Raw genomic sequence first — 1,153,433 nt, forward strand, 5'->3', positions numbered from 1 at the left:
TACGTATTGCCAGACCACTCGGTGAAATAGCTGTGAACCAAATCAGTCACAATCATCTAATCCGTATGGAGTTATATATTTCTGAGCAATTGGAACCTTTTCCTTCTTTCAGATTTTTGGTGCCTCTGTTATTTTGCTTTTAGATTGATACATGGGTGTTGGGTTTGCAGAATGTCGCAGTGAAAGTGAGGCAAACTGAACATTGCAGAGTTTCTTGGGCCTGACATAATGAGGGCAAGGGCTCCTGGTGAAAAGAATTCCGAAAGTGATCGTGGAGACCAAATTTCAAAGTAGATTTTTTCCGTACGTATATGTTCCAAATACTACTCTGACATTCATTTTCTTACAGGCACTCACAGTACAGCAAAAGAAGTACAATAGAATCATGAAAAACTACACCAAAACAAAGACTTAGAAATTGTGCAAATACAAGAACAAACATATATATAGATGATAATAAAACTGGAATATGAGTTGTAGTGTCCTTGAAAGTCCATAAAGTCTAGAATCGCCATGGACCTTCTTTTCAAATATTTAGTACCAAAATAGTTTAGAACTAAAATAACTTAGAATGACATGCAGACTTGAGTTCAGGATAGTCAACTTAAGGCCGTGAGAACATGACGCATAGGAGCAGAATAGGGCCATTTGGCCCATTGAGTCTGCTCTGCCATTCCATCATGGGTGATTTATTATTCCCATTCTCCTGCCTTCTCCCCATAATCTTTGATGCCATGACTAATCAAGAACCAATCAACATCTACCTTAAATATACTCAATGACTTGGCCACCGTAGCTGTCTGTGGCAATGAATTCCACAGATTCACCAATCCCTGGCAAAATAAATTCCTCCTTATCTCCGTTCTAAATAATATCCCTCTATTCTGATCCTTTCCCCGCAGTCATAAAGTAACTTCTCGTCACTGACTTTTGAAAAATTTATCTGAATAAAACTGGGTTATAGTCTAGGCTGATCTGGGTTCGTTGCAACATAACAGAAGATCCTGTGATTGGCACCAGCTCAGTGGATCAAAGGGACTCACACAACCTTGAACACTGTATGAAATTATTTTGTATAAATGAAAGAGAAAAACTATATAAGCAATATACACTTAGTGTAATTGGGGTTCATTTTAAGAGGCTGGTTTGACGAGATGACATAATTATGTGAAGGTTTTTTTTGCTGCAGTTTATGTTCTATGTCTGTTGGACTATAAAGGATTTGTTACGGCTTTCCTTAAACTTAAAATGCCTCTACCATTTTATTTATAAAAACCTACACGACTGTAGCCCATCTCAAATGAGAAAATCTGCAGATGCCGGAAATCCACGCAACACACACAAAATCCTGGTAGAACTCAGCAGGTCAGGTAGCATCTACGGAAAAGAGCACAGTCAATGTTCAGGCAGGCACCCTTCATCGGGACTGGAGAAAAAAAGAAGTTGAAGAGTCAGAGTAGGAAGGTGAAGGGAGGAGAGGAAGAAACGCAAGGCGATAGGTGAAACTGGGGGGTGGTTGGTGAAGTAAAGAGCTGGGAAGTTGATTAATGAAAGAGATACAGGGCTGGAGCAGGGGGAATCTGATAGGAGAGGACAGAAGACCATGGAGAAAAAGAAAAGAGGGAGGAACACCAGAGGGAGGTGATGGGCAGGAAAGGAGATAAGATGAGAAAGGGAATTAGGAATGGGGAATGGTGAAGTGGGGGGCATTAAGGAAGTTCAAGAAATTGATGATCATGCCGTCAGGTTGGAGGCTACTCAGATGGAAAATAAGGTGTTGCTCCTCCAACCTGAGTGTGGCCTCATCATGACAGTAGAGGCCATGTACTGACGTCGGAATGGGAATGGGAAGTGGAGTTAAAATGGGTGGCCACTGGGAGATTCTGCTTTTTCTAGCAGATGGAGCGTAGATGTTGTTTTGGTTTCCTTTAAACCTAATTGCAGTCAGGAATGAAAGTCAGCATGAACAAAATTGCAGTGTCTAAACAGAAACAAGCCTGGCCATACAAATTGTATCACTGCTGTGGTAGGGGCTTACATAACCAAATAAATGCAGATTTGAAGGTGAAACTTGCAGAAAATGCAACAAAGTAGGACACGTACAAAGAGCATATCGGACAGACAAAAATAAATGGACTGCACAGGGAAGAGAAAAAGCTAAAAAGTCAAGTTGCAGTTTCAAAAAGAGCACTAATCTGCACATTGTTGATGAAAAGTCTGATAATGATGAAAGAGATGCAGGATCATGTAGCCTTGAGATTTAGCAGGAAAATTAACAATAGACAAGCAATATGGCTTACACCAGAAACGAATAGCAAATTAATTAAAATGGAATTGAACCCTGGTTTGGTTGTTTCAGTCATTCAACAAAATAAGTTTGAACAGCATTTCAAACATACTAAACTGAAGCCTGCAGATACCCAAAGAACTAATACTGGAGAAAAGGTAACTCTCGTGGGAATGACATTGTAATTGTGAAATATAGCAACCAACAAGCCACATTGATTTTGTGTGTGGTAAAAATAGGAGGACCAGCATTGTGGGGACATGATTGGCTGAGACAACTACAACTTGATTGGAGATCCATCCACCATTTGCACGCCACTTTCCCTGCAATGAAGGCTTGCAAAGTTAATTAAGAAGGATACTGGATGATGTCACAACTGTTGCCATGCTGAACACCATGAACCGTTGCCCAGCAGAGGACAAACAGGATGTTGGTGCCAACCTCTGTGCCTCCATTTGGAAAGCATAATGGACCAAGGAAGGACCATGCTGCTTACAGGAAGTGTGAAAGTTATGAAAGCAGTGGTCTGACAACAGCTATTTTTGTAGGTAAAGTATCTGAGAAAGCTTCTGGCACGTTAATCAGGCAGTTACTTGCAAAATGTGACTTGGTTTTTACCTGGCAGTGAGTTCAAGGAGCTTCAGGAAAGTTGCGCAAGCTTTCGGCTTTTTTGAGCTTAAAGAACCAGAATCTACTGTATCTTGAGTGCATTAAGGTTAGTGCATGAACTTAAGCAATTGGATTCAATTATTATACCCTTCATTTGGAATTATAAAGCCATTAGAATGACTAAAAAACACTTGCCAAAGCCCAAGGAAGTAGGTGGTTTTGCTCTACTGAACATTAAAATGTATTACTGGGCTGCCCACCTATCCATTCTTGCATGGTGGAAAAAAGGCCCACCCTCTACCTCAGACTCATGCCCAGCATGGTTACTCATAGAGCGAATGCTTTGTAAGAAGACTTCCTTACCAGCTCTCCTTAATAGCCCCACTGCAGTTAATAAGTCACATTTTAGTAACAGCTTCATGGTTGGCAGCGCAAGAAGAATTTGGAAGCAGATTCAACCACACATTAAGGCCCCAAAAACTTATACTGATACTCCGATTTGTGACAATCATTCCTTTTTGCCTGGCCTGAATGATACTGTTTTTTCTACCTGGAAACAGAGAGGCATCTATAGTGTTGGTGACCTATATATCAATGGAAACTTTGCCTCATTTGCACGGTTACAAGCAGTTTACAATATCCCTGCATCTAGTTTTTTTCAGATATTTACAAATTCAAGATTATGTTTGGAAATATCTACCTAACTTCGAAGTTTTAGACAAACATGAGTCCCTGGAGGCAATAAATACATTTGATCCTGTTACTGGTAGTGTGGGATCCTATTTTTATTAGATCCTACATAATGGAGCTCGGGTGAATACTGCAGGTTTTAAACAGGCATGGGTGGATGAATTGGGTACTGGCAGAACTGACAGAGGAGGTCTGTGATGAGTATTTAAAGAGTATACATGATTGTTTGGTTAACATCAGACACAGACTTATACAGTTTAAAACAATACATAGACTCCATTATTCCAAAGAAAAGTTGCACAGTTTCTACCCTGATGTTTCACCAGTTTGTAATATGTGAGGGGATCCAGGAGTGCCCCTATTAACTGTTTGAAGAGAGACAGAGAGAGAGAGTTATTTACCAGCGATATGTTGCTTTTGAAAAAAGAGAGAGAGACGAAGATTAACAGTTGGACTGTCACTTTAAGGCACTGGAAGTAACTTTGGATTTCTACTGATTGGGTTTGGAGGCAGCACCGAGCAGCTCCAAAGTTGCTATGGTGACCGACAGGACATTATTGATGTTAATTTCAAGGACTTGTTGCCTGCTTGCATTCCTTTGCAGACAAAGGAAGGAGGGACTCTTTGAATGACAGGTGATGCTCAGCCTGGAGAAATAAATAGGAGGTCAGATGATACAGACCTCAGACACATGATCTGGACACTGAACGAGCATTGTTGTGCCCGCAGAGAAAGTGGGTTTTTGGAGGATTGATCAAGCAGATCGATCCAAATTGCTATTCCAGCAGTGAAGAAGGGGTTGACTGGTGGGGAGTTGTCTATGTGTCCGCCCTTGCCAGGGTGATAGCTCCACCACAGCAAAACCGGTCCCCCGGTTAAAGTCGCGGTCGGTGACTTGTGAAGGATTTCGGAGGACAATGAGAAGATCGACGACAGCAGCTCACCTGAAGACTCAACTCACTCTCTCTCTCTCTCTCTCTCTCTCTCCATCACTACTCAACTAAATACCATGAACTGAACTGAACTGAACTTTACTCAACATTGTAAGACTGTATTTTTTTACCCCTAGACTTAAAGAAGCTTGGTTTTCATACATATATTTCCACACTTACTGATTTACGTACTTATATATATAATTATTGCTAACCTGTGTGATTTATCTTCATTTATATTACTGTATTGCGTAATTACTAATAAATATTATTAGTTTATAGCAATACTGGACTCCAAAGTGGTTTCCATTTCTGCTGGTTTCTTTACCCCCGTCACGGGGTACGTGACATAAATAGATGTAAATCTGTGAACAGTAACTTGTCACATTCATTCTGGTCATGTTGTAAGCTTTATGCATACTGGAAAAGTATTTTTCATTGTTTCTCTGAGGCTTTTGGGAGGCGGTGGGAACCAGACCCGCTCATAGCCATTCTTGGAGCAAAAAGCTCCCTATCTTCAGCCAATATGTATGAAAAAATTATTATTATGTATTGTTTGGAATGGTGATTGCTAAGAAGTTAATCCTGCAAATGTGGAAAATACTCTGTACGATCTGTGGCTGAGAGAACTGGCAAATACTTTACATTTGGAGAGACTGAGACTATATAATGAGGACAGAGGGGACATCTTTAAAAGGATATGGGGCCCTGTATTGGACTTTATCATGGGATGAGGTCTGAGGTTTTTTGGTGTGGTGCACCTCTGCTGTGTACGTTTACTTCTGCCTTTATATTTTCCTCCCTTTTGCTGCTCAATATTCAATTTGATTTTGTAATGGTTGCGGTTTTTGTGGATGTGCTGTATTTTTTTGTGTTTTTTTTCTTTTGTTTGTAATAAACAAAAATAAAAATAAATAATTAAAAAAAAGGTGAGTGCGTCAACTTCAAGTGGGAGACAAAAAGCTACTTGTAAAATTACACACAAAGACAAAATCCAGCTGGATGAATGGAGGGCCAAAAAGAAGAGAGCCAATGGAGATACAAAAACAGAGGATTCAGCAGATGATGTTGTGGATGAGGAAACCAAGAGGAGAGATCAGATCACAAAGGGAGCACTAGACAGAATAATAAGAGAATACTCTAGTGAATTAAGTACCCTCTTCCAAGATCAAGATGCACAACCTAGAAGAAGAAAAAGGAGGGAAAAGATAGAGAGGAAGAATGTGAACGAGAAAGAGAATGGTGTGAAAGACAGAAGGAATGTGAGAAAGAACAAATAAAGGGGTTGAAGTAGATCCTGAGAGAGAAAAGGAGAAGAAATGTGTCCAGAGCTGTCAGAACCACTTCCTACAATCTCATAACCGACTCCTACAATCACCACGGAGGGGATACCAGAAGCTGAGATTGTTTTCACAGCCACATGTCACATCTGCGAAGGAGAGATGTCCCTTGTCAGAAAAAAGGTTATCTCACAAGAGTAAGAAAGCCTCCTCAGCAATGAAATCATTCAGCCTGAATGGAACAATTTAGAATTTACTATACGGTGAATGTCTACATATCATAGTTGCATTATATAACAGACAGTGTATATAGTGAGATGCATTCTCTATTGCGTTGGAGTTTATAGCTAAGCAGGGAGGAGTACTGTTAATTGCTTACGTAATCACGCTACCACATGATAAGCGTGTGCCTCGCCTCACTATAGAAAGGATGTGGAAGCATTGGAAAGGGTACAGAGGAGATTTACCAGGATGCTGCCTGGTTTAGAAAGTATGCATTATGATCAGAGATTAAGGGAGCTAGGGCTTTACTCTTTGGAGAGAAGGAGGATGAGAGGAGACATGATAGAGGTGTACAAGATAATAAGAGGAATAGATAGAGTGGATAGCCAGCGTCTCTTCCCCAGGGCACCACTGCTCAATACAAGAGGACATGGCTTTAAGGTGAGGGGTGGGAAGTTCAAGAAGGATATTAGAGGAAGGTTTTTTACTCAGAGAGTGGTTGGTGCGTGGAATGCACTGCCTGAGTCAGTGGTGGAGGCAGATACACTAGTGAAGTTTAAGAGACTACTAGACAGGTATATGAAGGAATTTAAGGTGGAGGCTTATATGAGAGGCAGGGTTTGAGGGTCGGCACAACATTGTGGGCCGAAGGGCCTGTACTGTGCTGTACTTTTCTATGTTCTATGTTTTATGAAAGTAAACTCAAAGTTACACAGAATCCCGTGAGTTTCTTTGTATTAGTTTAATGTTCTGAAGTTACAAAACATAACACCGTCCACTTCAAGGTTTGGCGTATTGTACATTCAGCGATGCTTTTTTGCACACCACTGTTGTAACAGATGCTCGCTTGAGTTATTGTTGCCTTCCTCTCAGCTTCAACCCTATTCTCCTCTGACCTCTCTCTTTAACAGGGTATTTTTGCCCACAGACCTGCCACTCACTGGATGTTTTTGCACCATTCTGTGTAAACTCTAGAGACTGTTGTGCATGAAAATCCCTGGAGATCAGCAGTTTCTGGGATACTCCATATGACACCAATGATCATTCCATGGCTTAGGTCGCTTAGGATACGTTTCTTCCCCATTCTGATGTTGGTCTGAGCAATAATTGAACCTCTAGTCATGCCTGCATGTTTTTATGCATTGAATGGCTGCCTGGTGATTGGCTGATTAGCTATTTGCATTAACGAGCAGGTACACATGTGTATCTAATAAAGGGGTAACTGAGTGTATATTTTGAAAAAAAAAAATATATTACTTTAATAACTTAAAGTATATAATCTAAGTTGCCTATCCCTGAACAACATCGTAATCTTCAGTGGCTATGCTATTAAATTTTAAAGAAAACTTCAGGGACAGTGTTCCAGGTCATTTAGAAAATATACACAAAAGTTGAACTTGAATAATAACAAAAAGATTTGGTGTTCACAGCTTAACCAAATGCAAGTATTTCCAATTTAATTATCTAGAAGTTAACCATTCTTCCTCCTTGTTTGCCCTCCCTCCTGCATCTCCTCACAGCATTAGGTGTAACTGGGATTCCTTCAAATTCACATACTCGTGTCTTATTTCTAAAAAGAAAGGATATGGGATTTTATCGACTACACAAAAGCATTTGATAAAGTGAAGCACAATAAGTTATTTGAAATATTACAGAAAACTCTAGATCTAGATTTGAAAGACCTCCGCTAATCAGAAATCTGTACTGGGAACAAACTGCTGCTATAAGAATAGATGGAGAAGTGAGTCAGTTTATGAAAATCAAGAGAGGCATTAGACAAGAGTGTGTTTTCTCCCCTGATTTATTTAATGTGTACAGTGAAACAATATTACAAAAAACAAGAGACATCTTGGGAATCAAAGTTGGCGGTGAAAACATCAATAATTTCAGATGTGCAGATGACACTGTGTTAATTGCAAGTACAGAGGAAGAACTACAAAACTTAATTGATATAATTGTTGAAGAAAGTGCAAAAATGGGTCTATCTATCAATTACAAAAAGACAGAATGTATGGTGATATCCAAAAAGAAGGAGAATCCTATTTGCAGGCTGAGAATAAATGGGGAAGACATAAAACAAGTACAAAACTTTTGCTACTTAGGAAGCTGGGTGACATCAGATGGCAGGTGCGACATGGACATCAAAATAAGAATAAGGATGGCAAAAGGCACCTTTACGAGAATGAAGAGTATACTGACCAATACTAAACTAGGCATGACAACCCGCCTCAGAGTACTGAAATGTTACGTTTATCCAGTTATTTGATATGGCTCAGAATGTTGGACAATATCTAGTAACATGAGGAAACCAATTGTAGCAGCAGAGATGTGGTTTTTGAGGAGGATGCAAAGAATATTGTGGACGAAATGAATATCTAATGAAGGTGTCACGAACAGAGCAAACACAAAAAGAGAAGTAATGTATGAGATCATGAAAAGGCAACGTAACTTCATTGGACATATGATTAGGAAAGAGGAGTTGGAATGCACAGTAATTATGGGAAAGATTGAAGGGAAGAAAGCAAGAGGAAGACAAAGACAAATGATGATGGAGACAGCAGCCAGAGAACTGGAAATGAATACCAATGAATTGATCCACTTGACCCGAAACAGGAGTGTGTGGACCATGGCAGTCAAAGCTCAAACTGGGCATGGCACCTGATGATGATGGTGTTGGGATGTTGTGGGTATTCAGCTATGCTCAGCATTCATCAAATGAAACTGAAAATTCCTTGTTCGCTAGTTTATTTGAGCACATTCAAGGAAGACCTCCAGGTACAGACCAGAAATGATTTAAAATTAACGGACTGAATATTATACCCTAAAACATAAATACATGTGACATATGTCATACAAATCTAAGGTTAAACACCATGATCATTTTCTTGATCAACCTGAGGTGATTCCTCTGCACCAATCTTTATCTGAACATGACAACACAACCCTATGAATGTCATTTGTACTCAGTAGGCAGGAGAGAGAGATGGACACAACAAAGGGTGATGGAGTGAAAAATTATGGCGGTTAAGATCTGTTCTCCTCCACCTTCTTTGCCATCTTGACCTATGTTCTTTCTAATTTATAATCACCAGTGTGTGCAAAAATCTTGTGCTGTGCAATTTTTTGCACAGTGACAACATGTGCACACCGAATAATTTCTTCAGTAAAAACGGTATAAATAAGCCAGTTCTAAAACCTGCAGACAAAACTTCACAAACTCCACATTATCCACACTGTCCGCATCTGAAACCAGAAAAGGAAATGTGTTTGTGTACGATCATGAGATTTGCTTCACATGCCATTGAAGTTGAGGGTGATAACCTTTAGTGCACAGTTTAAATTCCTTTGTGCACTAGCAGCAAAAGATTTGTGTGTGTGCACACACGCACACTTTAGAGGGAACATTGATCTTGACTACCTTGTTCTAGTGCTTAGATCTGAAGAAGGATCCCAAGACTTAAAATATTACTTGTTTCTCTTTCCACAGATACTGCCTGATCTGTTTACTTTTTCACCATTTTCTGTTTCTATTTTAGAAATCCAACTTTTTTTTTGGCAATGTCAAAAGAAGTGAAAACATGCAGGCCTGGTAATTGATAGATACATGATCTTAGACTCATCTCTGTGTCAAATTTTGAAACAAAATAAGAAGTACAGTACTTCAAATTGGCATATGTTGGCAGCTTCTTTTCCTAGGTTTCATCCTTAGACCTCATATATGCAAGTGAAATTAGTACTTTATACTTTATACTTTGTTGTCTTCAAACAATTAGTACTAGAACGTATAATCATCACAGCGATATTTGAATCTGCGCTTCACACTCCCTGGATTACAAATATTAAATATTAACAATATTAAAAATACTTAAAATTAGTAAATATTAAAAATTTAAATTGTAAATCATAAATAGAAAATAGAAAAATGGGAAGTAAGGTAGTGCAAAAAAACCGAGAGGCAGGTCCGGTATTGGGAGATTATCAAAGTTTCCCAATTTGTCATATTGTGTGACAAAGGATACAGCTAATATCAATAACTGCATGTGAATAGAAACTGGCAATTAAAATTAAAATCAGCTCATGCGCACCACAAGGCAGTGTGGTTAGTCCTCTGCTCTAATCGCTTTACACTCATGACTGTGTGGCTAGGCACAACTCCAATGTCGTATTCAAGATTGCTGCCGACACCAGTTGTAGGCCAATCAAAGGTGGTGATGAATCAGCATATAGGAGGGAGATTGAATATCTGGCTGAGTAGTGCCACAACAACAACAAACTCTCACTCAGTGTCAGCAAGAGCAAGGAGCTGATTATTGAATTCAGGAGAAGGAAACCACAGGTCCACGAGCCAGTCCTCATCAGAGGATCAGAGGTGGTGAAGGTCAGCAACTTTAAATTCCTCAGTGTTATCATTTCAGAGGACCTGTCCAAGTGCAATTACCAAGAAAGCATGGCAATGCCTCTACTTCCTTAGGAGTTTCTGAAGATTCGACATGACATCTAAAACTTTGTCAAACTTCTATAGATGTGTGGTGGAGAGTATATTGACTGCCTGCATCACAGCCTGGTATGGAAACACCAAAGTCCTTGAATGGAAAATCCTACAAAAAGTAGTGGACATGGCCCAGTCCATCACAGATAAAGCTCTCATTACCACTGAGCACACTTACATGGAGTATTGTTGCAGGAAAGCAGCATCCATCTTCAAGGACCCCCACCATCCAGGTTATGCTGTCTTCTTGCTGTTGCCATCTGGAAGAAGGTACAGGAGCTTCAGGAGTCACACCACAAGGTTCAGGAACAGTTACTACCCTGCAACCACCAGTCTCTTTGAACCAAACTTCACTCAACTTCACCTGCCCTATCACTGAAATGTTCCCACAACCTCTGGACTTACTTTCACGGTGTCTTCATCTCATGTTATTATTTCTTTCTTCTTGTATTTGCAGTTTGTTGTCTTTTGCACATTGGGGTGAACACCCAATTCGGGCAGGCGGTCTTTCATTGATTCTATTACGGTTATTATTCTATTATGCATTTACTGAGTATGCCCGCAAGAAAAGGAATTTCAAGGTTGCATAGTGACATATAAGTACGTTTGTATTTTGATAATAAATTTACTTTGAAATTGTATCTTACTTTTCCAGCAATCTGTAGGAATTAAACAAGTTTAAAATGATAACCAAAATTAAAATAGATTTCCTTGAGATGTTCTCAGCTATACATTTTTAAAAATCAATATCATGGGCTGAAGGGCCCATACTGTGCTGTACTGTTCTATGCTAGAAAGAATAGTGCTTATCAAAATTATCATAGAGTTACAGATACACGTGGACTAAGATGTTAACTGTCCTGTGCTATCACTAGTGGGATCATCAGTTGATCTGCCACCTGTCTTCAGGAGTCTCGGCCCGCTTATGATCAAGACTCCTTCGAGGTGGTGGGCCAGCAGTGCTAAAGCACCACCTCCCACTGGTGAGCTTAAAAAAACTTGGCATCTGCCTCTATCAGAGTTGTTGGTCACTTCCATCCAACAGATAGTCTGCTCTTCAGGTGTCTATGCAACTACTGAAGGGTTTGCAAGATACGTATGCACTGTCTCACTATCTGCCCCTCTGGACATACTTGGTCCACATCCACGCTGATCCTTTCTCTGCTGCCTCAGCTACAGCCCTGCTGGTTGATTTGATCGCTCTTCTAGTGAAGCCAAGGTCACGCAGCCACTTCTGGAGAGTGAACGCAATAAACCCACGACAGCCTACTTCGAATGGATAGCATGAGACCTTCCACCCTCTGTCTCTGCACTCTGATCTTAATTTTGCATACTTGGTTAACTTGCACTCATGGGCTTCATCAACGTTGTCTTCCCAGGGGACTGTGAGTTCACCAATAACCGCTTCTCTACTGGTGTCAGACCATACGATTATATCTGGATGCAATGTTGTGAAAGCTATTTGCTCCGGGAAACTGCCTTTCCCGTCCAGGTCAGCCTTGACACATCAATCATTGGCTGAAGAAAGTATGCTTGATCGTGAGCCTATGCTGTACACCCTTGACTTGGAGCCTTCTTTCACAAATGATATGCGATGTTCTGTGCAGCATGGGGCATGAGATAAGTTGTGCTGCAGTACTCTCTGCTCAACCGCTTCTGTTACAACTTTGAGAACGTTGTTATGTCTCCAAGTGTACATGCCGCTGGAAAGATTGACTCTGTATGCACTCAAGATATGTTGAAGTGTTCCCTTCTCGCCACAAGCAACACACCTGTCTGTCTTAGCTTCATACCAGGTGCTGAGGTTGGCAGGTGTTGGGAGCAGATCGTACGCTGCTCTGCATAAAAAAGAAATGCGGAGCGGTTCCATCTGCCACAGAACATTCCAGGATAGATGTCGTTGTTCAACACTTTCCCACCGGGTCCAAGCCCCTTGTTTGGCCAGGCCAGCTGTTTTAGTTAACCTCTTCTCCTCTTCTACCTCTCGTATTTCTTGTGTTACAAGCTCATGGCGCTCCTTACCTGTAGAAGATGACCACCACCTGTGGGTTGTCCATCCAAGTCCGTGGGGGCCTAGCTGGATAGCCCCAACCATCTCCTTGTGCTTCAATCTGGACTCTGCCTCATCAACTGCTACATGGGCTGACCACTTCCTGCCTGATCTCACATCTGGCTGGGTGTTCTTGATGACAGGGTCTTTTGAGTCTGAAAGCATCAAGAATGATCTTACCTTGGCTACCTTGACCTCCTCAACAAGGGATTGCACTGGGATGGTAAGCTTTATCTGGCTACTGTGGATTGCAACATTGGTGAGGCTGCTCGGTACTCCAAGCCACTTCTTCACACACTTGTTGATCTTCTGTTCCATTGCCTCAACATGGGACATTGTCACTTCATAGACAGTTAGTGGCCACATTATCCGTGGCATCAGTCCGTACTGCAAGCACCACAACTTCAACTTGCAAGTGTGAACTTATTTGCTGAAAGGGACAAAAGCATGTATGTATTTGTTCTAAGTGGTGATGGGACTGATTCTTCAGCTCAGCCGGGGACATAATCTAAGGAGGGTTAGTTCAGACCCAGTTTGTGCTCAGCAGTTGGAGTGGAGTAGGAAATACTGAACTTATTCTCAGAGGCAACTGTCATGTTTTATAACTTATAATTTATGGAGTATGGGACTCTGTGCGATTTTGTTTCATGGTGAATATTCTGGTAGTAGTGGTTCTGTTTGATGGGATAGATTTGTTGTACAGAATGGGGGGACACATTTTGATCTTACCTAATGGAGAGAGGAGAGAGGAATAAGTTCAGTTGCACCAATTTCTACACTGATGTGAGAGGTATACTTTGTGACATAAGTTGACCCATCCAGGTCTTTCATCAATCATTGGGGATAATTCCCAATGCTGCTGAATTATCACCCTTCCTGAAGCTGGGCATCAGGTAAACACAATTGCAATGCTGATATCTCTCAGCAATTATATATGTAAATTATTTATCTAGTAATCCCAACTTCCAGCTATTCTTTTTTGAGGCATAATGACAGTTCAATTACTGACCATATTGACTAACTTACTGCATTGCCTTTACTCATTCTTGAAAAGTATTTGTTTTATTTATCATTCTACAAGAAACTTATGTCTAGATTATGTAAAATTATCCTTTCGATTTGCATTCCTTTGTTCTGATTTCAGTCCTTTGATTCTTTAATGATTTGAGCTCAGCTGTTATCATATGCCACTTGGACGGTTTGAAGACTGCACCTCCTCCACAGTAAAAGTGCTGCAATGTTTTGCACACTTATCTAAACCTTGTTTTCAAGTGTTGCCAACTCCCAGTGGAGTCCTTCACCAACTATACGGTGTTTAGTTCTTGAGGGAGAATCTACTTTAGCCTTTATATTTAACAATGTTGCTGATCACAAGAATTCTTGACTGAGAGTCTGAAGTTAGTTTTACAGTATGAATAGTTGAGAGCCTCGGGCGATGGTACACAGAGGAGCTGAGAGACACCAAGAGGGTTCAAGAGACAGGAGAACAGATCAGCAGAGGTCTGATGTCTGTTGACAAGTGTGGCTTGCCTGGCAAGTTGAAGTTGTGGTGCTTGCAGTACGGACTGATGCCACGGATAATGTGGCCATTAACTGTCTATGAAGTGACAATGTCCCACGTTGAGGCAATGGAACGGAAGATCAACAAGTATGTGAAGAAGTGGCTTGGAGTACCGAGCAGCCTCACCAATGTTGCAATCCACAGTAGCCAGATAAAGCTTACCATCCCAGTGCAATCCCTTGTTGAGGAGGTCAAGGTAGCCAAGGTAAGATCATTCTTGATGCTTTGAGACTCAAAAGACCCTGTCATCAAGAACACCCAGCCAGATGTGAGATCAGGCAGGAAGTGGTCAGTCCGTGTAGCAGTTGATGAGGCAGAGTCCAGATTGAAGCACAAGGAGATGGTTGGGGCTATCCAGCTAGGCCCCCACGGACTTGGATGGACAACCCACAGGTGGTGGTCATCTTCTACAGGTAAGGAGCGCCATGAGCTTGTAACACAAGAAATACGAGAGGTAGAAGAGGAGAAGAGGTTAACTAAAACAGCTGGCCTGGCCAAGCAAGGGGCTTGGACCCGGTGGGAAAGTGTTGAACAACGACATCTATCCTGGAATGTTCTGTGGTAGATGGAACCGCTCCGCATTTCTTTTTTATGCAGAGCAGCGTACGATCTGCTCCCAACACCTGCCAACCTCAGCACCTGGTATGAAGCTAAGACAGACAGGTGTGTTGCTTGTGGCGAGAAGGGAACACTTCAACATATCTTGAGTGCATACAGAGTCAATCTTTCCAGCGGCATGTACACTTGGAGACATAACAACGTTCTCAAAGTTGTACCAGAAGCGGTTGAGCAGAGAGTACTGCAGCACAACTTATCTCATGCCCCATGCTGCACAGAACATCGCATATCATTTGTGAAAGAAGGCTCCAAGTCAAGGGTGTACAGCATAGGCTCACGATCAAGCATACTTTCTTCAGCCAATGATTGATGTGTCAAGGCTGACCTGGACGGGAAAGGCAGTTTCCCGGAGCAAATAGCTTTCACAACATTGCATCCAGATATAATCGTATGGTCTGACACCAGTAGAGAAGCGGTTATTGGTGAACTCACAGTCCCCTGGGAAGACAACGTTGATGAAGCCCATGAGTGCAAGTTAACCAAGTATGCAAAATTAAGATCAGAGTGCAGAGACAGAGGGTGGAAGGTCTCATGCTATCCATTCGAAGTAGGCTGTCGTGGGTTTATTGCGTTCACTCTCCAGAAGTGGCTGCGTGACCTTGGCTTCACTAGAAGAGCGATCAAATCAACCAGCAGGGCTGTAGCTGAGGCAGCAGAGAAAGGATCAGCATGGGTGTGGACCAAGTATGTCCAGAGGGGCAGATAGTCAGACAGTGCATACGTATCTTGCAAACCCTTCAGTAGTTGCATAAACACCTGAAGAGCAGACTATCTGTAGGATGGAAGTGACCAACAACTCTGATAGAGGCAGATGCCAAGTTTTTTTAAGCTCACCAGTGGGAGGTGGTGCTTTAGCACTGCTGGCCCACCACCTCGAGGGAGTCTTGATCATAAGAAGTGGCTTGGAGTACCGAGCAGCCTCACCAATGTTGCAATCCACAGTAGCCAGATAAAGCTTACCATCCCAGTGCAATCCCTTGTTGAAGAGGTCAAGGTAGCCAAGGTAAGATCATTCTTGATGCCTCGCGACTCAAAAGACCCTGTCATCAAGAACACCCAGCCAGATGTGAGATCAGGCAGGAAGTGGCCAGCCAAGCCACACTTGTCAACAGACATCAGACCTCTGCTGATCTGTTCTCCTGTCTCTTGAACCCTCTTGGTGTCTCTCAGCTCCTCTGTGTACCATCGCCCGAGGCTCTTAACTATTCATACTGTAAAACTAACTTCAGACTCTAAGTTCAGACCCTAAAATGTACCCAGGCCATATGTAGGCCAAAGAAAAATGCTGGGGCTCAGAATAGTTTACCAAATCCTTGCTGGCCTGATGACTAGAGAACAGCAAATGTGATATCATTATTCAAAAACAGCATGGATAAGATGGGTAATTATAGGCCCGAAAGCCTACATCTGTAGTAGGGAAGTGGCTAGAAATTAACCTACACTTGAAAAGCAGGCATTGCTTAGGGATGGCCATCATAGCTTTGTTGGTGGGCCATCATGCTTGACCAATGTGATTGTTTTCTGAAGAAGTAACAAAATGTAGTGACAACGACAGTGTGGTTGATGTATCTTAAGTAAGGCCTTGACACGATCCAAAATAGAAGGCTGGTCCAAAAGAATAGAGGTCATGGAATCCAAGGCAAATTGGCAAAATGGATCCAAAATCCTATTCCCAAACTTACATCTGTCCATGGCCTCCTCCACTGCCAGGCCATAGCCAAACAAGAATTAGACGATCAACACCTCATGTTCTGCCTGGGTAATCTCCAACCAGGCAGCATGAACATTGACATCTCAGACTTATGGTAATCATTCCTCCAATATTTCCTTTTTTTCCTTCTCTCTCCTGATCCATCTAGCTCCCATCACCCTATGTCTTTCTCCTCCCCTATGCTCTCCCTCTCTATCTGCCCATCACCCAGATACTTCTTCCTCTAGTTTCTGTCTTCATCTCCCTCTTTTTAATTCCATGCTCCACTATCCTCCAATATCATATCCATCACCTTTGGCTACTACTCCCACTTATCACCTTCCAGCTTTTGATATAATTCCTGCCCTCATCTGCCTATTATCCCCCTCACCTGGATCTACCTATCACTTTGCGCTGTTGTAACGTACTGCTGCCACAAAACAACAAATTTCCCGATATATGTCAGTGATAATAAATCTAATTCCGATTGCTCCACCTCTTTATTCTAGCTATCTCCCCTTAATTTCCAGTGCAGATGGAGCCTCAATCAAAATGACAGCTATTAATTTCCCTACATAAATGCTGCCAGACCCACTGAATTCTCCCAACGCCTTTTGAATTGCTCTAGATTACAGCATCTGCAATTATTTGTGTCTCCAAAATTAGTTTGATAGTAGGAGTCAGACAGGAAGTGGTTGTGGAGGGTTGTTTTTGTGAATGATGCTATGTGCCTGAGATGCTGCAGATAAGTTTTTTTCATGCACCTGCGCACACATATACAGTACTTGGTCATATGACAATGAACTTGATATTGACCTTGATTTTTTTTTGCCTGTGACCAGTTGTATATCTACAGGGATCAGTGCTGAACCCTTATTGTTTGCCATGTACATTAGTAATTGGGTTATAAATGTAAGAGCTGTGATTAGGAAGTTCGAGACACAATCATATTAATATCCATTCAGAAACCGGGTGACGGAGGGTAAGAAGCTGTTCCAGAATCGTTGAATGTGTGCCTTCAAGTTTCTGTACCTCCTTCCTGATGGTAGCAATGAGAGGATACTACCATGATGGATCTGAATAAGTTTACAACTCCTTGCAGCAGCCAGCACCACCACCCCCCCCCACCCCCATACCAGAATCAGAATCAGGTTTGTCATCACCGGCATGTGTCGCAAAATTTGTTAACTTAGCAGAGGCAGTTCAATGCTATATATAATACAGAAGAAGAAAAATAATAATCAATCAATCAATTACAGTATAAGTATAATGAATAGATTAAAATTTGTGCAAAAACAGAAATACTGTATATTAAAAAAGTGAGGTAGTGTTCACGGGATCAATGTCCATTTAGGAATCAGATGGCAGAGGGGAAGAAGCCATTCCTGAATCGCCAAGTGTGTATCTTCTGGCTTCTGTACCTCCTACCTGATGGTAACAATAAGAAAAGGGCATGCGCAGGGTGCTGGGGGTCTTTAATAATGGACACTGCCTTTCTGAGACACCACTCCTTGGAGATGTCCTGGGTACATTGCAGGCTAGTACCCAAGATGGAGCTGACTAAATTTACAACCCTCCACAGCTTCTTTCGGTCCTGTGGAGTAGCCCCTCCACCGCCCCCCCTCCCATACCAGACAGTGATGCAGTCTGTCAGTATGCTGTCCACGGTACATCTATAGAAGGTTTTGAGTGTGATGCAGCCAGTCAGAATGCTTTCTGCAGTACATCTGTAGAAATTTTCAGGTGTTTTTGATGACATACCAAATCTCTTTAAACTCTTAATGAAATATAGCCACTTTCTTGCCTTCTTTATAGATGCATCAATATGTCGGGTCAAGGTTAGGTTCTCTGAGATATTGTCACACAGGAACTTGACTTTGCTCACTCTTTCCACTTCTGATCCCTCTATGAGTACTGGTGTGTGTTCCTTCGTCTTACCTTTTCTGAAGTCCACAATCAGTTCTTTGCCTTACTGACATTGACCACAAGGTTTTTGCTGTGACACCACACTGTGCTCACTCCTGTAGGCCCTCTCACCACCATCAGAGCAGAGCTAAAGATGGCAACAGAGGGCGGTTTCTCCCAGTCCATCAATGAAACAGTTTAAAAATTTTCTTCTTCTAAAGTCTCTATTCTCCTTCTCAATGTGGCTGGGGTCCTGTTGGAGTCCGTGATCTACAGATGCACTCAAACTGTGGTTCTTGATGGTGTGTTCCCCTTCTCGGACCTTGTTGATCGGCCGCATTTTCTAAATCTCCAGGAGCAGCCTGAAAATGGGCCCCTTTGGGTTGCAGCCTAGTACTGCCCTATGGACCCAGTTTTCTTGCTGGTGTCTCGAACTGAAACACTGTGGGGAGCCGGAACCGAGACAACGAATGCGGCTGTTGGAGGCCTCTGCACCCTGATGATCATTCTCATTCCTTCTCTCTCTCTCTCGATGGTGAGTGAGAGTTTGCTGCCCATTCACGAGTAGGGGGAACTCAAAATAAAAGCAGCACTGCAGACTGTAACATCAAAACAGCGACTGGTTGTCTCCCCTCTCACCGTGGAAGGAGTGATATCTCTCTCTCCCTGGTTAGTGAGAGAGAGATCCTGAGGGATGTCAAACTGCTGGGATGAACAATAGTTTTTGATGGCCTGTAGACCATGGTCTCTCTTTGAAGCCTTGCAGTTGCTTGCATGTTGGGTGATGGGAATGCTGATGCTTTCTACTCGAGTAAGTAGGGGCGGAGGAGGGGAGTGTTGATGCTGCTTGCTGCTGCTCGTGCATGGGGGGCGGGGGCAGGGGGCTTTGGGGTTTTATGTTTTATATTTGTATTTTTTCTGTCATTCATTCTTTGGGGTTTTTCTTCTATTTCAAGGATGTCTGCGGAGACTAAGAATTTCGGGCTGTATATTGTATACATTCTCTGGTATTAAATAGAAGCATTGAACCATTGAACCATGGTTTATCATCAGCAAATTTATAGATAGCATTTGAGCTGTGCTTAGCCACACAGTCATGGGTGTAGAGAGTGTACAGCAGTGGACTATGTACACGTTCCTGAGGTGTGCCAGTATTGATCCACACAGATTGTGGTCTTCTGGATAGGAAGCTAGGATCCAGTTGCAGAGGGAGGTACAGAGGCCCAGGCTCTAGAGCTTTTCAAATGGAACTGTAGGAATGATGGTGTTAACCGCCGAGCTGTAGTCAATAACCAGCATCCTTACATAGGTATTTGTATTGTCTGGGTGAGCAAGACTCGTGGACAGCCAATGAGACCGTGTCCATCATAGGCCTATTTGGCACAAGGAAAATTGCTGTGGGTCCACGTTTTTGCTGAGGCAAGAGTTGATTCTAGCCATAACCAACCTCTGAAAGCACTCCATCACTGTAGATGTCAGTGCTACTGGATGATGGGCTGTATGGGGTGTCAGGGAGGGGTAGCAGCTCTGGTGGGGGAACATGTTGCGTCCTTTTCAAGGTGGTTTGTCCACCTTTAGTCCCCACCTGGCACTCAGCTCTCACCTGTTGTTCCCCGTAGTTGTTTGCATGTGACAGTGGCCACACCCTGGGCAATGGCTTCGACAAGCCAGCTAAACCAGGCGAGGATAGCCGTTGGGTCTCAAACCTTCAGTGAGATAGGGAGTTGTCTATCCCAGCATGTGAAGACAGACTCCGACTGATTGAGCAGATGAGACCAATAGAAGGTCCAACGGTCAAGAAGGCGGTCTCTGCAAGTGTCATGGAATGCGTAGAGCATGACAAGACACAGAAGACGTCCTGGTCATCCACTGCGCCTTCCATCTCAGCCATCTCAACTCTGTCTTGCCACTGGATCCAGATGGGAATTGGGAAGAGAGAGTGAGGCTGACACTGCACAACTCTCCCTCACTTAAGTCCAAATCACGCGCTAGTCTCGACACCATCAAATGGTGGCCGAGGTCCCCATCAACGTCGACGATGGATGAACACACACACACACACTGGATGATAGTCATTAAAGCAGCTCATCCTGCTCTTCTTGGGCTCTGGTATAAATGTTGCCCTTTTGAAGCAGGTGGGAACTTCCGACTGTAGCAGTGAGAGATTGAAAATGTCTTTGAACACCCTGCCAGATGGTTGGCACAGGTTTTCAGAGCCTTACCAGACAGAGGTCGTGTGGTCACCAGATGCTGCAGGGATCCTCATAGCTGTAGTTTTATCTCCCTTTCAAAGCGAGCATAAAAGGCGTTGAGCTTGTCTGGGAGTGAAACATCTCTGCCATTCATAATGTTGGGTTTTGCTTTGTAGGAAGTGATGGCCTGCAAATCTTCCCTGAGTTGACATGCATCTGATATCACCTCCAACTTAGTTCGGAATTGTTCTTGAAATAGCCGTCTGCAAGTCGTACCTGGTTTTCTTGCACAGACCTGGATCACCAGACTTGAATGCCATAGATCTAACCCCAGCCGATTACGAACCTCCTGGTTCCTCCACGGCTTTTGAATTGGGTACGTACAGTAAGTTTTCGTAGACACACACTCATCCACGCTGGTTTTAATAAAGTCAGTGACAGCTATGACATACTCATTCAGACCCAAAGATGAATCTCTGTCCTCTGATTCAAAGCAGTTCTGATAACACTCCTGTGCCTCCCTTGTCCATACCTTCTTGGTCCTCAGTACTGGTGCTGCGGTTTTCAGTCTCTGCCTACACTCAGGGGGTAGAAGTGCGGCCAGGTGATCAGACTTTCCTAAGTGTGGGTGTGGAATAGCACTCATGATGGTGCTGTAACAGTGGTCCAGTGTGTTGTTTCCTCTGGTGTTACAAGTGGTTTGATGGTAATAATTATTCAGAGACCTTTTCAAGCTAGCCTGATTAAAATCCTCCAAAATTATGCAGAAGGCCGCAGGATGCGCTGTTTCATGTGTGTTGATTACATCGCCCAGTTCATCTAGAGCTTGCTTCTCACTAGCCTGAGATTACATGTACACCACTACCAAAATGATTGCTGAAACTTCCCACAGCAGGTAAAATGGACGACACTTGATTGCATGGAGTTCCAGTTCTGGTGAACAGGACTGGTACAACACCGCCACGTTTGTACACCATGAGGAGTTGATCATGAAGCATCTTCCCCATCCTCCCTGGCCTTTGAAAGACTCAGCAGTCCTATCTTGGCAGTGATCTTGAACACGGCCAGTGCACTAATTCAAGGCAATCGTGTAACCGTTCTCCTGCCTCCTGCGACTATCCCTTGGTTGTCTTGATCTCTGGAGCTTTACCTGTTAGGCTCTGTCTGTATGCAGGTAGTAGGAGTACAGCCAAATCATCCAACTTGCCAAAATGTGGTCTCGGGAAGGAATGATAGGCATTTGTTATTGAACTTGTCAATCTGAATCGCTCTGTCCAGAACGGAAGGGTTTAACCAAGATTCTGTGAAACAAATATGCAAATGGTCTAATGGCCCTCTGGTACAGCACCCTAGCTTTGAGATATTGAATTTTAGTTACCAGAGACTGTGCATTAGCCAGCAAGATGGTCGGTATTAGGAGTTGAAAGCCACACTTTCTTAAACCAACTTTTAGTCCCGCTCGGCATCCCCTCTTCTGCCGTTTCAAAGGGGAAGCCCACCATTGACCAGAGTTGCGTTGATCTTAAGTAGCAATGGAGTTTTTTAGATGCATTAAAACACATTAAGAAGACTAACGAGACAAAAATCACCTAGTGCTGAAGACTTGAAAGAAAACCGGAAAATGCAGATTTTAGCATCCATATCCTACCAGCAGTTTAATCAGCATTCACCTATATACTTGGTGGTCAAGAACGTAATCTGGAGTTTAGAGCATGAAGATCAGAAAGTAAGTGCACAGTAAGTAGTAAGCATTTGTAAAGAGAACAGATTTTGTGCATGTGCCCCTAATTTGAACTGTTTAGTACAGAAAGATCCAAGGTACTGGCGTTACTGTGAGGTAGGTGGAGTTTCATATTATGGATCGCCAAATGGAGACCACAGTAATGAAGGTTTACCTGATTTCAATACTTGCATTTTCTGAAAGCACAGAAAAGCTGGGAAGATTATAATCAAGAGATCTGCTCACAAAACATATTCCAGTCACAAGAAGAATTTCATTACCTGGCAAAACAGCTATAGCAAAAGCCTGGTTGTCTGGTTTGTACCAGACTTGACAGGTGCTAATTAATCAAATATGCTGGTTAATCAAGACAGGATTTCCTTAGTGAGGTCCCATTGTTGGTGTAGCAGTTCCCTCAATGTAACACATACAAAATGCTGGAGGAACTCAGCAGATCGGGCAGCAGCTATGGAAAGAAACAGTCGATATTTTGGGCTGAGACACGTCATCAGAATTAGAATGGAAGGGTGAAGATGTCAGAATAAAAAGGTGGGGTGGGGTGGAGGGGAAGAAGTACAAGCTAAAAGGAGATAATAAAGCCTGGTGGATGGGGGCAAGGCAGGATAAAGTGAGAAGCTGGAAGGTGATAGATAGGAAAGGTAAAGGGCTGAAGAAGAAGGAATCTGATGGGACAGAAGAGTGGACCATGGGAGAAAGGGAAGGAAAAGGGGCACCAGAGGGAGGAGATAGGCAGGTGAGGAGAAGAGAAGAGGTAAGAGTGGATCCAGAATGTGGAATGGGAGAAGAGAAAAGGGGAAGGGGATGGCTTCTCCAATCTGAGAGCGGCCTCATCATGGCAGGAGAGGATGCAATGGACTAACATGTCAGAATGGGAATGGGGCCACCAGGAAAGCCTGCTTGCCGTGGATGGAGCAAAGGTGCTCAACAAAACAGTCCCCCAATCTACATCTGGTCTCACTGGATACAGTAGACAACCTCAAAAGATTGCAGGTGAAGTATTGATTCATCTGGAAGGACAGTTTGGGGCCTTGAATTGAGGTGAGAGAGGAAGTGAATTGGCAGGTGTAGCACTGCTTCCAGGATAAGTGCCAGGAGGGAGATAAGTGGGGAGGGATGAATGGACAAGAGAATTACAGAAGATTGATCACTATAGAGATTCGGGGGTAGGAAGTGAAGAGGAGTTTGAAGATGGCGGAAGTTGTGTAGAATGATGTAGTGGATACAGAGGCTCATGGGATGGTAGATAAGTGGAACTCAATCCCTGCTAAGCTGGCATGAAGATGGGGTGATAGCGGATGTCCAGAAAATGGAGGAGATACGGGTGAAGTTAGCATCAATGGTAGAGGACAGAAACCCCCTTCTTTGAAGAAGGAGGACATCTCTTATGTTCTGGTAAGGAAAGACTCATCCTGGGAACAGATGTGGCGGAAACAAAAGAACTGAGAAAAGTGAATGGCATTTTTACAGGAGACAGGGTGATCAGAAGGATAGTTAAGATAGTTGTGAGAGTCAGTAAGTAGATCAATAAAAGATATCAGTAGAGAGTTTGTCTCCAGACATGGAGACAGAAAGATCAAGAAATCAAATCAAATCAAGTTTATTTATCATTGACACCACACATGGATACAGTTGAACGAGACAGTGTTCTCTGAGGCCGAGGTGCGTAACATACGTTCAAAATAGCGAGGGAGGAAAAAAAAACACACACACATTATTATGCAAGACAACACATGTACAGTCCAAGTCCTGAGTGACATGCAAATTGATAGTACAGTTCCTGGATATCCAGCCTGTCATTCTGCCAGTCGAACACAAGAGGACAGCACTGATGGGAGAGGCCAACTCCCAACTGAGCACAGACTCCACACTACACCACCGCCAGCATTGTCTCACCTGGACTGCAGCAGCAGACAAGCCCGCTTGGGGCCTGGTCTTCTCTACAACCAAGGCCGTGCTGCTGCCTCATCGCCTTTCTCACTACCAAACAAGGGAAACAAGCCGTTAGCATCTCACACTATCATTTCCTTGGTCTTATTAACATTGTGTGAGAGTTTGTTGTTATTATACCGCTCAGCCAAATTTCCAGTCTCCCTCCTGTATGCTGATTCATCACCACCTTTGATATGGCTCACAACAGTGATGTCATCAGCAAACTTGTACTTAGCCACACAGTCATAGGTGTAAAGCAAGTAGAGCAGGGGGCAAAGTACACATACCTGTGGTGCTCCTGTGCTGATGGAGATTGTGGAGGAGACATTTTTGCCAATCCAAACTGACTGGGCCTGTATGTGAGGAAATGCAGGATCCAATTGCACAAGGGAGTATTGAGGCTCAGGTCTTGGAGTTTACTGATTAGTTTTGAGGGGGTGATGGTGTTAAATACTGAGCTGAAATTGATAAAGAGCACCCTGATGTGTGCATCTTTGCAGTCCAGATGTTCCAGGGTTGTGTGAAGAGCCAACAAGATAGCATCTGCAAACAACAGGAATTCTGCAGATGCTGGAAATTCAAGCAACATACATCAAAGTTGCTGGTGAACGCAGCAGGCCAAGCAGCATCTACTGTAGAGCATCTGCTGTAGAGCTGTTACTTTGGTAGGTGAAATGGAGCACATCCAAATCGCTACTCAGATAGGAGCTGATATGCTTCAACACCAGCCTCTCAAACCACTTCATCACTGTGGACGTAAGTGCCACTGGGCGATAGTCATTTAGACAGGTTACCATGTTCTTCTTGGGCACTGGTACGATTGAAGCAGGTGGGTATCACACACTGCCAGTGAGAGAAGTTGAAGATATCTGTGAATACACCAGCTAGTTGGATGACACAGGTCTTCACTATTAGCCAGGTACTGTCCTGACCAGATGCTTTCCTTGGGTTAACTCTCTTTTAGGCAGACCGCAGGTCATCTTCAGATGCTCAGACCTAAGGATCAGCTGGAGATATGGGGGTGCGCAATGGTTCCACCCCGTTCTGGTGATCAAAGTGCTAATAGAAGTCATTGAGCTCATCTGGGAGTAAAGTTCTGCTGTCCCCTATTTTATAAAACTATAAGAGTGAAAAAAAGTCCGTAGTCCAAATCCATATTCAAAATGCAGAAAACCTCGGTAACATTCTCTAGGCACAGCAGCAGGCCACACAGTCTCCCCTCTCCAGCAGCGGAGCGATCCCACCAGCGATCAAAAGGCAAGCAGCCTGCGCTCACCGCCAACATTTCAGTTTCCCTCATTGCTTTAATCGGCAAAATGGAGTCAAACGTCAGCTCACGTGCCTTCTCACCTTGAGACCTGCATCTCGTACTGACCTGATAATGGCCTGGAAGTTCTCTAGGCGCTACGTCAATGTCTTTGCCACCCCCTCTGAAATTCTGATTTATAACGTGCTGGATAATTAAGATTTTACTATCTGAGTCACAGTACTAAAATCCAATAAATATTTCAGCAAGTGTCTTAAAGGTGATTATCTAAGTGAATGGAATACTTATCACTTAAGTAATAAGTGATAGTTATTCTATCCTTCATTCTTTCCGGAAATGTGCACTTATGAGAAAGTTAAAGCAGATTTAGACCAGATTGTTTCTTCTATTCTCCACAGCTAACATATTTAGCTGCTCTTCTGACATGACAAATCATTACTATCATCATATCATAAAGCACAGTTAGTGGCAATGGAAAAATAATAGAGCAAGTCAGCAAGAGAGAAATAGATGGAAGAAAAAATCCATTAAAAGTCAAAAGCATACCAATTCATTCAAAGAAATAATTAGATCTATATCTGCTTATAAAGATGCAGACAGATACGATAAAAGAAAAATAGTAAAGAAGGTCATTTGCATCTGTAATACGAACTAATGTTGGCTTGAACTATACAATTGAAATTGGGTCCTTTCTCCATTTAACCATGTTAACTAGAAATCTGCACCAATAGAAATATCTTTAATTGGTGATATTCCTCATCTGGATGTCAGCAAGGATTATCTTTGGAAATGAATCCAGGATTTGATCTCATAATCTCGGCTGACATTTATGTGTAACTGTGATGAAGTGCCGCAGTGAAGATTATTTTTCTAGGACGAGGTGTTAAGCTGATTTCCTGCCTTTTCAGATGTATGTTAAAGATCCTAGAGCATTATTTGAAGAATCATAATCAGGTTACTTATAACTGAATTCTCTGATGAGAAATTTGTTTTGCGGCTGTAGCACGTTCCAATGACAAAAATTACTACAAATTACAAAATAAATAAATAGTGCAAAAGAAAGAAATAATGAGGTAGTGTTCAAAGATCATTCAGAAATCTGATGGCGGAGGGGAAGAACCTGTCTCTGAGTTGTTGACTGCTCTGACAATCATATAGTACAACTTACTGTAACTTTGCAGCCAGGTAGATTTAACTTAGCCATTTCCACTATACCTCAGAGATACTGGCATTCCAATTAGTACGCTTTAACGGGTGATGGTCACCCTTTCTGAAATGCCATGCAGACCCTTGAGAGAGCTGAATTCTAAATTTCTCTCATATGAGTGAGCTATTTTTGTTGAAGAGCAATTCTCTAAATGATAGCAGCCATTGCCTTTCCTCAGCAATGCGGTAAGACGCAAAGTGTCATTTGCCCAGAAATATGAAGGGATATTGGCAGATTGGTGGGGGTGACAGTGACGTGTAGTGTAAATGAGAAAGTATGAGGTTATTCACTTTGGAATGAGGAAAAGAGAAACATACTATTTTCAAAACAATGAGAGATGAGTAATTGACTTTAAGAAGGTGTTCTCAAAATAAGGGATTGACCAACATAACAAAAATAAATTGAGTGCATAATGCAATTGAGTGTGGCTCTAAAGATTCTAGTAATGAAGCCCAACATCATCCAGAACAAACTATCGTGTTTGATTGGCACTTTATCCACAACTCTAAACATTAATTTTTCCACCACTGGTACACAATGGGTGTAGTATGTATTATCCAGTAACTGCTCTGCTGTTATTCACCAGACATCTCTGATGACACCTCCCAAACCTCCACCACCAAGGACAAAAGCAGCAGGTACATGGCAACACCACGAGCCACAGGTTCCCCTCCAAGCGCTCATTATCCTGATTTGTAAATATATTATTTGGTCCTTCACCCTTTTTGGGCCTAAATCCGGCAGTTCCCTATTCAACAGCACCTTGAGAGTACTCTCACCAGAATGCAGTGGTTGAAGACAGCAACTCTCCATCAAGGTCATTTATGGAATGGGCAATGAATGCTTGCCTTGCCTGTTATGTCCATATGACAGAAAATGAAAAAAGAAGAAAAAGAAACCTTTTTAAGTCAGAGTTGAAATCTTTTAGACTTATCTTCTCAAAAGGGCTAGGGATGTCCAGTCTTTGAGGAATAACTGATAGTTATTCTTCACACTAGGGAAATCCAGGTATCAGATTAGAAAGTGGATTTAATGCACAGGATCATCAATAGTATTAAATGGCAAGGCAGGTTTGAGGGGCTGTATGGCCTACTTTCGCTTGTACTGCTTATGTTTAGGAGGTGTTCAAGGCCTAGGCATAAAAAAATGTCAGTTGGCACGAGTAGAATGTCATGTTTGCCGAGGCAAGAATCCGGTTGTATTTTTTTCGTCCCGCTGCGTGCATGCGGGAAATGTTATAGGCGCACATTTGCAAATGCATATCTAGTATACACGGCTTGCAGCGGATAAATAACTTATTTCTATTACTGAATTCCTAGACATTCACAACAAACCAGGTGGCCACCCTGCTCCTCCCATTTTGCATGGAAATAGATTGTTACGGAGCTTAATGAAGTGTATTAGAAACGAGACATGAGGAGAAATTATATTACAGCTCTGAAGCAATATGGTTCATTATCCACAGTCAATGGAACCACCCCTCCCTTTCTACGCATCAGACTAACCTGGCATGATATCATACGATTGACACCCACATTCTCCAATCAGAACTTGGATTTGATGCACGTTAAACATCGGGAGCAAATCATAGACCGAAAAAGGTGGGACTTCTGGCAGCAGGTTAGGCTTTACCCTCCTCTCCCCCTCCCCCCTTAGGCGCTATACAGTATTCGAAACGCTGAGAATTGCGCTCTGTTACGGATCGAGTCCGTATCTATTTTTTAAATCGCTTAAAGGAGGCTAAGTCGATCGGAAAATGCCTCACAATTTCAAAGCAGGAGATTTGGTTTTCGCTAAAATGAAGGGTTATCCTCACTGGCCGGCCCGGGTGAGTATCGCGCTGTCTGATGTGCTTTGGCGGGAGGACAGTCTGACAGCCGTAGAAAAATAATAGCCGAATCAAAACTTTTAACTTTTAACTATGGCGCGCGTATCCATGTGAGGTAGATTAAAATGCTTCTTTCCCTTTTTAAATTTATTTCTCCTGCGATCAATTCTTTTGTTTATACTGAAGGGAGAAAAGTAGAAGGCCTGTGGTGTTTTTGTTATATTTACGGAAACTTTCTTCATGAAGCGGATATTAATGTTTAATCTTCATCACTGAGATTTCTGACTGAAAGTTTTTTTGTGTGGGGGCGGATGTGTGTTAGACAGTGTGGATTTTTCTGGACCACTGGTGTACGCATGTGTGACGGTCGCAGCGTTTTCTGGGAGTTGTAGTTTTTATAGTAACCAGCATTTGTAACGTGAACGGGTCAAAGTTTTGAGGAGACTATATTTCCCGTCATGCTCTGCGACGAGGGGGGTGCTTGTATACAAAAGCTTCCCTCAACCTATCCTATGCTAGTATATTACCTGATTAGTTACCTGGGGACAGTTCTGGTTATAGTGCCTACCGCTGGATTCTACAAAGACAATTTGTAAATATCATGCGAAATAATTCGGTAACTTTAATCACCCTTTAACGCCTTCAAGCGTTACTCTCACCTCTGTTGCGGATTCAATACTTTTATAGTAAAAAATTTGGAATATAGTTCAGACTGGTATTTCTTCGCAGTACCAAAGAAATTCACTGAGATATTATTAACTATTTAATTGACTTTTTATACTGATTCTGCAAAAGCTTGAGGTGCTTTGAAGTTCAGATCTGGCGCTGTTCTGTAAGGAGCTTGTATGTTCTCCCCGTGGAATTTCTAGGTTTTCCCCTGGTGCTCTGGTTTCCTTCCAGAGTTAAAAGATGTACCAGTTACTAGGTTAATTGGTCATTGTAAATTGTTTCATGATTAAGTTCGGGTTGATTGGGTTTGTCAGGGTTGCTGGGGAAGTGTGGCTCAAAGGGTTGGAAGGGCCTACTCTGCGTTATATCACTAAATAAATGAATAAAATTAAACAACAAATTTCGCAACATATGCTAGTGATATTAAACCTGATTGTGAGGTGTTGAACCAATGTAAAGAAAGTTGCTTTCCTCATTCTAGAAGTGGTGATTTGAAATTTGAAAAGGTGGATATTCACAGATTTAACCCAATTGATGACACTAATTTGTGTAGTGCTATCTCCATACTAAAGGAGTGTCATCCTAAATTATGTGATGTAGTACATTTATAGGATTTGAACCTTAAATGTTCTGTGAGCATGTATGAGACCTTGGAGTCCTCTTTGGTTTTTAAAATATCCTTCCTTTTATGACAGAAAATTTGGCGATGCTAATGCTTTTCTACAACACTACCATATAGTAATATTCTTTTTATGCTGTCAAATGGAAGGAGGTGTGTTCACGGTTTGTCTTAATCCACTTGAGAATATTGACTTCATTACAATTACTTCTGAGAAGTGTGTTTTTATCCCTATTCCATTCATTGCATCTTCTGTGTGCTAATAATCTTGTAAGGATCCTGACTGGGAAGCAGACAAATTAAATTAAGTTTATTCCAGAGTGCACATTTTATAACGTGTTTTTTTTAATGCTACCGAGCACATGTTTAAAAACAGAGTAGATGGGAGTCATTGTTTTTGGTTAATATCTCAACACAGTGTGTTTTTACTTTAGCCATTGAATTCTCCTTTTGCCATATCCAATGGGATGATTACTGTGGCATAATTTAATTATCCCTGGGCAGAATGAATAATTGTATTTTGGGCATTCTATGATGCATGAATGTTTCATGAACAGGTTGGACTATCTTGCTTGTTCTGTCAAATTTGAGTTTATTCTCGTGTGCAAATACAAATAAATATAAGAACACAATTGGAACAAAAATCAGTCCCTTGTAGTACAAAATGTTCATAGTGTTGCTGTACTGAGATAGTGACTGGGATTGCGTAGGTTGGTTCAAGAATGAAATGACTGAAGGGAAGTATCTGTCTTAACCTGGTGGTGTGAGACTTCAGGCTTCTGGACCAGTTGCCTGATTTGTAGCTGTGGTAAGGTGTATGGCCCAGATGGTGGAAATCTTGGATGATGTTGCCTTCTTGGGGGAGACTTCTACTAATGGGGGAGGGATATGCCTGTGATGTCTTGGGTGAGTCTTTCTGCAGCTTCTTGTGTTCCTATACATTTGAATTGCTGTACCAAACCATGATGCAATCAGTCAGAATACCCTAGCGTGTTTAATAATATGCTAAACCTCCTCAGCCTTCTAGGGAAGTAAAGATGCAACTGAATGAATCACATGCCTTTTGACTGCATCACAGTGCAGGGCCCAGGACAGGTCATATGTCTAATACCTTAGCACACTTGAATTTAAAGCTGCTAACTCTGCACCTTTTTTTCTTCTTCTCCCTCACCTGCATGTAGACTTGTGCATGTTTGTCCTCCTTCCTTTTCCTGATAATCAATTCTTTAGTTGCTGTGTGGTACTACTTAAGCAGTTGTCCTCGATATTCCAAATGATGAACTTCTGTCCCTTTGGCAATCGTAGATCGGGAAATATTCTATATATTTAAGAGCAACTATCTTTAAAACTTTTGCTCCTTTGGGTTTACTATTTCAGGCTAATACTCTACACTGGATATTGATATACAAGATGAGTTATTCTGTATCTCTCCTTAACCAGTCCCTCAGGATTGTGCATTACTTGCTGCTTCTTAGATTTTTGCAGCCTCTCTGTTTCCTCAACATGACTTGCCCCTCCACCTATCTTCATTTTGTCTGTAAACTTGGCCACAAAGCCATCTATTCTGTCATCCAAATCATTGACATCAACGTTTTTTTTTAAAAAAGTGGTCCAAACACTGACCCCTTTGGAACTCTACTAACCAACCAGAAAAGACTCTCATTATTCCCAGTCTTTTCCTCCTGTCAATCAGCTTATGCTCTATCCATGCTATTATCTTTACTGTAATACCACAGGTTCTTAACTTGTGAAGCAGCCTCGTGTGGCACCTTGTCAAAGGACTTCTGAAAATTCAAGTACACAACATCCACCAATTCTCCTTTGTACATCCTGCCTGTTATTTCTTCAAAGAGTTCCAACAGATTTGTCAGGCAAGGTTTTCCCTAAAGGAAACCATATTGACCTTGGCCTATTCTATCATGTGCCTCCAAGTGCCCTGAAACCACATCCTTAGCAATCCGCTTCAACATCTTCCCAACCACAGAGATCAGACTAACTGGCATCTAATTTCCTTTCCTTTGCATCTCCCCCTTCTTGAAGAGTGAAGTGACATTGGCAATTTTCCAGTATTCCAGAACCATGCCAGAATCTATTGATTCTTGAAAACTAATGCCTCCACAATGTCTTCAGCCACCCTTTTTAGAACCTTGGGGTGTAGTCCATCTAGTCTAGGTGATCTTTTGGCTTCCCAAGCATTTTCTCCCTAGTAATGGCAACTTCAGTCACTCCTGCCCCTTGACACTCTTAAACTTCTAGCATACTGCTATTGTCCTCCGCAGTAAAAACTGATGCAAAATCCTTATTCAGTTCATCTGCCATTTCTGTGTCCCCCATTACTACCTCTCCAGTGTCATTTTTCCAGTGGCCTGATATCTAATCTCTCTTCTCTTTTATTCTTTATATATCTGAAAAAAAAACTTTCATATCTTCTTTAATATTATTGGCTAGCTTACCTTCGAATTCCACCTTTTCTCTCTTTATAACCTGTTTACTTGTCGCCTTTTGGTTTTTAAAAGCTTCCCAATCCTCTAACTTACCACAAATTTTTGCTCTATTATATGCCCTCTTTTTGGCATTTATGTTGGCTTTGACTTCCCTTGCCAGCCACTGTTCGGAATGCTTTTTTGTATCTATCCTGTGCTTCCGAATTGCTTGCAGAAACTTCAGCCGTTGCTGCTTTGCTGTTATCCCTGCTAATGTCTCTTCCAATCAACTTTGCCCAGCTCCCCTCTCATGCCTCTGTAATTCCTTTTATGCCACTGTAATACTGATGCATCGGACTTTATCTGTGCAGGGGGAAATTCTGTTGTATTATGATCTCTGGCTCCTAAGGTTCCTTTACCTTAAGTTCTGTAATCAATTCCAGTTCACTGCACAACACCTAATCCAGAATAGCAGATTCCTTTGTGGGCTCAACCACGAGCTGCTCTAAAAGGTCATCTTGCAGCATTCTGTAAATACCCCTCCCCAATCTGATTTTCCCAATCTACCTGCATATTGAAATCCCCAATGACTATCGTAACATTGCCCTTTTGACATGCATTTTCTATTTCCTGTTGTAATTTCTACCTACATCTTTGCTACTATTCAGTGGTCTGTATATAACTCCCATCAATGTATTTTTACCCTTGTAGTTTTTTTTAACTCTACTCACAATGAGTCTGCACCTTCTGATCCTATGCCACCTCTTTGTAAGGATTTAATGTAATTACTTACCAACAGAGCCACCCAACCCCCCCACCCCTCCCCACCTACCTGCCTGTCCTTTTGATACAAAGTGTGTCCTTGGATGTTAAGGTCCCAGCTATAATCATCTTTCAGCCACAATTCAGTGATGCCCGCAATGTCATGCATACCAACCTCTAACTGTGCTACAAGTTCATCTAACTTATTCTGTATTCTATGTGCATTGTGTGAGAATTCCCACATCTCACACAAAGAATACACATAACGCCTTCAGTCCTGTATTCATCACCCTTTTTAATTTTTGTCACCCTTTTACTTTGCAGCTCAACTTGATTACTGCAATTTTGCCCTATCATCAGCTTGCCCTTGCTAGCAGTCTCACTACTCATTGTCTAACCTACTGCTCCATCCTCAGCCCTCACTCTGGTTCACTCCCTTCTGCCAAATTAGTTTCAATCCTCCCAAACAGCTCTAGCAAACCTGCCTGCAAGTATATCAAGGATTTTGCACCCCCCCCCCCGGGTGCAGATGTAACTTGTCCCTTTTGTATAGGTCATACCTTCCCTAGAAGTGATCCTAATGGTCCAGAAACCTGAATCCCCTGCCCCCTGCATGAATTCCTCAGTCACACATTTATCTGCCAAATTTGCTGTTCTTGCCCTCACTGACGCGTGGCACAGATAGCAATTCAGAGATTGATACCCTGGAGGTCCTGCATTTCAACTTTCTACCTAGTTCCCTGAAATCTCTCTTCAGGATCTTCTTGCCTTTCCTTCCTATGTCATAGTACCACTTTGTACCAAGACTCTGGCTGCTCGATACAGCCTTGGCATCTGGGAGGCAACTTATCATCCTGATGTCGCTCTCGCTCCCACAGAATCTCGTCTCTATTCCTCTAACTGTGGGATCTCCTATCACTGCTGCAGTTCTCTTTACCTTTCTTCTCTTCTGAGCCACAGTGTCAGCTGCAGCTGTGGCTACAGCTCCCCCTGGTAGGTTGTCCTCCTCAACAGTATCCAAAATGGTATATTTATTGAGGGGTATGGCTGCAAGGGTAACTTGCACTGGCTTCCCATTTCCCTTTCTTCTTCTGACAGTCACCCATTACCTGCCTCCTGCAACCTAAAGGTGACTACATCCCTGTAGCTCCTCAGTCTCCCATATGAGCTGAAAGTCATCGAGCTACAGCTCCAGTTCTCTGAGGAGCTGCAGCTCGGTGCACCTGGTGCAGATGTGGTTATCCAGGAGGCTGGAGGTCTCCTAGAATTCCCACATCTCACACAAAGAATACAACACAGCCCCGGAGCCATTCTCACTGCACTTGCTGTGCCCTAACAGACCAGGAATGAAGAATAAAGAAGATGAAGAAGATGCTTGCCTCGCCCAAGTCTAATTTTGCCTAAGCCTAATGAGCCAATGCCAAAATCTTCCCACTCTTAACACTGGCCCATTCACATAATGGCTGCTCCACTTGCCTCTGACTTATTTTTATTCACCCTTGCTAATGAATCCCATTCACTGATCGAGTGCAATTCAAACTCCGAAAACTGTCATGAAGTGCTGCCTTTTGAATCTTTAATCGCAAACCTGTGTGAAGTCAACTCTTCTTCTCGTGCTCTTGCTCACAGATTGGACACAATTCGAACAAGTTTAGAAAAAATGAGGGGGGATCTGATTGAAACCTATTGAATACAGAAAGGTCTAGACGGAGTGGATGTGGAGTGAAAGATTCCTATAGTGGGGGAGCCTAGGACCAGATGGCACAACCTTAGAGTACAGGGACATTCATTTAGAACAGAGATGAGGAGCTACAGATGGCTGTGGAGGCAGTCATTGGGTATACAGTGGATTCCAGTTAATTTGGACACATTGGGACCCGTACATTTTGGCCCAATTAAGCGGCTGCCCCAATTAGCTAAAGTTTAAAGAAATAGTTAAAAAGGCAAACTACAGTTTAACTGAGAAACAAATTATGCATTTAAATAAAGTACAGAATGAATTAGTACACTACCAACACCGCTACAATACTATAAAACTATTAGTTCCTAATAGCTTTCAACAGAGGAATTCATCCAGTGTACACTGCATGTTCTTTTGATTGACTTGAATAAACAAAATCAATGCAGACACCTAGTGCACTTATTGGACTGCCTTCATTGCCTTCCTGCATATCATCATCATCTTCATGTGCCTTGTGCGTTATACGCTTGGGCGATCATGGCTCTCCACATCGAACGATCCCTTGCAGCATCAAAGATATCTAGCACATTTAGATCTGTTATTTCTTTCACAGTGTCCATATATTTTCTTCTTTGCCTTCCTCTTCCGCGTTTCCCAGGCATACAGCCTTGTAATGTAAGGCATTCTATTTCTCCCTTTATGATGACATGGCCCAGGAATTTAAGTTTCCTCTCATTTAATGTTCTCATTAAAGATCTTTCTGTCTGGGCACGTTGGAGTACTGTCTCATTAGTTACCCTATATATGATATTTTCAGCGTTCTTCTGAGAAACCACATTTCTGTTGCTTCTAAGTTTCTTTGGAGCTCTGGTGTTATAGTCCATGTTTCGGAAGCATACAGCAAGATTGACCATTTTCGTAGCCTAAGCCTTGTTGTCATAGAAATGTGTCTGTTGGTAAAAATGGGTTTCAGTTTTTGGAAGTTGGTTTTGGCAATGGCAATTCTTCTTTTTATTTCTATTTTGCTTCTAGCATCTTGTGATATAAAGCTACCAAGGTAATTAAAGCTAGTCTTTTGTTCAATCACTTGGTTACCGATGTACAATTGGCAGTTGGGAGTATCCTGCTGTTTTGATATCACCATACATTTGTGTTTTTTTTTACAGTTGATGATTAGACCAGAATCTGCACTTGTTTGTACTACTTTGTCTAGGAGGATTTGTAGGTCTTCTGCAGCACGTGCTATTAGGGTGGTATCGTCTGCATATCTTATATTGTTGATATTAACACCAATTTTTATCCCATCTGGGTCTTCTATTTCTCTGAGAATCATTTCACTATAGATATTAAATAATTCTAGTGAGGCAACGCATCCCTGTCTAACTCCTCTTTGAATGTTAGTCCAACTGCTTATATTATCATGAATTTTTACTGCCGCTGTTTAATTCCAATATAAATTTTGAAGCAGTTGTTGGTCCCTTCCGTCAATGTTTAGTTTAGCGAGAATTTGAAATAATTTTTCATGTTGCACTTTGTCAAATGCTTTAGTGAAATCAATAAAACATAAAAAGACATCATTTTGATATTCAATTGCCCTTTCTGAAAGCATTCGTAGTATGAAAATTGCGTTCCTAGTTCCTCTATCCTCAATAAACCCATATTGTAGTTTAGAAGTTTCTGGCCTTAACTTGATTTTAATTCAACTCAGAACAATTCTCAACAAAACCTTTATTATGTGACTCGTAAGACTGATTGTTTTATAATTTTCGCAGTCAATAGTTCCAGGAATTTTTGGCAGAGTTACAAATACTGATTTCAAGAGATCGTCAGGCATACACCAGACTTGTATATGCCATTAAACAGTTCAAAAAGAACATCTATGCCCAGATCTTTTAGGGCTTGTATCATTTCCACTGAAATTTCATCAGGTCCAGTGGCTTTACAATGTTTCATGTTTTTCATTGCTTTAGTTATTTCTTCTTTGGTAATAGGTTGGCCAGAATTAGGTTGTTTATTATCTGGGGGTTCCCCTTTATTATCTTCAGAAATCTGCTCTATATACTGAATCCACCTCTCACCTACTTTATCTGGATCTGTTAGTATGGATCCGTCTGCTGATCTTATGCATCCTGTAGAGGAGATTTTCTTAATTCCAGTAATTTCCTTAATTTTCTTGTGCATTTCTTTGCTGTTGTTAATATGGCCTTCTACTTCATTGCATTTTTGTTTCAGCCGTTCTTCCTTTGCAATATTGCACAGTTGTCTGGTCTGTCTGTCTAGCTCTCTGTATTGCTCTTCATTATTCTTCACTAACCTTCTTTGTTCCATCAGATTTAGAATTTCTTGTTGGTGTGTTGGATTTCTTGTACTGGGATTGTCTCCTCTGCTGATTGCTGTATAGCATATTTAAATCTGTCCCAAATAGGTGTTGTTTCGTTTTCATTGAGGTGTTCTTCTACAGCTGCTTTGAATTGTTGCTTAAGTATGTTATCATTTTTAAGTTCTCCCAACATGTACTACTTTCTCTTTTTTCCACGTTTCATTTTCTTTAATTTTGTTTTGATGGTAGCTATTACTGGATGGTGATCTGAATCACGGTCTGCTCCTGGGTAGGCTTTAGAATTTGTGATATTTCTAAAGCGTTCATTGATGGTAATGAAATCTATTTGATTCCTTGTTCTATCTCCAGGGCTAATCCAAAATACACAATCTATGTGGATGGTTTTTATACCAAGTATTGGTGATCACTTGGTTGTTTCTGACACACCAATCAGTAAACCTTTCTCCATTTTCAATTTTTTCCCCTAATCCAGAAGGTCCTATGATGTTATCAACCCTTTCCTGTCCAATTTTGGAGTTATAATCTCCCATGACTAGTTTTATATCCTGAGATTTACATTGCTCATAAGCACTGTCGAGATCTTCATAAAACTTGTTGAAATCCTCTTCATCCGCATCATTTGTTGGCGCATAGGCTTGCATTATACTAATGTTAAAAGGGTTATCCCTTAACTTAACTAAAAGCAGCTAGTTGGATATCGCCCAATATCCCATAAGACATTTTGATACTTGTTGTTTAAAATAATTCTAACTCCATACATTTGCTGTTGACCTCCAGAATATGTTATTAGAGAACTATTCTTAGTGAATTTGCCACTGTCAGTCCATCTAATTACTGACAGGCCTAAGATATCAACTTCCAACCTTTTCATTTCTTTTAATGTGTTGTCCAATTTTCCTTTCTGGTAAAGTGTATGGATGTTCCATGTTGCTACCCTTAGCCTTTCCCTATTGGTCACAGTCTCTGGATGATGGTCTGGTGTCACCTGCAGCACATGACTACCCCTACCGAGCGAGGTGTTGTTCTGTGGATTAGAATTGACTCCATTCACGCTGTTGTCGGGTTTCCTTCTTTTGTTTCTTTCCATGATTGACTAGGCAGAAATTACAACAGTGGTTTGCCGTTGCCTTCTGCCACAGTGCTCATCTAACTAGAGCATTTGACCTCTACTGGTGTTCCCAATTGGGAATCATACACTTGACATCGCCCAACCTTTGCTGTTGTTGTACAAAGACAATCCTCCACCAAAGCTTGGAATCCATCTCCCTGCTGCCAAAGACTTCAGTGATTTTAGGTGACACCACCACCATTGGTCTGGTTATTTTTCTGGCACCAACCACTCGCCATAGACAGAGCTCCTTCAGCGAGACAGGGTGCACCCGGACCTAAGCCCTACATGAAGGCGGAGTTGTCTGGGTGGGAGAATCTATATAATCGCTATTGGCATTTCCTGATATTTAGTCAGGACCAAACCACCCCATACACCCCTCCTGCATATAGTCAAAATAGAAAAAACATAATTAAAAATCACTGCTTTTTGAATCCGCGTCCATTGGTCCAAATAGGTAACATAACATGAGCACAAACAGCTAATGGTGTTTAAAAACTGTTTGTTCCATCATGTCGAAAGACTGTTTCTGGTATTTCCAAGCTTGGATGCTTGAAAACACAGTGAGCAAAACAGTTCTGTATTATCATTCTGCTTATTTCTCGTCAACTATCAATGACAAAAATCAATGCTTTTGAACATAATTGCATGCAACTGGCGCTATTTAAAAACTGTGAGTCGGCTGAGGTGATATACTGCGTCCGGTGCTCCCGATGTGGTTCCCCCCGCCCCCTTTCCTTCTCCCTGGGCCTCCTGTCCCATGATCCTCTCATATCCCTTTTGCCAATCACCTCTCCAGCTCTTGGCTCCATCCCTCCCCCTCCCACTTTCAAATCTCTTGCTAGCTTTTCCTTCAGTTAGTCCTGGCGAAGGGTCTCGGCCTGAAACGTCGACTGTACCTCTTTCTAGAGATGCTGCCTGGCCTGCTGCGTTCACCAGCAACTTTGATGTGGGTTGCTTGAATTTCCAGCATCTGCAGAATTCCTCGTGTTTGCCTATTTAAAAACTGTCCGTTTTAAGCACAGTGTCGTATCCAACAGCCATATAAGTGCACATAACTGACGCTAATTAAAAACTGTTTGACAACTGTCTCCAGTTAAGCAGCATAGTTTCCCAGATAAATGAAAGGAATCCCGGTTATTTTCTCGATTAGGTTTTGCTCTATAAGAGTTGTCCCAAATAAGCTGCTACCTCGATTAACCAGTGACCTAATTAACTGGAATGCACTATATTTGCAACACGTTGATAGGTTCTTGATTAGTTACGGTGGCAAAGGTTACAGGGAGAAGGCAGGAGAATGAGGTCGAGAGGGATAATCAGCCATAATGGAATACTCGATGGGCCAAAATGTCTAATTCTGCTTCTGTGCCTTTATGGTCTTTTGATTCAGTTCTCAATGCTGTCCTGAGTGTTGCTTGTTCATTTTGCACCAGGATGTCTTGTGAGTTAGTGGAGATGTTGCACTTTTTCCAAGAGGGCTTTGAGGATATTGTGGGGTATTCTTTTGTCCATTGATTTTGTGACAAATTCAGAACATACTTCTGCTTTGGGAGCCCAGTGTTCATTCCGCAAATGATATACAGTAACCTAGCCATCGGAACTGACCAAGTGTAATTAGGGCCTTGCTCTCAGTGTAATGGCCTGGTAAAAGGTGCTGGCATTGGTTTTCTTATCATGATGGATAGAGGATTTTGCTGTGACAGAGATGGATAAAATTTTCAGTGTTTTGATGGGGTGATTGTCATAGATAGCCAATGTCTCAAAAGCAAAATGGAAGGCAATGATCTCTGCTATATATAGAGCAATAATTTAGCTCTTGGTTTTAGAATTTGAGCTTCAAACCCTCTTTGGATGACTTATGGCTGTGCTGATGCACCTGAAAATGATTGTGATTAACATTTACCTTTCTGACAGATGTAATCAAGGAAAAGGAAGAGGTTTGTTAATTACTCAAACTGTGGTCTGAACTTCATCCAGGTCACAATAATAGACAAATGCCATCTGACTAAACTACTAACACAGAAACAATTGTACTTTTCATGTCTTTATTAAACACCTTGTTTAATCATTCACAATTCAGACTAAAAAAAAGAATGTGAACCCTTGAATTTAATAACTGGTAGAACCTCCTGTAGTAGCAATAACCTCCACCAAGCATTTCCTGTAGCTGCTGATCGGACTTGCGCAATGGCAAGTAGGAATTTTAGACCATTCCTCCATACAAAACTGTTTCAGTTCATCTATAATTCTGGGATACCTTGCATGAACAGTCTCCTCAACTGGGTTAAGGTCTGGACTCTGACTTGGTCATTCCAAAACATGAATTTTCTTCTTTTTAAACCATTCTGTTGTTGATTTAATCTTGTATTTTGGTTCCTTGTCTTGTTGCATCATCCAACTTCTATTAAGCTTCAGTTGAAGGATTGTGACCCTGACATTCTCCTGTAAAATGTCTTGATGCAGTTTTGAATTCATTGTTCCCTCAATGATTGCAAGCTGTCGAGGCACTGAGGCAGCAAAGCAGCCCCAAACCATGATACTCCTTCCACCATGTTTCACAGTTGCGACAAGGTTTTGGTGTTGGTGTGCAGTGCCCTTTTTACTCCAAACATAGCAGTGTGCATTTCTGTGAAAAAGTTCAACTTCAGGCTCATCTGTCCACAGAACATTGCCCCACAAGTGTTGTGGGACACCTAGGTGGTCTTTTGCAAACTTGGGATGTGCAGCAATGCTTTTTTTCCTTATAGTGGACACAAGAACAGAGACTTTAGCGAGTTCTAGAGATTTCTGTAGGTCTTTTGCTGTTACCCTTGGTTTCTTTTTTCCCCCTCTTTCAGCATTGTATGTTGTGCTTTTGGTGTGATCTTTGCAGGACACCCACTCTTAGGGAGAGTAGCAACAGTACTGAGTTTCCTCCATTGTTGACAATTTTTCTAACTGTGGACTGATGCACACACACGTCTTTAGAAGTGCTGTTGTAGTCTTTTCCAGCTTAATTCATCTGTATAATTCTTCATCTAAGGTCCTCTGAAAGTTGTTGTGATTGAGGCATAGTGCACATAAACAAATCTTTCTTGAGAAGAGCAGGCTCTGTCAGTAACATGACTTTGTGTGTCTTTTTTATAGGCCAGGGCACCTCTACAACCTACACTTCCAATCTCATCTCAGTGATTGGAACACCAGACTCCAAATAGATTTTGTAGAAGGCATTACTCCAGAGCTTTATGTACTTTTTTGACCTAGACTGTGATTGTTTAAATGGTCTATTGAGTGTTGACCAGAAGAAGTACAATTGTTTGTGTGTTATTAGTTTAGGTAGGTTGTGTTTGTTTGTATTGTGACTTGGATGAGGATCAGACCATATTTCATGCGTAATTAATTAATGCAGAAAAACAAGTAATTGCAAAGGGTTCACAAACTTTTTCTTGCAGCTGAGTAGACCCACCCTGTCTTCTAATTCAGTGAATGGGTTGATAGTGACCTGGTGCTTAGCTTCCAATTATATACCAATGTAATACTATTAACTGTGTGATGTAGCTCATGATTGAAGTCAGGGTGATCTTCATTCTATAACGATATAACCATATAACAATTACAGCACAGAAACAGGCCATCTCGGCTCTTCTAGTCTGTGCTGAACACTTACTCTCACCTAGTCCCACTGACCTGCACTCAGCCCATAACTCTCCATTCCTTTCCTGTCCATATAGCTATCCAATTTAACTTTAAATGACAATATCGAACCTGCCTCAACCACTTCTGCTGGAAGCTCGTTCCACACAGCTACCACTCTCTGAGTAAAGAAGTTCCCCCTCATGTTACCCCTAAACTTTTGCCCTTTAACTCTCAACTCATATCCTCTTCTTTGAATCTCCCCTACTCTCAATGGAAAAAGCCTATCCACGTCAACTCTATCTATCCCCCTCATAATTTTAAGTACCTCTATCAAGTCCCCCCTCAACCTTCTACGCTCCAAAGAATAAAGACCCAACTTGTTCAACCTTTCTCTGTAACTTAGGTGATGAAACCCAGGTAACATTCTAGTAAATCTTCTCTGTACTCTCTCTATTTTGTTGATGTCTTTCCTATAATTCAGTGACCAGAACTGTACACAATACTCCAAATTTGGCCTTACCAATGCCTTGTACAATTTCAACATTATATCCCAACTCCTATACTCAATGCTCTGATTTATAAAGGCCAGCATACCAAAAGCTTTCTTCACCACCCCATCCATGAGATTCCACCTTCAGGGAACTATGCACCATTATTCCTAGATACCCGTGTTCTACTGCATTCAGGTAAATTCTGGCTCCCCATTTGGTGGTCTATAATATACCCCTATAAGTGTTACTACACCTTTCCCATTCCTCAATTCCACCCAAATAGCCTCCCTAGACGAGCCCTCTAATCTATCCTGCCAGAGCACCGCTGTAATATTTTCTCTGACAAGCAATGCAGCACCTCCCCCTCTTGTCTCTCTGATTCTATCACACCTGAAGCAACGAAATCCAGGAATATTTAGTTGCCAATCATACACCTTCTGCAACCATGTTTCACTAATAGCTACAACATCATACTTCCAGGTATCAATACATGCTCTAAGCTCATCCACTTTTCTTACAATGCTCCTCGCATTAAAATAAATGCATTTAAGATATTTTCCACCTCTTACTCTCTGTTTATCACTAACGGTGCAAACAACTTTACTATCTCCTTTTTCTTCCTTCTCCCCTACATCTGTTCCTACACTCTGGTTCCCCTCCCCCCTTGTATCTAGTTTCAATCCACTGGAGCCTCTATAACAAACCTACCTGCAAAAATATTTGTCCCCCTCCAGTTCAGATGTAAACCGTCCCGCTGGAACAGGTCCCATCTTCCCTGGAAAATTGCCCAATTATCTATAAATCTGAAGCCCTCCCTCCTGCACCATGTCTTCAGCCACGTGTTGATCTGCGCTGTCTTACTATTTCTAAACCCGCCTGCATGTGGCACTGGTACTAGCATTGAGGAGACATGGATTGAAGTGCAATTTGCTCATCAGAATTACTGTATTTTGCCTGTCAACTTAAAACTGGCAATAGCATCCCAGCCTGGTCTATTGATGAAGGAATGGCACTTGGATATAATACAGATATGTGGTGATCTTCTTGGGACTGGAAAGCAAAGGAGGGTATATGGAAGGTAATTGGGATGAGGTGGAGATCAGAGAGGAGAGAGAGGTGCCTGCCTCAGGAAAGGAAAGGGAGAACCAAGTTGTGGGGTGTGACCAGCTGCTTCTGGAAGGGTAAACTGGGCAAGGAATGCTGTTTTCATGGGTTAAGTGTCACTGCCAAAATTGAGTTAGTCTGGTGTCTGTCCCTTTCAGTTGAGTAAATACTTTGTGACCTACCTGCTCACTTAACATAGAACCAGGATGTTGAGAACATTGGTGTACAGACCCCAATCATGAAAGCATTATGAATGGCCAATGAGAACTTCTGCTCAGATCTTAGGATGCAAAAATGGTTGGAGGCAATAATTTTCTCAGCTAACTTCTATACCGCTGGGAAAGACAATATCCATGGATAAGTTTTGTTCACTAATCAAGGAGCAGGCAGAAGCCAGCTCCAGTGGAATCCTACTGACAAATACTTATCATAACCAACATTCCATATCACTAGAGAGTTGAGTATAAGACTCTTAGGAATATTGTTGATTTGGGCACTAGCATCTGTTCGTTTATTTCATCATTCAAATAAGAGACCTCAAAGATGCCTCCATTGCCTTCACAATAATGGGTACTGCTGACTGAGTTTAGGACTGATTAGTTAGTCATTGTTATTCCAGTATGGCGGAACAGCAGCATAAGAAACATTACTGTAAGATCATTGTCCAAAGATCTCAAGAACCTTGCAAAGGGAGCTCTTCTCAGAGAGTGCTTCACAGTCAACTTACTGACCTTCGACCAACGGGAAACATGAGTGTCTAGAGTTAGGACTGCTGTAGTCCACCATAATTGGCATTTGTTGATATTCTTGTTGTTTTTTTGGTACTAGAAAAGCACTGAAGAACTGCAGCGTGAATTGCAGTGTGGATTCCCTGTATGTACAAGTGCAATGGATGTAATCTTTCTGGCAACTCCAAGAGAAAGGGAGGAAGCAGTATCGACTATATATGATTACCTTATAACCTCACTTAAATGCCTTTGACGATGGAGGCGGACTGTAAAAGCACTGCTCTTGGATTTTGGGTGGCAAAATACACCTGTCTTGTGTTTTGCTGTGATGGCCTGCAAGGTGTTGGGCTCAAGTAGCTCTGATTTTTGTTTCCTGTGGGAATGGAGCCAGTCTGCAATGGTGCACCATTAACCTTTGTTTTGTGCACATTTTCTTGCACTGTGTATGTTGGCTCTAAAAGGAGATGAATTAATGATAATTGAACTGAATAGATATTTAAACTTTTAAAGGCATTAAGGCAATGTAATGAGAAATAGAAGAATTCTTCAACTTTGCTTTTCCTTCTCAAAACATTTGGCATCATTTTTGATGCAAGGACTTGTGGTCATCTATCCTATTCATTAATATTTTGGTTCAGTCAATTGAACATTGCCTAAATAAGTTTCAATTTGTCTTATGAAATGTACTCCCTTTACATAGGGCACTCTCTATTTTTGATGTAAAATTTCTGCTGAAGTTGGAGAATAAAGATTTGACATTTTTCATAAGAAAGATGTATTGAAGTAGAAGAGATGATTAAATTATACTCTGGCAAACAATTCTGTTGGAAAGGTTGTTTTACTGTGTGTAACAGTGTATCATAGGAACTTGAGATGTGGAAGTTTCCAAGTTAGTAAGCAGATCAAAGGTATTTTGAGTTACTTTGTATAAGAAGGGTAACACTTTTCTGTTGGTGAAGAACAACATGCAGTTCTGGATACTGTTTAAATTAGGAGTAAGGCATTTTCTTCACAAAACATAACATTAAACTAATTCAAAGGAAGGCACAGGAGTTGGAAATGTGAATCTTAGTTCTTTAAGTGAGGCATGCATGTGGTTGCATCATGATATATACAATTTCTGCAGTTATATATGTATAACTTGTAATGAATTATTTAAAAATATTTACACACACACACACACACACACACACACACACACTCAAATATTGCTTACATATTAAGTACGCAATACTCCTCCCTGCTTAACTATAAACTCCAACTCAGTATAGAATGCATCTCAACTATATACACAGTATACTACATAATACTACTACTTTACAGACAATCACAGCATAGTAAGTTTTAAATTGTTCCATTGAGGCCTAAAGATTTAATTATCTAATTGCTGTGGGGGGTTTGTTATTCTTGTGGGATAGTGTCTTTCCTGACAAGGGGGACCTCTCTGCTTGGCAGGTGAGACTTGTGGCTGTGAAACAATCTCAGGTTCTGGGGCCTCTTCCGTGGTGGTTGTAGGAGTTGACTTTGAAACTGCAGGAAGTGGTTCTGATAGTGGTAGCTAACTTTCTTCTCCAACATTTGACTCTGCTGTCCTCAACTGATCGATGTTTCGTCTCCAGACGATAGCAGATGCAATCTCCGCTGTGTAGGAGAGTAGTCCAGTTCTGTCCTTAATCTTTTTGAGTACCTGCTTGTGATCAGCTCTGCTTGTCCAGGCGTGAAACATTGAACCTCCTTGTTTGAGGAGCTCTCAATCTGTCGCAGCTGTTTGTACTGCATTCTCCTTCTAAGATTGGGTTTGAGGAGATCCAAGCATGAGCTGAAGGGATGACCTAGGAACAGCATGGCAGTTGAGTTGTTTGTTGGTTGTGGAATGTGTTGCATTATGATATGGAAGGAGGAATGGGCAAGCTTCTGGTTCAGTGTTAGTGTCGTGTGTTCTACTGATGTTGCTTGCAGTGGGTTCTTTAGACTCCGGACAAATCTTTCCACCAAGCCATTTGTAGCTGGGTGCTACAATGCTGATGTAATATGCCTTATTCCATTCATTTTTAGGAATGATTGAAACTGTTCTCCCCACAAACTGTGGACCATTGTCACTATGTGTTGTGGAACACCAGTCCTTGTGTAGAGGCTTCTCAATACATTAACAGTGTGCAAAGCGGTATTGGAGGCTATTGGGAATACTTCTGGCCACTTTGTTGCTGCGTCCACTGCTACCAAGAAATTTGTGGCCATGAATGGTCCAGCAAAATCCACATTAATCCTCTGCCAGGGCAATGCAAGCCATTCCCAAGGATGGAGAAGCACTGCTCTTGGCATCTTCTGGATATGTTATATCCTAAACAGAGCATGGCAAGCTGCTCGATCTGCTGATCTATCCAAGACCACTAGACAAAGCTTTGAGCCCACGCTTTCATTTTAACTATGCCTAATTGATCAGCGTGTAGCTCCTCTAACACTTTAGTTATGCATGGTACAACAACTATAATATGTGAAGAGGAGTGTCCTTTTAATACATTTTTTCTGGTACCTACTTTTCCAGGAGTAATTGTGTCCTCAAATAAACAGAACCCATCTCTGCATTCATGCTGCTGCTGTTAGTGGAACACCCTTCTTAGGATTGAAAATGGACACTAATGGTTAATGAGGAGCAACAAGAGTAAACTCACACCCATACAAGTACTGGTTGAAATGTTTTACACCCCAAACTAGATTCAAGGCCTTTGTCAATCTGTGCGTTATTTTTCTCTGCAGCGGTAAGTGAATGTGATGCAAAGGCTGTGGGGCATTCACTTCCATCATTCATAATGTGACCTATACCATAAGGCAAGGCGTCAAAGGCAAGCCTCACTGGACGACGTGAATCAAAATGTGTCAGTACAGTGTTTCACATCACCATTTCCTTTTACCTTTTTGAAAGTCATGTTGTATTGCTTTATCCGTTGCCATTTCTTCCTGATCTGCAGTAATGAGTTCAAGTGGAGCAGCACAGTAACCAGTTTTGGTAGGAACCTGTTAGTGCACTTGACAAATCCTAAAATGGACAGCAACCGTGACGCGTCCTTTGGCCTTGAGGCATCCACCACTACTTGAATTTTCTCAGCACACTTGAATAATTCTTGTGCATCAATCGTGTGACCACAGTAAGTGATGCTTGGTTTAAAGAATTCACACTTTTCGAATTGTGCTCTGAGCCAATAATCTTCTAATCTTTTTAACACTGTTTTGAGGTTTTGGAGATGTTCCTGGTCATCCTTACCAGTGACAATGATGTCATGCAGGTAACACTGAGTACCTGGGCAGTCATGCAACACATGATCCATAGATTTCTGCCAGAGTGCAGGTGCAAATGCTACTCAAAAAAATAAGCCTATTATAGCAATAAGGTCCTTTGTGGGTGTTTATGGTAAGAAACACTTTTGGACTTCTTCCATCGCCTTCTGTAGGTAGGCCTCAGCTAAATCCACTTTGCTGAAGTGTATTCCTCCAGAGAGGTTGCGAAGATGTCTTCTATGCTGGGCAGAGGTTATTAATCTACTTTCAGTACTGGGTTGATGGTAACCCTGAAATTGCCACAGATCCCAACAGACCCATTCTTCTTGGCTACTGGGACCACTGGCATTGCCCATGGGCTCCGCTCAACCTTAGAAAGAATTCCTTCAGCCTTTATGTGATCTAGCTCACTGGCTATTTTATCACGGATGGTATAGGAATGGGACCTGCTTAGCAAAACTTGGGTGCAGCATTTAACACTATTTTACCCTTTATGTTTGAGATTTACAGTGCAATGCAAAGCTATGGCATCAACCAGTATTTCTGTTAATTCACGTTCGTATGGCTACATTGCAGGGTATATGGAATGCAAATAGTGGATGGATCTCCGAACAAGTTGTAGTTGTCTCAGCCAGTCATGTCCCCACAATGCTGGTCCTCCTGTTTTTATGACATCTATATACAGGTTTCCCCCGCCATCCGAAGGTAGAACATTCCTATGAAACAGTTCGTAAGCCGGAATGTCGTAAAGCGAAGAAGCAATTACCATTAATTTGTATTGGAAAAATTTGTGAGCATTCGCAGACCCAAAAATAACCTACCAAATCATGCCAAATAACACATAAAACCTAAAATAACAGTAACATAGTAAAAGCAGGAATGATATGATGAATACACATCCTATATAAAGTAGAAATACTTTTCCACAATCATTGCCGCACTGTTCTCCGTAGCGAAAATCTCATGCAAGCACTCTCGGCAAAAACACGGCGCAAGCGCGCTCCAGTAACCTTTAAGCTATGAAGTTGCCAAATCATACCAAATAACACGTAAAAATACACAGCCGATATAAAGTAGAAATAATGTATGTACAGTGTAGTATCACTTACTGGAATTGAGAAGTCAGCGCCGAGCACACTGATGATGGTGTGGGAGGCTGAGTCGTCGGAGGTTGGGGTGGTGCTGTGGCCCCCACCCTCCGGGCAGCGAACCGATACCGATCCCGATCCGTGAAGCATGCAGGAGTACAGCGGTGGCCGGGATGTACCCAGCACATCTTTAAGAAAAAAACTGAAATAAACAAGCTAATTAATTAGGTGCCGCCTAATTTAGATTGCTGATTCATTGCCTCTGATCTGGGCTGACATTTACATGCCGGGCGGCACCTAATTAATTAATTGAGAACAAGTGTTACACATGCCCTTACACTTCCTCCCTTACCACCATTCAGGGCCCCAAACAGTCCTTCCAGGTGAGGCGACACTTCACCTGTGAGTCGGCTGGGGTGATATACTGCGTCTGGTGCTCCTGATGTGGCCTTCTATATATTGGTGAGACCCGACGCAGACTGGGAGACCGCTTTGCTGAACACCTACGCTCTGTCCGCCAGAGAAAGCAGGATCTCCCAGTGGCCACACATTTTAATTCCACATCCCATTCCCATTCTGACATGTCAATCCACGGCCTCCTCTAGTGTAAAGATGAAGCCACACTCAGGTTGGAGGAACAACACCTTATATTCCGTCTGGGTAGCCTCCAACCTGATGGCATGAACGTCGACTTCTCTAACTTCCGCTAATGCCCCACCTCCCCCTCGTACCCCATCTGTTATTTATTTTTATACACACTTTCTTTCTCTCACTCTCCTTTTTCTCCCTCTGTCCCTCCGACTATACCCCTTGCCCATCCTCTGGGTTCCCCCCCACCCCGTCTTTCTCCCTGGGCCTCCTGTCCCATGATCCTCTTGTATCCCCTTTGCCAATCACCTGTCCAGCTCTTGGCTCCATCCTTCCCCCTCCTGTCTTCTCCTATCATTTTGGATCTCCCCCTCCCCCTCCCACTTTCAAATCTCTTACTAACTCTTCCTTCAGTTAGTCCTGACGAAGGGTCTCGGCCTGAAACGTCGACTGTACCTCTTCCTAGAGATGCTGCCTGGCCTGCTGCGTTCACCAGCAACTTTGATGTGTGTTGCCTAATTAATTAGCTTGTTCATTTTGGCTTTTTTTCTTAAAGATGTGCTGGGTGCTTCCCGGCTACCGCTGCATTCTTTGCAAATTGGTATCTGTCTGCGGCCCGGGGGTTGGAGTGGTGGGACACTGGGGTGTCATCTGTTTCCATCAGGGCAGGCAGGTCATCTTCTTCTATGTCTGCCTGCTTCGATGTCGAAGGTCGAGGTTCATCGTCTGCTGTGGCTGATGTGGAAGGCTTGCTTGCCTGCTTAGCCTCGCGCATTTTTAGATCATACAGTTCTTTGTAAGCACTCAAATCATCCTGCAAATATGCCCTAAATCGACGTACCCTTTCAAAATTAAAGTCATACTTTATCATTGCAGCGAAAATCTCACGCAGTTGCTTCACATTCAGTTCCTGGATGACTTCACTTTTGGTCCGTTTGCTACTGCATTCCATTTTGATTGTTATCCTATCCTCTTCCAATTGCATCAGCTCTTCATCTATCAGTTCTTGGTCATGGGATGCCAAAACCTCTTCAACATCATTTTCGTCAACTTCCACAAGCCAAACTCACTTTGTCCTTACTTCATTCACCACGATCGTAACGCTTAGTTATATCTAGCTTTACGCTAAGTGTAACACCCTTAGCAAACTCTTTCAGGCTTTTCCGATACCTTAGAACTCATCTTGCTAACGGCTGCTCACAGGCACGTGTTTAAGCAATGCCGGCGAGAATGCCGTTCTGAATCTGGGGGAGAGCGGCTGCTCGGGGCGTGTGCTGCCTTTTATCACGCGCTGAATTTTTTTTTCGCGCGCTGCCTTTTTTCGGAATAGTGTAAACACCTTCTGTTAGCGAAAACAGGGAACTAATGTAGGTCTTTTGTAACAGTGAGGTTTTGTAAAGCGAACGTTCGAAAAGCGGGGGACACCTGTACTACTAAAACTCTCATGCTCTGTCTGTTTGTGACCTCCAATTAGCGCAAATGGTTCATTACAGCGGCACTATTTTTGGTTAAATGGACTTAAAATGCTCTAACACAGAATGCAGGCAAAGTTCAGGGGTTATATATTTGTATAAAATTGCTCACTTGCCAAAATCAACAGCCCTGCTTTCACCCAAGAGCCGATGTCAGCCAAGATGGAAACTGCGATGCGACACCATGACGCATGCGCCCGGCCAGCCTCAGAAGCGACTCATGATGCTCACAGCAGTGACACCAACCGGTGAAAAAGGGCAGGGCAGCTCTATTTCACGGGGTCACATTCTGCTAATCACCGTCAGCATGTGCAGGATTGGGACAGATCATACTGAGACCCATCAATGAGAGATAATGAAATCTTATTGTAATGACGTACTACGAGACACCCCTCAAACCCTTTGCTGCAGTCAAGGGGCAGTGGTGACTATATCACATCCATTTAGGAGAGCGCCAACCACATCATCAAGAATAATCAGCATCCTGGAGGCTTTGGTGTTTCTGCTTCGTAGCTTCTATCCAGCATTAGGGTTTAAAAAAAAATATGGTCAGCCTAATCATGCAGCATGGAAAGAGAAGGGGGACGTTATGGTCAAGAGATGAAGCCAAACATCGTCGGGAAGCAGCAAGGAGAGGAAGAGAGCAAGACTCGGATGAGGCCAGGGCCGCTTGACTCCAGAATCAAAGAGTCAAGACAAAAAAGATGAGAGAAGAATAGACAGAGGAGGAGAGGCATGCACATTTCCAAAAGGACAACAACTGGCATAGAAGGAGGAGAGACGAAGAGACAAAGGAGCTGAGAAATGCATGTCTCCGGGATCAGAGACAAACAACAAACAGCAGAAGAGATGAAGAGACGGGGGATGAAAGGGCTGCATGTCTCCAGAATGACAAAAACAGGCACAGGATGAGGAGAGAGGAAGAGACAAAGGAGCAGAGAAATGCATGTCTCCAAGATCAGAGAGAAAGAATAAACAGCAGAAGAGATGAAGAGACGGCGGATGAAAGGACTGCATGTCTCCAGAATGACAACGAGAGGCACAAGGGTGGCAGATCAACCAGAAATGATGCCATCAAAAGTGTCCTTCATTAAACGAGGAGGAGCTATATTTGCCTTGCTACGCATCGTCATTCTTTAATAAACTGAGGCTTTCTTCTTCAATTTCCAAAGCAAAGCGATACCAATAGCATTCAGGAAAATTTAATGTTCATTCTGGTCACATCAGACTGCACTACCCTCCTCTCAAAGGGTTCCCCAACGGGTCACCCCATTGTCTAGTATAAGCTCAATCTGGCTTGTTAGTTGTATTTCACTGTTACGGATGTCATTTCAACAGAAGTTACCTTTTCTCCAGTATGAGTTTGTTAGTCGGATATCTGCAGGCTTCAGTTTAGTATCTTTGAAATGCCTCTCAAGCTCATTTTGTGGAATGACAAACAGCTGAACCAATGTCTTAATTCCATTTTAGTTAATTTGCCATTCACTTCTGGTGTAAGCCATATTGCTTGTCTATTACTAGTTTTCACATTGTAAATCTCAAGCATACCCATTCCTGTATCACTCTCATCATTATCAGAATTTTCACCAACAGCATGCAGTTTAGTGTTCTTTCTGAAACTGCAATTCGCCTTTTTATCTTTTTTGCTTCCCTGTGCAATCCAATTATTTTTGTCTGCCTGACATGCCCTTTGTATGTGTCCTACTTTGTTGCATTTTTTTTTTGCAAGTTTCACCTTTAAACCTGGATTGGTTTGGTGTATGAGCCCCTGCACAGTGATAACACAATTTGTTCGATCAGGTTGGCCTCCATCTCGATGTTACAATTTTGTTTGATTCCTGGTTGCAACTCAGTTGCACCTGTCTGTAGTTTCCATTGAAACGGTAATTTCATTTGCTCTTTTAAATGTAAGTTGTGATTCAGTTAGGAGCTATTTTTGAATGCTTTCTTGTAAGAGTCCACAAACTAAATGATCTCTCACTGCATAATTCTAATCTAATCTAATCATTCAGCCCATTACCAAACTGGCAATGCTCAGACATTCTCTTCAATTCCGCCATGTATACTGAGACGGAATTCCCTTCTTTTTGATTCCACTTATGAAACCTAAGGCGTTCTGTAATCAACAACTGTTTCAGTTTTAAGTGTTCCTGCATTACTTTGACAATATCAGCAAAATTAATTTCTTTTGGTTTGGTTGGAGCAATCAGACTTCAAAGCTAAGTGTATGCCTTTAAACCCAATACACTCAGAAACCTTGGTACTGGTTTCTCATTGGCTATTTCATTTGCTTTAAAATATTGTTCAATTAGCTCAGTATACGTGAGACAGTTATCTGTTGTGTAATCAAACTCTTCAATCTTTCTGATGTAACCAGCCATTTTTTAAAAAATGATTATTATCACCTGGTGCTCACCCTTTATGAACCTGTAAATTCTTCCATTTTCTGAAAAAAAAACTTGCTTCTTTTCCCTTCCAAAGACCGTCCTGCACATGCTGGGCTGCTTTTTTTTTTGCTTGCCGTTCCTTGCTGCTTTTTTTTAAAGTAAAGATGTTTTGCTGTACTTCAGGTCAGTAGCCATCTCGGGTACATTTTAAAAATGCCTTGTTGCCATTGTTAAGTTTTGTAACTTCAAAACATTAAACTAATTCAAAGACTTGGGAGTCTGAAATGTGAGTCTTAGTTTGTTCTTTACTTTAAGCGAGGTACGCACATATCACTTGGTGGCATCATGACCTATGCAGTTCATGTATTTGTACATGCCTACAATTCGCAATGAATTATTTAAATAAGCAAGAATGCTTAATCTATATATATATACAAGATTACTTGTACAACAATAGTGTTTGAAGATAACTTTAAGGCACAATTTGGAAGATGGTGGTGTATGTTTCATTTTTGAGAGGGTCTGCAGTAATTTAAAACCTAGTACAGAACAAGAATACCCTTCAACTCAATGCCTCTGCTAATCATATGCCAAAGTAGTTGTATCTGTCTGAACATTATCTATATCCCTCCATTCTGCATATGTTCACATACTTGTTCAAATACAGTGGATTCTGTTTAATTGGGGCAGATGCTTATTCGGACAATTCTTAAAGAACAAAATCTTGTTGAGAAAATAGCTGGGATTCCCTTCATGAAAAAAATCTGCAGATGCTGGAAATCCAAGCAGCACACACAATACTGGAGGAACTCAGCAGGCCAGACAGCATTCCCTTCAATTATTTGGGACACTATGCTGCTTAATTGAGGCAAGAGAATGTTGCTGAACATTTTCTAACTAGTGTTAGGTACGTGCATTTGTATGCCATTAAGTACAATACTGCTTTAAGGGAACAGTTTTTAAATAACATTATGGACAAAAGTCATGAGAAATAAACAGCATGATAATTCGGAACTGCTTTGCTCACTGCAGTTTCAGGCATTCGGGCTTGGAGATGCCAGAAACGGTCGAGAGTGAAAATGAAATAATTTCACCACTTCAGGTTAGGAACTACGAAGAATGAAAATGAAGATTTGGAGGATGTAATCATCAACAGCATTGGTTGAATGCAGTCTATTATATGCACTAAGTGTCAGCGCTGATTTTGTTCATTTATAGTCAAATGATCGCTATGTGGATGAATTTCCTCTGTCAATAAGCATTAGGTACTAATACGTAGCTTTATAGCACTGTAGTAGTATTGGTAGTGTTCTAATTTGTTCTGTAATTCATTGAAATAATTAATTTGTTACTCAGTTTGATTTTTTTATACCGTTTTTAACTATTTACGTGAAACTTTGGCTAACTGGGGCAGCCGCTTGATGTAGCTGTGAGGGTTTGTATATAAAATAAACTTTATCCATCGATTCTTTCTTGGATCCCAAGGAGCAATTGCAATTCAGAGTTTTGCCAAGCAAAACTGTAGTTCATAACTTTTGGTAATACAGATTGGCTACATGTAGGAACTTAAGGCAGAACCTATGGGGGTCAAAGGTAAAAAGATGCACTCTAGTTGACAGAATCGTGGATGGTGAGGGAGGTAAACAGGACTAAGATTGGTAAGCTGATTGAGTAGTGTCATAGCAATAACATTGCATGCAACATCATCAAAACAAAGGACCTGATTGTAGACTCCAGGGAGGGGAAGCATTCTGACTGATTGCATCATGGCCTGGTATGGAAGCTGTGATGCACAGAGGCTACAGAGTGTGGTAACTTGAACAGTTCCATCATGTGTGCAACTCTCCCCACCAAGGATGTCTAGAAGAAGTGATGTATCTTAGGAATGCTACATCTGTGCCATGCCCTCTTATGCTGCCATCAGCTGGAGGTACAGGAGCTTTGAAGACCCACACTTAAAAGTATTAACCGTGGTATCTTTCTCACTGCCATCAGGTTCTTGAACTGACCTGAAAAACTCCAATTCTGTCTCTGACTATATTTCCCCCAACCTGTAGTGATGTCTTGTTTAGTTTTATTCTGTAAGTTATGAATAGTGTTATTTATGACATTTCTAATGTACTGTGCTGCATCTGCACAAAATAATTTTCCTGGTATTTATACCCTGGGTGTGCATACCGATGGCAATAAACTAACTTTATACACCTGTTGCCTCTATAGTTGCTGCTGATGCACTGAATTGTCCAGCATTGTTTTGTTTCAGATGCTAACACCTGCACTTTATTTTGTCTGTTGTTATTTCTTTGCTTTATGCTGTAAATCTCTATCTTTCTATTTATACTCTTAACAAGAGCACTTGCATACAGTTAGATATGTTTCCATATTTAAATATATTTTAAAGTATGCTGTGTTTGTGTACTGCTTTGCAGAGTGTGCAACAAGCTTTGGTTTAACAGTTCCTGCAGTTGCAGCTTCAGGCAACATCTGTGGTCAAACCTGAAACCTGCACTTTTTAAAAAAAAAACTTTGCCTTTTGATTTATACTTTTCCTGTTTCCTCCTGTTATTGTTGTAGCTCACTGTTTAAATGCAGAGACAAAGCAATCCACAGTAAACCACTAGCATTGGCAATTTCCAGTCACAGATGCAAAATTTTGGAAGTTGGTCGCCAATTATAATTTCAGGATGCAGGCATGTTTGTATATTTATTGAAACATGTCAACATATGTAGGTGCCAAAATATTTCTAATTTGTATTTTGTTTTTGCAACTGGGACTTCTGCTGAAGTATATGTATGCAAACTGAATGAATGTTGTTCTTGTGCTAAATATCGTGGGTGCTGGTGTTCTTTAGAACTGATAGATTTGCCTACATGCAGAGAATGAGGTCTCTACCTTATCAGTTAAACCCATGTGAAGAATACATAACTATACCTGATCTAATGAAATGTTGGATTGTAGGCTCCCAGGTGGAATATGGGGAATAAAACAACAGTAATTCTGTCATCCACATCTTTTCTTTTCTGCCCCCATCTATTCTGTTTGTCTATCCCATGCACATTCTTCCCATTGTTTCCATCTGCCCACCATGCCTCCCTTTATTTGGTTCAATTTTTCATCTTCCTATTTCATAATCTGCAGCTCTTTCTTGTCTCCACTTATCACTTCTTTGGCTATCTCCACCCTTCTCTCCTCCACCTGACTCAATCAGCCAATCAACTGCTCCCCGCCTGGATCTGCCAGGCACTTGCCAGCTTTCTCCCTTCTCCTCCCCCTTACCTCTGTTTATAGTTATCTCCCTCGTTCAGTCTAGATGAAGGATCTTGACTGACTGTTTCCCTCCATAGATGCTACCTGAATTATTGAGTTTCTCTATCATATCACTTTTGTTTGCTCCAGATTTCACCTCTATAGTTTATTGTCTCTTCATTTTAGAAAATTGTTGAAAATGTACTTGGTTGAAGCTCACTCTGAGTCTTTTTATGTATAAATAAATCCCATGTAGAGTGACTTTACTTAAAAAAAACAGTTTAACCTATTAGTCTTTTGACAGCTCGACTGAAGATTGCCAGTTATTCTATTTTTCTATCCTGTTTTCACAGCTGTAATGTTTTTCTTTCCAGATTCCAACAACTATTGAAATACAGATGACCCCGAGGTTATGTCTATTTGGGTATTGGAAATTTTGGCCTATAAGAATTCACAAATGACTACCTTAAAACTTTGAGATGTGGAATAAAATTCATTCTGATTGAATTTATGTAGGTGCAAGAATGAAAACTTTTTTTCATCTCTCATTTTCTGATACTTGCACAGATGATGCTGCTTCATATGATGGAAGATTGTAGTATGGGCTGTTGTCTAGGAGAACACCAGCGCCCTCCATTCTTGTAATACAAGCCAATGTCTTGAGCTGAAATAAGCCTGTGATCTTGAGAGGAGACCTACTTGCATGAGGTTGTTGTGATTCTAAAGGCTGATTTATACTTGGCGTCAAATGTACGCCACAGGTACAGCGTAGCTGCGTACCCTATGCCGTACTCTACGCTGAACCCTACGCCATAGCCTAACGCGCACCTCTCCCAAAATGTAACTGCGCATCACGGCGATGCAGCCACAACTGTGATTGGTCCGCTTGGTAGCATTGCATTTCCTCCTACACTGCAATAGCTTCCCATTAGGCGACTGAAGGGCAGGGAAGGAACTCTGGCTGCAATGCTTTCCATAAAGCTTTACAGACCTCCGAAATTATGGAGGACCCTGTGCTTGACGCCATTTTGTAGCTAGCTGCTACAGCCTGTTGACTTCCAGCTGAAGCTAAAACTCGAATGGTGATTGCCAGTGTCTGAGTATACTGTGCGTACACTGATGTGAAATAAATGGTTGGAGATGATGAACCAAATCGTCAAATCTACCTGCTGACATCGGAAAATATTTGAAATGCACTTCCTCGTCCATGTCTCTCAGTGGCTGGACAAGCACAGAAAATTCACCCTCCTTCAGTTTCAGTCACCATTGTTTGAAGTTCGAGTTTCTTCGTGTTGAGTTTCAACACGAAGAAACTCAACACAGTGGCATAGAAACCCTACCGTCAACTAGCGTTTGGCGGTGAATTGCAGAGAGACGCAGACACACCAACACACAAGTATAAATGCTCACAACGGTGTAGCCCATTTGCGTAGACTAGGGTGTAAGCTAGTACGCACAAGTATAAATCAGCCTTTAGGCTGTCACTGTTTTTGTGCTTATGACATCTAGTTAGGAAGTGAGGCAGTTCTAGTCCAGTAGTAGCTCTGCAAGGTAAAAGCCCATGCATTTCTTTTTGCTGTAAGCTAATTTACTGAAGGGTTACTTGGGCAAGGCCAACATTGAATTCAACATTTGGTCACTAGGATTGATTTGAGCAATTTTTCACTTTTTTTGTCAGGTGTGTGGCAATGTTATGCCTTCGGAGCTGGAGAACAAATCTATAATGTCACACTTGGGATGTTGTTGGGTTCCATGGCTTTTGTGTATCACACATAATCAATCATGTTGACTGCGGACTGGCTTTTGTGAGGGTAGGGATTTCTAGAGACTGAGGTACATAAACAGTGTGGTATTTTTGGCTGAAATTGGCTGTATTTGTTTCACTCTCCTTTGCCTTTTCCTATTTTTCAGCAACATGAATTATCCATGGGGCCTCTTATTAGATTTTTTAATTCACAGTTTGATATACCAGGATTATAGATCAGGGGTCCCCAACCTTTTTTTGCAACGCGGACCGGTTTATTATCGATAATGTTCTTGCAGACCGGCCGACCCCGCGGGGGAGGGTGGGGTAGGGTTGCCAACGGTCAAGAGTAGCAGTCAAATATGTTGTTTACCCCAGGAGAAACTACAATGACCATGAAGCCTTGCGCGGGCACCAGTGCGCATGCGTGTACGTGCTGATTTTTTCTACAAATTGTTTTTGGCGATTCTGTTCGGGGGGGTGTTAATCGTGACCCAAATATAGGTGATAAGTGGCTAATACACTCAATTTCGTTTCTAAAAGGGTTTATCTAACGAGTTTAATAGTAAATACACAGCGCATATTTTCCTCGCATGAATATAGTGATAAGTCAATTATCAGGGGAGGACAGGGGAGCTTGAATTAAGTGTTGAACGAACTTCCATTAGAAGTGATAGAGGCAGGTTCGATATTATCATTTAAAGAAAAATTGGATAGGTATGTGGACAGGAAAGGAATGGAGGGTTGTGGGCTGAGTGCAGGTCGGTGGGACTAGGTGAGAGTAGTGTTCGGCACAGACTAGAAGGGCAGAGATGGTCTGTTTCCGTGCTGTAATTGTTATATAAGTCACTTATAAGTCAATAGCATCATAACATTTTAAGTAACATTTGGATATTAAACACACAGGACATATTTTCCCCGTATGAACATATAAAATCATTGCAACACACCAATATCGCTGAATCAGTGGGAGCCCTGGGCTTGTTTCCCTGCAACAAGACGGTCCTATCGAAGGGTGATGGGAGACAGCGATACTCGAGTGGGTTCCTTATGTCCAGTCTATTCTGCAATTTAGTTTTCGTTGCATTCATTGCAGAGATATGTTGGAAATGGAAGCAACGTTTTCAGTGCTTTCGTGGCTATCTCAGGATATTCAGCCTTGACTTTGATCCAGAGTGCCGGCAGAAATGTTATGTCAAACATGCTTTTCAGCCTGCCGTCATTTGCAAGCTCGAGGAGTTGATCTCCTTCCCGTGCTGACATGGATGACGCGCGGGTAATGACCTCGCATGCGTTCAAGTTCAACAGTGGCCGTGACAGGGAATGAGGAAAGGTGCAGCTTACTCATATCGCCAAATCATATCGTTTCCTCGCGGCCCGGTAGCACATGCTTTGCGGCCTGGTACCGGTCCGCGGCCCAGTGGTTGGGGACCGCTGTTATAGATCATTGATTTGGTCCCTTCAGTAGTGCGTTATTTGCTCTATCTAAAAATGCTATTGTTTGTTTAGCATGCATATAGTTTTCTGTTGGAGCTGCACCAAGTTTTTTTTTTAAACTTAATGTTTCTCCTTGCCTGCTTCTTAATATTGAAACTGTTTCCCCTACTTGGCTTGATCATCTTCGTAAGAGTGTAGGATATATCAGGGTACACAGTGCAGATTTTAATGCTAATGATGGTCACTTTTGAATTGCTAATCTATTACAAATTTTATCTGGTTTTAGACTGGTGGTAACTATATAATATGAAGGGTGAAAATAAGATTGTTTTTCATGGGCATAGTAACCTGTGCTCTGTACTGCTTACAAAGCTTTTGATTATCAATTGTAATTTTCACTTAAACAGCTTTTAAAAGCTTTAAAACTTTTTTTTTGACAAATCGCTGAAGGATGACCTATAGCTAATAATCCTGAAGTGTTTTATGCCAATACTGTTGTAGAAGGCTGCTTTACAAGCTCAGAATGTGAAGGACAAAACTCAGCAGTTTCTTTTTGTGTTGGTACCACTTTTTTGTTTATCCTTTTTATTGCATGGGTTGTGCTACTAAACCACTCCTGCATGGCAAATGTTGCAGTTTCTGACCCAAAGTATATTTTGTCCTTTCATCTCCAGCAGTGACTGGTGACGAGGAACGTTGACTAATCGCCAAGATAGGAAGATGCGGAGTAGTATATTTGGAATTGAAACTGAGATATTTGGATACTAAAGGAAAAAGAAGTTAAAGTCTGATGAAGGACTCTCTGTAGAGTCAAACCTGGTAGGGTAGCCTGGCCACACAATATCCCAAGCTGTGAACTCATGGAATGCGTGCACACGAGTTCACTGATGTCTTCACGGACATATTCGACTCTTCACTCATGCAGGCTGCTGTCCCCACATATTTCAAATCAACCACCATCCCTGTACCAAAGAACTCTGCACCTATAGAACAATATGAGTACCACCTGATGGCATTGATTCCAATCACCATGAAGTGCTTTGAACAGCTGATAATGGCACATATCACAAACTCTGTTCCTGGATACTCACCAATATGCTTACCAACAGAACTGCTCTGCAACAGATGCCGTAGAACCTGTTATGCATCTGGTGTTGACATATCTAGAAAACGAAGACACTCTCGTCGGACTGCTGTTTCTGGATTTCAGTTGAGCATTCAGCACTACTGTCCCACAGACTTTGCTGAACAAATTCCTACTCCTTGGTCTAAATATATCACTGTGCAACGAACAGACCTCAGGTCGTCAGGAGCACAACCACTGCTCCCTCCATATCATCCTCAACATGGGTCTCTTTCCCCCCAGGGCTGTCCGCCGAGCTCATTCTGTACAGTCTGCTCACACGCAACAGCAGGGTCAAACAGCCGAGCAATTTCAACTTCAAGTTCGCCCATGACACGTCTACATGTCCTTGCATATATTTAAGGCGGAAGTTGATCATTTCCTAATTGGTCAGGGCATCAACGTATATGGTGAGAAGGCAGGTGTATGGGATTAAGTGGGAGCCAGGATCAGCAATGATGGAATGGTGGAGTGTACTCGATTGGCTGAATGGCCTAATTCTGCTCCTGTGTCTTGTGGTCTAACAACAATGAGTCAGGCTACAGAGAGGAGGTGGAAGAGCTCAAGGCCTGACGCCAGGCAAATAACCTCTTCCTTATTGTCAACAAGAAAAAGGAGTTGTTTATTGACTTGAGGAGCACTCTCACCACTCACACCCACCTTTCCATTGGTAGCACAGCTGTGGAACTTGCAAGCTCTTTCAAACTCCTGGGAGTGCACAGCATACAATAACCTCCCATGGTCCCAGAACACATCATACACAATTAAGAAAGCTCATCAATGCTGATAATCTACTTTCTAGGAAGTTGATGAGAGCTGGATTTTGCACATCCATACTCACACTGTTCTACAGATGCGCAGTGGAGAGCATCCTGACAAGCTGCATCACTATTTGGTGTGGAAATTGCACTGTGGTGGATAGGAAGGCAAAACTCAGTGCATCAGTGATCCCGGCCTACCTGTCATTGAGGACATATATACGGAAAGGTGCTGGAAAAGGGCCCGTAACATCATGAAGAATCCCACCCACCCTGCTCATGGACTATTTGTCCCTTTCCCACCAGGGAGAAGGCTACATTGCATTCACACCAGGACCGCTGGATTGGAAAAAAAATAGCTACTTTCCCCAAGCAGTGAGACTAATCAACACCACCCACTGACCTGCCTCTCGACACCCTCAACCCCCATTACTATATCATTTCCTGTCGGTCACCTGATGTACAGACATTCCTGTGCCTAGTGTCACTTTGATTGTCTGCCCTTAAATCTATGTATATAAAATAACTTGTGTAGTTATATTCATTGTTTTTTTTCTGTTATTGTGTTCTTTGTCTTCTGTGTTTATATTTGTGATCAACCAGATTCAGATTAACAATTATTTTGTTTGTCTTTGTGTACAGAAAATGACATGAAATAATCTTGACTCTTCGATTTCTTGAAATGTGCTTGAGTACATGATTGGCAAAGAATTTATTAAATTAAAATAGATTAGAGGGACCATAAAATCTGATCCTACTACAGGGGATTCAGGTTAATTGTGACACATCAGGACAAGTACATTTTGGCCCAATTAAACAGCTGCCCAATTAGATGAAGTTTCAACGAAATAGTTAAAAAGGTATTTTAAAAAAAAAGGCTAACTACTGTTTAACTGAGTAACAAATTATGTATTTAAATGAAATACAGACCAAACCAGAACACTACCAATGCTACTATAAAACTGTATATTAGTTCCTAATAGTTATCCACAGAGGAATTTATCCAGTGTATGCTGCGGTGTATGGAGCCTTGTCTTCATTCTGGGGCAGCTCATTCACATTTGGTCCTCATGGGACACTCAGTGCCCACCTGTGGCTCCAGGCATGTGACAGTGGTCACGCCCTCGTACACTGCTTCGACAGGTGAGGGTAGCCAGTGGGTCACATGTTCCAGTGAGACGGGGACATGTTTGTCCTAGCATGTGAAGTCAGAATTGGCCGACTGGGCAGATGAGATCAAGACTGAGATCCAAAAGCCAAGAAGATGGTTCTGCAATGTTTCGAAGAGTCAAGGGCTTGATGAGGCACAGAAGAAGTCAGGGTCATCCACTGCAACCAGGGAAGGCCCCAGCTTGTGATGACTACTCGTGCCACTGGACCTAAACTTTGAGGTCAAAAGAGTAGAACTGCCTCAGTGCAACAACTTTTCCACTTTAAAATAAATTCTGCTGCGCAGGTGTCACTGTCATTGTTGAATACGATGGACAACCAACATGCTGCTGTGTTCTTTTGATTGATTGTAAATGAATAAAATTAAAAAGTTCAAAAAATTCAAAATAAAATTTATTTTTGGAGTACATGCATGTCACCCTGAGATTCTTATTCTATGGGCATACTCAGCAAATCTATAGAAGAGTAATGGTAAACAGGATCGGCAAACATTAGGAATTGTAAACTGTAAACGAGCTGTGCAAATGCAGATAATAAATAGCAATAAATAACAAACATGAAGTAACAAGATAAAATTAGCACAGGCACCTAGTGCAGATTACGGACTGCCATCATACAATGCTATCGATAATTACATCCTCCAAATTTTAATTTTCATTGTAATGTTCAAGATGATTATTGATACCTTTTAAATTCTTCATAATCCCTAACTAGTTGAAATAGTGAAATCGGTTCGTTTTTACTCCCCACCATTTCTGACATCTCCAAATCTGAATCCTTGAAACTGCGGTGAACAGAATAATTCTAAATGATCTTACTGCTTATTATTCGCCAACTATCAGTGATAAAAATCAATGCTTTTTGAATAAAAACACATGCATTGATGCTATTTTAAAAATTGTTTGCTCTAAGCACAGTGTAGTGTCTAATGCCACATAGATTCATGCAACTGACGCTAGTTAGAAACTGCTTGGCAACAGTATCTTGTCCCGATTAAGCAGTGTAGCGTCCCACATAAATGAAGGGAATCACACCCATTTTCTTGATTATTTTTTGTTCTTAAAGAGTTGTTCCAAATAAGCGGCTGCCGTGATTAACTGATGTTCCAATTAACTGGAATCCACAGTATTTCTCATGACTTTAGGAGGTTTCCTTGTCCTTAATCTCATGGAACCTACTTTATGTTGAGCATTCCTCAAGGTCACCTCCTATTGTCCATCTAAATTTGGATTTGCCTCCTTTCCCTTCCTGTATCTTCTTTTGACTAGGTTTGGACTCAGTTCCTTGGGATAGAACCTCATGAATGAATAGTGGTGAATCTTGTAACCTGCACTTTCTAGAGTTGCTGCAGGCCTGAGCAAATTACCTATCTGTGTTTATGGATCAAGGGTAAATAATGATAAAATGGGGGTTCAAAGAAGAATATTGTATAGAAGTTAGTATTGAAAACGGAGTAAGTTCAGCCATATGCTTAGTCAACTTAAACAATGATGATTGGCAGATTCAGAAAGGTTTGTTTCCTGATTATTGATATCTATACAATTTGCAAGTTGCAATACCCATTGAAAAAATCATTGAGCATGTATATTTGACACATTCTTTTAAGAAGAAAGAAAGATCTGTTGGAAAATTATTACATTTTGTGTTTGTGACTGAATCATAACCATGAAGTATGTTAATTCTATATTGTTTCAGATCGATGACGTTGCTGAGGGAGCAGTGAAACCACCATCAAATAAATACCCGATTTTCTTCTATGGTACTCATGAAACGTATGTAATTCTGCCTTTTCTTTACGACAATTGATTTATGATCAGTTAGGATATTTTGTTGGTGAAGCTGGATTTGTTAGCCAGTATATTCCTCCATTTCCCACCATCCATCCATGAAAGTTTTTCACTATTGTGTTGCTCTGTATATGGGAATGAGTAATTGTATTGCCATATTTTAGCAGGAGTTCATCTAGTCAGTATTAGTGTAGATTCTAAAAAGGTGATATTTTGTGTTTAAAGAAATAATTGTAAAATATTTCATAATAAGTATACATTCATTGGCCACTTTATTAGGTACACTTGTGCACTTGCTTGATAAATGCAAATATCTAATCAGACAATTGTGTGGTAGCCTAAATGCATGCAGACATGGTCAAGAGGTTCAGTTGTTGTTCAGACCAAACATCAGAATGGGGAAGGAATGTGACCTAAGTGACTCTGACTGTGGAATGATTGTTGGTGCCAGACGGTGTGATTTGAATATCTCAAACTGCTGATCTCCTGGGATTTTCATGCACAACAGTTTTTAGAGTTTACATAGAAAGAACAAAAAAAAAATTCTGGTGAATGGCAGTTCTGTGGGAGAAAACATATTGTTAATTAACGAGATCAGAGGAGAATGGCCAGACCTGTTCAAGCTGGCAGGAATAAGACAATATCTTAAATAACAACGTGATACAGTAGTGGTGTGCAGAAGAGCACTTCTGAACACAACATGTTGATCCTTGTAGTGGACGGACTATAGCAGCAGAAGGCCACACCAGCTTCCACTCCTGTGCCTAATAAAGTGGCCAGTGAGTCCATATCCCCATTTATTATGATTATCCAAATTCAAGTTCTTAATGCACATTAATAAAACTTAACTTCTTAAAGCTACTGTACACTTGCCCCCATTCTGAAGAGGACTTTCACTACTAATTAGTGTTTCGTCTTGTTTAGTCAGTTTTCTAGCCACACTGCATCAGCTTTTTCATTCAATAGCCTTCAATCTCAATGGCAAGCCCATGATGTGTCACTTTATAAAATACTTTTTAAAAGTGTATGTACATCGTAAGGATTGCATTTCTCTCATTAGAAAAGTTCCATATTGTTGGTAGGCTCATTTTTGTAATGTATTATCCAAAAAAAACAGTAATGGTGATTAAAGCAACATACATCAAAGTTGCTGGTGAACGCAGCAGGCCAAGCAGCATCTATAGGAAGAGGCGCAGTCGACGTTTCAGGCCGAGACCCTTCGTCAGGACTAACTGAAGGAAGAGTGAGTAAGGGATTTGAAAGCTGGGGGGGGAGGGGAGATGCTTTCAAATCCCTTACTCACTCTTCCTTCAGTTAGTCCTGACGAAGGGTCTCGGCCTGAAATGTCGACTGCGCCTCTTCCTATAGATGCTGCTTGGCCTGCGTTCACCAGCAACTTTGATGTATGTTGCTTGAATTTCCAGCATCTGCAGAATTCCTGTTGTTTGAGTAATGGTGATTATGATGTTTTGAGAATATTCATCGTTGCACCCTTTTTTTAAATAAAAGAAAGCAAGGGTGTATTATTTCCACATTCTAGTCCTTCCGTCAACACCGTTGAACCTATAGTTGTTGAGAAGATTATGACCTTGCATCTTCCCTTTCATCATCAATCTGGAATATATCTTTCTTCGACTAGGTGACTTATCCACCTTAAGTACAGATAATCTTTCTAATGCCACCAATTAATCAAGTTTCACACTAATCAGAGCCTCAATTGCTTTCATTTTGCTCGTATTCTAGAAGCATCTTCTATCTTTTTACTTCTCCCTCACTACACTGTATTTGGGCCAAAGTGAAACTTTTGATTCCAATTTATTCAAGCATGATGTGTTCCTATTCCATTTGAAATGGCCCTTCTTTTTATCTTGGAATTTTCAATATCTTATTTCAATCCTATTGTAAACCTTTGATTATGATTGCTGTTTCAAAGCTAGAAAGGTTACCTGTGAGAAAACACTCCCTGACGTGTAGTTAAGATTGTATTCTCTCATCTTTTTTAAAAATCCTTAATAATCAAGGTCCCATGTATAATGTTGAAAGTTCACATGTTATATTTAGTAATTGTATAATCGACATTTCTTTTATTTTGGTTGCCTAGAGCATTTTTGGGTCCAAAAGATATTTTCCTTTTTGAAAAATACAAAGACAAATACGGAAAGCCAAACAAAAGGAAAGGATTCAATGAAGGATTGTGGGAAATACAAAACAACCCAAACGTCAGTTTTACTGCACCACTGGTGAGTTGAGCATTTGTCATATTTGGTATTTAATTGCAGAGTGTCAAACTATATTTATGGTAATACTCTGTCTGATACTGAGTGATATTAAACTAATGTGTATTTCAGTGATGGTCAGCAATTTTCTTCTGAGGAGAAATGTATGATTTAAGTCTTGGGAGGCTTTTACTTGTATAACAATGATAATTGTGAATATAGATAGATGACTTGCGCAAACTAAATATTTTGGTTTGTGATAAGAAATACTGCAGTGCTTATGCAGGCAGTTGAAATAATTTTAGAATTAGTTTTTTTAATATTTTCTTTAAAATGTATACTCTACTTTTAATGTATAGAAGATCAGAAACAAGTCAAAACTTTTGTTCCTCTAGAACACCAGTTGGCAAGGAGACTTTGGGTGTAACAAGAACTTCATGGGTAAAGCGTAAATTTGGTCTCCTGAGTCAGGTGCTGTAAGAGTTAATTGGAGTCTTGTCATTTGACAAGGAATGAAGTAGTCATTATTTTGGATTGAAAACTGGATAAGGTTTTTTTTAAAATAATGTTGCTCTTTTGGTCAAGACCATGTATACGAGTTCAAGTAGATATCTACAAATACTAAGATCTTTTACAGAATTTAAAAAAAATTAGAATGTGGTTTGATTGAGCATATGGGTTTGACCTTCTGGACTGAAGAGTGAATATGTAAAATATTTTTGTCAATGAATCGTAGATCCAGTTGAGTACAATAATTCCTTGTGCTTACTTAAAAAGACCCTGAACTAAATGTTGAAATAGTTTCCTTATAAAAAGGAGAATGTACTATCTGCCCTCTGTTAATTTCATGCTCACCTTGGGGAGTAATCTTTACAGATTTAAGAAAGGAATAAAACGGGTAAGTACTCGATGCTCAGGTGGGCAGCATCTGTAGAAAGAGATTGTCCTGTTCTCTGATCTTTGAGCTCTGTGACCATTCCCTCACTTCAAAGCTTAGTCTTGTATTTTGGTGGTGTTCCAATGTGTTCCCAGGAAGGAGAACTCAAATGGAATTGAAATCAACTCTAAAAGGAATAATCATTGCATTTTATACAAGATGCGTTGCTGTGCTGAGAACGTGTTGCAGACCCCTGTATTTTCCACTGCTATGATGAGAACCTGGTATTATGCTCAGTATTCTGCTGGTACTCCCACAACAATGAAATGGTGAAAGTGATCTTGTGCTGTGTGGAGTGAGCCACAGAGGCATCATTCATCAACAGCCTTTTGGGGGCTGGTGTTCGATATGATGGAGTTGAGTGGGCTGGAGTGATCCACTCTGGCTGACACAATGACTGTAATCCTTGGGACTGCCCCTGCTGTTCCACATATTTGACCCCCAGATTCTGTGTTTTGCTCATCTCCTGTTTATGATGATGAAACCTGCTGTCTTCGCCACTCTTCTCTGTGCGAGCAAGCTCATGTTCAGTGAGATGTACCAAGATAGTAATTAATCCTTGCTTCCTCCAGAGATCCTTACCATGGCAAATGCTGATCTTTAGCCAATTTAATTTGCTTTACATAATATCAAGAAATGGCTGGGAGCACAGACCACAGCATAATTTGTAGGACCAGTATCCATTCTAACTAAAATCCTAAAAGTTTTGTGCTCCAGAAGTTGAAACCTCATTGTCATTCAACCATACAAAGGAATACAGCCAAAAAGCAGCATTCCTCTGGGGCCAGGGTGCAAAGCAGAGTACCAACAGTCGCACACAGCACGTGTAGCATATATAATTATGATAACAGAAAAACATAGTTACAGAAAATATCATATTAATATAGCCCAAATCCCTGAGTGCCATGGTCTGTAGATTGATGGTGCATTGATATTGTCTTGGAGTGACATTTCTGCAAGAATCCAACCCAGCACCATTGAGAGGGGCCAGCCCCCAACCCAATACGGAATCCAGTGGCACACAGCTAACTCTAATGTCTCCTTCGCTGGCGACTGCAACAGGCAACTTCGAGGCATTAGGGCCTTAGCCACGTAACAACTCACTGTTAGTCTTTCCGATGAACTAGTGAATCGTACTCGTAGTACTCTACGTTACCAGTGTTCAACAGGGTCTTGCGACCATTTCTACCATTTGTTGGATTGTGCACCACCTGGGTGGCTGAATCAGGCAGGTTACAACACGGTGCACAGTGAGTTCAGCTACAACACTATCCAGGAATCAGCTGCACCTCTATTCCAATAAAGCTAAAACTCTGTCCTGTGGTATGTCCTGTGCATGACAAGGCAGGACAAATCCAAGCTGCAAATTACTGCACAATCAATCTAAATTCAATCATCAGCTAAATAAGCATAAGCAGTCCTTACTTTCCATTACCCACCTTGTCAGTACCCAGGGTCGTCTTTGCTCCAGAGCTTACCAGTTTTGGTCCAAACATGGGTCAGAGCCTGATTTCAAAGAAAGCTGCCCATAACATTAAGGCAGTATTTGACTGAGCATGGTAGCAAGGACCCTGGTAAAACTGTCCACGATCATCAAGGAGAAAGCAGTCCAGTGGTAGATAAATGCCTCACAAGAAGGAAGTTGATGGAGTAAGGAGGCACATTATGCTTTGCTACATTTTAAAGAACTATATTAAAACAAGCTGTTTGCTTATGCTAGATTTTGGATTTTTCCTTGGAAAAGAAATAAATAACATTGGCTTTAATTTCCTTTGTGCAAAAGTTCAGAAGCTGATTTGACATCTGCTTTACCACGTTTAGCCATCAAGCTCATCTGACAGTGAAGTTCCAGAAAATGAAGCACTCCCAGGGAGTGGTGTAGAAGAGGACAAACAAGTGAGTGATGAGGAATCTGACAAAGACAGCATTGAACAGAGTGGCATCAAGAGGAAACCTGTCCTTCCAAAGGTAAAGCCTTAGTAATTTACTGGTGTGTCAGATTTGTTTTTATTCCCTCTTCCAAATATCTGTCATCATTATCTTAGCTGGTTTTGCTGCTATCCACCATTTTGTTATTCCCTTCTTTCCTGTGAGTGGTGATTCATGCTACTATTCATACACATGAATACAAATAGGATTTGTTAAACTCAAAAGATAACTAACTGTCATATTTATAAACCCCTCAACACATCTGACCTTGAGGGTACACTCTGAAAAATGGATTCTCACTATCCATATCTTGGTCAGTTTCCGTGTCATCTTTGTAACTCTTCTGTCATTATAGTCCTGCCAATCTTCTTTCTAATATGTGTATACAATGTCTTGTGATTCTCTCTCATTCTACTTGCCAAGGATATTTCACAAATTCTTTTAGCCCTCTTGATCCCCTGTTTAAGTTTTTTTCTTGCTGCTTTTTACATTCCTCAAAGACCGATCCAGTTTCAGCCTCCTAAGCTTTATATTTGCTGCTTGATTCTTTTTGACTAAATTTGTAATCTCATCTTGTCATCCAAGATTCCCAAATCTTGCCATTCTTGTCTTTCTTCCTTATAGAAATATTTTGGTCCTGAGTTCTGACCAACTTGTTTTTAAATAATTTTCACATGTCAGATGTGGATTTACCCAATAGCAGCTGCTCCCAATTTGCTCTCCTGCATAATATAATTGTCATTAGCCTTTCTCCAATTTACCACTTTTCTCCATGGTTCAGTCTCATCCTTCTCCACAACCATCTGAAAATTTATAGAGTTCTGATCACTGTTCCCAAAATTATGTTCCTATTGAAACACTGATCACCTGGCCAGATTCATTTTCCTATACAAGGTCAAATATGACCCCTTCCCTGTTTGAACAATAAACACACTGTCGCGAAAGCCTTTTGAATGCACCTAACAACAAATTTTATCTTGTCTTAAGCATCCCAATCATGAGAAATGGCATCTGTACATCTGCCCTATCAAGTTGCTTTGAAATTTTATGTTTCAATGAAATCACACCTAAATCATCACTTCCCTCTGGTGTTCCTCCCCCTTTTTATTTCTTCCATGACCTTCTGTCTTTTTTTTATCAGTTTACTTCCTAGCTCTTTACTTCATCCCCACCCTATTCAGGTTTCACCTTTCACCTTGTGTTTCTCTCTTCCCCCCCCCATTTTGAATCTACTCCTCAGCCCCCCCTCCCCCCCCACCATCCTTCTGAAGGGTTTTGGCCCAAAATGCCAACTGTACTCTTTTCCTAGATATTGCCTGGCCTGCTGAATTCCTTCAGCATTTTGTGTGTAGTGTTCTCTCCCTCTTTTCCTTTTGTTAAAGCCAGTAAGAGTGCTTTGGGGGCAGGGCTACTGCACTCCTGCTAGTTATGGCTCAGTTGTCTCTCAGACCTCTCCACCAAACCCGAGGGTGCAGAGAGCCAGCAAATCGACACCCTCTGTCTGACTCAGTTAAATACGTGCAGCGTTATACCTGGTCTTGCAAAATCCCGTCAGTATTTCAAAGGCCTGAATAATAAAGCCAGAGTGACCATTGACATTTTAAGATTATAAATCATTACTTTGAAGTTCTAAATGTAAAAGTTTGAGTACAGCCACTTTCATGTAGAACAGTATATGCAGGACCATTCTATTTCCCTTGGTGTTGAATATAAATGTTTTTGACTGATGTATTGCTTAAGGATTTTGGCATAATAGTGGGGCTGTAGAATAAAGGCAGTCGTGTTCCTTAGAATCGTTTACAACAAGAAATAGACCCAGGAAAATGCGGGAAATGGCCTGTCTGATAAAGGTTGGCATTTTTTTTAATACAGTTTACTTTATCAGAAAATGGAAGACCAACTGGTTAACGGAACCAAAAGAGTACAGTGTGTGAGAATGCCTTGTATACCAAATAAATTTACAAGAAAAATATAGCAGAATTTTACAAAACACTTTTTTAAAGAAAAGAACCTGAAAAACAGTGAAAAATTGCTTGCTGCATAGCACCTTCTAAGTGGCGCTGTGGGATAAGCAAGGTTAAACAAGGAAGATATCTAAGATCCACTTGGAAGTGGCGGTGTCAGTAGGAAAGTAAAGAGACTTTGAAGTCCAGAGCTTTTGAGACCAATAGTGTAGTGACTAATTTTGTGAATACTCCAGAATTGGAATAGTGCTGAAATCTCTTTAAATCTTCAGAATGAAAGTGGCTTCAGAGATGTGAACTTTATTAACATTTGAGTTTTCGCTGAACTGGGAATCAACATGGGTCACTAAACTTGAAAGAGTAGGTGAATCCCCATAATTTTAGATATTATCATTAAAGTTTGAATGAGCTTGATTTTACAGAGAGTGGTCAAGTAGATGGACATTTAGAATAAACATGATATCATGCTTCAAAGGTAAAGATTAGAATTTCAACAGCAGTTCATTAAAGCAGCATGATAAATAAAAGTTAGATGGAGATGATTTAAATAGTGAAGCTGGTATTGCATTTGAAGATTTTAATTAGTAAAACAAGTTTGAAGAGAATTTGAAAATTCAGTGGGAAGAGGAAAATATGATAATGAGTTTAACTGTATGTTTAAGTTTATGATCTGATTTTAGATCGAGAGCAATTAAGATGTACATCTTGAAGGCAAAGTCTATATATAAATGGTACAAGTTGTATGGACTTTAACGATAGCTGAATAATTATTATTAAATTTTAAATTTAAAATGTGCCATCACCACTCAAATTTTGTGAATCTTCTATTGATCTTCTAATAGTATTGCATGCTATGCTGTATTAAGATCCAATGAACTCCATGCAAAAGGAAAAGAGCAGTGTTAGTAATTGTTAGAAGAATTATGTTGGTAGAATGGTTGGTGGTATAGTGGCATTGGTACTGGACTTTGATGTGGATGGTCCTGAGTTCAATTCTGGCTGGGTCCCAACCTGGGCAGAAGAAGGGCCTGGCAATCTGCTTGTGTATCTTGCCATGAAAGCCCTGTGGACAACGACTCTATCCACACGGTTGCCATGAGTCGGCAACGACTCAATAGCACTCAGCAACAGCATAATATACTTGTGACTCTTTCCAGCTTTTTGTCAATCAAAGTTATTTTTTTATAGATGTTACATTCCAACAATCTACAAACATTCTGATCAGAGGAAGAAAAAACTTACTTTTGCCACATTCTAACTTTGTAGCGACCTGCTCCAAAACGTGCTCGCAAATCGAGTGATGAAGAGGAAGAGGAAAGTGGTTCCAACTCGCTTGAGGAGAATTCTGAAGCAAGTTCCTCAGAATCTGAGAAAAACAGTGACCAAGTAAGTATAAATACAGTAAACACCAATTCTTTGGAGAAAAAAAGTTACTCTACTGTTTCCATTCGTGTTCCTTTGGTAATTTTGTGATCTTCTTGCCAAGCAACAACCATCCCATCTCACGTGTAAGGCTCTTGTGCTAACTCGTTTGAATTTATCTGCTGTGTAGCCAATCCAGATGAATTTGAAAAAACGCAGGGAAAAAAAATAGTTCATCTTTGACCTCTTCTGGGGTAATACTTGATTACCTTTGGCTGAATCTGGCATTTCTGAATTACCAATTTTAACTGCTATCCTACGGTTCAGGAAATTGTCAAAGTAGTACAAAAGCCAGTACTGATGAACTATTCATTTATAAATGCATATATTATTATTGTGATGAATGGACACTTGATATTGTCAGCAAAGCAGCTGCGAAAAATATTTAGATAGTTGGCATTATAAATTTTTCTTTCTCATTTTTTAAATTAGGAATTCACACTAGAAAAGAAAGTTACTTCTAGAACACCTCGGCGCGGTCCTGCAGCTGGAAGAAAGAAAAAGGTAAATGAGCCTTAGAAATTTGGGATGTTACTGTCTATGTGAAAGAATAACTGTCTTAATATCAGATAGGGAAAATGACAAATTTAATAATGATCTAAAGGTTATTATTTCTCTTCACCTGCTTTGGTTCTGAAATCTAAGGTGAAATCTATGATGAGAAATTTCACATCTTGTGTGGAATGTGCTTATTTGCCCATTTACCAGTGCATTTACGAAAGTCTGTATTTCTGCATATACGTAGGCAAAGCAGCAGGGAAATTTCTACTGACCTTGCACTAGTTACACCAACAGTCTGGCGACTCTTTCCTGAAAGTAATAAGTTTTAACTTCAATCATCTTGATTCATTAGCCACTTTTTTCAATATGTAAACTAAATTTACTGTGTAACTGAATACACTAAAGTAGTCTGAATGGCCTTGAGTTCCCATAATTCCTATACAAGCATAATAAATAACTTGTGAAGAATACCAGCATTTATTTTGTTCTACTGTATATCTGCCACTTGAAAATCTAATAGCACCTAAAACTTATAGCACTTTGCTGTTTGCTGCTGCACGTTGTAAAAGAAACTTGTTAACTTTAGGGCATTTGAATATGGGGTTTGTATTGCTGAAGGTTGGAGAGGCTAAAAAGTAAGTCTGTGGATTAAAATTGGGCATTGGGATAAGAATTGACTGTAGTGGTGATGGAAGAAGGACCACAATTGGGACGGAGTCCTATGATCAGTTGATGGAAAGTGGGACTAAGACTCAAGATTCAAGACTAAAGACTCAAGACAGAAAAAGCCAGCAGCTTCAAGGAGACTTGACATTTTTTGTAGGGTAGGTTAGAATTTTTGGAAAAGGGAAACCATATTCTTTACTTCCCATCAAAAGTATAACACTCTAGTCCATGCAGCATATTGATTTTGTGTATGGTGTTGGTGTCATTTTTTTTTACCTTGATCTGAATTTCTAATCCCGTGTCCAATATAGAGCTAAAACTTTACATCTGCCAAAATGCAAACTGTTTCCATATGTTGTCCTTGCCTTGTTATCCTGACTTGGCCAGTGCCCTTTGTGACTCGCCATCTTGATCTTGTCTATGTACAAACCCCATTTCCAGAAAAGTTGGGATATTTTCCAAAATGCAATAAAAACAAAAACCTGTGATATGTTAATTCACGTGAACCTTTATTTAACTGACAAAAGTACAAAGAAAAGATTTTCAATAGTCTTACTGACCAACTTAATTGTATTTTGTAAACATACACAAATTTAGAATTTGATGGCTTTGCAACACACTCAACAAAAGTTGGGACAGAGGCATGTTTACCATTGTGTTACATCACCTTTCCTTTTAATAACACTTTTTAATCGTTTTGGAACTGAGGATACTAATTGTAGTAGATTTGCAATTGGAAATTTTGTCCATTCTTGCTTGATATAAGACTTCAGCTGCTGAACAGTCCGTGGTCTCCGTTGACTGATCCTCCTCTTCATGATGCGCCATACATTTTCAATAGGAGATAGATCTGGACTGGCAGCAGGCCAGTCAAGCACATGCACTCTGTGTCTACAAAGCCACGCTGTTGTAGCCCGTGCAGAATGTGGTCTGGCATTGTCCTGCTGAAATAAGCATGGACGTCCCGGGAAGAGACGTCGCCTTGATAGCAACGTATGTCTCTCTAAAATCCTAATATATGCCTTAGAGTCAATGGTACCTTCACACATATGCAACTCACCCATGCCGTGGGCACTGATGCACCCCCATACCATCACAGATGCTGGCTTTTGCACCTTGCGCTGATAACAATCTGGATGGTCGTTTTCATCTTTGGCACGGAGAACTCGACGCCTGTTTTTTCTGAAAACTAGCTGAAATGTGAACTCATCTGACCACAGCACACGGTTCCACAGTCTTTTGGTCCATCTGAGATGAGCTCAGGCCCAGAGAACTCGCCAGTGTTTCTGCATAGAGTTGATGTATGGCTTCCTCCTTGAGTAATACAGTTTCAAGTTGCATTTCTGGATGCAGCGATCGACTGAGTTGAGTGACAATGGTTTTCTGAAGTACTCCCAAGTCTAGGTGGCTATAATTGTCACAGTAGCATGATGGTTTCTCAGGCAGTGCCGCCTGAGGGCTCGTAGATCACGCGCATTCAACAGTGGTTTCTGACCTTGCCCTTTACTCACTGAGATGTCTCTGAATTCTCTGAATCTTTTCACAATATTATGTACTGTAGATGTTGAAAGACCTAAATTCTCTGCAATCTTGCATTGCGAAATGTTCCTTTTGAACTGACTAACAATTCTCTCACGAATTTTGGCACAAAGGGGTGAGCCACGACCCATCCTTGCTTGCAAAGACTGAGCCTTTGATGGATTCTACTTTTATCCCCAGTCATGATACCTCACCTGCTACCAATTAGCCTGCTTAATGTGGAGTCTTCCAAACCGGTGTTACTTGAATATCTTGTGCACTTTGCAATCTTATTTTAACTCTGTCCCAACTTTTGTTGAGTGTGTTGTAGCCATCAAATCCTAAATTTGTGTATGTTTACAAAATACAATTAAGTTAGTCAGTGGAACTATTGAAAATCTTTTCTTTGTACTTTTGTCAGTTAAATAAAGGTTCACATGAATTAACACATCACAGATTTTTGTTTTTATTGCATTTTGGAAAACATCCCAACTTTTCTGGAAATGGGGTTTGTAATACCCTATTTTTCAGAATTGTTTGTTTCCCTTAAATCTGTCATTCCTGTAGGTTGCCGATTACTATCAAACACATTCAAAATCTTTAGTTAGTAATTCATGTGCATTCCTGCTCTAACCTTTTTCTGTAACTACCTCATATATGTCCTCATTCTTTCCCTTTCTTGTTGTTTGTTTTCTCCTATGCACATCCCATCAATCTGTCCCTCAATTTCATCATCAGTGACTGAGCCTTATTGGAGTTGAACTCTCTTTATATTGCATTCCTCTACACTCGTTAGGATTTTCTTAAAGCTGTTTGATTTCTCTCTGAAGTGCCTTGGGATATTTATTAGTTAAAGTAAATATCAGTTATTTATGAGTGATTTGTAAGAGTTCCTGTTTTTAAAATATATTAAAAGGCTAGGTATCTTTAATTTTCTTTTGTAATTTTTTTTCTAGAAGTATGATTCTGAGGAGGAACAGGAGAATAACGAGGATGAAGAGAAAGAGAAGAAGCATATAGAAATGAAGGAAGATGATGACGATGATGACTACAAGAAAGAATCTGACTCTGACGACTCCATAAAGAAACCTGTTAGAGGTAGAAAACCAGGTACCACAATGAATGTTAATATGTTTTACATTCACTGCCATTGTGTTAACTTAATATTGATGAGGTGGACCATCTATCAGGTTTAGTTGTTCCATAATGGTTGGTTGGAGTGTGCTAGGAAATGCCAGCCATTTTATGCTGAGCCACCCTGTTAGAGGAAGTTTACCCTGTTGTGTAAAAGCAAGAGTAATGAATTCTCTGAAATTATTACCTTAATAATATCCTGGTAGTTCTCCAAAGTTGGATTCCTTGTGAAGCCTGGCAACAGAGCACAAATTGCTGAAATTCTTCAGCAGAACCAGAATTTGGTTTAATATCACTGGCATTTGTCATGAAATGTGTTGTTTTCTGGTAGCAGTACATTGCAATGCATAATAAGAATTTATATTAAAAAAAAGCTACAATTGGAAATGTATTTTACAAATTAGTAGTGTAAAAAGGGATTTTTTAAAAAGAAGAGAAATTACTGGGGTAGATTACATAGGTTCATTGTCCATTCAGAAATCTGATGCTAGAGGGCAAGAAACTGTTCCTTAGAAAGTGTCTTCAGGCTTCTGCATCTCCTCCAATGAGATGAGTACTGTAACTGCTGAATTTGTGCCAGACTAGACCTTCTGTGGGAACAGTGAGACAATTGTTTCAAATAAACAAACTGCTGCAAGGGAGGAAGCAAGTATAAGATCATTTTTGCAGTTTTTGATTTATCAAGTTTGTAATGTTTTTGTGTTCTTAATTAACTTTAAAAGCTATTGCTTGATTGATTTCTAATGACTTTAGAATGTCTCTGCAGGTCTTTACATATAGAAATACTAAAAATTCTAACAGTTGGCAAAGCATTGCACTACAATTTATCCAGCTGTCAACTTTCCTATCCATCAACATTAGGGGATCCTCAAAAGCTAAATCTCCATCCAGTTCATCCATGTCTCAGTAGAGACAGTGAGTGATTCGTTGCTGTCAGAAGTTCTGGCACATTAGTGTAACTGCTTTTGAATTCCGTCATAAATATCAGAATTCATATCCTATCTATATTACAGAAGTTAAATAAAACAAAGCTCATTAATGGATTATGTACGGCTGTACTTAGTTTGGAAATATCTGCAACATTTTAAAGATTCTAATGTCAGTATATGAAGTAAATATTTAATGCTTAATCTAGATAACAATATGCACAAGTCTAATTACTTCAGACATTATCTTTTCCTTCTCTTTAGCAGCTCAAAAGAAGACTCCTAAACCAAGAGGAAGGAAGCCGAAAGTTGAGAGGTTACCCTCTGTCTCCAGCAGCCTCAGGTTAGTATAATGACCAAGAACACACAGGATAGTGTGCAAACCTAACATATTTATTAATTCTTACTAACCTATGTGCAAAATGACATAATACATATATAATAAGATGGAACTATATTTTGTATAATATAAAATTTAACTATAAATACATATTAGGTTTGGTAGAGCAAAACAGCAGGATACTGGCCCTTTGGCCTAATGAGGTTGCTAAGGTGTCCACCCAGTCAGTCCCAATATCCTGCATTTGACTCCTATCCCACTAAGCCCCAGCTATCCAAGTGCTGCTTAAATGATACTATTTTACCTGCCTCAACCACTTTTTGTAGCACATTTCATATACTCACTATCCTCTGTGGAAAAGTTGCCCCTTGGGTCCTTTTTAAATCTTTCCCCTCTCATTTTAAATCTCTGCTCCCTAGTTCTGGTATCTCCTATCCTGGGGCAAAAAGACTTCTCCATTCCCCTTATCAATGCCTCAACTAATTTTAAAGATTCCTATAAGGTCACCCTCATTCTACGTTACAAGAAGTAATAACCTAGCCTAGCCAACTAATTCAGGCTCTTTAGTCCTGGCAACATTCTCTTGCGTCTTTCTGAACTCTTTCCAGTTTAGCATCCCTTTCCTATAAAAGGGTGACTAGAACTGTACACAGTATTCCAAGTGCAGTTTCACCAATGACTTGTACAACTGCAGCATAATGTCCCAATTCCCATACTTTGACCGATGAAGGCCAGCGTGCTAAACTTGCAACAAAGCTTGCGCATGTAGCCTTAGGTCCCTCTGTTCCATCGCAGTCTAGTGCCCTAAGTTGGTTTGACTAACCAAAGTGCATCATCTTACACTTAATTTGCATTACGTGGCCCACTTCCTTAACTGATCAAGATCCCCTTATAATCTACAGTAACTTTCTTCACTATCAACAGCACCACCTAATATAGTGTCATCTGCAAGCCTTGTGTATTTGCAGCCAAGTCATTCATATAAATGATGAATAACAAAGGTCCCACCAATAGTTACTGGCCTCCATTCCAAGCAACAACTGTCACCACCACAGTCTCTTTCACACCTCCAAGTCAATTTAGAATCTACATAACTAGCTCTCTCTGGATTTCATGGGACCCAACCTTCCAGACTAGGCAGTGCCTTGTTGAAGGCCTTGTTGAAGTTCAAATAGACTATGTCTGCTGCCCTACTCTCATCTATCTTTTTAGTTACTTCTTCAAAAATAAATTATTTTAAGAAGTTGGTCAAGCACGATTCCCATGCACAAAGCTATGCTGACTCCTCCTAATTGGACTCTGTAAATCCATGGTAGATCCTGGCCCTCAGAATTCCCTCCAGTAACTTCCCCACTACTCATCTCAGGTTGACTGGTCTGTAGTTTCCTTGCTTGTCCTTGATACCCTTTTTAAACAATGGAACAGTATTATCAACCTTTGGGAGCTTCACTACTGGCTAACGATGAAGCAAACATATCCCTGGAGGGTCTTCACAATTTCATTAGCCTTCCACAGAGTCTGAGGATGCACTTTGTCAGAACTTAGGGATTTATCCACCTTAATGTGCTGTAAGGCTTCAAATACCTCCTCCCTGATAACGTGAATGTCCTCCAAAGTGTCTTCACTTGTTTCTCTTAACTTTTGAGTGACCATGATTTTTCTCTTCAGCAAATAGTGAGGAGAAATATTTGTTAAAAGTTCTACCAATCTCCTGCAGCTCAAGACATCGACAACCCTTCTGATCTCTAAAAGGACCCAGTCTCTCCCTAGCCACCCTTTTACTTCTAATGTAGTTATAGGATGTCTTGGGATTTTCCTCTAATGTTTCACAAGATATTCTTGACCAGCAGTCATCTATCCTATTTAAACCTTACCCCTCTAAATGCACTGCACACCACTCTCTGCACCAATCCCAACTTCACCATCAACCCCACAGGCTGGGCGGGGGGGGGGGGTGGGGTGTGGTGACGGTGGCAGGACAGTGCTATTGTAATCTGGTTAACTGACCTCTACCTTGCTGAGGCCAGGTGGCAAGTCTCAGACATCTGCTTCTACTTACCCCTTGAACAGGATCCCACTCAGGACCATCAGGACATTGTATCCCACACCATCACCAACCTCATCAAATATGGAAATCTTCTATCTACTGCCACCAACCTCCATTCCCTTCTCACACTGCTCATTTACCTCCTACTCAAGATCCACAAACCAGGCTGTCCAGATACGGCCTTTGTTTCTGTCTATCTGCTGCTGCCCCACTGAACTTTTGTCAGCATGCCTTGACTCCATTTTGTCCCCGTTTGTGCAGTCCCTTCCGACCTACATCTGTGACACTTCACATGCTCCCGGTCTCCTCAATAATATTCAATTCCCTGACCCTGATCACCATTGGATGTCCAGTTCGTATACATGTGGGTTCATCATCAAAAAGGTTTCTTTCTGAACAACAGACCCGACCAGTTCCCCTCCTCCCCCCACCCTCCTCCATCTGGTAGAACTAGTCCTTACACTCAACAATTTTTCATTCGGCTCTTCCCACTTTCTCCAAACTCAAGGTGTTGCTATGGACACCCGCATGGGCCCCAGTTATACATGCCTTTTCGTTGGCTATGTGCTACAGTCCAAGGTGTCCCTCCTTCCTTCCTTTTCTCCCATGGTCCATTCTCATCTCCTGTTTGATTCCTCCCTCTCTTGCCTTTTCCCTTTTCCATGTATCACCTCCCAGCTTACTTCATTACTTCATCCCACCCACCTAGCTTCACTTATCACCACCTGGCTTGTACTCCTCCTTCTTTCCGCACCCCCCCCCCCCATTCTAGCGTCTTTCCCCTTCCTATCCAGTCCTGATGAAGGCTCTTGGCCAGAAACTTGGACTGTTTATTTCTTTTCATAGATGCTGCCAGACCTGCTGAGTTCCTCCCATCATTTTGTGTGTGTTGCACATTCAGAACAGGTCTAATGAACTTGTAGAACAAATATAGATTAATGGATTTGATGTAATACAATAGTGATGCAGTTGTGTGGCAACCAAATTTGATAGTTAAATATTCCAAAGAATTTAGTAATTCAAAAGGAGGGAGAAATTGGATAAGGGTATGACTTATGATCTTGGTTGAGAAATAGAATCAAAGACAAGGACAAAAGAAAAGCACTAGTGGAAATATTTTATGCAGCAGCAGCAACAGTGTTAGGAAAAATAATCAAGAATTACGAAGTTGTAGCAAAAGTAACACATATTTCCTGGGACATCTTAATATTCATATAAAATGAGTAAATTAAATTTGTAAAAGTAGATTGAAGGATGAGTTGGAATATGTTCAGGACAGTTTCTTGGTCCATTATCTTTGTGGAATCAATTTGAGAACAAGATTCCTTAAAAGTGGTATAAAGAATCAGGGTTAATTTGTAACATCATAGCAAGGGGTTTTCCAGTTGTAAATTAACATGGTACACTTGTGATTTCCGTTCAAAACTCTCTAGTTTAATCGTTGAGTAAAGGATTGCATACAGTTTTGAGCTGTAATCCTGAGTTTAAAGTTAATTACCTGTCGGGATGAGGAAACTAAGGCAGATTGGGAAGTGAGACTTAACAGTTTGCCTGGAGATTAATAAAAGCGGATGAATGTATATTCCATTGAGAAGTAAACTTTCCATGGAAAAAGTAAGCCATTCATAACTTCACTCATGGATGGTGTAGCAGTTACTTAAAAACAAACCAAAACCGCTGAGAGGCTAAGCAAGGAGTATGACACGTATGACGCGTTTCCACATAACAAAGTTCCAAAGTCAAAGAAAGGTACTTTTGATTCTTTATTACGAAACCAGTAAAGACGAGCGATCTTATAGCAATTAAAAAAAAAATTAATAAAACTGAATTAGCAACATTGCAATCTTATTATTCAAATTAGTGTAGCTAAGCATTCTAATTAATGATATCAGAATTAGAGTTCTATATGTATTTAAGCTTTCCAATTAGCATTCCAATAACTTCCCAATTAGTGGTCAATAAAAAAATATCATTCTCTGCTTCCTCTCACTCTCAACTAAACTAAGCAACTAAGAAAATGAGAATATGTAATATGTTGCTTCTACCATGCCCCAACCCACGTGAGATTACTGAAATAAATGCATTAAAGACAGAAAATTGATAACGTGGCTCCCAGGGACAGGAAATAGATACATGGCTCCTACATCCCAGCTCCTTAATTATTATACTAAAATAATTGTAACTACATAGTACTAACATAGAAGACATGAAATCTTCAAGGATAAACAACATTTATTTAAATGTCCTCTTTCTTCGTTCTTCCATTCAAATCTTGTAACAGTCATCTAGGCTAGAGGTTACCAGCACTTAGCCCAGTACGGAGTGACCTTTACCACCACTCTGTCAAGTCAGTAAGTCAAGTCAAAGCACGAAGCTTCTAGAGTTGTAGCTCCTAAAACCTCTGCCCCCTGTAGAATACAAGTCTTGGTTAGAGGGCCTGTCTAGACCCTGGACAGGTTTTGGTCTTGATGCGCACCTGCCCACAAATCCTCTTCTGTCTGGAAAGGCTTGAATGACTGTTCCCATGATCCATGAGTTTTGACCCACCACTGTTTCCAAAACAAATTTGACGTATATTGGACCTGCTTCCACCTAAGATGAGCATAAATAGCTTCCATTTGAAACTCTCCTGGTGGTAAGGATGGTGAGGTCTTCAGAAGCAACAGATAGTTAGCTGTTAGTGCTTCCAAATCATTGGGATCAGATGATGCTTTATTAATTGGGCGACTATTGATAATATCCCCTACTTCACAAAGAACTGTGTGGAGATCCTCTTGGTCAAGATTCTGTACCTTCACGCTGGAATTGAAGACCTTTTGCACAGACCTGATTGATCTCTCTCATGTTCTCCATGATACGAACCACCTCTGGTGGTGGGGGGGGGGTGTTAAAAATCGGCTTAATTCTTTTTTGAAGAAGGACATCACTAATCCCATGAATTATTCCACTTTTCAATCGCTCTTTGCTGTACAGAGGTAGATCTGCCATATGCTGGCATCTTGGAGCTGCACATAACAGTCGAGAAACAACAATTTAGACAGGATTCATCTTAATAGCTGTACAGCACCAGGAATCCAGTAGCTTTGATGCATCCCGGATAACATGGTTACGGCCATTGTGTCCCACCTCTTGATGTACATGAGGTCTGAGATATGAAGATCCTTTGCCAGTATAACAGAATGCTTAGACTGTCCAGGCATGACTGCCTACTAAGTTGTTCACCAACTCTCAAGAGACCATCTTCAAGACCTGGATTGAGCTTGAAAATATGTCTGTTCCTTTTCACACTTTCTCCACTTTGCAAACTTGAGAATTCATCTGGAAATCTTTCTTTGGCAAAACCCATTGACCTCCATTGCAGCCTTTCTGAGCTCTTTCACCGAGAGACAACCTTGGCCAATCTGACCTTTGGCCTTCTCAGTTTTTCTCTCCAAAGAATACCCTTGTTCTTCAAGTCAGACTGAGCAAGAGCAATGTTCACTTGCTTCCTCTTTCAACTAAGAAATAAGAGCAGGTGCTTAGATCTAAGAATCCAGGCCAATATTTTCTTCAAAGGGGTCCAAGATGAGAAGTGATGGATTATACATGTTACCACATCTACCTCCTCTTCAGTCTGAATGGCATTCATTGTAACACTTCTCTTGACATCCAAATCATGTAGCAGAAGTTCTGTAGAATAGTTGGGATTCACAGACCATTTGCTTTCAGGCTGAAGAAGATACTGATGCCCTGACACCCATATCTCATTATTCAGGAATACTTTCACCTTCAACCCTTTGAGGCCAAATCTGCTGGGGTGCTTGAAGTGTTTTACAAACCTCTATTCAGATGCTTGTGAAACCTTAAAAATTTCTGAAACTCTGTTTGCAATGAAGGTTCAGAACCTGGAAGTTTCATTCAGCACAGAAGTACTATTGGTCCAAAACACTGAGTCATGAAGCTGCACGTGCAACTGCTTTCTGCACAACTTATCCATATAGCTTGCCTCCGTGGCAGCTGTGAGCTCCATTTGAGGGATGGAAACTGATTTCAGTGAAGCTACTGTAAATTTTCCCCTGATAAGAGCATGTTTTGTGCGTCAATAGGTAGGTCACTGTTCTATAGCCATATTTGCTTGCGTCTGTAAACTGGTGTAACTGCAGTAGTAACTACTTCAAAATCCGCAGGCTTCAAACATCTAACAACCTTGAAGTCTTCCAACTAGCTTGTCCACTCATGACTAACTAAAGTTGGTTTAGTGTCATCCCAGCCAATCCCTTCTTAACAAAGATCTTATAAAACCATCTTAGCAGATAGCACCACCGGACTCAAGATTCCTAAAACGTCATTGATGGAACTAACTGGAGAGGAAACCCCTTCTGATGAGTGGTCTATTTTGGATCATGATCTTAAACTTGAAAGTATCAGACTGAATGCACCATTGCATACCTAGTATTCTCTCCAACAAAGGAATATCTTGATCTAGATTCTTTGTCTTTCGCTCTTTGCTCTTCTAGTATCACAATTAGCACACTATGTCTATTGCTTATCCACGTTGTGAGTTGAAAGCTGTCTTTTGTACTAATAGATAAAAGGTCATGATAGAGAGAATAGAGAACACAAGGCATTCAAGACGAAAAAAGCGACAAAATGGACTTTTAACATTGTAAACCAGCGGGTTGTTGTTATGTCTCCCGCTCACTGTGAAAATGGGGGACACCTCCCTCTCCCTTACCAGGGAGAAAGAGAATCTGTGGGTTGTCAAATGTTGGATGAAATGTGAAGCCTTTGGGGTAACTTTGGTCTGTGAGTTTGCTATCGCTTAACTTATGCTTATGCTCGGTAGCAGGTGTGCTTTCTTTTTGCCAGTGAGGGGAGGAGGGGATTGTTGCTCGCCACCACTTACGCACGGGGAGGGAGCTGGAGGGAGGACTTTGGGGTTCTCACGTTTAACTCATTCATTCTTTGGGGCACTTCTCTGTTTTCATGGATGTTTGCGAAGAAAAAGCATTTCAGGAGGTATACATTTTTCTGACATTAAATTTGATCTTTGAACCTTCATCAACATAGAAGCATTGCAAAACTTTATCCACCGTCTCTCAGCTGAACTGTTCTTAATTGCCTTCTGTGCATTTCTAAAGAGTGAAGTTGGCACAGCTCGGTGATGAAGTTGCTCCAATAAGATGTACCACCATTTCAAAAGCTGTCATATTTTGGTTGAGGTCGCCACCAGAGAAACCTCAGCAGATCTGCATCTTCCACTGGTACTTTTTTAACCTGATGAAACATTAATTCAATATTTACTGTGATCACCACTAGTTCTTTTCTGAATCTGGTTATGACTTCAGTCAGTGAGCTAGCAAGATCTGGACCCTGTAAAAGCTGAGCATTAAATAATATTCCTTGAAAGGTCGCTCCACAGTCAAACACAACACAAAGTTTCCCTTTTCTGAGCTGATAAATACCCTGATGTAGATCTTCTGCTGGCACTCTTTCAGCTAACCTTTGGAGATGACATCCTTCATGAAACCTCTGTGGTCAGTGTAAAATGACAAATCCTCCATAAACATCTCTCTTCGATTTAGAGCACACTGTTTAGCAACCTTCCTATTATTTGGCATGTTAACCTTTCTTTCTGAAGGTAAGCTCTGTGAACTTGTGATCTTCTCTTGACAAACCGGGTTGTTCATTCTGATTGCATACAGGGAAGTCTGCCTTGAACTGCTGCTGTCAGAGCTCATCCAGGTTTTAAAAACTGAAATCCTTTTAACTGTCAGCTCTGGCTGTGCTCAGTTTCTTTTGTCATTATGGTCTCCTTTCAATGGTCCATTCACTGTGCAACCCAATATTGTTCTAATTGCGTAGGGTCCATCACTAACAATGCAAAATCTCTTGCAGCAACTCCAATGCTTTAGGTACATTTGTCTCTATCAGCAACTCAATTTCTGAATCAAGTTCTGGCAAATGAACATGTTTCAGTTGAAACTAATCCCTGGGAAATTTACAATCATGATCACTACCCCTGTAGGGCCACAGATACCAGGGCGTTGTTCACTGCTCTGTCTATTCTTTCACAGCCTATTTTGATTCTGCACCCTTTTCGCTGGAGTGAATATGAAGTATGCTGAGATGCATTGCACTACACTCTTGCATGAAAGGAGCATCCTACAATCTTTGCTGATGTGTCCTGTACACAAACAACCGAAGCAGACACCATTTTCTTTTAGAAAGATGATCGGCTCACTGTGAGCTGAGCTTTTCTCCAGCTGAGGGCATGTATCCAATGTATGTTCACCCTCGTAGAACTGACAAACCCTTTTGGCTGACGAGACCATTTCCCTTCATTAGTCCCAGGTTCAGCTTTAGCTTTGCTTCTAACAGTTGCCACAGTAGTGGCAAAGCTGCTTCCTTTAGCCTTAGAATGAAATTGTGACTTAGTTTACACCTTTGCTTATTGCAGGCAATCTAGCGTCCTTTATATTCCCAAACACTGAGTATGTAGCAATCTTTACTTGCCTTTCTATAAAATCAGCAGTGTCAGTGAACGTAATCTTATGGTTGTGCCTTTCTTGCAGTTTACAAACCACTGTTTTCCATTTATCCCTAAGAAATAGGACAATTTCTTTACAACAATCGACATATTGGCAGGTATAACCAGCTCACTTCTTCCATGGCATTGCAACAGCCTCTAAGGAAAAAGACTGTAGTCTTGAAGAGCTTTCACACCTTCAGATTTGATAGGTATCCAAGAAAGAGCCTTTTGCATGTGGGCAGATGCAATTTTCTGTTCATTTGCCAAAATGTTCCTGTAATAAAGCATTAGCTTTTACATATCCTTTCTTGGGGTCAACATGCTGAGAAGTTCTCTAGGGTGACCTCTAGTGTACTGTTCAAGGAAATAAAGGTAGTCGCTATAGCTGCCATTCTTGCCTTCAACACTTTATAAAAGTCCTCATGAATGCATGATATAACAATAGATCACTATCAAAAACTTGAATCTTTTTTTAGGCAAAGATGAAATATGTTGTTGTACCAATAAGGCTGTTATTTCATTCTGGTTCAATAGCACTATTTTGACCTCTTGTCATCTAAAACAAGTGTTTTCATGCTGTAAGGTAATGTCCCCATGAGCACTTTGAGCTGTTGCATATGACGTAGTTTCAGAGTGCCTTATTAGAGGACCCTGAACAACCTCTTGGGGGTCTTGTTCATGTTTCAGGGAAACTTGAGGAACGAATAAATCAGCATTGACATTGGGTGTTTTTGTTTTCCTTTGTGCCTTTTTATTGTAGGAACTCACACCATAGGACTGTCCTGCTGGAGCACTTATAGCACTCACTACACTTGAAGGCCTTAACACATTAACTTTAGCCATATGCATAGCAATTTCTTCCTCCAATTTAAGCTGTTCCTTCCTTTTCCATAGATGATCCACTTCTTCCATCTGCACCTCTTGCTCTTCCAGTGCATGGTTGTAGTTCGGTAATTGTTGAAATACAATTAATGCAGCTAATCGGTCTTTGTTTTAGTGCTGGCAGAAGAGGTAGAAGATACAAAAGGTTTTCTTCCTGCAAGAGAACTTTGAGCACAAACGTTACACACACCGTGGTTCAGTTTCACAATATCCTGTGGGTCACCTGCTCTTTGCATAATCAAAACATGCCTTGGAATTTAAGAAGCATTGTCTGATGGAAGGTGAGACATATTCACCTGTTGCAGCAACATGACTAATAGAACATATTTTGGTCAACTATTGTTTCACATCCCCTATGAATACATTATAATAGCCATCAATGCTTGAAAAATGTCTATTTTGTCTTTCTTGCACGAGCTGGGGAAGTAATGAGTTTATTATGTGATGTTGCTTAGCAGCAGCTTCACAAAAGTAAGTCAAATTGAGATTGCACTTGTAAGACACTTTCTTTATTTTTCATAAGGTTATTAATTGATGGTATTAAACCTTTAATTTTGTTTACATTTACTTCAAACCCTTTTGAAGACTTCGATTCAATTAGTCTTAGCTTTAGCTTCAATTTCCTGTTTTGTTTGCAAGCCCTGACTCCAGAATCATTGGTGCCAATTCCATGCTTCGATACACTTGTGTTGCTTTCTCTAGTTGCGTGTCTCGCAATTAACTCTTTGTTCACCGGCAGCACCATCGATTTTTGATTCAATAAACGTAGTCAACAAAAAACTGTCCATGCATCCACAGCGCTTAAACCAGACCGAACAAACAGACTTCAATTTAAATGTTGGCAACCGGAATATTTCAGCACTTCAATAAAACAAAGTGACAAACTCCTCAGGCAAACACCGTACGATTAAGCAACGGTCCCCAATGGACAGGCAGTGCTGACCATTCAAAACTGGTTTAAACCACAAATACACAGCACGAATCAACAAAGGGTCGTTTACTTGCTGCAAACTGCTACAGTTTCGCCGAGAGGTCCGAAGCAATCCATTGCCATAGACTGGTGTTCGTCTGCTATAACAATTTTTTGTTGACAAAATGTAGCAGTTACTTTAAAACAAACCAAAACCGCTGAGAGACTAAGCGAGGAGATCGACTCTGTATGACGCACTTCCAAATAACAAAGTTCCAAAGTCGAAAAGGGTACTTTTGATACTTTATTCTGAATCCAGCAAAGACAAATGATTTTATAGTGATTTAAAAAAAATTAACAAAACTAAATTAGTGATATATCAATTTTTGTGTTCAAATCACAGTAACTAAGCATTCTAATTAGCGATATCAGAATTGGCGTTCTTACATATTTAAGTGTTCCAATTAGTATTCTAATAACATCCCAATTAGCGATCAACAAAAAATGTAATTCCCAGTTGCCTCTAACTCTCAACTAGACTAAACTAAACTCACAAAACGAGAATACGTAGCTATCCTCATTTGCTTCTACCATGCCCCACCCTGGTCACTATGGTCAGATTACCATAATAACCGTGCCACAAAATACAATACAGTCAGAAAATTGATATGTGGCTCCTACTCTTGGAATTGGACTGAACTAAGAGTAGTACAATATTATCAAGCTGTCTTTCAACATTAGAAACCAGCAAAGAATGGACAAAAATATGATAAAGTTAGAATGAGAGTAACATAACAAATATAAAAACAAATGTAATAAGGGATTCTTGAACTGTTTAGAAAAGAAATAACGGAAATTAGTGGGATCTCTGTGATTACAGAAGAAATTATAAGGAGATAAGTGACTAAAGCAAATGACAAAATAAATATAGCAAAATTGGGAGACGGCCAAGAGTCTAATTTCAGAAGGGAGCTTAAAAAAACTTAATTGAAAAGAGAATTTATTGGAAACATTAGGAGGACTGATTAAATTCCTTGGACCCTGGCACTCTCATCATTGCTTATCAGATTTGCAGTCAGAGGCCTTTAACTTCTGAGTATTTGGAAAGGAGCTCTGATGCAGATGAGGAAGACCTCAAACCAGTAGTAATATCAAGACATTTTAAAACGTCACCTGAAATTATAACAACTAATCAGTGAAAAGAAGAGTACAGAGCATAACCATTTAGCCCTTTGCACCTGTGCTGGTTCCTTTAGAAATCTCCTGCAAACCTATGTATGTACCTTATTCATTGTTTAATTTTAGCAGTGACAGCGATTCTGAAGATAAGATCAGTGACTGGAAAAAGCGAGATGAAGAACGAAAGAGAGAGATAGAGGAAAGGAGAAGGAAACAGCAGGAGGAAGAGCTACGAAAATTAAGAGAAAAGGAAAGGGAAGAGGAAGAAGAAGAGAAGAGGAAACGGAAAGAAGAAAAAGAAAAAGAGGATGATCAGGACAAGTTAGTTGATGAAATAGATGAAGTAAAGAAAGAACCATCAAAGAAAGTCAAGAAAGTTCGGGCTAAGTCAAAATACTCCTCTGATTCGGACTCTGCAGTGGAAAAGGAGGTGATTTTAGTTTATATTGATTCAGTTCATTTTGACGATTTTAATTTTGTTCAGATCTTCATCAACATTCTTTGAAGATGTAGTGTTATTGTGGTTATGGTTTTAGTGGTCATTCATTTTTATTATTTTTGCATGCTATTTTTAACTACCTGGATCTATCCTGTAAGTAATAGTAGATTATGTAACTGTGGGTAGTCATAAAATATCTGTGGTTAATACAAAAAGTTTATTAAAACGTATTGACCTTTTACCTCTTTCCTATACATAAATTTTTATGTTGTTCCTTGAACTTTAATGTAATTTTTATTGGGTGACCATATAGAGACCAAACTGGTGATAAAATCAGGCTCAGGGATGTGTCAACTAATACAATTTTTAAAGTTCATTTTTGTTCCCTAGGGCTAATTTGCAAGGTAACTATTTATTGCCCTTCCATAATTGCTCTTAATAAGGTGGTGGGGAGCAGTCTACTGGTGAAGGTACTCTGACAATGCTATTGGAGAGGGAGTTTCAAGATTTGGATATCACAACATGCTGTGTTTCACGGTTCAAGGCATCATCTGATGTTCCTGTCCTTCATGATGGCAGAGTGAGAGCTGCTGTTGGAATGTATTGGAATAACTGTAGTGGTACAGTTTGCCGCCACTATGAGCTGGTAGTAGTCATAGTCATAGTTATAGTTGTTCAGAGTGGTTGATGGGGTGATTAACTAGAGGATCATTTATACTCATGATTGACCAAAACAATAAACTCAGTGGCTGCTAATACTATCAAGTCAGTCAAGTGGGTGGTTTGCCTTGAATGCTGCTTTGAATTGTGGGCACTGCAGTCATCCAGGGAGGTGGAGAGTATTGTCACTTCTCTGATGTGCCTTGTAGATGACTGAAAGACCTTAGGGTAATGGCTGCAGATTAGAAGTCTCTGCGCAGTTGAGTTTCTAGTCAGTGACACTCCAATATTTTGATGTTGGGAGACTTGCCAGTGGTAATGTCATTGAATGGGAAGAGTAGATGGTCAGGCTCTCACTTTGGTGAGTGTTGTTAACTGGCATTTCTGTGGTTTGCCACTTATCAGCTAATGCCTGATGTGTTGTCCCAGTTACGTTGCAAGAAGGGCTGAATTACTTAATTTGCTAAGGACTCCTGACTGAAACTGAATGTTGTGCAATTATTTTCTTCCTTGTGATGGAGAAAGGTCCTTGAAGCTGCTAAAAATGGTTTGGCCCAGGAAATTGCCCTGAGAAGCTCCTATGGTGAAATTGAGTTGTTGAGTATTGAACTCTGTCAACCATAGCTGTCCTCCTTTGTGCAGTGTATAACTCTCGGCACTCAAATACTTTCACCTTCAGGACCACTGACCTTCAATTTTACCAGTGCATCTTGATGCCGGTTGATCAAACACAACCTTGATGTCAAGGGCTGTCACTTCCTCTTGCTATCTGGAACTCAGCTCTCCAGGTCTGCATTTAATAAGTTCTGAAAAGAGCGATGCTGGCAAAACCAAAATAGCTTTGAATGAGTAAGTGGTGTTTAATGATGGAGAGTAGATTGATATGGGTGGCAATTAGGCTGATTTGGATTTGTCCTGCTTTTACAAGCAAGATTGCAAGATAATATCATACCTGTATTGTAGCTGTACTGGAATAGCTAGCTGGTCTTTTATACTACAACTGAGATGTCTGGTCCTGTAGCCTTTGCAATTTCCAGTACACTCAGTATTCTAACAACTGATAAGATAATTACAGCAATTGAAGATAATTTCAAACTTAAGAATGAGAGTCATAATAGATATGTATATGCTAATAATTGTATGTGGGGGTTACATTTAAATCATTCAAAACTAGGATCATAAGATGGCCACTAATATATCCAATACAGTATATGCAAGTAGCCACTAGAGGGCAGTAGAACACGGAACACTGTAGGGATGCAAGATTTTCTGTTTTATTACTAATGTCCAGTGTTTATTATTAATTTTGTTTTGGTCAGATTTCAGATAACTGTGGCATCTTTTGCTCTAACACTGTCACTAAATGTTCAGAAAACCTTCTTTCTCTGTGTGATTCTTCGTAAAGTCTGATGCAGCAGCAGTACTGACTCTGATTTTGGATTTGCATTGGAGATATTTATATACTAATGCTAAGGTTATAATTTAAAAGTACTCTGCAATATTTTACAAAAAAAAGTTTCAGAAAATGCAAAAGGGCAATATATACTTTTACAGCATCAGGTTTTTATTTATATTTAATCATATTGGCCAACAAGGCATTCCTTTATACTGGAAGAAACTAATTTATTCTGGGAAGTGTTGACATTCATAAAAATTAGCAAAGTGTAGGAAAACCAGAATGACATCTAGAAAATCACTGGGAATTTGGTATAACAAGAGAAGTCAAAGCCAACATAAAAGCCAGAGAGAGGGCATATAATAGAGCAAAAATTAGTGGGAAGTTAGAGGATTGGGAAGTTTTCAGATAGCAACAGAAGCCAACTAAAAAATTTAATAAGAAGGGTAAAGATAAGATATGAAAATAAGCTAGCCAATAACATTAAAGGGTATACCAAAATTTTCTTCAGATACAGTGTAAAAGAGAGGCAAGAATGGATATCGGACCGCTGGAAAATGATGTTTAAGAGGTAGTGATGGGGGACAAGGTAATGGCAGACGAACTGAATAAGTATTTTGCATCACTCTTCACCAGATTCTATTGGTTCCGAAAGACTAGAAAACTGCAAATGTCTTTCCACTCTTCAAGAAGGGAGAGAGGCAGAAGAAAGGAAATTATGGGCCAGTTAGTCTGGCTTCGGTGGTTGGGAAGATGTTGGAGCCGATTGATAAGGGTTTGGTTTTCGAGTACTTGGAGGCACATGATAAAATAGGTGGTAGTCAGCATGGTTTCCTCAAGGGAAGATCCTCCCTGAAAAATCTGTTGGTGTTCTTTGAAGGAATAACAACAGGACAAACAAGAATTGGTTGATCCTGTATATTTGTATTTTCTGAAGGCATTTGACAAGGTGCCATGCATGAGGCTGCTTAATAAACTATGAGCCTGTGGTATTAAAGAGAAGATTCTAGCATGAATAAGCAGTGGCTGACTGGCAAGAGGCAGAGTGGGAATAAAGGGAGCCTTTTCTGGTTGGTTGCTGGTCAGTAGTGGTGTTCCTCAGGAGTCTGTGTTGGGACAGATTCTCCTTACATTATTTGTTAATGATTTGGATGACGGCTCTGTTGCCACGTTTGTAGATGATATAAAGGTAGGAGGAGGGGCAGGTAGTTTCGAAGTAGAGAGGCTACAGAAGGACCTAGACAGATTAGGAGAATGGGCAAAGAAGTAGCAGATAGAATCCAGTGTTGGGAAGTGTATGGTCATGCATTGGTAGAAGAACTGAAAGGGTTGATTTTTTCTAAATGGAGAGAAAATTCAATAAACTGAGGTGCAAAGGGATTTGGGAGTCCTCGTTCAGGATTTCCTAAAGGTTAACTTGTAGGTTGAGTCTGCGGTGAGGATGGCAAATGCAATGTTAACGACACATGCAAAGTGCTGGAGGAACTCAGCAGGCCAGGCAGTGTCTACGGAAAAGACTAGCGTCGGCATTTTGAGCTGAGACCCTTCAGCAAGACAGTCCTGTTGAAGGGTCTCAGCCCAAAATGTCGACTATACTCTTTTCTATAGACGCTGCCTGGCCTTCTGAGGACCTCCAGCATTTTGTGTGTTGCTTGGATTACAAGCATCTGCAGATTTTCTCTTGTTTGCAGTGTTAGCACTTACTTAAAGAGGGCTAGAATATAAAAACAAGGATGTAACGTTGAGGCTTTATAAAGCACTGTTGAGGCCTCACATGGAGTATTGTGAGCAGTTTGGGCCCCTTATCTGAGAAAGGATGTGCTGAAACTGGAGAGGGTTCAAAGGAGGTTCACAAAAATGATTCTAGGATTGAATGGCTTGTTATATGAAGAATGTTTGATGGCTCTGGGCCTGTAGTCACTGATATTCAGAAGAATGAGCGGTGACCTAATTGAAACCTATCAAATGGAAGGCCTTAATAGAGTGGATGTGAAGAGGATGCCTCTTATGGTGGAGAGCCTAAGAATAGAAGGGTGTCATTTTAGAACAGAGATGAGGAATTTCTTTAGCCAGAGAGTGGTGAATCTGTGGAATTTGTTGCGACAGGCAGCTAAGGAGGCCAACTCTTTATGTATATTAAAGCAGAGGTTGATAGATCCTTGATTGGTCAGGGCATGAAGGGATACAGGAAGAAAGCACAGGAAATTGGGGCTGAGAGGAGAAATGGATCAGCCATGATGAAATGGTGGAGGAAACTCGACGGGCTGAGAGGCCTAGCTCTGCTCCTATGTCTTATGGTCTTGTATCTCATTTTTGCTGCACAACTAACAATTCAATGTATTTAAGTGTTTTTTTTGTTAAATATAGTTTAAAAGGTGAAATAGAACACGTCATTATTATTTGCAGGTGAAAAAAAAGCCAAAGAAACCACATTCTGAACCCACAAATAAACAGAAAAAAGAAAGAGAGCCTAAAGAAAGAAAACGTAAGCAGGAAGATCGACACAAAGAAAGGTGAGTTATATTTCATTGTCCAGCAGCTGTAACAGTTCAGATTTCAGCATCCTATGCTATTTCATGGGATATACCACTGGACAAACATCTGTTGTTACAAACATCTCTTCAGACACAAAGTGCTAGAGGATCTCAGGAGGTCAGGCGGTAAATGTGGAGAGAAGTAAACAGTTGCCATTTTGGTCCAAGACCATTTAGCTAGTCCTGATGAATGGTTTTGGCCTGAAATATCAATTGTTTATTCCTCTCCATGGATGCTGCCTGAACTGCTGAGTTACTCCAGACTTGTTGTGTATTCCTCGATTTCCAGCATCTGCAGAATGTCTTATATTTAAACATCAGCTCAAAGTTTGGTCATCCAGTAAAATATTACCTTATTTCTGGGCTATGTTCTGTCTTCTCCCTACACGTGTGGATATGTAGAACCTATATATAGGATGCCAAGATTAGGCAACTAGTCCTCATTAGCAGTCTTGCATTGGTGTAGCTCAAATTTGGTTGGGTTTTCACTATGATGCTCCCAAGTTGGTAGCTAATGCATGAAAAATGCCCAGTCTGTCTATTGAGATTCTGGAGCTATCAATACCATGGAGCAAATGCGGTAAGAGAGCTGGGATGGATTAATGAATCCCATGATTCTAAAGAATCACAAGATAATTTTGCCCAGGGTCATAATTAAAATTTAATCCTCAATCAACGCTTGTAAAGTTATTTGGCCACTATCATAGTTTTGCTTGCCTTGTGCAGATTGGCTGCCAAAATTCTATGTTATAATAACTTGTACATTTTTAAAAAATGCATGTCTAATTAGTTCTAAAGTGTTCTCTAGTGGCCTAAGGTGCTTGTATAAATCTTTTTTTCATTTTCCTTTTTATTGTTTAGGATATGAGAAATGTTGGTCTGAAACTAACAGAAATTACTAATTAGATTTTTTTCTCTCTCTGTTTTAATTATTAATTTCTGTGCAGGGCAGCCAAAGCAGAAAAAGAAAAAAAGAAAGAAGAGAAACTGCAAGTTAAAAAAATAGAAAAGAAAAAAGGTACTTTCCATTATTGTTTTAAGTTCTTGCTGAAAGTGGTTAATTTAAACTAGCAGTTGCATCCACAGTGTTGAAGTGTTTTGAGAGGTTGATGATAAAACATGCCGCCTTCTGCCTGAGAAGCGACTTGGATCCACTCCAATTTGTCTACCAGCACAACAGGACCATGGCAGATGCCATCTCATTTGCTCTTCGTTCAACCGTGGAACATCTGGACAGCAAAGGTGCATACATCAGGATGCTCTTTATCAACTTCAGCTCAGTATTTAGTACTATCATCCCCTCAACGCGATCAATAAGCTTCAAGACCTTGGTCTCAAAACCTCCTTGTGCTATTGGATCCTCATTTTCCTCATTTGCAGATCTCATTTCAGATTGGCCACAACATCTCCACAATCTACATCAGTACAGGTGCACCACAAGGCTGTGGGAATATCTGCCTGAGAATGGTGCCACAAATCAACCTCTTAATGTCAACAAGGCCAAGGAACTGATTATTGACTTCAGGAGGAGAAAACCAGTTCTTATTGAAGGATCAGAGGAGGAGAACATCAGCAACTTTAAATTCCTTAGTGTTATCATTTCAGTGCTTCTGTCCTGGGCCCAGCATATAAATGCAATTACAAAGAAAGTACACAACGTCTCTGCTTCCTTTATAATTTTGCACCTCATTATGGCCTAGTATGGAAATACCAATGCCCTTGAACAGAAAATACTACAAAAAGTGGTGGATATGGCCAAGTCCATCATAAGTAAAGCCCTCCCCACGATTGAGCACATCTACACAGAGTGTTGTCGCAGGAAATGGCATCCATCATCAAGGACCCCCACCACCCAAGTCATTCTCTTTTCTTGCTGCTGCCATTAGGAAGAAGCCTCAAGAGCCCCAGGACTCACTCTCAGCTCCATGAACAGTTATTACCCCTGAGCCATCAAGCTCATGAACCAAAGGGGGTAACGTTACTTACCCCATCATTGAAATGTTTTCACAACTTATGGACTCACTTTCAAGAGCTCTTCATCTTGTGTTCTTGAAATGGGCCCTTCAGCCCATCTCGTCCATGCTGAACTATTTAAACTGCATTGACTTTCACCAGGACCATAGCTGTCCATACCCCTATCGTCCATGTACTCTTTAAGCATTGAAATTGAACTTGCATGCACCACTTGTGCTGTCAGCTCGTTCCACACTTTCATGACCCTTCAGTGAAGAGGTTTCCCCTCATGTTCCCCTTAAACTTTTCACTTTTCACTCTTAACCTATGATCTCCAGTTGTAGCCCCACACAACCTCAGTGGAAAAAGCCTGCTTGCAGTTACCCTATCTATTCCCCTCACGATTTTGTATACCTCTATCAAATCTTCTCTCATTCAAGGAATAAATCCTAACCTATTCAAACTTTCCTTATAACTCAGGTTTCCCAGACACAGCAATGTCCTTCTCTGTACTCTTTCAACCTTATGTACATCTTTCTTGTAGGTAGGTGACCAAAACTGCACACAATACTCCACATTAGGCCTCACCAATGCTTGTACAACTTCAACATGACATCACATCTCCTTTGCTCAGTACTTTGATTTATGAAGGCCAGTGTGCTAAAAGCTTTCTTTACAAACTTATCTACCTGTGAAGCCACTTCCAATGAATTATCGCCCTGTATTCCCAGATCCCTTTGTTCTACCACACTCCTTAGTGCCCTACCGTTCACTATATAAGACCTACCCTGGTTGATCCTACTGAAAGTGCCAGTTGCTGCATTATCTGCATTAACTTCTATCTGCCATTTTTTTAGCCCATTTTTTCCAGATGGTCCAGATCCGTCTGTAAGCCATGATGGCCTTTCTCGTTGTTCACCACACCCCTAATCTTGGCGTCAATTGCAAATTTGCTGATCCAGTTAACACATTGTCATCTATATCAACTATCTGTATGAAAAACAACAATGGACCCAGCAGCGATCTTTGCGTCACTCCACCAGTTACAGGCTTCTAGTCAAAGAGGCAGCTTTCTGGCTTTTCCCACCAAACCAGTGTCTAATCCAATCTACCTCATCTTGAATGCCGAGCGATTGAATCTTTTTTGATCAACCTCCCACGCAGGACCTTGTCAAATGCTTAACTATAGTCTATGTAGACAACATCCATTGCCCTGCCTTCATCAACTTTCCTGGCAACTCTCTTGAATAACTTTATAGGTTGGTGCAGTCTTTGATTGATTCTAGTAAGGGTATTAGATTTGTTGAGTATGCCTGCAAGAAAATGAATCTAAGGATTTTAAATGGTGATTATATATGTACTTGGATAATAAATATACTTTTGAACTTCTTTAGTAGCTAGCATTTTTTAAAAAACTTTTAATCATCGTAGCCTCTACAGGGAGTTAGGGGAATGCATGATTGTGCAGTTAAAAGGATCCCTGATCTATCTTTCTCTTTTTGTATCATCTGTATCAGTTAAACAGATGATGAAAAGGGAGCTGAACTTTCAGCTGACTTTCAGTACTTTATGCTGCTCCATCTTGCAATTTGTTAAGGCTTACTGCAATAGTGACAATAAATTTCTGCTGAAATTTTGTTTCATTTGATAGAATTGACCGCAGAACAGAAGCTTCAGAAAATACATACTGACATTAAGCATGCTCTAAAGGTTGACAGTCCTGTAAGTATGAATAAAAATTTACATTGGAAAGCAAGTTTTTTGCTACATATGTGGAATATTTAAGAATAATTTCTAAGATTGCAGAAAATATCCAAAGGTGACAATCAACCTGCACTGCAAAGTTAAAGTTAACTTCTAGAAAGTAATTCATTCTTGTAGTTACATGTTAATGTTCTGCAACTTTTCCCAGCTTGGAGAATTCACATTATACTTATCCATTTGCTTATATCATTTCTGGTTAACAAAATAATTCCTACTTTTAAGATCTTTTAGAGTTGGGGTCAGACATAAATGATCCCAAGAATGTGCACAAAATGATAGGAACCTTATTCCCAAAGGACTTCCAGTGTATTTTAATAATTTAATTAGAGGAACTTTGGGTAACCAGTATTAAAATACTAATTTGATGATTACATTGTGGCCAGGCTGTGGAATATCCAGTCGATCAAGCTTGCTGACTACACACAGTGAGTGAGTGAATTTGAGATTACATAATTAATGTGTCATTAACTTTCTTCATTTGCAGTTTTATGAAGGAATTCCAATAAATACTCATTGTTGAAATCTGATAGGTGGATTCAAGTTCGTAACATGCAGTTTCTGTGAAAGTTAATTAGAAATCATTTTATAATGAATTTGACTCAATCAAGTAGCTATCAGGAAGACTATTTCTAATATACACACCAAATTTTTTTAAATTGAGATATAGCGCGGAATCGGCCCTTCTAGCTTTGCCGCCATGCAGTTCCCCGATTTGACCCTAGTCTAATCATGGGACAATTTCCAATCACCAGCTAACCTACCGACCAGTACATCTTTGGACTGTTTGGGGAAACCCACGCGATCATGGGGAGCACATGTGAACTCCTTACAGGCAGCATGATTAAGCCTATTAGATTCTTCAACCTATCAAGGGGAAATATATATAATATTTCCCTTGCTTAATAAGGATGCAGCCAGCAAGAGTAGGACAAGCAATGAAGATGCAGATGGGATGGGACCAGCAGGTGTCAAGAGTTAAGTTATTTTTGATTTCAGAAAAATCTAACTCCCACACAAAAAATTATATTCTGATGCACATAAAAGATCTATAGTATCACCAAACTAATTATGCCAAGAAGTAACATTGCTGTATCAGTGAAATGTGGAATAAAATGCTTAGTTTATAAATTGTCACAAGGTGGCACCAGTGTTCTCTTCTTCTTGCATAATAGTCACAAGCCATTCATTGCAGACTTTCTTGGGAACCAGTGATGTTACTTCAGTTTGGTATTGCTTTGTACAGTTACACGACAGGAGCCAAATTAGAAGCAAGTACAAATGTTGAAGCTGGCAGCGGAGAGTGGTTTGTAATGGCTGGCATGTGGCCCAAAACAGAACAAAAAGCAATGTGGAGAGAGGGTTTACTGAAAGGAACTAAGAGGTTATGCGTTAACACTTTAATTCTTGGTCTGTTGAAGGACGTAAAGAAGTGCGTGGAGGCACTCGAAGAACTACGAACATTACAAGTCACAACACAGCTCTTGCAGAAGCATAGTGATTTGGTTGCAACACTAAAAAAGGTATGTTTATTGTGCTTTTTTAATTGTTTTTTATATAACATCTGATTTTAATCAGCTTCTATCCATTCTTGTGGTATATTAGGTTTTGGTGAAGTAGATGTATTTGGTGTTCATCCTGAGGTATTTTAATTGTTTCCACATAAAGAGCTGACCATCCACTACTGCTAGTTTATTGGTAAACCAAGCAGTAGTCACCATCTGCAGACCTAATTCCAGCAAAAGTAAGTTCCTTGAGGAGGATGGACAGTTTTGTTAGTCTGACTTTAAAGTGACTAAGCATTATTTGTTCTTGTTATCTCTTGTAATCTTTTTTTTTGTCTCTATTTTTCTTGCTCTGGATTTTTAATGGCATTTGTATCTTATTTCACTGTTATAAGTGTGTCCCAACTCCCCATTCTTAAGAGATTAATTTCTAAGTATGTTTTTTGTAAAATGCTCAGGATAGCAAACAGAAGAGCTATTTTTAATTAGTTCAACTAATCGAACTATCCTAGTCCACCTCAAGTTCTCTCTTGTGTCTTTTGTGAACATAGGGCATCACGTCAATGGATTCTTTTATGGGTACAAGTCCAACATTTGACTGAGTAATTAACAACAGTATTATGGTATCATAATTCAAGTCTTCTCCCAAACCTCGAGCCCAATTATCATCTAGAAACCAAAACTATGCTATCTGTATGCACTAATCTATGTATCTGCTGAGCAAAGCAGCAATGTGAAGAGATTTGATGTATTGATGGATTCCTCCCACTAGCACTGTGCAGTTAATGCACAGTGGATTTATAAAAACCCATGAATTATATTCTAGCTGCAGGTGCACAGAAGACAGAATTTGTACTGCATTGTTGGTGGTATAATTCAGAAGTTAGGAATGAAGTTGTGGATGTTAGTATTCCGATATATTTTGCATCCCAGCTAAATATAAATCTCTTTGTGCAGATTTTGAATTAGGTAATATGTTCTAATACTTGGATTAAGGTGGGAACCTGGCTTTGAATTGTGAGTTCACACTTAATTCTTGTGTTTAAGTACTAATCTTTGTTGACATTCTGTGATGTTGAAAACTTGCTTCCTTTTTTGGGGGGAGGGAACAAGGTGCTACCCGTCAGTTGAAAATAGTTTATTTTTTGAGGTGGATTAAGTAGGTATAGAAAAACACTTGCCATTATGGGGAAAAAGTGGAGGGTGATTTTCCAGACTCCTGGCCAATAGAGTTGTCTAAGAAGTGTAATGGCTACACTTCAGATGTGATGTCTCACAAAACAAGAGAATTGTGATGAGAAATCATGGTTTTACTCTATTTCTGTCTTACAACAAAGGGTGCTATAGTATTATTGTTCAAATGTAACAAAGATTTTTTCTATGAACTACTTTCCTGAGAATTATACAGATCTACTGCAGCAAAGAAATAGTCAACAATCTAGTCAATTATAAATGTAACAACTTACCATATATTCTGGAGTATAAGCCGACCCCCATTTCCAAGGTTAAAAAAGTGACTTTTTCATGTTACCTTTGTAGAAGCCGACCCCTTTTGTAGAGGTTTTTGATTTAACCAGAAAAGATTGCAAGAACTCACATGCCAGTACTCAGCTTTGCCGGATCCAGAACCTGGAAATTTGTGAACCAGTACCTGCTAAGAAAACAGGCCTACACATTGTAGAGCGTTATAAGCGAATTTTTAATAAATAAATCAAGGAGGGAAATTTTGGATTAGGTCTTCAATGTTAAAGAATCTTCTGAAATGTAACCCCCGTGAAACCATTTAGCGCCCATTGTAATCTCGTTAAAACATAACACGGGGTGGTGGGATCAGTGCGTGTACTCACTATTGAGTTTGCGACCACCATGTACAAAAGATTAAAACGAATGCGATATGATGCTGGCTTCAAGCTGAAGGTTGTTGACTTTGCTAAAGGAACGAATAATTCTGCAGCTGCTAAGAAGTTTATTGTAAACGAGAAACAAGTGAGAGAGTGGAGTAAGGCAGAGGATATGCTGAGGGAAAATGCCAAAGATGAAATGTGCAAACCGCGGGAAAATATGCCAGTGGCCAGAACTGGAAGAAAAAGTTTGAGTGGGCGAATCACCAGCGATCGTCTGGATGCATTGTTACCGGAGAAATGATTCGAGTTCAAGCATTGAAGTGGGACGAAAAACACCGTAAGGTCAGCGAAAATTTCAAAACCGTGCAAAGTTGGTGCACCCGATTTATGAATAGACGTGATCTTGTGTTGAGACGAAAAACAAAGGTTGCTCTGAAAATTCCAGCGGGGTGTTGTTGTTTACGTCCAAAAACGCTGCTGGATGGACGAAGCTGGTTGCTTGAAGTGGGTTAAAGAGGTGTGGCGTCAACGTCCCGAAGATTTCGGGGAAGAAAAAGTCGCTACTTGTCTGGGACATGTTCAAAGTGCACTTGTCAGGTGAGACAAAAGCAGCATTGAAAGATGAAAATACAGATATTGCAGTCATCCCCGGTGGTTTGACGTCTGTGCTCCAGCCACTAGATGTGAGTTTAAACAAACCATTCAAAGAATTTATGCATCGACAGTGGAACGAATTTGACTCAAAAACAGCCAATAAATAGGCCCTGTCTTCTGTGTGTTCGTTTTTCCAAAGTTGGAACCCTCTGTATAAGCCGACCCCCTAATTTTAGGGCCAAATTCTCGGCTTATGCACCTGAATTAACGGTAACGTATTTTCTTTCATTTCAATAGAAATAAAATTAAGTAAAGAACTTGGAAATGTATTTTGGCATTAGCATAAGAACATCCCAAGTATAAAGAAACCAATGACAAGCCAGAAAGGAAAACTTGTGTGATTGAAATATTGGTAAGCTCCAGTTTTAAAAGTAACAAAGATCCAGAGAGATTTAGGAGACAGGTAATTGAATATGCTTCCAACAGTGAGGCAATTCCCAACTGAATTAAGTATCTGTAAAGAATGCCAAGATGGAAGGGATTGAAAGTATAGGATAGTACAAAGCTAGAGATTTAAAGATATGGGAAAGGAATTTAAATGTGATGCTTTTTGAGGACTGGAGTCAGAATATGTCTCTGGTCCATTCTGCCTTGCCCTAATATTCAGTTTTGAGCTATTTAATTGTGGAGGGTGATAATCCAACAAGGTAACCACTGAAATGACCAAAATTGTAGATAACATAACGGCTTCAGTGTTGATTCAAGCATTGTTGGTTACAAAATTATGTTATAGTTGTGGGTGTAAAGGTTAGCAAGGTCCAGTAAGATAGTTGAGGTCATACATACTTTCCTTGAGTAGAAACCATAGAAAAACTGCAGCACAGAAACAGGCCTTTTGGCGCTTCTTGGCTGTGCTGAACCATTTTCTGCCTAGTCCCACTGACCTGCAATAGAAACCATGGAAAAACTGCAGAATAAATTAACTTCTAAATTAGATAATTTTTAAATTTTTATATATTTTGAAAGTAACTTGTATCTTCCCTTGGGAGTTGGAAATGAATAAAGCAAGTAACATTTACACCGAGATTCTGCAAATACTGGAAGTCCAGAGGACAAACACAAAATGCTGGATGAGCTCAGCAGGTCAAGCAGCGTCTATGGAGGAGAATGAACAGTTGATGTTTTGGGCCAAGACCCTTCATCGAGACTGAAAGGAAGGAGGAAGCCAAAATAAGAAGGCGGGGGAGGGAAAGGAGCACAAGGCAGGAGGGTATGAAATGAGAAACTGGAAGGTGATGGTGGAAGAGGTAAAGGGTGATAGAAGAGCATGGACCATTGGAGAAAGGGAAGGAGGAGGGGCATTAGAGTGAGGTGACGGGCATGTGAGGAGAAGAGAAGTGGAAAGAGGGGAGCCAAAATGGGAAATTAAAAAAGGGGGAGGGTTTACTTTAAAAGTAACATTTTGTATTTGATCCAGCACAACATCCCACCCACCATCGATCTTCAGGCCATGCCACTTGGGACTTGTGTTAATATTATTTTGTGACTGTATGCGCTATCGTGATTCTATGTGCTGTGTGTGACTGTATGTACTGTGTTTCCGACATTAGCCCCAGAGGAGTGCTGTTTTGTTTAGCTGTATACATGTGTATAGTTGTGTAACAATTAAATTTAAACTTATTAGAGTTGGCCTTGGGGCAAGTTTCTAATTAATTTAAGGCATTATATTTTATGACTTGGTGAATTAAGGAAAATGTGTTTTTTGTATTTGTTAACTATATTTCTTTAATTTTCCTTCCTTAATTACCTTGGCTCTTGGAAGTGTCAGGCACTGACGCTGAGGTATCTCCCCAAAGAGTTGCAAGCTGCACCATTCCTCATTAGTGTTTTTGGGCTTGCAAAGCCTGTTTTGAGACCATGCTGAATAGAATGCAAAATTGTGCTTTATTTGATAGGACCTGGTCTTGCTCCTCATGTTGACATATTATTGGCATTGTTTTCCAGATACGTCGCTATAAAGCCAGCCAGGAAGTCATGACAAAAGCTGGGGAGATCTACAGTCATTTAAAGTCCATGTTTATGGGAGGAGATGATTCTAGCAACAATACATTGAAAAAGAATCCCTCTGAACTAGAGCAGCAGAAAGATAAAACCAAAGAAGAGGAGAAAGAAGCTGAAAATAACACAGCAAAGAAGCAAGACTCGGGTAAGATTCTGTTAGGTAGGATCCTGTAATATAGGTTGTAGCTCGGTGCTATAATATCTGATATTCTTCCCAGTCTCCCTTCTGTGAGTTGGAGGCTATTTCTTTTGTACCTGTGTAATGCCTTCAGAGCTCTATTATTAGTATCAGCCTCCTTTGTCCCATTCCTGAAACATATCAGTATAACTACGTTCTTTCTGATTACGATCTTAATTGATGAGTTTTCACTCTGTCTTTGATAAGTTCATATTTCTATATTTATTGTAAAATTATATTCCTTGATAGGAGGTCACTTGCAGGAATGATCCCCATGTTTGAGAGTTAGCAGGTCTGTGGCAATTGTGTCAGTGTAATTTATATATAAGATTTGAGAGTAAAGAGGGAGAAATTTATCATTGTCTGAGCAGTTGTGCTTGAAAATGAGTGTAATTGTGCAGTAGGATTCAGCTTGACATCACTTCTGTTTGTGGTCAAATATACTAGAAGAAAATTAAAATGAAAGGAAAATATTTATGTAATTTTTCTGGTTTATTTCTGAGTTAGATTATTTTTTATTTTAAAAAAATCTGCATTTGATCCATTTCTCCAACAAACTTTCAACAGATTTTGCAGTAAATGGAGAGACGGTGTCTGTGAAGAATGAGACTCTCCCGGAAAATCAAGAACAAGATCGACCACAGACAGAAGAAGGGAATGATACTGAGGACATGTTGATTGGCAAAAAAAATAGGTAATGGTGACATAAACAAAAGAATTTGATCTGTACCTTTGACATGGTGTCACATGTGGATTTTGTTCAGTTGCTGTATTTTGAGATATATGTTTGTAGATTCAAACAAGCCTTATTATAGACTTCAGAAAATAATTTGGATTGATTATTGTTGTACTGACGGAATATGGCTATTTTGAAGCTCACAGAATTGCAGTATTCCCTCAGTACAGCAATGGTCAACCCAAATTCGGTAGTTTAAAAAAAAAATACCACCTGTTGCTTTATGAGAGAGGATTCCCCTAATGGCTGACGTTTTGTTGTGAAATCCAGATCTACGGAACTACAGCATAAAGATTTGATCTGGAGTTTTATGATGGAGTAAAAAGATAGATGCTTTGGCACCACACGCAAAATGCTGCATGGCCTGCTGAGTTCTTCCAGCATTTTTTTATGTGTTGCTTGGATTTCCAGCATCTGCAGATTTCCTGCTGTTTGTGATGCTTTGGCATCTGTCACTTGACATGTTCCATCTTGTATGGGCTTGATATGTTGACTGTTTATTCCCCTCCAAAAATGCTACCTGACTTGCTGAGTTCCTCCAGCATTTTATGTGCGTTGCTCAAGAATTCCAGCATCTGTAGAATCTCTTCTATGGGCCTGTGTTAGTTCAAGGCTTATTTATGTGGGAACTATTGGCCATGGTCAGTTGTCTTCATTCCATTACAGGAGTTATGTCAATTATCAGGATGTTAAAATGTAGTAAATACACACATTAATGTAGTTTTATTTCCAACAGAAATCCAGGATATATATCCAAACAACTTGGCAGATGGAAGTTATTTTTGAAGATCAAAAACTTTGCAGTTGCTGAAAATCTGAAATAATATTTGAAGAAGGCTCAGTGATCTGAACTTTTAACTGTTTTTCTCTCCACAGATCTGTTGACTGCTTCTAGCATTTTCTATTTCTGTTTTTCACTTCTTAAGTTATTGTTCAAGTAGCAGTTCAGATAAATGTAGCTGCAGTTTTGGGCAAAGCCCAGGAGATGATTACTAGGTAAATGATTGTTTTTCATTGCTTTTCTGGGAGTAACCAATAGGAGAGCAGATTCTTGGTGTATTATTTCATTTAGAAATTATCATCTCTTCAGCATGCTTTTAGAAATATAACCCTAGATTTTGTATTCAAATCCTCAAGACTCTCACTCACTACCAAGTTGATATTTTAGATTTGTGGGGTAGAGCCCAATGTGCACCAATCCTCCAAATCTCCATCTGGTTCATAATACAGGTTTCCCCCACCATCCGAAGGTAGAGCGTTCCTATGAAACTGTTCGTAAGCCGAAATGTCGTTAAGTGAAGAAGCAATTACCATTTATTTATATGGGAAAATTTTGTGAGCGTTCGCAGACCCAAAAATAACCTACCAAATCATGCCAAATAGCACACAAAACCTAAAATAAGAGTAACATATAGTAAAAGCAGGAATGATATGATAAATACACAGCCTATATAAAGTAGAAATACTTTTCCACAATCATTACTGAACTGTTCTCCGTAGCGAAAATCTCACGCAAACGCCGTCGACAGAAAATATCATGCAAGCACTGTTGGCAAGAACACTCTGTCCAGTAATCTTTAAGCTATGAAGCTGCCAAATCATACCAAATAACACGTAAAAATACACAGCCTATATAAAGTAGAAATAATGTATGTACAGTGTCGTATCACTTATGGGAATCGGGAAGATAGCTTGCCGAGCACACTGATGATGGTGTATTAGACTGAGTCGTCGCAGGTTCGGATGGTGCCGTGGTCCCCACCCTCCGGGCCGCTGAACGATACATTGCAGTGAAGCATGCAGGGGTCCAGCGGTAGCCGGGAGGTACACAGCACATCTTTAAGAAAAAAGCCGAAATAAACAAGCTAATTAATTAGGTGCCGCCCGGCACATAATTGTCGGCCCAGATCAGTGCCAATTTCTGATTGTGTCGTCTCTGATCTGGGCCGACAATTACGTGTCGGTGGCACCTAATTAATTAGCATGTTTATTTCGGCTTTTTTCTTAAAGATGTGCTGTGTGCGTCCCGGCTACCGTTGCATTCTCCGCGAATGGGTATCTGTCCGTGGCCTGGGGGTTGGGGTGGTGGGACGTTGTTGTGTCATCTCGTTGTCTCTTTCCATTAGAGCAGGCAGCTCATCTTCTATCTCTGCCCGCCTCGATGTCGAAGGTCGAGGTTCGTCGTCTGCTGTGGCTGATGTGGAAGGCTTGCTTGACTGCTGAGCCTTGCGTATTTTTCTATCACACAGTTCTTTAATAAGGACTCAAACCATCCTGCAAATATCTCCTAAACCAACGTACCCTTTCAAAATTAAAGTCGTACTTTATCATTACTCATTCGATTTCGATTGTTATCCTTTTTTCCAATTGCATCAGCTCTTCATCTGTCAGTTCTTGGTGATGGGATGCCAAAACCTCTTCAACATCATGTTCGTCAGCTTCCACAAGCCAAACTCACGTTGTCCTTACTTTGTTCACCACGATCAAAATGCTTAATTATGTCTAGTTTTACTGTAAGTGTAACACCCTTACGAGCTCTTTCAGGCTTTTCCGATACCATAGAACTCATCTTGCAAACGGCTGCTCACAGGCACGTGTTAAAGCAAAGCAGTTCCCAATCCAGGGGAGAGCGGCTGCTTGGGGCGCGCTTTGCCTTTTATCGCGCACTGATTTTTTTGCGCGCTGAATTTTTTTCGTAACAGTGAAAACACCTTCTGAAAGCAAAAACAGGGTACTAATGTAGGTCTTTCCTAACAGTGAAGTTTCGTAAAGCGAACGTTGGAAAAATGGGGAACACCTGTACTAAGGCCAGAGGTGTTTGATGACAGTGTCCTGTTAAATGATTAAACTTCTGCAGTATCAAACTTGGTAATTAGAACCAAACTTTTCAAAATTTTCAGTCAAAACAAAGGGCTGAAAGTAGTTAGCAGCTCCAACAGTATCTGTGAAATGGAATGACATTCTAAGTTACTGACCCTTTATCAGATGTGATGTAAGGAAGCAGTTGTGAAAAATTTGGTATGAATGTAGAACTTTAATAATAGTAATTGATGCTAACTTATTTTTAAACATGAAACTAATCAACTTTTGTTAAACAAGGTAAAAGAGGGAGAAGTTGGCTGGAGTTGGATCATGTCAATCTTGCTTTTACTGAAGGATAGAACAGTTTTCAGGGGCTTAAATGATCTTGTTTCCACATTCCTGAATGGTTATAGTTTGTTTAAACCAGCAAACCATCAGTGCTTGTTGACCGGATAAGGCTTCACTGTTCACTTCTCATTTATTTCAAAGTGCGGTACATATGTTCTTGTCATTGTTGATGCTGGATTTGTGAACAAATGGGGTTGTGTTAAAAAAGTTATGGGAAAAGTAGAAATGACAGTGTTTATTATTTCCTCCTTTAGTGCTCCAGATTTATTAGAAGTGCTTCCGTCAGATGGTAAACACACCAGTGGCACAGAACCAGTCACAATGGAGATGGAGTCAGCCATCAAGAGTTGAACCTTTGAATCCAAATCAACTGTGGGACACGTTTCAAGATCTGGGTTACTTTCAAATAAGAACATTTTGTCACTTGAATTGTCCTAGAATCTAGTAAAGACTGTTTGGTTTTGTTGTCTGCCCATACAAAGAAGCTGAAAGAGGTTACTTGTTGCGCAGAGCTCTGTTTTTCTTCATTTTGTTGAAAAGAGAACAAAGATATTTGTCAGCACAATTAAGATCTTTTTTTCATAACCTTAAGAAGGAGGAAGTGAATGTGATGCAAGTACAAAAATGGCTGCTTTTAATGGATGAAAGGTATTGATGGGAAATTCCTTGGATGTTCTTCTGATCAGCAGAAATCCTGGATAAATGTGTAAGCAGGGTTCCTGCTGAAGTTCTGGCAGCCAATCTGGAAAACACCTGAGGAAATCATGATGCACGCTTTACTTAATTCTATAGACTTGAACGTATTTGTTCTCTGACTTCACTTGAAATTATTTGTTTGAACATTTTGTCAGTTGAAGTATGTTCTTCATGATGGCTTGGCTCACAGAGTTGGTCATTTTTTTTTCAAAACCTCTTCCAGCTACAATGGACCATTACACATTTCCCCCAAAATGACTAATTTCTCAGTCCATATATAACTTAAAGGAAAAAAAAAACCTATGTAGACCTTTCAGTTTTATGTCATTGTAAAATACAGCTTTGTAACCAATTATTAAAGTTTGACCTTGTGGGAGTTTGTACGTGATGTTGACACTGATGTAGTGAAGTTTTTTTAAAGCTGCTTTGTATGGAGAGTAGGGTAGAAGAGAGTGACATTGCAGGGGAGACCCATACATGGGTATTAACCCCTTGAATTTGTTCCTCTCATGCCTTCCAAACCCCAAAAATGCCATTCTATTTGTTCTTCCTTTTATTCTTAATAAAGTGAAGTCTTGCCAACTCTTATAATTTCATAAGACCTCAAAACTGTGGAACAACTTATTTCTTTGTCTTCCGTTTCTCCCGTAGCTTGGAAAGCCAGTAGGTTGAGTTCTGGGTTCACCTAATGTCTTCTGTTTCTTCATTAACCTAAACATTTTTTCATCTTAACTGTGGTGGTCTGCACTGTAAGACATGATCTTTGGCTTTTGTTTATTAATTTAAAGGAAAATAAATCCTATTGTAAAAGACCACCAAGGATAAATGGCCTTTAGCAGGTTAATTCAAAAAGTTTTAAAATGCAAACTTTTATATAAAAAAATTGTGTGGTGTTTTCTTTTCTAGTCAAATTTATTGAAATGGGAAACTAATCAGCCCACCATCAAAATATGGATACTTAAACTGAATACTATTTAACAATTCTGGTCATGGATTCAGTTGACAAAAGCAGTCCTGAAGAAGGGTGTTGGCACAAAATGTTGATTGTTTATTCATTTCCCTGGGTGCTGCCTAACATGCAGAATTCTTCTAGTATTTTGTGTGTGTTGCTTTGGATTTCTAGCATCTGCGGACTTTCTCATGTTTATTTTTTAAATATTTGATGAAGAAGATCCAACTTCAGATACTGCGTAATTACTGTTCAATAACCTCCATTCTTTCCCTGCAGACTGGAACATCGGAACCAGAACAATTCAAGTACTAATGTAAGACAAGCATTGTGTAAGTAGTTGTAGTTTAGTACACTCTGGTCAAGTTTATTTGTATAATACTCCTACTGTATTGTGGTATTAGTTTGTGGATGGTCTCCCTTCTGGCAAAAGTAAAAACAAGATAGTATTTGTATTGAAGTGACATGTGTGATGCCAAGATCTGCAAGGAAAGGATAAGCAAATTTAGTAAGCCAAAGTCAAAAAGCTTAAAGGCCCAATTTCAATAAATATCATTGTAATAGAAATTTGCTGCTGAGAATATTGTTCCTAAGCTGCATCTTTCATGAACTTCAGGTACACCACCATACAGGTACACACTTCCCCGCTGCATAAAACTGCAACTCATTACACACTTTTACCTACATCATTCAAGCTCTATTGTTTTTCATTTAGGATCTTCAAAAATGAAATTCTTCCTCTCATTCACATTTTCTTCATTTAAGACTTATGCTTCTGATGCCTGATGCTCTTTCCCACAGATACACTGGCCTGATCATCAACTACTAGCCTGTTTTTGTTCAAGCATTTTGTTCCTTTGAAAATATTGCAATAGTTGATGCCAGAATGTTTTCTTTTCATCATTTTGTCTGCTACCTTAGTTCCAACATTGAATAAAATTTTAAATTTCCATTGTAGCTGAGCATGGATTAGAGAACAGCCTGTGGTATTTGACTGTAATAGGAGTGCCTTGTTGGTTTTCAGGTACTTATTTAACGTAATTATTCGAAGGTAGTTAGTTCACTATCTATAGCTGAAGCTGAGAATTGGTCATTCTTAAAGGACTGCTAGAATCCATAATTTAGGAATTGTAGAAACTGGCATTTTTAGTTCTACAATAATTTCTTGTTCCTGCATCTCTGTCCCTAGGCTGCTTGAGCTCTTTGGTGGCATAAAGCTCATGCAATCTATTCAACACTACATAAACACCAATCTGCTGCCTGTTCTTCATCCCAACTATTGAATCCCTTTTTTCTATAACCATCTGAGTTATCCATATAATGTTGTGGGAGTAGGACTCCAAGGCACGGGTGAGTTAGATTGTCCACGTGGTACTTCTGGCTGAAGATATTTGCAGATCTTCAGCCTTGTCTTTTGCACAATCATGGCCATCATGCTCTTGGATCTTTCAGCTGTTTAATTCCCTGCCACAATGCATTACTAGTTGTGACAAGGGTATTTATTTAAAAATAACTGATATAGTTGGTAGATTAGAAAGACAAACAGGGGTTAGACTATACCCAGAATGTTACTTTAATACCTCTAAGCATAGGAGAGTACCGTCCTAGTCATTTAATGAGGGATACTGATCTATGTGATTGTTCATATTCACATAGTGGAACATTTCCTCCATTCTTATTAAAATCATACTAATTCTTATAGATTTATGATATTAGCAAGTTGGGAGCAAGTTTGCCATAATTTCTAATGGGACTATAAATAGAGGAGCTTAAACACATTCTACATTTAGCGGATCCAGTAGCAACGTCACAGTAAATACCATGATTAATAAACATATACAGTTGCAAGAAAAAGTTTGTGAACCCTTTGCAATTATCTGATTTTCTACATTAATTGCTCATAAAATGTGGTCTGATCTTCATCTAAGTCGCAATAATAGACAAACACGCAAACAATTGTACTTCTCGTCAATGCTGAGTACACCATTTAAACAATCACAGTCTGGGTTCAAAAAGTATGGGAGCCTCTGCGGTAATGCCTTCTACAAAAGCTATTTGGAGTCAGGTGTTCCAATCAATGAGCTGAGATCGGAGGTGTGGGTTGTTGAGGTGCCCTGTCCTATATATTAAAATAGATGCACAAAGTCAGGGTTACTGACAGCCTGCTCTTTTAAGAAAGGTTTGTTTATTTGCCCCATGCCTCAATCAAAACAACTTTCAAAAGAGCTTAGAAGAAGAATTGTAAAGATGCATGAAGCTGGAAAAGGCGACAGAAGCACTACTAAAGACCTGAGTGTTCCTCAGTTCACAGTAAGAGAAACTGCATACAAAGGGAGGAAATTCAGTACTGTTGCTGCCCTCCCTAGGAGTGTGGATCCTGCAAAGATTACAAGAGCACAATGTAGAGTACTGAAGGAAGTGAAAAAGAACCCAATGGTAACTCTCTAGAACTTGCTGAAGTCTCTGTTCCTGTGTCCTCCATAAGAAAAACACTGAACAAGAATGGTGCCCTTGGAAGGACAGCATAGTGGAAGCCACTGTTCTTCAAAAATAAACATTACTGCATGTCTTAAGTTTGCAAAAGACCACCTAGATCATCCACGATGCTTCTGGGACAATGTTCTGTGGACAGATGAGACAAAAGTTGAACCTCTTTTACAGAAATGGACAGTGCTATGTTTGGAGGAAACAGAGCACTGCACACTAACTGTAAAACTTCATCCCAACTGTGAAGCATGGTGAAAGGAGCAGCATGGTTTGGTTCTGCTTTGCCGCTTCAAGGCCTGACCAGCTTGCAGTTGTTGAGAGAACGATGAATTCAACATTGTATCAAGACATTTTACAGGAGAATGTCAGGGTCGAGGTCTGTCACCTCAAGCTTAATAGTTGGATGATGCAATAAGACAATGATCCGAAACACAAGAATAAATCAACAACAGAATGAAATTTAAAAAAAAATAGAATTTGTGTTTTTGAATGGCCAAGTCAGATTCCAGACCTTAACCCATTTGAGATGTTGATGTAAGGTATCCCAGAAATATTGATGAACTGAAACAGATTTGTATGGAGGAATGGTTTAAAATTCCTCCTCGCCATTGTGCAAGTCTGATCAGCAGCTACAGGAAATGTTTGATGGAGGTTATTGCTGCTAAAGGAGGTACCAGTTATTAAATTCAAGGGTTCACATTCTTTTTTCAGCGTGGACTGTGAATGATTAAACGAGGTGTCCAGTAAAGACATGAAAAGTACAATTGTTTGTTAGTAGTTTAGGTAGATTGTGTTTGTCTGTTATTGTGACTTGGATGAAGATCAGACTACATTTTGTGAGTATTTAATGCAGAAAAGCAAGTAATTGCGAAGGGTTCACAAACTTTTTCTTGCAACGTTAATTTTGTCATTCTTGCAGCTCTCATCTTCAAGCAATCATAGATGCAGCTTAGGAAAACCAATCAACAATTAATGTAGAAAGAAATTTTGGAATTATTTAATGAAGAAATAAATATATTGACATATAAAATGGCAAACTAGAAGAATGATTAATGGATGAGGCGAGGCTATTGGAAAGTTAAGCCTGTTCAAAATTACAAGTGCTTCCAGGAAACTGATGATTCCTTGGTGGTTTTGGCAACTTATTTTCTACAGTTAAGCTGAAGCAACAAAATCCAATATGTTAAGTAAATTTCAAGTGACAGATGCATAATTCTGCATTTTAATTTTTTATTACTCACTGATGCCAGGCAGATGGTCTCTGAAGAGTATTGATAATGGCTGCAGTCCCCCATCTTGTAAAGACACTGCCCAGAAGGCGGCAATGGTAAGCCACGCAAGAAAAAAAAAATTGCCAATAACAATCATATGACATGGCACGTAACAAACAATTATTCACTAACGTCAGATATTGGTAATGAAAGTGCAGCTGGTTATACGAATAAAATTTAAGCACAATGTTTCTGTTGCAGTGGTAGTGCTGGATCACTTTATTTCTGAAAACATCCTGCCAGTGCAGTGGTTCTTTTATTGTTCAACAAGCCAGGGAGAAAAGGAGTGTATACAAGTGCAGAACTGCTCTTGCACATTTAACACATTAGGATTACTTTAGGAAATATTTTGTCACACTGGAGAACACAAACTCTGTAGTTCCCTCTTCTCATTGGCTGTAGAATCAATCAAGGCTCAGAAGTAGTACTGTGACCAACTGCAATCAATCTTCATGCAACAGGCTTCATTAATGTTTCCAGTGCTTGCTTCAAAGTAAAATTTATTGTCAAAGTATATATATGTTACCATATACTATCTTGAGATTCATTTTCTTGCAGGGATTTGCAGGAAAATGAAGAAATATAATAACATTTCCAAAAAAGCTATTCATAACGAAGACTGACAAAGTACCGATGAGCAAAAGAAAACAAATTCTGTATATAAAAATACTGAGGATATGAGTTGAAAAGAGCTCTTCAAAGTGAGACTGTAGCTGGTAAAATCGGTTCAGAGTTGAGGTGAGTGAAGCTGTCCATACTGGTTCAGGAACCTGATGCTTGTAGGGTAGCAACTGTTCCTGAATCTAGTGGGATGGGACCTAAGGCTTCTGTACCTCCTGCACATGGTATCAGCAAGAAGAGAGCATAGCTTGGAAGGTGGGAGTCTTTGATGGATGCTGCTTTCTAATGACAGGTTCCACGTAATTGGCCTCAATGGTGAGGAGGGTATTGCCTGTGATGGACTCGGCTGTAGCCACCACTTTCTGTGGTTTTTTCCATTCCTGGGTATTGGTGTTTCCATACCAGGCCTGATGCGACCAGCAAGGATTCTCTCCGGTGCATCTGTTGGGCATGTGGCCAAGTGATTAAGACGTTCGTCTAGTTACCTCAAGGTCGCTAGCTTGAGCCTCAGCTGTTGCAGTGTGTTTGTGCCCTTGAGCAAGGCACATTGCTCTAGTCTGTGCGAGGAGGAGTGGCGCCCCCACACAGACTTCCAATCTGCGCCTTGTAAGGCATGAAAATGCCCGATGCAGGCCTCTCATGGTCTGAGTTGACATTCCCCCAGTGCATCTGTGGAAGTTTGTCAAAATTTTTTTTGGTGACATGCTGAATCTTAGCAAACTTCTAAGAAGATAGAGGTACTGTTATGCCTTTGTGACGGCACTTACCTGCTGGTCCCAGGACAGAACTCCTAATATAATAACACCAAGGAATTTAATAAAATGTACCCCCTCCCTTTCCCATTACAACCATAAAATAATCACTGGTATCCAAAACAAAAAAAAAAGTAGATGCTAGAAAACAAACAGAAAATACTCAGCATATCAAGCAATATCTCCGAAGAAAGAAAAAGAGTGAATGTTTAAAACAATGCAGTGAGAGATCATCAACTCAAGACATTCATTCAGTTTCACTCTTAGATGTTGCCTAATCTGCTGTGCTGTTCAGTTATTGGAATTATGGACACTGGCAGAAGAGCTACCTAGTCCAGGTGTGGGGACAAAAAAAGTAATGGCATTTTTCAAGGACCCAAGTGTGTTTGTCATGGATACAGATTAATTATTTAAGCACCCTCAGAAGAATGCACTGGTAAGTCATACTGTACTACAGCATCGAAGCAGGCTGTTTGGCTCATCTAGTTTGCGCCAAACTGTATATCTGCCTACTGCTATCAATCTGCACCCATCCATGTACTTATCCAAATTTCTCTTAAATGCTGAAATCAAATCCACATGCACCACTTCTGGCAGCTCATCCCACACTCTCACCACCTTCTGAGTGAAGGAGTTCTCTTTCATGTTCCTCTTAAACATTTCACCCTTAACCCATAACTTCTAGCTCATCTCAGCCAACCTCAGTTTAAAAAGCCTGCTTGCATTTGTCCTATTTATACCCTTCATAATTTTCTATACCTCTATCAAATCTCCCCTCACTCTCTTATGTGCTAGGGAATAAATTTCTAGGCTATTCAACCCTTCCTTATAACTCTGATCCTCAAATTCCAATAACATCATTGTAAATTTTCTCTACTCTCTTTCAATCCTGTAGGTAGGTGACCAGAACTGCACACAATACTCCAAATTAGGTCTCGTCAATGTCTTACACAACTTCAACATAACATTCAGGTCCTGTCTCAATACTTTCATTTATACCAAAGCTCTGTACAATGATCTGTCATGTCACTTTCAAAAAATTATGCATCTGTATCCCCATATCCTCTTTTGCACATCTCAGTGTTAGTCTTATCCTGGTTTGTCCTCCCAAAGTGCACCACCTCACACTTGTCTGTGTTGAATTCTATCTTCCATTTTTCCAGATGGCCCAAATCCTGCTGTAAGTTTTGATAGCCTTCCTTGCTGCTCACTATATCCCCAACCTTGATGATGTCTGCAAATCTGGTAATCCATTGCACCACATTATCCAGATCATTGATATAGATGACAAACAACAATGGGCCCAGCACCAATTGGATGGCACACCACTAATCACAGATCTCTACTCGGGTAACCACCTACTACCAACCTGGCTTCTCCTGCCAATGTTGAATCCAATTTACTATCTCAGTCTGAATGCCAAACGACTGAAACTTCCTGACCAGCCTTCCATGTGGGCCCTTGTCAAAGGCCTTGCTAAAGTCATGCTGAAAGATCTCGGCCCGAAACATCGACTGCACTCTTTTCCATAGATGCTGCCTGGCCTGTTGAGTTCCTCTAGCATTTTGTGTGTGTTGCTTAGATTTCCAGCATCTGCAGGTTTTCTCTTGTTTGTGATTGATTTACTACCCTGCAAAGTCTCTTCTAGGGATACCTACCCTGAATAAGTTTAAATCTTCCCTTTGACGGGAGTTCAGTGACACCCTCTCTCACTGCTCCTCCTCTGTGATCTCTGCGTCCAGTCCTGCTGAAGGGTTCTGGCTCGAAACATTGACTGTGTCTGTTGTTTGGATTTCCAGCATCTGCACTGTCATTCTATCATCAGCATTCCTCATGTATTTTTGAAAAAACACAAGATTGGTAAGACAGGACCTACTATGCTCAAAGCCACGATGACTATCCTTAATCAGATCCTGTCTCTTCATGTACTTATATGGCTGGTCTCTTAGAACATCTTCCAGGCTCACCTGGAATTTCTCATCTTATTCTTGGAGCCCCCTTAAACAATGGAACAACGTTAGCTATCCTCCAATCCTACAGCAGCGAATCTATGGCTAAGAACATTTTAATTTCCTCTGGTAGGGTCCCTGTAATTTTTACACTAGTCTCCCACAAAGTCCGAGGGACATTAAGATTTATTTGCCCTAATTTGCCTCGACAGCAAGCACTACCTCCTCTGTAATCTGTGTACAGTCCATGTTCTCACTGCTGTTTTGCCTCACTTCTATAGACTTGGTGTTTTGTCTCCCAAATAAATATACCTGCAGATACAAAACATTCATTTAATATCTTCCCCTATCCCTTTTGGCCCCATGCACAGATGACCACCCTGATCATAAAGAGGACCAATTTTGTCCCATACTACCTTTTTGATCTTAATATACTGTATGTGTAGAAACCTTAGGATCATTCACCTTTCCTGTTTGAACAATCTCATGCAGTCTTTTAAACCCTCCTGATTTCCTTCTTTAGCATTCTCTTGCATTTCTCAAGTACCTCATTTGTTCCTTGCTGCCTGTGCCTGCTATGCACCTCCCCTTTCTCTACCAGAGCCTTAATATCTCTTGAAAACCGATGTACCCCAAACCAATTATCCTTGCCTTTTGTTATGACAGGGCATACAAACTCTGTTCTCTAAACATTCCTCTTTTAAGTGCTTTCTACTTAACAAGTACACCTTTGCCAAAAAACAACCTGTCCCATCCACACTTACCAGATCCTTTCTGTTACCATCAAAGTTGGCCTTTCTGCAATTTAGAATCTCAACCCGAGGATCAGACCTATCCTTCTCCATAATTATCGTGAAGCTAAAGGCATTATGATCATTAGATACAAAGTGTTCATAAACACTTAGAGCCTCTCTTAAACAAACACTTCTGTCACCTGCCTTGTCTCATTCCCTAATATGAGATGCGGTATCACAGTCTCTCGTTGGGTTAAGGAAACTTTCCTGAACACATTTGACAAACTTTATCCCATCCAGCCTCTTTTTTTTTACTGAATGGGAGTGCCAATCAATATGTGGGAAGGTAAAATGACCTACCACGACCTTGTGTTTCTTGCAATTGTACGATCTCTAAAAATCTGCTCCTTTAAACCCCACTGACTAATGGATAGTCTATAATATAATCACATTAATGTGATCTTCCCTTTCATATTCTTCAATTCCTCCCATATAACCTCAGAAGACGAGCTCTCCAGTCTGTCCTGGCTGAGCTCTGCTGTGACATTTTCCCTTACCTGTAATGCCCTCCCTCCCACTCAATTTTTACAACAGAAACCCAGAACATTGAGCTGTGAGTCCTGCCCCTCTTGCAACCAGGTCTCACTAACAGCTACAATTCCACACGCCGATCCCTGCTCTAAGCTCACCCCCTTTTCCTTGCATTTTTATAGACACAACTCAGAACATTATTCCCACTATGCTCAACCTTTTGATTCCTGACTTTGTATGTAGACTTAACATATTTGACCATGACCACTTCACTACTTGCCCTGGCAGAGAGTACCACAGAGTGTTTCTCTTCCTTTCGATGAAACCCATTTTTTAAAAAAAAGTATTGAGACCCTTTTTTTAAAAAAAAATGGTAAGACTAGGATGCCAAGGAAGAAAGATTAGTACTTTGCATTTGAGGCAATGTCAAACAAAATTAGTTGCAGAATGGTGTTGTTTTGCACATCAGTTAATTAAAAGATGACACTCCTGGATCAAAAGTGAAAAATAGATTAGTAATCCAAGCTGAAATACGCAGAGATATCACCACACCATGTGTCTATATATTTTTAAAAAATCAATCATTTGCTGTAGTTCAAACATGAGGTCCTAATTCTGGTCAACTCAAAACTAAGCCAAGAGGACTGAGAAATGCAGCTAATCATGGAAATGGATGGGAGAAAGTAGAGCAGAAACAAGGAGATTCTGTAGTCAAAGTAAAACTAAGCCTAAGTAAGTGTTAAGGCTCAGCTTGCATGTTTGTGGAACAGGAATGGGAAATCTGTAGGTCTACAGATTTATTTCTTGAATTCTACAGTGCCAATATTTCTCCTGAACAATTTGGTTGAATCGAAATGAAGCAGATTTATTACATCAGTATACACTTTCAACTAAAATTCCAAAAATTGTAAACACTTAGCAATCTCTTTTTGAAAGTAGGAAGTTCCAGTGGTTTCAGCCTGAGCTTAGTGGATGGCACTCTTGCCCAAATCTGGGTGGAAGTTTCTGTTGAGCCTCATGCACCAGTGCAATAAATGGGGTGGGGTGGGGGGGGGGGAACCAAGGAGGTTCTATCATTTGGATGAAGGGCAGGTCCACAAAGAGTTCCATGGCACTATTAAAATAATATCTAATTCAATATTTATGCTTCAATGGACATTAAAATCCAAATGTATTTATTATTGCCACTTATAGAACCTGTGTGTGGAAACTGGTGTGAGGACTCCCAGTTTTTCACCAGGTTGACTGAGGTTGAGAAAGTTCTCATTAAAAGGAAAGTCTTACAGTAAGGAATAACTTTTATTTTATTTTTATGTTTTGCTTAAATATCTTATTTTAATATCTTAAATTTTCCAATTTACAGATATACTTACATTTACATTTCTTCCCCTCACAGATATCAGCTATCAGAACACTTCCATCAAAATATAGACATCACCCCAACATCCTATACAAAAGCCCATATTAGTATAGCAGACAGGTTTACATCTACATACTGCAGAAAAGGTTGCCATGTTTTATGAAAACTATTTGTTTTTGAGTGTACCATACATATTAAAAAGTTCAAAGGAATTTATTCCATGATTAATTTATGCCAACCAAAAAGTCCGGAGGCCTTATTGGATATTCAACAAAGTAAAGTGTTCTTCCACGTACAAAAAGTCAGGATGTTAAAAAGTTTTTTCTGATGTGCATTAATAATACGACTGCTGGGTAAGCCTAAGAGAAAAGACACTGGGTCCAGTTCAAACTCCATCTTCAGAATCTTTTCCATTTCACCCAGACTATCACTCCAGTATGCCTGAAGCTTGGGACAAGTCCAAAAACAGTGGGTGAAAATTCCAGTATTTACTTTACATTTAGAACACATTGGAGAAACCTCCGTCTTAAATTTCAAGCCACGATCTGGAGTCAGATGGGCTCTATGCAGAATTTTGAATTGCAGTGCTTTAGTCCTATTACAAACTGAAATTTTCTTTGCATTATCACAGATGTCTTCCCATGTTTCAGCTGTAATTTCTACTCCCAGCTCTTCCTCCCAGACCTTCCCAGCCGCTCAGCCTCTCTACAAGAACACTCCCTCAGGATGCTGTAAAAAGTACTGATGGAGACTTCACCTTCACCCTTAGAACAAAACACCCTCTTTTCTATGTCAGAACTATAGAAATCAGTTAACAATGATGTTTTTTTCTGTATATAATCTCTTATCTGAAAGAAACAAAAAAGATCCTTGTTGGGTATGTTAAATTTCTGTACTATTTGACTAAAAGACATCATCGTTCCTTCATCAAACAAATCTCCTAGATGGAAAATACCCTTAGAAATCCAAAGTTTAAATCCAGAATCCATTATTCCAGGCTGAAAATCTGGACTGCCAGTTGTTGGAGTGAAGGGTGATATTTTCGCTGCGTTGCCCTCAATTTGTCGCACTGCCCTCCAAGCCCTGACTGTATTAATTGTTATTGGATTGCGACAATATTCCTTAACTACTCTGATCTTATTGAGGAAAAGCAAATTAATAAGAGGGCATTTTGCTTGTGAAGCTTCAATGTCTAGCCAAATTGAGAGAGGAGTCCCTGCAAACCCAGTCAACCACATAAGATAAAAAGGAACTTAATTGATATTTTTTGATGTCTGGAAAATCCAGACCCCCCCCCCCCCCCAGACTACTGGGAAACTGTAACAGACATTTTAATACAAGGTCTTTTTTTTTGTTCCAAATGAAAGAAACAAACCAGCCATTTTTTTTTTAAAGTATTTGTTGGGTAAAATTGACTGGAATCATTCATATTGGGTAGAGCAGACGGGGAAGAATGTTCACTTTAAGCAAGGATATTCGGCCAAGCCAAGAAATGGGAATAGTGCTCCGTCGCTCAAGATCCTGTTTGATTTTGTCAAAGAATTGTGTAAAGTTAGCTTTGAACAATTGATCAAATGTAGGTGTGATAAATAAGCCTGAGTAAACAAAACCTGTCTACGACCATTTAAAGGGGAAAACACCTTGAGTGTCAGGTACCTGCTGCAGATTCCCCAGAGGCATAGCCTCTGATTTAGTAAAGTTTATTTTATAACTTGAAAAGGTGCTAAATGAATTGATGTATTGCATAAGGTGGTTCACTGATATAGCAGGGTTTGATAAGAAAATTAGAACGTCATCTGCATACAATGTAATTTTATGTGACTTTAGTCCTATGTCTGGAGCAGATATTTTGGGGTCTCACCAAATAGCAGGTGTAACTATTTTAAAAAAAATTCTTTAACAACAATCTTAAAAGCACAGTTACATGCATTATACCACAGTGCAATGACTTGCAAACATTATGTTGACCTCATTAACAAATGCTAATAAGTGTTCTTTTAGAAGTACAATATAGTTAACTTGACAAATTAGAACAATGTACAAGATACAGAAATCCCCTTTTATGCTGAAGTTCTGATTCTTAATCAGTTTAAATGCAACACGTTATAAATTAGGCCCACCGATTAATTTACTATTAAATTGTGATGTGGATCCCATGATATCAGGCTTCTACCGTAATAGGGTTTGAAGCCCTTTGGCCCTGTGTTTCTGAAGATCTCCAGCAATCCTGCTGCTGAGATCTCTGGTTCTGTCTCAGTTGTTCCCCAGACAGCCATTGGTTGGCACCCTATCTAAACAATCCCAAACCCAACATTTCCCGTGTCAAACTTTTGCAAATTACCATTATAATAAAGTTCTGCCTGTCTTGTGCACAACTTAGCAGCAATAATTTGGAATCACAATCAGAAAGCAATTAAAAAATACATGAGATATATATCGGATCGGGTCCAGAATATTCTGAAGGGAGGGGGTGAGCAAGTTGTCTTGGTACCTATAACCATAACCATATAACCATTACAGCATGGAAACAGGCCATCTCAGCCCTTCTAGTCCGTGCTGAGCTCTTACTCTCACCTAGTCCCACCGACCTGCACTCAGCCCATAACCCTCCATTCCTTCCCTATCCATATATCCATCCAATTTAACTTTAAATGACAACATCGAACCTGCCTCAACCACTTCTGCTGGAAGCTCATTCCACACAGCTACCACTCTCTGAGTAAAGAAGTTCCCCCTCATGTTACCCTAAAAAGAATAAAGACCTAACTTGTTCAACTTTTCTCTGTAACTTAGGAGATGAAACCCAGGCAACTTTTTTGTAAACCTCCTCTGTACTCTCTCAATTTTATTGACATCTTTCCTATAATTTGGTGACCAGAACTGTTTTCTTATAGGCCAAATTTGGAGTATTGTGTACAGTTCTGGATTTTCTCTGCATTTTCTACATTTGTCATCTAGAATTTGTTGTTTTTTATTATTCATTTTTGATAATTTTTTGTGTTAACCACCTGGTCTTCTATTGCCACAAAAAACCTTTATGCTCCTGGTAAATTTACCAGATCGGTTTCAGAACAAGATATAATGCCAAAAGAGTACATTAATATAAGTGTAGTGAAAACAACAGGAATTCTGCAGATGCTGGAAATTCAAGCAACATACATCAAAGTTGCTGGTGAACGCAGCAGGCCAAGCAGCATCTATAGGAAGAGGCGCAGTCGACGTTTCAGGCCGAGACCCTTCGTCAGTACTAACTGAAGGAAGAGTGAGTAAGGGATTTGAAAGCGGGAGGGGGAGATGCAAAATGATAGGAGAAGACAGGAGGGGGAGGGATAGAGCCGAGAGACTCGGCTCTATCCCTCCCCCTCCTGTCTTCTCCTATCATTTTGCATCTCCCCCTCCCCCTCCAGCTTTCAAATCCCTTACTCACTCCTCCTTCAGTTAGTCCTGACGAAGGGTCTCGGCCTGAAACGTCGACTGCGCCTCTTCCTATAGATGCTGCTTGGCCTGCTGCGTTCACCAGCAACTTTGATGTATGTTAAGTGTAGTGAAAGTGTTTATTGCCTTTTCTATATTTTTACTGTTGAGCTCGGTTTGGCAGGTTTTCTTAAGTCTTGAAGTCGATTCTGTTAGAACTTTTCCCTTTATCGCACTATGCTCTATTTTCATTCCTTGTTGATATGTTTCATATTCATCGTCGATTGTATTGTATCCTGCTGCTCTGTTTTGTATTCTATTAGCTCTATTGCATCTTTCTTTATGTTTAATGTTCTGCATTTATCCAATCCAAAATTCATATTTATATCTTTGAAAGACAGTTCTATTTGAATTAATTGCTTTGGCTTAACTGATGAAGGAGCATATAATTTCAAATCATCCATGGCTGTTTCTGATGTTGGTACCAATGACATAGATAGGAAAAGGGAGGAGGTCCTGAAGAGAGATTTCCAGGAGTTAGGAAGGAAGCTGAGAAGCAGGACCTCCAGGGTAGTAATCTCAGGATTGCTACCTGTGACACATGCTCGTCAGGGCAAGAATAGTAGGATCAGGCAGATGATCTCCATCCTCCCCGCTTTCCGCAGGGATCGGTCCCTCCATGACTCCCTTATCCGCGCGTCCATTCCCACTGATCTCCCACCCGGCACTTATCCCTGTAAGCATAAGTGCTACACCTGTCCCTACACCTCAACTCTTGCAACCACTCAAGGCCCCAAACAGTCCTTCCAGGTGAAACAACACTTCACTTGTGAGTCTAGTTGGGGTCACCTATTGCATCTGGTGCTCCTGGTGCGGCCTCCTCTACATCGGTGAAACCCGACGCAGATTGGGGGACCGCTTCGTTGAGCACCTCCACTCCATCTGCCACAACAGACAGGATCTTCCGGTAGCCATCCACTTCAACTCTGCTTCCCATTCCCATTCAGATATGTCCATACATGGCCCCCTCTACTGCCATGATGAGGCTAAACTCGGGTCGGAGGAGCAACACCTCATATACCGTCTAGGTAGTCTCCAGCCCCTTGGTATGAACATAGAATTCTCCAACTTCCGGTAATTCCCTCCCCCTCCCTTCCCCTACCCTATTTCACTCTATCCCCTCCCCCAGCTCCCTCATGGTTCCGCCTCCTTCTACTACCCATTGTTTTCAAGGGCTATGACGTCAATGCTTCCGCTCCCCTATCGCTTTGTCTTTCAACTGAAGCTGCAAGCATTCTTCAAATCCTTCCCCATCTTTCATTCTTCAGTACTGATGAAGGGTTCCGGCCTGAAATGTCGACTCATCGTTTCTAACTGATGCTGCCCGACCTGCTGAGTTCATCCAGCGTACTGAAAGTGTTGCTTTGATCACAGCACCTGCAGATTATTTTGTGTTTAAGATGAATGCGTGGCTGAGAGACCGGTGCAGGGGGCAGGGCTTCAGATTCTTGGATCACTGGGATCTCTTCTGGGGAAAGTATGACTTGTTCAAAAAGCAGGGGTTACACCTGAACCCGAAGGGGACCAATATCCTGGCTGGAAGGTTTAATAGAGCTGTTAGGGAGGGTTTAAACTAATTTGGCAGGGGGATGGGAACTGGAATGCTAGAGTGGAGGAGGGGGAAAACAGAAATAAATCTAAAATAGCAGTAAAGATGTCAGGAAGGACAGGCAGGTGATGGGGTAAACTTGCAGCCATTGGGATGAGGTGCAGTGTAATCAAAGCAAAACATACCAAATACTGGACTTAGGTGTTATACTTAAATGCACACAGCATAAGAAATAAAGTGGATGATCTTGTCATACAGCTACAGATTGGCAGGTCTGATATTGTGGCCATCACTGAGACGTGGCTAAAGGATGCAGGTTTCTGGGAGCTGAACATCCAAGCATACACGGTGTATCGGAAGGATAGGCAGGTAGGCAGAGGGGGTGGTGTGGCTTTATTGGTAAGAAATGATATTAAATCGTTAGAAAGAGGTGACATAGGATCGGAAGGTGCAAAATCTTTATGGGTTGAGCTAAGAAATCGCAGGGGTAAAAGGACCCTGATGGCAGTTATATACAGTCCTCCTAACAGCTGCAGTGATGTGGACTACAAATTACAACTTGAAATAGAAAAGGCTTGTCAGAAGGGCAGTGTTATGATAATTTTGGGGGATTTTAACATGTGAGTGGATTGGGAAAATCAGGTCGGCACTGAATCTCAAGAGAGAGAATTTGTAGAATGTCTACGAGATGGCTTTTTAGAACAGCTTGTTGTTGAGCCCACTAGGGGATTGGCTGTACTGGATTGGGTATTGTGTAATGAACCAGAGGTGATTAGAGAGATTGAGGTGAAGGAACCCTTAGGAGGCAGTGATCATAACATGATTGAGTTCACTGTGAAATTTGAGAAAGAGAAGCCAAAATCTGATGTGTCGGTACTTCAGTGGAGTAAAGGAAATTATAGTGGCATGAGAGAGGAACTGGCCAAAGTTGACTGGAAAGGGACACTAACGGGAAGGACGGCAGAGCAGCAGTGGCTGGAGTTTATGTGAGAAGTGAGGAAGGTGCAAGACAGATATATTCCAAAAAAGAAGAAATTTTTGAATGGAAAAAGGATGCAAATATGGCTGACAAGAGAAGTCAAAGCCAAAGTTAAAGCAAAGGAGAGGGCATACAAGGAAGCAAAAATTATTGGGAAGACAGGATTGGGAAGTTTTTAAAAGCTTACAAAAGGAAACTAAGAAGGTCATTAAGAAGGAAAAGATGAACTATGAAAGGAAGCTAGCAAATAATATCAAAGAGGATACTAAAAGCTTTTTCAAGTATATAAGGAGAAAAAGACAGGTGAGAGTAGATATAGGACTGATAGAAAATGTTGCTGGAGAAATTGTAATGGGAGATAAGGAGATGGCGGAGGAATTGAACGAGTATTTTGCATCAGTCTTCATTGAGGAAGACATCAGCAGTGTGCTGGATACTCAAGGGTGGCAGGGAAGAGAAGTGTGTGCAGTCACAATTACGACAGAGAAAGTACTCAGGAAGCTGAATAGCCTAAGGGTAGATAAATCTCTTGGACCAGATGGAATGCACCCTCGTGTTCTGAAGGAAGTAGCTGTGGAGACTGGAGGCATTAGCAATGATCTTTCAAAAGTCAATAGATTCTGGCATGGTTCCGGAGGACTGGAAGATTGCAAATGTCACTCCGCTATTTAAGAAGGGGGCAAGAAAGCAAAAAGGAAATTATAGACCTGTCAGCTTGACATCAGTGGTTGGGAAGTTGTTGGAGTTGATTGTCAAGGATGAGGTTAGGGAATACCCGGAGGCATATGACAAGATAGGCAGAACTCAGCATGGTTTCTGCGTTGGGGCCGCTTCTTTTTACGTTGTACATCAACGATTTGGATTATGGAATAGATGGCTTTGTGGCTAAGTTTGCTGATGATACAAAGATAGGTGGAGGGGCCAGTAGTGCTGAGGAAACAGAGGGTCTGCAGAGAGACTTGGATAGATTGGGAGACTGGGCAAAGAAGTCGTAAGTGAAATACAATGTTGGAAAGTGTATGGTTATGCAATATGGTAGAAGAAATAAATGGGCAGACTATTATTTAAATAGGGAGAGAATTTGAAGTTCTAGAGGAATAGAGTATAGGAGCAGGGATGTGATGTTGAGGCTCTATAAGGCACTGGTAAGACTTCACTTGGAGTACTGTGTGCAGTTTTGGGCTCCTTATTTAAGAAAGGGTGTGCTGACGTTGGAGAGGGTTCAGAGAAGATTCGCTAGAATGATTCCGGGAATGAGAGGGTTAACATATGAGGAACGTTTGTCCGCTCTTGGACTGTACTCCTTGAAGTTTAGAAGAATGAGGGGGGACCTCATAGAAACATTTCAAACGTTGAAAGGCATGGACAGAGTGGATGTGGCAAAGTTGTTTCCCATGGTGGGGGGAGTCTAGTACGTTAGGGCATGACTTAAGGATTGAAGGGCGCCCATTCAGAACAGAGATGCAAAGAAATTTTTTTAGCCAGAGAGTGGTGAATCTGTGGAATTTGTTGCCATGGGCGGCAGTGGAGGTCAAGTCATTGAGTGTATTTAAGGCAGAGATTGATAGGTATCTGAGTAGCCAAAGCATCAAGGATTATGGTAGAAGGTGGGGGAGTGGGACTAAATGGGAGAATGGATCAGCTCATGATAAAATGGAGGAACAGACTCGATGGACTGAATGGCCAACTTCTACTCCTTTGTCTTATGGTCTATATCACGGCATGTGATACAAGCTATGTAGAGTGACAAAAACCAGATGGAACCTTAGAATACTTTAACAGAAACATTGATTTAGAATGCTTTGCTCGAAGTGGTTAGAGTGGATTCAAGTAAAGCTTAGTAAATTAGAGGAGAAATGAATTCAATTGGGAAAGAGTAAGGGAGAAGTATTTTATCAAGGAGCTTACAGTGATGCAATGGGTTGAATTGCCAGCATCATCCCGACATTTTTCATTTTATGAAGTGCCGGTTGAGTTTGTGCTTGAATGGCAAGTTTTTTGATTTTTAATACAGCTTGCGTTTTACAGTGGAGATAGGGTGACATAACAGTTTTCATTACTAAATTGTCAGGAACAGGATTTTCGTGGTTTGTGTAATTCAGCAGCATGAACAACACTGTTTTGTTTGGCTCTATTCATCGGTATTCATGACAATTAAACTTGACCCTGACTCAATTCTTCTGATAAGTGCTCTTGTCCAGAGTACACAGAGGAATCTAATACCATACTGAAAGTGGCAGCTGAAGACTTGTGTTTCTTGCAACTGAAGAGATTGGGAGAAGTATATTAGCAATATTTAAAAAGTACTTGGAAGGGTACCTAGACAGAAAGTTTTAGATGGACATGGGCCAAATGCCAGCAAATTGGACTAGCATAGATGGAAATGTGGGTCTGCATGGGCCAGTTGGGTGAAGGGTTTATTATAAAGGTATATGACTGTAAATGCTGGCACAGGGAATAAGATTATGCTTCAGCAATGATTGACATCTTGGGCAGCCAATTCAAACTAGATGGACAACTACATCAAATCCATGTCGCTATGACAGTATTTATAAAAGTCTCAAAGGGCTAACCTTGCAGGAGGACGATAAAGAATCTCTTCTCTTTCCCCACACATCAGAAGAGAGAAAATATAAATGAGCCACAAGAAAGCTTCTTGAACATAGAACATGATGTTGGCCTATGATGTTGTGCTGGCCTTTTAACCTACCCTAAGATCAATCTATCCATTCTCTCCCTCATAACCATCAATTTTTCTATTATCCATGTGCCTATCTGAGTTTCTTAGATGCTCCTAACATATCTGCCACTACCACCAGCCCTGGCAAACCAAATTAAACAACTAATCAAGATAGTCCATGGATACAATACATAAGTAAAATATTCTTATTCATTTCATTTGAAATTCACAGACTGTAGATTTCAGATTCCACTATTGTATTGAAGCAAGCAAAGGAAATGCCAGGAGAAATGAGGAAAGATGCACAGTTTTGAAAGTCCAAGTCCTTGGTTCGTGTCTTCAAATGGAGTTTTCAAGATTGTTTCATGCAATTTCTAGTACACAAGCTTAAAGAAGAATGAAATAATTGTTACTCTGGATCCAATGCTACACAAAAAGACACCAGTTTGATAAGGAACACAATAGTAGTAAAAACACAATAAATCTAAATACGTAAGATATCTTATATACATAGATTGATTGTATGCCCATAAAGTGATGCTAGGCACAGAAGTGTCTATACATAAGATGACTGCCATAAAATGATAAAAGTCGTTGTGGTTGGGGGTGTGGAAGGGTGGGTTAGTAGATGGAGGTGTGTTGAGCAGCCTTACTGCTTGGGGAAAGTAGCTTTTTTTTTTCTAGAGGTCCTGGCGTAGATGCTATATAGCCTCCTCCCCGATGGGAGTGGGACAAGTGCTCCATGAGTAGGGTGGGTGGGATCCTTAATGATATTACTAGTCTTTTTCTGTATATATGGCACTTTTCTGCTTTGATGGCAGGTAGGCTTGTGCCAGTGATGCACTGAGCAGTTTAGACTATCCGTTGCTGACCCCTCCTCTCCGCTGTAGTGCAGTATCCTACCCATGCAGTGATGCAGCTTCTTAACATGTTCTCTACTGTGCATCTGTAGAACGATGTGAATATAGACGCACACAGTCCAGCTCTGTTCAGACTCCATAAGTAGAAGCAAGAGTGAGCTTTCCTGATTGTGTAGGATGTGTTCTGCGACCATGAGAGGCTGCACTCCCAGGAGTTTGAAACTGCCGTGCTGCCGATGTAAAGAGGGGTGTAATGCGAGTTCTTCTGAAGTCAAAAACCATCTCCTTTGTCTTGTTGACAATGAGGAAAATGGTACATGCCTGGAACCAGGCCCTGAGCTCTTCCACCTCCTCTTTGTAGGCCATCTACAAAACAAGGTTTACCATATCTTCATCACAGCAAAATGCAGAAGACTAGCACAAGGTAGGAGCAATAGATGTCTCAAACCACCCACTGTATCTAGCACCCTCAATTTTTCTGTAGTAGTAGGCTGCAAGTCTCACACTGGCCTCATTCACTTAAATTAAAGAAATTATCCTTCCTCAGTTCCAAGAATCTGTGTTATAGATGGTTAGTAGAGTGTAGAAAGGGATTGACCCTAGGTGGTCAGTCTCAAATACTCATTTCAATGCATTTTTGTTTTTCTCCCCTATTTATTTTTGGCATTTCAATACTAAATGAACCCAATCATTTTGTATCAGACTAGAATCAGGTAGGACTATTGTTCTAGAATATCAAACACAAACTATTAAGAATAGTAAACACTTTAAAAGCTGTTTCTGGTTCAGTCCTGCAACTTCATCATTTAGCTTACTGTCCCCCTTCTATTTGGCTGAGGGATAGCAAGGCTTGGTGTCAGAGACTTAGTAATCATCTAGCTGGAAGAGCAGCCATTTCTCTTTCCAATGAAGAGCAACTTCTGTGCAAGAAAATCTTTTGCAAACTAATATTTCCAGCTTACTGCTCCACTGCTATTAGAAATTAATGTGAAAAACCCTAGCTAGCAAAAGATTAGCGGAATCAATTTCATATGCAAGAATGTTACAAGCCATATAAGTAGTATTCTTGAAAGAGAACTTGAGTTATACATTGGTATTTTAACTACACGAGTCAGATTATGTTGTTTTTGTTCAAATTTAAGGAAAAAGTAATGATTGCCTGCACTTCTTGCAGATCAATTTATGTGGCTTCAGTAGCAAGGCATAATGCACAATCAGATATTTACATGAAATTGTTTTGGATACAATGCATTACACAATTTTATACCAATGTAGACCATTATAATTACAAAGTGCTTCACTAGAATTAATTGCTCAAATCACTGTATTAACATTTAAGTGCAAGATACAAGCCTATTATCAATCTTGGCATTGAATTCCTACACATTTCAATTAGGACCAGTTATTCTAAGAACACTGATGGCTTGTGTGCACCAGAAGTGTTGTTCAAATGAATGTTTGATTCAAAATAAACATGTTGTCTATTGAGGTTTAAGTCCAGCTTGCACCACTTCCATTGGCTCCCAACCTTTAGTTAACTGTAGGATGAAAGGTCAGGATGATTGGTTTGTGGGACACATCGTCCATTGCTCCATCCATTCCTTCATTCATCATTAGTTGCACTTTACTGTGCCAGGAATTGTTCTAAAAGACCTTGGTAGATGGCTGCTGAGGACAGAGTGCAGAGTGCCGGAGATCTCTGCTGCCCACTTACTGATGTGCTCTGGCAGCCCATGAACATTTAAGCCGAAGTCTGACAGAAGGTTTGTAGTTGGTCTGAAAGATTGAGTAATGGCCAGTAAGCAGCACTCAAACTGAACAGTAGATTTGATACTGTTACATACCTCAAGGGGATCTTGTGACTTTCTTGTGAGAACGATGTAATGGTCTTTTGGAGGTCACCTGACATAATTTTCCCGCCGATGTGAGATCACATGATGACCTGTTCTCAACAGGTATAAAAAAGGAAAACCCCTGGTGACGCAGTTAGTTTTCCAGCTAGAACGTTAGGCTCTGCTCCATTGCGTGTTTTTTTTATGACGCAGTTTCATTTTTAAAATGAAGTTTTACGTTTATGCTCCTGCCCCACCGAACTCATTTCTGCATACCTCGACACTGTTTTATCACCCCTTGTTCAATCCCTTCCGACCTATGTTCGTGACACTTCTCACGCTCTTAAACTTTTCAATGATTTTAAGTTCCCTGGCCCCCACCGCTTTATTTTCACCATGGATGTCCAGTCCTTATATACTTCCATCCCCCATCAGGAAGGTCTCAAAGCTCTACGCTTCTTTTTGGATTCCAGACCTAATCAGTTCCCCTCTACCACCACTCTGCTCCGTCTAGCGGAATTAGTCCTTACTCTTAATAATTTCTCCTTTTGCTCCTCCCACTTCCTCCAAACTAAAGGTGTAGCTATGGGCACCCGTATGGGTCCCAGCTATGCCTGCCTTTTTGTTGGGTTTGTGGAACAATCCATGTTCCGTGCCTATTCTGGTATCTGTCCCCCACTTTTCCTTCGCTACATCGACGACTGCATTGGTGCTGCTTCCTGCACGCATGCAGAACTCGTTGACTTTATTAACTTTGCCTCCAACTTTCACCCTGCCCTCAAGTTTACCTGGTCCATTTCCGACACCTCCCTCCCCTTTCTAGATCTTTCTGTCTCTGTCTCTGGAGACAGCTTATCCACTGATGTCTACTATAAGCCTACTGACTCTCACAGCTATCTGGACTATTCCTCTTCTCACCCTGTCTCTTGCAAAAACGCCATCCTCTTCTCGCAATTCCTCCGTCTCTGCTGCATCTGCTCTCAGGATGAGGCTTTTCATTCTAGGACGAGGGAGATGTCTTCCTTTTTTAAAGAAAGGGGCTTCCCTTCCTCCACTATCGACTCTGCTCTTAAACGCATCTCCCCCATTTCACGTACATCTGCTCTCACTCCATCCTCCCACCACCCCACTAGGAATAGGGTTCCCCTGGTCCTCACCTACCACCCCACCAGCCTCCGGGTCCAAGATATTATTCTCCGTAACTTCCGCCACCTCCAATGGGATCCCACCACTAAGCACATCTTTCCCTCCCCCCTCTCTCTGCATTCCACAGGGATCGCTCCCTACACAACTCCCTTGTCCATTCGTCCCCCCCATCCCACCCCACTGATCTCCCTCCTGGCACTTATCTGTGTAAGCGGAACAAGTGCTACACATGCCCTTACACTTCCTCCCTTACCACCATTCAGGGCCCCAAACAGTCCTTCCAGGTGAGGCATCACTTCACCTGTGAGTCGACTGGGGTGATATACTGCGTCCGGTGCTCCCGATGTGGCCTTTTATATATTGGCGAGACCCGACGCAGACTGGGAGACCGCTTTGCTGAACATCTACGCTCTGTCCGCCAGAGAAAGCAGGATCTCCTAGTGCCCACACATTTTAATTCCACATCCCATTCCCATTCTGACATGTCTATCCACGGCCTCCTCTACTGTAAAGATGAAGCCACACTCAGGTTGGAGGAACAACACCTTATATTCCGTCTGGGTAGCCTCCAACCTGATGGCATGAACATCGACTTCTCTAACTTCCGCTAAGGCCCCACCTCCCCCTCGTACCCCATCTGTTACTCATTTTTATGCACACATTCTTTCTCTCACTCTCCTTTTTCTCCCTCTGTCCCTCTGAATATACCTCTTGCCCATCCTCTGGGTCACCCCCTCCTTGTCTTTCTTCCCGGACCTCCTGTCCCATGATCCTCTCGTATCCCCTTTTGCCTATCACCTGTCCAGCTCTCGGCTCTATCCGTCCCCCTCCTGTCTTCTCCTATCATTTTGGATCTCCCCCTCCCCCTCCAACTTTCAAATCCCTTACTCACTCTTCCTTCAGTTAGTCCTGACGAAGGGTCTCGGCCTGAAACGTCGACTGCACCTCTTCCTACAGATGCTGCTTGGCCTGCTGCGTTCACCAGCAACTTTGATGTATGTTGCTTGAATTTCCAGCATCTGCAGAATTCCTGTTGTTTACGTTATATTGTAAGGTACGATAGTGCTGGACTGGCAGTTTACCAATTTCTGCCAGATTTGTTGATGTACCTTTTCAGTAGTATTGGAGAGTGAAGACTTTATCGAAGTACAGGACCTGAAGGATTAAGAGAAGTTGGTATCATTCAGCAGTTTAATAAAGGATTGACCTTATTGAGTGTTCGTCAAAGAAGTAGTGACCTGCATCGAAGATAACTCCTGCCAAGAGAGCAAGGTAGTTTATGTAGGATTTGCTCGCCAGAAGAAAGATCAGTTGTTTTAAGCCGCTTATTTCCTTCATCGTGAATCCTTTGGACAGAGCCAGCAGGAAAGTCGCATCTCCGGAGAAGTCTCTCCCAATTGAATGTATAAATCTGTTGGACTTTCGAATTTACCATTTTAAGAACTGTATTTGACTTTACCGCTTTAAGAACTGTTTTCGCATTTATCGCTTTAAGAACCAGTACTGAGTGACGATTCATTGAATGGCCGCATAGCGGTTAACTTCCGGTTATGGTTTGTGTTTTTTTATTGTTTATCCGTGTTTAATAAATGTTTGGTTGTTTTTATATAACCTGAGTCGATTGATATTCATTGTGGCCAGTTATGTAACAGAAATTGTGGGGGTTCATCCATATCTTGTTCCAAATTTTTGAATTTAAGTGCTTGTTTAATTGCCATTCTGATTTGGAAAAGGGAAATACCCAATTTTTTTTTAGTTTGATTCGTGTGTGAGTGGTATTTGGCTGCAATGAATATTGACGACTTTATGGATTCGCTTGACCCGGAGTTTTTAGCGAATGCGAGAAAACCTGTTGTATCGGAGATTGCTAGGAGGTTGGATATTAAAGGAATTACGAAGGGTACAACAAAGGACTTAATTCAAAGAAAAATTGCTGAGCATTATATAAGTTTGGAAAAGTTTGATGATTAGGTGTTAGATAGGCTTCCAATGAATAATCTGGAAATGCAGTTACATCTTGAACAGATAAAGTTTGAACGATTTAAAGCGGAAATGGCCGAAAGAGAGGCAAATAAAAAAGGGAATTTGATGAAAGAGAGACAAATAAAATAGGGAATTTGAAGAAAGAGAGAAAAGTAAATTAAGGGAATTTAAAGAAAGAGAAGATGAAAACCAGAGGAAATTTGAGCCAGGGATGGAGAAGTTAAGGATGGGAAATCAGTCTTCTGGTTTTAAGGAACAGTTTATCGCTAGTTGTGAGGTTATTTTGGCTCCTCCATTTAATGAAGCTGAAGTGGACAAATATTTCCAGCATTTCGAAATTGTTGCTCTGAGCTTAAAGTGGCTGAAGGACCAATGGTCAGCGATGTTACAAAGTGTAACTAAAGGCAAGGCACAACAAGTTTATACAGCTTTAAATGCTGAGCAAGCACTGGATTATGATATTGTTAAACAGCATATATTAAAGGCATATGAGCTGGTTCTGGAAGCGTATAGAGAAAGATTTAGAACTTTGAAGAAATCTGTGGAAAAAAACTTATGTGGAATTTGCCTATGAGAAATCTGTGTGTTTTGAGAGATGGGTTTCCTCTAAAAATGTGAATGGGGAGTATAATAAATTAAAAGAGTTGATTTTACTGGAGGAATTTAAAAGAAGCATTCCTGTTGAAGTGAGAACATACTTAAATGAAAGGGACACTGCTACATTGCAGGAGACTGCTAATTTAGATGATGAGTATGCTTTAATTCACAAGAATAAATTTTCTCCAGGTAGAACTTTTAAAAGGAACAGTAGCACAGAGTGTCAAGGTAAACCAGAAATTAAATCTGAAGGTAGTGAGAAAGGTAAGGATGAAGGGAGATGTGTGAAGGAAAGACATTCTGGTATTACTTGTAATTATTGTAAGAAACCTGGACATGTAATAGCTAACTATTTTTGATTGAAAAAGAAGGAAGCAGTCCTAGATGCTTGTGTGCAGCATTTTGAAACATCTGTAAATCCACAGAGTTTGGTAAATACTAATGAAGTTTTGTCAGATTCTGACCAAGTTAAGAGGGGATATGAATCTTTTGTAACAGAAGGATTTGTATCCTTGAACGAAGGATCCAATTCAGTACCAATAAGAATACTTGGAGATACTGGAGCTTCTCAATCACTAATATTAGACAGTGTGCTAAAGTTTAGTGATGAGTCTGACATTGAGGAGGTAAATTATATAAGAGGAGTAGGGAGTGCCCTTATGCCAGCACATTTACATAGAGTAAATTTAATGTCAGGATTAGTTACAGGGGTTGTTAAAGTAGGACTACAATCCAGTTTACTTGTGAATGATGTTTCTCTTTTGTTAGGGAATGACTTAGTAGGTGGACAACTTTTTCCTGAAGTGCATTTGACAATAAATCCTAATTCTGAGGAACCACAGGCGGATTCTAACACAGATTCTTCCTGTGTTGTAACAAGAGCTATGGCTAAAAAGATTGATGTACAGGATGAGGTTGTTACCCATGACTGTTCAACTCAAGATTCAAATTTTGAGGATGTGTCAGAAACTTTCTTACCTACATTATTTGATCAGGATTTTGGTAGTAAGACTGACCATGAAGATTTGTCTTTATCTCAGAAAGAGATGATAGCAGAGCAGGGTAGGGATCCTGAGATAGTTAAATTAAAGGAACACGCTCTTCCAGATAGTGAAATTGAAAAAGTGCCAGTAGGATATTATTTTGAAAAGGAAGTATTAATGAGAAAGTGGCGATTGCCTATAATTCCTGCTAGTGAGGAATGGGAAGTTAATCACCAGGTAGTAGTTCCTAAAGTTTATCAAAATGAAATTTTAACTATGGCTCACAGTATACATGTGGGTGGCCATTTAGGTGTAAAGAGAACTATGAACAAGGTTTTTAAACATTTTTATTGGCCTAGTTTAAGAAAGGATGTGGTGACATTTTGCAGAACGTGTCATACATTCAAATTGTGGGTAAACCTAATCAGGTTACTCCAGTGGCCCCACTGCAACCGATTCCAGCATTTAGTGAGCTGTTCTCAAAAATCATTGTAGACTGTGTAGGACTTTTGCCAAAAATTAAAACTGGACATCAATATTTGCTGACCATTATGTGCACAGCGTCTAGGTTTCCAGAGGCAGTACCTCTTAGGAATATAACAACCAAAACTGTGACAAAAGCTCTTATAAAATTCTTTACTTATTTTGGGTTGCCTGAGGAAATACAATCAGATCAAGGTAGTAATTTTATGTCTGGATTGTTTCAGCAGATAGTTTATAAACTGGGAGCAAAACAGATTACCTCATCTGCATATCATCCAGAATCAAAGGAGCCTTGGAGAGATTCCATTCTACATTAAAAACTATGATTAGGACGTATTGTGTGGAAAATGAAAAGGACTGGGATGAAGGTGTACATTTACTACTTTTTGCTGTAAGGGAGGCAGTACAGGAATCATTAGGTTTTAGTCCTTTTGAACTTGTGTTTGGGCATAGAGTTCAAGGACCTTTGGCCTTGTTGAAGGAACAGTGGATTAATAAAGAGGTACACACTAATTTGCTAGATTGTATTTTAAAATTTAAAGAAAGATTATATAAAGCTTGTAGTTTGGCAAAGGAAAATTTAAAATTGGCTCAAGAGAAAATGAAGACTTGGTATGATAAGGAAGCTAGAATGAGGTTATTTAAGCCTGGAGATAAGGTGTTGGTTCTTTTCCAGGTGCAAATGAACCCTTTACAAGCTAAATTTCATGGTCCTTATGAGATTAAATCTAAGGTAAATGATGTGGATTACATGATAAAAACCCCAGATCGAAGAAAGCCAACACAGCTGTGTCATATAAATATGATAAAACCGTATTATGAGAGAGAAGCTGCTACTATGACTGTTGTGATCAATAATGTGTCTGATCTTTCTAAAAACTTAATGGATGATTCATCTGAAACTCACTTCGGACCCAACATTATTTCTGCTAGGATACCAAATTCAAAAATTCTAAAAAAATATTGATGAAAAATTAGCTCATTTACAGCCAGAGCAGAAAGAGCAGATGAAACAGTTAATTTTTAAATATAGAGATTTATTTCCAGACTTTCCTAGAAGAACCACCATAGCTACGCATGATGCAGATGTTGGAGATGCAAAACCCCTAAAACAACATCCGTATCGAATGAACAGGGAAAAATGTGAACTTGCTGAACAAGAAATTAAGTATATGTTAGAGAGTGGTATTATTAGACATTCTAATTCGAATTGGAGTTCATCGTGTGTTATGGTGCCTAAGCCAGACAATAGTATTAGGTTTTGTACAGATTACAGGAAAGTGAATGCTGTGACAAAAACTGATGCATATCCAATCGCTAGGGTAGATGATTGTGTGGATAAAGTTGGACAAGCCAAATTCCTTACAAAGATTGATTTATTAAAAGGGTATTGGTGTGTTCCATTGACAGATAGAGGTAGAGAGATTTCTGCATTTGTAACCCCATCTGGGTTATATGAATATAATGTTCTTCCATTTGGGATGAAGAATGCACCAGGTACTTTTCAGAGGATGGTTAATAGTGTGATTCATGATACAGATACAGATGCCTATGTTGATGATTTAGTTACGGGAAGTAATACGTGGAAAGCATATATTACTGCGCTGGAGAAACTATTTGAGAGACTTTCAAAAGCTAACTTAACTATTAACTTAGCTAAAAGTGAATTTGGTCATGCCACAGTGACTTACCTTGGTTATGTTGTGGGTCAAGGAAAACTAGCTCCTGTTCAAGCAAAAGTTCAGGCAATTTTAGAAGTACCCACTCCAGCTGGTAAGAAAACTCTCAGAAGATTCTTGGGTATGGTAGGATATTACAGAAAATTTTGTAAGAATTTTGCGAGTATTGCTCTTCCATTAACTAATCTCTTGAAGAAAAATGAAAAGTTTGTTTGGACAGAGTCTTGTCAGGAAGCACTTCATAAATTGAAAGCTATAATATGTGGTCAACCTGTACTCAAATCTCCTGACTTTGAAAAACCATTTTTGTTAGCTCTAGATGCTAGTGATGAAGCTGCAGGAGCTTCATCACCATCATCTTCAAAGAGATGATGGTGATGAAGTTGATCGTCCGGTAGCTTATTTTTCTAAGAAATTTAATGCCCATTAAAGAAATTATTCAACAATAGAAAAGGAATTATTATCTCTTGTTTTGGCTTTACAACATTTTGAAGTGCATGTTAGTACTACTCATAAACCACTCACAGTTTATACCGATCATAATCCGTTAGTGTTTTTGAGTAAGATGAAAAACAAAAATAGGAGATTATTAAATTGGAGTTTAATGTTACAGGAGTATAATATTTTGATCACTCATATTAAAGGTAAAGATAATGTGATCGCTGATTGTCTATCTGGATGTTAAATGTACAATGTAAATTTTTTATGGAGTGGTATTTTAACATTTGTAACACTCCTACTGTATATTAGTTTGTAAAGTGCTGAAAGATAATACTGTGAATATTGTGTATGTTGTAAATTTTATACCTTTGTATTTTTTTGTGTAAATTGTTAATCGTTAAAACTTTGTTCCTTAAGGGGCCAAAATTTTTTTTTTTGGAGGGAGGTGTTGCATAACTCAAGGAGTTCTTGTGACTTTATTGTGACAATGATGTAATGGTCTTTTGGAGGTCACCTGATGTAATTTTCCCGCTGATGTGAGGTCACACGATGACCTGTTCTCAACAGGTATATAAAAGGAAGACCCCAGGTGATGCGGTTAGTTTTCCAGCTAGAAAGTTAGGCTCCGCTCCATTGCGTGTTTTTTTAATGACACAGTTTCATTTTTAAAGTGGAGTTTAATGTTCTATTGTAAGGTACAATAGTGCTGGACTGGCAGTTTACCCATTTCTGCCAGATTTGCTGATGTACCTTTTCAGTAGTATTGGAGAGTGAAGACTTTATCAAAGTACAGGACCTGAAAGATTAAGAGAAGTTGGTATCATTCAGCAGTTTAATAAAGGATCGACCCTATTGAGTTTTCGTCAAAGAAGTAGCGACCTGCATCGAAGATAACTCCTGCTAAAAGAGCAAGGTAGTTCATACAGTATTTGCTCGCCAGAAGAAAGATCAGTTGTTTTAAGCCGTTTATTTCCTTCATCGTGAATCCTTTGGACAGAACCAGCAGGAAAGTTGCGTCTATGAAGAAATCCTTCTCCAGAGAAGTCTCTCCCAATTGAATGTATAAATCTGTTGGACTTTCGAATTTACCATTTTAAGAACTGTATTTGACTTTACAGCTTTAAGAACTGTTTTTGCATTTATCGCTTTAAGAACCAGTACCGAGTGACGATTCGTTGAATGGCCGCATAGCGATTAACTTCCGGTTATGGTTTTCGTTTGTTTTTTTATTGTTTATCCGTGTTTAATAAATGTTTGGTTGTTTTTATATAACCTGAGTCGATTGATATTCATTGTTGCCAGTTACATGACAGTACCAATGTGATCCTTGAGCTTGATGGTTTTTAAGCAAGGGTTGAAATACCTGGATCAAGTTGTGACACCAAGAACCTTAAGTCCCCAGGCATAACAATGTCCAAGCGGTTTCTATTTTTTGTGAGTATGTGGTTTTTCTGCACTGAAGCCTCTTTCAGCAAGGTAGGAGAATGGAAATGCAATGAAGAGCATTTTGGCTCTTCTCCAAAAACCAGGAAGCTTTGTATGACAGTGTAGCTGCACACCACAAAAGACGACATTCTTGAAAAGCAGCTTTGCTTCTTCATCATTCTGAATTTTGATATTTTTTTCTTAAAAGCTCTCTTCTTGTTCTTTCACCTTGCAAAGAAATATGTTAATTGCCCAATCCAGGATTTCCAGATTATTTAAATCCTGGGATCAATTCTGAAAATCCTTCATCAGTGATTGCAGGTGTAAGCAGTGTTTTTGCAAATGACTGTCTGTGAAAGAGATGCCATACTTTCCATGCAGGGAAACTGTGAGAACATTCTTCTCCCAATATTTTGCTTATGTATTTCTAAATTTTTGATATAAGTGTACACTGCACTTTTAGCCTGGATTAAATTGAAAATCTCACCCTGCAGTTTCATATTTATAATGTTAATTTTGTTATACAGATTGGCTAGGTATGCCACATCTCCCCGTAGAAGTTCAATCTTGTTTCTCAAGCTCTTGTTGACTTTGAGCAAAAATTGAACCAGTGTCAAAAAGATCAAAGAAACATTTTAAGCAGCAGCCTTTTGACAGCCAATGCATTTAAATGTGAAGAAGCAAGCATTCAAACTCCTTATCATTATCTTGGCATAACTTGTGAAATATTCTGCTATTTAATGGATGAACTTTAATTTTGTTGATAGCAGATAGTACAAGAGTCATGCTTGAAAAATGTTCCTAGCTGAACTTTTGGCTGCAAAATGCTGTTGATGAATTAAACAATGGTTTGCAAACAGACTTGGAATTTCTTTTTCATAAATGCCACTGAACCAGCATGGTGACTTGTCATATACAGTATCCCATCTGTAGCACAAGAAATCATGTTCCTGATTGGAAAACTTTAAACCTCAATATGCAATATGAGTTTGTTGCAGATTAATTTTCTGTTGATATTTGGTTTTAACATTTTACAAAAGAGAATCTCTTCTTAAACTTTTCCATTTTTGATAAACTGTACATATGCCGTTAGCAATGCCTCATTGTTTTGCACAGTTGACTCATCCAGTTGTATCCCAAATTCTGTTTTTTGTTGCTCTGTGCATGGTTGATACGAATATCTTCACTCATTTCATCAATACGACGAGCTACAGAGTTATTACTCAGAGGAATTGATTTTAAAATACTGGTATCCATTTCGAAAACAGTGGTGAGCACTTCTGATACAGGAGGCATTATTAATCTTTCACCAGTTGTACGAGATTTTCCACACTTTGCCATCATTTTGGAAAAGCTATAAGAAGCAATGAGACCACTACCAAGGTAATTTTTTAGCTCTCTTGGCAAATGACTCAAGTATGCAGTGCTTTTCAAATGCTTCTTTCATCTTCTGGAACTGAGTAATAGAATGAATAGCCTTTTCAGGGTGTCTTTTACAGAAGTGTTCTTGCAATCTTGATGGTTTCATGGCTTCATTAGACAGCACAGTATTACCAATAAGAAACATGGAGCTTTGCTGATCTGAAAGGTATGGAATAAAACCATACTCCAGGTATGTAACATTGTTTTGACACACTTTCTGCAGTTTCTATTTCTTAGCAGGGTTAGAATCCAATGCTTCACCGCCTTCAGACTCATTCAGAGAGCATGCTGTGTGTATTTATCCATCATTAACGGGGTTAAATTAAAATAAAAAAGTAACACAAGCTGGGAATGCCTATCAGATATTGTCGATGGCAGTGAGTTGACACAATCAAGTCTTGTGCATCAAGTCAGGGTAGTGATTACTACCACCCCCCCCCCGGATGACCTCTTAGGACCCCTAGTACCCCCTTAGGGCACGTAACCACCTCCACTGGGAATCACTGCTTTATATCTATGAGACCAAATGAAAATTGGGCATCAACTTTGCTCCATCATCTGTGGCCATCCCAGTTGCCAGCTGTTTTAATTATTCTTCCCACTCCACACTGACATATCTGTTCAAGGCCTCCTCCATTTTCAGACTGAAGCTAAATTCAAATCAGAGAAAAAAAACACATCATATTCTGCTTGGGTAATCTACAACCTGGTGGAATGAACACTGATTTCTCCAACTTCAGGTAGCTGCTCCCCCTGTGTCCCTCAGAGGCAGTGCTAATCTTTGTATATAAGAAGACAAAGATCTGGAAGCCCAGCATGAGGTTGAGTGGTGTCCAATAAATGGATGCAATTAACTCAAAATGGTGCCCAGGTTGTGAGGAGAGCAGGTGGCATTGGCGACAAAAGATGAGAGGTTGTGGTAAGGGCTGAAGACAACAGCTTCACCTTCCAATGTATAATGTGGAGAAAATTCTGCCTTTTCTAAATTAGGATTTGTTGTCCAATTGTAAATGCCTCTGAACTGAGGAAGCAGTTCAGAGTCAACTGCGTTGGCTGGGTGCATCTGAGTTCATTGACTGAATGTAGATTTGATCTCATGACACAATGCACAAAGTGCTGGAGAAACTTAGCAGATCAGGCAGCATCTGTGGAGGGAAATGGACAGTTGACATTTCAGGTCAAGACCCTTTTGTTGTGACATAATTCTGTAAATACTCACAAACCCAAAGGTATATCACATTTTTATACTCTTAAGATCAAAGGTGATTCATACAATTTCAATAGTCACATTGATATTGTTTACCTCAATAGCTTTAGTTGACAAATGAGAGACTTAGTACACCTCAAAGCTCTAAACCTTTCGGAGTAACTAATTAACACAAGTATTCTAAAACCTTTTGATGACAGAAAGCCAGACACCCAAAATTAATGTTTTTTGGGCTGTCTCCGAGTACACAACTATGGTAAATACACAAAACCTATTGATTGCTATACCTGTAACCATCTTTGATAAACACAAAGTAATCCGCAGATGCTGGGATCAAAGCAACACTCACAACACGCTGGAGGAACTCAGCAGGTCGGGCAGCATCTGTGGAAACGATCAGTCAACGTTTCGGGCCGGAACCCTTCGTCAGGTTCCGGCCTGAAACGTTGACTGATCATTTCCATGCATGCTGCCCGATCTGCTGAATTCCTCCAGCGTGTTGTGAGTGCCACCATCTTTGATAAGCTAAGTGACAACATTGTCTGGTCTGCCAATTTTCATTCAAGTCACAATGGTGCACATAACTTAACCACGTTGCCTGGTTAGTTGCAAGCCAATTAACGCAACCCCATTGTCTGAACATTTGGCTCTTTCATATGCAATTTCTTTGTCTGTGGAGCAGTCTGTGCTTTTAGCTTCAATTTACCGCTTGCAATTTACAAAAAAAACTGAAGGCTAATTGCAAGCTTCCTGAAGTTATTGACATTTAAAATAAAAACTGAAGCCTGGTTCTTGTTTGAATTAATATCTGCTATATTCACATAACTGTAGAATACTCCCTAATATATCACAAACCCGATATTCTTGAATGTAGAAGCAAATCCATGCTGTTTGATGCATTCTATATTTTATACAAATGTGCACCATTGAGTTTCCTTTTTATGTCAAACATTACATTACATATAAAATTGAGCCAAACAGCTATCACAAAACAACAAATCAAAACCAAAGGATTTATCAAGAATAAATGTCCTGGATGACGGATCTGAAACGTTAATTCAGAGTCAGTGATTCTGCAGATGTTGGAAATCTCGAACAACACAGACAAAATGCTAGAGGAACTCAGAAAGTCAGACAGCATTTAAGCAGGGAAATAAAATCAAGGTTTTAGGCTGAGACCCTTCTTCAGGACTGGCTGAAGGGTCTAGGCTCCAAACATTGACTGTTTATTCCCCTTCATATGAGACGCTGCCTGACTTGCTGAGTTCCTCCAACATTTTGTATGTGTTGCTCTGAAATGTTTATGCTGTTTTTATTTCTACAGATGCTTCGTGACCTCCTGAGTATTTTCAGCATTTTCTGCTTTTATTCAATTGTGATGAAGCACGAAGAGTGTGCAAAAATAGCACTCTGAAGAATCCACAAAGCCTAAATCTCTTAAATGTAGAATCTACTAAAACAAATATTTTTGAAAATATTGCTCTAGTTTCTTCATTATTGAAAACTAAGACATGTAGAATCATATACTGTAAATCTGTAATTTTTGATTTTATTTTATCGTGGTTTTTTTGTTCATGCAGATTCTCAGAGTAAACTATTGTCACTGTCATAGATTTATGCAGCATAGAAGCAGGTCTTCCAGCCCAGCTGGTCCTTGCCGATTGTGTTGCCCAGTGAGCTCGTCCCATCTGCCTACGTTTGGCCCAAAACCTCACCAATTAATGTACTTACATAGATAACTTCTAAATGTTGCTAATGCACGTACTTAAATACAACCCAGAAGCTGTTTTGATTTATTTTTTAGTGGAGATACAACAACTTTCCATGCCAACCAGCATTTAGCCTAGCAGCTACCACCTGGGCAGCCAGCACTTAACAGGGAGATTGCACAGTATAACCAGCATTCTTCCTGCTCCAAAGGATTGTTGCTGCCTAAACAGTAGATGCTGCAGCTATGGAAAATGGATGATGGAGATAGTTCTAGGAGTAGGAAGAAGCCAGTTAGGCTGGTGATGAACTTTACTCGGAGGAAAAAGGTGGCAACTCACGTTCTCTGGAAGTGACACAATACTGCATGTAAAGTTTCTGAAAACCTGCACATTGAGGAAGCCTTTAACGCAGGCAGGTGTTAATCTCCTCTTTGCCTGCTGCTTTATGTAGGACAATGGAAAAGTAAATGAAGCCACCTTCAATACGAAGTTTGTACATCCTCGAACTGCAACAGTGAGGAGCAAACCGTGTGATGTGTCAGGGTCAACAACAGCATCCTAGAGGCCAGAAAGGTGAGAATAACAGTGGTCTTGACCATGTAAAAACCAACCCAGGTACATATGTGGGCCAATGCATGAGACATAGTAAGTTTAAGATATCAATGAGAGCTGACAATACAGCTTGAGTGTTGGTTCAGAGGGACTGGAGTAAAAGATGGTTCTTCCATGTACAAATAGGAGCTGTCACTTTGCAACACATGGCATTAAAACTCATGAAAGATTTTTCTGATTTTTTGATGTGTATTATTAATCTTGGGAGATCCATGCACCAAAAAGGCAAAAAAGAGCCAAGAAAATCCTAATGAAATTTGGGACTGAATTTCCTGACTCCAAAAAGTGAGCAGTATATTATTCTGTGTCAAGATAACTTACAACTACATAACACCAAGTATTCAGATAGCTGGGCCAAGAATCCCAAGTTACTGGAGATTTACAGAACTTGATAAGATCTGCTGTTGTGAGACCTACCACTACAATTAAAAGTTACAGAGAATTAAATGCTTCAGAAGGAACTAGTTCAGGAAGAGAAGCATATTTTAAAATTAAATACCTTGGATATATTATGCAAGCTCATAGTCCATGAAGTTCGAGCTGACCATCAAATCAATTCCACTATAATCTTATTTTTATTCACTTTACCTTCCCCCAGATTCTGCCGTTCACCCACACACGAGGGTGATCTGGCCAGCTATGCCTTAGGATTTGGGAGGAAACTAGATTGCCCAACGGAAACCCACGCAGTCACTGTGAGAAAGTGCAAACTCCACATCCACAGCGCTGGAGATCAGAATTGATCTTGCGACAGACAAAGCTGTGAGGGCAGCGACTCTGCAAGCTAAGTCACTGTGTTACTGGTCGAGCTGCATCAGTTTCATGTTAAGAAACACGTTTACCACAGGAAATGTTGCATTAAAGTTCCACAGAGGAAGGGAATCAAATGCAAGTACAGATAAGAGAAGAAGTGCCTGCAGCAGATATTTATAATTTGTCGTATTCTAATACAGAGTCAGGATCCTGTCAGTCCTACCTGTGAACCAGAAGGTGAAAATGAGGCACCGAATAACCAGAACCTAGGGAATGAGGAAGACCCTGCAGATGGAGGACCCATCTTTCAGATATAAAATTAAACTAAATGCTCATAGATTTGCTTGGGTGAATATAAAATAACGCTCAGCTTGGTTTAAAAGAAAACACAAATCCGCTCAGTTTCTTGACTAAAATTATCACTATAGAGCAGGGTTTCCCAACCTGGGGTGCTTGGTTAATGGTAAGGGTCCATGGCATAAAAAAGGTTGGGAACCCCTACTCCAGAGACATACTGTAAACTGCCTAATTATTTTTCACAGTGTTTGTGTGTGGCAGAGCTGTATAATCTTCCTACATTGCCATTGCAGCTACACTTCTTTGAACTTTGAACATTCCACGGACTTTGAAGCATTTTGCAATACATTAAGAGTGGAGACCTAGTCATATAAATGCAGATTTATAACTATTTTAAGTTCTCAAGGCAGCTGCATCTATTTTCTATTGCAATAAATAAAATCTTTGAACTCTGAATATACAGATAGTATTGTATCTTCTCCATATCCAGAGCAAGATTTGGAATGTAACTCATAAATTTAAATGTATGTTTAATCTTGCTTTTACATTATTAAATACTATTTGGTAAAGAAAATAATTGCAAATCTGTTATCTTTTTAATATTATATAAGTTTTGGCTGTTATAAATAATGCAATCTACTGGACATTCACAACAAAGACAAAGGAATAATTTATTCTTCAGCTTGTAATGCTGAAGATAAATCTATTTTCCAAGACTTAATAAATTAAACAATTATTTTATTGCCTTGGGTGGGAAATCTTACCAGTTTATTTCCTACTTTCATTCAGTGGGTGGGCAACAGTTCTTTCTCCCCCTCCTCACTGCAAAGAGAGTTGTGCTAATTTTAACCTCTATGTCATCTGGGAACTTTTACCCACACACACTGAATAGTGCACAATAGGTGTATAGAATTTGCCAATTTGACAAGCTCAAGGTTTAACTGAGCTCTATATATTCTGCGTATTCTGACCCAGCCAACTAAAGCCATATTCTAGATATATCAGAAACAATTGATTTAAAGATCTTATTGAACAGCAACGTTTTTCAAGTCGGATTAATTATTTCTTTGGCAGAAACTCTTTTGGCCAAGTTTAAGGATTAAAAAGAATAAACGCAGCACTAAGTAGCAGGCTATTGAAATTGCAATGGACCCAGAATTTCAAATAGACTCAGGCCTTTGCCAACTTTCCTGTGTTCCAGATAGATCATTTTTATCCTGCATTATGGTGAAAGTTCCTACTCTCAAGCAAGGAAGCAAAAATGATTGTTACTGTGTTGATTCAAATGTAGATCAACATTTGCAGAATTGCAAAATGTAGGATATTTTGCAAAGGACTGTTGAAGATATCTATTAAGTTGTTCTGATGCAGAGAATATTGACGAAGTAAAGTGCTGCCCGAGTCAGTTGCACTCGAGTTACATATTGATGCAACTGTGAAGAAGGCACACTAGTACCAATGTTTCTTTAGCAGTTTGAGGAGATTTGGTATGTCACTAAAGATTTCAGCCAGCTCCATTATGGGCACCAGCTCCCCACCATCGAGGACATGCCCTCTTCCCAGTATTACCATTGGGGAGGAGGTATAGGAACCGGAAGACACACATTCACATTTTGAGGATTAGCTTATTCCCCTCCACCACCAGATTTATGAAAGTTTCATGAGCCCATGAACACTATCTCACTATTCTGCGCTCTTTTCCCACTATATAGTTACTTTCTATTTATTCTTATTGTCATTTATTGTATTTTATATATTGCTCTGTACTGCCATAAAATAACAAATTTCATGACATATGTCAGTGATAACAAACCTGACTGAGAGTTTGACTCTTCCAATGGGAATCTGAACCTAGTGGTGGGCAATAAGACTTGGCCTACAAGCAGATTTTCCCATTGGCAAAACTCTCCACAGCTTCCATGTGTGGGCAGGTGACTCCCATGACTTTGCAGCATTTCTTCTGCAATTCTGTGCTGTCATCCACCAACAGAATCATGGACCAACAAACAATATTCCGGAAGAAACCAGTGGGTCAAGCAGCATCTGGGGCAAAAAGGAATTGTTTTTATTTTGGACCAAAACCTTGCATCAGGACCAGTTGACCCTAAACTGTCAACAATTCCTTCAGCTCCACGAACTCTGCTCAACCCAGTGAGTTCCTTCAGCCAATTGTTTGTAGTTCAAGATTTCAGCAACTGCAGACTCTCAAATACACAGCCGTGGACTCAGAGTGCATAGAAAAGGGCCCTTCGGCCACCATGTATGCGCAGAACAACAAACACCCATCTACACTAACACTAGTTACCTGCACTTAGCCATGCATTGATAATTCAAATACTTGTCTAGATATTTTATAAAAGAGTATCTGCCTCCACCGTCCACTCAAGTAATGCCTTCCAGATTCTAATCACTCTCTGGGTGAAGCAATTCTTCCTTAGACCCCCTTTAAACTGCTCCCACTTACCTAAATCTACGCTCTCCGGTTTTAATCAGGTAAAGAGTTTGTATCAATTATGGTGACTAGAGCACCACCACATCCAGATAAATGTATTGTGACTGTATGAAAGTTACTAGAGAGATGCTGAAGCTAGTGACATGTAGTCAGCACTGGTGATCTACAGATGTACACAACAACATTGTTAGGGGGCTGGCAATGTGATATGTTAGTGGACACAGGAGTATTGGTATCGATTACGGACCCACCCTTGCCCACGACTGGAGAGACTATTTACATTTAGGGCGTAGGGTGGGAGAACAGCGAAGGGTGGAAAGAAGTGAGTCACTGATACCCGAAATCGATGGAGTGCAGCTTCCAGTGTATTTCTGGGCCTGTCCAAATAATGAGAGGACCATCACTGGAAAAGACATGTTGAGGGAGGCTGGGTTATAGACTCCAGAAGTGAAAAATAGCATGGACAAGTCAGGGGCAGAAAACAGGTACAACCAATAGAGCACACAACGTAGCCAGCTGCTGCCACTCCAGTCATCAGGGAATGGAATCCAGGGTGGAATTTATGGCTTACGTTGTCAGCAGTTCCCAGAGGTATGGCTAGACGCAAGCAAGATTGATGTCGGGTGAAGATAACCCCAATTAAAATAGAGGGGTTCTGTATAAACCCCATAAGCAGTATCCAATAAAAGCTGTCCAGAGTAAAGTTCCGGAATTAGAATGTCAGTGCATACTAAGAGAGACTTCTTCAACCGGTAACTCATCTATATGGCTAGTAAAGAAACCAGATGTATTATAACAGTTCATTCATTCATTCAGGTGCCTTGTCGTTCGGCGTGGGCGATCATGTCTCTCCATCCATCACGGTCCCTGACCCTCCGAATTGTAGTTGTTGCCTCCCCTGTTTCTAACCATGATGTTATTCCATCTATCATTTTCATTCTCCGTCTGCCTCTGCTTCTTTTCCCTTCCAGCTTCCCAGTTGTAACTAAATGTTCTAATGTCTCTCTTCGCATGATGTGTCCAAAGAATTTTGATTGCCATTTTCTGATTTTTTAAAGTAATGTACGTTTTGTTTTCGTTCTCTGTAGAACTTCTTCATATAACAGTTAACAGTACACTATACTACCCTCAGTAAGACCACACTGGGATAGCATCACATTGTGTCCAGCACTGGCACAATACTGAATGGCCTGTCTCCACAACTTAAAAATTCCTCAGTCCTGGGCATTACTAATAGTTTTTGGGGGCTCCTATTAGCACCTGAATCCCAAGACCGATTTGCCTTCACCTTGGGTGGGCAGCAGTATATATGGACCAGCCTCCCCCAGGACTCCACAATCGGCCAGTCAGTTTTCATAGGGTCATGTCACAGACATTGGGAAATCTCAATTTCACACCTTACTGCTCAACCATTTTACAATTTGTAGATGAGCTACTAATTGCCTCAGAGGATGAAGCAGGTCACTTGGGGCTGTAGCCAGTCTTTCAGAGGTACTGCGGGACGAGAGGTTTATAACCTGTCCACACAAGCCTCAGATAGGGAAACAAACTGCACAGTGCCGAGGATTACAATTTCACAGGGCGGAAGGACATGTCAGATGGCAGGCGTTCTGCAATCAGCTCCATGCCCCACCCAGTCAACGTAAGAGGAGTGAGGAAGGTATTGGGTCCACCTCATTACATTCCAGGGTTCTCAGCACTAGTGGCCTTACCCAAAGGAGGGAAGCCCCCAATGGAGGAAGTAAAATGGAGACGGATGAAGAAAAGGCTTTTATAGATTCTCTCTGCACCTGAGTTAGGGTTACCCGAACTGGCTGACCTCTTTCACCTTTACGGCAGCAGCGAGGCAGGGTATTACGGCGCAGGCCCATGGAGACACAGGAAGACCAGTGGCGAATTATTCAACAAAGCAGGCACCTCTGTAGGACTTCCCTGCATTAGACTGCGCAGCCAGGGCAGGGTGAGTAAGCGAACCTGTTGTGATGATGGGACAGCTCACACTACACACTCCCCATGCCGTTGCGGAGCTCCTAAACAGGGAAGCTGAGCGCAGTCACCGACAGCAGAAGGGCAGCTTGGGAGGCAGTTCTCATCCCCAAAGACAAGTCAGTGACAATAGTAAGGGACACTGGAATGAAGCCTGCAGGCATCATCCCAAAAGAGGGGGAGGCACGTGAGTGTCAAATGGAGGAAGATATAGTGTGAAGGAAGGACCTCTGGAAGAGGAAGCAGAGAAAATAATTATTGATGTGTCTCAGAGGTACCTAGATGGGAAGCCACAGGCTAACTGGGCTGTGGTGAAGGAAATAGGCGAGGAATTAGCAGCAGGAGCTTTGCCAGGAGGTTGCTCAGCTTGGGTGGCGGAACTGGTGGCTTTGCCGCTGTGAGGACAGACGAGTATATGTATATATATACACACACACAGACAGCAGGTATGGTTTTGGTGGGTGCATGATTATCTGACGATGTGGGCACGACGGGGTTCTGTCACCTCATCAGGGCCAGGTATTCAGCACGGGCATCTAATACAAAAACTGCTGAAAGCAGTGAGGATGCCAGCAGTGAGTGCTCGGCAGAAAGGAGACAGTAAGGAGCAGTAAGGGGGTGAGTGGGCAGACGTCAAGGCAAAAAGGGCAACAAAAGGAGAAGAGGAAGCTGAAATTGCAGGTATGCAGGAAGAAATTATTGGAGCCAGTTTTGTAAAAAGATATGAACTAGTGGAGGGAGAGGAGAGGGAGAGGAGAAGGAGAGGTGGAGGGTTATTTCAAGAGCTAAACAACAAAAGGAGGAGGAGAAGATGATGGCGTGACGCAGCGTGCGCAGCCACTTCGGTGGTGATGTCTGTTATTTGTCAAGTAGGGGACCGCGCACAAGTCTGATTTGATGGAGACAGACGTGAGAGTACGGAGGAACATCTGGAGAAACTTCTGAAATTCCCGCTTCGCTGCCGCTGCTGCTGTGTGGTCCAGAATCTCCGGAGGAGAAGGCCCCGAATCCTCAGCTTTGCTTGTTTCGGCGGCCGGGCGAGGTCAAAGGCGCTCGGCAGAGGATGGCGCTCGGGGAGGCTGCATCGGAGGAGCTGGTCGGAGGCTCGAAGTTTTCGGATGGACTGACTCAGTGTCGGCTGTGGTCGGCTGCTTCCAATGCATCGGCAGTTGTTGGTGCCTGGAGGTTTATGGCAGGGAGTTTCTCCCTTTGCTGGCTGCTATCAGGGACTCAGGAGTTGATCGACTTGGGACTTTGAGACTTTTTTTTACCATGCCCGTAGTCCGTTCTTTTTCAAAATGTGGTATTGTTTTGCACTGCTGTAACTATATGTTATAATTATGTGGTTCTGTCAGTGTTAGGGTTTGGTTTGTCCTGTTTTCTGTGATATCACTCTGGAGGAACATTGTATCATTTCTTAATGCATGCATGAATTTCTAAATGACAATAAACGAGGACTGAGTGTTCTCATAATCTAAAATCAATGAAGGTTGGAGGTGAAATCGGATGCATGGCAACTCTGGCACTGTTGGCAGGCCATTACTTCCTACAAAGCAAATCCTAACATCATGAGTGGCTCTCATTCCTGCGACCCAATCAGCACAGAGAAGAGTAAATAAAAGTACAGAAGGGACAAGCAGAGCGGCCTTTGTTGGGCGTGAGCCAGTAGTGAGTGAAGTGTCAGGCTTTGGCTGAAGGGAGGCTTCGGCTCAAAAGAAGGGTTGGCTCTGGGCAAGTTTTCCAGGTAAGTTTCTGCTAAGTTTCTCTTTTGTCTTACTGTGTCAAGGGTATTTAGTGTAGCTTAAATGTCCATTGTGTGTTTTACATGCCAGATGTTGGAGTCCTGAGAGACCCAGAGTCTCCCAGAGAACTACATCTGTGTGAAATGCATCCAGCTGCAGCTCCTTGAAGACCATCTTGGGGATCTATAGCAACAGCTGGATGACCTTCGGCCTGTATGGGAGAGTGAGGAGATCACCGATCGGAGTTACGGGGAAGTAGTCACCCCTAAGTTGCAGGAGGCGATAACGGTCAGGAGAAGGAATGGAATAGTGAAGAGACAGATAGTGCAGAACACCCCTGTGGCCATCCCCTCAATAATAAATATACCAGTTTGGATAATGTTGTGGGAGATGACCTCCCAGGGGAATGCCACGGAGACCAGGTTACTGGCACTGAGCATGGGTCTGTGGTGTAGAAGGGGAAGAGGGAGAAGAGGGGAGTGGTAGTGATAGGGGATGCAATAGTTAGGGGAACAGACAGGAGATTATGTGGATGTGAATGTGACACCCAGATGGTATGTTGCCTCCCAGGTGCCAGGGCCAGGGATGTCTTGGGTCTCATCCACAGTAGTTTGGAAGGGGAGGAAGAGCAGCCAGATGGCTTGGTACATATCGTTATCAATGGCATAAGAAGGAAAAATAAAGAGGTCCTGAAGAGGGAATTTAGAGAACTAGGCAGAAAGCTGAGAAGCAGGGCCTCCAGGGTAGTGATGCCTGGATTGCTACCTGTGCCACGCGCCAGTGAGGGTAAAGACAGGATGATTTGGCAGATAAATACATGGCTGAGAAGCTGGTGAAAGGGGCAGGGTTTCAGGTTCTTGGATCATTGGGATCTCTTTTGGGGGAGGTATGACCTGTATAAAAGAGATGGGCTGCACCGGAACCCGAGGGGGACCAATATTCTCATGGGCAGGTTTGTTAGAGCTGTTGGGGAGGGTTCAAACTAATTTGGCAGGGGGTGGAAACTGGAGTGAAGGGACTCAGGATAGGACAGATGGTAAAAAAGCAAAGATGTCAGGAAGAGCAGCCAGATGACAGGACAAAAATGCAGCCAGCTGGGTGAATATCAGTGCATTAGGAATGCAGAATCAAAAAGGGTAGCAAGTACAGTACTGCAAGTGTGATATCTCATTGCCCAGAGTATAAGAAATAAGATGAATGACCTTGTTGCACTATTACAGGTTGTCAGGTATAATATTGTGGCCATCACTAGATTGTGGCTGAAGGATGGTTGGAGTTGAGTGCTGAATGTCAAAGGTTACACATTCTATTGGAGGGACAGGAAGGTAGGCAGAGGGGGTGGTGTGGCTCTGCTGGTGAAGAATGGCATCAAATCATTAGAAAGATATGACATAGGATCGGAAGATGGTGAATCCTTCTGGGTCGAGTTATGAAACTGCAAGGGTAAAAGGACCCTGATGGCAGTTATATACAGGCCTCCAAACAGTAGCTGGGATGTGGACTACAGATTACAATGGGAAATAGAAAAGGTGTGTCGAAAGAGCAATGTTATGATAGTCATGGGAGATTTTAACATGCAGGTAGATTGGGACAATCAGGTTGGTAATGGATCTCAAGAGAGTGAATTTCTTAGATGTCTACAAGATGGCTTTGAGAGCAGCTTGTTGCTGAGCCTACTAGGGGATCAGCTAATCTGGATTGGGTGTTATGTAATGAACCAGAGGCGATTAGGGAGCTTAAGGTAAAGGAACCCTTAGGAACTAGTGATCACAATATGATTGAGTTCAACTTGAAATTTGATAGGGAGAAAGTACAGTCTGACATAGCAGTATTTCAGTGGAGTAAAAAAATTACAGTGGTATGACAGGAGTTGGCCAACGTAAATTGGAAGGAGATGCTGGCAGGGATGACAGCAGAGCAGCAATGGCTTGAGTTTCTAGGAAAAATTCTAGGAAGGTGCAGGGCAGATGTATTCCAAAAACAAAGAAGTACTCAAATGGCAAAATATTACAACTGTGGCTGGGAAGGGAAGTCAAAGCTAATGTAAAAGCAAAAGAGAGAGCATACAACATAGCAAAATCTAGTGGGAAGATAGAGAATTGGAAAGCTTTTAAAGACCTTCAGAATCATTAGGAGGGAAAAGATGAAATATGAAAGCAAGCTAGTGAACATAATCATGGTGGATAGATAAAGCTTTTTTAAGTATATAAAAATGAAAGAGTGTTGAGAGTGTTGGACCATTAGAAAATGAGACCAGAGAAACAATAATGGGGACAAGGAAATAGCAGGTGAACTAAATGAGTATTTTGCATCAGTCTTCACTGTGGAAGACATTAGGAATGTGCCAGGTGCTGAAAGGTGTGAAGGAAGAGAGGTGAGTGCAATTACTATTACAAGGGAGAAGGCGCTCTGAAAGACCTAAAGGTGCATAAGTCAGCCGAATCAGATGACCTGTACCTTAGGGTTCTGAAAGAGGTAGTGGTAGAGATCGTGGAGGCATTAGCAATGATCTTTCAAGAATCGTTGGACTCAGGCATGGTTTCTGAGGACTGGAAAGTTGCAAATGTCGCACCACTCTTTAAGAAAGGAGGGAGGCAGCAGAAAGGAAGTTATAGACCTGTTACAACAGGAATTCTGCAGATGCTGGAAATTCAAGCAACACACATCAAAGTTGCTGGTGAACGCAGCAGGCCAAGCAGCATCTGTAGGAAGAGGTGCAGTCGACATTTCAGGCCGAGACCCTTCGTCAGGACTAACTGAAGGAAGAGTGAGTAAGGGATTTGAAAGTGGGAGGGGGAGGGGGAGATGCAAAATGATAGGAGAAGACAGGAGGGGGAGGGATAGAGCCAAGAGCTGGACAGGTGATAGGCAAAAGGGGATGCGAGAGGATCATGGGACAGGAGGTCCGGGAAGAAAGACAAGGTGGGGGGACCCAGAGGACGGGCAAGAGGGCAGATGTATTCCAAAAACAAAGAAGTACTCAAATGGCAAAATATTACAACCGTGGCTGGGAAGGGAAGTCAAAGTTAATGTAAAAGCAGAAGAGAGAGCCTACAACATAGCAAAATCTAGTGGGAAGATAGAGAATTGGAAAGCTTTTAAAGACCTTCAGAATCATTAGGAGGGAAAAGATGAAATATGAAAGCAAGCTTTATCTGTCCCTCTGAATATATTTTTCTCCCTCTGTCCCTCTGAATATAATTCCACATCCCATTCCCATTCTGACATGTCTATCTACGGCCTCCTCTACTGTAAAGATAAGCCACACTCAGGTTGGAGGAACAACACCTTATATCCTGTCTGGGTAGCCTCCAACCTGATGGCATGAACATCAACTTCTCTAACTTCCGCTAAGGCCCCACCTCCCCCTTGTACCCCATCTGTTACTTATTTTTATGCACACATTCTTTCTCTCACTCTCCTTTTTCTCCCTCTGTCCCTCTGAATATACCTCTTGCCCATCCTCTGGGTCCCCCCCCCTTTGTCTTTCTTCCCGGACCTCCTGTCCCATGATCCTCTCGTATCCCCTTTTTCCTATCACCTGTCCAGCTCTTGGCTCTATCCCGAAGGGTCTCGGCCTGAAACGTTGACTGCACCTCTTCCTACAGATGCTGCTTGGCCTGCTGCGTTCACCAGCAACTTTGATGTGTGTTGCTTATAGACCTGTTAGCCTGACCTCAGTGGTTGGGAAGATGTTGGAGTCAATTGTTAACAATGAGATTATGGAGTACCTGGTGACACAGGACTGTCCTGTTCCCCTCCCTGTCTTTTCCCTCCTTGCCTGACTCTCTGCCTGGATACCTCGCCTGCACCACTGTCCAGTTCAATCGCCAATGCAGAGATGGAACTGTCTGTTGTTCTTCGGTGTTTGTCTCTTCTTGTCCTCTTCTCCGTGGGGTAAGTCAGGCCATTCTGCCATTGCCCTGTGGGGGGATCTGCCTTGTCTTGTCCTTGCCTCTGTAGTGTAAATCAGGCCGTTCTACTGTTGCCCTGCAGTGGGATCTGTCTTGTCTTGTCCTTGCCTCCCTGGGGTAAGTCAGGCCGTTCTGCCGTTGCTCTGCGGGGGGGACCCGTCTTGTCTTGTCTTGTTTTTGTCTCTGTTGGATAAGTCCGGCCGTTCTGTCGTTACCCGATGGATGGTCCTGTCCCACCCTGGTGTGGAGATGAAATTGAGTCCCGGTTTGTCTAAGTATATGTCCTGGCTCTATGTCTATGTACTGTACTGTCTCATGTTGGTGTCGTGTTGAAGATGAGTCCCGGCTTTTCGAAGGATAAGTCCCGGCTCCATGTTGATGTGCAGTTCCCAGTTTGTCTCCGAGTTCCAGCCTCTGAGTTATCAGCCTCCACATTCCAAGACCCAAGACCCCAGCCTGCAGCCTCAAGACCCCAAGCCTGTCTCCAAGCCTCAAGCTTCAAGATCCCAGGCCTGTCTCCAAGCCTCAAGCCTCAAGACCCCAAGCCTCTCTCCAAGCCTCAAGCCTCAAGACCCCAAGCCAGTCTCCGAGCCTCAAGCCTCAAGACCCCAAGCCTCTCTCCAAGCCTCAAGACCCCAAGCCTCTCGCCAAGCCTCAAGACCCCAAGCCGGTCTCCAAGCCTCAAGCCTCAAGCCTCCTCAAGTCCCCAAGCCTCAAGCCTCAAGTCCCCAAGCCTGTCTCCAAGCCTCAAGCCTCAAGACCCCAGCCTCCAGTCCTGCAGTCATGTCATGTCCATGCCTGTTTCTGAGGCCCGAGCCTGAAGCAAGACCTAGGTTCTGGGTCCTTGTCCAGTCTCTGGCTCGGGGTCCAAGTCCAAATCTGCGTTCCTGTCCCAGCTCCCTGTCTGTATCCTGTCACGTCCCTACTCTAGTCAAGTCCTGTTCCTTGTGCTTCAGTGTCTGTGTCTTGTATTTGGCTCCATTCCCAATGCCTCCATTGTGACACACAGAGCTGTCAGAACCACCTCCTGCAGTCCCAGAGTCAGCTCCAACAACCACCATGGAGGAGGCTCCAGAACCTGAGTTTGTTTTCATCGCCACAAGTATCACCTGACAAACAAAGTGATCTCCCCTGTCAGGAAAAACTTTATCCCACAAGAGTAAGAAATCCTCTAAAGTCATTAAATCTTTAGGCCTGAACGCTGTAAATGTGTGTGATGTGGGAATTCTGAGACACCTGCAGCCTGCCTGATAACCACATCTGCACCAGGAGCACTGACCTGGGCTGCAGCTCCTCAAGGAATGTGTTAAAGAACTGGAGCTACAATTAATGATCTTTGGTTCATAAGGGAGACTGAGGAGTTGATAGATAGGATCTACAGGGAGGTTGCATGAGGAAGGTGAATGGGTGATTGTCAGGAGAGGGAAGGGAAGTAGGCAGCCAGAACAAAGTATCCCTGTGGCTGGTCTCCTCGGATACTGTTGTGGGGGGGGGGGTGTGGTTGATCTACTGGATGGTGGGGTGAGGGGACCCACTACTACTGGGTCTCTGGCACTGAGTCTGGAGCTGTGGCTCAGAAGCGAGGGGGGCAGAGGAGGAAAGCAGTAGTGATAGGAGATTCCATAGTTTGAGGAGTAGATAGGAGAGCTTGTGGATGCAATACAAAGACCCAGATGATATGTTGCCTCCCAGGTGCCAGGGTCAGAGACATCTCAGATCATGTCCACAACATTCTAAATGGGGAGGGCGAGCAGCCCTATATCTTGTACATATTGGTACCAATGACATAGGAAGGAAAAGAAAGGAGGTCCTGAAGAGAGAATTTAGAGAGCTAGGTAGAAAGCAGAAAAGCAGAACCTCTGGGGTAACTATGTTTGCGTTGCTGCTTGTGCAAAGTATCAGTGAAGGCAAGAATACGAATGCATGGTTTTATTTCGGATTTCAGATTTATGGATCATTGGAATTTCTTTTGATGTTTACAAAAGGAACGGGCCATATCTGAACCTGAAAGAGACGAATATCTTAGTGGGCAGGTTTGCTAGGGAGGATTTAAACTAATTTGGCAGAGGGATGGGAACCTAAGTGAGAAGGCTGAAGACAGGGATGTTGGTTTACAAGCAGAGGTAGTGACATTGTCAGAAAGGATAGACAGATGATAGGGCAAAATTGCCGTCACTGGAATGGGTTACAATGTAAAAAGGGTGACAAATACAGGTCTGTAGATGTTATATTTGAATGCACACAGTATACGAAATAAAGCAGATGGTCTTGTCGCATAGTTAGAGATTGGCATGTATGACGTTGTAGGTATTATGGAGTCATTGATGAAAGTCGATTGTGGGTGGCAGCTTAATATCCAACGCTACACAATCTATCGAAAGGACAGGCAGATAGGCAGAGGAGGAGGAATATCTCTGCTCGTAAAAAATGAAATCAAATCTTTAGAAAGAAGTGACATAGGATCAGAAGATGTAAAATACTTGTGGGTAGGGACCCTGATGGTAATTATATACAGGCCTCCAAATAGTAGCCAGGATGTAGTCTACAAATTACAGCATGAGACAGAAAAGGCATATTAAAAAGGCAATGTTATCTTAGTCTTGAGGAATTGCAGTTTGCAGAGGCATGAGAGAGATTTGATTGAAAGGGGGCACTAGCAGGGATGATGGCAGAGCAGCGACGCCTGGAGTTTCTGGGAGCAATTTGGAAGATGCAGGATAGATGCATCCCAAAGAAGAGCAAGTGTTCTAAAGGCAGGATGATGCAACCATGACTGATAAGGTAAGTCAAAGCCAGCATAAAAGCAAAAGAGAGAACAGATAATAGAGCGAAAAATAGTGGGAAGTTAGAGGATTGGGATTTTTTTTAAACCAACAGAAGGCAACTAAGAAAACCATAATGGGGGAGAAGATGAAATATGAAGGCAAGCTAGCCAATAATATCAAAATGACTCCAAAGTTTTTTTCAGATTTATTAAGAATAAAATAGAAGTAAAAATAGATATTAGGCCACTGAAAATGATGCTGGAGAGATAGTAATGGGGGACAAGGAAATGGCAGATGAACTGAAGAAGTATTTTGCATCAGCCTTCACTGTGAAAGACACTAGTAGTATGCCGGAAATTCAAGAGTGCCAAGTGGCAGAAATGAGTGCAGTTGCTGTTACTAGGGAGATGGTGCTTGGGATCTGAGAAAGTATGAAGATAGACAAGTCACGTGGACCTGGTGGACTACAGACCAAGGTTCTAAAAAATGGTACTGAAGAAATTGTGGAGGCATTAGTAATGATCTTACAAGGATCAATAGATTCTTGGTTCCAGAGGACTGGAACGTTGCAAATGTCACTCTATACTTCAAGAAAGGAGGGAGGCAGAAAAAAGAAAATTAGAGGCCAGTTAGCCTGACCTCAGTGGTTGGGGAGAGTTGGAACTGATTGTTAAGGATGATGTTTCAGGGTGCCTGGAGGCATATGGCAAAGTAGGACAAAGTCAGCATGGTTCCCTTAAGCGAAAATCTTGCCTGACAAGTCTGTTGGAATACTTTGAAGATTTGTATTTCCAGAAGGCCTTTGACAAGGAGCTGCACAGGAGGCTGTTAAACAATACGAGAGCCCAGGGTATTATGGGAAGAATACTTGTATGCTTAGAGCATTGGCTGATTTGTGGGAGGCAAAGAGTGGGAATAAAAAGATCCTTTTGGATTGGCTGCTGATGACCGGTGGTGTTCCGCTGGGATCTGTGTTGGGACCGCTTCTTTTTACATTTAATGTCAACGATTTAGGCGACAGAATTGTTGACTTTGTGGCCAAGTTTGCAGATGAAATGAAGATAGGTGGAGGGACAGGTAGCGTTGAGGAAGCAGAGTCTGGGACGGATTTACACAAATTAAGAGAATGGACAAAGATGTGGCGGATGAAATACAGTCAGGAAATGTAAGATCATGCACTTTGGGAGAAGGAATAAAAGCACGGACTATTTTCCAAATGGGGAGAAAATTCAAAAATCTAAGGTGCAAAAGAATTTGGGAGTCCTTGTGCAGGATTCCCTAAAGGTTTATTTGCAGGTTGAGTCAGTGGTGTGGAATACATAAGCAATGTTAGCATTCATTTCAAGAGGACTAGATTATAAAAGGAAAGATATAATACAGCGGTTTAATTAGGCATTGGTGAGGCCTGACTTGGAGTATTGTGAGCAGTTTAGGGTCCCTTATTTAAGAAAGGATGCTCTGGCATTGAAGAGGGTTCAGAGGAAGTTGACGAGAATGATTCCGGAATTGAAATAGTTATCATATGAACAGTGACTGAGGGTTCTGAGCCTGTTCTCACTGGAATTTAGAAGAATCGGGGGAGGGGTCTCATTGTAATCTCGATCGAATGCTGAAAGGCCTAGATAGAGTGGAAATGGAGGAGGTTTCCTTTGGTGGAGGAGGCTAGGATCAGAGAGCACAGTCTCAGAATAGAGGGACATCCATTTGGAACAGAGATGACCTTGAGTCACTTCAGCCTGAGGGTGGTGAATCTGTGGAACTCGTTGCCACAACTGGCTGTGGAGGCCAGGTCACTGGGTGCACTTAAGTCGGAGGCTGATAGGTTCTTGATTAGTCAGGACGTGAAAGGATATGGAGAAGGCAGCATAATGGGGTTGAGAGGGAAATGGCAGAGCACTCTCGATGGGTGAATGGCCTAATTCTACTCTTGTGTCTTATGTTCTTATGGATGTCTATATAGTAGTTGTATTATATAGTGTACTGTATGTTTAAAATTGAGATGCAATATGCAGTCAGTTGAAGTCTATCGCTAAGCAGCGTGGAGTGGGGTGTATTTAATATTTCAGTAATATTTGAGTGATTTTGTAAATATGTTGTTAATTAAACATTCTTCATTTGCTTAAATAATTCATTTTGGATTATATGTATAAGTACGTAAATGGCATATGTCATCGCGTCACCATGTCTTACAGGCACACCTCACTTAAAGTAAAAAACAAAGTTAGATTCTCCTTCTGGACTCTTCATGTTTTATGTTTTGGAGTTACAAACCATTAACAACTCTCCTGTCGCCTTCCCCTGTTAGGACACCGTGGCCTGGGAAACCACAGGGTGGCAGTCCCTCACTAAGTGTCCTGGTCTGTGGAAAACAAAGCAAGATCCCTGCATCTTCACAACAGTTACATCTGCTAGAGCCACCTTATGGTCCCTCTTACCTCTCTTTTGATCTATTTACCCGGCTCACAAAACTGTTGAGGAGTAGGTGGGTTACCCCCAAGTCTAAATCCTGGTTAGCTCAGCCATTCTTTCAGCATTTCCAGGAAGACTGGATCATCCCTCCCTGGATTTCCCAGCCTTGAGTATTGCTCACAGGCCTATATTTTCACTCTGCATAGTTTATGACAGATTCATCAGCCTTCTGAACAACTGACAATATCATTCCCCAGTTACTTTACTCCCCTCCAAGTTGCTGCCTCACTTTTTCCTTAAATTTCTGATATCTTTCCTCATTCCATTCGGCACTCCTGGAGTCATACTGTCCCAATATTTCCACGGGCACTTAACTTTATATGTGCATGTCTTTGAATTGAATTGACTTTATTATTTACATCCTTCATTTACATGAGGAGTAAAAATCTTTACGTTACTTCTCAGTCTAAATGTCGAATGTGCAATTTATAGTAATTTATAATATAGTATGTAGAACAGGATAGTCAATATAACATAGAAATATAGCTGCGTCAGCATGAGTTGATCAGTCTGATGGCCTGGTGGAAGAAGCTGTCCCGGAGCCTGTTGGTCCTGGCTTTTATGCTGCAGTGCCATTTCCCGGATGGTAGCAGCTGGAACGGTTTGTGGTGGGGTGACTCGGGTCCCCAATGATCCTTTGAGCCCTTTTTACACACCTGTCTTTGTAAATGTCCTGAAATGTAGGAAGTTCACATTTATAGATGCACTGGGCTGCCCACACCACTCTCTGCAGAGTCCTGCGATTAAGGGAGGTACAATTCCCATATCAGGCAGTGATGCAGCCAGTCAGGATGCTCTCAGTTGTGCACCTGTAGAAAGTTCTTAGGATCTGGGGGCCCTTAACAAACTTCTTCAACCATCTGAGGTGAAAGAGGCACTGTTGTGCCTTTTTCACCACACAGCCAGTATGTACAGACCACGTGAGATCCTTGGTGATGTTTATGCCGAGGAACTTAAAGCTGTTCGCCCTCTCAACCTGAGATCCATTGATGTCAATAGGGGTTAGCCTGTCTCCATTCCTCCTGTAGTCCACAACCAGCTCCTTTGTTCTTGTGGCATTGAGGGGGAGGTTGATTTCTTGACACCACCGTGTCAGGGTGATGACTTCTTCCCTGTAGGCTACCTCATTATTATTTGAGATTAGGCCAATCAGTGTAGTGTCGTCTGAATAATAACTTCAACATTTCATCAAAATTCTCCATTGCAATACATAATACAAAGTGAAGGCAGTTCAGATAGTATTCCCTGCTTTTCCCCTGGGGTGAAGGGCTTGTCGATGGTGGTGCTGAGTGTGAGTGGCTGGCTGGGATGTTCCAGGTTCTGAGCTTGTCATTGCCTGGTCTCTACAGGTGCCATTCTGACAGGTAGTAGTGGGTATAACCCCTCTTGTACTTTCCCACTTGTCAGCTCCCTGGTCCAGTGCTTCCCAATTAACCTCATCATCTTCCTCAGCAGTTGGGCCTGATGGGCCTTATCCTATTTACCTTTCAGCCTGCCCAGATCCCTGACTAATTCATTCTTGTGAAAATCTGTAGGTGCTGAAAGTAGATTGGGAGACTGCTTCGTTGGGTACCTTTGCCCTGTCCGCCATAAACAGCGGGATCTCCCAGAGGCCTCCAAATTCAATTCTACTTCCCACTTCCATTCTGACATGCCAGTCCATGATCTCCTCTACTGCCGTGATGAGGCCACGTGCAAATTGGAAGAGCAACACCTTATATTCATTCTGGATAGCCTCCAAAGTAATGCCATGAACATTAATTTCTCGAATTTCCGGTAATTGCACCCCCCTCACTAATCCCCATTCCTGTTTCCCTCTCTCACCTTATCTTTATACCTGCCCATCACCTCCCCCGGTGCTCCTCTCTTTTCCCTTTCTTCCATGGTCTTCCGTCCTCTCTTCTCAGGTTTCCCCTTTTCCTGCCCTGTATCTCTTCCACCAATTTCCCAACTCTTTACTCAACATCCCCTCTCCGTTTCACCTATCACCTACTACCTTGTACTTCTTCTTCTCCCCCCCCCACCTTCTTATTCTAACTCATCTATAGTTGGTCAATAGCTCCATTTAATAGCAGAGAATGTATACAATATACAACCTGAAATTCTTATTCTTCACAGAAATCCTCGAAACAGAAGAAAATCCCCAAATGAACGACAGAAAAAACATAAGAACCCCAAAGCCCCCTGCCCCCTCCTATGCAAAAGCAGTAGCAAGCAGCTTCAACACTTTCCCCCACCCCCCAGTTATTCTAGCATAAAGCATCAACATACCCACCACCCACCATGCATGCAAAAGCAAAGCCCTCATGAAGAGTCTCGGTGTGAAACATCAAATGTTTACTCTCATCCACTATTTATTATCTTAGACACCAATAGTCTAAAAGCTTCTGAAGATAGAAAACCAGACATCCAAAATAAATGTTGTCAGGGCTGTCTCTGAGTACGCAACTATGGTAAATACACAAAAACAGTTGATTGCTATACCTGTAACCATCTTTGATATGCTAAGTGATCATATTGTCTGGTCTGCCAATTTGCATTCAAGTCACAATGGTGCAAATAACAGCCATGCTACCTGGTTTGGTGCAAGCCAATTAACACAACCCCGTTGTTTTAATGTTTAGCTCAGATATATGCAATCCCTTAGTCTGTGGAGCAGCCTATGTCTTCAATTTACTGCTTGCAATTGACAAAAAAAAACTGAAGGCTAATTACAAGGTTCCTGAACTTATTTACATTTATGAGAACTGAAGCCTGGTTCATGTAAGAATTAATATCTGCTATATTTACATAACTCCAGAATTTGAAATTGAGGACCTACATTGATCAGGGCTGACCATGGATGCTGTGTCCCAGCTGTCTATGTGATAAGCACGCTTCGGCGTATGGAGAGCAAGCTGTTGCCCATGTAGCAAGCTCCCCCTCTCCTCATATCTGATGAATCCAATGGAATGGCAGAGACAGGTACAGTTTAATCCAGTGGTGTCACAGGATTTGTCAGTCAGTGTTGAACTCAATGTAGGACTGCCTTAGGGACTCGAGCTCTGGATTTTTCCTTGAGGCTTACTCCTGATGCCATCCCCATGAGTGGTTACAGATGCAAAGCTGCATTGGTTTGAGATTGGAGTTTTCCTTCCCCTAGATGAGCTGCCAACCCTGGCTGAAGAGCCCCATCTGCCTGAAGCGACTGGTTTTAAGGCAGCAGTAACCCTCCTTTGTCCCTTCTGTCAATAGGAATGGTTCTGCCAGGGTCAGTAGCTAAGCCACACATGGAGGCCAGGAGCTGGACTTGGTTGTTAGGGGCTATTTGAGATGGATGCCATTGGGAGCACTTAATAGGCAGTGGGAGCTTATCCTCACTACCACTCCCAGCTATAATAACTTTGTCACTAAATAATTACCAAAAACCAGAGGAAGCAACACACTCAACCACTGTTACACCACCATCAAGCATGCCTACCGTGCTATTCAATGCCCTCACTTCAGAAGGTCTGATCACTTGGCTGTACTTCTACTCCCTGAATATAGGCAGAAACTGAAGACTGCAGCACCTGTGGTGAGGACCAGGAAGGTTTGGACAAAGGAAGCACAGGAGCACCTACAGGACTGCTTTGAATTGGTGGTCTGGACCGTATTCAGGGATTCATCTTCAAATCTGGATGAGTGTGCTGCAGTTGTTACTGGCTTCATCAAAACCGCTGTGGATGAGTGTGTGCCTACAAAAACTTGCTGTACATTCCCAAACCAAAAGTCGTGGATGAACCAGGAGGTTCGTCATCTGCTGAGGACTAGACATTTGGCACTGAAGTCTGGTGACCCAGGTCTGTCCCAGAAAACCAGGTATAACTTGTGGAGTCCTGACAAAGGGCCTCAGCCCGAAATGTTGACTGTACTTCTTCCTATAGATGCTGCCTGGCCTGCTGCGTTCACCAGCATTTTGTGTGTGTTGCTATAACTTGTGGAGGGCTACTTCAAGAGTGAATGGACAATGCCGAGTGAAATTGGAAGAGACAATGGATGCACGTCAACTCTGGCTGGGTTTGCGGGTCATTACTTCCTATAAAGTGAAACCCAACATCATGAACAGCAGTCACACTTCACTACCAAACAAGCTCAATGCCTTTTGCTTGTCCCCGCTGCACTCAGTGACCTCTGTCTTGGACGCCAATTAGGTTGACTTTAAGGAGGGTGAACGCAGGCCCTTATGGAGTACGTGGTAAGGCTCTGAAAACTTGTGCCAACCAACTGGTGAAAGTATTCAAGGATATTTTCAACCTCTCACTGCTATGGTTGTAAGTTCCCACCTGCTTCAAAAAGGCAACAATTCTACCAGTGCCTAAGAAGTGACTATTGCCCAGTAGCACTCATGTCTACGGTGAAGAAATGGTTTGAGAGGTTGGTCATTACTTGACTGAACTCCTGCCTCAGCAAGGACCTGGACCCACCGTAATTTGCCTATCACCACAATAGATCTAAGGTAGATGCTACTCAATGCCTCTTCACACGGCCTTAGATCACCTAGACAATACAAACACTTATGCTAGGATGCTGTTCGTTGACTACAGCTCAGCATTTAACACCATCAATTCCACAATCCTGATGGATAAGCTAAAAACCTAGGCTTCTGTACCTCCCTCTACAACTGAATCTTCAACTTCCTAACTGGAAGACCACAATCTGTGTGGATTGGTGATAACATCCCTACCTCACTGATGATCAATACTGGTGCACCTCAGGGGTGTGTGCTTAGCCCACTGCTCTACCCACAACTGTGGCTAGGTATAGCTCAAATGCCATCTGTAAACTTGCTGATGATACAACCATTGTAGGTAAAATCTCAGATGGAGATGAGAGGGCGTACAGGACTGAGGTATACCAGCTGGCTGAGTGGTGTCGCAGAAATAACCTTGCACTCAGTGTCAATAAAACGAAAGAGCTGATTGTGGACTTCAAGAAGAGTAAGATGAGGGAACAGGAACTAATAATCAGAGGGGATCAGAAGTGGAGAGAGTGAGCAATTAAGTTCCTGGGAGTCAAGATCTCTGAGAGTCTAACCTGGTCCCAACATATAAATGCAGTTATAAAGAAGGCAAGACAGCAGCTGTATTTCATTAGGAGTTTGAAGAGATTTGTCTTGTTAACTAAAACACTGGAAAACTTCTACAGATATACTGTGGAGAGCAATCTGACAGACTACATCACTGCCTTGCATGGTTGGGGGGTGGGGAGAAGAAGGGTGGGGATGGCTACTACATAGGCTCCAAAAAAGCTACTGAAAGTTGTAAAATTAGACAGCTCCATCTTGGGTACTAGCAACTGTAGTATCCAAGACATCTTCAAGGAGCTCTGCCTCAGAAAGGTGATGCCCATTATTGAGGTCCCCCAACATGCAGGGCATGCCCTCTTTTAGTTGTTACCACCAGGGGGGGAGGTAAAGCCTGAAGGCACATGCTCAGTGATTCAGGGACAATTTCTCCTCTGCCATATGATTCCGAAATGGACATTGAGCCCATGAACACTACCTCATTTTTTAAATATATTATTTGTTTCTGCATTATTTTTAATCTACTCAATATACATATATTGTAATTGTTACTTTTTTCTTTCTATATTATTTATTGCTGCTGCTAAGTTAACAAATTTCACAATGCATGCCTGTGGCAATAAACCGGATTCTGATTCTTACAGAACCATAACTCTAGAATACTCTCTAACAAATCTATCATCTCGGAAGAAGTCACTGCGGGACTTTAAAGTAGATCCCGAGGATTATGAGCCCATTTCAAATATCCATTGCCTTGGCATTTAGTTTGCATTGTACAGTCAACACAGTATCAGCAGGGCTGATTTATAAAGGGAATTCATGTCAAAAAGCCCCAATTGTTATTATTTTGCATAGTGCATTACACAAGGTATATACACTTTCATAGAAACTTTGGATATTAGTAAAATCATGCAACTTATTTTAAAATTTTATCTTTTAGAAAACAAAATAGTGAACCTTGCATAGATCTTCCTCAAAGATTGTCTAGAAGACTAACACAGTAACTATTTCATGCAGATGATTGCAGTAACATAGACCCCATGGTTTCTGTTCTTGGATTTGGGAGGGAGAATTTTTCCATTAAGTATGGGATCACTTGCATACATTTCATGCTGGCTGAGCAGGTTTCAAGCTGCATGTTCAAATACAATAGCCCAATTGCAAGGGCACCAGCTTGTCCCACTGGGGTTAAGCTTTGCCACCATGCACCAATGCTAGCACAGGTTTTGCAAATTGGACAAGTGTCAAAAATGTGTTTGTGAAGAAAGATTTAATGCCATGGAGCACAGAAGTTCCATACACTGAGTGCAATAAACAGGCTGAGTAAATACAAATTTTGCTACCGCTGCAAGTTTTATCCAGATCATTGAACTCGGGGCTAGGTAATAAAACAGTCAATGCATTTTCAAGATAAAGCTACATTCTAGCAAAACAATTTTGATTATTAAATACATTCACTGAAGAGTTGCTTGGTACCTAATTTATACTGCTTAAAAATAGTATATTTGAGTAAATATACCTCATTGCAAAGACCAATACTTGCATTTTAGTTAACCAATAGTACTAGCTCCATTTACAGATCTCTGAACATTTGGCATGCCCACCCAATATAAAATTAAAAACAAACCAAATTCTGCTATACTGCAGGAGAACTGAAAAGTGACTGCAAGTGAAAGTGTGTAAAGTAATGCTGGTGAAATTCTTCAGTATTCAGGCATCCTGTTTATTTTATTTATTCCAAGTTAAACCTTTGCTCTATTTTGCACACCTTCGAAAAGGATCTCATCTTTAACAATAGTATTTCAAATGAAGAAATATGTGCATGCGAGTAGGACTAGGTTAAATTTTAGAACAAACACCTCCACCCATGCATTGTGCTCAAACATTTTAAGTGGTTCATGCTGCTGCCTCTCAAACATTTCAACATTTCTTTTAGATGGTAGGTAGAAAAACTGCAGCTGATCAAGGTCAGTGCACATTCTCCCTTATCTGGCTGCAAGGAAAAAATGCATTGCACAAATGATACCTATTGCAAGAGGAATTTCCCAAGTTGTATTGGCAAATTCAGCAGATCCATTCTGCAACATTGTTGCAATGAATTAAATGCTCGGAATACCCCAGCCAGATTATGTTGGAAGTTGATACATTTGTCTGAAATTACATTCCACCCAATTTCCAATTCAATCCTAATCTTCACAAGCTTTAGGGTGTCAGTTTTCCATGAGATTTGCCAGCACTTCTCATTTATTGAAAATTTCACACATCTGTAAAATTGTTTTATAATTAGTATAGCCAAAATATTTCACCTTGCATTGGGAGAATTAGAAGTTAAAATTCATGTTATTGACGATATTAATTGGATGAGGCCAAGTAGTTTGGAGGAATATTGTGCAAACCTAGAAATACAAATTTAGTCCAGTAGTAAGGTCAAAGTTTAAACACCAAAATTAACACAAGTTTAACACAGGTCAAGCTATTTATCCAACAAGTTGAACTCAAAGAGATTAAGTTACTCTTTAACTTCATCCATTGCAATCATCTCCTCAGATGGCGACTGAGGTTTCTCAGTCAACTGCGGGGCAAAAGGACCAACCATCCAGTTGAGAGGAGTGTTGTGAAGCACATATTCCATCACCCCATCCATGGATTCCCGAATTTTTGCCATCTGTTCCCGGCTTTGGGCCAACAGCTGCCCAGAGAGATCCCCCAAGGAATTAGCAGAGGAAAACGAGGTGTGGATGGTTTCAGCTGTTTTGCGGATCTGTTGCACTTTATCTTGAACGTGTTGAGGAAGACCGTGAACATTTGAAACCAAGGTCAGGCAGGTAGTTTGTAATTGCTGCGTGAGACCACGGGTCATGGTTAACATTCGAGATTCGAGGTGCTGCAAAGAAAGACACCAAGGAGTTTTTAAATTTCCAGAGTAAATCCTCAAACCAAATGCTACCAAAGCCGTGCTCTGGTGCCTAGTCAAGTTTTTTCTAAATATGAATCAATCACTCGGCCATGTTGGAAACAGACAGTAGATACACTGAGACATAGCAGCTGGGTGCTGTACCTGATATCTGTACTAAATATTCATGGCCATTATCAATAAACACAAGTAACAAAACTTCTACAAGAAACCACAACTTTACAACAGCAAATAGCTCCAAGTGTCCATCAACCAATTCGATGAAGTCAAGACTGATGGCATAATACAAATACACCATCAGAGCATGTGGTGTAAGGGAATAATCACTGAATTTATTTGGAATATTCCATGAGAATAGAAAAGTGCAAGTTACAAATCTGTGAAGTGATGGGATTTTCATCTGAACACTGCAATAACTCAGATGGTTTTCAGTTACGAGGGCTGGTTTCCCATGATTATTTTGATGGTTTAACCACAGAACAGGTACAGAGTCTACCCCTTTTGTTCTTTTATTGAAATCAGGGCTGTTCACATTTTCTTACCTCTGGTTTCTGAGCATTCTGTTCTGCTGCTTGAGCTTCTGGTTGATTTTTCACCCAATCATCCCAGGCCTGATGCAGTTTCTCCTGAACACCATGGAGCTTCTGATTTGCTGAATCCATCCCTTTTCTTGCCAATTCAATCTAATTGAAATAAACCTTGTTGTAAAATACTGAAAGAGTCACCCATCCTCTTCCCCTCCCCCCCACCAAAAAAAAAGAGCAAGGAGTTGTGGCATAGTTTTATTAGGTAGTTAGTTCTTTCGACTGAAGACCTACAGGTGCTTGTAGAATACTTGATGTTTTGCTACTTGAAGGGACAGAGCTGGAATATCAAATTTGCCATAAGTTATTTATAGAAGCCAAAACACATCAATTACTGGTTTTAAAACAAAGTTTGAAATCCTCATCATGAAACTTGAGCTCCCTTCACCTAGAATAGTGCACATCAGAAGTTAAAATGTTAGTGATCGCAACACTCCATTGCAAGGGATACCAAAAGAGTATTCAAAATAGCCAAATGCTTGGTAGAGGCAAAAGCATTAAAATGAGGCAAACTGAAGCAATTTAAGTTGTTGAGGAAGGCGATGGGGTTGGAAGTAACATGCTCAAGGACAGAATAATGGTTGCTTGACACGATGAGGAAATGGAACAGATTATTTTTCTTACCAGATCCATGGTGTTGTGAAGCTGAGAGATGATTTCTTGGCTGCTTTGCCTGACCTTCTGCATCTTAGCAGTCGAGTGCTGGTATGCTCTGTGACGAACTTTCGAAGACAAAGATCCCAAGCGCACATAGTAACTTTGCTCTTGTACTGGGGCCACTTCAAAACCTTCTGTAGATGTGGCCAACTTTGCTGAAATACAAAAGCTTTACATTTTACTTACACTCAAAAAAAAAAGTGCTAGAGGATCTCAGCCAGCCAGGCACAATCTATGGAAAAGCGCCCATTTCGGGCCAAGACCCTTCAACCGTCTTTTGTTCCTCCAGTCTTCCTGACAGGTCTTGGCCTGAACGTTGACTGTACTCTTTTCCATAGATGCTGCCTGGCCTGCTGAGTTCCTCCAGTATTTTGCGTGTGCTGCTTGGATTTCCAGCATCTGCAGATTTTCTCTTGTTTGTGATTAGACTTCAAGGTTTGTTTTCACTGAGTTCTACATGGGAAACTGGTTCAACAGGTTGGTGTCCACAGGATTTAAGCGATATTAGCAAAAATGGATCCAAAATTGGAAATATAAAGTTGTTTTTCCATTACAAGCTTTACTTTTCTTACCAGGTTGCCTGTGGTGTACCACAGAGATCAGTGGTAGGGCCCTTAAAATTTGGATGTGAATATAGCAGGCATATTAGTAATCTTGCAGATAAAAAAAATTGCTATTGTAATAGGAAGGTTCGTATACATATGGTACCTGATGGTCAATTTATTTTTCTTTTCCATCTGATTTAATCAGAATTAATTCAGATTATCATATCCAAGACTGATGCAGTGCACTGCGCACCAAAGGGCAACAAAATTCAGTCAGAGAATGACATTTGAGAACTTGAATTTAGAGGCTAATGCAAGCCAAAGACTGAAAATGGAGTGATTTTTCTGTGCAGGATCAAACTTTACTTCCCAATACACAGAAGGCAACCTAGACAATACAGCTAAGCTTCTTACCCAATTCTTCTTCAGTTAAAGGAAGATAATGATCAACCATCTCTTCCGATTTATTGAGTGCACTGTCCACACCAGTGGCCACCATCTGGCCAACTCTGGATGTCATGACAGTATTTACTCCTCCAGCTACCACATTCTTGGTCTTCTCGATGCTGCTATGCACAGCTCCCTTGGCCATGTCAACGACACCAGTCACTGTGTTGGAGACGGCATCCTTAGCTCCTGTAATAGTGGAGGAAACTAGCTCCTTGGTATCTGCAACAACCTGCAATGAGAGGACAATTCAGTATCCAACAAAGACTCCTGCATTTCTTTCAAAGAGTCAGAGTGGTGTACTGCCTGGAACTAAAATTTCTGCTTTTCACTGGGAAGTTAACCAATATATAGAACATTTTAAATTTGTGCTCAGTTACAACTGATGGAAAAATTATTTATGCCATTACTAAAATATATAATTAATCTTTAAAATTATGCCAGTTAGTTGGTCTGAATAATACTTGAATGGGAATAACTACCATTAAGGCAACAGTTAATGTAGCCTGGAGGAATTATGTTGAAAGACAATGCATTTAGCATACTGTATCACTAACAAGGAATCAAACTCTTCCCTCAAATTCAATTCTTGCAAGTTAAGACTTTGTTAGCTCGCACTTGGCTCCCAAAGCTATTGCATCTATCCTTCTGAAACCTCCACTGGGTAGTCTTTCCTTACCTGGGGTGTGGACTGCTGAAGGATTGGAAGCTTCTCTTCCAGCTTATCCAAGCCCATACAGGCATATTCATTAGCTGCTGCAACTAGAAAAAAAGAGCCAGTCCAGTTAGTTACTAACAAATGCAGTCAACCTAATTACAGCAACAACCCTGCTTTTTTCAGGTACAGTTGCCACGACGACAAGTAGTCAAATTTTCAAATTGGCAAGTGAACAGCATAACTGCTGATCTTACTGAAGGTCCACATCCAGTAGCGGTCTAAGGCAGGGGTCCCCAACCTTTTTTGCACCGCGGACCAGTTCAATATTGATAATATTCTTCTGGACCAGCCGATGGTGGGGGTGTTCAAGTTCAACAGAGCGTGACAGGGAATGAGGAAAGGTGCAGCTGACTCATATCGTTTCGTATCGCCAAATCATTTCATTTCCTCGCAGCCCAGTGGTTGGGGACCACTGGTCTAAGGAATGCATTTGAGTTACCAAAGTTTTATGTATCTAGGGCACAATGATTAACACAGTATTTATATAGCAATGAATAAAACTGTTATAAAACCAGAAAACATAACAGCCGAATTGGGCCACTTGGCCCATTGAGTCTGCTCTACCATTCTATCATGGCTGATTTATTACCCCTTTCAAAACCATTCTGACGCCTCCTCCTGTAACCTTTGACCTCCTTACTAATCAATAACCTATCGACTTCTCCTTTTCAATATGCCCAATGACTAGGCCTCCACAGCTGCCTGTGGCAATGAATTGCACAGATTCACCACCTACTGGTAAAGGAAATTTCTCCATGTCTGTTCTGAAGGGACATCCTTGTAGTCTGAGGCTGTGCCCTCTGGTTCTAGATTCCCCCACTATTGAAATCATCCTCTTCACATAGGCTTTTCAGTGAGACATCGCCCTCCTGTCGTTCTTCCAAACCCCAGTGAGTACAGGCCCAGAGTCAAACACTCATCAGGTTAACTCTTATAGCCTGCTCTTTGTACAGATGCCCAGTAACAAGTACTTCACTAAGACCAGACAGTGAAACTGAAGTTACTTCAGGCCCTTGTAACTTCCTCACTCAGTGGGGCCAAATGGTAGTCAAAAAGAGCTCGATCTCAATAACATCTTGATGTTCTGTCACCCAAGGGTCAGATAACACGGTGACAGCACATAAAAACCTGATTGTGACTGAGGTAACAAGACCACAAGACAGATGCAGAAGTTGGCCATTTGGCCCAACAAGGCTGCTGTACCACTTTATAACAATTAAGTCATATCGAAATACAATGACTTCCACGTTCCTGTTGGACATTAATCTTACTTTGTGGTTCCAGCTTGTTCATAATGGGCTTGGCACCACTGGCAGCCACAGCAGAGATGGCCTTCACTCCCTGTTCAGCAGCGTCACAGACCGTCTTGACGTATGGATGGTTCTCCTTGGTAGTGTTGTATACAGCCGACACCATATCATAGGCAGAGCTCACAAGCGGCAGGTTAGTGACCCTGTTCACCACATTCTGAAACACAAAAATCATGACACTTATTCCATTGACACACACCCAAGAGAAATTCTACAGAGGTCTGTCACCTCACAACTCATGTTACCAGCAAGTGAAATGAACAGCATAGTACTGGACAAAAGTCTTGGGCTCATGTAAAAAAAAAACATCTGTAACAAAAATGCTTTCGATAAGTTTCTAAATCTGCAAAAACAAAAGACTACTATAAAGAGCAGTAACCAGTAAAACACTGAATCAATATTTGGTGTGAGTACCCTTTGCCTTTAAAACTGCATCAATTCTCTTAGATACACTGTCATCCAGTTTTATAAGAAAACTTGACTGGTAGGTTGTTCCAAGCATCTGGGAGAACTTGCCACTGTTCTTCTGCATACTTTGGCTTGCTTCTTTCTCTCCAGGAAATCGCAGACAGCCTTGTTGATGTTGAGATCAGAGCTCTGTCGCGGTCTTACCATCTGCTGCAGAACTCCTTGTTCCTTTTACTGAAGATAGTTTATGACCTTGGCCATGTATTTGGGGTCATTGTGTTGCCGCAAAATGAAGTTCATTCTGATCAGAAAGCTCCTTGATGGTATTGCGTGATTGTTGAGAATCTGCTCGTACTTCTCAGCATTGAGGATTTCATAAATTCTGATCAGATTACCAACTCAATTTGCAGAAATGCAGCTACGCACTTGCAGGGAGCCTCTGCTGTGCTTCACTGTTTGCTGCAGGTGCTTACCCATGTAGCGATCTCCAGCTCTTCTGTGCACAAACTGCCTCTTGTTTGAGCCAAAAATGTCAAATTTTGACTCGTCAGTCCAGAGCACTTGCTGCCGTTGTTCAGCACCCCAGTCATTGTGTTTTTGAGCATAGGTGAGTCTCTTGGCTTTGTTTCCACTTCGCAGGAATGACTTTTTGGTGGCAACTCTTCCATGAAGGCCACTTCTGACAAGACTTCTCCAGACTGTAGTGGGGTGTACTTGGGTTCTGTAGTTTCTATGAGTTCAGAACTGATAGCAATGCTGGACTTCTTCCGATTTAGAAGGGAGTCTGTTTAATGTACCTCTCATCTGCTACATTCAGTTTCTGTGGCTGACCACTGCATTTCAGGTCCTTAGCCTTGTCCATTTCTCTGTGCTTCTTCAGAAGAGCTTGGACATGGTATCTTGAAACTCCTCTGCCATGAAATTTCTGCTTGGAAGAGACCTTGCTGATGCACATGACCACCTTGTGTCTTGCTGCTATGCTCACTTTTGCCACAGTGTAATAATTGATACTTTGTAGGTTAAACTGTCACATCCGCCACACCCTCACCTTTTAGTTTGGCTGCCCGTCACCCAGCTTGATTCCTTCTATACACCTTCCTGTTTCAGTTTAATTCATTCACTCATTATGTCACTGATCATTAGCATCCTATTATCTGTTTAGTCATGCACTGGGCTAGATACCTACAAAGTAATCAAGTTTTTAATTTGAAGAATGGTCCATTACTTAACATATTACTTTCTTTAATGAAATATAAAACAAAGTCACTAACATTTAATATTTTGGAAACTGAATGTTGGGAAATCTAAAATTTGCTCTTTTACACTGACATACTAATGCAGCAGAGAAATAACATTTTTAATACACATTTTGCTTTAGATAAGAGTGGCAAGACTTTTGCACAGTACTGTAGGCCATTCGGCTCTGTAACCTCATGCTAGCATTCACTGTGGTAGATCCTTTACTTCAGCACCATCCACATAGACATAGAACAGAACTGCGCCTTTGGCCCACGATGTTGAGCTGACCCTTTAATCTATTCCAAGATCAATCCTTCTCTTCCATATATCCCTCCATTCTCCTTTCAGCCACGTGCCCATCCTAGGGTTTCTTAAATGTCCCTCATGTCCAGACAGAAAGTAAAACAACATTTGAATATGCACAGAAAACAGAACACGACGCACTCAATAACCTACAGATAATTGAATGACCAAGCTCAGTCTCCTTTGGTTCTGGACAGCACAAAGGAATCACTGTGGATATACTGAAGTAACATCACCTCAATCTAAACTTCACAATATGGGCACAAGCTGTTACTTTGGGAGAACTTCCACATAAGGGATCAACATTTGTGGTTATCTCTCTGCTCAGTTATATCCTTGGATCAAAGGACCAGATCATATTCCAACTGCCAAGTCTTTGCCCATATCCTCAAAGATTCCACATGACATCCACAGTCACCTAGCTTGGTACCAGCGAACTTGTATGTCCTCTTAAGAACAGTTGGGTCCCCAGCACCATTTCCTACAGCAAGTGACTGTATCAAGTCCTATCATTTTGAAAGTCATTCTCATTCCATATTATGGCAAATATTACTTTTCCAACTTCACAAAACAAGAACATATGCAAATGACCATTTGCACCCAAAGTTTTTGGAAAATCCTAACATTGTACATTGTCTGGATTCCTTCTACTCTGCTAGTTACAATCTGAAAGCTATTACTTGCTATACAATGCATGCCAACATCAAAACCCACTATGTACCCTTTCTTTGGAAGTTAGGACCATCTCCACATGCATTGGGTTAACTAGTCTGAAGATACATTCTTCTCTTTTAACAAAAGATGGAGTTATGTATACACACCAGAATCCATCTCAATAGCAAGATCTTCCAAAGCACAAGTATACTGGCAGGTCCAACCCACAACTTCCATCAATTCCTCACTCTGAACCTGTTCCTATCCCTTATATATCCCTTCTTGTCTTTCATATGGAATGCAGATTTTTAATCAAATTTGCATTTCTATGAACCAGATTACATTAAAACTTACTAACTAGCACATTTACAATTTATGATGCTGGACTTGTAGATTTTCTGGACTCTTGGGTGTTATTAGGAAAATTAAATTCAGTTTAGATGTTACAGTTATGATAAATATCAAAAGATGTGCTCCTTTTTGAATTCAACAAACATTTCTTGGCAAGCCTGATCCCAAACCATGATTCCCAAAAGTGGATTATTGGAGTTTTACTGCACTTCCACTGAAACATCAAATTAATTTCACTCTACAGCTCTATGTAATAAAGTTACCCTCAAGCTAATGTTCCTAGTTACTGTTGCATTCGTTTCCACAGCAGTAAATCTTACATTGTTTCTGATCCTCAACCAAAACCCACACACTATTCTCCAAGACCTTAAAAACCATCAAGACTCAGCATCTGACATTAGCAGACACACAGTGGGATTTATTTCCAGGCAAAACGATTGCAGGACATGCAATTACTTCAACTACACTTCTGAACAGATGCAATGCAAACTACAAAGAGTAGTCTTAGAGAACAAGTTCCAAGGCCTGTTGGGTTTGAACCCAAGACAAAAGGGCTTTAGATTATCCACAAGATTTCATTCAGAATATAAATTTTATCCAGAAACAAGCTGTCTCAACAATTACTCACACAACTACAAATATACAATCATCTGCAAAAGAATGGCCCTCAAATCCTCATCAGTATGCTCTTTAGGTTGTGAACGAGCCTTCAGCTGGATTTTAGCCTCTATGTTCTCAAAAAGGAAAGTAGCCATTTTGAAGAATTGCAACACAGACTTGAACAACATTAAAATGCAATTTTAACAAAGTAGATCGAAATATAGACAGCAATAAGATTTTAAAAATCTCTACATAACAAAAAAAAATCCAAGTGATCAAATAATTGAATAAATAGAAAGATAAAAAAGTCAAATTAACAGCCAAGAAGTTTTTCCCCCAACAATTACACTGTAATCTAAGCAAACTTTGTAACGTTTATCAAGCAGTGCCAATTACAGCCAAACTGCAGAAGTAGGTCAAAAGTCGCAACACATGCAGGCTGAGTCAGAGAGTAACAATTTCCAGTAGAACCGAAAGCACTCTCAAGACTCTTGACCCGAATTCGTGCTGAAATCATCGTCGCCTTGCACAAGGGCGGGGTAAGATTGCCCGAGACGCTGCAGTGCTCACGTTTAGTCGGAGTTGAGGGACAATAACTAGTGAAGGGTACCTGCTGTTCCCCGTCGTCCTGGTGCTCGCCATTGTTGGCGAGTCCAACGTTTCTATCCGCTTCTGAGGCCATAGCGAAAATCTTCTGAATCTAATGAGCAGAAACCAGGATCGAATAAGGCAGTTAATGTCTTTCCCCCAGCTCAAAATCACAAACAACTCTCACAGGGAAAGGAAGTTTATAATCTCGAGAGTTAAGACTTCCACAAAAGTTTCTAACTATCGAGGGTAAAAAGATAAAATATTCGAAAAATTACGATTTGTGTTATCTTAAAAGTTACTTTTAACATTTTTGAACAAAGGCGAACGTGTAACCTACAAGAGAAGATACCTGGAATAAATAAACGGTGCTTACACTTACCAACTGTCTCAAAACTACGCACTCAGTTCTTTGTATGCTCCAGAATATAGTTCCTGGTCTGGGGGCAAGGGTTTTAAGAACCTTAGATGACGTTATCCGGGTGGGGCCCACTAAATAATTGACAGTGCCATTGACCAATGCGAATCCTCCGAGTCAGTCATTGAGTTAGGCTGAAAGAGTGGCGCAAGAAACTCGGCAAATACACTGTTCAGTCACAAGAAGCCATTTGACTCATTCAGCATGACTCTGAAGTCAGAAACTTGCAGCATTCGAGCTGTTCTGATATTATGGCAGCGTATTTGGCTGTGGTGAGAGGAAGTGTCAAAATCAGGTTTATTTTCGCTGACAAATGAAATTTGTTTTGTGGCAGCGGTACAGTGCAATACATAAATAGACTACGAAGTAAAATAAGACTATATACATATAAAGGTGTGTGTAATAAGTAGTGCAGAAAGAGTAAAAATAGTGAGGTAGTATTCATGAACTGCTCAGAAATCTGATGGTGGAGGGGGGAAAGCTGCTCTTAAAACGTCGAATGTCCCCCCCCCCAGGCTCCTGTATCTTCTCTGTGAGAAGAGGGCTTGTCCTGGGTGGCGGGACACTTCATGGTGGAGGCCGCCTTTTTGAGGCATCGCCTTTTGAAGACGTCTTCCTATGATATGGAGACTAGTGCCCGCGATGAGGCTGGCTGAGTTTATAACCGTCTACTACAGCTTGTTTTGATCCTGTGCCTTGGTCTTTCTCTCTCCATGTCAGACAGTGATGCAACCAGTTAGAATGCTCTCCGCGGTACATCTGAAGAAATTTGCTAGTCTTTGGCGAGAACAGAACTACAGTTGTGAGGATATCTGTAGCACCTGGTGACCCTGTGGTCTCTGTCCCGGAGGGCGGCGTCGGGCTGTTTTTCAAGAAGGTGAACCCTTGCAAGGCGATAGGTCCCAGTGGAGTACCTGGTTAAGACCATAGATCATAAGACAAAGGAGCAGAAGTAGGCCATTCGGCCCATCGAGTCTGCTCTGCCATTTTATCATGAGCTGATCCATTCTCCCATTTAGTCCCACTCCCCCGCCTTCTCACCATAACCTTTGATGCCGTAGCTACTGAGATACCTATCAATCTCTGCCTTAAATACACCCAATGACTTGGCCTCCACTGCTGCCCGTGGCAACAAATTCCATAGATTCACCACCCTCTGACTAAAAAAGATTTCTTTGCATTTCTGTTCTGAATGGGTGCCCTTCAATCCTTAAGTCATGCCCTCTCGTACTAGACTCCCCCATCATTGGAAACAACTTTGCCACATCCACTCTGCCCATGCCTTTTAACATTCGAAATGTTTCTATGAGGTCTCCCCTCATTCTTCTAAACTCCAAGGAATACAGTCCAAGAGCGGACAAACGTTCCTCATATGTTAACCCTCTGAAAACCTGTGCCAACTGATTGGGGAGTTCAAAGACATCTTCAATCTCTCATTGCTGCAGTCAGAAGTTTCCTTTGAAAGGATAACAATCGTACCAATGCCCAGGATGATCAGGGCCAGAATATTCCTGCTAAAGTGAAGGACCTGGCTGGTCAGATTAGGTATGCTTGCCTTCATTGTGTGGATAAAGATTGGGCTGTCACATCACAGTTGTGCAAGGTGTTGGTTAGATGGCACTTGGAGTATTGTGTGCATTTCAGATTTCCACACTGTACTTTGGATGTGATTAAGTTAGAGAGAGTGCAAAAAAGATTCACAGGAATGTTTCCTGAACTGGAGAGAATTGAGTTATATAAAGATCCTTGGATAGGCTGGAACTTATAGACATTCACACTTATTTTCCCAGGATAGGGAAGTCTAAAACTAGCGGGCATAGGTTTAGATGAGAGGGGAGAGATTTAAATGAAATCTAACAGGCAAGTATATAGTGAATATATTGAACAAGCTGCTAGGGGAGCTGGGTACAGTTACCACATCAAAAGACATTTGGGCATGTGCGTGGATGAGAAAGGTTTGGAGAGATGTAGACATCTTGGATGAGTTGGGCCAAAGAGCCTGTTTTGTGTTTTGCAACTCCATGAATCTATGGACATAAAATTACAAGCAGATCCAAAAAGGGAATGGCATGGTATTATAATACCATTACAATGCCAGAGACATGGGGTCAATCTCACAGCAGTTGGTCAGGAGTTTGCACTTTCTCCCATGACCACGTTTCTCTGGTTTCCTCCCACGTTCCAAAGACGCATGGGTCATTAAGTTATTTGGTCACATGGGTGTAATTGGGTAGCGTGGGCTCATTGGTTCTGTTACTGTGTTGCATGTCTAAAATAAACAAAAAAATGTGGAAATATCTGTGGATTTTTTTTAAAAAAGCGTGAGATGATTAAGAGGCCAAAGTTGGGGGTGAAAGGGGGTAGAATAACAGAATTAAGATTGCTTACAGCACCACTCTTTCTGGCCAAGTCAAAGGTGGTGATGAATTGGCACATATGAGGGAGCTTGAAAGTCAGGCTGAGTGGTGCCATAGTAACCTCTCACTCAACGTCAACAAAACCAAAGAGCTGATTATTGACCACAGGAGGCAGGAGCTGGAGCCAGTCCTCATTAGGGGATTGGAGGATGGGAGCGTCAATCGTATTAAATTCCTTGGCATTAACATATCACAGGATTTGTCCTGGGACCAGCATGTAAATGCCATCACAAAAAGGCACAACAACACCTCTAATTTCTTGAAGTTTGTGTAGACTCAGCATGTAATCTAAAACTTTGAACTGGTTGCATCATAGCTTGGTATGGAAACACCAATGCCCAGGAACCGGGGCGGAGTGGGGGAAATGACAGAAAGTGGTGGATACAGCTAAACCCATCACATGCAAGGCCCTCCCCACTATTGATTACACTTACATCGAGCACTGCCACAAGAAATCAATGCTCCCTTCTCGCTACTACCATCGAGTGGCATTATGGAAACCTTTGGTCCAAAGTGACCAGGTTCAGGAATAGTTACGCTCTGCAACCATCATTATCCTGAAGCAGAGTGGATAGCTTCACTCACCTCAACACTGAACTGACTTTATGACGTACAGACTCACTTTCAAGGACTCTGCAACTCATTCTCAGTATTATTTTCTTATTTGCAATTTGACTTTTTTTACATATTGGTTGTTAGTCAGAATTGTTTATGTATAGTTTTTTCATAAATTCTATTGTGTTTCTTTATTTTTCTTGTAAATGTCTGGAAGAAAATGAGTCTCAGTGTAGTATTTCATAATGTACATGCTTTGAACTTTGAGCATAGAGAGGGGAATAGAGTTGAGGCAGATGATTAGTCATATCCTTGCTTTATAGTAAAGTTGGGTACTTGTGAGTACAGGCCCAGAGCCATCAACATCCCTCATATGATAACCCTTTCATTCCTGGAATCATCCTTGCGCCAGCCTTTCCAATGCCAGCACATCTTTTCATATATAAGGAGCCCAAAACTGTTCACAATACTCAAGGCGAGGCCTCACCAGTATCTTGTAGAACCTCAGCATCACAACCCTGCTCTTATTGACCTCTTGAAATGAATGCTAACATTGCATTTAGCTTCCTCACCACTGACTCAACCTACAAGTTAACTTTTAGGGTGTTCTGCACAAGGACTCCCAAGTCCCTTTGCATCTCAGATTTTTGGATTTTCTCACCATGGCATCAAAGGTTATGGGGAGAAGGCCAGGGAGTGGGACTGAGGAGAGGAATAAAAGGATCAGCCATGATTGAATGGTGGAACAGGCTCAATGGGCCAAATGGCCTAATTCTACTTCTTTGTCTTATGGTCTTTAAACTGTATGTTTTACTAATTTGTATATTTTACTAATCTGGACCACCGAGTCTACATCAGCCATCAAACAACTATTAACCATCTTATGTTCCCACATTCCCATCAAATCTCCCCAGATTTTATCACTCAGCTACAGAAGTTAACCTACACACCTTTGGATGGGGAATTGGGGCCTCCGGAGGAACACACACACAGTCAAGGGAGAACTTGACAATTCCATAGGGACAGCACTGGAGGTCAGAAACGACCCCATCTCACTAGAGCTTTGAGGTAGTAGATTTAATAGGTTCATCGGTGTCTTGTTTTTGGTCCAGTCATAGCAGCAGAACAGACTCGAGCAGTCTATGCTAGCCATCCTGGGGAAGTGACAGAAGTTGACAGCAAAGACAGTTTAATAAGTCACAGAAACAAGGAGTCAGACTAGGAGTATAATGGATACAGGCTTGAGGTAAGTTAAGATGAGGATGTATTGGTATTCTATCATTTGATATCCAAAGATAGTAAGTACTTTTTATTTGATTTCTATATTAAAAAAAATCAAAACTTCCACATCAGTAAAACAAAGTGTGGAAGTTTAGTTTTCCATATTGGTTGGTTTAAATGCGAAGGAAGATGGAGTTTTAATGATATCACACTCATTTTCTAAAAGAATTCCATAGTTTTATGAAGATACTTGAATTTCAGATTTTATTTTGAGAGTTTTGGAGTCCATGAGAGCTCGACAGCCCAGAATATTTTCTTCTGTAATTCACTTGAAAGCAAAGAGAATTTTAGAAGTCTGAAGTATAACTGGATGCATTAATCTAAATAGATAGTTCTGCAACTCTTCCTGCGCTACATCAATGATTGCATTAGTGCTGCTTCCTGCACCCATGCTGAGTTCATCGACTTCATCAACTTTGCTCCAACTTCCACCCTACCCTTAAATTCATTTGGTCCATCTCCGACACCTCCTTCCTCTTTCTCGATCTTTCTGTATCCATCTCTGGAGACAGTCTATCTACTGATATCTTTCATAAACCCACTGATTCTCACAGCAACCTGGACTATACCTCTTTCCACCCTGTCATTTGAGGAAATTACCAGTAGGCTAGACAAGACTATTATTTAAATGGGGAAAGAATTCAAAGTTCTGAGATGCAACGGGACTTGGGAGTCCTCGTACAGGATACCCTTAAAGTTAACCTCCAGGTTGAGTCAGTAGTGAAGGCGGCGAATGCAATGTTGGCATTCATTTCTAGAGGAATAGAGTATAGGAGCAGGGTTGAGGCTCTATAAGATGCCGGTGAGACCTCACTTGGAGTACTGTGGGCAGCTTTGGTTTCCTTATTTAAAAGATGTGCTGACATTGGAGAGGGTACAGAGAAGATTCACTAGAATGATTCCGGGAAGGAGAAGGTTAACATACGAGGAACGTTTGTCCGCTCTTGGACTGTATTCCTTGGAGTTTAGAAGAATGAGGGGAGACCTCATAGAAACATTCCAAATGTTAAAAGGCATGGACAGAGTGGATGTGGCAAAGTTGTTTCCCATAATGGGGGAGTCTAGTACAAGAGGGCATAACTTAAGGATTGAAGGGCACCCATTCAGAACAGAAATGCGAAGAAATTTTTTTAGTCAGAGGGTGGTGAATCTATGAAATTTGTTGCCACGGGCAGCAGTGGAGGCCAAGTCATTGGGTGTATTTAAGGCAGAGATTGATAGGTATCTGAGTAGCCAGGGCATCAAAGGTTATAATGAGAAGGCGGGGGAGTGGGACTAGATGGGAGAATGGATGAGCTCATGATAAAATGGCGGAGCAGACTCGATGGGCCGAATGGCTGACTTCTGCTCCTTTGTCTTATGGTATCCACATCATTGAAGACCTCACGTGGTCTGTACACACCAGCTGTGTGGTGAAAAAGGCACAACAGTGCCTCTTTCGCCTCAGATGGTTGAAGTTTGGTATGGGCCCCCAAATCCTAAGAACTTTCTACAGGGGCACGATTGAGAGCATCCTGATTGACTGCATCATTGTCTGATATGGGAACTGTACCTCCCTTAATCACAGGACCCTGCAGAGAGTGGTGCGGACAGCCCAGTGCATCTGTAGTTGCGAATTTCCCATGATTCAGGACATTTACAAAGACAAGTGTGTAAAAAGGGCCCAAAGGATCATTGGGGACCCGAGTCACCCTAACCACAATCTATTCCAGCTACTACCATCCAGGAAGTGGTACCACAGCATAAAAGCCAGGACCAACAAGATCCAGGACAGCTTTTCCACTAGGCCAGCAGACTGATGAACTCACGCTGATTTGTGTATACTCTATATTATATTGACTGTTCTATTTATTATAAATTATAAATTACTATGACTGCACATTCAGATGGAGACGTAACAAAGATATTCACTCATGTATGTGAAGGATGTAAGAAATAAAGTCAATTCAATTGACTGGTTGCTCTTTTCCATAGCTATTACTTGGCCTGCTGAGTTCCTCCAGCATCTTGTATGTGTTGTTTTGGATTTCCAGCATCTACATATTTTTTGTTTGAGATAGCCATCACAATATGTGGATAATTTTGAACAATTGTGCATTTCTCTCAGACAATTTGTGCTTCAGTTCTAATCTTAGTGCAGCCCATTACTGTGATTACACATTCAGGGAAAAGCTTAAGTGGTTGCTTCAAATAACTAATGTTAATTTTTCAGCAGCTCTCTAGAGGGAGAAAAGACCAAATCCCACTGAACTTTATTGCAGGATTATACCCAAATTTAATCTGGTTTTAATTTGCCCCAGCACTGATCAATCTATTATGTATTTTAAATGCTTGATGCACTAGAGCTGGAGACAGAATTTAGCAGAGTAGTTAATACTTGTAAAAGAATGTAATTAATATAATTAAAACAAAGGAAGGCCAGTTACAGGTGTTCAAAACTAATCTTCTGTTATTGGTAATTTCTGGCCTAGTTATTAGAACATGAGACAAGCTTCTAATATTTATACATGGCTTTCTTGGACTAAGACCAAGGAGGTGGGAAATCAAATGAAATAATTGAGTAAAGCCAGGGTTTAAAATGTCAGCAATACAATTGCAGAAGTTAATTTTAACTCTGATGTTTGTCTTCTCCAAGCTGTACTGCAAGTACAGAGTGCACCTAATATTTCTTCACCCACTTCTGCAACTGATCTATATCCTGCTATTCTTTTGGCAAACTTCTACACTATCCACAATGCCACAAATCTTTATCGTCAGCTAGTTTCCCAAATCCATTCACATTTTAATCCAAGTCATACTGTATATATTCCAGAAGAGATCCTTGCAGAACACCACTAGTTACTTATCGACTACTACCCTCTTGCCTTCGATGGGCAAAGCAATTCTGAATCCAAACAACCAAGTCACCATGCGACTTTATCTTCTGGATTAACCGAGGAACCTTGAGTATCTTACTAAAATCCACATAGACAACATCTACTGCTTTATCATCTCCTTGGAAAAACTCAGATTAAAAAGACATGACCTGCCCTGCATAAAGCTATGCTGACAGTCACCAAATAGGATATGTTTTTCAAATGCTCCCCAAGAATCCTTCCTGGTAGCTTTCCTCTCAGTTATGAGACTCACCAGTATAATCTACAGGATTAGACTTGCTTCCTTCCTTGAACAGAGGTACACCAGCTATAGCAGTCCTCCATAATAGAGTGTAGGAGCAGGGATGTGATGTTGAGGCTCTATAAGGCACTGGTAAGACCTCACTTGGAGTACTGTGTGCAGTTTTGGACTCCTTATTTAAGAAAGGATGTGCTGACATTGGAGAGAGTTCAGAGAAGATTCACTAGAATGATTCCGGGAATGAGGGGGTTAACATGTGAGGAATGTTTGTCCGCTCCTGGCCTGTATTCTTTGGAGTTTAGAAGAATGAGGGGAGACCTCAGAAACATTTTGAATGTTGAAAGGCATGGACAGAGTGGATGTGGCAAAGTTGTTTCCCATGATGGGGGAATCTAGTACGAGAGGGCATGACTTAAGGATTGAAAGGCACCCATTCAGAACAGAAATGCAAAGAAATTTTTTTAGTCAGAGGGTGGTGAATCTATGGAATTTGTTGCCATGGGCAGCAGTGGAGGCCAAGTCATTGGGTGTATTTAAGGCAGAGATTGATAGGTATCTGAGTAGCCAGGGCATCAAAGGTTATGGTGAGAAGGTGGGGGGGTGGGACCAAATAGGAGAATGGATCAGCTCATGATAAAATGGCAGAGCAGACTCAATGGGCCAAATGGCCTACTTCTGCTCCTTTGTCTTATGGTCTAATCTTGCTTATAGCTCTAGAGGACACAGTTCACGGTTGAAGTCTTAGCAGTGTTCTCTTACCTCAATAACCTGGACTATATTCCATCAGACACTGGAGATTTATGTTCAGCAAACCTGTCTTTATCTCCAAGTGCCCTGACATATTAGCATATCCTACACTGCTTTCCCATCTCTTTAGTGAATATCTGTGCAAGTATTCTGCTATGATCTTGACTATGTCCTCCACCTCCAAGCACATTCTCTCCATTCATTCCTGATACATGAGCAATAATTTCTTTACCAAGTGTATGCAGTGACACAAAGGACAGAGCAGTTTAACAATAAATGCTGAAATATTCAGCAAGCTGGGCAGGAATTGGGGAGGGACATAATATATACACATTTTTATGTAAAACCATTAGGAAGAAATAAGTCTTGCATTTGGATGTAGGAATGGGATCAAAGTTCAAAGTAAATTATCCAAGAACAAATATCACCATATTCTACCTTGAGATTAATTTTCTATCAGGTATCTATAGAAAAGAAATGGAAATTCCAGGAAAAAAACTAGTCATAGTAAGACTAACAAGCAACCAATGAGCAAAAGGAGGCAACCTGTATAAAATAAAAAGTACTGAGAACTGGAGTTGTAAAGAATCCTGGAACACAAGCCTGTAAGTTATAGAATCAGTTCAGTGTGATTGACATTATCCACACTGGTTCAGGTGTCTGATGGTTGTATGTAATAACTGTTCCTGAACCTGGCTGTATGAAACTTAAGGCTTCTGTACCTACTTCCTAATGGCAGTTGTGAGGTGTCATTGATGGATGCTGATTTGTTTTGGCAGTACTCCTTGCAAGTGTATTCCACAGTGGGGATGTTTCTTGCAATGAACTGGGCTGTGCCCACCATTTTCTGTGGCTTCTCCCTTTAATTATTGAATATGTTGAGGATAAAATGCAAAGAAAAACTAATTTTGGTGATCTAACAAATACAGTGAATGCAATTTAGGTGACATTCAGGGAAGAGATAAAAGGCACAGAAAGCACAACTAATGCACTCTGAATGACCAAGGAAACAAGTTGAAATAAAACTGAACTAATGGCATGGCAAATGCCAGGATTGAGATTTAATTGACATCAGAAAAATTAACAAGATAATGAGAGGATTTCAAAAAGTTGAAGTGGAAGGCAAAGAAATATTAAATAAAATGTTGAGAAATAAGAGTCCACACCAAATTGAACCCAAAGGATGTTACAGTGAAATGTATATGTCTACCCCATTTAATGAGAAAGTTAGAGATAGAAGACATGTAGAAAACATTGTGGCTATTTTGTGCTACAGGAAAATAATGGGATAGTTGTGGAAGAAAATTCATGATGGGCAAGCCTTCATGCTCTACTGGGGCAGCACAGTGCAGGTGTAGTCAGAGGGGTTCTGGATGATTAAAAAAACATTTTTTTATAAACTAATATTCTATATGTGCCTGTATATTGAGGACTGGGCCTGAGACAGTTATCACATAGCAGGTGTCAGTGGCTCAGTGGAATGAGGGGGCCTGGATAGTCTGTTGCATTTTACTGATATTTTGCATTTGTTGACTTTTAGCGGGGGGGGGGGGCAGTGCATATGCATGGATATTGGGTCTTTTATTCTGTGTTTGTGTTCTTGTTTTAGCATCTTGACCCTGGCCCTGTAGTAACACTGTCTTGTTTGGTTGTATTTATGAATGACAATTACATTCAAATTTAAAATGCAAAAACATTGAGAGCTGCTAAATATTTAAATATGTAGCCCAGATGGAAGACTTCCCCTGTGGTCAAGGGTGGGGGGGGGGAAAAAAAGAGAAAGGAATCGATTCTCATGAAGAATTAGACAGGAGAATTAGTTAAAATTATAACTTTAGAATTTCCACATTTGCAGAATTTCATGTTCTGATGATTTTATAGTTTAGATAATCAGGATACACAACAGACCCTCTGCAGCAGCATCAGGGAAAGTTGGAAAACAATTTGGGAACACATTGGTTAGTGAGAAGTTAAACAAAACTCAATTATAATGTTAAAAGGCAGTGTGGACAGGAAACTGCCTCGATGATAGCAAAGGCTGGCATTTCCTATGGTTACTGATCACCAAGCAATCCAACATACAAAGCTCCCAAATTGTTTTGATTTGTTACTCAAATGTTCCAAGTGGCCTGGGCTCAAGTTGGAAGCAGGCTTTTAATTTGTGGTAAGGAAACCCTAAGTAATGGGGATTGCTTGTTTAGAAGGGGTGATAAACTAAGCTGAGGCTTGGAGTTGTAGCTCATTGGGAGGCATGAAGTCATTTACTTTGAGCTACCCTAACATGATGGATTAAAAACCAAGATGTCCCTTTAGGTAAATTGACAATATGGCTAAAAACTTAATCAAATTGCAAATAAAACATGCTCCAACCTTAAATTAGTGGAGGGGCTTCAACTGGATGATTGCACACAATTATGGAAGACTTTAGAGAGATGCATTTATCCAAATGCAGACATGAATTTTACCATGAAATTAAAAAATGTGGGCCTTCAGTATTGAGATGTTGGAAGTGAAGTCTCCATTGAAAGGTCTATAGAAGTAACAAGATTTAGAGTTGACAGTTATTCCCATTAGTTAGCTCTTACTAGAGAATATAAAGTTTAAGGATGACAACCGTCAAAGATACAGAAATCATAATATTATGCTATTATGCCAAGCAAGTGCAAATCAAATTGGATGTTGAATGGTGCATTCAATGAGCAGCTGGCTGGGCTGAATGGAGTCCAATGACAAGACAAGCCAAATGCAGACAGTACCAAAAACATTCAACTGAAGCCAATTCTAAATTTGATGTTAACTGTTTGACATTTGTCATCAATCATACCGAATCAAAATCATTTGCTTCTCAAAAGATCACACCTCACTCTAGGGCATATATTCTCCTACTACACCATAAATCACATGCAGCATTTGTTCAATTACTTTAGCAACTACATTCAAATTTGAAGATGTATCTGTAGTATCAGGGACCAAAAACAGGCTAGACAAATTGAGGTGCAATAGAGGACTAGAATTGCCTTGACTTCTTGGATTGGCTGGTCAGTGATTATAGCATTAAAATCCTCTCACCCCAGGCATTCTCTAGTCTTTCCTTCAGGCACAGAAGCTTGAAAACAGGCCCATAACAGCTTCTATTCCCACTATTAAACTCTTGAACACTACAGAAGTTCAATCTCACATACCGAGTACAAGATCCAGGTATCTTGTCTAACTTTTATGTAACTCAACACTTTGAAATTGTTTGCAAAACAGCTTCTGACCATCTCACTTCATGTGATAATAAACCAATCCCCAGATAGTAAATACTTCTGGTACACCACTGACAGCATGGGCCTGTTGGATACTTTGAATTCAAGGATGTAGGAGCAAATCAGAAATTGACAGTGAACAGTGAAGGCCAACCCATGGAAAAGTCTTGACAGGGAACAACATGGAAAAGTTCAAACTTCAAGCAAGCACCTGGTATACATGTACAACTGGTTAGAGTCAAATTAAAACCTCACACTAATTCTATTTGTATGCATTTTTATTACAAGCCCATTACAGGAGAGTTTAGTGATTACCAAATAAAAAATCCAAATCTAGTTAGACTGGACAAATTTAAACCTGAAACAAAGTAGCAATTCTTATCTGGACAGTCAAATCTTCATGAAGTTTGAAAATAGAAACAATTGAAATACTCAATTAAGCTCACATCCTTTTTCTAGGTTCCTTCTACATCAACACCAGTCTTCATTTAGTTGTGGGATTCCTGGGTTCCCAACCTTCATTTAGGTGTGGACTAATGGGCCCCATCAACCAGTCAACCTCTGCATCATTAAGCACATGGTCCATCACTTGATCCATTCCATCACCAATCTTCATCAGTTTCTCTCTTGTCTGTGCCAGGAATTGTGCAGACAGGTCCTGAAAAGAGGTGGCCAAGGACAGGGTGCTGGAGATCTCTGCTGTCCATTTGCAGAAGTGCTGTACTTGTCCTTCAATGTGCTGAGGCAACCCATGAACACTTGAAGCCAAGTTTTGACAGATGGCTTGTAGTTGGTTGGAAAGTTTCTGAGTCATGGCCAGTGATTGAGATTCAGCCTGCTGAAATATATAGGGGAAATGTTAACCCACTCTGTTCACATTGTTCTGAGACAATTTTGATTTGCTCCTTTGGAAATTGGCTTCAGGCATGCAATCATTCACCTTTACCCTGATTCACCCATTTCATCCTTGGCTCATACACCACTCCTAAACACCTAATGCACACGAGTGAAATTTAGTTTCATCAGGTAGGCAAATGTTTATTTTTTTTTAAACTGGTGCTATGCAAGAATATTGTCAAATTAGGCCTTTCCAAAATAGTTTGACTTCTGTTGCCAAGATTATAGAAACATATTGAGGAAGGAGACCATGTAATTATATGCACCTTTAAAGGTAGTAGGCCATTCTAGAGAGATAAATTAGCACCACTGTGTGCAGCATATTAAGTGGCTTAATTTAACACTTAGTTACAAGTGCCAAGAGATCAATTTCTTACTTCAGGTTTTTCCAATAGCAACTCTTCCTCTTGTTTCTTTGGTTGGTGCTCTCTCCAGTCAAGCAGGATCTGATTCAAATGCTCATGAACTTCAAGGCGTGTTGATTCAGTTCCCCTCTTTCCTACATTGATCTAAAATAAATAGAGTGGCTTAGCTCCAAAACCAAGTTATTAATTTGAAGTAGCCATGCATTGGTAGCATTTGGTTTGCTTTTGAAGACAAGAGTAGGTTAGAATTAGATTTACTTGGCTCAAGGTGAACAAACCAAGTTGGCTTTCTCCCATTAAAAATGTGGTGCAAGTAACTTCAGTGCAGCACGAGTGTAACATTTGTAAGTTGCAAAAGCTTACAAGTACAATGGAATTGTTTCCTTACCAGATCCAGAAGCTTATTCAAGGAGGAAAGAATCTCTTGACCATCCTGTGTGTCTTGTTGCATCTTAGCCACAGAATACCGAGGTCCATCATTGTGAGGCTTTGATGTCAAATATCCTGAGTGCACATAGAAACTCGGCTCTTGTCCCATTACAGACCCTCCAATGGGAACTGGCACTTTAGCTGTAAAGTCAAGTTTCAGAATTAACTGTTTAGAAGCACTTTCCCACTAGTCAGGAATACAGCAGGGAAATAGGCCCCTCATCCTACAAAATTTGAGCTATCAAACTCTTTACCTTTATCTTCCCATGTAGCACTCATACATTCTACCATTCCCTTAATAAGGGCAATGTATAGTAGATAATTTGTATCGCATGAAACTAAAGTACCCAGAGAAATCCAGTTGGAGATATGCAAATTACACCATTGGCCTGAAGAAATTAAAAATCTGCAAGATAAGCTAACTAGAACATGGACAGTGGACAAGTAGACAAAACAAGTGTCTTTGTTTATACCATGTGGTGGAAGTGGAGACTATTGTTTTGAGAGATTGTTCTTGTGACCATTTGTGGTGCAAATTTCTAAATACTTACTGGATTGAAGTATTTTAAAGTGAACATAAAAGGCCCTATAAAAATGCTAAAATCAGTCAATTCCAACAAGTTATTTGTGGGTACTTTAAAGTAGAATAAGCTTACAAATACCATGTCTATGAAGTAAGATAACTGAGCCATGTCCATCCTGATGAAGGGTCTCAGCCCAAAACATCAACTGTACCTCTTCCTATAGATGCTTCCTGGCCTGCTGCATTCCACCAGCATTTTGTATGTTGCTTGAGTTTCCAGCATCTGCAGATTTCCTCATGTTTGCATGTCTGACTTTAGACTGGTTTAGACCACAAGACATGAGCAGAATTAGGCCATACAGCCCATCAAATCTGCTCTGCCACTTCATCATGGCAGAGTCTCCTGCCTTCACTCTATAGCCAAACAAGAACTCAACCTCTGCTGTAGAAATATCCAGTGACTTGGCCTCCATGGCAGTCTGTAGCAATGAACTCCACAGATTTACCATACTCTGGCTAAAGAAATTCCTCATCTGTTGTAAAGGATATGCCCTTTGGCCTAAACTCACTATTAAAAACATCCTCTCCAGATCTACTACCCATATCCTTCTAAGCTACATTAGAGCACCCCCCCCCCCAAGCTATCAAATGCTCCTTGTACATTGATCCTGGGGGTTCTTAGATCTTCTCTGGACCCTCTCCAGCACATCCTTCCTTAGATCTGGGGCCCCAAACTGTCTGCAATACCACCTGAAGTCTCAGCGTTACATCCTTGCTCTTGTATTCCAGTTCTCACAAAAATGGATGTTAACATCATTGGAATAAGGTAGGCAAATGCAACCTGCAAGTTAACCTTCAGGGAATTTTACTCTAGGGCTCAAGTCCCTCTACATTTTGATTCCTGAATTCTCCCCTATTTAGAGAATAGTCTTCCACCAGTGCATAACCAAACACCTTTTATTCCATATGCCACTTCTAACCTGCCCAAGTCCTTCTGCAGACTCCATGGTTAATACTGCCTGCCCCTCCACCCATCTTTGTATAATCTGCAATCTTGGCTACAAAGCCAATTTCACCCCCCCCCCCAGTTCAATGATACATGAAAAGCAGCAGACACAGACCTCTATTCCACACAAGACACTGTCAGACAAGAAAGGGCCCTTTTATTCCTCCTCCTCCTCCTCCTCCTCCTCCTCCTCCTCATCTGCTAGTCAGCTATTTATCCATGCTACTACCATTCCTGTAATCCTAAAGGCTTCTATCTTGTTTGGTAGCCTTGTGCAGCACTTTTTAAAAGGCCTTCGGAAAAATCCAAGTGAACTTCCATTGACCATCCAGCCTGTTACTTAAATTCCAATGGATTTGTCAGGCAAGATCTTTGCCCAAGGGAACAATGCTGATTTTAGCCTATTTTAAAATTGTGTGCCTCCAAGTACCCAGATCTCATCCTTAATAATGGGCATGGGCTAACTGGCCCGTTATTTCCTGCCTTTTGCTTCCTACCTTCGATTTCAGGAGAATTTGTGATTTTCAGTCCTCCAGAGTAGTTTTCAACAAGTTCTGAAACATCACTATTAACACTTCTGAAATGGCCCAATTCAGTGAAAAGGAAAAGATAGGCATGTTTTACTAGGGATAAGAGCAGTGAGATGCTACTTGTAGCATTGGGCACAGAAACATTGAAAAATGAATAGAGGCCAGCTGGAAGCAATGGAATTAAGGTGTTATCAATCCTGAACTATAGGATATGTAGGATTTTGTATGTAATTAGAACTCTGGAGACAATAAGGAAGAACCAAGCCTGATGCTGCAAAGATCATTTGTTAGCCAATACAAGATTCCTTATTTTAGTGCCACAAATATAAAATAAATAACATGTCACTAACCTGGGATCAACATGCTTATATACATTGTTACAATAATGAATTAAGGTGTGGTCATTTACTTTTAGGTAACCATAGCGTAGGTTTCACCACCAGACAGCAATCAAGGTCAGAAATGAACCTAGTCTCTGGCGCTGTGAGGTAGTTGCTCTTTAAGAGATGCCATCCAGACTGTTAGTGTCCTGCCAAGATATAATAATCTAATGAATTTCTGGAAGGCACCACTGCTGCAACTGAGATTGCCTTTGAAGGGAGCTACACATAGCTTCTAGGTATAATGCTCCTGAATGAGCAAGAACTCAGGCTAGTAGAAAATGTTACTGCCAGGTGCATTTGTGCTGTATTCCACTGTTAATGCTAGGCCTTCTAGAAGACATTCCTGGGAAGTCATTAGGGGAGTCTCAAGGAGATACAGGGAGTACATGAAAGGCTTTAATGATATGTATTCTTTATGGCACATTGCCATAGGACACTTGACTACAAGTCTCAGAACAAAGCAACATGCACATCCCCAAATGTAGCAAGAAACTGAAAAGTGTAACAGCAGCAGACAGGAAGCAAGCTGACCTCAGCTCCTGTAAGCCAAGTATCCATTCCTTGCAGGTTACACGAGATCTCAGTCCAGGACAAGACTGAAGGTTGAGCAATACTCAAGCAGACAGGTATTTATGGACTCCGAGTCTGAAGGCCTTTGTACCTTCTCTATGGTCCTCATGACAATGTCCATAGGACAATTAGAATTCATTGCCACAGTCAGCATGGAGGCCAAGTCATTGGGAGATTAATCCATTTTCCTCTCAGCTCCAATCACGAAATGGCAGAGCAGACTCAATGGGCCAAATGCTCCAATTCTGCTCTTACATCTCTAGTAGGGAGTACTACACATGTACAATGTGCTTGAGCAGCTCAGCAGGTCAGGCAGCATCTATGGATAGGAATAAACTGTTGACCCTTCCTGATGCAGGGTCTGAGCCTGAAAGGTCAACTTTATTCCCATCCAGGGATGCTGCCCGACTTGCTGAGCTCCTCCAGCACTTTGTGTATTGCTCTCGGATTTCCAGCATCTGCAGCATCTCATCCTTACTTGATACAATGGGTAGATGCAGGACGTCAGTTTTAGAGTGCAGAAAAGCTTTTCAATGCCATGTTTCCAGAGCAAGCAGAAAGGCTGAAGCAGTTTGTCAGCCCTCTAAGTTAACAGAATACAGAGGTTAACATCCTTGATAAACTTCAACCTTTGCCATTTTGGAGAACTGAAAGCAGTAATGTTTCTAGTGGGGGGGGGGGTTTCCTCCCACTGGTGATTCAGCACTCAACTTCCTACCATGTGGGAATTTTGAGATGCTGCATCACACATTTTTACTACACAATGGATTCTCCTTCCTCCTAGAGTGTAGCAGGATGGAATTTAGAGGCCAATATTACAGTACCAGTACAAGCACATTAGCGTGTGCAAATGTGATTGTAATAGAAAGTTGAGAAAGATTTAGAAAAAATTTAAAGCACATCTGTGATTACCTGGTTTTATTTTGGTCATTGGAAGGCACAGATCTGCAGCTTTTAGCATTTTAATCTTGGAGCTGGTAGCCACTGGCTGGTCCGCAGTATTGGAACCTTCAGCTACAGTTTTAATTTGCTCCAGGTTGCCTTGAACAAAGGTTGCTGCCATTTTCACAATGCCAGCTGGTTTGTCTTTCACATCAGTCATCCAGGACACCAGCTTGCCTCCATGACCCTGGTCCTAGAACACATGGGACAGGGAGATTAACTACATCGATTCAGCCAATAGCAATTCTTGTACAGTTTGGCAAACAAGTTTATGATCAGACAGTAAAAGGTGGGAAGATTATAATTAAACAGGTTAGTTTTCAGTCAAGTTTTACAACTATGGCTCTAGGATTCAGGGTAAATCAAGGTGTGCGCAGGCTACTGTTTGACAATTTGTTACTCGGTATGCCAATTCAGCAGTGACTAGATTAGCCAAGCTTTAAAAATAATTGGTTATATTAACAGTTTTAATACTACTGATCTAGATTCCTCACTGCTTTGTTTTGGTAGGAAGCATACCCAACTGTCAGATGGCAGTGCAATTTCAGGGCTAGAGATATTATTAGCATCAGAAGCCTATAGTTTGTTTCATTGATATCCATTTAGCTTTTGGACCAGAAAATTCTTATCTTTGAGCAATTTGATATTTAATTTGCTTCATGTAATCAATCCTTGTGTCCATAAATACCACTTCTTCCTACACCAAGTTAAAGCAGCTGATTGATACATCTGCACGTGTTTAGGATGTAGGGAGAATCCAGAGCATCTGGGGAACATGGAGGAGTGTAGACTCCAGACAAATGTCTGGAATGAGGACAGCTGTACTACCTGCAACACACCAACACTCATGGCTAGAAAGTAGAATTGGGTAGAGAAGGATCTGGAGCATTGCTCCCTAGAGAATCATCTCTGTTCTCAAGGAAGAATCCATTAAAGTCCCACCAACCTGTTCAGTAGGATGAAGTACAGGGGCTTTGTCCACCCCTTCATCTTTAGTTTCTGCAACTAAATGCAAAACAAAATTAAGACCTCATCTGTTCATTGAGAGTCAATGAATCTAAATCACTGCAGAGAATCTTCATTTTGTAATATTTGAATTGTTTCAAATCCAAAGTTCCAAATGGGTAGTGCAAATACAAGAAAAAGTCTTTAAAGTGTGACAAGGATAGGATCAAATATGGTCCAAGTTGTTTTTTTGGTGGGGGGCAGGGAGAAAAAGAAAGGAAGAGCTTTAGTATGCACCCTTCACTAGCTTACACCCTTCAATCCATAGATGTTCACTCTGGTATATTCTGTGTAGACAGCAAAGGTGGAAATGCATGGTTATATGTCAAGATGGAATGCCATTAGAGTAAAGCCATTATAGTAAGTACATAGCATTAGACAAAGATTGCAGATGAAGCAGATTAGAAATGAAGCAGATTAGAAATTTAAACAGGGACAGTTCATTGGTTTGGGTACTTATCAATACCTCCACTGTGCTGCACTACATTTCTTCATCACCTTTTAAAACAGTTCAGTTAATAGAGATTCCAGTACAAAACTTCAGCTATTCAGCTTACGTTGAGGCCCTAGCTTCTCCTTGTTTGATTCAGCACTTTTGTTGACCATTGATGAAGGCGTTTCCTGTCCTTGCTCCATCACATTGCAAATACTTTTCTCAGGAATGTTCTCCTTAGCACTGGTCTGCTCAGCCAGTGCCTGGGCACAAGTAACATTTTCACAAGGGGGAGTAGCTCCCACAGGCACATCCTGAAATCAAGAGCCAGGTTTTTAATTACTGATCAGTGATTTGTAGCCACTCACACAAATATCAAAATTACTCAAGTTTAGCATGTTTTTGAAGTGCATTAGAAGCAAGGCTCCTTTTAGAGGACAAGGAGGGAAGAACAGTACTCAAGCATACATAATCAGTTACAGGATTCAAAATGTAGTATCTAGATTAAAGCCAATTCTTCATGCATAAATTTAAAAAGTCACATGAAGTAATTAGAGGCCAACAACATAGAATCAGGTCCTTTAGCCATTATGTTCACAAGAAAAAAATCAAGCATCCTTCTACACCAACAACCCCCCCTCCCCAACTGTTTTAATCCTAGAGCATTCTACCATTCATCTAAACTACAGGATATTCATTAAATTAACATACAGTACTAACTACCATGGCTTACATATGGGAGGTAAAACTAGGGCACCCAGAAGCCTATTCAGATACAAACCCTAAATTCAGGATTAAACTATTGCCAAAGCACAAAATCTTGCATCACCATTATTACAAGTCATCATACAAAAGGTCTGAAGTATTCTATTCTTAAAATAGTCCTGTGAAGGCAACAGAACTTCCATGAGTAGGAACCTTGAAAGATACACCAACTGGCATTTGTGTGTAACTTGTTATCCAAGAAATAAATTAACAGCAGTCAATTTGTATATACCAAACATTCAAGACAGTATTATGCAATGTTGAGTGAAAGAACTGTTAGTCAACTACTAGACAACATCCCCTAGTGTTTAGGGAATTTTTGTCAGTGGTACTCTTAACACTATTTTGTAGTTTTTAAAAAGTCTTTTACTACCTCAATGCACATTGTAACAAGATGATTTGTATGGACTGTATACAAGACAAATTTTTCCACTCAGTACCCATGACAATAATAAGTTAACTTCAGGCACTTCATTTCAATACCTCATCCCACAGTTCCTGCCAAAAGGCTAGATTAGAACACCAGTCAGGATTTATGTTGAAATGAAAAAACATTTTCAATTATGAGTATTAAAAACTTTAAATATGCATAGTAATATTTACAAGTTTTTGCTTTTATACACAATCACACTTCCACTTCAGCAAATTACTCTTTTCCCCTAGCCAAATGCTAATGTGGAGTTAATTTTCTTCAGCAAAAAGGAACATAGACACCATTAAGTACTATGGGATATTGATTAGAAGAAATCTACAGTTAGAGATTTTTAAGAGGCACATCAAATTTGTCAAGATTTAGAGAAAACACTAAAGAAATTACTTAAGTACAAGTTTCTTTAGTCTAAAAAGTTACCTTTTGGCTCCTATCTGGAGCTTCTGTAATATCAGATGCTTGGTTAACTGATGCCATGTTGAATTAAATACCCTATTCAACAGATCAGAAAATTAACTTAAACTGAAGATAATTAATCATTCCCAATAAAGAAAGTCTACACAATGGACACCAGAACTTTACCCATTAACTCAAACAAAATTGAATATTGAACTATGTGCACAATCTGCAATATAAATTAAAGTAAACAAAATCACTATACAATTGTGACCACACATAACTACCATTAATCCATTCCTTACCCTCTACAAGTCTATCAGTAGCATATGCAACACACTTATATACCAACAAAATAGCAGCACCTGTTTTAAATCAAACCAATAGAAACTAACAAAATCAACCAATCACTTTTATCAGCCAAGGTTGCAACAATTAGAGGTAGGATTCTAATCACACTTGAATTACTCAAGGACCATTCCAATCAGAACTAAGGGTAAATAAATGCAAAGGAGACAGTTATGATACTACAAAGTATTTTAAGCCTGTGATGAGGAATTTATAAAAAATGTAAGTTGTGGAAGTCTGTGAACAAACTGTGTATTTTTATTGATTCATGGATGATAGGCAAAATATTAGCTGCTCCTATTAAAATTTGAGCGAGTGGTGGTGAGTTGTCCTTATAAACCATTCCAGTATGTCTGTTGAAAGTATTGTTACAGGGCTAACAGCATAGACTTTAAGGGTTCTGACCCAGCAACAGTGAAGGAATGTTAAGTCTTCTAAACAGGTTGGTTTCTGAATTGAAGGGGTCTGTGGTTTTTGCAATCTTTTACTACCTTCATCCCTTCAGTTGAATTTGTTGAGTTACAAAGGGTTATTAAGTAATGTAGACTGCATCTGATCACATTATGCCTTTCCAAGTCCTGGAATAACAATATTTAAAAATGTCCCAGTATTTCCAGTATATTCCAGTGTTTTCCGGCTGCTTGACACTGGGTTATTAGTCTTCAGTTCCCTATTTCACCCTACTCTGTTGAAGAACAGAAGTACATTTGCTGCTTTCTGATCCAGTAGGATCTTTCCAGAATCTCACCAGTTTTTGAAAATGCTTGCCAATGCATCTACTGCTATTGTAGTCACTACAATTTAAATTTCAGGATGCAGGCAAGGAGACTGTTAACCCTCTGAATTATTAGTTTGATGATTCTTTTTAGAGAATTCAAAGAATTCAGAGAATTCATGATAGTTTAATGTTATTTCCAGGAGAAGTGTAAAGGAGAACAAAATAATTGTTACCCTGCATTTGATGCACAGTATAAAAATAACACTAATGTAAAGAGCACAATAATAAAAAACAATAAATATAAATACATTAAAATAGCTTCTGTACACAGATTAATTATATGTACATAAAGTGACACTAGGCCAGGAGTGTCTATACATCAGGTGTCTCTGACAGGAAATGATAAATTAGTGGTGGGGTGGGTTAGTGGGTGGAGGTGTTGATCAGCCTTACTGCTTTGGTAAGTAACTTTTTTGAGTCTGATGGTCCTGGCATAGCTGCTATGTAGCCGCCTCCCTGAGGGGAGTGGGATAAACAGTACATAAGCAAGGTGGATGGTATTCTTCACGATATTGCTGGCCTTTTTCTGACACCTTTCTCTATATATGTTCTTGATGGCATATACACTGGTGCTGGTGATGTACTGGGCAGTTTTGACTACCCATTGTAATGCCTTCAAGTCTGCCGCAGTGCAATTTTGGCACTATGCAGTGTGGCAGCAAGCTAGGATGCTCTCTACTGGCATCTGTAGAAGGTTGTGAGTATTGATATGCAGACTCCAGCTCGCTTCGGCTTCCTCAGAATGTAGAGGACTTGGTGAGGTTTCTGGATTGTGTTTTGGGACCATGAGAAGTTGTGTGAGATAGCACTCCCAAGAGTTTGAAACTGCTCATAGTTTCTATTACTGTGCCACTGATGTAAAGAAGGGTGTGAGTGGTACAAGTTTTGCAAAGTCTAAGATCATCTCTTTTGCCTTGTTGACACTGAGGAAGAGATTATTTGCCTGGCAGCAGGCCTTGAGCTCTTCCACCTCCTCTCTATAGGCCTTCTCAGTGTTGTTGGTGATGAGAACCACCAATGTCTGTTCATCAGTAAACTTGATAAAGTGATTATTTGGGTGTTTGGCTATACAGTCTTGTGTGAGCAGAGTGGACAACTCTGGCGGGGGGCTCCTGTGTTGGGGGAGATGGAGAGGGAGTAGCAGTTGTGCATCCTGAGGTCTGTTGGTTAGGAAGTTCAACACCTAGATGCACAGTGGTGTACTTAACCAAGGAGTAGGAGTGTGTTCACCAAGGTCTGTGGGACAATGATGTTGAATACTCAACAGAAATCCAGAAACAACTTTCTGACAGAAGTATCCTTGTTTTTTAGGTGTATCAGAGCCAAGTGCATGACGATGGTATTTGTCATAAAGTGTTTTTTCAATAGTCATCTTGGCGAGTGTCTGGTATTACAGGAGTGGAGTTTTTAATGTGTACAATTACCAGCCATTCAAAGCACTTCATGATGATTGGCATCAGTGCCACTGGTCAGGCGTAGAGCTCTTTGGTACAGGGATGACGGTGACTGATTTGAAGCATGTGGACACAGCAGTCTGGATGAGTGAAGTATTGAAGATGTTCATAAAGACGACAGTGAGCTGATGTGCACATTCTTCCTGAGTACTCGGCCTGGGATGTTGTTTAGCCCGGCAGCCTTACGGGGGTTGACTCTATGCAGAGTCCATTATTCCTTCAGTGAGAATTGCATTATGTTCTTCAGTCTCTTTTGTTTTATGATTATTTACTTTTTTGCTATAAATACAAACATTGATTTATTATATTTTCCATTTTCTTATTCCGTATCATTTATTTGCCTCCTTCAGTTTTTAAGAATTACCACTCTTGCTACTCTTTCCAAAGACTGCATTTTCATGTCTTGCTACTTTACGCTTATATTTTACTTCCTCTCTTTTTGCTCTTTTTTAGTCATCACCTGCTATTTTCCAGAATTCTTCATATTCTCTAATCTCCCGTTATGCTTCAGAACTTTGTGAGCCTTCTCTTTAATTTTACCACTCTCCCTAATTTCTTTGATTTGGTAACTTTTCTTTAAGTGTCTGCTAGTGTTTATTTATTGTCCAATATTTTAATCCAACTTCTCAACCTGCCACACATGGCAGTGCAATTTTGTCTTGGGTTAAAAACTTAAACTTTCACCCATTGGGGAAAATTGATCATAAAATTATAACTTTTCCCTTTTCAACTTTAGTTCTTTGTTGAAAGTTGAGCTCTCAAACCCGAAGAGTTCATTGCTGTAAGTTAATTCATAATGTCCTACAATGCTGGATATGCCCTCTTTTCATTGCTACCCTTGCAGAGGAGGTACAGGAGACTGAAGACACACTCCACATTTCAGGACCAGCTTCTTCCCCCTGCCATCAGATTTATGAATGGACAATGAATCCATGAACAATACTTCACCATTTTGTTTTTCTCTCTTTCTGCATTACTTGTGTAATTTATTTTTTTAATATATACTTATTGTAATTTATAGTTTTTTAGTTAATATATATTGCAATGTACTGCTCCCGAGATGTGGAAAGTGCCCCATGTATTCTAGAGTCTCATTGAGGAACTCTGCTGTCATGGGGGATGTTGTGTTCAATGGAAGCAAGTTGGTAGCAGACATCTGTTTTGTGAATGTTAATGATTAGACCCATCCTCAGGACTTTCTTCAGGGGTACTCTCGAGACTGTGTCGCCGTCTGGTATGGGAACCACCCTCAATCACCTGGCTCTGCAGAGAGTGATGTGGACAGCCCAGCGCATCTGTGGATGTGAACTTCCCACTGTTCAGGACATTTACAGCAGCAGGTACGTAAAAAGGGCCGGGAGGATCATCAGGGACTCCAGCTCCCCAACCACAAGCTGCTTCCATCTGGCAATTAGTACCGCAGCATTAAGGCCAGAACCAACAGGCTCCAGGACAGCTTCGTTCATCAGGCCGTCGGATTTATCAATATATTGTGATCTGATTGCATATCTGACTGTTTATTGTATCTGACTGTACATGTATACAAAACAATTACGTATACAATCTTAGTGTTTGGGCAATATCCTTCCAGGTTTCCCTTCCTTATTGCTTGTACATAGTGACAGACACAACATAAAGATTTTTACTCCCTCCTGCTGTAGGATGGAGGTAAGAAATAATATTCTAATTCTAATTCTCTCGTATGTTTCAGTGAATGAGTTGGTAAGGATTGAGAGCTCAACCTTCAACAAGCATACTACAGCTTAATGACTGAGGGAGGAGTGACCTTGGTTTTAGAACAAGGTACTATGCTTCCTGTGTTTTAGCTTCATTCCAAAGGGAAGCTTATTTGAGATGAGCAATATTCAATGAGGAAGATATAGATTGGAGTAATGACACAACCTTGCTTGACATTAGCTTGCACTCTGTAGTAGATCTATTGGTTTGAATGAAGGATTGTATGCTATCCTGTAGCAGACAAAGTTTGGAAATGAATTCCTGAGTGCAGTTAAACTGAAGAAGCTCCATTATTCCTCGATGGCAAAGAATTTGTAGGATGAAGAAGGTCAAGTTTAGTGCGAAATTTGCACCTTGCAACTTGAAGTTATATTTTATCACAAGAGGATGCAAGTACAAGAGTAAAGATAAGTTACTCTTGGGTAAGAGTGACCATAATATGGCAGAATTCTTCATTAAGATGGAGAGTGACATAGTTAATTCAGAAACAAAGGTTCTGAACTTAAAGAAGGGTAACTTTGAAGGTATGAGACGTGAATTAGCTAAGATAGACTGGCAAATGATACTTAAAGGGTTGACGGTGGATATGCAATGGCAAGCATTTAAAGATCGCATGGATGAACTACAACAATTGTTCATCCCAGTTTGGCAAAAGAATAAATCAAGGAAGGTAGTGCACCCGTGGCTGACAAGGGAAATTAGGGATACTACCAATTCCAAAGAAGAAACATACAAATTAGCCAGAAAAAGCGGCTCACCTGAGGACTGGGAGAAATTCAGAGTCCAGCAGAGGAGGACAAAGGGCCTAATTAGGAAAGGGAAAAGAGATTATGAGAGAAAACTGGCAGGGAACATAAAAACTGACTGTAAAAGCTTTCATAGATATGTGAAAAGAAAAAGATTGGTTAAGACAAATGTAGGTCCCTTACAGACAGAAACAGGTGAATTGATTATGGGGAACCAGGACATGGCAGACCAATTGAGTAACTACTTTGGTTCTGTCTTCACTAAGGAGGACATAAATAATCTTCTGGAAGTAGTAGGGGACAGAGGGTCTAGTGAGATGGAGGAACTGAGGGAAATACATGTTAGTAGGGAAGTGGTGTTAGGTAAATTGAAGGGATTAAAGGCAGATAAATCCCCAGGGCCAGATGGTCTGCATCCCAGAGTGCTTAAGGAAGTAGCCCAAGAAATAGTGGATGCATTAGTGATAATTTTTCAAAACTCTTTAGATTCTGGACTAGTTCCTGAGGATTGGAGGGTGGCTAATGTAACCTGGCTTTTTAAAAAAGGAGGGAGAAAGAAACCAGGGAATTATAGACTGGTTAGCCTGGCATCGGTGGTGGGGAAAATGGTGGAGTCAGTTATCAAAGATGTGATAACAGCACATTTGGAAAGCGGTGAAATCATCAGACAAAGTCAGCATGGATTTGTGAAAGGAAAATCATGTCTGAGTTATCTCACAGAATTTTTTGAGGATGTAACTAGTAGAGTGGATAGGGGAGAACTAGTGGATGTGGTATATTTGGATTTTCAAAAGGCTTTTGACAAGGTCCCACACAGGAGATTAGTGTGCAAACTTAAAGCACACGGTATTGGGGTTATGGTATTGATGTGGATAGAGAATTGGTTGGCAGACAGGAAGCAAAGAGTGGGAATAAACGGGACCTTTTCAGAATGGCAGGCAGTGACTAGTGGGGTACCGCAAGGCTCCGTGCTGGGACCCCAGTTGTTTACAATATATATTAATGACTTAGATGAGGGAATTAAATGCAGCATCTCCAAGTTTGCGGATGAAACGAAGCTGGGCGGCAGTGTTAGGTGTGAGGAGGATGCTAAGAGGATGCAGGGTGCCTTGGATAGGTTAGGTGAGTGGGCAAATTCATGGCAGATGCAATTTAATGTGGATAAATGTGAAGTTATCCACTTTGGTGGCAAAAACAGGAAAACAGATTATTATCTGAATGGTGGCCAATTAGGAAAAGGGGAGGTGCAACGAGACCTGGGTGTCATTATACACCAGTCATTGAAAGTGGGCATGCAGGTACAGCAGGCGGTGAAAAAGGCGAATGGTATGCTGGCATTCATAGCAAGAGGATTCGAGTACAGGAGCAAAGAGGTACTACTGCAGTTGTACAAGGCCTTGGTGAGACCACACCTGGAGTATTGTGTGCAGTTTTGGTCCCCTAATCTGAGGAAAGACATCCTTGCCATAGAGGGAGTACAAAGAAGGTTCACCAGATTGATTCTTGGGATGGCAGGACTTTCATATGATGAAAGACTGGATCAGCTCGGCTTATACTTGCTGGAATTTAGAAGATTGAGGGGGTTCTTATTGAAACGTATAAAATCCTAAAGGGATTGGACAGGCTAGATGCAGGAAGATTGTTCCCGATGTTGGGGAAGTCCAGAACGAGGGGTCACAGTTTGAGGATAAAGGGGAAGCCTTTTAGGACCGTGATTAGGAAAAACTTCTTCACACAGAGAGTGGTGAGTCTGTGGAATTCTCTGCCACAGGAAACAGTTGAGGCCAGTTCATTGGCTATATTTAAGAGGGAGTTAGATATGGCCCTTGTGGCTAAAGGGATCAAGGGGTATGGAGAGAAGGCAGGTACAGGGTTCTGAGTTGGATGATCAGCCATGATCATACTGAATGGCGGTGCAGGTTCGAAGGGCTGAATGGCCTACTCTTGCACCTAATTTCTATGTTTACTGAAATGAAATGGATTGTATCTGGTCTCTCTGGCAAAATAACTTGTATGAGCTACAAGTTACAGGCCAAGAATGGGAAGTGGAGTGCTCTGTTTTGCATGGCAGAACCATGAAGGCAGAACAAATACTTTCTTCTGCACCAGGATCCTTCCCCAAGGACCATCACCTTGTCATGGTGGAGAGGCTTGTGAGCTGCTGAGATCCCAAGAGCTCAATGGTGGGGAGGGCTTTACTCATGACGGACTGGGCCATATGCCCAACTTTTAATAAAGTAACTTCTAAATTACTTGAATTATATCCTTTATGTAGTTTTAAGCAGTAAAACCCAGAGCAATAGGTCACTGCCTCAATCTTGTGAGTGTGTGTGAACAAGTGCGGGCTTCTCTCTTTTCCCTTTTATGTTTGCCGCTCTCCAAATACAGATTGCCTACTGAGTATCCTGAAGCAATAATTTCATTTTTAGGTGAGGAGTCTCCTGATTACTAAGACCAGCTTTAAAAAAAACATTACTGTACTTACAGTTCAGAGGGGAAACATTAAACAGGACTCACAAGCACCTTAGGTAGCTATTGTCTCAGATCTTATTCCATTAGCCTTGAAAGTATTGGAACAGGACATTATTCCAGACAGTATCCTGTCCATAGGCTGAGGTAGGGACTGAAGTCCTGATGATGGAGCATTGTTACAGGAAAGCAGCATTCCTCACCAGGGATCCCTACCACCTTGATCATGCTGTCTTCTCGCTGCTGCCATTGGGGTGAAGTACAGGAGCTTCGGGACTCTCACCACCAGGCTCTGGAACAGTAATTACCCTGCAACCATCAGACTCTTGAATCAAACGGGATAACTTCAATCACTTAAAATCATTGAAATGTCTCACAATCCATGGACTCACTTTCAAGGACTCCTCATTTCATATTTGCGATATTTATTTATTATTTCTTGTATTTCTTTTGTATTTGCAAAGTTTGTCGTCTTTTGAATGGCCAAATTGATGTGTTTCATTGACTTTATTATTATTCTATATGGAGTTATTGATTATGCTCAAGAAAATGAATCTCATAATAAATTTACATTGAACTTTAGTTTATTTAAGTCAAAGGCCATAGCACTAATTTGATAAGACATAATGTGTGTTTATATTTTAATGTGAGTACAAGTTCTATCAACCGAACCAAGTAATCTCCTCATGATTGGATCTGTATTTTTGATTTTAGTTTCATAAAGCAAGTTAATGATTTGTACTATGCCCTTAAGTTTTTCTGTTGTGTTTACAGCCACACTAAGGACCAAATATAAAAGATACACTATTCAGTTCATATGACAATGGGAACCAGTGTTTAAAAATGCTTGGTCATGTAATTAGGCACGTAGATATAGGATAGTGTGAGCAAAGTTCTACATTATGTGCTGATGAAGTGGTCAGTCATATGGTTACAAATCAGGTAGCTGAGCTGCAATTGATAGTTGCACTTTTGTGTTGATAGTTGCACTTATTTGTCTTACACAATGTGATAGGTTGATCCATTCTGAAATAACTTGAAGCATCTTTTAAGCACCAAAAAACATAAAGTAAAATGAAAAGAAAGCAAACAACTCCTGTGCACTTAACTTCTGAATCAATGTTGGCATCCCTGTTCAAATCTGTAGGGTTTTTGGTATGCACCTGGTGAAGAGCCAGGTGCAAAGTGAATCCTTCTCCCCATAGCCCAGGATGTTTGTGCTGCGACCTTGGACATACAGTTGAGTTGAGCATTGGAGCACTAGGTAAATACAAAACACTATGCAGATGCATCTGGCCTGATGTACAAGCATCTGACCTCTAGCTCATTCCTGATTTTGCCTTGGAAAGCAAAATAATGGAGATCTAGAAATATTCTGATCTGTTCTTCCATGATCTGCCAGTTAAAGATCTTTAAATATTTGTGTGATTCTATTTAGTACGAGCCTTTCGGCCATGCACTCTTGTGTTTTCTCTTATGATGATCGGAGTAGGGAGCATAAGGGAATGTAATTCAGAATCAGATTTATTATCGCTGGCATGTGTTGTAAAATTTGTTAACTTAGCAGCAGCGGTTCAATACAATACATACTACAGAAGAAAAAAATAATAAATAAATCAATTATAGTGTATATTGAGTAGATTAAAATCGTGCAAAAAACAGAAATAATGTATATTTAAAAAAAGTGAGGTAGTGTCCAAAGCTTGAATGTCCATTTAGGAATTGGATGGCAGAGGAAAAGAAGCTGTTCCTGAATTGTTGAGTGTGTGCCTTCAGGCTTCTGCACCTCCTACCTGATGGTAACAGTGAGAAAAGGGCATGCACTGGGTGCTGGAGGTCCTTAATAATGGACGCTGCCTTTCAGAGACACCGCTCCTTGACGATGTCCTGGGTACTTTGTAGGCTAGTACCCAAGATGGAGCCGACTAAATTTATAACCCTCTGCAGCTTCTTTCAGTCCTGTGCAGTAGCTCCCCCCATACCAAACAGTGATGCAGCCTGATAGTAGTGGTCAGGGAATTTTTCGTTTCTTTAACTGATTTGACAGAACCTCATAGATTGATAAGGGGTATAAGAGGGAGGCATCCTGAGGAAAAAGTGAAGGTAAAAAACACAAGTGAAACCTGACAAGGTAGAAGCACATACTCAATAGTGCGGCTCTCCACCATTTGCTGTTCCTATACAGAGTATAATGAGGTAATACATCTCCCAATTGTAGAAGAACACTGGTTATGATGTTTGTAACTTAATTTTATTTGTACCAAATAAGGCTTAATCATTTTACAACATGCATAAGCAATGAATTACTGAGTATAAATATTAGTAATGAATATTAAAACTGCAACTTAGGAAATGCATTAGAATCAAGGATAATGAGCATTTCTAGGGTAATGGCTTAAATGAAACATTTTTGGTTAAAATTAAAGCACCGTAAATCGATTATTATGTTGTTGGATGGGTATTATAACCCCATAGATCGTGCAGGGGAGAAGCAATTCTTTTGACCTTTGCATCTGAGACAGAAAGTAGGATATCAAATCCCACTTCCGAGATTGACTATATAAGCCTGGATTGACCATGAAATTCTGAGGTTTGGAGGTTCTGTCTTTTGGGTATGGTCACTTTAGTGTTCTCATATTATCCCGTTGTCTTCTAAAATAACTTCCATCCTATCTGTTTCCTTGTCAATAAGTCTTCTATGTCAGCGGATTATCATGTACTGGAATCCTCTTGGTTTGAGACAGGTGGCATAATTTTAATTTAGGGAAAACTAATTTTGTTGTTTCTCTGTGTCTGATAGTGCTGACGCCTGACGAGCATTATTTCCATATGCGGATCTGCCGGCAGTGATGATATCCTGCATTGTTTACCACTGAAGCTGCTCGTTGTAAGAACTGATAGCACTGATTACAGAGGTTTATCTGTTTCTGTTTGACAAAACCATTCATTTACAGCCAGGCAAAATGCTTTAGCTGAGTTGAAATTAATCAGGTTTGAAGTGTAGTGTATGCTCAGCAGATTCTTAATAAAACACAGCACCTACAAGAAAGCATGCAAGTATTTCAATGAATCACTACTTACCAATGTGCTCCAATTGCTTTTATTAAAGACCGTTGCTATGGGAGGAAGAATAAGTAAATTAGTTTGAACAGGTCAGGATTATGCTGCTCTTTAGTCAGGCCCTGCTGATTGTCCTTCTCAGATCAGGCGTTTCCTAATTTCCCCAACCTGTCTGAAACTCTGCAGCGCTGTGAGATGGAAATGCAACTGAAATAAGTAAGAGCTATTTGTAATGAATGCATGGGTTTTTTTAATCTTAACTGCATATGGTACCAGGATTATAATGAATCACCAAATCAAGAATGGTTGCTTAAACAAATGCACCTTATTTATTCCACTCCACATACATAGTCAACTTCCATGTGCCCCATGCACAAACATTGCCTGATTACATTAACCACACTGATTCCCCGCAATATTTTCAGATTTAACCTCTCTACTATTTTCCCAAGTTTCTTTTAATCAATTAAGGGGACAGTCATTAGTACTATATTCAAAGTTCAAAGTAAATTTTTATCAATGTATGTACTGTTTATGTCACTGTATACTACCTTGAGATTGTTTATTACAGCCACTCACAGTAGAATCAATGAAAAACCACACATAATAAAGATAGACGAACAACCAATATGCAAAAGAAGGCAAACTGCAAATAAAAAAAGAGTAAATAAATAATACTAAGAACATTAGTTGTAGAGTCCTTGAAAGTGCTTGAAAATAGGTTGTCGAATCTGTTCATAGACTTCTGTACCTCCTTCCTGATGGCAGCAGCGGCGGGGTGGGTTGTGGAAAGTAGCAGGTCCTGGAACGTGGATGGGGGGTGGGGGGGCTGATTTTTTTGTGACACTGCTGCTTGTAGATGTGCTCCACGCGGGGAGGGCTTTACCTGTGGATCTACTGGGCTGTGTCCACCGATTTATTATTTCCCCCCCCCCCCCCACTGACTATTCCATTGTTGGGCATTGGTATTTCCGTACCAGCCTGTGATGCAAGCAAGGACACTCCTCACTGTGCATCTATACATGTTTGTCAAAGTTATGAATGACTTGCTGAATCTGCATAAACATCTAAGACAGTAGAAATGTTTTCATGCTTTCTTTACAATGGCATTTATGAGCTGGTGTTAGGATATGGTATAATGCCATGGAATTTAGTTATGAACCCTCTCCACTTCTGATCCTCTGAGGAGGCCTGGCTCATGGATCTCTGACTACTTCTTCCTGTCAATAATCAGCTTTTTGGGTTTGCTGACGTTGAGTGAGAGGCTCGTGTTTGGCACCATTCAAACAGATTTTCAATCTTCACTTCATAACCTGAAGAATTTGATACATCTTCACTCACCTGAGTGTAATTTGGTGTTACTTTTCCAAATCTTTTGTTGAAAAATTATCCTGTAACTAATTTTACTTGCAAATCTTTCTCAGGAATTAACTAGTTTATAGGTACACCTCTGATTCTATCTTTGCTCACATCCTTTTGTATTTCATACTTCAACAGTTGCTGAAATATAACGTTTCTCAACAGCACATTGGTCAGGAGTGTTAACACACAAATGTTTCTCCCTGAAGCTTGAGTCATTATTTTTTTTCTCAGCAACTTCCCTTCCACATGACTCTCAGGATTTGTCTGAACCAAGTTCAGTTCTCTTCTATGCAATAATAGCAAGATAATCAAATATAGTTGTTGTTATCCCTTTCCGTACCTTGTGCACATCGGGCACCAACTTTGCTGTTTCTTTAACACATTTGTCTGTTTTTTTATGAGGCCGAGTTGCTAACTCAACACTCAGCCCAGCACAGTTGGGAAGCGAGTAAGGAGCCAGCCACATTTGAACTCAAGATACCACTACACTACTGGCCAGTACATAATCTAATATAGAGTATGGGATTAATGTGGAGTTAAAGTGAATGGATTTTCAATGATTAGTATGAACACAATGGGCTGAAGGGCTTTTTTTCCTGCTGTATGACTCTAAACCTATTGCAAAGGAGGTCAGCTGTTTTGGTTCAGAGAGAATTCTAGTTCATAGTAACATTGATACTTAATCAGTCTACAGTCTTCATCAGCACTATAGACACATATAAACTGTTTACATTTTAGTAAAAGCAAGTTCCACATTTCAAAGTTTTCTAAAGCAGCACCATCAAATGATTTTATTTGACATGAGAGAGCTATCAATGGAATGAACAGCTGTCACATGAGTTGTTTCTCCACACAGAAGACTGACGTATTGTTATAGTTCCATGTGCATTTTCATGCAACAAATAGAACCAGTAACCTGACCTTTTGTTTGAGTTAAAAGATGCAGCATTAGCAATTTCCCTGATCAATTTCTAATCTTTCTATTTAGATAGATGGTACATTTCTCTCAAAATAAATAAATTTCTCCAGTAAGGTGGAATTTGAAAACAACATTGATAACACAGAACAGATGTGGGCTTTGTTACTCTGTTAGACATCTTGGCATTGATAAGTTGGACACATCATGATTAAGTGAATTAGAAAACTTGCAGATTAGGAGCTACACCAGCCTTTATTGTGAAGAAGGTTCTTTTTGCTCAAGGACAGTTCATTAGGTAGATAGATTCTTTACTTGTGGATTGGAAGTTTCTGCATCTATTTATTGAACTCTGTACAGGCACATTTTCTTGCTGATGTAGCACAGCAAAGTAGAAACTTAATCCACAGTCAATCGAGTTGAGAAAAAAAGAACAGGAAATGCTAGAATCACATGTTTCTGAAAATCTTACAAATTTTTTCTTTGACCTGTACCATTAACTTTATCGTTTTGCAGTTTTTCTTTGATTTTCATTGACTGCTAAGTTGGAGAATTTTGATTCATCAGAAAGTACCGTGTCAGTCACAGTGTTGAACGTCTGAGGAGCGAACTGAAGGATGCACAATTTTAAACTTTAGTTAAATGTTTGAAAGTACTATAAGCCTTTTGTACATGAAGTTCAGATCTTATTGCCTGTGCACTTTCCTAATGAATTGATGCTTGAAGTAATCAATATCTGGTCATGGCAATGATCCCTATGTTGTTTCCTTTATGTTGTAATTCTAGAAAAAGAATTAGTCAGAAAATTGGAAATGAAAATCTGATCTTCATGAACCTAAAAATAATTCCAAAACTGTAAACACATATATTCATCAGCAGACTCACAATTATCAGTTGCTGCTCAATATTCAGCGATCTTTCCTGCCAATGTACTACTTGTAATGAAAGTAAGTACAACATACTGAGACAATTTTTGTTACAATTAACAATGCAATCGACAGAGTAACTCATTAATAGGTTCATGAGTTGTAGAGCATGGAAACAAGCCCTTTGGTCCAACTCGTTCACAGCCAGCATGCCAGTCTGTGCTAATCCCATTTGCCTCTGTTTAGCCAATATCCCTCTAAACCTTTTCCTGTCCATGGACATGTTCAATGATCTTTTATAATAACTCTTAGTAGATTAAAGTAATTGAAAGTGGACATAATGAAGGCCCTACCGATAATCTGTTGAATTAGAGGTCATTTCCAAAAAGAAGTTATTTGTGGGTTGCTCTTTGAGAATGTAGAAGAATCAATGCAGGCTAATAGGAGTAATCTGTGTCTGCTAACTGAAATAAGCTGAGCCCAGTGTCTGATGTGAACTGGCTGTCCCTGGTTTGAAATGGCTTGATTCAGGAAAAAAGCAAACAAATGATATCAGAGGCAAATATTTACTTGGGCCAGAGCCAATGAAAAGTGGAAACAGCCTAACCAGAAGAACCAGAACCAACGAAATCTAAGTAGAATGGTATAATGTCAAGGCAATGCTCAGTCAGGACGGGAGAACTTGTCTAGTGAGGTGTTACGGGTGGAACTGAGAAATAAGAAAGAGATGACAGTTTGAATGGGGCTATATTATAGAACACCCAAAATCTGAGGGATTCTACACATTTGTAGAGAGATTGCAGACCGTTGGAAAAACCATAAGGTTATTACAGTAGGTGATTTTAACTTTACATATACTGACTGGGACTCTGATACTGTAAAAGCGGTAGATGGGATAGAATTTGTTGAATGTGTTCAGAAAAGATCCCTTAATCAGTATGTAGAAGTCCCAATGAGAGTGTGCAATACTTGAATTGCTATTAGGGAATGAGTCAGGGCAGGTGACAGAGGTTTGTGCAGTGGAACTCTTTGCATTTAGTGATTACAATGCCATTTGTTTCAAAGTAAATACGCAAAAAGTTTGGTCTGGTCTGGGGGTTGAGATTCTAAATTGGAGAAAGGCCAATTTTGATGGCACCAGTAAGGATCTGGTAGGTGTAGATTGGGACAGGCTGTTTTCTAGCAAAGCTGTACTTGATAAGTGGGAAGCCTTCAAAAGTGAAATTTTGAGAGAATAAAACCTTTATGTGCCTGTCAGAATAAAAGGTAAAGAAAACAGGTGTAGGGAACCTTGGTTTTCAAGAGATATTGAGGACGTGGGGGGGGGGGGGGGAAAGGAGGTACATAGTGGATATAGGCAAGGTAGAAAAAAAGGGGTATTTATGGAGTATAAGAATGCAAGAGAACACGTAAGAAAGAAATCAGAAGGACTGAAAGAAGGCATGATGTTGCCATAGCAGACAAGCTGAAAGAGAAGCCCGAGGGATTCTGTAGATTATCATAAGAGCAAAAGGATAACAAGGGACAAAATTGGTCCTCTGGAGGATCAGATGGTAATAAATGTGTGGAGCCAAAAGAGATGGGAGAGATCTTAAATGATTTTTTTTTTGTACTGAGACAAGGTGGCATCAACTTCAAGAACCCTATACTGATTACAGAGGAGGTGTTAGCTATCCTGAAGCAAATTAAGGTCAATAAGTCCCCAGGGCCTAACAAGGTGTGCCCTTGGACTCTGCGGGAGGCAAGTGAAAGATTACCGGGGCCCCAGCGGAGATATTTAAATCATCCTTAATGACTCGCGAGATATCAGGATTGGATGTTAGCCAATGTTTTTCCACTGTTTAAGAAAGGCTCTAAAAATAAACCAGGAAATTGTAGCTGGTGAAGCTGACATCAGTAGTGGGAAAGTTATTGGAAGGTGTTTTAGGGGACTGGATATATACTTATTTGGATAGACATGGATTGATTAAGGATAAGCAGCACGTCTCTGGTTAGATATGACCTATCACACACAATGTTATAGAGTTTTTGAGGAAGTTACCAAGGAAGTGGATGAAGGCAATGCAGTGGATGTTATCCACATGAACTTTAGTCTTTGACAAGGTCTTGCATGGGAGGTTGGTCAAAAAGGGTCAGTCACGTGGCATTCGAGATGAGGTAGTAAATTGGAGTAGACATTGGCTTTGCGGGAGAAGCCAGAGTGGTTGTCTCTTTGGCTGGAGGCCTGTGACTAGTGGAGTGCAGCAGGGATTGGTGCTGGGCCCATTGTTGTTTGTCATCTATATCAATGATCTGGATGATAATGTGATAAACATGATCAGCAAATTTGTGGATTACACCAAGACTGGGGTGTAGTGGAGAGGAGGAAGGCTATCATGGACCAGCGGGATCTGGACCAGCTTGAAAAATGGGTTGATTAATGGCAGATGGAATTTAAGGTGCTTTGAAATAGTACAGAGGAGATGTTAGGGGTAAGCTTTCTAGGCAGAGTGAGTGCGTGGAATGGGCTGCCGGCGATGGCGATGGAGGCGGCTATGATAGGGTCTTTTAAGAGATTTCTGGATAGGTATATGGAGGGTAGAAAAATAGAGGGCTATGGGTAAACCTAGGTAATTTCTAAAGTAAGTACATGTTTGGCGCAACATTGTGAGCCAAAGGGCCTGTATTGTGCTGTAGTTTTTCTATGTTTCTAATCCTCTTCTCACCTATCTTTTTCCTATTCGATTAACATGGTATTTCTTCTTTGTACAAGCATAGGAGAAGGAGCAGGCCACTCAGCCCCTCGGTTAAAGCTGAATTTCTAGTGCAGTACCAAAATGATTTTCTCTATCTAGGTAGTCTCCACCTAGTGGCATGAACATTGATTTCTCCTTTTGGCAATTTCCTCATCCCCCTTCCCTCCTCTTCTATTTCCCTCTTGGCCTCTTCCGCTTCTCATCACCTGCCAATAACCTTCCCCTGGTGCCTCTCCTTCTTCCCTTTCTCCCTTGGTCCACTCCCCAATCCTATCACATTCTGTCTTCTGCACTGTTTATCTTTCCCACACTCTGACCTCGCCTCCCCTGCCTTTTTATTCTGACATCTTTTTCTTTCCTTTCCAGAACTGAAGAAGCGTCTCAGCCCAAAGCGTCGACTGTTTATTCGTTTCCATAGTTGCTGCCTTCCCTGCTGAGTTTTTCCAACATTTTGAGTGTGTTGCTGACAGAGATGTTGCCTTTCACTGGCAAAGCCTGCAGGAGAGCCTAATTCTGGCTCTCACCCAACTCCAGGCAGAATATCTGATCATTTACTTCATTATCTGTGATACTTTGCTGTCAAATTCCCCATATGTCTAATAGTGTTTACACATCAAAAACACTGACTGACTGTGAAGCACTTGAGGCCTTCCCAGCATTTCATGAATGTGAAAAATATTACCCGTCCAATTTAGCTTGTAGAAGGCAGCAAAGGATGATCTGCTTGGCCTCAGTTTCTCCAGTCCACCCATTCTTGGTGCATTAACCCATGAGGACATTGATGAACATGACAAAACATTGTCAATATGGATACTAAGCCCAGTCTTCACACTGTGATCGATGACCCTAGTACAACAATACACGGCAAAGGATTTGAACAGCTACAGCAGTTTAGAATTGGCCCTGTGTAGGGAAAGGTGGGCAAACAGTAGATTGAATTCCACAGCAACATTATATATCTTCAAGTCACGGCATGACTTTCATTACAAAGCTGCAAAACCAACCCAAGAGCCAAGTGAGGAGTGGAGAAGAACAGACTCAAAATAAAACCAGGTGAAGCTGAAAGTAAGCTGCCAGATTGGTCAGTTGGTGCATGTTTGGCACAGCATTGTGGGCCGAAGGGCCTGTATTGTGCTGTGGGTTTTCTATGTATCTGTGAATACTGACAAACAACCACTGTGCAGAAGAAAACAAAGTGTGGAAATAATAAAGATAAATAAATAAGTGAATAAATATTACAGAGGACATTAGTTGTGGAGTCCTTGAAAGTGAGTCAACAGGATGCGGAATCCATTCAGAGTTGGAGTGAGTCAGGAGTCAGATGGTTGAAGGTAATAACTGTTCTTGAACCTGGTGGTGTAGAACCCAAGGCTCTATACTCCTTCGCAAAGGCAGCACTGAGAAGGGAGCATGTTCTGAATGGTGGGGGGCACTGGATCTTGTAGATGTGCTCTATAGTGGAGAGGACTTTACCTGTGGATGCACTGGGCTGTGCCCACCTCTTAGTGTAGGCATTTCCATTGATGGGCTTGGGTATTTCCATACCAGGCTGTAATGAGACAGGATACACTGTGCATCTATACAATTTTGTCAAAGTTTTAGATGACTTGCCAAATCTATGTAAAGATCTAAGACAGTAGAAACATTTGTATGCCTTCTTTTTGATGGCACTTACCTGCTGGCTCTAGGATATGAAATGATAACAACAAGGAATTCAGTTATGAAACCTCTCCACCTCTGATCCCCTAATGAGGCCTGGCTCATAGATCTCTGGTTTCTTCTTCCTGTCATCAATAATCAGCTCTTTGGGTTTTGCTGACGTTGAGTGAGGGGTTGTTGTTGTGGCACTGTTCAAACAGATTTTCAATCTGCACTTTGTAACCTGAAGAATTTGATACATGTTCACTCACTTGAATGTAACTTGGTGTTACTTTTCCAAATCTTTTTGTGAAAAATTATTCTGTAACTAATTTTATTTGCAAATATTTCTCAGGAATTAACTAGTTTATAGGTACACCTCTGATTCTATCTTTCCTCATATCCTTTTGTATTTCATACTTCAACAGTTGCTGAAATATAACATTTCTCAACAGATTCGTTAGGTGCGTTAACACACAAATGTTTCTCACTGAAGCTTGAGTTATTATTTTTTTTCTCAGCAGCTTCACTTCCACACGACTCTCAGGATTTGTCTGAACCAAGTTCAGTTCTCTTCTATGCAATAATAGCAAGATAATCAAATATAGTTGTTGTTATCCCTTTCTGTACCTTGTACACATCGGGCACCAACATTGCTGTTTCTTTAACACATTTGTCTGTTCTTTGAGGCCGAGTTGCTAACTGGACACTCAGCCCAGCATGGATGGAAAGCGAGCAAGGAGCCAGCCACATTCGAACTCAAGATACCACTACACTACTGGCCAGCACATAATCTAATACAGAGTATGGATGTTTGATGATTAGTACTGACACAATGGACTGAAGGGCTTTTTCCCCTGCTGTATGACTCTGTAAGCCCATTACAAAGGAGGTCAGTTGCATTGCTTCAGAGAGAATTCTGGTTCATATTAAGCAGTTTACAGTCTTCATCAGCACTTAGACACAAACTGTTTACGCTTTATTAAAAGCAAGTCTCTCAATTCAATATAGAGTAAAGCAGCACCATCAAATAATTTTATCTGACACAAGAGAGCTATCAATGGAATGAACAGTTGTCACGAGTTGTTTCTCCACACAGAAGACTGACGTATTGTTATCGTTTCATGTGCATTTTCATGCAACAAATAGAACCAATAACCTGAATTTTTTGTTTTGAGTTAAAAGCTGCAGCGTTAGCAATTACCCTGAGCAACTTCTCATCTTTACATTTCTCTCAAAATAAATAAATTTCTCTAGTAAGGTGGAATTTGAAAACAACATTGTTAACACAGAACAGATGTGGGCTTTGTTACTCTTAGACGTCTTAGCATCAATAAGTTGGACACATCATGATTAAATGAATTGGAAAGATTGCAAATTTGGAGCTACACCAGCCTTTATTGTAAAGAAGGTTCTTTTTTGGTCAAGGACAGTTTATTAGATAGTTTCTTTACTTGTGTATAGGAACGTTCTGTTTCAGTTTATTGAAATCTGTCCAGGCACTTTTACTTGCTGATGCAGCACAGCAAAGAGGAAGCTTAGTCCAAAGACAACAGAGTTGAGGAAAAAAAGAAAATAAAAATGTTGGAAACACATTTCTGACAATTTTACAAATTGTGCTTCTTTGACCTGTACTATTAACTTCCTTTATCTTTATGCAGTTTTTCTTTGATTTTCATTGACTTTGGAGTTGGAGCATTTTGATTCATCAGAAAGTACAGTGTCAGTCACAGCATTTGAACATCTGAGGAGCGAACTATAGGATGCACAATTTTGATCTTTATCTAATTTTATTTTCAATCTAAAATGTTTGAGAGTATCATAAAACTTTTGTGCATGAAGTTCAGATTTTATTAGCTGAACTTCATGTACAAAAGTTTACTAATGATCTAACACTTAAAGTAGTCAATATCCGGTCAAGACAACGATCCCTGTTTTTTTCCTTTATTTTGTGGTTCTGGAAAAAGGATTAGTCAGAAAATTGGGAATGAAAGTTTGACCTTCATGAACCTAAAAATAATCTCAAAACTGTAAACACATATATTCAGCAGCGGACTCTCAATTATCAGTTTCTGCTCAATATTCAGAAATCTTTTTTGCCAATGTAAAGTAATGAAAGTACAAACGTTTGTAAGTGCAACATTCTGAGCCAAATTTTGTTACAATTAACAATGCAATCGACAGAGTAACTCATTAATAGATTCATGAGTTGTAGAGCATGGAAACAAGCCCTTTGGCCCAACTTGTTCACAGCCAACATGCCAGTCTATGCTAATCCCATTTGCCTCTGTTTGGTCAATATCCCTCTAAACCCTTTCTTGTCCATGGACATGTTCAATGATCTTTTATAATAACGCTTGCTAGATTAAAGTCATTGAAAGTGGACATAATGATTGCTCTGCAGTTAATCTGCTAAATTAGAGATAATTTTCAAATATGTATTACTTTTGGGATGCTCTTTGATATGGTAAAAGGCTAATAAGAAGAGTAATCTGTGTCTGCAAACTGAAATAACTTGAGCCCAGTGTCTAATTTGAACTGGCTGTCACTGGTTTGAAGTGGCTTGATTCAGGGAAAAGCAAACAAGTGATATCATGGGCAGTTGTTTACTTCGGCCAGAGCCAGTGAAAAGTGGAGACAGCCTAGCAAGGAAAGCCAGAACCAACAAAATCAAAGTTTCATGGTTCAAAACGGATAGAAATAAAATAAAAATGAGCAGCGAGATCTCCAAAGACTAACTATAAGAAGGAAGATCCTTAAGCCAGGATCGATCCTAATAGAAACACCAATCATTTGGCCAGCAAGGAATTCCTGTTGGAGGAGATGGAGCAAGGGACTGGGTGTGTTTTAGTACAGAAGAATCAATAGCTTACAGGAAACGGAGTTATTGACCTAGGGTCAATTAAATACTTTCTTTAGTGATACAGCATGGAGTAGGGTTTCTGAGCCACACTCCTCAGCATCCCCACAGCCCCGGTTTACCTAATTAGAATCAGATTTAATATCACCAGCATATGTCGTGCTATTTGTTAACGTTATGGCAGCAGTACAATGAGATACCTGATAAATAAATGTAGAGAAACAAAATTACTGTGATGCATTAAGTGTGTGTGTGTATATATATATATATTAATAGTTAAGTTTAAACAAGTAGTGCAAAATAACAGAAATTAGAAAGTAGTGAGGTAGTGTTGATTAGTTTAATCTTCATTTAGAAATCAGATGGCAGGGAGGAAGAAGTTGTTCCTGATTTGCTGAGTGTGTTCTTTCAGGCTTCTGTTCCTCCTTCCTGACTGTAACAAAGAGAAGAGGGCATGGCCTGGGTGGTGGGGATCCTTAATGATGGACGCCACCATCCTAAGGCAGTTGTTCCTAATCATGGGACAATTTACAATGACCAATTAAACTACTTGTAAATGGAATATTTCTGTTGATAAATAAAGTCCGAGTTTTGAATGAATTAAGATTTGGGTGGTCATCTACCTAACATAAGTTGGTTGACTGAGGGAATGGTAAACACCACCATCTCAAAAATCTGAGAAACTTGATCTTCCACTAAGAAAACCATGCTGACTATCGTTAAACAGTTCTTGCTTTCCCACATAAAGATAAATCCTGGTTCTCAGTATCTCTTCCACTAACTTTCCCACCACTGATCTATGCTCGTGTATGTTGTTCCCTGGCTTCTCCTTGTAGTCCATTAAATTATATCATGCCCACATTCGGTATATCAATAATAAAAAAGTGGGTAGTTAGTACCTAACCAATTAAAATTATTCTACCAATTAAGACTATTCTAGACACTGGTACTCTACAAGGTTGTGTTGTCAGCCCCCTACTCTACTCTGTATACACTCATGACTGTGTGGCCAGAGTCACTAACTCCATCTAAAAGTTTGCAGGTGATACCACCATAGTGGCCCATATCACAAATAATGATGTTGGAGTACAGAAAGGAGATAATAGCATGGTGTCTTGACAACAACTTTTCCCTTATTTCAACCAAACAAAAAAGCTGCTTGTTTACTTCTGGAAGGCGGGGGGGGGGTGGGGGGGGAGTGATGTATGTGCTCCAGTCTACATCAATAGTGTTGAGGTTGAGACAGCTGAGAGCTTCAAGTTATTATGAGAGAACATCAGCAACAGCCTGCCCTGGTCCAACCACAGAGATACCACAGCCATGAACACTCGCCAATGCCTCTATTTCTTTGGAAGCAAAGAAATGTAGCATGCTCCTGTTGACCATTACGCATTTTAGCAACGCACCATAGACAGCAGCCTATCCGGATGCGGAAAGGTTGGTATGGCAACAGCTGTGCACATGACTATAAGAAACTGCAGGGATTTGTGGATTCAGCACAGCAAGTCACAGAAGCTAGCCTCCGCTCCATGGACTTGGTCTATATTTCTCATGACCTCACCCACCCCAGACATCCTCTTCCCTCTTCTTCCATTGGGCAGAAGATAAATAAAAGCTTGAAAGCACATACTACTGGGCTCAAGGATAGCTTCTATCCCACTGTTATAAGCTCATTGAATGGTTCTCTAATATATAAGATGGACTCCTGACTTCATAATTTCTCTGATTATGATTTTGTACCTTATTATTTGCCTGCCTTATTGTTCATCTTGTACAATGTCAAAATGCACAGTGTAAAGATTTGATCTGCTTGAACCATATGTAAGAGGGGCTTTTCACAGTATCTCGGTACATGTGACTATAATAAACCAAGTTCAACCAATTCTAATTCCAATTCAAAAAGTAAGGTGAGCTCTTTTTTATGAATAACTGTTAACTGATGAAACATAATTGTGTAGGTAGAAGGGACTAGTTTAGTTGGGCATTTAATTGCTAGCTTAATGAGATCTGCACAATATCTTGGGCCAACAGGCCTGTTCCTGTACTGTACTGTTCTGTATTGCTATGTTCTATGATGATAAACGTCGTCTGGTTTCATTGCAGTAATCTTGTTCAAGAGTTCCTGGCAACTCCTGCTACTCTTTTTCTTCATGATTATCCAATTATTATGTGATTAGTGACTTTGGGTCATTTAAATGCATTTATTAAAGCATAGTAACTCAGAATAATGTCTGGATACAAACAAGGCATTATAGTTTCAGCCTCGGATATATATTGAAGTCTTATTACTTCTCACGCCACCTTAAATCCATGGTGGCCAGGATCATTTACCTTCATCTGTCATAACCTTCATCTGTTTTGGAGATCTTAAAGTTCTCTTAGTGTTTGGCAAAGAATATCACTTGCATTGGTTTGGCAAAAAATTGGATTGCTACAAATTTTCTCCTCATCAGTCCAACAGACATGTTTAAATAAGCTCACCTTTTGTGAAAAGCTCAGAATTTCCAGATTTTCTTAAAGTGAGTATATTTATTGTAGACTTGGTGGTCACTTTATTAGGTACAGCTGCTCAGTAATGCAAATATCTGATCAGCCAATCATGTGGTAGCACATCAATGCATAAAAGCATGCAGACATGGTCAAGAGGTTCAGTTGTTGTTCAGACGAAACATCAGAATGGGGAAGAAATGTGATCTAAATGACTTTGACCATGGGATGATTGTTGATGCCAGACGGGGTTGTTTGAGTATTTCAGAAACTGCTGATCTCCTGGGATTTTCATGCAAAACAGTGTCTAGAGTTTACAGAGAATGGTGTGAAAAATTAAAGAAACATCCAGTGAGTGGCAGTTCTATGGGCAAACATGCCTTGGTAATGGGAAAGGTCAGAGGAGAATGGCCAGACTGGTTCAAGCTGACAGTAACTCAAATAACCAGTTATTACAGCAGTGGTGTGCGGAAAAGCATCTCTCGTTGAACATTGAAGTGGATGGGCTACAACAGCAGAAGACCTCATAGGGTTCTACTCCTGCACCTAATAAAATAGCCACTGAGTGTACCTTCAGCTCTATGGAAGCATTTAATTTATCCTTTAAATTCACATGCTACCAGAGTGTTGAAACATACTGTAGTATTACATTGACCTACAAACTGTTGATCATGGACTTGCTGTTGGTGGTTGCCACAAATGAGATGGTTGTCATATTTAACTGTGCATAGCTCCTTCCCGGCTGCAGGATTCAAGAGAAAGTGCTCTGTGACAGGAAGCAGAGGGCAAAGGTCATGATGTAGTTTGTGACTGGAAGGCAGTTTCCATGGGGATTTCCCTGACCTTTGTACTTGTTCATTGCTTTTCATCGTGCATTGTCCATGACTTAGACTGAAGTCTAGGAAACGTGGGTTGTATAGGGAGGGGTAGCACCTCTGGCGAAGGGGTTTGTCATTTCCATTGTGGGGAAGCTCTCTCACCTTTGGTCCCCACTGTACTCAGCTCTCACCTGTGACTTCAAGTAGCTGTTCGCATGCAATAGCAGCCACACCTGGTACACCGCTTCGCCAGGTGGGCCAGACCAGGTGAGGGTAGCCAGCTGCTTTACACCCAGTGAGTTGGGGACATGTCTATCCCAGCATGCAAAGTCAGCTCTGGCAAACTGGGCAGATGAGATCTACAGTGAGATCCAATGTCCAGGAGGCGGCACTGCAATGCTCTGTGGAGAGCAAAGGGCATGACTGGGCACAGAAGACTTCATGGTCATCCACTACAACCAAGGAAGACCCCAGTTTGTGTTGCTTGTTTGTACCACTGGACCTAGATTTCCCAGGTTGACAGAGGCAGCAGTGAATTCTAACCATAACCATCCTCTCGAAGCACTTCATTACAGTAGATGTAAGTGCTAAGGTTCAATAGTCATTGAGGCAGCTCACCTTGCTTGCACAGAAATGATGGGCTGATAAGACGCTGTGCATTATAATTCTGTGATTTCATGATAAGCAATTCATCAGGCCCCTATTAACATGCTGAGATGGCATTCGTTATATTGCTTTAGCAAACAGACAATTGTTTTGATTGTGTTTCAGTCTATGATGTAAAATTAATATAGAAGATTATAGACATTGTCCATACTAAGATACTAAATTCAATGTATTAACAAAGCTCAGAAACTAACTTACGTTTACCGTTATGTCTAGTTTTCACCTATGGTTTCTATGGGCTGTTACTTATTTCTCACCTGGAAAATGTTTTGACTTCTGCACACTTTCTGCTTGCTGAACTACACATCGAAGCAGGCATCTCAAAATGAAATCTCACACTGTACCTCCATAGATTGTTTCAGCAGACAGCCCTCGCAGAGTTAAATAATGGAAGTTGCTCTGACATATGAAGAATGATTGTCATTCCAGTCTTCATTGGCTTTTCTTACAGTTAAATAATTAGTGCAATATTATTCATATAACTCCAATCCTGAAAATGAGGAAATATCAAATAAGAATAGTTCCTGCTTTGTTGACTGAGATCTCCCATCCTTGTGATTCCCAGCAGTAGTGAAAAAGCTCTGGTTTTATACCATACCAACTTGTTTGATATTAAACCATTAGTGAGGGCTACTATAATGCTTTTTGTAAAAGTCTCAGTATTAGGGTTTACCTTGGTAACACTATGTTGAATCTCTACTCTGGATTAAACAAACTTTCAGTGGCATTATCTTTTCATTTTTGGAGAATAATCTTGAGCCCCTATTGTCTCTGTCTATATATATTGCTCATACTAATAATGTCCCAAGGGATTTTCACAGGAGTGATATCAAACAGAACCTGATGTGATTCACCTATGAAGTCATTAAGGCAAATGACAAACTATGGACCAAATATGGCTGTTCTAAGGCCAGCCTAGATGGAATGAATACTGAAGTCTATTTTATTAATAACAGGTTTATTTCCACACAGGCGTCAGTACAAGGAGAGAGATGGAAGAAGGTCCTATGAACTTTGATACAGCTGACTCACTAATGGCTTTATCTGTGAATGTGGCATGTGAGCTCATGGATTTCAGTACCTTTGTTACTTCTCCTGTTACCCTCCCATGGTGAGTTGATTAGCAGGGATGTTGGTGTTATATCAGCGAAGATGGAAGGTAGGTCAATGAGGTTTGCATCATAAATTATTGTGCAATGGTCCAATGTCCACCAACGATTCACGCTTTTGTAATCATTTATAATAGCATGCTAAAAGGTGTAATCTCTGTAGGACCCTTTCCATTCCACAACGTTTTAACTCTTGTTGCACCAACCTATTAAGAACATAGAATAGTACAGCACATTACAGGCCCCTCGGCCCACAATGTTGTGCTGACCCTCAAACCCTGCCTCCCATATAACCCCCCACCTTATATTCCTCCATATACCCGTCTAGTAGTCTCTTAAACTTCACTAGTGTATCTGCCTCCACCACTGACTCAGGCAGTGCATTCCACACATCAACCACTCGCTGAGTAAAAAAAAACTTCCTCTAATATCCCCCTTGAACTTCCCACCCCTTACCTTAAAGCCATGTCCTCTTGTATTGAGCAGTGGTGCCCTGGGGAAGAGGCGCTGGCTATCCACTCTATCTATTCCTCTTATTATCTTGTACACTTCTATCATGTCTCCTCTCATCCTCCTTCTCTCCAAAGAGTAAAGCTCTAGCTCCCTTAATCTCTGATTATAATGTATACTCTCTAAACCAGGCAGCATCCTGGTAAATCTCCTCTGTACCCTTTCCAATGCTTCCACATCCTTCCTATAGTGAGGTGACCAGAACTGGACACAGTACTCCAATTGTGGCCTAACCAGAGTTTTATTCAGTTGCATCATTACATCGCGACTCTTAAACTCTCTCTCTCAACTTATGAAAGCTAACACCCCATAAGCTTTCTTAACTACCCTATCTACCTGTGAGGCAACTTTCAGGGTCGGTGGACATGTAACCCCAGATCCCTTCTGCTCCTCCACACTACCACTGCCATCTACTTTGTACTCTGCCTTGGAGTTTGTCCTTCCAAAGTGTACCACCTCACACTTCTCCAGGTTGAACTCCATCTGCCACTTCTCAGCCCACTTCTGCATCCTATCAATGTGTCTCTGCAATCTTTGACAATCCTCCACACTATCTACAACACCACCAACCTTTGTGTCGTCTGCAAACTTGCCATCCCACCCCTCTACCCCCACATCCAGGTTGTTAATAAAAATCACGAAAAGTAGAGGTCCCAGAACAGATCCTTGTGGGACACCACTAGTCACAATCCTCCAATCAGAATGTACTCCCTCCACCACGACCCTCTGCCTTCTGCAGGCAAGCCAATTCTGAATCCACCTGGCCAAACTTTCCTGATCCCATGCCTTCTGACTTTCTGGATAAGCCTACCGTGTGGAACCTTGTCAAATGCCTTACTAAAATCCATATAGATCACATCCACTGCACTACCCTCATCTATATGCCTGGTCACCTCCTCAAAGAACTCTATCAGGCTTGTTAGACATGATCTGCCCTTCACAAAGCCATGCTGACTGTCCCTGATCAGACCATGATTCTCTAAATGCCCATAGATCCTATCTCTAAGAATCTTTTCCAACAGCTTTCCCACCACAGATAGAAGGCTCACTGGTCTATAATTACCCGGACTATCCCTACCACCTTTTTCGAACAAGGCGACAACATTCGCCTCCCTCCAAACCTCCGGTACCATTCCCGTAGACAACAAGGACATAAAGATCCTAGCCAGAAGCTCAGCAATCTCTTTCCTCACCTCATGGAGCAGCCTGGGGAATATTCTGTCAGGCCCCGGGGACTTATCTGTCCTAATGTATTTTAACAACTCCAACACCTCCTCTCCCTTAATATCAACATGCTCCAGAACATCAACCTCACTCATATTGTCCTCACCATCATCAAGTTCCCTCTTATTGGTGAATACCAAAGAGAAGTATTCATTGAGGACCTCGCTCACTTCCACAGCCTCCAGGCACATCTTCCCACCTTTATCTCTAATTGGTCCTACCTTCACTCCTGTCATCCTTTCGTTCTTCACATAATTGAAGAATGCCTCGGGGTTTTCCTTTACCCTACTCACCAAAGCCTTCTCATGCCCCCTTCTTGCTCTTCTCAGCCCCTTCTGAAGCTCCTTTCTTGGTTCCCTATATGCCTCAATAGACCCATCTGATCCTTGCTTCCTAAACCTCATGTGTGCTGCCTTCTTCCACCTGACTAGATTTTCCACCTCACTTGTCACCCATGGTTCCTTCACCCTACTATTTTTTATCTTCCTCACTGGGACAAATTTATCCCTAACCTCCTGCAAGAGATCTCTAAACATTGACCACATGTCCATAGTACATTTCCCTGTGTGACGAGAATACGCATAAAATTAAGATGTTTGCTGGCCTGGGTTAGCATCAGTGACATCAGCAAGTGGTCTGCCACCTGCCCTCAGGGGAAGGAGAGATAAGGAACAATGGAGCAGCGTCTGGAGATGTGTAATGAAGGGACGGGGAAGAGAGAGCTGTCTGGAGCGGCTCCCCTCTTTGAACCTTGAACTGTTTGAAGTGATGGACAGGCGATACCCCAGCAGGGGGATAAAAAGGGACTGGTTCGCTAAGGCAGGACACACACGCCACCCGAGGTAACGAGACCCTGGAAGCGGTGCGCCTCTCACGAGTGGGTGAGAAGTATCAGACAACGGCCAGGGTGGAAAGGTACGATCAGCGGGAACCCGGTGTGTGTCCGCCCTTGCCTGGGTGCCGGGTTCACTGCAGAGGATCGACCGCATCTGGAGGAGGGGTCACAGTCGGTGACCTCAGGTGACATCACCAAGGACCCGCCCAAAATCGCCGGTCTGTGAGTGAAGCCGTGCTGAATGATCAGTTGTTCCTGTTCTCTCTCTCTCTTCCCCCACATTGTCCATCGCCATGGCAACGATTACTGCGAACTGAACTACTAAACTGGACTGAACTTTGAGTCACTTTGAAATTTGGTCATTTACCCCTAGACAACGATAGAGCTTGATTGATGCTGTTATCTTAATTCTGTGCACATGTGTGGTTATCATTGCTGAACTGTTGCATTTATTATCCTTTCGATTACTGTGTTGCTTGTTTCTTTAATAAAACTTTCTTAGTTCTAGTAATCCAGACTCCAACTGAGTGATCCATTTCTGCTGGTTTGGCAACCCAGTTACGGGGTACGTAACATAAGTGGGGGCTCGTCCGGGATTTTGAACGCTAAATTTGGGACGGAGTAAATTGATTGGGTTAAAATTCCCGAAAGAAAGAAAAGACAAACAGCAGAAATGGAGGCTGAGGAATTTATAAAGGCGCCGACCTTGGAGGCATTAGAGGATGCCAGGAAATTGGAATTGATAGCTGTGACCAAACGGTTGAATCTTGCTAAGGTGAAGTCGACAATGAGGAGAGAGGAGATACACAGAGCTATTGTAGAGCACTATGTATCTAAAGGTGTGTTTCCCCAAGGTGAGCTGGGGGTGGTGTCTATTGAAAAACCTGCTGGAGACGCGGTACAGGTACAGCTTGAAAAACTGAGACTCGAGCACGAGTTCCGGGTACGACAGTTGGAAAGAGAAGAGAAAGAGAGAGAGAGACAGTTAGAGAGAGAGGAGAAAGAGAGGCAATGGGAGCGAGAAGAGAGAGGTAAACAGAGGGAAAGGGAATTTGAGCTGGAGAAGTTAAAGATAAGGGCCGAGCAGGGGCTCGTGCCGAACCAAGGTGGAGGGTCCTGGGCGACCCAGGAGGTTAGGCTGGTTCCCCCATTTGACGATACCGACGTGGATCGGTACTTCCTCCACTTCGAAAAAGTGGCTATAAGTCAGGACTGGCCGAGGGATAAGTGGGTTGTTTTACTTCAGAGTGTACTGAAAGGGAAGGCCCAAGAAGCTTACTCCGCTTTGTCTGCGGAAGATGCCCAGAGGTATGAGGTGGTGAAAGAGGCCATCCTCAGGATTTATGAGTTGGTCCCGGAGGCATACCGGCAGAGGTTCCGGAATGCGAGGAAGCAGTGGGACCGCACGTATTTGGAGTTTGCCCGGCAGATGCAGACATATTGTGAGCGTTGGTGCGCCTCGAAGGGGGTAGAAGGGGATTATGACAGACTGCTGCAGTTGATCCTGATTGAGCAGTTTAAAGGTTGTGTCCCTGAGGGTATGAGACCCTACCTCGATGAGAAAGAGGCAGCCACGTTAGCCGCAACTGCTAAGTTAGCGGATGAGTATGCGTTGACGCATAAAATGAAGTTTGCCCCGAGTAAAGGCTACCAGAAGGGTAGTCAGGACGGCGGGGAGAGTCCGCCGGAAAAGTCAGAAAGTAAGCCGGGGACTAGTGAAAAGGATAAGGTAGACCGGGAGCAGTCTGGTCGGAAGTCTCCTGGGGTCGTCTGTTATAATTGTGGGAAAGTCGGACACTTTGCGTCCAGGTGCTTTGCCCCAAGGAAGGAGACGGGGAAAGGAAAAGCGGAAATTTTGAATGGCTGTATCGAGCTGTTAAGCGAACCGCTAGGGAAGGACAGGTCTGAAAAAGTCCAGGAAGGGCGCAAGAGGTTTATCTCGGCCGGACTGGTATCAGTGAAGGAGAGGTTAAAACCAGTTCCAGTGCGGATCTGGAGAGACACGGGAGCGTGTCAGTCACTAATACTGAAGAGTGTATTAGAGTTTAGCTCAGAGACCCAGACTGGGGAGGTAGAGGTCAAAGGTGTTGGGGAAGGGACAGAGTCAGTCCCTTTGCACCAGATACACTTACAGAGCAACCTGGTCTCTGGACTAGTCACGGTCGGGGTGAGGTCTGAATTACCGATGAAAGACGTGGAAGTCTTGCTCGGTAATGACATCGCCGGAGGAATTGTGTTCCCCGCCGTGAGGCTGACAAGTCAGCCTGCCAGCATGGAGGCCCCGCCCGTGGACTCGCAGGTTTATCCCGTTCGCGCAGTAACTCGGCGGATGGCGAGGAAAGCTGCAGAGGCTGACATAAATTTAGCTGAAACGTTTCTGCCCACCCTGTACGGGGGGGAAATAAAAGTGAAAAGACGGAACGAAATGAAACAAGAGGCAGTGAGGGAGCTGGGACGGACGTAGCAGTAGCCAGGAAAGAATTTGTGCAGACGCAGGAGCGAGACGAGGGGCTGATGGTTTTGGCAGAGACAGCTCTCTCTGACACAGCCTTGACAAGGGAACTAGTAGGCTATTGTGCGGAGGAGGAAGTGCTAAGGAAGAAAGGGAGACCAAGTACCGTGCCCGCAGATGAGGAATGGGGGGTGGTGCAAAAGAGTTATGGGGATGAGGTTTTTAACATGGCCCACGAGATACCCCCCGGTGGACATTTTGCCGTGCTGGAGGAAACAGTGGTGGAATCATGAAAGAGATTTACTGGCTGCCCAGGGGGAAGAATGTTATTGATCATGACCGACGCGAACTGAGACGGTCACCGGCTTTTGATATGCTAACAAACCTAGTCGGTGTTAGCGTGGAAATCAATGAAGCTAGGGGCCCCCTGATAAGAGGAAAAAACCATTTTGAAAAGATTAGGATGGGATCGGTCAGATGGGAGAAGGCTATTGTTTTGGCCAGGTCTACTGATAAGGTCTCTCCCTTAATCCCCGAATAAAGCGAATCTTTAGAAGAAGTAATTAAACGACTCGCACCCGTGTGTTTGATTGTCCCGAGGAAATGCAAAGAACTGGGACGTTGGGTGATGTCTGTTACAATAGGGTAGCCTAGTAAAGAACACTCATATATAATGAGTAATTCAGTGACTAAAGGGCTGATGAACACAGAGGTGTGTATTGGCAATTTAATACGGCTGTCTGAAGCCAGCTTGAGAGTGAACCTTGAAAAAAATGAATTCGGCCACACGAGGGTCACTTACCTGGGAATTGTGGTGACACAGGGGCAGCTGGCAGCGATGCAAGCTACAGTGCAGGCTATTTCTGACCTCCCAACCCCGACAGACAAGAGGGCCCTCAGAAGGCTCTTGGAGATGGTGGGGTACTGCAGGAAGTTTTGCAATAACTCTGCGGTCAATACCCGTCCTCCTCCTACTTAGCCCTTGCGAGAGAAAACTGAGTCGGAATGGGACGACCCTTGTTATTGTGGTCCGGGACAAAACCAAATGAGAGGTTACATTGGTCGCAATTCATCAGTGTTTTTGGCCACTATGAAGTTTGCTGAGTTGGAGCCTGGTCTAAGGGATTATTAATAACACGTGTAAAAGGAACAGAAAATGTGATGACTGTCTGTCAAGGTGTTGACAGCTTCAAACTCGCTGTGTTAGCCAAATAGCTGTTAAAGATGTATATTTGTGTATGTATCAAATAATGTATTCATGTTTGTAATTTTTACCTCCCGGTAAAAATCCTTAAAGGGGGGAAGTGTGACGAGAATACACATAAAATTAAGATGTTTGCTGGCCTGGGTTAGCATCAGTGACATCAGCAAGTGGTCTGCCACCTGCCCTCAGGGGAAGGAGAGATAAGGAACAATGGAGCAGCGTCTGGAGATGTGTAATGAAGGGACGTGGGAGAGAGAGCTGTCTGGAGCGGCTCCCCCTTTTGAACCCTGAACTGTTTGAAGTGATGGACAGGCGATACCCCAGGAGGGGGATAAAAAGGGACCGGTTTGCTAAGGCAGGACACACACGACACCCGAGGTAACGAGACCCTGGAAGCGGTACGCCTCTCACGAGTCGGTGAGAAGTATCAGACAACGGCCAGGGTGGAAAGGTACGATCAGCGGGAACCTGGTGTGTGTCCGCCCTTGCCTGGGCGCCGGGTTCACTGCAGAGGATCGACCGCATCTGGAGGAGGGGTCACAGTCGGTGACCTCAGGTGACATCACCAAGGACCCGCCCAAAATCGCCGGTCTGTGAGTGAAGCCGTGCTGAATGATCAGTTGTTCCTGTTCTCTCTCTCTCTCTTCCCCCACATTGTCCATCGCCATGGCAACGATTACTGCGAACTGAACTACTAAACTGGACTGAACTTTGAGTCACTTTGAAATTTGGTCATTTACCCCTAGACAACGATAGAGCTTGATTGATGCTGTTATCTTAATTCTGTGCACATGTGTGGTTATCATTGCTGAACTGTTGCATTTATTATCCTTTCGATTACTGTGTTGCTTGTTTCTTTAATAAAACTTTCTTAGTTCTAGTAATCCAGACTCCAACTGAGTGATCCATTTCTGCTGGTTTGGCAACCCAGTTACGGGGTACGTAACACCTGCAAAAACATCATCCCAATTCACACCCGCAAGTTCTAGCTTTATGGCCTCATAATTTGCCCTTCCCCAATTAAATATTTTCCTGTCCTCTCTGATTCTATCCTTTTCTATGATAATGCTAAAGGCCAGGGAGTGGTAGTCACTGTCCCCCAGATGCTCATCCACTGAGAGATCTGTGGCCTGACCCGGTTCATTACCTAGTACTAGATCTAGTATGGCATTCCCCCTCGTCGGCCTGTCCACATACTGTGACAGGAATCCGTCCTGGACACACTTAACAAACTCTGCCCCAGCTAAACCCTTGGAACTAATCAGGTGCCAATCAATATTAGGGAAGTTAAAGTCTCCCATGATAACAACCCTGTTATTTTTGCACCTTTCCAAAATCTGCCTCCCAATCTGCTCCTCTGTATCTCTGCTGCTACCAGGGGGCCTATAGAATACCCCCAATAGAGTATACTGACTCAAAAGAGGATCCTGCTACATTACCCACCCTTTCTGTAGCTGTAATAGTATCCCTGACCAGTAATGCCACCCCTCCTCCTCTTTTTCCGCCCTCTCTATCCCTTTTAAAGCACTGAAATCCGGGAATATTGAGAATCCATTCCTGCCCTGGTACCAGCCAAGTCTCTGTAATGGCCACTACATCACAATTCCATGTATGTATCCAAGCTCTCAGTTCATCACCTTTGTTCCTGATGCTTCTTGCATTGAGGTACACACACTTTAGCCTTTCTGCCTTACTGTCTTTACACCGTTTATTCTGCTTCTCTTTCCTCAAAGCCTCTCTGTATGTTAGATCTGGCTTTATTCCATGCACTTCTTTCACTGCTCTATTGCTCTCAGTCCCATCCCCCTCGCAAATTAGTTTAAACCCTCCTGAACCATACTAGCAAACCTACCTGCAAGGATATTGCCATCTTGAATAATGTCTCCCATCCACTACATGATGTACTGGTTGGGCACAGGAGTACATTCAGCCAGAGACTCATTCCACCGAGATGCAACACAGAGCGTCATAGGAAGTCATTCCTGCCTGTGGCTATCAAACTTAACAACCCCACCCTTGGAGGCTCAGACACCCTGAGCCAATAGGCTGGTCCTGGACTTGTTTCATAATTTACTGGCATAATTTACATATTACTATTTAACTATTTATGGTTTTATTACTATTTAATTATTTATAGTGCAACTGTGATGAAAACCAATCTCCCCCGGGATCAGTAAGGTATGACTATGACTATGATTATTGCTCCCCCTCAAGTTCAGGTGCAACCCATCCAATCTGTACAGGTCCCACCTTCCCCAGAAGAGATCCCAATGGTCCAAAAATCTAAAACCCTGCTCCCTGCACCAACTCCTCAGCCATGCATTCAACTGCCATCTCCTCCAATTCTTACCATCACTGTCACGTAGCACTGGCAGCAATCCTGAGAACGCCACCCTTGAGGTCCTGTTCTTCAGCCTTCTGCCTAGTTCCTGAAACTCACACTTCAGGACCTCATCCCTCTTCCTTAAAAACCCCTATTTTTAATTGTTATGTCAGTTTAATATGGTGTTAGGCTGGGGGTATGATGGTAAGAGCCAGAATGGAGGTGTCAAGGCGTGGGGATATTGGGTAAGTACGAAACAAAAGGCCTGGAGCCATATTTTATGTTATATTTTACTAGTTTTAAAGATTTAGCTTTATTTGTGCATGGAAACATCAAAAGATACAGTGAAGTGTGTCAATTTGCATCAACGACCAACACAGTCCGAAGATTGCGCTGGTGGTAGCCCGTAAGAGTTGCCGTTCTTCCAGTGCTAGTGTAGCATTCCCACAACTCAGTAACTGTAACTGTACATCTTTGGAATGTGGGAGGAAACCGGATACCCTAGAGGAAACCCACATGGTTTTGGTGAGAATGTCCAAAGTCACTACTGATAGTGACAGGAATCGAACACCAATAGGTAATCACTGCAGTAAAGTGATTGTGTTAACCAGTATACTACCTTGTTGCCCAACTGCTTAATTCTGGGCAACAGAATTTAGAAGCAACACCTACAGAATGCTGGGGGAGCTCAGCAAGCCAGGCAACATCTGTAGAAAAGTGCAAACAGTCATCATTTTGGGCCGAGACCGTTCATCAGGATTAGAAAGGAAAAGGGAAGGGATCAGACTTCTGTCTTGTATTTATATCTCAGTTTAGGAGTTTTGACCCTTACCTTGGTCAGCTAACTTAAGTAAATGACTACATGAATCCTACAAGCTTTATAATTAATCCAAAAAACTTGCAACTTGATTGTGTTGTGGCGACCCACTTTCTGGCACACACGAACCGGCTCACAACAGCGCACGCAGGCAGAGGGCCAGCCCCAAAAAGGGCGCCAGGCCATCTTCACCAGCAGGGGGAAAATCCTGCGCGTGGAAAGGGTCTGGGAACATGCATTCCCCACAGCAGTCCCGCCCCAGGGAGGGCGGGAACGGGAAGGCTTTAAAGCAGGCCGCGAAATTTGAATAAATCTCTTTCATCGCAACTCCAACTCACCGACTCCGTGTGGTTATTCTAGCGCTGTGTGTAGCACACCGCTACATTTGGTGACCCCGACGGCCCAAACGATATTTGGACCAGAGATGACCGATGCTGCATCTGTTCACGCAGTTTCGTTAAAACTGCCAAGCTTCTGGACGCTGCGACCCCATTTATGGTTCGAACAAGCAGAAGCTCAATTCCACATTCGGCAGATAACCTCGGAGTCCACTCGCTACTACTACGTGCTGAGCTCACTCGACCAGCAGACAGCTGCACAAGTTGAGGAGTTTATACAGTCACCCCCGGAGGACGGCAAATACACAACATTCAAAGCCCTGCTCATAAGGACTTTCGGACTCTCACGGCACGAACGAGCACGCCGCTTAATGCACCTGGATGGTTTGGGAGACAGGCTGCCGTCAGCATTAATGAACGAGATGCTGGCCCTGGCTGAAGGACACAAACCCTGCCTCATGTTTGAGCAGGCATTCCTAGAGCAACTGCCCGAGGACATATGCCTGCTGCTGTCCGACGCAGATTTCAGCAACCCCCGGGAGGTGGCGGCTCGAGCAGGTGTGCTGTGGAATGCCAGGAAAGAGAGAGGAGCGCCCGTCGCACAGATCGCCAAGCCGCGTGCCCAACGACAGACCAGACCAGGCCCGGCAGCAGAGCCTACAAAACCCAGCGACGGAAATGAGGAGTCCAACGAACAATGGTGCTTCTACTACCAGCGGTGGGGCACAGAGGCCCGCCGATGCAGACCACCCTGCAAATTCCCGGGAAACGCCAGGGCAGCCTCCTGTACGTCTGGTACAAGCAGTCGGGACGCCGCTTTTTGGTCGACACCGGAGCGGAGATCAGCGTCTTACCTCCAACAAGTTATGACACCTGCAACAGAGAACCGGGACCCACCCTGAGGGCCGCAAATGGCAGCACAATATGAACCTACGGCACCCACACAGTGCGGCTACAGTTCAGCTCCAGCCGGTTCACGTGGGACTTCACACTGGCCGCTGTGGCCAACCACTCCTGGGGGCGGATTTTCTATGAGCCTACAGCCTGCTGGTCGACCTGCAAGGGAAGCGATTAGTCCACGCCAAGACTTTTCAAGCGTTCTCCCTGGGTGAAGCACAGTTGCCAGCCCCACACCTGGACTCCATCACGCTGTCCGACGACGAATTCACCAGGGTCCTGGCGGATTTCCCATCAGTACTGACACCGCAGTTCACGGCAGTCATGCCCAGACACGGAGTACAGCACCACATCCCGACCCAGGGACCACCCCTCCACGCCCGTGCTTGAAGGCTTCCCCTGGACAAACTCCGACTGGCGAAGGAGGAGTTCAAGAAGATGGAGGAATTGGGGATCATACGACGATCCGACAGCCCATGGGCCTCCCCCCTTCACATGGTGCCCAAGGCAACGGGGGGCTGGAGACCATGCAGTGACTACCGCAGGCTGAACGAGGCTACAACGCCAGACCACTACCCTGTGCTGCACATTCAAGACTTCTCAGCAAACCTACACGGCGCAAGGATCTTTTCCAAGGTAGACCTCGTCCGGGGATACCATCAAATCCCGGTACATCCGGACGACATCCCCAAAACAGCACTTATCACCCCGTTCGGACTTTTCGAATTCCTCCGAATGCCGTTTGGTCTAAAGAATGCCGCACAGACTTTCCAGCGGCTAATGGACGCGGTGGGACGCGACCTGGACTTTGCATTCATCTATTTGGACGACATCCTTATAGCCAGCAGTAGTTGGCAGGAGCATCTGTCCCACCTCCGCCAGCTCTACTCCCGCCTGAGCGAATTCGGCCTTACAATCAACCCAGCCAAATGCCAGTTCGGACTCGACACCATCGACTTCCTGGGCCACAGGATTACTAAAGACGGGGCCACCCCGCTGCCCGCCAAGTTAGACGCAGTCCGCAACTTCCCCCGACCCAACACAATCAAAGGCCTGCAGGAATTCGTGGGTATGGTGAATTTCTACCACCGTTTCCTCCCCTCAGCAGCCCGACCCATGCGCTCCCTCTTCACTCTAATGTCGGTTAAGGGCAAGGACATTACCTGGAACGAAGAGGCCGCAACCGCTTTTGTTAAAACCAAAGAAGCCTTGGCAAACGCCGCGATGCTAGTGCACCCCAGAACGGACGTTCCTACTGCCCTCACGGTGGACGCATCCAACACAGCGGTCGGTGGAGTGCTAGAACAACTCATCGAGGGTCGCTGGCAACCCCTGGCGTTCTTCAGCAAACACCTACGACCACCTGAACTCAAATACAGTGCTTTCGACCGGGAGCTATTGGCACTATACCTGGCAATCCGGCATTTCAGGTACTTCTTAGAAGGTAGGCCCTTCACCGCGTTCACAGACCACAAACCACTTACCTTTGCGTTCACTAAGGTGTCCGACCCCTGGTCGTCCCGCCAGCAGCGACATCTGTCCTACATCTCCGAGTACACGATGGACATCCGGCATGTCTCTGGAAAGGACAATGTCGTGGCGGACGCACTTTCCAGACCTACCATACAGGCCCTGTCCCAGGGGGTGGACTATGCAGCGCTGGCAGAGGCACAGCAGGCAGACGCTGAGATCCCCAGTTACAGGACTGCAGTCTCCGGTTTGCAGCTCCAAGACCTCCCCGTAGGCCCAGGTGAGAGGACCCTACTGTGTAACGTAGCTACCGGCCAACCTCGCCCCGTCGTCCCAGCAGCCTGGCGCTGGCGGGTTTTCGAGTCCATTCACAATTTAGCGCACCCCTCCTTCCGGACAACCGTCCGGCTGGTCGCCAACAGATTCGTGTGGCATGGGCTTCGTAAGCAGGTCAGTGAATGGGCCAAAACGTGCATGCAGTGCCAAACGGCCAAGGTGCAGCGGCACACCAAGGCTCCGCCGCAGTGGTTCGAACCCACCCGCCGGAGGTTCCACCATATTCATGTGGATATCGTGGGGCCCCTGCCAGTGTCACAAGGAGCGCGGTACCTCCTAACTATGATAGACCGGTTCACCAGATGGCCAGAGGCAGTCCCGCTCACCGACACCACCTCCGAATCCTGCGCCCGAGCACTGATCGCAACCTGGGTAGCCCGCTTTGGGGTACCGGCCCACATTACCTCCGACAGGGGCGCCCAGTTCACCTTCAGCCAGTGGTCAGCTATGGCCAACCTTTTAGGATCTCAGCTACACCACACAGCTGCCTACCACCCACAGTCGAACGGACTAGTGGAGTGCTTCCACCGTCACCTGAAATCGGCTCTCTTGGCCCGCCTGGAGGGGCCTAACTGGGTGGACGAACTTTCCTGGGTCCTGCTCGGAATCCGCACGGCACCCAAAGAGGATCTGCACACCTCGTCGGCCGAGTTGGTGTACGGCACAACCCTGGTCGTCCCAGGAGAGTTCATACCAGCCCCAAGGGGGCAAGAGGAAGAACCCACAGCAGTCCTGGACAGACTACGGGAGAGGCTCGGTAACCTGGCCCCCATCCCCACTTCACAGCACAGACAGAGCCCGACCTGCGTACCCAAAGACCTGCAGAACTGTAAGTTTCTTTTTGTACGACAGGGCGGACACCGGGCACCGCTACAGCGGCCCTAAGAGGGGCCGTTTGAGGTGATCAGGAACAACGGGTCCACGTTCGTGCTGGACATTGGGGGGAGAGAGGAGGTTTTCATGGTGGACCGACTCAAACCGGCCCATGTGGACTTGGCGCAGCCGGTCCAGGCTCAGGCACCGCGGCGCAGGGGCAGACCTCCCAAACAGAGGCCGATCCAGACTGTGGACATTGGGGGAGGTATCGCTGGTTCTTTGGGGGGGGCGGTATGTGGCGACCCACTTTCTGGCACCCACGAACCGGCTCACGAAACAGCGCGTGCAGGCAGAGGGCCGGCCCCAAAAAGGGCGCCAGGCCATCTTCACCAGCAGGGGGAAAATCCCGCGCGCGGAAAGGGTCTGGGAATATGCATTCCCCACAGCAGTCCCGCCCCAGGGAGGGCGGGAACAGGAAGGCTTTAAAGCAGGCCACGAAGTTTGAATAAATCTCTTTCATCGCAACTCTAACTCACCGACTCCGTGTGGTTATTCTAGCGCTGTGTGTAGCACACCGCTACAGTGTCAACTTTATGATAACAATGCAAATATCCATGTAAATCATGTTGACCCCAAGTCAACAATTTCTGAATGCTATTGCTCCTTCAGTACCAGTACTTACCTAGTCTATTTCTCACTTACCACTGAAATTGGGGATCTCCTATTGGCCAAAGATTAGCCATCTCCCTGCCACAGGCATGGCTGTCTTCCTTGAGATAATTAGTCTCCAGAGCTCTCCGTGCTCTACCTCTGAAATTCTTTATCTTTTTTTTGTTTCTCAGTTCTGAACCATTATCAGAATCAGAATTCAGAATCAGGTTTATGATTGCTGACATATATCATGACACTTGAGTTTTGTGGCAGCAGCCCAGTGCAAGGTGTAAAAATTACTACAAATTACAAAAATAAATCAATAATTCCAAAGACAAGTAATGAGGTAGTGTCTTAGATGAAGGGAAGGGTCTGATTCCATTAGTTCTAGTTTTATCTGGCTTGCCTGTGACCACTTTACATTGGCTCTAGCCCATAACTACAGTTACCATTATCCCATTGCTCTTCTACCAAATAAGGATATGTCTCTTGTGTCATTTCTTTGTTTTTTTTCTCCTGAATCAGCCTATTTCAAACCAGTTACAGCCAGTTCAAGTCAGACTCTGGGCTCAGGTTATTTCACTTTAGAAACAAAGTGCACTCTTCTTATAAACCTGCATTGATTCTTCTATCTTATCAAAGAGCACCCACAAATAACTTCTTATCTGGAAACGATCTCAGAGTTAGCTGTTATCACCAAGGCCTTAATTATATCCTCTGGCATTTACTTCCCTCCAGAAAGAGTTAATTCGGAGAATGAGTTCATAAGATGATGGTCATAAGAACAGTCATTTGTTGTGTCTATTCGTCCAGTGTCTTTGACTTGGTCCAGCCAGTTGTTTTGCAGATTTTTAATTTCTTCAGGCCTACAGGAGCTAAGTGAAGGCTTTGGAAAGGACACGTTCTGTAGGAGATTGATTATAATTGTTCCAGGCTTAAGGGATCCTGGAGATTGAGGTTATTCTTATTGATTTGGATACCTAGGGGGTCAATGGCCCTTGTGTCTCCAGCCTACACAGAACTCCAGCCCCGGAATCCACCTATGACTCACTGACCTGGGGGGGGGGGGCGTGCGTGGGCACCAGCCTTATCACCTCTGGTCTCCTTCATACTTTCCATTAGCACAGTTGCACCACAAGTCTGTGTGCTTAGCCCCTGCTCTACTCACTTTATACTTATGACTGAGGCTACGCACAGCTCCAATGCCATATTTAAGTTTGCTGATGACACCACTGTCATAGGCCAAATCAAAGGGGGTGATGAATCAGCGGATAAGAGGGAGATGGAAATTCTGGCTGAGTGGTGCCACAAGAACAACCTCTCACTCAATGTCAGCAAGACAGAGGAGCTGATTATTGGCTTCAGATGAAGGAAACCCATGAGCCAGTCCAGTTCGGGAAATGAGAGGTGGAGAGGATCAGCAACTTTAAATTCCTCAGTGTTATCATTTCAGAGGATCTGTCCTTGGTCCAGCACGTAAGTGCCATTATGAAGAAAGCCCTGCATTGCCTCTACTTTTTAAAAGTTTGCAAAGATTCAGCATGTTATCTAATTTCTATAGATCTGCGGGGGTTAGTATATTGACTGATTGCATCATGGTCTGGTATGGAAACACCAATGCCCTTGAACGGGAATGCTTACAATATGTAATGGATACAGCCCAGTCCATCAGAATCAGAATCAGGTTTATTATCACCGGCATGTGACGTGAAATTTGTTAACTTAACAGCAGCAGTTCAATGCAATACATAATATAGAAGAAAAAATATATAATAATAAAAAGTAAATCTTATTCAGTATACTTAATGCAGTATACATTTATTGAATCGATTAAAAATCGTGCAAAAAACAGAAATACTGTATGTTGAAAAAGGAGTGCCCAAGGGTTCAATGTCCACTACCCAGGCCTACTCTCTTCTTACTGCTGCCATCAGGAAGAAGGTACAGGAGCTCCTGGACCCACACCACCAAATTCAGGAACAGTTACTACCCCTCAACCATCAGGCTCTTAAACCAGAGAGGATAACTTCACTCGCACCATCACCGAACTGGTCACACAACCTATTGATTCACTTACAAGGACTCTTCATCTCATGTTCTTGACAGTTATTATTTATATATTATTATTTTTATTTTTTCTCAGCTCAAGCTGGTAAAACCTGAGGTGCAGGCATAGCCAAGCACACTCATTTCTCAATTGCTATGAACTTTTGAACTATTCTAGTGGTGTTTAGTATTGTGGCTTTCTGAACATCTACATAAATATTGCTGTGCAGGCCTAATTATTTAATGCAGTTGTGTAATGACTTTGGGATGATGCCAGTTGTAGATATTACTATTGCAACAAAGTATACCTTGTCCATGTTCCATAGTCTTTTATTTTCCTCTTTTATCTGTCTGTCTAGGTACCATATCCGATGTGGACATTGGTGACCATGGTTTTCCATGTAGATCTATCCTTCATTCTTTGGATGACTTCCATTTCCTCGATGTGTAGCCACCTGGCTAGGCTTTTGATGTACATAAGCTGAGGTCTTCCTCTAGGTTTGCTCCCCTCAATCTTTCCAGAGAGCATGAGTTTTTCTAGTTCAACTTTCCGCATGATGTGTCCTAGGAATCTGAGTTGTCTTTCTCTTATTGTTGGTATGAGTGATCTAACTGCTTGGGCTCTTCTGAGAACTTCTTCATTTGATGTGTGTGTGGTCCGTGATATTTTTAACTTTCTCCTGTAGAACCATAATTCAGCTGCTTCTAGTCTCTTTTCCATTGCTGGGGAAATGGTCCAGCATTCACTTCCGTAAGTCAGGATAGAATAAATGTAGCACTGCAGTATTCTGTTTTTAGTGTACGTGCTCATCTTTCTGTCTGTTAATATGGTCTTCATTTTTTTGGAATGCTTCTTTCGCCATTGCTATTCTGTATTTGATATCTGTGTCGCACCTGCTATTACTTGTTATTAGGCTGCCAAGTTATCTGAATTTGTTGACTTGTTTGATGTTTGCATTTGTATTTCCTCTTTTAATTCGGAATATTTCTAGTGTTTTTCACTTACTGATTTTGTATGCTATGTGTGTTTGGAATGGCTATGTCTATTAAGTAAGTTGTTCTTGCTTGTTTATCCTGTAATATAACATCTGGACAGATTTTATGGATTATCCTATCTGTAATAATGGATCAGTCATAATATAATTTGTAGAGCTAACTCTAAAACTGGGTCAGGCTTATATTTATAGTAAATTGTGATTTCATTTATGAGTTTGTATTTTAACTCAAACTTTTGATGAATGATGTTTGCCACTTGAATCAGCCTGTATAAGTAATCAGATTGAGTTAAATTGCTGCATATTCTGTAATTTGTTAGATTGTTTCTGGTGTCTCTTGGCATTTGCTGCATTTATCATCTTGAATTCATTGGTCTTTTATCATGTATTTTTGATATTTTTTTTGTGGTAACCACCTGGTCTTGTATTGCCACAAGGATCTCTGTTTCTGGAAAGAGGTCGCATCTCTGAGCCAGGCATTCAACACTTCGTTGCCAACATCTCGTCTGCTCAGATGCTGGCGATGTCTTCCATGGAGGGTCAGGCTCTTCCATTCGCTAACTTTTTCTTCTGTGGTGATAATTTCTTCATTTTTCTGGGTTGTGCTTTCATTTAAGTTTAGTGGTGTGTACTCCTTATCAGAATTGCATGCGCTCGCGTGGAGTGCTGAATCCTGTTTTCGCTGATGAAAATATATCCATAGAATTTTTGTCTGACTGTTGTGTACAATGTTTATGTCTGTTACTCCTCTTTCTCCTTCTGTCCTAGGTAGTGTTAATTTAAGTGTAAACATGGGGAAATCTGCAGATGCTGGAAATCCAAGCAACACACACAAAATGCTGGTGCAATGCAGCAGGCCAGACCGCATCTATAGGAAGAAGCACAGTCCACGTCCTGACGAAGGGTCTTGGCCCGAAACGTCGACTGTGCTTCTTCCTACGGATGCTGTCTGGCCTGCTGCGTTCCACCAGCATTTTGTGTGTGTTAATCTAATTGGGTTTGAGTCTACATAATGTTTTTTAAAATGTGAAATTTCGGTTCTTATTTTTCTTTGTAAATTTTCTGGATCAGTTTCAAAATAAAGATATAATGTCAAAAGAATATGTTAATATGGGTATAGTGAAAGTGTTTACTGTCTTTGTTATATTTTTACTATTGAGCTCTGTTTGGTAGATTTCCTTTAGCCTTGAAGTAAATTCTATTGGAAATTTTCCCTTTATCGCACTTGTTACATACCTCATGGATATCTTGTGACTGTCTTATAAGGATGATGTAATCGTCTTTTGGAGGTCACATGATGTAATTTACCCGCCGATGAGAGGTCACGTGATGACGTGTTCACGGGTATAAAAGGAGACCCCTGGAGTGATGCAGTAAGTTTTCCAGTTAGAACGTTAGCCAGAGACTCTGCTCTGTTGCGTGTTTGCCTTATGACGCAGTTTTGATTTAAAACTGAGTTTTACGTCCTATTGTAAGGCACAAAAGTGCTGGACCAGCAGTTTAACCAATTTCTGCCAGGTTTGTTGATGTATCTTTTTCAGTAATATTGGAGAGTGAAAACAGGAGCCTGAAGGAGTCGTTCGACGGTGGAAAAGGATCAACCATTATTGAATTTGTTCAAGAAAGAGTGATCTGCATGAGATAGCCTCTGCTAAAAGTGGCAGAAAAGGCTGTGCAGGATCTAGTATACAGAGGAAAAAGGTCAGTGCCTTTAAACTGTTTAATTTCCGTTGTCGTGAATCCTGCGGACAAGGCAGGATCCAGCTGGGATTGGCAGTGACGTCATGTTCGAGGAACTCTTGACTTCAGGAAAGTCTCTTCTAATTGACTGTATAAATCTCTTGGACTTTCGAATTTACCATTCTAAGAACTGTGTTTGAATTTACTGCTTTAAGAACTGTTTTTGCATTTATCGCTTTAAGAACTAGTACTGAGTGGCGGTTTGTTAAATGGCCGCATAGCAGTTTACTTCTGGTTAAGATTTTCATTTGTTTTTTTTTATATTGAGCAGAGTTTAATAAATATTTGATTGTTTTTATAAAACCAGACTCAATTCAATTCTATATTCATTGTTGCCGGTCACGTGAAACAGTATGATCCATTTTCTTTGCTCGTTGATATCCGAGATGCTTGTTTCATATTTATCATCGGTTGTATTGTATCCTGATGCTCTGTTTTATATTTTACTGGCTCTGTTGAACCCTTCTTCAAGTTTAATGTTCTGCACTTATCAAGTCCAAAGTTCATGTTTATATCTTTAGAAAATAGTTCTACTATTTGAATTAATTGCTTTGGTTTTGCTGATGAAGGAGCATATGATTTCACATTGTCCATGCATCAAGGTATAATTGGTTTGGTTATTTCTGATTTGATACCCAATTTTCATCCAATTCAGTAAATTAGAGAGTGTGTTTAAATCCAGACTAAAACATAGTGGGCTTGAAGAGTCATCCTGCAAAATGCCTTGGTTTATTTTAATAATAGTGGGTGGTCTTATTTGGTTGTTAATAGATAGGGTCATTATAGTATTCCAATGCTTCATCAGTTGTTGAAGCAATTTCACAAGTATTGGGTGTAGTTTATATATATATACTAAGAACTTTAATTAACCATGAGTGCGGGACAGAATCAAATGCTTTTTGGTAGTCAATATAACAACATCATATGTTTCTTGTATTTACTGTGAATGCCTGCAAGAAAATGAATCTCAGGGTTGTATATGGTGTCATATATGTACTTTGATAATAAATTTACTTTGACCGTTGAAGTTAATATCCATTGAGAAATAAAACCACCATATGTTAAGTTATTTATCTATGGTTAGCTGAGAAGCCTGAGGATATATCATTAGATTAGAAAAGAAGCTTATAATATTGCCAAGAAGATTAATAAGATTAAGGATTAATAGGATTTTTAGTAAGTGGGAATAAATGACCAAAAGAAAGCAATAAAATTATGAAATCATCAAACTGTGTGCAAGAGGAGCTGTCATTACAATGTTAAAAGAAAGAGAGCAGCAAAAAAGGCATCCTAGGAAAAATTACAGTGAAGAATGTCTGAAGTCTTCAATAAATACTCTGACAACAGGAATTCTGCAGATGCTGGAAATTCAAGCAACACACATAAAAGTTGCTGGTGAACGCAGCAGGCCAGGCAGCATCTCTAGGAAGAGGTGCAGTCGACGTTTCAGGCCGAGAACCCTTCGTCAGACGAAGGGTCTCGGCCTGAAACGTCGACTGCACCTCTTCCAATAAATACTCTGTTTCTGTTTCCACTAAAGAGGTATAGTTGTTGCTGGGATGTAAGGGAACCAAGGGTCTAATGACAATGAGGAACTTAAAACAATTAGCGTCACTAAAGACAAATCACTAGAGCAGCTAAGGGATCTAAAATTGGATCTGATAACTTGGATGCTAAGGTATAGCTTTAGAGCAACACAAACAAGGTGATGTTCTGCCGAAAGCTCTTGTATCTGGATAATCAAAACAGATTGGAAGGTAGCAAATGTAATCCAGTCACAGAGATACATGGGAGAAGGTCCTTTGGCCTGCTGAATCTATCCTGACTCTTGTTTACCCACTTTATACTCATCCTACAGTATACCTTTTTATTCTCTCCATATTTCCATTAGCCTCATTCCCTGGCCACCCCATAAGTTCAACCTCTCAGCTATACACTGAGGGCATTGTTACAATGGTCAATTAGCTTACCAATATAAATGCTTTTGGATATGAGAGGAGACTGGAGGAGCCAGAGGAAAGCCCGCACAGTCACAGGGGAAAATGCAAACCCCACACGCACGAAGCAACAATGATCAGGATTGTACCTGGATCACTGGAACTGTGAGACAGTAGGTCTATTAGCTGTGCCTTTGAGTTGCCATTTTGAGAAAGGAGGTGAGAAAAATGGGGAGCTATCTGATCTAGATGAAATCCTGCAATTCATTGATAAAGACTTTGTGACAGCCACTTGGAGAAATTACAATATAATAAGGCAGAATCAGCATGGTTTTGTGCAGGGAAGTCATGTTTTGACAAATTCAGAAGGATTTCTTTGAAACTATAATGAATGTAGTAGCTACTGGTAAATCGGTGGATGTAGCTTATCGGAACTTTTAAAAATGCTTTTGCAAAGGTACCACGTATAGGACAGCAGGATTGTCCTATGAGGAGAGTCCCTATGAGCAGACCACTTTGAAGACACAAGAGAAGGCAGATGCTGGAATATGGAGTATCAAACAAGATGCTAGAGGAACTCAGGGGGTCATGCAGCGTCCCTGGATGGAAATAAACAGTCCACATTTAGGGTTGAGATCTTATACTTGGACCCACTTGATGGGTCTTGACCCAAAGTATTGTCTGTCCATTTCCCTCCACAGATGTTGCCTGGCTTTTTAATTCCACCAGCATCTTGTTTGTTAGGCCTCCATATTCTTAGTTTCAAGGAAGGAGAAGTGATTGACTGGGAAAGTACAAAATTCTTATGCATCTTGCCAAAGTAAATGCAAGGATGATACTTATCCCGACTGAATGTCTATAAGCAGACTCAAAATAAAGGTTTGACCATATAGGACCGAGGTGAAATGTAATTTCTTCACACAGAGAATAATGAATACTCCATCTCTGAATATACCCAAGATGGGGATCAAGAGAATTTTGATTATTAATAGAATCAGGAGAATTACAAGTTTTAAAAAAAAAGACATTTGGACAGGTTTATGGATTGGGAAGGAATATAGGCCAAAAGTAGGCAAATGGAAATAGATCAGGAAGGCCACGTGGATTTGTTAGGCCCAAGGTCCTGTTTCTGTGTTAAGACTCCATGAAATAGAGTTAGTACAAAAAAATCGTGCTGAGGTGAATAGTCAGCCATAGTGGAGCAGGTGAAGGGCAATGAATGACATTGGGTAAGAAATGGTTAATGGACAAAAATCAAAGAGTAAATGGATTTTTTCTCAGTTTGACAGAAGTGGAAGTTGGGATAACAGAAGGATCATGTGCTGGGACACCAGATAATCACAGTCTGTTTGAATTATTTGGCTGAGAGCAATAAGTGTAGCACTTCCAAGTTTACTGAGGAGTATGAGGAAGGAGCAGGATGTAAACAGGCTTCAAGGGCATATAGACAATCTAACTGAATATTGCAGAGGGAATATAACGCTTTTGATTTTCAGTGAACCTAGGTACCTTACACAGAATACACCATAAGCTACAGGCGGTTGAATCAAGAAATTAGGAAATAAATGCTATATTGGCCTTATTTGTGAGGAATAAAAATGTCTTACTGCACTCTTTGTACCGTTTTGTTCTCCTTCGCTAAAACTGGATATACTTCCCACAGACTGAGTGTCATGGGTTTCACTATCCACAATTTGTACTAATAATGATTCAAAAGTCAGTGTGTCATAGTTGCTGAGATGACAACAAATGAGAAGGCCAAGAAAGTTATGAGGAAGATGCAAAAACTCGGGAAAAGGAAATGGATAAGTTAAGTTGATGGAGATTGGCCAACCAAGTGTTTACTCTGCAATTGCTCTGTAGCTTCAATTGGCATGAAAGGCTTTGAAAATGACAGTTTCACTAAACAGCTTCTGCATAAATGCACTGCGAACTTTAAATACTGGTGACCTCTGCTTCTGAACCACAGGGTAGCAACTCGTACAACAATCAAACAAAAATGACAAGCACCTGGGTTGTTAGTGAGAACCTGGATTTGTCAGTGAGCGATGGGCACACAAATTTATCTTTAATGTCCAGAGGGGCGACTTTTCATTTTTTTAATGATGAATGAGAGATTTGTGTTTATTACTATAATTAACTACTCATTTATAATAGACTATTCAGAAATTGCAAACTTCCATTCACAGAAAACCACTTATTCTTACATTACTCAATTATAAAAGGTGATCTCTGGCCCAGGAGCAGAATAATTCACCATCTGGAGTGGAGCTGAGCTGTGTATATCAATGTGATCCCCCAGGGTTTAGTTCGGAATCTGATCTGAAATATATTGATGATGCCCTGGCACTAAGTACAGAACAATGTACATCACTGGAAGAGGTTATTTGGCCGGTCAAATCAATGCTGTGGGAAGGAGTCAGTGGGCATTGGAACCACCAGTAGTTTGGAGGCTCAGGATTTCGCATCTAAGCCTTAACGTGGTAGTAAACCTGGGCAAGTGATGGGGATAGGAGCAGATCCAGCTGCAGAAAATAACCTTAACTTCTTCCCACATCAACGATTGCTTAGAAGGCTGCATTCTTGCCTTCTGCAGCATGGTTGAGGATCTAGTCTTGCTCTGGTGCAGGGGTTCCCAGCTTGGGGACCATGGACCCTTTACTTAATGGTATTGGTTGATGGCATAAACAAGGTTGGGAACCCCTGTTCTAGAGATACAAGTACATGGATATTGAAATACAGTAGAAAGGGATGTGAGCTCATGAACAGCCTGTTACATTTCAGTCCTTTCAAATTGATGTTAAATATCTCACAGTACTATTTCAAAGAGATTTATTTGTATCCCAGGCGTTTTGACCACTAGTTATTCCTCAATCAACACCATTGAAATAAATAACTGGGTTATTATCACTTGTTTGTAAGATGTTGACGATCATGTTTTTCATGGTACTGAAGTGATTACACCTACATTCTATAAACTCCTACAGGGAAATACAGCATAGAAGCAGGCCCTTCAGTCCATCAAGTTCACACTGACCATCAACCACCCATTTACACTAATTCTGTAATAATCCCATTTAAAACTCCTGCCACATTCTCGTCAACTTGCCCCAGGTTCTATCACTCACCAACACACTTGGGACAAATGATAGCAGCCAATTAACCTACCAGTCCTCAATCCTTTGAGATTTGGGAGGACTCTGGAGCACCCCACATGATCACGGGGAGAATGTGCAAATTTCACAGCGATAGCACCCACTTTCAGGATTGAACCGGGATTCCTGTTGCTATGTGGCAATGACCTGACTAGCTGCGTCACTGCGCTGCCAAAGATTCTAGTGGCTCCTCCTTGATCTTTGCTTGTTCCTTTTTTCTGAGTTCTTTTCTGCCTTACTCTCACCCTTGCAGTTAGAATTGCCACATTGTTATCAATTACGGGAGCCATCAATATTCTTCCACCCAGGAGACTGCGTCAGTTCTAATGTTCACAGCCCCGAGCTAATCTAAGACACGACTTAGGACTTGTCTGATCTGCATGTTTCGGAGACTTTACTCTGAGCCATCTGACCAAGTTGATTGATCTTCTACTTTGGAACCTGAATTGGCACTTGATTATCTGTGAAGTTACTTGTTGTATGGCACAAGAAGGTATTAGTCACAGCATTATGACAGTGCAATTGGCAACAAGTGATAGTATGAGGTAATAGAGAAGTTGCACAACTTCCTATCTGTCAATAAAAGTGGCAAAGTTGATACATGACTGAATAATGTTGCGTCACATAATCACAATGTCAACAGAATATGGCATTTTCCATCACCCCCTCAGACCTCAGATCATTGGCTCTTTGGTCACTACATTTGAAAATGACAATGAACCAACAGCAGTGAAGTCATTTTTTTTCTCAGTGTTACTCCAGGTCCATTACATTTTTAGTTATAAAAAATCAATTAAGTTCTGCTTTTCTCTTTCTGCAGAGGTAGCCTGCACTACTTTGCAGAAGTATAATTTTAATCACAAATTAGTCCATGATGTATTTTCTACGGCCCCAGACATCATTAAATGTTATTATAAAAATCTGTAATTTGTTCCTGCATTCCCAAGGCTAGTAATGGGTATTTATAGAATCAAATTTTTCTTCATTAAATCCAGTGAATGATGGAACCATTTCTAGAAGCGAGATCTGGTGTGTAGTCTCTCATTTCTGCAGTTAGTGCTGGAATTACCCTGCATGGCTTTGGCTGAGGAAGGAGGAAACAGCCATTTTCTAGGTTTGTGTAATATTTGCATCACAATCAGAATCAGTTTTATTATCCTGGCATATGAAGTGAAATTTGTTCATTGCTACTGGAAGTGAGGATACTGAGACTGGGATAGTTTATTCCATATACTTTAGTGGTGTCAGTGACTTAGATGCTAATATGACAAGTACTTGATGCTAATTGAACCACACCTCATGACATCAGGAGAAGTGATGGGATGTGGGGTGAGTTTAGCAAAATTGCATGGAGGAAAAAGATCAGTCAAGATCTATCAAATGTTGTAGCACCTGTGAGAGGCCAAATGGCCTACTCCTGTTCTGTTTCTTAAAGCAAGGTGTTCTGGTTACATGACTTTTGTTTTGGTGATCCTGATTTGACACTAAAACAAATTTAGCGCAGGAAACTTCTGCCAACATATAGACTCTCAATTTCATCACTGGAATCACAGGATAGAAGATATAGAAGGCTCTGGACCAAATGCTAGGTAGGTGGGATTAGCATAAATCAGTGCTTGATGATCAGCTTGGACTATGGGCTGAAGGACATGCTTCTGTGCAGTGTAAACTCTAAGGCCCTGTGACACAGGTTCCAGAACAATTTAAAGATAATGTTATCATTTAGTACACGAGTCCCAACCTTTTTTTATGTCATGGACCAATACCATTAAGCCAAGGGACTGTGGACCTCAGGTTGGGAACCCCTGGTTTAGAAGAATGAAAAGTGATTGCATAAGGATGTAATCAAATCACAAATAAGAGAAAATCTGCAGATGCTGGAAATCTGAGCAACACACACAAAATGCTGCAGGAACTCAGCAGGCCAGGCAGCATCTGCTAAGTTCCTCCCACATTTTGTGTGTGTTGCTCGCATAAGGATGTACATGATTCTGAAGTAGATGTCAATATTTTTCTCTTTCTGTTCTTATTTGTTCATTCCTCCTTTGTTAGAACATAGTTATTCAGTGAGAATAGCTCCAGGGGCAGTGTTCTGTACCGTGCGTGGTATGTGGGAAGTCTAGGAGACCTCCAGTCTCCCAGATAAACACATCTGCTCCAGGTGCACCAAGCTGCAGCTCCTGAGTGAATGTATTAAGGAACTGGAGTTGCAGCTCGATGACTTTCAACTCATATGGGAGAAATTGAGGAAGGTATAGATAGGAGCTATAGGGAGATGGTCACCCCCTAGATTGCAGGTAACTGGGTGACTGTCAGGAGAAGGAGGGGAAATGCATAGCTAGTGCAGAGGGCACCTGTGGCCATTCCCCTCAATAATAAGTATACAACTTAAGATACTATTTGGGGGGATGACCTACCAGGGGGTAGCAACAGTAACTGGGTCTGTGGCACTGAGTCTGGTACTGTGGTTCAGAAGAGCACTGCAATACTGACAGAAGATTCCACAGTCAGAGGAACAGAGACGAGATTCTGTGGGTGCCATATAGACACCAGCTAGTATGTTGCCTCCTTGGTGCCAGGGTCAGGAATGTCTTGGATTGGGTCCATGGCATTCTTAAGGGTGAGGGTGAACAGCCAAGACTTGGTACATATTGGCACCAATGACATTGGTAGACAAGGTGAGGAGGCCCTGAAGAGAGATTTTAGGGAGCTCGGTAGAAAGCTGAGAAACAGGACCTCCAGGGTAGTAATCTCTAGATTGCTGCCTGTGCCATGTGGTAGTGAGTGTAAGAATAGGATGATTTGGCAGGTGAATGCATGACTGAGGAACTGGTTCAGGGGGCAGGGGTTCAGACTTATGGATCATTGGACAAAATTATGGTCAACAGGATGAGTTGCAATGTAAAAGGCGGACAAAATCGAGAAGGATGAATATAGGACTGAAGGTGTTATATTTGAAAGTGTGCAGTATATGGAATAAGGTACAATGCCTATAAAAATTATTCAACATTCCCCCCTCCCCCCCGGGAATCACAGCGGAGTTATTTTGGCTTTTTTTGACACTGATCAACAGAAAAAGACTCTTCTGTGTCAAAGTGAAAACAGATCTCTACAAAGTGATCAAAATTAATTACAAATATAAAACACAATAATTGGTTGCATAATTTCTCACTCTCTTCAAGTCAGTATTTAGTAGATGCACCTTTGGCAGCAATTACAGCCTCGAGTCTGTGTGGATAGATCTCTATCAGCTTTGTATATCTGGACACTGTAATTTATCCCCAGACTTCTTCTCAAAACTGCTCAAACTCTGTCAGACTGCATGGGGATCATGAGTGAACAGCCCTTTTCAATTCTCAATTGGATTGAGGTCTGGACTCTGACTTGCCCACTCCAGGACATTAACTTTGTTGTTTTTAAGCCATTCCTGTGTAGCTTTGGCTTTATTCTTGGGGTCATTGTCTTGCTGGAAGACAAACCTTCTCCCAAGTTGCTGTTCTCTTGCAGACTGCATCAGATTTTCCTCCAGGATTTCCCTGTATTTTGCTGCATTCATTTTACCCTCTACCTTCACAAGCCTTCCAGGGCCTGTTGCAGTGAAGCATCCCCACAGCATGATGCAGCCAACACCATGCTTCATGGTAGATTTGGTGTGTTTTTGATGATGTACGTTGTTTGACTTAGGCCAAACATACCATTAAATCTGATGGCCAAACAGCTCAATTTTGGTTTCAGCAGGGTATAGAACTTTCTTCCAGCAGACTTCAGAGTCTCCCACATGCCATCTGGCAAACGCTAGCCGAGATATCACGTGAATTTTTTCCAATGGCTTTCTCTTTGCCACTCTTTTTACTATTATTAGGAAGAAGGTTCTTGGGAAACTGCAAAGTTTGAAGGTAGGTAAGTTGCATGGGCCAGATGATGTACACCCCCAGGGTACTGAAAGAGGTGGCTGAAGAGATTGTGGAGGCATTAGTAATGATCTTTCAAGAATCATTAGATCCTGGAATGGTTCCAGAAGACTGGAAAATTGCAAACGTTTCTCCACTCTTCAAGAAGGGAGACAGGCAGAAGAAAGGAAATTCTACGTCAGTTAATCTGATCTTAGTGGTTGGGAAGATGTTGGAGTTGATAAGGATGTGGTTTTGGGGTACTTGAAGGCACATGATAAAATAGGCTGTAGTCAGCATCGTTTCCTCAAGGGAACATCCTCCCTGAAAAATCTGATAGAATTCTTTGAAGGTTGCATGGATGAACTACAACAATTGTTCATCCCAGTTTGGCAAAAGAATAAATCAAGGAAGGTAGTGCACCCGTGGCTGACAAGAGAAATTAGGGATAGTATCAATTCCAAAGAAGTAGCATACAAATTAGCCAGAGAAAGTGGCTCACCTGAGGACTGGGAGAAATTCAGAGTTCAGCAGAGGAGGACAAAGGGCTTAATTAGGAAGGGGAAAAAAGATTATGAGAGAAAACTGGCAGAGAACATAAAAACGGACTGTAAAAGCTTTTATAGATATGTAAAAAGGAAAAGACTGGTAAAGACAAATGTAGGTCCCCTGCAGACAGAAACAGGTGAATTGATTATGGGGAGCAAGGACATGGCAGACCAATTGAATAATTACTTTGGTTCTGTCTTCACTAAGGAGGACATAAATAATCTTCCAGAAATAGTAAGGGACAGAGGGTCCAGTGAGATGGAGGAACTGAGTGAAATACATGTTAGTAGGGAAGTGGTGTTAGGTAAATTGAAGGGATTGAAGGCAGATAAATCCCTAGGGCCAGATGGTCTGCATCCTAGAGTGCTTAAGGAAGTAGCCCAAGAAATAGTGGATGCGTTAGTGATAATTTTTCAAAACTCGTTAGATTCTGGACTAGTTCCTGAGGATTGGAGGGTGGCTAATGTAACCCCAATTTTTAAAAAAGGAGGGAGAGAGAAACCGGGGAATTATAGACCGGTTAGCCTAACGTCGGTGGTGGGGAAACTGCTGGAGTCAGTTATCAAGGATGTGATAACAGCACATTTGGAAAGCGGAGAAATGATCGGACAAAGTCAGCATGGATTTGTGAAAGGAAAATCATGTCTGACGAATCTCATAGAATTTTTTGAGGATGTAACTAGTAGAGTGGATAGGGGAGAACCAGTGGATGTGGTATATTTGGATTTTCAAAAGGCTTTTGACAAGGTCCCACACAGGAGATTAGTGTGCAAACTTAAAGCACACGGTATTGGTGGGTGGAGAATTGGTTAACAGACAGGAAGCAAAGAGTGGGAATAAACGGGACCTTTTCAGAATGGCAGGCGGTGACTAGTGGGGTACTGCAAGGCTCAGTGCTGGGACCCCAGTTGTTTACAATATATATTAATAACTTGGATGAGGGAATTAAATGCAGCATCTCCAAGTTTGCGGATGACACGAAGCTGGGTGGCAGTGTTAGCAGTGAGGAGGATGCTAAGAGGATGCAGGGTGACTTGGATAGGTTGGGTGAGTGGGCAAATTCATGGCAGATGCAATTTAATGTGGATAAATGTGAAGTTATCCACTTTGGTGGCAAAAATAGGAAAACAGATTATTATCTGAATGGTGGCCGATTAGGAAAAGGGGAGGTGCAACGAGACCTGGGTGTCATTATACACCAGTCATTGAAAGTGGGCATGCAGGTACAGCAGGCGGTGAAAAAGGCGAATGGTATGCTGGCATTTATAGCGAGAGGATTCGAGTACAGGAGCAGGGAGGTACTACTGCAGTTGTACAAGGCCTTGGTGAGACCACACCTGGAGTATTGTGTGCAGTTTTGGTCCCCTAATCTGAGGAAAGACATCTTTGCCATAGAGGGAGTACAAAGAAGGTTCACCAGATTGATTCCTGGGATGGCAGGACTTTCATATGAAGAAAGACTGGATGAACTGGGCTTGTACTCGTTGGAATTTAGAAGATTGAGGGGGGATCTGATTGAAACGTATAAGATCCTAAAGGGATTGGACAGGCTAGATGCAGGAAGATTGTTCCCAATGTTGGGGAAGTCCAGAACGAGGGGTCACAGTTTGAGGATAGAGGGGAAGCCTTTTAGGACCGAGATTAGGAAAAACTTCTTCACACAGAGAGTGGTGAATCTGTGGAATTCTCTGCCACAGCAAACTGTTGAGGCTGGTTCATTGGCTATGTTTAAGAGGGAGTTAGATATGGCCCTTGTGGCTACGGGGGTCAGGGGGTATGGAGGGAAGGCTGGGGCGGGGTTCTGAGTTGGATGATCAGCCATGATCATAATAAATGGCGGTGCAGGCTCGAAGGGCCGAATGGCCTACTCCTGCACCTATTTTCTATGTTTCTATGTTTCTAAATAGCAAGCAGGGTAGACAAAAGAGAAACGATTGATTTTGTGTACTTGGATTTTCAGAAGGCCTTTGATAAGGTGCCATACATGAGGCTGCTTAACAAATTACAAACCCATGGTATTGCAGAGAAGTTTCTAGCATGGATAAAGCAGTAGCAGATTGGTAGGTGTAGCAATAAAGTGAACCTTTTCTGGTTGGCAGCCAATGACTAGTGGTGTTCCACAGGAGTCTGTGTTGGGGCCAATTCTTTTTACATTATATGGCAATAATTTGGATGACAGAATTGATGGCTTTGTTGCAAAATTTGCAGATCATACGAAGATAAGTGGAGGGGGAGGTAGTTTTGAGGAAGTAAAGAGGCTTCAGAAGGACTTAGACATATTAGGAGAATGGGCAAAGAAGAGGCAGGTGGAACACAGTGTCGGGAAGTGTATGGTCATGCATTTTGGTGGAAGAAATAAAAGGGTAGGCTGTTCTTCTAAATGGAGAGAAAATACTAAAAACTGAGATACAAAGGCACGTGAGAGTCACTGATGTCTACTATAAGCCTACTGACTCTCACAGCTATCTGGACTATTCCTCTTCTCACCCTGTCTCTTGCAAAAATGCCATCCCCTTCTCGCAATTCCTCCGTCTCCACCGCATCTGCTCTCAGGATGAGGCTTTTCATTCCAGGATGAGGCGTTTCATTCCAGGACGAGGGAGATGTCCTCCTTTTTTTAAAGAAAGGGGCTTCCCTTCATCCACTATCAACTCTGCTCTCAAACGCATCTCCCCCATTTCACGTACATCTGCTCTCACTCCATCCTCCCACCACCCCATGAGGAATAGGGTCCCCCGGTCCTCACCTACCACCCCACCAGCCTCCGGGTCCAACATATTATTCTCTGTAACTTCCGCCACCTCCAACGGGATCCCACCACTAAGCACATCTTTCCCTCCCCCACTCTCTCTGCTTTCCACAGGGATCGCTCCCTACGTGACTCCCTTGTCCATTCGTCCCCCCCATCCCTCCCCACTGATCTCCCTCCTGGCACTTATCCGTGTAAGCAGAACAAATGCTACACATGCCCTTACACTTCCTCCCTTACCACCATTCAGGGCCCCAGACAGTCCTTCCAGGTGAGGCGACACTTCACCTGTGAGTCGGCTGGGGTGATATACAGCGTCCGGTGCTCCCGATGTGGCCTGCTATATATTGGCGAGACCCGATGCAGACTGGGAGACCGCTTTACTGAACACCTATGCTCTGTCCGCCAGAGAAAGCAGGATCTCCCAGTGGCCACACATTTTAATTCCACGTCCCATTCCCATTCTGACGTCTATCCATGGCCTCCTCTCCTGTAAAGATAAAGCCACACTCAGGTTGGAGGAACAACATCTTATATTCCGTCTGGGTAGCCTCCAACCTGATGACATGAACATCGACTTCTCTAACTTCCGCTAATGCCCCACCTCCCCCTCGTACCCCATCCGTTATTTATTTTTATATACACATTCTTTCTGTCACTCTCCTTCTCCCTCTGTCCCTCTGACTATACTCCTTGCCCATCCTCTGGGTTCCCCCCCACCGTCTTTCTCCCTGGACCTCCTGTCCTATGATCCTCTCATATCCCTTTTGCCAATCACCTGTCCAGCTCTTGGCTCCATCCCTCCCCCTCCTGTCTTCTCCTATCATTTTGGATCTCCCCCTCCCCCTCCCACTTTCAAATCTCTTACCAACCCTTCCTTCAGTTAGTCCTGACGAAGGGTCTCGGCCTGAAACGTCGACTGTACCTCTTCCTAGAGATGCTTCCTGGCCTGCTGCGTTCACCAGCAACTTTGATGTGTGTTGCTTGAGAGTCCTTGTACAAGATTCCCTAATGGGCAATTTGCAGGTTGAGTCTGTGGTGAGGAAGGCAAATGCAATGTTAGCATTCATTTCAAGAGCACTAGAATGTAAAAACAAGGATGTAATATTGAGACTTTATAAAGTACCGGGAAGGACTCACTTGGAGTATTGTGAACAGTTTTGGGCCCCGTAGAAAGGATGTGCTGAAACTGGAGAGTGTTCAAAGGAGGTTCATGAAAATGATTCTAGGATTGAACAGCTTGTCAGAATCATGTATATTATCACTGGCATTTGTTGTGAAATTTGTTAACTTAGCAGCAGCAGTTTAATGCAATACATAATATAGAAGAAATAGTAATCAATTACAGTATATGTATATTAAATAGCTTTAAAATTGTGCAAAAAACAGAAATAATAATTTTCCCATGATGGGGGAGTCTAGTACAAGAGGGCATGACTTAAGGATTGAAGGGCGCCCATTCAGAAGAGATATGCGAAGAAATTTTTTTAGCCAGAGTGTGGTGAATCTATAGAATTTGTTGCCATGGGCGGCAGTAGAGGCCAAGTCATTGGGTGTTTTTAAGGCAGAGATTGATAGGTATCTGAGTAACCAGGGCATCAAAGGTTATGGTGAGAAGGCGGAGGAGTGGGACTAAATGGGAGAATGAATCAGCTCATGATAAAATGGCGGAGCAGACTCTATAGGCCAAATGGCCGACTTCTGCTCCTTTGTCTTATGGTCTAATATATATTAATTAGTGAGGTAGTGTTTACGGGTTCAACGTCCATTTAGGAATCGGATGGCAGAGGGCAAGAAGCTGTTCCTGAATCGCTGAGTGTGTGCCTTCAAGCTTCTGTACCTCCTACCTGATGGTAACAGTGAGAAAAGGGCATGCCCTGGATGCTGGAGGTCCTTAATAATGGACATTGCCTTTCTGAGACACCGCTCCTTTAAGATGTCCAGGGTACTTTGTAGGCTAGTACCCAAGAGGAGCCGACTAATTTTACAGCTTCTTCAGCTTCTTTTGGTCCTGTGCAGTAGCCCCTCCCCGCCGCCCCATACCAGACAGTGATGCAGCCTGTCAGAATGCTCTCCACGGTACATCTATAGAGGTTTTTCAGAGTATTTGTTGACATACCAAATCTCTTCAAACTCCTAATGAAGTATAGTCGCTGTCTTGCCTTCTTTAAAACTGCATCGATATGTTGGGACCAGGTTAGGTCCTCAGAGGTGTTGACACCCAGGAATTTGAAACTGCTCACTCTCTCCACTTCTGATCCCTCTATGTGGGTTGGTATGTGTTCCTTCGTCTTACCCTTCCCGAAGTCCACAATCAGCTCTTTTGTCTTACTGACATTGAGTGCCAGGTTGGCGGCTGTGACACCACTCCACTCGTTCATATGAAGAACATTTGACTGCTCAGGGCCCGAGTTCACTAGAATACAAAAGAATTAGGGGTGACTTAATTGAAACCTATCGAATGGTGAAAGGCCATGATAGGGTGGTGCGGAGAGGATGTTTCCTATTTTGGTAGAGTCTAAGATCAGAGGACACAGTCTCAGAATAGAGGGGCGTCCTTTTAGAAAGAAGATGAGCAGGAATGTCTTTAACCAGAAAATGTTGAATCTGTGAAGTTTGTTGCTACAGACAGTTGTGGAGGCCAAGTCTTTATGTATATTTAAGGTAGAGGTTGATAGATTCTTGATTGGTCAGGGCATGAAGGGATACAGGGAGAAGGCAGGAGATTTGGGCTGAGAGGGAAAATGGATCAGTAATGATGAAATGCAGGACCAGAGTTGATGGGCCAAATGGCTTAATTCTGCTCCTATACCTTATGGTCTTATTAACAGAGTAGATGTAGAGTCTCAACTATGGGCATTGTCTTTGGGAAAGTGGTTTCCTATTTTGTGTTGAGACGAGGAGACATTTCTTTATGCAAGGGTTGTAAATTTTCTTTCTAAGAGAGCCAAGGACATTTGATTCAGTATGTTTGCTGCTGAGTTTGATTAATTTTGTTCACACTTGGAATCAGACGACATACGGATGGGTAGGAAAATGAATGATGCACAGGGTAATCCTCAAAGTGACTGTCAGGTAGAGCTGACATGAGTCTTAATGACCTACTGCTGCTTCTATATCTTTTGTTCCTATATGCTTAATATTGAGTTATCTGAAAATATGTCTAAATTTTCTTTTTAATGTAGTATATAAATACTGAAAAGTAAAAGCTTTTCTCAATTGCTTTAATACAGGCATTTAATAATAGCTATTAATCCTCTGCTGGAATCCATGAGAAGTAACAGTAATGGATGCTATGCCCCCGTGTGGTCAGGTAAATTGTTTCTTCTCAAAGCTACTTCAAAATATGAGGGAAAATTTGGTGAACAAACAAGTCTTTGATATTGGTCATCTGTAAGGTAGAGTGAAGACAGAAGATACAGGCCTTGCGTTTCCATTTGGTTCAATTGCTTATTCAATAATATATTCTCCCTCCCCAAAAAAATCAGAGAAAGTTTGAAGCTCAGTAGATTAAGCAGAAATGGCAGAAAGAGAACGAGACACACAAGAGACTGTAGGTGCTGGAATCTGGAGCAACAACAGCAAAAAATAAATGCTAGAGGAGCTCAGCAGGCCAGGCAGCATCTGTGGAGAGAAATAGACAGTCAATGATTTGGGTTGAGACCGTTCATCTGCATCCCGATGATTCTCATTCCTGCAGCTTTGTTTGTTGCTGACAAAAGAGAACCTGGGTTAATGTTAATGTTTCAAGTCAAAGAGAAGTCTGTTGAACGAACTTGACCTGACACATTAACTTTGTTTCTCACCTCAACCTGCTGTGTGTTTCTAGCATTTGTTTTTTCAAATTTCACATTTAGACCACCACTGTTTTTATTTTGATTTTCATTTATTATTTGCTTATTTGTACACATCCCACTGGAAGATGGCTAAACCCACAAAACTGTCCACAATAGTTGACCAGTGTGAGTTTCTGCTAATTGTGCTCTAGTAGGCCTTCAAGGAGTCTGATAAAATCCAAATTTTTAGGTGCAAATGATGTTGTAGATGCCTTAGACCATTTTTCTTTTTACTGAAAAACAGTCTATAGTGGCAAATATAACTACATTCTGATAAAAAATTCTCAATCTGTAATATCATATCTGCTTTTTGTTCTTCAGTTATTGATGAATTTGAACTACTTCCAGTTTTATTTCAGATTTAGTGCATCTGCAGCACTTAGTTAGTAAATGGTTCTGTGCAGCTGTTATTAAAGATATTGCAGTTCATAAAAATCGGGTTAATCCAAACTGCTGGCTGGATTTAAAAGACAGTACTTTGTTATTGCAGTCACTCATTTTCAGCTACACAGGTATCACTGCACCGAGTTACTGCTCCTAAACTGAGATCATCTTTTAATGCAAAATTTAAAGTTCTGTCCAATTACATGGATGATCTGCAAATGACAGTCTGATTGAAACAAAGAAGGAGGCCATTTAAACCCACGAAACCATACTGCTTCTATGCATTTATCCAATTCCCTGTTGTCATGTTACAGTTGGATCTGGCTTTGTTACTTCCCTTGGTAGTCCATTCCAAACTTGAACCACAGGGAAACATTTTTCCTTGTTACACTTTTCTTTTTGCCAATCACTTTCCTTCTGTGTTCCACAGTTCTTCACCTTCCACCAATGAAAACAGTTTTTCTCTGTATATATGCCCTTTATGATCTTAAATGCTGCTATCAGATCTCTATGCAATCTTCTCTGTTCAAATGCGGACACCCCCAAATTCACCCATCTGTCTACATAACTGAAGTTTCTCATCCACAGAATAATCAGTGATTAATCTCTTCAGCCCTGGTGGGAGCATCCAAGGATATTTTCAACTTTTCATCTTAATGAGTGGAAATTCCCACTTGCTTCAAAAAGGCAACAATTATACCAGAAGAATAATGTGACCTGCCTTAACGACGATCTTTCAATGGAAACTATTCAGACGTGGATTCCTATCTACTTTGTGCTTTTCTAATCTATAAACAATGTATTTTGATTTAATTCCATCCAATACTATGCAGCTCAGTTCTGGAATGCGTGTGCCTTCTACAGGGGTGTAGTTCTTACAGAGACATCTGCATGATGCTAAGCTAGGGCACATCATCAGTGATGTTACCTGGGGTTGTCAGGTGTTTCAGATCTTTCAACATCATACACCCTTGCCCAGGCGACCCAACCGGGGTTGATCAGACCCCGGCCTGTGCCCTAGCAGTAACCCACGGATCTGCCCTCTTTATCCAGAGCCATCTTGATGCTTTCTCTGCTGCATCTGCGGTGGTAGAAATGGCTCTCCTTCTTCTCTCTCCCGTGATTCCAAGTGCAGTGTATACCTTGCAGGGTGACTGGCCTGCAAAGCCACGACACCCGACCTCCACGGGCCAACATTTTGCTCTCCAGCCTCTTCTTTGGCAGTTGTTCTTCAGATCTTCATACTTGGCTCTTTTCCGCTCGTAGGCCTCCTCCATGCGTTCTTCCCACAGCACGGTAAACTCAAGCATAAGAACGTGCTTCAATGAGTCGGACCACAACACAATGTCGGGCCGCAGTGTAGTCTCTGTGATGTGGGGAGGAAACTGCAGCTGTTTTCCCAGGTCTGCTTGTAGCTTCCAGTCCTGCGCAGTGAAGAGCAACCCGTTTGTTTTCTGGTGTTCTGTTGGTCTTTCCCCCTCTTTGACAAAGCAGGTGGTGTTCTTGACCGGATTTGTTTTCTGGCAGATGTTAAGGGTGCTGCAGATTGTCTCAGCAATTGTCCGGAGGACCTGGTCATGCCACCACCAATGACGGCCGTAGGCAAGAGCTCCGGGGCAGCAGCTCAGAATATGCTCTAGTGTACCGGTCTTCTGACAGAGGGGATAAGCTGGTCGTTCTGCAAGGCCCCAGCAGTGCAGGTTGGATGGGCTAGGAAGGACATCATAAACAGCCTGGATAAGGAACTTGATGCGGTGTGGATCCACCTTCCGGAGATCATTCCACGTGATCTTTCGCTCGATCACCTGCTCCCATTTGGTCCAGGCTCCTTGCTGTTTCATTGCCACTGCTCTGATGGTCCTCTCCTCCTCCACAGCTGCCCTTACTTCATTCTGGACCAGTTCTCGTCGCTCTTTCCCTTGTACTTTGTCAAAATGGGGGACTTCAAGGCTTCCAAGTCCAACTCTTCCCTTGTCGACTGCCCCCACCAGCACGTTGTGGAGCAGTCGTACCTCAGCTTCTGCTCTCCACTCTCTTCCAGTTCTCACTGCCACTCTTGCTCCGGCAACCCTTGGATCTGAAGATTCCCGGAATTGCAGCACCTCTCTTGCTCGCAAAACCTTGAACTCTTCCTCGATGGATTTCAGTGGGAGCCTCAGTTTTGCAGTTATTCCCATACAGAGCGATGCTGCTGATATTCCTTGGTAAACCCAGCCATCTTCGCAGGAACCGGCTGACTACCCTCTCTCATTCAGCAACAGTGGAACTTGGAAACTCATAGAGAAGAAGTGGCCAGAGGATTCTTGCTAGAATACCGTGCTGGTAGATCCATGCCTTAAACTGCCCTGGAAGGCCAGTCCTGTCAAACTTTTGCAACCATTGTTCAAACTCCCCACAGCTGTTTCTTATTGCCGCCTTATCTCTGAGTGTTGCATCAAACATCTCCCCAGACTTTTAACAGGGTTCTCTGAGATGGTAGGGATTGGAATGTCCTCAACAGAGAAATGAAATTTCTCCTGTACTCTCTCCTTCTTCAGCACTACAGATCTTGATTTTGCAGGCTTAAAGGGCATCCTTTCCCGCCTCATCAACCTTTCCAGCCCCTTAAGAATCCACCTAGCACCAGGCACTGACTCCGCAGTGATAGTCAGATCATCCGTGAAGGCTTGTATTGGTGGTTGGCGGATCCCAGATCTTGATTTCGGGCCTTGACACTATCGCAAAATAGCACTCACATCTACAGTGATGAAATTCTTTGAGAGGTTGGCCATGACTAGACTGAACTCCTGCCTCAGCAAAGACCTGGACCCATTGCAATTTGCCTATCGCCACAAAAGGTCAATGGCAAATGCAATCTCAATGGCTCTCCACACAGCCTTAGACAATACAAACACCTATGTTAGGATGTTGTTCATCAATTATAGCTCAGCATTTAATACCATCATTCCCACAATTCTGATTGATAAGTTACAGAACCTGGGCCTCTGTACCTCCCTCTGCAATTGAATCCTCAACTTCCTAACCGGAAGCCCACAATCTGTGTGGATTGGTGATAGTATCTTCTCCTCGCTGACTATCAACAGGGGTGTACCTCAGGGGTGTGAGCTTAGCCCACTGCTCTGCTCTCTCTATACCCACGACTGTGTGGCTAGGCATAGGTCAAATATCATCTATAAATTTGCTGATGATACAACCATTGTTGGCAGAATCTCAGATGCAGATGAGAGGGCATACAGGAGCGAGATATGCCAGCTAGTGGAGTGGTGTCGCAGCAACAACCTTGTACTCAATGTCAGTAAGACAAAAGAGTTGATTGTGAACTTCAGGAAGGGTAAGATGAAGAAACACTTTCCAACCCTCAGAGAGGGATCAGAAGTGGAGAGAGTGAGCAGTTTCAAGTTCCTGGGTGTCAAGATCTCGGAGGACCTAACCGGTCCCAACGTGTTGATGCAGTTATAAAGAAGGCAAGACAGTGACTATACTTCATTAGGCGTTTGAAGAGATTTGGTATGTCAACAAAAACATTCAAATCTTCTATAGATGTACTATGGAGAGCATTCAGACAGGCTGCATCACTCTCTGGTATGGGGGTGGGGGGGCTACTGCACAGGCCCAAAAGAAGCTGCAGAGGGTTGTAAATTTAGTTGGCTCCATCTTGTGTATTAGCCTACAAAGTACACAGGAAATCTTCAAGGAGCGGTGTCTCAGAAAGGCAGTGTCCATTATCAAGGACCTCCAGCACCCAGGGCATGGCCCTTTTCTCATTGTTACCATAGGAAGGAGGTACAGAAGCCTGAAGGTACACACTCAGCGATTCAGGAACAGCTTCTTCCCCTCTGCCATCCGATTCCTGAATGGATATTGAACCCATGAACGTGTGGAACTCAGCAGGTCAGGCAGCATCCGTGGAAACGATCAGTCAACGTTTCGGGCTGGAACCCTTCGTCAGGACTGAAGAGGGAAGGGGCAGAGGCCCTATAAAGAAGGTGAGGGTCGGTGGGGGGGGGGGGGAGGAGAAGGCTAGTAGGTTCCAGGTGAAAAACCAGTAAGGGGAAAGATAAGGGGATGGGGGAGGGGAAGCAGGGGGGTGATAGGCAGGAAAGGTGAATAGGGGAAAACACAATGGGTAGTAGAAGGAGGCAGAACCAAGAGGGAGGTGATAGGCAGCTGGGGGAGGGGGCAGAGTGACATAGGGATAGAGGAAGGGAGGGGGAGGGAATTACCGGAAGTTGGAGAATTCTATGTTCATACCAAGGGGTTAGAGACTACCTAGACGGTATATGAGGTGTTGCTCCTCCAACCTGAGTTTAGCCTCATCATGGCAGTAGAGGAGGCCATGTATGAACATATCCGAATGGGAATGGGAAGCAGAGTTGAAGTGGGTGGCAACCGGGAGATCCTGTCTGTTGTGGCGGACGGAGCGGAGGTGCTCAACGAAGTGGTCCCCCAATCTGCGTCGGGTTTCACCAATGTAAAGGAGGCCGCACCGGGAGCACCGAATGCAATAGATGACCCCAACAGACTCACAAGTGAAGCGTTGCCTCACCTGAAAGGACTGTTTGGGGCCCTGAATGGTGGCAAGAGAGGAGGTGTAGGGACAGGTGTAGCACTTACGCTTACAGGGATAAGTGCCGGGTGGGAGTTCCATGGGGAGGGACGTGTGGATCAGGGAGTTGGGGAGGGACCAATCCCTGTGGAAAGCGGAGAGGGGTGGAGAGGGAAAGATGTGCTTAGTGGTGGGGTCCTGTTGAAGGTGGCGGAAGTTGAGGAGGATAATGTGCTGGATCCGGAGGCTGGTGGGGTGGTAGGTAAGGACAAGGGGAAATCTGTCACTGTTGTAGTTGCGGGGAGGATGGAGTGAGGGCCGAAGTGCGGGAAATGGAGGAGATGCGGGTGAGGGCATCATTGATGACGGCAGAAGGGAAACCACGGTCCTTAAAGAAAGAGGATATTTGAGATGTCCTGGAATGGAAAGCCTCATCCTCGGAGCAGATGCGGCGGAGACGGAGGAACTGGGAATAGGGAATGGCATTTTTGCATGTCGTGGGGTGGGAAGAGGTATAGTTGAGGTAGTTATGAGAGTTTGTGGGCTTGTAGAAGATGTCAGTGGACAATCTGTCTCCAGAGATGGAGACTGAGAGATCGAGAAAGGGGAGAGAAGTGTCTGAGGTATACCAAGTGAATTTGAGGGCTGGGTGGAAGTTTGAAGTAAAATCGATGAAATTGACGAGCTTAACATGGGTGCAGGAAGCAGCACCAGTGTAGTTGTCAATGTAGCAAAGGAAATGTTGGGGAGCAGTACCAGAATAGGTTTGGAGCACAGACTGTTCCACATAACTAATGAAGAGGCAGGCATAGCTGGGGCCCATGCGAGTGCCCATAGCCTCACCCTTGGTCTGAAGAAAGTGGGAAGAGCCAAAAGAGAAGTTATTAAGTTCCGCCAACCGGAAGAGGGTAGTGGTGGTGGGGAACTGGTGAGGTCTATTGTCCAGAAAATAGCGGAGGGCTTTGAGGCCTTCTTGATGGGGAATGGAGGTGTATAAGGATTGGACATCCATAGTGAAAATGAAGCGGTTGGGACCGGGGAACTGGAAGTTATTGAAGAGGTGGAGGGCATGGGATGTATCCCAGATGTAGGTGGGGAGGGACTGAACTATGGGTGACAAATTGGAGTCCAGGTAGGCAGATACAAGTTCAGTGGGACAGGAGCAGTCAGAAACTATGGGTCTACTGGGACAGTCAGGCTTGTGGATCTTGGGGAGGAGGTAAAACTGAGCAGTGTGGGGTGTGGCTGAGGATGGAAGGTCTCCGGAGTTGATAAGGGCGGTGATGGTACAGGAGACAATGATTTGATATTTTTTGGTGGGGTCCTGTTCCAGGTGTAAGTAAGAGGAGGTGTCAGAGAGCTGCCGTTAGGCCTCAGTGAGGTAGAGATCCGTCCGCCAGACTACTACGGCACCACCTTTGTCAGCGAGTTTTATGGTGAGGTTGGTATTAGTGCGGAGAGAGTGGAGGGCAGTGCGTTCAGAGGGAGTGAGGTTGGAACAGGAGGGAGGAGTGGTGAAGTTGAGACGGTTGATGTCTCGGCGACAGTTGGAGATGAAGAGATCGACTGCAGGTAGAAGGCCCGGGCGGGGTGTCCAGGAGGAGGAGGAGGGTTGAAGACAGGAGAAGGGGTCATCAGTAGGGGGAGGGGAATCCTTGCCAAAGAAGTAGGCTCGGAGACGTAGGCGACGGAAGAAGAGTTCAACGTCATGGCGGGCACGGAACTCACTGAGGTGTGAACAGAGGGGGACAAAAGTGAGGCCCTTGCTAAGGACAGAACGTTCTGCCTCAGAGAGGGGAAGGTCAGAGGGGATGGTGAAAACACGGCAAGGGTTGGGGCTGGGGTCAGAGGAGGGTAAAGAGTGGGCGGTCTCAGGAGGGAGAGCGGGGTTAGGGGTGGATGACGGATCAGAGGAATGGAGGGGCGATGAGGGGTAGAGGGAAGGTTGGGAGTCACGGGGAGGAAAGAGGGTAGTGGGTGAATAAGATGGGCGGGAGGACCCAGTGGCAGTAAGAGCGGTCCCAGTCTGGAGAGGGTCGGGACCTCGGTCAGAGCTGGATATGACTTCACTTTTTAATATATATTATTTTTGCATGATTTTTAATCTATTCAATATACATATACTTTAATTGATTTTTCTTATTTATCATTATTATTTGTGTATTTATTTATTTTGTCTTTTATATTATGTATTGCATTGAACTGCTGCTGCTAAGTTAACAAATTTCATGACACATGCCAGTGATAATAAACCTGATTCTGATCTCTTGTGTGACGAGAATACACATAAATTAAGATGTTTGCTGGCCTGGGATAGCACTAGTGGCATCAGCAGTTGGTCTGCCACCTGTCCTCAGGGGAGGGAGAGATAAGGCACACAATGAAGCACCTGTTGGAGGTGTTAATGAAGGAGCCATCAGTCTGGGTATTGTCAAGATCGGCTCCCCCTTTGAACCCTGAACTGTTTGAAGCGATGGACAGACGATCTGGAGATGTGTAATGAAGGGACGGGAGAGACAGCTGTCTAGAGCGGCTCCCCCTTTGAACCCTGAACGGTTTGAAGTGATGGACAGGCGATACCCCAGCAGGGGAATAAAAAGGGACAGGTTCGCTAAGGCAGGACACACACGATATCCGAGGTAACGAGACCCTGGAAGCGGTGTGCCTCTCACGAGTCGGTGGGAAGTATCGAGCCATAAACGCACAGGGTGGAAAGGTACGATCAGCGGGAACCCGGTGTGTGCCCACCCTCGCTTGGGTGCCGGGTTCACAGCAGAGGGTCGACTGCATCTGGAGGAGGGGTCACAGTCGGTGACCTCAGGTGACATCACAAAGGACTCGCCCGAAAGCTGCTTGTGAGCAATATCGCAGGTCTGTGAGTGGAAGCCGTTCTGAATGATCAGTCGTTCTCGTTCTCTCTCTCCCTCCCCCCACATTGTCCATCGCCATGGCAACGATTACTGCGAACTGAACTAAATTGAACTGGACTTCGTGTCACTTTGAAATTGGTCATTTACCCCTAGACAACGATAGAGCTTGGTTGATCCTGTTATGTTAATTCTGTGCACATGTGTGTTTATCATTGCTGAACTGTTGCATTTATTATCCTTTCGATTACTGTGTTGCTTGTTTCTTTAATAAAACTTTCTTAGTTCTAGTAATCCAGACTCCAACTGAGTGATCCATTGTTCACCAGCAACTTTGATGTATGTTGCTTGAATTTCCAGCATCTGCAGAATTCCTGTTGTTTGATCCATTTCTGCTGGTTTGGCAACCCAGTTACGGGGTACGTAACACTTGAAAAAGCTGGAACCTGATAGGAGAGGACAGTGGACCACGGAATGAAGGGAAGGAAGTGGGGATTTTAAAACTCTTCTGCCTATCACCTCCCAAATGCTCACATCATTCTCACTCCCCACCCCCCATCTACCCATTTTACCCCCTCACCCAGACTTACTTCTCACCTTCCAGCTTATGCATCTACCCTACTTCCTACCCTTTAATTCTGGCTTCTGCCTTCTTTCTTTCTCGTCCTGATGAAGGGTCTCGGCTCAAAATGCTGACTCTTCATTTCCCTCCGAAGAGGCTGCCCGACCTGCTGAGTTGCTCCAGCTACATATATTCGTGCTGTTCAATTCTAGCATGTACAGTCAGATGAATGTATGGCGGAGGTGCTGGTGCAGGGGACAGGGATTCAAGTTCTTGGATCATTGAGTGCTTCTAAGGTAGGGGAGGCCTGTGGAAGAGACATGGGTTGCTGCTGAACTGAAAGGACCCAATATCCTGGCTAGGAGATTTGCCAGTGCATCATGGGAAAGCTAAAGCAAGAGTGGCAGGGGGCCTGAGCAGTGGAGTGGCCAATGAGACATTAGGGGAAAATACAGCAGCCAATGAGAACAAATTTAGTTGTTAGGATAAACCAGAACACAGTAAAAAGCGAGGAAACACCATTGGCTTAAACTGCATTTACTTCAATGCAAGAGGCTTGACACGTAAGGCAGGTAAAATTGAAGTGCTGTATTGCCTCCGGGGCTCGGGATGTTATAGTCATATTTGAAACGTGGCTAAGGGAAGGGCAGGACTGGCAGCTCAGTGTTCCAGGATGTAGATGGTACAGGCATGACTGAGGGTGGAGGTAGAGAGGAGGGAGAGTTGTCTTTTTGAAGAAGAAGAACAAAACAATGGTACTTGGAGATGATGTTCTTAGGGAATTATCCAGAGAGACCATATGGGTAGGATATAGATCTAAAAAGGGGGTAGTCACTGTATCATAGTCCTCTCCAATAGTCAGCAGGAACTAGAGGAACAGATATTAAAAAGATTGCAGAAAGTTTTAACATTATTTGGTTATATTAGTGGGAGATATTAAATTCCTTAATATTGAGTGGGCCAACAATAGTGTAGAAGCTTGGCTGGAGTGGAAGTTGTGAAATGTGTTCAAGAAAGCTTCCTTAATCAATATATAGAGGGATCAATGCTGCACCTCCTTTAGGGAATGAAGTAGGGCAAGTGGTGGAAGTATCTGTTTGTAAGTACATTGGGTCCAGTGACCATAATTCTATTTATTTCAAAACAGTTATGGATAAGGATATGATGTGTTCATAGGTTAGCTACTGAAATGAGGCAGGAAAAATTTTGCAGCTATTAGGTGGGATCTTGCAATGGTATATTGGACCAATTTGCAGGGAAAGAGGGTCTGCCAAATGGGAGGCCTTTAAAGGTGCGATGTCATGAGTTTAGGGCCTGCAGACTCCTGTTGGGGTGATGGGAAGTGCTGGTAGGTTTAGGGAACCCTACCAGACACTGAGGCTCTGATTAAGCAAATTGAGAGGATTACACTGTGCATAAGCAATTGGGATCTAGTGGATCTCCTGATGCTACAAGAAACATAGGAGTCTATTTAAGGGGGAAGGTTGGGAGAGTCAAAGAGGATATGAGAAGGATCTGGTATATAAGGTGAAGCAAATCCCAAAAGGCTCTATAGGTATATTAAGAGTAAAAGGATTTCAAGGGGGAGAGTATGTTCTGTTAAAGATGAGCATGATCATTTGTGTTTGGAACCAAAGGGAATGGGTGAGACTTTTAATGAATATTTCCTTCAGTTTATTTTTTGCTGCAGATAAACCAATGGAAGTTAGGGAAATGAGGGAATTAGTTTCGTTGTTTTGGACCATATGCAAATTATCAAGGAGAAGGCAATACATAAGAAATAGAAGCAAGAGTAGGCCATCCGGCCCATCAAGCCTGCCCTGCCATTCAATAAGATCATGGTTGATCTGTCCGTAATCTCAGCTTCACCTGCCTGCCTTTTCCCCATAACCCTTAATTCCCCTACTATGTAAAACCTATCTAACTGTTTCTTAACTAGATTTACATACAGGTCTTAAATGGGGAGATAGAGGACTGGATTCAAAATTGGCTTAGTGGTATGAAGCAGAGGGTGATAATCGAGGGTTGCGCTCAGACTGCAGGTCTGTATCTAGTAGTGTGCTGCAGGGGTCAGTGTTGGGACCTTTGTTGTTTGTAACTTGTATAAACTATTGGATGCTAAAGTACAGCTTGCAGATGATGCTAATGTAGGTGGTGCTGTAGACAGTGTAGAAGAATGTAAAATATTACAGAGGGACCTTGATCAAAGTTCAAAGTAAATTTATTATCAAAGTACATATATGTCACCATATACAACCCTGAGATTAATTTTCTTGTGGGGATAATCAATAAATCTATAATGGAATAATAACTATAATAGAATCTATGCAAGACTGCACTAATTTGGGCATTCAACCAGTATGCAGAAGACATGAATACAAAATACAAATAGAAAGAAATAATTACAATAAATAAGAGATAAATATTAAGAACATGAGCTGAAGAGTCTTTGAAAGTGAGTCCATAGGGTGAGGGAACATTTCAATTATGAAGTGAAGTTGAATGAATTTATCCCCTTTGGTTCAGGAACCTGAAGGTTGGAAATCCTTTAGACTGAGGATGGTGTATATGTGGAATTCATTGTCCCAGATAGTTCTGGAGGCCAAGTCATTGGGTGTATTTAAAGTGGAATTTAATAGGTTCTTGATTTAGTCATAATTGAATGATGGAGGAAACTCGATGGGTAGAATGGCCTAATTTTGCTTCTATGTCCTATTGTCCTACACTATCCTTCTGTCTGAAAGCACCCATTTACTGTTGATATCTTCTGGAAGTCTGTTTCTACCATATCAACCATTGATCCTCTCTCCTTTTCTTCACAAAATAACAGTGTGAACAAGAGTCAGCAATTTTCATTTTCCAGTCCTGTCGCACCATTCTAGAATCTAAAAACATTTTGGAGACTATGTACAGAGTTTCTGCACTTTCTTTCCATAGCTCTTTCAGCAAACTGGATAAATCCCAGCTGGAACAAACAATTCTTCTGCCTTAAGTGTAGATAACCTTTCTAGTACCTCCATTTTATTTTCTCCCCCTCCAGAGCTTGAACTATATCTTCTTCTTTAGTGAAGATAGATTTAATTTAGTTGGACCTTTACTTCCTTCTTGTCTCTGATCAGTCTCACCTTGCCTTCAGCCCTTTTCCTTGTCATTTGTCCAAGGAATATTTCTGGAGTTCAGCAAAATTCCCTTCCTTTTTGGGTCAAACAAACACAGATGAAGAAAGTTCTCTGGAACACAACTTTAGAAGCTCTTGCCCCTCTTTTTCTATTGTGACGGGGTCCTGAATTACCCCTATAAACTGTGTTCGATTACCCCTGTGAACTGTGCTTTGGAAGAGAGAGAGAGAGAGAGAGAGATGCTCAACAACAGACACCTTGTTAAAAAGAGAAAGAATTATGTAACACTGACATCTTGTTTTTAAGAGAGAGCGATGAAGACTGCTTGGCGATGGTGTTATGATTTTTCGGCAGGTTGTTTATACTTTCTCCAAGGACATTGCCTGCTTGTACATTCTTACACAGACAAAGAAGGGAGGAGTTATTTGAATGACAGTTGGTACTCAGTATGGTGAGATAAATAGGAGGTCAGAAGATAGACCTGCAACACATGTTTTTAGACACTAAATGAGCTTTGTTGTGCCCACAGAAAAAGTGGGTTTTTGGAGGATCGATCAGGTGGATCAATCAGTGGCTCTTACAGTGAGAATAGGGAGTGACCGGTGGTGAGTTATCCATGTTTCCAACCCCTGCCTGGGTTCATGATTCCAAACAGAAGAACGGTCCCCTTTGTTGAAGTCACAGTCGGTGATTTCTAAAGGATTTTGGAGGACAACGGGAAGATTGACGGTGTCAGCTCATCTGAAGACTCATCTCTCTCTCTCTCTCTCTATCTCTATCACTACTCAACTCAATACCACGAACTGAACTGAACTTTACTCATCATCGTAAGACTATCTTACTTGACTTGAAGAAGCTTGATTTTCATATATTTCCATATATATTCATTGATAACCAGTTTTATATACAGTATCTGATTTTATATTACTGTATTGTGTAGTTACTAATAAATAATATTAGTTAATAGTAATACAGGACTACAAAGTGTTTTCCATTTCTGCTGGTTCTTTAACCCGTCACGAGGTACGTGACAAAATGTTATTTGCTCTCCTGTATAGATGAAGTCCCCTGTTATCGCTTCTCTGAGTATTTCATATTTTCCTCAACATCCTTCCCATTAGTTGGCGACTATAGAATAGTCCCAGTGGTGTTGTCCTACCTCTGTTGTTTAATGTTTCTGAACAGATTCTTTTCTTTGTTTTTCCAGGACTCCCTCTGTCCCCAGCTCGGCATTAGCCTCATTATTCCCCATTTATCCCTGCCCACCTTTCCAGAAAGCTTTGGATTCAGTAATGCTTAGAACACACTATGGTCTTTCTCTTTAGCCAAATCTCTAATACTGCCATGATATTGTAATCCAATGAGGTTTATTAGCCCAGCAGTGTACCTATGTCTTTTAATACAGGGTGTCCCCGATAAAGAATGGGTTTCATTTTAACAGTTGACTATGTCAATTTGGCTGGAAAATACACAAAAATCACTCAGTATACTAAACCATACATTTATAGTATTGTAATGAAGGACATCTAAAGATCACTAGATTATTAAGAATATTAAAATGAAGATGGAGAGTGAGAGGGAGAGAGAACTAGATATGTTGTTCATAGGAATGAACGTGGGAATGTTTGTACTTACAGTTATGTCAAACTTTTAAATTTATAGAACGTAGAACATTTCAGCACAATAAGGGCCTTCAGCCCACGATGTTCTGTTAACATAGAAACATAGAAAAACATGGAAAACCTACAGCACAATACAGGCCCTTTGGCCCACAATGCTGTGCTGAACATGTACTTACTTTAGAAATTACCTAGGGTTACCCATAGCCCTCTATTTTTCTCACCTCCATATACCTATCCAAGAGTCTCTTAAAAGACCCTGTTGTACCTGTCTCCATCAGTCACTGGCGGCCCATTCCACACACTCACCACTCTCTGCATAAAACACTTACACCTGACATCCGCTCTGAACCTACTTCTAAGCACCTTTAAAACTGTGCCCTCTCGTGTGAGCCATTTCAGCCCTGGGAAAAAGCCTCTGACTATCCACATGATCAATGCCTCTCATCATCTTACACACCTCTATCATGTCACCTCTCATCCTCCTTCACTCCAAGGAGAAAAGGCCAAGTTCAGTCAACCTATTCTCATAAGGCATGCTCCCCCATCTAGGCAACATCCTTGTAAGTTTTCTCTGTAGCCTTTCTATAGTTTCTGCATCCTTCCTGTAGTGAGGTGACCAGAACTGAGCAAAGTTCTCCAAGTGGGGTTTGACCAGGGTCCTATATAGCTGTAACATTACCTCTTGGCTCTTGAACTCAATCCCATGGTTGATGAATGCTAATGAACCATATGCCGCCTTAACCACAGAGTCAACCTGCACAGCAGCTTTGAGTGTCCTATGGACACGGACCCCAGGATCCCTCTGAACTTCCACACTGCCAAGAGTCTTGCCATTAATACTATATTCTGCCATCATATTTGACTTACCAAAACGAACCAACACACATTTATCTGGATTGAACTCCATCTGCCACTTCTCAGCCCAGTTTTTCATCCTATCGATGTCCTGCTGTAACTTCTGACAGCCCTCTACACCATCCACAACACCCCCAACCTTTGTGTCATCAGCAAATTTACTAACCCATCCCTCCACTTCCTCATCCAGGTCATTTATAAAAATCACAAAGAGAAGGGGTCCCAGAACAGATCCCTGAGTCACACCACTGGTCACCAACCTCCATACAGAATATGACCCACTTACAACCACTCTTTGCATTCTGTGGGCAATCCAATTCTGGATCCATAAAGCAAGGTCCCCTTGGATCCCATACCTCCTTATTTTCTCAATAAGCATGGGGTACCTTATCAAATGCCTTGCTGAACTCCATATACACTACATCTACTGCTCTACCTTCGTCAATGTGTTTAATCACATCCTCAAAAAATTCAATCAGACTCGTAAGGCATGACGTGCATTTGACAAAACCATGCTGACTATTCCTGATCATATTATGTCTCTCCAAATGTTCATAAATCCTGCCCCTCAGGATCTTCTCCATCAACTTACCAATCACTGAAGTAAGACTTACTGGTCTATAATTTCCTGGGCTATCTCTACTCCCTTTCTTGAATAATGGAACATCATTTGCAACCCTCCAATCCTCTGGAACCTCTCCCATCCCTATTGACGATGCAAAGATCATCGCCAGGTGCTCACTAATCTCTTTCCTCACCTCCCACAGTAGCCTAGGGTATATTTCGTCTGGTCCTGGTGACTTATCAACTTGATGCTTTCCAAAAGCTCCAGCACATCCTCTTTCTTAATGTCTATATGCTCAAGCTTTTCAATTTGCTGTAAGTCATCCCTACAATCACCAAAGTCCTTTTCTGTAGTGAATACTGAAGCAAAGTATTCATTAAGTACCTGCACTATCTCCTCCGGTTCCATAAACACTTTTCCACTGTCACACTTGATTGGTCCTATTGTCTCACGTCTTATCCTCTTGCTCTTCACATACCTGTAGAATGCCTTGGGGTTTTCTTTAATCCTCTTTGCCAAGGCCTTCTCATGGCCCCTTCTGGCTCTCCTAATTTAATTCTTAAGCTACTTACTGTTAACCTTATAATTTTCTAGATCTCTATCATTACCTAATTTTTTTTACCCTTTCGTAAGCTTTTCTTTTCTTCTTGACTAGATTTTCAACAGACTTGGTACACCCTGGATCTTGTATCCTACCATCCTTTCCCTGTCTCATTGGAACATACATTATGCAGAACACCACGCAAATATCCCCTGAACATTTGCCACATTTCTGCTGTACATTTCCTGAGAACATCTGTTCCCAATTTATTCTTCCAAGTTTCTGCCTGATAGCTTCATATTTCACCTTATTCCAATAACTTGTCTGTTCCTATCCCTCTCCAATGCTATGGTAAAGGAGATAGAATTGTGATCACTATCTCCAAAATGCTCTCCCACTGAGAGACCTGACACCTCACCAGGTTCATTTCCCAATACCAGATCAAGTACAGCTTCTCCTCTTATAGGCCTATCTACATATTGTGTCAGGAAACCTTCCTGAACACACCTAACAAACTCTACCTTGTCTAAACACCTTGCTCTAGAGAGATTAAAATCAATATTGGAGAAATTAAAATCTCCCACCACGACAACCCAGTTATTATTGCATCTTTCCAGAATCTGTCTCCCTATCTGCTCCTTGACGTCGTTTTTACTATTGGATGGTCTATATAAAAAAAAACATCCAGTAGAGTTATTGACTCCTTCCTGTTCCTAACTTCCACCACAGCGACTCAGTAGACAATCCCTCCGTAACTTCCTCCTTTTCTGCAGCCATGACACTATCTCTAATCAGCAGTGCCATGCCCCCACGTCTTTTGCTTTCCTCCCTGTCCTTTCCGAAACATCTAAAGCCTGGCACTCTATGTAGCCATTCCTGCCCCTGAGCCATCCAAGTCTCTGTAATGGCAACAACGTCACAGCTCCAAGTATTGGTCCATGCTCTAAGCTTATCTGCTTTGTTCATGATGCTTTTTGAGTTAAAATAGTCACATCTGAGATTATCGGTCTGAGCGTATCCCTTCTCTATCACCTGCCTATCCTCCTTCCTACACTGTCTACAAGCTTTCTAGATTTGTGAGCCAACCGTCCCTTCTTTCTCTCAGCGATTCTAGTTTAAACTCTCCCCAGTAGCCTTAGCAAACCTTCCTGCCAGGATATTCGTCCCCCTCAGATTTAAGTGCAACCTGTCCTTTTTGTACAGGTCACTCCTGCCTCAAAAGAGGTCCCAATGATCCAGAAATCTGAATGCCTGCCCTCTGCTCCAATCCCTCAGCCACGCATTTATCCTCCACCTCACTCTATTCCATTACTCACTGTCGCATGGCACAGGCAGTAATTCTGAGATTACTACCTTTGAGGTCCTGCTGCCCAACTGCCTTCTTAACTCCCTGTAGTCTGTTTTCAGGACCTCCTCCCTTTTCTCACCTATGTCATTGGTTCCAATATGTACCACGACCTCTGGCTATTCACCTTCCCACTTCAGGATGTCTTGGACATGATCAGAAACATCCCGGACCCTGGCACCTGGGAAGCAAACTACCATCCACCTTTCTTTCCTGTGTCCACAGAATTACCTGTCTGACCCCCTGACTATAGAGTCCCCTGTTACTGCTGCCTTTTTCCTTTCCCTACCCTTTTGAGCTGCAGGGCCAGACTCTATGCCAGAGGCACGGCCACTGTTGCTTCCCCCGTTAGGTTGTTCCCCCCCCCCCAAACAGTACTCAAACAAGTGTACTTAATGTTAAGGGGGACAACCACAGGGGTACTCTCTAGTATCTGACTCTTGCCCTTCCCTCTCCTGACAGTTACCCACTTATCTGTCTCCCAAGTCCCCGGTGTGACTTCTTGGCCATAGCTCGTCTCTACTTTCCCTGGTCAGACGATGGTCATTGAGCCGCATCTCCAGTTCCCTAACCCAGTCCCTAAGGAGCTGCAGCTCGAGGCATCTGATGCAGAAATTGCCATCCAGGAGGCTGAGAGTCTCCCAGACATCCCACATCTGACACCCATTACAGAACACCAGCCTCACAGACATACTTCCTATTCCTATTTTTCACAAGTAACTTAATTCGCCTTGACCCGTTATCGCCGAAGCCTCATTGAGCCAAAGCCCTCCTACTCTGACTCCCTCTACTCTGTCACCTGCTCCTCTGATGCCCACTCTATATAGCTGTCTTCCTTTTAAACTCTTCCCACCTGTCTAAATCGCTGATGTCCATGCACCTGCACAGTCATTCCTTGATCAAACCGTCGAAGAAAAAATGATCTCCTTTTAACCTCTTCCCACCGGTCTAACCCAGTTTAACCTTTTAACCTATTCTAAAATCCATCTAACTCTTCCCTCTATTTTTCTTTAATCCAAGCTTTTCCACATCAAATTGGTGGGTACTTGGAAAGAATGCTGCAACTGTACTAAAGGCAATTAGAATGTCTTCCCTATATTTCCCTGGTTTCTGGAAGTTTCATCAGGATCCTGAAGAAATACTGGATTATTACCATTCCCAAACCTGCAAGGAAGCTCAAATCATAGTTTACGCAGGCCAAAGATCACCTGGGACTTAGGTTGGCTGGCGTTTACAGGATTCCCTGTGAATGCGGAACAGCGTATATCAGCCAGATGGGACGCACGCTGGAAACTCATATGAAGGAGCACAGGAGATGCATCTGTTTGAGTTACCTGGAGATATTGGTGGTATCAGAAAATTGCATTCGCAATGACCATAGGGTTGACTTTGACGGCACTAAACCACTGTGCCGCACCAATGGCGCTTGGGACCGCCTGGTGAAGGAAGCCATTGAAATAAAACTAGAGGAAAAGAATTTTTTCAAAGACAAAGATCTTGCTCCAAATGAGAACTGGAAATCAATTGTAAACAGGATGGGCCAGCAGAAACCTGATTGAATGAGGACTAACCAATGAGTAGAGGTGAACGATGGGGGTATAAATACTACTGGACTAGTCATGCCCAGGTATCATCCCTGATGAAGATGGCAGAGTTTGTCATTGAAACATTGGTTAAAATCGATACCTGTACCTGGGCTAGAAGTCTGAGAAGAGTTTATTCATAGAATTACATTGTTTACAAAACATCTAGGCAGGTATATGAATTGAAAAGGTTTAAAGAATTACAGGCCAAATGCAAGCAAGTGTGATTAGCTTAGATAGGCATCTTGGTTCGTATGGGGGAATTGGGCTGAAATCTGTGTTTCCATGCTGTACAACTCTATGAATCTAAATGGCAAAATGTAATTTAAAAAATTTGTATACAGCCTCCAACAACAAGGTTAACACTGTTTACATTGATAAAAAGGTCCCAAAATGCTTCACAGTAGTAATATGAAACAGCAATTGATTTCACGCCACTTCTGGAGATATTATGGCAAAAGTTTGCTTAAAAACCTGTGTATTTAAGAGTTTCTTAGAGGTGAAAGGAGAAGTAGAAAGTTTAGGGAGGGAACTGTAAAACACAGAACCTTAGGACCTAAAGCTAGGACAACTAAGTTTAGATGTGGAAGATTAGGAATTTCAGTGTTTTACCTGCTAATGTTTAACTAAATTTCCAAGTCTTCATTGCATTTGACTGAAAAGAACTCTGGAATCAACAATGTTCTCATTTTTTTTCTCTCTGCCTCTCGTTTTTTTTGCACTACCTTACTTTCCATTTTTCTATTTATGATTTATAATTTAAAATTTTAATATTTACTAATTTTAACTATTTTAAATATTTTTAATATTTAATCTTTGTAACCCAGGCAGTGAGAAGCGCAGAATCAAATATCGCTGTGATGATCGTACGTTCTAGTACCAATTGTTTGGCGACTATAAAGTATAAAGTTTTTTTTTGCCAGTCTCTTTATTTAGAAATTAGGATGGGATGTGCCATTAAAGAAAATGCACCTACAACATCGTGATGTGCTTTGATGCATCTGGAATCCCTTTTGCTCTTATCCTTTGGCCAGTTTTGGTCCTAATGCTTATCATTGAACTTGCTGATAAAAGATTTGAAGGGAGCAGTAGTCTGAATAGAAAAGTTGTGATGGATTTTACCAGTTTTCATGTTGATTTTGCTCTGTAACTGACACCTTTTAATGAAAATAATCAAATTTATTTCCTCATTTTTCTGCTGCTAATGTTCTCTGTTGTTTTTAGTTGTCATTTTTAAAAATAGAACATATTTGTTTGGCAGCAACAGCTATTTGAGTAAATCAGCGTTTTTTTTCTTGTCTTGCATAAACATGATATACTCTGGAGGTGCTACAACTTTGATCAGGGATATTTTCTTTGAAGTTTTCTTTGAAGGTGTTAGATCCAAAAAATTTAATTAATTAGGTCAATTATTGTTATAGACTTCTATTCTCAGCTTCCATACCTCTGTTACTCAAAGAAAGAAATTCAGACTGAATAATATTTAATCTGAGGCAATCTTAATCAGATTTTAATGCAGTTCCCTCCCATCCAAAACCATATAAATATTTGTCACAAAAAGACGTTTGACATTTTACATGCACGTCCCAGCAGAAAAAAAAGACTTTGCTACCTTAACTCTGAGTTGACATCTTCCTTGCTGAAAACTGCCATCTTTTTAATAGCAGTAATACAAGCAAGTGAAAACCACAGTAGGGTTGTCAGGATCTAAAAGATCCTGCTAATCCTCTTATTTCTTAACGAGCAACAGTCACTTCATTGGAGAACATGAATGTCTGACTTACGACATTTTCTAGACTCAGAATATGTTGTTCATTCATATTATGAAGAGTTGAATGAACTTTCCTCACACACGATTAACTTGAATTGCCATTTCATTCTGTTCTAAGCTTCACCAAGGCTTGCTGAACATTGTTATGGGCTTCTGTAGAGTGCAAAGTATGGTGTTGCCTTTCTTACTTTCTCAAATTAGGGAAGTGCAAAGTAAAATCAATTAGGTTTTCTGCTCCTGGTCACCATGAGGTCTTCCCTTTTTAGTAAGTGCCACCTGAGGACAGAATAGCATCAATCTATGACATTCCTCACCTCTGATCCAATAAGTTATTAAAAAAAATTGCTGGTCTCACCTATGGCAACTCACCTCATTATAAGATGGATGTAGAAGCTTTAGAGGAGTTGCAGAGGAGATTTACCAAGAGGCTGCCTGGATTAGAGAACATGTCTTACAAAGACACGTTGAGTGAGCTAAGATTTTTCTCTTTGGAGAGGAGGAGGATGAGATGTGACTTGATGGAGGTCCACAAGATGAGGAGACAATAATAGTGGATAGATGGAGAACATTATCCTAGGCTAGCACAAGGTGACATAATTTTAAGGTGATTTGAGGAGTGTATAGGAGGATATCAGTGGTACATTTTATACACAGAGAGTGGTGGGTGCATGGAACGTGCTCTCAGGGATTGTGGTAGAGGCAGATACATTAGGATCATTTAAACATTTTTTTGGATAAGCACATGGATGATAAAAAAAATGGAGGGTTATTTAGGAGGGAACCATTAGATTGATCTTTGAGTATGTTAAAGGGTCAAAGGCTGAAGGCTTTCTATCTTCTCCGCAGATCATCACCTTGTCATAGTGGAGAGGCTTGCGAGTTCCTGAGATCCCAAGAGTGATGCCACCTGGAGCTTAGCTCCTGGCAGGGTCACCCATGGATAAGGTCAAGATGGAGGTTCCAGGCAAAGTGTGATCCAAAAATGACCTCAACAGTGGAGCTGGCAGAAGATGATGACGCATCACAATGTCAGTGAAAGTGGAGGAAATTTGCAACAGTGAAGGGACCCCATACCATGCTACTGAATCCTGACCCCTATCTGTCAAGGATCATGGATCATGTGGTAGGTGTCCATGTATCAGCCTCCCTATGCTAAATGAAGTCACGTACATGCATTCTCCATTATGGGAATAATATCTTGGGAGAACATCATACTTGACTCGAGTGGTTGCACTACTACTTCTGTGCTATAATGTTCTATGTTCTATGACTGAGGTACATAGATGTGCAGAAAGGGAAAAACAAGGAAGATGTTTGAGAAGTCTTACTTGAAAGATTATTCTTGGGCAAAACGGTAAAATTTGTATCAAGGGACAAATGCTGTTTGTCCCTTTTCCTGTCTTTAGTTCATCTTCGCAAAAACACTACAGTGTACTTCCAACCAGAAAAGTTCTGATATAAATCTTTAGGTTACCATGTTCCATTCATTTGCAGATTACTTTAGACTCTTGCAAACACAAAGCAGGATAATAATGAATTGGAATTGAATTTATATTATTATTGTCACATGTACCAAAATACAGAGGAAAAGTTTGTCTTGCATACTGTTCATACACAGCAAATCATTACACAGTGCATTGAAGTAGAACAAGGTAAAATGACAAAAATGCAGAATAAAGTGTAACAGCTACAGAGAAAGTGCAGTGCAGGTAAACAATAAGGTGCAAAATCAGAACAAGGTAGATGGTGAGGTCAAGGGTCCATTTTATTCTATGAGGTCTTATAAGAATGGGGTAGATGCTGTCCTTGAAACTAGTGGTATGTTCTTTCAGGCTTTTTGTATCTTCTGCCCAGTGGAAGAGAAGAGAGAGAATGTTTGGGATGGATAGGTTCCTGGATTATGCTGGTTGCTCTAATGAGGCAATAGGAATGAGGGGAGGCTGGATTCTGTGATGTGCCAAGCTATGTCCACAACAATGCAGTTTTCTGCTGTCAGGTGCAGAGCAGTTGCTATACCAAGCTGTTATTCATCTAGATAGGATTCCCCCTATAATGCATCAATAAAAATTGCTAAGGGTCAACAGATTCTACACTGGACTACAATATTGGCTACAATAGACTTTTCATTACAAGAATAATTGCACCGCAACAGTATTTTGTTAGCTGAAAGTCATCTGAGACATCCTGTGGTTGTAACACAAGGCTTGATTTTACCTACCTCTTTATTATCTTTTAATTTTACAGTTGTTATTATATAATTACATATTATATTCCAAGTTTCCAGTCCTGTTGTGCATGCAGTTTTAAAGTTGTTCTCCACATTGGTGACATGAGAAAGGTCATGCATAATGCCATTCTACAGCTACTCTGAGAAAGTGTTTGAACTTCGTTAACAATTGTTTACATGAGTGCTAGGCCTCTCAGAGGCAATAAAGAATCTGCAGCAGTGTGTGGAAATGGGATCATGTGCAAACTAATTCAAGTGGTGGTGCCTTCCAGTAATGATGCTAGTGAACCTGTTGGATCCAATCACCTCATGTTTATTTTTCTTATACTTGATCTGACAGATTTATAACCTGCTGTTGTGTGACCTGAATTTGGGCTGTGATATTAGAATATTACTACGATCCGGTTTGAAGTAGAGGAACAAGTCTTCCTGGTGTTGTGCCTAACATACAAAACCTAAGTAGCTCTCTAGACCACTGTTTACTGTTTTAATGCCATACTTTGTGTGAATTAGATTTCTACCCTTATTTACATAAAGCAGCTACTTGAAAACAAATGCTTTGCCTGTTATGTAAAGTCATTGACCTGAAGCTATAAATCTGATCCTCTTTCCATTGATGTTACCAGACCATTAAGCATCTCCAGCACATTCTGTTTTTAAATGGCTATAAAGTGTTTTGGGGTAAAATATTCCTTTCTTCTCTCATACATTTTACACCTTAGTTCCTATCAGAGTCTTCAATAATAAAGAATATTCAAAGAAAAGTCTGCCAGAAGATTGCTTTTAATCTTAATAATTCCCAATCCTCTGCACTGTTGACAGAAATGAAATTCACTGTAACTAAGACTCTGATCGAAAGAAGTTCATTTGAAATATATGTTTGCAAATTTTAATATATGTTCTTTCTCAATGAATTTACCAGTCCAATATTATAATTGTTGCTGTTGCATCGAGCAGTATTTTATGACCACAAAGTAGGCAATTTGCAGAAACTTCACGTAAATATTTGGAGCCAATTTTCAGCTCAAATGCCCATACATAACCCTCTGTTATCTCACAGAGAAGCTAATTGTAGTTTCCACAGCTTGAGCTGCTAAGAGGTGCAAGCTATGTGATTGTGTTTTCGAAAGCTGGCCTGCTGTTGCAAGACTGTTCTGCTCTCGTGCATCTGGACCATAATTTCATAAGAAAATGAACTGACTCTTGACTAATCAGGATCACTTTTTTTTTCTAACTGACTCCAAATTGCAACCTTCTAATATTCTATCCCTGTAACTGAGTGCATACATGAATATTACACACATCAGAAGCAGTAATGTGGTGCGGCTTGTTGAGTGGCTGACTGGCACAACCTTCTGAGTGAAGAACATCCCTCTCGGGTTCCTCTTAAATAATTCACATTTCATTCTTAATCTATGGTTTCTAGTTCTAGTTTTACCCAATCTCAGTTTTAAAAAAAGCCTGCTTGCATTCACCCTGTCAATATCCCTCCTAAGTTTATATCTCAATCGTATCTCTTGTCAGTTTCCTACACTCTAGAGAAAAGATACCCTTACCTAGACGTCCTTTCCCAGTAACTCAGGCTCTCATCTCTTCTATTCTTAATATTTTTGGGTTGAGAATGCAGATTTAAAATACGACAGATATATTTCAGAGGAATAATGCCAGCAATTAATGAGACCTGGGTTTCTGTAAACAAACCTGAAATTGCATCATCAACACTAATGCTCCACCAGCACCTTCTTCTCTACAGGGAGTCCCCAGTTTTCTGTAATGGCCATCAGTTCTTACCATCAGCAATTCCAATTTTCTACCGTAGTTCAATTCTCCAGCTATCACCTCAATTCTTCATCAGAGAACAAGCTGCCCTGTTGATGCCAATTCCTTTGCAGGGATCTTCTCCTGTTAGATACTGCCAGGGACTGTGGTCCTGTACTTCTCTACCTCTACTTCTGACTCATGATCCTAATTACAACGAGCCTGCCAGTGTTCCCATGGCCTGTCTTCCAACTGGTGGCACCAACTCACTCAATTAAGTTGACTCCCATTCAATAGTTCTAACCTCTGGTGACCCTGAATACATCTTGGCTTTCCACCAATTTATTCTGTGGTTTGAACAAAGATCTTTTGATCATTGTTGTTTTTCACTTTTTCCCTTGTATTTCTCTCTGTTCCCAATATCCCTGATTCCCAATTAGGATGCAGTTCCTCAAATGCTGTCTCTCTTTCCACTCTCAATGTAGTCCCAGCTAAAGAATGCTAGAGGAAAATCAACATTGAGGAGCAATTTGGTTTAGCCCAATTTGGCTCTGGTCCATGGCATTGTGACAGAACCAAGAGCAATTACAAAAGAAAGCAAATTAATCTGACTCAGAACTGGACCCTAATAAATCCCTGAGTGGGCTGAGTCTGAGATTGGGCCCACTAATCAGAGGATAGATATCAAACATACAACACCATCCACAGCTTTTAGACAGAGTAAATAGAAACACCATTCCAGTCAGTTTTTCAGACAAATTTACTCTCATAAAATAGATCATTTAATAATTTATGATCTTGTAATATATTTCTAGATAAATAAATACTGCAGGAATTTTTGGCTTTGACAAAGGAAACTAAGCCCAAAAAATCATCCTCAGAGGATCAATGTGCAAATTTGGATTAAATTGGACACAAACTGTAACATTTGACCCAGCAGACACCCATGCAGAGTGTCTCCTGGCATATACACACACACAAACAATGGAGTCCAGTTAATTGAACTATCGGTTAATCAGGGCAGCCACTTATTTGGAACAACTCTAAACAAACAAAAACTAATTGAGTAAATAGTCAGGATTCAGTTCAATTGCAGTGATTGCTATGCTGTTTAATTGGGACAGGTGACTTGTCGAACAGTTTCTAACTAGCATCAGTCACGTGCACTAGCGTGACTGTTAGACACTGCACCGTGCTTTGAAAGAACAGTTTTTAAATAGCGTCAGTTCCGTGTGGTTGTGTTCAAAAAGCCGCAATTTTTGGCACTGACGGTTGGAGAGGAATAAGCAGTAGAACAATTCTGAACTGATTTGCTTGCTGTGGTTTCAAGCATTCAGGCTTGGAGATGCCAGAAATGGGTGGGAGTGCAAATGAAACAATTTCACTACTTCAAGTTAGGTACTATGAAGAATTTGAAACATATCAACAATCATCTTGAACGTTACAATTATCAATAAAACTATTGATCGCATTGTATGAAGGCTGTCCAATATCTGTTCTAGTTGTCTGCGCTGATTTTGTTCATTTACAGTCAAAAGGACACAACACAGATGAATCCTTCCATTGTTAAGTATCCTCTTTTCAGACACCACCGTGAGAGAGTCCAGTTCCATCCACACAACATCACTGGCCTTACGAGTGAGTTTGTTGACTCTGTTGGTGTCTGCTACCCTCAGCCTGCTTCCCCAGCACACAACAGCAAACATGACAGCACTGGCCACCACAGACTCATAGAACATCCTCAGCATCGTCCGGCAGATGTTAAAGGACCTCAGTCTCCTCAGGAAATAGAGACGGCTCTGACCCTTCTTGTAGACAGCCTCAGTGTTCTTAGACCAGTCTAGTTTATTGTCAATTCGTATCCCCAGGTATTTGTAATCCTCCACCATGTCTACACTGACACCCTGGATAGAAACAGGGGTCACCGGTACCTTAGCTCTCCTCAGGTCTACCACCAGCTCCTTAGTCTTTTTCACATTAAGCTGCAGATAATTCTGCTCACACCATGTGACAAAGTTTCCTACCATAGCCCTGTACTGAACCTCATCTCCCTTGCTGATGCATCCAACTATGGCAGAGTCATCTGAAAACTTCTGAAGATGACAAGACTCTGTGCAGTAGTTGAAGTCCGAGGTGTAAATGGTGAAGAGAAAAGGAGACATGACAGTCCCCTGTGGAGCCACAGTGCTACTGATCACTCTGTTGGACACACAGTGTTGCAAGCACACGTACGGTGGTCTGCCAGTCAGGTAATCAAGAATCCATGATACCAGGGAAGCATCCAACTGCATCGCTGTCAGCTTCTCCCCCAGCAGAGCAGGGCGGATGGTGTTGAACGCACTAGAGAAGTCAAAAAACATGACCCTCACAGTGCTCGCTGGCTTGTCCAGGTGGGCGTAGACACGGTTCAACAGGTAGACGATGGTATCCTCAACTCCTAGTCAGGGCTGGTAGGCGAACTGGAGGGGATCTAAGTGTGGCCTGACCATAGGCTGGAGCAGCTCCAGAACAAGTCTCTCCAGGGTCTTCATGATGTGGGAGGTCAATGCCACCGGTCTGTAGTCATTGAGGCCGCTGGGGCGCGGCGTCTTCGGCACAGGGACGAGGCAGGACGTCTTCCACAGCACAGGAACCCTCCGGAGCCTCAGGCTCAGGTTGAATACATAGCGAAGTACTCCACATAGCTGAGGGGCACAGGCTTTGAGCACCCTGGTACTGACACCATCCGGTCCTGCAGCCTTGCTTGGGTTGAGACGTTTCAGCTGTCTTCTCACCTGTTCAGCCGTGAAGCCCACCATGGTGGTTTCGTGTGGGGGAGGGGTATAGTCATGAGAGCAGGGTGGGGGACTGTGAGGAGGGGTAGGAGGGGAGAGTGGAATAATGTGTTGGTTGGGGGCCGAAAACAGATGGCTCATGTGGGGAATGGGCAGGGGCCACAATGTCAAATCTGATAAAGAACAGGTTAAGTTCGTTGGCCCTGTCCACACTGCCTTCTGCTCCTCTGTTGCTAGTTTGCCGAAACACAGTGATGGTCCTCATCCCCTTCAGGGTTTACTCCCAAACCCTTGGCCATGAGTAGGTATAGCTGCAAGGCAACAGAGGTTTGAGATTAGAATTTTCCTTCTAGATGAGCTGCCAACCACGGCTGATGAGCCTCATCTTTCCAAAGTAACTGGTTTCAAGGCACCAGTAACCCGCCTTTGCCCCTTCTCCTGTAAGTAGAAACTGTTCTACTGGGCTTAGCAGCTATGTCATGTGTACATATATATATCCTACACATTCTTTCTTCTCCCAGCCATCAGGTAGAAGTTACAAAAGCTTGGACAGCATCTACCACCAGGCCTCTTCTCATTGTTATGGTCAGAAAGGAGGTGCAGAAGTCTGCGGGCACACACTCAGCGATTCAGGAACAGCTTCTTCCCCTCTACCATCTGATTCCTAAATGGACACTGAACCCATGAACACTACCTCACTTTTATTATTTCTCTTTTTGCACTACTTTTAATATAACTATTTAATACATATATATACTTATTGTAATTTATTTATTTAAATCCCTATATTATCACATATTTCATTGTACTGCAGCGTAAAGTTAACAAATTTCACAACAAATGCTGGTGATATTAAATCTGATTCTGATTTTATCCCACTGTTATAAGACTATTGAACTGTTTCCTAGTAGGATAAGATGGACAGTTGACCTCACAATTTACCTCATTATGGCCTTGTACCTCATTGTCTACATGCTCTGCACTTTCTCTGTAACTATAACACTTTATTCTGTACTTTTTTGTTGTTTTCCTTTGTATTACCTCAATATACCGTTGTAATGAAATGATCTGTAAGAATAACATTCAGAACAATTTTTTTTTCTTGGCACATGTGACTACCCATTCATTCGTTCATTATGTGCTGTGTTGTATGGCATGGGTGATCATGGTCTATCGAATGGTGTAAGGCCTTGATAGAGTAGATGTGGAGAGGATATTTCCTGTGGTGGGAGAGTCCAGGACCAGAGGACACAGCCTCAGAACCGAGGGGTATCCATTCAGAATGGAAATGAGGAGGAATTTTTTTAGCCAGGGAGTGGTGAATCTGCAGAATTCATTGCCACGGGCAGCTGTGGAGGCCAAGTCTTTATGTATATTTAAAGCAGAGGTTGATAGATTCTTGATTGTTCAGGACATGAAGGGATATGGAGAGAAGTCAGGAGATTGGAGCTGAGAGGAAGATTGTATCAGCCAAGAGGAAATGGGGGAGTAGACTCAATGGACCAAATGGCCTAATTCTGCTCCTATATCTTATGATCCTATGATTATTCTTGGCAAATGAAGTGGTTTGCCATTGTATTCTTCTGGGCAGTGTCTTTACAAGACGGGTGACCCCAGCCATTATCAATACTCTGTAGACATCTTCTGCCTAGTGTCAGTGGTCACGTAACTAGAACTTGAGATATGTACCAGCTGCTGATACAACCATCTACCACCTGCTCCCATGGCTTCATGTGACCCTGACTGGGGCACTAAGCAGGTGCTACACCTTGCTGCTGGGTGACCTGCAGGCTAGCGGAGGGAAGGGGTGCCTTACACCTTCTTTGGTAGAGATGTATCTCCTGCCTGCCACCCCACAATTGTAAATTATTTTACCAATTTACCAGACTATATTTTCCATATAACACATATACTACATATGGTATGGTCGCTACTACATATAGTATACATGCTATATAGAAAGTATGATATATTTTCTATACTTTAAAAAGTATAATAGTATCTTTGATACTTTGTTATATGGAAAAATGAAGAAGATCCTTTGTTAATGTTTTGTAAAGTATAGAAGTAGCACATTAGCAATGGTACTTCCCATTAGTGGTTAAGAAGGTAAACGTGAACACCAAGTACTTTGGCATATTTCCCTGAGATTGATCCAGGTGTATAAATTATTACTGTGTTCTCACCTTGTTTTCTCTAATAAACGCTAGGAAGCTGTTAAATCTCCAGACACATTGCTATAATCAAAACTGTGCTTCAACGTTGCTTTAATAGAGTGATTAATATATATTAATTGGCAACCTTGCCATCCCCAGGGGCTTTACCTACACACAGCCTAACACACTACAGTGAAACATGGAAGTCGGAGGGTTGGAACAGGTTTTCCAACTCACCAGTTTTGACAATTCTAATCCCTCACCTGTTCCCAAACTCAGCAGATTAAAATTCAGCTCAGTGTGTTCCCATTAAGTTTGGCCTCACTCTGACAAGATTTGCTCCCATTGTGGTTCATCAATGATTAGATGCTCTTTAATTTTTCATAACACACCATCATCAGATATTCCCACAGATGCAGTTCAAGCAATAATGATAAAGTACTCTACTTACTGAAAATCATGAACATTACTGATGTAATGATGCATGAAGTTAAAATAGAGTTACATCTACTGCCCTGATGATGCCATATAACTGGTTGGTTAATGTTAAGTCTAGTAATTCTGGGTATGTCAAATTGGCTTCCATTTATAACTTGTTCATAGAATTTTTATGCATTAACTTTATATCTATTGCAAACATAAAATATCCACAACTGTTATCTCTTTTCTAACGAGAAAGCATCCTGCCAGGATAAGGGTGTTTTTGAAAATCTCTTTTGTGCTTCTCTTGTGGTGTAACTCATGAGTTGTTTGCCATTTGGAGGCAGGTCTTTAGTCATTCAGATAAACCTTGCCTAATCTGTGCTCAGCTAGGCTTATATTGCATAGGCCACTGCTGTAGGCACATGACCCGTGGAGAGAATCCGGATACTTGTTGCTGCTTGTGGATTCAGCTGTGGAAAACTCCACATGAGATGTCGAGCTTTGAAGCTTAGTTTGTCCTTGTATCAATGTACCGTATCTGTAGTATGACAGCTGAGTGTAATGAACATGAAACAAAAGTTTTATCCAATGCAACAGTCACAAAACACTGGAGGAACTCAGCAGGCCAGGCAGCATCTATGAGACCCCTTCATTGGGATTGGAGAAAGAGATGAGAAGTTAGATCATGAAGGTAGGGGGAGAGGAGGAAGAAGTGCAAGGTGGTAGGTGATAGGTGAAACCAGAAGAGGGGGAGGTGTGAAGTAAAGGGCTGGGAAGCTGATAGGTGAAAGAGATAAAGGGCTGGAGAAGGTAGAGTCTGATAGGAGAGGGTAGAAGACCATGGAAGGAAAGTGGAAAGTTGAGGGGGGAGAGAAAGATGGGATCCCAATGGAAAGGGGGGAAGTTACAGAGAATTATGTAACACACATCGAAGTTGCTGGTGAACGCAGCAGGCCAGGCAACATCTCTAGGAAGAGGTGCAGTCGACGTTTCAGGCCGAGACCCTTCATGGCCTGAAACGTCGACTGCACCTCTTCCTAGAGATGCTGCCTGGCCTGCTGCGTTCACCAGCAACTTTGATGTGTGTTGCTTGAATTTCCAGCATCTGCAGAATTCCTGTTGTTAGAGAATTATGTAAGTTCCCTAGCAGCGTCTACATCCAGCATAAACGACCAGCCCAGCAGCCTCCAAATTCAGCACATAATTCTCTGTAACTTCTGCCATCTCCAACGGGATCCCACAAGCAAGCACATCTTTCCCTCCCCCCCCCCCGCTACTTTCCACTTTCTGCTTTCCACCAGGATGGCTCTCTACGCGACTCCTATGTTGTCCGTTCATCCGTCCTGGTACTTATCTTTGCAAGTGGAACAGGGGCCATACCTGCCCCAACACCTTCTCTCTCATTACCATTTTGGGCCACAAATAGTCCTTCCAGGTGAGGCAACACTTCACCTGTGAGTCTGTTGGGGTCATCCACTGTATCTGGTTCTCCTCGTATGGTTTCCCGTATATTGGTGAGACCCAATGTAGATAGGGAGACCGCTTTGGCGAGCACCTACGCTCCATCTGCATGAAAGAGAGTGATCTCCTGGTGGCTACCCACTTCAATTCTACTTCCCATTCCCATTCCCATTCCAACATGTCAGTCCATGGCCTCCTCTACTGTCACAATGAGGCCACACTCAGGTTGGAGGAGCAACACCTTATATTCCGCCTGGGTAGCCTCCAACCTGATGGCATGAAAATCGATTTCTCAAAATTCTGGTAATTGCCCCCCACCCTCACCAATTCCATTCCCATTTCCTTCTTTCACCTCATCACCTTACATGCCCATCACCTCTCTCTGCTGCTCCTCCCCTTCCCTTTCTTCCATGGTCTTCTACCCTCTCCTACCAGATTCTCCCTTCTCCAACCCTTTATCTCTTTCACCTATCAGCTTCCCAGCCCTTTACTTCACACCTCCCCTTCTCCTGGTTTCACCTATCACCTACCACCTCGCCCCACCTTCATGAGCTAACATCTCATCTTTTTCTCCAGTCCTGATGAAGAGTCTCGGCATGAAATGTCGACTGTTTGCTCTTTTCCACAGATGCTGCCTGCATGCTGAGTTCCTCCAGCATTTTGTGTGTGTTGCTTGGATTTCCAGCAACTGCAGATTTTGTCATCTTTGGGGAATTTTAACTTGTTTTGCTGTCTTGGTAACTGATGTGATAATTTGGAGTTCCAGTTTAGAAACTAGACCCCCACTTATTTTGCTATGTAGGATTACCCACACTGAAAGTAGTACATGAATGAATTTATCCCTTCTCCAATGACCTTTCTAGCTTGTCCAACATTTCTGCGAATTTTGACAAGAGGCTCCTTGTTTAAACAATTCGGAACACATACAAAATATACATTTTTGTGTGCATCTCAACTCTCTGATTATAAGCAGTAATGAGCAAGCCATCGTGATACATCTTGTGAAGTGAAGAAATCTCTTTTTGTGTTACTCCTTTGTGCAAAGATCTGCACGCCTGGTGGACTGTTTTTTTAAAAATTCTGATGCACGTGATTCCTTTCTGCTGTATATCTTGAATAGCAAGACATAGCACGACCCTTTGAGTAAATATAGATGGTGCCTCGCTCTCCCCTTGTGGCCCCTGCCTCCTCCATGGTAACCAAAGTGTGTGTCGTTGCTACGTGGAGTGTTCTTTTAATGGGTAAATGTCTTTCTCTGGATGCTGTTAGCTAAATATTGGAAGCTGTGCTAAATTGGATGAAGCTTAATCAGGAAACAGACAAATCCTAATTTAACACTAGTTTCTGAATGAAAATCACCCTATGTCATTTCATACTGGATGTTGGCCAACTTTGCAATTTGCTTTTGGCAGGAAGACCTAGCTGGTCATTAGGACTCATAGCTGCTGTTTTAAAGCACAAAAATAGGTGCAATCCAATTTCAAGAAACAGAATTTATACCTCTTCTAACATTATATTCCATTAATCTTAGCAGCAAGTAAATTGAGTAGAATTTGAAACCAGGATCCAATTTACAAAAGTCAGATCATCTTAAAATCGTACCTTGATTTTCACCTACATTTGAGGATCATGTATTTATTGGATTTATTCTGTAACGATCAGAATCAGGTTTACTATCACCAGCATGTGTCGTGAAATTTGCTAATTTAATAGCAGCAGTTCAATGCAATACAAAAGTGCACATGCGCCGGTCGTGCATGCAGCCTGGTACAGCCGTTCCGATCTATTCTTCTTACTTTTTAATTTACGTTATTTTTGTATTTTTTTTCTCACGGTAACACGTCGAAGCTGCACCCTCTCTAACATGCTGGTAGAGAGTGTTTTATTTGGGTTTTCTTTAGTGCTGGAAATGGTTACATCCTGACACGCGGGACAGAAGCAAGGTCGCATTGTGTATTCCACGGACCAGCAAATCCCGGCCAGCTTAGCTAACAGAGCGGCGGACACACCTGCTGAAATCTGGAGGAAAACACACAGAGGGGGATCACAAAGCCGAGGAAAGAGGACAGGGACGAGACAACAGAGACTTTTGGAGAAGAGGAGTTTGGTGGGTAATACCGTTCCGGCTGACTGGAAGTGCACTGAGAGCGGTAAGCATAAAGGAGTTCGGTGCTTACTGATCTGGTTAACAACGGATGGTGCAATCCGCGGTATATTACCATCGAGGAACGTGTTTGCAGACTGGATATTGAACTTTTTACTGTTGGACTTCAGCCACATTCCATCGTGATACAACACTTGGTGGCACGTGAGGTCGTTCCTGCCTGTGGCCATCGAACATGCAGCTCCTTCCGTGGAGGGTCAGACACCCTGAGCCAATAGACTGGTCCTGGACTTATTTTCCATCTGGCGTAGTTTGCATTTTGTTGTTTGATTCTTGGGTTTTTTTTTGTATTGCTATATCTACGCTCTATTCTTAGTTGGTGCGGCTGTAACGCAACCATATTGCCCTCGGAATTAATAAAGTATATCTATCTATCTATCTAATACAGAAAAATAAATAAATAAAATGATTACAGTATATGTATATTGGAGATTAAAAATCATGCAAAAACAGAAATAATATGTATTGAAAAAGTGAGGTAGTGTTCAAGGGTTCAATGTTCATTTAGAACTCGGATGGCAGGAGAAGAAGCTGTCCTGAATCACTGAGTGTGTGGCTTCAGGCTTCTGTATCTCTACTTGTAGGTAACAGTGAGAAAGGGACATGCCTTGAGTGCTGGGGGTCCTTAATAATGGACGCTGCCTTTCTGAAACACCGCTCCTTGAAGATGTCCTGGGTACTTTGTAGGCTAGTACCCAAGATGGAGCTGACTAAATTTACAACCCACTGCAGCTTTTCTCGGCCCTGTGCAGTAGCCCCCCCCCCCATACCAGACAGTGATGCAGCCTGTCAGAATGCTCTCCATGGTGCATCTATAGAAGTTTTTGAACGTTTTTGTTGACATACCAAATCTCTTCAAACTCCTAATGAACTATAGCTGCTGTCTTGCCTTCTTTATAACTGCATTGATATGTTGGGACCAGGTTAGATCCTCAGTGATCTTGACACCCAGGAATTTGAAACTGCTCTTTCTCTCCGCTACTGATCCCTCTATGAGGATTGGTATGTGTTCCTTCGACTTACCCTTCCTGAAGTCCACAATCAGCTCTTTCGTCTTACTTTTGTTGAGTGCAAGGTTGTTTTTGCGACACCACTCCACTAGTTAGCATATCTTCCTCCTGTATGCCCTCTCATCACCACCTCAGATTCTACCAACAATGGTCGTATCATCAGCAAATTTATAGATGGTATTTGAGCTATGCCTAGCCGCATAGTCATGGGCACAGAGTAGAGTAGTGGGCTATCAACTGGGGTGCTCCAGTGTTGATCGTCAGCGAGGAAGAGATATTATCATCAATCCACACAGATCGTGGTCTTCTGGTTAGGAAGTCGAGGATCCAATTGCAGAGGGAGGTACAGAGGCCCAAGTTCTGTAACTTCTCAATCAGGATTGTGGGAATGATGGTATTAATTGCTGAGCTATGGTCTATGACCAGTGTCCTGACGTAGGTGTTTATTTTATTTTGTGAAGAGCCATTGAGATGGCATCTGCTGTTGACCTATTGTGGTGATACGCAAATTGCAATAGATCCAGGTCCTTGCTGAGGCAGGAGTTCAGCCTAGTGATTACCAAACTCTCAAAGCATTTCATCACTGTAGATGTGCATGCTACTGGGTGATAGTCATCTACGCTCCTGTAGAAGGCACACAAATTCCAAAATTGAGCTGCATAGTATTGGATGGGATTAATACAAAATACATGGTAAATAGATTAGAAAAGCACGAAGTAGATAGGGATCCATGTCTGGATAGTTTTCATTTAAAGATAATTAAAAATGGTTGAAGTTTTTTGGTGAATCCCTTGCCTGTACCTTACACTCTTTAACAGAGTCCAACATATTTCTGTTATACTGGAAACTAATTCATACAGAAAAAAATGGCAGCTAAGCAGAGGAGGGAGTCTCCAGCCTCATCATTATTGGGAAAATATAGAGGTATTGTCCTCTGGAAAGGGGAGAGGTCATTGAAGTGCATGATACAGGTTTCAGAAAACATTACTTGAAAAAGAGGGGTAACTTATCTTCAGGTAATTACTCAGCTGGTGAATGAATAAAATCCAATGGACCTCCGCTATCAGGACACTTAGAAAGCCTTTGGTAAGATTCCTCAGAGTAGGTTGCTTCACAGGATGGATTAGATAAAAACTTAAAATGCCAGGATCAGCAATTTGATGCTGGAGTTAGTGGATATAGTGAAGCAAATCTAGGGCATTTACGAGGAGACAGAGTTATCCTGGACTGCGGATGGTAAATTACTGGGCCTCCATAAAATTCAGGCATTATTTCTCTGTCAGTGTGAGGGGAAATGCCCTTCTTCAATGCCTTCAGTCCCCTTCAGCACTACCCACTCCTTAATCTCCACCCCATCCTAACAGTTTTTATCCACATCCTCCAAGAGGGATGATTGAATCATGAAGTTTAGTACATGGGAAGTCCTCCTACTCCAAGATGCAGTGTGCTGCAGCCTTTCTCAATCAAAGCTAGATATTAGCTTGGACTGCAGAACTTGGGGGAAAAATGTTATTGTGAGTTTTGAAATAGTGCAACTGCTGTAATGGAGAAAGCCTTTTGAAATTCACTGAACCATTTTGTGAGTCATGAACCTTTAACCTTGTCTGCCAGACTTTTATTGTTAACTGCTGCACAATTCATTGAGAATGGAGAATCAATACTTTATTATCTCTCATTTGATAATTGATGACTCCGCCAATAGTGGGTGGTGAAACACTAATATGATTTATTTATGCTAATGAAGCACGGTGGCAACGAGATATTTGGAGGCTGTTTTTAAATTGTGTGAGACCCGCTAATGAGTCTGCCTCAGATAAATGCATGATTTTCACATTAAGAATAGTCACTAATACTAGCACAGATTCTTCATAATGGAAAACAGGTTTAATCAAACTAATTCCATTAGCCTCCCTGCTCTGAATTCACTAACTATCCTGAGTGCAGGATTAAAAAAAATTCCTGATAATGGAATGAAGAAGCATACGTTGTCCAATGTATTATAGACACTAAGGTGGCTTCAAGGGATTGTAGGACTGAAAAAACAGGTTGAACTTCATTTTTGATCATGTGCACTAAGAATGTGCCAAAATGAGCACTACCCAATGTTTACTCTTCCCAGAATTTGGACCCATTAGCCACCCCAAGGTTCTACATTTGAGACACAGATATTGTTGTTAAACAAGGCAGGACCCACCATCAGCTCAAGGGCAATTATGGATGGCAAAAGGTGTTGGCCTTGCTCATTCTGTGGGGTTAAAAAAGGAAAGCAATTGGGGATTTTTGGATGGACTGGAAAGGTGTGAAAAGGGAAAAGAGATAGATCCTAGGCATAAAGGTTGCAGGTCTCAAAGAAATACAGAGAAGTTTATTTTCTCTTGATCTCCCTTATTCACCCTCAAGATACTAAAATAGTTATTAATTTAAACTATCAAGAAAGGTACTTTATTGATGAAACTGTTCCACTTGTCTCTTGAAACATTTTTCAACTAAACTTAAAGCAACACCAGAGACAGTTAACCCCATAAAAGATGTCAGTGCAAAAGGAAAATATATTGTCCAATATTACTTCTAGTTCATATAATTGAGTGCTCTGTTGTCCCTTCTTTAAATAATGAAACACAGTTGGAGAAACAATCTAAATAATTGACCAGACTCCATGTATCTTTATTCTGTACAACATTCTCAAGATGGGTAAGTTAATGGATTGTACTTTCCCATCTGGTCCTAATCGGTAGCACCATCCTTTCAAATTTGTTTTAACTTTGATTGTCATTTCATTGGTCACATTGTTAATGTTATCTGCCCTTCTACGATTCTGTTAAGGGTGAGGTTATGTATGATGTTTAAACTACCAATCATTTGAGAACATCACAGATTTGTTTGCTGTTATTTGAGGTCCATCACTGGTGTCTAGCATCTCAGGGATTCGATACCCGGCAAACTCTCCTTTGAGTTTTCAAAAGACCATTGATGACCATTATTGGCCACTTCATCTCTCATGTGGAAATCTGATCAAATAAGAGAATCAGTCCCTCACTGCTTCTCTTTCCATGCTGTTTGGATCATTCCCATCAGGCGCTACAGCATCTGCACCTGTCTTGCATCAATGGCTGACGGACTGGAATACATTTTGCCATGTTGACTCTTCATTCTCAGTTTCTTCCATATCCCTTTCTCTTTCAATATTTTTATTAATTTCTACATAAAGAATACAGAGTTCAAGTAGTATATATTATAAGTCAAAAAAGATAAAATAATACCAATACATACTGTATTTGAATCAGACTTGCAATCTCATTACTCTATACTCATGTAAACTAAATTAAATCATAATATTGAAATATGATAATTTTATTATTATACAGAAAAAAAATCTAAACCCACTGCCAAGATCGAAGCTGTTTGGTAAAGAAAGAAAGAAAGAAAAAAATCCTGATCATATAGTGAAATATGTTATTAGCCAACATTTGCACTTTAACAACAAATCAAAGATTTTGAAAATAATTAAAAAATGGTCCCCACAATGTGTGAAAGTCTTGGCTAGATTCATAAATTGAACAATGGATCTTTTCTAAATTTAAACATGACATAACATCAGGTAACTATTGAGCGTGAGTAGGCAGAACAGCATCCTTCCATTTAAGCAAGAGCGTCCTCCTAGCTGTAAGAGCCAAAATGTGCAAATCAGATGTCTCCAGAATAATATCTTTTTCTCCAACAATACCGAATAAAGCAGTCAAAGGGTTAGGCTTAAAAATTCACTTTGAAAGGTGCAGAGAAAGTTTGAAATACTTCCTTCCAGTATTTCCCAAGACTCGGACATGTCTAAAACATATGAATTAGTGAAGCTTCTCCATTATTACATCTATCACAAAAGGGAGATATATCCGAATAAAAATGAGATCGCTTATCCTTGGTCATGTGGGCCCTATGGACCACTTTAAATTGTAAGAGGGAGTGGTGGGCACATAACGATGAAGTGTTAACAAATTTAAAATTTTCATTCCAAGTTTCCTCAGAAATTGAAGTCTGTAAATTTTGTTCCCAAAGGTTTTTAATTTTGTCTAAAGGAACATTTCTCATTCCCAGCAACATACCATAAATATTAGATATTGAACCATTATGAAAAGGTTTCAAATTAAAAATTACATCTGATAAGTTCTCATTGGGATTTTTAGGAAATGTATATAATTGAGATCGCAGAAAGTCTCTATTTTGTAGATATCGAAAAAAGTGGGTTTTGGTAAGCAATTGTCAGCGAAATGTAAAAACCCACTTAGCCGACAATTGCTCAAACGAAAAGAGACTTCCTCCAACAAATAAATCCTGGAAGCATTTAATACCCAATCTATTCCATTCTTTAAAAACTAGTTTGGTCATAGAGGGTTTAAAAAATGATTAGAAAAAGTGGGACTAGAAAGAGAAAATCTCAATAAACCAAAATACTTTCTAAATTGTACCCAGATCGTCAAAGTATGTTTAACTACCAAATTGTCAGTTAGTTTACTTAACGATAAAGGAAGTGAGGATCCAAGAAGAGAAATGATAGAAAATTTATTAAAAGAGTTAGCTTCTAAAGAGACCCATACTGGACAGTTCTCAGTGTTGATATAATATGACCAAAACGTAGGGTTTCGTATATTGACTGCCCAGTAATAAAACCTAAAATTGGGTAAAGCTAAACCTCCATTTTTCTTAGCCTTTTGAAGATAAACTTTATTTAATCGAGAATGTTTGTTTTTCCATATATAAAAAGATAGAATAGAATCAAGAGAATCAAAAAAAGATTTAGGAATGAAAACAGGTAAGCCCTGGAAAAGGTATATAAATTTAGGTAAGATATTCATTTTAATAGAATTAATTCGGCCAACCAACGATAACGAAAGGGGCAACCAGTTTGATAGTGCCCTTTTAACATAATTCGGTAGGGTAAGAAAATTTTCTTTAAGTAGGAGCTTCTAATTCTTAGTAATTGTTACACCCAAATAGGTAAATTGATTTCTTACAATTTTAAAAGGAAGGTTAGTATTAATTGATACCAAATTATTCAAAGGAAAAAGTTCACGCTTATGTAAATTCAGTTTATATCCTGAAAATTGACTAAAACAGGAGAGCAAAGAAAGCACAGGTGGTAATGAAGTCTCGACATTAGAAATAAAAAGCAATAGGTCATCAGCATAGAGCGAAACTTTGTGGGTAGTACCTCTTCTTAAGATACCATTAATATCATTAGATTCTCGAAAAGCAATGGCTGAGGGTTCTAAAGCCAGATCAAAGAGCAAAGGGCTCAAGGGATAACCTTGTCTAGTTCCATGTTGAAGTTTATGTGGTTTGGAATTCTGAAAGTTAGTAAGAACCCAAGCAGAGGAAAAAGCCTTATAGAATTCTCCAGAAAATCCATCAGGACCCGGAGCCTCTCCCAAGTGCAATGAACATACAGCCTTGGCAATTTCCTCATAAGAAATAGGTTGATCCAACTGTTTTCGGTTATCAACAGAAAGTGTAGGAATGTTTAATTGGTCTAAAAAATTATTCATTGCAATAATATCTTCATGAGGGTCAAACTATAAAGGTTAGAATAAAATTCTCTAAAGGTATTATTAATTTCTAAATGGTCAGTTGTCCTATCACCATTAGCTTTGCAAATTTCTTTAACTTGTTGTTTAGCTATAAAGGTTTTTAATTGGTTAGCCAACATTTTACCTGTTTTATCTCCATGAATATAAAACCGACTTTTATCTTTTAAGAGATGAGTTTCAATTGGGTAAGTTAAAATAAGATCATATTTAGTTTTAATTTCAACACGCCTTTTATATAAAGCAGGATCTGGAGCCAAGGCGTATTTTTGGTCTAATTGTTTCAGCTGATTAGCTAATTCAATTCTCTCTTTATTAGCTTTTTTCTTAACACTTGCCGTATAAGAAGTAATTTGTCCTCTAATATAAGCCTTGAAGGCATCCCATATAATAAGACTAGAAGTCTCTTCCAGCATATTCTCTTCAAAAAAAAGAAAATTTGTCTCTCCAGAAATTTTTAAAAATCCTTATCTGATAGCAAAGTTAGATTAAAACGCCAAAACCTATTTATTTGAGGGAGACCAGGGAGACTTAAAGATAAAAGCACAGGAGCATGATTTGAGACAGCAATCTCTTTATATTCACAGGGTCAAACTAATGGAATCATCTGGCTAACAATAAAAAAAATCAATCCTGGAATACGTGTGATGGACATGAGAAAAAAACTAATACTCCCTGTCTACTGGATGTAAGAGACGCCAGACATCGACAATACCACATTTCATTAGGAAAGATTGAATAAACAAAGCTGGGGTTTATTAAGTGTTGCTGGTTTAGAAGATGATTGGTCTAAAGCTGGATTTAACCAGCAATTGAAGTCTCCTCCCATCACCAATGAATAAAGACTCAAATCTGGCAAAAATGAAAAAGAAAATGCTCAAAGAATCCTGGATCATCTATATTCGGAGCATACAGATTAACAAATACCAGTAATTTATTACCTAATTTTCCTGATACTATAACAAAATGGCCATTAGTATCGGACACTACTTTATGTTGGATGAAGGGTACTGTGTTATCCATAAAAAAATTGAAACTACCCTAGCCTTAGCCTGAAAAGAGGAATGAAAATGTGGTCCTCTCCATCGGCAAAAAAGGCATAAATTGTCACATTTACATACGTGAGTTTCTTGTAAAAAAAATAATTGGGACCTTAAGTTTTTTAATATAGGCAAAAATCTTATTCTGTTTCACAGAATGATTTAATCCTTTCACGTTAAGACTAAGTAAGTTAGTAGTTTGATCTATTTTTAATACTATTTAAAAGAAAGGTTAGAGTAATAACCACTGGAATGTATATTAAAACCAAACAATGAACATTGTGATAGGGTAACCAAGCAGCATATTTGGCTAAAGGTCCAAAACAGCTTCCAGAAAAAAAATCCGCCCTCGCCTCCCTCCTCCCAAAGTCAGAAGGCTGGCCAATAGACAGTTGGCAGCTAAAACTACAGCTAAATCCTCCCAAAAACCTACCGGTTGCGCTCCAAACAACATTCAAGGTTAGCTGCATTCCAACCTAGACAAAACAACAGAAAGAAAGAAAAAAACTTAACCCTCATAACAAAAACATATGTGTTAATTATTACAGTTTCAAAATGAAAAAAATGAAAAGTGCCTATATTCAGCCTTATTGATAGAGAAAAACCTCAAGAAAATAAGCATAATATAAAATAATAAAAAAACCTTTCAAAATTCAAAACACATGAATACACAAGGTGTTAACTTGTTAGAATCTTATTCTCTAAATGAAGCATTAAAAGACTCAAAAAGAGAGTTAGCTACAAAGGTTTACCAAAAGTAAAAGAAGCAATTATTTTGTGGAAAGATACTGAACAGTTAATCTTCTGATTTTAAAAATTACTGAGCCTCTTCACTCGAACAGAACCGTTCCTTAGAGCCATCCCTCAGTATAACTCTGAGCCAAGCAGGGTAATGAAGAGAAGGCTTGAAACCTTTGTTAAAAAGTTCTGACATAACCTTTTTGAACTTAGCACACTCATTCATGATCTTGAGTGAGAAATGCTCAATGATTCTAATCTTCTGGCCATTATAATCAATCATTCCTCTTCGAAGGGATTCATGAATTAAAAGTTCCTTTGTTTGAAATTCATGAAAACAGATTATTACTGATCTGGGTCTCGCTCCTGTAACTGGTCTAGGCACAGGCTCTCTACGAGCTTGATCAATCATAGGTAAAGACGTTAAAGTCTTAGGAAATAATTTTACCAAAAAGCTTGCAAAGAATTCCATAGGCTTATCACCTTCCGTTGACTCTTCAAGGCCCAGAATTCGTAGGTTATTTCTTCTGCTTTTATTTTCTAAATCGATAATCTTCTGTCTTAATTTTTCATTAGACTTGGATTGTTTTTCAGAAAGCTTTTTGCAGGTCATCAATTCTTGCATGCAAAATCGTCAGAGTTGCTTCATTCTCTTCTATTCGTTTATCATGTTCAATTAAGGTTTTTTGAATAGAATCCAATTTTGTATCTTTTTTTTATTTCAGAGCTGGGTCGCTGGAACTCCTCGGAAGATTCTTTTCTGTGTTTTTGAAGCAATTCCACAATAGATTCCGAAGTTGCGGGATGCTCTTCTTCTTTTTTAGTTCTTTTGGCACCCCTTGTAGCCATAGTAAAACAATATCACGTTTAGAAGTAAGGTTTCAAAGCAGGTTGAAACCAGTAAACAAAGTAAAATAGGAGCAACGTTAGTCCCGTGAGACCATAGATTTGCACCTTGGAAGGTTTCCAGGGCACAGGCCTGGGCAAGGTTGTATGGAAGACTGGCAATTGCCCATGTTGCAAATCTCTCCTCTCCACACCACCAATGTTGTCCAAGGGAAGGGCATTAGGGCCGATACAGCTTGGCACCGGTGTCATCGCAGAGCAATGTGTGGTTAAATGCCTTGCTCAAGGACACAACACGCTGCCTCAGCTGAGGCTCGAACTAGTGACCTTCAGATCACTAGACCGACGCCTTAAGCACTTGGCCATGCGACAACACATTGGACATGTCCTGATGATGAATTATGAAATCTGCCAATACAATTGGAATTCATCCTTCAACTAATCTTATTGAGAGATGATTGACCAAGCTAAGCCATAATTTCTTCAATAGCTCAAGATTATCTCTCTGGAGAGATGCCTTCAGTCTCGAAGGCAAACACATGTTTATTAGTTTATTCTGAAGCATCTGACTCAGAGACTGAGGAGATTGAGTCATAGAGCAATACAACATGGATGCAGTCCTTTTGGTCCAAGTCCACACCTGCCATGGTGTCTGCCCATCTAGTCCCAGTTTCCTGCATTCAGGCCATATCCCTCTATGCCCTGCCCATCCATGTACCTATTCAAGTGCTTCTTAAATGATACTAGTGTACATGCCTCAACCACTTCTTCTGGCAGCTTGTTCCATATAACCCACCGCTCTGCATGAGAAAGTTGCCCCTCAAGTAACTTTTAAATCATTTCCCTCTCACCCTAAATCTATGCCCACTAGCTTTGGACTCCCCTACCTTGAGGAAAAGACTGTGACTGCCCACCTTATCTATGCCTCTCGTATTTTTTAAACCTTCCTCTAAAGTTGCTTCTTATTCTCCTATGCTATAAAGACCTAGCCTGGGCAACCTCCATAACCCAGGCCATCTAGACATGACAACTTTCTCGTAAATCTTTCTACCCATGACTAGTACAAAAGGTGACCAATTCTGTATGCAGTACTCCAAGTATAGCCTCACCAATGACTTACACAACTGCAAAATAATACCCCAACTCCTATACTCAATGCCCTGACTGATGAAGGCCAACATGTTAATGTCTTTTTCACCACCCTGTCAACTTGTAAGATACTTTCAGAGAACAATGCACTTGTACTTCTCTGTCCTTCTGTTCATTACACTCCCTAGTGCTCTACCGTTCATAGCCCTACATTGGTTTGAATTTCCAAAATGTATCACCTCAAACTTATTTTTTTTGAAATCCATTTACCACTCCTCAGTCCATTTACCAAATTAATCTAGATCCCACTATAAACTACGATAACCTTCTTCTCTATCAACAATACCTCCTAATTTTGTATCATCTGCAAACTTACTGATCAAATCTTGTGCATTCGCATCCAGCTCATTTATATAAATAAAAGATAACAAGGGACATGATTCTAGTCACCAGCCTCCATTTGAGAAACAACCTTTAACTACTACCTCCCTATGCTTCCTAAATCCAAACCAATTTAGAATCCACCTAAATATACTGTAAGGCTAGAAATGCCTCCTCTCTGGTAATATGAATGTCTTCCAAATCATCTCCACTTACTTCCCTTATCTCTTGAGCAATCATGATTTTCTTCTCAGTAAACACCAAGGAAAAATATTTGTTAAAAATCCCACCATCTCCTGCAGCTAGAGACCTAGAGAGTAAGTACCCTGTAGATCTCTAAGGGGACATGCTCTCTCCCTAGCCACACTTTTTCTTTTAATATAGCTACATAACCTCTTAGGATTTCCCTTAACCTTACTTGAAAGATCCCTATCATACCTACTTTTTTGTCCTCCAGGTTTCCCTCTTAAGTGTATCCTTATTTTTTTTTTACAGACATCAAGGGAGGCACTTGCCCCTGACCTCTTAAATCCAATGTATGTTTCCTTCTTTCTCTTAAGCAGAGCCTCAATATCTCTCATCAGCCTAGTTCCCTAAACTTGTCAGGTTTACCCTTTACTCAACAGGAACAAGCTGTGCAGGGACTCTTGAGATATTTAGAACAAAGGGCTAAGTTTTTAACATGAGTCATGCCTATGTCAGAACTATACTTGACTTACAAATTAGGAAGTTTCATTCTTTGGAACTAATATCTCATATAAGCAAATGAATCCCCCGAGTCTGTACCAGGATATGCTTTGATAGAAATTGTTGTCTTTCATATATTTAATTTACTAAATCAACTTGAATAGTATAAACAAATGGACAATTCACCAAGAACTGATCCCTTGAAACTATACTTCAGTTTATTAAGAAAATCTCAATTGCCCTCTGGGGAATAAAGTTAGTGGATGCAATATTCAGATATTCATAATGGTCTCTTTATTGCTGATTTGATTAAGTACAATAGGAACTGTAACTGTTATGTTTTTCATTGTTATTCACTTCCTCTGTGGAAGGCTTGATGCTTGATTTTTTTGGCAATCTGAGTCTCCATTTATCAGCAGTTTCCATTATGATTTGCAATCTTAACACTGCAGTGTCTGTGAAAACTTGAATCACACACGTGTAGACAACCAGATGTAAACAAAGAGTCAGTCTTCCACCACACTAATATTAAGCCAAATTCAAGTCAAATTCAGCTATGAATATATGCCTTCTGCATGAATTACATGCAGTTTGTGGGCTCTAAAGACCAGCAAGACCTCCTGTACTTGTGTTGTACAAGTAGAAGCAAATTCATTGGGGATTGAGTTGGAGTAAAGCTCATTGTGCTCTACTGAAAAAAAAATTGACAAAAACTAACAAAAGATAGCCCGATCAACTGCTGAGGTCTGTGCTTCAGGCAAAATGGAAGATTTTTTTTATTAGAAAATAAGTTGCTTCAGAGGTGGAGCCAACATATAGGGGAGGAGGAGGAGAAGGAGTAAAGCTTCTTGTGAAGAGCTCTAGCCTGGAGATGCTGATACCTAAGTGGATTCCAGGAACCATTGCTTCTAACTCTATCTGCTGAAGATATAATACAACTAGAAATAGTGATTTTCAATGAAGTGGCTGTGAGGTCCATTGTCTGATGAAGTCAACAGCCATGCATCAGTTGTTTTGTTTGTCAAAGTGAAGCTCTCAGTACTCCTGCCCTGAATGTCTTGATTTCTAGAGGGATTCAGTTGGCAGCAGTTGATACTTGTCTTGTAGATTGCAGCTCATTACAGCATTTCTTCTTCAAAGAGAGTTGACGATGGTTTGCTTCCACTTCAGTTTTGTGGGTTCTGTTGTGGCAGTAGACTCGGCCATACTTGAAGTAGGAGGAAATTTACAGGGCAGGTGGGTCGGCAGTTGGTAATCTAGTGATACACCCCTTTGCCATTTTCATTGGAATTCATTTTCACTAAAGAGTCTCAAAAGTTCTCAGTGTATTCTTGGGAGCTCCTTCACCATTTTGATAGGTTGTGAGCCAGAGATTCCTATTTCAGTGAAGATCATACATCAAGGAGCCTTTCAGAATATCCTTGAAGCATCTTTTGCTATGACAGAAATCAGCACAGATTACCTACTTTGGGAACTAACTAGTGTAATCAGACTCTTAATGCTGGAAATTTAACTTGGCAGAGATTGCCAAGTTAATTAGTTCACTCATCCTACCAGTGCATGTGGAGTGTTTTTTAGGGACATTGTTGGTGCTCTCTTCAGTTCCTTGAGGTGACTATTATAGGTGGTCAATATCTCTGAGCTATACTGGAGAGCAAGGATTGATTTTGCTCACTAAGCTATGAGCATCGTGCTGGGTTTGATTTCTTGATCTTTAAACACTCCTTTCATCAGACAGCCAAAGTCTATGCTTTTCATCACTGATGGATTTTCATCACTGATAACTGCCTTATGATAGTCCCTGAGGTGCAGGAGATGGTCCATAGTTTGTATAGATCCACTGCAGACCTTTTTTTTTCTGGTTTATTGATTACTCTGCAAATTTCACATGAGCAAGGAATCTTATTACACCTTGGTGTGTATGACAGGAAACTAATCAAAGCACCTTGTCAGAGGGTGGCGCTGTGCATCTGAGATAAATTAATAATGGAATTTTGTATCTTGTATGTTTGGCAAAAGGCCCATTCTCTTATGTGCCTGGCTCAGTTTAAACCTGTCATCCTTTGTGAGATAGCTGCTCTTGGATTTCAGGTGAGTGGGACCCGGTCAAACTGGCACAAGAGTCTTTTGCATATAAAGGCCCCACAACCTGGTGCATGAGGTTGCCAAGGAAGTGTGCACACTTTACCCTCTCCAATGTGCTGAAGGAGAAGTAGATAAAGTCTCTTTGTCTTCTTTGTCTTCCCTCACACCGCAGTGGGCAATAACTGTGAATCCTGCCAGAAGGCAGCAGATCCTGGAATAAATCTGAAGCCAGGAAGCTGAGAATGGCTCTCAGCTTGACCTCAAAGGACAAAGCAGTCCAGGTGCAGATGGAAATCCGACCGGAGGCGGGGGTGGGGGGTGGTTCAAGTTCAACAGTGCGTGACAGGGAATGAGGAAAGGTGCAGCTGACTCATATCGTTTCATATCACCAAATCGTATTGTTTCCTCGCGGCCCGGTAGCACATGCTTTGCGGCCCGGTGATTGGGGACCACTGCTTAAGATCACATGAGGTCACAAGTCTTGATGAGTCTGAACGCTCACCTAAAATAAAACCTTTTCAGAAGAACTGGGGTTGGTAAAAGCTAGTTACCTTGTAGGTATATCAGGTCATCTTTTTGAGAAATGAGGATGAAGATCACACTGGAGATAAAATTTCTATATGCTGATGTAACTGTGGGTGAAGTGAGGGAAGGGGCAAATGACAGATTATATTGGAAAAAAACAGTGCTAAATCAATGAACTTGTTAATAAGCCAAAAGATGCATTTTCTAAGACATCCAGAAATCTGCACAATATTGAAATACTTCAAGCCAAGTATATTTTTAGAGTTGTGTGAAGGAATTTCAAGCTTGGTCTTTCCTTGTAGACCATTCTGCTTAGTCAAAAACAAAGGATAAAACCACCCAGGTAACTGGTTTTAAGTTCAAGTTCTAAGTTTATTGTCATGGGCATGCATGACCAGAGTATGAATGCCATGAAAATTAACTTTTTGCAAATACAGCACAATACATGATAAACAAAAATTGCATAAATTTAAATTATATAAATTATACATAATTTACTTGACAAAATACACAATAATGATATTAGTGCAAGTAGAGGGAAATATAGTCTGAGATAGATTTATAGTTCAGGTTAGTTAAAGAAACTGATGGCGGTGGGGAAGAAGCTGTTGTCGAACCTTGAGGCTTGGGTCTTCAGGCTCCTGTACCTCCTGCCTGATGGCAGCAATGAGGAGAGGACATGTCCTGGATGGTGGAGATTCTTTTAAAATGTAGCACTTCCTGGGATACTGCTTTTTGTTGATGTGCTTGATGGTAGGAAGAGATGTACCCATGATGGAACTGGCCAAATCCACCACCCTCCTATGTGTTGGATTTTGCATGTAATCATTCAGCAAGTGGATCTATCATAAGACCATAAGACAAAGGAGCAGAAGTCGGCCATTCAGCCCATCGAGTCTGCTCCGCCATTTTATCATGAGCTGATCCATTCTCCCATTTAGTCCCACTCCCCTGCCTCCTCACCATAACCTTTGATGCCCTGGCTACTCAGATACCTATCAATCTCTGCCTTAAATACACCTAATGACTTGGCCTCCACTGCTGCCCGGGGCAACAAATTCCATAGATTCACCACTCTCTGGCTAAAAAAATTTCTTCGCATTTCTGTTCTGAATGGGCGCCCTTCAATCCTTAAGTCATGCCCTCTCGTACTAGACTCCCCCATGATGGGAAACAACTTTGCCACATCCACTCTGTCCATGCCTTTCAACATTCGAAATGTTTCTATGAGGTCTCCCCTCATTCTTCTAAACTCTAAGGAATACAGTCCAAGAGCGGACAAATGTTCCTCATATGTTAACCCTCTCATTCCCGGAATCATTCTAGTGAATCTTCTCTGTACCCTCTCCAACGTCAGCACATCCTTTCTTAAATAAGGAGACTAAAACTGCCCACAGTACTCCAAGTGAGGTCTCACTAGGGCCTTATAGAGCCTCAACATCCCATCCCTGCTCCTATACTCTATTCGTCTAGAAATGAATGCCAACATTGCATTTGCCTTCTTCACCACTGACTCAACCTGGAGGTTAATCTTAAAGGTATCCTGCACGAGGACTCCCAAGTCCCGTTGCATCTCAGAACTTTGAATTCTTTCCCCATCTAAATAATAGTCTGCCTGTTTATTTCTTCTGCCAAAGTGCATAACCATATACTTTCCAACATTATATTTCATTTGCCACTTCTTTGCCCATTCTTCCAATCTATCCAAGTCTCTCTGCAGACTCTCTATTTCCTCAGCACTACCGGCCCCTCCACCTATCTTCGTATCGTCAGCAAACTTAGCCACAAAGCCATCTATTCCATAATCCAAATCGTTGATGTACAATGTAAAAAGAAGTGGCCCCAACACGGACCCCTGTGGAACACCACTGGTAAATGGCAGCCAACCAGAATAGGATCCCTTTATTCCCACTCTCTGCTTCCTGCCAATCAGTCAGCGCTCTATCCACGTATGTAACTTTCCTGTAATTCCATGGGCTCTTATCTTGTTAAGTAGCCTCATGTGTGGCACCTTGTCAAAGGCCTTCTGAAAATCCAATTATACAACATCCACTGCATCTCCCTTGTCTAGCCTACTTGTAATTTCCTCAAAAAATTGTAATAGGTTTGTCAGGCAGGATTTTCCTTTAAGGAATCCATGCTGAGTTCTGCCTATCTTGTCATATGCCTCCAGGTACTCTGTAACCTCATCCCTGACAATCGACTCCAACAACTTCCCAACCACTGATGACAAGCTAACAGGTCTATAATTTCCTTTTTGCTTCCTTTTCAAAAACTATTTATTAACTTTTCCTTGTTTAAATGGTACTTGGTTGATTTTTTTACAGGAGAGCTGGATCTACACGTCTCACTCCCACGTCATCACGTGACGTCCCCCTTTTTGCTTCCTTGCCCCCTTCTTAAATAGCGGAGTGACATTTGCAATCTTCCAGTCCTCCGGAACCATGCCAGAATCTATCGACTTTTGAAAGATCATCGCTAATGCCTCTGCAATCTCCACAGCTACTTCCTTAAGAACACGAGGGTGCATTCCATCTGGTCCAGGAGATTTATCTACCTTTAAACTATTCAGCTTCCTGAGTACTTTCTCTGTCGTAATTCCTGATAACTTTTGCTGAGTTCCCTGGATACCGCAGATACTGGCAACCCTCCTGGATTGCTGTTATTCACACGACATCCAAAAGAGTATCAGCTTGATTCGATTTGCAGTACACCACGTCATATTTAGCAGGTATCTGCTCCAGAGTCCAAGCTGGCCCAGCTGGACGTGATTATGTTTGCTGATTTGTCCAATGCTGAAAAATTTCTGTATTGTCAGAAGTGCTTTTTTTTAAATTGACTTGAAAGCTAAGAGAATAGCGGCCTCTAAAAGCTCTAATAGGATTAAGATTGGAGATTTGTCTGTGCCTTTAATCAACGTTTAAACTATGATTAATTCCACAGATACAGATTCATATTCTGTTTGTAAGATCCTACTCTACTGACATTTTCTGCTGTGATAAAACTGCATCCTATATTTATAAGGACATAACAAGAAGCTACTTGGCCCATTATATTCAATCTGGTGATTTGGAAGGCAACCCCATTAGTCCTATTTGCTCTTCTGAACTCCCCTTTGATCATTTTCTGACATTGAGCCCTATGAAGTAACCCCTATATTTTCTGTATAAGGGATGAGGAGGAAATATTGAGTACCCAGAGGAGACCCACATGTTGCCAAAAAAATGTGCACACTCTACACAGACAGTAACCTAGCTCAAGATCAAACCCAAGTCCCTGGGCTGAGAGGCAACAACACTCACTACTCCACCACTGTGCTGCTTGAACTGTATATCTGTATATAACAATAATATTTGCAAAAATAATTCTTTGGCAGTGAAATGCACCAATTGGGGACATGATAGGCTGCATTAAAGATGAATGTTCCTTCTCTATTCAACCATGGGCAATGTTGGGAAGGACACATGTGAGAAATATACCATATTATAATAGGAGGCAATCTTTTAGGTTTGGCCTGAGACACTCTAATGGGACCATTACTCTGTATTCCAGTGCAATATATCTGACATGGTAGAGCTTCATGCTGCTGCTGTTCCATTCATTAATGACGACCCTTGGCAATTATGTTTTACAAAGTAAATCTGTGGCAGAATTAATGGGGTAATTTTGGTTTTGGGTTAATAGTGCAAAATGAGTGATTATAGAACAGAATATTAAGCAAAATGTTTAACATATAGCTTTGTTATAACGTTTGTCCCCCTTCGCCCACACCTCAGCGAGTTCCGTGTTCGCCATGATGCGGAACTTTTCTTCCGCCGTCTCCGTCTTCGAGCCTACTTCTTCGGCAAGGACTCTTCCACCCCCACCGATGACCCCTTCTCCCGTCTTCATCCCTCCTCTTCTTCATGGACACCCCGCTCTGGTCTTCTGCCTACTCTGGATCTCTTTATTGCCAACTGCCGACGGGACATCAACCGTCTCGACTTCACCGCACCTTGTCCCCATTCCAACCTCACTCCTTCGGAACGCTCTGCTCTCCGCTCCCTCCGCACTAATCCTAACATTATTATTAAACCCGCTGATAAGGGGGGTGCTGTTGTAGTCTGGCGTACTGACCTCTACCTTGCCGAGGCACAGCGACAACTCACGGATACCTCCTCTTATTTACCCCTTGATCGTGACCCCACTAAGGAGCACCAGGCCATTGTCTCCCACACTATCAACGACTTTATCCGCTCAGGGGATCTCCCATCCACTGCTACCAACCTTATAGTTCCCACACCCCGCACTTCCCGTTTCTACCTCCTACCCAAGATCCACAAACCTGCCTGTCCTGGCCGACCTATTGTCTCAGCTTGCTCCTGCCCCACCGAACTCGTTTCTGCATACCTCGACACTGTTTTATCACCCCTTGTTCAATCCCTTCCGACCTATGTTCGTGACACTTCTCACGCTCTTAAACTTTTCGATGATTTTAAGTTCCCTGGCCCCCACCGCTTTATTTTCACCTTGGATGTCCAGTCCCTATATACTTCCATCCCCCATCAGGAAGGTCTCAAAGCTCTACGCTTCTTTTTGGATTCCAGACCTAATCAGTTCCCCTCTACCACCACTCTGCTCCGTCTAGCAGAATTAGTCCTTACTCTTAATAATTTCTCCTTTTGCTCCTCCCATTTCCTCCAAACTAAAGGTGTAGCTATGGGCACCCGTATGGGTCCTAGCTATGCCTGCCTTTTTGTTGGGTTTGTGGAACAAACTATGTTCCGTGCCTATTCTGGTATCTGTCCCCCACTTTTCCTTCGCTACATCGACGACTGCATTGGCGCTGCTTCCTGCACGCATGCAGAACTCGTTAACTTTATTAACTTTGCCTCCAACTTTCACCCTGCCCTCAAGTTTACCTGGTCCATTTCTGACACCTCCCTCCCCTTTCTAGATCTTTCTGTCTCTGTCTCTGGAGACAGCTTATCCACTGATGTCTACTATAAGCCTACTGACTCTCACAACTATCTGGACTATTCCTCTTCTCACCCTGTCTCTTGCAAAAACGCCATCCCCTTCTCGCAATTCCTCCGTCTCCGCCGCATCTGCTCTCAGGATGAGGCTTTTCATTCTAGGACGAGGGAGATGTCTTCATTTTTTAAAGAAAGGGGCTTCCCTTCCTCCACTATCAACTCTGCTCTTAAACGCATCTCCCCCATTTCACGTACATCTGCTCTCACTCCATCCTCCCACCACCCCACTAGGAATAGGGTTCCCCTGGTCCTCACCTACCACCCCACCAGCCTCCGGGTCCAACATATTATTCTCCGTAGCTTCTGCCACCTCCAACGGGATCCCACCACTAAGCATATCTTTCCCTCCCCGCCTCTCTCTGCATTCCGCAGGGATCGCTCCCTACACAACTCCCTTGTCCATTCGTCCCCCCCATCCCTCCCCACTGATCTCCCTCCTGGCACTTATCCGTGTAAGCGGAACAAGTGCTACACATGCCCTTACACTTCCTCCCTTACCACCATTCAGGGCCCCAAACAGTCCTTCCAGGTGAGGCATCACTTCACCTGTGAGTCGACTGGGGTGATATACTGTGTCCGGTGCTCCCGATGTGGCCTTTTATATATTGGTGAGACCCGACGCAGACTGGAAGACCGCTTTGCTGAACATCTATGCTCTGTCCGCCAGAGAAAGCAGGATCTCCCAGTGGCCACACATTTTAATTCCACATCCCATTCCCATTCTGACATGTCTATCCACGGCCTCCTCTACTGTAAAGATGAAGCCACACTCAGGTTGGAGGAACAACACCTTATATTCCGTCTGGGTAGCCTCCAACCTGATGGCATGAACATTGACGCTAACTTCCGCTAGGCCCCACCTCCCCCTCGTACCCCATCTGTTACTCTTTTTAATGCACACATTCTTTCTCTCACTCTCCTTTTTCTCCCTCTGTCCCTCTGAATATACCTCTTGCCCATCCTCTGGGTCACCCCCTCCCGTCTTTCTTCCCGGACCTCCTGTCCCATGATCCTCTCGTATCCCCTTCTGCCTATCACCTGTCCAGCTCTCGGCTCCATCCCTCCCCCTCCTGTCTTTTCCTATCATTTTGCATCTCCCCCTCCCCCTCCAGCTTTCAAATCCCTTACTCACTCTTCCTTCAGTTAGTCCTGACGAAGGGTCTCGGCCTGAAACGTCGACTGCGCCTCTTCCTATAGATGCTGCCTGGCCTGCTGCGTTCACCAGCAACTTTGATGTATGTTGCTTGAATTTCCAGCATCTGCAGAATTCCTGTTGTTAACATATAGCTTTTATTTTTTTGCCTGAAGCTGAAAGCTGATTATTGTTGGTGATTGACTCACCTCCTGACTCCTCATAATCAGAGTCATGGAATTATGCAGCAAAGAAGCAAGCCTTTTGGCTGAACTCATCAATGCCACTAAGCAGTCTACCTTGCAAGTCCCATTTACCTGTGTTTGGCACATTTTGTTCAAAACTGAGATTTCAACCTCAAAGGTCAAGGGCAGCAGCTGCAAGCAACATCAGTATCAACAGATTAATCTCTAAATCATTGATCATCCTGTTAATGTGGAAAAGACAAAGGAAATCACTGTGGACCTCAGGAAGGTGCAGACGATCCATCTCCCTCTGCAAATACATGGCTCCTCCACAGAGAGAGTTAAGTGCACCGGGTTCCTGGGAGTTCACATCACGGATGACCCTCACCTGCTCCCTTAATACCACATCACTGAACAAGAAGGAACAGCAGTGCCTCCACTTTCTCAGAAGATTGAGGCAAGCAAGGCTCCTCCCCCACTCCACATCTTAACTGCATTTTACAGGAGCACCATTGACAGAGTCCCGACAAATTGCATCTCCATCTGGTATGGGAGCAGTCGAGCATTAGAAGTCCCTACAAAGGACCGTGAGAACAGCTGAGAAGATCATAGGGGTCTCCCTACAATCCATCAGGGACACTTATCAGGAGCGCTGCATAATATTAAGGATCAAACCCACCCATCCAGCTTTGACTTTAGCTCTTTGACTTTCTACCATCAGTCAGGAGACTACAATGCATAAAAACAAGAACAGTCAGGATGGGAAACAGGCCATTTGAATTTTGAACTCGCTGCCGCATTGTATTCAAAATGTCACCGGTAATCTGATCTGTACCTTACAATATTTAATATTCATGCACTTCAGTTTGTTATTTATGTGAGATTCATCTGTAGATTTTATCCTTACCTTCATAAATTATCATGTGTTATGTGTACTACTGTGCTTTATGCCCTGGTTTGGAGAAACTTTGTCTCATTTCTATATACATTATATATGTGTAAATAATTAAATAACAATAAACTTGATTTGATATTGTTACTGTTCTTTCAACCTCACATGGATTCCCTACTGAAAAGCACTGCTCATTACCTTTTCAAGAATGTCTGTAGTGGACCAAGAATTATCAACACCTTCTGAAGGGAGGCAAAGCAAAGCACGGGAAAGAAATGCAAGTGTGGTAATTTATGTCTAACTGTTGTATACAATATATCTGTTGCAAGGACGTGGCTGGGGACAAACCCAAGTGCAGGACACAGATGCTGAGGCAGAGTCATTAGGGCGTAGCACCACCACAAACGGGGAGCCGATATCCAGGAGACGATGCGAAGCTTAGAACTAACAGTTCTCAGGCATAGGAAACAGGGTTTACTCTCACAAGAGTCGACCAACGAACTGGTGGCTTCTTGCCGTGGTCACGGGGTTTTTATCCTGCCGTTTCTGTTGGGAAGCAGTTCTGTTGCGTGTAGTTAGTGGAACCTGGGAATGATTGGAATCTAAATGAGGTGATTGAGGCCCAAATCTTGAGGCAAATGGCAAGGTGGGGGATTGCCAGAAGGGACCATGACAATATCTAATGGAATAGGTAACATGAGTGGGAACCTTAATCTCATGATCACTTCTCAGATTGTGGGAATATTAAAGGCAGTTGTACCTTTCCAGTTGTAACCTATTGTTGAAATTAGTTAATTTGCAATAAACCTAGGATTGTAACTGGGAGTTTATGATCAGTGTGGCAGAGAGTAGCATTGTATATAACTTAACCGAGGTAGGGGAGAGTTAAATGTTGATTTATTTTTCTTTTGCCAGATTTAAGTACATGCTGAGGGGTTTGATCATGTAGGGTTAGAGGAGGATCATGAGGTGCCAGTAAAACATCACCAGCTGTGTTAAAATAGATGCAAATGGAAATATTAGTTCTTTGCCTACTACAGAAGAATGGCAGCTGCTGCCATCCCCTGTCTAGCCACAGGTTGGGCTCTGTAGATTACTATTGATAATAAATAGTAAGAAAAGTTTGGATGCTGTGGGCTCATGGGCACAGGAATTTAATCCTGTCCAAATTCAATTCTGAAAGCCTCGCTGGAGCCCCTTGAACTTCAAGATTAAGCTTGGGATGAATTACCCTAATGTATCGAATATTTGCAATATCAGCTCTAGTTCTATCAGCTCATTATAGAACAGCACATATACAATCTGCCTTGTAAATGTTTAATAACTCAGTTTATTGAAAGACTTTAGTTTGAATTTAGCATAATTTTCTTGTGTTTATTTTATGGTAACAAGGAAGCAGTTTCAGGTTTTATTTCATCATTGTTCATACTTGAGAGACTCTAGGAAGATAAAAAAAAACATTTTTATTGTCATAAAATTCAATATACAGCTTCCAGCTGAATGAGTAGTCTATGAATAATTTTATAATAAGCTACAATTTCAGATTCATGCAAAACTTAACATTCAAATGCCATGCATTATATGTGAATGCAATCACATTCATATTGAACTTTTCTGCTTACAAATATTATTAAAACATAATGGCAGACAGTGAAAGATGATTTCACTAGCTGCTGAATTGCTAACAAGAATAGGGAGACTCAGGACAATCATTGGAAGAACGTATGGGGAACTACTAATATATGAAATAAGCTATTGCACAGATCTATCATTTATTGCAGATTGGGCAAAGTATCTGAACTGCAATCCTCTGGAGAAAGAATTAGACAATGGATACCATGAATGTCAGAGTAGGCAACACTAGTTGAAGAGCTAGCATTAGTACAGTCTTAGTGGGCTGAATGGCTCCTATCTATTTTAATTCAGGTGATTTCATGTGCTGAATCATTAAAATTCATAATATGATCTTGTAATTAACATGGTGCCTGCTCAATGTTATTCCAAATTCAGGAATTTATGCCTGGGGATTCTTCTGATTGCCAAGCAGTCCTTGATTTGGAGATCAGTGGAAGGCCCAGAGAGATCAAGTCCTGTTTGATGTTGTTTCCCTAAAGCCACTTTGGAGATTTTGTTATTGGCAAGATAACACTGGAATGTGAGCAGGTTTGTTGAGTGACAGATAACCAGGCTGACGAGACATAATCCCCGAGAAAATTCTTGGCAAAGAATTTAAATCTTGCAAAATGTTACTCTTTTGCTATCCTGATGTGAAAGTTCAACACTCCATATCAGTTCTTTTTATTGTGTTAATGAAGATGTTAAACCTTAAACACTCATAGGGCACAGCAATGATTCATACTGAGTATATAATGGTGAGGATATAGTAAAGTGTGGGATTATACCAAACTGGCAATGTGAGGTAGAAAGAAAAATATTGGAAGATATCAGAAACAAAAACTGAAATTGCCAGAAACTCTCAAGCAGTAATGCATGAAGAGAAATAACGTTAACAGTTTGGTCAAGAAACCTCTACCAGAGTTAGAAAAGTGAGATAAAAGGATATTGTAAATTGTAGAGGAGAGGAAGGGTGGAAGAGGACAGAAGAATTGTTGGCATTCAATGGAAATCAAATTTGTTAGTACTTTAAAAAGCAGCAGGGAAAGACAGAGGGTGAGAAAAATATCAGCTGAAGCAGAAAGATAAACCAAATTTGTGGAGAGCAAAGAAGTTTCCTTTACAAAGAATTTCTCCAATATACATTAAATAAAGACAAAAAAAAACAATTGTTGAACAGCAAGTGCAGCAAAGTATACAACAACATTGTGGAGAAGGACAACTTTGGGGCAGGATGAGCAATAGCTGTTGCAAAGCAGGGTCAAGATCACAAGATCAGGATGTGATGAGAGCAGCGATTAGGCAAACACTGAGCATACCTGTGAACTTGAGTGGCTCTGAACTACAAAGGTCAGAATTCCAGCTGGAATCCGTGTGGAATAAGTTGATGCTGGAGGCATTTGTTGGGGAGAAGTGAGCTTTGGCCATTGCCTGATCAAAGACAGCAAGGGAAAATAATACCATTGAATGCGAACAAGCTGGATGAGACAAATGTTGGAGAGAGAAGCAGAGTTTCTTCAGTATGGGCATTTCTGGAAAAGGCGAGACTGAGTTGAATAACAACTGGAACAGGATACTGCCATATTGAAGGATATCAATGAACTGGTCAGATAAATGACAAATTGAATTCAATCCAGAGACTGTGAGGTATTGTATTTCAAAGAAAAAAAGGCAAAACATACAGTATGTGAAATAAATAGAAGGGAAGTGGAACTTCTAGAGGAAAAGAGGTACCTTGAAGGGCTGTCTGCAGGTGGGGGAAGGTGGAAAATAGGCATTATGTGATATTTGCTATATGGCTTCCAAAAGCCTACTAAAATTTGCAGGTGAAATTATCCCTTTATTAGATAATAATGTAATAACATTAAATGAGGTTCATGAGAATGATCCTAGGAATGAAAGGGTTAACCTATGAGAAGTGCTGATGGCTTGGGGCCCTTACTTGCTGGAGTTTAGAAGAATGAAGGGGGATCTCATTGAAAACGTATTGAATATTGAAAAGCCAAATTAGCGTGGAGGTGGAAAGAATGTTTCCTACAGTGGGAGAGCAAGGAGCAGAGGGCACAGTCTCAGAAAAGAAGGACAGCCCTTTGGAACAGAGTTGAGGAGCGATTTCTTTAGCCAGGGTGTGGGGAATCTGTGGAATTGTTTGCTGCAGACAACTGTGGAGGCCAACTTCACTTAAAGAGGAGGTTGATAGTTTCTTGACTAGTAAAGGGTTCAAAGGTTATGGGGAGAAGGCAGTAGAATGGGATTGAGAGGGATGACAAGTCATCAATGATGGGACGGTGTACCAAAATCAATAGGCCAAATAGCCTCAAACACAAGGAAATCTGCAGATGCTGGAAATTCAAGCAACACACAAAGAAGTTGCTGGTGAACACAGCAGGCCAGGCAGCATCTATAGGAAGAGGTGCAATCAATGTTTTGGGCCGAGACCCTTCGTCAGGACTAACGGAAAGAAGAGTTAATAAGAGATTTGAAGTGGGAGGGGGAGGGGGAGATCCGAAATGATAGGAGAAGACGGGAGGGGGAGGAATGGAACTAAGAGCTGGACAGTTGATGGGCAAAAGGAATATGAGAGGACAATGGGACGGGAGGCCTAGGGAGAAAGAAAGGGGGAGGGGTGAAGCCCAGAGGATGGGCAAGGGGTATAGTGAGAGGGACAGAGGGAGAAAAAGGAGAGAGTGAAAAAGAAAATAAATAAACAAACAAATAAATAAATAAATAACAAATGGGGTACGAGGGGGAGAAGGGGCATTAACGGAAGTTAGAGAAGTCAATGTTCATGCCATCAGGTTGGAGGCTACCCAGACGGAATATAAGGTGTTGTTCCTCCAATCTCAGTGTGGCTTCATCTTGACAGTAGAGGAGGCCGTGGATAGACATGTCAGAATGGGAATGGGATGTGGAATTAAAATGTGTGGCCACTGGGAGATCCTGCTTTCTCTGGTGGACCGAGCATAGGTGTTCAGCGAAACGGACTCCCAGCTTGCGTCGGGTCTCGCCAATATATAGAAGGCCGCATCGGGAGCACCGGACGCAGTATATCACCCCAGTTGACTCACAGGTGAAGTGTCGCCTCACCTGGAAGGACTGTCTGGGGAATGGTAGTGAAAGAGGAAGTGTAAGGGCATGTGTAGCACTTGTTCTGCTTACAAGGATAAGTGCTGGGAGGGAGATCGGTGGGGAGGGATGGGGGACGACGACGAATGGACAAGGGAGTCACGTAGGGAGCAATCCCTGCGGAAATTGGGGGGGGGGGGAAGATGTGCTTCGTGGTGGGATCCCGTTGGAGGTGGCGGAAATAATGGAGAATTATATGTTGGACCCAGAGGCTGGTGGGGTGGTAGTTGAGGACAAGGGGAACCCTATTCCTAGTGGGGTGGTGGGAGGAGGGGGTGAGAGCAGATGTGCGTGAAATGGGAGAGATGCGTTTGAGAGCAGAGTTGATGGTGGAGGAAGGGTAGCCCCTTTCTTTAAAAAAGAACATCTCCTTTGTCCTGGAATGAAAAACCTCATCCTGAAAGCAGATGCGGCAGAGACGGAGGAATTGCGAGAAGGGGATGGCATTTTTGCAAGAGACAGGGTGAGAAGAGGAATAGTCCAGATAGCTGTGAGAGTCCGTAGGCTGATAGTAGACATCAGTAGATAAGCTGTCTCCAGAGATAGAGACAGAAAGATCTAGAAAGGGGAGGGAGGTGTCAGAAATGGACAAGGTAAACTTGAGGGCAGGGTGAAAATTGGAGGCAAAGTTAATGAAGTCAACGAGCTCAGCATGCATGCAGGAAGCAACGCCAATGCAGTCGTTGATGTAAAATTTTAATTTTAATTCCACGTCCCATTCCCATTCTGATATATCTATCCACGGCCTCCTCTACTGTTAAGATGAAGCCACACTCAGGTTGGAGGAACCATACCTTATAATCCGTCTGGGTAGCCTCCAACCTGATGGCTTGAACATTGACTTTTCTAACTTCCGTTAATGCCCCTCCTCCCCCTGGTACCTCATCCGTTATTTATTTATTTTATATATATATATTCCTTGCCCATCCTCTGGGCTTCACCCCTCTCCCTTTCTTTCTCCCTAAACCTCCTGGCCCATTATCCTCTCATATTCCTTTTGCCAATCAACTGTCCAGCTCTTGGCTCCATCCCTCCCCTCCTGTCTTCTCCTATCATTTTGGATCTCCCCCTGCCCCTCCCACTTTCAAATCTCTTACTAGCTCTTCCTTCAGTTAGTTCTGACGAAGTGTCTCAGCCCGAAACGTCGACTGCACCTCTTCCTATAGATGCTGCCTGGCCTGCTGTGTTCACCAGCAATTTTTATGTGTGAGGCCAAATAGCCTAATTCAGCTCCCATGTCTTATGTCTGATTATGGTATAACTAGTCAATAACCACGGGGTGTGCTTGATGGTAATTTCTTTAAGGATTAGAAGGGTCTGGGGATTTGTTTCTCTTCATGGATAATGAAACAGTTGAACTTACTTCTTGAATGTACATTGTGTTACAGGTAGGTGCCTTCATCACACACAGAAAGAAAAAAGATGAGAACTTCATGTACCATAACTATGCAACAAGAGTGAGACAGCATTAAAATGGACTTTTTCCCTTTTAGAATTATTAGAAGCCAACTAGCAGACCTGACCAACAATTTAGAATTGATTCAAGCTAGGACATTGACTGGAAAAAAAAGCTGTGGTAAATTATGCTTCCTCTCAAACGACCAAAGGTTCCCTTCCCTATGTTAGAATTTTTGCAATTCTGAAGCATATGAAAATTAAAATGACATATATGCCTGCTCACACTGTTTAATACCATGGCACTTCTAACATTACTACATAATGGAGCATTGCCCGTCACAATGAGAAACCTGTCAAACTTGACTCAATGATAGCTCTCTGCCCAGTGAAGTAGAAAGTAATGTTTCAAGCTTTATTTCAAGATGTGGATTTATAATACAGGCTGACTCTTTGATGAATTGTAGGAGATCCTGCATTTTTAAACCAAGGCTTCTCTGCCTGTTCAGACAGATGTAAAAGATCTCAAGGTAGTTCTTAGAGAAAAGGTGTATTCCTTGCATCCTTGCTTTGACATCCCTGACCCAACAGCAAATCCAAAAGCCTACAAAAAGCGATGGGCACAACCCAATCCATCATAGGAAAAGCCATGCCCAATATTAAGCACGGAGACATGCCCACAAGGAGACCTGCCACAAGAAAGCAGCTTCGATCAACAAGGACCCCACCATTCAGGCTATGAACTCTTCTTGCTGTGGCCATCGGGAAGGAGATACAGGAGCATTAGGTCTCACACCACCAGGTTCAGAAGCATTTCAACCATCGGGCTCCTAAACCAGTATGGATAACTTCACATGCTTCAACACTGAACTGATTCTGCAACCTATGGACTCACTTCAAAGGCGTCTACGACTAATGTTCTCAGTATTTATTTATTTATTTATTTATTATGATTGTTTGTACATAGGTGCACAGTTTGTCTTCTTCTGCACATTGATGATAAGTCTTCATGTGTAGGTTTTCTTTGATTCTATCGTATTAGTCTACTGTGAATGCCTGCAAGAAAATGAATCTCAGGGTGGTATATGGTGACATACTTCGATAATAAATTTACTTTGAACTTTAATGTTGCCAAAGAACAAACTAAGAGAACCTCTCACTTCTGCTTGTGCAATCTTGCACAAAATAAGGTTTGTTTATCTTTCACGTCATGAGAATCATAGAATCACGTAGCACAGAAAGCAGCCATTCAGTGCAACATGCCCAAGCCAGCCATCATTTATTTATCAATATGAATCCCATTTGCAGCATTTGGCCTGGAGCCTTCAATTCCTTGAGGCTTCAGGTACTCTTCTAAATACTTCTTAAACTTTGTGAGTGAACTTGTCTTCAATAAGCCCTCAGGCAGTGTGCTGAACTATTTGCAAGGTGAGAAAAATTCTAATTCATACTCCCAGCTGAATCTTCTATCTTTCAGTTTAAATCTATACCCTGAGGTCATTGACCCCTTTGCTCAAGGGAAGGTATCTCACTATCTATCCTACCCATGCCTTTCATAGTTCTGAATACCTCAATTGTTCTCCCTCAGCCTCTTCTGCTCAAAGGAAAGCAAACATAGCCTTTCCACTCTTGTCTCATGGATGATATAGTCCACCACAGGCAACATCCTGATCAATCTTCTGTGCATCCTCTCCAGTGAAATCATATCCTTCCTGTACTGTGGTGACTGGAAATGCGCACAATTCTCCAGCCACAGCCAAAGCAAAGTTTTTTATTGTTTTCCCAAAAGTGTCCTGCTCTAGTATTCCATACAGCAGGTATCCTGTTGGCCTTCTTAATCATTTTATCTATCTATACTGCTGTCATCAGTGATTATATGTACACCAAAACAGACAACAGAGATTCCTTATGGGAGACCACTGCTCAGAGACTTTAAACTGCAAATATAGCCACCAGCATCATCATCTGCCTCCTATCACCACCTGATTTGGGATCTAATTGACCAAATTGCCCTGGATCCTACGAGTTTTGCTTTTTATAGACATAGAACACAATAGCACAGTACAGACATGAGAAAATCTGCAGGTGATGGAAATCCAAGCAACTCACACAAAATGCTGGCGGAACTCAGCAGGCCAGGCAGGAACACCTTATATTCCATCTGGGTAGGAACACCTTATATTCCATCTGGGTAGCCTTCAACTTGATGGCAGGACTATGGATTTCTCAAACTTCAGATAATTCCCCCCTCCCCCACCTTCACCATTCTCCCCCCCCCCCCATTCCTGTTTCCCTCTCTCACTTTATCTCCTCACCCCTCTCTGGTGCACCTCTCCCTTCCCTTTCTTCTACGGTCTTCTACCCTCTCCTATCAGATTCCCCCTTCTCCGGCCCTTTATCTCTTTCACCCATCAACATCCCAGCTCTTTACTTCACCCCTCCCCCTCTCCTGGTCTCACCTACTGCCTACCACTTTGTACTTCTTCCTCCCCTTCCCCAGCCTTTTTGCTCTGACTTCTCATCTGTTTTTTTTTCAGTCCTGACGAAGGATCTTGGCCTCAAATGTTGACTGCTTACTCATTCTCATTGATGCAGCTTGGCTTGCTGAATTCTCCCAGCATTTTGTGAGTGTTGATGGCCATTCAGCTGACCTCTTAACATGCTCTAAGATCAATCTAACCCTTCCCACCTACCAACCTACATTGCCATCCAGATTTACTATCATTCATGTGCCTAACTGCGTGTTTCTTGGATGTCCCCAGTGCATCTGCCTTTACCATCAGCCCTGGCAGTGTGTTGCACACCTCCACCACTCTCTGTGTAAAAAATTTACCCCCAACATTCTCTCCTATTCTTTCTTTTCAAACTAATCTCCCGTGTAGGAGCCTGTCAAAGACCTTGTTGAAGTGGGCAGATGACATCAACTACACTACCCTTATTTATAGAACATAGAAACATAGCAGGGATCGCTCCCTACACAACTCCCTTGTCCATTTGTCCCGCCCCATCCCTCCCCACTGATCTCCCTCCTGGCACTTATCCGTGTAAGCGGAACAAGTGCTACACATGCCCTTACACTTCCTCCCTTACCACCATTCAGGGCCCCAAACAGTCCTTCCAGGTGAGGCATCACTTCACCTGTGAGTCGACTGGGGTGATATACTGCGTCCGGTGCTCCCGATGTGGCCTTTTATATATTGGTGAGACCCGACGCAGACTGGGAGACCACTTTGCTGAACATCTACGCTCTGTCCGCCAGAGAAAGCAGGATCTCCCAGTGACCACACATTTTAATTCCACATCCCATTCCCATTCTGACATGTCTGTCCACAGCCTCCTCTACTGTGGAGATGAAGCCACACTCAGGTTGGAGGAACAACACCTTATATTCCGTCTGGGTAGCCTCCAACCTGATGGCATGAACATTGACTTCTCTAACTTCCGCTAAGGCCCCACCTCCCCCTCGTACCCCATCTGTTACTCATTTTTATGCACACATTCTTTCTCTCACTCTCCTTTTTCTCCCTCTGTCCCTCTGAATATACCTCTTGCCCATCCTCTTGGGTCCCCCCCCCTTGTCTTTCTTCCCGGACCTCCTGTCCCATGATCCTCTCGTATCCCCTTTTGCCTATCACCTGTCCAGCTCTCGGCTCTATCCCTCCCCCTCCTGTCTTCTCCTATCATTTTGGATCTCCCCCTCCCCCTCCAACTTTCAAATCCCTTACTCACTCTTCCTTCAGTTAGTCCTGACGAAGGGTCTCGGCCTGAAACGTCGACTGCACCTCTTCCTATAGATGCTGCTTGGCCTGCTGCGTTCACCAGCAACTTTGATGTATGTCATTTCACACTTATCTGGGTTGACCTCCATCTGCCACTTCTCAGCCCAGTTTTGCATCCTATTGATGTCCCGCTGTAACCTCTGGCAGCCCTCCACACTATCCACAACACCTCCAACCTTTGTGTCATCAGGAACTTTACTAACCCATCCCTCCACTTCTTCATCCAGGTCATTTATAAAAATCACGAAGAGTAGGGGTCCCAGAACAGACCCTGAGGCACACCACTGGTGACCGACCTCCGTGCAGAATATGACCCGTCTACAACCACTCTTTGCCTTCTGTGGGCAAGCCAGTTCTGGATCCACAAAGCAATGTCCCCTTGGATCCCATACCTCCTTACTTTCTCAATAAGCCTTGCATGGGGTACCTTATCAAATGCCTTGCTGAAATCCATATACTGAACACTGCATCTACTGCTCTACCTTCATCAATGTGTTTAGTCACATCCTCAAAAAATTCAATCAGGCTCATAAGGCACAACCTGCCTTTGACAAAGCCATGCTGACTATTCCTAATCGTATTATGCCTCTCCAGATGTTCATAAACCCTGCCTCTCAGGATCTTCTCAGAATGCACATCATTACTTCCTGAAAATATTCAATCAATTACTCAAACAGGATCTCCATTTAACAAAACCATTCTAACCATCTGCAATTAATCTATTTCCCTTCACGAGCCTATTAATTCTATCCCACAAATCTTTTTTTAAAATTTATTTTCCTTCCACTAATGTCAGACTTGCTGGGTTGTACTGATTTTTCAGCATATCTACATTGCCACAGAGGATTTGGATAAAGACCAGAACAGGGATGTAGTCAGAACAATGAGATGGTGGAAATAGTGTCAGACCTGCCCCCTGATTGATTATTGATGAACTATGTCATATTCTGTAGGCCACACTTAGCTTTTTTGGGAAACTAGGCTTCTTATGAAAATTGTCTCTATTTCAGGGTAACCTTTATAACATGTATCTACACATCTGGGAATTGTCTTGCTCCTGTACTGGGAAAAGGACAGTGATTCCAATCAAAAAAGCCCAATCCAATTCTTTGATTGGTGTGGTTACACCTGGAAGTCATCGCTTTAACAGTCTACTCCAGATAACACAAAGGAACAGCATTATATGATCGGATTTCATGGCTGTATTACTTAGCTGTAAAATGACTTGGCTAACAATAAAAGATTTGCCATGTGGACTCAGGAGGTAACCTTATTGAAGATTCATGAAAGATCACATAATGCATAGACTTGACCCTGATCAAATTGTACCTTATGGTAAATAGCTCCAATATGAAAGATACACATGAAAGTCTTAAACAAGAAAGAAAGTCAGCGGGCCACTTGAAATGCCATGGGGTGTCAGGACTGAGCTATACAAATAGATTAAAGAGAAAGTGCTCTGTCAAGAAAAGGGATGGAAAAGTATGATAAGAAAGTGAAGGCGATAACAATTACAACAAAATGCTGTCCTTTGGGAGAATAATTCATTCCTATTCTTAAATTTATTTAGTCCTTCAGTGAACTGAGACAGGGTAATTGACCGTTGGTTGCACTATTGAGCAAAGAAGTTAAAATATAGAACAGGGACTTCAAAGATCAAAAGCTTCTAATCTTGTATCAACCAACTACCCAAGGAGTTGCTGTTGCCTGATAAAGCCTAGTGTTTACAACATATGAAAAAGATCCAACTGTTAAACTTACATTTCTTTTTGCTGTTGCTTAAGTACAAGATAGAAAAATACATAAGAGATAAAGGAATAGAGGGAATAATTGATAGGCTGAGCTGGTGTGAAAGCAGAGAAGTGTGAGGCACTGTATAGCCTGGTAACATTTGTGCTGAATAAACCATAAGCAATATCATCATCAAGGGAGAGTCCAATATCCACCCATAACCACCCATAACCTTCTGCTACATGACTCCCTTGTCCACTCGTCTCTTGCCACCGATCTCCCTCCTGGCATTTATCTCTGCAAGCATGGCATCTGCCACCCCTGCCCCTTCACCTCCTTCCTCACCACCATTCAGGACCCCAATAATCATTCCAAGTGCCTAAGACTGTTTTGAGATCATGTTGAGAACATCAAAACCATGAACTGGTGTAAATTGAGGTCCTCCATAAATGGTGGGAGAAATGGATCACCTTAGAAACCACTCACCTGGCTCTCAGGTAGTCATTGACCAAGTTTGCCCATCTTCCAATCAAAATAGTGCTGAGACATGATATCCGTTGAGGTTGTAGCTCAAATTTAGTTGTTTTTATGTTGATAGGGATGGGACCACATGGGGAGTTAGTTAGGGGTTAGGGACAAGGATGAGTGGGAGTTAGAGGTCACAGAAAATTAATGAGGAGTCAGGGACGGGATGGGTGTTTGGAGTCCAAATAGGAGCGCCCCGCGGTTGAAGGCCAGTATTCTCTCAGGTTGGCAGGTGCTGAGGAAAAAAGACTATTGATCCCCATGGCCAATGATTGAGGTTGGTGTGTCCATGGATGAGGACTGGTGAACCCCCAGGCTGGCAAGTCATGCCATATTGGTGAGTCCCAAGATTAGAGATCTATGTGGTCAGGAATCACGAGGACCAGTGATGCACGTGGGCCGGAAAATCCCAGGGTCAGAGGTCTGTGTGAGTCCATAGTTCGAGGCTTGGTGAGTCCTAGGGTTGCTACTGAAGGTTGAAGCTCAAAGGTCAAAGACCAAAGTCTGGAAGTTGAGACTTGATGGTCAAAGCCCTGGATTGGCACGTCTGGAAGTTGGATGCCCAGTGTCTGTGAGTCTGTGACTGTGAATTCACTACCATTGTCTGTGAGTCTAAGAGTCTGTGTGTGTGAGTGTGTGGGTGGCCTTCTACGTGTGTGAGCGGGTGGGAGGAAAGGAGGATGTTTTGCTGTTGTTGCTGTGGGTGCCAGAATGTGTGGTGACTCTTGCAGGCTACTCCCTGCATATTTTTAGGTTGAATTGGTTGTTAACACTAATGATAAAAATCTGCACCAAGAGAAGATCTGTAGATGCTGGAAATCCGAGCAATGCACACAAAATGCTGGATGGACTCAGGAGGCTAGGCAGCATCTATGGAAAAGAGTACAGTCGACTTTTCGGCCCCAGACAGTCCTGATGAAGGGTCTGAGCTCGAAATGTTGTCTGTACTCTTTTCCAAAGACACTGGATGGCCTGTTGAGCTCCTCCAGTATTTTAAGTGTGTTGATACATTTTATCATATGTTTTGATGTACACATGATAAATGAATAAATCCAAATCTGAATCACATCCTTCCCCATCTGTTCACCTCTTGCCCCATCAATGGTTCCCTCATTAGTCTCATTAGACACTGGATGGGGAATAACTCATCTTCAGTCCTGAGGTGCTGTCCAGGAAGAAGGTGAAGTCAGATGATAACACCAGGTCAAAGAACAAAACAGTATTATCTTGGAAGTGTAGGCTTAGTGTCATACCAGGATTTTTTAAAATTTTATTTTATTGCGATACACAGTGTGGAATGGGCCCTTTCGATCCTTCCAGCTGTGCCACCCAGCAACCCTCCAATTTAACCCTAGCCTAATCATGGGACAATTTATGAAGACCAATCAAACTACTAGCTAGAGCACCCAGAGGAAACTGGAGCACCCGGAGGAAATCTATGCAGTCACGGGGAGAACATATAAACTCCTGACAGACAGTGGCAAGAATTGAACCTGGGTCACTGGTGTTATGCTAATCACTGCACTACCATGCCACCTTTACCTTCTGATTAATGAGGTGCTCAGTGCCTTTCTGTGTGATTGACAAACCATGGCAGGCTGGCAAATAGAGAAATATCTTGGATGTAAACATTTATTTAAGATATGTTTGGTAACACTTGTGCATCCTTACTCCAACAACGACCACTTCAGTGAAAGGATGCACAGAAAGATGCTCTTACTGGTTCCACTGACTTGTGTCTGCCCTCTCTGCACTCCCTGCATTCATGCCGTGTGGATCTCAAGATTGAATTCACCTTCTACTCTAAGTCATCCCTTACCAACATTTCAAAATCCCTCTGTACACTAATTTTTTCCTTCCTTCCACAATTTCCCAGCAAACAATGTCTAAAGTTACCAGCCTTCAATTTGCTTTTGATAATTTTCTTGATGAGACTGTGTGTTTTGTTTCTTGGACCATCACCTCATTTTCTTAATAACAGATTTGAGAATATAATCTTGATTTTGTATAATAGCATGAAATATGAAATTATTAATCAGTAACACCTTTTACATCCCTTCCAATATATACTTTCATTTATTTCATTTAAGCAAATTCAACAGTAATTTTCCCATTCACGTCTCTGGAGAACTGGATCTCAAGAAGGCTATTTACCTTGTACCTAAAAGTGCTTCCTTCATGATTTCATGGATTTGCAAGAATATTTGCTCCATGATAAGATTTGTCAGCAGGGGATGTAGCTATACTTGTGTGGGGTCGTTTGTTCTTTTCCAACTTCAACTTCTGCAGATTGTGCTCTGTTTAACATATAGTTCCTTTACCTGGCATTTGAACTGTTTCTGATGTTTGACTGGCTAACCACCAGGAGATATCAATTGGAGTTGACAGATAAAAAACTGAAAGTTTTTCTGCTCATCAGAAAAAAAAACCTCTTCTATTGACAAGAGTTTGGGATTTGACATGTTTGGCTTAAAAGAGGTTCAAAGTAGAATTCAAAAGGAAATTACTTGAAAGAGGATAAATTGCAGAAGAGACCTAGCAACTAGATTAACTGAATCACTCTTCCAAAGCACTGGCACAGACAATTTGGTCTGTATGACCACCTTCTGTGCTATGCAATCCAATGTTTGATTCCATGAACATAGTTACTAATGCATTTAAATAGAGATGGCTTTTTTACTTGGTGTTTGTGAATGTTCTGACTTAGAGTTTTATTAGAAAAAAACAGAACTCATATTGGGACATTCGTCCATTTAATAGGGCTTATTTTAACCTAAGAGCTGCCCACTCTGTAGTTGTCTTTAAAATGAGTTGATATGAGCATGCTGTAATATAAAGGAAACCTATTTGGAAAGTGCAGCTTTCGTCCGTTGACAATAAGACAGTTTTAAAGTAGCTTTGGACGTGGCATTTACACTGGAAAAATCAAATGTATACAAAAGGTGAATAACTGTCAGATTAGCATTTTCCGTAATGAAGACTGGGGCCATGAATGTAGCAGAGAACATTTGAAAAGCAGAGCAAAAGTCTGTGTAAAGCAGTAGAAGAAATAGGAGCTTTTCAGTAAACAAAATGACTGTGCTTGGCTGAATTGAGATAAAGTTCGTTTCCAGAATTAATTTTTTCATTGGTTTCTTTTTTCAAAAATTGGATCTTCACAATAATAATAGTCTTTTGTGTTATTAACAGGCTGCCTATTACGTGCATTAGATGAAAGATGGAATTGCAATAGGGAACGGTATATTTACAGGTGTTCCAAGTATTTACTGGGCTGAAGTAAAGGTTCCTTAGGTACTTACCACCTAGCTTCTCTCCCAGAGACCCATGATCATCAGTAATATCAAGGCTATTTGACATTGACAGTCATAAAAGCTGATACCTTATGAGGTGATTACTGAAGTATTTTATATGTTGCAGTGCCTTGGAGATGTACTGAAGCTGTGTGTGCGCATTTTGTACAAGTATTTCTTGCGCATTTTGTAAAAGTATTTCCCACACCTCGCACTTCCCGTTTCTACCTCCTACCCAAGATCCACAAACCTGGCCGACCTATTGTCTCAGCTTGCTCCTGCCCCACCGAACTCGTTTCTGCATACCTCGACACGGTTTTATCCCCCTTTGTTCAATCCCTTCCAACCTATGTTCGTGACACTTCTCACGCTCTTAAACTTTTCGATGATTTTAAGTTCCCTGGCCCCCACCGCTTTATTTTCACCATGGATGTCCAGTCCCTATATACTTCCATCCCCCATCAGGAAGGTCTCAAAGCTCTACGCTTCTTTTTGGATTCCAGACCTAATCAGTTCCCCTCTACCACCACTCTGCTCCGTCTAGCGGAATTAGTCCTTACTCTTAATAATTTCTCCTTTGGCTCCTCCCACTTCCTCCAAACTAAAGGTGTAGCTATGGGCACCCATATGGGTCCTAGCTATGCCTGCCTTTTTGTTGGCTTTGTGGAACACTCTATGTTCCGTGCCTATTCTGGTATCTGTCCCCCACTTTTCCTCCGCTACATCGACGACTGCATTGGCGCTGCTTCCTGCACGCATGCAGAGCTCGTTGACTTTATAAACTTTGCCTCCAACTTTCACCCTGCCCTCAAGTTTACCTGGTCCATTTCCGACACCTCCCTCCCCTTTCTAGATCTTTCTGTCTCTGTCTCTGGAGACAGCTTATCCACTGATGTCTACTATAAGCCTACTGACTCTCACAGCTATCTGGACTATTCCTCTTCTCACCCTGTCTCTTGCAAAAATGCCATCCCCTTTTCGCAATTCCTCCGTCTCCGCCGCATCTGCTCTCAGGATGAGGCTTTTCATTCTAGGACGAGGGAGATGTCTTCCTTTTTTAAAGAAAGTATTCCCTTCCTTCCTCCACTATCAACTCTGCTCTTAAACGCATCTCCCCCATTTCACGTACATCTGCTCTCACTCCATCCTCCCGCCACCCCACTAGGAATAGGGTTCCCCTGGTCCTCACCTACCACCCCACCAGCCTCTGCGACCAACATATTATTCTTCGTAACTTCCGCCACCTCCAACGGGATCCCACCACTAAGCACATCTTTCTCTCCCCACCTCTCTCTGCATTCCGCAGGGATCGCTCCCTACGCGACTCCTTTGTCCATTCATCCTCCCCATCCCTCCCCACTGATCTCCCTCCTGGCACTTATCCGTGTAAGCGGAACAAGTGCTACACATGCCCTTACACTTCCTCCCTTACCACCATTCAGGGCCCCAAACAGTCCTTCCAGGTGAGGCAACACTTCACCTGTGAGTCGGCTGGGGTGATATACTGCATCCGGTTCTCCCGATGTGGCCTTTTATATATTGGTGAGACCCGATGCAGACTGGGAGACCGCTTTGCTGAACACCTACGCTGTGTCCGCCAGAGAAAGCAGGATCTCCCAGTGGCCACACATTTTAATTCCACATTCCATTCCCATTCTGACATGTCTATCCACGGCCTCCTCTACTGTAAAGATGAAGCCACACTCAGGTTGGAGGAACAACACCTTATATTCCGTCTGGGTAGCCTCCAACCTGATGGCATGAACATCGACTTCTCTAACTTCCGCTAATGCCCCACCTCCCCCTCGTACCCCATCTGTTACTTATTTTTATACACACAATCTTTCTCTCACTCTCCTTTTTCTCCCTCTGTAGTTCTGAATATACCCCTTGTCCATCCTCTGGGTCCCCCCCGCCCCCTTGTCTTTCTTCCCGAACCTCCTGTCCCATGATCCTCTCGTATCCCTTTTGCCTATCACCTGCCCAGCTCTTAGCTCCATCCCTCCCCCTCCTGTCTTCTCCTATCATTTTGGATCTCCCCCTCCCCCTCCACCTTTCAAATCCCTTACTCACTCTTCCTTCAGTTAGTCCTGACGAAGGGTCTCGGCCTGAAACGTCGACTGCACCTCTTCCTAGAGTTGCTGCCTGGCCTGCTGCGTTCACCAGCAACTTTTATGTGTGTTGCTTGAATTTCCAGCATCTGCAGAATTCCTGTTGTCTTGCTTTTTAAATTTTTGTTTTCCACTGTAAACAGACATGTATATTTCTTAAAGCCATACAGCATGGAAATAGGCCCTTTGGCCCAGCTGGCCTATTCTGACCAAGATGCCCATCCAAGCTAATCCCATTTGCTGGGATTTGTCCCATGATCTTCTAAACCTTTCCAATCCATATATCTATCCTATTGTCTTTTAAAAATTGTTAGGCTCATAGAGAAATACATTACAGATTCAGGCCCTTTGGTCCAACAAATCATGCCAACCACAGTCCCCATCCAGCTCGTCCCAATTTCCTGAATTCAGTCCATATTTGGCCAGGCCCCACCTCTGCAGGTTTCTACCCAGGTGCTTCTTAACTGATACTATTGCAGCTGCTTCAACCATTTCCTCTGGTAGCTCATTCCATGTTACAAGGGATAACGACCTAGTTTGGCCAATCTATCCCTATGACTCAGGCCCTCTAGTCCTGGCAACATCCTTGTAAATCTTTTCTGCACTCTTTCCAGTTGAACCACATCTTTCCTATAATAGGGTGACTGAAAGTGTCCACAGCTCTCCAAGTATGGCCTCACCATTGAGGTGCATAGCTGCAACATAATGACCCAAATCCTAACCTGAATATCCTGACTGATGAAGATCAGCATGCTAAATGCCTTTTTCACCACCTCTGCACCTGTGATGCACTTTCAATGAAGTATGCACTTGTACTACTCTGTCCCTGTGTGCCATTACACTCCCTCGTGCCCTATCATTCATAGTATTAGACCTACGTTGTGTATTTAATATTTCAGTAATATTTGAGTAATCTTGTGCCTGTGTGTACACACACACACACACACACACACACACACACATATTTATATAACAGTTTGGCTTTCCAAAATACATTGCCAAAATATCTTGAAATCCATTTTCACTCCTCAGCTCATTGCCCTAAATGATCAAGACCTCTCTGTAATCTACGATAATACTGGGAAAAAGACTGCAAGCATTAATCCTATCTATACCCTCGTGATTTTATACACCTCTTTAAGATCAGCTCTCAGTCTTCTACGCTTCAGTAAAATCTATCCATTCTTATCTTATAACTTCGAGTTCATCCAGGACTGGATAGTAATTCATACAAATCAGTGCATATTTCTTAATTGTTTATTCCATGGCTCGAAGACTAATTGCATCACACAGTTATTACCAAGTTGAAATTAATTTAATCAACTCAAGCTTTTACAGGTATATTAAGAGCAAAAGGATTGTAAGGGATAAAATTGGTCCTCTTGAAGATCAGAGTGGTCGGCTATGTGCCGAACCAAAGGAAATGGGGGAGATCTTAAATAGGTTTTTTGCGTCTGTGTTTACTAACAAAACTGGCATGAAGTCTATGGAATTAAGGGGAACAAGTAGTGAGATCATGGAAACTGTACAGATCGAAAAGGAGGAGGTCCTTGCTGTCTTGAGGAAAATTAAACTGGATAAATCCCCGGGACCTGACAGGGTGTTCCCTCGGACCTTGAAGGAGACTAGTGTTGAAATTGCAGGGCCCTGGCAGAAATATTTAAAATGTCGCTGTCTACAGGTGAGCTGCCGGAGGATTGGAGAGTGGCTCATGTTGTTCCGTTGTTTAAAAAAGGATCGAAAAGTAATCCGGGAAATTATAAGCCAGTAAATTTAACGTCGGTAGTAGGTAAGTTATTGGAGGGAGTACTAAGAGACAGAATCTACAAGCATTTGGATAGACTGGGACTTATTAGGGAGAGTCAACATGGCTTTGTGCATGGTAGGTCATGTTTGACCAATCCACTGGAGTTTTTCGAGAAGGTTACCAGGAAAGTGGATGAAGGGAAGGCAGTGGATATTGTCTACATGGACTTCAGTAAGGCCTTTGACAAAGGTCTCGCATGGAAAGTTAGTTAGGAAAATTCAGTCGCTAGGTATACATGGAGAGGTGGTAAATTGAATTAGACATTGGCTTGATGGAAGAAGCCAGAGAGTGGTGATAGAGAATTGCTTCTCTGAGTGGAGGCCTGTGACTAGTGGTGTGCCATAGGGATCAGTGCTGGGTCCATTGTTATTTGTCATCTATATCAATGATCTGGATGATAATGTGGTAAATTGGATCAGCAAGTTTGCTGATGATACACAGATTGGAGGTGTAGTAGACAGTGATGAAGGTTTTCAGAGCCTGCAGAAGGACTTGGACCAACTGGAAAAATGGGCTAAAAAATGGCAGATGGAGATAATACTGACAAGTGTGAGGTATTGCACATTGGAAGGACAAACCAAAGTAGAACATATAGGGTTAATGGTAAGGCACTGAGGAGTGCAGTGGAACAGAGGGATCTGGGAATACAGATACAAAATTCCCTAAAAGTGGCGTCACAGGTAGATAGGGTCGTAAAGAGAGCTTTTGGTACATTGGCCTTTATTAATCAAAGTATTGAGTATAAGAGCTGGAATGTTATGATGAGGTTGTATAAGGCATTGGTGAGGCCGAATCTGGAGTATTGTGTTCAGTTTTGGTCACCAAATTACAGGAAGGATATAAATAAGGTTGAAAGAGTGCGGAGAAGGTTTACAAGGATGTTGCCGGGACTTGAGAAACTCAGTTACAGAGAAAGGTTGAATAGGTTGGGACTTTATTCCCTGGACCGTAGAAGAATGAGGGGAGATTTGATAGAGGTATATAAAATTATGATGGGTATAGATAGTGTTACGTACCCCGTAACTGGGTTGCCAAACCAGCAGAAATGGATCACTCAGTTGGAGTCTGGATTACTAGAACTAAGAAAGTTTTATTAAAGAAACAAGCAACACAGTAATGGAAAGGATAATAAATGCAACAGTTCAGCAATGATAAACACACATGTGCACAGAATTAAGATAACAGCATCAATCAAGCTCTATCGTTGTCTAGGGGTAAATGACCAATTTCAAAGTGACACAAAGTTCAGTCCAATTTAGTTCAGTTCACAGTAATCGTTGCCATGGCGATGGACAATGTGGGGGGAAGGAGAGAGAGAACGAGAACGACTGATCATTCAGAACGGCTTCCACTCACAGACCGGCGATATTGCTCACAAGCAGCTTTCGGGCAGGTCCTTTGTGATGTCACCTGAGGTCACCGACTGTGACCCCTCCTCCAGATGTGGTCGATCCTCTGCAGTGAACCCGGCACCCAAGCGAGGGTGGACACACACCGGGTTCCCGCTGATCGTACCTTTCTACCCTGTGTGTTTATGGCCCGATACTTCTCACCGACCTGTGAGAGGCGCACCGCTTCCAGGGTCTCGTTACTTCGGGTGTCGTGTGTGTCCTGCCTTAGCGAACCTGTCCCTTTTTATCCCCCTGCTGGGGTATCACCTGTCCATCACTTCAAACAGTTCAGGGTTCAAAGGGGGAGCCGCTCTAGACAGCTCTCTCTCCCGTCCCTTCATTACACATCTCCAGATCGCCTGTCCATCACTTCAAACAGTTCAGGGTTCAAAGGGGGGGCCGCTCTTGACAATATCCAGACTGATGGCTCCTTCATTAACACCTCCAACAGGTGCTTCATTGTGTGCCTTATCTCTCCCTCCCCTGAGGACAGGTGGCAGACCACTGCTGATGCCACTGGTGCAAGCCCAGGCCAGCAAACATCTTAATTTATGTGTATTCTCGTCACAACAGAGTGAATGCAAGCAGGCTTTTTCCACTGAGGCAAGGGGAGAAAAAAACCAGAGGACATGGGTTTAGGGTGAGGGGGGAAAAGTTTAAAGGGAACATTAGGGGGGGCTTCTTCACACAGAGAGTGGTGGGAGTATGGAATGAGCTGCCAGACGAGGTGGTAAATGCGGGTTCTTTTTTAACATTTAAGAATAAATTGGACAGATACATGGATGGGAGGTGTATGGAGGGATATGGTCCGTGTGCAGGTCAGTGGGACTAGGCAGAAAATGGTTCGGCACAGCCAAGAAGGGCCAAAAGGCCTGTTTCTGTGCTGTAGTTTCTATGGTTTCTATGGTTTCAAGTCAAAAATCAAATGTGATGGCCTTTGATATTAAATGCTAATGCCACACAATGCATTTACTCATTAAGTTCTCGAAAGAAATGGAGCTGATTCCATCTGATGCAGAAAGTCACATAGCATAAGAACAAAATCTTCCTTGGATGAAATGTCTGCATCTGGGTTATTTGGATGCTAGATTTCACAGAATCGTTTGACGACAATAGAAATCCCTTTGCATTTACACCAGAAAGAATTTAACTGAATATTCATCTAATTGTTCTTTACAAGACTCTTTTATGCATGAGTTGTTTTCGACATAACAGAGATTTCACTTTAATTCATTATCCTCGAGGAGCTTTTCAACCTTCTTGAAAAGTATTGATGATGTTTGAAAAATTTATCTTACTTGCTGTTTTTTTCTATTTTCTTGTAAATGATCTGGCAGGTGTGGATTCCGACAGACTGTTTTCTGGCAAAGGTGTACTTGGAAAATGGGAGGCCTACAGAAACAACATTTTGAGAGAACAAAGCTTGTATGTGTCTGTCAGGATAAAAGGCAAAGATAACAAGTTTAGGGAACCTTGGTTTTCAAGGGATATTTTTGCCTTGGTTAAGAGAAAAAAGGAGGTCATAGTAGACATTGGCAAGTAGGAACAAATGAGATGCTATGGAGTATCAGAAATGCAAGAGAACACTTAAGAAAGAAATCAGGAAGGCTAAAAGAAGGCACAAAGTTTCTCTAGCAGACAAGGTGAAGGAGAATCCAAAGGCATTCTACAGATGAGTTAAAAGCAAAAAGATTGCAAGGGACAAAATTAGTCCTCTGGAAGACCAGAATCGTACTCCATGTGTGGAGCCAGAACAAACAGGGGAGATCTTAAATTCATTCTTTGCTCGGGAGATGGATGCAGAAACAAAAGGAGTGAGGCAAAGTGGCATCAACTTCATGGACTCTGTACAGATTACAGAGGAGGAAACGTTTGCTACCTTGAGGCAAATCAGGGTGGAAAAATCCCCAGGGCCTGAAAAGATGTTCCCTCAGACCCTACGGGAAGCAAGTGCAGAAATTGCCAGGGTCCTAACAGAGATATTTAAAACATCTTTAGCATCAGGAGAGGTATCAAAGGATGGGATAATAGCCATTGTTGTCCTACTGTTTAAAAAGGCCTAAAGAGAAACGAGGAAATTGCATGCTGGTGAGTCTGACATCAGTAGTGGGGAACACTACTACATTATTGGAAGGTACTCTGAGGGTCTAGATATTTAAGTACTTGGATAGATATAGACTGATCGTCAGCACGGTTTCGTGCATGGTAGGTTATACCTAGTGAATCTTATAGAGTTTTATGAGTAAGTTACCAGGAAAGTGGATGAAGGCAAGGCAGTGGATGTTGTCCATATGGACTTTCGTAAGGCATTTGACAAGGTTCTGCACAAGAGGCTGGTCAAGAAGGTTCAGTTGCTCTGCACTCAGGATGAGGTATTACATTGGGTTAGACATTGGCTTTGTGGAAGAAGCCAGGGAGTGGTAGTAGATGGTTGCCTCTTTGACTGGAGGTCTGTGACTAGTGGTGTTCTACAGGGATTGGTGATGGGTCCTTTGTTGCTTATAATCTATATCAATGATCTGGATGATAATGTGGTTAACTGGTTCAGCAAATTTGCAGATGACACCAAGATTGGAGGTGTAGTGGACAGTGAGGTGCAGAAGAATCTGCATCAACTGGAAAAAATGGGCTGAAAACGGCAAATGGAATTTAATGCAGAAAGTGTGAGGTTTTGCACTTCAGTAGGACCATCTAGAGTAGATCTTACACAGTGAACAGTAGGGCACTGAGGAGTGTAGTAGAACAAAGGGATCTGGGAATACAGGTCCACAATTCATTGAAAATGGTGTCACAGGTAGATACGGTAATAAAGAAAGCTTTTGGCATATTGGCCTTCATAAATCAATGCATTGAGTACAGAAGATGGAATTGTTATAGTGAATTTGTACTTACTTTGGACTTGAATTTCCCTTGAATTTGGACTTATTTCATAATTTACTGGCAAAATTTACATATTACTATTTAACTATTTATGTTTCTATTACTATTTATTATTTATGGTGCAACTGTAACGAGAACCAATTTCCCTCGAGATCAATAAAGTATGACTATGACTATGACTATGTATAAGACATCAGTGAGGCCTAATTTGGAGTATTATGTGCAGTTTTGGTCTCCTACCTACAAGAAAGATATAAATATGGTTGAAAGAGAGCAGAGAAAATTTACAAGGATGTTGCTGGGTCTGGAGGACCTCAGTTATAAGGAAAGATTGAAAAGGTTAAGATTGTATTCTTTAGAATGTAGAAGATTGAAGGAGATTTGATAGAGGTATACAAAATTATGAGGGGATTAGATATGGTAAATGCAAGCAGGTTTTTTCTACTGAGGTTGTGTGGGACTATGACCAGAGGTCATGGGTTAAAGGTGAAAGATGAGAAGTTCAAGGGGAACATGAGGGGAAATTTCTTCACTCAGAGGGTCATGAGGGTGTGGAATGAGCTGCCAGCACACGTGGCAGCACAGCATGCGAGCCCGATTTCGATGTTTAAGGCAAGTTTGGATAAGTACACGGATGGTAGGGGTATGAAGGGCTATCTTTAATGGGAGTAGGCAGTTAAAATAATTTTGGCATGGCTAGATGGGCCGAAGGGCCTGTTTCGGTGCTGTACTTCTCTCTGACTCTGTGACTCTAATAGGGTGCCTAGAATTCTACCCAGAATTTTACATTAGATAAAACCGGGACTGCCAAACAAATTTATGATTATTTTGTTCGTAGAGTTTATTCTTATTTAAAATGCCAGTATCATTTTATTATGCTTTATATACTTCTAATACAGAGAGTGGTAGGTTCCTGGAATGGACTGCCAAAGGTAGGGGCAAGAGGAGATGCAATAGTGGCACTTTAAAGGATTTTAGATACACATGAATATGCAGGTAGAAGTGATTTCTATGTTCAGGAAATGATACTATGGAATCATTCCATTTCCCAGCATATTCCTTGTTTTTCCTTCTAGAATATATTAACATACCCTCATTATTAGTAAATAACATTTGCCTTCTGTTACTTCAGTACAATAAGTCATTTATGCCTTTCTGAAATTTTCTTGCATGCTCTCTGCTACACGTCCATTATTTGGTTAGTCATAAATCTGAATAATCTTCAGCTCCGTAGAGGAAGAGCGGTTAAAAAAAAACAGCTTGATAACCAGATGGGCCAATATGAACAACTGGGGCATGCTGTTGACATCTGTCATCCTGCCTGCCACAGTCAATGTGCCCAAATGAGCAGCCAGCATTGGAAAGCCTGTTCCAATATCAGTAGCTCTTGGCTAAGTCTTAGGTCAGGTTTTTGAAGAAACAAGGGGAGGAGAACGGCGGCTGTAATATTTATGGAGTCATTGACGTATTCCATTGGAAGAGGCATCTTTTAAAAACAGCCTGCATTTGGCAAGGCCTGATGAAAAATCTGGATGTCTTCCCTACAAGCCATAACATTTTTTTTCAGGAGCATCTTACACACTGCATCAAACATAATCAATGGGCCCTGTGCTTCCTTGAGGTAACTGCTAGAATTTCTCACTGAATACAGTGAGTAAGTTCTGAGTAATCAGCTTTTTGTTATTTTTTTGAGTGCCTCTTTTACTTACATGACATAGTTTCAGGAATTGGCTCTCATAGTTGGTGATACAACATACGCATGGGTCAATAAAGTGTATAATTAAAGGAATAATTTTGCTCCACTGAACTTTGTTGTTCTCTGGTTCCAAATGTTAATTTTGTTGTTTTTGAAAAAGTCAATGACCACGGTCAGGAACATGTTAGGACCAGGTTTCTTGTGAACTCTCCAATGTAAGATGTATTTGATCATTTCTGCTGGATTTGAAGAAGTAGAAGAAAGTTGGTTTCTTTCTGGATCAGATCTGTATCAGAAAGACTTTCTTACTCTGACTCCTCATTTTTATTTTCCAGTCCTGCTGAAGGGTCTCGGCCTGAAACTTCGACTGTACACTTTACTATAGATGTTGCTTGGCCTGCTGAGTTCCTCCAGCATCTTGTATGTGTTGCTTGGATTTCCAGCATCTACAGATTTTCTCTTGTTCACCATTGTAGCTTTAGGTTCCAAGTGAACCCCACGCATCAACCACTGGGAACTGAAGTTCTTTATTATACATACATAATAACACAGCAGGCAGGTCTAATAGGTATTCAAGAAGGTAAAAGCTATCGAAGCCCCTATTTACCGGGCGTCACTGGGAATGCGGCTCAGTAGCCCCTCGCTAATAGCTGCTGGACTCCGCGGCGAGGAAACCACCTTTCTCAGGCTCTGTACGTTTAGGGCGTATACGTCTTTGGTCCTGCCAAACCCGTGAGGTTGGGATGTCTTGCGCACCCAAATCCCGGTTTGTGTGAATGCCGTGTGATTTACTGCCCCCCGCAATTGCCCGTCGGCAATAAATAACAGATCGTACACTGCAGACAATTATAAAGAAAGTATATTTAAGAATGTTAACTTAACCAATTGGTTATTAAAGAAAAGAAAGGGAAAAAACAAAAAGGGCCCATTATAATTAAACAGTCACATTCGAACAGGTGGAGCTCAAATCTTCTGGAAGCCGTTATTTTTGACGTACTCACTGTGTCAACTCTTATTCATTGCTCCCCAGTAAAAGATCCTCTCTTGAGCCCCATTGGATCGCATGTTCCCGCCGGATCGAATCCTACAGCCAGTTCTTTCGAGCTCCCCCTCTCTCCATCTCCCGCCGAGAAAGACCTTGACCCACTCCAGTGTCCATCACAAAAGTTGCTCCTCCCAACCTTCCCTAGAACATTCTCCCAGTTCCACTCCCTGATTGGATGACACACACATCCCTAAGCATCCCTTATCTTTAACAGTAACCCAAACACTGGCAGCAGAAGATGCTGCTTCTACAGAAAACCCATTACATGAAATGCCCTACAACATTAGCAGTAAAACCTTTACCAGGGTATTACATCATTTATCCTTCATCACAAGGGAGTTGGAGTTTAAAAATAGGGAGACTTTATTGCAATTGGTGATGATTTGAATATTCTGTATTCAGTCTCTGGGAGATTCACCAGTCTAATTCCTGGATGAGATGAGAAGGATGTCCACCAAGAGAAACTTAATAGTTTGGGGCTATATTCCTTGGAGTTTAGAAGAATGAGGAATGAACTTATAAGACATATAAAATCCTAAGAGGGCTTGACAGGGTAGAAGTTGTATGAGATTCTTCCATAGGTAGAAGGAATTGGTTGTTGACTTCAGAAGGAGTAGCGGACCACACGACCCAATTTACATCGGTGGTGCGCAAGTGGAACAGGGGTCAATATCACAAATTCCTCGGGGTCAATATTACAAATGACCTGACTTGGTCCAACCAAGCAGAGTTCACTGCCAAGAAGGCCCACCAGCGCCTTTACTTCCTGAGAAAACTAAATAAATTTGGCCTGTCCCGTAAAACTATCATTAATTTTTATAGATGCACCGTAGAAAGCATTCATATAGGGTGCATCACAACCTGGTATGGAAGTTGTTCTGTCCAAGACCAAAAGAAGCTGCAGAAGATCGTGAACACGGCGCAGCACATCACACAAACCAGTCTTCCGTCCATGGACTCACTTTACACCGCACGCTGTCGGAGCAGTTCTGCCAGGATAATCAAGAAGATGACCCACTCAGCCAACAGACTTTTTGTCCCTCTTCCCTCCGGGAGAAGGTTCAGGAGCTTGAAGACTCGTATGGCCAGATTTGGGAATAGCTTCTTTCCAACTGTGATAAGACTGCTGAACGGATCCTGACCCGGATCTGGGCCATACCCTCCAAATATCCAGACCTGCCTCTCGGTTTTTTTGCATTACCTTACTTCCCATTTATCTATTTAAGATTTATAATTTAAATGTTTAATATTTACTAATTGTAACTATTTTTAATATTTTTAATATTTAATATTTGTAATCCAGGGAGTGTGAAACGCAGAATCAAATATCGCTGTGAGGATTGTATGTTCTAGTACCAATTGTTTGGTGACAATAAAGTATAAAGTATAAAGTATAAAGGTATTCGCTAGTGGGAGAGTCTCAAAGAAGGGGAGGTAACTACAAGATAAGGAGTCAGTCATTTAAAATTGAGAAATTTCTTCTTGCAAGCTGTGGTGTATCTCTGGAATTCTTTGCCCTGGGAATGGTAGAAGATGGATCATTAGAAGTATTTAACTCGGAGGTGGATTAATATTTGATAGATGGGTATGGAGAAATGACTCATAAATGAGGTTGAGAACAGCATAGATCAGGCTTGATCATGTTAATTAATGGAGTGGGCTTGAAGTCCTGATGGCCAACTATTTTCCTGTGTCCTTGAGTTCATTGTTTCATGATAAAGATCCTTCATCTAAGCTAATACAGTGAGAAAACATGTTGAAGCAAAGGATAGGGGTAGGAAGGACAAGAGCAATATCTGTGATCGCCCAGGCACCAAACTTGTCAAGGTAATGATTATTTTAAAAAGTGGCAGTTAGAATAAAGAGTTAAAAAAAACGAATGAATTGAAACCAAAAGGTAAAGCCGAACCCAATGGGAGACAGGAAAAAGGTAGTAGTTGTCTGAAATAGTTCAATTCATTGTTAAAATCTAGGCGGTGCAATGTGCAAAGACGGAACTGTGATCACTTGGCTGTCCTCCTGCATACAGGCACAGACTAAAGAGCAAGGCTCCAGAGATCAGGACAACAAAGAGACGGTCATGGGAGGCAGAGGAGCAGCTATGGGATTGCTTTCAGTCAGAGGACTGGGCCTTGTTCAAGGAGTCATCAGAAGATCTAAACAAATACATCATGGTTACCAAGGATTTTGTAAAAACAGTTGTAAATGGTTATGTCCCCACAAGATCATTCAGAGTCTTTCCCAATCAGAAGCCCCGGAGGAACCATGAGATCTGCAGTCTGCTGAGGGCCAGGCCAATGGCGCTCAGTTCTGAAAACACACGACGTCTAGGTCTGATCTCTGGAAAGCAATGTCACATGCGAGGTGGCAATTCCACACCAAATTTGGATCATTGAAGGATGTTCATCAGCTGTGGCAGGACTTGACTGCTATCAGCTCCTTTTGAATGGCAACAAAGCTTTGCTCCCAGATGAGCCCAGATGAGCTCAATGCCTTTAATGTTCACTTTTACCATCAAAATATGGAGGAACCTTCATGAACTCACACAGCCCCTGATGGCCCTGTGATTTCAGATTCTGAGGCCAATGTGAGAGCATCTTTCAGGAGACAGAACCCACAGAAAGCATTTGGCCCAGACGGGATACCTGGCCAAGTACTAATGACCTGTGCTGATCAACTGGCCAGAGTGTTCACTGCGATCATTAACCTCTCACTTCGGTAGTTTGAGGTACCCACCTGCTTCAAGCAGGCTTCAATTATACCGGTGCCTGAGAAGAGTGTGGTAACTTGCCTCCGTGACTATCATCCAGTGGGACTTATGCCCACTGTTCTGAAGTGCTTTGAGAGATTGCTGAAGAAGCATATTCATTCCTACCTGAGAAGCAATTTGGATCTGCTCCAGTTTCCTGACCAACACATCAGGTCAACAGCAGATGATATTTTATTGACTTTTCACTCATCCCTGGAACATCTGGTCAGTGAAGATACAAACATCAGGATGCTCCTCATTAACTATAGCTCAGCATTCTATACTATCATCTCCTCAAAACTAATCAATAGGCTTGAAGACTAGGCCTCACTGCCTCCTTGTGCAAATATGTCCTTGATTTCCTCACTTGCAGACCCCAGTCATTTCAGACTGACGTCTCCTCCACAATCTCCATCAGCACAGTTGCACTACAAGGCTATGTGCTTAGCCCCTGTTCTGCTTACTTTATATTTATCACTATGAAGTTAAGCACAGCTCTGATGCCATATTTAAGTTTGCTGATTACACCACTGTTGGCCAAATCAAAGGTGGTGACAAATAAGCATTTAGGAGGAAGTCTGAAAATCTGGCTGAGTGGTGCCACAGTAACAACCTCTTACTCCATGTCAGCAAGATGAAGGAGCTGATTATTGATTTCAAGAAGGGGAAACTGGAGGTCCTTGAGCCAGTCCTCATCAGGATATCAGAGGTGGATAAGATCAGCAAATTAAAATTCCTTAGTGTTCTCATGTCCTCGGTCCAGCACTTATGTGCCATTACAAAGAAAGCATGGCAGCACCTCTATTTTCTTAGAAGTTTGCGAAGATTCAGCATGTCACCTAAATCATTGACAAACTTCTATAGATGTGTGGTGGACAGTATATTGACAGCATCATGGTCTGGTATGAAAGCACCAATACCCTTGAATGGAAAAGCCTACAAAAAGTAATGGATACTGCCCAGTACATCATGGGTAAAGCCCTCCCCAACATTGAGCACATCTACATGCAGCACTGTCACAGGAAAGCAGAGTTCATCATTAAAAAACCCCACCATTCAGGCCACACTCTCTTCTCACTGCTGCCATCAGGAAGAAGGTCCAGGAGCATCTTGACCCACACTACCAGGTTCAGGAACAGTTATTACCCCTCTACCATCAGGCTATTGAACCAAAGGGGATACTTCACTGGCCCCATCACTGCACTTTTCCCATAACCTTCTGCCTCACTTTTAAGAAGCGTTCATCTCATGTTCTCCATATTTATGCTTATTTATTTATTGTTAATAGTTTTATTTATCCTCAGCTCAAGCTGGTAAAAACTGAGGTATGGTCATAGCCAAACACATTCATTTCTCAATTGCTAGGAACTTGTGGACTATTCTTGTGGTTTTTAATATTGTGGCTTTATGAAGACTTACATAAATATTGCTGCGTAAGCCTTTTAGTTTAATGCTATTGTGTAGTCCTTCGGGACGATACCAGTTATAGATATTACTATTGGGACAATGTATACTCTGTTCATATTTCTTATCTTTCAATTTCAACTTTTAATTCAGCATATTTCTGGTGTTTTTTCCTTATTGATCTCTGTATGCTATGTGTGTTTGGAATGGCTATATCTATTAAGTAAGTTGTTCTTGCTTGTTTATCCTGTGATATTACATGTGCACAGTTATCATGGATTGTCCTCTCTGTAATAATGGATCAGTCGTAATATAATTTGTAGGACTCTGACACTAAAAGTGATTCCGACTTCTATTTACAGTAAGGTATGGTGTCTTTTATGAGTGTGTATTTTAAAGCAAGATTTTGGCGAATGATGTATTTGATTGTGCCTGTAGGTAATCAGTGAGTTAAACTGCTGCAGGATCCTTAATGTGTTGAATTATTACTGGTTTCTCTTGGCATTTTCTGCATTTGTCATCTTTTAATATTATGTATTTTTGATATTTTTTGTGTTAACCATCTGGTCATCTATTACCACAAGGAACCATTCTGTTTCTGGGAAGAGTCTTCAACTCTGAGCCAGGCATTCAATGCTTCCTTGTCAACATCTCGTCTGCTCAGATCATGGGGATGTCTCCCATGGAGGGCCAGGCTCTTCCTTTGGCTGACCTTTTTCTTCTGTAGTGATAGTTACTTTATTTTTCTGGGTTGTGCTTTCATTTAAGTTTGGTGGTGTATACTACCTATCAGAATTGCATATGCTTGCGTGGAGTGCTGAATCCTGCTTTCCTTGATGAAAATATTGTCCTTCTTCCTCCTTCTGGCCTAGGTAGTGTTAATCTAAGTGTGTTCGAACATTCATGATGTTTTCTAAAGTTTGTCATTTCAGTTCTTATTTTTCTTTGTTAAATTTTCCAGATTGGCTTTGGGTTAAGATATTATGCTAAAAGAATACACTAATATGGGTATAGTGAAAGTAGTTATTGCCTTTGATATATTTTTACTATTGAGTTCTGTTTGCAGATTTTCTTAAGCCTTGAAGTAAATTTGGTCAAAGGTTTTCTCTTTATCGCACTATGATCCATTTTCTTTGCTCGTTGATATCCCAGATACTTGTTTCATATTTATCATCGGTTGTATTGTATCCTGCTGCTCTGTTTTATATTCTACTGGCTCTATTGCACCTCTCTTAATGTTTAATGTTCTGCACTTACCTAGTACAAAGTTCATGTTTGTATCTTTAGAAAATAACTCTACTATTTGAATCAATTGGTTTAGCTTAATGATGAGGGAGCAACTAATTTCAAATCATCCATATGTAGAAGATGTATCAGGGTATAATTCGTTTGGTTGTTTCTGATTTGATACCCTATTTTCATTCAATTCAGTAAATCAGAGAGCAAGTTTAAAGCTAGACAAAGCCATAGTGGGCTTAGAGAGTTATTATTATTATTATTTCTTTTTTTCTTTCTTTTTGTATTTGCACAGTTAGTCATTTTTTGCACCCTGGTTGTTTGTCTGTCCTGTTGGGTGTGGGCTTTCATGGATTCCATTGTGTTCCTTAGATTTACTGTGTATGCCTGCAAGAAAATGAATCTTAGGGTTCTATATGCTGACATATATGTACTTTCATAATAAATTTACTTTGAACTTTGGAAACAAAGAGGTATTCCTTAAGCTTTCATTGGCCATTTTGGAGCACTGTAGGATATTGAAGATAGTAAGGTAAGAACAGCAGTGGATCAGGGAATAGAAGTGAAGTGGCGATTAAATTAACTTTGTTCATCTGTATTATCTGGGAAGCTGAGGTGATGTGAGAGGTCAACGTTTCCTCATTCAACACTAATTTCACTCTGTGATCCAGTAATGATAGATGTGCTCTCAAATGACAAAGATGAAATTTTTCTTCTTGCTGAAAGATGAGCACAAAGACCTCTTGTCAAGAATTGATAAAAATTTCTTTTAGCCTCCTCTCAATCATGTTCTCCTCCTATTTCTTTAATATTTACCACTCTTAACAAACTATTTGGATGCCTGACCTAATATTTACTTAGATGGCAATACGATCAATTTAACCCCATGATTGGAAGTGTTCGTCAAAGCATATACTTAGCTTACTCTAACTTCTGTTTCTTTCCTTATGTTAAAGTGACCTGAATATAAAATGTTCTCACCTTTGTCTTCGACCAAGCACTGCTTTGTCTTTGTATGGCTTTGCAATTCCTTGAAAACTCTGTGTGCCCCTCAGTTCTGGTCTCTCATGCATTCCTAATCTCCGCTGCCCCATGGGTGGGAGGGGCTTCAACTGCTGAGACCCTGATCTCTGCAGTTTCCCCTTTACTTCCACATATGCTTGAGAAAATCTCCCAAATTCACCTGTAGCCACTCTGCTCATGGTTGGGACTGCACCTTCATATGGGGAGCTCATGATTTTAGTTAAATGGTAAATCAAGATAGATGCTAAAGGAGTGAGAAGAATTAGCATTCCCAAATCCTTCCCAGCTGATAATTTTGGATTAGCAGGCTCTGTTATTTTGCAAGAGAAACTGTAGAATTGAAGCATATTTGTAGGGGAGTAGAGAAACTAGGACCCAGTTCTTTATATACAGTATAAAAAATAGCCTTAAAATTACAATACATTTATTAAGCAATCTAGCAAACACGGCTGTAATTGCAGAGATGAATAAATGTTGCAGCTACTGTGCAATAGCATTAAGCAAGACCATCTGTTTAGTGAGGCTTGAAGGAAGTGGCTATTAAATTAATTTTATTCTTCGGTACTATCTGGGAAGCTGAGTTGATCTGAGCAGTCAACGTTTCCTTACTCAACACTAATTTCACTCTGTGATCCACAGTGAAGGTGAACGATAGATGTGCTCTTGGATGACAGAGATGAAATTTTTGTTTGTGCTGAATGATGAGCAGAACCACCTCCTGATTTACCCACTTCTATCAACTCCTGTCTCCTCCTCTGAAGCCCTTTAATATTAACTCTTTGGCCAAACAATGTTGCACCTACTCTAGTGTTTACTTAGATGGTGTGGTAATAAAAATAATTTGGTGATGCTCCTGTGAAGCACCTTGGACATTTCACTGTGCTAAAATGTTATCTATATATAATGATGGGACTAGGATATTTATGTCTTAAAGTTCTTGAAGTCTTAATTTCCTTGTCAAATATGCTTCTTATTCTCTAACCTACCATGAACACTGATGAAGAGTATGCTTGCACAACTATATCATCCACTGTGAAACATTTCCTCCTTCACTATCTAACTAAATTGCAAATAAAAACATGCAGATGGTCGTAATTTTGAAATAAAAACAGAAAATTCCAGAAACAATCGGCAATTTGGGCAGCATCTATGGAAAAAGATTTAGCTGAAGTTCAGGTCAATGATCCTTTGTCAGACTGGGAAAGAGGAAAAAATAGGAGAGAAACTGGGGAACGAAACAAATAGTGCATGTCTAATAGGATAGGATATTCAACCATCCTCTGTTGAATATCTCATGAGATCTTCAAAAAGGATTTCTAAAAGACTGTTGCACTACCAAGCACCAATCATTCTCAACACCATTGAAACTTTTCGGCAAGGAAATTCTCTCCTTCAAATCCTTCCTTTGCCTGATTCATTATAAATCTGAAGTCCCTTTCATCCTGATATCACTCATCTCTCTCCAGCTACAGAACTAGCCTACATACTGATCTACTTCCCTTGCCCCTGTGATCCAACAAATGTATTCACCCCTTGTTGTCAAAGCTCAATTCTTCAACTCTATTTTTGTTTTATTTTACAGTTACAGCATGGAGCAGGCCCTTTTGGCCAAAAGAGCCACACTGCCCAGCACTTCACTTCTTTAACCCTAGCCTAGTCACAGGACAACTTACAAGGACCAAACTGACCTACTGACTATGACATCTTTGGACTGTGGGAGGAAACTGGAGCAGATGGAGGAAATCTATGCACGCACAGATGAACATACAAACTTTCTTACAGAAAAAGCCGGAACTGAACTCTGAACTCTGACGTCCCCGAGCTGTAATAGTGTCGTGCTAACTGCTACTCTACATTGGTGCCCCTGCTGTCTGAGAAACACATGAAGGTGCTGCATGATTGCAACCTTACTTTCATGGAAGGATTTAATACTAGTGCTTGACATACTTGGTCGAGAATTACTTAATAAAGCACACAGATTGCTAATACTTTATACTTTATAGTCGCCAAACAATTGATACCAGAACATACAATCATCATAGCGATATTTGATTCTGCGCTCCCCGTTCCCAGGATTACAAATTGATAGTAAATATTAAAATTTTAAATTATAAATCATAAATAGAAATTAGAAAAATGGAAAGTAAGGTAGTGCAAAGGAACCAAGAGGCAGGTCCGGATATTTGGAGGGTACGGCCCAGATCCGGGTCAGGATCCGTTCAGCAGTCTTATCACAGTTGGAAAGAAGCTGTTCCCAAATCTGGCCATACCGGTCTTCAAGCTCCTGAGCCTTCTCCTGGAGGGAAGAGGGACGATAAGTGTGTTGGCTGGGTGGGTCGTGTCCTTGATTATCCTGGCAGCACTGCTCCGACAGTGCGGTGTAAAGTGAGTCCAAGGACGGAAGATTGGTTTGTGTGATGTGCTGCGCCATGTTCATGATCTTCTGCAGCCTCTTCCGGTCTTGGACAGGACAACTTCCATACCAGGTTGTGATGCACTCTAGAAGTATGCTTTCTACAGTGCATCTATGAAAATTAGTGAGGGTTTTAGGGGACAGGCCAAATTTCTTTAGTTTTCTCAGGAAGTAAAGGCAATAATATGCAAGATGGCCTGCAGCATGTGATAAGATACTTTGTTTGAGTTATGAGTCATTATGATTTTATGAAAATTTTTTGCTCCTCCATTGTTAGCTTTATGAGAATGGTGTCAAAGTTTTCAGAAAGTTGCTGCTCCTGTGTACCCATGGTCCATTAAGCTCATCCAGAAAGTTAAATCCAGTCATTAGTAAAGTAAGTATTCTTTTAATTACATGATAATTGTAATGATCTCCAATCAACTTTTTTTGCCCTCTAAATGAGTAATTGAAGGTGTGGAGGCATGGAACAAATTGCTGTTGGAGATTTTAATGTTTGATTTAAAGATCTTATCTTTGCTTCATTTCACTTTTTGTCTCTTGCTCTCTTTTTATTCCATTTGATTCTTCTATTTCTTTAATTCTCTATATGTTCCAACTCTAATTTGCTTTTCAATCCTTCTGTTTATTTCTCAGATTTTAAATCTCACTGGTTCAGGAGCCATCATTTATCCAGGTCCCAGTTGCCTAATCTGTGCCATTGTTGGGCACACTTCCAGCAAACTTCTAAGAGAATTTGTTTTGATTTGTAGTTCACAGGTAGAAGGGTAATTAGCAGACGCATTTGCTACAGCCAAAATGCATCTAATCTGGGAAAATAAATTTGTTCCAGTGCCTTTTGCTTGAGGCTTGCTGCATATAAACTACAGTAACAGTTCAAGTTAATTAACTAAGTAAATTCCACAATCCCCTTGCCTGTCAACATTTTAAAAAGCAGGTTCACAATTGCTTTTAGTGCATCATTCTGCAACGGAGACTGAGGTGATTCTCCAAGCCTTGATGAAAGTATATAGCAGTTTCTCTGCTATGGAAATTGTGGGCATTTTCCTCCACCACTGCATGGGCATATGTGACTCCTGTGTAAAGGCTCAGTTGATAGCCAGAGGTTTCCTGATTGCACTCAAATGTTGGACTGTGACGAAGGGTCTCGGCCCAAAATGTCGACTGTACCTCTTCCTATAGATGCTGCCTGGCCTGCTGTGTTCACCAGTTACTTTGATGTGTGTTGCTTGAAATTCCAGCATCTGCAGATTTCCTCGTGTTTGCATGTTTATTTGGGTCTGCTTTATTTTTTATTTAGAGATACAACACGTTAACAGGCCCTTCTGGCCCAGCAAGTCCATGCTGTCCAGTTGTCCCCAATTAACCTGTGTGTTTTTGGAATGTGGGAGGGTGTGGGAGCAGCTGGAGGAAACGCACGTGGTCCCGAGGAGAATGTAGAAACTTACAGACAGTGGCGGGGCTTGAAACTGGGTCACTGGTGCTGTAATAGCTTTCACTAAACACTACCCTACCGTACTGCTGGAAGAAGGGCTGATTGGAATAAACTCAATTGCTCATCAGCATGAGCGTGGTGATCCAAAGGGCCAGTTCCCAAACTGTGTGGCTCTAAGACACACTCAAAATGAATCTATAAGTTCCAAGACCCTGGCCCGATACCTTCTTGTGCAATTGGATCCTCCATTTCCTCACTTGTAGACCCCAGTCAGTTCGGATTGGCCACAACATCTCCCCCACAATCTCCATCAGCACAGATGCACCAGAAGTCTATGAGTTTAGTCCCTTGCTCTTCTCACTTTATACTTATCTCCAATGCCATATTCAAGTTTGCTGATGACACCGCCGTCAGGGGCTGAATCGAAGGTTGTGATGAATCAGCATATAGGAAGGAGATTGAAAATCTGGCTGAGTGGTGCCACAACAACAGCCCATTGAGCTGATTACTGACTTCAGGAGAAGGAAACCAGAGGTCCGTTAGCCAGAACTCATTGGAGGATCAGAGATGGAGAGGATCAGCAACGTTAAATTCCTCAGTGTTTTTATTTTGGAGGATCTGTCCTGGGTCCAGCACATAAGTGCAATTATGAAGAAAGCACAGCGGTACCTTACTTCCTTAGGAGTATGTGAAGATTCAGCATGACTTCTTTCTTTCTTTTTCAATCTTTTTATTAGTTTCATAAAATAAAAACATAACATAGCAATAATACAAATAGTAGGAGATACATTGTTGTACTTAAAATGAGTAATTATAAGACCAAATATTATAAATTGACAAAACTCCCAATCGTGTAAGATAACAATGAATAATACAGGACAAAAAAAACTGAAGAAAAATCATGAAAAAGAAAAAAAAAAGAAAAAAAAACAAACCCCCATTCTCCAAACAACTAAACTAAACAGAATTAGTCAACTGAACTAAAAGACTTGGGCAATTCTAACATCTTAAAAATGGAAAAGAAGAAAACCTTAGTGTTGACGACTCCATTCCTCTCAACCAACAGTACGGAGAAATAAAATAAGTTTGGAAATGGTCAAATTACATCAAATGAAAATGCTGAATGAATGGCCTCCAAGTTTTTTCAAATTTAATGGAAGGGTCATAAACCACACTTCTAATTTTTTCCGAATTCAAACACATCATAGATTGTGAAAACCAATGTAATACAGTAGGAGGGTTAATCTCTTTCCAATTCAGCAAAATGGATCTTCTGGCCATTAAAGTAAGAAATGCAATCATCCGGCGTGCTGAAGAGGTTAAATAATTTGAGTCTATCATTGGTAATCCAAAGATAGCAGTAATTGGATGAGGTTGTAAGTCTATATTCAGAACCATTGAAATAATGTCAAAAATATCTTTCCAATATTTTTCCAACAAAGGACATGACCAAAACATGTGAATTAAAGAAGTTATCTCGAAATGACATCTATCACATATAGGATTAATATAAGAATAATAATGAGATAGTTTATCTTTGGACATATGAGCCCTATGCAGGCATGACTTCTAAAACTTTGACAAACTTCTATAGATGTGTAGAGGAGAATGTACTGACTGGGTACATCATAGCCTGGCATGGAAACATCAATGCACTTGAATGGAAAATCCTACAAAAAAATAGTGGATATGGCCCAATCCATCATGAGTATTGCCCTCCTTACCATTGTGCATGAAATGCTGTCACTGGAAAGCAGCATCCATCATCAGTGACCCCCACCACCCAGGACATGCTCTCTTCTCACTGCTGCCATCAGGAAGAAGGTACAGGAGCTTCAGGACTCACACCACCAGGTTCAGAAACAGTGAACCAAAGGGGATAATGTCACTCAACATCACTCGCCCCATCATTGAGATGTTCGCATAACCAATGGACTCACTTTCAAGGTCTCTTCATCTCATATTCTCGATATTTATTGCTTATTTATTTTTTATTATTATTTCCTTCTTTTTGTGCTCGCACAGTTTGTTGACTCTGGTTGAACACCCAAGTTGAGCATTCCTTTATTGATTCTGTTATGCATAGATGTATTTGGTCTGCTCACAAGGAAAATGAATCTCGGGGTTGTATATAGTGCCATAAATATGTATTTTGATAATCAATTTACTTTGAACAGAAACTTTCCAATTAATTGATTTAATTTTAAATATGTTTATATTTTAAATATTTTACTGTTTGTATTTTTAAGGATTAAAAGTGATAGTTTAATATTTAATGTTTTAGGCAAATTTATGCATATCAGACATAATGAGCCAGTGTGCCATTATTTTCTGCAATAAGATAAGCCCCCTCGTGCAAGGTAGAAGCATACGCGAAGCATGGAAGCGTGACTGAAAATTGGAAGGTTGACAATTTAAATCAAGAAGGAATATGATAGAAATTATCAACAGCTGGTAAGCTTAGTGGCATGGCTAAACCAGCTGTCAAGTGATGGTGCAAAGCAGGTCTTGCCCTATATTATTGGAAGGATCCCACACCACACAAAGCGTCAGCAATGAGGCAACTGTGCTGAGGAAAAGAAGGCACAAGAGACTGTGGATGCTGAACTCATGCACAAAAATAAAACAAGCAGGATCTCGGCAGGTTAAGCAGTAGCTTTGAAGGTAAAAGGTTGCCAGTGTTTTGAGTGGAGACCCTGAATCAAAATCAGAAAGGTTGACCATTCTTCTGCCTCCACAGATACTGCTTAACCCTCTGTGTTCCTCCAGCAACTTTCTTTTCACTTGCTAATGGAATTCAAGCCAGCTATTTAGAGGAGGTTTACTGTGGAGGGTAAATGCAGTCACCAAGCTGAGCCATTATGATCCTCGAGACCAAAAGTGCAAGGTACCAGTAATAATTGGTAGTAGCAGAAAACAGACTTAAAGAAACACAGCAACCTTGAATTTCAAAGGTCCATGGACTATAAGAGGAAGGGACAATTGAAAAAGGCAAGAAAATCCAGAATTCTGAGTTTCTGGTGCAAGTGACATTGAGATGGAGACAGTATGACAGTGTAGTGTGCACAAGGAGAATGTGAAGAGGAAAATAGAGCAATGTGAATGTTATCAACACACACAAAATGCTGGAGGAACTCAGCAGACAGGCAGCTTCTATGGAAAAATGAACAGTTGACGTTTCAGGCCAAAATTCTTCGGCAGAAGAAAGGTGAGTGGTAGATTTAAGAGGTGGGGGGAGGGGAGAGAGCAACACCAGGCAGTAGAGCAACACCAGGCGATAGGTGAAACCTGAAGGGGAAGGGATGAAGTAAAGAGCTGGGAAGTTGATTGGTGAAAGAGACAGAAGGCCATGGAAGAAAAAAAAGGGGAGGAGGAGCACTAGAGGGAGGCAATAGATGGGCAAGGAGATAAGGTGAGAGAGGGAAAAGGGGATGGGAAATGGTGAAGGGGGGTACATGGGGGGCATTACCTGAAGTTTGAGAAATCGATGTTCATGCCATCAGGTTGGAGGCTACCCAAATGGAATATAAGGTGTTGTTCCTCCAACCTAAGTTTGGCCTCACCAAGACAATGGAGGAGCCCATGGATGTGGCCTTCTGTCTCTTTCACCAATCAACTTCCCAGCTCTTTACTTCATCCATCCTTCTCCAGGTTTCACCCATCACCCTACTGAAGGGCTTCAGCCCAAAATGTCAACTGTACTTTTTTCCATAGATGCTGCCTGGCCTGCTGAGTTCCTCCGGCATTTTGTGCCTGTTGCTTGGATTTCCAGCATCTGCAGATTTTCTCTTGAATGTGAATGTTAGAATTCCAAAGGAAGAAAATATCAGATATTACCAGGTAAATCTCTAACTTAAAGTTATTCACAAGTAGATGATATACTCAACTAGTAATAGAGAAGTAATTTACATTTCATATAATTGGGACAATTAGGTGGGCAATTACTATATTGAAATGTACATAGTTTCTATTGTTTTATTTGGAAAAGCTGCCCAGAGAAGTGACAAAAACAGGTAATTACCAGTTTTCTTTTATACCTGATGTTACTTGAAAGGAATCAGGCATGACAGGGTAGGAAGTCTCAAAATGTATTACACCTGAACTTTGGTTGCCATATCCAAGTCAAGTAATCAGATTTTTCACACCAACTAAAAATACTGCTGATATTCTCTGTCTAATTTTCTTCCTTTGATCAAATACAGAATTGCACTTACATCTGCCTACTCTTAACTCAGGTGCAAATGCTCTATCTGACATGCATTTAGTGCCAAGAGAGATGAATAAACCCACCTGGTTCTATTGTCACTAGAGTAAATGCAGAAAATGCAGGAGATGTTATTTTTCACAACTGTTGGAGACATTACTCTCCTAAGAACGATACCCAGGTTAACACAACCGTATATGATGTTCCTGAGGCAAGTGTTAGATTGGGTCTCTGTCCATCTTTTCCGAAGGTCGTAAAATATCCTATAGCAATACAGGTTTCCCCCGCCATCCGAAGGAAGAGCGTTCCTATGAAACGGTTCGTAAGCCGGAATGTTGTAAAGTGAAGAAGCAATTACCATTTATTTATATAGGGAAAATTTGTGAGTGTTCGCAGACCCAAAAAATAACCTACCAAATCATTGCAAATAGCACATAAAACCTAAAATAACAGTAACATATAGTAAAAGCAGGAATGATATGATAAATACACAGCCTATATAAAGTTGAAATACTTTTCCACAGTCATTGCCACACTGTCCACCGTAGCGAAAATCTCACGCAAGCGCTCTTGGCAGAAACCTTTAAGCTATGAAGCTGCCAAATCATACCAAATAACACATAAAAATACACAGCCTATATAAAGTAGAAATAATGTATGTATAGTGTAGTTTAAAAACGTAAACACGAGGAATTCTGCAGATGCTGGAGATTCAAGCAACACACATCAAAGTTGCTGGTGAATGCAGCAGGCCAGGCAGCATCTCTAGGAAGAGGCACAGTTGATGTTTCAGGCCGAGACCCTTCGTCAGGACGGGGTGTACAGTGTAGTATCACTTACAGGAATCGGGAAGACATCGAGCACGCTTATGATGGTGTGTTAGGCTGAGTCGTCGGAGGTTGGGATGGTGCAGTGGTTCCCAACCTCCGGGCTGTGGACCGACACCGAACCACAAAGCATGCAGTGGTGCAGCAGTAGCCTGGACGCACCCAGCACATCTTCAAGAAAAAAGCCGAAATAAACAAGCTAATTCATTAGGTGCCACCCGGCACGTAAATGTTGGCCCAGATCAGAGGTGATGCAATCGGCAATATATTTTTCTATCATACAGTTCTTTGTAAGCACTCAAACCATCCTGCAAATATGCCCTAAACCTATGTATCCTTTCAAAATTAAGGTTGTACTTTTCTGCAATCATTGCAGCGAAAATCTCACGTAGTTGCTTCACGTTCAGTTCCTGGACGACTTCACTTTCAGTCCGTTCGCTACTGCATTCAGTTTTGATTGTTATCCTTTCCTCTTCCAATTGCATCAGCTCTTCATCTATCAGTTCTTGGTCATGGGATGCCAAAACCTCTTCAACATCATCTTCAAACAACAGGAATTCTGCAGATGCTGGAAATTCAAGCAACACACATCAAAGTTGCTGGTGAACGCAGCAGGCCAGGCAGCATCTGTAGGAAGAGGTGCAGTCGACGTTTCAGGCCGAGACCCTTCGTCAGGACTAACTGAAGGAAGAGTGATCCCTTACTCACTCTTCCTTCAGTTAGTCCTGACGAAGGGTCTCAACCTGAAACGTTGACTGCAACATCATCTTCGTCAACTTCCACAAGCCGAACTCACTTTGTGCTTACTTCGTTCACCATGATCGAAATGCTTAAGTTTGTCTAGTTTTACGTAAAGTGTAACACCCTTTCGAGCTCTTTTAGGCTTTTCCGATACCTTAGAACTCATCTTGCAAACGGATGTTCAGAATAAATCGACATAAAGCACAGATGCTCACAGGCACGTGTTTAAGCATTGCCGGCTAGAATGCAGTTCCGTGGGAGGAGCTTGGCTGCTCGGGGCGCGTGCTGCCTTTTATCGCGCGTTGCCTTTTTTTGTAAGAGTGAAAACACCTTCTGTTAGCGAAAACAGGTAACTAATGTAGGTCTTTCGTAACAGCGACGTGTCGTAAAGCAAACGTTCGAAAAGCGGGGGACACCTGTAATAGGAGGAGATTCTCCTTCCAACCCCAATGTGTCCTGCTTAATAGTTGTCCTTTAACAATTAGCAATAGAATGGCTGACCTGTTGTCATGGGAGTTTGTGAGACGATTTTGTGTGCAAATTGTCTGATGCATTTCTGATTAGTCAGAAACCCCAAAGATGACTGTCTAAGCTAGTCCCTTTTGCCCATGTTTGGCCCAAAGCCCTCTAAGTCTTTCCTAACCATGTACTTGTCCAAATGTCTTTTAAATATTGTTACTGTACTTGCCTTAACCACTTCCACTGGCAGTTTGTTTCATATACTCACCACCCTCTGCATGAAGAAGTTATTTCTTAGATACTTTTCAAATATGCCCCCTCTCACTAACACCACCCTCACCATATACTCACCACCCTCCGCATGAAGAAGTTAACCCCTCTCACCCTCAACCTAAACCTTCTAGTCTCTGATTCTCTTTCAATGAAGAAGCTATTTTACCCTTCTCGTTAAGGAGTTCTTTAAGATGATAAAAGGTCATGAAGGTGCCATGTTGATGTAAATCTTTCCTTCTTAATTTTAATTTCTGCAAAACAGTATTGTGTATCTTTCAATAGTAGTAGAGCAGCTGATACTTAGTGAGGTATTGAAGGGTGTCACAAAATAGCAGGGCCTAAACTCATTTCCATTGATACAATCCACTGGATTGAATAATGCTCCTTTGGCTCCAAACAATCCCTCCAATGCTATTCAATATACAGCAATAGAAATAAACCGCTCGTGTGTTACAAAGAACATTATTTCACACCTGCTAGAGATTTCAAAATCATTAGAAAACTTTTATTGTGCATTGAAGGGAAATATTAGGCTGGACAGTGCAATTGTAATTACCATCAGTTGCCTGGAAGGAAGTGCCACTGTTGCTTTAAAGGCCACAGATAGAACAATTGTTGTGACAGATGCCAAGTCCAAATGTTGCACGTCAGCTTTAATTTTTTCAGTGAACTAAAACTTCCCCATGTACAGCTTCTCAAATGAAGCAAGGAAATAATTAACGGGTCTCTTCAAACTACTCCTCTCAGCCTTATGTGATTGCCCATGTCTTTTAAAATATCCCAGCAATGGTTTCAAGCACCTCAACGATGTGAAAAATCAGTAAGGGAACTGAATTGAATACTCTTAAAGCTAATTACATGAATGCTAGATTGCAAAGAACAGATAAATCCAGGCTTTACTCTTTCATAATACAGGCAACTCTTTAATAAAACAGGCAATAGCGGTTTCAGTATGTGCTGTTCATCCACTATATCAGTGGAGATTTCCATTAATTTTTTCGCTTCTCCTGAATGCACTGATTCTACGCCAATACCTCCCTCAAGAGTTGGAGTTCAAGAGTTAAATTTTTTCAAGAGTTAAATAAATGCGTGAGAAAATTTCTTTGGAAAGGTAAAATGTCAAGAATATCATTGGAAAAATTGACATGGAAATTTGAGTTAGGAGGGTTACAACTTCCAAACTTTAAGAATTATTATAAAGCAAATCAACTTAGATTTATTGCATCTTTCTTCGATGATCGAAAACCAGCATGGATTAAAATAGAATTAGACAAGATAGGAGAAAATAGACCTGAAGATTTTATATATAAATGGGAATCTAAATGGATACGGGAAAAGAAAGAATCTCCTATATTAACACATTTGATTGATCTATGGAATAAGATAAACATTGATAATGAAATACAGAAATCTCTATTAGCAAGGAGACCTTTGTTCCAAAACAGACTTATTCCTTTTACAATGGACAATCAACTTTTATATAATTGGTACCAAAAAGGGATTAAATTTATAGGAGATTGTTATGAACGAGGTATATTGATGTCATTTGAACAACTAAAGGATAAATATAAAATATCAAATAATACTTTCTTTTGTTACCTTCAATTAAGGGCTTATTTAAAAGGCAAGCTGGGTCAAACAATGTTTTTGCCAAAACCTAATGAAATTGAAACTTTAATTCAAAAAGGGAAAATTAAAAAAATTATTTCTTGTATGTATAATTTGATTCAAAAACAGACAATTAAACAAGGAATCCATAAGTCAAAACAAAAATGGGAAACAGATCTGAATATTAATATTGATGAAACAAATTGGTCAAGACTCTGTCTTGATAGTATGACAAATACAATAAATGTTCGACTTAGATTAGTACAATATAATTTTTTACACCAATTATATATTACACCACAAAAAATAAATAGATTAAATTCAAATCTATCCGATAAATGCTTTCGGTGTAATCAAGAAATTGGTACTTTCTTACATTCTACTTGGTCTTGTTTTAAAATTCAACCCTTTTGGATAAATTTAAGAGTCTTATTGGAACAAATTACTGGAACTCAACTTCCACATAACCCTGTATTATTTCTACTAGGTGATATTGAAGGGATAAAGCCGAAACTTAAATTGAATAAATATCAGAAAAAATTTATAAAAATTGCATTGGCAGTAGCTAAGAAGACTATAGCAGTTACTTGGAAATCTGATTCGTATTTAAGTATGAATCGTTGGAACAATGAAATGGCTAGTTCTATTCCACTCGAAAAAATTACTTATAATTTAAGAGATAAATATGTAGTTTTTGAATATTTGGCGCCCTTATTTACAAAAGATAGGATGGCATATTTAAGTGCTCTGATAAAGATCTTGGTCCCTTGGGGAAAGTAACGAATAAGTATACCAAATTTATTTTGAATTCCATGGAGCATGTGGAAACCTTCCAATACCCAGGCGGTTCTTCTTTTTTTTCTTCTTTTCTTTTTTAGGTAGGACTTTATATGGGGGGTGGGAGGGTTAAGGGGAGGGGGGAGGGTAGATATTTTCTTTTCATGTATTCATTTTGAAAACTCAATAAAAATTATATTAAAAAAAAGAATTGGGGTTCATTTGTAAGCTCAGTCCATCAGTCCGATCTCATGCACTGTTCATAAACAGCAAACAAAAATCTGTAGTATGAACTCATATTTGTTCCTTGTGGCCTGTGAGAACCAAGGAAATGCTATTTTTCTCCTAGTTCTTCACTGTTATCTTCAGTGTTTCAAGGATCTATCCTTATCCTTCATTTATTTGCTCATCAATGTACAACTCTGTGGTTACATTGTCCAAAAGCACAGCATCATTTTCCTGAAGTAGTAGGCCAAAGCTTGTTTTCAAACATTTTCTAGTTCTGTTGAAGAGCTGTTAACCTACAATGTCAACTTTGTTTTCCCCTCCACAGACGTTGCCTGACCTGCTGCCTTCAGTTCAGATTTCCAAAATGTGGCTTTTCTATTCTCTGCAAGCTTTTCTATGGGCTTCATTCCCTAGCTGAACCTAATCATACAAAGCAATGAATTAGGAGCATGAGCCTTGATCCTCTGCTGCCAGTCCCTAAGATCTTGGCTGATCTGATTGTAACAATAACTCTGCATTGCTTCCTATTCTGATATCTTTCACTCCATGAAGATTTTATGTTCCTCTGCCTTAAAAATATGCAAAGTATATTGGATATGTACGTTAATAGGAAAGGTTTAGAAGGACATGACTAAGTGTTAGCAATTGGTCAGTATGGATGAGTTGGGCCAAAGACTGTGCTTCCACTGCACTTTGAAGAAGAGTGCTACAAAGATTCATAACCTTCTAAATGAAAAAAAAATCACCTCAACAGTCTTAAACTAGTGACCTGTTATTGGTAACTAGTGTTACCTAATTGTAGTTACTGCCACCATATAGGCATATGAATATGAAAGCAATGGGTTGTGGACATTGCGAAGGCAGGAAGGGATTAGTTTGGTTAGGTGGCTAGTATTAACTTATTTAGTTCAACACCACGTAGTGTGCCAAAGCAGTGGTCCCCAACCACCGGGTCATGGACAGGTACCGGGCCGCAAAGCATGTGCTACTGGGCTGCGAGGAAACGATATGATTTGGCGATATGAAACGATATGAGTCAGCTGCACCTTTCCTCATTCTCTGTCACGCCCACTGTTGGAACTTGAATGCACGCGAGGTCATTACGCACGTGAGGTCATTATGTGTGTGATGTCATTACCCATACGTCATCCATGTCAGCGCAGGAAGCAGATCAACTCCTGATGGTGGGCTGAAAAGTACGTTTGACATAACATCTCTGCCGGCATTCTGGATCAAAGTCAAGTCTGAGTATCCTGAGACAGCCATGAAAGCACTGAAAATGTTGCTTCCATTTCCAACATCATATCTCTGCGAAGCAGGCTTTTCTGAAATGAATGCAACGAAAACTAAATCATGGAATAGACTGGACACAAGGAACCCCCTTCGAGTATCGCTGTCTCCCATCACCCTTCGATGGGATCGTCTTGTTGCAGGGAAACAAGCCCAGGGCTCCCACTGATTCAGCGATATTGGTGTGTTGCAGTGATTTTATATGTTCATATGGGGAAAATATGTGCTGTGTGTTTAATATTAAATTTGTTAGATAAACCCTTTTAGAAATGAAATTGGGTGTATTAGCCACTTATAAGTGACTTATAGTTGACTTATCACCTATATTCCGGTCGTGATTAACCCCCCCCCCCACCCCCCGTCGGCCTGTCCGCAAAAATATTGTCAATATTAAACCGGTCCGCGGTGCAAAAAAGGTTGGGGACCCCGTGGCAAAAGACCTGTTCTATGTTCTATATGAGTAAATAACCTCTCCATATCCACTCTGTTGAGTTATCCTCAGAATCACTTTCAACATTGTTGTATTTAATCTCACAATGAAGTTCCATTCACATTTCTGAACCAAGATGATAAGATCCATGCACATAATTTAGCCTGGAATCTGCTGCTGACACCTACATCCATGCTTAAGTCATCTTAATGCAAGTTTACCTGATCTGTATTCTCACATGCACTGCACCCGACTGCTTTTTTCTAACTCACATCAGGTCTATCCAAACTTCTGTTCTTGTGGACCACTGGCTTCTGCTAAAGAAACATCTTGATTGCAGGATTCTTGTACCTTTCCTTCACCCCACTCAAACAATTGTCTGAAAAATCTGCACTTACCCATTTCTAATAAGCTCTGTGAGACCAATAAACAAATGCTTTTGTGCAATAGAACGCTTTATTTCACACCATAATGTTCTATGTACTGATGTAAACATCAGTTGGTCACAGATATATTTTAGTGACAGTGATCACTCAATACACTAGTGGCAACAATGCACAGTGAGACATTGAAGAGAAACGATTAACTCAGTGTTCAAAGTTCAAAGTAAATTGATTAGCCAAGTATGTATACGTCACCATATACTATCTTGAGATTCTTTTTCTTGCAGGTATTCGCAGTAGAACAAAAAATACTATTGAATCAATGAAAATACACACAATGACTGACAAAAGTAGAAACCTTTGTGGACAAAATGTTCAAATACAAAAAAAAAGTACCCTCCACTCTTTGTCGGCTTTTTCTTTCTTGGGCATTAGAGTTTCTATACCAAACCATCATGCAACCAGACAGGATCATCTCCACTGTGCATCTATAGAAGTTTGTCAAAGTTTAGACATTTTAGATAACTTGCTGAATCTGTGCCAACTTCCAAGAAAGCAGTAGCACAATTGTGCTTTCTTTGTAATGTCACTTATGTGCTGGTCACAGGAGAAATCCTCTGATATGATAATGTGTTAAGGAATTTAAAGTTACTGACCTTCTCTACCTCCAATCCCCTAAAGAGGACTGGCTCATGGCCCTCCAGTTACTTCCTCCTGGAGTCAATAATCACCTCTGGGTTTGCTGACATTAAAGAAGAGGTTGTTTTTATGGCAATAGTCTAGTTTGATGAAATATAGGCACTACAAGAAGGGTAAGTTAGTAATATATTGCAAAGATTATTAGGAACATTGAGGTACATGATGATATTTTTCAGTCACATATTTAAAAGAAGGAATTAGAACAATAATTATTGATCAAGCAAAAGTCAGAAGTGAGCTGGAATACTCTCTGCTTATCAAGATGAGTATTGCTTCTGGTCCAACAACACTCAAGAGTTTTAATACAATCTAGGACCAGAATTGAGAATTTAATTAGTGCCCAACCTGCCAGCCTCTTCACCACTAGATGCAATGTGTACCATCCGACGCTTCTCAAATCTGGGCTACTCTGGCAGCATCTCATAACCAACAACATCTCCCACTGGACAGCATAAGGATTGCAGATATATATGAATACAATTACCTGCACATTAAGATATGGGTATATGATTATTTTTGGATCTAATTCCTGAAACTCCCTACTCAACAGAATTGTACCTTCACTATTTCAAGGAAGTGGCTCACTATCATCTTCTCAGAGATGGGGAATAAATGATGCACTTGTCAGAGACACTGCCCTGTGGGGGAAGGGGTGTGGCTTATTCTGCCATTCAAAAGTTACTTTGTTGTGATTGGAGCAACACACATCAAAGTTGCTGGTGAACGCAGCAGGCCAGGCAGCATCTCTAGGAAGAGGTACAGTCGACGTTTCAGGCCGAGACCCTTCTTCAGGACTAACTGAAGGAAGAGTTAGTAAGAGATTTGAAAGTGGGAGGTGGAGGGAGAGATCCGAAATGACAGGAGAAGGCAGGAGGGGGAGGGATGGAGCCAAGAGCTGGACAGGTGACTGGCAAAGGGGATATGAGAGGATCATGGGACAGGAGGTTTGAACATTTCTTTAAAAGGTTATTTAAAAGACAGGACCCTACGTTTGAGAGATGCAGAGTCCCAGTGTGTCAGAGAATAGTGAGGGCTTTGAAAGTCTTGTTAACCTACCGATGGGTTATGGGATGCCATTAGATTGGTCAGACCAGTTAGATTTTGCCGGGGTGTAAGGCCACCACATTGTTTCCATACTTAAGTTGTTGGGTTTTCCCAAGAGGCCGACAGGATAGTTGTAAGACATCAATATAAAACGAGAGTGAGTCTTATAAGAATAAATTGGAAAATCTCAGTCTGCATTGTATTATGCTGAGAGAATCATTGTTGATGGCCCAGACTTGAGCTGCAAAGTTAGAAGATAAGAATACAGAGGTAGCTTGTCAGCTAATGAAACCACTGCACCTAGGTATTGCACACTAAGCTGGTTGGCAGCCCATACCTGTTGAGGTTCAAACCATGATGAGGCAGGGCAATGATCCTACTGTGGGGCTGGAGGGATTGGGATGTCTGCTGGATGATGAAAATGAGGAAGAGAGGGTAATGTGGATCCCTTGGTTTAATCCTTGAAATGATATATATATATAACCATATAACAATTACAGCACGGAAACAGGCCATCTCGGCCCTTCTGGTCCGTGCCAAACTCTTACCCCATCCTAGTCCCACCGACCTGCACTCAGCCCATAACCCTCCATTCCTTTCCTGTCCATATATCTATCCATTTTAACTTTAAATGACAACATAGAACCTGCCTCAACTACTTCTGCTGGAAGCTCATTCCACACTGCTACCACTCTCTGAGTAAAGAAGATCCCCCTCATGTTACCCCTAAACATTTGTCCTCTTGTTTGAATCTTCCCCATTCTCAATGGAAAAAGTCTAACCACGTCAACTCTATCAATCTCCCTCATAATTGTAAACACCTCTATCAAGTCCCCCCTCAACCTTCTACGCTCCAAAGAATACAGACCTAACTTGTTCAACCTTTCTCTGTAACTTAGGAGATGAAACCCAGGCAACATTTTAGTAAACCTCCTCTGTACTCCCTGAATTTTATTAACATCTTTTCTATAATTCGGTGACCAGAACTGTACACAATACTCCAGATTTGGCCTTACCAATGCCTTATACAAATTCAACATTAAATCCCGACTCCTATACTCAATGCTCTGATTAATAAAGGTCAGCAAACCAAAAGCTTTCTTCACCACCCTATCCACATGAGATTCCATCTTCAGGGAACTATGCACCATTATTCCTAGGTCCCTCTGTTCTAAGCATTCTTTAATGCCCTACCATTTACCATGTATGTCCTATTTTGATTAGTCCTACCAAAATGTAGCACCTCACATTTTTCAGCATTAAACTCCAACTGCCATCTTTCAGCCCACTCTTCTAACTGTCCTAAATCTCTCTGCAAGTTTTGAAAACCTATCTCATCATCTCCCTCTTCCACCCCCCCACCCCCCGTGTACCTGAAAGAGCACATGCCCGGCCAGTGATCACGCATTCCCTCACCCGCAGTGAGGGGCATTAGCCCACAGCTTCTTCCTTTCAGGAGGAAGGGGAGGAGGTGGGTCAAAATGTGTGGGAATGGTTTAATAGGCCTGTTTGAGACAACAGAGGTGAGAGAGTTCCCCACTAAGGAAGTGACAAATTTAGGGGATAGGTACAGACAGAAGGTTGTGGACTCTCTGGCCACGTGGTTATTGAAGATATGGGATGGGAGGGAGTTACTGGAGTGAGCCTATCTAATAGAGGAATCAGTTCCTTAGGGAGTTTATCCCCCCCAATACACAAACAATTATTCCCTGAGAGCACTGCTTGCTACCCTCTAAGCAGAATGCATCACTTTGGGATCGGGTAACGGCAGCGGTTAAACTTAAGTATCATTCGCTTACTGAGTGGAATTTAAAACCCCACGTGGAGTGGAAAACAGTAGAGACAAACACTAAAGTTATACGCCAGTGGGCTCTTATCACAGAGTTATACCCCAATGATGGTATCCCCCCCCCCAGAGAATGCTGAATTAACTTCCAAAATGATAGGACATGTGGCTTTTTGAATAAACAGGGTAGTGCTGTCTTTAATAGCACCAAGGGTTGGTCATCCTGTATGTACAGTGATTCAATTATTACAAGGTTTAGAATATGTGGAAGAGGGTGTATGTCACCAAGAATGGAAGTTAGATAGGTAGATGGGGAGTGGGGGATCCCACATATCCCATAAAGAAATATTTTTAGTGTTGCTCAAAACTGGGGTCCTGGAGAAGCAGGTAAATGGGGCTACCACCCCCCCCCATGGAATGTGGAGAAAGGTATGTCCGGGAAAGCAAGAAAGGGAGAATGTTGAGCAGGAAGGGTTATTCTTCATGTTTTCTCCCAATGAGGGCTCCTTTCATCCTCGACTAGATTCCTCACATTCCATTCAGGATTCCCTGAAAAAGACATTGGCTAATGTTTTCAGCATTGGTGGGAATTGGAGGATGGCTAGCACATTCGCACCTCATTGTTGTAGGGAAGGGATCATTCAACCTGCACCCCGCATCCCTGGAAGTAGAGTGTGAATGATTTGAATGTGGAAAAATGATAGGTGTGGCCACACTTGTCAGTTTGTTTTTGTGTGTGTGAAGACTTTGCCTTTAAGATACTTTGTGAATGTGCTGGGCTCTGTCCGGTTGCTTTTTCCTTTTCTGTTGTTCTCTGATAAGTGCATTATCTTTCTGTGGGATATTAACTGTTTTAAGTTTCTGCAATTTCATATGAGGCTTTAAGATGTGGAGTACAGCTTGGGTTTTGTGCCTTGTATTTCTAATCTGTTACTTTGTTGTGTTTGTTGTTTTAGTGTGTTTGTTTCTTGTTTTTTATGTTATGTGTTTATTATGTCTTAATTTGTTAATTGTTTCCCATACAGTTAACTGACACCTCATACTGGCCATATGAAATTTGAGTTGATGGGGAAGAAACTTAGGCAAGTGTATTCTGGATATGAGATGCTCACATTTCAGAGGGAACTGAGCATTTGGGGAACAACTCCAACAGTTCTGTTGTTTTTAGTGTTTTCTAAACATCCAGTGAGTAATCAGAAGCAAGTGGGTTTATATCTCACTGTGTAACAGAATGGATGCTGACTTGTGGTAAGAGATCCTGTGATACTTTCCTGGGGGTGGCGTTTGAATTTTCACACTGGACTGACAGGTCAGATTGCTGAACTACTACATCGCGGAAGGGATGTCACTGATATTGATCCCCTTAACAAGGAAAAGACTGTTGACTTATCTTACTTCTTGGGTTTTGACATTGTGTTTCGGGGGATCCGGGAGTGTATAGTCTATTCCAGCCAAACCTCAATCCAGAGTATGGTAACAGCTTCAAAGGACTTGAGCTTTAATAGCTTTGATGAAATAAGTGCTTTAGGGGCTGGTAGTTACCTACGTACCATTTGTTTAGTTGGAAGGTGCTGACTCTTAAGGTGATCTCCCCACCTGACAGAGAGTTGGTGCAGTTGGTACGTTGGGTACAAGTACAAGGTGCTAGGTGGATGGGAAGTTTGAGCAGGAACAGTTTCCTGGGATGGTTGTGCCTATGTCAAATGGTGTTGTGAAGCTGGGCACTTACTGGATATACAGTTCCTAGGCCTACCTGTGGTTCTCACAAGGTGGTGCAGTTGATATGTGGAGCTGTATGTATGTCACCTGAGTGCCCTGGATGAGCACCTTGCCCATGCTGGTCGGTAAGAAGACATTTCAAAACAAAGGAAGGTTTTCTCAGCCTGAAGGTTTTCTGAGCCTTTCTCGGCATGATATGGCAAGACTGTCCCGGGAACTGATCTTGATGGCCTTAAAATACCTGTTCACAAAGAAATGTGGCATTTGTACTGTTATTGGTCACTATATTTCTGACGAGTTGGGTGACATCTCTCACCTGATTGATCATATCTGGGTCAGTGTATGAATGGGGTACCAACTCATTAACTATTACACTCCAGGGTGGGGCTGGTGACCTTTTAGGGTGCAGGGAGGCTGGTGGACTACAATAATGTACCGGGGGCGGGGCGGTGACCATTGGGTTTACAGTACCGGGCATTGTACTTCTACGTTTTATATGCAACTTAGTTGGAAGTTCGTGAAGGTCATACTTGTCTGAGGGTTGAATCATCACTTACGCACCTTTCAAGGGCTGGAGTGTCTTGTGGAGGGTGTGGCTTATTTTGCCTGTGGAAAGTCACTTTGTCATGACTGGCTGGTTTAGAAACTGCAGCTGCTTTTCCCATTGGTTAGCTGCCTGGTGTCCAGTTTCAAACATTCTGGGTATAAATTAGCACGTGGAAGAGGCTTGCTCTCTCTTCCTTTGTTTAAGGCTAGCGGTACACGTGACCATTGGGAAGGTATGCTCTGTGCATGCTTTTAACTAAGTATGTTTGTTGAAAGTAGGTCTGTTGAATATTCCGCTTTGTAGTTTCTGTAACTTGGAATGCATGAATGTTTGGTTGAATTTTTATTGTCAAAATAAATGAGTAATATACTTATTTGTAGTCAGTGTTTTCCATCTCACTTGTCAGACCCATGAACCTGATTCAACATTACAGACGTCCCATCCAAAAAATATTAATTAAAACAAATCAGACTCCTCTAAGTAAATATACTCAAAAATATTTCTTTTATTTTTTTCTTGACATTTCAATTAACACCAGAAACAAAATGGACACATTAAAATGTTTTTGCTTTGCATAAGTTCTGAAAATATGTTTGGGCTTTAATTATCATTTATACAGTAAACAAGTTTGGTAATTACAGTAATACACTAACAGAATTATTATTGTCTTTGTGCTGTGTGCTGTTTTAGGTGATCATGATGTTCTGTGATCCTAATATTATGGCAGGGTACTTGCATGCAGGCTTTATTACAGAACTGTGCATTGTTTTTGTTAGAAGTGTTAACAGTTTTTGAAGAGTGAACCTGAGCAGAGATACTTAGGACTGGTTGTGAGCCAGAGTAAGCATTAAGTTTTCAGTCCCTGCACTGGAGGTCTTGCTTAAGATGCAGGGATAGAGATCTTTCTTCTAATAGATTTCATTCTTCTAATAGACTCTGGCATGCTTCAGAGATTTTCTCAGGAGGCAGCGGCAAACGTCAGGAGTGTTGTTCCAAGGACATGCAATGTATGAAGGAGTTACAATTGGACATTGGTTTTTGAGAGAGCTTAAGTAGCCCCTCCTGTCCATTACACCACTAGCCCTTAACCACCACTTAACTGTCCCACACACTTACAGCTCATGGGTGCTCTGGTTTCCTCTACAGTCCAGAGACGTACAGGGTAGGTTAATTGTTCATTGTAAATTGTCCCATGATTAATTAAGGGTTAATCTAGATTTGTCTGTGGTTGCTGGGGCAGCATGGCTTGAAGGGCTTGAAAGACCTACTCTGTGCTTTATCGCTAAATAAATACATCTCATCCTATATCCACCAACACCTTCTATCAATTGATACGCAATCCTTCAATTATTTCGCTTTACTCCTTTGTGCAGACATATCATTCCTGCACATCTTGCAGCCACAACTCAGAGCGTGCACTTACTGTCAATTATTTAACCATGCCACAATCCCCTCATTTTGGAAGGAGACTATCGTTCATGTGATATCGTGGGAAAGAAATAATGTTGGAAAATTTAAGCCTGTTTACGTTAACTTCTGTCAAGGTGACACTGTTAGCCATCATGGGAAAGATCATTACTGAGAACATGGCCAGAAGAATAGATGGTGACTGGGTCTATACAATTAGTCCTCTGTCCTTTATTGCTCGGTATCTTATGAGCGAGAAGCTACTCATGGTGTCACTTGCTTGAAACACTCAAATTCTCGCTCCTTGTTCATTTCAGAAGCACAAACACTGGGACCTTCCAATCTGAGAAGGGGGACTTGCCCCAGAGTCAGCATCTTGGAAGTGGCAAATTACGTAAGCTAGAGGCATTGGAAAAGAACTTGTAGGTAGTTAGGCACAAGTCACATCTACAGTGGCCAGAGTTGGTGCTCTAGACAAGCCTGCAAAAAGTAGCTGATGGACATACATAAACGTACGATTGATGCATTGGGAACGCTGGTGCAGAATTTGTGCCACTGTCAGGAAGCACGTCAGCAGCTTTACAGGTGGATTTGCACAGAGCCTGAAGTCTGCTCACCACAGACTGAGATGGTGCAGACCAAGGTGTTCCACTCGGACTCAGAGCTGCCCTGAGATCTCTTTCCAAGGCCATCTAATTAATGGCCAGCATCCAGAAAAAAAACTGCAGCCAAGCAATACTGCAGCAACTAGAAGCACTTCTTATCACTTCTATAAAAGTGGATTAGAGCAGTGGTCCCCAGCCACCGGGCCGCGGACCGGTACCGGGCTGCAAAGCATGTGCTACTGGGCCATGAGGAAACGATATGAGTCAGCTGCACCTTTCCTCATTCCCTGTCACACACTGTTGAACTTGAAATAACCTACCAAATCATACCAAATAACACATAAAACCCAAAATAACACTAACATATAGCAAAAGCAGGAATGATATGATAAATACACAGCCTATATAAAGTAGAAATAATGTATGTACAGTGTAGTTTCACTTAACAGAATTGGGAAGATTAAGCCAAAACCGATTTGTAGAAAAAAAAATCCGCATGTACACACATGTGTATGTCATGTATGCGCATGTCACGCATGCGCACACAAGTGCCCGCGCAAGGCTTCATGGTCATGTTAGTCTTCTCCGGGTAAACACAAGTGTCCCCTATTTGATTGCTACTTTTGTTCCTTATTTGGGAGTGAGAAAGTTGGCAAATCTACTTGAACACCCCCAACCCCCCATCAGCCCGTCCGCAAGAATATTATCAATATTAAACCAGTCCGCGGTGCAAAAAAGGTTGGGGACCCTTGGATTAGAATGTGTATTTAATTGCATTTTTAAAGATATTCTGTTCAATGAGAATGATATGATGATATGATATAAAGGAAAATATGGAGGTGGGAATGTGTAGTTCAAAGGTTCCAAGGTTCATTTTATTGTCAAAGTGTTCATGCACAATACAACTCTGATATTCGTCTTCTCCGGATAGCCATGAAATACAGAAAAACCATGGGACTTGATGAAAGAAAACAAGAAAACATCAACTCCCCCCACACAAAAAAGAAACAAAACTTGCAAATCCCAACCCCCCCCCTTTGCACAAAGGTTAACAGACTGCCTACATGGAAAATGGCAGCTGGAACATCAAAAGCCCCAAACACTCAACTCCCCTCCCTTGCAAAAAATCAGTGCTGATAACATCAAAATCCCAACCCCCTCACTCTCAAAAAAAGCAGTGATAATAACATCAAACTCCCAACCTACTCCCTTGCAGAAACGAACGGTGACAATAGTATCAAAACCCCCAATTCCTTCTTTCACACATCAAACATCTGACAGATCGTCCACACAGAAAAACACCACCAAGAATATCAGACCCCAAATCCCAACTCCGCCCTCTCATAAAAATTAACATATCGCCCACCTGCCAATTGGCAACAAGAAAGAAAAAGATTGAAAACTGAAGGAGACCAACATAACGTACAGTCCAATAATCACATAAATCTCAGAATATCAAAAACATCCTCCCATCAGCATTCGAGAAGAGCAGCTGCACAAACTCAGTCCTTCGGTGAAGAGTGACCACCGGCTACCGACCACCGTCAACCCTATGGCTTCTGTTGAGAACGACCACCGACCTGCTCCGCGTTTGCCTCGATGTTCCCATTTTCCTCGACAATTTGAAATGGAGTTGTTCATGGCCCCATCTCTGGTCTTCCCCACAAGGTGCTCGTGATCTCGGTCCTCTCCTGACACAGCAGAGTGTTAAATCATTTGATCAAATTCTAAACTGCACGTTACAGTCTCCAACAGTTTCCGTAACACAATCAAGACAAAAGGAACAAGTAGAAGACAAGGGTGCAATAGTTCAATCTAAAACCAGTGTATTATGCCTAAACAAGGGAGACTACAACGGGATGAGGGAGGAGTTGGATAGGGTAGACTAGGAACATAAGCTTACATGGTGGGACGGTTCAGGAACAGTGGAAGACTTTTGAAGAGATTTTTCACACTGCTCAACAAAAGTATATTCCAGTTAAATCAAGAACAGTAAGGGTAGGGACAGCCAGCCATGGATAACTAAGGAAATAAAGGAAGGCATCAAACTAAAGCCTGTGCATACAAAGTTGCCAAGAGTAGTGGGAAATGGGAAGACAGGGAAAACTTTAAAAAGCAATAAATAAAAACTAAGCAAGCAATAAAGAAAGGGATGTTAGATAATGCAAATAAACTAGCATAAAACATAACAATGGATAGTAAAAGTTTTTATAATTATATAAAGCAGAAAAGTGTGGCCAAAGTGAACGTATGTCCCTTGCAGGAGAAGGGGGAATTGATATTGGGTAATAACGTACATCTTTTATCACATTGGCCTTCATAAATCAAAGTACTGAGTACATAAATTGGAATGTTATATTGAAGTTGAATAGGACAGTGGTGAGGCCCAATTTGGACTATTGTATACAGTTCTGGTTTCCTAGCTACAGGAAAGTTATCAATAACATTGAAAGAGTACAGATAAAATTTATAAGGACGTTGCCTGGATTTGAAAGCCTGAGTTATAGGGAAAGGTTGAATAGGTTAGGACTTTATTCCTTGGAGTGTAGGAGAATGACGAGAGATTTGATAGAGGTATACAAAATTATAGGACTAATGTAAACAAACTTCTACCCCTGAGGTTGGGAGAGGTTGGAACTAGAAGTCATAGGTTAAGGGTAAAACTTAACCTACGTTAAAGTTGTACAGTAATTGTACCTTGTGCCAGTGGAATTCCTGTCAGTTCAGGAATTCCTGTTGGTTGACCACATCTGACGTCTGCTGGACTATGAGTCCAGTGGAATCCTGCAATGTGTGCATGCTTGCTTTTCAACAAATCCCTTGTTCTCTGCGGCAGTAATGGTATCAAATTAACATGGCACACTGATTTATGTTAGGAGATCCCCTACTGCATACACCAACCATTTGTCAGAGAGAAGCACATGAAGCTGCATTTGTTGTATTTCACTTTAAAAGGGTTTTCATGTAAATTACGTTATTTTTCAAACAACTTTGCTACATAATGCTTAAAATTAGCACAACAAGCACAAATTAGTCTCAAGGACACTTTGAGGTTCACCATACTTCATTGGCATACCTTGTTACCTTATTTCACAGGTTTAGAACCGAAGTGATTAAATTCACTTCGTCAGTCCTGATGAAGGGTCCCGGCCTGAAACGTCGGCTGTACCTCTTCCTAGAGATGCTGCCTGACCCGCTGCGTTCACCAGCAACATGGATGTGTGTTGCTTGAATTTCCAGCATCTGCAGAATTTCTCGTGTTTGCGTGATTAAATTCACTATCTTCTTATTCCTTATTTAAGGTCCACAATATAACCAACAAATTTCCAGAGATAATATGCTGCACAATCAGTGTCATTTCAGGGGGAGATCTGTGGTACCATCAATGGATTAAAATGGTAATTTGTACTCAGTGGTGTAAATCTTCACGCAGGATTTGAATCAGAATCAGATTTAATATGTCATATGTCATGAAATTTGTTAACTTTACGGCAGCAGTACAATGAAATACATGATAAATAAATATGAAAAAAAACTGACTGACAGTAAGTATACACCCTTCTATTAAATAGTTCAGCTAAAATAAGTAGTGCAAAAAAAAAACAGAAATGAAAAAATAGTGAGGTAGTGTTCATGGATTCAACGTCCATTTAGAAACTGGATGGCAAAGGGGAAGAAACTCTTCCTGTATCACTGGGTGTGAACCTTCAGGCTTAGATATCTCTTTCCCAATGGTAACAATAAAAAGAGGGCATTCCCTGGGTGGTGGGCTCTTTACTGATGTATGCCATCTTCCTAAGGCACCGCTCCTTGAAGAGGTCGTGGATACTATGGAGGCAAGCAGCCATGATGGAGCTGACTAATACTACAAACTTCTGCCACTTACTTCAACTCTGTGCAGTATCCCACCCCATACCAGATGGTGATGCAGCCTGTCAGAATGTTCTCCACATCACATTTGTAGAAGTTGTAAGAATTGTTTAGCATTCTGTGGGATTACAAGTATAAAATGCTGTGCAATTGGTGCAGGTTGAAAAACCAGAAACATGTTATACAATTGCTGGATTGATGCGGATAAAATGCTGGACAATCATGGGACAACATCAGTTGCAGAGATGAATTGAGGAATGGTGAATGGATTTCCATTTTTTGTAAGTGTGCATTGATACATTTTGAACATACGAGGGGTGATTGGTAAGTTCGTGGCCTAAGATAGAAGGAGTCAATTTTAGAAAACCTAGCACATTTATTTTTTCAACATAGTCCCCTCCTTCATTTACACACTTAGTCCAGCGGTCATGGAGCATACGGATCCCTTCTTTGTAGAAGTCGGTGTCTTGGACTTCCAGAAATTGGTCCACAGCAGGGGTGATTGATAAGTTTGTGGCCTAAGGTAGAAGGAGATGAGTTATTAACTTCAAACTTTCTGTATAATCACTCAAAGAGTTGAACCACACGTGCATGTAACAAGAGCTGTACAACTCAACTCCTTCTACCTTAGGCCACAAACTCATCAATCACCCCTGCTGTGGACCACTTTATGGAGGTCCAAGACGCCAACTTCTACAAAGAAGGGATCCATATGGTCCATGGCCACTGGACTAAGTGTATAAATGTAGGAGGGGCCTATGTTGAAAAATAAATGTGCTAGATTTTCTAAAATTGACTCCTTCCACCTTAGGCCACAAACTTATCAATCACCGCTCGTACAGCCCAGGGTAGGGGCTATACAATGATGGCAGAGTACTGATGGCGTTGTGACGTCTGCTGGACTATGGGTCCAGTGGAATCCTGCAATGTGTGCACGTTTGCTTTTCAACAGATCCCTTGTTCTCTCGCGGCAGTAATGGTATCAAATTGACATGGCACACTGATTAAAAGGGCACAGTTTCCAATTAGACAGGATGGTGAAGAATGCATTTAGCATGCTGGCCCTTATCAGTCAGGGCATCAGGTTTATGAATAGGAGCATTATGTCGTTGATGAGCCCACACTTGGAATATTCTGTACAGTTTTGGTATACCTGTTCGAGGAAAGACATTGTCAAGCTGGAGAGGGTGCATAAGAGATTTGGAAGCATGCTGCGTGGACCAGAGGGCCTGAGTTAGAGGAAGTGTTTGGCCATGCTAGATCTTTGTTCTTTGGACCGTAGCAGGGTGACTGCTTAGAAGTTTATAAAATCATGAGGGATATGCATGGAGGTTGGTGACCAGTGGTGTTCGGCAGGGATTTGTTCTGGCACCGCTCCTCTTTGTGATTTTTATAAATGACCTGGATGAAGAAGTAGAAGGCTGAGTTAGTAAGTTTGCTGATGACACAAAGGTTGAGTGGTGTTGTAGATAGTCTGGAGGGTTGTCAGAGTTTACAGCAGGGCATCGATAGGATACAGAACTGGGGGGAGAAGTGGCAGGTGGACTTCAACCCAGATAAGGGTGAAGTGGTTCATTTTGGTAGGTCCAATTTGAAGACAGAATATAATATAAGAGGTAATACTCTTGGCAGTGTGGAGGATCTGAGAGATCTTGGGGTCCATGTCGATTGTGTTGTTAAGAAGGTGTATGGTGTGCTGGCATTCATCAACCGTGGGATTGAGTTCAAGAGCTGTGAGGTACTGTTACAGCTGTATAAGAACTTGGTCAGACCCCACTTGGATGACTGTGTTCAGTTCTGGTCACCTCACTACAGGAAGGATGTGGATACTATACAGAGAGTGCAGAGGAGATTTACAAGGACATTGCCTGGATTGGAGGGCGTACCTTATGAGAATAAGTTGAGTGTACTTGGCCTGTTCTCCTTGAAGCAATGAAGGATGAGAGGTGACCTGATAGAGGTGGATAAGGTGATGAGGGGCATTGATCGTGTGGACAGCCAGAGGTTTTTTCCCAGGGCCGAAATTGCTATCACGAGGGGGCATGGTTTTAAGGTGCTTGGAAACAGGTACTGAGGAGATGTCAGGGGTAAGGTTTTCACACAGAGAGTGGTGGGTGCGTAGAATGCATTGCCCACAGTGGTGGTGGAGGCGGATACAATACGATCTTTTAAGAGACTCTTAGATAGGTACGTGGAGCTTAGAAAAATAGAGGGCTATGCGCTAGGAAAATTCTAGGCAGTTTCTTGAGTTACATGGTCAGCATTGTGGGCCGAAAAGCCTGTAATGTGCTGTAGATTTCTATGTTTTATATGTATGGAGAACGTGAGCGCTCATTGATGGGTGGTTTTCCCCAGGGTCAGAGAAACAGATACAAGACAAGAGTACCTGGAATGAGCTACCAGAGGAGGTGGTTGTGGCAGGTAAAACTGCAACATTGAAGAGACATTTAGGTCGGTACATGGAGTTAAGTGTCTTGGATGGTTATGGGCCAAAAGTAAGCAACCGAGACTAGCAGGGAGAATGCCGTGGTTGCATGGACCAGTTGAGCCAGAGACCCTGTTTCTGTCTTATATTACTGTATGACTCTATGACTATAGTATAACATGTGTAGTTGGGAAAATGAAGCTATCATTAAAGAAGAAATAGCGAGGCATCTGGAAAGAAATGGGTCCATCAGGCAGACGCAGCATGCATTGAGCAAACGCAGGTCCTGTTTGACAAACTTGCTGGAGTTCATTGAGGATATAATGAGCACAGTGGATAGAGGGGAATAGATGGACATTATTTACTTGGATTTCCAGAAGGCATTCAATAAGGTGTCACATAAAAGACTTATCCATAAGGATGCATAGAGTTGGGGGTGATGTGTTAGCATGGATAGAGGATTGGTTAACCAATGGAAAGCAGAGAGTTGGGGTACATGGGTGTTTCTCTGGTTGGCAATCAGTGGTGAGTAATGTGCCATGGGGGTCAGTGCTAGGCCCACAACTGTTCACGATATACATTAATGATCTGGAAGAGGGGACTGAGTGTAGTTGTATCTAAGTTTTCTGATGACACTAAATTGAGTGGAAAAGCAAATTGTGCAGAGGATACAGAGAGCATGCAGAGAGATATAGATAGGTTAAGTGAGTGGGCAAGGGGCTGGTAGATGGAGTGCAATGTTGGTTAAATATGAGGTCATCCATTTAGGAAGGAGAAATGGAAGATCAGATTATTATTTAAATGGTACAAAATTGCAGCATGCAGCTGTGCAGAAGGACTTGGGAGTGCTTGTGCATGAATCACAAAAGGTTGGTTTGCAGGTGCAGCAGGCTATCAAGAAGGCAAATGGAATGTTGGCCTTCATTGCTAGAGGGATTGAATTTAAGAGTGGGGAGGTTATGTTGCAAGTGTACAGGGGACTATTGCGGCTGTCCCTGGAGTACTGCAAGCAGTTCTGGTCTCCTTACTTGAGGAAGGATATACTGGCTTTGGAGGCAGTGCAGAAGAGGTTCACCAGGTTGATTCTGGAGATGAAGGGGTTAACCTATGAGGAGACATTGAGTTGTTTGGGACCATACTCACTGGAATTCAAAAGAATGAGAGGAGATCTTATAGAAATATATAGAATTGTGAAAAGGATAGATAAGATAGAGGCAGGAAAGTTGTTTTCCACTGGTAGGTGAGACTAGAACTAGGGGACATAGTCTCAAGATCTGGGGGAGTAAATTTAGGATGGAGATGAGGAGGAACTGCTTTTCCCAAAGGATGGTGAATCAGTGGAATTCTCTGCCCAATGAAGCAGTGGAGGCTACCACAGTAAATATATTTAACACAAGGTTGGATAGATTTTTGTATATTAGGGGAATTAAGGGTTATGGGGAAAGGCAGGTAGGTGGAGATGAGTCCATGGTCAGATCAGCAATGATGTTATTGAATGGTGGAGCAGGCTTGACAGGCCAGATGGCCTACTCCTGCACCTATTTCTTATGATCTTATGTTCTTAGGAAGTAGAATTGTAGAGCAGCAGTCTTCAGGAATCACACTAGGAAAACGGCAGTGTGTTAGTGTGCCTTTGTTACTTACAAATCTTAATTCTTATGTTCTTGTTCCAGAACACCCCAAAACATTTCCTACACAATAAAAAGTATTGTTTCCTATACTGCCACACACTGGAAGACCCCACTCACTGATCCCAACATTAGCTACTGGTTATTCTTAATACATTTTTTTTGATAGGACTGCTTGTTTTGCCAAGTGTCTGAAGATCTAAAACACATGATTGAACTACATTTATAGTAGAACAAGTTAATCTCCTGCAGCATTAAGAATGGCTGGCAATTTATTTTTTTTTAATGTCGAATAGAATTACATAGAATTTTCAGCACAGATAAAGGCCATTTGTCCAAATGATGCTTCTGGTACTTACACTGTCTCTAATTTTTTCAGCTTCCAATTCCACTATCCATTCTCTTTTGTGTGTTTATCTATCCTGCTGTAAAATGTATCTATGATAGTCACCATTGTATCTCCTTATGGTAGTAACTTTTATCCCAATAATTCTTTTGATAAAGAATTTTCTACTGAATATCCATTCCTACTTTAGATTTATGGTATTTACTTTTGGTGTCTCTCATAAAACCACAAAATGGAGATAAGAATACTTCACAGTACTTCCAAATACATTGCATGATGTGAAATCTTTAATGTTCATAAGTTACCTCTCAGTGCCACATAAAGGAATAACATTCAGTATAGGTGTTTAAAATGAATTATCAGCAAATTATGCATCAATAAGGAAATCATAAAAAAAAGATACATATTTTGTGTCGTGGCTTGATATAAAAATATATATGTCCAAAATGCTTTAGGGTAGTTTTGTTTTACAATCTTTTCTCATTAAACTGTGGAGTAAGTTTTCACAATGATATATTGCAGGTCTACAACACAGTTGTGCCTCAGCAACAGTGGGAAGAATAACACCTATGGTATCAGTAACACTTTTTTTTCTACTTCCCATAACAGCCAACTGATAAAACTACCAATCTAATATCACTTTTAAAGTTCGTGCTAATTCAAGTCAGTAGGATGACCTGACTCTGTTTCAAATAACAGCATGACTGATAAACAGACATAAATTTCAATACAAACCAGGGAAAGATTATGAATTCATGTCAGTGTTGTGAGATATCCATGTTGAACTCATTCTGCCACTCAATCTCAATATATTGTGCCCTCAGTTATAACATTATATGGAAAACGATGTCCAGTAACTAAAATACCACACTCGCACTGCACTTATTACTGAAGCTTCTGTATCACAACAATCCACAATGAAGTGATAAAAATCTTGTATATATATTCTACATATATTAAGCAAAATACAGACTGTACGGGAATAAAGCACAGGCTTTGATGGGCTTGTGCTGTTTTCAGTTATACAAGATTGAAAGCAAACTGTGAATTGCATAGGTACAGTATTTGTAATACACCCCAGAGTATCATACAGGGTAGTTCTGAAATACTCTATTAACATCATGTTGCACTTTTACTATATTGTAGCATCAGCGCAGAAACAAGTAAAAGAAAACTACAACATCAGATTTTTTTTATCATGTAGGACCTTTATAAGCATTTTAATTTTATATTTCATAAAGAGAACACAATATTTAGGAAAAATAAGCCAGTGCACATCTGGTTCAGAAATCAAGAGAGACTGGGAGAAATAGGGGAGAAACACAAGTGGACTTTTGTACAATACATTAGTTTGGAGATGAGACACTCTAAACTGTTGAGGTGGAGAAACAAATCACTGAGCATGCAAGATCTCTGTTACCTATTTTATAAATGGGTAATGGGGCATTTCTATTCTGTGGTCGGTCTGTTTAATTCTATTGTGCTAATATTTTTGCCCATCTCCTAAACAAGTACCTTATTAAAATAATTAACTCAGAATAAAATGCATAAGATTGGCAACCCTAATGAAAAGCAGTGTGTTACATTTTTGAAAGTATGATTAAGCTAAGCCTAGCACCACTGCAACTGAGAATGCCAGTTACTGGGAGTGTTAGTCACTGCCTCAAGGATTTAATTAGAGCTTTACCTGATTCTCAAGGCAGCGAGAGTTATTTTGATCAATTCAGTAAGATTGACTGCTTATTGATTATTCTCTCAGTAAACAGAGACAATAATGGAAAGCACGTTCCAGCTGTACCTATCTGACTCAATTAGATACTTTTTCACTGATGGTCTGTAATGTCCATTCCAGTTTTTAGTATGTTGGTCTCAAAGGTAGTTGTATTGTTATCTAATATATTCAACAAAAATGGACATTTTGAACTGGAATAAATTCAGCTCAAGGTTGCCTGTTTGGTGCCTGAAGAATGTTTACCTGCGATTAGTAAAATGGCAGATCTCACTTAATCCATTAATGCCTAAGGTTCATCTTGTAGTGTATTCAATACTTCAGTAATATATGAGTAATAGTGTAAATATTGTATAGTTTGATTAAGCATTCTTTGTTCACATAATTCATTTTGGGTTATATGTAAGAAGTACATGAATGGCATATATCGCTATGTCACCATGTTATATGTGAGTGCTTCACTAAAAGAAAAGGGAAAAGAAAAACCAAGTGGACTATCGTCCTGGGTCCTGTGTTTTTCTTTCAATTAGTTTCTGGAGTTACAAAACATAACAGTGTCAAGGAAGATTTAAAATCAACCTGCGACAACTACCTGCCCGTTCAAGTGCAGCACGTTTTTCTTCGGAAGGGGAGACAGATGTTCGAGCTTTTTTTTAAAAAAACAAGCAACGTGTACGGCCACAGGCTCATAAACAGGGAGTACTGGGTGATAGTAATAGCAATTTTTTTTTAAAAAAGCAGAAATAACTGGCCACATTGGAAAGATAGATGCATTAGATTGCTATATGGATAACTGGATGTTGTATACTGAGCTAATTGAGCAGTATTTTGAAGCAAATGAAGCAATGAAAAACAAATACCGGCTTTGCTGAGTGCAGTAGGCAGAAAAACATACAATTTGCTTAGGAGTTTGATTGTTCCAACCAAACCAGCTGAAATGAGCTTTGCTATATCATGAATGTAATTCCAAAACCATTGTAGATTGTAGGAAGCTTTAGGTTTTATAAGCAAATTCCAAAGGAACAGAGTCCATTTCAATTTGTACGGATGAATCAAAGAAACTGCCTGAGCATTGTCAGTAGAGTGATGGACTTAGTCATGCACAGGGAGATTGTTTCATTTGTGGAATCTTACAAGAAAACATTCAAAAATGGCTCCTAACTGAAGTACAACTAATATTTAAAAGAGCAGTTGAAATTGCTTTATCAATGGAAACGGCAGCCAGAGATGTATTTGAGTTGCAGTCAGGAATGAAAGTGAGAATCAACAGAATTGCAATGTCCGAACAGAAACCTGCCTGGCTGAACAGATTGTGCTACCATTGTGGCAGGGGCTCACATACACCAGATCAATGCAGGATTAAAAGAGAATTTTGCAGAAAATGCAATGAAATATGACACATACAAAGAGCATGTTGGACAGACAAAATTAAATGGACTGCACAGGAAGAGAAAAAGATAAACTGTTAAGTTGCAGTTTCATAAAGAGCACAAATCTGCATGTTGTTGATGAAAAATATGATAATGATGAGAGTGACACAGGACTGAGTGGCCTCGAGATTTGTGATGTGAAAATGAACAAGAGACAAACAATATGGCTTACTCCAGAAATGAACAGCAAATTAATTAAAATGGAATTGGACACTGGCTCAGCTATTCCACAAAATGAGTTTGAATGGCCTTCCAAAAATACTGAGCTGAAGCCAACAGATATCCAACTAAGAATTTATACTGGAGAAAAGGTAACTCCTGTAGGAATGACATTTAAACAGTGAAATACGGCAACTAACTAGCCACATTGGGCTTGTATGTATTAAAAACAGGAAGGCCAGCATTGTGAGAGCATGAGTGGCTGAGACAACTACAACTTGATTGGAGATCCATCCACTATTTGCATGCCACATTCCATGTAATAAAGTCAATTGAAAGCAAGGTAAGAAAGCTGCTGGATGTTGCTACCACAGTGTTCTAGGATGGCATTAGAAAATTCAAACATATCAAGGGTAAAATAATGAATGTTAAATGAAAATGCCACACCCAAATTTTGCAAAACCCACCTGGTTCTTTACACCATCTGTGATAAAGTAGCCAGTGAGCCAGATCACATGAAGGCTGAAGGAACTCTTTCCAAGGTTGACTGGAACTCATGGGCAATATCAGAGTTCCCAGTAGCCAAGAAGAATAGATCTGTCAGGATCTGTGATGATTTTAAGGGCACCATCAACCCAGATCAATTCCCTTTGCCTAACGTAGAGGGTATCTTCACAAACCTTTCTGGAGGGAAACACTTCTGCAAAGTGGACTTAGCTGAGACCTATCTACAGATGGAGATGGGTTAAGTATTCCTCACCATAAAGACTCACAAAGGGCTTTATCACTATAATTTGCTTATTTTTTGGAGTAGCATCTGTATCTGCACTCTGACCAGGTGCTGCAAGGCTGCCCAGACACTTAGTGTTACTTGGGCAACATCATTGTTACCAATGAGGATGAAAGTGAACATGATTAGAAGATAATAGGCTCAGAACATGATGTGACACATATGGATTCTTAAAAAACAAGCATCACTTACTGCAGTCACACCATTGACACATAAGTATTACACAAGTGTGCTGAGAAAATTCAAACAGTAGTGGTTGCCCCAGGGCCAAAGGACATGCCACAGTTGTGGTCCTTTTAGGATTTGTCAATTACTATTACAGGTTCCTGCCAAAGCTGGCTACTGGGCTCCACCCTTGAACTCTTTACTACAAAACAGGTAGAAATGATAATTAACAAAGTAGTGTGAGGTGGCTTTCCAAAGGTCAAAGGAAGTGGTGATGTCAGACACTGTACTCACACATTATAAACCACATCATCCAGTGAAGCTTGTCTGTGACACCTCGGCTTATGGTATAGGTGCAGTCATGTTGCATGAGTGATGGAAGAGAATGTTCATAGCCCAGGGGTTCCCAACCTGGGTCCACAGACCCCTCGCTTTGTCCATGGCATAAAAAAGGTTGGGAACTCCTCCCATAGCCTTTGCATCATGTTCACTTACCTCTGCAGAGAAAAATTACACACAGATTGACAGAGAGGCATTGAGTCTGATTTAGAGTGCAAAATGTTTAAAGCAATGCTTGTATAGCAGAGAGTTTACCCTTGTTACTGATAATCAACCTCTGGTGTCCATTTTCAATCCATGGAGGGGTGTTCTGCTAGCAGCAGCATGAATGCAGAGATGGGCTCTGTTTCTTGGAGGACACAAGTACAAGATTGAATTCAAGAGGACAGCTTATCATGGAAAGGCAGATGGATTGTCCCTTTTTCTCTTGGAAAAGGAAATACCCAAAAAATTTGCAGAAGAGTACACTCCTGTCAACGTATTCTCTCTGATGCAAATTGAAGTTCTCCCTATTATAGCAAAGGTGGTCCACAGATAAACCAGAAAGGACCACAGGTCTCAGGTCTACATGGCAACACAAAATGGTTGCAATGTGTAGCAGAAATTCCACTTCCTCCATTTTTACCAGTGTTGGAATGAACTTGCCCTTGATGGGCATTGCCTCATGTGGGAGTTGACAGTTGTTATATGATCTAAGCTGAGAACTAAAGTGTTGGAGGAGCTACATGCTGGTCATTTAGGCATGGTCGAAATGGAACTGTTGGCTCAAAGCCTTGTCTGGTGGCTTGGGATAGATCAGCAGATCAGGCAGCTTGCCATGCACTGTTCTGGATGCCAAGAGCAGCGCCTCTCCATCCCTGGCAATAGCCTGAATTGTTCTGGCAGAGGATTCATATGGATTTTGCCAAACCATTCATGGGCATAAATTTCTTGCTAGTAGTAGATGCAGCTACAAACTGAACAGAAGTGTTCCCAATAGCCTCCACTACAGCCTCGCACACTGTTGATGTGTTGAGAAGTCTCTTCTCAAGGATTGTTTTTCCAGATCACCTAGTCAGTAACAACGGACCACAGCTTGTAGCGGAACAACTTCAGCCATTACTGAAAATAAATGGATTAAGACATGCTTCAACTGCACTTTACTGCCCAGCTACAAATGGCTTGGCAGAAAGATTTTTCCAGAGTCTGAAGAATGTACTGCAAGCAATGTCAGCAGAACATATTACACTGAATCAGAAGCTTGCCAAATTCCTCCTTGCAAATCGCAATGCAACTAACAACTCCCCATCTATGCTGCTCCTGGGCCGTCCCTTGCGCTCACGCTTGGATCTCCTCAAACCCAATGTCAGAAAGAGTACGCAAGACAAATAGCTGAGACAAACTGAGGGTGCCTCAAGCAAGGAGGTTTGATATTTTACTCCTGGATAAGTACTGCTGGTGAGGGACTACAGAGGTGATCAAAAGTGGGTACTGGGAAAGATTACGGACGGAACTGGATCACTCTCCTACACAGTGCAGATTGGGTCTGATGTCATCTGGAGATGACACATCGATCAGTCGAGGAAAGCAGGATTAATTGTTAGAGCTGAAAGGTACCCAGAGCTGTCGAAACCACGTCCTGCAGTCTCAGAGCCAAATGCTACAAACCACCACGGAGGAGGCCCCAGAACCTGAAATAGGTTCACAATCACAAGTCTCCCCAGCCAAGCAGAGTGAACCTCCCTTGTCAGAAAAGACATTATCCCACAAGAGTAAGAAACCTCCCCAGCAAATAAATCTTTAGGCTTGAATGGGATAATTTGAATGCTGTGGATGTCAATATAGTAGTTGCATTGTATAGTATATTGTGTATATACTATGTAAGATGACTAGACAGCAATATGTTACATATATTGAGTTGGAATTTATAGTTAAGCAGGGAGGAGTGTAGTGTATTCAATATTTAATTGTAAATATGTTGTTTGATTAAGTATTCTTTGTTGTTTTCATCATTCATTATGAGTTATATGTAAGAAGTACACGAATGGCATACAACTTTATGCCACCATGGCGTATGAGAGTTTTATTAAACAAAAAGGAAAAGCAAAACTAAGTAGATCATCATCCCAGCTCCTATGTTTTTCTTTCAATTAGTTTCTGGAGTTACAAAAGATAACACATCTAATACTATTATCCAGCGGATTTGCAAAATGGGTTTCCTGAAATGGGTCAAAGGCTGCTTGATTATGGGTCCTGAAGAAGTGCCAAAACACTGACTTGGATGCTGCCTGACCTGCCGAGTTCCTACAGCCTTTTGTGTGATTTGCATGTGGTTTTTCCATATAATGTCACTTGTATTTTTCAACAGGCTGATTTGTGATGAGATTTTCACAGCCACCGAAAAGCATATGGAATCTCAGCCAGCATGGTTATATTGATGATGTAGACCCTTACGTTGTACAGGTCTTCTCCAGCTTATGAACGTACAGCTCGTGCAAATGAATGAGTATTTGGAAGACTGGCAGGGTGTATTTGCTGGCTGCTGTGGAGCTGTGGTCATCTTCTGCCACGTGGGAAACCAGTCTGGATGATAAACTGTTCATGGGAATGAAACCCTGCTGTAACCTTGGGGTGACCTGTGTCAGGAAATGGAGCTGAGTTCCATCCTACTCTCCACCTGAGGGCACTCTGACAGCATTACAAGACTGTGTACAAAGGACAAGAGTTGTTTTCATTGTTTAGGGTGCACTCAGAGAGACGGCAGCCTTCCAACTCGTGCCCTGGACAGGATCAGCAGGCACAGATTATATTAGGATCTTCATCTTCGAACTGAGGTTTGTTACTCCACTGACGTTAAAAATAATGAATCTACCGCTAAGCATCCTGAAGGGAGAATTGATCTGTTCATGTTTTTTGATATCTTAAAGCAAAATATTAGCTGCAAATTTAAAATCTAAACCAAGTCTCACCTGGAATTTTTTCTTCATCTCATCAACCAACTGAAAACATCATTATTTGAGAATCAGTTTCTTTCAAAATCTGAGCAATTTGAAAACCTTGACTTCATGAGTTGAGGGATGTTTAGCGTTGGGGTAAAGTCTATTTTTCTTCATAAACACGAGGCAGTCTGCAGATGCTGGAAATCCAAAGCAATCGTCACAGAATGCTGGAGGAACTCGGCAGGTCAGGCAGCGTCTATGGAAATGGGTAAGCAGTCGGCGTTTCGGATCGAGACCCTTTATTCAGGACTGGGAAGGGTCACAGCCCAAAACAGCAACTGTTTATTCATTTCCATAGATACTGCCTGAGTTCCTCTGGAATTTGTGTATACTTTTCTTCATTCATTTGCATCAAGGATTTCTGGTTAAAAGCAGTACAGGAGGTACAGAGCTGGATCTCTCATGTGCCTTAGATTCATCCTTAGAAGCGCAGCAGTGTGATTTCTCTGATTTCCAGCTCGTCTACTGGTGTGTTAAGCATTACACCTTGAGGTACCACATGACTGCTCTTACTCCAGATTCTTCAATCAGTTTCTTCTTCAATGGTTTATCTAAGTCCTTCTTTAAGGCAGGGATTGATTTGGTTTTGTAGCCTCCAGTAATATGGATAGCATTGATAGACTGCAAATTTAATGCCAGCTGTATTCTGATTCGAAGGTAGGTTATGTTGTGGGTACTTATCAATAAGAAACTAGATGATAATACAGCATCTCCTTTGTTAACAGAAGATAATAAAAGCCCCACGGTTTAGTTTATTCCCAGAAACTCAGTGAGGTGTGTTTTTAAATGCAGTGCATTTTCAATCAGCAAAACAAATTTAAATAAATATTTTCCAAAATAATAATATAACTATGAGAAACTCATGTGCAGAGCTATAACATGTTACATATTAATGTTAAATGTGTATATTTGCACAAAACTTAACACTTTTATAGCTCCTTGTGAATGACAACAAAATGCAAACAGATCAGGAGTAGATTTGACAACAAAGGTATTTCATTAAAAAGAAGTTTCTTTAACATGGGGTTTTACTCCATAAGCAAAAGTTGAATTACATATTGTTGTTCCAGTCTCTTTGTAAAACAAGAAAACACACTGACACACAAACACACTCACACAAACGCGCACACACAGAGCTTCCCATTAGAACTGGGAGATTTTGTTTTCCTTCAAAGATCTCAACACCATCCATCTTTCCTCCTTATTCTGAGCTGAGGGCATCTCTAAAACCACCACATTTACCACTCTGAGATCAACAGCAAAGAGAGCCATTTCGAAAGAAGTCGGCTTGATAGAGTATCCTCTGTGTTCCTTTCTGAACGGTAACATCTTGCTTTTGAGTGGCACTGCATGTAATGGCCATAGAAAGACACTCCTCGACAAGAAGCAAGCAAGTGACAGGCTATCCTGTACCTTACACCTGTGATCTATGGCTAGAAATCAAGTGCTAAACTACTATAGTCCCTTTATTCACCTTCCCTCCACAGTATTTTTAAGAGGGATTTGTAGTTATTATATCTTGTCAGCCCAAAATCATTCTAATAATGGGCTTTCCTTTCAAACTAGCAGCATTTTCATCTTTTGAAGACCAAACTAGTTCCCAAATCTTGCACCTCTCAGATTTGCGGGTAAAATTTCATTGCTTATGCCAATCTCATTGGGCATCAAACTGAATTTTCTTTTTAACAGGTCTGATGTACATCATGTGCTGACCAACCAATGAATAAAGTGTACGGTAGGTCTAAAATGGCCTGTAACAGTAATGGTGTGGATCCAATTGGTGCCCAAGAAAACTGATTTGGCAGCCTTAAGGCAAATTGTATTTATTCTTCTTTGCACATCATGCACTAACAATTATAATTAAGCAAATATGTTGAAGTAAGCTATGATTAATGACAGAATCAAGCTCCCAGTTGTTTAATTAGGACCATCAGAGTCTGTCATAGAATGTTAATCTTTGTCAAGTGCAACGGAGGTAAACGATATACTATTTACAAGAGAAAGGCTGGCCCTAAAGTCTAGCATCCAGAATTAGAGTCTTGGCCTAGCTCCGAAACAATGCCCAGAATGCCCTGCTTGGCAGGTTGGGACAGAGTGTTCAGTTTGGCTTGGGTATGTCTACATTCCATGCCTAAATCTAAGCCCATGTCAAAAGAATTTTGCACAGACCCACACAAGGCATGCACAACACCATGCAATGCAAGGAGTGGGTAAGCTGGCTAGGAAACAACACACACATTTTGTATAATTCTTAATGATCAATTGCATATGGGACCAGGCCTGGCCAGGATTCAAACATCCTTCAGTAAGCTCATCAGAGTTCAAGAATAACTTCTTTCTGGAAAGTTACCTGCAAAATGAATTTTGACCTAACAGATAAATATGTAAATAGAACTGTAAATACTTAAGTCACAGTATGATGAAAAAAATCTTCGTGATGTCACAAAACAGTTCAAATAGTTTAAATGACCACTATGATTGCCACTGGTTGTAAAACCCCAAGCCCGTTCATTGTTACTTAATTCCAAAATTAAGCTACTGGACATTTTTTTAGATTGAGTATAAAGCAGAAACACTAAGTCTGATGCAGACTGTTGCCATCAAGCTGGAAGCAATGCTGATTGAAATGAATGGAAAATAAACATTATGGAGCAGGAAGAATGACACATCTTTCACAGAACAGCCTTCTAGTGATATATATACATTCTGATGATACGCTCCTGCCTCTCATCCACAGTGATGAGTTTACCCATGGACAGATTCTGCACCACTATCACAACATCTTAGTTGTTCTACGGCCATTGAATTCAAACATATTACAAATTGGCATATTCGTTAGACATTTGTATCATTGTTCTAGTTTCCCTATGGAAAATTACCACATTGGGAGCCATGGAATTAACACTAGCCTTAGAATAAAGAGCAAGTCAATGTTGTCATTGATACCAAGGTGCTACAGGTATATTTGTACCTGAGCCAGTACATTTTAAGTTTGTGCCAATAGACTACATGTGTCAGATAATGTATTCATCAGCTTAAAATGCTTCCGTCACTGCTTCTGCCAGTGACTGAGCTGCACTACTAGTGTTGCACTGCTTAAAATCCTTCTTCAGACATAACTGAGTGCATTAGGACAGAATCTTAATTACATAGCTGGGTTTTTACATAGTTCATTTGGGCGTGGTACGAACATTTCTTGTGCCCTTCACTGTACTCTGTTGAATTTCAAATGAGAGTAAATGTCCTCAGTCCCCTAACATTTCTAGATATGCCCAACCTTACGCAATGTGCAGTCCATAAATACATGAATACTGAGAAAGTCTTTCACAGTCATTGCAAAATTCAACCATTACACCATCATCAAAATTATCAGTGCTTCTAAAATTTATCTAAAACTTTATAAAATAATATCTTCCCCGTGAAAAGTTTGTGCTTGCAATCTGCTACAGTAATTACATTGGAACGTGTACTGCTGCTTTCCAGGAGCTCCTCTTAATTATAAAAAGAAATGGAGATATGAGGATTGCAAAGCTTTCCGTTCCCACATTCAGTGTTTAAGAGGAGAGTTGTCTTTTGAACTTTCTGTTCTGATTTTTGTTCAAATCTGAACGGAACTAATTAAAAGGATTAACAAATAATGTTAACAGTCTTAGTGTGTTCTGTGTTTTAATCTTCTGTCGCAACATGGTTTTGCCAACATCAACATTGCTTTCCTTCAAATTTGGTAGCTCAGTTCAAGTTCTCTTTCATCTTGTTGGATGGAATTAAATAAATGCATTTAAATACCAAGTATTCCTGAAAAACATATTAGCTGAAACTATTCTGCTTCATGCCTATTTGCTGGAGCAAGGGAAGCAGACTGCAAAACCTTGGATAAAATCCAAGAGAAAGAAAAGTTTGTCTTGTATTCCTGTATACGTTCAGCACCACTTAAAAAGTACACCAATTTTTTTAAAGAGGTGTTGCCCCACTGTCTCTGTTCCAGAATGCAGTGGATATTTTCTAGACAGTTATACGGCCACAACTGCCAATAGATAGGGAAGCTGGTTCTGTGACATAATGTTTGCATTATAAATTCAACATCAACTTTCTTCCTTTGTATTTTTTGGTTGAATGACAAACAAATTTGGCTTGTCACAGCCTTTCTTCTCATGTTAAAGAATGACTGATGTTGTTTTCATTTTTGCAATTTAGATTTGTATTTTCTGGAAAGTAGTTGATGGAGTGTTATACCAAGTTTTAATCAATTATGTGGATTGAACATGTACAAGCTCAATGCTCATTTTCATGTGTTACTTGGTAAATGATATTGGCAATGCAATATGAAGCAACTTTTGGGACAGTGGTACAATTAACCTCAGTGCCCTGGGTTGAGGGAGGAGAACGGTCAATATTAGATCCTGTTTTGTTTTTTGCTTGTTGTTCAGTCACAGTTGCTTGAAATTTTATCTAATCCTGGTTGTGGATAAAACCCAATTCACCCTTAGCACCTTCTGGTTAATTTATAAGGTCTGCAGTTATATATGACGCAGTGTCATTTCTTTCATCAGAAAAGGGCATCAGAAGAAATTTGGATAAACTGTCTCTTATAAATATTTGGGGAAGGTGTCAGTGTTTTTGAATCCTGTCTAAGCCTGCTTACTAGACCACTACAGCAACACATTGAGATTTGGTGGTTGCTTAAGGATTTACTGTATATCCACAAATCTGCCACAAGGGTTTAGATTGACAAATCTCTGAAGATGGTTGGGAAAAATAAAGAAGGTTTTTTTTTGAAATGCTTTTAGGATCCTTAGCTTTGTAAATAGCACTGTAAAGAATGGAAATTATGATTAATTAGTTAGGCCCCAAACAAAGCTTGAGGCCATTTTTTGGTGCTGAAGTTTCTGAAGGGTGTCAAGGCCTTAAAATAGGTGCAGGGGAGTTTAGTGGGAATGGTACTAAAATTGTAGGACTTCAGTTACTAGAGACACAAAGAAATTGGAAGAGGAAAAGTTAAGAGATTTTCTCACAATCATGGTGGGTTTTCACAAGCAAAACGGAGAAATTGTCTCCTTTTGTTAGAAAGGTTGGTAGCCCAATAACCTGGACATTGGGTAATTGGCAAAAGAACAAGAAATGACTTGGGGAAGAAATCATTCATGTAGCAAGTTGCCAGGAACTGAAAGGGAAGTGAAGCAGACTGAAAATAAGTTCCAAAGGAAATTTGAAGAAGAACATTGAAGAGATAAAGGAAAAGCAAGAAAAAGCTAAACAAAAAATGTCTGCCAAAGAATTGGCATGTGTCTGTTTGTTCTCATAGCCTCTTTATGGGCTGTGTCAATCTATGATTCTGATAATGAACGAACGTATTGCTGTAAATCTAATCTGCATAAATCTGAAATTAAGCCCAATGCAGCTTGTCCAAACAAAGTATCGTGCTGAATTTATTTCAGCCAAGGTATGAAGTAAAAGTAAATTAACTTTAGAAACTTGTATAAGACAGTCTAATGATTTTTTTGAAGTGCACAGCCAGTATCTTCTGCATTTGGATATTGTTTTATTAGATTAGCAGTAATAAAAATCTTGCTGTGAAAAATTGTAAGAATAATTGCTAATTAAAATTCCAGGATAATTTTTTTCTGTTACTATGGCTCCTGAAAAGGCAGCAGTAAAGAGAAATCCAGTAAGATTCCTCAGTAATTTTCTCCCCTACATCCTTCTGAAGCTCATGTATTTTTTTGCAAAGGAAATAAATGCATAATTTTGAGGACAGGTCTTTGTTGTACAAGGAGCACTGTTGTCTCCATGCCCAGGTTTCCTCTAGTAGTTAACTTTTGCTTTTAAACATTAGTCACACATTTTCACAAAGATTAATGAAGAATTAGGAAAGCAGAATGCATTTCACTTTGCTGAAGTTGTCCTTTCAACGCCCGATTTTTTTGGTGCTTTGAAGCTTGCAAGGTCAGGTTGCCCGGTAACGGACTGGACTGACTGATGGAGATGAACGTGGTGCACAGTCACTGGGTCCTTTCTCTGCAGAGCTGTTGAACTTTCCCCTCTGCTAAATGTTTGACTCCTCACATGCTGTGAGGGTATGGATGCATTTGCTTTCTCATAATTCCACTGTGTGGAACAGGTTGGGTCGTCCCCAATATAGTCTTGTGGCAATACAGGTGTTGATGCGCCTCTTCTTCGCTTGGGGCTGTTATGAGGAGATACTGAATATTCCACAAAAGCATGGCTACCTCCGTTCCCACCCAACGATGACCTATAGTGAGAACTCGGTTTCTCAAGCTGTTCTCTCATACCATGCGAAAGATAATGGTTGTCCATAACATCTTTATTGTCACTCACCAGCTCCTGATCTCGATGGAAGGAATGGCGGGAAGTCGGGATGACCCGCACATTGCTAACATGGTGGGGCACTGTTTGGTGCGTGGAGTCAACCAGTATCATAGGTGATCCGGCACACGGCTGATCCCTTAGGCTTGCGTTAATCAGGTTCTGATCCCACTCACAGCTTCTAATCCGTGCACTGCGTTTCTGCTGCAGCGGCGTCTGCTCTGGCGTTGGGAGAACTGTGGAATCAAGGTGATGCTGGCTGGTTTTTATCAAGTTCTTCGACCAGCCATTCTGCATCAGGGGAGCGAGCAGAGTTTCTGACTGCCCCCTGGAGCGACGTTCCACCATGCCGCCGAGCTTGGTGACACTGACCACAGACTCGCTGTGAGAAAGGATGGTTTCCTTATCTTTCCTCCTCGCTGTGTCTTTTTTGTCCCGGTGGCCAATGAACCAACAGACGCTGAACCCCGAGATAACTGCTCCGATCACAAAGGCAGCAATGGCTGAGATCACCAGGAGGTTGACAGAAACCAGACCATTGGGCTCCTCGACAAAGCTCTCATGTATCAGGCCTAGGGTGGGAACAAACAAAACAGATAACAGGCTGGAATCATTGTTTATTTAACTCAAATGGAAGTTGGACATTGCTAATTATTGCATATTACTGCCATTCTTTTATATTACAGGGTCAAGTTTTCTATTTCATAATCTCGTCACTGCTCCGCATGTTCTGTATATTCAATTGCTGATTGTTGTAATATTTTAACTGTATTATGCTCACAAGGGAATTCAACTACAAATGCTCTTCCTCCTATGGTAATGTGTTGCCTCCACTTCAGCCTGCACAGACCATTGGAAACCACTGTACTTGTAATTCTTCTTAAAATCATTATGCCTTTTCTTACCTCACTGTTCCTCAGAACCGCTAAAGGATGAAAACTCTCAGTCCCCTTGAAATTTCTCTCTTTTTACTGTAGGATTTTAAATTCAATCTTGTTGACTCAGAACTCCAGGAAGTGGGGTTCGTTGATTTTGAACTGCTATTCTAAAGCTGCTCTTATGAACTTTGTCAGCCTCATGTGAAGCTCTGTCTGTGTTGGGCTTTTCCCTTGCCTGTTCACTGAAGTGTCATAGATCCATATTCATGGAGACAGGCCTTTCAGCCATCGAGTCCATACTGATCATCAATCACCCATTTACACTAATTCTAGGGTCTCGGCCCTGAAAAGTTGACTGTACTTTTTTTTCATAGGTACTGCCTGGCCTGCTGAGTTTCTCCAGTATTTTGTGTGTGTTGCTTGGATTTCCTGCATCTGCAGATTTTCTCTTGTTTTCTACATTAATCCAAATGCTTTCCCCCACATATTTTCTCCACAAGCGAAGCTACGCACTTCACTGTGATTTGAGGGGTTGGGAGTTCCAACTTAGGGTCAGAAATCTGTGGCGACTTTAATAAAGCCCTCCTAATGCCAGTGCTTGAGTTGCGGTGCCTGACGTTTTCTCGCAAGGAATTTAACAACTTTTCTTTTTAATTTCATTTTTTTGACTTTCTTGGAGTACCATACGACATAATAGCAAAAGTAGGCCATTTGGCCAATATTCTCTGCCATTTGATCACAGTTGAATTATTTTCTATCTCAACCCACTTTTCTTGCCCTGTCCCAGTAACAACTGATGCTCTTACTAATCAGAATTTATCACCCTATGTCTTTAATATACTCAATGGCCTCCACAGCTTTCTATGGCAACGAGTTCCACAGATTCACCACTCTTGGCTAAAGAAATTTCTCCTCATCTCCTATGCAAAGGGACTTCCTTGTATTATGAGGTTGAATCCTGTGCTCCTAGACTCTCTCACGAATGGTAAAATCCTCTCCACATCTACTCTATCTAGGCCTTTCAATATTTGCTTGGTTTCAATGAAGGACTCTCTCTTTCTTCTAAACTCCAATGAAAACAGACCCAGAGATCAGACAATCCTCACACCTTAACATTTTCATTCCTGGGATCATTCTTGTGGACCTGTTCTGGACCCTTTCCAATGCCATCACAACCTTTCTTAGATATGGGCCCAAAACTGTTTACAATATTCCAAATGTAGTCTGAGCAATGCCTTATAAAGCCTGAGGATCCTTGCTTTTATATTCTAATCCCCTCAAGATGAATGATAATATTGTATTTGCCTTCCTTACTACTGACTCAACCTGCAAGTTAAGCTTTAGGGAATCCTGCACTAGGACTCCCATATCACTTTGCACCTACGATTTTTAAATTCACTCCCGATTTCAAAAATGGCCTTTGTCTTTATTCCTTCTGCGAAAGCGCATGACGATGCACGTCCCTACTGTATATTCCATCTGCCGCTTCTTTGCCTATTCTCTTGATCTATCCAAGTCTTTCTGCAGATTTCCTGCTTCCTCAACACTATCAGCCCCTTCACCTGTCTTGGTATCATCCTCAAACTTGGCCACAAAGGCATCAGTTCCACCATCCAGATCATTACCATATAACCTGAAAAGTACATACCAATTTGAACCCTTATGGAACACCATTAGTCATAGGCACCAACCATAAAAAGCCCCCTTTATTCCCACTCTTCATCTTCTTCCAATTAACCAATCTTCTGTCTACGCTTGTATCTTTACTAAATAGTATATTCCCACTCTTCATCTTTCCATGGGTTCTTATCTAGTTTTGCAGCATCACGTGTGGCACCTTATCAAAGGCCATTGAAAATCAAAGAAAACATCTACTGACTTTCCTTTGTACATTGTGCCCATTATTTCCTCAAAGAATTCCAACAGATCTGTCAGGTAAGATTTTCCATAAGATCATAAGATATAGGAGCAAAAGTAGCCCATTCAGCCCATCGAGTCTGCTCCGCCATTCAATCATGGGCTGATACAATTCTTCCAGTCAACCCCACTCCCCTGCCTTCTCCCCATATCCTTTGATGCTCTGGATAATCAAGAACCTATCTATCTCTGCCTTAAATGCACCCAATGACTTGGCCTCCACAACCACCTATGGCAACAAATTCCACAGATTTACCATTTTCTGACTAAAGTAATTTCTTCGCATCTCTGTTCTAAATGGACGTCCTTCAATCTTGAAGTCGTGCCCTCTTGTCCTACACTCCCCTACCATGGGAAATAACTTTGCTATATCTAATCTGTTTAGGCCTTTTAACATTAGGAATGTTTCTATGAGGTCCCCCTCATTGTCCTGAGCTCCAGGGAATACAGCCCAACTGCTGCCAGATGTTCCTCATACGGTAACCCTTTCATTCCTGGAATTATTCTCATGAATCTTCTCTGAACCCTCTCCAATGTCAATATATCCTTTCTAAAATAAGGAGCCCAAAACTGCACACAATACTCCAAGTGTGGTCTCATGAGTGTCTTATAGAGCCTCAACATCACATCCCTGCTCTTATATTCTATACCTCTAGAAATGAATGCCAACATTGCATTCACCTTCTTCACCACAGACTCAACCTGAAGGTTAAACTTCAGGGTATCCTGCACAAGGACTCCCAAATCTTTCTGTATCTCTGCATTTTGAATTCTCTCCCTATCTAAATAATAGTCTGCCCGTTTATTTCTTCCACCAAAGTGCATGACCATACACTTTCCAACATTGTATTTCCTTTGCCACTTCCTTGTCCATTCCCCTAAACTATTTAAGTCTCTCTGCTTCCTCAACAGTATCTGCTCCTCCACCTATCTTTGTATCATTGACAAATCCATTAATCCCACAGTCCAAATCATTGACATACAACGTAAAAAGCAGTGGTCCCAACACTGACCCTTGTGGAACTCCACTGGTAACCGGCAGCCAGCCAGAATAGGATCCCTTTATTCCCACCCTCTGTTTTCTGCTGACCAGCCAATGCTCACCTGTGCTAGTAACTTCCCTGTAATTCCATGGGCTCTTATCTTGTCAAAGGCCTTATGAAAATCTAAGTACACCACATCAACTGCATATCCTTTGTCTACCCTGCTTGTAATTTCTTCAAAAAATGCAGTAGGTTAGGCAACCAGGATTTTCTTTTCAGGAAACCATACTGGCTTTGGCCTATCTTGTCATGTGCCTCCAACTACTCCATAATCTCAACCCTAACAATCGATTCCAACAACTTCCCAACTACTGTTGTCAGGCTAACAGGTCTATAGTTTCCTTTCTGTTGCCGCCCACCCTTCTTAAATAGCGGAGTAACATTTGCAATTTTCCAGTCATCTGGTACAATGCCAGAGTCTATCAATTCTTGAAAGATCATTGTTAATGCCTCAGCAATCTCCCCTGCTACTTCCTTCAGAACCCGAGGATGTATTCCATCAGGTCCAGGAGACTTATCCACCCTCAGACCATTAAGCTTCCTGATCAGCTTCTCAGTTGTAATTTTCACTGCAGATACTTCACTTCCCTGACACTCTTGAATATCCAGTATACTGCAGATGTCCTCCACTGTGAAGACTGATGCAAAATATGCATTTAGTTCCTCTGCCATCTCTCTTTCTCTCCTTATAACATCTGCAGTGTCATTTTGTATTGGTCCTATATCTACCCTCAACTCTCTTTTACCCTTTATATACCTAAAAAAAGCTTTCAGTATCTTCTTTGATATTAGTTGCCAGCATCCTTTCATAATTCATCTTTTCCTTCCTAATGATCTTCTTAGTGTCCTTCTGAAGGTTTTAAAAGCTTCCCAATCCTCTATCTTCCCACTAGCTCTGGCTTCCTTGTATACCCTCTCTTCTACTTTTACTTTGGCTCTGACTTCACTTGTCAGCCAAGGTAGTGTCCTTCTTCCATTTGAAAATTTATTTTTATTTGGAATATATCTGTCTTGCACTTTCCTCATTTTTCACAGAATCTCCAGCCATTGCTGCTCTGCCATTCTTCCTGCTAAGTGTCCCCTTCCAGTCAACTTTGGCCAGTTCCCCTCTCATGCCATTGTAATTTCCTTTATTCCACTGAAATAAGGAAACAATGCTAATTTCAGCCTGTTTAATCATGTGCCTCCAAATACCCCAAAACATTATCCTTGACAATGGATTCTATCACCTTGTCAAGCATTGAAGACAAAGTAATAGGCCTATAACTTACTGTCTTTTACCTCTTTCCTTTGCTAAAGAGAGTAGTGAATATTTGTGATTTTCCAATCCTCTGGAACCATTCAAAAATCTCATGATTCTTGAATAAGCTTTCTCATGCTTCAGAAGCAATTATGCATAAGGGTCAAGACAATGGATATCACAGAGGATATGTGCCTACCCTCAATCCACAACCATACTTATGTTCTTTGCCGTTTGATTGCCAGAGTGACATATGGGTGTGGGGTCACTAGCTGCTTGTTCTCCTTGAGTTCATATCCACTGTTAGTTGTTAGATGCCCAGCTGATAACAATGGAGACGAATTAGGAAATAAACACCACCCCTATTTGTCTTTATGCACAGTAATACTGATGCCCTTACTCATGAGACCTGTTTCCAATCAGGAAATTCTTAAGAGTTGTTTTTGAGGGAAATCTTAGAACACAGTCATCTGATTTGACAGCATCACAGGGTTGATAGTAAACTGAGAGTTTGCATCTTAAAATTGATGCCTGCAGTTTTCATCAGGAGGCCTGTTAGTGCTCTATTATAATTAACCATGGGAGGAGACCAAATCTGAAAGCACACACTGAGAACTTTTTAAACGCTTAAACAGGTTGCACCTGTTTTTAATTTAAAGTCTGTCACTTCCCTTGTATAATTATAAATCCATCTGTAACTCTGTATTCAATAAAATTAATTAATATTTTACGTTACACTCCATGAAGTGAACATTACTTAATGGGCCAGATACATTGTATTTCTCTGGCCCTTCTATGGATCAGATAAGAAGCAGGTTTTTTTATGATCGAAATTCCAAGCATGATATTGATTTGACTTAAAGTAAGCATCAATGCCTAACTTTTATGAACAGAACTTTAATTAGCTTCTTTCCCTTGGGCATAGTTAATTTTCTTTAATCACTTAAGTCAAATGAGGCAAATACACGAACTCTGTTGCAAAAGGATTGTTTTGTTTCCTTCTCCTTATCAACCCCAGGGAACCGAGATACTAAATCTTCCTGGAGATGTCTCTGACTGAGATTGATTAGCTCAACTCAAATGAGATAGGACTTCTGGTCATGGCCCATGAGCAACGTTAGCCTAACCTGCAGAGCTTCAGTAGTTAACCACCCCTCACCCCTATTCCCCTTATCCCCAACTTTACAATCCCTTGCATTCTCCCACGTAACCCCAAGTTCAATAAGAGCTATGACAACATGTAGTACCTTTGATTTCTTCAGACATCATTCTCTAGGCTGAATTTGATTGTAATTCTTGAATCCAGGTTTTTAGTTCTGAATTGCTGAGTTACAATCCCAGTTACTTAGGTCTGGTCATGCTTTATGACCCATTGCCTATTGTCTCCATATTCCCAGTGAAAAGGGAGATTTTTATCAAGAACGGGTGCTTCATCGCTGCTAATTTTGATGTGAAAGGGAACTATGCTGACGAATGGACATGTATGATATAACTGGCACTTATCAGTTTACAATAAACATATAGATGGGTGTTTAGTGTGTGTTTTAATGCACACCTTAAATGAATGGATCAATTTTTTTAAAAAACAATGCAAATTAATTTTAGTTTGAAAGTAGTATATTCAGAGCATGAATAAATTTGTGGGAATAAAGCAGCAAGCCAGATAGCTCCTAGTGAGAGAGAAACACAATGACTTGCCCAGAGTAATGTTGACACATCCCTGCAGAACAGCTGACATTTCACTGAGCCTGCACAACAACTTTGGGATTTCTGTGTGAGTGCCGGAGACCCAATGCACTTCTTTTGCTGAATTTTCTTCAGTATGATTCCTCACAGAGCCCAGCTTGTGAGCAGAAATTAACAGGCATTCCCTGCTATTTGCAGTTGGGAATCTGAACACAGATCTTCTATGAGGTTCTAAGGAGGGGGACAGTGGCAAGTAAATTGTGGCTAACTTAATTACATTTTTAAATACTTTTAGGTGTTCAAGAATTTTTAAAAATTGTTTTTGAATACCAGAAACATTCAGGGGTTAAAATTGTCAGTGCTGCAATAGGCTTACTTGGACAGGTAAATGGAGGGATTTGGGCCCAACATTGGAAAATGGGACTAGCTTAGGTTGATCACTATGGACTAGTTAGGCTGAAAGACCTGCTGCCAGGCTGTAACTCTATAAATGCTCAGTGTGGATGGGTTGAAGAACATTACAATACAGAATTGGCCACAGGAAATGAGGTACAAGACATTGGGAAGGGAACTAAGGAAACCCAATTTCTCATTTTCTTTTGGGAACTGTGAAAGAAGAAGATTGGGAGGCAGATCCTAGGGAAAAACCCAAGGATTTGAGGATTTCATCGAGCTGGAAATTGGTGCATTACTTCAACCTGAAATGTTACCTGTTTTGCTTTCCACTGATGCTGCCTGACCTACTGTGACTTTCTAGTACCTTCAGTTTTTAACGGAGAAGAGTGGCTTGTTTGGGGAGAGGATGTGTAGAAAGTGGGACATATCAGTTTGGGAGAAAGGGGCATCAAGGGGTTTTGAGGTGCTTTGGGAGGTTTGGCGGTGATGGGGAGTTTAAGGGTCAGCAAACATGCCAGAGTTGTGTGAAGGATGAGGGGTTGTCTCTGTCTTTTGTTTCTGGGGAATTCTCATAGACTAATGCAACACAGAGACAGCCCAATCAGTCCAGTGAGACTGTGCCAACCGTCAAATGACTGTGAACTCATTTTCTCTGATCCCATGATATTCTTCCCATAATTCCAATCAATATCCCCCAATACAACTACACTGGAGGTAATTCATAGTTAATTCGGTTAACTTTCCAATCTGCTCCCCTTTAGGACGTGGGAGGTGAATATGAAAACTTCACATAGATAGCACTGGAGGTCAGGATTGGACCTGGGTCACTGGAGTTGTGACGAAGCGGTTCTGCAAGCTATGACACTGCACTTGCTCTGATTTTTAAAAGTCTTTCTCAATATTCCACACATGGAGTCACACACTGCTTCCTCATTGGTTTAGATGTGGTTCTCTCAGCAGGTTGGAAAAAGGCTCTGATGACAAATCACTAACCTGAAATGTTAGCAATACACTCAAAATGCTGAAGGAATTCGAAAAAGAGTACCATTGATGCTTTAGGCTGAGACCCTTCATCAGGACTATCCTGATGAAGGGTCTCAGCCTAAAGCATCAATGGTATTCTTTTCCATAGATGCTGCCCGGCCTGCTGAGTTCCTCCAGTATTTTGTGTGTAATGCTTTGGATTTCCAGCATCTGCAGATTTTCTCTCGTTTGTGAACCTGAAATGTTAATTCTGTTTCTCTTTCCACAGATGCTGCCTCACTGGATGAAGTACTTTTAACACATTCAGCTTGCTTTTGTACATTTATAATGCATTAGGTCGACCTGGTTTTGAACTACAGAGTAAAAATTGAAGAAAACTTTAAAAAATAGTATTTAAATAAATTGAAACTTAAATTCAAAATCAAGTCTCAGTATTTTATGCTGGCAAACGGGAAGAATCAGAAAATAATATATGACAAAACCAAATTATTTATATATATATATAAACTTCAAAATTAATTGCTTTTTGAATTGGATGGTGTAAAAAGCCATAAAAACTACATAAATATTCATTAAAATTCTCCTTACATTTGCTCCCTTGAGCTGGCACAAGTTTGTATTACACAAATTTGTCATGTCTCACTTACACTGATTGAAGGTATCTCATCTTAGCTTATATAAAAAAAATTAGTCTGCTTCCATGGAAACAGTCAATTTCAATTATCAGTAAATCTGTTTGTCTTACCACTGGATTCACTTATCAGAAATTCATGAAAATGTGTTTTTTGTGTGTGTATTTTCTTTTGGCACAATGTGAGTTGGTGCAAAGTATTGAATCATTTTTCTTGGTGGTTGAAATTTGTCAAAATGAAGACTGTGTAACAGTGAAGGAATTTAGGACCCTCCTCTGTCAGGAACCTAGGCTCTGAAAGTCAGGGGTCCGTTCTGCTAATGGGCACCACGGTAGCATCGTGGTTACAACTCGGGGAGTCAGAGTTCAGAGTTCAGAGTTCAGTTCCGATACCGTCTGTAAGAAATCTGTACGTCCTTTCCATGACAGCATGGTTTACTCTGGGTGCTCCGGGTTCCTCTCACAGTCCAAAGTCTAGTAGGTTAATTGGTCATTGTAAATTGTCCTGTGATTAGACTAGGACTAAACAGGTGGGTTACTGGGGGGTGGGGCTCATTGGGCCGCAGGGGCTGTTCTGTGCTTTATCTCTAAATAAAATAAAAAATAAATAACCACTGGCTCCCCAAAATAACCTTAGGGATCATTTTACTTTATTTGTGGGATATGGGCATTGCCTTGGAAGGTCTTCATGTAATGCCAAAACTCAAAGGGATTAAGGACATTTCTGTGGCTGTGGCAAAAGTCCAGTCACTTTCCCATAGTCAGAGAATAATGGACTAAATTCTGCTAAGTGACCCTATTCTAAACACCTCATTGTCCTATACTCAGTCCAAGTCAATAGTCTGATTTTAGAGCTACATTTGTTTCAGTTGATGGTAACTCAACCCATACTGGGAGGTTAGTCTTCATTATTACATTGAATTGGGGATAATGGGATTCACTTTAAAGGCAGTGTCCATAGAAACTCACCTTCACAGTCACCCAGGTGTGTTGTATTTCCATGTTCAACATCTTGTTCAAATGAAATGCTGCAAGATCAACAAAGAAGAATACTTGGTAGTTCATAAACAATCTTTATGTAAACAAAAATTACATGCACTTTCTATGAACCTTTTCAAGTTGGATGCAATTTTGTTTGAAAGCATAAAGGCAAACAATACGAAAGATTGTTCAGTTCATTGCCACTGTTCAATGTTCTTTCCGGTATTGATTCAGTTCCTGAGCATCCTCTGATACCTTAAACTCCTTCAAGCTTTAGCCCAGTCAGCGAATGATTGGCTAACTTGTTAGCTGTTCATGATCATCCTATGTACATGACTCAATTCTGATCCAATGTCAATGTCAAGGCTCACCTGCAAACAATTCAATTTCTGTGAAGCCAGGAGCATGGGAAAAGGGATTTCATTCCAAATTGTTGAAAAATCCCTGAAATCCCATTGTGACAGTGACATAAACATAGAAAATAGGTGCAGGAGTAGACCATTCGGCCCATCACTAAGAATGTTTAACATAGTTTGAAATTCAGGCCTTTGCTACTTAGTTTAAACTGCGTGTCTGTTAGTGTAGAAACGATTTTTACTTGGCAATTTTAGGTACATGTACACAATAGTTCTACAAATCATGTTCTGTAGTCAGAAGCAAGCTGTTGCTGCAATATAGAAAGAAGGATATTATTTTCCAGAAAAGAAAGAGGTGATCTAATGGAAATACTGAGAGGAAGTTTCCGTTCGAAGTCCAAAGTACATTTATTATCAAACTATGTGCAACATATACAACCTTGAGATTCATCTTCTGGCAGGCAGCCACGAAACAAAGAAACATAATAGAATTCACAGAAAGTCCCACACCACAGAGAGAGCCAAACATCCAATGTGTGGGATAAAAAATAAAAGGAAGTAAACAAGTGACACACAGAACATGAGCCGCAGAGTCCTGAAAAGTGGATCCACAGCCACGGAGCCAGTTCAGTGCTACAGCTGAATGGCTGCAGGTCAAAGCTGCAATTAGTTCAGTGCAGAGGCGAGTAAAGTCTTACGGAGCAGTGAGTAGAACACGGTTCACCCTTCTCCTTAGGCCTCGATGCCTTAAATCTTTTTAGTCTGGCTCAGTACCTAAATATCGGCTCATTTTTGGGTAGGAGAAATCAAGGACAAAATCTCAGGACAGAGGATCAACCAATTAAGGGTCAGAGGAGGAGGAAGTTCTCCCATGGAAGAACTATGGGATTCTCTGTGTCAGAGAGCTATGGTTGCTAAGTCATTACATATATTCCAGGCTGGGATGGATAGACTTTTAGACTCCAGGGAAACCTCTAACTGGGGAGGACCAAGCGTGGAAAGCGGCCGGGGCCCCTATTTAGTTAAGTTCTTACGTACACTGCAATGCAGCAAGAGTAAGATAGCCAGCTAGAAATCTGTAGGATAGCATCAGTCTATTCTAATAGCCTGGGCTTGATTGCCAAACTTTAGCCATCGGATATCATCTTTGGTTGAGGAGGCAGTTAAAAGTCAATCACACAAGCAAGTGCTGGAGTAACTTGCACGACAGCTAGGATAAGGATAACAAATCTAACAAATCACCTCCCTTGCGTTTTGGGAGCCAGGTTGTGCAAAATGTGAAGCTTAAAAAGAACAGCCCCTTTAATACTCACTCAAGTATTTAAAAATTTCTTTGTAAAACTGGATGAATCCTTGTTTCCATTGCAGTTGACTTCCACCTGTGACCCTCCTAATAGTCACTTACACTATCCTCTCCTATTAAACTCTTCCTTCTTCAGACCCTTTTCTTTCCCATCTATCAGCTCCTAGCTTCTTACTTCATCTTCCCTCCTCCACTCACCCTCCTTCCTCTTCACTTGGTCTTACGTGTCACATGTCAGCTTGTACTCCTTCCCACCCACTCTCCCTCCTTCTCATTCTGTCTTCTGCCACCTTTACAGCTGTGATGAAGGGTTGCAGCTTGAAATATCAACTGTTTATTCCTCTCTGCAGATGCTGCCTGGCCTGCTGAGTTCCTCTAGCATATTGTGTCTGTGATGCTATTTATAGAATATACTCTGTGCCCTCTGGAAATATCTCACCAGTGAGGATCAATGATTTAATACTCCTGTAACTAACCTCTAAGCACGCTGCCCGTCCAGTAACTAACCATTGTTAGCATATCTCTTCTAACAGTTGACTGCTCCCATTTTGAAAAATAGGACTCAGATTATTTTATGGGATTAATATGATTCTACCTGGTTCCAGGTTCCAAATACGCACACTGTCCATCTCCAACCCAGCCACAGTAGGGATCGCGAGTACCAACACAGCTCCTTTAGAAACAATAGGTGAAAAATTCTATTGTTAGGCAATTTGTTACAAAAATATAATTTGACAATATTTATTTTCTCAGACTCATTATCCATACATCTCTTGACAGTGTTGACTTTCACTGGGATATGGTTCAACAGATACCCCAGTCGTTGTTCCTATTGTATAAGTCTCAATGGTAAGTATCAGCAAACTATTCAAATGCAGGGCTTTCCGGATGATACCAGGTGCATAAACATGATTTTCTTGTTACACCTTGTTAATCTCTTTAAGTCCATCCATATCATTCAATCAGCTACTCCAAGTTCTAACCACACTTTGGACAAAATCATTCTCAACTTCACTCATACACAGGCATTGGATTGGAGTCAGATGTCTAGGTACGTACAACAGAAATAGGCGTAACTGAAGAGATGGAATGGATCTTTGTTATTTATGGAATTCTTGCAGAATTAGTATCCAATAAGAGGACACAGTACACTTTACTTTTGGGAGTTCTATGTAATAGCATTAACCTCCAATGACAAATCCGTATTATCCCATTACCAATGGAATAGCAAACTTCTTAAGTGTTGAAAGAAGCCATGAACAAGCAAGCTTTTATAATGAAGTCTTCATATTGAATCCTCAATTGACCATCATGTTTAAATACAGTGCACCTCCACCTATGACTACAGGTGACAATGGCATCTCCCTCACCAAGCTGTGGCCTGTCCCAATGGGCTTCCATGCTGAAAGTGGTCTCATTTGACTGTAAGGACTGGGATCATCAAGATACTTTAGGCTGAGGTGCACAATGCAGAGAAGCTGAGATCTTTGTCATGACACAATTACCATTGAGTCAAGGTAAAATGAGTCTGCCACAAATCATCAATGTCCCAGTGAGGTAATTCCTGCCTCTGCCTCTTTGCTGATGTATGTGGGGCCTGATGCTTGTTTTTTACCATAAGTTATTCATGAAGATAGTATGTTGTACCTTTAACAGTAAATTTATGTTAGAGAGCATGGAAATGGCCTCAACCCTATTAAATATTGTCATTGGACGAATGCCTGACGCTGGACATTAATCAGACATACAGAAACATCCAGACCAAATTGCCCAATGATGTCTTGCCAACAAATGCAAGCACAATACAGGCTTCTTGCACAAACTGTGGATTAAAAAAAACAGTTCACTTCTGGGCACTCTACACTGGTGCATTATGAGAAACAAAGGCTTCCTCATATAAACCTGATTCACCAGTATCTTACATCTCAGCATCCACTGTTGAACTTCCTCAGGACAAGTGTGCAATCACAATGAACAAGTCAACTTGCTTTTTGCGGCACTGATGAACTTATACGAGGGGTGATTGATAAGTTCGCAGCCTATGGTAGAAAGAGTCAATTTTAGAAAACCTAGCATATTTATTTTTCCTACATTTACACACTTAGTCCAGCGGTCATGGAGCATACGGATCCCTTCTTTGTAGAAGTCGGCGTCTTGGACCTCCAGAAAGTGGTCCGCAGCCGGGGTGATTGATAAGTTTGTGGCCTATGGTAGAAAGAAATGAGTTATTAAATGCAAACTTTCTGCATTTTCACTCAAAGTGTTGAACTGCACGTGCATGTAACGACAGCTGTATAACTCATCTCCTTCTACCTAAGGCCACAAACTTATTAATCACACCTGCTGTGGACCACCTGGAGGTCCAAGATGCTCTCGTTACATGCACGTGCAGTTCAACTCTTTGAGTGATAATGCAGAAAGTTTGAAGTTAATAACTCATCTCCTTCTACCTTAGGCCACAAACTTATCAATCACCCCTGCTGTGGACCACTTCTACAAAGAAGGATCCGTATGCTCCACAACCGCTGGACTAAGTGTGTACATGTAGGAGGGGACTATGTTGAAAAATAAATGTGCTAGGTTTTCTAAAAATGACTCCTTCTACCTTAGGCCATGAACTTATCAATCACCCCTTGTAAGCAAGCATGTCCATATGGATCAACTTTAATTGATGTAACTTCTAATTTGTTCCTTAAAACAGCATAATTTCAGCTGGGAACTAACTTTATTAGAAGTTCTGTTTTACACATTTTAAATATGTGCGTATCAGATCTTCTGTAACTCTTTCTCTTTCAAGCTAACATTTCCTTTCATTTGGAAGTACTGCAGCCTCATTTTTCATTCTGGCTGCCTTCTGAAATCTCTTTGAGGTGGAGTTAGCCTTGACATGGTGCATCCAATTTTGCCTACTTGCCTTTTTCCCCCTTCATCTGAATGTAGTGTAAGAAAGGCATTAAAAATGTCAAGCTCCAATCGTTTAAATGAATTCTAATCTGGGCACTCTGTTCAGCATAAGAGTTTTCTCTCTGGTTTAGAGTGAATGATGTGCTTGCTTCTATTGACACTTGGTTTGGAGTAGTAGGCAGTAGTCAGCACTATGAAAGTTGGCAGAGTTATTTCTCTCAACAACTCTATAAATCATGAGAGTGTATTCAAAGTGCCAGGATCTGAAGAAGTGGTTTCAAATTTTGGTCTTATATTATCGTGTGAGTAATACTTTTCTATGTGTAGAAATCATTTAGCAAATGCCCATGTTCACAGGCCTTACTTATTGGCTGATTTTGGTAACAGCTTATTCTGGTGCTTTTGCATTTGATGAAAATCAGCCCAAAGTGATAACATTAGCCTCAATTTCTCTTAACACACATCAAAGTTGCTGGTGAACGCAGCAGGCCAGGCAGCATCTCTAGGAAGAGGTACAGTCGATGTTTCGGGCCGAGACCCTCCGTCCTGACGAAGGGTCTTGGCCCGAAACATCGACTGTACCTCTGCCTAGAAATGCTGCCTGGCCTGCTGCGTTCACCAGCAACTTTTATGTGTGTTGCCTGAATTTCCAGGATCTGCAGATTTCCTCGTGTTTGCTCAATTTCTCTTAATCACTTTGGAAAGGACTTTCATTTTTCCCTCCTGTCACTTGCACTCTTGGCCTTTTGCTGAGATTTTCCTTCAATGGTTCTGGGCACCTTCCATCTCATTAACCACTTGGCCAACTTTTCCTGTGAGCACAGTGATTGGCGGTGGGCCTCAATGACGGAGGGGGCGAGCAATACTTAAACCAGATCCTGCCCTTGCTGACATGCAGCTATCAGAAGAAGAAATGCTGATGGATTTCCTTCCCCTTATCTCAATGGCCACTTGGAAATATAAGGTGCCTTTAACATAGCATGATGTCCCAGTTGTTTTGCAGTTCTACAAAACTAAATGAGTCAAGTAATGAGAGATTCTATAGAGGGAGAGAGAAGACAGGCAGAAACATTCAAGTACGGAACTACAGAGCATGGGGCCTTTGCTGCTGAAATTACGACTGTCTATGGCAAAGCATTCATGGTCAGCGGTGAAGACAGAGAACTAGAGGAATGCAAGATGGTGAATGAGGGAAGTTGTAGAGTGAGAGAGGTGCAGCCATGTTTAAAGCTGATTGGAAAGATTATTTTAATATCAAAGGAATGCTCTGCCAGGAGCCGAAAGAGATTGGTGAAAAGTGAGCCAGTGGCTGAAGAGGAGCAGATGCAAGTGAGGACATGGACAATGGTATTGAATGAACTCACAGGAACAGAAAGTGGTGGGTAGAAATCTGACCATGTGAGCAGTGCAGTGGTCAATCAGAGAGGTTACAAAAATGTGGACTAGGATTTTAGAATAGATGAGGTGAAGCCACTGTGATTGATGTAACAGCAGTCAGTTTTGAGGACATTGTGGATATGTGACCTTAAGACCATCAATGGATGAGTCAGCCACACATGGTAGACAGGAAGAGACACGTGGAATTGGTGGCCAGAGACTGGAGTTTGGTTTGATTCTACAGGCATGATGTGCAGTCCTCCAAATACATAACTGCAGAAAATTTCACTAATCTCATTCTGAATGTCCAAGAATCAAAGCGACAAATCAGAGAGAACAGAAGGGTTGAGAGAATGATGGTGAGGCAGATCTGTGTGGTACTGCTGTGCACGTGGAACCTGACATTGCTGTAACACATGTTAATGAAGGGCAGTATCCAGATGGGAAATAAGATGGGGCTTGTGTACTGTAATACAGAATGGAAACAGCCCTTTAGTCCCAGCTGGCCCATGTCCACAACAGTATTCTCCCAGCTTCCCAGGTTCAGCCCATAAACCTCCATGTGCCTTTCTAAATCCCTCTCAAACGTTGCCTTTGTATCACCTCAGCTACTTCCTCAGGAGGTTCATTCCAGATGCTCACACCCTCTGTGCAAGGAAGTAAGACCAAAAAGCACAGGAGCAGATTTAGGCCATATGGCCGAGTCCGCTCCAGTATTCAATCAAGGCTGATTTATCATCCCACTCCTGCTTTCCCCTGTAACCTTTGATGCCCTTACTAATCAAAAAACTATCAACTTCTGTTTTACATATACCCAGTGAATTGATCTCCACAGCTGTCTGTGGCAATGAATTTCACAGATATACCACACTCTGGCTAAAGAGAATTCTCTTTTAAAGGGATGTCCTTTTATTCTGAGGCCCACTGGTCCTAGACACCCCCACAATTGGAAACATCCTCTCCACATCTTCTCCACCTAGGTCTTTTAATATTCAGTAGGTTTAAATGAGTCCCCCCCCCACCACCATTCTTCTAAACTCCAGCATGTACAGCCCCAGAGCCATCCAACGCTCCTTGTACATTAATCCTCTTCATTCGTGGGATCATTCTCGTGATCCTCCCCTGGACCCTATCCAATGCCAGCATATCCTTTCTTACAACTACTCACAATGCACCAAATGTGGTCTGACCAATGCCTTATAAAGCATCAGCATTACATCTGTTCTTTTATAATCTTGTTCTCTTGATATGAATGCTAACATTACATTTAAATTCCTTACTACTGACTCAACCTGGAATTTAAACTTTAGGGAATCGTCCACCAGGACTCACAAGCCCCTTTGTGCCCCCGATTTCTGAAGTCACTCCCCATTCAGAAAATAGTTTATGCTTTTATTCCTTCTGCCAAAGTACCTGAAGAAGTTGTAAAAGAATTTTAGGTACTTCAGCGGCTCGATGTGCGGAAGCTGGAAGAGAAGATATTACAGAACACTTTGGAGTGGAATGAGATTACGTCAGCCTATCCAGCTTGGCTGGAGGAGGATGGTATTATCATTGAAAAAAATGTACCCGCATTTTTCTTGAAAGCTTGAACTTATATAAAGGCTAGATTGAGGTTGTTCAACTGAAATTTGCATCCATCTATATATTGTTCACTGATTATTTTGACACAATTTAGACTATTCCCTGGGAATATTTTGACTTCGTGGATTATAACTATATTTGGTAGTGTATTGGCTGATGAAGTGTAGGGGAATGGTATTACCTCAATTCCTTTCACTCCAAACATCAATTCTCCCATCCAGATTTGGAATGTTTTTTTTGTGGAAGTTTGGAATATAGCTCAAAGGTCTTCCATTTATGCTACAGTATTATCTGGCCTCCTCCATTGTACTATAGTCTACACTGCCCTCCCTTTCTCTGCTATAGTCTTCCCTCCAAGCTAATCTCCTCTGCCTAGTGCTTATCCTAATCTCTCCTTGCACTGAAGTCCATTCTCTCCATCCCCTGTACTGTGGTTAATGAATGGGCTAATCCCAATAACATCGCTTTTTGAGATGAGTCCTAATGCATCTGTGACCTTCACTGTTCACAGAGATATTTGCAATTCACAGTTTGCATTTAGTTCACTGAGAAAAGGCAGACCTCATTCTTGAGCTGGGTGGAAAATGCCGCTGGATCTAGCTCGCAATTGTAATGTTGTGGCTCCTGGAGGCAAGTACGAAAGTGGATAGCATCAAGCCTAGAACAAAGCCTGCCACCATCAAACCTCCCAACCAAAACTCATGAACGACAGGGGTCTGATGGATGGATTGAGAACTTGGGCTGTGCTGGTGGAAGCAGAGTCATCATACCAAGATTTGATAATCCTGTTATCATACCCCAAAGTGCTTTACAACCAAAGAATCTCTTTTTGGAAATGTGGGCAACATTGTTATGCAGAGAACCATAAGAACTCATTATTCAAAAAAATGTATCAGATGAATAAATAATATCTAGTTTTTGGTGAAGTAGGATTACATATCATCTTTGATTTTGGTAGAATTTTCTTGTCTTCTTCATCTAACATCATGATTCTTTACATCTTTCCACAATCCTTAAAATGACATCACATGGAAGCCAACACCATTGACAATACTCTCACGGTGATATACAAGAGTGTTAGCCTAGATTGTGCAATCTAAGCTTCAGTGAGATTTGAACTCACAATCTCCCAAATTAAAGGCAAGGACCCTATGTGAACTAGGAAGGGAGATAATGGATGCTGAGCCTGAGGAATTACATGGTACAGTTCAAAAGTTGAAAGGTTACCCCATTGTTGGAGAAGTACTAATCTCTGAATGACTCACTTCATGCAGGTGGCATGCTGCTGACAATGGGCAAAAGCAACACGGACGACACAAGAGGAAAATGCCACAAGTAGTGTCCCACTGATCTTATCGAGCTCCATTCCCACGATTTTCCGGTGCTCACGTCCATTGCTATTGCACCTGGAATGAAGAGTAGGTTGCTTCAGTCACCATGAAGCAGGATTTTACCATGGCATAATTAAGAAGGAATTGTATTTGTATAATACTGCGCTGCACTTCTTAAGACATCGCAAACTGGGTCACACACAATGAATTAGTTCTGAAGTACACTCACTGCTGCAATGCAGGAAACTCAGCAGTTGGTCTATGTACAGCAAAGTCTCGAAGAGCACAATTAATATATTTTAAGTTAATAATTTGAGTATACGTGTTAGCAACCATATATTATATACTGTCAATAGTTATTAACATGACAAAATAATAACACTTCTTACAGCTCAACACCTTGTCTCCCTTCCCCTCCCTTGTTTTTGCCTTTCCTGGAAATACTGTCTCTTGCGGAGTTCTGTTTTACAAGTGATGAGATGTGACTGCAATTTAACCTAAATATTGACCCTCCCCAAAACAGATTGCTCCTAATTTCCTTGTTTAGACCTATTTTGCAAAGCTTGCTTCACATTCATTTCAAAGACTAATTTGTATTCAGTTAATTCCTATCACCCATTTAAAATACCTGGACCACTGGTCTTTTCTAATTCTTTGTGCTCCAGGGAGACGTTTCTAGCTGCCTTTACGGTTTTTGGAAGGGAGCCCAGAAATTTTGAATGATTTTTTTAACACTTTCTCTATATTATCTCTATCATTAAATATACAACTTCCCATGTACAGCCTATGTGGATGCTAATACTACTATGATTGTGTTTTGAAATTATCTGAAAATAATTCACAAATGTTATTCTTCTCTTTAAGTTGCTGTATTTTCAGTACCAGAGTTCTTTCTCTTATAATCTGTCTGCTTTTCTGAAGTGTCTGGGGATGCAACTGATTGTCAGTGAAGTTGCAACACAATTAACTTTGCACTAGTTGTCTATGTGAGTTATGCTTGATAGATTTCAACTGAATTGAAAATGGGCCAATTTTATAACAGTTAGCATTTACAATCCCACTTAACCTGTATAACCGACATACTGTATCTGACATCACCCCAATGACGACTGTTGGGGTATTGTTCCAAAATATAAGAATACCAAAGATTTGTGAATTCTTTTTTTCCTTATGGGAGCATTGAATATTGTCAGGATATTTGATGATAGAAAGATCATCCTCAAATCTCCAGCTTTCTGCTGGGCATCATGAATCTCACCTTCATGAATGAAGAGTCTTTTTCCTGACTCTGTTCAAACTTACACAACACACTCAAGCCCTTCTCCAAAACTTCACAAGTGTCTATAGTGTAAATTGTTCTTACACTTTTCAAAGAATACATTATTGCAGTGAGATAACAAGAAATTAATAGTTTTGTTTATTTGGACATAATCTACTAGAGCAGAAAAACCGCCTGTACACTGAAGGCATGTGGACTTAAAGGTGAGATGAAAAATTGAAGAGAAAAGTGGCCAAAAGTGGGCATAGTTGGAAAAAAAGTATCAGAACGCTCTGTGAACAATCTAAGTCCTAGCTAATCTTCACAGATAATTCAGTTGAAAGGGATCTTTTAATCAAGAGTTATGAAATCATAAAAAGATACAGCACAGAAAGAGGTCCATGCTTCCCAGCATTCAGTTATCCTACATTAATCCAATATTTTTGCTAATTCTCTCCACATTCTCACCAATTTCTGCATCTAAACCTTTGGTGAATGTTCACTGATCTTGGGCAAACTGATTGCAAGGCAGTATACTTGGGCTATGGACAGCGGAAGGACCTTGCATTTAATGGTTTTCATTAATCCTTGCAGGAAGATTTCAGTGCCAGGAAGTTTGGGTGCTCCAGTGTTTTATTTCACAAATAAACATAGATTTTTTTTTTCTTCTTACCTCACTGCATCAATATGTTCTTTGAAAAGTGAAAGAATGTAGTAATAGCATTTAGGCAGTCATAGTGTAGGTCAACAAGACTGAACATAGTCTGGAAGAAGTTAGGATCATTCCCAAAGGTGAGACAGATGATAGCCTGCAAAAAGCAGAAAGTATTGAAACCAAAGGCAGACTTTGACATCTTGGAAAGCAATGACTTGGAGGAGGAGGAAGTGCAATGAATTTGTCATCTATGTAGTGAATTCACAGGGAGCTGAAAGATCTTGGAAAATGGTATATTCATGTGTTCTGTACTGGGGCAGAAGAGAGGAAACAATCTGAGCAATGATTAAGCAATGGCTGGTGTTGACAAATACAGATGTCTATTTTGTACTATGTTGTGCGAGAGACATTGTATGTGCATGTGTGCAGCATGTATGAATGGATATATGAAGCAGTACATGAATGGAATGTGTGTGTGTGTGTGTGTGTGTGTCTGTCTGTCTGTCTGAAGGCTATAATGAGAAGACAAATGTTAGAATAATGTCCAATGCTCTGAAATAGATTTCTAGTCTGATTATCCCTCTTTGAAATTACTGACCAATGTCTTAACGTACATCAGAAGAAAATATACTTACTTCTCTGGACTGTACGCATCAAAATGTTCAAGGAACAGGCTTCGATTGACAAAGTTTGTACTTGTAGTTGGTCGAATGAGGAATTTGAGAATAACCCCAGTTTCAGAGCCTAGGAATACCACAGTGTAATTCTTAAAGGGGCCTGCCTCTGTATCCACTACAATCTTGTTCAGTCGATCCCTGGGTATCAAAGCAAGATATTAATTATACATTAGAAGAGAACAAAAACAAAGCTGCTTCCAGTAAAGCTTAATATAATGTGGCATATGATCTACTTGTTTCTGCAAAACCTGAAGCCATAGCTTGAAAAGTTTCAGGATCAAAGGATGGCCTATCATTAATCTCTCTTAAGTCTTCAGTCAACAGTATATGTTGAATTTCGCAACACTTACCAACCACAGCTAATTCCCAAGAGAAATATCTTTCATGTTGTTGGTCATAGGATACAATTAAATTCTACTTAGTATGCTTGATGGAGGGTCGGCAGAATTTAGTGAATATAGTATTTCTGAATTGGCACAATAGGGATCGAATGTTGTCATAAAGATAACTGCTGTAAAACTGCACTAACATTTCAGGCTTATTTAAAAAAAACAGGAATACAATTCAGGAGTTTGCCAGCTTCTGTTTTTTGCCAGGGTAATTGCTAGAGACATCAAGAAAGAAAAGTACTCCTGCATAGTTACCACTGACTGTTTACTATACCAGCATCCAGCACACTTATATAAGGATCCACAGATTGCTTCAGGGCACATGATGTTTGTTGGCACATCAGGTATTATTAAAATATTCTCCATTCTGAGAACATGAGAAACTTATGCCAAGCTAGCTGGCCGTGCAGTTTCCGATTGCTACTGAACTTTCAGCACAATTTAGCAATCCAAACACTGAGCCATGTGATAGTGAAGTGCTTCTACGCACCATTCATTTTTATTATTGGGATGTGCTAATATGACTATAAGACATAGGAGAAAAATTAAGCCATTTGACCCATTAAGTCTGCTTCCCCATTCTACCATGGGTGAGTTATTATCCCTCTCAACCCCATTCTCCTGCCTTCTCCCATAACCTTTGATGGTCTTACTGATCACTTGGACAATAGTAATACTTAATGTCAGACTGTTGTTCATTGACTACAGCTCCAAGTTCAACTCAATTGTACCCTCTGTTTTAATGAATAAGCTCAAAAACCTGGACCTCTGCACCTCCCTTAGCAACTGGATCCTTGACTTCCTCACAGGGAAACCACAGTCTGTGTGGATGGGAAATAACATCTTGCTGACAATCTATACTGGTGCACCTCAATGGTGAGTGCATAGCTCACAGCTCTAACCTCTTTACACTATGTGACTAGGCACAGCTCAAACACCATCCATAAGTTTGCCAATGACACAACTATTGTTGGCAGAATTTTAGAGGTTGGCAAGAAGGCATACAGGAGCAAGATAGATCAGCTAGTTGAGTGGTGTTGTAGCAACAACCTTGCACTCAATGTCAGTAAGACCAAAGAACTGACTGTAGATTTTAGGAAGGGTAAATTGAGGGAACACATACCAGTCCTCTACGAGGGATCAGAGCTGGAAAGGGTGAGCAAATTCAAGTTCCTGGAAGTCATTGTTTCCGAGGAACTATCCTGGGCCAAACATATTCATGCATATTCATGCAATTACAAAGAAGGTACGAGAGCAGCTGTATTTCATTAGGAGTTTGCGGAGAATTGGTATGTCACCGAAGACACTCACAAATTTTTACAGATGTACCGTAGAGAACATTCTAACTAGTTGCATCTCTGTCTGATAAGGAGGGGCTACTGTACAGGATTGGATAAAGCTGCAGAAATTATAAACTCAGCCAACTCCATCATATGCACTAGCCTTCCCAGCATCTCAGCCACTTTCAAAAGCTGATGCCTCAAAATGGCAGCATCTATCATTAAGGACATCCATCACCCACACCCTGCTCTCTTCTCATTGCTACCATCAAACAGGAGGTACAGGAGCCAGAAGACACACACACTCAATGTTTCAGGAACAGCTTCTTCCTTTCTGCCATCAGATTCCTGAATGGACAATGAACCCATGAACACTACCTCAGTAATTTTTTCTCTCTTTTTGCACTTCTTAATTTTTTTTACATATACTTCTTATAGGAATTAATAATTTTTATTATTATGTATCACAATGTAATGCTGCCACAAAACAACAAATTTCACAATGTGTGACAGTGATATTAAACCTAATTCTGATTCTGATCAAGAACCTATCAGTCTCTGCTTTAAGTATCCAATGACGGCCTCTACAGCCATCAATGACAATAAATTCAACAGGTTCTCCACACTCTGGATAAAAGAATTCCTTCTCATCTGTTCTATAGGGACATCCTTGTGTTCAGAGGGCACAGCCTAAACTCCCCACTATTGGAAACATCCTCTCCACGTCCATCTGTCTAAACCTTTCAATATTCAAAAGTTTCAATGAGATCCCCTCTCATTCTTCTAAACTCCAGCAAGTACAGCTCCAGAGTAATCAAAAGCTCCTCATACATTCACCCTTCAATCTCAGGGATCATTCTCGTGAATCTCCACTGGACCCTCTCCAAAGCTAGCATACCATTTCTTAGATAAGGAGCCCAAAGCTGCTCACAATACTTCAAGTGTGGTTGGCCAATGCCTCAGCATTACATCCTTGACCTTATATTCTAGTCCTCTTGAAATAAATACGAACATTACATTTGCCAACTTTACCACTGATTCAAGCTGCAAGTTAACTTTTAGGGAATCCTGCACAAGGATTTACAAGGCCTTTTCACCTCCAATTTCTGAATTCGCACCCCATTTAGAAAATAGTCTACACCTTTATTCCTTCTACCAAAAGTGCATGACTATATATTTCCCTACAGTGTGTTAAATCTGCCACTTCTTTGCCCATTCTCCTAATTTATCCAAGTCTTTCTGCAGCCTCCCTGCTTCCTCAGCACTATCTGCCCCTCCACCTATCCTTGTATCATTTGTAAACCTGGCCACAAAGCCACTAATGGGCGCCTCTAAGGCGAGATGTAAACACAGTTCGTCAAAGTGGCTAGGAACGTGTGATCAATGAAGAAGCCCTGTTTAAAACCTATGCACAGAAGGAGGACAGGAATTAAACATTCTTGAGTTAAGTAAACGGGGCTCTCATGGGCAAACCTTACTTTTAATGCTGCCAAGATTCAGTAAGATGGTAGTAAAGGATTATATCACCGAGCTTCAGAAAACAAGAGGGATAGGAAGAAACATTCATTATTTTCTAATTTACCAATGCACTTTAAGTGCCTGAAAATGGCTTAAAGTGTGACAAATACTAAGAAGGAACATTGTGGCCTTGTGGCTAAGTAACACAAGCAATCATTCGTAGACAAGTTTTCAAGCATAATCTGACAAGACAGAATTTTTAATAAAGCATTAAAGAGAAGGTACTTCTTCATCATCATCATTAAGTGCCGTGTTGTATGACATCATCATTATGTGTCATGTCGTATGATGTAGTCGATCATAGTCTCATGACCATGATTGTTCTTGGCAACTTTTTCTACAGAAATGGTTTGCCATTGCCTTCATCTGGGCAGTGTCTTTACAAGACCGGTGACCCCAGCCATTATCAGTACTCTTCAGAGACTGTCTATCTGGTGTCAGTGGTCACATAATCAGGACTTGTGATATACATCAGATGGTCATATGACCACCAACTACTCCAATGGCTTCACATGACCCTGATCACTGGGCAAAGCAGGTGCTACACCTTGCCCAAGGGTGACCTGCAGGCTAGCAAAGGGAAGCAGCACCTTCAGGAACTCTAATTTGAGGAAAGACAAATGTTGGACACTGCAATTGCAAGTTTGCATTTAGTTGAAGAAACAATAGTTGAAAAAGCTTATTGCTGGGTCAGCTTTTGCTAGCTTCTGCAACGGTTTCATTAATGGGGACCTCTGACTGGGATGATAGAGGAAATGGACAAAGATAGTCCAGTTTATATTTGGCATCTAAGAAGGGTGAGGAATGGGAAACCAGTAAAGAAAGCTTAGGTATACATGGAGATGATGAATGTGGGTGTAAATGTTTTTTTTTGTAAAAGAATGACTTAAATAAGAGTTTAAATGTCTGAATTCTGTTCAGGGAAATCTAAGGTGATGAGGCTACATTCAGGCCTGCAGGAAGTTCAGGCACCAGCAGTTGAAGGCACTGATGACCTGGAAGGACACTAGGGGTCAGTGTGACAGCTGTGTGAAAGTTCCTACAGACAAAATACAGCGTGACTCAAAGTTCTTCTATAATTCTGTGATGTTCTGAACATTGCCCTCCTGAAAAGCATATGACAAAACATTCCCTGCCCAGGGAAAGGATGAAGTCAATGATGGGTTTGACAATACAAAAGGTTGAGTGGAACAAGTTTAAACCATCCTCACCTCGGTGCAGAAAGATATCATGGACCGGTGAAGGAGGTGGCCAAGAAGCAGAAATGGATGTTCCAGCTAACTATATGGAAGCTGACCCAATGGCTGGGTACAGAATTGTCAAGTAGCAGCATACTGATGAGTTAAAGAGAAACATCAAAGATGAATCATTAAGCTAGTGAAGTGGTTACAGCGGGACAGTCGAAAGGAAAGAGAAACCACCGCTGGGAGTCCAGTTAAATGGGAAGGAGTTAAGCCATGAAAGGTGCAGGGCTGCAGAACTGGATCATGGGTTGTTAACTGTGAGGATGACTTTGTTGAAGGGACATCAACAAACTTAAGGAAGAGCTAAATAACAGATGGACACTTTTCATGGCTTGAATTAAGTGAAACTTGTAAGGAGGATAAAACTGCAAAGATTCAAGTAGAAAATTAAGGCAAAGATGATACCTGGGAGGCTTGATATGATCAAGGAGTTTAGAGAAAGAGGTGAAATGGGACTGGAATTGGTAAAATTGGTAGGTTTATTCAGTCTATATACAATTATGCATAGGATACTTGGACCTCTTAAAGAAATATTCCCTTTCTACCTGAATTCAGCTTAGTATCGCTGAATTCTGGAGAAGATAGAGCTTTGTGACTGGTAACAATCCGTCCCTGGCAACTAGTTCTTGGGCTTTTAGGTGATCCAATGAGAAGAATTGGAGTAGATTTGACTTCTACTCATTTCCGTTTAGTGGAATGATAGGTGATCTTCTTGAAATCTACAGGATTCTGAAAGGATTTGTTGTATCCTGTTAGAGTGAATTTTTTTGGGTAGATGATTCGCTTACACTTAAATGAGTTGGCCACCAGACTTCTATTTGACAAAGTACTGTGGATTGAGTCCACAACAATGCGCTTCCTAAAAAGATGTGAATACCAGATGCTTCTGGTGCCGTAGTTTGACCAGATGCTGTAGTTTCAAAGACAGTATTATCTATACTTTATAAATATTAATTGTCTTCTATGTTAGCACGTAAAATGCCAAATAAATGTATTGTGGATTTAACTTGCATTCCTAAAGGCTGTGGATACCAACCCAGGCAAGTTGGCGTCAGGAGGAAAGGATGAAGTCGGAAGGTGCGATGTTTTGTAGGTAGCTTCAAAAGGAAGCATTGTCTATGCATTGTCTATAACTTTTTAAGTAGCGATTGCCTTTGTGTTTAGCATATAAATATCGAGCCCACATTGGGCTAGCAGACCTTCCTACTGAAAGCTTCTCCGTCCGTATGATGCCTGCTGTACCTTGTTGTGTTGAATAAAGAAGCTGCTTTGTATCTACCAGTGACTCTGTCTCTCCAATGATTTTATCCACGCTACAACATATCCCCTATATACAGGAAACATGCTCACAGGTTAAAGGGTAGGTATTTTAGGAATATGATGTGAAAAAGTTTCCTTATTCACAAATTTCTTAGTTTTTTGTCTCAACACCGAGAATATACCCTCTTCTCATTACTATCATCAGGGAGAAGGTACAGGAGCCAGAATACTCAACTTAAACATGAGGAATTCTGCAGATGCTGGAAATTCAAGCAACAAACATCAAAGTTGCTGGTGAACGCAGCAGGCCAGGCAGCATCTCTAGGAGGAGGTACAGTCAAATTTTCAGGCCAAGACCATTCGTCAGGACGAAGGGTCTCGGCCCGAAACGTCGACTGTACCTCTTCCTAGAGATGCTGCCTGGCCTGCTGCGTTCACTAGAATACCCAACTGAACGTCTTAGGAACAACTTCTTTTACTCTGCCATAAGACTTCTGAATGGTTCATGAGCCCACGAACAATACTATTCTTCCTTCGGCCTCTTTATTTATTTATTTAATTAATTAATTTTATTTTAACTTATGGTGATTTATTATGCCTGCACTGTACTCCTGCCACTTATTTTGCGATTTATGTTAGTGTCAATAAACTTGATTCTGATTCTGAAATGAGGGGCCAGGCCCCAGCTTTACATCTAGCAACGTTCAATATCTTGGAGTCATCACTTCAGCCGAGGGACAATAGTACAAATGGCCTGTTATTTCTCTGCTTCAACGTTTACATAAAGATTGTGAACAGGAGCAGGAACAGTTCATTAAGGTGCTGCTTCAATTAAAGATTTCTGCGATATAGTTGTGGAATGAGACAAATGGACTGGTTCAGAAGACCTTACAGAAAAATTCCCTGCAGCAATAGGCATGTGGATGTGCTCAATTCTACAAAGTACTATAACAGTCACCAGTATATTTTCACATTTATACCAAGGGCACGTTGATGCACCTTAATGTTTCCTGTAAGTCCAAACAACATAGCTTCATGCATCACTTCTCGTGTTTCTTAAACTCTCCCCAGACATCATGCAACCACAAGCTCAAATGTGGAAGTTTAAACACAGAGCATCATCTGCTGAACTAGGATAGTGGAGCAGAAACTCAACACAAGAAAGATGTGTTCCTTTGGGATGCAGTGCTTGGATGCTCTCAGCAATCACTGGGTTCAATTTAGTGAGGCGTTTGTCTTGACAGCAGTAGCCTGTGCTGGCTTTGTTATTCTGAAAAGTGGCTCACTAAAATGAATGGAATATGCCCTGCTGCACCACACTGAATATATGGTAGGGTAAAATTCAGTTGATGCTCAACATTCATGAAAATCAAATGTAGCAAAAAAAAATCACCATTTGTAGTATCCAGTTGTCTGATGCACAGCCTACCATTTTGCACCTTGGTTACAGTTAAATTTTACTCTGCCTTTCCTGCTACAGCCAGAGAAGTGCTTCTTTAGATGGGTTTCAGGAGTGTAGAATCCTCTTTGTGGCATACTTCTGTGTTCATTTTACCGGGATCTCATTTCCTTACAAGCTAAATGGCTCTTTGAATCCTGCCATTTCTCAGAACCACACAGATGGTGCCAAACCTGTTCAAGCTTAAAGGCTGAGCCAAAGATTACCATTGTTTTGTTCACATTTGCCACTTCCTCTTTTGAAGGATAAGGAAAGTTACCCTGGAGTTACTGATGTGAGACAAATCTTTACCGGCCAACATGCAAGTTTGGTTACTTATACTTTCATATCAGGAGAATAATGACCTTAATATTGAATTCCATCTCAGGTTCTAAATTTACCAGGAGTATGTAAGATGATTTAGACAGAGACCTGCTTCAGGACTTGTAGTACAGCTGGTATGAAGGTTTTCCTGCCCATGGGGTTGTACACTGCTCAGCTTTGTAAAAGTTGTTTTACTGGGACCTGATAACTGAGTCAGATTAGTATTCTGCAAACTGAACCAAGTACGTGTCAACGCAAAGTTGCAGCATTCATATATTTATATTTATTTGCTGTTACTACCACAAGGTAAGCCAAATATTGGAAGAGAAGAGACAAGGGTTGGGGCTGAAAGCAGGATCATGCTCAGGTTCTTAAAATGAACTGAAAAATTTCCTAATTCTGCCTTGGAATATATTTTCCCCAACTTGTTCAATTGCAGTTATGTTTATTTTTGTTTATTTTTTGTGACAGTTATGTACAATTTACACTAATTTAAGTTAAGGTAATTTATATATTTATGATGTTTGTACTATATAGTGCTGCTGCTGTATAAAAGCTCATTTTCATGGCATTTATATCCAGGGTATGCATGCCCATGACCATAAACTTGAATTCGAATTTCAGCTACCTAGCTCATAATTATAACTGATTTGAAATTCCTGGTGTGTAATGACTCCATATCTGAAGTCATGAACAAAGGAGTCCCTCTTTGAAAATGCTCTGGAAGACCACGCCTTTGAATTCACCTGATGGTTGTCTTTATAATCCATGGCCCATGGTTTAGTGAGGGAACTGTATCATCCATCAATGGGTGAGTCTTTACGAAGTTTAACATCTCATCTGGAAATCCATTAGAGGAGTTGTATTTCGTTCCTGGTTCCGCACAGCAGCCAGGTCTGAAAGGGTAAGAAACAGAAGATTATGCATGACTCATTTGGAAGTACTGACATCTTAAGGAATTCAGACCACTAGAATAGTTAAGATAATTTTTGTTGGTCCATCAATTTTTCATCAGTCTCACTGGTTAATGGGAGCTTGCTGTGCACAAAATAGTTCTGATGTTTCTTCCATTACAACTTTTCAAAAACATAAAGTGGATGCTCTAAAATGTAAATCTTTCTTTTGTTCAGTTAGAAAAGGAACATCTTCCTTTTCCAGTACTGTACTATAGCTAGGTTTTACATATTCAAGACACGGCTGTGGCATTGAAAATGCATTACATGCAGACATGACAATCTCCTCACATGATTTTCACAGGCTCAACCACTCAGAGCTGTTCTTTGGTCACTGCAGTTGCTAGAATTGTAGTGAATGCAGGAAGGCAAGGATTAACACCATTCTGACCTCAGATAGTAGGTTCAGGGACTATTTCTTAAGTCTACCTATGTCTGTCTGTATATGGGCTTGGTGAGTGAACAGTGGTAGGGAAGGGATGGAAGAGATGTGGTTGAGTATGTAGCCACCCAGTTCACAGCATCCGTTTGACCGTGTGAAAAATTCAAAAAACAAATCCATTGTTTACCAGAGTTTCACTGTGGATTTTTTTCTTTATTTTAACTGCCGGGACTAAATTGCTCCATCTTGTTTCACCTTGCTGACACGTACATCTATTGATGGAATCTTTAGCACCATGAGCTTGTTCCATAATGACGTCAGTGCTGAAATCCTCCACTGCACCATGATCCTCTCCTTTGTATGCTGTGGGTGATGGCTTTATATTACCCAATTTTGAATTCTTGTTGACTGGATTGCAGAGCAAAAATGACAGAGCACAATCCAAACTTTCTAAATGGTAATTTAAAAGGACATCCTTGTTAGTCTTTAGTAATATTAACTGCTTTCTCTCTGGAATTATCTCCAAAAATAACTTTTCTAGTGTAAATTAACATTGTTTTTCAAACATTGTGAGAAGTCTAGTAAAGTCTGCCTTCTGGTGAAGCTGATAATAGAAGACAAATTGCAGTACTTCTCTTAAGTCGAGCTATTATATCCAGCTTCAAGTAATGTTTCAGTGTTGTGTTGGGATCTATCTGCAGTGAAATACTGCCTTGTTTTCAACTTACCAGTTTAATTTACCCAAGATATATTTGATAACAGCCATTTTACTTCACTCAATCTCTGAAGCACACATTCAATCTCACTTATCAAAACCTGTCAAAGCTCCTGTACCCTGCCTCATTTTTCCTTCTCTTGATTTTCTCCCTCCCACAGGGAAGAATAGTGTTTGATTTGATTTGTGAGGTGAATAATTGTGGATCATTTAAGATCTTCATCCTGAGTGTTAAATCTTGACAGAAAACATCTTCCCAGTGTCATGGGATCAGTATAACCAGAAACGAGTTTGTGGAAATATGGTACCGGGGAAGATAAGGGATATTTAAAAATTAAAATCTGGTAACAAACAATATTGCCCATGAGATTCCAGTAATTGTCATATTATAGGAATGATGTGATTGCACTGCAGAGAGCGTAGTGGAGATTCACCAGGATATTGTCTGAATCAAAGAACATACATTATGGGGGATACTGGACAGGTTGGGCTTGTCTTTTGTTCCCAGAACAAAGGAGGCTGACGGCTGACCTGGAAGAGGTATACAAGATACAAGAGACATAGATAAGGTAGCCTGAATCTTTCTCCCATGGCAGGTGTATCAAAACCAAAAGAGCTTAGAGGAAAGAGCTTTAAAGGGAAAATGGGAGCTTCAGGAAGGGCAAGTCAAAGGAATGCACACCAGTCCTCATCTAGGTGTCAGCAGTAGAAAGGGTGAGCAGTTTCAAGTTCCTGGGTATCAAAATCTCAGAGGATCTACCGTGGGCCCAGCATATTGACATGATTACAAAGAAGCGGCTATATTTTACTTGTAGTTTGAGGAAATTTGGTATGTCACCAAAGACTCCAGGAAGTTTCTATAGATGTGTCATGGAGAGCATTCTAACTGGTTGCATCACCATCCGGTATGAAGGGGCCACTATAAAGGATCAGAAAAAGCAAAAGAGGGTTGCAAACTCAGCCAGTTCCATCATAGGCCTCTCCAGCAGTGAGGGCATCTTCAAAAAGCAATGCCACAAAAAGACTTCATCCATCATCAAGGATCCCTATCACCCAGGCCACATTCTCTTCTTATTACAACCATTGAAGAGGAGGTACAGGAGCCTGAGACCACACACCCCATGTTTTAAGAACAGCTTCTTGCCCTCCACCAACAGATTTCGGAATGGACAATGAACCAACCTATGGACAGAACCTCATCATTTTTGCTCCCCTTTTTGCACCACTAATTTCATTTATTATATATATTATTATAATTTACAATATTTTTATGCATTGTACTGCACAGCTGCCATAAAACAACAAATATCATGCCATACTGATACAGATTCTGAAATTCTTTTTTAACATATAGAGTGATTGACATAAGACCATAAGATATAGGAGCCAATTAGGCCATTTGGCCATCGCGTCTGCTCCATCATTTCAACATGGCTGATTCAAATTTCCTCTCAGCCCCAATCTCCCGCCTTCTCCCCGTATACCTTCATGCCCTGGATAATCAAGAACCTATCATGTCTTAAATATACTTAAAGACTCCACAGATGCCATTGGCAAAGAATTCCACAGATGAATCGCTCTCTGGCTAAAGAAATTCCTCCTCATCTCCATTCTAAAGGACACCCTTCTATCCTGAGGTAGCGTCCTCTATTCTTAGACTCTCCCAACATAGACAATATTCTCTCCACATCCAGTCTATCAAGGCCTTTCACCATTCAATAGGTTTCAATGAGGCCACCAGTCATTCTTCTGAATTCTAGCCAATACAGGCCCAGAGCAATCAAAAGCTCTTCATATGCCAAGCCATTCAAACCAGGAATCATTTTCATGAACCTCCTTCGAATACACTCTTCAGTTGCAGCACATCTGTTCGAAGATAATGGGCCCAGATCTGCGCACAATACTTTGTGAGGCCTCACAAATTTTTTATAAAGTCACAACATTACATCCTTGCTTTTATATTCTGGTCCTCTTGAAATGAATACTAATATTGCATTTTGCTTCCTCACCACAGATTCAACTTGCAAATGAACCTTTAGGGAATCCTGCAAGAGGACTCCCAAGTCCCTTCGCACCTCAGTTTTTTGTATTTTCTCTCCATTTAGAAAATAACCTTTTCATTTCTTCTACCAAAGTGCATGACCATACACATCCAAACACTGTGTTCCATCTGTCAATTCTTTGCCCATTCTCCTAATCTGTCTGTCCTTCAGCATCCTCCCTACTTCCTCAGATTACCTGCCCCTCCACCAGTGTTCCCTCTAATTTTTAGTAGTCAGTGTGCGCAAAAATCTTATGTTGTGCAAATTTTTTCCTGTGACAAAAGTATGTGTGCACTGAATGCACACATGGCACAGTTTATGTAGGCTTACAAAATACTTGACATAAAACTGCACAGAATAACAACAAAATAACATACATATTTAAGAAATGCTGGTGAACACAGCAGGCCAGGTAGCATCTATAGGCAGAGGTACAGTTGACGTTACGGGCTGAGTCCCTTCATCAGGACTAACTGAAAGAAGAGATAGTAAGAGATTTGAAAGTGGGAGGGGGAGGGGGAAATCTGAAATGATAGGAGAAGACAGGAGGGGGAGTGGATGAAGCTAAGAGCTGGACAGGTGATTGGAAAAAGGGATACCAGGCTGGAGAAGGGAGAGGATCATGGGATGGGAGGCCTAGGGAGAAAGAAAGGAGGAGGGGAGCATCAGAGGAAGATATAGTGAGAGGGACAGAGGGAGAAAAAAGAGAGAGAAGGAAAGGGGGGGGGGAATATAATAAATAAATAAATAAATAAGGGATGGGGTAAGAAGGGAGGAGGGGCATTAACGGAAATTAGAGAAGTCAATATTCATGCCATCAGGTTGGAGGCTACCCAGTCGGAATATAAGGTGTTGTTCCTCCAACCTGAGTGTGGCTTCATCTTGACAGTAGAAGAGGCCATGGATAGACATATCAGTACGGGAATGGAACTTGGAATTAAAATGTGTGGCCACAGGGAGATTCTGCTTCCTCTGGCAGACAGAGCATAGGTGATCAGCGAAACGGTCTCCCAGTCTCCAATACTCCGTGGTATATTTCCATCACTTTGGAAAGGAGGGTTGTATAACAATTTTTAAAATAGGAGCAAAGGTTGGCCATTCAGCCTTCCAAACATTACTGGTCATCCAATAAGAACTTAACTTAATTTCTTCTTCTATTCCATTTTCTTTAACTGTCTCCATATCCTTTCTTAACTAGAAAGGTGACATTTGCCACCCACTGTTAAACCTGTGGAATTTTGGAAGATGTCAATCCAATGCACCCACTACCTCCACGGATGCGTCCGTGGGATTCAGTTTATCAGGTGCTGGGAATTTATCAGCTTTCAATCCTGTTAATTTCTCCAAAAACTATTTTTTACTTAACATGTTTTCATTGAGCACTTCACTTGCAATCGACTTTTAGTCCAGAATTACCTTCAAGATAATTACTGCATCTTTTTAACAAGATGGATATACTATATACCCACAGCTAAAATGCCAACTATTGTTGGCAGAATTTCAGCTGGTGACGAGGAGGCGTACAGGAGCAAGGTAGATCAGCTGGTGGAGTGGTGTTGCATAACAAACTCTCACTCAATGTCAGTAAGACCAGGCAACTGATCGTGGACTTCAGGAAGGGAGAGTCAAGGAAATAAACACCTATCTTCATTGAAGGATCTAAGGTGGAAAGAGTGAGCACAGGATTAGCAAAATCTGCAGGAAGTTGTAAACACAGCCGGCTCCATCAAGGGCACTAGCCTTCCCAGCAACCAAGAAACCTTCAAAGGGCGATGCCTCAGAAAGGCAGCATCCATCATTATGGACTCCCGTCAGCCAGGACATGCCCTATTCTCATTGCCCTCTCATTGGAGGAGGTATAGGAGCCTGAAGACACACACTCAATATTTCAGGAACAGTTTCCCTCTGCCATCAGATTTCTGAATGAACAACATATAGTCCATGAGCACCACCTCAGTATTTTTCACTCTCTTTTTGCTCAACTTATTTAATTCAATTTTCTTTTTTTTATATATGCTTTCCTCAATGAAGACAGGTGTTTATTTCCTTGACTCTCCCTTCCTGAAGTCCACGATCAGTTACCTGGTCTCACTGACATTGAGTGTGAGTTTGTTATGCAACACCACTCCACCAGCTGATCTAACTTGCTCCTGTACGCCTCCTCGTCACCAGCTGAAAATCTCCCAACAATAGTTGTGTTGTCACCAAATTTGTAAATGGCATTTGAGCTGTGGGCATATGGTATATCCATCTTCAGTGAAGAAGATGCATGAAATGTCTTGATGGTCTGGTCTATATACATACATATTTTGCATGGCTGTATTTTTATTAATATTCTATATGGGCCTGTATAGTTGAGGACTAGGCCCCAAGCCGCAGTGTCACTTGGCAGGTGTTGGGGCTGGTGCACTCCACCAGGGACAGCATCCCGGCTGGAGTCAGTGCTGTTCCCCACCGCCCACGTTTTCTCGGCTGAAGACAAACGCTATTGTGGTCGACTGATGATCTCAATGAGCTCGGGAGTCTAGACTATATACATGTGTATTCTATGTCATTGTTTTTTACTGAAATTCTATATGTGCTTGTTGTCTTGTATGTGTGAGGACTGGGCCTCAAGCTGTGAGTTGCCGGGGGGGCGGGGGGCGTTATCAGGGCCAGTGCGCTCCACTGATGACAGTGTGGCGCGGTGTCCAGGATGGAGTCAATGCTAGTCCCCAGTGCTCACTTGCTGGGAGATGGGCTCTATTGTAGTGGACTGCCGATCAATGGCATGAGTTTTGGGACTCTTTTATTGCATGATTGTGATGCCATTTGTACTTGCTATCTTGCGTATGCTTTGCGCTGTGTGTGACTGTTGGTACTATGTTTTGCAGCTTGACCCCGAAGTAATGCTGTCTCATTCGGCTGTATTCATGAGTGTTCGTATGTGGTTGAATGACAATTAAACTTGAATTGAACTGAATTATTGTGTAGGTTTTATTATTATGTATTGCAATGTACTGCTGCCTGAACAATAATTTTCATGACATACGCCAATATATTCACCTGATTCTGAAAACATTTGCTTAATTTCTCTGTCACTTCTTTTTCCCCTAGTGTAACCTATTCTGTCTCAGTCCATTAGATGTATTTTTCTTTTCAGCAATATGTAGTTGAGTTTACAGTCTTTTCTTGCCATTCCTCATTAGATTATACTCATGTTTTATGCTCAATGCCTTGGTTCCTTTTTGCTGAATTCAGAAATTTCTCCAATTCTCAGCTACTGATTTGGATGTTGGACTAAAGACTTTAGAAGTGGTTAAAGGGGAGAGAGAGAGAAAAAAAAAACTTACCACACCACGAGGGGTTGGAACATACAAAATTCTAACAGGCTTGACTGGTTAGATGTTAGGATGATTCTTCTCCAGACTGTGGGTCAATGGCTCATATTAGAGTGAAAGCCATTCAGGATCAAGAGAAGACAGTTCCAGAGGATAGTCAGCCTTTAGATTCCTCTACATGGAAGGGCAGTGAAAGATCAAAAGCCCAATACAGAGATGAATAAAGGTTTAGTTATTAATGGAATCAAGGAATATGGGGTTAGCAAAGGAAAGTGGTGCTGGGTTAAATCGTCTGCATAGCCTTACTGAGTGAGTGGTGGAGTAGGTGTGGAGGGCAAAATGCCTCTTCATGATTCTGCTTTTTAAGAAAGAATAAGTTGCCTCATAAAAATAAATATAAAATCAAGAGCTAAAAAGGTGGATAATGAGGTCTAGTAGAACAAAAAAAAAACACTCAAAGCAAATAAGTCTCATGATAGATTAAAGTTAAATAATGGAACACGATGAGTAATTATTATGGCACTGAGTAGTTGAAAATGGGTCACTGACAGTATTGCTGGAGAAACTTTTTTGGGATAAAATATATGAGCATTTGGAAACACGTGGCCTAAAATGAGGGAGAGCCAGCTTGACTTTGTATGTGGCAGGTCATGCTTCACCAATCTGATTGAGCATTTTAGCAAAGTGATGAGAGGGATTGATGAGGGTAGGGCAGTGGATGTTGTCTATATAAATTTTAGTAAGGTGTTTGACAAAGTCCCCCATGGGAGGCTAATCCAGAAGATTAAAATGTCTGTGGGGTCTGTGGGGGTTTGGCTGTTTGGACTCAGAACTGGCTTACGCATGGGAGACAAATAGTAGTGATTGAAGGGGCTTAATTGAGCTGGAGGTCTGTAATTAGTGGAGTTCTGCAGGGTTCTGTGCTGGGACTTTTGCTGTTTGTAATGGATATAAATGACCCTGATGAAAATGTAGATGTGTGGATTAGTATGTTTGTGGATGTTACCAAGATTGGTGGAGTTGTGAATAGTGTAGAAGACTGGCAAAGGATACAGCATGATATAGACCAGTTGCAGATATGGGCTGAGAAATGGCAGATGGAGGTTAACCCAGATAAATGTGAGGTGTTGCATGTCAGTAGGGCAAATGCAAAAAGATAGTACACTGTTAAGGGCAAAGTCCTGAGCAGAGAGATCTTGGGATCCAAGTTCATAGCTCCTTGAAAGTAGCTACACAGGTCCATAATGTTGTTAAGAAGGTTCATGGAATGCTTACTTTTAATAGTAGAGGCATTGAGTTCAAAAGTCTGAAGGTTATGTTGCAACTTTATAAAACTAAGGTTAGGCCACATCTGGAGTATTGCATACAGTTCTGGCCAGCCCATTATAGGAAGGATGTTGAGGCTTTGGAGAGGATGCAGAAGAGGTTTACAGGATGCTGCCTGTTTTAGAGGGCAAGTGCTATCATGGGAGACTGGATAAACTTGGGTTGTTTTCTCTGGACTGTCAGAGGCTGAGGGGAGATCTGATAGAGGTTTACAAGATTATGAGAGGCATAGATAGAGCGGACAGAGAGTATCTATTTCCCGGAGTTGAAACGTCTAATACCAGAGGTATGCATTGAAGGGGAGAGGGGGTAGGTTCAAGGAGGATGTGAGAGGTAAGTTCTTTACTCACAGAGTTGTGGATGCCTGGAATTCACTGCCTGGTATGGTGGTAGAGGCAAATACATCAGAGGCTTTTAAGAGACGTTTTGATATGCACATGAATGTAAGGAAGATGGAGGGACATGGACATGGTGTAGGTAGGAGGGATTAGGGTTTGGGTGTTTGTGATTTCCTTTTGAGCTGTTTCGGCCCAACATTATGGGCTGAATGGCCTGTTCCTGTGCTGTACTCTTCTGTTCCACATTCTATTTGAGAAATATCTAGATGGGCATTTAAATTGGCTTGACATTGAAGGCTACAGACCAGGTGGGGGGACATGGGATTAATACAAAAGAGTGCCCACTGGCTGGCATGGACAAGTTGGGCAAAATGGCCTGGCTGCATGCTGCACTATACTATGAGTCTATAAGAAAGGATTCAGAAACAACAGTAACTTGAAAACAGTAAACATACTATATGTATTTAGCGACAAAAACATATGGGACTACTGCCAGATAGGTTTTGAATTGCCATTGCGCATTTTACAGTTCCACATTTGTTTTCTCTTTTTCATTTTTTGTCTCTCTCCTCTTCTGTTTTATTTTAGTCTTCTCTAACTACATTTCCTCAAGGGAGATCATTTATGATTAGTAAGCCTTCACCGCCTCTCCCAGTCTTCACTACCACAACTGGTGTTATTATGTTTCATAGTTATTGCTATTATTTTCTTCCCTCCCACAAACTTGAAAACATCTGAGCCCCAGGTACATTCAGCTCTGTTTAAAGATCATAGATCTGAAAGTTTAACTCTGTTTCTTTCCCTATAGAAGCTGTCTGAGCTGCTGAGTGCTTTCTCCATTTTCTGTTTTCATTACAAACTAATTAGTCCTAATTCTATTCCAAGAGAAATAATGAAATGAATCAGTTAAGGATTCAAATTGGAGATTATCTGGACAATGGTTTAATAGATAGCTGTCAGTATTGCTTTAGACTGAAAAGTTTCAATGAGTTCAAGCCAAGCTCCCTGATTTTCTTTTTAGGAAGTGACAGACCATATATTCACTGATAAATGCAAAAATGTTTTGTATAAAGACTTCCAAATAGTTTCACTGGTGAGATTACTTAAAGAAGTTAAAATCTGTCAGGAGTCAAGGTCTAACATAACAGTTGAATCCAACTGTGAGACTGATGGAATAGTAAACAACACATGATCCTGAAACAATCTAGAAACAAAAAAGTGGACAAAATAGACTATGAGTGGACCAAACAGTGATAGATAAGAGTTTAGTATCATGAGTGTAAAGCAATGAATGCAAAAAGATTAACTAGGCAATGTATGGGTTCCAGCTATGCCTGCCTTTTTGTTGGCTATGTGGAACAGTCCATGTTCCAAGCCTATATTGGTATCTGTCCCCCACTTTTCCTTCGCTGCACCGATGACTGCATTGGCGCTGCTTCCTGCACGCATGCTGAGCTCGTTGACTTCATCAACTTTGCCTCCAACTTCCACCCTGCTCTCAAATTTACCTGGTCCATTTCTGACACCTCCCTCCCCTTTCTTGATCTCTCTGTCTCTACCTCTGGAGACAGCTTATCTACTGATGTCTACTATAAGCCCACGGGCTCTCACAGCTACCTAGACTATTCCTCTTCCCACCCTGTTACTTGTAAAAAAAGTATTTATTTATTTATTTATTCTCTTTTCTCTCTCTCTCTCTCTCTCTCTCTCTTTCCCTCTCACAAATACTCCTTGCCTGTTCTACATCTTCCTGTGGTGCTCCCCTCTCCTTTTCTTTCTTCCAAGGCTTTCCATCCCATGATTAGATTAGGTTAGATTAGATTAGATTCAACTTTATTGTCATTGTGCTGAGTACAGATACAAAGCCAACGAAATGCAGTTAGCATCTAACCAGAAATGCAAAATAACTGCGAATAAAAAGTAAGTGCTACAGCACACAAATATAAAAGTACTGAGACAGTGCAATACGGGTGCAATACTGCTTAGCGCTGTGATGTGAGGTTCAGCAGGGTCACAGCCTCACAGAGGAAGCTCTTCCTGTGCCTGCTGGTGCGGGAGCGGAGGCTCCTGTAGTGCCTGTAGGAGGGGAGGAGAGTAAAAAGTCCATGGTTAGGGTGAGATGCATCCTTGATAATGCTTTTTGTTCTGCCCAGACAGTGTTTATGGTAGATGTTCTCAATGGTGGGCAATTGGGTGTCGATAATCCGCTGGGCAGTTTTCACCACACGCTGGAGTGCTTTGCGGTCCGATACAGGACGATTACCATACCACACTGAGATGCAGTTGGTGAGTATGCTCTCAATGGTACAGAGGAAAACATCCATCAGCATCCTGGGACAGAGGTGAGCTTTCTTGATGCTCCGCAGGAAATAAAGGTGCTGTTGCACCTTTCTGATCAGGATGGAGGAGCTCAGGGACCAAGTGAGATCCTCAGAAATGTGGACACCAAGGAATCTGAAGTTTGATACACGCTCCACCACAGCTCCGTTGATGTAGATGGAGATGTGAGTGTGGCTCCTAGCATGATACTCCCCCTTCTCCAGCCTTGTATCCCTTTTGCCAATCAACTTCCCAGCTCTTGGCTTCATCCCTACCCCTCCTGTCTTCTCCTATCAATTTCAGGTCTCCCCCTCCCCCTCCCACTTTCAAATCTCTTACTATCTCTTCTTTCCGTTAGTCCTGACGAAAGGTCTCGACCCGAAACGTCAGCTGTACTTCTTCCCATAGATGCTGCCTGGCCTGCTGCATTCCACTAGCATTTTGTGTGTGTAACTAGGCAATATGCGCATTTGAGGAATGATACTGAAATTGCTTGAAGCTGAAAGGCACTTTGGGTTCTTAGCAGAATCAATACTCAACATCCAAAGATCACAGAGTAGCAATTAACAAAGGTAATAAAACGTTGAGTGATATATTCCAAACAATTGAATGGACGTCAAACTGCATGTTGAGTATTGTATCTAAATCTGGTCACTGTGGAACAGAGCCACGCAAGCTCTGTAACCACTGCAAAAAAAAGGCATAAAGCTGAACTTGAGTCTTTGAGAACTGACTTGTGACAAGCAATAGCAGAATTTGGTCTGTTCTTGCTATTTAAAAAGATATATGCACATGCAAAAGGTGAACCTAGAAAATTAATTTAAAATAAACTGAAAAAATAGTGTAAGAGGACTTGGGTTGTTTAGGATAACTTCAGCACTAATATTAAGAAATCCTCCTTCAGACAAAGAATAACTGGTCTAATGCAGGGCACACATGCATGGATCAAGGCAAAGATCCAGGGGATCATTCAGTGAACAGTGAATGGTGTTATACAATCTTGTGGTTGGATATACTTCATGGGCCATCTAGATCAGATGGACTACGTCCCAGGGTTCAAAAGGAGAAAGCTGAAGAGGTTGTGGAGTGATTTCAGAGGACTGGAAAATCTCAAATGTCACTCCACTCTTTTAAAAAGGAGGGAGGCAAAAGGCAGGAAATCATAGGCCACCTAGCCTGACTTCAGTGGATGGCAAGATGAAGTCCATTATTAAGGATGAGGTTTAGAGGTACTTGGCACACAAAGTTCAAAGGTCAATGTACAAAGTAAAATTTATTATCAGAGTACATACAGGTCACCCATACAACTCTGAGGTTCTTTTTCTGCAGGCAAACTTAGCAAATCTATAGGACAGTAACTGCAAACAAACTGTTCAAATGCAGATAAAAATAAATAGCATAAGTAATGAGTATGAAATAAGATAAAACCTTAAATGAGTGTATTTTTCCCCTTTTGTTCGAGAGCCTGATGATTCAGGGGTAGTAATTGTTCTTGAACCTGGTGGTGAGAGTCCTGAGGCACTTACCTGATGGCAGCAGCGAGAAAAGAGCATGGCCTGGGTGGTGAGGAACTTTGATAATGGATGCTGCTTTCCTAAGGCAATGTTTCATGTCGATATACTCAATGGTTGGGAAGGTTTTACCTGTGATGTACTGGGCCAAATTCACTACCTTTGAAGGACTTTCCGCTCAGATGCATTTGGTGTTCCCATCCCAGGCCGTAATGCAGCCAGCCAGCACACATTCCACCATGCCTGAATCAGCATGGATTCCTTAAGGGGAAATCCTGCCTGACAAATCTGTTGGAGTTCTTTGAGGAAATAATGGGTAGGAGTGACAAAGGTGGCCAAACAGTATAACAGCCCATGTTATTACAGGAAAAACATTAGCATGGGCTGACTGGTAGAAGGCAAAAAGCTGGGAATAAAGGAGTACTTTTCTGGTTGGCTGCCAGTACCTAGTGGTGTTGCACAGGGATAGGTGTTGGGTTCATTATTATCACATATTTTAACGACCTGGATGATGGATAAGTGAAGGTGTAGGTACTATTAAGGAAGCAGGGAGTCTGCAGAGAGACTTAGACAGATTAGGAGAATGAGCAAAGAAGTGTGAGATGGAATACGGTGTAGAGAAGTGTATGTTCAGGTACTCTGGTGGAAGGAATAAAGGTGTAGACTATTTACTGAATGAGGATTGAATTCAGAAATCCGAGGTGCGAAGGGATTTGGAAGCCCCAGTGCAGGATTCCCTAAAGGTTAACTTTCAGGTTGTGTAGGTAACAAGGAAGGCAAATGCAATGTTAGCATTCATTTCAAGAGAAAGCATGGATGTAATTCCAAACCTTTATAAGGCATTGGTCAGACCACATGTGGAGTATTGTGAGCAGTTTTGAGCTCCATATCTAAGAACGAATGGCATTGGAGAAGGTCCAGAGGAGGTTTGTGAGAACAATCCTGAGAATGGGAGTTAGCATATGAGGAATGTTTGATGGCTCTAGGCCTGTACTCACTGGAGTTTAGAAGAATAAGGTGGGATTTCATTGAAACATATCAAATATTGAAAGGCCTAGATAGAGTGGAAGTGCAGAGGATGTTTCCAACAACGGGAAACAGAGAACACAGAGAACACGGCCTCAGAATAGAAAGACATCCCTTCAGAACATAAGTGAGGAGGAATTTTTTTAGCCAGGGGGTGGAATCTGTGGAATTCATTGCCACAAACATCCATGGAAGACTAGTCATTGGGTATATTTAAAGCTCAGATTGATAGGTATTTGATATATAAGGTCATCAAAGTTTGAAGTGAGAAGGCAGCAGGATGAGAATGAGATGGAAAATAAATCTGCAACAATTGAATGGTGGAGCAGACTCAATGGACTGAATGGCTTAATTCTTCCCCTATGTTTCATGGTCTTTAATGGTTTCCCTTATCCAAAAATATTATTTGATAATATCTTTTTTTTCCAGCTTAGGGCTCAAGCGTGAATCTTGCTAAACATGCTGAAACACTTACAGTGTGACTTCTATCCCCTTTCTTTCCAGTTCTGATGAAGGGTCTCAGCCCACAATTCCACTGTTTATTTCCTTCCATAGATGCTGTCTGACTTGCTGAGTTCCTCCAGTATCTTGTGTGTGTGTGTGTGTTGCTCAAGTAAACAAGTTACTCTGTTTTTTTTTGAATGCCACATGAAATTGATTTACCACATGTAATTGGGTTCTACAGATGAGTAAGTCTTTTCTGCATAACTTTAGACAAAATTTAGTTCTGAATATTTATCATGCCAGTTTTTTTAAAGTCTAATATACCAATCTCCAAACAAAACTATTAAGGCTCCATTTATAAGCCAATCTGTTGGCATTTCAATCTATTGAAGTATTGCACAATTTTGTTTGATATTTTGAAATTAATTCCCAAGAATTTCTGTTTGAAAAATTCAATAAGTGATATTATTTTGGTAAAGCACAGGTTTCTCGTATCTTTACCTGTAGCAGAACATTCCTTCCATATCTACAGAAGAAGATGAAAGACACCAACAAGAATTACATAAATAAAATGCCTTATTTATTTTTTCAGAAACACAGTGCAGAAGAGGCCATTCCAGCCCATTGAGCCATACTGTCCAGCAACCCCTGGCATCCCCCACAACCCTGATTTAACCCTAACCTAATCACAGGACAATTTACAATGACCAGTTGGCCCTCTAACTGGTATATCTTTGGACTGTGGGAGGAAACCGGAGCACCTGGAGAAAATCCACACATTCCATGGGGTGAACATACCAACTCCCTACAGAGGATGCCGGGATTGAACTCCAAATTCCGACACTCCGAGCTGTAACAGTGTCGCGTTAACCACTACTCTACCTCGCCAATCTCTGCACAAAGCGGGCAAATGTGATCTCGACTTTTCACACAGCAGAGTCCCACAAATGTCAATGAAAAATCTGTTTTGTACAATTATTCAGATTCTGCTGTTTCCTACTGAGAGAAGAGCTAGAGGGAGACTCACACTATACTTTAGTCAGTGCCATACACTCCTAGACATACATTTGAATGGATCCTAGTTACTGCAATTCGTTGAATGAACCCATCAACAACTGGCACTTCATCGATATTCCACTGACGTGTTGGCACAGATTACATCATTATCTCCTGAAACTGGCTTATTCTTACAAGTTTCTGACTTTAGAAGTGGGGAACAAGCTGACAGTGATTACTTCTATTGTGTGGATTTTGCTTTCTACACATTTTTCTATCCAGTTGTTAAGCTTTAAATCATTTGGTTAGTCAGGAATTTGAACACCAGCCTTTTGGCTCCTAAATCTAGCCTTAAGAACAGTCTTCACTGAATATTGCACATAAAGTTTCCTCTGCTTTCTGAAGTCCTTGTGATAAAATGGTGATTGCTTCAACAGGGTGATGGCCCATAGCTTAAAACTTTCTGAAATCAGTTTAGGTCATTCTTACCTTTATGAAGCATACATATAGAACATAGAAAAACGGAAGCAAGAGTTGCTTATTTGCCCCATTGAGCACGTTCCATGATTCCATCTGATTACTAATCCCCCAACTCAATACCACATTCCCAGTCTTTCATTGTATCCCACATATCCCTTCGAGGAGCCTACCTATCTCCTTAAATATATTCGGTGTCTTTGCCTCCTGTGGTAGATAATTCCAAGGGCTCACCTTCTGAATGATGAAATATTTCCTAAATGTCAAGGACACCAACTCTTTGATGCTTCAAGGCTTCTTTGATACTGTTAGCCCGCTAATTGGGACCGCAGTCTTCAATATCTCCACCCCCAGGAGCCTACCTTCTCTGGTGACCCAATCTTGGGCCGTCCTTGATCCTGAATAGAAACTTACAGTAGAGTGCCAACTATAATTCCCATTTAGCACATCCATTTGGGAGATCCAGAATTTCCAAGTTAGGGCATTAAACTTACAGTTTTAACATTCTGTCTTCAAAAGATTTAAGAGATTTCATTTTTAAATTATTGTGTGACATGGTATCAAATGGTTTTCCTACCTTGGCTTTGGAACTAATTCTTCAGGAACTGGTGTCCAGATAGACTCTGGGGACTTTTGCTCCTTGAAACGTCCATCAAAAATGCTGGAAATCTGTTCCATGTCAAAGGCACAGATAGCAGATCCAGGAATGCTTCAGCAAACCAAAAAAAAAACACACAGTCAGTATTCCCAACAGCATCCTCTTACCTAAAGTCTCACTCATGACATACAGGTCAAACCAGGAAACAATGGCAAAATCTGAAGTCGCCTCATTGGCTTGCTTGTTCTTGACAGCAAAGCGGCACTTCACCATAATGTGCTCAAGCTGTACAGGAAGAAGGCTAGGGTTGCCTGCAGATGCTTGTCTATACGATCCTATGTGTTAAGGTCTTATAAGGCAGGAGAACGGGGTTGAGAGGGATAATAAATACGTCCATTTTGTAACGGTGGAGCAGACTCAATAGGCTGAATGGCTTAATTTTGCTCTTATGTCTAATGGTTTAAAACTCACAAAGTTGTTCCCCTAATAATTACCTTTCACAAGAATAAAATTCACTCAATGGGCTTGAAAAAAAATATTTTGGCCATTTTTCTGGGAATATGATAACAATATGAGTGTAATAGAGACAGGAATCGATGGTAATGGTATTGGGTGATAAGGAGTTGGAGGAAGCATGTCTGGTGCATAAACAGAAGCTGAGTTAGTTAACACACATAAAAGTTGCTGGTGAACGCAGCAGGCCAGGCAGCATCTCTAGGAAGAGGTACGGTCGACGTTTCGGGCTGAGACCCTTCGTCAGGACTAACTGAAGGAAGAGCTAGTAAGAGATTTGAAAGTGGGAGGGGGAGGGGGAGATCCAAAATGATAGGAGAAGACAGGAGGGGGAGGGATAGAGCCAAGAGCTGGAAAATTGATTGGCAAAAGGGATATGAGAGGATCATGGGACAGGAGGCCTAGGGAGAAAGAAAAGGGGGAGGGGGAAGCCCAGAGGATGGGCAAGGGGTATAGTCAGAGGGACAGAGGGAGAAAAAGGAGACAGAGAGAGAAAAAGAAAGTGTGTATATAAATAAATAAATAACAGATGGGGTACGAGGGGGAGGTGGGGCATTAGCGGAAGTTTAAGAAGTCAATATTCATGCCATCAGGTTGGAGGCTACCCAGACGGAATATAAGGTGTTGTTCCTCCAACCTGAGTGTGGCTTCATCTTGACAGTAGAGGAGGCTGTGGATAGACATATCAGAATGGGAATGGGACGTGGAATTAAAATGTGCTGAGTTAGTTGGCTGGATAACTTTGATGTCTACTAGGTGAGTGATAGGCTATTTAACTCATCAATTAATGATAATCTCTGGGTGCAAATAAACAGATTCTTTATCTTCTTAAGATGAAGAGGGTGGTACAGTGGCATAGCTACAAGTGCTGCTGCCTCAGAGCTCCAGTAACTTGGTTCATTCCCGACCTCTGGTGCTGTTTGTGTGGTGTTTCCAGGTCCTCTTTGTGATTGTGTGGGTTCTTTCTATGCAATTCCTTCCCTTCCACGTGCCTGTCAAGATTAAATGGCCAATCATCCTTAGTATGTAAGTGAATATCAGAATCAGGAATTGGGAGTGTGGGGAGAAAAAAATGGAATTAGTATTTTAATGGAATTAATATAAATGGGTGCTTGGTGGTTAATGCAGACTCAGTCGGATGAAGGGCCTGTCCTATCGGGATTGTTCTCCAATGAACTTAATCCATTACAAACCACAACCAACCATTCTGGGAATGTGATGTAATTCAAAATTATATTAAAGGCATTGAAATTTCTGAACATGGTGTGAACTGACAGTGAATCAACATTCAGAAGTATTGGTTTGGCTCGGATATAAAATATTTAACTTTGATCAAATTTAAATTAATCCTCATTATGCAAGCAATGTGCTCACAACAGGCAGTATATCTAGAGAGCAACCTAAATTATGAAGCTGGAACCCCCCTGGCAAAGAAACCTAAAACCAGAACAGAGCAGTTACAACAAAGTCACAGGTCTGTGGATTCAAGAAAACCACAAGATAGGGCAGCTCTGCCAGAATTCATCTCACATGGGGCTTTAGTAACTATCAAGAGAGGAATCTACATCTCATTCCTTTGGGCTAAAGCTGAAAAACTAAAGAAGTGACATACTTTTAAATGGTTTTCACTGGAAATGCTGGGATTGAACTAGTTTTGCTATTGAAGAGACGATGAAGCAAACTTTCCGTCAGGTCATAATGGGTCACCATGTGACACCATCCTACACCTGTAGATCCAGACTGTATAGAGAAGAGGAAGAGGTGTACGAGCGTAAGAATAGGATTGACCTTATTTATTACATGTTTCACACACATGAGGAGTAAAACTCTTTATGTTACGTCTCCATCTGAATGTGCAATGCGCAAATTATAGTAATTTGTAATAAATAGTAGTACAGTAAGACATACAACAGAATAGTCAATGTTTCATTGTTGACCAGTTCATTCTCACTGACCTTAATTGTTACTTGCCATCCTTAAACCATGCAAATTACCTGCATTACAACAAACAATGCAAGTCCTAGAAAATTGTTCTAAAGTACTTCCTCTTGCTGATCACATGCACATCAAGTTTTAAACTGAGGAGCACACCCTCTCACTGTAACGTGCTCATTCTCATTACTGCTTCTATCTCAATTACTGCCTTGATGCAGATATCAGCACAAAGGTAAAATAAACACACGGAAGCAAGACAACATTTCACTGATTTCTGCACCAAAGATTCCTAAGAAATCTTAGTCAACCGAGTGCCAGGAATCACAGCCATTACAGGAAGATAACCATGGTGGCAGGAAGTCAGTACTGTAGCCCTAGGACTTTACAGCAGGAGACCGAAGGTGTTCAGAAACACTAAGTAATCCCAGGGCAGATACAGAAACAGAAACCAACAGCATGAACCAGTGCCTATGCTCTGCACTAGCTTCCTTTCATTTCTCTTAAATTAGCACCATCAATAGGCCCTTCTATATTTTTTGGTGTCATTATATGGGTGATCCTAAAATGGTCATATTTATTGGCTTTCCTTAATTCAGAGCCAGATACATAAAATGCTGGAGGAAGTCAACAGGTTAATCAGCATCTATGGAAGGGAATAAACAGTTAACATTTCCTGCTGAAATCCTTCATCCAAAGCTTGTTTATTCCCCTCCTTGGATGCTGCCTAACCTGCCGAGTTCCTCCAGCATTTTGTGGGTGTTGCTAATATGTAATAAGATTGTTTAAACAAGTTGGTTCTTGGGTAACTGAGCAGAGACTGAGAGTCAGTTCCAGTGTGCCATGTGGAACTAGAGCAAAATGCAGGGTGACAACTGCTCTTACCTGGTTCATCGGTAAACTAACAGGATTTTTCCAATAATCCTTTTTTTTTGCAGAAATCTGGACTGTTTTATTGAATTCTTCAGATTTTACCATAATAGGGTTGCAGTTCATTCCCTCTTAAATTACTGAACATTGAAACAGCAGACACCCTATTCAGACTCCTTGACTTGATAAAATAATTACATTAGACCGTTACTTTAATATCTTTGATCCATATGTATCGCCATCATTACTGAATAATAATCTGTTGATTATAGTCCTAGATATTTCTTTAGACCCAGTGGCCAAAGGCATGATAAATTCAGAACCATTATCTCATGCAGAGTACCCCATGCCATATCATCTTCAACCCCATCTTCAACTGAATTATGCCTGAATTTCTCTTAACATAACATTCTTTCTGCTGTGTAGTTTTCCAGTGCTGAAGAACTGCAGGTTATCATGTTTTTTTTCTTGTAACTTATACCTTGATGATCCATCACTTCCTTCTCAGGTCAATTGGTATCAAGGAATAAATGTGAGTTTTCCAGCACCATCTACCGAGTCATCAGAATAAAAGAGGCTGTCTGACAGCTGCAGCATATGCAGCCCCAGACATGAGTGTAATGTGACAGATTGCTGGTGTTCAGGGCAATGATTTATGAAAAAGTACTTCAGCCCTTGAGAAGCCACATACCCAGAAAGGCCTTTTGAAACACATCAATACTTAATAGGATAAAGAAATAAATGCAGATTTATTCACCTATACTGAGGTCACATGTTAAGATGAAGTCATGCTTAAAATTAGGAATGGCAAGATCAGGACAGATTATGCACTGCAAATTATTTTGACAACAGGGTAAGTTGAGGCCAGGGCACAGCATTTATTTAAGATGCAACTAGATGCTAAAATAGGAAGATGTAGATTTGGTCCTCTGGAAGGAAGAGGTCAAATGGGCTGAAGGGCCTTCTTCAACATAAGCATTTCGATGTTTTGTAAATCCTCTACGGGCCAAAGTAATCAGCTTGACACTGAAGGTATAAAATACTTCTTATTTGCTTCTTTCAAGAAGTTAGCTGAAAGAAATACACAACTTGCATATATATTGTGCATCTATCCCTTTTACTTTAAAATCTTGCTTTGTTTGAAATAATGAATTATGTTTGATCAGCCTGTGCTTTAAGTATGCATGTCAGGCTCCTCCTGCAGCTGCTCCAAAAAGTAATACAGTCCAAGTGTGGACAACTAGGCCTATTGTGGTAGGTCTAGAGTCCCCATGCTTCGATCGCCTTATTAGCTTTTTGACAGCTTGTGCTGTTAAAGGAATTTATAGCTGATAACAAGTATTTCTGCTGAGCAGAGACATTTAGAGACAGTTGAAATATTTTAAATAATTTAAAGGAATAATAAATTATTAAAAAATTGAAAAATAACAAATTTAATTATTAACACAATATGTGGCATAAAACAATTTAAATATTAATATCTGATAATATAAAGGAAAATCTACATTTAAATTTTGCATACAAATCAGTGATCCCTCAAGTGATTGAAGCTAAGCTGATTTTAGCTGAGGGGTCAGATACGAAGTGTATCGAGCAATTAGCACGGGATGACCCCTGAACAATACCTGGACCCCAGAGGTGGGAGAGGAAGTCAAACATGCTGGTGTCTGACCTTCAGTGTGTTCTGTGCATCTCTGATGCACTGCACAGGCAGGGAAATATGGAATCTATTGATCCACGAGGAACACAAAATTGGTGGTTCTGAACAGCTGGCAAAAGAAAAGTATGTTTCAGGCCATTAACTGATATCAATATTAATAGAAATATGTTTGCACAACTTCAATTTAAATTCAATGATGATTTGATTAAGCAACTTTGAATAATAATTAGCAGACAATATATTTAAACACATCTGCCATGTGGTTGTCACAACAGGCATCTTATTTTGCTATGTATGTAAATTCCCATGTTATACTTTGGAAAAGAAAATAAAGGAAGCCAATTATTCACATCCATTATCTTGGAAATTCCCTGGTTAAAGAGGGTATCATTTAAGTGATCTGAAATGTACCTATCCCACCATTACAATAGAGTAGTCTATTTCCACTAACCAGTAAATTATATTGCTTTAAACTATGTTCTTCTTTCACCCATCATTTTCAATACTCTGAAAGAACTGCAAGTGTAATGTGGCATTTTTATAATGGAGTCAAATCAGTCATAGAAATGCTTTCCTAAGCATTGGACATTGCACATACATGAGAATTCACGCAACCAAAACCAGAAATTGGTGAGCTAACCTACACATGGTTGCATTGAAAGGCTAAATGCAGGATTTGCTCAACTTTGTTCTGCAGAGTTCTAATGACAAAATCTTGGGCTTTATGTTGAGCTTTCATGAAACAAAGGCAAACACATATCGAGGATTTTAGATTCAGTTTCCAATATGGGAATGCCAATACAGTTCCCACTCCTGAGTACTACTTAGGGAGCCTCGTCAGAAAATGGGATGCTAATTTACTAGGACTATACTGAAGTTTCCCATTTAGAAGAATTAACCTTGCTGATGCTACTATGAGAAACGTAGAAGAAAACCAAAACATATTGTTTCAAGATATCTACCAATCAACTTTCCAGCTCTTTACTTCACCCCTTCACCCTGTTCCAGTTTCACCTATTACCTGCCACCTTCCTGCCCCTCCCTCCACCTTCTTACACTGACTTCACCCCTTCCTTTCCAGTCCTGATGAAGGGTCTTGACCTGAAATGTTGACTGTTTACTCTCTTCCGCAGATGCTGCCTGGCCTGCTGAGATCCTCCAGTGTTTTATGTGCGATGTTTTCAATTTCCAGCATCTGCAGATCTTCTTGTGTCAGATTTACTGTTTATCTGTGCTGTGCATTACTACTATGCACTTTGCATGATATTTTATTAACTTATTTATAGTACAATTTTTTGGCTTACGTGCTGTGTGTGAAATATGTTGTGTGAGTGCACTATGGTCCGGAGGAATGTTGTTTCGTTTGGTTGTATATATGTATAGTCAGATGGCAATAAACTTGAACTTGAACTGGCAGTGACAAATGTGTTGGGATTCATTGAAAAAGGACTGCTTGACTGATTGGTTCAGTTGGAGATGAGAAATTTCATGAAGAAGTGTCAATATGACCATTAGCAGTGGACAAACTCAAACTGGGAAGATTATGTGCCCGTACGTACTTGTGGGGGGAATTGTGATGGTAAACTGGGGACTCAATACCAAATAAATACATGAGATTGAAGACCAAGCAGTTTTAATGGAACAGAATTCCAACAAGAACAAAATATTGTGGGATAGATAGGGCAGCGATATTTCTAAAAAAATGTGATTAAAATCAGTTTGCCTTCTTTTGCATGTTCATTAAGTAATGACAACGATTTTCACTGCCCTCTAGTATTTCAAGATAAAACTTTGGCTGCATGACACTCAAGTCTCTGTATTTTCCACTTTATTTTAATGAATTTGTCTCTGCCCTAATAATATTCAAGTGTGGCAGAAAATAGTCATTACAGCTGAATGCTTATTACTTCTGGATGCTCCTGTGTAGCCAGGTTGAAAAATGTAGCAGACAAGGTACAAAAAGAATTGCCTTGACAGTTAAGGGCATGCGGAGACTTAAATGAAACTTGGTGTCAATGCTGATTAATTTCCCCGCTGATACACATCTTTCGCGTATTGAAATCTGTTTCCCACTGTCACACTAATTGAAGTCTGTTAATTTTAATGACTTTGTCTCTCACCACACCTTGCTGCCGATAAACCAGGTTTGACAAGTAAATGTACTTAAACATGTCACTACTGTAATATGGAAAGATCAGTTGAAGATTCCATTATTTAGTTCAGCAGAAAGGAAGAAATATTGGGAGATGCAGCAGTAATTGAAGTGCTATAATTATACTGGTTGTTAGATGGGTGCAGATTGCAAAGAAACCTTTGAATTATTGCTAACGTAAAATGTACCTCCTTCAATTCAGACCTCTATGTCAACCTGTTTATCTTGTCTTACATGTTGGATTAAGATAATTCAATAAATTAAGACATTGCAATTTCTCTCACCAGCTGTAACTTTCGCTTACACTTTCATTAAGGCAAAGACCCACACTGGGCTATCAGTTAGCTCTTGTGCTACGTTTTACATGCAGGAAAGTCCTAGTTTGATTCACCAACCAGTGCTCAATTTGTAAAATATGACAAGAGCTAAAACCTTGTGAATGACCTGGTGATGCTACTCTCAGAAGAAAGGGAGAACAAATTGGCAGGAGATCTCAGAACATACCAGTCTTTCAGTTACAGCATTAATTACCTTCCTGCTATAGACAAAAACAGTGCTCAATATGATCCCAGGAAGTTCTGACAAACAGCCACTAATTAATGGGAGCTAATCTTTCATATACAGATCTAAAAGATAGCAGCAATGACAATACGATGGAATGTTCGCCTCTTGACTTGCCAAACAGATTCGTGGCTTCCAAGCCAAAATGGCGATTTTGATGGGCACCTTATTCATCACAGTTAGTCTCTCCACCTCTGTTGTAGTTGCTAGAGTGTAGCATGTGAAAATCTGTTGCAGAAACTCTTCAAGGTTTCTAGGAAAAACAGTATGTCCTAAGATCACATTCTAAATCAAAAGCAACATGGGGCAAGAGACATGCAAATTCACAAATACTATTTTGATTTGGAAATGCAGAGCTGGGCTGTTCATCCATTGTCGCTGGGCCAACTTTCTGGAACCTAACTCACTGCAATGTGGGAATACTTTCATCACAAGGATGGAAGTGGTTAATGAAGATGGCTGAGAGCCACCTTATAAAGAAAAATATTCCACGGTTAAGTTTTTTTTTAAATGTGGCACTTAAGAGACAGATCTCTCATCCTGGCTCAATGACAATACCTGTTTCACACACAAGACTACTACCAAGTACTGTAAATGCTAGTGAGACTATCACAATGCCAATGATCACTTAGGAAGACAGAAGGAGGCTGGTAATCTACTGTGGGTCTCTTGGTAGAATGCAGAAGAGGAAGGGGTAAAAGGACCCTGATGGCAGTTATTTATAGGCCTCCAAACAGCTGCAGGGATGTGGACTACAAAATACAACTGGAAATAGAAAAGGCTTGTCAGAAGGGCAGTGTTATGATAATTGTGGGGGATTTTAGCATGCGAGTAGATTGGAAAAATCAGGTCGGCACTGGATCTCAAGAGAGAGAATTTGTAGAATGTCTGCGAGATGGCTTTTTAGAACAGCTTGTTGTTGAGCCCACTAGGGGATCGGCTGTACTGGATTGGGTATTGTGTAATGAACCGGAGGTGATTGGAGAGATTGAGGTGAAAGAACCCTTAGGAGGCAGTGATCATAACATGATTGAGTTCACTGTGAAATTAGAAAAAGAGAAGCCGAAATCTGATGTGTCGGTGTTTCAGTGGAGTAAAGGAAACTACAGTGGCATGAGAGAGGAACTGGCGGGAAAGACAGCAGAGCAGCAGTGGCTGGAGTTTATGCGAGAAATGAGGAATGAGCAAGACAGGTATATTCCAAAAAATTTTCGAGTGGAAAAAGGATGCAACCATGGTTGACAAGAGAAGTCAAAGCCAAAGTTAAAGCTAAGGAGAGGGCATACAAGGAAGCAAAAATTAGTGGGAAGACAGAGGATTGGGAAGTCTTTAAAACCTTACAAAAGGAAACCAAGAAGGTCATTAAGAGAGAAAAGATTAACTATGAAAGGAAACTAGCAAATAATATCAAAGAGGATACTAAAAGCTTTTTCAAGTATATAAAGAGTAAAAGACAGGTGAGAGTAGATATAGGACCGATAGAAAATGATACTGGAGGAATTGTAATGGGAGATGAGGAGATGGCAGAGGAACTGAACAAGTATTTTGCATCAGTCTTCACTGAGGAAGACAGCAGGATACCGGACACTCAAGGGTGGCAGGGAAGAGAAGTGTGCGCAGTCACAATTACGACAGAGAAAGTACTCAGGAAGCTGAATAGGCTAAAGGTCGATAAATCTCCTGGACCAGATGGAATGCACCCTCGTGTTCTGAAGGAAGTAGCTGTGGAGATTGCGGAGGCATTAGCGATGATCTTTCAAAAGTCGATAGATTCTGGCATGATTCTGGAAAACTGGAAGATTGCAAACGTCACTCCGCTATTTAAGAAGGGGGCAAGGAAGCAAAAAGGAAATTATAGACCTATTAGCTTGACGTCGGTGGTTGGGAAGTTGTTGGAGTCGATTGTCAAGGATGAGGTTACAGAGTACCTGGAGGCATATGACAAGATAGGCAGAACTCAGCATGGATTCCTTAAAGGAAAATCCTGCCTGACAAACCTATTACAATTTTTTGAGGAAATTACCAGTAGGCTAGACAAGGGAGATGCAGTGGATGTTGTATGATTGGATTTTCAGAAGGCCTTTGACAAGGTGCCACACATGAGGCTACTTAACAAGATAAGAGCCCATGGAATTACAGGAAAGTTACATACGTGGATAGAGCGTTGGCTGATTGGCAGGAAACAGAGAGTGGGAATAAAGGGATCCTATTCTAGTTGGCTGCCGGTTACCAGTGGTGTTCCACAGGGATCAGTGTTGGGGCCGCTTCTTTTTACATTGTACATCAACGATTTGGATTATGGAATAGATGGCTTTGTGGCTAAGTTTGCTGACGATACGAAGATAGGTGGAGGGGCCGGTAGTGCTGAGGAAACGGAGAGTCTGCAGAGAGACTTGGATAGATTGGAAGAATGGGCAGAGAAGTGGCAAATGAAGTACAATGTTGGAAAGTGTATGGTTATGCACTTTAGCAGAAAAAATAAACGGGCAGACTATTATTTAGATGGGGAAAGAATTCAAAGTTCTGAGATGCAACGGGACTTGGGAGTCCTTGTACAGGATTCCCTTAAAGTTAACCTCCAGGTCGAGTCGGTAGTGAAGAAGGCGAATGCAATGTTGGCATTCATTTCTAGACGAATAGAGTATAGGAGCAGAGATGTGATGTTGAGGCTCTATAAGGTGCTGGTGAGACCTCACTTGGAGTACTGTGGGCAGTTTTGGTCTCCTTATTTAAGAAAGGATGTGCTGACGTTAGAGAGGGTACAGAGAAGATTCACTAGAATGATTCTGGGAATGAGAGGGTTAACATATGAGGAACGTTTGTCCGCTCTTGGACTGTATTCCTTGGAGTTCAGAAGAATGAGGGGAGACCTCATAGAAACATTTCGAATGTTAAAAGGCATGGACAGAGTGGATGTGGCAAAGTTGTTTCCCATGATGGGGGAGTCTAGTACGAGAGGGCATGACTTCAGGATTGAAGGGTGCCCTTTCAGAACAGAAATGCGAAAAAATTTTAGTCAGAGGGTGGTGAATCTATGGAATTTGTTGCCACGGGCGGCAGTGGAGGCCAAGTCACTGAGTGTATTTAAGGCAGAGATTGATAGGTATCTGAGTAGCCAGGGCATCAAAGGTTATGGTGAGAAGGCGGGGCAGTGGGACTAAATAGGATAAAATGGATCAGCTCATGATAAAATGGCGGAGCAGACTCGATGGGCCGAATGGCCGACTTCTGCTCCTTTGTCTTATGGTCTTATGGTCTAGGAATACAATCTGAAAAATTAAACCTCTGAGAGGTATAAACAAAAATAAAAGAACAATTCTGAATATCTAATTATACAATACATTAATTTTATGGCATGGTGTTAAAGCTTGCAATGAGAATTTTGAAAGGAAAGTCTGAAGAACATACTATTTTTCTGCTAGTAATATCAAATTGGTATACAATCCTGGCAACATATATTACTGAATACCATGGCAACTTGATTCAAAATCAGGTCAATAAGTTAGACAATTATCAACAGATCCCATTAGCAGTGTCCAGTATTATACTAAAACGTGACTAACATATTTGACTCATTATAATACTTATGACCAAGGAGAATATCTTGATTCTTACTAATCGATTAGGCAAGCACGTTGGCAATGTTAGAACATAATTAAGTAGAGGTTCCTTTTTTCTGTTTTAATTAAGCAATAGGAAACTGCACCATTTGCAGCAGATTCTTGATAGTTTTGAACAGGCAATAAATCAGAATGAAGGAAAATAAAATACAACGTGGAACTTTACTATATTTCTGGAGGTGAAGTTTACCAACTGATGCTTTCAGATTTAAATGATGAGTGCAAAGAGTCCACATTTGGAATCTAGAGAATGGATGTCTGCACATCTTCAGACACTCTTTCCTCAGATGCATTTTGGTTTCCATTATAGGTCTAAGTGAAGAAATACTAGTGTGCGAATGGATTTGAACATTGAATATTGAATGGTGAAAGGCAGCTCATCAACGAAGGAGCTGAAGATTGCTGGGCTCAGGCCACGGCCCTTCAGTAATATCCTGGTATAAAATGACCAGCCTAGAACAACTACGCCATGTTCCTTTGAGCAAGGGTTAGGGTTGTCCAATGCCCACTGACTTCAGCTTTACTTGCAGTACTGGAAGCTATGTTAAAAGACTAATCCATGACTTGGATCAATCACTTGTGGCTGAACATGACTGTATTCACTTCAGCCTTCTCTTGTGCAATTATCCCCTAGATATGGAAACTATTATTACCATTTTTCTTAACAACTAATTTCATTACTTAGCCTAATAGGTTAGATTTACCACAGTACATAATTATCTATTTAAATGTTTATTTTGCTTTTATATCATCTCAATGTGTACTTAAGAATGTATAAATAATTGTAGTTTTATACATATAAAAAAATGGAAAAGGTTATATGTGTGAAAAAAGTACATGATAATTGTGAACTCCTTATCCAAATAAAAATAAAATTAAAAAAAAAGAAAGGGGATATTTATGTTGCCTCTTCATTGCACAAGTTTTTTTTAAATTATCCACTATCTTCCTTGATTGGATGTGATTCATCTGCTACTTAGTGGGATAGGTTAGCTCTGTCTGAAGTTCACAGTCTGGATGTCCTTGCAGCAACACATACTGATGTTGTGGTGAAACATAACCATCATGGAGTATTATTGATGTTGGCCACTACTAAGTTCAGTACTAGAAAACAAGAACTGAGTTAGTCCTCAGAAAACACTATAGTAAGGTTTAGAAAGTTTACATGCACTAAATGACTGACCAAATAGAAACAGGAGCTACTGGAAATGGTCAGCAGATAAGCAGTTTCTGTGGAAAGAGAAATAGTTGATATTTTAGGACCCACACAAGATTATAAATGATGGAACCTGCAGGAAAAAAAGCAAACGGCGGGAGGAACTCAACAGAAGAACAGCTTCTGTGGAGGCAAGGGCTGGTCGATGCTTCAGGTCGAGTCCCTGCATCAGGACTGAGAGTGTGGAGGGGAGGGAGTCTGTTGAAAGGGGTGAGAGGGAGAGGCAGACAGTTGATAGGTGGAATCAGCTGAGGAGGACGATGATGGGCAGATGGAGCTTGATCAGGGAAAGGGAAGAGGTGGAGCTGCAAGACAGCAACTGGTTTGCCCACCTTTCCCTGCACAGGGCCAATTCTAAACTGCTGCAGCTGTTCAAATCCTTTGTCATGTATTGTCATACTAGGGTCATAGATCACAGTGTGAAGACTGAGCTCAGTATCCATGTATGGGCATCCGTTAGTCTTGTGAGACCATGGATTTGTGCCTTGGAAGGTTTCCAGGGCGCAGGCCTGGGCAAGGTTGAATGGAAGACCGGCAGTTGCCCATGCTGCAAGTCTCCCCTCTCCACGCCACCGATGTTGCCCAAGGGAAGGGCATTAGGACCCATACAGCTTGGCACCGGTGTCGTCGCAGAGCAATGTGTGGATAAGTACCTTGCTCAAGGGCACAACACGCTGCCTCGGCCAAGGCTCGAACTAGCGACCTTCAGATCACTAGGCGACGCCTTAACCACTTGACCACGCACCAACACATATTATCCAGTATCCATATTGACAATGTTTTGTCATGTTCATCAATATCCTCATGGGTTAATGCACCAAGAATGGGTGGAATGGAAAAGTTGAGGCCAAGCAGATAATCCTTTGCTGCCTTTTACAAGCTAAATTGGACGGGTAATATTTTTCACATTCATGAAATGCTGGGAAGGCCTCAAGTGCTTCACAGTCAGTCAGTGTTTTTGATGTGTAAACACTATTAGACATATGGGGAATTTGACAGCAAAGTATCACAGATAATGAAATAAATGATCAGATATTCTGCCTGGAGTTGGCTGAGAGCCAGAATTAGGCTCTCCTGCAGGCTTTGCCAGTGAAAGGCAACATCTCTGTCAGCAACACACTCAAAATGTTGGAAAAACTCAGCAGGGAAGGCAGCAACTATGGAAACAAATAAACAGTCGACGTTTAGGGACAAGACGCTTCTTCAGTTCTGGAAAGGAAAGAAAAAGATGTCAGAATAAAAAGGCAGGGGAGGCGAGGTCAGAGTGTGGGAAAGATAAACAGTGGAGAAGACAGAATGTGATAGGATTGGGGAGTGGACCAAGGGAGAAAGGGAAGAAGGAGAGGCACCAGGGGAAGGTTATTGGCAGGTGATGAGAAGTGGAAGAGGCCAAGAGGGGAATAGAAGAGGAGGGAAGGGGGATGAGGAAATTGCCAAAAGGAGAAATCAATGTTCATGCCATTAGGTTGGAGTCTACCTAGATAGAGAAAATCATTTTGTTACTGCACTAGAAATTCAGCTTTAACCGAGGGGCTGAGTGGCCTGCTCCTTCTCCTATGCTTGTACAAAGAAGAAATACCATGTTAATTGAATAGGAAAAAGATAGGTGAGAAGGGGATTAGAGACATAGAAAAACTACAGCACAATACAGGCCCTTTGGCTCACAATGTTGCGCCAAACATGTACTTAGTTTAGAAATTACCTAGGGTTACCCATAGCCCCCTATTTTTCAAAGCTCCATGTACCTGTCCAGGAGTCTCTTAAAAGATCCTATCGTAGCTGCCTCCACCACCATCACTGGCAGCCCATTTCATGCACTCATCACTCTCTGCGTAAAAAATTTACCCCTAACATTTCCTCTGTATCTACTTCCAAGCACCTCAAAACTGTGCCCTCTCATGTTAGCCATTTCAGCCCTGGGAAAAAGCCTCTTACTATCCATATGATCAATGCCTCTCATCATCTTATACACCTTTATCAGGTCACCTCTCATCCTCTACGGTTCCAAGGAGAAAAGGCCAAGTTCACTCAACCTATTCTCATACAGAATGCTCCCCAATCCAGGGAACATCTTTGTAAATCTCCTCTGCACCCTTTCTATAGTTTCCACATCCTTCCTGCAGCGAGGTGACCAGAACTGAGCAGGGTACTCCAAGTGGGGTCTGACTAGGGTCCTATTTAGCTGTAACATTACCTCTTGGCTCTTAAGCGCAATCCCATGTTTGATGAAGGCCAATGCACCGTATGCCTTCTTAACCACAGAGACAACCTGCGCAGCAGCTTTGAGTGTCCTATAGACTCGGACCCCAAGATCCCTCTGATCCTCCACACTGCCAAGAGTCTTACCATTAATACTATATCATCATTATCATCAGGTGCCATGCCCAGTTTGAGCTTTGACTACCATGGCCCACATACTCCTGTTTCGGGTCAAGTGGATCAATTCATTGGTATTTATTTCCAATTCACTGGCTGCTGTCTCCATCATCATTTGTCTTTGTCTTCCTCTTGCTTTCTTCCCTTCAATCTTTCCCATAATTACCATGCATTCTAACTCCTTTTTCCTAATCAAATGTCCAATGAGGTTACGTTGCCTTTTCATGATCTCATACATTATTTCTCCTTCTGTGTTTGCTCTGTTCATGATATCCTCGTTAGATATTCGTTTCGTCCATGACATTCTTTGCATCCTCCTCAAAAACCACATCTCTGCTGCTACAATTCGTTTCCTCATGTTACTGGATATTGTTCAACATTCTGAGCTATATAACATAACTGGATAAACATAACATTTCAGTACTCTGAGGTGGGTTGTCATGCCTTGTTTAGTATTGGTCAGTATACTCTTCATTCTCGTAAAGGTGTCTTTTGCCATCCCTATTCTTCTTTTGATGTCCAAGTCGCACCTGCCATCTGATGTCACCCAGCTTCCTAAGTAGCAAAAGTTCTGTACTTGTTTTATGTCTTCCCCGTTTATTCTCAGCCTGCAGATAGGATTCTCCTTCTTTTTGGATATCACCATACATTCTGTCTTTTTGCAATTGATAGATAGACCCATTTTTGCACTTTCTTCAACAATTATATCAATTAAGTTTTGTAGTTCTTCCTCCGTAATTGCAATTAATACAGTGTCATCTGCATATCTGAAATTATTGATGTTTTCACCGCCAACTTTGATTCCTCAGATGTCTCTTATTTTTTGTAATATTGTTTCACTGTACACATTAAATAAATCAGGGGAGAAAACACACCCTTGTCTAATGCCTCTCTTGATTTTTGTAAACTGGTTCACTTCTCCATCTATTCTTACAGCGGTAGTTTGTTCCCAGTACAGATTTCTGATAGGCAGAGGTCTTTTGAATCTAGATCTAGAGTTTTCTGTAATATTTCAAATAACTTATTGTGCTTCACTTTATCAAATATTTTTGTGTAGTTGATAAGACAAACAAACAAATCTTTTTGCACTTGAATAGCTCATTCTGATAGTATCCTTAACATCAAAATTGCATTTCTTGTACCTTTGTCTTTCGCATTGTGCGCATGCGCCGGTCGTGCATGCAGCCTGGTACAGCCGTTCCGATCTACTCTTTTACTTTCTTCTTCTTACTTTTAACTTACGTTATTTTTTGTATTTTTTTCGCACGGTAACATGTCGAAGCTGCACCTTCTCTAATATGCTGGTAGAGAGAGTTTCATTTGGGTTTTCTTTAGAGCTGGAAATGGTTACATCCCGACACGTGGGACAGAAGCAAGGTCGCATTGTGTATTCCACGGACCAGCAAATTCCGGCCGGCTTAGCGAACAGAGCAGTGGACACCCCTGCTGAAATCTGGAGGAAAACACACAGAGGATGCAGAGGGGGATCACAAAGCCGAGGAAAGAGGACCGGGTCGAGACAACAGAGACTTTTGGAGAAGAGGAGTTCGGTGGGTAATACCGTTCCGCCTGACCGGAAGTGCACTGAGAGTGGTAAGCGGCGTGAAGGAGTGGGGTGCTTACTGATCTGGATAACAACGGATGGTGCAATCCGGGGTATATTGCAATCAAGGAACGTGCTTGCAGACTGGATATTGAACTTTTTACTGTTGGACTTCGGCCACATTCCACCGTGATACAACACTTGGCAGCACGGGAGGTCGTTCCTGCCTGTGGCCATCGCACGTGCAGCTCCTCCCGTGGAGGGTCAGACACCCTGAGCCAATAGACTGGTCCTGGACTTATTTTCCATCTGGCATAGTTTTGCATTTTGTTGTTTGACTGTTGGGTTTTTTTTGTATTGCTATACTTACGCTCTATTCTTGGTTGGTGCGGCCGTAACGAAACCAAATTTCCCTCGGGATTAATAAAGTATATCTATCTATCTATCAATCAAAACCACACCGTTTTTTTGCCTATTTCAGCTTGTATCTTATTTTTAGCTCTTGTCATCAAAATTCTTTGAAGTATCTTGGTAATATGACTCATTAAACTTATTACTATATACTGTCATCATATTTGACCTACCAAAATGAACCACCTCACACTTATCTGGGTTGAACTGAATACGCCACTTCTCAGCCCAGTTCTGCATCCTATCAATGTCCTGCTGTAACCTCTGACAGCCCTCCACACTATCCAGAGCACCCCCAACCTTTGTGTCATCAGCACATTTACTAACCCATCCCTCCACTTCCTCATCCAGGTCATTTACAAAAATCACAAAGAGGAGGTCCCAGAACAGATCCCTGAGGCACACCACTGGTCACTGGCCTCCATGCAGGATATGATCTGTCTACAACCACTCTTTGCCTTCTGTGGCCAAGCCAGTTCTGGATCCACAAAGCAAGGTCCCCTTGGATCCCACGCCTCCTCAATTTTTCAATAAGTCTTGCATGGGGTACTTTATCAAATGCCTTGCTGAAATCCATATACACTACGTCTACTGCTCTACCTTCATCAATGTGTTTAGTCACATCCTCAAAAAATTCAATCAGGCTCGTAAGGCACGACCTGCCTTTGACAAAGCCATGCTGATTATTCCTAATCATATTATGCCTCTCCAAATGTTCATAATTCCTGGCTCTCGGGATCTTTTCCATCAACTCACCAACCACTGAAGTATGACTCACTGGTTTATAATTTCCTGGGCTATCTCTACTCCCTTTCTTGAATAAGGGAATAACATCTGCAACTCTGCAATCCTCCAGAACCTCCCCTGTCCCCATTGATGATGGAAAGATCATTGCCAGAACTCAGCAGTCTCCTCCCTCGCCCGGGTTACATCTCGTCCGAGCCTGGAGACTTATCCATATTGATGCTTTCCAAAAGCTCCAGCACAGCCTCTTTCTCAATGTCCACATGCTCAAGCTTTTCAATGCACTGTAAACCATCCCTACAATTGCCAATATCCTTTTCCTTAGTGAATACTGAAGCAAGGTATTCATTAAGTACCACAGCTATCTCCTCCAGTTCCATACACACTTTTCGACTGTCCCACTTGATTGGCCCTATTCTCTCACATCTTATCCTCTAGCTCTTCACATACTTGTAGAATGCCTTGGGGTTTTCTTTAATCCTGCTCGCCAAGGCCTTCTCATGGCCCCTTCTGGCTCTCCTAGTTTCATTCTTAAGCTCTTTCCTGCTAGCCTTATAATCTTCTAGATCTCTATCATTACCTAGTTTTTTGAACCTTTCGTAAGCTTTTCTTTTCTTCTTGACTAGATTTTCAACAGCCTTTCTACACCAGAATTTCTGTACTCTACCATCCTTTCCCTGTCTCAGTCCCTATGCAGGACATCACGTAAATACCCCCTGAACATTTGCCACATTTCTGCGGTACATTTCCCTGAGAACATCTGTTCCCAATTTATGCTACCAAGTTCCTATCTGATAGCTTCATATTTCCCCTTTCTCCAATTAAATGCTTTCCTAACTTCTCTTGTTCCTATCCCTCTCCAATGCTATGGTAAAGGAGATAGAATTATGATCACTATCTCCAAAATGCTTTCACTGAGAGACCTGACACCTGACCAGGTTCATTTTCCAATACCAGATCAAGTACAGCCTCTCTTTTTGTAGGCTGATCTACATATTGTGTCACGAAACCTTCCTGAACTCACCTAACAAACTCCACCCCATCTAAACCCTTTACTCTAGGGAGATGCCAATCAACTTTCGGGAAATTAAAATCTCCTATCACAACAACCTTGTTATTATTACACCCTTGCAGAATCTGTCTCCCTATCTGCTCCTCAATGTTCCTGTTATGATTAGGTGGTCTATAAAAAACACCCAGTAGAGTTACTGACCCCTTCCTGTTTCTAACTTCCACCCTTAGAGACTCGGTAGACAATCTCTCCATGACCTCCTCCTTTTCTGCAGCCGTGACACTATCTCTGATCAGCAGTGCCATGCCCCCACCTCTTTGGCCTCCCTCCCTGTCCTTTATGAAACATCTAATGCCTGGCACTCTAAGTAACCATTCCTGCCTCTGAGCCATCGAAGTCTCTCTAATGGCCACAACATCATAGCTCCAAGTACTGATCCATGCTCTAAGCTCATCCGCTTTGTTCATGATGCTTCTTGCATTAAAATAGACACATGTCAAACCATCAGTCTGAGCGTATCCTTTCTCTATCACCTGCTTATCCTCCCTCTTGCACTGTCTCCAAGCTGTTTCTATATGTGAGCAAACCTCCCCTTCCTCCGTCTCTTCAGTTCAGTTCCCACCCCCCAGCAATTCTAGTTTAAACTCTCCCCAGTAGCCTTGTCAAATTTCCCTGCCAGGATATTGGTCCCCCTCGGATTCAAGTGCAACCTGTCCTCTTTGTACATGTCATGCCTGCCCGAAGGGAGGTCCCAATGATCCAGAAATCTGAATCCCTGCCCCCTGCTCCAAACCCTCAGCCATGCATTCATCTTCCTCCTCACTCTATTCCTTTACTCACTGTCGCGTGGCACAGACAGTCATCCCGAGATTACTACCTTTGAGGTCCTGCATCTCTACTTCCTTCCTAACTCCCTGTAGTCTGTTTTCAGGAACTCCTCCCTTTTCCTACCTATGTCATTGGTACCACGACCTCTGGCTCTTCACCTTCCCATTTCAGGATATCGTGGACATGATCAAAAACATCCGGACCCTGGCACCTGGGAGGCAAACGACCATCCGCGTTTCTTTCCTGCATCCACAGAATCACCTGTCTGACCCCTATCCTATCAGACCTGAGTCCCCTATTACTGCTGCCTTCTCTCTTTCCCTACCCTTCTGAGCCACAGGGCCAGACTCTGTGCCAGAGGCTTTGCCACTATTGCTTCCCCCAGGTAGGCCGTTCCCCCCGCCCACAACAGTACTCAAACAGGAGTACTTATTGTTAAGGGGGACAGCCACAGGGGTACTCTCTAGTATCTGACTCCTGCCCTTCCCTCTCCTGACTGTTACCCACTTATCTGTCTCCCGATTATGTGAGACATAATCACTACCACAGACCAGTTGGACAAAATGACCTTTTTCAATGCTGTAGCTTCGAAGTAACATCCATAGCTCTAATGATTGGATGGACATGCCAAAACCCATTACTCTCATTGTTCCCTTTGATCTTCATTCTAATCGCAGTTGCTGTGCGTTGGGAGATCAGGACGTAATTAATACAGAACAGACTGTCTTCAGCAAGCTATGCATTTTCTGCAGATTAGGCAGCTGGGGTCAGAGGCCATATTTATCGAGCACACCACTTGCTTACAGGGAGAAATTTCAATTCAAATTACCTGCTGACACACCAGTCTGGTTAAATCACCTTTCGCTTGATAAAAAAATGTACTCAAAAGCTGAAGTTCATTGTACAATCAATGAAATACTTTGAAATCAACTAATTTGCTCATGGTCTCTATTTTAGATTTTAAGAACTTCATGAATGTTACATCAATTTTAGCCCTACTTTAATTTAAAGTTGTATTTGTCTAACACAAACCAAGGTTAAATTTTGTAAGTTAAAACTGAAAAACAGATGTGCCAGGAAAGTAACCAAATAAAACAGCTGTACAGATGAAATGGTTGTGCTGGGTGAGAAGTGACTTACAATATAATGCATCATTTTGTACGACATGCAGCAATTACGTCCATACGATTGTCATGGCTGAATACCCTATCACAATGACCTGGATGCAAAAGTATACTTCCCTCGTGTCTTTTTGCAACAACGGATGTTATTGTCTAAGGAAAGTTGAAACAACGATCAGTCAAAGAAACTCTTTTCAGATAGAATGGGTAAAATGTGCTGTTTGTCTTGTTCTTTGTGGACATATCAATATGTACTCATATCATGTGCTGTCAAGAGAAGCATATTATTTTGGATAATAAAACTTTTATACAAGGAGTTGCACCTACATCTATCTTGACTTTGAGTTTTCAGTCAGTGCCAAATGATGTCAGTGTTGGTTGCCCATCCACAAACTTTCTGCAACAATAATTAAAATGTGAAAGACATAGGCTCCAAGCTTACAAAGTTTGTTAATACAAAGCTTGTTGACCAAATTTTGGCATAAATTGGAGATTCACTTAATGGGTGAGACCTATTTTTATCTGAACTAATTCAGATAGTTCATTTGTTATGTGTCGTGTTGTATGACGTGGGCGGTGATGGTCTTTCCACGACCATGATTGTTCTGCCAATCAGAAGTGGTGTGCCATAACCTTCTTCTGGACAGTGTGCCTTTACAAGACGGGTGACCCCTGCCATTATATATACTCTTCAGAGACTGTCTGCCTGGCACCAGAGATCGCAAAACCGGGACTTGTGAGAGGTAGAGAAGATGGCGGCGCGATGCAGCGCGCAACGGCCACTCCGGAATAAATATCTGTTATTTCTTAAGTAGGATGTCGCGCACAATCCTGATTTGATGGAGATGGACGTGAGAAGCACGGAGAAACATCTGGTGAAACTTCTGAAATGCCTATTTTGTTGCCCCTGCTACTGTGCGATCCAGAATCTCTGGAGGGAAAGGCCCCGAATCCTTGGCTTTGCCTGTTGCTTGGCGGCCTGGGCTGGGGTCGAAGCGCTCGGCAGAGATGGTGCTCGGTGCTTGGTGTCGGAGGGCTGGTCGGAGGCTTAAAGTTTTCAGACGGACTCAGAGTTGGCTGTGGTCGGGTGCTTCCAGGGTGCTGCATTGGCAAGTTTGGGGCGCTGGAGCTTCATGGCAGGGAGAGTTTCTCTTCCTTCTACTGTCTGCGTGAGACGGTGGGGCTATTGGGACTTTGAGACTTTTTTTTAAACTGTGCCCATGGTCTGTTCTTTATCAAATTACGGCATTGTTTTGCACTGTTGTAACTATATGTTATAATTATGTGGTTTTTGTCAGTTTTAGTCTTGGTCTGTCTTGTGTTTCTGTGATATTGTAGCGGTGCGCTACACACAGCGCTAGAATAACCACACGGAGTCGGCGAGTTGGAGTTACGGTAAAGAGATTTATTCAAACTTCGTGGCCTGCTTTAAAGCCTTCCCGTTCCCGCCCTCCCTGGGTGGGACTGCTGTGGGGAATGCATATTCCCAGACCCTTTCCGTGCGCGGGATTTTCCCCCTGCTGGTGAAGATGGCCTGGCGCCCTTTTTGGGGCCGACCCTCTGCCTGCGTGCGCTGTTTCGTGAGCTGGATCATGTGCTCTGGAAAGTGGGTCGCCACATAACACTCCCCCCAGAACTGGCGATACCTCCCCCAATGTCCACAGTCTGGATCGGCCTCTGTATGGGAGGTCTGCCCCTGCGCCGCGGTGCCTGAGCCTGGACCGGCTGCGCCAAGTCCACATGGGCCGGTTTGAGTCAGTCCACCGTGAAAACCTCCTCTCTCCCCCCAATGTCCAGCACGGAGGTGGACCCGTTGTTCCTGATCACCTTAAACGGCCCCTCGTAGGGCCGCTGTAGCGGTGCCCGGTGTCCGCCCCGTCGTACAAAAGGAAACTCACAGTTCTGCAGGTCTTTGGGTACGCAGGTCGGGCTCTGTCCGTGCTATGAAGTGGGTATGGGAGCCAGGTTACCGAGCCTCTCCCATAGTCTGTCCAGGACTGCTGTGGGTTCTTCCTCTTGCCCCCTTGGGGCTGGTATGAACTCTCCTGGGATGACCAGGGGTGCCCGTACACCAACTCGGCCGACGAGGTGTGCAGATCCTCTTTGGGCACCGTGTGGATTCCGAGCAGGACCCAGGGAAGCTCGTCCACCCAGTTAGGCCCCTCCAGGTGGGCCATGAGAGCCGATTTCAGGTGACGGTGGAAACGCTCCACTAGTCCGTTCGACTGTGGGTGGTAGGCAGTTGTGTGGTGTAGCTGCGATCCTAAAAGGTTGGCCATAGCTGACCACTGGCTGAAGGTGAACTGGGCGCCCCTGTCGGAGGTAATGTGGGCCGGTACCCCGAAGTGGGTTACCCAGGTTGCGATCAGTGCTCGGGCGCAGGATTCAGAGGTGGTGTCGGTGAGCAGGACTGCCTCTGGCCATCTGGTGAACCGGTCTACGATAGTTAGGAGGTACCGCGCTCCTCGTGACACTGGCAGGGGCCCCACGATATCCACATGAATATGGTGGAACCTCCGGCGGGTGGGTTCGAACCGCTGTGGCGGAGCCTTGGTGTGCCGCTGCACCTTGGCCGTTTGGCACTGCATGCACGTTTTGGCCCATTCACTGACCTGCTTACGAAGTCCATGCCACACGAACCTGTTGGCGACCAGCCGGACGGTTGTCCTGATGGAGGGGTGCGCTAAGTTGTGAATGGATTCGAAAACCCGCCGGCGCCAGGCTGCTGGGACGACGGGGCGGGGTTGGCCGGTAGCTACGTCACACAGTAGGGTCCTCTCACCTGGGCCTACGGGGAGGTCTTGGAGCTGCAAACCGGAGACTGCAGTCCTGTAACTGGGGATCTCAGCGTCTGCCTGCTGTGCCTCTGCCAGCGCTGCATAGTCCACCCCCTGGGACAGGGCCTGTATGGTAGGTCTGGATAGTGCGTCCGCCACGATGTTGTCCTTTCCAGAGACGTGCCGGATGTCCGTCGTGTACTCGGAGATGTAGGACAGATGTCGCTGCTGGCAGGACAACCAGGGGTCGGACACCTTCATGAACGCAAAGGAAAGCGGTTTGTGGTCTGTGAATGCGGTGAAGGGCCTACCTTCTAAGAAGTACCTGAAATGCCGGATTGCCAGGTATAGTGCCAATAGCTCCTGGTCGAAAGCACTGTATTTGAGTTCAGGTGGTCGTAGGTATTTGCTGAAGAACGCCAGGGGTTGCCAGCGACCCTCGATGAGTTGTTCCAGCACTCCACCGACTGCTGTGTTGGATGCGTCCACCGTGAGGGCAGTAGGAACGTCCGTTCTGGGGTGCACTAGCATCGCGGCGTTTGCCAAGGCTTCTTTGGTTTTAACGAAAGCGGTTGCGGCCTCTTCGTCCCAGGTAATGTCCTTGCCCTTACCCGACATTAGAGTGAAGAGGGGGCGCATGGTTCGGGCTGCTGAGGGGAGGAAACGGTGGTAGAAATTCACCATACCCACGAATTCCTGCAAGCCTTTGATTGTGTTGGGTCGGGGGAAGTGGCAGACCACGTCTACCTTGGCGGGCAGCGGGGTTGCCCTGTCTTTAGTAATCCTGTGGCCCAGGAAGTCGATGGTATCGAGTCTAAACTGGCATTTGGCTGGGTTGATTGTAAGGCCGAATTCGCTCAGGCGGGAGTAGAGCTGGCGGAGGTGGGACAGATGCTCCTGCCGACTACTGCTGGCTATAAGGATGTCATCCAAATAGATGAATGCAAAGTCCAGGTCGCGTCCCACCGCGTCCATTAGCCGCTGGAAAGTCTGTGCGGCATTCTTTAGACCAAACGGCATTCGGAGGAATTCGAAAAGTCCGAACGGGGTGATAAGTGCTGTTTTGAGGATGTCGTCCGGATGTACCGGGATTTGATGGTATCCCCGGACAAGGTCTACCTTGGAAAAGATCCTTGCGCCGTGTAGGTTTGCTGTGAAGTCTTGAATGTTCGGCACAGGGTAGCGGTCTGGCATTGTAGCCTCGTTCAATCTGCGGTAGTCACCGCATGGTCTCCAGCCCCCTGTTGCCTTGGGCACCATGTGCAGTGGGGAGACCCATGGGCTGTCGGACCGTCGTATGATCCCCAATTCCTCCATCTTCTTGAACTCTTCCTTCGCCAGTCGGAGCTTGTCTGGGGGAAGCCTTCGAGCACGGGCGTGGAGGAGTGGTCCCTGGGTCGGGATGTGATGTTGTACTCCGTGTCTGGGCATGGCTGCCGTGAACTGCGGTGTCAGTACTGATGGGAAATCCGCCAGGACCCTGGTGAATTCATCGTTGGACAGCGTGATGGAGTCCAGGTGTGGGGCTGGCAGCTTAGCTTCACCCAGGGAGAACGTTTGAAAAGTCTTGGCGTGGACTAATCGCTTCCCTTGCAGGTCGACAAGAAGGCTGTGGGCTCGCAGAAAATCCGCCCCCAGGAGTGGTTGGGCCACGGCGGCCAGTGTGAAGTCCCACGTGAACCAGCTGGAGCTGAACTGTAGCCGCACCGTGCGGGTGCCGTAGGTTCGTATTGTGCTGCCATTTGCGGCCCTCAGGGTGGGTCCCGGTTCTCTGTTGTGGGTGTCATAACTCGTTGGAGGTAAGACGCTGATCTCCGCTCCGGTGTCGACCAAAAAGCGGCGTCCCGACTGCTTGTCCCAGACATACAGGAGGCTGTCCTGATGGCCAGCCGCCGTAGCCATCAGCGGCGGCTGGCCCTGGCATTTCCCGGGAATTTGCAGGGTGGTCTGCAGCGGCGGGCCTCCGTGCCCCACCGCTGGTGGTAGAAGCACCATTGTTCGTTGGGCTCTGCTGCCGGGCCTGGTCTGGTCTGTCGTTGGGCACGCGGCTTGGTGATCTGTGCGATGGACGCCCCTCTCTCCTTCTTGGCATTCCACAACACATCTGCTCGGGCCGCCACCTCCCGGGGGTTTCTGAAATCTGCGTCGGACAGCAGCAGGTGTATGTCCTCGGGCAGTTGCTCTAGGGACGCCTGCTCAAACATGAGACAGGGTTTGTGTCCTTCAGCCAGGGCCAGCATTTCGTTCATTAATGCTGACGGCGGCCTGTCTCCCAAACCAGCCAGGTGCATTAAGCGGCGTGCTCGTTCGCGCCGTGAGAGTCCAAAAGTCCTTATGAGCAGAGCTTTGAATGCTGTGTATTTGCTGTCCTCCGGGGGTGACTGTATAAACTCCTCAACTTGTGCAGCTGTCTCCTGGTCGAGTGAGCTCAGCACATAGTAGTAGCGAGTGGACGCCGAGGTTATCTGCCAAATGTGGAATTGTGCTTCTGCTTGTTCGAACCACAGACGGAGTCTCAGCAGCCAAAAGCTTGGCAGTTGTAACGAAACTGCGTGAACAGATGCAGCATCGGTCATCTCTGGTCCAAATATCGTTTGGGCCGTCGGGGTCACCAAATGTAGCGGTGCGCTACACACAGCGCTAGAATAACCACACAGAGTCGGTGAGTTGGAGTTGCGGTAAAGAGATTTATTCAAACTTCGCGGCCTGCTTTAAAGCCTTCCCGTTCCCGCCCTCCTGGGTGGGACTGCTGTGGGGAATGCATATTCCCAGACCCTTTCCGCGCGTGGGATTCTCCCCCCCGCTGGTGAAGACGGCCTGGTGCCCTTTTTGGGGCCGACCCTCTGCCTGCGCGCGCTGTTTCGTGAGCCGGTTCGTGGGTGCCAGAAAGTGGGTCGCCACAATATCATACTGGAGGAACATTGTATCATTTCTTAATGCATGCATTATTAAATGACAATAAGCGAGGACTGAGTGTCCTCATAATCTTAAAAAGAAATCTAATCTAATCTAAAAAGTACCAGATGCCCCTATGGCTTCTTGTGACCCCGACCAGGGTGGATAAACAGGTGCCACACATTGCTCGAGGGTGACCTGCAGGCTAGCGGAGGGAAGGAGCGTCCTATGGACATGTATCTCCACCCTGCTGCCCATAATTCAGATAGCACACAGCAAATTTTCAGTTCCTTGTATCTGAGCCACTATTTCTCACTGGGAACGTGGCTGAGCACAGCTTTTTAGAAGAACAGGACCTCTGAGGCTGCAGCTTACAGATTTATTGTGTTTAAGTCCACAATCTCTGGAAGTGACTCTCAGTTTACTGTTTGGTAACAATGGTCACTTATAGTCTCTGTTACTTCTATATTAAAATGCACACTGTTATGGTGAAAAGCAGAACCACTTTTTCTTAAGTTTTATTTTGGCTGAAGGGAGGTCTTAGGTGTCTTCACACTTTTACCACATACCAGCTGCTTTTGGAGACTGTATCGCTATCTTGGACTGAATTCCCTAAATTTTACACGATTTTTCAAATCACTGGGCTCAGCTGTCCACTGGCACTTCACCAGAATACATGAACTGCAACGACTATTCTGTGGACTGAACTGAAGCTGCATTCAACCTTGTTATCATCCGTGATTTATTAAACTGCACTTTCTAGCTGGACTCACAAGGCAGTGGCTGACTGCTGACTGCTGGGCTGATGTTTCTCTTCCTAGCCAATGGAAATCAAAGCTGCTTATTGACTTGTGTTCATGTGGTACAAAACACTCCCAAGTATTTTTCAGAATACTTGGACCAAACTGGCATTAGGCCGAGGGATTAGGAACAGTGGGGAAGATTTTCTCCTCGGTCATTGAGAAACCAGAAATCATCTGCAACATTTTGGCCCACTACCATAGAAAGGAGATCATTTACTCAGTGAAACACCTGGGCAAACAGATTTTATGCAAGAAATTAAACTTTGCATAACTATGCAATAGCAGTTGCCCTTTGTAGGGTCTGAAAACATTTCACTGGCTGGACAACTTCATGATAAACAAACTGCTGGATAAATTTTGTCTATTCTGTCATTTCTTCAGGGCACTTGTGGCAGTTTTGCATGCATAGTATTTTTTTATAACAAACTTCTTATACAGTATATTCAAATAAAAATGTAAGGAGCTGACTCTCAAAACGGAACTTGGAATTGTTTGCAACAGAAAGTTTGAATTATTCTCTTCACAACAGGAGGGGATTTCTCTTTGGGCGACACAATGCTGGTTTGAAATGTTATTAATCATCTGGAGGGCATTATTTACAATACAAGAGGATTGGTAGAGATTGTTTCATTTTTAGCATTAAATTTTACTTGTGACATCAAATTGTCTAAGACAGTGGTTGCCAACCTTTTTTAAATGCCACGGACAAATTCCATGGACCCCATGTTGGGGACCCTTGGTCTGAAAAGAGGATAGAAATAGCTCAGTTAATTGAGTTACTGAAGTGCTATTTTCAAATGAACTGTAGCCTCTAGATTTCCGCTTTCAATTTCCACTGTGAAACACAAAACCACCTGGCATCCACTGAGATCTTGGTGAATTGTAAAGATTCACAATGTGAAGATGTGAAGAAACAGTTCCAAATTCTATTTCTAAATGACTGACCTTAATCTTGAGAATGTGTGTTCTGCTACACTCTCCAGCCACAGGGATCAGCCCTTTAAAGTGCACTGAGAAACCTTAGAGCTATTTTCTATGCCTTAGATCTTGTTTTATTCAAGCAGTCCTTTGGAGCCCATAGTTGCACAGCGAAGGATAAAGAATCACCTTGCAAGAGTTGTAACTTGACTAATATTTCTCATACCAATGGTGAAAAGTAGAATCATTCACAGTGTTGTACTACACTGAAACAGAGCCCACAAAGTCTGTATTGACCATCAAGAACCCATGTTACACTAATCGCATACTGATGTCATTTCATTCTCCCCATGTCTCCCTCAACTGCCTCCCCAAAATCTACCACTCACCTACACACAATCGGCAATTTACAGTGGTCAGTTTATGTATCAGCCTGCACATCTTTGGGACGTGGGATGAAACGGAGCACCCAGAAGGAACCCACGTGGTCACAAGCAGAATGTTCAAACTCATTGCAGACAGCACGGGGCATCACTGAGCTAGTCAAAGCATTGAGAGATTCGCAGCTCAGTACAGAGAACCTTCATCTTATAAACTCATTGTATATGTACCTCAATGAAAGAGAGGATAATTGTACATAAAACGTAGAGGGGCATAGATAGAATATTTAGTGAGAAACCTTCCTCTATTGCAAGTGTCTAAACCTAGAGGACTGAGATTCAACGTAAGGTTCAGAAGATTTAGTGGGTATATTTTCACATGCTTGCAATCTACAGCACACTGTCTGAGGGAGTAATGGACGTAAAGACTTTCATAACATTGAGATAGTATCTAGATGATCATCTGAATCATAAAGGCATAGAAGGGTACAGACCAGTGGTTCTCAGACTTTTTTGAGTTACTGGTCTATTGGTGAGGAAAGGTGGATAATATTTGATAATCTTGAGTTGAATTGACTTTATTTCTTACATCCTTCACATAGATGAGGAGTAAAAATCTTTACATTACGTCTCCGTCTGAATGTGCAATGGGCAATTTATAGTAATTTGTAAATTTGTATCCATGTACATTTACTTATACTTGGTTGTAAATCTAGAGTATCGGTAATCTATGCCTTAGATTTTCGTGAGTAAGGTACTGGTGCTGAACGGCGTGGTCATGCAAGTTCCTTATTGGTCTAATAGGTTAGCCTTTCTAGTAATTTAACTACAAAGCAATATATTGTAAAAGTTTTTGTAAAGCTTTATTTTTGTCTTACTTTATCGTTTTATGACCTAACGTGAATGCAATGGAGTAATGTGAATGTGTTAGTATCTGTTTACGTAGTGTGAGTGAGGAGAAAGTTTGTTTCAGTGTCTAGCCTATACGTCTTTGGAAGTTATGCACGTGTGTGCCAAAACTGAGTATACATCTGAGTTAAGATGAGATGTATTTATTTAAATTTTTGATGTTGTGCAAGAGGTACAGGGTTGGTGGGATTCTAATTTTGTTTATATTGATTTTTTTAGAATTGCCACTACCATATTGATTTTGTATATTTTGTTTTATCTATTTTCATACTGCATTCATAACTAGTTGACATAAAAAATGTGCGGCCCAAAATTAAGCTGAGATTTTAACAGGAGGAATAGTTTTTTTTCCAAGCTCATTTTGTTGTTAATATCCTCTTTCTGCATTAAAACATCTAAAAGAGATAAAGGAATGAAAGACCAGAAAAAGTATTTGTTGTCCTGAGTGTGTATTTTTCCAAGGCTACAAAATATACAGTAAAAACTATGAAGTAATTCAATTTATGAGGTACAGTGAAAGAAAATAGGAACTGCAAGTTCGAAGTAGTGACAGATAATTTCAAAAATTATTCAAATCTATTTAAAGCTACAAGGAAATTATTTCTTTATTTAATTACAGTAAAAACAATTTCAATTATCCAACTATTCACTACTTCATTGCTATTTATACCTTTCAATGAGATGGATGGGCTTGGTGCAGTGACATCAGCTTCTGAACATCAGGCAGAATGAAACTCATAAAGTCTCAGATCCCCACGTTCGGTAAATTGCTATCAATTTCATTGTTTTGAAAGAATTGACAAACTGCACTGAAACTGCGCCCCACTAAATGTGATGTTGGAAAGGCAATAAAGAACATCTTGACCTTTTTCCATAGTGCAGAATAGTTTTCAGAGATTTCTTTCTGCAGCCAAAGTCTTGATATGATTTATTGAACCTCGACTTCAGCTCAAAGTAATTTTGTAGTGAGATCAGTTTTTCCTGCATCTTTTCTGTTAATTCCTCATTACAGGTGCTCAGGAATGGATTTATTAAACAATCTGGAATTTGGATCAAGAGAAGATCCTGAAATCACTCTGGCATGTCTTTATGCATGGTAAACTTGAAGATGATCACTTGGTATTCTTTATTTCTCTTCCTACTCAGAGAGGCTCGGAAGTTGCAAAAAGTCGTAATAACCTATGTTGCACTTAAATAGGGTTAAATGTGCAGATGACTGGTTTTGATAAAACTCGCTTGATTTTCTTGCAATTGAACATTGATTTCATTAAACTTTGTGAATAATTCTGAGAAATAAACAAAATCATGGCTAATACTCTGGAGTTGATTACTGAACACAACATTCAAGTTTTCAAAGAATTTTATCACGATTTCAGAAAGTGCATTAAAGCATCTCAGGCAGGTTTTGCTTTGAGAGCCATCTGAGTTCTGTGTGCAACAGCAAGCATTTAAACTATTCATCATTCTCAATATAAAGCTCTCAAAATAGTAGAGAATTGAGAATATGGGACTTGATTTTATTTACCACCATGATAACAGTATTTAATGATTTATGCGGCCGATCACTTGATTTTTATGCGACCAAATGTTGTCTGTGAATTACAGAGGGAATGGAAAATATGTTAGGTACAGCATTTTTTTAGTAAAGTAATAACACTGTGATAGCACTTTGTTATTGATGGTGCCCCAACATTTGCACAAACATATGTGTTAGTGAGCAGAATATCCTTCTCATTGAAAAATTACTCAGCAACCCGAACTATTGACTTCCCCTTTGTATCTGCTTCAAGTCTTGGTTATGAAGCGAACATCACCAAGAAGCAAAAAATATTTTGCCTGGCAAAGCTGACCAATCCAACTGCAGAGCAAATTCTGTTGTCCTAAGTATGGACACAATGCATCTTTCACATTCTCAGACATTTCATCTATTCGTGTTTGAACAGAACTGTTGCTGAGCATCATTTTCATTATTTGGTCTGCTGAATTACGCAAAAACTGTACTCAGAGTCTCCCTTACTGCTGGCAGAATCATTTCTTCTCAATTGTATGGGGAATTCCAGCTTCGGTAATGAACAATGAAATGTCGAATGAACATTGCAAACCGTCACTGTTTTATTGTGAAGTGTTAGCAAACATGTTTTGAAGCGTTTTCCATTTCTGAAAGTTTTCACAAAGTGAATGAAAATAAGCCAAATTCTTGCTTGCTTTATCAGAGTGCATTCTCTTCAAATATTCAAGGAGCCTGGAAGATTTCATTGCCTCCTTTGAAAAAAAAATGCGCACAACATATACACTGGCTGCTGTTGGTTGCTTGGTGCTGGTATAAACCCGTATTTCAGATACTCCACACTCTACTGTCTACATTTTTTCATTTGGTCTGCTTCTGCCATTTTTATTATAGATTAACAACCATGATCAAACACCTATTGTATAAGCCCAACCTCAGGTGCTGTGATCAGTAAAGGGGAAAGTTATGTTATCATAGTTCAGGCAAAACCTAACTACCTGAAGGTTAATAAAGTTAGGTGGCGATATTTCGGTTGGGTTGTGAGCTCGAGAAATGTGGCCCAGGGCAGATTCTGAACTTTACCCCATTAAACTTCATACCCTAATTCACAGGAATTGCGTCACTGTGTGATTAGAGTATAGGAATCGTACTAGTTAACACTGTACTACAGCAGTGATTAGCAATGATGTGCAGGCTGGGCTTTGAGATAACACAATTTCTTCAGTCCAGATTTCTCGTGATATGCGAAATACAGAAGTCTCACGTTGCTCTTCAACAACTATAACATGCTTCGAGCAAAGTCTAAGAAACGATGGGTGAGTAAGAGGTGCGGTTATTACGTGATCATTGTAATTAATTATGAGGTACTGAGGATCAAATGCTTATAATATGTAACTTATTTCTTGTCTTAGTATTCAATCCCTCAGCTGTCTCTCTTGCTACCGAGCACCCCCACCCCCCACCATCCCCTTAGAAACTCCCACCACCCCCAAAGTGGCGATATTGCTCACTTTATGAACTAGTGGTATAGACCAAGTGCTGGTAAATAACATTGGTAGGGATATTGGTATGCTGGCTGTCATAAACATGGTAGACTGCATGGCCTGAAGACTCTATAAAACAGGCAATCAAAGGAGGGCAGATCAAGATCGGAAGTAGTAAAGCATTCTGTTCCTGATGTTTGCTGGAATTCAGAAGGATGGGGTGGGGGGAATCTCATTGAACCCTTTCGAATGTTGAAAGGCCTAGACAGAGTAGATGGGGAAAGGATGTTTGCCATGGTGGGAGAGTCTAGGACAAGAGGGCACAGCCTCAGGATAGAGGGGCGCCCTTTCAAAACAGAGATGCGGAGGAATTTCTTTAGCCAAAGGGTGGTGAATTTGTGGAATTTGATGTCACAAGCAGCTGTGAAGGCCAGGCCGTTGGGTGCATTAAAGGCAGAGATTGATAGGTTCTTGGATGGACATGGCATCAAAGGTTACGGGGAGAAGGCCAGGAACTGGAGTTGAGGAGGAGAGAAAAAAAGGATCAGCCATGATTGAATGATGGAGCAGACTCGATGGGCCAGATGGCCTAATTCTGCTCCTATGTCTTATGGTCTTATAGAATTACAGAGATGCAAAATAGAAAAAAGCCCTTCAGTCCATCGAGTCTGTGTCAACAGTTAAGCCCTATATTTTTACACTAATCTTAGATTAATACATTTTACTTTCCGCATGACCCATCAACTACTCCCTAGATTCTACCAGTCATCCACATTCCAAGGGAAATTTACACTGGTGAAATAACCTGTCAATTTTGGGATGATGGGGAGAAATGGGAGCACCTGGAGGAAAGATTCAATTACAAGGAGAAAATGTAGTGCCACATAGCCAGCACCATTGACCGTGGGTATCTGAAGCTCTGAGTAGCAAATTACTAGATGAGCCACTGTGTTTCTCACAGTTCTGTGGAACTTGCTTAACATAAAACAGAGAGTTTGAATTTATAAAAGTAAGAGTAAGGTTAGAGATGTCAGTGACAAGTGAAGAGTCTGGTGCAGTTTGGGTGGGTAGTGGTCCAACTATTTCATGCAAATGAAAACACTGGCTGAGGCAAGATTCGCTTGGCAAGTGTTATTGGCAATTTACCTGCACTGGCAGCTATATCTGCACAGCTGAAGCTCACAAAGCAACAGATGCTGGGAATCTGAAATAAAATTAGAAAATGCTGGACACACTGAGCAGTATCTGTGGAAAGGAAAACCAGTGATTCAGGCTGAAAATTTACTTGATCCTTCTGTGTCTGGTGGAAAGTCACAAATGTTTTAGTGTCCTGAGTGTATTTGATCTAAGTATATTAAGCCAGAGCTAGCTATCAGCAGCGAGCTGCCCATGCTCACTGCGGACAAGCCCACTGCGGACAAGCCCACTGATTGCAGACTTATCTCTTTGAGTCCGCTAGATTTTAATTTGAAGTGAAGTGCCACTCGATTCAAGGGAATGGAGCCTGCTGCAGTGTCGGGAGTCTGTGTAGGCTTTTGCCAACACATGGGGTGAGAAGGAAAGAGCAGGGGGAGATTTAGCACCAACAAGCTGGAAGAAAATTATTTTTGCCAGCCAGCATTCTCATTGTCCCTAACAATTAAGTCCTGTTAAAAGTCAATTAAACCAAAATGTGAAAACAGTACTCAATTTGTTTTGAAAACAAGATGCTTAAGTCACATGAAAACACAATCAAAAACATTAAGTATCAACTATTTCAAATGGATATGAACAACCCTATAGTTTCCTTTGCAGCCCTTCCACTCCAGTCAAAGTAGAGGACTCGTAATTCCTGTGGTGGGTCTATCTTGGCATAAGTTCAATTGAACATCCTCCAGCATAACTGTGGACATTTCCACCAGCTCTGTGTTCTGCTGCAGAACAGCTGGCATTTTCCAGCAAGCTTCAGCTTAATGATGCGCATCCCATTCCATACTCCACTGGCAATGCCTGTCACACCGATTTCCTGTTTCAATATTTCATTCTATAACCTGATTGGGTGACAGATTAATGTCTCAAACTACTTTCTTACTTTCATCTCATTCATCATGAAATATAGATTTATTAGTCTATAAATTGCCCCTTACATTCAAAAGGTTCAAAGGGATTGTCTTTGATTTTCATCTTACAAGAGTATTGAAGGAAAACATATCAACCTGTGAAATTTATTTCTCTCATGCATATAAAACTATTGGTTCAAAAAGCCCTTTGATTTGTTCGTCTAAGTATCCAGTTTACTATCAATAAATAAGGTACTTAATACTGTGTCTTGAGATATTTCAGCCCAGGTGAGAGGGTAACCCTATGTTTTGTAACTTCAAAACATTAAATTAATTCAAAGAAAACACGGGAGTCCGGAAATGTGGGTCTGGCACCATCTTTACATTAGGTGAGGCGTGGACGTGTCACGTGGTAGTGTGATGATGTATGCAGTTGACGTATTTTTACAAATAACCTGTAATTATTTATTTAAATGAGCAAGAATGCTTAATCAAACAATATATTTACAAGATTACTTAAATACTAACCACACAACAATTAACAACTCTCCATTAAAGTTGTGACAGTGACTCTTCTACTGATGAAGAAGGGACTCTTTGAGTTTGAGAAACCTAAATTATAACACCCCTTTTAAATTCAAGAGTTGATTCTGACTTCAGCAAACACAGTAAGAAAGAACCATATAAAAGAAAACTGGAGCAAGACAGGGCCACAGACATAAGTAGCTCACTTCCATTGGATACAAGCAGCCTGGGTAGACATTTTGCTTTTGTCTGGCATCATGGAAAGTTCCCAGTTTTCTTAGAAATGCAGTGAACAAATACAGCCCTGAAGAATCGTCTCAGCCCAAAACATTGACTGTTTACTCTTTTCCATAGATGCTGCCTGACCTGCTGAGTTCCTCCAGCATTTTGTGCACGATGCTTTGGATTTCCAGCATCTGCAGACTTGTTTGTGTTTAAAACAGAGAGTGATTTTCTCAATCCATGCTGACAGTACAGTTACAAAGATGAATAATGAATGGCTGCATGCTTTGGAAGGGAATAATCAAGAGCTAATCTTAGGACAGCAAGCTGCCCTGTGGTGTGCTAAAAATAACATGGATCAGCGGTAGATTTAGATGTCAAGGTCTATGTTGACATACATGTCTTCTTTCTCTAATGCTGCTGAACAAACTGTGCAGTTGAGCTCCCAGTCAGATCCTTACAGGTATTTTGTGTGTGCATGTTCATTGCATTCTCTCATCCTTGGAATATAGAGGATGATTATAATGTGTGTTGGCATTGCCTAGTTTTGGTAGGAAGTTGCTCAGGGTTTTAGTGCATTATCTGCACTTGAAAATTATAAACAAAAAGAGATCAGAATTTACATATTTTAACAGTGACACTTATCAGAACCCCTTCAGTGCTTTTCATGAATTGTAGTCCTGTTTTTTTGTCATCAGTAAAACCTGTTGCAGCATAATGCAAGACCCTCCACAGAACAGATTACAAGCATGCAAAAATCTGCAGATGCTGGATATCCAAAGCAAAGCACACAAAACGCTGGAGGAACTCAGCAGGTCGAGCAGCATCTAGGGAAATGGCTGAACGGGTGAAGTTCTGATCCGAGACCCTTCATCAGGATTGGGGAAAAAAAAGATGGGAGGTCAGAGCAAGAAGGTGGGGGGGAGGGGAGGAAGAAGCTCATGGTGGCAGGTCATAGGTGAAATTGGGAGAGGGGGAGAGGTTGAAATAAGGGGCTGGGAAGTTGATTTGTGAAAGAGATAAAGGGCTGGAACCCTCATATCAGACTTCCCCCCCCCTTCAGCGCTCTATCACTTTCACCAGTTAACTTCCCAGCTCTTTACTTCACCCCCTCCCCTCTCCCAGTTTCACTTATCACCTACTACCTTGTACTTCTTCCTACCACCCCCTCCCAACTTTCTTGCTCTGGCTTCTCATCTCTTTTCTAATCCTGATGAAGGATCTAGGCCTGAAAGGTTAACTGTTTATCCACTTCCATAGATGCTGCATGGCCTGCCGAGTGCCTCCAGCATTTTGTGTGCTTTGCCAAACAGATTAGATGGATTGAAGTTATTAGGGAGGAATATTGGACACAGAACATGAGATTTTGCAGATTTGGAAATCCAGAGTACACACACAAAATGCTGGAGGAACGTGGCAGGTCAGTATGCACCCATCTATGGAGAGGGATAAAGAGCTGATGTCTTGGGCCGAGACCCTTCATCAGGACCTTGTTATGATTTAGTGTTTGGGATCACAGGTATTTGCTTCTGCACAGAACAAATAGCAACACATCCAGGTTAGGCTGTACAAGTGGAACTAAACTTAACTTAGTCCTTCCCATACTTTTGCAGTTCCCACACTTTTTTGAAGATTCCTGTTTAAATCCTTGCATTTTGGCCAACTTTTCCAAAAACTCAAATTATCTGCTCCTCGTCCTGCCATCCTTAAATGATGACTGATGTTTGGTTCATTGAGTTCCAATTACATGTTCTAGTCCTTTCTCCTTGTTTAAACAATAATATCACATTATCTAGACATGGGCATTTATCTACCTTATTGACATCTTAATTTGCCCGTACTCTCCTAAGTTTATCATTTCTAATAGTTACTGTTCTTCCTAAGTCATTGCAATGCTTCTCTACCTTATCTTTTTTTCAGAAATGCATTATTTTTAATAGACATTACTCCTCCTTAATATCAGCATCCTCTTCCATGCAGAAAGGCACAACGTATTATTTTAGAGCTATTCATAGCTATATACAGGCTACTATTTTGTCCTCTAGTGGAGCTTATTTTCTCCATCGTCCTCATTTCTTTCAAGAAAGTTTTTAAACTCAAAGTACTCTCCCTGCTGTTGTCAATGTTTTCATGCCTTCCTAATTTACTTTTCGACCTTATCCTTGCACCTTCTGCTACCTCACAGGCTTTCTATAGTCCCTCAGTACTTGTTATAAGCTCCTCTGAAGAAGGGTTTCAGCCTGAGACGTTCACTGTTTACTCTTTTCCATAGATGCTGCCTGGCCAGTTGAATTTCTTCAGCGTTGTGTGTGTGAAGCTTCTCTTTTTTTTTGCTTTATCTGGCAGTCCCTCAACATCCACAGGGAATTAGATTTGAGGGATCCCTCGTTTCTCCAATTGAGAACATAATACAGCATTGAAAGTCATCACTATCTTCTTCCTGAATGTGTCCCAATGTTCTGATACTGTTGTCGGATCTTGTGAATTTTTGCCAAAGCACTCTCCAACCCGGTAAAATTGGCTTTATCCCAACCTAGTTCTTTACTTCTGGTATGCTTAATGTTGACAAGTCATTACAAAGATGACAAGCCAAATCACTTTCCCCGGAATGTGTTTAAAGTGTTGACTGAACACTGTGCAAACATACTCCCATGTCCCTATATTGCCTGATTCCATAGTCTGGGCAATGTGAAAAAACTATAATCCCAATGCTTTCAGACCATCAACTGAGACTTCAATTCTCAATGGCACCATTACCGATGGATTGAACAATCAACTAGTTGGGCAGGCTGAGGTGAGAAACTGCCATTTTCCCTTGTTTCCAGCTCAGCCAGATTCATTAACACCCTGTCAATCACTGTAAAATTCATTCCTTCCACCAGCAACTCCTAGCAGTGCAGTGTGTATGTACCATGCACACAATGTGCTGCAGTTACTCACCAGAGGTTCTCTGGCTGTGCCTCCCAATCCTGTGAAGGACAAGGGCCACAGGCAACTGGCTCCTCAAGTTGCCTTCCAAATCAACACCCCACTCACTATTTGGAAAGTATATTGCTGTTCCTTTAACCTGTGGGTCTCAATCCTGAGATCCCTTACCCAACAACTTTGTGGGAGTACCTTCCCAGAAGGACTGAGCATACAGCTCTCATTACATGCACGTGCAGTTCAACTCTTAGAGTGATTATACAGAAAGTTTGAAGTTAATAACTCATCGCCTTAGGCCACAAACTTATCAATCACCCCTGCTGTGGACCGCTTCTGGAGGTCCAAGACGCCGACTTCTACAAAGAAGGGATCCGTATGCTTCACGACCACTGGACTAAGTGTGTAAATGTAGGAAGGGACTATGTTGAAAATAAATGTGCTAGGGTTTCTAAAATTGACTCCTTCTACCTTAGGCCACAAACTTATCAATCACCCTTCGTAAGTTGAGGTCTAGCCATCTATCAGTTCCAGTTTTGTAAAACATCTGCTAAGTTACAAACTGGACATTTCCTGTCACCTGAGTCACTTTAACATCCAAAAATAACAGAAATGGAAGAAATATCAACAAATGATTGGTATTTTGATGGCAATGTAGATTCAACTGCCTGTAGTGGTGACTGTTTAATTGTTACATTCAATCACTACTTAAAACAAATACTGTAGGTAAACAATAGATAGGGGCATGAGATATGTATTTACTTATGTGGAATCATTAAATATACACAATATGTTATTACAGATTTATTTACAGTAGAATGTGAAATGTTTTAGATTGTTCTTATGCAAGACTAACTATTTAGTTTCACATTTTCACCTGTCATGTTCTCAGAGTGTGTTATAATACCATGGCTAACGAGATTTAATTTAAACAAAAACTAGCTTTGGGTGTCAGTCCTGATTCATCTCAACCTGGCTGATCTCAGTCAAGATAAATGCTGTGGTATTAACCATTGGCTCCAGCCCCAGGACCAGCACAAAGAAACAAACTGCTGAGATTTCTACTCCTGATCACCACCTGGCAATCAATCTTGATCAACCTCTTGGATATTAGCTTCCCAGAAGAAGTATCTTCAGTAATTGAGCGAGGCTGTGTTTGATTTCATGCTCAGAATCTCTATCTAGATCCTGTCAGGGCTAAAAGGAGAAAGTACTCAGGGGGCTGTACCACAGAATAAGACATCATTTACTAAAGAAAAGAAATGTTAAAGGAAAATTTAAAAGGATTTTTATTTTCTCCCTCGGTGTTGGGCCAGCCCTGAACCCTAAAGTACTGATTTCTTTTCTCAGTGGATATCATGGGAATTAAGGAAGCAGGGATAAATTGTAATGCCAGTATTTCCCTGCAGTGAGCTGAACTGTGAAGGGAGCCCCCAAGACATATGGAGTAGCAATTTCATCCCAGCCAAAAATGAAGGTAAACTGCAAGTGGACTTTCGGCATACTCAGGTCTCAATAACAACCTTTCTCTCATTACTTGCAATGATAACATGAAAGGATATAAACAACAGGAATTCTGCAGATGCTGGAAATTCAAGCAACATACATCAAAGTTGCTGGTGAACGCAGCAGGCCAAGTAGCATCTCTAGAAAGAGGTGCAGTTGACGTTTCAGGCCGAGACCCTTCGTCAGGACTAACTGAAGGAAGAGTGAGTAAGGGATTTGAAAGTTGGAGGGGGAGGGGGAGATGCAAAATGATAGGAGAAGACAGGAGGGGGAGGGATAGAGCTGAGAGCTGGACAGGTGATAGGCAAAAGGGGATACGAGAGGATCATGGGACAGGAGGTCCGGGAAGAAAGACAAGGGGGGGGGTGACCCAGAGGATGGGCAAGAGGTATATTCAGCGGGACAGAGGGAGAAAAAGGAGAGTGAGAGAAAGAATGTGTGCATAAAAATGAGTAACAGATGGGGTACGAGGGGGAGGTGGGGCCTTAGCGGAAGTTAGAGAAGTCGATGTTCATGCCATCAGGTTGGAGGCTACCCAGACGGAATATAAGGTGTTGTTCCTCCAACCTGAGTGTGGCTTCATCTCCACAGTAGAGGAGGCCGTGGACAGACATGTCAGAATGGGAATGGGATGTGGAATTAAAATGTGTGGCCACTGGGAGATCCTGCTTTCTCTGGCGGACAGAGCGTAGATGTTCAGCAAAGCGGTCTCCCAGTCTGCGGCGGGTCTCACCAATATATAAAAGGCCACATCGGGAGCACCAGACGCAGTATATCACCCCAGTCGACTCACAGGTGAAGTGATGCCTCACCTGGAAGGACTGTTTGGGGCCCTGAATGGTGGTAAGGGAGGAAGTGTAAGGGCATGTGTAGCACTTGTTCCGCTTACACGGATAAGTGCCAGGAGGGAGATCAGTGGGGAGGGATGGGGGGGACGAATGGACAAGGGAGTTGTGTAGGGAGCGATCCCTGCGGAATGCAGAGAGAGTGGGGGAGGGAACGATGTGCTTAGTGGTGGGATCCCGTTGGACTATTCCTCTTCTCACCCTGTCTCTTGCAAAAACGCCATCCCCTTCTCGCAATTCCTCCGTCTCCGCCGCATCTGCTCTCAGGATGAGGCTTTTCATTCTAGGACGAGGGAGATGTCTTTCTTTTTTAAAGAAAGGGGCTTCCCTTCCTCCACTATCAACTCTGCTCTTAAACGTATCTCCCCCATTTCACGTACATCTGCTCTCACTCCATCCTCCCACCACCCCACTAGGAATACGGTTCCCCTGGTCCTCACCTACCACCCCACCAGCCTCCGGGTCCAACATATTATTCTCCGTAACTTCCGCCACCTCCAACGGGATCCCACCACTAAGCACATCTTTCCCTCCCCCCCCTCTCTGTATTCCACAGAGATCGCTCCCTACACAACTCCCTTGTCCATTCGTCGCCCCCATCCCTCCCCACTGATCTCCCTCCTGGCACTTATCCGTGTAAGCGGAACAAGTGCTACACATGCCCTTACACTTCCTCCCTTTCCACCATTCAGGGCCCCAAACAGTCCTTCCAGGTGAGGCATCACTTCACCTGTGAGTCGACTGGGGTGATATACTGCGCCCGGTGCTCCCGATGTGGCCTTTTATATATTGGTGAGACCCGCCGCAGACTGGGAGACCGCTTTGCTGAACATCTACGCTCTGTCCGCCAGAGAAAGCAGGATCTCCCAGTGGCCACACATTTTAATTCCACATCCCATTCCCATTCTGACATGTCTGTCCACGGCCTCCTCTACTGTGGAGATGAAGCCACACTCAGGTTGGAGGAACAACACCTTATATTCCGTCTGGGTAGCCTCCAACCTGATGGCATGAACATCGACTTCTCTAACTTCCGCTAAGGCCCCACCTCCCCCTCGTACCCCATCTGTTACTCATTTTTATGCACACATTCTTTCTCTCACTCTCCTTTTTCTCCCTCTGTCCCGCTGAATATACCTCTTGCCCATCCTCTGGGTCACCCCCCCCCTTGTCTTTCTTCCTGGACCTCCTGTCCCATGATCCTCTCGTATCCCCTTTTGCCTATCACCTGTCCAGCTCTCGGCTCTATCCCTCCCCCTCCTGTCTTCTCCTATCATTTTGCATCTCCCCCTCCCCCTCCAACTTTCAAATCCCTTACTCACTCTTCCTTCAGTTAGTCCTGACGAAGGGTCTCGGCCTGAAACGTTGACTGCACCTCTTTCTAGAGATGCTGCTTGGCCTGCTGCGTTCACCAGCAACTTTGATGAAAGGATATAAGATAGTTATAGAACTCTTTCATGATTTTCCTTTCTTGCTTTTGCCTGCTTTACATAATCATAATATATACAGACGTATCAAATGGTCTTTTGATCAAAAAGTTTAGAAAGGGATGACCTTCAGAGTCAGAATTGGGTTCATTATCACTGACATATGTCATGAAATTTGTAGTTTTCTGGTAGCAGTAGAGCGCAATTCATAAAATTACTTTAAAGTTGCAATATATAAAGATAAATAGTGCAAATGAGGAGTAGAGTGGTAGTGTTAATGAGAAATGAGATATATAAGATCCAAAGGGACAGGGCAGGATAGATGTTAAGATGCCCCCACTCATGGGAGAATCTCAATATAGGGTACATTTAAAAACAGAGGAATATGGGAATTTCTTCTTGTACAGGGCAGTGAATCTCTGCAATTCTCTACCCCAGAGAGTTGTGGAGATTAATTAATTCAAGGTAATTAAAATGGAAATGGATTCATTTTTAAAGGAATAGTGGATTACGAAGAATTGGCATAGAAGAGAAGTGGAGGTGGCTGGTAAAAAGACCCTTACCAGGAAATGGTTATCACAGGAGAGCCCAACTTTAAATGTATGGATGGAAATTACAATGGACATCTACAAAATGGAGAAGATAACAGCATCTGTTAATCATAAGTTGGAACAATTTTATTCATACTGGAAAAAATGGTTTAATTACATAGCACCTCATGGGCCTGATTTTATTCTCACAAGTCAATGAATAGGTTGTAAAAAAAGAGATCACTCCCTACTCTGTACATAGTTTTCTTCTTTCGATTGTTCTTTCTTTCCTCTCCTTTCTATCAGATAAATATTATGTGGAGATTTGTGACAAATATGATTATATGATATATATGTACAGTATCTGAAATACATCTTATGGAAAGGTTTGTTTGATGATGAAATTCAATAAAAAGTAAATTACAAAAAAAAAGATGTTGAGGCCTGGAGTAGATATTGAATAGCAGGACAAGTTTGAAGGGCCAAATGGCCTATTCCTGCTCCTGTGTTCTTGTGCTCTTGCAATACATTCAATGAAGCTCACTTATAGCCATATGAAGTTATGCTAGCATTGATATCAGTTTTGGCCAGCAGAGGAAAATGGGATCATGCACATTATTTTTGAGGTGGATTTTGGCTATAGAACATGACTAGTTAGTGTTATTTGAGGAGTACACAGTGACAGGAGAAAGTCAAATGGCTAACATCTCAACACGTTCGTAAAAGTTGATTTCCATCTCACTAATTCATCTCTTTACCATATTCTTACATTGATTTCTATAATAACATTGAAGGAACCTATAATTTGCATGTTTCAAACCCACATGCTTCCATTAATTTGTATAAGATATAAATTGATGAAAAATGTATAAGATTTACCTCCTTTTCTGTCAGCAGAATCCTCTATAGATTAATGCCACTAACAATTTCTCCTAAAATATTCCAAATCCCCCTGAAACTTGTGCAGCAAATCCTTCACCCTATTTCTTTTTTTATTTCTAATTTTCTAACCCTTTCTGATGTTAGAATTATTAAGAATTTGCTGGACTAATAAATGCCTCTCTAGTATAAAAACCTGAACAACTGGAAGTTCAGCAGCTTCTAACTCCCCATTTAGATCTCTGTGAAATTGAACAAGATCTACTTTATCTCATAGGCGCTAAATCAATTCTTGTTCTTTACTAATGAAATGCTAATGTTACTCGGAGTTGAGAAAATGTCTTGCAAACCAAATCAATTTTTATACTTCATGTGCTCAGATTCCCAGTAGTTAGTGCTCACGGCACAAGTGCTGACTGTAGATTTTCTACAATTGTTCAAAAATCTGCATTTTGAGGACCATAAAAAAAAAGACAAAACATGGCACACTGGTCAAATGAGAATTACCCAAACTAATTCCAGCACAAGGTCTGAGGTCAGGTCATTTCCTATACCTGAATCTGGATTTTGCCTCTACTGACCATTCAGGCAGTGAGTTCTAAACCCACACTAATCACTTGGCGTAAAAAAAAATTTTGCTATCTCTATTCTAATCTAACCAATTACTTTAGTCCATGTCTATTGGTTTTTGACCCCTCAGCTACAGGATTAGGCCACTCGGCCCCTTCAAGTCTGCTCCACCATTCAAGGAGATGAAAGCCGATCTTAAGTAACCTTTGCCGCCTACTTAAGATAAATTTTCACCCCTTGTTTATCAGAAATCTTTAAAACTATCTGCATTAGATCTCATAACTTTACATACTCCCCTCAGTCTACTCTGTTCCAAAGACAACTATCTTATCCAATCTTTCCTCAAAGCTACAAATTTGCAGTTCCAGAAGATCCTCGTAAATCTCCCCTGCACGATTGCCTGTGTGATTGCATCTAGTACGATCAGAAGGCCTTAATTAAAGTTAGTGATCTAAATTAATGACAAATATAAACAACAAAATAATTGATTACATAGGTATTCACCCCTTTTAATATGATACACCAAATTATCACTGCTGCAGCCAACTGTTTTGAGAAGACACATAATTAATTAAATGGAGATCACCGTGTGCAGTCAAGGTGTTTTAATTGACTGTAGTAAAAATACACCTGTATTTGGAAGTTCCAACTGCTTGTGAGTCAGTATCCCGGCAAAAACTACACCATGAAGACAAAAGAACACTCCAAGCAATTGCACGAAAAGGAAAATTTCCAAGTCACTGAATATCCCTTGGAGTACAATTACCTCAATCATCAAGAAATGGAAAGAATATGGCACAGCTGTAAATCTGCCTAGAGCAGGCCGTCCTCAAAAACTGCATGACAGTGCAAGACTAGTGATGGGGACCAACAAGAGACCTATGACAACTCTGGAGGAGTTACACACTTCAGTGGCTGAGGTTAGAGAGACTGCGCATACAACTGCTGCCCGGGTTCTTCACCAGTCACAGCTTTACGGGAAAGTGGCAAAGAGAAAGCCACTGTTGAAAAAATCTCAGCTAGAGTTTGCCAGAAGGCATGTGGGAGACTCTGAAGTCAGCTGAAAGAAAGTTCTATGGACTGATGAAACAAAAGTTGAACATGTTTGGAATAAGCCAAACACCGCACATGATCAAAAACACATCATCCCTACCATGAAGCATGGTGGTGGTTGCATCATGCTGTGGGCATGCTTCACTGCAGCAGGCCCTAGAAGGCTTGCAAGGGTAAAATGAATGCAGCAAAATACAGGGAAAACCTGATGAAATCTGCAAGAGAACTGCGACTTGGGAGAAGATTTGTTTTCCAACAAGAAAATGGCCTCAAGTATAAAGTCAAAGCTACACAAGAATACAAGAATGGCTTAAAAAAGAAAGAAAATTAATGTCCTGGAGTGGCCAAGTCAGAGTTCAGGCCTCAATCCAATTGAGATTTGTGGCTGGCCTTGAAAAGGGCTGTTCACTCACAATCCCCATGCAATCTGACAGAGCTTGAGCAGTTTTGTGAAGGAGAATGGGGAAAACATAAAGAGTTCAGATGTGCAAAGCTGAATGAGACCTACACACACTGACTCAAGGCTATAATTATTGCCAAAGGTGCACTACTAAATACTGACATGAAGGGGGTGAGTACTTAAGCAATGTTATTTAGTGTTTTATATTTGTAATTAATTTAGATCACTTTGTAGAGATTTGTTTTCACTTTGACATGAAACAGTCTTTTTCTGTTGATCAGTGTCAAAAATTCAAATTAAATCCACTGTGATTCAATGTTGTAAAACAATAAAACATGAAAACTTCCAGAAGGGGGTGAATACTTATTATAGGCACTGTATAGTGTTTGATTGAGCATTATTTGTTGTTCATTATGAATTATATGTAGAAGTATGTGAATGGCATGTGTCATTATACTACTGCATCATATGACCGTGCCTTACTTAAAGTAAAAACAAACTATGTACACAAGATAATGCTGGCTCTATGCTTTTCTTTTGATTACTTTTATGCTTTGAAGTTACAAAACATAACAGTGGCAATCAGTAGTTTTAATATGAACCTGAGACAACTACATACCTGTTGAAGCACAGCAAGAGACGCATGTTTAAAAAAAGCACAGTGTGTTGTGCAAATTTTAAAAAAACAGTGAGACGTTTGAGATTTTAAAAAAGGTCAGCAAGTTTTTTTTCTTCAGAAGGGGTGGTCAACTAAGAAAAATGGCAGAAAATGGACAAACTCATGAGTTCATAAACAGTGAATACGGGTGATAATAATCATAAATTTAAAAAGAGCAGTAATTGCCAGTTACACTGGAAAAAGATGCATTTGATTGCACAAAAGATAACTGGACTTTGTATTCTGAGCAAATTGAGCAGTAATTTGAAGCATATGAAATCACCAGTGAAAAATGAGAGTCAGTTTTGCTGAGTGCATTGGGTGGAAAAACTTACTGTTTGCTTTAAACTTTAACTGCTCCAACCAAACCAGCTGAAACTTGCTTTGCTGCTGTCGTGAAAGTAATGTGGGAACATTTAGAACCAAAACCATTGTTGATTACAGTTTGCTTTAGGTTCCATGAGTGAAATCAAAAGGAAGGGAACTCCATTTCAGCATATGTGGCTGTACTGAAGAAATTGCCTGAGCCTTGTACGTTCAGTGATATGCTCCAAGAGATTGCTTAGTTTGCAGAATCTTACATTGAAAAACAGCTCCTTACTGAAGCACAATCTACATTTAAAAGAGCAGTTGAAATGACTGTATCAATGGAAACAGCAGGCAGAGCAGACAGGTATATGGAGGAATTTAAGGTGAGGGGTTATATGGGAGGCAGGGTTTGAGGGTCGGCACAACATTGTGGATTGAAGGGCCTATACTGTGCTGTGCTATTCTATTCTATTCTATCTATATAGGTGCAATTGAGTTGTAGTCAGGAATGAAAGTGAGTGTGAACAAAATTGTAACATCTAAATGCAATGTCTGAGACAACCACAACTTAATTAGAAATCCATCCACAATTTGCATGCCACATCCCCTGGAATAGAATCAACTGAAAGTGAATTAGGAAAGGTACTAGATGCTGCCACAGCAGTGTTCAAGGGTGTGATTGGAAAACTCAATCATATCAAGGGTAAAATAGTGAATAAATTGCATGGAGGTTGAAGGATTTTTTTCCAAACTTGAGTGGAGCCCATGGTCTCAGTTGCCAAGAAGGACAGGTCTTGTCAGGACCTGTAGTGACTTTAAGCTCACAAGCAACCCAGTTCTGAAAGTAGATCAATACTTTTTGCCCAGATGAGATGATATCTTTGCAAACCTCTCAGGAGGAAAGCACTTCTGCACAGTGGACTTAGCTGACGCCTACCTAAAGATGGAAATGGAAGAAGAGTTAAAAGCGTTTCTCATCATAAACACTCACAAAGCAACGCAACGGACTTTTAACATCATAAACCAGCGAGTTGTTTCTAACGTCTCCCCTGGCGCTGTGAAATGGAGACACCTCTTTCTCCCTTATTAGGGAGAGAGAGAGAGAGCCTGCGGTATGTTGAATATTGGGTGAACGAGTAGTCTTTGGGGTACTGCAAGTCTGTGTCCTTGCTGTTGCTTTGCTGCACGCTTGAGTGCTCAGTGGTGGGTGCTGATGCTTTTACTTTGCTGGTAGAGGGAGGGAGATCGTTGCTTTGCTACTGCTTACATGCGGGAGGGGGAGGTGGAGGGGACTTTGGGGTTGTAACATTTAACTGTCATTCATTCTTTGGGGGCACTCCTCTGTTTTTGTGGATGGTTGCAAAGAAAATGCATTTCAAGACGTATATTGTATACATTTCTCTGACATTAAATGTACCTTTGAAACCTTTGATCACTAGAACAGGCTTATTTTTGGAGAAGCACCTGCACCTGCACTCCGGCAGAAAGCCATGGATCAGCTGTGACAAAGCTTCCTAGGCACTCAGCGTTACTCGGATGACAAGAAGCATCTCCAAAATCTTAAGACAGTGTCAAAAAGATTAGGAGATTATGGGCTCAGAGGATTAAACCAAGCATCGCTTACTGTGGTCACACCATTGATGCACAAGAACTACACTAGTGTGCTGAGAAATTTCAAGCAGAGTGGATCCCCAAGGCCAAAGGGCATGTCACAGCCACAGTCCTTTTTAGAATTTGTCAATTACTAAAACAGGCTTCTGCCAAACCTGGCTACTGTGCTCCACCCCTTGAACTCATTGCAACAGATCAGGAAGAAGTGGCAATGGATAAAGCCATGTGAGGAGGCTTTCAAAAAGGTAGAGGTAATGGTGACGTCAGACACTAATCGACCATTATGATCCACATTATCTGGTGAAGCTTGCCAGTGACGTCTTGTCTTATGGTAAAGGTGCAGTCATGTCATATATTACGAGTGATGGAAGTGAATGCCCCAGAGCCTTTGCATCACAATCCCTTCCCGCTGCAGAGAAAAATGATGCACAGATTGACAGACAGGCCTTGAGACTAACTGAGGACATAAAATGTTTCAATCAGTACTCATATGGGAGTGGGTTTAGCCTCATTATTGAATATCAACCACTAGTGTCCATTATTAATCTACAGAAAGGAGTTCCACTAACAGCAGCAGCACAAACGCAGAGATGGTCTCTGTTTCTTGGAGGGCACAATTACAAGATTGAATTTAAGAGGACAACTGATCATGGAAATACTGATAGATTGACTTGTATATCCTCGGAGAATGAAATACCTGAAAAATTTTACAAAAGAGGCCTCTTGAAGTATTCTCCGGAATGCAAATCAAAAGTCTGCCTATTACAGCAGGGATGATCCAAATGGAAACCAAAAAGACCCTCCACACTGTCTCAGATCTACATGGCAACTCAAAGTGGCTGGAATATGTGGCAGAAATTCCAGTCCCCCTACTTTTACCAGAGCTGGGATGAACTTGCTCTTGATGGAGGTTGCCTTATGTGGGGATTGAGAGTTGTACCATCCAAGCTGAGAGCTAAAGTGTTGGAGGAACTGCATGCCAGTCATTTAGGTATGGTTAAAATGAAAGTGTTGGCTTGAAGCTTTGTCTAGTGGACTGGGTTAGATCAACAGATCGAGCAGCTTGCCATAGACTGCACGGGATGCCATCATATCCAGAAGATGCCAAGAACATCTTAGGGAAGAAAGAAGAAAAGAGGTGTCCAGAGCTGTCACAACCACTTCCTGCAGTCCAGAGTCAACTCCTACAACGATCACGGAGGAGTCCCCAGAACCTGAGATAAGTTTCACAGCCACGTCTCACCTGCCAAGCAGACTGATTTCCCCGCCACTTTTGTCAGGAATGACATTATGCGACAAGAGTAAGAAATCCTTCACAGCGATTACATCTTGAGGGCTGAATGGAACATGTGCATGTCTATGTAGTAGTTGCATTATACAGTATACCCTTTATATAAGTTGAGATAAACTCTGTATTGAGTTGGAGCTTATAGCTAAGCAGAGCAGTATTGTGTATTTAATATTTCAGTCCATAGCCTCCTCCACTGCCATAATGAGGCCAATATCAGGTGGAGAAGCAACCCCTTATATTCCATCTGGATAACTTCACACCTGATGGCATGAATATCAATTTCTCAAATTCTGGTAGTTATTACCCCTTCCTCCTGCTCTCTATTTGCATTCCCAGTTCCTGTTACCTTCACACTTCTTCGCCTCTCCTCATCTGCCCATCACCTCCCTCTGGTTCCCCTCCTCATTCCCTTCCTTCTATGGACCACTGTCCTCTCCTATTAGATTTCTTATTCTTCAGCCCTTTACCTCTTTCATCCATCCTCTTCCAGCTTCTTACTTCATCCATTCTCCCCCACCCACCGACTTTCCCTCCTGCACAGTCTCAGGTATCACCTGACAGCTTGTACTCCTCCATTTCACCCCCCCTTCTTATTCTGGCTTCTACCCCCTTGTTGAGAGGTTTTAGCCTGTCGACTGCTTATCCCTCTGCATAATTAATCCTAGTCTACCTTTATAGGGAACCAACGCTGTGCCGGTGGACCCACATCATATATCACCCTACAAATTAGTACTGCTACGGCTGAAACTGTCATCACCTGCTGTTTTCAAACGCACACTTTCTGCAGTGAAAGTAGAAGCCTTGGCTGATCTCTCTGTCTGAAGCTCTGCAGCAATAAAACTAACTCGATTGTCCTAAATCAACGCTGGCTGAGATTACGTAACTAGGCAACAAAACTGGGATTGAACCTTTCAACCTATAGATGTCTGTGGTTCAGTCTTATTGCTTGCAGTGCCTCCGTCCATCGCATTATAATGCATATAATAAACCACTTTAGGTTTTAAGCCAGGATATGCTCCAGCAGGATCATATAGGTAGCTAAGCCAAAAGTCACAAATTGAGGCTTTGGTAAGTGTTTCAGTGTTTTATGCATGGAATGATGGGATGGGAGTGAAGTTTGGGTTTCCCTGTGAAAATTCTTTGATGTTGGCATGCTTAATTAAAATGGATAGCACTGCTTTGGGACATAAGCAGGTCATTCCAGCCACCGCCTCGGAATCAGTATCAGCTTTACTACCACTGATTTAAATGACATGGAATTTTTATTTTGCAGCAGCAGTACCGTGTAAAGAAATAAATTTATTATAAATTACAAATATAAATAAATAATGCAAAAATAAAGGAATGATAACATAGTGTTCTTGGATTTCTTGTATCATTCAAACATCTGAAGCCTCATCTCTGTATCATTGTCTAGCAAGCTTCCTTTCTTCCCAGGAGGGGAGATTTACAAGGATGTTCTGGGACTGGAAAACTGTGGCTTTGATGAAAGATTGCATAAGCTTGAAGTAGGTAACATTGTGTGTAAAATTAGGAGAAATCTAAAGAAGGTAAAGTAAGATTCCATTTAAGCAAGGGGTAAAAATTTATGTTAATTAGACCCACCTTTTGGCCTTTTCTGTTTCAAAGAAAACAACTTAAACCTTATGCAATCTTGCCACATGGTTACAAATTCTCCTCTACGCCTTCTCCAATGCCGTACAAGCCATCAATTCTTGTGGCATATTTTCTGGCACAACTAAAACTATTGAGTGCCTTCCCCCAAAATCTGGCAGTAAACGTGACCTCAAGTGCCATTGGAAAAGGATTACAGGTGTATATCTTAAAATCATTAAAAGTAATAATGTACAAAAGGCAAGTAATTTATTTTTTAGCTAGGCAGTAGAAGACTGCATTCAACAAGAAGTACTCTCCTTAGATTTCGCCATTGCTTGAGGATACACAGTCAGATTCTGTTAATTAAAGTTGAGTATTATTACAAGTGGAGCTTGTAGAGTTTTATTAAAACACAATGTTAATTGCCCTCACTAAATGAAGGACTGTGGACTATTTTCAAGGATTTAATTTTTCCCTTTGGACTATTACTATACAAGCACCAAATCAAGTCATTGGTGGATGATAGAAAGTGCAAACTTTAAAGAACCTAATTTTCCACTCACAAATATAAATGAGCTAATGGATTCCAAGTTATGGAAATACAGTCCCAATGGGAGCAAATAAATTCAGCCATCACATAGTAATGAGTCAGATTTGAGTGAGTGCCCTTGTACAACATGAGTAAAGAGTGGATGCGAGTTTTAAATTCTGAGTGAGGTCCAGCATCTGAGGTCCACTGATTTGAAATGCCAGGAGTGAAAACCAAAAGGAAGGAAAAGTAAATCGGAAATGTTTCCCTTGGCGTAGTGACATGGAGGTTGAACCTGCAGGCATTCAGATGCTCATGCTAGGAATTCATTCTCAACGTGTATCTGCATCAACGTTGCACCCTTTCAGTGTTGCATCTGAGATTGCAAAAATATTTGCTTTGTAGTGCAGAAGCTATGGAGTTATCATATAAGTGCAGCTGACTCGATAATAGTGGTAGGTACCTTAAAGCTAATACCACTCCGAATATCACTCGTCAAAACCTCTGGTTCTGTCAGCTCAGTTCAATAGCTCAGCCCTCTGGGATGTCGTCCACCATGCCAAGCTCTTCAGCAAACTCCACAATCCACATGACTGCCCCCACAAGAATTGTCTTTCAATCGTTATTATTAAGAAAGGCCAACTCCTTCACTACAGCGATCAAGTCATCCCAAGGTCCCTTGACAGACAGCACATCTCCTCTGGGATACATTGGAGACTTGAATTCAAATTGATTTCTGCTGCTTGCCTTAATGTTCTTCCAATATTCTGAAGGGATATTGCAGGGACTACACAGAAAAATATATAAAATTGTTCCTTTTAATGATGGGAACACTTTAGCCAATAGTAAGGCTGAGAAGGGTGAATCTTAAATGAAAGAGGATTCATGTGAGATTTGAACATGCCTTCGCCAGTGGTTAAACAGCCGATAGGTAGTACCGTTGTTTCCATGAATCATGGAAAATCATTCCTCTCTGTCTTGGAAAATTTGTTGCTGCTTTCAGTGGGACAGATCCACGAATCAAATGGGAACAGCTGATGCTGAGCTGTGTTGTCTGTCAGAGAAAACTAACCTTCGGACATCCAACACGCATCCTATTTATGTCTTTTTGACCCAAAGAAATCTAATCGTAATTGCTATTCTGTATGTTCAATTGAAGAAAAAGTGCGATGATTGTGCTGAGCCACGTCTGAATCACACAAATCAGAACTCTCAAACAGCCAACAGATATGTAATCATCACCCAGCTTCTTCCTATAAGTCGCACTTGAATGAACTCATACCTTTTTGATATTAGATTTCATTTATTTAATGTACTCTTTCTCTTCCTTTACCCTCTGTGTCTTTTCACTGTGCACAACTAAATCACTCTGTTTCCAGGACTCTGTCGGTTTTCCACGTATCACTCTGTAGTTAGGCTGAATTGAACAAATAGGATTACTTAGGTCGCTATTTCTGCATATTTTTCCTCACTTTCTGTGAATTGCATACGCCACAGTCCAATACTCAGCTTTGCCAATAACACAGCAGTGGTCCTCATACAAAATGTTTTAGAATATTATATTTAATGTGTTCCCCTCATAGACTAAATCTGAATTTTAGACTTCATTTGTGATGGTCAGAAACACAGAACTAAACCCCTTTAAATGCCACTTAAATAGTGTCATATTGAAAATCTTAACTATATGGAATTTGGAAATGAGCTGCTACTAGTTGTTGATGTGCTCTGGGCAAAAGGGTGCTGCCTTTTAAATAGAAAATCAAACAAAAATCTGCAATTGCTGGAAATCTAACATATAACAAAAATCTACTGGAAATACCATCTAGGTGGGTTTACATCTGTGGGAAGAGAAACAGAGTTAACGCTTCCGGTCAAAGATTCTTTGTCAGAACTGGGAAGGAGGAAAAAGAAGAATGTTCAAGCTGTAGGGAGAGGGGATGCTTCCGATGGATAAAACTCGGATGACCATGGAGGTAAACTGTAAACAGGGTTATGTGGTAAGTGAGAGGACAGACTGTTACAGACTGAGAACATGAGAAAAAGAAAGAAGGCAGGAACGGCAATATGCTGAGCAGGAAGATATGTTTAGCCTGACCTGTTTTTGCTTTCCTTCGATGCAATGTAAGTTTTAAATAATTAACTAATACTTTCAAGGAGCTGTGGACTTAACGTTTAAAAATTCAGCTTCCCACATTTTTAAAAAGTTAAATCCATACCTTGCTGAAAATACTGATGCAATGAACAGGGTAGTGAAGAAGACACAAGGCCGAGCAATACAATACGAGAGTTGGGATGCAATGTTGCATCTACGCTAAATATTGGTTATGCCTTACTTGGAGTATTGTGTGCAGTTCTGGTTACCACACTACAGGAAAAATGCTGTAGAAATGGAGAGAGTGCAGAAGAGATTTACAAAGATGTTTCCTGGAGGACAGCATTGTAAGAAGAGATTTTAGCCAGAATTATATATATAATTGTTCATTTGCGATCCCTTGCTTACTGCATTTTACAGGTGAGAACTTCACTCAGTGGCTACTTTATAAGGTACAGAAGTAGAGCCTGGAATGGTCTTCTGCTGCTGGAGCCCCTCCGTTTCAAGGTTCAATGTGTTATGTGTTTCAAGATGCTCTTCTGCACATCACTGCTGTGACAGTGTTTATTTGAGTTACTGTCACTTTCCTGTCAGCTTGAACCAGTCTGGCCATTCTCCTCTAACCTCTCTCATTAACAAGGTATTTTCACCCAAAATATCGCCACTCACAGGATGTCACACCACATCAAAAAATCTCATAAAATCAAGAGCAACAACTCTCATATCATCCAGATTAGCCTTTTGTCAAAATATGGGCCACAGCAGTAATGAATACTGGGGCTAAGTGATCCTCCTGAAACCCAAACTGAGCTTCAGTGAGCAGGTTATTGGTGAACAAATGCCACCTGGTAACAGAGTCAAAGAGTCAACAGCTCCCACCACCAGCTGTGATGGCAGATGTCAGTGTCGCAGCTGTACTGGAGCAGCTTGGCTGGAAGGATATCCAGTTCTAAAACTCAAGACTTCATCACCATAGCTGAGCTTTTGGTGGGACCCAAAGGCATTGCTACACCCAGAATTCTTGGCTGCTTCATAATACCCTGCGGCATGAATCAAATTGTACATGACATTGGTGAAGTTGTGTCTAGGGTATTGTATTCACTTTTGGTCACCTTACTGTAGCGAAGATACCAGTAAGCTGGAAAGAGTGCACAAAAGATTTACAAGATGTTGCCAGCACTTGATAAGCTAGGACTTCTTTCATTGCAGTGAAGGAGAATGAGGGGTAATCTTATAAGGTATAATATAAAATAAGAGGCATAGGTACGTTGAATATACAAAGTCGTTTTTCCAAGTTTGATGAAATAAGAGCCTGAGGACGTGTAATTAAACTGAGAGTAGAGAGACTTAATAAGAATTTGAGAGGCAGCTTTTTCACCTAGACAGTGGGCTGTATATGGAATGACCTGCCAGAGGAAGTGGTTGAGTCAGGTACATTAATCACATTAAACAGGTACGTAGATAGGAAAGGTTTAGAGGAATATGTTCCAAATGTTGGCAAATGAGGCCAACTTGGTCAGTGTGTATCGTTTGGACTGAAGAGCCTGTTCTGAGCTGCATGATTCTAAAATGCCCTCAAATGCAGAGACCGCAGAATGAAGCCCGGTGAAGCCATCATCTCAACACTAACAACCGATGGCAGTTCCAAATCCTTCATGACTTTAGTAGTTCAGTGGTCACCAATGTTAATAATTGCTCTTATTCACACTCTACATTATTTGATTTAATTAATGTAGACATTTGAATTTGGGTTTCCGAATCTAAGTGCTTTTTTATGGTCTATTGAATTCAAAAGCTGCAAATGGACACTACTAAATCCAGTGCACAGGTCTGATCCAGTTAAAGTGATGGAAAACGTCATTGACAATATTATCAGGATCGCTTAACTCTAGACAGCTTTGGTCTAAATTTTGCCAAAAGAAGCTGATATGAGAGATACTCCGTTGATGTCACAACATGGCATGAGTGTGGTAACACCCAGGAGCTCTATTAAATAAAAAAGTAGTGAGTATTTCATGATTTATTAGCATAACACATAAGCAAATATGTTACTAGAAAAGAGAAACTTCAACAATCAGGTGGGACTTTTTTCTTCAACGAAGTACGAAAATCCACATTTAAACAGATGAATGAGGATCATAAGACACCATTTTATCATGGCTGGTCTAATTCCCTTTCAGCCCCAATCTCCTGCCTTCCACCCACATCCCTTCATGCCCTGACCAATCAAGAATCTGTCAACATCTGTCTCTGCCCAAGTTGATGGCCACATATGGCATGTCTAGATCTTGCAAATGGATAATGAAATTATTTGAACCTGAAGTTATTTCTGTTTGTTCTTTATGCACATCCTTAGATCCCTTTGCTCTCTGTTTCCTTCTCATTTTATTTTTTTTATAATTTGTCTGATGGTTTTATTTTTCTTACCAAATGTATTTATCTTACAACATACATTATAGTTGCTGGTGAACGCAGCAGGCCAAGCAGCATCTATAGGATGAGGCGCAGTCGACGTTTCAGGCCGAGACACTTCGTCAGGACCTGACGAAGGGTCTCGGCCTGAAACGTCGACTGCGCCTCTTCCTATAGATGCTGCTTGGCCTGCTGCGTTCACCAGCAACTTTAATGTATGTTGCTTGAATTTCCAGCATCTGCAGAATTCCTGTTGTTTGTATTTATCTTACATTTATCTACATTACAGTAAATTTTGCACTTAACTCTCTGCATGCACTCTTTCTTAAATTACCTCTTGCATCATAATGCATTCTTCCTCAGTGTGGCTAAATAGATCCACACCCACCCACAGTTCCACGATTTTCAGATTTTGATATTGCATTACATATTCCTAACACAAATCGTCTACATAGCAATGACACTTGGGAGACCTACGCTGCTAAGCTGCAAGTGTCCTGGTTTTGTATTTTGACAGGATTCCATAGAGTTGTCTATTCAAATTCAAGGACCTGTTAACCCTGCATTCATTCTTGATTAAAACATGCTGCTTATTGCGTCTTTCAATTCAATTTTCAAACTGGGTTTCTATAGTAATAAAGACTTGTTTGGACTTAATGACTGGCTGGAACAATTTGGAGAGCTTGGCAATCATTATTTCTTGAATTTAACTCATCTACATTAGAATGTGATGCATTATGATTGTTGACATTCCATGACTTGGCCCAGAAATTTTATATTCTTGAGGGGAAAAATATTTTATTACAGAAACTAATGCCATGGTTGTAAAAGGTAGCTTAATCTGAGTCACTTGGTGATGATTGACAACAGATTTTCAGCATCTCTGTTTACTAAAGAACTGTGTCCTACAGCCCCTCTTCACCATTCCCCATTTGCATTTCCCTCTCTCACCTTATTTCCTGACTTGCCCATCACCTCGCTTTGATACTCCTCCCCCTTCCCTTTCGTCCATGTTCTTCTGTCCTCTTCTCTCAGACTTCCCCTTCTCCAGCCCTTTATCTCTTTCAGCAATCAACTTCCCACCTCTTTACTTCACCCCTTCCCCCTCTTCCAGTTTCACCTATCACCTACCATCTTGTAGTTCTTCCTCCCCTCCCCCCCCACCTTCTTACTCTGCCTTCTCCCCTTCTTTTCCCTTCCTGAAAAGGGTCTCGGCCCAAAATGTCAACTGCTAACTCTTCCCCATAGATGCTGCTCTGCTGCTGAGCTCCTCCAGCATTTTGTGTGTGTTGCTATGTTTTGTGCCTGTTTTGTTAAAACCAATGAGGCAAATGAACTGGGTGGGACAATGAGTTCAACATGAGTCATTCACATCTGAGATCTGGGTTAGAATGATTCCCATATTGTGGGATGATTTATTGCCTGTCAGTGCAACACAATGCTAAGTCAAATTTTCAGTGGGCAAGGACTTGCAGAAAAAGAGTGTTTTGAATCTATGGAAATGACTCTGGAAACCCACAGACTGGCCAGTGGAGGAAGCAGCATCTGCCTCTGAGATTAGTGGCCTTTCCGAGCAGAGATGTTTTACGTTGTACCTACCTGATCTCACAACGCTCAGCAGTGATCTGAATCATATTTCATTTTTATCAGCAGTTCAGCACCTGCATTTTGAAACGTGGAAGACAGAGACAAGTTGGAGGTCACATCTGTCCTCCCTCAGACTAGAGGCAGAGCTGATTTCCCAGGCTGGGGAACCAAGAACAAGACGGCATAAGTTTAATGTGAATTTTTCACCCAGGGGTTAGTCCATATATGGAATGGTAGTGGCTGAGGCAGGTTCATTAACAATAGTTCAGCAGATACAAGGATAGGTATGTTTTAGAGCAGGGGTTCCCAACCTGAGGTCCACAGACCCTTCAGTTAATGGTAGGAGTCCATGGCATAAAAAAAGGTTAAGAACCCCTGTTTTAGAGGGATATGAGCCAAATGCAGGCAAATGAGATGGGCATCTTGATTCGCAAGGACCAGACAGGCTGAATGGACTGTTTGTGTGCTGTATGACCCTGTGACTCAAATGTGCTAAGCTGAAGGGATGGCTGCATTTTGCCAGCCATGGCCGATACATGAATCACCTTGCTAGATTCAAAATATGTTCTTACAAAACATAGAACTTAGAAAGAACAGCATAGTACAGGCTCTTTTGCCCTCAGTGCTGTACTGATCTTTTAACCTACTCCAAGATCAATATAACCCTTCTCTCCTACATTGCCCTCCATTTTTCTGTCATCCACGAGCCTATTTAAAAGTCTTTTAAATGTCCTTAAAGTATCTGTCACTATCACAACCCTGGCAGTCCTGGCAGTGCGTTCTGTGCACTTACCACACTCTGTGTATAAAAATCCTACATTTGCATCCCCCCAATACTTTCCTCCAATCACCTTAAAAATATGTTCAAAGTACATTAACTATAAAAGCATGCGGACTATTTACAACCTTGAAATTCGTTTCCTTACAGGCAGTCACGAAACAAAGAAACCCAATGGAACCCATTAAAAAAAGATCATCACGCAATGTGCCCCCCCCCCAAAAAAATCACATAAACAATAAAAGTAAGCAAATAACATTCAGAACTGAAGCTCATGAAAGTGAGTCCACGGCCATGAAGCCAGTCATCACTGCAGCTGATTCAGGAGCCTAATAATTGCAGGCTACAGCCTCAGTTCAGTGCAGAGGCGAGTAAACCTTACGGAGTAGCGAGCTGAACCAATCTGTCTTTTTTCTCCGGCCTTGACACCCTGACCTTTTCAACCTAGCCTGCTGCTTAAATCGTCCAAACCATGGATTGCTCCTCACTCTCAGAGTATTGTCATATTAACCATTGCTACCCTGGGAGAATGGTGCTGGGTGTCCAATCAATGTATACCTCTAGTCAACTTACATACCTCTATAAAGTGACCTTAACCTCCCTCACTCAAAAGAGAAAAGCCCTAGCTTGCTCAAACTATCCTCATAACATGCTCTCTAATCCAGGCAACATGCTGGTGGGGTGGGGGGGGGGTTGTGGGGGGTAAATCTCCTCTGCACCAACTCCAAAGCTTCCACATTCTTTCTATAATGAGGTGACCAGAAGTGAACTCAATACTCCAAGTGTGGTCTAACCACAGTTTTATAAATCTGCAACATTACCTTGCAGTCCTTGAACACAAACACCCGACTGAGAAAGGCCAACACACCATAAACATCCTTAACTGCCCTATAGACTTGTGTGGAAACTGTGGGATCTGTGTACATGGACCCTAAGATCCCTCTGTTCCTCCACACTACTAAGAATCCTGCTATTAATCCTGTACTTTGCCTTTAAGTTTGATCTTCCAACAGTATGACTTCACACTTTTCAGGATTAAACTCCATTTTCAGCCCAGTTCTGCAGTGCCATTGTACTCTATGACAACCTTCTACATTAACCACAGTATCACCAACTTTTGTGTCATCTGCAAATTTACTAACACACCATTCCACTTCCTTATCCAAGTCATTTGTGAAAAAAAATCACGAAGAGCAGGGATCCCAAAACAGATCCTTGCAGAACACCAGTGGTCACCAACCTCCAGACAGAATACACTCCATCTACTACTACCCTCTGCCTTGTGTGAGCAAACCAATTCTGAATCTGCGCTGCCGGGTTTCCCTGGATCCCATGATTCCTGACTTTCTGGATGAGCCTATCTCTGGACACCTTGTCAAAAGGCTTACTACAATCCATATACATCACATCAGCCACCCTATCTTTATTAACTTGTTTGGTCACTTCTGCAAAAAAGTCATTCAGTTTCATGGGATCCTCACAAAGCCAAGATGACTATCCCTAAGAAGACCATGTTTCTCTAAATGCGTGCAAATCCTCCTCTCTAAGAACCCTCTCCAATAGTTTGCCCATCACTGACGTAAGACCCACTGGTCTATAATTCCCAGAGTTATCCATCCCTGTTACCTTTCTTCAACAAACAAGTAACATTTGCCATCCTCCATTCTTCTGTAGCTACTCTTGTAGCCAGTGAGATTGCAAAAGTCATCGCCAGAGGTGCAGCAATCAGTTCCCTCACTTCCCATAGTAACCTGGGGTTTATATCATCTGGCCACGGGGACTTATCAATCTTAATGTTTATCAGAAGTTTAAATAGATCCACTTTCTTAATGTCAACGTTTTCCAGCATATCAGCCTATTTTACATTGATCTCACATTTGTCAAGGTCCGTCTCACAGGTGAACAATAAAACAAAGTATTCATAAAGAACCTCCGCTACCCAGGCATGTTTTCTCATTTTTTCCTGACCGGTCCTACACTCACTCTAGTCATCCTCCTTTGCTTCAGAAACATGTAGTACACCTTGGGGTTTTCCTTAATCTTACTTGTCAACACATTCTCATGTCCCCTTCTAGCTTCCATTCTTAAGCTTCTTCCTGGCTACCTTGTAACTCTTCCGGTCTGATCCTTGCTTCCTAAACCTTAAATATGCTTCATTCTTCTTTTTGACTAGATGCTCCACGTCTCTTGTCAACCATGGTTCCTTCACCTTGTCTCAATGAGACTAACATATCCAGAACCCCCTTGCAAGTGCTCGCTAAACAACCTCCACATTTCCGTTGTGCATTTCCCTAAGTACATTTGTTCCCAATTTATGTTGCCAAGTTCCAGCCTAATAGTCACATAAATTCCCTTCCCACAATTAAATACTGACCTATACTGCCTGCTCCTATTCCTGTCCAAGGTAAAGGTCAGGGAGTTGTGGTCACTGTCACCAAAATACTCACCCACAGAGAGATCTGTCACCTGACCAGGTCCATTGCCTAGTACCAGATCCAGTATGGCCTCTCCTCGAATCAGTCTATCTACATATTGTGTCAGGAATCCTTCCTGGATACACCTAACAAATTCCGCCCCATTTAAACCTTTCACACTAAGGTGGTTCCAATAAGTTTTAGGGAAACTGAAGTCATCCATGACAACCCTGTTACTTTTGCATCCTTTCAAAATCTGCCTCTGATCTGCTTCTCAGTGTCTCTGTTGCTAACGGAAGGTGGGGTGGGGTGGTTGTCAATAGAATATTCCCAATAGAGTGATTGTACCCATCCTATTTCTCACTTCCTTCCACACTGACTCAATAGACAATCCCTCCATATTTTTCTGTATTTTTCTTGACCTTCATGACTTCTAATTATTGTTAATTTATAGTTTATAGTTTTTAAATGCTAGAAATATTTGAAAGCATTTCATTTCCTTTTGACAGCAGTGAGCAGTCCAGGTAAGTTGCATCCTGACCCCTTGCCATGACAATTTCTGCTCTTCCTATTTATTGAAAAAGTTATTCTGGTATTGTTCCTAATTCATCCTACAATCCAGTACAACAACCTGCTCTTCTAAGCAGGCCAAGACCTTTGGTTAGAAAGAAAGCGAATGATGTGTTATTAGGGTCCTTCACAAATTTAACTACAGCCTGAAGGGTGTACCTTGGGAGAGGGCTAGTTGTTCCAATCTAGGCACGAATGAAAGATCTGAGTCACTTTTGCCTCAGGTCTCTTCTTTTATCCTGACAGAACCTCCTAAAAAACCCTTTCAAACCCATTACCATGACCGATACTGTAAGTGCAGCTCAGTTCCTGCCCTGTGTCCAGCCACATTGATATCCATTGCTCCCTAGTCATTTTCCATATCCTACCTACTTTAGCAGCTGACCTGCAGCAGCTAGGTGAGACCTGTTAGTTAAAATTACCCAGACCTTGTTCTACCATGCTACAGAGGCCTTGTATTTGATCCTGTCCACACTCCTGCCCTCCAAAACATTTGGTGTCCACTCTTGGTTAAAGTGGGGATCAAGTGTCAAAAATAGGAAAGCAATTCTGATGCTCAAATTAATACCCCTTATCTCTAGAAGCACATTGATATATTTCCTGATAGCAAAACAAACTCCAATTAAATATAATTTTTTAAATAAATTTGTCAATTCTTAAATTATCATTGTTAAATGATTAATTGGAACAAGCCTATTTCTACATAATCTTCTACCCACAAATATGGCTTTAAACTCTATCTTTTCTCCAACTAAAAGCAAATATAAACTCAGTGGCCAGTTTGTCAGGTCTCTCCTGGTTTGTGGACTTCTGCCACTGTAGCCTATGCACTTTAAGGGTCGATGTGTTGCGCATTCAGAGATGGTCTTCTGCTCAAGTTGTTACAATGCAGATTTCAATGGTCTTTCTTGGGAACTTGCCCTGTAAATCTCTTCCATTTCTGTCCTGTCACCTTCTTCCTTAATTTCCCAATTTGTTACAGGTGGCCCTGTTATTTGTATTATAGATATCGGAGTGAACAATTTGCTTAGATCATTTCTGACAGTTGCCTTCAAAATCATGAAAAAGACAATTAAGTTTCCCCAAAGTCTCTTGTTAACAAAAAAAAAGTAGCCCAATTTCTTTAACCTTCTCCTTTTCCTTCCTTATACTGGTAATCATCTTGCTTGTTCTTTTCTGCACTTTTTCAAGGGCAGTAGGATCTTTTCAAAATTAGAAATGCACATAGATCTCCAGATGATCGGTACTTTGTACATTAAAATTGACTTGCTTTACATATAAACCGCATAACCACAGAATCTTAACGGGTGGAATATACACTTAATTTATTGGAAAGTTTATTACCTATTGGAGGGAGTGGAGAATATGGCGAGTACGATGGTATGCCCATTAATCCGGATGATGTCAGTAACTGCCTGGAGGACATTGAAGTAGAAATGTGAGTCTCCAGGCACCGAGCAGTTCAAGCGTGCTTTCAAGAAGGATGTCCACTGCTTCTCCAGCACTCGCTGGGAGCCTCCCATATCATTCTTGCAGACCCGAGCAACTCTGGAGAGAACCACCTGTAAGTGAGAGAGAGAAAGACAGAGCATTAGCAGACGTCCCATCACTTGGTCCAATTTCTCCCCTTCTCCCTTGAAGGTAGTTATTCACCTTGGGCTGGAATTCCACATGGCTTGGTGATGATATAGCGTTTTATCAAAGTGACAGTTCTTTAAGTAAAGCTAAGTAACGCATACTAATGACAGGTTGATCATTGAGGCTTCAGAAGTAATCCTGATTTTGTCCTGTACTGGTGCAAGAAGATATAAAACATTTCTTCCAACAGCACAGAGACAGAGGCCAGCTGTATACCCTACAGCCATTTCATATGAGAATGTTGGCAGACATCCTCACAATTTTCTTATCCAGCTGAATCAATTCCTACATTGTTAGTGGTTAATGTGATTATATGTAGAGTTAACTTATGAAACTGTTTGGATTTCACTACAATAATTAAGTTACCAGTTCTCTGATTACATTCAGAGGTAGAGTGTCTATATCCATTTGCTGTTCCCTACTTAATTGACCTTTCTTTTTGTAATGGTCTGGCTATCAAAGGAAAGGGAATTAAACATGTTCAGATCCTCACAGTTGTGCTTGTCCTCGCCCTAACTCAGAATCCGACACTGGTAGTTCCAGATTTCTCAACCTCGAAGCAGAAGTGGAAATGTGCCTCCATCAAAGCAAGTGGACAGAACCAATTGTATTCTCCTTTAAGCAGACACATTAACAATGGATATATTTGAGAATTGAACCAGCTAGGCATGACTGTTGAGGGAACTATACTTCATTAATCATTCAGTTGCTGAATGGAAGCTGAAATATACAACGTTTCAGTTGTCCACTGTTGGGTTACAAATAACTGTCCTATCAAACAAGCTAAGGTACACTAATCCACTAAAAATTCCTGGCACAAACAGCATAAGGTAATCATGGCATTTTTCATTCTTCATCCCACACATCATGATCGTAGATGAACTAAAGGGAGAGGAGAGAGAATCATTGAAAGGATTTGAAGAGTGAGGTGACTGAACCTTATACACATTGCATTTGATAGAATGGCACCTCCATAAAAAAAGTCAAAACTTCATTCTAGACAAGACTCTCATGTTGTTTTTCCTCCTTCACTGTTTGATCCGTGTGTGTAATAGCCCTTCTGTACATTTAGGTAACAAACTCAACTTGGATGATTAGATGTTATAGCTGGAAACGGGATGAGCACAATGGGATCAGATTACTGTTACTGAAAGCATTGCAATATTATTGGAGGAAGTCAGAGCGATGGATTCTAGAATGCATTTCTGGTGTTTGATTGGACTGAAGTAAACAAGGAGATCCTAAAAATGTTGGTTGTATGCAATATGATGCAGGAAAAGCAGTTGACATTCGAAATTCCTTTCTCATCGTGTATTTTCTTGAGCACCATATTCCATAATCAGGCTATATTTGATTATTGAATGAGAAGCCAAGGATGAAGATTCTCCAAAATATAAATAACAAAATATTTAATTTCTAAGATTGAGGGCACAAGTATTGCTTTTGTTTTCCCTTTAAGAATATTATTCACAAAACTCATTACACATATCCAGAATTCCCTATTACCTTTTCCAGGTAGTTAAATTCCATAGCAATTTCTCGGAAAAAGAAGAAAACATGACGACCATATTCCACTGCATGGATAAAGTATGGTTCTGAAAGAAAATCAGATACAACAGAGATGATCTTACTACCATCACCAGCATTAAGGACGACATTGTACTAATCACATATTAACCCATTACAGAAAAAAATGATGTAATTGTAAATTGGTTTAACACCTTTCAATGTAATGAACATTTTATTGCAAATGTATCGAATCAGTTTTCATTATAATCCACTTTAATCATCACAAATTGCACAAACATAATTAGGTGCAGTGAAGAGAAGCTACATTAATATATCAGTTTCTATTAATTATTATGACACAGCACAATTGATATCATTTTTTAATAAGTAGGAGACTATTAAGGGGAAAGTATAAGATGATGAAAACGGAAATTGATGACCAGCTGACAGGAGAGAAAGACTTCGAAGAGAAGCATCACCAATCTGACGAAGTTGCCATGGGAGCTATCAAAAAGTTGAAAGTTATCAAATGCACTAGCTGGCCATACTTATTTAGGAAGCTATCCATTTCAAGTCGAGTAAGTGGTGGAAACCCACACATAAAACTCATACTGTACATTGTTATAATCCTTGGTTTAATTAACACTGTGAAATTGTTCTCCAGTATATGAATTTTTAAAAATTAAATGTAAGAGCATGACCATCATGTTAGCAAGCTATCTGAATGTGGTGAGCATGCCATCTATCCAGGGAGGTCATGGTGCACTTTCAGCTGTGGATGAATTGTTCCATCCTCAGCCCTTAGGCACTGAGCACAACTCCAATGCTGACTAAAATGGCCGGATTCAGTGTAAAGCAGCAGTGAATCTAGAACTATTCTAGAATGGCTAAGATTATTCCAGTACTGCATGAAATAGACAAAACATAAATAAATATGAAGTTAATGAGAAGAGCAATAGATTAATTATGATATGACAAGATATAATTATACAACTTACTACAATATACAGTGAAACTTCATGATTCTATCATGATCATGACTTTCGTGGCAATGGACTGGCAGATTTTCCGGACCATTGGATTTTATTTCACTTACTACATTAACACTTTCCCTTTTAAAAGATATTACAATAAAAGAATTTGGCAAGTTAAAGGGGTGCAGGAAACAGGGCCCTGATGAGTTTAAAGAGAGTGATGGGATTTGGGTGGCAATACATTAATGGAAGCAGGGAACCAGGGATTCAGTGTATTAATGAGAGCACAGAAACTGCAAGCTCCTCTGTGTTAAGGGCCGTATGGGAATCAGCTCCTATTGAGACAGATGCCAAACCATCCAGATTTCCAAATAATTAGATAATAGACTATTAGACTTTTCCTATATTGTGACTTATTTTTTGCAGAAAGTATGAGCTGTTCATTTGTTCAAATACCCCTATGAGTGATTTTTGTACATCTCATATTTCCTATGGTCTGGAAAAAGCAATTGGCTCCATTTCAATCAGCTCAAGTCAGCAATTTTTTATTCAACTTTATGACGCATAATTCTCTCTGTTAATTTTTCTTGAGATATTTTTATATAGCCTCCTTTAAAGTGTCCAGGAACGTTAATGTGAAATTTAATAAGCTTCATGAATCTCAATGTTCTTTGATTCAAGAGACTTTAGGTTTAAATTTCCAGCAATACATGCTATATGGAGATTGATAGGTTCCTGGGAATGATTATAGCACAGGGATATAATTGGGTCATCCAGAAAATGTCATAAATATTTTAGTATGTTATATTCAACACCTGGGTACTTGATATACTTTGAACATTTGCTTTTCATCTCTTCATCTGAAGGTCTGGGCTGAGATTGAGAGCAATGCCATGGAAACAACATAGAATTCTTTTACCTAACTGTTCTGGTCAACTTTTATGTGTTATAGTCTATCCAAAGAGCCATAATTTCCTCTGGGAACAATTCACAGCGGGAAGTGGGCCCCAGAGGCACTGCTCTTCACTGTTCCAAGTCCATCAAATTTCCAGCCCAATTATCTGGATCAGACATCTTTGCAATATAGGCCGTCCCTCTTGAGCAGAATCTCTGCCGCACAAACATGAATCACATCTTGCAAGGCAAAGAAATGTGATGCTGCTTCCATGTATTACCTGCTCAGTAACAAAACATTAAGTGGCAGAGAAGGATTGTAAAGATATTCACTGACATTTAACTTCATGTCTTAGAACATAGAACACAGAAAGAGAAATCTACAGCACATTATAGGACCTACTGCCCATGTTGTGCCGAGCATGTAACCTACTCTAGAAACTGCCTAGGATTTCCCTACCACATAGCCCTCTGTTTTCTAAGCTCCCTGTCTCGAGTGGAATTGCATTCGACAGAGGATGGTTTAAAGTTAAACAGGTGATGAGGAGAGCTGCTACTACCACACTCTCCAATAACAGTCTGTATCAACATATGATGCCCTTATCATATTTAAGGCTGATTTATACTTCTGCGTCAAATGGACGCCGTAACCTACGCAAGTGGCCTATGCGCGTTGTGAGCATTTATACTTGTGCGTTGGTGTGTCTGTGTCGCTCTGCAATGTGGGCACGTCGCGCATGCGCACACACCTGCCCGTGCAAGGCTTCATGGTTATGGTAGTCTTTCTCGGGGTAAACAGGTTTAAGTGAGCGTCTTTTTTCGTAAAAGCAAAATGTGTCCTCCATAATTTCGGAGGTCTGTAAAGCTTTATGGAAAGCATTGCAGCCAGAGTTCCTTCCCTGCCCTTCAGTCGCCCAATGGGAAGCTATTGCAGCGTAGGAGGAAATGCGATGCTACCAAGCGGACCAATCACAGTTGTTGCGGTCTGTGTTGCTGCGACGCGTAGTTACATTTTGGGAGAGGTGCACGTTAGGCTACGGCGTAGGGTCCTACGTAGGCACTGCGTAGGGTTCGCGGCTACGCCGTACCTACGGCGTCAATTTGACACAGAAGTATAAATCAGCCTTTAACCTACACCTTGCGGAATTTATAATGTGTAAAATAATACTGGGTCCATTTAAGGACTGCTCAAAATGTGCCCTTGGACTGTTGTTGAGGTTAATAGGTTTCTCTGCATGCCTTGATTTGCCATATTCTGTTGTATTTATATAAATCAAACATATTGTTGGAAGGGGATTGTAGAGTCCACAAGTTGAAATGAATCAGAATCAGAATCAGGTTCATTATCACTATCTTACATGACGTGAAATTTATTGTTTTACATATTCTTGTTATTAACTGTTTTTGTAGCTGGGTTTTGACATGACATGACCTACCTTTGAACCACTTGGAGTCATGTTTGACTGTTCGGAGAGTTGGACTACCTCCCAAGCTTCGGTAGATAACGGCATCAATCGCTAGGAAATCAGTGACTGTTCCAGTAAATAGTTTATTATCTACAGGGAGAAATTAAATAATTCTTTACTTTTGTTCAAAAGCAGCTACTACATTGAAAAAGCTAAGTTCAATAGCCAATAACATTGGAAGTGTATTAGATTATCTAAGACTCAAAGGATGAGTAACAGACCAAGAGGAGATCACTTTCTCTTTCTGTCAGTTTAGAATAATATCCAAATTTGTCACTGGGCTAAATCGGGAGTGTAGATCAGTCACAGACCAGTCTGAGAATCATGTAAATTCCATCCCGTTGACAAACAGACTGGAAGCCTGAACACCGTTGTAATAAGCCGTATAATCTGAATGCAACCTTATCAGTTCATATGAATATTAATCTTTTGCTTCCTCCCCTCTTCTTCTGTCCTAATTTCTAAGTGATGCCCTTGAGGTACTGCCTCTTAAAGATATCCTTGATAGTGGGGAGGGCTGTGCTCGTGATGGAACTAGCTGGTTCTATAAGCCTCTGTAGCCTCTTGTGATCTTGCGCATTGAAGCCATCGTACCGGGCCATGATGCAATCAGTCAGAATGCTGTCCACCGTACAGCTATTAGAAATTTGCAAGAGTCTTTGTTGACATACCAAATGTCCTCGAAGTCCGAATGAAGTAGAGCCACTGGTATGCCTTCTTCATGACTCCCTCAGTGTATTGGGCGCAGGATAGATCCTCAGAGAAATTTGTGTCCAGGAACTTACATTTGTTCCTTTTCCACCACTGACCCCTCAATGAGGTCTGGTGTTTGTTCTCCCAGCTTCCGCTTTTTCAAACAGTTGCTTTGTAAAGCTGATGTTGAGTTCAAGGCCGTTGTGACCACTCAACCAGCTGATCTATCTCACTCCTGTATGCATCTTTGATGCCACCTGAGATTTTACCAACAACAGTGGTGTCATCGGTGAACTTATTTATGGCATTTGAGCTGTGCTTAAACACACAGTCATGAGTGTAGAGAGATTAGAGCAGTGATGATTGTCACCGGAGAGTTAATGTGAACACTGATGTACGCTGACTGTGGTCTTCTGATGAAGAAGTCAAGGGTCCAATTGCAGACGTCCTCGTTTAGAAGCTTGGTGATAAATACTATGGGGATGATAGTATTGAACATTGAGCTGTAATCAATAAACAGAACCTTGTATATATTTTGCTGTTCTTGAGGTGCTCCAAAGCAGAATGGAGTGCCAATGAGATTGCATCCACTGTTGAACATTTAAGGAGGTAAGTGAACTGCAGCTGGTCCAAGTCCTTGCTTAGGCAAGAGTTAATTCTACCATAACCAAACTCTTGAAACACTTCTTTACAGTAGATGTGAGTGTTACTGGGCAAATCACCCTGCTCTTCTTGAACACTTGAATGATTGCTGCCCTTTTGAAGCAGGATGAGAACTTTAGACCACAACAGTGAGAGTTTGAAAATGTCTTTGAAAGCTCTAGGCTTTCTGTAGCTGGCCAGGTACAATATCAGGGCCTTATCTCTTGCCAGGGTCTACCCTCTTGAAGATGTTCAGATATTGGCCTCCAAGACACCGGTTATAAACCCAAGGGATTCTGCAGATGATGGAAATCTAGAGCAACATGCATAAAATGCTGGTGGAACACAGGACCTGAAATGCCAACCATTTATTCTCCTCCAGCATTTTGTGCGTGAGATCACAGGGTTGCCAGATTCTGAATGGTTTCATACAGGTGTAGCATTATTCTCTCTTTTAAGGCATGCATAAAAGGTATTGTGCTCAGGCATCAGTTCCTGTCTCTAACTTCACGGAGTTGTCTTTTGATGGTGTTTCCTGCTATCCTTGTTCTTGTCCGACATCAAGGGTTTGGAAGTTATTGTCAGGATCGTCTAAGTGAGTAACTATGGCACAGCTTGTAGATAATACGTTTGTACATATTACAATTACTGTGTGCCAGTGGTGGATGGACGATGGGTACAAATCCAGTGGAGTGCTTCATCGTCACTGGTATCAGCCTCTTCAATGTTCTAATAGTTTCACTCAAGAGTACATACATTATCAAATTAAAGAGGCTCGGCGTGAGGAGGTTAGTTCACAATAGGGGGATGGGAACCAGTGCAGAGAGACAGAGGGGTGTAAAGTGAGGGTAGAAGCAAAAAGTACTAAGGAGAAAAGTGAAAGTGGCAGGCCGACAAATCCAGGGCAAGCATTAAAAAGGGCCACTTTTCAACATAATTGTATAAGGGCTAAGAGAGTTGTAAAAGAGCGCCTGAAGGCTTTGTGTGTCAATGCAAGGAGCATTCGTAATAAGGTGGATGAATTGAAAGTGCAGATTGTTATTAATGATTATGATATAGTTGGGATCACAGAGACATGGCTCCAGGGTGACCAAGGATGGGAGCTCAACGTTCAGGGATATTCAATATTCAGGAGGGATAGACATGAAGGAAGGGCAGGTGGGGTGGCGTTGCTGGTTAAAGAAGAGATTAACGCAATAGAAAGGAAAGACATAAGCCGGGAAGATGTGGAATCGATATGGGTAGAGCTGCGTAACACTAAGGGGCAGAAGACGCTGGTGGGAGTTGTGTACAGTCCACCTAACAGTAGTAGTGAAGTCGGAGATAGTATTAAACAGGAAATTAGAAATGTGTGCAATAAAGGAACAGCAGTTATAATGGGTGACTTCAATCTACATGTAGATTGGGTGAACCAAATTGGTAAAGGTGCTGAGGAAGAGGATTTCTTGGAATGTATGCGGGATGGTTTTTTTGAACCAACATGTCGAGGAATCAACTAGAGAGCAGGCTATTCTGGACTGGGTTTTGAGCAATGAGGAAGGGTTGATTAGCAATCTTGTTGTGAGAGGACCCTTGGGTAAGAGTGACCATAATATGGTGGAATTCTTCATTAAGATGGAGAGTGACATAGTTAATTCAGAAACAAAGGTTCTGAACTTAAAGAGGGGTAACTTTGAAGGTATGAGACGTGAATTAGCTAAGATAGACTGGCAAATGACACTTAAAGGATTGACGGTGGATATGCAATGGCAAGCATTTAAAGGTTGCATGGATGAACTACAACAATTGTTCATCCCAGTTTGGCAAAAGAATAAATCAAGGAAGGTAGTGCACCCGTGGCTGACAAGAGAAATTAGGGATAGTATCAATTCCAAAGAAGAAGCATACAAATTAGCCAGAGAAAGTGGCTCACCTGAGGACTGGGAGAAATTCAGAGTTCAGCAGAGGAGGACAAAGGGCTTAATTAGGAAGGGGAAAAAAGATTATGAGAGAAAACTGGCAGGGAACATAAAAACTGACTGTAAAAGCTTTTATAGATATGTAAAAAGGAAAAGACTGGTAAAGACAAATGTAGGTCCCCTACAGACAGAAACAGGTGAATTGATTATGGGGAGCAAGGACATGGCAGACCAATTGAATAATTACTTTGGTTCTGTCTTCACTAAGGAGGACATAAATAATCTTCCAGAAATAGTAGGGGACAGAGGGTCCAGTGAGATGGAGGAACTGAGCGAAATACATGTTAGTAGGGAAGTGGTGTTAGGTAAATTGAAGGGATTGAAGGCAGATAAATCCCCAGGGCCAGATGGTCTGCATCCCAGAGTGCTTAAGGAAGTAGCCCAAGAAATAGTGGATGCATTAGTGATAATTTTTCAAAACTTGTTGGATTCTGGACTAGTTCCTGAGGATTGGAGGGTGGCTAATGTAACCCCACTTTTTAAAAAAGGAGGGAGAGAGAAACCGGGGAATTATAGACTGGTTAGCCTAACGTTGGTGGTGGGGAAACTGCTGGAGTCAGTTATCAAAGATGTGATAACAGCACATTTGGAAAGCGGTGAAATCATCGGACAACGTCAGCATGGATTTGTGAAAGGAAAATCATGTCTGACGAATCTCACAGAATTTTTTGAGGATGTAACTAGTAGAGTGGATAGGGAAGAACCAGTGGATGTGGTATATTAGGATTTTCAAAAGGCTTTTGACAAGGTCCCACACAGGAGATTAGTGTGCAAACTTAAAGCACACGGTATTGGGGTAAGGTATTAATGTGGATGGAGAATTGGTTAGCAGACAGGAAGCAAAGAGTGGGAATAAACGGGACCTTTTCAGAATGGCAGGTGGTGACTAGTGGGGTACCGCAAGGCTCAGTGCTGGGACCCCAGTTGTTTACAATATATATTAATGACTTGGATGAGGGAATTAAATGCAGCATCTCCAAGTTTGCGGATGACACGAAGCTGGGTGGCAGTGTTAGCTGTGAGGAGGATGCTAAGAGGATGCAGAGTGACTTGGATAGGTTGGGTGAGTGGGCAAATTCATGGCAGATGCAATTTAATGTGGATAAATGTGAGGTTATCCACTTTGGTGGCAAAAACAGGAAAACAGATTATTATCTGAATGGTGGCCGATTAGGAAAAGGGGAGGTGCAACGAGACCTGGGTGTCATTATACACCAGTCATTGAAAGTGGGCATGCAGGTACAGAAGGCGGTGAAAAAGGCGAATGGTATGTTGGCATTTATAGCAAGAGGATTCGAGTACAGGAGCAGGGAGGTACTACTGCAGTTGTACAAGGCCTTGGTGAGACCACACCTGGAGTATTATGTGCAGTTTTGGTCCCCTAATCTGAGGAAAGACATCCTTGCCATAGAGGGAGTACAAAGAAGGTTCACCAGATTGATTCCTGGGATGGCAGGACTTTCATATGAAGAAAGACTGGATGAACTAGGCTTGTACTCGTTGGAATTTAGAAGATTGAGGGGGGATCTGATTGAAACGTATAAAATCCTAAAGGGATTGGACAGGCTAGATGCAGGAAGATTGTTCCCGATGTTGGGGAAGTCCAGAACAAGGGGCCACAGTTTGAGGATAAAGGGGAAGCCTTTTAGGACCGAGATTAGGAAAAACTTCTTCACACAGAGAGTGGTGAATCTGTGGAATTCTCTGCCACAGGAAACAGTTGAGGCCAGTTCATTGGCTATATTTAAGAGGGAGTTAGATATGGCCCCTGTGGCTACGGGGATCAGGGGGTATGGAGGGAAGGCTGGGGCGGGGTTCTGAGTTGGATGATCAGCCATGATAATAATAAATGATGGTGTAGGCTCGAAGGGCCGAATGGCCTACTCCTGGACCTATTTTCTATGTTTCTATGTTTCTATTATAGGCAATGTTCATTTGGTGCAAGCTACCCAGTCTAAGACTTCCTCTTTTAGTCAGAGTATTTACGTGGCTGGTTCAGTACTGTTTCTGTTCAATGGACCTTCCCAAGATAGTGAGAGAGGAGTGTTTGGTGATAATAATGCCAATGAATATCAAGGTGGCTGCCCTCTGTTTTGCTGGAGGTGGCCATTAGCTAGTACTTTAGTGGCATTAATGGTGCTCATCACCTAACACCCAATGTCTCTTGGCTTTCCAGGTCTTGCCACATTTACAGAAGAGTGGTAAATAGAATTGCACAATGTGCTATCACCAGCAAACTCCCCTATTTCTAACCTCGTAATGGAAGCTAGTTCATTGAAGAAATGGCTAAAGATGGATGGATGTGGGACATTGCCCTTAGTAAATCCTCAAATGATGTCGTGGGGCTGCAGTGATTTTGAGTCACAGAGTAATACAGTACAGACCCAGGCCTTTCAGCCCACTGTCTATCCCGACCAGGATGTCCATCTAAGCCAGCTCCATTTGCCTGTGTTTGAGTCGATTCTTTTAAAGCTTTTCTAAGCATATACTTATCTAAATATATACCCACCTATGACCCTTGTAATTTTATACACTTCTATAAGGTCACCCATCAATCCCTTATTTGCTTCTAATGACCAGAACTGTGCGAAGTATTCAACTATTAAAGCATTCCCACTTGTTGCACATTGGCAACAGGCCCTGCAAAGATAGTGATGGTGGAGGTTGGCTTATGGTATTGCCAAATGGTGGCTTGATGTCGAAGCCAGGCAACCTCAAATCATCTCTGGAACTCAGTTCTTTTGATTAATGGTTGGACCAAGAGTACTATGGGATTTCATGTCGTGGGGTCCTGGAGAAAGTCAAACTGTAGAGTAAGTAGTTGGAGAGTAAATGTTTCTGGTGTCTCTTCCTGCTATATACTGTATCAGGCAAGCAGATAATTCATTCAACAGTTAACAAAAGCCAAGTGACAGTGCAACAGTGTTTCATATCCTGTGCAATCTAGCCCAATAAATAACTTATTCAATATAGTTCTTTTCATTTGGCTATAAAATTGAAAGCAGGTAAAACAAGTTGAAGTCTATGTTATTATTCTTACCAGCAAAAAGTGCAACATTGGCCTGTTTGGGATCATAGGGGCATCTTGCCATTCCACTGATGCTAAGTCCGAGAGGCTCCAGGGTGTCCATCTGGAATAGATCAAGGCGTCAGTTCATGAGAGAATGAGAAATAGGTCATATTAGTGCTCAGGAAACTGGTCAGGGTTGAATGCCATTACCATATTTCTTTGGAAGTAAACAAAGAAAGTCAATTACACTGAAACTTTCTTGTAAGCAACTAATACTCTTTATATATATATTGCAATCATGCAACAAAGAAATCTGTTCTATGATGCAAAGTAAAGATCTATAAATAAGCTGTGGGTTTGCTGGCCCACAGCTATAGTTTTCATTTGAAGGTTGAAAATGTAAGGACTATGCAGTCTTTGCACCATCTCCTTACAATCAGAAAATTAATCTCAGTATGTAATACATTTATCATTCATTGTTCAAACAAATTCTTCAGCTCAGTATCTCATTGTTACATTAATACTGTATGTACACAGATATTTGTTGAAGTCTTTTGTAAAGTCTGTATTCTTTTGTGCCTTTTATTGGCGATTAGTCTTGTGACCTCCCACCCCAATGCACATTTAACAATGTCCTAATTGTTACAGAAAAAGACAAATTCATCATTTCAGTATAAGCAATGCAATGGGAGACCCGGTAGCATATTAAAAAAGTAATGAACACTGCAGTGTACAAAGACATGTAAGGTACTTTTAAAAACAAATCATATCAGTTGGTATGACTATTGACACTTTGTTGTACCCAAAACTGCTTTCTAATTTGAAGGTATGAATTAATGCTGTCAGCTGAAGAGAGTGGAAGTGGAGTGGATATATTCATGAGTAGGAAAGCCTAGAATCTCAGAACAAATGGACATTCCTTTAATACTGAGATCCAGAGGAATTTGTTTAGCCAGAGAAAGGTGAATCCGTGAAATTAGTTGCTACAGAGGGTTGTCAACATCAAGTCATTCGGTGTACTTAAGACAGGGATTGATAGGTTCTTGACTGGTAAGGGGGTTAAGAATTACAGGGAAAAGGTGGAACAATAAGAATTAACCATGACTGAATGGTGGAGCAGACTTAGTACTCCAAATGGCTTCATCCTACTCTTATACCTTATCTTCAGAGTAGTAATAGAAACAAAACCCACAGATGACAGGCAATAGGGTAAGGATGTTGAGAGAGTAGGAAGAGAGTGATCCACTCTGAAAAAAAAATGGAGAGAAGGATTTTTTATATAGGGAATTGATAATGACAGATGTTGGAATTATAATGGGTAATTCCAGGGATACAAATGGACCTGCCTTTCATCCCGCATATGGAAGTAATACCAAAAGCTAATTTGATATTATTATTTGTGTTGAAGGGTGCAGTTTTGTAATGATTATAGTATCATGCATGAAGGAGGTTCTGGAGCCACTCATGCACTGATCTCCCTTTGGCAGACCACTGGCTAATTGGTTTGAGAGGTGCAAGCAGACACTAGAGAATGTTGTGTGAATGGGATAGCGAGATAAAATAGTGATCTGACGGCTGCTGTTCAGGTACTTAATGCCAGTGAGAGAAAGTGCACCTGAAATAAGAGGCAGCAGATATTGGGAGAGAAGCTGCCGAGACAGAAACTCTGGCGGTGATCCACCAACTCAGGTGGAACTTGATGACAGCTTCTCCAACAAAGATTACAAAGCATGCTCTGAAATGAAAGCCTAGCAGTTAAACGTGAGACCTTCTTGAGTGATTTAGCTGAAGCATGAAAGTGCACAACTGAACGAAAACCAAAGAAAATTCATGTAATATAGAACCAAAGATTGTAGTGAAGCATAAGGTCAGCAGATAAAAATGTGATATTGGCTGATGTGGGTTTACAATGGGAATTGATGATAATAAAGGATTAGAGAACGTAAAGAACATTCTTAGAGAGTCATAGATTCACTCTATTCAGTTGGCAGAGGGTAAAGTCTGGCAAATGAAGTATGTATGATATCAAGATCACAGCAATATTCTACAACAGAAAATTACCAATTCACATAATAAGGGCAAGATGAGGCCATGTTGCACTTTAAGCCTGCTCCATCATTCATCTAGATAATGGCACACATTCCCAGCACTCTCACCACATGCCTTGATTCCCTAATGTGAAGAAATCTGTTTTGAATTCTTACAACTTAATTTCAACAGTCCACTGGGGATAAGAATTTCAAAGGTTCACTACATCTGAGTGAAGAAATTTCTGCCCATCTCAGTCATAAATGGCCTATCTCTTATCCTGTAACTTTGCCCATGGACGTAGCATGCTCATTTACAGGAGACATCCTGCCTGCATCTACTCAGTCATGTTCTTCAAGATTTCATTGTGTTTAAAAGAGAACTTTTCACTATCCTCTAAACACTAAAGGACACAAACGCAAGAGATTCTGCAGATGTTGCAAATCTTGAGCAACATGCAAGAGGAACTCAGCAAGTCAGGCAGCATCTTTGGAGGGGAATAAACAGTCAGCAGTTCAGACTGAGACCCTTCGTTAGGGCAGGAAAGGAAGGGGGCAGAAGGCAGAATAAGAAGGTGGGTGGAGAGGTAGGTAGTGTTGGCATGTGGCCAAGTGGTTAAGGCGTTCATCTAGTGATTTGAAGGTCACTAGTTCGAGCCTTGGCTGAGGCAGCGTGTGTGTCCTTGAGCAAGGCACTTAACCACACATTGCTCTGCCAAGCTGTATGGGTCCTAATGCCCTTCTCTTGGACAACATCGGTGGTGTGGAGAGGGGAGACTTGCAGCATGGGCAACTGCCAGTCTTCCATACAACCTTGCCCAGGCCTGTGCCCTGGAAACTTTCCAAGGCACAAATCCATGGTCTCATGAGACTAACGGATGCCTATATAATTAAAGGGGAGGTAGGTGTACAATCTGGCAGGTGATTAGTGAAACCAGATGAAGGGAAGGTGGGTGCATGGGAGAGGGAGGGTGAAGTAAGAAGCTGGGACCTGATAGGTGGAAGATGTGAGGGATTGAGGAAAAAGGAATCTAATAGGATTGGCAGTGGATCATGGAAGAAAAGGAAGAAGGAAGGGCAGCAGAGGAGGGTGATGGGCAGGTGAGGAGAAGAGAGGGGTGAGAGGGGAACCAGAAAGTATGCCTGGGATCCTCACTGGGGCCAAACTGGGAGGCCAGGGAATGGAGATGGAAGCTTTGTGGTACTAATCTGACTTTGGAAATAAAAGTCTATTTCTTGATAATTTACTTTTTAACTCAATTGTGTATCTTTTCAATTATCCCAAAGCTCTATTTTTTAAACACCTTCTCAATCATTCTGGTCACATGTTAAATTGCTTCTTTGAATCTAACTCAATCAACTTCTTTAGAGATATAGAGTCATACAGGCTTACAGCATAAAAACAGGTCCAACAAGACATCCACTGCAATCATTGCACCCATCTCTGCTAACCCCATCCTTCTTCATTAGGCTTCTTGGCCTCTGTGATTGAAGTGTTTGTCCAGATGCTTCTTATGTGTGAATTTCTGCTTCCACCTCCCCTTCAGGCAGCTCAGTTCAGATTCTATCTACACTCAGTGTGAAAAAAATTCCCTGCTATATCTCCTACCTCTCACCTTAAATATGTGATTGAAGTGTTTGTCCAGATGCTTCTTATGTGTGAATTTCTGCTTCCACCTCCCCTTCAGGCAGCTCAGTTCAGATTCTATCTACACTCTGTGTGAAAAAAATTCCCTGCTATATCTCCTACCTCTCACCTTAAATCTGTGCATTCTTGCCTTAGGCAGTGCTATGATAGGAAAAGATTCTTACTGTCTACGCTATCTATCCCTCTCTCAATAATCCTGTACACCTCGATCAGGCATTCTCAGTCTCTTCACTCCTGATAAACAAACACACTTTTTAATTGGCCGTTGTTGTACCACTTTTCAATTGGTTTTTAGTTCCTCAAGGAAATATATATTCATTAAATCGTTTAATTGCTTGCACTTGTTTACCATAATTTAAAACCTGCTATTTTACTATACTTCCATCAACTTGCTTGTCCTTGCGTATAGTTTTGTTTAAGTTTAAAGCTCTCGTTTTGGAGGTAACTGCATCACTTATGAACTTGATAAAAGAGCCTTTGATATTATGAGCACCTACCCTCTAAGAACCATTCACTATCACCCAGACTCTATTCAAACACTGTAAGAGCTTCTGGAAGACAAGATAACTTTTTATTTCCAAGGCTCATTACCCATATTGAGATTCAACCTCACTGCATGAGTATTAGCATAAGACAGGTCTATTAAGATCAAGGCTGTGCAAATACTGGCCTTCGAAGAAGAATCACAAAGGGAAGGGAGAACAAATAGTCTGCAGGCCACATTTACAAGTTCTTCTGACACCGAAAGACTGCAGAAGGCAAAATCTTCACAGTGTTCAATCAACAGACTAGTGCAATTTGAGCAGCTTTTTTAAATCATAAAAATTGGTCAAAATTGTAATTTTACCCTTCAAAGGGCATTCAGAAGAATTGCCAACTGCTTGAATATCAGTAATAGTTTGTATGAATAAAACATATTTCAGGCACATTATTACTATAATGGGCTGTCAGGATTCAGGAGATACTGAGCAGAGATTACAAACCAGGAAGAGTCTATTTCTTTTGATCTTCTTACACATTTGACTATCAAAATGGAACAGAGACCTCTTAGAACTGTTGACTTTATTAGAAGATTAAAATTGGCTATAGCAAAAAAAACAGCATTTTTTGAAAGTCCTGTCAGTTGTTACAGCAATTTTCTTGCTGACCTGTGTGAAAAAAGGAACTCACATTCCAATGCTACATAATTTCCCCTAAAAATTGGAGGTCACTCTGCACAAAGGGGACTATACACTTTTCTTGCAGAAATCTAAGATTATATTGAGTCACCTAAAAAGGATTTGTGCAACATGATGACATTTCAGCAGTGATAAAGCGCCAAGGTAAGTAAGTGGTTTCACATCTGCAGAATCTCTTCTATTCTCAATATTACCTCAACTCTTTCTCTTCTCTACCAAAACCTAGTCTTCAAGACAGAGGTTGATATTACATTTGTATGAGCACGGGCTCAACAGTATTGCCCCCACCACTACCTCACTAACCAAGTCCTAGAGTATTGTGAAATCAATTAGTTTGATTTCAGCTGGTATGCAAATAATTACAGGCCTTTGATGGTGGACCCTGTACCAGACTGAATAGAGAGCATATGCTAATAGAGTGGTAGGAGGATTATTAAGGGGGAAAAAAAGATTTTGATGCTTGATATATTCAAAGACTAGTGGAGCGGATAAAATATAAAGCAGGTGAAGAGAGGGCTGCTGGCCAACCTAATGTTTTCCAGAACGGGCCAATTTTCTTCAGTGAACCTTTGTTACTAATTAGACCTACAGTAGTATTACTGTCATCTTCAAACAGTCCAGGGATGTGTTGCTGCTTTAGCTCAGGTCACCTTTAGCTCACTGTAATATTTAAAACTATTTCCTTCATTAGAACACTGGGTCTGGTAAATTTAAGGACCTTTTAGATGAAGTGCTGCTGTTTGTAACCCAATGACAGATGATCCTGGTTTCAAAGGAAGGAAACACATGAAAGAAATAATCCAGACTTGTCCTTGATGCCAAAGGCTTCCTCTTTGACCCCTGGAATTTGCAATCGGTATATTACCTGTGGATAAGAGGCTGCACAATACCCTTCAAACTCCCTTCCTTCTCTAAATTGTCCTTTATTGATAGATGCACATGCAATGAACCAATAGAGGCATTACATGATAAGCATCCCATTCGAAGCTGCTGTTCTCACCTCATTAAGAAAACTCTTTGAAAATCTTGGCTGCTTTTCATAGATTCTTTTTGTCAGTCTCAAACTTATTGTAAAAATAAACAGCATCAAAGACTAAGAAGTAATTAGCTAGAAATTGGAACGTAAGTATTCTGCAAACTGATTTCTGTGAACTGCAAAGCATGAGGAAAATTGGGGAATTATTACAGTCTGTTGATAATTCCATTTTTATTTATTGCTAATAAACAATATAATTATTTATTGTTAATAAATACATTGGAAGGGAAGAAGGGAAATGCATGTGCTGGAGGTGTCAATAATTGCAAAAGACGAAATGCAAAAAATGCCAAGTTGTTGGTGTGGGAAAGAAGACCAGGATAAATTAAAAAGTATTATTGATAAAGAAATGTTGCAGTACTGAGAGGAAGTGTAAGTAAACTCTGTTAAAGAGGCTTTTTCTATGCAGTGACAATCAGTACAATCAGTAGCCTGTTATTTAGAAAATCTGGGAAATATGGCAAGCCAACCAAATCTGGATGGTCATTGAGCTGATGAAGGCAAGGTGGTTGTTCGTGAGATAAGACGCCCGCAGAAAAAATAGGGCAGGAATGGGTGAGAACAATCTGTGTGAGGGAGATAATAGTAAATTTTGGGCAAAATACCATGTGGAGCTGACTGATCTAAATGGGCCTTAAGTAACTGTGGTATTTTTGACTACCGGGGCCAATTAAATCAAGATTAATGAGCTGAGAGGAACATTGATTGGAGTTGACTTTTATCAGAGATTTGAAGGATGAAGTTAAACACTGGAATACAAATTCACATAAACACAGAATGGTAGGAAAGAAAACAGCAACTGAAGACAATGTTATCCGTGTCTAAGAGACTCCAGAGATCAAGTACTTGTCAATATTGCCCATTGTTAACCAAAGAATTTTGTACGTAAAACTTCTCAACAGTTTACACATTCTCTTGGTTTCTACTTTTTTGAGTTGTCCAAAAACATTTTCAGTGTTACACATGAACATGACCCCATGCGTTTATGCTATGTTGTTGGTCAACGAGTCATGGAGTGGAAATAAACCCTTTAACTCACTTAGTCAACAGCGACCCCCAAGCACGTTTACACTAACCCCATTCAAAAAAATTCTGCCCATGTTTCCTCAGATTCTAACACTCGCTTCTACATTAGGATATAAAATACTCAATTATTCTACCAACGGGCACGTCTTGAGGATGTAGGAGAATACTGAAGCACCTACAGGAAACCTTCATGATCAGAGGGAGAACATGCAAACTCCACACAGACAGCACTGAAACTGGGTCTCCACTGCTGTGAGGCAGCTGTTCCATTATGCTGCCCTGTTAGTTGTATTTTACTAAAGCTGCTTGCATGTTTTGTGACACCTTCCTGGTATAACTCACTCGACTAGCATGTACAAAGTAATTGATTGGTGTTGTGTTGGTACAGACATAGTGGGCCAAAGGGCCTGTTTCTGTGCTGTGCTATTCTATGTCCTATGGATAATCCTGAGGAATGTAGTCAGGGACTAGTTTTGGGTTTCATCTACCCTTCATTGATGTGCTAATGCACATAGTTGTATGATGAATGTGTTCGTCTGCGTTGATATAAAATCTTGATTGTGTACTGAGTAGAATTTTATTCCTTTTTTTGTTTTCAATACTTATGTTGATTTATTGGAAAGCATGTGACTGCTTTGTTTTTTTTTACACACCAAAGTCTTTACTCATTAAACCATAAATGCAAGGGATTCTGCAGATGCTGGAAATGCAGAGTAACACACACACACAAAATACTGGAGGAACACAGCAGGTCAGGCAGTTTCCATGGAAAGAAATAAACAATCAACGTTTTGGGACGAGACCATTCAACAGGACTAAGGAAACTTTTTGAGCCAGATAAGATATTACCTTTTCTTTACCCACTAAAGAAAAGGTTATATCTTATCTGGCTCCAAAAGTTTATGTGCCTGGCAGGGTTAAGACTATAATAATATATAATGAAAGTGAGACGAAATGAATGATAGGCAGGAATAACCGGTTCAGCTAATACCAATGTTATCAAATGCTATCAGCTCCTTGCTTTCCTTTGTTAATATACTTTCATCATGTTTAATATGCCACTGAAGTTCTTCAGGGATAAAAATATGAAAAATATACAGTGTACGCTATTTGAAAATAAATAATATTTTTGAAAAACTGTTCATTTCTATGACGAGCATTAACATTTTCTAGTTTGACCCATCTGACAAAATGTCATGCTCGTGGTATTTCGTCAGTCATAGGGCTTTGCTGTTGTGATTCACAGCAAATCATTGAAGATCCCACTATATGTATTTGTCCTCTTTTGTGAAGAACCAAGACAGATATAAACCCCAGATTTTCAGGAGGTCAATCAGCTGAGTGCCAGCTCACTCATCAGTTATGTTGGGACAAAACAAGGCTAAGAAGTTCTGGTCAATCTCAGAAAGAACATGCCCTGTATTTGGCTTAATAAGTTAACAATGTCAAAGGCTGGTACAGGGGGAGGGGGCTACTGCACAGGACTGAAAGAAGCAACAGAAAGTTGAAAAATTAGTCAGCTCCGTCATGGGTACTAGCCTCCATAGTATCCAAGACATCTTCAAGGAGCGGTGGCTCAGAAAGACGGCGTCCATTATTAAGGACACCCATCACCCAGGGCATACCCTCTTGTCATTGTTACCATCAGGAAGGAGGTACAGAAGCCTGAAGGCACACACTCAGTAATTCAGGAACAGCTTCTTCTCCTCGGCTATACAATTCCTAAATGGACACTGAATCCATGAATACTACTTCACTTTTTAAAAATATATATTACTTCTGTTTTTGCACTATTTTTAATCTAATTAATATACAGATATACTTACTGTAATTGATGATTGATTGATTTTTCTTTCTTTACAGTATTATTATGTATTACATTGAACTGCTGCTGCTAAATTAACAAATTTCATGACACGCACCGATGATAATAAATCTGATTTTGATTCTGAAGTATTAGAGGAAAGAGTTCGCACACTAGGAATTTCTCTTATATCACTGATGCTCAGTGAGCTGGACAGTTGGATTATCCAACAGCTTAAGTTCCACTGGGGCTGATGTGGGATGTACCACAGCACCCATTTGTGGACCAATGTTCCCTCTACTTTGTAATGACCAGTGCGCGCAAAAACCTTGTGCCGTGCAATTTTTCATCCAGTGACAACAACATGCGCACAAAGAAATTTAAATATAGAGGTATTAATTTTAACAACTAACAAAACACTGTCAATCAGTTAGTCCTGACGAAGGGTCTCGGCCTGAAACGTCGACTGCGCTTCTTCCTATAGATGCTGCCTGGCCTGCTGCGTTCACCAGCAACTTTGATGTATGTTGCTTGAATTTCCAGCATCTGCAGAATTCCTGTTGTTTACTGTCAATAAGAGTTTTGATCTCCTCTGGGTTTGATTACTTTGTTCTCATTCATCTGCACTCTCACAAAACAAATGTAGCAGGCCTGTAGTGGGTAATGACGGATTTTCTCACTGGAGCTTTTTCACATCGTCCTTTAAGAAAGGAGGAAGGCAGCAGAAAGGAAATTATAGAGCAGTTAGCCTGACCTTAGTGATTGAAAAGATGTTAGAGTCAATTGCTAAGGATGAGGTGATGGGGTACTTGGTGACACAGGACAAGATAGTACAAAGTCAGCATGGTTTCCTTCAGGGAAAACCCTGCCTGCTCAACCTGTTGGAATTCTTTGAGGAGATTACAAGTAGGATAGATAAAGAGGATGCAGTGGATGTTGTATATTTGGACTTTCAGAAGGCCTTTGACAAGGTGCCACTCATGAGGCTGCTTACTAAGTTAAGAGCCCATGGTATTACAGGAAAGTTACTAACAGCATTGGCTGATTGGTAGGAGGCAGTGAGTGGGAATAAAAGAATCCTTTTCTGGTTGGCTGCCAGTGACTAGTGGTGTTCTGCAGGGGTCAGTGTTAGGACCACTTCTTTTTATGCTGTACATAAATGATTTAGATGATGGAATAGATGGCTTTGTTGCCAAGTTTGCAGATGATATGATGATTGGTGGAGGAGCAGGTAGTGTTGAGGAAACAGGTAGGATACATAAGGATTTAGACAGATTAGGAGAATGGACAAGAAATTGGTAAATGAAGCACAATGTTGGAAAATGCATGATCATGCATTTTGGTGGTAGAAATTTTGTGGACTATTTACTAAATGGGGAGAAAATCCAGGAATATGAAATACAGGAGGACTTGGGAGTCCTTGTGCAGAACACCCTGAAGGTAAACTTACATGTTGAGTCGGTGGTGAAGAAGGCAAATGTCATGTTAGCATTAAGAAGTCTAGAATACAAGAACAAGGGTGTGATGCTGAGGCTTTATAAGGCACAGGTAGGCCTCACCTTGAGTACTGTGAAAGTTTTGGGCCCCTCATCTTAGAAAATATGTGCGAGCATCTGAAGAGGGTCCACAGGAGGTTCACAAGGATGATTCCAGGAATGAAAGGGTTATCATACGTGGAATGTTTGATGGCTCCGGGTCTGTACTCACTGAAATTCAGCAGGATGAGGAGGGATCTCATTGAAGGCCTAGACAGAGTAGATGTGGAAAGGACGTTTCCCATGGTGGGAGAGTCTAGGACAAGAGGGCACAGCCTCAAGATAGAGGGGCGTCCATTCAAAACAGAGATGCGGAGAAGTTTCTTTGCCAAAGGGTGGCGAATTTGTGGAATTTGTTGCCACATGCAGCTGTGGAGGCCAGGTTGTTGGGTGTATTTAAGGCAGAGGTTGATAGGACTTGGCATCAAAGGTTACAGGGAGAAGTCTGGGAACTGGGGTTGAGGAGGAGACAGGAAAAAAAAGATCAGCCATGATTAAATGGCAGAGCAGACTTGATGGGCCAGATGGCCTAATTCTGCTCTTATGTCTTATGGTCTTATATGTGATTTGCCTGCTAAATGACACTTTAAAAGGTCATCGCGACAATACATGCAGGTAACACCAGTTTCTGTCTTGTATAGGAATATTTCTCGTAGCTGCACATTCCTGACCTCATGAACTTTTGGTGTAGCAGTTTCTGCTGTTTCATTAAGCCATTTCACTTTAATGAACTAGCAGTTCTTTTGTGCTTCATGCCCTTTGCTTCTTTGGAATTCGACATAGTGAATCAACAGTTTCTTCAATAAAAAGTGTAAAAAAGCCAGTTCTAAAACATGCAGACAAATCTTCGCAATCTCCACGTTGTCAACACCGTCTGCATCAAAAACTGGAAAAGGAAATGTGATTGTGTACAATTGTGAAATATACTTAACATGCCAACTAGGGAGAGGGTGACAACCATTTTTGCGCAGTTTAAATTCCTTTGTACGCTAGTAGCAAAAGATGTATGCGTGTGAACATATGCACTCCTTAGAGGGACCATTAATGTGGACTCTCGTAATGCCATCCGAATTCCTTTTGGCTGATGAAGGTACATATTCTTCATGGTTGATGAGTAAGGTGAATAACCTTTCCACTGCCTGACTGCCATAAAATGGTGCTTCCTACTCCTCTTTTTTGGCAATTGCTCCTTACGTAATTGCAATTTTTCTGAGACCCACCACCCACATGTAAATCTAAATGCAGTCCAGACATCTGCCAGGGTTGGGCTGAAAGGTTCCAAAATCCTTTTAACGACCAGAGAGTAATAAAGATTTTCAGTCCCATGTCAGCAGAAGAAAGATTTTTGAACTTTATACAATTCAAAGTAAATTTATTATCAAAGTACATACACAGTATGTCACTATACACAACCCTGAGATTCCTTTCCTTGTGGGCATACTCAATAAATCCATAATAGAATAATAACCATAATAGAATCAATGAAAGACTGCACCGACTTGGGTTTTCAACCAGAGTGCAAAAGACAACAGACTGTGCAAATACAGAAAGAAGGAAATAATAAGAATAAATAAGTAAGCAATAAATACTGAGAACGTGAGATAAAAAGTCCCTGAAAGTGATTCCATAGGCTGTGGGGCAAGTGAAATTTGCGAAATTATCTGCTTAGATTCAAGAGCCTGATGGTTGAGGGGTAATATCAGTTCCTGAACCTGGTGGTGTGAGTCCTGAGGCTTCTGTACCTTCTTCCTGATGATGGCAGTCAGAAGAAAGCATCACTTGGATGGTGGGTGTCCCGGAGGATGGATACTGCTTTCCTGTGACAACACTTCATGGTCAATGGTGGAGACGGCTTTACCCTTGATGGATGGGCCATATCCACTACTTTTTGTAGGATTTTCCATTCAAGCACTTTTCAGATAATGAAGACTTCTTCATTTATATTCATTGTTGTAATGTTCTAGTGTGGTTACAACTATTGAACTTGTAAAGTATACATTCATTGCTCTGGAATTCCCAGTGTGCTATCCTACGCATTCCTTGTCTTTTTTATCTCTTTTAGGTAAGATTACACTCATTGCACTCTCTCCCACTCAAACATGCATTCTTAGGATTTCAGTGCAATACAGCATCTTATCTCTCCGACCGCCACTCTTACAAACATTTTTAAAACCAAGGCTTTCCTTTATCCAGTCTCAGACTACACAGCATTTGTCCATTTATTACTCCTTTCTGAACCTTCCCTTCCCAAAATAGTTGAATGGTTTTTTCTATCCAGCAAGATTTCTCGGTATTCTATTGGAATACATAGTATTGATTCATAGAAACATAGAAAATAGGTGCAGGAGTAGGCCATTCGGCCCTTTGAGCCTGCACCGCCATTTATTATGATCATGGCTGATCATCCAACTCAGAACCCCGCCCCAACCTTCCCTCCATACCCTCTGACCCCCGTAGCCACAGGGGCCATATCTAACTCCCTCTTAAATATAGCCAATGAACTGGCCTCAACTGTTTCCTGTGGCAGAGAATTCCACAGATTCACCACTCTCTGTGTGAAGAAGTTTTTCCTAATCTCAGTCATAAAAGGCTTCCCCTCTATCCTCAAACTGTGGCCCCTCGTTTTGGACTTCCCCAACATCGGGAACAATCTTCCTGCATCTAGCCTGTCCAATCCCTTTAGGATCTTATACGTTTCAATCAGATCCCCCCTCAATCTTCTAAATTCCAACGAGTACAAGCCAGTTCATCCAGTCTTTCTTCATATGAAAGTCCTGCCATCCCAGGAATCAATCTGGGGAACCTTCTTTGTACTCCCTCTATGGCAAGGATGTCTTTCCTCAGATTAGGGGACCAAAACTGCACACAATACTCCAGGTGTGGTCTCACCAAGGCCTTGTACAACTGCAGTAGTACCTCCCTGCTCCTGTACTCGAATCCTCTTGCTATAAATGCCAGCATACCATTCGCCTTTTTCACCGCCTGCTGTACCTGCATGCCCACTTTCAATGACTGGTGAATAATGACACCCAGGTCTCGTTGCACCTCCCCTTTTCCTAATCGGCCACCATTCAGATAATAATCTGTTTTCCTATTTTTGCCACCAAAGTGGATAACTTCACATTTATCCACATTAAATTGCATCTGCCATGAATTTGCCCACTCACCCAACCTATCCAAGTCACCCTGCATCCTCTTAGCATCCTCCTCACAGCTAACACTGCCACCCAGCTTCGTGTCATCCGCAAACTTGGAGATGCTGCATTTAATTCCCTCATCCAAGTCATTAATATATATTGTAAACAACTGGGGTCCCAGCACTGAGCCTTGCGGTACCCCACTAGTCACCACCTGCCATTCTGAAAAGGTCCCGTTTATTCCCACTCTTTGCTTCCTGTCTGCTAACCAATTCTCCACCCACACCAATACCTTACCCCCAATACTGTGTGCTTTAAGTTTGCACACTAATCTCCTGTGTGGGACCTTGTCAAAAGCCTTTTGAAAATCCAAATATACCACATCCACTGGTTCTTCCCTATCCACTCTACTAGTTACATCCTCAAAAAACTCTATGAGATTCGTCAGACATGATTTTCCTTTCACAAATCCATGCTGACTTTGTCTGATCATTTCACCGCTTTCCAAATGTGCTGTTATCACATCTTTGATAACTGACTCCAGCAGTTTCCCCACCACCGACGTTAGGCTAACCGGTCTATAATTCCCCGGTTTCTCTCTCCCTCCTTTTTTAAAAAGTGGAGTTACATTAGCCACCCTCCAATCCTCAGGAACTAGTCCAGAATCCAGAATCCAACGAGTTTTGAAAAATTATCACTAATGCATCCACTATTTCTTGGGCTACTTCCTTAAGCACTCTAGGATGCAGACCATCTGGCCCTGGGGATTTATCTGCCTTCAATCCCTTCAATTTACCTAACACCACTTCCCTACTAACATGTATTTCGCTCAGTTCCTCCATCTCACTGGACCCTCTGTCCCCTACTATTTCTGGAAGATTATTTATGTCCTCCTTAGTGAAGACAGAACCAAAGTAATTATTCAATTGGTCTGCCATGTCCTTGCTCCCCATAATCAATTCACCTGTTTCTGTCTGCAGGGGACCTACATTTGTCTTTACCAGTCTTTCCCTTTTTACATATCTATAAAAGCTTTTACAGTCCGTTTTTATGTTCCCTGCCAGTTTTCTCTCATAATCTTTTTTCCCCTTCCTAATTAAGCCCTTTGTCCTCCTCTGCTGAATTCTGAATTTCTCCCAGTCCTCAGGTGAGCCACTTTCTCTGGCTAATTAGTCTGCTTCTTATTTGGAATTGATACTATCCCTAATTTCTCTTGTCAGCCACGGGTGCACTACCTTCCTTGATTTATTCTTTTGCCAAACTGGGATGAACAATTGTTGTAGTTCATCCATGCAACCTTTAAATGCTTGCCATTGCATATCCACCGTCAATACTTTGTGTCATTTGCCAGTCTATCTTAGCCAGTTTATCAGTTCATTAAATTCCAGCAACAGGTTTGTGCCTTCCTGTCATCTTAAGTGTACACTCACTGGATAATAACCAGGACAGTAAAAATACTGGAAAACACGGCAAGTCAGGGAGTTAAAGAATTAGTGATAGAGGTTGATTATCTTTCATTGGAGGGTACTGAAACTTCTACAGATGTACTGTGGAGAACATTCTGACAGGCTGCATCACCGTCTGGTATGGGGGTGGGGGAGGCGTGTGGAGCTATTGCACAGGATCGAAAGAGTTCTAAATTCAGTCAGCTCCATTATGGTACTAACCTCCGTAGTATCCCAAGACACCTTTAAGGAGAGGTGCCTCCGAAAGGTGGCATCATTATTAAGGACTCCCCCACCACCCCCGCCCCCCATCCTCAGGACATGCTGTCTTCTCATTGTTACCATCAGGAAGGAGGTATAGACGCCTGAAGGCACACACTCAATGATTCAGGAACAGCTTCTTCCCCACTGTCATCCAACTTTAAATGGCCGTGAACACTAGCTCACTTTTTAAAAATTATCTCTGCTTTTGCACGACTATTTTTCATTTAACTATTTAATATGCATATTGTGGCACACTGGGGGCGTGGTCGACAGCTCACCCCAGCATTCCTAGCAGCCAGAGCTACAGTCAACCCTCTGTATCCGCGGATTCAAATTGGGATTAAAAAAAAAACCCGGAAGTTCTCTCTCCAGCACTCGTTGAGCACAGATCCTGACCTCCTCCAAAGCGTCCTTATTCCCTAAACAACTATTTACATAGCATTTCCATTGTATTAGGTATTATAAGTACTGTAATCTAGAGATGATTAAAAGTATTACTTGTTGTTTGAGCATTGTTCGCCTTGCGTCTCGTTCGTTCACTACTTGTGTTGTGAGCGAGAGGAAGCAGTTTAAGGCTAGTAAGGCATGGCTGGCTAGCTGTGTAAAGCACTACAGCCTCAATAACTTAAAGATCACGGGAGAATCAGCATCGGCGATGCCGAGGCAGCATCAGCGTTCCCAGAAGAGCTATGATGGTTGCGTCTGTACTGAACATGTACAGATTTTTTTTTCTTGTCATTATTCCCTAAACAATACAGTGCAACAACTATTTACATAGTATTTACATTGTATTAGGTATTATAAGTAATCTAGAGATGATTTAAAGTATACGGTAGGATGTGCGTAGGTTATATGCAAATATTACACCATTTTATATAAGGGACTTGAGCATCCACAGAATTTGGTAACCGCGGGGGGGGGGGTGTCCCTGGAAGCAAACCCCCGTGGATACGGAGGGCCGACTGTACTTATGGTTCTTGGTTTACAACGGGTTTGTGGTGTACGACTTATGGTGAGCTGTTCAAGTTCATTTATTTTAGCCCAGGTTACACCGTTGTTCACTTGTGTGGTTGTGGGTCACCCTGTCTGTAACCAGCGTGTGTAATAATCACTTTCCCTGTCCGTGTGTGACTGAGAGGGCTCTACCGAGCAGTGGGGCTCCATCTGTTATTATGCTTGTTGGAATAAAAACGGCATTTGAGATGAATGGGTTCTTCTTGTCTGTCATGATGTGCACCATAATATATATACTTCCTGAAAATCTTTTTTTTCTATATTTATCAGGAATGCATTGTACTGCTGCCACTAAGTTAACAAATTTCACGACATATGCCAGTGGTATTAAACCTGATTCTGATTCTGAACATTAATTTTTTTCCTCTCTCCACACTGAAAATTCTCCTTAAACTGGATGGCAATTCTTACTTTGCATCTACAGCATCTGGTATAATTTGCTTTGTAAACTCACTTCCAAGCCAAGAAGACTAATTGGGAATGTATGTGCACACCATATCGGGTAGACAAGCAATCTTTCAAATTCTCATCTTTCACTAACTCGGTTTGTCTGGAAGCTCTTAAAGGGACAGCGGGCTCTTTGTCGTCAGACACTTAACAGAACAAAAATAAATAAAATTATGTAATACCAATTTTTTTTTCTTTCAGAAGCTTGAATTGTACTTCAACTATATCCCAAAACATAATTTACATTTAATTATAAGTTCCCCACTTTATAAACCTTTTTATTAGATCTACAGTAAATTGCATACAGTTTCTAATTAATGAGAGTAGTTTTCCCTTCTTATGAGGTTCTACAGGCATTGGAGAATATCTGAGTGCTTTTCCAATTTGTAATCAGAAACATATGGCACAGATTTTCAAGAAATGAAACTAATCCCATTTTGCACAAAGAACTGAATGATTATTTTGTATAATGCAAAGAGTGACTAAATACAATTTGGAAAGGAGGGAAAGAGTAAAATGAGAGACTTCTTAACATTAAAATGAACAAAGCCAACCTAATAAGCATAATTAGTAAAGAATTATTCAATTTGTAAACAGGAGATATTTTAAAATCCATGTTGAGCTGGCTGTAAAATTAAAAACACATGTTGTTCCTGAATCTATAGAACTGGTAAGATTTTATAAATGATTTCAACCAAATTATTTCATAAAACACATAAAACACTGCACTATTGGCCCGTGCACTTTTGTAGTTTTCTGAATGTTTACTAGGCTCAGAATGAATCACAGTTTGTGGTTCACCTATGTGACTTACAAATTGAGTTTCTGGTTGTGATTATTTCCTGAGGAGACTGAGGTCCTTTAACATCTGCCGGATGATGCTGAGGATGTTCTACGAGTCTGTGGTGGCCAGTGCTATCATGTTTGCTGTTGTGTGCTGGGGCAGCAGGCTGAGGGTGGCAGACACCAACAGAATCAACAAACTCATTCGTAAGGCCAGTGATGTTGTGGGGATGGAACTGGACTCTCTCACGGTGGTGTCTGAAAAGAGGATGCTGTCCAAGTTGCATGCCATCTTGGTCAATGTCTCCCATCCACTACATAATGTACTGGGTGGGCACAGGAGTACATTCAGCCAGAGACTCATTCCACCGAGATGCAGCACGAAGCGTCATAGGAAGTCATTCCTGCCTGTGGCCATCAAACTTTACAACTCCTCCCTTGGAGGGTCAGACACCCTGAGCCAATAGGCTGGTCCTGGACTTATTTCATAATTTTCTGGCATAATTTACATATTACTATGTAACTATTTACGGTTCTATTACTATTTATTATTTATGGTGCAACTGTAACGAAAACCAATTTCCCCCGGGATCAATAAAGTATGACTATGACTATGACTATGATTATTAAAATAATTTCACAAGAGAGGGTCTGGGAAATGGTTAGGATTGTTCATCTGGCCCTTCCTACAAAAAGAGTTAAACTCCACAGATTTAATCTGTACTTAATTTATTTCATCCTCACTTCTGCAAGGTGGGATTTGATCCTACAACCTGGAATCCAAATAAACTGAAAAACTAGTTGCTGATTTAATGACTGTAGCTTCAAGCATCAATGTTGGAGTGGTATATTTTTGTTGTAGCTGTGTCTACAGTATATTTGCCACACTTGGGCTTGCTGATTGTTAGAAAGCAAAGTAAAAGAAGGAATAAAGATCTCTAAATCCTATAGCTCATCAATAGTTCCCTTCTGGAAAGTCTATCTGCATGAATGTTGAGCAAGGATAGATGTGGTCTTGGCCAGAACAGCAATCCCACCAGTTACAAGCTGTGGAAGCATGGTATTGCAGAGTGCAAACTTGAGTGAAGTGCTGCCAATGTCTGTGAAATTCTGCTCCAGCAAGTGATGGTGCACACAGGGAGAAGAAAGGAGAAACTAGAGAAAGAATGGTGTGAGTGTACTTCTCCATGAGAAAAGTGATGTAAACTGAATGAAACAAGATGAAGCTACAAAAAAATTGACGTCGGTGCGGTACAAAATCCCAAAATACAGATATAAAAAGTAAAAACACGATTTTAAAAGTTGGTTCTGGAAAAAACAGACTTCCAAAGAGATGCAGAATACAATTCATATTATTCTGTTCAAAAACAGCAAAGTATTTGGAAGATGAAACTCTTCTTAATGCACAGACTGTGCCATAAGCAGTTGTTAATCTTTGTTCATTTTATTAATGCGGTTGCAGGAACTGTCAGGAGAGCACAAGTGATCAAAACTGCTTGAATTCTACCCCAAAACTATATAAATGCTAAACTGTGTGCTCACCCAGTTTTAGAGAGCGTTCTGTGGGAGAGCATCAAGATTGGTGGGTGAGACTTACAATCTGAAATCTGCAGGTTAGGCTGTGTAAGGGCAGAGCAAACCACTTCTTATTGGATGGAAGATCAAGTCTTCCAAAGACCTGTGAGACCACAACTCAAGAAGCAAGTATAGAGCAATAAAACAAAAATAAACTGAGAATTTATCAGAAGTAAATCAAAATCCTAAATGAGGAATGTGGATGGGACTATACAGATATATTCTCTCGTGCACAGGATCTTCTATATAAAGTGGCTGCAGAACTGAAGATAGTGATTAGTTAAGTCTGTCATTCAACATGGGGACCCACAGCATAATGGTGGCTGTTTTGTAAACGGATAACTAGTGGAATTTATCACTCACTATCAAACAATTTTGCTTTATTATATGAATTATCCAAATTGAATAATATATGCAATTCAAATTAAAAACAGGCACATTAATCCAAAATGAGTACAATAGGAAATGGATACAATAGACAATTAATAAAAGCATAAGTAGTTAGAGGAAATTTCAGTTCATACATTATTGAATGTTGAATAAGGTGTATGACAAAACTACTGTGTTAAGGTCTACAAAAGAGTGAAGTAAAGCTGTGCAGTGTATTTTGACCTATTTTCAGATAATGTTACTGAAGAGGTGTACTTGGGTGTAAAATTAAAACCTGACCTGACCACAGACCTCGTGTTATAGTTTCTTCCACGCTCGACTTGATAAAGCCAGTTCGAACCCAAACCCAGACTCTATAATTCCTTCCATGCCCAACCTGCCCATTAGCGCATTGATAATATCTCAACGTGTACCTGGTCTGCTTGAGCATAAAACATCAAAAACAGAGGACACTCATTGTAATATGAAGCAAATCATCCTGACCTAGATAAAGTGCTAAGACAGGTGGGTCTGACCTGCCCAAACACTTCATCAAACTTGACATTTGAAGTGCCCCAAAACCAATACAGAGTGGACTGCTGTCAGACTTGGATTGGGAATGCAGGCACAGCAGCAAGTGAGATGAAGAAGGTCAGGGACACAAGTTTGTGGAATCCCAGGAGCAGGAACAGGAGTCATTATTAATGAGTCTCTGGTGACAGCTAAATCTGTCACCTTGTGTGACATTTATATCTGGGGATGTTACTCAATGTAAGCTCAAAGGCAAATGCATCCTTAAGTTATATACATGCTCTAGTTGGCATTCGTAGCTAAATACACACGGTAGCCATTTTATTAGGTACACCTGTACACCTGGTTGTTAATGGAAATATCTGATCAGCCAAACATGTGGCAGCAACTCAATGCATAAAAGCATGCAGACGTGGTCAAGAGGTTCAGTTGTTGTTCAGACCAAACATCAGAATGGGGAAGAAATGTGATCTACGTGACTTTAACCATGGAGTGATTGCTGGTGCCAGACGGGGTGGTTTGAGTATCTCAGAAACAGCTGATGTCCTGGGATTTTCACGCATAACAGTCACTAGAGTTTGCAGAGAATGGTGTGGAAAAACAAAACAAAAACATCCACAGAGCGGCAGTTCTGTGGCAAAAACTCCATGTTAATGGAGAGTTTAGAGGAGAATTGTTAGGTTGGTTCAAGCTGACAGGAAGGTAACAGTAACTCAAATAACCATGTGTTACAACAGGGGTTTGCGGAAGAGCATCTCTGAATGCACAAGTTGAACCTTGAATTGGATGGACTAGAACAGCAGAAGACCGTGAACATAGAGTAGGCACTTTAAAAGTGGCCACTGAATGAATATTGCATTTCTGGCCACGTGTAAAACGGTACAGTCTGTTAGGAATCTTCGGCCAAGTTAAAGATGTGACAATTGCTGACAATCAACGCAGGCATACCTCAGGACGCGTGCTTAGCCCACTGCCCTAATCCATCTACACTCAAGACTATGTGGCTAGGCACATCTCAAACACCATCTACAAATTCAGTGATGATACCGCTGCAGAATCTCAGATGTGACAAGGAGGAGTAAAGTAGATCTGCTAGTCAAGCGGTGTTGCAACAACTTAGCACTCAATGTCAGTAAGACCAGGGAATTGATGGTAGACTTCAGGAAGGGGAAGTTGGGAGAGCACACACCAATCCTGATTGAGAAGTCAGTTGTGGAAAAGGTGAGTAGTTTCAAGTTCCAGGGTGTCAGCATCTCAGTAGATGTATTCTGAACTCACCATATTAATGCATTCATGAAGAAGGCATGCTAACAGCTCTACTTCATTAGGAGTTTGTCACCAAAGACTCGAGCAGATTTCTGTAAATGTACGGTGGTGAGCATTCTGACTGGTTACATCACTGTCTGGTATGGGGACACCGATGCACAGGATCAGAAGAGGCTTCAGAGATTCATAGACTCAGCCAACTCCATCACAGGCACAAGCCACCACACCCTCAAGGACATCTACAAATAGTTGTGCCTCAAGAGGGAGGTATCCATCATTGAGGACCCTCAGTACCTGGGACATGCCCTCTTCTCATTCCTACCATCAGGGAGGAGGTGCAAGAGCCTGAAGACCAAAACACAATATTTTAGGAACAGCTTCTTCTCCTCTGCCGTCCGATTTCTGAACACCACCTCACTATTCCTCTTTTGATCTATTTACTTATTTTAATAATTTTATTGTAACTTGTATCAATTTGTTACTGCTGCACAGAGCTGCAGCACAAAACAACAAATTCCACGGCAATGGAAGTGACAATATCCCTGATTCCAATTCTGATTGTTAATGCTTTGTTAATGCTAACACAGTCTATGGGGGGGGGGGGGGGGAAGCCACCCTCTGAAATATCAGTGTACCCATGCCGAAGTGAATCTACCTCCCTACTATTTCACTGCCTTTACCTCAAATAGGTTAAAACAGCAGAGGAAAGAATTTCTCTCAGACCCATTAAATGTCTGTATGTCAGTGTCATGTGGTGCAATCCCAGGGCTCGCATTACTAAACTCTAGTGTTTTTTAGCGTGCACTAGAGTTAATGTATTGCTTATTTACACCCCCTTAGAGTTAAAAAAGGAAGTGGAATTCAGAAAATTGAACCTGATGGAGCATGCTCTCCTGAATCTGAAGTTTCCTATGTGGACAAAACCACTGAGGACGTTAAAGAGGACAGTCCATTGTGCATATAAAAGCACCTGACAAAAATGCTATAATAGAGATTGATTGCAGAGCAGTCAGCTCTGAAATCTCAGCAGGGACAGAAAAAATGATCTCCAGAGTTAGAATCACACTGTTAAACGTGTACTTAAAATATGTACATCTGGTACATTAGAGCTGGTGGTTAAATTTCATTTTAATGCAGGTCAGTTCTCCCACTTGTATTTGCCAACAGCGATGGCCTTTCACCGCATGGAAGAAATTGTTTGGAAATGATTCAGTTTTATCGCTGTTTAACACAACATAATTACTATTACTGTGGTGAGATCTTTTGCAATGGAGGTGCCAAATATGAGGTAATGCCACCAAGGTGTGAGAAAGTAGCCTGTAACAATGGTGCCGAACATCTATGGCTGGTGTGAAGGAAACTTAATAGACTTTAACTTGCTTACCTGCCATATTGCTTTTAAACAGTAATTTTAGAAAAAATAATTATTTGGGTGAATCGTCTCCTTCATGTTAGGATGAATAAATGTTGTTAATATCTCCATTACCGATCACTACTCATTTATACTTGCTACAGGTGCATGACTGGCTCCCCAGTGAAGAAAGATCAGCTGGAAACTTGTCACGATCACATGGTCAACTAAAGCACAGTTACTGCATGAATAATACTAGCTTAGAGGTGACCACACCCTGTGGGTTTGGATGATGCCAATGCCTTGGTGGTGGTGGTGGGGGGGGGCCGGTGTGAGTCAATTTGAGGGAAATGAGGAAAGGTTATCTTGAAAATGAAGAAAAATATATATATGAGCTGCTGGAGGAAATCAGATATACACTGTCAATAACCTGCTTTATGAGAGTCAGATGTAAGACTCCCCAATAAGCAGAGACATCTTGTTAGATTTCTGGAGGTACAATCAGACATAAATCTAAGCAACAATTCAGTGTCTGTACCTACTTTTACTTTGGTTCAGTTTGGTGGTTTCTTTAGTGCAACAAAAACGGTTAACTTCAGTTATTGAAAGGTTTCTGACTATGAGATTGGCTTCTACAAATGCACCTAAGGCCGGTCCAAGGGCACAGCTGCTGCCTCACCCTTCCAGATATCCAGGTTCAGTCCCAACCTGTCTGAATGGAGTTTCCCCCCGTGACTGTGTGGGTTTCCTCCAAACGCTCGGTTTCCTTTCACCTCCCAAAAGTCCGTGAGAGTCAACAGCTTAACTGGCCAATGTAAATTGTCTCTGTTGTGTCACTGAGTGCTGGAACGATGATAGAATCTGAGGGATTTATCGGAATGTGGGGAGAATAAAATGGGATTTGTCTAAATAGGTTGTAGATGGTCAGCTTAATGGACCTGTTTCTGTTCTGTATGACCCCATGACTCAAGATTAAATATTCACATGTGACATGACGACAGTACTCTGCAAACTACATCGTAAAACCTAACCACGAGGAATTCTGCAGATGCTGGAAATTCAAGCAACACACATCAAAGTCGCTGGTGAACGCAGCAGGGCAGGTAGCATCTCTAGGAAGAGGTACAGTCGACGTTTCGGGCCGAGACCCTTCGTCAGGACTAACTGAAGGAAGAGCTAGTGAGAGATTTTGTAGAAATCTCTACAAAAGATAAGCTAGTAACGTTTTACATCTTAAAACTGTTCTGTTATTCAGCTCACCTTGACCTCAGTAGAATATGCTTAGTAAGCATGGCAATGAAGGCTAAGCTTAACTCTGTTAAAGAAGGAGGAACTTCACATTTTCTTTGGCGTTTCACTCAAGCATACAGGATGCTGATATTAGCCTACTCTGCAAGAAAATGCGTTAGCATGAAAGGCAACCGCATTGGCTGCAACGTCCAAGTGATTTTTTTAGCCAAGGTTTAGCTGAAAAATGGACACCAGTCTTAAGATACCTGAGAGGTAATGCACTCTCAGACAGAAAAACTTCAGTAAGCATTTATATTTGTCCATGCAACTGTGAAAATCTTTGATATTCTACATTGTTTCCGTGTGCTCTCTATTCTGTCTTTTTAAATCTTCACGGTCAGGCCACTGACTAGTGAATGCACGTGTGAATGAGACTGGTTAGTTGTTCATCTGCATGTTTTGAAAATAATGTTAGGTGTTCTGAAGACAAGATGCAAGCTCTCCACAATTGCCACTTAACACTGGAACAGAATTTTGTCAGAAAAGAGAAACAGCTTTTCCAAGTAGGACTTAACTATACTGTAAATGTTTTAAAAATCATCTGCAGTAGTGACATATTTGAAAGACTGTTTAACACCCCCCTTGACAAGTAGGAGGTAGGAGATCTTCTTCTGACTTTAGATATTCTTCCATTGTTCTTCAGTTATAAATTCCATTGTTATAAAGCTTCAGTTATATTGTTCCTTCTTACATTCCTTAGCTCCTTTTAGAATGCAACACATTCTTTCACAGGAAGTCTGCACTCGTTTCTGGTGGGAGGCCGTCCATTGGAATACATTATTTCTCTCTCCTTAGATAGTATCTGCCTTGATGAGTACTTCTACTAGTTTCTGTATTAATTTCAGATTTCTAGTATATGCAGACTTTTCTCTTACAAAGTCTAGTTACATTAATTGTTTTGCAATCTAGACACTTGGGCCAGTAATCCCAAAATACAAAATCAACAAAGGAACTTCAGTAAGTTAAATAAGTCTAAAATGAACCAATATCGTAAATGATTATGTGAAACTATTGAATTATAATTAAAATCCGGCTACTTCATTAGGGTCTTTTAGTCTTTCTCAGACTTTCCTTTCTAAACATTTGAAGATCTGGAGCATTGCGAGTATTTTTAATGTCTCTCATCTCTCAGTTTTGGTGGTGTCTTGTGGCTTTCCAAATGAAAATCGTTTCTTGCAATCTCACTTATGCTTAGAAAAGTGATTAGAAAACTAAAGTTTATGTCCATCTGTAATATTAGAATTGTGAATAAAAAGCATATTTTGCACATTTCACACCCATTTTCAACGGAAGTCCTCCCATCAGGAAATGGAACTGGCATGTCCTGTTGCAATTTGCCCTAACGCTGGTGTCAGCTACTCATCATGAGTTACATGTGATGACTTCACTGACGTGCACTGCACGTGCTTCTGATGTTCTGAAAGGAAATGGTTCAAGAGGTCACAACTAGCAAGCTTCACTGTGCAGTCACAGCAGAGCAAGAAGTCTGTTGCATGGGAAGTCAGGGGTCAGATGTAAATGAGAAGGTGTCGGTAGGATTATGGATTTTGTTGTGACAGCAACTGCTATGCTTATTTACATAAATTGCCCTTTTGTAGAGTGGCAGTGCAGATAAGGATCACAGCACCTCTGCACTCTGCACAGTGAGTGCCTTGAACGCATTGCCAGAGGTGATGGCAGAGGCAAATGCAACAGGCACCATTAAGAGGTTCCTAGATAGGCACAGGAATGTACAGAGGGATATCTACATTATGTAGACAGAAGTGATTGGTTTAGTTAAGCATTTGAAGTTCAAAGTAAATTTATTATCAATATATTACCATATACCACCTTGAGTTTCAGTCTGAGACATTGCTGTGTCCCTCCAGCATTTTCTTGTGTGTTGCTACAAATTGACGAAATTTCCTGTATGACCTGAATGGTAGTATGGTAAAGGTATCTGTGTTTAAGAAAGTAAGTGGAACTGATTTTGCTAAATGTCTCCTCCTGCCTCTCAATCAACCATACCATTAGTGTTCATTTCTCCTTTGTGAATGTTGCAAATTTATAGATATACGCTGCTTTCTTCTCACAAAGTATTCAGCGCAAAAATCTGGAAGACAATTTTTCCCACATATTTTGTCACTTAAGAGCCTTGTCAAGATTGGCTGGGATGGGACCAAAAGGAGTGATACTTCCAGCCTGCCTTCAGTGCATTTTGCCATCTTGGTGTATCTTTTGAAACTTCATTTAAAAATGACTACCCTAAAGTTATGAAGAACCAGTTCATCATCATCATCAGGTGCCGTACCCAGTTTGAGCTTTGACTGCCATGGCCCACACACTCCTATTTCGGGTCAAGTGTATCAACTCATTGGTATTCAATTCCAGTTCTCCAGCTGCTGTCTCCATCATTATTTGTCTTTGACTTCCTCTTGCTTTCTTCCCTTCAATCTTTCCCATAATTACTGTGCATTCTAACTCCTCTTTCCTAATCACATGTCCAATGAAATTGCCTTTTCATGATCAAATACATTATTTCTCTTTTTGTGTTTGCTCTGTTCATGACATCCTCGTTAGATATTCGTTTTGTGCATGATATTCTTTGCATCCTCCTCAAAAACCACATCTCTGCTGCTTCAATTCGTTTCCTCATGTTACTAGATATTGTCCAACATTCTGAGACATATAACATAACTGGATAAATGTAACATGTCAGTACTCTGAGGCGGGTTGTCATGCCTCGTTTAGTATTGGTCAGTACACTCTTCATTCTCGTAAAGGTGTCTTTTGCCATCCCTATTCTTCTTTTGATGTCCATGTCGCACCTGCCACAGTACAGGACCACGACGAGCCTCTCCATCTTGTAATGGGTCCTGTTACCCAATATGGTGCCACTAAACTCTTGATTCACTCCCCTCAATTTCTCCATCTGATGTCATCCAGTGTCCTAAGTAGCAAAAGTTCTGTACTTGTTTTATGTCTTTCCCCATTTATTCTTAGCCTGCAGATAGGATTCGCCTTCTTTTTGGATATCACCATACATTCTGTCATTTTGCAATTGATAAATAGAGCCATTTTTGCACTTCAACAATTATATCAATTAAGTTTTGTAGTTCTTCCTCTGTACTTGCAATTAACACAGTGTCATCTGCATATCTGAAATTATTGATGTTTTCACCGCCAACTTTGATTCCCAAGATGTCTCTTATTTTTTGTAATATTGTTTCACTGTTCACATTAAATAAATCAGGGGAGAAAACACACCCTTGTCTAATGCCTCTCTTGATTTTCGTAAACTGACTCACTTCTCCATCTATTCTTACAGTGGCAGTTTGTTCCCAGTACAGATTTCTGATTAGGCCCAAGTCTTTACAATCTAGATCTAGAGTTTTCTGTAATATTTCAAATAACTTATTGTGCTTCACTTTATTAAATGCTTTTGTGTAGTTGATAAAACAAACAAATCTTTTTGCACTCGAATAGCTCATTCTGATAGTATCCTTAGCACCAATATTGTGTTTCTTGTACCTTTGCCTTTCACAAAACCACATTGTTCTATTGTTCTTTACCTATTTCAGCTTGTATCTTACTTTTAGCTCTTGTCATCAAAATTCTTAGAAGGAATGTGAGCAAATAGAAAGAATCCCTATTACTGATCCAAAAAGGTTACATCAACAAATCAAGAATATCACTGGTAAAAAGCTCCTTCCTCTGTTCTAAGATCAGATTATGAACCAATGGACTGAGTATATTCAGGAATTGTTTGAAGACGATCGAGGTGAAAAACCAGAAATTAAGAAAAACATTAAAGATCCAAGTATTTTAAAATTTGAAGTTTGTAATGCAATAAATAAGATGAAGAAAGGAAAAGCAGCGGGTCCTGATGAATTAGTAATAGAACAAATTATTGCCCTTGAAGATTATGGAATTGAAAAACTTACTGATTTAATCAATGACATTTATGAGACTGGAATAATACCAGAAGAGGTGAAAAAATCTGTACTTATCACTGTTCCTAAGAAACATGGAGCAATAGAATGTGAATTACATAGGACCATAAGTTTAATGAGTCATATTACCAAGATACTTCTAAGAATTTTGATGACAAGAGCTAAAAGTAAGATACAAGCTGACGAACCAGTTACCCAACAAAAATTAAAGAAGGCAATGATGATTTGTTAAGTGGCCAACTGAAGAGGGTCAAACAGATCATTGTTGAGGATGTATAGATCAACTTGGAGCCTTGCTCAGAATTCACAGTTCACCCACTGCTCAAGTTGGAGCACGTTTGTACAGAATCGAGTTCAGGAACAGTTATTACCTTATAACCATCAGGTTCCTAAAGCAGTGTGGATAACTTCATTCACCACTACTCTGAACTGATTCTATGACCTATTGACTCACTTTCGAACATCTTTGCAACTCATGTTCTCAATATTAATTTTTATTTACACAGTCAGGGCAGCACAGTGGCAGAGCAGTTAGCATAACGCTATTAAGGCGTCAGTGACCTGGGTTCAATTCCCTCGGCTGTCTGTAAGGAATTTGTATATTCTCCCCATGACTCTATGGCTCTCCTTTGGATGCTCCAGTTCCCTCTTACAGTCCAAAAACATAGGAGTTAGTAGGTTAATTGGTCACATGGGTGTAATTGGGCTCATTGGGCAGAAGGGCCAGTTATTGTGCTGTATTTCCAAATAACTAAAAATACAAGTTTGTCTTCTTTTGCACATTGGTTGTTTGTCAGTGTGGTCTGCTTATGTATATATATATTCCATTGTATTTCTTTTCTCCCTGTAAAAGCCTGTAAGAAAATGAATCTCAAGGTAGTATGTGGTAACACATGCCTTCTTTGATAATAAATTTACTTTGAACTTTTTAACTTTGATATTAAGGGACTTCTGCCACGCTTTTTCAAGACTTCAACAACTTATTAAATTCTGAAGAGTTGAGCCACCAGAGCTTACAGTCATCTTTACGGGGTCTACAGGAGAAAGGGTTTGCATGGTCAGGGGCATTTTGCTAGAGGTTTCCATTGGTCTTAAAAAGGAACTGGATGGACACCCAATGCCAGTCAGTACAAACCCAGCTGTTTGCAAGAAAGACGAGGTGGGAAAGGGACCTTTTCAAAGAGACAGGGCATTTCTTCACTCTGGATTTCCACCAGCATGTTTAAGAACTTAGTCCTTGGGCTTACCTGGAGGTTTTGATTGTTCACTGCTGCATTCCACGCAACCAGTAGACTCTGCAGTGCGATCAATGACAATTATTTCTTATGTGCATTTGAGAGCAAAATCTCCAGGTTTTAGTATCACTGAACTAGTTTAAGTTGTAGCAATCGTTAATTATTTCCAAACAAGATCCACTTAATTAGCACAGTGCCTTACACAAAAGCAACCTCCCAGTCAGAAAATATTCATCTCAATGGTAAAGAGACAGAAGCTGACTTCACAGTCCAAGTGCAACTATGGTCAAAAATACCAGCCTCTCCAGAAGAACAGCTCTAGTTATTTGACAGTAGTCGATGGATATGAAGAGGGGCTTAATAGAAATGAGGTATTGATTAAGGGAATAATGTACCAAAGGGATCTTGTATGTAAACAGAGAACATAGAACATAGAATAGTACAGCACAGTACAGGCCCTTCGGCCCACAACATTGTGCCGACCCTCAAACCCTGCCTCCCATATAAGCCCCCACCTTAAATTCCTCCATCTACCTTTCTAGTAGTCTCTTAAACTTCACTAGTGTATCTCCCTCCACCACTGACTCAGGCAGTGCATTCCACGCACCAACCACTCTCTGAGTAAAAAACCTTCCTCTAATATCCCCCTTGAACTTCCCACCCCTTACCTTAAAGCAATGTCCTCTTGTATTGAGCAGTGGTGCCCTGGGGAAGAGGCGCTGGCTATCCACTCTATCTATTCCTCTTATTATCTTGTACACATCTATCATGTCTCCTCTCATCCTCCTTCTCTCCAAAGAGTAAAGACCTAGCTCCCTTAATCTCTGATCATAATGCATACTCTCTAAACCAGGCAGCATCCTGGTAAATCTCTTCTGTACCCTTTCCAATGCTTCCACATCCTTCCTAAAGTGAGGTGACCAGAACTGGACACAGTACTCCAAGTGTGGCCTAACCAGAATTTTATAGAGCTGCATCATTACATCGCGACTCTTAAACTCTATCCCTTGACTTATGAAAGCTAACACCCCATAAGCTTTCTTAACTACCCTATCCACCTGTGAGGCAACTTTCAGGGATCTGTGGACATGTACCCACAGATCCCTCTGCTCCTCCACACTACCAAGTATCCTGCCATTTACTTTGTACTCTGCCTTGAAGTTTGTCCTTCCAAAGTGTACCACCTCACACTTCTCCGGGTTGAACTCCATCTGCCACTTCTCAACCCACTTCTGCATCGTATCAATGTCTCTCTGCAATCTTCGACAATCCTCTACACTATCTACAACACCACCAACTTTTGTGTCGTCTGCAAACTTGCCAACCTACCCCTCTACCCCCACATCCAGGTCGTTAATAAAAATCACGAAAAGTAGAGGTCCCAGAACAGATCCTTGTGGGACACCACTAGTCACAATCCTCCAATCTGAATGTACTCCCTCTACTACCACCCTCTGCCTTCTGCAGGCAAGCCAATTCTGAATCCACCTGGCCAAACTTCCCTGGATCCCATGCCTTCTAACTTTCTGAATAAGCCTACTGTGTGGAACCTTGTCAAATGCCTTACTAAAATCCATATTGATCACATCCACTGCACTACCCTCATCTACATGTCTGGACACCTCCTCAAAGAACTCTATCAGGCTTGTTAGACATGATCTGCCCTTCACAAAACCATGCTGACTGTCCCTGATCAGACCATGATTCTCTAAATGCCCATAGATCCTATCTCTAAGAATCTTTTCCAACAGCTTTCCCACCACAGACGTAAGGCTCACTGGTCTATAATTACCCGGACTATCCCTACTACCTTTTTTGAACAAGGGGATAACATTTGCCTCTCTCCAGTCCTCCGGTACCATTCCCGTGGACAATGAGGACGTAACGATCCTAGCCAGAGGCTCAGCAATCTCTTCTCTCGCCTCGTGGAGCAGCCTGGGGAATATTCCGTCAGGCCCTGGGGACTTATCCGTCCTAATGTATTTTAACAACTCCAACACCTCCTCTCCCTTAATATCAACATGCTCCAGAACATCAACCTCACTCATATTGTCCTCACCGTCATCAAGTTCCCTCTCATTGGTGAACACCAAAGAGAGGTATTCATTGAGGACCTCACTCACTTCCACAGCCTTCAGGCACATCTTCCCACCTTTATCTCTAATCAGTCCTACCTTCACTCCTGTCATCCTTTTTTTCTTCACATAATTGAAGAATGCCTTGGGGTTTTCCTTTACCCTACTCACCAAGGCCTTCTCATGCCCCCTTCTTGCTCTTCTCAGCCCCTTCTTAGGCTCCTTTCTTGCTTCCCTATATTCCTCAATAGACCCATCTGATCCTTGCTTCCTAAACCTCATGTATGCTGCCTTCTTCCACCTGATTAGATTTTCCACCTCACTTGTCACCCATGGTTCCTTCACCCTACCATTCTTTATCTTCCTCACCGGGACAAATTTATCCCTAACATCCCACAAGAGATCTCTAAACATCGACCACATGTCCGTAGTACATTTCCCTGCAAAAACATCCGCAATTCACACCCGCAAGTTTTAGCCTTATAGCCTCATAATTTGCCTTTCCCCAATTAAAAATTTTCCTGTCCTCTCTGATTCTATCCTTTTCCCTGATAATACTAAAGGCCAGGGAGCGGTGGTCACTGTCCCCCAGATGCTCACCCACTGAGAGTTCTGTGACCTGATCCGGTTCATTACCTAGTACTAGATCTAGTATGGCATTCCCCCTGGTCGGCCTGTCCACATACTGTGACAGGAATCTGTCCTGGACACACTTAACAAACTCTGCCCCATCTAAACCCTTGGAACTAATCAGGTGCCAATCAATATTAGGGAGGTTAAAGTCTCCCATGATAACAACCCTGTTATTTTTGCACCTTTCCAAAATCTGCCTCCCAATCTGCTCCTCTTTATCTCTGCTGCTACCAGGGGGCCTATAGAATACCTCCAATAGAGTAATTGCTCCCTTCCCGTTCCTGACTTCCACCCATATTGATTCAAAAGAGGATCCTGCTACATTACCCACCCTTTCTGTAGCTGTAATAATATCCCTGACCAGTAATGCCACCCCTCCTCCCCTTTTTCCGCCCTCCCTATCCCTCTTAAAGCACTGAAATCCAGGAATATTGAGAATCCATTACTGCCCTGGTGCCAGCCAAGTCTCTGTAATGGTGACTACATCATAATTCCATGTATGTATCCAAGCTCTCAGTTCATCACCTTTGTTCCTGATGCTTCTTGCACTGAGGTACACACATTTCAGCCCTTCTACCTTACTGTCTTTACACCGTTTATTCTGCTTCTCTTTCCTCAAAGCCTCTCTGTATGTTAGATCTGACTTTATTCCATGCACTTCTTTCACTGCTCTATCGCTCTCGGTCTCATCCCCCTCGCAAATTAGTTTAAACCCTCCTGAACCATACTAGCAAACCTACCTGCAAGGATATTGCTCCCCCTCGAGTTCAGGTGCAACCCATCCAATCTGTACAGCTCCCACCTTCCCCAGAAGAGATCCCAATGATCCAAAAATTCAAAACCCTGCTCCCTGCACCAACTCCTCAGCCACGCATTCAACTGCCATCTCCTCCAATTCTTACCATCTCTGTCACGTAGCACTGGCAGCAATCCTACGAACGGCACCCGTGAGGTCCTGTTCTTTAGCCTTTTGCCTAGTTCCCGAAACTCACACTTCTGGACGTCATCCCTCTTCCTGCCTATGTCGTTGGTCCCAACATGTATCACGACTTCTGGTTGCTTTCCCTCTCGTACCAGGATGTCGTGCACCCGGTCAGAGACATCCCGGACCCTGGCACCCGGAAGGCAACAAACCATGCGGGTGTCCTTCTCACATCCACAAAATCTCCTGTCTGCTCCCCTGACTATAAAGTCTCCAATGACGACAGCTCTCCTCTTCTCCGTCCCACCCTTCTGCACCACGGGGTCAGACTCAGTGCCGGAGGCCCTGCCACCGTGGCTCACACCTGGTCAGTCGTCCCCACCAACAGTATCCAGGACGGTAAACTTATTATTCAGGGAATGGCTACAGGGGTGCTCTGCACTACCTGTCTGCTCACCTTCGCTTCCCCCCTCTGACTGTCACCCAATGACCTGCTTCCGACAGCCTAGGTGTGACTACCTCCCTGTAGCTCTCATCTATGACAACCTCATTCTCCCTTATGAGTCGAAGGTCATCCAGCTGCTGCTCCAGATTCCTTACACGGTCTTCCAGATCGCCCAGCCGTTTGCACTTCTGGCAGATGTGACTCTGCGGGAGAGGGGAGTTCCCCCAAGACTGCCACATCTCACATGAGAGGCACATCACCGTTTAATCACCATAAAAGGAGATTAAATTTGATATTGTAATCAAAAAAAGGCACTGATGATCTTTACCGAAATCTACATTATATTTCACGGTCATCAGGATCAACAGCAATGACAGCGCAAAACTTAATTTTGAAAATGTCTAAATAGATCTACGCATAATATTTATAGCACATATTGTTTCAATTTTGTCAGGTACCAGGGAGTAATGTTATGTGAAATTGAGAAGACTATTGTAAATCACTTAAGCATTGATCTCCTTGTTTATTACTGCATCTGAACCCTTTGATTAGATTACAGTTTTGCAATCCTTGCCAGGTAGCCATTTTTTCTTTCAGCAACTCATTTCAAAATAATTGTGGTTTGTAAGAAGAAATTCTTCTTGTCAGGAAATACTATGCATCCCGGTTCTCATCCCCTATCTACCAATCAAATCAATGGTTTCAAAAGAAAGCCCAGTGTTCCTTGAAGAAAATGGACGAATTTCATTAGCTTGCTCACAGCCTGAGTTGTATTACTGAGAAATCCAGCTGCTTTACAGTGCTCTTACACCAGATAGACACCGTCACTGTAAACTGCAAAGTGCAGTTAGTAAGATGTAACCTGTCACAGAATGAAGGGTTGAAAATAGGACTTAATCTTCATGCTCAAAATGGTTTACTGTAATGGTTCAAAAATAGATCTTGAGCATTTTTGGTCCATTAAACGTGGGCTATGTTTGCCACAATGCCAAATTACATGTTCTCAAAGTATAATCTCAGGATTGGAATTATTACTTAAAATAAATTCCTGTTGTGTTTTTCTCCTATTTAAAGGAGTTCAATGCAAACTTGCAAGTTCACATTCAAATACAACCCACTGGGAAACAAGTCAGCACTCTTAAAGAAGTCAAGATTCAAGTTTATTTCTCACATGTACATCAAAGCATGCATTGAAACGTGCCATTTGCTCTTACAACCAACATACCCGAGGGTGTGCTGGGGGCAGCCTGCAAGTGTCACCGCATGTTCTGGTGCCAATATAGCATACCCACTTGCCTGGAAGAGCAACTCAGCACACAATAAGCAATAAAACAACAAAAGTAGAACAAACCCATCCCTCTCACCCACACACGCATATACACAGTCCTCTAAACGCAAGGCAGTCTGTCTTCCTTGCACGGCAGGCCTCGAACTCCAGTCATGCTGATGTGCGAAGCCAGGGCGTTATCAGACCACATTCCTACTGCCTGCGTGAAGCTGTGACCTTGGAACCTGCCTGCAACTCACTGATCCTGGGGGAGCCACCAGCCTTCATCCACACTGGTTTGCCGGTCTGACATCTGGCCGGATATCCTAGCCCGCGGATGTCCCATGTCTGTGTCACTGTCCTTTGAACGTGGAGCAGAGACTTATGGCTCTGGCCTCTACACTAGTTCCCCTACATCCCAATTCCTAAAACCCTAACTTAACCCCTAACTCCCCCTCTCTGTCCCCAAAATCATCTCCACAAACCCAAAAAAAACACTTAAGAAAAAACTGAAACTGAGCCACAATCTCATCAAAGCTCGGTATATTGAGATGCCTTTACATGGCAGCCAATCAACCTGCCACAGAAGTGAGGAAAATGGAGATGAAAGGAGAAATTGAGGGGAGTGAATCAAGAGTTTAGTGGCACCATATTGTGTAACAGGACCCATTACAAGATGGAGAGGCTCGTTGTGGTCCTGTACTGTGGCAGGTGCGACATGGACATCAAAAGGAGATAGGGATTTACGAGAATGAAGAGTATCCTGACCAATACTAAACGAGGCATGACAACCTGCCTCAGAGTACTGAAATGTTACATTTTTCAGTTATGTTATATGTGCCAGAATGTTGGACAATATCTCGTAACATGAGGAAATGAATTGAAGCAGCAGAGATGTGGTTTTTGAGGAGGATGCAAACAACATCATGGACGAAACGAATATTTAACGAGGATGTCATGAACAGAGCAAACACAAAAAGAGAAATAATGTATGAGATCATTAAAAGGCAACTTCATTGGACATGTGATTAGGAAAAAGGAGTTAGAATGCACGGTAATTATGGGAAAGATTGAAGGGAAGAAAGCAAGAGGAAGACAAAGACAAATGATGATAGAGATAGCAGCAGCCAGAGAACTGGAAATGAATACCAATGAATTGATCCACTTGACCCGAAACAGGAGTGTGTGGGCCGCGGCAGTCAAAGCTCAAACTGGGTACGGCACCTGATGATGATGATGAACTGGTTCTTCATAACTTTAGGGCAGCCATTTTTAAATGAAGTTTCAAAAGATACACCAAGATGGCAAAATGCACTGAAGGCAGGCTGGAAATATCACTCCTTATGGTCCTATCCCAGCCAATCTGGACGAGGCTCTTAAGTGACAAAATATGTGGGGAAAATTGTCCTCCAGATTTTTGTGCTGAATACTTTGTGAGAAGAAAGCAGTGTATATCTATAAATTTGCAACATTCACAAAGGAGAAATGAACACTAATGGTATGGTTGATTGAGAGGCATTCCACTTACTTTTTTAAACACAGAGACCTTTACCATACTATCATTCAGGTCATACGGGAAATTTCGTCAATTTGTAGCAACATGCAAGAAAATGCTGGAGGGACTCAGCAATGTCTCAGACTGAAACTCAAGGTAGTATATGGTAATATATTGATAATAAATTTACTTTGAACTTTAAATGCTTAACTAAACCAATCACTTCTGCCAACATAATGTGGATATCCCTCCAATCTCTGTACATTCCTGTGCCTATCTAGAAACCCCTTAATGGTGCCTGTTGCATTTCCCGCTGCCTCCACCTCTGGCAATGCATTCTAGGCACTCACTCAAGGGAAGCTAAATAAAAAAGGCACGTAAATTGTTCAAACAATGAAAGCCAAAAACATGAATCATGATATATTCATTGTGCGACTTCATGATCATTAGGTTTTAGATTAATGAGCTCCCACTGATAGTTTCCCTTTAATCTCAGTCATCTCTGGTACTGATGTCACTATTGGGTTACCATTACAGTAATGTGATCTTCATGAATTGTGTGACTCAGATAAGAAGCTGAGGTCAATCAATGAGTGACACCTTTCTTACCTTTTAACCAACTGCAGGGCAATTGGCATAGCTGCTGTCTCACAGATCCGGAACAGGGACCAATGCTTATCTCTGATACTATCTATGTTGACACTGCATGTTTTTCTTAACTATGTGGGTTTCTTCCCACAAACCAAAATCATACAGGTTAGAGAGTTAATTAGCCATTGTAAACTACCTCCAGACTTTTGATGAGTGGTTGCATCTTGTGGGCGAGGGTGGGGGGGGGGGTCGTGGTTTAATGGGAATGAATGGGAATGTGGAGAAATAGTTGTTAGGTAGCATTAATGTGGACGGCATGGATTTAGTGGGCTAAGTGGCCTGTGTCTACCTATGAATTAAGCTGTTGTGCCATATTTTATGTAATGTATACAAACTGCTTTTCTATATTTCCCTGTAATCGTAGCATTCCTCTCCTGAAGGCTGGGACTCGGACTTGGATAAGGTTCAATAGGTTTTAGCTACCTGTGATACTACAGAATGCAGCTAGGGGTCATAAACAACAGGCATTCCATTTGTTCCTGTGGGTTTCCCTCCTAGCGAGTAAAGGAAAAATCTTTTACATGTCAAAACGTTACTTTGACGTGAGTGCAATCACAGATGAACCCAGTCATCTACTTGCAATCACTGAATTTAGGGTATCCAATCTATAGAATGGTGTCAATAACACAGGAGTTTTACAGTAGACATCTTCCAAGCAGTACGGGGTTGACTGGGAGCAGACAGGAGTTGTATGTCCTGTACAACCTTGTCAGGTTTCACATTTGTCACTGTTACCAGTAGGGGTCACTGCCTAGCCATGGGGAGCTGAGACCGCAGCCTGAAATCTCCCTACCACAAGGGAACCGTGGCTAGTTATACCAACTGATCTTTAGCCATGCTCAAGAGGAGCTAACTCGGAGCAAACTGTGGACTGAGCTCAGAGCTTCTTGGTGAGGTAATTGTATGTGCCTCCATATGATATATGCTTTCGCTACCTACTAGAGAAATGCTGTCGCTCCTAGGACAAATCTTACAACCAGATGCATTGATCTCAAAACAATTCATCAAAAAATAATATTTTCCTAAACAAAGTTCTTTCTTTATTTTACCAGAACACAGGCACAGATACGCAAAAATCATCAACAGATGCTTTGTTCTAATGTGCTAGAAATAACTTTTCCTTATTTACTCAACAAAGGAGTTCTGGAACTAACATGTGATATGGAGATCTAAAGTTTTGCTTAATTAAATGAGTACAGAGTTTGAAAACTAGGGAGAACATTAGCAAAAATGAGGAACATAAAGTGATGGACAAGGTGATATGTGTCATTTATCGGTGTGAAGTGAAGAGCAGGAAGATTGCATCTTGAATCCTTTATATATTGAAGAGCCAGAACTATTGACATCAGAACCCCCGACTCTAAATAGGAACTGCCTACATTTCTCAATGCTACTGTATAGACGATACAGCACTGTGCGTGTGTGTGTTAGCATGCCTGACGAAGAGAGGCTGGGCTTGGCCATGATAGCCAAAATTCATAGGGTCATGGAGCACAGATACAGGCTGCTTGGCACATAGAATCTGTACTCACTGTCAACCATCTAATTTCATCCTACATTATCCCCTTTTTTTTGGACATTCTAAACACCATCCCTAGACTTGGCCACTCATTTTCATACCCGGAGCAGTTTGCAGTGGCCAACCCACACAGCCTTGGGATGTAGCAGGAAAATGGAGCATCCGGAGGACCCAGCTGTACACAGGAAGAACGAGCAAACTCCACATGGGCAGCACCACAGGTCAAGACTGAACCCGGGTCTCTGGCACTGTGAGGCAGCAGTTCCACTAACTGTGACACACTGGAGTTGATTAGTCTATCAACACTCCTGCTATTTTGTGGAGGTACATCCTGAAATAGTGAATTCAGTCTGTTGGGAGGGATTAGCGAGGCAGTACCACTGCTCGGCCGAGATGCATTATTGATATTATAACAAAAATATTTCCTTCAAAGGAGCAGTTGATTATACTCCAAGTGCCTGATTGCTCTGGGTTCTGTCGGCTATCTGGCATTTATCACAATACTGTGCTATTCTGTATTTGGAAATTCAAAGTTGCATTATTGGTGAATACTGCCACTGTGATTAATGAAGCATATTATCATTCTTGTAAATTTCATTAATGGAGAACATGATTGTGGGTTATAAGGTGCAGAAAAAAATTGTACTCCCGGTACCCAAGCTATAAGTATCTGCAGTAATTTGTTCCTGTGCACTGGATGATAATGACAATGTAAATTAGATTGCAGTTCAGTCGATTACTTTATAGTTCCATTGCAATCACTTCTGCTCAAAATCAATGGGGGTGAAATTGGACCTGGTACAACCAGGTTTTTGGGAGCTATTAAGAATCACGAGTGCTCCAAAAAGGCATCCATGGCACTCGAGCACACAATCACTTGCGTCACATAGGAGGTTTGATTGAAGATGCTAGTGTGCGCACATCGAACAGCTCCAGAAACGTGCTGAGCAGGCAGATGACCACCTTCCCACCCCAACTGAACACCAGCGCAAGATTTTGGAACTGAATGCTGCAGTTAATTCACTCTCAAACCAGTACCATTCAAGACCCGTTCAACAGGAAGACAAACCAAAACCAGAAACATTTAAATGGACCATTTGTAAGGAATATGATGGTTAGGTTACTGCTTTCTGAACCATAGGTTCTACGGATCGCTATGCCATCAATCTGTGGAATATAAATTCAAATTGTTAAATAAATCAAAGACTTTGATATAAAAATTAAGTTGGTCCTAATAGTGGCAGTCATGAAACTACTGTATGGTAATGAAAACTCCTTTGGTTCACTGATGTCTTTCAAAGAGGAAACCAGTTTGTGTACCCATTCTGACCTCCAGTCTGACTCCTGACACAACCAGGGTCCCAATCTGATTTCAGGTACAGTCTGTGAAGAGTTTGCATGTGGTCCTTGTGACTGTGCAGGTTTTGCTGGGTGATCCAATTTCCTCGCACATCCAAAAGATGTATTGGCCACTGTAAATTACCCCTTATTGTTTGAATAGGCAAAGGAATGAAAGGGGAATTGATGTGTATATCACAGAAAGTAGGTTTCAAGGCTGTATGGAAATAAGGAGCAGTGAATGTAACTCATGAGACTGCTTTTCTCTTTGGAGCAAAGGAGGATGACAGGGCACCTGATAGAGGAGGACAAGATGATAAGAGGCACGAGTTGAGTGGATAGCCAGAGACTTTTTCCCCAGGAGAGGAAACACTAATACAAGGGGCATGGTATTATGAAAGCTTAGAGGGGATGTCAGAGGTAAGAACTTTTACACAGAGAGTGGTGGGTGCATGGAAGGTGCTGCCGGGGTGGTGGTAGAGGCAGATACATTAATCATATAAACCATATGACAACTACAGCACGGAAACAGGCCATCTCGGCCCTTCTAGTCCGTACCGAACTCTTACTCTCACCTAGTCCCACCGACCTGCACTCAGCCCATAACCCTCCATTCCTTTCCTGTCCATATATCTATCCAATTTAACTATAAACGACAACATTGAACCTGCCTCAACCACTTCTGCTGGAAGCTCGTTCCACACAGCTACCACTCTCTGAGTGAAGAAGTTCCCCCTCATGTTACCCCTAAACTTTTGCCCTTTAACTCTCAACTCATGTCCTCTTGTTTGAATCTCCCCCATTCTCAATGGAAAAAGCCTATCCACGTCAACTCTATCAATCCCCCTTATAATTTTAAACACCTCTATCAAGTCCTCCGTCAACCTTCTATGCTCCAAGAATAAAGACCTAATTTGTACAACCTTTCTCTGTAACTTAGGAGATGAAACCCAGGCAATATTTTAGTAAATCTCCTCTGTACTTCAGGGACACTTAAGTGTTACATAGGCACATAGATGATAGAAAAATAGGGGATTATGTAGGAGGAGGATCTTAGAGCAGGTTAAAAGGTCAGCAGAATTGAATTGACTTTATTTCTTACATCCTTCACATACATGAGGAGTAAAAATGTTTGCTACGTCATCATGTGCCGAAGGGCCTGTACTGTGCTGTAATATACTATGTTCTATGCTTTATTGTAAAGAAGGGCTGAATGGCCTCCTCTATATTGGAGCCACTAAGTAAATAATAGAAACAATTACTCTTGACTGCCTCCTTAACTTGGCAATTGATAAATTGGGTTATTATTGTCAGAAGTATGGAGGTACAGTGAAAAACTTGCTTGCATACTATTCATACAGATCAATTAATTACAACAGTGCATTGAGGTAGTTCAATAATAACAATGCAGAATGAAGTGTTAGAAGTACAGAAGAAGTGCAATGTAGATAAATTATAAGGTGCAAGGTCATAATGAGGTATATTGCAAGGTCAAGAGTCTATGTCATTATACTAGGGAGCCTTTTAGTAGTCTTATAACAGTAGGACAGGAGCTGTCCTTAATTAGGAACTCCAGTTAGACAGTTGCCTGTGAGATCCACAATCTATGAATAAATAAGTAAGGAAGCAACTACTTCCTCTTGGAGGTACTGTGAATTTTACAAGTGTCTGATATTTTCAAGACCTGAGCACAAACCTACTTAATGGTCAGGAAGAACCGGCTTTACTCCTGGTCCAATATCCCACCCTTGGTGCTATCTGCCTAGCAAGTTATTTCAAATAGTTCCCCAAGAGAGGTGCAGCAGCTGCTGAAGGACTTCTTGATGACTTGTCATTTGACATCCATACCAATTGTCCCCAAACGTGTGCAATTGTGGATATTCTCTTTGCAAGGAGAACTAAGAGGAGGCATCAGAGCAAGAGGGTAGAAAAGGGAATCTTTCTGAGGAAAGGAAGAAAGAAAGCGGAAAACAGAAAACTACAGGCCAGTTAACCTAACATTTGCCATTGGGAGAATGCTGGCATCTCAAAGTTCAAAGTAAATATATTATCAAAGTACATACATGTCACCATATACTACCATGAGATTAATTTTCTTGCAGATATTTACAGCTGATAAGGAAATACAGCAGAATCAATGAAAAACTACACACAAAGACTGACAGGCAACCAATGTACAAAGAAGATAAATGGTGCAAATATAATAATGATAATATTAAATAGTAAGTAAATAAGTAATACTGAGAACATGAGTTATAGAATCCTTGAAAGTGAGTCCACAGGTTGTGAGTCAGTTCAGTGGTGGGGTGAGTGAAGTTATTCACACTGGTTTCAGAACCTTATGGTTGAAGGGACCCGTTTCTGAACCTGGTGGCGTGGGACGTAAATCTCCTGTACCTCCTACCCGATGGTAGAATGTTAGGGAGGCATTTTCCTTTCATGGTCTGGACTATATCCACCACTTTTTGAAGAGTAGTAGTAAGATTGGGACCTACACAATCAATGATGGTGCCGCAGGAAGCAGGACCTATGTAACCACCTTGGATATGACTCCAAGGATAGCAGCAGGTAGCAGCGCAGGTAGAAGTTAGTGTGGAAGAGATATTAGATACTTACCTTCATTAGCTGTACACAGAATAAAAGGGAGGTTACTACAGCTCACTAAATATGGGCTTGGCCACAACCAGAGGACTGTGAGCAGTTCTGATTAGCACACTAGAGAAAGGATGTGACTGTACTGGATAAGGTGCGAAGAGGATCCAGAGGATGTTGGCTGGATTGAGCATTTTAGATATGAGGGAAGGCTGGATAGGTGGCGTATATTTCTCATAGAGCTAGTGTCCATCCAATTGAAGTATAGAAAATGATGAGGAGTGTTTGATGGCTTTTGGCTTATACTCGATGGAATTCAGAAGGATGGGGCAGGGACTGTCATTGAAACCTGCAGAACAGTGAAGGCCTGGATAGGGTAGACAGGGAGAGGCTGTTTTCATTAGTAGGATTTTCTAGGATCTGAGGGGACAGCCTCAGAATAAAAGGATATCCCTTTAAAACTGAGATGAGGAGAAATTTCTTCAGCCAGATGGTAGTGAATCCGTGGAATTAGTTGTCACAAAGGGCAAGCAATTGTGTGAATTTAAGGCAAAGATTAATGGGGTATTTATTGTTAAAAGGGGTTAAGGGTTACAGGAAGATGGCGGAAGAAAGGAGTTGATAAAAAAAACAGCCATAATTGAGTGGCACAGCAGATTTGATGGGCCTAATAACTTAATTCAGCACCCTGCTTTATGGTCTTATACGCAGGGTAGATAGTGAGAATTTCCTCCCTTTGCTGTGGTATCTATGACCTCAGAACATGGGTTTAGCATACATGGTGAGGATTTGGAGGGGAGTTACTGAAGTCAGTACAGTATTGAAGCCAATGTGAACAATGGAGAAATGGGCTTTTATAGTAGATTCACATTCAACATTCAACATGACAACATTCAACAGAATGTCTTCCAGAAAAATGTCCGATTGAATGCTCAGTACATCAGTGTGGCAGCCAATTGCTTCATCATGGGTACCAACATATCATGGGTAAATTCAGCCAACTATCATTGAAACAGTGAACTTAGAAAATATTCAAGTGAAGTATTGAAGACTTTAGGCCAGATGAAACGCTTAGTGAGTGACAACAGTTTGCAAATAAAACTACCAATTGTTGTAACTGACGTCAACAATTGATCAACCCTGATGAACAAAGATTGGTTCAGAAAATTGAAAGTGGACTGGAAAGAGGAGCTCTGCATGAATGATTAGAAATCAATCTCGGGTACGCAGCTGCAAAATATACGCAAATGTTCCAGAATATCTGTGGGTATGATATGTTAAAAGCCACATCTGTAGTCAGGTGCAAAACCAACACATTGTATGACTCATTCTGCTCCACTTGCACTGAACAAAAGTTACGTAAACTTGAATGAGATGAAGTTCAATTCAATATGAGCCAGAGCAATTGGGCAATGCCAATTACAGTAGGATCTAAAACAAATAGGTCTGTTTGACCACGTAGTAATGGGTTGTATCTTAAATAACACTGATTTGAAGTACAGGAATAAAATAGAGTTTAGCGACACGGTATCGTAACAACAACCTTTCCCTCAATGCCAGCAAAACAAAAGAGCCAGTCATTGATTTCAGGAAGGGGAGTGGTGCAGATGTCCTGTCCATATGAACAGTGTTGAGGTTGAAAGGGTTAAGAGCTTCAAGTTTCTAGGAACGAACACCACCAATAGCCTGTCCTGATCCCACCATATTAATGTCATTGCTGAGAGAGCTCACCAATGTCTCTATTTCCTCAGGAGGCTAAACAAATTTGGCATGTCCCCATCGATCCTTACCAATTATTTTCAGTTCACCATAGAAAAAGATCAAAGTTGAAAGTATATTTATTATCAAAGTACGTTGTGGCAGCTCGCCCACGAGGCAAGCGAACTGGCTTCAGCAGTCGCGGGCGAGTCCACAGCCAGCGGCAACTGAGGGGGCTCTGAGTGCGGGGCAGATCTCGGCCCAGAAGCCACCGTCACTCCCGCCCCACAAAGAGTGGGGGATGCTGGGAGCGGGTACTTAAGCGCGCGCGGATTGAAACAGTAAACAGTTCAACCAGACCCTGCTGGACTCAGTGTGTTGCTTTCACTCGTAGCGTATCAGCGCGACTACATTGGTGACCCCGACAGTCCAACGGCATTTGGACCCAGCATGAATGATTCGGCTCTGCAGAATGCAGCTTCCCTTAAACTGCCAACCTTCTGGACCACTCAACTCCTGGTCTGGTTCGAGCAAGCAGAGGCCCAGTTCCAGGTCAGGCAAGTTGTCTCAGCCGCCACCAGGTATTACTACAGGGTGGGCGCCCTCGACCAGGAGACAGCGGGCCACGTTATCGACTTTCTGCATCAGCCCCCGGCAACAGACAGGTACGAGGCACTCAAGACCCTGTTAATCTGCACATTTGGCCTCTCCCGCCGTGAATGGGCTGCGCGGTTACTGCATATGGATGGCCGGGGCGACCACGCGCCATCAGCCCTGATGAGCGACATGCTAGCACTGGCAGATGGCCTTGCCTGCTTTTTGAACAGATCTTCTTGGAGCAAATGCCAGAAGACATCTGCCTCCTGCTAGCAGATGAAGACTTCAGAGACCCGCGCAGGGTAGCTGCCTGCGCGTACGTGCTTTGGCGCACCAAACAAATTGGCAGAACCACCATCGGAATTAGTGCTGTGGCACGGCCGAAAGCCCAGCCCTCCCACACCCCAGCAGCGGAGCACCGAACACCCACACCAAGGGACGGCACCATTTCTGAGTCTTGGTGTTTTTATCATCAAAAGTGGGGTTCCGGGGCCCGCTGCTGCCGACGGCCATGCTCGTTCCAGGGAAACACCAGGACCAGCCGTCGCTGATGGCTATGGCAGCTGGTCACCGTGATAGCCTCTTCTACGTTGGGGACAAGCACTCCAGGCGTAGATTCCTGGTGGACACGGGGGCAGAAATCAGTGTCCTACCCCTCTCGAGCCACAATACCCGAACTAGAGGAACAGGACCGGAACTTACGGCAGCCAACAGCAGCGCCATCCACACCTACAGCACAAGAACCATCCCCTTGCAGTGCGGTTCCAGCCGCTTTACATGGACATTTACGCTGACCGCAGTATCACAGCCATTGCTGAGTGCGGACTTCCTCTATGCACACTGCCTGCTCATGGATTTGAAGGGTTGACGATTAGTCCATGCGAAGACGTTCCAGACTTTCTCCCTCGGTGAGGCCAGCTTACCGGCCCCGCACCTGGACTCCGTCACTTATTCCGACAACGAGTTCGCTAGAGTGTTATTGGAGTTCCCATCTATCATCACACCGCAGTTTTCCTCAGCAGACCCCAAACACGGCGTGATGCAACACATCCCCACACAGTGACCTCCCCTTCATGCCCGGGCCCACAGGCATCCGCCCGACAAGCTCCGCCTCGCGAAGGAGGAATTCAAGAAGATGGAGGAGATGGGGATTGTGCGGCGTTCCGACAGCCCGTGGTCCCATATGGTGCCCAAGTCCGCGGGAGGGTGGAGACCGTGCGGCGACTATAGGAGGCTGAACGACGTCACCACGTCCGATCGCTATCTGGTACCACAAATCCAGGACTTTACGGCCAACCTGCACGGGGCGCGCATCTTTTCGAAGATTGACCTGGTCCGAGGGTACCATCAGATCCCAGTCCACCCGGACGATGTACCAAGACGGCCCTCATTACCCCCTTTGGCCTGTTCCAGTTCCTCAGGATGCCGTTCGGCTCAAAAACGCAGCGCAGACGTTCCAGCGCCTGATGGACACAGTAGAGCGAGATCTGGTCTTTCTGTTCATCTATCTGGATGACATACTTATCACCAGCCGCTCCCGCCAGGAACACCTAGCACATTTACGCCTGCTCTGCCGCCGCCTAAGTGACTACGCCCTGGCTATCAACCCACCAAGTGCCAGTTCAGCCTACCCACCATCGACTTCTTGGGACACGGGATCGACCGCCATGGAGCTGTCCCCCTGCCAGCAAAAGTTGAAGCTATCCGCCAGCACCGTTAAAGGCCTGCAGGAATTTGTTGGGATGGTTAACTTTTATCTCCGTTTCCTGCCCTCAGCGGCCTGGATCATGCAGCCCCTTTCCGGCTTGATGTCCGGCAAGGTCAAAGAGGTCACCTGGACAGAGGAGGCGACGGCGGCTTTTGAACAAGCCAAGAACATGCTGGCAAACGCCATGCTCCTGGTCCACCCCCAGGTCGACGTCCCCACTGCCCTCACTGTGGATGCTTCCGACGCGGCAGTTGGCGGCGTGCTCGAGCAGCTCATCTAAAGCCAGTGGAAGCCGCTCGTTTTTTTTAGCCGGCACCTATGGCCCCCAGAACTTAAGTACAGCGCTTTCAACAGGGAGCTGCTGGCCCTGTACCCTGCCATCCAGCACTTCAGGTACTGCCTGGAGGGGAGAGAGTTCACGGTCTTCACAGACCACAAGCCCCTCACTTTCATGTTTGCCAAAGAGTCAGACCTGTGGTCGGGCTGCCAGCAAAGCCACCTGTCATACATCTCGGAGTTTACCACCACGATCAAGCACATCTCGGGGAAGAACAATGTGGTGGTTGACGTGCTGTCACGCACCTCCGTCCAATCAGTGCACTCTCTGTCTCCGGGGGTGGATTATGCGGCGTTAGCTAAGGTGGACAGTGAGATGCCGGCGTACCGAACCGCGCCCTCAGGACTCCGTCTCGAAGACATACCCATTGGGCCTGAAGGTAATGAGTTCCCTTGCGAAGTGTCCACCGGGCAACCTCGGCCCATTGTCCCGACCGCTTGGAGGCACCGTGTTTTCCATGCCTTGCACGGTTTAGCCCACCCTTCCATCCAGGCAACCATCCGGCTGATCGCAGACAGGTTTGTGTGGCACGGCCTACGCAAGCAGATCGGGCACTGGGCCAGGACATGCACGCACTGTCAAACATCCAAAATCCAGAGGCACGTGAGGGCCCTACTGCAATCCTTCCAGCCGACCCATAGGAGGATTGAACATGTCCACGTGGACATCGTCGGCCCACTGCTGGTTTCCAGAGGAGCGAGGTAGCTGTTCACGAGGTGGCCGGAAGCTATCTGACTCGCTGACACGGCCACGGAGACATGCGCCAGAGCCCTGATTACCAGCTGGGTGGCACAGTTCGGACTCCCAGCCCACGTCACTTCAGCCAGGGGTGTGCAGTTCACATCGGCTTTGTTGTCTGCACTGGCACAACTCCTCAGAACCCAGCTCCACCGAACGACTGTTTACCACCCGCAGTCCAACGGCCTGGTGGAGCGTTTCCACAGCCACTTGAAGTCAGCCCTGATGGCATGCCTCCGAGGGCCAGGCTGGGTTGATGAACTCCCCTGGGTGCTGCTTGGCATCCGTATGGCATCCAAGGAGGACCTGGCCACATCGTTGGCCGAACTTGTTTACGGTGCCCCACTCACAGTTCCCAGTGAGTTTGTGCCAACACCCCCTGGCCAGGAGGACACACCTATGGTGGTCCTAACTAAACTCCGGGAGCGGCTTGGAACACTTGCCCCAGTCCCTACGTCCCATCACGGAACAACACCCTCTTTCGTGCCCAAGGACCTACAACAGATCAAGTATGTTTTTGTTCGCCGAGGCGCGCACAGACCACCCCTGCAGCAACCATACGTAGGACCCTACAAGGTGGTACGCCATAATGGGTTGACCTGTGTTCTCAACATCGGCGGTCGTGAAGAGACTTTTACCATTGACTGTCTCAAACCGGCGCATCTAGACCTTGAACGCCCGGTTGCGGTGCCACCCCCACGACGACGAGGCCGGCCACCTAAAAGAACTGACAGTGTGTAGGCTGTGGACTCCGCAGCTCCTAGCGCCGGTTCTGGGGGGGGGGGCGGTGTCATGTGGCGGCTTGCCCACACGGCAAGCGAACCAGCTCCAGCAGTCCAGCGACGACAACTGAGAGGACTCTGTGTGCGGGGCAGACCTCGGCCTGGAAGCCGACGTCACTTTCGCCCCGCAAAGAGCGGGGGATGCTGGGAACGGGCACTTAAGCGCGCGCGGATTTAAAACAGTAAACAGTTCAACCAGACCCTGCTCAACTCAGTGTGTTGTTTTCACTTGTTATGTATCAGCACGACTACAACGTATAGGTTATCATATAATACCTTGGGATTCACTGTAGTATAATTGGGCAGAAGATACAGAAACTTGAAAGCTCACGCCACCAGGATCAAGGATAGCTTCTATCTTGCTGTTATTGACTCTGGAATGGATCTCTTCTACAGTAAATTGGAATCTTCACCTCACAATCTACAAATGTTTGTACACTGTGATTTTGCTCTTTATTGTTTCTTTTTCGCACTATACTCTCCCTGTAGCTTTTGCACTTCATTCTGCATTGTTATTGTTTTACTTTGTTCTATCACGGCACAGGATTGGAAATTTGTAAACTCAGCCAGCTCCATCGTGGGCACAGGTTCCCCAGCATCCAGGACACTTTCAAAATGTGATGCCTCAAAATGGCGGCATCCATCATTAAGGACCCCCATCACCCAGGCATGCCCTCTTCTCATTGCTACACTCAAGGAGGAGGTACAGGAGCCTGAAGACACATATTCAACATTTCAGGAACAGCTTCTTCCCGTCTGCCATCAGATTTCTGGATGGACAATCAACCCATGAACACTACCTCAGTATTTTTCCCTCTCTTTTTGCGCTACTTATGTAATTCAATTTTCTTATTTTATATATACTTGTTATTGTAATTTATAGTTTTATTACTATGTATTGCAATGCACTGCTGCTGCAAAACAACAAATTTCACGAAATACGCCAGTGATATTAAATCGGTTTCTGATGCTGAAAAGTTTTTAACTGTTTCATTGTACAATTGACAATAATAAACCAATTAGAGTATCAGTACAAAATGATAATATGGATATCATTTGGATGTGGGTAATGAGAAGGAACCACTGCCTAATACACAGGATTTATTTGCATGGTTAGCAAAATCAATTTTTTCACCAAACCAGATGTGTCGAATGCAAATATTCAATTTAAAGAGGTTAACAACATTTGATAGTTAATTCAGGGAAATAATTTCATTTCTGCAACACATCAGGGAGATACATAACCATATGTGTGTTCCAGAAGAGATGGTAGAAGGAACAACATAAGATTTTACAGAATTCAGTCAAGAATTGTCACTTTTCTCAAGTCAATAAGGGAAAATAATACCAATGTCACAAGCTCCTGAGGGAAAATCAAAGAACCTCACATCCTGTGATTGATTAAATTAGTAAATTATGAGATATGAATTTATCTTTCTTTTCAGAAAGGGGAAAGCAATGTGTTACGTATAAAGGTATGATGCATTTGCATGCACAATGTAGTTAGAGTTGAATAAAGCAGTTACACATGCTCTAGCAGCTCTGTGAGTCTTTTTCTGTTTCTTCATATTCTAACTGGTGATTATGGAGTGAAAAGAATGTCTCCATATACACAACAATATGTTGGCATCAATAGAGGATTAATTAATCAAAAGAGTTGGAATGAACAGGGTCATTAACAGGTTTAGTCAATAAGCCCTAGCTGGTTGAGTGCAACAAGGATTGGTGCTGGGGCCACAACTATTTACAGTTGATGATAATGAATTAAATATAAGGATCAAGTGGTTTACAGCCAAGTTTGCTGATGTTCAAAGAAAATTGGGAAAGCTAGTTGAGAGAAGTGCTGTATCTACAACAGGATAAACTGGATTAAGTAAATGGACAACATCTTGGCAGATGGAGCATATTGCAGGGAAATAGCAGACTATCCATTTAGGAAGGAGACGAGAAAAGCAGAATATTGTATACATGAAGAATAATGCAGAACAGTGGGCTCTCAATGCACAAAACAATTAGCATGCAGGTGTAGGAAGCAATGAACCAAGTAAATGGTGTGTTGGGCTTTCTTGGAAGGGGGTGAGGAATATAAAAACTGCAAAGTGTTTCCTCAAGTATGAACTCACATCTGGAGTAAAACAACAACATTTAGTTCTCCTTACTTAAATAGAGATATAATTGTATGACAGAGGAGATTCATTGGGTTGATTCTTGGGATCAGGGAGGAAACGTGAAAAAACATTATGCAGACTGGGTTGGGTCTATCCTCATTGGATATTGGATAATGCTCATTAAAATCTTTAGGATTCAGAAGGGGATTAATAGTGTGCTCTTTCAGAGGCTGCTTCCCCTTGGAATCTAGAATCTAGATCTAGGGGGCATTGTTTTAGAACAAGGGGTAAGCCTCAATTTTAATTCTTAGTGGCTTGTGAATCTTTGCCATTTTCTACTGAGAGAGCAGAGTGCTTTTGACCAGAGCATGGAACAGATTGATACAAAAACAGGCCCTTCACCCCTGACGTTGTGTTGAACTAATTAAGCTAGCAATTAAATGCCTAACTAAACTAACTCTTCTACCTACACAGTTTTCATGTCCCTCTGTTGTCTGCACATCCATGTGCTTAATTAAGAGCTTTTTGAATGCCTCTATTCTGTTTGCCACCAACCACTCTCTGTGTAAAAAATCTTGCACTACACATCATCTCCTTTGACTCTCTTCTCACCTTTAATGAATGTCCACTAGTAGTCGATATTTCAACCCTGGGAAAAAGATGCCAGCTTTTTACTCTCATAACCTTAGAAGGTTTTATAAGAAAATATCTTCAGTGTGAGAAAGATTTCTGGTCTGCAGGAGACTCGTGAGGAAGAGGCAGAAAGGTGGAGCAGAGGTCGAGGCTCGAGCCAAATGAATGGTGCAGCAGCCTTGGGCTATTTGTGGCCGTATTCCTCCTCCTGCTCCGTATATTCTGACCCAGATACTCCAGTGCATTAGCTATTTCAGCCTTAGGTTAAAGATAGGGATCCATCTCCAGATGGGTTATTTGGCAACTCCTATTGAAAGCATAATGTTCAGTTATCAAGCCACGTCAGGGCTGGACTCAATCTGCCACACTCACTGCCAAAAATCACCAATTGATAATGGTTACTTGTGTGCTCAGCACTTCTGAGGTGGTCACTCAGCAAGGAGCTAATTGCAAAATGGTGGGAAAAAAAAACAAGGTTAATCAGTATCAAATACCTTGGCCAGACTGAATATGGTTTCCAGTGGCCAACAACTCAAAAATGTAAGGAATTTGGCTCTGAAACAACAATCTCCCTCAGAAAAGGAAGGAAGCATTACACTGACTGAGAATGAGTTTAAACTTCTGGAGTGAAGGAAAACAAGCTTTAGATTTCCTTCAGCTCTAGCTTCTAAAATCAGAACATCAAAGTCTTTCAGACCCATATCCCTCAAGTTAATCAGAAATAAATAAAAATGTAAAACGCAGAAAATCCGTCAACCCCTGAAGAATTCTGAAGTAGTTTATTCCTTCCTTCTCTCTCACTGATGCTAACTTGCATTATTTCCAACTGTTCTTTGAGATACTTGGCAATGCTTTTTTATCTCTAGCAGTCCTTGCAACACCTCATTAAATGCTCTTTTATGAAACCGGGTGATGTTCACAGTCACAACTATTTTCGCTGTTCTACACTGCAAGCCTCTGGATAACATTTATTGTACCTTTCATGGACTGTTTTCTGCCATAAACAAAGTTACTAATTATTTTTTTAAAAGTATAAGATTACTGCTAATTAGGAAATGCCAGCATTACTTCATGTATTTCTTTATTACTTACAGCCTTAAGAAATGAGTGTAGCCACAATGTTTTTATTCTAATTTGCCCAGTACTTCCAATCAACACCTGTTATTCACATGCTCCAGTGAACAATGTCAGCTCAAAAATTCTCATTATCAAATGGTGGCTTCTGATCTTGCTCTTGCTATAACCTCCTTCAGCCCTAAAACCTACTGAGAAGCTAGGAGCACAGCACCATAGTTCCTCACAGCTCCAGCAGCACCAGGTCAATCCTGATCTCCACTGTTGTCTATGTGGTGTTTGCACATTACACAACTCGTGGTTACGGGGTTTATCCGGGTTTACTCCCACATCCCAAGGCTATGAAGGTTGGCTGGATGATAAACCACTGTAAAATTGTCCCTAGTGTGTAGGTGGGGGTGAATTTGGGGGCAATTAATGGGAATTGGGGGTTGGTACAGTAGTAAAAATATGGTTAGTACAGGATTAGTGTAAATGGGTATTGGAGGAATGGGACAGACTCAGTGGGTTGATGGGTTTGCTTCTATGCTGTGTGACCTCTGTTGCACAGTTCCATTCACTTTTGCTTAGACCAGATGAAAGGTCTTGACCTGAAACATCGACTGTCCATTTCCCTTCACAGATGATGCCTGAGTTCCTCTAAGTTTGTTTTTTTGCTAAACGTTCTGACATCTACAATCATTCGTCTCCGATTCACTTCACTTGACTGTCGCTAGCTGGACCTTCCACCCTAAATGTTAGGGTAACTTTTGGGTTTAGTAAATGGCTTCAGCCATCAGTCTTCAGTTCCTTTGTAACAATGCATTTCCTAAAAGCTGTGAATATCAGTATCCGAGTCCATTTGTAACAAGGCATTTCCTAAAAACTGTGAACACTAGCCTAGACCTGCTGGCGTCTGTCGGATGAGTGTAATTGGGAGGAGTGAGGTTTGTGTGTAGCTTCAAAAGAAAGCATTGTCTATACTTTGTAAATATGGAATTGTCCTTTGTGTGTGTAGCAAATAAATATCAAGCCCCACGTTGCGCAGAAGACCTTTCCACAGAAAGCGTCTCCGTATGATATGATGCCTGCTGCTGTACCTTGTTTTGTTGAATAAAGAAGCTGCTTTGTATCTACCAGTAACTCTCTCTCTCCCCGGTGATTTCATTCATGCTACAACACTAAACACCAAGCTTAGTCATTTCCAATCCAAAATGCTCTGCCTCCTCACTGATTAAACTTTACCCCAGGCAAAAAAAATGCTTTACTACCTTTCAATCATTTTGATACAATGTTGGAAGTAATCCTATTGTTTGTAAAGGTTGGATGAAGTCTGAAGACCTCAATAATGAGTGTCACTTGACAATGAGGTAGGTTTCTCTTCTGTTTCTGTTTGTTGTTCTCTATTAACCCTGTGTAAATTCATCCTACAGCCAGCACTTAGCCTCACAGGCACTATCTCTTAAGAGGACTTTACAAGCTAAAGCTAGAAGGGAGCAGTGCCGCTGAATGAATGGGAGGGAACGTTGAAACACAAGTCTCAGTTGGGAGGCAGAGGAGATTAGAGGGATCTGGGCAGACTGGTGTAGAAGAGTACATGCTGAAGTATGTCATTTCTGCAAGTTTACCACAGCGATCCTTCAGCAGTAAAGCTTGTCGCTTATGAAAATACCTGGTTTCCTTGGCTGTGTCAGTCCAATATCGCCAAACTCATGACATTGAGGTGCTCTCCCACCTCAAATCCGTGTTTGTGTGGATGCTGTGTAATTTCCTACCCTGTTACAAATTAATATTACGAAATAACAACCAGTACACTGCACACGATTAAAAGATTATATTTATGAATCTTAATTTGACTAAAGGGTTAGTAAAGAACAGAACAAAAGAAGGAAAGGGGCCCATTTTAATGAAACAGTCATACCTTGTGTTGCTAAACGGTCAAATGCGCACAAGCTGGAGCTCAAAGCTTCTCCATAGGCACCGTTCCTCAATTGATCTCGCCCCTGGCTTTGTTGAATCACAGTCCCACTCCGGGGCAGATCCTACGACCTCTTCTCTTCTGCGTCTTCCCTCGTCATCTCCTCTCGAACAAAAGCTCCAAGCTCAACCTTAGGGTCCCTAATCAGAGAAACCTTCCCTCCCCTTAATTTGACAAAGCTAATTGGATAGCACACACTTCTCCTCATCTCTTATCTTCAACAATAACCCAAACAAGCTGAAAACAGAATAGTCTGTTCTGCTCTGCTCTTACAGAACTGCTAAATGAAATTCATACAGCATTATAGTAAAAATATGAACCAGGGTATTACACTTATACAAACACAAGGGTGGTCAAAAAAGGGCGTGTTTTGGGGAAGTCTGAAATGATGGAACATGTCTGTGTTTACCTTGCCTCCTCCTGTTGGCTGGAGGGCAAGGAGATGAGGGCTCCTTTGCTTGAGCATGGACTACTGGAGCAGTGAGATGTGGCAGAGATCAGACCAGTAGTCTGGACTGATCTTGAGGTCAGGAAGCTGACACTGACTGTGGCCTTGAACCCCGCAGACAAAACAATTCAGATAGGACCATACTTGAGGTCACAGGAGACTAGAGACCTCAGCGAGAACTGTTTTGGTGAAGCCTCCTCTGCATCACCATTGCTTTTTAGCCTTCCAACTCTTGTAAATTCTGGCTGGATAGTATCTTGAGCGACGACCCTCTCACTGTCTCTTCTGACACAGAGCCTCTGTGGCATTCAGGAAGAGACAAAACCCTGAAGGAAGTCAGATTTGATAGAGCAAAGTTACTGACGATGCAAGACACACAAAATATTGGAGGAACTCAGCAGGTCAGGCAGCATCTATGGAAAAGAGTACAGTCGATGTTTTGGGCCGAGACCCTTCGGCAGGACTGGATTTTCAGCAACTGCAGATTTTCTCTTGTTACTGAAGATGCAACTCAGTTTTAAGTGTATGCAGTGTGTCGCATCAGCAATGAGATGACAGCATTCTATAAAGCGACCTGGCTAAAGTGTTCATCTGACTGTTCTGCCATTAAATGTCATTGTTTCAGGGAAACTGGGTCAGTAGAAGTTAATTGGTCTGTCAGTAAACAGAATTACTTTTAGAGACCAGTAAATTTTAAAATCAAACTGAAAAAGAATTGTGGGCTTTGTGGGCCTACTGTTCACATCATATGAGGAGACTTTCTAGCACTAACAAAAATTCTGATGGAAAGTCAGGACTGAATTTTCTGTTAGGTGTTAAGAGGCTGTAATGGGGCCTACTTCAGGATTAAATTTAAAACTGCTCAGCACATAGTAGTTCTGCTTTGGCACCCGTGAGAAGGAAGTCCTCGACTAAGTGGTCAATTTTGCTTGGTAATTGCTTGGACCTGGAGATGTTTAACTGTGTTAAACATGATTGATATTTAATTGCAGATTGCTGCTGCCATTTCCATCATTTCCACTCATGCCAAAACTAAGTGATGATTAATTGTTCCCAGCCCTGTTTGCTAAATAGCAGCTGTCGTTGGCAGTGTCAAAATAGAATAGAGAAAGTGCTACCTTTAAGTGATGTGTAAAAGCCTTAGCTGTGGCTGGAAACTGGAGGAGCAAAGTTAACCAGTACTTACTTCACTCATCACTATTCAGAAGTTCCCTGCTGGACTGCACATGGTACAGATATTGATAGGGATGAGGTTAGTTCCAGCTCTCTCACTCATCTCACGGCTTCACCTATCAAGAATGGTATGGTACTGAAAGATGACTAGCAGCCATTGAACCATGCATGAACCATCTTGTGAAGAAGCCTAAAGATATTAATCTAAGGCATGAGAAACCCCAATTATTAATGTGTGACAAATTACAAAGCACCTTTCACTCTATGGAAGTGTTTGTAGAAAAAGCAAATGACAAGGTATGTGTTCACTATCGGTCTTAGTTTCAAAACATGTAAGCAAAGATGCTGAGCATTGAACCCATACTCAGTCAGAGTTTGAATATTAGATTACAGTAACATTTTAGCATCAGAATTAGCTACATTAGCTCTAGCAAGCAAGATGCTTATCTGAAATGCCTGCAGTTCTATTGCTGGGTTGCAGAAGCTGTCATTTTGCTGTTTTGCTGTATCTGAAGTGAAAACATTTAGGAATGATGAAACTACATCAAATCAGCACTTAATCTTCTATACTAGACTCAACAAGGGAAAAGAGACATTGCTGACTTTTGCTCCTCGTTACAAGAAAGGGTCACTTGCTGACATCAAAAGCATTCGAATTTCTAAGACAGCTATCCAGTGTCGAAAGATAAAATTCCATGTTTTCTTTACCATCATCTCTGCTGCACTTTTTAAAGTGCTGGAGTGCAGTCCCATATCAGATAACTCCTGGCACCTTGCACGTGACTGATGTTACAACGTGGTTGCGGACAACAAACGTCTAAAGGTTATGAGACCGTGTTGAGCGAGCCCTCTCTGGTTACCAGCCCGGGATATGCACAGGGCAGGGATGAGTGGATTAGTATACTAGTTGCCCTGCTTGCACAATCTTGGCAGTGCAGTAGCATAGTGGTTAGTGCAATGGTTTACAGCACCTGTCACCTAGGTTCAATTCCTGGTACTATCTGCAAAGAGTTTGTACATTCTCTCCTTATCCTCAAGATGCTTCAGTTTCCTCCCACCCTCCAAAGTTAGTAAATTGTTTGCATATTACGTTGGTGCTGGAAGCATAGCAAAACTTATGGGCTGCCCCTAGCACATCATCAGACTGTGTTGGTCGTTGACACAAATGATGCATTTCACTGCATGCTTTGATGTAGATTTGACAAATAAAGGTAAGATTTAATCTTTAATCAAACCTTTAATCTCATTTAATCTTCAGCCATCCCCAGTGGGCCATTGAGTCTCCTAGTCACTGTGAATTTGGTTGGTACAAAGCATCGCATGAGTAGCTCTTGGTTAAGTTGGAGGTGAAATCGCGGTCCAAGGCATTCAAACAAAAATTTCTCTCAGGATGACACCTCTTTGATCACGTTCATTACAGAGAAAATAGATCTAAGAATTTCAGTGAAGTTAATGACAGGAACTGAGGGGAAATTGTACATCAAAAATCAAGGCATTACAAAATAAACATCTTAATGAATGTAAATTCAACCACAGAAAGTAGACATCGACACTTAGATACATTGTATCTAAACAGAAAAGACAAGTACAGCACCACTGGTATGCCACAATCCACAACAATTGCTGCTGTTCGAATCATTGAACTGAATTGACTTTACTTCTTACATCTTTCACATACATGAGGAGTAAAAATCTTTATGTTACATCTCCATCTGAATGGGGAATGTGCAATTTATAGCCGATTGCAATAAATAGTACAGTATGTACAACAGGACAGTCAATATAGCACAGAAATATAATTATCAGCGTGAATTAATGGCCTGGTGGAAGAAGCTGTCCCAGAGCCTGTTGGTCCTGGCTCTGATACTGTGTTACCATTTCTCGATTGGTAGCAGCTGGAACAGTTTGTGGTTGGGGTGACTTGGGTCCCCAATGATCCTTAGGGCCGCTTTTACGCATCTGTCTCTGTAAGTGTCCTGAATAGTGCGAAGTTCACATCTACAGATGCGCTGGGCTGTCTGCACCACTCTCTGCACAGTTCTGCGATTGAGGGAAGTACTCTTCCCATACCAGGCAGTGAATCAGCCGGTCAGGATGCTCTCAATTGTGCCCCTGTAGAAAATCCTTAGGATTTGGGGACTCATGCAGAACTTCTTCAACCGTCTGAGGTGAAAGAAGCACTGTTATGCTTTTTTCACCACACAGCCGGTATGGACAGACAATGTGAGATCCTTGGTGATGTGTGTGCTGAGGAAACAAAAGCTTTTCCCCCTCCCAACTCCAGATCCATTGATGTCAATAGGGATGAGCTTGTCTCCCTTCTTCCTGTAGTCAACAACCAGCTCCCTTGTTTTTGTGACGTTGAGGGAGAGGTTGTTTTCTTGCTACCAATGTGTCAGAGTGACGACTTCTTCTCTGTAGGCTGCCTCATTATTATTTCAGATAAGGCCAATCGATGTAGTATTGTCAGCAAATTTAACCTTATAATACAAAAGCAGGCAATTTGGCTCCTCAAGTTTGCTTTTCTTTACATGATTAATTGTATTTAAATCCACTCTCCCACTTCAGTAGCTCAATATTTGCACTTCTCACACAATTTTTGAATTTGTTTTCATAAAAAAAGACCAAATAAATGACAGAAGGGAAATTTGCTGCATGGTAAAACTGATCTAAACAACCTAATGAAGCAGTGAGATGTGACGGAGAATGAAAAACAACTGGACATAATTGGAACAGGAGAGATGTAAACCAAAATCCATCAACTTAATAGAATATAATTGAACATAAGTCCATGATTTCCATGAAGGCAAGAATGTAACTTATCTGCTCTTTGAACAGTAATTCTCGGATTGCTGATCTGAACAGTCACGCAATTGTGATCGGAACCCAGTATCTCTCCTTCTCAAAAGTCTCCTGCTGTGAATAAACCTCAGATTCAGCAATCTTTGCAGAAAACATGTTAATATTGAGAAATACGTGGATTCTGGACCAGCTGCGTAGAGAAGTGTATTGAGGATGTTCAATCATGAGACACATCTGGGAGAGGGCAAATCAGAAGCCACGACTTACAGCAGAGGTCTGTGCACGGCTGAGGGTTCATGATGCTGCCTTTAGATCAGGGGATGTGATAGCTTACAGGGAAACAATAACTGTGGTTTTCTGCTCCACCAGGAAGGCGAAATGGGAGCATTCTCAGAAAAGTTACTGACACTCTTGTGATACCAGAGACATGAGGTGCAATGTGGCAAGGATTTCCAAGGATTACAGACTACAAGTCTACCCTGTGCGTCAGTGACCAGGATGTTGCACATCTTCAACACCTGGCTTGATGTGGAGGACAAAGTGCTGGCGAGGAACACACCCCGCCCCCCAAGGGAGTGCTGACACTCCATTTGGCTGAAGCTGAGGTGAGGAAGACCCCGGCCAGAGTCAACCCATGTAAAGCTGCAGGACCTGATAACATACCAGATCAGGTTCCGAAAGACCATGCAGCCCAGCTGACGGATATATTCAACATCTCTCTGGAACAATGCATTGTCCCCTCGGTTTTCAAGATGGCGGCCATCATTCCAGTGCCAAAGAAGGCGACAGTAACCTGCCTAAATGACTATCATCTGGTGGTATTAACATCAACCATTATGAAATGCTTTGAGCGGCTGGTCATGGAGTCTTTCTTCCGCTACATTGGACCCTTTACGGTTCGCTTATCACTCAAATCAATCCACTGATGATCTAATACCCTCTGTCCTCCACTCTGTCCTGTCCCACCTGGAAAATGCTTTCCAGAAAAGAGAGAGAACATAAGTGATTGTTTAACAATTCCAAAGTGCTCACTAATAAATTCTATCACAGTCCTCCACCTGTGGCACAATTATGCATGGTTGATAACGGGTGCTCAGAAGCTGACATGATTGGCATGCAATGAATATTTGGTGTCAATACTCCAATATTTAACCACGCATGTCGGTAAAGGAAATCTGCATTGGTATCCAGTGGAAAATAGGCATCTTTGAAGGGAGGGAGAAGGCTTGCTTGGGAACAAACTGAAGAACTTGTGCCAATCTCAGCCAGTCCACCAATAGAGATGACCACAAAGACTCCCGTGATATTCGACGCAAGACTAACCGCACATCACTCGCACAAAGGGAATACTCCCCTGCTGCCCCACACAACCTAGCTTACGTTTTCAAGTGACTAAGAATCGGGGGTAACTCTGCAGTACAGCTGGGTGTGGTGCTGTCTCACAGCACGAGCAACTAAGATTGAATACGGATACAGGGTACTCCCTGCGTGGAGTTTGCACATACCTCTCATGATGTCAAGGCTCTTTATGGGCACTCTGGTTTTCACGACATCCCAAGCATGCGTGGATTGGTGGATTATTGTAAATGTCCCCCAGTGTGCAGGTGAATTATAAAGCTTGAGGGGAGTTGATGAGACTGTGGGCAGGGCACAAAACGGGATGAGGGTAAATGGGTGACTGATAGTTGGCATGATCCTGATGCCCATTTCTGTGCTGCATAACACAACAGCTCTAAGAATTTTTACACCCTAATGTCTTTTAAGTTTATTCCCATCCAATTCAAGATAAACTGACCTAAGGTTTTTCCGATGTAGATTGGAAGACTGCTTTCTAACACTCCATTTGGTAGAAAAAGCGGGATCTCCCAGTCGCCACCCATTTCAATTTCATTTCCCATTCCTATTCCTACATGTCAGTCCATGGCCTCCTCTACTGATGTGATGAGGCCACGTTCAGGTTGGAGGAACAACACCTTATATTCTGTCTGGAGAGCCTCCAACCTGCTGGCATGAACATCAATTTCTTGTAATGCCGCCTCTCCTTCACCATACCCCATTCCCATTTCCGTCTCTCACCTTCTCTCGTTTCCTGCCCATCACCTCCCTCCCGTGCTCCTCCCCCCCCTTTCCTTTCTTCCGTGGCCTTCTGTCCTTTCCTATTAGATTCCCTCTCCTGTATCTCTTTCACCAATTAATTTCACAGCCCTTTACTTCACCCCTCCCTCCCAATTTCACTTATCACCTCGTGTTTCTTCCTCCACTCCACCCCACCCCACTTACACTTACTCTGAACCCTCATCTTTCTTTCCAGTCCTGATGAGGGGTCTTGGCTTGAAATGTTGACTGTACTCTTTTCCTTAGATGCTGCCTGGCCTGCTGAGTTCCTCCAGCATTTTGTGTGTGTTGCTAAGATTTTTCAGTCCTGTGTTCTATGTATGATGACTGTAATCTAATATTAATCCCTGTAGTTTCAAGGATCTATTACATTCTTCCATAAAATCCACCTGCACGAATCTTATTTTCTGAACTTCACAATCGTATTAAGTGACAGACAAGGAGAGGAATAGTTGATGCCCTACTGCTTTCTTCAGATTTCAAAGGAGAAATTAAACCTCCAATCCTAGCACCAATCATGTTACTCTGCCCAAAAACGCATTGCTTTTGGAGCAGATAAAAATTATATGTCAGATTGATCTTTTTTTAAAAAAGGAAATGCAATTTACAGGGAAAGTAACTCTGAAAGGATTAACAAAGGCATGTGAGGGTGGGTGCAGACAATGTGGATGAGAGTGGGTAGCAGATAATCACTGGTATTGAACTGTATTTCTGCACATCTGGATAAAACAATCCGGTGGACTCTTTCTGAAAATTGCACATTGTCAATCAGAGACACCACGTAACTGAAAGACAATGAACAGTATTTATGCAGCATGGTTAGAAATTTAGCTAATTAATAGGAAACAGAGGTCCTCTCCAAAAAGAACACTGATCTTATGGATACCTGTACATCTAAATGAGTGTTTGGACACTGGCAGATGGATGTGGATGGTTTTGCGACCTGCAGTGGAGCTGCTGGCATCTTCAGCCATGGGAACTGAGCATTTCTGCAGGTTTTCTCTCTGCCACAATTAGGAGCTGGGTCAAGCTGAGCAGAGCTGTTCCAGAGTCGCATGCCTGCCCGATTTCCATTCGCAGTTGTTGCTATGATCCACTCCCATGCAGTTTTTGCTCATTTCTGACTTATAAATAGTTTGGATTATGAACAGTCTAAACTGTGATTTTAGGACTCTGTCATGAGACCATTTGGTGGTAGTCTCAAAGAAGCTATGTCAAATGCGCGCAAAAGGAAGCTGTTCGGTCCATCAGTCAAAATGCAGCCACCCAACCTAATCCCACCATGCAGCGCTGCAGGTTGTGCTCCTGAAAGTACACATACAAATATTGTTCAAACACAGTGAAGATCTCTGCTTCTACCACCATTCCAGACACTGAGGTCTAGACTTTTACCACCCTCTGAATTTAAAAAAATCCTCATCTCCACTCTAATTCTTCTCTTTTAGTTCAATACCTCTTGATTTTGACTCTTGACAAAGAGAAAGTGGTCCTTTCCACCAGGCTCTTCAATCACCTCTGCCCAAAGCTGGTTCTGTTACAAACAAAACAATTTGTGTGGAACTAATCTTTCCTCCCAGCCACAGCTTTCCAGTTCTTGCAATGTCTTCATCTCCACCTTCTGCACTCTCTCCATCGCAGTCATTTCTTGGTTATTATGTGCTGACTAAAGCTATACAGGTTCTCAGTCTGTTACCTAAATAATGCTGTGTACAGTCTCAACACAGCTAATGAAGGAATGCATTCTGTACGTGTTTTTTTATTACTTGTTTTTATGCTACTTTTGACAATTGGTGCAATATACTCCAAGATCTCTATATTACACAGGAAGAACATTAAGTAAGTGGGAGTAAGAGTAAGCTTCTTGATCCCTTCAGTCTATCCTGTCATTCTATATGATCATACCAGGGCACACTACTCTCCTGTGCCTGTTCCCCACATCCCTGAATTCTCAATCTCTCAAAAATGTATTTACCGCCTCTTTAAATACTTTTTATTTTTGAGCCTCCAAAACCCTTTGGCATCAAGAATTCCAAAGATACATCAACATTTGTGTAGGACAAAACTGTGCACATGTACGCTTTAAATATCCACCCTCTTGTCTCCAAGTCCCTTGGAGCCTGAAGACACACACACTCAATGTCGTAAGAACAGTTTCATCCCCTCTGCCATAGGGGACCTGAGCGGTCTATGAAGCCATTAGCACTACCTCACTATTTTTGCTCTCTTATTTATTTTTATATTTCGTATTGCAACTTATATCATTTTTGTGTATTGTACTGTACTGCTACCGCTACCGCAAAACAACAAATTTCACAACATGTCAGTGACTATAAACCCTGACTCCAAGATCATCATTATATATTACAAGAATCAAGGGACTGAGTACTGAATGTTGAATGTTACTAGCAGCAGCCTTTCAGTCACGGAAAGCATCCAGAAACCATTATTCTTTGCTCCTTGTCATGAAACTCAGATCCAATTTGCCTGGTTACTTACAGCTGTTTATTTTCCACTTCCATTTATTTATGCACAATCAGTAATTACCAGTGCTTGTCTTTGCCCCACACCCTTCCTGGTTTCATGCAACACTGAATGACAGACAAGGCTTTTGTGTTCTCTGGTATCTGAGGGAAATGCAAACCTTCAGCTGACCAGCTTCAGCTACCTGATTAAATAAACACTTGTCACATTCCCTGTATAAACATATTGACAAATTCCATCCTAATCACCCTCTCTTTTAACCCTTAGAGAATGGGAACAAGGCCCTCTTTATTCATGTATTCGTTTCTTTAGAAATATAAATGTGGCTCACACAGAAATAAAGAACCTCTGGTTATAATTAGTAGGATTTATAAAATGTGATGGAGCTTGGGGACTTATGGTCAATTCAGTAAATTAAGGTAACAGAATCCTTTTGTTTGGGACTATAGATCCTGCATTTAATTATTGCCATGACTAGTGTGACATCATTTTTGCCGACCTCAGTCACTATAAACAAACATGGTTCTCAAAATGTTTGCTGAAGTTCACTGAGAAAGAAAACTAACATTAATTTTTGAAAAGCCAACTCTCATTATGTTTTATTCCTTACTTGTCAAGGGATCCTGAGCAAGAACAAAGCATGAAACAAGTTAAGATTACACCAGTGAGATCAGGTGAATTTAGTGTCCTTACCTTTCCATGGAATGCACTAGAAGCAGGTTGCAAGTACTATGGAGTCATAGATAGCACAGAAACAGGCCTTTCAGCTTAACTTTCTTACGCCAACCAAGCTGCCTACCTGAGCTCATCCCATCAGTCCTTGTCTGGCCCATATCCTTCTAAACTAGGGGTTCCCAACTATTTTTATGCCATGGACCCCTACTGTTAACTGAGGGGTCTGTGGACCCCAGATTGGGAACCCTTGCAAGCCTTTCCTATCCAGGTATCTGTCTAAATAGATTTTTAAAAAGTTGGTATAACTGCACCCATCTCAATCATTTCCTCTGGCAACAAATTTCATATAAATAACCACCCTTTGTGTGAAAAAGTTGTCCCTCAGATCCCTTTGCAGTAATTGACTTACAATTCTTTAGTAGGCTCTTTCGTCAGTCAGACTGACAGCTGGAATGATAACATCTATAAAAATTGCAGAAAAGGCAGTGGTGTGGATAAGGCAGTTTTGAGATTTTTGGGATGGGTGATGACTAATCCCTCCGGAACAGCAGAGTTCGTGGAAAAAATAGGGCCACTTCCTAATGACATAATTCTACTCCCAATATGAATGAGTAATAGATGCTGGTTTAGTCAATAAAATTCCTATCTCATGAAAGGATAAGCAAAGTACTGCCTCAATGCTCCCTCGAAAAAAGATGCCAACTAGGAGCAGAACTAGGCCATTCGGCCTACTCATTTCTAACTTTCCTCAAGTGCATTACATTATCCCATCAACTCACCCAATTTGTTGATGTAGAAAATTGGACCTGTTTTCAATTAATTCATAAGAATAAATACCCCCTCTCTCTGTAAGGTCAAACAGAATGGTAGACTTTCAATAGACCAAACCACAGTGAAGACAAAATAAAATTCAAAGACAAGACATCGAGGTCCTCAATGAATACTTCTCTTCAGTATTCACCAATGAGAGGGAACTTGATGATGATGAGGACAATATGAATGAGGTTGATGTTCTGGAGCACGTTGATATTAAGGGAGAGGAGGTGTTGGAGTTGTTAAAATACATTAGGACGGATAAGTCCCTGGGGCCTGACGGAATATTCCCCCGGCTGCGCCACGAGGTGAGGGAAGAGATTGCTGAGCCTCTGGCCAGGATCTTTATATCCTCGTTGTCCATGGGAATGGTACTGGAGGATTGGGGGGAGGCGAGTGTTGTCCCCTTGTTCAAAAAAGGTAGTAGGGATAGTCCGGGTAATTATAGACCAGTGAGCCTTATGTCAGTGGTGGGAAAGCTGTTGGAAAAGATTCTTAGGGATAGGATCTATGAGCATTTAGAGAATCATGGTCTGATCAGGGCCAGTCAGCATGGCTTTGTGAAGGACAGATCGTGTCTAACAAGCCTGATAGAGTTCTTTGAGGAGGTGTCCAGGCATATAGATGAGAGTAGTGCAGTGGATGTGATCTATATGGATTTTAGTAAGGCATTTGAAAAGATTCCACACAGTAGGCTTATTCAGAAAGTTAGAAGGCATGGGATCCAGGGAAGTTTGGCCAGGTGGATTCAGAATTGGCTTGCCTGCAGAAGGCAGAGGGTGGTGGTGGAGGGAGTACATTCAGATTGGAGGATTGTGACTAGTGGTGTCCCACAAGGATCTGTTCTGGGACCTCTACTTTTCGTGATTTTTATTAACGACCTGGATGTGGGGGTAAAAGGGTGGATTGGCAAGTTTGCAGATGACACAAAGGTTGGTGGTGTTGTAGATAGTGTAGAGGATTGTCAAAGATTGCAGAGAGACATTGATATGATGCAGAAGTGGGCTGATAAGTGGCAGATGGAGTTCAACCCAGACAAGTGTGAGATGGTACACTTTGGAAGGACAAACTCCAAGGCACAGTACAAAGTAAATGGCAGGATACTTGGTAGTGTGGAGGAACAGAGGGATCTGGGGGTACATGTCCACAGATCCCTGAAAGTTGCCTCACAGGTGGATAGGGTAGTTAGGAAAGCTTATGGGGTGTTAGCTTTCATAAGTAGAGGGACAGAGTTTAAGAGTCGCGGTGTAACGTTGCAGCTCTATAAAACTCTGATTAGGCCACACTTGGAGTACTGTGTCCAGTTCTGGTCGCCTCACTATAGGAAGGATGTGGAAACTTTGGAAAGGGTACAAAGGAGTTTTACCTGTATGCTGCCTGGTTTAGAAAGTATGGATTATGATCAGAGATTAAGGGAGCTAGGGCTTTACTCGTTGGAGAGAAGGAGGATGAGAGGAGGCATGATAGAGGTGTACAAGATAATAAGAGGAAAGGATAGAGTGGATAGCCAGTGCCTCTTCCCCAGGGCACCACTGCTCAATACAAGAGGACATGGCTTTAAGGTAAGGGGTGGGAAGTTCAAGGGGGATTTTAGAGGAAGGTTTTTTTACTCAGAGAGTGGTTGGTGTGTGGAATGCACTGCCTGAGTCAGTGGTGGAGGCAGATACACTAGTGAAGTTTAAGAGACTACTAGACAGGTATATGGAGGAATTTAAGGTGGGGGGGGGTTATATGGGAGGCAGTGTTTGAGGGTCAGCACAACATTGTGGGCCGAAGGGCCTGTACTGTGCTGTACTATTCTATGTTAAGTCAGGGAAATGATAATAGAGAATCACAAATTTAGTGAAGGGTACAAGATCATCTCAAAGCCACTGAATATACCTTGAAGCTCAGTGCAGTCCATTGTGAAAAATGGAAACAATTTGAAACCATAGCCACACTGGATAGGTCAGGCTGCCTCTCTAAGCTTATTCACTGCAGAAGAATGGTACTCATATGAGAGAGGCTACTGTGATGCCAAGGCCATCTGAGAAGTCAGTGGCTGCAACTGGAGATGATGTTCATGGCTCTATAATCTCTAAAGCTTTGCACAAAAAGGATATTTGTGAAGAGTGGCAAGGAAGAAGCCCTGGCTTAAAAATAAAAGCATATCCTTGCCTGTAAAGACTTTGCAAAGTGTCACTTAGAAGATACTGTAAAGATGTGTAAGAAGGTCTTGCGGTCGGATGAGACTAAAGTGGAACTTTTTAGCCTCAACACTGAGAGGTACGTGCGACATAAATCTAATAATACACATCAGCCAGTTAACACCATCCCTACTGTCAAGTATGGTGGAGGTAGCATCATGCCAAGGGGGTGCCTTTCAGCAGCAGGGACTGGAAATCTGGTCAGGATTGATGGGAAAGTGAATGCTGCTAAATACAGAGAGATCCCGGATAAAAACCTGTCAGCCTCTGCCAGAAAGGTTAAACTGGGGAGGAAGTCTGTCTTTCAGCAGGACAACAACCCAAAGCACACTGCCAGAGTAACCATGGAGCGGCTTCAAGTGAAGAAAATTGATGTCTTGACGTGCCCAGTCAAAGTCTTGACCTTAACCCAATTGAACATCTCTGGCAAAACCTGAAGGTTGCTGTTCACCGCTGTTCGCCAACTAACCTGGCACAGTTTGAGCAATTTTGCAAGGAGGAATGGGCAAATCTTGCTCCATCACATTGTGCAAAGTTAATAGACATTTATCCAAGAGGACTACTGACTGTAATAGCTATAAGAGGTGGTTCAACTATGTACTGAACAAAAGGAGATGAATACTTTGGGACTGTTGATATTTCCTTTTTTGAATTTTTAGTTTTTTTCATGCTTTACAATTTTCTCTATTTTTGGGCTCTACCATGGAAAAAGGAGCATGCGATTCACAATAAAAGTTCTCAGTTAAATTAATCCCTGGTTGCAGTACTCATTTATGTGAACAAAGTGTTGGGGCTGAATACTTTTTACAAGGCACTGTATACCCAGTCACTTAGCTTCCACTGCAAGATATGACAATGAATTCCACATATTCATCACCCTCTGGCTAAAGAAATTGCTCCTCATCTCTGTTCTAAAGAGACATTTTTCTATTTTGAAGCTGTCCCTCTACTGGAAACATCTTCCCCGTGTTCACTTTATCCACACCTTTCAATATTTGGGATGTTTTAATGAGATACCCTTCATTCTTCTAAACTCCCATTGAGTACAGGCCTGAAGCCATCAAATGCTCTTACTATTTTACCATTTCATTCTCAGGATCATTCTCATAAACCTCCTGTGGATCTCTCCAATGCCAGCACATTCTTCCTTGGATATGGGGTCCAACAATGCTCCAAATGTGGTCTGGACAATGGCCTATGAAGCCTCGGGATTACATCCTTGCTTTTATATTCCAGTCCTCTTGAAATGAATGTAACATTGCATTGGCCTTCAACTCTGTAAGTTACACTTCAGGGAATCTTGCACTAGGACTCCCAAGTCTCTTACACCTCCAATTTCTGAATTCACTCTCTGTTTAGAAAATAGTCCATACCTCTATTCCTTCTACCAATCTTTCCAAGTCCTTCTGCAGACTTCCTGCTTCCTCAGTGCTACATATCTTTGTATCATCTGCAAACTTGACCTCAAGGCCCTCAATTCCATCATCCAGATCATTAATATATAACGTGAAAAGTAGAAGCCCCAACACCGATCCCTGAGGAACACTACTAGTCGCTGGCAAAGAACCAGGAAAGGCCCATTTATTCTCACTCTTTGCCTGCTAACAGTCAGCCAATCATCGATCCATGCTAACATCTTTCCTGTAATACCACGGGCTCTTATCTTGTTAAGCAGCTTCATGTGCAGCACCTTATCAAAGGCTTTCTGAAAATCTAAGTAAACAACATCCACTGACTCTCCTTTGCCTATCCTGCCTGTTACTTCCTTAAAGAATTCTAACAGATCTGTACCACAAGATTTTCCCTTAAGGATTTTTGCCTTGTGTCCAAGTACCCTGAAACCTCATCCTTAATAATGTACTCTTAGATCTTGCCGTTGACTGAAATCAGGCTAAATGGCCAATAATTTCCTGTATTTTGCCTTACTCCCTTCTTAAAATTTGGAGGGGCATTTGAGATTTTTCATTTCTCTGGAACCATTCCTGACCTAGTGATTCTTAAAATATCACTACTAATGCCTCCACAATCCCTGAAGCTACCTCTTTCAGAACCCTGGGTTGTAGTCCATCTGGTCCAGATGACTTATCTTCTTCAGAGCTTTCAGCTTCCTGGCCAGCTTCTCCTTAGTAATAGTGACTATACTCACTTCTTTCCCTGACTCCTTGAAGTATGATGCAAAATGCATATTTCAGCTCATCTGCCATTTCTTTGTTCCCCATTACTCTCTCTCCAGCGTAACTTTCCAGCGGTCCAAAAATCCACTCTTGCCTCTCTTTTAATCTTTATATATCTGAAAAAAAAACCTTTTGGCATCCTTTATTTTATTGGCTACCTTACATTCATCATTCATCTTTTCCCTCCTTATTGCTTTTTTAGTTGCCTTCTGTAGGGTTTTTAAAAGCTTCCCAGTCTTTGAGCTTCCTGGAAATACAAAAGATTCTGTGGATGCTGGAAATCTTGAGGAATACACACACAAATTGCTGAAGGGACTCAGCAGGTCAAACAGCAACTCTGGAGAGGAATAAACAGTTCACATTTTGGGCAAAGACCCTTCCTGAGGACTGGAGCAGAAGAGGGAAGAAGCCAGAATAAGACCATTGGAGGAAAGGAAGGAGTATAAGCAGGCAGGTGATAGATGAAACCAGATGAGGGGAAAAGTTGGTGTGTGTGGGTGGGGGATATAGTAAGAAATTGGGAGGTGATAGGTGGAAGAGGTAAAGAGCTGAAGAAGAAAGAATCTGATCAGAGAGGATAGTGGACCATGTAAGAAATGGAAGGAGGAGAAGGGGCAACAGAGGGAGGTGATAAGCAGGTGAGGAGAAGAGAAGTAGAAAGAGGGGAGCCAAAATGGGGAATGGAAAAAAAAACAGAGGGGGGGGGGAGAAATGACCGACATTTGAGAAATTGAATGTTCATGCCATCATGTTGGAGGCTACCCAGATGGATTATGAGGTGTTGCTCTTCTAACGTGAATGTAGCTTCGTTGTGGTAGTACAGGAGGCCATGGACTGTCATGTCGGAATGTGATTATGATCTCTTCCCCCTCAGGGTCTCTTTACTTTAAGCTCCCCAATCAAAATGGTTCATTGCACAACATCAAATCCAGAATTGCCTTTTCTCTAGTGGGAACGACCACAAATCCACTGTGATCTCCTTTATCCTTACTTACTAAGCTACAGCCAAAATCCACTGTTACATGTTGCAGCCACTTCTGTTTAAAGGAGGCACATAAAAATGCTTTCCAAAACTCTCCTGTAATATCTGAAGTCTTTAACTTAACTTCTGGTTAGTCACTTTATTCAGGAATATTTGGCATATTGTAACAGCAGCTTTTTACAACCTGTGAGCCTCTTAGGAGTTGCTCTGAATTAACTGGAATATCAACATTTGGTCATTACATGTTCAAGCACAGCACAATCCCAGGTTCTCTGGCGTTTTTGCTGGATTTGCCAGTGTTTCATGAGAAGGGGGAGGGGTGGTCACTGGTGTCTTGCAATGTTTGATCTACGACTTTTAAGAATGTGCTGAATATTCTTTAATCTTTCCATCTGATAGTGGTGTGAGGATCATCTTTGCTCAGCAGAGAACTCTGGCTCAGTTTTGTTCACTCACAGGGTGTGAGATATCATTGGCGTAGCCAACATTTAATGTTTATTCTTTGCATTGTATCATGGGGGAGCCCGTTCCAGTGAGGTTGTCAGAGACTTTCCTGACCATATATCCTGATAAAGGAAAATTAACATTGGGTGGGCACTTAGCTAACAGAGATCAGATTTCGATTTCTCAAAATTGGTGATACAAGCACCGCTGAAGCAAATGGGATCATGCACGACCCTTGATGAAGCCCGTATGTAAACAGGAGAGCTCATGTGATACTGCACAGAAATTGTTACCACTGGAACAGTGAAAGATAATTACACCAACCTAAAACTTAACCTAAAAGGCCTCAATAAATCTGTTCACTCCGACAGTTTATGCCACTCCCTTCTCACACGATTAATCAAACATACTACAGCCACATAGGAGCACTGATATCCAGAGGGAGCTTGTGGTGGAAGTCCATAGCTTGCTGCAAGTGGTGAAATACATGGATTAAGTAATGAAGAAGGCATTTGGTTTGCTTGCCTTCATAGGCCGAGGCTCAGATCATAAGAACCCGGCTGTCATGTTGCAGCTGTACAAAACATGAGTTAGACTGCACTTGGTGTATTGAGTACACTTCTGCTCACTGCACCACGGGGAAGATCTGGTAACATTGGAAAGAGTGCAGAAGTGACTCACCAGAATGCTGCCCGGAATGGAGTGTGGTAGTTATTAGGAGAGAATCGATAGTTTGGATGTATTCTCAGTGAAACGTAGCAGTTAGAGGCACAACATTACAGAGGTTTATAAAATTATGAGGGGCATTGACAGGATAGATAGTCTTTTTCTCAGGACAGGCGATCTACAACTAGAGGGCACACGTTTAAAGTGAGAGAGGAGAAATTTAGAAGAGCTCTGAGGGGTAGGTTTTTAGCATGTAGGATGATATATTTGGAACTAACTGCCAGAGGAGGTGCTGGAAGCAGATACAATTACAAAGAAAACAGAAGATAGAACAGTACAACACAGGTACAGGCCCTTTGTCCCACAATTTTGTGCAAACCAAACTAATATAAACTAGTAATCAAACGTCAAACTACACTGTACTGCATACTTGCATTTCTTACACATCCATGTGTTTATTGAAGATCCTCTTGAGCAATCCTATCAAATTTACATTCACCACCAGCTCAGACAGCTCGTTCCAGGCATCCACCAGTCACTGTAAAAATCTGATCTGCTCATCTCCTTTGAACTAGCTCCCCTCTCACCTTAAATGCAAGCCCTCTGGTATTAGACACTGCTTAAAAGGCATTTAGAGTAATACTTTGATAGAAAAGGCATTAAGGCATATGGTCCTAATGTAGGAAAATGGAATTTGCATAGATATGCACCATGGTTGGCAAAAATGAGGGGGGGCCAGAAAGGCCTTTCTCTCTGCAATACGATTTTATGCTTCCATTAAATAGTTCAGCAAGGCTGCAGAGGAACCCTGACTGCCAGAAAGGCCTGAGTCAGCTAGAGTCAAATCCAATCCATTGAATGCTACGTCCACATGCACAAGCTTTTCAGTGGCCATTTCCGGCCAGCATCCAGCATTCTGGTCAGTACACTCTTTAACCTACAGATGATGGGGCCAGTTCTATTGTAGACTTGAGCCCGGTATTTTATTAATTCACTCACAAGACATCGGCAGCATTCAATGCCTACCTCCAATTCTCTTCAGCTGAGAAGGCTGCTAAGAGTCTGGAGTCACACCAATATGTGCCTAGGGTGGAGAAGGGTGGAGAAGGATGGTAGGTTTCCTTCCTGGATACACATGAGGGAACCAGATGGATTTTTAATGACAATCCAGCAGTTTCATGGTTAATGATAACGAGACTAGTTTCTTCTTAAATTCCACATTTTACTTAAGCGAATTTAAATTCCCCAGCTGCTGTGGTAGGATCTGAACTCACATATTTGGATCAATGGTCCAGAACTCTCACTGCCAGTCCAAAAAACTTAACCCCTACATTGCTGTAATTTAAGTGGTGCGGTATTGAGTCTTAATATTGCAGTAGAATGGAGATAGCTGCTTGGTAGCAATATTTGAGTTGTGTTTGTCAGCAACCTGACAAGAATATTTCAATTGTGTTTGTCAGCTGTCAGTACTCCCCTCAGCACTTTGAGCCAGCCTCTCCTTTTAATAAGTCTGTGGCTGTTCTGTTTCTTGCATTCCTGTCCATCATGGAAAACTTTCATCCTTTGCTTATCAAGTGTCTTTAAAACATACATTGATTCTGCTGCCATTAGACTCTGAGATTGCTGATTTCATGACCTCCAAAAAAAAAGCATTTTGCTTCATTTTTGTATTGTATCGTAGACTTCTTATTTTTTTTAAATAGTAGCCATGAGTTTTAAATTCTTCCACATGAGGAAACACCGTCTCCACATCCACCCTGTCAGAACCTCTGGTTTTGTTTCCTCTGTGATAAATGAAAAAAAATTATAATCACAATGGAAATATCACTCCCTTAATGGGTGCACAATAGGATTTTTCATCACATTTTGTTTTAAACAGCTAAGCTTTATCTCCTTCATGACTTGCAAAATCCTGTGTCGTGAGTTCAATACCATTACATCTTATTTTAAAAGCCCGGTAATCAGCATTGTTTCTTTCTAAGCAAACACTTTAAAGAGCTCCGTCAACTTATCTATTACTGTACACCGTTAACAATGACTCAACAAAGATGAAACATTAATTCAATGTGGTGAATTTAATTTCTTGCTTCATAAATGGAATAACTAACTGAAAGAGACTAACGAGGAATTCACTGGACAATAAAAGTTACAATAAGCTCGAATATAACACAAAAAGGGGCATGCAGCATCGGGGAACAGTCAATGGAAATGGCAAATAACTATAACTTCAAGTATTATTCTGAAGTTCAAGTGGAGAAATATTTCAGGACTTCAGAACCATTCATGACTTTGAAAATCTCTATCATATCTGGAACTCTTCACTTTTATAGATTAAAAAACATATGAGACAATAAGCCTGTTTTAAATCTCAAATCTCATTTTCACAGACCGTTGTAGGGTAAGGATACCAGCTGATCTTCTCTGAGGATTGTCATCTTGACATGGTGGAGAGGCTGTGAGTTCCTGAGATCCCAAGAGTGATGTCGTTTGGAGTTTAGCCATCTGACGCATAGCTCCTCGTGGTAAGGTTAAGGGGGAGACTCCAGACAAAGAGAGATCTAACCAAGACCTCAATGGTGAAGCTGACAGAAGATGATAACATAGCACAATGGCAGTGAAGGTGGAGGAAGGCCGCAGCAGTGAAGTCCATTCCATGCCTCTGGACCCTGGTCGAGGACCACATGGTGGTTGCTGATTCATCAGCCTCCCCATGAGATGTTCTCTGTTAAGGGAATCCTCCGCAGTATCTTGGATTAAGTCTCATGGATTTTGTGGATTCTGGCTTCTACAGCCACCTGAGGACCCACCGATGGACAACCCCTTAGGAGAACATCATACTCAACTCAAGTAATCGCACTGTGTTGCTTGTTGATATGGAACCAAGGTTGGAAGATGAAATGGTATTACCAATTAGCTATGATCTGATGGAACAGTCTCCAGGGCCGATCAGCAAAGACAAGAATGAGGAATAGGAGGCAGCTTTATAGTCCCCTATTACTGGCACAGGTCCATGTTCACAGCTATGCATTTCAGAAATCTGTTTGTGTACTACCCAAGTTATTTGGCCACAATGATTGTAAAACAAGTACATACTCCTGCTCCTAATACCGAGTATCAACAGGCAAAGATCTTTGATGAAGAAATTACCACAAAGAGCTCGTTATATTTTTTAAATAATTCTTTTTACACTCATACTGTAATATTTTTAGCTGGTTAAAACATACATTGTTGATCATGACAGACGCGAGAGTTTGAAGAAGCAGAATGACAGAGCAATCAAATTAGTCCCAGTGAATCAAGAACCATCAAGTAATGTAACACCCAGCAGACTGTACTGAGGGAACACGAATGTACAATAAAAACACCAAATCTTGGTGGAATTTGAACAATGCAGGCTCCGATGCTTCCCACAGTTATGGCTGAAATAGCAGATTGAAAATCAGGTTAATTATCGTTGACATATGGGTCGTGTATCATCTAACTAGAGAAGAACTAAATCAGTGTGCTGCTCTAGTTGATGACTTTTTCTCAATGTGGAGCAAAATGTTTCAGACAAAGTTTCTGGGACGGAGCAATTCCATTTCTGTCTCATGAAGAGATCCATGTGTTGCACAGTGCCATTCACGAACAGTATAGGAGGAATTAAAACACCATTGGATATTGAAGTAAGTCGGAAAAGATAAATACTGGAATAAATAATAGTCTCCTCAACAGTGAGATTGAAATTGAAATCTAATGATTCAATTATTCAATTATTTTCTGCTATAGATAAAAATAGAGTTGTAAAAATTAGCTGATCATAGAAATCTGACTACTTAGTCTCCGTACTTAATACCTCGTCGAAACTCTTGGCTGTGGGAGTAAGTGCATCGCAGGCAATATTATATTAAAATATGACCATAAGATCATAAGATATTGGAGCAGAATTAGGCCACTCAGCCCATTGAGTCAGTGCTGCCATTGCATTGTGGCTGATTTATACTCTCTCTCAACCCTATTCTCCTGCCTTCTCCCCATATCCTTTGACAACATGACTAACCAAGAAGCTATCGACCTCTGCTTTAAACATACTCAATGACTTGGCCTCCTCAGTTGTCCATGGCAATGAATTACACAGACTGACCACCCTCTGTCAAAAGAAATTCTTCCTCATCTCTGTTCTAAATGGACATTCTTCTATTTTGAGGTTGTGCCCTTTGGTCCTAGAATCACCCCCATAGGAAACATCGTCTCCAAATCCACTCTGTCTAGGCCTTTCAATATTCCACAAGAGCCAGTAAGATCCCCCTCATTCTTCCAAACTCCAGTGAAATACAGGCCCAGAGTGCTCCTCATATGTTAATCCTATAATTCTTGGAATAATTCGTGTGAACCTCCTCTGGACTCTCTCCAATGCTAGCACATTTTTTCTTAGATAAGGGCCCCAAAATTGCTCACAAAACTCTGACTGCAGTCTGACCCATGCCTTATAAAGCCTCAGCATCACATCCTTGCTAGACCTCCCAAACTGAAGGCTAACTTTACATCTGTCTCCTGACCACTGACCCAAGCTCAAATTAACCATTAGTGAACTTTGCACAAGAACTCCCAAGTCCCTTTGCACCTTGGATTTTTGAATTTTCTCCCCATTTAGAAAATAGTTTACACCTTTATTCCTTCTACCAAAGTGCATGGCTATACACATTTTACATTATATTCTATCTGCCACTTACTTTTCCCATTCTTCCAAACTGTCCAAGTCCTTCTGAGAACTCATTGCTTCCTCAGTGCCACTTGTGCCTCCACATGTCTTTGTATCATCTGCAAACTTGACCACAAAGCCATCAACTCCATCATCTAAATCATTGACATATAAAGTAAAAAGAGGCAGTTCCGATACTGACCCCTGTGGAACATCACTTTCACTGGCAGCCAACCAGAATAGGCCTCCTTTATTCCGACTCTTTGCCTCCTGCCAACCAGCCACTCTTCTATCCACTAGTAATACTAAGGGCTCTTACCTTGTTAAGCAGACTCATGTGCGGCACCTTGTCAAAGGCCTTCTGAAAGTCAAAGTAAACAACACCCACTGACTTTCCTTTGTCTATTCTGCTTAATATTTCCGCAAAGAATTCCAACAGATCTATCAGGCAAGATTTTCCTTTATGGATACCATGGTGCCTTTGGCCTGTTTTATCATGTGCCTCCAAATACCCCTAAACTTCTTCCTTAAGAATGGACTCCAATGTCTTCTCAAACATTGAAGTCAGGCTAATTTATTTTCTTCTGGCTCCCTCACTTTTTAGAGCGGCGTGACTTTTCCAGAACCATTCCAGAATCCAGTGATTCTTGAAATATCATTACTAATGTCTCTACAGTCTCTTCAGCTACCCCTTTCAGAACCCAGGGTTGTAGTCCATCTGGTCCAGGTGACTTACCTATCTTCAAACCTATCAACTTCCCAAGCATTGCTCTTTAGTAATAGCAATAACACTTGCTCCTGCCCCGGACATTCTCGAATTTCTGCAATAGTACTTGCGTCTTCCACAATGAAGATGGACAGAAAATACTTATTAAGTTCATTACCATTTCTTTGTCTCCCATTATTACCTCTCCAGTGTCTTTTTCTAGTAGTCCAATATCCACTCTCACCTCTTTTTAACTCTTTATTTATCTGAAAAAACGTTTGGTATACTCTTTGATATTTTTGGCTAAATTACTTTCATTTTCATCTTTTCTCATGTTTTTTTTAGTTGCCTTCTGTTTTTTTAAGTTTCCCAATTCTCTAACTTCCCACTAATTTTTTCTATATTATGTGCCCTCCCTATGCTTCTGTGCTCTCTTGGACTTCCCTTGTCACCCAAGGTTGCCTCATCCTCCTATTAGGATTCTTCATCCACGGGATGTATCTATCCTGCACCTTCTGAATTGTCCCCCAAAAGCTCCAGCTATTGCTGTTCTTCCATTATCCCTGCTAGTGTTCCCTAGCAAACAACTTTGACCACTTCCTCTCTCATGCCTCTGTAATTCTACTCTGCTCTAATACTGATACATCTGACTTTATCTTCTCCCTCTCAAACTGCAGGGTGAATTCTATCATACTATGATCACTGCCTCCTAAAGGTTCCTTGACCTTAAGCTCCATAATCAAATCTGATTCATTGCACAACATCCAATCCAGAATTGCCTTTCCCCTAGTGTGCCAACCACAGCCTCTGTTAAAAAGCCATCTCATAGGTATTCTACAATTTCCCTCTTTTCGGATTCATCTCCAACCTGATTTTCCCAAACTACCTGCATTTTGAAATTCCTCATGACTATCATAACATTGCCCTTATTACATGTCTTTTCAATTTCCTGTTGAAATTTATATCTTCATCCCGACTACTGATCGGATGCCTGTATACTGATCGACTACTGATCGAGAGCCTCTCATCAGGCTCTCTTTACCCTTGTGATTTATTAGCATTACCCACAATGATTCTATAACTTCCAATCCCACGTCACCTCTTTGTAATGATTTGATTTCATTTTTTTATGAACTGAGTTACCCCACCCTCTGCTTATGTGCCTGTCCTTTCGATACATAGCGTACGCTTGGATGTTAAGCTCCCAGCTACGATCTTTCAGCCATGACTCAGCGATGCCCACAGCATCATAACTGCCAATCTCTACAAATATTGCACTGCAAAATTTTATATAATTGCTACATTATTTTACTACAATATGTTTTTAAAATTGAAAACGTTCCTCTCTAGAGTGCAACAAAACCAGAGAGAGCAGCAGAATTCAAGTGGGTCAGCATCTCAGAGTGAAGTAGATTGTCATGGAGACTACCGATATCCAGATAAGGAAATGAGAAAATAATACCATGCGGGATATTGTATGCTGATTTGAAGCACATTTATTGATCTGCATTGTCATGCTCAAAGTCAAGGAGATTGAGAGGCTAAATGGTGAAATGTTTTTGCTCCTCAGTGAATCAGTAATAGGTACTTTCAAATGATTCACATCCTGAGTAACAGCATTTCAATGAACAAGTCAGAATTCAGTAGGGACCACACAAATAACAGAAACAGGTAACTTTAAACACTTATCAGGAGAATCATCGGGGCTAGGAGTATCACCATACAGCAATACTTTAGCTGGTTACACCATACATTGGTAATCAGAACAGACAAAAGTTATTGAAGAAACAGCATGGCAGGGCAATCAAATCAGTCCCAGTGAATCAAGAGCCACCAAGTAATACAGTTGACTCTCATGGTTTAACCAACATTGTGTGTTTAGACCTCTCTCCTGAAACACATTCACATATGCTCTGTTTTCCTCCATAACTGTAATATACCTTCTTCCTGTTTCTACCATCATGGAAGAGGTACAAGGGCCTGAAGACCCATAAACCCCCATCTAACCAATCTCTCCTTAGAGCATGATGCTCCAACCTGGCAAAGTCCAGGTGAATCTCCTCTACACTTTCTCCAGAGCAATCAGCTGGTTGAAGTTCTGTATTTTTTTAAAATTTTGTTTAAAGGCATGCTTTTGATTCAATGTTTTTTTAATCATGATTGTAATTTTCAAATTTTTGGAAGCTTTTATAGTTAAGTTGGGCTCAACAAATTAACTGATATACTGGTATATACAGGGATACAGTAGCTAACGGACACTTACTGTGTAATTTGCACACACTGGATTGTAAGCATTTGTCCCACAGATGAAAAGCACACTGTTATTTCTCTTCAGAAGAACTTTGATAAAGTTCCGACATTCTGCCTGAAAATGGAGAAGAAAGTAAATGAGAACACTTTTTAAAAGAATCTCCTCACACATGCATAAGGATTGTTATCTGTGGTTCGGGTGACAGTGAAGGTTGAATGGATCAGGATCTGGGATTGGGGAAAGATGGAAGGTTGGGTCTATTAAGTTTAGACTTGTAGTTAATTTTAGGGGACGGGGTCTGTAAAGATCAAGGCTTGTGGTCATATGTTAATCTGGTTGGTTGCTGTTTGAGGACCGTGGATCAGAAAAAAAATCAGAGGGACGGGAATGGTCCCAGCAGAATTCTTGAAGGATTGGAAGAGGAGAAGGATAAAGCTGGGACTTGTGGAGGACTCTTGGAAGCTGGGGGCTTGAAAAAGTTCAGATGAATTTCTGGAGTGATGTGAAATGATCTGGGAATGGTCATTATTGTAATTTGCTCTTGAAAAGATTGATTTCCAATCACATTGCTGTGAGAAGGAACAACATTATGCAATTGAATGTTCAGGCAGCATTCTTGTGTAAGGTCTAGTAATTGACAATAATAATTACTCCACTCGTCACCACAAACAAAAATCAATAAAAAAGGAGATCCCCTCAAACAGAAACAGACAGTTGAATGTTCCTGTAAACAGCACAGCTATTCAGCTACAAGTTGATTTGGCTGTTTGCTTTTAAGATACATATGGAAAATAACATTGGTGACTTTGGTTCTAAGATATAATGTGTAGTTGAAGTCTGATGGATGACCAAGACACATAAAGAGAGAAGGAATGTAAAAAAATATGATTCTGTAGATCAAACACTCATCACATTGTTCACGAGGTTCCCATGAGTCTCACATAAAATGAATTACTTTGTACTGAACTCAGTCTTCTATAGGCAAACATTGCTATATTTTCTTCAAAATCAAGCCAATTACCTTCTTTTAGAATAGCGGTATGCAAATTATACTATGCAACATTAATGAACAATTTTTAATGAGCTTAAGCATGATTCTGTTAGATGGATAACAACCACTGTGTTGTATCCTATGTGGGTAATCATTGCAGTCGATGCTTATTTAAGACGGAAAAGACAGCAGATGCTGGAATCTGGAGCGGCAGATAATCTGCTGGATGTACTCTAACGCTCAAGCAGGATCTGATGCTAGACTTTAAACCAAATCATCGACAATTCTTTTCCTCTATCGAATGCTGCTCCACCTGCTGATGCTCTGTTGAGACAGTTCTTGTATCGGGTCAGAAAGCTGTGGATTCAAACCCCACTTTAGAGTCTTGGGAACATAAATGTAGTCTGATCTCTCTTGTAAGATTACAAATAGTTTGTTTTGTAGCCTTTATCCAAATAAGACAAGGGATCCCAACCATTTTTTATGCCAAGGACCACTACCATTAACCGAGGGGTCCGTGGACCCAGGGTTGGGAGCCCCTGATCTAAATTGGTGAGCAGCATCCAATAATATGGAATCCTTCTCCCATTATGTCCTTTCCAAAAGAGGAATGACAAAGAAAATCCATACTCATTAATGATAAAAGACTTGAATACAATATGATATACTTGTGTGCTATTTTTTGATGTCATAGTTCTCTTCATTTGATCAGTTTCAGCCTAACTACAGATTACTAGAAAGGAAAATATCTCCTGATACATTTCAGATGGCAGAAATGCAGCCCGGAAACGTACATGACATAGAAGCAATAAAGATCTGTGAGTTTCTTAATCCTATCCAAAAGTCAATCATCCTCATTTCCATGATTACTTACATTAGGGTGGTATCATTTTGAGAGGTGTATCGTATTAATTCTCAAGCTGAATACTGCCTCCCTCATCTATGTTTATCTGAGGTACCCTGGGAATAGCACAATGAGGTGCAAAGTGGCTAGCAACTGTGGTGGGCTTTGTTTTTAATCACAGGGCTCTGAGAACATTGCCTTTAAGCAGTAGACTCACAGCTACTGATACAAAACTTGGTTTAGTAAACTTCAGAGTAGGACTTTGAAGAATTTTCTTCCTGGAGAAGAGAGATATGATAAAGGTTAATCAAAAGCATTGAAATTTCTGAACAGTATGTGGAATATTGGTTGCAAAGTGAGCTGTCTGAGGGAAGTCAGATGTAGGGATGACCACATATTCCAAAGAGAGGTGAGGGTTTAATGTATAGATATGGGAAACATGGGCATACAGTACTGACCTGGTGGGCATCATGGTTGGCATGGACAAGCTGGGCCTTAGGACGTGTTTCCATACTGTATTCCATGACTCTAACTAATGATATGCTTTAGTGTGAGGATTTGGTGGGTGATGGTGGTTAGAATGTGGATGATCTTGCCAGATGTATAAGACAGCTGACCATTGTTGGAAATTCAGAATGACTTAATATCATTTATGATATCATTTATCATTCTTTAATATCAGTCTGTATTCATATCAGTCTTTCTCAGAAAGCAAGTGGGCAAATGGAGTCCATGATTGTCCTGACCTGTACAGAACTTGGCTTTAATTAGAATTGATTGCAAGGTGGGGAAAAGTCTCTACAATAATCACCAAACTAATGTGTAATTTAAGATTATGCATATTTGTGCACATGTCCTTCCCAAAACATGAAATACACAAGCCCGTGCTCCTACAGAAACAGCCAAATTTAAATTGCTACACACAAATTTAAGAGTGAAATAGCCTGCCTGCAACCTGTTTTATTTTAATTAGGCTATGCTGAAAATACCTTACAGGTTGTTAATTCTGCATGTCAGTTGGACTCTTGTGGTAGTGCTCACATTGATGAGAAGTTTGATGATCTTCTCACCTCCTAAGCCTGAGCTCACAAGGTCAGGCTGAGCTTTTGATGTTGTACAGCTTTATGAGAGGTGTTATCCTTCACATGTGGTATCTGCCCAAATCCACGGTCATTCTAGCCAGATGTAAAAGACCTCTCATTACAGGAATTGCCGGGACTTTGTCCTGGTCAGTATTTCATCACCTTATCATCACAAAGCAGACTTCATGCTTATTCATTATTCTGCTCCTTAAGCGACATTGCTGCTAAAACTGATTGCTTTGTTTGACTACTTAACAATTAATTATGTAAAACCTCATGAAGACATTTCAATGTGAAATATGTTACATAGATACAAGTATTATTATGGCTGATTGTTTACAGGACTTTTATGCTTTGGATTATAGAGTTACATTGAGTGAAGAGCAGGTGAAGTACTTGGTGTGGCAGCAAGCCATTCAAACCCAAATACCTGAAGGCCAACTCCTCATATGCACCGAGTCAGCTGAACCGACAGGTCAGCAGTTTGAGCCCTAGTCTCAGATGAAATAAATAAAACAGCCTAGCTTTCGGTTCCTGATTTTTATCCAATAACCCTGATGGAAGAAGCTGAGAAAAAGCTCAGCAACAATGCTCTCATGGTGAGATAATCTGCTGACGTTCAAGATTAAGATCCTCACAAAGAATTGTGGAATGGTTACAACACAAAAGGAGGTCATTCAGCCCATCATTCTCATACTCCCTCTATCAGAGAAACTGCCAAGTTCTAGCCACCTAGCTTTCTCCATTGCTGGGGTTCCCAAACTTTTTTATGCCATGAAACCCTACCGTTAATCAAAGGGTCCGTGGACCCAAGGACAGGAAACCCTGCTCTCGTGAAAGGAATGTTCTTCCTCAAGTCATTCTTTATTCTGTTCCATCTCTTTCACCTCTCTCCCCTTTCTCAATCTCTCTGTTTTCATCTCTGGAGACTAACTATTCACAGATATCTTCTATAAACCGACTGACTTTTACAGCAATCTTGACTTCCCTTCCTGGAACTTATAAAAACATTATTCCTCCATCTCCACCACAACCAATCGCAGGATGATGCTTTCCATGCCAGAACATCTGAGATGTCTTCAACTGTTTATTTTTCTCCATTGATGCTGCCTAACCTGCTGAGTTCTTCCAGCATTTTGTGTTGTGTCTCTCTGAATTTCCAGCATCTGTAGAATTGTTTGTGTTTATAATCCTGTTCCATTTTATTTGATCTTTGTGGTGCTTGTACTTTACCAATGGGAACAGGCTCCTATTATCTATTCTGCTGAAATCCTCTCATCATCTATACACTTGTATTAAAATCTTCCCTCAGCTTTTCCCTTTTCAAAGAAAACAGCCTCAGCCTCTATAATCTATTCCTGAAACTGTAGTCTCTCATCCCAGTAACTACTAACATGAATGCATGCATCCTGATGTAAGATCTCCAACTGCAATGTTGACTGTCCATTTTTCCAGACATGCTCCCTGATCGACTATGTTCCTGCAGCTCTGTGTCTGTTGTACCTTTCACATTATTTTTTTTTCTGGACTCTCTCAAAAACCTTCACATTTTTTCCACAGTGCAGTGACCAGAAATGAATATAATACTCCAACTGAGGCTAGGTCAATGTTTTATAAAGGTTCAGCATTATTTCCTTGCTTTTTAAATCTGTGTTTGTACTTTTAAAAAAGGCCAGAGCCAGATATGTCTTATTATCCACTATCTGAGACTATCTAGCTACCTTCACTGATTTTAGCATAATTATCGCAAGCTCTCTCTGCTCCTGCACCCCATTGAGAACTGTTTCTATCTTGTCTTTTCTCATTCTACCTACCATAATTTATCATCTAACATTTTCTCACCTTTAAATTCCCCTCCTTATCCACTTAACTGCCTGTCACCTCCTTCTGGTGTTCCTCCTCTTTCTCTTCGTTCCATGGTCTTCTGTCCTCTCCTATGAGATTCCCCCTTCTCCAGCCCTGCACCTCTTTCACCAATCAACTTCCCAGCTCTTTACTTCACCCCTTCCCTTCCCTCAGTTACACCTGTTACCCTGTGTTTCTTCCTCCCTTCCCCCAACTTCTTACCCCGACTCCTCATCTTTCTTTCTCCAGTTCCGATGAAGTGCCTCGGCCTGAAATGTTGACTGTACTCTTTTCCATAGATGCTGCCTGGCCTACTGAGTTCCTCCAGCATCTTGTGTGTGTATTTTGTTTTCTTGTGTATTTCTTTTGTCATCCAGGGAGCTCTGGATTTGTTTGTTCTGGCTTTGCATCTCAAAAGTACGTCCATTAATTACAGCCGATGAATCTCCTCCCTAAAGACAGCTACTGTTCTGTTACAATTTTTAACTATACTTTTGCTTCTAATTTTGCTTCCAGACTCATTCCATTGAAATTGGCCTGCCTTCAAGCAATTATTTTACTTTGAATTAATCTGTTTTTATAGCTGATCTAAATCTTACAATGTTGTGATCACCATCTCCTACTGAAACACAGTGAACATAACCCACCTCACTCTCCACAACCAGATACAGTAGTGTCTTCACCTTCATCCAACGTGATCTATTGGGCACTGCAGTAATGAATAGGCAAGGCTATTCTTAAAATAGTACTCGGAAAGAAATTTGAGATAAGACTTTTTCCACCACCAGTGTTATTTCTAACATTCAGAATGTTTAGTTTAAAATCTTTAAATTCCTGAAGGGATATAGTCCACTCGCAATCTGTGCAGCTATGCTCATGATCCATGGTCATACTTACTATGTTATGTACAGTTAATTGCACATTGGCAAACCACTCAGCTCTCTTGTTGTTAACAGACAAAAACTCACATTATTACACATTACAGCTGCACGATTTTCCCTTGATAAGAAGCCCATTATAGTACATGTTATTTCTAGTTCTGTTTCTATTTCTATTAATGACTACCAGAGCTTGAATGTGTTCTTTTCAAGGAGAATCCCTCAGGAACACAGGAGTGAGGTTTTCTCTTGCTTTAGTGCCTGTAGCACAGTGGAAATTGGGGAATGAGAAGAACTCCCAGGAACCGTATGCACCTTGTCATTTGCAAGCAACCAAACTGTATTTAAAAAAATGATTAGAGGCCTTGATTACTGGGTGAGTGTAGCTGGGATAAAGGAAATCTAGCGCAAGAAATGAATGTAATAGTGGGCTGGCTTCATTCCCCGATTTCCATCTCATTTTATGTGACATAGTGAGGAACCACAACTCCTCAGTGTGACACACAAGAAATTAATGTAGCAACAGATTACATATTTGAACCAAATGATAAATTTACTGTCTGAACATAACCTTTACCCACTGACCATCTCCTTCATGCTCTTATTGCAGAAGCCAATCAACTTGCCTTTGGAGGCTCTATCACTTCATGACTCAATGGCCTTCACTGGATATACATTTTACTGCTCATTACTCTGGTGAACGTCCACTTGAAATTGTCTTCACTTTTAATTTCAAGTGGGAGATTAGGCAACTCTAACTATAATTACCTTCACTGCATTCAGGGCAGTTGTTACATCACAATATGAAATATATCAGTGTTTCAAATAAATTGTTATATCTTTCTATTCCTCAGTCTTTTTCAAAGTATCTACAGAATTGTTTCAGCATAGGAGGTAAGCTGAATCAATGCCATTACATAGTAGAGCAACGGATTTGGTTCTCTTCCCTCACTTTATTCCCAAAATAGCCATCAAATTCTATCTTGAAAGTCCTGAGGAATCATATTGCTCCTTGAAGACAGCAATCAGAGACCCTAACTACCCTTTGTGTATAAATGCTTTTCCTCATGTCCTCTTTGCAGTTTTTGCCCAAGATGTCCTCCAGTCTTTGAATAATAGGGGCATTTTCTTCTTCATACCCTATCAAAACCATTCCTCAATAACACATAATCTCAGCCTTCTCTTTAAGGTATTTCTACCTTAGAATATAGAGGCAGCACTCTATTTCATTTTCTGATAAAGAGTATGAGGGCGATATCATCCAGAAGTAGCTCCTACAACAAAACATAAAAGATCATAATCCATGAATAGCTTCCAATAATGGGCGGGCGGCGGTTGATATGGAAACGATAGTAATGGACACCTAATGCAAAGCTGTTAGCTATTATATATGTAATGCCCTGATGCATCTTAGCCTTCCATTAGTACCAAATATAAGTTTTTATTTTGTTTGTACTATGTGGAGGCATCAAATTGTTAATGCAGTCTCACATTTAAGTTGCCATTCAGTGTGAGGTCACATGAACATAGAAGAATATGTAATAGAATTAGAAGATTGAATTTACTGAATTTTGAGATGGCTCTGTTTTGATCAGTGAACTAGAAATAATTAATTGCAAATACCAATTGCACAGACAGCTAATAAATCATGTTTGACAAAACAATTTGAAGATAATAAAAAATGGAAGATACTAGCCTTCAGGCATAATGTCACACAGTTGCTGAACTTAAAATAATGCCAATTTGTTTTAAAATGTACCTCATTTTTGCCTTTCATTCTGCAGATATCAATGTCATGTTGATTCGATCGCCATGTCAGTTTCTGTGGAATAAGAAAAGCCATAACAGAAATTAGTAAGAGTTGGCATGGAAAAGATTCTTTTTCAATGGGAAAAAAATGAATTGCCTGTGTTCTTTGTTGCTGCAAATTTTCATATACAATGTAGAAAACTAAAATAAGTTTCAAAGACTTCTCAGTAAAATATAGGTCAATTAGATCTTGAGAGAAAATACAATGAACTAAAGAATGGTCGTTGCAGCTCTTGTTGAATTCACGTGGATTTCATATTTTAAGTTAATAAAACGGCCTGCAGAACCTTCCCTTCCTCACTGGATTACACAAAATGGATAGACCGGGTTGACTGCTTGGGTGAGGGAGAGCCTGTATGGTTTATGCAAATTCAGATGGGCAGATAGTTTGAGCAGTTGGGCAAAGCAGATGGTTTGTACAGGATTAGAGCGGCTTGTAAAACTTTATGGGGGGGGGTGGAGACAGAGTTGATAGATTTAATGGTAATTTTTGGTTTATTTTGATGTTCTCCATGTGGTATGACATATTTGCAGAGGCACTGGAAACTTCAGAAACATGTCCTCTCACATTAAGTATGGGTGACTGAAGTCTTCTAAAAAATGTTCTTCTTCATCTGGTCATGAAGTCTAAAGAACTGGAGAAAATAAGGGCGAGTGAACAATCAGAGTAACTTGCTTATAAGCAGGTATATACATAAATTAAGTACTGTATACAGTTCACTTTGTTTACCTTTTCAGCTCTGGAATTCCTGGGCAATGAAGATGCATGCATTAGGATGTTCTTCATTGACAACAGCTGAGTATTCAACACTATCATCCCCTGAAAGCTTATCACTAAGCTCCGAGATTCAGGCTTCAGCATCATGCTGTGCAACTGGATACTCTGGTAGACTCCAGTTAGTAAAGACTGGCAATGACATCTTCTCCAAATTCACCATCAACTCAGGTGCACCACAGGGCTCTGTGCTTAGCCCTCTGCTTTACTTACATTATACCCATGATTGTGTGGCTAAGTACAGTTCCAATGCCATTTTGAAGCTTGCTGACAACACAACTGTTATTGGCTGAAAGGTGGTAACGAATTGCCACATAGGAGAGAGGTTGAAATTCTGACTGAGGGGTGCCACAATGACAACATTTCACTCAGCGTCAGCAAAACCGAAGAACTGATTATTGACTACAGGAGGAAGAAGCTCGAGCTCCATGAGCCAGTCCTCATTAGGGTGACAGAGGTGGAAACAGAATTAGAATCAAGATTACCGTACATTGTGAAATTTGTCACTTTGTGGCAGCAGTACAGTGCAAATGACTATAAATTACAATAAGAATGTATTAAAAATAAATACTTCAAAAAGCAAAATAGTGAGGGAGTTGATCATTATTGTGTGCAGTTTTGGTCACCTAATTATAGGAAGGATATTAATAAGGTTGAAAGAGTGCAGAGAAGGTTTACAAGGATGTTGCCGGGACTTGAGAAACTGAGTTACAGAGAAAGGTTGAATAGGTTAGGACTTTATTCCCTGGAGCGTAGAAGATGAGGGGAGATTTGATAGAGGTATATAAAATTATGATGGGTATAGATAGAGTGAATGCAAGCAGGCTTTTCCCACTGAGGCAAGGGGAGAAAAAAACCAGAGATGTGGGTTAAGGGTGAAGGGGGAAAAGTTTAAAGGGAATATTGCGGGGGGGGGGGCTTCTTCAGACAGAGAGTGGTGGGAGTGTGGAATGCGCTGCCAGATGAAATGGTAAATACGGGCTCACTTTTAACATTTAGGAAAAACTTGGACAGGTACATGGATGAGAGGTGTATGGAGGGATATGGTCCAGGTGCAGGTCAGTGGGACTAGGCTGAAAAATGGTTCGGCACAGCCAAGAAGGGCCAAAAGGCCTGTTTCTGTGCTGTAAAGTTTCTATGGTTTCTATGAGTGTTCATGAGCAGTTCAGAAATTTGCTAACGGAGGAGAGAAAGCTGTGAGTGTGCGTCTTCATGCTCCTGTGCCTCCAATTTAATGACAGTAATGTGAAGAGGGCATGTTCCGGATGGTAAAAATCCTTCCTAATGGATGTCACCCTTTTGAGGCATCTTCTTTTGAAGATGTCCTTGATGGTGTGAGGTTAATGCTAATGATGGAGCTGGCTGAGTTTACGGTCTTCAACACCTTTTTCCAATCCTGTACATGGGTGACTCCGTACCAGATGATGATGCAAGCAGTTAGAATGCTCTCCATAATTCATCTGTAGAAATTTGCTGGTCTTTGGTGACATACCAAGTGTCTTCAAACTGCTAACCAAATTAAGGAGAAGGTTGCAGGCATGCCTTCTTCATAAGTGTACCAAAATGTTGGCCAGGGATAGATCTTTGGAGATGTCAAGACCCAGGAACATGAAGCTGCTCACCCCTTTCTTCTGCTGATTTTTAGGTGAGAACTGTTGTGCGTTCTCCTGAGTTCCCCTTCCAGAAGTCCATGATCATTCCTTGGTCTTATTGACATTGAGTGCAAAGTTTTTGTTGATCTGGAAGAGGGGGCTGAGTGTAGTGTATCTAAGTTTGCTGATGATAATAAATGGAGTAGAAAAGCAAATTGGGCAGAAGGTACAGAGAGATTGCGGAGACATATGGATTGGTTAAGTAAGTGGGCAAGGGTCTGGCAGATGGAGTACAATGTTGGTAAATATGAGGTCAACTACTTTGGAAGGGAAAATGAAAGAGCAGATTATTATTTAAATGGTAAAAAAAAATTGCAGTATGCTGCTGTGCTGAAGGAGTTGGGAGAGCTTGTGCATGAATCACAAAAGGTTGGTTTGCGGGTGCAGCAGGCTATCCAGAGGGCAAATGGAACGTTGGTCTTCAATGCTAGAGGGTTTGAATTTAAGAGTAGGGAGATAATGTTGCAAATGTACAGGGTACTGGTGAGACCACACTTGGAGTGCTGTGAACAGTTCTGGTCTCCTTACTTGAAGAAGGATATACTGGCTTTGGAGGAAATACACAGGAGGTTCACCAGGTTGATTCCAGAGATGAGGGAGTTAGAACAAGAGGAGAGATTAAATCGCCTGGAACTGTACTCGCTGGAATTCAGAAGAATGAGAGATCTTATAGAAACATATAAAATTATGAAATATATAATTTTATATTATTATATTATATAATAAAATATTATAAAAATTATAAAATATAAAATTAAGATAGAGGCAAGAAAGTTGTTTCCACTGGTAGGTGAGACTAGATCTAGGGAACATAGTCTCAAGATTTTGGGGAGTAGATTTAGGATGGAGATGAGGAGGAACTGCTTTTCCCAGATAGTGGTGAATCAGTGGGAATTCTCTGCCCAATGAAGCAGTGGAGGCTACCTCAGTAAATATATTTAAGACAAGGTTGGATAGATTTTTGCATAGTAGGTGAATTAAAGGTTATGGGGAAAAGGCAGGTAGGTGGAGATGAGTCCACGGCCAGATTAGCCATGATCTTACTGAATGGTGGAGCAGGCTTGATGGGCCAGATGGCCTACTCCTGCTCCTATTTCTTATGTTCTTATGTTATTGTAACACCACTTAACCGGCCAATTTATCTCACTTTTATATACCTCCTCATCACCAGCTGCGGTTGTGCCAGCATCAGTAGTGTCATCAGGTCAGTGTTTCACAGAGTTAGTTGCTTTAATGTCCTCGGTGTTAACATATCAGAAGATCTGTTTTGGGACCAACAAGCAAGTCTCATTACAAAGAAGGCATGACAGGGCCTCTATTTTCATAGAAATTTGCGTAGATTCAGCACAGCACCAAAAATCTTTTTTTAAACATATTGATGCACAGTGGAGAGTATCCGAACTGGTTCCATCATGGCCTGCTATTGAAACACCAATGCCCAAGACTACAGAAAGTGATGGATAGAGCCCAGTCTATCACAGGCAAAGCCCTCCCCGTCACTGAACACATTTAAATAGAGTATTGCTACAAGAAAGCAGCAATCATCGAAGACTTCATCATCCAGACCATTGAGCAGGGTGAAGAGAAGCCTTAGATCCCACACTACCAGGTTCAGGAACAGTTATTACCCTACAAACATCAAGCTCCTGAAATGGTGTAAATAACTTCAATCATCACCGCTTGGAACGGAATCTATGTCTTACAGGTTTACTTTTGAAGACTCTTTATAACTTGTTGTCAGTATTATCTTCTTTTATTTGCACACTTTGTCTACTTTTGTTTATTGTTGGTCAGTCTTTGTTTATGTATAGTTTTATTTTTATAAATTCTATTGTATTTTCTCACATAAACGCCTGCAAGCAAATGAAGCTCAAGGCAGTATATAGTACCATTAATGTCCTTTGACAATAAATTTACTTTGAACTTCGGTAGTTTGAATTTAACACATTTAATGAAGTGAGCTCCTGTATATTAGAATATTTTCTAATTCCTGACACTGTCAGAATTAATCATTCAAAGTATACGTGGTACTAATTGCTTAGGGAGCAGGTTGTGCAACATTTTTACTGTCTCTCCAAAGGTGGATAAATGATGCCCACAAAGTACCCACAGTCCCACAGTCCCACATGCTATTCCTAGACCAGTAAAGCCTTTATTGAAAGGAAGCATTGCATTGTATATGACCTTCAATATCATCACCCAATCCCTTAAAGCTTAACTCAGTTCTGATTAGATATTGGCTTATACAACTTCAGCATTTTCTGGCAGAAGATTTAACTCAGGAATTTACTAGCAAGATGAGATTAAAAAGATTTATAATCAGTGATATTTTATTGGGCATAACCTGATTATTAATGCCATAAATAATATTATGGTGCAGATGCTCCATTAACATCGAAAGCTGTTCTGTTCTGCAACAATCAAATATTCATTAGTTACACGAATTCAGTCATAAATGACAGATAGAAATCAATCAGTAATTATATATAACTGTGACTTATTAATGCAGGTAATCTTTGGTTGCAAACTGAGATCAAGTTTGTGTTAAGGCTGGGGTTTTAACCCTAGATGAAAGGGAGGCGGTGACTGCCACTAGTACAGCACCATTTTTCTGTCTTTCTCTTTGCTGATTCTGTCAACCTCTGAAGATGCTTGACAGAGGAATGATCAATAGTCTAGCTGATAGTCACCCTCCAGTGCCTCATCTAAGTAGCTATTTTTCAATATGTATACATGGCTTCCAAGAATGACATTCTTATTCCGAGGCAGTAAACACACCACAATGTGTAGCACTCTGCAACTGAAATTGATTCTATTGACTTCCAATGAATTTCTAGGCAAGAAAAGTGTCAAGGAGCTCTTCAAATACAGAAAGCATCACAGATCAGTCCTCTCTTTACCCACCAATGACACAAAAACACACAAATTGCAAAGTTATAAAGTGACTGAAAAGTGGAATCTCAAAATGTTTCTCTCCCTTTTGACCAATGTATTATAATCAAGAGAACCGCTCAGGTTTAGCACCAATCTCTCCAGTATCAGGAACAATACAACTTCAGTGAACCCTTAAGTGTGCAATGTTGGCAGACTAAATGGAATAATTGTTCTTCTGGAAGTAACATGTTCCAAGAAAACCTCTTCCTGCTTCACCACTTATTAGAGAAATTAACCTCTCTCTCTTCCACTAACCTCACAATCTCTTGAGTGTATGAACTGTGCCAATCATTTTTCTTCCCATCCTTCATGATGGGTGTGTAAAATTATCTTTAGAGTATTTGCTAGTCCCACAGTCAATGGCAATGTAGAGACATAGAAAATCAAGGAAAAGGAGGAAGGTAGAAAGAGAGAAGGCAAAGAAGGAATATTTTGGGCGCAGGCAGCTCATATGGTGAATGACTCTGGCTGCTTTTCACCACAGTTCAGCTTGATGCAATTCAACAACAGACACATGGAGGCTAAATTCAACAGCTATGTGATTCATTGGGTTGATTCCGATGCAGGCAACATGTTGTGCTCCTACTGCATAATCCCTCCAATGCTTCCAGAATTTAGCCACAGTTGTAGAGGAGAAATGTCCTGTTCAGAATTCAGAAGCGGGTTTATTATCCCTAACAGCAAGTCATGAATTATGCTGTTTTGTGGCAGCAAGTCATTAAAAATACTATACGTTACAATAAAAAATAATGCAGAATGGTGAGTTAGCATTCATAAATGTGCATCTTCAGGCTCCTGTACCTCCTCCCTCATGGCACTAATGAGAAAGGGGAGGTCTTGGATGATGAGGGTCCTTAATGTTTCTGGAGGTGTCAAGAATGTATGTTTGTCAGGACAGTGGGAAAGCTTATCTGCAGTCACCACCACCATGAGCCAAATTCCTATGATTTAAATGTCCTGACCCAACAAATTCAATGAGCCCACACATTGCATATTCCCAGACACTGGTCACCTTGTCCCCCCCTACTCACTCACTAACAGTCTCTATCAATCAGTTCTCAAACTCAATGTGTAGCACTTTATCCTCACACTTCGCTCTGCCATAACCCTCGCAGCCATGCCTCATTGTTGTACAGTGCTAAGTTATCCACTGTGACAATCCCAATACACTTCCCGGCAAGCTTCCCTCTGTCTTCCAGGACAGAGGGATGCACATCTGGAAGAGGTAATAGCCACGAGAGCAGACAGGCACATCTGCATGTCTTAATGTCCCAATCTCCCCAGTGCTCGGGATCAGTAGGACCCTATTGCTATTGTCATGGCCAGTGATGGGGGCGAGATCCTAGATCTGCAATGCTAATGTAACTTCCTTCTCAGTGCCCACCACCTCCTCTCCTTAAGAAACAACTTACAAGCTACATACATTGTGAACACACATTTTATCTCTGCCTCCCTGATCAACTCCACTCGGCGCAACCCCAGACATGTGCCTTTCTCTCTTCAGGAACAGGAATGTGGGAGTTACTCAAGGAAGACCAAGAAGACAGCGATGATGGAACTAAATCTCTACTGAATATTTTATTCACAGCCATCAGCTCAGGTGCTGACTTTGGGTGGAAGCTGGTGCACGAGACAGTGACTGGGTTTCCCCACAGTGAGATGCCGGGGCTCTTAAGCCAAGCCGTCAGGCAAGAATACTGCAGATTAAACTTCGGCTGGGAGCAGTGAGACTGATGAGGTTGTACGAGAGTTCAGCTGCAAAGGACTTTGAACGGCTTTCAAATAAAAGCTTGCTATGTATACATTATAGTCCCCGGTGCACAACCGAGAAAAAAAATCTGAGTTCAAAAGTAAAAAGCATTGAGGATTGTAGAACTAACTTGGCACAAGGTTTCACACAGAGATTGGCAGCCCATCCTAACCAGCATAGAAGTAGCCTAATCCTAGCAGTACACATGTGTGCGTGAGGCAGAGTTAAAAGCCAAATAGATTCCACTGCAGCTTTCAACCACATGAGTGCTGAAATTCAGATTTATAAGGAGCCTGAGGGTCAACTTTCGTGTAACATCAGTTGGCTGCTTTGCAAGCTCTGCTGTACTACTGAGTGCTTGTGGACATTCATAGTACCCCAGTGATCTGGAACTCAGCCCTCTTGGACCATGAAAGCTCTGAGCTGGAGGAGCAGCAATAACTCCAGGCGGTACAGACCAACTGAAGATTGTGCTGTAGGCTCTGGATATTCAAGTATGTGTCACAGAAACAGGCCCTTTGGCCCAACTTATCCATGCTGACCAAGGTGCCCCTCTAAACTGGTCTCATTTACCTGCCTTTGGTCAATACGTTTGGACTGGTACATAAATAGGAAAGGAAATATTGCCGTAAAGCTTTCCCACCCATGTGCCTGTCCAAATGTCTTTTCAATGTCATTATTGCGCCTGCCTCATCCACTTCTTCTGGATGCTCATTCCATAAATGTACGATCCTCTACAAGAAGTTGGCCCTCAGGTTCTATTTAAATATTTACTCCCTAACCTTAAAGCTATGCCCTTCAGCTTTTGATTTCTTTTCCTTGAGAAAATGCATGCATTTGCCTCTTTTGTGCCCCGAATGATTTTATACAGCTCTGTAGAGTCAATGTTTAGTCTCATGCACTCCTGTGAGTAAACTTCTAGTTTGACCAACCTCTCTCCATAACTCAGGACCTTGAGTCCTGAGGACAGTATAGTGATGAAAATATCACAGTACAGCTCTCAATATATTCAAGTAGTGCACAAAGGCTTGGGTTGTGCACTGACTTCCTTCAACACCTTGTCACTAGATGCAGTAGTGGTACAAATGCAATACACAAAGCAGAAGGCTACAGAGTGAAAATATCATGCAGTTATTCAGAAGTATCGTCTGTTGCCGTTAACTGCACAGTGAATGAAATACTTCCTTTCGTTTCTGTGTAGTAGCAAAGCTGCGATGAAACCTCCCCCCCCAAAGTGAAGTGGGTACTTCAACAGAACCTTCTAAGATGGGAACATAGAGGGTATGTGAGAGAAAGGATAAGTTTTAAAAGCCTGTGGCTTAAATTTGAATTACATGTTCTGTTGTCTTGAAATTCTTTGGAAAGAGTAGGAGGCTGGCTTTAATTGCTCCATAGGGAGAAGGCAGAGGCTGATAGGTTCTTGATTAGTAAGGACGTCAAAGGTTCAGGGAGAAGGCAGGAGAGAGGAGTTGAGAGGGATAATAAATCAGCCATGATGGAATGGTAGAGCAGTCTCGAGGGGCCGAATGGCCTAATTTGCTCTTATGTCTTATGGGATTATGGGAACACCTGCAATTTCAGTGAAGTCATGTGATCTCTTTAAAACAGTTGTCTTGTTCTAGTGAGAAGGCTCTTAAAAACTCACAAATATTTAACGTATTACTTCTCATAAGGTTCCTGAACAATGTCAGCTACTACCATTACCTTGGCGGCTTTGATTCCACATACTCTCTGCTCATTCTCCAGGTAATGCTGCATTACAAGGAGAATACCCATTACTGGATGCTGTCTTGCATCCAGTAATGGTACATGCAGTTGTCCTGAATTGAATGAGAAATACTTCAAAACTTGCCGCATCTCTTTGCGGGCACAATTATAACTTAAAACATGCATAGGAAGATCATCACTTGGAGAATCATAGCAACAACCAGAAGAAATCATTCATCAATTACACATAAGTAATTGTGGGTACCACTTAAATAGCACTAGTGGGGAACCTGCCTGCAAGTGAAAACATATTATACAAATGACTCATCCTCACTCTCTAATAATAGCGGAACACGAGTCACAAAACTGATGGAATTCTCTCCAATTGCCTGAATGAGTGGAATTCCAACAATCTCCACAAATTTTCATATTACTCAGGACGATGCAATCCATTTGATCCACACCTAATTTACCAGCCTAAACCACAAATTTCTTCACCACTGTCTCTGTATTGTGTCCCATCCACAAAATTCAGAGCAGATCTTGGCAGTGATGATTGGTACAGTAATTGAAGAGAATGACTCTACATTAATTAATTTTAATTTTAATTTGTTGCAAACAACTCCACTCTAGATTTGTTGCTGGTGTTCTGCCATGAATACAGTTACTGAACATCAACTTTTGTATTTCTTCAAAGACATTGATTGATGATTTTATATCTCCTCAAGTCTCCAACTTTGTTCCACTAGATATCTGTCTGAGTTTCCACCTCAGCTGGCCACTTCAAAGCAGGTCATCCACTCTGGATTTCTGTTATAACTGCACAACATGGACTAAGTGAATGTGCTCTTCCAATTGCCCTGCCCAGGAAAGGCACTGCAGCATAGGCTAGGTGTTTGCTCATTGTGGAAACTGGAGATGGGGCCAGCCCCACACATTCATTCAGTTTTCCACAGCAGCCACAGAGATCAGCCCCTAGTCTTATGCCCAGTGCTCTCCGCCTTCTGACTGAGAGTGCAATGTTAAACATGCGGTGTCCCCATTTGATTGTGTCCCTTGTCCTTCCTTGAAGTAAAAGTCATGGGTTAGGGAAACAGCTACTTAGTAACATGTGGTTATCAGGGGCATAACCACATACCAGTCCAGTATGGAATTATAATACATTTCCTTCATTGCCGTTGGGTCTAAATCCTGGAACTCCCAGCCAGCATTGTGACAAGACTATAGTGGTGTATGAAGGTTGGAATGGCCATTTGATGCTGGCCTTGCTGATGGTGTTCACAATTTGCAAGTTAATTAAGTAAAAAGGAAGTTAGCTTGAAGGGGAACATCCATCATTGGTGAAAGCTCACTTCATACTACTTAAAGTAACCAATAAAATGCCTGGGTGATTCACAGTAAAGGGGGCATGTGCACATTATGGAAGTTACGTCTTGGCCCTAAGAATACAAAGAGTTTCCCAAAATAATGGTCACATCATTTTGACAATGCTGGTGAAATCGGTAGCACGATGTGATATTCCAATAATACACGGCAAGCAGTATTAACTTTGATTAAATAGACCGTCTGGCGACTATAGTCAATGCTGAATAATGCAATTTAATTTGTTTTAACAATAGTTTTTTGACTCATTACCACAATACAAATGCTCCATCAGTTAAATGAAGGTCCATTATAAGATTGTTAATAAACTGGCTTCTTTCCAAACATTGTGTATTTTATTGATGACTTAACATGCATTACCTATGTCATCAATAAAGACGCATGAACAGCTTTTCAAATAGCTAACCATATTGCCCTTAACGTCTCAAGTTCTAATGTATTTCCATTTTTAAGATGGCTTATCTCCAGTGCAAGGCAGTAGAGAATTCTACACGTCCTGAGCTTTGCAGGGGCTTAAAACGGTGAGTTCTTGCATCTGTTTCTATCTGAAAAATCTATTAGGTAATGTATATGTGAATGCTGGGTAAAGTAGAGCTGTGTTCCATGTTGAATAGCCAGCTAACATCTCTACATGTCTCACAGTAGGACAATCAGTTATGGTTGAGCACCTGTTGATCTAAACCCATCCATATGATTGGGACAGGAGGGGAGAAAATTGGAAAGCAATGAATGAATAAATAGAAGTAACACACAAAAATGCTGGAAGATCTCAAGCCGATCAGGCAACATCCACGGAGAGTATTAAACCGTCAATGTTTCTGGCCAAGACCCTTCTTATGAATGCAGAAAATCTGATGCTATGTGCCTTTGATGCTGCTACAAGTAAGTTTTTCAAGGCACCTATGCATACACGTACTTGTGCATATGACAATAAAATCGACTGTGACTGACTGATTCTGTTGTAATTTCACGGGTTAATATTTTAAGTTGCATGCCAGGTTGAACAAGTGCCAGACAGTGTTGAATTTCTACAGGCAGTTAAATTTGTGAAGGATGCACTACTGGCTAATGGAGTCAAGGGCTATAGTGAGGTTGGAAAGGGCCCTGTACGTTGGCTGGTGCTGTTCCCTCTAGTTTGCTTGGAGTTGCTGCCGATGATTCTGTCTATTCTGTGAATTGTCAGAATTCACACTGATTCAGGAAACAGCTCCATAGATCCTGGCTTTATAAATGCAGGGGATGTATATACCATATCAAGACGGTAAATGCTAGGTTTTATTGTCTCAATTTCAGAGTGTTCAATAGAAACATTTTAAAAATACTTTATCTATAAGCCTTTGATCAGCAGAATATATTGTAAAGTATTTCAATATTGTAAAATTTAAAGAAACCATGGGATATAGATTCAAAGGCTTATATCTCAGCAATGCATCTGAAGTTTTCCCTTCCTCTTCCATCCCCAGTACAGCAACTTGCCAATAGAAAACCTGACTGCTGGAAATCTGAAAACAAAACAGAAAGTACAAAGTACACCCGTGCGATCTGAAAGAGAGAGTTAACATTTCAGCTGCATCAGAACTGACGCCGATACAGCTCTGCCACTGTTATGATCAAGGGCCCTATCCAATTTAGAGATGACAGAGTTGCTCTGCATTTCCGGCTTCACTTTGCTACATGCCGAACGGTAATGATGCTCTGATAAATGCTGTGAGACCATTCTGATTCTATGGCTGCTTATAGAGCTTTACAGCCGTGCATTATATAAAGATAATGCCTAATGTCAGCAGAGAATGAGCTACCTTCGCTTTCTGAATATTAATAATTCTTGGATATGTCTGAATTGTTTAACTTAAGAGCACTAAGTAGATATGAGCAATCTTTTACATTTATCTAAAGAAAGGCAGACGAAAAGCTTTAATGAGCATTGTTACTTGTTATCTTCAGCTGCAGCCTCCATTGGTCTATTCAGCGCTTCAGTTAACAGAATATAGGCTTTATTTGTCCAACAATACATTCTGCAGCTCTGTTTTACATCATTAAAGGATGTGCCACAAATGGGTTTATTTTCTGGCATTTGAATAATGATATAAAGTTGCCCTTTCACCCCCAGAGATAGACAGTACTGCTAAAGGAGGACAAATTCAGTCTCTAATTAAAGATATTTCTTTACAAATTTAACATTGTATGAAATTAAGTTGCTGGCAGCATATGACAGAGTGAGATGATAGAACGGTTGTTATCTCATTAAGCAGCCCCTAAACTTCAGACAGCATTCTCTGAGGCACCAGTGGAAACATTGCCATGTCCTGCGACAAAGACCAAACAGGCTCTTGGGGTCAGGTTGTCAATGTTCATGCAGTAAACCCACGGACACTAAGAACTACAAATGATGTACAGCCCACAAACAAGCCTTTTAAACTAATGCGTCCAGCCTCTTGGGGTCAAATTGTCAATTTTTGCGCTGTAAATTGACGGTCACTAAGAACTACAAATGTTGCACAGCACAGAAACAAGCCCTTCAAACCAACTTGCCCATACCTGCGTATATGCTCACTTGTGCCTCTTTCTGGCATTCTTCATCCAAAACTATCAGCAGTAATCATCCTTATTTGTTTATTGAGCTTCTCTTTAAATACATTTCATCACATTTGCCCCAACTGCACGAGGCAGAAGAATCTAACTGCCCTCTGGCTAAAAGGTTTCTGCTTAGTTCTCTGCTGGATTTGTTGCTAGCTATTTTGAATTTAAGCTGGCTGGTTACATTCTCCCCAGGAGTGGAAACATCTTCCATGTCCCTTCTATCAAATCTTAAGGATCTTAATCAGTCTTGCCGTTCCAACAGAACTCAGCCCCAGCCTATTCAATCTTTCCTGCTTGGTACAGTTTATTGATTCCAGACTTATGTGATGGTATTATGTTTGCTGATTGTGAAGTTCTAAACTTAAAGCGAATACCTTAAGCTCTGTCGGATATAAATAGCCACAAGAACTCTCACTAAAGGGAGATTATATTGTGACAACCCAATCTTCAAAGACTAGGTCATTTCCCTGTTTATTCTCCACGGTGAGATTAGCTGCCAATACCTACTATTCGAGCAGTGGGACCCCTCTCCCTACCAAGGAGAAGCTACTTCCAGCTAACAATGTAGCTTAAAACACAGTTCATTAATTTACAGAGATACACATTTAAAATCCAAACAACACTCTTAAAAGACATTTAAAACTCATGGAGGATTTCTGTCTTAAACATTTCCAAATTCTCACAGAGGATTTCTACCTTATCCTGAATCTTTGAATCATTATCTTGAATCTTGAAACATTATACAGTAAAACATTTCCAAATTACAAACAATTTCTAAAACACAAACCATTTCCAAAGCACAAAATAAAGGATAAAGTATTTCCAACACTCAGGCACAATTTCTATAAACTAAAAGGACATACTACTAAGTTGCAGACAAACAAGTCGTCTGTCACAAAAAACAAAAGCTGGAGGAATGGATACTCAATCAACTCATGTTTCTTGATGTTCCTTACCTCATTCCTGATTTATCTAAACTGCTTTCTACATTTATACCTTTCCTCTTCCACTTGGATATTTCATAAAAATATGATATTTGCTCAGACATTCTTTTAACGCAAATGGTCTAAAAGCATTTTTTGGAGGCATTGATCTTAGTTAGCTACCATTAATGCTGTAAGCTAAATTCCTTCAGCACATAAAACTCCAAGCTGTAAGCACATGAGTTATTGATATCCAAAATGATATTATCCATCTGTTCTGCAAGCTTCCTTGAACTAAGCAACTTCAGAGTCAGTTTATTTGTTTGAAACAACCTATTGTCTTATACTGCATCTTCTAAAGCAAGATGTTGTGAGCTAGTATCTGCTTTTCACAGACAGAATTTCTTCAAAATACAGAGCTTGTTTGGAAAGCTATGCTTTTAACTTCAAACTGAATACTGCTTTCCATTTATAGGTTAAGAATTAAAGATTACCTTCCATTTACAACCAGAAGTTAAACAAACTGTTAGGAGGAAGTTTGCTTACATCTGTTTTTGATCTTTCAAATGGCAGCTGCATTTAGAAAGCAAGCTTAGCAAAAATCTAAGAAATGAATATCTATCACACTTATCAGTCATAATTGAAACAGCATCCTTAAAGCTAGTAGTCTTTTATTCCACTGAAAGGATTTTAAACCTTGTTCTGGAAGCTAAAAGCCACCAAAACTAAGAGCTCATGATGATTCTTTTCATATGGTGAGAATTTAAGCTCTGGCAGAAGGACTGACAGTAGAAGATTGTCAACATATATCAGGGGAACTCTGTTGCCTCTCTCTACCACCTTTAATGATATTATCACTAATATTAAGAACTTCACAAAGCAAGTGATTTTGCAATCTGTCAGTCAGCACTTCTTACAATACCTACAATATTCAATTCACCACGGACGTCGGTTCAACACACAAGTGAATCGGACGTTAATTAGCCTTTCAAGATGTGCACATAAAGCAGTGGTGTAACATCACATTAAGGGCACAATGGTCACCTTACCTAAAAAAGGACATTACAACACTGGAGGGAGTCCAAAAGAGATTTATGAGGCTAATTCTGGGAATGAGAATACAGCCCTATCAAGAGAGGCTAAACAGGTTGGCTCTGTATTCTTTAGAGCAGTGTTTCTGAACCTTTTTATCCTGGAGGAACCTTGAAATAATTTTCAGATCTCAGGGAACCCTTGCATAAAAATTATTATATCTAAAGCTTACGGTACATTAGTGTGATCAGTAAGTTGTAGGTATAATAATCCAAAAACAATTGTCAATGCACTTTTGAATAGAGAACGAATTTTTGGCCAACCTTTTTTGAAAAACAAAACAGATAGTTAAGCTTAGCTTATCTTTCTTGAAATTGCTCTTTCATAAATTTTAAAAACTCATAAGTTAAACATAATAAATTTCTCAATGTTGGGTCGAACTTGAGATAAGCACACAGATTTCACCTTCAAATGAAATAAGACAATTTCTATCCTTGCTCTTGATGTTTGTTAAGCAAGAAAAAACTTGCTCACACAGGTAAGAAATTGAAAACTGCAGCAAAATGTTCATTACTTTCCTATGAATGGCAGGATACTCTTCTTTCATAGAAATCCAGAACTTGTCCAGGGGCAGGGAAGTAAATCTCATCTTGCGTGCATGATCTGAGGGCAGCTCACAAAGTTCTTCCCCTTCTCTCAAAGTCACACTCTCAGAATAAGCAGAAGGTTCAGAGAAAGGGTCCCTCACCCAGTCATACACTTGTTTTGAAAGGGAGGAAAAATACTGTTCAATTTTGCTCTACAGTTCTTCCAGGTGGTTTTCAATAAGACTCTAGACTTTTTGATATCCTTCCTCATTTTCAAGCCCAAACAGCAGTGGAAACTTTTCAAGATTTCCTTTTGCAGCATGATTTTTCCAAAGATTTGGTTTCCTTTTAAATCCAAGAATCTTGTCATTTGAAGTCAGAACATTTTCTCCAGGGACTTGCAGAGATTTGCTCAACTGGTTCATATGATGAAAAATGTTTGTTAAGTAGACTCATATTTTCTTGAAAGTACTCTTGCAATTCACCTTTCAGCTCAAACACCCTGTTGAGAACTCTTCCTCTGCTAAGCCACTGGAGTTTTGTATGTCGCAGGAGACTGGTGTGCTCTTTATCCAGGTTTTCACACAGTTTTTAAAACATTCTCGAGTGAACTGGTCTTAAAGCTACTAAGTAACTTGCTTCCTGAATCCTTTTACTGATCGTGACTTTATTTTCATAAACTTTAATCTGTTTTTTTTTGAGATTCCAATATTCATTTAAAATAATCCACACTTTTACGTGTCATATGGCAATGATTTGTAGTTAAGTGCCTTTTCAATTTTGCTGGAGCCATTGCTACACTTGTAAGTTGTTTGCCACAGATGGATCACCAATCCATGTAAAACCCATTGATAAGTAGCTTCCATCATAAAGATATGGTACTAACTGATTACTTTAGTCCTTCCCACTGCTTTTGTCTCTAAGACCCAGAAGAGGCTGGTGGACTTCTTCTGAGGCAAGAGGAGGCATTGGGTCTTTGTTGCGGTCCTTGAGTCTTCCCTGAGGAAGGCGGTCAATCATTGGTGTGTTCACGTACCCAGCTGGTGGCTCTCCATCTCAGGATCCTGCAGAGATATCTGTACAGTGACCACCATCTGAGATGTTATGCACTGGCAACGCACCTTCTCTGCCGGGGCACTGCCTGTAGGAGGGCACAAGGCTTCCAGCGGACAGCATCAGCCCCGTCACTTTGCGGCAACTGCCTCGCTTTTACCGAGAGCTGCTGAGGGTATGGGGTCTAGTGTCATCTAGACAGGGTGCTCCTGCGCCCGTGGGTGTTGGTTCTAGCTGCGAGAAGGGCTGGTACCCATCTTATCACAGTGGGTGTTGAAGGAATCCGGGGAAGTGGAGGGGTTCCGACTGCACTACCAGCTGATGGGCTGGAATTGGTCGTCGGACCCAGGCCTTGTAATACCACGTGGGAGGGGGTCCCGCACAACATGAGCCGTCTCATGGGGATACCCACTGTGCCCTTCCATGACTCTCCGAAGTGTTTCACGTACGGGCTGCTCTTGCACACCTTTCACTTTCTTGCCTTTGTCTGCTGACCAGACTCGCCTTGAGGGTCTGTTTTACCATCTGGCGGCGGAGGAGGACCCCAATGGAAATCTCTCTTTGCTGGGGTCCTTCCCCTGTGCATTGAGGACTGGGGTGGAAGGTGTTGCATAGAGCACTACCGTGCAACAGGATTTTTAAGCTCGTTCACTAACACCACTATCCACCTGTCCATTCAGTGGCCAGGAGGAGTCAGTGTACCACATTTATATGGAGTGTGAGAGGTTTCAGCTCTTGTTTGAGTATCTGAAGGGGCTGCTGCTCAGGTTCTGGTTGCAATTCAGCCCAGCGCTCCTTACATACTGGCACCCAGTATGGAACGGGGTGGGTTGCAAAGAAGATCTACTGGTGGGCTTACTCCTGGGCCTGGCTAAGTTGGCCACTCACAGGTCCAGGCAGCGGAAAGTCAAGGGCCCTGCCAGGGCCGACTGCCTGCCACTTTTCTGAGGATGTGTTCATGCCCAGCTGTCCTTGGAGAGAGAGTATGCGGTCACAATGGGTACAGTGAGGGATTTCCGGGTATGGTGTGCCCCCGGGAATTGACGGTTTTGTAGACAGTAATAATCATATTTTAACTTGAATTTATTCACTGTCTTATACAGTACTGAGCGTTTGTACTTTGTGTATTTGTTGTGTAAATAAACTTTTATAGATTTGTTAAAAAAAAAGGCAAACTTCTTTTGTGTCCGTTGTTGCACTAGTGCAGTGAAGATTGTAATTCTTCGTCATTAACCTTATCAGCATTGTCCATAGGCCTCGGCCTAGAATCCACCTCCTCAAAAATCACCACACTGGACCATCTTCAGAATGAATATTTCCCTCCAGCTTTCTACTTCACAGGTAGTTTGTTCACTCCCATAAGGCAGTCGGCGGTGTCTAAGGGGAAGTTGGGGGAGGTAATTCGGGAGGGAGAGGCTGACGTCACAGACCAAGTTGGGCGAGTCCATTCAATGCTCAGGAAGTGCATCTCATGCTCCTCAACAGCCTGCCATCTTCCCCTCCGTGCAAGACAGCGCTCACCAATTATCAGCTTATCATCCCCCCCCCTCCAAGTAATACAACGATCACCTATTATCAACCTACGGTCCTCCCTCCGTGCAATACAGCAATCACCTATTATCAACCTACGGTCCTCCCTCCGTGCAATACAGCAATCACCTATTATCAACCTACGGTCCTCCCTCCGTGCAATACAGCAATCACCTATTATCAACCTACGGTCCTCCCTCCGTGCAATACAGCAATCACCTATTATCAACGATGTCCCCTATCTCGCGATAAAAACTGAGAATGGATGCAAACAAATAAACACGGTCCTACTGCGCACAGCCGTACTGGGCTGACGGTCTTCTAACGAGGTTGCTAACGGCGCTGCCCCCCACTGAGAGCGCTAGCGTTGCGCGGTGCGCTTAGTTCAAAGAAGGATGTTAATTTATTTTCAATCGCGATCTCTCGCAGAACCCCTAGCAGCCTCTCATGGAACCTTAAGGTTCCACTGAACCATGGTTGAGAAATCCTGCTTTGGAGATTAGAGTAATAGGAGGTGATCCTATTGAGACATTTTAAGAGTTTGAAGGGAATTGACAGGATAGATTATCACTAATGAGAGATTACTGAAAGAGGGGACATCATTAAAAGATAAAGATTTAAAAGAGATGTGTATTGATTGTTCCTTTTGCAGATGGTAGTGTTTTTGTTGACTCTAAACCATTAGAAGTACTTAAGATGGAGTTGAAGATTCAAAGTACATTTATTATCTAATTATGTATGCATTTTTTAAAGGTATCCGTTAGTCTCATGAGACCATGGATTTGCGCCTTGCAGGGTTTCCAGGGCGCAGGCCTGGGCAAGGTTGTATGGAAGACCAGCAGTTGCCCATTCTGTAAGTCTCCCCTCTCCATGCCACCGATGTTGTCCAAGGGAAGGGCATTAGGACCCATACAGCTTGGCACCGGTGTCGTCGCAGAGCAATGTGTGGTTAAGTGCCTTGCTCAAGGACACACAAGCTGCTTCAGCCAAGGCTCGAACTAGCAACTTTCAAATCGCCTAGATGAACGCCTTAACCACTTGGCCTCGCGCCAACCCTTAAATTTATATTCCCCACAGACAGTCACAAAACAAAGAAGAGCCATGGAACCAAATCGTTCAAAGAAGAAACATCAAACATCAAACGTCCCCTTCAACCCCACATGTGCCAACAAAATTGCACAAATGGCAGCAGAAGAAAGTGAATGAAAATGCAAAATATCAAACACAAAATCAAAAGGCATACTTCAGTCGAGTTCAGCTCAGTGTTCATTATCCGTAGGCCGGCCCAATTCAAAAATCGCCCAAAAGTAGTTACAAAAAAGGGTGACCAGAACTAGAGCTAGAAACTAGAATGCATCATAAACCTGAATTAGAGTCCAAATCTACAACCTGCGTTGACTCAGCCTTGCTCCGGCACCATCCACTGACATCACCAAGGGAGAGAGATGGTAGATAATTTGCTGAAGATTGGGGAATTGAGGGCTAAGGGAAATTAACATAGTATAAGCCATGAACAGATTAAATAGTGGGGCTGATGGTCTCTCCCACTCCTATTGTGTTTTTGTGAAGACACATTTTCCCAGTTCCTTTGCTACCTACTAGGACTTGTTAAGATCTTCAAAGCCAGCCAAAGTAAAGCATGACTTTATCTGTCTTACTGTAGAGACAGAAGTCAAAGGACCCTTTCTCCTAACTCCACAATAATACAGAGCTGTAGATGTCTACTGCTTAACCGGCATTCTGCTTCTCTGCACTCACCCTGGCAGCATTTACTTCCTCTGCCCCATCTGATGTCACTGCCATCCAGAGCTTAACCTACTAGTTCCATTGACCGCCCCTGTGGAGTAAACCATTCCCCATAGTGCTGTGACATTGAGCTTGGTTGTCCTAGAAAGATACACGGTATCAATCACTAATACTGTGTACCTTTCAGCTGAAGGACAAAACTTCAGAAGTTCCTGGTAAGATGGTCAGTCAGATGGAAAATCTACATCCAAAGAAGAATTGGCCTGTGTAGCCCAGTGGAACCGTTTGTGGGTCTCCATTAGAGGATTCGACAATTAGATGTATTTCAGAAGTGAGAAGGGAATGAAGGATATGGGTAGAATGGAACTTTCATGACTATAATCTATCAAAAGGGACGACACTGTTGTGTTTAATAGCTTTCTATATTCTATTCTGAAATGCCACAGTACATATTTGAGAGAAGCATTGTCTTGTCACAATGATTGACCATATTATGAAACTTGTTAACAGGAATAAAGTCCATAGCAAAGGACAATGCCAAGGTAGAATGGAGAAGTTAAAAAAAACAGAACTCTTGAAAATCCTTCTCTGTTTTTCTGTCCATATGAAATGCTGAGAGTTTCAGGCAGTTTATGGATTTGCTTCAGATTTCCAGCTTTTGTCAGGAGAGACCTGACAAAATAATGCCTCCAGGACATAATACTCTACGATTTAGAGGATGTTTCCTTTAGTGGGAGACTGTAGGACCAGAGCGCACAGCATCAGAATACAAGGATGACCCTTTGGAACAGAGATGAGGAGGAATTTCTTTAGCCAGATGGTGGTGAATCTGTGGAATTCATTGTCACAGATGGCTGTGGAGGCCAATTCATTGAGTATATTTAAAGCGGAGGATGATAGGTTCTTAATTAGTAATGAGTCAAAAGTTACAGAGAGAAGGCAGGAGAAGGGGGATGTTGTTGTTGTTCCTTTTTGCACCTTGTGGCACATCGGGTGACAGATTTGCTGTTTATGTAGCATTTGACTGTTGCTAGCTTGACACTCAACCCAGCATAGATGGAAAAGCATGCAAGGCGCCAGCAAGATTCAAATTTGGAACAATCCGCCTCAAAGTCCGGCTGGCTAGAATAGGGATGAGAGGGATTACAAATCAGCTATGATGGAAGGACAGAGCAGACTCAATGGACCGAATGGCCTAACTCTACTCCTATGTATCATGGTCTTAGGCTTGGATTTCATTAGATGAGAAAAATCTGAACTAGACAGGAGAAATATACTTGGATAGGTCAGGGTGGGAAACTCAGATGGGCAATCTTGGCTTCCAGGGCACTCTGAAGCTGAATTTCTTCTGCTGACTTCCAGCTGAACTGACAGTCCATCTCCCAGCCATGTTTGAAGACTGGAAAGCAAGAAGAGAACAGGAAGAAATTGCAGTTAATAATGATGTGAATATTTGGGGCCTTGAAGAGAGTGTTGGGAATCATGGAACTGGAGGCAGGAAACCTGTCGGCTTTACATGGAATCTCTATTGCTCCACCTGATCTACTTTCAATGCAGAAAAGGAAGTGATTAACTTATGGACCCAATCCTGCTCACTTATATTTACCAGCTGAGATCCAAGTCATAAAGTCATATAGTATGGATACAAGTCCTTCTATCCCACTATTTTGTTCAGTTCTGGTTGCCTCAGTTTGGGAATGATGTGGAAGCTTTAGAGAAGGTACAGAGGAGATCTACCAGGATGCCAGCTGGATTAGAGAGCATGTCTGATGAGAATAGGCTGATCAAGCTCGGGAGCAAAGGAGAATGAGACGTGACTTGATAGAGGAGTTTAAGATGATAAGAGGCATTGATAGAGTGGACCACTAGCATTTCACTGCCCCCCTCCTCCCGAGGCAGAAATAGCTGAAATTTAAGGTGATTGGTGGCAGTATAGGGAGGCTGTCAGAGGTAGATTTTATTTTACACGGAGAATGGCGGCTGTGTGGAACATGCTGCCAGGAATGGTGGTAGAGTCAGGCACATTAGGGACATTTAAGATACTCTTACATCAGCACAGATCAGGGTATTTTTTAGCTTTCCTAAGGGGTACAGGGGTTTTTATAGGATATGATGAATAAGCAGGAATAGGGTACTAGGATGGCCAAAGATGGGAGGATAAACTGTAGGTTAGGATATGTGTGTGTGTATGATTGGGTGAAGGAATTTGGAATGTAAGTCTATTGCACACTCTGGAGCAGAAGGTGGCGGTAATGCACCATTAAGCTGGGTGCCAACCACCGAAGAAGAAGAAACATATTGATGAAAGAAAAATGAAATGCTATGTGGGAGGGAAAGATTAGATTGTTTATAGAGTTGGTTAAATGATTGGCACAATATTATGGGCCAAAGAGCCTGTACTATGTCATATTGTTCTATGTTTTAATCCCAGTCAGTCAACGTCAACCATCAACTATGAATCTTATCCCAACCCAGTTTAGTCTCCCCACATTTACATAATTCCCCCCCAGAATCTACCAATCATCTACTAGGGATCATTTACAAAACCTGAACTTCTTTGAGATGACATGTTGGAGAAAATTGGAATACTCAGGGGAACCCTACACAGTCACAGTGAGAACTCAAACTTCTGGCAGGCAGCGTTAGAGGTCAGGATTGGAGGCTGCTATTACGTGAAGCTGCTCTGTAACCTCCATCTTGTGAACTGTTTGAGAACTGATTCTTGCTCTGGGATAATCTAATCAAAGCAATTGAACGTGGACACAAAGTATTTCTGCTATTGACCTGCTAAACCTGAGATCATTGTTCAGATAAACTATGTATTGCGTACAATGCAAGATTTACAGAAGTAATCTCATTATCTTAGCCCTGTGTCTGAATGAGCTGATTTGACTGGGTTGGACCAGAGACGAAGAAGATAAAAGAAGTCACCTAATGCATGAAATTGTGTAGGCCTTGGACTACATCCAATGGGAAGGTGTTATAGGTCAGTCAGATGACTCATAACCAATGACACTGAAATGTAACATTTGAACTGGTAAGGTAAGAATATAAAAGTAGAGGCTTCGAATGGAAAACAGTGACAATTCTCTGGAGCCAACCCATCACAGGTGTGGAGGACCCCATGGACACATGGAGATCAGGGTGGGACCACGAGGAGCACCTAGCCAATTTAGACTCCTTTCCTGGGTAATACCTTTTCTCTTCATTGCCTGTTCATGGAGAGACAGGGAAACTTAGTAAGTGTGCACATGGGTATTCGGTTGTGTAAATCCGCATACTTAGGAACTGAGCCAATAAAGGTACTTGTTAGAAAATACAGATACTTTCCTTGCCTCTCTGATCGCTATTACCAAGGGGTGTACTTTTATAAGAGATCTTTGACCTTTAATATTAACTATTTGTTTTTCCATAGATGCTACCTGACCTGTTGGATGTTTCCAGCACAATTGATTTTTACTTGGAGGCATTTTAACTTCTCACTTGAGCTGTCCACATCAGAATCAGTATCAGGTTTAATATCACTAACATATGTCATGAAAATTGTTGTTTTGTGCCAGCAGGACATTGCAATACATAATAATAATAAAAACTATAAATTCCAGTAGGTATATGACATTTAAAATTAAACAAGTAGTGCAAAAAGAGGGGGAAAACACTGAGGTAATCTTCATCAGTTGGTTGTCCAATTCAGAAATCTGATGGCGAAGGAGACAAAGCTGTTCCTGAATTGTTCAGTGTGTGTCTTCAGCCTCCTTCAGCTCCTCCTCGATGGCAGCATTGAGAAGGAGGCATGTCCTGAGTGATGGAGTTCCTCAATGATGGATGCTGCCTTTTTGAGGTATCACCTTTTGAAGGTGTCCTTGATGCTGAGGAGGGTAGTACTCATGGCTCCTTCATACTAGATGATGATGCAACCAGTTAGAAAGTTCTTCCTGGTACTTCGTAGGACTTTGTGAGAATCTTTGATTACATACCAAGTCTTGCCAAACTCCTAATTGAAATATAGCCACTGTCCTTTGTAATTGCATCAATATGTTTAGACCTTCAGAGATGTTGACTCTCAGGAACTTGAAACCACTCACCCTTTCCACTGGTGATCCTTTGATGAGAACTGGCGTGTGTTCCCTCAACTTCCCCTTCCTAAAGTCCACAATCAATTCCTTGGTCTTACTGACACTGAGTGCAAGGCAGTTGATGTGACTCTACTAAACCAGCTGATCTATCTCGTTCCTGTATGCCTCCTCATCACCATTTGAAATTCTGCCAATAATATTTGGGTAATTAGCAAATTTATAGAGGTGGTTAAGATGTGCCTAGGCACACAGTTGTGGGTGTAGAGAGAGTAGAACAGTGGGCTAAAGCACATATTGTTGAGGAGCACCAACGTTGATTTTCAGTGAGGAGGAGACGTTATTTCTGACTTGGTGCACCGGTGAGGAAGTCAGAATTCAGTTGTAAAGGGAGGTACAGAGACCCAGGTTTTGGAGCTTGTTGATTCGAACTGAGGGTACGATTGTGTTGAACGCTGAACAATAAACGGCAGCCCAATGTGTATTACTATTGCCCCGCTGATCGAAGGCAGAGTGGAGAGCCAGTGCCATTGATGCACTGTTGGCCTATTGTGGCGCCAGGCAACTTGCAGTGGCTCCAGCTCCTTGGGTTAGGCAAGAGTTGGTTTTGGCCGTGACCAACCTCTCAGTGCACTTCATCACCGTAGATGTGAGCACGACTGACGACAGTCACTGAGGCAGCTTACCCTGCCCTTCTTGGGCACTGCTATGATTATCACACTTTTGAAGTGGGTGGGAACCCCCAAGTAAAGCAGTGAGTGATTGAAGATGTCCTTGAACACTCTTGGTTGGAACAGGTTTTCAGTTCCATACCAGGTACACCATCAGCGCCTGAGGCTCTGTGAGGGTTCACCCTCATGAAAGGTGTACTGACGTTGGCCTCTGAGACAGAGATTACAGAATCACCAGATACTGCAAAGATCCGTACTGGTACACTTTTATTCTCCCTTTCAAGGTGTGCGTAAAACCTGTTTAGCTCATCTGGGAGTGAAACTTCATTGCCATTCATGATGTTAGGTTTAACCTTGTAGGAAGTAATGGACTGCAAACCCTGCCTGAGCTGGTGTGCATCAGATTCTGTCTCTATCTTCAATCAGAATTGCTTTTAGCTCTTAAAATAGCTTTCTATAGGTCATACCTGGAGTTATTTTATAGTTCAGGGTCACTGGTCTTGAATGCCACAGATCTAGCCCTCAGTAGGGCTATGAATCTCCTGGTTCATCCATGGCTTTTGCTTTGGGTATACCTGGCGGGATCGTAAAGGCACACACTCATCCACACAGCTCAGTACAAACTGTGGTGCATTCATTCACTTAAGAGTTAAACTAATCCCTTTGTTTAATTGTGGTGAATCTATAGCAAATGAATGCTTGATAAGTATTTGTGAATATTTAACCTTGCCGAGGCACTCAGCCCCATAGAACTCTGGGGTATATATGGGGTGCAAACTTGCAGGCAATGAATTTCTCATATAGCCAGCATGATAATCATTGCAATGTTTTATTAGTCTAAAAATAACCTTGATTATCTACTCTCCCATCATCTACAAGAAGTTTGGTATTTCATGAATAAAATTGCAGCTAAAATGCAATAAAATTTTAATTGAATTTCACAGACACTGGGACCTGGATCCAGTAGTTAACCGGGTGCCCAGTCATTAGTTGAAGTGACAAAATTAGGCTGCTTCTCAGGTTGAGCCAACCAGAGACAAGCCTCTGAGTGAGGTTTGGCTGGAATAGCCGGCATTTTTGTTTCGAAAAAAGCCTCGTATTAGAAGTGGAAAAATAATAGCGGGCAAAACTATCAGCATAACTTGCAGATGTAAATTGAATAATTTGAAGCTAGAAACTCAAAACATCATTCTGTTAATTATGAAGCTTTCTAAATTATCTGACAATTTTCTGTAACTGCCAGGGTAGGTCTCTCTGTTGTTGAAGCTAATTGAAGTTTCATTGTCATCTTCCCAGAAAGTGGCTCCTATAATTCATAGTTATGTACTCCAAGTCTTCTTTCAATCATTGCTTCTGGGAGGTTTGCAGTCAAATGCATGGAGAACTGGGCCGTTCGATCCCTCTTGCGGGGGGTATTATGGTGGCACACTCGGATGCAGTGGTAACTGCAGGTCCAATCAAAGGTGCATTTGTTCATCTTGTACGTTGCTTTTGCGATCACAAGTCACTGCTGGATACTAAGAACATTAAGTACTGCAGCTCAATAGTGATGGAGATGGCCTCACTGCGTACCGTTGCTGTGTTGTCGCCCGGATATGTTGTGCATCATTGGGCGGTGCACAGTGGAAGTTACTGTCTCAGACATTTTTATTGTGATCGCAAGATCCTGTAGGACATTGGTAACGTAGAACACTGCAAGTCTGGTCCACTGATTCACTGGTGAGTTGCAACGCCTTGATTGTGGCAAGGACTAGGACTGGGCTATGGGATTGCCTGTTGCAGTCGCCCAGGGAGAGGACGCAGAGGCAACGCGTGAAAGCGCAGGGACCTCTGTGGGCATGCTGGGATCTGCACTGGGTTGGTGGTTGACCCCTCCCATCTGTGTTGCTCTACAGTATTTGCTCAATGCTGCCCTCTGGTGTTCGCTCGGTGCTACCTTCCAGTGTTTACTCAGTGCTGCCCTCCACTGTTTGCTCAGTGGAATAACAAGCTAGACCAGTACAATCTGCAGTCTTGCCACTTAAGGACACGTGCTATATATTTTTTCCGTTGTAACTATGTTTTTCTGAAATTGCCACTATGTGTACTACTTGTGCAGTGTGCTATTGATAATGTGTTTTGCATTTTGGCCCCAGAGGTACGCCTTTTCGCTTTGCTATATTTATGGTTGTATTAACATATGGTTAAAAGATGATTAAACTTGAACTTGAGACGCCAACCAGGGCAGTCCCAGTGACAATAACAACTATAACAATTACTCAGCTGCTATCTCCAATTAATCTGCAGACAATTCTGACTGAATAGATATCTGAAGTGACATCTAAAATATGTGTGAGATGGTCTCAATTTTTTTGTTCCCTTACATAATAAGCAGAAATGAGTGTCACAGTCACACAGCATACAACCAGGATCTCCCTCTCCCTACCAGCTTACCTATTACTACACTTCCCGTATTATTCTCTCCATCATGAATCAACAGTATGGCCGACTTGTGCCAAGCATTAAGCACCCATCTATACACAACAACTCCTCCCAATCACCCAAATATCCCTAATTCTTCAGCCACACACTGAGACTAGGAACAACGTCCAGTGGCCGATTGACTTTCCAACTCATACATCTTTGGGATGTAGGGGAATACTCGAGTGCCCAAGGAAAAGACAGTGACAGAGAACATGCAAACTCCACCCAGACAGCACCTGAGGTCATGACTGTGCCCACATAGCAGGAGTGATGAGGCAGCAGCTTCGACTGCTTTGCGACTGTGCCTGAGGGATGCATTATTGATCCAGAGGCACAAGTTCAAATCTCACTATGGCAGAGGGGGAACTTAAATTCAAGTAATTAAATAAATCTGGAATTTAAAAAAAAATATGTAAATGTCAAATCCCACTGGGTGACTAAGTTCGTCAGGTTTGGAATTCTGCCAAATCTTTCGCATTGGGCTAAACATTAAGAACATTAACATGGTTAACTCTTCACTGCTACCTCAATTCAGGGGCAATTAGGGATGGACAATTAATGCTGCCATTGCAACAACCTGTGAACAAATAATTTTAAAGAATGTTGCACGCAAGTTTAAATGAACAAATGCTTTGTAAATGGGTTCAGCACTGCCTGACAGAGGAATATGGCAAGGAATCTTTTTTGAATGAGCAATATTTAAAACAGACAAATATCATAAGCCCTGTCAAAATGTTCAGATATGGCCCAAGTGTAGTTAGAGAAGCACAGAAAGTGAGTCAATAGTTCATTGACTTTAATGAGAACTGTTGCACAATTTAAAAGAAAAACAAGAAATGCTAGGTCAACAGGGCCATTAACTAAAACTCTCAAACTGAAAGTTAACGCCAACATTGCAGCTGGAAAAAAACAACTAATACTAAACGAACACCACTCCTTGTCAGCGTCAATCAAAATGGTAGTCTTCTTTCCCGGACAAGGATGAGGGCAAGCAGGGAGTGTAAACGTTACTAGGCTTTTGGTCAAGTTTCAATAAGACTAGAACGAAAATAAGGGACTTAAATACCACCATAATGGAGCACTAATTATCTGGAACGTGTGTACTCATGAGTGCGATTGTTGTACCTGTTGTACGTAGACCCTGCAGCAGAGTCTGTGGTTGTGACAAGCTTATTAGTTAAAATAGAAAAAATAGTAAAAAAAACCAGCAGGTATCGTACTTTCTGGAGTACAGGGGGTAAAAGTAAGCAGAGTGAGGGAATTCAAATAAATTAATAGCCATTACTGTAGAATAATCTACTCAAGGGAAAAATGGTTAAGGTGATTTAAAAATATTAGAGCCAATTTAAATGTGTACTGTATAAAACATTCAAGTATAATTAAAATGTAATAAAGTATCTGGTGGAATAATGTCAAAGTTCAAGGCTTATTACTTTCATTTTCCTATAGTCTGTTTTTCATTAATCATCCTTTTAATAATGTACACTTTGGAATGCCATTCCAAGTGTTTAATTTATCCTAACTAATTTATTGGGGGGGAAAGTGTCACAATTTTCTAATAGCTCTTGAAAAACTCGTGTAAAAAAGGCAAATGATCCAGACAAATAGGGCATTCCAGCCCTATGTAATTCAGAATGAACTTGAGGGATATATGGAGCACATATCTAATACAGCTGATCTAAATCAAAATTGGCCTACTCTTACGTTGTGGTCTAAATTAGAAATGAGTAAATGGTAAGGGTGTTGCTGTATCGTCTGCCTGTACATTGACCAGCCAAACTTGTATTAATTCGTCATGTTGTCAGCCCCGCCACATTATTTCTGTTTCATCTACTTCCCACATGCTCCCTTCATCGACCGTCCACAGATCACACTCTGAGGCACATGCCCCACTCTGCGCAGTTTCTGTTTTTTGTGTGCGTCTGCGTGCGCGATGGTAGCGATGTCCTTTTCATGCCTTTACAAGGTCGAGTTGCGATCTCGACACTCAATCTGAGCATGGATGGAAAGCGTACTCAGGAGCGGACCTGACTGGGATCGAACCCGGGAACCTCTATTCCAGAGTCCGGCGCCGATGTCGTTGTGCCACCAGCCAGCCCATCTGCAGTGTTTCTTCTTACTAATTTAATTACAAACAGCCTTGCTCCAGCAAGCATTAATAATAGTGACAAAAAGTACCTCGGATTACAACGGCTTTCATTGTAGAAAATAATAGAGTGCGGAGTCGCACTGCTGCTCCACTTCCTGCTGCCATGCAGATCGCTAACCTCTGTCCTGAGTGTTCGTGGATACCAACACTATATACTGTAAGAAATGCATCCACTCAAGCTGTGAGAGAATCCTGGGTCAATGGAAGCTTCTGCTGGTCATGAGTTGTCTCTCTGCTCCATGTGGAGAGGCTGCTCGTTACGGCTGCTATTGGGTGGTGGGGCTCAGAGCTGTAGCTTTTTGACACAGTGAGTGTCGGTTCTCACAGTGGCTGTGCTATCTGTTGGCGGGCTGTCCACATCCCTGGCTCCCTCTTCTCACCTCCTGTTGCATGATGAAAACTCACGCCTTCCCCTCTGAGTGCTTGTGGCCAGGCAGTGATCGCTGGTTTAAGCCTCCCATCTCCGTCCTGAACGGCAGCACCACTCTCCCCGCCTGTGCTTTAGCAATCCTCACCACAGCCCCTCCACACCAAGCTGTGGGGGCAATTTGTTGCTAGACTAATAAGAACCTGATGCCCGGGTTCCCAGCAAGACAGAACGCAGCACAGGCAGGACATATGTTCTAGCCAGGTTCCTGACACAGCAATGCTGTCAATTATACACCTCCGTCTATATCATGCTGTAATGATGACCTGCCACTATTCCATTAGTGTCCTTGATCCTGTGAACACATTCTGAGTGTTGAACAAGATACCAATGCAGAACACAATTTTATGTCAGTAGAAAGTAATGATACCTGTAAGCAACACACACAAAATGCTGGAGGAACTCAGTAGGTTAGGCAGCATCTATGGAAAAGAGTAAACAATCGATGTTTTGGGTCAAGACCCTTGATCATCTCTGCCCAAGCGTCACTCACTGTTTACGCTTTTCTATAGATGCTGCCTAACCTACAGAGTTCCTCCTGCATTTTGTGGGTGCTGCTTGGATTTCTAGCATCTGTAGATTTTCTCGTGTTAATGACAACTATAATTTCACTTTCTCTGATGCTCTTTTTTTTGTTTTAGCTTTGGCTTCTCACATCAGCTAATGTATTTTTTCACACTACATACATTCTATTTTTCTGAGTCTCACTGCCTCGTTTGGAGCGAGGGCAGAATTTCAAACAAAATTCCCCTTTTAGCTGTGAGCCGGGATTCAAGGATGCAAAACAAAATCAACCAGTAGAAAGGCAGTTTCCAAAAGCAGATTGAGATGTCTACCCAGTGTATTACTGAGCAACGTAAACCAGGGAGGCTCTGGTTTGCTTTTGAACTGCTTTATGAATTATATGAAATGATAAAAGTTTTAAAATAGGTGTCCAGACTAACATTTCTTACAGAATGAAATAGGTTAAAATTTACCACAACACTAACTTTCGTCCCTTTACTCCTCCCTTTATCTGCCCCAACTACTTCCATCCTCAGAATGTCCAGAGCTCTCTGAATGGAGGCAGCTAGAACCATCTTAAATAACTAAACCTGCCCTGCATGGAGTACAGTCCAAAATAAGAAAGCCTGATCCAACGCACCTGCAGAAGGTATTGACAGCAGTGGAAAAAATGCTGAGGGTGGTGTTAACCAAGAGACTCATCTTTCTTGATGCCACTCCAGCAAGGCTTGAAAGATTAATTTGCTCAACTTCTAAACTGTTTGGGGTGCACTGAGCACCATATTAATGCGACTCATTTGTGCTAACTCAAACCTCAGCTAATATTATCACACCAATTGAATAATATTACTTGTACTAGCTTTTCCAGAGCAGTAAAATGGGAGCATTTTTAGAAAATGCACTCAACGTTGATAATCTGTGCAATTTTCATTTTCCCCAGAGTGAAATACAGAAAATATATCAATGGTAAATGGAATATTTTCTATTTTGCTTTCAGTACCAACATCAATTTTTATACACGAGGGATCCACTAAAAGTTTCAGAAAAAAAGGCAGCTTAAGGACTCACTATAACAATTTCTTATTTCTTCCTAACTTCTTGTCTTGAATGTTCAGAGAAGTAGTGGATTTGGCAAAGTACACCACGGGTAAAGCCCTTCCGACCATTGAGCACATCTACATGAAACACTGTCGAAGGAAAGCAGCATCTATCATCCAGGTACCCCACTCCCCAGGACATACTCTCTACTTGCCACTGGCATCAGGCAGAAGGTACAAAGCCTCAGGACTCACTGAAGAACAGTTACTACCCCTCAAGCATCAGGCACTTGAACAAAAGGGGAAAACTTCACTCAACTTCATTTGCCCCATCATTGAATTGTTGCCACACCCAATGGATTCACTTTCAAGGACTCTTCATCTCATGTTCTTGTTATTTACTGCTATTAATTTATATTTGCATTATCTTCTGCAGTCTGGTTGAATGCCTTAGTTGGGTGATCTTTTATTGATCCTATTACAGTTACTATTCTATAGATTTGTTGAATATGCCCTCAAGAAAATGAATCTCAGAGTTGTATATGGTGACATATCTGTACTTTGATGATAAAATTTATTTTGGACTTTTGACTATTGGTGGGGAGATGATTCTGACTACCTGCTGAATTCAGGTATTCATTCTTCTAGAGTAAACCAAGATAATGTTTCTTCTCAGCAACCATTCAACTGTAAGGCAACACAATCTTTTGCAATCATTTATTAAGTACTGCAATTTCTGGTCACCACTCTTAATTTACAAACTTTCTAACAGCCTCACTATTTCCCCCTCCCTACCACATGACCATTTTGGTCCATTTACAACATGACTAAAAAATGTAGTCTCCCACTATCACAAATGCACATTGTGTGCTCTTAATGTGAGGGCACTGATAAATGATTGCTAGAAGCCGGAGTATTTTTTTTCTGATGAGATGTCAGTGTTAATTACAGAGCCATAACTGCAAAGAGAAGAGCAGAAAATATGTTGGCAGGGTAACCTAATTTTCAGAAACAGAACAGTATATTGCAAATTAGCTTTTTATTAGTTTTTCTTACTTTAATTTATCCCTTGCTTGTTAGTCCATCTAAAGAATGTCAACAGACAAATCTGATATACCTTCGTATCACTCCTAACATTGGCACTAGTAGGGTTCGATGGTGGCCATTTGGACTATGGTCCCAGGACTCAGAAGAGGAAGGGGCTTATGTCACGGCCTGAAAGATGGTGCATCACATCACTGATCAACAGCTATGTGGCTATTTCAGATCTAGCATGGAAACAAATTAACAAGTGGTGAGTTATTGGTGTTTTTTAACAAAAGGGGGTAGCACAGCAGTACAGCTTGCAGAGGTACTTCCTCACAGGTCCAGCGACCGGGGTTCAATCTTTCTCCCTGGTGACGTCTGTCTAGAGTTTGCGTGGTTTCCTCTGGGTGCTCTGAATTCTTCCCAGATCCCAAAGATGGGCAAGCTTGTAGCTTTTAATTGGCCACTGTAAATTGCTTATTGTGTGGAAAGTAGTGGTAGATTTTCTTTGGGTGGTGGTGGCTGAGTTTAAGGTGAATTTGGGGAATATAAAATTTGGGATTAATGTAAATTTAGTGCTTAATGGGCAGTGAAAGCGCGATGGGCTGAAGGGCACTCGATGGCCTTGTGAGGACTTGGGGATTGAGTAGGAAGATTTAAATTTTGAAGAAAATCCACGTGAATGACTTTTATTGCTTTTGGTATGCCATTATTGTGCCACATATAAAAATGTCATTTACACCTGTTGAATGAATATAACTACTCCAATTCACCCACTGCTTAGGAACACCATTTCCTGCTAAATTAGCAATACAAAGAAGAAATAATTTTTCCACTGTAAAATAAAAGAGTAGTTAACAGATGCAAAAGAGAAAAAAAATCGAGCTCTCAGGGCTATTTCTGTGACATGAATAATAGTTGTATTTAAGATAAATATATCCAAAGCTTGTCTGAAAGAAAACCATAATGAATTAAACATTCTAAAACAAAGCTGTTTCTGAATGATGCAAAGTTGTCAAATCAGCATCAAATTACCGTCATATTTTAAGCCATTTATTGCTGCAAATTTCCACTCTCTGCAACTTGTGTTGGACCGAACTGATTCCGCTTGCTGTCTTCACTGGGTGTTACCAAGAGAAAGGTCTGATCATGTCCATTTTTTCACTTTGGAGGAACCCAGAAAGGCCTGCCACTGGGTGAACTCTTTGGTCAGGAGGGAGCTGAGGTATACAGACAAGGAGGGTCACATTGTCTTAGAATGTAAAAACAGGCCACTTGCCCCTTGGTATCTGTGCCTCCCTTCAAATACCTTTCCATACTAATCCCATTCTCCAGCCCTTGGCCTGCAGCCTTCCATGCTATAGGACTTCAAGTGCGCATCTAAATCCTTCTCAAATGTCGTGAGAGTACCTGCCTCTACTACTCCCTCTGGCAGTGTATTTTCAACTAGATTTTGTGCGGAAAAAAAGATTCTCCATCAGTTCCCCCCTGAACCTCCTAACCTTAATCCTAAATCTTTGCCCTCTGGCTATAAAAGATCTCGAGTTTAGTTTGCAGGCTATGCTGAATTAGATGCTTTGAGCTGTGAAGATACTGAAGCAACACAACGTCTCCACTGTTTCTGCACCAGGGTGACTGCAGCTGGACGGAGCTGCATTGAGCAACGTAGCAATTACTGTCTCAGAAGGAACTGTTTCAGCTGAGCTGCTGCTGCAGAGACTCAGGGTCAGTTTCCTCGGGATGCGCATTCACAGAAGGTCTTTCCACTCGGAGAAGCAGTGGTGGCTGGCTCTTTCCTCTCCTCTCTAGATCACACGAACAGTTTGAGTAACAGCCATCTCAGGAAGACTACCAAAACAAACTGCTGGAGGAACTCTGTGGGTCAGACAGCTATTGTTGGACGTGGACAGTTGCAATTTTAGGTCAACTGGTCTGAAGGAGCAGAAAAGGATAGCCAGTAGAAAGAGGTGAAAGGGAGGGCTGGGGCAAGTGCCAGGTGGATACATGTGAGAAGGAGCAATTGGGAGATACAGCAGAGGAGGAGGAAATAACGACGAAGACTGGGAGGTGTTAGCTGAAGGCAGCAAAGGGCTGATGATAGACTCTGAAAGGAGTGTAGAACATGGAACCAAATAAGGGAAGTGGAGTGGGCAGATGAGAAGAGTGGGGGAGAAGATCCAAGCTCTTCTATCTCCAGATCACCAAGGAGACTTGCTATATGCAGGTACAATAGATATGAGGATATCAGAAGCTGAAGAATATAAACAGACCCTACTCTACAGGGCCTGGGAAAGCACAGCCAGTTAGGACCTCACCTGACAGGATAGCCCATCAAGCTTGGCATCAGGAAGACTTTTTACTTAAGGGAAGCACGGAGAGACTGAACAGTTCTTCTGGGAGTTTGTGCCTTTCTTTAATACAAGAGATTCTGCAGATGCTGGAATTTTGTTTTTCACTGTTAGAGTTACATGACATTCATTGTTTCTTTAATGCTAGGTGTGTACCCTTTTTAGGAAATGTAGCATGTGGCTGCAATGCTTCAATGAAACACAGGGGTAGCTCCTGCGGATCATCGGCCCTTCAAATCTGCTCCACCATTCCATACAATCACTGATGTTCATCCGAATTCAGCACCCTGCTTTCCCCTGCACTATTTAAACTTTTTAGTCGTTAGAACCACATGCAACTTCTTGAATATATCTCATTATTTAGATTTGGCTGCTTTCCCTGGGTTTCAACAAAGAACATTCCTCAACCTGTCCAGTTCTCCAGAGGGAGCTACTGGAGAAAAAAATCCCTGCTTTGCCAAGGTATGCTCTTTTATAAATAAAGTAACTGTTTTTTACTTAGTAGAAATTATTGGCTCTTCTCCAGCATTTTAGAATGTGAATGAGAGAAGATATGACACTGTGGTACAGCTAGCAGAGCTGCTGTCACACAACGCCAGAGACTCAGATTTAATTGGGACTTTGGGTGCTATCTCGATGGAGTTTACACATTCTCCCTGTGCCTGCTTTGGTTTCCTCTCATCATCCAGAAACCTCTGTGATGATAGATTAATCGGCCACTGTAAATTGCCTCTGGTGTTCAGGTGAGTGTTGGAATCATGGGTGGTAGATCATGAGAATGAATTAGGATTCATGTAGGACTAATTAAGTGGGGGCTTGATGGTTGCCATGGTGGTTCGGGATACCTGATGCCATGATCTATGACTCTTCAAAGACGGAACCATATGAATCTCAACCACATCTCCACAGGGTGGGGAGGTAGGGTAGCTGGTTTGAGAAGATGGGTTAGAAACAGTTGGGATGTGGAATGATTCAGGTCCTAGCTGATCTATGCCACATAAAGCCTGTTCAATGTAACAAACCATTATTTTAGCTCTGATATCCTATTCAACATTAAGTTAGTTTGCCTTTATTAAGTGCCACATCATGTGAAAATGCCATTTAATGTACATATTTTAAGGCCGCATCAATTCCTCATTAAAGGCAGGTATATAAAATACCAGACATAAATTTCTGACAGGTAATCTATTACATTAAACAATAACCGACTAAAGCAATAGAGTCAGTAGCACTTCATTATCCACATTCCTAGAGGTTCCAATACAATTATATAATGCAATTCTGTTGACAAAAAAAATAATTTGGTCAAGGTTTTGTGTTTCGAACACCCATTTTATCCTTCTACATTGGCCTAGAAACTGAAACCAAGCACCTGCAATAGATGGGTATTGACAAAATTATCTGCCTTACTGGATAAAGGTAAAGTGAGCAAAGGATCAAATTCCCACTTGAAATCCCAAAGGATCAAATTCCCACTTGAAATCAACCCAGTGAAACTTTCCTCACTGGCAACAAAGAACATACAGAAGTTCATTCTCATAGTGGAGCCTGTGAGAACGAGGAGCATCTCCATGAACATGCCAGTTGATCATGCCGCCAAACGCAACATTACAGGTACAACATCTGTCCTCTCCTCCTTCCCGCACTCTCACAGTATGCTCCCATCTGCAATTAGTGAACCAATTGTGGCCTTAACTGACTGATGCTCCTTCGTCTCTCCAGGCATCTGTCAGATTTCCCAAGGTATGCTATCCCTTCAAGTCTCAAATCCCACTCACACCATCATAGAGGTGGAAAGGTGCTCCCTGCACCTTGCATAAAAATGTCCACTTTTGGATTTCTGGTCCACTGACTCCCACATGGTGGCTGCTATCCTTTAGCTAACCCAGCATAGCCTTCTTCATGAGTACTGCCAGGTCTTTGACCTTAGTTAAATTATGAGTCAGTTTTCTTCAGAAACACAAATATAACAACTTATTGGCAATGGAAGTCAGTCGACAAAATCAGAGCCTACAAACATCCTGAGGTCTCTCGGCCTTTTTTCTTCTTTCAAGACACTCCTTAATGGGTCTTGACCTGAAATGATGACAATTCATCTCCCTCGTAGATGTTGCCTCGACACATTGAGATTCTCCAGCAGGTTATTTGTTGCTCCAGATTCTAGCATCCCTGAAGTTACCACTTTGCCCTTCTCTTTTACCCATCTGTTCTGAGGTACTAGATCTGATGGAATCAGATCTGCTTATCTTCATGATGTAGGAGGAAGCCATTCAGCCTGCTGGGTCCATTGTAGGTCATAGAACGGCAGTCCCATCAGTCCGGGACATGCAGTCTTCATGTTCCTGTCATCAGGGAAGAGGTACAGGAGATGGAAGACCCCTATTCATTGCTTGAAGAATAGCTTTTTCCCTTCCACCGTCAGATTTCTGAACAGTCCATGAATCTATGAACACTACCTTGGTATTTGTCTTTTGCACTATTTATTTTGTAACAGTAATTTTTATGTCTTGCTGTGTACTGCCGTCACAAAACAACCAATTTTCAGACATACTGTACGTCAGCGATAATAAACCTGGTTACGGTTCTGAGTTGGAAAGCTCGTCTGATGTCCTTTAGCTCAGCTGGCAATATAAATTAGACTGGGGCATCAGGTATCTCTCCTGCATCCAACTCATTCTCTACAAAGTGGGTTAGCTTTCTGCTCCTGGCCAGAAGGTACAGACATGTCTCCTATTCTGGCTGCTAATGAGTCATATCAGCACTATCGAGATGGCTGACAGCAAGAGGTCGGCCACCGATGCAAGGACCAGGAGATTCCACTTGGAAACTGAGCGCTATAGAAGAACTCAGGCATAGAATAGTTTCTGTGGCATAGGGGAGAGAGCAGTTATAAGCCAGGGGAATGATGCCAAAGCCTGTTGTCTATCTCCTAATGAGTGCATGGTTGGAAGTTACAGCAGGATTTTGAAAAAAGATGCAGCTCAGAACATCTTTTCCAGCAGTCCACTTTCGTTTTAAGTTTCTGTGAAGCAACCTCAGTCATTTCACTCTGCCTATGCCTTAACATAAATGGAGCTAGCTATTGAAAATATAAAAAAATACATGAGGCTGCAGGAGCTCTGAGATAAAAATCAGAAAGTGCTGAAAATGCTCAGCAGATCAAATATCATCTGAGAGAGAAAGAGTTAATGTCTCAGGTGGATAATGCTTCTTCAAGGAGAGTTATTGAGCTGAAGTGTTTACTAATTTTCACCCTCCATGGTTGTTGCCTTACCTGCTGAGTATTTCTAGTCTTTTCAGGGGCACCTTCTGCTCTGTTCGAATGCTTCATCAACAGAGCCAGTGATGCAAATAATGAGCTTAGTACCATTGTGGGATGGTTAGAGCAAATATTATTGACACATTTAAGGGGAAGCTTGATGATTATTAGGGGTTAAAAATACTACAAATACTAGAAATCTGAAGGAAAACAAAACATAGAAAACATTGGTAATGCTCAGTAGGTCAGGCAGTATTCGTGGTAAGAGGGGAACAGTGATAATGCTTCAGGTTGAAGACCTAGTTTGCCGGGTATGTCAGTTGAAGGGATTAGAAAATGTAAATTGATCTCATATGATTGACAGAACTGGGAAAGAGAGAAATTAAGTTAGTTTTAGGCTGCAGAGGGGATGGGGTGGGGTGGCAGAGATGGATAGGGGAAAGGGGATAACTGTGGTAGTTTGGATTCAGGGTTACTGTGGAGTGGGTTATAAATGAGGCAGTTAGCAGGTGTCAGAGAGGTGTGATGTTTTGCAATCATATGAGGGAGACAGGAAGAGAGTGTCACCCTATTAGTTTATTCAAAATAGGTGCTCAAGCAGAGTATATATGCCTACATGGACAAATCGGGCAAGAAATCTTGTTCCTGCACTGTATGTCACACGTCATCCCATGTAAACATTAAAGAACCTGACATTTCTAAAGCACCAGGCAATGAATACAGAACACTGGAAACAAGCTAACATTATATAAACGCAAACAACGGGAATTCTGCAGATGCTGGAAATTCAAGCAACACACATCAAAGTTGCTGGTGAACGCAGCAGGCCAGGCAGCATCTGTAGGAAGAGGTGCAGTCGACGTTTCAGGCCGAGACCCTTTGTCAGGACAAATTGAAGGAAGAGTGAGTAAGGGATTTGAAAGTTGGAGGGGGAGGGGGAGATCCAAAATGATAGGAGAAGACAGGATAGGGAGGGATAGAGCCAAGAGGTGGACAGGTGATAGGCAAAAGGGGATACGAGAGGATCATGGGACAGGAGGTCCGGGAAGAAAGACAAGGAGGGGTGGGGGACCCAGAGGATGGGCAAGAGGTATATTCAGAGGGACAGAGGGAGAAAAAGGAGAGTGAGAGAAAGAATGTGTGCATAAAAATAAGTAACAGATGGGGTACGAGGGGGAGGTGGGGCCTTAGCGGAAGTTAGAGAAGTCGATGTTCATGCCATCAGGTTGGAGGCTACCCAGACGGAATATAAGATGTTGTTCCTCCAACCAAACAACACCTTATATTCTGCAAACAACAGGAATTCTGCAGATTGCTGGAAATTCAAGCAACACACATCAAAGTTGCTGGTGAACGCAGCAGGCCAAGCAGCATCTGTAGGAAGAGGTGCAGTCGACGTTTCAGGCTGAGACCCTTCGTCAGGACTAACTGAGTAAATCCCTTACTCACTCTTCCTTCAGTTAGTCCTGACGAAGGGTCTCGGCCTGAAACATCGACTGCACCTCTTCCTACAGATGCTGCTTGGCCTGCTGCGTTCACCAGCAACTTTGATGTGTGTTACCTTATATTCCGTCTGGGTAGCCTCCAACCTGATGGCATGAACATCGACTTCTCTAACTTCCGCTAAGGCCCCACCTCCCCCTCGTACCCCATCTGTTACTTATTTTTATGCACACATTCTTTCTCTCACTCTCCTCTTTCTCCCTCTGTCCCTCTGAATATACCTCTTGCCCATCCTCTGGGTCCCCCCCCCCCTTGTCTTTCTTCCCGGACCTCCTGTCCCATGATCCTCTCGTATCCCCTTTTGCCTATCACCTGTCCAGCTCTCGGCTCCATCCCTCCCCCTCCTGTCTTCTCCTATCATTTTGGATCTCCCCCTCCCCCTCCAGCTTTCAAATCCCTTACTCACTCTTCCTTCAGTTAGTCCTGACGGAGGGTCTCGGCCTGAAACGTCGACTGCACCTCTTCCTACAGATGCTGCCTGGCCTGCTGCATTCACCAGCAACTTTGATGTGTGTTGCCTGACATTATATAGCACATTTTGTTGAGAAACTGAGGAACAAATTTAAATTGATTCACTGACTGCAGAATCTATTTTGACTTCCTCAAATCCATTGTGAAAAGCAAGGCGCTGAGATGCCAATTTTTGAGAACTACAAAGGGTCCCTGCTTTAATTGGCACTCCTGCGAGGCTGTGCTGTTGCAGTACAAACAAGGTATCATTTGGTTGATAAACAAATATCCACAAAAATGATTTCATTATTCAAGTTAAGGTATAGGCTTTTTGAGAGATTATAATTCAGAGCTGTGCTGCTTAACACACTCCCCTTCTGACATACTTTGATCTTGTTACTCATCACACCGTCTTTTGGGTCATTAAATCAAAATCAAGACAAAACTGGCAGAATGTAGCAGGTTCCATTACGAGGTGAAGGGAATGGTGTGATTTTATAGTGGCAGAATTATTTGAGGACTTTGACGATATACTAAAGTGTTCTACAATAAATCTTCCACTATTGCTAAAACTACCGCAGTAAAACTCAGATAATTCAGCTTGGGACTTATGTGGTGCCCGGCTGGCAGAGTTTTTGGATTAGTGGATATTACTCCACCTGTTGTTTATATGTCACACAGTGGTGTGATAGATATTCCAGTAGAAATTAAATGTAGGTGAGTTTAAAGCAGGAGGTTCCCAACCATTTTTATGCCAAGGATCCCTGCCATTAACTGAAGGGTCAGTGGACATCAGGGTGGGTATCCTTGGTTTAAAGAGAACAAGGTTATAGGGCATGCGTGTTTGAAATGAGTCTCAGAACAGGACTCTTATGTTTTTAAAGTGAGTGTAGGAATCAGACTCCAATGCATTTAATGTGGGCATGGGAAGGTATCCACAGTGAAGTTCAGGAGAGTGCAGAAATGAAGCCATGGTGTGTTTAAACTGAGTGAGGGTAGAGGGCCATATTGAGGGTAAAAGGAGTATGGGAGTGAGGACCCATGAGCTAAATACTGAAGTATCAGGATTTCGGAAAAAAGGGATGGCAGATTATTGGAGTTTTATTCTTATATTCATCTCCCAAGATTCCCATAGAAGTTTTTTTTTTCTCCAGGAATGTTATCTTTAAAATCCACGAAGTGAATAATTGTGGAAGAAAATGAGGTCATCCTATCAAGAACAGACAAAATAAACTATATCTAGATGCTTCGGAGTTTAGAAGTACAATAAAAGGGGTGATCTTACTGAAAAATGAAAGATCCTTAAGGGTCATGATAGAGAATGGGACTAAAGATATTCTATCATAATTGTATAGGGCTTTGGTGAAACTAGAATGAAGTATTGTGGACAATTTTGATCTTATCTAAAACTTATGTATTGTCAGCAATGACTGAGGTGGTTTATCAGTTGAAGAAATTGTGCTTTCTGAATTTTAAAAGATGTAAGGTGACCTCATTGAATTTTACAGTATTTTTCTAAGGGGAAGAAGCCTTCTTCCTCCTTCCTTTCCAATCTCATTGAAGGATTTCAGCCCCAATCATTGAGTGTTTATTCCCCTCCATAGATGCAGCCAGACCTGCTGAGCTCCTTCAGCATTTTGTGTGTCTTCCAGTTTTCCAGCACCTGCACAATCTCGTTTTTATTCTTTATCATAGGGTGATAATGCTTTGGAATTGTCTGCCCCAGTGGACTCTGACAACTCAATCTTTGAGCTCATTTTTTGTAGTTGTGGCAGTGAATGGTGGAAGAGGTGCATGCAAAGTGTAGGTTATTTGACCTCTTGTGTCTGCTTTGTCAAGGGAAGAGCATCGCTGATCTTCATCTTCAGTGTCACTATCCTTCACTAATGCTACATTTCAGATACCGTTCACTATTTGTATGGTTAGCAATCTCTGTCTTCAATTTAGATTGATAATCCTCACAAGTAGACCCTGTGGGTGAAGACTTTCTTTTTGTCTCTGTAATTATTGGCAGTCAACCGCTTATTCTGAAACTCTGACCCCTGGTTCTAGAAAATTATATATTAATGCAGACACAAGGAACTGGAGATACTGGAACCTGGCGCAACAAACAATCTGCAAGGCAAACTCAATGGGTTGAGCAGCATCTGTGGGAGGAAAAGAGTTGTCAATGCTTTGAGCCAAAACCCTGTGGCTGGACTTAGTTGGCAGCTAACATGGTAATTATGGGAGTGATGGGTGGCTGGGATATTGGGAGTTCAAAAACAAGGTCTTGGATGCCTGTTACTATACAGAGAGTAGAACGAGGGATGTCAGTCTGCACTACACTGGAGTTATCAAGTCTTGAGGTAATCATCTGAAATTACATAATTTTAATACCAGAAATTGGTGATTCAGTCTAACGGGTGTTTATTACATTGCTCTACTTCAGCCTCCCCATGTCAATATAATAGTCCATCTTTTTGCATTCTTCTCTGTCGCATACGTATTTAGTTTCCTTGGACACAAAAGCATGTCTCTTCATAGTGATAAGCCAAAAGTAAAGCTCTTGCACCTTACACTAATTGGAGTAATTGTAAAATATACATTAATATATCTGGCCTTGGCAGAGGTGAACATTCCTGTCTGTTTGATTAAAATAAATCTGTTGTAAATGCAGTGACTGTCCTTAACCAGCCCATGTAAATGCAATGACTGGCTTTATACACCTGGATGAGTAAGTGTAAAAGTGGGTTAGTAAGGTTGCAATGTGGATAGTACAGAATGTGTCGTAGGTTACAATGGGACAGGATGCAGAGCTGGGCTGAGAAATGGCAGAGGGAGTTGAAGCTGGAAAAGTATGATGTGCTAAACTTTGGAAGGTTGAACATGAAGGCACAATCAAGCACGGGGAATTTCCACTAGATCCTGCACATTAGATTAGATTATGAGGACACTCAGTCCTCGTTTATTGTCATTTAGAAATGCATGCATTAAAAAATGATACAATGTTCCTCCAGAAAGGTATCACAGAAACTCAGGACAAACCAAGACTATGTGTACTTGACTAGATAGACCTCAAGCTTAATTCTTGGGAGTCACCCAGGCTGAAGTATACTAAATGCTGAAACTCACATCTCATGAAACAATTACTTGGGTGGTACATTTATTGGTTTGTTCATTCATAAGATGTGGGAAGTTCGAGAAAGCGAAGCAATATCGCCCTTTTCTAATTAGCCTTGAGAAGGTGGTTGATTGCTGGTGACTCATCTGACAGGTGGCAGGATGGCAGGACAGGGAGAGCCTTCAGTGACAATGATAGAAATGCACCATACTTCCCAGTCAGGATGGCGTGTGAATGGAAGGTGGTGTCAAGCTCATGCTCTGCTGCCTTTTTCTTTTGAGCTGTTAAAGCCTGCGGGATGGTGAAGACCCACAGTGTGCCTTCGGAGCCATTCTGTGCTGTGATGGAGGGGGTGAATGTACAAGTTGGTGAGTGGAGTGCCAATCAATCTGATTGACAAATCCTTGTTGGTATTGAGCTTGAATATTATTAGATCTGCACACATATGGGCGAGTGGAAGATACGACAGCACAATCATGATATAGCCTGCAAGACGTACAATGATTTTGAAAGATGGGTAAGTCACTGTAGAACACCTACTCTCTGAATTTCCGTTGCAGCCACAACAGTTATATTACTGGTTCAGTGACATTTCTTGTTAGAGGTGATACCATAGATTGACTAATGACTGTGATATAAATATTTTTCAACTCCAGTGGCATTCATGAAATTGTATGAGCCTACTAGCATTTTCAATGACTCAACAAGGTGTCAATCCCCTTTAGAATGGCTAGAGAGGGGCTAAAAACTGAACACCTCAGCTGATGTGTTCCCTGGGCTTCCTCGAGTAGAATGAATCAGTGAATGTTATTTCCAAAAAGTTGCTCACACAAGTGAGTTTAGGTTGCACTTAGGAAAGGTTGAGAGGGAATTGAAAGAAGCATGCCCACATCATCATGTTCCCAATTTTTAATTTTAAAAATTATGACTTTATATCTAAGCTATGCTTAAGTCTGGAGGTGTATTTTTTCATAAAAGTTATTAATTTTCCTCTGGGCTTGACACCTCTGTCAGTTTACATTATATGGGATGGCTCATTCACTGTAATGCACAGAGGCATTGTAGATGAATATCATGAATCCAATATGATTCATTGTAGGGTAGCATGATCTCAATGAGAGGCCAGACTGATGGTTGCTCTACTTGTTATTCTGAGACAGGATGTTGCAATTAAAACAAGGCTCCTTATGTGGTGAGCTGCATATTAAACTTACACAAAATTAGACTTGCTTTTATATAGAGTTAAATCATATCCAAGAGCTGGAAATGTTAGAATCATTTTAATAAATGTGGTGACCTTCAAATGGCATTCAATAGAAAACTGATAGATGCATAGGAAAAGCACAGTGATCGGTCCCCTTTGGACGTAGACCAGCAGGATGGAGGCTTCCTTTGTCAAAACCTGCTGTTACATTACTAGTGCCACTGGCTCCGCATGCACTGTTAGTATTTTCAAGCATTGGGCAACCAGGCGACTCCCTAACCCAAGTGAACAGCACATTTGTTTGGTTTTGGCAATGGCTGCATCCAGTCAGGGAATTAGCAATGTCACTGTAGGTCGTATCCACCTCACCCTGAATGACAATTCAATACAATGTAATATAAAATTACTCAACATAACACAATGCAGTATAATTTAATGCAATGCTATGTGGATTTGGTTTAAGATGGCTGTAAGCACTTTGAGTTGGGCTTTCTAACTGTGCTCCCACTATATGGAATCCCAAAGTAAGGAACTGGCCACGAGCCAACCAGCTGGCAGAGTTTGAAATACAGTATATCAGGAAAGTTATTTTTGTACATTGGGATCAAAATATCCCCTACTTCCTTAACAAGTTATTCAAAATAAGGCACTACAGATTGATAGATTTTAGCTTAGACTGGGTGCAGGTGCAGGCAATAGAAACATTTACAATGCAGCAGATTTTGCCGTCAGAGATAACAGCGAGGCTTTACTGAAGCCTGCAGATGGGCACTCAAACCCACATATTCAAGAGCTGCCGTCCCAGTTGTGCTGCTCAGAGAAGTGGTATCTTGTGGTTTGCTTCACCATTGAAATCCAATAAAGATGTGAGATTGTTGTTTAGTACAAAGGAAATCAAATGTTGTCATTGTTATTGCGAGCAAAAGAGTCCTTTTAATAACTAACAATAGTTATTGGCTGCCAATCAATCTCTTTGGCACAAACAGTAAATATTCCAAGTGCGGAGTCATAATTCAATATTGGCATATTTAAAGATTTAAACTTTCATTTCTGGCTTTTTATTCAATTTTTGCCTCTCTATTTTTTCCATATCTGATTGACGTGAAATTCGCTGCTCTAATTTGTACTCTCTTATTATACTCTCTAATATATTCTCCCTAAATGGTAATGGGATTAGTCAGGATGGGTACCTGACGGGCTGGGCCAAAGGGGCTGTTTGTGTCTTCTCAGGTGGAGATTCTATTCCACAATCCCCCCTCACGCACCCCACTATGAATTACGCAGAGTAAAGTCTAATTAATGTTGGGATACCCTTAAATGATCTACTACAACAAAATAATTCCCATTATTGTAGAGAGCAGTATGTTAAACTTGTGCGGTATGAGTAGGGGAGTACACTTAGTGAAATGGAACTAACAGTTCGGAATACAGTTCATGTTTCATTTGACCTGAAAGTAATACTGATCTACATGAAAATACTGCTAACCTTAGTGCTCGTACACTCAGCTTAATGAGGAGAAAATGGACCAAAAAGACAGCTGTGTGTGCCTGAAGTACAACAATCCTTCAAAAAATCATCAGATAAATCATTCTACTGCTGTCGTTTTCTAAATATGCATTCTGTCTGAAGCCATTTTACTGGTTCTTTTTGTGACACGCACCATTGTCTGCTACAGTCCTGTTTATACTGTAACATGACAGTATTAGTGAATGTTCTCTGCAATACATGTTAATGTGTGAACCCGCTTCTGTGACAATTGCGATACAAGTAAACACACTGGGCAATGTTGTCATTGACAGACTGTTGCTATGGTATGTCTCCTTGAAATAAAGCAGTTGCTATGGGACTTCTTACTGCTATAAAGCTTATCTCTGCATCCACACATTTTTTCAAGAATAACAGATTTTATTCAGTGTTGAACTCGGGCAGCGTGACTTAATTAAAGACAAAGTCTCTGCAGACTGGCAACTAGCCTCTCCCCACAATTCCATCAATAGTATTTTACAATAGCTTATGACATCACCCTGTAGTTGTGACCATTTATCTTCAAATCTTAAGAAAATACCATTTCCACAGACTAGAATTATGGCAAGTGCACTCAATATCTCTGCAAAATATATTTTGACTTCCATTTATTGGATTATATGCCTATTGTGACAATGTATTAAATTACTACATGAGAATTAAAATTGTATTTGAAGCACAGGCATTGACCCACATCTATTTCCACCCTATGGAGTTTGATATGGACTGCAGAAGAGTTATTTGTTAAATAACATTTTTCGACCTTGTCTTCCAAATTCTACCAAAGTTTAACTTAATGTAAACTATTGTAAGGTGTCAGCAGAGAAGAGGTCATAGGAATAATCCTGCATAAACAATCACTGCTGTTCAGACTTTGCATTTTCAAGCCTCAAAAGAGCCACTCTGTGAATTTGGAGAAATCAATTTAGGAGTAATCCATCCCTAGCACTCCTTCATATGGCTCCCACATAAAACTAATCCCATGGTAATTTGTTTTTGTTTTTACAGTTGATTTGAACTCAGTGCAAAATACATTACCTTGACAACTTGCATATTGTTTTTTTAGAGCTACTGCTTCAGAAGTTAGAGTTCCAAGAAATTTCAAGGGAACTGTAGAAGTGTGACAAAATTAAAAAGAGGACTTTGATAGAATTGTCTTATGAGAAATTCAAGTATGGCTTGTTACCCAATAACCTTCCTCCTTTATTTTCTTTCCACTCCTCTTGCTCCGGTCAGTTCATTTACTCCTGCAGTATATTTCTTGCAGAGCAGACTTTGCTATTTCTTCGAGCCATCTCACTAATTTTTGATCCTTTGAGTGATGCTCTCTGCATTTCTCCCTCTAGTTGGTTTTTCAACTTCAAATGCACTGACCTACAAATTTGCTTTCTCCCTGCACAAGACCATGAAACCTTAAGACATAGGAGCAGAATTAGGCTATTCGACCCATCAAGTCTGATCCATCATTCCATCATGGCTGATTTATTATTCTTCTCAACTCTACTCTACTCTCTTGCCTTCTCCCTGTAACCTTTGAGGCCCTTATAATCAAGAGTCAATCAACTTTTGCATTCTCCCTGTGGAGCAATTTAAGCTAATATAATTGCCAGCCTCCTACTCTTTCCAACGAATTTGATCTTGTCATTCCTATCTAAGCCACAGGCTTTTAAAACATAGGCTTTCTGTCATATGACTTCTATATTCCAATTTATATTGCCCTCTCTCCTAATCCTATTGCTTCTAGAGAACACTCTCACAACAAAGAGCAGATCTAAGATTTCTAGTAAGAATTTTTGTTGTATCACTAAGGTGTAAAAGCTGTCTTTGCCATGAAACATCACTACACATTCAGAGAAAATTTTGTGAGCAGGAGCAAATGCAGTTTGGTCACATGTCAATGACAGATTTAGATGGAATTTCTAAGAAGGTCTTGTGTATTCAGGCTGAAGTGGTGAGGGGCTGTTCAGAACAGAAGGATACCTTGGAATTCCTGGATGTAGTGAGTCCAGGAATATAAGCTCTACAAACAGCTAGGGTGGTGGAAGATGGGTTATTGAAATGCAGTGGAAGCAGGGCAAAGATGAATGAATATTCTGGAGTTTGGTTTCTAACCTCAGGGGAACAGTAAGCTTTTATATAAAAATATTTGTTGAAGATATAATGGACGTGATCCATCATAGGTTAGAGTGTGCACAGAATATGAAAAAACTGATTTTGCTGCGAGGAAATGCCTTTTACTAGCATTGTGTGTTGTTGCATTGTACTGAGGAGTGTGAATGAAGTGCGAAACTATGCTTAGTGTAACAAAAGACAATAGACATTATGGTCAAATAAGTGGGTCTCCTTAAACCAGAACACATCAGAGAGAATATAACCACTTGAAAATTTCTTTTCTTCAAAACTCTCCAAAACTGGAAGCGAATATCTTAGACCATCCTTCTTAATTTTCTTAATTTTCAGCTTCAGTGATGTGATTATTACAAGCTGTTTTTCACACTTCAAACAGTCTGAATATGGTGGCACACCATTACTACAAAAATGCCAAGAGTATTACCAAAAGGATGCCTTGAATGCCACTTTCTGCATAGCATGACTGACCATCTTTGAGCCTCTACAAAGCCTATTGCCCCTGATTCGGATGTCATGCTTTGCACTTCCTTTCTTAGTGAAAGACAGGCTGAGCAGCCTCCAAACATTCTGGCCCTTTGTAGCTATCATGGCTCTGTAGTATCTCCATTCATACCTTCTTAATTCCTACTAAGACATTTTCCATCACATATTCTCATAGGATTACACTGAAGACTCATCCTTCCTATAAATCGCCTTCCAGAGGACCTTAGCCTAATGAAACTCTTTAGCTTCCATCCCCTTTCCTTTAGTCTGTAATTAATAACTTTTTACATTTAAGTTTGGACCTTTCCTGTAGTGCTATAATTTAAGTGGTTTGGTTCTTTAGAAAAGGATCCCAGGTGCTACAAAAAAAATGGTGCAATGAGTGTTGTCTTTGTGTGGATGGTATATTGTAATATATTAATAGAATAATAAAAAGAATCATGGAAGCTTATGTGATAGAAAGAGGCTAGTCATCCAACTGAGTCCATAGATCCGTGCTAGACATGTTCCGCCAGAAGCTCAATCAAAAATTTTCCCCATATCGACTGCTTATTTCCTGATGTTCAACAGGTATCAAGCTGCACAAAAGCTAAAGGTCACAATGTCCATTCTGCACACTCTATGGGGCTGTAATGTGGTCACAGCAGGAGATGCAGGTGACAGAGATATGTTTCCTGTGAAGAATTGATGCTCTGAAACAATTTTTGTCTTTTTGCTGTGCATTTCATGCTGATGGTGTGACAAATAAAAGTACAAAGGATATCAGCGAGCTGCAAACCCAAGCAGCGATATTCCATTTACTCTGTAAAAGCTGAATTGAATGGACGGGCAATTTCAAAGCTAACTCCCCAGGAATTCATTAATCTCAGATATTATTTCTTCAGGTTTCTTGTTATTTTGACAACTGACCCACAATGGCGAGGAAATGGTCTGGTGGGTATTTTCTTTCTCCAAACAAAAAATGGATGCTGACTTTATTTAAATTAGTACTGATGGGTTTTTCTTAATGAGCACTGTATGCAAATTACAGAGCCTGATTTTCACTAGGGTGTGCCAAACACAATTTCAATTGCATTTGGAATGAGCTTATTGACTCAATGCTTATTTATGCTAAATTATTAACAAGAAATCTGACAAAATACTTTCGGGGAGGTACAACGGTGCAGCTGGTAGAGCTGCGGCCTTTTCGCTTCAGAGGCCCAAGTTCAATCTTGACCTTGGGTGCTGTTGGCGTGGAGACCGCAGGTTTTCCCTTTGACTGTGTGGGATTGCCCTAGGTGCTGGTGGGTCCAATGATTGAACGCTATGCATCTTCCCCCAGTGTGTAAATGAATGGTAAAATTTGGAGGACGTTGATGAGAACATGTAGAGAATAAAAGAGATGGGATTAATGTAGGTTTAGTGTAAATGGGTGGTTGATGGTGAGCAGGGAGTTGGTGGGCCAAATGCCCTGTCTCCATGCTGCATCTGTCAGTGACTGACCCGGCACGGTCTAGAATAACACTGCACTTTGTAAACTGTTGTCCAGGCTTTGAAGCTTAGACTGTGTAGAATTGGCTGACTTTAGGGATGCAGAATATGGGGTACAACAAGATTGCCTTGGTGTAGGTCTGAATGAAAGTAATCGCCGGAGAGCTGGACATGAAGAAGTTGGTTGAGGAAGGTTGTTTCCAGATACTTTCTCAGACAGGAGGAAAACAGGGTTCTCAAATTCTAGGAACACACAAAAAACGCTGGTGAACACAACACGTCAGGCAGCTTCTATAGGAAGAAATACAGTCGACGTTTCGGGCCGAGACCCTTTGTCAGGACTAACTGAAAGAAGAGATAGTAAGAGATTTGAAATTCTCAAATTCTATTTGACTAGATTTTCAAATAGGGAGTGATGCATATGAAAAGGAGTGCAGACAAAGAGAATGTCTCAATAATAGTATAATTGAGTCATCTGTGCCCCATGGATTGGCATCAAGCTCGATGCCCTTTATTAGGCAGATAACAACCTGAACTAGCAGATCAGAAATGAAGTTTCAAAGTTTCTGCAAGGCACAAATGGAGTAAGAAGTAAGAAAGAAGATAGCAGACATCTGGGATACCTGAAGTACTGATGAAAATGGCTGGTAAAGTGGAAGAGTTATTGTATTTTGGCTAGTGGAAAGAGAAGATTCAACAGAAACAAAAGTGGAATTCAGGAACAGAGAAATCTTTATCATTATACTCAAAACTTTGAAAATGGAAAATGAAAAACTGAAGTGGCTGCCAGGTGCATTGAGTACAAGACCAAAATGAAAATAGATAGGTTATGATACATTTTGTACAAAGGTTATGCATCAGCTGAATACCAGATTTCAATGTGAGACTATGAGAGACTTCAGGGAAGATACCATGAGGGATTTTAGTTATATGGGAGACTCCAGAAGCCAGTAATTTTCTGAGCAGAGAAAGACCCAGAGAAATCAGTCCTTTCCATCCTCTGCTCCCCATCTCAACACTTTCCCCTGCAACTGTAGGAGTTGTAACATCTCTCCCTTCACCTCCATCCAGAGTCCTAAACAGCTCTTCCAAGTGAGAAGGAGGTTCTCCAGCACCTCTTCCAACTTTATTGATTGCATTTGTCATTTGTACTGTGCTCTCCTCAATGCTGCAGAAGCCAAGTGTAAATGATTGTTTTGTAGAACACTTGAGTTCTGTCTGCACCAGCCAGACTTGAACTACAGGTTACATGCCATTTTAACTTTCCTTCCCACCGCAACACGTGCCGGCTTGCCCCTGGTCTTCTCTATTGCTATGGAGAGGTAGATGCAAATAGGAAGAGCAACATCTCATATTTTATTTACTTATTGAGAGACTGTAGCCTTTCCGGCCCTTTAAGCCATATCAACTTCCTCTACAGATTCTGCTTGGCATGTCCAGTCTTCCAGAGATTGTTTTTCTTGTTCAGAGAAATTAACAAAGGTGTTCAACATTATGAAGGCCTTTATAAAATCTATGGAATATTGAACAGTGCAGATGAGGAAGAAGCCTTTCGGCCCACATTGTTTCTACTGACCATTATGCCAACCTGAACTATCTCATCTGCTTCCACAGGTTTTATATACCTCCATTCGCTGCTTGCTCATATGTACCTGCCTGAATGCTTCTTAGACATTGCTATCATATCTGCTTCCACCATTTCCTCTGGCAGCATGTTTCAGACACCTACCACACCCAATGTAAAAAATAATGCCTTGTAGATCTCCCATAATCCTACCCTTTCCCATCTTAAAGCTACGCCCTTAAGCATTTGACATTTCTCACACAGGGGAACAGACTACTGCTCTGGGGAAAATCATCAAAGTCTAAATTACAATCGAAATCTGAGTAACATCGCCTTTTAGATAATACTCTAATCCAGGAAATATCCCAGTGAACCTCTTTTGCACCATCTACAATGCCTTAATATCCTTCCTGTGATGCTTTGATTGAATTCTTTGGGGAAAAAAATCCTTGAATAAACTTGAGAGTTGAAAACAGGATACCAGATAATCAACAAAAAGGGGGAAACTGAGAACTAACTTTAAACCATAAATTAGATGACTATATCACCCCCAAAAAATGGCAGAAGCAGAATAAATGGTAACTTTCAAAAGAGACTTGGGTAAATACTGGCAGAAGGAACAAATGGAGAGTTATGGGAGAATGTACAGGAGAATGGGACTAAAGTAACAGCTTCAAGAGATGAAACACCCCTGTGGTTTCCTTTTGTGTTGTATTGTGAGATACAACAAAAGTTTTTCCATTTGAGTGATGTATTGGAGCATCCACAGATTTGAGGAAATGGCTAAGAAGAAAGAAGGCATACACAAGCACCTACTGAGAAGGAAGACAAAATATCATCCCATCAAATTTCTACGATTCGTGTGTTTGTAGCTGTGATATTCTCAAGTGAGTCTTTAGTTGCAGTGGATGAAAATGACAGAAAATGGAGATGTGTGGAAAAACAATACTATCAGTAATCTAATCACACCACCAAAAGAATGGGGTGGCTTTAATTCATCCCTCAATTACCATTTCAACACAAGAGCATAAACAACTGCAAACGATGGTCGAATGCAAAAGATCCTCCTGGCGATTAACATAATAGCAAAGTTTTTTTTGTCCTATTGGACTTCTGCACATTATCCATTACAGAGCTGTTCATTATGTTGATTCTGTACTTACTTTGTTATAAAGCATTTCGTCTGCCACTGGTGCATCCAAATCCACACTGTATAGATGATCCCTGTGAACGAAACAAGAGCCTCATTAACTTGTGGAACAACTAATACAATATTTACATCTGATTACTAATGCTGCATTAGAGAGAGCAAGAGAACATTCTAATATGCACAGCTCAATTGCCCTAAAGTGGTGGTTAATGCATCTTCCCTTGAAGGCTAATAGTTACTTCAATATCATCATTGTTCTAAACTAGATCCTAGATTTTGGTCAAGGGGCCACTTGAATTGAAAGACATTACCTTTATTGCTCCCTATACAAGTATTTTCCCTACTTGTCTCCAGAAGATGTTGCATTTTACTGGACTGCAATTGTAGGAATATGGAATCCCTCAGCTTTCTCAGAGGTAGTTTTTAGGTGGAATATTTGAATGATGAGGAAAAAACAAGGCAGAATTATATACACTTATCTTGTATTTAGCCACATACTCATTTCAAAAATAACACAAAACAGAAAATGTAAATACTCAGCAAGTCAGGCTGCATCTGTGGGAAGAGAAACAGTTAATGTTTCTGGCCAAAGATTCTTTGTCAGAACGGGGAACTCATTAAGGTACAGGGAAGTTGGGATGGAGGAATGTGTCCGCTGGGACTCAGTTCAAGTGAGAACACAGTCAAAAGAACGTAAACATTCTTGGAGATACAACAGGCAGGAGGTCCCACACCTCCAGATAAAAGAACAGCAAGCTCCCTTCAACCATTCAGTTCAAGTACAACCCTAATTACTACAACTTAGCAACGCAATGATCGCTTGGATCACTTTGCACTAAAGTGGAGTTTTTTTTTGTTCTAATTGTGTTCTTTCTCTTGAAAAAAAAGTATGATTTATGTTAATGTTTTTCTTGTGAATGCTGCTTATTTGATACTACGTACCTGTGATGCTGCTGCAAGTAAATTTTTCATTGCAGCTGTGCATATACAGTATATACTTGTAAACTTGACAATAAACTCAACATGACTTTGACTTTAAAGCAGAGGACATACGCAATCCGACCTAACAGGGATCTCTTCCTGCACTGTATTTTGCAACTTCTACTCTTCCCATTCATTCACTGACCAAGCAACCTTGTTTACAGCCAATCCCAATGGTTTCAACTCCCCTTCCCCACCCTTCTTGTAGACCTGCTTTGGAATGCTTCCCAGGTCTGTCAAAGAGTCTACAAACTGAAATTTTAACTCGGTTTCTCTTCCCACAGCTGTGGCCCAGCCTGCAGAGTGCATCCAGCATTTTCTGTGTTTTTTTTAAATTTTAGATTTCCTCCCCATACTAACCAATTTTTACAGGAGCACCATTGAGAATGTCTTGCATCACTATCTGGAATGGCAATTGTAAGGCATCTGACTGCAAGGCCCAATAAAGGATTGAGAAAACTGCTGAGAGGATCATTGGGGTCTCTCTTCCATTCATCAGAGATATTTACCAGGAATGCTGTGTATGCAGGGCCCTTAGATTTGTCCATCATCCCTTCCATTTGCCAACAATCTCTTTGACACCCTACCATCAACCAGGAGGTAGCACAGCATCAGGACAGGAACTGTTAGAACGGGAAACAGCTTCTTTCCCCAGGCTGCATGACTTCTGAACTCTGCCACCACCTAGGTTACATCATGGAAGCGTCAGTAGCATTGTACTGTTTACTTTTTAACTTGTGTCATAAATGCACCTTATTATTTGTTAATTTATTTGTGGTAATACTACTTCATGTGTTATGTGTGAGAGTTATATGTACTATGTTGTGCACCTTGGTCTGGAGGAACGTTGTTTCATTTGGTGGGATACATGCATATGGTTTAATGAACAATAAAATTGAACTTTGACTTGAACTTCATCTGCAGTTTATTTGATTTTATGAATAAATAAGAGCAGATTGGGTAAAGGTCTGCTTCCCTAACTCACTGGTGTTGATAGATGTGGAGGTGCTTACAATGTGAATGGAGAGCAAACAGTAAATTCAAAAACTAGTTTTGGGGCAGGAGAGGTTTGTTAGCATTGATGGGGGAGGGTGTGGTGGTGAGGAGTAGTAGCAGACTCATAATTGTCAGGGAAGATACCTACAAAACAATGTGCTTGCTGGCATGCTATAGAATCAAACCACCAACTGAAATGGAATGGGATTTATGTTGTGATGGTTGGGTGAGAGATGAGACTCTTTGAGCACCATTGGAAGGGAGAAGAAATCAGCTAAATTTTCAGGTTGTAGTGTTGGGGAGGGAGAAGGCAAGGAAATGAGTGTTTGGAGGAAGGGATTAAGCTGGAGAGAACTGAAGATTTACTCAACTTAGTAGTGTAAGCAGCTTTATGTCTTTGGAGTCTATGATTGTTCAGTAAAAGACTATATTGGTGCTCCTATGATACACAAAGAAAATTCTGGAGAAATTGTTGTGTATTTAATATTTGGGTATAAATTTCTTGGTAGCAATGCCAGTAGTGTTTCCAAGAGCCTTCACCGCAGCCTCGCAGACTGCTGATGTTTTGAGAAACCTCTTCTCAAGGACTGGTATTCCAGAACAGTTAGTTAGTGACAATGGATCACAATTTGTTGTGGAACAGTTTCAGTCATTCTTGAAAATGAATAGAAAAAGACAAAGAATTTACCGTGCCACTCAGTTACAAATAGCTTGGCAGCAAAGTTTGTCCAGAGTGTAAAGAATGCACTGTGAGCAATGTCAGTGGAAGTCACTACACTCAATCAGAAGCTTGCCAATTTCTTCCTTGCATATCACAATGCAGTACACTCCACAACCAACAACCTACTAGCTATGCTGTTGCTAGGTCATCCCTTGCGTTCATGCTTGGATCTCCTCAAGAACAATCTCAAAAGGAGTATGCAGGACAAACAACTGAGACAAACTGAGGGTTCCTCAAACAAGGAAGTTCAATGTTTCGCTCCTGGACAAGCAGTCCTGGTGAGGGATTACAGAGGTGATCTAAAGTGGGTACTTGGAAAGATCAAGGACAGAACTGGGCCACCCTTCTGAACACTGGAGATTGCGTCTGATATCATTTGGAGATGACACATCAATCAGTTGAGGACAGCAGTCAATTGTTAGAGAAGAAAGGTACCCAGAGCTGTCAGAACCACTTCCTGCAGTCCCTGAGTCAACTCCTATAACCACTATGGAGGAGGCCCCAGAACCTGAGATTGTTTCACCTGCCAAGCACAGTGACCTCCCCCCCTCCCTTGTTATCCTACAAGAGTAAGATATCCCCCACAGCGATTAGACGTTCTGGCCTGAGTGGAACAATTTAAAATTTACTATGCTGTGGATGAATACAACATAGTTGCATTCCTATCCCATCCTGTGTAACTCTTCCAGGTCAATGCAGCGTAAATAAATGTTGAATAAAGTGTCCACTGCTTAGGATAGGAAACAGCTTCTTCCCGCAGGCTCTAAGACTACTGAACTCCCTGACACCACCCAGGTCTCATCATGTATGAAGTGCCATCAGCATTATACTGTTAACTTTTCAAACTTGTGCTGTAAATGCACCTAATATTTGTTAATTTATTTGTAGTAGTATTACTTTATGTATAATGTGTGTGAGTTATATGTACTGTGATGTGAACCTTGGTCCCGAGGAACTTCGCTTCATTTGGTAGTACACAGCTGAATGACAATAAGCCTGAACTTGATCTTAAACTTGATAAGGAAGTTTTTGCTCTTCTACTCTGACAATGCAACTTGGATTCAATCTAACATCATCACCACCCAACACCTCACCCATTCTTGACTCATGAATCTCTCCAACATGAGCATTGTCTTGCTTATCAATAGGTCTAAATCATTGGATACAGCAGAAATTTTAGTTTGAATATCATGAGCATATTTTAGGAAATCCTGGCTGAGACCTACTCTGTACACATTACTTTACATGCTTTTCTTTTAAAGCAAAGAATATCACCTTAAAAATTGAAAAGCAATGCTCTTGCAGATTTTTAGTGTTCCTGACATACATGAATGATGGATGTATGAATCAAATTGTTTTAGTTTTTAAAGGCTCGAGAAAGAAACACACTGTTGTGGGCCAGCTTTCCACTAGTTTATGTCCATTTTGAATTTTGGCATATTTTAATAAGATAGGAGACTTTTTTTTTTGAAATTGGCCAATAGAATCAGCTTTGACTACAAATTCTGGATTGAACCACTGATGAAACTTCAGCCAGTCAATCCAAATGGAGCTATGTTATGGAATGGACGTCCATTAGATTCTGAAAGACTGGGTACTTTGGTCCGCAAAGATCCAAGATTCTGGAGCTGAGGTACAAATTTATCTCTGGCCTTTTACTCTGAACCGGAATTATAATATTCACCACTGTGTATAATCTCCTTTTGATATTTGACTCTGTTGAGGCAAATACCATGGAGTTAGGGACACAAGCAAACTTTTATCTTGTAAAGTGAAGAGTCTGCTCTCTACTACCACAGGTGCTGAGGTTTATCATTTGGGAAGCGATGCTGTCTGATGCCTAGCCACTCCTTACATGGTAGTGTACATCTTAATGAACTTGATAAATACACCAATCATGCTGACAGTAATGAAAATGCTTCCCAGATGCCAGTGCCAGTGAAGATGCCACATACTCAGTTCTCACTCCTACCTTGGTGCTAGTCGAAGCAAGACACACAAGTGCTGGAGGAGATCAGTAGGCCAGGTAGCATCTATGAAAAAGAGTAAACAGTCAACATTTCAGGGTGATACCCCTCATCAGGTATTTCCCTCCATTACTCTTTACTCTTTTCCATAGATGCTGCCTGGCCTGCTGAGTTCCTCCAGCATTTTGTCTGTGTTGGTTAGATTTCCAGCATCTGCAGATTTCTCATTTTGGTGCTGGACCACCAGGTTTGAGACTGGTTGTAATGTTCTCCAAACATACTCTTTTTCTTATGGGGACCCCTGATCTCTGCCATTCCAAAGCTGTGCAATGACTTGAACCACAGCCTTTGCTGGGTCAGTCTGGTCTTCCCTTTCTCTGTGCAAGGCACACAAGGAAGCAAAGGCAGAGGACCTACTTTGGCTGACCAGTCAGGTCCCAGTTTAAGAGTGAGGGAGTTTGCACTCAGTGTCAGACTCCTCTTCACATCAGTCATAAATCTTCATGGATACTTCCTCCTGTCATGACCGACCACTCTCTCCCTTTGTCTCTTCTTTACCAAATCTTCTCAAGGATTTGGAAGTTGGCTCATGGAAATTGGACTGGTCTTTAAGGCAAACGTGGCTCTTACCAGGATCTGATTTTCCAGCTGATGCCTTTCAGGAACGAACGAAACATCAGACCAGTGCAATTCCCTGTCAGTGAGCTGAGCAGTTTTATTTACCTGCTGCTCCTCAAGCTACAGACTTGAGCTCCATTGAAAATCTGGACGTTAATTTCCAATCACAAATGCACAGCATTCTATTTTGCACCATATTTGCACTGAAGAGCCTCCAATGGACATTTACATGAGATTGACTGAATGAGTTTTGGCAGATTCAGCCATACTGGATATCATGTCCAGGATTTGGCGCACACCTGCGCTCCTCGTCCTCATAAATGTGTCAACTGGTCATATTACACTTGCATTAGTTTACAAATCAAAGCCTGCCAAAGTCAATCTACATCGTTCAATTAAAGCAGTATTTTCCAGAAACTTTTGTAGTCATTTGAACTTCAGATGTACACAACTCGCTTGTTTAAAAGGCACTTAGACAGGCATATGGACAGGAAAAAAACAACATTAAAAGGATATGCGCCAAATACAGTTAAAGGGAGTATCTCTGACAGGTAAATTGGTCAGAATAGAGTCAGAAGAGCCCATTAGTGTTGTTCTTTTTATGCTGATATTGCCTCATACCTGATGCTCTTATCTTGGAGTCAAACAAAATATGGCCAATATGATGCAGCATAATTTTAAGGTGATTGCTGGAAAGTGTAGAGGTGCTTATCAGAGGCAAGTTTTCTTTTCCACAGTGCCATGGGAAGTGGTAGAGGCAGATACATTTGAAATATTTAAGAAACTCTTGATAGGCACGTGGATGATAGGAAAATGGAGGACTATATAGTAGGGAAGGGTTAGATTGATCTTAGTGTCAGCACAACATCATGGGTGAAAGGGCCTGTACTATGTTGTAATACTTTATGTTCTATCTGCAGGTTTGGGCTCTAAACCAAGACTTGAGAAGCACATTTGCACACTTCAATAGAGTATTGACTGTTACTACATTGTAGGTAAAGCCTTCATTTCGATAAGGCGTTAAACCAGCAGTCCTCTCACATGGACATACACACTCTGTACCCTCAAAGGACGAGGAGCAGCAAATTCCAGCTGGTGCCCTTAACTAAATATTTATCCTTGAGACAATCCTATCAAGTTAAATAGGTCTTTAATTTGCAATATTTTCATAGATCATTAATGTGCTCAAATTTGTTTGAAAAACAGTTCTGCTGGCTTTTTAATTTTCCTATTCCCTGTAACATTTTGCATGAAATGACTTCTTCAGCTATTTTATATCTACACCTAGAAACACTGTGGCCACTTGCTCGTTGAGGCAAATATCTAAATCAGTCAATCATGTGGCAGCAACTCAATGAGTAAATGCATAGAAGCATGCAGACGTGGTCAAGAGGTTCAGTTGTTCAGACCACACATCAGAATGGGGAAGAAAGTTGATCTAAGTGACTTTGACTGTGGAATGATTGTTGATGCCAGACGGGGTGGTTTGAGTATCTCAGAATCTGGGATTTTCATGCACAACAGTCTCTGACGTTTACAAAGTTTCATGCAAAGCACAAAAAAAAACATCCAGTGAGGGGCAGTTCTGAGTGGTGAAAGTGCCTTGTTAATGTGAGTGGTCAGAGGCAAATTGCTAGGCTGGTTCAGGTTGATATGAAGGCAACAGTATCTCAAATAACCATGTGTTAAAATAGCAGTGTATGCAGGAGATTCACTGAACGCATGACATGTCAAACCTTGAAGTAGATGCCCTAGAACAGCAGAGGACCATGAACATACACTCAGAGGTACCAGATAAAATTATATTGAGCATATTTCCTTATATTTAGGAAGCTCATGGGTAGGTACATGGAGAATCAAAGCTTGGAGGGATGTGGGCTGAATGCAAGAAATTGGGAAGAACTGGGTGGGCATGGACTCATTGGAGCAAAAGGCCTATATCCACACAGTATTGCTCTATGACTCCATGCTCTACTCTAAGCCTCGGCAACATAGTGGTCAGTGCAAAACTATTACAGCTTGGGGCGTCGGAGTTCCGAGTTCAATTCCTGCACCATCTGTAAGGAGTTTGTACGTTCTCCTCGTCACCACATGGAGTTCCTCCCGGTGCTCCTATTTCCAAACACATACAGGTTAGTAGGTTAATTGGTCATTGTAAATTGTGCTGTGATTAGATTGGGGTTAAATAGGTGAGTTACGTGGTGGTGCAGTCTGTTGGGCTAGAAGGGCCTGTTCCATGCTGTATCTCCAAATAAAAATAAAACAAATATGTGTTCATAATCTTCTATACTATAAACCAGCTTTCAGATCAATCACTCATACCATCTAACATGATTCTCTAGATTGCTCACTTATGTTGAAGCTTTTTACAAACACAGGGCCTCTTCCAATGTTGCTGATGTTGTCATATAGGCCCAGATCATGAATATTTGCGTAGTTCATGCAAGTCAAATTGCAACCTGGAGCTCATACAAAAATGTGTCAGTGCCCGTGTTGTTAATGATTGGGGTCTCACCCGTCACAGAGAGACAAGTCATCCATGAATAAACTGGCTTCTAACTGAACAATTATCTGCTGACCATTTGCTGGATACATTCTCGAGGAATGCCAAATCAGCAGTCCCAATTTTGCTGACCACTCTGGGCCAAAGGCATCATCAAACTTTTAATAATTTTTCTTTTCAAATTGTTTGAAAGATTCAGCAGCCAATCTGTGTGCTTCAAGCAATGACTTAGTTAATTCACTGACTCATTTGCCATTGTCCACTTGGCTCACTCTTAAATCCTAGATTACATTGGAGGGATGTCAGTGCGTAGTAGCCCTCCATACCAGCTGGTGATGCAACCAGTTAGAATGCACACCTGTAGAAATTTGAGAGAGTCTTTGGTGACATAACAAGTCTCCTGAAACTTCTAATGAAATATAGCCACTGTTATGCCTCCTTTGTGATTGCATTAATATGTTGGACCCATGTTTGGGCTTCAGAGATGTTGACACCCAGGAATTTGAAACAGTTCACCATTTCTACTGCTGATTCCTCGATGAGAACTGTTGCGCTCCCTTGACCTCCTTCTTGAAGTCCAGAATCAATTCCTTGATATTATTGAGTTCAAGGGTGTTGTTGTGACACCGCTCAACCAGCTGATCTGTCTCACTCCTGTACGACTCTTCTTCACCAAATAAAATTCTGCCAACAACAGTTGTGCCATCAGCAAATTTAGAGATGGCATTTGAGGTGTGCCTAGCCACGCGGTTGTGGCTGTAGAGGGAGTAGAGCGGCGGGTTAACCGCACAGCCTTGAGGTGCACTAGTGTTGACTGAAGAGGAGATGTTATTTTACTTCCATACTCACTGTGATGTCCCAATGAAGAAATCAAGGATTCAATTGCAGAGGGAGGTACAGAGGCCCAGGTTTTGGAGCTTATTGATTAGAACTGATGATATGATGGCATTGAACACTGAGCTGTAATCAATAAACAGCAGCTCTCGATGTAGATATTACTGTTGTCCAGGTGATCCAAGGCTGAATGAGATTGCATCCACTGTTGTTCTATTATGGTGAAAAGCAAATTGCAGAGTGTCCAGGTCCTTGCTTAGGCAGTAGTTGGTTCTGGCCATGACTAATCTCTCAAAGCACTTCAGCACAGTAGATGTGAGTGATAACTTGTTGGGGTAGCTCACCCTGCTCTTGTTGGGCACTGATATGATTGTCACCTTTTTGAAGCAGGTGGGAACTTCTGACTACTGCAGTGCGAGATTAAATATTCCCACAAATTGGTTGGCAGAGGTTTCAATTCCCCACTAGGTACATCATCAGTGCATGGTACCTTGTGAGGAGGCTTCAACCCCTTGAAGGATGTTCTTACGTTACCTTGCGGGACAGAGATCACAGGGACCTGGTGAGCAATCGCAGGTTATTGTGGTTTTATTTCAGATTTCCAGCACCTGCAGGATTTTTTAAACTATCAGCTAGTTTAGATCCTTGCTGGAATAACAGCACCAGCCCAGAGAGCTGTGCTCAACAGACAGAGAGGGAGTGGAAGACAACAAAGAGTTAGACACTTGCCGCACAGTCTCAAATTGGCAGACAAATGCCTGAGGTCATGCAGAAGTTGTTCTAGAGAAACAGGTCAGTCAATTGCACACCTACCACTGCTCATGAGGTGATGTGGCTGGCACACCTTAGACACCTTGGCAGTGGGTTTAACATGGACATGATGGCACTGACCAACTTCCTGTGGAGCAGCTTTTGAAAATACCAAATCACGTTTGGACCAAATCAGCAGATCCATGGCTAGCATGGCAAAGTGTCAGTTGCAAGAACTGAACAGCAGTGGTGTAGTCAGTGGGTTAGAAACTTGGGTTCAATCCTGTCCTCCGGCCCTGCCTGTGCGCTGCGCTGTTCGCGTGTTTTCTCTGTGCACGTGCGCGTTTCCTCCTGCTGCTCCAGTTTCATCCCACATCCCAAAGACATGTGGGTTGGCAGGTTAATAGGCCACTGTGAATTGTCCCCAGTGCATGGATGAGTGGTAGAACCCAAGGGAAAATTATGAAAATTGAGGGTAAATGAAAAATGGGATTAACGTAGGATTAGTGTTTATTGGTTGGTGCAGACTGCGGGTGAAGGTGCTGTCTCTGTGTTTTATCTCCTTATGATTTTGTGACCTATGAAGTGGGAGAAGCAGGCAACCTAATTCCTTTTGTTGATCTCTCAGCTCACAGACAGCTCCCATCTGGTGTACAGCCTTGCTGATGCCCATTTGTCAGCTGGAAAGAAATATGACTTGTGTGGATGAACCCAAAGGATACATCAAAGAGATGCTATAACTAAAACAAAATGACAGACTGGGGTATGAACTTGTGACCTTCCTGGATGGTTAATTCCTGTACTGGCTAATACTTTTATCAACTGACTGATCAGTGCAGCTCCAGGCCATTCAGGACTTCAAATGTCTTCAAACTCCAGAGGATATGTGACTTCTTTTTGACTCGCCTATGATTAATAACCTTTTGTTTTTTAGTTAGAAAAAATACAAAGTCCTCTAGTAATGAAACTGGAGAATCTGGTCCTGCCTTGGGCTGGAAAGGATTATATTTTTACCCAGTTCACCATGAAACCTTCCTTGTCCATTGTACTGGAAGACCACAAGCTAATAATTCTCTATGAACTTTCCGCCTGATTATATAAGTACAACAGGGTCAACCTAAATGCAGCAATTATGTAATGTTTTCATGTGGTCACATCGAAAGGAAAGTGTAAATTGACTTGCCGATTACAGGCAGATGCCATCTGACAGAGAGCAAACAATCCTCAAATATTCAAAGGTCATGTTTTGGTCTTTAATTCAATTGAAATAAGGTCTTAGCAAAATCTTTTGAAGCCAGCATTCACAAACAAATAGAGTCAAGTATCTACTCAAGGGAGGAAAAGTGGGTGACAAATCAATAGTTGTCAAATAAGGGATATATGTATCCTATTTAACAAGAATACTAATTATTGAACGGTTGTTGAAAAGTAAACAATACACATTAAGTCTTTGGCACAGCTTCCAGTTCTTTGATACTAATGCAGCACTATACAGATGCTATTTCACAGCAGGGTACCACAGGCCAGGTTTAAATCTTGTGGATCTCTTGTTTTGGCACTCTCTGGTCACCACTACCAATCCTATTGAACACAAGCAAATACTCAAAGTGTACTGCACTTTCTGGAATTCTGAGCTGAAATTCCACCTTACGGTCCTGGAATTCTCATCTTGGGAATAGTTTCCTGCAGCTAGTCTTAGTAAAGGAATTTAGCACAATTTCCTGTACTCTTTCTTTCCAATGGAATTGAAAACATGTTCTTTTTTTTCCTCGCCTATTTGTGTGTTCCCTCTCCCTCTCTATCCCCGCAATCTCTCTCTCTCTCTTTCAAATTGGCTGTGACTATATTTCGTTGGGTATAATTTACATTGAAAATTAATGAAATTATGAAAAATGCCCTTTTTTTTCTCTGCCAAACTCATGCTAAGTACATTACTAGTAATATCCTATTTTAATGGGAAACAGGATATACCGTACAGAATGAAAGCACCCGACTTCCTCGAAAAAAAACAACCATAACTCTAGAGAACAAGTCAAATCTGTGACAGTTTTAGGATTGCCACAGATCCAGAGTAGAATATGCACCTTCTAGTATCATAGTTCAGACATACAGAGAAGCCTAAGAGTACACACCATTTGCTTCTCCTTACACTCTGAGAATAATGCTTCATTCATCCATTTGGATTTCTTAGTTTGCACAGGCAATATGTATAACTTAACATTAAAGACAATGTCCAAGACATTACAGCAAAATAGATAAGAGAAAAGGAGTATTATAGAACTATTATAAGGAAAGAAAACTAGATATAACAATAGTGACTCCTTAAGCACTTCAGCCTATTTTCAAACTGGAGGCAACACCTTCACCAGACACCGGTGACCAAGACAAACCCAGGCACATGTCATAGTACCTGCAATTTCAAGTATCACAGCATTTTGGTTAAGTGGTACTCTTATGTAAAAGAGGAGGATTTTTAATAAGATTGAAACAGTACAGAGAAAATTTATAAGGATTTTGCCAGGACTAGAGGGTCTTGGAGGGTTAGACACTCTGAGCCAATAGGCTGGTCCTGGAGTTAATTCATAATTTACTGGCATAATTTACATATTACTATTTAACTACTTATGGTTCTATTACTATATTATTTATGGTGCAACTGTAACGAAAACCAATTTCCCCCGGGATCAATAAAGTATGACTATGACTATGACTATGACTAGAGGAGCTGAGTTAAAAGAACATGTTGAATAGATTAGGAGCTACGAGGGTTAATGGCTCCTAACGGTGACTCTCTGCTTGCATCTTCGGAAACAGCTCGACTTCCATCTTTAGTAACTCTATTTTTCCCGTGCGGGGTTCTTTTGAAGACCCTGACCTGGAGTTACATGCTGACTATAGTTCTTTGTGGGAATGGGACCTGCTCTTGGGGTTTCATAACTGGCCGTTGTTCAGCATGCCAAGGGCTTGGCCTAAGAGTTCTACTCGCCTTCAGAGGACCGAGCTTTTGTGGCTTTGGAGACGGGGGGATTAGAGGTTGGTGTCTGAGCAGAAGACTGGTGTGTCATGGGAGATGGAGGATCTAAGGCAGTGTGCCCGGAGACCAGAGATTGTTGGGAAGCAACACAATGGACTTTTAATATCGTAAACCAGAGAGTTGTTTGTTACATCTCCCCTCTCACTGTGAAATGGAGACACCCCTTTCTCCCTTATTAGGGAGACAAAGAGAGCCTGTGGTATGTGGAATGCCGGGTAAAGAATATACCCTTTGGAGTACTGCAAGTGTGTACCTTTGATGTTGCTTTGCTCACACTTGAGTGCTCGGTGACAGATGCTGATGCTTTTTGTTGCTGGTGGGGGGGAAGGGGAGTTTGTTGCTTGCTGCCACTTACACACGGGAGGAAGGGGAACTGGGGGGTGACTTTGGGGTTTTAATGTTTAACTGTTATTCATTCTTTGGGGGCACTCCTCTGTTTCTGTGGATGGTTGTGAAGAAAAAGCATTTCAGGGTGTATATTGTATACGTTTCTCCGCCATTAAACGTACCTTTGAATGAAGGGAGATTTTAGAGGTATGCAAAATTATGAGGGGTATAAATAGGGTTAATGCAAGCAGGTTTTTTTCCACTGAGGTTCGGTGAAACTAGAAGTGTAAGTCATAGCTTAAGGGTGAAAGGTGAAATACTTAAGGAGAACCTGAAGGGGAGTGTCTTCATTCAGAGGCTGGTACGAGTGTGGTACAAGTTACCAGCGGAAGTGGTGGATGCAGGTTCCATTGCAGCATACACCTGCAAGAGAAGTTTGGATAGGTACATGGATGGGAGGAGGATGGGGGACCATGTCCAGGTGTGAGTCAATAGGACTAGGCAGAATAGCAGTTTGGTATCAACTAGATGGGCCAAAAGGCCTGCTTCTGAGCCATAGTGCTCTATAACTCTATTGCACTGGGAGGAAACGGCTATTTCAAGAGCTAAGCAACAATTCCGAGGGAGATTGGGGGCCATATCATATGCACATCAACTCTGGCAAAGTTTGCAGGCCATTACATCCTAGAAAGCAAAACCCAACATCACGAATGGCAGAGATGCTTCACTCCCAGATGAGCTCAATGCCTTTTGTGCTGGCTTTGAAAGGGAGAACAAAAGTATAGCTATGAGGACCCCCACAGCACCCGGTGACCCCGTGATTACTGTCTCGGAGGCTGACATCAGGTTGTCTTTCAAGAAGGTGAACTCTCGTAAGGCAAAAGGCCCTGATGGGGAGTCTGGTAAGGTTTTGAAAACCTGTGTCAACCAACTGGCAGGGTTGTTTAAAGACATTTTCAATCTCTCATTGCTATAGTCAGAAGTTCTCAGCTGCTTTGAAAGGACAATAATCATACCAGTGCCCAAGAAATGCCAGCTGATACACTGAATGCTGTATATTGACTACAGCTCAGCACTTAACACCATCATTCCTGGAGTTCTGACTGAAAACCTCCAGAGCCAGGGGCTCTGTACCTCTCTCTGCAACTGGATCCTTGACTTCCTAACCGGAAGCTCACAATCTGTGCTGACCAAAAATGACATCTTCACCTTGTTGACAATCAACGCTGACGCACCTCAGGAGTGTGTGCTTAGCACTCTCTGTACACCCATGATTGTGTGGCTAGGCACAGCTCAAATGTCATCTTAAAATTTGCTGATGATACAACTGTTGTTGGCAGAATTTCAAGTGGTGACGAGAGGGCGTACAGGAGCGGGATACACCCGCTAGTTGAGTGGTGTCACAGCAACAACCTTGCATTCAACACAAGTAAGACTTGACGAGCTGACTTTGGACTTCAGAAAGGGTAAGACAAGGGAACACACACCAATCCTCGGATCAGAAGTGGAAAGCGTCAGCAGTTTCAAGTTCCTGGGTGTCAATATCTCTGAGCATCTAAGCTGGACCCAATATATTGATGTAGTTACAAAGAATGCAAAACAGCAACTATATTTCATTAGGAATTTGAGAAGATTTGGTATGTTATCTAAAACTAGAAAACTGCTACAGGTGTACCATAGAGAGCATTCTAACTGGTCGCATCATCGTCTAGTATGGGGGTGGGGGAGCTACTGCACAGGATTGAAGTAAGGTGCAGAGAGTTGTAAACTTAGTCAGCTCCATCATGGACACAGGCCTCCATAGTATCCAGGTCATCTTCAAGGAACAACGCCTAAAAAATGCAGTGTCCATCATTAGGCACCCCCATCGCCCAGGACATGTCTTATTCTCATTGCTACCCTCAGGAAGGAGGTGCAGAAGGCTGAACGCACACACTCAACAACTCAACATTTCAGGGATAGTTTCTCCCCTTCCGCCATCTGAGTTTTGAATGGACATTGATCCCATAAACATGACCTCACTACTTTAAAAAAGTACACATACCTACTGTAATTCACAGGTCTTTTTCTATTATTATGTATTGCATTGTACTGCTGCAGCAAAGTTAACAAATTTCACAACATATGCCGGTGATATTAAACCTAATTTCAAGTTACAACTGTTATGTACCTCGTAACTGGGTTGCGAAACCAGCAGAAATGGAACGCTCGTTGGAGTCTGTGATTACTAAGAACTAATAAAGTTTTATTAAAGAAATAAGTAATACAGTACACTAATCGCAAGGATAGAAATGTAACAGGTTAGCAATGATAATACACACATATACACAGAAATAGGGTAATAGGAATCAACCAAGCTCTATCGCAGTCTAGGGGTAAAATGATCAGTCTTAAGTAAAGCAGAGTTCAGTTCAGTTTAGTGCAGTTCGAAGTAATCGCTGCTGTTGTACCGTTGGTGGGGTGGGGGGGAAGAGATAGAGATAGAGAGATAGGGATAGAGATAGAGATAGCGAGAGAGAGTGAGAGAGAGAGAGAGAGAGAGAGAGAGAGATGCAGTTGGTTTCGGGCAGACCCTTTGATGTCTTCTGATCCCGCTGTGGTCACCGACTGTGACCCCCCCGTTCCGGATACGATCGTTCTTCTGCTGTGAACCCTGCACCCAGGGAAGGGCGGACACACACCCCAGGTTCCCACCGATCGTACCTTTACACCCTGTGAGCCTCTGACCAATTCCCGCAAACCGGTCCTCCAAACTCCCACCAACTTGTGGGGGCACACTGCTCTTTCCAGGGTCTCGTGGCGTGTCGTGCCTTAGCAAACCTGCTCTTTTTATACCCCTGCTGGGGTATCACCTGTCCATAAAACTGCAGACAGTTCAGGTTCAAAGCAAACGGTTTGTCAATATCTGAATTGTGTTTCTTTCTCGTTAATCTCTCTCTTCTCTCTTATTAGCATTTTGAATGTTTCTCCATTGTTTTCCGTTTTATCTCTCTCATTAGCATCATCCGTCCGGTAGCTCTGCTTGGCGTCACACATGACACAACATAGCCTTTAAGAAACACAGAATGGCATAAGGATGAATGTAGTAGGTTAGTGGCAAGGGTAGCTGGTTTGGCAATCCAATGAAAAATACTGCAGATACTGAAAATCTGAAAACGAAACAGGAACTACTGGAAATAGTCAACATGTAAGGCAGCATCTGTGGAGAGATGTGCACCAGGGCAGATCCCTCACTGGCACAAACTGCAATTTCACCGAACACACTGAAGAGGTCAAAGTGACTGCAGTTGCTAGGACCTGGAACAAAGAGGAAACCAGAATGCTGGAAGAACTCAGACAATCAAGCATTTGCTATGGAGACAAAAGATAAGTAAACATTCCGGGTCAAGACCCTCAGGTAGGGCTGAGAGGGAAGAGAAAAGATAGCTAATCTATAGCAATTTTAGTTGGTTTAATGGTAGAACCAGGAGGGGTAGGGAAGGGGAATGGAAAGGTGAACAAAGGGAGAAGAAAACTAGGTGATAGGTCAGTGATGTGGGAGAGGAACATCAGTGGTGGGTTGCCTTGCAAACTTTGATTTCTCCTATGTTGAGGAGGCCACAGTCTGATCAATAGACCAGCTTAGAAACGATGCAGGTGGAAGAAGTTGACAAGACCTTATACCTCCATAACTCTATAAGGCCAATCTTCCATGTCTTGCTAAAACCCTTGAAGTGTTGCTGCTTCGTAAATCTGTGTGCCCTTCCCATGTGCTCTGTTTGAAGTAGCTTTCCATCACTGAAACAAGCCCAATAAATGCAACAAATATTTGCCACTGAGGAGAGGGCAGAGTATTTAAGTGAACTTTCAGTTCACAGTGATGTCAGTGGTGACAAATCCAACTCTGTACTCCAGCTTTGAGGCTCTTTCGTTGCTTCAGAATTTCACCACACAGTGGTTTTGAAAGTAAGCACCTTGGCTGATCCCAGATAATGCAGGCAATGGTCATACTTCCCAGTCTGTGAAGACAGTGCCTGAGGATTCAGTTAGTTAATTGTGTAGAAATCTCACATTCAATCAGATGTATGACTTTGCTGCTTTGATTGAATGGAAACCTTCTATCAATAGTCTGCACTCTGCAACTCAATACTCATGATCATTTGAAGTATGAATACTTACAGAACAATATTCTCAGAAATTAGTTCAATTGTAATTAACCTGAAACTAAATCAGAAAATAACTGACAAAGAATGACTCATTTTGTGAACAAAAATGCTGAAAAGAATCCAAGTGGAAAGCCAGGGTATAAAAGGAGGTCGGAGAAAATAGTCATGAGAAATGTAGCTGTGGGATATGGGTCAGGAATGGGAATGGAGGACAATCTAAGGTTCAACTTTTCGCAATATTTCACTGGCTTGGAGGGGATCCTTTAACAAGACTTCATCCTGTTTAATGAAGGAATGTAAAGAGCCTGTCTCATTTCTAGTAAATTGCGTTCTCCTGGCACCTTTGCAAGAAATGGACCATAAATAAAAGCACAGCTAAAATGGAATCCTGCCCTCTTGAATGGAGCCTGGCTTTGACCGTTTTACTGTCACACTGTAATTCTTTAGTACTTAGTAAGGTAGTAACAATAATTACCAGCAGAACAAAAGATCTATTACCAAAGTAAAATGTCCTGTTAATGAAGTCATTTTATGGATTAGTTTAGAATTGCAGTATGACCTTTATCCACAGACTGATTAGACCTGTATATGACAGTGCTTAGCTCAAGTATTGATTTCTATTGAGTTATTTAAAAGGTCCAAAAACAGCAAGGCTGTACTTTTTGTATCAATTGTCATTAACAGGATGTTTTAATGACAACAATCTATATTTCTATACAACTTTCAACATAGAAAAACGTCACAGCGAAATAATCGGGAGAAGAAAATGATTGCTCAGTCAAGAGATGAGTGACCAAAACCTTGGCCAATCTGCCTCATTCTATTTTTGCACCATTTATCTACTTAGTAATTTATAATAATTTTACATCTTTGCACTCCACTGCTGTCACGAACCAAGAGATTTCCTGTCACATAAGAATCTGAAAATTCTGATTCTGATTTCAAAATCAACTTGCAGATGGTCACTGTACAGCAGAAAAAGTGGGGCAGACAATAATCCAGACCAGAGCAGCAACCATAGAATGGGGAACAAGATGGTCGGTAGTACTGAAAAAATGTTGCAGGGGTATGCTGAAGAGGGATCTTCTGAGAGTTCTGAAACTCTGACAGACCTGTGATATATGGGTTTTCTGCATTGCCTTCCAGCTGGGGAAAGGCACCTCTCCACAGGCAGACAAGATTCATGTGGAGTACACTCCCCAGTGTATGCACAGGAACACACACTGAAATATTAACAAGATGAACCTGGGCCAGTTAGTTATTTTCCAACAGCAAAAGGGTTAAAAAATTGCAATGCATGGCAGACTCACTAGAAACGAAAAGAAACCTCTTTTTTTTTGTCACTCGTGAAACTCACCCTTAATTTTGCACCTACATTTTAAATTTCACTTCACTGGGTGCCTCATCATGCTGTATCAGCTGAAATGGTCTGAAGGTACTTTCGTCTGGGATCTAATACACTGGCTTTTATACTTGATTAATTCTATAATTTTATACTCACTTTTATTATACATTTTATTCTATGAAGCTGTAATTATGCTGTGCCAAAGGGAGATGTGTAGCAGGATTGCTCCAGTACTTTGTCTCTTTCCATCCATAATGTCCACATGTGCTGAGTATGTACAACTGTGAAACACTTTATGCAGATCTTAATGAACATTTTGAATTGAACTGAGGCAGAAGAGTTTTGAAATGTTTTCACATCTCACCTTTCAATTTTGTGCAAGCACATTCACCCAAGCTGAGCTGTAACTTTTGCCTTCCCCTCCTTTATCCAAGGAGCCATTCGTTCCCTAAGAACGTATAACATGTCACAGATTAACTGCTTAACTCCTCACGATACCCACCCATTTAATTTCCTGTTTGATCCGGGGTGAATGCACATTTGTCTGGAGACATGCTGTGTGGTATCCCCATCTCCAGCTGTGGCAGTCCCAAACAAAAGCTGCTTCCTGTGCTCACCTAACTAGACAATGCAAGATTAAGCAAAATATGTTTTCCCAGGTAATAACACACAAAGTGCTGGAGGAATTCAGCGGCAGCATCCACAGAGGGAAATGTACAGTTGGCGATTCGGGTCAAGACCCTTCATCTGGACTCCTGCACGTTCAGATGAAAGCCCACATTCACTGCTTAAACCAAGAAGATGACTACATTCTCTATGAAGTTAGCCCAGGGGAGTTCCATGATTGAAAACCAACAATAATGAAGAAATGTTTGTTGAGGCCATATTCCCTGTAGGGGAATATACCTGTGGGTCCTACATATCTTGTGCTCTTGTTCTTTCATTGATAAGAGATTTTACCAGAAACATCAACTGTGTGGATCACCAGCTAGAGAGCTGCAGCATCTCATTAACATCTCACAAACTAATCTGCTGCCTAGAAAGAAACAGGCAGCAGGTAGATGAGAACACGCCACCTCAACTTGTAAATTTATTGCTGTATTGAGGTGACAGAGTGCTTACAGCTCCTCTGGCCTGGGTTTGATCATGATCTCTGGTGCTGTATGGTTGGAGTTTGCATGTTCTTTTTCTGACTGCATATGTTTCCTCCCACATACATGGGGGTACATGCTCACAGATCCTTGAAAATTGCCTCACAGGTAGATAGGGTAGTTAAGAAAGCTTATGGAGTGTTAGCTTTTATAAGTCGAGGAAAAGAGTTTGAGTTGCGGGGTAATGATGCAGCTCTATAAAACCCTGGTTAGGCTATGCTTGGAGCACTATGTCCAGTTCTGGTGGCCTCACTATAGGAAGGATGTGAAAGCATTGGAAAGGGTATATAGGAGATTTACCAGGATGCTGCCTGGATTAGAAAGTATGCATTATGATCAGAGATTAAGGGAGCTAGGGCTTTACTCTCTGGAGAGAAGGAGGATGAGAGGAGACATGGTAGAGGTATACAAGATATTAAGAGGAATAGATTGAGTGGACAGCCAGTGCCTCTTCCCCAGGGCACCACTGCTCCATACAAGAGGACATGGCTTTAAGGTGAGGGGTGGGAAGATCATAGAAACCATAGAAAAACTACAGCACAGAAACAGGCCTTGTGGCCCTTCTTGGCTGTGCTGAACCATTTTCTGTCTAGTCCCACTGATCTGCACACGGACCATATCCCTCCATACACCTCCCATCCATGTATCTGTCCAATTTATTTTTAAATGTTAAAAAAGAGCCTGCATTTACCACCTCGTCTGGCAGCTCATTCCACACTCCCACCACTCTCTATGTGAAGAAGTTCCCCCCTAATGTGCCCTTTAAACTTTTCACCCCTCACCCTTAACCCATGTCCTCTGGTTTTTTTCTCCCCTTGCCTCAGTGGAAAAAGCCTGCTTGCATTCACTCTATTTATACCTATCATAATTTTATATACCTCTATCAAATCTCTCCTCATTCTTCTACGCTCCAGGGAATAAAGTCCTAACCTATTCAACCTTTCTCTGTAACTGAGATTCTCAAGTCCCGGCAACATCCTTGTAAACCTTCTCTGCACTCTTTCAATCTTATTTATATCCTTCCTGTAATCTGGTGACCAAAACTGAACACAATACTCCAGATTCGGCCTCACCAATGCCTTATACAACCTCATCATAACATTCCAGCTCTTATACTCAATACTTTGATTAATAAAGGCCAATGTACCAAAAGCTCTCTTTATGACCCTATCTACCTGTGACGCCACTTTTAGTAAACTTTGTATCTGTATTCCCAGATCCCTCTGCTCTACTGCACTCCTCAGTGCCTTACCATTAACCCTGTATGTTTTACCTTGGTTTGTCCTTCCAAAGTGCAATACTCCACACTTGTCTGTATTAAACTCCATTTGCCATTTTTCAGCCCATTTTTCCAGCTGGTCCAAGTCCCTCTGCAAGCTTTGAAAACCTTCCTCACTGTCCACTACACCTCCAATCTTTGTATCATCAGCAAATTTGCTGATCCAATTTACCACATTATCATCCAGATCATTGATATAGATGACAAATAACAATGGACCCAGCACTGAACCCTGTGGCACACCACTAGTCACAGGCCTCCACTCTGAGAAGCAATTCTCTACTACCACTCTTTGGCTTCTTCCATTGAGCCAATGTCTAATCCAATTTACCACCTCCCCATGTATACCTAGCGACTGAATTTCCCTAACTAACCTCCCATGCGGGACTTTGTCAAAGGCCTTACTGAAGGGGGATATTAGGGGAAGGTTTTTTACTCAGAGAGTGGTTGGTGTGTGGAATACACTGCCTGAGTCAGTGGTGGAGGCAGATACACTAGTGAAACTTAAGAGACTACTAGACAGGCATATGGAGGAATTTAAGGTGGGGGGTTATATGGGAGGCAGGGTTTAAGGGTCGGCACAACAATGTGGGCCGAAGGGCCTGTACTGCGCTGTACTGTTCTATGTTCTATGTTCTATACCAAAGATGTGGGGATTCACAGGTTAAATGACCACTGAAAATTTTCCTGTGTAGGTGGGAGAGGATTTGAGAGGAAATGTGAGAGTCAGTAAATGGTGAAATGGGATGGATGGGACTGTTCTGAGGGTCAGGATTAAATTCAAAGTTAATTTATTATTCAGGGATATATATGTCACCATATACTATCATGAGATTCACTTTCTTTCAGGCACTGCAATACAAAGAAACACAATAGAATCAATGAAAAACTGCACACAACAAAGACGGACAAACAACCAAATTGCAAAAGACAACAAACTGTGTCATACAAAAAAGAAAAAGGAAAAAGGAAAACAAAATAATAATAATGAATAAATAAGCAATAACTATGAAGAACACGTGTTGTAAAGATCATTGTTGGGGTGAGTGAAGCTTCAAGAGCTGATGGTTGAGGGGTAAACTGACGGCTAAATGGTCTCCTACATTGTACAGATATATATAAGTATGAATATCATCAATGCACTGAGACAACATCTTTACTTAACATTACCAGAAGGAAAATAGTAATTTATCACCAATTTCTTGAGGAGAGGCGGTATATGGCCTCATCAGGGTGGACTTGAGTGTAGTCCCACTGACAATCTTTGGCTGTAGTGCACCCTGCATTTAGAACGCACTGCAATAAGTCGACATATTGTATCTCCAGATGAATGTACATCACAATAATCCTAAATTGCAAGAGAAATGAAAAATATTCCATCAGTATGTTATAAAACACATAGGAATGAAATGCATTACGGGCCATGGGAAATCTATTCTGCAGCTAACCTAATATGGCAGAGCTTGATGGTAGTACCAAGTGTTAACAAATGGGAGTGTGTTACTTTGCAAGCAGTAACTTCTTTCTATATGACAAGCACAAAATTTTTGCAGGAAAAAAAGAAATACAAAAATCAATAAATGAAATGATCTGTACTTCCTCTGAGAGACAGTAACTTGGTTGCACGACTAGAGTAAGATGCCACAGGATAAAATCACAGCACTAGCTGGACTTAATTAAACAGGAACATTATGGATGTAACAAAGGTTGCATTTTAAGAGGGGATCCTGCAGATATGGAACTAGTTAAAAGAAACTTGAAAATTATTGCGGAAGTAAGCAGGGTTGGAAACATGGTCTAAATTTCCTAAATCTGTGTTTTGGTTTCTAGAATGTCACTGTTATTGTAAGCTCTGACAATGTCACATCCTAAATACTAACACACAGGATGCTTGAGTTTGTTATTATTAGGAAGGCAGGCATCTCAAGACTTGACCTCCAAGTTCAACTAGAGAAATAACAATTAGTCTTTGTATAGCATTATTTCTCTTTTACTTAAAATTGTCAGCTAGGGTTCAGTGGTAAGAGATTCAAAAGGTTGTGGGTTGAATGCCCACTACTGAGATTTAAGCACATAATGCAGTTCAACATTTCAGAGCAGTGCCAAGGAAGTGGTACACTGTCAGGTAGGCCTTTTGGCCAAGATATTAAGCCAAGGCCTGATGTTCTTCTTGGGCAGTTATATCTCTCAATTAAAATGCATTTATTTGCTGTATGTAGGACTTTCCTGTGTACATATTTATTGGCAGTTGTGTTTTCTTTTATTACACAGATCTCCATTAATTTATTGATACAGGAATGGGTCAGTTGGTCAAAAGGTCTATTTCTATTTTACACTGTAACATATCTCACCCCTCTCCTCTTTGTCAAACTCTTTCCATAAATCTTTCTATTCCATTCTTTCTCATGAGTTTAATCAGCTTTTTCTTAAATGTATCTTTGTATCTAGCCTCAACTGCTGTCCATGTGCTGGAATTAACCACCACATTAATTACTGAGAATCTTTATCTATGTTCTGATCAGTGCCTCTTCAACATATACTGAGTTGGGAGATCAAAACTATGCACTATATTCAAGTTCCAACACATCAAAATAATGGAACAGGGGTTTCAAACCTTTTTTATGCCATGGACCAATACCATTAAGCAGGGGACCATGACCCCAGATTGGAAACTCCTGCCTTAGAACATAATGTCTTGAACACAAATGTGCTAATGGAAGTGCTTTTACTTTAATTGAAGCAAGCACTGTTCTTCACCCGATAGGATCACACATACCTTGCACATTTCCATCATACCAACTTTGCAACCCAGAGCCACTTTCAAAGTCACTGGGATGTGTTGCACACTCACAGGGTCATCCATACAAGTAGGCAGGATCTGCACATTCACTGCCTCCCTCACACTCAACAATTTAACAGACCTTGGCAGTCGGCCCAGTCATATCGAAGGCTTAACGCAAATGTTTCAGGTGTACGAGTGAAAAATATGGAAAATCAACACTGTACAAAAATACTTTTGAACATTATATAGTAAATTCAAATCTGAAAGTCTTAAAAAACTTTAAATGCACACAGTTTAAGAAATATAAACAAACATCAATTGAAGCAACACACACAGAGTTCTGAAGGAATTCAGCAAATTAGGCAGCATTTATGTAGGGAAATGAACAGTCGACATTCCAGGCTAAAACCTGATGCTGAGTTCTGGATGAAGAGTCTTGGCCCAAAATATCAATTATTAATTTCCCACCATAGATGCTGTTTGCTTTGCTGAATTCCTCCAGCATTTAGAGTGTGTTGTTCAAGAACTCCAGCATCTGCAGAATTTCGTGTCTAAACTTCTCCTTAGTTCTTACAGACATTCCCATCTTTTGAAGCCAATGAAAATGACTTCAATAGATGTGAATGACTGTAATGTTCTGTACCTAGATCCCACACCACCAGGTTCGGGAACACTTATTACTTTTCAACCACCAGGCTCTTGCACCTGCATAATCCCTCAATTTCGAGCACAATAACCGTTAGCATGACGCTGTTACATCTTGGGGTGTCAGAGTCAATTCCGGTGCCAATTGTAAGGAGTTTGTACATTCACCCCATAACCACATAGGTGTCCTCCCACAGACCAAAGGCGCACTGGTTAGTAGGTTAAGTAGTCATTGTAAATTACTCTGTGATTAGGCTAGTGTTAAATAGATGGATTGCATGACCGCATGGGTTGTTGGGCTGGAAGGACCTGTGCTGTTTATCTCTAAAAATAAATAAATAAAGTGATGGAATGCGGACATGTTGCCTGTAATTCTTCACGGTCAAATATCCTCACTGGCACTGAACAGATAAGAAAAGCTGTAACAGAGGGATTTTTGAAATTGTGCCATATGGATATTACCAGGTTAGGTCAGGAGGAAATTGGAGCAGTTTAGCACCAGAAATGTTACCTATATCTTTCCCTCATTTACTTATCACGAGTAAAGATAAGGACCCACTGTCACATAGCTGAAAGTTGGAATTGTGACACTAGGAGGGAATTTGTGCAGTAATCTTTGCTCTGCATTTGACAAAACGCTAAAGAACTTCTGAAAAATCACTGCAAAATCTGGCGATCAGACTGGGCCAGCTGTTTACACATTAGTAGAAAGATAGCCACTACTGTCCATGTCACTGCGATGGAAGCCACAGAATTAAGGAATTACACCAAAAGCAACAAAATCGAAATCATGGTAGAACAGTCATCTACAGCAAAGAACTTTTGTATAAAACCTTCCTGAAACAGAAATTCATCCTATAGCCATTACATTTTTGCTCTATTCTGTAATCATTATATTGCAGCAACTAGAAACTCCATCTTATTTTTCATAAGACCTTTTTATAATTCATGCACATATTTAATCATTTTATTCCTGCATCTGATTATTACATATTTAATTAACTGTCCCACATCTGTTTGATCATTCGATATTTAATCATTCTTATTTATGCACATGTTTAATGACATTCAGCCAACTGCAAACATATTTAAATAAATTTGGTCAACTAAAATATCAGAAAGATTTATGACTCACTGAATATTCAGTCAACAATCAAACATGAGGAAAATTGGTTTACCTTCAAATAATATTTTACTGTTGCTAAATATATGCCTCATTCAGCAACACCACTGTGTAAGTTTCGGCACTGTATCTTAAGACAGCGGTCCCTAACAACCGGGCCGCGGACTTGTACCGGGACGCAAAGCATGCGCTACCAGGCCGCGGGGAAACGATATGATTTGGCGATAGGAGACAGCTGCACCTTTCCTCACTCCCTGTCACGCCCAGTGTTGAGACTGAATGCACGCGAGGTCATTACCCGCGCGTCATCCATGTCAGCGCGGGAAAGAGATCAACTCCTCGAGCTTGCAAATGACGGCAGGCTGAAAAGCATGTTTGACATAACATTTCTGCCGGCATTCTGGATCAAAGTCAAGGCTAAATATCCTGAGATAGCCACGAAAGCACTGAAAACGTTGCTTCCATTTCCAACATATCTCTGCAATGAATGCAACGAAAACTAAATTGCGGAATAGACTGGACATGAGGAATCTCCTTCGATTATCATTGTCTTCCATCACCCCTCGATAGGACCGTCTTGTTGCAGGAAAACAAGCCCAGGGTTCTCACTGATTCAGCGATATTGGTGTGTTGCAATGATTTTATATGTTCATATGGGGAAAATATATGCTGTGTGTTTAATATCCAAACGTTACTTAAAATGTGATGATGTTATTGACTTATATAACCATATAACAATTACAGCACGGAAACAGGCCATCTCTGACCTTCTAGTCCGTGCTGAACGCTACTCTCACCGAGTCCCACAGACCTGCACTCAGCCCCTAACCCTCCATTCCTTTCCTGTCTATATACCTATCCAATTTTTCTTTAAATGATAATACCGAACCTGCCTCTACCACTTCTACTGGATGTTCGTTCACCACTTACTACAAGCTCCCATGATAATTGACTTATCGCTATATTCATGCGAGGAAAATATGCGCTGTGTGTTTAATAGTAAATTCGTTAGATAAACCCTTTTAGAAACAAAATTGAGTGTATTAGCCACTTATCACCTATATTGCGTTCGTGATTAACACCCCCCCCAACAGAATCGCCAAAACTGATTTGTCGAAAAAAATCGGCACATTACATGCATGCGCACTGGTGCCTGCGCAAGGCTTTACAGTCATTGTAGTCTATACTGGGGTAAACCCAACCTATTTGACTGCTACTCTTGTTCGTTGGCAACCCTATCACCATCCCCCGCACCCCCCCCCCACCCCGGTCAGCCGGTCCGCAAGAATATTGTTAATATGAAACCGGTCTGCAGTGCGAGAAAGGTCGGGGACCCCTGTCTTAAGACATTCATGTTCATATCTTGGGTCATATCTAATTGGGAAACCTCCCTTCATAACATTTTTCCCAACATTTTAGATCCAAACATAATAATTTATGCTTTTGGGGAAATTCAATGAGGCTTTGATTCCAGAATGGTGCTTGGTTAGTTTGGCAAGGGGTTAAATCAGGCCCTGACAACTGCAGCAGCCTAGATTTGATCTTGACCTGGGATACTGTGTGAAGCTTGCATGATTTTTTTGTGACAACCTGGATGTTCTTGACTCCTCCCACGTCCATAGCTGTGCTGGTATGTTAACTGGGCACTATAAATACACCCCCTCCCCCCAGTGCAGGTTAGTGGCAAAGGAGACAAAGGGGAATTGATTGGCATGTGAGAGAGAGCAGAAGAATAAAAGGAGGAATGGTACTGATGGGATTGCTCTGCTGAGGACCCACATGGACCTCAAAGTCAAGTTTACACAAGTTCAATGACAAACTTGCAGCAGCATTACAGGTACATAGCTTCAGATACACAATGTTCATGTGGAAAAGTATTCAATATAGAACACAATTAGAACAAAACCAAAGTCCGTTATAGTGCAAGGCAGCCATAACATTGCTATACTGAGGTAGTGATTAGCATTGTACAAGTTAGTTCATGAACTGAATGGCTGAAGGGAATTAGCAGTTCTTGAACCTGGTGGTGTTAGACTTCAGACTTCTGTTCCTCCTGCCTGATAGTAGATGAGAGAAAATGGCATAGCCCAGATAGTGAGATCTTTGAAAGTAGATGTTACCTTCCTGAGTCAGCACCTCAAATAGATGAATCCAATAATGGGGAAGGATCTGCCATGTATTAGGCTGAGTCCACTACTCTTCTGATGGGCCAACTGGCCTTCTTGTGTTGTTATGTAAAACAGAGTGATCAAACCACATTTTAGATTATCAAGCTGTCTAGAAAAATTTCACTCCTGATATAACTCTGTTGAATTTTCCATAAGATCATAAAACCAGAGGAGCAGAATTAGGCCATTTGGCCCATTGAGTCTGCTCTGCCTTTCAATCATGGATGATTTCTGATTCAGCAGATTTGAGGATATATCCTGGGCCCAACATATTGATGAAATTACAAAGAAGGCACGACAGCAGCTATATTTCATTCGGAGTTTGAGGAGAGTTGGTATGTCACTATAAGCACAAATTTCTACAGATGTACCGTAGAGAACACTCTAACTGGTCGCATCGCCATCCGATATGGAGGGGCCACTGCACAGGATCAGAAAAAGTTGCAGGAAGTTGTAAACTCAGCCAACTGCATCATGAGTACTTGCCTCCCCTATGTCTAGAACACCTTTAAAAAGGCGGCACTCATCATTACAGAACCCCATCACACAACACGTGCCCTCTTCTCATTGCTACCATCAAAGTGGAGCCTGAAGGCACACACTCAATGTTTCAGCTTCTTACCCTCCAACCATCAGATTTCTGAATGGACAATCAACCCATAAACACTACTTCAGTCTTTTTTCCCTCTCTTTTTGTACTACTTCTTTAACTTAATTCTCTCTTTTACATATACTTTTTATTGTAATTTATATCTTTTATTATTATGTATTGCAATGTAGAGCTGCTGCAAAACAAAACATTTCTACAAATTATGCCGGTGATGTTAAATCTGATTCTGACCAGAAGACATAATAGGAGCAGAATTAGGTCTTTCTGCCTATTGTATCTGCTCTACCATTTGATTATTGTTGATTTATTTTCCTTCTCAATCCTATTCTCCTACTATCTCCCATACTAAACCATCACTTTATATATAATCAGTGACTTGGTCTCCACAGCTGCCTGTGGCAATGAATTCCACTGATTCACCACCTTCTGTCTAAAGAAGATCCTTCTCATCTTATTTCCAAAGGAAGGCCTTCTATCCTGAGGCTGTGCCCTCTGGTCCTAGACTCCCCCACTATTAGAAACATCCCCTCCACAACCACCCTCTCTTGGTCTTACAATGTTTGGTAAGTTTCAATAAGATTCTTCCTCATTCTTCTAAGCTCCCAGAAAGTGCAGGTACAGAGCTATCAAATCCTTTTCATATATTAATCCTTTCATTCCTAAGATTATTCTTGAAAACCTCCTCTAGACCCTATCCAATACCTGCAAATCCTTTCTTAGATAAGGGGCCCAAATTTGCTCACAATACTCCAAATGTGGACTGGCCAATGCCTTATAATGCTGCTGCATTTCATTCTTGCTTTTCCTTCTCAAAATGAATGTTAGTATTGCATTTGTCTTCCATACTACCAACTCAGCTGAAAGTTAAGTTAACCTTTGGAGAAGCCTGCACTGGAACTACAAGTACATTTACATGTCTGATTTCTGAATTTGCTCCTCATTAAGAAAATGGCGTTTACTTTTCTTCTTTCTGGCAAAGAAGATGACTATATACTTCCCTGCACTGTATTCCATCTGCCACTTCACTATTTCTCCTAACCTGTCCCAGATTCCCTGCACCCTCAACACGACCTACCTCACCACCTATCTTTCAATCATCCACAAACTCGGTCACAAAGCCATCAATTGCTTCATCCAGATCATTAGATTAGATTATGAGGACACTCAGTCCTCGTTTATTGTCATTTAGAAATGTATGCATTAAGAAATGTTCCTCCAGAGTGATATCACAAAAAAAAACAGGACAAACCAAAGACTAACACTGACAAGACCACATAATTATAACATATAGTTACAGCAGTGCAAAGCAATACCATAATTTGATAAAGAGCAGACCATGGGCACGGTAAAAAAAGTCTCAAAGTTCCGATCGACTCCCGATAGTCCCGATAGCAGGCGGTAAAAGGGGGAAACTCTCCCTGCCATAAACCTCCAGGCGCCAACAACTGCCGATTATTTGGAAGCACCCAACCACAGCCGACTCTGAGTCCATCTGAAAACTTCGAGCCTCTGACCAGCCCCTCCGATACAGACTCCCGAGCACCGTCCTCCGCCCAGCGCTTCGACCCCACCCCGGCTGCCAAGCAACAAGTAAAGCCGAGGACTCAGGGCCTTCTCCTCCGGAGATTGTGGATCACACAGTAGCAGTGGCAGCGAAACAGGCATTTCAGAAGTTTCTCCAGATGTTCCTCCGTGCTCTCACGTCTGCCTCCATCAAATCAGGATTGTGCACGGCATCCTACTTGACAGATAACAGATATTATTCACCGGAGCAGCTGCTGTGCGCTGCGTCACGCTGCTATCTTCTCCTCCTTCATCCAAATCATGTTACCTATTTTTCCTGTGCAGTTATTAACTATGTATAATGAATGCAAAGTGAGCATTTATCTTCATCCTGCTTCTAATGGTTTTGTTCTGATTTATGAAACTGAACGTGGAAGCAACGATCTACTGCTTTCTGATGGAGTTAAAATTTGGAAATCTTTCAGCTGTGACCATTCTAGGCTTCTCCTACCACCATATTTAGTACCAGCACACCAGATTTGATGGAATCTCTTGGTACACTGTAACGACAGCGCTTGAAAAAGTTCTGATGCCAGAACATGACATGACATGGTGGTGATTCAGTATGCCTCAACCACATGGTTGACCCATAGCAAGGAGTAGAAAACTACCAGATAATGAGTGTGGGCTTTTCACTGGGAACACATCTTGAGAACAAATTAAAACACCCGTTAAACTTCAGCATGCTTCACTTCAAAATTCTTTGAAATATTTTGATGTAGAAAAGCAATAAAGCTGACAGGACGGAACTCCAGCCGCCCGTGTTCCATCCTGAACTCTGGTGTAAGAGTACAGTATATGCACGTTCCTCCTGTGCCCACATGGGTTTCTGCAGGATTCTCCAGTCTCCAGCCCCATCCCAAAGGCATACAAGTTGGTAAATTAATTAGCCAATGTGAATTGCCCCTGGCATGTGGGTGAGTTACAGACTCTGGGGGAAATCAATGGGAATTTGACGAAAATTATAGGATTACTGTGGCATTAGTTTAAATGGGGACCATTTGGTTGGTGCAGGCCCCGTGGACCAGAAGGTCAGGTTCATGGCTGTATGACTGTATTCTATAAATACAAAAAAATCACATTTATTTTGTAGTTTGATGCCACTAAATGCAGCTCTGAACTGAAAATAGAGTATCAGTTTTGTTCTCTCCTTTTCAGTGCCAATGAAACAGGTTTCCTTTTATACTGGCATTCTAAAGGCAACCCATTTCAGTCACTAATCAATCATGCCACTAATTGGAAGTGACTGCATATTCTTCAACTACTAGGATAGAAAGCATACCAAGGTTGTTACTCCGTGTGCACTGACTGCAGAAAGGGGAGTATCAGTTTCAGTCCCCAGGCTTTGTAATCCAATTCTTCGATTTGCACTAAACCGTTTTTTTTACCCCTTCTGCTGCTGAGACCTGGTATTTACTTGAAAAAATAAGCTTTCAGTTCTCCGAGAATTGCCCAGGAAAATTTGCAAGTAATCTCTCTGTTCATAAGGATTTTGAGACTATCTTTCTGAACTTTTACAATGCTGTTATATCATATTTCTGTATGATTACCTAGGGTACAACAACTCTACCAATACCTCAGCCCAACCTTACATGGTTACTTGAAGACTAATACTGTGTGGAATACAACACTCTAGGCAGGACTTTGATCACAGGTTCCTATTTTTTCTCCAAGTGAAGACAGAAAATGATAGTGATCAGGAAACGTTACTGTCATTCGAGGATGGAAGCCAATTATGGCAGTGCTCTTGGTCTTGATATTCGCATCATTTAAAGGCTGGAGGAGAAAGTGTTGGGGATTGGTATCTCATACCACAGCAGTGGAATAAAACTTCGGTTGGATTATCTACTTTCAGGATATAAAAGAGAAATCCTGGCAGATTCAAAAATGTAAATTTGTTTTATTGCAGTCTATAGGAGTAGAGCTGAAAAATATATTTGAAAACAATGCCACTCCCATAGCAATGGAAAGAAAAAGGCAATCTGGTTATGAAAGAAACAATGATTTCCTTTGGATTTATTTGGAAACATTAAGCTGTCCTGAAGGTTGTCAATAACATTATTCATAACTAGAGAACAACACAATGCTGATTTGTCAAGTAGGTGTTTGTTGAATACATTTAAAATCAAGCTTTGAATGTCTGAGAAATCTCAGAGTACATTAACAATAGTGAAAGAAATGCTGGAATCCATTATTAGGGACAAGGTAACAGTACTTAGAAATCATAATATGACTGGGCAGAATCAACACATGAAAAGGATCTTATGTTTAATAAATGTGTTGGAGCTTTATAAAGATTGCGGCTGACAGGATAGATATGGGTAAACTATAGGAGGTGCATTCAGATTTTCAATGAACAGTTGAAAAACTATTAAAAGGCATTGTACAAAATTAAATTGACAATCCTTGTATGAACTGAGCATTGGCTAATAGACCAAAGAAACACAAGAAATGGGACACTTTGGTTGAAAACTGAAAATTATTAGGAAGTGCAAGGAGTGACAGTATTTGAACCTCAGCTATCTACAACCAACATCAGTAAGTCGGATGAGATTTGTACAGTGATGATACAAAACTGGATGGAAGGTTAAGCTGCGATGAGAATGCAGTGGACTACAAAAGGGCATTTGCAGGAAAAGAACATGGCAGATATAGGATAATGTGGGGAAAGATAAAGTTCTCCACTTCAGATGGAAAATAGAAGGAAAATAGTAGTTTAGATAGCTAAAATAGTGAGAAATGTTGGCAGAGCGAGGGATCTGTGTATTCTCATTGATGAATCACAGAAAGTTAATATGTAGCCTCAATTATGTAAGTGAATGGAAAATGAATCTGCACAGAGAAGAGTGCAAGAATAAAGATGACTTACTAAAGGAGCTTTCAGAGATGACACCTGGAGCATTCAGCAGCTCTGGTCTCCCTACCTAAGGAAAGGTATCCTTGGATCAGATGGGGTTGAATAAAAAACTCAATCCACCTATTTTTCAAACAAGGGGATTGTCCTGTGAGGAGGAGGATGCCTGTATTCTCATTGGTTCAGAAGAATGAGAGGTGATTTCATTGTGTGGCATAATAATCTTTCCTGCACATTGGGAAATCCAGAACAAGGGATCAGTCTGAGCAAAAAGGATTAGCCATTCAGGACAGAGATAAAGAGAAACCTCTTCAGTGGTTGACTGGAATTCTCCAATGCATTATTTCTTCTCTTGGGTGCCTTTAGTGGTCACTGTTTGGTATGTGTTGATGAGTGGACAGCAGTTGAGAGCAAGTCTATGCTTGCTAGTGTTAAATAGCAATATGACCCTCACACTAAGGCTCCACATGTAATGAGGTGACAATGTAAGAAGCTCTCCTGCTTTGCTCATGGTGATGCCAAACTAGCCAATGAGCTAATCAATTTCTTTGCTCGCTTTGGTAAAGACAGTAAGGAACCACTGACGAGGGGATTAATATCGAAGGGAGGATCTGCGCCGACACTCAACATACATGAGGAGAGGCTTGTACTCCATAACGTTAACACACATAGAGAAATGGGGCCAGGCAGCGTACACGGACTGGTCGTCAGGGACCGCGACGACCAGCTGGTGGAAGTTCTGATGGGTATTTACAACCTCTTACTGTCCCAGGCTACGGCTCCGGCATAATTCAAAGCAGCAACCATCATACCAATCCCCAAAGTGTCAGCGGCAACACAGACTGGTGCCACAGTTATCAAGTGCTTGGAATGACTGGTTATGTCCCATATCAAGAATGTAATCCCAGCTACCTTGGACCTGCACCAGTTTGCCTAATAAATAAATAAAGGCATCCGTTAGTCTTGCAAGACCATGGATCTGTGCCTGGAAAGTCTTCACTCTCCAGGGCGCAGGCCTGGGCAAGGATGTATGGAAGATTGGCAGTTGCCTATGCTGCAAGTCTCCCCTCTCCATGACACCGATGTTGTCCAAGGGAAGGGCAAAGGCTGATACAGCTTGGCACCAGTGTTGTCGCAGAGCACTGTGTGTTTAAGTGCCTTGCTCAAGGACACAACACGCGCTGTCTCGGCTGGGGCTCGAACTCACGACCTTCAGATCGCTAGTCCAATGCCTCAACCACTTGGTCACGTGCCCACACCAGTTTGCCTACAAGGATCTATTTGCCTACAATAGATCAGCTGAAGACGCCATTTCTATTGCCCTTCATACTGTCTTGGAACAGCTGGAGCACAAAGACACCTACTTCAGGATGCTTTTCATTGATTACAGCTCGGCCTTTAACACCATACTACCAAACATGCTGACTGTTCGACTGGTGCAGGAACCACAACCTATCACTCAACCTCAAGGTGACAAAATAAATGATAATTGACTTCTGGAAGACAAGAGGTCCCAAACAAGCCCCACTATTCATAAACGGTGAGGTAGTGGAAAGGGTCTCCAGTTTGGGGACTAACCTCAAGGTCCATCAACACAACCTCAATAGTAGGGAAGTCAGAACAGTGACTATACTACCTGAGGTGTTTAAGGAGAGTTAACCTGCCCCAAACTTTGTTGGTCAACTTTTATCGATGCGAGGTAGAAAAGATACTGACATATGGAATGACAGTGTGGTACTTTAGCTGCAGCAAGAGAGATCACAAATCAGCTCCAGGCCTGGAGACAATCTGCAACTATCGATGCCTACAGCGAGCTTGCAACATCATTAAAGACCCATCTCATCCCAGACGCTGTCTTTTCAATCTCCTGCTATCAGAAAGAAGATACAGAAACATCTTACCCAAGACAGTAAGGCTGTAAAGCAGCTTCTTCCTGAGGGTTGTTGTGCAGTTGAATAATGCTACACCCCAGCTTGCGATGGCCTTTGAGTGTTACGGATTATCAAAGTCACTTGTTGCATGTAAATATGAGAACTTAAAAAAAAATATTATTAAGCCGTCCAGCATGCATTGCAAATATCGGGTTTACAGGGACTGGAGTAGCATCCCAATCTCGTTGTTCTGAGCAATGACAATAAAGTTCTATTCTATTCTAAGTAAGCATAAGTCATCTATAGGAAGAGGCGCAGTCGACGTTTCAGGCCGAGACCCTTCGTCAGGACTAACTGAAGGAAGAGTGAGTAAGGGATTTGAAAGCTGGAGGGGGAGGGGGAGATGCAAAATGATAGGAGAAGACAGGAGGGGGAGGGATAGAGCCGAGAGCTGGACAGGTGATAGGCAAAAGGGGATACGAGAGGATCATGGGACAGGAGGCCTAGGGAGAAAGACGGGGGGGGGGTGACCCAGAGGATGGGCAAGAGGTATATTCAGAGGGACAGAGGGAGAAAAAGGAGAGTGAGAGAAAGAATGTGTGCATAAAAAGGAGTAACAGCTGGGGTACGAGGGGGAGGTGGGGCCTAGCGGAAGTTAGAGAAGTCAATGTTCATGCCATCAGGTTGGAGGCTACCCAGACGGAATATAAGGTGTTGTTCCTCCAACCTGAGTGTGGCTTCATCTTTACAGTAGAGGAGGCCGTGGATAGACATGTCAGAATGGGAATGGGATGTGGAATTAAAATGTGTGGCCACTGGGAGATCCTGCTTTCTCTGGCGGACAGAGTGTAGATGTTCAGCAAAGCGGTCTCCCAGTCTGCGTCGGGTCTCACCAATATATAAAAGGCCACATCGGGAGCACCGGACGCAGTATATCACCCCAGTCGACTCACAGGTGAAGTGATGCCTCACCTGGAAGGACTGTTTGGGGCCCAGAATGGTGGTAAGGGAGGAACAGTAAGGGCAAGTGTAGCACTTGTTCCGCTTACACGGATAAGTGCCAGGAGGGAGATCAGTGGGGAGGGATGGGGGGGGGACAAATGGACAAGGGAGTTGTGTAGGGAGCGATCCCTGCGGAATGCAGAGAGAGAGGGGGGGAGGGAAAGATGTGCTTAGTGGTGGGATCCCGTTGGAGGTGGCGGAAGTTACGGAGAATAATATGTTGGACCCGGAGGCTGGTGGGGTGGTAGGTGATATATTATTCTCCGTAACTTCCGCCACCTCCAACGGGATCCCACCACTAAGCACATCTTTCCCTCCCCCCCCTCTGCATTCCGCAGGGATCGCTCCCTACACAACTCCCTTGTCCATTCGTCCCCCCCATCCCTCCCCACTGATCTCCCTCCTGGCACTTATCCGTGTAAGCGGAACAAGTGCTACACATGCCCTTACACTTCCTCCCTTACCACCATTCAGGGCCCCAAACAGTCCTTCCAGGTGAGGCATCACTTCACCTGTGAGTCGACTGGGGTGATATACTGCGTCCGGTGCTCCCGATGTGGCCTTTTATATATTGGTGAGACCCGACGCAGACTGGGAGACCGCTTTGCTGAACATCTACACTCTGTCCGCCAGAGAAAGCAGGATCTCCCAGTGGCCACACATTTTAATTTCAAAAACATCCCATTCCCATTCTGACATGTCTATCCACGGCCTCCTCTACTGTAAAGATGAAGCCACACTCAGGTTGGAGGAACAACACCTTATATTCCGTCTGGGTAGCCTCCAACCTGATGGCATGAACATTGACTTCTCTAACTTCCGCTAGGCCCCACCTCCCCCTCGTACCCCAGCTGTTACTCCTTTTTATGCACACATTCTTTCTCTCACTCTCCTTTTTCTCCCTCTGTCCCTCTGAATATACCTCTTGCCCATCCTCTGGGTCACCCCCCCCCGTCTTTCTCCCTAGGCCTCCTGTCCCATGATCCTCTCGTATCCCCTTTTGCCTATCACCTGTCCAGCTCTCGGCTCTATCCCTCCCCCTCCTGTCTTCTCCTATCATTTTGCATCTCCCCCTCCCCCTCCAGCTTTCAAATCCCTTACTCACTCTTCCTTCAGTTAGTCCTGACGAAGGGTCTCGGCCTGAAACGTCGACTGCGCCTCTTCCTATAGATGCTGCTTGGCCTGCTGCGTTCACCAGCAACTTTGATGTATGTTGCTTGAATTTCCAGCATCTGCAGAATTCCTGTTGTTTAAGCATAAGTCATGCTAATTATGTCATATAGGAGAGAACCAATGGCCCGTGCCAGCTCCAACAACAATCCTATTAAAAACACAAGAAATTCTGCAGATGCTGGAAACCCAACACAACATACACAAAATGTTGGAGGAGTTCAGCAGGTCAGGCAGAATCTGTGGAAATGAACAAGCAGTCAGCAATTCGAGCAGAGATGCTTCTTCAGGACTCCATTAGCTGCCCCTTAATATCCGTGGCAGCCCTGTTATGTTATTTGTCTTCACAGGCTCATCAAGACCCATTTGATTCTTTTGCCACTTACCTACATTAAGGAGTAATTTACAGGAGGCAGCTAACTTACCAGCGCATAGAAACTGAAGTACCTGACAGAAACCTCGTGGTCACAAGGAAAGCATGCAAACTCCACACAGGTATTACCCGACGTCTGGATTCAACCAGCATCCCTGGATTTGAGAGGCAGTTGCGATAGGTGGTGCACCCCATGCTGCCTAAGTTCAGCTGGTATTTTCAAGAGAACGAAAGGAAACTGGAGTAATAAACCCTTTTAAAGAGAGGTCATATATTCTGAATACACCTTCAATTAATTCCATACATTCATTAGAATGTGTGAGTGATAGATGACTGATTGCCAGCAGGAAAAAGACTTTATTTATGTCTCTTTAATTCAAGTAGGCTGAACATTTTTATGTCACTTGTATTTCAAACACCTCTGTCAACGCTTTCATATAAATAATATACTGTTTCTTCGTGAACTGTTGGCAGAGGTCGAGGACGAGACTGTAAAATCATTCACTTGTGTCAAATCATTCTTGTACTACTTCAGTAAATCTTGTATGCAAGGTTCTCAGTGTAGGTAAAGAAAGAAAAGGAACTTAAAGAGGAGGAAATTTTACAGCAGCCTTGCTTCATAGCTTTATTGAAGAAAATGATATGCTTTGTTTTTGTTTTACTACGGACACTCTCTGGACAGCTGCCCACTGATGTCAAGTAGAGGGAGTGTCCATTGAGGATTGTTTGTGTGAAGATCAGGGGTGAGTTTATTCAGACCTGAAAGCCAATTGACAGTAGACTCCCAGCTTGTGACATTTGTACTCCTGGCTTCAGGTGTGACCTCCTGGGAGCGAGCAGCTAAAACAGACAAGGCATAAAATGATTCAGGCAAATGGATTGGGCAAGAAATTTGGCATGTGCACAAAGGTTTAAACGACCTAATTCTGTGATGTATGACTCCATGAATATGAGTTTGAAAAAGCCAAATGAATTCCCACTATTGGATTTGAGTTTCTCCTTAGAACTGATGTCAGTAGAGTGATTAATTCAGAGAATATTTGATGGTCTCTCTGTTGGTAATAAAACTGCCATAATATTAGAAATATTCATAGTGAAGTTATTATTTTCTTCTGTACCACAGTGGCTTGTGACTCGGCAACCCATCCCCCATCACTGACATGTGGCTCCAGTTAGCCCTTAGCCATTGTCCAAGTCTGAATCAGACAGTCTGCAACCTTAGGGTCCTATCTGACCCTGACCTGAGCTTTTGACCCCAAATCACCTCCTTCATCAAAAGAGCCACACTTTCACCTCTGTAATGTCAGCTCCATCTGAGCTGAAATCTATATCCTGCTGATGTGTTTTTGTTACCTTCAGATTTACTGTGTCTGTGCATGTCTAACAATTTTACCATCTTTTATAACCCTGTTTTTATTCAAAGCCCTGTTGCCTGTATTCTAACTCATCTCAAGTCTACTGCTGTGATTGATGAACTGTATTAGTTCCTACAATAATTCTCAGCTGCGTGTTCAAACCCTCACAGAGCTGAGTGTCACTTGTCTTATGTCACCTCCGCCAGTCCTACACCCATTGAGATCTCTGCATTCTTCCAACTCAGACCTTTGGGCCCGTCTGCCACCTACTTTCCTCCACTATTAGAGCCCATGCTTTTGGTTTTAAGTTGTTAACTTTCTGCCTACAGCCTTCCCATTTGTTTTTCTCTCTCACACTCACTTAGCCTCCTAAGACCTACCCGAGCCAAGCTTTTCTTGAACTATCTAATTATCTTTTTCTTTGACATGAAATTAGATCTTTTTCATGACCATAAACATTTCTTCATTTATAAATTATTTAAAAAATCTAAGCGGATGTAAATAATGACATTGTTTTAAGGGAAACCAGCTGCATTCATTACGGATTTGATAGATGCTTTTAGGGAGGCGATATTTCCATCAGGAAGTGAAATGGTGGGTGGGCAAGAACCAGATATATTGATAGACCATTGATGCCACCTGCTCTATGCTAATGCTGGTAAATCATTTTCTTTTCATTTTGATCACCAGTATTTTGTGCACAGCAAAGGAGGAAGAACAGAGCGAGATAAATTTTCAAGATGTTTAATTGCAGCAAGGCTCAACTATCAGTATTCTCTAGCCATGAAGTAAAACTTGAATGAAGACTTGGACCTAGAAATCATTCCCAGCTGTACAATGTGATATTTCCATTTCACTAATGTATCTTGAGTGACATTAACCAAGCTTTGCTCTGAGCAATTTTCTGTTGTGGACTTAAAGTAACTAAGAACCAACTCAATCAGGTATTACATATCACCCCCTCAAGATAAACAGTGTTATGTATATGTATGTCTGTGACTGCTTTAACCAGGTTGACATTGACTTTGCCCAGATGGGATGGGAGAAGGCGCCTGTCACTGTGGCATTATGATTGGCAGCAATGTAGAATAGTCATCTCATTTACATTCAAAGTGGCAACCCTGACAAATTAGTTGGGACCACACACGTATACACACGCACACTTATCCCTTTACACAGATGACAACCCTGCACGCACACATTCATGAAGGCACCACAGTGGATTCACAGATTGGTAATGAGGGCAGTATTATGTTGACTGATTTTCATCCAGGCATGCAAAAGCACTCCAGCTAAGATTACCTCCCCCCCACCCCCCACCAACAATTGAATATGCATGCTTTACATTTGTGTGTACAGTCCCAGAATGCATTGACTCACTATTGAGTAGTTTTCACACAATAAAGTTTTCATCTGCAAAGCTAATGTCAAAACTAATTGAGGTCAAAACTCTTCTAAACTTTTATGTTAACGCATTAACATTTCAGTCGAATAACAAAAATACCATGGAGACATTGCATAGCATTACAATCTCATTAAAAATAAGAAACGGAATTATTAAAAAGATTATCTTAACTGATAATGATATAACATTTGGAAGAGTTTGAATCACAGTCACTGCATTTACCTTCCACCTACGAAAAGGGTCCTGTTTACTTTCAGTATCCGTTGAAAATCTAGCCTCTCTGTAAGGCCAGGGCTTGCTCCTGGTCCATTTCCGACAAAGACTATGCTGTGCTTCATGTCTGTGGAGAAAGAAATGGCTTCTGAATAGGGTGTTGTGATGCTTATTTTCTCTTCTTCCTCTAATGAATGCTGGTTAATATTTCGCGCTTGGGAGCCCAAATCCAATTTCACTGTTTGAGCCCAGACAGTTTTACCCTGACATTTATTTCCAGCAAGAGTCAATGGATTGTGAAAAAGGATCCCAATAAAATGGAGTCTTCTTGGCTGAGATCACTTCACTTAGTGCTGACCAGACCTGATTGGTACTTGGTTCATTTCTGTCACTTGTAATGCAAAAAGCTTTGCTTACATGTTATCTAGACAGGTAAGTACATTGAAGTACTACAAATGAAAAACAAAACAGAATACAGAATATAGCGTTACTGAGAAAGTACAGTGCAGGTAGACAAATAAAGTGCAAATGTTCAGCAGTGTGCAGAAAGCAAAGGCTTCCAAATAGGATATTTTGAAAGCCTAGAATGTATGGAAATAAGGATAGCACCAATTTTAGCAAGGAATAAATTTAAGCATAAAGTACAGTGCTAATTCTGATATGGGTCTCTATTGTGGACCGAGAGTGGGAAGGGAGCAAGGAGAAGGGAATCATAATTGCAAAAAGGGGAAGGGCGAAGGGAGGGTGCAGGAAGCACCAGAGAGACATTCTGTAATGATTAATAAATCAATTTTTTGTAATTAAATTATCTTGTCTGGTATCTCAAGGCAGGGTATACCTGCATCCACCCTGGCACTCCTTCTCTGTCACCTGTCCCACAACCCTCATGTGGCACTCCACCCCATCATTCCCAACATCCTTTGCTCTCGCCAGATTTACCAACACTCTCTCTGCTCCATGTTAATATATACAGCAATGTGCAGAAGTCTTAGGCACCCTAGCTATATATATGTATCCAAGACTTTTGCGCAATACTGTATCTTAAACCATAATGGTCATGGTTCAAGGCCATTATCCCAGCTTCAATTCCAAAAGTGTATTCCATTATTGCAATCCAAGCAACACACACAAAATCCTGGAGGAACTCAGCAGGCCAGGCAGCATCTATGGAAAAGAGTACAGTCGACGTTTCGGGCCGAGACCCTTCATCAGGACTGGAGAAAAAATGATGAGGAGTCAGAGTAAGAAGGTGGGCGGAGGGGAGGAAGAAACACAAAGCGATAGGTGAAACCGGGAGGAGGCGAGGGGTGAAGTAACGAGCTGGAAATTTGAATGGTGAAAGAGATACAGGGCTGAAGAAGGGGGAATCTGACAGGAGGGGACAGAAGGTGGGAAGAAAGGGAAGGGGGAGGAGCACCACAGGGAAGTGATGGCCAGGTAAGGAGAAAAAATGAGAGAGGGAAATGGGAATGGAATGGTGAAAGGAGGGGGACATTACGGGAAGTTTGAGAAATCAACGTTCACGCCATCAGAATCAGGTTTATCATCACCGGCATGTGACATGAAGTTTGTTAACTTAGCAGCAGCAGTTCAATGCAATACATACTCTAGCAGAGAGAGAAAAAAGATAAAATAAAACATAATAACAAATAAACAAGTAAATCAATTACGTATATTGAATAGGTTATTAAAAAATGTGCACAAACAGAAATACTGCGTATTAAAAAAAAGTGAGGTAGTGTCCAAAGCTTCAATGTCCATTTAGGAATCTGATGGCAGAGGGGGGGCTACCCAGATGGAATATATCACATTGCTCCTCCAACCTGAATGTGGCTTTATCGTCACAGTAGAGGAAGCCATGGACTGATGTGTTGAAATGGGAATGGAAAATGGAATTAAAATGGGTGGCCACTGGGAGATCACGCTTCTTCTGGCGGACGGTGAATAGATGCTCAGTGAAGTGGTCTCCCAATCTATGTCGGGTCTCACCGATGTACAGGAGGCCACACTGGGAGCACCACATACAGTAGATGACTCCAAGAGATTCACAGGTGAAGTGTCCCCTCACCTGGAAGGACTGTTTGAGGACCTGAATGGTAGTGAGGGAGGAGGCATAGGGGCAGGAGTAGCACCTGTTCCGCCTGCAGTGGTAAGTTCAAGGAGGGAGATCAGTGGTGAGGGATGAATGGACCAGGGAGTCACGTAGGGAGCGATTCCTGCCAAAAGCAATAAGTGGGTGGGAGGGAAAGATGTGCTTGGTGATTGGATCCCGTTGGAGATGACGGAAGTTAAGGAGAATTATGTGCTGGATACAGAGTCTGGTGGGGTAGTAGGTGAGGGCAAGAGGAACCCTATCCCTGGAGGGGTAGCGGGAGGATAGGGTGAGGGCAGGTATGCGCGAAATGGAAGAGATCCGGTGAGGGCAGTGTTGATGGTGGAGGAAGGGAAGCCCCTTTCTTTGAAGAAGAAGGACTTCTCCTTCGTTCTGGAATGAAAAGCCTCATCCAGAGAGCATATGCGGCTGAGACGTTGGAATTGAGAGAAGGGGATAGCATTTTTATTAGTAACAGGGTGGGAAAAGACATAGTCGAGGTAGCTGTGAAAGTCAGTGGGTTTATCATAGACATCAGTAGATAAGCTGTCTCCAGCGATAGAAACAGAGAGATCACAAAAGAGAAGGGAGATGTTGGAAATGGACCAGGTAAACTTGAGGGTAGGGTTGAAGTTGGATGCAAAGTTGATGAAGTTGACGAGTTTCACGTGGGTGCAGGAAGCAGCACCAATGCAGTCGTCGATGCAGTGTAGGAAAAGTGTGGAACGGTCACCAGTGTTGGCTTGGAGCCTAGACTGTTCCAAGTAGCCTCCGACCTGATGGCATGAACATTGATTTCTCGAACTTCTAGTAATGCCTTCCCTCTCCACTACTATTCCCTATTTCTACTTCCTTCTCTCAACTTATCTCTTTACCTGCCCATCGCCTCCCTCTGGTGCTCCTCCCCTCTTTTCTTTCTTCCACGGCCTTCTGTCTTCTCCTATCAGATTCCACCTTCTCCAGCCCTGTATCACTTTCACCAATCAACTTCCCAGCTCTTTACTTCACCCCTCTTCCCACCTCCCGGTTTCACCTTTCACCTTGTGTTTCTTCCTCCTCTCCCCCCACCTTCTTACCCTGACTTCTCATCTATTTCTTCTCCAGTTCCGATGAAGTTGGACCAAAACATCACCTGTACTCTTTTCCAGAGATGCTGCCTGGCTGGCTGAGTTCCTCTAGCATTTTGTGGGTATTGCTTGGATTTCCAGTTTCTGCAGATTTTCTCTTGTTTGTGATTGCAATTGAAGAACCTGGTTCTTCTTTCCAACTATGATGGGTGTAGGTAGGGTCAATGAGATTCCAGCAGTGATGGATGCGGGTTTGATTTCAACAGTGAAGAGAAATCTGGATATGTACATAGATGGGAAGGGTATGGAGGGTTATGGTCCAGGTGCAGGTTGATGGGACCAGGTAAATTAAAAATTCAATATGGAGCAGATGAGCCGAAGTGCCTGTTTCTGTGCTGTAGTGTTCTATGGCTCTAACTGTCTTCCTTCTTCCTCTGATCTTTATGGGGGATATCATTATGTTGCTTCCAACTTGTGTGACATTCCAGGTCCAGCCTGATCCCTGCTTAAGTACCAGCAGACCATTTTCCTTCTAATGAATGGGCGTAGGCGTAATCCTAATCCTTCACAAATCTGGGCATGCTGGACACCCGGCTGATCTAATGACTTTTCCACTACAGGTTCATGCAAATTACAGCATGGAAGGTTTAGAATGATTTTCTACTGAAGCAGAGCTGAGCTGGAGGTGCCTGATGGATTAGTGCAGTCAGGTGCTCTCCCTACCATTCTGTACCTGACTAGGGGAAATTGAACGCTCTAGCCTACAATGAAATTAACTATTTTTGAGACATTCAGCAATTGATCTGTGGTCACTGAATAGGTAACTCTCAGAAGAATTTAAAACCACATCTAATGTTTCTCGCCTTGTTTGATGGATTCGGTAGTAACACACAAAATGTTGGAGGAAATCAACAGGTCAAGCAGCATCTATAGAAAGGAATAAATAGCAGTGTTCTGGGCTGAGGCTTTTCATCGGGACTGGAAAGGAAGGGGAAGAAGCCATATCATAAAATAAAAGTGGTGATTATTCCGACAGAATCAAGTTTCAGTAGTTCTACCAACTGGCACGCACAAAGTACATCAAAAGTAGAGCTTTTAAGTTTAAATTGGATGCGCCCATGAGTGAGAGCCAGAGCTATGCCAACTAGCATTGAAAATGCAAACCATTGCAGATTCTGAAATAAAAAACCAGAGAATGGTGGAAATATCCAGCAGGTCAGACAGTATCTTTGAAGAAAGAAACAGAATTAATGCTTACAAGTTGATGCCCTGATGAAGGGCTTATAAACCTGAAGTGTTAACCCTATTTATGCCTGCTGCCCGATCTGCGGAATATTTCCAAGGTTTACTGGATTTTAGGCTGACAAGTGTAGTCAAGTTATTTGGGAATTAATATCAAATGTAGAGTAGCGACTTACTGCATAATGAAGAGTTATATGTAACACAAATACAGATACTTTAATATGATTTTTAAATTTGCTTAAGTACTGATTCTACATTTCAAGCACCAAACAAAGTAAGTGGATTCAGCTACTGATCAGTGTTGCCTGCCAAACAGGTAACTGGTTTGAACTGAACTCTGAATGGCTTGTATCTCAGGCATACTCCCTACACTATTCTCATGGCCACATTAATCTTCCGTGGCCACACAGTTCCCAAGAACCCTAAGGCCACACTGTCACATTTATTCCGTGAAGTGAAGCAACTACAAGTAGTTACTGGGCCTCAGGAGACAAAACCTGCAGTTCAACCCCAGACTGTTCTGATGGGCTTTCAACATGTAGTGTCAAAGGCTTTTTACAACTGCTTCTGACATTTAAAAGTTAAAATAGATGCATATAATTAAAACACATAATTATTCACTTAAAATATATCTGACATCAATTAATTAAACATGAATAAACAAAAATTGAAAAAAAAACATCAAACAATCTCTTTTCAAACTCAGCAACTGAGGGCATGATTCAAAGTAGAACTGTCTCATCAGCTTGGGACTCAGAGTCTCTACAAGCCCAGTGGTACAACAAGAGGTCACATGGGCTGGTGAATGACACCCCTTCCCCAACACTCGCTGTATTCCCATGATGAAATGTGGAAGTCCATTACGCGCGGCAGCCAGCTGACGGTTCTCCACGGAAGTAGTCACATGTTTAAGAATTAGAATCAGAATCAAGTTTAATATCACTGGCATATGTTGTAAAATTTGTTGATTTGTGCAGCAGTACATTGCAATATACAAAGGTATAATAATAAAAAACTAAAATTTACATTAAAATTATATCAAATAAATTACACAAGTATGCAAAAAGACAGCAAAAAATGCTGACACCCAGGGACCTGCAACTGCTCACACTTTCTACTCCACATCCCTCGATGGGGACTGACATGTGTTCCCATGATTTTCCCTTCCAAATGTTCACAACTGATTACTGACGCCGAGTGCAAGGTTGTTGTTGTGACATCACTCAACTGGTTGATCTATCTTGCTTCCGAACGCCTCCTTGCCACCATTCTGCCAACAATAGTTGTGCATCAGCATACGTATAGATGGCGTTTGATCTGTGCCTAGCCACACAGTTGTTGGTGAGAGAGAGAGAAATGCAGTGGGTTATGCACACACCTCCAACACACTGATGCTTGAAGGAGTCTGCATACTTGCCAAAGTATCAGACGATATACAATACACACCTGGATGCCTCTTCCATGACGTTGGACCGACCATGCATAGGTACGGAAAAAGGCATTCTCCAGACTCTCCCGTTTGCTACCATTTAATATCTCTGTGGGAGTGGACAGGGAGACTCAGAGACTATGCTGTCTACGGCCTTTAAATTCTATAGCCTCGCATTGAAAGATTTCCAGATCATATTACACTAGGCTGTAAGGATAATCCTTTTGTTTTGGTAAATATATTTATTTATTTTTAAGGCATAGGAGCAGAATTAGGCTATTTGACCCATTGAGTCAGCTCTGCCATTCAATCATGGCTGATGTTTTTTCCCCTCCTCAGCACCGCTCCCTGGCCTTGTTCCCGTAACCTTTGACTCCATGGTTAATCAAGAATCTATTAATTTCCGCCTTAAATACACCAAAAAACAGGCTTCCACAGCTGCCTGCAGTAACAAATCCCACAATTCACCACCCTTGGGCTAAAGAAATTTCTCCACACTTCTGTTTTAAATGGATGCCCCTCTATCCTGAGGCAGTGCCACTTGTCCTAGACTCTCCCACCATGGGAAGCATTCTCTCCACATCTACTCTGTCTTTGCCTTTCAACATTCAAAAGGTTTCAATGAGATCCCTCCTCATCCTTCTAAATTCCAATGAGTACAGGCTCAGAGCCATCAAACATTCTTCACATGAAAGGGTTTTTATTCCTAGAATCATCCTTGTGAACCTCCTTTGGACTCTCTCCAATGCCAGCACATCTTTTTTTAGATAAGGAGCCCAAAACTATTCATAATACTTAAGTTGAGGCCTCACCAGTGCCTTATAAAGCCTCAGCAGCACATTCCTACTTATCTATTCAAGCCCTTCTGAAATGAATGCTAACATTGCGTTTGCTTTTCTCACCACCAACTCAACCTGCAAGTTAAACTTTAGGGAGTTTTGCACAAGGATTCCCAAGTCCCTTTGCATCCTAGATTTTTTGATTTTCTCCCCGTTTAGTCTGCACATTTATTTCTTCTACTATAGTGCATGACCACGTATTTTCCAACATTGTATTTCATTTGCCACTTTTTTGCTCATTCTTCTGATCTGCTTAAGTCCTTCTGCAGCCTTCCTGTTTCCTCAATTCTACCTACCCCTCCGCGAATCTTTGTATCATCTGCAAATTTGGCGGCAAAGCCATCTATTCCATCATCTAAATCACTGATATACAGCATAAAAAGCAGTCCCAACGCTGACCCCTGTTGCCTCCCACTTGCTGCCTCCTACCAATTAGCCAATGCTCTAACCATGCTAGTAACTTCCTTCTAATATCACGGGCTCTTAACTTGGTAAGCAGCCTCATGTGTGACACGTTATCAAAGGCCTTTTGAAAATCCAAATATACAACATCCACTGCATCTCCTTTATTTATCCTACTTGTAATCTCCTCAAGGGATTCCAACAGGTTCATAAGGCAGGATTTTCCCTTAAGGGAACCATGTTGACTTTGTCCTATCTTGTCCTGTGTCACCAAGTACTCCATAACCTCATCCTTAACAATTGACTTCAACATCGTCCCAACCACTGAGGTCAGGCTAACTGGTCTACAATTTCTTTCCTGCTGCCTCCCTCCTTTCTTAAAGAGTGGGGTGACATTTACAATTTTCCAGTCCTCTGGAACCAGGCCAGAGTCCAATGATTCCTGAAATGTTATTACTAATGCCTCCACAATCTCTACAGCTACCTCTTTCAGAACCTGAGGGTGCAGTTCATCTGCTCCAGGTGAATTATGCACCTTTAGGTCTTTCAGCTTGTTGAGCACCATCTCCCTTGTAATAGTAACTGCACTTTCTTCTCTTCCCTCACACGCTTCAACACCTGGCACACTGCTAGTGTCTTCCATAGCGAAGACTGATGCAAAATACTTATTTAGTTCATCTGCCATCTCCTTGTGCCCTGTTAATATTTCTCCAGCCTCATTCTCTAGCAGTCCTATATCCACTCTCATCTCTCTTTTTTATATATACCTGGAAGGCGGGAGGAGTAGATGGCGGCGTGATGCAGCTCGCAGCGGCCACTCTGGTGATGATGTCTGTTATCTGTCAAGTAGGGTGCCATGCACAATCCTGATTTGATGGAGACGGACATGAGAGCACGGAGGAACATCTGGTGAAACTCCTGAAATGCCTGCTTCGCTGCTGCTGCTACTGTGTGATCCACAATCTCTGGAGGGGAAGGCCCTGAGTCCTCAGCTTTGCTTGTTGCTCGGCAGCCGGGACAGGGTCGAAGCGCTCGGCAGAGATGGTGCTCGGTGCTTGGTGTCGGGGGGCTGGTCGGAGGCTCGAAGTTTTTGGATGGACTCAGAGTCGGCTGCGGTCGGGTGCTTCCAATGCATCGGCAAGTTTGCGGCGCTTGGAGGTTCATGGCAGGGAGAGTTTCTTCCTTCTACCGTCTGCGTGAGATGATGGGGCTATCGGGACTTGAGACTTTTTTTTTACCGTGCCCATGGTCTGCTCTTTATCAAATTACTGTATTTCTTTGCACTGTTGTAACTATATATTATAATTATATGGTTTTGTCAGTTTTAGTCTTGGTTTGTCCTGTGTTTCTATGATATCTTTCTGGAAGAACATTGTATCATTTTCTAAATGCATGCATTTCTAAATGACAATAAATGAGGACTGAGTGTCCTCATAATCTAAAATCTAAAAAAAAGCCTTTTCTATCCACCTTGATTGTTTGCTAGCTTGCTTTTATATTTCATTTTTTCCCTCCTAATGATTCTGAAGGTCTTTAAAAGCTTCCCAGTTCTCTATCTTCCAGTTAATTTTTGCTTTGTTATATTCCCTCTGTTTTGATTTTACATTAGCTTTGACTTCGATAGTCAACCAAGGTTGTACTACTTTGCCATTTGAGTTTTTTTTTTCTGTTTTTGGAGTATATCTATCCTGCACCTTCCTCATTTTCCAAGAAACTTGAGCCATCGCTGCTCTGCTGTCATCCCTGCCGGCATCTCCTTCCAATTTACTTTGCCCAACTCCTGTCTCATACAATTGTAATTTCCATTACTCCAGTGAAATACTCCTACATCAGACCTTACTTTCTCCCCATCAAGTTTCAAGTTGAACTCAATCATATTGTGATCTCTTTCTCCTGTGGGTTACTTTACCTTAAATTCCCTAATCGCCTCCGGATTATTACATAACAACTAATCTTGTATAGCTGATAACCCAGTAGGTTTAATGATCAGCTAATCTAAAAAGCTATCTCATAGATATTCAACAAAATCACTCTCTTGTGATCCATTACCAACCTGATTTTCCCAATCTACCTGCACGTTAAAATCTCCTATGACTATCATAACATTGCCCTTCTGACACGCCTTTCCTATTTCCCATTGTAATCTGTAGTCCACATCCTAGCTACTGTTTGGAGGCCTGTATATAACTGCCATCAGGGTCCTTTTACCCTTGCACTTCCTTAATTCAACCCACAAAGATTCAATATCTTCCGATCCTATGTCTCACCTTTCTAATGATGTGATGCCATTCTTTACCAGCAGAGACACCCCTCCCCGCATACCTTCCCATTCCTTTGATACAATGTGTAACCTTGAATATTCAGCTCCCAACTATAACCATCCTTCAGCCACGATTCAGTGATGGCCACAGCATCATACCTGACAATCTGTTAAAGTGCAACAAGATCATCCACCTTATTTCTTATACTCCATGCATTGTGACTTAGCACTTTGAGTACTGTACTTGCTACCCTTTTTGATTCTCATCTCTAATGCACCTATACTCATCCTACCGGCTAAAATTTTGTCCTGTGATCTGCCTGCCCTTCCTGACCATCTGACTGCACGCTACTTTTGCTTTTTTACCATCTGTCCCATCCAGAGTCCCTTCACTCCAGTTCCCATCCCCCTGTCAAATTAGTTTGAACCCGCCTCAGCAGCTCTAACAAACCTGCCCACGAAAATATTCGACCCCCTCGGGTTCAGGTGCAAGCCACCACTTTTGTACCGGCCATACATCTCCCGGAAGAGATCCCAATGATCCGGGAACCTGAAGCCTTGCCCTCTGCACCAGCTTCTCTGCCATGCATTTTTCTGCCAGACCATCCTGTTTCTATCCTCACTGGCGTGTGGCACAGGTAGCAATCCAGGCATCACCACCCTGGAGGTCCTGCTTCATGGCTTTCCGCCTCGCTCTCTGGCATTAGTAAAGATGCTTTAGGGGTATTGGTTGAAGGTGTTCGAAGGTAGAGATACCCTCCATGTCACAAAATCAGACCATACAGCAGATAACTAGCTGTCCTTTAAGTCCAGATATCTGGGGTTTCAAGCTCCTGTATCTTCTCGCAGAACATAAAAAAGAGGAAAGGGAATGGCTGGGGTGGCGGGCATCTTTACTAATGCTACAAGCACAGGTCCTTCGATGGTGTAGGTGGATCTCAGCCTCGCCTGAACCCTTCTGCATGGGGGCCACCAGTTAAGGCTCATTTAAGGCCCAGAACTCTTTTGAAACATAATCAAACACCAAGAATAAAGTAATGCAAAACAAGTCACTATAAACAGTATGATGTATGATTTTACATGAAATTGCCTGAAGATATGACACAAAATATTTTATTACTATACAAAATATTTTTATTGTAACTCGTGGGCTCCCTCGCCCCCTCCCTCTGGAACACGCCTCCAAACGAGCTGGTTGAATCAGATGCAATTGCTATGTTTCAGAGATATTTAAATGGACATTAGACAGCCCTAATGCAGAAAGTGAGATTAGTGTCAATGGGCAGAAAGTCAGCATTGACAAAATGAGCTGAACAGTTTGTTTCTGTGCTGTGCAATTCAATGACTAACAATTCTATCTGCTTGTGAGGGCAGGGAGAGGGCTGGTTAAGCACCTCATACAAAACATGCTAACACCAACACTCGAACTGCGGTTTTAGCTCACTTGTCTCAGATATAGGACTTTGAACCCACAACCTGTCGAGTCAGCAGGACTGCCACGTACTTAATCCATGGCCACCTGACCTGGGGATCTCTGGAGATAAACTACTGGGAAATGCTTATGTTAGCACTGTTTAGTGGATGTATTATTGAAATGCTTTGAAAATTATAAAGGGAGACATCTAAAGATCAGAGGGAATCGCTACAAAATAACAAAAGCTAATAACCCACTGTCAGTGACCTAGCTGCCGATCCTGGTTTGCAGGTTTAACTGTGTGAGTAAGCAGATCCTGAGCTTCCAGCTGTGGTCCCGTGGAGTTCACGGGTCCTTTCCTTTGCAGGAGCCGCTGCGCTTTGATTACTCCCACCTCTGATTCCGAAGGAATGGCCCTGAGTATGGGAGGGGGCTCCAAGAGGCAATTCAGGGAGCTGTTGCAGTCAGGGATCACATCAGGATGGACCTCCTGTCTCAAATATTACATGGGATGGGAATGCATTGCTCGGGGGACATGCTGACTTCTTCATCAAACTCCGACGTAGCAAAAGTGACAAAGTAAGAACTGTAATGTAAAATAAAGCAGATGTGGGGGTTACTGACAGAACTCTGGGATTTCTCAGAGTATTGGTGACAGAGACTACTTGCCATAAAATTTAATTATTGCAAGGGAGTGGGAGGATATGATCATCTCCGAGGTTATTAGGTTGTAAATCAATGACTAAAATACAATGGGAAAACCATCAGCAGCAGGCAGAAGTCAGATGAAATATTTGCGCCACTCTGAGCAGAGTGAATGTACGGAAGGCAGTTGGTCTGGATGGAATATCTAGCCGTGTGCTCAGAGTCTGTGCAGGGCAGTTGGCCGGGGTCTTCATGGACATTTTTAATCCGTCCCTGGCCCAGGCAGTTGTCCCCACAAGCTTCAAGATTGCCACCATCATGCCAGCGCCGTAGCATTCCACTGCCATGGGCCTGAATGACTTCCGTCCAGTTGCACTCACCCCCATCATTGCAAAGTGCTTTAAGAGACTGGTTCAATCACATCTGAAATTCTGTCTGCCCACTACCCTGGATCTCCATCAATTTGCCTATCGCACCAACAGGTCAACAGAAGACGCCATTTCCACGGCACTTCACTCTGCCCTCACCCACCTGGGCAACCCCAACTCTTACGTCAGAAATGCTGTTCATTGACTTTAGTTCAGCATTCAATACGGTGATCCCCTCCAAGCTGATCGCCAAACTTCACCAGCTTGGTATCAGCTCAGCCCTCTGCATTTGGACCTTGGACTTTCTGACTAACAGACCCCAATCAGTTAAGTTAGACAACCTCTCCTCCTCCACTCTCACCCTGAACACCGGAGTGCCTCAAGGCTGTGCTGAGCCCTCTTCTGTACTCCCTTTTCACCTATGACTGCGTTCCTGTACATGGTTCTAACTCCATAATCAAGTTCGCAGACAACACCACAGTGGTTGGTCTGATCAGAGGGGATGACGAGATGGCCTACAGGGTCGAGGTCCAGCACCTGGCCGCGTGGTGTGCCGACAACAATCTGGCCCTTAACACCCAGAAGACCAAGGAGATCATTGTGGACGTCAGGCATGCCAGGAGTCACACTCACGTCCCCATCTACATCAATGGAACTGTAGTGGAGCGTGTATCAAGCTTCAAATTCCTTGGTGTCCACATTTCTGAGGATCTCACCTGGTCCCTGAACTCCTCCATCCTGATCAAAAAGGCACAACAGCACCTTTATTTCCTGTGGAGCATGAAGAAAGCTCACCTCTGTCCCAGGATACTGACGGACTTTTACCGTTGTACCATTGAGAGCATACTCACCAACTGCATCTCAGTGTGGTATGGCAATTGTCCTGTATCAGACCGCAAAGCACTCCAGCGTGTAGTGAAAATTGCCCAGCAGATTATCGGCATCCATTTGCCTACTATTGAGAACATCTACCATAAACGCTGCCTGGGCAAGGTGAACAGCATTATCAAGGATGCATCTCACCCTAACCATGGGCTTTTTACTCTCCTCCCATCCGGTAGGCGCTACAGGAGCCTCCGCTCCCACACCAGCAGGCACAGGAAGAGCTTCTTCCCTGAGGCTGTGACACTGCTGAACCTCTCATCACAGCGCTAAGCAGTATTGCATCCGTATTGTACTGTCTCAGTACTTTTATATTTGTTTGCTGCAACACTTACTTTTTATTTGCAGATATTTTGTAAATAACACTATTCTTTGCACTTCTGGTCAGATGCTAACTGCATTTCATTGGCTTTGTATCTGAATTCGGCACAATGACAATAAAGTTGAATCTAATCTAATAATAAGGCTCATGATAAAAAAGGTTTGAAGGTAGGGTTAATGAAAAAAAGTCAAAATTAGTGCTGAAGAAACTCCTAATAAAATTATGCAGTGTTTAAATCATAAATCTGTATATAAAAAATGTGTTCATAATTTTTGTACACAAATGGAAACCAAGAAGGCTCCCTTCTATATCTGTCAGTTCCTGAATCACATCTTCACAGTTCTAATGTCTTCTGTAAGAACATAATGATCTCAGAGACACTATGATAAAAAAAGGTTAATATCTCCTTTTTGACTAAATCCATCTGTTTCCTGTCCTCACTATTTAGTTTCAATGCTTCCCCCACCAAAATTCACCCATATCGTCTACTTTAATTCTCTTCTCTGGGGACATCTATCACAGGTGCATTCTTTTCAGATGTAAGAATAGAATTTTACAGCTCTTATATCCACCTTTCTATTGTACAGCTTGCACTCTTCGTAATTTATAGTCTTTAATGCGATGGGCAGTTTAGTTGTATTAACATAGAAGACTGAACATAATATGTGGAACATAAGACATACAGCAGAGGAACAGGGCCATTAGTCAATGATGTCTGTGGTGAACATGATGCCAAATTAATCTTATCTCTTCGGCCTGCACAATTACTGATATCCCATGATTCTCTGCAGCTGTCTAGCTACGATTTCTTAAACACCTCTATTATATTTGCCTCTACAGCTCTCTAGCAACGCATTCCAGGCACCCACCACACTCCATGTATAAAACATACCCCGCACAGCTCTCTTAAATTTATGCCCTCTAGTATTTGACATTTTTACCCTGGGAGAAAAATTCTGGCCGTCTTCCCTCTCAATGTCTCTCACAATTTAATAAACTTCTACAATGCCTCTCCAGATGAACTCAACGCCTTCAATTCCCACTTTGAAAGGGAGAATGTAACTACTGCTGTGACAATCCCTGCTGCACCTGATGACCCTGTGATCTCCGTCTCACAGGCCGATGTTAGGCTTCCTTTAAAGAGAGTGAACCCTCGCAAGGTGGAAGGTCCCGATGGAGTACCTGGTAAGGTTCTGAAAACCTGGGCCAACCAGCTAGCAGGAGTATTCAAAGATATGTTCAACTTCTCACTGCCACGGGCAGAAGTTCCCACCTGCTTCAAAAAGGCACCAATTATACCAGTGCCTAAGAAGAATAATGTAAGCTGCTTTAATGTCTATCGCCTGGTAGACATCAACAGTGATGAAATGCTTTGAGAAGTTGGTCATGACTAGACTGAACTCCTGCCTCAGCAAGGACCTGCACCCATTGCAATTTGCCTATTGCTACATTAGGCCAACAGCAGATGCTATCTCAATGGCTCGCCACACAGCCTTAGACCATCTAGACAATACAAACACCTACGTCAGGATGCCATTCATTGACTATAGCTCTGCATTTAATACCATCATTCCCACAAGCCTGATTGAGAAGTTACAGAACATGGGCCTCTGTACCTCTTTCTGCAATTGGACCCTCGACTTCCTAACTGGAAGACCACAATCTGTGTGGATTGGTGATATCAGCTCTCATCGCTGACGATCAACACTGGTGCACCTCAGGGGTGTGTGCTTAGTCCGCTGCTCTACTCTCTCTATACCCATGACTCTGTGGCTAGGCATAGCTCAAATACCATCTATAAATTTGCTGATGCAACCATTGTTGGTAGAATCTCAGGTGGTGACAAGAGGGCGTACAGGAGTGAGATATGCCAACTAGTGCAGTGGTGTCACAGCAACAACCTTGTACTCAACATCAGTAAGACAAAAGAACTGATTGAGGACTTCAGGAAGGGTAAGACAAAGGAACATATACCAATCCTCATTGAGGGATCAGAAGGGGCGAGAGTGAGCAGCTTCAAGTTCCTGGGTGTCAAGATCTCTGAGAACCTAACCTGGTTCCAACATATCCATGCAGTTATAAAGAAGGCAAGACAGCTACTATACTTCAACAGGAATTTGAAGAGATTTGGTATGTCAACAAATATACTTGAAAACTTCTATAGATGTACCACAGAGTGCATTCTGACAGTCTGCATCATCTGGTATTGGGGGTGGGGTGGGGGGGGGCTACTACACGGGATTCAAAGAAGCTGGAAAGGGTTGTAAATTTAGTCGGTTCCATCTTGGGTACTAGCTTATAAAGTACCCCGGACATCTTCAAGAAGCAGCGTCTCAGAAAGGCAGCACCCATTATTGAGGACCTCCAGCACCCAGGGCATGCCCTTTTCTCACTGTTACCATCAGGTAGGAGATACAGCACACACTCAGCGATTCAGGAACAGCTTCTTCCCCTCTGCCATCTGATTCCTAAATGGACATTGAACTCATGAATACTACCTGACTTTTTAAATATATATTATTTCTGGTTTTTGTGCAATTTTTAATGTATTCAATATACATATACTGTAATTGATTTACTTACTTATTATTATTATTATTTTATTATTTTTTCTTCTTCATCTATACTATGTATTGCATTGAACTGCTGCTACTATGTTAACAAACTTCATGACACATGCCGGCAATAATAAACCTGATTCTCAGCCTCCAATACTCAATATTAAGCTTAGTAAACATTATTAAGTTTATCCAGCCCATCTGTGGAGCTCATGCCCTCTAATCCAGGCAACATCTGGAAAACCTCTTTTGCATCCTCTCTAAGCCTAGTGAACCTTCGGTAAAATTCATGCAACATCACCCCTACCTCTATATAAAAGGTTAATTATTTGGTATTAAGATAAACGGTTGTGCTGAAGAACCAGATCACAGAATGAACCAGTATATCAGAGAAGATTGAAGGGATAAGCAAGTTCTCAACAATGTTATCAACACTAAAAAAAAATGATTCAGAATCTCATATGAAAGCCTTGTTCTGGGCAGTCTTGCATCAAGGGAGGAGTTGTTAACTCAACACTATCCGCAGTCTGACCAGAGTCATCTCGTTAAATCTGCATATCTGTTTCCCAAGCTAATTTAGTGCATTGCTGCCACATGACCAGTTCAATAGAACACTGAGTCAGAATCCACCTCAGCCTCAAAAGAGTCCTATTTTATTGCAATAACAAAAATGTTTGCATAACCCAAAATTAAACATGCTCAGACAACTGATGAGAACTTCACACCTGTGTGTTTATTGTGTGAATTCACAAGTCAATTGACCGGCGAAGCTGTTCTGAATAATTTCCAATGATAACAATCCTGAAGTTTTATTAGGAATTGTGTATGGGTTCACGTTCCAATTGGCCCATGTTGCAGTCAATTACAGCAGCAGAACTGGCTGATGAGGATCATTTGTTTTCATTACAATACAGTCAAACTTTGCTCAAGTTAAACAGAATTGGAAGGGCTCTTATGCACGAAATATCATCCTGATTTACTGCCAAAGGTGTCACAAAGCACAATGGGGCAATTCACTGAAAATATATTTAACCTGCTGGTAAAGCTCACAATAATAAATAAGGAAGCTTGCGTGCACTCATACAAATATTTGACTTGTTTTATTTGAGGATATCATTCACATTGTTTATACCATTATCTAAACATTGTTTATGATATTGGCAGCAGGAATTTTTTCCTCCCATTCTACACTATATGAGGGCAAGTTCACTCACTCAGTCCTCCTGAGAATATCATGACCATATTGCAACCTTAATTCTGGCACTGAGCACTGCTTTGTGTGGGTAAGTGGGGAATTACCTGGGTAGAGGGTTACCAAATCAGGACTGAACTAGATACATACAAACAAAAGAGTATATTTTCCATCACAACCAGGTCTGATCTTCATCTGGTACCCTTTCAGCAACAGTAACTGTGGGCAGTGTTCTGACTGGATACATCCCCATCTGGTATCGGCGGGCGGGGACCACAAGATGGAAGTAAGTTGCAGAAGCTTGTAAGTTTAGTCAGCTGCATCATGGGTACCAGCCTCCGTAGCAACCAAGACAACTTCATGAAGCGGTGCCTTAGGAAGGCGGCATCCATCATTAAGGACCCTCACCACCTAGGATATGCCCTCTTCTCATGGTTACTGTCAGGAAGGAGGTACAGAAACCTGAAGGCACACACTCAGCAAATCAGGAACAGCTTCTTCCCCTCCACCATCTGATTCCTAAATGGACATTGAACCCATGAACACAACCTCACTACTTTTTATTTCTGGTTTTTTTGCACTGCTTATTTTAACTGAACTATTTAAAATATATATATATACTTATTGTAATTCAGTTTTTTCCTTTATATTCATTTATCATGTATTTCATTGTACTGCTGCCTTAAAATTAACGAATTTCACAACATATGCTGGCGATATTAAATCTGATTCTGATTCTGAACAGTAGGCGTACAGCAATCAGGACTCAGGGATCTGGATAATATCTTGTTGCTTTCTTCACATGGGGTACCGAGACCAATTGCAACACCTCAGCTGGAGCCTTGGCCAAGATCAGGCCATGAATCAAACCTGAGACCACACAGTGCCTACAGCAGCTGAGCCATTCCACTGTCCAGTTAAATCACTGGAAGCATGTCAAAGGTCATCTACAAGGTAGGTATAAAATATTTACCTGAAAGTTCAGTCACAGAAAGGTCATTGGCCCCTGCTGGGCACACTTGAAATTGTAGGTAGCTATTTATTTATATCACAGTTCCCTTCAAAGGTTCAGGGAATAAAACATCGGTTTATGCTGCTGACGCACACAACTATATCCATTTACAAAGTACCTCTAATGTAATGAAACATCACAAAACAATTAACAGGAATTGTATGAAGCAATAATTTGATCAAAATTAGGATTGCAGAGAGGATCAGGACACTTGCCAGGGACTTGGTGAAAGTTTTAAAGAGTGGGTTACCGGAGGAGTGAGAGATTGAGAGACCCGAGAGCTTCAGGGGTGAGGATGTCAGAGTGTAGGACCGAGGTTGCTGGAAGAAGTGCTGTCAGAGACGCTGGTTTAAAGCTGGAGAATACAACCCGAGGTAACAAAGATCGAGAAGGCGGTAGAGTGTGAGGTTACAGAGATGAGGACAGTGATTGAAAGAGATGTGGGTCAGTATGAGATAACGTAGCTAAATGACTTTAAAATTCAGCTAAAAACAGTGAGTGAGACCTGGAGCAAGTTAATATACGATTTTCCTGAGCACGTGTTTACGTAGGAGGTAGGGCTTTGGTGCGGGTCCGTGCTGAGTGAGTTAATCTTGGCTCGTGGTGTTACTAATTGGCCTCAGTGGGCCTGAGCTGTGGCGGGGAGAGAACAAGAAGCAGGCTGCATGCTTGCAATTTACATCCAGAGCTGTATGTGGCTGTCTGGGAAGGACATTATTGAGCACATTATAATGAGAGTTACTGCAGGTACCTCAGGGACAGTTTCAACTCAAAGGATAAAAGTATAGGAGAGTTGGGCGGCGGGAGGGGGGGTGAAGGTTAGAATGTCTGGATGTTGGTGAAAAAGGGATGCCCAGTTCTATAGCTAGAACAGGCTGTTGTTGTACAAGCAACGTGCTTTGGAAATTAGACAGACGTTTAATTAAGTCAATGAGACTGCATGCCTGGTATTTTAAGCAGGCTTTTGGATTAAGAGCTGTAGGCAGACAGATGAGAGGTTCTGAAACTACACCACCAACTCTCCACCACTCCTAGGGGCTGACCTTTGAACTCTGTCCCCTAAACCCACGACCTTTCCTTCTCCCACCTTCCCTTCCTCCACTCCAGTCTCTGGCTGTGCAACTTCCCTCTCAGCTTCTCATGCTTGCTAGCTGCCAGCCAGGAAATAAGTAAAAATAATTTAAATGCTATCCTGCTGTTAACTTTGGCAGGCCTGTTCTTTGGCCACTAAGTCAAACTCTCACTCTCTCTCTAATAACGACTGCCTTCACTGTTTACTTTAGTTTTTGTTTATTTTGAGATGTAGTGCGGAATGGGCTCTTCTTACTCAATGAGCCACGCCACCCAGTAGCCCGCTTACTTAGACCTAGCTTAATCACAGGGCAATTTACAATGACCAGTTAGCCTGCTAATGTTACATTGTTTCACTGTGGGAGGAAACCAGAGCACCCGGAGGAAAACCCATGTGGTCACAGGGAGAGTGTGCAAACTCCTTACGACAGTCACCATTTTTCTGATTCATTATGGACGTCGGTATCACTGGCAAGGCCAACGTCTGCTATCCAACTTTAATCACCCTTGACAATGTGCTGCGGAGATATCTTCTGGAACCATTGTGCTCTGTGGTGGAAAGCGTTTCTCCGTCGCTATTGATTCGGCAGTTCCAGTACTCATCGAGGGGCAGTGCGACTTAGAAAGGAAGCTGCAGGCAGTGGTCTTCTCGCATTCCTGGCTGGTGGATGTCTTTAAGCTTGGAGGTCATAAAAGGAGCGAGTTAAGCAAACAGTTTGTATGCAAGGGACAATGTACCCTATCCAAGACAGCTCCTTCAGTGGAAGATACAATAAGAAGATTATTATTATTATTTTCTTCTATGTTATGCATTGCATTGCTAAGTTAACAAATTTTACGACACATGCTGGTGATAATAAACCTGTTTCTGATTCTGAATAAAAAAAAAATACAGGTGCACACTTGATTAGTATCAGTTCCCTGTGGTTGCTCATTAATTACCTATCCTGATTCTCTGCCTGCCAGTACCATAAAGCCATAGAAAGGTACAGCATAGAAACAGGTCTTGTGGCCTATTTAGTCTGCACTGAACCATTTTAACTGCCTACTCCCACTGAGCTGCACCCGGACCATAACTCTCCATACTGCTACCATCCATGTACCTACCCAAACTTCTCTTAAACATTGAAATCGGGCTCGTATGCACCACTTTCACTTGCAGCTCGCTCCATGCTCTCGCGACCCCCTGAGTGAAGAAGATTCCCCTCATGTTCCCCCTAAGCTTTTCACTTTTCACCCTTAACCCATGACCTCTTGTTGTAGTCCCACCACTTGGCCATGATCACACCATTATTTGATAATCCTGCTCTGTAGTAAAATGCACTAGAACTTCGAAGGGATGGGATGCTGGGATACTAGTGAGCTATCTTGGAATTGGAATTGGAATTGGAATCGATTTATTACTGTCACATGTACTGAGATGCAGCGAAAAGCTTGTCTTGTAAACTGTCCATAAAGACCAAATCATCACACAGTGCATTGAACTAGGATAAGGTATAACAATAAGAGCATGAAGAATAAAGCGTAACAGTTATAGAGAAAGAGCAATGCAGCACAAAAATGTCTTTCCAAGTTGAGGTGTGATGTTTTTCTATATTGTGTGAACTTAAACTGCAGATTAAGACAATCATATGTAGTGCCTTTTCAGCTGGGTAAAAAGAACATTAAATAAGAACTGATGGTTAGTGTTTGACTGTGATTCTGATACAACGGTCTCAAGGAATTAATTGCATCAAATGTAACTCACAATATTACAATCTATTGACCAATTACAATTCTTTCCATTATGTACATCAACTATATGCCAGTTCCATCCTGGACCACCATGTGATTTTTCTTTTAAGAACACTTTCTATGTTATATTTCTTTGTAACACCAGTTTATTCCCAACAGCCTTTCTGGCACAGGTCAACAGGGGACAGGGAGGTCAAGAGAAACCATACTGCCTATTGTGGGCCTCAGAATTGTTCCCACCCTTTAAACCTACGCAGAACTTGCGTGCATTTAAACAGTTCCTGAATCATTTTTAACGTTCCCCATGCTGTCTATTGTAACTTTATTGCTTATGTTTGTAATATATTTGCGTTAGCTGACAAAATTTCATCAGATTTCGAAGGCCCTAAATTTAACGGTGATATATGTACCAATGCTACCACAAAAACAAAGCCTCACTTCACTGCTCCTCTCCAGAGATCAGGACTTGTTGCTGTTGAGTGAGCACCTTCCCATAGTACATAATGCAAATATAAATTTCAGTGGATGAAAGAGAAGCTGTCAGTGATGAAAAGATTCCAGTGTATGAATTCAAGGGGTCATTTTTCCAAAGTCATGCAGGGTGGCCCACCCAGGGCACTGAAAGCCCAGTGTGGACAATGAGATAAGGTCGAGTAGTCACCCCGTGGTCTCCTGAAGAATTTAACCCATCAAGCAAGACAGAGGAAAGGAAGGTGTGGCTGTCTGTCTCTTCTGTTATGAATGATTAATTGCTCTTCCCCAGGGCCATTTCTGGAGTGGCAGGTTCTTTCTTTAGGGAGTGTGGACATTTTGTTTCTGCTTTGAGATTTTAAGTTGAATGGATTGGTGCCTTCACATTTCAAGTTGCACTTAAAGCCCTTGTAGTATTTCCTAATTCATGAGACACGTTTTCTAAGAGATCTTCTGTACTTTTTCCCCTCATTTCCTTCAGACAAACGGAGCCTCGACTGAGAGGTACAAAATTAATCAGCTGGGATCTGTGCCCATTTTGACTGAATGACTCTTTTCGGGAAAAGGAGATTTTGGATGAGAATTGACACTGCTCTGATCTCTCCATCACTTTAACGGAAGAGAACAGTTCAGGAAGATGCTTAAGAATAGTTCAGCCATCGCCTTTAATGCTGTTCCTCAGCATATGTCAGCACTTTGGAAACCGTGTCAAAAATACAAATATGTACACACACTCTCAGATTCCAGCACTGCAGTCATCTGCAGCATGCTATGCATTTCCCAGTGGAGTTGATGATGGATTAATCCTTATGAATATATTTTGTCATCTCTGAAATTTACTATGAATATACTTACAGTCCATTGACCCAGTGCTGAGGGGTCCACTGTCATCAGGGAATGTGGCTTCAGACAGTCCAGCCAATACTGAGAGGATTAGGAAGGTCAATGACTTCATGGCGAGACAGGAAATATAGTCTTCTTCAGAGACGCCTGCAGAAATGGACACAGAAGTCACAGGGTTAGCACAAGTGCCCTGAGTTAGTGACCGGAGCAGATTATTTAGTAAGGCAGCAGTACAGACACTCTGGCAAAGAAGATTTTAGCAAACGGTATTAACCCTGAGCTGAGACCAAGGCAAGAGAGAGCAAATGTGCTCGAGGCCTGCCGATGACCGAAGGTGATAAGTTAATGAACTGTTCTATGATCAAATAGAATACTGAATGGACAACAGAGCTTAAAAAGCCTACAAAAGTCCTTGATCTCAGATTCTTTTAAGTGGTCAATACCAAGTACGCCCTTGCATTTCAATATAAATACAATTTTGATACTCTTCTAAAGGGATAAAGATCAGCAGCCACTGATTGCAAGGGTCGGCTGACGGTGTTAATAATTTCACCCATCTTTCTTGCACTTGACAAAATCACTAAAAAATATTTGGAAAAATTAATTAAATAAAATTTTAAACAAGAACAAACATTGGGGATACATTTGCTGGTAGTGCCTTGTGCCCCTCACTGTGCTCTGAAAATGTGCCTGTCTCCAGGAGACATGACAGTAGAAATGGAGGAACAAGAGTGTAACCTGTCTAACTATGCCCATGCAGGACCGGGAACTAGCTGCACAGTTGCTAGCATGGGCACACTTGCCGTCTTATGCCATACTGTACATGTGAATACCGTGCAGGCGGTCAGGGTTAAACCCTCAAGCGATAATATTAGGTTCACATTGACTGCCTGATCTCTACGGTGCAAGCTTCCATTAGTAACAGAGACCCGGCACCCTAGTCCAGGTCTTTTTTTTAAATTAAACCTTCAGTTTTCTCACTTCTGCCCATAAATTAGTTCAGTGCAGCTATATAGACACCTAGATCTTCACAGTACCATGTGCGAACCTAAGGTCAATATCCTATAACTCCCCAATGGATACCACCATGGGAGAACCTGTATTACATAGATGTTTCAAAAAACAGCTCATTATCCTGTTTTCAAGGACATATATGGATGAAGATTCCCCGTGCAAATTAAAAATGAAATTGGGCGACTATTTGACCAGATGATTTTTACATGCAAGTACAGATCACTGTATTGTGCTAAGGAAGATAATCCCAGTTGATAATCTTCCCTTCCCCACCTCAGTTCAACCTAATGCCACAACTGCTGCCATCTAAGCAAAGGCCAGAGGCTCACCTTTCTCCTGCACAATGTGATTAAGTGCCTTGGGAGTGATAAAATCAACAGCTGAACTATCAGCGTTACAATCTGCATTACGTGCCAGTGCAAGCAAGTGGCTGAATACCCAGCTAAACCAATGGCCAAAAGTAAAGCATCTTATCTTCAGAAAGCGTTCACTCAGCCTGTACAGTCACTAGGGAGTTCAAAGTGCTGGTATTGATCTGTTTATTACTGTCACACGTAGGAAAATGCACCGAAAAGCTTGTCTTGCATACTCCTTACACAGAACAAATTATCACATTGCAATAGAACAAGGTAAAACAATAACAGCACAGAGTAAAGTGTAAAAGCTACAGAGAAAGTGCAGTGCAGATAAACAATAAAGGGCAAGATCATAACCCGGTAGATTGTGAGGTTAAGAGTCCATTATATTGTACAAGGGAACCATTCAATAGCCTTAAGGCATGATAGAAGCTGCCGTTGAGCCGGGTAGTATATGTTTTTTGTATTTTCTCCCTGATAAGAGAAAATGTCTGGGATTGGGGGGGTCTTTAATTACACTCGCTGCTTTACTGAGGCAGCGAAATGTATAGACATAGATCATTGAGGAGATGCTAGTCTCTGTGGTGTGCTAAGCTGTGTCCAGGGGAACAGTTTGGAGAGTACAACATCCCAAACATTCACAGTTTGAAGCTAGGCTGAGCAAGCAGACCACTCATTTAATACACCATGTTACGTACCCCGTAACTGGGTTGCCAAACCAGCAGAAATGGATCACTCAGTTGGAGTCTGGAGTACTAGAACTAAGAAAGTTTTATTAAAGAAACAAGCAACACAGTAATCGAAAGGATAATAAATGCAACAGTTCAACAATGATAACCACACATGTGCACAGAATTAAGATAACAGCATCAATCAAGCTCTATCGTTGTCTAGGGGTAAATGACCAAATTTAAAAGTGACTCAAAGTTCAGTCCAGTTTAGTAGTTCAGTTCGCAGTAATCGTTGCCCTGGCGATGGACAACGTGGGGGGGAAGAGAGAGATAGAACGGGAACAACTGATCATTCAGAACGGCTTCACTCACAGACCGGCGATATTGCTCACAAGCAGCTTTTGGGCGGGTCCTTGGTGATGTCACCGGAGGTCACCGACTGTGACCCCTCCTCCAGATGCGGTCGATCCTCTGCAGTGAACCCGGCACCCAGGCAAGGGCGGACACACACCGGGTTCCCGCTGATCGTACCTTTCCACCCTGGTCGTTGTCTGGTACTTCTCACCCACTCGTGAGAGGCGCACCGCTTCCAGGGTCTCGTTACCTCGGGTGGCGTGTGTGTCTGTTTTAGCGAACCTGTCCCTTTTTATCCCCCTGCTGGGGTATCGCCTGTCCATCACTTCAAACAGTTCAGGGTTCAAAGGGGGGAGCCGCTCCAGACAGCTCTCTCTCCCACGTCCCTTCATTACACATCTCCAGACGCTGCTCCATTGTTCCTTATCTCTCCTTCCCCTGAGGGCAGGTGGCAGACCAACTGCTGATGCCACTGATGCTAGCCCAGGCCAGCAAACATCTTAATTTTATGTGTATTCTCGTCACAACCAACTCCTCAGAAACCCTTTGCATTGTGAGTTTTTAATCTGTGGAGAAGCAAAGAACTGATTGGGCTTCGAAAACTCCAACCGTTAAGAAGGAACAGATAATCCAAACTACCGAACATCTTTAAAGAAGAGAGCTAATCCCAAGGGAAGGAAAATCATTCATCCCTTGAAATGTTCCTTTGCTAAATGAATTTCAACACAAGATTCTGCTTTGAATAATTGTGTCTTAATGTCACGGGCAGGGAAGGTGTAATGAAGAGACAGCATACTTCCGTTAGACCTAATACCAAAAAAAAATGCAGAGTTGGAAGTTTGAAATAAAAACTAATTTTGCTGGAAACACTTAGCAGGTCAGGCAGTATCTGTGGAAAGAAAACAGAGCTAACATTTTAGTCAAAAATCCATTGTCTGAGTGGTAAGAGGTTTGCTTTTTCATTTCCTAAGTACTTCCCAACTCCTGTACATTATATCGTCCCTACGTGCACTTGGGAATGAGCCTTATTTCGGAAGCTGTAAAAATATTACAGCAGGTACAAAGTTAATCAAAACTTTGCTTGGCAACATTTGGTCTTGGCAATATCAGATTCCTGCCACGACATGGGTCAGTGGCTGATCAGCACTTATTTTGATTGCTACCTGGTGTTCTCTCCTAACGTACTAATGGAAGGCAAGTTCAATAAGAACAACCACACCAGGCAGGAAGAGCAGCCGGGTGATGCAAAGGCTAGCTGATTCTATGTTCCTGGGAAGAAAACTGAAGAGGTGCAGAGAGAAAAAGTGAGAGAAATAACCTAGAAAAAACAGAGAGTTTGAGTTCCTCAGATCAAGCCTAATATTCCTGCTGCACTCAAACAGTGGGATATAGTCAGCTGTTCAAAAGAAACCAGTCTAGCAGAACAAAAACTGAAAGCTTTTTCTTTGTAGAAGATTTTTTGTAGAAGCATTAGGGATAGCTTCAAACCTGATGAATTATGGAACCCTGCAATTCTCCATGTGTAGTACGAAAAGGCCACAGTGCTCCGAGCTGGTGAGGTGGCTTAAACAGCCAGAGATTCAGTGCCAGTAATCCTTGCTTGAAAATGGCTCATTGGCTGGGGGATGATTGGATTCAGGAGCGAAGGCTCCGATCAGTCTGCCGGCACATGACAAATGACAACATTGGCAAGTTAACAGAGGGTGGCCAGCATTCGTGAAACTATATCTCAGCATGGGCCAATGCACTTAGGAGATCAGAGGAAGAAATACGACAAGAATAACACGGGGAAACGTGTGTTGAATCACTCAGGGTTTGCATTCAAATCTAACGACAGCTATGTAAAATACGCACAGGAAAATAAATTCACTGCTGCTCTTAACTCTTTTCCTGAGAGGTTTATTAATATTCAACAAACCCCCGTGAGAGTTCCAACCAAAGCACTAACATCATCAGTGATTTTCCTGTTGCAAATATTTTTGCAACCAATCTTCACCCAGAATTGAAAGCTCTTGCACTTTAGAAGAAATGAGACATCAAAGGGATCTTTATGCAAGTTTAGCTGATCTTGTAATCCCTTCATCACTTGTTTCCTTTTGCTTCCAATTTTCTCTTTTTTTTTGTTAAACTGCTGATACCCAGCTTTGGAACAGTGTGGTATCAACCCACTGCAGTGCTTGGTCATTCATCAGTGTTAAGGATGGTAGGTTGCAGGGAAGAGGCAAAGCCACGTTCCTCCCTCCACCTACTGTCAACAAAAAAGATGCTACTTGGCTAGAACATAGAACAATACTGCACGGGAACAGGCCCATGGCCCACAATATTGTGCCAACCAATCAGAATCACTTTACTGCCAGTGTATGAAACATACCAGAATTAATTGTATGAGAATACCAGATCGAAATTAGATTAGCAATCAAAATACTCAACTAAATTAATCCCTTCTGTCTACACAATTTCCATATCTTTACATTTCTTGAACATTCATGTGCCTATCTAAAAGAGTCCTGAATGTCTCTATTGTATTTGCCTCCATTTCTACGGCAGGTAGTGCATTCTAGCATCCACCAATTCCTGTGTAAAAAAAACCTTAGCACACACATCTCCTTTGAATTTACCGCATCTCTTCTTAGATATGTGCCCTCTCATATTAAACATTTCAAACTTGGGATATTTGCTGTCTACACTGTCTGTGGCCATCTCGTAAACCTCCACTAGATCTTCCCTCAGAAAAGAACCCAAGTTTGTACAACCTCTCTTATAGCACATGTCCTCTAATTCAGGCAACATACTGGTAAACCTCTTCTGCACCCTCTCCAAAGCTTCTGCACTCTTCCTATAACGGGCTGAAAAGAATTGAATGAAATATTCTAAGTGTGGCCTAACTAGAGTTTTATAAAATTGCAACTCAACTTCCTGACTCTTAAACTCAACAAAGAAAGGTAAGCATGCCATATGTCTTCCTTATCTCCCTATTAAACTGGGCAATCATTTTGAGGGAGCTAAGGACTTGGACCACAAGATCCTTCTGCACATCAACACTGTTAAGGGTCTTGGTCTTTTGATTCTGCAAAGTTCAACAATTCACATTTGGGTAATCTATATCCCACAGCATCTTTTGCAAGTCTACTACTCTTTCCACAAAACCACTAATCTTTGTGTCATCTGCAAAGTCTTTACGCCACCCATCCATATGTTCAGCCAGGTTATTTCTATATAACGCATACAGCAGAGGTCCCAGAGCAGCTCCCTGATAACACCACGAGCAACAGATCTTTGGCCAGAATAAGCCCTATCAACCACTACTGGGAAGAAATCAAAATCTTGGCTGCATATTTTCTTTCATTCTTGCAACTCTGAGGCTAACTGGAAAACACATTACTGTTAAGCAGTTAGCTCTGCACAGACAGAGAAACACATCTCCACCACTTTGGCCCACATTTCCTTTAGCTAACTTAAGCCTTCAGCAGATAGAAACTCAAATTTACTCTGTAGGGCATTTTAAGCTTAACACGTGATGGAGCTGAAACAAACACTAATACTACAGTAATGGAGCTGCTCAAATGTCACCACCAGATGTATCAATGTAATAGTAACCTTTAGTCCACAGCTAATGGATTTACTTGGCCAATCTACTCTTCTCCTGGGTCTGTAAAAGAGCTTGCATCTCTACCGACATCTTATCCATTTTATGCAGAAGAAAATTATTTTGGGGCACACATGGAAAAGGGTTAACAGCAAAGCCTTTTCTGGTTACTGCTGGTCTGATAGGGAGGCATAACCAAGAGAAATGTTAACTCTGTTTCCTTTCCACATAAACTGCCTGGTCTGCTGAGTATTTCCAGCACTTTATCTTTTATTTCAGATTTCCAGCAACTACTGTTCTTTTAGCTTTCCATTACTCAGAGTGCAACTTGTGAAAGTTAGGCGATGCTTCCTGTTACAATGGAAGATGAGTCAATTGAAATGAATATCTGAAAAACTACAGATGCTGGAAATCTGAAATAGAAATAGATATTACTGGAAACACTCAGCAGGTCAGTCAGTATCTGTGGAAAGAGAAACAGAATTAATAATGTCTGAGCTTACAACAGTCTGAAGGGTCTCAGACCTGGAGAAATAAATTTGTTTCCCTTTCCGCAGATGCAGCCTGATGTACTGAATGCTTCCAACACCTACTTAAGACATTTTAAGACCAATTTCTAACTGCGCAACTGACAATAAAATGTCTTCAAACTATAATGAAAAAGGTAGCTTAAAGCACTCTGTTGCTACTACTGTTATGTGGTTCGCACAGTGGCCATTTTGTGCACAGTAAGATCGCAGAAACAGCAAATAAGATACGTAATAAATTGACCAAAACATTTTCTTATTTATCTGAAGGAAGTGCTGTTGGCCAGCAAGCCAAGGAAACTTTGTGCTTACTCTTTGGAAGAGCTGAAGGAGCTTTGACATCTAGGTCATGAGGGAACAGACGTACTGGCCTTGGACTGACCGGGCAGTACTTTTGGACAGCCCAGAAATACATCAGTGAGACCAGACCTCTGAATGACTGATGAACAAAAAAAGAATCAGGCTTGGAGTAGTAACACATATTAAAACAAATAGTGCAGAGAAATAGAGGAAAGCTGAAATGAATAAATGTAAATAAATTGGGAGGCACGACAAGGGAAAACTGATGACAAGAGGTAGAAATGAAAACCACATTGTAATATGAAGAATGTCAGTTTTTTTTACCAATTAATAACAAACACAAGAATAAAGCAATTGTTTTTGCTGCATGCTGCATTCTTAAAGAAATACAGAGAAAAATAATTTACTTTCTTCATAAACATGAAAGAATAAAACCAGATAGGCAAGCAACTTTTATGTGAAGCCTCAGCTGGCTGCACTCTGGGACTGGTCCTTGTGGAATGCTTTGGTCCGTACTGAGATGGACAGCTGATTGCTGGTTTCTGGACTTTATGTATGTTTACCGAATCTGGATGGACTGTACCGTTGCACAGAGCCACGACTATGGTGTGCTCCTTCCCCCAGTCAGTTTGCCCACTGCTGCCACAGATACCTGCCTGGAACCCCACAATTCCCAACTGACGACTCCTCAGCTCCCGTGTTTTTCTACTTAAGTGAAGGCTCAGCTGGGAGGACCTGTGAGTTTGCTGAGCATTGATACTGCAGCATCTCCCGAGTGTCCCTGCTGTTCATTCTGAAGTGCCAGAGTACTCCGTGTGAGGTAGCAACAGACACAACTAGCAGAGAAGCCCTTTCAGGTTGCCGGTATCCTTAACAGATGACAATTAGTTAAAGGCACTCATTGCCTCCTGCTAAGCAGAATCTAGACCAGCATGCAAGGAAAACAACACAAAATACAAACTGTCCCAATTCTTAACAGATCTATAGCACTAACCTCGTCACAGTCAGCAACACAAACAGGGGACAGAGGCACTCCTGAAGGACACATAATGTCCCAGTGGTGAGTAGAACTGTCTGTACTAAGCCTTTCCTGTCATTAATATATGTAGTGCATCTCAAGTAGGGTTTTAGGTTTGCACTGTCTACTAGGTGGCATACCATGATGAATAAAATATAACTTAAAAAAAACACAGCTCCCTACATTGTCTGGCTGCGAAGGCAGTGGAAGCCTTAGCTTTCGTATTAATACACCATCTTATACTGCCAGTCAAAACAAACAGGTTTTGGAGGGGAAAGTGCAATTTTATAACATATATAATTTAGCAATGAGATGGTTAACCAGCTTTAGACAGGAACAGCAGTAAAACTAGGTCTGCTCGAAGTGATCCCAGCCAAAGTCAAGTCAAATTGTTTCACTCAATAATTTAAGGTGGATTGAAATTGCGATGTCTCTGACATGAATTAAAGGTACAAAGTTCTAACCAAGAGCAATCCTGGTGCTTCAGTTTGCTCCATCCATAAAGAAGATGCAACATCACCAATGCACGCGAGCTGTACTGTGCTGCTGTTAATAATTTATGACAGTGTGTCAGAATACAGCAGTGAATTAGCATAATTAGAAACTACTGGAGGCTGCCTCTATCACTCTACACAAAGTCTTAAAACTAGAATAAGGAATTCTAACTATTATACATCACACAATAGAAGAAGAGGAATTTTAACATTTGGCAATTACCTATTTGATAAATGGAGAAAATAAATGAAACCCTAATAATAAATTAATGAATGGAGCCTGTTTGACTGACATTTTCATCTTCCCAGCTCAGTTGGTAACACTTCTTTTTTTCAGAAACATGAAGGATTTAATTGGATTAATGCTACGCAAGTAGGCCTGGTTTTCTCTGACTGAAGCATCACCACATGCAACTTGTCTGGGTTATCTCCCACAATCTACTACACACAAAAAAAAATTAGCCCAACCATTTGCGGTACATCAAAGCTGGTGAACGAGCTGCTGATATTCAACACCAAATGCCACAAGGGAATGCTGGGGACTGGGTGAGGTGCAGATGTGATGCTGAATCACTGTTGGAAAACACACTACACAAAACAGATTCTCTTATCTAATGGTAACTGGATGGAGGGAAGTCTTAAGAAGCTTTATGCTTCATAAGCTTTATTGAAAGCAATAAATATTTCAGGAGTAAGGCGGCAGCATTAAATTCTTCCTATACTGCATAAAATTAATTTCTCAGATTCTTTTGACATAAAATCGCTTGTTTGTATAGTCTATACTTTGCCTTTGCATTTGCCTTGACAAACAATGAACAGGACAATGTATCAAGAGTGCATTTATACGAAAAATGTATTCCTTAATTTTATGCTGTATATTATTGCTAGGAAACCGAAAGATTTAACAAGACTGTAACACAATTGAAGGGTTTCACATGACGCCAGAACAATGAACCATTTAGCATGGCCTACAGTTTAGAGTATGCAGGAACCTTTGTTTGTCTGTGCCTGACGATTGCACTGGAAAGCCTACAAACAGCAGAGAGCCCCATTTTGTATTGTTCAGCAGTTTATTTCCATTCTAGGTAAGCTGACTGCTAGCCCATTTGCAGTCACTACACAAGGGTGAGCTTTAGCCATTAATGGAAGAGTCCCCACTTGATTTTCCTTCCCACCCTAATTTTCAAATGCTGACTGCACTTTCATCAGGCAAAAAAGAAAAACAGATTTCTAGTAGTTGAGGATTCCTTCCTGAAGATTCTGCTCCTGCTAACCCTCATGGCTGGCAGTATTGTAGTGTCTGTCTACCTCAGAAACAGCTTCCACTGAACACAATGACCAAAACCTGGAACAGTAAGTCTTTACGTTAATGCGTTCTAACTCTCACATACAGACAGATGGACCTGGACTTGGCTTCCAAGCTACTCATTAACCGGGGCAGAATTAATTGGAAAATCAAAGTTAAAACTTCCCAAGTAATTTATTATTATTTTTTAATTAAGAAGGTTCAGTCTTAATGTAATGCAATCAAGGAAATGACACCATAATTATTAGATATCACACAGTGTAGCAGTGATAAGATCTTGCATACACTGGGGAGACGAGCTTACAGAAAGAGAACTGGATGTACTACAGTGAATAAAAACAGGACAGCATAAGAATTAAAGGGAAAGAGCAGATCACCTTGGACTTTGAGTCTGCTCTACTATTCAGTAAGACCATGGCTTAGCACTATTTTCCTGAAGAGACCATATCCCTTAAGTGTCTTTATAACCTGAAATCTAACCACTTCTGTTTTGAACCAACATAGTGACTGAGCCTTGCCACTCCTCCAGGGTACATACACTTGAGAACCTTATTCTTAAGGTTGTAGAGTCCACAGCTTGTGGAAACAGCTTCACTACATCCACCCTGGAAAACCCTACCAGAATATGGCAGGCTTCAAAGAGATCACTTATTCTTCTTCTAAGCTCTAGAGAACACAGTTTCAGTCTACACGATCTCTCCTCATATGGCAAACTCACTGTCCCAGGAACTGGTCTACTGTCCCATTCTATCTATGTCAAGAGTAACCTCTTTTGATTAAGGAGGCTGCATACTCTAATCTAGTAGCATCACTGAGATGCTATATAATCCTCTCATGATAAAAGACATTTTATCATATACACTTGCCTTCATACCTGCTGGCTTGCTGCACCAGGCGTGTTGGCAAAGTCCCTTTCAGCATCAGGATTTCTTAATCTATCACCATTTTAGCAATAGTCTGCCTTCTGCTTTCTAAAGGGAAATGAATGTCATAAATTCTTGACTATTGAAGACAGAAACCAAGTCTTGCAACACATAATTGAATTGAAGCTTCTACTTCTCCTTATTGATGTTATTCAGAAAGAATCTGTGGTGGAGAATGTATGTGGCTTAATAATGTCTGCTTTGTATCATCCATCCTCCAAAAGGACCACAACCTTGTTGTAGGGTTTGGAGGCTTGTGTGTCTCAATGACCTGGAGAGCTATGTTGGCTAGAGCTAGGGCCCTGCGCTTTGGCTCTTGGCAGGGTCACCCATGCCAAACAGGTGAAAGGGTAGAGGCCAGACTAAGAGTGGTCCACCGGTCCTCCAGGTTCGGGGGGGTTCAGCTCAGGACTAACAAGCCTGAGAAGTCAAAAAACATTTGTTACAGAAATAGCAATGAAGAATCCTTCTATACTGACAGAGACGGAGGACCTTAAATGCCAGTGGCATACAGGCAGTAAGTAAGTGTATTAACCATAAATCCATTACTTCCACATTTACAAAACAACAGCTGACAAAATAATGTGATCCACAATTTCTAGTGATACCCATATTAAGTGGAAATTAGGATTTCCACAAGATCTCCAAGGAAGCAACGGTTAAGGCACTCACCAACTAGACAGTTGGGGAATAAGGGATGTGGGGTACAATTGTTTATAAGGGGGATTGTGACCACAGGGGATCTGACAGTCGGAGTTCCAGTGTCTGAGCTTACTCTTGTTGAAATGAGATGGTTAGATTGAGGGTGGAGCTACATTGGGAATGGAGTGAAGGGAGTAAGGCATGATGGAGAATTAAAGGTAAGAAAGGGATTTTGCAAAGAAGGGTTCTAATGCCTGTTGTCTCCAACAATGGTCTTATTATACTGCAAGTATCTATCTGGTCCTCCACAGGAGTGTTTCACTGGGAATGGCTACATTCTGAGCACATGAAATCAAATCAAACACAAGGGTCAATCACACCAGGAGAGCCTGGTTAAACTTCTAGAATGATGTGAGGCAGTCTGGAAACGTTTGCTATCTTGACTTACTTGAAGTAAAAAAAAATCAATCACAAACTGTTGAAAAAAAATATAATGCAATTGAATTTCAAGGTCAATAAACTTTAAATAGCTGGAATAGACATCAAAAACTACAAACAGGATACAAAGGCAAAAAGCAAAAATGAAATAAAAATTTTTATAGACACAAAGGACTGAAAGTGTTGGGATTTGGAGCGAAAAGGAAAAACAAGCTGCTGGAGGAACTCAACAAGTCGAGCAACATCTGTGCAGGGAAAGGGATTGTCAAATTTTCGGATCAAGACCCTGCATCAGGATAAAAATCTTACTTTTGTAAAGCAACGAGTTACAGCATCCAGCCTATATTATGCTAAAATTTGCCTCAGTGAGATGGTCAAAACACATTCTTTTGAAGGTGATTCTTGCTGGAAAATACATTAAGTAGAATATCCGCCAAGGTTTTCCCAATTTTCTGCCATAACTTCAACAGGCAATAATTTCTGTGGGAGATAGAGGACACTAAAGGCATCCACACATATACTCAAGTCTCTGAGGTTCGGGATGAGCTTGGGGGTCTCATTGGTCAGTGGTCAGACTCAAATGGAAGTAATTGCCATGCCCAGATACTAGAAAGTCGATACTACCCATAGCCACTTGTACAATGTGATGTGAAGGATCCATAAGTTAGTGTCAATAAAATGACCTTGAACAGCTTGCATTCTGTCAGTCACTGGTATACACTACAGGATGGATGGTCACTGTGGGAAATGCAAGAATATCAATGAATGTGTAAGAGTGTTTAAGTTTCCTTGCTGAGATTCATTGAACCACGTAGTTAGGACAAAGTAAGTGACTTCCCCACATCTAAGTAGCATATCCATGTAGGCACAGTAACTAAACTGTGTTGATCATCAGCTGAATACTCCTTAAAATTAACCTGGTCTACTCAATCTAAAGTTAAGTGGTATACAGTAAATTGCTTCCATATGAGCCACATTCAACTAATTAACATGAATTAAGTTCCATATACAGGTCTTGCAGTGTGACAGCAAGATTGGTTCTTTCCCTGACGAGTTGTCTCCATTTCATGATGTGCTGTTTGTTTAAAAACTATGCTGTCAAAGGCATTCCCAGTTCACTGTTATAATCAAACAAAAGTGGAGTAAGTATACCTGCCAGCAAAGAACGGTCTGGCTCAGAGCTGTTGATGGCACGGCACTTGCAACAGACAATATAAATGCCAGCTGGAAGCTGTGCGCTTCCATTTTGTTCTGATCTGATCTGTTATACAGGATTGAAATTTGCTTTGTTTTTCTTCTGCTCAAAAGGCTCAATTCTTTCCTTGACATCGGGACGACCCTTGACCACATTCATGACTGGAAAGTAACTGTGTGCATGTAATGTTGTGTGTGCAGCCTTAGTGTTACTGCCAGTGGCCTAAAATCTATTCTGCAACTTAAGCAGACAATTTGCAGTGAAAGCTGTTTCACAATGTTCTCAAAACCTTGCTAGAAAGGCTGAGCAGAGCGTAAGGTTCATATTGTTCCTTAAACCTTGAAGTTACTGAACTCCTTAAATTGCTCAGTCTTTCTTTGCTTCTACACTCTATTAGATTTCAAAATCCAAGACAGTGGTAGCTCCTTCCTGGTTTATACTCTCTTTAATGCTACACTGTCTCTATATCACTTGGAACTTTACATGTTATAGATAAAATGTCATATTGGTAGCATAGACATCAAACGATCCATTTCACCATTTAAAAATGATCAGGAGCTTTCTCCCTGATGCCTTGTTCTACATACACCCACTACTGAACAGGTTAAATGGTCACCATTGCTGTTTGTGGGACCTTGCTGTGTATTTCCTATTTCAAATAGCTACTTGCATTTCAAACGTACTTCACCAGATTGAAAGTGCTTTGGGTTGTTCTGCAGACACAAAAGCAGCATAAATATTGCAAGTCTGTTACCTAGGTTTCTCGGTTCCGTCGCTTCACTGCCAATGGCCGTCTCAAATTGAGCACAATGCAGATCTGTGCTAAAGCGGGCAATAATGAACTGCCTGGGGAGAGGAGTGAATCTCTGAATGCCTGCTCGTGTGTGACATGGGTCAGGACACGGATGGGCAACATGAGGAAACCCAGCGTGTGGTTGATGGGAGTTTTACTGGCGGCTCTTCCCCTGAGACGCATGAGTCACACAGGCACAGACAGAACTTGGACGGTCCTCGCGCAGGAAAGTGCTGAAAGAATGGTGTTAATGCACTGTAATAGGGGTGATATCCAATTTATTATGTGCCAGTGAATTTTTAGGTCAGAATTAAAAAACATTCCAGAAATGTGCACTGTGTAGAGGAACATTAAGTGATAATTCACTCAAGTAGATTATTATTTTTGACTCCAGGGACTTATGGGTTGCCTATGTCATGAGCATAATAAATCTCAGTCAGTTACAGGATTCTGGGATAAATGGATCAGCCAGATTTCAATAGGAGCAACGGGCAATTTATCATCTAGGTGAAGAGTGGTGAGAGAACAACATTATATGCTTCCCAAGGCTGCTGACATGCTCAGGAAAAATGACAATGGCACTAGCTTTATTCCACAAGGTCAATCTTTAAACCCGTTGGGCCCGAGGATACAGTTGTTAAAGTTGATTCGTGTGAGGATTTGGGACTGTGAAAGACTGTTTGCTCAAATGCAGATTCAGAAGAGCTGGACAGTTGTAAATTCCAGTAGGTGCACCTTTTGCTAAATTATTTTCCTCCCCTTTCAGTCTTAAATAGAGTCATAGATATTCACAGCAAAGAATGCAACTTGCTGTAGCCTAAGCAATGTTTTATGAAATAATACAATAATTTCCCTGCATTGCATATTCTGTGCTATGGCTAATGAAGGCAAGTCTCCATATGCCACCTTAATCATCTTATCTACCGGTGAAGCCCCTTTTGGGATCCATGGATCCATGGACTTGTACACCAGGGTCCATCTGTAGCTTAATAGTCCTAGGGGCAATGAGGAACAGAAAGACCTGGTGGAAAATTGCACAGACCCCACCTACTGCTCACCAAGGTGGTCAGTCGTCTACCTTGTTTAAGACGTTTAACTGCGCTAAGGGTAATTAAAAGTCTACCTACATCTAAAGGTAGTTACAATTTTACATCTAAAGGTAGTTATAATTTAAATGCACTTTGGTGATGTGGTTTGATGCTTTATATTCTGTGCTTTCACTCATTTTTTGCTGTTTGCACTATTTGTTCTTATTGGGCGCTTGATGTTTTCTTTCAACGGGTTCCAAGGAGTTTCTTTGTTTCACGGCGGTCTGTGGGAAGATGAATCTCAGGGTCGTATACTGCATACATACTTTGATAATAAACGTACATTGAATCTTTGTTAATGAACTATTTGTCTGTGGGAGGAATGGCCATCACTTGCCATCATGACAATGGTGCAGGTGTACAGGTTATACAGGCTCACACACTGGGCATTAAACAGACAGACTGTTCCGTGTCGGCAATCCTGGATTCCTGAAGGAACTTGGGAATTCACTTCTACATGAAACTTAACAGATAGGATGTGGTGGTATGGCAGATTATGTGTTGCACCCTAATTGCAACTGGTTTCAGCTCCATAGGTAGCAAGAATCCGAGCAAGGCAGGCTTACATGAAACCATCAATATTTGGTTGTAAGCCATCCAGAGATGCTCTACAGTTTCTGGTAAATGTTAACACAGATTCTCTCTACACAGATACTGCCCTACCTGCTGAGTTTTCCCAGCACATTGGAGAAGTGCCCCCTCCAAAAAAAAATTTATAAAATAAATTTTTTTTTCCCCGATTTTAGATATGGCTTGGGAGAAGTTTAAGTAGACGGATATAGCTGTGATGGGGTAGAAATTCCATGGCCAGTGGAAGGAGATTAATGGACAGGTGAGATTATTCATGGGCAGCAGAAAGAGGTTAATGAGTGGGTAAAGCTCTTGTTAGGAAAGATTGTTTTAGAATGGTGGAAAGACATTAATAAGTGCGTAAGATTTATAGAAGGAATGGATGAATTCACGTACTTCTCTTGTCCAATGTTTTTATGCAAGGTTGATATCAGATGTACCATCTGAATTGAATGGGCAGACTACAATCAATGGATTTTCTAGAGTTCTGAGGGATTTGGAACTGTCCCCAGTACTTTGAGTCCTTTACCATTCTCGCTTCTACAAACAAACCTTCCAATAGTTATTTTTGCTTGGAATTACTTTCTAATATCTTCAATTTTGTGAAGGTTGTTACTTTTACACAATGCTGTCCTACTTCATCTGTTGCTTATTGGATGCACAGCCTCATATTTAGATAACATTTTGCTTGCCAAATAAATATTCATTGGAATGAGACTTTAAAGGTTACTTTATTACTTGGATATTTTCTTTAAAATATGAAAATGTGAAATTAAATCCCTGAGGAATTTTTGTATGTCATGATTTGAGAGCAAAATATAAATTTCCAAATTCAGTTTCTGTCTTTTTCATCAAACTCCATTCCTTTGAATCTCAAGAGCATATAATCTTTCCCTCACATGGTGAAAAACTTCCAAACCGAGTAAAACAATTTGCTGCTTTTAATGATACTCCTATTCTTCTGTCCTCTCTTTACAATTCTCAATTTTCCTGGGGTGTTGTTCATACGGCAAAGTAATGCACTGTGCCTGAGCTATATGGGCAGGGTTCATATGTGGGCCTCAACAATGGGGACCGAAGATATTGAAAACTCGATCGGAAGAGTCACGCATTACTTGCCTTCTATCAACATCCACACAAAGACGTGTTCCAGCAAGAAGCAGTGGATGGCAACTAAACGCATGGATCTGCTCCTAATTTTTCTCTTTTCCACGTCCAACAATATTTAAAAAGACATAGGCTACTTAACTCTTTCTTTCTCTTTTCTTTTTAAATCTTTTTATTAATTTTCCAAAATTATAAACAGAATAACAGTATTGATACAGAGAGATTGGAATAATCTTATTGTTGGTAAACACGTACAAAAAAGACTTCAAATAATACAGGTGTAATAGACTTCCAAACTCTTAACATAGATAATCATAAAGAAAAAAGAAATAAAAAGAAAAAAAAATGCAAAGAAAAACTCCCAAACAAAAAACTAAATACTACACCTGAAAAGAAAGCAAACGGAACAAAACAAGGCTAGACCAATATCTTAAATTGAATACATTCAATAATGTTGTCAACTCCGCTCCTCAATTCATATATTTTAAGTTAATAAGAAGGATTCTGAAAAGGTCAAATTACATCATATGAAAATGTTGAATAATACCTAACTCAACAGAGATGTAGTCTAGTATCACCCTGGTTGGATGGTCTCACTCCTGTTCCAGTTTGCCTGTGTGCACACTGAGTCTCACATTCGCTTCCTCAGACTCTGCCTTCCTATTTGCAGACTTCATCCAGCGCACCCTACGTCCTATGTACCTATTTGATGTTAATGGAAATAACTCTTTGTCTTTTGCTGTAATCAGCAAACAGAAAACATGTATGCCAGGCAGATATTTAGGTCAAGTAATTTGATGAGTTGTAACACCCTGGGATAAATATTGCAAATTTCCACAATTAAGGTGACTAATGTGATTTCTTGCTAATGTTTTGTGATTATGTACAGAAGGTGTTGGATGTAATGAGTATACTGGCATGTAAACAAATCTAATTAATAACAAATCACTTGCCCCATCATAATATCTTCATTAACTCTGGTCATCTTGCTGTCATGACAATGGTGCAGGTGTGCAAGTTATACAGGCTCACACACTGGGCATTAAACAGACAGACTGTTCCGTGTCGGCAATCCTGGATTTCTGAAGGGACTTGGGAATTTACTTCTACATGAAACTTAACAGATAGGATGTGGTGGTATGGCAGATTATGTGTTGCACCCTAATTGCAACTGGTTTCAGCTCCATAGGTAGCAAGAATACGAGCAAGGCAGGCTTGCATGGAACCATTAATATTGCACATAGCCTCAATTATAAGGGATCACAGTGGTGGTAGGGTCGGGGGGGGCGGAGTTGGTGAATTCACATCTAATTGCACAGATATAGCAAATCACATGTTAATGCATTCAGTTCTAAATTTTCTTAGCATCTGTACTTAGGAATCAACTTCCAAAGGAGTACGGAAATATAATTAACAGAACTTCGATAGTTGCCTGCCATCGATGTGGTTGTAATGGGATAACATCCATAAATCTGGCACGGCTTCAGTTTTGTTGCTAAGTTTAGCTGTGATGACTTGAACAAAGAGAAAACCTTCAGTGAAGGAAAGGAGAAAATTACTGTGAAGAACACTTTAATATCAATAAGAATCATTGATTGAAGTTCTTGAACTTGTTTAGGGGTAAGCATCTTGCTCATCTGAGAGGCAACAAAACACACGACAGTGGATGAGTTTGCCATTCTGAAGGTGCTAAGTTTGGACAGCTTTTGAGAGCATGTCTGTGCACTGCAGTGAGTTGCCAGACTGTGCCCTATTAATCCTTGTGTGCAGCACCAAACCACAGAGTCACAGAACACTACAGCACAGAAGCAGGCACTTTGGTCTACTGAGTCTATGCCAAACCATCATTCTGCCTAGTCCAATTGACCTGTACCCAGACTATAGCCCCCCATACCAATCCCATCCATTTACCTATCCAAATTTCTCTTAAATGTTGAAATCAAACACACATCCACCATTTGCACTGGCAACTCGTTCCACACTCTTATCAGCCGCAAGTGAAGAAGTTCCTCCTCATGTTCCCCCCCGCTAAACATTTCACCTTTCACTTTTAACTCATGACCTCTTCTTCTAGTCTCATCCAACCTCAGTGGAAAAAGCATGGTTGTATTTATCCTATCTACACCCCTCATAATTTTGTATACCTCTATCAAATCTTCTCTCAATCTTCTATGTTCTATGGAATGAAGTCCTAATCTACTCAAATTTCACCTATAACTCAGATCTTCAATTTCTGGCAAAATCCTTGTAAATGGTCTCTGCAGTCTTTCAATCTTATTTGCATCTGTAGGTAGGTGACCAAAGCTGCACACAATACTCCAAATTAGGCCTCACTAACACCTTATACAACTTCAACATAACATCTCATCTTCTGGAGTCAATACTTTGATCTACGAAGGCCAAGGTGCCAAGAAGCTTTCTTTACAACCCTATCAATGTATGCTGCCACTTTCAAAAAATTATGGACCTGTATTCCCACATCCCTTTGTTCTACTGCACTCCTCAGTGCCCTATCGCTCACTGTGTAGGATCTACTCTGGTTTGTCCTACTGAGGTGAAATACCTCACATTTGTCTGCATTAAATTCCATCTGCCATTTTCCAGCCCATTTTTACAGCTGGTCCCGATCTTGCTGCAAGCTATGATAGTCTGTTTACTACCACTCTCTAGCTTCTCCCTCTAAGCCAATGTCTCATCCAATTTACTACCTTATCTTGAATGCTGAGTGACTGAACTTGCTTGACTAACCTCCCATGCGTGACCTTGTCAAATGCCTTCCTAAATGCATGTAGACAACATCCACTACATTGACTTCATCCACTTTCTTGGTAACTTCCTCAAAAACCTCTACAAGATTGGTTAGACATGACCTAGCACGCACAAAGCCATGCTAACTTTCCTTAATCAGTCTATGTCAATCTAAATACTTATATCTCCAGTCGCTTAGAATACCTTCTTCCAATAATTTTCCCACTACTGATGTCAGGCTCACTGCCCTATAACTTCCTGGTTTATTTTCAGAGGCTTCCTTAAACAACAAAACAACATTAGCTATCCTCCAATCCTGTAGTAACTCACCCATTGTTAAGGATGACTTAAATATCTCTGCTAGGGTGTCTGCAATTTCTCTACACTTGCCTTCTGCAGGGTCCAAGGGAACACCTTGTCAGGCCCTGAGGATTTATCCATTCTAACTTGCCTCAAGACAGCAAACACCGCCTCCTCTGTAATCTGTATAGAGTCCATAATATTGATGCCATTTTGCTTTACTTCTATATACTCTGTGTCCATCTCCTGAGTAAATGCAGATGCAAAAATGAAATGCATTTAAGATCTCCCCAATCACTTTTGACTCCATGCATGGATTAACCCATTCTAATCTTCCAAAGGACCAATTTTGTCGCTTGCAATCCTTTCGCTCTTAATGTATCTGTAGATTCCCATAGTATTTTCCTTCACCTCGTGTCTTCTTTTAGTCATCATGATTTCTTTCTTAAATGTCCTCTTGCATTTCTTATACTCCATAAGCACCCCACTGTTTTCTTACCTGCCCATACTTGCAATGTACCTCCTTTTTGTTTCTTAAACAGGGCCTCAACATCTCTCAAAAACCTGTTATCTTTACCTTTTATTCCTACTATTGACAATAAACTGGACTGGTCAAAGAACACTGAGGCTGTCTACAAGAAGGGTCAGAGCCGTCTCTATTTCCTGAGGAGACTGAGGTCCTTTAACATCTGCCGGACGGTGCCGAGGATGTTCTACAAGTCTGTGGTGGCCAGTGCTATCATGTTTGCTGTTGTGTGCTGGGGAAGCAGGCTGAGGGTAGCAGACACCAACAGGATCAACAAACTCATTCGTAAGGCCAGTGATGTTGTGGGGATGGAACTGGACTCTCTCATGGTGGTGTCTGAAAAGAGGATGCTGTCCAAGTTGCATGCCATCTTGGTCAATGTCTCCCATCCACTACATAATGTACTGGTTGGGCACAGGAGTACATTCAGCCAGAGACTCATTCCACCGAGATGCAACACAGAGCGTCATAGAAAGTCATTCCTGCCTGTGGCCATCAAACTTTACAACTCCTCCCTTGGAGGGTCAGACACCCTGAGCCAATAGGCTGGTCCTGGACTTATTTCCTGGCATAATTTACATATTACTATTTAATTATTTATGGTGCAACTGTAACAAAAACCAATTTCTCCCGGGATCAATAAAGTATGACTATGACTATGACTATACAGGTACGTGCAAGCTTTGTACTCTCAAAATTTCACTTTTGAAAGCCTTCCACTTACCAAGTACACCTTTGCCAGAAAACAGCCTGCCCCAATCCACACTTGCCTGATCCTTCCTGCTACTATTAAAATTGGCCTTACTCCAATCTAGAATCTCAACCCACGGATCAGACATACCTTTTTGCATATTTACCTTGAAACTCATGGCACTGTGATCACTGGATGCAACATGTTCCCCTACACAAACTACTGTCAGCTGCCCTGTCTCATTCCCTACTAGCAGATCAAGTATCACACACTCTCTGGCTGGGACTTCTACGTACTAATTAAGAAAACTTTCCTGAACACATTTGACAATCTCTACCCACCTTGTCCTTTTACAGTATGGTAGTCCCAGTCAACATGTGGAAAGTTAAAATTCCCTGCTATAATCTTCTCATGGTTCTTGCAACAGTCTGCGAACTCTCTACAAATCTGTTCCTCTAAATTCCTCGGACTGTTGGGTGATCAGTAAGATAGCCTCATTAACGTGGTCATATCTTTCTTATTTCTCAGTCCCACCCATAATGCCTCACTAGACAAGTTCTCTGGGCTGTCCTGACTGAGCATTGCCATGACATTTTCCTTGACTAGTATCGCCATCCCTCCTCTTTTAATCCCTCCCACTCTGTTGCGTCTAAAACAAAGGAATCCCAGAATATTGATCTGCCAGTCCTGCCCCTCCTGCAACCAAGTCTCATTAATGGCTACAATATCATAATTCCAGATGCTGATCCATGCCCTGAGCTCATCTGCTTTTTCTACAATATTTTTTGCATTGAAATATATGCAGCTCAGAACATAAGTTGCATCATACCCAACCTTTTGATTCCTGACTTTATTTGAAGTCTTAACAATATCTGTCTCCGCAACCTCTCCACTATTTGTTCAGGCACTTTGGTTCCCATCCCTCTGCAACTATAGTTTAAATCCTCCTCCTCCTCCTTCACCGTGCAGTACTAGCAAGCCTTCCCACTAGGATAGTAGTCCCCTTCCAGTTAAGATGCAAACTGTTTCTTCTGTACAGGTCCCACCTTCCCTGGATGAGAGCCCAATGATCCAAAAATCTTATGCTCTCCCTTCTAGACCAACTCCTTAACCACATGCTAAACTGTATAATCGTCCTATTTTTGGCCACACAGGCATGTGACATGAATAGCAATCCTGAGATCACAACCCTGGAGGTCCTGTCCTTTAAATTAGTACCTAAATCCCTGAACTCAATTTGCAGAACCTCATCACTCTTCCTACTTATGTCAGTGGTACGGACGTGCACCACGACCTCTGGCTCTTCACCCTCCCACTTAAGAATGCTGAGGAATCGATCCAAGATATCCCGGACCCTGGCACCCGGGAGGCAATATCCCATCTAGGAATCTTGTTCTCATGGACAGAATCTCCTTTCTATTCCCATAACTAATATATCCCCTATCACTTCTTTGCCCTTCCCTTCTGAGTCACAGAGTCAGACTCAGTGCCAGAGACCTAACCGCTGTGACTTTCCTCTGCAAGGTCATTCCCCCCCCCAGCAGTATCCAAAGTGGTACTGACTAAGGAGTATTCCTGAACACATTTGACCAAACTCTTTCACATCCAGCCCTTTTTACAGTATGGGAGTCCCAGTCAATATGTGAAAAGCTAAAATCACCTATCATATACTTATGTTCTTGTAACAGTCCGCAATCTCTGTATAAATCTGTTCCTCTAAATCCCACGGACTATTGGGTAATTTATAATACAAAACCAATGACACAGTTGCACCTTTCTTATTCCTCATTTCTACCCATAAAGCCTCACTAGAAGAGCTCTATAGTCTGTCCTGTATGACCACTGCCATGACACTTCCCTTGACTAGTGATGTCACCCCTCCCTCTTTAATCCCTCCTGCTCCAACACATATAAAACAACAGAGCCCTGGACATTGGGCTGCCAGTCCTGCCCCTCCAGTAACCAAGTCTCACTAATGGCTACAATTTCATAATTTCATGTGCTGATACATGCCGTAAGCTCAACCACCCTTTCTGCAATATGCCATGTATTAAAATATATGGTGCTCAGAACATTTGTCCCACTATTCTTGACCTCTTGATTCCTAACTTTGTATGTAGGCTTAGCAACATCTTTCTCTACAACCACTCCACTATCTGTTCTGGTGCTCTGGTTCCAATCCCTTTGCAACTCCAGTTTAAATCATTGCCCTCTCCCCTGTGCAATACTAGCAAACCTTCCCACTATTATATCTGTTCCCCTCCAGTTAAGGTGCAAACCGTCTCTTCTGTTCAGGTCCCACTTTTCCTGGAAGAAAGCTCAATGACCCAAAAACCTGAAGTCTTCCCTCCTGCACCATCTCCTTAGCCACATGCTAAACTGTATGATCTTCCTTCCTCTGGCCTCCATAGCACGTGGCATGGGTAGCAATCCTGAAATCACAACCCTGGAGGTCTTCTCTTTTAACTTCACACCTAACTCTCTGAACGCACTTTGCAGGACCACGTAACCTCTCCTACCCATGTCATTGGTACCAACGTGGACCACAACCTCTGGCTTCTCACCCTCCCACTTAAGAATGCAGTGGACTTGATTCAAGATGTCCCTGACCCTGGCACCCAGGAGACAAAATACCACCAAGCAATCTCATTCTCGTCCATAGAATCTCCTTTCCGTTCCCCTACCCAATGAATCCCTAATTACAGCTTGTCTCTTCATCCCCATTTCATTCTGAGCCACAGAGTCAGAATCAGTGCCAGGGACCCGACTGCTGTGGTTTTCCTCTGCTAGATCGTCCTCCCACCAACAATATCCAAAGCAGTATTCTTGCTGTTGAGAGGAACAGACACCGGGGTACTCTGCACCCACTGCCTATCCTCGTTCCCCCTCCTGACAGTCATCTAGTTACCTGTGTCCTGCACGTTGGGTGTAACTACCTCCCTATAGGTCCTGTTTAACAACCCCTCAGCCTTCAGAATGGTCTAGAGTTCATCTAGTTCCAGGTCCAACTCTTTTACACGGTCTGTTGGAAGCTGCGGCTGGTTGCACTTCTTGCAGGAGTAGTCGTCCGAGACACCAGAGGTCACCCTGCCTTCCCACATCCCGCAAGAAGAGCATTCCACTATCCTGCCTGGCATCCCCATTGCTCTAGAAGTGCAATAAGAAAGGAAGAATACTGAGAAAAACAAATCTACCTATGGCATACGCTTCCCCTCATCAAAGCCCCGATAAGCCAAAGTCTCAACTCCCTACTCAAACACTGGCCCACTCACACAATGGCCGCTCTGCTAAACCCAACTTCTTTTTATTGGATCTTGCTAAATGCCTAATTATTCACAATCCAATGGAACTCGGGAACTGTCGTGCACAAAACATGTTGGCAGCCCCCGCTCGTGTCTTTTAAACTCACGCTTCCTCTACGCAATCCAATGTCTCCTTGTGAACTATGGCATGCAAAGTGATTGTGATGCCTTCTTACTTACATGCTTGCTGCCTGTCGACAGCACCACCCTTCTGCTGTGTGGATGTACACATCTTTATGAGTCTAAAGGACTTGAAAGATTCCTGCCCCACTTAAATAGGTTGGCACAGGTGCGTAGTGATTAACTCAACACTATTATAGTGGTGTAGGAGATGTCCAGGGAAGGGTAGCACCTCTGGTGTTGGGGGTTGTCGTGTTAATTCTGGGACAGCTCACTTACCTTTGGCCCCCCCCCCCCACCGCCCAAACACCCAGCTCTCCCCTGTGGCTCCAAGTAGCTGTTTGTATGTGACAGTGGCCACATTCCAGTACACTGCTTCGATTGTGGGGGGAGCTTAACCAGGTGAGGGTAGCCGGCAGCCTCATAACCTAGTGAGTTAGGGACATGCCTGTCCCAGCATATGCAGTCAGTCCTGACGGACAGGGCGGATGAGATCTATAGTGAGATCCAAAGGCCAGAAAGACAACACTCTGTGGAGAGCAAAGGGCACGATATGGCGTGGTCACGCACTGCAAGCAGGGAAGACCTCAACCTGTGATGCTTTTCGTATCACTGGACTTGGACTTCTGAGGACAAGAGAGTGGAAATGCCTCAGTGCAACGGCTTTCCTACTTTAAAAACTCCTGCTCACAGATTTCCTGTCATGGTTGGACATGATGGACGACAATTCTATAAGAGTGGGTTTTGATTTCTGCTGCTTTCTACAAGGTGTCTGGCCATTCTCCCCGTGACCGTGTGGATTTCTTCCAGGTGCTCCAGTTCCCTAGCACATTCGAAAGACATACAGGTTGGGCTTAGAGTTTGGGTTACTGAGTTGTGGGCATGCTATGTTGTTGCTGGAAGCATGGCCACACTTGTGGGCTGTCCCCAGCACAATCCTTCCTGATTTGATTTGATCCAAATAACACACGTTTGAATGTACGTGTGACAAATAAAGTTAAATCTGAAACCTGCCTGTACCTCTCAAAGGGGGAGTGGATTTTAGTTGCATCTGCTGGTGTCAGTGGATGTAAAATGTCATTCTGACCTTCAACAATAATATCACAACTCTGGAGCATGGTGGCACTAAGGCCTTCCTGCTGGACTGGAGGACTTTATGGGGGCGATGGAACGAATGGGAAATTTGCCCAATCCATAAGGAGCGGGGCGAATGCCATCCACAAAAAGACCGTCTGGCAGTGGGAGCAGATAGCTGTGGAGTCAAATCTCCAGGACTGAGGGCAGTGCCTCCAAATGTCAAATCCAACCAAATGCATCGCCTGTCTCAAACTCTGCTCAGTGTTCACAGACAATCTCTAATGAAACTAAATGCCCCTAACCTGCACACCCATACCTCTTAGACTGCACACCTTCCAACCGCTCAACAACTATTGCATTATATCAACACTCACTAACAAGAGAAAATCTGCAGATGCTGGAAATCCGAGCAACACACACAAAATGCTGGAAGAACTCAGCAGGCCAGGCAGCATCTATAGAAAAAAGTACAGTCGACAGTCTTGCTGAAGGGTTTCGGCCTGAAACGTCAACTGTACTTTTTTTTCTATAGATGCTGCCTGGCCTGCTGAGTTCCTCCAGCATTTTGTGTGTGTTGCATACTCACTGGATGCTTCCCTCCTTTTTGGTAGACAAGATGGTGCACATAGGGGGCAGTGGCTGCTAACCTGTGGGGGATGTGAAGCTGTAAGTAATTCCATGGGGAGGAGAACGCTTGCCGTTAGCAGAGCATCTGCTGGTGAGGTTGGAGCTTGTGGCATCTCCTTACATTTGCTTCATATTTCACCTCTGCTTGGTCTCACTTCCAGTTTACAAGCTGCAAACACTGTAAGCATGCACCTCTCAGTTAACTCCCTTCCTTTCATCATCCTATACTGCCGCCAAGTCCTTCAACCTCGTCATGGTCTGAAGGAGAACAAGATTACGGTGTAGATAAAGGAACATGAGACTGTCGGTATAACAGTCTCAAGCATCAATTTTGATGAACAGTCTTCCACCTGAAACAAATCTCTTTCCACAGATGCTATCCGACCTGCTAAACGTCTGCACCATTTTCTGCTTTCACCACAGTTCTGATATTGATGCTGTGGATAGTATAGATACTAGTTCTGAGGCAGATGAGGAGATATCAGGCACATATGCTGCTGGGACAGGGAGAAATGAGGGCACAGGTGGCAGCTTTGAGGGGTGAGGTGGCACATGTTCTTCTGTGAACATTTCAGATGGGCATTACGATAATGCAGCCGAAAGAAGACAGTTAATAGATATCAAGAATTCAATGCTCAAGGCGCAAGGAAGCCTGAAAGAGAGCCCAAGTTGAATATTATGAAGAATGGATGAGTTTGACCGCAGGGTTTCCACAGAAATGGTCTTCATTCTTTGATGCCACTGGTGGGCAACTCCGTTACCACTTGCTGGGCGCACGTGAATGGTCTCCTGGATTCACATTTTTGACTAACCAAGGGAAGATAGAAGGCAGGCATTATGAATGCATGTGGCGTATCTATGCAACATGGCATATTGTAATTTATGCATATTGCTTGCACGGTTTACTTTGTGCTGGCTAATACTTTTGTAAAGTGACGAAGCAGATATAGTGACGGTGGGAGAGAAAAGTCAATTGTTGAAGAGCTGATGGATAGGGAATGGAAGGTATTTTTTTCCAACTAATTTTGTTTTCAATTTCACGGTTACTTGCAAAGCTAATAGCTACTGCCAATAATTAATTGTCTTTGAGAAGGTGGTGATAAGCCTCTTCCTTAAATATCTGCAGTCCTTCTGGTGAAGGTACTCACACGTTCAAAGTTCAAAGTAAAATTTATTATCACAGTACAAACATGTCACCACATACAACCCTGAGATTCTCTTTCTTTGGGCATACTTAGCAAATCTATAGAATGGTAATTGTAAACAGGATCTGTAAACTGTAAACAAATTGTGCAAATGCAGATAATAAATGGCAATAAATAACGAGCATGAAATAACAAGATAAAAGAGTCCTTAAATGAGTGTAGCTATCTCCTCTTGTTCAAAAGCCTGATGGTTGAGGACTGGTAACTGTTCTTGAACTTGGTGGTGCGAGTCCTGAGGCCCTTGTACCTTCTACCTGATGGCAGCAGTGAGAAAAGAGCATGGCCTGGGTGGTGAGGATTTTTGATGATGGATGCTGCTTTTCTACTGCAACATTTCACGTGATGAGCTCAATGGTTGGGAGGATTTTACCCGTGATTTTACCCAAAAGTGCTGTTGGGGACAGAGTTTCTGCAGTGACAATGAAGGACCAGTGATGTACAAGCAGTGGCCACTTTATTAGGTACATATGTTCACCTGCTTGTCAATGCAAATATCTAATCGGCCAATCATGTGGCAGCAACTCAATGCACAAAAGCACACAGGCACGATCAGTTGTTGTTCAGACCAAACATCAGATTGGGGAGAAATTGACAATGGAATGATTGTTAGTGCCAGGCAGGGTGGTTTGATTAACTCAGAAACTGCTGATCTCATGGGATTTCATGCACAACAGTCTCCAAAGTTTACAGAGAATGGTGTGACAAACAAAGAGACACATCCAGTGAACAGAAGCTCTGTTGGTGAAACTGCCTTGTTAATGAGAGAGGTCAGAGGAGAATGGGCAGACAGGATGGTCTCAGTAATCCAATAACCAAGCATTACAACAATGGTGTGCAGAAGAACATCTCTGAATGCATAACACGCCAAAAGTAGACGGGCTGCAGAAGGCATGGACATATATTGGGTGGCCATTTTATTAGGTACAGGAGGGTATTTCCAAGTCAGCATGGCCTATGATGTGGAACTTGTAGGTGTCGGAGTTTCCATGTGCTCCCTGCCCATGCTCTTCTTGGTGGTGGCAGCTGCAGGTTTGGGAGGCGCTGTCGGAGCAGCCTGAGTGACTCTTGGCAGAGCATCTGTGGACAGTGCACATGGCAACCCCTGTGCACTGGATGGGAGCAAATGCATATAATAGTGAGTGCGACACCGATCAATCAATCAAGCAGGCTACTTTGCCCTGAGTGGCACCAAGCCTCTTGCGTGGTGGAACTGCACGCAATCAGTCAAGAGGAGAGTACCACATCACACTCCCAACTTCAGTATTGCAAACGCTGGATGACTTTGGAGTATCAGTGTGAGTCACCCACCAGTTGATTCCCAGCTTCTGATCTACCTTTGTGGTTAACATACACAAATGCTGGAGGAACTCAGCAGGCCAGGCAGCATCTATGGAAAAGACGTTTCGGGCTGAGACCCTTCATCAGTCGACTACACTCTTTTCGTAGATGCTGCCTGGCCTGCTGAGTTCCTCCAGCATTTCGTGTGTTTTGCTTGGATTTCCAGCATCTGGAGATTTTCTCTTCTTTGCCTTTGTAGTTACAACTTTTCCCTGACTGGTCCTGTTGGATATGTGAACAGTGGTGAGCATATTGATATTACATTAATGATGAGGCCAAACCGTCTACATAGAATTCTTCTCTTCTCACCTATTAAACTTTTATTAAACTTTCACTGTTGCCATAATTGAGCAAAATGCAGAGTTTTCCACTCCAAAGTCAATGCAGCTCTGCATTGAGAACAAAACCGCTAGTAAGCTGCCCATATAATTCATGAGTAACAAGCAGCCCTGTGGCTTTCAGTGGTTGGAAACAAATTGAATTATCCTGCATTCATCACTCTGATGCCATTTATTTTTTTCATGCTATGTTTCAGAGAACACTCTTGCGATCGACTTCAAATGACTCTGCATAAATAAGCAGCATCACAAAAAGATCGAAACCTTTTATAGAGACTCAGGTTCTGAGATAATGCGGGAAAAATACATGGTTTCATTTACATCTCTCTTAAAACTAAGGTTTGAAACTAACAGCATGATCACCTTTGTCCTTCTGGTCAAAGACGATGAAGCCCTTAGTTTCAGTTATTCCCTGGTTAGGTGTGAATATAGCAAAGGTTTTCACGCTGCCCTCTATATCCAGCTTTGAAGTCTCCAGAAATCAATAGCTAATCTCCCACAGGTTTACCACAAGTGAACCAGCAGAGAAAGCAAGGGGGCGTTAAAAGAGTTGTCGATAGCTTCCATTATTAAAATTAAGAAAGTGGAATAAAGATCCTTTGACTGGGTGAGCGATAGGAAGTTGTGCACTGAATACTTCAACAATACGTGCATCTAGAGTTAGGAATAACATTTTCTAATCTCAGTATTTATAACTGCAATTGCATAACATTTTCCCATTTCCCTCTCCCATGTTCCCTCGATTTTCTAGAACTAAAGAACATTTAAACAGTGTTTTAATCCCACAAGTGTGAACATATATAAAAATAGCATGTGAAAGGGACACTCCTGGAACATAAACAATAGGTAATTTAGACAGATTTTGGACATCAAAAGCTGCTGCTGGTGAATGGCAGACAGGAAATGTGGTTCAGGATGCATTTGCAAGTTCAGCATCGGGGTTAATGTTTCAGGTTGAAGAATCTTCAAAAGAAGTGAGAAACTCTTTCCACAGAATTTGTCTGATCTGCTGGATGTTCTCAGCATTTGCTGCTTTAATTCGAGTTCTGTCTGCACTGTGTTTGTGGACCATAGCTGGGGTCCATTTCTGAGGAGACCATAAAGTGAGATAGGAGCAATTCCCTCAAGGTTTCCTACCTGTGATAGTTTATTCAGTGTCAATGACTGAAGATCGCTTCTCTTTTCTTAAAAATATATCCTTCCCAATTTGCCTTCATCCCCAACTGTGCCCACTTAAGATCTAATCAGATCTTCAACATCATTCAGTGATACAAACAACTTATTCAAAACCTTAGATGTCACCAGCTTCTTTGCTGTTTGGCAGAAATTTAGATGAAATAATTAAGGAGATGGAAGGTTGGAGCAATTTATTTCTTTAACTCCACATCCAACTTTCTCTGCCTGTCTCCAAACTCAAGCTGTGCAGAAGCTTGGAGACTTCAGTTAAGAATTTAGCTGCAAGATCATCCCCTACATCACAATGTCTAGTTACTTCCACAGCTTCCTGTTATCTCTTTCCAATCAAAACTTTCTTTTCCTGCCTTCAGTAACACAAGATCTGATCTTTCCAATACTCAGTGACTTCTCAATCTCTACCTATTCCTACGGGACTAAATTTACTACTACCCTGCTCTGAGCTGCCTTCCTCGTTAACCCCATCCTCACTGACCCATACTGACTCCCTGCCCCTCAATGCAACAATATCAAACTTCTCAACTTCAGACAGCTTCACACCATCACTCCTCCACATCTGACCAAGTTCCCATTACACAGTCTTCTATCTTTCATTCACACACCGCTGAGGTCTATTCCTCACCCATCTTAGCTGATGACTCTGACTTTAAAACTCCATGGCTTAGAAATTCAATTATGTAATGCATTTCAATTACTAAATCCTAAGGACTTTCTACAGGGACACAATTGAGAGCATCCTGACTGGCTGAATCACTGCCTGGCATGGGAACTGTTACTTCCCTCAATAACAGGACTCTGTAGAGAGTGGTGCGGACACCCCAGCACATTCGTAGATTCCCACTATTTAGGACATTTATAGAGACAGGTGCGTAAAAAGGGCCTGAAGGTAATTGTGGACCCAAGTCACCCCAACCACAAACTGTTCCAGATGCTACCATCTGGGAAATGGTACCGCAGCATTAAAGCCAGGACCAACAGTCTCCAGGACAGCTTCTTCCACCAGGCCATCAGACTGATTAATTCATGCTGATACAATTGTATTTCTATGTTATATTGACTGTCCTGTTGTACATACTATTTATTATAAATTACTATAAATTGCTCATTGCACATTGAGACAGAGACATAATGTAAAGATTTTTACTCCCGATGTCTGTGAAGGATGTAAGAAATAATGTCAATTCAATTCACTTTCAGAGTTTTTACATTCAAAAGTTGACCTGACCTGGAATGAAACATGACAGTGAACCTTTCCACCTTTATGCGTCATCACAAAATTAAATCATAACTTTCTTTCAGCTGTTTGCCCTACCACACGAGGAAATGCCAGATTTAATTCTTGCATCAGATTTTCATCAGTGGTGCATGAGATATTATTCTCCATACAATGCATGTATTAAAAGACTGCAACTGAGAGATCTTACCCCACAGTTTTGTAAGTGACCATTACTGGACCATCCCAGGACAAACAAGCTTTCAGGCCACACTGCTCATTCGGCTTCCTCTACAGCAGGGGCGGCTATGTTTACATTCAATTTCTCAATGGCCTTCAAATCAGAATCAGAAATAAGTTTATAATCACTCTCCTATATGGCATGAAATCTATGGTTTTGCAGAAGCAGTAGAGTGAAAAATTACTTTAAATTACAAAATAATTAAATCATGCAAAAAAGGAATAATGAGTTCAAAGTAAATTTATTATCAAACACATGTATATGTTATCATATATACTACATGGAGATTCATTTTCTTGCAGGTATTTACTGGGAAAAATAAATACAATGGAATTTATGAAAAACTATTCAAGAACAGAATAGACTGACATACAACCAATGGGCAAATGAAGACAAACTGTGCAAATAAAAAAAAAACATAATACTGAGAACATGAGTTGTAAAAAGTCCTTGGAAGTAGATCAGTAGGTCATAAATTCAGTGCAGAGTAGTGTTGAATGAGGTTATTCATGCCTGATGGCGATAGGGTAATAACCATTCCTGAACCTGGTGATGTAGGGTCTAAGGCTTCAGTACCTCCTGTCCAATGGTGGTAGCAAAAAGAGGTCATGATTTAGATGCTGGGGTTTTTTAATGATGAATAGGCCTTTTTGTGGCAATGCTCAATGTAAATATATTCAGCGATAGTGAAGGCTTTGCTTATGATGGACTGGGCTGCATCTACTGCTTTCTGTAGTCTTTTCCATCCCTTGGCATTGGTGTTTCCATACCAAGCCATGACCCCAGTGAGGATACTCTCTACTGTGCATCTATAGAAGTTGCTCAAAGCTTTTGGTGACATGCTGAATCTATGCAACCATGTAAGAAAGTAGAGGCACAGTCGTGCCTTCCTTGTGATGGCATTTACATGCCACTCCACAGACAGATCCTCTGAGATGTTAATCCCAAGGAATTTAGAGCCACTGACCTTCTCCACCTCTGTTCCTCTGATGAGGATTGGCTCATGGATCTCCTGTTTCTTCCCACTGTAGCTGATAATCAGCTGTTTGGGTTTGCTGATGTTGAGTGAGAGGTCGCTGTTGTGGCACCACTCAAAAATATTTTCAACCTCCGTCCTATTATGTACGCCGAATCATCACCACCTCTGCTTCAGCCACCACTAGTGGTGTCACCAGAAGACTTAAGTATGGCATTGAGGTAGTAGTATTCATGGACTGTTCAGAAAGCTGATGATGGGGGGGAGAGAAGCGCTACATGTTACCAATCTCACATTGTCACTGTCCTCCCTAAAAAGCAGCAGAAACCCAGTCCCTGACATCTTCAGATGCTCTAAGCTGATAAATTGTCTTAATAGCGTCACATGTACTGAGGTACGGTGAAAAACTTCATATAGCATGCCATTCATACAGATCATTTAATCACATCAGTACATCGAGGCATTACAATAGAAAAACACCAAGAATAGCAGGAACTCTGATTTTACTCTTCCTGTGACCACAGGCACTGAGGCCAGTTCGTGTACCTGAAGCACCAGCTCAGCAGATCAATCATTACGATGCAAGTGCAAGTTATATGGTTGTTACCAGAACACACTGCGAATGTCGGTTATTTATTACAAGGTAATATTTACTCATCTTCCATAAATAATAGAATAGCATCTCAAATACACATCAGGGATAGGTACAGTATATTTTCTTTCTCACAGGGAGTGAATCAGCATTGGTTTTCTACGGGATTCTCTGCAGCTTTGACAGATCTGCCTCCAGGTAGGCTTTTGCTTCCACAAACTTCTCATTATCTTATTTGCCTTTTGGCTGCAGACGTTCTAGAGCTGTCATCAAGGGTGAAGATGTCCGCTACGAATTGTATTATTCAATTAATACCACTGTCAATTCCAGCTCCTTATTATTAAAATCCCCCCTGAAACTTCCAAAATGCAAAATAAAAACTCCTTCAGGGACCCAGTCAGAAAATGAACACGTAATGAAATAAAAGTTAAGAAAAAGTTTTTCTTTCCCACAAATTAACGTCATAAAGACTCAAGAGCAAATATTAAAGCCTGAGTTTCAGTTTGAATTCCAAGGAGTTCTTCTGTAGAGTATGTTCTTGCAAATGGGGAGCTGTCTTGACCACATGGTGGTCAGCGCAATAGTGAATACCCAGTCAATCTGATGTGACGTCAGTCTGACAGCTGCTTTGAGGGCAATGGGGAGGCTGGGTCAGTCATGCTTCTGGCATCGTCATCTTTTAAACACGCTACACAGGCATCAGCAACAAAGGGTACACCCACACTTGTGTTTCTATTCCAAGTGTCCAGTCAGCCAGAGATTTCCATTGTCATGGTCATTCTCACGCTGGTGGACTGGAAATTTAAGAGCATAGCTTTGATTATTTCAGTATTTTAATTCTGAATAGTGACTCTTTTTCCAGGTAATTGCGGCCATTTCTGTGTTAAATCACTCGAATTTCAATACTCACTAACTGCTAAGATTTACCATGGTGGACTGGAAGCAATTTAGTTGAGGATTATACATGTGGATGTCATCACTCTTTGTGCAATGTTTCTTTTGGAAGAGAAGGGTCTTTTGAACCAGCTGTATGAGCAACAACCATCACTAGATGTTCCTGAGCCAACTGGGTTGTCACAATGTAGCACGAGTAGAACCACTGATGTTCAGTAAAAAAAATCTTTGAACTGTGCATAAATCCAACTCGGCATAGAACTCTCCACCTCGTTCTCAATCTCTCTCCGAACAGTCCAGTCTTGAACCCTGATCTCCTGCTCTTGCACCCAATCCCTGGATCACACCCAGGATTCTCCCATATCTTTAAGGTGCTCACCGTTAGGGCAGTGGTCCCCAACCTCTGGGGTGCAGCCCGGTATTGGTCCACGGCCCGGAGGTTGGGGACCACTGCATTAGGGCATTTGTAAATTGATCCAGGTGGTAAAATGTGAGAGGAGTTGATGAGAACGTAGGAGAATAAAACGGGATTAATGTAAATAGATGGTTGATAGTCATTGCAGACTCGATGGACCAAAAGGCTTGTTTCCATGCTGTATTTCTCTATGATCATGTGACTCTATCCCCAAATATCCCTGCTCCCAACCTGCTCCTGATGCCCTGTTCTGACAACATTCACACTGGAAACTACAACCTTTCACTTAGTCCCACTGTGGCTACTTAACTGTTTAATATCCATCCCATAGCCTGTGACTAGTTACTTGAACATTACTCCTCCCATCATATAGAAAACCTCCAGCACAATACAGGCCCTTCAGCCCACAAAGTTGTGCCAAACATGTCCCTACCTTAGAAATTACTAGGGTTACACACAGATCTCTATTTTTCTAAGCTTCATGTACCTATCCAAAAGTCTCTTAAAAGACCCTATCGTAACCGTCTCCACCACCATTGCCGGCAGCCCATTCCACGCACTCACCACTCTCTGTGTAAAAAACTTACCCCTGACATCTCCTCTGTAACCACTCCCAAGCACCTTAAACCTGTGCCCTCTTGTGGCAGCTATTTCAGCCCTGGGAAAAAGCCTCTGACTATCTACACGATCAATGCCTCTCATCATCTTATACACCTCTATCAGGTCACCACTCATCCTCCATCACTCCAAGGAGAAAAGGCCAAGTTCACTCAAACTGTTTTCATAAGGCATGCTCCCCAATCCAGGCAACATCCTTGTAAATCTCCTCTGCACTCTTTCTATGGTTTCCACATCCTTCCTGTAGTGAGGCGACCAGAACTGAACACAGTACTCCAAGTGGGATCTGACCAGGGTCCTATATAGCTGCAACATTACCTCTCAGCTCCTAAGTTCAATTCCACAATTGATGAAGGCCAATACAAAGTATGCCTTCTTAACAACAGAGTCAACCTGCGCAGCTGCTTTGAGTGTCTATGGACTTGGACCCCAAGATTCCTCTGATCCTCCACGCTGCCTTTATTACTGCCTTACCATTAATACTATATTCTGCCATCATATTTGACCTACCAAAATGAACCACTTCACACTTATCTGGGTTGAACTCCATCTGCCATTTCTCAGCCTAGTTTTTGCATCCTATCAATGACCTGCTGTAACCTCTGACAGCCCTCCACACTATCCACAACACCCCCAACCTTTGTGTCATCAGCAAATTTACTAACCCATCCCTCCACTTCCTCATCCAGGTCATTTATAAACATCACAAAGAGAGGAGGTCCTAGAACAGATCCCTGAGGCACACCACTGGTGACTGACCTCCATGCAGAATATGACCCATTTACAACCACTCTCTGCCTTCTGTGGGCAAGCCAGTTCTGGATCCACAAAGCAATGTCCCCTTGGATCCCATGCCTCCTTACTTTCTCAATAAGCTGTGCATGGGGTACCTTATCAAATGCCTTGCTGAAATCCATACACACTACATCTACTGCTCTTCCTTCATCAATGTGTTTAGTCACATCCTCAAAAAATTCAACCAGTTCCTGAACACCACCATTCTCTTGACTCTCCACAGACGTTGCTTGTGGAAGCAATTCCTCATCCTGGTCTTAGCTGTAGGTACCACCTGACTATATACTCTGCTTTCTCATCCAAGTTCAGGCTCCATTCACACCCTATTGCTATCGATATGCACAGCAAGACTTTGCCTTTGCAGTAGGCTCCCCTTCTCCACGCAAGCGATGAATCAAAAGAAACAGCAGAGACCGATACAGTTTGACACCAGAGGTATTGCAGGAGTTGCCAGTCAATGATTAACTCAATGTGGGACGGCATTAGACACATCAGCTTTGGATTTTTCCTCAGGGTTTACTCCCAAAGCCTTCCCATGCATGGAGCTAACCGCAAGGAGACCCAAGTTTTTCTTCTCCTGGATGAGCTGCCAACCACGACTGACAAGCTCCATCTGCCTGAAGCGACTGCTTTTGAGGTGCCAGTAACCCGCCTCTGCCCCTTATCCTGTCGGTAGAAACAGTTCCACCAGGCTTAAACTAGTGAACTAAGACCAAATTTGTACAATGAAGCCAGTTCATCTTACATAAGCTGATAAACAAAACACAAATTTCATATTTTTTATACCACAAAATATAACAAAGCATGCAACACCACCTGTGTTGATAGGCTTAAGTCACTTTACACATGCAGCATTGAAAGTTCTAGCCTTGAGGCTCACCAAGTCTCTTCACTACCCGGAGAGAAATCGAGACCTCGGGTTTATTCCCAATTCCAAATATTTATTATTGTTTCCAGAGAGCCAGTTAATCCTGCTCTGCCAATCAAATCTAACATCTTGACCAAGAAAGCTCCTTGCTTGGTTGGGAAGCCAAGTTACTGGGTAGTTAGTTGGCCCCTGCTGGTGGTAATGAATGATAGTCTCAGAAAGCCTTGCATGACCTCCATGTTATAAAGTAGCATAATAAGCAAAAAAAAAATCAATTCTCAAGCAGCTTTTTTGCTATCTAATTCCTTCAAAAAAATCTTTTCATAGATTATAGACTTCTAGCAATTAACCGTTTGTAAGTTTAGTCAAGGGTCAATCATCTGTGAATTAACTCTAATTCTATAAGATCAAAGTAAACTGAAATCCCTTCCACACCAGAGAGGTAAAAATTCTGACATGTTTCAGCAATGTAAGTTAATAAATGTCTGTCAACAATTTTCCCTGACGTATGCTACTTCTGAATGATGTTTGTCACTGCTAGTACTTACTCAGAGTCTTCCCTCATTGGTTCTTAGTCGCATTTAAACTACACATCTAAATTCACATAACCTCTTATTGTTAAATTTATATATTGCACTGGTAAGACATTTACATTAATTCTACCACCTTCATTTAAATCAGATATTATATTTAATTTATATGCTGTAGCAAGGCCATATAGAAGTTTAGCCAGACAAACTAATGACAATTTTGATGCACAAACTTATGACAATATTAGAAAATAGAAATGTAAATATGTGGTTAAAATATACTTTAATTGCCTGTCATAATATATAGATAAAAAAGCTATTAAAATGTTGAACTGAGGAATGCCACACAAATACAGTACATCAAGCAATCGTCCTCGTAGCAAAATATAAACCACCAACTGAATCCTTACTTAGAAGATGAAATAACATGCAGCTTGATTCAGGACTGCAGTGACATTTTACTTTTGCAGCCTGCATATGTAAGTTCTCTCTAAATTCAATACAAGCATTGAAAGTCATGAAAAATAATTCTGTTGGGTCCACTTTTGAAAATTAACACGTGGAAATTTCTAAAGACATTAAGTATTTAAGAGTAATGCTCTGTGCTACTTCATTTCATGTTGTGCCTGTGGTAAACACCTGTTCTGTTTTTTCCTTCATGTAGCTCCCTCTTGCTGAGACCTGTTTAAGCATCATTTCATATTTTGGAGAAAGAATACCAAGGTCAGATGGCTCTCCAGTGATTTTTATAGTTTCTATTCTCTACACTTAATCATGAGGCCTGATGCTTAGCAGCATAGTCCACTTTTAGGAGAGTGTCAGTGACCCCTCTGCATGCTTGCTCCTTTGACTTTCCAATCTAGATGTTGATCTAACAAATTACACTCATCTTAGTTGTTTTAGAACAGAACAAGAACTGAAAGATGGCTCACTTTTTATTTGCTGCTTCCACCATCGTATAACACTTGCTGTTTCTACCATCCTGCATCATTTCTGCTCTCAAGCAGCTGCGCCACCTTGCATACTGAGACATTGGTCAACTTAGGCCTGTTTGTTTCGTGGCTCTCTTCCAACCTGGCTCAATAACGAACAATTTCTAAATCATTAAACATGCACCAGCTGGTTAACTGTTGGGTGAGACTTCCAAAGGAGAGGGGCAGTTTGAATTTTTGATTAAAACAAGATTTAATTAATCAGACTGGCTTCTACCTCTCGTCAAACATGGAAATTCTGATCGCTTCATTCCATACCTGGAGCTCTGTTTGTATCCTCTTACAGAATATGTATTTTCCCTTTCACCCACTGAAGCATTGAATAAAACCTACAGAGCTGGCTAATGACACTTCCCCACAACACCGCTCCTTACAAGCAGCCACGGTAGCGTAGCGGTTAGTGCGATGCTATTACAGCTCAGGGCGTAGGAGTTCTGAGTTCAATTCCGGCTCCCTGTGTAAGGAGTTTGTACTTCCTCCCTCGAGAATGCAGGCCCTCCGGTTTCCCCTCACAGTCGAAAGACATACTGGGTAGGTTAATTGGTCATTGCAGATTTTCGTATGATTATGTTAGGGTAAATCGGGGTTGTCGGTGGCTGTGGGGTGCTATAGCTTGGAGGGCTGGAAGGGCCTATTCTGTGCTGTATCAAGATAGATAGATACTTTATTGATCCCAAAGGAAATGACAGTGTCACAGTAGTATTACAGATACACAAATATACAAATATTAGAAGAGAAGTAAGAAAGAATAAAAAATAAGTTACTTCAAAGTGTCTAACAGGAGGGAGGTCATCACTTCCCCGGCTCTAAGTTGACTTACGATACAGCCTAATGGCCAAGGGTAAGAATGACCTCATATAGCGCTCTTTGGAGCAGCACTGTTGTCTTAGTCTATCATTAAAAGTGCTCCTTTGTTCAGCCACAGTAGCATGCAGAGGGTGAGAAACATTGTCCAGAATTGCCAGGATTTTCCATCGGGTCCTTTGTTCTACCAGAGCCTCCAGTGGGTCCAGTTTGACTCCAGCCTTTCTAATCAGTTTACTGAGCCTGTTGGTATCACCTGTGTTGGTGCTATTGCCCCAGCACACCACCACAGAGAAGATTGTACTGGCGACAACAGACTGGTAGAACATGTGAAGGAGAGGCCTGCACACTCCAAAGGACCTCAGCATCCTCAGGAAGTAGAAGCAACTCTGGGCCTTCTTGTACACAGCCTCTGTGTTGGTGCTCCACTCATGTCTGTCATCCAGGTGCACCCCCAGGTACCTGTAGGTCCTCACCATATCCATGTCCTCACCATCAAGAGTAACAGGGAGCAGTGCAGGCTGAGACTTCCTAAAGTCCATCACCATTTCCTTTGTCTTTGACCTGCTGATGATTCAACTTGCACCATTTGACAAAATCCCTCCACCATCTCCCTGTATTCATCCTCCCATTCTCCCTTAATACACCCAACTACTGCTAAGTTATCAGAGAACTTCTGCAGATGACGCACCTCAGTATCGTATCTAAAGTCCCCTGTGGGGCCCCAGTGCTGCTTATTGTCATGTCTGACACACAGCTCTGAAGCCACACAAACTGTGGAATGCTAGTCAGGTACCCCATTATCCAGGATATAATGGAAGTGCCAACCTGCATTGAACAGAGCTTTTCCCCCAGAAATGAGGGCACTTGAGAAATCAAAAAACATGATCCTCACAGTGCTGCCTGCACATCTAAATGGGAATAGACTCTATTCAGCAGGTAGATGACAGCATCATTGACTCCAATGTGCTCCTGGTAAGCAAACTGCAGGGGATCGAGGGCTGATCTGACCATGGACTGGAGTTGAGCCAGGACCAGCCTCTCTAGGGTCTTCATGAAGTGTGATGATAATCATTCAAGACTTTCAGCTGGCCCTTCTTGGTGATGGGATCACACACATGATGTTTTCTGCACAGTCAGGACTCTTTCCAGGCTGAGACTCAGACTGAAAATGCGCTGGAGAATTTCACACTGTTACTCAGCACACTCCTTCAGGATTTTAGGGTTCACACCATTCAGTCCCAATGCTTTGCTGTGTCTGATTTTCCCCAAAGCCCTTCTCAACTGCCTAGTCATGAAGGTGAGTCCATGATGACTGGGGAGTTGGTGGAAGGTAGGAGCTGGGCAGAGGTAAAGATTGGGACAATGGCAGTGGGTATGTGGAAGTGTGGATGGTAGGTGCAGGGCAAAGAGGAGAAGTAGACCGGTAGCCTGTGTTTGTCCACCTGTTGAACTGGAGGGGGGAGGAGGGAGGAGGGGAGGCGTTCGTGCTGAGGAAGCATTGGGTGCTTCAGCACTTGTACTGGTGAGCTGAGAGGGGATGAATAGGAGGGGCAACTATCAAACCTATTGAAGAATTGGTCTAACCCATTAGCCCATTCAAGGCTGCACTCGGAGGCTCTATAGCTAGGCTGATTGAAGGCAGTGACGTTCTTCAAGACTCTCCACACCTCCCTCGTGCTACTCTGCCTAAGCTTGTTCTCCAGCTCTCTCCTGTATTCTCCTTAGGCACCTTGATATTCTCCTTTAGCTCCTTTTGCACGTTTCAATTCCTCCCCGTCTCCTGACCTACAGGCTCCCTTTTTGAGGTCGAGAAGAGCCTTTATATCACTGGTTATCTCTAAATAAGTAAGTAATCTCATGAAACCTCTTTTGCCCTTTCAGTGGGTCAGCTCTCAGATTGAGACAAGATCTCAGATTGCATCAGCAATTCCATTTTAAGTCCCGGAATGAGATTCTTGGGTGAGGACAGGATAACTTAGGACAGCATCACTTTCAATGATGGAGTAAGAACACAATTTACCACAGATATGGGTTAACTGTGCTTGAGCGAACTTGGCCTTTCAAGAAAATCATATGTGAATCTCCACTTTTTTGCTTAATGCTAATGTCTGTTAGAATCCAAACTTCTGTCAGTAATTAGTGTTGACTAAACATGCCAGCAGACAGAGAATTGCAAAGCTTTTGTTTGAAAACTATTCTTCTAACCTCAGTCCTGACTGACCTCCATTTTTCCGGGACCAGGCTACATCTAGCACTCTCATAATTAAGCCTGTTAATAAAATAAGCACACGGGACCATTTGGATCCAGCTTAGTCAATGTCCGTTCAAAGGCTTCGCTCCTCTCATCAAGAGTCAGTCCAGTGATTCCCTAACCCAGTGCTCCTGCTTCACATACATTTGCCCTTAGATATGAGTCTAAAGTTGCATATAGTAAACCAATGGTGGTGTTAACGAAACCCTGTATGTACAGGAGTAGCAACCTTCCTTATATTTATCTAGTCCTCATGCAATATAGCACAATATGCCAAATGTTTGCTGTTCCTGCATCTTAACTGTGATTTCGATCTTTTTGAATATCGGCTCCATCAGTTTCTCAAAGCTTATACCACAATGAGTAATCTCACATTTGCCCCTCTGCCAACATCTCACCTAAGTATTCTTCACATCTATCCACAGTTTTCTGGCTCCTCCTGAAATGGTTTTACATCAAAGTCATTCCTAGATACATTATACTCTGTTTCCACACATAAATCATTAATATAATTTTTAAGTAATTTGGGTATCTACAAAGCCTTATGGTGCTCACCAGTATTCCCTACCAACCTAAAAATAACCTATTTATTCCCATTCTGTTCTTTAATCAATTCTTTATCCATGCTAATACATTAAATTCCCAGAATCTTCTAACTTTTCACCTGGCACCTTATCAAATGCAGATTAAATACCTATAATAACTGAATATTAAATCTATATTAATTGGATCTCCTATCTCTATCCTTATCTACCCTGACAAATCCTCAGAAAACACATTTTTATTAATTGAGATAGTTATTTTTATAACTGTGGCCACCCTATGAGGAGAGCGAAAAAAAAACAGAACCAGGAGTAGCCTTTTTCAGTCCCTGATCTAACATTTAAGTTCAAGTTCAGTTAATTGTCACTCAACTGTACACATACATGCCGCCAAACAAAACAACTTGTGCAACCATATAACTCACACGCATAAATATTACCACAAATAAGCTAGCAAATAATAAGGTGCATTGACAACACAAGTTAAAAAGTTACCAGTATAATGCGACTGGCACTTCTTAAAATTGCGAAAGGCGGGTGGGGCAGGGAGTTCAGTAAGCACGCGTGAAAGGAGTGTTGAGGGAAAGCCCAACCAACATCAATAACATCACAGTTGATCTTTCCCTCAGCACTCCGTTCACACATCGTCTCTTTAACCTGCAAATTGATTAATTTCTTTTCAATATACTAAATGGCCTAGTCTTGGCAAATTCGCAATCCCAGTGAAAAAAAATCTTTCCTCCTCCATGTCCTGAGTGACGGGCCCTTTATATGTCCACACTACGCCGGATAATTTTGCAAACGAAGCTTTTTCTCTTCGTTTTGCCCTCCCGTTCACACTGAGCCGGCGTTTTCAGCCCCTGAAAACGGAGATTTTCGAAAACACTCTCCAGAGTGAATAAATCTGAAAACGCTTAATATCCAGCGTAGTGTGTACGGGGTAAACGGAGAGATATAAAAACGCTGTCATGACAACACCACAACAACAATGCTTTTTTCTGCTTCTGCTTGGTACTGCGCAAGCTGTTATAATGCGCAGGCGGTGTGAACGGCGTGAGAGTTAAATTGTAAAGTCAGCTTTTTTGACTATTTAAAAACACTGTCATGACGTGCTGGAACAGATGTTCGTTGTTTTCTTGAACGCCACCACCTAACAATTTCAGAACAGATGGACGAGACTGAAGCCAGAAGGGTTAGAAATGTACTCACCAAATACTTTGACCCATAGCTTACTGAATAAATAAGTATACTCACTTCGCCCTGTTTTCTGTCCTTGCTTGTATGAAGGTGGTTTACCTATTTATGCAAGTACTTCTCTGACAATAGATGTGTAACAGCCTAATGTAACATTGTATGGAAATAGAAGATAACACTGATGCAGACGTTTTATACATTTAACAAGGTGCTGCTTTAATGCAACAGAGTTAGTCAGTTTTTCAATGTTCGTCGTCAGCTGGGTCATACTGTCCGTGAACTCCCTGTCGGTTGCCTCCATACACTCCAGTATTTGTTTTTTTTTAAGTTTTAAGTTTTTTTTAAAGTTTTAAGTCTAAGAGCCAAAAGCAATTCCTTTAAAGTGTTTCTACTCTGTAACCGGACAAACGCGCACTAAGTATACCGTTTTCTCATCGCTTGTTGGCTCTGTGTCCTGCGCATGCCCAGTAGGAGGAGATTCGCCCAAATATCGGCCTAATGTGGACGGAGATATTTTGAAAAATGCTTAGTGTGGACGCCTGTTGTTTTTACTCGAAACCGGCGTTTTCAAAATTATCCGGCGTAGTGTGGACATAGCCTGAGGCTTGTAGATAGTATCTACTGGTTCTAGAAATTCCTGGCGGGAGCAGCAACAACTCCACATCTACCAGATCAAGCTCTTAAACATATTATGTACTTTGATTATATCGCATCATCGATCGGCTAAGTCTATTTTATCTCCCATCATATTACAAACTAGGATTGAATCTAATAAGCCTTTATTGCACCCGCTCCCCCCTCCCACCCCATGCCCTGGATAGACAGGCTAGACATACACACGTCTCTATTCTTGTGCTCAAGCTGCTCTGTAATAAAAACCAACATTCTTCCTAATTGCCTGTTGTACCTTCTTGTACAAACATACCCATCTGAATGTCAGCATTTTCATTCTTTTTCCTCTGAACAAATGTTCCGCCCTTTCTATTATTTCCATCAGCAGGGGTCCTGTCACTCAGAGCAAGTGGGGCACCAGCTCACAATAAAGGAGTTGGTCACTTAGAACTGATACAATGAGAAACATCTTAACTTGGGGAGTTGAGTGTCTGAGGATCTCTCGGCTGCGGCTCGTGGTAGCCATTTGCATGGGCTGCGGCCGTATGCCGGTGCACCGCTTTGACCAGTGGGCTAAACCGGCAGGCCTCGAACTCTAGTGGGTTGGGGACATGCCTGCCCTAGCATGCAAAGCCAGCTCTGGCAGAGTAGGTGAGATCCAATGGCTGGGAAGGTGTTTCTGTGAGGGCACGATGAGGCACAGGAAGAGTCATGGTTGTCCACAGCAACCAGGTAGACTCCAGTTGTTACCTCAATTCATCCCACTGGATTCAGACATCCGAGGCTGAGAGAGCAGAAAGAGCCCAATGCAATGGCTTTCCCACTTTAAAGACCCTCTCACACAGGGTTCCTGTCATTGGCAGATACCACGGACGATACTGGTGGTCTAATTTATTCTGTATTTCACTTAAATACATAATTTGTTACTCAGTTAAATAGTAGTTTGTCTTTTTTAATATTTTTAAAAACTATTTCCATGGAACTTTGGCTAATTGGGGCAGCCGCTTAATTGGGCCAAAATGTACTGGTCCCGTTGTGTCCCAATTAACGGGAATACACTGTATTCAGTCTTGCAGAGCTGGAGAAACAAAATGCTGGAGGTACTCAAGTAGGGTGAGGAGGTGGAGGATATCTATCTTCTGTGGAACGATTCCAGGACAAACTTATAGCATTAGGAGACGGCCAGAAAATAGATTTGACCAATCAATCAGAATGAAGGCAAGTGGCCAATAACTTGAAATCATAGTCATTATTGTCTGCTGACCCCTGTGTCCTGTGGCAGAAGCTTGTAGAATCTGCTGGCTGGCAGAGACTAATATTAATCTTTACAAATATCATATAGTCACGAAGTCACACAGCACAAACACAGTCCTTCTGGCGACTGTATCTATGCCAACCATCAGCTATATCTCCAGGCCAATCTGTTGGCAGCTTATCTCTGGACAGTAAATGCCCTGCAACTATGACCTTTATGTACATCACTGAAGACTAACTATTAGGTTAACACACGTACAAATACATTGAGATGAATTACTGGCATCTCAAAGGACATTATTCCAAAGCTCAAAGTATGGTTGAACAGCATCTTGCATTTATAGCATTAAGGACAGTCCTCGGGAAGCACAGTGGCTTTGGAAGTAGAAATCAAATAAATATGTATTTTTTAAAAAATTGACAGTGAAAGTGAAATAGCTTCCTGCGTATATGATGTGAAAATTTGACGTGAAAATGTGCAGAAATCCACATTACTGGCTCAATTTTTTGTTGTGACATATTTATAGAAGTGAAAGCCTGGGGAAGTGCTGTTCTACCCTTTTCCAATATGTATTGCTGTGACTTGTTAATAGTTCTATTATTCACTACTGACTTCAACAGCAAACAGATACATACAAAATGTTCACTTAAACTATGTTGCAGCAATACTTTAGTGATATAATGACACTGCCTGAATATAAACGTCTTACTTTCCACAGAATTCAAGAGGCAGTCTCCAATTTGCGGCTGTCTCAATTGTGTAGCCATTGAGCTGAGGAATGTTAGCTGCTGAGATCTGAGTGCTTACTAACTCAGTCATGCAGTATCAGCATCGAGCACTTCCAGGTCAGATAAAACATATTTAAAGCTGGTTCCTCTACTTCCCAGCAACATTCTTCACCTGCAAACATAAACACCTCTGACTACAACAGTGCAATGCTTTACAATGTTCCACACCAGATATTCTCTAAGTGGCACTGCCAAATGCATCTGGTTATGTCAATTAAGGGTCAGTGTTACTACTAACTCAGGGCAGTAGAAAGAGCATTTAAGAGAAATTCAGCCCGTCATCCCGGCTGGATTTAGATTAGATATACTAAAGTCTACAATTAAACCACTACACACCTAAATAAGTATCCTCTCACTTGTACTGCAATCTTTGCAATATTTGCAATCTTTATTTGCAAAACTATGAATGGAAATATTTAAAATGTTTTGTTAAGTATAGGTTTCCTGATTGCACGATAAATAAATGCCCTCTGTAGTACTGCACAAAAGACCAAAGTTATCTGTGATGGGTTAAGGCATCTGTTAGTCTTGCGGTACCATGGATCTGTGCCTGGAAAGTCTTCACTTCTATGGAAGACAGGCAGTTGCCCATGCTGCAAGTCTCCCCTCTCCATGACACCAATGTTGTCCAAGGGAAGGGCATTAGGACGCATACAGCTTGGCACCAGTGTCATTGCAGAGCACTGTGTGATTAAGTGCCTTGCTCAAGGAAACAACACGCTGCCTCGGCGAGGGCTCAAACTCATGACCTTCAGATTGCTAGTCGAACGCCTTAACCACTTGGCCACGTGCCCACACAATGTGATGGGTTAACTGTATCTAAAGGCAATATTTGGGTGCTTTAAGTGGACTCAGTGGACTGTCTCAAGGAGAAGAACACAGCATTGCAAGAATTACTGTTGGTAGATTAATTGGTCACTATAAATTTCCACCAGTGTGCAGGTGAGTGCTAGAAACTGGGGAGAGTTGATAAGAATGAAGGCTGAATGGGGAAGTGAGATTAATGCAGGATTAGTGTAAATGGGTGATGAATCAGCATATAGGACTGAGACTGGAAAGCTGGCTGAGTCGTGTGATAACTACAACCTTTTACTCAATATGGGCAAGACCAAGGAGCTGAGGTTTGACTTCAGGAGGAGGAAACCAGAGGGATCCATGAGCCAGTCCTCATCAGAGGATCAGAGCTAGAGAGGGCCAGCACCTTTAAATTTCTTGGTGTTATTTTTCTGGCGAACCTGCCCTGGGTACAGCATGTATTTGCAACTATGAAGAAAGAACAGCAATGCCTCTACTTCCTGAGGAGTTTGCAAAGATTCGGAATGACATCTAAAACTTTGATAAACTTCTGGAAATGTGTGGTGGAGAGTATATTCACTGGCTGCATCACAGTATGCCAGTGCCGATGCAGACGCCAATGGTAAGGAAACAGCAATGCCCTCAAATGGAAAATCCTACAAAAAATAGTGGCTATGGCCCAGTTCATCATGGGTAAAGCTCTTACTTCCATTGAGCACACCTACACAAACTGTTGTCACAGGAAAGCAGCATCCATCGTCAGGGCCCCCCACCACCCAGGGCAAGCTCTCAATAAGAAAGTACAGTACCCTCAAGACACACACCACCAGTTTCAGGAACGGTTATTACCCCTCAATCGTCAGGCTCCTGAACTAGAGAGGATAATTTCGCTCGACTTCACTTTATCATTGAAATGTTTCTACAACCAATGGACTCATTTTCAAGGACTCTTCATTTCATTTTTTGATACTTATTTATTATTATTTCTTTCTTTTTGTATTTGGATAGTTTCTGCCTTTTGCACACTGGTTGAAAGAAAAAAATTGACATGGTCTTTCATTGATTCTATGAAGGTTATTACTCAATTATAAATTTATTGAGTATGCCCACAAGAAAATGAATCTCAGGGTTGTATATGATGACAAACAAGTACTTTAATAATAGATTTATTTTGAAATGGGTAGTTAATAATCAGCATGAACATCTTGGAGCTGAAAAGCCTGTTCCTGCATTGTACCTTTTTATGACTATTTTCCCAACATAGGTCAGTGATAATAAACCTGATTCTGATTCTATTTCTCTATATGTGGCAAAGTAATATGTTTTGCTTGATGATTCTTATGTGAAGCGCTTTACTTCTTTGAAATTCATTTTATGGGGATCTAGATGTCACCAGAAAAACCAACATTTATCCCTCATTCCTAATTATCTTTAAGACACGATGGCACACAAGCATTTTGAAGTTAATGGGCATTATCAAAATTCACGTAGGTCTACTATTGTCTTTTCCCCGCTCTTTAATAAATTGGTGACACGTACAAATTTGTACACAAAGACTGAGCACATGTGTGAATTAACCGGGTGCTCCTGAAACCATTAAATTGTCTCCTGGAAATAAGGAGAGTATAAAGAGAACAGCAAAATAAAAAATTATACCGCTGAAAGACTTCCACTTAATTTCAGGAGAGTGACATTTGAATTGATTCAAAGACACTTTTTATGAGTTACTTTACAGTAAAAGCACGCAGCTCTTACCATAATAACATCAAATTCGCTGATTAGATTCCTGAGAAAACAAAGGCTCAAAGATATGCCAAGAACATGTACATGAAGACTTATTAAAGTCACATTCTCTTTTCTATTGCAGAAAATGAAAATGGGAAACATTTTAATCAAGGATTTAACACACTTCACACACACTTATGGTTGAGCACACATTTGCTTTTATACAGTTACAATAGTGAAGAAATTGCCAATAGCAAACCTGAGCTATTTCCATGACTGTTCAATCAATCAAAACAAGACTATGCCTTATGGTGCATGAGTTAGAACTTTCAATTTTGGAACAAATTCCAGTTGAGACTGATATAGATGGGGAATACTGCCATCCTAAGTCTGGTATAAGTTTGTAATATTCAGTTGGTAGAGTGGCAAGAAATAAATTTCTCCCCAGGTTTCATAGCCACCACTGAGTGAACATGGCTTTAATCTACATCCAACTGCTCCTGCTCTCAAAGTTCTTGCTCCTGACACCAGGAATCTGAAATGGAAACTTTTGCATTCTTCAGCATCTCTGAGCATGCAAAATGGGGAGGAAGGAAATCTTCTGCAATGTGAATGCTTGGATGTGTGAGTAATCATTCATATTTACTTTCCGAAATCTGAGCTTGGTCTGCTTTGTCATGGAGAAACTGATTGACAATTTTTCCATTGAAGTTACTACCTGAGTTGCTCGGTAGTAACAACTGTATTTTATACCAAAGGTTAGAACAACTACAAAATATCTCGGACATTTACTGGTCCTAATGTATCTGAATTCACAGTGAGATAAAAGAAATGACTCGACTTATTCAACAGAGGCAGCTATTGACTGTGCTATTTCCCAATGGCAAGAAACTACTATTCATCCAGCAGCATTGCTTCACTCTCTGCCAAGCATTGTCTCACTCTCTGCCAAGCATTGTCAAGGCTACAACTCCAAGCCAAAACTCCACAACACTTGAACTATCCAGAAGCTGGTCTTTTCTCTGAGGGAACTTAACTGAAATGAAGGAGTGATGTGGTGGAGGAGCATCAGAGTGTCACAGCAGCCAAGAATGCTGCTGCATCATTCTAAACACCAAGGTTTAATCTTGGCCTTAGGTTTTCTTGGATGTGTGGGGAATTGGCCACTGAAAATTACCCCAGGTGTGGATGAATTTTGGGAGAATGAGACGGAGTTAATGGGAATGTGAGACTGAATAGGTTACTGGTAAAAGAGTGGGTGATGGGTCTGATGGGACACTGGCTTAGACTCAACAGACCAAATAACTCCTACTGCAGCATAATGCAACAATATGAATGCACTTTGGTTAAAATTGACCAGGGTTATTTCATCAACGGGACTATACTGCATCCATGTACGAACGTCCATTATAGAGCAGTTTCATTCCCTTTTTCTTGCTGGACAAGATTTGGAGAAACTCTGTGGAAATCCTGCTGCATTCCTCTTGGTTCCAACTGTTTCCAGATTCTAAATTTGTCTGCTGAATTTGTGGTGTTGTCACTACAAGGAGTATGGGGATTTCCCATTCTGTATTAAGTCACTGTCATTCATGTGGAGCAAAGTCCAAGTGATTTCTTTGAAGAGAAAAATTGCCTAAAGACATGGGTTCCCTTGGCTCTCTTCGAGTCACTTCATAGGACCTTTTACATTCATTTAAGAGGGTCCAGAATGTCATTGAAAATCAGGACTCCCTTTATATTGGAATGGAATGTAGATCTGATTAACTGCTCAAGTCTCTGAAGTTTAAGCATCACGCCTAATATTTTAATGTCAGCTTTGTGTCAATTTAAAAAAAATTGGCTACCTACAAAGTAGGTAGATACTGGCAAGTGGAACTCACAAATCATCTATTTCCTAACCCTTATGTTTACCATCTCTAAAAGGTAGCTAAGCCATTCTGCACAGACAACATCATCAGGGACAGAGAGGAAGATAACTCCATTCACTTCCACTTAAAGGAAATGCCATTGGATCTTTCTTGACTAGCTCTGACAAAGAGTCAATGACTTGAAATGTCGACTCTGTTTCTCTCTCCATTTATGCTGCATGGTTTGCTAAGTTGTCTGGTAAGATGGCAGCGTGATCAGATGCGGTGGCCTCTCGGGGGCCAACCAACGGTGCTTTTTTCTTTTTTAAATATCTTTTTTTATGATTGCAGGACATTGCTGGACTGCAAGAACTTCAGGTCTACTCCACCAGCAAGCTGCTCATTGGTGAAGGAGCTGGACTTAGTGCAGGCCATGTTGCTGCCTGCTACAGAAAGGCATCAAAGACATTGGAGTTGCTGCGTGAAGACGGCATGCAGTGTAATCATGGGTGATTGTCTTGAACGTTTCTCTTGTGATCGCAAGACCCTTTTGGACATTGATAATGGAAGATGCCACAGTCCTGTTGCCCTTGTTTAGGTGGATTGACAGATGGTGGGGAGCTGCATGGCCTCAGTTGTCAGGAGGACTAAGCTTCAAGCTGCGGGCTTGCCTTCTGCTGCAGTCCAGGAGGGGAAACGCTGGAGGCGGTAAGCATGGAGGCATCCATGCTCATTTGGGGGCTGGCCTTTCCAGGCAGTGCTGCCCTCTATTGTTCAATCTGTGGAATGACAAGCTGGATTGCATGTGTGTGTTTGACTGCAGACTGCTGGGAACTGCACCATCGATTTGTGGGACATGTCACTCACGGACTTGTGCTAAAGATATATATTTTTGCATGAATGTATGTGTGCTTGACATCACGAATATGCTGTGTGTGTTGTGCTGTGTATGTTTTACACCTTGGCCCCAGAGGAATGATGGTTCGTTTGGCTATATTCATGTATGGTTGAATGATATTTAAACTCGAACTTGATTTGATTTGAGTGTTTCCATCAAATTCTGAATTTATATAGTCTTGGACTGGCCAGCACAGCTTTTGTGAGGGTACACCGACCATTGTCTGTACATTTAGGCAAAAATAGGGGCAGCTCAGTGACATTCCAGGTAATGCAACTCCCACAGTTCCAGTTCATTCCTGACCTGTGATCTATGTGGAGTTTGTATGTTCTCCCTGTGACCACATCCCCTGGTTTCCTTCCACATCCCAACCATATACCGCATGGGAGGTTAGCTGGTACTGTAATTATGTCAGTGGATGCGAGGATAATGTAAAATGGGCACGTAGAAGACAATGAATTACAGTGAAGCAAGTGGAGGAATAGGATTGCTCTGACAACTACCATGGACTGGATTGGCCACATCGCCGCTTTCCACGTTAAATGTAAATATCTGGTGTAAATGGAACACAAAACAGAAAGAAAGTTTTTAAAAGTAGCATAAGGAAAAAGAAACAGAAGTGTGTGAATATGATCAGAAAGAGGAGACACTAATTAGGGCTATGGGTAACCCTAGGTAATTTCTAAAATGAGTACATGTTCGGCACAGCATCGTGGTCCGAAGGCCCTGTATTGTGCTGCAGGTTTTCTATGTACTAATTAGTTAAGGAAAAGTTATCCCAGGCAGCAGTGTCTGGAGAGATGATTGATGGTAAATCCAGAGGAAGTCAAAGATGATGAAATATGAAAATTGAACCTCAAGCTGGTACCGTACAGAACTGCGGAGACCCAAATATATCTGCTGTGAAGTTATCTTGACTACTGTCAATATAAACCGTGTCACTGCTGTTCTAAAGACAAAGTCAGATATTGCCAAGAGGTCTCTGGCTATTAATGTTAAACCATACATTCACAGGGTATGACCATCAATAGCAATTACTATTCCTATACGGTGTCCAATTTTATAACATTATGTTCACAGTATCTGGATTATTCGAATTCATGGTTCAGGAAAATGTGAGTAATGTGCTGGTATCCACAGACTAAGCTAAGCCTGCCAAGAAGCATTGGGTTACTTGTGAATGATTAAGGACCTAGTTCATCTCAACACGTTATTCTCAATTCGAATGTTATCAGTCACTCATTAGAAAATGTAGAAAAGGAGCACAATTGCTGCATAATATATTTCCTGCTGATCTGAGAATCGCAGAGAGTCAGGCAGCCAAGCTTAGAGAGGACCATTTTATTTATTTGCTCACAGCATATGGATGCCAGTGGCAATGGTGGCATTTGTCATCCATCCCTAATTGTTCTCATCTGAGGAGATGGCTCGAAGTGGATCTGAAATCTCACGTAGGCCTGATCTTTAAGAATCAGAATCACTGATGTAAATGACATAAGGCATAAAATTACTATAAACTAAAAAAATAAATAAATGATATAAAAAGGAGGAATAACGAGGTAGTTTTCATAGCCTCATGGACTGTTCAGAAATCTGATTGCAGAGAAGAAGATAATTTAGCAGCTTCAGGTTACCGTTTTCAGTTCCCGATATATTTAATTACCAGAAGCTACATTCCCCACTGCCATAATGCTTTTCAAACTAGAGACCTTAGATTACTGTCCCGACCTTTGCTCTCACTCCATCAATGTATCCCCAGAATGTAAAAAAGATTGTAACTATCAGAAATTTGGTGTCAGAAATCCTATTATAAAAATGTGGAACATCCATTATTAACATTAGATTAATATCCACTATTATTAAAAGTGCTTTTAAATGATCCCACTTGCATTATTTTGAAGATAATGAAGATGATTAATGAAGTTAATCTGCACATAGTATTTGACATGCTGATTAAGGTATAAGTAAATCAGTGCTGAGTGAGATGGAAGATCAGACAGAATCTGTTTGCAAAGAGAAATAGACTCACAGCATTTCCAGGGGTTAGTTATTGAAGTAAATGGTCTACGAAGTTTCAAAAGAGTCTGATATATTTCTAGAGAGAGAAGGGATCAAGGGATATGTACTGTTTATGGATAGATGGTGCTGAAGTAAATTAAAAGAAAAATTGGCTTGTTAGATCTTCTGGTCTTTTCTTTAAATATGCTTTTATGACTGACAGTTGATTCGCTGCAGGGAGGTGGAGCTTTTGGCTTCACTAGTCTGAATTAATAAATCAGGGGTAATATGTAATGTTACATCACGAACTCTGGCAACGAAAAGATGAAATTAATTTGATTTTCTACTTTTGAAATGATACATTTCTTTTTAAGTGGATGGTTTTCAAAGAAGGATTTTACATTCACATGTCAGATGCAATTTCTTTCTTTCTTCTGCAAACCCGCTTGTCTGGAGGCTATTGAGGAAGCTTGAAATCAAGAATCCTATCCTCAAAATTTATCCATTGGGCACTTTCACTCCAAGCTGGACATCAGCTAATAGAGAGAAAAGCTAGGTTCAAAATTTAATTTACCAAATGTGATCTGTAACATTCTGCGGGAGCTGGGTTCAATGAATAAATTTCTATATTAAATGGACAATAGCCTATTTTTTGTCTTTCTACAAATGCCTTATGATTAATGGGAGCACTCAAGTAGTCAATTTAGAACAAAGCTTCGTGGGTAAGAGGAATTTGTTGAGTAGAGAGATTTTAAGTAGATATGCATCTGAAAGAATGAGAACATGCAGATCTTATCTCTCCTTTTGGTTTTTATTTTACTTGGCCAAGTGCTGTTGTAAAAGACCCTAGACTGTCTCGCCTGCTGACAGTCCTACTGTCTATTGAACTGATGAAGATATTTCAGCATCTACGTGGCCCAAAAGAAATTAGATAATTCAGGGTAAACCTGGCTCTCAGTGGGCAGTAAGGTCTTTTCTAATCCCAAACTGGGATCTTTCTAGATCAAGACTTCAAATATTTTTATGCATGTATTGAAAGGGAAAATTAAACTACACCTGTGCGAATTCCCACAGCATCTGGCAACCCTGTGATCTCTGGCTCGAAAGCCATCATTGAAGAGGGTGAATCCTTGCAAGGCATCAGGCCCTGATGATATGCCTAGCAGGTAACTGAAAAACAGTGCCAACTAACTAGCTGGAGTGTTCAAGGACATCTTGAGCCTCTCAGTGCTGTAGCTGGAGGTCTCCTCCTGCTTCAAAAGGGCATCAATCATACGAGTGCCCAGGAAAGGCAAGGTGAGCTACCTCAATGACTATCACCCAGTAGCATTCACACTATTACCTCCTCCTTGCTCACACTCAACATAGGTGCACCTCAAGGATGCATACTTAGCCCACTGTTCTAACTTCTCTACACTCATGTGCTAGGCACAACTCAAGTGCAGACTATAAAGTTGCCAATGTCGTTAGCCGAATCTTATAGATTGTGATGAGGAGCGAGGAACGAGGTAGATCTGCTGGTTGAACAGTGCTCCAACAACAATACCGTACTCAATGCCAGCAAGAGCAAGGAACTAATCACTGACTTCAGGAAGGGGAAATCTGGAGAACACACACTAATCCTCATTGAGGGGGAGGCAGTGGAAATAGTGGGCAGTCACAAGTCCCTAGGCTTCAGCATCTCAGAGGATCTATCCTGGACCGAACAATTTAATACAATCACAAAGAAGGCATGCCAGTGGTAAAACTTCGATAGTTCGAGCAGATTTGGCACGTCAGCCCAGACTCTAGCAAATTTCTACAATTGTACGGTGAGGGAATTCTGACTGGTTGCATCACTGCCTGCTACGGAGGCTCCAATGCTCAGGATCAAAAGAGGCTGCAGAAGATTATAGACTCTACAAGCTTCATCATGGGCACCTCAATACCATGGAGAACATCTTCAAAAGCTGGTGTCTCAAGAAGGTGCCTTCCATCATTAAGGGCCCTCACCACTCAGGACATGACTGCTTCTTATTGTTGCCATCAAGGTACAGAAGCCTGAAGACCCGCACTCAATGTTTTAGGAACAGCTCCTTCTCCTTGGTTTCTGAACGCTCCATGAACAAATGAACACTGATTCCTTTGCATATTTCATTACTTGTTATTGTAACTTAAAATAAATTTTTAATATCTTGAACTGTGCACTCAGTGACCACTGAGCAGATGCGACCCCCATGCAGTAGGTTCATACTTTCACCAAAGGTTGGCGCCTGGTTCACTATTATTTAAAGAGAATAACGTCACGTCTGTCACTGCCACAAATACAATGCATCAAATTGTAGCTGCTTTAAGATTTGTGCATTGAGAAAGGATTAATCATTGAGCTTGTTCTCAAGGGGCCTCTGGGGGAGAGATACCAAAATATGATAGAATTTGACAGAGAGTTGAAAGTGATTTAGCTGAATGCAATATTGGGGTTTTATTTTTAAATAAAGGAAATTATGATGGCAAGTGATTTAGTTCTGATTGGGGAATAGATTAAAGGGTACAATTGTGAACAGAAGAAATATTGCATAAGCTGGAGAGAAAATATATTCCTTCGAGATACAAATATCCAACACAGGAAGTGGTTCATCCATGTCTGTCAAGAGAAATTAAATGGTGCTCAGAACCAAAGAAGAATCTTATAAAATTTCCAGAAATCATAGAAAGCCTGAGGATTGGGAGCATTTCACAACTCAGCAAAGATAAACTGAAAACTTGATGAAGAAAAGCAAGGTGCAATATGAAAAAAGATGGTCGAGAAATACAAAAACAGACTATGAGTTTTTATAGGTTTGTAAAAGGGAAATAGCAAGTGACAATTAGTATGGGGCCCCTACAAGCAGAGACAACTCAAGTTATAATGGAGAATAAGGGTTTGACAGCAGCACTAAACTAACGTGTCTGCCTTCACCGAAGACACACAAAACCTACCATACATATTAGAGAATCAAGACTTCAATGACAGTGAAGAACTTGAGAAACTAAGTATTAGTTGTAAACCAAAACTAGAGATGTTGGTGACCTGAAAACTGGTGAATCACTCAATCACAATGATTTGCATCCCAGAGTTTTACAGAAGGTGGCTTTTGAGTTGATGAATGTCTGGTTATAATTTTTCAATGTTGTATAGATTATGAAGTTGCTCTAGTAGACTGAAGGATTACAAATGTGATCCTACCATTTAAAGAAAGAAAGTGGTATGAAAACTAAGAACCATTAAACTGTTAATACAATATCAGTGGTCGGGAAACTGCTGAAATCTCTAAAGAATGGTATAATAACTGAACAGCTTGAAAAGAAAGAAAAAATCAGAGCCAATGAGAATTTAGGAAGGGGAAACAACATTTGATTAATATGCTGGAGTTCTATGAAGATATGACTAGAAGACTGAATGTGTTGTATCTGGGACCAATACTGTAGTCCAGATGTGACCTCAGCAATTTCCTACATGATGAAACATAACCTCTGTACTTTAGTATTCAAGCCCTCTCACAATAAACAACATTCAGTTAGCTCTCTTAATTATAAAATTCCTACACTGATCTTTCGTGAACCATGGACTAGGACATCCAAATCCCTCTGCACAGAGCCTCATAATCCATTCCCATTTAGATAACATGCTTCTTCATAATTCTTACTGCTAAAACGAACAGTTTAATGTTTCCATATTTTACTCTATTATCAGATCCCGACATCACTATATCCTTCGTGTAGCCTCTTTACACCTGTTTCACAACTTACGGTCAAAATTTAGTCCAAATTACATAAATCTGATCACATAAACAAAAATACATTCAGTGGAGAATTAATACAATACTGGAAAGAAATGTAATAAATAGATATAGATCACGTATGGAGTTATCCAGATCCCGCTGAGATTTTTCACAAAAGACTGATGTGATTGTATAAATCACCAAAGATTGGTAAATTGGTTCATTGTTGTTGCAAGTATTGAAGTACAGTGAAAAACTTATCTTGTATACTGTTCATACAGATGAATTCATTACAACAATGCACTGAGGTAATCCAAGGTAAAGCAAAAGAGTGCGGAATGAAGCGTTGCAGTCAGCGTAAGTGCAGTGCGGGCAGACAAAAACACAGAAACATAGAGAACCTACAGCACAATACAGGCCCGTCAGCCCACAAAGTTGTGCTGAACATGTCCCTACCTTAGAAATTACTAGACTTCCCCATAGCCCTCTGTCTTTCTAAGCTCCATGTACCTATCCAAAAGTCTCTTAAAAGACCGTATCGTATCCGCCTCCACCACCATTGCCGACAGCCCATTCCACGCACTCACTACTCTCTAAAAGTAAAAAACTTACCCCTGACATCACCTCTGTACCTACTCCCCAGCACCTTAAAACTGTGTCCTCTTATGGCAACCATTTCAGCCCTGGGAAAAAGCCTCTGACTATCCACACGATCAATGCTTCTCATCATCTTATACACCTCTATCAGGTCACCTCTCATCCTCCATCACTCCAAGGAGAAAAGGCTGAGTTCATTCAACCTATTCTCATAAGGCATGCTCCCCAATCCAGGCAACATCCTTGTAAATCTCCTCTGCACCCTTTCTAGGGTTTCCACATTCTTCCTGTAGTGAGGTGACCAGAACTGAGCACAGTATTCCAAGTGGGGTCTGACCAGGGCCCTATATAGCTGCAACATTACCTCTCAGCTCCTAAATTCAATTCCATGATTAATGAAGGTTAATACACCGTATGGCTTCTTAACCACAGCGTCAACCTGCACAGCTGCTTTGAGCGTCCTATGGACTCGGATCCCAGGATCCCGCTGAACTTCCACACTGCCAAGAGTCTTACCATTAATACTATATTCTGCCATCATATTTGACCTAGCAAAATGAATCACTTCACACTTATCTGGGTTGAATTCCACCTGCCACTTCTCAGCCCAGATTTGCATCCTATCAATGTCCCGCTGTAACCTCTGACAGCCCTCCACACTATCCACAACACCTCCAACCTTTGTGTCATCAGCAAACTTACTAACCCATCCCTCCACTTCCTCATCCAGGTCATTTATAGCAATCATGAAGAGAAAGGGTCCCAGAATAGATCCCTGAGGCACACCAATGGTCACAACCTCCAAGGAGAATATGACCCATCTACAACCACTCTTTGCCTTCTGTGGGCAAGCCAGTTCTGGATCCACAAAGCAACGTCCTCTTGGATCCCATGCCTCCTTACTTTCTCAATGAGCCTTGCATGGGGTACCTTATCAAATGCCTTGCTGAAATCCATATACACTACACCTACTGCTCTTCCTTCATCGATATGTTTAGTCACATCCTCAAAAAATTCAATCTGGCTCGTAAGGCACGACCTGCCCTTGACAAAGCCATGCTGAATAATCATATTATACCTCTCCAGATATTCATAAATCCTGCCTCTCAGGATCTTCTCCATCAACTTTACCGTGCCCATGGTCTGCTCCTTATGAAATTATGGTACTGCTTTGCACTGCTGTACCTATATGTTATAATTATGTGATCTTGTCAGTGTTAGTCTTTGGTTTGTCCTGTTTTTTTGTGATATCACTCTGGAGGAACATTGTATCATTTCTTAAAGCACGCAGGCATTTCTAAATGACAACAAACAAGGACTGAGTGTCCTCATAATCTAATCTAAAATTTACCAACCAAGAAGGCTGAGGTCATTATGAGGTAGATTACGAGGTCAAGAATTTTTCTTTTCATATTGGGAAATCATTTAATAGCCTTATAACAATGGGATAGAAGCCATCCTTGAGTGTGCTGGTACATGCTTTCAGGATTTTATATCTTTGGCCCAATGAGAGAGGGTAGAAAACAGAATGTCTGGGCTTGGGTAGAGTCTTTGCTTATGCTGCTTTACCGAGGCAGCAGGAAATGTACACAGAGTCCATGGAGAAGAGGCTGGATTCCCAGGCAGTTTCTTGTGGTCGCGGGCAGAGAAGTGCCATACAAACCACGATGCATCCAGATAGAATGCTTTCTATAGTACTTGGTGAAGCTCAAAGGGGACATGCTAATTTTCTTTAGCCTCCTGAGGAAATAGAGGTATTGGTGTACTTTCTTGTTCATGACATCAGTGTGGCAGGACCAAGACAGATCATTGGACATGTTCACTCCCAGGAACTTGAAGCTTTGAAACCTGTCGACATGAGCACTGTTCATGTCAACAAGAACTTGGGCACAGACCCCACTTCCTGAAGTTAACAACCAGTTATTTTGTTTCACTGACATTGAGCGAAAGGTTGTTGTTATGACACCATGTTACTAGGCTCTCTACCTCCACCCTGTACTTTGACGTATCATTATTTGAAGTACAGCCAACTATGAAGGTGTCATCTGCAAACTTGCAGATGGATTATAGAGGAGAATATGGCCACACAGCTGTTAGTATATAGGGAGTAGAGTAGGTCGCCAGTGTTGAGAATAATTGTGACGTAGGTGCTGCTGTTATCCTTACTGATTGTGGTCTATTGATCAGGAAGTCAAAGATCCAAGTGCATTTTATTATGTTATCATTAAGTATTGCTGGTTGTGAATCTAGCAGCATTTTTCTTTGAAAAGTTTAGGTGGAATAGAATGATTATATACTATAATTTAAACTTAACTATTATATAAATCAGAAGCAACATTTTTAAGGACCTCATACAATAAAGATAAACTCTTGATATTTCAATCCATTTCATCATTTCCCTTGCACATCCATTTTATCCGCATTGCACTTTCTCTGTAATTAACACTGTATTCTGTATTTTTCATTTTGTACTACTTCAAGGTACCGTACTTATGGAATGATCTGTCAGAATGGTTTGCAAACAAAACCTTTCCACTGTATCTCAGTACATGTGACAATAATAAAATAATTACCTTGTTTGGAATAGATAGTGGACACTTGATAAGAATACAGCTGGGTTTTACTATGATATAATACGTAGCCTTTGAAAAAGTACTTCACAAACAAGTGATAGAGACTTCATCCATGGTGAACAGCACCATGGTATTCTGTCCATGGGTCAACTAATGCCTGAGGAATGATACTCTATCAAGGAGCTGGTGACTACGGACAGGATAGGGAGATATGAGCGAGACAGACTACAAACCCAGATTTATATACTGTTTAAAGATGTACACAAATTCAAAACAGATGTATAGTCCTTAGGGATGATGGTAACTTAACAGACCAATCAAATCCTCCTGCAGCACTGCTAATAATGTATATTTAATTACAACAAAATTAACTAAACAGCACTTAATTGTATAACTTTCATAAAGGAAATTTTGTGTTAAGCAATAAAATCAGATAGATGCTTTTTCATTCCTCTGTAGTGATTGCTCTGCAGATTAGTTGGGCTATTTGCTGAGATCTGTAATGAGTTTCTGGTACGGTAGCAGGCTGATTGACTAAAGATTTTTAAAAATGTGAACACAATGTTATTGATTTGGTATGCATTTTCAAAGACAGCTTTTGAAAACCCATTAAGAAGCAAGAAGAGACTGAAGCATCATCCATTTCTACGCAGATAATGATAGAGTTGAGAGTTTGTTTTAACTCTGCGGCAAATCTAATCATTCGTTGAAGGTCTTCTACCTTCGTGGGATATCTCTGGGTTTGGTCGAGGGAGGGTGAGTATATCAAGTTGAGGAATTACTGTGAAAATGCATAAAGAATGCCAACGGTAGAACAGAATGTAAGAGCAGAGAGGGTGTCATACAACTTTATAAAAGATTGGTTCGGCCGTTATTGGAGTACTATGCAGTGAATCTTCACAATAGGAAGGATGTGTCCGGACATGAAGAAGGTGCAAAGGAGATTCATAAGGATGTTGCCTGGGATGTATCATTTCATCTATGACGAGACTGGTAGACAGGGTTAATTTTCTGAGGGCAGACATAATCACAATTATGAACGCAGCAGATCGCAGGAATCTTTTCCCATAGCAGAGGTGTCTAAAATGAAAGGGCATAAGGTTAGAGTAAAGGGTAAGAGGTTTGCAGTGGTTCTGAGAAAGTTCTTTTTTCACCTTGAGGGTAGTTGGAATCTGCCTAAGGAGTGGTGGAGGCAAAGATTCTCACAACAGTTAAGAAGTATAGACACAATCACATGAATTGCCAAGGCACAGAAGGCTGCAGACCAAGTGCTGGGAAATATGAGTAGTACAGATGGATGCTCGATGGTTGACATGGATATGCTATCCTAATGAACTGTTCCTGTGCTGAAGGACTCTATAGAGTGATAGAGTACTACAGCATAGAAACATGCTTCTCCACCCATCTGATCTATGCCAATCTGACCTTCTGTCTTGTCCCACCTATCCATACCCAGACCATATCCCTCCAAACCCCTTCCGTCCATGTACCTATCTAAATGTCTCTTAAGTGTTACAATTGAATCTGCACCTACCACTTCCGCTGACATCTCATTCCACAGTTGCACCACCTTCTGACTGAAGAAGCTTCCCCTTAGATTCCCCTTAAATATTTAATCCTTGACCTATGACCTCTAGCTCTAGTTTCACCCAACCTGAGGGGAAAAAAAGTCATGCATGCATTCACTGTATCTATATCTTTCATAACATTGTATATCTCTATAAAAATCCTAAACTATTCAACCTTTCCTTAAGTCCTCAAGTCCTGGAAACATCCTTGTAAGTTTTCTCTGCACTCTTTCAAGCTTATTAGTATCTCTCCTGCAAGTATGTGACCAGTACTGAATAGAAAATACTAAATTTGGCTTCACCAATGCCTTGTCCAATTTCAATTTAACATCCTAACCTCTGTATTCAATGTATTGACTTCTGAAGGCCAAAGTGTTATGAAGGCCGATGTTCTAATGTGCAGAGGTTTTGGAGAAAAGAGACTTGCACACACTATCTATCAGCTTGAAACAGTGGTCACTGAGCAAACTGTTAATATTCCTACTCGACGTTGTAAAGAAACATTTTGCAAATCTTTGAAGCCCTCTGCTGGCTTCCCAGAAGCATAATGTGCTTATCCAAGCCAGCTTCATCACTCGCCCAACCCAGCACTGGTGCTGTCCTGCCTTCAGTTCCATAAGGTTCTCTACCAAAACAGGTGAACCTTTAGGGGCAAGAGGTTCACTAGAAATACAGCGATTAGAAAGTGCGAGGAGAATGTTACCGCTTGTTGCCAAAGGTTTCACTTACAAGGACTAATCCTTGTGATCCTTGTAATCCTTCTGGGACGCAGATGAACTTAGAGCGTGGATCAGTACTTGGAGCTATGATGTTGTGGCCATTACAGAGACTTGGATGGCTCAGGGGCAGGAATGGTTACTTAGAGTGCCAGGCTTTAAATGCTTCAGAAAGGACAAGGAGGGAGGCAAAAGAGGTGGGGGTGTGGCACTGCAGGTCAGAGATAGTGCCACGGCTGCAGAAAAGGAGGAAGTCATGGAGGGATCATCTACTGAGTCTCTGTGGGTGGAAGTTAGAAACAAGAAGGGTTTAATAACTCTACTGGGTGTTTTTAATAGCCCACCCAATAGTAACAGGGACATTGAGGAGCAGACAGGGAGACAGATTCTGGAAAGGTGTAATAATAACAGGGTTGTCGTGGTGGGAGATTTTAATTTCCCAAATATTGACTGGAATCTCCCGGGACCAAGGGGTTTAGATGGGGTGGAGTTTGTTAGGTGTGTTCAGGAAGGTTCCCTGACACAATATGTAGATAAGCCTATAAGAGGAGAGGTTGTACTTGATCTGGTATTGTGAAATGAATCTGATCAGGTGTCAGGTCTCTCAGTGGGAGAGCATTTTGGAGATAGTGATCACAATTCTATCTCCTTTACCATAGCATTGGAGAGGGATAGGAACAGACAAGTTAGGAAAGCATTTAATTGGAGTAAGGGGAAATATGAAGTTATCAGGCAGGAACATGGAAGCATAAATTGGGAACAGATGTTCTCAGGGAAATGTACGGCAGAAATGTGGCAAATGTTCAAGGGATATTTGCGTGGCATTCTACATAGGTACACTTCAATGAGACAGGGAAAGGATGGTAGAGTACAGGAACTATGGTGTACCAAGGCTGTTGAAAATCTAGTCAAGAAGAACAGAAAAGCTTATGGAAGGTTCAAAAATCTAGGTAATGATAGAGATCTAGAAGATCTAGATTGGCAGGAAGGAGCTTAAGAATGAAAGTAGGAGAGCCAGAAGGGGCCATGGGAAGGCCTTCGCGACCAGCATTAAAGAAAACTCCAAGGCATTCTACAAGTATGTGAAGAGTAAGAGTAAGACGTGAGAGAACAGGACCAATCAAGTGTAACAGTGGAAAAGTGTGTATGGAACTGGAGGAGATAGCAGAGATACTTAATGAATACTTGGCTACAGTATTCATTACATAAAAGGATCTTGGCAATCGTAGGGATGGTTTACAGTGGATTGAAAAGCTTGAGCATATAGACATTGAGAAAGAGGATGTACTGAAGCTTTTGGAAAGCATCAAGTTGGATAAGTCCCCAGGACCAGACGAGATGTACCCCAGGCTACTGTGGGAGGCGAGGGAGGAGATTGCTGAGCCTCTGGCAATGATCTTTGCATCATCAATGGGGATGGGAGAGGTTCCAGAGGATTGGAGGATTGCAGATATTGTTCCCTTATTCAAGAAAGAAAGTAGAGATAGCCCACAAAATTATAGACCAGTGAGTCTGACTTCAGTGGTTGGTAAGTTGATAGAAAAGATCCTGAGAGGCAGGATTTATGAATATTTAGAGAGGCATAATATTATTAGGAATAGTCAGCATGGTTTTGTCAAAGGCAGGCCGTACCTTACAAGCACTATTGAACTTTTTGAGGATGTAAAGGTAGAGCAGTAGATGTAGTGCATATGGATTTCAGCAAAGCATTTGATAAGGCTTATTGAGAAAGTACGGAAGCATGGGATCCAAGGGGACCTTGCTGTGTGGATCCAGAATTGGCTTCCCACAGAAGGCAAAGAGTGGTTGTAGACGGGTCATATTCTGCATGGAGGTCAGTGACCAGTGGTGTGCCTCAGCAATCTGTTCTGGGACACCTTCTCTTAGTGATATTTATAAATGACCTGGATGAGGAAGTGGAGGGATGGGTTAGTGAACTTGCTGATGACACAAGGTTGGGGGTGTGGTGGACAGTGTGGAGGGCTGTCAGAGGTTACAGCGGGACATTGATAGGATGCAAAACTGGGCTGAGAACTGGCAGATGGAGTTCAACCCAGATAAGTGTGAGGTGGTTCATTTTGGTAGGTCAGATATGATGGCAGGATATAGAATTAATGGTAAGACTCTTGGCAGTGTGGAGGATCAGAGGGATCTTGGGGTCCGAGTCCATAGGACACTCAAAGCTGCTGCGCAGGTTGACTCTGTGGTTAAGAAGGCATATGGTGTGTTGGCCTTCATCAATCATGGGATTGAGTTAAGAGCCAAGAGGTAATATTACATCTATATAGGACCCTGGTCAGACCCCACTTGGAGTACTGTGCTCAGTTCTAGTCACCACACTACAGAAAGGATGTGGAAATTATAGAATCGGTGCAGAGGAGATTTACAAGGATGTTGCCTGGATTGGGGAGCATGCCTTATGAGAATAGGCTGAGTGAACTCGGCCTTTTCTCTTTGGAGCAGCGGAGGATGAAAGGTGACCTGATAAAGGTGTAGAAGATGAGGAGAGGTATTGATCATGTGGATAGTCAGAGGCTTTTTCCCAGGGCTGAAATGGCTAACAAAAGAGGGCACAGTTTTAAGGTGCTTGGAAGTAAGTACAGAGGAGATGTCAGAGGTAAGTTTTTTCACACCGAGAGTGGTGAGTACATGAAATGGGCTGCTGGCAATGGTGGTGGAGATGGATATAATAGGGTCTTTCAAGAGACTCCTGGATAGGTACATGGAGCTTAGAAAAATAGAGGGCTATGGGTAACCTTAGGTAATTTCTGAATTAAGTACATGTTTAGCACAGCATTGTGGGCGGAAGGGCCTGTATTGTGCTGTAGGTTTCTATGTTTCTATCCACCCTGACTCACCCGAGTCAACATTCAGGTTAATGAACTTGCTTCCAAACTGATGAAAGGTCATTAGCTCGAAACATTAATTTTTCTCTCTCCACAGATGCTGCTTGTCCCGTAGAGTATTTCTGACATTCTGTGTTGTTAACCACAGAAAGAAGTGATAAGAGTAACCACCCAAATGTTTGGTACATTCAAAATTTTGGGCACAATTTTGAGGATCATGGAAGACCACCGGACACAGGGCTATGCAGAGGACAAGAGTTCTTACATTGTAATGTGGAGACTGCTGGTCTTCACTGTCAGCAGGCTAGGAGGTAGCACCTGATGAGTAATGTTCACAGTCTGCTGTAGCAGAAGCCGTGCTACCCAGTGGCAGAGAGGGGAGGCCCACACCAATAGCAGGAAACCTCTATTGCAACCAAGAAAATAGTTTCATTGAGGTTCTGCATATCACTGTGCAAAGGGGGTCCCAGTGCAAAAGATCACTCCTGCAAATTGTCTTCTGAAGAACCTGTGAGTGTCAGAGATCATGGCCTCCTTTGGTGGGCTCTTCTCCCCTTCTCCTCCCTTTTCCCCCAGCTGGTCCTACTCTGTGCTCTTTCCATCATGCTCTGTGCTGGGAGGAATTCTTAACCTGTCTGCACTAACATTGAGGATAACTAGTTTGTCCACTAAATTACTGCACCTGACCACCAGTCAAGCTACACCCTTGTAGACTCCCGAGATCGAAAGCGATGAAAGCCAGTCAAAACAAGTTTAAATGCAGCAATGAAAGACCAAACAATCCTGCAAAAAAAAACTTGCAGTTTTAGCTGTTTGAAACAGTGATGAAAGATCCTTTATAATAACCCGGCTGGGCGTGACATAGTTAAGAGAATGCTATATTGTGAATTACCAAAAAAATCAGCACCGGCATGAAACCAGAGCTGCACACTGAATTCTGCTGTCGTGTGCCTGCTCTGCAGATTTCTGGCAGATACTTGGTGTGCACCCTCTGACGCTCTTTTGCAATAATCTGTTTGGTATGTGTGAGTACAACTCAGTCACCATTTTGAATCTTAAAGGGCCAGGTAGCTCCTACATGTTTCCAAACCTGTTTGACTCAGGCAAGGGTAGATCTTGACACTATCAGCAATGCAGAGAATCCATCACAAGCTTCTCACTACCTTCCGGTCCATCTTCATGGTGTGTCATATCAGGAAGCATAATGCTACCATCCTGGCCATTCTCCTTTCTCCCTTCTGCATTCTAGGACAAGATACAAGTTTGAAAGCCTGGATGGTGAGACTCATGAACAGATTCTTCCTCATTGGTATCTGACTCCTGAACTCTTTTACATCCTCTTCCTGGTATTGCAGCTATGTACGCTTAACTCTATTTTCTCCATTATTGCCACTTGAGCATTTCTTTTGCACTACCTCAGTTTGCATTACCGCGCCCTGTTGTTTTGCACTCGTCACTGAATTTATTGCTCTATTTTTAACACCATGTACATTGTGTACTTTGTGAGCCACATGGGAAAGAAATTTCATTGCACCCGGGTGCCCATGATAATAAAGTAAACTGAATTCTAGGTGGTCAGTTGTCTTGCAGAGTTTTAGAGAAAGAGCAAGCTGAAACAAAGAATGCTGGAAGTACTCTGTAGGTCACACTGTTGTGTGAAAAGAGAAAAAGAGACAATGTTCTAGGTTGGAGGCCCTTCATTACAATTCTTCAAACTTCAAAGTAAATTTACCATCAAAGTATGTAGATGTCACCATATACTACCCTGAGATTCATTTTCTTGCAGCTCTTCACAGTAGAACAAAGAAATAAAACAAAATCAATGAAAAACTACAAAGACTGACAATCATTGTGTAATAGAAGACTGTTACGTACCCCGTAACTGGGTTGCCAAACCAGCAGAAATGGATCACTCAGTTGGAGTCTGGAGTACTAGAACTAAGAAAGTTTTATTAAAGAGACAAGCAACACAGTAATCGAAAGGATAATAAATGCAACAGTTCAACAATGATAACCACACATGTGCACAGAATTAAGATAACAGCATCAATCAAGCTCTATCGTTGTCTAGGGGTAAATGACCAAATTTAAAAATGACTCAAAGTTCAGTCCAGTTTAGTAGTTCAGTTCGCAGTAATCGTTGCCCTGGCGATGGACAACGTGGGGGGAAGAGAGAGATAGAACGGGAACAACTGATCATTCAGAACGGCTTCACTCACAGACCGGTGAGATGGCTCACAAGCAGCTTTTGGGCGGGTCCTTGGTGATGTCACCTGAGGTCACCGACTGTGACCCCTCCTCCAGATGCGGTCGATCCTCTGCAGTGAACCCGGCACCCAGGCAAGGGCGGACACACACCGGGTTCCCGCTGATGGTACCTTTCCACCCTGATCGTTGTCTGATACTTCTCACCCACTCGTGAGAGGCGCACCGCTTCCAGGGTCTCGTTACCTCGGGTGGCGTGTGTGTCCTGCCTTAGCGAACCGGTCCCTTTTTATCCCCCTGCTGGGGTATCGCCTGTCCATCACTTCAAACAGTTCAAGGTTCAAAGAGGGGAGCCGCTCCAGACAGCTCTCTCTCCCCCGTCCCTTCATTACACATCTCCAGACGGTGCTCCATTGTTCCTTATCTCTCCTTCCCCTGAGGGCAGGTGGCAGACCACTTGCTGATGTCACTGATGCTAACCCAGGCCAGCAAACATCTTAATTTTATGTGTATTCTCGTCACACTTCCCTCCTTTAAGGATTTTTACCGGGAGGTAAAAATTACAACCATGAATACATTATTTGATACATACACAAATATACATCTTTATCAGCTATTTGGCTAACACAGCGAGTTTGAAGCTGTCAACACCTTGACAGACAGTCATCACATTTTCTGTTCCTTTTACACGTGTTATTAATAATCCCTTAGACCAGGCTCCAACTCAGCAAACTTCATAGTGGCCAAAAACACTGATGAATTGCGATCAATGTAACCTCTCATTTGGTTTTGTCCCGGACCACAATAACAAGGGTCGTCCCATTCCAACTCAGTTTTCTCTTGCAAGGGCTTAGTAGGAGGGGGACGGGTATTGACCGCAGAGTTATTGCAAAACTTCCTGCAGTACCCCACCATCTCCAAGAGCCTTCTGAGGGCCCTCTTGTCTGTCGGGGTTGGGAGGTCAGCGATAGCCTGCACAGTAGCTTGCATCGCTGCCAGCTGCCCCTGTGTCACCACAATTCCCAGGTAAGTGACCCTCGTGTGGCTGAATTCATTTTTTTCAAGGTTCACGATCAAGCTGGCTTCAGACAGCCGTATTAAATTGCCAATACACACCTCTGTGTTCATCAGCCCTTTAGTCACTGAATTACTCAATACATATGAGTGTTCTTTACTAGGCTGCCCTATTGTAACAGACATCACCCAACGTCCCAGTTCTTTGCATTTCCTCGGGACAATCAAACACACGGGTGCGAGTCGTTTAATTACTTCTAAAGATTCGCTTTGTTCGGGGATTAAGGGAGAGACCTTATCAGTAGACCTGGCCAAAACAATAGCCTTCTCCCATCTGATCGATCCCATCCTAATCTTTTCAAAATGGTTTTTTCCTCTTATCAGGGGGCCCCTAGCTTCATTGATTTCCACGCTAACACCGACTAGGTTTGTTAGCATATCAAAAGCCGGTGACCGTCTCAGTTCGCGTCGGTCATGATCAATAACATTCTTCCCCCTGGGCAGCCGGTAAATCTCTTTCATGATTCCACCAACTGTTTTCTCCAGCACCGCAAAATGTCCACCGGGGGGTACCTCGTGGGCCATGTTAAAAACCTCATCCCCATAACTCTTTTGCACCACCCCCCATTCCTCATCTGCGGATACTGTACTTGATTTCCCTTTTAGCACTTCCTCCTCCGCACAATAGTCTACTAGTTCCCTTGTTAAAGCTGTGTCAGAGAGAGCGGTCTCTGCCAAAACCATCAGCCCCTCGTCTCGCTCCTGAGTCTGCACAAATTCTTTCCTGGCTACTGCTACGTCCGTCCCAGCTCCCTCACTACCTCTTATCTCACTACACCCCGTCTCATACAAGGTTGGCAGAAATGTTTCAGCTAAATTTACCACCACAGCTAAATTCACTACTGCAGCCCCATGATGAACCTGTGAGTCCATGGGCGGGGCCTCAATGCTGGCAGGCTGACCTGTCAATCTCACGGCTGGAAACACGATTCCTCCGGCGATGTCATTACCGAGCAAGACTTCCACGTCTTTCATCGGTAATTCGGACCTCACCCCGATCGTGACTAGTCCAGAGACCAGGTTGCTTTGTAAGTGTATCTGGTGCAAAGGGACTGACTCTGTCCCTTCCCCAACACCTTTGACCTCTACCTCCTCAGTCTGGGTCTCTGAGCTAAACTCTAATACACTCTTCAGTATTAGTGACTGACACGCTCCCGTGTCTCTCCAGATCCGCACTGGAACTGGTTTTAACCTCTCCTTCACTGACACCAGTCCTGCCGAGATAAACCTCTTGCGCCCTTCCTGGACTTTTTCAGACCTGTCCTTCCCTAGCGGTTCGCTTAACAGCTCGATACAGCCATTCAACATTGCCGTTTTTCCTTTTCCCGTCTCCTTCTTTGGGGCAAAGCACCTGGACGCAAAGTGTCCGGCTTTCCCACTGTTATAACAGACGACCCCAGGAGACTTCCGACCAGACTGCTCCCGGTCTACCTTATCCTTTTCACTAGTCCCCGGCTTACTTTCTGACTTTTCCGGCGGACTCTCCCCGCCGTCCTGACTACCCTTCTGGTAGCCTTTACTCGGGGCAAACTTCATTTTATGCGTCAACGCATACTCATCCGCTAACTTAGCAGTTGCGGCTAACGTGGCTGCCTCTTTCTCATCGAGGTAGGGTCTCATACCCTCAGGGACACAACCTTTAAACTGCTCAATCAGGATCAGTTGTAGCAGTCTGTCATAATCCCCCTCTACCCCCTTCGAGGCGCACCAATGCTCACAATATGTCTGCATCTCACGGGCAAACTCCAAATACGTGCGGTCCCACTGCTTCCTCGCATTCCGGAACCTCTGCCGGTATGCCTCCGGGACCAACTCATAAATCCTGAGGATGGCCTCTTTCACCACCTCATACCTCTGGGTATCTTCTGCGGATAAAGCGGAGTAAGCTTGTTGGGCTTTCTCTTTCAGTACACTCTGAAGTAAGACAACCCACTTATCCCTCGGCCAGTCCTGACTTATTGCCACTTTTTCGAAGTGGAGGAAGTACCGATCCACGTCGGTATCGTCAAATGGGGGAACCAGCCTAACCTCCTGGGTCGCCCGGGACCCTCCACCTTGGTTCGGCACGAGCCCCTGTTCGGCCCTTATCTTTAACTTCTCCAGCTCAAATTCCCTTTCCCTCTGTTTCTCCTCTCTCTCCATCTGTCTGTCCCTCTCTTTCTCTTCGTGTTCTAACTGCCGTACCCGGAACTCGTGCTCGAGTCTCAGTTTTTCAAGCTGTACCTGTACTGCGTCTCCAGCAGGTTTTTCAATAGACACCACCCCCAGCTCACCTTGGGGAAACACACCTTTAGATACATAGTGCTCTACAATAGCTCTGTGTATCTCCTCTCTCCTCATTGTCGACTTCACCTTAGCAAGATTCAACCGTTTGGCCACAGCTACCAATTCCGATTTCCTGGCATCCTCTAATGCCTCCAAGGTCGGCGCCTTTATAAATTCCTCAGCCTCCATTTCTGCTGTTTGTCTTTTCTTTCTTTTGGGAATTTTAACCCAATCAATTTACTCCGTCCCAAATTTAGCGTTCAAAATCGCGGACGAGAACCCCACTTATGTTACGTACCCCGTAACTGGGTTGCCAAACCAGCAGAAATAGATCACTCAGTTGGAGTCTGGAGTACTAGAACTAAGAAAGTTTTATTAAAGAAACAAGCAACACAGTAATCGAAAGGATAATAAATGCAACAGTTCAACAATGATAACCACACATGTGCACAGAATTAAGATAACAGCATCAATCAAGCTCTATCGTTGTCTAGGGGTAAATGACCAAATTTAAAAGTGACTCAAAGTTCAGTCCAGTTTAGTAGTTCAGTTCGCAGTAATCGTTGCCCTGGCGATGGACAACGTGGGGGGAAGAGAGAGATAGAACGGGAACAACTGATCATTCAGAACGGCTTCACTCACAGACCGGTGAGATGGCTCACAAGCAGCTTTTGGGCGGGTCCTTGGTGATGTCACCTGAGGTCACCGACTGTGACCCCTCCTCCAGATGCGGTCGATCCTCTGCAGTGAACCCGGCACCCAGGCAAGGGCGGACACACACCGGGTTCCCGCTGATCTTACCTTTCCACCCTGGTCGTTGTCTGGTACTTCTCACCCACTCTTGAGAGGCGCACCGCTTCCAGGGTCTCGTTACCTCGGGTGGCGTGTGTGTCCTGCCTTAGCGAACCGGTCCCTTTTTATCCCCCTGCTGGGGTATCGCCTGTCCATCACTTCAAACAGTTCAGGGTTCAAAGAGGGGAGCCGCTCCAGACAGCTCTCTCTCCCCCGTTCCTTCATTACACATCTCCAGACGCTGCTCCATTGTTCCTTATCTCTCCTTCCCCTGAGGGCAGGTGGCAGACTACTTGCTGATGTCACTGATGCTAACCCAGGCCAGCAAACATCTTAATTTTATGTGTATTCTCGTCACAAGACTAACTGAGCAAATACAGAAAATTACAATAATAAATATATAGCGCAAATCAATAAATAATACTGAGAATATTTGTCGTAGAATTCTTGAAACTGAGTTCATAGATTGTCAGAAATTGTGGCAGAGCTCTTGACAGAAATCTGCAGGCAAAGAGCATTGCTACTGAGCCTCATCCTATTGAATAGTTCTTAATAGGTGTGATAGCATGAAGATACTGGACTAACAAACACAAAGCTAAGAGTTCAAACTCCTCACCTTGGGAAACTTAATTATGGAAATTGCTTACTTATCCGTTTAACACCAGAAAGAGACCAATAACAATTGCCAGAATATTGCAAAAAAAAAAGAACAGGTTCACTAGTTTTTGCTATATCTATGCAAAATCCACAATATCGTTATACACAACCGAGATTTCTCTACCTGACACTCAACAATCTGTAACTGCTTCTTCGAGATGTACATTAACACAAGGTGGCCCAAACATAAAGAACAGACCAGGCCTGAGGCCTGATGCATTGAGCACAAAACTGCAGAGTTTAGTCACCAATCCAAACACAAGAGGCAGAACCTGGAACTTCCACAAAGCAGCACAGTTAATACATTGGCACAATGACCCACTCGGTGAAGTGCCCCTGTATGTCTGGATTTCACATAAACCCTTAACATTTTGCAAACTAATCTGTACAGCTGACATAGCTGCAAAGCTGTTGGTGGAACTCATGCCATTTAAAAAAATCTCCTTTGAAGTAACATGCTAACATTTAATTAGAAAAATTTGTAATGATTGGGTTTAAACCCATGGAAAAGAACAGAAGTACTCATTCCTTAATGCATAATTATGCTGCTGTTATCAGATGGCATGAACAACAAAGACACAGTTCTTGTTCCATTTGCAGTATAATCAATACATTATTAACTTATCAGAAACACAGCATGGTGAACACCACAGTGAAGCACTTTGTTTTCTTGAGAACTTGCTCATGTCAGCAGCATTGTGCTCCCAGCAAGATACGTCTCATACAGACCAAAGGGAAACTCAGATCTGCTCTGTGCGAAACTACACTGCCTCGGAAGTAGCTAACCCCAAATAATCATAGAAAAAATGGTGGATTTTTTCCCCCTAAACTCCACACACTACCACTGTTCTGTTTCTTGCTAAATTCAGACCAGGAGATAAGCATTGCAGAGTGAATGCTGGAGTTGAAGGTGTAGTCCTATCAGTGAAGCCTTGAATTAAAGCTTTGTAAAGCTGCTTTAGTAACTGTAAATAATCCAAGATACCATTTTGAAAATGGTGAAGATGTGTCCTTAAAGCTTTCAGTCATTGTTCCCTCTGCCAATATCAGTAAAACAAATGGCATTCAAATATATCTGCAGTCTGTTTGCAAATGAAAATTCTTATTATTGTGTATTTAATATTTCAGTAATATTTGAGTAATCTTGTAAACATGTTATTAATTAAGCATTCTTGTTTGTTTAAGTAATTCACTGCAGGTTATATGCAAAAATACGTGAATTGCATACGTCATGATGCTACCAAGTAAGGGACAAACTAAAACTCGCATCTCTCAGCTCTTGATTTCTTTGAACTAGTTTAATGTTTTGGAGTTACAGAACATATTACATACCAACAGGCTCAATGGCAGCTCTTACAAGATTCATCAAAGGTAGTCTTATATGATGATGAAGAACTCTTGATCTTTCAGTGTACCTTGTCATGATGCTTGAACCTTACTTCCCTACATGCACTACGCTTTCTCTGTAACTATAACACTATAATGCTCATTCTGTTGTTGCTTTTACCTGGTGCTACCTCAACGTACTTTCCTTTGGAATTATCAGTCTGGCTGGCATGCAAACCAATGCTTTTTTACCTTTACCTCTGTACAGGTGACTATGATAAGCCAATTACCAATAACCAAAACTCCATAACTACACTGCAAAACATGAATCTTTCCATTTTTGTTCTGTGATGTTCTAAAGGTGCTGTAAATTAAATCAGAAATGCTAGGCCTCCTCAATAGTTGGAAAGCTTGCTTGGAACCTTGGGTAGAACCTCGAGGAACATGGAACAGGGCTTTGCGGAGTATGGGGCTTATTCTACAAACAGAGCTACACTGTCAGCTCCTAGTCATGAGAATCCTTTTGTTTGTTCTTGACTTTTAAGGTTGATAAGACTTTTAAAAGCTCAACACCAATAGCACCAAGCTTTTTCATTTCTTGCTCTGATTGGGTCTGCTCTAACCATTGTGTGATCTTCGGGAAACAGATCTCTGGACTGTTGTCCATAGAGAAATTCAACTTTATTTATTTCATGGAATTCAGGCATTACTGGTATTTATTACCATTGCTATTTGCCCTTGAGAAGTTGATGGTGCGCCACCATGTTGAACTGCTATCTTCTTCATGTTGAAGGTAATCCCACTGTGCTGTTGAACAGGGAGTCCCAGAATTTGGACTTTTGTAATGATGAATAAAAAAGGAGGTATTTCCAAGTCAGCCTTGTGTGCGACTTAGAAGGGAGCCTACAGCTGGGGGGCTTTTTGCATGCCTGAAGTGCTTGTTCTTCTTAGGGCTATAGTCATGGGTTTGGGATGTGAACTGCTTGTTGTTACAGAGCTGTGAATTCTATGCTGTATGGTGAAAGGGTTGGATTTCACGTGACAAGCTGCCATGTGTTAACTGCCCTCCTTTGTGAGATATGTGATACAATAGATATAATTTTATGATCTGGTGTTGAGAGGAGACAGGCAGTTCCTACTAGCAGCACTCAGGAAATCAAAAGCATGCAGTCTTCCAGTTGTCAAAGTGTGCAAGCTATCACTGGGAGGTCCAATTTATCATATGTTTGTCATTCATGGTCCAATCATAACAGCACCTGCTGCAATGTAGGGTCCACATACTGTAACTAGGCATCTTCTTTACGAATGTTCAAGGATCGCTTACACTGTAAAGAGCTCAAGGCCCAAGCTGGCTTGAATCCTAATCAAATACACGGCCACAGCTGTTAATGTTGCAATAAGAACTTGGCTCCATGTAGGTCTGGGCAAGCAAAGTTAGTATTACACTGTATCTGAGAAGATTAGAGTAACATCCTTGGAACAAAGCAACCCCAGAGCTACACCGCGGCATTACGAGACTGTACTGTCTGGAATGGCACCAGATAAGCAAACAGGATTGGTTTATTGCGAGTCCGATGAGATAATCCTCCCGAAAATCCAAGTGGGTGCTGGTAAAATTAAGCCCTCCTGGGTTAGGGAACAAAGGAAATAACTGTAGTTCCTGTTGCTAACTTTTATCCTATGACACTGGCTATGCATCTGCATACATAGACGAGCATGGTGAGAATGGGCTGGGAAGTCCTCTGTGGTAAATAGTCTGCAGACACCAATTGAAAACTATGAATAGTTTGCAATATCATGAGAATAGCAAAAAAAATGTTCTTATATTATTTATTCATGACTAAACACAGGAATGTGGTTAAAGAGTGCATTTGTCATACCACTGCGGATAGTGACTACCACAGGGAGGTTGGGGGGGGGGGGCTTCCATTTTTAAAAGTTGCTAACACTTAGAGGTCAAAGTAACATTGTTCCTCTGCGCAAGCTCACACAGGAGGAATATAGGATGAAGTATTGGAGCCTCAGCTGCCCTCACACAGAACAGGAGGCAGGAAAACAGGGAGAATTGAATTTGGAAGTTAGGTTTTCTCTCTGTGAAATGTCCTTTACTTGGAGTGTTTGAAGCCCCCTCCTCCCGGCTTCTACTGGAGCCCATACAAAAAAAATACTGCTACTAAATTGCACCTATTTTTTCCAGTAGGCAAAGGAACAATATAAAAAGATCTGCAAATGATTTACCTGAAATAATAACCATAATGCTTGACATATGGATCCAAGCAAGTCGCAACAATGCAGAGAGGAAGGACTAATAACTTGCCTTCCCCCACACCAATTAAAATTATATTCACAGTAACAATTGCTGCACCCACTGGTGTTGTAAAATTGTTCCTATTCTATGATAGTAATTTGCCTTGGCTCTAACACTGTAATTAACATAATTGGAAGCAGATACTGACCACCTATGTAATCTCAAAACAAAACCTTGCAGTTGAATTGCACTTTTGACATCTTCAAGAATTTTTTTGTGCACTTCACAATGATTTCTGAAGTGCAGTTCTTTTTAATGGAGCATATGCACCAGCTAATTTGCACTCAGCAACACACCACAAATAGCAAACAGAAAATTAATGCACCTTCTTGATGGTACTTCAAAGATAAATATTGGCTGGAACTACTTGTTCTTTAAAAAGCAGATACATAACATTCTACAGTAAAATATTCTAATTTCAGTTTAATGTCTCATTCTAAAGATAATGGAACATTCTTCCAGAACTGCACTAAGTGGTTAAGACTACTGTATAGCTGAAATCTATATCCCTGTAACACAGAGGTAAAAGTCAAAGTGACATGTTAAGAAAAGCAGCTGCAATATAATCTAAGTTGATTTATAGTTGTCAATCTGCCCTCTGAAATAAGAGAGTAAAAATTAGAACTGGTGTGCTAGGTTATTTGCTGGAACATAATGAGATTATCCCAATACAACTATAGTACTTTCCTGAGCCACTGCATCCCACAGACAGAATGATTGTATCAGCGGCTTTTGCGACTGAAAGCAAATTAGCACAGGGTGTATTTGCCAGCTCACCCTTAGCCTTATGCACCAAGGCATTTTGAACTATTTTCGAACTATGCAACTCTCCTGAGGAAATAAAAGTTTTTTTGTAGGCATACAGAAAAAACAATTAAAGGGGTGCTGCCTTTGTGGGGAAACAATTATCACATCACTTTTACTGTTTGTTTACACCGTTCCTTTGCTAGGCGCTAAATGAAAGCGAAGCAGAGTGAGGCTTACCAGTTGCGTTTTACTTTTACCCAGGTCCCTTTCTAGAATAAACCTGCGCAATTGTTTTGAAACAGCTCTAGGGTAATCCCGGCAGTTCTTTCATCTACCTGCAGAAACGTTACTCAAGATGGTGCCTATCACAATCAGGTAAAACTGAGTGCTGTCTCTCCTCCTATAATTTACTCCAAGCTCTTACCCAAACATGGACTGACTTTCAATTTCCCTGCAGAAAAACTATTCTAGTGCAGTTCCCATGGTTTCTTCCATTTTCACTCAAAGGCATATACATCTCTTCAGAGGAATCAACACTCTTCTGGTAACTTATCTCTGTGACCATTCATATCATCACACAGCATGAAAACAGCCTCTTCAGCCCAGCATGTCCATACTATTCAAAGTTAGGCTCATTTTCCCACAGTTTGCCCTATACCCCTCTAAACTTCTTCTTCCCATGTACCTATTGTTCCCACATCTACCACTTCCTCTGGCAGCGTATTCCATACGTCCACCATATAGAAAACTTGCTGTTCATGTTCCATTTAAATCCATCCTCTCTCACCTTAAACATGCCCTTGAGTATTAGATTCCTCCATACTGGGAAAAATGACTATAACCATCTACCCTGAGTTTACTTCAAGGCATTGAGAGTCAGTAGATTAATCGAATGAACATCAAACGCACTCACTTCCCAGAAAGACTCATTGAATGGCAGTGATCAACAGCAAAACTTTCCACTACAAACAACGCATCCTCTTCCAAGAAACACTGAAGTCATACATACATGGCCATCCCAAATGGCAGCCGCACTTGCTGTGATCCGTTATCTCCTTAAATGAAGACAGGAATACAATAAGAAACCTTATGCTGGAAAATAAAGCAATTAAAGAAGTTGTGGCAGCCTCCCGTCAAATTCATCAAGAAAATTATAGCCATATCAGACTTACTTGGGCAAATGTCTGTCCACCAAGGCTATGATGCACTGTAATACTGGCACTGGAATGGAACAGTGCCGTGGATGTTGAAGTTAATATTGCTTGATTAAAGGGGGAAAAAGGATTTGTAAAATGCAGTGAACCTGGGCTGGTCCAGACAGTTGGGTGTGTAAGCATCTTACAGGCCAGCAGCTGTGCTTAAAGAAAGGTTTGGCCATGAATTTCCAATAAACACATCCTATACTTATTAATCTCTTGACTATGTCAACATTTCTCCTTTATTAATTGCGTGACTGTATCAGCTGTCCCTGTTTAATACAGCAAGCCCAATAGTCTCAGACAGCCTCCTCTTTGTTCCCAACAACAGCTCAATCAATAGTCTCTACGGAGAAATCTGAGGTTGACTCCTCAATTGCCTGAGTCTAATCTTCTCCTCTCATCAGCTGTCTCCAAAGAAACACTTGGTTCTGCGAGGACAATCTCACTTTTGTTGCTGTTGATGTCCTCGGGGTGAATCAAACTTTGCAGAAACTTCAGACAGTTGCCCTCCCTCCAACAACTGAGATGAGGAAAGTCCGCACGGTGGAGCGAGCACGGAACAGCTGAAAACAGCTGCAGCACTGCAGCAGAACAACAGGGTTTGAACAGGATTAAGTAGTATTCAAACACATTGCTCTGGGGACATTTCACTCTTTGCTCTTTTTCCAGATGGCGGAAGCTCCCGTTGAGTGAAGTGTGTTCCCCATATCCTGATATTTGCCTGCTGGAGGTTATGAAGGAAAGTGTGATAGAGTGGATAAATTCTATTAAAATGTGTTTCTGCTTCTCCCCGTGGATAAGTGTACTTGCTGGCGTACTAATGATCTGCACAGAATGGAATGACACCAGTTTTGCTCCCTGGGCTGATTTGAGGTGAACAATCTCAAACTCAGCAGAAGCAGAGATGGTACATTTGCCCTCTGTATCCCAGTGTCTGGTCATCAAGAAAGGGGAGGGAAGGAACCAGCTGTCCATATCCTATCCTGCATTGACCTATCTCAACATTTGGCCCAGCAATCGATGATCTAGTTTGGTTTCAGAACTCCCACTTCACTCTATTATTTAAAATCTAAAACTCTCTTACATGTGTTTAAATTGCTGTGTGATTTTTGTCCCTCACGATTTGAGGAATCTTCACCAACTCTAGCCCACCAAATTCGGTCCATTTTTCCCTTCATCCCACCATTGGCAGCTGTAGCTTCAGCTGCTTAGGCCCCAAGCTACAGAATTCCTTCCTTAAATCACTCCGTTCACTCATTCACTTTCCACTCAAGATCTCTTTGAACCTATCTTGTCTTTGCATCTCTGTCTGTCAAATTACATTCGGGATGTTCTTCTACAATAAGGTGCATCATAAATGTTGATGTTTAGTTAAAAGGCCTGGTTTTCAGGAAAAGAGAAATGTGAGAAAGACAAACACAAATTCTGTATTAAGTATGAGGATTCTCTTAAGGGCAACTTGTAGGTTGAGCTGGTAGTAAAGAAGGCCAATGCAATGTTAGCATTCATTTTGAGAGGACAAGAATATAAAGACAAGGATGGTCAGGCAGATATCGTTTACAACTTTGGGCTCCTTATCTAAGGGAAGACAGGCTGTCCCTGGAGAAGGTACAGAGGAGGTTCACAAGATGCTTCTGGGAATGAAAATCTTAAGATATGAGGAGTGTTTGATGCCTCTTGGTCTGTGTTCAATGGGGTCTAGAAGGAAGAGAAGGGGGATCTCATTAAAATCTACTGAATACTGAAAGACTTGGATAGAATGGATGTGGAAAAGTATTTCCCTTAGGAGAAGAGTCCAAGATCTGAGGGCACAGCTTGAGAGTAAAGAGATGTCTGCTTAGAATTGAGATGAGCAAGAATTCCCTCAGTCAGAGGACCATGAATCTGTGAAATTCACTTCAACAGAAGGCTGACAGGCCAAATTACTGGGTGAATTATGGTAGAGTAGGTTCTTGACTAGTAAGGAGGTTAAGGGTGACAGGAAGAAGGCAGGAAAAAGGAGGTTGAAAAAAAGTCAGTCATGATTGGTGGAATAGACTCAATGGGCCAAATAGCCTAATCCTGCTCCTATATCTTATGGTCATTGGTACGCTGGCCACCTCCTCAGTAGCTTTCTCTTCCTGTCTCCTTAACTCAGACAGCAGAACACAGGATTTCCAAGTTTTAAATTGAATCCTCTCTGTTAACACAATAAAAGCAGTGACATTGTGTACTGAGCAAGACATAGCATGTGTTTTTTTAAAGTCTTATTTACACTCCAGCTGTACAATTCTGATTTGTTAAGGGAGTGTGAATTGATGGGAGAAACATTCATTAAAGCAAATGGTGCCAGGTCACTCACTCTTTACAGCAACAGAAAAATTAAGCACCCCACCTTGGGAGAATGGATCTGTACTGAGACTGACATTATGGAATCTCAAAAAGCCAGAGGCACTCGGTGTATTAATACACGAGGAATATGACAAAGGGCAAAGGGAGCTGTTTGATACAGGGAGCAGAGGACAGTGGTAAGGAGCCTGGGTTCTGTCTCCCAATCAGAACTATTCCGAGCTGAAGCTTACAACAGAAGAATTTGGCGGCTTGCCCTCTAGCCTCCAGATGGCAAAGAACAGAGGATGAAAACAGAAGTAATTAAAGGAGGAAATTTAACTGAATTGCCTGTAAAATATAGAGAATAAAATCTGCCGGACAGGTAATGAGAAGAAGCCCAAAAATCCTCAAGTGGCTGGTGTGTAGAGATAGCAGCAGCAGAGATTCATTCCCCGAGGAACAATAATGCTGTCAGGTGGGTATTTCATGAGATCCAGATTGATTGGTGATATATACAGAATAAGATGGTAGGAGGTTTACATTGGGGTGCAGTGGAAAAAGATTACCAAGATATCTGTGAAACTCAAGCACTCAGCGCAGGAGAAGGTATTTATGGAGCCAAGTCAACTTGAGGTCAAGGTAAAAATTAAAATAAACGTAGGCCACAGCACATTTGCACGTGTCCATATTTTAATCAGTAACAAGTTTAAGTCTTTGCTACAACTGAACTATGAAATGTTGGGTGTGTCACTCCTTTCTTCAATGACAAAGAAGAGATGGTTTACATGCAGCTGTTATCATTTTTTCCCTAATGGTCAAAGTAGGAGAACTGCTGGAGCAGATTGTCTGAGAGCTGAGGACATAATCCTGTGCTGAAACTCCTCAAGATAGTCACAGCTGCCTATTTAAATCAAGGTACTGCCTGAGCCATGAGTAGGAATCTCTTATTAAAACTCAGTGGACTAGTTGGGTCAATGATTAATGACTATTCCATGGCAGAATCTATATCAGGACAGAAGGAAGCAATCATTCTGATTCAAATTCAGTGCTGTCTTTTAGCTGAAATGCATGACTGGCTGATGCATTTCATGGCCTTACTAAGACATGCTTGAAACATTTATACATCAGCTGATAGTTTCGGATGTCAGCCTGCTTTGCATTACCAGTACAGAAGGATCAAATGGGATTGTTCAGACCAACGTAAGATGGGCCAATGTTTCATGGGTCGTTCTCTTGACAGTTCAGTGTACATGTTTTGGAAATTAACTATATGGATAAAAAGTGTATCAGGTTTAATCCTCAATCTAAATTCCATCTCAGGTGAGACAGGAGTTAGAATAACATATGCTGGGTATACTGGGAAACCAATTTCTCTGAAAACATTAGTATTTTTTTCCTTTACTTGCTTCTATTACTACCAATTACTTTATATTACTAATTACCAGTGGGAAAGAATACTTGTGCTGATTGTTAATTTTTTTTTACCTTTTTGGTTTCTCACTCCATTCTAAAGATAGGGTAAAACAGAGACATTCAGCTAAGCTTACCATTCCTGGTCACCAATTAATAGCCATTGGCGGGAGCTATGTTTTTTCAACCAATCAAGAGTGGGCAGATTAAGGAGAGCCACTGTATTCTTTATATAAACTCACACGTAGAACAACCTCTTCTTCAGTTTTTCAAGATCAGTTAAGAAACTCCCCCTCCCTCTCTCCACCCTCAAAGTGCATCATTTATTTACTGAAGAGGCAGGGAAGGATATCAATGGTGTTCGGCATACTGTGGTTATTACAGTCCTCCCAACTATGCCTTATTGTCTAGATCTCCAGTCTGTGGTCCAGTAGCCTATTCTTCAAGCCTTGGGCTGCATTATCAAATTACTTAACTATGTAGGGACCTACACACCAAGTGCTGGAGGATCTTAGAAGGTCAGGCAGCATCTATTGAGAAAATGGACAGTTGATGTTTCAGGTTGAAACTACTCATTGGGACCTGAATGAGGGATCTTGACATGAAGCAATGACTGTCCATTTCCCTTCATAGATGCTTTCTGACCTGCTGAGTTCCTCCAGCACTTTGTCTGTGTTCTCTAACAATGGAGAGAACTCTATTTTTGCCAATATCGATTATCGCTGTGGAATAGGTACAGCAGTTGAGATTATCTGTCGAAGTTACTGGGTGATCCTGCTGAAATATTTGCTTTATTTCATACTATACTTCTTCCTATATATATACATATATATATATATATATATATATATATACTTAAAGACAATCTATATAGAGTGAGACTATTTCCTTTTTATGCCTTCACATTCTGTTCCTGAAATAAAAATTAAGAGCAAGCTATTCTTTCAATTTCACAAATCACATTTGGGTATCTCACCAAATACATATGCTACCCTTTCCTTCAGTCTGGCCACAACGATTCTAACATCCTCAAAGATGTACCAAAGATATTCTGTGGGGGGTTATACAGTCTTCCAAACAGGGAAAGTGACCTACTTTTTCTTATATCATTAAAGCAAGATTAACTGATTTTACTCTGACATCTGCTATTGCTCACCATGACAATCTTCTCCAGAAGAACCCCACAGTTTGAACAGATAATTGTGTGAAATGGTCTGTATCATTTATTTGAGCAACAGGAGGCTACAGCAATTCACAATCACTGAACTTAATTAGTTTGGCCGAGAAATATGAAGTTGTGCTTTTAAAATGCTCACAACTGTATCAGCATCTTGACATCAGCAATAGGAAAATGTTAGAATATATTAACAAAGAAATAATCACAAAGTTCTTATAAAGGTATTAGAAGAGTCAACGTAGATTTATGGAAGGGGATTTACAATTCAGAAATCTGATAACAACTTTTGAGTTTATAATTACTGGAGTAGATAAGGAAAAACTAATTGATATGATGAACTTGAACTTTCCAAGGGACTTTGATCAGCCTCTACACAGTTAACTAAACAGATTTAGAGTGCATGACATTGAAAGTCATGTACTGGTGTGGGCTGAGAATGACTGAATAGACCGTAAACAGAGAGCTGAAATAAATAGGTCAGTTTTGATTCTGGAGTTCAGCAAAGGCTGGGGCTGGAGCCTGGGTTGCTCACAATGATTTGTAAAAGGGGACCAAGTGTAATACTGTATATCCATGTTTGCTGATGATACAAAGCTAGACAGCAGAGTGAGCTGTGAGGAGAAAAGCTTCAAGGAATTTTTGAGGGGTTAAGTGAATGGTTGATGGAATGGCAGACAAAACATATTGTGGGAAAATATGAAGTCATTATTTTGATAGAAAAAAGCAGAGTTTTTTTGAATGATGGAATATTAAAAGATGTTGGCATCTCTGAAAATAAATGTGTGGGTACAGCAAACAATTAAGGTGCCAAATAGTACACTGGCCTTTATTTCAAGAGGATTTGGGTTCCAGAGTTAAGACATTCTTCAGAAATTAATTTGACCTCTGCTGAGGCTGCATCTGGATTAACATGTACAGGTCAAGTCTTTCTCTCTACAAAGAAGGATATACCTGTGATAGAAGGGATGTAACAGAGGTTCAGCAGATTTATTCTGGGATGGAGGAATTGTATTGTGAGGGGAGATTCAGTAGATGGGGCATATACTCTCTTAGGGAGAGAAGACCAGAGGTGATTTCAAGAAAACATGCACAGACTGGGCTGTATGGAGATGGGGGTCACCCAAACTGAACTGAGAAGAAGAGTTCATCACCTAAAAGGCAATGGATATTTGGATTTCTGCACATATTAGAGACACAAAGCTCAATCAATGGGTATTATTGGAATGGAGACTGACAATCATTTTGATATTAAGGAATCAAGGGATATGAGTTTCATACAGGAAAATGGTATTGAGGTAAAAAGGAAAATCAGTCAGGATTTTATTGAATGATAGAGCAGGTGTGGGGGCCAAATGATTTACTCCAGCTTCTGTTTCCTGCATCTGTTCTAAATGAAGAACATGTGCTTCGCAATATGCATTATACTGTTACGCAGGAGTACACGGGCACCCCATTTTACAGACCATTAACATGAGAAGGTGAGATATGAAGATGTTATATGAGTATCAAATGCTAGATATGAAGCAGGATCACAACAGAAGTGTGGTTGAAGAGAAGATAATGGAAGGAGGATCCAGAAGAAGGTAAAGAAGTAAAGCATAACATGAAGAGGAGGAGGAAAACAAAGGAATGTCAAATAGAAGGAACAGGAGAAGAAGGGCACGACCACTGCATAATGTGTTATTAATGTGGGGGATAGCATGTAATTGCTACATGCAGACACTACGTTTTACTGCTAAAGCATACATCATTTAATTAAGTTACCCAAATGCTTCAACAGTAATATCAGCCCTACATGACACAAACTGAATTAAAATCTATCAGTAACACTACGTACATTTAAACACGGCCAATATTATAGTGAACTAATGGGTCTGCTGCAAGGATGTGCCATGATTAATCTTGAAAAGGGCAGCTTGAGATAATCAAAGGCCTTGTCATATTGGGCCCAGTTATAATCAGCTCTTTAATTCTTTGCCTATCTACATCTCATCAATCATTAATGCTGTACAAACTAAGATCAGTACAACTGGAAATAGAGTGCCAACAATCATTCTGGGGGAAAAACATATATATAGTTTTGGGAAATATTCTTGCAAAAGAACTAATGCTCTTTAATAGGTAGAAAAGGAATCTTTCGTTATTGTGCTATATTGTAAATGACACCAGGAGTTATGGACCATCCAACTTCTAGATGGGAATTCAGCAGTTCCAGCTTAGAATATGGAAGATGTGCAGATTTTCAGAATCAGGCAGTTGTAATCAGGGGCTGTTATTTACTATTCATTATTTCCATCGCAAGATATTAAGTCAAAAATATAGCTTTAAGTGTAATTACTCTCAAACTACATTTTTGCTCTGTGATTTGATTGAAAAGCAGAAGAACCAATATCATTAAGATGACACTGTTGTGACTGATGCTGGCTATGATTGACATTTCTGGCAATTTTTTCTACAAATAAATGTTTACGCACTACAATACTGCTCTACTCTTTGAAGCTATGATTAAACTGTTGAAAATTAAACATAATATAATAATATTTGTGCTTTCCTAATATTTTTGGGATATGGTTATTGAGTCCAATCCAATAATCTTTCAAGACACACAAAACACTGAATAAATTCAATAAATCAGGTAGCATCCATGGAGGGAAAGAAACAGTCTGTGAGTTGCCCCAGTATTTTGTGTGTGTTGCTCAAGATTTCCAGCACCTGCAGAATCTCGTGTTTACAGTAATCTTCCAATATCTTTTTGAAACAGCTATTCATTAAAAATCCAAGCTTGGGGAGTTGGTAGGGTTTTTAAATGCAGCAGCAACCCAACCAAGACGTATCCTGTCCTCATCGACATCCGCACAGATCCACCATCCAACAAGTGTCACTGACAGATAAATTCACTTGCAGGTCTAAAGACTCACTTTCAAGGACTCTACAACTCGCGTTCTCAATATTTATTTATTTATTATTTGCATAGTTTGTCTTCTTTTGCACTTTTAGTTGTTTGTTAATCTTTGCTGTTGCATAGTTTTTCATTCATTTTGTGGTATTTCTCTGTTTCACCGTGAAGAGCTGCAAGAAAACAAATCTCAAGGTAGTATATGGTGATACATACATTGATGAGAAATTTACTTTTAACTTTGATGTCACTTCCTCACTAGCCTGAGGAAAAAAGGGCAAGTTTCAAACAACATCATTTCTATTCTGTAATCTAACACATATCTTCTTTTGTTTTTCTGTTGATTTAGAGATGCAGCATAGTAACAAAGGCTTCTAGACCAATGAGCCCGTTTGCCACTCACCCGCACGTTGTTGAAATGTGGGAGGGAACTGGAGCACCTGGAAGAAAGTCACATCATCCACATCGTCATGGGGATAACGTATAAACTCCTTACAGAGAGTGTCAGGAAATGATTCCAGCTCATTGGATCTTTAATGGTTTTGCACCAACCACCAGGTTACCATGCTGCCTTGATATTGTAGGCTATCAAGCGCTGATTCCAGAGAAGATTCAAACTACATGTGAAGTATTCCACTTGCTGTGGTGTCAACCATGTTCTGCTGATTTCATCTACAGGTCTATTGCTAATCACAAACTGCCTCGTTGTCTGATACGTCTGCTTACAATGAGCAAATATGAAATTTAAATTTCAAAGTATTTGCCTGATTAAAGGAAGTAAAGGCTACAAATATACAAACATGAAATGATGCTATGCAAAGCATACATGACGTATATCAGTAATAATAAATCCTATTCTGATTCTGATACCTATAACTCTTTAACGCTCGCTTTTTCTTGATGGCACTAAAACAATGGCTGCATGTATAACAGCTTCCCTACACAAGTTAGCCTAGCTAATGACTACAAACTACTGATTTATATACAAGAGTTATCACTGATGATCCTGATCTTCTATATCGGGTTCACTAGTTAGTACTGGGGTTAAAAGCTGATCTTCCTCTTCCTAACCTGGAGAAATTGAAGCCAATTATAGCTACTTGACTGGCATCTCAACTGGGATCATACAATCCCTGTTCCCAAACCACATAAGAGGTAGTCAACTCTGCCATCAAGTCTGTTCCATTTCAAAAAATAATCCCATTCTCTTATCACGCAAACAACAGGAATTCTGCAGATGCTGGAAATCCAAGCAACACACATCAAAGTTGCTGGTGAACGCAGCAGGCCAGGCAGCATATCTAGGAAGAGGTACAGTCGACATTTCAGGCCGAGACCCTTCCTCAGGACTAACTGAAGGAAGAGTTAGTAAGAGATTTGAAAGTGGGAGGGGGAGGGAGAGATCCAAAATGATAGGAAAAGACAGGAGGGAGAGGGATGGAGCCAAGAGCTGGACAGGCGATTGGCAAAGGGGATATGAGAGGATCATGGGACAGGAGGTCCGGGGAGAAAGACAAGGGGTGGGGGGAACCCAGAGGATGGGCAAGGGGTATAGTCAGAGGGACAGAGGGAGAAAAAGGAGAGTGAGAGGAAGAATGTGTGTATAAAAATAAATAATGGATGGGGTACGAGGGGGAGGTGGGGCATTAGCAGAAGTTAGAGAAGTCAATATTCATGCCATCAGGTTGGAGGCTACCCAGACGGAATATAAGGTGTTGTTCCTCCAACCTGAGTGTGGCTTCATCTTTACAGTAGAGGAGGCCGTGGATAGACATGTCAGAATGGGAATGGGATGTGGAATTAAAATGTGTGGCCACTGGGAGATCCTGCTTTCTCTGGCGGACAGAGCGTAGGTGTTCAGCAAAGTGGTCTCCCAGTCTGCATTGTTCAGCAAAGCGGTCTCCCAGTCTGCGTTGTTCAGCAAAGCGGTCTCAAAGCAGACTGGGAGACCGCTTTGCTGAACACCTATGCTCTGTCCACCAGAGAAAGCAGGATCTCCCAGTGGTCACACATTTTAATTCCACATCCCATTCCCATTCTGACATGTCTATCCACGGCCTCCTCTACTGTAAAGATGAAGCCACACTCAGGTTGGAGGAACAACACCTTATATTCCGTCTGGGTAGCCTCCAACCTGATGGCATGAATATTGACTTCTTTAACTTCCGCTAATGCCCCACCTCCCCCTTGTACCCCATCTGTTATTTATTTTTATACACACATTCTTTCTCTCACGCTCCTTTTTTTCCCTCTGTCCCTCTGACTATACCCCTTGCCCATCCTCTGGGTCCCCCCCCCCGTCTTTCTCCCCGGACCTCCTGTCCCATGATCCTCTCATATTCCCCTTGCCAATCACCTGTCCAGCTCTCGGCTCCATCCCTCCCCCTCCTATCTTCTCCTATCATTTTGGATCTCCCCCTCCCCCTCCCACTTTCAAATCTCTTACTAACTCTTCCTTCAGTTAGTCCTGACGAAGGGTCTCGGCCTGAAACGTCGACTGTACCTCTTTCTAGAGATGCTGCCTGGCCTGCTGCGTTCACCAGCAACTTTGATGTGTGTTGCTTCCCATTCTCTTATCAATATTTTGAGTAAGCTGTTCAATCCACGTACCCAGCAACTCAACCCAGATTCTAATATTCATCTAAGCACAAAGACAACTTACAGAGGTGAATTACCCTAATAATTCACAGATCTTTTGGAGGTGGGAAGAAATTGGAGCACTTGTGGAAATCTCACATCAAAGAAAGAATATGCAAACAACATCGAGACAGCTCTCGTGTTTAGGATTGCCCCCAGGTTGCTGGAGTGATTCTACAAGCCACACCACTATGCTATCCCTAAGTACTAAACTGTATTGCACTGAAGTAAAAAAACCTAGTATTTTCCAGGCTCAATATTGCAAAATACAGTAGTTTCACCAACTGAAAGTCTACAAAGTTTTCTCTCACAAACAACATGCCTCAGGCCATAGCTTAATTTCTTAAAACTTGACATTTCTGGCATGGTTCTTATAACTCAGCGGTCCTCAACCACCGGGCCGCAAAGCATCACTACCGGGCCGCGAGGAAGCGATATGATTTGGCGATATGAGTCAGCTGCACCTTCCTTCATTCCCTGTCACGCCCACTGTTGAGCTTGAACGCATGTGAGGTCATTACCCACGTGTCATCCATGTCAGCACGGGAAGGAGATCAACTCCTCGAACTTGCAAATGACGGCGGGCTGGAAAGTATGTTTGACATAACATCTCTGCCGGCGTTCTGGATCAAAGTCAAGGCTAAATATTCTGAGATAGACACGAAAGCACTGAAATGTTGCTTCTATTTCCAACATATCTCTGCAATGAATGCAATGAAAACTAAACTGCGAAATAGACTGGATATAAGGAACCCCCTTCGAGTATCGCTGTCTCCCATCACACTTTGATAGGACCGTGTTGTTGCAGGGAAACAAGCCCAGGGCTCCCACTGATTCAGCGATATTGGTGTGTTGCAATGATTTTATATGTTCATACAGGAAAAACATGTGCTGCGTGTTTAATATCCAAACTTAACTTAAAATGTTATGATGCTATTGACTTATATAACCATATAACAATTACAGCACGGAAACAGGCCATCTCTGCCCTTCTAGTCCGTGCCAAACGCTACTCTCACCTAGTCCCACCGACCTACATTCAGCCCATGACCCTCCATTCCTTTCCTGCCCATATATCTGTCCAATTTTTCTCTGAATGATAATATCGAACCTGCCTCTACCACTTCTACTGGAAGTTCGTTCAACACTTACTTAAAGCTCCCTTGATAATTGACTTATTGCTATATTCATGTGAGGAAAATATGCGCTGTGTGCTTAATATTAAATTCATTAGATAAACCCTTTTAGAAACGAAATTGAGTGTATTAGCCACTTATCACCGATATTCCGGTCGTGATTAACATCCCCCCCTCCCGAACAGAATCGCCAAAAACAATTTGTAGAAAGAAATCGTACACGCACGCATGCGCACTGGTGCCTGCGCAAGGCTTCATGGTCATTGTAGTATTTCTCGGGGTAAACCCAGCGTATTTGACTGCTACTCTTGCCCGTTGGCAACCCTACTGCCACCCCCCACCCCCCGGTCGGCTGGTCCGCAAGAATATTGTCGATATGAAACCGGTCTGCAGTGCGAGAAAGGTTGGGAACCCCTGTTATAACTCGTTGTTGCAATCTGAGCTTTCAGCTCTCAATGAATGACATAACTGCGACCACCTTAACTTCAGCCCACTCCCATCAAACTCAAATGATATTGATTATCTAATACTAACAAAACCGGAAAGATTAATACTACTTCTCTCTCTACAGATGCTACCTGATCAATTATGCTTTCCCAACATCTATTGTCATTTTCATTTTTTGACTAAACACCCAGCACAGTCTATGTTTGTCTAAGATCGTCCTGTTTACTATAGTTACAAAGACACTTCAAGGTGTTGGGGCAAAAAATCAGTGCTCGACACAAATGAATGGTAACAAAGGTGAAGGCTGGCAATTTGTTGACAACAAAGGTTTGATGACAATGAACATTTCAACAAAACTTGCAAACACACATTTTGACTAGATTTGATTCACACACAGTCAAGTATCAGCCAGCTGCATTTGAGGCTTTATTTTTGTCTTTCAGCAGCCAATCTATTCATTCCATGAGTGACTTCTTTTTGAATATTCAAACAGTAATCAAATTCTACAATCACAGAACTGAACTCACCGTCAGGAGAACACAGAAGCAACGAGAAACCTAAATAAATTAAACTGGATTACCTCCCAATGAATAGAATCCATACATAAGAGATTTTATAAACACAGCATTGCTTGTATTCACAATCTTAATTTCATTTAATTCAAAGCATATCTCACCTGTTTGCTAATAAAATCACACCAAACTTGTCAAAATCAAGCCAATCATGGATCTGAGATTTTCAACTATGAGATACATTCAGGAAGATAATGAGACAGATTTTGAGCGAAGTGTACGGAGTCCTGCTTTAGATGCTCTTTTTGATAACTTATTGTGCAATTCTAGTCCGCCTCGATACAGGAGGAATGTGGAAGCTTTGAAAAGGCTTCAGAAAAAAGTTTCACCGGAATGCTGCCTGCATTAGAGGGTATGTACGATAAGGGGAGATGGGATAAGCTTGGCGATGTTTTCACTGGAGCATTGCAGGATGAGGGGAGTACTTGACAGAAGTTAATAAAATTAGTGGGATAGACAGGGTAAACAGCAAGACTTTTTCTCCCCCATGGGGAAAATATTAAATATTAGAGGTAATGGTTTTAAGGTTAGAAGGGGAAAATTGAAGGATGCACGGGACAAGATTTCTTTTCCCCACTGAAAGTGGTTGATGCTTGGAACAAGCTGCTGTAGGGTTGATGGAAGCTGATACAACATTGGTGTTTGAGAGACTGTTAGACAGACAGAAGAGATTCAGTTTAATTTGGCATCAGAAACCAAAGGACCTGTTCCTGTGCTGGGCTGTTCTTGATAGTCCTTGTCTTACGCTTTTCCTATGGATGAGGAGCAGAAGTAGGCTACTCAAATCCTCAAGCTTGCTGCAATTTAGCAAGATCAAGGCAGATCTGACTGTAACCTCACCTTTGCATTCCCATCTATCCACAGCAACTTTCATCCCTTTGCTTCTAAGAATCTATTGATTTCTGCCTTAAAAGATATTCAAAAATTCCAATTCCACTTCCCATTGAGGAAGAGTTTTTCAAAGATTTGGTCCCTCTGAGAGAACAAATATCATCTTATCTATGTCCCAAACTCTGACCTTCTCTTATTAAACAGTGACCTGCAGATATAGATTCACCAACGTATGGAAACACCCTCTCCAAATCCACCTGCCAAGACCCTTCATCCTAGTTGCTTTAATCAAGCCCCCTCTTGCTCAATCTTTCTTTCTCGGTCTCTTTCCTTTCAGCACATTCCTGATTGGTGAGGGTTTATTATTCTTGCAGAAAGGTAGGATCAACCCAGGAGTACACTTTTCCATAGATGCTGCCTGGCCTGCAGACCTCCTCCAGCATTTTGTGTGCACTGTTTGGATTTCCAGCATTGGCAAGTTTTCTCTTGTTTCAGCTTACTTTACTGCAGTTTTCTGACCCCTTTTTTATATTTCTTCCCTTCCTCTTATCTGCACCATAATATAGTTCTGTTCAAACAAAGGAGCCAAATCACCTGTATAGTACTGAGCTCCTCGTAAATATTCTGCCACTCAGTTAAATGACGTCCAGTCACAGCATTCTCAAGGGCTCATTTATTTGCTGCACATACACGATTTAATCTCTCCACACTTTGATCACTTTCTTATAAAGGTGAATGAAACAGTGAATCAATTTTGTAGTTAAGATGGTCTGCTAACTTTATTTGTCTAAGAAAGTATATTTTAATAATAAATATATAGATTTTTCATTTACATTTTGGTACCTTGTCATGGGAGCAGTCCATCAGACAAAATCTATTTCTTGCATCACTGGTTACCGGCACTGTGGTGAAATTTTATTTTATTAGCTCACCATTCATACTCACTATTGCAGTGTTTCACTTCTCCTTGCTATCTCGAATCTGACCTTTGCATCTCCTCTTCTTTCTCAGCATCTCTTGACCAGACTTTTACCCCAATCTATTTCCTTTCACCTTCCACTTCTCTGACTGCATCTGCCCCTGCCCGTACCAAACACGTACACATAGTGCAGCCTCATTAATTCAGGCTTGCACATTCGCCAGAAGGCAACACTTTTTCAATGTTAATAAATAACTACAAATTTCACAGTTATATTACAAAGTACACTCCAACAAGTCATATTATATTTGGAGGCCAAATGCAAGTCACTGTTGTAAAAAAGAGAAGGACTGCTGGAGAATTCAGCTGGTCCGGCATCTGCGGAGGGAAATATTTCGGGGTGAAGCTGCTGCATCAGGACTGAGAATGCAAAGGGTACAGAGCCTGTACAGAGAGGTGAGAGCGCAGGCTGAGGCTGGGGCTGCCAAGTAATCGGTGAGTCTAGGTGGGGAGAGAGGGGTGATAGACAGAAGGCTGGGAAATGCTTCCTGAAGACATCAATGGGCTGCAGATTATTGAATCTGCTGAGAAAGTAAGGTGACGAGTAGAACCAGATGAGTGAGTGTTAAAGATGAGAATGCTGGAGGAGAAGAGATAGTGGTCTGAGTAGGTGATAGGCAGAGGGATGGACAGGAAACTCAGGAAAGGAAGCTGGGGGTTAGAGGTATGGGGAAGAAGAGGTGTACAAGAGGACCAGGGTGGATCAAAAGGAGAGAAAAAAGTATAACTGTTATTGCTATAATTTCAACAATTTTGAGAAAAGAACTGCCTCTAAGACTATTTGAAAAGCCATTGGAAACTGACAATTTGTTTCTGAAACTCCCCAGCATAAGTGAGATGCCATTTCCATCATTCACAGCTGGTTTTAAACTGTTGCCACTACAAGAAAAGGTTAGAAGAATCTGAAATGAGTTCACAGTGTACGTTACAACATTAAAGGTTAGGAGTGTCATGGAGAATGAGTGTGGGTTATTCTTACTGGGTCAATAACATAACACATTAATAGAAGGAGATTTAAAATACTTAAACATGTTTATTGACTTGGGAGCGTTTAATGCTGATACTTGATGGCTGAATGTGGAAGTTAGACATCCACTGATGGCCTTAAATTCTTATATTCCCATCTTCAATGAGGGGAAAGGCATCAATTGCTCACACTTCATTATCTATCTACCCACAGATGCCTTCTGTTTGCAGCAAAATGAAAACAAAAGGTCAGAATACAATTTCACACTTGAAAACAAAGGATGAAAATCAGGTTTTTTTGGAAAAAAAGTGCAAAATCTCAGAAGTAGTTTGAGCTCAGTATCTGATTTCTTCAGAAGAATCAGTTGACCATTAGAATGGAACTTCATCCAGCACAGGTGCAACAGGAGGGTGTATAGCTTGAACAAGACCATGACTGGAAGCACACAAACAGAGCAGGGAACACTGATTAAGATTGCAAAATCTCAATGGAACATGACTAATATCCAGATTCACTCTCTGTAGCCCTGCCACTACCTCAGTAAACCAGTACTAGTAGACCAGCTAAAGAAATTCTACAATTCTGGAATTAGTTGGGATTGTTCTAACTCTCAGTTGTTCTCCATGTCCACAAACACTATTCATTATTTCATTTTTAGATTTCATCACTTGAGACATCCAACTTGGCACTTCATGACATACAGTGCTCTTGTGAATTTTGCTCTTAGATTATGGAGGGAACTAGAATTAGCAGACCTTGGATTGTCCATTGCTGGGCAATCTCAGGATAGTGTGCACTTCCAAACATGTTGGCAACTCATACACCCATAGCATTAGTAGATTGTACTTGAATTCAAGTATGTGCCACTCTACCAGCCAAAGATCAATTAACCCAACCACATCCCAATCTCCATCCCCAGCACCAAGCCCTCTGATGTGTAAACCTACCAAAGCCTCATTTGACTCCCATGAAAATACAGGTCTCCTGATCAGTTCCAACTCTCCAGCTGCTCAGCTGCCAGATTCTGGCCATTAAACTCATCCCACAGGCTGGCCACAGGGCTGTGATCACAGCCCCACCAGACCTGCTTTTTCCACTTTCATACCACAGCATAGGCCCAATCAGCCTTGCAGTCACTCAGTCCCTATTCCCCACTTCCGTAAGGAGTACTAGATGATATTTTTTCCAAGTTGAAAGCGTGCACCAGGGTTTCTAGGCAACAGTCTTAAATACTTCTGTTTCCATTATTCATATTATTCTAAAGGGATAGTCTACTGGTTATGATAGTCTGAAGACCTCGAGTTAACTGAAAAAACGATTAAGATTGAACTGTTGTGACAATGGAATTTCCATTTATTTCACTAACAATGGCAGATTAAATTACTTAAACATGATCTGTCAATATATAGGCTCAGCTCTGCCGGATCCTTCCTCAAGGTTCTTCATAGACCTGCTACTAATTGAGTTTCCTGATGGGTTAGATTCTATACTCAGGATACCACTTACCTAACACACATGAACCAAACTTGGTAGAAATGCTACTTGCCAGAAAGTGATGAAATACAATAAAACATTGCATGGTTCCATACTCTGATGAAAATGTATACTCAGAGGGGGATCTGCTGATCTTTAAAGATTTTAGTTGCTCCAGTCTATGAAGTTTAAGACAGTTTAAGGTTGTTCTGAATGCAAAGCTCCTTTCTGTAGAAAATTCCACATAGGTACTGGCACCCAACACGGGTTCAGAACCCTGAAAGCTGGCAGAGGTAGACCTATTACCTGACAGAGTGAAGCACCACAAATCCCACTCTGCATATAGAGACACACTGCAACTGCCAACTATTAAAAGGACAAGAGGTGAATTTCTTGCTCCTAAGTTCCCAGCCACTAGAATCCCACCTTGGACTAGACTAAAACAAAAACAACAATGAGGTGGCGTTTGTGGGTCTTTCAGAAATCTGATGGCACAGAGGAAAAACCTGATTCTGAAACACTGAGTGTGGGTCTTCAGGCTCCTGTATTTCTCTCCTGATGGTAGCAATGAGAAGAGGGCATGACCTTGATGGTGGGTGTCTATGATGATGGATGCCACTTTCTCGAGATACTGCTATTTGAAGATGTTCCTGATAGTGGGGTGGGGTGGCCTGCGATGGAGCTGGCCGAGTCTAGAAGTGTCTGCAGCCTCGTTCAATCCAGTGGCATTGGCAATCTCTCCAACATACATCTATAGAAACTCGCAAGGGTCTTTGATGACATACCAAACTTTGAATGCTAATGAAGTCAAGTCACTGGCATGCCTCTTGCTTCAATGTACTGGGCACAGGATAGATCCTTCGAGAAGTTGGCACCTAGGAGTCTGAAGCTCTTACCCCTTTCCACCATTCAATCTCTCTCACTCCTGTATGCCTCCTCATTGCCATCTAAAATTTTACCAGCAACAGTGGTATCATTTGTGATTTTATAGATGGCGTTAGAGCTGTGCTCAGCCATACAGTCATGAATGGAGTGTAGAGAGAGTAGAACAGTCGGCTAAATGCATCGAGTTATGCCTGCATTGAGCGTCAGCGAGGACGAGATGTTGTCACTGATTCACACTGACTATGGTCTCCCAATGGGGAAGTCAAGGATCCATCTGAAGTTTGTTGATTAATACTGAGGGAACGATGGTACTGAACGGTGTGTTATAATTGATAAACAGCAGCTTGACATATGTTTTACTGTTGTCTAGGTCCTCTATAGCATAGAGCCAGAGACATTGCATCCACTGTAGACTTGTTGTGGCAGAAGGTACTATTCTGGAACAATAAACAGTTACTGTCAGGGTAAAATTTATTTAAAGGGAATACAGATCTAAACCTGGATGCTTCCTCTGACTGAAGTTGGGTGATGGGGGGTGACAGAGGGGTTAAGGGTAAGGGGTCACAGCTATAGGATACAAGGGAAAACATTTATGATTAAGATGAGGGGAAATTTATTTGTTTGGAGGGGGGTGAATTTGTGAGATCACCTGTAGAGGCCAAGGTGCTGAACCAGTTAGATAAGTTTCTAGAAATCAAAAGAGTATTGTAAGAAATCAGGAATGTAAAGGAATGAACAAGATTTTGGAGAACTCAGTGGGTCAGGCAGCAACTATGGAGGGAAAAGGACCATTGATGTTTCAGGTTGAGACCCTTAACCTGGGCAGCTTTTGGTGACAGAGGATCAGTCATGTTTGTATTTCTACTTTGTTTCCATGGACCACCATGGGAGAGTCTTGCAAAAGTTCATACTAATTTTCACAAGGCCAGTCTATAGTGAATGATTACTGATTTCCAACTATCACCACATCCTTTCCTATTGTGGCCACTCTAGCGCACCAGGTTATTAATGGCGACAGATTATTATTGAGGTACAGTGCAAAGCACTATAAATCTTTCTAGCAGAGAAATCATCACAGGTGAGCTTACATTTTTTCCATTAGATGCATTCATGCGTTGGTCAGGTGGAATTTTAATTTTTTTTCTCTCTGACTTACTGATCTGAGGTATTAGGCCAGTTGCAGAATTTTTAACAATACCTTTGCTGAGATTGGATGACTAACTACAGCATTCAATATTGCAGAGGAGGCACATTAATCTCCCAAGGCATTGAAAGCAATTGATTGGAATGATCATTAAACTGGAACTAGGCAATGATCTAACATTATATTGACACGAAAAGCCTCAAAACACATGGCATATTATGAATGACTTTGAGGTGTTGTTCCTTTTGTTCTGGGAATGAGTGTAAGCACTTTTTTAATGTGAAAAATGACCTTGAAAAATAACAATAAAGGATTCTTTCAATGCTGTACCAACATATTAGCTGAGATCCCTGTGTCAATGTCATTGAGTGGGACATGAACCCATACAGTGGAGGTAAAGGAACTGCAAACAGGCTAAACTAAAGTAAGAATACCCTTTCTGAACCACCCTCCTTTGAACCTGATCTTTTCATCCCCTCCTTCAAAAGAAAATGCAAAATCAATCTTCTAACTACACAAAAACCATACTTTTTGTACGTTCTGCCTTTTGTCTTTCCAGACAGAACCCTATTTGCAGAATGTTCTATATTCCATTGCTATTTTGCCTTCTAGCTTCCAATTTACTATAACTCTGGGACTCAAACTTGTCTCCATTGAACACCCATTGTTGATTTACCCTTTATTCCACATCATCCTCGCACTTTCAACATCTTTTATTCACCTATAATTGGGTTTGCCATTTCACACAGACTTCTCCAGAAATACACTGTTAATGAAATAAATCTAACTGTAAGTAGATTTTCACACTTTGTGGTTGCTGTGGTTTCTGACAGCTTTGACTTCCTCAGTGTTGATATCAATAAAACACCGCCTGGAGAGAAAAAAATCATTTTCAGATCTTGCCTGATAATAGTTGACAGATATGGGTGCGGAAAAAGACTTCTGCTGAAATGACTTTGAGTTGAAGTTTATTGACAGAGAAGAACCACTAAGACTGTAAGATTTGATTGTCCTCAAAACAAACACGACCAGCACAAGATCCAAACTAAATTTGATTAGCAATGCAAAATAAGGATCCCTGGAAAGATTGTTACGAGTTGTTTATAAGCTCAAAGTTTTATCATACTGAATGGATTAACTAAAAAAAAGGTTGCCAAGAAAGGAACTCTCTTCCTTCAGATATCTGAGCTCCTATCCCTAAAACCAGTGAGCATTTGCATTGAATAATAAAATTGATAAGGAAAGAGCAGGAAGGTTCCAAGTCTAATCCTTGTCTGCATTGTTTGCACCAGGGCAGTGAAGCCATTAGCCTTAGCGAGGGATTCTTTTGTTAAGTCAGTCGGGACTCCCTGTTAACCGCATGGTATGGCATATTTCTCTTGATCATTACGTACACACTTCGTTGGAATTCTGCACCCCTCTGATCCTGGATCAGCCTCCTAGGCAATTCATGTGAAGTTTATCCAGCATTTGGGCTTTCATAAATATTGAGGATCCAAACAAGCAGCTAGGTCTCTCCAGCTGTACTCAGATCTTTGTCTCCACAGGGTGCCGAGCAGTAGCACATAAACTTACTGCTATCCTCTAGAAACTATGCTGGGGCACGTGTACTTGAGTGATCAGTTGCAATGGTATTAAATGCGCGTGCAGACAGCCTACTCTTGCTCCAATCCTCGTGTCCTCGTATGTCAGATCAGACCTACTGCAAGATCAAGGCCATTCTTTTCCAAGTGTGCTCTTAGAGGAAAACAGGCAAGTATAAAGGTACTTAGATTTTCTGAGATTTATTGTTTTTGCTATAATATTTTAACATTTTCTAAGTTTGTTGAAATTATTTAAATCCTTATGATCACATTAAATAGCTTTATTAAATACTTTATAATTGATTATTGCATGCTTCTGAATGTCTTTTTTTTAGCCATTTTGTGGGAATGGCTTGTTCAGAAGCAAAGGTTTATTGGGTACTTGGCCACACCCGTGGTGCTTATCCTCTCCCAAGGGAAGCACCCATTGTGAGCTATCATCTGCTGTTCTGGAATCACAGGTTATGTGTGCCCCTGCTCCATGATAAGGTGCTGGATGATAAATGACACAAGAGTGTGCAGCATACTGCACTGAGGTACATCAGATAAAAAGGCAATTACAAAATTTACCAAAACTGTTGTGCTGCTGGCTGGAAGGAAGGGAGCTAAAAGCTGCTGAGGAACTGGTTAAATTGGCAGAATAAGGAGACGTGTGAGACAACATGTTTCACGAGGACAAACATTGCACACAATAGGCAGGAGGAAAACTAAGGTGTCGAGGATAAAGAGATGGCATGCATGCTTACAGAACTCTGAAACAGCAAGACAGGTAGATATGATGGTTTATTTATCTCAGGCCATGACTTACAGACACCCATACACCCATACACAAGAATGAACTTCCATAATATTATTAAATTCAAAAGCATGAGATGCATACAAACATTCATTCCTACAAATGGCAGTACTAGTTTTCTCACTCTCTGCTTTATAAAAATAATTGTTCCTCTCAGTAGATGTGATTTTAATTCCATTTGTTATAATACTGTAGAGGTACAGTTACTATATTCAAGTGATTTTTGCTTATTTTCCAACATGTACAAAATTGACTTATAGACATCTGCAAAAATGGAAACCCATTTGCTAGTCAGGGATGGCCTGCCTATGTAATATTTTTTTAAAATTGGCCAATGCTAGGCTCTTTACGAGCACAATTTAAGCAGCTGCTGCAAACTGTGGACTACATCTGCAGAGGGTTCTGTGGTTCCCACTTTGGTCTCATTAGCTGCCTCCCCGTAAAACTGGAATGGAAGCAAATGAACTTTGCTCCTAAAGGACTTACTGAAATGAAGGTTTTGGACATCCCAAAGCAAAGATGTGCCAGCAATTGCAAAGCTGAGAAGGATGTAACCTGTGTTGGAGAAATGGACTTATGGTGAGACTCAAGAGATTCTGCAGATGCTCAAAATCTTGAGCGGCACACACAAAATGCTACAGGAACTCAGCAGGTCAGGCAGCATTGCTGGAGGTAAGTGAACAGTTGATATTTTGGCAACGAAAGGTCTCAGCCAAAATGTTGACTGTTTATTTCCCTACAGTGATGCTGCCTGACCTGCTAAGTTCCTCCAGCTTTTTTTGCATGTGTACAGAGAGACCATTAGGCTGGAGATTTGTTCAGTTATACACACCTGTACCTGACAAGCAGGAAGAAAGACCTGGACCTCGATACCTTCTTGTGTAACTGGATCCTCGATTTCTTTACTTGCAGATCATAGTTACTTCAGCTTGTTAATAACATCTTCTTCACAGTCTCCATCAGTACAGGTGCACCACAAGGCCGTGTGTTTAGACCTCTGCTCTACTCACTTTATGACTGTGAGGCTAAGTACAGCTAAATGCCATATTTAGGTTTGCTGACAGCACCAGTGCTGTGGGCTGAACCAGCAGAAAGGAGGGAGATTGCAAGTCTGGCTGAATGATGCTTCAATAGTTCAATAGTTCCATTTAATATCAGGGAAATGTACGCAAAATACATCCTGAAATTCTTGTTCTTCACAGACGTCTCAATCAATGTCAGCAAAACCAAAGAGCTGATTAATGACTACAGGAGGAGGTAACCAAAGTTCCTTGAGCCAGTTCTTGTTAGGGGATCAAAGTGAAGAGTGTCAACAACTTTAGATTCCTCATCATCATCTCTTCAGAGGATCCGTCCTGGTTCCAGTACACAAGTGCCACTACAAAGAAGGCACAGCAGTATATCTACTTTCTTTGAAGTTTGCACAGATTCAACATATCACCTGAAACTTTGACAACTCTACAGATTCATGGTGGAGAATATACTAACTGGTCGCATCATGATGTGGTATGGGAACACCAATGCCCTTGATTGGAAAAACCTACAAGAAGTAGTGGATGCAACCCAGTCCCTCACAGGTAAAGCCCTTCCCACCATTGAGCACATTTGCCAGGAGCACAGTCGCGGGAAAGCAGAATCCATCATCAAAGACCCCACTATATACGCCATGCTCTCTTCTTGCTCCTGCCATCAGGAAGGACATACAGGAGCCTCAAGTCCCACTCCACCAGGTTCAGGAACAGTTATTACCCCTCAACCATCAGGCTCTTGAACAAGCATGGATAACTTCACTCACCCCAACACTGAACTGATTCCACAACTTATGGACTCATTTTTAAGCACTTTACATCTCATGTTCCCAATAATTTATTGCTTATTTATCTAATTATTTATTGTATTTGAACAGTTTGTTGTCTTTTAGACATTGGTTGTTTGTTTATCTCTGTTGTGTTTGGTTTTTCATCGATCTTATTGCGTTCCTTCGTACTTACTGTGGATGCCTGCAAGAAAACGAATCTCGTGGTAGCATATGGTGACGTATCTGTCTTTCGATAATAAATTTGCTTTGAAAGTTGAATTTTTACATTTCTTTTGAAGAGAAGTTGATAAACTAGATTTTCTTATAAAACTGCATGACAGTGCACCTAAGAGAATTGATGAAGTTTAAAGGCAAAGGGTAGTTGCACCAAATATTGATTTGATTCAGTTTTTTTTATTATTTACTACACTGTATAGCTTGTTTGATATTTAGAAATGTTTCACCTCATTATTTTTGCAAGTATAATTGCTTTACAGACTTTTGCACTGCACTAAATATCCCACAGTGGTTTGAAGAAGGCAAGGCCATGGAATAGTTCGAAAATAAGTATGAGCATTTTAGAAATGCATTGAGCTTAGAACATAACACAGTGTGCATAACACCTTTTGCCCACCATGTACATGCTGACCATGATGTTAATTCAATCAATCCTATCTCCCTCCACATGGACTATATCCCTCCATCCCCTGCCTGCTCATGTGCTTATTTAAATGCATCTGCAACATTACAGATTTAAATACCTCCACCATTTCCCCTGCATTAATTAAGGGGAAAGCTCTGTTGGGTGGATGTAACTTTGAACAATATAGTGGGAGTTCAAGCCTTTTCCAGTTCCAATACCTTGAAGATTGCAGACCTTTGATGATAATGGCATGCACAATAAAGCAAATGTTGCAGGAAATTGCATTTTGCTTTAAGTCTGCACAGTTTGGACTGTGGAATGTAACACTAGTGTTCTACAAGGAATTGGTTAGGCAGAATTGATAGATTCTGTCCATTTGCAAAGAATCATCTTACTGTCACGTTGCAGAGAGACCAAGAAAATTATAAAGGGGAAATATGAAATGAGGAGACTAAAGATTTTCGGAATGCAGAGGTGGATTCCCACGGTTCACTGACACCCAGTAACCTCTGCTGTGGAACGTAGAGGTTTTGCTGGCAGGTCTGTCGATGTCCAGGGTTGATTAATTTTCCAATATTCACACTCTTTCGATTAGTTCAGTTGCTTCCAGTTTTAATTCCAATGCAGCAAGCTGGCTGTTTCCAGGACTTAGAAGCAAATTGCAATGACAAATATAAATCAAACTGCTGGATGGAAATTCAGGAGGATACTGAAGATTCTGTGACAGAGCTTAAAAACGAGCCGGTTCAGCAACAGCTCTTCCAACTACCTATCACATTCCTGTTGTGAGGCTCTGCTGCAGTGGGAAATGGCTCCTAGATTTATCTAAATAATAACAGAAACTTTACAATGCTCTCTGCAATCATGAATCTACAAAATCTCTCCTTTAACAGAGCGCAGGTACTCTCCTGAACAATATTTCAGTTTCAGTCAGTGCTCTCAAGAGAGAAGAAAATTCTAAACAAATGCAAGAAATTCTCTTGTAAAGAATGCAGAACAGCTGAACTCGGAGCAGGTACTTCCATTGACTCCTGTAGATGAGGGCACTTTTTATGTTGTGGACAGGAATTTCTTCCTGCACAAACATTCTAAACTGTCCTTCAACAGCATTTTGACATTTAAGTTACTCCCTTATTTTTGATTTTAGTGACTTTGGTTATAAATACTATTATTTTCTCTTGATTTGCAAACATTTCTAGCAACCATACTTTTCAACTCAATTACAACATATCAGAAAAGTCCAAAGTTATGTGTAATAGGTTGATTTTTGGCTATGCACCCCAGGCTCTCTCATATGTTTAAAAAACCGTGACAAAAGAAAACTCCTTGAAGCATTGCAATGAAATCTCTTAACTCTTGGGGTTATTTTGTGATAGATTTAAGTAAGTGCAAATTAGTGAAGGGTAAAGAAAAGAGAATCAAATAAATACTTGTGTTTTAAATGGTGTGTAAATTGCTTGTCGTGGCTCAATTCTTAATGTTTTACCAAGCCACCGATCAGAAAGGTGCAAGTTAGTTGGTTTCATCCGAAGGTAAATGAAAGAGGATTTGTGCCCTTGAATTACTGGAGGAAAATACAGTGAAAAGTGGTGCTTCGCACTGCAATCTACTGAAGATGAATGGAAAAGGTAAGCTTCAGCATGCTGAGTGAGCAAATGTTGGGTCTTGTAGTAATGCTCAGCACAATCAAATCACCTCAATCAAATTTGACGTTGAAGAATGGAGGACAGAAAGTGTCTGTGGGAAGACTGGTATTGGTGGCACCTTTGCAATTCTGTTGAGTGGGGTTCAAAGTGGACAGGTTCAAAATGCATGGATAATAAAGAGAGTTCTGATCTTTCTGTTGGATAAGACAGTAGACTAAGTTACATAGTAGATGATGGAGATTTTAATTCCCAGGTATGGGAGAGTAATCCATTAGTTCCAGGGAAGGGTTTAGGAGAGTTATCCCTTAAGTTTAAGAGGGCAATGTGCTTGGTCCAAGGAAGTAACTGGTAGGGTCTGGGGAAGGGTACATGGAGAAAAGGACAAGGAAGTAATCCTCAAGGTTGAGGCAAATAATCTACCAGGGTCAAGAGAGGATCCCGGGCCCATAGTTCAGGGGAGTAATTCCACGGTCCAGATTGATGGTTCTACAATTAATATGATTGAAAATGGAGTGGCTCCAGGTCTTGAGCAGCTAGTGAACTTGCTAAGATTGTTACCAGCCTTTTCTAGGACCAGTTTCTAGAATGGGCTAGGGGTTCAATCTTCTGCTGGGAGCTCAGGATCTTCCCAACCGGGCAAGCAGCTGCTCTTCTGTTGAAAGAGTTAAAGAAAATTACAAACATTCACACCAATTAGATATATTTAAAGTAAATGAATTAAATCAAATGCAGTTATCTTGCCAGTTATTTCTTCCCTTGCATCTCAATTGTCTGAATCCCCTTGTGTCCTGGCTTGGTTAGCTTGACACTGGCCCTGGGCAACTTTCCTGGCCTGGAAGCTATATTGAACTGTTGGACAGCAGTTTACCAGAGCAGGACACTGTACTGCACCTCAGAGTACCAGGCTTCATAGGTCTCAATTCCTCCTTATGCAACCGTATCCTTGATTTCCTCACTTGCAGACCACAGTCCATTTGGATTGTCAACAACATCCCCTCCACAATCACCAAGGGCACAGGTGCACCACAAGACTGTGTGCTTAGCCCCCTGCTCTATACTAATGATTGTGAGGCTAAGTACAGCTCGAATGCCATGTTTAAGTTTGTTGATGACGCAACTGCTGTTGGTGGTGAACTAGCATAAAGGAGGGAGACTGAAAATCTGGCTGAACGCTGCCACAACAACAACCTCTTACTCAACGCCAGTAAGACCAAAGAGTTGATTATTGTCTACAGAAGGAGGAAACTGGAGGTCTATGAGCCAGGCCTCATCAGGAGATCAGAGGTGGAGAGGGTCAGCAAATTTAAATTCATTGACGTTTTTGCTTCAGAGAATCTGTCCTGTGTCCAGCGCGCAAGTGCCATTACAAAGAACATATGGCAACACCTCTACTTTCTCTCAGGCTTGCAAAGATTTTACATGTTATCTAAAATTTTGACAAATTTCTGTAAGTCCACAGCAGAGAGTGAACTAACCAGTTGTATCACAATCTGGTATGGAAACAGCTATAACATTGAATGGGAAACCGAGAAAAAGTCGTGGATACAGTCCAACCCATCACAGCTAAAGCCCTCCTGACGACTCAGCACCTCTATAAGGAGTGCTATGATAGGAAAGCAGCATCTATCATCAAGGACTTCCACCTTCCAGACCATGCTCCCTTCTTGCTGCTGCCACTGAGGAGATGGTACAGGAGCCCTAGGTTCCACACCACCAGATTCAGGAACAGTTATTACCCTTCAACCATCAGGCTCCTGAACCAGCAGGAATAGGTTTACTCACCCAGCGTTGAAATGACATCACAACCTATTGCCTCACTTTCAAGGACTCTACAACTCATACACTCAATATTATACTTTATTGTTGTCAAACAATTGATACTAGAGCGTACAATCATCACAGCGATCTCTGATTCTGAGCTTCGCGCTCCCTGGAGTACAAATATTAAAAATTTAAATTATAAGTCATAAATAGAAAATAGAAAAGGGAAAGTAAGACAGTGCAAAAAAATGAGAAGCAGAGAGGGTTATTCATTTATTATAACTATTTTGTTTTTCATTTTGTATTTGCAAAATTTGTCATCTCTGTACATTGTTTGTGTGTCTTTGTGTGCAGTTATTTTATTGATTCTACTGTATCTCTTTGTATCTACTGTGGATGCCCACAAGAAAATGAATTTCACGGTATTACATGTAACATATATGCACTTTGATAATAAATTTACTTTGCACTTTGTATATTGGCCGTTGACATTGAAAAGCTGCTGTATAAGGAGGCACGTACATGAAAGTCTTAACTACTCTAATGATCAAAGGAATTATTTTCAAACACATTGAAAATACAATCAAAAAGATTTAACAACTTTCTCTTATTTGCAAGACTGAAAACAAACACAAGCTACGATTTCAATATAAATCTGCTTAATTGCCACATTATATGACCAAAAAATTGCAGCAATTAAGAATCTTTAAGCTACTTGCCTTCCTGACATGAACCCTTGAATTGGTAACTGATCGAACCTCTGGTCTTTGTGGAGAAATAACAGCAACATTCCTGTTATTTTTATTATTGCTATTCTTTAAAAATTATTAATTGTGTGGTTAATTACATATTCGGTGCCATTTCACAGACAAATTCATCACCTTAATTGTAAGGAAGCCAAATAAAAAAATCCAACTCTTTATGATTCATTTATCACACAGTCAGTGCACAGTAATTTGTTGTATCTCGGGCACTTAGAGGCTTCTCTGGAAAAATGTGATAAGGTGTCATGCAGATGTTGGTGAGTTTTTTTATTTGAATTCTTCAGGGAAATGCCGGTAAAACTTACTCCCAAATTCCTCTAGTGTATTTGGTTTGAAACTGTGATCTTTCTTAGTACACATCATTTAAGGCACTTAACATAAAAGAAAACTGTAATGAAAACCCAGAGGACAAAATAGGTCAAATCTTTGATTTTAGAGCTATAGCTGGGTATCAGCCCAATGGGATCGTGGCTGCCAACAAGTACCCACTTATACTACAGCGACATACAGAATGCTTGGAGAATCTCAGTGGGTCAATCAATATCCATGGAAGGAAATGGACAGTCATCTACTCGGGTTGAAACCCTTCATCTGGTCCAGCTCAGATGTTTTCTTCAAGATGAAGGGTCTCAAACCAAAACTTTGACAACCCTTATCCTCACCTACCACCCCACCAGCCTCCGGGTCCAACATACTATTCTCCGTAACTTTTGCCACCTCCAACGGGATCCCACCACTAAGTACATCTTTCCCTCCCCCCCCCCGCTTTCCGCAGGGATCGCTCCCTACGCGACTCCCTTTTCCATTCGTCCCCCCCATCCCTCCCCACTGATCTCCCTCCTGGCACTTATCCTTGCAAGCGAAACAAGTGCTACACATGCCCTTACACTTCCTCCCTTACCACCATTCAGGGCCCCAGATAGTCCTACCGGGTGAGGCGACACTTCACCTGTGAGTCAGCTGGGGTGATATAGTGAGTCCGGTGCTCCCGATGTGGCCTTCTATATATTGGCGAGACCCGACGCAGACTGGGAGATTGTTTCGCTGAACACCTATGCTCTGTCCGCCAGAGAAAGCAGGATCTCCCGGTGGCCACACATTTTAATTCCACTTCCCATTCCCATTTTGATATGTCTATCCATGGCCTCCTCTACTGTAAAGATGAAGCCACACTCAGGTTGGAGGAACAGCACCTTTTATTCCATCTGGGTAGCCTCCAACCTGATAGCATGAACATTGACTTCTCTAACTTCCGCTAATGCCCCACCTCCCCCTCGTACCCCATCCGTTATTTATTTATATACACACATTCTTTTTCTCTCTCTCATTTTTCTCCCTCTGTCTCTCTCACTATACCCCTTGCCCATCCTCTGGTTTTTCCCCTCTCCCTCTTTTCTATCACCCTAGGCCTCCTGTCCCATGATCCTCTCATATCCCTTTTGCCAATCAACTGTCCAGTTCTTGGCTCCATTCCTCCCCCTCCTGTCTTCTCCTATCATTTTGGATCTCCCCCTCCCCCTCCCACTTTCAAATCTCTTACCAACTCTTCTTTCAGTTAGTCCTGACGAAGGGTCTCGGCCTGAAACGTCGACTGTACCTCTTCCTAGAGATGCTGCCTGGCCTACTGCGTTCACCAGCAACTTTTATGTGTGTTGCTTGAATTTCCAGCATCTGCAGATTTCCTCGTCTTTGATGAACCATTTCCGTCCGCAGACACTTCCTGCCCAGAGCTCCTCCAGCACCTTGTGTGTTGCCTCAGATTCCAGCCACTTATAGATTCTCTGTCTGTCTGTATCTTGTTTTACGGCGGTTGGCATCCAGCTTAATGGTGCATTACCACCACCCTCTGCTCCAGAATGTGCACTAGACATACATTCTAAATCCCTTCACCCAATCGCGCGCGCGCGCACGCGCACACACACACACACACACACACACACACACACACACACACACACACACACACACACCCCTACACTTCACCCCTACACTTCACCCTCCCATCTTTGACCATCCTAGTATCCTATTCCTGTTTATTCGTCATATTCTATAAAAAACCCCTCTACCCCTTAAAAACGCTAAAAATACCCGGACTTGTGCTCTCTCACCCATGCTCAGCAACCCTTTTAATGTGAATTCCTGCACCCCCAACTCCCTTAGTTTAATTCTCATCATCTCTCTCTGTCTCCCATACTTCCTGCAACACAAAACTACATGTTCTACTGACTCCTCTTCCTGACATTCCTCACACAATCCTGTCTGGTGTTTCCCTATCATTTCCAATGTTTTGTTTAATGCACAATGCCCCAGCCTTAACCTAGTCCACACAATTTCCTCTCTTCTGTTTCCATTATCTACCCTAGTAACTGCAACACTCTTTTGTATTTGATATAAATGCCTCCCTTTCCCCTCCCTGTCCCATCTTTCTTGCCACATTTGGTTGACTTTTTCCCAGATTACACACTTAACCTCTGCTTTACTGATACTAATGAGCATTTCCACATTTTCTTTCTTTAACGCCCTCTTTGCCAACTCATCCACCCTCTCATTCCCCTTCACCCCTACTTGTGCTGGAACCCATAGAAATTTTACCTGACCTCCCTGATTTGCAATTCTTATAACTAACTGAAGGACTTCATAAGGTACATCTTGCCAACTGTTTGTGTGAAAAGAATTTAAACTTGCTAGAACTGAGGATGAATCTGAACATATCAATGCTTTGACTTGTCTGGCTTTCTGCACCCATTGCAATGCAACCAACACCGCCAGCATCTCCACTGTAAACACCCCTAACTTATTAGATGTTCTTATGCTGATTCCAATTTCTTTTGCTGGTATTACCACCCCAAACCCCTTATAGATTCTCTGCACTAATCCCACATTTTATTATCCCTACATGCCCATCAGCTGCTCCAGATTCCATTTACAAACTAGGGACCATTTGCAGCAGCCAATTAATTACCAGCCCACCCATTGTTGGGATGTGGAAGGTATCTCAGAGAAAATGTGGAAACTCCACACAGACAGCACCAGAGGTTGGGATCACACCTGGCTCACTAGAGTTGTAGGACAGCGACTTCAAAACTATGCCACTCTGCTGCCCATTTTAATGATTAATATTTCAGTTCTTGTTACTTTAACTAGGACATTTTGTCATTTTCCTCCTTTCCTTTTAATTGGCCGTTGTTCAGAAGTACTGGCAGCTGCTTGCCGCCTTGTCCAAAGTGCCCATTCTTTATGCATGACCTTGGCAGGCTATACAGCTTTAATGCAATTGCAAAGAGCTGCTCCAATTGAAATGAAATGAGTTGAACTAACAGGAATTGTGGCTTTGCACTCTAGCTAAGTGATTGAGAAATAATTAGTGTTTTGTATCGGCAGAAACACAGTAATGGGCCAATTATCTGAATGATAATTACCAATGTCACAGCTGAGTAAGAACCACATTTAAATAAAGGCAGTCATGATTTTTGAGCCCAAAACTGAAAACCAACCCTGTGCCCATACACCATCTCAGAGACTTTATATCAAAATAATCCTATAAGATTGCAAATTCTTAGCATTATGAAGAATAGTTCAGTTGTTCAGTTGTTTTCCTTTTGGGCTTAGTGGGATGATGAGAGAGTGTTACTGCGGTCTCCTCACACTGACTGGCAGTTTTTTTTTTGTGTTTGGCTGCAGTGAAATGCCAAATATTGATGCAGGAACAGTTTACAAATCAAACCTATCAATCTCAGATTTGACACATTTCTTGGCTAGTTTTTCAGCCAAACAAATGGCATTCATTTTCATATCTGCATTTGCCTCCAAAATGGACAGTGAAAACAGGGAAGATGAAGACAGAGGAAAACAAAAGATTTTGGATTCCTGCCATTCTCTGTCAGCAGCTCCATGCATGAACTGAAAGAAAACAGATCCAAATGTCAGGGAAGGCCCTAGACATGTCAGTAAACCAGAATCAAGATGATATTTGTTCATTCTCTCCAAAAGATTTTGATGAAGAAGGATTATGCATTGTCCTCCGACCAGCCACTTTTTGACACATTAGAATTCTACAACTTACGGTTGCTATGTGTTATCATAAAATTCTTAATTCTGTCTTACCAACAGTTCTCTCATCTCCGCTATTTGCATTAAGTTATGACATTGCTTGTCTAACTCCTAGTAATAGATGCATGAAAATGACCCCAAGGTAGGCATTGTGAGGATCGAAGTCCTTGTCTTCAGTCCCTGCCATAACCTTCATCCACCAGCTACTGATCACCCCACCACCGAAACATTGTGAGGCTGAACCAGACTGTTTCAATCATGCTGACACACAAAACTGCAAATGTTGGAACTGGGAGCAGCAGGCTGTTGGAGGAACTCGAAAGAGTTGGGCAGCATCTGTGGGGAGAAAGGAACTGTGGACATTTCAGGGTGAAACCCTGCACCAGTCTTGTTTGTTGATTCAATTATGTTACTGCATGTCACTTCATGGCAAGCTTCAGATATAATTCTCTGTGATATTTTCAGCACTGGTGTCCCAAATGGCTGTGTCCTCAGCTTCTTACTATAATCCCCATACCGATATGACTGTGTGGTCAAATTCTGCTCTAACTCTGTTTAGAAATTTTCAGATGGCACCATTTTGGTGTGCCAGATCTCAAACAGTATGGAAAGGAGACAGAAAGTCTAGAGCTATGATATCATGACAACAATCTCCCCATCAATGTCAGCAGAACAGAGGAACCAGTTAAAGACTTCAGGAAATGGGGTGGATCAGTCAGTGGTGTTGACATGAGACCATGTTATTGGTATTGATGTATTATCACATGTACCTAGATACAGTGAAAAACTAGCTCAATGCATTTCTTACCGACTTCCCGCCTTAAACAGCAACTCATCCAAAACCCAGCTCTGCAACTCGCTCCCCTGCTCTGCAAAGTCCTTGTACACCCATCACACATGGCCCTGATTTGTTAATCCATTGGTTGAGTAGCTCTTCAGATTTTAACTTCCCATGGTCATTTTCAAATTCTTGCCTTCGACATCTGAAAGCCTTGCCACCACTGGTTGCTTACGCAGTGACTCCACAATGAGCATAATGCATTCAGCCGCCAAGTTTCTATGCTTTGAAGGTTCTTGCATAAACTAATTTGTTGGTGTAGTTCAACTTTCCCCTTTGAGACCCTTCTTATGACTGACTTCTTGACCAACTATTTGATCATCTGCCCTAATAATTCTCTTACGATCCTGCTGTCAAATTCAGATTGATAATTTCCCAGCAAAATCACTTTGGGGTGTTTCAGTGCTGTAAAACTGCTGTGATGTTCAAAGGAGATCTGTATGACACAGCATGTATGACATTGTCCTTTGATTTCTGGGACATGGCTCAAAGCAAAATAAAAAAAAAATCTTTTTTTCTGATACGTACTTCAAAGGAGCCAATATGAAATGAGACTGAAAACTTTTAATGAAGAACCAGTATTTGAGAGAAGTAAGGCAAGAACAGAAGACATTAGGATTCATTGAAGACTTGCTTGAAGCCTCACTTAAATCAGTAGAATATCATTGAGTCTTGTGAAAACCTGGCCCCGGAGGGATAGGACAGCTCATCAGAAAGGAATTTTCCTGTAACACTGGAAGTGAGAAGGTGAAATGGAAGAATCGCCTGCATAAAAGGAGTCAGAATTTTCCTATCAAAATGGTTATGTGAGGCTAGTGGCATTTGTGACATAGCAGCATGCATCCACCATGAACCCTGTTGTCATAGTTCTTCTCCAGCATAAAGGAGAAAATACCAGCCACAATTCAAAGAAGGCACAGTGAACACTTGAGGTTCAAGCTGAAGTATGTTGCTCGGGCTAAATGAAGAGAGTTTTACCTTGTACCTAACTGAGTTAGTTACGAGTAACCCGGACACTGGCTGATGCTGACACTGACACTAAGTGATAGGAACACAAAGTGTTGCATTCTTCAGCATTAACATCCTTCTTCTAACTATAACAAAGTACTTAAAACAAAATAAATGGAGTTTCCAACTCAACTTACAAAAACCCAGGGCTCATGGCCCATAAGGCCACAATCATTTGTTTTTTCGTTTCCCCACATAGCATCTTGGTAAAACTGTCTTGACACCACCTTTCTTCAGACAACACAGATCTGAAGGAGTTTAGTAGTTTACAGACAGAGATATTGGCGATTAAGTAAATTAATTACAAATGGAAGATACACTATAGATGAAATATTTCAGGGTATGAAAGTTATTAACAGCACTGACAAAGGTATTTTTTGTAACTTCCGGGAGGGGTTCAAATTTCAGGAATGAAGATTTGAAATTTATGTGTAACGTGGGCTGAAAATTTGATATGAAGGAAGATATGAAGGATAGCCCACTGAAGTGGGGAACATCAATATCTTTGTCAGACCGATGAATTTCTGAAGAAAGACATGATTAACAATGAAAAGATGGTTTGGTGGGGTTATTTTGTCAGAAAGTGATAGCCATGTCCAGCTGAAGATTATTTTCCCTTCCTTTGCTTTAAAGTTATATTAAAATTTTCTATTTTTAAATTCCATTTTCTTTCCATTGTTATTTTCTCTTGATTTAAACGTTGGATTGCAAAACAGATGCCACTTTCTTGGGTCTGCTTTGTTTTGAATTACAAGTTCAGCAGATTTACTTCAATACTGCAGCAATAAAAGTAAATTTAATGATATTTCTCACATTGATGAGTATAAAAAAGGTGAAGAGAAGACATTTTCCCATTTATAAGAATCTATATAAAATGTATTCAATGGTCTAGTGAGGCAGATGCTTGCATCTTGCTTGTGACTCTGATCAGTTGACACAGGCATATTTTGAATTATCCTTCATCACCAAATCAATCACCAAGCTTGAATGGAATCACCAAGTACATGCTTTTAAAAACAAAACAAAAAAAAATCCTGTAAGTAAACTTTTGATAGAAAGTGCACATTAAGAAATGCGAGCAGTCTTCTTGCTTGGAAAATTCATTCAAACAATAAGTGCTAAATATGTTATAACTTTTCTCTGTTTTGTTTCAACTCCAATGAAACAACTACTCTACTGGACATGCATCAGTGATACATAAATATGTAATTAAACAGCTGCAATACAAGTCTATGCTTGCACGTCATTTTTGACAAAGTCTTTACTCCAAAGTGCATCATTAAACAAAATTTCACATGCAAACCTTTTGAGACTGATGGCCCAGTTTGGGGGTTTTAATTGTGCATGATGGGGAGGACAATGGAGTTGAAGTCATGGTCATTTAATGCTGAAATGATCATATTTAGGGAAACACAATAGGTCAGAATGGAGGAAGTATGTGAAGGACTGAAGAGCTATAAGATGATACAGAGGTATGGAGTATCAGGCCACAGGCAAACTTGTAAACAACGTTTAGGACTTTGAAACTGAGGTATTGCTTTAAATGATCTTGCTTTAACCTCAAAAATTCAAGGCAAATTCAGTAAGACAAAATATCATTCAGGTATTTTAATGGGGCTATACACGTGATGATGACTAATAAGACTATCAAGAACTGTGAAAACAATCTGAGCTGTTGGCTTCTAAGGATTGGAATTCAACTACCTTATTTCTCTTTTTATTGGTAATCACTATTGTGCAATCTGCCCTTTCATTACGCTTTTTTATACTAAAAATAACCTCACTTTAAAACACTGACTCTTGAATTAAAGACTTTTGCCTGGATGAAAATTACATATCATTTTTTTTTAATTCAAAAATTAGCTACACAAAATTGAGTTCAGCAAAGTTAGTCCACCAAATCTGTCTGAAGTCCAGGAAAGAATTTCAGGTCAAGAGCTGATACATCGACCTTAAATAGGTGGGTTTGAGATTTATGTTAATACTACAAAACACAAATCACCCTACACATAGCTTTGTCTCCCAGGAGGCTTTAACGACAAAGTATGTCCAGTATGGATTGACATTAAAAACACTGGTGCAGGAAGTGTGGTAGTCTGATTTACCAAAGTCCGTAGTGAGGAAGGTACAGAAAGTTAGTGCTCTTTGTAGAGAAAATTCTAAAGATGACCTACCTAATCTCAAGAGGCGAACTGGTGACTGATGAAGTTCATTACACTGACGGGATCTCAGAAGTGTACGTTCAGGTGGAGCTGGACATCATCCTGGAGAAGACAGAAGGGTAATCAAAATTAATCACTGTTCTATAATGTCATGCTGCTATCAAGTTTATTAATTTCTGCAAAGCATGAATGAGGTCAAAGTTAATTAATAATATTCAACTCAAAATAACACTCCATGGTCAAAGGAAAAAATTCTTAGCCTGTCCGATCTCTCTCCCTAGAACTCAATCCTTCAAGTCCGGGCAACATCCCTGTAAATCTTTTCTGCAGTATTTCTTGTGGTGAAAGAAACTGAAACTATGTGGTTGTTTCTTAAATACTCCAATATTATTTATTCCAGGATTACTCACAGTAATGTGCCCAGCTTTAATCACTAATTTCCGGTCACTTTAGTCATTACTAAAACTAATCCTGGAAAGTTGGCTGACCTCACAGTGAAGTTCCAGGCTTACTGAACTCAGAACCCTCCAAGTTTGATTCCCAACGGCAGCTCATCTTACTTGCAGAAACCACTGGGGTGATACAATTGTCCCCAGTGACCTGCCTTCATATTGAGCAAATGTTAGCTAAGCCTCCTGTTCCTGATCTTTTCACCCAGAGTGTTTTTTTGAGATTGGAATAAATTACCTGAGAGTGTGGTGAAGGCAAACACTCTCACACCACTTAGCTGGGCTGAACATTTGAATCAACCAGGCATAGAAGGCCACGGGCTGGTAAATGGGATGTGTATTTCTGGTACTTGATGGTCAGCATGCACATAGTGGACCACAGGGCCTCTTTCTGAGCTGTATGACTATTTGAATCCAAGATGAATGTTCCCTGCTAGAATTAGGATAGCGGGATGGGATTGTGAAGGGATGGTTTCAGCCTTGGCCTAGTTTACTATAATCAGAATGATACCAAGACGAGCCTCTCAGTTTCAGAATGGTTTCAGCTTTAAAAGATTAACCCCACAAATAAATGAAACTGAGATCTTTTCTGGAGGAGTAGGGACACAGATTAAGATAAGGGGGAAAATCAGGGCATCAAATTGCAGTACCGAGAAAACAAAATTCAATAGCTTGTGTGAGTGACCATCACACGTGTTGTCTGATGCAGGAAGTGAGCTACTATCATCTGCCTCCACACCGTACAGAGCCATCTCTAACTGCCAATCTCATTTGTGTCCCACAGCAATTGAAGCCAGCTTGCTTTACATAAACCCAGCCTGCTCCTTAAAACGTACAATATGGTTGCTTTGATCTGGAGCTCCGTCTGACCTGAAGGAGTTTAATGATTGGGTTGTTGCTTCTGATTTGCCTCGGAGAGATTTTGTGGAAAGGATTGAGGGAAGGAGAGAAATGATGCATTTGTAAGGTATCAGAAGACACTTGCAACCCACCCCCACCGCCCAAGGCAGTGGACCAGATAGCCACAACAGTCAGGTGCCATGAATCAAGCACTGAGGACTTGATGCAATGCTTCAAAGCTTCAATGATCCACACAGGAGGCCAGTGCATTCCTCTTCAAATTTCACAACACAGCAACTACATCTCTTGCCCCAGGTACCGCACGACACGTTCATCACGCACCATCATCAAGGCGATTAAGTTTCATAATTATTATTCACAGAATCACCTCACCTACACAGACACTGCTGCAAATCTCAGGCACCTTGCTTGCTATGTACACTGCCAAACCACTCGACCACAAAAGGCACATCATTCAAACATATTGCGTGAAATTCACTGATTCATTTCCATCTCTGTTGCAGGTTAAGGATATTCAAAGCATAATCATAGGAAAGTAGAGTCAACCAGCAATGTGAGATTCATCTGCTTGTCACTCCTGCTGTGGGAGATGTTGATCAGGATACACTAATCCCTGAGCTTTTCCTTCATTTTATTGATGTGCTTTCAGCCCTCCTTAGGATCTCACTGTTGAAATCATTGCCCCATCTGCTATTCGCATTAACTTTGGGTGGTCAACTCTATCTCTTAAAACTGAGAGCATTCTTACTCCATCAGGCTGACCCTCCGTTTCATTTTGATTGGACAAACTAGGCAAAGGCTGAATCCATTTGTTCACCACTCCCACCCCTCCATCCCAACTTCAGTACGAATGAACTGTCATGAGTATCGTCCTCCTCACCCTTACAATTCTTTCATCCCACAGTCTCATCCTGTCATCTCAGAGGGTGCAAGTATAAACTCCTACTTTGATCAACTATCCCCACATGCAACTCTAACTCCCATCACCTCTTTCCAGAGCCCAGCGCTCAGTCTTTCTGCTTTGTGACCTCTGACATTTGTAACCTGGTTGAGTAGATGGACAGTGGTGATGAAGACACATCACTACTGTTTTTCCCACTTTCAAGCATCATCTCACGTACTAACACTATGCAATTTGAATTTATCTCAGAGGTGGTATTGACATTTTCTTAATTATTGAGCACTAGGGGCAAGCAACAGAAGATAATATCCACCCTCTGAAGGATGTCTCTGTATGACTTTGATTATGGAGGGCTTAGATAAGAACTTTGAGAGGCCAGTCTGTGTGAACAGCAGAGCACCATCAACCCTGGCAGCCATTCTGTCTATTGTTCCAAGGCGCCTTTGGGGAGGGTCAAACAGCAACAAAATTGTCACAGCAAGACAGTCCTCCACTCAATCATTTGTGGCATGGTAACTTGGTTTGCCCCCAAATACAAAGGCGTGGACAACTGCATAATGGTACTATGAAGCATCTGAAGACTGGCTGTGGTGAATCCAATGCAGGTGTTGACATGAACTGCCACTCAGTGGCAGTATTACCACTACTGCAAACAATTCTCAAAAACTTCTACGGATGCACCATGGAGAGCATTCTGACAGGCTGCATCACTGTCTGCTATGGGGGGTGGGGGGCTACTGCACAGGACCAAAAGAAGCCACAGTGGGTTGTATATTTAGTCAGCTCCATCTTGGGTACTAGCCTACAAGATACCCAGGACATCTTCAAGGAGCAGTGTTACAGAAAGGCGGCGTCCATTATTAAGGACTCCCAGCACCCAGGGCTTGCCTTTTCTCACTGTTACCATCAGGTAGGAGGTACAGAAGCCTAAAGGCACACACTCAGCGATTCAGGAACAGCTTCTTCCACTCAGCCATCCAATTCCTAAATGGACATTGAACCCATGAACACTACCTCATCTTTTTAATACATATTATTTCTGTTTTTGCACAATTATTAATCTATTCAATACACTAATATACACTAATTGATTTACTTATTTTTTATTGTTTTTTCTTCTATATTATGTATTGCATTGAACTACTGCTGCCAAGTTAACAAATTTCATGACGCATACCAGTGATAATAAACCTGATTCTGATTCTGCAGAAACTGGAAATCCAGAGTAACACACACAAGATGGTGGAGGAACTCAGCAGGTCAGGCAGCATCTATGGGGGGGAATAAATAGTCTACATTTTGGACAGAGACCCTTCGTCAGGACCCTTCCTCTCCATAGATGCTGCCTGATCTGCTCAGCTCCTCCACAATTTTGTGTGTGTTACCCCTGCTGGCAGAAAACCTGGGACGATGCTGTGTCATTCATTTCTCATGGTCAAATATTGTCTACGTAGTAAAATCCCTTTGTACCACAGAGGCAGAGCTAGCAGAGCTGCTACCTCACAGTTCCAGTGACCCAGGTTCCATCCTGTCCTGTAGAGCGCTTTCTCCCTACAGTTATGTGGGTTCCCACTTCATCCCAAACATGGTGTGACTAGGAGGTTAAATGGCCGTTGTAAATTGCTCCCAGTGAACACGAGTGGTAGAATCTGAGTGGAGCGAGTTAATAGGAACGTGGGAAAAATATATTACAGGGAATATTAGTGGGGGGAGAGCAAGAATGCTTTGTGAGTCATGTAAATTCAATGAGCTAGAATCTCTGATGTAACAAAATAAAGTAATCTGAAAGCTGACAAGTGGTGTCAGCAGAGCACTGTACAGCAGTACCGACATCTTCCTCAAAGAGCTGCTCGTCCCTGCTGTCCCTTGACATCCTGGATTTAAATCCAGTCAGCGCATGGTGGCTGCATCATTCTGCAGATGCGGCTATGTAGGAGCTGAAGATATAAACAGATCATGGCCCGCTCTTCTGATGGGGGGTCACTGGCAGTGTAGTCCTCATCCCGTGCTAAGCTTGTAGATATGCTCATTTTTTGTAGGGACTTTCAAGAACATGGTCTTATGGAAGAATTGTTTAGCCATTTGTTGCTGAGGTTCCAATCACAGACAGCTCTCTGAATCCCACCTGGTGGAAATGTTTTTTTTTGTTAAAATCTCTCCTTTGCCTTTACTAATCTACCCATTCTCTCCAGCAGAATGTCCTGCTCTCTGCTCTTGTCCAGCCATATAGTATTCCAAGGGAAATATTTACTTAAACAACCATGTCAGGGAATAATTAGATTGTGCCTTATAAGCTGGGAGAAATTCCATTCGCACCTGACATACCACTTAGCAATTTTTATTCTAGGAACAGCAAACACTTGCATTACCACCAGCTGAAATGAATCAATGACCACCATTAGTGTAGCCTTGTTGCTGAACATGTGTTAGGCAGTGCGAAGTTAAGAGAGGATGTGAACTCAAGCACTGTGCTCTGTAATTGCAACCCTGGCATCAGGTCAGTTTTGCACAATTTTTGGCTGGCGTTGGCAGTACATGGCCTGACACTCCGTCAATATGGCACACGTTTAGGGGAAGCCATCTTGGATCTCATTCAATTGTGTAGCCACCAGTAAACTGTGTGCCAAGGGGCCAAATTTTGCAGCCAAAGCATTTGCTAAGTCATCCATCTGTGGCGCATATCAATGGCTCTACTACACTTGAACCTCCTGTGGCAAAGGTAATACTTCAGTCAACACAGAGAGCTTTGAAAGCAGGAAATGAAGTTTAGCATGCGTCAGTTCCTTTTCGAGGAGGGCAGGGGGGAAGAAAGATACATAAATATTATGTCATTTAATAAGGCAGAGAAGTGACAAGAGCTACAGGTAACCTACAGGGAAGCTACTAGTCAGTGCTTATTTAGTCTGATGTCTCACTGCTGGTAGGAGCTCCTTCACAGACTGAGAATCGGAGCAGTTGAACTGGCACCAGCTGACAGAAACAAACTGATGAGATGGCTCTTTGGGAATCGCAGCTTCAGTATAGACATCAATCTTGCCTTGCAGGCAGCTTGTGCTGTTGTACGAGGTGATGGACGGCACATCTGCCTACCTTTCAGCTCTTAAAGCGCAATGACCCCACCACTCACCTGTATGTCAGTTCAAAGCATTTTCCCAGACTGCTTCCTCTGTTTTTGCTTTGAAATTTAATCAGGATCCCTGTACATGATGAGGATATTGAAGACTAGTTTGGTAATGGCTACATCCAAGTATTTCCTTGGAGTCTCAAAGAGAAACAACTAAAGCCACAACAGAATATTAAGTACTTTACTAGTGGTGACATTATACACCTAGTGTCCATCTTATTTTGGTCCTCAGCTCTGAGTCAGGAAGACAATGGGGGGGGGGGCACAGCCTCAAAATAAAAGGATGCCCTTTTAAAGCTGAGATGAGGAGAAATTTCTTCAGCCAGAATGTGGTGCATCCATGGAATTCGTTACCATGGGTGGCTATGGAGGCCGAGTAAATAAGGAGATTGATAGATTTTTGATTAGTAAGGGTGTTAAGGGTTATGGGAAGAAGGTGGGAAAATGGCATTGAAAAACAAAATCAGCCATAGTTGAACGCAGAGCAAACTCAATGGCCTAATTCTGCTCCCATACCTTATTAAGGTCTTTTCAAGAGTATAGGATCAAGCCTGAGTATTGAGTACATTGCTGAACAATGCTATACTGATGTACAAAAATTCAGTTATTCTCAAAGATCCCAAAGGCGTCAGTTTGTGGAATTCTCGCCAGCTCACTCATAGTGGTGCTGCCAATCCCTTCCTTCTACCCAGCAGTATTGGAACTTATTGAAAGCAGCCGCTAATCTCTGTCGCCGTCCAGGAGAGAAGGCTCCCTCACTGGACTCTACTCTGCTGAGCACCAGAAAACTAGGCAGTTTTCCTTTGGCTGACACCTACCCAGTGACTTCAGCACCAAAGAGTTGTTCAGGAGGGGCAGGGAAGTTACAGCAGATTTCAGATCTCAAATATCCGTCGGCACAGAGAGAAATTACTGATGGCACACAGTAATTAATGTGCAAGACCTTGGTTTCATTCATCATTCAGTACAGAAACTCTGAGCTTAAAACAGCTATTACCTCCGCTCTTGCCCAAAATGACCCTGACTGGAGACTGAACTGGAAACCTTCCTGGACTGCTTGACTTAATTCCTCACTAAGCAGTGCACTTTCCAATTGGGAACCATTTATGATTAGTCTTAAAGGAACCTGAGGCAATCAATAATTAATTCTGTTTTTCTTCAACGTCTGATGGACCAGAATGTAATTATGTTCTGAATATACTGGAATAAGCACTGATGACAGCAGCTAACTAGGTAACAGGGTTTTTGCGAAGCATCACTAAACATGACAAGGATCGAATTTTACAGATTAATGCAGTATGGATGCCTTTTATTCTTTGGTAAAGGATGAATAGTGGCTATTTCAGTCAACATAAAGGCAGAACCCATTAAATAATGATTCTTTAAATTGAACAGAGACACAAACAATTCTGAAGCCCATTAGATTCAGCTCACATTAGATGGTTCACGGGTTATTCTTTGAAAATAGCTGTGCAGCCAATCTTCTTGGTTGGGCAACTCTGAATCACCTTCCGTGTTGTCAATAATTAAGGTTCCTGGTGATTGTGCAGGTGGAACAAGGCTGGTCCTGACTAGAACAATTGAGCAGGAAGGCAGCAGAGACCAGGAAGGATCTGACAGCTTAGAACACATCCAAAACATCAAATCAGATTCTTGCTAATTTACAGCTTGCATCCTTAAAACATTTGAGAAAGAAGAGTACAATGAGCAAACAATATTCCCACAAAATCTTCTTTTGCTCCCAAATCATTGCAATTAATGTATTTTCTCTCCAATGTTACAATACTTCTCCTAAACAGAAAAAAAAAGCATTTCAGGATGTATATTGTGTACATTTTTCTGATATTAAATGTGACCCTTGAACCTTTGAAATAGCACTGATTGCTTGAGAATGATTGCTAAGGAGAAGCAACACAAACTTATTTTTATCTGGTGCCTTTAATATAATAAAACAGCCAAGGCAATTCATGGTGCATTGTCAAATAATACTTTTCCATGCTCCATGCAGGAGATATGAGAGCAGGTGTCTAAATGTGGAGCCAAAGGCAGATGTGAAGGAGGCTGTGGATGCAGGAAATGGAAATGGGAAGATTTGGGGAAGGAATCTCAGACCTTGCATCTTCTACAGTTGGTGAGACAGTGATTGTTACTGGCAATTGACTGGGCTGATTATTACAGTCATTGTTAATCCTGAACTCCAGCAATAAATACAGGGTGCTACTTTCGAACACAGCTCTGCATACTTGTCAAATGCAGAAAGACTTCACCAAGTGACATAGAGTGTTATAACATGGAAACAGATCTTTGGACCACTAAGTACAGACACCAATCACCCAATCACGCTCATCCTCTATTAATCCCATTTGTTTATTCTCTGCATACTCTCATCATCTTTCCTCCTGATTCTACCACTGACTAGGGGCAATTTACAGTTAACTAACTAACCGACACATTTCTGGGATGTAGGAGGAAACCAGAGCTGTACAGCCAATATTTCAGCTTGCATGTCTTATACTTCATTCAGCTTCTGTACAACAGAAAACCTTGATCCATCCAACTCTAACCTCCAGTACATATACAACTCCTTTTGCCCACCACTGACCAGTGCGCCTTCAAATGGTGAATCCAGCACTACACAGATCCCTTCAAACTCCTCCTTTATGGCAGCCATTAAAATCCATCTCTAAGATTAAATCTTTGGCCATCTCTATAAATATCTTTTATGGAAACAGCCAAGAGACAAAGATGAGTAATAAAGATGAGTAAATGTTTATTGTACAGAGCTACTAGATAAGGGACATGACTACAGTTATAGAATACAGAACAATGCAGTGCAGGAAAAGGCCCTCCTTCGGCCCATGATGTTGTGCCTAATTAATTGAACTAGTAATTAAATATCTAACAAAGCTAATCCCTTCCACCTACACAAATCCAGAACCCTGCATTCTCTGCAAATTCATGTTCCTATCTAAGAGCTTCTTAAAACATTTCTATTACTGAAGCACCTTCAATTACTCCAAAAGACTGAGGTTTGGTAAAATACTGAAAGGTTTTTATTCGCTGTACAATACGACCTCCACAGTGAGTGTCTGCCCCCGGACTGAGGGGGAGGGGCAAGGCGAACACCTTTATACAGGACTCTGTGGGAGGAGCCACAGGGGCAGTCAGCAGAGGGGTGTGTCCAGACAGGTAACCCAGTTACAACATATATACATGGTTTACCACATTCACCCCTCCTTTTACCTCCACCCTGGGCAGTGCATTCCAGGCACCCACTTCTCTGTGTAAAAAAAATTACTATGGATACCTCCATTGAACTTCCTCCCTCTCACCTTAAATGTTTTAGATATTTTGACCTTGCAAGAAAGGAAACTAGCTCCCCACTCTATCTGTGCCTTTCAATCTTATGAACTTCTATCAGGTCTTTCCTCAGCCTCTGCCACTCCAAAAAATACCTAGTTTGTCCAACTTCTGTTCACAGCATGTGCCCACCAATCCAGGCAGTGTGCTGGTATACCTCTTCACCTCTTCTTTAAATATACACAATGACTTGGCCTCCACTGCTGTCTGTGACAATGAATTCCACAGACTTACCACCCTGTGGCTAAAGAGATTCCTCCTCATCTGTTCTAAAGGGACATCCTTCTATTCTAAGGTTGTGCCCTTTGGTCCTAGACTAATGGTTCCCAAACTTTTTTGGGTTTCAACCCCCTTGGCTCCCAGACCACATCGCCAGCAACCTCCTCTACCCTTCCGGCCATTTCATAAAACCTGTTAAGAATTTTGATTTATGATGCATAGTGAAAGAGAATAGGGACTGCAAATTCAAAGCAATAACAAATAATTGCAAAAATTATTCAAATCTATTTAAAGCTACAAATAAAATTATTGATTTACAGTAAAAATAACTTTTATCAACAATTGTAGAGCATACCTTAGTAGCCCAACTATTCACTACTGCATTGCTTTTTCAACTTTCAATGATATGGATGGGCTTGCTGCAGTGATATCAGCTTCTCAGCATCAGGCAGAATGACACTCAGGAGTCTCAGATCCCCATGTTTAGTAACTTGCAGTCTGTTTTGATGCTTTTAAAGAAGTTGGCAAACTGCACTGAAACCACGCTCTACTAAATATGATGTTGGAAATGCAATAAAGAACATCTTGACCATTCTCAACAGTGCAGGATAGCGTTCAGAGATTTCCTTCTGCTACCAAAAGTCTCGGTCTGATTTTTTTAAACTCGGCTTCAGCTCAGAGTCATTTTGTAGTAAGATCAGTTCTTCCTCTGTGCTTGCTGTTAATTTCTCATTACAAGTGTTCAGAAATGGATTTATTACTCAATCTGGAATTTGCATGGAGAAAAGATTCTGAAATCTCTCTGACACGTGTGCACAGTACACTTGAAGATCATTATCTAGTATTCTCTCTTTCTCTTCCTACACAGAGAGGCTCGGAGATTGAACAAGGTCTCAAAGGCCAATGTTGCACTTAAATAGGGTTAAATGTGCAGATGACAGATTTGACTTTGGTAAGACTCGCATCATTTCCCGGCAATTGAACATTGATTTCATTAAACTTTGCAAATAATTCTGACAAATAAGCAATGTCATGCCTAATACATTTGAGTTGATTACTGAATGAAGCAATTGAGTCTTCAAAGAATTTTATTACAGTTTCAAAAAGTGCATAAAAGCATCTCAGCCAGTTTCCATTTGAGAGTCATCTGACTTCTGCATGCAACAGCAAGCATCAAAGTCTTTATCATCCTCAATACAAAGTTCTTAATGTTGTTTGGAATTGATAGCATGGACTTGATTTTATTTACTGCTGTAATAGCAGTATTTAATGATTTGGGCTGACATTCACTAGGTTTTTTTCTGACAAGATGTTGTCTGTGAATTACATAGTGAATGGTAAATGTGTTAGGTATAGCTCTTTTTAAGAAAGTAATAACCCCACAGTGGTGTCCTGTCATTGATGGTGCCCCATCTGTTGCACAAGCAAGAATGTTGGTGCATGGAATGCCCTTCTCTTTGAGAAATTGCTCAGAAATCTGAAATACTGAATCCCCCCATCATATCTGTTTCCAGTCCCCTTGAAAATGACAACTCTTGAACTACACCTTCACCTTTTATGAAGAGAACATAAACAAGAGGCAAAGATTTGTTGCTGGCAAATTTAGTTGTCATAAGCATGTTGCACAATGTATCTTCCACGTTCTCAGACATTTCATCTATTCGTCTTTGAACAGAGCTGTCACTGAGCAGAATCACTTTAGTTATTTGGTCCGGTGACTTATGCAAAACCATATTCAGAACCTCCCTTATTGCTGGCAGAATCAGATCTTCTCCAATTGTATGGGCCTCTCCAGATTTAGCAATGAGCAATGTAATGTTGTATGAATCATGCAAACCATCACTGTTATGTTGTGAAGAGCTGGCAAACAGGTTTTGAAGTGTATTCTGTTTGAAAGTTTCCACCAAGTGAATGAAAATGAGCCAAGTTCTTGCTTGTTTTATCAGAGTGCATTCTCTTCAAATATTCAAGGAGCCTGGAAGGTTCTGTTGCCTCATTTGAGAAAACTTTTTCACACAATATTAACATTGGCTGCCGTTGGTTGATTGATGTTGGTATAAATCTATACTTTGGATACTCCACACTCTACTGTCTACACTTCTTTTTCACTTGGTCTGCTTCTGCCATTTTGATTATGGATTAACAACCACGGTCAATCACCTATTGTACACGTCCAACTCCAAGTGCTGCTATCACTAAAGAGGAAAGTTATGACATCATCATAGCTCAGGCAAAACCCGACTCTTTGGCTGAAGGTACATAAAGTGGGGCAGCTATATCTCAGTTGGGCCGTGGGTCAAGACCATTCAAAAGGGCGGATTTCCTAACTCCATTGAACACCATTCCCTAATTCACATGAATTGTGCCACCGCATCATCAGAGTATGGGAATCATACTCTACTAGTTAAACTGTACCACAATAGTGAACAGCAATAATGCCCAGAAAAAATACGGTTTCTTCAGTCCAAATTTCTCATGACACAAATGTCACACTGCTTTTCAACAACTACAATGTGTTTCAAGCAAAGTCTAAGAAAACTGGGGCTTAGCAGGAGGTTAGTTGATTAAGTGATGATTGTAATCAATTATGAGGCACTGAGGATCAAATTAAGTCTGTAATCCTTCTGCTGTCCCCCTTGCTATTGAGTGCCCACCCCCATTGTCTTTTTATCTTCATCGTCCCCTTAGAACCTCTCATCCCCACTTTGGGAACTATTAGAATCTCTCATTAATGAAAACATCCTCTCCATATTAACTATGACCATGCCTTTCAATACTTGGTAGGTTTCAATGTGATCCACCTTCATTCATCTAAGCTCCACTGAGTACAGGCCCAGAGGCATCAGACACTCTTCATACATTAACACCATCATTCCTGGGATCATTCTTGTGAACCTCCTCTGGACTCTCTCCACTTCAGGACATGCTTTCTTAGATATGGGCCCAACACAGTTCAGAATACTCCAGATACAGTCTGACCAATGTCTTATAAGGCCAAGGCTTTATATCTTGACTTTTATATTCTAGTCCTCCTGAAATGAATGTTAACATTAAATTTGCCTTCCTTGCTACTGATTCAACCTATAAGCTAGCTCTTGGGGAATCCTGCACTAGGACTCTTAAGCCCCCTTGTACCTCTGATTTCTGATTTTTTTCTCCAAATTTAGAAATAGCCTATTTCTACTACTATAGTGCATGACCATACACTTCTCTACACTGTATTCCATCTTCCTCTTTTTTGTCCATTCTCCTAATCTGTCCAAGTCTTTTTGCAGGTTTGCCGCTACCTCACATTGTCTGATCCTCCACCTATCTTTGTATCATCTGTAAACCTGGCCAGAAAGCTTCAATTCATTATCCAGGTCATTAATGTATAACATAACTAGAGCATACCCAGCACTGATCCCTGTGGAACACTAGTCACTGACAGCCAGCCAGAAAAGGCTTCCTTTATTATCTTTGCCTCATGCCAGTCCGTTAATCTTCTCTCCATGCTAGTATCTTTCCTGTAATACCATGGTGAGGCTGGACAATTTGCATGTATAGCACCTAGTCAGGTGCCTTCTGAAAATCCAAGTAAACACCATCCACTGACTTTTCTTCTATCCTACCTGTCATTTCCTCAAAGAATTTCAACAGCTTTGTCAGGCAAGATTTTCCTCTTAAGAAATCATGCTGGCTTTAGCCTGTAAGTAACTTGAAACCTCAGCATTAATTATGGACACTAGCATCTTGCCAACCGCTGAAATCAAGTTAGCTGCCCTATAATTTCCTGCCATTTGCCTCCCTCCCTTCTTAAAGGGTGAGTGACATTTGCAATTTTCCAGTTCTTCAGAACTAGTGATTCTTGAAAGATTACTACTAATACCTCTACAGTCTATTCAGCTACCTCTTTCAGAACCCTGGGGTGTAAACCATCTGGTCCAAATAACTTCAGACCTTCCAGCACCTTCTCCTTATTAACAGTGACTACACTCACTTCTGCCCACTGACACTCACATTTCTGGTATACTGCTCATGTCTTTTGTCGTGAACACTGACGAAAAATACTTACTGAAATTTTCCACCATTTCCTTGCCCACCAATACTACCTCTCCAGTGTAATTTTTCAGCCTCTTATATTATTGGGCAGCTTTTAGTATCCGTCTTTTATATTCTTGGCCAGTTTACCTTCATATTTTATCCTTTCTTTCCTTATTGCCTTTTTAGTTGATTTCTGTTGGTTTTTAAAAGTTTTCTAAACCTCTAGTTTTGCTTGTATGCTGCCTTTGACTTCCCTTGTCAGGCACTATTGCCTCATCCTCCATTAGAATGCTGCTTCATTGAGATGAACTAACCCTGTGCCCTCTGAATTACTCCCAGAAACTTGAGCCATTGCTGTTCTGTGTCATCCCTGCAAGTGTCCCCTTCCAATCAACTTTGGTCAGCTTCTCTCTCCTGTCTCTGTAATTCCCGTTACTCAATACTGATACATCTGATTTTAGCTTCTATCTATCAAACTGCAGGGTGAATTCCAGCATATCATGTTCACTGCCTTTTAAGATTTCCTTAACTTAAGCTCCTTAATTCAATCTCATTCGTTACACAAGAGCTGATCCAGAAATGCCCTTTCCCTAGTGGGCTTGACCAGAAGCTGATCTAATGAAAATCTCATAGCCATTCTACAAATTCCTTCTCTTGAGATCCAGCACCAACTTGATTTCCCCATTCTACCTGGTTATTGAAATTACCCATGATCATAGTAACATTGCCCTTCTTACATGCCTCTTCCATCTTCCCTTGTAATGTGTACCCCACATCCTGGCTACTTTTTGGAGGCCTCTATATAACTCCCATCAGGGCCTTTTTACCCTTGCAGTTCCTCAACTTAACCCACAAGGACCTACATCTTCCGATCCTTTCTAAGAATTTGATTTCACTTTTTACCAACAGAACCACCCCACCCCTTCTGCCCTCCTGCTTGTCCATACAAGGTGTATCCTTGAATGTTAAGCTCTCAGCTGTGATGTTCCTTCAGCTATGACTCAGTGATGCCCACAACATCATACCTGCCAATTTCTAACAGAGCTACATGATCATTTACTGTTTAACGTCTACTGTGTGCATCCAAATATGACACCTTCAGTCCTGGTTTCCTCTCCATTTTCAATTTTGCCTTTATGTTACCTCGATGAATTCTTATCTCTTTTCAAACTTTTTGTCTTATTTTTATTGTGGTGACTTTGGCATCCTCTCCTGCACTCTCCTTCGCTTCTACATGATCCATACTTTTTCAAGCTGTTGACACCACTTTATCCACCCACCATTTAATTTAAAGCCCGCTCTACCACTCTAGTTATGTAGTTCACCAGGACCCTCTTCCTGCATGGTTCAGGTGGAGCCCGTCCCATTGAAAACAGCTCTTTCCTTCCCCCATACTGCTGCCAATGTCCCACAAACTCAAACACACTTCTCCCACACCAGTCTTTAAACTATGCATTTAGCTCTCTGTGTCTATTAACCCTATTGGAATAGATTAGATTAGATTCAACTTTATTGTCATTGTGCCGAGTACAAAGCCAATGAAATGCTTTTAGCATCTGACCAGAAATGCAAAAAATAGTGTTATTTACAAAATAACTGTGAATAAAAAAAGTGCTACAGCACAAAAATATAAAAGTACTGAGACAGTACAATATGGGTACAATACTGCTTAGCGCTGTGATGAGAGGTTCAGCAGTGTCACAGCCTCAGGGAAGAAGCTCTTCCTGTGCCTGCTGGTGTGGGAGCAGAGGCTCCTGTAGCGCCTACCGGACGGGAGGAGAGTAAAAAGTCCATGGTTAGGGTGAGATGCATCCTTGATAATGCTGTTCGCCCTGCCCAGGTAGCGTTTACGGTAGATGTTCTCAATGGTGGGCAATTGGGTGCCGATAGTCCGCTGGGCAGTTTTCATCACACGCTGGAGTGCTTTGCGGTCCAATACGGGACAATTGCCATACCACACTGAGATGAAGTTGGTGAGCGTGCTCTCAATGGTACAGCGGTAAAAGTCCGTCAGTATCCAGGGACAGAGGTGAGCTTTCTTCATCTATCATCTTTCTTAATCTATCACAAACAACAAAGGTAGACACGATACACTACTAACCACAGACTTACAATCAGATAAGCAGCCTTTCACTGCTACTCTCTATGTCATATCGACAAATTAATTTTGGACCCAATTACCCACCTCCCCTTGGACCCCATGTGTCTTAATCTTATTGGACCAGATTACCAAGCAGGTCCTTGTCAAATGTCTTTTTTAAAGTCCACGTTGACAAGGGCTACTGCCTAGCGTTCATCAGTCTTCATAATTTCTGAACCTTTTGCCAGGGTTGTAGTAAAATATGGGCTCTGCAAATGGCATCAAGGGCACCTGAACCAAAGATCGAGTCTTGGTTGCAGAAACCTTCAGTGTACTCAATCCAGTAGATGCTGACTGCCTCCCTGGCCTCAGTTTATCTCTCCGGCTCTTGGTTGGGGACATGAGGACAAGTGAGGGGGACAGGATTTTTGTACTATCGATGGCCCTTAATGTGGTTGTCAGTTAGTTCCAATTAAATAGTTTATGGTTGGGGATTAACGAGTGGTGTAACATCGGTTTCAGGTTTGATGATGTGGCAACTGGTAGCCACTTGGTGTAGAGTTTGCCGATTTACTGAATTCATCCTGCAAGAGCTGGACTTGTTTCCGGTCGGGGAGAACACCGCCCTTGACAAAAGCACTTCATTGTATTTTCTTCGATTGGTTTCAATAACACAGAAGTGTTTTTCCCGGAATGGTTTGGATTTTTTGCTGTCCTGTGCCGTTTACAGATATTTCTGTTTAATTCGCACAACATATCTTGCAGCACTCAAGATAGGGCAGCGTGGAAGTGTAACGGTTAGCGTTACACTGATACAGACCGAGGCTCGATTCCGCTGCTGTCGGTAATGAATTTGCAAGTTCCGCTTGTGACCATGTGGGTTTCCTCCAGATGCTCTGGTTTTCCTACATTCCAAAGACACAGATGTTCGTAGGTTAACTGGTCACATGGGTTTAATTGAGCAGTGTGGGCTGCAAGGTCCTGTTATTGTGTTGTATCTCTAAATAAAATAAAACAGACTATCACAGCTACATGTGGAATGGCTGCACAGACCAGGGGGTCTTTTCTAACTAGCATTCAATAACCTTTAGCTTATAACTCTAATTTTCTCGTTACATTATTCCTGTGAAGTGTAACCCAAAATCAGACATCCCACCCAGCAAAAACTGACTTCAGAGAAGTAGCACCATCAATTTGCGGGAGACTTCCGGGAGAGATGGGATGTCTGCAATAGAGTAGCTCCTTAGCAGCTGGCCAGCTAGTTTAAATAACGCTAGCTATGCTAATGAACGAATGACACCTGTTAAACTCACCTCAACATGTCTTTAACAGTCTTAACCCACCATGGGCAATAGAAAAGTCACTGTTGCAAACAGTGCAGCGAGCAACACTGTCATTATTTTTGACCCCTATTAGGCAGGGGTACACTTTAGGGTAGTCTGGGGTGACGTACGTTTTATACTTTCTTTTTTTGGAACACTCTGACATGGCGCGTTCTCTCTCTCTCTTGCTCTCTCTCGTGGTCGCTCTCTCGCTCTTGCGCTCTCTTGCTCACTCTCAAAAAAATTGAGTTCCGTGATATTGTACATAATTTGCGGGCATCAGTGAGCCACTATTAATATGCAGGAGACTCCCGGAACTTCCAGGAGAGGTGGGATGTCTGCCCAAAACAGATTAGGGATTAAAATGGAGACCTTCCCTCTCAAGATTTAGCTGCAAAACAAGACAATTAAACGCAAACAACAGGAATTCTGCAGATGCTGGAAATTCAAGCAACACACATCAAAGTTGCTGGTGAACGCAGCAGGCCAGGCAGCATCTCTAGGAAGAGGTGCAGTCGACGTTTCAGGCCGAGACTTTCTTAGTCCTGACGAAGGGTCTCGGCCTGAAATGCCGACTGCACCTCTTCCTAGAGATGTTGCCTGGCCTGCTGCGTTCACCAGCAACTTTTATGTGTGTTGCTTGAAGACATTTAAACACTGTTTTTAAGTGCACTTACCACTTGAAAAAATATTTTCTGTTTTTGCTTTATTTTAATGCAATTTTGATCATCCAAAACCATGATTTGGCTCCCTATGCCGCATTAATGAACAAAGCACTGTTTTTTTTCTCCCCCCCGTGAATTCATTCCTGCCATTCTGCAGCTGGGGACAGTTTGAAGTCTTTTAATAAAACAGTAGCTCTTTGGTGAATTCTGCCCTCATCAAATATTGGAGCTGGAAAAAAAAGCTGCATTTACACATAAAGCAGCATCACATCAGATTAGAAAGCTCCCGCAACACCACTCCAACAACCTACTTCTGAATCTAACTGGAAGCAGCAGCACCAGCTACAGGTTGCAGTAGCTTCCAATTTTCCACATCAGCTACACTGCAAACTCCCCGAGGAGGCTGGACTATTTACTGTCAAATTGGGAGAAATTTTATGATTTAGCTCACAGCTATAAGGCATTGTATTGGCATCTTTGGACAGTGAGGCCTCATTAAGATTTTGGCATTGGGTAACTGGTGTTTAATATTACATCTTTGCTGGAAACCAAACTTGGCTGTAGTACTCGTCAAGCATTTCTGTGAGTGACGGCATCATTCAACTTTTGAACAATGCAATTCTTGTTCCAGAATCCTGTGTCCCTATTAAATGTGTCACCAGTATTAGGAATTGCTTGAAGCACCTGTAATCCCCTTTAGCAGAATTATAGGTGAAATTACACTAACAATTCAACGGAGTGGGTAAAACCCTGCGGAAGTCGCTGGCGTAGGTTTCTGCACAGTGTGATTAGATGAAAGGAATATGAATTCTTAAAAGGAATGGAAGATCACAGTTCAGCTTGGTTTAAGAAACAGAGCCACGTGGCGCAATTAAGTTAGCACAGATAGAGGATTAAGTCTCTCTGCTGTGTTTATGCTGAGGTTATCTGCAGTCCCTGCTGTACAAATGAGAAATGATGCTAGTTTTAACACACTCAAGATCAATTTGACTAAATTCAGCATCAACACACATCAGACCTGTGACCTTTCTCGGCACGATCCAAGATCTCACTCTGGAGCACATTTTGGATTCACACGACAATTTAAAATGCTGAAGTTTGTGACGACAGGAAAGAGCAAACAGTGAAAAGGAAAAAGTGAACAGCAGCAACTATCATCTGTGACTCTGGCTCAAGTGCTCGGCTCCTGCAGGGACCAGCCACACTGTTCTGGCTCTTGCTAGGATCGTGTTCAAATCATCAGATCCTGCCTGGCCCGGAGGCAAGCCTGGCTCGGGCACCCACTGGACCTAGGACTAAGGCCTCAGCTCCTACAAGACCCAGGCGCAATTCCCCAGCTTCAATAGAGTACCAAATCTTGTGGGACAAAGACCCAAAAGTCTGGTTCCTGATAGACCCCATGCTGATCTATTGCATTCACCCTATCGGATTGCTCTTTTTATTTCCTACTTCAGCACTCCCCCCGCCCACCCCCCACCAACCAACTTCTCTGAGCACTTGGGTCATTATTTCCAGATCTGATGAAGGTTCACCAAACTGGAATATAGAGAGGAGTGTTGTTTCCATGTGGGTGGTGTATTTGTGAGGAATCACTGCCTGTCTGCCTGCCTCCACTGCTGCATGTGCCATCAACCACTGCACTCTTGCACTTCAATGTGAAAGATGGCAATGAGCTGAAGGACAGATGTCAGCACACCCGGGCACCTGCTCTGTCACCAACTCCAGAACACTTTTCAGACCTGGCCCCTCAGCATTATGCCACGTGTGATGGCAAAACAAGCGATGGATCCAATTGTTTATTTTGGCTCAAGAACATGCAGTAAAATGATAATTTTAGCAAAGTTTTCTGCTTATCTTTGTTTATCAGGTCATAAGATATACAAGCATAAGTAGGCTATTCGGTTCATCGAGTCTGCTCCACCATTCAATCCTGGGCTGATCCAATTCTTCCAATCACCCCCACTCCCCTGCCTTCTCCCCATACCCATTGATGCCCTGGCTAATCAAGAACCTATCTATCTTTGCCTTAAATGCACCCAATGACTTGGCCTCCACAGCCGTTCATGGCAACAAATTCCACAGATTTACCACCCTCTGACTAAAGTAATTTCTCCGCATCTCTGTTCTAAATGGACGTCCTTTAATCCTGAAGTCATGCCCTCTTGTCCTACACTCCCCTACCATGGGAAATAACTTTGCCATATCTAATCTGTTCAGGCCTTTTAACATCCAGAATGTTTCTGCAGGATCCCCCCCACCCCACCTCATTCTCCTGAACTCCAGGGAATACGGCCCAAGAGCTGCCAGATGTTCCTCATATGGTAACCCTTCCATTCCTGGAATCATTCTCGTGAATCTTCTCTGAACCCTCTCCAATGTCAGTATCTCCTTTCTAAAATAAGGAGTCCAAAGCTGCACACAATACTCTAAGTGTGGTCTCACGAGTGCCTTATGGAGCCTCAACATCACATCCCTGCTCTTATATTCTATACCTTGTTACGTACCCCGTAACTGGGTTGTCAAACCAGCAGAAATGGAACACTCATTGGAGTCTGTGATTACTAGAAACTAATGAAGTTTTATTTAAAAAATAAGTAATACAGTACACTAACTGTAAGGATATAAATGTAACAGGTTAGCAATGATGGTATACACATATACACAGAAATAGGGTAATAGGAATCAACCAAGCTCTATCGCAGTCTAGAAGTAAAATGATCGGTCTTAAGGTGAAGCAGAGTTCAGTTCAGTCTAGTGCAGTTCGAAGTAATCGCTGTTGTTGTACCGTTGGAGGGAGAGAGAGAGAGAGAGAGAGAGTGAGAGATACAGTTGAGGTTTCAGGCAAACTTTTCGAGGCCTTCTGATCCCGTTGTGGTCACCGACTGTGACCCCTCTGTTCCGGATGCGATCGTTCTTCTGTGGTGAACCCGGCACCTAGGCAAGGGCAGACACACACCAGGTTCCCACCGATCGTACCTTTACACCCTGTGAGCCTCTGACCAATTTCCACGAATCGGTCCTCCAAACTCCCACCAACTTGTGGGGCACAATGCTCTTTCCAGGGTCTCGTGGCGTGTGTCCTGTGCCTTAGGAAACCCGCTATTTTATCCCCCCCCCCGATGGGGTATCACCTGTCCATCAAACTTCACACTTCCTATTGTCTCAGCAGGATTGTTAATGAACAGTTCAAGTTCAGAACAAACTGTCTGTGGCAGACGCCAACATACTGAATTATGTATCTTTCTCTCTCATTATTTCTCTCTTCTCTCTTATTAGCATTTTGAATGGCTCTCCTTTGTCTCTCGTTATCTCTCTCTCATTAACAGCATCCGTTCTGCAGCTCTGGTTGGCTTCACACATGACAACCTCTAGAAATGAATGCCAACGTTGCATTCGTTTTCTTCACCACTAACTCAACCCGGAGGTTAACCTTCAGGGTATCCTGCACAAGGACTCCCAAGTCCCTTTGTATCTCTGCATTTTGAATTCTCCACCATCTAAATAATAGTCTGCCTGTTTATTTCTTCCACCAAAGAGCATGACCATACACCTTCCAACATTGTATTTCATTTGCCACTTCTTTGCCCATTCCCCTAAACTATCTAAACTCTGCAGACACTCTGTTTCCTCAAAACTACCCACTCCTCCACCTATCTTTGTATCATCTGCAAATTTAGCCACAAATCCATTAATCCCATAGTCCAAATCACTGACATACATCGTAAAAAGCAGTAGTCCCAACATTGACCCCTGTGGAACTCCACCGGTAACGGGAAGCCAGCCAAAATATGGTCCTTTTATTCCCACTCTCTGTTTTCTGCTGAATAGCCAATGCTCCACCCATGCTAGTGACTTCCCTGTAATTCCATGGGCTCTTATCTTGCTAAGCAGCCTCATGTGCGGCACCGTGTCAAAGTCCTTCTGAAAATCCAAGTACACCACGTCTACTACATTTCCTTTGTCTACCGTACTTGTAATTTCCTCAAAAAATTGTTGTAGGTTAGTCAGGCAGGATTTTCCTTTCAGGAAACCATGCTGGCTTTGGTCTATCTTGTCATGTGCCTCCAGGTATTCTGTAACCTCATCCCTAACAATCGATTTCAACAACTTCTCAACCACTGATGTCAGGCTAACAGATCTATAGTTTCCTCTCTGCTGCCTCCCACCCTTCTTAAATACCGGAGTAACATTTGCAATTTTCCAGTCATCTGGTACAATGCCAGAATCTATCGATTCTTGAAAGATCAGCTACTTCCTTCAGAACCCGAGGGTGCATTCCATCAAGTCCAGGAGATTTATCTACCCTCAGACCATTAAGCTTCCTGAGCACCCTCTCAGTTGTAGTTTTCACTGCACAAACTTTACTTCCCTGACACTCTTGAATGTCCGGTACACTGCAGATGTCTTCCACTGCGAAGACAAATGCAAAATGCGCATTCAGTTCCTCTGCCATCTCTGCATCTCTCATTACAATATCTCCAGAATTATTTTCTATTGGTCTTATATCTAACCTAAACTTTCTTTTACCCTTTATATACTTTAAAAGAAACTTCTGGTATCTGCTTTGATATTAGTCACCAGCTTCCTTTCATAATTCATCTTTTCCTTCCTAATGACCTTCTTAGTCTCCTTCTGCAAGTTTTTAAAAGCTTCCCAATTCTCTATCTTCCCACTAGCTTTGGCTTCCCCGTATGCCCTCTCTTTTGCTTTTACTTTGACTTCACTTGTCAGCCATGGTAGTGTCCTTCTTCCATTCGAAAACTTCTTTTTGTTTGTCTTGCACTTCCCTCATTTTTCGCAGAAACTCCAGCCATTGTTGGTCTGCTGTCCTTCCTGCTAGTGTCCCTTTCCAGTCAACTTTGGCCAGTTCCCCTCTCATGCCATTGTAATTTCCTTTATTCCACTGAAATACCGACACATTGGAATTTAGTTTCTCCTTCTCAAATTTCAAACTGAACTTGATCATATTGTGATCACTGTTCTCTAAGGGTTCCTTAATGTTAAGTTCTCTTATCACCACTGGATCATTGCACAGCACCCAACCCAGCTCAGCCAATCCCCTAGTGGGCTCAGCTACAAGCTGTTCTAAAAAGTCATCCTTAGACATTCTACAAATTCTCTCTTTTGAGGTTCAGTACTGGCCTGGTTTTCCCAATCCACTTTCATGTTAAAATCCCCAACGAATATCATGACATTGCCTTTCTGACATGCCTTTTCTATCTCCTGCTGTAATTTGTAATCCACATCCTGGTTGCTGTTTGGAGGCCCATATAAACTGCCATTAGGGTCCTTCTACCCTTGCCATTTCTTAACTCAACCCATAGAGACTCTATCATATGTCATCCTTTCTAAAGATTTAATATTATTTCTTATACATAGGGCCACACCACCCCCTCTGCCTACTAACCTAATTTTCCAATACACCCTATGGCAGCGAATTTTTGTTTAACTAAATGACAAGAGAATAACTTGGAAGGAACTAACTTTTAATTATTTGATGTCATTAAAATTCTAAGTACATTTATTATCAAAGAACGGATAAATTATACAATCCTCAGATTTGTCTGCTTACAGGCAGCCGCAAACCAAGAAACCCGAAACAACCCAATTTAGAAAAAATAAAGACCAACTCTCAATGGGCACAGAGAAAGAGGGGAAAAAAACACAAATCATGCAAGCAATATAACTGAGCAACACCAACTGTATTCCAAACCGAATTGGGTCCGTAAATCCAAATCTCTGGAGAAACCCGGAGAAGATCCAAATTAACAATATTAACCAAAACGTGCGAAGGTCATTGACTGCCAAGGGATGCATAGAAATCTTCGCTCCAATTGTGGTAAATTTCTGGAATTTTCTGCCCCTGAGGAACCACAGGAGGTATTAAAAGAAATAGTTTTTGATAGATCATGGAGTTATAGGTTACAGGAAATTAGCCTAGAAGAGGAATTGAAGCCTGAGGCAGATTTGCTGTCATTGATAGGACCAAGCTTGAAGGACTGAATGGCTGACCCCTTTCCTATTTTCTGGCACATGTAAAACCATCTGAACGGTGCAAGGGACAGAGGCTCAAGTCCCACCATCTGTTGCCCTGACAACACTCGTCGTGCTTCAGGAGGACCTTGGATCAGAGCCCTTCTCAGCCTGCTGCAGCCGTTAAGTAGGGCCATGGAATTAGCATGAAAAGCAAGCGTGGGTGGTAGGTTGAATCAAAAATAGTCTAGCACATTGTATTCCCGTCTGCATAGATGTTACCTGCCCTACAGGGCATTATGTATACTGCCTGTGAGCATTAAGTACTTGGAACATGGACAGACACATGGATAGGAATGGTTTAGATGGATATGAACCAAATAAGGACAAATGGGACTAGCTTAGATGGGCAGTTTGGTTGGCATTGGCCATTCAGTGCCATATGACTATGCATTTTAATCTCTCTGGATATAAACAGAAATGCCATGGTAATCATAATGCCAAAGACCAGAATTTCATTGCAACTTTTTTGCTCTGTGCTTCATTGAATGAGAAACATCACCTCCATTCTGGACGTGGCCATGTACGTACTGTATCTGCACAGAGTACATTCTATATAAAGAGAATGTCGAATGGCAGTTGATCCATTTATCTCTGATAAAGCCAATTTCTGTCAACGATATCGTGAAATATGGCCAAATTCAGACTGAGTACTGTTCAACCTGCCATCAGTCTGTCAAGGACTGTACAACCTCTCTCCAGGGATATCTCAGTCTTATTCAAAAAAAAATGTAACTTCTCTCGAAAAGGTATGGCCAGTCAAGAGCTTTCTTCAATGTGAAACTCTACCCTAGGCTCAGACCTGTAAGCTATTGACTTCTGAAACCTAATTCTTGTATCATTAACTGATTACTTCTGCCTTTGCTCTATTTTCTCTCCTGTTCTTTTTTTAACCTTCTCTGAGCTTTTGTTGTTCAATTAAAGAAAGAGTTTTTCAAGCTGCTCTTCAATTCAATTCAGTCACAAGCATGCAGTGCATTTTTATAGATTACAGAATTACAGTTAAATTGTTTGGTACCTTTTGTAACTTCTAGCAAAAAAGCTTAAAAATATTGTTTTGAATTTTGAAGTCAAAATAGCATACAAATTAGCTCCATTAATGAGATGTTGGGCTATTACATCTAGAGGATGTTATTTAGCTGGGAATATTTTCACTCAATACTGTTTTCTGACAAGTTTCCCGATAAGACTTCTTCTGTTTCCCAGAATATACAGTGAAGATAGTGCTTCATGTCTTCACTGGTATCATGTTAAGGAACCCTCTCACATTCCAGCCATTAACAAGGTATCTTCTTTCCTTCTTTATTAAGGGCACAAAGCCGAAGGTCCCCAGATGCCTAGTGGGTAAAGGCATCAGCTGATACGTGAAAAACCCACAGTGACCAGAAAACCCCACATTAAATCTGTTGTTTATGAAGAAAATATGCCCTCTTAAAGTTAGTTAAATTTAGTCAGTGGGGCTCTACAGATGGCCTCACACACCCAATCCCCTAAAACACTTCAAAATGGTAAGTGAGGAGAGTGAAGGAAAAAGTTAATTCTCCAGGAACCTTGCTCCTGAATGCCGTCCTGGAAAAATGCAGGAACAAACACTAGCAAACGGCAGGATCAGATTCCACTCCAGTACCTTTTTGGAAGTGAACAATCACCAATCACTTATTTTCTGAACGAAAAGCTGACACTTGGGAGGAATTTCTGACATGGTTTTAGAAATGTATTTATTGGTTCAATAGCAAGCTAGCGATAGTTGCAATTCTTTTTTCTTGAGATAGAATCACAAGTTGTGAGAGCTTGCAGAATCATCCTGACTCAGCACTTCAAAAGAAGCAACCAGGTTGTACCACAGTCTAACTATTAGGCCTTGTGTGGTGGAAATGGAATACTCAGGAACGGGAAGCTGCCAGCTATCTCTGAAATGAAGGGATTCATGATTTTGTAAAGGAATTTAGTCTTCAAAGTTTATTGCTTTCTTTTGTTATTCAAACTGTCAAAATATTGCAGCACATACTTCGATGGAAGAACAACAGAAATATTTTCCGTTTTGACTCAGGTGGAAGAGGAGCACTGAGTTGTTACATTTGTACACACAGTGCCTCTTTAGAATTTCAGGAGCTTCCCCAGATTAATATTTTGGGACGTGTGTGTGTGTGTGTGTGTGTGTGTGTGTGTGTGTGTGTGTGTGCGCGCGCGTGCGGTTAACACAGCCCCAACATAAATAACCACATTTGGTTACTAGGAGCAGCTGACTTACTTTTTCCTCTCTCCGTCCATTAGGTGCCCTGAAGAAAGACTATACTATGCCAGGTCAAAGTTAAACTAAAGAAACCACAAGGCAAAAAAAACCTGCTGATGCTGTAAATCTTAAATAAAACAGAAAATACTGAAAACAGTTAGCAGGTTAGGCAACATCCATAGAAAGAGAAACAGTGTCAACATTTCAGGTCGAACACCAATCATTGGAATGTTTGTCCAAATGTTAATGGTAAAAAGAAGTCGTTGATCTGAACTTTACCCTGTTTTTCTTTTTACAGATGATTCCTGATCGACTGAATGCTTCCAGCATTGTCAAGTTTTATTTCAGATAAAAACCATTTGTTACATTCTCCCAGGCAGGGCAACTTCCAGCAACCATAAAACTTCATGGTTAGCAAATGGATGTACAATCACCAAGTCTAATGCACCTCACACGATTAGCCTGGGCCAGAGAGATTGTGGGCATCTTTCCTCTCCCAGATACAGCCTAGCATTTAACAGGAACCTATTGAGGAAATCTACAGTAAAGCAAAAATTGCTGTAAACATTCAGCAGCTCAGGCCACATCTGTGAGAAGAGAAACAAAGTCAATATTGCAGGTAGCATTGGAGGAAAGCTCTCCACATCATGGCTTAAATTAGTAATCGCCACTCCTGTTATGATCACTCCAGTGACTTCAACTTGCAAATGGATTTGCAAAACTATTAACTTTCTACCTGTATGCTTCATTGAACCCGTGAAGGAACATCAAGACATTATTATTACAATCACACTTACTGACAAATATCTGAAGAGTGGCATACTTAGACTGATTCACCATTTTATCTGATATTGTAAGGAGGCAAGCAAAGTAATTATGAATGCTTGAGTCCAGGAAAACTTCCGGAAACCAGGTACCAACTGCACAGCAGAGCCGCAATCATGAAGCAAAGCTTCTTGTCCTACATGTCCATCAAGGGGAACATGTTTTCAGTCTATTCATCCATCTTAATATTTTATATCCAACATTGCTGTTCAACGTAGAATTCTACTCAACCAGTTCCGCTAACTTTGTAGTGTGACACAGGAAGGTCCAAGTTTAATCTCAATGCAACTGTTATCTTAGCCTAACAGCCAATATGTCTGTGTTTTGTGTTGCAAATGAGGAAAAAAAGCTGCACAGACCCATGCCTGCTCGGAACTATAAATGAGAATAAGATTACCGACAGCCGTGATAAAATAATCTGCTCTTGCATATAAACAATGGCAATTTGCTTGAAAATGAACGTCAGGATGTACTTCGGCTTCCCTTTATTAACATTTCAACATCTGCAGATAGAAGAGAGTGCTGTGAAAAATCGAGTACTTACAAAAACAAATCCAAAGCCCACTACTTAACACTGTGTAATTACCAGCTTTTTAATGATGATGTGGGGTTGTGATGTATCAAATAAAAAACTTTCATGAATTTTGTTTGCTAATTTAGGAAAGACATGAAAACGGTACTTGTCTACAGTTTATTGCTTGAATAACAAAAGATCTCAAATTGGCAAAATATAAAGAATTTTAATGGAATCGTGGTTTTCTAATTAAGCAACATTTCTAATTAGGTAATACAAGAAAACAATTGGACTTTTAAATATTGCATGAGAGGAATACTATTAAAATAAACGAATAAGAGGTTTTATAACCACCACTAAACTGCGCATTTTATGAAATAAGTAATTATTTTTCCCTATAATGGCTGTCCGAGAATGAAATGCTCGTCCTTTCATGAGGATTTACTGTTTGTGGCTCTAACCCTTACTCACATTTCTGTTACACAACCAGCAGGCAGAAAGACACTCCCCTGCACCCCTCTCAATTCATTCACACCCTCTTGCTACTGAACAGTATTGGTAGAATTGGAAGGAAAAAGTCAAACCAGTAGAATTAGGCTTTGACTAAGCTATAGTGACTTCATAAAGAACGTTAAGCTTCCGAAGTTCTTGCTATTTTCTCTCATTCAGCTGCTTAGTCCTCCTTCCCATCACAGATGAAGTCACACAGAACTTGGTAAATAAAAGATGTGAAGCTCCCTCTGCTGAGAATTGAAAATTTCCCCAAGGATTTCCAACAACAAGAGAGCAGTATTTTATCATTTCCCCCACTACAGAAATGCAGGACTATTGAAATAAAACAGACCAAACTTAATGCACACTGACAGAAATATTCAACTCATCGGGTCAGGTGCCTGAACCCTAGATATCTAAACCAGTCCCCATAGAATTCTTTTGAAACTCACTGACATTCTCCCCTTTGATTCATTGTCTGCTTAAAATATTTTGAAAAGGGGAATTCTTCTTTGTGATCTCACACCAATATCTTGCAATCAAAAGCCCTCCAGTTTCAACCTTGGAAATAATCTCCTGCAAAATGCAGAAAGTGCCTTTCCTTTTCATAGATGTCTCATACAGATCAGTTGAGCACAAGCAGCAGTGATGTGCAAGCTATTTCAAATTCCGTTCATATGTTACAATAATATTAAAATGAAAAATATGCAGTCAAGTAGTCAGGAATGCAGAGTTACACATAATTTATTTGGGATTGATGGGATATGGATCCTTGTTCAATTTCCTGTGACTTCCTTGTTAATTCTACACCAGAGCAAATGTTCCCTCTGCTGAGAAAATTTAGCATCAGTTATCCAAGCATTTGACAGAAGTTCGCCTGTCTCAATGATTAAACACAATTCAAGATTATTGTTATTTTGATGAACAATTAAAACTTATCAATTGTTATCAATGCACCATAGAAAGGACTCTTTCTGGATCCACAATGGCTTTGTCTCACAACTGCTCTGCATTAGAACATGGGAACCAGCCAGCAATCTATGGACACTGTCTATGCTCCTCACTGACTCATTAAAGTAGCCAGTATAATCAAAGATCTCACCCACCCAAGACATTCTCTCTTCTCCTGCCTCAACAAACAGAAGATAAAAAATGCTGAAAGCACGTACCATTATGTGCATGGACATTTTCTATCCCACTGTTATCAGACACATGAATGGACCTCCTGAATAAGATAGACTCTTTTCCTCACAATCTTTTTCTTATAATCTTAATCTTTATCATTTGGCTGCACTGCATTTTACACTCCATTCTGCATTGTTATTGTTTTACCTTATTCTAGCTGAATGCATCATGTAATGATTTGATCTGAATGAACATTATGCAAGACAACACACACAAAATGCTGCAGGAACCCAACAAGCCCAGCAGTATCTATGTAGGAGAATTATCTGTCAACATTTTTGGCAGAGACCCCTCATTAGAACTGGAAAGGAAGTCAGAATAAGGCAGCAAGGGAAAGGGCAGGAGTGCAAGCTAGTCACTGATAGAAGAGACCAAGTGAGACGGGTGGTTGGTGAGGGTGGGAGAGCAGATGAATGAGAAGATGGGAGGCCAGTAGAGGAAGAGGTAAAAGATTGAGGAAGGAATCTAATAGGAGAGGAGAGAGGGGAATGGAAGAAAGGGAAGAAGGAGGGGAACAGTGTGAGGTAATGGATGGGTGGAAAGAAGGTAACCAGAATAGAGAATGGAAAAAACAGGAGGGAGAGTGAAGAAATTAATGGAGGTTAGAAAAAAATTGATGCTCATGCCTTCAAGGTTGGAGGCTACTCAGGTAGAATATGAGGTGCTGGGATGGAGATCAGTGGAGAAGGTTGAGTGAACAAGTTGAGTCACATGGAGAGAGTATCCCTATGGAAAGTGGAGGAGTTGGGGGGGGGGGAGATGTGCTTAGTTGTAGGATCCCTTTGGAGATGGTGGCACATATGGAGAATGATGTGCTGAATAAGGAGGCTTATGGGGTGGTAGTTAAGGACAAGGGGAGACCCTTCTCTTCAAGCTGCAGCTTGGAAAATGTGACAATAATAAACCAATATCAATGCCAAAGTAATTTCTTTAAAAATTAATTTATGAAGAAATGTCTTGTCCCTCTTCTAGAAGAGGCTGGCATCCTATGACTAAAACAATCAAAACTGAACTCTTTATATCAAAACACACAACACTGCGGTGCTGAAATAGAATGCATTATTATATCTCAAATGAATTCTAAAATATCTCAATTATAAGTGTAGCTTAGAGTTTCATCAAGGCCATGCTACTTGTTCAGAAGGAGCTACAAAGCCGTTGGTTCAGTTTGGCCTAGCACTTTTCTTCCATCTGCTTCTATACAGTAGCCTTTAAGCTGAAAGTATGGGCAATTTTGCTAGCTGATGTCATCTGAGGTAAAGTAGAGCTGTACAGACCTGGATGTCTCCGTCTGGAATCATAGACCTGTGCTGCGCTAGCTGCTCTCACGCAGAGCGATACTTGTGTTTCCCCTAGCAACAGAGAAATACTTACAGGCTTCTCACTGCTGATGACTACCTGGTAAACTACTAATTGTTCCCCGGGCTTTCTGCCCATCAGCTGCTATAATGGCATCAGAAGAAGGGTCAAATGTTTCTGTTAATCTACACTGTAGTTACATTGAAAGTCTGAGAAGCAACCAAAAGCGCATCCCAGCCTTGTCAGCTTAGCTCATTGCTGAAGAATGCTTGCATGGAACGGAATACAATTAGTGGGAGAGGAGACTAATGAAGCAGCAAATTATCATCATCACTATACTTTGGTAAAGATATAATCTAAACTGAAATTTGTGAGAATGTCAACTGCATTCAGTACCAACAATAAATGGAATGTCTAGGTATAACATTGGCTGTTTCATTTCTCAAGTTCCAGTCTGCCACATCCTCTTCTTAAAGCGTGGACTCTGTGGTAATTTCCACAGCAGATCTGACCCACATTCATGCACTTAAAGTAATAGTTATAGAACAATACAGCACAGATACAGATCCCTGGTCTCAACTAGTCCATGCCAACCACGGTTAGTTCCAATTTTCTGCATTCAAAGCACATCCCTCTAAGATTTGCCCCTTCATGTACCTATCCATATGCTTCTTATCTAATACTATTGCACCTGCCACAAGCATTTCTGCTGGCAGCCTGATGCATAATTGATAGTGTTAGCTGACAATGTGAAAAAAAACACAAACCACTTAGCTGTTTTTGTTAAGTCCATCTTGCTCAGTGATGACCAGAATCAAATTGTAAGGCTTAGCTACTTACAGAATCTACAAATGGTACATTTACGACTTTGGGTCTAATGTGTATTTCGTGCATTCACTGAGGCTCTCTTGAAAGTACACGTCATTTTTAGAATGAAGTTTAAAGTGGCATGGTAGTGTGGTGGTTAGCACAATGCTTTACAGTCCTAGCAACCGGGGTTCAATTCCTATTGCTGCCTATAAGGAGTCTGTACTTTCTCCCTGTGACGGCGTAGGGATCCTCCAGGTGCTCTGGTTTCCTCCCACAGTCCAAAGATACACCAGCTGGTAGGTTAATTGGTCATTATAAATTGTCCTGTGATTAGGCTAGGATTAAACTGGGGGATTGCTGGGCAGTGTGGCTCAGACCCAGAAAAAGCCTACTCCGCGTTGCATCTCAATAAATAAATAAATAGTAAGTATAGTATTTACAGAAAACATACAACAAACAGGTCACTCAGTCCAATCAATCAAACCTCCTCCTATCATTCCCCATCCAGTCCATTCCCACCTCTGCTTATGTAATGATATATTTGCCTTAATAACATTCTTCTAAGTGTCTTCAAGACAACTTGTATCGATGGCTTCTGGTTTTTCTATTTGCTACAAATGAAAAGTCTCCACATTACAAAATCTTTAAGAACTTTGCTCCATCACACCTGAAGAGAAAAGAGAGACCCAGCCCCTTTGTCCTTTCCTGACAGGCATACCTCAGCAGATCTAGTATTGTTTTCATTTCTGAACTCAATCTCGTGCATCCTCCCTCTTTGTAATATGGCAGCCTGAAATTCAAAGGAGTGTTTTACCTTGCCATGGCTCAATATACATTTAGTACATAAATTTTATGCCTGGGAAAATAACCCTGAGGTTCTTGGTTTGCATTATGGCCTTATTAGCTTGCAGAACATCTTTCAGTGTTTTAATCCAGCAACACCCACACCCTGTAAAATGAGAGTAATTATTTCATTTATGCCCTTGAAAAGGAGATGTAGAGCTGACGCTGCCTGTTTGGTAAACTAGAGCTGTTGAAGGAAGGTCCAGGATTTCAACCCAACTGCAACGGTGACAGAGACTTGGAAGGGAATTTGCAATCTGTAGCACTTTTATAAGCAGGTCTCCCTTTCCCTTCCGGGAGGTTGAGCTTGGACGGTTCAGGATATGCTGCTGCCATGCATCGCATTGCAGATAATAAACACAAGCAGCTGCTTGTGTAGGGAGTGAAGTTTTAAGATGTTGCTAGAATTACCAGTCAAGAGGGCTGCTCGGTCCTGGATAGGGCTGAGTTTAATTGGAGCTTCATTCATCCAGGAAAGCCATCATTTACACTCCTGATAATTGCTTTGCATGTGGTAGAAAGAGTCTGGGAAATCAAGAGGTGGTCATTCACTACTGAGCTTCCAATTTTGTCCCATTTTTATAGCAGATCTAGTTGTCCCTATTAAGTTTTTTTTTAAACCTCCTGGCTATTTGGTGATACAACTGTCCAAAGACAGCTGGACAGTCACCCCTACATTGGAGTAAGTTCTTGTCTGATACTTGTGCAGCTCACGTTACTTGCCACTTACCAGCCTATATCTCAATGTTATCCAGGTTCAGCTCAAAGGTTGTAATGAAATGCTTCATTTTGAGAGAAACTGTGAATGGACTTGAACAATGCAATTATCAGCAAATACTTCCACTTCTGACACTGTAGTGGGCAGAAGTTCAACAGTGAGGGAACTGAAAATAGTTCACTGTGGATTACTACCCAATACAGCAATAAACAATCTGCTGGAGGAACTCAGCAGGTTGAGCTGCATCACTGGAACTGCTACGGTGATGTCAATGGCTGAACAGATTCTCCTCCATCACACAGAACCCTTTTTCTTTGTGTAGGGTAATTCTCCTGAGAGAGAATTGTGCTCTAAATTCTCTTTAAGTTCATTTTTTGTCAGGGGTCTTTAATACTTCATGGCTAAGGGCAGTTAGTTAGTTATCCTCCCTCTAGATTTCAGCTCTTCAATATTTGGGCCAAGGTATTAAGCTTTTTTCTAATTGAGGTCTAGAGTCTGACGGCCCTGAAGTTAGCAAAACTAAACTCGAGACAACAGTTTACTGAAGATGGATAATGACTGATTACATTATTGACTCCACTTCACTGATTAAGAATAAATTAATGAAGGGATGGTTAGCCAAACTACATTTTGCCCCACTTTTAGTGGGAAAGCACACCTGAACGGTTATCTATTATATCAATGTGGCTAATGTTGCAGTTGTACTGGAGTGGTTTGGCCAGGGACACGGTTACTCTGGAACATAAATGCTCTTTGTGGCAGCCAGGTTGTTATGACCCATAGCCTTTTTTATATCCAGAGCACCACGTCTGTAATATTCACTTGGATTTTTTTATATTCCTGTATCCTTCGTTTATCTATTGTTTGTTTTCCCACACAATATCCAACCATAGAATAGCTAACATTTCCCATGTTAAAATTCTTTTATCAATTTTTCCTTACTCAACATGTTTACTAAAACCTTCCTGCAACTGATTCCACCTTCCACTCTGAATATTGCCCCAACTTTCAAACTCACAGCTAATTAACATATCTTACTGCTTTGTATTCCCCGACTTAGCATTTTACTTATTAAATTATTTTCAGTGCCTCACTGAAGCTCTTTTGGAAGTTTAGATATATTGCCTGCTATTACATTTCCTATGTCAACTCTGTTATCTCTATAAGTTATTCAATGAGGTTACACAATCTAATACTCAAGAGGTAATTCTACAGTAGGACATAATTTAATAATGGCATTTACATGGAGTGTGAGCTGGGATATTTATTGTTTGATTTCCTGCCAGTGATTTCAATTCTTAAGTCAATCACCATTAAACTCATGATTTCCTGACCTATGCTTATTAATTTTGAGAGTGGATTTCAATCCAATACAATTATTTTAAATACTTTATCTGAAAATATACAGTAAAATAAGCTTGAACAATGAACATCAACATGACGTAAATGTAAAATTGATAATGGCTTGGCAAGAAGAGACAACTCTATTCAAAAGAATATAGACGGGTAAATGGAAAAGCGCTATACTATTGAGATAAGGGGAGAGTAAAAGGCACTTAAACCGAGTTCCCACCCAGCATAAGGTGCCGGCAGCCCGGCAGCAGCCAGCAGATTCGTTCCATCAGTCTCACAAGGGCTTATTCATATGTATGGGCTGCACATTTGTATCTGTAAACTGGAGATGACCTGTATTGTGCAGTTTTCTCTCCTAGTCAAAGCAAGTGTTCACATTGAGAAGCTTCACATTCCAGCATCCCCAGTAGTTTCCAATAAATGGGTGGACAATCAGTGGCTATAAGAGAGTGACGTCGGGCACTTACCAAAATATTGCAATGTATTCCTACACATGATCCCTTACACCAGGCGTTCCCAATCTTTTTTATGCCATTAACCCCAGGTTGGGAACCCCTACCTTAAACATAACTGGTGTGGGTATACCTGATAATTTCAGTGATTGGAACAAAATATATTCTGTTTCCTCAATGCTAATACGGACAGCTTCTAATCTCACTGTTATCATTCTTGGACAGATCTCCAGTACAATGAGATGGACTCTTTGTCTCACAATCTACCTTGAATGATCTTGTTTATAGTTCAACTGCGCTGCAATTTTCCGATAGCTTTTACACTTTATTCTGCATTGTTATTGCTTTACCTTATTCGAGCTCAGTGCACAGTGTAATAATTCGATCTGTGTAAACAGTATTCAAGACAAGCTGTTCACAGTATCTTGGTGCATGAGGCAATAATATACCAATAATAGTATCTACATTACAAATGGTCATGTTCAAAGATTTCCCAAATTCAAATATAAAAGCTAAATGTGATTTTTTAAGCCAGAATTCACATGCATATTTAAATCAAATGCTTACACACCATTGTCTGATGAACTGCGTCAACCATTTCATGGTTGCAGGCTTGTTTTGGGTAATATTTATGGAAGTGTTTGGAGGTTGTTATACACACACTTGTGTAACCCAAACTGATCACTTATCGCCACTTGGTCAACATAGCATATGTTTCCTTTTTAACATATTTCTATGAAACACGAGAACCTGGGAACCGAGAAACAATCCAATCCTCAAATCCTCTGATACAAAAAGCACAGATGTGTAACTGATCTGCCAGTAAATCAATATGGATTTGTATGACAGTACATCAGTTATCAAATGTCAGCTGCCACCTTCATGTCAAACTTGCAAGCAATGGCTGTCTTTTGTAGTTTTGAATCTGTTAGCGCAGTTGACCACATGAACCATCTCTTCATACTGATTTGTGGACCCTGAGTATAGCTGATTCAATCCAAGTACTCACTTTGCTAAGAGCTAAAAGACCTTTTGTTTATCAATATAGGGGTGTCTGACCAAAGATTAAACCAGCAGCGGCAAAGCTGAGAAATAATTAGTCTTTATTTCCAAAGCCAAGTTATTTAGCAGGGTTAGGATGCCAAGTATCTGGAATATAAACGGTGGACAAAGGGTGCACTTTAGCAGATGCTCCTTGAACTACTTAACATTTTTAGTATCTTTTGTTTTTCATTCTAATGCCCATGCTGTTCTTTTGATATTGCAGTTCTTCCACTTGAGCAGCAATAGATTGTAGTGTGGCTTTGTAGTAGGAAGAAAGCTGCCAATGGTCACCCCAGTGGCATGGACACCAATGTGAGGTTGTTCCTCCACACTCTGCCAGATACACTGTCTATGAAATGTCATTGAGAACTCCATTGGACAACAGCTCAGATCCCTGAGACGTGGTTCTATGCTTCAGAAGGATAATAGAAAACTTCTAATGATCCCAGTACAGGTGCTAGCAGGTTTACATTTCAAGGTACTACAGTGTGCAAACGGGCCCTTCAGCGCACTGACCCTGCAACCATCAAAAACCCAGCTCCACTGATCCTATACTTCCACTCTGTTCTCCTCACAGTCTCCCGTATACCCTGCAACTCCACCCCTGCTGCCCCCCCGAGATTCTACCACTCACCTACACACAGAGGACAATTCAGAGTGGCCATTTAAGCTCTAGACCTTCACATCATTAGAATATGGAAGAAAACTAGAAAACTAAAAGAAGTCTATGCAGTTGCTAGAAGAAACTGCAAGCTCCACACAGACTGCAAAGGTCAGAATTGTCCCAGGGATATTTTAGTTGGGGCAGCATCTTTACAGGAAATGCCACCTTCACAATAAACCTGCAAATGATGGCTGCCTCTTCTAGTTTTAAATCTTTTCACACTTGTACCTTTCACAACCTCAAAGACCTCATATGTTCAATGACCAATTAGTACCTTCCAAAGTGCAGCCAGTGTACTTTGACAACATGACAACCATTTTGTGCACAGCAATCAGCATGAGAAGGAGGTGGATTGTTGGCAGTGTTCTCAGATAACACTTTCAAGTGATGTTCACTCAGTCCACAAAATATTCTGTTGCTCCTTTCAAAAGCCTTGAATGTTTCTCAAGGCCAATCATCTTTATAACACCAAAAATTAACCATTTATTTATTTCATATTTTCTGTATGGCTTGCTGCTCTACGTGCCTGCAGACTGTTAACGGTCTGCGGCCGGAATGCTTTGTCCATTGTGAATGGTGCGAGACAAGGGAGACATTGAAGAGGAGGTATGAGGCCCACTAATACTTCCAAAGCTTTAAATTATGAAGAAAGATTGGAGGTATGCAACATTTTTAGCCTTCAAAGAAAGTGTCTGATAACTGATCCTACAGAGGCATAAAAGATAATCCAGGGATAAATCCAGAACAGGAAAAAAAGTGAATATGAGATATAAAAAAAAACTACAAAAAGTAAAATTCACGTGAAAAGCTGCAGTTTCTTCACAAAAAGTGCTATTAGCACAATGAATGGACTCCCAGCTATAAAAAGAAATGACATTCCTGTAACATTTAATAAGGAATTAGATGTCATATGGAAGGAATATATGATAAATCTGAACGTGGGCATGAAAATAAACTCAAAGGTCTTTCTTGGCTGCACTGTGATTCCATGACTTTGTGGCAGTACAATAAAAAGTCATCTTGAAGTTCTGAAGTAATTAAGGACACCAAAGATGTGCAGATTGAAATGTAAGTACTTTCTTTTTTACTGCAAGGACTCAAATGAAGCAATTGTACAATAGGAGCCTAATAGTTAAACAGATTTGCTATTTATCATGATGGTGTTCACAAATCCCAGAGTTAGCTGGTTGTGATATTATTCAAATAATTTGGACAAAGATATAGGGAGGGTGATCAGCACATTTGCAGATGACAAAACAATTAACAGTGAAGGTTGTCAAAGGATTTAACAGGATATAGACCTGTAGGAAATACGAGCAGAGAAACGGCAAATGTGGTTTAATCTGGACGAGTGTGGGGTGTTGCACTTCGGGAGATCAAATAGAAGGGAGAAGTGTATAGTAAATGGAAAAGCTCTCGGGCGCACTGATATCCAGGGGGATCTTGGGCTGTAACACTCAGAGAGTGGAACACATGCAGATGGGGGTAGGTAAGAAAGTGCACAGCATACTTTCGCATAGAAATAAAGAAATCACATTGCAGTTGTATAAAACATTAATGGGTCACATTTGAAGTATAGGGTGCCGTTCTGTTTGACACATTATAGGAAGTACGTGTAGGCTTTGCAGACGATGCAGAAGAGGCTTACTAGGATATAGCCTGGATTGGAGTGTCTGAGCTAATAAGGAGAGTTTCACAGACTTGGATCATTTTCTGTAGAGCATTGGAAACTGAGGGGTGACCTGATAGAAATATCTAAGAATATGAGAGATTATAGATAGGGTAGAATCTGATTCTCAAGCTGAAAATGGAAAACACTTGAGGTTACAGGAAATGGTAGATGCCTGGAATGTAGTCCCTGCCACACAGCAGCTTTTAACAGACATTTTGACAAGCACAGAAGCAGGTAGGGATATAGACTAAGGCAGATGGGGTTGGTCTGGACTGGCATTAAAGTCGAATATACATTGTGGTTGAAAGTGCCTGCTCTTATCAATATGGAGATTCAGAAAAAAAAATTATGTACATTTTGTAAAGTAAACTTCCCAATTTCCATCACTGACATCTACTGTAAACCTACAGACTCCCGTAGCTACCTGAACTACAGCTCTTATCCCGGCCCCATCCACCAGATTCATCACCCTGCCCCCACCTACCCATTATCTGCAAATTTATCTACCCAAGTTCTCCTCTCCCTGGCTCCTGTCCTATCATCTGCCCTACCTAGATCCATCTGTCCATCATCCCTCCTTAATCTAGTTCCACCTATCACCTCCCAATCTCTGTCTCCACCCACCTTCTCACACCTGGCTCCATCTGTTTTATCACCAACGAGACTTTGACTCAGTATACTCCCTTCACCTCCCTCTCACTTCTATATACTGGATATCTTCCCTCTACACACTCAGTCATGTTGCAGGGTCTAAGCTGAAATGTTAAACACCTCTTCGCCTCCAGAGATGCTGCTTGACACGTATAAAGTCGTGTTTATGTGTAATGCTATCAAGTATTGTTTTGGGAGTGAACAACATTCTAAATCATTCTTGGTTGTGGATGGCTTGATTTCTTCCGTGGAGTTTTTAATAAAGGCTGATACTCTGTGTTAAACAGGATCACAGAAAGGGTGCGAATCTGCTGTAGCCTTTCAATAAAGGTCAGAACAATAATCTTCTGCTCGATTGACTATCAACTCTCACATAAAATCTTAATTTTAGTTGAGTCACAAAAAGCACAAATTCTTCTTAAAAGAGCAAAATTATTTAAAAGTTCTCAACAAACAAATTTAATGTGATCCTTTTCTGTTGGACTCATACAAATAGGACAATGGCTTTTTAAACATGTCAAAAACCTGTCACATGCGAATGAGTCACAGATTGGGTAATGGCTAGCTGTAAATTGTAACTTGATCAGGCCAACTGACAGACATCATAGACCACAGGAGTGAAGCTTGAGCAGGTTGATACGCATTGTTGCCTTTTCTCTACTGCCAGCAGTTTATCAACCATTCTATTTTACTGTATATAGTTACATTTTTCCTCCAACCTTTTCTCTCGAAAGTGGCAACTCTTTTTACTTTTAAGTTCAACCAAATTGCTATTCAATGTGTGCAAGTCTTGTTGGCCAGTGACCACAACCTATTCCATGAAAGGAAACATTTGATATGAATGTTCAAGACATGCAGACAGGCCTTTTCCATCAGGACTTGCTGAAGGGTCAGAAATAGTGAGCTCTGTCATGTTGCCTGCAAACCATAGTACAAAGGAAATGAAATCATACCTTCAGTGGTCATCTATAAATCTTTTAGAGAATGGTCAACAGGCAATCTTCTCTCTTAGAGAAAATCATGCAGTTGCAGAGCACAGCTTCAGCTGTGTGAGCAGGCACTGCTGGGATCCCACAGCCGCTAATTTTAAGAGCCTATTGACCAGGCCCATTCATGAAGAATGGCTACAAAACATGTGGCGGAGGGCTGCCGGAATGTGTAGAGCCACAGCTCAGGGCAAGTGAGAATAGAAGTGGGACTAACGTATTTTCTTGGCTGGGAGATCTGCCAGCATTTATTGCACTTCTCTACTTGCCCTCAAACTGAGTGGATGACGGACTGCCTAAGAGGACAGATAAAAGATAATTGCATATTCACATATAAGCAAGACTGGGTAAGAGGGCAGATTTGCCTGAAAAATATTTGATGAAGCAAATGTCCTTTTTTATACAAGAAGCTGATATTGCCATCACTGATGATTAGATTTTTTTAAAAATCCAGGTTATTATTTGAATATAAACTCCATGGCCACTGTCATAAATCCGAGCTCAGGATCTTTAGTCTTGGCCTCTGGATTACTAGACTGGACCACCCACCATACCCAATTGGTTTAGGGCTCAGTGGGTAACAGACGCAAAGTCAAAGAGAACAGGAGCTTTAGATTTAGTAGTCATTTGTGCTTGAAATGACTTCACCATTGCCCTAGTCTATTTGTAAACCACAATGTGGGAGAGGGAAGGTTAACAAAGAAAGCATTCAATTAGAACCCAGGAGAATAATTTCATTTTCTATCCAGAAAGCGCCAACTGTTCAGTCCTAAAGGTAATAGAAGGAAGAACAAAAAAAAAAATCTGAAAAATGGCTCTGAAGTAATCACTAAAATAATCAACAAATTGTAACAGTGTAATTGCTTCCATTTATAAACAGTTTGCACTTTGTATAGTGGGAAATACAAAGTAATCTTAAAGGCTAGTTCTAAGAATCAGATGCTAAGAATTTGTAAGATTATAAAGAACATGAAAGAGCTAATGCAAAATTACATTATATTGTCAAAGCTCCTATAATGACTGCTAAGGAAGTCAGGCTCTCAGTGAGAGAGTCTTTTTGATTTCATGATTACAATAGAATATGTTAGTCTGCAAGGAACATTTGTGCGGGCTGTGGGAGGTAAAAAGCGGTAGCATTTTAACTAGCCGGTCTCGGTCTTTAGAGGTTCACTGCCCATGAAAGAGTAAACAACCTCTGCACCTTTGCAGATAGCAAACTCAGCATTCCTGAAAACGTTGAAGAAGAATAGTCTATTTGTAAAAGGAGTAAAAATAAAATATTGATATGCCTTTAATCAATGCCAAGCACCTTAAGGTGCTAAACCAATATATGGGTCATTGTCATCTTCTTCTTGCATTCATTCTAACAGTATGAGCAACCCTTAGAATCAACAGAGGAGAACCTACCTCATGACGATCTTGTTACTACAGTCATGATGTTCCATGCCTTTCCTTTTCCTGCCCAACAAGTTGTCCATTAGCTCCCTTAGCATCCTGCTACCTACAGTTCTCTGCTCTTATTTATTATTTTGGGTTAATTCAGCAAACCTTAGTCAAAAGATTAGCTGAGCAGCAATACTCAAAGCCCAGGCCAGAAATTCAGGGTGTTTGTATTTGTGATCACTGATGGAGAATATGGATAAGTAAACAGTGGGAGTAGATTTTATGGCTCGTTGTGACTCACAGTGGATGAACAACCCACTATTACTATGACTATGGACAAAGAATGGGCATAAAGGGAGAAGCTGGGGTGATGCTGATCATTCCTTGAGCTAAACCTTAAGGAGAGTCTGACTATCACCTCCCAAACTTCACATTTCATCTCTCCCCCCTCACCCACCTATCTTCTTTCTCAGCTGGTTTGAGCTATCACTTTCCAACTTGGACTCCATCCCCTCTCCCCACTTTCTTATTCTGATTTCTCCTCCCTTCCTTTCCATTCTAAATGAAGGGTCTCAGTCTGAAACACTGACTGTTCATTCCTCTCATAGATGTTGTCTGACCTGCTGAGTTCCTCCAGTGTCTTCTATCTGCCTATTTATGCCTTGCAACCAGGAAATAAATGCATAAGTGAATCATCAATCTCTAAACGTGTGGCAAAGAAACAACTACCCAGGTTCACCATCAATTATTAATAAAACTTATTGAATAAATTCTGAAACATTTATTCAATTGTGTTGTTCTTGGTATTCAAATATTAATATAAACTGAGTTTTCTCCAATATTATTCAATATAGACCATATGCTGTTCTTTAATCATTCCAGTAATGAATCATTTTGAGAGGTCATAAAATTTACACCACACATCATCAATCCATTTACTATCTCTAATGTGTAATGCTGGTTGGCCAGCAGTGAGCTCTGGATGTATTTGCAATTAATTGCTGGAATTGAAGCTGAGGGAGAGTTCTATCCAAAAAAGGTAAGGATGATCAAACTGAGAAGAACAGTTTTCCAAATACCATGCAGATCTTAACAACTGAGTCCCTTTAGGCAAATATTCCATTCACTGAAACCCAGATTTAACATTAGTCTACAAGTGTAACACAGTGAACGATTTCCAGTGCAACAACAAGGAACAATATTTCATCACCCATCATTGCAACCTTTGGGACTTTATAGCAAGCAGCTTTTTCTATTTCCGACTTAACTCAGCAGTACTGATAAGGTCTTACAGCTCTAATATTATCATAGTCTCTCTCTCTCTCTCCCTCTCCCTCCCTCCCTCCCTGCTGTCTAACCTTTTGCAACAACAACCAAGATGCTGGAAGAACTCAACAAGTCAGGCACGATCTGTGGAGGGAAAGGAGCAGTGTAAGTTTCGAGAAGAACCTTCAGCTGGACTGAAAAATAAGCGTGAGAAAGCTGGTATATAAAAAAATTAAAGGGAAGGGTGAAGCAAGAGCTAAAAATCAATAGGTAGATCTAGGTGAGGAGGAATAACAGGCAGATGAAAGAGGGGAGAATGGAAATTGCTACAGAAGCTGGGAGGTGAGAAGGAAAATTGACAAAAGGCTGCAGATGATGGAATGGAAATTAAAGATAGGGCATGGAATCAAGTGAGGCAGGTGGAGAGGGTAGATGGAACAATAAGGGGAGGGGAACTTGTAGAAAAAGTATGTGGCTGATAGGGTACTGGGGAGAGTGTAGGAAGAACTGGGTAGATCAGGAGGACAGAGAAAAGTAACGGGGGTGACAACCACCAGACAACTTTCAGCATTCTCTTTTGCTTAAAAAATTAGCAATTGCTGTTTTCTGCCTTTCATGGTTCCAACATATTTAGAGTTTTTTTTTAAAAAAATCATTTGCTAACTATCCTTCGTCATCTAATTACCAGATGGCCCCAAAACATCACCCAGTCTCCATCCTCACTTTGCTGTCTCTACCCTTCCCCCTCTCTACAACTTAAAAGTTTTCTTCTCCAGCTCCTGTGAAGGTTCACAGACCTGAGACCTGAAATATTAATTTTGTTTCTTTCTCCATAGTTGCTTTATGGCCTGCTGAGTATTTCCAAGAATTTTGCTTTCCAGTTTAATTCAGAGAATCTTGTTCACTTTCTATTCAAATAATGAGGCAAGTTTGGTTCCTGATTCAGATGATTTTTCCATTTAACCCCTGACGTGACCCTAAGCTGCCTGCTTTTGGGAGTCAAACTTCATCTCAGTTGACGACACTGTCCCAAATCCACTACCAAACCATCATCTTCATTCTTTCCCTGGTCATTATTTTCCATATTTCCTCATATCGAGGAAACCATTTGGCCCATCAAGTCTATGGCAGCTCTCAGAGAAATCCTATCAATCCCATTCTCCCATTTACTTCTCACCCACATGTCCATCAGTTTAACCCTGAATCTTCTACCATTAGACTTAATTATAGATTGACAAAACAATCAGCGAGTATTTGAGATGTTGGCAGAAAGTGAAGCGCCTGGAGTAAACCCACATGGTCACAAGGAGAACACAGAAACTCTTAGTAGATAGCAGTCGGGTCAGGACTGAACACGGGTAACTAACTGTGAGACAGCTGTACTACCTGCAGTGCTATTGTGCCACCCAAAGCAATACAGAACAGTATTAAATTTGCTACAAGAATAAATACTGTTGTTGCTTAATAACTCTCAGAATGTTTTTTGGGGAACAGTGCTGATTAATTCCTTAATTCTTCAGTTTGGTTGCGCCTCCAACACGGGACCTCACCCAAATAGTTGTTTTTAATTCAAGCCCAGTGAATGCTGTCAAGCTAACTGATCATAAAGGACATCGCCAGCAGACCACCCATCCACATGTATACATCGGATCATAATCAGGAGCAGGATACCCGACTCCGTTTCCCTGGGGATAATTGTGGTATCTCAGCTGCAACCGTGACAGAGGATCAGTCATCTCAGGACAACTGGAGGTTAACCTTCCTGGACTAGATGGTTCCACTTCATGCTTTGCCTATGCTAAACATACATTCCAAACACTGCCCTTAGAAACACCTGATGGGTTTTTAAACAGCATAAATAATTAACACCGTAATTCAGAAACTGGACTTGACAGTCCTGGTGCACAATTCCCTAAACGTAAACTTGCAGGTTGAGTTGGCAGTAAGAAAGGCAAATACAATGGTAGTGTTGATTTCAAGAGGGCTAGAATATAAAAGCAAGAATGTAATGCCGAGGCTTAATAAGATATTGGCCAGACCACATTTGGAGTATTGTGAGCAGTTTTGGGCCCATATCTAAGAAAGAATGTGTTGGCATTAGAGTGGGTCCAGAGGAGGTTTATGAAATTTCCCTGGGAATCAAAGGGTAAATGTAATGGCTCTGGGGCTGTACTCTTTAGAGTTTAGAAGAATGCCGGGGGGGGCGTGCGGTTTGGAATCTCTTTTAAACCTACCATCAGCAGGCCTAAACAAACAACAGGAATTCTGCAGATGCTGGAAATTCAAGCAACACACATAAAAGTTGCTGGTGAACGCAGCAGGCCAGGCAGCATCTCTAGGAAGAGGTGCAGTCGATGTTTCAGGCCGAGACCCTTCGTCAGGCCTACACAGACTAGATGGAATAAGATGTTTCTAATAGTGGGCAAGTCTAGGATCAGAGGGCACAGCCTCAGTGTAGAAGGATATGCCTTTTAAACAGAGATGAGGAAGAATTTATTTAGCTGGAGGGTGCTGAATCTGTGGAATTTATTGTTACAAGTAGCTGTGTAGGACAAATTGTGTTGATATTTTCTTGAGTAGTAACTATGGTTACAGGGAGAAGACAGGAAAAGGGGGTTGAGAGGGGAAATAAGTCAGTCATGATTGAAAAGTAGAGTAGACTCTTACGGACTGAATGGTCTATTTCAGCTCCTTCATCTATTGATCTTGTAATAAGAACTCACAGAATTCTGGAATCAGATCTGACATCATCTGATCTGATAGGTTAGAATACTGTATTTATATTAATTTCACTTTAATTGGTTTCCCACTGGAGTTAAAAGTTTATAACTTGGAGATGATAAACGGGATCTTATGCCCATCAATCTGCAAATACAGCTCCTCCCCAGGTTATGAACAGTCAACATATGTACACCCCATGTCTGGGAGGCCTGTGAGATGAATATGCCAGCATCTTCAGCCAAATGGGAACCTGGCTAGGTGACTGCACTTCTGACTTGCAAACTGTTTAGGCTGCGAGCTGTTCACTGGAATGGATTTCTGCCAGGAGCTGGGGATGATCTGCATCGGGTCCAGTTCAGCAGAAAGATCAAGTTCATTTCTGAGCCAAATATTTTCAAAATAGTATTATATTCCTACTTCTTTAAAAATTGGTAGTTTCAACGAATTCAGATAGGTTGAATGTGTGTCGAATGATTCAGCTGATAGCTAACACTTGCTTAACACATGATGTATTGGGTTAAGAGGTGGTTGGATCTCATGTGATTTTCCTTTCTAGTAATAAATGACTGATGGGGCCTTGACTACAAATAATGAAGTGGTTAATGTTTGTAACTCCCAGGGTATAGCTTAGGTGGCTACACAGCTAACCATTGCTACTGACAGGAGGAGTTTATTGCCTATTGGTAATTTGCTATTTTTAAACTCACTGGCCAGAACAAAGCTCTCAGAGGAGATGAAGCAACAAGCTATGAAGGCATTTAGTATTTTGAAGGCTCTTTCTCAGTTTTTTAAAAATTATATTTATTACGTCGATAAATACATAATGGGGATAATGTGTGGTCAGTGACTTGTCAAATTTTGAGCTTTCCTTATTTTGTAGTGACAGTCAAACTGAAAGTTAAACCTCTAACCAGGGAAGATAGGAAGTTTATTTTAATTCTCCAGATATTGAGAAATGAATGCATTGTCTGTATGCTAACTCTGTTATCGTGTAGCAATAAGACTTCATTGAAGCCTTTTGTTCTGGATGGCCGTACATGCAAAAATAAAATTGCAGTCGGCTGTAACGTGCCTAGGAAGAAGATGAGATCCTGTTCAACTTTACTGTTGTTACTATAATAGTACAAGAGGACATTGACAAGCATCTCCAAAAGGGAATGGGGTGAAGAATTAAAGTGGCAGGTAAAAGGGCTTTAAGCATCTCTGTTTATTGATTACAGGTGCTAGGCAACATGGTCATCCAATCTGTCCCGAGTTCCTCCAATGAAGAGGAGAACATACAGTGAACGTTGGTTCAGTACTGGAAGAGGTGCTAGTGAATTGCATCTTCATTTGAATGGATTGTTTTTGTTCTTCAATGTTGGGAACGAAAGAAATAATAGAGCAGGTGCTGTAGCCTCTGTGTCGGTAAGGGGAAGTGTCGTGAGCAATGGTTGGTGAAGTTGGAAGAACAGACAATGAAGAATGGGAGTTCTGAAGATCCCTTTAGAACGCTGAGAACAGGGGAGACAGCAATGGGTTAGGTCAATGAGGTTGCTAAAAGAAGGTCCATTGAATGAAGAGGAACATAGTGAGGAAAGTGAGGGCTATGGGATCACCATTCTCACTTTACTAGGGGGTAGTACGTGAAGAGCAGAGGTAGAGGAAAATAATGAGGGTGCAATCCTTGGTTTTGTCTACGACTTTAAAGGGGAAACCACTATTCAGAGAGAAGGAAGATATTGAGGTACCTGTGAGAAAAGTTGCATCAGTGATGCTGTCTGTGATGAAATATTAACTAAGTTTTGTTTTTCACAGGTATTACTTGACCAGTATTTTTAGTTTTATTTTGCTTTAAGAAGGTCAGCATTAAATGTGGATCCTGGTGGTAGTGATGAGACATTGTTCCTAGTGTTCTATTCCCAATTACTGTCCAATGATTCCTGCAAGTGTATGCATGATAATATTGCCATGTCTGAGTGACGAGCAGCTATTTAAGGACAGTACAGGGGCAGCCTGGTTACGCAGAACAGTACATTAGCAAGAACCATGTCATCATTAAAAGAACAGAAAATGGTGAGAATGCATGAAAAGTGCAGGAAGAATGGGAACAATGACAAGAAGAGACTGTGACTGGATAGCTAGAATTATAAAGAAACTAAAAAAAAACAAACTCCAAGCTGGGGAGTGGCATGTACTCTAGTTCTGATATGCATTTATTGAATAAATATTATACCTAGCATTCTCTGGGTTTCTTTGGGCTGTAGTCAGCTTGTTTTCTGCAGTGTCGATGTTGGCACATGTGTGATTGCCTGTCATCTGTAATTTGCCAGTAAGTGATCAGTGCAATGATGGCTTGTAGCTCCAGCGCATCAGGAGTGACAGAATGAAGGAAAGTGGGTGTATCTGTAGAGAAGCAATGATAAGATTATGGCTCATCAGGAGAACTAGGATATATTCTTGTAGCTTTTATAGTAACAAATCTATTTAAAAATTATTATTCCTGGCTCATTGGCAAAGCTGCCATCTATTGCCCTTCCCTCCCTTCTTCATCACTACAGTACTCTACCAGAAGATGCTAGGCAGGGAAATTCAGCCATAGTAAAGAAGTGATGAAAGTTGGGATATTACAGAATATGGTCTGGAAGGAACATGGGGCAATGGGGTTCTCACACTCTTGCCCCAAGGGTGGCACAGTGGCGCATTTTATTGGAACCATCACCTCATAGTGCCGGAGGTCTCAGGTTCAATCCTGACCTCAGTTACTACACATGTGGAGTTTTCACATTCTCCTGGGTGTTCTGGTTTCATCCCACATCTGAAAGGTGTGCAGGTTGGTAGGTTATCTGGCCACTGTAAATCGTCCCTAGCATGTAGATGAGTGGTAGAACCTGAGATGAGTTGATGGGAATTTACTGAGAATAAGAATGAAATGCAGGATCAATGTAAATAGGTGGTTGATGCTTGGCATAGAGTTGAGGGTCTGAAGGGTTTCTCTTGATGCCCTCTTTCTCCATGATTCATTAACTTGCTCTTGGTGCCTGTCCGAGATTTGTTGCTTGTTTGTTCTTTCCTGCGCCTTGTGGCACATCAGGTGGGAACTTTGCCATTTCTTTAACGTTTTTGTTTGTGTTTTTTAATGAGTCTGAGTTGCTAGCTCATGCTAACCCCCCCCACAATGGATGGAAACCATGCAAAGAGCTAGCCACTCGCCTCGAAGTCCAGTGCAGATGTCACTACACCACTGGCCAGCTTTCCTAGATGATAGGCATCGTGCATACCAGTAGGACCCCAATAAATGCCCTAGTGACTTACAGGAGTGCACTGGGTAGGTAGTACACACTCCATGGTCAACCTTTGATGCAAGGATGGGTTGTTTAAACATTTAGTTGGAGTACTGGTCCGGAAAATTAATTGGGCTCCAATGAGTTGGATCTGCTTCAGCATTGCAACAAGAGCTATCCAAAATTAATAAATCAATGAACTACTTGATCTTTAGAATTCCCATTTCATCACACCATTATCCTGAGTGTGCTGTTGTGAGAATTTATAATTTCCTTCAAACCACACATACAGATGGCTTTCACAATACCTTGTCCGCTCTGCCTTCAACCATTGCATGCTTTGCTGTTGTTGCTGGGGTCCCAGTTTAAAAATATGCCACAAAAATCTCAGTACCAACCAAAAATCTCAGTTTCCAGGGACGAGAGGTTTCTGTTATGTCGACAGATAAAAGGAAGTTGGCGATTTTGTAGAACTGGCTAAAATCAAAGATCTGGACATCGTAATTGAGGAGAAACTGCTTCCATTGGTTGCGGGACAGAGAAACAGAAGGTTCACATTTAAAGTGCTTGGCAAAGGAATCATGGTAGATGGGAAAAGAAAGCATGTTCACTCAGTATACATACATCAAAGTTGCTGGTGAACGCAGCAGGTCAGGCAGCATCTATAGGAAGAGGCGCAGTCGACGTTTCAGGCTGAGACCCTTCGTCAGGACTAACTGAAGGAAGAGTGAGTAAGGGATTTGAAAGCTGGAGGGGGAGGGGGAGATGCAAAATGATAGGAGAAGACAGGAGGGGGAGGGATAGAGCCGAGAGCTGGACAGGTGATAGGCAAAAGGGGATACGAGAGGATCATGGGACAGGAGGTCCGGGAAGAAAGATAAGGGGGGGGGTGACCCAGAGGATGGGCAAGAGGTATATTCAGAGGGACAGAGGGAGAAAAAGGAAAGTGAGAGAAAGAATGTGTGCATAAAAATGAGTAACAGATGGGGTACGAGGGGGAGATGGGGCCTTAGCGGAAGTTAGAGAAGTCAATGTTCATGCCATCAGGTTGGAGGCTACCCAGACGGAATATAAGGTGTTGTTCCTCCAACCTGAGTGTGGCTTCATCTTTACAGTAGAGGAGGCCGTGGATAGACATGTCAGAATGGGAATGGGATGTGGAATTAAAATGTGTGGCCACTGGGAGATCCTGCTTTCTCTGGCGGACAGAGCGTAGATGTTCAGCAAAGCGGTCTCCCAGTCTGCGTCGGGTCTCACCAATATATAAAAGGCCACATCTGAGCACCGGACGCAGTATATCACCCCAGTCGACTCACAGGTGAAGTGATGCCTCACCTGGAAGGACTGTTTGGGGCCCTGAATGGTGGTAAGGGAGGAAGTGTAAGGGCATGTGTAGCACTTGTTCCGCTTACACGAATAAGTGCCAGGAGGGAGATCAGTGGGGAGGGATGGGGGGGGACGAATGGACAAGGGAGTTGTGTAGGGAGCGATCCCTGCGGAATGCAGAGGGGGGGGGAGGGAAAGATGTGCTTAGTGGTGGGATCCCGTTGGAGGTGGCGGAAGTTACGGAGAATAATATGTTGGACCCGGAGGCTGGTGGGGTGGTAGGTGAGGACCAGGGGAACCCTATTCCTAGTGGGGTGGTGGGAAGATGGAGTGAGAGCAGATGTACGTGAAATGGGGGAGATGCGTTTAAGAGCAGAGTTGATAGTGGAGGAAGGGAAGCCCCTTTCTTTAAAAAATGAAGACATCTCCCTCGTCCTAGAATGAAAAGCCTCATCCTGAGAGCAGATGCGGCGGAGACGGAGGAATTGCAAGAAGGGGATGGCGTTTTTGCAAGAGACAGGGTGAGAAGAGGAATAGTCCAGATAGCTGTGAGAGTCAGTAGGCTTATAGTAGACATCAGTGGATAAGCTGTCTCCAGAGACAGAGACAGAAAGATCTAGAAAGGGGAGGGAGGTGTCGGAAATGGACCAGGTAAACTTGAGGGCAGGGTGAAAGTTGGAGGCAAAGTTAATAAAGTCAACGAGTTCTGCATGCATGCAGGAAGCAGCGCCAATGCAGTCGTCGATGTAGCGAAGGAAAAGTGGAGGACAGATACCAGAATAGGCACGGAACATAGATTGTTCCACAAACCCAACAAAAAGGCAGGCATAGCTAGGACCCATACGGGTGCCCATAGCTACACCTTTAGTTTGGAGGAAATGGGAGGAACAAAAGGAGAAATTATTAAGAGTAAGGACTAATTCCGCTAGACGGAGCAGAGTCGTGGTAGAGGGGAACTGATTAGGTCTGGAATCCAAAAAGAAGCGTAGAGCTTTGAGACCTTCCTGATGGGGGATGGAAGTATATAAGGACTCAGTATGTAGTTGGGATCATGAATTCACAGTCTGAGAAACCTAGTTGTGCTGTTCAAAAGAGCATTAGGTGGGCGCCAGAAGGAAGATATCCAGGGGCTTATGGAAAGAGCCAAGGAATGGGACCAACAGGACCGCTCTTCTAGAGGGTCGGTCTCTCTTAATATAATGATACTATTATTCTTAAAAATTTCACACTTATCTGTTTAAAGCCTGCATCTGAATTTTCTGGGAACCGTCCCCAGTCAAGTACTTTCAGTGTTAGTCAGTAGCTATGTTCAGTCTGTGCCAGTGGCAATGTAATAGAGCTGAGTCTGCTGTTTACAACAGCTGTACGACTGGACTGGTACATGGACACCACTTACTTGGATTGTACCATGGCAACAAAACCCTTAGAGCTTGGGAGATGTTATACGTAGCCAATGCAGTTTTCAAAGGGCCTGAAGTAGCAGTGAGGCTAAATGAAATGAGAGTTCATTCTCTGCTTCATTTGCATACTACGTTAGCCCTGCCCTTCGAGTGCTGTTCCGGGATCCCCTTTGAGAATAGCAGGTGCCAGCAATACTGGAAACACAAGGAAAAAAATTATTGCAGCTCTCCATTTAGCAGCCCAGAAAACTGATAGGAAACAAGGTTCCAGCAGCAGAGTCAAATTGCTTTCCCTGAGAGAATCATTTGAGGCAAAACACTTTGTATGAAAATCACTGTAAAGTGATTCAGCTTCCTTTTCTTTCCAGTGCCTTTTGCTGCAGTTTACAGAGACTTAGATTACATTTCTTGAGAAAGAGCTGTCCTTATATCTGATGGGAAAGACATGAAAATAATGAAGTATCCATAGGAAAGGTATTTGTGAACCAAGTAAAACACATTAATATCAAAAACAGCACAATTTAGGCTCCTTTCCAGATTTGATAGCCCAGAGTGAGTTTCAGTTTACAGACTCAATGTGACCAGATCTCTGCTTGGAATTTGTATTGCCCATCTGTGTTGTCAGGAATGAAGTTACAATTGGCTTTAGTGCTGCCGGACTACTGTGGGGTGGGGATGGGAGGAACCAGCCACAGTTCCTGACCATGACATTGATTGGAAAGTATATGCATGTGTGACCTTTAGGGGAAAGTGTATTGATTAAAGACTGGGATTACTTGCCACATGTACGTTGAGGCAAATGATGCACTCCGCTGTATGTTACAGCGTCAGAACGCAAGTGTTGACATGCTTCTGACGGCAACACAGCATGCCCACAACTTACTAACCCTAACCATATGTCCTTGGAATGTGGCAGGAAACCGGTACCCCCGGAGGAAACCCACGCAATTACAGGGAGAACATACAAGTTCCTTACGACAGCGGTGTGAATTGAACCTTGATCATAAGAGTGTCACACAAACTGCTACACTACCGTGCTGGCAGTAAACTTCCCCACCAGTCCCACATAATGAGAAATAGTGGGCAAGCAGTAAGCGGGTGTGCCAGCTGGTTGGAAACCCATGGGGAGAGTGCCCACATTTTCCTGGTATGGAGTGCTGATGGCCAATGCTCTCTATTTTGAGGAACTGGGTCTTATAGACTAGAGATTACCAAAGATGCTATTTATTTTAAGTAGGACATCTTGCACATAATAGGGAGATGTTAACTGGTTTCAGCATTGGAGGGAGTGCTGCTGGCATCTGTGAAGTCAGTCACTTGTGTCAAGGCCTTGAATAAAAGTGGGAAACATCTAGTGAGGAAAAGGAGCATATTAAATTAACATCAATACTATAATCAATTCTGAATTGGTTAACATTTAGTCTAACCAAGTTCAAGGGTTTCTTTCCATACCTTTCTATTATCTACAAGAAATGCATAAATAATTCAACATTAATCTAGAGAATATACTCATATTTGATTGGGGTCTTTGACAATTACTTCATTTTATGTGCTCCCACTATGACTGGTTCACGGTTGAAATATGTGCAATTTATAAGGACTGCCCAGACTGATGATATTACTGTTATAAAGGTTGCAATATGATCAAGATAACAATGTCATGTGAACATCGTCACTGGAGATGGGGGGCAAGTCCATGATCGACTCTGTTTCACACCGATCAAAGCATTAAGCAAGACTGAAATCAACAAAGATGAGAGAAGACAGTGAGCAGGGGTTCAGTGCCTCTGCCCACGTTTGGGAGAGGGAGAGGGAGAGGGAGAGGGAGAGGGAGAGGGAGAGGGAGAGGGAGAGAGAGAGGGAGAGGGAGAGGGAGAGGGAGAGGGAGAGGGAGAGGGAGAGGGAGAGGGAGAGGGAGAGGGAGAGAGAGAGAGAGAGAGAGAGAGGGAGAGAGAGAGAGAGAGATAGATAGATAGATAGATAGAGATATCTCTCCCTCTCTCACACACACACTTCTATCCGAGTCTTAGGCAAGGTTTAAATCGATACGGTTTTTGGATTGAACTCGCATGTCATGTTACATGTGTTTCTGGAATCTGGTTACTCTTTTTTATTCCTATTTTGTGTGGTCTTGATCAGGGAGGACTGATTCTGCAGCCTGCAGTCAATGAACAACATGGCCCTAAATGGGACTGAACAGAACAGTACTAAACTGTGCATTCCTGGACTGTTTTAATGACTCTGGTTTTTATATTGTTTTTCACTCCCTTTTTGCCATTTGCACAATTTGTTCTTTTTTTTGTACATTGGGTGTTTCAAGTTTTCTTTGAATGGGTTCCATGGTGTTTCTTTGTTCTGTGACTGTCTGTGGGAAGCTGAATCTCAGGATACTATACTACATACATACTTTGAACTTCCAAGCTCTCTACCAAGGTACACGTCATCTTGCTACTGCCACATATTACTGCATCATTGTCACTCCTATGTCAGCTCTTAAGGAAATCCCTCCCTAATACATGGACCATCAGAACAGAGACTGTAAGAGTTTCAAATGATGAAAACTACCAAAGATTAGAGAAATGATGAATATCCAAGTGACAAACAGGAGAAAATCTGCAGATTCTGGAAATCCAAGCAACACACACAAAATGCAGGAGGAACTCAGCAGGCCAGGCAGCATCTATGGAAAAGAGTAAAACAATGGATGTTTCGGGCAAAGACCCTTCTTCAGCACTGATCAACTGAGTGGGTTTACTAACATTGTCAATAGAACAAAAATTGTTAAAATAGAAAACTATCATAGCTTCACTTAGATTGAGGAAATTACAAACTGAATATCATTTTTGAGTCAAAGAGCCTTTAACCCTGAGTCCACAATGATCACCAAGTCAATGTTTACATAATGTGATGCTAATTTCTGTTCTGTACCTCTGAATATCACAGAAATTTGTTTCCATGAAGTGTTTCTTACTCTCCTGCAGTTCCAGTGACCCAGGGAGTTGTTACTCAAATCTTCCCACAGTGAGGCAACAACTGCACCTTAGCAGGCCTGGTTGATCAAAAGCCATGATGGTTACTTTTGATTTCTATTTGTTGCCTGTGGTGGCTGCAGGAGCATTGTGGAATCTACTGAGGCATTTTCACTTGCAAATCTCCCCCCACAGAAATTAAATACTTGTTATTGATTAGTTGCAGAGCAACTTTTAAAGAAGCTTTTGAAGATTAGGTCAATGACATTCTGAGGAACTGGTGCTATTGTAAGTACCACCAAAATCGGTCATTTGCAATACAATGGCATTGTTGTAATACACTTAAAGATGAAAATAAATTAAAAAATGACAAATCACTTTGTTCAGCAGGCAGAATTTTGTTAGATTTCTTTTCACAAATCTCTGTTATTAATCTTAAGTATTAAGCATTTCTTTCATAAAATACACATGTAAATTTTATTGTACAAAATTTAACCACCATTTTCAGTTACAAATATTAAACTGCATTCTCAATATAATAAAGTGATTCATTTTTTCACACTAAGTGATTTGTTGCAAAATTTCCAATGGCCCATATTTCACCCACGATCTTTGTAATGCTACTAAATGAATTTTCCCCGGTTTTACGGATTTCATCTAGAAAGAAAAGATTACCTCTCTTGGGAGCTGAAGTACAGTCCAAGGGAAGAAGAAAAGAAGCAATTTAATTGCTCTGTAGTAGCAATTCTGAACAAATCCATTTCACCCCAAATACAAACACCCTCCCCCAGACAAAAAGCCAGGGACATCAGGACTACTACTAAAGTGCATCTGTATTCAATGCAATGTTCAGAATGCTAAACTAAGGTTATCCTGGCAACATCAACACTTGTACTTGACTAAGTACAGTACAGAACTTGACCTTATTTTGTCAAGACCCCAATTCAAACAGTATCAAGTTCGAATCACTTGTCAGCATTCTTAAGTCAGTTATTCCATTAACTGAGAAATGCCTGAACCCATGTTCCTTTATGCAGGAGGCAGAATTGCTTTCATTCAGTGGCAAAAATCACAAACAGCTTCTTTATGACAACACTTACCATGCTGCCTCAGTTAAATAACAAAAACAGTTTTTCCACTTTGATTGCTTAGTTGTCAACTGCAAGAGGATAACTACGGCCACTCAACCCTCTCCACCACTTGGTTTCATCCCAGATCCTGTGCTTGCCCACCTTATCATCTGATCCTCATAGCTATTCATTTCCTTTCCCAAATATCTATTAGTCTCAGTCTTGAACACACTCAATATCTGAATAAGGTCTTCTGAAGTACAAAATTACACAGGTGTGCAACTCCAGCATTCAAACCTCGTTCCCTATTGAGCAACTGACTCATTACCATGAGACACTGACCCCGGGTTCTCGGCTCTCCAGCAACAGCAAGCAGCTGTTGAGCTTCTACCCGTCGAGCTTTCAGAATATCTTAGTCAGGTCGCCTCGTATTTTTCCCCAAATGTCACTGAGCAAAGGCCAGATTTACACATTGTATCCTCATGTGTCAACTTCACCCCAAAATCCATATGCTATACCTAGTGAATCTACAAAAGACTATGACAATCATTCTGCATACAGATTCAAAAATGATGCAAAGCCTTCAAAATGAAATCTCAGCAACTCCCTGTACAATCACAACAAGAAGCCTCCAACTTCGTAGTTCAAAGCGCATACTACACCATTTATCTCTTCCAATGGTTTGTTGTACCTTCTCTATCTCATAAACCAACATCATGATCACTCACTACACTAAATTTACTAGTTCTCAGATGATGAGAATCTATTCTATTTCCCTATTCTTCTAACAAATTGCACAATGTCACTTTCCCACAAGTGAATACAAGTTTAACATTGCTTATATAAATGTTCCTTTATTCCTTAATCACAACGGTCAAGAGAAGAAATGGACTGAAAACAGCTGTGGTAAAAAATCTCAGCAGACTCTACAGTGCATACGCATCTGTCTGACATCAGAAAAGAACTGTGGGTCAAAGTGGGAAAAGGCAGCTTGTAAAAAAAGGAACCTTCATTATGTGCAGTTGTTCTGCCCCAAACCATACACGGAGTGCAAAAGGCAGAGTAATGTAAACTAGAAGAAGTGCAAAGCATTGGGTAACTTGGCATGTGTGACCACATTGCATTTTCCTGCAGTGATTGTACAATATTTTGTTTAGAAATACATGTTTTAAATTAATATTGGTTCTTCAATATTAAAAAGTAAAAGCAATAATCAAACTTCATTTATAATTGTTTCCAAATTATTCTTCAGAACAGATCTTATTTATACAGCATCTATTTGTTTTTGTTAGCACTGCAGAACTCCGGCATATGAAGATGACAATGGAACGGTTCCTTTTACTTTCAAATACACCCTGGCGACCCTGCAACATTTGCCAAATAGAGTTCAGAGCTCCTTCAAGTGTCATTCAGCAACGTGCATCAACAAAAACTCAAAGTAACAGTCATTTCTACATTACACTGACATTTTCACATCTCATATCAGCCTCCTTATGTTACCCCTGAGTGACGTTATCCACTTCGGTGATGCATTACGAGCTGCTTTTTGGTGAGGGTTCTGGCCTTTTGGGGAAATGGGTTCAGTCAGTCCAAGCCTGGAATCTTTAGTAACCATTACAGAATGAAGACTTTCCTTTTAGGCTTCAAACTAAAATCCCAGCAGAACAAAGGGAAAAAAATTGCCACCATCTCCAAACTACATCTAATTTCTCTAATTACTTTTCTGAAGAGAGGTATGATTTCAAGCCGACTAATGCTACATTCGCCAAAAATAGTCAGTGTGAGCCAAATTATAGACAATGAATTATACTGCTTTTAAAGTACAGCTCCATTTAACCTGGGCAATTCCTTCAATACCAGAATCCAATTATTGCAACTGGATTTATGATCATTGGTAGGAACTGCTGCTGAGTAGCATCAACCTGTAAATACAGTATCTGATCCAAGGTCAGAAGAAATCAGAATTAACTGATTGCTTGTTTCTGACTGGAACAATTCAGGCTTCTAAACTGTGGCATCAAATATATGACAGACCCAAACCTTTACATTTAGATTTGTCGATCTCCTGCTATATTTTAAACTGTGACTTTGATATGTTCATCTTGCCCAACTTGATGCCTATATTTTCTTGGCTTCTCTCCCCATTCCTTTTTTTGTTTTCTCCCCCATTTATACTTTATTGTTCAGTTACCCAATTTTACCAACAGATTGCAGTTGGAATAGCTTGAAGGCAAACATCCCATTGGCTGATGTGGGGTTTTCATAGAATGTGGCTCTTCCCAGTCCTTCCCGTAATTCTCCACAATCACCATCCTTAGCTGTGATGACATTCTTAGATTTTCACTCTTCTCCCCATAGCTCTGTCAGCTGCCAACCTTGCTCACAGCACCTTATGAGCAACTTAACAAAATTTTTATTTTTGTTTAAATCACTCTTTATGCAAGAACACAAACAAAGAGAAGGAACACGCCACCTGGCTCCTCAAGCCTTCCTCAATTCAGTGTGATCATGTCTGATCTAACCAGAGCCACAACTCCTACTCTGCGTCAGATCTTCAAATCCCTCAATCCTCCTTTCTTTCAAAGAATCCAAATCAGGTTTATTATCACCAGCGTATGTCGTGAAATTTGTTAACTTAACATCAGCAGTTTAATGCAATACATAATATAGAAGAAGAGGGAAAAAAATAAATCAATTACAGTATATGTTGAATAGATTAAAAATCGTGCAAAAACAGAAATATATTAAAAAAGTGAGGTAGTGTTCACGGGTCCAATGTCTATTTAGCAATCGGATGGCAGAGAGGAAGAAGCTGTTTCTGAATTGCTGTGTGTGTGCCTTTGGGCTTCTGTACTCCTACCTGACGGTAACAGTGAGAAAAGGGCATGCCCTGGGTGCTGGAGGTCCTTAATAATGGACGCCGCCTTTCTGAGACACTCCTCCTTGAAAACGTCCTGAGTACTTTGTAGGCTAGCACCTAAGATAGAGCCGACTAAATTTACGACCGTCTGTAGCTTCTTTCGGTCCTCTGCAGTAGCCCCCACCCCCCCCCCATACCAGACAGTGATGCAGCCCATGCTCTCCATGGTACTCCTATAGAATTTTTTTGAGTGTTTTTGTTGACATACCAAATCTCTTCAAACTCCTAATGAAGTATATTCGCTAACTTGCCTTCTTTATAGCTGCATTAATATGTAGGGACTGGGTTAGGTCCTCAGAAAACTTTTCACCCAGGAACTTGAAACTGCTCACTCCCTCAACTTCTGATCCCTCTATGAGGATTGGTACGTGTTCCCCTGTCTTACCCTTCCTGAAGTCCACAATCAGCTCTTTCGTCTTACTAACGATGAGTGCCAAGTTGTTGCTGTGACACCATTCAGATTCATCAAACTTCAAATTTAAATAGTTCTGTTTAACTCTATTGGGGTAGAGAATTCCAGAGATTCACTACCCTCCAAGAGCAATATACATGTTTCTCAGTTTTGAATGACAGGCCGTTTATGTTGAAAGTATGTTTCATTGATTGAGATCCTCCATCCACCAAATCCCACTAACTTCCAAGAGCAAAGAAGCCAATCTCATCATCAGCCATTACAATCTCTCCTATTTTACATTCTTCTCCTTTGAAAGCTTTGTTTGATTTGAAAATCCAACTGCATTGCCTCATTGCCTTTCTCAAAAAATATGGCTTTTCTTTCAGGCTCAGCTTTAAAATGCGAATATGCCTCTCATGTTTTTTTAACATTAGGTGTTAGTTTCAACTGGGGCTCATTTTGTAAACTAAATAATATCAGTTGTACGTAGTAACATTTCTCTTTATCTCTCATCTTTCTCATGCTCAGTTTTATCTATGGTGCCATGTTCCCACCACACAAAGCTACCACATACATGTAATAAAGACAATGCAAATGTGTTTTTGCTCAGCATTCCATTTTAAAAATGAAATCCCACAAAATGAATTTTAAATCTGAAACACTTCCAGAAGCTACTGGGCAGAATTTATTCAGGAAGAAGGGGAACGTTTTCAGTGAATGTATTACTAACGAAATTGTACTGCTGTGATTTGGGAAATGAGGTACAGTGTATGTGCTCTGACTGTTGAATCCAAATTCAGCTCAATAACACTGCTTCCCTTTGCAGCCTGCAGAATTTCAAAACACAACGCTGTGTTACTGGTACCACTCTTTCATCTTTGTACCCACTCTCTTCAATGCCATTAGTGCCCTGCACATTCTAAGTCCTGGGCTTTCATCAAATCTACTCGAAGGAACAAAGACATGAATGGAAATCAAGCACTTCACTGTGCACAAAGTGAGGTCTAAGGGGAAACGTATAAAACTTGGGGATAGTGATTGTATCATGATGTTGAATGGAAGTTGATGAGAAGGAAGACATGCCATAACCTGAAGGTGAACTTGGATAAGACTCTTGACACGTGGCACTGCTCAGAACATTAACCAATAAGGCAGAAAAATGGAGCTTACTGATGGCAGACGCCACATGAAAAGTTGGACTGTAATGTCTTCAGCATTTACATCTCTTGGAGATTTTAGAGGTCAGGTAGTCAATCACAGAGCTGTACAACAGCAGAGGAGAGGAAAACATCTGTGCTTTCCACCCAAGAGTTGGCACTCCCCACTTGAGTAAATTCCTTAGTAATTGACGATGACATTAAATCTTGACAAAGGGAACTAACTGTTTTTGCTTTCTAACTACAATATTGTCAATCTTCGTTCAATAGTACAACTTAAGAAACAGGTTGTAAGAATGCTTCTTTAATGTAGATATAAAAAAGGAAGATTCTTTTGAAATAAATAAAAGCCCAACAAATTAAACTGTCAATCTTAATGAATTGCATTAACAAGAATATGCCACAATTCTGGAGCCATTATTCTTCTTTCCACATATGTAATTACTTTTACTAAGCAGATAATGGACACATTTAATGTATCATTCTTATTATTTAGACTGCCTTTACTCAGATAACCATGGATTTTAATGTTAAATACTCCTTCCCCACCACCTCACCCAGCCCCCACAATAACTTCTCTTTGTCAAAAGTCCACAATTGCTTCTGGATCTGACAAGAAACTTCTTCTCTGCAGGGAAGCAGGAATTTTTACCATCTGTCCATACCCTTCCAGCAGTCAATTATCTGTATATCTCTGTACAACCATCTTGTTTCTGCACCAGTTCTCTGAACATTCTTCAAAAGATCTGCCTGTATCCTCCTGGGCTCCCATTACACAGGCTTCTATTCTTCACAGACTGGTCAAATTGAAACTCCTTGGAGTGGCTGCTATTTCACAGAATGCCCGGCTCACTTAATTATAAACACTCACCTTGCCAAACTCACTTGATGCTTGTAACCTATATGGCAAAAATAATATTGACCAGCATCATTTTCAGAATGGTATCATCTGGCCAGCTGCTGTTAGTGTTGCAACATTGTTTAGAGTCCGTCTGCCTGCCTCTGTGGAAGGAGTACTCCCCGGCACTATGGTTTAGTTTTATTTACCAAAATAATATTTCTATTGGCTTGAATCACCAACTATTTTCCCCTTTTTTGAGAGTGGAAAAGATACTGAGGAAATACCTCCTACTTCCTTTCCAATTCATCCATGAATCTTCTTCCCCTCTGCCATCCAATTCCCAAATGGACATTAAGCCCATGAACACTAACTCACTAGGTAACAAAGTTCACGACATTTGCCAGTGATATTAAACCTGATTCTGATTCATTTTGTCAAATCTCAGCCACACACTTCTGCTGTCAATCCCCAACTCCACTCTTTACTCCTCCGACCATGAGTGGTAATACACTGTGTAACCTTTGCTGATCTACAGGCTTCTGAAACATCCTGCAATGGAGGCACACTCCATTTCCTCATTGTTCACCTGATGTGTGACAGCAGTCATTGTGACAGGCAGGGATCACAATGCCTTCATTCTGCACAGTCCACTGTGTCAGACTGCCATCCAGAATATCTGCAGGCGCTTTACGCAGCGACAATGCACCTCCACTTTACTTGTTAAAGCATGGCCTTGAGGAGCTGCAGCCAGATTGACATAATGCTGGACACCCACAGCCCTGCCCACCTGCCGAGGCGAACAGCCACTCAGTGGCACACCCAATGCTGCCTGCTTGCAGAAATCATTTAATTACACTAACAGCATGAAGTTGCATTGCTGCTCGCATCAGAAATGGAACTGCATGGTGGCTGCGTTCCTATTTCTGCATGCCAACAAATATAGCCACACTATCCACCTCCACTATCCTTTTGACTTCTTGTTTCAAACCAACCAGATTATAGGCTTTTCCTGTTTTATTGGCTGTCAGAAAGCATATTTGCTTACTGAACCAGCTGAACATCATTGCATTACAATTTCTACCTCACTATCACGAGAGCCCTTACATTTTCCTTTACATGAATGAAATAAGATATCAATGTGGTTACGTTTGCATTGGCAAATTGTCTCTATTTAAACATTTCTTTCACAAGGACTGTGAATAATTAGATCTCTTGCTTCCGTGACCTACCTTCCTTCCTCTCACACCTAAGCCTTCAAACCCAAGTCTAACTGCAATAAGTTGTTCTATTTTTGTTTGTTCTTTTCAACATTGGAGGTCCTTCACTGTGCCCACAAAATAAAGCTTAAATTGAGTTATGGAATTCAAATGCTCCTTTATACGAGTTCACAGTGAAACTATTTGAAATGGATTTTCATTTCAAGCATTTTTTAATAAAAAAATTGCAGTTATAATGCACAATGGCATTTTAATCCTCCAGAGTATTAGCTGAAGAACATTTTGGTCATATTAAAATTCTGAATGAGACAGCATGATAGCACACACTATCAACTCAAATATGAAATCAAAATTATAAATGCTGAATGCATACAACAGCGGATCCAGTGCCTAATCCAGGCTTAGTGTGGGCCCAGGAGAAGCCCCTTTATAAAGTAGAGGGGAAAGCAAGAAGAGGTAGTCAAGGGTTAACCTGTGCACCTATTCATTACTTTCTTATTTAGTTCTTGTCAGTGCAACAATTAGCCACTTCAGATTTAAATTTATTTAATGACTCATTGTTCAAAGCTTTCAGTGATTCTTCAGAGGTTAACAGCCCCCTGAGAAATAATGCTTCCCATCATTTCAGTCTTAAGTGGTCAATGCCTTATACACAGACAACATCTCCTATTTCCATACTCCCCAAGAGGGGGAAAGACCCTCTGAACACCATGCTTGGAATCATAACTGCTTCAATATTGTAACACTTCAGTCTTACAAACTCAGAAAATATCCAATATATTTAGTCCCATTCTCTTCAAATGACAACCCAATGCCTCAGAAATCAAGCTGGTGATCTCCTAATGCTCCATCACCAAGCAAATATACCTCCCTTAAATAAGGTAACAACTGCATTGCCAGGTCTTACCTTTGTCACTCCACCCACCCCATCTTCTTTACATTAAAGACTAATTGCCTCAATTTGATGCTGGAACAGCAAGTTTCTATTTTATATTTCTTGTACCATGGCACCAAGTGTCTCCAAAAGGAGTCTAGAATATTTCCTCTGTATTTCAGTTACTCTTTTTTTTGTTCCTCAGGAACTCCTTTTTTTCCCTTTTTAAAAATCCAGAATAGGATGATCTCGCAATTCCATTCATTTACTGTACACCATCTGACACATCTTCCCCCCACTCACAATCTGTTGACACCCTTTATTGACGTTCTGTGTAGTCCTTACCAGTCACTTTCAAACTTGCCATCAGCGTACCTGGATAAAACACACTTTGATCCTTCATGTATTTCATGAGTACATTGCTGAAGCCCCAGTAATCCCCCAAGACACCACCCACACCGACTATATTTTACCTACTTGAACTAATCCATTTATTGCTCCTCTTTTGAAATCTATTAATCAATTTTCTATCCATTCTACTACATTGCTTCAGGAACCCTTACTTTTTGCAGAAACTGTTTGTGTAGCACCTCATCAAATGCCTTTTGGAAACAGGAAAATCACAGCATTCACTGCCTCACCTACATTGTCCCAGTTACACCTTCATCCAAAGTTCCAATAAATATGGAATATAAATTCCCTTTGATAAAACCAATACTAATTCTCCCTAATCAAAAAGTGCTTTCCACACACTCTTTAATAAAGAATTCATTCCATGTGACTTCCAGCTCATAGTTTCCATGCCTCCCAGTTTGGACCCAGCAACTACTGTACCTGCTTTCTTCGCACATGGATTTAGCCATCAATCAAAGTTTGGCTGACTAGGCTACTTTCTTCCTCCATCCTTTCTTAAATAGTGTGATGACATCTGTTGGTCTGCAATCTACCTGAACATTTCCAGAATTTTAGAAAATGAAAATTAATACATCCATTACCCCCCTAGAATGTAGTCTCCAGGTCCAGGGAATTTGTTTAACCCCTAGTTTATCTACTTTCCCCCCCAAACTATAACTTTACTCATTATATATAAATACAAAGTACAAGTCTTTCTCAACAATTATTCTACAACTGATTCAAAGCATTCTCTTATGTGTCAGCTCAACTCATGTTTCCCCTTTAAACAATATACCCTTCATGAGTTTTGAACGTTACACAGGATCCTGTCCTTTGATATTCAATGGCAGCAAAACCATAGACAGTGGCTTTTGTCACATGCACTGATATACAGTGAAATACTGTTATTTGAATACCATCCAGACAGACCATGCCATACATGAGTATATTGAGGTAGTAAAAAGAAAAAAAAAAGCAGAATATAGTATTTCACTCTAGTCCTTTCCCCTCAGTTTAACTAGTACAGAGGATTCCAGTTAGTTGGAACATATTAGGACCAATACATTTTGGTCCAATTAAATGGCTGCCCCAATTAGCTGAAGTTTCACGGAAATAGTTAAAAGGGTTAAAAGGGTATAAAAAGGACACAACTGTTTAACAAAATACATATTTAAAAGAAATACAGAACAAATTAGAACCCTACTAATGTAACTACAGTACTATAACACTGTGCATTAGTTCCTAGTAGTTATCAATGGAGGAATTCATCCAGTGTACATTCCCATGGAATTTTGATTGTAAGATAAACAAAATCAACACAAACTCCTGGTGCAGATAATGGACTGCATTCAAACAATGTTTTTGATGAATGCATCCTCCAAATCTTCATTTTCATTGTGCATTTCAGATGATTGTTGATACCTTCACATTCTTCGTAGTTCCTCAAACACCTGTCTGCAGATACAGGTAATCCAAAGCAACACACACAAAATGCTGGAGGAACTCAGCAGGCCAGGCAGTATCTATGGAAAAGAGTAAACAGCTGATGTTTTGGGCCGAGACCCTTTTTCACAAACTTCGTAGTTCCTATCTTATTAAAGTAGTGAAATTATTTTATCTTCCCTCCCAGCTGGCATCTCCAAGCCTGAATACTTGAAGCTGCAGTGAACAAAACAGTTCTGAATTGTCTTATTACTTGCCAACTATTAGTGTCAAAAATCACTGCTTTTTGAACATAAATACACACGAGTGACACTTTCAAAACTGTTCACAACAAACACGGTATAGTGTCTAACGGCCACATGATGTGAACATGACTGATGCTAGTTAGAAACTGTTCAGCAACCATTCCCCGCCCCAACTGAGTGGCTTAGAGTCCCAAATAAATGAAGGGAACTTTGTTAAATTTGCTTATGTTCTGTAAGAGTTGTCGCAAATGAATGGCTGCCCCAATTAACTGGAATCCACTGTACTCACTTTCCCAGTGATACTGGTTTATCACTTTCATTTGGCTACTGGTTACTTACAGTGAGAACAGGTACAACATAATTGTTCAATACCTCTACCCTTCATTTACCATAATTAAAATCTCCTTTCTCAATTTCTAAAGCATCAACATTTGCTTGCTCTATTCTTTCCTCTTTACACACATGCAGAAGCTCGAACAACCTGCCTGTGTATTTTGCTGGCTCACCATCACAGCCAATCCAGCCCTGCGTAGTGGATGTGGATTTCACCCCGTGTCTCACATTAACTCCGGGCTGCACATTCAATGAAGCTAGCCATGTGCACAGCTGACAGATTTAACAGACAGATGGTAATAATTAATTTAAAATTGCTCACTGTAGCGGAGAAAAGACCAACTTTCAAGCATATTATTGAATCTGGTCAGCAATTCAGTCAAGACAATAAAGTGAGAATTCAGTGTTGTCTTTAATCATTTAAAATTTGACTACACACAGGAATATTGTACTGATAGCTGTGAATAATTTACTTCATTTTATGGTGTGTAAGACTTGGAATTCATGAGCATCAAATATATAAATAATTGAGTTTTCTCCCCCTTCATATGTATCTAGTTATGCATCACTCATATCATAATTCTGAATTGGCAACTCTTCTCTCCTGAAGGCTCCTGTTGACATGTCATTCTGATTCTATAGGCAGCCTCCAGTACCTCAGCCAGAAGCCAACTCCTCATATGCAATCCAGGCTAGCCAATGTGTCAGTGAGCTATTTATCTCAGCCATCATCACTGAAGTTGCTTCTGTCTTTAAATTCCACCCACACTCACTTTCCAGTGGTTGCCCATGGATAGAGTTCAAGCAAAGTAGTCCAAGCAGCTTGTTTTCCTTCCGTGTCCAAGGACTCCGTGTCCAATTGCAGCATTCCATTATGGAGATCAATTAACTAAGGCTATTTCAGTGGGAGATCCCCATCTCTAAATATACACTCTTACAGCTTATGAAGTATTTCAGTGGTAAATGAGACAAGCATATAAGAATGTCTTAAATTAAACCTCACTTGAATTGGATTCCCTGACCCAAGGAAGTGGAAAATTCCAATGTCACATTTATGTACAGATGTCCCTGATATCAATTCCCTATTCTTTTAACAGCTTTTTTTTTGTTGAATTTCTTTCTGCCTACTTTGATAACAACAATAGTACAATAAAATTTTGTCGACTAACTACTTCTATCTTCTTTTTGTTAGCTGGCAACCAGAAGATGACAGATTGACATGGCAATGTGATACTTCTAAGTTTACATATTGAAGAATGATAAAGGCACGGGTGCTGATTCACACAGGAAGAGCTCACACCAATTTCACCAGTGGGATGGTCAAGTTTCATTCCTGGGCAGCAGACTCAAATACACTGAGGAATGGACTGAAATTTAGTATGACTTACTATATTAAAGATTGTTAACATTTATAGTACTGACTGGCACCGGTCTGATTAAGTGGGATTTAAATTCATATAGTTACAAAGCATAGAAACAGACTCTTTGGTTCTACTCGGCCATACCAACCAAGAAGCCTGTCCAAACTAATCCTATTTGCACGTATTTAGCCCCTTTCCTATCCCTGTACCTGTTCAAATGCTTGGTTTTTAATGTTGTAATTGTACCTGTCACTATTACCTTCTCTGGCAGCTCATTCCATATACTCACCACCCACTGTATTAAACAAAACTCTCCCTGCTTACCTTAAACCAATAAAATCTGTTTTATACTCCCTATATACTGGGATTTAAAAAAATACTGACTATCTGCCCTATCTGTGCCCCTCATCATTGTATAACCTCCCAGCCTCCTTAATTCCAGGGGGAAATTCTCAGCCTATCCATTTTCGCCTTATAATTCAAGCTTTCCAGTCTCACAAAATTCTCATGAATGATTTCTCAACTCGCTCTAAGCTTAGTGATATCCCATCTATAGTGTAGCTACCAGAACTGCATTTAACGCTTTAAACATGGTTTAACCTATGTTGAGTACAACTGTAACACCTGGAGATCCAGTACACAAATTCAAACTGTAAGTATCCCACTGACAAGAAGATTCCTTACATGCAGTGGCTGTAATATAAAATTCCTTTAACTATCAAGATCACTGACTGCTTCCAAATACTTTAATTTGAGGAATGTGAATTATCTAATAAACTAGGTTCTCTTACTTAAGAGGGAGGGTTTGCAAGTGTTATAAGTAGTTATGCAATCTGTTTTTTTCCACCGGTTTCAATTCTTGTACACCCTAATACAGCAGATCAGCTAGAAGCCATACACACTGACACTTTTGGTATTGCTGTCACAAACTTGACTGGGCACAGAGAATTCCGCTAAAGGAGGCACATTTTATAAACACTAATGCGATCAACTTGAATTGGCATGTAACCACATACCGAACAAACTTCTGCAGATGCACTTCTGAAACCATCCTGACTGGTTTGCATCATGTGCTGGTAGGGCAATTCTAAAGGATACGAGGATGCATGGCACAGTGGGGCAGAGGCCAGTCCATCGTGGGCATAGCCCAGCCCACCACTGAAAGCATCTACATGAAGGACTACCTGGAAAAAAAAATTACAGAAGCTATCATCAATCACTCCACACCATTCTTGCTGCTGGTATCTTTTTTTCTGGCTACTCACTGCAGAAGGTATATAAATCTGAAGTCCAACACCATCACGTTTAGGAACAGCTATTTTACAACAACCATCAGGTTCTTGAAAAGACCTGCACAATCCTAATCCTAACTCAGCAATGGAACCCTGCAGACCACCTCTTGTACTGTCATAGACGTGTCTCTGATTTTTGCACTATTTTCTTGTTTTGCACAAAAAAAACTACCTTTTATATGTATAGATTGTGTTATCTGTTGTCTTTACCCAGTGCCTGTGATGATACAACAAACAAGTTTTTCTTTGCACCCATCGCTCTCTGCATTTGTCAAATGATAATAAACTCAACTGGATAGAACTGAAAAGCAGAGGAGGAATGTAGAAACTGAGGAGGATTCTGAAGTATTAAGCCGATTCACAAGAATGATAATCACTCTGTGATATACCTGTTAGGAAAGAATGAGCAGGCTGGGGTTCGCTAATCTTATAAAAGTTGAAGGATGATTCATAGCAGATTTGTGAAATCATGAACAGCTTCAGTTGCATAGAAAGTGTACTTTCAGTTGCAGGGAAGAACAAAACAGTATGAGTGTGCAAGGAATCAAAGAGGATTCAGCAAAAGAAATATTACTTAAAGAATGGTTATTGTAAATGTGTACTTATTGAGAAATCAGAAAAGGGACAGAAAATATTATGTTTTGCTCTTACATTAGTTGAGAAAGGTGGGACAAGACTCCAGTGGAGTATAAATGGACTGGCTGGCTCAAATAGATTAGAGCAGATGAGTATATCCTACGTAATCTTTGTACAAAAAGAGCATAATGCTAGTTACGATCTTGTCCCCTTTTCCGGTAATTCAGTGGAAGGGAGAATTAAAATAAGCCTCATCTGATTGGCTGACTGCTAACAACATCTATTAGGAAATAACTTTGTATTTCCCAAATAATGCTGAAGCCGAATATTAAAATCACCTCAATGATATTCTTCTAACCTGCTGTCCCTTTGCTCCCGATTTTTGTTCATGGCTATAGAACGGAAAAACTGTAAATCAGTTCTCTTTCCTGGTCTTGTTTCCCAACCAAAAATATTGTCAGGAGGTAAAATCAACCAACCCACAAGTTCAAAAGCCAATTACATTAGGCATTTTTAAACAGAATTATTAGTCTTATAATTTGGTTATTTCTTTTTCCATGGCAACCGCCTAGTCTTCTCTTGGTTGAAAGCATCATTACAAAATTCATGTGTGATCTCAGAGGCTGGAACTTCACAGCAATTACCAGCTGCGGTACTGCTGAGAGTGGCCCAAGGGCACAGTATCAGCTGGGATTGGTTGTTAGACCTCAGCAAGACTTTACTGGGTAATATTATAAAACTATTCCTAATTTCAACATTTCTTTCAGTGTATATATTTCGTAGTATTAACAGGGCTGCTGGGGAATAGGATGGGGGAGAAAACAGCAAAAAGGTAAATAAACAGGAAATCTACCACTGAGTTCTGATGAAAAGTGTTTGACCTGAAATTTTGACTCTGTTTCTTTTCCCACAGAAGTGACCTGACATGCTGAGTATTTCCTGCATTTTCTGTTTCCAGTAACTGGCACCAGCAGAATTTCCGAATTTCACTGAGTTAAATCCATTAATGGAAAGTAAACACAAAAGCAAATGATGCATTATGCTACTGTACAGAAGGACAACACTCAAGCATAGATATTTATTCCACCAATTCCACTGTAGTGCTAGATATCAGTCAAGTGTGCACAGTTCACAGACATCTAATGATTGAGTGCTCTATCTTTTTGCAAGTGAGCTCTAAGACAAGTAAGGAAAATAGTTCTTACATCACATCGGTGACCACACATGAAAATAACTTCATGGTATAAAGTGCTTTGGGGTGCTTGGGGTCTTTAAATTCAAATTATTTCTTTTATTCCAGGAATCTAAAACTAAAGTTAAGAGCAAGGATTACAAAATATAATCTTGGTTTCTTTGGATGTACATCCACACAGAATAATGTAATGACACTCTGAAACAGGTAGTACTCACTGTTTGGCTATCTTGTTTCTCAATGCTATAATGATACCCGATGCATCCAATATGCAAGGAAAGGTAAGTTTTTTTAAAAACCCACAATTGAAGCATGTGTAAGTGGACTAAGATCAGCTTTTGGTCTTTCCTGAGGTAGGCAGTGTCAATACAAGTCATCGCTGGGATAAAACAAGATGAATATTTGCTTTAATAGTATAGTTCACAGTCCAGGGATCTCCAGTCCTACTGCAGATTTCACTTCCAGGCAATCCATCTCCAATCTCCTAGCTCAAACCTTCCCAACAGCCCTTCTGGCCACCCTATTCCACAACATACTCAAGCCCTATGAATGTCCCTCTAACCTCCCACTATAGTTTGCAAACTCTAATGCTTTCCTAGCCAACTTATGGTTCCCCAGGCTAGCAACCTTCATGGCCCAAATCTGTCCCCCAATAAACTTCAGGTTTCAAGCTTATTTAGTTCTTGTAGCATACTGATCATGAACCACAAGGCTAATTTATAGCTATTCTGGAACACAAGATAATCTAATTATTTGTCTTGAATATTGAAGTCTCTTAATGTAATACCATCTACAATTCTACATCACAAGGTGTAAAGGCCCAATTGTGGGCCACAGCGACTGATAGGCTGACCAGTGGCATTGGGTAAGGTGACCAAAAGCAGCCACTTTATAGACAGGAATTGTCTCCTCTGAATAATGTATCAATTCTCTTTGAAATTTCTAAAAGTAATTCAAACAGGTGGAATGGAATCATTGGGTTGTATAGGAAAATATGTATTTCTGTGCCTATACAAGCTGTTGTATGTCACAAACATGCATGAAACAAGGGAAGGAGAAGCACCCCCTTAGTAGAAAAAGAATAAATACTACATTAAAGGCAGGTGGAAGCTAGGACAAAATATATATATCTGTGGTGAAGCATTTGCTTTAGACTGAAAATTGAAACTTTGAACTGTTTTCTAAAGACCCAGGATTGTTTTAGCTCAGAGTATTGTGTAGTTTAACTTAGCAATCATCCTCGGAATGTTATTAAAAAAAACCCAGAACTCTGTAGCTTTGCTACAGGTATTTGCCCCTACAATATTGCTTGCACAACAGGACATACAAGCACAGGATTTTTTTTGGAGGTTTCATGCTGTGCATTGGTTGACTGCATCTGCGCTACGGGATGGGGTTATTTGTGAAGGTGCGGGCTGAAGCTTAGCTCATTGACCATCAACAGGGAGCTCTCTGAGAAAGAAAAGAAGCCGACCTGAAGGGGTTTGAATTTAAAACCAGAAGCCAAGCAGTCATGAAAACATAGGATATAATATGTACCTGCAATGACAAAAGTAATGAGACGGAAAGTGATTTCGTTTTTGCTATTTTACCTATCTCCTTTGTAAAGCCATATCATATCCATTCCTAAGGTAAATAAAACCAGTTATTGCTTCATACTTTGGTTTTGATGCATGAAGTGTTGCTATTTTCTTTGTTGTCTATGCCGCACTGAGAATTCCCAAACTGCATTTCAGTCATGTAAGGGTCTGGTGCATGTAAATGTCTTCAATTGTAACTTGTATTTAATGCTTCCAATAGCCTTACAAAGGTATTCCCTGAATGTTATTGGATACGAGTAGTTGCCTGATAGATGGAGGTGATGATATTCATGATAAAAAGGCTGTGACAGTGAGAAAATGCAACAGTAATTTAATCTTCAGTTGTTCCATTGAAGAAGCAGACACAAAACATCAAATGGGCACTTACCAAAGGTCCAAAGTTTTGATCAATTTTTGCTCATTTCAATAATATAGCCTGCAACTTCAGCAAACAGTCAATGCCTTGGAAACTAGATTATGTGGTGCTGTTTATTTCATTGGGAGTTTGATCTTCTTACAATCAAAGGACTGTGGGAGAAGGTACACCATTGTGTCCTGGCAACTATCATTACTGGGCAGTCCTGGAACAAACACTTCACTGATTACACCTCTATTCTCCGAGGACCAGAACGCTGCTCAGACCCAATTCACGGACGGCAGTAAGCTGGCAGCAGGTTCGGACACAGCAACCACTCTAGGGCGACCCAAAGGTTTTTGAAAAAAAACATTTTTAAACATCACTTTTACAATCACAAGACAATGTTGGACATTAAGAACTTCAAATACTACAGGTCTATCCCATCAGCGAGCCGATTGATAGCGGAGGAACTGGACTTGGTCTGGACTGCATTACTGCCCGCTACAAAATGGCATTGGAATTGGCGCACGAAACTGATTGTCTTGGACGTTCCTCTTGCAATCACAAAACCCTGCTGGAGACTGGTTAACGTAAAATACTGGAAGTCCACTTCCCTTGTTAATAGGTGAGAGAGACAGTTGGGGAAGCTGTGTGGCTTCCAGTTGAGGTCTGTCCAGGAGAGGAGAGGCTGGTGGCAGTGTAGCACAGCATCCGTGCTAGGTTGGGCACTGGCTCCTCCCACTGGTACTACCCACCACTGTTTGCTCGGTGGAAGACAAGCTAGATTGTGTGCATGCATTCATCCATGGGCTGCTGAGAACTCCTTCTTCTTACCGATAACACCCATGCACCAATTTACAGGATATGTCACTCATGGACTTGGGCTAGATATATAGCTATCTTATATGTGCTATATGTGCTTTGTGCTGTGTATGACCATTGGTATTGTGTTTTGCACCTTGGCCCTGGAGGAACACTCTTCAGTTTGGCTGTATTCATGTATGGCTGAATGACAATTAAACTTGAACGTGAACTTGAGAAGAGTACAGCACCTGATTAGCAGTGCTGAGTCTTAGATGCTGCTGAGGTTTTGAGTGACAAGACCACAGCAAAGGGAGGAGCTAGCAGCCATACGATATATTCCAGGGATTCAACGGAAATCTTGGGCATTCCCTCTTCCACAAAAGAGTGCCACAGCTTCTCAACCTTCAAACAAGGCCTTAAATAATGCTTCACTCAAAGGCACCGCTGGTTCTGTGATCCTCTCTCAGGACCGCACTTAAACACAAGTGAATTTTATGCACTTGTCTGAAGGTAAGTAAATGAATATGCAGCCCTTGCTTTACAGGTAAGCGTGCAACCAACTATTATTTTTCCTTGATATAAGGATATGCCAAAGAACTTCATAGGCAAATAAGTAACAATTCAAAGTGTGGTCCCTTACTGGGCAAAGTCTCAGAATCCAAGTCAGGTTTATTATCACTGACATATGTTGTAAAATTTGAGCTCCCATGGTTTTGTCTATTATGCAATCCTGTTTCTATGCAAAATAAAATGATGAAAATCAAGGACTTTACACCGATTACTTTCTCCGAGGTGAAATCCTGTTCATTATTTGAAGGGGTTCCCTGCTGATCTCTGCCCCTCCATATGCAGTAGCAGAGGGGACACCAGGCCTCAATCTGATCTTCAAAGTGGCCCATCTTCCACATGGACACCAAAAATGACCAGCATGGGACTGTGTGCTTTCAAACGAGGATGGGGACTGTAAATGTTTTATTTTTGCCGTGGATGTCTGTACTTAGATGATTTAGGTGGCACATTAGATGAGTAATGCGTGAAGGACAAAGGCCCAAACTGGCATCGATGAATACAGGATTGGATGTGATTTCCAAGATTTTTAATGACATTAGGGTGGCCGGCAAAAAGGGAAAAGATTGTGCCATCCAAATCATCTAACTACAGACATCCACTGCAAAAAAAAAACACATTTATAGTCCCCTTCCTTCTTTGAAAGCACACAGTCCCATTCTGGTCAGGTTTGATGTGCATGTGAAAGATATGCCTCTTTCAGGATCCGATTGAGGTCTAGTGTCCCTTTTGCTACTGCATGTGGAGGGTCAGAGATCAGCAGGGAATACCTTCAAGTAATGAAAGGAATTTTATCTGAGAGTCACATGATTCACAATGATGAAATGTTTGCATTCTTGTTAAAAAGATTTCACATTAATGAATGTAATCACCATTAATGAACACTTTTTTTTGGATTGTGTTAGTCTCATGACACCATGGATTTGCGCCATGGAAGGTTTCCAGGGCGCAGGCCTGGCAAGGTTGTATGGAAGACCGGCAGTTGCCCATGCTGCAAGTCTCCCCTCTCCACACCACCGATGTTGTCCAAGGGATGGGCATTAGGATCCATACAGCTTGGCACTGGTGTCATCGCAGAGCAATGTGCGGTTAAGTGCCTTGCTCAAGGACACACACGCTGCCTCAGCCAAGGCTCGAACTAACGACCTTCAAATCACTAGACGAACACCTTAACCACTTGGCCATGCGCCAACACAGGATTGTATATTATATATGAAAAAAGTCTATTTTTGTTATTTTAAAAAATTGAGTGTCCAGTGTCAACAAAACACATAGATTTCCCTTGTGCCAGCAAACAATATTTAATGGCTCAGATCATCTAGTGTGTGTCTGAAACAGACCTATCAACCCAATAGCTAAAGATGCAAACCATAAATAGAGTAAGGAAATGAAAATATCAAAAAAAATTCAAAGGAACCACTGAAACAAATATCAAGGGAGATAGTCTCGACAGAACAGAGAAGAGGAGAAATTTCTTTAGGCAGAGATGTTAAATCCGTGGAATTCATTGCTACAGATAACTATGGAGGTGATGACATTGGGCATATTTAAAGAGGAGGCTGATAGGTCAAACGTTATGGGGAGAAAGCAGTACAATGGGGTTGAGGGGGGAAATAAATCAGCCATGACTGAATTTTGGAGCAGATTCAATGGGCTTAATTGCCTAATTTTACTCTTATGTTTTATGGTCTTATGGGCAGTCTGGAACACAGTTATCCAAAGATTTGTCCAAGATGGAGCAACATCTATGAGGAAAATTGTCTTAATCCAGTTACAGATCAACGCTTTTCTGAGGGTCCTCACCTTGTCATGGAGAGGCCTGTGAGTTCCTGAGATCCCCTCGAGTGATGACATCTGGTGCCTAGCTCCTGGTAGGATCGGCCGGCATGGTCAAGAAGGAGGTTCCAGACAAAGAGCAATAGAACTAAGGCCTCCATGGTGGAGCTGGTGAACAACGATGGCCCATCACAAGAGCAATGAAGGCAGAGGAAAACTGCAGCAGTGAAAGGCCACCTGCAATGGCTACCAATGTGTCTCTGGATTTAGAGCCAAACTCCTCGGTCACTTAAGCTCTCAAAAGTAAAACTTACCAAAGAGATTGTGGAATATCACTGTCACAGATGGGTTGTGGGTGAAGTAGGTGTCGACACTACAGCCTTCAGAGGCAGGAGGTATGTATGCCACCAGTTGAGTGATGAAGTAACACATTAATCATACATACAATGTTAAAGTAAATCTGGTTCCTTTACATATCCACTTCAACATCGACCTCCATTTAGTGATCATGAAGAAATCACAATCAAGTAAAACTTTTGCACACTCTCCTTTACACAGAAAAAAAAATCGCCATGTACGATTACTGAGATTGTACACTTAGCGAAGTTTACATTTTATTTTTATTCAGCAGACCCGTAACGCCCAACAGGCCAAAACTCCCAGCAACCCACCAATTTAACCCACAATTTAGCCTAATCACAGGTCAATTTACGATGACCAATTAACCCACTAACTGACAGGTCTTTGGACTGTGGGAGGAAACCAAAGCTACCGGAGGAAACCCATGTGCACACAAGAAAGATGTGGAAACATTTTAGAGAGGCCACCGGAATTGAACTCCGATGCCCCAGGCTGTAATAGCATCGTGTAACTGCTATGGTACCATGGTGTCCCTCGCTAATTATTCAGTTTCTATTAACTAAATGCATGCAAGTACAAGGCTTGTGTTTAATGTTTTGCATACAATTGGTTCAAGCATTCTTAAATGTTGCAACTATAAACATAGCAAAATTCATTAAGTTCCACCTAACATGCAGATTTTTAACAAATATTCCTCTTATAAATAAAAATATTCATTCAAAGGTCAGGAAGTAGAAAAGATATGAAGTTTGAAATAGTGAGAAGTTTTCGGCTCTTGTAATCCTTGGCCAGCAGATCCAGAATTGTTACTGCTGATCAATCAATCTTTTCCGTCAGTAAAAGAAACGCTGGAACGTATAATGAGGAGTGGGGATTTCAGCAAACAACCAGCTATTACACCATTAACACGTTAAATGAACTTCGATTATTCAGCCAGGCAGTGACACCATTATAACCTGTAAGCTATCAATGATAAATTATTTTGAAAGAAGTCAGTGGGCGGATGAACGCCCAGTATGATGGATGGATAGTGGCACACAGTCTCAGAGAGAACAAGTTTAATTCCTGGTGGGTGCTGAGCTCAGCTGTGCTGGAGGATGCCATCTTTCTTTTTAAATCTTTTTATTGAGTAAGTATACAAAAAAGGTAAGCCATATAAACATTAATACAATGTTAAAGTATAATAAAATTCCAAAAGATATCAATACCAAAAAGAAAATACTACAAACAATGTAATTTAAACATAAGAAACCAAGATAACATAATAGTATACTAAATTTTTTATATATCAATGGAAAAAAAAGAAAAAAAAAACCCCAAAAAAAACCCACCGTGCAGCTAACTAAAAGCAAGGCAAAGCAATGGGCTAACTTGAAACCAAACAGAGTTAAACTTAAAATCACGTCCTCAATCCCGACCTCCATTAAAAACAGTGAAAAAAAAAACAAGAAGGGTAAATATTACATTAAATGAAAATATCGAATAAAAGGTCCCCAAATCTGTTCAAATTTAAATGAAGAATCATAAAGGTTACTTCTAATTTTCTCCAAATTCAAACATAAAATCGTCTGAGAAAACCAAAAAAAGGTAGTTGGAGCATTAAGCTCTTTCCAATGTTGTAAAATACATCTTTTCGCCATTAAAGTAAGAAATGCAATCATTCTACGGGCTGAAGGGGAAAGATTACTAGAAATTTTAGGTAGTCCAAAGATAGCAGTAATAGGGTGAGGAGAGATATCTATATTTAATACCTTAGAAATAATATTGAACATATCTCTCCAAAAAGTTTCCAAAGTAGGGCAAGACCAAAACATATGAGTTAAAGAGGCTATCTGCCCCGAACATCTATCACAGAAAGGATTAATATGCGAGTAAAAACGCGCTAACTTATCTTTGGACATATGTGCTCTATGAACCACTTTAAATTGAATTAGGGAATGTTTAGCACAAATAGAGGAAGTATTAACTAATTGTAAAATCTGCCCCCAATCATCCACAGAAATGGTAAGCCCCAATTCCTGTTCCCAATCTACCCTAATCTTATCAAATGGAGCTTTCCTAAGTTTCATAATAATATTATAAATCATAGCCGATGCACCTTTCTGACATGGATTAAGGTTAATTATCGAATCTAAAATATATGTAGGAGGAAGCATTGGAAAGGAAGAAAGTATAGTACTTAGGAAATTTCTAACTTGTAAATATCTAAAAAAATGTATTCTTGATAAGTTATATTTATTAGATAATTGTTCAAAAGACATAAGGGAACCATCTAAAAATAAATCCAAAAACCGTAAAATACCCTTAGTCTTCCAAATTTGAAAAGCGCGATCCGTAAAAGAGGGAGAGGATGCCATCTTTAAACAGCCTTAGTATTTCTGAATAACTGACCAAGAATTAATTTTATTATGAAAGAAATCAAAGCAGTTAAAGAACCAGCAAAATCATCAAAGCCAGTTTCTGCGGAACTAGATCCTTCCATTATAGTGCAAATCTAACTTCTGAGTCTCTACAATGCTTTTCTTCCATTCCATTGTCTGTGATTTAAAGCCAACTCTGAACTGTCCCAAGCTGGGACAAATTTGCCCTAAATAATGGATGTACTCAGAGATAGAATCCCTATGAACACCACCTTTGGCAGAACATAAGCCACTATTTAACATGCCTGCATTAAGTAAAGGCATTCAAACCTGTATCTCATATACTACAGACTGGCTTTTGATACCAGTCTTGTATTATAAGCAGGAGAGCTGCTGGCTCACGGGTCCAATGACCCAACTTTCAGTTCTGACCCTAGTGCTGCTTCAGCAAACTTTTGCAAGTTCTCCCTTTGAATGAATATGTTTCCCCCAAGATGTTTTGGTTTCCACCCACACCCCAAGGATGTGTGGGTTAGTGAGTTAGTTAGCCAATGTACGTTTGTCGTTAGTGTGTATAGGAGTCCGGTGGTAGCGACAGAATTTAGGTAATGCTGATGGGAGGAGAAGGAAAACTAAAGCAGGTTAGTCTAGGTGGGTGCTGGTTGCCTGGTGTGCTGAAGGACTGCTTCCTAATAATTCTGAAAAAAGGAATAGTAAATTATTCTGGTGGTGTTTGCTGAAGGTCACCAGGAGAACGTGCATGCAAACACCAGCAGATAAGCTGCACTGAACAGCTTCCTCTTGTACTGCAACAGTCTACAGAGATCTGACTCTTTGCATAATCAGAGACAAGGGACCCATGATAACAATCACATTGGCTTGGAGGCAGAAGCTCTGTCTGGCGGGCCAGCAGTACAATTATAACCCTGCTGACCCGAATGGGTTATCAACCACGACAGTAGATGGGTTTCTTGGCGGAAGCACGATACAAAGATACAGCCGGGGCCCTGGCAGTAATTGTGCGCTTGCGACCCTTTGCCTGCAGGGTGGCTTCAGTGCTGCTGCTGATACCCTGAACATTGCTCCCTGAGGGAGACAAGGGAAATTCACACTAATAACAACTTCATCATTTCAGGAACTTCCTCAGGAAAAACTCCAGTGGAAGTACAATGCAAACATGTCATTAAAAGTCAGTTATTTTTTTGTGCACACAATTTAATAGATGACAGCTTGGCACCTCATTAGGAATCTCGAAGGTTCTCACCGCCGAGGAAGCATGTCATTGTGCTCTCACCTTTTCAGAATATAATAAATACTCAGTATTTGCCATAATGAACAGATTCTCCAGACAGTTTTGCTCGAGTTTCCCATATTCATTTCCAATTGGTCTATTTTGACTTAATCTTGTTCACAGCATCCACAGATATGGTCCAAGGCTTTCCCATAAATAGTAATATTAAATAAATGCTGACAATCTGGATCTTGCTGGTATAATAGCCCTAAGGCTTTGACCCCTGCCAATGTCCAAGTCCATGGCTAATTTCGTGACTTTGTAGATGATAAAAATTATTAGGCTTCCAGAAAGCTCTGGACTAAAGCTCGACTTGTAACTATTAAAAATTATGTTCAATGTACAAGATTTATGCATGATTATGAGTCAACTCTCTTAAACTTTAAATCTGAGTACAGATAATTTGAACAAAGATGATCCAAGTTTTAGGAGAAGATAGGAGGGGGAGGGATGGAGCCAAGAGCTGGACAGGTGATTGGCAAAGGGGATACGAGAGGATCTCCCAGTGGCCACACATTTTAATTCCACATCCCATTCCCATTCTGACATGTCTATCCACGGCCTCCTCTACTGTAAAGATGAAGCCACACTCAGGTTGGAGGAACATCACCTTATATTCCATCTGGGTAGCCTCCAACCTGATGGCATGAACATCGACTTCTCTAACTTCCGCTAATGCCCCACCTCCCCCTCGTACCCCATCTGTTATTTATTTTTATACACACATTCTTTCTCTCACTCTCCTTTTTCTCCCTCTGTCCCTCTGACTATACCCCTTGCCCATCCTCTAGGTCCCCCCCCCCTTGTCTTTCTCCCCGGACCTCCTGTCCAATGATCCTCTCGTATCCCCTTTGCCAATCACCTGTCCAGCTCTTGGCTCCATCCCTCCCCCTCCTGTCTTCTCCTATCATTTTGGACCTCCCCCTCCCCCTTTCAAATCTCTTACTAACTCTTCCTTCAGTTAGTCCTGACAAAGGGTCTCGGCCTGAAACGTCGACTGTACCTCTTCCTAGAGATGCTGCCTGGCCTGCTGCGTTCACCAGCAACTTTGATGTGTGTTGCTTGAATTTCCAGCACCTGCAGAATTCCTGTTGTTTGATCCAAGTTTTAGCACGGTTACATTTTAATTGTGATTGCAACTCTAAGTGAGTGATAATTAAAACCTAAACAGATTTCAAGCAACTTCTCAGCTGAGATGTTGCCCAGGGAAATCATAAGTCTACACCCCTAAGGTCTCTCTAGTTGCACGTTTTCAATTTATAAATTATAGGCTGAAATAAACAACACAAAACACTGCAATAAGCTTCTTAAACACAACGGTTACCGAACCATTAACGTGGCCACATTTAACCCCGACATGCACAACTCTAAGAATTAAACGTTTTCAAGGTTTAAGCATTCCTTGCAATGATCTCCCCATAGTCACACCCTTCAAATTCAATTTATTAATTTTTTCACTTGTGCAATCGTCATCTCCCCATGCATTTTCAATCAAGTGATTCATAGAACATTGAATAGTACGGTATAGGAATTTCAGCCCATCATGTCTGTGCTGACCATGATGTTACTTAAACTAATCCCATCTCCCTGCTAATGGTCTACATCTTTTCATTCCTTGCCTGTTCAGGTGATGCTCTAAATGTCTCCCAAACATTGCTCTCGCTCGCTTCCATTACTTCCCCTGGTTGCATGTTCCAAGAACCCACTGTTCTGTGTTAAAAAAAAACTTGCCTTGCACTTCTCTTTTAAACATTCTCCTCTCACATTAAAGCCATGCACTCTAGTATTTAACATTTCCACTCTAGGTTGTTACGTACCCCGTAACTGGGTTGCCAAACCAGCAGAAATGGATCACTCAGTTGGAGTCTGGAGTACTAGAACTAAGAAAGTTTTATTAAAGAAACAAGCAACACAGTAATCGAAAGGATAATAGATGCAACAGTTCAGCGATGATAAACACACATGTGCACAGAATTAAGATAACAGCATCAATCAAGCTCTATCGTTGTCTAGGGGTAAATGACCAAATTTCAAAGTGACTCAAAGTTCAGTCCAGTTAGTAGTTCAGTTCGCAGTAATCGTTGCCATGGCGATGGACAACGTGGGGGAAGAGAGAGATAGAACAGGAACAACTGATCATTCAGAACGGCTTCACTCACAGACTGGCGATATGGCTCACAAGCAACTTTTGGGCGGGTCCTTGGTGATGTCACCTGAGGTCACCGACTGTGACCCCTCCTCCAGATGCGGTCGATCCTCTGCAGTGAACCCGGCACCCAGGCAAGGGCGGACACACACCGGGTTCCCGCTGATCATACCTTTCCACCCTGGCCGTTGTCTGATACTTCTCACCCACTCGTGAGAGGCGCACCGCTTCCAGGGTCTCGTTACCTCGGGTGGCGTGTGTGTGTGTCCTGCCTTAGCGAACCGGTCCCTTTTTATCCCCCTGCTGGGGTATCGCCTGTCCATCACTTCAAACAGTTCAAGGTTCAAAGGGGGGGAGCCACTCCAGACAGCTCTCTCTCTCCCCCCCCCCCCCGTCCCTTCATTACACATCTCCAGACGCTGCTCCATTGTTCCTTATCTCTCCTTCCCCTGAGGGCAGGTGGCAGACCACTTGCTGATGTCACTGATGCTAACCCAGGCCAGCAAACATCTTAATTTTATGTGTATTCTCGTCACAAGGTGAAAGACTATCAACTTCCATAAAACCTCTCATAATTTTTATATGCTTCTATCATGTCTTCCTTCTTTATCGCAAATGTTCTCTAGTCCAATTAGCACCCTGCTGAACTTCCCCAAAAATCACATCCTTCCTGCAATGCGGCAACTAGAATTGCATTCAAAACTCTAAATGTGGCCTAAATAACTTGTCAGTTTTTATACGCTGTGCCCTGACCAATGAAGGCAAGTCTTCTTTATCACCCTTATACTTACCTAGATTAAACGCCTTCTGCCATTGAGCACAGACCTCCAGTCAGAAAAATGCCCTTCCACCATTAGCTTCGTTTTCTGTGGCCAAACCAGTTTTGAATCTGAGACAGTGAGAAAGTTAATTTTGCATGCAGTTTATGGAGCTTTTCCACTGTAAATCAGTTCCAGTGACAATAGTAAACCAGTTACCATTGCAAACACAAGCCACAGACCAATATTCCTGTATAGCCCCTTCCTTCCCTTTTTCAAAAAAAAAAGGACAATCCTTGACAGATAAACACAACTAAAACTCTAAGGTTGATGGAATTGCAAATATTTTAACAGGCTGTGCCATATGCTTAATCTAGCAATCTTGTATGTACTTGCTTCAATTTAGTTCAGAATCGACTGCCAAAGAAAGGAGGATGCAATTGATTGTCCATGTCCTAGTGGGATTATATAATAACCCAATGTACCATCACAAGTAGTCCGTACATTCAAGAATTTATATATACACATGTACAATAATAACTTTAAAACAAATTTCAGGTTTCTTAATCTCCTGAGAACTCACAGAATTTCTTTGTCTCACTTTCAATCTGGTTTGCCTACTGATCTACAGACAGCACTCCCTTATGATCTGATCTCCTTGTAACTTGCATGATTATCAACCAGAAGACAGGCTTATTCTCTTGGAGCCTTTGAGAAATCTGTTAACTTAATGAACTCTTTGTCTGCTTTCAGGATTGTGGAATTCACCTCTCTGCTTTGTGTTACTTCCTGTTCCTCTGTTGCTATGCTGCTCCTCTCACTTCTCTTTGAGGCTTTGTTTTGTGGATTTCATCTCCATTTCCCTTCTAGAGATATCTTATTTGGCATCCATCTTTGACAAAACACCTGAAATCAATCCTGTTGTTCACAAACACCAATATTCCAACCTCTGTGATTGTACAGTGACACATTTTTTATCTTCTTCTGGACCCTGATGCCATTTCCATAATGCTATGTGCATTTCTCTCAACTTGTCCAATTCAATCTGCAATTTGTTCACCCCCACTGGGAGTTCCATGATGTGCAACAAGTTGGCAGAAAACAAACACACAGTAAGTGTCTCTGGATGCTTTCTGACAGATGTTTCATTCGGATTTTGCTGCTTAGTATTTTAAGCTTGCTCTGTGACCTCTTCTGCTCCGGCTGTGGACTCTGTTTTCTGTAAAGCAATTAGATGCAGTCTTGCAACTCAGTGGAATAACTCACTGAACCCCAAACAGAATGCTGGCACTGGATTTGCTTTTCCAAACTTAACAGATTCCTGGAGGATTCTTCTGCAGTTCCATTCCAAAGTTTCACACAAATGGTCTCATTTGTCAGTAGTGACAAGATTACTGCTCCCATTGGTTCCAATACTGACTTCTGGTGCTATTCTTTCTGTAACTGCATGGGTTTCCTCTCGCATCCCAATGACGTGCAGGTTGGGGGATTATTTAATTGCACATACATTTCCCTCTTCTCTCATGTTAGCAGTCCATGTCTTCCCCACAGGGACAGGTCATCCCAGTAATTTGCTATAATTAAGCTTCAGGATTTTCTCCAAATGTGCTTCAGTTCTCAAGTGTAAGTAGAGTAACTTTCTTTCCGATCCAATTTGAAAGCAAATCCTGTCTCCCAAAGCTATTTCAATCTGTTCCTTTCACCCAGGTTCTTAATGAACATTGGAAAGTTCCAACCATCCACTCCCAGTTTTCTGTGGAATGGATGGTTGAAGACTGCGTGTTTTCAAAATGGTTGGCTCTTCAGTCCTTGTGATTCCTGACTTTTAACAAGGAAGCCATCTTTTTCAAGTAGTCCAGCAGATTGCAACTTCCTTGTTGGTGAAGTACCGCAGAGACAAACCATGGTATTCATGTGCCTTTCCTACAACTGCACCTTTTTTGTGGTGTTGACCGATTTTCCAGGCACTCTCCATCGCAGCTTCATCCACGGCATGTTCCTCTCTCATTCTGGCACTTGATATTATGTCACGTGGATGCATCTCAACACATCATATAGACCAGCCTCCCCTCCGTAGACTCAATAAAGCAGGCAGCATAATCGAAAGACACCCTTCACAGACATTCTCTCTTCTCTCCTTTCCCAATGGGCAGAAGACACAAAAGTCTAAAAGTACGTACTGCCAGGCTCACAGACAGCTTTTGTCCTGTGATTAAAAGGCCACTGAACAGTTCCTTAGTATGATAAGAACTCATAACCTCACAATCTACCTTGTTATGACCTGCCACTTTATTGTCTGCCTACACTGTACTTCCTCTGTATTTGTATCATTTTATTCTGCACTTATTGTCTTACCTTGTACTACTTCAAAGCCCTGTTGTCATAGATTGATCTGTCTGAACAATATGCAAGGCAAGTTTTTCACTGCACCTCAGTGTATGTGACAATACTATGCTTATTTACATATGTATAGGATATTGGTGAGACCAAGTACCAGGAGTATTGTGTGTAGTGCTGGTCTTATTGTAGGAAGGATTTGATTAAGCTACAGAGGGTGAAGAAACGTTTCAAAAGAACGTTGCTTGGATAGGAGAGCGTGAGTTGTAAGGAGAGGCTCGATAGGCTGGGATTGTTTTCCCTGGACTGAAGGATTCTGAGGGGTGACCTTACAAGAGGTTTTATAAAATCATTAGGGGCATTGATAAGGTGGATGGGCACAGTGTTTTGCCTCAGGTAGGGGAGACTGAAAGTCGGGGGCACTGGTTAATGCAAGAGAAGAAAGATTTAAAGGAGATCTAAGGGGCAAGTTTCCCCCCCCCACACAAAGTGTGGTGAGTATATGGAGCGACCTACCAGAGGAAATTCTAGAGGAAGGTTCAATTAATAACATTTAAAGACATTTGGACACATACATGGATAGGAAACGCTTAGAGGTAGATAAGCTACTTCCATTTTGTTGCATTTGGCCTGGGTGGACACCTTCATTGCCAAGTGGCCTGTCTCCATACCGTATAGTACTGTGACTTCGCTATGTCAAATGTGAGTTGATGCAGGCGATTCTAGAGGGAAAGCAGATCTGTCAGTTTTGTTCTTCACCAATATCTGTGTTTTCGTTTACTTCCACAGCTGTGCTGAATGGACAAGCCAAGGCTGTGATTTCAATAGCAGCCCCATGTGCCTTTTAATATCATGTGACCTCTGCAATTACTAGCGCTGGGGGGTCCAGGTGGTGTGCTAGCTTTCCTCACATGGTATGTAAGAAGCTCACTCGGAGCTTGAGCACCAATGGAACAATATTGCTTTGTGACAGCCTCTAAACTGAACTAAAGCATCATGATACATAGACAGGGCCACACAGTGGTGCAGTTAACACTACTGCCTCACAGTTCCAGTGACCTGGGCTCAACTCTGAACTCCAGGGCCGTCTCTACAGAGCTTATACTTTCTCCTTGTGAATACGTTCATTTTGCTTGGGCACATTGAATTGCCAAAGGCCTGCTGTTCGATAGGTAAACTGGCCACTGTGAACTGGAAGAACAAGATGGTGGTGGTGGACAGTGAGTGGGGAGTGAGGGGTGGGAGGAATTAAAAGTGGAAAACAAGAGGCAGTGGGTATTTGATGGTCAGTGGGGATATTCTGTGTTGAAAGGCCAGTTTCCATGCCAAATAACTCCAAGGCTTTGACAACATTGCAAAGTTAACTACAGAATGTGGGTTAATGTAGCACCAACCTATCCAATCTTAAAGTAATAGTCACACTTCATAGCTAGTATATAGGCCACACAGCAACATACAAACACAACAAATGACACAAACTATTCAGGAGCAGTGCTGGATTGTGTTGGGAATAGTTCCCTCAAATCATTGGGTAGTTCAGTCATTGTATGAATATCAAATCTATTTTTCAGCAGCTAAATTGGCATTCCCAATTTGCCTCTGTTTCCAAAGACCCTTTGTGCAAACTGGATTCCCCATGTCAAAAATCCTTATCACAACCTTTCTTCAATCTCCAGGTTTTGTTGTGCCCTTCCCTCCTGCCTCCACACCAAGCCAGAGCCGCCTCGGAGAACCAGGAATTCAATACAAGGCAATGTCACTTTCTCGTACAGTGCAGTGTTCCATATAAAGATTTGAGTTTAGCTTACTTGCTAAAAAACTGAACCCATTCAGCTACAAAGACAACAGGAATTCTGCAGATGCTGGAAATTCAAGCAACACACATCAAAGTTGCTGGTGAACGCAGCAGGCCAAGCAGCATCTATAGGAAGAGGCGCAGTCGACGTTTCGGCAACTTTGATGTGTGCAGCTACAAAGACATTTTTTTTAAATAAAAAGCATCTGCAAATTGAAAGAGGAGGAAAAATATTGAACACCATTTGCCCTTAGTAGCTCAATGTTTTCTGCCACTTTCATTTCTCCACTGAAGAAAATAGTAATTTTAACCAGCCTTCACTCTCCAGTTCCCAAGCCCGACAGCCCGAAGTCTCCAACACATACTTACTTTCACTGCCACTTACACTCCATTCTTTATACAAATAGCTTTCTTCTTCAGTACTTACAGCCTGGCTCCTGAATTTCGGGAAAAGAATCACAAGGGAAGTGGTATCATAATTGATGGCTACATCTCCTATCTATCTATATGAAAAGCCTTCTCCATAGAAATCATGGAGCTCCCTTATGTCAACAGATTTGGCAGCATCTGAGACACCACACCAGTGCAATTAGTAGAATTGCTGCCTTGCAGCTCCAATGACCCAAGTTTGATCCTGACTTCTGCTGCTGTCTATGACCATTCATCCTGTGACCACACAGGTTTCCCTGGGTGCTCTGGTTTCCTCCTACATCCCAATCACGTGCAGGTTGAAAGGTTAATTGCACTAATTGTGTGGGTGAGTGGTAGGTGGAATTAATGGCAATACGAGGAGAATAAAATGGGATTCATGGAACCAAGATCTTGATGGTTGGGATACACACAGTGCTAAAGACATTTCTTCCATTCAAGGTTCAAAGAAAACTTATTATCAAAGTACTTACTTGTCACCACATACAAGCCTGAGATTCATTTCAGTGTTCGACTAGTGTGCGAAAGTCAACTGTGCAAATACAAAAAGAAATAATAATAATAAATAAATAAGCAATAAATATTGAGAACATCAGATGAGGAGTCCTTAAATACGAATCTGTAGGTTGTGGGAGCATTTCAGTGATGGGGCAAGTGAAAGTATCCCCTTCGGTTCAAGGGCTTGATGATTGATGATTGAACCTGATGGTGAGAGTCGTGAGGCTCCTGTACCTTCTTTCTGATGGTAACAACAAGAAGAAAGCATAACCTGGGTGGTAGGTGTTGGGGTTCCCTGATGATGGGTGCTGCTTTCCTGCAGCAATGCTCCATGTATACGTGATCAATGGTGGGGATGGCTTTACCTATGATGGACTGGGCCATATCCACTACTTTTGTAGGATTTTTCACTCAAGGGCATTGATGTTTCCATACCAGGCTTTGTTACAGCTAGTCAATATACTCTCCACCACACATCAGTAGAAGTTTGTCAAAGTGTTAGATTCAGCATGACATCTTCAGAATCCCATAAGGAAATAGAGGTGCTGTCAGGCTTTCTTCATAATTCCTCTTGTGTGCTGAGCCAGCACAGGTCCTCTGAAATGATAACACTGAGGAATTTAAAGCTTCTGACCTTCTTCACCATTAATCCTCCAATGAAGATTGGCTAATGGACCTCCGGTTTCCTCCTCCTGAAGTCATTAGGTCAGGAAATTGAAGCTGCAAATCCACAAGGAGGTATTGAGGCCAAGGTCTTGAAACTTTTTGATTAGCTTTGAGGAGATGATAGCGTTGAATGCCAAGCTGTAGTTGATAAAGAGTATCCTGATGTATGCACCTTGGTTATCCAGGGTTGAGTGAAGAGCAAATGAAATGCATTAGATGTGGACATATTGCTCGGGTAGGATCTAAGTCACTTCTCAGGCAGAAGTTGATAGGTTTCATCACCAACCTCTGAAAACACTTCCATCACTATGAATACAAGTGCTAATGGATGATAGTCATTGAGGCGAATCACCACGTTTTTCTTGGTCACCATTATAATTGAAGCCTGCTTGAAGCATGTAGGTACCTCAGACTGCCAAAGTGAGAGATCTCAGTGAACACTCCAGCCAGTTCATCAGCACAGGTCTTTAGTACTTGACCAGGTACCTCTTCTAGGCCTTTCTGTATGTTTTTGACTTTATAATTATGCCTCATTGTACTAGTGTGCATTCTTGGATGAAAATATGGATGGGTGAGTTAGTAATTTTGCTGATTATACTAAGACTGGTGGTGGTGTGGATAATGTAGACGTTTGCCAAAGGATACAATGAGATATAGAACCTGAATGGAGAAATGACAAATGGAACTTAAATCCACACAAGAGAAACTACATAATTAATGGCAAGATCCCTAATAGCACTGGTGTACAGAGAGGGTCCAAGTCCATCTCTCCCTGAAAGTCGCTGCTCAGTTTGTAGGGTGGTTAATAAAAGACATTTAGCCGGATGATACCTGGATTGGAGGTCATGTGCTATGAGAAATTAGACAAACTTGGGTTGTTTTCTCTGTAGTGGCAGAGGCCGAGAGGAGACATGATAGAACTTTATAAGATTAGGAGTGGCATAATTAGAGTAGACCACTGATATCTTTATTCCAGGGTCATGTCTAATACTAGAGGGCATGCATTTAACCTGAGAGGAGGAAAATTCAAAGGCAATGTTCAGGGCAAATTCTTTTCAAAGGACAGAAAGAATGGTGGTAGAGGAAGATAAAGCAGAGGCATTTAACTGTTCTTAGATAGGCACATGAATATGCAGAGAATGGAGGGATATGAATTATATGCAGCAGGAGGAATTAGCTTAATTAGGCATCATTAGCTTAATTATATTGGCACAACACTGTGTTCCTGTGCTGTAATGTTCTAATCAGGAAGGAGTGGTCTGTGATCTAACATTAGCCCCGGGGCCCATTAATTCTTCAAGGTATACAAAATGCAGGCAGCGCGGTGAAACCTTTGCTGATAATGACTTACCTCACCACTCCACCAATAAGTCAGTATTCTTCCACTCTGGACATCACCAGAAGCACTAAGCTGAACCGTATGTACCCTGACGGGAGGACGTCAATATTTGTCACCAGAACTAGTTCTTGAAGCACCACCATTAAACTAAAAGGCTCAACCTCAAACAGCATGACTGCCGCTCTTGCACAGAGCTGGTGGAAAAGAATCAAACTGAGGGATAATCCTACCTGACTTCATTTTTCTTTGGCTCATCTACCAGCAGGAGATACGCATGTCCATCTCAAGTGCGGGCAGTAATGACCACCACACAAACTTAAAGGCAACCGATCCTGATTTCACTCCATGGTTATACTCTCATTGTGTTGTGTAGCACAACCAAAACAGGATAGACTCGGAAAAGACCTGGCAGCTCTAAAATCATTGAACAGCAGCACAAACGTACACCACCACACACCCTCTGCCTAGCAACTCATCAGTCTGCTATTACTATCAAGCCAGGAGACTAAATCCCGATTCAAAGAGGACCAGCCAGAAGCAACTGTACCTACAACTGAGCTGCCGATCTGATGAAGTAAGTACACTGTCTTTACCATAATATCCACGCTGGCAAAATTCTGTAAAAGTATTACCAAAAAGGCTATGTTGGACCCACTAATTTTAGTAAAGTATTGATTAGTCCTACTAATCTTATTAAAATAATATTCTCAATGCACTTCAGTTAGAAGGGGGAAATAGCCAGAGTTTCCATTTCTCGTCAGCATCCAGCGGGCATAGCTGAAAGACCGATCACTCTAAGCTTAGTAATAACATGATTTAAACTCGTTTGTCATGCTCTCTGCAGTCAATTGCGTGATGGTATTCACTGATGAATCAAAACATTGGTCACTAACATTCAGAATTTAGAGCATCAAAGAACAAGATCTGAAAAGAATGAAGAAATTACTTCAGCAAAGAACAGGAAAGGAAAATTGGGTAAGGTTTATTTTAAATCAATAGAGAAAAGATGTAAATTATAAAGTAATGGCGGAAAAAACAAATACTAGGGAAACTCAAAACAGGAAGGAGATAAAATTCAGATCCATAATTGCAAAAGACAAAGCTTCCCCTTCTTCCATAATTTTTTACCCTCTCCCTATTCAGATTCCCCCTTCCCACCCCTTTATGTCTTTCACTAATCAACTTCCCAGCTGTTAACCTCACCCCGCCCCCTCTTCTGGTTTCACCTATCACATGCCATCTTGTATTACTTCTTTCCCTTCCCACACCTTCTTACTCTGACTTCCCATCTCTTTTCTTTCCTAGTCCTGATGAAGGGTCTTGGTCCGAAATGTTGACTGTTTACTCTTTTCCATTGATGCTGCTTGGCCTGCTGAGTTCCTCCAGCATTTTGTCTGCGTTGCTTGGATTTCCAGCATCTGCTGATTTTCTCATTTTCTCATGTTTGAACATCATTGAATTTTCAAGGACAGAAACAGGAGGAAAAATGGTAGCACCAATGCAGTAAGACCAGAAATATCATTCAAAATAATGTTTGGGCTATATCAGAAAATGCCATACATTTACCAGACAGAGAAAAAAAATGTAGAAACCGTCTCCTGAAAGAAAAAAAACTTATTTTATCAGAGATGGATGAAAGGAAATGTAAAAGAAAAATAGTGGAACATTCTGGTGTATATAGAGAAAACAGACGAATCCATATCGATTTATATCAAGAAAATTGCCGGTGGATACGGTGGCAATCTGGATATTGCATTTTCAAGTAATCTAATCCATTTCTCAGTGTTTTAATTATGCACTTGGAATCTGTATTGACAGAGTAACTGAACCTTGCTTCAAGCACATTGGGAAATATTCCTGTCGTGCTCTAGTCTTGCATCAACCACTGATGTTCTAAATTAGAAAATCACCCTTGATTAGCCAATGGAAGCAGTTTGTAGATCTATCACTTCAAATAGCTGGCCTCGCCAAATCATCTTGAAGATAAAGAGAATCCCAGTGTTAACATGCTTAACCAGTAATGCGATGACTGAAATTAGAGATGAAGGAAAAAAAATTACCTATCTGGCCTGCTTTTCTCTCCATAACCTTCACACCATAAAAGTTCTCAATCTTGCAAGGGATATTATTTGTCATTTTGTGTAAAGAAATACCTCAGCAAAAAATAGAAAGAGCTGGAAATAATCAACGTTGGTGGAAAAAGAAACAGTGAATGTTTCAGGTCCAAGGTCCTTCATCAGATCCTTATTAACACCCTCTAATTTACTTTCTGCTGAACAAAATGTATACATGTTTATTATTTTTCCAGGCTTAATCTGAATGTTTTGGACTTCATTCCTTCCCAATAATAATTAATTTTAATATTACATTAATTTGGAGTTCTCCTCTGTAACATTGAGATTTTGTTTTGTTAGTCTTCACCTAGACACTTGCAGTTTTAGATCTGCGGTGACCACAGCTGGTCACACTGTTCCATAACTGGCCAGTCAATGATCCGAGGAACATATCCTTGATTTGATGCATTATCCACATACACAGGTCTTGACTGAACACTCGGTATTGCTGTACTGGATGCTCTCCATACAATAGGATCAGCTTTTTTTTACACCTGCTGATAAACTCACCAGCATTAAAGGTATACATCACAACTGGAGTAACAGAGTACAATAATGGTGCAGCATCAAGTAATCCAACAGCCAGTCCTAACAATCTGGAGACTCAAGTTCAAATCTCATCATGTAAGACATGGAATTTAGACTTAATGATCTAGAATTATATCTATCCATCAGTAGTGATGATTGTAGAATGAGAGATTTGTGATTAAAAAACACACCTGTTTCATCATTGCCTTTCAGAGGAGGAAACCTACCATCCTAACCTACACTAATTTATATAATCTGTTGGAATTCTTTGAAGAAATAACAAGCAGGATAAACAAAGATGTTGTGCATTTGGGTTTTCCAAAAAAGTCCTTGACAAGGTGCCACACAGGAGGCACATCGATGTAGATTTGCCTGTTTTATCTATATACACCTCAATGTTCAACTACTCTTTTTTTTAAACCCCATTTCCTTTCAAAGAATGCCACAGACTGACCACACTGGCTAAAGAAATTCCTCCTCATTTCTGTTCTAAAAAGACAACCCTCTTTTCTGAGGATGTGTTCTCTGTTCTCAGATTCACGCATCAAAGGAAACATCCTCTCCTCACCCACTCTATCAAGCCTTCCGCCATTCGTAAGCACTCTAGAAATTCCCCTCTGTAATCTAGCACCAACCTGATCAACCTACCTGCATGTTGAAGTCCCCCATGACTATTGTAACATTGCACTTTTAGCATGCACATTTTATGTCATTGTAATTTGTAGACCACATCATTACTACTGTTTGGGATCCTGTACGGAACTCACATCAGGGTCTTTTTACCCTTGCAGTTCCTGAGCTCTATCCACAATGACTGAACACCTTCTGACCCCATGTCAGCCCTTTCTAATGATTTGATTTCATTTTTTACCAACAGAGCAATGCCGACCCCTCTGCCTCCCTGCCTGTCCTTTCGATACAAAATGTATCCTTGGATATTAAGCTCTCGTCTATAATCTTCTTTCAGCTATGATTCAGTGATGCCTACAAAATCATACATGCCAATCTGTAACTGTGCTGCAAGTTCATCCATCTTATTCCATATACTGTGTACATTGAAATAATACCTTCAGTTCTGTATTCACCCTTTTCGATTTTGTCCATCTTTTATGTTGCAAATCATCCTGTTGAATGCAATTTTGCCCCATCAGCAGCCTCTCCTCACTCCACATTGCCTGTTTGTAAACCAGCTACCTCATCTTCAGCCCTAACATCTGCCTTTCCTAAACTTCTTGCATTGAAATATATACAACTCAGGTCACTAGTCGCACCATGCTCAACTGTTTGATTCCTAACTTTATCTAAGGTCTTACCAACATCTGCCTCCAGAACCTCTCCACTAACTGTTCGGGCAGTCTGGTTTCCATACCCCTGCAACTCTAGTTGAAACCCCACCACACTCATTAACAAATATTACCCCTAGGGTATTAGCCTCCCCACCTCCTGTTCAAGTGCAGACTGTCCCATCTGTGCAGGTCCCACCTTCCCTGTAAGAGATCCCAATGATCCCAAAATCTTATGCCTTCTTTCCTACACCAACTCCTTAGCTGCATATTAAACTATATAACCTTCCTAGTTCCGGCCTCACTAGCACGTGACATAGGTGGCAATCCTGAGATCACAACCTTGGAGGTCCTGCCCTTTAACTTAGCACCTAATTCCCTTACCTCCCAATGCAGAACTTTATTGCTCCTCCTACCTACATCATTGGTACCGATATGGATGACTTCCGGCTGTTCACCCTCTCACTTAAGAATGCTGAGAACCTGATCCGAGATATCCCAGACCCTAGCATCCAGGAGGCAACACACCATCTGGGAATCTCATTCTTTCCCACAGATGCTCCTATCCATTCCCCTAACTAATCTCCTATCACCACAGTGTGCCTCTTCTCCCCCACCCCCCCCACTTCCCTTCTGAGTTGCAGAGCCAGACTCAGTGCCAGAGACCTGACCGCTGTGATTTTCCTCTGTGAGGTCAACTGTAACTACCCCCTCCCCCCACCCACCCCACAGTATCCAAAGTGATGTACCTGTTGTTGAGGGGAATGCCACAGGGTGCTCTGCACTGGCTCCTTAACCCATTTCCCCTTCCCTTCCTGACTGCCACTGTGTCCAACACCTTGGGTGTAACTATCTCTCAATATGTCCTATCTGTCACCCTTACAGCCTTTCGAATGACCTGGAGTTCATCCAGTTCCAGCTCCAACTCCTTAAAAGCTGCAGCCGGATGCACATCTTGCAGTTGCAGTCATCGGGGACAGTGGCTGTAATGCAAGATGTCCAAAATTGACACAGCAGGAGGCCTGCATCTTTATTGTACTCAAGGCATAGGCCAGAAATGTTGGTAAACCATCTGGCAAAAGATGTTGGATTCATTTCTTCTTTCCCTATAACTGCATCCAGCAGTGATAAAAACAGATGTTGACAATAGGTGTAAGCCAGGGTAACACAGAGTGGGGCCAAAGGATTAGCTTTTCCATTCACTGGTTGGAGAATAGGAGGTATTCCTATGGGAACTATGCAAGGTTTTTAGCTAGCAGCCAGAAGGACTGGATGCCAGTATCCATGCTCGAGTTAACGTCAGTATTGTAAATAGAGGTGAAGGGGATTAAAAGAAATTATTTCAAGATCATTCTAGGCCTGCTAGAGGTTGCGAGTTTTTTAAGTGCATTTATGTCGATTAATTCTTTCATCTATATATTTATGGCATTTTCTGCTCATTGAATGTGATGCAGATCAACACCATGTATTCAGATGATATTCTTTTGCAATTTACGCAATGATTAACCCAAACAATCTGACACTGGCATTAAGATGGTTGTCAAAGGATTGCCAGTTGAATCATTAAGTGCTTGTCTGGCAATATTACCGCAAAAGTCCTGTCTTGGCTTACACTCGACTAAATTAGAGGATGGTATTTTTTCAGGCATGTTACAGGGGTGCAATGCACTGAGGACATCAGATGAGGTCACAAAGGGTACTGCTAGGGAGGATTATGACCATCACAAGTAAATCTTAACACACAGAAATGGAGAAGTTAACCAAGCAGGTGACAGATGCCTGCAGTTAATTTTTTTTGTCAATCTGAACTTGTCAAGGTGGAGTTAATGCTGGAGAATAGAAAACTGCCATTTTAGCAACTCAGATCAGTTTTCAAATATTCCCAGTCCAGACATTGCTGTCTCTGAAGCACAGTGAAACTATGTCCATTGCATCTCCACAATCCCACTATAAATTTGGTCATGGAGTTGTTACAGCCCTTACCCCTCAGATCCTATTTAAAAATCCTACCTCTCAACTTAAACCAATGCCCTCATGTTTCTGATACCCACATGATGGCAAAGAGATTTTGACCATCTGGCTGTGCCTCTCATAATCTTATATACTTCGATCAGGTTGCTCCTTAGCCTCTTTCACTCCAGGGAAAACAAGCCCAGCATATCCCAATTTCTCCCCATAACCAAAGTCCTCCAATCCAAGCAACCTCCTAGTGAATCTCATTTGTCCTCTCTCCAGCACAATCATAACCTCCCTATAGTTTGGCAACCAGAACTGTGCACAATTTTAACAAGCACACCTCAGAAGCATTTTCAGAAGATCAGCACTTAGCATAAATTAGAGGCAGGTTAATGTAGCAAACCCTCAGCATTAAGAACTGAAACAAGCCAATGATAGCACCTACAGAAGACTATTCAAGCAAGAAAGAGTTGCTTCTAAACTGAGAAGCGTGGGGGAAATCAGAGGCTCTGCCTGTCCCATTGCATTAGTTGAGTAGTAAGCTAATATTCTTTAAGTTCTGGAACAGTTATCATTGCACTGATTGAAGCAAAGCAGCTGGAGTTGGAAATGGACACTGGAGGGAGAAAATCATCAACCTGAAAAGTTTTCTATTCACATTGTCGAAACTTTTCCAGCAAAGGACATTCTGGAAAAATGAAAGCTTACGAAGGGCAAGTGAGCTGGTTGTCACTGATTACTATCATTCTTTGCCAAGGGACTTGGAAGATTCATTATGTGATGTTGCAGTTTATTGTTTGACAAAATGTACATAAATATGAACGTATTGTAATTGCTTCCACTTAAACACAAATTTGCACCCAAATTAACTCAGCCATGATAAACTGTGAAAATTATAATGCAATGCATCAAGTCCCTCAAGATTTGAAGGTTGAAGAGTGGTATAATTGATGGTTGTAAAATGATAAATGCATTTGTTAGGGCTGATACAGTGAAACCAATAATATCCACAGAGGCAATATGAAGGTGTCACATCACAGTCTTCAGACACTACTGAAATTAGTCTTAGAGCACAGCAGGGCAGTTCCCTCCCAAGCAGAGTGTATGAGGAAAAAATGATCTGCCCAGGACTGAGCCAGAGGCATTCGGCTAAAGAGGTCACCAAGAAAGAAATCAGCAGTGTCAAAGCCTGTCTGTTGTTACTTGTGACTGAGGGAACAGGAGTCACACACTTGACAGAGGTCAGAGAAATGAACACAGAAGGGTGTCAGTTATTAAATCCAATAAAGGAGGTGCTTAGTGAATGAGGCCTGCAGTCACTGGTCAGTGATGACATGAAGGGGAATAGTTCCATGAATTATTAAAGAAAAATTAAAGTAAAATTCAAGGTGGGACCTGCTGAGGGAGAACCCTGGTAAATCACACTGCTGCTGAGCAAACAAAATTATTTAAACTCCTAATTGGGTTGAGTGAATTCAAAGACATGCTCTGAAAGATCAGAGTAATTTCTCCAGGCATTGCTCAAACCATGTGTTACATCAGGAATAATATATTTTGTTTGGCCATAATTGCATTTCATTCCCGAGGAATGAAAACAAGATCGTCAAATACATTGTGTTGCCAAAATGCCATTACAGGTAATTGAACACCTGACATGGACCCTTTGGTCAAAAGTCCATAATAAGGAGCAATTCCCTTAAAATAGGTGGTCTACTTTGGAGAGAAAACAGCAGTTTTTCCCCGCCTCCCAAAGGGTGAAAGGACAAAATGGCCATTTGCTTTTCAATTTCAAGTTTATTGGCATTCAGCCATATACTATGCATGTACATCACCAAACAAATCAATGTACCTCTGCACCAAGAGGCACAATACTGCACATACAACTTCACACTCAAAGTAATGTTACCATATAACAATTACAGCACAGAAACAGGCCATCTTGGCCCTTCTAATCCATGCTGAACGCTTACTCTCACCTAGTCCCACAGATCTGCACTCAGCACATAACCCTCCATACCTTTCCTGTCCATATAGCTATCCAATTTAACTTTAAATGACAATATCGAACCTGCCTCAACCCCTTCTGCTGGAAGCTCGTTCCACACAGCAACCACTCTCTGAGTAAAGAAGTTCCCCCTCATGTTACCCCTAAACTTTTGCCCTTTAACTCTCAACTCATGTCCTCTTGTTTGAATCTCCCCTACTCTCAATAGAAAAAGCCTATCCACGTCAACTCTCTCTACCCCCCTCATAATTTTAAATACCTCTATCAAGTCCGCCCTCAACCTTCTACACTCCAAAGAATAAAGACCCAACTTGTTCAACCTTTCTCTGTAACTTAGGTGATGAAACCCAGGTAACATTCTAGTAAATCTTCTCTGTACTCTCTCTATTTTGTTGACATCTTTCCTATAATTCGGTGACCAGAACTGTACACAATACTCCAACTTTGGCCTTACCAATGCCTTGTACAATTTTAACATTACATCCCAACACCTATACTCAATGCTCTGATTTATAAAGGCCAGCATACCAAAAGCTTTCTTCACCACCCTATCCACATGAGATTCCACTTTCAGGGAACTATGCACCATTACTCCTAGATCCCTCTGTTCTACTGCATTCTTCAATGCCCTACCATTTACCATGTATGTCCTATTTTGATTAGTCCTACCAAAATGTAGCACCTCACATTTATCAGCATTAAACCCCGTCTGCCATCTTTCAGCCCACTCTTCTAACTGGACTAAATCTCTCTGCAAGCTTTGAAAACCTACTTCATTATTTACATCTCCAGTTATCTCAGTATCATCTGCATACTTACTAATCCAATTTACCACCCTATCATCCAGATCATTAGTGTATATGATAAACAACATTGGACCCAGTACAGATCCCTGAGGCACACCACTAGTCACCGGCCTCCAATCTGACAAACAGTTATCCACCACTACTCTCTGGCCTCTCCCATCCAGCCACTGCTGAATCCATTTTACTACTCCAATATTAATACCGAACGATTGAACTTTCCTAACTAACCTTCCGTGTGGAACCTTGTCAAAGGCCTTACTAAAGTCCACATAGACAACATCCACTGCTTTACCCTCGTCAACTTTCCGAGTAACCTCTTCAAAAAAATTCAGTAAGATTTGTCAAACATGACTTTCCACGCACAAATCCATGTTGACTGTTCCTAATCAGACCCTGTCTATCCAGATAATTATATATACCATCTCTAAGAATACTTTCCATCAATTTACCCACCACTGACGTCAAATTCACAGGCCGATAATTGCTAGGTTTACTCTTAGAACCCTTTTTAAACAATGGAACAACATGAGCAATATGCTAATCCTCCAGCACTATTCCCGTTTCTAATGACATTTGAAATATTTCTGTCAGAGCCCCTGCTATTTCCACACTAACTTCCTTCAAGTTCCTAGGGAATATCCTGTCAGGACCTGGAGACTTATCCACTTTTATATTCCTTAAAAGCCTCAGTACTTCCTCTTCTTTAATCATCATAGTTTCCATAACTTCCCTATCTGTTTCCCTTCCCTTAACACAATTCAATATCCTTCTCCTTAGTGAATACTGAAGAAAAGAAATTGTTCAGAATCTCCCCCATCTCTTTTGGCTCCACACATAGCTGTCCACTCTGATTTTCTAAGGGACCAATTTTATCTCTCACTATCCTTTTGCTATTAATATAACTGTAGAAAGCCTTTGGATTTATTTTCACCTTACTTGCCAAAGCAGCCTCGTATCTTCTTTTAGCTTTTCTAATTTCTTTCCTAAGATTCTTTTACATTCTTTATATTCCTCGAGCACCTCATTTACTACATGCTGCCTATATTTATTATAGATATCTCTCTTTTTCCAAACCAAGTTTCCAATATCCCTTGAAAAGCATGGTCTCTCAAACTTTTAACCTTTCCTTTCCTAACAGGAACATAAAGATTCTGTACACTCAAAATTTCACCTTTAAATGACCTCCATTTCTCTATTATGTCCTTCCCATAAAACAAATTGTCCCAATCCACTCCTTCTAAATCCTTTCGCATCTCCTTAAAGTCAACCTTTCTCCAATCAAAAATATGAACCCTGGGTCCAGACCTATCCTTCTCCATAATTATATTGAAACTAATGGCATTATGGTCGCTGGACCCAAAGTTAACACAAATAACAACTTTTCTTATCCATTGTTACTCTTCATAGGATGCACTGTCCTCAGCCATGCAACCCCCACCAATTGACATCCCCTCAGTCCTGAAGGATGCATTGTTATATTGCAGGGGTTCCCAACTTTTTTTCATGCCATGGACCCCTACCATTAACCAGGGGTCTAGGGACTCCAGGTTGGGAACCCTGATTTAGAGCTAGTCTTATCTGCAATATAAAGGTCATTGTCAGGCCCTGAAAGTGGGCACTGTGCAGTTAACTTCAGATAGAGAACAGTGCAGACAAATATTGTATATTGAATGGATGCCCTTACATGTACAACTATCAGCAAAATAAAAATTACCAGATTGACTTTGAAATAATTTTCTGATCCGCAGCCAAATGAGATTGAGGACGACTGTAAAATCCCTGGAAGCATCCTGCCTCATACAAGCAACTCAGAACAGATAGTAGTTTGAAAGTTAGTGGAGTGTACCTGAATGTGTGTATGATCTAGGCATATGTGCGTGAGACAGTGATGTGTGCGTGCTTGCATTTTAGTGACTTTGAGGTATGGGTCTTTGTGGGAATTGCATTAGTGTATCCGTGCAGTGTATGTGGCTTATGTTTGTGCTTTATTTGTATCTGAGAGTCGTGTGTAACACACACACACACACACACACACACACACACACACACACACTCACTCTCTTCTTCGGTTGTCCATCGAAATCTGATGACGACGTCCACTCCTCTAACGGTGAGAACTTTGATGACTATACAGTCCTATCCTGGACCCACAAGCTCTATTGCAGGTGGGACATGTATATGTGGTAGTGGTGGCAACCATGGCTGCATTTACACACACACACACGTGTGCGTGCACAAATACAGTGGATTGTGGTATCGGGACCAGTACATTTTGGCCCAATTAAGCAGTTGCACCAATTCACCAAAATTTTATGAAAATAGTTGAAAAGGTATTTAAAAAAAACTAGTAACAAATTATGTATTTAAATGGCATACAGAACAAATTTGAACACTACCAATGCTACTGTACTATAGAACTGTACTAGTTCCTAATACCAATCAAAGGAAGGATTTATCTGTATCATGTCCTTTTCACTGTAAATGAACAAGATCAGAGCAGGCTCCTTGTGCAGATGTTGGACTACTTTCATACAATGCTGTTGACGATTGTATCCTCCAAATCTTCATTTTCATTGTAAATTTAAGATGATTGTCAATAACTTCAAATGCTTTGTAGTTCTTTACTTGCTGAAATAGCGAAATACTGTAGTTTCATTTTCACTCCCAGCCATTGTTGGCATTTCCAAGCCTGAATGCTTGAAACCGCAGTGAGCAATTCTGAATTGTATTACAGCTTAATTCTCCCCAACTAATCAGTGACTAAATTGCGACTTTTTGAGCACAAATATTGACAACTGCATATCTCCACAAGGTAAATAAACAAATAAGGGAATTCTGGCTATGTTCTTGATCAGTTTTTGTTCCTTAAAATTTGTCCCAAATAAGCAGCTGCCCTGATTAACCAATGGCCAATTAACCGGAATCCACGTAGCATTGCTCCAACATCAGATATCTGAATCTGCTATGAGTGTTCATTGTTTTGCCTCCAATAAGAAGAATAATTGCATTGCAGGTTACTGGATGGTGGATCAGTTCTTGGGAAATAAACACAGTGTATCTGCGCCCTGAGCAGAAAATGTAATACCAAATACTCTGACACCCTGAGATGAGTATATATAAATTACAACAGTGGCACATGTATAACCATTCAGTCTATAACATTTCAATCACAATTCAAGAATCATAAGCACACGAGAAAGAGATAAGAAAAAGCTACTCGTGTTACTTTTGAGAGCTAGTATCAGACCCTGGCAATTTACATACTTCACAAAAGGCAATTAACCTCAAGCCAACCTTTGTATATCCTTTAGAAATGGCAATTGCACCTTTGTGACCTTAAAAGGAAACGTGACATTAAACAATGTCTTAAGTTAGCAACCAGATAATAACTCTGCAATAGGTGGTGTAACACTTCTATCATTAAATCATCTAGCTACCTATGAGCAGTGCCACAAAGAGATCCAGCAGTATCTGAAATCACATTCTGCACAAGAAGAAATTACTAACTCAAAGCAGCAATATCTTTGCAAACGTTTTTAATGAGTGTACAAGGACATTGTAATACAACAAAGTTCAAAGTACATTATGAAAGTATGTACAAATTATACAACCTCGAGTTCATCTACTTACAGGCAGCTACAAAACAAGAAACCTGAAAGAACCTAAATTAAAATAAGGGCCAGCACCCACTGCACAGAGAGGAAAAAAATCAAACTCCGCAAATAATAAAGCAAGCATGCATTCAGACTGAAATTGAGTCCATGAACCCGAGGCTAGGAGCAGCCAGAGTATGCCGGCAGTCTCAGTCTATCACACAGAGGCAAATCGCCACAAAACTCACAGACAGCAAACCTGGAGCAGCCGGGGCACGACATTGCCTCCGCCTCAGCACAGAGGACAGCAGAGTTACGTGTCACGGAGCAGAGATGTTTCGACCCTCGCCTCTGGTCTCAACCCCTTGTCGTTTTAGTCCACCCGTCCCGATGCTTAAATTGTCCGAGCATTGGTCCTTCTCCAAACTTGAGCCTGAGCCCAGCCACAGCTATACGCTCTGGGCTGCTTCCAGCCCATACTTGACTTTTCCAAATCGGTGCAGCAAATCCCATTAAGAAGCGACATTTCGTTACTCACTGGGATGGCACTGAATCGGTGTGCAGTTTGCAAAGTCTCCTCGTGACCAGGTGGACTTCCTCCTGGTGCGCAGGTTTACTTCGACAAGTCAAAAGATGTTCAGGTTGGTGGAATGTTAATCGATCACCACAAATTATTCCTAATGTGCAAGAATGTGGTAAAATCTGAGAGGAGATGATAAGAATATGGAATTAATATAGGATTCAAGCAAATGGGTAGCTCATGGCCAGCAGAGACTCGATGGGCTAAAGGACTCATTTCTAAGCTGCATCTCTCTATGGCTCTATGAGCTTAAATTTGCACACAGTTTTTCCTCCGGTTACTTTCCCTCTCCCAAGACAAAATTAAAGGATGCTTATTGGCAAACAGTTTGTTTCCAAGAATTGGCTCTCCTTTAAAGTGTGTTTATTTTAAATAACTTCATAAATCAGGACTCTGCACTTGCAAACCAGATGTGCACTCTCCTGTGTCAGACTATTCCCCACAGGATACCCTGCAATATGTTTGGAACTGACAGTAACAAAATATATTTTGAAGTAACAATTTTCACAAGGATGGCAAAATAGTTTGCGGGTAAATTAAAAGAAAGGCCCAACCATCAGAACTGGAGCACTTCTTTATTAATAAGGAACAAACCTCAATAACCCCGATACACAAAGTATTTTTATAAGTTGATGGTGTTCATGGGGATGAGCTGGGGTTGATAGATGTGTGCCTCCTCTTCAGCTGTGCTAAATGTCTGATTAACAGGCTTTATGATCATCTCTAGTCACAGGAGATACTGATACTGGTGTTCTGTGCTTACTTACTAATAATGTATGTGTATACCACAGGAGGCAAGGTTAGACCATCTTCCATAACAAGGAATCAAAATTACTCAGTCTTATTTACTCAGCACCTAACAACAATAATGTTTCACCTTATTCGGTGTTATTATTTTTACCCCAATTACCTGTCCTTCATTTGGCAAAAAGGTCTCAACGGAGGGGGCTCACTACAGAGATAACAAGACATTTGCATCACATTCGTTTCCATGGTGCAGGATATGACTGCATGTCTGAGAGTGCCTTTAAGCTAGCTGCAAACATCACCCTTGACATAAATTTAGTAAGCAACACTATCATGAGCACAAATACCAAGGCTGAAAAGCTGAGTGGGTAGAATGAGCCACCTTCCAGTGGCTATTTTTCTTGCATTTGTTGAAATATGGACTGCACTAGGCAGCACCACCACGCAAAAATTGTTGAATTATACCAATTTGACAAATTCACAGCACTTGCTGAGCCATTTTACACCATATAAACATGCTTTCCAAAAAAAAAACAAGAGACAAAATCTTCATGCTGAGTTCCAGTGATATTATCAAACAGGAGCAAGCTTCAAGTCAACATAGATGATATTTTAAGAACATCAACACTTCAATATCATTCTTAACCTTAACTAAACCCGCCTAGCAGCTCCCAGTGCACCAAATCAAGCAGTCAGCAGGAGAGATATTGCAGCAAGAATTCAGATCAAACTTTCCATCAAGATTCCTCTGAAGTGTGACAAAAATCACTTTACAATGTATGGCATTCCCGTAATGAACGGTGCATGCAGTATACTTTTAACTGATCTTTCTTTGGTCTGCAATGTTAGATCAATTGTACAACAAGCTCTTAAATTTAAACAGATCCAACACAAAATTTTAATTCTGAGCTAATTCTGCAGTGGTTGTACTATCACCACTGATTTACAGTTGTGGCATTACGCAGATGGGACTTCACAATAATAGGGAGGTCCTATGCTCTGTGGCCATTACATTTATTGGGAGCTGGGTGGCTGGATTATAGGGATGCAAGGACTTGTTGAAGCAGGAAATGCAGGTTCTGATATTTACTGCAAGTGGCAAGAGATTCTGCAGTTGCTGGAAAACATGTAAAAAAAAACATAAATTGCTGGAGAAATCCATCAGGTCAGGCAACATCTATTGGGGGAAATGAACAGTTAATGCTTTGGTCCAAGACTCTGGGGAAAAAAAATGGGAAAAGAAGTCAGAATTTAAAAAGTTGGGGGCTGGGTAGAAGCACAAGCTCACCTGCGATTGGTGAACCCAGGTGAGGGGGAAGGTAAGTGGGGAAGGGGAATGATACATGAAGCTAGATGGTGATAGATGGAAAAGGCAAAGGTGGGAAGATGGTGTCAAGGAGAAACATGAAGAAATGGAATAAAGGGAAGGAAGGAGAGAACTAGAGAGATGACGAGGACAGGGGAAGGGGTGAAAGGGCTTGCAGAGTGAGGGAAAACAAAGGGCTGCAGAGGGGAAAGAAAATGGGGAATGGTGATCAGAAGTTAGAGAAATCAGGTTGCAGACTACCTAGACAAAATATGAGATGTTACTCCTCCATCCTGTGTCCGGTCTCATTGTACAGTACAGGAAGGCAAGGACAGACATGCCAGTGCGGGAATGGGAAGTGGGTGACCAGCTACAGATTCTGAATTTTGCAGTGGATGGAGCAAAGGTGCACAATGACGCCATCTCCCAATTTGAGTTGTCTCATCAATGTAAAGGACACCGCAGTATGAGCGCTAGATGCAATAAATGACACCAGTAAGTTCAGATGTGAGGGACTGTCTCAGCCTGAGGAAGCTTTTCACATTCAAGGTTCAAGTTTCAAGTGATTCAGAATTGTTTGATGTCATTTCCCCTACACAAGTGTAGGGAAAACAAAAGCATTGTTACTCCTGATCTGAAGCAGCACAAAAACACAAAAGAAAGAACACAATAGTGATAAAAACATGCAATAATTATAGATACATAAGATCGCTTATACAGTATATGATTGTACGTCCATAAAATGATACTAGGCTACACATAAGGAAACTAATGGGAAATAAAATAAAAACACGAGGAAATCTGCAGATGCTGGAAATTCAAGCAACACACATCAAAGTTGCTGGTGAACGCAGCAAGCCAGGCAGCATCTCTAGGAAGAGGTACAGTCGACGTTTCGGGCCGAGAGCCTTCGTCAGGACTAACTGAAAGAAGATCTAGTAAGAGATTTGAAAGTGGGAGGGGGAGGGGGAGATCCAAAATGATAGGAGAAGATAGGAGAGGGAGGGATGGAGCCAAGAGCTGGACAGGTGATTGGCAAAAGGGATATGAGAGGATCATGGGACAGGAGGCCCAGGGAGAAGGAAAAGTGGGGGGGGGGAACCCAGAGGATGGGCAAGGTGTATAGTCAGAGGGACAGAGGGAGAGAAAGGAGAGAGAGAAAAAGAATGTGTGTATATGAATAAATAACAGATGGGGTACGAGGGGGAGGTGGGGCATTAGCAGAAGTCAATGTTCATTCCATCACTCTGTGAAGCACAGAATCAAATATCGCTGTGATGATTGTACGTTCTAGTACCAGTTGTTTGGCGACAATAAAGTATAAAAGTATCAGGTTGGAGGCTACCCAGATGGAATATGAGGTGTTGTTCCTCCAACCTGAGTGTGGCTTCATCTTTACAGTAGAGGAGGCCGTGGATAGACATATCAGAATGGGATTGGGACGTGGAAATAAAATAAAGGTGGGTTAGTGGGTGGACGTTTAGATCAGCCTTACTGCTTGGGGAAAGCAACTGTTTTTGAGTCTGGTGTACTAGTATAGATGCTATGTAGCCTCCTCCCTGATGGGAGTGGAACTAAGTCCATGAGCAGGGAGGATGAGATCCTTCATGCTGTTACTGGCCCTTTTCTGGCACCTTTCTCTATACATATTCTTGATGGTGGGCAGACTGGTGCTGATGATGTGCTGGGCAGTTTTGATTACCTATTGTAAAGGCTTCCAGTCCCCTGCAATGCAATTTCCATACCAAACAGCTTGTCAGGATGCTCTCTACTGCACATCTGTACAATGACGTGAGTACAGATATACAAATACCAGCACTCATCAGCCTCCTCAGAAAGTAGAAGCGTTGGTAAACTTTCTTGACTGTGTTGCGAGACCATGAGAGGTCGTGTTTGATGTGAACTCCCACAAGTTTGAAACTGCTCGCAGTTTCCACTGTTGTGCTGCCAATGTAAAGGGGGCTATGGGTGGTGCAAGTTCTCCTGAAGTCAATAACTATCTTCTTTGTCTTGCTAACATAAGGAAGAGGTTATTGGCCTGGAATCAGGCCTCGAGCTCTTCTATCTCCTCTGCAGGCCGTCTCATTGTTGTTGGTGATGCGCCTCACCACTGTTGTGTCATTGGCAAACTTGACAATGTGATTGATCAGGTGTTTGACCGTGCAGTTATTGTTCAGCAGTGGGCTCAGCACACAGCCCTGGGGGGTACCTGCACCGAGAATGATGGGGGAAAGAAACGGTTGTGCATCCTGACTACCCGAGGTCTGACCGTTGGGAAGTCCAACACTCAGTTGCACCATGGTATATTTAGAGTGAGGAGGAGTTTGTTCACTAAGGTCTGTGGGATCATAGTGTTGAGTGCCAAGATGAAATCCAGAAATCCACATTCTGAAATGTGTCCTCGTTTTCTAGCTGTCAGGGCCATATTCATGACAGTTGTATGGCATGATATGGTACACGTCATCTGTCATAGAGCAGTCCTGTTGGTAAGCATATTGGTGGGTTACTCACACATGAACCTATCAATGTTATTCAGGCCCTGAATATAGTGGTGAGGGAGGAGATGTCACATTTAACACATTGCCATAGATAAGTGGCAGAAGGAAGATTGGTGCAAAAGGACGAGTCGACAGGGGAATTGTGGAAAGAGCAAACCCTGGGGAAAGCAGAAATTGGCGGGTGGGAGAGGGTGTGGTCAGAGGAGGGAAAGATATGCCTGGTGGAGGAATCCTGTGGGAGAGGGCCGAATTTGCGGAGGACGATGTGTTGGAAAACAAAGACTTATGGGAGGACAAGGGGAACCTAATCCCGGTTGTGTTGGAGAAGGCAGCTGTAGGGCAAGGACAGACATGTGGGGAATGGAGGAGATACAGGCAAGGGCAGCATTTACGGTAGTGGAAGGGAAAGCCTTTTCAAGGATGACATATTGGATGTCCTGGAATGAAAAGCCACATCCTGAGGACAGATCAGTGGAGAAGGAAATAAGAGAAGGGAATAGCATTCTTAGAAGTGACATGGTGGGAAGGGTTAAAGTCAAAACTGTGGGAAACAGTGGGTTTGTAAAAGATAGAATATTTACCATCTTTTGAGATGGAGAAGGAGAGATCAAGAAATAGGAGAGAGGTGACAGAGACGGACCAAGTAAATTCATCACTTTGGAATCTTGGTAGAAATGCACCATGGAATCAGGCCTTTCAACCTATCAAGTCCATGTCAACCATCAAGCACTCATTACACTAATCCTAACCTAACCCATTTTATTCTCCCCACAGTTCCATCAAATTCCCTTCCACACCATCTTCTACGGCTCACTAGTTTACAGTAGACAATTAACAAATCAACACGTCAAGCCGCAAATCTTCAGGATGTGAGAGAAGACCACAGCACCTGGAGTAAATCCTAGAGAACACATGCAAACTCACACAGGCAGGACCGGAGGTCAGGACTGAACCCAAGTCACTGGAATAATGGGACAGCACTTTGCTAGCTGCACCTCTGTGCTGACAAATAAAGGTAGCTATTTATGTTACACCGTAACCTCAACCACATATGAACTAGTGGCATCAGATGAGGGAAACAAAAACAAGTGCAGGGAGAGAAAGTAATAAAGTACAGTAAAAATAAGGCAAAAGGTAAAATAACTACAACAAATTGAAACTTGAGGCTGCATAAGGGAACTGGATTGCAAGCCTTTGCGGACTGGTATATCACCAAAAGCACCAAATTTCTACAGATGTACCGTGGAGAGCATTCTAACTGGCTGCATCACTGCCTGGTGTGGAGGTGCCAGTGCACAGAATCTGAAAAAGCTGCAGAGTGTTGCAAACTTGACCAGTACCATCACAGACATTAGCCTCCCTACAATTGAGGACATCTTTAAAAGGCAATGCCTCAAAAACGAAAAGTCAGCATCCAAGGACCCTCACCACCCGGGACAAGCTCCCTTTTCATTACAACCACCAAGAAGGTATAACAGCCTGGAGTAAAAAAGTAAAATTTATTAACAACCCTGAGATTCCTTTTCTTGTGGGCATACACAGAAAGTGCAAGAAACACAATAAAACCAATTTAAGACTGCACCCAACAGCATGGGCAAACAACTAATGTGCAATAGACAACAAACTGTGAAAATATGAAAAATAGAAAATAAATAACCAGAACGAGATGAAAAGTCCTTGAAAGTGAGTCCATAGGTTGTGGGAATAGTTCAGTGATGGGACGAGTGAGGTCCAGTGCAGTTATCCTCTCTAGTTCAGGAGCCTGATGACTGAGGGGTAATAACTGTTCCTGATCCCGGTGGTGTGGGTCTTGAGGCTCCTGTACCTTCCTTCTAATGGCAGCAGTGAGAAGAGAGCATGATCCAGGTGGTGGATGCTGTTTTCCTGCGGCAATGCTCTGTGTAGATGTGATCAATGGTGGGAGGGCTTATGCTCTGATGGACTGGGTCATAACCACTACTTTTTTGTAGTATCTTCCATTCAAAGGCATTGTTTCTACACCAGGCCATGATGCAAACAGTCAATATACACATCTATAGAGGTTTGTCAAAGTTTTAGGTGTCGTGCCAAATCTTCGCAAACCTCTAGGGAAGTAGAGGCACTGCCATGCTTTCTGTGTAATGTAACTTACATCGTGGGCCAGGACAAATCTATTGAAACGATAACACCAAGGAATTTACAGTTGCTGACATTCTCTACCTCTGATCCCCCAATGAAGAATGGCTCATGGACCTCTGGTTTCCTCTTTGTTGTCAATAATCAGCTCCTTGGTTGTGCTGACATTGAGTGAGAGGCTACGGTGGCAGTACTCAGCCAGATTTTCAATCCCCCTCCTGTATACCGATTCGTCACCGCCATTTGATTCCGCCAACGAAGATGGCATCGTCAGCAAACTTAAATATGGCAGTAGGAGCTGTGCTTAGCCTCACAGTAATAAGTATAAAGAGAGTTGAGTAGAGCAGGGGCTAAGCACACGGTCTTGAGGTATACCAGTGCTGATGAAGATTGTGGAGGAGATGTTTTTGCCAATCCAAACTGACTGCACTTAGCAAGTGAGGAAATCGAAGATCCAATTTCACAAGGAGGTATTGAGGCCAAGGACTTGAAGCTTAATGATTAGTTTTGAGGGGATGATGATGTTGATTGCCAAGCCATTTTTGAGAAAGAACATTCTGATGTATGCATCTGCACTGTCCAGATGTTCCTGGGTTGAGTGAAGACCCAATGAAATAACACCGACTGTGAACCTTTTGTGACAGTAGGCAAACTGGAGCGGATCCAAGTCGCTTCTCAGGCAGGGGTTGATATGCTTCATCACCAACCTCTCAAAGCACTTCATCACTGTGGATGCAAGATGTGCCACCGGATGCTAGTCATCGAGGAAGGTGACAGTGTCTTCTTAGGTACCATTTCTGAACAGTCATTGAACCCATGAACACGACATCACTATGCCGATGTCTGCACTGTTTTTATTTCTTATTGTAACTTAGTATTTTTATGCATTGCACCGTACTGTGCAAAAAGTTTGATGACATATATCAGTGATAATAGCCTTGAACCTGATAAGTTGGAAGTCTCCTTGTTTCCACTGGTAAGCTGGCCATTTCAGTCACAACGGCTGGTCGCACAGTGAATGCAAAGTGTCACACTGGTGCAATAAAACATTTCTCACCTGTGTGCAGTATTGGATAGAGAGAGGAGAGTTGTAACATTAGCCTAATTAAAAGAAAGACACAGGACCCTGAAATGCGAGTCTAACTTTGTGTTTACTTTAAGCAAGGCACTTGTATCATGTGGTAGCATCATGATGCAAGTAATTCATGTATTTTTACATATAATGGATTATACAAAGACTAGTTAATATTAAACAGACAACACCCCTCCCTGTTTAGCTATAAAATCCAACTTAATAGAGAATGCAGCTCAACTGTACACACTTTTCTATTTAACTACTATATACAGATATCCACAGCATAGTCAATTTTAAATTGTCCCATTCAGGCCTAAAGATTTAAATCGCTGGTTTCTTAATCTTGTGGGATAATGTCTTTTCTGACAAAGTGAGGTCACTCTGCTTGGCAGGGGAGACTAGTGGGTATGAAAACAAATCACAGTTACTGGGGCCTCCTCCGTGCTGGTTGTAGGAGTTGACTCAGACCACAGGAAATGGCTCTGACAGTTCTGGATACTCTTCTTCTTCCTTTTTTCCCCTCCACCCCCTACTCCTAAGTTTGTACATCTTGATCTTGGGAAGGTCAATTTAATTCACTGGAGTATTCTCTTATTAATCCTTCTATTGCCCCCTTTATGAGCTGATCTATCCTGTTGGTTTCTCATCCATGACATCATCTGATGAATCCTTTGTTTTCATATATCCATCGACTTGCCTTTCCATTCATCCATCTAACAGGACTTTGGTCTTTGCACCTACTTTTATAAGTAGCCCCCACTTGGAAGTTCATGCAATAACCTTAAAGCACTCAGAGTAGATTCTGGAACTTTATACTCACAAAAGCTAAATGCTTGCAATTTTCCTGAAGCTCCTTGAATTCTTTTCCAGCTTAAAACCAAGCTATATTTAGCAAGTAACTGCCTGATTAATTTACCAGAAGCTTGCTTGGAAATGTTGCCTACTAAATCTGTTGTAGTTGGAACTCTGCTTTCGTCACCATTACAATTCCTCTGAGAAGCACTGTCCTTCCCTGATCCAATACGCTTTCCAAACAGAGGCACAGAGGTTGTCTGCAACACCTGCTTGCTATCTGTTGGTCGGTGGTTCATGGTGTACGGCTTGGAGACAATTGTGGCACCATCCTGTACCTTTCCCAATTTGCTTTTGGTGGACTATTGCAGAAGTGACATGCAAATAGTGGATGGATCTCCAATCAAATTGTAGTTGTCTCAGTTGTTCACCCCCACAATGCTGTTCCTCCTATTTTTACCACATTCAAGTCCAATGTGGCTTGTTGGTTTTTGCATTTCACTGTTATGAATGTCATTCCCTCAAGAATGATCTTTTCTCCAGTACAATTTGGACATCTGCAGGCTCCAGTTTCGGTATCTTTGAAATGTCATTCAAATTCATTTTGTGCAATGACTGAAACAGACAAGTCAGTGTTCAATTTGCTGTTAACTTTTGTGCAAGTCATATTGTTTGTCTATTGTTAGTTTTCACATTGTAAAAAGCTAGCCAGTCCTGTGTCACTCTCATTGTCAGATTAGTCCTCTTTTTGAAACTGCAACTTGACTTTTTATCTTCCTTGTACAATCCATTTATTTTTGTCTGCCCAACAGGCTCTTTATACGTGTCCTACTTTGTTGCATTTTCTGCAAGTTTTGCCTTTAAATCTACATTGGTCTGGTGCATGTGAATCACTGCCACAACCTTAACATAATTTGGTCAGCCAAGTTGGTTTCTGATTTGACGCTGCAATTTTACTCATGCTCACTTTCATTCCTGACTGTCACTCAGTTGCGCCTTTGTCTGCTGCTTCCACGATACAGTAATTTGAACTGCTCTTTTTAATACAAGCTGTGCTTCAGTTAGGAGCCATTTTGGAATGCCTTCTTGCAAGATTCCACAAACTAAATGATCTCTCACTGCATCATTAAGCCTATTATTGGACTGACACTAGTCAGACAATCTCTTCAATTCAGCCATGTATGCCGAAGTGGACTCCCCTTCCTTTTGATTGCAATTATGAAACCTAAAGCATTCTGCAATCAATGGTTTTGGTTCTACTGCCGCAATATCAGCGAAGCTCATTTCAGCTGGTTTGGTTGGAACAGTTAAACTTTATAGCAAACTGTATGCCTTTAAATCCAATGTACTCAGCAAAATTGGCACTTGTTTCTCACTGGTTATTCTATTTACTTTAAAATACTGCTCCATCTATTCAGTACATAAAATCCAGTCATCTGTTGATGTAGTCAGTCACTTTTGCTGTTTTGTCATGAACAACTGATACACACAGTTTATGAGCCTGTGTATTCATCCACTTTCTGCTTTTTAAAAAAAATTCAATCATGTCTTCTTTTCTGAAAACACATACAGCTCCGAAGACAAGAATTGTTGTGAATTTTTTTTTTTTTTTTTTTTAAACTCTAGTCTTTCCCTGTACTTCAACAGGTAGGTAGTTGCCTCTGGATCGTTTTAAAAATACCTTGTCACCACCGTTATGCTTTGTAACTCCATAACATTAGACTAATAAAGAGTAACAGACTAGAGTTTGAAATCTGAGTCTAACTTCAGGTTTACTTTAAGCAAAGCACGCACGTATCATGTGGTAGTATGACATATGCAACTCACTTATTTTTAGATCTAGCCACAATGAATTATGTAAAGAATTCTTAAACAATATAGTTACAAGATTACTCAACTATTTCTGAAATATTAAGTAAACACATAATTTCTACCAAACATGGGCAAGTCGATTTAAAAATAATCAAAAACTGTACATGCAGGAAATAAGAAATAAAAGCAGCAATTACTGGAAATACTCACCAAGTCAGACAGCATCTCTGGAGAGAGAAACAGAGTTAATATTTCAGATCTGATGTAGGGTACTGATCTGGAATGTTAACTGTTTCTTTTTCCACAAATGTTGTCTAACCAGTTGAATGTTGTCAGGGAAGAAGATCAACAAATCATCACACGTTAATAACTCATCAGAATGAACTTAATAAAATCCTTCAGCAGTTTTATCTGCACAAGTGTATACCTAAACACTGTCAGCACACAACCTTCTGTTGTGATCTACAAGTATCCATGGATCCGAAACCAAGCACGATCAGCATATTGACGGGAGGGGGAAGAGGAAAGAAAAGGAACATCATAACCATGTCTTTTGAAAAACAAGTCACTTAAATTATATTATCAAAATATTAACAATTGCTGATTTATTGTAATTCAGATTATCTCATCCACGATTCCTTAACACAGAAACTACCTAAGTATATGTGTAGGATTTCTATGTTGTATTTGTACCCCTTTTACTTAATCCTGCACTTTTTAGTTAAGTAGTAAAGATGACTCCCTGTCCCTAAAACCTATTCTGACACATCTAACCCCCCACTCTCTCCCCAACTGTGCAAACTGGGAAAAAGAAACAAGTCTGATACATGACCTTAACAGAGTTAGTTACAGGTGCATCTTGACTGGAAGACAACTATAACTATATTAGTTGATCAGCACAACGTGGAGGCTGTTTTAAAATAGAACACTTCTTCCAAGGAGGAATTAAATTGTTGGTCAAATGGAGTCTGAACAATTCCAGGAAGGTGGAAGTTATCCCCAGCACATCGCCATCTAGATTATGTCAATACCTCATAACAATTGTAATAAAACTGCTCTCAGAAGAGCAGATGAAGCCTAAAGATTGCTTTTCTATTATAAACCATTATGGCTTACTGCATTGGGCTATGATACATTTGGCCACAGGTTATAGTCTCAAATAGCTTAAAGCTCAATGTTTCTTCATGCCTCATTATATAATCAAACAGCTTTACAAACTATTTTATACTACCTTTATTATGGAAAAGGTGAGATTATGAACAGATGGACAGAGTATATTCAGGAATTCTTTGAACAGGATCAAGGCGAAAAACCAGAAATTAAGAAAAACATTGAAGCTCCAAGTATTTTAAAATCTGAAGTTTGTAATGCAATAAATAAGACTAAGAAAGGAAAGGCAGCAGGTCCTGATGAATTACTAATAGAACAAATTATCGCCCTTGAAGATTATGGAATTGAAAAACTTACTGATTTAATCAATGACATTTATGAGACTGGAATAATACCAGAAGAGATGAAAAAAATCAGTATTTATCACTCTTCCTAAGAAACCTGGAGCAATAGAATGTGAATTACATAGGACCATAAGTTTAATGAGTCATATCACCAAGATACTTCTGAGCATTTTGATGACAAGAGCTGAAAGTAAGATACAAGTTGAAATAGGTAAAGAACAATGTGGTTTTGTGAAAGACAAAGGTACAAGAAGCACAACATTGATGTTAAGGATACTAACAGAATGAGCTATTCAAGTGCAAAAAGATTTTTGTTTTATCGACTACACAAAAGCATTTGATAAAGTGAAGCACAATTTATTTGAAATATTACCAAAAACTTGAACTAGATTCGAAAGACCTCCACCTAATCAGAAATCTTTACTGGGAACAAACTGCCACTGTAAGAATAGATGGAGAAGTGAGTCAGTTTACGAAAATCAAGAGAGGCATTAGACAAGGGTGTGTTTTCTCCCGATTTATTTAATGTGTACAGTGAAACAATATTACAAAAAAATAAGAGACATCTTGGGAATCAAAGTTGGTGGTGAAAACATCAATAATTTCAGATATGCAGATGACACTGTTAATTGCAAGTATGGAGGAAGAACTACAAAACTTAATTGATATAACTGTTGAAGAAAGTGCAAAGATAGGTCTATCAATTGCAAAAAAAACAGAATGCATGGTGATATCCAAAAAGGAGGAGAATTCTATCTGCAGGCTGAGAATAAATGGGGAAGACATAAAACAAGTACAGAATTTTTGCTACTTAGGAAGCTGGATGACATCAGATGGCAGGTGCGACATGGACATCAAAATAAGAATAAGGACGGCAAAAGACACCTTTACGAGAATGAAGAGTATACTGACCAATACTAAACTAGGCATGACAACCCACCTCAGAGTACTGAAATGTTACATTTATCCAGTTATGTTATATGGCTCAGAATGTTGGACAATATCTAGTAACATAAGGAAACAAATTGTAGCAGCAGAGATGTGGTTTTTGAGGAGGATGCAAAGAATATCATGGACGAAACAAATATCGAACGAGGATGTCATGAACAGAGCAAACACAAAAGAAAATAATGTATGAGCTCATGAACAGGCAACGCAACTTCATTGGAGATGTGATTCGGAATGAGGAGTTAGAATGCATGGTAATTATGGGAAAGATTGAAGGGAAGAAAGCAAGAGGAAGACAATGACAAATGATGATGGAGACAGCAGCCAGAGAACTGGAAATGAATACCAATGAATTGATCCACTTGACCTGAAACAGCAATGTGGGGGCTATGGCAATCAAAGCTTAAACCGGGCATGGCACCTGGTGAAGATGATGACAGTACATCTTTATTTAACCTCACTGCAAATGAAGGTCCCATCTTCTATGGCAACCTTCCAATAATAAATATAAATCCCGCTCCCAACCTCCTCCTCCCCCCCCATAACTACAAAAGCTTTCTGCTTTGATGTGTGACGTCGGTTATTTGTTGGGACAGGAAGACCGTTGTGGTCTCCCATGCGTTTCTCAGATTCCATAACTTGAGATGCAACAACGCAAACAGTGCAGCAAATCTCTCTTGTAGGTGAGTGCCTGTCAGAAAGCCTGGTTGGTTCAAAATCTGCAGAAAGACATGCATTACTGAAATAAAATTCCCAGTCTATTAATAGTGGATGACATATGTCATCCCTGTATCATGTGTAAAGTGCAACATCGGTGTTAAATTCAGTGCTGTAACCAACTCAGAAATCAGGCAGAAAGCATTCTATACAGTTTACCTACAGACTGTCTCCCATGAAAAATACTATCCCGACTACAAGTCTCATGTCATGATTCCTTCCTAGTCCTGATTGAACTACTTTCCTTTGTCCCCCTCCTGCCTGAGTTTGTAATACAGCTATGGAAGTTGCTACTCCCATTCAAGACACTGCATCCAAGAGCTGATCTTGTCCTTAGCTGGTACTGCCATTGGACAGCATTCACTATTCAGAAACACCACATTCCTCTTCAGTCACAAAATTATTTCGCCCAATTTCCCACCGCAGCCAAACACTCAAGTTCACAGACACAATGGATTCTGGAGATGCTGGAAACCTTGAGCAAAACACACAAAATGCTGATGGAACTCAGCCCATCAGGCAGCATCTGTGGAGGGAAATAAACAGTCGATGTTTCAGGTCGAGACCCTTCATCAAGACTAGAAAGAAGAGAGAGAGAAGGTTGTGCGTTTCTCTTCACAGATGCTTCTGGACCTGCTGATTTCGCCAATTTGTGTGTTGCTCCGGATTTCCAGCATAAGCTCTTCCATTCTGAAAGTTACAATATTAATGCACCAAACTATAGGCTACTGATTATTCATCGTCAGTGAAAAGTTGATCCTATTATTCTCTATGTTTAAAATCAGTATCCATTACCTCTACCCTTAAAATACATATTTTCCACATACTTTCATACCCAATAACATCCTAAAAATGTAGGAATTCTTCAGCTGCTTTACTATTCAAAAGTTTGAGGAGTCCAAGCCTCGAGTTAAACTGACTGCATTTCTAGTGCGGACACTATTGATTTTATTATTCCTTGCTGCCCCTCAGTGCAGGGTGCTGTATGCACAAATGAACAAGCATTAGATTATCATTTAAGAGAGCAAACTGTGTGCAAATTGACACCTATATTTCTTCTACTGTAAAGCAACAACTTTCTAAATGTACTTCACTGATTATGAAGCTCTTTTGGATGATCAGCGGCAATGCTAGTTAATTGAGTGCCAAAGTTAAGAATGCTGAGTTTTCTAGTTTGCCCTGCTGTCTGAAGAGTAACACAGAATGAAGACAATTGGTAAAAGAATAAGAGGGAGACAAAATGCTGAAAATTACAAATACAGTTGGCCCTCCGTGTCCGCGGGCTCCGCATCCGTGGATTAAACCAACCGCAGATCGAAAATGCTGCATTCGGAAAAAAAAAATTCCCGGAAATCTCTCTCCAGCACCCGTTGTTTGAGCATTGTTCGCCTCGCGTCTCGCTCGTTCGCTACTTGTGTTGTGTGCACCCTTTGTTTCTGTGAGAAAAAAATGGCTCCGAAAAACAATTAAGTGGTCAAAGCAATTCCTCAAATGCTAAGAGGGAGCGTAAAGTGCTCTCTCACCGAGAAAATAAAAAACTTAGATCTTTTGAAAAGTGGCATGTTGCTTGCCGAAGTGGTCCGTAAGGTCAGTAAGAACGAATCGAGCATTCGCATTTACATTGTATTAGGTATTATAAGTAATCTAGAGATGATTTAAAGTATACGGGAAGATGTACGTAGGTTATGTGCAAATACTACGCCATTTTATATAAGGGACTTGAGCATCCGTGGATTTTGGTATCCGCGGGGAGTCCCGGAATCAATTCCCCGCAGTTACGTAATGACTACATGAGTGGTTAGGAGAAACAGATAACTTTTAAAATGCCTCTGAATATTTATTAATTAGTAAATATTTTCATATCTGAGGAAACTGGGTTTGGAGGCTGGAGGATGGGTGGGAGAGAACCTTTGGATGGTGGGATGGGACGAGGCGGTGAGAGTGACACTGGATAGGGCAAGAAAAAGAAAGTCTTTGCAAAGCTTGTTCATTGCTGAGGTGATGGCATTCTTCCATCAGTCCCAATCATTCAGCAAGGAATCAAAGATTTCTCTCAAAAACCATAGAGGAGAAAGACAAGCAGGATGAAAGGCTTGAATCAATTACAATGTTAATTTTACTTGATTTGAAAATGGGCTAACAATTCAGAGCCAAATACTGCAGGAGCCAAAAATAAACTTTGCCTCAGAGCAATATCTGATAGTGCATAACACCTGCTAAAAACTTAATCAGCATTAGATACATGATTTGTCATCTTAACTAAAACAGATTCTGTAGTGGAGCAGCTGCCTTGCAATATTTTCAAAATGTTAAATTAACACAGAGTGTATTGCATAATTAAAGGGTTAACCCTGGAACTTCTCAGCAGTGTACGTGCATGCATCAGAAAATGGGCTCAGGACTCAAAGGCAGACACTCACAATCTCAACCATGAATCTCCTGTTGAATGCAAGAGAATCAGCAAGGCTATTAAATGATATTGAACTAAGGTTATTTCTTGATAATCTGAATTTTGTATTCATGCATTGTGCTGCTATGATGTTACTCTGAACAGATTGAATAAAATAAGTGCAAGTTCTATGATGACACAGATCACATTCAGTAAAAGGGGTGTTGCGACTGTATCACATGCTTCCACTGATTAATGTCAGTTACAATGAACATCTTTATATTACTCCACTCTCGCAATGATGTTCTCAGAAAACGGTATGCTAAAAACCACTCCAATCAGTTCCTTTACAGTCAGTGATTTCTAAGTACTGATTTTAAGCACAGAACACATTTTAGTTAACACTTTATTCTAATTCCTATTCTTGTTGTCTCACAATCTAAGTGGAGAACTGGAATGATTATTCCCTGGAGTTCAGTCCTAGGTGCCTGCACAACATCAGCCTCATTTCAGTAGGAACAGTCTTGCCATTATGTGGGCTCAAGCCCCACTTTAGAATCTTCAACACACACTCTAGTTAATACTTCACTGTAATAATGAATTTGACAGACAAGCAAGAAAGCTCTGATTGGATCCCAAGCCAATACTCATTTCGAAAGACAAACCAATTCAGCCCTTTTTACATATGTGCTTGTAGATTCTTTGGTCCAATTCAAGTCAAAGCAATGTAATGGGTTTGATTTAATGGGGGGGAAAAATGGTATTTTTATGGTCTCTATTACTGGGCTCCCAGAGGGATGAAGGGGGTGTCAGAATTCCTTTACAGACGTTGTAGGTCTGGCCACTGGCTAATCTCAACTTCCTCACCCAAACAAGCCAAAGTCTGTCTGTTTACAATTCCCTAATATGCAAAAAGAAAGTTCCTCGCATGAAAGTCCTCAGTTTAATTGGCATTTGAGCATAAACAGCTTCTGGCAATATGTTTACAATGTAGACTTAGCTCATTTTGTCGATTACAGTATGAGGATAGCATCTGCTTTTAATAAATGCCAAGGAGGTTAGAACAAGCATTTCAAGTGTTTATACAGGGATAGACACACTTTCCTCTCCGTATTACTTTCCTCAATGCTGTCTCCACACTTTTCTTCGCCCTGGAGTTTCTTTACACTAAACTGTGCAGGATGATGTTGGTGATGTATAATCTGTTGTTTCTTTCTTCAGGGCCTGCAAAAGTAAAAGTGTCATACTCCAATAGTAGTAGGGTGATCACTTGAGTACAGTACGATGTTCTCCAAAGGGGCTGTGAATCGTTGGCTGCAGAGACCAACCCGTGATCCACATATTCTGGTGTAAGTGGTTTCCCTTAATGGAGAACACCCGCTTAGGACTTTATTTAACATGGGGAGACTGAAGCACGGACAGCCAGCACACGATCCTTGACAGATCAGGGTCAGGATCCAGTAGAGGTTGAAGCATGGGCAGCCACCACAGTCCTTAACAGATCAATGTCAAGATCCAGTGGCATGGAGTGCAAGGTGACTGAGGATCCTTCACTGCTACAGCCTTCCTCTGCCATTGTAATGCGTCATCATCTGCCAGCACCACCATTAAGGTCTTGGTTGGATCACACTTTGCCTGGAGACCCCCTTCCTCCTCCAACTTTACTGCCGTGGGTAAACCTACCAGGGGCTAAACTCTAGACAGCATCACTCTCGGGATTTCAGGATCTCATTAGCCTTCCTATCACAACGAGGTGTGGACCTCCAGAGGGAAACATTCCAGTACCATCTCCACTCACAGCCAGACACGGCCCTGAGCTGTGTAATAATCAAACTAGACACTCAGGAATGCGTCACCAGAAACTAAGGGACTAAGAGACTCAATTTGAACACAACCAATATTCAGATCACCCGATGGAGCCAAAGTGAGGGTCGAGAGCGAGAGATGCAAGAGAAGGCAAGCGAGAGGGAGGAGTCTAGAGCGGCAAGAGGAATTGTGAGAAGCGTAAGAGAGAACAAGAATGATAGGGATGGTAAGAGGGATGGAGTGAGAGAGGGAGAGGGGGTGGGGTGGGGTACACAAGACAGGTGATGAAAAGTGTGATAGAATGAGCACGCACAACAGCAAGTGAGAAGACAAATTCAAAGACAAGGTTCAGGTTCCATTCTAAATTCTAACTCTTACATGGTCATTACTGGTCCTCTCTCAATAGATGCTGTTCGACCTGTTAAATCTTCCCAGTGCTCTGAGTTCCTACATCTGTTGTGTTTTATTTTTAATCTGGTGTGTTCAAGAAACACTGCTCTTATGTTTACCTGTTTCTGTATACAGTACAATCTCTGATGTTATATCCACATAAAACAAGCAGCGTTAAACAAAGGCATTTCATAAGAACATAAGAAATAGGAGCAAGAGTAGGCTATTTAGCCTGTCGAGCCTGCTCCGCCATTCAATAAGATCACGGCTGATCTGGCCACGGACTTATCTCCACCTACCTGCCTTTCCCCCATAACCCTCAATTCTGCTACCGTGCAAAAATGTATCTAACCTGCTCTTAAATTTCAAAGTTCAAACTAATAAAAGCATTTCAAAATGATACATGTCATTAACTGACATTGATATCAGCAGTAAGCTAGTGCTTCAAGGTTTTCAGGGGAAGCCTAGTTAACCCACAATTCTTGGTCCAAACCTAACAGAGGATTGTACAAGAAAATATCCTGTAATTTCATGGATATCACTTCAAAGGACAATTTCCTCATCTCTGCATAAACTTCAACATATAAAAAAAATTTGAAAATTATTTATAATTCTAAAGTTTTAAAATATATTGTATAAACACACATAATACATATACAGTGGTATGCAAAAGTTTGGGCACCCCTAGTCAAAATTTCTGTTACTGTGAATAGCTGAGTAAAAGATGACCTGATTTCCAAAAGGCATAAAGTTAAAGATGACATATTTCTTTAATATTTTAAGCAAGATTACTTTACTTCCATCTTTTACAGTTTCAAAATAACAAAAAAGGAAAAGGGCCCGAAGCAAATGTTTGGGCACCCTGCATGGTCAGTATTTAGTAACACTCCCATTGGCAAGTATCACAGCTTGTAAACGCTTTCTGTAGCCAGATAAGAGTCTTTCAATTCTTGTTTGGGGGATTTTTGCCCATTCTTCCTTGCAAAAGACTTCTAGTTCTGTGAGATTCTTGGGCTGTCTTGCATGCACTGCTCTTTTGAGGTCTATCCACAGATTTTCGATGATGGTTAGGTTGGGGGACTGTGAGGGCCATGGCAAAACCTTCAGCTTGTGCCTCTTGAGTTAGTCCATTGTGGATTTTGAGGTGTGTTTAGGATCATTATCCTGTTGTAGAAGCCATCCTTTTTTCATCTTCACACTGTCTGTAAAAAAGCTGATATCTGCTGGTATTTAGTTGAATTCATTCTTCCCTCTACCAGTGAAGTGGTCCCCTGCCACTGGCTGCAACACAAGCCCAAAGTGTGATCGATCCACCCTTGTGCTTAACAGTTGGAGAGGGGTTCTTTTCATGAAATTCTGCACCCTTTTTTGTCCAAACATACCTTTGCTCATTGCAGCTAAAAAGTTCTATTTTAACTTTACACAGGACTTGTTTCCAAAATGCATCAGGCTTGTTTAGATGTTCCTTTGCAAACTTCTGACACTAAATTTTGTGGTGAGGATGCAGGAAAGGTTTTCTTCTGATCACTCTTCCATGAAGGTCATATTTGTGCAGGTCATACTTGCTGCACAGTAGAACAGTGCACCCCCACTCCAGGGTCCGCTAAATCTTCCTGAAGGTCTATTGCAGTCAAACGGGGGTTTTGATTTGCCTTTCTAGCAATCCTACAAGCAGTTCTCTCGGAAAGTTTTCTTGGTTTTCCAGACCTCAACTTGACCTCCACTGTTCCTGTTAATTGCCATTTCTTAACTACATTACAAACTGAGGAAATGGCTATCTGAAAATGCTTTCTTATCTTCTTATAGCCTTCTCCTGCTTTGTGGGCATCATTTATTTTAATTTTCAGAGTGCTAGGCAGCTGCTTAGAGGAGCCCATGGCTGCTGATTGTTGGGACAAGGTTTGAGCAGTCAGGGTATTTATAAAGCTTTGAAATTTGCATCACCTGGACTTTCCTAACGATGACTGTGAACAAGCCATAGCCCTAACAGGCTAATTAAGGTCTGAGACGTTGGTAAAAGTTATCTGAGAGCTTAAATCTCTTGGAATGCCCAAACTTTTGCAAGGTGCTCCTTTCCTTCCCCCCCCCCACTCTAGAATTGTACAAGAATAATACACTAATCTTGCTTAAAATGTTGAAAAGAATGTTTCATCTTTAACTTTGACTTTTTGAGATCAGTTCATCTTCTGCTCACTTAACTATTCACAGTAACAGAAATTTTGACCAGGAGTGCCCAAACTTTTGCATGCCACTGTACATAATAGTTTTTTTCCCTTGTCTGGTTAAGATAAAGAGCTTCAGTCAACCAGATATCAAGTGTGTAAACACAGAGCAACACAGCAGATCCTCAGCTTGTTCTTAACAAAAGGGGCTTGGGTTTTGAAAATTCATGGGCACTTACCCAAAGAAAGGAAACATTTACATCAAATTTTGTTTTCACTGGATATCTCAAAAGTGCTTTACAGACAGTAGAGTACTACTGTTGTAGAAGTAAATTCACAGCCAGGTTGTCCATAGCTCATGCCCATCAATGGCAAGTAGGTGAAAGATCAGACAATGTATTTCCAAAGCTCACTGTCAAGTGAGAAATGGTGGCTTCAAACACGGAACTTCCTCCTTTCTATCAATTTAGACCCCAGGAATCTTCTGCAGCATTAAACGGGGAAATTGCTTTATGCTGCATTCAAAAATCTTGGGGTCAGCAGAAGGCCATTTGGCTTAGGCAGACAACTCTAACCCCTTACACACAACTGCCTGATTCCTCACCATGTCTTCTCAATACATCAGCTGATTCAGTTTGCATTTTGAATCCACTTACACTGCCAGCAGCCCTCTGGTGATAAGGCACAGATGCTCCTATGAGTTCAAAAACGACAGCTCCACGGGGCATCTACCACGGGTGTTCGCTAAGTAAATAACCCTCAAGACAGCAGGTGCAGCGTAATTTATCTCCAAGGGCAGATTGCTTATGATGCTTTGTGATCTGTCGTGTAAAGCCAAAATAAACAGCAATGTTAAAATAAAAGTAATATTGGGGATGGTTATAATTCTGTAGATTTTTTGGGTATGCCCACAAGAAAAAAAAATCTCAGGGCTGTATATGGTGACATACCTGTACTTTAATAAATTTACTTTGAACTTCAGCCTTTTGATACCTTTAATGAATCCAATAATGTAATTTTAAATAGATATGAGATCTGAAATATCTTTGAGTCTTTGACCTGTCTTCTTCATCCTTCACTACTTTATTAAACAACATTCAATACCATCTTTTACATTATGTTAATGACCTTTATATTCATTCAATATTTTTACCTTGCCATCTTGTTCCATGGAAAGGGCAACTTTGAAACAATTAGCAGCAGAATTGAAGTGAAGAATGGGAAAATGCAGGTGTGCAAGAGGTTCTTCACCACCACCTACCCACCCCCCACATTTGTTTCCTTCAGTTTAGCAAGGTTCTCAGTAATTCAAAACTTTGTCTCCACAGAATGTCCCAGCAAATTATTCCAAACATTAAACCAGTAATAAAAACTGTTCATGCCAGCTGATTAAAAGTCAAATCCCAAGACCAATGAGATTATTTTCATGTAAAGAGCATATTTGCATCTCCAATGGTAGAAAAAATAGAACACTGACTGTAGATTTCAGATAAGAGGAAGAAAAATATTTTTATAGCACCCTTCATTAACTCAACATAGGCAAATTCCATTACAGCCAATGAAATATTTAAGTAAGGGCAATGTTGTAATATCGGAAATGTAGAGCCTGTTTTCATATAGCAAGCTCCTCCAACAATATAAAATGTTCTTTTCTTCTAGTGGAATTGTTTTGAGGATAAATATAGATAATTTATTCAAAACACAGCCATGCATCTTCTTCTATCTAACTGACAGAAACTGGAGCCTCCAAAGTTTGGTTTGATAACATGGTCCCTTCTTCACTAGTGTCAGTCATGATTTTTATGTTCCAGTGCTTGAACATAATATCTATTTGAGCCTGAAATCTATTCTGACACCAAAGTCATCATGCAAGATAAGATTGAGCCCCAATACAAATCCTAGATATACAGTACTTTGTTTTCAACTGATGAAAAACTCAGGGAAAGTCATCAACAATGCAAAGAAGAAAAATTGAATTGAAGACAGAAACTGCTCACTGCAGAACCATTTGATGCACGAATTAAGAACTGTATGAACTGCTTAATTTGAAATGTGAAACTTTCTGAATTATGGTGTCATAACTAAGAAATAAAAAAGTGATACATTTATTTTGAAATAATTTATGAATTGGAATTTTTCAAATTATGTTGAACTTATGGGGAAAAAAATTTACAGTATTCCATCTACTAAGACACCATCTCAACAGTGGTTCTCTTTATGAAACAGATGAAAACTGGGGTAAAAGTACTGGGTTAGATTTGAAGTCTAGTTGAACTTTCATATTCATTGTTAGAACTAAAATAGCTAGTAACTATAACTCACTGGTGGGTGTACTGATGTATAATTCCAATCATAGTCTGTCTTCTCAGTTCTGTGGCCTCTGCCCTAGACATTAATCATCCCAGGGCCATGCATGAGAAAGAGTAGAGTATTTTCCCCAATGTCCTCTGTAAGCACTTCAAGCATACACTAACTGTTTATACTTCGCACAGTCCTTTGTGGGAAATTATTAGTTGTGACATTTTTCTGTTTAGAAATCCTTTTTTTTTCTAAATTTAATTCACCGTGAGATATTCTGACCACTCAGTATGATTCATCAAAATGTCATCATGATGCAGGAGGAGACCATTCATCCCATTGATTCTCTGTTGACTACTCATACAACAATCCCTTCTGATCCATTCCCCGCTCTTTCCCAATGACTGCAAACCACTTTCTCTCAACTGAATAAAAAATTACTTTTTGGAAGCCCTGATCAATATCCTTTCCACTGTACAGTAAGCCATTGAGTCTGATCATAGCTACATTCTGTAAGAAACCAAATGTTCCCCCCCCTCAACACTCCCCAGGGTATCTGCTAATCATAATTTTATATCTGTGCCTTCTGGCCCCTTGAACTAATCACTAATAAGAAAAGCTTCCATATCTAAACTGTCCTGGTTTGTTGCATTTTTATATAGTCTCTTATCAATCTCTTTACTCCAAGGATTAGTATTATTAATAAATTCATTGTGCATATTAGTCCTGAAACATCTATGTTTGCAGCTATAATTGTTTAAACTGTTTTTCACAAAGCTTTAGGAGCAGCAGAGCACCAAGAAAATTGGTCAAGATTGGAGCAGCTCATACCAACGGCCTGCGCAAACACTGGTGCTGATAAATTACTGTCTCAATTAGATGCACTTTTAAACAATCAGAAAGCCATCATGCCTGTGCATTGAATTTCTGGCCATGTGATCAAAGTTTCAATCACAGTCCTTTTTCTTCTCCTATTCATTGCTTACTTCCTTTGGCTGAGAAGTGTCATTACTTTGATCATTGACCTTTGCAGAGTTAACTGACCACAACCACACACGCTATGGCTGACCTCACAATCATCTCTCAGCATTATTCCATCACAACATTATACTGAGCAATAGTACAAGTTGACACACCAATACCCACACAATTTCATCTGTCAAACCCAAACAGTGATGCTCAAGCTTATGTACACAGACTCATACTATTACATATTTACCTCTAGATTGAACGAAGGGCTTAAAATTCAATGTTTTTGAGTACTATTATTTCAGAAACTAAAATGGTCATCTCATTGCTTTTTGTGGCAAATGGTTGGTTATGAACACAATACAATCTATGGACCCAGTTTTAAGGAATCTACAACTCATTTTCTCAATGTTATTTAATTATTTGTGTCTCTTTTTGCACATTGGTTGCTTGCCAGTAGTCTTTCATTGATTCTATTGTTCTATTTATTTACTGATACACAGCTTAAGAGTAGGTGCCTCTGGCCCTTCGTGCTGCACCGTCCAGCAGCCCCTCATTTAACCCTAGCCTAACTACCAGACAATTTACAATGACCAACTACCCCGTCAACTGGTCCGTCTTTGGACTGTGCGAGGAAACCAGAGCCGTCATGTACGAACTCCTTACAGACAGCAGCTGGGATTGAACCTAGGTCGCTGATAGCGTGAAGCGTTGTGCTAACCACCACGCTACCACGCCGCCCCTCTACTGTGAATGCCTGCAAGAAAATGAATATTAGGTTAGCATAAGGAGACACTTTGATAATAAATTTACTTTGAAACTTGGTATTTTCTTTCATTCATTACAGGGCACACTCAAGGCCTTCAACTGTAAACAACAGACAACCAACACTATTTTCTATTGTGCACCCTGAGTTTACCAATGCTACAGGCCTCCACTGTAGAAGACCATAAGACTCAGGAAGGGAATTAGGCCATTTGACCCATCAAGTCTGCTCCATCAGACAATCATGGGTGATCCTCCCCCTCCCTAGCCCCCCGCCGGCCTTCTCCCTGTCCCACCGGCCTTCTCCCTGTATCCTTTGTTCCCACGACTAATCAAGATCCTATTAATATCTTCCTTAATTACACCCAAATGACCTGGCCTCCACAGCTGCCTGTGGTAAAATTCACAACCGTCTGGCTAACATCGCTGTTTTAAATGGATGCCCCTCTATCCTGAGGCTGTGGCCACTTGTCCTAGACTCCCCCACCACGGAAACATCCTTTCCACATCTGCTCTGCCTAGGCCTTTCAACATTGAAAAGGTTTCAATGAGATCTCCTCCCATCCTTCTAAATTCCAGCGAGTACAAGCCCAGAGCCATCAAACATTCCTCATATGATAACCCCTCCATTCGCAGAATTATCTTGGGAACCTTCTTTGAACTCTCTCCAATGCCAGCACACCTTTTCTGAGATAAGCAGCCCAAAACTGTTCACAATACTCAAGGTGAGGCCTCACCAGTGCCTTACAAAGCCTCAACATTAGATCCCTGCTCTTATATTCTAGACCTCTTGAAATGAATGCTAACATTGCATTTGCCTTTCTTACCACTGACTCAACCTGCAAGTTAATCTTTAGAATGATCCGTCTTCAGGTTTCACCTATTACTTTGTGTTTCTCTCCCCTCCCCCCACATTTTAAATCTACTCCTCAGCTATGTTTTTCTCTCCAGTCCTGCCGAAGGGTCTTGGCCAAAATGTCAACTGTACTCTTTTTCCATAGATGCTGCCTGGCCTGCTGAGTTCCTCCAGCATTTTGGGTTGCTTGGATTTCCAGCATCTGCAGATTTTCCTCTTGTTTCCTCCTTTCTTCTGCCTCCCTTTCTTAAAGAGTGGAGTGACATTTGCAATTTCTTAGTCCTCTGGAACCATGCCAGAATCCGATAATTCTTGAAATATCATTACTAATACCTCCACAATCTCTACTGCTACCTCTTTCAGAACCCTAGGGTGCAGTTCTTCTGGTCTGGGTCACTTATGTACCTTTAGTCTTTCAGCTTTTTGAGCACCTTCTCCCTTGCAATAGTAACTGCACTCACTTCTCTTACCTCACAGCACCTGACACACTGCTAGTGTTTTCCAGAGTGAAGATGGATGTAAAAGCAAGCTTTAATGGAGGTGTTAATATCTATTCCTGGGTTACAGTAGGGGTTTTTTCCAGTTGGACTACTGGCAGAAAGGCAGTGAAAAAAAAATCTTCTAAAGATGGACCCCCTCTTCAGTTAGGTAAGGTTCAAAGTCTCTTCACATGTTTAGTGATCAACTCTATGATTAGAATTTACAACTTTCTCTGAACTTCTCCCTAGAGCAGTCATCAACCCAACTCCTGTGCACTGATCATTTCACTACCTCCTCTTGCCCAGGATCTTTTCTCCGATACCCATTCTGTGCCTCCAACGTCTCTGATGTCAACCCCCAGTCTTCCTAGTATACTCTAGTCCGCCACTATTCACTCCTCATCTCTGATACTCACTACATCTGTTGTAATCTTTCACCCCTCATCCTCCAATGTGGTCTTTTCCTTACCTCATCTTGATCCTTCCCAGGGTCACCTGCACACAAGCACAAGTAAACAAGAGTAGGCTGCTTCGCCTCTCAAACCTACTCTGTCTTTCAAAGTGATCATGTCTGAACTGTCCCAGGATTCAGCTCCATCTCTATTTCCACAGCCCTCACTTCCTTGATTTCTAAAAAAAAGTCTACCTGTATTTTAAATTCTTTTAATTCTTATAGCCTTCACAACTCTCTAGGCAGAGAATTTTAGTGACATGCTTGTCTGCAAGAAAAATGTTCTAGATTTCTTGGTTTTAAAAGCTTGGCCCTTTTTCTTGAAACTATGTCCTCATTCAAGGTTCTCCCACCTGTGAAAACGTCTCAACATCTACTCTTGTCAAGCCCCTTCAGTATCTGGTATGTTCCAGTAAGAGCACCCTTCATTCTTCTAAACTCCATTATCTTCTCTATCTCAGTCTCTTTTAAGTCTTCTGCCCCACTACAGAGGAGCTGGCAGCAGAAAGGTTGACTGTGGTGATTGTGCACAAGTTTGTATGCAATCTCTGCGATTGTGGTTCCTTGGAGTACTGGATGCTGCCCCTCACACTAAACCAGCATTGGTCCCAGGTTCAAAGTTTCTTGAACAAATTACAAATAGATTGAAAGATTAATTTCCCTGATATCACTGACCAGGCCCATCTAGTACAGTGCTACCCGTCATCGTAACAAGTTGCTCTATTCACAAAAAAAATGCACAAAACCAATCCAGCTGATTTCCATCCAATCAGTCTACCCTCAATCATCAGCAAAACTGAGAGAAGGTGTTATCAACATGGTTACCAAGTGACATTTACTTACTAATAACCTACCAATCCATGCCAAGTTTGGGTTTTGCAGGACTTTTCAACTCCAGACACCATCACCACCTTAGTCCAAACATGGACCAAAGAGGTGAATTCTCAAAATAAAGTGACAGAGACTGTCCTTCACATGAGGGTGATACTTGACTGAGGGCAGCAACAAGGAACCTTTCTGAAACTGAAGACAATAAACTGGGAAAACTGCTCTAGTTGTCTGACTTGTATTTGACACAGCAGAAAATAGTTAGGCTTAATGGAGGTCAATCCCAGGACATTACAATTGCAGCTCCCCAGTTCAGTGAGGCCCAATCATTTTCAGCTGCTTTATCAATAATTAATTTATCACACAAGGTCACAAATAGGATATTTGCTTATGACAGCACAATGATCAATTCAATTTGCAACTTCAAATTCAAAGTAGATTCATCATAGTACATAAATATCACCATACACTACCCTGACATTCATCTTCTTGTGGCTACTCACAATAAATACAAAGAAATACAATAGAATCAATGAAGATCTACACTCAAATCAAACCAGCCGTGCAAAAAAATGAAAAATTGTGCTGTACAGAAAGGAAAACAAAATAATAAGTTAAAAATATTGAGAGTAGGAGTTGTAGTGACATTGAAAGTGAGTCCATAAGTTGTGGAATCAATCAGCATTGGAGTGAATAAAAGTTATCCCTGCTGGCTCAGAAGCCTGGTTGTAGAGGGGATATAACTGTTCCTGAACCTGGTGGTGTGGGACCCAAGGCTCCTCCTTCCTGATGGCAGCAGCCAGAAGATAATATGGCCTGGATGGTGGAGGTCCTTTATGACGGATGCTGCTTACTTGTGACAGCACTCCTGTAGATGTACTCGATGGTAGGCAGGAGAAGGAGGGAGGGAATTGCTTGTGATGTATCCACGACTTCTTGTTGGCATTTCCAGTCAAGGGCATTCACATTCTCATAGCAGGCCGTGATGCAACCAGCAAATGAAGTCGCCTATGCATGCAGCAAGACCTAAGAAACATGATTTGACAAGTGGCAAGCAACAATCATGTCACCAAGTGCCATGCAATAATTATGTCTAGCAAAAGAAACCTTAAGCACCTATTCTTGGTATTCAACAGAATTACCTTTGCCCAATGCACCACCATGAACTCCTTTGGGACCATCAATATCCAAAGAGTGCAGACCAGAGACTGGATATTGTAATTTGTAAATGGCATCATCCTGATAACCACCTACAATGCACAAGTTAGCAGTGTGATGGGATACTAGCTAGGAGCAACTTGAATAACCCACAAGAGATTTAGAGCAAATATCCCAAAAGCAGGCCCTTTGTCTCACTGTGTATATATTGATCATCAAGAACCCAATTATGTTAAATCCATTTTCCCCGCTTGCACCTTCACTGCCACCTGCTCAAATTAGAAGCAGTTTAGGCAGTTAACCAGCACATTTTTCTCATGTTAGAGAAAACCAAAGCACCTTATTTCACCTGTCTAAGTGGAAGTTAAACATTCTCCCAACGACCAAGAGGTCAACAGAGAATGTGTTACCTCCAAATAGACAGTACCCAAGTTTAGATCACATCCAGACTCTGTGGATCTTCGACACAGCATCATTAGCTGCTTCACTTCCTAAAACAAATCTTCTCCAATTGCTATTTGGTGCTTTCCATTGCGAGTACTGCTGAGAGCCCCGATGACAAGAGGTGCCAGATATGATGCCTTCCAGGTCTACTATTTTACAGATATTCTCATCAACAATGATCACAGGTTAATATGGTTTGACATCACACAGGTCACATTCCAATGTCTTGAGGAAAGTAGAGATAATCCACACTCCACAGCAGGGAAAACAGGAGTACAGTTGAGAACCTGTAAATTGTCAAATTGCTGATTTTCCGAAATGGAAGGGTCACATCTTATGTTACAAGAATGCCTCGACAGATTTTGAAGCAGACGATAGCAGCCTGGATTGAAACATGGTCTTATGTTGTTGAAGAAGCATTTTGTTCTGAGTCTAATTATGCGTTTTGTCAGTAAACGGAAGATCATCTTTACCTCCAAGAGGTTGCACAACTGATCCTTACCAATTAACTCCTTTCAACATCCATCCCTTGGCAGTGAAAGGAGAGCCCATTGCCTTCACTCCAATTTTCTTCCTTACACCGCCCCCCCGCCTCTTCCTGAAGGTGTTGACATACAATGGTGAAAGATGCACAGTCCGAATGTCCGTGACGCAGGCCATTATCTATGCTAATTGGAAGCAATCCCAGAAAACGCATCACAGGATACCCAATCTCCTGCTCCAATTTTCTTCCATTTCACCATCCCAAAGCTCATCTAACATAAGAAATTTTCCAATGTTAATGCCCTCCAGCCCCTTCCTAGCAACTAACCTTTAATTTCAGGATTTTTCAAGACAAGCAGAGAATTAGTGAGTTTCTTCGCATTTATCAAATTCCTTTGTGTGGGGGCCTAATCACTTTGCTGAATCTTCAAAGCAAATTTATTATCAAAGAATATCTACTATATGTTACCATTTACCACTACCTTGATATTCATTTTCTTACAGGCATTTTCAGGAAAAATAAAGAGATACAATAGAATTTACAAAAAATATATAAACAAACACTGTTAAACAACGACCAATGTGCAAAATGTGGAGATCACAGGTAGTTCCAATTCTGCCTTCTCTAGATAGCAAGGTGTTTACTCCTTCCTGTGGTTGGGGAGATAGATGTTGTCTTCATCTACTGAACTGTAACTGTAGGTTGGGAAATGTGCTGGGAATAAATCAAATACATTTAGGTTATATGCTCGAAATTCCTATTAGCATTGGTATCAGCAAGAGCATTGTAGGTCTAAAAAAAAAGTCACTGCCTTTGAAGCAAAGACAAGTTCCTTTCTCATATACCACTACAGCCATTGGCACTGCCTCTGAAATTTTGAGTGAGCCTCAACTTTTCTACACAATTCATCAGTCCAGATTCTAAGCCATGCGATCTTCCTCTCCCTTGAAGAGATGGTCTAAAAAAAAAAGGGATTATAAGGCAGTTTGGAACATGGATAGAAGGGTATGGGTCAAACATGGGACAATGAGGCTAGCTTAGACAAGCACATTGGCTAGCATGGTCTAGTTAGGCCGAAACATCTAGTTGCATGCTATATGGCTTTAAATAATCAAAAAACATCCAACTGGGTAACACTGAATATACTTGTGGCCCAATTGGTGCAATCAAGTGGACTTTTGTGAAGTGAATGTTTCAGGTATGGGGTAAGAGATTGCATGTAAGGAGATTTATTACCCAAACAGAAATGTCAGCTCACTGCTGTGCTCTGGAGCACCGGTATAACATTGCTTCAAAAAGAAATAATTCCGGAATGTGAACTGAACATCAGCATCATTGTCATCACATCTGAAGAGAATGAGCTGGCTTCTGCTCTCCCACTATTAATGGAACTACAAATACATAAAACATCATAAGTGGAACTGCCTCCCAACAGAACTGGAGCCAAACTGGCTTTCAGCAAATAAAACCTTTGCTCTGCTAATTTGTGATTAACTTTCCAAAATTTTAATAACAGCTTTCAGTTTACTATGGCAAAATATGAATATTCCTTACTTCTGCATTTCCCTGTCATGTCATGTTTCTCAGATTTTTTCCCCATATTTTTCAAGGACTGGATGGAAAAGAATAAGATTTGATTTGCTTCTTATTTGAATAAAACTTTCAGTGCCCCCTTCAGGATATTTCAAAAGTCAGCATGTAAAACCCATCTGGTCTCATCACTGCTTTTTTGGAGACGGCTGGATTAATGAATCCCTCATCTTTCGCATAAAGAAATTTCTTCCACAAATATTGATAATTGTTCCATCTGCTTTGACAGAGAAAATTATCATCGGAGAATGCTGCCACTCAAGCACTGACATTTCAGTGATATTTGCTTAAATGCCAAAAATTGATTTAACAGAGCATGAACAGGGAGAGGAAGCAGTCGGCTCCCATGAAGTCTGATCAGTAAGCTAATAGAGAGTAACATTGTGCCAAGAACTGTCAGGGGAAGTGGATATTTCCCAATATATCTCAATTCTTAGCTTCTTCCCCTCACTTAATCACAATGAAAAATCTGCCTTTCCCCCGGATTTCTATTGAAATAGACAGCCCCTCATTAAATCTTATAAGAAATGAACAATGCTGCATTAAATTGCTCATAAAAATAAATAAGCAGCAAATGCTACCTTTTGGCACATTCCCTATAGCAGAGCTCCATATAAATGTACTCAGTGGTGGGGAAGGCTTTGTTTGTGATAGATGAGCTCTATTCATCCCTATCTGTAGCCTTTTCTGGGCAATGGTGTGTCCATACCAGGCCATAATACAACCAATTATGACACTCTGCGTTGTGCAACTATAGAAGTTTGGCAAAGTTTTTGGTGATGTGCCAAACCAATGCAAACTTCTCAGAAAGTAGAGGCGCTGTCGTGCCTTCTTCGTAATGGAACTTGCCTGCTAGAAGGACAGATACTCTGATATATTAACCTCAAGGAATTTAAATCTACTGAACCATCTTCGGATTGAAACCCTGTTTTACAATCCGTGTTGATGCAGAGTTTTGACCCAAAATGCCAACAGTCCCTTTCCTTTCACAGATGCTGCTCGACCCACTGAATTTCTCCAGCACATTGTTCACTACTGGAATATGACAAGTTCTTCAATGTGTGACCATTATCACCCCAATTGTGTCACAGTTACAGTGCAAGCAAATGACAAAACAGTATCCAAGGGGTAAATAGATAATCCTATCTCTCAAAAATATTCCTCAGTGGAATTTCATGTTTGCAGGTTCTAGGCCTGGAAGCACTGGAATCCATACACAGTCTCTGTTAAAACAGTGTCTGGTTGGGATCTGATGCCAGCAAAAAGAAATTATTCTTGAGTCCACCTGTTGACTCTTTGTAGAAGAAAAAGCAACGTTTGCACTTGGTATTTTTGTCAAAACTGATGTTGCACGACTCCTTTAGTTTGGCAAAACCAAGTCAATCATTATGTTATTTTTATTTAGGGATTCAGCATGGAATAGGTCTTTTGAGCTGCCTTATGTCAGCAACTTCCAACTTAATCCTAGTCTAATTAATCATGAGACAATTTATAATGACTAATTAACCTACTAGCCGGTATGTCTTTAGACTGGGAAGAAACCAGAGCACTGGGAGAAAACCCACACATTCCATGGGAAGGACGTACAGACTTTGGAATTGAACTCTGGTGCCCTGAACTGTAATAGCGTTGCACTAACTGCTACACTACCGTGGCACCTGATCTGCATAGTAAACCAAGGAGAAAGCCTGAGTTCAGCACAACAGCCAAATAGTCCAATCTACATCAATAGAACTATCCAACAAGTCAATAATACCAAATTATATTGATAAATCATTGGCCTCATTAAATTCACTTGATTGACTTTATAAATGCATTGTCATTGTGAAACTAGCCCATACTAACCATCCTCATTTTATGCTATTAGCAGGACTACCCCGAGAAACAAATAACATATTACTATTTGCTTCAAAGGCTATACATAATTATCTTCACTTATATGATCTGGCCATTGCTGAGAATGCCAATATTTATTTCCATTCCCAACAGCCCTTCAGAAAGCAGTGATAATCCAACAGTTTGAATTGCTGCAGTCCTTTTGGTGAAGATGTCCAATTTTATTAATCCAGAGAATTCTAGGATATAGGGCCAGTGTCAATGAAGGGTAGTATGGTTTGGAGAGGAATGCGGGTGGTGCCTGTCCCTTGTGCCTGCTTCCCTTACTTTTTTTTTTACTGAGACCTGTGTTTTGTCTGTTTTGGGAAGTGTCAGTAATGAGGTCCCAAACGGCAGATCAGAGGAATAGGGGATACTTTCCTAATTTAAAAAAATTGTACAGTATTTTTCTTCAAAATAAAGCATAAATATAATGTTCCATTACTGATTTATCAGCAACAACTTTTTGCTAATAGCCTCAACAAGGACAAGTTGAGAAGCGTCTCTCCTCCGGCTCGCATTTAGTCTATGAGAAAATTAAAATTACAGCCTAATTTTAATCAAAATTTTGAAAATCCCTTCAAAATAGATTCTCAGAGAAATGATCACATTTAAGGCAACAAAAGTAGCAAAACAATCCTCCCAAGCAGACGTATTTACAAATAAATCAGAGTTTGTACCAACACGGTAAACAGCAATGGAATCATTCCATTCCATTCCAAACTGATCACTGCAAGCTGGTGCTATTTCTTCAGGAACTCAAGAAGACCTTCCTGCTGGCCCCCCTCTGCCCCCTCTGTCTCAACACCACTTGCAACAATGCTATGTACACGCACCACCAGAACTGCTAACAGGTTTGAGAAGTGAAAATGCAAAGGTTCTCACCTAGTGGTACAGGCAAGTTGGAAGGCAAGCATTTGGAGAGCAAAGAACACATTTCATTTTACTGTTACCTAATGCAGTGGGAAAACTTGATGGACTACGTTTGTTTTCTTCTGAATAGGGATAATTTGAAACAGTTTGGATCAATATTTCCATAGTCATTTTGTCCCTAAAATCCTGAGCAATAATTATTCTGGCTGAGCTCCACAGAGATATGAATTATTCTTGGTGTGTGGAGGGTTTTGTAAACCTGACAATGAGGAACAATCAATTAGATGCACTAACCCCACCCCCCACATATTGACCATAGACTTTTAGCCTTTTCCATGTGTATTTGGGAGTTACATAGTACTTAATAAGCTACAAAAAAAAACCCCAACAATTTGAAGATACTCCTACACACTGATTCAACTAGCAAGTAAAAGCAGCTATCCTGTGTCAAATGCATAATTCACACACAACAGTATTTTGCACCAGGAATGCTCATTGCTCTGTGAGGAATCTTGTTAAACAGGATAGATAAAATTGTTCTCAATGTCCAGCTACATTGAATTAACCCCTTTTACTCCTGAGAATTTTTTTAAAAAGCCAATTATTTTGCAACAGGACAAGGATGACCAGTTTTGGCTGCACAAGTAGAAAAGGAATCAAATTTATATGCTGACATTACTGTAGTGTTTGCTCATTTAAACTCCCATCTCCAGATGCTGATTTAGTTTGACACCAGAGCCAAATAGATATGACTCAGAACAAGTCTGAGCAGTCAGTTCAATGCAACGCACAGAAGAAGCTCACCTGATACTGAGCAAAGTTACACTAGGACAAAGCATGGAGGAAGTGCCAGAGGGTTGGAATCCCGGCCAGACTGTTATTGTAAATAAATCAGCATACCTGTGCTATCAAATCCAGCCAATGCACGACCTTAAAATTCACCAAACTCAGAAAAGGATATCAACAAATGTAACCTTACAAAATCCAGCTAAAAACACATCAGCAAACCTGCAAAAGGCAGCATCAACCTACATTTTGAAAAGTTCCTTATTAAAAGTTATTGTTAAACCTTTTTGTATCTTTATTAAATATATCCATGAATTAAAAATTGTAAAACATCCCTTTTGTTGGCAACATTTTGCAACTTGCATTGAATGCACCTTCAATGCAGAAAACAAGGAGTAATCAAAGAAACAATGTTAGCCAATGAAAATATGACAAATAATGACACAGAAATTTGGTTTTATTGATTTTCTTAAAGAAGCAGTGAAAAACAAAGAGGCAGAGATTGGAAATTTCACAGTGTGGCCTATGTAATTGCCAGAGCATGAAGATAGAGTTAGCAAAACTGGCCAAAAGGTAGGAGTGTAGAGATCTCAGAAGTTATCAGGGTTAAGAATAGAAAAGAACAAGACCAGGAAGAAATTTTCCATCAGGCATTAATTGCCTTTGGAGATTTGATATTCAGATCTAAAATTTGCATTATCTGCCTTGTATATTCTTTCTCTGCCCAGTCTATTAGCTCTCCTTGTTTCTATACCTGATCTAATATTGAGTTGATCCACACTGACTCATACCTGCTTCACCACCCTTGAACTGTTTGTTTCACCACCTTCCAAATTGTTTGCTGAAGAGGTTCACATTGTTTGTTATGTCTAATTCATGCTCTATTTCATTATGATCAAATTACATTTTCAGCCACAAGCCATATAGAAACACGAGGAAGCTGAATATACCTGAACAAGTTTAACTACAGCAGAAATCAGGAGCAACCATGTGACAGTAATGTCTTGCCCATTTGTTTCCAGCAGGAAACAACTGTTTTGTAGTTGCAGTGGGTGTCCAGGTAATGAATTAAACATCTATTCTGCCAATTCATGCTCAGCTTTGGAGTTCAAGCTCCATATCTAATTAAGAGCCAATGAACTATTTAATTGTGTAAGTTACCACACTAATCATGAGACTGCTTTTCTTGCCTGATTCACAAATCATTGATCTGATATTTCCAGTATAGAAAAATATGTTTCACATAGGGATGATGAAAGAAATTGGGTGCAGGCAAAATAAACTTGTATGGAAAGCTCAAAGAGACTGAATGAAGAGCTAGGTTTTAAAGTGCATCTTAAAATGTAGCTGGTTTTATCAAAGTTCAGGCATTCTAGTATCAGCAGAGCATCTAAAAAAGAAAGGAAAAATACTTAATGATTATCTTCATGAAGGAGAGAAAATTGATTTACTGAAAAGGTAATGAAAAAATTACTAGAGCAGCTTATCTAAAAAGAAAATTCTCTAAATATTCAAAACTTCTATTCAATGTTACAGCTATACAAGACCTTGGTCAGACCCCACTTGGAGTACTGTGTTCAGTTCTGGTCACCTCACCACAGGAAGGATGTGGATACTATAGAGAGAGGGCAGAGGAGATTTACAGGATGTTGTCTGGATTGGAGGGTGTTGCTAATGAGAACAGGTTGAGTGAACTTAGTCTTTTCTCCGTGGAGCAACGGAGGATGAGAGGTGACCTGACAGAGGTGCATAAGATGATGAGGGGCACTGATCGTGTGGATAGCTTTTTTCTAGGGCTGAAATGGCTAACATGAGGAGCATAGTTTTAAGGTGCTTGGAAATAGGTACCGAGGGGATATTGGGTAAGTTTTTCCATACAGAGACTGATGGGTGTGTGGAATGAACTGCTGGCAGGGGTGGTGGAAGTGGATACAATAGGGTCTTTTAAGAGCCACTTAGATAGGTACATGGAGCTCAGAAAAATAGAGGGCTATGCGCTAGGGAAATTCTAGGTAGTTTCGAGAGTAGGTTGCGTGGTTGGCACAACATTGTGGGCCGAAGGGCCTGTAATGTGTAGTAGATTTCTATGTTCTATATTCTATCTAATCAGATGTACTAATTGGGACACATTGCATTTGATTTATTGAAGTAGATTTTGCATATGAAGAAAACTGATATTTTTAAATGATAGGCTCTTTATTAAAATTACACTGTCTGATGGACTGAGTTTGATTGCCTTTTGAGTTTTGACATTTTCTGAACCTAATTTAAATATCAACGCAGTCTTGGTCACCTTAATTTCCACCACAGAGTTAGAAATGAGGAAATGGCAAGTCTGAATTTTGTGCACTCAAACCCAAATCTAGGGCATGGGCATCATCTTGGTTGACACAATCAGTTCCTATATTAAATGTAAAATCACTTTCATAGATTAGATTCAACTTTATTGTCACTGTTCTGAGTACAGATACAAAAGCCAATGAAATGCAATTAGCATCTGACCAGAAGTGCACAAGAATAGTATTATTTACAAAATAACGGCGAATAAAAAGTAAGTGCTACAGCATACAAATATAAAAGTACTGAGACAGTCCAATATGGGTGCAATACTGCTTAGCTCATAGGGGTCAAGCTCATTGGGGAATGTAACAATTTTTAAGGAACAATACAATGCCCTGGCTAATGCCCTCCTCTTGTAATAACTTCTTGATAAAAAGTGGGGACCATTCTTATCTAGAACAGTAGTCACAACAGTGGAGTTAATCCACTGTAGTAAGACATAATGGAACACAGTTGCAAGGTAGAGCAAGTTAGTTCTAAGAGTTAGTCTGTCTGGAGGGTGGTGGGGAGTGGGGAGTGGGGAGTGGGGGGGGGAAGAAGGAACAGGGGAAAGAGAAGGGGTAAATTAAGGGAGAGGAGAGTTTATATTCCTCCCCCTCCCAATCTTCCTGGTCATAATTGACTTAAAATCCCCACCCTTCCAAGCTGATAAAAGGTTACCATCTTCTGCAAAAATTGAACCAAATCAATGACTGAGTCAAAGCAGGGAACAATACAATTAACGATTCTGTGAATTTAAACAGTCATCACATTATAAGAGACAAACACTGAAATAAAATAGCAGGATTTTAAAAAAAACTGCTTTTCATTTCTTTAAGTTTCTGGACACAAAATGGGAAATGATAGACTCTACATTCTTAAACTTGACCACTGATAAAAGGAAAAGCTGGAATCAATTAAGCCACTTGGCTGTAGTGTTGGGCACTAATCAGCCTGCACTCATCCCTCTGCCGAATATATTGATTCATCAGAGTCACAGAAGCATATCAGTCATTTCAATGATTTCCATCTCTGTTCATGGAGATTTGAGAACTTTGTGATATTATCTAAAAGCTGCAAAGTATTCACCATTTAATCACAGACACCGTTTCCTAAATGGATCTTTATAGTTTCCCTTAATGTCTGTCCATGTAATACACCTGATCACTGTGTTTGTATGAATACATTAAAATCAAAGCAGCAAAGACCTCATCCCAGACTAGGTTCAACACCTAAAGCAATGAGAGCGAATGGTGGAAACCACCATGAAGATACTGTAACTGCAAAAAAAAAGCTTCTCCTGGCAGAGGTGCTCATACAGGGAGATGTGTTACATGCCGGCACGACCATTTAAACACACGAATGAGAGACTGCCCCGTGATCTTCAGTTGACAGGAACACTGAATAGACAATAGCTGCTGTAAGGAAAGTGTTGATAGCTGCAAAAGGTTGGGAGGTAGTTAACAGTAGTTGCATGTTATTGGTTAGGAAGTATCCACTAGTTTCCTAAACATTGAACTCGCTTTCATCCCAAATCCTACCGGATCTTATTTTTACCCCGAACTCTTCCAGATTCCTTCACTGGCCCATAATGAATTAGCAAATGCTCGGTCGGGATGTTGCAATCATCCCGTCCTCTTCCATCCAGTAGCCGCTCCCGCGAAGTGGGAGGGCTGGGTGGGTTAGTCAAGATAAGGGAGAGGGTTGAGCTCCGTAAAAGGACCTCCAGCCCCAGTTCTCTCCCTTGCCCTACACGCCGCCGTTCCTCGAAACCCTGGGCAGTCGCAAACCACCTCATCAGGAGCGAATGCTGTCCGAAATACACGGATAAAAACAACACGAAGTCAACGTTTTACGCCCTCCCCCACTAAAAGAGAACTAACGATCGTAACCGAGATAGGAGGCTGACAAAGAACCAAGCAGCCGGTGAAAGATGAATGTAAAACAGCGTTTTCAGACAACGAAACCCGAACCTTATTTCAATGCACCTGTACGCCACCACATAGCAAAGCTAGAGCCAGCAAAAAAAAAAGGCACTCCCCAATCATTCCTCTGCCTTTTATGAAGTGATCGGATTTCTCTACCACCCCCTCCCGGGTTTAATAAATGCCAATCACAGCATGCTTTACCAATGATGGAAAGCATTTTCATTTTGCAATAGATTATCCATTAGCTACTGCCAGTGGTTAGTGCAAAGGAACCATTTAAATAACATAAGTAAGACATTGCTACTGCGCTGGTCAGAGGCAGCGCAGTCGATTGTAAAAGCTCGCGCAAAACCAAATATTTACAAGTTCCTCTAATCCTTTAATGAAGTGAAGTGGGGAAAATTATATAACGATTTTAATCGCAGTTTTGTTTTTGCTAATCTCCGATTTAGAAACTCCCCTTTAAAACATCTTTTGGGATCCTTTACAAACAAGTCTGTTTCGCTTAAAGGCGGAGTAAACGAAAGGTTAGTAAAAGACAGTTACACTAAGATTAATTCTTCTCCAGTACAGTAGACATGTGCTAAGAAATTCACGATTAATAATATTACAAAATAATATACACATCTAATTATTAACAGTCAAGTAGATATCAGAAGAGGCTTTTGTTACCTTGATTTCAGAGTCAAGCGGCTTCTGTATGCACCCGGGATAAGCACTCGCCCGAATTACCTTGTTAGCGGAGGCTTTAACACTCTAGGAATCGACTAGCAACCACACAGTGCACGGATCGCTTCTCTAATCACCCATCCGTGGGGTCGTCTCGGCTCATGTTCTTAACTAGTTGCCTCCACACCTGCCCTGCTTTTGCGCTCAAGTCCAAATGCTACTCCTTCGCAGATGTGACGGGGAGAGGACTACGGGAAGACTGTGCTGCAAGTCCGTTTAGACCCACAGCAGCTGAATACAGTCGAAAGCCACCTGGTTCTGTTGTGCCTTTTGCAGTGTGGAGATCCAGGAAGACTGGGGAGAGGACAGCAGCCGAGAAAGTGATTTGCCCTTGCAGCGTGTGTGTGGATATGTAGTCTCTCTCTTTCCCCTTCAGTGTCTGTGAAACACACTGCACGGATTTGGGGCTGAGCTCCCACCTCATACCTCTGTGTGATACCAAGAGCGCACACAGTGCCCTCATCTCACAGCTACTCCAAGCACCAGCCTCCGGCGTGTGGCAAAACCAGAACTGGATTAGACACATAAACTGGATTGGACTACATTTCCTTTCCCTGCGTAGCTGTGAATTTTTATCCTCCACTTCCAATGCACAATAGATAATCCTTCACCAATAATAATCGTGCATAAAATATTCTTTTTACTCCTGACAACAGTCTTGGCAATAAAACCCATATTTTAAATTCAAATGGAGAATTTAGAAATGTATCAAAGGTCATTTTTTCAGAGCCCTACTAGAGAATAGTTTATCAGGAGGCATGGTTTTAACCACATTTTGAAATAATATTTGGATATAATGAGTAAATTCAGAGAGTTCTATAAAAACTTTCAGCAGCAATTAATGGAAAATTCTCTTTGTTCCACTCTCCTTCTTCAAGGGTCTGGATGTTGCTAGACTAAAACTCAAGGACAGGGGCATCGTTTATGTCTCTCCCCTAAATGCCATTACTTCACGAGTATGGATTATTGTTCTTGGATGAAATAAATTTCGTTCTCACTCAGTATTCTTACATATGTTCTTTCAGTTTTAATTTACCATCATGTGAACAATACCAGTTTCTCCCCCCCCCCCCCCCATAATGCACAGCCGGGTTGAGGTAGAATATTGTTATCTCAGTACTCACCGTAGTTGAAATCAAATTAACTCAGCATAGATTATAAATCTTGCCTGTGCCAACAATGCTAGTTTGCCATGGATATATTGTTTCATCTAAGTCAGCACTCTCCTCAGAGAAAGTGAGAATCATGATTTGGGCTATCTTCTTTGTTAGTGGGGAACTGACATCAAGCCCAACTGTATGTGATGCCTGAGCTCGGATTAGATGATCAAGGATTAGAGTTAGGACTTCCTGCCATGTAATATATTGCACGGCACCACATTGTACTGACATGGTGCTATTCGATCAACCAGGAAACAATGTTCTTCTTATTCTGTCATGTATTTGTCAATTACAGACTTTGCAATGGAGATGGACATGGTTGGGGGAGGATGGGGGAGGGTGGGGGAGAGGAGGAATGGAGGACTTTGATCTGGGATGGAGTCAAGGTGGATTGGGAGTCTGAATGTAGATGGATGGGATGGAAACAAACATGGAGACTGAGGTAGGAATAGACTGGGTAGTATGGTTTATCACTAGGAAGAACAGCAGCCTTGGTGTTGGGATGGAGATGTACAGGAAAACTATAAGAAATAGGCATAGAATTAGGCCATTCAGCCCATCGAGTCTGCTCTGCCACTCTGTCATGGCTGATCCTGGATCATCCTCAACCCCATTGAATAGAAACTGGTGTAATGGATATTTAGTTTCCATTTTTCTAGTGCCATGTTGGCTAAGTAAGTTATCAATCATTTAATCACACAAAGAGAGAGTCAGACTCTTAACTTGCAAAAGGAAATGACAAGCAATAGCAGCTACATAAATCTTGACCTGTCATCACTGCTAGTTCAATGGAGACACAAAGCAGTATGATTGAGGAAAGTTTGGACCAACAACTGCTGAGCCAGTGGAGGAAGTCCCACGTCGGAAAGAGCATATTGGAAATGGTGCCACAGGCAACATGCTTTCAACAAGGGGAATTGGCGTCACAGTGAGGCACGCAGCATTGAACTGAAATAACTCCCTCTGGGGCATCATTAATGTGCTCCATTAGACTGTCCCAATTTTAGCAGCTGCATTTATTTTTGAAGTTAATGAAGCCAAATACTCAGTACAATTAAATCAGCATAAGATCTTGAACCTTCTCATTGTAAATACTGAGCACGAGAAAACTCGTGTTTATGACTTTGTCCCTTCTCATTTAGTTTTTACTTTGAAGCAACCAGAAAGGGACAAGGAGGCGACAATTCACAGTGGGAGCTAAGATGTTTGAGACCATTTATTTGGGAGGCTTGCCTTGGGCCGTCTCTTCCTTAACTCAGAAATTCCAATGGACCAAGTCACAACTCCCAGCTTCCTGATCTAGGCTCGGTGCTGCAATGTGCATTCTTGACATCAAACTTAAAACTATTCCCCAAATTCCCTGCAGAGCAATAAATTAAGATGTATCATAGTGATCTGCTTCTCAACTCTTACTCACCAGGAAACCAGCAGGTGTTGAACACTTTGTGCAGTGCCATGATTTACCCCCGACCCCCTCACACATCAATAAACATCAATATGTGCTTCTGATCTGAGAGTCACCCACTTCCCCCACTTCCCGTTAATGTTTGGAAGGTGAATCAGAACAACAGCACTGAAAGAAATGCAAAAGCACTTGACTGCAGACAAGTAGTTGCTCAAGTTTTTCTAGCAGAGTGGCAGTCAGCCTGCAATGTGGAAATGATCTGTGAGTTAAGGAAAATACCTTTGACCGTCAGTTACAGGTGTAACAAGTACCATAGACACGGGTGAAATATGCTTCAACTTGCACTGTTGTTAATACCACCACACAACTTCTCTTCCATTCTTGAAATCCCAGTTCCCATAGTCGCAGCAATGTATCGATAAAAACTTGTAAAGCTAACTTTGCTTTTCCCCTCTGTCTGTCCAAGCTGCTGAATGTTTCCAGCAATTGCCACGCTTCTGATGAAGGGTTTGCTGATCCAGGAACAATGAACTTGGTGTCTGGTGGGACTTCGTTATTGAACTTCAGTCGATCAGATCAAACTCCCAACACTCCCAGGTGCCACCCCAGTAAATGCCACAGCTCTCTAGAGCATGGGAAATTTGTACTTGTAGCCAATTCCATTACTACATTACTATTCAAATGGCATGTATGCACAATGCAACTCTTCATAGCTTCCTATGTACCTAGTCACATTGAAGCCTCTGTACCATGATGCTTCATTTTCATTATACTGTCTTGCTACAAATTATAAAGAGGACAATAAATTCTACCAATGCATAAGGAACAAGGTGAAGTACAAAATTGCACACAAACATTCTAATCTAAGGACATAACATTTTTCACTTGTATGTTTGTTAAAATTTCAGCTGTCTTTAATAGACTCCTGGGGTTGCAATGTGCAGGATAACCCAGAGCTGGCACTGTTTGCAAGACAGTAAGTTAATCAAACTCTCATGGCTTTAGAAAATGATCAAGAAATGTATTTTGCTTCAAAAGGAACATTCATTTTCCCACCACTCTTCCCCACCCTGCCCCTAAGTTCCTCTTCCTTATTGTCTTGAAAGTGTGGGCACTTGCTGGAATATGTTACCATGAGTACAGACAGCCTCTCTTTCCAAGTATCTATTCTTTGAGTAATGATTGGCGTTGTAGTTTCGAAGTTGCAGCCAGGTCAATTGCTAACGTATTTTTTACATGGAGTAACAGGAAGGAGCTGTCACTGTGCAAGTGTTCATGTCAGCAGCTCCCAGACGGAGAACGTGATCATACCAATAAAATTGACCGCAACATGACTGGCATGCTGTGCTATGGTGGGCTCCATTCCTACACTCAGTTGCTTATTGTGGGTGGTCTCCTCAGAACAAGCTGCTTTCCTATGATCTCCACAAATGTAGGCTCGTGGCGACTCGTGGCGACTCGTGTCTCATTCTTCAGCTGAGTTCGAGATACAACTGTTATCTGATAGGCAAGCATTTCCTTAACCTAAACTCACAGTGAGTTAAGGACGCAGAGTCCGACAGCACAGAAAAAAAAGCCTTTTGCCCAACTGTGTGAGCACTGAACATCAGGCACTGAATTGCCTTAATTCTACACTCATCTACTTTATTCTTCTCACATCCTCTTTGTGGAACAAAACAGAGAGGTTGGTGGAAGAATGTGTAAACTTCACACATATAGTATTAGAAATCAGGACTTAATCCAGGTCAGTACAGCCACGAGGCAGAAGCTCTTCTAGTTATATCATTGTGCTGCCCTTAACTTTATTGATACTTGTCTTAGAAATTGTCACCTTGAAGAACCCTCTGCTCTTTCACCCAGCGGGTGACATTCATCCCACTAATTATTACTCCTGTTCAATCATTCCCAAGAGCTCTAGGCTGCGGATAACCTCACCCTCAGATTTTTTTTTTGCATTAGTTCTGTCTTTGAGAGCTCATAGTTTGTACCAACAAATCAAAACCATGTCAATTGCCTGCATCACACATCAAAGTTGCTGGTGAACGCAGCAGGCCAGGCAGCATCTCTAGGAAGAGGTACAGTCGACGTTTCGGGCCGAGACCCTTCGTCAGGACTAACTGAAAGAACCTGGCCTGCTGCTTTCACCAGCAACTTTGATGTGTGTTGCTTGAATTTCCAGCATCTGCAGAATTCCTCGTGTTTCAATTGCCTGCATGATCAATTGGAGTTGGAGTTAGAGTTAGAGTTCTCACTAACAGACTTTTGAACTGAAGTGATTCTCTGGATCCTGGATCCATGTGTGGAGTTAGGTTACTGGGAGGAGATGGTTGCATTGTGGCATGTTGGGTGGGCGGCAGAGGTTGGGGTGATAAGTGTAACTGCGGGCAGAATGAGGATTCAGTTTTGAACTTCAGAAGTTGCGAAGAGAAAGATTCCCAGTGCTCTGCAATGTGCCACTTGACTGGTTTCCTCCCAAATTAGTAGGCTTGAGGCATGATAGGCAGCATAGTGCCAAAGTTAGGGGAGCTGTTGCCTCACAGTGACAGAGACAAAGGAACAACCTTGACCTAGGATGCTGACTATGTGGAGTTTGTATGTCTTTCTGTGAGCCAGGAGGGTTGGTCGGTACCATCTGAGGGGAATAATGCTCATAGTGATTTTTGGCAAGGTATACATCTCTAGAGTTAGAAAATATGTGATAGCATCGCACCAGTGGTAGCTTTATTACTTCAAATAAGTAATCACTTTTTGTATATATTCCATATTAACATTAGTACAGCAGAAAAAGTTACCCTATCCCCCAAGAGGTAAAAAACCTTATTTGGAGAGATTTCTGCAGTTATATCAATGGCATGATATTTTCCATATTGTTGTATCAAATCAAAACAATCTTAAGCTTTTGTCATAGCATATAGAATTACAGTACAATAATTCAGATGTGGGGTTCCACACGGCCATAACCTAGGCCCCATTTGGTTGTAAAATGAATATATTTAATCAAAGAACAGGAATTCTGCAGATGCTGGAAATTCAAGCAACATACATCAAAGTTGCTGGTGAACGCAGCAGGCCAAGCAGCATCTATAGGAAGAGGCGCAGTTAGTCCTGATGTTAGTCCTGACGAAGGGTCTCGGCCTGAAACGTCGACTGCGCCTCTTCCTATAGATGCTGCTTGGCCTGCTGTGTTCACCAGCAACTTTGATGTATGTTGCTTATATTTAATCAAAGGCTGCTTTCCATACTTTGTTTTCCATATTTTCATAGCCTATTTAATAATTATAATAATTTTCCAAGTCTTCCACATCTTCATCTGAACTTTCCACACTCTGAGGTGGATGCCTGGTTCTCACAGTCTGCCAGTCTACACATGTCAGTACAGCTGAGGCCATTTGCAACACACATACATCTTGGGAGTGAACATTTTTTTGGACAGTTACAGGCCAGTAGATCCAGGACAGCATCGGGTGCTGGCTGGCCTTCCATCCAGTGCACCACCAACTGTTCAGCTTCCTCTTCTCTCTCCATCTTCCATCCTCTGCTAACAGGGCTTGGCACTTGTGGGTCCTTCTCCAAACATCTTCTCCATATACCAGCCTGGTAGTTGGCTCGCTGTGCATGATTTGTTAATCAGTCCTTGCATGGTGGAAGTTCATGACTTTCGATTTCACCTTCTTCAGCATAGAAAAGGTGATACCTGAGCTCATTGACCTTGGTGGTCGATGCTTTTGGGGCATACAGCAGACATATAAATGCTTCCAGTTTGTCCATCAGTTCTGGGGAGAGGTCCCATTCCTGACCCAACTCTAAGAATGTGTCCTGAGTTTCCCTGTTGCTGGTCAGAAGTTTTAGGGCACTTGTCTTCCCTTTGCCTGCAAAAGCGCTTACAGTGTCACATCCTGTATATGCGTGCAACCCGATGAGAGCCCTACAAACCTCTATGCCAACAGTGACAGCAACCTTCCTGATGTCTACAAGCCTTGTATGGGTTCTAGTGCCACACTTCTGGAACAATGGGGCCTCAATCTTATCACAAAATGCTAAAGGCATGATAAAGACATCTGTGTCTTCTGAGCAGATCACTACAGATTGGTATCCCTCCTGTGGCATGGGCAGCATGGAGAAGTAGGCGGCCATCTGCTTCTTCTTGTTGACACTGAAGAGCTGACACCTCCTCACTGTCTTGAGATGTGATTCTGTAAGATTTGTCATTCACAGTTGCATACAGAATCTTCTCCTGTAGCTTTGCTCTATACTTAGCCTTCCTCCATTCATGGACTATGAAGCTAATGGGACTACTTTTGTTACTGACTTTGGTCAGGAAGCTCCTCCACTGCCTCACCACCTGTGTGCCTATGATACCTTGCAACTCATGACCAGTCTTTTCACCCCGTAGAGATCTTTCACTATTCTTGATAGAGTTCTTCTTGTATGTGTCTATTCTGCTACTCTGACTGCCTTCCCTCAGAGCCATACCCAGAATTGTTGTGGCAACATCTCTGAAAGTACAGTAACTTGATCACCTTTCACCCTTTGGACCAAGTTCATTCCATCAACCACTGTAGCCAAGTTTGCTGGGAGTTGGTCTTCTACTGCTACATTTTTCTGCAAGGTTGCGGCTAAAGTAGCTTTATTTGTCTTTCTCAGCAATCCTTCTGGTGTGGACAGGGCCCAGGGCAATGGTCCAAGGGGATGAGAAAGAATATCCTCCATAAGTAGACTGTACCCTTGTGCCATCACTATGATGCGTCCAAACAAAGACCTGTCTGCTTTCAAAGTGATTGCCCTCCCATTTGATTTCACTTCTCTCTTCTTACACATATCACTGAATGTTTTCAGCTTGTTGGTTTTATTGGGTCATGGAATTTCTTTGCTGGTGGGTCTTCCTCTAGTCTCTCATCCTTGAAGGTTGCATAGCATTGCTCACCAATCTCATATGCTTTCATCAGGTTGGAGGCAATGTCCTTGGGGGCTGCCTTTGCCGTAGAGATGCTAATGAGGTCCCACTTCTCTGCAAATGGGTTGACCCATTCATGTATGAGGCTAACCACTGCTGAAACTGCTTCCTCATCTTTCTGGATTCTTGGCCGCTGTAGCTCCGCATGACAAAGCCCTGATTTGCTGCCTTGCACCATCTCCCTTAACTGTCCCAGGAATCCACTGTGGTGCTCAGCTGTTATGTAGTAATGCTTGATAGCTCCAGCATTCAGGCTGAACCGTGATGTGCCTCCAGGAGTCTGTGTGTCTTTGCTCACCGTGGTCAATAGCCTGGTCCACAGGGATCTGCCCAAAGGGGTTGTTACTTGACAGCTGCACTGAGAATTGGCCTGTCTTGAAGGCCTCATACACAGAAGGATTCTTCTCTGGGAGGTTCATCATCTGAGCAAAGTAAAGGGACAGGTACCTGGCATAATTCATCCTATCATAGGCAAAGCACCATGGGATCATGGTTCTTATAGCATGGAGGTGCAGCTCCCAGTCCCCCTCACAGAAAGCTACCACTGCTGCAATGCTATCACATATTTTCTAGCACTAGGGGGTGTATTCCTTGCCAAAAATCACTAAAAGAATTATTCCCCCCAGATGGTACTGGTGGCCCAAATTTGGGGTCCTGGTTCAAGGACTATATGAGTTCTGCAGAGGGCTCTGGTTTCCTCCTAACTCAAAGGTGTGTGGGTTGGTTAAATTGTGCCACTGTAAATTGCCCCAATTGTATCAGTGAGTAGTGGGGAGAGGGGCAGAGAGTTAATGCAAACAAATGGAATTATTGCCAGACAAGTGCAAATGGGTGGTTGACAGAGGCTGCTAACTTGGTAGGCTGGCAGTCCTGTTTCTGTGGTGTCTCTTTCTATGATTATATTGCACAAGAGCACAGGTGAAAAGTGTGTTATATTGGGCTGGGTTGTCCCAGTTTAAGGGTGAAAGGATCTGTTCATGCAGGTTTACTGACTTCCCAGTTATGATAAGGTAGAGTATAATGTGGCCTGAAGGAGGTTACTGCCTATGCATCTGAAAACATTTTGGGTTACTCCTTTTAATGATTCCAGGCTGCCCTACAGTTTCCTGGGATCAGCTTTCAACTCTCCAGCCAGGGTCACTACACTCAGTGGCCACTTTATTAGGTACACCTGTACACCGGCTCGTTAATGGAAATATCGAGCGGCAGCAAATCATTGCAATAAAGCATGCAGACATGGTAAAGAAGTTCATTTCTTGTTAACACCAAACGTTACAATGGGAAGAAATGTGATCTAAATGACTTTGACCATGGAATGACTGTTGGTGTCAGATGGTGTGGTTTGAGTATCTCAGAAACTGCTGATGTCCTGGGATTTTCATGCACAGAGTGTACAGAGAATGGTGTAAAAAACAAAATTAAAAACGCCAAGTGGGTAGCTGCTCTGTGGGCGAAAATGCCTTGTTTCTGAGGGAGATCAGAGGAGAATTGTTCAAGTTGACAAAAAGACGAAAGTAACTCAAAAAACCTCAAATTACAACAGTGGTGTACGGAAGTTCATCTCTGAATGCACAACACGTTGAGCTTTGAAATAGATGGGCTACAGCAGCAGAAGTTCACAAACAAACACTCAGTAGCCACTTTATTAGGTACAGGAAGTACATACTAAAAAGTAGCTATTGAGTGTATATATACATTTGCATTTTGTGCACTTTCTAAGTTATTTCAATGATATAGAAGCCCTATAATATTTGCCATCCTCCCAATAGGCTACCACCCACCACAAATCACATCTCCAAGTGGATTGTGTACCCAGAAGTGGGGACCATTGTTGAAGAGACATTTCGCAGATGATGCTACCCCTTCTTGCCTCCTTTCAGTGCCCGATTTCACCAAAGTCTAGAAAACCCAAGCATAGATTGAAAGTAATTGGTAGGAGGATTGGAACATCAGAAAATGCTTCTCCCCTCAGATGGTGGTTGTGATCAGAAGATAATGCCTGAAAAAAGTTGGAGAAGCTGGAAGGTCATCCCATGTAAGGGTTACAGTCTGTGTTGGAACGTGGGACTAGGTCCTTCTTTGATGAGCACAAACATGGTGGGCTGAATGGTCCCCTTTTGTGTCATGAATTTCCTCTGTCTATAAAAAATTGTGCCACGAGTTAAATAACTTATTAAAAGAAAGACAGACATTATAACATTTTCTTAACTATCCACCCTCCTGTTAATGGATTGGCCTTTTACTACTTTCTCTTTCTCTATCGGAACCAAAGTGTTCAAATCTGAACAGGTTTTAGGTATTTTGCATTTTAATCCAGCTACTTTTGGGAGTTAAGATTAAGCCCATTGTTTTCAACTCAGAGAATCTACCATACAGAGAGTCACTGTATTTGTCTTTAACTCTTTTCTTAAAATCAGTTCCAGTGTTTAACATGAAATGTTGCTGCAAGGTGACATAATGAGTATGATTGATCCCTGGAGTATCTCCTGAGATTCACAGCTCCCCAATTATAAATGTTACTATAGATAACTGTGTTGCCTTTTCTGGTTTCCAGCCAATTAATAATCAAATTTACAGCTGCACCTTGTAACTCCTGACCTTTTACTGTAGAACCATATGAACTTCATTAAACACCACAGTGAAACTAGCTTGCATCTTGTTCTGAGCCATCAGACCAAATAACTCTGGGCTGCACAATTCAACTGGCTGTGGAGGAAGTTCCTAAGCAATGGATGGAGATGAGGAGGAGGAGGAGAGGATATATAGATTTTGACCAACTAAAATGTTTTAGGATGAGTCAGCTGGGATGTTATAAACATTTCTGATTTCCTCTGATATTCTATTTTCTGCTGTGTGTACAGCCGCTTTGGATGCAGTTAAATAATTTGCAATGATTTTCCTGCCCCTATGGAATTAATTTTGCTTTTCAACAAAAAGACAAAATAAGCTCACTTTATCTGAGACTCTTTTTCTCCCCCTGGCTTTTAGGACTTATTCTGTGAAACAACTGACAAAATTTTCTGCTCACAGAATCGATATTTTATACATTTATTGAGAGAGGTGGCAATTATTCGCAAGAAATCATACACAGCAGACTGAAGAAGGCACAAATAACTGTCTGTAAGTGAGCTTCCTCAATCCCAGGTTGATACAGGTCCCAAAAGTTTCAATGTTGATTTGTCTGCAATTTAGGTAATGTAGAGCGGGTGGTAGTAACACCTAGTTTGTTGTTTGGTGTTTAGGAGGATGGGGAGAAAACATCAGTGTTTCTTGTTGTTCCTAACTGCTGTTTAGCGATCCCTGTTGGAATGTGTGAGGAGAGGATTAGTTATTTCATGTGATCATGAGTGGATTCTCTACCCACTGAGTCTTTGCAATTCAGTAACTGTTTTGAAATCGCTATTGGAATCCAAATCTTTGCCTTTTTTGGAATATTCAAGAGCAAGAGCTAACTTATTTACTACACCTTACCTAAGAAGCACAGAGGTTAATTGTCATGACTTTGTTAATTTCTTGGCTGAAATAACAAAAAATGACAGACAATGTAGACGAGAGATCTGGAGTTTTTCTATTCATCATATTCCAGGTACCAAATAAGACATTGAGTGGTTTATTTAAGGAATTTATTCCAGAATATTGGAGCAATATCTGTAGGGCAATGGGATTTTTATTTATTCTGAATCCCAAATAACACAATCCTAATTCGTATTACTGTTTTTGTGGCAAGGCATAGATAAAACCAACGTATGAGACATAGATTCAATACGAAGCCTGTCTTTTTGTAATTTATGCTGTTAATGAGACTGTATAACATGGAGAAAACAAACCTTCATTTAACAAGATTTCACAGCTGAAAGCAATCAGTTTACAGCAAGGAACATGAGATCTATGTATTATATCACTTTGGCTGTGTGTTGTGGTTATAATCAAGCTATTGGCAAATTTTCCTTTTGAGGGATATAAAAACTCAGACCAGGAACAATTTGATTTTAAGGGGCTTCTGCTGGGGGACTGGGTGGTGCTTTCTGTTTCTATGCTGACCTTTCATTCTTAGGTCTTGAAATCAACCCAAATTATGTGATGATCATTTTTCTCTCATTACAAGCACTGCGTAAAATTATTTTAAGGCAGCTTCAATCCATTTCCTTTGTGGTTGTAAACACACAGTGGAGAGCCTCTCTCTAAATTGCCAACTCACTTGGAAAGATTGAGGCTAGGCGGTGCACACAGTGATGACATGTCTCTTACTGTGATACGAGCAGAGGAGGCTGGTTAGAGCTTGAAGCTTAGACATACAGCTGAAAAAGTGTGGAGGAAGCTTTACTCTGTAGCAAATCGTACTGCACCTGAATTTCTGATGGAGGTCGAAGTTACACAGCATCCATCACTTTGACAATCACAAAAAGCAGGTGGCGTCATTTCTTTAGTTCATTCCTGAGGAACCAGATTTGCCACTATGTTTGCATCCACAACGGAATTTACATCTGGTGCCTAAGACAGTTCTTCAGTGCATTTAAGTTTAATTTTATTCTAGATCACCTATTTCATTTTTATTCAGGATTTTACTACAGACAAAATATGTCAATGAATAATCGATGAACGTCGTTTGTTGTTTTTGTGGTATTATCAGGCATTTGTCTATGTCTCAGCATGAAGTCTAGTTTCTCAACCAAATGTTTTCTCCTCTCCTGTGTTTTGCCTGGGCTCTTTTACATGGGCATAGTTATATCCTCATTCAAACATATTTCTCTTAAGGACATGGATATATTGGTACAGTTTTACAGGTAAATTTAGAAAGGGATGGTTTCTTTGACACAGATACTTGGGTACTTTGAAGTTGCATGGGAACGTTCATTTGGGCTCAGTGACTGGGCAACCACTTTACCAGGCACTGATGCTTCATTCACCAGGGCCGTCTAGAGCTCCTGATTGCTAACTATGCCATAAGCATGGACTTTGCCAAGGGATCTAAGCACCCACATAAGCGGGCTGCGGAATGGGGTTGTCAATAACACTCATCAGAGTGCATGTTCCGGCCAAATAGTGCTTCATTGTAGTGCTATGTAACTCCCGCTCATTTCAGTCTTGTCTTGTCTTAGCCAAAAGCATGACAATGTCAACATTCTCTGCAACACACATCAAAGTTGCTGGTGAACGCAGCAGGCCAGGCAGCATCTCTAGGAAGAGGTACAGTCGACGTTTCAGGCCGAGGGTCCCGGCCTGGCCTGGCCTGGCCTGCTGCATTCACCAGCAACTTTGATGTGTGTTGCTTGAATTTCCAGCATCTGCAGAATTCCTGTTGTCAACATTCTCTGCTTACTTTTGTCCTTGGTAGGGGAAAGAAGATTACTGTTTAAGTTAACACCATAAAGGAGAGATATTTATTTAGTGTTGTTACGGCTTCTGAGCTACAGTGTCAGCATTAGCTCTCAGTTTTAGCTAATGGCCTTTTTCGTCTAGCATTTATTGCTTTTCCTTTATTCTTAAAGTTCTTATTAAACATCAGTGAACTGTTTATCCCCCTCAGCCCTTGGGCCATCACCACACATCCTTGTTAGGAAGACTCAAACGACAAAATGGACGCAGCAGAGAGTGAACAGCTGGCCATGGCCCTGCTATTCATTGGTTAGGTAAGACAGAAGTCACAGTCAATGGAGGCTGTGTTGGCAGAGCTGACTCATACAGTGCGACAGCTACTCGCAGAATGACAAGCCCAACCCAAACTGAAGTTCGTGGAAGAGAAGCTAAAATGAATAGAGACTGGGTTGGCAGAAGTGTCTCATGCAGTACGACAACTACTTTCAGAGCAGCAAGCCCAGATGAAGCAGAAAGAACAGGTGCCAGCCTCTGCAGCAACAGTTTAGTAGCTCACTACAGCCGGAATCAGGTGGTAGCCACGACTACTTTTGCTGCTGCAAATCAGTAGGCCTCAGTCAGGTTATCCCACTCCTGGCGTCTCCCACATCCTCCACTTTAACAGTCTCATTAGTATTGGCCACTGATGCCCCAACTGCCATGACCGGGCCAGAAGCAGGTATTCCTCCACCAGGCAGATACTCCGGTCACCCAGGTGGTTGCGGATATTTTATTATCCTGTGTGAGCTGACCTGCCAAGTCCAGGCACGTTGGTTTGGTGATAATGAGTGCAAACTGGCTGAAATGGTGAACTCCCAGCAAAGCCTGTTTAATGCTCTATGGGAACAGGGTTCCTCCACAGCCCAGGTATTCCAGCAACTTGTAGTTAAGTTCAAAGTTTTTTGATCTTCCAGTATGGAGTCAGGAAGTTGCCCACCGACAACTGGACCTGTGCCAAGGGAAAGGGACAGTGAAGGACTATGCAGTAAAGTTCTAATTGCGGTTGAAGCAGGGTGGAATGAGAGATCCCTCATCACTGCCTTCCATTGTGGGCTGAGCACACGGGTCTGGCATGAGGTTGCAATGCGTGATCAGCAGGACTGCCTGCACGACCTGATAAATCTGGCCGCTTGACCTGACAACCGGGCAACTGACTAGCGCCGAGAAAGAATGCCTCAAGGTACCTACTCCTTAGATCACCATCTGTCTTCCCCCCCTTCCACGTTACCCAGAACACGGTCCACGAAGGAGCCTATGTAAGTGAGGCACATGCATCTATCTCAGGAGAAACAAGATCGGTGCAGGCCAACAGACTCCTGTCTGTACTGTGGTGATCCAGGATACTTTCAGGCGTCATGTCCAAAGCACAGTAAAAGAGGATACTATCAGCAGGAGGGGGAATTTGATGGACCAAATCTCTCTGCAAGCACCTTCTCTTAATCCTAGCTTCCTCGTCGTGGGAGTCTCAGACTCATGAGCTTCCGGCATTTTTTGACTCCAAGACAGCTGAGATCCTCGTGGCGATCTCTCTGGCTCAAAGATGGAAAGATCCAGCTCAGCAATTTAGCAAGAATATTGATGTCAGCACTCTGAATATTCAGCTTCTGATCACCAGCAACATCCACCCCTCCTCAGAACGCCTCCAATGTGCTAGAAGTTGACCATAGAGAACCTATCTCTCCTATCTTGTTGACTTGCCTGAAATGCTGTTGGTGCTTGGCCTTCCCTGGCTATCTGGACACCATAAAACCATAAGATCCAAGAGCAGAATTTGGCCATTTGGTGCAACAAGACTGCATCGCCATTTTATCATGGCAGATCCATTTTCCCTCTCATCCCCAATCTCCTGCCTTCTCCCCATATCCCTTTGTGCTCAGACTAATCAAGAATCTTTCAACCTCTGCCCTAAACATACCCAATGACTGGTCCCTAAATATGCTTCAAGAGTGGGGACGCATATGCATGTCTACCTGGGGTGAGCTTCTTTTCTGTGAGCAACAAAGATGGTAAGTTTCATCCCAGCATTATCTACCAGCCCCTCAACAACATTACAGTGAAGAACCAATACTCTCCTCCCCTGGTTATCTCTGCGTTCAACCATCTCCAGGGAACAACCATATTTTCCAAGACAGATCTGTGCAATGCTTACAACCTGGTTCATAGTCAAGAAGAGGACAAGTGGAAGACAGCATTCTACACCTCCACTGGCCACTATGAGTAACTTGTGATGCCATTTGGTCTGGCCAACGCTCCCGCTGTTTTTCAATTCCTGGTCAACGGTGTGCTCTAGGAGATGTTAAATTAGTCCCAAAGAACCGCCTTAGCCCAAAATGTCCACTGTTCACACGTTTCCATATACGCTGCCTGACCTGCTGATTTCCTCCAATATTTTGTGTGTGTGGCTTTGAATCAGTTTGTATTTGTGTATTGGGACAACATTCTTATCTATTCTTGCTCTCACCATGAGCACATCCAACGTGTCTGGAAGGTTCTCAGATGAATCCTCAAGAAAAATCTTTATGCCGAGCTAGAGAAGTGTAAATTTCATAAAGATCAGGTGTCGTGCTTAGCCTATATCCTCACCCTTTCCAGAGTTCAAATGGACCCATGTAAAGTTCAGGCTGTCAAGGAGTGTTCAAACAGGTTAGGTGCTGTTTAGGATTTGGGTTAGGGTTTTGCAAACTTTTGTCACCGCTTCATCAGAAACTTCAGTTCGTTGCAGTCTCCATAAATGCACTCACCAAGAAGACCTCTGCAGGGTTCCTATGGGCAAGTGAAGCAGACCAAATATTCTCAGAACTAAAACAATGTGTTACCACTGCCCTGGTGCTGCAACACCCAGACCTATCTCATGTATTCATTGTTGAGGCTGATGCATAAGATGTCGGCAGTGGAGCTGTACTCTCCCAGCGCACTTCCACAGATAATCAGCCGCACCTCTGTGCCTTTCTTTCCTGTCACTTGACTCTTGTCAAGGTAACTACAATTTTGAGAACTGAGAACTCCTGGCTGTCAAGGAGGTCCTGAATGGTGACACTGGCTGGAGGGGGCAGGTCCCCACTTTTTGGTTTGGACAGATCACAAGAACATCTCTTACATTCGGGACACCAAGAGACTCAATTCCTGTCAGGCCTGTTGAACTCTCTTCTTCACCTAGTTTAATTTCACTTTCACCTACCATCCTGGCAGCAAGAACACCAAGGCCAATGCTCTCTTCCACCAGTTTGACATCTCTGAGAACATGACAATCCAGGGCTCATCCTTCTTCGCTTGTGCATAGATGCTCCAGTAGTTTGGGGAATAAAGGCGGAAGTTAGGGCTGCCCAACAGTTGGATCCGGGCCCAGGTGGACCCTTTAAGTGCTGTTTCTCTCTGCTACTTTGCACCCTAGTGTGTTGGAGTGGGGTCACTCTTCCCATTTGGTTGGCCATCCTAGAATTCAATGGATCTTGGAATTCATAGATGACTTTGATGGCAGTCTATGTCCTAGAATGTCCACGACTTTGTTGTTGCCTGTCCCACTTATGCCCAGAAAAAGACATCACATCAGCACCCTGGTCTGCGCTGCCCACTGCCTGTGCCTTACTGCCTCTGATCCCACCTCTCGGTGGATTTCATCACTAGTCTTCCCCTATCTGATGAAGACAGGACCACACAGGTGGCTGTGGACCGATTCTCCAATACTGCCGCTTCATTGCTCTCCCTAAGCTCCCATCATTTCACCCTCATGGCTCAGCATGTCTTCAGTCTGCACAACTTCCTTCAGGACATAGTATCTGATCAAGGACCACAGTTCACAGGTCAATTGTGGAAGGCTTTCTGTTCTCTTTTGTGAGCCACAACCAGCCTCTCAACTGGATTCCACCCGCAATCTAACTGTGGGACTGAGAAGGTGAATCAGGAGCTGAAGGCAACCCTGCATTGCCTTGTTTCCTCTAGCCCCACTTGTATGGACAGAGATTGCTCACCATAACCTCCAGCTGCTCTCCACTGGCATGTCTCCCTTTGAATGGCAGAAGGAATTCCAGCCACCGCTCTTCCCTGATCAAGGGATTGACACGGGAGTTCCTGCTGCTGAATAGTTAGTCCAATGCTACAAGTGCCCGTGGAGATGGGCCAGGGTTTCTCTGTTGCGCACCCAGAAACAACATGCCCTTAAGCTGATCGACTCCACTGACAGGTGAGGCCTCTCAAGCCAGGGGAGATAGTCTAACTGATGCCTAGAGATCTTCCTTTGAAAGTTGAGAGCTGAATGATGGTCTCATGCTACACGGGACATTTCATAGTGGAAAAGGCTATCAATGAAGTCTCATATAGATTGAACCTACCATCATCATTGAAGATTCACCCAGTGTTCCATGTTTCCCCCTTTCTCCCGCCTCTACCCATCCCCCTTCTCCCTGCTTGGTGAATGGGCCCCTGGTCCATTCTGTATGGCACTTCTGGCATCATGCCAGGTGTGGAGCAGGGTCCAGTATCTCGTGAACTGGGAGGGAAATGGTCCTGAGGAGTTTTCTTGGGTTCCAGCCCAGGACATCCTGGTTAAGTCTCTCATCCGAGATTTCCAGCGGGCACAGGTCTCTCGTGCTTCAGGAGCTGCGCCTAGGGAGGGGTCCCTGTCACAACCATGGACTCTGAGGTGGGGTCTGAGCATCTTTGCTGACGGATTGCGGAACTGATCTGGCAATCAAGCAGTATGCACCTTCCAGCCAATTCGTGTTCTAGTGTAGTGCTATTTATCACTCTTCCTCTTGTTTTGGTCTTGTCGAGACTTGATCAAAAGCGCAACAATGTCAATACTCCCTGCTTACTTTTGTTCTTGTTCTGGGAAAGAAGACTACCATTTAGGTTGACCCTGTAAAGGATAGGTATTTATTCAGTGTTAAGTTACAGCTTTCGAGCCGTAGTGTCGGCATTAGCTCTCATTTTGAGAGTTCTAGTTAATGGCTCTGCTGACCAAGCATTTATTGCTGTTCTTTTATTCTGCACCGTTCTGATTAAAGGCCAGTGAACTGTTTGTCTGGTTCTGTGTCTCTCCCTCTGCACTTGGCCCATCACTGCACACGTTTGTCAAGCTATTTTAATCTTCCTCCCCATTCCTACACCGACACGCCAGTCCTCAAACAAGAGAAAATCTGCAGATGTTGGAAATCCAAGCAACGCACACAAAATGCTGGAGGAGCTCAGTAGGCCAGGCAACATCTATGGAAGAAAAGTACAGTCGACGATTCGGGCCATCCTGCCGAACGGTTTTGGCCCGAAACATCGACTGTATTTTTTCTCCACAGATGCTGCTGGGCTGCTGAGTTCCTCCAGCATTTTGTATTCCAGTCCTTTGCATTCTATACGGCCATGCTGAGGCTAGATGCAAGCTCGAGGATTAGCACCTTGTAGTTTACCTACGTAGTCTACAACCTGATTGCATGAACATTAAATCCTCCATCTTCTGATACTGTTCCTCCTCCATCCCTTTTCTCTCTTCTCCTATCTATCTATTCTTACACCCACCCAGCCACACATCGCCTAGTTCTTTCCTCTACCCCACTCACTCCATCTGCCAAGCACACTCACACACTCCTCCGTCTGATACCCCTCATCCACTGTTCCCATCTGCTCTCCCCAGCTTCCCTTACTTGATTCCATGCTCCACCCTCCTCTTCTTTCAGATTCCATTGTCTTCAGCCTTTGTCACTTCCATCTACCTCCTCCCAGCTTCTAGAACTGCTTCTACTCTCTCCACAATTAAACTTTCCCCTCAAGAGGATAGTGACCCCAGAGGACATAAAGCTGAGGGCAGCATGGTCCAAGCTGCAAGCATTGGCCCTCAGCTAAACTCCATGCTCTTTAGTCTATCGAGGAGCCTCCACAAATCCACCTTTTCTCTTCAAAGCCGCTGACAGGCCTCTAGTGTGTTTTAATACATTTTATATTAACCTTACATTATAATTTGTCACTTCATATAACATCACAGTTATTAATGCTACATCTTAATATGTTGCTAGATTAACTAAATCATGCTGGCTGCCAAACAGCAATTTTTTTTGCCGTAAAAAAAAATAAATGAATGTGTTTGACTTTGATTGGAACAATATGATCATTCCAAATAGTAAATCCTGACCATAATTTATTGAGATCCTTGTGATGTTCTGCTTGGTTCCAGGAGAGCCTCAGCTTTGCTGACTTACGTGTAAAAAGACACCAAATTTAGTTTTCATTTGTCTCAAGAGGTTATCTTAAAAGTCAATTTTTAAGACAATGAAAACGCAGCAGGGTGAAAAATTTATATTTAACTTCTGTTATGGGGATCGTTTTTCCCATACGTTAATTGCTACGCCAGCTCTGAGGAGCGGGGTCTTTACAAGCGTGCTTTGATGGTGCTCCCACAACAGTGCCCTCAGCACCTTTTAGCTTGCAATTTCTTCCTGAGGTGCAGTCGGGAAGCAACAAGCCTGCTAATGCCAGAACGTCGGAAAAGGGGAGAAAAGGCTTTGCTGAGAAAATGAGTCACTGTGTACATACATCTTTTGATGCTTCTGGACACATCTTCAGTGATGTTCCTGGAATCATCGGGTGTTTCGGGTCTTTCAACATCATACAACCTCCTCCAGGTGACCCAGCCGGGGCTGATCAGACCCCAGCTTGTGTCCAGATGGCTAGCTACTTATGACTCCATGGCTCCCCTCTTTTGAGCCACAGCCATCTTGAGGCCCTCTCTGCCGCATCGGTGGTACTGCGGATGGCTCTCCTCTTCCTCTCTCCCTCGATGCCCAAAATGCTGAAGGCTCTAACTAAAGAACGGGCTATGAATCCCCTACAACCAACCTCCACTGGGAGACACCTCGCTCTCCATCCAGCCTGCTGACAGTTGCTGACCAGTCCTGCGTACTTGGAGAGCTTCCTTTCAAAGGCCTCCTCCAAGCTATCTTCCTATGGGACTGTCAGCTCCAGCAGCACCACTTGCTTAGTTGACTCAGACACTAGGACAATGTCTGGTCGCAGGGTGGTGGCTGCGATATGGTTGGGGAACTTCAGTTGCCCTTCGAGGTCCACCAACAGCTGCCAGTCCTTTGCAGAGGTCAGAATGCCTGCAGATGTCCTTTTGGCAGGTATTGGCTGCTCCCCAGCTCTGACAAAGGCAATGGTCTGCTTGGAGGGTCGGGACTGCTTCGCCCACTCAACTCCTGTGCTGACAGCTTCAGTGATGGTCTTCAGGACCTGATCATGCCTCCACCTGTACCGTCCCTCACCAAGTGCCCTTGCACAGCCGCTGAGGATGTGCTCCAGGGTCCCTCGCTTGGAGCACAGTGGGCACGCAGATGACTCTGCCTTGCCCCATGTGTGCAGGTTTGATGGGCTTGGAAGCACATCGTACACTGCCTGGATGAGAAATTGGATGCGGTGTGGTTCGGCTTTCCAAAGATCAGCCCAGGTCACTTTCCTCTCAACCGCATTCTCCCATTTTGTCCAAGCTCCCTGTTGCTTCATTCCCACCGCCTCGCAGGCTCTCATCTCCTCCACTACTGCCCTCACCTCCTCCTGAACTAGATGACGCCTTTCCTTCCCTCTGGTGTCTATTTGGGGAGTTGGAAAGGATCCTAGCCCAGCTTGGCCTCGTGTGACCACTCCCACCAGCCTCCTGTGATGCAGCCTCGCCTCTGCTTCCTGAACAGCTTCCTCTGCCCTCCACTTCCTGCCAGTCCTCACTTGGATCCCTGCTCTAGCCACCTTCGGGTCACTAGAGTCTCTATACTGTAGCACTTCTCTGGCTCTTGTTACCTTAAATTCTTCCTCCAAGGATTTGAAGGGCAGTTGCAGTTTATTGTGGTTTCCATAGAGTGCGATGCTGCTTAGGCTCTTTGGCAGCCCCAGCCATCTCCTGAGGTGGTTGCTAACCCTCCTCTCTAAGGTTTCGACTGTAGAGATCGGAACTGCATAGACGAGGAGGGGCCACAGGATTCTGGGAAGAATGCCATGCTGATACACCCAGGCTTTAAACTTCCCAGGTAGGCCAGACTTGCCCACAGATTTCATCCAGCCATCCAACTTGGTGCAGGTTGCCTGAATGGATGTTGTGTCCCTTAAAGAGCTGACAAAAACTTTGCCTAAGCTCTTGATTGGCTTTTCTGTGATGGTTGGGATGGCTGTACCTGCGATGCTGAACCGGAACTTGTTCTCCACCTTCCCTTTCCTCAGCACCATCGATCTTGATTTGGCAGGTTTGAAATGCATCCGGGCCCACTCCACCAGCTTTTCGAGCCCTTGCAGAATCCTCCGGCAGCCTGGGACTGATTCTGTGGTGACTGTGAGGTCATCCATGAATGCCCTGATAGGTGGTTGCCGTTGAGCAGAATTCATTCTGGGCCCTCTGCACTCTGGTTCAGCAGACTTACTGAGCATGTTCATGGCTAGGGAGAACAGTGTCACTGAGATAGTGCACCCTGTGATGATGCCGACCTCCACCTTGTGCCAGAAGTAGGCTCTTAAAGATGCAAAGGTGGAGATGTTTGAGGGGTAGTGCGTGAGTGCAGGTAGGAAGAGGAAGACATCTTTTATTTGTTATTTTACTTAGAGGTACGGCATGGTAAGAGGCCCTTCCAGCCCAGTGAGTCTGTGTTGCCCAGTTACACCCATGTGACCAATTAATCTATATTTTGGAATGTGGGAGGAAACTGGAGCACCTGGAGGAAACCCATGTAGTCATGGAGAGAAAGAACAAACCTCTTACAGACAGCGGTGAGAATTGAACATGGGTTGCTGGTGGTGTAATAGCACTACGCTACAGAGCCATCTCATCTTGCTACATATAGAGTGGTGATGCACAGAAGGCTAGAGGTGGGGGACTGAAGGATGCCAGAGGAGATGTAGTGGAGAATAATAGCAAAAGTTATAGCTGAGGATGAAGAGTTTAAGCTCATTTTGCTGAGGTTCAAAACAGTCATGTTAAATCATAAGACCATAAGACCATAAGACCATAAGACATAGAGGCAGTATTAGGCCATTCAGCCCATGAATTCTGTTCCACCATTCCATCATGGTTGATTCCGGATTCCACTCAACCCATATACCTGCCTTCTCACCATATCCTTTGATGTCTTGACCGATCAGGAATCTATCAATTTTCACTTTAAATATACCCATGATCTTGGCCTCCACAGCTGTCTGTGGCAGAGCATTTCACAGAGTCACTACTCTATGGCCAAAAAAATTCCTCCTTAATTGTGTCCTAAAGGGTCACTCCTCAATTTTGAGGCTGTACCCTCTAGTTCTGGACACCCCCACCATAGTTAACAACCTCTCCACATACACCTTAGCTAGTCCTTTCAACATTTGATAGGTTTCAATGAGATCCTTCCACCTCCCCGCTCCCTGCATTTTTCCAATTTCCAGTGAGTACAGCCCAAAGCTGTCAAACCCTCCTCATACGTTAACCTCTTCATTCCCAGAATCATCCTCATGACTCTCTCCAATGACAATACATCCTTTCTGAGATATGGGGCCCAAAACTGTTGACAGTACTCTAAGTGTGGCCTGACCAGTGTCATCTCAATCCTCAGCATTATCTCTTTGCTTTTGTATTCTATTCCCCTTGAAATAAATGCCCACATTGCATTTGCGTTCTTTACCACAGACTCAACCTGTAAGTTAACCTTCTGGGAGTCTTGCACGAAAATTCCTAAGGCCCTTTGCACATGTTTGAATTTTCTCCCCATTTAAATAGTAGTTTGCACTTTTATTCCTTTTACCAAAATGCATTATCATACATTTCCCAACACTGCCACCCTTTTGCCCATTCTTCCAATTTGTCTAAGTCCTTCTGCAATCTCATCGCTTCTTCAGCACTAACTACCCCTCCAAGTACCTTCGTATCATCTGCAAACTTTGTCACAAAGTCATCAGTTCCATTATCCAAATCACTGACAAACAATGTGAAAAGTAGTGGCCCCAATACTGACTCCAGAGGAACAGCCCTAGATACTGGCAGCCAACCAGAAAAGGTCCCCTTTATTCCCACTTGCTGCCTCCTGCCTGTCAGCCATTCCTCTATCCATGCCAGTATCTGCCATGGAATTTTATCTTGTTAAGCAGCCTCATGTGTGGCACCTTATAAAATGCCTTCTGAAAATCCAAGTATATGACATCCACTACTTCTCCTTTGTCCACCCTGCTTGTTACTTCCTCGAAGAACTCTAACAGATTTGTCAGGCAAGATTTCCCTTTACAGAAACCATGCTGACTTTGACTTATTTTTATGATTAGACTCCAAGTACCCTGAAACCTCATCCTTAATAATGGACTCCAACACTTTGCCACCCACTGAGGTTAGGCTAACTGGTCTATAATTTCCTTTCTTTTGCCTTCCTCCATTCTTGAACAGTGAAGTTATATTTGCAATTTTCCAGTCCTCAAGAACCATGACAGATTCTTGAAAGATGAGGGTGCATGAGGTAGCTACAGTAATGAAACAATAATGAAACAATCTTGGTACTGCAAAGCCTCAAGAGCAAATGCCCGCATATTGCTGAAAATGTACTGGACATCAGGGTTAGTGGTCGCAGGTCCATCTAGGTGTGGTTCTCGTGAGGAAGTAGGGGTCATAGCAGTGCAGGGATCACAGTTATTGTGTAACGGGGCAGAGGAGAGAGGATGAAGGTCATTAATTTACTTGTCCTGCAATTGTCTCCATGCAATGCTGTCCTGGTAAGACAGAGAGAGCAGGAGTTCAAGGGTTCGCGTTTCAGTGTATGAGAGGTCTATTGAAGAGCCTGATAACAGAGTGATAGAACCTATTCCTGAGTCTGGAGGTTTGTGCTTTCAGGCTTTAGAGTCTCCTGCCCAACAGCAAAGGAAAGAACTGAGAATGACCGGAGGGGTGGGAGGGGTGTCCTTGATTATGTTAACTGTTTTTACTAAGGCAGTGGGAAGCGTGCATAGAGACCACGGAGTGAAGACTAGGTTCTATGATGGACTGGGCCACGATCAAAATTCCCTGCAGTTTCTTGTGGCCTTTGGCAGGGCAGTTGCCGTACAAAGGCATGATTTACTTGGACAGGATGCTTTCTGGTGGGGTGTGAGAAGCAATAGTTAATGAAAATATCTGTAGATACATATTTATAGATCGTAGTTCTAAAGTGGGGTTGAAGTGATCTGACTCAAACAGGAGGAAATCTGCAGATGCTGGAATTTCAAGCAACACACACAGAAAATGCCGGTGAACGCAGCAGGCGAGGCAGCGTCTATAGGAAGAAGCACAGTCAACGTTTTGGGCCGTGACCCTTCGTCAGGACTAACTGAATGAAGATACAGTAAGAGATTTGAAAGTAGGAGGGGGAGGGGGAGATCTGAAATGATAGGAGAAGACAGGAGAAGGAGGCCCTCCCCCTTTATTTCTCCCGAGGCCTCCTGTCCCATGATCCTCTCCCTTCTCCAGCCTCATATCCCTTTTGCCAATCAGCTTTCCAGCTCTTTGCTCCAACACCCCCCCCGTCTTCTCCTATCATTTCAGATCTCCCCCTCCCCCTCCCACTTTCAAATCTCTTACTTTCTCTTCTTTCAGTTAGTCCTGACAAAGAGTCTCGGCCCAAAACGCCGACTGTACCTTTTCCTATAGATGCTGCCTGGCCTGCTGCGTTCACTAGCATTTCTTGTGTGTGTTGCTTGAAGTGGTCTGAACTTGATTCTGAGCGTTAGATTGCATGTGGGCACCATTTACCAACTGGAAAGCTCATAGATTCTCAAAAGTGAATGCTGGAATCTGTCACCTATCATAAGGAAACATTGCTGGAGGTCAAACCATTTATCATCTTGTGTCTACAGTTACATCTTTCAAAGTAGTTTTATATAATTAAAAATGACCTTTCTTGCTGAAGGCAATGCTCGGCCCTAGTGCTTGTAGAAAAATAATGACCAGAATAGGGCAATAATACATTATTATAAGAAGGATTAAAGTGGGTACTGAGCATTTCTGTGAAAGCCTGCTTAATATGGAGGTGCACCTTTGCTAAGCTGGTGCAATTTGTGTGTGGAATGTCAAGCATTGCATTTCGTCCTCCGTTGCATCGGTCTTCCCTCTGGTAAGCACATTCGATGATCAACTGTCTGGTAAAATATTTATAATTTGAGTAAATTGATTACTTTAATAATAGTGCTTGTTTTACAGGTTAAGTTCAAAGGAAATAAAACCAGTGGACTGTGGGATACACGATTCTATAGAGGTAATAGCAATCTTAAATAAGAATGGTATAATACTTAGTTAAAATTGTGCTGATACAACCTTGGATACTGGAAAATAAAATTGGTGTCAATATGAACCCTGCCCAACGGATATGGAATCTGATATTGTGAGACAAATCTGCATGGTTTTTAAATTTGTGGATGTTAGAAATAGAGGCATAAATTGCTCATTGAAACTTCCATAAAATACACAATTGTCCACATAGTTGTTATTACCTACTAATGATCCTCCTTAAAAGCATTCAACTTAAAACAGACAAAGGGGCAGAGAAATGGAAAACTATTGACTTCAGGAGAAACCTGTCTCCTCTCCACTCATCATCAACAACTCTACAATTAGCAGCGCCTCAACATTAAGGTTCCTGGGCTTCATTATTTCACAGTTAATCATGTGGGAGAACCTTCATTAACAAAAAAGCTCAGCAGAGGATGTATTTCTTGTGGCTGTTGGTAAAATTCAATTTCCCCCAGAACATTCTGGTGTAATTCCACACTGTCATCATAGAGAGCATCCTCACGTCAACCATTACAGTGCGATTTGCTGCAGCATTCTCTCACAATATATAGTACTGTTGCAAAAGTCTAAGGCACATGTGAAAAAAATCTTTAAAGTGAAGATGCTTTAAAAATAACAAAATAAAAAGTTTCAAAATATCAAAAAATCTATAAATAGCAGCAAAAAAAGTAAATCAAACCAATATGTAGTGTGATCATACTTTGCCTTTAAAACTGCATCAATTCTCTTAGGTCCATTTTCATGCAGTTTTATAAGAAAATCGGCTGGTAGGTTGCTCTAAAGCATCTTGGAGAACTTGCATAGTTCTTCTGCAGACTTTGGCTGTCTCCTTTTGCCAATCAACTTTCTAGCTGTTAGCTTTATCCCTCCCTCTCCTGTCTTCTCCTATCATTTCGGATCTCCCCCTCCCCCTCCCACATTCAAATCTCTTACTATCTCTTCTTTCAGTTAGTCCTGACGAAGGTTCTCGGCCTGAAACGTCGACTGTACCTCTTCCAATAGGTGCTGCCTGGCCTGCTGTGTTCCACCAGTATTTTGGATGTGCTGCTTGAATTTCCAGCATCTGCAGATTTCCTCGTGTTTGGCTGTCTGCTTTGCTGTTGTATCTCCAGGTAACTTCGATGTTGAGATCAGGGCTCTCTGGAGGCCATACCTTCTGAAACCATTTAAAAAATCTAGGGTGCCTAAGAGTTCTGCACAGTACTGTACGAAAACTACAGCCAACTGTCAGGACAGTAGAAATGGTCATTGGCTGCAGTCTACCCTTGTTACAACACTTGTATGTGTCCAGGGCAAAGAAGCTGGCAGGAAAAATCATTATGGACAATACCCACACAGCAAACGGCCTTTCCCAAAACCTCCCTTCTAGAAAGCGCTATAGGGCTTTTAAAACAAAAACTTTTAACAGCATCTTAAAAGTCTCTTTCCCCAGGTGGTTGATCTGATCAGACATTCTAGTTAGCCTCCCACCCCCTCTCTTTTTATTACTTCAGACACCGCACTGCACAGTAAACACATTAAACCACTTTTTATTATGCTGTTTACATTGTAAATACATGCTGGCATTTATGTATTTATGCACATTTTATTCTATGTCTGTCCTTCTATCTTTACCTTCACATAATTCTTTATTCTTTAGAATTGTTGGACGTTGTTTTCTGTTGCACGTGGCATCAACACATCACGGCAATTTCCTAACTCCTGTAAACATGTATGGTGAATAAAGTTGATCCTTGAACCTTGAGAACAGCAGGTTAAAATAATAGCATTAGAATGCTACACATAGTGGACTGGAGAAATGAAGGACACACTGAGTCTTGGTGTCGGTGTACAACATTAATTTGAGTTTCTCCTTCTATGTGCATAGTCTAGTGATTTCTTCTGGAGTGTCTTCGTTGATTGACAGTAGACAAGGAAACTAATGAAGCTCAGTTCTGTTTTTGATGTTTACCTCCCCCCCACTCCATCCCCCAATTCTTTCAACTCCATCTTCACTACCATTCCCGTTCCCCTCTCTTTTGCACTGCGGTATCTAGCCAATTGAGTAAGGTGCCAAGCTGCGGCCACTGCCTATATTTCAGCATGTGTCAGTGCTCACAGAAGAGTGTAATTATGTTAATTGTTCTTGCCTGAGTTCAAATGGATACAACATCCATTAGGTTATTTACATAGCCAGTGCTCATTAGACATTCAGAATGGCCCCATGTGAACAAGGGCTTTGTAATTGCCATTGCCAAAGGTAGTAAAGAACATTTAATTCAGAGGAGTCTGCTCGTCTAGAGCCTCAGGCTAAATACTTGAGTGCAAACCATTCATAGGTTTGCATGGTTAGACTTAAAAATCAGCCCCAATATGCAGGTAATTGAAACACCCTGATGCTCCAACCCGGTCAGAAACTGACATTGAACTCTCTGGATATGACAAGGTGTCACCAAATACACATAAAGCATGAGATCTCTCTAGACAGAAACATCTAGACCATCTCAACACAAATGCAAGTGCACCATTTTAGTTCCAATGACTACCCTTTTCACCCCCAAGATTTACTCTACTCTTCTCTCCTTGCTCCATCATTCTCCACATCCCGTTTCAAAAGAATTCCCTTCTCTTCTTACTGCTCTCGTTGTTCCCATCTTTCCTCTTCCCAACTACTTTGGCATCATCTGTTTGGATAGGATTGGGCTTATTAGCCCTGGAGTGGTCTATATCCGCCAATCAGGACAGTCTAAAGAGCTATAGCTGATACTAACTCAACTTCATCTGATTCCTTTTCAAGAAATGAACCATCTTTCTAATCAACTTTGTGCCTTGAATGTGTGAGGCTATGTGGACCAGGTGAAAGGTATACAGTCCAACATGACCTTCTATCACACAGGCATTAACCCGTTAGCTTTAAATGGATTAATGTTCATGTGAAAACAAAGTATAAAACAGTTTTTTTACCAGAACATTAATTGTTTGCTTGCCCATAACATCAGCCATGTAGGAAAGTGAAGTCTTCTTGAAATATCACTTGTTTTCAGTCCCTGAAACAAGGGAAGAGAAAATTGCAGGAGAGGTGAAAATATATGATGTACAAGCACATGGCCCTTGGTGTCTTACTTTGTTTTCCTTGAATATCAGCTGTTTTCTTTTCGCTGTTTCCTTTGTGGCTTTTGGTAATGCTGTGTTGTGAAGCCCTCAGCATGCTATTTAATAAATCGTAATCTTCCTTCCTTTCTTCAGCATGGGCATTGAATATATTCCCAGCATGGCTCTGGTAAAATCAAACTGTGTTGCTCTCAACTTAAATTTCTTGCTTGAAGAATTTGTTCCGCCTTATGAATCTGCTGCATTAGGAGCATAGTAGTGCCCAACACATAAAGGCTGACAATACATTAAGATCTACACTGTACAGCTCATGTATGGCTCAATAACAAAATAAAATACTAGAATTTATGTAGCTTCCCTGACATGGTATTTTATTTCTCTGTGACTGACAAAAGTTCACTCCAAGACAAAGAAAGAGACGTTAGCAAAACCAAAAAAGGAAAAACCTGAACTTGCTGGAAATTTGAAAAAAAGAACAGAAGATATTAGAAATATTCAGGAGGTCAGGCATTATCTGTGGAGAGTGGGGAGGAAAGTCAAGACAGCTGAACCAAGAAAAAGATTTTAAGGAATTTCTTGAAACAGGAAAGAGGAAGGAAAAAGAAAACCTTAAGGGACAATTTCAGAGCTTGGAGCCCAAAGAGATGATGACCATTTAAGTTTTTTTCAGACATAGTATACACTTAAAAACATTTAAGTATGAAAAATAGTATTTGATACTATTAGGAATCCTGTTGTTATACAACATGGAACCAGTAAATAATTCTGTACTATTGTAAAGTAATGTTCAGTTACCGCCAGATGTAGATTAGAATGCTGGCATAGTTAGTGTTCGCAATATACTGATCTTTAGTGTTTTAATAGAACAGTCTCAGATTAAAAGAGATGGCAGTGCGACGCAGCGCGCAGTGGCCACTCTGGTGGTGATGTCTGTTATTTGTCAAGTAGGGTGCCGTGAACAATCCTGATTTGATGGAGACGGACGTGAGAGCACGGAGGAACATCTGGTGAAACTTCTGAAATGCCTGCTTCGCTGCTGCTGCTACTGTGTGGTCCAGAATCTCTGGAGGAGAAGGCCCCGAGTCCTTGGCTTTGCTTGTTGCTTGGCGGCCAGGGCGGGGTCGAAGCGCTCGGCAGAGATGGTGCTCAGAGAGCCCGTGTTGGAGGGGCTGGTCGGAGGCTCAAAGTTTTCGGACGGACTCAGAGTCCGCTGCGGTCGAGTACTTCCAATGGTGCTGCATCGGCAAGTTGGCGGTGCTTGGAGTTTCATGGCAGGGAGAGTTTCTCTTTTCTGCCGCCTGCATGAGATGATGAGTCTATTGGGACTTTGGGACTTTTTTTTTTACCGTGCCCATGGTCTGCTCTTTATCAAATTACGGTATTGCTTTGCACTGCTGTAACTATATGTTATAATTATGTGATTTTGTCAGTTTTAGTCTTGGTTTGTCTTGTGTTCTCTTGTGACATTCTGGAGGAATGTTGTATCATTTTTTAATGCATGCATTTCTAGATGACAATAAACGAGGACTGAGTGTCCACATAATCTAAAACTTGAGAGTACTTCAAGCAATATTTTTTAATGATTTATATTTGAAAATGAAATATTATGAATCAAGGCACAGCCTTGTTGGGCTATTTCTATGTTTGTAATTGCTGAAATAGTTTGAGCAGAATTTTGAGCCAAAAATCATTCCCAAAAAAAGCATGCTTTTGAGTGTAATTGGTACCCAAACCAAAATATCTGCACTTGTCCGTTCATGCTCTGAACTCTGTCCTCCACTGTAATGTTTATCAGTTAATCTGTTTAAACATTTCTGTTATGCAGGAGAACTCTTGAAATGGAGTCATTGAAGTAGTATTTGCACTGTTGATATTGTTGCTGCATTTCAGTGCACCTGCATTGATGTGGTTAACAGTCATTTAACACAAGAGTGTACAGTTGTGATTATTGAAAGTCATCTCTGCAGCACTTGCTTCTGTGTTGCTAATTGGGTAAGTCTGTACAAAACCACATAGGTTGTTTGGGAAGAAACTTGTCAGCCTGAAATATTAACTCTGTTTTTTCCCTTTCCACAAATACTGCCTTACCTGCTGATTCTTTTTCAGCAGTTTCAGACTTAGTTTTAGATTTCCAATATCTGCAGATTTTAGTTTACTCTCCTGTACAGATATATAGCCTGCTACAACACCTGAGTAGTTAGTGTTAATGTGGATATGTAATCAGTATTTAGTTTCTCCAGTGTAGAGGAACACCAAATGAGGTACAATGCAAATGAATCACTGCCTCTCATAGATTTCTACTTTAATCAGAAAGTAACCCTTATTGTGAGTGGAAAATATCTACACAGAACAAAGAGTCATAGAGTCGTAGAATACTACAGACAGAAACAGGCCCTTCAGTCCATCTAGTTGATGCTGAACCAGTCCCTTGGAACTGCACTGGGACCAGAACTCTCCATACCGCTCCCATCCATATACCTATCCAATTTTTTTCTTAACTGTTCTAATCAAACCCACATCGACCCGAAACTTCAACTGTACCTCTTCCTATAGATGCTGCCCGGCCTGTTGTGTTCACCAGCAATTTTTATGTGTGTTGTCACATCTACCATTTGCGTTGGCAGTTTGTTTCATACGGTCACTACTCTCTGAGTGAAGAAGCTCCTCCTCAAGTTCCCCTGAGACATTTTACCTTTCACCCTTAACAAGAGACCTCTAGTTGTAGTCTCTCCCAACCTCAGTGCAAAAAGCCTGCTTGCATTTACCCTATCTATACCCCTCATAATTTAGTATACCTCTATCAAAACTACCCTCAATCTTCCACATTCTTGGGAATAAAATCCTAACCTATTCGACCTTTCTGGATAACTCAGGTCCTCAAGTCCAGGCAACATACTTGTAAATTTTGTCTGTACTCTTTTAATCTTACTTATATATTACCTAAATGTAGGTGACCAAAGCTGCACACAATACTCCAAATTAGGTCTCAGTAATGTCTTGTACAATTTCAACATAACATCCCAACTCCTATACACTATACATTGATTTATGAATTTCAATGTACGAAGAGTTTTCTTTATAATCTTATCTACCTGTGACGCCACTTTCAACGTTATGGATTTGTATTCCAGATCCCTCTATTCTACCGTATAAGACCTACCCGGGTTGGTCCTCCCAAAGTGCAACACCTCACACTTGTCTGCATTAAATTCCATCTGCCAGTTTTCAGCCCCACTTTTCCAGCTGGTCCAGATCCCGCTGCAAGCTTTGATAGTCATCCTTGCTATCCTATACCCCTCATCTTGGTGTCATCTGCATACTTGCTGATCCAGTTCACCACATTAATATTTAGATTGTTGATATAGATGACTGACAACAACGGACCCGGCACCAGTTTCTGCGGCATATCACTAGTCACAGGCCTCCAGTCAGAGTGGCAATCATCTACTACCTCTCTCTAGTTTCTCTGCAAAGCCAATGTTTAATCCAATTTACTACCTCATCTTGAATGTCAAGCTACTGAACTCTCTTGACCAACCTCCCATGAGGGACCTTGTCAGAAGCCTTGCAAAAGTCCATGTAGACAACATTCACTGCCTTGCTTTCATCACCTTTCTTGGTAACATCCTCACAAAACTCTACATGATTAGTTGGACATGGCCTACTATACAGAAGGCCATGTCAACTATCCCTAATCAATCCCTGTCTACCCAAGTACTGAAAAATCCAAATTCCTTGGAATACTTTACAATAACTTTCCCACTGCTGATGTCAAACCCACTGGCCTATAATTGGCTTATTCTTGAAACCTTTCTTAAAACACGAAACAAGTTACTGGTCCTCCAGTCCTCTGGCACTTAACCTGGGGCTAAGGATGTTTTAATTATCTTGGCTGGGGTCCCTGAATTTCTGCATTAGCCTCCCATAGGGTCTGAGGGAACACCTGTGGATTTATCCTCAAGGCAACAAATACCTCCTCCTCTTTAATCTGTATTCAGGGCCGGATTAACCTAGTAGCAGAAGTAGCATATGCTACGGACCCCACATTTTCGAGGGCCCCGCACTAAATGCTTGCGAGCTGCAGTCTGGTGAAATCGGCATCTCACTGTGTTCTCATGATGATCTAGCAACGCTGTTGTTTTCATGTCGGGGGAGCTGCATGTTGTATGGTATGTGTGTGCAGGCGTGTGTTGGCTCTTTCCTGTGTCGTGGTGACCTTCGTGCTATCTCCCACGCTCCCAAGCCGCCGCAGCGTGCGCTGTTACGCCGTTGGAAGGTGCGCCGCTGACTTTGACTGTGCGCTATGTTTTGCCGTCTGGATCAGTTGAAAGATTTGTGAAGTCTTTTGGATATGGAAGGTCATAGTGCTGAACAGCTCCCTCAAAGTTTACTTGACTTTTTAAAGGAAAATGACATTGATATAAAAGACTGCCGTGGTCAAAGTTATGACAATGCCAGCAACATGAGTGGCAAGTATAGTGGCTTACAAGCACAGATTAAAGAGCTGAATGAGTTTGCGGATCACATTTCATGTTTTGCACATTCACTAAATTTGGTTGGAAAATGTGCTGCTGAATGTCGTCAAGAAGCATTAATTTTCTTTCAATTTGTAGAAAGCCTGTGCACATTTTTTTCTGCTTCTACTTATCGGTGGGATCTCCTTTCTGCTGCATTATCTGATGGTGGTGCTCATTTGCCCATTGTGAAAAGAATGTCAGATACCAGGTGGTCAGCTCATGCAGATGTAACAAAAGCACATTTACACAGCTTTTCTGCAATAAAACAAGTCTTGGATGACATTTCAAATAGCAATGATCAGAAGGCAGAGTGTCAACAACAGGCTCATGGACCACTTTATATTTTAGATTAGATTATGAGGACACTCAGTCCTTGTTTATTGTCATTTAGAAATGCATGCATTAAAAAATGATACAACGTTCCTCCAGAATGATATCACAAGAAAACACAGGACAAACCAAGACTAAAACTTACAAAACTACATAATTATAACATATAGTTACAACAGTGCAAAGCAATGCCATAATTTGATAAAGAGCAGACCATGGGCACGGTAAAAAAAAGTCTCAGTTCCGATAGCCCCATCACCTCACGCAGATGGTAGAAGGAAGGAACTCTCCCTGCCATGAACCTCCAAGCGCCGCCAACTTGCCGATGCAGCACCATTGGAAGCACCCGACTGCAGTGGACTCTGAGTCCGCCTGAAAACTTCGAACCTCCAACCAGTCCCTCCGACACAGCCTCTCCGAGCACCATCCTCTGCCGAGCGCTTCGAACTCACCCTGGCTGCCGAGCAACAAGCAAAGCCGAGGACTCGGGGCCTTCCCCTCCGGAGATTCTGGACTACACAGTAGCAGCAGCAGCGAAGCAGGCATTTTCAGAAGTTTCACCAAATGTTCCCCCATGCTCTCACATCTGTCTCCATCAAATCAGGATTGTGCACGGCCCCCTACTTGACAGATAACAGACATTACCACCGGAGTGGCCGCTGCGAGCTGCGTCGTGCCGCCATCTTCTCTTCCCTTCAACCATGATGAAGTTGGAAACAGGAATAATGTTCATATTATGGGATCAAGTATTACAGCGTTTTCAAATGACCAGTGCTTCTTTGCAATCTTCTGGCCAAGACTTGAACACAGCTTGTGCACTCTATGAATCCTTGCATGGATATATTCAAGCTATGCGGTCTACCTTTTCAGACATTGAGCAAAAAGCCAAAGATCTGACTAAGTGTGAAGATTATCAACAGCAAACTCAAAGAAAACACAAGCAAAATCATACGTATGATGATTTCAGTGTTTCCAGCACTCTTGATCCACTTGTTGAATCTCAAACGCCTTTTCAGAAGTGTAAAAGCCGAATATTTCTTGCCATTATTGACAGCTTGCTTTCTGCCCTCTCAAAAAGACAGAAAGCTTATCTAAATGTGAATGGTGTTCTTGGATTCCTTCACCAGTTACAGTTGTTTACACCTGCACAGATCGTAAAGAGGTCATCAAATCTTATTAAATCATATCCAGAAGAACTGGAAGAAAGTCTTGACAAAGAATTTGTGCAGTTTACTGAACTGTTGAAAACTGATCTTGCTTCTCATATTGGTGCCAAACAAGACCTTGTAGAGTTTGTACCGTTTGATAACTGACAATTCTTTGGAGTCATGTTTTCCAAATGTAGAAAATGCCTTGCGCATCTATTTGTCACTCATGGTTACCAACTGCAGTGGAGAATGCTCATTTTCAAAACTAAAAAAGATTAAAAATGAACTAAGGAGCACCATGGGTCAAAACAGATTGAACAATCTCACTCTAATGAGCATTGAACATGAACTTCTGCGTGAAATAGACATTTCCAGTATCATCAACAAATTTGCTCATGCTAAATCTAGAAAATCTAACTTTTAAATTGTAGTTTTATTACTTTTAACATTTGAAATTGATACCTACATGTTAGTAATACTATTACTGAAGTGTCAGGCATTTGTCGTATTATCTGGTTGTCTACCAAATGAAAAAATTGAATTACTTCACTATGTAAGTAAATAATTTATGTTTTAATACTTATGTGCATTTTTAAAATTTAGGGCCCCTTTATAATATATGCTACAGGCCCTGCACTAGCTTAATGCGGCCCTGTCTGTAGTGGGTTCATGACCATACTGTTGCTTTGCCTCACTTCTATAGACTCTGTGTCCGTCTCCTGAGTAAATACAGGTGCAAAGAAATCTGTTTAAGATCTCCGCAAACTCTTTTAGCTCCACACGTAGATTACCATTCTGATCTTCCAGAAGACCAACTTTGTCCCTTGCTATCCTTTTGTTCTTAATGTATCTTCACCTTAGGATTCTTCTTCACCTTGTCTGCTAGGGCAACCTCGAGTTCTCTTAGCCCTACTGATTTCCTTCTTAAGTGTTTGCTTGCATTGCCATACTCCTCAAGTACCTGATTTGTTCCTACCTGCCTATACCTGCTATGCAACTCCCTTTCCTTAAACAGGACTCAAAAATGACAGTTCCCTAAATCTGTTATTTTTGCCATTTCTTTTCCTGACAGGAACATAGACTCTATTCTCAAAAGTTCACTTTTGAAGGCCTCCCACTTACCAAATGCACCTTTGCCAGCAAACAACCTGTCCCAATCCACACTTGCCAGATCTTTTCTGATACTATCAAAGCTGGCCTATCTCCAATTTAGAATCTCAACTTGATGACCAGACCTATCCTTTTCATTATTATCTTGAAACTAATGGCATTATGATCAGTAGATGCAAAGTGTTCCCCTATACAAACTTCAGTCACCTGCCCTGTCTTGTTTGCTAATAAAGATCTAGTATCACACTCTCTCTATTTGAGACTTCTAAAGTTCAAAAGTTCAATGCAAATTCTGTGTACCAATTAAGGAAAATTTCCTGAAAACAATTAACAAATTCTTCCCCATCCATACCTTTTACAGTATGAGCGTCCCAGTCAACATGTCGAAAGTTAAAATCACCTACTATCATAACCTATTGTTTCTTGCAAAGGTCCGTGATCACTCTACAAATCTGCTCCTCCCAGTCCCACGGACTGTTGGGTGGTCTATAATACAGCCCCATTAACGTTGTCATACCTTTCTTATTCCTCATTTCTACCCATTAGGCCTCACTAGACGAGCTCTCCAGTCTGTTCTGACTGAGTACTGGTCTGACATTTTTACTAACTAGCAATGCCACACCTCTTTCTTTAATCCCTTCTGTTTTATCATGTCTAAAACAAAGGAACCCCCGAACACTGTGTTCCTGGTGCTGCCCCTTCTGCAACCAATTCTCACTAATGGCTACAATGTCATAATTCACATGCTTATCCATACCTTAAACTCATCCACCTTTCCTTGCATTAAAATATATGCAGCTCCGAGCATTAGTCCCACCAGGGTCAATCTTCCTGACTTTGTATGTAGGCTTAAACACATCTTTCTCCTCAGCTACCCCACTATCTGTTCTGGTGCTCTGGTTCCCATTCCTCTGGGTGTCTACTTTAAACACCTCCTGTGCCGCACTAGCAAACCTTCCCTCTAGGATATTCGTCCCTCTCCTGTTCAAGTGCAAACCATTCCTTCAGTACAGGTCCCACCTTCTCTGAAAGAGAACCCAATGATCCAAAAATCCCTCCTGCACCATCTCCTTAGGCACCTGTTAAACTGTGTGATCTTCCTATTTCTAGCTTCAGTTACAGATGGCATGGGTAGCAATCCTGTGATCACAAACCTGGAGGTTCCATCCTTTAACTTTGCACCAAACTCCCTGAACTCACTTTTCAGGACCTCGTCACCCCATGTCATTGGTACCGACGTGGACCACGACTTCTGGCTCCTCACCCTTCCACTCCATAATGCTATGGATTCAATCTGAGATATCCTTGACCCTGGAACCCAGGAGTCAACATTCCCTCCAGGAATCTCATTCTCATCCACAGAACTTCCCTTCTGTTCACTTAACCAATCACTGCCCTATCACTACGGCTCACTTTCTCTCCTCCCTTCCTTTCTGAGCCACAGAGCCAGACTCAGTGCCAGAGACCTGATCACTGTGGCTCTCCTCTGCTTGGTCATCCCCCCTCAACAGCATCCAAAGCGGTACACCTGTTTCTGAGGGGACAGCTGAAGAAGTACTCTGCACTGGCTGCTTATCCGCTTTTCCTCTCCTGACGGTCCCCCCGGTTAACTGTGACAGCACCTTGAGTGTAACTACAGTACCTCCCTGTATGTCCCTGTCTTTCAACCCTTCAGACTCCCAGATGATCTGAAGTTCATCCATTTCCAGCTCCAACACCTTGACATGGTCTGTTAGAAGCTGCAACTAGATGCACTTCTTGCAGGTGTAGTTGTTAGGGACGCTGGAGATCTCCCTGCTTTCCCACATCCCAAGGAGAAGAATAAATGCTCTGCAAATATTCAACAGATCAGGCAGCATCTGTAGAGAAAGGAAGAATTAATGATTCATGTTGGAGATCCACTAGTGGTTGGTTGTAATGGTCCTGATGATCATGATGAACATGTAGCTTCAGGCATTGCTGCAGCTGTATCGTGCTCTGTATTTCCACTGATGATAGAGTAAGTCAATTCTGTATAGGCAGAAATTAGAAACATAAAATGCTGAAAACACTCAGCAGGTTGGGCAGCATCTGTTGGAATTGAAATTGAGTTTGTGTTTCAGTTCAATCAACTTTCATCAGAGATTGGGAAAGGGAGGAAAGATGCAAAGTTTTTGAGAGGATTTAGAGATGAATGGAATGGAGAGATTGTTATTCGGCAAAGTTTCTGTATTGGTAAGATGTTGATGAAGTATGCTAATTGATCAATTATTGTCTGCTCCTATATCTTATGGTCATGGTCTAAAGTGTCAGGGTGGAGATACTTCTCCACCAAAGGAGGTGTAACACGCTCCTTCCCTGCACTAGCCTGTAGGTCACCCTTGGGCAAGATGCAGCACCTGCTTAGCTCTCCCAATCAGGGTCACATGAAGCCATGGGAGCAGGCGTGGATGGTCACATGAGCAGCTGGTGCACATCACAAGTCCTTAACTACGTGACCACTGATGCTGGGCAGGCAATCTCTGAAGAGTATTGATAATGGCTTGGGTCATCCATTTTGTAAAGATATTGCTCAGAAAAAGGCATTCCACTTCTGTAAAATTTGCCAAGAACACTCATGGTTTTGGACCATGATCACCTAAGACACATAATGATGATGATGAAAGGGAGCATAGAAACTTAAAACTGTGAGACGAGTGCAGTTAGAGGGAGAGCATATTTACAAAGAAATGTAAAAACTATGAAATACAAAATTTTAGGAGATGTTATTAAGGTTAGGCCAACTCTGATATAGAGAGAGTGAGTGGGTTACTTGAAATTGTCGATTTCGGTATTCAGTTCAGAAGCCTACTGTGTACCCAGATGGAAGACGAAGTGAAAGTGAGCTCAGGCCAGACTGAATGCTGGTGTTTGCATAGTGGCCCCTCAATAGTGCGTGGGTGCTCCAACTTAGAGGAGAACGAATGGTAAGCACTGAACACAGTACACTAGATTGGAAGAAATGTAAATGAATCACTGCTTCATCAGGAAGGACTGATTTGGGTCCCTGGATGGCGTGGAGGGAAGAGGTAAAAAGAGGCGGTTCATTTCCTGTGGTTGCATGAACTAGGGCTGTAAGCAAGGGAGTAGCTGCTGTATGCAAATATGTGGAGCATGAGGGGAATAGACTCTTTGAAATGTAGAAAGAGAGGCGAAGGGAAGATGCTGGTGTAAGCGTATTAAAGGAGAAGATCCACTTATTGGGAGGCTGGTAGGGTTGCTAATGAGAACCAAGGAAATTCCATCCTTGCTCTCTCCGAGGGTCAAAGGGGTGAGGGCAGAGGTGTGGGATATAGATTCGACGCAGTCAGCTGTGGTAGATGGAGGACACAATTAAGGAAAGAAGGCATCTGAGTGACTCCATCATGGAGACACAGAGTCTATTATGTGTGGTATAACTGCAAGTATGTTCAGTAAGTAATACATAGAACAGTCTAGTGCAGCCCAATGGCCCTCAACAATGTGCCAAGCAATGTAAACCTACTTCATAACCAATCTGACCCAGTCCTCCTACATAACACATAACGCCACCCCCCATTATTCTTTTATTAATGTGCTTATCTTTTGAATGTTCCCATTGTATCAGCTTCTACCACCATCCCTGGCAGTGCCTTCCAGGCATCCACCACTCCGTGTAAAGGAATCTACCTTTAACATCTCGCCTAATCTTTCCTCCACTCACCTTAAATGATGTCCTCTGGGATTGGTCATTGCCACCCTGGAAAAAGGTGCCAGCTGTCAATGGTTCTCATAACGTTATACACTTCATTCGTTATCTTTCATCCTCCTTTGCTCCAAAGAGAAACGCCCTAGCCTGCTCAAACTTTCCTCATAAGATTTGCTCTCTAATCCAGGCAGCATTCTGGTAAATCTCCTCTGCACCTTCTCTAATGCTACCATATCCTTCCTATAATGAGACAACCAGAATTGAACACAAATACTCCAAGTGAGGCCAAGCTAGAGATTTACAGAGTGCAATATTACCTCATGGTTCTTGAACTCAATCCACTGACTAGTGAGGGCCTTCTTAACCAGCCTATCAACTTGTGCAATTTGCATAGCAACTTTGAGTTATCCATCAATTTAGACCCCAAAATCCTGCTGTTCCTACACATAGTCAAGAATCCTACTATTAACCTTGCACTCTGTCTTCAAATCTGATCTTCCAAAGTGTGTCTCTTCAAACTTTTCTAGATTGAGCTGTATTTGCCAATCCTCTGCCCAACGCTGTTGTAACCTATGATAACCTTCTACATGATTCACAACACCTCCAACCTTTGTATTACCTGCAGATTTACTAACTACACCTCCACTTCCTCATCAGTCATTAATAAAAATCACAATGAGTAGGGGATCCAGATCAGATCCTTGTGGAACATAACTAGTTACCAATCACCAGGCAGAGTACACTCCATCTGCTACAAATAATGGCAGGAGATCTTTAGATCTGTAGTCATAATTATGGCACCTTCGTCTCTAAGGTAACTGTTGAAAATACGGGTCATCTCATGATACCTCTCTAATCAAGACATTGCTTTTGCATTTCTTTTCCTGTCACCAGCTACAGTTTCCCACTTGTCATAGTCACTGTCAGAGTCTTCCACTTCATTTTCACAGCTATCAGTAGTACTGAGCATTGGGCGTCTTACTGTCCAATTAGCTTAGGAACCACCCCCCCCAAAAAAAACAGTATTTAAGAACTAATTCCTCAAAATAATGAAACCAAATGGACCTGGCATCAAGAGTCAGTCAGTCTTTGCAAAGTCCTCCTCACAAACATCCGAGCACTGGTATCCAAGCAACGTACCAAAATCACAATTACACAATAACATACACAGAATTGTGAAGGAACTCAGCAGTTCAGGAGTATCTATGAAGAGGAAGAAAGAGTTGATGTTTCGGGTTGAGACCTTTCATCAGGACTGGAAAGGAAGGGGGAAGAATTCAGAGTAAAAAGCTGTGGGGACAGGAAGGAGCACTAGTTGGAAAGTGACAGATGAAGCCAAGCGTGGGGAATGTAGGTGGGAGAGGGAGGAGGGATGAAGTGAGGAGGTGGGAGGTGACAGGTGGAAAAAACTAAAAGGCCGAAGAAGAAGAAATCTGATAGGAGGGGAGAGTGGATCATGGGAGAAAGTGGATGAGGAGAGGCACCAGAGGGAGGTGATGGGTAGGTGAGGAGAAGAGAAGGGTAAGAGGGGGTCCAGAATGGGAAATAGAAAAGGAGAAGAGGGGGAGGGAGAGAATTATCAGAAGTTTGAGAAATTGATGTTCATGCTGTCAGGAGCCAGAGGAATTTAATTCCTGGTAATTACAGAATAGGCTCTTGCAGACAATTTCCATCACACTCCCCTGATTTAATCTAATCCCACCTGCAGGACAGATCCATCAGGGAGGGTGGAATTGTGGTATACAGGAGGGAGGGAGTGGGCCCAGGAGCTCACAGCAATAACCTCCTCATGCCCATGAAGCCCCCTGGCATTGTGTAAAAACTGGGCATCGAACCTGACTCCTGACTGTCAGCTACCATACTCCCTCAGCTGATATATCGCTGCTCCTCCATATTGGACAACTCTTGTAAGAGGCACTGGAAGCAACTCCCTTTTGTTCAACCCACAGCATTCCCCCCTCCCACAAGATTCTCCCACTCAACTACACACTGGGAGTCATTTGTAGCAGCCAATTAGCCTACTAGCCCACAGGTCTTTTGGATGTGGGAAAACAACCTGGGAACCCACATTACACAGAGAATGTGCAAATCCCACAAGCTCCTGAGGTTGGGATTGAATCTGGTTTATTGTAGAAGTGAAACAGCAGCTTCTCCAGCTGCTCCGCAGTGCTACCCAGATTCAGACTCGGATTTCCTGAACATGAACTTCTGCCAGGATTTCAGAGATAGTGCAAATCACGGATAGTAAGATAAACAGGTACCAATTAAAAAAAAAACAACTAATTCTTTCACATGTCAATGGACAGGCACAATAGAAGGATATTTATTCAAGAGCCCACTCCGACCAGACACAATCTACCCAGTCATGGACCTCTCTTGCATACTTGATTTCTTCCACAGGTCTCGTAAACATTCCCCTGTTCACATTAACTCATCAGTTGAGGTATTTAGGAAATTTCTCGATAAATACTTCCTGAACAGCAACAATTATTAATTAAAACTAAAATGACTATGCCTCCAAAACTTGGCTCAGGTCTGCATATTTCCATAAACTTTTGTCCTATTTGATATTTAAAAAAACACAAGGACCATTGTATATATGGGTCATTTGTTTACCTCAATTTGTGTCTCGATATACTTAATCAAGATAAATTATGTGAACACACAGTGGGACTCCACATACTAAATTGCTGAGGATCTGTAATGTGTAGACTGCAGGAGCCAGGTTCCCCACTGACAAATTCATACTTGTCTATTTTGTTTCCTGAATTAGCTAGTTTATTGACAACTTTGAACTCTCGGATTCTGAGAAGGACAAGGAATGAAGGTGCACTCATCTCTGTGCATCTGTCCTAACTAGACCTTCTAAAATACCTTCTAATTTCAGACTGAAAAACAATCTGTCCTGAATTATTTAAGCTACTCTAGCTAATGTGTCATTATACTGAAACCTTGAAGAGCATTATATATCTTACTGGGAGCCCATACCACAACTCAGTTATTTTCTGGGTAGATGCAGAGTTGATCACTGGCAGCTATATCTCTTGGGATATAGCAGTTTTGTACTGTGAATTCTGGGAGGAATAACAAAAAAAACCACACACATTAGGGAGATAATAAGTTCACTGCAAAATCAGAGACAGGAAAATGGGAAGGTCAATAGTTGGTGAGAGAGAAAGAGAATTGTTCCAGCAGCAAAAAATTGCCTCTAGTGGCAAATTATATTGACAGACCAAAACATAGTCTGGTGTATTAATGGACCTTAGAGCACATGCAGGATCCATGAATCCTGTCCAAATTGTATCATATGAACTCAAGTGGCATTTAGTTATCTCAAATTGTTTTTCTAAATATATTTACTCTAAGTGAATTATGTGAACTCACATTGGGATTCTGCATATAGAGTTGTTAAAGACCTCTAATTTCTTGACTATGGGGTCCAGTTGCCCAGCAAGTAATTTGCACTTCTCTATGTTATTGTCTCTCTTATTGATAGCATCTATTTCCCAGCTCTGGAGCAGGAAGTACAGTAAGTAAGGTGATGTGCACAAAGCGATAGAAGATGAAACACAGAATGATATTGCAGTGTTAATATACTGTATGTAAATCTCCAACTTTGTGATTTTGTTTTTGGCTCCTCTGTGCATGTGACACAAACAATGTGTGGTGTTGCAGACGAAGGGTATAAGGAATAGAAGCTGGGGGTGGGGATCTATTCACCCCCTTGTGCTGCTCCTCTTCTATAAGATCATAGTTGCTCCTGTAAATCCATCATCGAAGAGCCCCACCATCTGGGCCATGCCACTTTCTTACAGCTAGCACTGGGCAGGAGGTACAGAAGCCTGAAGTCTCACACCACCAAGTTCAGGTGCAGCTACTTCTCTTCAATTATTATATTCTGGATGAACTGGCACAATCCCAATCACTACCTCAGTATAACAACATTATGACCACTTTGGATTACAGTGGGCAGTTCTGTTGTTTTAATTACTTTCTTTCTTGTAAAGGTTTTTGTATAATTTATGTTTCTCTTTATATGATACTATACAGCTGCGTGGCTACTATTTTTCATTGCACCTATGTATACATGGACTTGAGCATTTGATAATAAGCTTGACTTTGACTTTAATCAGTGAACCTTTTCTCACTGACACTATAACCATTGTTCCCTTAACATGTAAAAATCTATCAATATCAGAGAATGAGCTTCATAGTCATAGTCATACTTTATTGATCCCGGGGGAAATTGGTTTTCGTTACAGTTGCACCATAAATAATTAAATAGTAATAAAACCATAAATAATTAAATAGTAATATGTAAATTATGCCAGAGAATAAGTCCAGGACCAGCCTATTGGCTCAGGGTGTCTGACCCTCCAAGGGAGGAGTTGTAAAGTTTGATGGCCACAGGCAGGAGTGACCTCCCATGACACTCTGTGTTGCATCTCGATGGAATGAGTCTCTGGCTGAATATACTCCTGTGCCCAACCAGTACATTATGTAGTGGATGGGAGACATTGTCCAAGATGGCATGCAACTTGGACAGCATCCTCTTTTCAGACACCACCGTGAGAGAGTCCAGTTCCATCCCCACAACATCACTGGCCTTACGAATGAGTTTGTTGATTCTGTTGGTGAATGTTACCCTCAGCCTGCTGCCCCAGCACACAACAGCAAACATGATCGCACTGGCCACCACAGACTCGTAGAACATCCTCAACATCGTCCGACAGATGTTAAAGGACCTGAGTCTCCTCAGGAAATAGAGACGGCTCTGACCCTTCTTGTAGACAGCCTCAGTGTTCTTTGACCAGCCCTTTGCCCTGTTGGGTAGGGTCTTCCAAAGATTTGCCACACAATAGGAGAAGGGATTTCTTCTCATCTTCTTTATAGAACATAGAATAGTACAGCACAGACCAGGCTCTTTAGCCTACAGTATCTGTGATGAGCACAATGTCCTGAATAGCTGCCTATCATTTTGTGACCCTTGCTTCAAGATAGTAAAGCCAGAGAGGAGTTAAAAAAAAACACGCTTAACTCCATATCAATCTTCTTAAGCCTTACATCAGCATCCAACAAAAACTAACGTAGATACAAATGGTACTTTGAAATTTGTTCACCCATATATGACTCATGGAAGGCAGAGACTGTTCGAGTGTAATTGAGTTGTCACAGCAAGCATGTAAACCTCAGCGAATTTTAAAGGCATTCTATCTCAGTAGCTCCCAGACTGTGAAGTCTAATGCTGGGAAACATCTGCACACAGGTGCCCATTAAGAATGAATTCATGGTTGCACCATTGCTGGATCATGACCTCAGCTTCACCTTGCCAGTCGCATCTCAAATTTGCCTTTTTTTCCTTAATTCCCTCAACTCTCTGATGCAGGTTCTATCATCAACACTCTGACCCCCTAACCTACCCTCCCCCACCACCTAGTGTCACTTTATGTACTTACAATCAGTCAAGGTTTATAACAGTTACTTGTACATTGTGCTTTATTGGATAAGTTATATTTATATTTATTATTTTTTTGTTTTTTTATTGTGCTCTTTATTCTTGTTTTTTTTTAATGCTGCATCAGATCAGGAGTAACAATCATTTGGCTCTTCTTTACACCGTTGTATTGAAGAGTGATAGTAAACTATCTTGAATCAACCCTGACCTAATGGTGAATGCTTTGGACCATTTGTGCAATTGAATTTTACAGCAGTGGAGACTCGCTCTCCAGCACATCAAGTTTGGCTTGTCTTTTCTTGAGGTAAAGCTTCCAGTCCAATGAATATACAGTATTACCATTGTCTGCAACTTCCTGGGCATAACAGAAGACTCCGACTCTTGAGCCTGAATTCCTTCCTCATATGCTATATTTTTAAAGTGTTGTTTGATCTATTACAGGTGGATATTCATCGGAACTGACCACCAAGTGGTAGAGAAATGAGCAGGTACCCTGTGTCTTGGTTAACATGTGGAGAAATGGCATTTTTATCTTTCAGAGTGACACAATCCTGAACTTCTTTTTCACATTTACAAACATAATCAGGCCTTTTAACTCTTGCCAACATTCCTTGGACTGACTGCTGATACATTGGCCTCAAATCCAGACATGGCCAATGGAAAGAAAAGTTCTGTTTCCTGCCAGTTGTCAGGAATTTGTAAAAGTGGATTAAACTCCAAAAGAACGTGAGAAAACACTTCATTCACATCTTTTAAATATCAATAATTTCCCACACCATGTTGGATTCTGAACTCCTCTCCCATCACAATCTGCACATGTCTATGATGCAACGAATCAAATCTCTGGAGCCTAAATGTTTGATTTTCAATCCTTTTGATTGTACTCAGGAGCCATTACTTTTTCTTGTCGAAGCCCGATCAGGAGTTCTGCCAAAAATTGTGAAGTTGGTTAACTCTCCTCTTGGATGGACCAAGGACAGAGTTCCCCCAGATCCTCACCATTCATGTCATCAGCCTTTCCTTCAACAGATCATCCTCTACAGTTTCCACCTTCCCCAACAAGAATCCACCATTACACTCACGGGTCGCACACCTTCTAGTTCATCACTCAGAAGAGGCCACTCCCTTCACAACTCTTGATCTATTCTTCCATCCCCACCAATCGCAGCCTTTCTTAAGGCATTTCCCCATGCAGCAAAAGGGGATACAAAACCAATCCTCTTAATATTTTCCTGCCACCGTTCATGGTGGGAGGGAAAGAGTCCTTCCAGGTGAAACAGCAATTCACTTGCACTTCTTCCAATCTAGTGCACTGCATTCAGTGTTGGCAGAGTGATCACCTCTGCACTGATTCAACCAAAAGCAGATTGGATCATCTGCTTTCAACATGAACTCAAGTGCTGTTCCTAGACACTTGATCTCACACTCTGAAAAGCCTCCCACTTGCTATTTGTTCCTTTCCTTGCAAACAGGATCACCCAATTGACCTTTGCTAGATCCTGCCTGATTCCTCCAATCTCCAGTTTAAGAGTCTGACTTGTTGTTCTGTTTCTTCCTTTTACATCACTATCTTGAAAGTAATAGAATTATGGTCACTAGAGCCAATGTGTTGCCTGACTGTTATTTCTGTTACTTGTCCTGCACCCCAACAGAGAGCGGGAACATGAGAAGAAACTACAATTTCACTTAGATCTGTGGCAGAAGATTAAAAAGGCAGTGCTTTGCGGCAGTTTTCGGGTTTGGACTGTGCCCAATCAGTGAAAAGGATTCATTAGAAATGGTGAATAAAAATAAGTCGGGGCAAGTGGAGTGGCCGTTGTGCAAGTGGGCCAGTGTTGGAGTGGCTTTGGCTCATCAGGCTTCGGTGAGATCAGGCCTAGGTGGATTAAGTACCTGGTAAGTTTCTTTTTCCTCTTTATTATTTATTCCTCATCTGTCATGGCACAGTAGGCACAGTGGCGAATAGCTCCAGGGGTAGTGTTTTGTTCTGTGTGTGAGATGTGGGAATTCTGGGAGACCTCCGTTGCCAGATAACCACACGTGCACCAGGTGCACAGAGCTGCAGCTCCCCAGAGAACATGGTAAGGACCTGGGGCTGCAGATTGATGACCTTTGGCTCATTCAGGAGACTGAAGAAGTGATAGATAAGAGCTACAAGGAGCCTGTCAATCCTAGGCTGCACGAGGCAGGTAAGTGGGTGACTGGCAGGAGAAGGAAGGGCAATGGGCTGCCAGTGCAGAGTACCCCTGTGGCTGTTCCACTCAATAATAAACATACCATTTAGGATACTATTGAGGGGGTGCGAGCTACTGGGGGACTGCAGCAACTGGGTCACTGAAACTGTGGCTCAGAAGAGAAGAGAAGTGAAGAGGACTGCAGTAGTGATAGGAAGTTCCATAGTTAGAGTAATAGAGACAAGATTCTGTGGACGCAATAGAGACAGCAGAATGGTATATTTTCTCCCAGGTACCAGGATCAGGGATGTTTTGGATCAGGACCATGGCATTCTAAAGGGGGAAAGTGAGCGGGCAGATGTCTTGGTACGTATTGGCACCAATGACATAGGTAGGAAAGCTGACGAAATCCTGAAGAGAGATTTTAGGGATCTAGGTAGAAAGCTGAGAGGTAGGGCCTCCATGATAGGAATCTCTGAATTATTGTCTGTGCCACAAGCTAGTGAGGGTAAGAATAGGATGATTTGGCAGATGAATGTGTGGCTGAAGAGCTGTTGCATGGGGCAGGGGTTCAGATATCTGGATCATTGAGATCCGTACAAAAGGAATGGGTTACACCTGAACTCAAGGGGGACCAATATCGATGCGAGCAAGTTTTCTGGAGCTGTTTAGGAGGGTTTAAACTAATTTGGCAGGAGGATGGGAACTGGAGTGATAGGGCTGACAATGGGGTAGTTGGTTTACAAACAGAGGCAGTGTGTAGTAAGATTGCTAGCAAGGAGAGGCTGATGATAGGGCAAAATGGCAGTCAATGGGATGAGTTCCAATATAAAAGGGGGACAAAATCAAAAGGGGTACAGGACTGAAGGTGTTACATTTGAATGTGGGCAGTATACAGAACAAAATATATGAACTTGTAGCACAGTTACAGATTGGCATGTATGATGTAAGCATCATTGAATCATGGCTGAAAGAAGATTATGTCTGGGAGCTTAACATCCAAGGATACATATTATATTGAAAGGACAGGCAGGAAGGCAGAGGGGGAGGGGTGGCTCTGTTGGTAAAAAATGAAATCAAATCTTCAGAAAGAGGTGACTTAGGATCACAAGGAGAAGGATTGTTGTGTGTACAGTTAAGGAATAGTAGGAGTAAAAAGGACTCTGATGGGAGTTATATACAAACCTCCAAACAGTTACGAAGATGTCCTCTACAAGTTACAATGGGAGATAGAAAATACATGTCAAAAGGGCAATGTTGCAATAGTTGTGGGTGATTTCAATATGCAGGTAGATTGGGGAAAACTGGCTGGTCCTGGATCCCAAGAGCCTATGAGATGGCTTTTTAGAGCAGCTAGTGGTTGACCTCACTAAGGGACCAGTTACTGTGGATTGGGTGCTATGGTACGAACCAGAATTGGCAAGTGAGATTAAGGTAAAGGAACCCTTAGGAGAACATGATCGTAACACGATAGATTTCACCATGCAATTTGAGAAAGAGAAGCTAAAGTCAAATGTATCAGTATTATTGTGGAATAAAGGGAATTACAAAGGAACGAGAAAGGAGCTGGCCAAAATTGATTGCAAGCCAACACTAGCAGAGATGATGGCAGATCAGCAGTCACTGGAGATTCTGGATGCAACTTGGAAGATGCATAATAGATACATCTTAAAGAAGTAGAAGTATTCCAAAGGCAGTGTGATGCAACCATGGCTGACAAGATAAGCCAAATCCAGCATGAAAGCTAAAGAGAGTGCATATAATAGGGCAAAAATTAATGGGACATTAAAGGATTGGGAAGCCTTTAAAAGCCAACAGAAGGCTACGAAAAAAGTCATAAAGAAGGAATATGAAGGTAAGCTAGCCAGCAATATTAAAGATGATACCAAAACATTCTTCAGATATATAAAGTGTAACAAAAATGTGAGGGTAGACATAGTACTGCTGGAAAATAATGCTGGAGAGTAGTAATGGGGGATATGGAAATGGCAAACAAACTGAATAAGTATTTTGCATTAGTCTTCACTGTGGAAGACACTAACAGTATGCCAGAAGTTTGAGAGTGCCTGGGTCAGAAGTGAGTGAAGTTGCCATTACTAGGGAGAAGATGATTGCGAAACTGAAAGGTTTGAAAGTAGATAAGTCACCTAGGCCAAGTGGTCTGCACTCCAGGATTCTGAAGGAGATGGCTGAAGAGACTGTGGAGGCATTATTAATGATCTTTCTAGAATCAATGGATTCTGGAATATTACTGGTGTCATGGTCCCGTCTGGCAATTTCCCATCTTGCTATTACCTCCTTAATTGGGCCTTAATCCCCTCGTTTGATTTCCAATCATTCTTAGTTCCACTAATTACAACACACTCGGTTCCCATTAGCAAACATAGGACAAAACTCGGGCCGCACAGCCATGCTTTGCCAGTTCGTTGGTCGACTCTAGTGTGAGTAAACCTTGTTTCCTGATTCCTTGGGACTGTCAGTTCTAAGCTCAGCATCATTTCCTAGATACTCTACATAAACCTTGTCTCTGTGTAAAGACTCTCCTGGATACCGGTTCCCCTTTCGTGGCGGTGCTAACGCCTCACGACTCTGCCTCCGTGCCTGTGTCCTGCACTTGGGTTCATCCTCAGCCTCGTCCTTACAACAGAACAAACTGGCCAAGAATGAAGCCAGCAGACACGGACCTCCTGCAACAGGCCCTCGCCACCCAGGGCTACCTACTGGGTGCCCTTGACCAACTGCTCAGAGAGGTCACGGAAAACCTTCGTGGGCTGTCCACGAATGTGAGGAAGGTCAGTGAGCAGGGTGACTGGGTATCTGCTTCCCTTACTCTGTACCTTCCAAGAGCCCCGACTGACCAAACCTCACAGCCTGGGATGGCTACGCCCCCTGGATCGGCAACACAATCCCCTCGAGAGCCGTACGTACCCAAACCAGAACCCTATGTTGGGGTCCTAGGGAAGTGCAGGGCCTTCTTATTACAATGCTCTTTGGTCTTTGAGCAACAGCCACGTACGTACACCATGGACAGATCAAAGATTGCATACATCATGGGGTTGTTATAAGGGGATGTCTTGGCATAGGCCACTGCGATCTGGGACAACCGACCAGAGATCTGTTCCTCCTTCCCCTCCTTCGTCTCTGAAATGAGGAAGGTCTTTGAACAGCCCATTCACGGTAAGGACACCGCTAAGTGCTTGCTAACTCTCTGTCAGGGTTCGCGAAGCGTAGCAAGATACTCCATCAAGTTCCGAACATTAGCGGCCAACTCTGGGTGGAATGACGAGGCACAAGGGGAGGTGTTCTGACAGGGCCTCTCAGACATGGTAAAAGATGAACTAGCAGCGAGGGATGACGCGGACAGCCTGGACTCACTGATCTCTCCAGCCACCAGGCTCGATAATCGACTTCAGGAGCTTCTGAGAGAAAAGACCAGTCGCCCTGCTCCTCGGGTCAGCCCACGTCCCACCTTACCACTTTCAGCCAACCTCCCTTCCCCAGTCACTCCAAGTATAGCTCCTGCTCTGACCGTCCCCACTACCCTGGGGGAGGAACCAATGCAGCTAGGATGGAACCGTCTCTTCCCTGCTGAACGACTTCGGAGGCGGAGAGCTGGGGATTGGTACTATTGCGGCCAGCCGGGACATTTCCAGGATACCTGTCCTCTGCGGCCAAAAGGGAGGGCTTACCAGTAGAAAGGGGGACCCTGATAAGCCGGACGACACTCCCATCAGCCACCTCCGGGACGACTTCGTCTCCTACCTGACCCTGGTTGTCCTTGGTCACACGTCGCCCTAGATTTAATCACCGGTCTACTCCCTTAACATGGAAGCACCACTGTACTCACTGTGGTAGACCGGTTCTCCAAGATGGTGCATTTTGTAGCCCTCCCTAAACTCCCTTCTGTTCAGGAAACCGCAGACCTTCTTGTCCACCACGTCTTCCGCCTCCACGGAATCCCCGCAGACATCGTCTCTGATCGAGGTCCCCAATTCATCTTGCAGGTATGGAAGGCCTTCTGTCAAGCCTTAGGTGCCTCGGTCAGCCTGTCATCCAGCTTCCACCCACAGACGAATGGGAAAACGGAACAGGTCAGCCAGGACTTGGAGGTGATGCTACGTTGTATTACAACCGTCTACCTGGAGTGACCACCTCACGTGGGTTGAGTATGCCCAGAGCTCTCAGGTTAGTACTGCCATCGGAAGGTCTCCCTTTCAGTGCTCCCTTGGGTACTAACCCCCGCTGTTCCCCATGCAAGAAGAGGAGATTGCGGTGCCGTCTGTTCAGGCCCATATCGATCGGTGCCGCAAGGTTTGGGAGGACACATGCACGGCCCTGCTCAGATCAGCCGATCGCATAAGAGGATTGCCAATCGACACCGGGCTCCGACACCTGAGTATTGACCTGGGCAGATAGTGTGGCTTTCATCCAAAGACATCCCTCTCAAAAACTCGTCCCTCGCTTCCTGGGACCTTTCAAGGTCGAAAGTATCATCAATCCCACAGCAGTCTGACCTAAACTACCAAGATCTATGCACATCCACCCTACTTTTCATGTTTCCCAATTAAAACCACTTTCCGTCAGCTCCTTGTGTCCTCCGATGAAACCCCTCCACCTGCCCGGATCATCAACAACCATCCGGCGTACACCGTCCAGCAGCTACTAGATGTGCGCCGTCAGGGCAGGGGCCTCCAATACCTGGTCAACTGGGAAGGGTATGGCACAGAGGAGCGTTCCTGGGTTCCCTGCTCCTTCATCCTGGACCTTTCCCTTATCCAAGACTTCCATCGGGACCATCTGGACAAGCCTGGAGGATTGCCTGGAGGCTCTTGTTGAGGGAGAATACTGTCATGGTCCCATCTGGCAATTCCCCATCTTGCTATTACCTCCTTAATTGGGCCTTAATCCCCTTGTCGTTCCCAGTTCCCAATTACAGCACACCTGGTTCCCATTAGTGGACATAGGATAGAACTTGGGCAGCACAGCCATGCTTTGCCAGTTCGTTGGTCGACTCTAGTGTGAATAAACCTCGTTTTCTGATTCCTTGGGACTGTCAGTTCTAAGCTCCGCATCATTTCCTGGATACTCTACGTAAACCTTGACTCCGTGTAAAGACTCTCTTGGATACCGGTTCCCTGTTCGTGGTGGTGATAACGCCTCACAACTCTGCCTCCGCGCCTGTGTTCTGCACTTGGGTTCGTCCTCGGCCTCGTCCTTGCAACAACTGGAGGCCTAAAAAATTGCAAACATCACTCCCCTATTCAAGAATGAACAGGCGCAGAAGAAAGGAAATTATAGGCCAATTAGCCTTGTCTCAGTGTTTGGGAAGATGTTGGAGTTAAGTGTTAAGGATGTGGTTTTGGGGTACTTGGAAGCACACGTTAAAATAGGCTGAAGTCAGCATGGTTTCCTTAAGGGAAAGTCTTGCCTGATAAATCTGTTGGAATTGTTTGAAGAAATAACAAGCAGGGTGGACAAAGGAAAATCGGTGAATATTGCGTGCTTGGATTTTCTGAAGGCCTTTGCCAAGGAGCCAGACATGAGACAGGTTAACAAGTTAAGAGCCCATGGTATTGCAGGAAAGATAGAAGCATGGATAGAGCATTGGCTGATTGGCAGGAGGCAAAGAGTGGAAATAAAGGGAACTTTTTCTGCTTAGGTGCTGGTGACTAGTGGTGTTCCACATTGGCCTGTGTTGGGACCACTTTTTCATGTTATATGTCAACGATTCGGATAACAGAATTGATAGTTTTGTGGCCAAGTTTGCGAATGATACGAAGGTAGGTGGAGGGTCAGGTAGTGTTGAGGAAAGAGAGGGGATACAGAATGGGATAGGAGAATGGGCAAAGAATTTACTGTGGCACGAGATGTATGGCTATGCACTTTGGTAGAAGGAATAAAGGTGTAAACTATTTTCTAAATGGAAGGAAATTTCAAAAATCTGAATTGCAAAGAGACTTGTGAATTTCTCGTGTAGGATTCCTTAAAAGTTATTTTGCAGGAAGGAAGGCAATGTAATGTCAACATTTATTTTGAAAGGATTGGAATGTAAAAGCAAGGATGTAATTTTAAGTTCTTTAAGGCACTGGAGTATTGAGAGCAGTTTTGAGCCACTTATCTACGAAAAGATGTGCTAACTCTGGGGAGGGTTCACAAAAATGATTCCATGATTGAAAGACTTATCATTTGAGGAGTGTTTGATGACTCTTGGCCTGTACTCACTGGAATTCTGAAGAATGAGCAGGGGATCTCTTTAAAGCCTACCAAATGTTGAAAGGCCTCAATAGAGTGAATGTGGAGACGAATTTTCCTCTGGTGGGGGAATTGAGGAACAGAGGACACAGCCTCGGAATAGAGGGGATGTCCATTTAGAATGGAGATGAGGAGGATTTTCTTTAGCCAGAGAGTGGTGAATCTGTGGAATTCGTTGGCACATGTGGCTGTGATGGCCGTCATTGGACTTGTATAAGGCAGAGGTTGATAGATTCTTGATTAGTCAGAGCACAAAGAGATATGGGGAGAAGGCAGGAGATTGGAGCTGAAAGGGAAAAGGATCAGCAATGGTGAAATAGCAGAGCAGGCTCAATGGGCAAGATTGCCTAATTCTTCTCCTATATCTTATGGTCTTTGGTCCTACCCTCTTATTCAAAAGGATGTCCAGAATAGCACACTTCTGAATCGGGCCCTCTATATACTGACTCAGAAAAATTTCCTGGATAGATTTGACAAATTTCACCCTTTCCAGGCCCTTAGCACCTTGGGAAGTCCAGTCAATTTAGGGAAATGAAAAAATCCCGCTAATAAAAACATTTATTTATACAATTATGAGAAATTTCTCTATACTCCTGCTCCTCAAGATCCCATTGACAAATTGGGGTGTTTATAATACACCCCCATTATACTGATCCTCCTCTTCTTGTTTCTATGTTCTACTATAGTAGAAGATCCCCCAAGAATATCATCTATAAGTACTGCTGTTTCATCCTCCCTTTTCAAAAAAGGCTACACCTCCTTCTTGCTCACCTGTACCTACCGCATGCCTATAACATCTGTACCCTGAATAGTGAGTTGCAATCCTGTGTTTTTCTCAGAAATGTTTATTTTAAGTGTACAATATTGTTATATTCACAGCCCATCCACACCATAAGCTTGTCTGCCTTACCTGTTAAATCTCAGATGAATAATTTCTCTATTTGGATTAGTACTGACCATTTTAACTGACAGTATCTGTTTGTGATATTTGTCCATGTTCTCGCTAATAAATAGCACAGGCTGACCTCCAGTATTTGTCTGACAGCCCTGAATTTTGAAGTGTTTGGCACCCATTTGTATTACCCTCCTCTAACTCCTTCTATCAACCATAAGCATGACCTGAAGAAGGATCTTGGCTCGAAACTTCCGGTTTAAGATGGCACAACTGAACATGTGCCACAGCTCACTGACAGTTCAAAAGGCAAGAAGCTCTACTGAAAACGTCACTAGTGACACCTTTTTAGAAGTAAATTGTGGTAAATTATCACCGCAGACAAGGAACGGATGAGTGAAGGTGAAGTGAATTTGAGGGACGAACTGTGCCAGTACCTTACAGAATGGATGCAGATGAAGTGAGCCATTTGGGAAGGACAAGTTGAGGCAGAGGAGTTTCAATGCCTGCACAAGTTGAGGGATTGAGAGTGACTTTGGGCTGGGTAGCAAAATCTGGGCCTGGAGCAAGTCACTAGGCAGTGTGGTTTCGGCCCAGAGCCTTTCATTGCAGTGGTACCCAGGTCCTAGAATGAGGTATGATGCACGGTTTGGACAATTCAAGTGCTGGCTCAGATAGTCTTGAAAGACAGAGTGTTAGGATCAGAGGTGAGCTCTCCCACGATGTTCACTTCTCTCTCCATGGTGCTGAGGCTCTGAAGACTGCCCCAGCTGCTGTGCTCTGTACCTAATACCAAGGCTTTAGGTCTACTCTGGGCTGCTCCGGGGTTCAGATCTAAGGACTCAATTTTGGTTCAGAATGTTGTTGCTCGCTTTTATTGTTTCCATGTTTTGTGTTTTCTCCGTCATTTCTCTGTGCATCGGGTGTTGATCTTTATTTTATATTTTTAATTGGGTTCTTTAAGGTTCCTTGCTTTGTGGCTGCCTTACAGACATACAAATCTCAATGTTTGATAATAAGTGTAGTTTGAAAATTTGAAACTTTGACTGTATATTCATTTCTATGCATGCTGCCTGGCCTGCTGAGTTCCTCCAGCATTTTGTGTGTGTATGTTGCTTTGGATCTCCAGCATCAGCAGAATTTCCTGTGTTTATCATCAACTATAATTTATCCTCTGGACAACCTTGCCCTCGCTCTATCACAAGTAGTCCTTTTCTCCTATATTTCTTCCACTCCCTCTTTTTCTGTAACTTAAAACCAATTTGGTTTTTCCTTATTCACAGTTCTGACAAAGAGTCTTTAATATAAAACATTAACTCTGCTTCTCTTTCCAAAGTTGCTGCCTGACCTGAAGAGTGCTTCTTACATTTTCAGTTTAATTTTCTTCCCAGCAGTGTCCAAGTAAAACTGATGTTTCTCTGAAGACTTTGTGGGTGTAAGGGCTTCTCTGATGGATGTGTCTGTCTCTTGCCTTGAGTTCTCTGATCCATCCCGAAGGGCCAGTCGTCGCTCCACTGGAGCATTGCTAGTGGTGTCACCACTGAGTCACTGAATGTATGTCAGCAGCTAAATGTGCAAGACAGCATAGACAGTTGTAGCACATTCTGTGGACTTTGTGATGTGTTAGAGCCTCCTGGTCACTTCTGAAGCTCTTAGTTAGGCTTCCTGATGTCAGCAGGATGTCACTTTAAATAAAGATAAAAGCAAAAAAGTAACACCAGCCGCTCCTAGTTCTACTGAGACTATTCTGCTGAGGACACCAATTGCATTTTGAGCTCTAACTTATGTTGGGAAGGAAAGAAATGGATTTCATATGAAGTGTATTATTGGTTCTGAAACTGGCAAATCACAAGCCACTATAACATAATTGTGATGGAAATCTAGTATCACAATGGGTATGATTTCATTCTGAAATTATTACTCGGGCTAAATGCTTCAGGTTAGTTGATTTCTTTCTGTGATATGTACACAAAAGATTTGTGGAAATTAATCATTTTACGAGTTGGTGTTTAGATTCTAGAGGACATAAATTCACTAAGTTACTTATAATGCAGTGAAAATTGGACATCTCTTGTGTCTAGACGTCCATTAAAATGGGCTGCATGAAGAAAGCAGTCAAAAAAAACTTTGAAAAGCAAGCAAGAGAGAATCTGCAGATGCTGGAAATCTAAACAACGCACCCACACACAAAGTGCTGGAGGAACTCGGCAGGCCAGGCAGTGCCTATGGAAAATAGTAAACAGTCGACGGTTTGAGCTGAAGCCCCTCATCAGGCCTCTGATGTCAAAATCTTTGTTCTCATTTGATTTTTTTTTCGGCTGGGGTTATTGGAACATAATTGAAACAAATGGTGTGAATTGTGTCTATTTTCCTGACATATATTTCCTTTTTATAGGCCTGCCTCATCTAGAAAAGTGAAAAGCATCCATAGACATAAGAGAATAGAAAACAGAAGCAGATGTAGACTATCTGGCCCATCATGCCTGTTCGCTATTTAGTAAGACCATGGTTGTTATTTGCCTCAATATTTCTACAATTCCCTATATCTCCATTAGTATATAAATATTAATAGATTTTAACCGTGATTGTACACACTACATGAGCACTTGTGATCATCTGAAGTTGAAGATACCAAAGGTTTACAATCCTTTGCGTAAAGAGATTTCTCCTCATGGCTGCTTTCCATTCCTAAGGCCCTGCACCATGTCACTGGATTCTTAAGTCTGAAGATCCATCCTATCAATCCTAGTCTTGTCTGACTCAATGAGATCATTGCTCATTTTTCTAAACTCCAGAGAGTTAAATCTAGTTTTCTTCAATCTCCCTGCTACAGATAATCCTCTTACCCAGAAATCAGTCTCACGAATCTATAATGCAATGATACCAAGGCAAGCATAATGTTATTTAAATATGGAGACCAGAGCTATGCATAGTGAACCAACTGAAAGTCAAATCCAATTTCTGCCCAATCTCAGTATTTCTTCCTTAGTTTTGTCCACAAACTAGTTTCCCATAAGGCCAATATACCATTTAACCTTTATAATTGTTGCCTTACATGTTTGTTCACCCCGGATCATATAAACCAACACACTGAGATTTATAATAATAAAAATCATCAGAATGCTGATTGCTTTACATTCATTCCTCTTCCCAAAATCTGTCAGGAAGTTATTGATGAAACCGGTACAACTTTAAAAGAAACAAGAATCTCAAAGAGCACCCGTTTAAAGAAACCTCAGTTCAGGGAAGGTTTCAATCAGCCAACCTGTCAAAAATTATATTACTTTCACCCAGCCAAAAGTTGGATTTCATTTCATTTGGAAATTCTAGTATAAACACTGATTTTATGCTTATTTATATAAGTTGCATGTTGTCTATTATATATTAAATAAAACAGATATAAATCATAGTGGATGACAGATCATGGCTGATTGCCAAATGGAAAGCTTAAAAAAACGCTTTCCTATTTTTCCTCCCTCACAGGGAACTTCTTTGGAATAAGTTAATATTCTACAACTCCTTAACCCTTGTTTAGCTGAACTAACAATTGGTTCAACGAGTTTAATTTTTTTTAACGGTAATGTTTTGTCCCTCTCTTTGTTGTAAGAATCTTTGCAGAATAACTTCATTGTAAATCCACAGTTAATAAAAATCACCCTAAAGCAAAGAAAAACAAGGGCAGGAAAAAATGTTTTTGCTTTTATAATCTGCCAGTCTAACTACATTTATGCTTATTAAGTCAGGAATGAAATCTTGGGACTCCAAGCATTGAAGTTTCACTTCCAGACCAAAATTGTGACCAAGATATTTTAAATAAAAAATCCAGTGGGCCACAGACCAGGTTGAGAGAAGTAGTGAAGATGGTGAGGTAAATCCAGATGAATGTCTGGAAATTTGATTATGTTTCCTCAAGTTTTTATGTGCCAATTTCATTTAAGTCATGTAGTAGACGATTTTTCAAAAGTTGTGAAACCCTACCGTTATTGGAGTAGCTTATGGATGACTAAAGCTATGTACCAAAGTACTGAAATGTAGTGTCTATATGAAAACGTACAACATTTTATATGCCTGATGTCCTCTATCTGTGCCTTGTAAGGCATGAAAATGCCCGACGCAGGCCTCTCATGGTCTGAGTCGATGTTCCCCTCTTAATATTTGAAATGAAGCAAGTAATATGTATTTTAGTGCCCCGTTGAAACTGATATCATGGAAAACAAAGATTCTGCTTCCCGAATACCTATGGGTCGATCTTATGGATTTTGGTCTGCTGATCATGAAATTCACCATGAAATTTCCTATCGCACACCATTTTTTTTGAAATTGCCTATATTTGTTATTTTAATTCATAATTCAAGTCAGAATATTGATGCCAAGATTAAGGAAGGCATTTTTGTTAGTTCACAAATCAAACAGGTCATCAATGACAGGCAATTCGAAGAACTTCTAGTGTGACCAGAGAAAATCACATGGAACGCGTTCAAGGATGTTGTGGAAAATTTTCTTGGCTACTGCAGAGCACCAAACTACATGCAGCTGGTTGACAACATGCTTCAAGGATAAAAAAAATGAAGTGCAACATGTCACTAAAGATTCATTTTCTGCATCCCCATACAAACTTACTCCCTGCCAATCTTGGTGCTGTCACTGATGAGCATGATGAAAGGTTTCACCAGGACATTGTGGTCATGGACAAACAGTATCAGGGTAACCAGAATCCGGCAATGATGGCTGATTATTGTTGGAAACTTAAGCAAGAAGCCTCAGACTCAGAGTACAAATGAAAATCATCCATAAAACATTTTAGCTTAGTTGAACTATTGCAAAGCCTCTGCCCCATTATGAAATTAAATGCATTTTATTCAATAAAAGTTCATTTCTGGTTTCTCTAAATTCCTATGTGATACAAGTAGCCTGAAATTATATTTGTGTTCAGCTTCAAGTGGTCTACCATAAACAAAAAAAAACACAATTCTGAGGAAGTAACACTTTAAAAAGAAATTGTTGTCCAGTGTGTTCGATGAATTTTAGAGAGTACAAATGTCTAACCAATAAGAAAGGGAAACTTGCCTCACAGTGGCAATTGGAATTTCTGAGGGGAGGGGGTAGTGATGATGCAGTGTCAGTCCAATCCTTTTAGAACTCATTAAATAACCACATTGTTTTTGCATGACTAATCTCAGTGAACTTGACTCCAATCAGTCATGTATGAATAAAATGGTGGCCTTGTTTAAAGGAATGACATGGTATCACATGCGAAATTGTTTACTATGGATTTTCTGTAAAGTAATACATGAAGCTCCACGATGATAGAGTAACACAGCTCAATTGTACAGCTATGGGAGGGTGTGGGTTTGTCCATCTAAGATAACTTGGCTCATGTTGGTCCACAGAATTGAGAAGGAAGTGAGCTTCATTTCAAAGGTGAGGTGAAAGCGATTGCTCTTGACGCGAAGGCAGCACTTGGACCCATGGCTCCTGGTAAAGCTGAACAGTAAAGGATAGTGTGAAATACGTTTACTAGTTAAAAGGTGGTCATTGTTGTTGAGGGCCAATCATGTCATTTCTGGGACATTGCTGATGCAACTCACCAGGGCAATGAGACTTGGCTATATTTTGTTTCATCCATGGCATTGCTTTACCCGAAAGACTAAAATAAAGCATCTTTAAAGATGGTGTTCAGTTCCACTTGCGCATTCTCTGATGTGGAAGCACTCCATGGTTACGTACAGCCATGGAAAACATATTTAGGCTTGCAAAGATGAATAACAAATTTCATTTATACACTGCAAGTGTCAATCCAGTCTCCTCCCTTTTCCAGGCAATGGGATTACTGTTCTTGAATTCTCATATTAATTCTTAGGATTGAAGGAGTTCAAGAAGATGCTTCATAGGCATTGGGGATAAGCAATAAATACTGATCTTTCCATGATGTAAATAGATTCAGAAATAAAACTACAATATTCAGTTTGGAAAAAAGCGAACGCTACATCAGAACAAGTACTCACCGTAAAGTTTCCACCTTTAGCCTGTGTCCAAGCACTCCTGTGATCGCACGTCAGAAATTAATATGCATGGACACTAATCTAGCTGGCCGCATGAAATTATCCAGAGTAAATTAGTTTAGTAAAGCTCACTGTGAGGAAAATGGACTAGGTTTGGTGAGGTTCCAAAGGAAAATAAAGGAATTAATACCCCCGACACTCAGAAACAGAAATTCTTTGGCATGCTCTGTCCTGAAAAATAACTCTATTTTGATCCAGAACCAGTGCTTTAAAATCTACTGGCAAATGACCAGAAAGCTAAAATATTTTTGTTCTGCAGCAATGGGAAATAGTGTAAGATGAAACATGTTTGCATAATAATCTGTAGCATTTTGTCCATTTTCATTGCTTGTCACATCCAACAAAGTGTGGGAACACTCAGTCCTATGGCAAATTTAACAGTCAATTAGTAAAGAAAAGAAATTATTTTTATCTCTAGGAATTTGTGGTGTTTTGAATTGCCATCCCCTACAGTAAGGAAGCGTACTGTAATAAATATTTGATTCTTGTCACAAAGGCTCATTTACAATCACTTACAAGCCAACCTCAAAAAAGGACTCCATGTTGCCTTGTAAAGATGAATCACATCACAGATTTTCATATTTATTATTGAAATTACCTAATAATTGGCAGGTCAGTTGCTAACATCTGCATGTGTATGATTCACTGAATAATTCCCAAGTCTCAGAGAGCTAATGTTCTCAAAATGCATGTGTGTGTGTGTGTGTGTGTGTGTGTGTGTCTGTCTGTCTGTCTGTCTGAGTGGGGAGGGGGGAGAGTGAGAGAGAGAGAGAGAGAGCGAGAGACAATGAGAAAGAGGCACTGAGTCACGACTGAATAATGACGACATTTCACTAGACGTATCTAGATGGAACATCATGATAGCAAGCCCTTGTAATAATACATTTTAGCAACAATATGCACCATACTTGTTCCTTCAGCTAGCACTCAGGTAGCAAAACCTTCCAGCAGCAGATCAGAAATGTATCAGAGGGAAGGGGGACAATGGGAAGGGTGAAGGGAAGAAGGATTGGGCTTCTCTTACATCTCCTTGAGGTGAAGGGGTAGAGGAGATTGAAGGTAGAAGATATGGAGGTAAGGGTAAATAAGACTGTGGAGGATGCGAGGATGGGATTGCATGGACAATGTTCAAAGATCAAAGTTAAAAGAACATTTATTATCAAAGTATGTATTTGTCACCACATACTACTTTGAGATAGATTTTTGCAGGCTCTGACAAGAAATTGTAACATCGTAAACCAGCGAGTTGTTTGTTATGTCTCTCCTCTCGCTATGAAATGGAAACACCTCTTTCTCCCTTATTAGGGAGAGAGAGAGCCTGTGGTATGTCGCATACCGGGTGAACAAGTAGTCTTTGGGGTACTGTAAAGGCTGTGTCTTTGCTATTACTTTGCTCACGCTTGAGTGCCTGGTGGCGGGTGCTGAAGCTTTTTTTTTTGCTGGTGGGGGGGAGGCGAGATTGTTGCTTACTGCTACTTACACATGGAAGGGAAGGGAGCTGGTGGGGGGGGACACTGGGGTTCTAACATTTAACCGTCATTCATTCTTCGGGTGCACTCCTCTGTTTTTCGTGGATGGTTGTGAATTAGAAGCATTTCAGGATGTATATTGTATACATTTCTCTGAAATTAAATGTACCTTTGACACCTTTGAAACCTTTGAAATAAAGAAATACAATAGAATCGATGAAAAACTACATGTAAAGACTGACAAACAATCAGTGCAAATGAAGACGAATTATAGAAGTAACAATAAACAGACAAGTAAATAAATAATACCAAGAACATAACTTGTAGAGTCCTTGAAAGTGAATCTATAGGTTGTGGAATCAGTTCAGAGTTGAGGTAAGTGAAGATATCCAGACTGATTCAGGAGCCTGATGGTTGAAGGGTAATAAGTTTTCCTGAACCTAGTGGTGTGGGACCTAAGACTCCATTGCCTCCATCCTGATGGCAGCAGTGAGGAGAGAGCATGATCTGTATGTAGGGTCCTTGGTGATGAATGATGCTTTTTTGTGTCAGTGCTCCTTGTAGATGTACTCAGCAGTGCTGGGAAGATTGAGTAAGAGGAAATTTGCAGGATGGATAGAGATTGGGAGGGAAAGGCACAAGCCATGAGGTTAGGGAACCTCCTGGATGATTTGGGAGTCGGTAGTGATTGGAACTGAAGATTTATCTCTTTTTTTCTCTGAGCTTGCAGTATTCTCATTTTACAGATAATGTCCTTGAGATATGCAGCAACTGATATAACCAGGACAGGATGATCCTAATCCTCTCTCTAAGCCCCAAGCAGAATGCATCATGGGGAATGATGTATGAAATACAAACCACATCAACGGTTACAGGTCTCATGCCTGGAAATGACTTGTTGAATTCTTCAAGTGTCACAGAGCAAACCAGAACTGCTTATTATCATGTTTCACTTGGGAAAATTCAATTAAACTGAACAAAACAGCATCATGTAATTGAATTCCCAGGCAATGGAGTGGGTTGGACTAGGAGCACCTTTAACTGACCTAAGATTGCACAGGACAATGAAGACAATGTACTGAATTTGGAACATCACTCACCACTGTTTAATATCACACTCTGCAGTACACTTGCAATTGTTATGTCAGAAATATCCCAAAGCTAGTATTTCATGGGAAAGTTAGGAAAGAATTTGAAAATATCAAGGGACAAGATTTTCATTGGCTGAATGGATAAACACCTTGCTGGTTGTTTCTGTGAGATATAATGCTCAAACTTTGCAGAAGAATTGATTCTGGGTCCTGAGTTAACTGATTTAAGCCAGGCCAGCAACTGATGAAGTAAACTTGGCCTTAGCTTCTCTGGTACAAGTGTGGTAAAGTTCGCAATTGGAGTTTATACTGACGGTTGTCTTGTGAATCTAGAAGTTTATGAGTCTGGAGGGCTGGATCAAAGATACAAGGAAGAGCCTACTTTCAGTGAGTGACTAATACCTTTGCAGGTAAAGTATTCAAGGTCTTCCATTAAACAGTTTCCTGATGAAAGTTAGCGATACATACCTATACAAGAAAATTACACATGGCAGACAAATGGTGACACGAAAAGCACTGCACTTTATAAGGATCAGAGATTAATGTAAAATATGCTTTCTTGTGCTAGGGATGCAGCTATGTTTATGAAGATCTGCTAAAAACAGGTGCATTTTCAGGTCATGGTTTGCATCATAAAGCCTTTTATAAAAGATAGTATTGAAGTATTTTAGCAGTAGACATGGCCTGCTAACTTTATTATATGCTTGTTTTTTAAGATTGTACAATACCTGTAACAAGTAAAGCCCCTTAATGGGTGACATGTGATGTGTGACGGACATACATTGTGAGCATTACAACATTAAGTGTCCTCCAAAAGTGCTTAATTTCTGTAGAGCACTAAAGCTGTGAAAGATATTATAGTATTTAATTGCAACTCTTTCTCTGAGATGTAAATGGAGAGAAAAGTAAACAGACCTCAGAGGAATAGACATACAATTCATCAGCGACACAAAAATCCAAAGCTCTGCAATTGCAAGAATGACGATAAAAGGAACATTAGAAGTAATTGTGGAAAGTAGCTGCTGTGACTTGAAGTGCATGGTTGCATCTGAGAGCTTCTGTTACTTTTCAACTGCTTTGAGATGGAATACAAAGCACAAGAAAGGAAGCAGGGTATAAATTATTACTTTATGATCAAGCATTTGTGTAGTTAATGAACCTCTTTATGTTTTACAGTAGACAATGCTGCATAGATTCATACCAGAATGAATGTTCCAGAAAAATAAAATCTCTCCAGAATCTGGAATAACCTAAGATGCTTGAAAATTGGAGGGAGATTTTAAGATTTAGAACAAAAAGAGGAGAAAGAAAGTTCAGACTAAAACTGACTTCCGGCTCCACATGTGCAGGCTTGCAGAGAAAAAAATCCTTTGTGAGGAGGATAATTTTAGATATTTTATTGTTTAAGCCGTTGAGGAGCATCAGCATTGAGATCATTTGGATTTGACACTTGAAAGAGTTAAAATTAGGACTAAAATAGTGCAGCTCAGGAGATCAATGCAGAATTCTGAATTAAATTGAAATATGCAGAACATGAAGATTTCGCTTTCTGTGGTGAGTTAGTTTGTCCTTTCTTTTTAAATCTTTTTATTGAATTAGTACACAAAAGGTAAGACATATAGAAACTAATACACTGTTGCGATATAAATTTACAAGAGATATTAATACATAAAAAAACAATACAAACAGTGCAGTTTAGTTATAAAATAATGAGGTAATATAATAGTAAACTAATTTTCCATATATATCAATAAAGAGAAGAAAAAACCCCAACCCCCCCCCAAAAAAAAACCACCATGCAACTAACCTAAAAAGCAAAACAAAGCAATGGGCTAACTAGGTACCAAGTAGACTTAAACAACTTAAACAATCACGTCCTCAAACCCGACCTCCATTAATAACAGTTAAAAACCAAGAAAGGAATGTAAATATGGTCAAAGAGAAAAAAAACAGTTACATTAAATGAAAATGTTGAATAAAAGATCTCCAGGTCTGTTCAAATTTAACTGAAATATCATAAAGATTACTTCTGATTTTTTCCAAATTTAAACATAGTATCGCTTGAGAAAACCAAATAAACATAGTTGGGGCATTAATCTCCTTCCAATGTTGTAAAATACATCCATTTGAAGAGGAAGGGGGAAAGAATATATTGCCTAAAATAGGAATCGCTAGCCCAAATTGATTAAGATCGAAAAATTTTCGGAATTGAAACCAGATGCGTAAGGTATGTTTAACTATCGGGTTACAAACCTGTTTATGGCATTTCAAATCGAAAGGAAGAGAAGAACCTAAAATGGACCCAAGTGCATAACCTTGAGCAGATTGTAATTCCAATACTACCCATTTAGGAATGGATAGTATATCTTGGTCAAGTAAGCAAAATTGCATGGGTCGAATATTAATTGCCCAATAATAAAATCTAAAATTAGGTAATGCCAAACCTCCATCTCTCTTAGCTTTCTGTAGATGTATTCTACCCAGTCTCGGGTTTTTATTTTGCCAAATAAATGAAGAAATTTTAGAGTCAACTTTGTCAAAAAAGGATTTTGGAACAAAAATCAGTAATGCCTGAAATATATATAAAAATTTTGGCAGAATAAACATCTTCACAGCATTAATACGACCAATCAAAGTCAAATAAAGTGGAGACCATTTAAAGGAAAGTTATGTAATGTGGTAAATTAAGGGTAGGAAATTAGTCTTGAATAAATCCTTATGTTTACAGGTAATTTTAATCCCAAGATATGAGAAATGATTAATAACCAATTTAAATGGCAGGTTCTGATATAAGGGAACTTGCTTATTAATCGGGAAAAATTCACTCTTATTGAGATTTAACTTATAACCTGAGAAAAGACTAAATCATGCTAATAAATCTAAAGCTGCAGGAATAGATTTTTGAGGATTAGAAATATATAAAAGTAAGTCATCAGCATAAAGTGATACTTTATGAGACTTTAAACCACGAGTTATGCCGATAATGTTAGGAGATTCTCGAATAGCACTTGCAAGAGGTTCGAGTTAGTTTGTCCTAATTAGAACAGGAGTAGAATGCAGTAATTAGATTTATTTTAAATAGATTTGGGGTGGGATGGAGGAGCAGCTAGGGCTCCCGTGGCTGATCCCCATCAAAGGGCTCTGCAGGAAATCTGTGTGTAAAAGAATTTCAGCTAATTGCTAGATTGAGCTCAGTTGTAAAGATGGTGAATAGTTTCCTGATAGTCATTGTCCCGGCTCACTTCAGAATTTGAGCAATATGGAAGTGATGTGGAACTGTATCCTTCTGTATGAATCAACTGCCTCAGGAAAGAAAAGAATAAAGATCAGGGGAAAAAATGAATCTGAATTTAGTTCTGGGAAACAGAGCAGATTCTTGGATACATGCTTTTCCTGGAAATGGATTTTACATTTGAATAGAATACTTTGCGACTGTGAGAGAGAAGCTCAACATCAAATCTTTACTCATTGCTTCACTAATTTTGGGAATTATCTCAGCACTAAATAATCAAGATTGAATGATCATCCAATGTTGAACCACTTATGTACTTTAGTCTTCCAATAGCCAGTGAGGAATGAGGAACAGTATCTGGCAGTGAACTAATCCAGGGCAGGAAGTTTAATACATGTATTTCTCTGGACTACCCTAGAAATGCCCTTGTACCCTCTGTTAGAACACTGAGTTAATTCACAGTTACACCACAAAGTGACATGAATCTAGTGAAGTATCCAATATTTGATTACTATTTTTCCTTTACGCAGATTGCCAATAAATCATAAGTTAAACTGAAATTTGGCCAGTATGTTGATTACTTAGAGTAATATAAAATAACTTCATTCAATGAATGATGAAAATTTGTCTAATCCAATGGGTCCTATTTTCTCTACTGTCTAAAATAACTTACCTTTTCTCTCTTTCCCAGTATTGGGATTAGAGAGATTTGTTTATTGTCATTTATATTACTTGCTCGTGTGTAGAAAGGTACTGAAGAAGGGTCAGGACCTGAAAATGTTGGCGTTCTCTCTTTCCACAGATGTTGTGTGACCTGCTTAGTGTTTCCAGCATTTTCACCCTTCATGGCTTCTAATAACATTATGGATTATTCTCAAAAATAATTTTTCTCTTACCATATGTCTTGCTTTTCTACAAAGAGGCAAGGGAGAGGAGTTAATCTTTAAAATCAAATTCTTAAACAAAGGAGGCACCCAGTCGAAAAATGATGGTTATACCAATCAAAAGTTGCTTTCCAAAAAACTAAGCAAGAAGGAAAAAAAAGAGATGCAATTTAGTAGCTTGCTTGAGACTTAAATCTATTGTATTTCAATCCTATTTGATTTCTGTTGGTTGTGAGAGGAACAAGTTTTCTGACAGAGAGAGAGAGAGGTATTAATAATCTGAGCACAGAAGCCGAGAGAATAGGCTTGGTTTTATAATGAGGGCCGTGCAGACTCTTAGACTGCAAGTGGTTGCAAAAAGAGTAGTTTTTGCTTGAGGCTGTTGGACTGAATGCAAAGACATTATTCAATTTGTTACGTAAGACTGCAGGAAGATAGATTTGCAAGATCTTTCCAGCTTAACATTGCACACAGATATATATTGGTCAAAGGGAATGGAGGGATTTTTACAATACTCATTGCTCTGTCATCTAATTGTGGAATAAAACAAGTTATGAACTGAGCTTAGCATTAATTTTTCTAATGTGAGTTCAGAGTGCCCTTGGATTGATTGTAGAAATGTGTAAAGAATACAAGTGTCCGGTCTGAACTGGAAGGAGATGTGTCAGTTATGAAATTACATGACTAGATACAAGACAATGTGGCTGCTCTCTAAAGAAGAAAGATAACTTAGATGCTAAATTAAATCCACAAAATTACTGATGACATTCACAAATTCTGATCATTTTACTTCACCATACTTTTTTCTTCTCAGAGACTCTAAAACTGAAACTCTCTGTTCTTTGAGCCTTAGATCCATGTGATTATAATTGTCCCATTTTCTTCTCATCTCTTGTTAAGCTCTGTGACATCCCAGACCATCGGCCTTGGCCCCTGACCTAGGAATCTTTTCTGATGAAAGCTAACTAAGATCAATAGTTGCGACTAGGACTCAGTATATCGCACAATTTGAAGGAATTCTTCTTTATATATTCTATACCTACATAAGAATTATTTCAAATTCTTCTACAAAATTCTTTTGCAGAATTTAGAACATAGAAAATAGAACATAGAATATTACAACATAGTACAGGCCCTTTGGCCCACAATGTTCTAATCTAAGATCCATCTAATCCTTCTATATAGGCTTCCAGTCTTCTATAATCAATGTATGTATCTAAGTATTCCTTAAATGCCTCAGTGTAACTTCCCTCTGTGCCAATCCCTGGCAAGGCATTCCCTGCTCTAATCACTCTCTGTTTAAAGAATGACATCCTGCCTATGCTTTAAAATTATGCCCCCTGGAATTAGCCATTTCTGTCCTGGGATAAAGTCTCTGGCTATCCACTCAACCTATGTCTCTTATCATCTTGTATACCTCTGTCAAGTTACCTCTCATCCTCCTTTGCTCCAAAGAGAAAAACCCTACTTTGCTCAACCTATCCTGATAAGACATTTTCTTGAATCCAGGTAGCATCCTGGTAAAACTCCTCTGCACCCTCTCTAAAGCTTCCCCATCCTTCCTATAATGAGGAGAGCACAATAGTCCAATTGTGGTCCAACCAGGGTTAGATAGAGCTGCTACGTTAACTCTCAGCTCTTGGACTCAAATTTCTCGCCAAATTTTGGTGTTGTTACCTGTTCAGTGTCATAATTTGGCATGAATGCACTAGTAAGAAAAAAATTCACGTGCCAATACATTTGAATATTGTGTGACCCAGTCAGTACGATGATTGATACATCACTTCAAGTAGTTCCCAATGCTAGCAAGTTCAGTGACTGATGAATTCACTAGAGCTGGAATTATATTGTAATCCTCATTTTATCTGCATGGAAATGCTGACTATCTGAGACTTCTCAATTTCATGAAAATGATGCAGTGTAGAAATAGGGAAGTGAAGGAGATTAAAAGTGGAAAAGAAAACATTGTTGAGATCATGGAATAGGATTTCTGTAGAGATGGAGACAAAGAAAATATCTATGAAATGATTGAAGGATACAATCTTAGTGGTAAACTGGATATGAAATTAAAGAAAAAAGTTTGCTGGGGCTTGCAGCTATGGAAAATGAGGGAAACTAGGACAGAAAGAAATATTTTGATAGAGTCATAGAGTATAAAGTACAGAAGGAAACATTTCAGCCCAATATGTCCACACTGACCATTAACAGCCATTTAAATTAATCCCACATTAATCCTACTTTTTAAAAAATTCTCCTTGCATTCTGTCAAGTCCTCTTCAAAATTTTACCCCTCTTTTATACATTAGGAGCAATTTACCTGGCTAACTAACCTACTAATATACATGATGTTGGGATGGGTGAATTATGTACTTGCAGATTATTATTTCAGCCCATCTGGTCCATGCTAGCCAAGATGTCTGATCCAAGACAGTCCCATTTGTTAATGATTAGCCTATAACCTTCTAAACCTTTCCATTCCATGTACCTGACCATCTGTCTTTAATAGGTTATTATTGTTCCTACCTCAACCACTTTTCTGGCAGCTTATTCCACATATGTATCATCCTCTGTGTAAAAATGTTAGCACTCAAGCTCCTGTTAAGCCTTTCCCACTTACTTTAAGCCTATGTCCTCGTGTTCTTGATTCCTGATCCCAGGGAAAAACACTGCATGCATTAACGCTCCATATACCTCTCACAGGCAGGGAGAGGAATTTGATCTGACGATGACTCCATAAGTGCAGAGACGAAACTATACAGTAAGATATTCAGATTGTGTTAGAATGCAAGTGCAAAAGTGTAGTTTCTAAAGTTTGCCAAAGGATAGGTACAGATCAAAAAGTAATTCAGGGTTGTAGAGAACTTCTTTATAATCCATATCTCAAAATAAATTCTACTCTCAATGAACAGATAAATGGCCTGTAATTGTCAGGCAGTCTAAAGGGACACATGTGACAGATCATGTCCAGCTGTGTTCTGCTAAAACTCTGAAGGACTTTCCTTTGTCATTGCAGAGGATGCAGATGGGATTAGTTGCACTCGGGATCAGGGTCTGACTGCAGGATGTGGGGAGTAGGGGAGCCACACCATTGAGAAGCCCAAGATTTAGAAGCAGTCAACGGATAGTGCAGTAGTGGGAGGGGCAACTGCCTCAGGATTTGAGGAGATTAATGTTAGTGTTAGGGAAGGGACAATCTGTGGGTTAGACTTGTTAGGCTTGATATACTCGGTTGTAAGCGGGAATGGTCAGTGATTGGTAAGTAGAGGAGTGAATCGGTGGGTAGGGATTGGGATTGGGATTAGTGATTGGCAGATTGCTCTTGTTGAGGAAATGGAATTGATAAAGACTGTAACTTTTTTGGAGGGAGACTGAAGCACCTTCAATTACTCCAAAAGACTGAGGTTTGGTAAAATACTGAAAGGCTTTTATTCGCTGTACAATATGACCTCCACAATGAGTGTCTGCCCCCGGACTGAGGGGGAGGGGCAAGGCGAACACCTTTATACAGGACTCTGTGGGAGGAGCCACAGGGGCAGTCAGAGGAGCCACAGGGGCAGTCAGCAGAGGTGTGTGTCCAGACAGGTAACCACCGAGTTACAACATATATACACGGTTTACCACATTCACCCTTCCTTTTTTAAAAAAGAATCCCGCGGGGTGAAGTGACTGACAATATTTACAAGAAGTATATTTACAGGTTAAGTCTATCAGGCGGTCGAGTCCGTCGCTGTGATCTATGTAGCACCGGCGATGGCGGTTGTGCTGGCTCTGGCCTGACCTCAGGTGCCAGCACGTTAGGCGTCGGTAATCCCTCGTGCGTGTGCGTCGCGCCCAGTATGGGAGTGTCGTGTGGTGTCTGTATAGGGTTTGGGGTGGGCATCGGTAATCCCTCGTGCGTGTGTGTCGCGCCCGGTATGGGATTGTCGTGTGGTGTCTGTATAGGGTTTGGAGTGCGCGGTGTCTCGTGGGTACATACATTGGTGGGTACGGGGTCAATAGTCACCACGGAGTGTTCAGGGTAGGGACCCGGAGCTCCTGCGGGTGCCAGGTCGCGGATGGAGACCGTGTCCTCCCGCCCATCAGGTAAAACCACGTAGGTATACTGGGGGTTTGCATGAAGTAAGTGAACCCTCTCGACCATTGGGGAGTATTTATTGCTCCTCGCATGTTTCCAGAGCAGCACTGGCCCCGGGGACGTCAGCCAAGTTGGTAGGGTGGTTCCAGTGGTCGATTTTCTGGGAAAAGAAAAGAGCCGCTCATGAGGGGTGACATTGGTGGCTGTACATAACAGGGAGCGGATGGAGTGGAGTGCCTCGGGAAGGACCTCCTGCCAGCGGGAGACCGGCATTCCCTTTGACCTGAGGGCTAAGAGTGTGGCTTTCCACACTGTGCCATTCTCCTTCTCTACCTGTCCATTCCCCCGGGGATCTTAGCTCGTGGTCCTTCTGGTTGCAATTCCCCTAGCCAGTAGATATTGGCGCAGCTCGTCACTCATAAACGAGGACCCTCTGTCACTGTGGATATAGCATGGGTATCCGAACAGAGTGAAGAGCTTGCGCAGGGCTTTTATAACTGACGTGGTAGTGGTGTTGGGGCAGGGGATGGCGAAGGGGAACCGCGAGTACTTGTCAATTACGTTAAGAAAGTACACATTGTGGTCGATGGAGGGAAGGGGGCCCTTAAATTCAACACTCAGTCACTCAAAGGGGCAGGTGGCCTTGATTAGTTGTGCCTTTTCGGGTCGGTAGAAGTGCGGTTTGCACTCTGCGCAGACTTGGCAGTCCCTGGTCATCGTCCTGATCTCCTCAAGGGAGTAAGGCAGGTTCTGGGCTTTCACGAAGTGGAAAAGCCGGGTGACTCCCGGGTGGCAAAGGTCTACATGTAGGGCGTATAGCCGGTCGATCTGCGCGCTGGCGTACGTTCCCCGGGATAGGGCAGCGGAGGACTCGTTGAGCTTTCCAGGCCTGTACATGATGTCATAGTTGTAGGTGGAACGGTCGATTCTCCACCTCAGAATTTTATCATTTTTGATTTTGCTCCGCTGCTGATTATTAAACATGAATGCGACTGAGAGCTGGTCAGTTAGCAGGGTGAACCTTTTGCCGGCAAGATAGTGCCTCCAATGCCTTATAGCTTCCACTATGGCCTGGGCCTCTTTCTCTACCGCAGAGTGCCGAATTTCAGGGCCTTGAAGGGTACGGGAGAAGAACGCCACTGGTCTTCTCGCCTGGTCGAGGGTAGCAGCCAGTGCAAAGTCGGAGACGTCACTCTCTACTTGGAAGGGAATGGCCTCATCCACCGCATGCATTGCTGCTTTGGCAATGTCCCCTTTTATGCGGTTGAAGGCCGTGTGGGCCTCGGCAGAGAGGGGGAATGTGGTGGACTTGACCAGGGGGCGGGCCTTGTCTGCATAGTTAGAGACCCATTGGGTGTAATATGAAAAGAAGCCCAGGCACCTTTTGAGGGCTCTGAGGGTATTGGGAAGAGGGAGTTCCAACAGGGGGCGCATACGGTCGGGGTCAGGGCCAATGACTCCATTCTCCACGACACACCCAAGGATAGCAAGTCGGGTGGTCCCAAATACACACTTGTCCTTGTTATAGGTGAGGTTGAAAGATTTGGCCACTTGGAGAAATTTTTGGAGGTTGTTGTCGTGATCCTACTGGTCGTAACTGCAGATGGTGATGTTATCCAGATATGGGAACGTGACCTTCAGTTGGCACTGGTCCACCATCTGGTCCATTGCCCTCTGGAAGACAGATACACCATTCGTGACACCAAAGGGGATGCGCAGGAATTGATAAAGCCTGCCGTCCGCCTCGAAGGCAGTGTAAGGGCGGTCCTCCCGGCGGATGGGGAGCTGATGGTAAGCGGATTTTAGGTCTATGGTCGAGTACACCTTGTACTGTGCTATCTGATTGACCATATCCGCGATGCGGGGTAGAGGGTACGCGTCGAGCTGCGTGAACCTATTGATGGTCTGGCTATAGTCCACGACCATCCTATTCTTCTCCCCGTTCCGAACAACGACCACCTGCGCCCTCCAAGGACTTGTGCTTGCCTCACTGACCCCCTCCCTGAGCAGCCGCTGCACCTCCGACTTAATGAAAGCTCGGTCCCCCGCGCTGTACCTCCTGCTTTTAGTTGCCACAGGTTTACAGTGGGGGTCAGGTTGGCGAACAGCGGTGGGGGAGGGATCCTGAGGGTGGAGAGGCCGCAAGTGGTGTCGGTAGTGTGGCAGTTGGCATGATGTTGGGTGGGATGTGCGGGCCGGTGTGTGTGTGTGGTCAGTAGCGGGGTACGTGACATATCTCTACAAAACAGGGGATTTATGACAGTAATTGGCGGGAGGGGCCCATCATACTTCATTGTCACACTTTTCAGGTGGCTCTGGGAGTCCAACCCCAACAGCACAGGGGCACACAGTTGAGGCAAGACCGGTAACGTAAAGTCTCGATATTCTGGGGTGCCCTGCACGACTAGCGTCGCTACACAACCCCCCCGGATGTCTGTTGTATGCCACCCGGAGGCCATGGTGACCCTCTGACTCACTGGCTGTATCATGAGTCCACAGTGCTGCACCGTGGCCGGGTGGATAAAACTCTCCGTGCCCCTCCACCAGGATGTCCATCATTGACCTTGTGAGCTGGTGGGGAGCGCTTTGGTCGAGGGTCACGGAAGCCAGGGTGGGGTCGCTGTCTTGGTCCAGCGTGGTGGGGTGCCCCGTGAGCACCCGTTGGTCGTAGGTGGTGGGAGGTGGCACCGACCAAAATGGCTGCCCCCATGTCTCGCACGTGGTGGCGGCGTGCAGGGAAGATGGCGGCCCCCATGTCTCGCACGTGGTGGCAGTGTGCAGGGAAGATGGCAGCCCCCATGTCTCGCACGTGGTGGCAGTGTGCAGGGAAGACGGCGACCCCCAAGTCTCGCACGCGGTGCTGCTCGATTCCGCTCGCGGTTTTGACTTACAGACCTTGGCGAAGTGGCCCTTCTTTCCGCAGCTGGAGCAGGTAGCTTGTCGGGCCGGGCAGCGTTTCGGGGGGGGGGGGGTGCTTCTCCAGTCCGCAGAAGTAGCACTTCACGGACTCACGACTGGCGGCAGCCGAGGTCGATTCGCTGGCGGGTTGCGGGGTCGGTGTCGCCCATGAGGCCATCGGGGGATCGCGTGCCTGGAGAGTCTCGGAGTTATGCAGAGCGGCCTCCAACGTATCAGCCAGCTCGACCGCCAAACTTAGGGTAAGATCGGCTTTTTCCAGCAGCCGCTGGCGCACATACACTGACCTGGTCCCCGTAACGAAGGCATCTCTCACTAGGAGTTCTGCATGCTGCGCCGCTGTCAGCTCCTGGCAATTGCAGGCCCGCACGAGTGTCTGTAGGGCCCGGGCAAACTCAGCACTTGATTCCCCGGACCGTTGTTGCTGTGTCGCTAAACGGTGCCGAGCATAGAAGCTGTTTATCGGCCCCAGGTATTGTCTTTTGAGTGCGTTCATCGCGCCGTCGTAGTTCGGCTGGTCTCTGATCAGCGAATAAACCCGTGGACTGACCCTGGAGAGTAGAACTCTGTGCTTCGCTACGGGGTCGGTCGCTTTAATCTCCTCTAGATACGCTTCGAAGCAGGCCAGCCAGAGTTCGAAAGCATTTCCAGCTTCAGGCATTTGCGGATTGAGTTCTAATTTGTCTGGTCTCATGGCCTGTTCCATGTTTTAAAATGTACAGCGAATAAATTGAAGTACCTTCAATTACTCCAAAAGACTGAGGTTTGGTAAAATACTGAAAGGCTTTTATTCGCTGTACAATACGATCTCCACGGTGAGTGTCTGCCCCCGGACTGAGGGGGAGGGGCAAGGCGAACACCTTTATACAGGACTCTGTGGGAGGAGCCACAGGGGCAGTCAGCAGAGGGATGTGTCCAGACAGGTAACCGAGTTACAACATATATACATGGTTTACCACAGAGACAAAAACATTCCAAATGGTACTAAAATCCTGAAGCTTTGTTGTGGAGAGCACTCATAAATCCAGAGCAAATGGTGAAAAGAGTACACCCTCCCTTAATGTCTCCACTATCCTGCCCCATTTGAATCAACATTTCAGTTCCTACATTGACTGCATCAGTCACATCAGAATCCAAAGGATGGAGTAGAAGGAAGACGTCCTTGACCCCCAGGGACTGCCTAAGTAGAAGAGCAAGTTAATATGAGCTCTACATTTCTCCTGACTTAATTCTATCGTAATCAATGGCAACGAAGGTTGAGAGAAGGGTAAATACCAAAGTGCTATTAGCCTTCCAACACTGTCTCACAAAGTCAAGATTACCCCATGCACTTAATAACAATCTGAAAATAACAAATTACAAAAATTGTTGGGATAGTGCAGATTACAGGTCAGAAAAATAATGCAATTGAATTCATTAATCTGGATGTTGCACTATTTGGTATTATTTTTCTTCTCTCAGAAATGAACTTATTCTATTTAACTGAGCCTCGGGGATACTTTATTTTAACTGCTGTTCTGTACATTTTTCGTGTGCTTACAGGACAAAGCACGATGATAAGCAATATCCACATACACTGGAATTAGAAGTAAGAGTAGACCTGCTCCAGTTGTTAAGAATGAGGCTGATCTGATTGCAACTTTAATTCAAGATTCCCACTTACTTCGGATAACATTTCACCCACTTCCTTATTAATCTAGGTGGCACAATAGTGTGCTGATTAGCACAATCACTTTACTGCACCAGTGATTACTGATGGGGGTTCAATTCCCACCATTGTCTATAAGGAATTTGAATGGTCTCCCCAGAACCATGTGGGTTTCCTCCGGGTGCACATTCTAAAGATGTAGGCTTAGGGTTAGTGAGTTGTGGGCATGCTATGTTGGTGTCAGAAGCATGGTAACACTTGTGGGCTGTCCCTCCAACTGTGTTGGTCAATGACGCAAAAGAACACATTTCACTGTATGTTTCAAAGTACAGGTTTCCCCTGCCATCCGAAGGTAGAGCGTTCCTATGAAACGGTTCGTAAGCCGAAATGTCGTAAAGCGAAGAAGCAATTACCATTTATTTATATGGGAAAATTTTGTGAGCGTTCGCAAACCCAAAAATAACCTACCAAATCATGCCAAATAACACATAAAACCTAAAATAACAGTAACATATAGTAAAAGCAGGAATGATAAGATAAATACACAGCCTATATAAAGTAGAAATACTTTTCCACAATCATTACTGCACTGTTCTCCGTAGCGAAAATCTCACGCAAACGCCGTCAGCAGAAAATCACAGGCAAGCGCTGTTGGCAAGAACACTCTCTCCAGTAATCTTTAAGCTATGAAGCTGCCAAATCATACCAAATAACACGTAAAAATACACAGCTTGTATAAAGTAGTAATAATGTATGTACAGTGTAGTATCACTTACGGGAATTGGGAAGATAGCTTGCCGAGCACACTGATGATGGTGTGTTAGACTGAGTCGTCGCAGGTTGGGTGGTGCAGTGGCCCCCACCCTCCAGGCCGCCGAGCAATACATTGCCGCGAAGCATGCAGGGGTCCAGCGGTAGCCGGGACGTACACAGCACATCTTTAAGAAAAAAGCCGAAACAAAACAAGCTAATTAGTTAGGTGCCGCCCAGCACGTAATTGTCGGCCCAGATCAGTGCCGATTTCTGATTGTGTCGTCTCTGATCTGGGCCGACAATTATGTGTTGTGGGCACCTAATTAATTAGCATGTTTATTTCGGCTTTTTTCTTAAAGATGTGCTGTGTGCCTCCCGGCTACCGTTGCATTCTCCGCGAATCGGTATCTGTCCATGGCCTGGGTGTTGGGGTGGTGGGACACTGGGGTGTCATCTTGTCGCCTGTTTCCATTAGAGCAGGCGGCTCATCTTCTTCTATCTCTGCCCGTCTCGATGTCGAAGGTCGAGGTTCGTCGTCTGCCGTGGCTGATGTGGAAGGCTTGCTTGACTGCTGAGCCTCGCGCATTTTTCTATCACACAGTTCTTTAATGAGGACTCAAACCATCCTGAAAATATCCCCTAAACCGATGAACCCTTTCAAAATTAAAGTCATACTTTATCATTACTCATTTGGTTTCGATTGTTATCCTTTTTTCTTCCAATTGCATCAGCTCTTCATCTGTCAGTTCTTGGTGATGGGATGCCAAAATCTCTTCAACATCATGTTCGTCAGCTTCCACAAGCCAGACTCACATTGTCCTTTCTTCGTTCACCACGATCAAAAAGCTTAATTATGTCTAGTTTTACCGTAAGTGTAACACCCTTACGAGCTCTTTCAGGGTTTTCCGATACCATAGAACTCATCTTGCAAACGGCTGCTCACAGGCACGTGTTAAAGCAAAGCAGTTCTGAACCCAGGGGAGAACGGCTGCTCGGGGCGCGCGCTGCTTTTTATCGCGCGCTGCTTTTTTATCGCGCGCTGATTTTTTATCGTGCGCTGGATTTTTTTTCGTAACAGTGAAAACACCATCTGAAAGCGAAAATAGGGTACTAATGTCGGTCTTTCGTAACAGTGAGGTTTCGTAAAGCGAACGTTCGAAAAGTGGGGGACACCTGTACACGTAACAAATAACACTGATCTTTTATCATTACTCTCTCTGTCTCTCCTTCAAAAAAAGATAATGTCTCTACGTCCAGCAATCTTATTATTACATCCATTCAAGGGATGTGTTTTCATTGGCAATGCTGCCGTTTAATAGCCCTAGATAAGGTGGTGGTGAGCTGTTCTCTTGAACTACTGCAGTCCTTGATGTGTGGGTGTACCCACAATGTAATTTGGGAGAGTGTTCCAGGATTTATTACCCAGCGATGGTAAAGGGGCGATGATATATTTCTAAGTCAGGATAGTGTGTGGATTGGAGAGCAACTTTCTGGTGCTGTTCCAAAGACTCATTATCCTGTAAGGAAAAATAATAGCTTACCTTTGCTTGAAATAGGAAACCCCTTATTTCTGAACATTGCCCTCTAGTTCTAGATTTCTCCATAAAAGAAAACTTCTCCACATCCACTTCATTAAAAGGCCCAGGATCGCATCTGTTTAAATATAATTACTTGCCACTTTTCGGAATTCTAATGGAGACAAGCCAAACCTGTCCGAGCGTCCCAGGTATCACTCCAGTGAATCAGCACCATTTTTGTAAATCAATTGAACTAAGTGTCTCGGTCTTTGTAGACTACGACACTGAACTGACAATATCTAGTCACATCACTGACTGTAGTTTGCTAACTTGGGCAGAAGTCCTAAATATAAGAGGGCCAGCTGGTTCGGGAATGCACAGTGAAGTCTGTTGTGTTCTGTAACTGCAGGAATGAATCGAAAGGAAAACACGGGAGCTGGGATAAAGTTGTCTACTTAGATTTCCTTTAGTGAGGTGCTCACATGTATGATGTGGTGCCATGACGACGAACGCCATTTACAGACTTCTTATATAAAACCCATAATGGAATTATGTAAACAGAGACTGCTTAATCAAACAATATATTTACAATATTACTCAAATATTACTGAAATATTAAATACACTGCAAAGTCAACAACCAGAAGAATGGCCAGGATAGGTGTGAGGTATTACAGAGACATTCGCCTTATCATAACTGTTTCTGCTTTGCTAATTAAATTTGTCACTGCGCGTACATGCTACAGAACAGCCAATGAAATGAAATTCTTCTACTCATTAAACTAGGAAGAGCCGCGAATGGCTTTGCCTTGCCAGGTTTCTGCTGAGACCCAAGTTTGTCACAAGACTGATTTACTGTTTTCAAATTGCGGTATAAAATAATCTTTGCTATATTTGGAATGGGGCTCAACTGGTTGGAATTTTTATCTTGTAACCTTGATGTACTTGGAGTTTCTTGCTCCAAGTGGAGTAACTTTTGGAGCTTCCTAATGACACATCAGCATGATAAGAAGAACAAGAAAACTTGCTTTGTTTTCTTATCACAATGTGGTCTGCTCTGGGTTTTGCATGAACTAAAACCATTTCCTCAGGCTGGCAACGTTCCATTTGCTCTACTAGCCATTTAGTAGTCACTTTGAGCAAAGCCAGCAGTTGGTGTCAGATTACGTTGGAATTATGTGGCCTGGAGCTACTCCCACAAGGTCTCACACTGCCAATCAAATGCAGAGGCTGTTATTATTTACGTAACTTGTAAAGTACAGTTTGAGCTCTCATTGTCAGCCAGAAGTTGTTGCTGACTACAAACAGTTCATAGTTGCCTCTGTTATAGGTGTTAAGTACGAAATTACATCTCCTGTTGTCAATGTGATTCAAAGTCATCCACTACTTAATAATGAGGCCTGAACTGATGACGAAGTCTAGTACAGTATCATGTCAACAGAAGAGTCAGGGTGCAGAAAATGTTTTGTCCACAAATTATCCTGGTTTAGCACCAAACATCAAATTATTTCAATGTCCCTGAATGCCTCTGGTATTCAGAAACATTCAAAAATAATTTAAAATCACAAAAATTAAAACAAGCAAGAGCACTAGAAGAATCTTAAAACAAAAAGATACTTTTAACTTAATTCAATTAATTCAAAAATATGTAAATTCACTCACTCATGAATATAAATCCGTACAATTCAGTGGATTTCTTCTTCCAGTGCCAGATCTAACGTGACGCAAATTCAATACATGTTTCTCTGGTGTGGTTGTGATGGGATTTTCATATTTGATCTCCACAGTTGAACTCTATGAGACCTCCAGTGCTTGAGTACAGTTGGGAAAGCATGTTCTTTGTTTCCACCTTTGTGGAGAGAACATAAATTTGCTGTGTTTTTCGTGGAGGTATGGTGACAGAGCTACATATCATCTGGTCTCACATTAAGAATCCTATCAATGAGAGCTTTCTTCAGAGTGGCGCATGGTTATGAGCTAATTGACTGAAAGCTTGAGTTTTGTGTGAGGGTTTATTAATCTTCGATGGAATGGGTGGCAACTGAAGTTATTTTGAATGACTTTACTTCAGCTCTTAAACTCCAAAACAATTATATTTGGCTGTCCTATTTCTGAGTTGGATGTGCTCGATGTTCCATTCCTCATCTTGAAGTTAAATATAAAAGGCACCACATGTGATGCTGTTACTGGAGTTTTGTCCAGCTCGGAATATCATTTCAAACATGCCAAATTGGAATGACTCTCCGCAAGAAAAGTAAAAAAAAAGAACTCTCTCAATGGCCTTGTCAGTAATGCAACAACGAGTCTGAGAATTTGAAGCACATAATTCATTCTGACTTCTCATTGAGTACTGACAGAGACCAGCATTGTTAGAGGTCCCATGCTGCTAATGAATTATAGAGGTCATCGTCTCTCTCCTTGGATAGATGCAAAAATCCTATGGCACTAATCAATGAAGAGCAGGTGAGTTCTACAGTTTTTATGGGAAATATTCATTCTTCAAAGCAAACAGTTAATCTGCCGTTTATTACATCATTGCTTGTGGGACCTTGATGTGTACAAATTGGTTCTGTGATTGCTCACATTTTAACAACGACTGCCTTTAAAAGTTAGCTTATGAGTATTGAAGTCTGTTGGAGTATGCCTGAGGGTGAGAGATGTGATATAAATGGAAGTTCATTCTTTATTGGTTCATGTGTATTAGAAGTGTTTTCTGCTTGATCACAGGATGCTCCATTTGACCTAGGTTAGATAAGAATTTCTTTGACATTTTGATGGAAAATGAAAGTCTTGCCTGTGGTCCCATGCCTATTATCTAACTGATAGAAATTCATCCTCCATTGTATGTGCTAAGTACACAATACGGCAAAAATATCAAAGTAGTAATGAAGAGTCAGAGTTTTCAGCTCTGGGTCTTTGGAACTGTGGTTGTTGACAATTGTTTCACCCATCTGGAAGCATCCAGGGCCATTGGATTCAGGGTTAGAGCTGAAGTGATCCGCGGACTAGGGACGTCCGAATCGAATTGAGGTGAGCGGTAATGAATCCGAATATCAAGTCAGAATTTAATGTGCAAATTTTACTGCACTGTAAGCTTACTGAGTACAGTACTGCAAAGAAAGAATCTCTACCTCGAGAAGTCTAGTGATGATGGGAGTTCATTTGTCTGTAGTGCAGCAGTGCACTTAATAAAGCCACAGCCTCATAGCGTTCGAGCGGCAGGTTCAATCCTGACTTCAGGCGCTGTCTTTGTGGAGTCCGAATGATCTTCTTTTCACCATGTAGGTTTATTCTGACTGCTCCAATCTGGTTTCTCATCACACCATACAGACCAAGGGGTTGGTAAGTTAATTGTCTACAGCAAATTACCGCCAGTGTGTAAGTGAATGGTAGAACCAGGGGTGAATTGATGAGAATATAGGAAGAACAAGAAAGGGGGATCGACATTGGTAAGTGATAGACTGATGGTTGGTATAGACTCAGTGGGTCAAAGGGTTTCCTTCAATGCTATCTGTCCTATGACACTATACCAGAAGTGGTTCACCCTATTTCTCCATTTCACATTAATGACCAAGGTGAATATGTATCCTCGAATCTTCAAGAGCTATTCTAAAAGAAGTATACAAAAGCATTCGGTGTCATATCAGAGGTGAACTCAAAGATCAATGTTAAATTATTATCAAAGTGCATCGATGTCACCATTTTCAACACTGAGATTCATTTTCTTGTAGGCATACTCAATAAATCAAATTAACATAATAGAATTAATAAAAGACCGCACCAGCAGGGCGGACAAGCTGTGTGCTAAAGACAACAAAGAGTACAAGTGCAAAAAGAAAGAAAAACAATAAATAATAACAATAATCATAATCATAATAATAATACACACACAACTTACAGAAATTAATGTGATAAACACCAGAATTATGCTAAATTAAAAGAGGAAATTGAAAGACTTTGGAACATGAACAAGGTATTCATTGTGCCAATGGTAATATCTACAACTGGTATCATCCCAAAGGCACTACACAATAGCATTAAGCAATTAGGGCTCCACAGTAATATCTATGTATAGAACATAGAACATAGAACATAGAATAGTACAGCACAGTACAGGCCCTTCGGCCCACAATGTTGTGCTGACCCTCAGATCCTGCCTCCCATATAAGCCCCCACCTTAAGTTCCTCCATATATCTGTCTAGTAATCTCTTAAACTTCACTAGTGTATCTGCCTCCACCACTGACTCAGGCATTGCATTCCACGCACCAACCACTCTCTGAGTAAAAAACCTTCCTCTAATATCCCCCTTGAACTTCCTACCCCTTACCTTAAAGCCATGTCCTCTTGTATTGAGCAGTGATGCCCTGGGGAAGAGGCGCTGGCTATCCACTCTATCTATTCCTCTTATTATCTTTTACACCTCTATCATGTCTCCTCTCATCCTCCTTCTCTCCAAAGAGTAAAGCCCTAGCTCCCTTAATCTCTGATCATAATCCATACTCTCTAAACCAGGCAGCATCCTGGTAAATCTCCTCTGTACCCTTTCCAATGCTTCCACATCCTTCCTATAGCGAGGTGACCAGAACTGGACACAGTACTCCAAGTGTGGCCTAACCAGGGTTTTATAGAGCTGCATCATTACATCGCGAATCTTAAACTTTATCCCTCGGCTTATGAAAGCTAACACCCCATAAGCTTTCTTAACTACCCTATCTACCTGTGAGGCAACTTTCAGGGATCTGTGGACATGAACCCCGAGATCCCTCTGCTCCTCCACACTACCAAGTATCCTGCCATTTACTTTGTACTCTGCCTTAGAGTTTGTCCTTCCAAAGTGTACCACCTCACACTTCTCTGGGTTGAACTCCATCTGCCACTTCTCAGCCCACTTCTGCACCCTATCAATATCTCTCTGTAATCTTCGACAATCCTCTACACTATCTACAACACCACCAACCTTTGTGTCGTCTGCAAACTTGCCAACCCACCCATCTACCCCCACATCCAGGTCATTAATAAAAATCACGAAAAGTAGAGGTCCCAGAACAGATCCTTGTGGGACACCACTCGTCACAATCCTCCAGTCTGAATGTACTCCCTCCATCCCGACCCTCTGCCTTCTGCAGGCAAGCCAATTCTGAATCCACCTGGCCAAACTTCCCTGGATTCCATGCCTTCTGACTTTCTGAATAAGCCTACTGTGTGGAACCTTGTCAAATGCCTTACTAAAATCCATATAGATCACATCCACTGCACTACGCTCATCTATATGCCTGGTCACCTCCTCAAAGAACTCTATCAGGCTTGTTAGACACAATCTTCCCTTCACAAAGCTATGCTGACTGTCCCTGATCAGACTATGATTCTCGAAATGCCCAGAGATCATATCTCTAAGAATCTTTTCCAACAGCTTTCCCACCACAGACGTAAGGCTTACTGGTCTATAATTACCCGGACTATTCCTTTCTACCTTTTTTGAACAAGGGGACAACATTCGCCTCCCTCCTATCCTCCAGTACCATTCTTGTGGACAACGAGGACATAAAGATCCTAGCCAGAGGCTCAGCAATCTCTTCCCTCGCCTTGTGGAGCAGCCTGGGGAATATTCTGTCAGGCCCCAGGGACTTATCTGTCCTAATGTATTTTAACAACTGCAACACCTCCTCTCCCTTAATATCAACATGCTCCAGAATATCAACCTCACTCATATTGTCCTCACCATCATCAAGTTCCCTCTCATTGGTGAATACTGAAGAGAAGTATCCATTGAGGATCTCGCTCACTTCCACAGCCTCCAGGCACATCTTCCCACCTTTATCTCGAATCGGTCCTACCTTCGCTCCTGTCATCCTTTTGTTCTTCACATAATTGAAGAATGCCTTGGGGTTTTCCTTTACCCTACTCACCAAGGCCTTCTCATGCCCCTTTCCTGCTCTTCTCAGCCCCTTCTTAAGCTCCTTTCTTGCTTCCCTATATTCCTCAATAGACCCATCTGATCCTTGCTTCCTAAACCTCACGTATGCTGCCTTCTTCCACCTGACTAGATTTTCCACCTCACCTGTCACCCATGGTTCCTTCACCCTACCATTCTTTATCTTCCTCACCAGGACAAATTTATCCCTAACATCCTGCAAGAGATCTCTAAACATCGACCACATGTGCATAGTACATTTCCCTGCAAAAACATCATCCCAATTCACACCCACAAATTCTAGCCTTATAGCCTCATAATTTGCCCTTCCCCAATTAAAATTTTTCCTCTCCTCTCTGATTCTATCCTTTTCCATGATAATGCTAAAGGCCAGGGAGCGGTGGTCACTGTCCCCCAGATGCTCACCCACTGAGAAATCTGTGACCTGATCCGGTTCATTACCTAGTACTAGATCTAGTATGGCATTCCCCCCTGGTCGGCCTGTCCACATACTGTGACAGGAATCCGTCCTGGACACACTTAACAAACTCTGCCCCATCTAAACCCTTGGAACTAATCAGGTGCCAATCAATATTAGGGAAGTTAAACTGTCACATGATAACAACCCTGTTATTTTTGCACCTTTCCAAAATCTGCCTCCCAATCTGCTCCTCTGTATCTCTCCTGCTACCAGGGGGCCTATAGAATACCCCCAATAGAGTAACTGCTCCCTTCCTGTTCCTGACTTCCACCCATATTGACTCAAAAGAGGATCCTGCTACATTACTCACCCTTTCTGTAGCTGTAATAGTATCGCTGACCGGTAATGCCACCCCTCCTCCCCCTTTTCCCCCCTCTCTATCCCTTTTAAAGCACTGAAATCCAGGAATATTGTGAATCCATTCCTGCCCTGGTGCTAGCCAAGTCTCTGTAATGGCCACTACATCACAATTCCATGTATGTATCCAAGCTCTCAGTTCATCACCTTTGTTCCTGATGCTTCTTGCATTGAGGTACACACACTTCAGCCCTTCTACCTTACTACCTTTACTCCATTTATTCTGCTTCTCTTTCCTCAAAGCCTCTCTGTATGTTAGATCTGGCTTTACTCCATGCACTTCTTTCACTGCTCTATCGCTCTGGGTCCCATCCCCCTCGCAAATTAGTTTAAACCCTCCCGAACCATGCTAGCAAACCTACCTGCAAGGATATTGCTCCCCCTTGAGTTCAGCTGCAACCCATCCAATCTGTACAGCTCCCACCTTCCCCAGAAGAGATCCCAATGGTCCAAAAATCTAAAACCCTGCTCCCTGCACCAGCTCCTCAGCCACGCATTCAACTGCCATCTCCTCCAATTCTTACCATCACTGTCACGTAGCACTGACAGCAATCCTGAGAACACCACCCTTGAGGTCCTGTTCTTCAGCCTTCTGCGTAGTTCCCGAAACTCACACTTCTGGACCTTATCGCTCTTCCTGCCTATGTCGTTGGTCCCAACATGTATCACGACTTCTGGTTGCTTTCCCTCTCGTACCAGGATGCCGTGCACCCTGTCAGAGACATCCCGGACCCTGGCACCCGGGAGGCAACAAACCATGCGGGTATCCTTCTCACATCCACAAAATCTCCTGTCTGCTCCCCTGACTATAGAATCTCCAATGACGACAGCTCTCCTCTTCTCCGTCCCACCCTTCTGCACCACCGGGTCAGACTCAGTGCCGGAGGCCCTGCCACCGTGGCTCACACCTGGTCGGTCGTCCCCGCCAACAGTATCCAGGACGGTAAACTTATTATCCAGGGGAATGGCTACAGGGGTGCACTGCACTACCTGTCTGTTCACCTTCGCTTTGCCCTCCCGACCGTCACCCAATGACCTCCTTCCGACAGCCTAGGTGTGACTACCTCCCTGTAGCTCTCATCTATGACTGCCTCATTCTCCCTTATGAGTCGAAGGTCATCCAGCTGCTGCTCCAGGTTCCTTACATGGTCTTCCAGAATGCCCAGCCGTATGCACTTCTGGCAGATGTGACTCTGCTGGAGAAGGGAGTTCCCCCAAGACTGCCACATCTCACATGAGAGGTGTATCACCATCTCAGGAGGCATTGTAAAGACTAACTGTGAGCAAGCTTGTCCTCCGCCTCTTCTCGTCGATGCCTCTCGAGTATCTAGTGGTCGTCCTTCGGATTCGAAGAAGACACGCTGTTGTGCAGTTCCTCTGTGGACACGGAGGTGGCTCTGCAGTCCCAGTCTGGAATTGCAGAGTCTGGCACAATGGCGGCACTGGAAGTCAGTTAACATAGAAACATAGAAACATAGAAAATAGGTGCAGGAGTAGGCCATTCGGCCCTTCGAGCCTGCACCGCCATTTATTATGATCATGGCTGATCATCCAACTCAGAACCCAGCCTTCCCTCCATACCCCCTGACCCCTGTAGCCACAAGGGCCATATCTAACTTCCTTTTAAACATAGCTAATGAACTGGCCTCAACAGTTTGCTGTGGCAGAGAATTCCACAGATTCACCACTCTCTGTGTGAAGAAGTTTTTCCTAACCTCGGTCCTAAAAGGCTTCCCCTCTATCCTCAAACTGTGACCCCTCGTTCTAGACCTCCCCAACATCGGGAACAATCTTCCTGCATCTAGCCTGTCCAATCCCTTTAGGATCTTATACGTTTCAATCAGATCCCCCCTCAATCTTCTAAATTCCAACGAGTACAAGCCCAGTTCATCCAGTCTTTCTTCATATGAAAGACCTGCCATCCCAGGAATCAATCTGGTGAACCTTCTTTGTACTCCCTCTATGGCAAAGATGTCTTTCCTCAGATTAGGGGACCAAAACTGCACACAATACTCCAGGTGTGGTCTCACCAAGGCCTTGTACAACTGCAGTAGTACCTCCCTGCTCCTGTACTCGAATCCTCTCGCTATAAATGCCAGCATACCGTTCGCCTTTTTCACCGCCTGCTGTACCTGCATGCCCACTTTCAATGACTGGTGTATAAGGACACCCAGGTCTCGTTGCACCTCCCCTTTTCCTAATCGGCCACCATTCAGATAATAATCTGTTTTCCTATTTTTGCCACCAAAGTGGATAACTTCACATTTATCCACATTAAATTGCATCTGCCATGAGTTTGCCCACTCACCCAACCTATCCAAGTCACCCTGCATCCTCTTAGCATCCTCCTCACTGCTAACACTGCCACCCAGCTTCGTGTCATCCGCAAACTTGGAGATGCTGCATTTAATTCCCTCATCCAAGTCATTAATATATATTGTAAACAACTGGGGTCCCAGCACTGAGCCTTGCGGTACCCCACTAGTCACCGCCTGCCATTCTGAAAAGGTCCCGTTTATTCCCACTCTTTGCTTCCTGTCTGCTAACCAATTCTCCACCCACACCAATACCTTACCCCCAATACCGTGTGCTTTAAGTTTGCACACTAATCTCCTATGTGGGACCTTGTCAAAAGCCTTTTGAAAATCCAAATATACCACATCCACTGGTTCTCCCCTATCCACTCTACTAGTTACATCCTCAAAAAATTCTATGAGAGTCGTCAGACATGATTTTCCTTTCACAAATCCATGCTGACTTTGTCCGATCATTTCACCGCTTTCCAAATGTGCTGTTATCACATCCTTGATAACTGACTCCAGCAGTTTCCCCACCACCGACGTTAGGCTAACCGGCCTATAATTCCCCGGTTTCTCTCTCCCTCCTTTTTTAAAAAGTGGGGTTACATTAGCCACCCTCCAATCCTCAGGAACTAGTCCAGAATCTAACGAGTTTTGAAAAATTATCACTAATGCATCCACTATTTCTTGGGCCACTTCCTTAAGCACTCTGGGATGCAGACCATCTGGCCCTGGGGATTTATCTGCCTTCAATCCCTTCAATTTACCTAACACCACTTCCCTACTAACATGTATTTCGCTCAGTTCCTCCATCTCACTGGACCCTCTGTCCCTTACTATTTCTGGAAGATTATTTATGTCCTCCTTAGTGAAGACAGAACCAAAGTAATTATTCAATTGGTCTGCCATGTCCTTGCTCCCCATAATCAATTCACCTGTTTCTGTTTGCAGGGGACCTACATTTGTCTTTATCAGTCTTTTCCTTTTTACATATCTATAAAAGCTTTTACAGTCCGTTTTTATGTTCTCTGCCAGTTTTCTCTCATAATCTTTTTTCCCCTTCCTAATTAAGCCCTTTGTCCTCCTCTGCTGAACTCTGAATTTCTCCCAGTCCTCAGGTGAGCCACTTTCTCTGGCTAATTTGTATGCTACTTCTTTGGAATTGATACTATCCCTAATTTCTCTTGTCAGCCACGGGTGCACTACCTTCCTTGATTTATTCTTTTGCCAAACTGGGATGAACAATTGTTGTAGTTCATCCATGCAACCTTTAAATGCCTGCCATTGCATATCCACCGTCAATCCTTGAAGTGTCATTTGCCAGTCTATCTTAGCTAATTCATGTCTCATACCTTCAAAGTTACCCCTCTTTAAGTTCAGAACCTTTGTTTCTGAATTAACTACGTCACTCTCCATGTTAATGAAGAATTCCACCATATTATGGTCACTCTTACCCAAGGGGCCTCTCACGACAAGATCGCTAATTAACCCTTCCTCATTGCTCAAAACCCAGTCCAGAATAGCCTGCTCTCTAGTCGGTTCCTCGACATGTTGGTTCAAAAAACCATCCCGCATACATTCCAAGAAATCCTCTTCCTCAGCACCTTTACCAATTTGGTTCACCCAGTCTACATGTAGATTGAAGTCACCCATTATAACTGCTGTTCCTTTATTGCACACATTTCTAATTTCCTGTTTAATACCATCTCCGACCTCACTACTACTGTTAGGTGGCCTGTACACAACTCCCACCAGCGTCTTCTGCCCCTTAGTGTTACGCAGCTCTACCCATATCGATTCCACATCTTCCCGGCTTATGTCCTTCCTTTCTATTGCGTTAATCTCTTTTTTAACCAGCAACGCCACCCCACCTCCCCTTCCTTCGTGTCTATCCCTCCTGAATATTGAATATCCCTGAACGTTGAGCTCCCATCCCTGGTCACCCTGGAGCCATGTCTCTGTGATCCCAACTATATCATAATCATTAATAACAATCTGCACTTTCAATTCATCCACCTTATTACGAATGCTCCTTGCATTGACACATAAAGCCTTCAGGCACTCTTTTACAACTCTCTTAGCCCTTTTTAATGCTTGCCCTGGATTTGTCGGCCTGCCACTTTTACTTTTCCCCTTTGTACTTTTTGCTTCTACGCTCACTTTACACCCCTCTGTCTCTCTGCACTGGTTCCCATCCCTCTGTTGTGAACTAACCTCCTCACACCTAGCCGCTTTAATTTGATTCCCACCCCCCAACCATTCTAGTTTAAAGTCACCTCAGTAGCCCCCGCTAATCTCCCTGCCAGGATATTGGTCCCCCGAGGATTTAAGTGTAACCCGTCCTTTTTGTACAGGTCACACCTGCGCCAAAAGAGGTCCCAATGATCCAAAAACTTGAATCCCTGCCCCCTGCTCCAATCCCTCAGCCACGCATTTATCCTCCACCTCATCGCATTCCTACTCTCACTGTCGCGTGGCACAGGCAGTAATCCCGAGATTACTACCTTTGCGGTCCTTTTTCTCAACTCCCTTCCTAGCTCCCTATATTCTTCTTTCAGGACCTCATCCCTTTTCCTACCTATGTTGTTGTAATAATTGTGGTTGCTGTTCTGTGACGCTGCTCATGGTTTTCCATCAGTTTTTGGCAGCGCCTGTCTTCAAAACTGGTGTAGGCTTCATAGCACAGGGCTCGCCAGCGGATTCTGGCAGCAGCCGCAGCTTCTAGTTCCCTTGGCTGGATGTCACAGTAGCGTAGGGGTTCCTTCACAGCATCTTTGTAGCGCTTGTGTGGATGACCTTGAAGTCTCTTTCCAGTCCTCAGTTCACCATAGAGCAGCTGGCTCGTCCATTCTGATGACGTGTTCTGCCCACCGCATCTGGGCTCTGATGATCAGGGACTCAATGCTGGTGGACTCCGCGAGATCCAAGACCTCCAGGTTGGAGACACAGTCTTGCCAACGAATGCCAAGGATGGAGCGGAGGGCGCGCATGTGAAATTTCTCCAGTTGTTTGATATGTCGTCGGTACAGAGTCCAGGTCTCACTCACATCCGTATAGGAGAGAAGGGATGACCACAGCTCTGTAGACTTCCAGCTTTGTGGAGATGCGGATGTTGTGTTGATTGAACACTCTGGTACTCAGCCTCCCCAGAGCCTGGCTGGCCTTGCTGATCCTGGAGTCAATTTCTTTGTCCAAAGACCCACCTCTCGAGATGATGTTTCCCAAGTATTTGAAGCTGTTTACATTTGTCAGCTGGGTGTCGACAACAGTGATTTTTAGTTCTGTGGGGTTGGTGTTCAGCACGGGCTGGTGAAGTACTTCAGTCTTGTTCAGGCTGATAGTCAGGCCAAAGGACATAGCAGCGTCTGAGAATTTGTTCAACATCAACTGTAGATCACTGTCTTTGTGCGTCAGGAGCTCAGTCATCAGCAAGAGGGTTTCTTGAATGACTGTATGGAGGCACTTGGTCCATGTGTTCAAGCGGTAAAGGTCAAAGAGAGAGCCATTCAATCGGTACCTGATGTACACTCCCTCCCTCAGACCTTAGACAGCACGTGACAACATGCAGGTGAAGAACAGATTGAACAGGACTGGGGCTAGTACACAGCCCTGCTTCACCCATTGGAAATGGCAAACGCAGCTGACGTATCACCACTGCAAAGGACCTGTCCTGTCATTCTGTCGTGGAGCAGCTGAATCATCTTCACAAATTTCCTCGGGCATCCGTAACGTCTCAGGATGATCCAGAGAGCCTCCATGTTTACAATGTCAAATGCCTGTGTCAGGTCAATGAGGACAGAATAAAGAGGCTTGTTCTGCTTGATGCACTTCTTCTGGGCTTGCCTCACAGCAAATATCATGTCTACTGTACTCCGTTCTGGATGAAAGGCACACTGCACCTCTGGGAGGTTCCTTTCTGAGACAGTGACAAGTCTGTTCAGGAGAATGAGGGCAAAAATCTTGCCTGCGATGAACAGCAGTGAGGTACCCCTGTAGTTTCCACAGTCTGATCTGCTTCCCTTGTTTTTGTAGAGAGCTACGATGAGGGCATCACGGAAGTCGTCAGGAATCTCCCCTGTGATCCAGATGTCTTTCAGGATGTCTTGGAATGCCTGTAAAGCGTTTGGAATGCCATCCTGCCCTGTTGTTTTATTTGAGTTCATCTACGAGATCGCTTTCTTGATCTCATCAGTAGAGGGCGGCAGGTCTGGGTCATCCAGGACTGGCTGCTGAGGAATCTGCTGTAAGACATCAGAATCAACTGTGGATGGCCTATTGAGTAGGTTGGAAAAGTGTTCAGCCCAGCGGTTTTTCAGTCCTTCCTGATCTTTGGTCGGGCTTGACCCGTCAGATGACAGCAGGGGGGAGCATCCTGATTTAGAAGGACCGTAAACTGACTTTATGGCGCTGAAGAACTCTCTGGTAGGATGCATGTCTGCATAGCGTTCCACCTGCTCTGCCTTTCTCTGCCACCACGTGTCCTGCATTTCTCGCAGTTCCGCCTGTACTTTGGGCTGCAGGTGTTTAAACTTGTCTTTCTTTGAGACAGCTGATGGGTCATTCTGCCAGTCTGCAGAGGTCTTGCTCTTGTTGCAGCCTGCGTGATGACATCTTTGAACTGCATCCACTTTTCAGAACAGGTTCCCGCAAGCGGTGAATTGCCGGAGAGTTTTTCATTAAGTACGTCTTGAAAATGTTGGACTTGACCTGGGTCTTGCAGTCTGCCGATGTTGAATGACACTTTGACAGTCTTTGGTTGCCTACGATGCAAAGGGGCTATGTGCAGGTTGAGGACCAACCGAACCAGCCTGTGATCTGTCCAACACTCCGCACTTCACGTGGCCTGGGTGATGGTGATGTCTTGAAGGTCACACTGGCGTACTATGACATAGTCAAGTAGGTGCCAGTGTTTGGACCTGGGATGCATCCAATTTGTTTTGTACTTGATTGCAAGTCTGAACATCGTGTTAGTGATGCACAGGTTGTGCTCAGAGACAAATGGTCAGCGGTCCAAAGGCCGCCTACATACAGTGGTCATCTCCACCTGTTGCTTCGCCATTCCCCCATTGCCGCGGGGCTTGACGAGTTGAGTTTGGAATGAGATGAATTGGACAACAGAAACCGGTGCATGATGGAGTTTTAAGTGGACCAGCCGTTGCACAGGGGCAATCCCACTCTCTCGGCAGAAGAGACCTTGATCCAGTGGCATGGACAATCGTTACGGCTGGAGACCTCTCCTGCTGCAGTGGATGAGCAGGACATCTAAGTGTCTTGTCGTGCTCTTAACGCTCCACAACATCTGCTGGGCCTGCCTTCTTGACCGTTGGACCATTAATCGGTCTCCTCTGCTCAATCTGCCAGGGCCAGACTTCACACGCTGGGATAGACAGATCCCCTACCTCACTGAGGGCCCAAGACCCGTCGGCTACCCTCACCTGGTTTGCCCGAGACATTTACCGGGGTGTGGCTGCTGTGCGTGTTACAGCTATTTGGAGCCACAGGTGAGAGCTGTGCGCCAGGTGGGGAACCAAAGGTGAACGAGCTGCCCTGAAAAAGGGCACGGCAGGCTCCTCCACCAGAGGTGCTACCCCTCCCTAGGCACCCCATACACCCCAATATCTATGTAGCTCTTCAGAAAGCCACAATACTAAACACCACTAGAATACTCTGAATGCCCCTAGCAATTGACAAATGAGTGTGCTTGACTATCCCTATACCTTAGGTTTTTACTAGCTTGAGCTGAGAAAAAAAATAAACAAACAAACAGACAATAAGTATTGAGAACATACGACGAAGAGTTCTGGAAAGTGAGTCGACAGTTTGTGGGAACAGTTCAGTGATGGGACAAGTGAAGTTATCCCCTTTGGCTTAGGACTCCGATGGTTGAGGGGTAATAACTGTTCCTGAACCCAGTGGTATGAGTCCTGAGGCTCCTGTACCTTCTTCCTGGATGGCAGCAGTGAGAAGAGAGCATTACCATGGTGGTGGGGGTTCCTGATGATGGATGCTGCTTTCCTGTGACAGTGCTCCACGTAGATGTGATCAGTGGTAGAGAGGGCTTTACCCATGATGGACTGGGCAATATCCAGTACTTTTTTTTGTAGAATTTTCTGTTCAAGGGATTTGGTGTTTCCATACCAGGCTGCGACACAGCCAGTCATTATACCTTCTACCACACTTTTCTAGAGTTTTGTCGAGGTTTTAAATGCCGTGTAGAATCTTCACAAACTCGTAAGGAAGTAGAGGTGCTGTCATGCTTTCTTCATAATTGTACTTATGTGCTGGGCCCAGGACAGATTTGCTGAAATGATAACATTAAGGAATTTAGAGTTGCTGACCCTCTCCATCTTTGACCCTCCAATGAGGACTGGGTCATGGAACTCCTATTTCCTTCTCCTGAAGCCAATAATCAGCTCCTTGGCCTTGCTGACATTGAGGAAGAGGTTGTGGTGGGACCATTCAGCCAGATTTTCAATCTCCCTCATATATATTGGTTCATCACCACCTTTGATTCGGCCTATAACAGTGGTGTCATCAGCAAACTTAAATATGGCATTGGAGCTGTGCTTAGCCACACAGTCACAAGTGTAAAGCGAGTAGAGTCAGGGGTTAAGCACATAGCCCTGCGGTACATCTGTGCTGATGGAGACTGTGGAGGAGATGTTGTTGCCAATCCGAACTGACTGGGGTCTGCAAGTGAGAAAATTCTGGCTGCTACTGCACAAGGAGATATTGAGGCCAAGATCTTGAAGTTTATTAATTAGTTTTGAGGGAATGATAGTATTGAATGCCAAGCTGTAGTCGATAATGAGCATCCTGATGTTTGCAACTTTGCTGTCCAGATGTTCCAGAGTTGAGTGAAGAGCCAACGAAATTGCATGTGTTGTGGATCTGTTGTGACGGTAGGCAAATTGGAGAAGATCCAAGCCGCTTCACAGGCAGGAGTTGATATGTTTCATCACCAACCTCTCAAAACACTTCATCACTATGGGTATAAGAGCTGCGGGATGATAGTTATTGAGACGGGTTAACACTTACTTGAATCTTGGCTTTGTTTTCAGTTTTTGAATCCATAGGCTGGTTTTGATTTTGAGATTGGAAGAGTACAGTAAATTTCCATTTACCCTAACCAAAAAGCAGCATTAAGAAGATTACCTGAACAAACAGCATATTCGGTAACCCTTTGAAAGGCAGACAGAGAGAAGAGAACAGTGACAGAAAGAAAAATAGGCAAGGTTCAGGTAAAATAAACTTTTACAAACAAGCCTACAGTGATCCTGTCTGCGGACAGAAACTGATTACCTCTCCTTTTGTTAATTGACATTAGCCAGGGACCACTATAAAGTGATGATTATTTGATTGAGTACATGTGTCGCCAGAACTGACTTGCTTTGGACTATACTCAAAGCATGGCATACATGGGCAGTAAAAACTTTCCGTTTTTCTTCCCCTATATTTTAATTTGTATTTATTATTTTGTTTAATTTCCATTAAGAAAGTTCAGTTCATGGTTTAGACTTGGTTGATTTTGGTTTGTAGGGATGGTTTTGAGCCCAGAGTGGGGAGTTAGAGATCAGGTTAGGGTTTAGGGACAAGGATGTGGAGGAATTAGAGGTTAGGATGGAGTACATGTTGGAGTGCTCCACGGTCAAAGGCCAATGATCCCCACAGATGGATGTTAGGTCAGCGAACGCCATGGATGTAAACCAGACAGGATGAGGGCTGGTGACTTTCCAGGTTGGTGAGTTTCCTCAGGTTGATGAATCCAGGGATTAGAGATCAATGTGTGCAGAAGGTACAAAGGCTGGTAACTGCACACCAGTGAATTGGTGAGTTCTGAATTCGAAGCCCGATGGCCCAAAGCCCTGGGTCTGTGAATCTGATCTGTGAGCCTATTGGGAAGTTCGAAGCCCAAAGTCTGTGAGTATGCAACTCTGCTAGAGGACTGAAGGCAGCCTGTCATTTTTACTACAAAAATACGTCCATTGCAGTAATGGACAAGGGAAGCACAGGAAAGCCTCCAGGACTGCTTTGAATCGGTGGACTGGACTGTATTCAGGGGTTCATCTTTGAACCTGGATGAGTATGCTGCAGTTGTTACCGACTTCATTAAAAACTGTGTGGATGGGTGTGTGCCCACAAAGACTTACTGCACATTTCCGAACCAAAAGCCGTGGATGAACCAGGAGGTACGTCATCTACTGAAGGCTAGATCTGTGGCATTCAAGTCTGGTGACCCAGGCCTGTACCAGAAAACCAGGTATGCTATGCGGAGGGCTATTTCAGGAGACAATTTCAAACAAGGTTGAAGGCGACATCGGATGCACGACAACTCTGGCAGGGTTTGCAAGACATTACTTCCAACAAAGTGAAACCCAATAGCATGAATGGCAGCGATGCTTCACTATCAGATGAACTCAACGCCTTCTATTCCTGCTTTGAAAGGGAGAATACAACTACAACTGTGAAGATCCCTGCTGCACCTGATGAACCTGTGATCCCTATCTCAGAGCCAAAGTTAGGCTGTCTTTAAAGCCAGTGAACCCTCGCAAGGCAGAAGGTCACAATGGAGTACCTGATAAGGCTCTGGAAACCTGTGCCAACCAACTGGCGGGAGTATTCAAGGACATTTTCAACATCGCACTGCTATGGGTGGAAGTTCCCACTTACTTCAAAAAGGCAACAATCATACCAGTGCCTAAGAAAAATACTGTGAGCTTCCTTAATGACTGTTGCCCAGAAACACTCACATCTACAGTGATGAAATGCTTTAAGAGATTGTTCATGACTAGACTGAACTCCTGCCTCAGCAAGGACCTGGACTAATTGCAATTTGCCTATCGCCACAATAGGTCAACTGCAGATGCAATCTCAATGGCTCTCCATGTGGCTTTAGTCCACCTGAACAACGCAAACACCTATGTCAGGATGCTGTTCATCGACTATAGCTCAGCATTTTAATACCCTCATTCCCATAATCCTGATTGAGAAGTTTCAGAACCTGGGCCTCTGTACTTCCCTCTGCAATTTGATCCTCAACTTACTAATCGGAAGACCACAATCTGTGTGGATTGGTGATAATATCTCCCCCTCACTGACGATCAACACTGGTGCACCTCAAGGGCATGTACTTAGTCCACTGCTCTACTCTCTACATACCCATGACTGTGTGGCTAGGCATAGCTCAAATACCATCTACAAATTTGCTGACGATATCACCATTGTTGGTAGAATCTCAGGTGGTGACAAGAGGAGGTACAGGAGTGAGATATACAAACTAGTGGAGTGGTGCCGCAGCAATAACCTGGCGCTCAACATCAGTAAGATGAAAGAGCTGATTGTGGACTTCCAGAAAGGTAAGACAAAGGAACACACACCAATCCTCAGAAGTGGAGTGAGTGAGCAATTTCAAATTCCTGGATGTCAAGATCTTCGAGGATCTAACCTGGATCCGACATATTGATGCAGTTATTAAGAAGGCAAGAGAGCGATTATACTTTATTTAGAGTTTGAAGAGATTTGGTATGTCAACAAATGCACTCAAAAGCTTCTATAGATATACTGTGGAGAGCATTCTGACAGGCTGCATCACTGTCTGGTATGGAGGGGGGGCTACTGCACAGGACTGAAAGAAGCTGCAGACAGTTGTAAATGTAGTCAGCTCCATCTTGGTTACTAGCCCAAAAATATCCAGAATATCTTTAGGAGTGGTGTCTCAGAAAAGCAGCATCCATTATTAAGGACCTCCAGCACCCAGGGCATGCCCTTTTCTCACTGTTACCATCAGGTAGGAGGTACAGAAGCCTGAAGTCACACACTCGGAGATTCAGGAACAGCTTCTTCGCCTCTGCCATCCGATTCCTAAATCGACATTGAACCCTTGGACACTACCTCACTTTTTTTAACATACAGTATTTCCGTTTTTTGCACTTTTTAAAAATCTATTCAATATATGTATACTGTAATTGATTTACTTATTTATTATTATTTTTATTTTATTTATTATAATTTTTTTCTCTTCTATATTATGTATTGCATTGAACTGCTGCTGCTAAGTTAACAAATTTCACGCCACATGCAGTGATATTAAACCAGATGCTTATTCCGATTCTATGATTCTACAATACTAAAACAAGCATAGGCAATATAGCAGAGACTAACAGAATCAGTAACATAATCTTAATTAAAACGTTCACATTCCTGTCTCGGATGACACCTATCACCTGTTGTCCTCAAAGGTTCAGGAACATTTCCATTGTACCAATGTACCTTCTTCCCTGGTTACTGCTTCAAGGAAGCAGGTGGACAAACTGATTGTCATAGCGTATTTTTGACGAGGGCTAAGAAGTGGAGGCCCGGAAGCAGCCTGTCTGATTTTGATAGCCTGTCTATGTGTGTGAGTGGATGGGAGGGAGAAAAGGGGCTTGTTTTTTTGGTAACACACATCAAAGTTGCTGGTGAACGCAGCAGGCCAGGCAGCATCTATAGGAAGAGGTGCAGTCGACGTTTCAGGCCGAGACCCTTCGTCAGACGAAGGGTCTCGGCCTGAAACGTCGACTGCACCTCTTCCTATAGATGCTGCCTGGCCTGCTGCGTTCACCAGCAACTTTGATGTGTGTTGCTTGAATTTCCAGCATCTGCAGAATTCCTGTTGTTTTTGTTTTTTTGGTGTTGTTCTGTTTTGTTGCTATTGCTCTGTTGTTGTTGTTGTTGCTTGTGTTGTTCAGCTGAACATTGTCAACATGTTATGGATGTGTAGCAACACTTGTGGGCTCTCCCCAGTATCCTTGGGTTGTGTTGATTGTTAATACAAATGATGCATTTCACCATATGTTTCAATGTACATGTGATAAATAAGTGATTCTGAATCTGAAATGTTTTTCAATGTAACTCATGGAGTCACTATGGTCATGAATGGAGGCCAATCAGCCCATTGATTTTATACCAGCTCTGGGGAATCCAGCCAATCCCCACTCTCTCACCTTCTGTCCATACTGTTGCAAATATTTCCTTTCAGTTATTTATCCATCTCCCTTTTGGAAGTTAAAATTGAACCTATTTCAGCTATTACATCTAGCAGTGTATTTCATAGCCAGATCACACGATGAGTAAGAAAATATTTTGTCATGCCTTTTTTATTTGTTTTCTAGTCCATCATTTTACTGTATGTTCCTTTGTTTTTGACTTATCTGCCAATGGGAAGGGTTTCTCTCTGTCTTTGATATGAAGTACCTCTATCATCCGCTTTGCAACTTGTCTTAAGCATACAGCATGGAAACAGGCATTCAGCTCACTATGTCCATGCCAATCAGTAGGCACATGTCCATATTAATCCCATCTTCCAGTACCTGGTACATAATCCTCAATGCCTAGATATTTGTGAAAAGCTCTCAGTGACTCTGCTTCTACTAATCTCCCTAGCAGTGCATTCCAGGTAGTCACCACCATCTAAAAGAGAAGGACCTCCATAGGTCCCCAGTAAATTTTGTATCCCTTATACTAATTCTATGCCCTTTTGTTTTATCTGCCTCTGATAAGGAGAGAATAATTTTGCATCTACCAAATCTGCATTCCTTATCACTTAATATATACTCGGTGGCCACTTTATGATGTAGCTCCTGTATCTAATAATGTGGCACGAAGTGTATGTTTGTGGTCTTCTGCTTCTGTAGCCCATCCGCTTCAAGGTTTGGTGTGTTGTGCTTCAAAGATGCTCTTCTGCACACCACTGTTGTAACTTGTGGTTACTTGAGTTAGTATCACTTTCCTTTCAAGCTTGAACTAGTCTGGACCTCCTCTGATCTCTCTCATGCAAGGCATTCTTGCTCGCTGAACTGCTGCTCACTGGATTTTACTTTGTCTTTTGCACCATTCTCTGTAAACTCTTGAGACTGTTTTATGTGAAAATCCCAGGAGATCAGCGGTTTCTGGGACATTCAAACCACCCTGTAGGGCACCAACAATCATTTCATGGTCATAGTCACTTCGATCACATTTCTTCCCCATTCGAATGTTTGGTCTGAACAACAGCTAAACCTATTGACCACGTCTGCATGATTTTATGCATTGAGTTGCTGCCACTTGATTGGCTGATCAAATATTTGCATGAACGAGCATTACCTCATAACGTGACCACTGACTGTACTTCAATCATGGCCCCTCTTAACCTCATCCACTTCAGGGAAAATAGACTCAGCCTCTCTGGTCTTTCCACACATCTAAAATGCTCTATTGCAGGCAACATCCTTATGAATTGTGCTCCGTTCTGTTTCTAGCATAATTGAATCCTTCGATAGTGTGGTGACCAGAAATGTACAGTACTTCAACTGAGATTTGACCAGTATCAAAGTTGAATGGTCAATGAAACTAGATCAAATCTACTCCGCTATTGTTTTCAATGCCCTAATGAGTAAGGCCAGCATCCTATTGGCCTTCTTAACCAGTTATCTTCCCACTCTCAAGAATCTACAACACAGACAGGTCATAACTGAACCCAGGTCTTTGAGAGCTGTGAGACTGCAGCCATTTTGGCTGCAAGCACTGTGCTGCCCAGTCACCTTATACAGGAAATACCCTCACTTCCATAACCTTGGCCCCATTACAAGTGGTTGCATTCCTGGTAAATGGACCATATCCCAAATGTGTTGCAATGCAAAGCTGCATCACCTCTGCTTCTATTAAGAAATGCGATTCGAGAAAGAAAAGTTAGCTTTTTAAAATTTATTTATCTTTTTCACATAATATATGTAAGAGCAAATTACATTTGACTGTAACATTAACTATTTCAACTGCTTCCAGTGCCTCTGATCACCAGCTGGGGTTGTCAGGGAGGGGTCATGGTGGTCTGGGGGCAGCCAATTGGCTACATGTGGTCTGCTCCATCTTCGGGATCTGCCAAAGCAGCAATACCTACAGAGCATTTGAGGGAAGCACAGCCACAATGCTTAAGTATGCTGTGGGGCTAGCAAGTATGGTTGGGTTGGAGGAGCCAGTTGTGGGATACGGACTGTGTAGAGTGCAATCTGGCCCTGGGTAAATGCTCATCAATTTTAATACCAGCATTAAAGGCTGCAGAACCCACATGCTCGTTAAATTGCGTTCTAGCCTTGTCTGATGTTATGTGTGCTAAGAGTTGAAGCAGATGAATTGGAAAAAACTACAGAGAGCGATTCGTTGTCACCCGTGGCTGCAGTGTCCAAAGCAGAGAAAACTGCTTAGCTTTGTAGGAGTTACAAGCTGACCCTCATCTCACCTGTGGACAGTGATCGCACCCTTTGCCCATTTCGCAGGTTCCCTCTTCTGACTGTCAGAGGCAAAGGTGGAGGCACAAAGAGATTGCAGATGCAGGAATCTGGGGAAAATATTAAATAAACTGCTGGATAAACGCAGCAGGTTAAGCAGTATTTGTAGAGGCAAAGGGTGTGCTGATATTTCAGGTCAAGACCTTGCGTCAGGACTGAGAGTGCAGAGGGAAGACGCTCAGTATAGGAAGTGAGAGGGAGTGTTGAGACAAGAACTGGTAGGTGATAGGAAAACACAGGAGATGGAGGGCAGGAGCAATTAGACAGATGAAAGGCAGGGGCAATTAGACAAAAGGAACTAGGTGAGGGCAGATGGGGACAGAAGCTGATGGGTAATTGGTAGAACCAAATAATGGAGTAGTGATTGGGAGTGGAGTTGGGTGGGCAGGGAAATAACTCCAGATAATGAAGAGATAGAAAAAGTGAACGTGGTAACCCACGCACCCTGTGTTCCTTTCCCATTTCCACAGGCCTGCCCAGGATTCCCCTCTCTTTGTTCCCCTTTTCCATCTCTTCCCCCCTCATTACGTAGACTCATCACCCTCTCCTATGAGATTCTATCCAGCCATCACTTACATTCCTATGCACTTGGGTTTTTTCCCCTTGGTTCACCTGTGCTATCCTCTCTCATACTCAATTCCGTCTGCTGATCATCTCCCCCCACCTCCACTTCATGATCCACCCACCTGGTTTCACATATCACAGTCCAGTCCCTGTCTCATCCCTCCCTCTCCCTTCTTTACAATGGATATCGTCCCTTTCCACTCTCAGTCCTGACACCAAATCCCAGCCTGAATCTTTGACTGCTCAATCCACTTGGTTTCTCCAGTAATTTACATTTTGCCTTTTCCCAAGTGGTACATGTCACATCTATGCATATAATTAAATAATTAATATTAAAAATGTCAGTGTTTAATGATCAACATACATATTTATATTCAAGTTGCTTTATTTTATAATGTCATCACCCAGAGGGGGGTGGCCACAGGGGTACTCTGCACTGGCTGTTTAATGCTGTTCCCCTTTCTGCCTGCCATCCAGTCTCCTGCGTCCTGCACCTTGGTTGTAACTACCTCTCTATATGTCCTATCCATCAACTTCCCAGCCTCCCGAATGATCTGGAGTTCATCCTGTTCCTGCTCCAGCTCCTTAATACAGAGTGTTAGAAGCTGCAGCTGGATACACTTTTTGCAAGTGAAGTTGTCAGGGACACTGCAGGTCTCCCTGCCTTCCCACATCTCACAAATGGAGCATTCAGCTGTCCTGCCTGGCTTCCCTACTGCTCTAACTGTGCAAATATAAAGATGGAAACAATAAATAAACTGGGGGTGGGGGGAATTACCTACAGCTCTTTCATCTTCTCTCACTCAAGCCTCTTCCTTGCTGAAGCCTCAGAGAGCTAAAACCTCAAAGTCTCCACTTTAACACTGTCCACTCCAATAATTATGCCAGGGTTTGTTGGTTTTAGTGATGATACTGACATAATGACCAAATAAGACTTGAAAACACAGCCATTACAACATATACTCAAATCAGATCTGCATCATATGGTCAAAGAACGGTAAACCAAGTATTTTCAAGCAGAGGGTTTGAATACTGTTGTCATGAACATAACAGTTAGTAGTTTTGGCCTGGTACTGACAAGGATCTGAAAGAGGCCAGAGTATACTAGACATGCTGACCACTGAGAGAGCCCCACTCAGGTGTGGAAGTAGCTTGCAAGACCATTCTATTGGGTCCACTTAAACCAGTGTGAGAAGAACATGGACAAGTGTGGATTGGGACAGGTTGTTTTCTGTTAAAGGTATACTTGATAAGTGGGGAGGCCTTCAAAGGTGAAATTTTGAGAGCACAAAGCTTGTATGTGCCTGTCAGAATAAAAGGTAATGATAACACACCTTGATTTTCAAGAGATATTGAGGCCCTAGTTAAGAGAAAAAAATATGAAGTGTATCGAAGATATAGGCAAGTAGGAACAAATCAGCTGTTTATAGAGTATAAGAAATGCAAGAGAACACTTAAGAAAGAAATCAGGAAGGCTAAAAGAAGGCATGAAGTTGCTCGAGCAGACAAGGTGAAGGAAAATCCTAAGGGATTCTACAGATATGTTAAGAGCAAAAGGATTGCAAGGGACAGATTTTTTTTCATGTGCCTGCGTGCGTGCAAGTCTGTGCGTCCGTGATGATGTCTTTTTCATGGCTTTTTACAAGGCGTGGAGCGAGAAAGAGAGACTGTGTGGCGCGCCACTCCCCACACAGACATTTTCGCAGTATTTTTCCCTTTATTTTACGAGGGCGAGTTGCGATCTCGACACTCAACCCGGCACGGATGGAAAACGTACTCTGGAGTGGACCCTACTGGTTTTGAACCCTGGGAACCTCCGCTCCCGGGTCCAGCGCCGATGTCATTGCGCCACCAGCCGGCCCACAAGGGACAAAATTGGTCCTCTGGAAACCCAGAATGTTAATCCATGTGTGGAGCCAAAAAAGATAGAGGAGATCTTAAATACATTCTTTGCATCTCTATTTACTCAGGAGATGGACACACAGTCTGTAGGAGTGAGGCAAAGTGGCAGCAACTTTATGGACTCTGTACAGATTACAGAGGAAGAGGTGTTTGCTAACCTGATGCAAAGCAGGGTGGATGAATCCCCAGGACTAGACAAGATGTTTCCTTGGACTCTACGGGAGGCAAGTGCAGAAATTGCCAGGGCCGTAGTAGAAATATGTAAATCATCCTTGGTGACAGGGGAGGTACCAGAGGATTGGAGGATAGCCAATGTTGTTCTACCGTTTAAAATAGGCTCTAAACATAAACCAGGAAATTATAGTCCAGTGAGTCTGACATCAGTTGTGGGAACATTATTGGAAGGTACTCTAAGGGACTGGATATAAGTAGTTGGATAGACATGGATGGATTAAGGATAGTCAGCATGGCTTTGTACGTGGTAGGTTGTGTCTAATCAATCTTAGAGGTTTTTGAGGAAGTTACCAGGAAAGTTAATGAAGGCAAGGCAGTGAATGTTGTCCATGTGGACTTTAGTAAGGCATTTTACAAGGTCCCGTATGGGAGGCTGGTCAAGAAGGCTCAGTCGCTTGGCATTCAAGGTGAAGTAGTAAATTAGAGTAGACTTTGAGTTTGTGGAAGAAGCCAGAGAGTGGTAGCTTCCCTGACTGGAGGTCTGTGACGAGTGGGGTGCCACAGGGATCGGTGCAGGGTCCTTTGTTGTTTATCATCAATATCAATGATCCGGATGATAACATGGATAACTGGATTAGCAAGTTTGCACATGACAGCAAGATTGGGCATGTAGTGGACTGTGAGGAAGGCTATCATGGCTTGCATAGTGATCTGCATCAGCTGGAAAAATGGGCTGAAAAATGGCAGATGGAATTTAATGCTGACAAGTGCAAGGTGCTGCACTTCAGTGGGACCAACCAGGGTAGGTCTTACACAGTGAACGGCTGGGCCCTGAGGAATTTGGTAGGACAAAGGAATCTGGGAATACAGGTACATAGTTCATTGAAAGTGTCATCACAGGTAGATAAGGTCATAAAGAAAGCTTTTGGCACATTAGCTTTCATAAATCAAAATTGGGTACACGAGATGGGATGGTATGTGGAGGTAGTGTAAGACGTTGGTGAGGCTTAATTTGGAATATTATGTTCGGTTTTGGTCACCTACCTACAAGAAAGATGTAAACAAGGTTGTAAGAGTACAAGCAAAATTTACAAGGTCCAGTTGCTAGGTCTGGAGGACCTGAGTTATAAGGAAAGATTGAATAGGTTAGGACTGTATTCTTCAGAATGTAGAAGTTTGAGAGGAGATTTGATAGAGCTATACAAAATCATGAAGGCTATAGATAGGGTAAACGCAAACAGGCTTTTTTCCACTGAGGTTGTGTGGGACTACAACCAGCGGTCATGGGTTAAGGGTGAAGGGTGAGAGGTTTAAGGGGAATGTGAGGGGAACTTCTTCACTCAGAGGGTCATTAGAGTATGGAATGGCTGCCAGCACAGCTCGATTTCAATGTTAAGAGAAGTTTGGATAGGTACATGGATAGTAGGGGTATGGAGAGCTATGGTCCCAGTGCAGGTCGATGGATGTAAGGCATTTAAATGTTTTTGGCATAGACTAGATGGGCTGAAGGGCTTGTTTCTGTGCTGTACTTCTCTATGACTCGATGATTCTAACATCTCAATGCTGGTGGACAACCAATCCAAATGGATTGAAATGTAATGTGTGGGATTTGGCACTATGGAATGTATAAAAGCAAACCAGATTATTTTTCAGGACTATTTTTTTTTGTGTTTGAATTGGTTACTAGTCTGCAATTTCAATGATTTAATTCTGAACTGTTTATGAAGCTAAATGGGATCAAACATTGTTTCATATTTCCCTATCTTCTGACTTCAAATGAGGAAATTGAATTATAGAGTCATAGAGTCGTAAACACAGAAACAGGCCCTGAGCTCCTTTGTATCCAAGCCAAACTTCAAATACCCACTCTGATTAATCCCATTTATCAGTGTACTATGAGAGGGATGCAAAGCCAAACAGCTCTCTGAAGCATTAACACATATTTTCCTCCGAATTGCTAGACTCCAAGACAGGATGCATTTTGACAAAACAAACTGAAGTAGTTTGAGCCTTGGATGTGGTGTATATGGATTTTAATAAGGCATTTAACAAGCCATGTTAGGCTCATATAAAAAGTCAAGAGGTATGGGGTCCACTTGGCTGCATGGATTTGGAATTGGTTTCCTCACAGAAGGTAGAAGATGATAGGAGATGGAGCATATTTTGCCTGGAGATTGGTGACCAGTGGTGTTCTGCAGGGATCTGTTCTGGGACCCCTGGTCTTTATGATTTTCATAAATGACATGGATGAGGAAATAGGAGGATAGGTTAGTATGTTTTCACAAAAGTAAAACAAAACATTGATAAGATGCAGTGCTAGGCTGAGAAGTGGCAGATGGAGTTCAACCTGGAAAGGTGTGATGTAGTACACTTTGGTAGGTTGGAATTGAAAGCAGAGTACAGGGTTAATGATAGGATTCTAAGCAGTGTGGAGGAACAGAGGGATCGTAGAGTCCACATCTATAAGACACTCAAAGTTGTCATGCAAGTTGACAGGGTGGTTAAGAAGGAATGTGATGTACTGGCCTTCATTAGTCTGGAAGCCGAGTTTTAAGAGCTGTGATGTAATATTGAGCTCTATAAAACTCTGGTTAGACCAGTTTTGGTCACCTCATTATAGGATGTGTAGTGTACAGATCTATTTCTTTTAGTGCAATGACTAACCTTAGCACTAATTATTGACTGATATCTTATCCATTCGCATTAATTTGTTGCTCTCTCTGCAAAGTGAATATACACGTTCACTTCTGCTCCGCATTCTAGTGTTGCCTTTATTTATTTGATACGTAGTTGTACAGATACAAAAAATTGTTCACACATACGAAACTGAATGTCAATGAATATCCCCAACTGCACTGACAGTTACAAGATGACAGAACTCAGAGGAAGGGAAAGAGACAGTGAGAGGAAAGAGTGAACCAGTACAGAGAGGGAAACCAAGGATGCTAGCATAGGGATGTGTCAGTGACAGTGCACAGTATTCAGCGAGAGACGCACAACTAGCAAAGCTAAAGTGAAAATAATGTGACGATTGCCTTAGTTGGGAAAGTTGATGATTTCATAGTGCTAATGTGGACTGGGAATCGTATACTGAGAGGATTGAACTGTATTGTAATGCGAAGGATGTGGATGAGGAAAAGAAAGTCACCACACTTCTTAGCGTAATGGGTGCTAAAAAGTGCAGTGTCTTACGCAACTTAGTAACTTCAACAAAAGCCAACAAGCAGGACATTCAACAAAATTGTTGAAAGTTTACAAAATCACATCAACGCAAAACTGCTAGTAATTGCTGACAGATTTCTATTTCACAAAAGGAGCCAGTCAAAGAATGAAAGCATTTCTGAATACATTGCAGAACTGCGCAAACTTTCCCAATACTGTGAGTTTAGCGATGGACTTTCAGATGCATTAAGGGACGGGCTTGTCTGTGGCATGCATAGTTAAAGTACTCAAAAGAGCCTACTGTCAGAAGGAGACCTATCCTTATAAAGGGCATTGACCATTGCAATATCAATGGAGACAGCAGCGTATCATGCATCAGAACTACAGAAGAAGAGTTTAGAATGCGAAACACAAAAAATGTTCCTAAATGGTGCAAAAAGCCAAAAATGTTATCAATCTGGCAAATCCTCCCGTGAAGCAAATGACAGTTGGTTCAAAGAAAAAGTTTGTAGAAAGTGTCACAGACAAGGTCGCATAGAGAGCGTGTGCAAGTCTGACAAAAAGCACAACCAAAGAGAAAAAACATACGGAGTGAAAACATTCAAACACAACAGTCCATGAAGTGACTGAATGTGAAACTGAATCTGACAACATAGAGTCTGACAAAGGTGGGCTGTCATGCCTATAACTGCATAACATTTCTGAGGCAGATTGCAAAATCATATGAATCACAACAGATGTGTCTGGTGTAAAACTGATTGGAGCTGGATACAGTGTCATCTTTGTAATTTCAGTGGCTGACTACAACAGACTGTTTTCTAAGCTACCATTCAAAGACCTCAGTGATACTAAAGACCTACACAGGTGAAAAAATGTCTCCAAAAGGCAAACTAAAAGTGAATGTTACATATGGAGGCAAAACATAGCAGTTAGAGATTTATCTGTTGAAAAGTGGAGGGTCAGTGCATTTTGGACATGAACGGTTGAGAAAAATCCAACTAGACTGGCACATAATCAAAACTCTCAATGTGTCATCAACAGGCAACTGCAGTCCAAACGGTATCACTATCCAGCGACTGCCATAGCTGCTTGCTGCTAATGAGAAGGTGTTTGAGAGGGGTATTGGTAAAGTCAAAGGTATGAAGGCCAGGATTGAACTGGATGAAGCAGCAACACCAAGATTCTGTAAAGCACATCTAGAGCCTTATGTACTTCATCCTAAAGTGGATGCTGAACTTCAGGGAGTGGAGGTGTCTGGCATTCTCTCCAAGGTTGAGTGGAATGACTGGGCCATGCCCATTTTCCCAGTGATCAAGAAAGGAAAGGCCGGAGCTGTTCGCATATGTGGGGATTTCAAAGTGAGCACCAGCCCAGTGCAGCATGCTGTGCAGTATCCCCTACCACAAATAAAAGACATTTTTATGTCTTTGGCAGATAGGGAGAGATTGACTTGTCACAAGATTGACTTGTCACAAGCCTATTTGCAAATAGATATTGAGGAGTCAAGCAGAAAGATTTTAACAATCAACACTCACAAGGGACTGTCCAGTATATTCTCGTTTTTGGTGTTGCATCAGGTCCAGGAATTTGGCAAAGAGATTAGAACGAGTGCTCCGAGATATTCCAGGAACACAATGTTACCTTGATGACATCATTGTGATTGGCAAGAATGATGAAAGGCACCTCCAGAATCTTGGTGAAGTGCTGAATGGGCTGAATGAGTATGGTCTGTGTACAAAGAGAGACAAATGTGAATTTTCAAAAATGAAATCTTATATTGTGGACATGTCATTGACAAGCAAGGCTTACATAAGTCACAAGAGAAGATTGAATCAGTGCTGCAGGAACCTAAATCGGAAAATGTGAGTCACAATTCAGGTCATACTTGGGCTTTGTAAACTACTACCACCAGTTTCTCCCACGTTTTGCTACTGTGCTGCACCTATTGGATGCACGATTGTTGACAGGAGCAAAGTGGGAAACATCAGAAAGAGCATTTAAGGAACCAAAGAGACTGCAAACATCTGATGAGCTGTTCACTCATTATAACCCATCTCTGCCCATCAAACTAGTGTGTGATACATCCCCTTATGACATTGGTGCCATTTTATCACACACTATGGAAAATTTATCTGAATTTGAAACAAGATCACTGACGAGCTCCGAAAGCAACTACACACATATCGACTGAGAAGTCCTTAGTTTAGTGAGGGGAGTAAGGAGGCTCCACCACTACCTCTATGGACAAAAGGTCACACTAGTGACAGATCACCAGCCCCCCGTGTCTATTTTCAATCCCAGAGATGTCTGCTACAGTTGCAATGTTGGGCACTATTCCTAGGAGGCTACTCTTATGACAGAATTCAAGGGTACCAAACAACATAGGAAATCTGATGGCTTGTCATGTCTTCCACTGTTGGCAATTGAAGAAGAAAAATCTTCATTCTGTGACCCAGCAGAGGTGTTCCCTCAGAATTGCTGGACCAGCTGTCGGTAACAAATTCTGAAATACAAAGAGAAACAAAGAATAACCAGACATTGTCAAAAGTCTATGACATCACCATGCAAGGATGGAGAACATGGTACTCCTATCTTTCCAGTTGTCTGTATGTCAAAGAACCTTGCTGTGTGGATCTCGTGTTGTGGTTCCCTCTAAACTGTGCACCAGAGTGTTAGAGAATCTGCATGAAGGACACCTGGATACAGTGAAGATGAAGAGTCTTGCTAGGAGCTACATGCATTGGCTGGGCATAGATAGACAGATTGAAGACTTGACCAAAAGCTGCTCAGGATGCCACAAATTTCAAAATGCATTCCCACAGGAACCTTTACACCTGTGAGAGTAGCTGTCTTCACCGTGGCAAAGAGTTTGCTGGGCCATTCATGAGCTTCATGTTTCTGGTTGCTGTGGCCTGAGGTCGTACCTATGAAGTCAACCACATCAGAAAAGATTTTTTCCTCCTGAAGAATATCTTCACACGAAATGGCTTACCCGAACAAATTGTGAGTGATAACAGGCCACAGTATGTGTCAGAAGAATTCAGATTATTCATGAAGAAAAATGGCATCAAACATTTCATGTCATCTCTGCACTACCCAGCAATGAATGGGTTAGCTGAAAAGTTTGTCTAAATCTTCAAGAAGTCTATTGAACCTGTAGACAAGGAGGACATTTCACTTCAGCACAAGGTGGACCACTTCATTTTTGTGTATCAGAATTCTGTTCATGCATCAACTAATCAAACACCTGTAATGCTGTTCAAGAGCAGGAATCTGAGATTTCATGTAGACCTCCTGAAGTCAGATCTACAGAGGGAAGGGCAGAATTTACAGTTCAACATGAAGCCATAGCATGTGATTACCGAGAAGACAAGTGGACACTCGTTAAGATAGCTGTGAGAACTAGACCACTGATGTACACCGTGAATGTTGGAGATCAGACATGGAGACGTCATGTGGATCAGCTACTGGATTCTCAGCCAAAGAGCACACCTAAGTCATCTACGTCCAACAGGACGAACACATTGCATCCACCGGACTAGCCTCTCAGTGGTGATGATGACACTAACAGCAACGTGACACCCGTAACAGAGAAAGTTGACTTTGACAAGACACCACCTCTTCCCAGGTCCAGAGACGCTATCTCGAAAGAACAAGGGTGCCACCTAAAAGTTAGCTATGGATTGTTATTTAAAAAATAAATCGTGAACAGTGTTATTGTGAAAGCATGTTTATTTGAACATAGTCTGTTAAAGGGAAATTGAATGTTTTGTTACGTATACAGTTTTATGTTGCATTAATCAAAAGGGGGAGGAAGTGCGGATCTATTTCTTTTAGTGCAATACTCCCCTTAGTACTAATTATTGACTGATAACTTACCCATGCACATTGATTTGTTGCTCTGAATACAAAATTAATATACTAGTAAACTTCACCTCCGAGTGCATGCCTTTATTTATTTGATATGTATTTGTACAGACACAACCAAGGAAGAATGTGGAAGCTTTAGAGAGGTTGCCCGGGAGAGTTACCGGGATGTTGCCTGGATTAGAGAACATGTATTATGAGGAAAGGTTATGTGAACTAAGGCTTTTCTTTTTTGCATGCCAAGCCTCCTGAGCCAAAGTATAACCACTGACCCACTTTCACAATGGCCATTCCATTTGACCCAAACTTCTTTTTCTTGACTGCTTATAACTAGTTAATTAGCCAATCACCAATTAATTAACAATTAGTTGACTTACCTCTTTAAAGTGCCACCCCGAGCTACCTGCCAGCCTAGTCATCATATGGCAGCCCAAGCAAGGGAAGGCATCCCCCCAAGACTATGGTCAACATGCTCCTAGAAGACAGCAGCGTGGCTAATGTAGATGAACTGAACACACCGATGAGGGAGAGGGAGAAGTGGAGAGTCCGTCATCGTGCCCGACGCTGGCCCCCTAGGCCTGCGTTAACGTAGTAGTTTAAAGTGCTGTTGAGTGGAACTCATTAGCACCACTGAGACTCACTCTTCGAAATTCTCTGGCTCTCATTCTAAGTCCTGAGTCCTGTAAACTCACAAATGTTTAAAATCTACTCATGCTTCCTACACATAACTCTGCTTGTTCCCCTCCTTACACCGTTGCAAACCTTGGCCCAGGAGAGGCAGTTGCGTTACAGTGACTTGCCAGGTTGTGTGAGAAACAAAGTGGCCACTCTGGACAGAGTAAGGCAAGACGGAGCAGAGAAGCAAGGGTCAATGTTATAGTTAGAAGTGCAAAACACAATGGTCAGAACAAGCTTGGTTGAAAATGTTCCTGTAGGTGTTTAAGTGAGAAAGGGTAAAGAGAAAAATGATAAGAAATTTATAGAAACAGAGAATCAAAGGCTGAAAGATTGTTCCTCAACAATGTACTGGATAGCAGATTAACTGGGAATTGCTGTGGGATATGATGAAATAGCTTTGACACAATAGATGAATAGAAAAGGCGGAGGAAAGCCTAGTTAGTTGGGCTAAAAATTCAATATTGTATTACTTGACAAGGACCAGTCATTTTTCTCATAAAAGGTACTTCCCTTTGATGTTCAGCTCTCACAAGATGGTCATTTTGTTACCACATTTAAACAGATCCCCTCAATGCAATCGAAAGCATGAATGACAAAGAATGCTGGCCAACTATTTTTTCTCAGATTAAGGAAACCTGTTGGCCAAAGGAAGATGGAAACAGGAAACAGGCAGAAGCATCAGCTAAACAATTTTAAGGCCAAGGAACAGTATGAGGTCTCCAGCATTTCCAAAAGGATATCTTCAACAATGATAGCCCGAGTCAACAATCCTCAACATTCTGGCTTGCAATCTCACTCAGCATTGCATCTGGTTGAAAAAATGAAGGAAAATTGGTAACTGTTGTTTTAACCCCCAAGCCAATACTTTAGAGCCAAAATTGACTGATCAACTGTAGAGGAAAAAGTAATAAAGAAACAAGAAGTGAAATTTAAAAAAAATTATGTTCTTCCTTTGTTAAAAGCTCAGCTTTGTAGAAATTAATTACTCTGAGCAGTTATAATGCAAGCTTAACCTTTGCATTGACAGTCACAGCCAGAGTGCTTCTTTTAATGTGATAAAAATATATTCCTGTATCTTTAGAGGATCCACATACCTCTGCTGCAGCTGGATAATTCTTCCAATTTCTCAAATTAAATAGACATGTTTTTCCTTGGGACATTTGCGCTGCAGGTTCAGGAGTGGAAGGAGGGAGTACTGCTGGAGGCTGCATGTAGAGGGAGGAGGCAGGGCCCGGGACATGCACCAATGACCTAACTGAAATTCACAAGGGCATCTCATTTATATCATGTCAAGTCAAGTCAAGTCAAGTCAAGTCACTTTTTATTGTCATTTCGACCATAACTGCTGGCACAGTGCACAGTAAAAATGAGACAACATTTTTCAGGACCATGGTGCTACATGAACAATACAAAAACTACACTGAACTGCGTAAAAAAACCAACACAAACCTACACTAGTCTACAGACCTACCCAGGACTGCATAAAGTGCACAAAACAGTGCAGGCATTACAATAAATAATAAACAAGACAATAAGCACAGTAGAGGGCAGTAGGTTGGTGTCAGTCCAGACTCTGGATATTGAGGAGTCTGATAACTTGGGGGAAGAAACTGTTACATAGTCTGGTCGTGACAGCCTGAATACTTTGGTGCCTTTTGCCAGATGGCAGGAGGGAGAAGAGTTTGTATGAGGGGTGCATGGGGTCCTTCATAATGCTGTTTGCTTTATGGATGCAGTGTGTGGTGTAAATGTCTGTCAGGACGGGAAGAGAGACCCTGATGATCTTCTCAGCTGACCTCACTATCCACTGTAGGGTCTTGCGATCCGAGACGGTGCAATTTCGGAACCAGGCAGTGATACAGCTGCTCAGGATGCTCTCAATACAACCTCTGTAGAATGTGGTGAGGATGGGGGGAGGGAGATGGACTTTTCTCGGCCTTCACAGAAAGTATCATGAACAGAATTGGGATCAATACAACTCTGGACAAAAATGGGACTACATTAGCAGTGAGAAATTGAGGTCTGGAGTGACAATTGAATGAGAAATATTGTCACAGGCTAACATTAAAACATAGGGAATAGAAATAGCAATAAATCATTTGGACTCATTTGCTTCTCTGTCCTTCCATAAGCTCATGGCTGAACTGTTGCCTTGGTGTCACTCTCCTGCAGAAGCCCCACATCTTTTAATTCTCTTAGCATCCAAAATCTATCTTGAATATATACAGTGACTGCACCTCCACAGCCCTGTCAGGCAGAGAATTCCAAAGATTCACTATCCTCCAGATGAAGAAACATTTTCTTTTCTCAACTCAGTCCTGAATGGTTGACCCCCTGTTGTGAGATTCCAAGCCCTGGTTCTGGGTATTCCAGCCAGTGGAAGCATATCCTTACATCCATCCTGTCAGATCCTATCAAAGTTACTGTATTTTTGAACAAGATCTGATAGTAACACCCTCAACAAATTTGAAGAGATCAGTCAAGCATTGTTTCTCTTTTTAAATTATTGCTACTCAGCATTATTTTCCTGCATTCTGTGCACTATGCATTTCCCTGCATTGTTTTTCCTTCGTTTCTTATATTGAGGAGTTATATTTGTTGTCTTCTAATTCATGGAAATCAGTATGCAACCTATAGAATTTTGGAAGATTAAGATCCTGTGTATTCACTGTTTCTAATCACCACTACTTTCAAAACCTTGGATTGCAGCTTATCAGAGTGGACGCTGTGTGGAAAGAGCGATGTGGAGAATTTGTTTCTGACGATTGTTAGAGTAAACAGGTTTGGTTTTATTGAAAAGAACAACGACCACATCAACTTCTAATCTTGGCAAAACATCCTGGGATCCAACATCTTGCACTGGTGTGTCTGTCGCTCAGTGGTAGCACTTCTACCCTTGTGCTAAGGAGGTTGTTGATTTTCAAATGCAACTTCAACTGAGTACATCATACAGGCTTTTCCACCTATTTCAACACCAAGGGATGGCTGTGTCTTTGAAGGCATCTTCTTTGAAATGGAATGTTAAGTGAGACCCCGTTTTTTTGGGTGATCTGGTGATATTGTCAGAGTTTATATTATTAAACCATGAGCCATCAATACAGGCCTCTGGGAGGAAGAACTGAAGAACCCAGCTTGAATTTATCCTTCAATTGTGACTACTATAATACATTAGTGTAGACAGTCGTTGGCAGTTCCATGAATTATAAACGTAAATAATAGAACATGACCATTTAACTTAGATTCCAAAATTCAATTCCATTGATTTTGGTGTGAAGGTTAGTAGGGTGAATTAAGGCCTGTAGTATTTCTGTGAAACAGCATCCTGCCCTTTTACATTAAATGGTATTGTAATTTTGTTCAGTATCTCCCAGGCTTTGATTGAAGAAGCGGTGATTAGGCAGTTCAGGAGCCAGTCTGACCCATCTACCAATATGGGAAAGGCGGGACTCAGGCAGCAGTGTGGGTTCAAAGTGTCAACTCACCCCCGAACTCTTGATTTTCATCTCCTTTCCGAATCCAAAGTGGACATCTGAAAATCAAATTTTCTCCAAGCAATAACCAATTTCTTCAGCCCCACAGACCCTCTACCAAACAAATTTCCAACATATTCCGTGTTGAAATGTCATTGGCAGCTAATCATTACAAATGACTGTGTTGTGTAAAAGAAATCAAATACACCCCTTTTCTGCCTTGTGGGCTGAAATGCATTAGGAACTAAATTCAGGCCATCAAAACTGTACAAACCTTTATCCTATTAATTCAGTTCAGTGCAGCACCCACCGGCATTTTCATTCTCTTGATCTACTAGTCTATGTGCTGTGCATCTGTTCGTACTTATTCCAGTAGTTACATCAATACAGTTTTTCCCTGGAGGCACGCATTTTCACTTCTGTGTTGTAAAATCAAGGCTGGTGGCACTAGAGGGTTGTGTTGATCGCTCAAGTTTTAATAACATAAACTGGCAATATTTTGTCCTTTCGTTTTATCTAAATGGATAATTACAATGCTGAAAAAAAATTTAAAGATCACCTCAACCTGTCCTGTATTTGCTAGTAAAACGCAATTAAAAATTACGCATAGGCTCAAATTTTTATTGTCTGTGATTTAAGTGGAAGAGCAGCACAGAATTGCACAAGTGCTTCATTAGGGAGTTGAGCCACTTGGGTCTTTACTTTTGCACATCTGTTCGCTTACCATCCTAGGATCCTGATAATTCTATTCTGTGTACCTTTCCTTACGTTTAGAATTTTTAATTAACCAACAGCTTTTAATTATCATTTCCATACTAAAACCACCCCTTTAAAGAAAAAGGATTTTTTCCTAACACTTCTGTTTAAATTCTCGATTTAGAGCAATATTAATATAATAACTTCATCTCTGACTACACATAATCAATCTCAGAGCAGAACAGATCTAAGACAACAGGAAACTTGGCCATTCAGCCCATCAAGACCACACTATTACCTACAAGAGCTGTCCAGATGGTTGTCTTTTCTAGCTCTTTGTCCATAAGCTTACAATGATTTCCAATCAGGTATCTATCAAATTCTGTTTTGAAAGCGAAGACTGACTAACTTGCCAGCAGATTCCTGATCGTAGCTATTTGTTGTGTGAATTGTCTCTCCCTCGTGTCACTGCTGGTTCTTTTGCCAGTTATCTTAAATCTGCAAATCCTGGTTCTCAATAACTTTTAAATGGAAACAATTTATCTTTTTATCACTTTGTCTAGATCATTCTTAACTTTGAATACTTCCATCAAATCAACTCTCAACTTTTACTACTCCAGTGAGAAATATAGCAGTGTCTTCAGTCTATCTACAGAGTTAAATCTCTTCTCCACGGGACAATTTGGCTAAATATTACTAAGTCCTTTCATCACCCTCTAGAGTTTCTTTATGTTCTTCCTGCAGAATGTTGACCAGAAATGGATGCTTTAATTGTGGCTAAAAAATAGGTGACAGATGCTCCACATCATTTCTTTGTTCTTTTACCTTACTTTGTTCTATTTTTCTAAGCCTTTGATTCCATAAGCTTTTAAATTGCTCTCAAAACTCTCTGCAAGTGCAAGTTTGTATATCTATTTCTCCTACCCTCTTCTGGAATCATGCCTTTTATATTTCATTGGCTCTCCTTGTTCTTCTTACCAAAATGTATCACGTTGTGGATTAGTGCTCATTTACAATGTGACTGCCTATTCCATCCACTTTTCCCATTTCTGTCACGCTCCTCTTCTCAGTACACCATACCTCCAAATTTGACTTAACTGCAAACTTTGAAATATTGCCCTGTATGTTCATTGTAAAGAAAGACTGCAAGGATATTATAGGTATGTAAAAAGTTCAATGAAGGCAATGTGTGTTCCTCATGGAAAGAAATGGGAGAATTTATAATGGGAAGAAGGAAATGGTCGAAGAATTAAAGCTGAACATTTTCATGGAAGATGATATAAAACTCTGCCAGATTTATTGGAAAATCAGTTGAGAATGGGAAACTGAAGGAAACAAGCAGTAGTAAAAGAAAGTGTTAAAGATGTTGGTGAACTTGAAAGCCAATAAATCTAAATGATCCAATTAGGAGGAGGAGAAGATGGCGGCGCGACGCAGCTTGCACGGCCACTCCGGTGAATGATATCTGTTATCTGTCAAGTAGGGTGCCGTGCACAATCCTGATTTGATGGAGACAAACATGAGAGAACGGAAGAACATCTGGAGAAACTTCTGAAATGCCTTTTTCGCTGCCGTTGCTACTGTGTGATCCTGAATCTCCGGAGGGGAAGGCCCCGAGTCCTCGGCTTTGCTTGTTGCTCGGCAGCCAGGATGGGGTCGAGGCGCTCGGCAGGGATAGTGCTCGGTGCTCGGTGTCGAAAGGCTGGTCGGAGGCTTGAAGTTTTCCAACGACTCGGAGTCGGCTGTGGTCGGGTGCTTCCAGTGCTTCGACAGTTGTCGGTGCCTGGAAGTTTATGGCAGGGAGAGTTTCTCCTTCTGCTGTCTGCTATCGGGGACTATTGGGAGTCAATCGGAACTTTGAGACTTTTTTTTTCCGTGCCCATGGTCTGCTCTTTATCAAATTATGGTGTTGCTTTGCACTGGTGTAACTATGTGTTATAATTATGTGGTCTTGTCAGTGTTAGTCTTTGGTTTGTCCTTTTTTTGTGATATCATTCTGGAGGAACATTGTATTATTTCTTAATCCATGCATGCATTTTCAAATGACAATAAACGAGTACTGAGTGTCCTCATAATCTAATCTAATCTAATATTCATCCCAGAGTTTTGAAAGTTATGGGTAAAGAAGCAATAGATGTCTCGGTTATCATCATCCTACATTCTATGCATTGTGGCATTGTTGTTCTGGAATGATGGGAAGCAAATGTTACTTCTTCTATTTAAAACAGAGAACGACCAACCTGCTGTCAATGTGACTCAGGGAGATAACGGTGGAATTGGTAATGAAGGATATACTAACAGAACACTTAGAAAAGCAGATTAGGCTTGAGCATGCATTCACGTTTTATCAGTCTGCTGAAGTCCTTTGAGGATGTGACTGAATAGGCAATCTGGACCTGGTGGAGGTGCTGTATTTGCATTTGGAGAGAGTTTCTGATAAGGTCCCACACAGGAGGTTGGTTAAAAAGGTTAGTATATATGGAATTGAAGGTGTCTACTGATATGGATTAATACTTGTTTAATAGGCAATAGTCATAGTCACACTTTATTGATCCGGGGGAAATTGGTTTTCATTACAGTTGCACCATAAATAATAAATAGTAACAAAACCATAAATAGTTAAATAATAATATGTAAATTATGCCAGGGAATAAGTCCAGCACCAGCCTATTGGCTCAGGGTGTCCGACCCTCCAAGGGAGGGGTTGTAAAGTTTGATGGCCACAGGCAGGAATGACTTCCTATGACGTTCTGTGTTGCATCTCAGTGGAATGAGTCTCTGGCTGAATGTACTCCTGTGCCCACCTAGTACGTTATGTAGTGGATGGGAGACATTGTCCAAGATGGCATGCGACTTGGACCGCATCCTCTTTTCAGACACCACCATCAGAGAGACCAGTTCCATCCCCACAACATCACTGGCCTTACAAATGAGCTTGTTGATTCTGTTGGTGTCTGCTACCCTCAGCCTGCTGCCCCAGCACACAACAGCAAACAGCACTGGCCACCACAGACTCGTAGAACATCCTCAGCATTGTCCGGCAGATGTTAAAAGACCTCAGTCTTCTCAGGAAATAGAGATGGCTCTGACCCTCCTTGTAGACAGCCTCAGTGTTCTTTGACCAGTCCAGTTTATTGTCAATTCGTATCCCCAGATATTTGTAATCCTCCACCATGTCCACACTGACCCCCTGGATGGAAACAGGGGTCACCGGTATCTTAGCTCTCCTCAGGTCTACCACCAGCTCCTTAGGCTTTTTCACGTTAAGCTGCAGATAATTCTGCTCACACCATGTGACAAAGTTTCCTACCGTAGCCCTGTACTCAGTCTCATCTCCCTTGCTGATGCATCCAACTATGGCAGAGTCATCAGAAAACTTCTGAAGATGACAAGACTCTGTGCAGTAGTTGAAGTCCGAGGTGTAAATGGTGAAGAGAAAGGGAGACAAGACAGTCCCCTGTGGAGCCCCAGTTCTGCTGATCACTCTGTTGGACACACAGTGTTGCAAGCACACGTACTGTGGTCTGCCAGTCAGGTAATCAAGAATCCATGACACCAGGAAAGCATCTACCTGCATCGCTGTCAGCTTCTCCCCCAGCTGAGCAGGGCCGATGGTGTTGAACGCACTGAAGAAGTCAAAAAACATGACCCTCACAGTGCCCGCTGGCTTGTCCAGGTGGGTGCAGACATGGTTCAGCAGGTAGACGATGGCATCCTCAACTCCTAGTCGGGGCTGGTAGGCGAATTGGAGGGGATCTAAGTGTGGCCTGACCATAGGCCGGAGCAGCTCCAGAACAAGTCTCTCCAGGGTCTTCATGATGTGGGAGGTCAATGCCACCGGTCTCTAGTCATTGAGGCCGCTGGGGCGCGGTGTCTTCGGCACAGGGATGAGGCAGGACGTCTTCCCCAGCACAGGAACCCTCCGGAGCCTCAGGCTCAGGTTGAATACATGGCGAAGTACTCCACGTAGCTGAGTGGCACAGGCTTTGAGCACCCTGGTACTGACACCATCCGGTCCTGCAGCCTTGCTTGGGTTGCAATCAAAGAGTAGGAACAAAAGGACCATGCTTAAGTTTGCAGGTTGTGACTAGTGGGGCACCAGCTATTGTGATCTATATGAATAATTTAGCTGAGAGGACCAATCTATCTTACTTCCAAGCTTGTCAATTATAGTAAACCAAGTGAGATTGTCAGTAAGGTGGAGGTTGTAAAAAGGGTTAAAAAAAATATGGATAAGCTGAGTGGGTAAGAATAAGGCAGGTGAAATATAATGTAGAACAATCTGAGGGCACTACTGTGGTGCACAGAACAGTAAAATAAGATAATGATGAGCATCTGAATAGTGACAGCATTCAAAGGGACTAAGGTAACTTTCTGCACAAATTACTGCATGTTTTCATATGGGTGCAACAAATTATATGGGAGGCAAACACTACATTAATCTTTATTACAAGAGGTTTTTGAAACCAAGGGTTAGGAAGCTAGTTCATTGTATAATGCTTTGGTGAGAATGTATTATTCAACACAGTCTTGCCCCCTCAACTAAAAAAAGGTGCAGTGAAGCTTCACTAGATTGGATACGAGGATGAGGGTTTGATGTTTCTGAAGAATTTGAGAAGACTGGATCTGTATTCCCTAGAATGAGAGATGGCCTCAATGAAACTTATACACTCAGAAAGGGCTTGTCAGGCTGGATGCAGGAAAGATGTTTCTCCTGCTTGGGGTACCTGGAACCAAAATATGAAGGAGGCTACTTAGGGCTGTGATGCAGAGAGATTCCTTCACATAAAGGGCAATGAATCTTTGGAATCATTTACACTTGAGTGCCATGGAAGTGCAATTGCAGAATTCATTCAAGAAAATGAGTGACTATTATGGAAATCAAGGGAAATAGGGATATTGTGGGGCAATGATTCCCTATACCAGCTCCAATTTCTAAAGTTCTTATTAATACATAACAAGAAAAGCAGTGGTCTCATGAACAGTCTTTGGAACTGTGCTGTATACATTTCCCCAGCCCTAATCGCAAATGTTTCCACTAGTGACTTTTTCTTGTCCATAAGCCAATGTTATATTATTGTAGCCATAGTCCCTTCAGTTAAATGGACTTCAGTTTTGTTCAAAAGCTTTGTAAAATTCCTTTAAAAAATCTACAGACAAGACAACATCCCATGTTGTACACATCAGCAAGTTCGGTTACCTTGTCAGATCGCTTGAATATCATCACCATCATCATCATCATCAGGTGCCATGCCCAGTTTGAGCTTTGACTGCCATGGCCCACACACTCCTGTTTCGGGTCAAGTGGATCAATTCATTGGTATTCATTTCCAGTTCTCTGGCGGCTGTCTCCATCATCATTTGTCTTTGTCTTCCTCTTGCTTTCTTCCCTTCAATCTTTCCCATAATTACCGTGCATTCTAACTCCTTTTTCCTAATCACATGTCCAATGAAGTTGCCTTTTCATGATCTCATACATTATTTCTCTTTTTGTGTTTGCTCTGTTCATGATATCATCGTTAGATATTCGTTTCATCCATGATATTCTTCGCATCCTCCTCAAAAACCACATCTCTGCTGCTACAATTCGTTTCCTCATGTTACTAGATATTGTCCAACATTCTGAGCCATATAACATAGAAACATAGAAACATAGAAAATAGGTGCAGGAGTAGGCCATTCGGCCCTTCGAGCCTGCATCGCCATTTATTAAGATCATGGCTGATCATCCAACTCAGAACCCCGCCCCAGCCTTCCCTCCATACCCCCTGACCCCCGTAGCCACAAGGGCCATATCTAACTCCCTCTTAAATATAGCCAATGAACTGGCCTCAACTGTTTCCTGTGGCAGAAAATTCGACAGATTCACCACTCTCTGTGTGAAGAAGTTTTTCCTAATCTCGGTCCTAAAAGGCTTCCCCTCTATCCTCAAACTGTGGCCCCTCGTTCTGGACTTCCCCAACATCGGGAACAATCTTCCTGCATCTAGCCTGTCCAATCCCTTTAGGATCTTATACGTTTCAATCAGATCCCCCCTCAATCTTCTAATTTCCAACGAGTACAAGCCCAGTTCATCCAGTCTTTCTTCATATGAAAGTCCTGCCATCCCAGGAATCAATCTGGTGAACCTTCTTTGTACTCCCTCTATGGCAAGGATGTCTTTCCTCAGATTAGGGGACCAAAACTGCACACAATACTCCAGGTGTGGTCTCACCAAGGCCTTGTACAACTGCAGTAGTACCTCCCTGCTTCTGTACTCGAATCCTCTCGTTATAAATGCCAGCATACCATTCGCCTTTTTCACCGCCTGCTGTACCTGCATGCCCACTTTCAATGACTGGTGTATAAGGACACCCAGGTCTCGTTGCACCTCCCCTTTTCCTAATCGGCCACCATTCAGATAATAATCTGTTTTCCTATTTTTGCCACCAAAGTGGATAACTTCACATTTATCCACATTAAATTGCATCTGCCATGAGTTTGCCCACTCACCCAACCTATCCAAGTCACCCTGCATCCTCTTAGCATCCTCCTCACTGCTAACACTGCCACCCAGCTTCGTGTCATCCGCAAACTTGGAGATGCTGCATTTAATTCCCTCATCCAAGTCATTAATATATATTGTAAACAACTGGGGTCCCAGCACTGAGCCTTGCGGTACCCCACTAGTCACTGCCTGCCATTCTGAAAAGGTCCCGTTTATTCCCACTCTTTGCTTCCTGTCTGCTAACCAATTCTCCACCCACACCAATACCTTACCCCCAATACCGTGTGCTTTTAGTTTGCACACTAATCTCCTGTGTGGGACCTTGTCAAAAGCCTTTTGAAAATCCAAATATACCACACCCACTGGTTCTCCCCTATCCACTCTACTAGTTACATCCTCAAAAAATTCTATGGGATTCGTCAGACATGATTTTCCTTTCACAAATCCATGCTGACTTTGTCCGATCATTTCACCGCTTTCCAAATGTTCTGTTATCACATCCTTGATAACTGACTCCAGTAGTTTCCCCACCACCGACGTTAGGCTAACCAGTCTATAATTCCCCGGTTTCTCTCTCCCTCCTTTTTTAAAAAGTGGAGTTACATTAGCCACCCTCCAATCCTCAGGAACTAGTCCAGAATCTAACGAGTTTTGAAAAATTATCACTAATGCATCCGCTATTTCTTGGGCTACTTCCTTAAGCACTCTAGGATGCAGACCATCTGGCCCTGGGGATTTATCTGCCTTCAATCCCTTCAATTTACCTAACACCACTTCCCTACTAACATGTATTTCGCTCAGTTCCTCCATCTCACTGGACCCTCTGTCCCCTACTATTTCTGGAAGATTATTTATGTCCTCCTTAGTGAAGACAGAACCAAAGTAATTATTCAATTGGTCTGCCATGTCCTTGCTCCTCATAACCAATTCACCTGTTTCTGTCTGCAGGGGACCTACATTTGTCTTTACCAGTCTTTTCCTTTTTACATATCTATAAAAGCTTTTACAGTCCGTTTTTATGTTCCCTGCCAGTTTTCTCTCATAATCTTTTTTCCCCTTCCTAATTAAGCCCTTTGTCCTCCTCTGCTGAAAGCTGAATTTCTTCCAGTCCTCAGGTGAGCCACTTTCTCTGGCTAATTTGTATGCTTCTTCTTTGGAATTGATACTATCCCTAATTTCTCTTGTCAGCCACGGGTGCACTACCTTCCTTGATTTATTCTTTTGCCAAACTGGGATGAACAATTGTTGTAGTTCATCCATGCAACCTTTAAATGCTTGCCATTGCATATCCACCGTCAATCCTTTAAGTGTCATTTGCCAGTCTATCTTAGCTAATTCACGTCTCATACCTTCAAAGTTACCCCTCTTTAAGTTCAGAACCTTTGTTTCTGAATTAACTATGTCACTCTCCATCTTAATGAAGAATTCCACCATATTATGGTCACTCTTACCCAAGGGGCCTCTCACGACAAGATCGCTAATTAACCCTTCCTCATTGCTCAAAACCCAGTCCAGAATAGCCTGCTCTCTAGTTGGTTCCTCGACATGTCGGTTCAAAAAACCATCCTGCATACATTCCAAGAAATCCTCTTCCTCAGCACCTTTACCAATTTGGTTCACCCAATCTACATGTAGATTGAAGTCACCCATTAGGATTCAAGTGTAACCCGTCCTTCTTGTACAGGTCACGCCTGCCCCTGCTAATCTCCCTGCCAGGATATTGGTCCCCCTAGGATTCAAGTGTAACCCATCCTTTTTGTACAGGTCACGCCTACGCCATAACTGGATAAATGTAACATTTCAGTACTCTGAGGTGGGTTGTCATGCCTAGTTTAGTATTGGTCAGTATACTCTTCATTCTCGTAAAGGTGTCTTTTGCCGTCCCTATTCTTCTTTTGATGTCCAAGTCACACCTGCCATCTGATGTCACCCAGCTTCCTAAGTAGCAAAAGTTCTGTACCTGTTTTATGTCTTCCCCGTTTCTTCTCAGCCTACAGATAGGATTCTCCTTCTTTTTGGATATCACCATACATTCTGTCTTTTTGCAATTGATAGATAGACCCATTTTTGCACTTTCTTCAACAATTATATCAATTAAGTTTTGTAGGCTTTCCTCTGTACTTGCAATTAACACAGTGTCCTCTGCATATCTGAAATTATTGATGTTTTCACCGCCAACTTTGATTCCCAAGATGTCTCTTCTTTTTTGTAATATTATTTCACTGTACACATTAAATAAATCAAGGGAGAAAACACACCCTTGTCTAATGCCTCTCTTGATTTTCGTAAACTGACTCACTTCTCCATCTATTCTTACAGTGGCAGTTTGTTCCTAGTACAGATTTCTGATTAGGCCGAGGCCTTTCGAATCTAGATTTAGAGTTTTCTGTAATATTTCAAATAACTTATAGTGCTTCACCTTATCAAGTGCTTTTGTGTAGTCGATAAAACAAACAATCAGATCTTTTTGCACTTGAATAGCTCGTTCTGATAGTATCCTTAACATCAATATTGCGTTTCTTGTACCTTTGTCTTTCAGAAAACCACATTGTTCTTTGCCTATTTCAGCTTGTATCTTACTTTTAGCTCTTGTCGTCAAAATTCTTAGAAGTCTCTTGGTGATATGACTCATTAAACTTATGGTCCTATGTAATTCACATTCTATTTCTCCAGCTTTCTTAGGAAGAGTGATAAATACTGATTTGAATATTGGTTGAACACTTCCTCTTTAACCAATCTGTGCAGGCTCTTCATTTTTTTTGGTTCCATATTCAAATATCTATTACCTTTGCCCCTGGGTTATTTCTAATAGCTGCTCCACATTGATTTGTATAAACTGAATGGCCCATTGTTTGATGGAATAGTGTGCACATTCTGTTTTGAACAAGAGGAAAAAAAAATTCCTCTGTCTCTCTGGCACCACCTTATAGCCCAAGGACTGTCGAAAAATTATGGCCAATCACTCTTACATGTATTTCTTCTTTTTCTCTCAACAATCTCCAAAGACTTATACTTTATACTTTATTGTCGCCAAACAATTGGTATTAGAACGTACAATCATCACAGTGATATTTGATTCTGCGCTTCCCACTCCCTGGATTACAAATATTAAATATTAAAAATAGTTAAAATTAGTAAATACTAAAAATTTAAGTTATAAATCATAAATAGAAAATAGAAAAATGGGAAATAAGGTAATGCAAAAAAAAAACGAGAGGCAGGTTTGGATATTTGGAGGGTACGGCCCAGATCCGGGTCAGGATCCGTTCAGCAGTCTTATCACAGTTGGAAAGAAGCTGTTCCCAAATCTGGCCATATGATTCTTCAAGCTCCTGAGCCTTCTCCCGGAGGGAAGAGGGATGAAAAGTCTGTTGGCTGGGTGGGTCGTGTCCTTGATTATCCTGGCAGCACTGCTCCGACAGCGTGCGGTGTAGAGTGAGTCCACGGATAGAAGATTGGTTTGTGTGATGTGCTGCACCGTGTTCACGATCTTCTGCAGCTTCTTTCAGTCTTGGACAGGACAGCTTCCATACCATCTTCCTTACTTGGCTTAGCTAAAATCATTCCTTTTAGCTCCTCACCTTCATCAAGTTTTTGCTTATTAAGGATCATAACTACCTCTCTTTTACAATTATTTTAGCAGCATCTTCTTATTTGGTAGAACTCTCAGTATCTTTGCACTGTTTATTCCCTCCATATATAGATCTCTAATGTGGTCCTAAACCTCCTTGAATTACCATGCATAATTTATATGCCTTTTGATTCTCATTTATGTTAGCTGTTTGTGTATTCTCTCCTTGCCCTTGCTTTTGTTATTTAATTAACCATTCTATATTCAGCCTGATATTGCTAAATAGGCATTTATCACCCATCTCCTTGCACTGCTTCACTTTACTTTCTAACTCTTTCATCACTTAGAACGCTCTGGTCACTGTTGCCCTATCTTTCCACTGACGGCGATGCACCAGGAGGCAATGACACTTGCTGGGTTTCATTTCCATGGTTGTCATTCACCAACCCATATCTCGGACAAGCATAATGCTTCATATGTGCCTGTAGACAGGTTGGAAGTTTCAGGAGGCAGAATGGAGGTGGGGAGAAGGAGTGGTGGAAAAGGCAGGGTGTTTATAAACTCATCTGTCGACACACAAATGAACATGAGGTCCCAGAAATCTTCTCAGATTATTTGTTCCTCTCTCTCTGATTCAGAAGCATACGAGTGGAATGTAAATCTGCATCTATGACCAAACTCAGAGCAGATTGGGAACATAAGTGGCTGCAGATGCTGGAATCTGGAACAAAACACAATCCACTGGAGGAATATAAGGAGTAGAACAGTATCTGTGAGGGGAAAAGAATGAGACATGATATCGGGTTTGAACCTGAAACATTGCAAATACCATTTCCCACCCTCTCCCCACCAAATCTGCAGCCTGACCTGGACCTGCTGAATTCCTCCAGTAGATTGTCTGTTACTTCAGTACAGTCTGGAATTAGTACCCAGGATCATTCAAATCTATAGTACTCAGTTGTTTAATTGACACAACATTTAATTTACCCAGTGAAACAGTGGGATGCCAATGTATAATTTAATTTACTGTATATTGTCATTTGTATGATCCCTGCAGCTCTGCACGTTTGAAGTATTCAGTTTCTGTTGTTTTGTGGCCTTCAGAGACTCTTTAATGTCTTCAGAACTGAACTGAACTCTACCCTCCATTTCCTTACAGCAGAGGGACTGGTGATATGAGAAAACCCTGTCAGAATCAGAGGAGAGGCAAGCAGTTGAAACAGCCCTTTATTTAGAACAGAGTGGTGGTAGAGTTGCTTGGTGTTGGTTTGCTCTTTTTCCTACATTTTATTAATGTTGACATTTATATAAATATATGTATTTTATATGCATGTATGTATATATAGTATTTTATATATACAAAACACCGATGCACAGATTGAGACTATTCCAGTCCATTGAATCTGTGCTGGGTCTCAGGTCAATCCGACTGCTCTGCTAATTTTCCCAGTAACTATTTGTCCCAAATTCCCATCGGATTCTACACACTAGAGGGAACTTACAGAGGCCAATTAACCTACCAGCCTTCAGGTCTTTGAGATGTAGAAGGCAACCAGAGTGCCCAGATGCATCTATGCAGGAGAATACACAAACACACAGACAGAATCCAAGGTCGGGATTGAACCCAAGCCAATGGAGCTGCAAAACAGTGACTCTACCAGCTACACCATTCTGCCTTCCATTTGCGTACATTCAATACATCATTCTAACCCCCCCCCGAGGTGTCCTTCGCTGTCTTCATTTCTTCATTGTTTTCTTAAAAACTATATTTCCTTCAGTATTTCTTTCTTTTTTGTCTAGAATAAATTTCAGTGCAAACTGGCCATCACATTTTCTACATTGACTTCACTTTAAAAGTACCCCATCGGTGGTAAAGCAGATTGGGACATTCTGAAAGCTATGCTCAAGGTCCTATTTAAATGGAAGTACATTTTCTGTTTAAATAGTTTACACATTATTGATATTTCTCCTGTTGAGCTCCTTCATCTTTCCCTCTTTACTCTCATTAAAATATGATTATCACCTTTAACATTGTTTCCCCTTCAGAAGTCTTTGTGCATTAACTTGCAAAAGCTAACTGACTAATGCACGATCCAATGTTAAATTATCACATGAGCTGCTCAGAGAACACAGAGATCATCAGAGACAAATTGTTCACAGTGATTCAGCAGGTGTGATGTTTGACTTTCATCTCTGGGACCTGTCGCTGAATCCAGCTCAACACACACACACTGTTGCAAGCTGAAAGTGAATTATGTACATCATAGAGTCATAGGGAGGTACTGTGTGGAAACAGGAACTTCGGCCTACTGAGTTGAAACTGTCCATCGACCATCTATTCACACTAATTCTCCATGAATCTCATTTATATTCTTCTCACATTCCCTTCATTCTCCTCAGATTCTACTGTTCACCTACACACTAAGGGCCGTTTAGAATGACCCCCTATTCTACTAACTGGCATTCCTTTGGGATGTGGGAGTAAACCGGAATACCAAGAGGAAGCCCACAGTCACTGGCAGAAAGCCATACGGAATTGAATCCACGTCTCTGCCACTCTGAGGCAGTGTCTTTACTAGCTTTAGCTCCATGCCACCTTAAAAAAGCGAAGGAAAGCACAGTTTGAGCAAGTTCCATTCATTTCCTACTAAGTAATGGGCACATTACACAATACAAGAAAACATAGAGATAATATTGTGCAATAATCTCAATCTCAGTTAGCAAGGCCACAAGAAAATGAAACAATAGCACATAGGGTTAGGGCTGATAGAGCTTACAGAGAGCTTTAGTCTCTCAGGCTCTAGTACAGGACTGTTAAGTGCTGAAAGGAAGCGTCCAAATAGAAAGTTCTTCAGCATTAATATACAATATCGTGCATGGCAGAGCTGAGAGTGCAAGGTTCCTTACACTCTTATTTCATGTCTGATTGCTGAAATTATGCCACATTTATTAAACAATTGAACAATGAGAACCATTTCTGACTTACATCCTGTACAGCTTAGCAGATTTCAGGACTCCTACCCCAGCCCAGCTTCCTCGCGCATCAATAAGATTCCATACATGGGAGATCGCATCATTGGAAGGCAAAGATGTGAAATATCATTTGAAACAATTGTATCAGCCGTTCTGCTCTGTGACGCAGTGTGTGAGAATGATGCTGCAATATTATGGGAAATGGATATTAATATATCCTTATTCTCAACTAAGAGTTCTGCTTCTTTAAAAGTGGAATCAATTGGTAGAAAGTCAAAGGTTCAAGTTTCATTCCAGAGAATTATGCCGAAGACTTTGAACTGGCATTCTCCGAATGCTGAGGGGGTACTGCACTGAGGTCCATTGATAGAGCTACTGAAGATGGACAGTTTTCTGTGGGGTTACTGCAGCATTGGTTTGGGTTCCAGAGGGGAGCTTTCATTAATTAGATACAACTAAAATGAACGGAAGATATTAAACAACGTAAGATGCCTGTGGTATTATAGGAAAAATACGAGTGTGGGTAGAAAATTGGCTGACTGGCAGGAAGCAAAGAGTGGGAATAAAGGGGGCCCTTTCTGGTTGGCTGCTGGTGACTAGCGGTGCTCTGCAGGGTCAGTGTTGGGACTGCTCCTTTTCATGTTATATGTCAATTATATGGCAAAGAAGTGGTAAATGTAATATAGTGTAGCGAACTGCATGAGCATGCACTTCAGTGGAGGGAATAAAGGCATAGACTATTGAAATAGGAAAAAATTCGGAAATCAGAGGTGCAATGTGTTATGGTTTGGTACTCTAAAACATGAAATTAATTCAAAGAAAAACACAGAGAACCCAGCAATAATGTTTGTACTTCTGAGTTTTGTTTTACTTTTAGCAAGGCACGTATATATAATGTGGTGGCATAATCAGGTATGCCATTCATGTTCTATTACATATAACCCGTATTATATTATTTAAACAAACAAAGAATGTTTAATCAAATAATATATTTACAACATTACTGAAATATTAAATACACAACACTCCTCCCTGCTTAGCTATAAACTCCAGGTCCATATAGAATGCATCTCAAACTACAGTATCACAGTATACTATATAATACAAGTACATATAGATGTTCACAGCATATGTTTTAAATTGTCCCATTCAGTCCTAAAGATTTAACTGCTGTGGAGGATTTCTTACTCTTGTGGGAAAGCATCTTTCCTGACAAGGGGATGTCACTCTACTTGGCAGGAGAGATTTGTGGCTGTGAGACGATCCCAGTTTCTGCAGCCAGTGAAACAATTTCAGATTCTGGGCTCAGCTCCATGGTGGTTGTCAGAGTCGACTCTGGGATGACAGGACATGGTTCTGACAGCTCTGGACACCTTTCTTCTCTAACAATTGACTCTGCTCTCCTCAACTGATTGATGTGTCGTCTCCAGATGACATCAGATGTAAATTGATCTATATATGACAGTGGTGCAGTTCTGTCCCTAATCTTTTCAAGTAACCACCTTTGATCACCTCTGTGGTCCTTGGTTAGGACTGCTTTTCCAGGAGTAACACAACAAAACCTCCTTGTTTGAGGAATCCTCAGTTTGTCTGGGCTGTTTGTCCTGCGTTGTCCTTCTGAGATTGGGGTTGAGGAGATCCAAGTGTGAGTGCGAGAGATGACCCAGGAACAGCATGGCCAGTGAGCTGTTGGTTTTGGAGTGTGCTCCTTGTGATATGCAAGGAGGAAATTGGAGAGTTTCTGATTCAGTGTCGGTATAGTGTGTTCTGCTGACATTGTTTGCAGTGTGTCCTTTAGCCTCTGGACAAACCTTTCTGCCAAGGTATTTGTAGCTGGATGGTATGGTGGTCTTATTCCATACATTTTCAGGAAAGACTGGAACTGTTCCACAACAAACTTAGGTCCATTGTCACTGATTAAGTGATCAGGAACACCAGTCCTTGGAAGGAAGCTTCTCAGCATGTCAGCAATGTGCGAGGCTGTAGTGGAGGCTATTGAGAATGCTCCTGGCCATTTTTTAGCTGCATCCACTACTATCAAGAAATTTGTGCCCATGAGTGGTTTGGCAAAATCTGCACGGATCTTCTGCAGGGCAACGCAGGCCATTCCCATGGAAGGATGGAAGCTAGTCTTGTCATCTTCTGGACCTGATGGCATTCTGAACAGTGCTTGGCAAGCTGTTCAATCTGCTGATCTATCCCAGGCCACCAGACAAAGCTTCGAGCCAATGCTTTCACTGGTATGTAGCTCCTCCAACACCTTAGCTCTCAGCTTGGACGGTACAACAACTCTCAATCCCCACATTAGGCAACCTCCGTTAAGGGTAATCCCAACCCAGCGCTGGTAAAAATGGGGTGGACTGGAATTTGTGATGCACATTCCAGCCGCTTTGGGTGGTCATATAGATCCGAGAGAGCTTGGGGTCTTTTCTGGTTTCACTCTGGATCATCTCTGCTATAATAGGGTGAATTTAGCTCTATTTAGTCCTCTTTTGTATATTTTTCAGGTATTTCCTTTTCCAAGACTAAATGCGACAATCTATCAACATTTCCATGATTAGTTGTCCTCTTAAATTTGATCTGGTAATTGTGTCCTCGAAGCAACAGAGCTCACCTCTGCAGTCAGGTAGCTACTGTTAGTGGAACACCCTTCTGTGGGCTGAAAATGGACACTAGTGGTTGATTATCAATAATAGGAGTAAACTCTCTCCCATCCAAATACTGGCTGAAATGTTTTATGCCCCAAACCAGCCTCAAGACCTCTGTCGATCTGTGCATATACTTTCTTGGCAGTGGCAAAAGCTATGAGGTGTTCACTTCCATCAGTAGTAACAAGTTACATGAATGTATACCATAAGGTGAGGCGCCTCATGCATGGTTCATGGAATATGTGGTTCATAATGTGTGAGTACTGTGTCTGATGTCACCATTTCTCTACCTTTTTGAAAGCCACCTCACAATGCCATTTGTGACATTACCATTTCTTTCCAATCTACAGTAACAAGTTCAAAGTAGAGTACAGTAGCCAGGAACCTGTTACATCAATTGATAAGTCCTGAAAAGGGCTGTGACTGTGACAAGTCTTTTGGCTTAGGACATCCACCATTGCTTGAATTTTTTGAAGTGGGAAACACTTTGGACTGTTCTTCCATCTCCATCTGTAGGTAGCCCTCAGCTGAATCCAATTTGCTGAAGTGTATTTAAAGATTTCCTGTATCCTGAGCGGAGGGCATTGATCTACTTTCAGTACTGGGTTGATGGGGACCTTAAAGTTGTCACAGATCCAGACAAACCCTTTCTTCATTGCTACTGGGACCACTGGCATTGCTCCTGCATTCCGCTCACCCTTGTGAAGAATTCCTTCAGCCTCCTTGTGACTGAGCTCACTGGCTACTTTATCACAGATGGTATAAGGAACCGGAAAGGCTTTGTAAAATTTGGGTGTGGTATTTCTGTTTAACACTATTTTACCTTTGATATGTTTGAGTTTTACAGTGTTGTGGCATCATCCAGTACCTTTCTTAATTTGGTTTCAGTTGACTTTATCGTAGAGGATGTGGCATACAAATGGTGGATGGATATTCAATCAAGTTGTAGTTGTCTCAGCCAATTACAACCCCACAATCCTGGCTGTCCTGTTTTTACCACATAGAAGCACAATGTGGCTTGTTTATTGTATTTTGCTGTCACGAATGTCATTCCCATAAGAGTTATCTGTTTTCCAGTATGTTCTTGGTTGGATATCTGCAGCCTTCAATTTCAGTTCAATATATTTGAAATGCCATTTAAACTCATTTTATGTAATTGCTGAAACAGCTGACCCAGTGTCAAATTCTATTTAATTAATTTGCCATTCACTTCTGGTGTAAGCCATAACACTTGTCTATCGTCAGTTTTCACATTGTAATTCTCAAGGTCATCCAGTCCTGTGTTACTCATCATTATCAAATACTTCATCAACAGCATACAGATTAGTGCTCTTTTTAAAAATGCAGCTTGACTTTTTATCTTTTTAATTTCCTTGTGTAGTCCATTTATTTTTGTATGCCCTGCATGCTCTTTGTACATGCTCTATCTTGTCGCATTTTCTGCAAGTTTCACATTTAAACCTGCATTGGTCTGGTGTACCTGAGCCCCTGCCACAATGGTAACACAATTTATTCTGCCAGCCTGTTTTCTGTTTAGATATTGCAATTTTGTTCATGCTCACATTCATTCCTGACTACAGCTCAATTACATCTCTGCTCGCTATTGAAAATGTGAGTTGTGCTTCAGTTAGAAGCCATTTTGAATGCTTTCTTGTAAGGTTCCACAAACTAAATGATCTCTCAGTGCATCATTAAGTGCATCACTGAACTGACAATGCTCAGACAATCTCTTCAATTCAACCATGTATGCTGAAATGGAACCTAAAGTGCTTTGCAATCAACAATGGATTCTGTTCTAAATGTCCTTGCGTTGCTTTTATGATATCAGCAAAGCTCACTTCAGCTGTTTCATTGGAGCAGTTAAATTTCTAAGCACACTGTTTGCTTTCCCACCTAATGCACTCAGCAAACTGGAATTTGCTTTTCATTGGCTATTTCATTTGCCTCAGAGTACTGTTCAATTCACCCAGTATGCAATATCCTGTTATCTCTTGTGCAATCAAGCCCATCTATCATTCTGATGTAGCCAGCCATTTCTGCCTGCTTTTTAAATTGATGATAATTATCAGCTGGTGCTCATCGTTTATGAACCCATGAATTCTGCCTTTTTTTTTCAACTTGACTGTCTCTTCCCTTCTGAAGAAACCACATTGCTGCGATTTTTTGAAAACTCGAAAGTCTCACTGTATCTCAGCTGATAGGTAGACATTTTGGGTTCATTCAAAACTTCCTCATCACCATTGTTGAAGTTTTGTAATTCCAAAACATAAAACTAATTGAAAAGAAACACTGAAAGCCTGGGAATAATGTGTGTACTTCTTAGTTTAATTTTTATTTTAAGCAAGGCATGCACATGCAATGTGGTGGCGTAATAATGTATGCATTTCATATACTTTTACATATAACCCTTAATGAACTATTTAATTGAACACAGAATGCTTAAATCAAACAATATATTTATAATATTACTTGAATGCTGCTGAAATAATAAATGCACAATGCAAAGGGACCTGGGAGTCCATGTGCAGGATTCTCTTGAGGCTAACTTGCAGGTTGAGTCAGTGGTAAGGAAGGCAAATGCAATGTTAGCATTCATCTTGAGCAGACTAGAATATAAAAGCAAGGATATGATGCTGAATCTCTATAAGGCATTGGTCATGCCACACTTGGAATACAGTGAGCAGCTCTGGGCTCTTCATCTAAGAAAGAATGAGCTGGCATTGGAGATTGTCTGGAGAAGGTTCACGAGAATCACCGCAGGAATGAAAGGGTTAATGTATAAAGAGTGCTTGGTGGTTCTGAACCTGTTCTCATTGGCATTTAGAAGAATGAGAGGGGGATCCGTTGAAACTTATTGAATATTGAAAGGCCTAGATACAGTGGAAATGGAGAGGATTTTTCCTATATTGAGGGAGTCTAAGACCAGAGGACACATTTTCAGAATAGAAGAACATCTCCTTAGAACAGACATGAGGAGAAATTTCCTTTGCCAGTGCTGGTGAATCCGTAGAATTTGTTGCCACAGACAGTTGTGGAGGCAAACCAATGGGTATATTTAAAGCAGCAGTTGTTAGGTTCTTGAAGGCGACAAAGGCTACATGGAGAAGGCAGGAGAATGGTGATGACTGGGATAATAAATCAGGCATGATGGAATTGCAGAACGTATTCAATGGGCGATGGCTTAATTCTACTTCTATGTCTTATGGTCTTATAGTCTAAGATCAGACAATAGATTAATCTCAGTTTCCTTTGGTTTACATTGTGCCACACTATTGATATCAAAGTCTGATATTTTCCTCTTTCCTCCATACTTGGAAGAAGGATGCAATGAGGTGCAGAGAAAGGTTTTTCTGCCTGCACACAAACAGCTGTCAATATTGATGTCCCTTGATGTCTGTTGACTTCTTTCCCCTTCGTTCACCAAAAATTTTTCAATCTTTAAAATAATGTTTTTTTTTCCTGAGACATTGTAAATGTTGCTTACTTCGATGTACTTGTGTTAATTTTGGATAATAATAATAATGAAAAGATTGAAAAGAAAAAGAAGAGAACAAACTGCAAACGCAATAATAATAATAATAATAATAATAATAAATAAGCAATAAATATCAAGAACCAAGAACATGAGATGAATAGTCCTTGAAAGTGAGTCCATACATTATTGGAAAATTTTAATGATGAGGCAAGTGAAGTTGAATGAAGTTATCCCCTTTGGTTCAAGAGCCTGATGGTTGAGGTGTAATAACTGTTCCTGAAACTGATTGTGTGAACCCTGAGACTCCTGTACCTTCTTCCTGATGGCAGCACCGAGAAGAGGGTATGTCCCAGGTGGTAGGAGTCCATGATGATGGATACTACTTTCCTGTGACATAAGTGTGCTCAATGGTTGGGTGGGTTTTACCTGTAATTGACTGGGTTTGTTTGCTAAGCTCCACTATCTCAGAATTGGCATCCCACACCGTGTTTTATATTCATGTCAGAATCAGGCTTATTATCATTGACATGTGTCATGAAATTTGTTTTGTGGCTGCAGTACAGTGTAGGATATAAAATTAATTCAAGTTAAAAAAAAAATGCGAAAGATGAAGGACAAATAGTAAGGTATAGAAGGCATCAAGGCATAGAACGTGGTTTTCCAACACTTTGAATCTGTAACAGCTCTTAAAGCAGACCCTGCAGATCCATTACTCTACTTATTTCCCTGTAATCTATTCTCATCACATACCCATTAATTCCACCACCAGTACCCTTCCCAACTGGTTCTCCATCAACACTAAGACCAGTTAACAATAACCAATTGACAACCAGCTAGCAGGTATTTGGGGTGTGGGAGAAAACCAGAAGCACTTTAGAAAACCTCTATAGTCCTTGGAAAAATGTACCATTTCCACATAGATCCCACCCAAGTGCAGGATCGAACCCAGGTTGCTGGGGCTGTACATCAGCAGCACTAACTACTTTGCCATTTCACGGCCTGCATTGATTAGCTAGGTGTACTGATATTAAATAACTTGCCTATTTCTCTGAAAGCTCATTACCCAAGTGTATGTGGAATCCATTTCCATTTACCCAACCTCACTCATATCTCACCAAGCCTAGCCCTTTCACTTGTAGAGTTATGATAGAACTGTGTTGAAATATGAGTTAATTCTTCAATCATTTTATCCTTAGTATTTTCCCATAATTTTGTTTACCTTCTGAATTATAGCATTAATCAATGAAGTTAAATTAAATGTGGAAAAATGTATTTTTCATTTTGAACAATGCACAGAGGAGGATTAATAAAAGGAAGGTGATGTTTATTTAACTTCCAAAATGCATCAACAGGAGTTCTTTGAATTGCATTGGAAGATAGAAATAGAGAAACAGATTATTATTTTGCTTGGCTGTTCTTGTTTCTATGGTGAAGAGATATCACAGTCCAAATGTTCCATCTCTGCAGTAAATTACATTTTTTGATATACAAAACAGAGAAGATATTTCACTACTTCAAAAAAAAACCCTGGAAAATGAACCTATCTGGAAAATGAGGTTTACTTCTCCAGAAAATAAAACAAACAAAAAGTCACTGTTGATCAAAATGTTCCTTATGCAGCTTATTGTTTTTAGGAAAATCAGTCACTTGCTGTTCATCACAGCATTGAGGCTTAAAATGTTGCTGTTGCTATTTTTTGTCTCTATGAATGGATTGAGTTTCACACCATGACAGTGTGCTCAGCAAGTTATGGAAGTCTGTTGATCACATTAGTTCAAAGGATTAAAGTTCAAATCTCAGTATGGCACTTTGAGAATTTAATTTTAGCTTTAAATATCTGGACATAAAATGTTCGTTTCTGTTAAACGCATCATAGAAACTATCATATATCATTTAAAAAACTCAATTGGTTTTCTGATCTTGAAGATACAGTGTGCAATACAGTGTGTTGTAGGAAGGAACAGGATGAAGAGAATTGCCCAGAAGTTAGATTTGACCCTTTCTTGGTATGGTAAAACTGCACAGCACCTAATCAGATCCCATGAAAACATTTACGAAATTGACCAGAAATAGGTGAGAATAAGTGTAATGGTGGCTTAATTCCAAGACTGTGTGAATCCCAAAGGGATCAGGCTCAATTGAATACAGACCCTGACTATTTTCTGTGCACCAACATGAAAAGGGCATCCATCCTTAAAAACACACAATTATCATGGCTGCCAGACGATGGTGCCATGCAAACGTCTTCTGGGTTGATGGATGGAGAATCCAGTATCACTGAAAGGCCTCATCAGAGAGATATAGAGCAAGAGAAAGACCCTGTGCACCAAGGAGCTCTGGGCACAGGTCAGGTCCATTGTAACAGGATCTTCCCCTGGAGGTGACTATGGTTGTCTCGCCCAGGTGTGAGGACCCCTATGCAACAAAGCAGTTAAGAAATATGGTATGCTGATGTGAACTGCATACTGTTGTAAACGGATATTGGAAGTTATTTCAGCAAATGGATCAGGGATTGATTAACTTATTGTTATGATCAGTGCAGGTGGTCCTGAAAAGAAGGATATAAGATGTTATGTCACTGGTTGATTTCTGGTGAATTGTGTTGATTCAAAGGATTGGTAAGAAGTTTAGAGAGTTATCACTTTGTTTGCACTGACCAAAATGATTTACCAGCGTCTTCACAAAAAGCTTCTCTCTATCATGGAGCCCTTTATTGGCCCTTTATTTTCTAAGTTGAACTCTTCTGGGAGATAAGGCTGCTGGTGATCTACAGGGACTTCTATGTCTCCATTTGTTCCTGCCACCTTGAGCCTGTGCTCATGTCCCTGAGGCCCATGGTCTGTAAGATACTCTTCCTGCAGCCTCAGCAGCTGTTGTGCTTGGCTGGATTATTCATTAAAGGCACACCACTGCAAAGTGTGAATATACTGGCTTTGGAGGTGGTGCAGAGGCAGTTCACCAGGTTGATTCCAGAGATGAGGGGATTAGATTATGAGGAGAGATTGAGTCGGCTGGGACTGTACTCGCTGGAACTCAGAAGAATGAGAGGAGATCTTGTAGAAACATATAAAATTATGAAAGGAATAGACAAGATAGAGGCAGGAAAGTTGTTTCCACTGGTAGGCGAGGCTGGAACTAGGGGACATATCCTAAAGATTCATGGGAGTGTATTTAGGATGAAGATGAGGAGGAACTGCTTTTCCCAAAGTGTGGTGAATCTGTGGAATTCTCTGCCCAATGAAGCAGTGGAGGCTACCTCAGTAAATACATTTAAGACAAGGTTGGATACATTTTTGCATAGTAGGGGAATTAATGGTTATGGGGAGAAGGCGGGTAGGTGGAGATGATTCGATGGCCAGATTAACCACGATCTTATTGAATGGCGAAGTAGGCTCGATGGGCCAGATGGCCTACTCCTGCTCCTATTTCTTATGTAAAGTCGCTGCACTTGCATGATGTGCCCCTGGACTGAGATAGGCTATGGCATCTCATTCTCAGATTCTAGTGATGTTCAGTGCAAGAATTCTGCTGTCCGTGTAGCTTCTGTTGTACTTGTAGTAAACTAGGAGTTAGTGTGATACAGTCTGAGGAACAGAGGGCAACTCATGTCTCTCAGGAATCATCCTTCCAGGCTGAGCCAGCTGTGGAAAGTGACTATTATTTCTGACTCCCTGAATATGAACAGTTCAATATACTTTCTGAAACATGACTTAGGTGTGAACACATTTATTGATTGACTGACAGCCACGTGAACACTGAGCAAGTGAAATCTCTTTCCACTAGAGGAAGAGGCCCAGATTTTAATGACACATTATTTCAGTTGACAGCTACCTGTGCCAACGGAAAACCAGAAATGCTGATAAACCCTATTGTACAAGATGCCACCGCAATGTCACTGATACCATATCACAGTAGGTAGGGTATTGCTTGTACACGGCGCAGCCTCTTTAAGTACAGTGATTGGCTGTCATCTCTGATGCAGCACAGTTTGTAGAAGCTTTCAGAAGTCTGGAAGAATTATTGCAAAGATCAGTTAATTTTTGTTAGAGATCCTGAACTTTGGTGAGTTTGTTCAACCACACATCAGCCCATCAGAGAGCAGGGACTCTACATAGGTGAACTCAATCCTCTGTGGACCATGCTTGTCAACGGTGTCTGAGTGATCTCATTGATGCTGTAGTGAGCAGATGATCAAGAGACATGAAAGAGATTCTGCTTGGAAGGATTCTGCGGTGTGGAAGTCAGGAGTCAGTGTTTGTGACCTCTGTGGAAAGTCCAGTCCACAAGAGTCCAGATAAAGTTTTCTCATTGCTGGCACAGCCATGAACAAGATGTGTCACCTTAGACTATATGGAGTTAAGTTTGGCACTGAATTCAAATGTGTCAATGTATCTAAGTGTAGTGTCAAGTTTAGATGACTTTGCAAAACCTGAACTCCAAAACCTGAACTCCTCTATCACAGACCTTGAGTAAATACTATCCCAGCAGATTCACCAGAGGTTTGCTACAGTAGAAGGCAGACTGTAGGGGCAGTTCTCGATCTCCGCACCACAGAATCTAAGACCCAAGGATTCACATGATATATGGTCAAGCATGGATGAAGAAATCTTCTGATTATCACCTTCCACCCTTCCTCCTTTAGCAGAAGAATCGATGTTCCTCCATGCTGAGTCATGATGAGAAGAAGTAATGAAAAGCAATAGAGGCACAGAATCTACTCAAATGCATCCTCAAAATATCCATTAATGTTGGCTGAGGGTCCAAAAAAGGTGGGGATGTGATCAGAGTGAAGAGATTAGTGGGTAGATGGCTCTACAAAGGAGGGACAATAGGGAACATGGTGGATAATAGGTAAGCAGTGATGAAAGGTGGTTACTTCAGTTGGGCTCTTAGACTGGTCTGGGGCCTTTAGGGAGATCTCCTTAAGATGACACTGCTGAAGACCAAGCATCTACTTGATGATACTGAGATTCCCCAAATAAAGGCATGATTTACAACCACGTGGATATATCCTCACAGCAATGTTCTTGCATGGGAAATGGTAGATATAGGGCTCATCTGGCTCAGAGCATGTGTAATAGGTGTAGGTAGGATTTGTGGATAGAAATACCTGATTGAGGGTGACAAGTTCTACGAAGCCTACCTGATGCTGTCCAAGAGAGCAATATGCAACCAAATGAATTTGAAGATGGACAGCAAAAAGTTATGTTAAGTTTTAAAACATTTGGCCAGGATTGAAAAAAACTTCCATAAGAATGGTGCAGAAAAAAACATGGCTCATGATCGAATTTCAAAAGCACAGTTTTCAAAGTATTTTCTGATGAGATCTGTTCATAAATATTTTACTTTCACATGATTTCAGTTGGTCCTCCTTGACATTATAGGGTAAGCTCAACAATTGCAGCTCATGGAGCAGCACTGAATTACTGGGAGTAACCTTGGGATTTCTGCATTTAGTACGCAGGCATAGATATGCTGGTGCTGCTGTCAATTTTCATGGAGTAATGATAACTGAGCAGCAATCATTTGGCCATTATTGCTCATACAAAGTCTGAGCCAGTATCTTATCTAAAACACAACATTCCCTATTAAAAACATTCCACTGGCAATGCACTGAAGAACCAGTCTAGATCATAGCTGTACCTTTGCAGAGTGGGTTGAATTCACGATCTTCAGAGCATGAACACAAATCCACTGAAATACTTAAACAGTTCCATATTTCTAAGTTAGAAATTGTAGTAGAAATCTGAGAGGAGAGGCTTATGAGGATACAGGAAGAACAGGAAGAAAAAGATTAGAAGTTTCAGCTTCAGAAGAAAAAAAGGAAGATTCAAAAGGGATAAATTTATCAATAAAATTAAAAGAAGAAAGCTTAATATCCATAGATAGATGTTGACACAAAACATAGGCATTACAATTTTTTTGCACTTTTTTGTAGTATATCAGCTTTTTCTTATCTGTTCCACTGCTTAAGTAGTAATTGATGATCCAATATTGTTTAGAGGCTATTAGTAATTTGCCTGCATGTCAGCTGGGTGTCATATTTTATGTGTTGGTCAACTGGCATGTGTTGATCACTATTCAGTTTTAGGGGTACCAAATCTGATTCTGCACAAACCCGTAAGTTTTCTGCATCTTCATTCTGGAGAGTCCGGGCAATAATCACAAGGATCAGTTTCAGCTGCTTTGATTTGGTGCTGATGAAGGGTCTTCAACTGAAGACTCTCGTTTCTCTCAGCGCACACAAAATACTGAAGGTTAGATAGCATCAGAAGGTTAGTTAGCATTTATAGAGGGAAATGGACAGTCAATGTTTTGTGTCAAAGTTGAGCTTAAAGTCATGTGCACAAGTACATGTGTGCACAGGTGCAATGAAAAACATACATATAGGAGCACCAGTGGCAAATAGCATTAGAATCACAACATTCACAAGAAAAACATAAATCATAGAAAATTGCACTGGAAAGATTAGTATTATCACTAACTAATGTCCATTGTGGTGCAAAGTTGTCATGGTGTTAGGTGGTGATTAGGGTTGAGCAAGTTGATTCAAGAACCAAATGGCTGAAGTGAAGTAAATTTGCGAATCTAGTGGTGTGGCATTTCAGTCTGCTGTAGCAGTGATAATTTGCCATGGTTTGAGTGGTGGGGATCTTTTAGGAAAGATACAGCTTCTTTGAAGTAGCACCTCATGTAGATACTACTGATGGTAAGGAGGAATGTGCCTGTGATGTATTGGGCTGACTCCCCTTCATCTAGCCTCATATATTATTCTCCATTTTGTATTTATAAACTCATTGTAATCCATAAGGCTCTCTTGAACAGCATGGGGAAAGCCAGGCACAATTTGCCATAAGTAGATCACAGTCGTAGAATCATTCTGACACAGACGGAGGCTGTACAGCCCATTGAGCCTGCCTTCTTGTGTTGTAGGAGGCAAGATGAAGTGCAATCAACTTTGAAGTTCACAAGCTCATCTCTTATGATTTTGATTGCCAGATATTTTCAGTACATTATATATTTTTTAAAAGAACTTGACAACTTTACAACTTAAAAATAAAGGAAGGTCCCCTGCTGCCCTCCCCATAGCAGCAATTCCTGCTAAGCAGCTATAATGATCTGTTTCTTCTTCCAAATTCCAAGTTTCCGCTCAGATTTGCCAATGTTTTCTTGTTTTGTTTATACACTCTAGATTTTTATGCAAATATCAGTTTCGCACCAACAAAACTGTCACCAGGAACAGAGCTAAGCAATCGTGGAATTGAAGTGTGAAATGTATTATTCATTCCCTAGCTGTAGCTAGAATGAGGTCTGAATCACAGCTGGGGATCAAGGATTGGTGTCTCATCAAATTCGTGACTAACCTTAATCTCTGAGGCTGTCTCCGACGTATAGGTTCTGTTAGGATACTGCATTTGATTTTGGCCACTGTTTCATGGAAATTGGACATTTTTCACAATGACTGTCTGTTGCCTATTTTGGCAGTGTCTGAACTTAAATATATAAACAGGCCATCCTCTGGAGATTGAATGGCATACTCATAGAGCCAAGGATTTTAACACCGCCTGCTGCAACAAGCTAAATCTGCCAAAATGGTCCCATATGTTTGCACAGCTTTAACACCTGCCACTACATATTTCACACTGGTGCACAACAAGCCCTTGGAGACTGGCACCCAAAGAGAAATGCTAATGGACATTAATCTCGTGAGGTTGAAATAATGCAGTAAGAATACCAGCATAGCTGTATGCTCTACTGTATGGCAGCAATGCTTTTGTTCTGATGAAGCAGCTGTTTACTGAAATAGGATTCAACCAGTTCTGATTTCAAGTTACCAATCTGAAACATTGGATATATGTATCTTTCTTTCCACAGATACTGTCTGACCTGCTGTATCTCTAGCATTTTCTATTTTATTTCAGATTTCCAACAACTGCAGTATTTTGCTTTTGAATTCCACCTAGATTTCTTTTTGAGTTTTGAATCGCTATTCTGTCCTTTTTGAATTATAGGAATCATTATTATTAATATTCTGCTTCCTTACAATGCACAAATTTGGACACTGGGCCACGGAAAAATAAATTTGAATCTACCCCAGATAGTTGGATGGAATATTACTCCAGATGGTGAATGTAAAGTTCTGGTACATTTGAGTAGATTGGGTAGTGCTAATGTGGCTTCTAATTAATTTCCATTGGGAACACTTATTCCCAAGCATGATCTTTATTGCAAGAAACAAAGCAAAATATCTTACAAGAGAGCAAATGGAAATCATGATTTATGCTAACCATAATATCCCTGAGGTAGTTATTTCTCCAATTCATTATTTCTTCTGGTGGCATTGGTCAGATTTCTCAAAGTGTCAGCACATCCCAGCTCACTGCACTAATGCATGTACTGTAATTGTCTCTTGGCCAAGTCATGCTGGCTGCTTCAACACCCTCCTCTGGATCTCTTTCCACAGCTTTGCTCTCCAGCAGGTTCTTTCATTCTTTCAATTTCCTTACCTTAACTTGCACCATCACACGTATGATAGAAAATAATTCACTTGTGTACAAGCAGGAAGTGTTTGACTTGAAGCCACTGTTACTGAAACCCAAAAAGATTAAACTTTACTTCACATATTACACATATAGGCTTCTATATTTTCATTTTAAGGTTATAATTATATGATAGTGAGGGGGCTGTTCAATTCACCAAGTGTCTGCATGCTCTCACATAGTTCTATCAGGCTATGTATTCCATTCTTTTACAGGTTCATTAACAACTCCTGATTCAACTGTCACCACCTACACCAAGGTGGTTTACAGTAACAATTTACCTACCGACAGAGATTTGGGAGGAAACCAAAGCATCCATGGTGAAGCTTTTAGTCATGGCATCTGAGCTCAGTCCTTTGCCATGTTCCTCCTGCAGAATGTGGCAACTCGGAATCCCTGATGACTATGTGTGTCCGGCTGCAGCTTCTCACAGACTGTACGGGGACCTTGGAACTACACGTAGTCTCACTTTGGAGCATCCACGATGCTGAGAAGGTTGTGGATAATACGTTTAGTGAGATGATCACACCACAGTTTAAGGCCCTAGGGAATGGGGACGTGGAGACAGAGCAGTAGCAGGAAGGTATTGCAGGAGACCTCTGCAGCCACCTCCACCCAAACAAATATACCACTTTGGATACTATTGGGGGAGGTGGCTCATTAGTGGAAGGCAGCAGAAACCAGGATCATGACACTGTGAGTGGTTCTGCTGCCTTGGAGGGCAGGGGAAAGAGAGGTATAGCTATCATGGTAATGGATTTCATGGTTAATGGTATAGACTGGAGCTTCTGTGGCCGCAAGCGGGACTCCCGGTTGATGTGTCGCCTCCCAGGTGTAAGGGTCAGAGATGTCTCTGAACAGCAGTAGGGTCTTCTGGAAGGAGAGAGTGAATAACCAAAAGTATCAGGTAATATGGAAGGACAAGGCAGGAAGGTAAGGGAGGTTGGGTAGCACTCTGATTTAATGATGATATAAGACCTAAGTAGGAGGATGTTGAGTCCATCTGGGCATATATTAGGAATACTAAATAAATAAAGGCATCCGTTAGTCTTGCGAGACCATGGATCTGCGCCTGGAAAGTCTTGACTCTCCAGGGCACAGGCCTGGGCAAGGTTGTATGGAAGACCAGCAGTTGCTCATGTTGCAAGTCTCCCCTCTCCACGAGACCAATGTTGTCCAAGGGAAGGGCATTAGGACCCATACAGCTTGGCACCAGTGTCATCACAGAGCAATGTGTGATTAAGTGCCTTGCTCAAGGACACAACACGTTGTCTTGGCTGGGGCTTGAACTCACGACCTTCAGGTCGCTAGTCCAATGCCTTAACCACTTGGTCACGTGCCCACACATTAGGAATACTAAAGAGGAGAAGAATCACTGGTAGGAGTTGTCTAGCGGCCATGGAATAATAACATTGCAGTGGCCCAGGCAATAAACCAACAAATATATGATGCATGTAAGAATGGAATGGCAGTTGTCATGGTGGTCTTTATCTTGCAAATAGATTGGGAGAATCAAATTGGTCAAAGATTCTTGAGGAGGACTTCAGAGAATGCATCAGCGACAGATATCTTGAACAGTATAGTAGTGAACCTACAAGGGAAAATGTTATATTAGATCTGGTCCTGTGCAATGAGGCAGACAAAGTTAACAATCTTGTAGTCAGGGGTCATCTTGGGAAGAGTGATCACAGCATGATGGAATTTCATGTACAAATGGAGGGGCCAGAGTTCAATCTAAAATCAATTTACTATGTCTAAACAAGGACGACCGCATAAACACAAGAAAGCCTGCAGACGCTGGAAGTCCAAAGCCACACACACAAAATGCTGGAGGAACTCAGCTGGTCAGGCAGCATCTGTGGAAATGAATAGATAATCAACTGAGAAGGAAGGAACCGGATGGCATAATAAAAAGGGTGGGGGGGAGAGGGGAAAGAGGCTAGCTGGAAAGTGATAGGTGAAGCCAAGTGGGTGGGAAAAGTCTAGAGCTGCAGAAGAAGGAATCTGATGGGAGAGGAGAGTACACCACAGGCGAAAGGGAAATAGGAGGGGACCCCAGGGGAAGTAATTGGTAGAAAAAAGGTCAGAGTGGGGAATAGAGGAGGGGAGGATTTGTTTACTGGAAGTAGGAATTGAGATTCGTGACATCAGGTTGGAGGCTACCCGTATGGAATATAAGGTGTTGCTTCTCCACTATGAGGGTGGCCTCATCTTGGCACATGAGGAGACAATGGACCGACATATCAGAATGGGAATGGGAATGGGACTTAAAACGTTTGGCCACCAAGAAGTCCGGCTTGTGGCAGATGGTGCGGGGCTGCTCGACGAAGCAGTCCTCCAGTTTACGACGGGTCTCACCAATGTAGACGAGGCTACACGGGATGTACCAGACAGGAAGTACCTGACAAGTACCAGACACGGGATGTAGCAGACGACCCAGCAGCTTCGTAGATGAAGTGTTGCCTCACCTGAAAGGACCGCCTGAGGCCCAGAATGGAGGTAACGGTGGAGATGACTGGGCAGGTGCAACACTTTGGTTCCTTGCAGGGATTAAGTGTCAGGAGGAAAATTAGTGGGGAGGGTTGAATGGACAGGAGAATAACAGAGGAAGCAACCCCTGTGGAATGTGGGTGGGGGGGTAACGTAACAATATGTTTAGTGTGGGATCCCTTTGGAGATGGCAGCAGTTGCAGAGGTTGATTGGGGTGGTAGGTAAGGACAAGAGGAACTCTATCACTATTAAGGCGGTGGGGAGATGGGCTGAACGGTGAAGTTCAGGAAATGGAGGAGAAGCAGGTGAGGGCAGCATCAATACTGGAGGGAAGGAAACCCCATTCTTTAAAGAAGGATGACATCTCTGATGAATTGGAATGGAAAGCCGCATCCTGGGAACCAGTGCAGCGGAAGTGAAGAAGCTGAGAAAACAAAATAGCATTTTTATAGGAGATAGAGGGGGAAGAGGTATAGTTGAGATAACAATGGGAATCTGTAGGTTTATAAAAGAAGTTGGTTGACAGTCTGTCTCCAGAAATTGAGACAGAGAGAGATCGAGAAAGGGGAGGGAGGCGTCAGAGATGGACCAAGTGAATTTAAGGGCAGGGTGGAAGTTAGGGGCATAGTTGATAACATTGATGAGCTCAGTATAGGTGCATGAAGCAGCACCAATGCTGTCACCAGTACAGCGCAGGAAGAGTTGGGGAGTATAACTGGGGAAGCATTCAAACATGGACTGTTCTACACAGCTAACAAAGAGCAGGCATAGCTGGGGCTCATTCATGTGCCCACGGCTACCCCTTGAGTTTGGACAAAGTGGGAGGAGCCAAAGAAAAACTTGTTTAGGGTGAGGACCAATTCTGCCAGAGGATGGTGGTGGAGAGGGATTGGATTGCTCTCTTGTCAAGAGAGAAGTGGAGAGCTTTGAGGCCTTCTTTAGGGGGGATAGATCTTCTTGTTTCAGATGACATACATAGCTTGTAGACCTTGTATAGAAGGTAGAAGTGAGCACTGTGGGGTAAGGGAACTATGAGTTTGGTGGCAGTGGATGGGAGTTCTCCGGAGTGGGTGAGGTCAGTCTGTAATGGGGACCTCTTGGAGAGGTAGGTATGAGGAGGTGTCTGCGAGTTGCCACCTGGCCTCAGCAAGGTAGATGCCAGTGTGCCACACTACAACAACACCCCCTTGGGAGACTGCAAAGGTACAAAGGGCTGTTTAGCATAGACTGGAAACATGGGCTATTTGATGGGACAGATGAGAAACAGTGGGAGACTTTCAAAGATAGCTTACATGGTACTGGTGCACAAAGGAATTTAAACTGCGCATAAAATGCTGTCACCCTCTACCTCGCTGGCACGTTAAGCATATTTCATGATCATACAATTTCTTTTCCAGTGTTGACAACATGGAGCTTGCGACGATTTGTCACTGGGCAACAAATTGCACAGCACAAGACTTTTGCGCACACTGGTCATTACAAATTAATGGGACTGGTGGGAAATCTCCAGCTCATTCTGACTCAGAAACCCTGTCAGAAAAGTACTTGCAGCTCCAGAACAAATGTTTAAACCTCCATTTATCTGTCAAGATTCCAGAGCTAACAACCATTAAAATTGAATCAAGATTCTAACTGCACTGTGAGTTGACTTCCCCACATCCCAACATGGACCTGTCACACACTAGTGTGAAAATGGTAGTGGTTGAGCCTGTACCTAGTTGGATTCATGTCTGAAAATTTTCAGCCATTTCCGACCAGCCTTGTTTCAACCATCAATGGGCACAAATGTGGTGTGTGGGAAGTTAAGAATCAGAATCAGATTTATTATCACTGGCATATACTGTCATATTTGTTAACTTTATGGCAGCAGTACAATGAACCACATGATAAAGAAATACAGAGAGAAAAACTGAGTTACAGTAAGTATATATATATATGTCTATTAAATAGTTCAGTTAAAGTAAGTAGTGCAAAATAACAGAGATAAAAAGGTTGTGAGATAATGTTCATTGGTTCAATGTCCATTTAGAAATCGGAAGGCAGAGAGGAAGAAACTGTTCCTATTTCACAGAATATGTGCCTCCAGTCTTCTGTATCTCCTTCCCAATGATAACAGTGTTCTGGTCATGTTCTGGGTGGTGGGGATCTTTAATGATGGAAGCTGCCTTCCTAAGGCACCAGTCCTTGAAGATGTTTTGGATACTATGGAGGCTGGTACCCATGATAGAGCTGACTATTTTACAAGTCTCTGTAAATTATTGCAATCTTGTGCAGTAGACACCACCGCCCCCCACATAGAAGGTGATGATGCAGCCAGTTAGAATGCCTCCACGGTTCATTTGTTGAAGTTTTCAAGTGTTTTAATTGACAAACCAAATCTCAAAATCCCAATGAAATATAGCTCAAACAACAGGAATACTGCAGATGCTGGAAATTCAAGCAACACACATCAAAGCTGCTGGTGAACGCAGAAGGCTAGGCAGCATCTCTAGGAAGAGGTACAGTATATATAGCTGCTGTCTTGTCATCTTTATTGCTGCATCAATATGTTGCGTCCAAGTTCAGTCCTCAGAGATACTGACACCCAGGAACTTGAAATTGCTCACTCTCTCCACTTCTGATCCCTCAATGAGGATCAGTTTGTGTTCCCTCATCGTATCCTGAAATCCACCATCAGCTCTTTGGTCTTGCCGTTATTGAATGCAAGGCTGTTGCTGGAACACCACTCAACTAGCTGGTATATCTGGCCTGTGTATGCCTCCAGTCAGCATGTGAAATTCTGCCAGCAATAATACTGCTCACAAGGCTCCAAGAATAATGTTCTGTTTGTGATAGCCTCCAGGAAAAGGATAAAATGGCCTTCCTTATGGGTGCCTATGGATTGGCTCACTATCTTTGTGGTGTGGACAGTAGGTTGCGGTTTTATCCTAGCTTTTCCTATTATTTTAGTCCATTAAGTCTATCTGATTGAAGTATAGGAGAGATATTAGGGTTCTTATGAAGGGCCATTAGTTCCTTAAGGTTGTTATAGCTGGGGGTGGTAATGGGGAAAAGCTCTGACTACCTATTAAGTGCTCCCAATGGTGTAAACCTCAAAAGGCCTCTTACAATCAAGTCCACCTCGCTGCCTTCACGTATGGCTTAGCTACTAAGTTTGGTGGAACCGTTTTTATTGACAGGAGAAGGGGCAATGGTGGGTTGCTGGCACCTTAAAACCAGTCACTTCGGGCAGCTGGGGTTCATCAGCCGTGGTTGGCAGCTCATCTAGTAGAAAGAAAACTCTGATCTCAAATCTCAGCTATGCCTACTCATGGGGAAGACTTCTGGAGTAAACTCCAAGGGAAAAATCCAGAGCTAGAGCCCCCAGGGCAGTCCTACATTGAGTTCAATATTGACTAGCCACTTCTGCCTCAGTTCTGGTACCAGACTGTATCAGTCTCTGACATTTCTTTGGGTTCATCAGATGGGTGAAGAGGGGGAGCTTGGTACATGGGCAACAGCTTGCTCTCCATATCGTACTGCCCAGGCTTGCGTATCTAGACAGGTGGGATACAATCTCCATGGTCAACTTTGACTGACGGAGGCCCTACCCTCATGAAGGGCCATTGACCCGAAATGTTAACTCATTTACTTTCTCCACAGATACTACGTGACCTACTGTGTAATTCCAGATTTTTTTTTAAAATTTCCAATTTCCAGCATCTTTAGTTCTTTGATTTCTAGAGTATGGGGGAATGTGGGGAGTTATTCAACATCATAAAATTCATTTTGTTAATTTACCAACATGTGGAAGCTTTCATGTCCTAATGGTGAAAGGTAAGAAGGATAAAGAGTGCCGTAAAAAAAAGTTTGACCACATTCACACCAAAATAGGTAATTAATAATGCAGGGATAAAACTACACTTTAATATCTGCTCAGACTTGTTCAGTATTGCAGTTACAAAACTACTGTCAAGTGGCTTGAGTTATCTCACAGTGTGCGTGTCAGGAACATTCTGAAAATAAACAGTTAATCATCAGCAACAGCAAAATGATCTTGACAACTGAATAATAGTTGACTAATAACAATGTAGCAGAAGGAAAATTTAATATGATTTGGAACTGGCACTTTAGTGAAACCAGTCTGCATTATCACCTCTGAGAATGAGTCAGAAACTGTGCACAGAGAAGACTATGCATAATGTTAGGAAGGAAGTCTATTATGAAAAATTACTTCAGAACAACATCAGCACTCAAGCAGGGGTATAGAATGGAAGATATACCAACAACATACTTAAAACAACATGCATCTTCTATAAGAAAGTACCTCAGAGTATTTAACAAAATATGTGGAAAAAGCAGATACTGAGCCCAATAAATGATCGTGAGGGATAATAAGAAGAATGGTAGGTGATATATGTTTAATGGAGAAGCTGAAAAGAGAAGAGGGAAGTAAAGATGAGGTGGGATAAAGTATCAAGACTTTATGGCCTAAATTTTTTGAGATCAATACTGCTCCTGCTGGGAGTATGAAAGAGGGACAATCATTCTGATGAGAGTTTGTTAGCTTGAAATGCTAACTCTCTTTCTTTTTTCATGGCTCCTGCCTGACCCATTGACTGTCTCCACATTATAGATTTCTAAGTCAACTGAGCATGTTCGTAGTTTGTACACAGCCATCAGTCCTGTAGAAAGTAGAACTTCAGGGATGTTTACAGCTGGTTCACTGAATCTTATCACTGGAATGTGTTATTATACATTCTTCTCAAAACCTAACCTCCTGTAGTTTTTTTGTTAAAATAAGTAACAGTTTATAATTAAAACACTTTATATGCAGTATGTTGGAAAGAGAACAAGCGAAGATGGATTCAGCCATGTATTGATTGCAAAAGCTTGTAAATTCTAAATGTGAGTTGATCTGAAATGTTGACTCTCTTTCTCTCTGTACAGGTACTTCTTGGCCTCTTGGCTATCTGCAGCATTTCTTGTTTCTACTACTGCAGAAAGGTGAAGTTACATGTCCTATATGGAAGATATGAAATAGTAAAGATTAATGCAGGGGAATAGAGAAGAAGAGAATCAATTTGGAGTGAAGCAAATGAAATACTGCCCAGTTTGTATATACCAATTGAGTGCAGACATAAAAGCTTTAATCTGGAAGTCAGATGTGAAACAGCTTTTTTTCTGTATTCTTCACGAAGACTGTGAGGAGAGATGCAAACCCTTGATCAAAGTTTGTATTGTTGCTGGGGCTTTGAGAAAGCTAAATGTTCACAAGAAAGTGAACTTCTGACAAGAGAAAGGGAGACACGCTCACACACTAATCAATGTAAGGGACTGCTAAATAATCTGTTGACAGCAAACTAACAGAGCCTTCTTTTGTTGGTCTGCTGATGGGACATTCAGGAGTGCAGAGATCTTAAATTTTTTGGTGTTATCACGTGAGAGGATCTGTCCTGAGACCAGCACGTACGTGCCATTTGAAAGAAGGCAGGGCAGCACTTTTACTTTCTTAGACGTTTGCACACATAGGCATGTAATGTCAAATTTTGACAGTCTTCTAGAGAGTGGTAGAGAGTGTCCCGCCTCATCGCATCATGGCCTGGTGTGGAAACACCAATGCCCAAGAACAGAAAATCCTACTATAAGTGGTGCACACAGCCCAGTCCATCTCTCCCCACCCACTGAGCACATCTACAAAGCATGCTGCCTCAAGAAAACAGCATCCATCATCGTGACTGCCACCATCCAGCCCATGACCTCGTCTCGCTTCTCGTTTCTCATCAGGAAAGAGGTATAGGAGCTTCCGGTCCCACACTACTAAGTTCAGGAACAGTTATTATCCTTTATCCATCAAGCTCCTGAACCAGCATGGGTAACTTCACTCACCTCAACACTGTTTTCACAACCTATGAACTCACTTTCAGGGATTCTACAACTCAGATTCTCAGTATTTATTTATTATTTGATTATTTTTGTATTTGCACAGTTTGTCTTCTTTTGCATATTAGTTGCTTGTCGGTCTTTGTTAGTGTGTAGTTTTCATTAATTCTATTGTGTTTCTTTGTTCTACTGTGAAATCCTGCAGGAAAATGACATGGGAATATGGTGCTGGAAACTGGTGACTCTTTTTGTGCAGCTCCAAACGGAATCATGATATATTCCTGTTTAGGACCAGTACAGCTGAAATGCAGTCTCAACTATGGGTATTTCAGTAAGCAGCATTGTTTTAAGATATTTTTTAGAAATCTGTATTTCCTCAAAATCAGTGGACTGTGGACCGATCAGGTTGCAAGTATTTTTCCCTTTAGTAAAAGGAAGTGCGGAAAGCCTACTGGGCTGCAAGTAAGATTTGAAATGCAGGACCCTGAGCCCCTCACATCCTACCACCCTGCTGGTTGATGTACAGAGTCTGGAAAATACAACTGAGGACCACAGAGTAAGATTGCAGCACCAGAGGGACATAAGAGACTGCTGTGTAGTTTCATTCATGGAAACATGGCTCACCCTGAACATTCCAGACTCAGTGATGCAGCATGGGACTTCACCATCCACCACATGGACAGGGCAGTAGAGTCACTTAAAGTAATAGGGATTGGAGTTTGTTTCATGGTGCACAGACATGGCGGTTCAATCTTAGTCCTCCCCACTCAACCTGGAAGATCTAGTACTGCAAGTCCATTTTATCTGTCAAGGGAGTTTTTCACCATTATTCTGGTTGTAATGCACATTCCATCTGTTCTGGCATCTAGAGTCCCAGTTTGTCTTGTATGGACATCACTTTCTGTTTTTATATCATTTCCTGCATGTCTTAATTTGGATTCAATTGATTTGAATGGAAAGACATTCATCTCCATCCTCTCTTTATTTGCTCTGTGAGTCTTAATTTTCTGTTAATATTGGTAAACATTTAGTAGATGTATTTTGAAGGAAGCATTATGTTTATTATTATTGAAACATCATTGTGCCACGAGTTAACTGTTGTTTATACGTCAAAGTTATGTAGTATTGCATATGTGTATTACCTTGGTTAACACTGATTGTGAGAATAATTGACAATATTGATATATTCAGGAGCACAATGATTCTGTATTGAATTTAATACGTAATTTACCTAATTTTCTGCAGTTTCACAGGTAACTGCTCATGGGGAAGTCCAGTGAAAGCTTCCATCTTGGCAATTTTAAGAAGGTGTTTAACTCACTGCACATGCACTGTGAGGGCAGTAGATTTAAAAGATAACTTGTCTTCAAAGTCATTGCCCGTGGACTGGAGACGAGTCTGAATGCCGGACATGACAATGTCAGCTTCGACCAGAGCAATGCCAATCACCAAACCCTGGAAATGAGGTCAGAATGTGGCGCGTCTGTTGCGTCTTCGTGACACTCGAATGAGTCCATGATTAGCATAGCTGTAGCACAGGCCCATGCCCGAGCTGAAGCAGCACGGATGAGAATGGCTTACGCTAAGCACAAAGTTGAGATGCAAGTGAATAAAGCTTTGCATAAACATGGAGAAAGCATGTGTAACCCTCCGGTTCTGTCGGCTGTGTAAGTCTAGGGAGGACAGTCTCTGGCCTCACCAAACATGTGAGATTGACGTGCAAAACCTCCCGTTTGTGTGGATGCTGTGCGATGTGTTACCCTGTTACAAATCAGTACCACAAAATAAAAGACAGTACACCATATGCAATTAAGCACTTTAGCTTTATAACTCTTAATTGGACTAAAGTATTAGTAAAGTAAAACAAAAAGAAAAGGGCCCATGTTAACGAAACAGTCTAATGTGCACAAGTTGGAGCTCACGGCTTCCTGTCCGCTGGTCCTCCATCGATTTTCCTGGACTTCGTCGACTCCCAGCCCCACCCCAAATCCACTCCTTTCTGGTGTCTACGACCTCCCCTTTCTGGCATCTTCTTTCTCCATCTTCCGCCGAACAAAAGACCCAGATCACCTCGGGTCAGGCACACAGCACGAAAACACCCTCAGGCACCCAGCATGAAAGCACACTCCCGTCATTAGATGGCTCACGTTCCAAACCACCCGTTATCTCTAACCATAACCCAAACACTGCTTCTACAGAAAGACCATTACGTTAGCAGTGAAACCTTTCCCAGGGTGTTACACATGTATAGACATGGAGACAGCATGTATAGAGGCTACATTAAGTGCACTCAAGAATGAGCATAAAGCTAAGGCTGCCTCAGCAGAAGCAAAGATGTATGAAGCAGCAGTTGACTTAGACAGTGGTGAGCCTGTAATCAGAACCATTTATGTTTTGCCATCACAACAGTCAATGTATCTTACTAAAGCACATCTCCAAATGCAGTTTGGCTATAGTAAAGACATTGCTTCAGCTCTACAAAAGGAAGCTCTCCACACCACTCAACCAGCATGTCTTTTACGTAGTCCAGGTATTAACAGCCAAGGTTTACAGCAACAATGACCCACAATGACTCCTTCTGCAGTTCTACCACAGCAAAGACCTCAGTCAAGAGTTACTACTGATGCCAATCCCATCTACACAGATATGGACAGACTGAACTTCCACCCATCTCAGGACATACATTCGGCAAAACAGTGGATGCCACCCACAGCTCCAACCTGCTAATTAAATTTGCCAGTGATACCACACTGATTGGCCTTACCACAAATAACGAGGCAGCTACAGAGGAGAAGTCATCACCCTGACACAGTGGTGTCAAGAAAACAACCTCTCCCTCAATATTGCAAAAACAAAGGAGCTAGTCGTGGACTACAGGAGGAATGGAGACAGGCTCACCTCTATTGACATCAACGGATCTGGGGTTGAGAGGATGAATAGCTTTAAGTTCCTCAGTATACACATTACTGAGGACCTCACTTGGTCTGTACATACTGACTGTGTGGTGAAAAAAGCACAATAGTGCCTCTTTCACCTCAGACGGTTGAAGAAGTTCAGCATGAGTCCCCAGATCCTAATGACTTTCTACAGGGGCACAATTGAGAGCATTCTGACTGCCTGGTAGGGACACTGTACTTCCCTTAATCACAGGACTCTGCAGAGAGTGGTGCAGATAGCCCAGCACATCTGTGGATGTGAACTTCCCACTATTCAGGACATTTACAGTGACGGGTGCCTAAAAAGGGCCCGAAGGATCATTGGGGACCTGAGTCACCCCAACCACAAACTGTTCCAGCTGCTACAATCTGGAAAACTGTACCACAGCATTAAAGCCAGGACCAACAGTGTTCGAGAGAGCTTCTTCCACCAGACCATCAGACCGATTAATATATGCTGACACAATTGTATTTCTAAGCAATATTGACTTTTCCATTGTATATCTTACTGTACATACTGTTTATTACAAATGGCTATAACTTGCACATTGCAGATTCAGATAGAGATATAATGTAAAGATTTTTACTCATGCATGTGAAGGTTGTAAGAAATAAAGTCAATTCAATTCAATTCAATTCTCCACAAAGCTCTCATTCAGGAGCCACAGGTGCATTAGATTTGTCTTGGTATCTGGCTCGTTGAGACCTAGCCACAGTAGGACTAAAAATTTTTGACAATCAGTCTGCCAGTTTTCTGTCTTGGAAGTCAAGCTTTCGCAGTGCCATGGAATGACTAATTCTCAAACCTAGCCAAGAGCTAAACCTTCCCTGCAAGTCGCTTGATGGGGAGTCACTGCAACATGCAAGAAGGGTTAGAGCAGGTCATATTAATAATCCGGCTGCAGGTTTTCAAATGCTGAGGCAGAGTAGGATAAATGCCATGGCTTTCCAGAGGCTTTCGAGGAATCTCCCTTTAACTGACTTGATAATTTTCCAAAGCTCTCAAACAAAGGACTGCGGAAGCTCCTGGCACTTGCAGATCTATTGTCATAGCTACATACAACAAGAGGAATAAACCGGATAGCGGAGAGACCACAAAGCAATATGCAAGAATAGTCTGTAACTGAAAGATTCAAGTATAAAATGAAGCATCATGTCCTCTATCCACCATTTACATTCTTTGTGATGTTTGTCAGCCACCACGCAGAAATGTGAAATGACCCAAGTTTTAAGTTTTCGAAGGCATCGAAAACCAGAACCCCTATCACAGTCAACAAAACTGAAGTAGAAATTTCTATCATGTATCGTGATAGACAATGCCCGGTCTATAAGAAACCTCACCCCTTCAGGGAATGCAGAGGATTCTGAGAAAAAACACTCGCAGACCGGAACTGTGTTCTAAAAAGGCGGGAGGAGAAGATGGCGGCACGCCTGCGTGTGCGCAGCCCCCTGGTGAAAAATGATATCGTATCAGTTAAATAGGGGCCGTGGACAATTCTGATTTGATGGAGAATGGACGTGAATGCATAGAGGAACATCTGGAGAAATTTCTGAAATGCTCGTACGCTGCTGTCATTACTGCGTGGTCGGGAATCTTTCGGAGGGTAGGCCTCAAAATCCCCGGCCTTGCCTGCTTTTGGCGACCGAGAAGGAGGTCGAATCGTTCGGACAGAGATGGCGCTCAGTTCTCGGTGTCGGAGAGCTGATCAGAGCTCGAAGTTTTCGGATGACTCAGAGTCGGATTGTGGTCGGCATGGCAGGGAGAGTTTTTCTTCCTTCTCCCATGTGCGTGAGATGTGGGACATTTGAGAAACTTTGAACTTTACTGTGCTCATGGACTTCTTCATCAAGTTATGGTATTGTGACACTGTTTGTAACTATATGTTATAATTATGCGGTTTTAACCATAGAACCGTAGAAACTACAGCACAGAAACAGGCCTTTTGGCCCTTCTTGGTTGTGTGGAACCATTTTCTGCCTAGTCCCACTGACCTGCACACAGACCATATCCCTCCATACACCTCCTATCCATGTATCTGTCCAATTTATTCTTAAATGTTAAAAAAGAACCCGCATTTACCACCTCATCTGGCAGCTCATTCCATACTCCCACCACTCTCTGTGTGAAGAAGCCCCCCCTAATGTACCCTTTAAACTTGTCCCCCCTCACCCTTAACCCATGTCCTCTGGTTTTTTTCTCCGCTTGCCACAGTGGAAAAAGCCTGCTTGCATTCACTTTATCTATACCCATCATAATTTTATATACCTCTATCAAATCTCCCCTCATTCTTCTACGCTCCAGGGAATAAAGTCCTAACCTCTTCAACCTTTCTCTGTAACTGAGTTTCTCAAGTCCTGGCAACATCCTTGTAAACCTTCTCTACACTCTTTCAACCTTATTTATATCCTTCCTGTAATTTGGTGACCAAAACTGAACACAATACTCCAGATTCGGCCTCACCAATGCCTTATGCAACCTCATCATAACATTCCAGCTCTTATACTCAATACTTTGATTAATAAAGGCCAATGTACCAAAAGCTCTCTTTACGACCCTATCTACCTGTGATGCCACTTTTAGGGAATTTTGTATCTGTATTCCCAGATCCCTCTATTCTACTGCACTCCTCAGTGCCTTACCATTAACCTTGTATGTTCTACCTTGGTTTGTCCTTCCAACGTGCAATACCTCACACTTGTCTGTATTAAACTCCATCTGCCATTTTTCAGCCCATTTTCCCAGCTGGTCCAAGTCCCTTCGCAGGCTCTGAAAACCTTCCTCACTGTCTACTACACCTCCAATCTTTGTATCATCAGCAAATTTGCTGATCCAATTTACCACATTGTCATCTAGATCATTGATATAGATGACAAATAACAATGGACCCAGCACTGATCCCTGTGGCACACCACTAGTCACAGGCCTCCACTCAGAGAAGCAATTCTCTACTACCACTCCATTGAGCCAATGTCTAATCCAATTTACCACCTCTCCATGTATACCTAGCGACTGAATTTTCCTAACTAACCTCCCATGTGGGACCTTGTCAAAGGCCTTACTGAAATCCATGTAGACAATATCCACTGCCTTCCCTTCATCCACTTTCCTGGTAATCTCCTCGAAAAACTCCAATAGATTGGTCAAACATGACCTACCACACACAAAGCCATGTTGACTCTCCCTAATAAGTCCCTGTCTATCGAAATGCTTGTAGATTCTGTCTCTTAGTACTCCCTCCAATAACTTACCTGCTGCCGACGTTAAATTTACCGGCCTATAATTTCCCGGATTACTTTTCAATCCTTTTTTAAACAATGGAACAACATGAGCCATTCTCCAATCCTCCGGCACCTCACCCGTAGACAGCGACATTTTAAATATTTCTGCCAGGGCCCCTGCAATTTCAACACTAGTCTCCTTCAAGGTCCGAGGGAACACCCTGTCAGGTCCTGGGGATTTATCCACTTTAATTTTCCTCAAGACAGCAAACACCTCCTCCTTTTCAATCTGTACAGTTTCCATGATCTCACTACTAGATTCCCTTAATTCCATAGACTTCATGCCTGTTTCCTTAGTAAATACAGACGCAAAAAAACTGTTTAAGATCTCCCCCATTTCCTTTGGCTCTGCACATAGCTGACCACTCTGATCTTCAAGAGGACCAATTTTATCCCTTACAATCCTTTTGCTCTTAATATACCTGTAAAAGCTCTTTGGATTATCCTTCACTTTGACTGCCAAGGCAACCTCATGTCTTCTTTTTGCCCTCCTGATTACTTTCTTAAGTATTTTCTTGCACTTCTTATACTCCTCAAGCACCTGATTTACTCCCTGTTTCCTATACATTTCATACAACTCCCTCTTCTTCTTTATCAGAGTTGCAATATCCCTTGAGAACTAAGGTTTCTTATTCCTATTCACTTTGCCTTTAATCTTGACAGGAACATACAAACTCTGCACTCTCAATATTTCCCCTTTGAAGGCTTCCCACCTACCAATCACATCTTTGCCAGAGAACAACCTGTCCCAATCCACGCTTTTTAGATCCTTTCTCATTTCTTCAAATTTGGCCTTCTTCCAGTTCAGAACCTCAACCCTAGGACCAGATCTATCCTTGTCCATGAATGAATTGAAACTAATGGTGTTATGATCACTGGAACCAAAGTGCTCCCCTACACAGACTTCCGTCACTTGTCCTAACTCGTTTCCTAACAGGAGATCCAATATTGCATCCCCTCTAGTTGGTTGTCAGTTTTTTCAGTCTTGGTTTGTCCTGTGTTTTGTGATATCACACCGGAGGAAATAATGTATCGTTTCTTAATGTATGCATTACTAATTGACAATAAAAGAGGACTACGTGTCTTCGTAATCATAAAAGAGTACTCAGTATGTTTCAAATGTTGTCCTTCAACAGCACAGCAAGGCAAAGACTGTAAAGCTACCATTCACTGTTCTGAGTACAGCAGTAACCAGCACTTCCTTCAGCATCTTGGGCTCCTACTGGTTCCAGCACACCCACAGCAGAGCTCAACGGGGAGCCAGCTGAGAATCCTTCAGGTGTAGCTATTTCCTCGTCCTCAGATGTATGTGGGTACGGTTTACAAGGCAACTGCTGTTCTAAAATATGTCTGGCCAACATCTACCTAAAAGGACATCCTGAGCAAACAAAAAATGACCAATGTGATCTTAGATGATCAGAGCAATGTGTCTTTGGCAAAATCAATATTCTTCAACCTATTCAGTACTTAAAGTTCTGTTTCTCCATACACTGGAAAGGCACGTTGTGAAACATCAGAAAAGCCAGTGGATTTGTCATGGAGACAATAGGAGGGGTGATCTACTTATCCTGTCCAACTGTCGCTGAGTGCGATCATATTCCCAAAAACAGGAATGAAATCCCTCTCCTGAAGTTGTACTTGGTCATCCACATGTAGCTGACAAGGTGCCCCCAATTGACCCTTTTGCTGAGATTCTCCTGTTGCTTGGCAGAGACATCATCCATGCACATAAGCTATGTGAATAGAGCAATAGTTGGCGCAATGCACCTTGTACCCAATGACTGGACCTGGGTTGGGTCATAGTGGGTGAAGTCTGCCCCGATGGTGCTCATCAGCCCATTGCCAGCACATTTAACGTTAATGCCCAGGAGAATAGGTACCAAAGTCACTTCAGACCCTGTGAGCGTAGAATCCATATGAAAGAAGAGATTGTAGGTAAGCAAACCAGGTGCCCTGACATACTTATCCCTGCTCAACTGGATTTAGGCTAGCTAGTCTTCTGTCACTGGAAATATGGTTATAGGCCGGCACCTTCCATCGAAGGTGAGGACTCCCTTCGAATAGTAAACAAGGAGTTTAGCGAAGACAAGTCAAACAATTCCTCTTCGCTTGCCGCAACAACTCCAACCAAATAACAGAGACAGCTCCTTAGATGACTCAAGTCCCTCAGGTGCACATGGAGAAGGAAATCAGAAATGAAAGATCGTTACACGGAGTTCATGGAGAGACTCTTCTGGAACAGTTATGCTGCGTTAGTGTCTCCACCCAACAAAGGAAACTGATATTTGCCCAACTTCGGTGTTTACCTCCCCAAGAAATCTGCACAAGAATTGATTGTCTTTGATTCAAGTGCATAGTTCAAAGACATATCACTGAACAATGTTCTACTGGTGTCCTCATGTGCTTGGGGACCTAATGTGCTTCAGAACAGAGTCAGCCTCAGTGATGACAGGCATTAACCAAATATTCCACGACTTCCTAGCGGGAGAGGATCTGCGACAACCTCAGATATTTGTGGTTTTGTAACCACCGACCAGACACCGTTCTGGGGTATCACACGAGAGTTCATGTATTTTGTAACCGTCATTCACCAGCTGTGGAAATCTGTGGACTTTAATAGGACAGCTATCGAGGGAGAGAAGGAAATTGGGACTGAAACAGGGAGGTACGTAGAAAGACATTTCCATGTTGATGATGGCTTAGCTCATTCTCTAGTGCAGAAGAATGAGTCAGCATGCTGAGAGCAGTGCAATGCATGTTGGTACAGTCTAATCTCACTGCATAAGATTGCATCCAACTGTGCTGAGATCAGTGAACATTTCCCATTGGGAAAGGTCTGCATAATCTTGATCTTCAACAGGAACTCCCTCCAATGAAGTGCAGTTTGGGCTTTGGATGAGACCTCGTAACTGACATCCTCGCTTTCCAGGTCGCTGATACTAATGACCTTTACATGTTGTGGAGTGCTATTGAATCAACAACCTATCAGACCCACTTATATTTGCTGCATCAATCAATATCCAGGGATGTTTCATATTAAGAGAGTGGACCCCTGGCACTTGTGGGTACATTGCTCGACTCCCAGAAGAGAAACATGAACAATGGCAGCAATGGTGTTCTTCCCTTCGGGATCTTAAAGGTTTGAAGACTCCAAGAACCTACACCACAATTTCAGAACCTGCAGCTCAAAAGAAAGATGTCCTCATCTTCTGTGACGTGTCAACTAAAAGTATTGCTGCTGTTGCATACCTGAAGGTCACAGCCACTGCTGGATATAGTGAAATTGGATTTATCCTGGGCAAGGCAAAGCCTGCTCACAAACCAGATCGCACCATACCAATGCCTGAACTTGGTGTTGCTGATAACCGAAGAGCTGGAAACAGAGCTAGATGATAACAAGTTCTTTACTGACAGCAGGATTGTGCTTGGCTATATATTTAATGAAACGAGAAGATTCTATGTTTATGTACATAATAGGATGCAACATATCAGGCCATCAACCCAGATCCGTCAATGTTCCTACTGATCTCAAGATGGCCGACCATGCCATAAGAGGGCTCCAAGTTAATCAGCTCACCCTCTCCTCATGGTTAACTTTCCAGAATTTCTTGCTGATCCCCAACAGGCCGGTATTTTTGAAGTGAGAATAGTTAAAGACTGTGTTGTAAGACTTTAAGATCCGTGTCCGAGACTATCCTTCTTTTTCCAAAGACTTAATGAAATAATTATATTACTTTTAGTTTCAATAGTTAAGTTTGACATCCTATGAATTCCAGACAAGGAGTGTTTTGGCCTCTAGACATCTTGTATGGGCGTTACCTTGATTTTAATAACATTTCCTGGGTGGATTAATGTGGATTTGATTGTAGTGCACGGTGGAATAACATCCAACTCCATCCTCTGCACTTTCTCTTGAAACAGCAATATCTGTGATTCTTATGTTTCTGTTAATATTAGAAAATATTTAGTAGATGTATTTGAAGGAAGTATTATGATTACCATTTATCGTTAAGACAATATTGCACTACAAGTTTACTCGTGTTTACATGGCATAGTCATGGAGTACTGCATACAGTATGTGTTAACACAAGATTGTGAGTATAATCAACAATATTAGTATATTCAGGCCCGAGATGATTCGGTATTGAATTTAATATGTACTTTACTTAACTTTCTGCAGTTTCACAAGTAAGATTTCATTAAAAAACCCTGAAGAAAGCTTATGTCTTGCTGATTTTTGAGAAGGAGTTTAACTCGCTGCATTGCTTTGAACATTCACGTTGTGAGGGCAGTATATCAGCTGTTGCTGCAGCATCTTTCAAGAGGGTGAACCCTCGCCAGGTGTCAGGCCCTGATGGTGTACCTGGTAGGGTGTTGAAAACCTGTGCCAACCAACTGGCGACAGTGTTCAAGGACATTATCTATCTCTCACTGCTGCAGTCAAAAGTTCTCACCTGCTTCAAAAGGGCATCAATAATACGAGTGCCCAAGAAGAGCAGGGCAAGTTGTCTCAACAACTACTGCCTAGTTACACTCATTTCTACTGTGATGGTTTGAGAGGTTGGTCATGGCCAGAATTAACTCCTGCCTAAGCCAGGACCTAGACCTGCTGCAATTTACCTACCAGCACAACAGGTCTACAATGAATGCAATCTCACTGGCTCTCTACTCGGCCTTTGACCAGCTGGACAATAGCATTGCCTATGTCAAGTTCCTGTTTATTGATTATAGCTCAGCATTCAACATGATCATACCCTCAGTACTAATCAACATGCTTCAAAATCTGGGCCTCTGTACCTCACTCCGCAACTGGATCCTTGACTTCCTCATCGGGAGACTACAGTCATTGCAGATTGGAAAAAAAAAATCTCCTCCTTGGAGTTAGTCAACTCCGGCACACCTCAAGGATGCGTGCTTCCCTGTTGCACCCATGCCTGTGTGGCTAGTCAGTGCTCCAGTGCCATTTCTAACTTGCCAACATCACAACGGTCGTTGGCAGAGTCACAGAGACGTACAGGAGTGAAATAGATCCGCTGATTGAGTGGTGCACACAACGTCAGTAAGACCAGGAAATTGATTGTGGACTTCAGGAAGGGAAAGTCAAGGGAACACACACCAGTCCTCATCGAGGGATCAGCAGAGGAATGGGTGAGCAGTTTCAGGTTCCTGGGTGTCAGCATCTCTGAAGATTTATCCTGAGCACAACACATTGATGCAATTACAAAGAATGCATGTTAGTGGCTATGTTTTTTTAACAGCTTATGTCATCAAAGATTCTAGCAAATTTCTACAGATGTACTGTAAAGAGCCTTCTAACACATTGCATCCCCATCACAGAGGGTTTCGAACTCAGCCAGTTCTATCATGGTCTAGCCTCCTCAGCACTGAGGACCTCTTCAATAGGTGAAGGCTCCAAAAGGTTGTATCCATCATTAAGGACCCCCATCACCCAGGACATGCCTTATTCTCATTACTACATTAAGGGGAAGGTATGGAAACCTGAAGACACACACTCAATATTTTAGGAACAGCTTTTTCCCCTTCCCCATCAGATTTCTACATGGACAATGAACCATGAACCAATCCACGAACACTAATTCACTATTTTTACTCTCTTTTTGCTTTATTTATCTAATTATGTATATAATATTGGAATAAGATGGTTATATAAAAATCTAAATATCTTATTGTTATTTATAGTATTTTGAATGCATTTCACGGTACTTCTGCAGCAACACAACAAATTTCACAGCATATGTAGATGATATTAAACCTGATCGGATTCTGATTTTGATTCTCACTCTGAAAATGAATCTTGGAAATACATATATGGATAATAAATTTACTTTGTACTTTGGGCTTTAATCCTATGACATTGAGTGTTACTGATTAGGTCTTGAATGATGAAAGGATTTTTTTCTGTATTCAGAATGACTTAGCTAATTCTGGGTCAAGGTGCACGACTACAGTCAGGTCAAAGCAGGTGGAAAAGGCCTGGATGTAGGACCAGGATCAGGGTCTGGAAGCTGGCTTAGGGCTGGCAGAAAAGCTGAGAGGTCACAGTAACAGCTGCTCTGTCAGTATCCTTTCTCCATGATAAGGCCACTTGTAGAACTAAACATTCTACACATGCACTTAAGCAAATTAAGCTCCCTCAGTAAATTGAGCAATCCATGCCTGCACACAGTCAGAACCAGATAATATTCAGGCATGGACTGAGAAGGCAAGGACACTTAAATCAGAATGCTGTTTCTAGATTTTGGTTCGGCATTCAACACTATGCTCCCAGAGACCTTGGTGAACAAACCCCTACTCCTAATTCTAAATACTCCATTGTGCAACTAGGTGTAGAACTTACTAACAGGCTTTTATCTTATTGTGTTTTTCTGTACTGCGTCAGACTGGGAATAATTATTATTCCATTTTCCTTTACCCGTTTGACCTGGAAATGACATTAAATAATCTTGAACCTTAAATCTTGCAATTGAAAATAACATTGTTGCCACTGTAACTACCTCCAACAGGAAGAAATCTTACCACCAAGGGTTGTGATGTAAAAGGATTATGTCACGGAGATCTCCCCACTATCAATAACCATTGCCCGAAGCTCAAAGGGACGGCCACAGGAACACCATGGCTCAATAAGAAGGTCAAGTGCTGGATATCTTTCAGTGAAGGATTTATGTGCTAACACCCCTAACCCATCTTGAGTCATCATGCGCAAGATAGAAACAGACCCTTCGGCCTACTTTCTCCCTGTTGATCTTTTTGCCCAGATTAGGTCCATTTCCTCCTATGCCCTGCCTATTAATGTATCTTTAAAAATGTCACTTAAATATAGTGATTACATCTGTCTCCAGCACCTCCTCTGGCAATAAGTCCCAGATATCAACCACTCTCTGCATAAAAAAGTTTAGCCCTCAAATTTCCATTAAAGCTCCTTCCTCTTACCTTAAACATGCCTTTTTGTTTTTGCTATCTCTACTATGGAGAAATGATTCTGACTATCACACAGACTAGCAGGGCTGTGCAGTGGCATTGTAGTTAGCACAACGCTTTACAACACCAGCAATCAGTGATCGGCGTTCAATCCCATCTCTGTCTATAAGGAATTTGTACATTCCCCCTGTGACCATATGGGTTTCCTCCAGGTGCTCTGGTTTCCTCCCACATTCCAAAGATGTACAGGTTAGAATTAGAGTTTGTAAGTTGTGGGCATGCTTTGTTGGCACTAGAAGCATGGCAACACTTGGGGGCTGCCCCTATCCCATGCTTGGACTGTGTTGATCATTGATGTACATGACGCTTTTCACTGTATGCTTTGATGTTTCAATGTACATGTGACAATTTAAACTAATCTATACCTTTATCTGACTCTCTGACCTTCTGTGACTCTTATAATTTTATATACCTCTATCAGGTCTCCCTTCAGCAGGGAACACAAACCAAGTTTATTTAATTTCTCCCTATAACTAAAGCGCCCTATTCCAGGCAACATCCTGATGAATCTCCTTTGCATTCTCTCCAGCGCACCCTTGTCTTTCTTGTGTTTTAATGACCAGAGATGCACTTAACAGTGCAATAAAGTTGCAACATAAAATCCCAGATTTAATATGCCCTCACTACCTCTGTTGCCACTTTCAGAGAACAATGGGCTTGAACGCGAAGGTCCCTCTGTCCATTAATATTTTATTTACTCTATATTTCCAACCCCTTATTCTCAAAACTCATCATCTCACATTTTGGGATTTATCCATCCTCCAATATTCTGCCAAACTTTCCATCTTTTTGATATACAGTACTGCGAAAGGCTTGGACAAAGTTCAGTGCTGTCCACAGCACCACCAACCTTCATGTCACTTGCAGGAGCGTGATGTCAGGACTGTGATGGAATACTCTCTATTCACCTTGAGCGCAGAACCAACTCTCAAGAAGCCCGGCACCATCCTTGACTTGCAGGATGTACCATCTACTCAATTCATTGCCGTTTCTTGCTATTTCAGCAGCACCTGCCAAAGTAACAATCCCTATCTCCAAGGAGGGCAAGGGCACCAGTTGCAGATTGCTCTCCATGTTGTACATCATCCTGTTCTTCATTATCACTGAGTTCATTTATCAGAAGGACTGAATCAGTTCAGGGAGGAGGCTCATTGTTACCTCCTCATTGGTAATTAGGGATGGGCAATAAATGCTGATTCTACCACTGCACCAGACCCCAAAGAGGCACTGGTCGGGACCTGCTCATGCTGACCTCATTTATGTCACAGTGACTTAGGATTTATGAGCATTATGAATGCTTTCTTCTGCATGAATAAACCAGGGGAGGTGCAAGTCAGACAGGTACAAGTGCAAGTGGCACAGGTGATATCCTGTTAGGAGCCACAGTGCTGATCTGGGATCCTTCATCTGACAGTGCTTCAGCTGTACAGTGAGGGCAGAATCAAAATCATGGGTATTATAATTCATTTAATTTTGCAATTAAATTAATTTACATTGCACACAAACGTATGGCTAAAGAGATTCAGCATATCCCTGATGACTCTTATCAGTTTTTACAGAAGCGTCAATAGAAAGCATCCTATCCGGATTCCTTATAGCTTGATATGGCAACTGTTCTGCCCAGGACTGCAAGGAATTCTAAAGAGTTGTGAGCACAACACAGTCCATCATGAAAACCAGCCTCATATCATTTTGATTCCATCTACAGTTCCCACTGCCTCATACTCAAGGACCCTTCCGACTCCAGTCATTCCCTCTTCTCCCCTTTCCCTTTGAGTATAAGATCCTACCAGACTTGAGGACAGCTAATGTCCAGCTGATATGAGACACTTGAACTCTTGTGCTAAAAGATGAACTCTTGAACTCAGATCTTCAAATCGACATTGGCATGGCCCTCACACATTTTTTGTATACCTGCACTGCACTTTCTTAGTAACTGAAGCACTATATTTTGCATTCTGCTTTTCTTTATACTATGTCAATATGTATGATTTGCACAGAAACTAAAACTTTTTGCTTACCTCAATACATGCGATATATATAAGCCAAGCAGTCCCCTTGTTAACTAGCATCAGCTTAATGGCAGCTTGAGCAATGGAACTGCTGCAATTTAAAAATTAAAAAAAACTTCAACTGTTGTATAATTGCTAGGAAATGAGCTTCACCAGATGAATAATTCAGTAAGGGAAACAAAGAATTTATCAGCTCCAAAGGTTATTAATTTGAAATATTTTAATCATTTTCCAGTGAGATGATTGCAACTCCCTATTTTGAACCTACTAATGAAAAGAAGAAAATGCAACAAGCACCTTTATTTTCAGACACGCTTGGATACAAAGATTTTCTGGTTATGAAGGAACAAATTGAAAGGTGTCCAAATGTAATTGTGTTAGTGTGCTCTAATAGCGCTGTTAGTCTGCTCTGCAAATCTACTCTGTTGAAAGGTCATCAACTGTAAATATTAATTGTGTTTCTCACTCCGCAGATGCTGCCCAACATGCTCAGTATTTCCATCATTTTCAGAACTGCTGTATGTATCTCTTCAGAGACCGGAGGATTGTAATCAAGTGGCAGGTTAGTGAGTCAGGCATTCCTTTTGAATGACAAAGAAAATCTGCAGACCTGAAGATATTACTGCCTGAGCTAGGAGCAGCTACTCCCTGTGGCAAAACAACTGCTGGTGAGATATTATTGGTGCCAGAAAACTGCAGCTTCAAAAATCTGTTAGTAGAACTCATTAACAGGAATGTATATAGTTATTAGCAGTGTGATCAATAATGCTGTGCCAGATAAATTGAACACTTTGGCTGAAGATTTTATAATTAATTGCAAGGAAATAGAATTGATGATGAGCTTCACCAGACGAATAATTCAACAAAAGCAAACAAAGGATTTATCAGCTTCAGAGATTATTAATTTGGAACATTTTTAATCAATTTGTAATGAGATAATTGCTATTTCCTACTTCCAATCTACCAGTTAAAAGAGGAAAATAGAGCAGAGACTTTTTTCAGACACACTTGGATACAAAGATTTTCTGTTATAGTAGAAAGAATTAAAAGATGCACAACTGTAACATGTAAGAATTAAAATGTCTCCAAATGCTCTTACTTAGGAAAGATTTTCTAGCAAGGCAGTCAATTTACACAAGGAAGCTCATTTAAACCCATTCATTATTTATTCACTCTTAGGGGCCATCTTTTTTAAAAAATTTACTTAAAGATACATCATGGAAACAGGCCCATCCATTCCAATGAGCCTATGCTGCCCAATTACACCTGTAACAACTTCACTTACTAATCTTGGAATGTGGGAGGAAACCAGGGAACCCAGAGGAAACCCATGAGGTTATGAGGAGGATGTTCACACTCTTTACAAACTGCAGCAGGAATTGAACCTGGGCCACTTATTGCTATAATAGTATTATGCTCACCATTATACCACCACATCATCCCTAGATAGGACTGCATCTCACAAGTATCAGGTGTACCGTAAGACTTTATTTAAATGGCCATTCTTTGTATGAACCTGGACAATTATGTTCAGAACACTTCCACTTGGCATGATGTTGACCTCATACAACAGTCAGACTCTGAAACCAAAGGCGCAAGCCATAATCTTAAACTTTTTGAATCTCATTTGCAGCAGCATCATTTTCATCCCAACTGTGATCATCGATGACAACATAAAGTGTGAATTAATACTAGAACCTTCCTCATCTGCGTTGCTTCATCTCCACAGTGAGAACCAATGGAACCATTGTGGGAAGAACCAAAGCATTTCCATTGGTCACAGCTGTATCACTGCTGCAGAAATAAACAAAAGACCTGCAGATATTGGAAATATATAATAATACCAGACTTCCCAGAGGTGCTCCCTAATCTACTGAGTATTCCAATGTGTTTGGTTTGAACTTCAAATTTGCAACATCAGCCATAGTTTGTTTTTCAAAGTTTCAGAATTTTGTTTATTATTCCTGTTCTCATTTCAGTAATATCCCTCCAAATGGATCTTCTCCAGATTGATGAGCTGCAATTGATAAGTATTCACCACTATCTCTCAGCCATACTGCTGCCACTTTTGTCACCCAGTCTCCCAGCCTCTCATCTCCATAGCCACCGTAATGTTGGAGAAATCACTGGAGTTCCCTCAATGGGCTGCAAGCTGCTCATTGGTTCCTTCAGCAGGTTGCATAGCGACACTGCTTGAGGCCGCTCACTGCGTGGGAATCAGACAGGCCAGTTCCCCTCATGGCATTGGCTCAGGTTGTGTCAGCTGTCCCCAGTATTCTCCCTCATCCCCACTACAACTGCTGAATGGTGTCTGCCATACAGAGCTGTCTAAGCACTGACTTCTTTTGCATTGGCCAGCTATGAGCTAGGCGGAGGTCCTGGCAGAAACGAAGATCTCATATTAGCGGAGGAAATGCTGTGCACATCACTACTTTCCACAGATCTTTGCTCAATTTCACATGCATTTTCTGGGAGAATGAGGCGGATCTTCACCCTATAAGCAGTATATGTTTAACTGACCAAAAGAGGGAAGAAAGCTGCGACTCACACACACATACACACTGAAACATTTTCAAAGTCTCAAGTTTCAAAGTACATTTATTATCGAGGAATGTACAAATTATACAAACTTGAAATTTATTTGCTTACAGGCAGCCACAAAGCAAGAAACCCCAAAGAACCAATTAAAAAAATAAAATAAAGACCAACACCCAATGCACAGAGAATTAAAATAACACAGATCCTGCAAACAACACAAGTGAGCTACAACACTCCGAACCAAAAAGAGTCCTTAGACAAATGCCCGGAGCAGCCTGGAGAAGACCCAAAGGCTCAGTATGAATAATAACCAGTAATAAACCCCAATCGCAATGCAACAACTGTAGAAATACTGACATGGACATATGCACAAATAGAAGCACACATGTATGTATGCTGATAAGCAAATATATACATATACACATTGACACACACATAAAAACATAAATACTCATTACTACACACATATAAAACATATGCCGACACTGACATCGACACATACCACACATACATTCAGATACACTTCATGGCACAGAAAAAAAAATTGCAATCTGAAGTATAAATAATGCCTGATTCCTTTCTCATATTGCAGACATGAGGACAGTTGCTAACTGCTGACTAAATGGCAATTAGCAGAATTAACATGTCTTGGAAAACACTCAGAACTCAGATCAACTTCAATGTGGGACTCAGTAGCACATCAGTCAGCCTTCATATCCAAGTCAAGTCAAGTCACTTTTTATTGTCATTTCGACCATAACTGCTGGTACAGTACGCAGTAAAAACAAGATAATGTTTTTCAGAACCATTGTGCGACATGAAACAATACAAAAACTACACTGAACTACGTAAAACAACACAAAAACCACACTAGACTACAGACCTAACCAGGACTGCATGAAGTGCACAAAACAGTGCAGGCATTACAATAAATAATAAACAAGACAATAGGCACAGTAGAGAGCAGTAGGTTGGTGCCAGTCCAGGCTCTGGGTATTGAGGAGTCTGATGGCTTGGGGGAAGAAACTGTTACCTAGTCTGGTTGTGAGAACCTGACTGCTTCGGCCCCTTTTGCCAGATGGCAGGAGGGAGAAGAGTTTGTATGAGGGGTGTGAGGGGTCCTTCGTAATGCTGTTTGCTTCACGGATGCAGCATGTGGTGTAAATGTCTGTAATGGCAGGAAGAGAGACCCCGATGATCTTCTCAGCTGACCTCACTATCCCCTGCAGGGTCTTGCGATCCGAGATGGTGCAATTTCTGAACCAGGCAGTGATGCAGCTGCTCAGGATGCTCTCAATACAACCTCTGTAGAATGTGGTGAAGATGGGGGGTGGGAGATGGATTTTTCTCAGCCTTCGCAGAAAGTAGAGACGCTGCTGGGCTTTCTTTGCTATGGAGCTGGTGTTGAGGGACCAGGTGAGATTCTCTGCCAGGTGAACACCAAGAAATTTGGTGGTCTTAATGATCTCTACGGAGGAATCATTGATGTTCAGCAGAGAGTGGTCACTCCGTGTCCTCCTGAAGTCAACAACGATCTCTTTTGTTTTGTTCACTTTCAGAGACAAGTTGTTGGCTCTGCACCAGTCCGTTAGCCACTGCACCTTCTCTCTGTATGCTGACTCATCGTTCTTGCTGATGAGACCCACCACGGTCATGTCATTGGCGAACTTGATGATGTGGTTCGAGCTCTGTGTTGCAGCACAGTCGTGGGTCAGCAGAGTGAACCACAGTGGACTGAGCACACAGCCCTGGGGGGCCCCCGTGCTCAGTGTGATGGTGTTGGAGATGCTGCTTCTGATCCGGACTGACTGAGGTCTCCCAGTCAGGAAGTCTAGGACCCAGTTGCTGAGGGAGGTGTTCAGGCCCAGTAGGCTCAGTTTTCCAATCAGTTTCTGAGGGATGATTGTGTTGAATGCTGAACTGACGTCGATGAACAGCATTCGAACGTACGAATCCAGCAAAGTATGAGCGGAGTTCCATTTTCGACCACCAATTTTAACAGTTTAGTTTCTTCTGCAGGAGTCAAAGTGTAATGTTTAACTTCTATATTTAGTTACATTTTCTAAAATCTAACTGAGCAGAAGGTCTGTGTTCCTCTTGTAATTCTTGGCACTAACAAAGTAACCAACAAATCATTAATCTAATTGCATGTCCTTGTGACTATTACTCAGATACATTTTAATTACTTTCTTTTTAATAGTAAGGACAAGCTGAACAATTTTGCTGAAAACCCTTGTGTTGCTGATCATGGGCGGTGGGAAACTGGAACATATTTCAGTTGAAATTCACGAGGGTAGATTTCAACTTCACTACCTGGGATTAGCTCCCTGCCCCACTGATTAGTAGAGCAAAAACAAAATTGTGTGGATTCAACAATGGATAAGAAAAAGACCTCAACAAAGTTAATGTCTTGATGTCAAAAGTGAAAACTATTTCCAGTTGCCAGTATGAAGAATTTCTAAGTCAGACACAGCATGGTTAGATGCAGGGTGACACAAACACTTTATCTAACATACATCATGGGTATAGAAACATAGAAACATAGAAAATAGGTGCAGGAGTAGGCCATTCGGCCCTTCGAGCCTGCACCGCCATTTATTATGATCATGGCTGATCATCCAACTCAGAACCCCGCCCCAGCCTTCCCTCCATACCCCCTGACCCCCATAGCCACAAGGGCCATATCTAACTCCCTCTTAAATATAGCCAATGAACTGGCCTCAACAGTTTCCTGTGGCAGAGGTTTCCACAGATTCACCACTCTCTGTGTGAAGAAGTTTTTCCTAATCTCGGTCCTAAAAGGCTTCCCCTTTATCCTCAAACTGTGGCCCCTTGTTCTGGACTTCTCCAACATCGGGAACAATCTTCCTGCATCTAGCCTGTCCAATCCCTTTAGGATCTTATACGTTTCAATCAGATCCCCCCTCAATCTTCTAAATTCCAACGAGTACAAGCCCAGTTCATCCAGTCTTTCTTCATATGAAAGTCCTGCCATCCCAGGAATCAATCTGGTGAACCTTCTTTGTACTCCCTCTAAGGCAAGGATGTCTCTCCTCAGATTAGGGGACCAAAACTGCACACAATGCTCCAGGTGTGGTCTCACCAAGGCCTTGTACAACTGCAGTAGTACCTCCCTGCTCCTGTACTCGAATCCTCTCGCTATAAATGCCAGCATACCATTCGCCTTTTTCACCGCCTGCTGTACCTGCATGCCCACTTTCAATGACTGGTGTATAATGACACCCAGGTCTCGTTGCACCTCCCTTTTCCTAATCGGCCACCATTCAGATAATAATCTGTTTTCCTATTTTTGCCACCAAAGTGGATAACTTCACATTTATCCACATTAAATTGCATCTGCCATGAATTTGCCTTCTCACCCAACCAATCCAAGTCACCCTGCATCCTCTTAGCATCCTCCTCATAGCTAACACTGCCACCCAGCTTCGTGTCATCCGCAAACTTGGAGATGCTGCATTTAATTCCCTCATCCAAGTCATTAATATATATTGTAAACAACTGGGGTCCCAGCACTGAGCCTTGCGGTACCCCACTGGTCACCGCCTGCCATTCTGAAAAGGTCCCGTTTATTCCCACTCTTTGCTTCCTGTCTGCTAACCAATTCTCCACCCACACCAATACCTTACCCCCAATACCGTGTGCTTTAAGTTTGCACACTAATCTCCTTTGTGGGACCTTGTCAAAAGCCTTTTGAAAATCCAAATATACCACATCCACTGGTTCTCCCCTATCCACTCTACTAGTTACATCCTCAAAAAATTCTATGAGATTCGTCAGACATGATCTTCCTTTCACAAATCCATGCTGACTTTGTCCGATCATTTCACCGCTTTCCAAGTGTGCTGTTATCACATCCTTGATAACTGACTCCAGTAGTTTCCCCACCGACGTTAGGCTAACCGGTCTATAATTCCCCGGTTTCTCTCTCCCTCCTTTTTTAAAAAGTGGAGTTACATTAGCCACCCTCCAATCCTCAGGAACTAGTCCAGAATCTAACGAGTTTTGAAAAATTATCACTAATGCATCTGCTATTTCTTGGGCTACTTCCTTTAGCACTCTAGGATGCAGACCATCTGGCCCTGGGGATTTATCTGCCTTCAATCCCTTCAATTTACCTAACACCACTTCCCTACTAACATGTATTTCGCTCAGTTCCTCCATCTCACTGGACCCTCTGTCCCCTACTATTTCTGGAAGATTATTTATGTCCTCCTTAGTGAAGACAGAACCAAAGTAATTATTCAATAGGTCTGCCATGTCCTTGCTCCCCATAATCAATTCACCTGTTTCTGTCTGCAGGGGACCTACATTTGTCTTTACCAGTCTTTTCCTTTTTACATATCTATAAAAGCTTTTACAGTCCGTTTTTATGTTCCCTGCCAGTTTTCTCTCATAATCTTTTTTCCCCTTCCTAATTAAGCCCTTTGTCCTCCTCTGCTGAACTCTGAATTTCTCCCAGTCCTCAGGTGAGCCACTTTCTCTGGCTAATTTGTATGCTTCTTCTTTGGAATTGATACTATCCCTAATTTCTCTTGTCAGCCACGGGTGCACTACCTTCCTTGATTTATTCTTTTGCCAAACTTTATGGCTTTTTACTCATTGTCACAGCACATTAGGATGGATACTTCGTATAAAGAAGGCTTGGTGTTAGGTGATATCCCACTTCGTCATTGTTAAGCCTAGTCTTTGCCTTTAGGGATTGAAGAGGAATATTTTGTTATTCTTTTTTTCCTTTAAACTTGGCTTAGGGTCCTCTTCCAAGTTTGTTTTACTGCCTGTCTTTAGATATTGCATGACTGTTGATGGAAAAGTCAGCGGCTGCTTTACTTCACTGTGTCAGACTAGATGGCCTGGCTGAGTTTTCTCAGTTATTCCTTTTTGCCATCTGCATGTGAATTAAACACAAACAGAAAGTGCCTACATGTGAAACTGGCCACAGGGAAATGATTAGTTTGTCCATCTGCTCTGCCTTGTGACGACTGGACTTCCATGGCTAGATACTGAGAGCTACATCTGTAAACTCAGTTCTGTACCCTCTTTTGATCTGCTTCAATATACCATGAATTGAAACAGTGATGTAAATAGTGTAAGATGAAACCACAGGGAGAAGTATTAAATAACAACTGATGAACTTGCACATGAAGATTTAACAAAATGAAGAAAGACAGTGATGACTCATTGGGATTGTTACTTGAGACAATCAAAGCTCCAGCACAGAAAGCAATTCAGCCCACTGTGTTCCGGCTCTAACAGAGGAATCTAAGATTGAGCCCCACAATCTTGGTTTTGTCTTACCTCATTCTGTCTTTAGTAACACACAAAATGTTAGAGGGACTCAAAAGGTCTGGCATCATCTATGGCGAGTAGCAGGGAGGGACTAGTCATGGGCAGTACTCATTTCCGATTGAAAACTTTGAAATGGACTGATAGAAGTATGGAGGAGGGGCGAAGAGTGAAGATGGCCAGGATAAAAGGATGGAGGGATGAGGTGGAGCAAGAGCTGGCAGGTGATAGGTGGATGCTGGTGAGGGGGAAGGGGATAGGCAGATGAGGGAGGGATATGAGTAGGAAGCTGGAAGGTCATAGGTAGAAGTGAAATGGGCTGAAATTTGAGAAGAGGGGATGGTGGAGCATCGTATAAAGGAAAGGAGGTTTGCTCCAGATTCCTGCATCTGCATTTAATCGTATATCCCTCTATCTACCTCTGTTTCAAATGTTTGTTAGCTCCTCCTGTGACACCCTTTGCCTCCTTTCCTATTAGTGATAAAGCAGCAACTTTGTTTTTCATTTTTTGTCTGTGTGCTCTGACAAAGACTACATTTACTATCCATCCCTGCTTATCCTTGAGACAATGGTGGTGAGCCATCTTCTCAAATCGCAGCAATCCTTCTGGTGAAAGCAGTCCATGGTGATTCCATTCACTTGAAGGTTTTGTCCTTCATGGAAATCACAGGTTGGAAGGTGCTAATATAGTTACTAGTGTATCTCGTAGATGGCACACACTTTTGCCATGGTTGTGTTAGTATGGTCAGGATATTGGGTGGGTTGCCAATCAAATGAGTTGATTCATCCTGGTGTCAAATTTATTGAGTGCTGTTGGAGCAAGTGATGAGCACACTGCAAAATATTTTCTCCTAATTATTCTTCTCACTCATAGTGGCAAAGTCAAATTCTAACTTATTACCCACCCTGAGAAAAGAATGTATTGCCCCTATACCTTAATTTCTCTGGTGCTATAGAATTCATTCTGAGGTAGCGTCAAGGAGGCAGTGCTGCCTAATATTGTAACTAGATTGTTATCCAAGGGTGGGCTTCTGTTTGACAATAATGCCAGTATTGAATGTACCACACTAACAATACACAAAATATGGAAATCGAACTCAACCCCCACAGAAACCACAGACATATTGGACGTGAAACAAAAGTTGATTGTTTAGTTGATATAAGATATAGGTTCTTGATCCAAAACATTGACTTCCCATTTCCTTCCACAGATGCTGCCCATTGAGATCTTCCAGCAATTTGTTTTTACTGTACTCTTCCGTTGTTTGAGAAACCCATTCCAAAAATTAATTTTTAAAGCTCATTGTAAGGCCTGCCTATAATTCTGATGGTACTTAAATATTAATTTCCTTTTACTTTGATCATTAATACTTAACATAGTGATACTGACAGTATTTGTGCAATTTTTGATAATTAAGTTAGTGGTAGAAGCATAGCTCAGGGCTTGATTATAACTTGATATTTCAGTCCAGAAAGCAATTGAGTGTGTTTTTCAAAACTGTATTTAATGATTAGATCCTATTCCTGCTGTTGACTGATTTAATTTGGTCTTTCACTGATATCTTCACTGAGGTTATGCAATAATTTAAACTAAGTTAAATTAGGCATTATATAATACTTTGAATATAAAAAAAAAATCCTTGTGTGGGCAGTACTGGGCAAGGCAATGAGTGCAATACCATTTGACTAATAGAAGGTACTGATTGGGATTTGTCAACAGAATGATTTTGTTATGTTGTGATTTTATATCCACCTTCTATTGAGGCTATTTTATGCTGCTGTCCATACTCAGTTCCTATCAGACTATGTATACGGTAGATAAAGGTGATCAACCATTATTTCAACCAATATTATCACAAATCACATTTTAAGATGATGGTGAATCCAGCAACAGGGCCTGTTTTAACCCACCTTGGCTTAAAAAGATATGTGTGGCCTTGAAAAATCATCTGTTCTTTTTAAAATTTTTCTTCAGCGGTTTGATCAAGGCACGACTGCGCAAGCGTATGAACGTCAGTCAGTTAGAAGAGCGCGAAGAGCTAAAAAGGAGATGGTTATTTCTTCAGCGGTTTGATCGAGGAACGACTGCGCAAGCGTATGAACGTCAGCCAGTTAGAACAGTGAGAAGAGTTTAAAAGGAGACAGCTTTATAGAGCGGGCTTAAGGAGCGGGTGAGAGAGTAGAGGGAGACAGAGTATGAGGGCTTAGGTTCTACGGGGCTTCAGCAATAACAGGTCAAGGCAAGGTAGGTTGCCTGTGTAGAATACAGACAGGAAGTATGTGTGTGAGGCTCGTGTTCTGTGCTCAGTGTCAGATGTGGGAAGTCCTGGAGACTCCCAGCCTCCCGGACAGCTACATCTGTGCCAGGTACGTTGAGCTGTAGCTCCTTAGGGACCGCGTTAGGGAACTGGAGCTGCAGCTCAATGACCTTCGTCTGTTCAGGGAGAGTGAGGAGGTGATAGATAGGAGCTATAGGCAGGTAGTCACACTGGGGCCTCGGGAGACAGATAAGTGGGTAACAGTCAGGCGAAGGAAGGGCAGGAGTCAGATGCTAGAGAGTACCCCTGTGGCTGTCCCCTTTAACAATAAGTACTCCTACTTGAGTATTGTTGGGGGGGGGGTCTAACTGGGGGAAGCAACAGAGGCTGAGCCTCTGGCACAGAGTCTGGCCCTGTGGCTCAAAAGGGTAGGGTAAGGAAGAGGATGGCAGTTGTGATAGGGGACTCTATAGTCAGAGGGTCAGATAGGCGATTCTGTGGATGCAGGAAAGAAATATGGTTGGTACTTTTCCTCCCAGGTGCCAGGGTTCGGGATGTTTCTGATCGTTTCCATGATATCCTGAAGTGTGAAGGAGAACAGCCAGAGGTCGTGGTACACATTGGTACATATTGGTACCAACGACAAGGGAGGAGGTCCTGAAAACAGACTATAGGGAGTTAGGAAGGAAACTGAGAAGCAGGACCACAAATATAGTCATCTCAGGATTACAGCCTGTGCCACATGACAGTGAGTATAGGAATTGAAAGAGGTGGATGATAAATGCATGACTGAGTGTATGGAGCAAGGGGCAGGGATTCAGACTTCTGGATCATTGGGACCTCTTTTGGGGCAGGTGTGACCTGACTGAATTTTTTGAGCATGTGACTAAGCACATTGATGAAAGTAGAGTAGTAGATGTAGTATATATGGATTTCAGCAAGGCATTTGATAAGGTTCCCCATGCAAGGCTTATTGAGAAAGTAAGGAGGCTTGGGATCCATTGGGACATTCTTTTGTGGATCCAGAACTGGCTTGCTCACAGAAGGCAAAGAATGGTTGTAGATGGGTCATATTCTGCATGGAATTTGGTGACCACCTGGCGAAGAATCTTACCTGGTTCCTCAATACCAGCTCCATAGCCAAGAAAGCCAAGCAGCATCTCTACTTTCTGTGAAGGCTGAGCAAAGTCCATCTCCCAGCCCCCCAATCCTCACCACATTCTACAGAGGAAGTATTGAGGGTATCCTGAGCAGCTGCATTACTGCTTGGTTGGGAAATTGCACCATCTTGGATCGCAAAACCCTACAGCGGATAGTGAGGTCAGCTGAAGGGATCATCAGGGCCTCTCTTACCACCATTACAGACATTTACACCACACACTGTATCTGCAAAGGTAGCAGCATTGTGAAGGACCCCATGCACCCTTCATACAAACTCTTCTCCCTCCTGCCATCTGGCAAAAGGTACTGAAGCATTCGGAGTCTCATGACCAGACTGTGTAACAGTTTTTTCCCCCAAGCCATTAGACTCCTCAATTCTCAGAGTCTAGTCTGACACCAACCTACACACACATACACACAAACACACACACACACACACACACACACACACACACTCAACTGAACACCACTCCACTCCCTTTGCAATTTTTGCTCATTTCTTTCTCTATAATATTGTTTACATTGTCTACATTTACATTTACATTTACGTTATTTATTTGAGCCTCAGCTGAGGCAGCGCGTTGTGTCCTTGAGCAAGGCACTTAACCACACATTGCTCTGCAACGACACCAGTGCCAAGCTGTAGCGGCCCTAGTGCCCTTCCCTTGGACAACATCGGTGACATGGAGAGGGGAGACTTGCAGCATGGGCAACTGCTGGTCTTCCATACAACCTTTCCCAGGCCTGCGGCCTGGAAACCCTCCAAGGTGCAAATCCATGATTTAACAAGACTAACGGATGCTTATATTTTAGATTATATTGTAATTGGTCCTCTATTGTGCCTATTGTTTGTTTATTAATTATTGTACTGTCTTGCACTGTTGTGTGCACTTTATGTAGTTCTGTGCCGATCTAAAGTCTAATGTCGTTTTGTGTTGTTTCAGGTAGTCTAGTGTAGTTTTGTGTTGTTTCATGTAGCACCATGGTCCTGAAGGAACATTGTTTCATTTTTACTGTGTACTGTACCAGCAGTTATGGTTGAAATGATAATAAAAGAGTCTTGACTTGACTTGACTTGACCAGTGGTGTGCCTCAGGGATCTGTTCTAGGACCCCTACTCTTCATGATTTTTATAAGTGACCTGGATGAGGAAGTGGAGGGATGGGTTAGTAAATTTTCTGGTGACACAAAGGTTGGAGTGTTGTGGATAGTGTGGAGGGTTGTCAGAGGTTACTACGGGACATTGATAGGATGCAAAACCAGGCTGAGAAGTGGCAGATGGAATTCAACCCAGATAAGTGTGAAGTGGTTCACTTATCTAGGTCAAATATGATGGCAGAATATAGTATTAATGGTAAGACTCTTGGCAGTGTGGAGGATCAGAGGGATCTTGGGGTCTGAGTCCATAGGACACTCAAAACTGCTGCACAGGTTGACTCTGTGGTTAAGAAGGCATACGGTGCAATGGCCTTCATCAATCGTGGGATTGAGTTTACGAGCCGAGAGGTAATGTCGCAGCTATATAGGACACTGGTCAGACCCCACTTGGAGTACTGTGACAATCCATATGATCAAGGCCTCTCATCATCTTATACACCTCTGTCAGGTCACCTCTCATCCTCCACCGCTCCAAGGAGAAAAGGCCGAGTTCACTCAACCTATTCTCATAAGGCATGCTCCCCAATCCAGGCAACATCCTTGTAAATCTCCTCTGCACCCTTCCTATGGTTTCCACATCCTTCATGTAGTGAGGTGACCAGAACTGAGCACAGTACTGAGGCTTTTTCCCAGGGCTGAAATGGCTGGCACGAGAGGGCACAGTTTTAAGGTGCTTGAAAGTAAGTACAGAGGAGATGTCAGGGGTAAGTTTTTTTACGCAGAGAGTGGTGAGTGCATGGAATGGGCTGCTGGCGATGGTGGTGGAGGTGGATATGATAGGATCTTTTAAATGACTCCTGGATAGGCACATGGAGCTTAGAAAAATAGAGGGCTATGGGTAACCCTAGGTTATTTCTAAGGTAAGGACATGTTTGGCACAGCTTTGTGTGCTGAAAGGCCTATATTGTGCTGTAGGTTTTCTATGTTTCTATGTTGCTATGTTCTATATTATTGATAATGCTTTATTATTGTCAAGTGTACCAAGATAGAGCAGAAAGGTGGTCCTGCATACTGTTTCTGTAACTGTACACTGGAAACTATATGAAGTAACATAAATTCAAGGAAAACGAGGTGGAATTACAGTACTGTGCAAAAGTTTTTAGCACATATATATAGCTAGGATGCCTAAGACTTTTGCACAGCACTGTATTTGACAATTTGGAGCGGAGCACGAGTTTGTAAATCTGGCAGGAGCAAACGATGATGGGAATGATGAGGGTGGAGTGCCATGGGAGGGGCGTGGGACAGGTGCAAAGAAGGAATACGAGGGGTGGGGAGGGTGAGGGGTAGCATAGGTACAGACACACCCAGCCCTGAAACACCAGGACATGTAATTTGATTCCAAACAATTGGTTTATTGACCATTACAGAATGTCTCTCCGGTGTTTCCCACCCTCAGTCCACAATAGAGACAAATATCAAAATCATGTTTATCACATGCCATGAGTTTTTTTTTCAGCAGTGCAGTGCTATACATAATATTCCTGTAGTACCATGCAGAATTCTTAGGCACCCTTGTTATATATATGTGTCTTAGAATTTTGCAAGTTTTGCACATGTGACGAGAATACACATAAATTAAGATGTTTGCTGGCCTGGGCTTGCACCAGTGGCATCAGCAGTGGTCTGCCACCTGTCCTCAGGGGAGGGAGAGATAAGGCACACAATGAAGCAGCATTTGGAGGTGTTAATGAAGGAGCCATCAGTCTGGGTATTGTCAAGATCGGCTCCCCCTTTGAACCCTGAACTGTTTGAAGTGATGGACAGGCGATACCCCAGCAGGGGGATAAAAAGAGACAGGTTCGCTAAGGCAGGACACACACGACACCCGAGGTAACGAGACCCTGGAAGCGGTGTGCCTCTCACAAGTCGATGGGAAGTACCGAGCCATAAACGCACAGGGTGGAAAGGTACAATCAGCGGGAACCCGGTGCGTGTCCACCCTCGCTTGGGTGCCGGGTTCACTGCAGAGGGTCGACCGCATCTGGAGGAGGCGTCACAGTCGGTGACCTCAGGTGACATCACAAAGGACCCGCCCGAAAGCTGCTTGTGAGCAATATCGCAGGTCTGTGTGTGGAAGCCGTTTCGAATGATCATTCGTTCTTGTTCTCTCTCTCCTTCCCCCCACATTGTCCATTGCCATGGCAACGATTACTGCGAACTGAACTAAATTGAACTGGACTTTGTGTCACTTTGAAATTGGTCATTTACCCCTAGACAACGATAGAGCTTGATTGATCCTGTTATCTTAATTCTGTGCACATGTGTGTTTATTATTGCTGAACTGTTGCATTTATTATCCTTTCGATTACTGTGTTGCTTGTTTCTTTAATAAAACTTTCTTAGTTCTAGTAATCCAGACTCAAACTGAGTGATCCATTTCTGCTGGTTTGGCAACCCAGTTACGGGGTACGTAACACACAGTACTGTACATACATGTTTGCATTTCAAATCCACGTCTGATTGGGAATAGTGACTCATTATCTCCATCAAATGGACTCAGGTTTTCAGAAAGAATGCTTAGGATCTCCCAGAAAATTGGAAAAAGTTGCATTCTGTATGCTTTAGAAGCTGCTACATTTGCAGACCCTCTTATGATAGTTAAAACCTGGTCTGACTTGTACTCTTCCCACCTAAACTCTCCCTTTCCATGTGACCCTCCCAAAACCCCTCTCCCATGATGTACCTGCCAGCTTAATTCTGGATCATGTCCTCTAGCTCCTCTCTAACCATGCTGAGGTAACTGTGGCAGTTACAGGTCTCTGTATCTCTTCCTTGATCTGATACCTTGAACACTCACTGGATACTTCAAACTTTGTGGGGATTAAGATTGGTCTCAATATTTGCAATGTCTACATTTGTACTTCAGAAGTCCCTGAACCAGTGTGGATAACCTCACTCACCTAAATACTGAATCTCAGCTATGGACTCACTTTCAACTCATGTTCTCAATTTTATTTATTTATTTATTTTAAATTATTACTTGTTATTTTTGTATTGTCTTCTTTTGTACATTGTGAGTCTTTGTGTATAGTTTTTCATTGATTCTATTGTATTTCTTTGTTTATTGTAAAGTCTTGCAAGAAAATTAATTTTGGGTTTGTAAATGGTGACATATACGTACTTTGATAATACAAATGCTTAGAGTTATGAACTTTGAATACTTGACGGTAGATGGGTACAGTCAAATCAATTGCTTTAAGTATGACAAACAAGAGGAAATCAAGACAATGCACACATAATTCTGGAGGAACTCCTGATGAAGGGTTTCTGCCCGAAACATGACTGTTTACTCTTTTCCATTGATGCTGCCTGGCCTGCTGATTTCCTGTAGCATTTAGTGTGTATTACTTGAAGTATGATCCTGGATTCTGAATTCTAAATTGATTGTGTAACTTTCAGCCGAAGTTGTTTACAACATTTACATTCACTTCACGTGGTGAATACAACAGCAATTCTCAAAGGATTTGATGTTGCCATAGTTACTTGATTGGCCCATGTGCCATGCAGGGTCAATGAATGGTTTAACCAATGGAAAATTTTTGTTACCTCTTGTAAATGTCATCTGGGAAGTTTTGGTTCTAAATAATGTATTTGAAGTAACTGAGGAACAGCACAGAACAGGTTTTGCAAGATATAGAGACACGTGGGATTTCTGGATAGGTTTCCTTGAAAGGATAAATATTTGTTTTCTTAACTGAAGTGTAAAGGAGTAACAATATCAATTAAAAGGGTGGTGCTTGATCAAGGGCAGTGACTCATTATTCAAGATGCCAAACACAAAATAAAATGCAATCTTTATATATTGGAAAACATTACAAAGCAAATAGTATTACAGGTGAACGAACAGATGTACGGAAGGGAAATCTGAAGGAAGCCAAATCTGAAAGAATGAATGATCAATGCACTCACAATATTTGAGATTTAGTTGAAAAGAAAAAAATTCTATGGGTACATCTAATTTAGTGTAAAGTGTACATGTTGCTTTAGGATTGGTGGAGTAACTATTGCCTTAATACACAATGCTATGGCAATGATTATAACAGTATATGTACGATGCTGTGGGTTTATTTGAGGATTTATAATCACACTTGTCTCCCTTGATAGCTCTAGTATAAATAGATCATGTGATAGTCTACAGTGTAGTACTAAAATAATCTGAAGACACTACACTGGTGATGAGGATAAATAGTTAATATTGCTAAAGTGACATTGATGAGTTATTACAAAAGTAAGTGTGATAAAACAGAAGGGTGAATCCTTTAACACCAAAACAAAATAAAGGTCATGGAATGAGGCTTACTCAAGGTGGCAGAAAGGACAAAGATATAGCACAACAGAAAACTCAGCAAATACTGCAAAACAAAATGCATGAAGTGTTTAATGTTTATCTTGAATGATGGGATATGTTCTTCAAAGCCATTTCATCACAGAAATTAGAAGTGAAAAACGAGGAAGAATGAAATTCAGTGATCTGTGAGTAAAAGAATGTCAAGCCAATTTGGAAAAGTAGTTTGGACATTTACACAACACTAATCAACTCACAGTTATACTGCAGCATGATAAATGATCCATTTAATGAGATACTGGAGACTTATTTTGATGGGTCACCATCTGGAATATCTTCAAACCTACATTTCTGGGACACTCTATCAGATGCCTGAAGAGGTGATCACGATTTATGTGGTGATTTAGAGAAACCTAGTAGCACCCTGTAACTCATTAACATGTTTATACAGAGTACAGAATGGCAGAGAGGTGAGTTGTCTTATTGTTCAGAGTGGTCAGGTGAAGCTTCCGGTGACTAGAGCAAAGCTGTTGAAATTCAAGTGGTGCAGCAGAATAGGAAGAAGCTGATGGGATTAAGTAAATGGAAGGGGGTCTTATCCAATGCAGGGCACTGGGAACAGAGGACTGAAGGTACAGCAATAACATTATCTGCATTTTCTTCAGAGTGACCTGGTTATGTGGTTACAGAGGTCAATTTTTAGCAGACAACCAGCTGAAAGCAGAGGGATCTGCTGTTATTATCAGAACAAACAAATAGAGAGGGGTTCACCATCCAAAATGATGAAATGGGCAGATCAGGAATTATATTGGCAGCTGAATGGAAAAGGACAACAATCTGATAACCAGTAAGTAGTCTTAAGAACAGATCACTCAAAATTGACCTGAGGCATCTTGCTGAATTCCTGCAAGGCCCCACTAAACCAAAGGGGTCAATGATATCTGGACATTAAACAACTTCATATTGCCTACGTGCTCGTGGCATTATTGAGGACTCTGACACAATCTCAAACACAAATGATTCTACAGCTGCTGGAAATCCAAAGCAGCACACACACAAAATGGTGGAGAGACTCAGCCAAATGGTATCTACGGAGAGGAATAAACAGACGACCTTTTGCACTGAGACCCTTCATCAGGACTGGAAGGAAAGGTAGAAAAAGCTAGAATAAGGAGTTTGGGGGAGGAGAAGGAGTGCAAACTAGTAGGGGATAGGTGAAACCAGGTGAGGGGGGAAAGTGGGAGGGCGGCAGGATGGATGGTGTAAGAAGCTGGGTGGAAAAGGTATGGGCTGAAGAAGAAATAATCAGATTGGAGAAGACAGTTGACCATGGGAGAAAGGGAGAGGGAGGGGCAGCAGAAGGAGGTGATTGGTAGGTGAGAAGAGTAGGGGTAAGAGGGGAATCAGAATAGGGAATGATAAAAGAGAGGGAGGGACATTTCTTGAAGTTAGAAAAATTGATGTTTAAGTAAAAACAACCCTGTCACAAATAATGTGAATAGTTTTGTGCAACTTTAAAAAAGATCAGGTTACCAATGATCGTAGTGAACTATTCACAATGACCAACAGCACTAGATAAAGGTCAGTTTTAGAGTCTTTCAACTCGACAGTTTGAGTTCAGCTCTCAGTGTGGAAGTGGTATGCAGATTTGCTTAATACTGTAGAGAGTGACAGCAGGAGGCTAAACTAATATCCACGTGCACCAAGATGCCAAGCTGATTTGCCGCCAGCCCCCACTTGTCCCTTGTTGTCTTATGGCAAAGATGAAGGAGGAGCTAGTTAAACTGGAGCAGTGAGATCAGGCAACCTTGCCTTCCAAAGTTGGATACAAAAGGTATGGCTTTGAAGTGAGAATGATGTCACTCTGAATAAAACTGATGTTTCACTGAGCCTGAAACATCTGAAGTTTTCACTAAGCTGGATCTGTCCCCTATTTCTCTGCAAATGAACATAAATCTAATGAAGACACAAAAGAATGCAGATGCTGGAATCTGTAGCAAGAAACAAGATGCTGGAGAAACTCAATAGATCAGGCAGCATCTGTGGAAGGGAAATGGACAATTGAAATTTCGGGTCGAGACCGTTCATCTGGACAGATCCAATGAAAATTTGTTGTTTGATCGTGAGGATACAAGGAACAATTTAACTGTACAAAGCAGCCACATCGGCTAACAGCTGTCTCAAAAATACTCAGTGGCCACTTTACTAGGTACACCTGTACATCTGCTTATTAATGCAACTATCTAATCAGCCAATCACATGGCAGCAACTCAATGCACAAAAGCAAATATACATGATCAAGAAGTTCTGTTGCTGTATAGACCAAACATCAGAATAAAGAAGAATTGCATCTAAGTGACTATGACTGTAAAAAGTTTGCCTGTGCCAGAGAGGGTGGTTTGAAAATCTCAGAAACTGCTGATCTCCTGGCATTTTCACACATAAAATTCTCTAGCGTTTACTGAGAATGATGCAAAAAAACTCAAAAATATTCAGTGCATGGCAGTTCTATTGGTGAAAATGACTTGTTAATAAGAGAGGTGAGAGGAAAAAGGCCAGACTGGTTCAAGCTGACAGGAAGGTGACATTTACTTAAATAATCGTGCGTTACAACTGTTGTGCGCAGAAGAGCATCTCTGAAGGCACTGCATGTTGAACCTTGAAGTGGATGGACTACAGTAGCAGAAAGCAATGAACATACACTCAGTAGTAATAGAGAAAATGTTACAAGGGTGCTCATGGCTGAGTATTCAGGATAATATCATATTGGTGAAGAAGGCTAAGCAGAAGCACATCAAAGAAGCTGGAAAAAGAGTTTATGTCATTATGTTTAAGTGATGTGAAACAAGTGAGCCTTTGTATAGCATGGTGTGATCTGCAGTATTCGAGCCTCAAGGTTGATGAGGACAGATTGACTCTTGTCCAGGAGAAGGCAGCACTGAATGTGAAGGAATGGAATATTGTTATAAATCTGATCTTTCCTTGGCAATACTCTGCTGGATTGTTACTGCATCGCATCACCACCTTAGCCCTTTACGCAATTTATTGTGGAAAAATAAGTCTTAGAAACACAGTGAAGAGCAAAGGTAAGAGGTACTAGCCTGCTTCACCTGGGATGCTTTGCTTGTTTAGTAGAATTCCAAACATGCACTGAGACTCTATTGTGTCACGCTCTACGATGGGATTGAAGCTGTCATTGTGCATGTGATGGGCTTAGGTTATGAGTAGCCAATCCGGAGGAGTTAAAGGCTAACAAAGTCTACTGGCCTGCAGCTTAGGGACTTAAAGGAAGAAATAGTAGGTCATTGGTTGTAAATGACCAAAAATTCTTGGATTCTGCAAGGGTAATAGAAGAAAGGAAAAGTACAAATGTGATACTAGCATTTAAGAAAGAAGGGGCGAGAAAGCAGGAAACAGAGACCAGTTAACAAAATGACTACATTGGAAAAGTGCTGGATTCCTTCATGAAGGAGAACGTAGCAGGACATTTAGAAAACTGGAAGAAAATCAAGCAGAATGGATGTGGTTTTGTGAGAGGAAATCTTTGACAAGTATGCTCAATTCCTTTATGACTCTAATAAATGGGGGATATGAGGAGGAAATGGAGATGTAGTGAATTTGGATTTCCTGAAGACATTTCATAAGGTTCCACATTAGAAGTACCATGTAAAGTAAGGTTGGTCTCATAAAATAAGTGATCGCTAACTAACGGGAAACAGACAGATAGGTTAACTTGTTCATTTTCAGATTGGCAATCAGGAACTTATGCATCAAATTCCATTGTTTGTTCTTCAGAACAGAACAACTCCTTATCCTGACACAGAATACCGCTCTGCCAAAAATATCATGGCTTGTTGATTTAGAACAAATGTGAGGATAGAGTTATCTATTATGGAGGAGTCTAAAGGAGAAGAAGGAGCCAGAGACAATGTTTCCTCCTTTAGGGAATGGCTGAGGTTGTCCATACCTTGAGAACAAAGCAACCGTCAAGATGAAAATTCAGAATTGTTCTTGAGAGTTAGAAACTAGAGGGTAATGGTAGACACAGAAGTTCATCTGGGTCACATAGCGCTCACGCTAGATTTCTGAAGGGATGGAAGCTGGAGATGCCAACTCTGCAGGAAATGAGAAGAAATCTAAAACATGATCAAAAGGTGGAATCCAGGTATTTTTGTTGGATCACTGGGAAAGGTAGCCAATCAGCATTGCCCACATCCAGAACTAATGTGCAGGAAGTACCAAGAAAAGCTGTATTGTTGAGATGGTCTCAGTGAACATGGCATCTTAAATCCGCACTTGTGTATTTTATGTAGTTGCTTTCTGAATGTAAATGTATCCATCACAGCATAGTAAGAGGCTGTTCACTCTGTCAAGTCCATTCTAACTCTGTGAGAGCATTCCAGTTTAGATTATGAGAACACTCAGTCCTCTTTTATTGTCATTTAGAAATGCATACATGCATTAAGAAATGATACAATATTTCTCCGGAGTGATATCACAGAAAACAGGACAAACCAAAGACTAACATTGACAGAACCACATAATTATAACATATAGTTACAGCAGTGCAAAGCAATACCATAATTTGATGAAGAACAAACCGTGGGCACGGTAAATAAAGTCTCAAAAGTCCCTGAGTCGATCGGCTCCCGAGTCCCCGATAGCAGGCAGCAAAAGGGAGAAACTCCCTGTCATAAACCTCTAGGCACCGTCAACTTGCCGATTCCTTGGAAGCAGCCGACCATAGCTGACACTGAGTCCATCCGTCCAAAAACTTCAAGCTTCCGACCAGCCTCTCCGATACAGCCTCCCGAGCGCCATCCTCTGCCGAGCGCCTTTGACCTCGCCCTGGCTGCTGAAACACACAAAGCCGAGGATTTCGGGGCCTTCTGCTCTGGAAATTCCGGTTACCACACAGTAGCAGCTGCAGCGAAGCGAGCATTTCAGAAGTTTTCCAGATGTTCCTCTGTACTCTCACGTCTGTCTCTATCAAATCAGAATTGTGCACGGTACCCTACTAGACATATAACAGACATCACCACCGAAGTGGCCCCGTGCGCTGCCGTTGCGCCACCATCTTCTCCTCCTCGACATTTCAACCATCCTTCCTGTATTAACATTGTTACTTTACTGACCAAAATGACCAGACCACCCTTGTCATCCTGCAGTGCAAGTGCTCCTTCTCACTATCAACAACGTGGCCAATTTTTGTGTCTCCTTCAATTTTTTTTATCATATCGCTTCCATTAATGTTTAAATTGTGAACATTCCATTAAAAAAAGCAGAAGAATGATGAGTGAGCTTTGTGGAACTCCAAACATTCACAAAAGACCCATCGGTAATTATCCTTTTCTTGCTGCCATTGAACCAATTTTAGATCCAGATTACTATTTTCCCATTGATCTTTACTATGTTGATAAGATTGCTATGTGGCACCGTATCAAAAGCCTTTAAAAAAATCCATATGGCCATTGTCAATCTTATCGACCTTCCTTGTTATGTCCTTAAAGAATTCAATCAAGTTACTCAGACAGTACCTCCCTGAACAAATCCATGCTCATTCTCTCTGATTAATCTAAGCTTTTCAATAAAATGGTTTAGAATATTCCCTTAGAATAGATTCCAATGATTTGACTACCGTTGAAGTTAAATTAGCTGACAAGAAATTAGTCAGTTAATTCTTTCCTTCATAAGTTAGGGGTTTCCCATCTGCGTGAGATGATGGGACTTCCAAGAGACTCTGAGACTTTTACTGTGCCATGGTCTGTTCTTATCAAATTACGGTATAGCTTTGCACTGTTGTAACCATATGTTATAATTATGTGGCTTTTGTTAGTTTTTAAGTCGGTTTGTCATGTGTTTTCGTGATATCATTCTGGAAAAACATTTTTGTCATTTCTTAATGCATGCATTACTAAATGACAATAAAAGGGGACTGTGTGTCCTCATATTCATAATATAATCATAATAATATTGTACAATGTTAATAGTCCTCCTGTCCTCTGGTACTTTCTCTAGGGAGGATTAAAGAATGATGGTCAGAACCTCAGCACTTTCCTTCCCTGTTTCTTTAAATGGCCTTGGATAGATTCAATTGGGTCGAGGCATTTTCAAAAGCTAAACCACTTATACTTGTTCCTTCATCATATTTATCCCATTCAATATTTCTCAATCATCCTCCTTAATTACAACATTGACACAATGTTCCTCATTTATGAATATAGTCAAAAAAGTCAAAAAATTCATTAATAATCCTACCCATCCCATTTGCCACAACACATAGGTTATCTTTTCATTACTTAATAGGCCCTGCTCTGTCACCACACCCGCTCACAAGCTTGCCCATGTTCCAGTCCCTAAATCACAGTCCCAGCCATGCTCTCATTCTGACTAAACACTGTTACAAAATAACCTACAAACATATCATCTTGGTAATGCAGAATGAAATTGTATTTATAAAATATAAAGCCAGGATGTTGTTGATCTTGCTAGATGTAGCAGATTGAATGTTTAGAAGGGTTTCATGGGTATAGGATAGTGTTGAGGGCAGTTTGGTCGGGAGAGCACGCGCAGAGTCGCCAGTTACTGGCACCATTTTTGCTTACCGGAGCAACAGGTCAATGGCAGATTCCATCTCTCTGGCCCTACATTCCTCCTTAGAACACCTGGAGAATAAAGACGCATATGTAAGGCTCCTTTTCATTGACTACAGCTCTGCCTTTAATACCATCATTCCAAATAAACTGATTCCTAAACTCCGGAACCTGGGTCTTAGCACTCACATCTGCAGCTGGATATTCAACTTCCTCACAGACAGGACCCAGGCCGTAAAAATAGGGGACAAGGTCTCCTCTACAATCACTCTGAGCCCTGGTTCCCCACAAGGCTGTGTACCCAGCCCCCTGCTGTACTCACTGTACACCCATGATTGTGTAGCCAAGTTTCCATTGAACTCACTATATAAGTTTGCTGATGACACAAGAATTGTAGGCCGTATCTCGGTTAATGATGAGTTTGAGTACAGAGAGAAAGTTAAGAACCTGGTGGCAAGGTGCGAAGACAATAACCTATCCCACAACGTCAGCAAGACGAAGGAATTGGTTGTTGACTTCAGAAGGAGTAGCGAACCACACAACCCAATTTACATCGGTGGTGCGCAAGTGGAACAGGTCAAAAACTTTAAGTTTCTCGGGGTCAATATCATAAATGACCTGACTTGGTCCAACTGAGCAGAGTCCACTGCCAAGAAGGCCCACCAGCGCCTTTACTTCCTAAGAAAACTAAAGAAATTTGACCTGTCCTCTAAAACCTTCACTAATTTTTATAGATGCACCATAGAAAGCATTCTTCTAGGGTGCACCACAACCCCGTATGGAAGTTGTCCTGTCCAAGACGGAAGAAGCTGCAGAAGATCGTGAACACAGCGCAGCACATCACACAAACCAATCTTCCTTCCTTGGACTCACTTTACACGGCACGCTGTTGGAGCAGTGCTGCCAGGATAATCAAGGACACGACCCACCCAGCCAACTCATTCTTCGTCCCACTTCCCTCTGGGAGAAGGCTCAGGAGCTTGAAGACTCATATGGCCAGATTTGGGAACAGCTTCTTTCCAACTGTGATAAGACTGCTGAAGGGATCCTGACCTGGATCTGGGCCGTACCTTCCAAATATCCGGACCTGCCTCCCGGTTTTTTTTTTGCACTGCCTTACTGTCCACTTTCTATTTTCTAATTATGATTTATAATTTAAATTTTTAATATTTACTATTGATTTGTACTCCAGGGAGCAGGAAGCGCAGAATCAAATATCGCTGTGATGATTGTACATTCTAGTATCAATTGTTTGGTGACAATAAAGTATAAAGTACAAAGTATTTACTTTCATCATAGCCTGGTGAACCACACTGCTCAGCAAATCAGCTATTTAACCCGAGCCTAATCACAGGACAATGTATAATATCTAATTAACCAACTAACGGTAGGTGTTTGGAATGGAGAAGGAAAGCTGAGCACTCGGAAGAAACCCACTGGATCATGGGGAGAACGTACAAACTCTGTAAGTCATTGTCGGAATTGAATTTCAAACTCTGATGACTTCAATTTCCTTTGACAAAAACAATACAAGATTTTAGATTTCTCTCATGGCAGTTGGCAACTGCAGAACAGAAGGAAGAAGTAAACAGAGACTGGTGAGTTTCATGGAGACTGTGACATCTAGTTCAGTATAATTGCCTTGTGTTCTGATCTAAAATGTCATCACAAACAGAGGTTCCAATTCTACTTCCCCGGCATTCCTATGTGACATTCCAGCTCAGGACAAAAGTGATATGATGCAACGGCACAACCAAGTGTGTCATTCTATTCCCAAGATTGACTGTTACTCATTACGAGACTAAAGCAGGCTCTCAAATTAGACCAAAATGTATTATTTCACGGTAGTGATCGAGTGCTTTTATATTTCTCAAGTCAGAAGCAGAATGGATGAGGTCATTAGTATTCATTCTTCCTTTGATGAGAGTCTTAAGATATATTGATAATGAACGAGACAGATTGCTGAATTCACAAAGAGATTGGCTGGTGTGTGGATTAAATGCTCCTTTCACATTTTGATTTCAGGTTCAGACCAAGAATAGTGGAATAGAAGTCTCCAGTGAACAAATAAACTCTTCTCAGGCTTCCAGCCAGGTACAGGCATCGATTATAGCCAAAGTTTCAATCACTTTCTCTGCCATCTTCTTCAGTGATTATGGCTGGGCTTGTTTAGTCTGGTGGTTTTTGTAGCCCTATAGTCTGTCTTCTGATTGGTTAGTACTCATCTAATCAGGTTTCTGCTCTCCCACCTTGTTTACAATTGAATTCCAGTTCTCACAGAGTGAGACCTTTGTCTTTGATAAAATTTTTTATACATATGCATATATGTCATCATATACAACCCTGAGATTCGTTTTCTTGTGAGCAATCAGAGTACGTACAGAAAGCACAATAGAATCAAGGAACGACCACACACAACAAGGCGGAAAACAACCAATGCTCAAAAAAAAATCTGTTCAAATACTGAAATAAATAAATAATAATAATAAATACGTAAGCAATAAAGATTGAGAACGTGAGATGAAGAGTCCTTGACGGTGTTTCCAGTTCAGTGGGAAGAGTTCAACGATGGGGTGAGTGAAGTTATCCCATTTGCTTCAACAGCCTGTTGGTTGAGGGATAATAACTGTTCCTGAACTTGGTGGTGTGGGTCCTGAGGCTCCTGTACCTTCTTCCTGATGGTAGTAGTGAGATGAGAGCATGTCCAGGATGGTGGAGATTCTTGATGATGGATGCTGCTTTTCTGCAACAGTGCTCCGTATAGATGTGCTCAGAGGTAGCTAGAGCCTTACTGGTGGTGGACTGGGCCATATCTGCTACTTTTAGGATGCTTTTCCATACAAGGACAGTAGTGTTTCCATACCAGGAAGTAATGCAACCAGTCAGTATCAACCACGACTTGATAGAAGTTTGTCAATATTTTAGATGACATTGCTGAATTTTGCAAACTTCTGAGAAAGTAGAGGCACTGCAGTGCTTCCTTTGTAATAGAACATAGAACATAGAATAGTACAGCACAGTACAGGCCCTTCAGCCCATGTCACTTACATTTCGTGACAACCATGGAGTATTCATTGAGATCCTCTGATGAGTCCTTGAACACACCCCAGTCCACCGACTCAAAGCAATCCCATATCCATTCTTCTGCCTCCTGTGACCACCTCTTTTTTGCTGTTACCTCTGGAGCCTTACATTTTAGCTTCTGCTTGTATCCAGGTAGGAGGAGGACAGCTAAGTGATTAGATTTCCTGAAATGTGGTCTAAACATGGAATGGTAAACATTTCGAATTGTAGTGTAATAGTGGTTGAGTGTGTTCAGGACCCTGGTGCTGCAGGCGATATGTTGATGATAATTGGGCAAAATTTTCTTTAAACAATCCTTGACAATGATTTATCCATCATGATAGGTTGTTCTTTTGTTTGCTAATCGCAGCATTCAATACATTGATAATTTAACATCCGCTTTTGGTGGTATGTAAACTGCAGTCAGGATCACTGAGGAGAACTCTCTCGGTAAGCAGAATGGTTGCCATTTAATCAT

The 1,153,433-nt window shown here is 41.7% G+C and overlaps 4 protein-coding genes across 8 annotated transcripts; 1 reads left to right on the top strand and 3 right to left on the bottom strand.

Annotated features, from left to right (window-relative positions):
• The first annotated feature begins 28,300 nt into the window (after nt 1–28,300).
• hdgfl2 (HDGF like 2) lies at nt 28,301–110,564 on the top strand. The gene is made up of 16 exons (XM_063032237.1): nt 28,301–28,497; nt 64,024–64,100; nt 66,217–66,355; nt 69,090–69,236; nt 72,428–72,547; nt 73,016–73,087; nt 76,225–76,378; nt 77,593–77,671; nt 89,324–89,627; nt 94,099–94,205; nt 95,174–95,244; nt 97,831–97,901; nt 99,362–99,463; nt 103,888–104,089; nt 104,690–104,816; nt 108,263–110,564. The coding sequence occupies exons 1-16, from the start codon at nt 28,426–28,428 to the stop codon at nt 108,357–108,359; spliced, it is 1,941 nt and encodes a 646-aa protein (XP_062888307.1). The 5' UTR covers nt 28,301–28,425; the 3' UTR covers nt 108,360–110,564.
• A 56,328-nt stretch (nt 110,565–166,892) lies between these two features.
• On the bottom strand, nt 166,893–177,626 carry LOC134337227 (perilipin-3-like). Its single transcript, XM_063032063.1, has 8 exons — nt 177,542–177,626; nt 177,182–177,271; nt 172,978–173,173; nt 171,668–171,750; nt 170,956–171,220; nt 169,964–170,151; nt 169,298–169,438; nt 166,893–168,725 (listed from the first exon to the last, which is right to left on the bottom strand). The coding sequence occupies exons 2-8, from the start codon at nt 177,251–177,253 to the stop codon at nt 168,351–168,353; spliced, it is 1,320 nt and encodes a 439-aa protein (XP_062888133.1). The 5' UTR covers nt 177,254–177,271; nt 177,542–177,626; the 3' UTR covers nt 166,893–168,350.
• An 11,582-nt stretch (nt 177,627–189,208) lies between these two features.
• LOC134337321 (perilipin-3-like) lies at nt 189,209–197,913 on the bottom strand. Of its 2 annotated transcripts, none has more exons than XM_063032235.1 (7): nt 197,641–197,913; nt 196,150–196,339; nt 195,534–195,592; nt 194,558–194,780; nt 190,593–190,774; nt 190,217–190,348; nt 189,209–189,777 (listed from the first exon to the last, which is right to left on the bottom strand). In XM_063032235.1, exons 1-7 carry the CDS (start codon nt 197,695–197,697, stop codon nt 189,427–189,429), a joined length of 1,194 nt encoding a protein of 397 aa, XP_062888305.1. In that variant the 5' UTR covers nt 197,698–197,913; the 3' UTR covers nt 189,209–189,426. The 2 variants fall into 2 exon arrangements, with proteins under 2 accessions (XP_062888305.1, XP_062888304.1); XM_063032234.1 differs by having other exon boundaries at nt 189,209–189,780.
• A 186,964-nt stretch (nt 197,914–384,877) lies between these two features.
• On the bottom strand, nt 384,878–961,476 carry sema6bb (sema domain, transmembrane domain (TM), and cytoplasmic domain, (semaphorin) 6Bb). Of its 4 annotated transcripts, XM_063032161.1 has the most exons (18): nt 960,978–961,476; nt 821,661–821,750; nt 708,441–708,575; nt 686,595–686,712; nt 646,814–646,874; nt 594,560–594,622; nt 587,173–587,274; nt 509,132–509,222; nt 502,769–502,888; nt 499,462–499,550; nt 497,662–497,879; nt 435,300–435,431; nt 419,620–419,769; nt 411,379–411,558; nt 408,765–408,905; nt 402,230–402,307; nt 399,964–400,022; nt 384,878–390,791 (listed from the first exon to the last, which is right to left on the bottom strand). In XM_063032161.1, exons 3-18 carry the CDS (start codon nt 708,538–708,540, stop codon nt 389,779–389,781), a joined length of 2,715 nt encoding a protein of 904 aa, XP_062888231.1. In that variant the 5' UTR covers nt 708,541–708,575; nt 821,661–821,750; nt 960,978–961,476; the 3' UTR covers nt 384,878–389,778. The 4 variants fall into 4 exon arrangements, with proteins under 4 accessions (XP_062888231.1, XP_062888232.1, XP_062888233.1 ...); XM_063032162.1 differs by lacking the exons at nt 821,661–821,750; nt 960,978–961,476 and adding an exon at nt 722,007–722,033; XM_063032163.1 differs by lacking the exons at nt 708,441–708,575; nt 821,661–821,750; nt 960,978–961,476 and adding an exon at nt 651,471–651,531 and having other exon boundaries at nt 686,595–686,623.
• Nucleotides 961,477–1,153,433: the final 191,957 nt, after the last annotated feature.

The sequence above is a fragment of the Mobula hypostoma genome, chromosome 24 (assembly GCF_963921235.1).
Source record: "Mobula hypostoma chromosome 24, sMobHyp1.1, whole genome shotgun sequence".
Classification (NCBI taxonomy): Eukaryota; Metazoa; Chordata; class Chondrichthyes; order Myliobatiformes; family Myliobatidae; genus Mobula; species Mobula hypostoma.

Bases quoted from the DNA above. Each gene is read 5' to 3' on its own strand.
- hdgfl2 (XM_063032237.1), top strand. From the start codon at position 28,426: ATGCCTCACAATTTCAAAGCAGGAGATTTGGTTTTCGCTAAAATGAAG. The intron at 69,237-72,427 runs GTAAAGCCTTAG...CTAACTTTGTAG, and splicing joins GGAAACCTGTCCTTCCAAAG to CGACCTGCTCCAAAACGTGC. The intron at 104,090-104,689 runs GTAAGATTCTGT...AACTTTCAACAG, and splicing joins AGCAAAGAAGCAAGACTCGG to ATTTTGCAGTAAATGGAGAG.
- sema6bb (XM_063032161.1), bottom strand. From the start codon at position 708,540: ATGAAGTCATTGACCTTCCTAATCCTCTCAGTATTGGCTGGACTGTCT. The intron at 509,223-587,172 runs GTAAGTGTCCGT...GATCTATTCCAG, and splicing joins CAGTGTGTGCAAATTACACA to ATGGACACCCTGGAGCCTCT. The intron at 408,906-411,378 runs GTAAGTATATTT...TCTTCATTCCAG, and splicing joins GATGCGTACAGTCCAGAGAA to GTGCAATAGCAATGGACGTG.
- LOC134337227 (XM_063032063.1), bottom strand. From the start codon at position 177,253: ATGGCCTCAGAAGCGGATAGAAACGTTGGACTCGCCAACAATGGCGAG. The intron at 173,174-177,181 runs GTACCCTTCACT...TTTGTGTTTCAG, and splicing joins AGGACGACGGGGAACAGCAG to AATGTGGTGAACAGGGTCAC. The intron at 169,439-169,963 runs GTAAGAAAAATA...TATTTCAATTAG, and splicing joins TTCACAACACCATGGATCTG to ATTGAATTGGCAAGAAAAGG.
- LOC134337321 (XM_063032234.1), bottom strand. From the start codon at position 197,697: ATGGCATCAGTTAACCAAGCATCTGATATTACAGAAGCTCCAGATAGG. The intron at 190,349-190,592 runs GTAAGGAAACAA...TATTTATTTTAG, and splicing joins TGAATAAGCTTCTGGATCTG to ATCAATGTAGGAAAGAGGGG. The intron at 189,781-190,216 runs GTAAGAAATTGA...TATATATTTCAG, and splicing joins TGCTATTGGAAAAACCTGAA to CAGGCTGAATCTCAATCACT.